The sequence below is a fragment of the Cetorhinus maximus genome, chromosome 8, assembly GCF_964194155.1.
Source record: "Cetorhinus maximus chromosome 8, sCetMax3.hap1.1, whole genome shotgun sequence".
Lineage (NCBI taxonomy): Eukaryota > Metazoa > Chordata > Chondrichthyes > Lamniformes > Cetorhinidae > Cetorhinus > Cetorhinus maximus.
The window spans coordinates 78,938,333-80,091,765 of NC_135886.1; the positions used below are offsets into that span (position 1 = coordinate 78,938,333).

Here is a 1,153,433-nt window from a genome sequence, read left to right on the forward strand (position 1 = left end):
ACTGGTAAAATGCCATGGTGGCAGGAAGACAACCGGTACCATACTTACTGCCTTCCTTCATCCTTTATGCTCCCCCACCTGCCTCTCAACCCATTTCTAGGGCTAGTGAAATCCTACTCCCTGTATCAGGCCACCAACATAATTTCCAGTTTTTTTTGTTAGAGATGTCATTGTCAATTTTCAATTGGACCCATTCATTTTAATAGACTACCTTACTTTTAGTGAGAGATAAAAACCGGCAGCAAAATTCAATTTTTAAGCAGCTATTTAGAACAAAAGTGCTCAACACTTGAGGTTTGTGCCTGTGAATTCCTGAAGGGTGCGTGAGAACAGATTCTCTTCACAAGTACATATTTTAAAAATTGACTCTGTTACATATAAGACACCATAAATTAGCTCTAATGACCCTTCTACTTCTATGATTGTGTTAGCTCCTCTTGATGTTAAATTACACAATTATATCAGAGGACAGATTTGACAGGTATGGGACAACTGCACATGCATGAATGTACATACTTTTTGAGACCAGCTACCTGGCCAGAAACTTTCCAGGTGTCAAGATGACATCCACTTAGGCCAGAAGCACTTTGCAAATCTAGATGGCTTACCCACAGTCAGGTACAAATTGGAGATCTAATAGCGAGTGTTTCTGGTAAGAGCTTTTTACAGAATCGCAGAATCTTTACAGTGCAGAAGGAGGCCATTCAGCCCATTGAGTCTGCACTGGCTCTCTGAAAGAGTTTAGCCCCGGTGGCGTAGTGACTTGAGCAAAACCTCAAATTAACTACCGCTAACAGCAACAGCACTGGTGACCTTACATTACAAAATTGTCTCCGACAATGATATTATGGTATAATGTGCATCAGTTTTTATTTTGTATCACGTGTATTTTGCATAGTTATGTAATTAGAGTGTAGCAATTATTTATGCATTTAAATTAATTTGTCTTTGTTCCTACAATCCTTTACCTTTATCCACAAGGTATGTATATTTTTTAAAATGTTAATCCCTGGCCTCTGCCCAGTTTTGGACTCAGCAATTCGAAAGATATCCTTGTGGTTACTAAGATGGATACAGTGGTGTAGTGGTTATGTTACAGGATTAGTAAATTAGAGGTCTAGATTTATAATTCAGAGATTATAAATTCAACTGAGAATTTCGACTCAGTTTTTAAAAAGCTGGAAATAAAAAGCTCGTATTGGTTAAAGTGACCATGAAGCTCTCTGGTTATTGTAAATATCCAACTGGTTCACTATTATTCTGTAGGGAAGAAATCTTGCTGTCCTTACCCAATCCGGCTTGTAAGTGATTCTTGTTCCACACCAACGTGGTTCACTCAACATCCCTCTGAAGTGGCCTAGAAAGCTACTCAGTTGCAAAAAGCACAGGACCCTAATTCAAATACACCCTTCAGCTCTAAACATAATTCTGATGGGAACTCCTGATGCCACTAGAGCTGCTACACGGTGGGTGGTACACTTCTGGTTTGTAATAAGCATTTGCTTTCTGTCCACTACACTGGAAGATTACAAGGCCTGGAAAATGGATGTCAGGCGATCAAAGTTGTGGTCATTATACTTAGTTACTAATAGGGACAATATGGCCTGTTTTATATTGCTGCAGCTGAGAGCAAGAATCCAGATCCTGGAAGGGTCCCAGCAGATTGGAAAATAGCAAATGTAAAACCTTTGTTCAAGGAACGAGGGAGACAGAAAGCAGGAAACTATAGGCTAGTTAGCCTAACGTCTGTCATAGGGGAATTGCTAGAATCCATTTTTAATGAGGTTATAGAATGATATTTAGAAAATCATAATGGGATCAGGCAGAGTCAACATAATTTTCTGAAAGGGAAGTCGTGTTTAACTAATTTATTAGTGGGTGTACCCACACCACATGGACTACAGGGTTCAAGAAGGCAGCTCACCATCACCTTCTCCAAGGCAATTAGGGATGGGCAATAAATGCTGGCTGAGCCAGTGACAGCTACATCCATGAATCTATAAAAAATAATTAGATTTCTTTGAGAAAGTAACAAGCAAAGTGGATAAAGAGGAACCTGTAGATGTGGTGCACTTGGATTTCCAGAAGGCATTTGATAAGGTGTCACATCAAAGGTCACTGCACAAGTTAAACGCACCTAGTGTAGCAGATAACACCTTAGCATGACTAAAGGATTGGATAGCTAACAAGGAGCAGTGAGTCTTTTTCAGGTTGGCAAGCTGTAACTAGTGGAGTTCCATAGGGATCAGTTCTGCGGCCTTAACTTGGATGAAGGGACTAAATGTGTGGTAGCTAAATTTGCCGATGACACCAAGATAGGTAGGAAAGTAAGTTGTCAAGAGGAGGTAAAGGGTAAAGTGATATAGAGAGGTTAAGTGAGTGGGCAAAAATTTGGCAAATGGAATATAATGTGGGAAATCTGAACACGTCTACTTTGGAAGGACGAATAGAAAAGCTGTATGCTATTTAAATGGAGAGAGATTGTAGAATTCTGTGGTATGGAGGGATCTGGATGTCCTGGTACATGAATCACAAAAAATTAGTATGCAGGTACAGAAAATGATCAGGAAGGCAAATGGAATGCTGGTGTTTATTGCAAGAGGAATGGAACACAAAAGAAGGGAAATTTTACCGTAGCTATACAAGGCCTTGATGAGACCACATCTGGAATACTGTGTACAATTTTGGTCTCCTGTTTTGAAAAAGTTTATAATTGCAGTGTTAGAACTGTTAGAAGCAGTTCAGAGAAGGTTCACTTGACTCATTCCTGGAATGAAGGGCTTATCTTATGAAGGAAGGTTGAACAGGTTAGGCCTATACCCATTGGAGTTTAGAAAAATGAGAAATGATCTCATTGAAACATATAAAATCCTGAGGTGAATACCAGGAGGATGTTTCCTCTTCTGGGGAGAATAGTACTAGGGGGCACAGTTTAAGAACAAGAGGTCTCCCTTTTAAGACAGAGATGAGGAGAATTTTTTTCTCTCAGAGGGCCGTTACTTAGTCAAATTCTCCTCCCCAGAAAGCAGGGGAGGCTGGGGCATTGAATTTATTCAGGGCTGAGTTAGATAGATTTCTGATAAACAAGTGAGCCAAGGGTTATTGGGAACAAAAACAGAAAATGCTGGAATCAGCATCCACAGTATTTTGTACTATCCACAGTATTCCAGCATCCACAGTATTTTGCTTTTATCTAAGGGTTATTGGGAACAGACAGGAAGGTGGAGCTAAGACCACAACCAAATCAGCCATGATCTTATCAAATGATGCAGCAGGCTCAAAGGGCTGAATTGCCTTTGTTTGTGCCTAAGTCCTATGTTCCTATGTTTCCTGTGCTGAACTAAGTTGAGATAAGATCCGATTTACTTCATTGTTATTCTACCTATTCACCTATGGATTCAAATAAACCAGTTAAGTTGATTGATATTTGGCTTTATCGCATTAAGCTGTTAGTCAATATAGTTTTAGAAGTTTGACAAAGCACATAGAGTAACACATGCGTCTTCAGTATCTTCATCTTATAACATCTTCATCATATAACATGGAATTTCAATTTTACAACACACTGGCCAATATGACTAGTAACATTAAACTTCTGATTGCAAGGGATGTAGGGGCCAGCTTATGAGACAGACCACTGAATTCTACTGAATCTGAAAATATACCTAGATTTGACACAAAATTTGTCATGCAACTATAAAAAAGGAAACATATCATAGGCTTTTTGTTTTGAATAGGCCTCATTATATGGTCAGGAATAAAGAAAAGCTCCCTGCCATGTGTTTTGAATACATATAAGGAGTTAATAATTGCCCAATAACAAATTATGTCCAGCGGGGAACATCTGGGATCAGTTGTCAGTAATATGAGTAAAAAAATATGAATAATAGAATAATAAAGGCCTTAAGTGAAAGAAAGGAAGGTCTTGTGATGCAATGAGTAGTATCCCTGCCTCTGTGGCAGGTGATAAGAGCAGGATAGTCTCCTGGTCAACCATGCTTTCAGCAGAGCAGTGCCTCTCAAGCTGTAGCCTCTGGTGACAGACTAGTGGCCTGTTCCAGGAAAAATTAGCTATAGAAATGGACATAAGCATCTGCTGTGTGCATCACTAGATGTGCAAAAGCCTGTAAGTAAATGAAAGAGGGAAGTGACATGAGATTAAATTTCCTTACGGGATGATATAATCCAAATGTTTTCACCAACCCCCAAAGAAGAGTGTCAATATTTTCTTTACATGTAAAAGTTGAACAAAGCAGGAAGTAGGAGATTTTGCTTTTATATGTGATACAGCATACATTTATTCCAGATATAAAGGCCATAATTCCATATGGAAGCCTGGGAATGATGTCAGGCGGGACCTTCCCCTGCTCAGGAGCATTAAAATATTTTGGTTGTCACAAGCTGATCAGATGCCCAAATCTAGCAGTGGGAGGGTATTTGCTGAATAAAGAAAAGCTCCCTGTCATGTGTTTTGAATACATATAAGGAGTTAATAATTGCTCAGTAACAAATTATTTCCAGTGGGGAACATCTGGGATCAGGTGTTACAATATGAGAAAAAAAATCTGAATTTCCTAGAATAATAAAGGCCTTAAGTGAAAGGAGGGGAGGTCTTGTGATACAATGAGTAGGATCCCTGCCTCTGAGCCAGAAGTTCTGGGTTCTGCAGCATAAATGAGCCCATAGTTTTAAATCTGTGACATAAGGGAAAATACCACTTGAATTTTAACCGGCTTGTCCAACCCACGACCTGCGGCCACAACTGTTTTATGTGGCCCCTGGAGCCAGTTTTCAAAATGCTGGTCAGACAGGTAAGTAGAGTGGAAGATTTGGCAATGATCTGCTCCTCCAATCACAGACGAATGAGCCTATCAGCAGCAAATGCAGGAGAGCAACGGCCCGTGAGTAGAGGAGCAATGAACACTGGCAGCGGTGAGTTTACTGTGGAGAAAAAGGTTTTCAGGCAGGCAGGGGGAGGAGGGGAGAGAGACTGCCGGGGCCCAGGGAGCACAAGCTGCTGGGGTTCGGGGCAGGTCAAGCTGCCAGGGCCTAGGGGGAGGGCAAACTTCTGGGGCACGGGAGAGGAGAAGCTACGGGGGCACCGGGGAGAAGAGGCTGCCGGGATCGAATGAGTGTATGTGTGTGTGAGAGTGTGTGCGTGTCAGTGCCTATGTGTGTGTGTGTGTGTGAGAGAGCATGAGTGTGTGAGCATGAGTGTGTGTGTGTGTGTGAGCGGGTGTGTGTGCGTGAGAATGAGTGCGTATGTGAGAGTTTGAGAGTGTGTGTGTGTGTGGGAGTGTATGGGAGTGAGTATGTGTGGGAGTGTATGGGAGTGTGGGAGAGATAGTGAGTGTGTATGTTTGTCTGTGTGGGAATGAGAGTGAGTGTGTTTGTTTGTGTGTATGGGAATGAGAGAGTTTGTGTGTGTGTGTGTGTGTTTATATGTGGGAATGAGAGTGAGTGAGTGTGTGTGTGTTTATGTGTGTGTTTATATGTGAGTGATTGAGTGTGTGTGAAAATATGGCCTTAATTTTATCCTTGGTGGGCACGTGCGATGGCAGGCCCAGGACCGGTTGGGAAACAGGCCTCCGACCGCCATCGGCCCACAACTGCAATTTCACGCTGGCTGGCCAATTAAGGCTCGCCCAGCATGAAACGCGTCATCCGCCGGGAAGGGCCGGGCAGGGGCAGGAGCCTGTCGGGCGCTGGGTCCAATGGTGACCCGACTGGTGGTTTAAAAACGGCAGCGGCATCTCCTTGAAGAATGCCAGGGAAGAATCATATTCTACGGTCTGGAGACGCCTGGCAGGTCGGGTGGGCACTCGGTCCCCCATTTCTTGGTGCCCTTGGAGGAGCTGGCTGCCAGGAGGGTCACCCTTGTTCCCAGGGATGGCAGGAGGAGGCCACCGCAACAGGCTAAAAAAGCCTGGGAGGAGGTGGCAGCTGAGGTCAGCAGCCATGACGTTGTGCAGCACACATGGGTGCAGTGCCGCAAAAGGTTCAACGACCTACTGCACCCGGCAAGGGTGAATACCGTGTTGGCATGGATCAGTATGGAGAAGTGTTATGGGCTGGCCATCCTCCTGTGGAGCTCAGGGGTGCTAGAGTCTGAGTGCCAACTGTCAATGGCGCCAGAGCTGGCCAAGGGGGTGAGCCCTGGCTGCTTGGACTGAGTGCCTTGTGTGAGAGCCACAATTCAGATGTGCCCTGCAAGGTGTTCTTCAGGTGGGGTTGGCCAGGCTGAAATGGTGCTGCAGGTACAGAGTGGACTAATCAATGCTCCTCTGTCCTTTCAGGATAAGATGAGCCATAACCACATTGATAGGTCAAGGACAGGCGGAGGCCCCCGCAACCTCTTAATATTGATGAGATTTGAACAGGACGCCTTGAAGCTAGAGAGCCACCACGCACCTCGTTCAACCGGTCTTGGAGAGGCAGAGGTCTCTGATGAAGGTAAGAGTGCAGTGTACATAGGTGAGAATTTCGGATTGTGCAAACATTCATGTGTCGTCTCATTATTGATGGAAGCCTCAAAACTGGATTCCCCATTGATCATTGAAAGACAATGGCATCATGATGCAGATCTCCATTGTCTCACCAGGGTGTCTGGCATGCACAGTGACATTGTGATGACTTAAACTAATGACATGTCATTGTTCTCCCTTAGATTCACCAGGAGGCACTCATTCGCAGGACCCCGACGAGCCATCCCTGACGCCAGAGGACCGCCGGTCTTCATTTGCATCTGTGTCATACCTGCTCTCTAAACCAAGCACCCGTGCAGATACTAGCACCTCAGTGGGTGTTAGATCGGTGGCTAGAATGTCGGTGCACAGCGGTGAGGGCACTTCGCACTTGCTTGAGGTGCAGGTGGAAGCAGAGAGTGCCCAGGGTGCCGGCAGTCAGAGGACTGCTAGAAACCAGGACAATGCTGAGCCAAAGGCAGATGATGAGCTTCTGGAGTCATCCATTAGGCAGCAGATGCTGGATGTCCAGCGGGGTGTGCGGGAGGATTTGGTGGAGATCCATAAGGGTATGCGTGCCATGGTCTCTGTTGTGGAGGAGTCTATGTGGAGCATAAGCACTGCATTGACCCTCAAGGCCAAGCACACGACCTCCTCCATTGAGCGACTCTCATGGAGAGACAGGTCCAGGGACAGAATCAGGGGTTCCTGGGGTTCGCTCAGACCTGCAAGCCCTCACACAGGCAATGACCTCAGGTGGTCAGTGTCCGTGTGGGAGGTGGATGAGGCACCCAGTATCCCAGCTAGGTGCCCGTCCATCAATGGCGAGCAGAGAGGTCCAGAGCGATCTCACGTTGGTGTACCAGCTGCTTCTCGTCTCTCAGAGCATTCTGGGTGACGACAGTATCTCTTCCGCCCCTCTGCCAGTGACTGTGGCATCTGATGAGGCTGCGATGACTGGGGAGATGCCAGCTATGGCACTGGCCACTCTCTACCAGGCTGGGCCAGCAGAGGCTCCACTGAGGCTAGAGAACTGCCAAGGTCATCAAGGCCAACAAGACAGCAGAGTCAGCAGGCTGCCTCCAATGCTGTTGCCAGCGAGAAAGGGAACCAAGATGCAGCACTCGTAAACATAAGTTTAAGGCACCATGAGCACAAGAGGGGCTTTTCATGGGTGATCTTCTGTTCTGTAATGTTTTGTTTATATATTTACTGGTGCGGTCATGAACACCAGAGTTGATAATGTTATTTTGTTTGAGTGTGAACATGATATAAATTTTGCTTTTGTCGTAATGGCCTGAGTATGCTTCACCTTTATTTTTGGTGCAGGGTACGCAGGTATGTAATGCTGTACATGAGTGGCTCTAAACTGTATTTCACAGGCACTGAGTGGACTTTGGGTTCAAATGAAAGGGTCATTTCAGGCATCCAGGATGGAGGCGGCAGCCCTGGCATGAGGTGGAAGCAGATCTTTGGCAGCCTAGCTGAAGGAGCGTTGGATCAAGGCATCCCTGGTGTCCCTACCTCCCTGGAGGTTATCAGGGTCTGCCTCCGCGCTCTCACCATGCTCCTCTTCTGACTCACTACTGGATTCATCCTCTGAGGCCTGTGGAGCTGCGTCAAGATCCTCGTCCTCCAGTGGGTCCCACCTTGCCAGTGCCAGATTGTGGAGAGTGCAGCATGCAACCACGATGGGGGGTATTGTCATGCTCCCCCTGAATGGTCCAGGCATTGGAAGCGCATCTTCAGGAGACCTATGGTCCTCTCTATCACCGCCCTAATGGAGGCATGAATCCTATTATAACGTTGCTCTGCCTCGAGAGGTGTCATAAGCCACCTTTTCAATGGATAGCCCTTGTCACCCGGCAGCCATCCATCCAGCTGGGCTGGAGCACTGAAGAGCCTCGGCACCTGAGAGTGTCTCAGAATATAAGCGTCATGGGAGCTGCCAGGGTACCTTGCACAGACTTGCAGAATCTGCATCCTGTGATCACACACTATCTGCACAATCATGGAGTGGAATCCCTTCCTGTTGACGAAGGCACCCGGCTGACCCAGTGGTGCCTTGATGGCCACATGTGTGCAGTCAATGGCACCCTGGATGAGGGGGAACCCAGCAATCACTGCAAATCCTCTGGCTTGGTCAGCCTAGTTGGCCTCGTCCACGTGGTAAAGAATAAAGGTCAGTACCTGCTTGTCATTAGCTTGATGCAACTGTGGTCAGCTGATTGGGACACTCCACAAAGATCCCCCACTTATCCCTGGAAAGAGGCTGTTGAGGGCTACTGTGACCGTCAGAGCCACAGGCATGGGGTGTCCACCCACACAGTCGGAGCTGATCTCAGGCCCAATCATCTGACAAATGAAGGTCACGATCTACCTTGAGATGCGAAGCCTCCTTCAGCATTGCACCTCGGACATATTGAGGTAGCCGCAACACCGCCTGTAAACCCTGGCAGCAGGATAGTGGCGTCTTCTGCAGCCCCTTCTGCCTTGGGCTTCCTGTTGGCCCTGTGGCCCTTGTGTCTGCGCCTCTCCTCCCACAGGTCCCTCTCCTGGGAGCTGCATTGGGACACCTGGCCTCCTCTCCCTTCTGCCCCTCTCTTCCTCCTCAGAGGAGGTGCCTCCAGCAGAGACCACAAACCCGATTGCCAGTGTTACAGAAGGCTGTCTGATACCTGGAAGGGTCCACACAGTCAAAATCCTTCGGGGGCCTTGCAGACGCCAATGAGTCCTGAAATGAAGCCTGGAAATGCTAAGAATGAAGCTCAGAACTGAGATGAAGTTTCCAAATACCAATAAACAACCAGCAGCAAACTAAACTCCTCATTACTCACAATGGCAATGCTGCTGACTCTTTTTGCAAACTGTCCATTTTGCCTGTGCAAAGAGTGCGAAATCGCGTGGGAAACGTAAAATGGGACAAATTGGGTTTTTAATGGCCTTAAGTGGCCTTTTAATTGATGGCGGGCAAAGCTCCGACACTCCCGCCCACCCACTGACCTGAAGATTGCGTGTGTGCGGGATGACATTGGGATGTCATCTCGTGCGATTTTACACCCGATTGGGTCGGGCGCGCGCCCAGCCACAGGCGTAAAATTCTGCCCCATGTGTTTGATTGTGTGTGTGTGTGTGAAAGTATGTGTGTGTGTGTGTGTGTGTATGCTTGTGTGTGTGTGTGAGCATGTGTGGTGTGTGTGAAAATATGTGTGTGTGAGAGTGTGTGTGTGTGAGTACATGTGAGAGTGAGTGTGTGTTTGTGTGTGTGAGTATGTGTGACAGTGGATGTGTGTGGTGTGTGTGAAAATATGTGTTTGAGTGTGAGTATGTGTGAGAGTGTGTGTGTGAGTACATGTGAGAGTGAGTGTGTGTGGTGTGTGTGAAATTATGTATGTGTGTGTGAAAGTATGTGTGTGAGAGAGAGTGTGCATGAGAGAGTGTGCGAGTGTGTGTGTGAAAGTATGTGTGTGAGAGTGGGTGTGCACGCATGAAACAGTGAGTGTGTGTGAGAGCGAGTGGAGTGAGTGTGTGTATGAGTGAGAGTGTGTGAGAAAATATCTGTGTGAGTGAGTGTGTGTGTGTGTGTGTGCGCGTGTGTTTGTGTAAGTGTGTGTGAGTGCATGGGCGTGTGTGTCAGTGAATGATAAAAACAAAAAACTGCGGATGCTGGAAATCCAAAACAAAAACAGAAATACCTGGAAAAACTCAGCAGGTCTGGCAGCATCGGCGGAGAAGAACAAAGTTGACGTTTCGAGTCCTCATGACCCTTCAACAGAACTAAGTAGAAATAGGAAAGAGGTGAAATATAAGCTGGTTTAAGGGGGGGTGGGGTGAAGAAATGGGGGGGCAGGGTTGTTGGGACAAGCAAGCAGTGATAGGAGGAGATAACCAAAAGATGTCACGGACAAAAGAACAAAGAGGTGTTGAAGGTGGTGATATTATCTAAAAGAATGTGCTAATTAAGATTGGAGAGCAGGACGAGCAAGGCAGCTCTAGTGGGGGTAGGGTGAAATAAACCCTGGGTGGAATACATTTAAAAATAATGGAAATAGGTGGGAAAAGAAAAATCTATATAAATTATTGGAAAAAACAAAAGGGAGGGGGAAGAAACGGAAAGGTGGTGGGGATGGAGGAGGGAGTTCAAGATCTAAAATTGTTGAACTCAATATTCAGTCCGGAAGGCTGTAAAGTGCCTAGTCGGAAGATGAGGTGCTGTTCCTCCAGTTTGCGTTGAGCTTCACTGGAACAATGCAGCAGGCCAAGGACAGACGTGGGCATGAGAGCAGGGTGGAGTATTAAAATGGCAAGCAACAGGAAGGTCTAGGTCATTCTTGCGGACAGACCAAAGGTGTTCTGCAAAGCAGTCGCCCAGTCTGTGTTTGGTCTCTCCAATGTAGAGGAAACCGCATTGGGAGCAACAAATGCAGTAGACTAAATTGAGGGAAGTGCAAGTGAAATGCTGCTTCACTTGAAAGGAGTGTTTGGGCCCTTGGACGGTGAGGAGAGAGGAAGTGAAGGGGCAGGTGTTGCATATTTTGCGATTGCATGGGGAGGTGCCGTAGGTGGGGGTTGAGGAGTAGGGGGTGATGGAGGAATGGACCAGGGTGTCACAGAGGGAACGATCCCTACGGAATGCCGTCAGAGGGGGTGAAGGGAAGATGTGTTTGGTGGTGGCATCATGGTGGAGATGGTGGAAATGGCGGAGGATGATCCTTTGAATGCAGAGGCTGGTGGGGTGATAAGTGACGACGACGGGGACCCTATCATGTTTCTGGGAGGGAGGAGAAGGCGTGAGGGCGGATGTGCGGGAGATGGGCCGGACACGGTTGAGGGCCCTGTCAATTACCGTGGGTGGAAAACCTCGGTTAAGGAAGAAGGAGGACATGTCAGAGGAACTGTTTTTGAAGGTAGCATCATCAGAACAGATGCGACGGAGGTGAAGGAACTGAAAGAATGGGATGGAGTCCTTACAGGAAGCGGGGTGTGAGGAGCTGTAGTCAAGGTAGCTGTAGGAGTCGATAGGCTTGTAATGGATATTGGTGGACAGTCTATCACCAGAAATTGAGACAGAGAGGTCAAGGAAGGGAAGGGAAGTGTCAGAGATGGACCATGTGAAAATGATGGAGGGGTGGAGATTGGATAAATTTTTCCAGGTTCCAACAAGAGCATGAAGCAACACCGAAGTAATCATCGATGTACCAGAGAAAGAGTTGTGGGAGGGGGCCGGAGTAGGACTGGAACAAGGAATGTTCCACATACCCCATAAAGAGACAGGCATAGCTGGGGCCCATGTGGGTATCCATAGCCACACCTTTTATTTGGAGGAAGTGAGAGGAGTTAAAGGAGAAATTGTTCAGTGTGAGAACAAGTTCAGCCAGACGGAGGAGAGTAGTGGTGGATGGGGATTGTTCGGGCCTCTGTTCGAGGAAGAAGCTGAGAGCCCTCAGACCATCCTGGTGGGGGATGGAGGTGTAGAGGGATTGGACGTCCATGATGAAGAGGAGGCGGTTGGGGCCAAGGAACTGGAAATTGTTGATGTGACGTAAGGTGTCAGAGGAATCACGGATGTTAGTGGGAAGGGACTGGACAAGGGGAGAGAGAAGGGAGTTAAGATAGCGAGAAATGAGTTCCGTGGGGCAGGAACAGGCTGACACAATCGGTCTGCCGGGACAGTCCTGTTTGTGGATTTTGGGTAGGAGATAGAAGCGGGCCATCCGAGGTTGGGCGACTATCAGGTTGGAAGCTGTGGGAAGAAGATCTCCAGAGGAGATGAGGTCAGTGACAGTCCTGGAAACAATGGCTTGATGTTCAGTGGTGGGGTCATGGTCCAGGGAGAGGTAGGAGGAAGTGTCTGCAAGTTGACGCTCAGCCTCCGTGAGGTAGAGGTCAGTGCGCCAGACAACAGCACCACCCTTGTCAGCGGGTTTGATGACAATGTTAGGGTTGGACCTAAGAGAACGGAGTGCAGTAAGTTCAGAGAGAGACAGATTAGAATGGGTGAGAGGAGCAGAGAAATTGAGACGACTAATGTCATGCCGACAGTTCTCAATGAAAAGATCAAGAGAAGGTAAGAATCCAGAGGGAGGGGTCCAGGTGGAGGGAGAATATTGGAGGTGGGTAAAAGGATCCGTTGAACGGGGAGAGGACTCCTGTCCAAAGAAGTGAGCACGGAGACGAAGGCAGCGGAAGAAGAGTTCAGCATCGTGCCGAGCCCGAAATTCCTTGAGATGAGGGCGTAAGGGTATGAAACTAAGTCTTTTGCTGAGCACTGAACGTTCAGCGTCGGAGAAGGGAAGGTCAGGGGGTATAGTGAATACACGGCCGGGGCTGGGATTGGAAGCTGGGGTGGGGACAGAGGGACAAGCAGGGGTGGAGGGTCCCAGATGGGTGTTGGTGTCGATGAGTTGTTGGAACTTGCGTTCCTTAGCACTTGAGAGAAAGAGAAAAGGTTTCTTGTTGAGGCGTCGGATGAGACGAAGAATAAAATGAAACTGGGGGCATGCGCAGCTTTGAAAAAGGGTGCGGCGGTGCTGCTGGAGGGAGAGGTTGAGTGTGTTCATATGGCGGCGCATGGCACTGAGTGTGGATCTCAGAATGCGACGGGAACAGCAGTCCGAGAAACGTTTTATGTCCAGGAGATACCTGCAATCCTGGGTGGGTTCGAAACATGAGGGATGGAATTTCAGTTGAAATCCACGTGGGGTAAGCCGGAGACAGAGACAGTCACTGAGAAAGGAAATATGGCTGTGAAAGCGGGTTTTAGTAAACACCTTGTCAAACACCAGGAGAGAAATGGAACGCAATGAAGGTGAACAAGGCAAGAGAGAGATTCAAAAATCCTGACGGAGAGTAGAACAAAACTTCTTCAAGGTAGGCATTTTTTGAAGAGAAGTGGCAGTCAATTAAATACAGAGACGGGCGACCGCTTTGCAGAACACCTTCAGTCTGTCGGCAAGAATGACCCAGACCTCCCTGTCGCTTGCCATTTTAACAGTCCAGCCTGCTCTCTTGCCCACATGTCTGTCCTTGGCTTGCTGCATTGTTCCAGTGAAGCTCCACGCAAACTGGAGGAACAGCACCTCATCTTCCGACTAGGCACTTTACAGCCTTCTGGACTGAATATTGAGTTCAACAATTTTAGATCTTGAACTCCCTCCTCCATCCCCACCACCTTTCTGTTTTTTCCCCCTCCCTTTTGTTTTTTCCAATAATTTATATAGATTTTTCTTTTCCCACCTATTTCCATTATTTTTAAATGTATTCCACCCAGGGTTTATTTCACCCCACCCCCACTAGAGCTACCTTGCTCATCCTGCTCTCCAATCTTAATTAGCACATTCTTTTAGATAATATCACCACCTTCAACACCTCTTTGTTCTTTTGTCTGTGACATCTTTTGGTTATCTCCTCCTATCACTGCTTGCTTGTCCCAACAACCCTCCCAACCCCCCTTAAACCAGCTTATATTTCACCTCTTTCCTATTTCTACTTAGTTCTGTTGAAGGGTCATGAGGACTCGAAACGTCAACTTTGTTCTTCTCCGCCGATGCTGCCACACCTGCTGAGTTTTTCCAGGTATTTCTGTTTTTGTTTTGTGTCAGTGAATGGTTGTGTGTGTGAGTAAGAGTGTGCGTGTAAGAGTAAGAGTGTGTGGGTGTGTGAGTGAGTCTGTGTGTTTGTGAGAGAATGTGTGTTTGTGACAGTGTGTGTGTGTGAGAGAGTGTGTGTAACAGAGAATGTGTGTACAAGAGAATGTGTGTGTGTGTGTGTGAGAGCAAGTGTGTGGGTGAGAGTGATTGTGTGCAGGTGTTCGTGAGTGTATGTGTGTAAGTGAGTGTGTGTGCGAGAGTGTGTATGTGTTCCTGAGTGTGTGTGTGTTAGTGTGTGTGAAAGTGTGTGCGTATGTTAATGAGCTGTGCGTGTGTTAGTGTGTGTTTGTGTGTTTGTGTGAATGTGTGTGTAAGTTAGTGTGTGTGATTCAGTGGGTGCGTGTGTCAGTGAGTGGTTGTTTGTGTCAGTGGGTGGGTGGGTGTGAGAGTAAGTGTGTGTGGGTGAGTGTGTGTTTGTGAGGGGGTGTGTGTTTGTGAGAGAGAGTGTGTGTGTGAGTGAGTGTGTGTGAGTGAGTATGAGTGTGTGTATGAGAGAGTGTGAGCATGTGTGCATGTGTTAGTGTGTGTGAGAGAGTGTGTGCACATGTTAGTGAGTTGTGCGTGTGTTCGTTTGTGAGTAAATGTGTGTGTGTGAGTGACTGAGTGGGTGTGTGTGTCAGTGAGTAGTTGTGTGTGTCAGTGTGCGGGTAGCATATGTCAGTGAGTGAGAGAGTATGTGTTTGTGAGAGAATGTGTGTTTGTGAATGTGTGTGAGTGTGTGTGTGACAGTGTGCATGTTTGTGTGAGAGAGAGTGTGTGTGTGTCAGAGTGTGTGTGTGTGAGAAAGAGTGTGTGTGTCTGTGTGTGAGAGAGAGCGTGTGTGTGCATGTGAGTGAGTGGTTGTGTGTCAGTGAGTGGGTGTGTGTGAGGGTAAGTGTGGGTGTGTGTGAGTGGGTGTGTGTGTGCCTGAGTGAGTGAGTGGGTGTGGTTGTCAGTGAGTGGTTGTGTGTGTCAGTGTGTGTGGGAGTAATAGTGTGAGTGAGTGGGTGGGTTTGTTCAGAGAGTATGTTTGTGAGAGAGTGTGTTTGTGAGAGACTGTGAGTGTGTGTGTGTGGGTGTGCAAGCGAGTGTGCATGTGTGAGTGAGAGTGTGTGTGTCTGTGAGTGCATGTGTGTGAGTGAGCATGAGTGTGTGTGTGAGTGTGCACGTGAGAGTGTCTGCATGTGTTAGTGAGTGTGTTCACCTGTTAGTGAGTGTGTGTGTGAGTGAGTGATTGTGTGTGTCAGTGAGTGTAAAAGTGTGTATTTGCGAAAGCGTGTGTGTTTGGGAATCGGCAGTGCACCCGCCTGCAATTAAAAGGCCTAATAAGACTATTAAAAAGTTAATTGAGAGAAATCTTACACTGCCCAGTCCTACCTTACAGTTGACGGGCAGGCGAAAAGGCCAAGTGGCCTTTGCAAATTTTTAGGAAACCTCAGCAACGGGCGGGATGAGGTTTCCAACAGCAAATAAAAATAAAATCAAACTTTTAAAAGTTAATTAATAACATGTCCCTGCTCACGTGACAGAGTCACATGAGGGGACACATTGTATAACATTTTTAAAGTCTTATTTTTTATTTTGAAAAATGTTCATCTCCCTGAGGCAGCTCTGCGCCTCAGGGAGATTTTCAAGCGTGCACCCACGCACATGCATGAAGTTCGCGCTTGCCTTCCTCCCCCACCCCCTGCACAGGCAGCGCTTAGCATTGCTCCTCGCATTTCACGCTGGGTGGGCCTTAATTGGCCCGCCAGTGTGAAATCGAGGTCAGGCCCTGATCACGGGCAGTGGTGAAGATTGGTGAAGATTTTAGGAGTGATTCATTTGGGGATTTGTTTGATAGTTATTATGGTAGTAATTTGCGGATGTGTATGTGTTTAATACCTTGTAAAATTAATAAATATTTTGTTTAATTTATATAAAAAAACCTCTTGAATTTATTTATTCCTGAATTCCAAGCTTTATCTCAAACATACCAATTGAAAATATAGGTTATGACAGTGTTTAATGTTTCCCTTCAGGATTTTAAATAACTTAGCCTTTACTGACTGCTGTGTCATGACAACTGGGAGCTCTTGGTAGGATAATATTTATAATTCCTTGATTAGTTTGGCATTGCTGAATCTTAAGGTTACGAGTATGAGAAGCACTTTGAATTCAGGAGTTGGTGAAGTTTTTTAGAAGTGGTGAGACTGCAAGATGGCTTTGGCAATTGCTAAGACTTGTCTGGGAGTAGAAGATATAACTCTGATTGGGTTGGAAAAAATAACCAAGAGTAAGTTAATAGAGTTGGCAGATAAGTTAAAATTGGGATTACCTGTGGGGGCTAGGAAATCAGGTATAATTAAAAGTATAGCACAGCATCTATAGTTGGAAGTGATACCTGACACTAGTGAGTCACAGATGGAGGTAGTGAGACTTCAGTTTGAAATGAAGAAGCTTGAATTTGAACAAGCAAAGGAACTGAAAAAACTTGAATTGGAAGCAAAAGAAAGAAAAATGACATTTAAAAGGGAGCAAGCAGAAAGGCAGGAGAAAGAAAGGAAGCTTGAATTGGAATTTCTGGAAAGAGAGAAAGATAGAGAAAGAGAGGCAAGGAAAAGAGAGAAATAAAGAGAAAGAGAATACCTATTTAAAAGGCTGGAAGTTAAAAAAGAGATCTCGGATTCTGAGCAGAGTTCTGATGATGAAAAAACCTTTAACCTAAAATCCAGTGGGGAGATGTTTAAATTTGTACAAGCTCTTCAAAAGTTTGAGGAAAAAGATGTTGAAGTGTTCTTTACTTCATTTGAGATGAAAGCTAAACAGATGAAATGGCCACAGGAGTACTGGGTGTTATTATTACGGTCTAAGTTACTGGGTAGAGCACATGAGGTATATGCTTTGCTGTCTGAAGAGGTATCAGTGAATTATGATGTGGTGAAAAAGGCTACTTTGAGTGCATATAAGTTGGCAGAAATTTAGGAATATGAGAAAACAGCCTCGGCAAACTTATGTTGAGTTTGAGAGAGTAAAGCAAAGTAATTTTGACCGATGGATACAGGTGTTAAAAATGGAGACAGCATACGCAGCTCTTAGGGAAGTAATTCTTTTGGAAGAATTTGAAGACTCAATTCCTTCAGTAGTGAGAACTCATGTGGAGGGACAAAGGGTTCAAACTGTAAGACAAGCAGCAGAGATAGCTGACAAGCAGCAGAGATAGCTGATGATTATGAGTTATTTCATAGGGCGAAACCATTTTTTCGTCACCCTTTCAAATTGGAAAAGGATAGAAAGTGGGAGGGTGAAAGGAAGGTGGGTAGTCGGGGGAGAGAAGAAGTGGCTGGAAATTCTCAGGAAGTTTTTTCTCAGAATAAAAAGGAAGGTGCTGAGGGTAGGAGTGACATTTGAAAATTGAGGTGTTTTCATTGTAATAAAGTGGGGCACACGCAGTCAGTGTGTTGAAAATCACTGGGAAAATCTGTTGGAATTATTGGGATACAGAAAAATTCTGGAAGTAAAAGTACTGTGAGCTCTGAGGTTCAGGCAAAGGTAACAACAGTGTTTTGTGTACAGGTAAAAGAGGGAGAATCAGTGATAGGTAAGGAAGTGGGAATGTGTTCACAATTTATCCAAGAGAATTCCAAGGAGCAGGTTGCAGAGGTGTTTAAAGGCTTTGTGTGTGAAAGGAAAGCCTTTCCATGTGTACAGCGTTAAAATTTTAAGAGACACAGGGGCTGGTCAATCTTTACGGCTGAATTTTCGGACCTCCACTCACTGACGCTTAAAATGACATGCGGTGATGTCGGGTGTGCATCCCGACGCCACTGTGCGTCATTTGGATTGTCAGTTTGGCGGGCGCGCAGCCAACTCGGCTGCGCACCGCCAAACTGTCAAAGGTCTATTAAGGCCATTAAGAAAGTTATTAAAGTTGTTAAGAATGCTGCCCGTCCAACCTTAAGGTTGCCGGGCAGGCGAAGGGACCAGGTGGCCTTCACATTTTTCATGAAACCTCATCCATGGGCGTGCCTCAGGGAGATTTCTGCGCTCTTTTGCGCGCATGCGCGAAAGAGTGCAGGACCTGACTCAAGGAATCCACCCCTGCCCGCACAGGGAGCACAAAGCGCTTCCAGGTGTGTGTCACGCTGGGCAGGCCTTAATTGGCCCGCCCACGTAAAATCGCGGTGCAGACCTGATCGGGGGCGCAGATTGGGTTCGCGCCCGCTCCCGCCTGCCCCCACACAACACACCCGATGGGGGGAAAATTCTTCCCTTAATGTTGTGGGATAGTGATATTTGTTGTTCAGAGGGAGTAATGCAGGAGCAGGTAATAATAAATGAGGTTCATGGAGATGCTAAACCTATTCCATTGTGGAAGGTAAATTTAAGGAGCAAATGGGAGAAGGTGAAGTTATTGTTGGAGTAGTGGAAAATTGCCCATTGCAGGGTTCAATTTATTCTGGGTAATGATATAGCTGGATCACAAATGTGGGTGATGTCTAGGGTAGTTGAGCAGCCTGTAGAAGCGTTTTCAACAGAGGTATTAAAGAGGGGAGCATCCTGGATTGCTTCCTGATTGTGTGATAACAAGATCAAAAGCTCATTAGGAAGAACGAGATAAACAAGAAGGGCAGGTAGTTCAAAGGCAAGAAGAGGTGTCAAACTGGCTGGTTTAATAACATTGTTTGGGAGAAAGCCTACAGGACAATTCAGCTGAGATGTTTAACTCAATGGGGTTAGTGGAGTTACAGAAAAATGATTTGCAATTAAAGCAGTTATATCAGAAAGCTTATTCAGAAACAGAAGCAAAATGTATTCCAGTATTTTATTACCTTAAGGGAGATATTTTAATGAGAAAATGGAGGCTGGATCATGTCTCAGCAAATGAAAGCTGGAGTGAGGTGCATCAGATTGTTATCCCATTAGGGTATAGAAATCAGATTCTGAGGATTGCTCATGAAATTCCAATTGGAAGACATTTAGAAATTAGGAAAATGCAGGAAAAGATAGAGGTTTTTTTGGCCAGGATTGCATAGGGATGTTGTCAAATTCTGTACAACCTGTCATACATGTCAAGTAACAGGAAAACCACAAACAGTGACTAAGCCGGTGCCTTTAATCCCAATACCAGCATTTGAAGAACATTTTACTAGGGTTATGATTGATTCTGCAGGACCCTTCCCTAAGACTAAAAGTGGTAATCGGTATTTACTAACAATAATGGATATGTCTACCAGGTTTTCTGAAGTGATATCTTTAAAAAATATTACAACTAAGAAGATTGTGGAGGAGTTAATTACATTTTTTACAAGCTATTGTTTATCTAAGAAAATACAATCAGATCAGGGGCCAAATGTCATGCCATAGCTGTTTACGGAAGTAATGAACAGTTTGGGGATAAAACAGTTTAAGTCAACAACTTATTTTCCAGAGTCACAAGGAGCTTTGGAAAGATGGCATCAAATTTTAAAAACTATGATGAGAGTGCACCGTCAGTGTTATCCACAGGATTGGGATAGAGGAATTCCATTCTTGTTATTTGTTCTTAGTGACGCTCCTAATGCATTGACTGGTTTTGGCCCTTTTGAACTAGTTTGTGGTCATGAGGTAAGGGGACCAATGAAATTAATTCATAAGAAATTGGTGGGTCAAAATTCAGAAACTATTCTCTTGGATTATGTATCAAATTTCAGGAAAAGATTGAATAGAGCATGTGAGTTGAACATTTAAAGATATCACAGCAAGTGATGAAAGTGAAGGCAGATAATAAAGCTAAAGCTCGTAGTTTTGTTTTTGGAGAGAGGGTATTGGTTTAGTTACCAGTACTAGGTGATTCACTAAATGCAAGATTTAGTGGGTTTACAGAGTTGAAAAGAAATTGAGTGAGGTAAATTATTTAATAAATACTTCAGACAGAAGAAAGAAGCAGAGGGTGTGTCATGTAAATATGCTTAGAAGCACTTGACAGGGAAGAGGAACAAAAAGAGGTATTAGTGATGATGGATGGTGGATGATGAGAAAGAGGTAGAGTGTAGGACTTTGAAATTGATCTTCCTCTAATCAAATTGGATAATGAGGGGGTGCTTGAAAATTTAAATGAAATATTGAGTTACCTTCCAAGCAAGTGTCAAAGTGATTTAGAAAAGCTATTGCAGTCATACAAAACTATTTGTGGGAATAAATTAGGAAGGACACATTTAGCTGTGCATGACGTCTCGGTATAGGTTTCATCTTCAATCGGGCAACAACCTTATATAGATTAAATCCGGCAAAGTTATCACAAGTACAAAAAGAAATGATATCATTGAGTCTAGTTGCAGTAATTGGAGTTCGCCTATTGTACTGGTACCGAAACCGAATGGAACGCAAAGACTGTGTGTGGACTATCGAAAGTTGAATGAGGTGACCAAAGCAGATTCATATCTAATACCACGGTTGAATGATTGCATTGAGAAAGTGGGGCAATCGAAATTTATCACAAAGATTGACTTGCTAAAAGGATATTGGCAGGTTCCGTTGTCAGAGAGAGCAAAGGAAATATTGGCTTTTGTAACGCCAAGTGGACTATATCAGTTTAACATCATGCCATTTGATGTGAAGAATGCAGCTGCGACAATTCAAAGACTGACAAACAAAGTAATTGCAGGTCGAAGCAATACTGCAGTTTATATTGATGTGAATGTGTGTGTCTTTACTGGATTAAAGCCAGCTAGCCTGGGTGCTTTGATGTATAGTAGTTTTGAGATGTAAGACAGTAAGGTAAAGGGTGCATTTGCATTTTTGTTGAATAAAGCATTCAAAGAGTTGGGGGGTGAATTCTTGCACCTAGTTAGGAGACGCTAAGCAATATGTTTATATTACTAATAAAATTGTTACTATGAAAGGGGTTTTATTGTTAGAAGAGGTGGAGTTCAAAGGGCCTGGTGATACAATGAGAATTAACATTCAAAGGAAAGGCTAGGTATATACAGAAGAGTTTTGTGTGTGGGAGTCAAAGGCATGTGATATCTAAGCTGCCTGTAAGCCTACAACTATCTGCAAAGGAAACAAAATGAAAGGAACCTCATTTTGAATTTGTAAGATAAAATGTGCTTTGCCTGGTGTTTGTTTGAAGTCTATGGGTTATTGTTGCCTTGGTGAAGATTTTAGGAGTAATTAATTTGGGGATTTGTTTAATAGTTATTATGGTAGTAATTTGCAGATGTGTATGTGTTTAATACCTTGTAAAATTAATAAATGTTTAATTTAATTTATATAAACAACCAATTGAGGCTTAGTGGTTTTATTCCTGAATTCCGAGTTGCATCTCAAACATACCAATTGAAAATATAGGTTATGACAGTTGTTTAAAGTTTCCCGCTGGGATTTGAAATAGCTCAGCCTTTACCAACTGCTGTGTCATAATAGTGTGTGAGAGTGAGTGTGTGTGTGTGAGAGTGTGTGTGTGTGTGAGAGTGTGTGTGTGTGAGAGTGTGTGTGTGAGTGTGTCTGTGTGTGTGTGTGTGTGAGTGTGTGTGTGCGCGTGTGTATGAGCGTGTGTATGAGTGTGTGTATGAGTGTGTGTGTGAAAGTGTGTGTGAGTGTGTGTGAGAGTGTGTTTGAGAGTGTGTGTGTGTGTGTGTGTGAGAGCGTGTGTGTGTGTGAGTGTGTGTGAGAGTGTGTCTGTGTGTGTGTGTCTGTGTGTGAGAGTGTGTCTGTGTGTGTGTATGAGTGTGAGTGTGTGAGTGTGTGTGTGAGAGTGTGTGTGAGAGTGTGTGTGTGTGTGTGCGTGAGTGTGAGTGTGTGTGTGTGTGTGTGTGTGTGTGTGAGAGAGAGTGTGTATGTGTGTGACAGTGTGTGTGTATGTAATAGAGTGGGCAGAAATTTGCCCTCGTTGGGCGGGCTCGGTGGGGTAAGCGGGAGCGGTCGAGCCACGACCATGATTTCACGCTGGCGGGCCAATTAAAGCCTGCCCAGCATGAATGCCTGCTGCAGAACTTTCAAGAAGGGGTGGGCAGAGGCGGGGGCCTGTCTGTCACTGGGTCCAATGGCGACCCGGTGGCCGGTTCAAAAATGAAGCAGGCAGCCCTAGGGAGGCTTCCCACATCAAAGTTGCTGCAACGACATGGCTGCAAATGAAGATGTAGACGCCGGGCAGGAGATGATGTCAGCTGGGCACTCGGCACCCCGTTTTTCCGACGAGTGCTTCGCTGTCCTCCTGGAGGAGGTGGCTGCCAGAAGGAACACCCTTGTCCCCAGAGATGGGAGAAGGAGGCCACTGCGCCTCACAAAGAGGGCATGGGAGGAGGTGGCAGCCCAGGTGAGCAGCCATGATGTGGTGCGGCGCACCTGGGTGCAGTGTCAGAAGAGGTTTAATGACCTGCTGCGCTCAGGAAGGGTGAGCACTGTGTTGGCATGGGTCAGTGTGTTGAAGTGTTTTGGGCTGGCCACCCTCACCCACCGCAGAGCTCATGAGCATTAGAGTCAATCATGCCGGAGCTGGCCAAGGGGGTGAGCCCTGGCTGCTTTGACTGAGTGGAATCCTTTCCTGTTGACAAAAGCACCCAGCTGACCCACTGGCGCCTTGAATGCCACATGTGTGCAGTCGATGGCACCCTGGATGCAGGGGAACCCGGCAATCGCTGCAAAGTCTCTGGCTCGCTCAGCCTAGCTGGCCTCATCCGTACTGAAATGAAGGAAAGTCAATGCACGCCTGAACAGAGCTTCTGTCACCAGCTTGATGCAACTGTGAACGTGCTATGACCGATGCAGTTGGTAAAGCTGAGTTATTTAAAAATCCCAGAGGGAAACTTTAAACAACTGGCATAACCTTTGATTTTAAGTGTTATGTTTGAGGTGCGGCTCTAAATTCAGGAATCAGATCATCAGTTCTCGAGGTTTTACATTAAACTAAATGAAATATTTTATTAATTTACACAGGTTAAAATATATGCACATGGCTACAAATTACTACTATCGTAACTTTTAACAAATTCCCAAACTAATCTCCATGAAGGCAACAACAACCCATAGACTTAACCAAAAACCAGGCAAAGCATTTTCACCTGACGAATTCAAAATGAGGTTCTTTTCACTTTGGTTCCTGTGGAGCCAGTTGGAGGCTTACAGCTACCTTTTGATTTCACATTGCCTCTGCTCTGCACACCCAAACCGATTGTCTTGTTATACCTACCACTGCCCACTGAATGTTAATTCACATTGTATCAACAACCTCTGAACTAAACCTCTCTAACAATAAAACCCCTTTCATAGTGCCAATTTTATTAGTAATTTAAACATACGCCTTGGTATCTGCTAGATAGGCGTCAAGTTTTCGCTTCGCTTCTTGAATGCTCTATTCAAAAAATGCAAATGCACGCTACCTCTCTTCTATATCAAAACTCATACCCATCAAAGCCCCCAGGCTAGTTGGCTTTAATCCAATTAAGACACACCTACAGACTAAAGCTCTATTTTAAAAGAAAAATATTTTCCAAAATATTATATATATTAATAGCTTCATGACAGGACAGCTGATTGGGACACTCCACACAGATCCCCCACTGACCCCTGGAAAGAGCCGGAGGCATAGAAGTTTAGGGTCACCATGATCTTCAGAGCCACTGGTTTGGGGTGTCCACCCACACAGTCGGAGCTGATCTCAGGCCTGATCATCTGACAAATGGAGGTCACGGTCTCCCTGGAGAGGCAGAGCCTCCTTAGGCATTGCACATCGGACATATTGAGGTAGCTGCATTGTCACCTGTAAACCCTGGCAGCAGATAGTGGCAGAGTGGTATTTTCTGCGGCCCCTTCTGTCTTGGACTACCTGCTGGCCCTGTGCACCTTGTGCCTCCACCTCTCCTCCCACAGGTCCCTCCCCTGGAAGCTGCATTCGGACACGTGGCCTCCTCTCCCTTCTGACTCTCTTCCTCAAAGGAGGAGGTGCCTCCAGCGGAAACCACAACTCCCATTACCAGGGTAAGGGAAGGCTGTCTGATACCTGGAAGGGTCCACACGGTCCAAATCCACAGGGGGTCTTGGAGACACCCCAATAAATCCTGAAATGATGCGTGGAAATGCTAAGAATGAAGCCCTGATCAGAGATTAAGCTGCCAAGTACTGAGAAGCAACCAGCAGCAAACTATCTCCAAAACTCCTCACTACTCACACTGGCAATGCTGCTGACCCTTCTTATCCCGCCCGTGGATGAGCTTTTGCAAATTGTGGGCTGCCCATCGGCCTGTTTTGCCTGTGTGATGAGTGAAAAATCACACCGGCAACATTAAATCGCCGTCAATTGGGTTGTCAAAGGCTCTAACTGGCCTTGTAATTAATGGCGGTTCCGACTCCTGCGCGCATCCGCCGACTGAAATATCATGGGCATCATCGCGTGTCATTTTACGCTCGCTCGGGTCAGGCGTACGCCCGTCCAGCCAGCGGAAAATTCTGCCGTGTGTGTGTGTGTGAGAGAGTGGGTGTGTGTGAGTCTGTATGTGTGTGAAAGAGAGAGAGTGTGTGTGAGTGAGAGAGAGAGTTGTGAGTGTGGAGGAAGCACTGAGGGTGGCAAGGGTGCAGAATTGGTTGGGTTGCGGGTTTCAATGTCCATCATAAAGAGTGGCTCGGTAACACCACTACTGACCAAGCTGGCCGAGTCCTGAAGGACCTAGCTGCTAGACTGGGTCTGTAGCAGGTAGTGAGGGAACCAACAAGAGGGGAAAACATACTTGACCTCATCCTCACCACCTTGCCAGCCGCAGATGCAACTGATCCTGACTATCGGTAGGAGTGACCACTGTACGATCCTTGTGGAGACAAAGTCCCGCCTTCACATTGAGGATACCCTCCATCATATTGTGTGGTACTACCACCGTGCTAAATGGGATAGATTTCGAACAGATTTTGCCACTCAAAACTGGACATCATGAGGCGCTGTAGGCCATCAGCAGCAGCAGAATTATACTCATACACAATCTGAAACCTCATGGCCCAGCATGTACCCCACTCTACCATTACTATCAAGCCAGGGATTCAACCCTGGCTCAATGAAAAGTGCAGGGGGGCATTCCAGGAGAGCACCAGGCATATCAAAAAACAAGGTATCAACCTGGTGAAGCTATAACACAGGATTACTTGGGTGATGAACAGCATAAGCAGCAAGTGATAGACAGCTAAGCGATCCACAACCAACGGATCAGATATAAGCTCTGCAGTCCTGCCACATCCAGTCGCGAATGGTGGTGGACAATAAAACAACTCACTGGAGGACGAGGCACCACAAATATTCCCATCCTCAATGATGAGGGAGCTCAGCACATCAGTGCAAAAGATAAGTATTTTAATGATAGCGACCATAACATGGTACAGTTTAAGTTTGTTATGGACAAAGAAATCGACAAGTTGCAAAAAAATGTTTTGGATTGGGGGAGAGTGGATTTTAGTAAAATAAGGCAGGATTTGGCCAAGGTAGGCTGGGAACAGTTACTTGTGGGAAAATCTACAGAGGAACAGTGGGGGGGTGTTCAAAAAGGAAAAGGGGAGGGTACAGGCTCAACATGTTCCCTCTAGGGTGATAGGAAGAAGTGACAAGCCCAGAGAACCATAGATGACCAGAGGTATTCAGGTTACGATGAGAAGGAAAAGAGAGTCTTTTAGCAGGTACAAGGGAAGCAATTCAGCAGAGGCATTAGTGGAGTACAGACAGTGCAGGGTGGAGCTTAAGAAAGCAATTAGGAGAGCAAAGACGGGATATGAGAAAGCTCTGGCTGGTAAAAGTAGGGAAAATCCCAAGATATTCTATAAGTATATCAATGGGAAGAGGATAACCAGGGAAAGAGTAGGGCCCATAAGGGACCAAGGGGGCAATCTATGGGTGGAGCCAGAGGACATTGCTAGAGTGTTGAATGAATACTTCACGTCCGTCTTCACCCAGGAGAATGAGAATGAAGGTATCGAACTTGGGGAGAGACACTGCAAGGTTCTTAAGCAAATTGATATAGGGATTGACAAGGTATTGGAGGTGTTGGCAGGCTTAAAAGTGGACAAATCTCCAGGTCCGGATGATTTGTGTCCCAGGCTGCTGAGGGAGGCAAGGGAGGAGATTGCAGGGGCTCTGACCCAAATTTTTAATTCCTCTCTGGCCACGGGGGAGGTGCCAGAGCACTGCAGAACAGCTAATGTGGTTCTGCTATTTAAGAAGGGTTATAGAGATAAGCCAGGGAACTACAGGCCAGTGAGTCTCATGTCAGTGGTAGGGAAACTATTGGAGAAATGTCTGAAGGACAGTATCTATCTCCACTTGGAGAGGCAAGGTTTGATCAGGGATAGTCAGCATGGCTTTGTCAGAGGGAGGTCATGCCTAACAAATTTGATTGAATTTTTTGAGGAGGTGACCAGGTGTGTAGATGAGGGTAGTGTAGTTGATGTTGTTTATATGGATTTCAGCAAAAGCCTTTGACAAGGTCCCACATGGGAGACTTATAAAGAAGGCAAAGGCACATGGGGTACAGGGTAATTTGATAGGTGGATTCAAAATTGGCTTAGTTGTAGGAGACAGAGGGTGATGACAGAAGGATGCTTTAGTGAATGGAAGCCAGTGTCCAGTGGCGTACCACAGGGATCTGTGCTCAGTCACCTATTATTTGTCATTTATGTAAACGACAGAGATGACTATGTGGGGGGTAGGATTAGTAAGTTTGCGGATGACACAAAGATTGGCCGGGTGGTTAACAGTGAGGTTGAGTGTCTTGGGCTACAGGAAGGTATAGACGGGATGGTCAAATGGGCAGATAAGTGGCAGATGGAATTTAACCCTGAAAAGTGTGAGGTGATAGACTTTGGAAGGAGTAATTTGACAAGGAAGTATTCAATGAACGGCATGGCACTAGGAAGTTCTGAGGAACAAAGGGACCTTGGCGTGTGTGTCCATAGATCTCTGAAGATGGAGGGGCATGTTAGTGGGGTGGTGAAAAAGGCATATGGGATACTTGCCTTTATCAATCGAGGCATAGATTACAAAAGTAGGGAGGTCATGTTGGAGTTGTATAGAACCTTGGTGAGGCCACAGCTGGAGTACTGTGTGCAGTTCTGGTCGCCACATTATAAGAAGGATGTGATTACACTGGAGGGGGTGCAGAGGAGATTCACCAGGATGTTGCCAGGGATGAAACATTTAAGTTATGAAGAGAGGTTGGATAGGCTTGGGTTGTTTTCGTTGTAGCAGAGAAGACTGAGGGGCGACCTGATCAAGGTGTACAAGATTATGAGGGGCATGGACAGGGTGGATAGGGAGCAGCTGTTCCCCTTAGTTGAAGGGTCAGTCACAAGGGGGCATAAGTTCAAGGTGAGGGGCAGGAGGTTTAGGGGGGATGTGAGGAAAAACTTTTTTACCCAGAGGGTGGTGATGGTCTGGAATGCACTGCCTGGGAGGGTGGTGGAGGCGGGTTGCCTCACATCCTTTAAAAAGTAGCTGGGTGAGCACTTGGCACGTCATAACATTCAAGGCTATGGGCCAAGTGCTTGTAAATGGGATTAGGTAGGTAAGTCAGGTGTTTCTCACATGTCGGTGCAGACTCGATGGGCTGAAAGGCCTCTTCTGCACTGTGATTCTGTGATAAGGCCGAAGAATTTGCTACAATCTTCAGCCAGAAGTGCCGAGTGGATGATCCATCTCAGCCTCCTCCGGAGGTCCCCAGCATCACAGATGCCAGTCTTCAGCCAATTCGATTCACGCCATGTGATATCAAGAAACAGCTGAAGGTTCTGGATACTGCAAAGGCAACGGGCTCTGACAATATTTTAGCAATAGTACTGAAGACTTGTGCTCCAGAACTTGCCGCGCCTCTAGCCAAGCTATTCCAATACAGCTACAACACTGGCATCTACCTAGCTATGTGGAAAATTGCTCTGGTATTTCCTTTACACAAAAAGTAGGACAAATCCAACCCAGCCAATATCCGCCCTATCAGTCTACTCTCGATCATCAGCAAAATAATGGAAGGGGTCATCAACAGTGCTATCAAGTGGCACTTGCTTAGCAATAACCTGCTCACTGGTGCCCAGTTTGGGTTCCGCCAGGGCCACTCAGTTCCTGGCCTCATTACAGCCTTGGTTCAAACATGGACAAAAGAGCTGAACTCCCAAGGTGAAGTGCGAGTGACTGCCCTTGACATCAAGGCCACATTTAACCAAGTGTGGCATCAAGGAGCCCTAGCAAAACTGAGTCAATGGGAATCAGGGGCAAAACTCTCTATTGGTTGGAGTCATACCTTGCACAAAGGAAGATGGTTGTGGTCGTTGGAGGTCAGTCATCTCAGCTCCAGTACATCACTGCAGGAGTTCCTCAGAGTAGTGTCCTCGGCCCAACCATTTTCAGCTGTTTTATCAATGACCTCCCTTCCACCATAAGAAGTGGGGATGTTCCAAATATTCCCATCCTCAATGATGGGGGAGCCCCAGCACATCAGTGCCAAAGATAACACCGAAGCATTTGCTACATTCCTCAGCCAGAAGTGCCGAGTGGATGATCCACCTCAGCCTCCTCTGGAGGTCCCAAGCGTCACAGATGCCAGTCTTCAGCCAATTCGACTCACTCCACATGATATCAATAAATGGCTGAAGGCACTTGATACTGCAAAGGCAATGGGCCATGGCAATGTTCGCTGATGATTGCACAATGTTCAGCACCATTTGCAATCCTCAGGTACTGAAACAGTCCATGTCCAAATGCAGCAAGACCTGGACAATATCCAGGCTTGGGCTGACAAGTGGCAAGTAACATTCACGGCACACAAGTGCCAGGCAATGACTATCTCCAAAAAGAGAGAATCCAACCATCACCCCTTGACGTTCAATGGCATTACCATCACTGAATCCCCCACTATCAACATCCAGGGGGTTACCATTGACCAGAAACTGAACTGGGCTAGCCATATCAATACCGTGGTTACAAGAGCAGGTCAGAGGCTAGGAATCCTGTGATGAGTAACTCACCTCCAGACTCTTCAATGCCTGTCCACCATCTGCAAGGCACAAGTCAGGAGTGTGATGGAATATTCCCCACGTGCCTAGATGAGTGCAGCTCCCACAACACTCAAGTAGCTTGACACCATCCAGGATAAAGCAGAGCGCTTGATTGGCACCACATCCACAAACATTCACTCCCTCCACCACCGATGCACAGTAGCAGCAGTGCGCACCATCTACAAGATGCACTACAGGAATTCACCAGGGCTCCTTAGACACCTTCCAAACCCATGACCATTACCATCTAGAAGGACAAAGGCAGCAGATAGATGGAAACACCACCACTTGGAAGTTGCCCTCCAAGTCACTCACCATCCTGACTTGGAAATATAGCATCGTTCCTTCACTGCTACTGGGTCAAAATACTGGAACACCCTTCGTAACAGCACTGTGGATGTACCTACACCATATGGACTGCTGCAGTTCAGGAAGGCAGGTTCACCACCACCTTCTCAAGATGAACTAGCGATGGGCAATAACTGCTGGCCCAACCATCGAAGCCCACATCCCATGAGTGAACTTTTAAAAAGTGTGCATGTGAGTGTGTGTGCGTGAGAGGGTGTGTGTGTGTGTGTGTGAGGGAGAGTGTGTGAGTGTGTGTGAGAAAGTGTGTGTGAAAAATAGAGTGTGTGTGTGTGTGAGAGTGTGAGTGTGTGTGTGAGTGAGTGTGTGTGTGTGTGTGAATATGTGTGTATGTGGGAGAGAGAGTGTTTGTGCATGTGTGTGTAAGAGAGAGAATGTGAGAGAGTGTGTGTGAGAAAGTGCGTGTGTGTGAGTGTGTGTGTGTGAGAGAGTGTGAGTTTGTGTGTGTGCTTGAGAGTGTGTGAGGGAAAGAGCCTGTGGGTGTGAGAGAGTGTGTGTGAGAGAGAGAGAAAGTGTGCATGTGTGTGAGAGCGAGTGTGTGTGTGAGAGAGAGAGAAAAAGTGTGTGTGTGTGAGAGAAAAAGCGTGTGTTTGTGTGAGAGAGGGAGTGTGTGTGAGCATGTGTGAGAGAGTGGGTGTGAGAGAGAATGTGTGTGTGTCTGTGTGAGAGAGAGAGTGTGTGTGTGAGAGGGAGTGTGTGCGAGAGTGTGAGAGAGTTTGTGTGAGAGTGTGTGTGTGTGTGTGTGAGAGAGAAAGTATGTGTGAGAGAGAAAAAGTGTGTATATGTGTGAGAGTGTGTGTGAGTGTGTGTGTGTGTGTGTGTGAGAGAGAGAGAGTAAAAGCATGTGTGTGTGTGAGAGAGAGTGTGTGTGCCTGAGCGTGTGTGAGAGTGGGTGTGAGAGAGAAAGTGTGTGTGAGAGAAAAAGAGAGTGTGTGTGAGAGAGTGTGAAAGAGTGTTTGTGTGAGTTTGTGTGTGTGTGAAAGAGAGTGTGTGTGTGAGAGAGTGTGTGAAATAGTGTGAGAGAGTTTGTGTGGGAGAGTGTGTGTGTGAGAGAGAGTGTGTGTGTGAGAGAGAGTGTGTGTGAGAGAGTGTGTGAAAGAGTGTGAGAGAGCTTGTGTGTGAGCATGTGTGAGAGAGTGGGTGTGAGAGAGAATGTGTGTGTGTGAGAGGGAGTGTGTGTGAGAGTGTGAGAGAGTTTGTGTGAGAGTGTGTGTGTGTGTGTGTGAGAGAGAAAGTATGTGTGAGAGAGAAAAAGTGTATATATGTGTGAGAGAGTGTGTGTGTGTGTGTGTGTGTGCGAGAGAGAGAGGGAGTAAAAGCATGTGTGTGTGTGAGAGAGAGTGTGTGTGCCTGAGCGTGTGTGAGAGTGGGTGTGAGAGAGAAAGTGTGTGAGAGAAAAAGAGAGTGTGTGAGAGAGAGTGTGAAAGAGTGTTTGTGTGAGTTTGTGTGTGTGTGAAAGAGAGTGTGTGTGTGAGAGAGTGTGTGAAATAGTGTGAGAGAGTTTGTGTGGGAGAGTGTGTGTGTGCGAGAGAGTGTGTGTGTGAGAGAGAGTGTGTGAGAGAGTGTGTGAAAGAGTGTGAGAGAGTTTGTGTGAGAGTGTGTGTGTGTGAGAGAGAGAGTGTGTGGGGGAGAGTGTGTAAAAGTGTGATAGTGTGTGAAAGAGTGTGAGAGAGCTTGTGTGAGAGCATGTGTGTGTGAGAGTGTGTGAGAAAGTGAGAGTGTGTGTGTGAGAGAGAGTGTGTGTGCGGGAGAGTGTGTGAAAGAGTGTGAGAGAGTTTGTGAGAGTGTGTGTGTGTGAGAGAGTGTGAGAAAGTGAGAGTGTGTGTGTGAGAGAGGGAGTGTGTGTGTGTGTGGGAGAGTGTGTGAGAAAGTGAGAGTGTGTGTGTGAGAGAGAGTGTGTGTGTGTGAGAGTGTGTGAGAAAGTGAGAGAGTGTGTGTGAGAGAGGGAGTGTGTGTGTGTGTGGGAGAGTGTGAGAGAGTGTGTGAAAGAGTGTGAGAGTTTATGAGAGTGTGTGTGTGTGTGTGTTTGTGTATGAGTGTGTGAGAGTGTATGTGAGAGAATTTGTGTGTGTGAGAGAGAGTTTGTGTGTGTGTGTGTGAGAGAGATAGAGGAAGTGTGTGTATGTATGTGTGAGTGTATCTGCCTTACTGCCAGTCTCAGTTTTCTCACTCGCTCTCACCCCCACACACCAACACATATACACACCCACACAAACAGTGGGTGAGGGTGAGTGAGTGAGCACCCTGAGACTGGGAGTGAGCCGGACACACACACTCTGACCCGCTCACACTCTAATGGTCATTTTTATTAATTAGTCTTTTTTTAACTTAACAATTTATTGCTTTGATATTGCTTTATTTTTGCTGAGCAAGCTGTTTCTTTTCTTAATAGCTCAACTTTTTTTTTGAAATTGAGTTTAATGTTGTGCCGAACCTTATCATACCTAAATTTGCTCATCAGCACCTTGAGTAAGAAAAAAATGGAAATATGCCCCCCCACCCCTCACCATGTGAAGAGGTTGGATAAGCCTGCCTTGTATGATGTACTTTCAGCATAACCTGAAAAGAAACTTGTCCTGAATATTCAGCTTAAACTAATACACTGTGACATTGTTTTCTCTAATATTGATGAATAAAATTCAATGTTGCTACATACCATGTCAGTAATTCCTAGAGAAGCAAGTAATGCCTTAGAGTCAAAATGTACATGACTGAGTTCTTTTGACGATGGCTTCTTTCCTTGTGGTGGATGTGGACTGCGACCTTCTGAAGGTTTTCTATTAGATCTGCTGGAGGTGCCACTTTCTGTAACCCAAGTAGCATGGGCCAGATTTTCATGTAGGAAATCCTTGATACGTTCTGTTTTCAGCACACTTCCAGGTTCCTGCTGTCCTTTCCTACGTAGAAGTTCCATGAAAGCCTCAAGACTTTGCATTCTCTCATGTTGTGCAATGCCGTAACGCAGTTTCTCAACTGTTAAGTCATTAATTGTTTTTTCAGCTATGCTGTCCCTCTTTATCATGGATGATGGCTGCAAATTACCCCCAATGTCATTGGATTCCACGGAAATGAAAGGTTCTTCGTCTTTTGCAGAATGTTCTATATCAAATAGACCAACATCTTCATGTATTATTTGCTCCTCTTGATCGTCGACATTCACTTCACTTTCTGTTTCCTCCTCATCTTCATCCTCATCGGCATGTCCTTGATCTGCTGACACATCATGTGCCACCAGACGTACAATTAAATCTTTTTTATTGGTCACATCTTTTAGAAGTTCTACTTTAGAAATGTCAGGGTTGAACAAATTTATAAAGGAGTTTCTAGCAATGACCTGTAACACACAAAATATGTATTAGATCTTATCATATACAGCAAGATTGAAACAATGCAGTAATTCCTCCCATTGTGCAGCAAATCATAGAATAGAATCGTAGGCTGAGATTTTCCAGATCCCCCAGTGGCGGGCATCTCCGTGGGCAGGACGGGAAAATTTGGAGAGTCATTAAAAGTCAACGGCTCTCCAAATATTCCCGTCCCGCCCGCGATGATGCCCGCCACAGGTAGGACTGGAAAATCCTGCCAATAGAATGTTTATAGTGCAGAAGGAGGTCATTTGGCCTATTGTGCCTATGCAGGCTCTCTGCAAGAGCAATTCTGCCCTTTCCCCATAACCCTGCAAATCTTTCCCCTTCAGGTAATTATCCAATTCCCTCCTGAAAGTCAGGATTGAATCTGCTTGGCCCACACTCTCAGGCAGTGCATTCCAAATCCTAACCACTCACTGCTTAAAAATAAGATTTTCCCCATATTGGTTCTTTTGCCATTCACCTTATAACAGTGTGCTCTGGTTCTTGATCCTTCCGCCAATGGAATTGTTTTTCTCTAGTGACTCTGTCATGACCTTTCTTGAATTGAAACACCTCTATCAAAACTCCTCTCAAACTTTTCTTTTCTAAAGAGAACAACCCAGCTTCTCCAAATGCATGTAATTGAAGTTCCAAGAAGTACTCTTGTAAAACTTTTCTGCATCCTCTCTAAAGCCTTCATAGCATCCTAAAGTGTGATGCTCAGAGTTGGACACAGTACTCTGGTTAAGGGCAAACCAGTGTTTTATATTGTTTTTGTACTCTATTGACTGGATTTTACATTGGGAGTGGGGTCCTCATGCCCCCAGTTTAATAGTCAGGGGCAGGTGCACCCTCCACTTTGTCAGCTTGCCTTGCAACCACATAATGATAATCGGGCCATTAATTGGCTTAAGCTCGGCCTTCCACCGCCATTGGAGAGCAAATACCGCCTTTGAGAGTTGCCAGCCAATCAAATGGAAGCACCAAATCAGAAGCGCCACTGGAAGTTGTGGGGAGGCGGGGTTTGTGTGAGGGGGTGAGGTGTCGGGGTGAACAGAACAATGGGGTTGGGAAGTAGGAGGGTGGGAACGCCCTGAGGGGAGCCTCCAATGGGCACAGAGGATCTATAAAGGAGATATCCCCGACTCCATGCCCAGCTGTCAGCCCGAACAGTGAAAGCTGCCAGGCTGCACACTTGGCATTGGCCTCTCGCCTGCCATGGATAAAATCCCAGCTGCGGTGGAACGACGTCCTTAAGTGATCATTAATTGGCCACTTAAGGGCATCAATTGGCACACAGGCAGGTGTGCCTCACAACTCCTGTCCCGTAGCAGGAAAAATTGCAGCAGGGGTGAGGCAGGTGGGCAGGCACCAGGAGCAACGTTCATGGCCTTGCACCCAACTTTACATACCTCCCCATCTGCCAACTCGCCCCCAGGAGGGGCGTGTGGGGTGGAGGGTGGTGTGTGGTGGGACCGTTGCTGTAAAATGCCAGCCCATATCTCTATTTATAAAGCCCAGGTCCTGTATGTCTTTTTAGCCACTTTCAAACCTGCCCTGCCACCTTCAATTATTTGTGTACATATTCTCCCTTATTTCTCTGTTCCTGCACCCCTCTTGGAATTTCGCTCTTTATTTTATCTCTCTTCTTTCTTCCTACCAAAATGAATCAATTGACACTTTTTTGCATTAAATTTCATGAATAGGAAAGATTTTCCCTGTGCTACATCTAGTACACAGTGGTATTCAAGTGCAGTGACAACACTTGCATTTAAACAAGGTCCTCAATGTAGTAAAATATCTAAAGGCAATGGCAGAAGCATAATCAGACAAAAATCAACACCAAGTCAAAAATAGAGATCTTAGGAGTGACTAAAAGCTTGATCAAAGCGGTGGGATTTAAGGACAATCTTAAAGAATGAGAGAGGTAGATAGGCTGTGAGGGTTACAAGGCCAGGAATCAATGTAGATCAGCTGGCACATGGATGAGCAGGAATGTGTAGGACATAGGCAACTCTAATTTAGTTGAGCTCAAGTTTATAGAGCATGGAGATGGGAGGTGGGTCAGCCAGGAGAGCATTAGTAAAGTCACGTCTCAAGGTGACGAAATATTCTTACTCCATATTCTCTCATTCAAGCAGTGATCACATAATTGGCTCAGAGACCTCTGCTAATGCTATTATTAAACTAACTACCAGCAAATACATACAAAAATTTGTTCAAGTTGATCAACCTTTTTGACTTTACTGTCATTTTTTCCTTTGGCCTTCTCTGGGCACCTCTCCTAAATAGGGGTGATTTTAGGGGGAAACTGATGCACAGAAAATTTAGATGAAGAATGGAATAAACATACTGAAATCTAAAACAATGCAGATGAACTTTTAGTAGAACTTTTTTTTTTACTTAAATATATTCTTTGGCAAATCTTCTGAATATTATCTTTGCATAATAAAATTGTTTTCGTTTTACAATTATATAATTTATTTAAGGATCCTTCTGAATGACTATCTGAATGTATAGAAATCATGGGAGTTGATTTCTGTTTTGGGGACAAATTGAACAGGTTATGAATCTGCTTCATTTGTCCAATAACTTTGATGATGGGGTCTCATTTCAAAATGAATAGCAAGTTGGCAGCACTAAACGTTGACTCACCACTTGACAGGGTGGAAACCTCAGTGGGCCTGCCATTTCTTAAAGCCAGTCTGGATCTTATAAAAGGAAGGAGGAATTTTCATTGCTGTTGTATGAATATTGTGTTATGGAGCAGCAGTGTAGATGACCAGAGCAATTTTCAGATATTACCGTGGAGGAAGAAGTTACAGCAAGGAAGGAGGTTCTGTTTCTCTCAGGTAGCAGACAAGTACCATACCAAATAAATCAATCAGATGTGGAGAGAGGTGGCTGAGCAGGTAAGTGCCAAGAGCATCATTCCCAGAACCTGGCTGCAGTGTCACAAAAATTTTACTGACCATACCAAAATTATTAAGATTAGACTCCTGTTCACATCTCTACCACTCTGAATATAATAGCTGGATACGTAGGTACTTGTTCCGGAAAGGGTGGGGGATTTTATCTTGCTAACATTGATGAGAGATCAGCCTTTTTGTATGCGGAGTTGAAAAGGTTGAGGGTAATCTGAATGCCGTTTGCAGTGTAAGCCACAACTGCACATCTTCAGCATAACGTAAGTCATGGATATGCTGAAGGGTCACCTCAGTCTTGGTTCTCAACCTGTTGAGGTTGAAAAGCTTTCCATCAAATCGAAACTCAAACATGACCTCTTGAGGAAATTGGTCACAAATAAGTTCCATGACCAGGTTGAGCAGATAGTGAAGGGAGTTGATGCATTCACACAGCCTTCCTTGATGTCTGTCCAGATACAAAAGGGCTCAGTCTCTAATTGCAAGGCATGGTTGTTGTCATTCCCAGACAAACACCTGCATCTCCAGCCATTGTTGTTGATGGGAAGGCATTAGAAGTTGTTGAACCCTTCCCATAGCTTGGCAGCTACCTTTTTCAAAAGATCACCATCAAATAGGAGATTCAGCACAGAATCAGCTGTGCTAGTGCAGTCTTTCAAAAACTTGCACAACTGTGTCTTTGACAACAGCGATCTCCATAAGAGGACAAACACTTTAGTCTACAATGCTGTTGTTGTCACCACACTTCGAAATGGCAGTGAAACTTGGGTCACTCAAGTGGAAATGTCACTAGACCAGTAATCCAGAGGCCCAGGCTAGTACTCTGGGAACACAGGTTCAAATCCCACCATGGCAGCTGGTGGAATTTAAATTCAATTAAGAAATCTGGAATTAAAAACTAGTCTTGGTGCTAGTGACCATGAAACCATTGATGATTGTTATAAAAACCCATCTGATTCATGAATGCCCTTTAGGGAAGGAAATCTACCATCCTTACCTGGTCTGGCCTGCATGTGACTCCAGACCCACAGTTATGGTTTTATCTGATGTGTAATATACCTTTAAGGAGAATGTTATTAAGGAATATCACATGATCTTAGTATCCAATACTACAGTAGCATGGCTACCTCAGTAGTTAGTGGTGCAGAAATAGAGTTTGAAGTGAACGCACATGTTTAGTTGCTGCTGAGTACCTTTGTAAATAAATAAGAGTTTCCACCTATGAAGTCTTTGCAGATCAACTCTATCAGTAGTACCAGCTCGACCATCACTCACAACAAGCGGTGCGAATAGGATCCACAGGATCCAACACACAGCAATGTGTTTGATTCTGAGCTGCCCTTTGAAATGGCCTAGCAAGCTACTCAGTTGTATCAAACTGCAGTGGAATACAAAAGGAATGAAACTAGATGGACCACTTGGCATTGACCTAGATGCCAGAAATAACAATGACAAACACAGCCCTGTTGACCCTGCAAAGTCTTCCTTACTAACATCTGTGCCAAAATTGGAAATGCTGTCCCATAGGCTAGCCAAGCAACAGCCAGTATAGTCATACTCACTGAATCATACTTTGCAGACAATGGGCAGAATTTTCCAGTCCTACCAACAATGGGCATTGTGTCAGGCGGGACCAGAAAATTAGCTCTGAAGAAGAGTCATAAGGACTCGAAACGTTAACTCTTTTTTTTCTCTCCACAGATGCTGTTAGACCTGCTGAGTTTTTCCAGCGTTTTCTGTTTTTGTTCTGGAAAATTAGGAGTGCAGCTAAAAGTCAGTTTCCTGCCTGCGTAAAAATTTTCTGCTCCCAATTTTCATGGCGGGTCAGGTTGCCTGCTGCACTATGTCGGGAACTGCATTTGCATGCCTTTGCATCTCATGAATGCTCATTAAAAATCCAGCTTGCTGGAATCACGTCCCCACTCCTCATCAAATGGCCACGTCAGTGGCTAATTAGACCAATGTGAATCACGACCGGATATAACTGACCTGCACCAAGGGAACTGAGCTTCACTTTGTGACCTCGAGGTTTGCATGCATGGTTGTTGCTTGCCTTTCTGCTCAGGCAAGACCAGTGGGAAGGGAAGGGGCTGGAAGGTACATGCTTGACTGAGGGGTGGAGGGGGGGGTGTGTGCATGGTGAGAATGGACAAAAACAAAGGAAGGGACTGGAAGGCACACGCTTGACTGGGGTGGGGGTGGTGTGGAATGAGACCAGACAGAGGCAAGGGAAGGAGCTGGAATGCACATGCTTGACTTGGGAGGTTGGGGGTTGCCTGGAGCCCAGTAGGGGAGGAGTGGACAGTGACACATAACTAGGGAGGGGTTGGGGGGTGGGCAGGTTGACTGGAGCACAGGAGGAAAAGGGTGGACAGAGATCCATGACTGGAGAGGGGGGTTGAAAGGAAGAGGGGGCATAAATCTGAGGCAGTCCTGGGCCTGTGCGCACCTTGTGGTCAGGGCCAGAAAGCAGAGGCAGTCTTTCACCTGTGCACAATGTAGTCAGGGCAAGAAAGCACAGCCAGTTCTAGGGCTGTGTACACCATGCTACAAGGCTGTGCCTGGCACACATGTCCTGGTCCCTGTCCAGGGAGGGGAGGCCTATCCGTGCTGTGTCAGTTGTGCACAGCATCGTGTGCAGGATGTGGCCAGACTCTCACACATTTGGGTCCTGGGGTTTGGTGGCTTGATGCTGGGCCACAGATTGCACAGTCACAGTCAGGGGAGACATCTGCAGCCTGGTAACTAATTGGGGGGGCACTCGATGGCCTCATGGGGGTTCTCGGTAGGTCACTGTGCATAGGACCTCAAGATGGGGAGGAGTGACGTCAACATGAGGCATCAGGATATCCACTGAAAATGGTTCAGGGAGAAGGACACAGAAACCTACAAGAATTACGATGGGCTCCAGGATTAGAGGGGGATGAAGGAGAGTGATTGGAGGGAGGGAAGCTTGCACATGACAATAGGACAGGACAATAGGATGGACTTGGATGGTCACAGTGGGGAGTTGGAAGCTGGTCTTGTAGTGGAAGAGGAGCAGCAGCATTTCAACAGCCAATGGAATGATGCAGTTGAAAAATAGCCTGGGAAAAAAAATCACCGGGGGAGGAGCCTGAGGGCTGGTGGGAGGAGTCAACTTCTGCACCTGTGGGCACCTTAATAACTTCCGCTTTAGGACATGGAGAGCAAGGCTCAGCTGAGACATGTTAGGAAGACTCAAAGGCCAATTGGAGGGTTTGGGCACCTTAATTCATGGTGCATGTTCATGCGAGAATCCATTGCGGCTTGGGGCCAAATGTTGATTGGGTTTAAATGACTATTTGTTCCTCTCATAGGAATGTGCCAAGGTCAGAAGGATCCAACTGTAAAAGGGCAATGGCTAAAGCAAATATGCAAAATGCTCCGAAGACCTCTACACATTGCAGCTGAGAGGTTCAGGCTTTACACACCTCAACGATTAGTCATTACATTAGTGCAAGGCTGGGTTCGACGCCCTCCTTATCGGAGGAGAAGATGTATAGCTCCTCCAGATCTGTATCTAGCAACTTGTTCCCCTTTGGAGTGCCAGGTTGTGTAGAACAAAGCAAACCATGATGACGCGGGACACCCTCTGGGGAGAGTACTGGAGAGCACCGCCTGACCGGTCCAGGCATCTTAAACGCATCTCCAGCAAGTCAATGGTCTGCTCAATCAAGGAATATATCACAGAATGAGCTGCATTGTATCTCTCCTCTTATGCACTCTGTGGCCACCGAGCAGGCATCATTATTCACGTCTTTTAGGGGTAACCTTTATCAACGATGAGCCAACCCTGAATGCACTGAAGACCCTCAAAGATCCATGGCACCTGCAAATGACTCAAGAGGTACAAGTCATGCGAGCTCCCAGGGTATCTCGCACAAACCTGTATAATCTGCTTTTGGTGATCAAAGATCAGCTGCACATTGAGAGAGTGGAAGCCTTTTCTATTGATGAATTGTTGTGGCTGCTGCCAGGGAGCTATTAAAGCCACGTGTATGTAGTCACTGGCACCCTGCACCTGTGGGAAACCGGAGATCGCTGCAAATCCCACTGCTCTGGCAGCCTGGCTGGTTTCATCCAGGGAGAACAGGATGTAATTGTGTGCCTTACTGAATAGGGAATTGGTGACCTCCCAGATGCATATGTGAGCAGAGGATTGTGATATTCCGCAGAGGTCGCCAGTGAAACCTTGGGGTTACCGGGGTCATAGGCAGAGGGTACTTGGAGTGGCTGGACAGCCCAGGAATGAACTGGGTGGATTGTCCCAGGGTGTCCAGCTGACACTCCTCCTCCCTGTGGGTGCCCCGGCTCCTAGGAGGGAATCGAGATGCCCCGTCCCCCTCTTGCATAGCCACTGCTGGATCCTGCCCATGGCTATAGCGATGGTATGTAGGTCCGCACACATATCTGGCAGAAACTGCTGGAATAAGGTTTCTATGGTGTTTGCCACCCTTCCACTGGAGACCTTGATGCAATATGGGCCCTGACAACATTCCAGCAATAGTACTGCAGACTTGTGCTCCAGAACTAGCCACGCCCCTAGCCAAACTGTTCCAGTACAGCTACAACACTGACATATACCTAGCAATATTAAAAAATTCCCAGGTATATCCCATTCACAAAAAACAGGATAATTCCAACCTGGCCAATTACCACTCCATCAGTCTACTTTGGATCATCAGCAAAGTGGTGGAAGATGTCATAGGCAGTGATATCAAGCAGCATTTAGACAGCAATAACCTGCTCATTGATGCCCAGTTTGGGCTCCATCAAGGTCACACAGCACCTGACCTCTTTACAGCCTTGGTCCAAACATGAACCAAAGAGTTGAACTCAAGAGGTGAGGTGAGAGTAACTGCCCTTAACATCAAGGCTGATGACTGAGTGTGTCATCAAGGAGCCCTAGAAAAACTGAAGTCAATGGGAATTAGTGGGAAAACTGTCCACTGGTTGGAGTCATATGTCACACAAAGGAAGCTGGATGTGGTTGTTGGAGTTCAATCATCTCAGCCCGAGGACGTTGCTGCAGGAGTTCCTCAGGGTAGTGTCCTAAGCCCAACCATCTTCAGCTGCTTCATCAACGAGCTTTCCTCCAACATAAAGTCAGAAGTGGGAATGTTTACGCATGATTGCAAAATGTTCAGCACAATTCGTGGCTCCTCATTGACCCCAACTGCTCCAGCAGGTGAGGTTGAGGGGGAAGTCTCTGCACCAGTGCAGGAGACCCCCACTAGCCTGGAGCACTCAAGGGCCCCAGATGGCACTCACCCTGAAAATCATCCAAGGCAGCACGACATGACATTGAGCTGACTGCCTCCATTTCAGCTGCTGATTTCGGGGTTGCAGCTAGATATAATGGTAAAAAAAAATCAAAAAAGTATGAGCACTAAGGTGCTTTATCCATGGGCAGAATAATAAACATGGTGGGCGGGCACATGCCCGACCCGATTGAGCATAAAATGACGCACAATGACATTGGGCGAGTGTCCCAATGTCATCATGCAGTTCCGCGGTACTTCTTTCGGCGGGTGCATGCCGGAGTCGGCAGCACGCCTGCTGACAATTAAAAGGCATGTTAAGGCCATTAAAAAGGTAATTAAATTCAAATTTACGCTGCTCATCCAACCTAACGGTTAGCGGGTAGGCGAAAAGACCAAGCGGCCTTTGCACTTTTTAGGAAACCTCATCCAAGGGCGGGATGAGGTTTCCTAAAGCAAATAAAAATCAAATAAAAATTTTACACTTGAATTCAAAACATGTCCCTGCTCATGTCACAGAGTCACATGAGGGGACACGTTTTATGACATTTTTATTATATTTTTTTTTGAAACAGCGCTTCATGTCCCTGAGGCAGCTGTGTCTCAGGGAAATTATAAAGCACTCACTCGCGCGCAGGTGCGAAGTTCGTGCTTAGCCCACTTGCCCTCCCCCCCCACGCCAGCTACAGGCAGTGCTCAGCACTGCCGCCCATGTTTCACGCTGGACAGGTCTTAATTGGCCCACCAGCATGAAATCGCGGTGCGGTGTCGATCGCAGGCAGCAGTCGGCTTCTGACCACCCCCGCCGAGCCTGCATGCAAAATTCTGCCCCATGTCTTTCTCACTTGTAAAAATACGCACCATACAATCTATTTTCTGTAGTCAATAATATTGAGGAGTGTTGGGCCTGTCACAGTATCAGAGTGGCACGCCCCATGTTTGTCACAGTTTGATGGCTAAAGAGGTAGGGACACAGGCATTTTTCTGACTGAGATGTGTCGTATTTTTGTGCATTCTTTATTGAATGTTGATGTGAGCTGTTACTTCTGTGATGGTCATTCTGTGGAACATGGCTTAAAATGCAAGCACGGCTGGCTCCCCACCCATGCACTCTAGAGGATATTGGTTCACTTTAGTCTCAGTGGGTATAAATGAGACAGGTGCAGTTGTAGTCAAAGCACTTTAAAAACGGTGCTGGGTTAGAAAATTGGGCAAGACAGGGTGTATGTCCCTGTACCCCTAAGATGTCCTTGGTACTGGCGCTCACTAACGAGTGTGTGTGACAACGCTCCATTACCCATTCTATTCTAGGTGGTGGAAGATACAAGTTTATAGTCAGCTCAGCAAGAGAGGATGGCAGGGCTAGGTCTAAACCCCAGGAAGGTGATGGAGGTCTGGGGATGGAGCGATGGTCACGCAAATGCATTATTGTTGTGCAAACCTTGTGTAGATCAAGTTGTCCCTGGCATCCCTTGGGCCATGGACCTGGCATCCGTGAAAGGCTCATTTGGATTTATGGTCTCCTCATGCACCGACAAATCCTCGTCATCTGAGGAGGGCTGATGTTCCTCACGCTCTACCTCTTGCAACATCTGTTTGTGTTGCAGTGCTGGGTTATGCAGTGCTCAGCAGTTCACTACTAATTATGAAACCTTCTGGGGTGCATATTGCCGAGCCCCTCCAAACCAGTCAAGGCAGTGGGTTTGCAGTTTAAGGAGCCCAATGTTGTTCTCTATGATGGCTCTGGTGGACGTATGAGCTTGATTGTAGTGCTCCTCTGCCTCACTGTGCGGATGCCTCATTGGCATCATCAGCCATGTATGCAGGGGATATCCATTCTCACCCAGGATCCATCCATTCATCTGGTCCAGGGCTTCAAATAGCTCTGAGAGCTGTGAGCTATGCAATATGTATATATTTTGACAGCTCCCTGGGAAACTATCACAGACCTGCATTACTCTTCTCATGTGGCTGCACACCAGTTGTATGTTCAAGGAGTGAAACGCTTTAAGATTTACAAATGCATCTGGCTGTTCCCAGGACACCTTGCACTCAAGGAAACTGGACGATGGCACTGAACATGGCTGACCTTGCCACCTGGTTGTCTTCATCGGTAATTAAGCGAATAAAATTATTGGCACGAATAAATAGGGCCACATATGTCACCCGTTTCACCCTGGAAGCCACCACTGGTGTAGAAAGTGAGTGCCATTGTGATCTTGAGGACCATTGGCATGGGGTTCACCAAATCCACATGGCTGCATGTCTTGATGAACAATCCGACATATCTCGGTGTCCATTTCCTAAGCCATCCTCAGACATCTCTGGCATCGACTCTCTGACATCTGGAGGTAATTCGTTTTTGTCCTCTGGATGCGTTGGCGAGCCAGTCATTTTCTGTGCCTTCCCTGGATGTCTGAGTCTGGACCAGCCTCCCACTTTGGTGCTGCCTCTGTTGTTGGGCAGCAAGGGCTCTCCTTCCTTGCATTCTCTCCTGCTCCTGAGATTGCAGGAATATCAGGTGATAGAGACCCATGACTGTTGCAGTAATTGCACTGTGTGAAGAGAGCAGACATACATGTGAGAGCATGATCATCCTTGGTTTTCATCCATTTAACAAATTATGAGACCCATTCCTGTACCTTCTACCCTCCCCTGTCACCGTTACACTTGCCCCCTTAACCCTTGACCCACCGAACATCATCTTTCCTCTCCCCACTGTTACCCTTGAACCTCCACCCATTACCCTGGACCCTTTGACTACTCCCCAGGCATTCCATCTCTCCCCTCTATGTCTTCCAAATGCCCACTTTGACCCTGAGCTTTCCTATTATTCTCCTTGCCCATGATCCACCCCATGAGACTTTTGAATACCCAACCCTGTCTCTGGATCTGCCACCATACTGAATACAACACCCCCTTTCACTGTGACTGTTCCTTCTGCCATCTAGCATCCTCAATTCAACCATCAGCACCCCTACATTGACAGCACCAACCCTGCTCTTTAGCTGCGTCATCCATCTTATAATCCCTGCCTGGAATTGCGCAACCCCCCCATCCCACCCCATTACAGCAGCAACACAAGCAGGATGCTGGGCTCTTCCCTGCACCGCACCTCCCTGAACACCAACCTTTCAACACCCATACCCTTGTGCAACAGAGTTCGACTGCTTACCTTAGTCATAATTGCACAAAGCCGATTGGTGCACACCACCTCTAAAAGATTGTTACTCATGTGCCGCTAACATTATCCCGATGGTAGGCCTTTATTGAAAACTGTTTCACGTTAATGAGTATTCGTGGCATGAAAATGTATTACAAATGTGAACCTGCTGAAGTCTGCAAATAAGATGTAAATTCTTCACCCAATTCAATCTCCTCTTTGCACCAACACCTCTCCAGAAAGGCTGGCTCTGCAATTATGTGCAGCAACTTTCATGCCAAAGGGCTATTCCTGGTAATTCTACATCACCACCACTCTCACAGTGCTAAAAACCTGCTTGTCTGTTTTTTAAAAAAATGGAAAATCCATTGTGATTCGCCCATCAGAGCCCAATTAATTAATTACTTAACACGCATTTCCAGAAATCCTTCTGTCAACGGGAGGAAATGCCCAGATAAATAAAGAAACTTAGGGGGCTAAATTGCATAGCCCCCTTAATCAGGCATGGGGAAAACAATTTACAATTACCCCAAACCCATTCAAAGTGATGCAGGGAACACACAAACTTTGGGATTGTGGTATGTAGCCCAGCACCACATGTGCTATTGCACCTAAAACTCACAGCTTGCATACACTGCCAGCTATTGAACTGTGGTGGCCATATTAGGCAAATAAATTGCACAAAAGTCCTTCACACTTCTCTCTTCTCTTTCACTTGTTGGACAAGGTTGTCCATATTAGGTGGCAGAAATAACTAACTGGCAGAGGGCAGACACAGCTGTATTTGCTCACCCCATGGAGGAGACAGTGCTGGGAATAATTGCAGCCACCATCACTCAGGCTCTGGTCAGCATGTGGCTGAAACCATTGATGGTGATGGTATGTTCCTGCCTGATGCATTTTTTCACCCATTTCACCTTCATCCCACAATCTGTTTACAATCCACAGAGGGTGTACCTCTTGCTTTCCCACACTCCAAACTTGCTCTTGTGCTTTATGTTTTCAGATATCCAAGAACTGGTGTCTGACTGGCCAATTGTGCAGGATGCTGAAAGCTTGTAAGGAGAAGAGACAGAGGAGGAAGAAACACTGTCACTCGCTTTGACACTTACAGTCACCAGTGCAGATGCTGGCACTACATGTACTTTACAGATAGCACAGAGGCTAGATTTGCACGTGGTGTGTCACTGGGCATGAATGGCCTGCAGCCAGGCCAGGAGTAAAGAACAGAGCCAGGTCATACATGATTTCTGCTGCAGAGGACTTAGTTGAGGACTTTGATGGGTCAGTGTATAGAAAAAAGTTGATGGGTATGCACATTGAGATTTTTGGTACATTGGCAAGCCTGCCAGAGAGACGGCTTTCACTTTCAAGGAATATGGAGGAGTCCAGTTCCAACATGACACAGAGTTTCCTGCAGAGCTTGGAGCTCATCCTTTCCAGTGTGGAAGTGGTGGCCAACTCCTTGACAACACTTAGATAGCCAACCATCATGCAGTGTCAAATGACTGACGTCTCGCTTCCACTGCAACACTAGTAGAAGCCACCCAACATCCGAGTGTTGCAATGGAAGCTCAGACTGACATAATGAAATCCCAACTTGTTGCAATTCAAGCCCAGCTTGGTGTCATGAAGGTTCAAACTGCTGCCATCATGGCCGTAGATACCAATGCTCAAACAGGCTTTCAGGTTGTCACAGCAGTCCAGCAATCTGTGCTCCAGCAGATTACTAGGATTGCTGAGATGCTCCTTGTGGGGAGTGGAAGTAGTCACAAACCTGCTGTTCTCTCTCAGGCTGATAGCATTTGTTCCCTCACCATTGCCACTCCGTCAGTGCCCTTGATGTGCCTATCAGCCAGTGAACCCAGACTGTTGCAACAAATACCGAGCTGGTGCAGTCTGAAGTCCGGCCTTCAAGGCTCAGAGCTGTTTAAGGGTATCGTGCAAAAGTATTTGCCATCTCCCTCACTGCAAGTCAGCAGACTTCTGCCAACCACGCTGCACTCACTGGAGCAGCACTGTATAGGAGAACTTGGCCAGGAAAAGACACCTGCAAAATAGACACTAAGGGAATGTACAAGGACGAATATTGTATGGGAGTTTCGAACATTTTGCTGGATGAAATTGGTATGGAATAGTTGGTTTGTGGTGTCTTTTATTTCAGAATGGTGACAGAGAGGATACTGTGATGGTTCATAATAGAGGGATGGTAAGATGTGAAATAGTCAAATAATGGGGATCTGGGGGTAATTTCAGGGGAACTGGAGTCTGATGTGACACTCACCATCTGCCTGCTCTTTTCCTTCTCCTGCTAAGGTGGTCGTTGATCACAATAGGATTTTGCATTCAGTTTGAGAATGAGAAAACTGGATCTGAAACTAGCATCTTAAACTTAAATGAAGGCAATTATAAGGGTATGAAGACAGAGTTGGTTAAAGTGGAATGGGAAAATTGGTTAAAAGATGATATGGTAGAGAAACAGTGGCAGGAGGTATTTCAAGAAAATACATTCCATTGAGAAAGAAAAATTCCACAAGAAGGATGCAACATTCGAGGCCAAGTAAGGAAATTAAGGATGGTGTCAAATTGAAAGAAAAATTGTACAATTCTGCGAAGATTAGTGATCTGCCAGCAAAGGAGAATATGAGAGAAAACTAGCAAAAAATATAAAAACAGACCGTAAAAGCTTCTTCAAGTATATATAAAAGAAAAAAATAGCAACAGTGAGTATTGGTCTCCCCAGTGTAACTGGGGAATTAATAATGGGAAAAATGGATGAGACTTTGAACAGTATTTTGCATCTGTCTTTACAGTAGAAAGCACAAAAAGCATCCCAAGAATAGTAGAAAATTAAGAGGCAAAATGGAGAGAGTAACTTAAAGCCATCACGATCACTAGGGAAAAAGAATTAGAAAGTTAAATGAGACTAAAGTCTAATAAGTCCCTTGGACTTGATGGCCTGCATCCTGGGCTCTTAAAGGAAGTGGCTGCAGGTTACTGGATGCATTGGTTGTAATCTTCTAAAATTCCCTAGATTCTGGAAAGGTCCCTGTGGATTGGAAAGTCACAAACGTAACATTACTATTCAGAAAGCAGGAACCTATAGGCCAGTTAGCTCTGGTATTGGGAAAATGCTAGAATCCTTTATTAAGGAAGTAGTAGCAGGACATTTAGAAAGTCATAATACAATTTGGCAGCGCCAACATGGTTTAATGAAAGGGAAATTGTGTTTGACAAATTTATTAAAGTTCTTTGAAAATGTAACATACAAACATATGTAACAAGCAGGGTGGATAAATGGGAGCCAGTAGATGTAGCGTATTTGGATTTTCAAAAGAGATTTAATAAGGTGCCACATAAAAGGTTACTGCACAAGAGTTCGTGGTGTTGTGGGTGACGTATTAGCATGGATAGAGAATTGGCTAACTAACAGGAAAGAGAGAATCGGGATAAATGGGTAACTACTGGAGTGTTGCAATGTTCAGTCCTGGACCCTCAACTATTTATGATCTATATTAATGACTTGGATGAATAAATGGGCTGTATTGTAGTGACACTTGCAGATGATACAAAGATAGGTAGGAATGCAAGCTGTGAGGATACAAAGAGTCTGCAAAAGGATTTAAATAGGTTAAGTGAGTGCATAAAAACTTGGAAGATGGAGAATCATGCAGGAAAATATGAGGTTGCCCACTTTGGCAGGAAGAAGGATGTTATTTAAATGGAGAGAAACTGCAGAATCCGGCAGTACTGAGGGATCTCAGTGTCCTTGTACACGAATCACAAAAGTCAGCATGCCAGTACAGCAAAGAAGGCAAATGGAATGTTAGCCTTTATTGCAAAGGGAATGAGTATAAAAGTAGAGAAGTTTTGCTACAACCATACAGGGCATTGATGAGACCACACCTGGAGTACTGTGTACAGTTTTGGGGTCTCCTTACTGAAGGAAGGATATACTTACAATGGAAACAGTTCAGAGAAGGTTCACTAGGCTGATTCCTGGAATCAAGGTGTCATCTTATGAGGAAAGATTGAGCAGGTCCACTTTAAGGAATGGCACATCTGCATCTCGGCTGTACACTGCCACTTTAAGCCTTTTCCACTCACCTTCTGTAATGTGAGCTTCCTGCCTGCTCCTCTGCCACTCAGCTCTGCACTTTTTTTACACAGGGAAGTCTCTAAGATTGATTTACTACCCTGTAACTCAGACTCCTGGAAGTCTAAAGCAGTGGTGAGCAACCTGTGGCCTGCAGGCCACATGCGGCCCATCAGAGTTCTAAGTGCGGCCCGTGAGACATTTTGTTGACTATTGTCCATGCACAGGTTGCCAGATTCCGCTGGATTCCATCCGTGTAATTTTTCTCCTACCAGTATTACTAAAGTGATACGCACATAAAGCAAGGGCATATGAAGTGATTGCTCACAACATTGACTGTGAGAGCCGTGCACTCCTTCTGAGTCCAATCAAAGCACTGCATGCGAGCAGACTTTTTCTGCCATGGGACATATCAAATACATAAAGCGCAACAAACTAACGGATGGAAACAGCAGTGCTAAATTGCGAAAAGTCTGCACATCCCTGAGTCCTAATCTAAGAAAGCTTGTGGAGGACAGATCCAACCAGAAGTCGCACTGAGTATGATGTAAGTAAGGTAAGTGTAAATATTTCTTTTACTATTACCATTTGAAGTTGATGACAGTTCTATTCATATATGGATGACTGAGCATTTTCTATAACTCATTATGAAACATTCGGCGTGTATTAAATGTATTTAATCTTATTCATGGGGTCATGGTTAGTGCACATGCCCAATTTCAATCTTGCAGCCCACTGAGGTGAAGGAGGGCCACTCATGCGGCTCACTCACTAACTAGCCTAGGTTGCCCATCAGTGGTCTAAAGGACTCTCATAGAGAGGCAAAGTAGGCACTTATAAGTCATCAGCTTTCACTGGGCGGGTTGCAGGAGGCACTGTAGATACATGGGAGTTTCATTAAATTCGGGAGGCAGTGCTCCTGACAGGTTGCATTCAAATTAACTTTAAGTGGGTTATTAAGTATTTGAATTAGATTCCACCCACTAATGGGCGAGTTTTCCACGTTGGGCCCTTCCTACTGAGCACTTAATGCAAGGCATTTTTTCTCTGCTGGGTGTGTGTGGCCTCTCACATAATTACCCAGGCCAGCCCGCCATCCTGCCCGCTCCAGTGGGCTTCACTAAATTCCACCCTTAATGTTTATAGCGGGGATGTCTTGTGGCGCAGTGGGTAGTGTCCCTATCTCTCAGCTAGAAGCTCCGGGTTCAATTCCCACTCCAGAACTTGAAAGGTACATTCATAACGTAGCCATGCAGGTTGATTGTCAACCTGCAAATCCTCCCAACATGGTAGGCAGTAAGACCTCAGGTCAGCCATCCTTGACACGGAGTTGTGCACCCCAAGCTATAGCATCTAGCTTCAGGCTAGTGACCTGTTCCAGGAAAAACAGTCTATGGAAAGCAGGATGTGCTTTGTTTGCTTCATGCATCTCCAAATACAGGAAGTCCTCTAAGTCTCAGACAATGTATAGTGAAATATTGCCAACAGTTGAATATACCTCATTGACATAGGATTCAGAATGTTTGTTACATCTGACTGATCTTATGAGTTACACTTAAAGAGGGGTGAAGAAAATCCAGACATTTAATTATGGGTCCTGATCTTCTGCTTGAAGAGCAATTAAATTATTAATGACCTCATCTATATCGACTTAACTGCAATTGGACTTTGTGGGCTTAAAAGTACAAGATCCTTCTTATCAAACAAGAGGTGATTTTCTTCAATCAGTGCTATCTGAGTGACTGACAGGGCATCATGCCCTTGAGAAAGAGGCTGACTGTGATTTTCTTGCCACAGGCACACTCCAGGTAATCAGCGTAGCTAGCCATCGATCCAAAAATCTAGCATGAAATGTGAATGCTGGTGCAGATCAAAGATATGTGCAATTGCACTCCTGGCTGCCCACATCAAGCTGTTACTGGAAGCCTCAGAGGCTGCTTTTATTTGGCACATCTCTACAGCTGAGTAGAAAAGTAACATTTTGTTATTTTGTGGTGACACTGGTCAGGCATCCCAGCATATGGGTAGAAGATAAGTTTATCTCTATAATTCTCCACCTAGAGTCTGAATTATGGGCATCAGGGGAAGACTCAAACAGAGGCAAGTCATTTTCCCAATGAAAGAAAGAGAAAATTGGAAAAAAAGTGTCATGCCAAATTGTTCTTGCACAAGTCTTAAACTGTTAGTTTGGGTGCAAATCCTCAGAACAGATCGCCAGAGAATGATGCATAGCACACAGAAGAAACAAAGCAAAAAGGTTTTTCCCATCATGACAAAAATAGACCATTTTTGTTTTAGAACATACCTCTTTGTGTTTTACATCTAATCTCCCTTGGATGGTCAAAGAGCCTCTTCTTATAGGTCCTTCTCTCTTATTAAAACTGACACGTATTCTTTTATCAATTTTTGGAATTGCTTCTGGATTTATTGTTGATGCACGACGAAGTTCTTGCAGGTTATAACCAGTTTGTAATAAACTCATTTCCTGGAGCAACTCAAGTGGCTGGGTTTTTATTGAAATAACAGACAAGTGTTCTGCGATGATCTCTGGATCTACTTTCAGTTGTGTTTCTCGCTTATGCGGGACAATCTTCACAGGTACGGCTTCCTTCTCAGGGCCTAAAATTGCACCAATCGCGGTATCACTGAAAGCATCATGAAACACATTATCTGCTTCACTTGAAGTTGTATGTGATGTTTCTTCACTTGAAAAGGAGTCAGATGTCTGTCTAATTTTGGTAATTGTATGATCTGAAGTGATTATCTTGGGAATTGGTGGTTCAGTATCAATTCTTTTGCTTAACTTATTTGTGCCTGTATCATCAAATGAAAGTTTTTGTTTGGGGGGGCTGGATGATTCAAGGCTGCTTTTTAAAACTTCAACAATATTTGTTGCAATTTTTTCTGAAAGCAAACTTAACTGAGAACGGCTTGTTATGTGAGATGGCATGGTGAGGGATTTCTGTAAAAGTGTATCTGCAACACGTGAACAAATGCCAATCATATCTTCCTTTGACAATGCTTCGGTGAGCTCATCCAATGAACGAGAACTTCCACTAGAAAGCTCAGTACTTTGCGGAGTTGCTGTTTTCTGCTGAATTGCCTTTTCATATTGAGCTACCTTGGAACTATGTGGATCCTTATAAGCCTGACTTGAAAATATATTACTTAGAACTGTTCGAACTAGATTATCTGCATCACTACTTATGCTTGAAGATGTCTCTTCTGTTGAAGAAGAAGAAGAAAGCTTTTTCTCTGCAAGTCTTCGTGCAATGGTAGGAGTTTTACCATGAGAGCTAATTTTTACAGAAGCTTGTAGTTTGGTAGGTTTTTGTTTCCTTAAACTGTCTTTGAAAGAAGCAACTCGTTTGCTATCTTTGTCAGATGATTGAGTAGATGAAGGTATAAGCAGCGAGGAAGTTGAAGACTCAGAGCTATGTTTTAATTCTTGCATGACATCAGAAACAATTTTTTCTGAAAGCAAATTTAACTGAGAAGAATGTGAACTCTCACTAGTTTTATCAGATGGTTCGGGCAAAAGTGATTCTATCATTTGTGAAAAAATGGAAACCAGTGCTTCCATTAACAGTTCCTCAGACAAATCATTTAGTGCAACAGAACTTTCACTAGAATGTGGTTTATTATGTTCACGTGCCTCTAAGGTCAGCTGATTTTCAGGAGGAATACTAGCCCATATATTACATAGAACTGTTTGAACTAGACTTTCTGCTTCACTGCTTCCTGTTGAATAAAGTGGTTCTTCAGTTGAAGAGATAGAAAGCTTTCTGTCTTCAAAATGTAGTGGACAAGTACAGGGTCCATCATACGAAGTTATCTCTCTTGAATCTGATGGTTCAATGGTTGACAGTTTACATATGCTCTCTTTGTCAAAAAGCATTAATGGGCTGCTTTGTTCGCCAGAAAACTTGCAGACATCAGTATGCAAAGGCTCAAATGGACAGACACATGGTGGCTTAAAACTGCTTTCTAGTCCTTGGTAAGTATTTGAAATAACTGTATCTGAGAACAGATTTGACTGAGAAGTATTTGTACTTTGATCAGATACGACTACTGGTTTTGGTAAGCCTGAATCTGAAGCATATGCCAAAGTATTCATTCCTTCCATGCACAATACTTTATTGAGTCCATCAACTGAAATAAAGCTTTCATCATAAAGTTTAGTGTCACAAACTGGTGCCATTGTAGCCCATGATGTTACAGTCTCTTTTCGAGTTAAAGGACATACTGTACCATAGCTAATATCATCAGGAACTGTATACTCATTTTCCTTATCTTGACATATGTCTTCTTTTTCTTCTAGGTATCGTGGTTGTGGCTTGTCAAAAAATAAAGACTGTTTTTTGCATTCCATAATTTTCTGTATTATCTCTTTTGTTATTAGCTCCAGGAAGAAATCCTGCAGCTCTCGTCTGGTAATATCATTTTTAAACTTATCTGTTTCTTTTCTCCCACATAACTGGTCTAATTGACTCAGATATATACTATACTTTACATACTCAGTGATCGATTTCATCACATGGGGTAGCAATATAACGTCAATATTTTCAACCAGATTGGATGCTGAACAGGTGCTTTTAGCATCTTGTTTCCTATAGTCACAAACCATTTTCTTTTCCCCACAGATCTGTTTTTCACCACGTGGGGGGAGGAAACATGTGTCAAATTCATCAATCATTCCAGAAACATGTTTTTCAGCTCTTTGATTGGATAATGATTCAGAACATTCAGAAACCACAGCATCTGAGAATTGATATTTCATTTTTTCTTCTAAGATGAACCGTACTAAATTACTTTCCATATCTTCATTGAGTGAAACAGGTGCTTTAACAAATGGGCATACTCCTTTTTCTTCATTTGATTGCTCAGATTTGAGTACTGAATTAATTACATTTTCAATCAGTGTTTCAGACATTTTTGTCAACCCAGATATACCTGGCTCATGGTAACAGACTTCTGATGATTCCTCAGTCAGACTATCCGCCATTGATGAAATGCTACTTGAATATATTTTTTCACAAACTGATTCTTGTGGTATACTGAATGATATTCTCTTTTTACTTGTCTTTGAGCTACTAGATGAATGCTCACTACAGATTGTTGGTGCAGCAGTATCCTTTGAACTAGCATCAACAATTGACATCTCACTGCTTGTTGTTTGTGAATGGCTCAGTTGCATTTTATTTGCAGATGCAGAATAACTAATAATATGTTGAATTTGTTCCAAAATAAATCTGACATGGTCTACTGAAATTAAGTCAAAATATGATGCAACATCTTCTGTTCCAACTTCAGTGCATTTCTTTTGATATTCTGGCTTTCTGAGAACTACCTGATTTTGCATCAGTGGTTTTGCAGAAAGAATTTTCTTGACTTGCTCAGTGACATTATTTACAAAGTAGACTGAAGTAAGCATACTGGCAAAAGGAATATTTTGAACTGTCTTCTTCGGGGTTAGTTTACAAGTGTCACCATTGCTTGAATCCTGAACTACAAACGAATCTTCACAAGCATACTTCCTTTCTACCTCTGCAACAACTGCATTCACAAGTTCTTGAGAAACATCATTCACCTCACTTTCAAGTGGTATGAAACTTAATGTGGAATCTATCTTCTCAAGTAAAAGATCAATAGTTTTTAAAATAATATCTTGTAAAACTCCTGGAGTAATTATGGCCTCAAGATCCTTTATGTGAGAGGAAATTAGTTTTCTTTCGCCATCGATAATATTTGTGATTTCTTGGGAAAATTTTTCATCACTTAAAAGCTGCTGTAAGGCAAACTTTATGAGTTCTTCTTTCATACGTCTTGCTGTGTCAGTTGTCTTCTGTTCTGTTAAATCTTTAGAACCGGAGACAAGCATCTCAGTTTTTGTTTGTAATATTTCATGAAGCCGGTTTGTGACTTGATCTCCAAATGAGCTGCTGTGCTTTTTGCCTTCAGGTGGTGTTCGTGTGTGGTTTGCAACTTGCCCTGATTCAGATTTTAATTCTTTATAGGCTGTTAATGATTTCTTTATTTCATAATAAATTGCATTTAAAAAATCTGGGGAAGTTAGGCCTAACTTACATGACTGAGACACCGAGCTTGCCATGTCATTAAACAGTTTTGTAAAACACTCAGTGAAATCTGAAGTAGTATCTGATGTCTCTGATGATTTATCAGCACACAATTGCTCTTTGTCTACCTCAGGATTTTGTTCAAATGAATGCAGTGAGAGACCAATTACTTTTTTGATGTGCTCCAAAACAGTTTTTGTAGTATCTTCTGAAACAAGTTCAAGACAAGAATCACTTAAATCAACATTGGATTTATCATCAGTCAATGATGTTTCAGCATATCTCCTTTTTTGCCCCAAAACCATTTCTGAAATCTCACATTTAAGTTGAGTGGTAAGCAATTTTATAAGCTTTTCATCGAGGAGGTCAAATGATTCTTGAACAGGTTTATCTTTTAGGTCAGGTTTATCAACAAGTGCATCATGAGTTTCCTGAAGAGGTTTATGAAGCTGGGTAGGTTTTTGAATTGGTTTACTTTGCACAGCAATTTTCTCTGTTTTGTCATCTCGTATTACTTTTATTTCTTTTACTTTTTGGAAAACTGGGAGTTTTTCCACAGCTTGATTAATGGGAGGTTTTTTGGGAATACTGGTCTTCTTTTTTGTGGTAGGTTTTTTTGATTTTGGAATTGCTTCTGGTAAACGTTCTGGTATGTTTCCTAATTTTTGACTTTCTGATGACAAGGATTTTGTGGGACTAGTTGCAATCTTAGTCAAAGATAATCTGCGTGTTTTAGGCAGTTTTTTAATAATAGTGCCTTGTGCCAAAATAGAATTGCCTGGAGGTTTTTGAAATGCATCATCTGAAAGTAATCTGGTTTCTTCTAAACGTGTTGCCTTTCCTTTTACAGATACTTCAGTGGTGGGTGTTGGTGTTAAATCAGTTATGTCCTTTGCAGGCACATTTTCATTTGACAGCTGTGCTTTACCTCCTAAAATATCAGTGATTGACTTCATTATTATGGAAAAGAGCTTCTCATAGTCTGATCCTGGCACTGTTGAGCTGATTGACATACCTTCATTTGGCTTTACAGGAGACTTAGTATTACTGGGGTCAGCAAGTCGAGCTATTCCAATCTGTGAATCAGTTGTGATATGACCTTGGAATAGAAGACACTTTTTTAACAGATTCCTAACTAGCTCTTCGGCAACTCCCTTTATTAACAACAAAGATACGCGTGAAGATTCTGGTGCACTTTGCTTCACTGATTTTAAATCACTGAAAAGGTCAGAAGCAACATTAGATACTGCCTTCACAGATCTTTGTCCTGAATGGGACCTTCTGGTATCAAGCTTTAAATCTGATGATGAAGTGGAAGCATCTAAAATTACATTCAAAACTTTGTTAACAATGTCATCTGAGATGAGATTGATTTCTGGGCTTGATACCAACGTGTTTAATTTCGCCACTGTTGAAGGTGATTTTATCCCTATCAACTCGATGTGTAACTTATTTGATGAGACAGCATCTGTTATCGCTTTTGCTGCATAAAAAGCTTTATCCTGTTTTTGAGCAGAAGCTTCTGAGGCAGCCACTATAGGAGGTAGAATCTTAGTTGTCATCAGATCAACTTGTGACAAATTGATCGGCCTTTGTTTCACAGTCGCTATTTTTCCAGTTGAATCGACAGTGCTAAACTGTTTATGGTGGGAGTCAATTTTACCGAAAGAACCTTGACTCAAACTGGAACTTCCCAAATCATTGTCACCTTTTTCTGTTGAAGGAAAGAGATCAGATGTTTCAACCAATATGTCGATTGTACTTGAAAACTCATTAAAAGAATTAGTGAATCAAGTATTTAGTAGCATTAAGAATATTTCACAAACATTACTGTAGCAGATTAGGACCAACATAAATGATTAGTCTTCTTTGAATCTCAGGTGTTTGAGAACTATTAGTCTATGGAATACATCCAGTTCAATAGAACATGTGTGCTTGGGAGTGCTAAGGACAATTACATCCCTTTATGGTAGTGGTAGCCCTAGAAATGAGATTTATTTCAGTATTTTGTTAAACATAAAGCACAATTTATAGAGATTTGTATAGTTTTTATCTATAAGAAATTATAGGCATGTTAAGTTTAACATCAGTTTTGGGCAAGTTATTAGAATCCATGATTAAGGACAGAGTGGCTGAGCACTTTTGAGAAGTTCAAGTTGATTAGAGAAAATCACCATTTGTAAAGGATAAATCATCTCTAATGACCTTAATTGAATTTTTTGAGGCAGCTAAGGTAGTAGACAGAAGATAGTCTATCTATATAGCCTATATGAACTTCCAGAAAACAAGAACTTAATAAAATTCCACATAAAAGACTAAACTAAAATTAAAGCTCATGGAATTGAAGACAAGTTATTGACCTGGGTAGGTGATTGGTTTGACGGTAGACAGAAAGCAGGAAAATAATTATGTACTTGCATTGGAAGGGAGTGACTACTGATATCTGTGCTGGAACATTGGAGCAATTAACTTAAGTGCCAGTATTTTTTAAACGGTGATAAGTTAGGAACAGTTGAGATCCAAAGAGAATTGGGGGCCCAGGTTACACAGATAACTAATATGTAGAGTCAGGTAGAAACAAAATTATCAAAAAGGCTAATAGAACGTCAGATTTTATAACTAGAAGGTGAGAAAATAAAGTGGAGGAAGTTTTGCAACAACTATAGAATGTCCTGGTTAGACCATATCTAGCTAAGTACTGTGTACAGTTCTCAACACTACACCTCAGAAAGGATCTATTGGCCTGGGAAAGAGTAACATAAATTCACCAGAATGTTAGTAGGGTTCCAAAAGGTTATATTAAAAGGAGATATTACATAGGCTTGTATCCCATTGAATATAGAAGATTGAGATTTTTCAGGATTTTGATAGGAATTGATTTGGAGAGAAAGAAACTTTCCGCTGGTGACGTAGTCAGGTCAAGGGGATGTTAACCTTAAAATCAGAACTAGGTCATTCAGGAAAGAAGTTAGGAAACACATATACACACAAAGGGCAGAATTTAATGCCCTCCCCTAAGATGAGTTTGGAGGTGGGGGTGCCAATTAATCAGGTGGAAGGGTGGCTAGTGGGGACCCAGCCATTTTTCTGTCACTGCCCCAATTAAGTCCAGGGCATAAAGCACATGGACAGAAGGTCAAATAATGTCACTCGCTGATCCTGTGCCTTTGTTGGGTGCATTGCTGGCAGCAGCCACTGCTCTCACAGTGGCGCTGATGGCAATGAGGAGCTACCAGTTTCTGATCAGCAGGGCAGAATTTCCTCCCATGGGGTCCTTGTTCCTGGGGAGGCCCGCCACTGGCCACCTAAGGATACAGGCCCAACCTGCTTAACCTTTCTTCATAAGACAATCCCTTCATCCCAGGAATCAGTCGAGTGAACCTTCTTTGCACTGCTTCTGATGCAATTATGTCCTTTCTTAAACAAAGAGACCAAAACTGCATACAGTACTCTAGATGTCGTCTCATCAATGCCCTGTACAATTGTAAGCAACTGGAAGCAAAACTTCCCTACTTTCATAATAAAAGCAAAATAATGTGGATGCTAGAGATCTGGGGCAGAATTTTACACTGATCGGGCGGGCGCATGCTGACCCGATCGGATGTGAAATCGCACGAGATAACGTCAGGCGAGGGTCCCAACGTCATCCAACACTCGCGCAATATTTTAGTCAGCAGGTGCGTGCAGAAGTCGGAAGCCCGCCCGCCGACAAATAAGAGACCAATTATGGTTATTAAAGGTGCAATTGTCTCCGATTTTTCGTGGTCCGTCCAGCCTTACGGTTGGCGGATGGGCGAATCGGCCAGGCGGACTTTGCATTTTTCATGAAACCTCATCCAAGGGCGGGGTGAGCTCTCCGTTATTAAATTTTAAAAATAAATATCTGTGGACAGAATTTTTATCATGTATACGTTCAGGTAATTGATTGTGATGGGCTTGGACATTTTTTTCCTGATTTTAAAATCTTTGTTTAATGCTTTTCAGGTTTTCAGCTCCCTGAGCAGCTCGCTACCTTCAGGGAGCTTTCTGTCAGTGCTCGCTCACGTCAACATCAGTGCCCGTCCTCCTCCCACCCCCACCCCAACAGCGCTGAGCTTCTCAGCACATGCTTCACACTAACTGGCCATCCAACGTGAAATCGCATTCGGGGATGATCGTGGTTGGTGGTCCACGCCCCGGCCAATCCCGGAACCGCCGATCGCCCCCGCCTGCCAACCTAAAAACTCTGCCCCTGAAATAAAAACCGAAAGTGCTGGAAAAACTCAACAGGTCTGGCAGCATCTGTGGAGTGAGAAACAGAATTAATGTTTCAAGACCAATATGACCCTTCTTTAGAGCCCTACTTTTATATTCCCCATTTTTATATTCCATTCCTCTTGCAATAAATGACAACATTCAATTAGCTTTCCTAATCGCTTGCTGTACCAGCATACTAGCTTTTTGTAATTCATGTGCCAGGACACCCAGATGCCTCTGTACTGCAGAGTTTTCTAATTTCTCTCTTTTAAATAATATGCTGCTGCATGGAAAGAATAGTTTATCATTTAGCATCATGGAAAAATAGTTTATATTAATTTTAGCCTTTCTTACAGCATTTGATGAGCTCAAGTCAAATTCCTTGCATGAATGGAAAAATGGAAAAGGAATCCATTTGAAGTCAATTGTATCTTCTTACCAGGGTGCATAATCAAAGAATACCATACAAAGATAATCCACGTTATTTATTCCAATAAAAACCACTCAAATCCGGGGAATAAGCCATTAATCATTTATTTACCATTCTAATTCACCCAATGTATTATAAACATGTATGATCAGACGTATGACTTAGCTTGTCTCTTCATGTTAGCAATGTTATCTTTGCCAAGGATCTTAATGTATAATCCATAGTAAGAAATAGAAATCTACTTAATCAAGAGAAGATAACTACTAACACAAAATTTCTGCTGATCAGTGATAATACAATAGGAATCAACAGTTTTAAAAAACAAAGTAATATCTGGGTCTGAGTTCCATAAAAATAAACAAACATAAGAACTACTGGTCAGTTGGCCTAGCAACCATAGCACACTATAAATGAATATTTAAAGAGCACAGATATAAAAACGAGTATAAAAGCAAAGAACTGCGGATGCTCGAAATCCAAAACAAAAACAAAAACAGAAATACCTGGAAAAACTCAGCAGGACTGGCAGCATCAGTGGAGAAGAGCACAGTTGATGTTTCGAGTCCTCATGACCCTTCAACAGAACTAAGTAAAAATAGGAAAGGGGTGAAATATAAGATGGTTTTGGCAGGGGAGGGGGGGGGTGTTGGGACAAGAAGAGCTAGGTAAAGGGCCAGTGATAGGTGGAGATAACCAAAAGATGTCACAGACAAAAGGACAAAGAGGTGTTGAAGGTGGTGATATTATCTAAAGGAATGTGCTAATTAAGGGTAGAAAGCAGGACAAACAAGGTACAGATAGCTCTAGTGGGGGCGGGGTGGGGTGAAGGAATACTAAAAAGGCTAAAAGGTAGAGATAAAACAATGGATGGAAATACATTTAAATATAATGGAAATAGGTGGGAAAGAAAAATCTATATAAATTATTGGAAAAAACAAAAAGGAGGGGGGAAAAACGGAAAGGGGGTGGGGATGGAGGAGAGAGTTCATGATCTAAAATTGTTGAACTCAATATTCAATCCAGAAGGCTGTAAAGTGCCTAGTTGGAAGATGAGGTGTTGTTCCTCCAGTTTGCGTTGAGCTTCACTGGAACAATGCAGCAAGCCAAGGACGGACATGTGGGCATGAGAGCAGGGTGGAGTGTTGAAATGGCAAGCGACAGGGAGGTCTGGGTAATGCTCGCAGACAGACCGAAGGTGTTCTGTAAAGCGGTCACCCAGTCTGCATTTGGTCTCTCCAATGTAGAGGAAACCTCATTGGGAGCAACGAATGCAGTAGACTAAGTTGAGGGAAGGGCAAGTGAAATGCTGCTTCACTTGAAAAGAGTGTTTGGGCCCTTGGATAGTGAGGAGAGGGGAAAAACGAGTAGTTAGATGGTTTTGGAATTGATGATGACTCACAAAAGTGCTGAAATTGTTTGAGGGGTAACTGCACTAGTGGAAAAGGGTAACCCAAAATAGATGTAGTTTAATTGGATTTTCAATAGTTTGTCCTTTGAGCTAAATACGGAAACTAAAGGCTTTGGGGTTGGTTGACAGATTGTCAAAATGAACTGAATGGCTTGGGAGCAGAAAACAGAGGTCAGTAATAAATATAAATTGATTTGCCTAGGAAAGTAACCATTGTGTTGCATAGAGATCTTTTTTGGAGCTCTTGATATTTACAATATTTAAAAGTTCTGTGGAACAAGGTATCTGCAGTACTAAAGTTGAATTTGATAAATACATGAGTAAAGAGTAGAAAGGAGCTTGATTGATGGATACAGAGAATTTAAAGTTGATAAATGTATGATAGCGCAATTAGAAGAGGTAACAGTAAGCATGCATAAACAGTCATAGGTTTGATTTTAAGTCAGGCTTGTGAGAACCTGAAATTAGAAAAATGCAATTCCATTAGGGTTCAATTGACGCATCCACTAGGTGAAGACACTAATAAAATTTCAGTGAAGGTTGGCTCATTGAAGTTGGTTTAAAAAAAACAAACTTAGGAAAAGTAATAACATGAAAGAGCCATTTTCACAATGACCATCAGGTTATGGTACTGGATGAAGTCAAATTCCAAGGGATAAAGCTTCAGGGGACTCCCCTTCCAGAGGCAACAGTATAAAACATTCAAAAAGAGGCTATTGCACCAATGTAAAAATGATTTTGTACAAAGTAAAATCACACAAACAGCAATCAGCTAGATTTCGCAGTCAACAGCAAAGCAACAGTGCAAAATATCTAGCAATCTCTATGGCATGGATTTCCCCTTTCCCAATCTCATTTTGAATCTGGAGGCATGTCAGGGAGATCTCCAGGCATCCAAAAGCAACAAGTAGGGTGAGCAGTTAATTCCATTAAAGTATTCTTAAGAGACAGAAAACAGGGAAGTAAAACCACTGAATTCCTTCACATTTAATTTTAAATTTTACAGACAGCAAAATAAATGATGGGGGCACACACTTGGACTAGGTAGAAGCAAAACTGATGTAAACAAACTATTTAAACAAAGTTTAGTGTTCTAAAACATGTATGGGGCCTGAAGTTTGGATCCGTAGCACCGTAGTATTTGGCATTATAAAAGCCGAGCCCCGTCCTGGGGTGAGTAATATGCCATCAGCCATCAACATAGCCTGCTCACCGCACAATGTAGAAAAGGGCGCTGGCATATGCATTCACTGCAGGAACGGGAAGCAACTGAATTGGTGCTATTGTGACATGACACAACCATACTGGCTGATGTAATGCCTATTTTCTAAATATGGACAATGCAGGTCCATTCAACAAATTTGCCAGTCACTCATTAAAGATAAGTGTTCAGTTGCAAGTAGGGCCCAGCACTCACATTATTTAAAGAGTCAGGTACACAATTTGCAGGTAAGGTGTTCTGGTGAGTTGCTGAATTTGCCAGAGAGTGTTGCCGCATCCTCATAGGAAGAACAGAGGATTTGGTGTAAAAACAGAAAATGCTGCAAAAGCTCTGGTAGCATCTGTGGAGACAGAAACAGAGTTAACATTTTGAGTCCGTGCAACTCTTCTTCAGCGCTGAAGAGACGTGGAAATGTGATGGATTTTATACCATTGAAGAGAGTGGTGGGTTGGGGGGGCAGTGGTGTGGAGCAGGTGCAGCAAAATAGACAGTCCAGGATAGGTGGCAGCTCAGTAAAGATTTGACAAAGATGTTGTGGACACAAGACAAAGTGAGGGTTAATGGTAGTGTTAAAGATTTAGCGGCATAAAGGTAAGATAGCAGAATGTATTAATAGTAGAACAAGGTCAGTGCTCTGTGAAAGCCTCCAGTATTCTCCCCCTACATGAACACTACGTCTGGACTCTTAACTGCTCTTGATCTTTTCATTGAGAACTGTCAGCGTGACATCAGCCGTATTAATTTCTCTGCTCCTCTCACCCACTGTAACCTGTCTCCTTCTGAACTTGCTGCAATCTGTTCTCTCAGATCCAACCCTGACTTTGTTAGCAAACCTGCAAACAAAGGTGGTGCGGTTGTTGTCTGGTGTACTGACCTCTACCTTGCAGAGGCTGAGCGCCAACTCTCAGGCACTTCTTCCTACATCCTTCTGGACCATGATCCCACCATCAAACATCAAACCATTGTTTCCAGGACTGTCACTGACCTCATCTCCTCTGGCGATCTTCCCTCCTCAGCTTCCAACCTCATAGTCTCTCAACGCTGCACAGCCCACTTCTACCTCCATCCCAAAATCCACAAATAGGACTGTCCTGGTAGACCCATCATTTCAGCATAGTCCTACCCCACTGAACTCATTTCTTCCTTTCTTGACGCTATTCTCTTTCCCCTTGTCCGATCTCCAATTCGTAATTCCCCTGATGCTCTATATCACATCAACAATTTTCAGTTTCCTGGCCCTAACCGCCTCCTCTTCACTATGGACATCCAATCCCTCCACACCACCATCCCCCATCAGGCTGGTCTGAGGGCTCTCTCTTCTTTATTGAACAGAGGCACAAACAATCCCCATCCACCACTACTCTCCTCCACCTGGCTGAACTTGTTCCTTCACTGAACAATTTCTCCTTTAACTTGTCTCAAATCCTCCAAATAAAAGGAGTGGCTATGAGAATCCGCACGGGCCCCAGTTATACTTGGCTTTTTGTGGGGTATGCGGAATATTCCTTGTTCCAGTCCAACTCAGGCCCCCTCCAAAACTCTTTTTCCAGTACATCGATGGCTATATCAGTGCTGCTTCAAGCTCTCGTCTGGACCTGGACAAATTTATTGATTTTGCTTCCAATTTCCACCCCTCTCTCATGTTTACATGGTCCATCTCTGACAATTTCCTTCCCTTCCTTCATTTCTTTGTCTCCATTTCTCATGATAGACTGCCTACCAATATTCATTACAAACCCACGGATTCCCACAGATACCTCAATTACAGCTCTTGACACCCTGTTTCCTGTAAGGATTCCATCTCATTATCCCAGTTCCTCTGCCTCTGTCGCATCTGTTCCGATGATGCTACTTTCAAAACAGTGCTTCTGACATATCTTCCTTTTTTCTGAGCCGAGTTTTCCCTCCACTGTAGTTTACAGGGGCCCCAACCGCGTCCAACCCATCTCCTGCACCTCTGCCCTCACTCCTTCGCCTCCCTCCCAGAACCTTGATAGGGTTCTCACTTTTCACCCCACCAGCCTCTGCATTCAAAGGATCATCCTCCGCCATTTCTGCCAACTCCAGCATGATGCCATCACCAAACACATCTTCCCCTCACTTCCCCTGTCAGCATTCTGTAGGGACTGTTTCCTACGTGGCACCCTGGTCCACTCCTCCATCATCGCCAACACCTCATCCCCATCCAATGGCACCTTCCCATGCAATTGCACAAGGTGTAACACCTACCCCCCTTACCCCCTCCCTCCACACTTCTTTCAGGCAAAACAGCGATTCATTTGCACCTCATTCAATTTAGTCTACCGTATTCACTGCTCACAATGCGATCTCTTCTACAATGGGGAGACTAAACGCAGGCAGGGTGACCACTTTGCGGAACACCTTCGCTCAGTCCACAAGCATGACCCCGACCTTCACTGTCGCTTGCCATTTCAAATCACCATCATTTTCTCATGACCACATTTCCATCCTTGGCCTGACACAATGTTCCAGTGAAGCCCAACACAAACTGGAGGGACAGCACCTCATCTTCCGATTAGGCACTTAACTGCCTTTTGGACTTAACATTGAGTTCAACAACTTCAGATCTCCATTTTGATCTTTTTAAAAAAAAATTTCAACCCCCTCTCCCCACAAGGCCATCTGTAACTTGTTCTTATGCTTTGCTTTCACAGGGCATTGACCCTTGTTCTGCTGTTAACACATTCTGCTATCTTACCTTTATGTCACTATTAACACCTTCTTTCATTGAAAACACTACCATTAACACTCTCTTTGTCTTGTGTCCATGACATCTTTGTCAAATCTCTCCTGAGCTTCCACCGATCCTGACCTATTTTGCTCCACCCCCTCTTAAACAGTATAAAATCCATCACATTTCCATGTCTCTTCAGCTCTGAAGAAGAATCATACAGACTTGAAACATTAACTCTATTTCTCTGTCCATTGATGCTGCCAGACCTGCTGAATTTTTCCAGCAGTTTATGTTTTTGTTTCAGATTTCCAGCATCTGCTGTATGTTGTTTTTATTTCAGAGGATTTGGTGACTGGTTCACACAAAGGCTGCAATAGGTATGGGAGATTACATTGTAGTGCCTCTGGGTCTGGATACATTTGCTAATCTTGACCACCCGGGTAAGGTCATTAGATTTCTTTGACACAAATTTGTGAACTTAGTCCTTGCTGGTAGGGCGTGACCATCGTTTGGGTCAGGAACATGATTTTCTAATAGGGAGGACTTTGCTGAGGCTCTTTCCCAGAGAAACAACATTAGCATCCCCTCTCCAGGTTCCCCAACCAATTTGAGAGGGGAGGGGAGGGGGAGGGGTATAATGTATCCATTTGGTCAAAGGAAGAATTTCAAATGAAAGAGACCATGGCATGGGCTACGAGATCTCGCCAGCACATGAATTTTTGGAATGCGCAATTACAGGTATGGAGGGGAGACATGGGAGCCTGCCACACCTCCCACCTCCCCCAACCATCCACATCTCTCACTCTTACCTGGAGGTCCTGCTGTGGGATCTGAGGAACTGCAGTGAGTTGAGCTCTCCTAAGGACAGGAGGAAGAAGACCATCTCTCCAACCAAGCAGGTATGGATGAAAGTGGATGAGAAGTTAGCAGCAAAAGTGTAACTAACATGTAGTCAGTGCAAAAGGAGAATCCAAGACCTCAGGACAGATGCATGGTAACACTTTTAGATGTCAAGCCCCCACACTCTGATTGCCCAGCATTTTCCTGCACAGCACTCCTCAGGTTAACACAACTTGCAGCTCCACTCATTCCTCTCTCTGAAAGCACTTTACATCCCCAGCCAAACATCAAACACTCACCTTTAGTCTATTGCCCTTCCACACCCATGTTTCACAGTGATCCTCCACAAATGGTGCCTTTTCCTCCTCTCCACACAAGCCATTAGGAACACTCACATCTCCTTGCAGGAGAAGAAACCACACTACTTGAGGAGAGGTAGGGACCTGGTGGTAACGGGGTGGGGGAGGAGGATGATGGGCAGTTGGTGCTCCACTGACGGGCACCTTGACAGCCACTGATAATGCATGCCACCTGGTCCACTGGGAAGAAAGTCTTGTTTCAGGAGGATGCAGCTGTCAGCAGCAACCTGCCATGAAAGCCGAGCTTCCAGATATTTTTGCTGTCATTATTACTGCAAAATCTGGCCAATGAGATGAATGGCATCAGTTTTAGTAGCTAAGGGGAATATTTGCCTAGAAATTCAATTGCACTGCAGCCGTTTTGTAGGAATTAAATGAACACAAAAGCATCCAATAAAGCAGGGAGGAAACACAGTGTTACGAGATGGAAGCACCACTCACCATATTAGATTAGCCTTCTCCATAGTTGCCCAGGCCACAGGCCAGATCAATTTAAATAATAAATAAAATGTTTTAGTGTCTTTTGCTTATTGTAGGCCTGGTTTGTGAATTTGGGCGACCCCAACATCTGAGTCGCCATGTGATGAACTCACCCAGCAAGTTGTGGTGTAACGGACAGGATAACACTAATACTATTAAAGGAATTGTGCCGTACTCAATGGTTAGTTGTTCTTTGTTATTTCAGGCTGCTGATTAACATCTATGTACATTTTGGCCTGTTATCTGACTCTGGAAACTTAATTTTGCCTGCAAAGTAGGTTTTTCTGGGAGTTGCACAGTGTTTGGCGGAGCAGATATTCAGGAAGCACTTCCTCTACATAAACTCTCTGGAGTGACCACGATGGGAACCCTGCACCAGAACATTGGTAGAAGTGCCTGTGACTATCAAGGTCACTGTGGTCCTTAATCTTTATGCCGTGGGATCCTTTCAGGCTGCAACAGGTTGATGTCAACAACATATCCCAGTTCACAGTCCTCCTCTGTATCTGGGAGGTGAATGAGGCTCCCTAAATGATAAGACACACTTACATCTCCTACCCTAAGGACAGAGCAAAGGAGAACAAGATAGCACTAGGTTTTTCCCACATCACTGACATCCCTGGGATGCAATATTCCATAGACTGCATCCACATTACCTTGCATGCTCCCCAGAACAAATCTGGCATCTTTTTCAATCAAAAGGGATTCCACTCCCTCAACATACAAGTGGTTTTCAGCTGCAGGCAGTGCACCATACAATCCTGAGTCCACTAACCCGGCAGCAGTCACATTTCATTCATATCATGTCAGTCATCTTGACTGCACTTATTCCAACCAAGCCGTCAAGGCTTGCTACAGGACAATAAGGTCTATCACCTCCAGACATGGCTTATGACTTTGGTAGGGAACCCCAGGTGCAGTTGCAGAGCAAACCTACAATGAGAGCCATGCCTTCACAAGAAAAATGGTCAAACAATTGCCATGCTTAAGCAATGCTTCTGCTACATGGACCATTCTGGACGAGCTATACAGAACATCCCTGAGTAGATATAAGATTTGTGATTGCCTGTTGCATGTTCCATAATGTTGCCATTGTGAGAGATCAGCCCTTGTCTCCAGAAAGAAGTACAACAGCTGGTACATGAAGAGGAGGAATGGCATGGGAGGCACTCACCACCAGTGCCCTTACCCTGCCAGGGCTCTCAGAGGGACTAATTCTTTCAAGAGCTTTTTACCTAAACCATTCCTCCCAACTCCATTACACCAGCTGTCACACGATTCTCCCCACCACTCTCTGGGCTTTGAGGGTTACATACGAACAAGGAGCAGTGGTAGGCTACTCGGCCCTTCGAGCCTGCTCTGCCATTCAATAAGATCATGGCTGAGCTGACTATAACCTCCCACCTACCCCCGGTAATATTTCACCCCATTGTTTATCAAGAATCTATCTACCTCTGCCTTGAAAACATTCAAAGACCCTGCTTCCACTGCCTTTTGAAGAAGGGGGTTCCAAAGATTCATTACTCTCTGAGAGAAAAAATGTTTTCTCATCTCTGTCTGAAATAGGTGACCTCATATTTTTAAACAGTGACCCCTAGTTCTAGATTCTATCACAAGAGGAAACTCTTCTAAACTCCAGCAGATACAAACCTAGCCTAACCAACCTTTCCTCATAAGTCAAGCCGCCCATTCCAGATATCAGTCTGGTAAACCTTCTCTGAACTGCTTCCAACACATTTACATCCTTCCTTAAATAAGGTAACCAATACTGTACACGGTACTCCAGATGTGTTCTCACTGGTGCTCCCTATAACTGAAGCATAACCTCCCTACTTTTGTATTAAATTCCCTTCGCAATAAATGATAACATTTTATTAGCTTTCCTAATTACTTGCTGTACCTGCATTTTGTGATTCATGCACTAAGACACCTAGAACCATCTGCATCTCAGAGCTCTGCAATCTCTCAACATTTAGATAATATGCTTCTCCTTTATTCTTCCTGTCAAAATGTGCAATTTCACATTTTCCCACTTTATACTCCATTTGCAAGATCTTTGCCCACTCACTTAGCCTATCTATATCTTTTTGTAGCCTCCTTATGTCCTCTTCACAACTAACCTTCTTAACTATCTTTGAGTCATCAGCAAATTTGGCAACCATCCCATCCGTTCCTTCATCCAAGTAATTTAGTTAAATTATAAACGTCTGAGAAGACAATGGCATAGTGGTATTGCTGCTGGACCAGTAATCCATGGTAATGCTCTGGGGACCCGGACAGGTGGTGGAATTTGAATTCAATAAAAATCAGGAATTGAAAGTCTAATGATGACCATGAAACCATTGTTGATTGTTGTAAAAACCCATCTGGTTCACTAATGTCCTTTAGGGAAGGAAATCTGTCATCCTTACCTGGGCTGGCCTACATGTGTCTCCAGACCCGCAGCAATGTGGTTGACTCTTAAATGCCCTCTGAAATGGCCTAGCAAGCCACTCAGTTGTATCAAACTGCTACAAAGTCAGAAAAAAGGACTGAAACCGTATGGACAACCTGGCGTTGACTTAGGTACCAGAAACGACAACGGCATTCTCAGCCCTGTTGACCCTGCAAAGTCCTCCTTACTAACATCTGAGGGCTAGTGCCAAAATTGGGAGAGCTGTCTCACAGGCTAGTCAAGCAACAGCCTAACACAGTCATCCTCACGGAATCATATCTTACAGATAATGCCCCAGACTCCACCATTACCATCCTGGGTAAGTCCTGTCCCACCAGCAGGACAGACCCAGCAGAGGTGGCGGCACAGTGGTATACTGTCAGAATGGAGTTGCCCTGGGAGTTCTCAACATCGATTCCAGACTCCATGAAGTCTCATATGGTCAAATATGGACAAGGAAACCTCCTGCTGATTACCACATACCGCCCTCCCACAGCTGATGAATCATTGCTCCTCCTTGTTGAACACCACTTGGAGGAAGCACTGAACGTGGCAAGGGTGCAGAATGTACTCTGGGTGGGGGACTTCAATGTCTATCACCAAGCGTGGCTCGGTAGCACCACTACTGGCCAAGTCCTGACAGAGTCGATAGGAGTGACCACCGCACAGTCATTGTGGAGGCAAATTCCCATCTTCACATTGAGGGTACCCTCCATGGTGTTGTGTGGCACTACCATCGTACTAAATGGGATAGATTTCAAACAGATCTAGCAATTCAAGGCTGGACATCCATGAAGCACTGTGGGCCATCAGCAGCAGCAGAATTATACTCCAACACAATCTGTAACCTCATGGCCCGGCACACCCCTCACTCTACCGCTACCATCAAGCCAGGGGATCAACCCTGGTTCAATGAAGAGTGCAGGAAGCCATGCCAGGAGCAGCACCAGGCATACCTAAAAGTGAGGCATCAACCTGGTGAAGCTAAACACAGGACTATTTTGCATGCCAAACAGCATAGGCAGCAAGTGATAGACAGAGCTAAGTGATCCCACAACCAATGGATCAGGTCTAAGCTCTGCAGTCCTGCCACATCCAGTCGTGAATGGTGGTGGACAATTAAACAACTCACTGGAGGAGGAGGCTCCACAAATATCCCCATCCTCAAAGATGGAGGAGCCCAGCACAGCTGTGCAAAAGATAAGCCTGAAGCATTTGGTACAATCTTCAGCCAGAAGTGCAGAGTGGATGATCCATCTTGGCCTCCTCTGGAGGTCCCCAGCATCACAAATGCCAGTCTTCAGCCAATTCGATTCACTCCATGTGATATCAAGAAATGGCTGATGGCACTGGATACTGCAAAGGCTATGGGCCCTGACAATATTCCAGCAGTAGTATTGAAGGCTTGTGCACCAGAACTTGTCGCTCACCTAGCCAAGCTTTTCTAATACAGCAACAACACTGGCATCTACCCGGCTATGTGGAAAATTGCCCAGGTATGTCCTGTACACAAAAAGTAGGACAAATCCAACCCAGCCAATTTCCGCCCCATCAGTCTACTCTCGATCATCTGTAAAGGTATGGAAGGGGTCATCAACAGTGCTATCAAGTGGCACTTGCTTAGCAATAACCTGCTCACTGTTGCCCAGCTTGGGTTCCACCAGGGCCACTCAGCTGCTGACCTCATTACAGCCTTGATTCAAACATGGACAAAAGAGCTGAACTCCCGAGGTGAGGTGAGAGTGACTGGCCTTGACATCAAGGCTGCATTTGACCGAGTGTGGCATCAAGGATAACTGGAGTCAATGGGAACCAAGGAGAAAACTCACTGTTGGTTGGAGACATCTCAGCTCCAGGACATCACTGCAGGAGTTCCTCAGGGCGGTGTCCTCGGCCCAACCATCTTCAGCTGTTTCATCAATGACTGTCCTTCCATCATACGGTCAGAAGTGGGGATGTTCGCTGATGATTGCACAATGTTCAGCACCATTCGCGACTCCTCAGATACTGAAGCAGTCCATGTCCAAATGCAGCAAAACCTGGTCAATATCCAGGCTTGGGTTGACAAGTGGCAAGTGACATTCGTGCCACACAAGTGGCAGGCAATGTCCATCTCCAACAAGAGAGAAGCCAAACACCACCCCTTGATGGTCAATGGCATTGCCATCACTGAATCCCCCACTATCAACATCCTGGGGGGTTACCATTGACCGGAAACTGAACTGGACCAGCCATCTAAATACTTTGGCTACAACAGCAGGTCAGAGGCTAGGAATCCTGCAACGAGTAACTCACCTCTTGACTCCCCACAGTCTGTCCACCATCTACAAGGCACAAGTCAGGAGTGTGATGGACTACTCCCCACATGCTGGATGAGTGCAGCTCCCACAACACTCAAGAAACTTGACCCCGTCCAGGAGAAAGTAGCCCGCTTGATTGGCACCACATCCACAAACATTCACTCCCTCCACCACCGACGCACAGTAGCAGCTGTGTGTACCATCTACAAGATGCCCTGCAGGAATTCACCAAGGCTCCTTTGACAGCACCTTCCAAACCCATGACTACTGCCATCTAGAAAGACAAGGGCAGCAAGTAGATGGGAACACCACCTGGAAGCTCCCCTCCAAGTCACTCACCATCCTGGCTTGGAAATATATTGCCGTTCCTTCACTGTCACTGGGCCAAAATCCTGGAACTCCCTTCCTAACAGCATTGTGGGTGCATTTACACCACCTGGACTGCAGCGGTTCAAGAAGGCAGCTCACCACCGCTTTCTCAAGGGCAACTACGGATGGGTAATAAATGCTGGCCCAGCCAGCAAAGCCCACATCCCGTGAATAAATTTTAAAAAAAGGTCCCAGCACTGATCCCTGTGGCACACCATTCGTTACATCTTGCCAACCTGAAAAAGACTCATTTATGCCTACTCTCTGCTTCTTGTTAGCCAGCCAATCTTCTATCCATGCCAATATGTTACCCCCACACAATGAGCTTTTATTTTCCACAATAACATTTAATGTGGCACTTTATCAAATGCCTTCTGGAACTCTTAAGTACAGTACATCCACCCTTTATCCACAGAACATGTTACTTTCTGAAAGAGCTCCAATAAGTTGGTTAAACATGATTTCCCTTTTACAAAACCACGTTGACTCTGCCTGATTACCTTGAATTCATCCAAATGCCCTGCTATAGCTTCTTTAATAATAGCTTCTAACATTTCCCCTATGACAGATGTTAAGCTAAATGGCTTGTAGTTTCCTGCTTTCTGTCTCCCTCCCTTTTTGAATAATGAAGTTACATTTGCTATCTTCCAATCTAATGGGGCCTTCCCTGAGTCTAGGGAGTTTTGGAAAATTAAAACCAATGCATCAACTATCTCACTGGCCAATTCTTTTAGGACCCTAGCATGAAGTCCACCAGGACCCAGACATTTGTCAACCCGCATCTCCAACAATTTACTCAGTACCACTTCTCTGGTGATTGTAATTTTCCTGAGTTCCTCCCTCCCTTCCATTTCCTGATTTATAGCTGCTTCTGGGATGTTACTTGTATCCTCCATAGTGAAGGCTGATGCAAAATACCTGTTCAATTCATCTGCCATTTCCTTGTTTTTCATTATCAATTCTTCAGACTCACTTTTTATAGAACCAACGCTCACTTTGTTAACTCATTTCTTTTTAAAATATTTATAGAAACTTTTACAATCTGTTTTTATATTTCTGGCTAGCTTTCTCTCGTACTCTAATTTTTCCCTCCTTATTAATCTTTTAGTCATCCTTTGCTGTTCCTTATACTCTGTCCAATCTTCTGGCCTTCCACCTATCCTTGCACAATTATATACTTTTTCTTTAAGCTTACTACTATCTTTAGCGTTTCTAGGTAACCACGGTGTGCCCGTCCCTTGGGCCTTTTCTTACTCGATGGAATGTATCTATTCTGTGTATTCTGAAATATTCCCTTAAATGTTTGCCACTGCATCTCTATTGACCTATCCTTTAAACTAATTTGCCAATTCACTTTAGCCAGCTCTGCTTTCCTACCCTCATAATTGCCCTTTTAAAAACATAGTCTCAGACCCACTCCTCTCTCCCTCAAACTGAATGTAAAATTCAATTATATTATGGTCGCTGCTACCTGAGGGCACCTTCACTATGAGATCATTGATTAATCCCATCTTGTTGCACTATACCAGGGCCAGAATTTTCCGTTGATTGGGTGGGCGCATGCCTGACTTGAACGCACGTAAAATTGTACGAAATGACGTTGGGCAGGTGTCCCAACGTCATCGCGCATGCAAACAATATTTAGGTCAGGGGACGCGTGCAAGAGTTAGAGCCTCACCCCCCAGTGATTAAAGGGGCAATTAAGGACATTAAAAAGCTTATTGTCCACAATTTTACATTAGCACTCGTCGCACAGGCAGGTGGGCAGTCTGTTTTTAACAAATTGTCATCCAAGAGCTGGATAAAAAGGGTCTGGGGCATTGCCATTGTGAGTAGTGAGGGGTTTTGAAGATGGTTTGCTGCTGGTTGCTTAGTGAAACTTGACAGCTTTATTTCTGTTTTGAGCTTCAGTCTTTGCATTGCCAGCCTTCATTTCAGGATTTATTGGTGTCTCCAAAGCCTCTGGAGGATTGATACCGTGTGGACTCTTCCAATCACCAGACAGCCTTCTGTTTCTCTGGTAATGGGGATTTTGTACTCCACTGGTGGCACTTCCTCTGAGGAGGAATAGAGGGGCAGAAGGGAGAGGAGGCTAGGTGTCTGTCGGCAGCATCCAAGGGAACAACCTGTGGGAGGAGAGGCGCTGGCACAGGTGGTGCAAGGCCAGCAGTAAGTCCGAGGCGGAAGGGGCCATAGAAGACGGCACTATCCTGCTGCCAGAGTGTACAGGCAGCGATGCAACTACCTCAACATGTCAGAGGTGCAGTGCCATAGGAGGCTTCGCCTGTCCAGGGAGGCTGTGACCTCCAATTGTCAGATGATTGGGCCAGAGATCACCTCCAGCTGTGTGGGTGGCATCCCATGCCAGTGGCTCTGAAGGTTACAGAGGCCCTCAACTTCTATGCCGGTGGCTCTTTCCAGTGGTCAGTGTGTGGAGTGCCCCAATCAGCTATCCACAGCTGCGTGAAGCTGGTAACTGACGCTCTGTTCAAGCGGGTCATGACATTTATTCATTACAGGATGGACGAGGCCAGCCAGGCTGAACGAGCCAGAGGCTTTGCTGCAATTGCTGGGTTCCCAGCATCCAGGGTGCCATCAACTGCACTCATATGGCCATCAAGACGCCAGCGGGTGGGCTGGGTGTCTTCGTCAACCGGAAAGGATTCCACTCCATGAACCTCCAGTTGGTTTGTGACCACAAGGTACAAGCTCTGCAAGTCTGTGCAAGATACCCTGGCAGCTGCCATGACGCTTACATCCTGAGACATTCCCAGGTGCCATGGCTACAGCTCAACTGTATGGATGGCTGCTGGGTGACAAGGGCTATCCATTGAAAAGATGGCTTATGACTTCTCTCCGGCACCCAAGCACAGAAGCAGGGCAGAGGTATAATATGAGGCATGCCTCCACAAGGGTGGTGAGAGAGAGAACCATAGGTCTGCTGAAGATGAGAATCAGATGCCTGGACCATTTAGGCGGAACGCTACAATACCTCCCAGAGCATGTGTCTCTGATAGTGATTACATGCTGCGCTCTCCACAATCTGGCTCTGGCAAGAGGGAACACGCTGGAGGAAGAGGATCTCGAGGCAGCTCCACATGCCACAGATGATGACTCCGGTGGCAGACCAGAAGAGGAGCCTGGGGAATAACACAGTGAGAACGTGGAGGCAGATCTCTGGAACCTTCAGGGAGGCAGGGACACTAGGGAGGCCTTGATCCAACGCACCTTCAGCTAGGCTGCCATGGCCATGCTTTCATCTCAAGCCAATGTTTGAAATGACCCATTCCATTGAACCCAAAGTCCACTTAGCACCAGTGCAATAAAGTTTAGAACCCCTCACGTTCAGCATGAGATACTGGAGTGCCGTGCACCTACAAAACAAGTGAAGCATACTCAGGCCATTAACACAAAAGCAAAATTTATATTATGTTGGCACTTACAGAAAATGAACATAACAATATAAGGTGTTAATGGTCACACCAGTAAACAAATTAACAAAACATGGCAGAACAGAAGATCACCTATGAAAAGTCCCTCTTGTGCTTACAGTGCCTTAAACTTACGTTTGTGAGTGCTGCATCTTGGTGAGCGCGCCCCCCTGCCCGTTGCAGGCAGCAGTATTGGAGGTTGCCTGCGGACTGTACAATCGTGTTAGCCTTGATGGCCTTGGCAGTTGTTCCCTGATCATGTGCATGTGCAGGCCCCGCCTGGGAGGGAGCATCCATAGAAACATAGACCTGAATTTCACCCTTGGCAGATGTGTGCAACCACTGTGCCCAGGAGCAGTCGGGGAACCTCGACCGCGATCGGCCCATGACCGTGATTTCACGCTGGCTGGCCAATTAAGGCCCGCCCAGCGTGAAACACGTGGTCCCAATGGTCAGGAAGGGCTGGGCGGGGGCTGAGGGTTTGTTGGGCGCCGGGCCCAATGGCGACCTGGCGGGTGGTTTAAAAACAGCATAGACAGCTTCCTGAAGGCTGCCAAGGGGGAATCATATTCAGTGGCCATGAGACTGGAGCTATGAACTCAACTGTGTCTGAAGATGTCAGGCGGGAGGCTAGGTTGGGTGGGCACTCAGCCCCCATTTTTCAGACGAGTGCCTCACGGTCCTGCTGGGGGAGGCGGGTGTCAGGCAGGACACCCTCATTCCCCAGCATGTGAGAAGGAGGCCACTGCACCAGCCAAAAAAAGCTTGGGAGGAGGTGGCAGCCGAGGTCAACAGCCAAGACATTGTGCGGCGTACATGGGTACAGTGTCGCCAAAGGTTCAATGACCTGCTGCACTCGACAAGGGTGAATACTATGTTGGCAAGGATCAGTGTGGAGAAGTGTTAAGGGCTGGCCATCCCCCGTGGAACTCAGGGGTGTTAGAGTCTGAGTGCCAACTGTCATGACACCGGAGCTGGCCAAGTGGGTGAGTCCTGGCTGCTTGGACTGAGTGCCTTGCAGCTTGAGGGCCACAACTCGGATGTGCCTTGCAAGGTGTTCCTCAGGTGGGGTTGGCCAGGCTGCAATGGCGCAGCAGGTAGAGAGTTGACGAATCAATGCTCCTCTGTCCATTCAGGAGGAGACGAACCATAACAACATTGAGGGGTCAAGGACAGACAGAGGACTCCAAAACCTCCTAATATTGACGAGATTTGAACTGGACGCCTTGGAACTGGAGAGCCATCACCCACCTTGCTCAGCCTGTCAGGAAGAGGCAAGGTATCTGACGGAGGTAAGAGTGCAATGCACATGGGTGAAAGTGTCGGATTGTGCTGACATTCTTGTGTAGCCTCTTCATTAATGTGAGCCTCAAAACTGGAGTCCCCATTGATCACTGAAGGGCGATGGCACCATGAAGCAGATTTCCATTGTCTCACTAAGGTGCCTGGCATGCACAGTGACATTGAGATGGCTTAAACTAATGACATGTCGTTCTCCCTTAGATTCGAATGCAAGCACTTGTTCGCAGGACCCCAAAGAGCCACCCCTGACACCAGAGGGCCACTGGGCTTCATTTGCATCTGCATCATACCCGCTATCTGAACGAGGTACCAGTGCAGATACCAGCACCTCAGTGGGCGTTAGATCGGTGGCTAGAATGTCGGTGCACAGCAGTGAGGGCACTTCACACTCGCTTGAGGAGCAGGCGGAGGCAGAGAATGCCCAGGGTGCTGGCACTCCCTTAGATTCGATGGCAAGCACTCATTTGCAGCACCCCGAAGAGCCACCCCTGACGTCAGACGATCGCCGGGCTTCAGATGCACCTGGGTCACGGCCACTCTCTGAACCAGGCACCTCAGTGGGCATTAGATCAGCGGCTAGAATGTCGGTGCACAGTGGTGAGGGCACTCGACACTCGCTTGAGTTGCAGGTGGAGGCAGAGAGTGCCCAGGGCGCCGGTAGTCAGAGGACTGCTGGAGACCAGGATGATGTTGAGTCTAAGGCAGATGGTGAGCTTCTGGAGTCATCCATTAGGCAGCAGATGCTGGATGTCCAGCAGGATGTGCAGGAGGATCTGGCGGAGATCCATGAGGGTAGGCGTGCCATGGCCTCTGTTGTGGAGGAGTCCATGCAGAGTGTAAGCACTGTGTTGACCCTCAGCACCGAGCACACTGCCTCCTACATTGAAATAGTGGCAACTCTCATGGAGAAGTAACTCAAGGGACAGAGTCAGGGGTCCTTGGGATTGCGCTCGGATTGCAAGCCCTGACACAGGCAATGATCTCAGGTGGTCAGTGCCAGTATGGGAGATGGATGAAGCATCCAGTATCCCAGCTGGGTGCCCGTCCATCAATGGCGAGAATGGAGGTCCAGAATGACCTCACATTGGTGCACGGCCTGCTTGTCATCTCTGCAGGATCCTCTCAGGACGCTCTGGATGACAGCTCTCCTCCGCCCCTCTGCCAGTGACCATGGCATCTGATGATAATGCGATGATTGGAGAGATGCCAGCTTTTGCTGCAGAGTACACCAGTTTGTAATGCTGGACGAGAGTGGCTCTAAACTTTATTGCACAGGCACTGAGTGGACTTTGGGTTCAAATGAAAGGGACATTTCAGACATCCGGGATGGAGGCGGCAGCCCTGGCATGAGGTAGAAGCAGTTCTTTGGCAGCCTAGCTGAAGGAGTATTGGATCAAGGCATCCCTGCTGTCCCTGCCTCCCTGAAGGAGACCGAGGTCTGCCTCCATGCCCTCAGCGTTTGCCTCACCATGCACCTCTTTTGACTCACTACTGAATTCATCCTCTGAGGCCTGTGGAGCTGCGTCAAGAGCCTTTTCCTCCAGCGGGTTTCCCCTTGCCAGTGCCAGATTGTGGAGAGCGCAGCATGCAACCACGATCAGTGACACCCGTTCTGGTGGTATTGTGCTCCCTCTGAACAGTCCAGGCATCGGAAGCGCATCTTCAGAAGAGCTATGGTCCTCTCTAGCACCGCCCTTGTGCAGGCATGACTCCTATTATAACGCTGCTTTGCCTCTGTTCTTGGGTGGCAGAAAGGTGTCATAAGCCACCTTTTCAATGGATAGTGCTGTCACCCAGCAGCCATCCATCCAGTCGGGCTGGAGCACTGAAGAGCCTCGGCACCTGGGAGTGTCTCAGGATGTAAGCTTCATGGAAGGTGCCAGAATACCTTGCACAGACTTGTAGAATCTGCGTCTTGTGGTCACAAACTATCTGCATGTTCATGGAGTGGAATCCCTTCCTGTTGATGAAGGCACCCGGCTAACCTGCTGGTGCCTTGATGGCCACATGTGTGCTGTCGATTGTGCCTTGGAGGCGGGGGAACCCAGCAATCGCTGAAAACCCTCTAGCTCACTCAGCCTGGCTGGCCTCATCTGTATGGAAATAAAAAAATTCATTGCCCACCTGAACAGAGCTTATGTCACCTGATTGACGCAACTGTGGACAGCTGATTGGGACACTCAAAAAAGATCCCCCACTGACCCCTGGAAAGAGCCGGAGGCATAGAAGTTGAGGGCTACTGTGACCTTCAGAGCAACTGGCATGGGGTGTCCACCCACACATTTGGAGGTGATCTCAGGGCCGATCATCTCACAAATGGAGGTCACAGTCTCCCTGGAGGGGCAGAGCCTCCTTCGGCATTGCGCCTCGGACATATTAAGGTAGCTGCATCGCTGCCTGTAAACCCTGGCAGCAGAATAGTGGCATCTTCAGTGGCCCCTTATGCCTTGGACTACCTGCTGGCCCTGCGCCCCTTATGCCTGCACCTCTCTTCCCACAAGTCCCTCCCCTGGAAGCTGAACTGGGGCACCTGGCCTCCTCTCCCTTCTGCCCCTCTCTTCCTCCTCAGAGGAGAGGCCTCCAGCGGAGAGCACAATCCCGATTGCCAGGGTTATAGAAGGCAGTCTGATAACTGGAAGGGTCCACATGGTCAAAAATCGCCGGGGGCCCTGGAGACATGAATCCTGAAATGGAGCCTGGAAATGCTATGAAGCTCAGAACAGAGATGAAGCTGTCAAGTTCAAATAAGCAACCAGCAGCAAACTATTTCCTCACCACTAACACTGGCAATGCTGCTGACCCTTTTATCCCACCCTTGGATGAGGTTTTGCAAAATGTTAGCTTCCCGCCTGCCCGTTTTGCCCGAACAATGAGCGCGAATTCGCACGGGCAATGTAAAATCGGGATCACTTGTGCTTTTCATGGTTTAAGTGGCCTTTTAATTGATGGTGGCCACGGCTCTGACACACGCACGCGCCCGCCAACCTGATGTTTGCTCACGTGCAAGATAATGTTAGGACGCTCGCCGGACGTCAGCCTGTGCAATTTTATGCCCGATCAATTCAGGAATGTGCCCGCTTATGAGGTGTAAAATTCTGCGCATAGAAACATCATGGATGATCCTCTAGATCAACAAAGTACTCCTGAGCTCTCCCCATATCCCTTGATGCCTTTAGCATCCAGAAATCTATTTCCTTCTTAAATATATTCAGTGACTTGGCCTCCACAGCCTTCTGTTTTAGAGAATTCCATAGGTTCACCACCCTCTGAGTGAAGAAGTTTCTCCTCATCTCAGTCCTAAATGGTCTACCCTGTATCCTGAGACTGGGACCCTTGTTCTAGACCACCCAGCCAGAGGAAATATCATCTCTGCATCCAGTCTGTCCATCCCTGTCATAATTTTATGTTTTAATGAGATCCCCTCTCATTCTTCTGAATTCCTGTGAATACAGGCCTAGTCCCCCCCAGTCTCTCCTCATACGACAATCCTGCCATCCAGGAATCAGTCTGTTGAACCTTCACTGCATTCCCTCTATGGTAAGCATATCCTTTCTTGGGTAAGGAGACCAAACCTGCACACAATACTCCAGGTGTGGTCTCACCAAGGCCCTGCACAGCTGCAGTAAGACATCCTTGATCCTGTACTCAAGTCCTCAGCACCTCGGCTGGGTACTCCTCGGTCATCACAGCCTCATCAGATGCCATGATCACTGGCAGAGGGGCAGAGGAGCTGCAGCTGTCATCCAGAGTGTCCTGAGAGAAGCCCACAGAGACAACAAACAGCTCAGACATCATCATGGGGTTGGTCTGGCCCTCCCTGCTTGCCATTGATGGACGGGCACCTAGCAGAGATGCTAGGTGCCTCATCCATCTCTCATACTGGCAGTGACCTCCTGAGGTCATTGCTTGTGTGAGGGCTTGCAGGTACGAATGCAACCCCAGGGATCCCTGACTCTGTTCCTGAAGCTGCGTCTCCATGAGTGTCGCCACTCTCTCAATGGAGGAAGCAGTGCGCTTGGTGCTGAGCAGTACTCATGCTCTGCACGGACTCCTCCTTGACAAAGACCATGGCGTGCAAACCCTCAGGAATCTCCGCAAGATCCTCCCGCACATCCCGCTGGACATCCAGCATCTGCCGCCTAATAGACGTCTCCAGAGGCTCATCATCTGCCTCGGACTCAGCATGGTCCTGGTCTCCAGCAGTCCTCTGACTGCCAGCAGCCTGGACACACTGTGCCTCCACCTGCTCCTCATGCGAGTGTGCCATGCTTTCACCGCTGTGCACCGACATTGTAGCCAATGATCTAATGCCCACCGAAGTGCTGGTATCTGCGCTGGTGCCTAGTGCAGTGAGGGGGTGTGACGCAGGTGCATCTGACTGACACTGGTCCTCCGGTGTCAAGGGTGGCTTCTCGGGGCCCTACAATCGTTTGTTGGATGGCTATTCTGGAGGAGATAAAAGACATGTCATCAGAATTAGTCATCATACTGTCACTGTGCATGCTAGGCAAGCTGGTGAGACAATGGAGATCTGCATCATGGTGCCATCATCTTTCAATGAGCAATGGGGACTCCAGGTTTGAGGTTTCCATTACAGATGAGGCAACACAACAATGTTTACACACTCTGACACTGGTGTCTGGGCACTGCAGTCTTACATTCATCAGAGACCCCTGTCTCTCCATGACCGGTGGAACAAGCTGGGCATCAGCACTCCATTTCTAAGGCATCCGTCTCGATCCTCGTCAATATGAGCAGGTTTGGGATGCCTCCGCCCGTCCTCTACCTCTCTATGTTGTTATGGCTTCTCTTCTCATGAAAGGACAGAGGAGAATTGATTAGCCCACTCTCTACTGCAGCACCAATGTAGCCTGGCCAACCCCACCTGAGGAGCACCCTTGCAGCGCACAGCAGAGTCATGACCCTCAACCCGCACAGTAATCAGGCCAAGCAGCCAGAGCTCACCACTGATGTCATTGACAGTTGGCACTCAGAGTCTTACGCCCCTGAGCACCACAGGCTAGCTGTTAACACTTCTCCACCCGGATCCATGCCAACTCAGTACTCACTCTTGCCGAGTGCAGCAGATTATTGAACCTTTTGCGGCACTGCACCCACATTTGCCGCACAACATCTTGGCCGCTGACCTGGGCTGCCGCCTCTGCCCATGCTTTCTTGGTCAGGTGTGGTGGCCTCCTCTTGCCATCCCTGGGGATAAGGATGTCCTGCCTGACACTGTCCTCCTCCATGAGGATTTCCAGGCATTCATCTGAGAATCAGGTGCCAAGTGCCCAAAGGACTTGGTCTCCAGCCTGGCATGCCCAGAAAGTGCAAATGCCATTGCAGTTGAAAAAAAATGTTTCGTCAATCAATGGAGGTGCTGCCATTTGGATGTAACACGTCCATCCACCTGAGAGGACAGATGTGGCCTTGGTTTGACATCACATCCAAATGCACCTCCAACATTGTAGCATTTTCTCACTACAGCACTGGAATGGCAGCCATAATTTCATGTTCAAGCCCAGGGGTGGGACTTGAACCCACAACCTTCTGGTTCAGAGGTGAGCGCTATCAACTGAGCCACAGCTGACACATGTGGCAGAACAGCTGAAAATATTGAATTGATTAACAGATATCCATACTGAATACTTGTGGCAATGGCAACAACTTTTTGAAAAAGAGGAGAGTTTTCTCCAGTGTCTTGACCAATACCTATCCCTCAATCAACATTATAAAAAACAGATTTTCTGGTAATTATCACATTACTGTGTAAAAATTCACTATCACATTTCCTACATTACAACAGCAACTGCATTTCAAAAGTACCCCATTGGCTGTAAAGTCCTTTGGGAGATTCTGTGGATGTGAAAGGCACTATATAAATGAAAATCGTTCTTTTTTTCCCCTGTCTCCCCTTCCTATCTTAATGAATGGGGACCCACTTTCAATCCTAACTCAATCTGCCTGCAGGATGACCACCTGATGCAGAAATAACTTTAATTGATAATGCATCATTAACATAGCAAAAATGTTCCAAAGTACTTCACAGGAACATTATCAAACAAAATTTGACAGTGAATAATTGGTGACCAAAAGGTTTGTCAAAGAGACAGGTTTTAAGCAGTGATTTAAAGAAGGGACAGGAGTATAATGTAACCAGCATAGGGAGATGCTGGTGGAGTTGTAATGTCACTGGACTAGCAATCTAGAGACTCAGGCTAATGCTCTGGTTTCAAATCTCGCCATGACAGCTGGTAGAATCTAAATTCCATTAATAAGTCTGGAATTAAAAGCTAGTCTCGTTAATGGTAGCTATGAAACTATCATATCCTTACCTCGTCTGGTCTGGCTGACATGTGACTCCAGACAAAGCAATGTGATTGACTCTTAACTGCCCTCTGAAATAGCTTAGCAAGCTACTCAGTCCAAGAACAATTAGGGATGGGCAATAAATGCTGGCCTTACCAGTGATGTCCACACCCCATGAAACAATACAGGAAAAAGCCCCTCTTCCCCCCACTTCCTGAGCCTCAATTTCCCAGTCACCAAACCAACATTCCTCTATCTCCCAAGTCCCTCTGTCCAATTCCCATTATCTAGCCTTGTTCTCTTTCCCTTGACCACCTTCCCGCCATTCCCTAATCTCTGTTTTCCAAGAGGTTAAAGGAAACGATAGACAAGAACTGCCTGGCTGGGAGTCTAGGGCTATGGGAAAATATTAGAACTAGGCCATTCAGGGATGAAGTTAGGATTCTACATGAAAAGAGTGGTAGAAATTTAGAACTCCCTTCAAATGTCAGTTTATACTAGATCAATTGTTAATTGTAAATCTGAGGTTGATAAGGATTTTGTTTACCAAAGGTAACTTGGAATATGGGCCAAAGAATGGGTATATGGAGTTGTGTCACAGATCAGCCATAATTTCATTGAATGGTGGAACAGACACAAGGAGATAAATGGCCTACTCCTGTTCCCATATTCCTTTGTATGTTACCATCAAAGTCCCCTCCCTCAACCCTCAATGCCTAGGGTGAAATTTCCCACGCCCGCTAGCATCGGGCGTGTTCGGCGGTGTCAGCAGACAATATGGCGAGAAGGCCAAAAATCGGTTTCACAACGCCGCGAAACCAGTTTGCGATCAGCCACTCAGCCCGTCAATGGCGGACCACATTTCCCACCATCGAATGTCGGGAACCTCATTGTAATACACCTGTATATCACTATAAGGCCAGCCCACCAGAATCATCCCCCCCACGCTGGATCGTCCTCCCTCCTGCCAAAGTGTTTCGCAATAGCATATATAAGATGTGCACATTGCAGGCTGCACTTCGCTCGGGACTTCAAGGTTTGTTTGCCTACCTTCTTCAGGCAGCACTCGCAGTCATCAGCGGCAGGCTTCGCAGACAGCACCACGTTACTTTCGGAGGGGCTCAAGGGCAGGTCTCTATCTACCAGACCAGCCATAAGCTGCAGGGCTAGGGCTTTCTTGGGGAAGGGGGAGAAGTGGCCTCAGGCAAGGGAAGAAGCTGCAGGCCGGGGGGCTGTACTGGGGAAGGGAGAGTATCCCAGGGTTTGTGTGTGTGTGTGTGTGGTTGGGGTGGTGGGGGGCATGTTGATCTATGCAAATGGCCTCAAGGTGATGAGGGCTGAGGAGGCAGTTTCCAGAAGAGATGAAGCCAGATGGAAATGTGAGGGTACGTGTGAGAAAATGGATGGTGGTGTCCCTTGAGCTGGCAGTCAGTGAGATGCCAGTGAATGTGTGAGAGAGTGAGTTTAGAGTGATGAGCTGGTTGCCTTACGCTGGTGACACAGATGACAACATTCATCCTCTAGCTGCCTTGGATGGCCAACCTCTTCTGTACAGCCTTGGCATTGACCACCACTTCCATCGCCTAACCGGTGTGGTAATGTGGGCCAGAGCGGGGTTACAGGACATCACAGTGGGCCTCCACGACACCCAAAAGGTTCTTGAGGGACATGTCACTAAACCCGGGAGTTGCAGTCTTCTTGCCTTTCAAGGCCATGTCTTCTTTGCAGCAGTCCTGGGATGGAAGCACTGAGGGGTATGCGCGTGGCTATACTTTAACTGTGGTGCCCAGCTTGATGAAGCAATGAGATGATGGTGTGGCGGGCGAATCGGAGCCTGCCCGCCATCGGAAGCATGTGTTTCCCGGGAATGCATGATTAATGAGGTGGGATTGGGATGATACAGTGTGAGAAACCACCCTTTCAGCTGGCGCGAAAAAAGGCCTTTTTCTCACCCACTACCACTCTTAGTGGAATCTGGAACAATTCCGCACCTAATCTCCCACTCTCCCTCACCCCTGACTCATGGCCTCTTGTCTCCCTCTTCCTCAACCTCCCAGTCTGCTGTACATGAGGCATTGGTGCAGGAGATAGTCAGGAGGAGAGAGGTCTTTTTATCTCAAGGGGGTCAGAGGCCCTCCAGGCAGACAGTCTGAAGACAGTGAGAGAAGGGAGCAATACCAGTGTTCTAGCCCTAAGGACCTGGGTGCAGCAATTTAATTAACTCATAAAAGTGGTCAAGGTCAATAAATGCATCTTCAAATGCCATATCCTTATAGATGAATCACTACCCCCACACACTGCTCCATTCACCACACGCCGCTTCACTCAGCTACCAATTGTCTCTATCAAGCACAACTCAGACTTCACAGAGGGTAATGCAATAGATGTTGTATACATGGATTTTAGTAAGGCATTTGACAAAGTTCCACATGGCAGTCTAGTCAGAAAAGTAAAAGCCTATGGGATGCAGGGGAAGGTGACAAGTTGGATCCAAAATTGGTTCAGTGACAGTAAACAATGGGTAATAGTTGATGGATGTTTTTGCAAATGGAGAGCGGTTTCCAATGGTGTTCCACAGGCTCAGTGTTGGGTCCCTTGCTGTTTGTTGTATATATTAATGATTTAGACTTAAATAAGGGAGATATGATTGGGAAATTTGCAGATGACACGAAAATTGGCCGTGAAAAATTGATAGTGAAGAGGATAGCTGTCGGCTCCAGAATGATATCAATGGTTTGGTTGAATGGGTGGGAAAATGGCAAATGGAACTCAATTCAGAAAAGTGTGAGGTAATGCATTTGGGGAGGGAAAACAAAGCTAGGGAATACACAATAAATGGAAGGATATTGAGAGGGGTAGAGGAAATGAGAGATCTTGGGATGCATGTCCACAGGTCACTGATGTGGATAGGACAGGTGGATAAAATGGTAAAGAAAGCATATGGAATGCTTTCCTTTATTGGACGAGGTATTGAATACAAAAGCAGGGATGTAATGCTGGAATGGTATAAAATGCTGGTTAGGCCACTAGGCCACAGCTGGAATTTTGTATACAGCTCTGGTCGTCACATTACAGAAAGGATATAATTGCTATAGAGAGTACAGAGGAGATTTACAAGAATGTTGCCAAGGCATGAAAATTGCAGCTACGAGGAAAGATTGGATAGACTAGGGTCATTTTTCTTGGAACAGAGGAGGCTGAGGGGGTGACTTAATTGAGGTGTACAAGATTATGAGGGACCTAGATGGAATAGACAGGAAAGACCTGTTTCTCCTAGCGGAGAGGTCAATTACCAGGGGGCACAGATTTAAAGTGATAGATGGGAGGATTAGAGGGGGCATGAGGAAAACCTTCTTCACTCAGAGGGTGGTGGGTGTCTGGAATTCGCTGCCTGTTTTGGTGGTGAAGGCAGAAACTCTCAACTCATTTAAAAGGTACCTGGACCTGCACCTAAAGTGCTATAACCTACAAGGCTATGGACCGGATGCTGAAAGATGGGATTAGAATTGGCAGCTAGTTTTTTGCTTTTTTCTTTTCCGGCCAGCGCAGGCACCATAGCCTGAATGGCTTCTTTCTGTGCCGTAACTTTTCTATGGTTCTATGGTTCGACATTCATAGCCTCACCTCATCCTCACATTGCACTATTGCAAGCCTCAGGCCAACACTACAGCTTGCACAAACTACCAAATATTTAACTATTACAGGCTCATCCTCCAAACACGTTGCACCATACAAAGGTAGTTCAGGATACCATGTAGACCATGCTTAAAATTAACTGGTATTTTACATACTTTTTATAAGATGGATCTCTGGCTCAATCAGGAACTCCTCCAGCTCCCCAGAGAGCTAGTACTCATCACACAAGCTAATGACTTGTTCCAGATGTCTACTATCCTCTGAAAAGGAATCATCTAACATCAAAAGGGCTGAACTCGAGGTGAGGTGAGCAACTGCCCTTGACATCAAGGCAGCATTTCATCAAATATGGCATCAAGGAGCCCTAGCAAAACTGGAGTCAATGAGAATCGGTGGTGGGGGGGCCAAAGGGTTGGGGAAAGCTCACCACTGGTTGGAGTCACACCTAGCACAAGGGAAGGTGATTGTGGTTGCAGTTGTTGGAGGTCAATCATCAAAGTCCCAGGACATCAATACATGAGTTCCTCAGGGTAATGTCCGAGGCCCAACCATCTTCAGTTGCTGCATCAATGACCTTCCCTGGCAACTCACCATGTGCAGATCCTGCCTCTGTGCTATCTTTTAATGTAGACACAGTGTCAGTATCATAACTGGTGGCTACATGGGTAATATTGAAGATGGCTTCCCAAGTGCGTCAGAACCAACACAAGGACTGTGAGGATGCTGTTAACAAGCAGGTGAACCTGGAGCTCTACTCCTCCTATGTTTTTCTCTCTATGTTCTCTTTGACTGGGATGATGTTGCCCTGCGTCACTTTGCTGAGTTCTTCAAGGAGCAGTCACATGGGTAACGGGAACACGCTGAGAAACTGATCAAATTCCAGAATAAACGTGGAGGCCGAGTCATCCTGGAGGACATCAAGAAACCAGGGCAGGATGAGTGGAGCAATGATCTGGAGGCAATACAGAGAGCTCTGCGGATGGAGAAGAATGTGAACCAGAGTCTGCTGGATCTGCACAAACTCTCCTCTGTGTACACTGACCCTCATCTTTGTGACTTCCTGGAGACTCACTACCTGGATGAGCAAGTGAAGAGGATCAAGAAGCTTGGAGATCACATCACTAACCTGAAGAGACTGGAAGCCCCTGAGAATGGCATGGGAGAGTACCTGTTTGACAAGCTCACCCTGGGGGAGGGTGACTAAACTGACTGCAGGGACAATCTTATTGTGTTTACTATTGTATTTGTATAATTGAGACCTTTGACCTGACCAGTAACTTGTGATGTGGGACAAGGAACTAACTATAAATAAACTATTCAGCATTAAAAAAAAACCTTCCCTCCATCATAAGGTCAGGAGTTGAGATGTTTACTGATGATTGTAGCATTTGCATTTGAAGTTACTGAGATTCTGAAGCAGTCCATGTCCACAAGCAGCAAGGCCTGGGCAACATTCAGGCTTGGGCTGATAAGTGCCAAGTAACATTTGTGCCACACAAATGGCAAGCAATGGCCATCTCCAATAAGAGAGAATCCCCCTTTGACATTCAATGGCATTACCATCGCTGAATCCCCACTATCAACATCCTGCGTGTTACACAGAAATTGACTGGATCTGCCATATAAATACAGTGGCTACAAGGGCAGGACAGGGGCTTGGAATTCTGTGGTGAGTAACTCACCTCCTGACTTCCCAAAGCCTGTTCACCATCTACAAGGTACAAGTCAAGGGAGATATTCTCCACTTGCCTGGATGAGTACAGCTCTAACAACACTCAGGAAGCTTGACACCATCCAAGACAAATGCACCGCAGCACCTTACCAAAGCTCCTTTGACATCACCTTCTAAACATACGACCTCTGCCACCTAAGAGGACAAGGACAGCAGACACATGGGACCACTACCATCATCTGCAAGTTCTCTTCCAAGTGAGGGTGGAAATTGCGGAAGCACTGGCCATAATTTTCCAGTATTAAACTCAGGGGTGGTGCCAGAGAACTGCAGAAATGACACCCTTGTTCAAAAAAGGGTGTAAAGATACACCCAGCAATTACAGGCCAGTACGTTTAATGTCAGTGATGGAGAAGCTTCTAAAAATAATAATTCGGGACAGAATTAATAGTCACTTGGGCAAATGTGGGTTAATTAAGGAACATCAGCATGGATTTGTTAAGCACAAGTCGTGTTTAACCAATTTGCTTGAGTTTTTACAAGGGGTAACAGAGAGGGCTGATGAGGGTAATGCTATTGATGTGGTGTACATGGATTTCCAGTAGGCATTTGGTAAAGTGCCACACAATTGACTTGTGTGAATAAACTGACTGGATCTACCATATAAGTACTGTGGCTACAAGGGCAAGACAGGGCCTGGGAATTCTGCGGTGAGTAACTCACTTCCTGACTCCCATGGAACAAAAGCTACAGTAGCAAGATGGATATGAATTGGCTGAATGACAGGAAACAGAATAGTGGCTAATGGATCTTTTTCAGAGTGGAGCAAGGTTTGTAGTGGAGTTCCCAGGCGTTAGAACCTTTGCTCTTCCTGATATATATTAATGACCTATGTGCACAGGGCACAATTTCAAAATTTGTGGATGATGTGAAACTTGGAACTGTGAGAAGAAACTTGGAACTCGCAATTGTGAACTGTGAGAAGAATCAAGCAGAACTTCAAAGTACATAGACAAGTTGGTGGAATGGGTGGACAAGTGCCAGATGAAATTCAGTGCAGCAAAGTCTGAACCACAGCAATGTACTTGTTTCTTAAATGCCCTAGCAAGCTACCCAATTGTATCAAGCCGCTACAAAAACGTCAATAAGGGATGAAACTGGATGGGTCACCTGGTATAAACCTAGGCACCGTAAATAACAATAGCACACCCAGCCCTGTCGACCCTGCAAAGTCCTCCTTACTAACATCTGGGGACTTGTGCCAATTATGGGAGTGTCCCACTGACTAGTCAAGAATCAGCCTGATATAGTCATACTCATGGAATCATACCATACAGACGATGCCCCAGACACCACCATACTTGGTTATGTCCCTTCCCATGGACAGGATAGAACCACCAGAGGTGGTGGAACAGTGGTATACAGTTGGGAGGGGGGTGCCCTGGAAGCCTCAACATTGTCTCTGGTCCCCAAGTCCCATGGCATCAGGTCAAACATGTTGGTTACCACCTATGAGCCCCATACGAACTGATGAATCAGTACTCCCCCATGTTGAAAACCACTTAGAAGAAGTGCTGAGGGTGGCAAAGCACTCTGTTTGGGGGACTTCAATGTCTAACACCAAGAGTTGCTCAGTATCACCACTACTGACCAAGCTGGCCGAGACCTAAAGGACATAGCTGCTAGACTAGGTCTGCGGCAGGTGGCGAGGGAACCAACAAGGTGGAAAACTTTACTTTACCTCGTCTTTACCAATTTACCTGTCACAGAATCATCTATCCATGACAGTATCAGTAGGAATGACAACCATGCAGTCCTTGTGAAAATGAAGTCCTATCTTCACATTGAGGTTACCCTCCATTATGTTGTGTGGCACTACCACCGTGCTAAATGGGATAGATTTCAAACAGATCTAACAACTCAACACTGGTCATCCACGAGGCACTGTAAGCCATCAGCAGCAGCAAAGTTGTAATCAACCACAATCTGTAACCTCATGGCCTGGCATATTCCCCACCCTACCGTTACCAGAGGGAGGTGCTGGAAAATTCTGGCTTTTTTTTTTAACTCATTAATTCATGGGATGTGGGCGTCCCAAATGCTGGCTAGGTACACCCACAGTGCTGTTAGGAATGGATTTTGACCCAGTGACAGTGAAGAAACGGTGATATATTTCCAAGTCAGGATGGTGAGTAGCTTGGAGGGGAACGAGCTTCCAGGTGACGGTGTTCCCTTGGGTCTGCTGCCCTTGTCCTTCTAGATGGTAGAGGTTGTGGTCTTGGAAGGTGCTGTCTAAGGAGCCTTGATGACTTCCTATAGTGTATCTTGTAGATGGTACACACTGCTGCCACTGTGCATCGGTGGTGGAGGGAGTGAATGTTTGCAGATGTGGTGCCAATCAAGCGGGCTGCTTTGTCCTGGACAGTGTCAAGCTTCCTGAGTGTTGTTGAAGCTGCACTCACCTAGGCAAGTGGAGGGTATTCCATCACAGTCCTGATTTGTGCCTTGTAGATAGTGGACAGGTTTTGGGAAGCCACGAGGTGAATTAATTGCCACAGGACTCCTAACCTATTACCTGCACTTGTAGCCACAGTATTTATGTGGCTAGCCCAGTTCACTTTCTGGTCAATGGTAACCCCCAGGATGTTGATAGTGGGGGATTCAGCGATGATAATGCTATTGAATGTCAAGAGGCGATGGTTAAATTTTCTCTTGTTTGAGATGGTCATTGCCAGGCACTTGTGTAGTGTAAATGTTACTTGCCACTTGTCAGCCCAAGCCTGGATATTGTCCAGGTCTCGCTACATTTGGACATCAATAGAAACATAGAGTACAAAAGCAAGGATGTTATGTTAACCTTGTAAAAAAACACTGGTTCTGTCTCAACTGGAGTTTTGCATTCAGTCCTGGACACAGGCTTTAGAAAAGATGTGAAGGCATTAGACTGCAGAAAAGATTTGTAAGAATTGTCTAAGCATGAGGAAATTCAGTTATGGAGAAGTTGGAACTGTTTTCCTTGAAGAAGAGAAGGCTCTGAAGAGATATTCAAAATCATGGGGAGATCGGGACAGGGTATATCAAGAAAAGTTTTGTTGTCATTGGTGGAAGGATCAAGAAGAAGAGGGCAGAGATTTAAGGTAAATGGCAAATGAAGCAATGGAGACATGAGGAGAAACTTTTTCACTCAGTAAGTGGTTAAGTTCTGGAATGCACTGCCTGACGGTGTGGTAGAAGCAGGTTCGATTGAGGCACTCGAGATGGAATTGGATTATCCAAGAAGGGAGAATGTGCAGGGTTACGGGGAGAAGGCAGGGGAATAGCAGTAGGTAAATTGCTCATTCAGAGAACTGGAGCAGACACGGTGGCCCAAATGGCCTCTTTTTGTGCTGGAACAATTTTGTGATTCTGTGAGGTTACATTACCATCCTGACTTGGAAATATATCACCGTTCCTTCACTGTCACTGAATCAAAATTCCTGGAGCTCTCTTCCTAACAGCACTGGGTGTACCAGTACAAGCGGGACTTGACCAACTCAGGAAGGCAGCTCACCATCACAAATGTTGTCAGTGACTCATGTTAATAGGATCCAAGCTGGTTGGTGAAGTCAAAACAAAGACACAGGGCTTTTCTTTGCTGAGAGATTTTATTAGCTTTGTTCAGTCTCACAGCTCTTACTCTCATACCCAGTGTCACAGCTGTCCCCTCTTTACATTTACTCAAAGTACTTAATTAAACAATGCCCTTCACCTGTGTATCCTAACAATATAATTAACATATCATTAACAACTCTCATCCCGTGAAAGAATATAAAAAAACACTCAATCACACTTCCTTCTCTCTTGCAAGACAAGTGGTTCATAACCAGAGGCTGCAGCAACTAACAAATGGGTGCCCAGGCATGGCTGTATGTCCTCACATTCATGAAGGAGGAAGTGCTGGCCATTATCAGAGTGTCCATGACTGAAACCACAGAGGATGATGGTGTGTCCCTAGCTAATCAACTTTCTCAAATCCCACTTTCTGCTCTTTCCATATTCACTTCAGAATTACAAGCTTCAGATCGAGTGAGGATCCACATCTGTTTTCCCCTCCATCCCTCAATCCAACCCTATACTTGCGCCTTTCAGATACCAAAGAGCAGCCACCTGGGCAAAGACTGGTGCAGAAGCATGAAGTGCACAGTGCAAAAGGAGCAGTATATTGATGAAAAAGGAACACTACCACTCAATTACATACACAGCTAACAGTTCTGACACTGGCACTATGCATAGAGGGTAGCAGATAGGCAGGATTTGCACATGGTGAGTCAGCAGGCATAAGTGGCTTGCAGGGGAAAGGATAATGCAGCATTTATTGCTCATCCTTACTTGCTGTTGAGAAGGTGGTGGTGAGCTGCCTTTTTGAACCGCTGCAGTCCATGTGGTGTAGGTACACCCACAGTGCTGTTAGGAAGGGAGTTTTAGAATTTTGACCCACTGACAATGAAGGAACGGTGATATATTTCCAAGTCAGGATGGTGAGTGAATGGAGAGGAACTTCCAGGTGGTGGTGTTCCCATCTATCTGTTGCCCTTGTCCTTCTAGACGGTAATGGTCATGGGTTTGGAAAATGCCTTGGTGAATTCCTGCAGTGCATCTTGTAGATGGTATGCACTGCTGCTACTGTGCATTGGTGGTGGAGGGAGTAAATGTTAGTGATTCTGGTGCCACTCAAGCAGGCTGCTTTGTCCTTGATGGTGTCAAGCTCCTTGAGTGTTGTGGAAGCTGCACTCATCGAGGCAAGTGGGGAATATTCCATCACACTCCTGACTTGTGCCTTGTAGAATGTGGACAGGCTTTGAGGAGTCAGGAGGTGAGTTACTCATCGTAGGATTTCTAGCCTCTACCCTGCTCTTGTGGCCACAGTATTTAAATGGCTAGTCCAGTTCAGTATCTGGTCAATGGAACCCCCCAGGGTATTGATTGTGGGGGATTCAGTGATGGTAATGCTATTGAACGTCAAGGGACAATGGTTAGATTCTCCCTTGTTGGAGAATGGTCATTGCCTGGCACTTGTGTGGCTCAAATGTTACTTGCCACTTGTCAGCCCAAGCCTGGATATTGTCCAGGTCTTGCTGCATTTGAACATTATCTTCATTATCTGGAGTCACGAATGGTGCTGAACATTGTGCAATCATCAGCGAACATCGCCACTTCTGACCTTGTGATGGAAGGAAGGTCATTTATGAAGAAGCTGAAGATTGTTGCACTGAGGACACTATCCTGAGGAACTCCTGCAGTGATGTCCTGGGACTGAGATGCCTGACCTCCAACAACCACAACCATCTTCCTTTGTGCTAGGTATAGCTCCAACCAGCAGAGAGTTTTCTCCCTGATTCGCATTGACTTCAATTTTGCTAGGGCTCCTTGATGCCATACTAGGTCAAATGTTGTCTTGATGTCAAGGGCAGTCACTCTCACCTTGCCTTGGGAGTTCAGTTCTTTTGTCCATCTTTGAATCAAGGCTGGAATGAGGTCAGGAGCTGAGCGGCCCTGGCTGAACCCAAACTGGGCATCAGTAAGCAGGTTATTGCGAAGCAAGTGCTGCTTGATAGCACTGTTGATGACCCCTTCCATTATTTTACTGATGATCGAGGATAGACTGATGGGGCGGTAATTGGCCAGGTTGGATTTGTCCTGCTTTTTGTGTACAGGACATACCTGGGCAATTTTCCACATAGCCGGGTAGATGACAGTGTTGTAGCTGTACTGGAACATCTTGGCTAGGGGCACAGCAAGTCCTGGAGCTTCAGTACTATTGCCGGAATATTGTCAGGGCTCATAGCCTTTGCATTACCCAATGCCTTCAGCCGTTTCTTACTATCACGTGGAGTGAATCAAATTGGCTGAAGACTGGCATCTGCGATGCTGGGGACCTCCAGACAAGGCCAAGATGGATCATCCACTCAGCACTTCTGGCTGAAGATTGTAGCAAATGCTTCAGCCTTATCTTTTGCACTAATGTGCTTGGCTTCCCCATCATTGAGGATGGGGATATTTGGGGAGCCTCCACCTCCAGTGAGTTGTTTAATTGTCCACCACCATTCACGACTGGATGTGGCAGGACTGCAGAGCTTAGATCTGTTCCGTTAGTTGTGGGATTGCTTGGCCCTGTCTATCACTTGCTACTTATGCTGTTTGGCATGCAAGTATTCCTATGTTACAGCTTCACCAGGTTGACACCTCATTTTTAGATATGCCTGGTGTTGTTCCTGGCATGCCCCCCTGCGTTCTTCATTGAACCAGGGTTGATCCCCTGGCTTGGTGGTAATGGTAGATTGGGGGATATGCCAGGCCATGAGGTTACAGATTGTGATTGAGTACAGTTCTGCTGCCCACAACACCTCATGGATGCCCAGTCTTGAGTTGCTAGATCTGTTCAAAATCTATCCCATTTAGCACGGTGGTAGTGCCACACAACACAATGGAGGGTATCCTCTATGTGAAGGTGGGACCTAGAATCCACTACAACTGTGCGATGGTCACTCCTACGAATATTGTCATGGACAGATGCACCTGCAGCAGACAGGTTGGTGATGATGAAGTTAAGTATGTTTTTCCCTCTTGCTGGTTCCCCCCCCCACTTGCCGCAGACCCAGTCTAGCAGCTATGTGCTTTAGGACTCAGCCAGCGCAGTCAGTAGTGGTGCTACTGAGCCACTCTTGGTGATGGACATTGAAGTCCCCCACCCAGAGTACATTCTGCACCCTTGCCACCCTCAGTGCTTCCTCTAAGTGGTGTTCAACATGGAGGAGCACTGATTCATCAGCTGAGGGAGGGTGGTATGTGGTAATCAGCAGGAGGTTTCATTGCCCATGTTTGACCTGATGCCATGAGACTTCATGGGGTCTGGAGTCGATGTTGAGGACTCCCAGGACAACTCCTACTCAACTGTATACCATTGTGCCACCACCTCTACTGAATCTGTCTTGCATACAGAAAAAGGCTGATAGACAGGCACACATTGACCAGATACCCAACTCTACCAACATATAAATACTGTGGCTACAAGAGCAGGTCAGAGGCTGGGAATTCTGTGGCAACTAACACACGTCCTGATTCCCCAAAGGCTGTCCACAAGGCACAATCCAGGAGTGTGATTTTTTTTTCCTTCTTTCATGGGATGTGAGTGTTGCTGGCAAGGCCTGGATGAGTGCAGCTCCAGTACTCAATAATCTTGACACCATCCAGGACATAGCAGCCCAACTGATCAGCACCCATTCATCACTTTAAACATTCATCAACTTCACCACCACTGCATAGTGACAGCAATTTGCACCATTTACAAGATGTACTACAGTAACTCGACAAACTTCCTTCGACAGCACCTTCCAAACCCATGACCTCTACTTCCTAAAAAGCCAGGGCAGCAGATGCATGGAAACACCACCACCTACAAGTTTCCCTCTAAGTCACACACCATCCTGACTTGGAACTATATCGACATTCCTTCACCGAGGCTGGGTCAAAATCTATGAACTCCCTCTCTCTTAGCACTGTGGGTGTCTCTACACCAAATGGACTGTAGCAGCTCAAGAAAGTAGCTCACCATTACTTTCTCAGGAACCATTAGGGATGGGCAATACATGCTAGCCTTGCCTGCGATGCTCACATCCCAAGAAAGAATAAAAAAATACAAAAATGCTTGGCACATTTGCAAGCCTGCCACAGAGACCGATGTCAACGAACATAGAAGAGTATGGCACCAACTTAGCACAGGGATTTGCATGGAGCTTGGATCCCATCCTTTCTAGCAAGGAAATGGTGGCTGACTCCATAATAGCACTTGTGGACCCAACCATGATGCAGCATCTGATGGCTAATGTCTCAGCTTCCATTGTAGTGTAAGAAGAAGCCACCCAATGTCTGAATGGTGCAGTGGAAGCTCAGACTGAGGTCATGAAATCTCAAAACCAAACTACTGAGGAAGCTGAAAATCTGAAATAAAAACAGAAAATGCTGGAAATACTCAGCAGGTCAGTCAACAAGTGCCAACCCCACTGTGGCCATTCAGCCCCCCAACCCCACCAACCCAATTTAATACCAGTCAGGCACTTTCCTGGTCGAAGAGCTGTCCGAGAGCTGTCAGGCAATCGAAGGTCGGGAGCTCTCCAGTTCTGGCAGCACCACTGAGAGCTGTGGCCACTGTCGTTACTGCAGGAGGCCCAAGCAGAGGATCAGCCATAGAACCCCAGAACTATGGTAAGTTGGCAGGTTTGCCAGGGCCAAACAGGGAGGCCCTGGCAAGGGAGGGCGGGGGGGGGTTAGTATTTAGGGCAGGTGGGGGTCTTCACTTATGGGTAGCCCATGCTTCTGGCAGGTATTGCAGTTGGACATGGGCTGCCCCATTAGGAGAAAGCTGCCTTCCCATCAGGTCACAGGCATATCCACCAAGGTTTACCTGACAGGTTGCCCAAATGGCATGTCCCCCCACCAGCCGCTGGTTAAATATCAGTGGTGATGGTATGAGGCCCTTACGTGGACACTTAAGGGTCTCAATTGGCTTCTGGGCGTGAAGGCTGTCGACAGGCCTTCCAGGCCCAGACTTAATCAGAGTGAGTCAGGAAGGTGATGGGGTCTCCAACCTGCACCTTCCCGCAATTAAATGGGCCCTCCCTCCATCTCCGATGAGGCAGAGAATCAAATTTTGCTCGTTAAGACTGTTTCTCTCTCCACAGATGTTGCCTGTCCTCCTGAGCATTTCCAACATTTTCTGTTTTTATTTGATGAATGCTCAACTTGTTGCCAGGCAGACTGAGACTGCTGCAATCCTAGCTGTGGAGATACCAGTGCTCCAAGGTGCTTTCAAGGTCTCAGAGCAGTCCAGCAATCTGTGCTTCAACAGGTCACAAGGATTGCTGAGACACCACCGCAGGGAGTGACAGTGGCCCTTGGGAACACAAACCTGCTGTCCTCTCTCAGGCTGGCAAGATTAATGCTCCTATTATTGCCAGTGTCCTTGCGGTTGCCTGTCAGTCAGCCAGCCAAAACTGCTGCCGCCATACCAAGGTGAAGCAATCTGAAGCCGGGCCTGATAGGCCCAGATGAGCTTGGGATGATCCTGCAAGGTTGTATGTAGTCTCTCTCACTGTAACTCAGCAGCCTTCCACTAGTTATGCTGCAGCCATTGCCTTAGAACTGCATAAAAGCACTAGTGTAGGCAAAAGACTGGCACTAAGGAATGCACAAGAATGATTACTTAACTTTTCTATGGAACATTGGATGATTTATTAGATAAAGTTGATCTGGGATGGTTGTTTTGTGGTGGTTTTTATTTCACCATTGTGGTCAAGCAAACACTGTGTTAATGAGGAGTGATAAGTTGTGTGACTGTTCAAAATGGTGATTTGGGGTTGTTGTCAGTGAAACCATAGTCAAAAGAGGCAGTCACAGACGGCCCATTCATACTGGCCTTCCCATCCTCCTCCTTCTTTTAATCCACATCCACCTGCTGCTGAGCTGCCCACTGTTTCTGGTGTCAAAGGCTGTGCCTTCATGATGCTCATGTTGTGGAGGATACAGCAGAACACCATAAATCAGGACACATGCTCAAGCAAGTACTAGAGGGCTCCTCTGGACCTGTCCAAGCAATGGAACCATTGCTTCAGCACTTCAATGGTCTGCTCTATGATGTTTCAGGTGGCATCATGGTTCTCAATGAATGGTTGCTGGCCACATGTGGTAGGCTGCAGAGCAGAACCATCAGCCAGGTGTCAGGCACATAAGGAATAGGAGCAGGCATAGACCATTTGGATCTTCAAGACTGGTCTGTCATTCAACAAGGTCATGGCTGATCTTTAATCTCCATCCCACCTTTCCTCCACACTATCCCCATAACCCTTAGTTCCCTTCATATCCAAAAATCCATTGTTCTCTATTTTGACTTTGCTCAACGATTGAGCTTCCGTGCCTCTCTGGAGTAGAAAATTCCAAATACACAACACTTTGAGTGAAGAACTTTCACCTCATCTTAGTCCTAAGAAGCTGATCCCTTATCATGAGACTGTGACCTGTGTTTTAGATTTCCCAGCCAGGAGAAACATTTCTCAGCACCTATCCTGTCGAGCCCCTTAAAATTTTATGTTTCAATTAGATCACCTCTCATTCTTCTAAATTCAAGGGAATATTGGCCTATTCTACTCATTGTCTCCTCTGAGGGGAATCCCCTCATCCCAGGAATCAGTTTAGCGAACTTCCTAGAGTAAGTATGTCCTTCCTTGGGTAAGGGGACCAAAACTGCATGTCGTACTACAGGTATATAATGTCCTTTATATTGTAGTATGACCATTTTATTATTATACTCCAATCCCTTCATTACAAAATCTAACATGCTATTTGCCTTCCTAACTACTTGCTGTACCCACACATTAACATTTTATGATTCATATACGAGGACACCCAGGTGCCTCTGAATGTAAGCATTTCCCTGTCAGAATGTCTGCCACCTCTCTTATGAAGCAGTGGACAGCAAACTGGATGGTGTTACAGAGCTGTTGGAGATATCTCCTGGTTGGATCCTGACACAAAGAAATTCAGGGCCAGGGTAACCTTCACAGGCTGCAGGTCTGGTTGCAAGAGTTTTGTGAGCACCTCCTTCATAAAATGCAGATGATGCATACAATGCTCTTGGATCAGGTAATAAAAATGCTCCTGGAAGGCCCTGGAGGACAAGGCCTCCTGCTGAGAGACTTCTCTCTATCCTCTTCTGCCCTTTGTGAGCAGCTTAACCACTTCTTTGCTACTCCTGCTCCATCTCCCACTTGCAATGTAGCCCATTGTGCCCTAACTATTGCACCCATGACTGGGAGCAAGTGATCTAACCAGAACATTTGAAGTAAGATCCAAGGTCTTCTACATGTGCAGTGCCACTCCCTGACAACTTCAACAACTTTAAAAAACCTTTGCAAACCGCTAAGCGCCTGTACAAACTTAAAAAAGAGCCGGTGGAAATTAATCATCAGCAAACCCGGGAGAGGTCAATGACCCCTCTAAATAGCCCTGGGAGTGGTGGGTCCTTCCTATTGCTGAACACATGTTCAGCAGTTTGCATTTAAGAGAGGGGATTAGCTGGAATGGCAAGGTCCAAAATGGCTGCGCTGGTGGTAAATCAGCATTACACACTGATGTAACAATCTGCATACTCCTGGTGCATATTCCTAAAGCCTGTGCTAATACCCTCATCAAGATGGTGTTCAGCATGAGCCATACTGAAAGTAAGTGTGCACAGTGCCCATTTTGGTAACAAAACAGCAACCTTAGTGCTGAAACTCTGGGCGATATGAAGTGCAATTTCGCAACCCATCCTGAATGACCACTACAACCATCTTACCTATACTGTAGCTAATGTTAATTAATGAACTTATAGGTCACTTGTCTGGACTTATCACGCTTCTTGAAAATTGGAAGCACATGAACAAGCTTCCGAAGCAAGAGAACAATCCCAGATGCTAGAGAACTGTCAAAAGGGCAAGGGATTTGAAAAGCACCATGCCCAGTTCTCATCCTTGGATGGATGTCATCTGGACCAGCAGCCTATTTTAAGTATGGTTCTTCTGTCTAATATGTCCTCAGCTATTTTTAATATTTACAATTTCTATACCTACAGTGCAATTCACAACTTGTCAGTAATTTAACCTTTCAAAGGTAAATTTTTCCCATTGTGCTTCAAAGGATAAGTTACCTCTAAGGTTGAAATTCCAACTGAGACCAAATACCACATTCTTCTGCCCTGTTTTACTCTGCTGGTCTCCCCTGCTTAGAATTATTATCTCGTTGTTAAGCTCAAATTTATATTGTCTTAAATTAGATAATAATTGACCAGCACAAAAATAACAGCTAATCACAGAGTAGCTTATTACAGTACTTATTTAACCAGTTAAATTCCTATTACCATCTCAAATCAGCCCAAGGATATTGCAGTAAATAAGCACATATAACAGTTTCTCACATCAAATAGTTAGAATGCAGTTAAGTAAAGTCAAAATACAATAAAATAAAACAGTAAGAATGCAGGTATTTATGCCCTAATCACCTTCAATTAACATTGGTTAATTTGCTTTTATATGTCACCTTCAGATCTAAAGCACTCATCCTTTCAATTTTTATTTATTAAATTATTTTTGATTCCTCTTTATCAACCATTTTTCTAATTATTTTGTAAAAAATCTGTTTGCAACTGTGCATCTCCTTCAATCATGAATAGCAGCATATGAGGAATAGCACCCCTGTTAATAAACTGCTGTTATTGCTGCTCAAAGATCAGACAGTTGATGGTTGTGCTAATATATCAGATTTCTACTCTTTCGGAAGATGAGCAGCTCTTCAGTTAGAGCCCAAGTGACTAACCATACCCAAGAAGGAATAAAGTTAACTCTTTCATTGGCATGTCCAGGTGATTAGCAACCCTGATACTTAAACCTGGAACCATTTGGTTAGGAATATAGTATTAAATTGAGAAACTAGGTAACGAGGCCAGGCTGACTGTACAGGACACCAGCAAGATTGAAAAAAGTAGGATAGTGGATGAGATGAATTAATAAGCAGCGACCAGATATGGCAACTTTGTATGTTAAAATGCTGTAGATTGTAGAAGGAAGTAGAGGTTGAGTATGATAAGGAGTTCCACAGTTTCAACATCCTGGGAAAGAATGAATTGAAATAAATATTACAGTGAGTCCTGGTTTAACATTATTAATTTGCAGAGGGATAAATATACAGTACAGCATACGAGCAAATCAAGAAAAAGAGAAAAAAATTGGAGTAGAAATAATCACAGTGGTTTCAATAAAATAAAGAGGGATCGTAAAGATTATGAAGGAGATTGGAAGCTAAGGTGAAAGCAGAGCAGCTAACAGCCAATAGTGTATGCTATCCACGAGTGCAAAAGAAATGCTTGATGAGCCTCACCAGTTACGAAATCAGTATTCAGTGCTTGGACTTTGGTGATGGAGAATTAAGAATAAATAAAAAGTAATTATGGAATGAACAAGGCAACTGAACTTCTTGGAATCAGCTTTAAGAGATGTAAGAATGTCACTTCAGACCAGTGAAGATAGCAAGGCCAAATTATCACGAGATGAAGAAAGACTAAGCTGTAGTTCACCTCTATACTGATTAAGCTACTAGTTCATTATTGTAATTCAGCTTCTTAAAAACTTTTAAATATCCTGAATATCTTCTCACCTTAAATAATTTTTAAGTTTAAATCAATTGGCATTGTTTCAATGCAGTGCATCTACTCGAGCACTTCAATTGCTTTCAGATCCAACGCTTTCCTCTTTGAATTGATTGGTTTGGCTATGCTAAGTATTAAGATACCTTCTCTCTATATAACAATTTAAACACAGGCCATTTTATTCTAACTGCTTTCTTTTTAATTATTCTAGTTTTACATCTGACATGGTTTTTATCGAAAATAATGTCAATACTATTTCTTAAGTTCTTAAATTACATTTGGGGAGAATACCTTTTCCTGAATGCTGTTGACTTCTTTCTTCATGTGCTGTGTATTCTTTAACATCCGATAAGCCAAATCTATCCAAAATGAGACCCGCAATTATTTGAGATAATGCTTTGATAGCTTCTGGACTAAGTTGTAACTGGTAAGGGACCCTGTCACCAGGTGACACTTTTGAAAGTGGTTTTGTGTCTTTGACTTTTAGTTGTTTTGAATCTTTCTCTGTTAAATGTTTTGACTCTTTGTCTGTTAGTTTTTTTGTGTCTTTCTCGGTTTGTTTTTTTGTCTCTTTCTCTGTCGGTTGTTTTGTGTCTTTCTCGGTTGGTTTTTTTGTATCTTTCTCTGTTGGTTTTTTTGTGTCTTTCTCGGTTTGTTTTTTTGTGTCTTTCTCTGCTGGTTGTTTTGTGTCTTTCTCAGTTTGTTTTTTTGTGTCTTCCTTGGTTTGTTTTCTTGCGTCTTTCTCTGTTTGTTTCTTTGTGTCCTCAATTTGTTGTTTTGTATCCTTCTCCACATCTTGCTTTGTGATTTTCTCTGGTTGTGTGTCTTTCTTCATTTGTTGCTTTGTGTCCTTCTCCGCTTCTTGTTTTGTGTCCACTTCTTGTTTTGTGTCCTTCTCCGCTTCTTGTTTTGTGTCCACTTCTTGTTTTGTGTCCTCCGCTTCTTGTTTTGTGTCCTCCGCTTCTTGTTTTGTGTCCACTTGTTGCTTTGCGTCCGTCTCCACTTGCTGTTTTGCGTCCTTCTCCGCTTGCTCTTTTGCGTCCTTCTCCGCTTGCTCTTTTGCGTCCTTCTCCGCTTGCTCTTTTGCGTCCTTTTCCGCTTGCTCTTTTGCGTCCTTCTCCGCTTGCTCTTTTGCGTCCTTCTCCGCTTGCTCTTTTGCGTCCTTTTCCGCTTGCTGTTTTGCGTCCTTTTCCGCTTGCTGTTTTGCGTCCTTTTCCGCTTGCTGTTTTGCGTCCTTCTCCGCTTGCTGTTTTGCGTCCTTTTCCGCTTGCTGTTTTGCGTCCTTTTCCGCTTGCTGTTTTGCGTCCTTCTCCGCTTGCTGTTTTGCGTCCTTCTCCGCTTGCTGTTTTAGGTCCTTTTCCGCTTGCTGTTTTGCATCCTTTTCCGCTTGCTGTTTTAGGTCCTTTTCCGCTTGCTGTTTTGCATCCTTTTCCGCTTGCTGTTTTAGGTCCTTTTCCGCTTGCTGTTTTGCGTCCTTTTCCGCTTGCTGTTTTGCGTCCTTTTCCGCTTGCTGTTTTGCGTCCTTTTCCGCTTGCTGTTTTGCATCCTTTTCCGCTTGCTGTTTTAGGTCCTTTTCCACTTGCTGTTTTGCGTCCTTTTCCGCTTGCTGTTTTGCGTCCTTCTCCGCTTGCTGTTTTGCGTCCTTCTCCGCTTGCTGTTTTAGGTCCTTTTCCGCTTGCTGTTTTGCATCCTTCTCCGCTTGCTGTTTTAGGTCCTTTTCCGCTTGCTGTTTTAGGTCCTTTTCCGCTTGCTGTTTTGCGTCCTTCTCCGCTTGCTGTTTTAGGTCCTTTTCCGCTTGCTGTTTTGCGTCCTTCTCCGCTTGCTGTTTTAGGTCCTTTTCCGCTTGCTGTTTTGCGTCCTTCTCCGCTTGCTGTTTTGCGTCTTTCTCCGCTTGCCGTTTTGCGTCCTTCTCCGCTTGCTGTTTTAGGTCCTTTTCCGCTTGCTGTTTTGCGTCCTTCTCCGCTTGCCGTTTTGCGTCCTTCTCCGCTTGCCGTTTTGTGTCCTTCTCCGCTTGTTGTTTTGTGTCTTTGCCTGTCTGTTGTTTTGAGTCTTTGATTGTTTGCTGTTTTTTGTCTTTGCCTTTGTGTTGTTTTGTTTGTATTTTTTTGTCTCTGCGACGACATCTTCTTGGTATGGTTTGTGTATCTTTTTGTTTTCTCTCAGGCTGAAGATCACCAGTAGATGTTCCTTCAGATTTCTTGAACAATTTCTCTAACAAGGTCCCTTCAGGAATGTCTTTTGGTTTGTAAGCAAGTTCCTGCTCATTGAGATCATGTTGGATTGGCAATTTGGAATCCCTCCTTGGAAATTTTGTACCTTTTTCTGAATCCTCAGATGCGTTGTCAGCTTTAGATTTCTGCTGTGAGACAGGGGCAGCTTCAGGCATTTGTCGTCCTGGTGGGCCTTTGACAGGTGGGATATCACTAACTTCTTCCATTTGTGGATAAATCACCATTCCAGGAATATTCACAGCTGGGAGAGTCTCATTTTTAGGCGTGGAAATCATTTGGTCAGCTGGCTTTTTATGAGCTGCACTCAATTTAGGTTTGCCATCTGAAATTTCCGTAGGTTTTACTTTCTTCTTTAATTTTAGTTTAGTGAAATCTTCTGGTGTTTTCCCACTAAGGGATTGCAAAATAGCAGTAAGAATTTCATCTACTAAAATAGCTTCTTTTAGCAGAGATAAAGCAGTTCCAGCTTTAAGTCTTGCAACAGCTTTCCTTTTTACTTCATTATGTATTGTTTTAAGTATACTAATTACTATGTCCTTGGCCTGCACACTGAAATCTATTTCTGGATTTTCACTTGGTGACTCAGGAGGATCAGCACATATAACTGGCATCATCTTAGCTGATGTGACAGTCTCAATCCTTGTTGAAACATATTTATTCATGTCTTCGATAATATTGAATACTTCTGAGCTTTGCAATTCTGAATTGTCTTCAGATACTTCTGCTGCAGCTGTCAAACAGATTTCATGTGTATATGTTGCAGAAGACTCTTGTTCTACGTTAGTCAAGTAAAGATCATCACACTTATCATTTTTCGCTTTGATCTCAGAACTATGAACCTGTTCATTTTTATTGGATATGTTATCTTTATTATGTAAACATGAGATGGCAGGTTTGTACTTTAAAATAGTAGCAATTACTTCATTTGTTAGAATACAACGCAGTTTCTGAAGAATATTATTTACAATATCTGTGGCAAGACAGTGAACTTTGCAATTAAAAATCAATTTCCTGGAATTCTCAGATGATTTTTGAGTACTGGGAAAACCAGTGAGGATATATACAAGATGAGGGTTGTCAGCTGTTAACCTCTCTAGACTTGCCTTTAAAACCTTTTCAGCTGCTGGAAGTATTTGTGACCTGGAAATACCTAGGACATCCTTACTAACCTCGTCTGTCTTTTCCAGAGGTTTACATAGGATTTCTGAAAGATAGCTTAGTGAGGGAAGTAGTTTCATAGGTGCACTGAATGGGTCCTCATTAACAGATAAAATCACATCATTGACAATTTCGTCAGCTATGTCACTGGCCTCTGATGGAGAAGCCTGACCATCAGTTGGCATAAGATGCTCATCGAAATTTTGGCTTTGTGTGTCATCTTGCTTCTGTATGGTGGTTTGACTTTCAGTTACATATTGGCTTCCAAAGGAATCTTGCTTTCCAACAACTCTCTGGCTTTCAACATCATTTTGATCTCTGGTGGCATCTGGAACTTCAGGTTGGCTTTTTGTGGCATCTTGGCTTTCAGCAGATTTTTCACTTTTGACAGCATCTTGAGTTTCAACAACATCTTGAACTTCGTCAGCACCTTGGTCTTTGATGGTTTCTGGGCCTTCAGCGGCTTCTGGACCTTTGATAGCAGCTTGGCTTTCAGTGGTTCCTGGGCTTTTGTCAGAATCTTGGGTCTTGGCACCATCTTCGGCCTCTGAAAAATCTTCACACTCAGTGGAGTAGCTTTCACCAGATTCTTGGCTTTCACCAGATTCACGGCTTTCACCAGATTCTTCGCCTTCAGCAATATCTTCGACTTCAACAACATCTTCACTTTCACCAATGTCTTCATTTTCACTCACACCTTGGCTTTCATCAACATCTTGGCTTTCATCAACGGCTTGGCTTTTAATGATGTCTTCACTTCCACCAACATCCTGACTTTCAACAACATCCTGACTTTCACCCTCCAAGACATCTTGGCCCTTACCAATGATTTCGCTGCCATAAGCATCTTTGCTTTCACCAGCGTCTTTGCTTTCACCAACGTCTTTGCTTTCACCAACGTCTTTGCTTTCACCAGCGTCTTTGCTTTCACCAGCGTCTTCCCTTTCAACAGGGTCTTCCCTTTCAACAGGGTCTTCCCTTTCAACAGGGTCTTCCCTTTCAACAGGGTCTTCCCTTTCAACGGCGTCTTCCCTTTCAACAGGGTCTTCCCTTTCAACAGGGTCTTCCCTTTCAACGGCGTCTTCGCTTTCAACGGCGTCTTCGCTTTCAACGGCGTCTTTGCTTTCAACGGCGTCTTTGCTTTCAACGGCATCTTCGCTTTCAACTGCGTCTTTGCTTTCAACAGCGTCTTTGCTTTCAACAGCGTCTTCGCTTTCAACAGCGTCTTCGCTTTCATCAGCATCTTTGCTTTCACCAGCGTCTTTGCTTTCATCAGCGTCTTTGCTTTCACCAGCGTCTTTGCTTTCACCAGCGTCTTTGCTTTCAAAAGCGTCTTTCCTTTCACCAGTGTCTTTGCTTTCACCAACGTCTTTGCTTTCACCAACATCTTTGCTTTCACCAACGTCTTTGCTTTCACCAACATCTTGGTTTTCAGTTTCAACTTCCTTATCAACAAATTCAATTGTTTCAGTTTCAACTTCTTTTTCAGCAACTTCAATTTTTTCATGTTTAGTTTCCTCTTCAGCACTTTCAATTATGTCAGTTTCAGCTCCCTTTTCAGAAAATTCAATTACGTCAGTTTCAACTTCCTTTTCAGACACTTCAACTAATTCAGTTTCAGCTCCCATTTCAGCAAGATCAACCATGTCAGTTTCAACTTCCTTTTCAGCGTATTTGAGGTCTTTGAGAGCAATTTGACTTTCCGTGAGATCTTGACTTCCAGTCTGGTGTTGGCGGTCAGTGGAAGGTCGGCGGTCAGTGGGATGGCGGCGGTCAGTGGGATGGCGGCGGTCAGCATAATCTTTGTTTTCAGCGAGACCTATTGTCATGTCTTCATACTTCTGAATTGCTGGATAGATGGTACTGGTCAATACTGCCACTACAAATGTTATTATATTCTGAATTAATTTGTTGAGGTCTTCCAGAGTCATCTATACAAATAAAGGAAAGTCCTATTAATAATTAAATACTCTTTTCTGCTTATTTAGAAAATTTATGACTAAAGAGGTCATATGTTTGGGCCAGCCGAGAAAGAGCTATCCAGCTGAATCCCACTTTCCAGTTCCTGATCCATAAACTTGTAGATTATAGCACTTTAAGTACACATCAAAGTGTTTTTAAATGAGCTGAGGGCTTTTGCCTCAACCATGCTTACAATGAGTTTCAGACCCCACCAACTTCTGGGTGAAACATTTCTCCTCAACTGCTCGCTAATTCTTCTGCTGATCATGTTAACTTTATGCCACCTAGTTATTGACCTCTCAGTTAAGGGAAATAGGTCCTTCCTATCCACTTTATCTAGGCCCATCATAATTTTATACACCTTAATTTCTCTACAATTTCCTCTGTTCCAAAGAAAACAACCGCAGCCTACCAATAGTTAAAATTCTCTATTCCTGCCAATCTCCTCTATATCATTTCCATATTGAAATAAAAGTTACTTTTATGTATATAAATAAATCATAAATAATCCAGTATTTTATGAACTAGTCATTCAGGCTTTCCAGTACAAACATATCAAGAATATAAAAAATTGGATCCGGAGTAAGTCATACTACCCCTTGAGTCTGCTCTGCTATTTAATAGGATCATGGCTAACCTTCTATTTTGACTTCACTTTCCTGCCCTATGCCTATATCCCTTGATTCTCTTTGTCAAAATTCTATCAATCTCAGTCTTTGAGTATACTCAATGACTGAGCATCCACAGCCCTCTAGGGTTGAGAATTCAAAAGAATCAGAACTCTTCTTGTGTAAAAAATTCTCCTCATTTCAGTCCTAAATGGCCAACTCATCATCCAATGGCAATGATGCCTAATTGTAGACTCTACAGCCAGGGGAAACAGTCTCTCAATATCTACCTTGTCAAGCCATCAAAGAATTTTATATATTTTAATGAGATCACCTCTCATTCTTTAAATTCCACTGAATATAGGCCCTTTTTACTCAATATCTCCTCATAAGACAGCCCTCTCATCCCAGGAATCAATCTAGTGAACCTTCAATGCACTGCCTTTAAGGCAAATATATTCCTCCTTAGACGAGGAGACTAAAACTGTATGATGGACTCCAGGTATGGTCTCATCCAAGTCGCAAGCCTTCATTACTCATACTTAAAACCTCTTGCAATAAAGGCTAATCTACCATTTGCTTTCCTAATTTCTTGATGTACCTGTATATTAACTTACTAGATTCATGTGCAAGGATTTCCAAATCCTTATGAATGCCAACATTTACTCGTTTTTCACTTTTAAAAAATATTCTGTTTGTCTATTCTTCCTGCCAAAGTGGAGAATTTCACATTTCCCTACACCATAACTCATATCATTAGCCTGTCTATATCCCTTCACAGCCTCCTTGCATCCTCTTCACATCTTACTTTCCCACCTAACTTTATATTGTCAGCAAACTTGGATACACTGCGCTCAACCTCCACATCAAAGTCACTGATATAGATGGTAAATAGAGGTGCAAACACTAATTTTTGTGGCACCCAGCTAGTTATAACTTGCCGACCTGAAATGGCCTGTTTATTCCTCCTCTCTGCTTTCTGTCCATTAACCAAAGACCAATCCATGCTAATTATGAAAAAATATCCATAATAATTAATCCACATTAATCTTTATGGGCAACCAAATACCGACTAGTGAGCAGCGACAGGCATGGGGAAGAGTCCGAGACTCTGACAGGTCAGGTAGTGGAGAGATGAACACGTCAAGAATAAACACTGGATCACTGACATAGTGTCATTACAGCAATGGCAGCAGTATTGGCAAAAACTGCAGGAGGGAATGGGCTTCAAGTATCAAGCCCACAAACAGGGCAGGGGTAGGGAGCCACAGTTGGCAAATACAGCTAGTTAAACAATCAGCAGAGTAAGAGAGGAATGCTGAAAACTGGCCCAAAGCTAACTCAGAGAAACATTAATGATGCACAACAGGAGGGAACCAACCTCAAAAGCTACAAGGAAAAGCAGTTGCAATTGTGGTGGTGGCAATACAATTGTTTTCATTGACTAAATAAAATATTTGGGTCAAAAAGTATTGATTTTACAATTCCAAAACAAAACATGACAGGAAAATTCAACTCTGAAAAACCATGGCTTTAGAGCAGTGAAGGAAAGGCAACAAAGTTCTCCAAAGCTGCAGCCAGGTGCAAACCAAGCCTTTGAGGGGATTAGCAAATTATAGGTTTTTATTACTGAAAAATATAACAAAGAGTTGAATGTTACCATTGAGAAATCTTCATCACAGTGTTATTACCATCGGCAATTGCAAAAGGTATGGACATAATTAATATGGAAGAAATACTGGTAGGTGACAGAACATACTAATTTTAATAATATATAGATATTGGCTATGTTATTACCAACTTAAATAGGTAAAATCAAACAACAGTATCTGATTCACTATCTACATACCTTAGGTTTTGTGGGACCTTTCAACTTTGGCTTTTCTGTAAGCACTACTGAACGACCTTCAGGGAGTATCGCACATTCACCTAGAAAGAAACAATTCTAAAGCCTTTCATTGAATTAAGACATTTTGGAGCATTTTTCTCTGTGACAGAGTTTCCAGATAAGCCAGAAATTATGATATGTTATGAAATTTCCAGGAGAAATCCCTCATGCAGTCTACTTGAGCAAGCTTGTACTGAGGCTGATGTTATTCTTTCAATGCAGTTTCCCAATTATCCTGGATCAAAATACTTAAATAATGTGATTCAACAGCACATATTATCAATGATATATGACACCATGAGCCTTGATTATCCTCGCCTACTTGAGTTAAACTGAAATAGTTATCTAGAGGTGCTGGAACTCAAGGAAAGGATACAGGAGTATGAAGGTTTTAGTTATTTTTAACTGTCCTTTACACTTGTGTTAGGTTCTTGTAAGCCTCTGTGCCAATTGACACAAATACTTATTTCCCAACATCACTCTTAGCACTAATTGGTTTCTTAAAACAAATTACAGTATCCTGTGCCTTTGGAAGAACAGAAGGATCTACAGGGCAGCAAGCACATAAGTTACTCCATGCCTTCCCACTGGTACTCACATACTGGCATTTGCAGATAGAAGTGAACATAGCTCAGTTTGGTAATTAATATTGACATAACTTCCTCCTCCTAAAGGTGACTGGGAGAGCAGGTTTGGCAGCATCATTCAGATTTGTCTAAATGACTATATTTTGGTGCTTTTCTTCTGCAGCCTCCAATCACAGTATGTTATGCTTTTAGTGGCCATGCATGAAAGAAAGCATACTTGGGCAATCATGCACAACATTAACTCGCAGAGTATCCTATTCTCCTATCACCACTGTGCTTGCTGACCTACATTAGCTCCAGTCAAGCAACACCTTGATTTTAAAATTCTCATCCTTGTTTCCAATTTCCCCCATGGTCTTGCCCCTCCCTATCTCTGTAATCTCCTCCAACCCAAAACCCTCTCTGGAATCCCCACCCTACACCTCTCCACCTCTCTACCTTGCTTTTCTCCTTTAAGATACTTCTCAAAACATACCTCTTTGATCAACTTTTTGGTTATGTGACCTGATATCTCCTTATGTGGCTCAGTGTCATGTTTTGTTTCATAACGCTCCTGTGAAGTGCCTTGGGTCATCTAATTACATTAAAAGTGCTCTATAAATATACGTTATTGTTGTTGTATTACTCAATTGCTAGGCTAATCAAGACATTACCAATAGTTTCCATATGCCCAGCTACCTATGTGACAACAATTATAAAGAACTGTTTCCTTGAGACAGGTCATCAGAAAGGCAAATGCAACACTTAACCTAGCTGCTGCAAGGGAATCTTGCAGGTTACAAGTAACCCACAACAGACAGCTATCACATTAGTGACAGTAATGACTAGTTATGACCTAAAAACTGAGTGCACCTCCTTACACACATGGGAAATGCAGTGCTGATTTGTGGAGAGTGATACAAAGGTCATCCCTCTTTGCAAATACTTCAGCCATCAAAAAGGGGATAAAGGAGAAAAGATCAATTGCCCAAAGGCTTGACCTGCATCCTGGGTTTCCTTTTCCTTCAATTTTGCCTGTCTTTTAATTGCAATGTCCTTTCAACCTTAGCATGCAACAACAATAATAGTTTAGATTTTTTTTTGAGGCTCTCCAAAAGCTTTCAGAATAAATCTGCATTTTTGAAAAGTACAGAGCAACACAATAAGTTATACTGATGAACTAATCTAGGAAAATGAATGTAAACAGTCCACTTCCATCTAAATTTGTCTAAAACTCACTAATTGTCATTGTCAACCCCACATCAAAGACAGCTCATCCTTTAATAACCTATTTGAGCTGTCAATCAAACTATGAAATTTGTAACCACTACTGAGATAATGTTAGGTTGTGGAAAGCTGCAAGCATTAATCGTGATAGTCCTTATGATAATGTCAACAAACAGCTATTGTAACTGCTAGAACAGATTTCTTTTACCTATCACTGACACAGGCAGGTTGTTTACTTTATTTTTTAAAGTATTGGGTATTTAAATAACTTCACATCTTGACAGTTCTACAGACTTTATCCTCCATTCAAAAGCATTTGCAACTACTCTAAAAATTTGACATTCCCACACTAAGAATTAAGGCCCTTGCCACAGCAAAATTGGGGTCTGTTTGAATTCAGCACTGCGTTCAAATGGCCCTGCTGAGTTCGGATTTCCCTTATGTGTGAGTTACATACCACCCCCTTTCCCCTACCTGCCAAAATGCAATCTGTGGGAAATAGGGTACAACTTCAAGATCCAGGGTCCATCCACTATTTTCAACAAAAATTCAGGCCCAAATAAATTCTGTCCTTTACCCACTCCAGAAAACCCTTTCTCTCCAGCAATGTAACATTCTCCTTAATCAATACAGCTCCCTCCTCCTTTCTTTGGTCCCCTACCTATGTTGACCACCTTGTGTCCCAGAATATTTAATACCCAGTCCTGCCTCTTCTTAAACAAGATCTCCATTATCCCCACAACATCATATTGGTAAAACATGAGCAAGGTAGGCTCCTGTTGATTAACACCTATCACCCTCCCTTAGCTGATTAAGGAGTAATTATCCATCTTGAACACCACTTGGAGGAAGAATTAAGACAAGTAAGGATGTTGGTACATAATGGAGGATATCATCAGTGTGAAGACAGGACTTTGTCCCACGAACTCCGGATGGAGAGGTCATATTTCAACCAACGCCAGACACAAGTTATGAAGCACCAGACATAACCATTGAAGGCAACAGCCTCAAGCTTGTAGAAAAAATCTCGTAACTTGGCAGTGTGCTCTCTAGGGATGCTACTATTGATGAAGATCTGCTAGAGTTGGTTCCTGGGAATGAGGTGAGCCAAGTGGATCAAGTGTCGGTAGGAGAACATTTAGGGGGCAGAGATCATTGTATCATAAGGTTTAGGCTGACTATGGAAAAGGATGAAGAACAATCCAGAGTAAGAATAATTAACTGGGGGAAAGCCAACCTCAACGGGGTAAGTATGGATCTGGGCCAAAATAATTGGAGTCAAAAGTTGGCAGGAAAAACGATAGCTGAACAATGGGCTACCTTCAAAGAAGAGGTATTTCAGACACAGTCAAGGTATATTCCCTTGAAAAGGGAAGGCAGGGCAAACAAAGACAGAGTTCCCTGGATGACAAAAGAGATAGAAATTAAGATAAAGGGGAAAAAGTATGCCTATGACAGATGTCAGGTAGAAAACACAATTGAAAACCAGGCTGAATATAGAAGGTTCAGAGGGAAGGTGAAAGAGCAAATAAGAGAAACAAAGAGGGAGTATGAAAATAGACTGGCAGCCAACATAAAAGAGAATCCCAAAGTCTTTGATAGGTATATAAATAGTAAAAAGGTAGAAAGAAGGAGTAGGGGCAATTAGAGGCCAAAAAGGGGATTCACGCATGGAGGCATTGGGCATAGCTGAGGTATTAAATGAATGCTTTGCATCTATCTGTAACCAAGGGAGAAGATGCTACCCAGGCCATGGTGAAAGAGGAAGTAATTCAGGCACACTAGAGGGGTTTAAAATTGATAAGGAGGAGATAATGGGCAGGCTATCTGTACTTAAAGTTCATAAGGCACCAGAACCGGATGAGATGCATCCAAGGATACAGAGGGAAGTAAGAGTGGAAATTGCAGAGCCATTGGCCATTATTTGTCAGTCTTTCTTAGACTCAGGGGTGGTGCCAGAGGACTGGAGAATTGCAAATGTTACACCCTTGTTCAAACAAAAGGTATAAAAATAAGCGCAGCAACTACATGCCAGTCACGGGGAGATGGTGGCATAGTGGTAATGTCACCAGACATATAATCCAGAGGCCCAGGGAAATCTTCTGGGGACAGGGTTCAAATCCCACCATGGCAGCTGGTGGAATTTAAATTCAAATATAAACTGGTCTCAGTAATTGTGACCATGAAACTATCATCAATTTTCGTAAAGACCCATCTGGTTCACTAATGTCCATCCTTACCTACATGTGACTCTAGACCCACAGCAACTGCCCTTTGAAATGGCCCTAGCAAGCCACTAAGTTCAAGGGGCAATTAGGGATGGGCAACAAATGCAGGCCTTCCCAGCAACATCCACAGTTTAACTTTGGTGGTAGGAAAACTTCTAGAAAAAATAATCTGGGGCTAAATTAATAGTCACGTGGTCAAATGAGGGTTAAATAAACCAGGATTTATTAAGGGGGAAAAAACACAGAGAGGTTTGATGAGGGCAATGCTGTCGATGTGGTGTATATGGACTTCCAAAAGGCATTTGATACAGTGTCACACAGACTTGTGAGCAAAATTTAAGCTCATGGAATAAATGGGATAGCAGCAACCTGGATACGAAATTGGCTGAGTGACAGAAAATAGAGAGTAGTGGTTAATGGGTGTTTTTCAGGCAGTTTGCAGGTGATACAAAACTTGAAAGTATTGTGAACTGTGAGGAGGATAGTGTAGAACTTCAAAAGAACTTCAAGTTGGTGATCCCAGTTCCGAGGAAGAGTCATATGGGACTCAAAATGTTAATTCTGTGTCTCTCTCCACAGATGCTGCCAGAACTGCTGATTTTTCCAGCACTTTCTAGTTTAATATTAGACAAGTTGATGGAATGGGCAGACAAATGGCAATTGAAGTTCAATGCAGAGAAATGTGGTGATTCATTTTGATAGGAAAAGCATAAGATGCAATATAAAATAAAGGGCACAATTCAAAAGGACAGGTAGAGAAAAGGGACCTGGGTGTTGTGAGAATGGATGGGTTTTTTTTAATATTTTGGGGGAATATTGTGTTATTCTGTAAAGAACCCTGGGTGTCTGTGTCTGTGTGTGTGACTTGATTAAACTAGGTAAGAGTTTGATAGGAGTCAGGTTGCCTAGGGTTTGGAAACATGAAAAGGATGGAGGTGTTAAGTTGAATCACAGAATCACACAGTGCAGAAGAGGCCCTTTGGCCCATCGAGTCTGCACCAACAAGTGAGAAACACCTGACCTACCTACCTAATCCCATTTACCAGCACTTGGCCCATAGCCTTGAATGTTATGACATGCTAAGTGCTCATCCAGGTACTTTTTAAAGGATGTGAGGCAACCAGCCTCCTCCACCCTCCCAGGCAGTGCATTCCAGACCGTCACCACCCTCTGGGTAAAAAAGTTTTTCCTCACATCCCCCCTAAACCTCCTGCCCCTCACCTTGAACTTGTGTCCCCTCGTGACTGACCCTTCAACTAAGGGGAACAGCTGCAAGCAAATAGGTTAGACCTAATATTTTCATTTTTAGATAAGTTGAGAGTTTGTTTGAATATCAAAGATGAGAGTCAGAGATGACAAGAAAATGTTTACATCTTGCAGGAGTTCATAGGTAAACAAGTAGTGGGGATATGATGTTTTATTGACCCAAAAGCAAAGACAAGATGGAAACATGAAAGGTCTTATATTTGGAAGGATTTGAGTTTCAAAGAGGCATGTGCGAACAATGGGATGGAGGTGAAAGGGGAAAAGGTATTTAGAGTTACTGTGTATAGCTGGATTTAGCTGTTAAGCTGGAGAGAAAGCTAGAGATGGCTGGAGATAGCTGGAGCTGTTTAAGCTGTTGAGATAGCTGGAGTGCTGGGCTGGAGGAGGATGCAGTTTGAATCATCCATCCAGTCTAGCCAGAAAAGTATTGGGCTGCAGCAAGCAGTTTTATTCTGAAGCGAATTCCACCACAGAGTGGAAGAGGGTAAAGGTCACATGGTACACCTTTATTGAAGCTACCACAGTTTGCCTTGTGCAATATTACTGGATTTCATACTTAACGTCTATAAGGGAGTGTTGCCTGGGAGCTGTTTACTTGTGGGTTTGACCAAGTAGAGAGTTTTGGGGGAATGTTTTGTAAGGCTAACCTTAATTGTGTAACTGTAATCTTGTGTGCTTAAGTTTTCTTGTATGTTGTTAATAAAACTTTTACTTATAATTTTTAAAATCCAAGTGTTACTGGGCTTCTTACTGTTGAGATCTTATCAGTTTCTTCTCGGTTTCAGAATACAAAAAAAAAGTTATGGCCCATAAGCCAAGGGCTGAATCTTCCGATCGGTGTACAGGGGAGGGCCAGACATGCCGACGCGTAAAATGGCGCGCGATGACATTGGGCCTGCAGCCCGACGTCTTCGCGCATCATCTCAATGTTTTGTTCAGCCGCCTCCAGCGCGCACCCACCGAAATGTCACAGCCTATTAAGGCCATTAAAAAAGTAATTAAACTAGTTAAGAATGCTGCCCGTCCAACTTTAAGGTTAGTGGGCAGGCGAAGAGCCCAAGCAGCCTTCGCGTTTTTCAGGAAACCTCATCCACGGGTGGGATGAGGTTTCGTGAAGCTTTTATAAAATAAATAAATAAACTTTCCAAACTTCACAAACACGTCCCAGCTCATGTGACACTGTCACATGAGGGGACATTTTTAAATAAATTTTTAATTTACTTATTGAAAAGTTTTATAATCCATTCAATCTCTTTGAAGCAGCTCTGTGCCTCAGGGACATTGCTGCGCGCTTTCGCACAGATGCGTGAAAGAGTGCAGGCCCCGACTCTCCCTCCTCTCCCCGCCCACACAGGTAGCGCTGAGCGCTACTGGCCACGTGTTACACTGGGCGGGCCTTAATTGGCCCGCCTGCGTAAAATAGCAGGGCAAGCTGATCGTGGGTGGCAATTGGCTCCGCGCCTGCCACTGCCCGCTCCTGCCGAGCCCATCCGTCATAGGAAAAATTCTCCCCCAAGTATCCCTCTGGGATTTGTTTTGCAGAGCAATTAACGCCAGCTGTGGTCATAACAGTGTATGTGTGCATAAGGTACTAAAGTTGGCAGGGCAGGTTGAGAGCACGGTTAATAAAACATACAGTATCCTAGGGCAAAATTTTTATCTTGGCGGGCATGCGCCCGACTTGCTCAAGCATAAAATGATGCACATTGGCGTCGGGCGAGTGTCCCGATGTCAACGTGCAGTCGGGAGATATTTCATTTGGTGGGCATGTGCCGGAGTCAGCAGCGCGCCTGCCGACAATTAAAAGGTCTGTTCAGGCCATTAAAGGATCATTTAAATGGAATTTTTCACTGCCCATCCAACCTTACGGTTGGCAAGCAGGGGAAAAGGCCAAGTGGCCTTTGCACTTTTTAGGAAACCTCATCTATGGGCGGGATGAGGTATCCTAAAACAAATAAAAATAAAATTAAAAAATTTAAATTTAATTAATAACATGTCCCTACTCATGTGACAGAGTCACATGAGGGGACATGTTTTATAACATTTTTAATTTCTTTATTTTTTTTTTAAACTCTTCATCTCCCTGAGGCAGCTCTGTGCCTCAGGGAGATTATGAATCACGCACTCACACACATGCGTGAAAGTTGCACTTGCCCTGCTTGCAGTCCCCCCCACCTCCCCACTGCCCACACAGGCAGCGCCGAGTGCTGCTGCTCACATCTCACACTGACCAGGCCTTAATTGGCCGGCCGGCGTGAAATCGCCTTCCGGCCTCGATTGTGGGCGGCGGTCGGCTTCCCAACCGCCTCACCTGTCCCCGCTAAGTCCACCCGACAAGGGCAAGATTCTGCCCCTAGGCTTTATTAATAGGGGCATAGGGTACAAGAGAAAAGACTTTATGTTGAACTTGCATAAGACACCAGTTTGGCCTGAGCTGGAGTACTGCATTCTGGACACTGCACTTTAGGAAGGATGCGAAAGCATTGGCAAAAGTGCAGAAAAGATTCATGAGAATGGTTCCAGGGATAGCTATGAAGATAAATTGGAGAAGTTAAGACTATTTTCTTTGGAGAAAAGAAGGCTGAGAGGAGATCAAATAGAGGTATTCAAAATCATGAGAGGTCTGGAAAGAATAAATAGGGAGAAACTGTTCCCACGCATAAAGGATCAAGAACGAGAGTGCACAGATTTAAAATAATAGGCAAAAGAAGCAAAAGCAGAACGAGAAAAAACTTATTCACGCAACAAGTAGTTAATGTCAGGAATGCACTGCCTGATAGTGTGGCGGCGGCAGTTCAATCGAAGCATTCAGAAGAGAACTAGGCTGTTATCTGAAAAGGAAAAGAAGCAGGGTTACGGGCAGAAGGGGGGGAGAATGGCAGTAAGGGAATTGCTCATTTGGAGAGCCAGTACAGGCAAGATGGGCAAAATGGCTTCCTTTTGTGCATTAACAATTCTGTGATTCTGCGAAGATATCCGTCCATGCATCCAGAAAGCAAGTTCTGAAAATGGCCACACCTGACTGTGACTGGAAGCAGCATGGCATTAAACTGGAGATTAAAATCAAATCTTCCAGGCCATTGTCCTTATCAACCTGCTGAATGTTGTAGAATCCTGGGTGTACCATAGACGCCACAACAAAGCTCTGGAATGCTTAAACCAAACACAGCTGAGGTCCATCATGAGAGGAGAGATGATCAGGGAGGTGATGGCATAGTGGCAGTGTTGCTGGGCTAGTAATCCAGAGACCCAGGGTAATACTCTGGGGACCTGGGTTCGAATCCCTCACAGAAAATGGTGGAATTTGGTGGATGGTGGAGGTCTAATGATGAGCATGAAACCAATGTTGAATGTTGTAAAAACCCATCTGCTTCAATATTGTCCTTTAGGGAAGGAAATCTGCTGTCCTTACCTGGTCTGGCCTACATGTGACTCCAGACCCACAGCAATGTGGTTGACTCTTAAATGCCCTCTGCACAAGGGCAATTTGGGATGGGCAATAAATGCTGGCCTAGCCAGCGATGCCCACATCCCATGAATGAATTTAAGAAATGAGAATTCAACAGTAGGACAATATCACAAACAACAAAGTTCTTCATCATGCTAGACTCAACAGCATGGAGACCGCCCTCCAGAAAATTCAACTTAGATGGCCAGGCCATGTTTTCCGCATGGATGACTACGGAGTCCCCAAGCAGATCTTCTATGGTGAACTGTGTCAAGGCAAACAACATCAAGGTGGTCAGTACAACTAATACAAGGACGCCTTAAAAAAAAATCACCTTACGAACCTCTACACTGAAGACCACTTTTCTTGGGAAAACATTGCAGCTCACCAGCACATGTGGAGGCAAGCACTGAAATTTGGTTCAGCATACTTTGAGGACTATTGACACCAAACTCGTAATATCCAATGTGCCCAGAGGAAGGCCAGAGGTGGTGCAGCTGCAGAAGCTCCCTCCCCCAAGCACCAACAATGATAACATGAACTGTCAGTTTTGTGGACATCCATGGCAATCTCGAATTAGACTCTGCAGTCATAAGAGGACCAAGAGAACACAATGAAATCCGTTACAGCTTGGACATACTTGAATAGTTTTTGGGTAAGATACAGAAGCATGTTAAAATGGGTCACAGGTTTTATGCATCTCCTCTGTAAGGGACTCACAAACAATCTGTGCTACATCATAGATTATAAAATATATAAGGTATACTATTGCCCAGTAAATATCCAATAAAACAAAACGCTATATTATTCCACCTTAAATCATGTGAAAGAAGGGAACATCAGCTCAAAATATGTGATTCAATTGTTCTGCCTATTCTCATGTGTCATAATAATAAAAGTAAACACAAATGTTACAAAGCAAAATAAAGTTATTGTTATAACTTTCCCACTTGGATATAAGCAAATATAACACAAAATCAAAGAAAAGTTCACAAATTTCCTAGTGATAGCAGACAACAACATAGGGCTAAATTTTTTCAGCACAGGAGAGGTCCCACCACCTGGACCAGAAGTAGAAATTGACCCCATGCTGGGACTCGGGAGTGGAACTTTGCTGGTAGTAGCCAATTAACTGACCAGTGCCAGGGCCACTGTCCAATTAAGGATACCCCTTCCAGTAAGGGGTATCGGCAGGCCAGGAGCTCAGCAGTGCCACTGCCTTTGCTGAGGCTGCAAGACGAAGGAGAAGGCACCTCCAGGACAAGGCGCCCTTGAAGACCTGGTAAGTTAATTTTAAACAGCTGGAGCCAGCCAGGCAGACCCTGGTTATTGTTGGGTGTGGGGGGTAACGGGGCGGGGGCGGGGGTGGGGGTGGGGGTGTGCGGGGGGGGGGGGGGTGCAGGGTGGGGGGGCATGGAGGCGTGAGCCAGTGGCATGCCTTTGTCATGGGGGGAGCAACTATTCCGACAAGGGACTGTAAAGGAGGGCACCTCCTCCCTCTGGAAACCTGCTTGGAGGTGGTCTCCCCATATGGCGGCAGGCCCTCTAGACATGGGTACAATGCCAGCAGGAGAAGGAAGTGGGCATAAATTGGGCAATTAGTTTCACTGCAAAGGTTCCCACCATATGAATGCCATGGTGATGGCAAAACATCAGGTTCTTGTCCCAGCGCCTTCCCCCACCATATTACAACCCCTCCCACTTCCCAGCTGGTCGTCAAATGGCCAGAAAAATTCAGACCACACTTTCTATCTATTGCAAACGTCTTACCTCTGTGTAGCCGGGCCCACTTTTCATCCAGGCATCTTGGGTCAGGTTTCTTTGGCTTTTTAGAAACCCCTGTTCAAATAAAATAGATAGTTACACAATGGAAGACTTGAAACACAACAAAACATTTGTAAAATATAGTCCCACATGAAGTGGAATAGCACATCGCTTTCCTTAATGCTATGTAATAACAACACCATTCTCCGGCAGCTCATCTACCAGATTTTGCTATGTCATTCTGCTTCCAGATCCTGTGATTCCTTCAGCTACCATTACTCTATAGCTCTAAAGTCGAGGTCAGGAAAATCGCTTTGATTGCACTGGCTCCATATTTGTTCAACATTTTCAGAGATTGTTGGCACTGGAATAGCATTTGTACTCACAGAAATTGGGGCACGTTCCATTTCCACCAGGATTCCACTTCATAATGGCTGTATTCCATTTTCAGTCTGATCTGAAGTTCTTGCAATTTGTCTGCCAACGAATAGTGGTGAACAGTTGTTTTTCCGACTGGAGGGAGAGGCTTGGTGGGGGTTCTCCGGTGTCGGCATTAGGACCACTGTTTTTCTAGATTTATATTAATGACCTAGAGTTGAGTGTGCAGAGCACAATTTCAACATTTGTAGATGACACAAAACTTGGAGGTATCATGAACTTTGAGGAGAACAGTGATAGACTTCAAGAGGCCAATAACAGGCTGGTGGAATAGGCGGGCGTGTGGCAGACAAAATTTAATGCAGAGAAGTGTGAAGTGAAACTATTTGGTAGGAAGAATGACAAAAAGCAATATAAAATAAATGATACAATCCTAGAAGGGGTGCTGGAGCAGAGAGACTAATGGGTATATGTGCACAAATCATTGAAGGTGGCAGGTCAAATTGAAAAATTGAATAAGGCACACTGGATACTGGGCTTTATAAATAACAGCATAGAGTATAAAAGCAAATACATTATGGTGAATCTTTAAAAAACATTAATTCGGCCTCAATTGGAGTATTGTGTCCAATTCTGGGCACCATACTTTAGGGTGGATGGGAAGCTACTGGAAAGGTTGCAGAAAAGATTCACAGGAATGGTTCTGGGTATATGTGACTACAATAACAAGGGTACATTGTGAAAGCATTGTCTTTAGAGAAGAGAAGGTTGAGAGGAGATTTGATAGAGGCAATCAAAATCATGAGAGGTCTGGACAGAATAGATAAGGAGAAACTGTTCCCATCAGATGAAGGGTTGAGAACCAGAAGACATTGATTTAAGGTGATTTGCACAAGAACCAGATGCAATATGAGGAAATTTTTTTCGACACAGCAACTGGTTAAGATCTGGAATGCAGTGCTTCAACGTGTGGTCGAAGCAGACTCAATTGTGGTTTTCAAAAGGAAACTGGATAAATAAATTAAGAGAAAAAAATTGTAGGGTTCAGGGAAAAGGCAGGGTAGTAGGACTAGCTGAGTAGCTCTTAGATTGCTGGCATGGGCACAACGGGCCAAATTGACCCCGGCTGTGCTGTAATTATTCTATGATTCAATCGAGCCCTATCCAATTCAGCTCTTCAGTACTTTAGCCCTCGCCCCTCTAGCCCTTCTTGATTCAAAGTAGGGACTCCTTGTCCTCAACGTGTACTCCTTCAGTCTCTGTATTCAACAGATCATTTTCTGTCATTTCCACTGAGTGCAACATGATCCCACCACCAAACATGCTCTCCAGCCCCACTTCCCATTTCAGCATTCTGAAGGAACACCCCTTCTGACACCATAGTTCATTCTTCTTTCATCCCTATCATCTGCTTCTCCTCTTACGCTGGTGCATGACATCACTGTTATTGGCCACTTTGATTCTCCATTCTATTCCCATTTTGATTTCTCTGCCCATAGCCTTCTAAACTGTTCAAGTGAAGCTCAAAGGACGGCACCTCATCTTTCTAATGGACACTTTGCATACATCAGGCCTTAATATTGACTTCAATAGCTTCAGTTTCAACTTTCTCTCTAAGAGCACATCTTGGCAAAGTAAGATGGACGCACCAACACATCCAGGAATGGGAAAGGGAGTAGGTGAGTGCTAGGGATGGAGATCCCACCATTATGTATCAGAGGTGATCTGCACCCCTGGTGCCATTGTTGTCTAGCATATCGACCTCTACCTTCCCCTGGATCATGACCCCACCACCAAACATCAAGCCATTGTATTCAGGATTGATCCTGACCTCATCTCTTCTGGAGATCTTTCCCTCCACAGCCTCCAACCTCATAGTCCCCTGACCCTGAACAGCCCATATCTACATCCTTCCAAGAATCCATAAACAAGACTGCCTTGGTCAAGCCCTAGAGAACTTATTTCTTCTCTATTTTTCTCCCTTGGTCCAATCTTTTCCTACCTACATCCATGACTCTTCTGATGCCCAGCATCCCTTCAACAGTTTCATGTTTCCTTGCCCAAACTGTCTCTTCTTCACCATGGATATCCAATCCCTTTACACCTCCATCTCCCACCAGGACAGTCTAAGAGTTCTCTGCTTCTTTCTTAAACAGTAGCCCAAACAATCTCCATCAATCACCACCCTCCTCTGCCTGGCTAAACTTGTCCTTACATTGAGCAACTTGTCCTTCAACTCCATTCACTTCCTCCAAATAAAATGTGTTGCTATGAATACCCGCATGGGTCCTAGGTATGCCTGTCTTTTTTTGTGATATGTGGTAGTCCTTATTCCAGTCCTATACAGGCCCCCTCCCTCATCTCTTCCTCCAGCACAGTGATGATTGTATCGATGCTACTTCCTGCTCTTGCCATTAACTGGAAAATTTCACTGATTTTTTTTTCCAATTTCCACCCTTCTTCCACCTTCACCTGGTCCATCTCTGACCCTTCCCTTTCCTGGACGTCTGTCGCCATTTCTGGGGATAGGCTATCAACTTCTACTCACTACATACCCAAAGACTCCCACAGCTACTTTGACTACACTTCCTCACACCTGCCTTCTTGTAAGTTTTCTTAGTTTTCTCTCTCTCTGTCGCATCTGTTCGGACGATGTAACCTTTAATACTGCACTTCTGATAAGTCTTCCTTACTCCTCAACCAAGGATTCCCCCCACTCACCCCTGCTCCTCCCTCCCAAAATCATGATCAATTCTCCTTACCTTCCATCCTACCAGCCTCCATATTCAATGAATCATCCTCTGCCATTTCTGCCACCTCCAGTGTTATGCCACCACCAAAAACATCTTCCCCTGCACTCCCCTTTCAGCATTCCGAAGGGATCATTCTCTCCCTGACACCATGGTCCATTCTTCAGTCACTCCCATCACCCCCTCCCTTTCCTAGGGCACCTTTCTACGCAAACACAAGAGATGCAACACCTGTCTTTTTACCTCCTCACTTCTCATCATTCAAAGGCCCCAAACACTCCTTCCAAGTGAAACAGCAAATTACTTGTACTTCTCTTTTTTTATTCTTTGAAGGGATGGTGGCATCGCTGCCAAAGCCACCATTAGTTGCTCCTCCCCAATTGCCCTTGAGAAGGTGGTGATGAGTCGCCTTCTTGAACTGCTGCAGTAAATCTGATGTAGGTACAGCTACTATGCTGTTAGGAAGTGAGTTCCAGGATTTTGATCCAGCGACAGTGAAGGGATGGTGATATAGTTCCAAGTCAGGATGGTACGTAGTTTGCAAGGGAATTTGCAGGTGGTGGTGTTCCCATGCATCTGCTGCCTTTGTCATTCTAGGTGGTAGAGGTTGCAAGTTTGGAAGGTGCTGTTGAAGGAGGTTTTGCAAGTTGCTGCAGTGCATTTTGTATATGGTACACACTGCTGCCACTATGCATCGATGGTGGAATGAATAAATGTTTTAGGTGGTGGATGGGGTGCCAATCATGCCGACTGCTTTGTCTTGAATTTGTGTCCAGCTTCTTGAGTGTTGTTGGAACTGCATTCATTCAGGCTCATTTACGCTAGGTAGAAGTGGCATATATTCATACACAGGGACCTGTTCTCTGCAAACAGAAGCAATATTTTCAAGCTATGCGCCTTTTTTGAATAGTTCCCCATTCCTTGCCCAGTTATGGACGATTTGTCAACCAATTGGTACCCTTTTCTCCTGTGGTATAAAATGTTGTGATCATTTGAAAAAAGCTTCAGCAACATGTCTCTCTTGTCACTTTAATCTTGAACAGAGAGTGTTCTCAATCAATATAAAAGTGCTAAAGTTTGCATCACAGCTAGAACATTCATCAGTAAGTCACAAACTAACTAAATACACATCAATGGGAATTTCTTAAATACAGAAACATAATTGGCTGCCACCATTTTAAACAAATCACCATGCACTTTATTCTGGTTGATGGGGGTGGGATGCTAAGGTAGGGAGTTGGAACCAGAATTGTCACCTCTTCTAGCACGGGGTTGACCAAATCTTTCTCTGTGTTCACCGCCTTCCTCTCTGCATCGATCGTACTCTTCTTGTCGCTCAATAAACTCATGCAGCTTTTGAATTTGATGGTCCATTTTTCTTTCAAATGATTCTTGTCTCTATCAAAATAAGATATATTATTACATGGACTCATTATAGATAGACTTGTGACATTTCTATTTACTAATAAAAAATGGTAATACTGTATATTAACTGATTGTTTAGAAGAATCATCGTTTTGTTCCATTTCTTCCTCTCCAAATTTGTCCAGCCAATAGACACAGATAATGAGGTAATGGGATAGTATAACTTCGGCATTTGGTTTGCTGTTTCAGAAGTCAACTTCGAGTGTTTTGATAAGGATAATTTTCAATGATAGTTTTTCATCCCTCTGGTCTACATCCTGATGTCTCAGCCAGATCTAACAGACTGACTTTCTAACAAAGCTTAAATGTAAATGTCTATCAAGACAGCCGTTTGAACTTGGATCCTTTGGGCAAAATTTTACGTCCCGTGGGTGAGCGTCCCGACATCATCACGCACTCGTGCGATATTTCGGTTGGCGGGTGCACGTACGAGAGTCGGCAGCGCGCCCATCAGCAATTAAACGGCCTATTAAGGCCAGTAAGCAAGTGACTCGTTTGTATTTTTCGCTCCCCATCCGACCTTACAGTTGGTGGTCGGGCAATTAGGCCAGGCAGCCTTTGCATTTTTACGAACCTCATCCATGGGTAGGATGAGGTTTCCAACAGTAATTAAGAGAAAAATTTTAAATGTCATTTTTAATATGTCCCTGTTCTTGTGACTGAGTCACATGTGGGGGCATGTTTCCCTTATTTTTAAAATCCTTACTTTTGATTGTAAATTTCTTCAGCTCCCTGAGGCAGCTCTGTGCCTTCAGGGAGCTTTCAGTGCATGCTCACCCGCACATGCACAGGCTTTAGCGCTCGCACTCCTCCCATCCCCACCCCAGCAGCGCTGAGGTTCTCAGCACGCGTTTTACGGTGGCTGGCCATTAATTACATGGGGCCCCCGCACCCGCCCGACAAAGGGAAAATCCTGCCCCTTATCTGTGTGACCAACATTGGGCTGGGTAACTATGAGCTGAATTATACAAGGCACCGGATTCCCTGTGCCCCTGTCTAAAAGGTCAGTGGGTAGTCCACTGAAGGAAACACCGACTGCCCAGCAGTCATTTCTGGTGGCGGAATTTCCTCCCTTCAGGATCAGAGGCCGGCAGCTCTCCAGCACTTCAGGACAGAGGCGTGCAATGTTGGATCCATGATTTGAGTAAGTGTTTGGGAGTCTCACCAGGTGGGAAGTTGGCAGACCCCACCGAGGGGCGGGTGAGGTGGGAAGCTGGGTCTAGAGAGACCATGGTGGGGGCAACCTGGAGTGGGGTAAAACCTCAGGGTGGGGGGAGGCCTCCGATGGGACCAGGGCAAGCAGGGAAACCTGCTGGGCTGGCTGCTTAGTGTGGTCCTCTCCCACTGCTGGCTAAATCCTGGCAGCAGCAGGATGAGGCTCTTAAGTTAATTGAGGGCCTCAATTGACCCACTGGTGGCCAGGCCTCCCAATGTCACCCCCACCCCCACTTCTGGTAAAATTGCATAAAATCCTCTTCACTACATTGTATTCCATTTGCTATTCTCTGTTCACCTGAAGACTCCATTAGTAACTTCCTGTAGTCTACAGTTTTCTTTCTCGCGATCAACCACATGGTCAATTTCCATAATAACTACAAATGTCTTAATTATGCCACCTACATTTATGTCTAAATCACTGAAGTATACCATGAAAAGCAAGAAAGTTAGTATAGAGCACTGTGGAACCCCACCTCCAACCATTACCCTTTGCTTCCTGCTACAGAGACAATTTGGGATTCAACTTACCAATTGCTCCAGATCCCATGGGCTCTTAATGTTCTGACCAGTCAGCTACATGGAACGTTGACAATAGCCTTGCTAAAATGAATTTCACAGAGTCCTAGAATGGTTACAGCACAGGAAGAGGTTATTCGGCCTATCGTGTCTGTCAGCACTCTGTAAGAGCAACTCAGCTAGTCCCACTCCCCCACCTTTTTCCCATAGTCCTGCAATTTGTCTCTTCAGATAATTTTCCAATTCGTTTTTGAAAATCTGAATGAAATCTGCCTCCACAACACTCTCAAGTAGTGCATTCCAGGTCCTAGCCACTGGCTGCATGAAGAAAGTTTTTCTTCATGTGACTGTTGGTTTATTTGCCAGTCACTTTATATCGGTATCCTCAAGTTCTCATTTCTTCCACCTATGAGAATAGTTTCTCCCTATCATCTCCCTCATGACTTTGAATATCTTGATCAAATCTCCTCTCAACCTTCTATTCTTTAAGCAGAACAACATCAGCTTCTCCAATTTATCCACACAACTGAAGTCTCTCATCCCTTGTACCATTTGGCACCCTCTCTAAAGCCTTCACATCTTTTCTAAAGTGTAGCTCCCAGAATTGGACACAATACTCCAGATGAGGCCAAACCAGTGTTTTATCAAGATTCATTATTCCTTGGTTTTGTACTCCGTGCCTTGGTTTGTAATGCCCAGAATACTGGTCGTTGGCAGTCTTCTGTCTCGTGAGATGAGGTTTGTACCTTGGTGGTTAGCTCTATTTTTAACATCGCCTAGTGTGGCTCAGATGCCCCACTCTGACATGACAGTTTCTGTCACAGTTGCTGCAGATGAAAACGTGGCCTTTACACTAATCAGTCAGTCTAATGAAGCAGGCATGGTTGAAAGTAGTGGCAGCTGTAAGCTCCAGGAGTGTGGTACCCAGGACCTGGATTTTGTGCCAGAAAAGCTTTAATGACCATGTTAGGTCGGAAGAGGCGAATGTAATACAACTTTTAGGTGGCACCATCACACTGACCTCGCTGGCATTCTCTTCCACAGTAATGCTGTGACTGATATGCCTTACAGTTCCACACATTCCTTTCTAACCAAGTACTTCTCAAACCCCCATCTGAACAGCCAACACATACTCACCCTCATCTTACTGTCCTGTCACAGCTATCCCTTACAGTTACCTTCCTCAAAAGTTTTCATTCTAATTCCAAAACAATTTCCACTTCTCACATTCCTAACCCTCTGTGTTCTCTAGAAGGGCCGAATGCCTATTCCTACTCCTAATCTGTATGCTCATATGATCCCATTGCAGGAGAAGCGAGCACATAAATCCATGGAGGGGCAGGGAATTGGTGTACCAGAAGCCATAGATGCCCTGGCCACATTGGAGAAGGACGCTTTGGAGATCGGCAGAGTGAGACATCGACAGATGTTGGCAATGGAGGGTTGAAGGCAGCCCTGTGACCTGATGACAGCATTAGATAATACACTGGCACTTGGCAGCTAAGCATCACTCATGTTGATTTGTCACCAGTCGCTGAAATGTCATGATATGCACCATGCCGACTTTGTATTCCTTCTAAATGTCAGCACCAATCCATGTTTTTCATCTCCTACAGATCTTTCACGAATGATGGAGAAGCTGCTGAGGGACCAGGCCGAGATGTCCTCAGAGGAGGCCGAGGACTCTAAGGATGCATCATCATATTCCTAATGCAAACCTTCCACCAGCTCAGATAAACAAACCTCAGTGGATCCTGGACTACAGGTAGCTAGATTGTCACATGGTGAGGCACACATCACATGTAAACAGGAGCAGGTGCTGGCAACTGAAACAGCAATGGAGAGTCCTCATTGGAAGGCACAGGACACTCCAATCTCTGTTCTGTTGGAAGTAAATCCTGAGTCTCAAAAGTCATCCATGAAATGAGAACCTGTGGAGCAGCAATGAGAAATGTGTGTGCCTCTGTCAGCATTTCCAGAAGCAGTGTATACTCCTGGAGGGAGATTGGAGGAGTCCATCTCTAACAGGAGTACCATGATGTCTCAAGTATTTACGCTAATATCTACTTGGAAAGAGTAACCACCTGCATGGAATCAGGCACAGCAGGCAAATGAGTGCATCCTGGCCAAGACCAATGGCCTGTGCACTCCGATTACTGCTTTGTACAGGATGGGGCAAAGCCTCGACTTGATGGCTCAATATCTTACTGACATGCAGCCAAGTGCTCCCACCTCTTAGCTAACAGGAAAGTGCAGGTGGGCCCGTAAGAGAGAAGATGGAGAAAAGGTACATGACGGTAGGGAATCTTCTCAAGGCAGTCCCATTTCTTATCCCTTGCTCTTACACTCCCCATCCCCCAAAGAACCAGACAGAAGCACACATGCTACCTCCCATCTCAATGACTGAGTCTACCCCTGCATAGATATAGGTGGAGTAGTTATTGGCGGGGTCCTCATGGGTTCTAAAGCCCATAGGGCGTCCACCAGAAGCATCTGATCTGTCAGAGCAAGAGATCGAACAACCTGCCTCCAGCTCTGCTGGAGCCACTGGGCTTACACTACTTTGGAGTAAGAGGAAGCAATGCGAAAGATTTAGGGTGGGATTTTCTGGCCCTGTCCACCATCAGGATCATCCAGTTCTGCCAAAAGTCAATTACTTTAGGCTGGGCCGCCGTATCCCCCATGGTGGGTCCCATGGTGGGTGGGTGGGTGGGTGGGGGGGGGGTGGGGGGAGTGGGGGGGGCAAGAAAGTCCCAGCCTTAGTAGTTGCATTTTTTGCTCCTCATTATCCTTGCCTCTATATCATTATATCCCGTATTCATCCTGGACAGTAGCCTTTGGATGAATGGTATGATTAGCTTTTAAGCGGAGGAAAGAGTGTGAATATTCTGTTTGGTTTGTTGACAGTTGGAATGAATTGTGTGTGCTGGGGAAATGAGCAGGGTCTTTGATGTCACTTTCAGATGGTCCCATACTCACAGATTAAGTAAAACATACATACACACATACAAACTAGGAGCAGGAGTAGGCCACTTGGCTCTTCAAGCATGCTCTACCATTCAATAAGATCATGGCTGATCTGGTTGTAACCTCCTGCTTACCCCTTGATAACCTTTCACCCCCTTGTTAATCAAGAATCTATCTAGCTCTGCCTTAAAAATATTCAAAAACTCTGCTTCCACTGCCTTTTGAGGAAGAGAGTTCCAAAGACTCACGACCTTCAGAGGAAAAATGTCTCCTCATCTCTGTCTTAAATGAGCAACCCCTTATTTTTAAACTGTGATCCCTTGTTCAATATTCTCCCACAAGAGGAAATATCCTTTCCACATCCACTCTGGCAAGACCCCTCAGGATCTTAAAGGTTTTGATAAAGTCACCCCTTACTCTTCTAAAGTCCAGTGGCTACAAGCCTAACCTGTCCAACCTTTCCTCATAAGATAACCCGCCAATTCCTGGTATTAGCTGAGTAAATCTTCTTTGAACTGCTTCTAACGCATTTACATCTTTCCTTAAATAGGGAGACCAATACTGTACACAGTCACAGAATCACACAGTGCAGAAGAGGCCCTTCGGCCCATTGAGTCTGCACCGACACGCTAGAAACACCTGACCTACCTACCTAATTCCATTTACCAGCACTTGGCCCATAGCCTTGAACGTATGACATGCTAAGTGCTCATCCAGGTACTTTTAAAGGATGTGAGGTAACCCACCTCCACCATCCTCCCAGGCAGCGCATTCCAGACTGTCACCACCCTCTGGGTAAAAAGGTTTTTCCTCACATCCCCCCTAAACCTCCTGCCTCTCACCTTGAACTTGTGTCCCTTCGTTACTGACCCTTCAACTAAGGGGAACAGCTGCTCCCTATCCACCCTGTCCATGCCCCTCATAATCTTGTACACCTCGATCAGGTTGCCCCTCAGTCTTCTCTGTTCCAACAAAAACAACCCAAGTCTATCCAACCTCTCTTCATAACTTAAATGTTTCATCCCAGGCAACATCCTGGTGAATCTCCTCTGCACCCCCTCCAGTGCAATCACATCCTTCCTATAATGCGGTGACCAGAACTGCACACAGTACTCCAGCTGTGGCCTCACCAAGGTTCTATACAACTGCAACATGACCTCCCTACTTTTGTAATCTATGCCTCGACTGATAAAGGAAAGTGTCCCATATGCTTTTTTCATCACCCCACTAACATGCCCCTCCACCTTCAGAGATCTATGGACACACATGCCAAGGTCCCTTTGTTCCTCAGAACTTCCTAGTGTCATGCCATTCATTGAATACTTCCTTGTCAAATTACTCCTTCCAAAGTGTATCACCTCACACTTTTCAGGGTTTAATTCCATCTGCCACTTATCTGCCCATTTGACCATCCCATCTATATCTTTCTGTAGCCCAAGACACTCAACCTCACTGTTAACTACCCGGACAATCTTTGTGTCATCCGCAAACTTACAGTCCTGCAGATCTGGTCTCACCAGTACCTGTACAACTGAAGCGTAACCTCCCTACTTTTGAAACATACCTGGATGAGTCTATCACAGGCTTGTGTGGCTGTCACCATGACCAGATCTGGCTCCTTCTCCTTTTCCTCCCTTATTCCTCTTCAGAGGATGCTGGTCATTCTGTCCCTTTCTCTTCCTTACAGCTCCAGTCTTCTCTACAATCCGATATTGTAAAGGGCCATAGCTGACCACAACAATTCTGGATACCTTTGATGGAGCATATTGAGGGGCGCCTCCAGGTCTGTTGAGGCACCTGATGTACATCTTGAGCAACAAAAGGCTTGTTCTATTATTGCTCTTGTGCTCGCATGACTTCTTTTGTATCTTTTGGTTCCTTACAGGAGCCATCACCTAGGTCTTCAGAGGATAACCTTGTCTCTCAGGAGCCAGCCACTGCAGCTTTATGGTGGGGCAAAAGCTGCAGGAGATGAGACTACTTCAGATTGAATGAGCTATGGCAGCTCACTGGATATCTAAGGCAGACATGCATGATCACCTTCCCATGGTCAAAAACTAACTGAACATTGAGGGAATGGAATTGTATGCGATTAATAAAGATTCCAGGCTGATCTAAGGGCATCTTGATCGCTACATATGTGTGATCAATGACTCGCTATAAACAACACAAAGTATTCATTAAGATCCATGGCAATGTCTTCTGCCTCCCACACAAGTTACCTTCTTGGTCTCTAATCGACCCTACTTTTTCCTTAGTTGCTCTCTTGCTCTTTATGTATTTATGAAACATCTTTGAACTTTCCTTGATTTTACTTGCCAATAGATTTTTATGTCCTCTCTTTGCTTTCCTAATTTCCTTTTTAATGTCACCTCATTTTCTATACTACCCTAGGCTTTCTGTCATGACCTTCACCTTTTTGCTTTCTCCTACTTTGATTGCTGTTTAACATCCAGAGGTGGCTTTATGGGAATATATTTGTTCTGAACTTTCTCTACCTCCACCCTGAATATCTCCCACTGCTCTGACACTCACTTACCTTCAAGTAGCTGTTTCCAATCTATTTTTGGCAAATCATAGCATAATAAGATAGGCCTTTCCCCAATTTAAAACTTATAGCTTTGGTCTTTTCCCTAACTACGCTAAACCTAACTGAACTATAACTGCTGTAACCAAAATGCTTTCCCACTGATACCCCTTCCACCTGCCCAGTTTGATTTCTAAAACAAAGTCCAGAATTGCCCCTTCTCTTGCTGGGCTTCCTGTGTACTTATTTTTTGAAAAGTTCTTCTGAATACATTTTAAGAATTCGGAGCCTTCAGTACCTTATACACTGAATTTATCTCAGTTAATTTTCAGGTAGTTGAAATTCCCTACGATTACTGCCTTATTGTTTCAGCACCTTTCAGCAAATTGACCACATACTTGCTCTTCTATCTCCCTCTGATTGTTTGGGGGTCTACAATATATTCCCAGCCATGTGACTGCCCCTTTTTAGTTCCTCAATTCAACTGATATGACTTCCTCTGGTGCTCTTTCTAGTATATCATCCCATCCCATAGCTGTGATTGTTTCATTAACAAATATTGCAGTCCCCTCCTTTATTCCCCTCTATCCCATCTGAAAATCATGTAACCAGAAAGGCCATGCCTGCCCTTCTTTAAGCCAGGTTTCAGAAATAGCTATATCACACTTCCAAGAGTCTATATGTGCCTTCAGCTTATTTGCCTTATTTACTAGACTCCTTGCAGTGAAGTATATACTACTAATAACTGAACAATTCCTTTGTTGTCTATTTTCTAGCCTTTGTTTTCTCTGGCTTCTATCCTCACTTATAAATTTTCTGCTTTCCATTTACAGCTTTGTCCAACATACAGAGTGAGGAGAACACACTATGCAAGAGAATTGCTCAATGGCAGTCAGTATAAATAGATACTAAAGAAAGGCAAGTCTTTCCAGAAAGTGACGGAAAAGTTTTAGGGTGTTGGTGGGGGTGGGTAGAGGGAGTCCACTTGAAGTTTTGCCTAAAGGTTTAGTGAGGCTTCTGGAAATCAGCCACTGACATTCACTCTCCACAACAAACATATTGCGCAGAATTTTACTGCACTTCGCATGCGCCCAAACCGATTGGGCACAAGATTACGTCGGGTGAGCGTCCCGACGTCATCACGCACTCACGCAATATTTCACTCAGCGGGCGTGTGCAAAAGTCGGAAGCGCACCTGCTGACAATTAAGAGGGCAATTAAGCCCATTGGCAGTGCAATTGTCTCCGATTTTTCGCGGCCGGTCCAACCTTACAATTGGTGGACAGGCGAATCAGCCAAGCGGCCTTTACATTTTTCATCAAAACTCATCCAAGGGCAAGATGAAATCTTGGTTATGAAATAAAATAAGAATAAATATCTGTGGACGACATTTTTATGACATATGCTTTCAGGTGCTTGTGATGCATGAACATTGTTTTGCAGATTTTTAAACCTTTATTTAATTATTTGAAGGTCTTCAGCTGCCTGAGGCAGCTGTCTGCCTTCAGGGAGCTCTCTCACAGCGCTCACCCACGCCCAGTGATATATCGTCCGCCCTCTTCCCGCCCCCACCCCAGCAGCGCTGAGCTTTTCAGCGTGCGTTTCACACTGGCTGGCACCAGCCAGCTTGAAATCGCAGTCGGAGGCCGGTTGAGGTCGGGCGTCCATTTCCCGGATGGCCCCAGGCCCACCGATCACACGCGCCCGCCAAGAGTAAAATTCAGGCCACTGTTGCAGAGTTGTGATCAAGCATGACGCTTCAGGAAGATTCACAAAGACCATAAGACATAGGAGCAGAAGTAGGCCATTCTGCCCATCAAGTCTGCTCCGCCATTCAATGAGAACATGGCTGATCTGATAATCCTCAACTCCACTTTCCTGCCTTTTCCACATAACCCTTGATTCTCTTACTGATTAAAAATCTGTCTATTTCGGCTTTGAATATACTTAATGACCCAGCCTCTACAGCCCTCTGTGGAAAAGAATTCCACAGATTGGCTACCCTCTGAGAGAAGAAATTCCTCCTCATCTCTGTTTTAAATGGGCACCCCTTTACTCTGAGATTATGCCCTCTGATCCTAGACTCTCCCATAAGGGGAAACAACCTCTCAGCATCTACCCTGTCAAGCCTCCTAAGAATCTTATATGTTTCAGTAAAGTCACCTCTCATTCTTCTAAACTCCAATGAGTATAGGCTTATTAGCAATATCAATAGCTTCATGTCTTAGCTTTACCACAGTGAAATTTACTGCACCACCTACAGATTGAACTGGTATTGTAGCTACATGCTGGTAGTTTGGTCTGATATTTATGGGTAGGCAGAGGGGAGCACAGTAGCATGGGAAGAAACTGAACAGATTGGGGGCAGGAGGTCCTGTGGGATTTAATGACGGGATCTCAATAGAATTGTTTTTTTCTGTTTTTTGTCCTAGAGATGGCTAATTTGACAACCTAGCCAGGTGTCAGGCAGAAAAATCAGTGGCAGGAAGGCACAGCTGAGATGTTTGGGAATAACTCCCCAACAGTTTGGGAGGGAGAGAGCTTCAGATCTGGGCTTGTGTGTGGGGGGGAGGAGTCAACCATCAATCACAACAGAAGTCAGAAAGTTGCCACAACCAGCAGAAAGGAGGCTCACAGTCTCCTCACGGGCCTACAGGGAGCCTGTAAACTGGAAAAGCCAGCTGGCAATTGTCAAATTTAAATTGCACTACCATTTGTATTGTGAGAGCCGATTTAAATATGTTAACGAGATAGCTCACCTTCCCTGGGCAAAGCAGTTGCACTGCACAAAACCTGTCACCGTAAAAAAGGGTAACGACCCTCTCCTGCCTCTTGAGGGTGGGAGGATGATTCTTTACATAGAGCCTGATATCTGAGCACACTTACTGTCTGCAAAACTTTATTTACCAGTAACTGTTGTCAAATTTTTGCCATTTTTATTTCTTTCCCATTATAAACTTCAATGTCCACGCTTATAATACAAACTTATTACACTGTAATTATAATTTCTGACCTGTAATGCTACTGTAGCACCTCAGTTTTCAGCTCCCAGGTTCTCTGCTGATGCTGCACAGAAACCCCTATGCTGCAAAAATCTTTACTTCTCTGCTTCATAATTAGCTCTACTTTTCTGTTTGCTGTTTAATTAGTAACTACCATCAAAGAATGTATCATTTTAACATACGTCCATCTGTATATCCTAGTCCGGTTATTTCCTGCTCTATAATTTCCCTAACCATCCCTTTATCTGAAGATTGTTTTGATGTTGTTGCCGAGCTTTGGTAAAGTTTTACTGTTACCATGTCTTTTTGGCTTACCGTACCTTGAAGAGGCTTTGCTTCTCTGATGACAGACTTGAGATAGTTGGTATAGTTTAACTTAAAACGATTTATTAAGAACAATTTACAAAGACCTCAGGATAAGCACATGGTATTCAGGACAAAGATTATTTTGCGCCTAGCTCTCTTGGAGCCTCTTGGTCTCCTGACTGCTGATGTCACCATTACATCATGAATATCATCATGGTCTCATTTACATCTATTAGCTCATTACACTATATCTCCCCACAAGTAAACAATTACATTCTTTTGTTGAACAATTACATTACGTTTTCCAACGTCTGTAAGCCTCCTGTCCATTTTACAGTTTCTATCCAACTCCTACCCTTACCCCACCCCTCTCCAAGTCACTGTCACCCAAGTCTTCAATCTCCAACAGTGTTCTTGGCTCTCTTGGAGGACATTGTGGAGATGTGCGTTTGCTTGTCTTTTTCCTGGAAGACAAACACATTGGTTGAATGAGATAGCAACTTCACATGACTGCCGGTAACTGGGCTGTGATCTTTATGATGTCTTGACTGTAAGGATTTTGCAATCCAGTCAATGGGAGACTGATTCAAGAGAGAAAACTTCAGGACATGGACTATCACACCCTCTTGAATAGTAAGAGAACAAACCAACATTCTCTCTGGAATATTCTGCTTCCGCTTTGCACACTGGGGAAAGGCCTGAGAAGATGAAGCATTTTCAACTGCAATGAAGAATTTCACAGCTATATCATCCACTGCTGTATGGACACTGAAAGAAGTATTCAATACCTGAGATTTTAATAAACCTGGTAGACGAGGAATAAAGAACATCTTGAAGACATTGCAGGATATGAAGAAAAAACGACTTCCCTACTACTCTTAGTGTACAACTTGCACATTCTGTAGGTAGTGGTTTCATTTCCATGCTTGTGTCAGTGTGAGGCTGCTCTGCTGTAGACGGTGTCAGCACAAGAAGTTAAAACTACGCCATCTTCCACAATGGAATGAACCCCCAGACCTGGATCTAGATGAAATTCCTGTGTAGGACTCTTCAGAAGATCTGTAGTTTGGGTTTCTGCATTGAAAGACAATTTGTGTGTAAGCATGGCTTGCTGATGAGGTTCAAATGTGGGCTGCAACTTACATACAAACTAAAAAGCTCTGCATTTCCTCTGGTGGTTTGATTCAATTTGGAATCAAGCATTTCTTTCTCCCTGGATAGTTCACTGTGGTCAGCCAACAATTTACGATGCACCTCATTGGTGGGTTCAGTGGGGCAAGTAGACAAATTCAGCTCTTCAGTAGCTTCTTCAACGAATAGTGTAGACTCCTCAAAAAAGACTTCAGAGATTTCATCTGCATTGGCAGTGGAGTTGAAGAATGTAGTGAGATCCAGGACTTCATCATTCAACAGATCACCTACTCCTACAATAGCTTCCTTCTCATGAATGTTGTCAGGAAAGAGCCAACTGAGGCCCTGAAGCTCTTCTAGTAGATGGTCACAGACTTTTTCAGTGCCTTCTATTTCCACACCTTCTAGCCCTTCTACGAAAAGAAGTGAGTGATCTGCAATCTCATCCTGTGGTCCAGTGGATGGTGCTTCTATAAAAAAGACCTATTCGCTATGTAATGAGTGAAGTGTTGCTGCTGTTTCGAAGTCTGTTGGTTCTTTAACCAACTTCGGAAATTCATCCTTGAGTGTTACTTTGCTGTCCTCTACTGATACTCCATAAGGCCAAGTCTTAGACATGCTGACCTGCTAAGCAGAGAAATTGGCTGGTTGTAAGATATAAAGGGTTTTGTTAATTTCTTATTCTTCGTATCTAAGGGTGGTGGTGAACTGCCTCTTCACTTGGAGATCTGTGCCTCCAGGCCCTTGTATGTCAGATGGTTGGATTTTTACTTCTTTAAGCCAATTTTGAAGCCAGTCCAATTTGTCTGATAAAACAGAGACTCCTGTCCTGGTGTCCAGTTTAAATTCTGTTCTGTATCCTTGGATTTCCATCGGCACAAACCAGAACTGTTAATCCGCTTCTTTGATTTCTCCTAGGAATTATCAGGCTTGAAAGTTATGACCCCTATTTCTTGGACCTCAAAATAGATGGGAACATTTCCTAGCTTCCTTCCTTTGAATGAAACTTTAGATTTGCAAAACTGTTTAAAATGAGCAGTTTTGCCACGGAGAAAACATTCAGCTCTCCCTGCTGGGCAGGCTTTGCGGCGGTTTTGTCTGTTGGCGCCACATCTGGAGCACTTGAACATAACTGGGAGAGTTTTCCTGCCCCTTGATAGTTTTGGCAGGCTTTTACATAGGCTTTTTGGTGGGCAAAAAGTCCACAGGTGATCCATTAGTTTATGGTTAAAAAAATTAACATGTGAGATACTTTCTATTGACAAACATTGCTTTCTTTTGTCATAATATTTGGTCATACTTTTTTGTGAACATTTAAACTGCAAATTGATTTCCCATTCAATGCTATCAGCTTTGGTTCAGTGGTAGAATTCTCACTTCTGACTCAAAGTAGTGGGTTCAACCCCTAATTTAGAAACTTGAGCACATAATTCAGGCTGACAATTCAGTAAAGTACTGATGGGATTGCTGCATAGTTGAAGATGCTGTCTTTTGAATGAAATGTTAAACCGAGACCACGTCTGCCCTCTCAGGTAGACCTGTAAGATCCCATGACACTATTCAACAAAGTACAGTGAAGTTCTCCTCAGTATCCTGCCAATAGTTATCCCTCAACCAACATCACTATAAAAAAAAGGTTGGGCCAGGCTTTGCTGAAAATAATAATGGCAGGTTAACGATACACAGCATTATTAATGTGCAAGTGGGCCAGCAAGTTCAGGGGTTTAAGAAATATTCCATGAGTTGTGAATCTCCAGAACTTGCTGATTGACTTATGCTGCTCTGTCATTTCCTTCCCATTAACAATTTGCCTCCCTGTTATTTGTAAGAACTTATTTGATTTCCACATTAATAGCCCTTTAAAAGTGCCATCAAAAGTTAAGTCTGGTAATTAACAGCATAAGTATCTTCTTAATGACATGATAATTATTAATTCAGTGCCAATCAACCTCTCTGACTCAGAAGTTTAACAATTTAAACTATGGAATTTTATTCCTTCCGGTGGTAAATTGTTGTTAGAGATATAAATAAGTCTTGCTTTTTAAATATTTTTCTTACTTTTCTGTTTCTTTTATCTTGTTTTTTTAATCAGATCTTTCTTTCCCTCACTTTAATTATTTTTCTGTACTTGATTTGACTCTTAATTCACCCACTCTAACTCAGCATCCATCTCAGTCATTCCTGTTTCCTTCTCAATCCTTAAACCGCATTGGATAAGGAGATACACTGTTGGCTCTGCCATTCACTGAGACCTCAGATGCCCTGTTGCCCTAAGAGCTGAAGGATGCAGAATAAGTTTAACTGACGGCATACACTATGAAACGTCCCGCTCCAGCCCATTAGCTGGTTACATACATACTTTGTTGTTTCTGGAACTTTTCCATGGACAAATGAGCTGTCACATTTCCTTACATTACAACAGTGACTATCTTTAAAAGTATTTCATTGGCTGTAAAGTAATTTCTAGGTTATTTAAGGCAAGGACTTTCAACTGGAGGTCCGTGACCCCCCCTTCCACCCCCCAACCCCACAAGAGTCTGTGAGATGGTTTCAAGAGGTCTCTCAAATTGGCATCTTTCTAGAATAAAATCTTTCTAAAATTCCATTATGTGGTAATAATAATTCTGCTGTGCTATTCCTGTCATGCACTGGGAGCACATTTCATGAAATTGCACATTCCTAGCACAGAGAAAAGCATAAGATGACAGAAAGTAAAAATAAGATGCATCAGCTCCACTGCTACTCTTGGCAGAGATGAGGAAACCTGCCCTCCTTTCATCCACCAGACTTGTCAGTGATTATTGGCAGCAATTTCTTTACCTGCAGAATATGCGGCACTGAACACTGGAAAGGGCAATAGTTCCTTTGGAAATTACAGCCAGAGCCAAGTTCATGGTTAATAAGTTAGTAAACTTAGGAAAGCAAAGGAAACAAAGGCAAGAAAATAGACTATAAAGGAGTTTGGTAGTGCTCAATGGCAAATACTTTAACACAAGAGCTCTAGTGAATAAGATGGATGAGCTGAATGCACAGACAGACACTTGGAAGTATGAGATCATAGTTATTACTGAAACATTGCTTAAAGAAGGACAGGATAAGCAACTCATCATTTTCTTCACAAAAGAGGGGGATGATGCAGTTGTGTAGTTAATGAGGAGTACGAAATATTGGATGTGATAAACATAGTAAGAAAGAAAATATCAAGGGTTTTAGCATCTTTGAAAGTGGATAAATCACCAGACCTGGATGAAGTGTCTTCCCGGCTGTTAAGAGAAGTGAAGGTGGAAGAAGCAGAAACTCTGACCATCATTTTCCAATCCTTTCTAACTGCAGAGGTGGTGTCGAAAGATTGCATGGCAGGCTGCTAATATTGTACTGTTGTTTAACAAGGGAGAGAGGGATAGATGGAGTAATTACAGGTCAATCAGCATAATCTTGGTGGTGGGCAAATTACTGGAAAAAATCATTGTTTAGGTTGGCACAAATTAATGAAGGATAATCAACACGGATTTGTTAATGGAAGGTTGTGAATGACTAAGTCGGTTGAATTTCTCGAGGGGTTAACAAGGAGGGTTGATGAGGGGAGCACATTTGATGTGGTCTACATGGATTTTAGCAAGCCTTTTAACAAGGTCCTATATATTGCAGACAGGTTAGGAAAGTAAAAACTCATGGAATCCAAGGGAAAGTGACAAGTTGGATCCAAAATTAACTCAGTGACAAGAAACAAAAGGTAATGGTTGATGGTTGTTTTTGTGACTGAAAGGCTATTTCCAGTGGGTTTCACAGGGTTCATTGCTAGATTAATTTTTCTTGTGGTCTGGGTGACCAACTATCCCGGATTTTCCAGAACTGTCCTGTAATTTGGCCTTTCGTCCCCATCCCTGGGTCAGTCCTTCCTGGACACGATTTGTCCTGGGTTTCTTCTGTCTCTGTAGGCTTTGCATCTGTTGACCTCAGCAGGTTGGTAGTTTGCGTTTGGGGCTATCCAGCGGGTGTCTGAGAGGTGGGGTCCGAAACAGCCTGATCAGGCTTGGAGCGGGTCCCGCTGCTGCGGTGATAGTATCATGCACAAGGCAAGGACCAACTCCCCACCCTATTTTCAGGTCCCACCAGCATCCCCTTCCCAAGGTCTTGCAGGCAACTCCCCTCTCAAGGTCTAGTCGGCAACCCCAATTGTGAAGTGTCCATTACTTTTCTCACCTGGAGGTGGTCACCTTGTTCGTGGTTAGTATATAAATGATTATAAATTAAATATAGGGGGCATGATTAAGAAGTTTGCAGATGATACAAAAATTGGCCACATGGTTGATAGTGAGAAAGAAACCTGTAGACTGCTGGAAGATATCGGTGGACAAATCAAGTGGGCAGAAAAGCGGCAAATGGAATTCAATCTGGAGAAGTATGAGGTAATACATTTGGGGAGGGCAAACAAGGCAAGGGAACATACAATAAATGGTAAGCTACTGAGAAGTGTAGAGGAACAGAGGAACCTTGGAAAACATGTTCCCAGATCCCTGTAGGTAGCAGGACAGATAGAGGGGGTTGTTAAGAATTCTTTCCTTTATTATCCGAGGCATAGTTTACAAGGGCGGGTAGGTTATACAAGGACTGTATAAAACACTAGTTAGGTCAGAGCTAGAGTACTGCGAACAGTTTTGGTCACTGTATTACAGGGAGGATGTGACTGCACAGGATAGGGTACAAAGGAGATTTATGAGGATGTTGCCAGGACTGGAGAATTTTAGCTCTAAGGAAAGATTGAATGATATAGGGTTGTTTTCTTTAGAACAGAGGAGGCTGAGAGGTGATTTAATTGAGGTGTATAAAGTTATGAGGGACCTAGATTGAGTCAATAGGAAGGAAGGGAATATTTCCCTTCGCAGAGAGGTCAATAACCTGGAAGAACAGCTTTAAAGTAATTGGTAGAAGGATTAGAGGGGAATTATGGCAAAATCTTTTCACCCAGGGGATGGTTGGTATCTTGAATTCACTTGCTGAAAGGGTGGGCAAAGCAGGAACTCTCATTGCATTTAGAACGTACTTGGGTATGCACTTTAAGTGCCACAGACCAAGAGATGGAATATGGGATTAGGCTGGATACCTCTTTTTCAGCCATTCAGACATGATGGGCCAAATAGCCTCATTCTGTGCTATAGATTTCAAGGATTCTATGATTCTATCTGTCACAATGTTGTTACGGACACTGGCCGCCTGGTGTTTTTGTTTACTAAGTTTCCCTGATGATTCTTTCCCAAATTCGTTGCTATCTAGTGCCTATAAAAAAAACTTAGGGCGGGATTTTCTGGCTCCGCCCGCCACGGGGGTCATCCAGTCTCGCCAAAAGTCAATGGACTTTTGGCTGGGTCGCCACATCTCCCACAGCGGGTCCCGCCACGACGGTACTAGAAAATCCTGGCCATACATTCACTGACTGATTATAGAAAAGCTTCACAAAACAAAAGCAAAATACTGCAGATGTTGAAAATATGAAATAAAAACATAAAATGTTAGAAATACTCAGAGCTCAGTTAGTATCTGTGGAGAGAGAAACAGGGTTAACTTTGTTTCTTTTCCACACATGTTGTCTGACCTGCTGGGTATTCCCAACATTTTCTATTTTTATTATGGAAAAGAGTTCATATTTATGTTGTCAGAACACCTTTGTGTCCTTAAACTCACATTATCACCTTTAAAAGTGTTGAATCTCCAAAAAACCTATCCATGAAACATACCTTTCTAGCCCTCTCCTCCTTTGCTTTCCTTCTTCTCTTTTCCAGATTAAATTCACTCTTCACATCTTCTTCAAGTCTCATCAAAACTGATCTCTCCTTCATATTCAATTCCTGATTAACGCAATAAAACAAAGTCATAATTATTCAATAGTAATTTGTTTGTACCTGTTGCACTTCATTTCTGATGCAGCTGCACAGGTTTGGTTAAGAGACAAAGGTGGAAGATTTCAGTTTGAAGAAGACGAGCTAATCTGTTTAAACAAAAAAAAATTACTTAAACTTAATGGGCGAAATTTTACAGCAGCGGGATTTTACATTCCCGCCGAAGCCAATGAAGTTTAGAATGTCTCGCCGCATTTTATGGCCCCGCCCCCTCCGAAACGGGGCCGTAAAATTCTGCCCAACGTGTTGAAGATTAATTTGAGTCAGCCACGGATATCCGCATGGGTTCAGTCACTTCCTCAAGTGATCTGCTTGCCTAATTTTTCTTTAACAGTGGCTGACTCCCACTGTTCTGTAACTGATGCCATGGTCACGGGAGCAGGAGTGTAGCAATGAAACTCTCCAATAATCTGGGATAGATTGCTGTGTTTTAAACATGTGTACGTGTATCCTCCTTTAATCTCTCCAAAGGCAGATGGAATTAATAACAAGCCAGGTGTTGATAGCTTGATTTGTTAACTGTTTTATCCCATGGTAGACAAAAACGTTCAGGACACTGATGAAATTCACTTGATAAAATCAGTACAATTTTTGTTTACATGCTCTTAGAAAAAATAAAGGACAATGTTCCATTCACTCTCTTTGGAGAATCTTAGTTTAACATATAAAAGGATACCCTCTCAATCTGCTGTCTGCCCCAACAACCAGGGAGCCATAGTTCTCTCTCCACAATCGTTCTACAATCATGATGATTTCTGGTGTGTTGATTCTTAAAAGTCTCTCTTCAATGACTAGCAGAGATCAAACAAATTTGTTGACACAGGCATGTTAGATGTCCCCTGAATTAGCAGATATTGCTATTGAATAGGTCCCTATTTGGTAACTCTTCAAATCAATGACCCATTCCTCATTTAAACACCTCTTCACCGTCACTGTATTAACAACTCAACATGGGACTGTCAGGAACTGCTAACCACTATTTTGGCAAGCTTGCCCTCAAAATACATTTTAAGGCAGGTCATATCGAAGACCTATCCTATTTATGGAAAAAAAAGGCCACAGATTCCAGAGCCATGAAAATATCAAAAAATTGTTAGCTGTTCCCAACATCACCCATACCAAGTTGTTTAAGACACTCCACCATTGTTGGTTCATGTTAAAAAAGCAGGTACATGTAAAAGTCAGTGTAGAAACAATGTCACTGGAAAGATCCCCACCAATTTTGCACTGTTTTCCACCCTAGTGCTACCAAAAATACAGCGTAAATTTCTACCTACTATATATTATTCTCTTTATATCTTTTTAAAGCAGGGTTAGAAATATGGATTTATTCTATGCGCACCTCTTGCTGAATTTGGTGTACCAATTGTTTAGCCTTCTGACTATCTTTGTTCGAGTCTGCCAAAACAGCACAACACTTTTGCTCTTTTATCAAGTTTTTGATCTTTTCTCCTGTTTGAATCATGTTGAAATACCTTTTGGGAAAAGAGACATTCAGATAAAAAAACTTAATGCACCAATTATTAACTCAAGGCATCCCCAAAGTATTTCCCAGCTAGCAAATTACTTTTTTAAGCGTAGTTAATGTTGCAATAGACACAAAACATGGCCATCAATTTGTGCATAGCAAAGTTCTTCAAACAATAATGTTAAATGGCCAGTTAATCTGCTTTGATTACGTTAGTCAAGAGATTTCTATTGCCTTACATCAGGAGAACTTCCCTGATCTTTTTCACATAGTGTCATGGGATCTTTTATGTTTGCAGATGTAAGCAGACAAGGCACTAATTTAAAAACAAAAAGCTAAAAGCTACTGCGGATGCTGGAAATCCAAAACAAAAACAGAATTACCTGGAAAAACTCAGCAGGTCTGGCAGCATCGGCAGAGAAGAAATCAGTTAACGTTTCGAACCTTCATGGCCCTTTGGCAGAACTAATTTAACTTCCCATCCACAAGACAGCATTCTGGCAGTGTAACACTCCCTCAGTTACTCACTCAGTACTCTGCTGAAGTATTAACCTGAATTATGTGCTGTTGGAGTAAAACTTGAAACCATGATCTTTTGAGTCATTAGCAAGACAGCTACTTAATGGACCCATACCAGCTTTCTGCAATTTTGTTAAACAAATTCTATTGGTTTTATTGTAGCCCAGCTAAAGTAGGGGCTGATTCTCCAATTAAGTGTACCCAGAGTGGTGCTCACAGGAGCCTGCTAGAGTATTAAGGGAATAGGGCAGCCATCCAGGTGAATACAGCAAGAAGGAAATGAGGTTGGGGTGTAAATACCATATGGTATTACAGATACTGTGATCACAACAAATTTTATTTTAAGAAAGTCAGGAGAGAGCAAGTGTCCTTGGTATAGTTTTCCAATAATGACACCATTGCATATTAGTATTTCTTATTAATAACCACCCACAGAAGTACTTCTTAAGACCTCCTCTTCTGTTTTACAACTACAAGATGAATGAGTTGTTCTAGGAAAATATGGAAAGTTAAGGGAAAGCCCCACGGGCAGTATTTTCACCCCAATATGGAGCAAGAATGGAGGCGGATAGGTGCATAATATTGCACCTGCCAGCATGCCAGGCTACAGGAACCATCCGGCCTCCAAACCACTTTACGGATAACAGTTCAGGGGTGGAAAGGTACCAGCCTGCAAGCAGCCAGTAGCTTGTTAGGATAATTTAAAGATCAATGAAAACCAATTATCAGAGGCCAGCTGGAAAATCTGCAAGACTCCACGGCGTCAAGAACATGGAAGCTACCTGGAGGCAGCCTCCCAGTGGCAGACTGGGGGTCAGGACCCAGGATGCTGTTGAGACCCCACTGCCTACCTAGCCACAGCTTTGATTGCAGGCTGCCCTGTGGAGTGGCTTCCTTTCCAAAATGGTGGCCTGGCAGCTGTGGCCATGTTTTATGGTAAACATTTTTAAAGTTGCTGAGAGGTGTCTACCTGCAATGGCCTGCTATTGGTCTTCCAGCTTAAAGAGCCTGCCATCATCCTTAATTGGATGGTGAGCGCACCTCTGACCACTAATTCGCCAGTTCAGAAGCTGCTTATGTTTGTTTAAGGTATGGAGTCAGGGTCCCCATTTGACCCCAATGTTGAAGTCCCGACCCAAAAGCCAAAATCCTGACTTCTTGTAAGTCATCATATTGATTAATTTAATGATTTTGCAGTTAACAGAAAGAGTAGTGGACTGAAGACAGAAATGCTTTAATTACTGGGTGATGTATTTACACTAAGTGGATTGCTGCATAAAATTGATATTCAATAGATGTGAACAAACTCTTTGTGGTAATTTTTCTATGCCCCATCAGTCTGTTCCCAGATCATTTGATGTCAAGTTGAAATAGAAATTGAAACTTCCTTTGGTTTTCAGAGGTGGCCTTTTATCCTGTTACTATATATTGTAAGAAAGGATCTACCTATTTTAATAAGTTTTGGCCCATGATAAACATGCATACCAGGGTAGGGGGAGGCGGTGGTGTAGTGGTATTGTCACTGGACTGGTAATCCAGAGACCCATTATAATACTCTGAGGACCCCGGTTTGAATCCCACAAAAGCAGATGGTGGAATTTGAATTCAATAAATATCTGGAATTAAAAGTCTAACTTCTTATCGTGTCCACGGACAGTCTATACATGGCCCAGCCAAAACTGGACACATTTTTGCACCTTGTTGTTAAATTCAGCAAGATCTGCAACAGTGCAGGGTTCCTCTAGCGATAGGCATTGCAGGAGATGTTGCATAGTCTGTGGCTCAGTTCCACATTCACAAGTTGTCGGGCTGGTTGTATATCCCCATTTGCTTAGTGACACCTTTGAACGACCTACACCAGTCCTAAGTCTGTTAAGGCACTTCCAGGTTGCCCAGTTGCAATTAGCTCCTGGGGGAAGGCTTTCATCCGGTAGAATTTCGCTGGGGGTTGTTCGAGACTGGCGAGCCGGTCTTTCCACAAGGCGATGTGGATTCAGATGGGGTTGATTGTAATGGGACAATGCTGTTCATGAAGCTCTTCCTTGACTTTAGGCGGCTGGGTGTAGGTGTATGACCATGTAGAGGGTGCCTCTCATCTGATGTTTGACGGAGTCGTTCTTTCTTGCTGGCTACCATTCTTCTTATACCGGGGGAGCGATACCCGCCAGGATATATAGGCTGTTGGAAAAGTCTAACGATGACCAGGAAACCATTGTCGATTGTCAGAAAAACCCATCTGGTTCACTCATGCCCTTTAGGGAAGGAAATCTGCTGTCCTCACCTGGTCTGGCCTACATGTGACTTCAGACATACTGCAACATGGTTGACTTAAAAATGCCTTCTGAGCAAGGGCAATTAGGGATGGGCAATAAATGTTGGCTTAGCTGGCATCACTGGCACCGATCCCACGAATGAATGAAAAAACACAGATGTTTGAATGGAATGCTGTGTTCCAGATTTAGAAACCGAGATTTTCTGATCTTGAATAGGTTATTTCCAATGTTAAAATATTACCAAATGGAAAATTTAGACTATAGTTTCTAACACCCAATTATCAATTGTTACTCCTTCTTAACTTTTAAGTTTTTGAAGAGATTTTATTGCACCTTCAAACACTGGGTTTGAATCTAGCCCAGATGAATGCCTCATGCTGGTGGACATTATTTTGGGCCAATCTCACCCCATTTCTTGCAGAATCAGCGCACAACACAAAACTGTCTCAAGGTGATGTAAAGCAACTTCATTCACATGGCATGAGGTCTCCTCATAATAGCCAAGCCTGATTGTGCCCTCACCATGTGGACACACAGGTAAGTGCAGCAGAGAATCGGTAATAGCAATTAAGAGTGAGAACCTAGGCCAAAACTCCCTTTCCTAACCCAGGATACTGATGCAAGTTGCAGTGCTTCTTTGCCATTAACTTCTTAAATATTCGTTTGGTAGTACAGAACTTGAGTATTGCTGAAGAAAGACATTTTGTCAAAGCTTTTCATCTTGTACTTATGAGGACAATCGCAAGAATACCAAAGTCAGAGGAAGCAACAACTTGATACTGTATGAGAAGAGAGTGCTGATTGGTTGGCAAATGGACACTGATTGGTAGAGGCACTGCCATGGAGAATGCACTGGTTAATGGTGACTTACAATTAACTGCCAAGCATTGTTTGAAATTTTAAACCAGGCGATTGAACTCTGATTGGTCAAGTCATTGCCCTGAGGAATGAACCAGCAAATGGCTATCATTTATTTTGTTTAGCTATAACAGGCACAATGTTCTGCTTGATACTGAAATAAGGCACATCAAAGACATCCTGCAGGATAATGGCTACCCTGATCAGATGATTTCACACTATATATCGCACAAACTCATGAACAGACCTAAGGCCGTCACTTTTGGCCTACCTCAGATTACCCTGGAGGGGCAAAGTATCTCAAAAATTTGAGCAACAGGTGAAGCTAGCTGTTTCACACTGTTACTATGCAGTAGCAACATGAGTGGTATTCGCCGCTAACAGGATGCTGCCGTCAAGCCAAAAAGACGCTTTGCCTATCAAACGAATGAGTAATGTGGTATAAGAGTTTCAGTGCCAGTGTGATACTAGGTATATATGCCGTATATCCCAAAGATTGGCAGATTGTATCAAACAGCATGTCCCTTTCGTTGTTCGCAACGGGCAAGGTACAGAATGTACCCAACCAGCCTGTGCTTGCAAAACTCAAAACACCAGTGTCCAATATGAGATGTGATTCTGCAATTGGACAACATTTTCTAAATAATCCTCAGTGTGCTAAAAATTAAACTGACAACCAATTTAAGATTGTCAGTTGGGCTTGCAGTGTGGCGCATTTGTGTGTACTGGAAGCTACATATATTAATATACAGGGCCCTGTTCTTTGCAGACAGAAAGAACATGTACAGACATTATGCCTGTTTCAGCTAAACAAAATAAGTGACAACCATTTGTTGGTTCATTCCTCAGGGCAATGCATTGACCAATCACAGTCAAATTGTCTGGTTTAAAATTTCAAACAATGCTTGGCAGTTAACTGTCAGTCACCATTAACTTTGTGCATTCTCCATGGCAATGCCTCTATCAATTAGTGTCCACTTGCCAGCCAATCAGCACTCGCTTCCCATACAGTATAAAGTTGTTGCTTCCCCTGACATTGGTATTCTTGCGATTGTCCTGATGAGTGCAAGACAAAAAGCTTCAACAAAATGTCTTTTTTCAGCAATGCTCAACTTCTTAAACCTAGGAGTTTGACTCAGAGAATGACGTCAACATCAAAAGCAACATTAACAGTAAAAAGTTAATTTTAACAGTTTTTTGATAACTACAGTAACAATTTGCAGCTATAGCAATCTCCTTACTTGACGCTGCATCCATTTTTGGGATTTAGGGAAGCAATTACAAAGCACGAGGCTTAAGAGAAATAGGCTTGGTCACCAACAGTAGGGTATGGAGACATGGGTTGTTGCACAAGGGACTGGAGTCAAAGAAACAGAAAGTTTGTGGGGGGCATGGAATTGTACTGCTAAAGACTGGTCGTGGGTGGCAAGTCATAAAAAGGATGGTACTTTGGAGGACTGTGAGCCAATATAGGTCACTGAGGACAGGGGTGAGTAGGATTTGATATTGGAAAGGAGATAAACTACAGAGTTTTGGATGAGGTTACATAAGTTTACAGGTTGAGCCAGGAGAGCATTGAAATAGTCATGTCTGGAGGTGACAAGGCATGCATGAGGGTTGTAGCAGCAGAAGGGTTGAGGTAAAAGCAGAGAGAGCCAACTGGCCAACGTCGGGACGGAACGCGGGTCCCAAGCCCACACTTGCAAAGCAGTGAGGCCAGCTTGGTGATTTCCTAGATACAGTCTCCTAATTGGCCAATTAAGGACGATGGATGGGCTCTAGATGCTGCCGGCCCAAACAGAAAGCTAGCAGCTCTGAAGCCTCAGCAACACCATCAGGAGCTGCTGCAACAGGCAGAGGACCTCAAGCCTTGGAGTGGTGTTAAATAAAAAATTTGTGATACCCAAGGGAGGAAGGCCCTGACGCTTGGAGGGAAAAGCCCTCCGGGAGGACAGCTGGGGCCGCGGGGCTGAGGCTTCCCTGCCCATGGCCCTTCTGGAGGATATAGAGCCTCTGGCTCCGAGGGCACCCCCAAACAACCACGGAAAGCTGCCTACAAAAAGCTGGCACCTTTCTGCATAGCAGGGGTGGTGCCCCCATGTCAGCAAAATGTTGGGGCTCCACTTAATGGCTGCTATCTGTTTGGCATTCTTCCATCTGCAAGAGATGATGGGAATGCAGCCTCAGAACTTTGGTGCAGTCAGATGAGATCATCTGCTGCACTTCTTTTGATGGCTGAACAAGCTGATCTCAGAATGGTAAAGTCTGCCACACGAGTTGTCCCTTGCCAGTGGTGTGGGATAATCTCTGCTGATGCCTTGTATGCAGGACTGGCATCTGCTTTGGAGCTTCGGGCCACAGGTTGTCATGGTGGTGAATTTCTGCCCACAGCAGGTGTTGCCATTTGCATCAATCATCACCCAGAGTTTCCCACTTGTCCTGATTCATGTTGAGGGCTTTTATGTCAAAGGAGTGAAGGGTTATAGGTGGAAGACATAAATGTAGAGTTGAGGCCACAATCAGATCCACCATGATTTTACTGAATGGCAGAGCAGGCTTGAGGGGTCGATTGGCCTACTCCTGCTCCTAATTCTTGTATTCTTGTTTGTTCTTGGGGGTGTTTTGACAGCATCCTTGAATCAGAGCTTTGGATGTCCTGGTGGTCTCTTAGCATTGGCTACCTCCCCATTTGGCATTGTCTTGAGATGCAGCCATCTTCCATCCTGTGCACATGCCCAAGCCAGCAAAGCCTTGTTTGCTTGATTACTGCTAACATCCTTGACGTGTTTTCCCTAGAAAAGACTGCTTTATTGGTGACTTTGTCTTTCCATGTGATGCTGAGGATATGTCATAGATTGACCTATTTTTTTGGTATGTGTAAGTTGTCCAGGCTTGAAGCGGGCAGCCAATCTGTACTTTGACCCACCTCCTACCTGCCGCTCAGAAACTTCCCCTGCAGCGGGTAGGACAGTATTGATGAGCTGTTCAAGAAGTTTCCCTCTATTTTACAAGTCCCTGCCTCTATTCACACCACCCAGGGGATGGTAAAATTCAGCCAAACGTTACAGAGGGAAAAATAGGTAGTCTTCATGATGGAGAGCATTAGCCTGGAGTTGGAAATTCATTTCAGGGTCAAAAATCCACCAGAGAACACTCACTTCGCCACTCTCCTCATCCTCCCACCTTTTTTTATTTATTTGATCACAGGATGTGGGTGTCACTGGCTAGGCCAGGATTTATTGCCCATCCACCACCAGATCAAAGTCTGGGCACGAAGTGACATTCTTTCCTCAAAGAAGTCAAGTCTAACTGAATCCCATCCACACGGAGTTGATATTCTGAAATCTTTTCCAATTAGATGTTTTGCAGCCTCCATCAGATAATCTCCATGCCTTTGCTCCCCCAATCTCAATCCTGCCCCCAACACCTTCTGTCTGTGCTTCCACTCTTTCATTTGCTCCACCTCTTCCTTCTCTCCATGTCACCCTCTTTTGCAACTCCAGTCCCCTTCCTCATTCCTCTTTCTCTCCCATCTGTTCTTCACATGAATCAGTAATTTTAAAAATTGTTAAATATTACTACCTCAGCAAGAATTAGGATTTTTACCTACTTAAGTAACAGATGCAGTGCAATCCCAACCAGCCTAACCAACAGTTCTGCACTTCAAAGGAATGTTATATTAGGCTAGTTGGAGTCTCTCCTACTGGAGACAATATGTGACAGAAAATAGGCTTATTCTGAATGCTTCAAAGAATACTCTGCAGTCAAAGAAGAAGCTATGCAAGTCATTTTACCTGTCCCTCAGAGCCTTTTTGCTTATATTTTTCTTGGATTCATTTGTCAGCCATTCCTGTAGGTCAGAAAGGTTTACCCCCTGTGCAAGACCTTGATCTTGAAGATTCAATAATTGCTTCGCAAGTAGTCGCTTGGGAATCAAAATAGATATAGTTATTTTCCATTTTCCAACATGTTCACAGAATGACTTTGGTTCAAAAACATTTTTGAGCCTCACCTGTTCTTGTGCATACTTCCTTTCAAAGTCTATTTTGATGCTGGTCAGGTACTGTCGATACTGATTAAATTCCTTCAGGGTGCATATAATCTGAAAAAGAGCAGAAAGAAATTAGTAAATACAAAAAGTTTTTCAACCATAATGGAATATGGCTTATCACTAGTTAGGAAACTGCAAATAATATTGGCTACCATTCTGTCATTTCTGAGGAACATTTATGAGAAATAGAATTAAGATTCAAAGAAAACAGCGTTAGTGTATTACATTGCATTATCAATTATTAGCTATTCAAATGTGAACTCCAATATAATTGTTTTCCTAGCTTATTTATATTTGGGTTTTATTGAGGGCATCATTTTTTTCCCAAAATGAAAAAGGCATTTCACACAATCTATGCTTTGAAACGTAGAATGACATCTATTTGTGCCATGATACGCTTATCCCTCTGATTATATCGACAAAGTTAGTCTGTTGATTTCCACACCATTAAGAACGTTGAAGCTGTCATATCTTTGAAAGGAAATTTAGAAAATCAAAACAATACAGGGTAGTTTGGCGTTAGTTGTTTGTACAAACATGGCATTTAAATAATAACTAAAGCATTTCTACCTCAATCCTGTACTCTATCTGTTAACTGCAAATTCATAAAATTAATGGCATGGTGACCAACAAAGCTAATGACCTCATGTTGTGTATGCTTTGCCTTGGCTCTTTATCATTTTCTAGAACTATGCAGTCAATGTCTTGTACAGTAATTGTAAATCAGAAAAGGAAATCTTAAAAAGACTTTCTCAATATGGGCTAAACTATTTCTGTGGGTGGTTATTAATTAATAAGAAACACTAGCAGCCATACATTCAATAAATTATAGTTTGAGGTCATGTCTTTTAGATAAAGGCTTTTAAGGAAATCAGATGAATTGCATTTGTGGTAGAGTAGAGTATATGTTGGATATGTATTTCCATCATTTGCACGTTATTGCACTATACCTGTTCTTATGTGGAAAAACCTATTTTACGTTTCTCCTATCAGTATTAGCAAGAAACCGTAGCAGTGGCAGGGTGCTGGTGGATCAGTTCTTGGTCATTTTCCATTCACGCCCATTCCACTTCCATTGTAAAATTAGTGAAGGAAAGATGGAAGATCCTGGCATTGGGAGCCCATGCTGCAACAGATAATAGGGTAGATTCCATTCCCAGCAAAGTGCCCTCAGGTTTGGATTACTTGCATAAGCACTGCATATATTTGACCTGAAGAGATGACATTGCCTGATCTTACAAGGATAGCTCATTATTAGCAGAATTAGAAAATGTTCTCTGCACAATTGTCCCAGTTCCACAGAAATCAATGCAGAGTAAGATGTCCAACAAAGCTATAGCTTTTAAAGGGCTACTGCTTGTAGTTGAATGGTGAGTTCCAGTGAACAGCAATAAATTAGAAATTACAGGGATACAGTGGTGTTATGTTACGTTAAAAGTAAAATACTGCAGATGCTGGAAATCTAGAACAAAAACAAAAATACCTGGAAAAAGTCAGGTCTGACAGCATCTGCAGAGAGTGATACAGTTGACGTTTCGAGTCCGTATGACCCTTCATCAGAACTAAACAATATAGAAATGAGATGAAATATAAGCTGGTAGAGGGGGGGTGGGAGGGACAGGTAGAGCTCAATAGGGGGCCAGTGATAGGTGGAAGCCAAGAAGAGACTGCCAAAGAAGTCATAGACTTCAAAAGGAGAAAGGGGTGTTGACGGTGGTGATATTATCTAAAAGATGTGCTAATGGGGACATCAAGGGTAACAAGCAGGACAAGCTAGTGGCAGATGGCCACTAGTGGGGATGGGGTGGGGGAAAAGGGCTAAAAGGTGGAGACAAAACAATAGATCGAAATAAATTTAAAAATAGGTGGGAAAAGAAAAATATATTTGTAAAAAATTATAAATTATTGGAAAAGGGGGGATCGGAAAGGGGGTAGGGATGGAGGAGAGAGTTTATGATCTGAAATTGTTGAACTCAATATTAAGTCCAGAAGACTGTAAAGTGCCTACTCAGAAGATGAGGTGCTGTTCCTCCAGTTTGCGTTGAGCTTCAATGGAACATTGCAGCAGGCCAAGGACGGACATGTGGGCATGAGAGCAGTGTGGTGTGTTGAAATGGCAAGCGACAGGGAGGTGTGGGTCATGCTTGCAGACAGACCAAAGATGTTCCGCAAAGCGGTCACCCAGTCTGCGTTTGGTCTCTCCAATGTAGAGGAGACCGCATTGGGAGCAGTGATTGCAGCAGACTAAATTGAGGGAAGTGCAAGTGAAGCACTGCTTCACTTGAAAGGAGTGTTTGGGCCCTTGGACGGTGAGGAGGGGGGAAGTAAAGGGGCAGGTGTTGCACCTTCTGCGGTTGCATGGGAAGGTGCTGTGGTCCATCACTGACACTTCCCTTCCCTTCCTTGACCTCTCAGTCTCAATTTCTGGTGATAGACTGTCCACCAATATTCATTACAAGCCTACTAATTCCCACAGCTACCTTGACTACAGCTCCTCACACCCCACTTCCTGTAAGGACTCCATCCCATTCTCTCAGTTCCTTTGTCTCCGTCGCATCTGTTCTGATGATGCCACTTTCCAAAGCAGTTCCTCTGACATGTCTTCCTTCTTACTTAAACAACGTTTGACAGGGCCCTCAACCGTGTCTGGCCCATCTCCCGTGCATCCGCCCTCACACCTTCCTCTCCCTCCCAGCACCATGATAGGGTCCCCCTTGTCCTCACTTATCACCCCACCAGCCTCTGCGTTCAAAGGATCATCCTCCGCCATTTCCGCCAACTCCAGCATGATGCCACCACCAAACACATCTTCCCTTCACCCCCCTGGCAGCTTTCCGCTGGGACCATTCCCTCCGGGACACCCTGGTCCACTCCTCCATTACACCCTACATCTCAACACCCCTCCCACGACACCTTCCCATGCAATGGCAGAAGGTGTAACACCTGCCCATTTACTTTCCCCCTCCTCACCGTCCAAGGGCCCAAACACTCCTTTCAAGTGAAGCAGCGCTTCACTTGCACTTCCCTCAACTTAGTCTATTGCATTCGTTGCTCCCAATGCAGTTTCCTCTACATTGGAGAGACCAAACGCAGACTGGGAGACCGCTTTGCGGAACATCTTCGGTCTGTCCTCAAGCATGACCCAGACCTCCTTGTCGCTTGCCATTTCAACACACCACCCTGCTCTCATGCCCACACGTCCGTCCTTGGCTTGCTGCAATGTTCCAGTGAAGCTCAACGCAAACTGGAGGAACAGCACCTCATCTTCCGAGTAGGCACTTTACAGTCTTCCGGACTTAATATTGAGTTCAACAATTTCAGATCATGAACTCTCTCCTCCATCCCCACCCCCTTTCCGATCCCCCTTTTTCCAATAATTTATAATTTATTTTACAAATATATTTTTCTTTTCCCACCTATTTTTAAATTTATTTCGATCTATTGTTTCATCTCCACCTTTTAGCCCATTTCGATCCCTTCCCCCCCCCACCCCCACTAGGGCCATCTGCCACTAGCTTGTCCTGCTTGTTACCCTTAATGTCCCCATTAGCACATCTGTTAGATAATATCACCACCATCAACACCCTTTTGTCCTTTTGCCTAAGACTTCTTTGGCATTCTCTTCTTGGCCTCCACCTATCACTGGCCCCTTATCGAGCTCTACCTGTCCCTCCCACCCCTCTCTACCAGCTTATATTTCATCTCATTTCTATATTGTTTAGTTCTGATGAAGGGTCATACGGACTCAAAATGTCAACTGTATCCCTCTCCGCAGATGCTGTCAGACCTGCTGAGTTTTTCCAGGTATTTTTGTGTTATGTTATGTCACTGGGCTAGTTATCCAGAGGCCCAGGATAATGCTTTGAGAACATGGGTTCAAACCCCACCATGTAAGCTGCTGGGTTTAAATTCCATTAATAAATCTGGAATTGAAAGCTAGTCTTAGTAATGGCGACTATGAAACCATCATCGATTGTCATAAAAACCCATCTAGTTCACTAATGTCCTTTTGGGATGGGAAGCTGCCATCCTTACCTAGTCTGGCCTACATGTGACTCCAGACTCACAGCAATGTGCTTGACTCTTAACTGCCCTCTGAAATGGTCTCACAAGCCACTCAGTTCAAGAGCAATAAAGGGATGGACAACAAATGTCGGCCTTGCCATTGATGCTCATATCCCATGAAAGAAAAAAGATTCTGATGAACAATAAAGGACAGAAGCAACAGGAGGATTTTGCCCTAAAGTGCAGCAAATGAGTCCTGCACTCCTTGAAATTGTGGTACCATCCTTTTGAGGGCAATTTCCAAATTTCTTCAGTAGAAGTAACCAAGTGAGTAAATGCAATATCCTTCTTTCATAGGTCATAGCAGCAAATGAGGGAGAATTCTTCAAGCCTCGGAAAGATTAGGAGAATTGATTGTGCTTAAAGTATATAACCATTGGATGCATGGCACAGCAGATTTACTCTAATCCTCTTCGAGGCAACATGTAAAACCTTCAGGCTACTTCCAAACTCTTTCATTCATAGACTGAAGTTTCTAATGCTGCACATACATATTGAAATTTGTCCCCCACCCCATCTCCCCAGCACACTACCAACAAAAGCTACTTACATGCTGCATTTTTATGGACTCACACAAGGAGACATGGGCGATACTGGTGATATCTAGGCATTTCAATGATAGTCTCTAGATTGCCTCCATTCTTTCTAATATCTCTACTTTATGTATTACACAAAGTAACCTCACATAGAGACAGAAGGGAGAGAATGCCAGGTAGAGGGGACAATCAGACCGTAACTCAATTTAAGGATAATTCTAGCCAAACCAGGAGACTGGAGGCCAGAGGCAGAATGATGCAGTGAGAAGTTACAGGTTTTAAAAAGTTCAGGGCTAGTACGCTACTTGCTGCGTCTCACTCCTCCAGCCACTCAGAAAGTAACATATAAGTAACATACATTGCACAAAAGCAGCACGGCATAAGTGTTGTCATGCAATCTCTGTTTGCAGAAATTCCTTGTTATCACAACTTAAACACACGTTCCTCTTCTTTTCATACATTACCTCCAGACTTACAGTAAAATCTCAATGAGCTGAAACCCAAGGGAAACGGCCTCCAAATTCATGTTAAAGCAGCTTCATAAATAGCCAAGGTAGCCCCGTTCCCACATGAATGTGCCTCTCTGTAACCTGATATGCCTACAAACACAGCCTATGTCAAAAACAACAGATTCAAATGATGAATGAAAACATAGTAAAGAACTAAATGTGTGAAAAAGTCTTTATTCAATTTGTTTGCAGCTTACAATGATGACCTTGCAAAAGGCCAGGGCCTTGCATTGAAAAAGGCCAGAATTAAGCTCTGTAATCTTTTTATGCTTAGCATGCTGTTTTCAGATGTGCAAGTCTGCCATGTCGTCAATGGAGTCAAACATGTTTTCGGTGTTTTCAATCTGCAGCACGAAATCCCGGAGTATCTCTACGGCCTTCACAGCATCAGTTAGGGAAACAGGAGGGTAAGCAGGCAGACATTCATTGGACTCTTCAGGGTCATCAGCCTCTTTGATTGAAGAAAGTACTTTCCTGCAAGATTGAACTAGAGATGGGAATGTCCTCTGCACAGGCTGCCTTGAACCATGTTAGTAGGGCTTCTTCTTCAACGTGGGATAGGCAGCCGTTCTCATCAAACTGTTCCAAGACGTTTACCTTGTGTTTCATAACTGAAGACAAACTTGATGGTAGAATCTCCCACTCCTTCGCGACATCCACTTTCTGCTTCGCGCCACAGTTTTCCACTTGCAGTATCAACTTCACCTTCTCTCCAATTGACAATACTTGTAACTTTGGCCATACTCCCAGATTTTGCACGACCTTACACAGAGAGATCTTGATGTCAAATGATGGTTTCTCCAGTAATCCATGATTTTGTGCTCTTGTGTGGTCTAACTCTGCTCTTATTGGTCGGCATGGTCATATGACAAGTTTAGACAAGGGAGGCTAATCTGGAGTAACCAGTGCAGAATTTCAGCTAATCACAGGCACTGTTCAATGGGATTTGCTATGTGGGAATAGCTGACAACTTCAACATAACAGGAATTTGACATCACATGAATTTAACTCACATTGTGATTTCACTGTAATTTCACGAAATCTTTAGTTGCTGGTCCCCTAACATCCACCTTCCACAAACTCCAACTCATCCAAAACTCTTTTGCTCATGCCCAATTCTAAGACTAATTTCCACACATTGGGCTGAATTTTGCCCTTGACGGGCGGGCGGGCGGGACCGACCGACTCGGCGGCGTTGGCAGCCGATCGCCGCCGCTGAAATGGGCTGTGCCGCCATTTTGCGCAGGCGGGCTAATTAAGGCCCACCTAGCGGGTTTGCGACTCCTGTGTACAACGGGAAAATCGAATCGGCGGCGGACGTGTTCAAGCCGCCGGTTCCAATGGGGAACCGGCAGTCTGTATAAAGAGTGGCCAGGCAGCCTCCTTGAGGCAGTTCACCATGGCCACTCATAGGGAAGGACATGATTTGAGGGCAGAGGAGGAGGAGGGGAGCAGGCTGCAGGATAGGCCAGCAGGGGGCCACTGTGCCCCTCGGTTATCAGATGCCTGCCTTGCTGTCCTCCTCCAAGAGGTGTCCAACCGTCGGGATATTTTGTATCCAGAGGATGGGAGGAGGAGGGCCCCCCACATCACCAGGCAGCCGTGGCAGGAGGTGGCGGTAGCTGTAAGCTCCTATGATGATGTGCAGCGCACCGGAACGCAGTGCCGCAAGCGCTGCGATGATTTGTTGTGCACTGGAAGGGTGAGTACTATGTCAGCCTTGGCCATTTGACCCAATGCCCCACCCACGTCTTAGTGTCATTACTGCATTGGGCATTTGGCGCACGCTGGGTGGGCAAACAGATAGTGACCATGCTTACATCAGCCTTAGTGGTTGAGGAGAAGATGGGTTCTCCCTGCAGCAGATGCTGGTGTTTGTTGCATTTGAGTAGTCTGGGGCAACCTGCAGGGGAGGCAGCTAGACACATACTCAGAACTCCAACACATATCTTATTGATGGTGATGAGATGGTGGAAGGGGAGCCTCAAGGTGTCGTGGCCAAGAGCCTTCTGCTGGCCTCGGCGCCGCACCGAGCTGCACCTCCTTGCCATGGGCGCTAAGACCCGTGTGTTATTCAAAGTGATGGATGCCGAATGTGTCCAAGGTGTCCGTTGGGGGAGGGGATTGGGACCAGCCGTACTATCTTCTGGGGACTGATCACCATGAGTGTGGACAGGAGCCGCTGGAGGCCTCAGATGGGTCACTGTGGTTGGGGTGCGGCGTGCACGTGCAGAGTACATGAGCGAACAGCCCCAATAAATGCTCTTCTCTGTTCTGCAGGCAAAAACAGAGCACAATATGAGGGACGCCCTGCTCCAGCGCCTCACCACCTATGAGGCAGGCGGCCAGGGCAGGTGTCGGTGAGGCTGGGGTGCAGCGGCCAGGTATTTGAGGTCCATAGTCCCATCCACTCTGTCTCCCCACCATCCAAACCACTGATGATTGCTGCAATCATTAATGCAGCAACAATGCTCATTCACAGACTGATACAGTCAGACGTGTGGGTCATACACAAAGGTCCCTCGGCCCCTTGAGAACGCGCGTCTCTTGCACCTTCCAAAGTAGCCTTATCCCATTTGTGACCACTATCCCCATGGCCTAACATGCCATGGCATCGCTGCTGCACATCCAAAGACTTATTGCATCTTAGGAGGGTTTGTACCTCCACCACACTTTCAGCCAGTGCGTCCCACATTACTCTGTCCAAAAGATGCTCAGCACCTCACCTGTCAACCTCATGGCACTCAACTAAAATAAATGCCACCATGTTAGTCATCCCTTCGCCAAGGGGAAATGTTGCCTTCTATACACCCGTTCTATGCCCCTCATAATGGTATGAAGGTCAATAATGTGACCTGTCAATCTCCTGTGCTCCATAGCAAATGTCGTAAATGTATGCAATGTTTCCTCATCACTCCAACTCTCCAGGCCAGCGTGCATCCAGGTCAGGTACTTCTGCACTTTCCCCAATCCAATGCCATCCCTCCCATGAAGCGCAGGTCACAACTGGACGCAGAAGTATAGATGTGGCCTCGACAACGTTTTCTGCACTTGCAACATGGCCTCCCTTTTCCTACATTCTATTCCTTGGCTAAAAAAGGCAAGTCTATCTTCGACCTTGTTAAACACCTTATGTTCCTGTTCTGCTACCTAAACAGGTCTGCCCAGCAAGGTCCCTGTAATCGTTGTGTCTTCCCACGGTCCTACCATTACTCATGTATTCCCGTACCTTGCTTGTCTTGCCCAAGTGCCTAACCGAACACTTATCCACGTAACATTCCATGTGGCATTCCTTAGGCCATCTGACCAGCCTGTCTGTATGCATGTGTAATGTTTAGGCCTCCTCTTGACTATTTACCGACCCACCAATGCTCGTCTCCTTAGGTTCTTGAAGGGTGAGCGACTTATGAGGCTGGAGGGGAAAGGGATGAAAGGTGTTACTGACTGAACACTAACTGATGCACTGTCCTTGTTGTTAATTTCAGCATCACCACCGCATGGCCGCGCCCAACGACACCGCAGCCCCCCCTCCACACCTGAGGGCCAAGACGTGCAACTTGCGGCACATCATTTCAGCCAGCCAGGCACCAGCGCAGCGACAAACACTTCGGTGGGGAATATAACGTCGGCTAGTGTCCCAGGGCACAGTGGAGAGGGCACTTTACAATCGCTGGAGGAGATGGCACGGACAGAGAGTGCCGATGGTGCCAGCAGCCGGAGGACTGCAGGGACCAGGCACATGCTGAGTCCGGCAGTGATGATGAGCCTCTGGAGATGTCACCAATGCAGCAGCTGTCTGACAAGCGGCAGGATGCATGGGAGCATCTGGCAAGGTTGCATGAGGATGTGCTTCACTTGGTCTCTGTGGTGGAGGAGTCCAGGCAGAGTGTCAGTGAAGGCATGACCTCAGGACAGAGCTTCAGGCTTCCTGCACTGAGAGATTAGCGACTCTCATGGAGAGGGGCTTCAGTCAGATTGGGTTACGCTCTGACCTGCAAGCCCTCACAGGTGGTCATTCCCAATGTGGGAGATGTTCTGGGCACCAAGTGTCGCCGCTCGGTGCCCATCCATCTGCGGTGAACAGGGAGGTCCAATGTGACCTCGCGTCGGCGCAGCAGCTGCCTGTAATCGCTGCGAGCTCCTCTCAGGGCGCTCCGGATGAGGGCAGCAGCTCCTCCACCCCTCTGCCAGTGACCGTTGCATCCGTTGAGGCTGCAACAACTGGGGAGGTGCCAGTTCTGGAACTGGCCACTCCCTCCCTGACGGGGCCATCACAGGCTCCATGGGCCAGAGGACGGCCGCCAAGGTCATCAACGCCAACAGGACAGCAGAGTCAGCAGGCTGTCTCACAAGCCACTCCAAGCGATGGGGCAGCGCCTAGACGTAGCACCCGCAAACTAAAGCATAAGGCACGTTAAGCACTCCATGGGTATGTCACTGGCGATTTTGTGTTGGCCCTAAATTAGGGAAAAAATATTTATGTACATCTGAGCGACACTTGTGTTTTATTTTGGACTGTATAAAGTCCACTTTTCTGACCATGGCTGAGGGTGTTTCCTTTGTGCTGCATTTGTATGTTTCACAGACATCTCATGAGTGTTTGAGTGGACAGTGATGTACCTGTACTAAGCCCTTAGTTGCAGCTGATGAGGTGGAAGATGTAGCACCTAAGTACCACGTGTGGAAGTGCCAGGCAATGCTGATCCTGCTGATCGATGTGCGTGGAGCTAGCTGAAGGTTCGTTGGATTAAATTGTCCCGGGTGTCCCTGCCTCCTTGGTGTAGTAGCGGGTCGGCGTGCTGCCCCTCATCATTGCCCTGTGCTTCCTCATCCTCTGAGCCACTGCTGGATTCATCATGTGCAGCCTCATCCAGCGAGTCAAGGTCTTCATCGTCAACTGCATCCCCCCTTTCCAGCGCAAGATTGTGCAGAACGCAGCATGCTACCACTATCACAGAGATGCGATCTGGGGGGTACTGGAGTGTGCCCCCTGAGCGGTCCAGGCAACAGAAGCGCATTTTGAGAAGACCGATGGTTCTCTCCACCACAGCCCTTGTGGCGCCGTGGCTCCTATTGTAGCGCTCCTCAGCTTCTGTTCTTGGATGGCGGAGAGGCGTCATGAGCCACCTTCTGAGGGGATAGCCCTTGTCACCCACCAGCCAACCATCCAGCCGAGCCGGAGCACTGAAGAGCTCCGGCTCCTGGGAGTGTCTGAGGATGCAGGCGTCGTGGGAGCTGCCTGGTACCTTGCACAAACTTGCAGAATCTGCATCCTGTGATCACACACTATCTGCACATTCATGGAGTGGAAGCCCTTCCTGTTGACGAAGGCACCGGGCTCACCTGCTGGTGCCTTGATGGCTACATGTGTACAGTCTATAGCACCCTGGACGCGGGGGAAGCCAGCAATGGCCACGAAGCCTCTGGCTCTCTGTGCCTGACTTGCCTGGTCACAGCGGAAGTGGGTGAAGGTCAATGGCTGTCTGAACAGAGCATCTGTAACCTGCTTGACACAAGTATGTACAGCTGATTGGGAGACACCGCAAAGATCATCCACCGAGCCCTGGAAGGAGCCAGATGCACAGAAGTGGAGGGCAACTGTGACCTTGAGAGTTGCTGGCATGGGGGTGTCCACCCACACAGTTAGGGGAGATCTCAGGGCCAATCATCTGACAGATATAGTTGACTGTTTCCCTTGACAGATGGAGCTTCCTTCGGCACTGCACCTCAGTCATATTGAGGTAGGTGCTTCACCACCTGTATACCCTGGCAGCAGGATAGTGGCGTCTTCTGCTGCCCCTTCCACCTTGGGCAACCTCTTGGCCCTGCACCCCTTGTGCCTGTGCCTGGCCCCCCAAAGGTGACTCCCCTGGAGGCTGATTGTCCGCTCCTGGCCTCCTCTTTATTCTATCCCTCCCTTCCTCCTCAGAGGAGCTGCCTCCAGTGGAGATGTCAGAACCCATACCCAGGCTAAACGGAGGCTTCCAGAAAGCCTGATAAAGATTATTGTCTGCAGACTGGTGTGCTGAAGCTTCAAAGTACACAGAAAGCTATTGGAAATCGATCTGAACTGGTAACAATCACACAGGCAAGTTTAAAACACTTTCTGCATTAAATACTTCAGAAAAAACATGAACAACCCCTCTGAGCCCACATATTCCGCCCGTGGATGAGGTTTGTTAAAAAATCAGTTACCTGCCTGCCCGTTAGGCCCGTACGCCGAGCCGAAGATTGCACAGGCTCCTCAAAATCGGCTTCACTTGCCAAGTTAAGGGCCTTAACAAGGCCTTTAATTAATGGCGGGTGTGCGTCGCGCTGCATAGTGCGCCCACCCACCTAAATATCGCGATGCCGCGCGCTGATGTCGGGACGCTCGTGCGACGTCAGCGCACGACATTTTAAGCGCTGACGTGCGGGCTTCGCCACCCGTGCGTCACCCAGAAAATTCAGCCCATTATCATTTCTTTCTTCTGATCAGCAGATTGCAGATACTTGGATTCCTCCTAGAACTCCTTACCTTCCCTTGCCATTTCTTCCTTCTAATTTTCAGGTTTTAAAATCTAAGCTTAAATACCACATAATCATTATCTCCTGATGTACATCACCTTCTCTCACTTTATTATTGTGGATGACTTGGGTCTTGGCTTTTCGGTTTATTCTATCAGTTTAAAAGATGTAAATCAATTATAAAAAACACTTTGATATTATTAATCAGAAGATAATGGAAATCTTCAGGTCATGTAAGCCTTTATTGTCCCACCCAATATTTATCCCTTAACTAATAAAACTAAAACAGATTTTCTGTTCATTATCATATTGCTGTTTGTGAGACCTTGCTGTGCAGAATCTGTGGATTTCCTCTTTTGGAACAAAAGTAATTGGCTGTAAAGCACTTTGGGGCATTCTTAGATGGTAATTAGCACTATATAAAAGCAGGCTGTTTATTTCTTTCTTTCGGTGATCTTAATGTTCAACAATTATAATTATCCATCTCTTAGAAAAGGAACCTGCCATGAAAGCAACTTAAATGAATAATTAATAGAAACAGTATATAAAAGTATTTTAAGATTTTTAAAATGTTACCAGAACCTTTCAATGAATGTTTATGTATCACATGTTATCCCATTATTCTATCTTCCCATCCAAAGTCAAATATAAAAGCAAACAATTGACGCCCAGCACATAACATGTTGCACTGTGAAAATTTTCAAGCACTCAATTACCTTGTTGTTTTCTGTGATAAGCCCCTGATTTTTTAACTTTCTCAGAATGTCTTTACGCCTGTAGTAGCCGCTCAAATAAGGATCATGAAGGCTTTGGTAGTTGAGTTTTAACAAGTGCAAATTGGGGTCCGTGAGGTTAAACTCACTAGATGGCTGATGAAGCTGAAAATAAGACATTTTCAGGAGTTATGCATTGTCATGAATGTTGACCCTTACAAGACAGTTATGTTTTAAAATGCCCCTTTAACGTAAGGTGAAACAGAACGTTCTTAAAAGAGGGCTGGTGAAGTCATGGTAAACGCCTCAGCTCAGAGACATGCCCATATGATCCGGTTGCCATAGGGGGAGAAACTCAAACAGAAATCCATTAAAGTGTCGGATGCCAATTTTAACAGCTTTTCACAGTATCTCACAGAAAAAGGACTGCTGCTGTTTGAGATGCAGAGGCAAAGAAGCTACTACTGTGTGGAAGCAAGTGAATAATTTTGCATTAACAACCAATGCTTGTGACTTCACCCTAAGCTCCTGAACAAAGTGGCTAATGAGATAGTTGATACATTGGTTTTAATTTTCCAAAATTCCCTAGATTAGGGGAAGGTTCCATTAGATTGGAAAACAGCAAATGTAACTTCTTTACTCAAACAGGAAGGAGACAGAAAGCAGGAAATGACAGGCCAGTTAGCCTAACATCTGTCTAAAGGAAAATTTTAGAAGCTATTATTAAAGATGTTATAGCACGGCACTTAGAAAAATTGGAGGCAATCAGGTAGAGTCAACATGGTTTTGTGAAAGGGAAATGTGTTTAACTAATTTTTTGGAGTTCTTTGACGGAGTCACATGTGCTGGGGATAAAGGGGAACCAGTGGATGTTCTGTACTTAGATTTCCAGAAGGCATTTGATAAAGTGCCACATCAAAGGATATTGCGGAAAATAAAAACTCAAGGTGTAGGGGGTAACATATTGGCATGGATAGAAGATTGGCTAGCTAACAGGAAACAGAGAGTAGGCATAAATGTGTCTTTTTCTGGTTGATAGGATGTGACAAGTGGTGTGCCACAGGGATCAGTGCTGGGGCCTCAACTTTTTACAATTTATATAAATGACTTGGATGAAGGAACTGAAGGAATGGTGGCTAAATTTGCTGACGACACAACGATGGGTAGGAAAGTAAATTGTGAAGAAGACGTAAGGAGGCTACAAAGTGACAAAGACAGGTTAAGTGAACGGGCAAAGATCTGGCAAATGTATCATAATGTGGGAAAATGTGAAATTGTTTATTTTGGAAGGAAGAATAAAAAAGAAAACTTATTATCTAAATGGTGAGAGATTGCAGACCTCTGAGATTCAAAGGGATCTGGGTGTCCTATTGCTTGAATCACAAAAGGCTGGTGTCCAGGTACAGCAAGTAATTGGGAAAGCTAATAGAATGTTATAATTTATTGTGAGGGGAATTGCTTACAAAAGTAGGGAGGTTATGCTTTAGTTCTACAGGGCACTGGTGAGGCCACATCTGGAGTATTGTGTACACTACTTGTCTTTAAGTAAAGATGTAAATGTATCGGAAGCAGTGCAGTGAAGGTTTACTAGGCCAATACCAGGAATGGGTGGGTTGTCTTATGAAGAAAGGTTAGGCTTGTATTCAGTGGAATTTAGAAGAGTAAGAGGCGACTTGATTGAAATCTTTAAGATCCTGAGGGGTCTTGACAGGGTGGATGTGGAGAGAATGTTTCCTCTTGTGGGAGGATCTAGAACTAGGGGTCATTCTTTAAATATAAGGGATCGCTCATTTAAGACAGAGTTGAGGAGGATTTTTTGCTCTCAGAAGGTCATGAGTCTTCGGAACTCTCTTCCTCAAAAGGCAGTGGAAGCAGTCTTTGAATATTTTTAAGGCAGAGCTAGATAGATTCTTGATTAACAAGGAGGTGAAAGGTTATCGGGGGTAGGCAGGAATGTGGGGTTGAGGTTACATTCAGATCAGCCATGATCTTTTGAATGGTGGAGCAGGCTCGAAGGGCTGAGTAGCCTATTCCTGCTCCTAATTCGTATGTTCATATAAGAGTTCACTTTCTGTTCAGAAGGAAGGGAACAAAACAGCAGGTGTCTTGGAGATTTAAGGAACAGACAGTCACTGAGGTGTACCTTGCTGGTGATAATCAAATCCAGAAAACTCAGACTGAGTGGATCAATTGTTGAAGGGCATTGGAGATGTGAACCTGCTGGAGATCTGAGAGTAACTGTGGGACTATTCATGTCATGCTACATATCTGCCAGAAGTGAGCTACTGCATAGAAGTTTTTTGGAAGATCCATTTCAATTGCATTTTGTTAGTTAATGCAAAAATACCTTTTCTTTAATTTAATATATTAGTTGTCTGTTAATTAACATTTGATCTATGTTGATTTTAGTTTATTAGTTACAGTAAAAGTCTTAAAACATGAAATTTTGTCTTTCAGTCCTTTTCAGAAGTTATTGGTCTCTACAGGGATTGTAACAGCACCTGAGACAATTTATTTTCTGAGGTACAAAACAATGTACAAAATGATAAAAGCAAAATACTGCGGATGCTAGAAATCTGAAAAACCCCCCAGAAAATGCTGGAAAAACTCAGCAGGTCTAACAGCATCTGTGGAGAGAAAGACAGAGTTAACGTTTTGAGTCCGTATGACTCTTCTTCAGAGCAAAATGCCTTGTTTTAATATGTGTCTGTGATTATACAGAATTCAGTGAATTTATTATCTTCTTGTGACAAACAGTTGCCATCACAATTACAGACATACCTGAGCTCTTTAAGGATAGATTACAATAGGAATTGTAACATGAGTTGCTGCCATGAGGATGTAAAGCAATTTAGACTATAGAATGCTACTGAGTATTTCACTATCATGGAGATACAGAGTCAACAGTGTAGAGCAGAAACTCAGCAAATAGCCCAGGTTTCTTAAAAGCAAAAAACTGCGGATGCTGGAAGTCCAAAACAAAAATAAAAATACCTGGAAAAACTCAGCAGGTCTGGCAGCATCTGCGGAGAGGAACACAGTTAACGTTTCGAGTCCGTATGACTCTTCAACAGAACTAAGTAAAAATAGAAAAGAAATGAAATATAAGCTGGTTTAAGGGTGGAGTGGGTGGGACAGATAGAGCTGGATAGAGCCACCACCCCCCCTTAAACCAGCTTTTGAAAAGAGAGGTACATTTTAGCTGGAACAGAAGTTAGAAGTCATCCTTAAAGCGATTTTGAGCTGCGGAATGCTCAATAATAGCAAAATGACATAAAACATGGGCTCAAAGATGTTCTGACATTGCACTGGAGGCCTTGGAGCAGGATATTGAGAGAAGAGGAGATGTCATGTATCCACAAGGTACTGGATGGCCCTCCAGAAACATTCTGAGAAGGTTGTGGAACTAAATAGCCATGGTAGTCAATGCCAGGAGTCTAGCCCTGAGGACCAGGATGCAATGCCTCAAAACATTCAATAGCATCACACAAGTGATCAAGGTCAGTAGATTTATCTTCAAATGCCATATCCGACTAACTTGGTTTCTCTGCTAGAGATTGGGTTTGCAAGTTTCATTTCATCGCAGTAAATCCAATTATAAAGGCAAATAAGGTACAGCTGCTCCATTAAATTGATGAAAGAGTCATTATAGAGAGGCAGAATAGTTCATCCTAGTTATCCATCCTAAGACTTTAATCATAACAAGTTCTGTGAAAATGAATTAGATTTTTACTTCTATAACTCACCTTTTCACCCAGGGTTGTTGTGTACAGCAAAACTCCACTACCAGGAAGTAAGGGTAACTTGGCCCCCAGCGGCAAATTCAGAAGTTCTTTTGATCCTGCCCCTACAATTGCTTTACTGCTCATACACTGTAGATCAAAAAAGAACATTAGTTGATTTATTTATGGATAAGTTGAATTCGTACTTTGGAACTTTACACATGGAATCCACAGTATCCCAATTTGTATAAAGCAGAGGTGTAACTGTGTTATACCTTCCTTATGTTTCACTGTAATTCATAAACAATATAATCATGAGCTGCTCAGATGGTTATTCTAAGAGATGCACTTCCACTAATATTGTAGTGATATTAACTGTTGCCTTCGGATTTTTTTAGTATTGCACTGACACAGTGTGTCATCACACTGAGGCATTGGAAAGAGCTTCACACAATGTTACTTTTAGAGATGGATTTTCTGCCCATGTACTATGAATGGTTTGGGAATCTATTTTTTGAAATGCAATGGCTGTTATGCAAATACAGGTTGTCATTCTTAAACCAGCGATAACTTGACTGATAAGTCAATGAGTGTTTTGGTTGAGTAAAGAATGTTGGCCAGGACACTGTGGTTATTCTTTGCTCTTCTTCAATAGCACTATGGGATCTTAATAGCAGATCTGATCTACTTGAACTGGCAGATGCAGCCTGTATTTAACATTTTACCCAAAAATGACATTTCCAAAAATGCAGCACTTTCTTAGCATTGAACTTGTGGAATAATTATGATAATGGAAACAAAAGCCCAGGGAGAATATTTTTATTATAAAGCACTTATTGGATTCCAAAGAAACTCATGCTACCCCATCTCCCGCTGTCAATTTAATAATGTTCATTCTATGTCCATTGTTGCAAAAATGAAGTTTATGGGCTGACTTTTTTCCCCATGGTGGGGTTATGCGGGGGCAGGCGGGAGCGAGCGCGAATTCGATTGGTGCCCCTGATTGGGTCCATTTTATGTGGATGCGCCAATTAAAGCCTGCCCAGCTGAGCGCTCCCTGTGCGAGTGGGGGGATTCCCTGAGTCGGGGCCTGCGCTATTTCGTGTGCAAGCACGCGAAAGAGTGCAGAGATCTCCCTGAGGCACCTCTGTGCCTCAGAGAGATCAATTTAAGGTTTTAAAATTTAACCAAAGGGGAAAAAAACTTTTAAAACATGTCCCCTCATGTGACAGTGTCACATGAGCTGGGACATGTCAATGAATCTTTTTAATAATTTTTAATGAATTTTAAAGCATTTCATGAAACCTCCTCCCAACCGTGGATGAAGTTTCATGAAAAATGCAAAGGCCACCTGGCCTATTCATCCACCCGCCAACCTTAAAGTTGCACAGGCAGCTCATTTAACTGTTTTAATTAGCTTTTAACAGGCCTTAATAGGCCTTTGAAAGTTCGGTGATGTCGGGCCCCGCTCGCCGAGCAGAAAATTCTTCCCTATGGGTCAAATTTAGCCCTTGTCGGGTGGGCTTGGCAGGGGTAGGCAGGTGCAGTCGGGAAGCCGACCGCCTCCCATGATCGAGGCAGGAAGGCGATTTCACACTGGTGGGCCAATTATGGCCTGGCAAGCGTGAAACACGAGTGGCAGCGCTCAGCGCTGCGCGGGGGGGCGGGGGAGTGTTAGCGGGGCGAGCATGAACTTCGCGCATGCGCGTGCGCTTGAGAAGCTCCCTGAGGCACAGAGCTGCCTCAGGGAGATGAAGAGTTTTCCAAAAAAAAATAAATATTAGAAAAATGTAATAAAACATGTCCCCTCATGTGACTCTGTCACATGAGTAGCGGCATGTTATAAGTGAAATTTCAAAAATCTCATTTTATTTTTATTTGCTTTTAGAAACCTCATCCTGCCCGTAGATGAGGTTTGCTAAAAAGTGCAAAGGCCGCTTGGCCTTTTTGCCTGCCCGCTAACTGTAAGGCTGAACGGGCAGCGAAAAATGTAAGTTAATTGAGACTTTAATGGCCTTAACAGGTCTTTTAATTGTCGGCGGGCACATTGCCGATTCCTGTGCATGTCCACCGACCAAAATATCATGCAACTGCCCGTTGACATCGCCCAACGTCAACGCACATCATTTTACGCTCGAGCAGGTTGGCCACACACCCACCCGCCGAGGTAAAACTTTTGCCCTATATGTTTTGGAATTATCTCTTTAATTTAAAGTAAAATGGAGGAATGAAGAGGGTCATGGGACCTGTTCTGAATTCTGCCCAACAACAAGCATGTGTGGCTTGGCTGATAGAGGTTAAAAGGGGACTCAGTTTTTTTTACTGGGAAGAAGGTGCAAGATGTTCACACCTGCAATGGCAAGAGCATCAGTGCTGACTGTGGGTAGACTGTTAGCCTCCAAGTCTCATACGGAGATGTTAGGAATGTTAGGTTATGTAAATGGTTATGCTTTAAGCTGTCTATTTAATTTCAAGATAGAATGGAGTTCGGGGTCTAGGGGATAGTTAATTGGCATTTCTACCGGAATGCAAAGCCCATGTGATTCATGTTGCCATGGAGAGGATCTTTAAGAGGGAAAGAGTCCATAGCAAGCCATTGTAGGATAAACTTACAGGTCTTTGAATTGTCGGTGGGCACACTGCCGATTCCCGTGCGTGCCCACTGACCAAAATATCATGCAACTGCGCGTTGACATCGGGACACTCGCCCAATGTCAATGCACATCATTTTACGCTCGAGCAGGTTGGGCGCACGCCCACCCACTGAGGTAAAAATTTTGCCCTATACGTTTTAGAATTGTCTTTAATGCAAGGTAAAATGGAGGAATGAAGAGGGTCATGGGACCTGTTTTTAAAATATCACTGAACCTGACAGAAATAGGTCAGTTTGCAAGAATCTGAGAGAGAGAGATAGACAGGAAGAGAGAGAGTGAGATAGACAGAAAGAGAGAGAGCGCAAAGAAATGGAGGTAGCCAGTCCTGCACCTGAAGCAGAGAAAATGCGGTCTTTATTATTCAAGATGCAGAATACAGGTGGGGGTTTGTGCTCAGGTTGAAGAGACCAAAGTTCATGAGGATTTAAAGGAGGCTAGAAGATTCACCCAGCTATGATTAGAGGGGGAAATCTCCAGGGTACCTGTCACCTTGGAAGTCAATTTGGGGATTGGAAGTTACCCAGCTGGGAAAGAAAAACGGAAGCAGGCCAGCGAAAGTGGAAAATAGCTTTGGACTGGTTCCAGGAGAGTAAAGTGTCTACTTAAGGGACAAAGTAAAAAAATATAACCGTGGTGGGGTATTTTCACTTGTTTTGAAAGTTAGATGGTGGAAGGTTTTGGTAGTTTAGAGTATAAGTTGCTGACTGAATAGCGTTTAGATATTGTTGCTTCTGGTTTGTTTGTTACAGTAAAAGTCTTCAAATTTGAAATCTTGTCTCAAGGGCTCAATGACCTCTGCTAAATTGGGTACAAACTTGCCTAATTGGTCGACCATCCCAAGGATTCGTTGAAGTTGTTATGTTCCTGGGTTGTGGAAATTCTCTGATACTTTTGTTTCTTGTGGATCAACTGTGATTCCAGGGGCTTGTATTATGTGATCTAGAAACTTGATCACAGGTTTGGCAAACTCACATTTTTCATTCAATGTTAGGCCTGCACCCTAAGACACTCAAGACTGCTCTGACTTTGTGATCATGCTATTCTCTCGTGGAGCCATGTATAAGTATGTCATCCATATGACATAATTACTCCTTTCATGCCATCTAGAGTATGAGACATTGTTCACTGGAAGATTTCTGGAGTGGCCACTATTCCAAAGGGCAATCTATTGAAACAATAGTAACCGACTGGCATTATAAATGTGGTCAGCAATCTGGATTCTTTGACCAGAGTCAACCACCAAAATCGAATGCTTGATAAATAAAGTACTTTTAGCTAGTTTGGCAAGGCTCTCATCCACTGAGGCCATCGGTTGGATCTCACGTTTCACTGATTTGTTTAGTTGAGTTAAATCTATGCAGATCCTTATAGGGCCATTTGGCTTTGGAACCGTAACCATTCCTGAACACCATTTTATTGGCATACAGGTGAGATAACCCCTTGCTGCTGCATCTTTTCAATTTCACCCTTGACTTTGTCCAAGAGTGGATGAGGGACTTTCCTCAATGTAAAGAGGCAAATTGGTTTAGCATCAGCTCATAGGGTGATATGGATTCAGTCTTTAGCTTCCCTAGGCCTGCAAACAATTTTGGAAATTCATTTCAAAATGTACTGCTGTAGTTCTTATCAGAAACTTCATCCACTTCATAGATTCATTTCTGTTTTCAACATGCCTTTCTGCATAGTAGAGAACACTTTTGATTTTGAATGGTACAGTGAGGTTCGAGGATTTTTCATTCTTTCTATTTCAGCTTGGCCATGAACTGGCCTTTGACTTTTCAAGTCTCCCACCAGGACCTTGCAATTTAATACTTGAGGGTTGCAATGTAATCTGTTTGAGCCACTTGATGTCATTTGATATAACAGAAATCCCTGCTCCTGTCTCTAATTTTAAACTCTGTGGGGTGTCCATCCACTTCGAGTTTAATAATGCAATACTTTTTTCAGTATCGTTTACCTCCCCCAGGAAGGTTAGTTCCTTTGCTTGTGGTTCTTCCAATTCTTGTATGTGGTTCCATTTTAAAAAATTTTCCCACTTTTTACAGCTTGTCAGCATTTTTGAGCAACAAACGGTTTTGAAGTGGCCTATTTTTCCACTGATGTGGCAATCTGCCTCCCCTGCTGGACACTATTCTCACTTGTGAAGTTTGTACCTGGCACACTGAAAACATTTTGAAATGGTGGTTGGCATGCTTTTCCCCGTTTTGGCGGGCTTAGACTCTGGCGCGCTCTCTCTTTTATGGCCTACAAACTGAATGGTCTCACTCAATCATCTCCACAGGACCTCTCCTTCCCCGTGAACAAATGCCTGATCCTGTTTCCTGATTTCTGTTTGCCTCGCAATCTGCACTGCTTTCCCTAATGTTAGATCCTCTCTCGTCTGTAAGAAATCTTATAATGCTTCATCTAGGGCCACGACTACAATTCTCACATGAATTAGCTCACCCTTTAAGGTTCTGCAATTGCAGTTCCCTGCCAGCCTTTAGAGATCTTTATGAACGAATCCATGCTATCACCTGGTCTTTCCTTTCTTTTATTAAATTTAGCCCGCTCTATTACTAAATTCTGACAGGCGCTGAAATAAGAGTTGAAAGCTTGCAGGACTTCTTCTTAAGAAGGTCACTTAACCCAGCAGGTAGGCTTTCACCCCTGGCCACCCCCCCCACCAACTCTGAGTGCAGTTACTACATTGAATCATTGACGGCATGTGTCCTTCGCTGAGTGTGCCAGCAGATATTGGCCATGCCGTGGTCACTCTGAGAGGATGGTGAAGAGATGGGTTCTGCACCCGCAGCATATGGGACAGTGACACCCACATTACTGTTTTGGGGGCAACCTGGAGGATCTGCACCTAGGTGCAGTGCTGGAACTCCAGGACATGTCAAAGTCAGGGTGCTGACATGCTGGGAGGGGAGCTTCCAGGTGGCGGGACACCAATCCATCTACTGCCCTTTGCGTTCTACGTGCTTGCACCTCCTTGCTTTGCAAAGTTGAACCGTGTAGTGCCAAATGTGATGTAGGCTGCATTTGGCCAAGGGGGCGGGGGTGGGGGAGGGGGGACAAGCCTGGCACCTTTGTGTGAGTGTGTGGCAGCTGCAGGATAAGGAGGCACTGTAGCCCTGCAATGTCCCACTCTGGTTGGGGTGGGTCAGCAGCGAAGAGAATCCATGCATAATTAGCACTAATCAATGCTCTTCTCTCCTTTTCAGGAGAAGAATGCTCATAATGCCGCCGAGCAGTTGAGGACTGGCGGAGGGCCCGCCCAGTTGGCCATCATTACTAGGTTCGAGCAGGAGGCCCTCGATCTGGAGAGGCGCCATGTGCCCAGGTCCACCGGTGTCGGAGAGGCTGGGGTGCCACGGGCAGGTATGTTTGCCCAGCAGTGAGGTCACCATTGTTCTCCCAGCAGCCATGGCGCTGCTGAATGTTCAGTGATTGAAGTTTGCAACATGGCTTGACCATTGCTTATGGAAGGATGAGCGCACAATGATCTGGGGGACAGGGATGCACATTGACATCGTCTCCACGTTAACTGATCCAATGTCCTTGTTCTTCCTTTCAGCATCAGCAGATCAGGGCTGGGAGGAGGAGGCACTGGGGCCCCCTCTCACACCTGAGGGCCCTGAAGTCTCTGACCCACCAGCGTCACACCATCTCTGGCAGGCAGGCACCAGCGCAGATACTAGCACCTTGGTGGAAATTAGATCATCGGCTAGTGTCCTAGGGCACAGTGGTGAGGGCACTTCACAGTCGTTGGAGGAGCTTGCGGAGACAGAGAGTGCCCATGGCACCAGCAGTCAGAGGACTGCAGGGAACCAGGCACATGCTCAGTCAGTGGCTGATGATGTGACTCTGGAGTCGTCCATTATGGTGTGCAGGAGGATCTGGCGGAGACACATGAGGCTGTGCTTGGCTTGGTCTCCATGGTGGAAGAGTCTACATGGGCCATCGCCAATGCAATGAACCTCATGGCCGAGTGCCATGCTTCCTCCATGGAGAGAGTGGCAACTCTCATGGAGAAGCTCCTCCAGGAGACCAATCAGGGCTTCCTGAGGATGCACTCGGACCAGCAAGCTCTCACATCATCATTGACCTCAGCTGGTCAGTGCCAGTGTGGGAGATGGTCTGAGCACCAAGTTTCCCAGCTCGGTGCTCATCCATCAACATTGAGCAGGGAGGTCTGAAGCAACCTCACGTTGGCGCAGCAGCTGCCTGTCGTCTCTGCGGGCTCCTCTCAGGGCGCTCCGGATGAGGGAAGCAGCTCCTCTGCCTCTCTGCCAGTGACCGTTGCATCCGATGGGGCTATGACAACTGGGAAGATACCAGCTGTGAAACTAGCTGCTACATCCCGGACAGGGCCAGCACAGGCTCCACGGGCCAGAGGACGGCCGCCAAGTTCATCGAGGCCAACAGAACAGCACAGTAAGCAGGCTGTCTCAGATGCCAGTGCCAGCGGGAGAGCAGCACCTAGACGTAGCTCCCGAAAGCGTAAATTTAAAGCACCTTACACACACCACGGGTTCATCACTGATGCTTTTGTATTGCCCCGCAATGAGGTCATGATTAGTTGGTGTGGTGTTTAACACCTTTGTCATTTTGTTTCCTTAAGTTCATTTTGTTATACCATTAAATTTAGACATGTGACCATGGCTGAGGGTGCCTCTTTTCCTCTGCAGGTGGATGGTTACCCATGATGTTATGAGTGATTTTAAGGTTGAGAGTCCTGTCCAAGCAGCTGGTATGAACTTTGAAGTATTTCTGCTCACACAGGCAAGTATCAGTAACTTCCCAAATTAAATATCTGACTGAGCACATTCGCGAGCCCACTGATCCCTCTTATCCCGCCAGTGAATGAGGTTTATACAAATGTGTCCTACCCGCCTGCCTGTTGCACCCATGCGACAACCTGAAGATCGCACTGGCCCAAAATAATCGCTGTCAATTGGTGCCTCAAGGGCCTTAAGTGGCCCATTAATTAATAATGGTGGGCGCGCATTGGAGATCATCGCGTGCAGGGCCCGCCCCCACACGCCAACGGGAGAATTCTGCCCCAAATGTGGCCTCACCAATGCCCTGTACAACTGAAGCATAACCTCCATACTTTTGTATTCAATTCCCCTCACAAAAAATGTTAACATTCTATTAGTTTTCCTAATTACTTGCTGTACCTGCACTTTTGTGATTCATGCACTAGGACACCCAGATCCCATTGCACCTCAGGGCTCTGCAATCTCTCACCATTTAGTTAATATGTTTACTTTTTATTCTTCCTGCCAAAATGGACAATTTCACATTTTCCTACATTATACTCCATCTACTAGATCTTTGCCCACTCACTTAACCTGCTTGTAGCCTCATTAAGTCCTCTTCACTACTTACTTTCCTACCTATCTTTGTGTCATCAGCAAATTTGGCAACCATCCCTTCAATCCCTTCATCCAAGTCAATTATATAAATTTTAGTTGAGGTCCCAGCACTAATCCTTGTGGCACGCCACTCATTATATCTTGCCAACCTGAAAAAGGCCCATTTATGCCTACTCTCTGCTTCCTGATGGCCAGCCAACCTTCTATCCATGCCAATATGTTACCCACTATACCATGAGCTTTTATTTTCCTCAATAACCTTTGATGTGGCACTTTATCAAATGCCTTCTGGAAATCTAAGTACAGTACATTCACCGGCTCCCCTTTATCCACAGCACATGTTACTTCCTCAAAGAACTCCAATATGTTGGTTAAATACAATTTCCTTTTCATAAAACCATGTTGACTCTGCCTGATGATCTTGAGTTTATCGAAGTGCCCTGCTATAAATTCTTTAATAATAGCTTCTAACATTTTCCCTATGATAGATGTTAAGCTAACTGGCCTGTATTTTCCCACTTTCTGTCATTGAATTTCAAGGGGCGATGGTTAGATTCTCTATTGTTGGAGATGGTCATTGCCCAGATTTGTGTGGCACGAATGCTACTTGCCACTTGTCAGCCCAAGCCTGGATATTGTCCGGATCTTGCTGCATTTGGACGTGGACTGCTTCAGTATCTGAGGAGTTGTGAATGGTGATGAACATTGTGCAATCATCAGCGAACATCCCACTTGCTGAAGATGGTTGGGCTTAGGACACTACCCTGAGGAACTCCTGGAACTGTCCTGGAATGTCCTGGAACTGAGATGATTGACCTCCATCAACCACAACCATATTCCTTTGAGCTCGGTATGACTCCAACCAACGGAGAGTTTCCCCCCCGAATCCCATTTGCTCCAGTTTTCACAAACTCCCAGTGTCCACCCTATCAAGCCCCTTCAGAATTTTGTAGTTTGCAATGAGATCGCCTCTTATTCTTCTAAACTCCAGAGAATATAAGCGCAATTTACTCAGCCTCCATCAAAGGACAACCCCCTCATCCCAGAGACCAATTTAGTGAACCTTCACTGTACCACCTCCAATGCAAGTATATTCTTTCTTAAATACGGAGACCAAAACTGCATGCAGTGCTCCAGATATGGCCTCATTAAAACCCTGTACAACTGTAGCAAGGCTTTGTTTTTCATTTACGGGATGTGGACGTCGCTGGCTAAGCCAGCATTTAATGCCCATCCTTAATCGCCCTTGAGAAGGTGGTGGTGAGCTGCCTTCTTAAACTGCTGCAGTCCATGTGGTGTAGGTACACCCACAGTGCTGTTAGGTATGAGTTCCAGGATTTTGATCCAGTGACAGTGAAGAAGCGGCAATATATTTTCAAGTCAGGACAGTGAGTGGCTTGAAGGGGAACTTCCATGTAGTCATGTTCCCATGCATCTGGTGCCCTTGTCCTTCTAGATATTAGCGGTCGTGGGTTTGGAAGATGCTACCGAAGGCGCCTTAGTGAGTTTCTGCCATGCATCTTGTAGATGGTTCACTGCTGCCAATGCTCATCGGTGGTGGAGGGAATGAATGTTTGTGCAAGGAGTGCCACAATCAATCGCTACCTTATTCTTGTACTCTAATCATCTGGCAATAAAAGCCAACATGCTATTTGCCTTCCTAATTGCTTACTGCACCTGCATGCTAACTTTCTGTGTTCCTTGTACAAGCCCACCCAAGTCTCCTTGAACATCAACACTTACAAGTTTCTCACCTTTTAAAAAATATTCTCCTCTTTTATTCTTATGACCAAAGTGAATAATTTCACACTTCCCTATATTATACCCCATCTGCTATCTTGTTGCCCACTCACTTAACCTATCTGTATCTCTTTGCAGCCTCTCTGTGTCCTCCCCACAGCTTACCTTTCCACCTAGCTTGGTATCATCAGCAAAATTAGATACATTACTCTCTGTCTCTTCATCTAAATCTTTAATATAGATTGTAAATAGCTGAGGCCCAGCACAGATCCTTACGGCACTCCACTATTCATTGCCTGCCAACTTGAAAAAGCCCCTTTTTGCCCAGTCTCTGTTTTCTATCTGTTAACCAATCCTCTATCCATGAGTCCTTATTTTGCCTATTAACCTTTTGGGCGGCACCTACGAACATACAAAATAGAAGCAGAAGTAGGCCATTTGGCCCCTCAAACCTGCTCTGCCATTCAATAAGATCTTCTTGTATTTCGATTTACCATTCCCATCTACCCTGATAACCTTTGATTCCCTTGCCTAACAGGAATCTATCTCCCTTCGCCTCAAAAATATTCAGTGAACCCGCTTCCACTGCCTATAGAGGCAGAGAGTTCCAAAGTCGCACAACCCTCAGAGAAAAAAATTCTCTGCATCTCTGTCCCATAAGGGTGACCCCTAATTTTAAAACAGTGTCCCTTACTTCTGGACTCACCCACAAGAGAAAACATCCTTTCCATGTGCACCATCTCAAGACCATTCAGGATCTTATATATTTCAATGGAGTCACCCCTCACTCTTCTAAACTCCAGTGGAAACAAGCCTATCCTCATAAGACAACCAGTTCATTCCAGGTATCAATCTAGTAAACCTCCTCTGAACCGCCTCCAACACATTTACATCCTTCCTTAAATAAGAAGACCAAAACTGCACACAGTATTCGAGATGCGGTCTCACCAAAGCCCTGTATAACTGAAGCATAATATCCTTACTTTTATGTTCAGTTCCTTATCAAATTCCTTTTGAAAATCCAGGTATACTCCATCTACTATTTCTTCTTTATCTACCCTACTCGCTACATCCTCAAAAACTCTAATAAATTTGTCAAACAGGATTTCCCTTTAGTAAAATCATGTTGACTTGTTCTAATCATACTATGTTTTTCTAAGTGTATTAAGACTTCCTTAATGATAGATTCCAGCATTTTCCCAACAACTGATGTTAGGCTAACTGGTCTATAGTTCACTGTTTTATCTTTCTTTTCAAATTATGACACAGAAACAGGCCATACAGCCCAATCAATCTATGTTCCCATTTTATAAGCAATAATCTTAATTCTCTACATGAGCAATGGTTCCCTTATCTCTTTATTCGACCTTTTCTTCAACCACTGATCAAACTGATCTCTGCTTCATCCATTAGCTCTGGTAGTACGTTCCCCAGCCTCACAACCCTTTCTGTGAAAAAAGACTTTCTCCTTCTTTCTGCCCTAAATCTCCTGCATTTCATCTGAGATCTAAGTCCTCTTTACTAGACCCCACATCCAGCAGAATCAGTCTGTCCCATCTCTTCATAATTTTGAAGACCTCTAACATATCACGACAAAAACCCTTTCCCAGTTTAATTAAGCAAACTATTTATTCTGTAAGTTTAGGTTAAAGCCTTTTTTATATTTCAAACCTGAGCCTATCAATGGGAGCCCTTCCCTCATGTATCTGCTGCTATGTTCTTGCAGCTCTGGGAGATTTTACAATAAGGCCTCCCACAGCCTGCTGGAAATGAAGAAAATGGGTCATTTGTCCTGATAAGGAGGCCAACTAATTGATATATTATAAATAATAACCATCTAAATGTGGTGGGGGGGTATGACATTCTGCCTCACAAACAATTTCTCTTTCCACCCACTTTATATGGATTCACCACCACTTCTCAATTTTTATATGCTGTACTTCTTGCTCTTGCTATAAAGCCCAGTATTCCATTTTTTATGACCTCATCCATTTGAGGCACTGCTTTCAATGTCTTGTAAACCAGAATCCCCAAATCACTCTACTCTTCCACCTTATCCAGCTTTACCCCATTCGTTGTATAATTATTACTCTTTTAACAAAAATGTACCACCTCATGCTTACAGATATCGAATTCCATTTGCCATTTTATTACCCATTGTTCCACCTTATCTACCCTTTGGGCCTCAGAATTACTTACTAAGCCTGAAATGCAGTGTCAACTCTTGACCCCAGAGGGGTACATCTCAGATAAATTGACAACAGCCTAAGATTAAGGACACCTTAATGATGCATTGCCAACTTAAATCTGAACAGTTTGTTAACACAAAGCACTGGTTAGCTTCCTGATGCCTGTCAAGCCAGGACCATTCTACCTTTTTAAAATTCATTTACAGGATGTGGGCTTCGCTGGCTAGGCCAGGATTTATTGCCCATCCTTAATTGTCCTTGCGAAGGTGATGGTGGGCTGCCTTCTTGAACTGTTGTGGCATTGCAGTGGGAAGAAAAAAATCTGGAATTAGAAGTCTAATGATGACCATGAAACCATTGTCGATTGTTGTAAAAACTCCTCTGGTTCACTAATGCCCTTTAGGGAAGGAAATCTGCCGTCCTTACCTGGTCTGGCCTACATGTGACTCCAGACCCACAGCAACTCTTAAATGCCCTCTGAACAAGGGCTACCAGGGATGGGCAATAAATGCTGGCCTAGCCACATCCCATGAATGAATAATATATTTAAAAAACCAACGCTGCCTGGTTCTTCATATGAAGGCTTGTTGAGTCTGGTTAACTTAGTTCCAAACTCCCATCATCAAGCATGTGCGATTGAAGCCAAGCCAACCCAACCCAAAGAAACCTTGATTTAGCTCCCCTCCTGGAATAAAGTCAGTAATTTGTCATTTGGCCACTGATTAGCGCCAATTTGGAGCCCTCCCTCGGGCAAAGCCACAACTAACTTTGACATAACAATACTCACATCTCTCTCCTCGGCCGTGCGAAGGGCCGCATCCTTGGAATAGGAAGACAGGTAGGCTTTCATGTTGGCGGTATGTGTGCGGTGCACTAAGAGTTTGAGTGGAAGGATGGGGGTGAGAGGAGGCGCTCGACCTTTCTTACATTCACTCTGAAAATCTTTTGGGAGGGTTTTGTTGCCACGTGCATTGGTTGCTAAGGCACTGTTTACCCGTTGTCAAGGCAAGGCGTTCTATTGCAATAGGCTATCTGTAAACTCGGGAGGACTCAGACCTGCCCACCGGCACTGGCCATATCCAATAATTAATAATTAACAAACACTTTTACATGTCACTGTTTACCCCGTCACCATGGAAACGGCTGCAGAGCCACCAGCAGAAATATCGCGAGGCCTTAGCACCGTAGATAAACAATTCCTTAGCAACGAAGGCTAATGCACAAAAAGAAAGACTTTCATTTGTATATAGTGTTTTTCACAACCACCAGGTGTGTCAAAGCGCTTAACAGCCAATTTTGAATTGTAGTTACTGTTATAATACGGGAAATGCAGCACACAGCAAACTCCCACAAACATGTGATGATGACCAGATAATCAGTTTTTGTGATGTTGATTGTGGGATAAATATTGGCTAGTACACTGGTTGTAACTTGCTCCATCGCTTCTTCAAATAGTGGCATCCGCCCAAGCATGCAGTTGGGGTGTCAATTTAATGTCACCTCCCATAGTGCAGCACTCACTCAGAACTGCATTTGAGGGTCAACCTTGGTTTTTGTGCTTAATTCCTGGAGTGGGACTTGAACCTTAAACAGTGTGACTGAGAGGCAATGCAGAAAATTGCCCAAGTGCAAATCCGCCGACATCTGCTTCTCAAAAAGGAAAAAGTGGCCACTCATCTAATGTTTGCCTGTTCTTTATTTTAGATGACCTTTTATTTCTCATAAATAACCCGTCATATTGTGCCTGAAATTTTATCATTTCAAAATGCTCCCAAATTCAGTTTATTTCTTCCCAAAAAAAACTTTCTTTCTTGATACTCAAGAACCACTTAGACTGTTTTTCCATTTGGTTCTCTTAATGAAAATTTGACTATCCCTTTACACCTCGGGTGTTTTTTTCCTCTGATAGCTTGAAATAGCAACTTATATGAAGTTGTTTTATTCATTCCAATCCTAGAAATAATGATGCACAAATTTAGTGGTTTTTACATCAGAGACAATATCGTAAAAACAAAAAGCTAAAAGCTACTGCGGATGCTGGAAATCCAAAACAAAAACAGAATTACCTGGAAAAACTCAGCAGGTCTGGCAGCATCGGTGGAGAAGAAATCAGTCAACGTTTCGAGTCTTCATGAACCCTTTTTTGAAGGGTCATGAAGACTCAAAACGTTGACTGACTTCTTCTCCACCGATGCTGCCGGACCTGCTGAGTTTTTCCAGGTAATTCTGTTTTTGTTTTACAATAGTGATCGTAATCAGTTTCAACATGGCGTCCATATCTGCACTTCTGAGCACTTTATCTCAGAAAATAGCAAATGGGTTAAAACAAAGTCTTTGAAAGGCAAAGCCTTTAGTTCAGATCATCATCATGTTGTGACATTTGATGTCTGCAGAAAACTTTTAAATTCTTAAAGCTGCTAAATGTCCTGCTGTGGTATCAGTACTCGTGTAGTCCTGGAAACCATCACCACCTGTTCAAAGAAACACAAAGACTCCATTGTGGCTCTGCCCAAGAGCCCAATGGGTTAATTTGTCTAATCACTTCCAGCAATTTAGATACGTCAATTTTAATAATGCTTAATATAACATTTACACTCAGAGATACAAAAATTGTTTGGTGAATGAAATGTAACAAAGAAAACAGCTGTCAGCAGGAAGGTTAATTTCTCTACTTGTTTGCAAGAGGGTGGATCAAAACATTCCCAGACACACACAACTGCATCACTTCACGTAACTTTTTTCTTCCTGATCAAAAATGAACTAAACACTATTTTAAACTCTCTTCCTATTTTTAGGGACCTTTCAAATTTGCACATTTTTTTCTCTTTAGAGATTGGAAACAACAAAAATCATTAGTAACATTATCATTTCTAAAGAAAACTGTTCTCATCAGAAAAGACAGCATTTTAAACTAAACTCTAATTAGAGATTCCAAAATTTATAGCCATTTTTTTAAAGAGGGTTCCAACTGAAGATTTTTTATGATAAAACCAGAATCACATCAAATATCCCAAGTTCCAATTCACACCACTAAACAGTTAAAATTCAAGACTGATAATTTTACATTTGTGAGCCATGTATCAGATTTAAAGACACTCACATAGTTTATCATACCAGAATTGCACTGAGCCGCAATGAAATTCAGGTTTTCACAATTTAACAGGTTACTTGAGATGAATTATGTCATTTTTCCCTGTTCTTTCTTCAAGCACTTTCCAAATAACTGTAATAAAATTAAAGAAAAATGAGCTTTCGCAGTTAAATAAAACTTTCAACATTCTTGTATTAAAAAGAGTTAATGAGGGTGGAGCATCCCACAGTGGAGAGCGGGAGAGACCTCAGTTTAGAAAGGGTGCAGAAAGTGAGAGAGAGTTCAGTCTGAAAAGGACGCGGAGAGCGGGGGAGACTTCATTTTGAAAAGGGCACGTAGAGCGGGGGAGATTTCAGTTTGAAAAGGGCATGGAGAGCGGGAGACACATCAGTTTGAAAAAGGCGCAGAGAGCGGGAGAGACCTCAGCCTGAAAAGGTCGCAGAGAGCAGGAGAGACTTCAGTTTGAAAAGGGTGCAGAGAGCGGGAGAAACTTCAGTTTGAAAAGGGTGCAGAAAGCAAGAGAGACTTCAGTTTGAAAAGGGTGCAGAAAGCGAGAGAGACTTCAGTTTGAAAAGGGTGCAGAAAGCAAGAGAGACTTCAGTTTGAAAAGGGTGCAGAAAGCAAGAGAGACTTCAGTTTGAAAAGGGTGCAGAAAGCAAGAGAGACTTCAGTTTGAAAAGGGTGCAGAAAGCAAGAGAGACTTCAGTTTGAAAAGGGTGCAGAAAGCAAGAGAGACTTCAGTTTGAAAAGGGCGCGGAGTGTGGGAGAGACCTCAGTCTGAAAAGGTCGCTGAGAGCGGGAGAGACCTCAGTTTGAAAAGGACATGGGGAGTGTGAGAGACCTCAGTCTAAAAAGGAAGCAGAGAGCGGGAAGATTTCAGTTTGAAATGGGCGCAGAGAGTGGGAGAGACCTCAGTTTGAAAAGGGCGCGGAGAACGGGAGAAACCTCAGTATGAAGGCTCGGAGAGTGGGACAGACCTCAGTTTGAAAAGGACGCGGAGAATGGGAGAGACCTCAGTATGAAAAAGCCGCGGAGAGTGGGAGAGACCTCAGTTTGAAAAGGCCGCGGAGAGTGGGAGAGACCTCAGTTTGAAAAGGGCGCGGAGAGTGGGAGAGACTTCAGTTTGAAAAGGGCGCGGAGAGTGGTAGAGACCTCAGTTTGAAAAGGGCGCGGAGAGTGGGAGAGACTTCAGTTTGAAAAGGACATGGGTAGTGGGAGAGACCTCAGTCCGAAAAGGACGTGGAGAGCGGGAGAGACCTCCGTATGAATAGGGCGCAGAGAGCGGGAGAGACTTCAGTTTGAAAAGGGCACAGAGAGCGGGAGAGAGCTCAGTCTGAAAAGGGTGCGGAGAGTGGGAGAGACTTCAGTTTGAAAATGGCACGGAGAGTGGGAGAGACTTCAGCTTGAAAATGGCACGGAGAGTGGAAGAGACTTCAGTACGAAAAGGACGCGGAGAGTGGGAGAGACCACAGTATGAAAAGGACGCGGAGAGAGTGAGAGACCTCAGTATGAAAAGGACGCGGAGAGTGTGAGAGACCTCAGTATGATAAGGACTCGGAGAGTAGGAGAGACCTCAGTCTGATAAGGACGCAGTTGGGGGAAAAAGAAAAAAAGCAACAGTGATGTCACAGGAAGCTAGTAAGTTGATTGGCTGGTAAGTAATCAGTCTAAGGGACAGTGTGAGAGAAACCAGCTTAGGACAGGCAAGTTAAGTTAGATATATAAATAAAAAGAACTAAAATTTTAAAATAAAAAAACAATTTTAAAATTTTAAAATTAAAATAAAACAATAAAGATAAAAAAGCAATAAAGCTTTCAACATTCTTACATTAAAAAGAGTTAATGAGGGTGGAGCATCCCACAGCGGAGAGCAGGAGAGACCTGAGTTTAGAAAGGATGCAGAAAGCGAGAGAGAGTTCAGTCTGAAAAGGGCACGGAGAGCGTGAGAGACCTCAGTTTGAAAAGGCACAGAGAGCGGGAGAGACCTCAGTCCGAAAGGGGCGCGGAGAGCGGGAGAGATTTCAGCTTGAAAAGGTCGCGGAGAGGGGGAGAGACCTCAGTCTGAAAAAGTCGCTGAGAGCGGGAGAGGCTTCAGTTTGAAAAGGACACGGGGAGTGGGAGAGACCTCAGTCCAAAAAGGATGCGGAGAGCAGGAGAGACCTCAGTATGAAAAGGGCGCAGAGAGCGGTAGAGACTTCAGTTTGAAAAGGGCACGGAGAGCGGGAGAAACCTCAGTTTGAAAAGGGCGCGGAGAGCGGGAGAAACCTCAGTCTGAAAAGGGCATGGAGAGCGGGAGAGACTTCAGTTTGAAAAGGGCACGGAGAGCGGGAGAGACCTCTGTCTGAGGAGGTCGTGGAGAGTGGGAGAGACCTCAGTTTGAAAAGGGCACGGAGAGTGGGAGATACCTCAGTATGAAAAGGAGGCAGTGAGTGGGAGAGACCTCAGTCTGAAAAGGACGCGGAGAGTGGGAGAGACCTCAGCCTGAAGGCGCGGAAAGTGGGAGAGACCTCAGTCTGAAAAGGACGCGGAGAGTGGGAGAGACCTCAGTCTGAAGGCGCGGAGAGTGGGAGAGACCTCAGTCTGATAAAGACGCAGTTGGGGAAAAAGAAAAAAACCTACTGTGATATTACAGGAAGCTAGTAAGTTGATTGGCTGGTAAGTACTCAGTCTAAGGGACAGTGTGAGAGAAACCAGCTTAGCACAGGCAAGTTAGATCTATAAATAAAAAGAACTAAAATTTTGAAATAAAAGAACAAAATTTGAAAACTTTAAAATTAAAATAAAACAATAAAGATAAAAAGCAATAAAAATAAAGTAATTTAATCAAACATCTAAAACATTTACTTTGTAGTTAAGAAGCATATAACCTTTAGTTGCCAGTGGTACTAGCATTCAATAAACACAGTAAATTGTAGCATACATAGAAAGAAAGTAATTCAAGTAAATTAACTAAATAACAAGTTAGAATGGCGGGACAGGTGTTATCTTGCAGCAGTGAGATGTGGAAGGTTTTGGATGCCAAGGCAATCCATGACAAACACGTCTGCAGGAAGTGTAAGCAGCTCAAGGAATTCCGGATCAGGATTATTGATCCAGAAGACGAAATGCAGACACTGCGCAACATAAGGGAGGGGGAGAAATACCTGGATACTTTGTTCCAGAAGACAGTCACACCTCTTAGAAGAGAGTCATCTGTTTTTGTCAGCAGTGAGGGACAGGAGGATGTGACTGTCAGTGAGGCAGGTAATGGGACCAAGCAGACAGTAGGGGAGGAGCCTCAGGCCTTGCAATTGTCAAGCAGGTTTGAGGTGCTCACAACTTGTGTGGATGAAAGCGAAGTCTGCAAGGTGTCTGGCTATGGCACTGTGGTACAGGAAGCTGTTCAAGCGAGGGGAGGAAAAAGAATGAAGTGGTAGTTGGGGATAGTATAGTGAGGGGGATTGACACTGTTCTCTGCAGCAAAGAGCGAGGGTCCAGATGGCTATGTTGCCTGCCCGGTGCCAGGGATTGGGACATCTGCTCAGGGCTGAAGATGTGAAGATGAACTTGCAGTGGGATGGGGAAGGATCCAGTTGTGTTGGTCCATGTAGGTACCAATGACATAGGTAGAACAAGGAAAGAGGTTCTGCAAAGTCAGTATGAGGAGCTAGGTGCTAAATTAAGAAGCGGAACCTCAAAGGTAATAATCTCTGTATTATTACCTGAGCCATGTGCAAATTGGCAAAAGGCAAATAAGATTAGAGAGACGAACGCGTAGCCCAAAGACTGGTGTGGGAAAAGAGGTTTCCAGTTTGTTGGGCACTGGCATCAGTACTGGGGAAAGTGGGGACTGTACCATTAGTATCGTTTTCACCTGAACCATGCTGGGATGAATGTCCTCACAAATCACAAATTGGGGAAGTAGAGAGGGCTTTAAACTAAACAAGAGGGGTGAGGGATCAAGCTTGGGTAGAGGTAGCAATTTAAGGTGTAGACTCAAGGCAGGAGAGCAAAATAGTAATAAGAGAAATGAGGGTCAGAGAATGGTAGGAAGGGACACAGATAGAAAAAAACTAAGAATACATCAACAATCAAGACTAGATGTTACAAAGGTAACAAAAAGTCAAAACTGAAGGCTCTCTATCTGAATGCACGTAGCATTCATAACAAAGAAAATGAATTGATGGCCCACATTGAAGTAAATAAATGTGATCTGATAGCAATTATGGAGATGTGGCTGCAGGATGACAATGATTGGGTCCTTAATATTGAAAGATACATGACATTCAAGAAGAATAGGAAGCTAGGTATAGGTGGAGGGGTAGCACTGTTAACCAAAGAGGGCATTGGTGCAATAGTTAGAGATGACCTTGGTTCAGGAGATCAAGATGTAGAATCGCTTTGAGTGGAGAGTAATGAAACTTATGCATCCAGCATTCAGGGCAAGACTATAAAAGGTTAAAAACTTTTAGCTCTGCAGAGAAGAGTGTATGCCACTGGCATGCACAGATCTTTTTTAAAGTGAGACTTTCATTTGCAAGTCAAGAAGCTTCCTCACATTCACATACACTCTTAGAAACTGAAAAGAAAATCTAGCTGCCTTTTCCTTAAAAACAAACCATGATGCCTATGCCTTTCTCACAGCAGTTTAAACTTTGCTATGTGCCTTTTTAACATATTTCTTTTCTTCGGTGGGAGTTCAGATGAGGGTCGATTATTATCCCCTTTTATCACCATCCGATGATACCCAGGTTCCTTCCCTGGGACCATTTCTGGTCAGCAAGTGGATCCCTGCATCCACTGTTCAGACCCATACAGGGGATAATTACCAGCTGTAATCATCTGTACCAACCCCTCTTTCAGGGGTAATGATACCCAGGTGTCTTCCCTGGTACTAGTCCTGGCATACAGGTGGACCCCTCAGTCCATTTTTCTGCTTCACAGCCTGGTTCCTTTTGAAGCCACTCCTCCTCCAGGGGTAAATTCCCTGCAACATATTTAGTAACCAATTTGTTCATAGGTCTTCCCTTAAAATTTGATTATGCCATTATTCTTCACTCATGTGTCACGTGGGTCACCATTACCTGTAAAATTTAGTCTACTTATTCAGGTTCATACATGAGAATTACAGGAAATAATGCAGTGCAATCAAACTTCTGGATTAAAAGTCCAATTTTATTTGGTCAGCTCGAAATATATTCAAATGTACAATACAAACTTATATTCTGGACTATTAGCATTAACAATAAACTTAGAAATATGAAGCAAGCAAAATGCATACAATCACCTGTAAATAGACAATTTTCTGTTGATCGTAGGTCTCTAATGATTGACCAGGTTACCCCTTCCCTGCGATTGCAGCAACAAAATTTCTTTAACAATTTCTTTTCTACTTTAATTCTAGGAAGAGTCAAGATATTACTTGACTCTGACAATGGTTTATAGTCCAATTAGTATTTGTTTTAGGTCAAATGTCCAATTACCTGAAGAGCTCTTTCTTTGAGAAAGTCTGCGCTGGCAGTGTCAATCTTCTTTAAACTTCCTTCAGTAAGTTTTCATCAGTTTGGTGTGCTTGGAGCTCGTTCCTTACCCTTCAATGTGTGGCAAACTTGGCTGCATTGGCAGGGAAAGGCAGAGGCAAGATGGGTAGTCCAGCAGCTTTCACTGGGCTATTGTTGTGCAAGAAGGGTGGGGGTGTACCTCATTTAGGGGTTCCCCTGTGCCCACCAGAAGCAACCCCACTTCAAGATCAAACCCCGCTTTTAACCCTCCCCCCTTGACCTCTTTAACCCACCCCCAACCCCCTCACTGGGGTCTCCCAACCAGGCCCATGCAAAATACTGGACCGACCTCTGAGTCCGGGCTCCATGACTCTTCTTCCTCGGGGACTGGCTGTAGTCCGAACAGTGGCCACCACTTGATATTGGCGCTGCTGGGACTGCAGTGCTGCCAGCTAATCAGATTGATTGATAGCTCTCTAGCTTTGGTCTTCCTCTCAGATGAGGGTGGAAGTCCCACTCTGGATCAATTAAGGCTGCTCCCAGTATAATATTGCTGGGGGGTGGAGGGCGGTGGGTAGCTGGGATTTGGCTGGGTGGGCCAACTTTTCAGTCAGGGAGGCATGGCAGGGAATACATCTCCCTGCAAATCCACCCCTAAGGCATTGCTGAATTTTATAGCACTGACTTGGAAAACAGAATCACTACAGAATACTACAATTCAACAAGTTTAAACAGAAACCAATGGAATTCCCATTGAACTGTCCTCTTGCAGCTTCTCAAGATATAATGGTAATTTGGCCAAACTTCAGCATTAATTCTTTCAGTAAAGCCATAAGTATCTTTACAGATTCCTGTTGAAAGTATGGCATATGTGACATCAAGTAAGGATAGGATTCAACTCACTCATCAACAGAAGGAGCAATTAGGCAAGATACAAGAAGATTGTTGGCATCAATGCAACAGTCCAGGATGTAACTTAAGATTTAATTCAAGATTGTCAGTTGGGCTCGCAGTGTGGCACATGTGTGTGTACTGGAAGCCCTGTTCTTTGCAAACAGAACATGTACACACATTGCGCCTATTTCAGATAAGCAAAATAATTGGCAGCTATTTGCTGGTTCATTCCTCAGGGCAATGTTTTTATCAGAGTCAAGCTGCCTGGTTTAAATTTCAAACATTGCTGGGCAGGTAACTGTCAATTGCCATCAACTTGCGCATTCTCCATGGCAACGCATCTACCAATTAGAGTCCAGTTGTCAACCAATCAGCACTCTCTTCTCATATAGTATAAAATGTATTGTTTCCCCTGAGATTGGCATTTTCTTGTGAACTTTTCTGGTGAGTACAAGATGAAAAGCTTTGACAAAAAAGTACTTTTTCAGCAATACCTTCATTCTCAGAATGAACATCTCAGGAAAAGTCAGAAATCTCATCATGATCATGGAATTAGCATTAGTCAGCTTATGCTCTAATGATGGAGTTATCCTTGGAAGGCATAGTATCCTTGACAACATGTGTCTGCTGTGGAATGTGATATGCATTCTCTTAGAGCACCTCCTTAAACAACTCCATATAGTACAATCCTTTCAAACATGGTGTCATCAAATCAGTGGGCATGGCAGCTTTCAAGTGGCTGAAAAGCCAATTCACACATGGATGCACTCATTTCAGTATGACACAAGCTTAGTAAGGCAGCCAGAACAAAGAAAACATTGTTGAATGATTTGTGCTTGGACGTCTCAAGACGGAGCAGCACCTGGAGAACTCCATCTCTCCAATTGCCAGCTCTCATCGATTAATACTGCTGAAGCATCATCTTGCTACTGACACCCAATAGCCCTTCGCACATCAAGATGCAGTGACCTGTAACTCTACATCATGCACCCAAAGCTGTGAGGTTTATTTGCATTCTCTTTACAGAGAGTTCCTCACCAGGACCATGGTCTGATTAGTTACAAACACTCAGGACCGTGCATTCGTCGGAAGCCTGCAAAGTCCTGCATTGCCTTGGCATTACGGAGAGACGTGTATTGACACAGCAGTCAATGACAACTTCTTCCCTTCATAGTCCTTGCTGAGGACTTAAGAGATGTGCAAAAACGTCACTTTCTGATAGTGATAGTCCTCGACATGGTCTAGCTCACATGCCGTCCTCCGCCAATCCTTTCTGTACACCCTAAGTCAATTAATGTGCTGTCATGCAATGAATTCCATATCGAGTTGTGTGCTGTGCCTTTACACAAGCACTGCTAATCAGCTATTCAGGAACAACGCAAGATCCTCGCAGGTAAGGAGATGACTTCATCAAGAAGAGCACACACCTCTAATGTTGCACACTTGTACCCCTCTTGCAGACATTTGTAATGTTTCCAATTGATGCTTACTTCTCTAGTTAAGCATCATGCATGGGGAGAGTGGGAACTAAGAATGGAATGATGTTCAGGCTTAAACGTGGAGACGATAACAAGCTGCAGAGAGGCATAAAAGCCTATGGTGCTCGACAATTGATACTACTTTTTCCAAAAACTCAGTCTCATAAATAAACGCCGTTGCAAAGTACACTTTAGAGAAATTATTATAACGTTAGTCACAAGAAATAATCCACAAACAACAGACATCAGTCTGACAGCAGTAGAATAATCAGTAACCTTGATGAGCAATTCTACTGAGGCCAAATAATGTCTGCCTGAGATTTAAGGGTGACAGGTATATTGGCCAGCCATCATTGTCACATATGATGTGCCTTTGCTGATGTCGCAGATGTGGAAATAAAGGCTACTCACTATGGTGAGATTGTGTGAAAACTAATGCAACTGAAGATCCAGATGGAAGTTCACTGGGAGAGTACATGGTTGACCCTTGAATGAATGCAGGACCTTGAATCACAGATTAACCATTGAATCCCTGAGACTTGCAGAAGGTTTAATGCAAAATATATTTACAGAAGTGAAAAGGATATACAATGAGTGAACACCCATATCACCAGTGTGCATTCAAAAGTTCTTAATTTTTGTAAACCTACAATTACTTGTAGGTGCAGCCTTGACATCTGCAGCAGAGCTGGAGGAAGTTTGCTGTCTGCAATGTCTTGTTGTCGGACATGACTTTGGCAGGCGTTTTATGGTGGTCTGAGGCCTTGAGGATCCCAGCCTGATAAGGGTCTCTTGCTCTGGGGCAGGTGCACCTTCCTCGGCCTGACCTGTTGGAGTTGATAGGATCACTGGCAGAGGGAACTTGGAGTGACAGGGCACCTTGGGGTGGCCTAGGTGGATGCCCCTGGGGTGCCTGGCTGGTGCTCCTACTCTCTCTGGGTGCCCAATGGCCCCTCCCTGACTATTTGAGGAGAAGGGGCACCTGAAGAATGTCAAGGTGCCCCGTCCTCTGCTTGCCTAGCCACTGTTGGAATGCACCCATGGCTAAAGTGATGGTGTGCAGGTCCAAGTGCAAGTCCGGCAGAAATTGTTGGACCTGGGTCACCAAGGCAGCCGCCACCCTTCCAACGGAGACTTCGATGTGCTCACATGCTGGAGCCACAACATCAGACAGTACATGGGCGGACTCCTCCATCCTTTGTCCTAATCTGCTGACGGCCTCTGACAACTCTGCCTGATGTTCCCCTGCCTGTCTCTACATCTCTAACATGTCTCTTAGGGTTGATTCCAGCAGCTCGTCATCGGACCTGTACTCAGCAGGGGCCTGGTCTCCAGCAGTCTTCCAAGTGTCAGAGACCTCAGCTGCCATTGCCTCCGCCTGCTCTGGACCCACGTCGATGATGTCATCACCAGATTGTGAACCCGAACCTACTCTAGAACTAGGTCCCACCGAGGTTCATGTATCTGCACTGGCGGAGTATGCAAGTGAATGCAGTGACAATTCTTCATCAGATGGTAGGTCTGCTTTCTCCTCAGAGGTGGTCTGGGAGCTGGGACTGAGTCGTCTGGAGAAGGATGTCCTCCCCCTTTTCCTGCGGGTACCTGAAATAGAGAGAAGAGAGAATCAGTGATTGATTAGGCAGGCTTGTACATTAAAAATCACACAAAGTCATTGTGTGCACATGGCTGATGTGTACTGGATGCACCCTCACTGGCTTGTTGGGGAGGCCAATCTCGCCTTTCACGTAGGAATGATCCCTATCCTTCCCAGCCAGCTCTGCAGCTTGTTTCTCGAATGGTGACAATGTCCTCAACTCAGGGGTCCCCATCTAGTCTTGGCCCTCTCCCTTTTGTTGTGGGAGATCTTGTCCTGCAGAAATACAGATGGATTGACTGTGAGCACTATGGATGAAAGAACAGTTCAGAAGCATGCATGCCTGTTGTGTCAGCTGAGCCCTCCCCAGTAAGGGATTAAGACGCCATTTGTGCAAGACCTTCCATGAGATGGTGACCTTAAAGCGGGTGGCAGACAATCAGTGCTGATGCCCCATCTGCTGGTCATGTGTGATATCCCTGTGGGCTCTAATCCTTAGACTGCCTGATGCCCTCATGAGAGTGTGACTTTGGAGTGATTAGAAGTTTCATGTACCCTGGCAGAGCGGAGCTGATCATTCATCCTTGTACTGCGCTGCAGGGCAGTCCGTTTTTGTTTGCCATGGGCGCTGATCTCCCTTGCGACCCCCTCCCAGGCCGGCGTGGTCAGGTGGGAAGACCTCCTGCTCCTATCCTGAGGAAGGAGGGCTTCCTGCCTTTCCTGGATGGGCTGGAGGAGAATCCCCAGGGAGGCTTCACTAAACCATGGTGCTGACGGTTTGGTTCTCCTTGGCGCCATGGTTTTCCTGTATTACAGAACACCTGGACTGCAGTGAATGAATGTTTGTCTGGGTGCTGTTTAAATTCCCAGCTCCTGGGCTTGTGGGGAAGCCAGCCTAACAAAATTGAAAAATCTAGTAGGAAATAATTAATTTCCTTTTTTGAATATTCTTTGCATTCTAAAGTATCGCAACGACATTTTACATATATCCTTAGACTTATATAATCTGAAAAGGGAGACACGTTGCCGATGCTTTTCTTTCTGCTGGAGATTTTTTTCAGTCAGCTTCATCTGCACCTTCAACCTCAGTGTGCTTTGAGATAATGCAGTCCTGCATTTGAAATTGCACTTTATGTTTCAGGCATTATGGCATTTCAATACCACTTGCTACAAGCAAATTATTTTGACAAGAACTGCTTCCTTTTAATAAATTGTGGCACTAAAAGATTAACTTCGCACCCTCTGAACATCTCTTATGCCCCATTGGGCTTCAAAGCATTACTTTGATTCAGTTCCTGCAAACTAATTTTCAACAGCCTGATCACCCATTTCTGGCTATTCGGGCGTTTAATTTTCCTGATTCGATCTTAGGTTCTATTGGATACCTTAACTTATTATCAATAAATTAAAAATGCTAAATTGTAAAATGTGTGCCTTGTTGCCTTAGTGGTAAATGTGTTTAATTGCTGTCCAAATCTCTTGAATAGTCATGGACAAGGCAATCCTACTGGATATATTTACTGGTCTGCAGATGGTGGCCATAATCTTCAGAGTTAAGCTATTTCGTTCCAGGTAATACTTATTAGTCAGCATAGCAATTTATTTTAATGGGAAATGTAATTTACCATTGTTAAAATTAAACTAAAAGGACAAAGTGTGTTTATGGAAAATCGGTTTTCATTAGCTAAAGGCCTTTCATATTACAGGTAATTACCCACCTAGGAATTGTATAATGGCAACTTTATTGTAAATCTAAACCCATTAAATGGGCTTTAAAAGTATCTATCGACAGACAACTCTCTACAAAATAAAATTCTCATGTATTGTATAAAGTCAAGAACAAACAAAATTAGTTCCTGTGCTACAATTCTCTGATTACTTTCAGTGTTTATCTTCATGGTAAATGGAGCTTTCCAAATTGTTGTGAGTAGTGCTAAATCCATCAACATGTAATGAAAATCAATCACTATTGTTGTGCCTATAATTCAATGTAATACAGTGCTCCAGAATACTCCTGGGACTGCACTTCAGACAGACACATCACATTGATTATTGAAGTAATTTGATAAAGTATTCTAAATGTGGGTGAGCACTTTGGGGCCAGAATTTAAGGTTTACAGAAAAAGCTAGTGTAAAACCTACATCACCAGATTGGATTAGGGCAGCTTTTATAAAAAGGAGGACGAACTTAATTGAAGTGAGATAGAAGAAGTAGTTGGCAAACAGGTCTGCATAGATGATGATGATGAAAAAAAATGGCAGAGGTATTTAATTAGTACTTTGCAGCAGCCTTCACAAATGAGAAGGATATTAGAGAGGAGCTGCATCCTGAAATGGTTGAGAATGAGATCACCAATATTATGATGGATAAAAGGAACATTTGGGTAAATTAGCCTAAAGGTAGACAAAGAAGCAAATTGCAAAAGGCTTAGAAATTATATTTTAGGGGTTAATTGAGTATGGATGTGTGCCATAAGACTGAAAAGAGGCCAATGTAGTATTTAGTTTTAAAAAGGGAGACCGTGCTAATCTAGATAATTTAGGGCATTTATCTTAACATCTGCTGGGAAAGTTTTAGTCTTTAATTAAGCATGAAATTACCATGTACCTAGAGAACAAGAAAATAGTTAAAAGGTAGTGAACACAGATATTAAGATAGCAAACCTTGTAGAACTCACTGAGGAAGTAGTATGCATGGTAGATAGGGCAAATGCAGTGGATGCAGTGTAAAGGGCTTTTAAGAAAAACCTTTGATACCATGTAGGAAATTATTACAGTAAATAGGAATATGGAATTAGGGGAGGGTAGCAAACTCAAATAAACATTGATTAGAAGAGGGAAAACAGAGTAAGAGCTAAAAGTGGTTTGAAGTGGGTAGTGGTGACCCACAGGGTTCCATTCTGAGGATATTTCTGTTCATTGTGCATATCAAAGAGTTGAATACTGATCTAAGATATTTAAGAAGATTGCATTTATATAGTACCTTTCAGGACCTCAGGATGTTCCAAAGTGCTTTATAGCCAATGAAGTGCTTCTGAAGTTTAGTCACTGTTGTAATGTAGAGAAACACAGCAACCAATTTATGTATGGCTAAGCTCTATGAACTGCACTGAGATAAATGGCCTCATAATCTGGTTTAGTGATGTTGTTTGAGAAACAAATATTGGCCAGAACACCAGGAGAAATCCCAGCTGTTCTTCAGAAAATGCTATTGGTTTAACATTTAATCCAAATAAAATAACACCTCAAACAGTACTGCACGGGTCTTCTCAAATGCCTGGAGTGTGCTTGAACCCATATACATCTTTATCTCATACTTTTATCATTAACTACAGAGAAAAAAAAAGACATTTTCCTATTTTTCATTGAGGAATGTCATTCTCTTGTACTATTGTCCTTGCTCAGTTGTTATTTTCATTGTGCACAAGAGTTGATTTATCAACACACAGAGATAAATATCAGTACTTATTTCTCCCTTCTAATTATATTTTAAATTGTAGCCAAACTTACAGTTCTGAGATTTCTCTGCATGGTCTGCAATTTTCTCCCCATGTCTTTGGCTTCCTTGCTTTCACTTGAATCCTGCGTTTACTTCTGTTGGTATCTTACTCTCTCTGCCAAATCCACCACCCACACCTGCTGGCCTCCTCTAATCTTCCACTCCATCCCCTGTTCTACTCACTCATCAAGCCCTTCATTATCTCTAATTAGTCTCTCATTTCCACTCTCCAAGTCACAAGTGTTGTTCCTGCTGGGCGTCTGATCATTGTATTGCCCTCAATTAATATTAAAAATATTTGATTCTTTTCAATCCCCTAATGACAAATGAGAGTCCTTCACAGCCTCATGCCCTTCTCATCTCTGTAACCACCTCACACATTACAAGCCCTTCCAGAACTGCATTTCTGCCACTCTGGCCTGTGATGCATCCCTCCCTCCCCTCAACCCACCATTGGTGACTGCTTTTAGCTACCTGGACCACACTCTGGATTTCCCTCCATAAAGACTTCTGCCTCTCTCATCTTCTTGATAACTTCTTGATTTTCTCCTTTGGCTCGCCAGTCATTTTGTCTTAATTACACAGCAGGTAAGTGCCTCTGGATGATTTTCTTTGTTAAAGGTGTAGAGTAAAGAGTTAACATCAGAAGCATACATGATTCTGATGTAATAATGATGTCAGAAAACATGACTGAGAAGTAAGAGAGATCTAGAAGGAGGAGAATCTCCAATCTCGAATAGAGGTCCAAATGTGTAAATATTTGCTGTAAATAAAGAGTAATGGTTTTGAGAAACTATAGACTTTGGCAGCATTCTTTGGGGGTATAGACAATCCCCAAAACTCCTCCCTAGACCCTGATCACACAGAAAAACATGGTGGCAGCGAGTAAAAGGCCCAGCAAATCTTAGAAAGAGAATATAGGGCTGGTAAGAAAAAGAGATCCTTGAAGGAAGGACAAAACAAAAGATTTAAGACTCACCAAGACATCGGAACATCGCGGAAGCAACAGATACAAGTTGAGACACAGGCCGTAAGACCAGACAGCAGTGAGCATAGGCCCAAAGCAGCAAGCAGCAGCACAGAAGCAGGAACAATTCCAGGGCTCAGTAGAAGCATGGAATCGACACTACCACTCCCAGAACCATTTCAGAGTGCAAAAGGCTCGCAACAGACCCAGAACTGGGATAACTCAAGAAAAAGATTCACAAGGTACAGGACTGCTTCAAAATTACACAGAAAAGATCAAAAAGACCAGGTTAGCACACTACTTTATGCAGTAGAATTAATCACTGATGATATGATAACAAGGCAGGGGGTTGATGGGACTTCAACTTCTTAAGTACAAGTCCTACAAGCTATCAACTCTTATTTCAGCATCCATGAGAATTTAATAATAGAAAGAGCTAAATGTAATAAAAGAAAGCAAAGACCAGGCGAAGGCATGGTTTCATTCATCAACGATCTCTATAGGCTGGCAGGGAACTGTGATTATGGAACCTTAAAGGATGAGCTGATTTCTGACAGAATGGTAGTCGGGTTCTGAGATGAAGCATTATCAGATTTCTTACAGACAAGAAAAGATTTAACACTAGTAAAAGCAGTGCAGATTGCAAGGCAAACAGAACGAGGCATTTGTTTACAGGGAAGGAGAGGTCTCATGGAGAAGATCGAGTGAGAATATTCGGTTTGTAGGCCATAAAAGAAAAAGCATGCCAAAGCCTAAGACTGCCAAAATGGGGGAAAGTGCGCCAACCAGTTGGCCAGAACAAACCTCACAAGTGAGAAGAACGTCCAGCATGGGGGCAGATTGCCACAACTGTGAAATAATCAGCCAATGCAAAACTGTTTGTTGCTCGAAAACACTGACAAGTAAATAGAGTGACAATTTTTACAGCAGTGCCACACAAATGAAATAGTTGAAGCAAGGATCCTTGCACATTCTGAGGAAGAAATCAGGAGAGTAGAATTTGCTTTTGATTACTGTAGCACACTGCCAGTAAAGTGGACCTATAGTCTCCTTCTGTGCTGCAAAAATAGGTTCTAAGGACTTAGATGCAATGTTTGCTGCCCCAACAATCTCGCTCAGTACCAAATAGCCTTATACCTGGCCTTCCTGAATCATAGCACCGAATTAGGGTTTGTGTATGTTGTGGGTCTAAGTCCATTAGAAAGTAAGACTGCCTAAACAGATCTCTGATGGATTTTTGCAGCCACCAGAGAACACCATAAACTGCTTTTTCTGGGCTGATTCAGAAAAAAATTCAGTTAGTGGGAATTATAAATATATAGTGACCCTTTCAAAGCTTTTCACTAAAAAAAATCCCATGATGATGTGGGACACCTTCTTCTAAAATTCTTCCATAAACTAGTTGCAGATGTCAATCTGTTTATTTTTAATAAGTTAACAAGGCATTAAAACTTTGTTTTATTTGTTCATGGGATGTAAGTGTCACTGGCAAAGCCCAGAATTTGGTGCCTATCCCTTCTTGCCCTTAGAAAGGTGGTGAGTCACCTTCTTGAACCGCTGCAGTCCATGTGGTATAGGAACACCCACAGTGCTGTTAGGGAGGGAGTTCCAGTTTTTTGTCCCAGTGACAGTGAAGAAACGGTGATTTGCTTCCAAGTCAGGGTGGTGTGTGACCTGGAGGCAGTGATGTTCCCACGCATCTGCTGGCCTTGTCCATCTAGGTGGTAAAGTTTGCAGGTTTGGAAGGTGCTGTTGAAGGAGCCTTAGTAAGTTGCTCCAGTGCATACTGTACATGGCACAAACTGCTGCCATTGTGCGCCAATGGTGGAGGGAATGCGCCAATGGCGGAGGGAGTGAATGTTTGAGGTGATGGATAGGGTACCAATCAAGCAGGCTGCTTTGTCCTGAATGGTGTCAAGCTTCTTCGGAGCTGTTGGAGCTGCACTCATCCAGGCAAGGGGAGAGTATTCTATCTCACTCCTGTCTTGTGTCTTGTAGATGGGGGACATGCTTTGGGGAGTTAGGAGGTGAGTTACTCGCTGCAGAATTCCTGGCCTCTGAGCTGTTTCGTGTATTTATTTGGCTGGTCATGATTCTAGCCAATGGTAATCCACAAGACATTGGTGATGGGGGATTCAGTGATGGTAATGCCATCTCTTGTTGGAGATGGTCATTGCCTGGCACTTGTATGGCATGGATGTTATTTGCCACTTCACAGTCCAAGCCTGAATGTTGTCCAGTCTTGCTGGGCACAGAGTGGGCACAGGGTGCTTCAGTATCTGAGGAGTCATGAATGGTGCTGAACATTGTACAACTATCAGGGAACATTCCCACTTCAGACCTTATGACAGAGGGAAGGTCATTGATGAAGTCATTGAAGATGGTTGGGCCTAGGACACTACCCTGAGGAACTCCTGCAGTGATATTCTGAGTCTAAGACGATTGGCCTCCAACAACTACAGCTATCTTTCTTTGTGCTAGGCACAAGTCCAACCATTGGAAAGTTTTTCCCTGATTTCCACTAACTTCAATTTCACTAGTGCTCTTTGATGCCACACTCAGTTAAATGTTGCCTTGATGTCAAGGGTGGTCACTCTCATCTCACCTCTTGAATTCAGCTTCTTTGTCCATGTTTGTTCGAAGGCTGCAATGAGATCTGGAGCCAAGTGGCCCTGGCGGAACCCAAGATAAAAGTAAAATACTGCGGATGCTGGAAATCTAAAACAAAAACAGAAAATGCTGGAAAATTCAGCAGGTCTAACAGCATCTGTGGAGAGAGAAACAGAGTTAACGTTTCGAGTCTGTATGACTTAACTGAGTTTTTCCAGCATTCTCTGTTTTTGTTTCTGGCAGAACCCAAGCTGAACATTGGTGAGCAGGTTAATGCTGAGAAAGTGTCACTTGAAAGCACCGTCAACGACACTTTCCATCACTTTGCTGATAACTGATTGTAGACTGATGGACTGGTAATTGGCCAGATTGGCTTTGTCCTGTTTTTTTTGGACAGGATATACAGGGCAGTTTTCCACCTTGTTGGGTAGATGCCAGTGTTGTAACTGTACTGGAACAGCTTGGCTATGGGCATGACAAGTTCTGGAGTAAAAGTCTTCAGTACTGCTGCCAGGATGTTTTCAGGGCCCATAGCCTTTGCAGTATCCAATGCCTTCAACTGTTTCTTGATATCACATGGAGTGAATTGAATTGTCTGAAGACTGGCATCTGTGATGTGAGGGACCTCAAGGGGTGGCTGAGATGGATCATCCATGGCCTGGTTGAAGATTGTTGCAAATGTTTTAGCCTCGTCTTGCACTGACATGCTGCCCCCACCCCACTCCACACACCCCCACCCCCAATCGTTGAGGATGGGGATATTTGTAGAGCCCCCTCCTCCAGATAGTTGTTTAATTGTTCACCACCATCAATGACTGAATATGTCAGCAGGGTACTTGCAGAGCTTTGACCTGGTTGGTTGTGGGATTTGCTATAGCTTTCTCTAATGTGTTATGACCAGTCCCCGGGTAAGGTTCCCCCAATTTGTTATTATGCCAAATGAGATAACCCAAATTGTTATGCTCCCGGGTGAGGAGGAATGAACTAGCTCCCCTTCTTTATTCAACCCCCTCAATTGGTCGCAACAAGCTTAATTTAAAAAGGAACCCTTCCCTTGTAGATAAAACTTTCCCAGTCCAAATGTATTTATGTTTTAAAATGAGCCAATTTTACCAGGCTGTCTTGAGTCAAAGAAAGAGTGAGCTTATTAGTTACTAAACACGAGGGAAAATAATAAAAATGCAACACACATTCACACAGGTTAGAAATGAGAAATTGAGTCCAAAAATAAAATGTAATAAAACTATACAAATCAGTCTTTGGCTAGTCTGTGAGGAGTAGATGATGAAATGTTGCAGCTGTTAAGTTGGATGATTCCAGTAGAGCTGACTTTGGCACTTGAGCAGCTGGTTTGGAGATTCTTGTTTCTGCAGGTTAGTTGAAAAGAGTTGTCCTGTTTCCTTTTCGACTGTGGCTTTGCTGACTTGTGACTTGCTTCCAGCAATTGGAGAGGAGGAGTTTTTTACCCGCAAGCGCAGGGATGCCCAGTTGGTGTTCTTCAGCTGTGACCTTCACAGCACACACACACCAGAAGAACATCAGACTAGCACACAGAACTAGGGTTGCAGTTGGCTTTTCTAAACCCCTTTCCTTGTGTATTCCTGGAAGGGGAAAACAAACATGTCATTCACCCAGATCTGTTTTCTTTTCAACTCGGTTCATGTTCACAGTCTGGGATGTAACTCAATAGGAGGTGGTTTCGGCTGAGATGGTAATAATTTTCTATTATCTCCGCAACCAAAGGAGATGTCAGTTCAGTTTGCATTGTATCTTTTCCTTTGAAGTGCCTCTGTCTGATGTAGGCCATGTCACACTTTTTAGGTGCAACATTCCATTCTCTCTGAACTAGTTGGTGAAGTAGTCCACATAGGAATTTTCCAGCAAGTGGTTACCTTACACTCAGCCAGCTTTTGCTTGTATGTCCTTTTAAAAAAACACATCTTACTTATAAGTTCACTACGTCCATAAGTAATTCGGGGATAAGATCCGTGGTTATGACAAATGCATAAAGCAATGTTAGAGCAATGCATTAAATAGTGAATAACCAGAGGAAAATATTTTCTAAGCTTGGATATCAGGAACTGACTGATAGGACCTATGTTAAGTATTTTGTCTTTTAATTTTTAAAGGAAGTCCAAAAGAAGTTAAAGATAATTTAAGTCGTTTAATTATTAATATTGATGTTCAACCTCTTAAGAACCGTGTGAAATTAAAATATAAAGTGACAAGTAGTTAACGTACAAAAAAATTACTGTCACGGCAGCAACTATGAGACTAAGGTTATTTGATTCTTACATTTCAAAAGCTATTTTAAGACACAGATTTATGATTTTTAAACTATTTGGTCTTTTTTATGGCCTCAAACTCGCTGATGTACCCTGAGTTTGACTATGTGTTTACGGAGCAGGCTTTCAGAAAAACGTTAAATAGCCATTAAATCTCAAAGGACGGAAGGGTTTGAGTCACCAGGAATCAGTCTACTCCCAGGAGACATTGAGACAGGAGAACCAAAGCAAATGTGTAACGTCACTCAGCTCAGAAACGCTTCCTTGTCTGCTTGACGTTGATTCCAGTTTGCGACAGTTTCGGTTATTTCCAGTTTGTGCCACTCAAAGCGCGATAATCCTGCTGAAAGTTTGCAACCTCAAAATGTCCTCACCGCCGGCGGATTACAATTACCAAAAACTAGACGAAGAATTCACGGGTGTTGCAAAGAGAAAATGGAGCGTCGTCGTGCTAATTTTGGGATTTGTAGCTTTTGCAGAAATGTGTGTAACTTGCTACTTTTTCTGCTATTTCACTGATCAGATCGACCAGGTAAGAAGAACTCTTGGCATTGTCTGTAAAATATATTAAATGCACAAACGGATGTGCGTGTGTATATTTTGATGTACAAGAAACTGTTGTACCCTGTATAAATTCAATGGCTGGCAACTTCAAACTTGCTCTGTGCAAACAAGTTTTGTTTTAAATGGGTATAATGAACCATTCAGGGCTGCAGAAAGGCATCAACATAGAACCATAACGTCGCGCTGCGAGAAATTTTCAGCACTACTGATTCCACTGTTCGAAAGTACTGTTTTTAAAGAAGTCTTTCGCAACTTTTTAATCCTGCCGTGCGTTTATATAAGGCAGTAGTCGAAGATCCTTGAACAATACAGGATCTCTGCAAACAAGTGAGAGTTATATTAAAGATTAAAGTGAACACATAACCGCGAAAACGAAAGCAGCAACTTCTCGAATGCGTCATGTAAATTTTAGACGCCCTTCAAAATAGGTGGAGTTGGAGAAATTCTGATTCTTTGGATGAATCAGTCCGCCCTTTTATGTTGGCATGGTTCATCTCCGCAGTCACATTCACTTACAAACAACATTCTAGCCACCACAGTTAAACCTGCAGAGAGAAACCGAGTTAACGAGAAATACGCCAACATAAAACACTACAGTCTCCATACTGAAATTCACGTAGGCAGAATTTCAATCTCAGTATCCTGAAAAACACATACAGGCTTCATTCCAGTTCGTACAATGGAATTCACACCCGCATAATTTCAGGCTATATATACACTTTTTTATGCATAATTTAAGAATCTCTCCACGGACATTCGCACACTGCTGCTATTTAGACTTTACATCGGCATTGACATGCAGGCAGAAATCCAATATTCACACTGGCGCAATTACAATCTCTGTACACCAATATTTACACACAAGTACAACTTCAGCCTAGGTAGAATGAAATGTAAACAAAAACAAAAATAGCTGGAAAAACTAGTTCTGATGAAGAGTCATACGGACTCGAAACGTTAACTTGTGTTCCTCTCCGCAGATGCTGTCAGACCTGCTGAGTTTTTCCAGCTATTTTTGTTTTTGTTTCAGATTTCCAGCATCCGCTGTATTTTGCTTTTATCTAGAATGAAATGTACTTGCACTCAATTAAAGCTGTGTATACTGAAATTCTCAAAGGCACAGTTGCAGCGGGTACACTAAAATGTAACTACACTTCCCTCAATTCTACAGTGAGATCCATGTACCAACATCACCATCTTCTGAAAATCATATTTTTTCAGCATCCCCTGATCCCACTTAATGTTTGAGATAATGTCTTTGACACCTCTGTCCAGGCATTTAAATATCCAGCACTAATTGGTATGACAGTTGTTGAACTTATATTTGCTTTTTAATTTTATACATTTCAGCCCAAACACAGTTATGGTTTTGGTGTGCTATTTCCTGCTCTGTGCCATCACAGTACTACAAAACAGGCTTATTTAAACAAGTACCAGTTGTTAAGGAAGAAACTTAAAATAACTTCAACTAATTTACCATTGAATCACTTCACCCATGCTGGTTCTGAGGAAAGATGAGTCAAAAATGGCCTCTCTGTGGTTTTGGGAAGCAAGTGAATTTGCCATTCATTTATGACCACAAGTATTTTTTGTGGTTGATCTGAATATAAGGACTTATGTTTATTTATTGGATCCATGTTGCCATTTTTATTCCTATCTCTTATGTTTTGTTAGGTTATTTTTAATCTTTAGGTTCCTTTTCCTTCCCTTTGGTTGATTGGTGGAGATAACCCCTTCAAATTTGAATTTATATTGCATCTTATCATTCTTTCAGGACACTTCCAAGCTCTTTACATATAATGAATTATTTAAATCAAAAACGGTTGTTTTTGCAGCAGCAAATTTGCACAAAGCCAAGTCCCACACAAAGGAATAAAATGGAAGGGCAATCAATCTATTTTTTGGTGGTTTTAGTTCAGGGAAGAAAATTGGCTCTGCATCTCCTGCTCTTCTTTTATTAATGACTGAGATCTTCAACATCCCATACAAGGTGGACAGGACCTTGATTTAACATCTAATAAAAAAGGATGCACTTACGATAATGCAGTACTGCCTCAATATTGCACTAGAGCATGGGTGTGAATTATGTGCTAAAGCACTAGAATGGGATTTGAACCCACAATCTTCTGACATAGACATGTGAAGCCTACCAGCTAAACCAGGTTGGCACAGTGTTGGGCAATATCCATCTGCTAGGAGGATTGATTGACCTGGTTGGTATATGATATTTTTTTCTTATGTGTTAGACATTTGCTTTGCTTCTATATAGAGCCTTCCCATCAGCATAGCTAAAACTCACTGAATAGAAAATTGTCTTATCCATGCTATGACACAGCACATTATTAAACCAACAAGGATAAGCTTCACTTCTTCCTAACTTAGTTCACTATTGGAAGCATGAAAATGTCTCCAAGAAGGTATTTCTCTCCTGTTTTACCAAAGATGCAGTGGGTATGTATATGCTACCAGGTCCTGTGTGGTCCTGACCTAGGCTTTTGGTTCAATCCCCAGTTATGCTGTGTTATGTGATCTCAGCTTGAAGATGATGGAAGCAGTGTTGTTGGGCTAGGGAGAGGAAAATCATCCATGGTTTCCCTCCTGAACAATACCTAGTGACTCCTTAGGAATTTGCATTCAGGCGGTGAATGTATCGTGTAAGCATTTTGGCAAGTTGACTATGATGCCTTTATGATTGAAAAGTCAGTCAACATTCACCATTTGATTCTAAACATAAAAGAATGGCCAACTGGGTGAGGTACTGGAGGATCGTCAGGTCTTCCCAGCACCAGCTATCACCATCTTGAGAGGAGGCAAGAGGAAAAAAAGCATAAAATAAAGCTAAACACAGCAAATTAATAATTCCTTTTTCATAACCAGATGCAGCAGAAATTGAATTCTGATAATTATCCAGGGCGATGTCTCCAATACCTGAATTCCTACATTGATGATTCGGGAGAGAGTGAAGTGGCCATTGAAGATTTTATGTGTGATAGCTGGCTCAAGAATTTTAAGTTTCTAATCAACCAGGTAAATATTCTATTGATTTCTTTTTATTCATTCATGGGATGTGGGCTTCGCTGGCTAGGCCAGCATTTATTGCCCATCCCTAACTGCTTTTGAGAAGGTGGAGGTGAGCTGCCTTCTTTTTCATCCTTGTTAGAGCACTGGTTTTTTGAGTATTTTCAAAAAACAGTTTATCTTTGAAGCCACCTAGTGTTAAATGAATACAGTTAATGTTGAGTAAATGGCTAAAATGATAGTAAAAAAGATAAGTTCCAATGGGAGAAATAACAAAAGCATTTATTTATATTGGCCTTTGATGGAAAGAAATGTCCCCATGCACTTCACAGATAGGCATAAAGGAAAGGATACTGGTGCAGGAAAGGATTAAGAGGTTGACCGAAAACCTGCCTAAAAAGATGAGTTTTGAAGGAGTTACTGAAGGTGGAGAGAGAGAGGTCGAGAAGCAGAAGGGAATCCCAGAGAGTAGGACAAAAATGGCTGAGGGCTTTGTTACCAGTGGCAGGGAAAAGGGAGTAACAGAAGACCATATTTGGAGGAAAAGAACATTATGAAGGTTATATAAGACTGAGGCCATTGCATAAAGAGAATGGAGTGAGATAATGAATCAATATATAAATGAGAATAGTGATTTTAAGTTTAGTGCATTTGGACAGAAAACCTGTGTACATCAGTGAGAACAGAGTTGATGGACAGGGAAGTCTGTGCGGGAGAGAATAAGATGGCAGAGCTTTTGATAAAGTTGGAGTTTATGAGTGTGGTGGATGATAGCATTATAGAATTGTTAGAAAATAGGTAGATGTGAGAAAAGGCTTGTAAATAGTAGTGGAGGAGTTGAGTTAGAAACCAATCGGGCAATTTTGCACTGGTGGAATCAGTCATCATGATGGTAGGATGGATAGGCATTTGATTCATGTCTTAAATCACCAAGAATCAGAAGAAGTTCCCACTGTAACATTACAAAGTGAATGTAACATATGTTAACATTGTAAGTTTATAAAAAGATATTGCAATGATATACAATCAGAAAATGGTTTCCAGTGGTGTTCCACAGGGCTCAGTGTTGGGGCCCTTGCTGTTTGTTATATATATTAATGATTTAGACTTAAATGTGGGAGGCATGATTGGGAAATTTGCAAGTGACACAGAAATTGGCCGTGTCGTTGATAGTAAAGAGGATAGCTGTCAATTCCAGAATGATATCAACGGTTTGGTTAAGTGGGCGGAGAAGTGGCAAATAGAATTCAATCTGGAAAAGTGTAAGGTAATGCATTTAGGGAGGGCAAAGAAAGCAAGGGAATACTCAATAAATGGGAAGTTATTGAGAGGAGTTGAGGAAGTGAGAGACCTTGGAGTGCATGCCCACAGGCCCTTGAAGGTGGCAGGACGGGTGGACAAGGTAATCAAGAAAACATGGAATACCTTCCTTTATTGGGCGAGGCATTGAATACAAAAGCTGGGATGTATTGATAGAACTGTATAAAATGCTGGTTAGGCCACTGCTAGAATTTTGTGTACAGTTCTGGTCACCACATTACAGGAAGGACGTAATTGTTCTGGAGAGAGTGCAGAGGAGGTTTATACAAATGTTTCCAGGATTTGAAAATTGCAGCTATGAGGAGAGATTGGATATGCTTGGGTTGTTTTCCTTGGAACAGAGGAGGCTGAGGGTGACTTAATTGAGGTGTACAAAATTATGAGGGGCCTAGATAGGGTAGACAGGAAAGACTTGTTTCCCTTACCTGAGCGTTCAGTTGCCAGGGGAATAGATTTAAGGTGATTGGTAGAAGGACTAGAGAGGACATGAAGAAAAACTTTTTCACACAGAGGGTGGTGGGATCTGGAATTCACTGCCTGAGATGGTGGTTGAGGCTGGAACGCTCAACTCATTTAAAAGATACCTGGATCTGAATCTGAAGCGCGGTAACCTGCAAGGCTACCAACCAGATGCTGGGAAGTGGAATTAAAATGAGCAGCGAGTTTCTTTTTTCTCTTTTGGCTGGCGCAGACATGATGGGCTGAATGGCCTCTTTCTGCATGATAACTTTTCTATGGTTTTATGAATGTAAGTTTAATTCTAACAACAACTAGTTACAGACAGGGTATTAGTCACACTGCAAGACTCATCAAAAAATACATCAAAACCATTGTCTTAAGATGCCAAATACACAAGAATTAGTTCAATATAATAGAATTCATGATAAAAATTAGGGCTGTCACTTGATTTTCAGCGATGCCTGTTGCTGTCCCTGGCATGTTCTTCCATGCTCCTCATTGAACCATTGTTGGTCAGTTGGCTTGATATTGAGGGATATGCCAGGCAATAAGGTAACAGATGGTGGTGGAATACAATTCTGCTGCTGCTAATGGCCCCACTGCACTTCATGGATCTATTCTGAATCTATTTCACTTAGCACAGTGCTTATACCATCTGTGAAGATGTCTGTATGTTCAGAACCTCTGCATGCTTGTGTGTTTGACATGGCTTTTGCCTGTCCGTCCATCTAATATGTCAGTCTGAAATTACAACGTAATTATAGATAAGCAAAGCCATTCAGCCCATTTTAATTTATCCATCCAGACAAATTCTAAAGTTTCTGCTGAGTAACACCTGTCCTTCCTGCGAAACATCTGTTAATCTATGCAAAGTGAGTTTTATTTACTCATGAATTGAATATAAATTGTAGTCATGTTTTCAGAATAACCTGATGCACAAATTGGCCCAGCAAGGTAAAAACTACTTCATGTCATCACATGAATGAAAATAGCCAGGTAGTCTATTTCTGCTGAGTCCTTTTGTTCAAGCCCTCTGTGCAGACAGTTAATTATCTAATAAAAGTTAAAATAAACTGCCTTTTTCTTTAATTTATGTACACTTCGGAATAGAAACGTTCCCTTAAAATGTACATTTTATTTCATTATTTTTCAGCGTCTGCAATCTGATGTGAGGAATTTAATACACAAGGAATTGAAAGGTGAGGTTTACTGAATTAGAGACATAATTGTTCACTTTAATTTTGAAGGTGTCCAGTAGACTGTCAGGCAGTCTGTTTGAAATGTACAATGCAGCAATGGTTTAGACTGCAGAAGTCTGGGCTTCAACTGTTTTTTTCCTGCCCGTTTGAACAAACCTTAAGAGTATGGCTAACAGCAGAACTGGGTCTACTTTCCCTTCATTATCTATCTTTGGAAGTGCCTTGCTCTGCCAGGGTTATACCGTTATTAAGTTGAGAATGGGAATTCCCCATATATTGAGATGAGAACAACAAATAGCTATTCTAATGAATAAGATGTTAAATGTCAACACATTACGGAGTTGTGAAAGCCATACAGTAATTGTATTAAGTTAATGCAGTGACTTTTCAGTAAAGGAAAATGAAAAATATTTTAACAGTTTTTTTCCTTTTAGCACACAATGCAACATTCCTGGGTCCTGACAAACCAGCAATCCATTTAATTGCACAGCACAGAAACAAACCTCCAAAGAATGGTAAGCAATGCTTTGCATTAAACAATTCCATTATTCATATGGAAAAATATAATTCATTTCTCAATCAAAATATACAACTGAATGTTTTCATTTCCTACACTTACTGATCTGAAAAAACTGAATATGATATTCACCACTTCATTTTCAGGCTGCTTTCCCATCATTGTACTTTTAATTATAATTTATGTAACCAATGTTACAATCTCTTTGGAGTTTTAAAGTTTCTCAATATTTCAAAGGATTCATTTACTAGGGATAGGGTGACATAATGGAATTCCATTTTGTCTTTTCACTTCTAGTCTCTTGAGTTTGAAGCCAGAATGATAGGATTTAAGTTTTTTCTGTACTAGCAAAAGGTCATTTGTGAAATTTCCTTGTGAGTGTGAGCCTACATTTAAAAAGCTATTAATTTGGCATAATATTACGATTTTATTGGCAATCTCGCTCAGAAATACCAGGAGGATGGCTGCTGTGAAAAATGCTAAATGTGTTAAATATGGTACAGGAGGTGCTCTTTTTAAGATTGGAGTTAAGGTGATTAGAGCTCAAATTAGTGCCTATATGACCAAATGAGAGGCATATAGTACTACAAGTGCCAGCTGATGGTTGTTAGATCCTCCTTTAGCCTAGGACCTGCAACACTATGCCACACTTCATTTATAGACGAGTTCTCTCTGTTTGAAACCGCTGGTACATGATAATGGCTTTCTCAACAATGTTTCATGGGTTGTGTTTACTCTTGTGGATATTTAAACCTAGTCCATCTGTAACTTTCATTTGGTGGAAGTTTCAGGCAAAGGATCATAATTTTCCATTCTGCTGCCTGAGATTCATAGACACCCTATCTTTAGGAATGGTAGTCAGACTCTATCAGTGATTCCCTAATTTTCTCTTGCTTTTGTTAGAGGGTAAAAACTGGAGGTGGTTTTCTTCCAACATTCATAAATGTTAATTAAAGCTCTTTTGTCAAAACAATAGACTCTACAGTATTATGGGTTTCCAGTAACATTACAAATACTGACATGAACTTTCCACTACAGTAGTGGCTTTCTCCAGCTCTCCAGTGATCGAATACACTTGTAAATTCCAGACCAAAAACAGCAGAAAAGAAAAAGTAACAGAGGTAAAAAGCTGCTTGGCTATCCTCTATGACTCACATACCGGCTGAAGTTTACTAACTTGTTATTATGTTACTATCTATGGCACGGAGGTCTTGTGGGTAGTATCCCTACTTCTAAGCTAGAAGCTCTTGAGTTTATGTCCCACTTCAGGACTTGATGGCCAAGATCTGTTCATAATGTAGCCAAATAGATTGATTAACAGCCTTTGAGTCCTTCCAAATGCCTGATGGCAGGCAAGGGAGTTTCCTGGTCAGCCATACTGCAGAAGGCCACAGCAAACCACTGCCGTACTTTGCCAAGCATAATCATGGACCAATCCAATGGAAGTCCATGGTTGCCAATACCCTCTGAGGGCATGGTACCTGAAGGAGGAGGATCTATGGCACAAGGTAAATTCTCAGTGTTTTTAGATTCAGGTTTGAAAATCTAAGACTTGGGACTTGGGATTTTTTCAGTGTTGATGGCTCTGTAAAGAACTGTTCAGATTAAACTTTTAAGACAGGCATGCGCAGGATGCACTAATCATTCCCGACACCTAGGCAGATTTGTCTCGAGCACTGTTACATTCCCAAAGTGAAAAGTTGGCAAGATGTCTGAGAACTTAAATCTATGCAATAAAAGTTGTGTATCCTGCATTTCCAGTCTGTCATATTGCTTCTGTGTCACACCTGAGGAATATATAAAAAAGACAAAGGGACCTCCAGGAACACACAATACTGAAGACTGACTTTGGCAATTTCTTAATTGACTTTTATATGAATTCATCCAATGTTTACATAACACCAGGGGATGAAGCCATATAGGAATAGGGTGGGTAAGTGTGATTAGGGCTACTTGCATGGCATGGTCTGGTTGGGCTGACTGAGTTGTAACTTCTAAATGTTTCTTTTGCATGTAGACTTTGAAGCTTGAAAAGGACACATCCCTATGCATTAGCAGAAAGTTACTACATAAGACCCAGATTTTGCTGTACTAATAAGAATGAGGCTGCCAGTACAAATCAGGACAAACTGACAGCAAGTTCTGGCTTTTGTACAAGCACAGTTAAAAGTAGAAAGCCAGAAGCTGCTGTCAGTGGTACCCTTCTCCTCCACATGCTGCACTGCTGCAATGTTGCAGTCTTCACTGATGAAATTTGCACAGAAATCACTGAAATGATGGGAAGTTAGGGTAATTACCTACTAGTCTTGCACTAAAGATGGATGAACGTGTTAGGACTAGTTCAATCAGGAGTGAATATTTAACAGTGTAATAAATTATCATTACAACTGAACAATCTTTCTGAAAAATTAATTTTAGAAGTGATCTATATTGACCTTATAGTACAGGGCACAATTTAAAAATTGGCGAATGATGTGAAACTTGGAAGCATTATATACTGTGAGGAGGATAGTGTAGAACTTCAAAAGGACATAGCTTAGTGGACTGTATGGATAGATGGCAGATGAATTTAATGTGGAGAAGTGTGAATTGGTAGGAATAAGGCGGAGAGACAATCTAGAATAAAGGGTACAATTCTAAAGTGGGTGGAGGAGCAGAGGGACCTGGGTGTACATGGGCACAAATCATTGAAGGTAACAGAACAGGTTGAGAGAGCAGTTAATAAAGCATACAGCATCCTAGGCTTTATTAATAGGAGCATATAATATAAAAGCAAGGAATTTATGTTAAACCTCTTTAAAACACTGGTTCAGCCTCAATTGGAGTATTGCGTCCAGTTCTGGGTGTCTAGGAAAAATGTGAAGGCATTAGAGAGAGTGCAGAAAAGATTCACAAGAATGGTCCCAAGGATAAGGAACTTCAGTTATGTAGATATATTGGAGAAGTTGGAACTGTTTTCCTTGGAGAAGGTTGAGAGGAGATTTGATAGTAGTATTCAAAATCATGAGGGGTCTGAATAGAATAGAAAGGGAGAAACTGTTCCCATTGGTGGAAGGATCAAGAACAAGAGGGCACAGATTTAAGGTATTTGCCTAAAGAAGCAATGGTGAAATAAGGAGAAACTTTTTCATGCAGCGAGTAGTTAAGATCTGGAATGCACTGCCAGAGAGTGTGGTGGAGGCAGGGTAATTTGAGGCATTCAAGAGGGAATTGGATTGTTATCTGAAAAGGAAGATTGCAGGATTATGGGGAGCAGGCGGGGGAATGGCAAGAGGTACTTTGCTCCTACAGAGAGCTAGCGTAGACATGACATTCCGAATGGCCTCCTCTTGTGCTGTAACAGTTCCGTGATTGTGTGGAACCTCAATCCCTCAGAAGAAAATTAATGTTGTAGATTTAGTTTTAGTTTTCTGTTTTTCTCTTGTGTCTCTTCCTTAATCCCATGTGGAAATTCCAGTCTTTATTTTGCTTCCTGTATGAATGATTTAAATATAATTTATATTTCCCGGTTTTTAACTTACTAGTTTGCAGTCTGCATGTCTCAGTAAGGATCCTTCAAACTGATTGTTGGAGGAACTTTTATGTCACAGACAATACAGATCCCCTGTAGATGATACACATTGGATCAGATGGCAGATGACTGGGCATCTCCACTGACAAGCTAACCAAATGTCTATGTGCAGCGATACACAAGGTGGAAAGCAAAAGCTGTTGTAAAAACAGAAAATGCTGGAAAAACTCAGCAGGTCTGACAGCATCTGTGGAGAGAGAAACAAGAGTGTGATGGGATATTCTCCACTTGCCTGGATGAGTGCAGCTCCCACAACACTCGAGAGGTTTGGCACCATCCAGGACAAAGCCTGCTTGATTGGCATCACGTCCACATTCACTCCCTCCACCACCAATGCACAGTAGCAGCAGTGTGTACCATCTACAAGATGCACTGCAGGAATTGACCAAGGCTCCTTAAACAACACCTTCCAAACCCATGACCACTACCATCTAGAAGGACAAGGGCAGCAGACACATGGGAGCACCACCACCTGGAAGTTCCCCTCCAAGCCACTCACCATCCTGAGTTAGAAATATATCGCCGTTCCTTCACTGTCACTGGGTCAAAATCCTGGAACCCCCTCCCTAACAGCACTGTGGGTGTACCTACAGCACGTGGACTGCAGCAGTTTAAGAAGGCAGCTCACCACCACCTTCTCAAGGGCAACTAGGGATGGGCAATAAATGCTGGCCCAGCCAGCAAAGCCCACATCCCATGAATGAACTTTTAAAAAATTTAACGTTTTGAGTCTGTATGACCCTTCTTCAGAGCTGTTCCTTTGCTGATTGCAGCAAATTTCAAGCCAGTGTTATGTGATGCACTGTTCCTGTCCTTTTAAGATTGTGCACCTTCTGACTTGTTGTGAGCAATATTGAAGGAGAGTTGGTGATATCTTTTTTTTTAAATATGTGTTTAATTCCATATTTTGAAATTTTCTTGGCAGTGCCATCTTACTTTGCTCGTGTAGGTGGACATGATGTACTCTACTGGGATGACATAAAAGGACTTACAGTGCATCGGGGTGCCATAAAATACCATCGTGGAGAAATTACCATTCCCAAGGATGGCATCTATTATATATATTCCCAAGTTTATTTCTGGCATATACAGCAACTGGATGGAGAGGATCAACAATACAATCTCTTTCTGCAGTATCTTTACAAGATGTCCATGAATTATTATGAGCCTATTCTTTTAACTAAAGCTGTTTACACCAAATGTTGGTCAAAAGAGTCCAAGTTTGATATGTACACAAGTTTTCAAGGTGCCCTCTTTGAACTGCAGCAAGGGGACAAACTATTCATAAAAGTAACAAATGCAAGTGCTGTAAATGTTAACGAAGGGGCAACATATTTTGGTGCTTTCATGATTTTTTGAATGTAATGATTAAACCTGTGACTGTATCAGTCTTAACTGAAATTCTGTAGAACAGCATGCAACTGATATTAAATTTTATTGCAGTTTAAGTATCGGTTATGGTGTGAGATCTGCCATATCCCAAAAAATGCATGATTACATCCTCATAAGCAGAAAAAGATAAATGTTTTAATATCCCACTCTAAGATTTTCCCTACTGGCAGTAGCAAAATCATCACTGTGATTATAAAGAACACACTTACAGTTTGACTGTAAATGGTACACAGAAGAAAACTTCCTTCTGTGTTATGCACTGAATCCACATCACATACACTGAACACATCTAAACCTGACAACAGTGCATGGGTTGAGTCAATTGATCTATTGTCAAACAATGGAGAAACCTTGAGTTTATAAATGAAACAGTGAACTGTGAGTGTTGGAAGTGAACTGTAGTTAGCACCCAAGAGAGAGAGGTGGATTGACATTTTGTATGAGACCTTTTCCCAGATTGTGCATTACCAGTACTTTCTTTTTTACTTAATGAAGTACAGTCACCTGCTTATTTATATTGACAAAACCAGAGACACAGCTTTTATTAAATTCTATAACTGCATTAGCAACTAGAATTTGAGTTCATTGTCTTGAATCTTTTGCTGAAGATACAGTGGGGAAGTGAGCTTATGGGCAGAATTTTCTGCCTGTCGGGCGGGCCATGCGGGAGTGGGCACAAGCGGGTGCAGACCCGATTGCCGCACACGATCGGGTCCATGCCGCCATTTTACGCAGGTGGGCCAATTAAGGCATGAAATGTGGCTCCCGAGGAGATCGGGAGTGGACGGGCGGTGGCGGGACTGCTATGACCGCCGGGTCCAATGGCGACCTGGCGGCCTGTTTAAAAGTGCTCCCGCAGACTTGCGAAGGCTGAGAATCATGGCCAGCAGAAGGTCTCCCCAGAGCGCTGCTGGTGAGCAGGCCAGGCAGGAGGGTAGGGCAGGGGGCCATTGGGCCCCTCGTTTCTCAGACGATTGCCTTGCTGCCCTCCTCGAGGAGGTGGGAGGTCCTCGTTCCAAGGGATGGGAGGAGGAGGCTCCCCAAACATGACCAAACGTGCCTGGGAGGAGGTGGCGGAGGTAGTGAGCTCCCGCGACGTGGTGTGGCACACCTGGATCTAGTGCCGCAAGCGCTTTAATGACCAAGGTCATCGAGGCCAACAGGACAGCACAGTAAGCAGGCTGTCTCAGATGCCAGTGCCAGCGAGGGGACAGCACCAAGACGGAGCACCCGAAAGCGTAAATTTAAGGCACCTTAGGCACACCATGGGTTTCTCACTGGTGTTTTTGTGTTGCCCCGCAATGAGGTCATGATTAGTTGGTGTGGTGTTTAACACCTTTGTCATTTTGTTTCCTTAAGTTCATTTTGTTATTAAATTTATACGTGTGACCGTGGCTGAGGGTGTTTCTTTTCCTCTGCAGGTGGATGGATACCCATGATGTTATGAGTGGGTTGTGTTACATTAAGCTTTATTGACTTGGCCCTTAGTTAATGTTCCTATCCAGGTAGAATTAACACTCAGATATCGAGTATGGAGCCTGCAGAACAGGCTTCTGTTGGAGGTCCATCTGTGGTGTTCTAGCTGAAGATTAATTGGATTAAAGCCTCCCGGGTGTCCCTGCCTCCCTGGAGTATGCCGGGTCAGCGTCTACCTCCTCAGCATTTCCCTGTGCATGCTCATCCTCGGACTCACTGCTGGACTCATCGTGTGCAGCTGCAGAAACTGCGTCTACATCTTCTTTGTCCACAGCGTCCCCCCTTTCCAGCATAAGATTGTGGAGAGCGCAGCATGCAACCAATATCAGTGACACACGATCTAGGGGTTACTGGAGCGCGCTCACTGAGCGGTCCAGGTACTGGAAGCGCAATTTGAGAAGACCGATGGTTTTCTCCACCACAGCCCTTGTGGAGGCGTGGCTCCTATTGTAACGCTGCTCAGCTTCTGTTCTTGGATGGCGGAGAGGTGTCATGAGCCACCTTCTGAGGGGATAGCCCTTGTCACCCAGCAGCCATCCATCAAGCTGGGCTGGAGCACTGAAGAGCCCCGGCACCGGGGAGTGTCTGAGGATGTAGGCGTCATGGGAGCTGCCTGGGTATCTTGCACAGACTTGCAGAATCAGCATCGTGTGATCACACACTATATGCATGTTCATGGAGTGGAAGCCCCTCCTGTTGACGAAGGCACCGGGTTCACCTGCTGGCACTTTGATGGCCACATGTGTGCAGTCTATAGCACCCTGGACACAGGGGATGCCAGCAATGGCTGCAAAGCCTCTGGCTCACTCTGTCTGGCTTGCCTGATCCCAGTGAAAGTGGATGAAGGTCAATGCATGCCTGAATAGAGCATCTGTCACCTGCTTGACACAAGTGTGGACAACTGATTGGGAGACACCGCAAAGATCACCCACCAAGCCCTGAAAAGAGTCAGAGGCATAGAAGTTGAGGGCAGCTGTGACCTTTAGAGCCACTGGCATGGGGTGTCTGCCCACGCACATAGCAGAGATCTCAGGCCCAATTATCTGACAGATAGAGTTGACTGTCTCCCTTGAGAGTCAGAGCCTCGTTTGGCACTGCACCTCAGATATATTGAGGTAGCTGCTTCGCCGCCTGTATACCTTGGCAGCAGGATAGTGGCGTCTTCCACCTTAGACTTCCTGTTGGCCCTGCACCCCTTGTGCCTGCACCTCTCGTCCCAAAGGTGGCCCCCCTGGAGGCTGAATGTGCACTCCTGTCCTCCTCCCCCTCTAACCCTCCCTCCTCAGAGGAGGTGCCTCCAGTGGCGAGCACAACTCCCATTCCCAGGCTAAGGGAAGACTTCCTGAAACCTGCAGGCCCCAAAAACAATCTTCATTGAAGACTGCTGACCTGAAGGTTGAGAGTCCAAACCAAGCAGCTGGCATGCGTTTTGAAGCATTACTGATCACACAGGCAAGTATCAGTAACTTTCAAAAATAAACATCTGACTGAGAGCATTCGTGACTCTACTGAGCCCTCATCCCGCCCATGGATGAGGTTTATACAAATGGGTCCTACCTGCCTGCCCTTGCACCTGTGCGCCAACCTGGAGAGCACACGGGCCCTGAAAAATCACCATCAATTGGTGCCTCAAAGGCCTTAAGTGGCCCGTTAGTTAATGGCAGGGGCACATCCGAGTTCATTGCGCGCGCGCCCAATGAAATATTGCGATGGCGCACGGTGATGTCGGGGCGCTCGCCCGACATCACCACGCGTCATTTTATGCGTCAGCGTGCGAGGCCCGACCCCACACACCGACGGGAAAATTCTGCCCTATAGGTTAGAAATCTGTTCGTTTATTGCATCCAAAAATGAGACACAAATTTGAATACAAATGGATAGAATCCATGGTTAAAAAAATCAGGATGGTCTTTATCTCATCATTAGGAGACATGTCTCAGATGCTGTGGCAATTTGAGTTTTTGTTTCATTGTACAGCACTATGAATTGGTAGAATGAAGATCTTAATTGCTGCAGTTTGCAATATGGAAAAATTTTAAATTTGGCCCCTCCACAGGGGAGGGAGTGAGGATATTATTCTCTCTTTAGTAGGAAGAAAAAAATTTGGAGGGAAGACGCCTTCAGGCTGAAATGACATGCCTCTCTGGCTGACTTGAGGGTAGCATTGTGGAAGGCAGGCACCTGTCTCCAGGGTGAGGCCTCCGCCAAAGAGGATGAAAGGTAAGTTTGTTTTTAATGAAAATCTGCTGATGTAAAATTGAGCTTAATACTAATCTAGTTGTTCTTTGCATAATATTTTGCAGAATAATTCTGTTCTTGATGACAGAAAAACAATACAGAATAAAGGAGGTTATTTGGATACATTTGAATGTTAAAAACTTGATCCGCTTTTAAACATGAATAGTGTTCTGACATCAGAGTACTGTAATCATAAATGTTAAAATTAAAGGTTTGTGAAATCTTTGAAGCTAAATCTGACAAAATACTGTTAGTCTATGGAACATACTTTAAATAAGTGAGACAATATCATAATCCAGTCATCTCTGCATTTGACACAGCAGTTCTCAGAAATTTGGTGTTAGTGGCTTGCAGCAATAAATATTCAGCAGGTCTGGCAGCAGCTGTGGAGAGAGAAACAGAGTTAATATTTTGAGTTGAATATGACTTTTCTTCAGTGGTTAGCAGCAATGCCTATTGCAGTCAGGTGTTGTCTCAATCAGGCGCAATCTATATACTGGGTCTGTGGAAGCAGTAGGCATGTGAGGGGCTGAATGGCCATTTGTCATTCCTTTATGCTCTTACTGACCCCTCACCCCACAATGTTTTTGTCATTTTCAGGCTCAGTTTCTCCAAAATTACCCATGCTGGTTTCCTAAGCTGCACCCTTCTCAAATATCTAATTCGTACTTTGTCACCCACTGCTCATCTGCCATCCCCTTTCCAACCTTCACTCAGTCCCTATTTTCCAACACATTAATTTCATAATCCTATCTTTGTTTACAAATCCCTTCATGCTTTGTTTTATCTTCTTTGCAACCTCCTCCTGCCCTTCAGTTCAAATTTTTCAGGTTTCTGGGCCAAATTTGCATCTGGGTGCAGAGGCACGTTTCAGTGCGCAAATGGCCACACAATTCTTTTTGGAGGAAATCGAATTTTCCTTTGAATTCCCATATTTTTCTGACCTTTATGCAGGTCAGGAATGCCTAGTGTGCTAAACATACACCCACCCACGCTGAGGTTGGGTCCCCCATTTTAAATGGGGGATGAAAATTTGATTTCCTCCCGCAAACCATTTTCATCTGGCGAGGCAGGGTTTAGGAAATCCGTTAAAAATATGTTAGGTTTGAGAGTTCAACAAGAAAATGGAAAGCCTGCTGAGTAGTTGAGGACATTCTGTGAATTGTTAGGAAGAACGCGGAGAGACAATCTAAAATAAAGGGTACAATTCTAAAGTGGGTGGAAGAGCAGAGGGACTTGGGTATACATGTGCACAAATCATTGAAGGTGACAGGGCAGGTTGAGAGACCAGTAAGTATAAAATGTTTTGACACCTTCAGATGTTACTATTAGGTCCTATACTGTAATGTAGATGTGTTTTTAATGCAATGATTCATCATGGGGATCTGACCTGCAAAGTTAAGTTCACCCTTACATCGACTAGCATTGTGTAATTGTTCACATGGGCCAGAATTTTGACGTTGGCGTGTGGGGGCGGGCCTGACGCGTAAAATGATGTGCGGTGACATCAAGTGTGCGTCCCGACGTCACCGCGATGTTTTGGTGGGTGGGCGTGCTATAAGCTCTGACGTGCGCCCGCCATTAATTAACGGGCCACTTAAGGCCCTTGAGGCGTCAATAGATGGAGATTTATCGGAGCCCGTGCGATCTTCAGAGCGTCACATGGGCACAACGGGCATGCAGGTAGGCCACATTTTTAAAAACCTCATCCACGGGCAGGATAAGAGGGGCGAGCGGGCTCGCGAGTGGTATTGTCAGACATTTAATTTTTAAACTTACTGCTACTTGCTTGTGTGAACAGGAGAACTTCAAATCTCTTCACTGCAATACCCCCCAGTTCATGTGTCGCTGATAGTGGTTGCATGCTGCGCTCTCCACAATCTGATGCTGGAACGGGGGGATGCAGTGGAGGAAGAAGATGTAGACGCAGATGCTCTGGCTGCACACGATGAGTCCATCAGTGAGTCCGAGGATGAGCACGCATAGGAGAACGCTGAGGGGATAGACGCTGACCCGGGCAACTTCCAGGGAGGCAGCGACACCCGGGAGGCTTTAACCCAACAAACCTTCAGCTAGCCCACCACAGATGGATCTATAACACATGCCAGGGCTGCAGGCTCCATACTCAATACCTGAGAGCAACATCTGCCTGGGTAGGAACATTAACTATGTGCCTTGTCAATAAAACTCAATGACAAACAAGTCACTCATAACATCATGAGTTCCCATACACCTGCAGAAATAAGGAATCACCCAGAACCCAGTCTTGTTCACAACTAATGAATTCACAAAACAAAACATTCATTCACAGGTGTTGAGCTGCACACCGAATTATGATCAACTAATACCGGGGCAACAGAAAACCACCAGTGAGAAGGCTATAGTGTGCCTTACGCTTATGTTTTTGGGTGCTACGTCTAGGTGCTCCTCCCTTGCTGGCACTGGCATTTGAGAGAGCCTACTCACTCTGCTGTCCTGTTGGCCCTGATGACCTTGGCAGGCATCCTCTGGCCCATGGAGCCTGTGATGGCCCCGCCTGGGAGGGAGTGGCCAGTAGCATGGCTGGCATCTCCCCAGTCGCTGCAGCCTCATCAGATCCCACGGTCACTAGCAGAGGGGCGGAGGAGCTGCTGCCCTCATCCAGAGCGCACTGAGAGGAGCCCGCAGAGATGACAGGCAGCTCGTGCACCAACTTGAGGTTGCTTTGGGCTTCCCTGCTCACCACTGATGGATTGGCACCCAGCTGGGATACTGGGTGCCCAATCCATCTCCCATACTTACAGTGACCAGCTGAGGTCAATGCCGCTGTGAGGGCTTGCAGGTCTGAGTGCATCCCCAGGAATCGCTGACTGAGCTCCTGGAGGAGCCTCTCCATGAGAGTCGCCACTCTCACCATGGAGGAAGCATTCCGTTCAGCCATGAGCGTCAATGCATTGCTGATGCTCCGCATGGACTCCTCCATCACGGAGACCATGGCATGCATTCCCTCCTGTATCTCCGCCACATCCTTCCGCAGACCCTGCTTGACTTCGGGACACTAGCCGACAATCTTATCCCCACCGAGGTTCTAGTATCTGCGCTAGTGCCTTCCTGGCTGAGATGGTGCGACGCTGGTGCTTATAAGTCGTCAGGGCCCTCAGGTGTTAGTGATGGGCCCTCTACCTCCTCAGTCCAGGCTTGCTCCGGTGAGGCTGAAAGGAAGAACAAGGATATTTGATTAGTTGAAGTTGAGACACTGTTAATGTGTATGCCTGGCCCCTGGATCAGGATGCGTTCCTCCTTCCATAATCAATGGGAAACCCATTTTGGAAGCTGAATTCACTAAACAGTCAACAGTGGAATGGTTGCAAGGACAGACATGGTGACCTGAGTGCACGGCACTCCTACATACCCCTGGCACCCAACCTCATTGCTACTGATTGTCCTGGGCACATGGCGACTCTCCAGCTCGAGAGCCTCCTGCTCATATCTGGTAAGAATCGGCAACTGTGCCTGGCCTCCGCCAGTCTGCATCCTCTTCGTACCACATCGTGGGCACTGACCCTTTCTGCCACCTCCTCCCAGGCACGTTTCGTCATGTGGGGGGGCCTCCTCCTCCCATTCCTTGGCATGAGGATTTCACGCCGTGCTGCCACTTCCTCGATGAGGGCAGCAAGGCACTCATCTGAGAAGCGAGGGGCATAGTGCCCGGCCAACCTGCCTGGCCTGCTCACCGGGAGCCCTTCTGCTGGCCATCATTGCCAGCCTTTGGAAGGCTGCCTGCGTGCTCTTTAAACAGGCCTCCATTGGACCTGGTGGTCATTGCAGTCCCACCGCCGCCCGCTCCCTCCCGCTGTCCTCGGGAGCCGCGAATCACTCCGGGCGGACCTTAATTGGCCCACCCATGCCTGCTCCCAGCCACCCCACCTAACAAGCAGAAAGTTCTGCCCATGTATTACAGTACTTTCCCAATGGAGAAGGAACCATAATGTAAAAAAAAGTGTAAAAATAAAAGCCTTCTGTTGTCATGGTTTTGTGCTGTGATTTAACTGTATTGGCAGATCTAGCTGTTTAAGAAAAACTCTGCTTCTTAAGTAGAAAAAATGCACTCGCTGCCCCTCCATTGATTGACAGGCACTCTGCCTTGAAATGGAAATCTGTTCTGTCAGTGGAGCTGGAAGCTCTTGTTATGATGGCTGTTCTATTATGAATGCTTAGCTGGGTTTTTTAAAAATCAGTTCAGCAAGTGGTCTTATTGATCCAAGAACTGTTGAAACTTTTACAGCCTATAATAGATTATGGGCTGTATTTCACATGTCCCTGCCAGGCATGTTTTCAGCAGGGGTGCACATAAAATAGGGCGGGTGCCCACCCACCACTTCCCACCCACCCCTGAGTTTACTCCCATATTAGGGTGGTGGACAGTTGCCAAAAGTCAGCAGCCCACCTGCCATATTTAGATTGATAATCAAGGGTCAATTAGCCTTGTTACCAAGCCAATTGACCCTGATATTACAATGGCCTTGCCCAAAAATATTTGGCGAGGGCAGTCAGGTGAGAATGGGCAGCCCAACTTTTAAAAAATGAATTCTTCAAAAGGTGGGAAGGAAGGTGGATTCTATCTTTAGGGGCTGCCCTTTGCCGATCAGGATGTGGACTACCCAAGATAGAACACCCCCCCTTTCTTCCTGCCCACCTGCAGCCTTAAACTCACTCCCTCCTCTGCTCCGCTGTCTGACCTGCCCAAACCCTTCCTGTCCAAGACCTGGGACTTAGCCTGGTTCTGGGATCCATGGGCCTTCTTCCCCCTCTTCTTGCAGTCCTGGCACCCACTAACGTACTTTTGGCGCTGCCAGGACTGAGGAAGCTGCCAGCCAATCGGATTGGCCAGCAGCTCCATTTGGCGGATTTCCCAGTGAGGGGTGGAAGGAGTGGAGAGGTTTGGCCCGCCTGCAGCACATTGTGGCTGTGGGGCAGGCTGGCGTGGAGTGGGTCAGCTCCATGCTGACTTTGCTTCTGGGGCGGATTGATATCTCTGTCTCCCCCCGCCACCCACCTCCCCTGTAATATTCAGCCCTATGTCTTTGATGTGATTTCTTGTTTCCTTACAAACCTAATAGGTACTTAAAGGATTACAACTTTTTTTGTGGTTGTGGTTTTTGGTCCAGTATCAATGATAGTGAGTTTGTAGAATTCAGGGTTTTCTTAGGTTGTTAGAGGTTTCATGGTTTTCTAGTTATTTTAAAATAATTCCCATGGCTCCTGAGAACTGTACATAGTGAATACTGAGTGGGGAGGAGTTATAGAGGATATATAGGGAACATATATATATATACATATATATAGGGGAATGAGAGATGGCATAGGGGAATCTGAGGCAGCATGGGATGGCATTGGAAATGTGAGGTGGCATGGGGGATGGGTTGAGGGAGGTTGAGGTTTAGGGGACCTTTAAACAATGTTGGGAGCTGGTTTGGTGTGTTAGAGAACTGAGGCAGGCCTTCACGCCCACATTTCTCATGCACTCCATCACAGCTCACAAAATGCACTATGAACCAACTGCTGTGAGAAGACAAAAAAATCTCTTGTAAAGTCACTTGGATGTGAGCTGCAAAAGTACCCAGATGGGTTTTCCCAAGGAACTCCAGTGCAACCCCCATTTCAGCTCTGTCAGAGCCTTTAGCCATTATGGACTTTACTCTTAAATTCTCTATTTAAACTCCTCCACCTTGTTGCATCTCTTCCCACCATCAAAAGTCTCCTCAAAACTTTCTTCTTCACCCTCATCTCCTGCCCACCTCTCTGAACTCTTCTCCAAGTTCCTGCCTAATGTCTAACTTTCTTTCATTCATATGAAACAGTCTGGGATGTTTTGCTAGTGAAAGGTGCTATTAGTTTGCAAATTGTTATAACTTAAGCCCATTTGATTTCTTTTGTTCTACAAATTGATAATGCTAAGCAAAAGCTAATCTTCTCTGTCTTTATCCAACAAACTCTTCAGTCTTAATTCTCAATGCTATTTGATGTCTATTCTGGGTTTTGTGGCTCTTCACTGGTCTAGATCATGTGCTGTACTGCCCCGAGTTCTCCACTGCTTTTATTAATGTGACTTGCACAAAACATCCAAAGACTCCTTCCCTTCACAAATTTTTCATGAAGCAATTGAGTGATACTAAAATCCTTTGTGGAATCTGCATTCAAATCCAACCATGACTATACAATTTGGATTCTTTTCAGTGTTGGTTCATGTTCACAGTAGAAAAATATCATTCAATTTGGATGATGGTTTCTCTCTTTCAAAACTCCTGTCAATCACCCCTCCTCGGAAGAACCAAACTCGACCCTCTGTATTTGAAAACTAGCATCACACCTCCATAGTTCATTTCTTCCAATAATTATCCCTCAACCAACATCACTGAAAAAGATGATCCGGTCATTATCTCATTGCTTTTTGTGGGACCTTGCTGAGACCAAATTGGATTCTGAACCTTCTACATTATGACAGTGACTACACTTCAAAAGTAGTTCATTGGCTGCAGAGTGCTTTGGAATATCCCGAGGTCATAAATGCAAGTTTTTTCTCTCGTCTAAGTCCTTGAATGTGCCATCATAGAACTATGCCCATTTCTCAGAATTTCCCATTTGAATGAAAGAATGATATAGCACAAAAGGAGGCCACTCAATTCATCATGCCTGGGCTCGTTGGTAGAACTGTCCAATTCTCTATAATCCGGCTTCTTACCCTCCCAGAGCACTAAAATGGTCCTATCCAAAGTCATGAAAAATATTCTCTGTGATTGCACCTGTGGTGCAGTATCATTCCTTGGTTGTGGGCTGGGATTTTCCTTGCCCGCTGGCATCAGGCAAGTTCGGTAGTGTGAGCGGACAATATGGCATGATCAGTTTCACGACAGCGTGAAACCAGTTTGCAATTGTCCACTCAGCCCACTGATGGCAGGCATTGCTTCCTGCCATCAGACGTCGGGAACCTCATTGTAATACATCTGCATATCATTATTAGGCCTGCCCGCCAGAATCGTTCCCCTCCCCCATCCCTCTGGGTCGTCTGCCTCTCGCGCCGTGTTTCACAACAGCATATATAAGGCGTGCACTTGGCGGTCTTCACTTGGAGGGGAACTTGGAGGTGAGTCCACAGTAACGTTGCACAGTGCTCACCAGGGTCGCCTGTTGAACTTCAAGCTTGAGGCGTGTTTGGGTGGGCGGGCGGGGGGGGGAGGTGCAAGGGCAGCCCTGCAGTTGAATGTAGCGCACAAGCATTCTGGGTGGGGGGGTAGGGTGGGTGAGGGAAGTGGCCATGCATTAGGGGCACCTTTTATGAAGTGCCCGTTCCCCTGCAACTGAGACAGTTCAGGCGCAGCCATTGATACGATTGGGGTCAGGCTTCTAGCTTATCTGCCACTCAAGCAACGCAGAGGCATCAAAGTGTCACCAAGTGCTCCAGAGCTTTTCAACCCTCGAGCAGAGACTGCAAAGTCATGAGCGTTTTAATGGACTGCAAAACAGTTGGATGACTGGGCACGTTGTACAATCTCCTTGGTAAAGCTGGCCATGGAGCAGTCACTGGTGGAGGTGCTGACAGCCCCTTGCAATGTCATCATCCCAGTTTGGAACTGTCTCCCCCATGGTTCAAGCTAACAGTGCAGCCTTGCAGTGCAGGTTAGGAGAATGCCTGCACCTGAGCTGAGAGCACAGCATGCAGTCCAATGGGCAAAGCTGCCACCAATCAATCAAGTGGAGTGGGGCGGAGGTGGGTGGGGATTCGGGCAGCCATGCAGCGCACTAAACTCTGGCCATTCAAGTGGTGGCCAGCACTCCAGGATGCATTAACTCACGTGTCTCTTTCATCCCGCAGGAGGAGTGCATCAGGATCATGGAGCCTGGTGAACTAGCTGTATGCCTCGTGGCATAGAGAGCAAAGACGACAGAGGAGAGAGTGATTAATGTGCCTGGCTGCAAAGAGGGAGGAGCAGCACCCTCAGAAGGGGGGAGGGTGCTGGGGCTCCGGACATGCCGCTGAAGAGCCACAGTGAGCCGTCGCTGGTCGGCACTTAGCAACACCCAGGGTCTATAGACGCTGCCTTTCATTCCTGCAGATGACTGAGAGCCAGTGTTGCTGAAGACTGCATGTCTAGGGAACTGGTCAGTTACATCTGCCCCCTGCTGCAGGATTTGGCACCACGGGAACATGGTGGGCATCCACTGCCAGTGACTGTGAAAGTGACAGCAGTGCTCAATTTCTATGCCAGTGGCTCCTTTCAGGGCTCCACAGGTGACGTCTGTGGGATACCACAAGCCTACACCCACAAATGCATCTATGAGGTCACGGATGCCATCTTTACGAGGGCACAAAACTTTGTGCATTTCGCCCAGAAACAGGACAGCCAGGATACAAGAGTGATGGGATTTGCCCAGACCTCAGGTTTTCCACAGGTGCAGGGTGGCATCGATTGCACTCACGTGACGCTCAGGTCTCTGTCACAACAAGCGGTCAACTACATGAACCGCAAAGGGTTCCATTCGCTGAATGGAATCCAGCAGGTCTGGTTCCCAGGGAGTGTCCATTACTCCTACATTCTCAGTCGGTCACAGATCCCTGGTGTGTTCCAGGGCCCACAGAAGCTGCAGGGATGGCTTCTCGGGGACAAGGGCTACTCACAGAGGACGTGGCTGATGACACCCATGCGGTGGCCTCAGGCTGCAGCAGAGTGAAGATATAATGAGACTCATGCTGCAATTCGCAACTCAGTGGAGCAAACCATCGGGATGCTGAAAATGAGGTTCTGGTGCCTGGACCAGTCTGGTGGAGCCCTGCAATATAGTCCACAGGGGGTGTCATGCATTGTCATCGCCTGTTGCACCCTTCACAACCTGGCGCTGCAATGGGGAGAGGAGCTGGCGGAGGAGGAGATGGAGGAGCTGGAGGTTTCCTTGGTTGAGGAGGACATTGACGGGGGTGAGGGTGAGGAGGTTCTCGAAGGTGGCGATGACGGGCATGAGGCCCTCACACTGGCCAGGCGAGGCAGGTGCACTCAGGAGGCCCTCATAGCTTCTAGATTTGTGGAGGATGATGATGCCATACAATGAGGAGCCCTCATAGATCCTCACATTGCATCTTTTTTTAAAATTCAATTAGGGGATGTGGGTGTCGCTGGCTGGGATAGCATTTATGGCCCATCCCTAATTGCCCTTGAGAAGGTGGTGGTGAGCTGCCTTCTTGAACCACTGCGGTCCATGTGGTGTAGGTACACACACAGTGCTGTTAGGAAGGGAGTTCCAGGATTTTGACCCAGCGACAGTGAAAGAATGGTGATATATTTCCAAGTCAGGATGGTGAGTGACTTGGAGGGGAACTTCCAGGTGGTGGTGTTCCCATTTATCTGCTGCCCTTGTCCTTCTAGGTGGTAGTGGTCGTGGGTTTGGAAGGTGCTGTCTAAGAAGCCTTGGTGAATTCCTGCAGTGCATCTTGTAGATGGTACACACTGCTGCTACTGTGCATTGGTGGTGGAGGGAGTGAATGTGGATGTGGTGCCAATCAAGCGGACTGCTTTGTCCTGGTTGGTGTCCAGCTTCTTCAGTGTTGTAGGAGCTGCACTCATCCAGGCAAGTGGGGAGTATTCCATCACACTCCTGACTTGTGTCTTGTAGATGGTGGACAGGCTTTGAGGAGTCAGGAGGTGAGATAATCGACTGCTAGCTTCTGACCTGCTCTTGTAGTCACAGTATTTATATGGCTAGTCCAGTTCAGTTTCTGGTCAATGGTAACCCCCAGGATGTTGACAGTGGAGGATTCAGTGATGGTAATGCCATTGAACATCCAGGGGCGATGACTGGATTCTCTCTTGTTGGAGATGGTCATTGCCTGACATTTGTGTGGTGTGAATGTTACTTGCCACTTGTCAGCCCAAGCCTGGATATTGTCCAGGTCTTGCTGCATTTGGACATGGACTGCTTCAGTATCTGAGGAGTTGCAAATGGTGCTGAACATTATGCAGTCATCAGCGAACATCCCCACTTCTGACCTTATGATGGAAGGAAGTTCATTGATGAAGCAGCTGAAGATGGTTGGGCGGAGGACATCTGTGAACATTTGACTCCAGTCTGGCTTATGGCAGTGCGCATACCCTCTTGATAATGCTCCTACAATGGGGATGCAGAGGAGGCCCTAATAATCGCTCGATTGCAGGAGGATGATGATGACATGCAATCAGGACACTCCATAGATCTTCACATACCCTCTGAGAATATCTGACTTCTGTTGAGGGCAGCTCGCTTGCGCTCTGTGATCAGGGTCATATAGAGAGACAGGCATGAAATTTTAGAAACACCTGATCCTTTGTCCGCCTTCAGCACCTGACCACCTCAGGAACACAGCGTCACTGGTCACAGTTGCTGAAGAGATGGGGGCCAGGTGCACCTTAAAAGATGCTGAGAGCACACAGAGAGAATGGTGGAACTCTGTGATGCCTGTCAACTACATTCTGGCAGCAGTGACAAGCACCGTCAAGGTGCAGGCATCAGTAATGTGTCCAGGGGTGTGAGGCTGAATGATCACTTTGGTCTGAAGGCTGCACAAAGCACAGGGAAGAAGTCCTGGACTGAGACACCTGCTTTTATCTTGTGCAGAAAGGTTTCACAGCTGAGTGACACAAACACTGATTATCAGGACAAGGAGCCATAGGCAGGGAGACATTCTTGGGAGTTTATTGACAATAATGAACAGTATGTACATATGTACAAGTGATTAACACCCATGCCCAGGCTGTGCAACTACATCTTCTTAAAGAGGTGTCAGCAGTGGCTCAGTTCATAGCACCCTCGCCTTTGAATCAGAAGGTTGTGGGTTCATGTCCCACTCCCGGAAACCAAGAACTGTGAATGTACTCGAAAGAGTTACAATCTGTGACTGTTGATAACTCGAAAGAGTTTCCAGGGTCCACAGAGGCTGCAGGGTTGGCTCCTCGGGGTCAAGGGCTACCTGCAGAGGACATGGCTGATGATATTCGTGTGACGGCCTCAGACTGCAGCAGAACGATAATATTACGAGGTTCATGCTGCGACCCTGAAGATACATAAACGTGTCAGTGAGTGTCCAGGTCGCAGCCGATGCCATCCAAGACCTAAGGACGGTCGTGCTCGGACCCGATGTCATTTTAGGTCTCGAGGTGGCCCAGGTGCGCGGTGATCTTCCGGCTGAACGTTCCCCTGTTCGGACGGAATTCCACATTGCCCCCAATCCCCGAACCCTCCCTCGGGTGCCGGTGCCCCGCAATAATATGAGCCGCCTCGGGGACATGCCCTCCGTGCCATTTGGCACGGTGCGGAGGGGTTTTCTGTACGGACTGCTGCTGCACACCTTCCATTTTCTCGCCCTGGTCCGCCGCCCGGACACGCCCTGGCGTGCCTTGTTGCCGTCCGGCGGCGGAGGCCCCCGATGGGAGGCCCTCTACGGAGGAGTTCTCCCCCTTTCTATCGGGGACCTGGGTTGGAGGGTGTTGCATGCAGCAGTCCCCTACAATAGGAGGATGTTTAGGTTCACGGACTCCCAGGACACATGCCCTTTTTGCGGTCTTGTGGAGTCCGTGGACCATGCGTATATAGGGTGTCTTAGGCTGCACTCCCTTTTTAGTTATTTAAAAAATCTTTTATTACTATTTTGTTTGCACTTCAGTCCCACGCTCCTGATCTACGGACACCCGGTGCGGAAGGGGGTCGGGAAGGAGGAGGACCTCCTCGTGAACCTGCTCCTGGGCCTGGCCAAGTTGGCCATCAACAGGTCCAGGCAGCGAGCGATCGATGGGGGAGTCCCGCCCGATTGTTTGTCCCTCTTCCGCGGCTACGTTCGCGGCCGGATGTCCCTGGAAAGGGAGCACGCGGTTTCTGCCGGCACCAGCGAGGCCTTCCGTGCCCGATGGGCACCGCGGGGACTGGGGTGTTTTGTTGACCCCTTTAATCACATTTTGGTTTAATGTTTGTAAGTTTCCTTTAAACTTTGTCCTTGGTTTTACAGCTGACCTGAATTAGGGGCTGTGCTTAATTTCTCCCTTGTTATTGTTAATTTAGTTTATTGTTTTGATTCAAAAGAGTTACATCTTCTTAAAGAGGTGTCAGCTGTGGCTCAGTTCATAGCACCCTCGCCTTTGAATCAGAAGGTTGTGGGTTCATGTCCCACTCCTGGAAACCAAGAACTGTGAATGTACTCGAAAGAGTTACAATCTGTGACTGTTGATAACTCGAAAGAGTTACATCTTCTTAACGGAGGTGTCAGCTGTGGCTCAGTTCATAGCACCCTCGCCTTTGAGTCAGAAGGTTGTGGGTTCATGTCCCACTCCCGGAAACCAAGAACTGTGAATGTACTCGAAAGAGTTACATCTTATTAACTTTCCTAACCCTGCTGCTACATCTTGATGCTCCCTAGACATCCACAGCAGAGGAGAAGGTAGCCTGCTGACGGCTGCACTCTGTGATGACCTTGATGAGTGTCGGGTGATGGCGTGGCGGGCGAATGAGAGCCCGCCCGCCATGGATTTTCCTGGGAATGCGTAAGTAATGCAGTGGGTTCGGGAGGACATGGCATGAAAACCCGCCATTGTGGCCGGCGGGTAAAAATTCGTTTTACCCACCAGCTACCACACTTAGTGCAAATTGGGGACGATTTCATCCATGGTTAAACACACCATGCACCTCTAATACCTCTCTATTTTCCAGCTTGGTGCGACAATATTCACTTAGTTCCATTCTCGGTTATCACAGTGAGCACATCCTCAACAAAGTCTCTTCTTTCCACCCAAGGCATTAATCTCAAAATCATCCAATGATCTATCTTTGGTCTCCTTTCTCATCTTCATTCTGCCTGGTGGCAACTGCATTTCAACACATGGGGCCAATTTCCAAGACTGATGGTATACACCATCTCTTTCAACCTTTCCACAACCTTTTGTCTTCCACCTAGGCCTAGATTTTTGCAGTCACAGGACTGGATTTTACAGGGCGCCATGTTTCCCACCACCTGACTAAAAGGTTGGTAGGGAGCCTGTCCACCAAAAGGCCAACTGCCCCGCAGCCGTTTTACAATGGAAGCAGCATCGTCTAATATTTCCTCGACCACCTGGGGAAGAAGTCCCACCTTAGAGAGCTGCTGATCAACTGTGCCAGGTTTTTGTGGTGGCCACAGCCGGAACTATAGGCAGTCCCCGAACAAGAGGAAGTTATGGAGCCAAACTTCAAGCTAAGTTCAGAGTATTGGGGTTGGCAGGGTGGGGCGCCTAAGCATTAAATCACTAGGGTGACAGGTCATGTGTGATTTTGTGATAAGTACTATGACGGCCATTTGAACAAGGCAGATGGTGGCCTGTATAGCTGGGCAGAAGACTTTGGTAAGCGGCATGTGTTTTCATCTGTGATCTAAGTTACAATGAAAGCCAGTATAATGCAACCAATTAAGGATAATGTAATGGATAGCAATGATCTTGTTTGCAAATGAACGGTCATTCTAGAGGAACATGTCGAGAAAAGCAATAACAGTTGATCCCCAGTAAGGGTGGTGAGCAGGGGGTGGGTTTGAGAGGCCATGGGGGTGAGGATTTAAAGGGGAATGACCTTTGGGGGTGACTCCAATGTGCACAGGGGACCCCCCAAAAGGAGATCACCTCCCCCTTGCCCTACACCAGTCAGCACAGTAAAATCTTCTGGGCTGACTACCTGGCGTAGGCCTGCCCCTGCTGTGGGTAGATGGAATAAGGCACTTAGTGTCCACTTAATGGCTTCAATAGGCCCAAGAGTAAGTGAGCTTTTTGACAGTTCCCCCACCCCACGTAAAATGGGGGACTGCTTGGGGTGGGGAGGAAGGCCATATACTGTATTTTATGAGCCCTCCACCTTCAAATATTCCAACCGAGGGGCATAAAATCCAGCCCAGGGAGACTCCACGGACCTTTAAAAGTGGAAGGTGAGACTCAGATCCAGACGTTCCTCCCCCATTTCTAATAGATCCCATTTTCACTAGTAGGGGAAAGAGGGTGCAGTGTGACTCACACAAGGGAAATTCAAACTCAGCAGTGCCATTTGAACTCAGTGATGACCCCATTTTCACTGCAACAAGGGCCTTAACTCACAGTGTGCAAGTTATGAGCTTTTAGAGTAGTCGTAAAAGCTCCTGAAGGGCAGATAAGGTCTTTAGAACCGTCAAGATGTGAAGTTATTTAAATTCTCAGTCCTTAAAAAAACAATTTCAAAAAAACAGCCTGCCTGTGTCAGGGATTTAAAAAAAGACTCAAGCTGTCAAGTTATTTAAATCCCAGCCCTTTGAAATATTTACAAAAATAGGCTGCTTGTATCAGTGAGAGTGGAAAAACAATCTTGGTCTAGCAGTGACAAAAGCTGCTTGTTACCCCAAGAGTTATCACTATGTCAATATTAATGCTTGGCCGCTTTACGCAATCCTATCATTATCTCAGTAGGCGATCCTAAATTCAGTTTGATTTACAGTTCAAAGAGCTTATTAAATGATTAGCTATTTTTGATGTGGGATTATGAATACAGTTCTGTTTTTTTTTGGGATTAAGGGCTTGAGGGGATAAAATACTTTTAATGTGCTTTCATGATTTTAGGTTTTTTTTTACTAAAGGGTGGAATAGATATTTAGATTTAGACTTTTAGTTCACCTCATCATGGCTCCAGAGGTCTGCCCATGGTGGCTACTGGGTGAGTTGCCATGGATAGGGCATGGGGAATGGCTGGTGGGGGCTGATGAAGTGTGAAGGGTGACAGCTGGAGGGCCTAAAATTTAATGAAACAACTGGGATGAAATTCCAGAGAACTGAGGTGGGCCTTTTAAACAGTCTGCCTTAGCACAATCAGCAGCCCCTGTGGCTGCCTCAGATCTATGCCCAGGAGAGACGTGCCTGACTCCAACCCACATCTTATTCTTCTAACCCCCCCCCACCCCCCATCCAAGCAAAGGTCCCACCATTTGGGGCTTTTTTTCTCCCGAGGCGGGTGCAGCAAGGCGTGAAATTTCCCGACTCATATTACCCACCTGGGGAACCAAAAGGTCCTAATATCGCTTCAGTTACTCATTGGTAAGACCAAAGCCATTGTCTTTCTTTCAAGCAGAAACTTGGAACTCTGACAAGCTTTTGTTTACATTTTCCAATATCTCCTCCTATGGCACAGTATTAATTGTCTTGGGATGCTCTATGTTAAATATATAAGCAACGTACTTTGCCACAAGATGCAACTAACATTATTCCTTGGTGGAGGGAGGTGGGGGTGGCATTTTGACTGAATAATTATAATCAAGGAACTAATTCCACTCGCATATGGATTTTATGTTGAGATTTTACTGTGCAGTTAGATACATGATATCCTTTAATTGCACTTCTGTGAAAGTGACTATGGATAACCCTTACCAGCAATTTAGCATGAGTTATTACAAACAAACCTGTGCAGCAAAAAACAAAGAGCTGAATCTTACCTATGTTGGGCGGGTGCGGAGCTGATCGGCTGCACGCCATTTTACGTGGGCGGGAGGCCCGCCCAGCGTAATGCACGTCCCATATCGCTCAGCGCTACCTGTGCGGGCAGGGGGGAGGAGGGAGAGTTGGGGTCTGCGCTCTTTCGCGCATGCCGCAAAAGAGCGCAGCAATCTCCCTGAGGCATGGAGCTGCCTCAGGGAGATTAAGTACATAATGAAACTTTTAATAAATAAAGAGAAAAATCATTTAGGTACGTCTCCTCATGTGACAGTGTCACAGGAGCTGGGATATGTTTGTCAATTTAGCAAAATTTATTTATTTTATTAAACCTTCAGAAAACCTCATCCCGCCCAAGGATGAGGTTTCCTGAAAAACGCGAAGGCCGCTTGGGCTCTTCGCCTGCCCGCCAACCTTAAAGTTGGACGGGCAGCGGTGTTAATGATGTTAATGACTTTCTTAATGGCCTTAATAGGTCTTTGACAGTTCAGCAGGCGCGCATGCGCGCCAAATGCAATATCAGAATGACGCGTGATGTCGTCGGGACGCACGCCTGACGTCATCTCACATTATTTTGTGCGGAGTGTTGGGCCCGCCCCCACACACCGACGGCAATATTCTGGCCAAAGTTACCAAAATGCTTTAAAATTAACAACCTAATCAGTTTTGTGGGAAATTATCTACCTTACATTAAACATGTCAGAATTTTACAGTAATACAGGAAAAAAAGACAAAGCCACTAAAGTATAAAAATAATTTTATTGTTTTACAAGTTCCATTTCACATCCAAAGAAGTCTTTGATTGCATTATCATACAGAGAGACCGATTTATGAACAGAGCTGTGTTTGCAAATTTGCATAGAAAAGATAGTAATTTGTTAGGGAGCTATAAAGGATGAGTCAAGCTGAATGCTTTTCTGGTCCCTAACAGGAAAAGGGACAAAACTTTTCAATTTTGTGCTTTGGCATATGCATGCCTTCTCCTTCATATTCTAAGCGAACTAGTAAGGTAGATAGATACTAGACCTAGATAGGTCTCTGATAATTTTGAATACAAGGCATTTGTAGCAATAATATCCACTAAAAATATTGTAAATATTATGCATTTCAACAGTATATACCAAGGTAGTACACACAGCATGCAAACACTGTGCATGAAGATAGCCATTGTGGCAACATTATCTTCTTCAGATATGGTTAAAATGTGCTTCTTGTACAGCGAATTGTGCAGAATCTCTCTTAGCAACTAATGCCACAATTACATTGTCAAAAATTAAATCTATCTGATCAAACATTATAGGAACACTGTTTCTGATATTTTAAAGAGACAATGTGCCACTCAATTGTTTCCTTATCGAAAACCTTGGGTGAAAATCCAAAGCCCTTATTACAAGACATCAGCAAGACTGAAAATACTAAGGCAAGATCATGGGCTAAATTGAGTAAAAGCTTTTAGACAGCCCAAGCTTTGATTTTAAAAGGTTGTAGATTGTTGGAAGAAGGGAGAACCTAAGCCAATGTAAGGAGAGACACAGTTTTGAGGTCTAGGAATAGAATATTGAAAGACTTTGTGATAACTTTTTATTTCAACACTGACAGTATAGGGAGAGGGGAGGTGTGTATTTGGAGTGTAAAAGGAGAGCAGTGTTGACATGCATAGAGGTAAAATATAGAGAGATGAGAAAAGTTATGAGAAACAGTGTGCAGGAGAAATTCCACTGGAATTTCCCACCATAACTTTCGCAGAACATCAGCAGAAATGCTGGAAAAAGTTGATTTGGCTATTTTTAGGCATTTACATCATTTTCCCAGGGATTTTGCCAAAGTCGCAGCTGCAGTTTGGCAGAATGCTACAGAAATTCAAGGTTCACACCTTTAATAATACAAGTGGTTGATTTAAAAACTTGTAACATGCTGAGTTACGGTTACACAGACTCAGTCACTCTATCTTTGTTCAGCAAGAAAACAATTCATTAAGTTAATTTGGCAGTGTTGAAGGGACACATTTAAACAGATTGGACTGTAGCAGTTCAAGTAGGCAGTACACCACCACCTTCTCAAAGGCAATTAGGGATGAGCAATAGATGCTGGCCTAGCCAGCGACGCCCACATCCCATTAATGAATAATTTAAAAAAGATTTTGTACCTGTTTTAAGTTACAATGACTGTTCCTGTGTAGTGTTATAAGAGTTGGAAGGTATACAAATACTACCAGCTAGTGGAATCTCTGCAAGAGAGAAACTGAGCAAGCTGATTATTTTATACTGGTTATTATAGTTATGTCCAAATATTCAAATAATAGTCATATTAGGCTTGATTTAGATGGTAGAACTAGCCTTAAGGTAGAGAAAAAAGGGCATACTTAATAAATGAACTGAAAGTTGATATTTTGCCAGGTTGCATTTTTTATACTACTGATTATTTGACACTGTTGTGATACTCATTAATACATTCTTCCTGTTGTATCAACATTGAGCGACAGAAGTAAATAAACTGCATGCATATACTTACTATACACAAGAAAAGGTCCTAATATTTACACTGAAAAGCTTGCTACAGGCTAGAACAGTTTATATAATTCATTTGACCTTGATCAGTTCATTGCAAATAGTGACCTTTCACCATTAATGGCTGTCTTGTGAATTTCCCTTGAAATTGCAGTAAGAAAGAATCCTAAATATTTAAATTGCTAGTTTATTTTCTCCTAATCTCAGCATAATAAACATTAAACCTTTTTTTGAAATGTTTCCAAATGTGTGACAATAAAGAAAATTCTAGTATTTAATTAGAATGAAATTAGTACTTTTGAAATTTCAGCACTCGTGCTGACAGCCTCAGGATGTGATGTCTTTGAGGTTGTTGACATAATACTCTTGAAAGTTAATATATTTACAAATATAACATCTCAAGATGTTTAACCTTTTTCACAGAAAAAGGTGATAAATTAGAATATTCCTTAAACGGTCAGTTACCCATCCTCCGTTCCTCAAAAACTATTGAGAGACTTGTTCTCGTCCAGTCAACATATGCTATAGCCATGAGAGCCCTGTTTATGCATGTCAAGGCATGGCAGAGACTTCAAGCAACTCTTGATATTGTCACCTGATCAATGATAGAGACCAGGGTTATATTTTCTGAATATTGACAATGAATGTTCAGAAAATCCAATCTTGCATCATGTATTGACGTACTATGTCTTATTAAGCATACTGATATTAATGAATTGTATTGACCTTATCCTCCATAGCTTGTAAATATTGAAACTTCTTAAACAAACACTGATAAAACAAAGCAATCACTACCAGATACCCAATTAGGTTTAATTCCTTTACCAGCTCTATTGTAAAGAGTTCTTATGGCAAAAAACTGTGGTTGCTTTGGAGACTGAAACTTCTAAATTAAGAACATTACCAGAACTTTATTTCCCTTAAAGATTTGTAATTACAGTTGGAACTGTGTTCAGTAGCATATGAAGGTGAAGCAGCTACCTGATTGGCAATTAGTGGCACACCATCTGCTGGTTCTAGTTTCATACAGTCTCAAATTCCACAATGGACCAATTATGGATAAAGGGCTTGAAATGGACCATAAAATGGACAACCTTATAATTTTTTTGTTGAGCTGCACTCATTTTTTGCTTTCATAAGGATGGTGTCTGCTCCAAATAAGAAAATTATGGAATCTAAGTCAAGGATAATGCCAACCCCACAGGAATGCTTCTACCAAGTGAATTCACATCTAATAATGAAGAATGTATTTTTTAAAAAGTGAATTTTATATTCCCCTTATGGAGGCAGTAGATGGGTCCAAAGTGGGCAGTACTGCTGTACGATAGAAAATAGCAGAAGACTTTCTAGTAATGACACAAAATTGTCTTGACAAAAGCATCCCTAGTTCTGGTAAGCCAAAATTATAAGTGGTAAAGTCTTTCAAAGGGAAAGAAAATTAATTTGTGGACTTTTGAAACCATTTTTAGCAAAATGAATTGCTGGGTTGGAAGATGTCCTTGATCTCCAATCTTACATTGGATCTCTCACTTCTGACACTTCGTTTCATAAATGTTTAATTATAATTCATTCCTTTTCATTAACATTCAAAGATTAGCTTTTGGCATGGAGCAGTTTAGATATGCTTTTTTAAAGAAAAAGCCCTACTCTTTAAAATTGCAAAGTACTTAATTTTAAAACAATCCAGTGTATTGAGCAGTGTTGGCACTTAAAGCACTCTTAAGCTAATTACTCCCTGTACATTTCATTTGGAGACATAACCACTGTCAAATTACTTAATGGTTTGTGGTGCCTGTAAGATATAATAAATAAAGTATGCATGAGTGATTTTTCACTTGGAATCACTTTATCCATCTACAAAGCATCCTCAATTTTTTCTCAATTCCTGGTAGAGGAGAGAGGCTGCATTACACGATCAGGCCAGTGACAGTCTGGAGAGTTTCAACTTGCTGCTGCACAAGGAGATTAATTGCTGGATGGTGACGCTATATTCCTGTTTTCCACTGTGCTAAGCATTGCATGGAATCTTGAATTGTCATTGGAGATCAGGACACTGGGACTGTCAAACTCAGCAATCTAATAAAGAAAGTGATTTTAACATTAAAAAGCTTTGTTACTTGATTTCATTTTTTATCATCAGAAATCACTGCTCCTTATAATGCCAAATGACTCCCACCCCACTGTAAGAACTAAAGCAAAAATCCTTTTAATTACAGATGATTCCTCTCTTGAATGCAGTGCTTCATGTTGGGGTACATTTAGACAAATGGTGACAATCTTCCAGCGTCTTAACCATGTGACTTTTCTTCATATGTGAGCCTTGGAGCAAATATTGGTTGGCCATTCAAATGTTAGCAGACTTCTTACATTTTTAAGTCTTTTTGTTCCTTTTACTCTAGATATTTTTGGTTTCTGTATATCAAACTACTGTTGCAGATAAGTCCAGGGTTAGACTGCCCCCCCCCCCATAAAAAAGGGTTGCCAAGCACATTTATTGGCCAGTGAATGAAGACAACCTTAATTATCAGAAACATAACGGCCCCAATTTTGCTGTAATAACAATAGCAAGGCTACCAGTGCTTGCTGTTATTAAACCTGACAGCAAGTTCTGGCATTTACACATGTGCAGGTAAATGCGGAAATCAAGAAGTTGCTGACAAAGATACCCTGCTCTTCCAGAGTCTGGAGAATTCAAGGAGGCTAACCACTGGATGGTGCTGCTCCTATATGCCTGTGAGACTACCTACTCCAGACATATTAAGCAGTTGGACAGGTTCCACATGAAATGCATTCGTAAAATCACGGCATCAAATAGGAGGGCAAAGTGTCCAACAGTGAAGTACTTCCATGTGTGGAATTGAAGCACTCAGAGCCCAGCTCAGATGGAGTGGACACGTATTATGTATGACTGACGATAAAATTCTTAAGGTGGTCACGAATTCACAGATGATAATCTGTGAGGTAGGCCGAGATTAAGGGTCAAGGATTCCTTGAAAATGAACCTCAGGAAATGTGGCATTCCACCATAGACAGGGAGAAAAATGCACAAGAAAGAACTACCTGGAAAAATATCTCAAGTAGTGGCAATGCTTCCTTTGAACAGCAAAGAATACAGGCAATGAAGAAAAGCCAAGCTAGAATGACAGGATAGTACCAAAGGAAAAAAAAAAATCAGACAATTCATCCTTGTCTGGACCATGGAAAGCCATGCAGGTTTTCAGTCAGGCTCCCCAGCCACATTAGATTGCACAACAAATGCCTCCATGCATGCAAGAAATGGCCATCTTTGGTAACGAAAGGAAACCATGACGACTGTGCTAAGCATTGCATAGAAGTTTGAATTGTCATTGGAGAGCGTCATGTGCTGTCAAACTCAGCACTCTAAAATAATATAACATACAATAAATAATATGTTGTTGCAGTCCTCGTCAATAGGCTACTCCAGACATATTAATCAGCATAATTCAGTTGAATTGTAGCTTGGTTTCTCGCTGGAACAAACTACCTGAAGATTACTGGCTCATTTTTGAAACTTTATTGAGTTAAGCTGTGACATGGTTTGTGTGTGTGAGGCTTATTTTAAGCTTTTTGTATTGTGACTGAATTAAAAGGAGCTAACTAAAACTTAAGACTCTTTCATTGTCACGGGTCATCACAGTCACTGCATTCCATCTTCATAACCAATGTTCAGCTATGCACTTTCAAGAAGGATCATTTTTAATCAGTGGAGGAACCTTGTGTGTGTGTTCTGCCTGTCTTTACCCCCAGCAAAACTGGGGTCAATAGTAGTAGAAAACAGAATTTCAAAATAAATTAGCTTTCAGTCCTCAACAACTAATCCAGTTGCAAATGTTAACTCTGACCAGCAAAAATATTTTACCTCGCCTTGGTCCAGTACCATGATCCTGTCACAGTTCAGCACTGTGTGAAGACGATGAGCTACAATCAGCATTGTACAATCAGAAAAAGCCTCCTGAATGGTCTTGTGAATCAGCATGTCAGTATCTGTATCGATGGCAGCTGTGGCTTCATCCAGCAATAAAATCTACATTGAAAGAATATGTTTCAAAGTTACAGCACTGAACTGGAAGGTACCACTTGGCAGAATGCAAAACATATGATTATATGAAAACAAAGGGCATACAACTTATAACTCACTATGATCCCAACCTGAATATCTGCCCTCAATATCAGTCTGGCAATTTCCTGGGGGGGAGCCAAAAATGAATAACATTCTAGGGAACTTTTGGAAGCTCAAATTCCTCCCTGACACCCTCCTACATTAGATCGCACAACAGATGACCCTCTCCCCTCAACCAAAGAACAAGGAGGCCATGGTGACTGGGAGGCACATCCCCCATAACTACCTACCTCCTACGTGTGTTTATGTGAACCACACTCAACTTCATCATCCTGCTCACTTCACATTGTAACAAATCTGTGCTAACTGCATGAGCTGGTAATGTGTTTCATAGGTTGAAGACTCTGTGAAAAGATGCATTTCCTGGCACCTAACACAGTTCTGTGCTTATGTAACTTATACACGTCTCCTAATTCATCCTTTGTAACTTAAATAGCCAGTTCACAGAAACTAAATCTAATCCTTTCATTATCTTAAATACATCAATTATATTTGCTCGAAGTCATCACTTTTCTGGAGTAAAAAACCTAAGCTCTCCAAGCTTATCATAGTGGCTAGAAGTCTTTAAACTTAAGTATCAATCTAGTGCCTCTCGCTGAACCTTTTTCAGGGCTTCTACATTATCTAACATGTGAGGGGACCAAAATAGTACATGTGGTTCTAAATTAAGTCTAAAAAGATAGTATAGTATGTTTTGTTTTTAATTGACCTGTCCTAGCAATAAATCCCAACACTCTATTTGCTTTGGCAGTAGCCTTATTGCATTGGTCTTGGACCTTCAGAGATTCGTGTACTATTGATATGCGGGTCTTTCTCCTGCACAACAGTCTTCAGCATTCAACCCTGTATGGTGTACACATACTTCACCCAAGTGCATAACACTATATATCCATTTGTGACAAGTCATTATGCCCCCCTGACTCCTAACATTGTTTAAAAAGACCTTTTACTAATACAGCTATCCATTACTTCTCCTTCAATGTTCTTTAGACAAAATTGTACATTGCCTTTAGCTGAGAATGACATCGATCCCTGTTTTCCCCGGGGAATTTATTAAAGTTTGTAAAAATATTTCTGGTTAAATCTGATTTGCTTTGTAAATTTTGGCTTAATTTTAACTCTGGGGAGATAAATGGGACTGAATCATCCGAGGAATGGCAATCACCATCAGATTGCCACTCTAATTCTTTCTTCTTACCTTACACCAGAGCTCCACATTTCTCACCCAGACATCCGAGCCAGGCCTCTTCAAAACTGAGGAGCACACATGTTCTGGGATTCCTTCCTCATACTGCAGGAGCATTGGGGTAAGCCAAGCCATGCCCCCTTTTTACAGCACTAGCTGCCATATTCCGGTAAGTCTAAAGGTCCCAAAGCCACTTTGAGAAACTATGGAGAGAAGCTAAGTGTGTAAGGTAAGTGGGTTTGGGGTTAGGGTGGCAGGTGGGTGGTTGAGGGAGTAGGGTGGGAGGTGAGTGGGTGAGGGTGTTGGGTGGCAGGTAAGTGGGTAAGAGAGTAGGCTAGGTTGGGGGCAGGTCGGGGGGTAGTCCGGTGGTCAGGGGATTGGTAGTTGGGGGCCCACAGGGGAGTCAAGGGGTCAGTAGTACAGTTACCCAGGAATTACAACTGGTTTTAATCCTTCTAACGTTTCCTGGGTAACTATTTTAGTAAATGAGTCAGAACCGTCCAAAGTCTCTGACTTTACTCCGAGTTTCAGATTGTTCCAGATGCAGGGGAATTGCCTTTCGGAAGTCCAACTTCCTGAGCAATTCCCGCGAAGTCAATGCGTCGGGTCTTCCGAGGGGTCCCCCAGCACATCTTGGGGGGGGGGTGGTACCTCTGAGGTACGACCATCTAAAGATTGGAAGTTCTGGGCCAGAGTTTCCTTTTGGATAGGGGTGATTTTGATGACATTACACTTTGCTTTCATCGTGTCTAATTGGATAGCCTAATTAATTAGATTCAAATTGCATCTTTGCAAATCCAGCTCTCTTAAAATCTGGAACTAGCATTAAATTTTCAGCAGCTTTAGTCAGTTTAATCAAGTTAAATCTAATAATTTTGTGGGAACTGTTGCCCAGATATTCCCACACATGGAGATTGAATACCACATAAGGATTACAATCAACAATTAGATGTAGTACCTCATTCCCCCTAGTTTCCTTATTGACATGTTCATACCTGTGAAGCTCTTGGTTTCTTGGGTGGTCAGTTTAGAAAGCAGTGTTATAAAAATAATGGCATACCTTAGGAAGAAAGGGATCCACCACCATTTTATTTGTGCAATCTACAAACTTCACTGTTTCATACAGCATCTTTACATTCTCCAAAAAATATAATTACAATAGAAAGCAAATTTCTTCATAAAAAGTTTTTTGCCATCACCAAATGGCTGTATTCAGAGAGGATTGCTGTCTCTACATACAACACTCCAATTTACTTGGCTTGGCATACATTACCTTTTGATTATGAGTTATTCTGGATGGAGTGACATCAAATACAATATTTGTTTTTTGAACGACAGCAAGACCATACTTTTTCCATAGTTCAACCCCACCCAAATGCTTTTTACCATTAATCAAAATAATTTCTCTCTCCAGAAATGTGTTTGTCTTTTTAACCCATCCATAGAGCTTGCCGTGGTTCCTGCCAAGCCCCCTGCCCCAACTAAAGAGTCGGAGAGAGCCCACCCACAATCCCAATGGCTGTCCCACAGTAATTTAACACTGGGAGCAGCATTAATTACTTTAAGGCAAGACTTCCACCCCTTTCTTGGTAGGGAAGTCCCGCCTTAGAGAGCTGCACTACCAATCGGATGGCTGGCAACTCTGTAGTCCCAGCAGCACCAGCTGGGAGTAGTGGCTGCTGCTGAGACCACAGGCAGTCCTACCACAACAAGGAGCCCAGGTTAATCCAGGGTCAGGGGTCTCAGGAAGGGAGCTGAGGGGCTGGGTTCAAGAGGTCAGGAGGAGGGTTAAAAGGGGGAAATGACCTGGGGGTTGGGGGGCTGCCACTAATGGGAGCAAGGGATCCGCAAAGGATGTCTCTCCCCCATGCTTGTCAAATACCAGCTCATGTAGCTAAAGTTGCTGGGCTTACCGCTTGGCATGGGAGGGGAGAGGGATTAGGCCCTTAAGTGGCCATTGATTAGCCACTTAAAAGTTTCAATAGGTCCAAAGGTGAGCGAGCTGCCTGATGCTTCTTCTACCCTCTAAAATTTCAGGCAGGTCGGGGGCAGGCAGGTGGACAGCAAGAAGGCCACCCACTGGATATAATGTGAACTCCACATTCAAACCATAGGCATGGAACATAAAATCCAGCCCATACTGTCTGCTGTAACAGAATTCCTATAATTTATATCACAATTCTACTAGCATTACTTCTAATGTGGACATCTTAAATGTAACATTATTTAAACCCTTCAGAAGCCTCATGTTCTTGAAGAAGTGAAGTAACGAAAATTAAGAAAGTTACTTATTTAAATTCCTGATACAGAATCACTTTGTACTTTAGCACCTGAAATATCTCAACAAAAACTTTGGATTTCAAGCCCATATCTTGTGAACACTTCAAAATGATTGGCCATTCTTCACTTTGGTCAATACTGGTTTCCAGCTGTGAAAGGTGCTAAAGATTCCCTTTGAAATTATTACCTTGCTGTGTTGAAGCAGGGCCCGGGCTACACACAATAGCTGCCTCTCTCCCACAGAAAAGTTCTCTCCATTTTCCATGACTTCAAAGTCAAGTTTCCCATTCAGTTGTGTTATCTGTGAATCCATGCATCCAAAAATATGATGTATTAGTAATAACTCCAGATTTTCTTTCAAAAAATATAAGCCTATTTTCATTCTTACCACAAATATTTTGGTAACATTTTGCTTTCATCAGTTTAAAGTTGTTAATTCTGAAGTTGGGTACACAGGATAGATGCAAAGCAAAGCTTTTTCTCCTCTGTGCAATAATGTGCCTTATCCTGAAAAATTGTTAAGGATAATCAGGTGGCAATTGCAGTTCTGACCTTATCCTGACTGCAAACTGAACTTAACACAAAGGGAGCTATATTGGATAGCACAAAGCACTGAGGGTAGAAAGGACACAGAATGTACCCTGGGTGGGGGGGCTTCCAAGTCCATCATCTCGGTAGCTCGAATCCTGAAGGACCTAACTGACATACTGGTCTGCGGCAGATGGTGAACCAATAAAAAGGGAAAAAAAACCTACTTGACCTCATCCTCACCAATCTACCTGTCACAGATGTATCTGTCCATGACAGTATTGGTAGGAGTGACCACCGCACAGTCCTTATTGATTAAATACCATCTTCTTCCTCCGTCATGTTGTGTGGCACTAACACCAATCAACATCAAATAGATGCCAAGCGGATCTGATAGCTCAATACTGGGCATCCATGAGGTACTATGGGCCATCAGCACCAGCAGAATTATATTTCACCACAATTTGTAACCTCATTGCTTCACTTTGCCATTACCATCAAGCCAGGGGATCAACTATAGTTCAATGAAGAGTGCAGGACAGCATGACAGGAGGAGAACCAGGCATACCTAAATATGAGGAGCCAAGTTGATGAAGCTACAATACAGGACAACATGTATGCCAAACAACAGGACAGGCAAAGCTAAACAATCCCAGAGCCAATGACTCAGATCAAGGTTTTCAATCCTACCACATCCAGTCATGCATGGTGGATAGTTAAACAATTAACTGCTGGCAGGTGCCTCCATAAACATTCCCATCTCATCAGTGCAAAGTTACAAGGTTGAAGCATTTGCAACCATCTTCAGCCAGAAGTGCCAAGTGATGATCCATTTTGGCCTCCTCCTGAGTTCCCGGCCAATTTGATTCTCTCCATGTGATATCAAGCAGCTGCAGAAGGCACTGGATACAGCAAAGCTATGGGTCCCTACAACATCCAGGCAGTAGTACCGAAGGCTTGTGCTCTAGAACTAGCTGGGCCTCGAGCCAAGGTTTTCCAGTTTAGCTACAAACTGGCATCAACCTGACAATGTGGAAAGTGCCCAGGTATGTCCAGTCAACAAAAAGCAGGACAAATCCAATCTGGCCAATACCACCCCATCAGTCATCTCTAAATCGTTAGCAAAATAATGGAAGAGGTCGTTGACAGTGCTATCAAGTGACGCTTACTCAGCAATAACCTGCTCACTGATGCTGTTTGGTTCTGCCAGGACCACTTGGCCAGAGACCTCACGGCAGTCTTGGTCCAATATGGAAAAAAGTGGAATTCAAGAGGTGAGACGATAGTGACTGTCCTTAACATCAAGGCAACATTTAACTCAATTGGAATTATGGGAGAGGGGGAGCGGTGGAATTCTCCACTGGTTGGAGTCATACCTAGCACAAAAGGAAGATTATTGTGATTGTGAAGGTCAATCATCTCAGCCCCAGGAAATCACTGCAGGAGCTCCTCAGGCTAGTCTCCTAGGCTCAACCATCTTCAGCTGCTTCATCAATGACCTTCCCATTAACACAAGGTCGAAAGTGTAGATGTTTGCTGATCATTGCAGTGTTCAGTACCCATCACAACTTTGGGTGACCAAGCATCACAGTTTGGCGGGTCAGTCCCAGTTTTCACTGAACGCCCCAGTGTCCCAATAGTTATCTCCAAATTTCTCAAATATCCAAGTTTTCAGCTCCACTGAGGCCCCTCCCCTTTAACTCGCCCCTCACATTCAATTTACTGTCTGCAAAAAAAAATCCCTCGTGCTACGCTGCGGTGCACCCTGGGAATCGGGGCTAGCTCCACTCTGGATTCTTCAGCAACTTAGCAATGGCTGCCATCATTGTTGTGCAGCCAGGAAGAATAGGATCTCAGTCCAACCTGATAAAAGCAAAATGCTGTGGATGCTAGAAATCTGAAATAAAAACAAAAATGCCGCAAAAACTCAGCAGGCCTGGCAGCATCTGTGGAGAGAGAAACAGAGTTAACGCTTCGAGTCCGTATGACTCTTCTTCAGAGCAAAGTTATCACTACTTCTTTGGCATCGACGGCTCCATTACTGATGATGCCTTTTAAACACCTTGTGGCACCCAGCCGTTTGCATGACTCACCTGACGTCACAGCAGGCGCTGCTCAATCCAACCTGCTGCCGGTGCTCCTTAACCGCTTTGCTCCGCCCCTCAACCCTCCTCTTTAACAATCCCATCCGCTCCTGCTCCAGAAGTCACCTTGCCAAGGGGCCACCCATTTGGCTGTGAGGAGCTATTAGTCATTTTGCAGGTTAGGACGATCGTGTCCCACCAGTCTGGTTGGCCTCCAGAGCAGTATGTTCAAAGTAGACAACTCAATTGCACAATTAATCTTCTATTAAACTTTGGAATTGTTTGATTGATTAAGCAAATTATCAGTAAAGACAGACCAGGGGGGCACAAATTGTAACCCAAGTATCTAATACTCAAAATGCACCTACTACCAGGTACAAATGCATACATTTGTAGGTAATGATAGGTATTCAATGATAATCGATAAATGCTTGTAAATGCAATCCTCCTGCTGCATGTTGACACAATTTGCTCATGTATTCAACTGTAACTAATGGACTGGATTGCTGACAACGCTGTTCCGAGTTATTCCTTCATAATTACTGTAGTTTCATGGAATATTGTTTACACACGAGTAGAGTAGCATGCCATACATAAAATTACAGCAGATTGAAGCAGTATTGAAATGGTTTCTCAAAGGCTTGAAGTGTGTTCCAGCAGAAGAGATATCAGGTTAAAATTAAATTGATTGGGCACTTCTCAGTGACTCAAGGTCTACAAAATAGGGTTTCCAATTCTGACTGGATATATTCCAGGGATGACCCTCCTACCTTCAACTGTCCCTTCCCTAGACTCCCGCCATTGGTCACCCAACATGTCAATCATCATGGGGCTTTGCGTTCCCAAGACTTTTCAATGTCCCAGTTTTGACTTTTGAAAATCTGATCACCCTGTCACAACTCCTCAGATACTGAAATAGTCTTTCATTCACAAGGTCAAAAAGCAATGGGAGCAGGCATTACCATTGCTAAATCCCCCACCATCAAACATTCTGAGTTTACTATTGACTAGAAACTTAACTGGACAAGATATTTAAATACTGTAGCTACAGAGCAGATCAGAGGCTTGGAATTCTGTGGTAACTCATCTCTTGAGTGTCCTTAGCCTGTCCACCATCAACAAGGCACAAGTCAGCGGTGTGATGGAATACTCTCCACTTGCCTGTGTTACAATCCCCATGGGGATGCATAAACCAAAAGAACCACATTTATTGAATAACCTCCAATTGAAAAAAAGTTACCAAACAAGATTTCACTTTTTGCAACTTTTATTTAACATGAATCAGAATTGATATAAATTAAATCTAAATTAACAGGCATATCATGGTCTGTACGAACTATAAATTACAGATGGAATAGCAGATACAACAAGGCCTGAATTTTTCCTGTGTTGGCTATGCTCGGTGGGAGCAGTTGCGGAGCCGCCTGCCGCCTGCGATCGGCTCTGCACCGCCATTTTACGTGGGTGGGCCAATTAAGGCCCGCCCAGTATAATGCGCAAGCAGTATTGCTCAGCACTACTTGTGCAGTTGGGGGGAGGAGGGAGAGTTGGGGCCAGCACTCTTTCGTGCATGCGTGTGAAAGAATGCTTCAATCTCCCTGAGGCACGGAGCTGCCTCAGGGAGATTGAAGTGGTTTTAAAAAAAATTTTTTTACAGACATTAAAAATTTAATGAGACATGTCCCCTCATGTGACTGTGTCACATGAGATGGGACATGTTTTTATTTTTTATATTAACTTTTTACTTAAGTGGTAAAAGCTTTAGGAAACCTTACCCCGCTTATGGATGAGGTTTCCTAAAAAACGTTAAGGCTGCTTGGCCTTTTTGCCTGCCAACCGTAAGGTTGGACGGACAGCATTAACAATTACATTAATTACTTTGTTAATGGCCTTAATAGGCTTATCAATTATCGGTGGGCGCGCAGCCGACTCTGGTCCGCACCCGCCGATCAAAACATCGCAAGATGACGTCGGAACACATGCCTGATGGCATCGTGCATCATTTTACGCGCCAGCGTGTCGGGCCCGCCCCTGCACACTGACTGAAAAATCCTGGCCCAAAGATAGATCTGACAGGTCTTACAGATAATCCACTCCGCCTATATGGCCCCAATTTCAGCCACAGAATTCTTCTAAGCTCGGATCTTTCTTGGGCAGAATTCCAGTCTCTTTCCTTCCACAGGAAGCAGTGTCCACGTAAACAGGGTTTCACCCTGTATCTTCTACACAATGGCACACTTCTTTCTGGAGCCTCCTCAATTCTCAGCTCACATCAGTCATAGTGGTGTGAACTGTCTTTAATTTCACACAGTCTGGCTGATTCTGGACATTCAATCATTCGGCATTGAAAGAAACAGCAATAGCAGTCCTAAACATGCTTTCTGGCTGCTCAGGAATCCTGTTCTCCAACTAGGCTTGCAGACCACCTCCTCTGTCCAGCTGTTCCCTTTCCTCTTTTCTGTCTGCCATATGCCTTCCATACTTTAACTTCCTTCCTGTTGGTACTGCTTCCAGGTCAAGGGTCACCAGGTCACATGGGCCAGAATTTATTATCCATAAATGATAATTGATTCCTTTTTTAAGTGATACAAAACTCTTTAACGCCCTTTTCAAACATTTTTAAAAACAATTACAGATTCTCCAAACATTTTAAAGTAATTACAATTTTTTTTACTGTTACTGTTCTGTATCAGAGGCTGTCACATTGGATGAATGCATCTCCAACAATACTTAAGAAGCTCATCTAGTATGAAGCAGCCCACTTGATTGCCACCCTATCCATCACTTAAGTATTCACTCCCATCATCACCTGGGCACAGTGGCAGCAGTGTGTACCACGTACAAGATGCACTGCAGCAACTTGCAAATTTGCAACCTCCCACCTAGAAGAATGAGGGCAGCAGACATGTGGTAATACCATCACCTGTAGGTTCCCCTCCAAGTCTCACAGCATCCTGTCTTGGAACAATATTGCTTCAGCTGTGTAAGGCGAAGAGAGGACATCAGCTGGAGTGTGGAGCTCCAAAATGGCTCAGCTGATGTCAGCAGTGATGCCATGATCTTCCTGCTTTGTATACTTCTAGCTAGTGTCTTCACCAATATGGCGCCCAGTGTGATTCACGGTAGAAGTGTGTGTGCATGTAGTGGACAAAATATTTTGGTCACAAATAGCACCCATAGTGCCAAATAATTGCCACTACCAAACTCAATTTCATGCCAAGGTGCTGTACTGAAGCATGTGTCTAGTGAATTTGTATGGAACTAAATTTATGCCACTTGTGTGGAATAAAACTCACCGATCAGTAGCAGTGTATATTCTATAATTTGTTTTCAGTTGCACCTAAGATTTAAAGATTGGAGGTGCCAACGCACAGAATAACACAGTATGTCATTGTGTGAAGACATTCAAAGCCTTCATTTAGTTATGTCAGAGAATAACAAATAACTCTCAAATCATTGCTTTTTTGGCTCCAGACCAAGCATGTGGTTCAGACTTATTTCTGACGATGGAATCTTTGTACAATAGATGTGATCTTATTGCAATTTTCAGTGACCTAATCTCATTACTGTACTGTTCTCACAAATTCTTAGGAATGTAACAACCTGTACAAGAAAATGGAAAGTACCACACTGCTGAAGCAAGATGTGCTCTTCTGGAGCTGGGAATGCTACAGAAGTGTGCATCCTGCTGCAGTAAGGGAACCCAGCCAAACAATGGAATTCAACTGGGAAACCTAACTAATCAATGAATAAAGTGAGAATGCCTGCTGCTTGAATGAATAAACCAGGCTTATCAAGGAAGTTCACCAAATTTTAAAACTTGTATTTCTACAGGAGTTAAATCACAACAGTGACAATCACAGAGCAGGGTCATCCAAGTCTCTTGTCTACATAACCTACAAAAAATATTCCTTCAAATGTCTCAACTGCTAATTTGCTCCAGTGATACAAATAACTTGCCACAAAGTATTATATGATGAGATTTAGCATAAACAACTTGTCACTGTCATTAAAGTTATCCTGACAGTCTCAATATAGAGCAATGCTCCCTCTAATTTACGTTTGCTGTGCATGGCCTGCTAGTTGCACTGCAAGGACCTTTTAAGCTTGACATGCAGCTGCACATGCGTGTATCTTAAAGGGAATGGTGGTTCTACACAGCCTGTTTGTTCCCATTCCTGATTGCTATGTGACAGCACAGCCACACAGTTGAGAGGGAATATTGCTATAGAGTCTTCAAAAAAAATACACCTCTTTGAAGCACTTTGGGAAATTTTCCTATACTAAAAGGTGCTTTACAAATACAGGTACTTGTTTAATAAATTGTATTTCTTGGTTCTAATGATTTGTAATATGTTGTGTGTGTTGTTTTGTGTCTGTGATGTGACATGGCAGTTTTCTGATGACACAAAGTTATGAGTTATGCCATCAGAGGCAATACTATGGCCTCTTAAATACTATAGACAAATAACATCTATAAGGTACATGCGATGCAAACAAGATATTACTTGTCACTCATATTTAATCAGTACTTACACTTTCTTTGATGTGAGCTCTTCCTAATGCATCCCAAATTTGAGAATCAGTGTACTGATTGTAGGGGTCAAGGTTTGACCTGAAAATAAACATAGAAACATAAAAATCTCCATAATATGCATTCATGGTTACTAGAGTTGTGATGCTACTCCTAGGATCTAGACTTCAGCTATATAAAGACTAATCTACACATCCCTACATCTTGTGCCAAGATTGGCAGTATCCTTAGTTAAATCAGATACATACCTGACTGTCCCAACAAAGAGCACAGGTTCCTGTGGAATAATGGATAGCTTCTTTCGTAGATCATCTAATCCAATGTCGCTAATCTTCACACCGTCTAAGGTAATAGAACCACTGCAAATTTCGACTAGTCTGAACAGCGTCACTCCCAGGGATGATTTCCCTGTGTATAAAACATGATACACAAAGTAAATTGATACTTAGTTAGTATTCATCTTCTTCCTTCAAGTTGCTTTCCATTCATAAAATGATTCAACCACCAATCTACTCCATTTAAAAGGGGGATAGAGTAATATCTGCAGTGGGAGGTCCGAGGACAACAATTTTCTCCTTTCTACACATATGGTAAAATGATTTTCCATTGGATAGTACTTCATATAGAAATGTAACAAAAAGGTCTAACACTTACATTCTTGACTGAACAACAGACAGCCCTGGTTCTCGATGTCATGACTGGTTGGGAATCATGTTGAGAAGCAGTGGAGCTATTTCCCCAAATGGTTCCGTTATTAAAGGTACTTTTTAAACCATTGAGAAAGTTTCTTAAAACTTTTCAATGGCATCACAACAATAAAGTTCTCATTAGTGTCATACACACCACAAGTTTGTTCTTCTATACTAATTGCTAATGATAAGTGTCAAGAATGTAAGAGCAAAACTGCATATTTAATAACAATGACAATGGTGGAGAAATTTAGTGTATCAATATTTCAAACTAAACATGCTTACACAATAGTAGGAACTTAAAATAAGTGCTAACTACAAGATTAAATTGCAGTTAAAATCTGTAATCAGAATTATTAAATGCAAGTTGTGCGAATCTGGAGAAGTAAATGGTCCTTTATTTCAACACAGTAATTAACAATTCAATATCCCAACCCTAGATGAACTGTCAGAGTGATGTTGCTTGCAGCTCCTCTACTCCTACTTTTCTTAATTCAAAATTGCTTAATTCAAAGATTACAACCAAGAAGGACAAAGTTAACCTTTGTGCACTAAATTTACACGTTATGTTATTTGCATTGCTTTATTCAAATAATTGATTAATTCAGGTTTTTAAACACAAAAAAAACTTTGAATTAACAAGTGTAGACTGGGTTAAATGATGTCATGAGCTGTCATGAGATGATATAAGCAGCATGACTGAGATCCATTACATTATCAGTAGATCAGTAACATAAATTTCACATTGCAATACTTCATAAATATGAAATACATATGTAATGAGTATCATAGGCAAAGTGTCAGGAAGAGATATTAATGTATATAATGGCCAGAATTTTTAGCTCAGCAGGTGGGTGCGTGCCTGACCCAGCCGAGCGTAAAATGACGTACGGTGACATCAGGCGAGCGTCCTGACATCATCGTGCAGTCCTGCACTTTTTCGTTCAGCGGGCACCTGCCGATAATTAAAAGGCCTATTAAGGCCATTAAAAAATCATTAAATTCAAATTTACGCTGCCTGTCCAACCTTACAAATGGCGGGCAGGCGAAAATGCCAAGCAGCCTTTGCACTTTTTAGGAAACCTCATCCACGGGCGGGATGAGGTTTCCTAAAGCAAATAAAAATAAAATAAAAATTTCACACTTGAATTAAAAACATGCCCCTTCTCATGAGACAGAGTCACATGAGGGGACATGTTTTATGACATTTTTATTTTCTTCATTAGTTTTTTTAAACAGCGCTTCATCTCCCTGAGGCATGGAGCTGCCTCAGGGAGATTGAAACACTCTCTCGCGCACATGTGTGAAGTTCGCGCTAGGCCCGCTTGCCCTCCTCACCCCGCCCACACAGGCAGCACTTAGCACTGCCGCTAATGTTCCATGGGCCTAATTGGCCCACCAGCGTAAAATCACGGTGTGATGCCCGCCCTGCCGAGCCCGCTGCCAAGGGCACAATTCTGCCCAATGTTATTGGAAATTTTTTTTTTAAATAGAGGTTTAGTCTGTGTGTGCGTGTGTGTGTGTGAATTGGATTAAAACCAGCTAGTCTGTGTGCTTTGATGTATAGTACTTTTGATATGTAAACAGTAAGGTAGAACGTATGTTTGCATTTTGTTGAATAGAGCATTCAAGAGTGGGAGTGAAATCTTGCACCTAGCTGGGAGACACCAAGCAATGTTTATATTACTAATAGGGCTGTATCTTCCAGTCGGAAAGCAGGGGCAAGGCCCGCTTGCTGACGCGTAAAACAATGCAGGATGACGTCGGGCCTGCGTCCCAATGTCACAGCGCATCATTCAGACTTTCAGTCTGGAGGGCGTGCACCTGAGTTGGCTGCGCGCCGGCCGACCTGTCAACGGCCTTTCAGGCCATTAACAAAGTAGTTGAAGTCATTAATGGACCTGTCCGTCCAACCTTAAGGTTCGCAGGCAGGCAGGGAGCCCTGGCAGGCTTCTGAAAAAGCATGAAACCTCATCCACGGGTGGGATTAGGTTCCATGAGGATTTAAAAATCTCTCAATATTTTAAAATAAAAGTTATGGGGCAGAATTTTCCCCCCCTTGGTTGGGGGGAAGTTCAGGAGCGGGCATGCCTCCAATCGGCGCCCCCAATCAGGGGCGCGCTGACATTTACGTGGGCGGGCCAATTGAGGCCCACCCAGCGTGACGTCTGCCAGGAAGTGCTATGCTCGCCCTGTGCGGGCGGGAGGGGAGGATTCCCTAAGCATGCGCACGAAAGAGCGCACTCATCCCCCTGAGGCTAAGTGTTACCTCAGGGAGATCAGCACGAAATTCAAAAATGTTAAATATAGAAAAGTAAAATTTCCCTGACATGTCCCCTCATGTGACGCTGTCACATGAGTTGGGACATGTCCATCACTTTTAATTAAACTTTTATTAAATTTTTAAAAACCTACATGAAACCTCATCCCGCCCGTGAATGAGGTTTCATGCTTTTTCTGAAGCCCGCCAAGGCTCCCGGCCTGCCCGGCAACCTTAAGGTTGGATGGGCAGGTCCTTTAACGAGTTCAATTACTTTTTAAATGGCCTCAATTGGCCGCTGACAGATTGGCGGGCGCACAGCTGATTCAGCTCCACCCCCATCGACCTGAAAATTGAAATGACGCGTGGTGATGTTGGGAGTTCCATCCAACGTCATCTCGCGTCATCTTACGTGTCGGCGAGCAGGCCCCGCCCCCGCACGCCGACCTCAATATCCTGCCCATGGACATGTCCCAGCTCATGTGACAGTGTCACATGAGGGGACATGGCAGGGAAAATTCTTTCCTCAGCTTTATTTAAAGTTTAAAATGTGAGCCGATCTCCCTGAGGCAGCACTTTGTCTCAGAGATCTGTGTGCTCTTCCGTGCACATGCGCGAAAGAGCGCACTCCCAGCTGAGGGTATCCGCCCCCCCGCCCGCACTGGGAGCGCATAGCGCTTCCTGGCAGACGTCATACTGGGCGGGCCTTAACTGGCCCGCCCACATACAATGACGGCGCTGATTGGAAGCCCGTGGCTGCTCCTGCACTTCCCCCTCCTACGGGTGGGAAAATATTGCCCATAAAATTCGTACTATGAAAGGGACTCAAAGGGCCTGGTGATACAATGAAAATTTACATTCAAAGGGGAAGGCTGGGTATAACAGAAAGGAGTTTGTGTGCGTAGGTCAGAGGCATGTAAGATCTAAGCCTGTGAGCCTACCACTGCGTCTGCGAAGGAACAAATTGAAAGGAACCTCATTTTGAATTTGTAAGGTGAAAAATGCTTTGCCTGGTGTCTGTTTAAGTCTATTGGTTCTTGTTGCCTTAGTAGAGATTAATTTGGGAATTTGTTAAAAGTTATGATAGTAGTAATTTATAGGCATGTGTAGGTGTTTAATTTGTTGTAAATTAATACACGTTTATTTAGTTTGATATTAAAACCTCTCGAGAACTGGTGGTATTATTCCTGAATTTAGAGCTGCAACTCAAACATACCAAACATCTTTGGCAATCTCTTCTTTGCTTCCACCTATCACTGGCCCTCTATCCAGCTCTACCTGTCCCACCCCCCTCAACTAGCTTGTATTTCACCTCATTTCTATATTTCCTCAGTTCTGATGAAGAGTCATACGGACTCAAAACGTTAACTGTATTCCTCTCCGCAGATGCTGTCAGACCTGCTGAGTTTTTCCAGCTATTTTTATTTGTGTTTCAGATTTCCAGCATCCGCAGTATTTTGCTTTTATCTTATTATACCAATTGAAAATATAGGTTACGACAGATGTTTAAAGTTTCCCTCTGGGATTTTAAATAACTCAGTCTTTACAAACTGCTGTGTCATGACTACTCTTTTTCTTTTCTACCTTTGTGTTGTGTGTGACTTCCTACTCAGGGGATTAATAATTTGGGCAGAATTCCAATTTTAAACAGTAAGAATGGGATCTCTGGGCCTAACAATCATTAAATAAATATTTGTCAGCACTCTAAGCCTCTGCTTTCATGTTGGAAACAGACTATTTTCTTGGTAACATTAAGACACTTTACTTTTGATAATTTAATCAGGGATACAATCTTGATATTCGGTGGGATTTTCCGCACCTGCCAGCCGCCGCGTTCTTCCAGTGCCACCGCAAGTCAATGGCTGGGGCGCCACCTCGCCCGCGGCGGGCCCCGCCCTTGATGGGGCCGGAAAATCCCGGCCATTATTTCATATAAATAACATTTGAAAACGCTTGGCAATTTAAGCAATTTCAATATTTTTCAAAATAATTCATAACTACTAGAAAACAGAACATATATACCTGATCCTGTTCTTCCTACAATTCCAATCTTTTCCCGTGGTTTGATGGTAAATGTAACTTTCTTAAGCACAAGTGGTAAGTTATCACGGTAACACATTTCCACTTCATCAAACTGAATTTGTCCTTCCTGAGGCCAATCGGGGGGAGGTGCTGTTTCTGGAATATGTGATGGTGCTTCAGATTCTAAATTCTGAATGTGATACAGAATATAAAAGATAATAGTAAATTGTAACAGTAACATGGCAGTGAAATGGTAAAGAGCTTTGCTCACAAAAGATAGTTGGGACAGCTGTCTTAAGTAGAATATTGTCTTTCTTAAGGTGTAGATTCTTTACCATGGTATCATGAATTAGGAGGGGCTATATTACTGTGCAAAGTTACCTCTGATCAGCAGTTTATGGGTTCAAATCAGGAAACAAGATAAGACAAGGTAATTGACCTTAAACGTAACTCTGTTTTTCTCTCCACTGATGCTGCCTGACCTGTTAAGTATTTCTAGTGTTTTCTGCTTTTATTTAAGACAAGGAGGCACTGCACAATCATATAATATAAATTCTCTATCAAGATTATGTCACACTTCAGTAGAAAATAATTCCATGTTGAGTTCGTCAATTGATGAACCACTTCTTACAGACGTCTGAGTGGGTGTAGATTATCGTGTGTGGAAGAAAACCCTAAATTAGTTCATGTGGTAGGTAAAATACATAGTAAGTGTGGTTATGATTTGACAACTGTCAAATACTATTAAGGGATAAACAGTCTAACAGGCAAACAGCGTCGAAATGAACAATGGTTAAAGGACCCTATTAGTATTAGACCAAGGGCCGAAAATCAGAGACCATTCCAGCATACACCTATAGTTCTGCCAGAAGAGGACCGAGAAGCATAGATGTTAGAACAGGATCTGATGTTCTAGGTTTTAGCCTTGACTTGGGGAATTCAACATACCTCATAAGTGGTACAGCCTCCACGAGTCCCGTATTAGTCCCATGTTCCTGAACTCATAAGGAGCTGGCAAATCATGGGCAGCAGTATGTCCTCTGAGCTCAAGTTTACCAGGCTCTCAAATTGCTTTTGTGGTGTCCACCAAACAGTCCAGGTCGAGAGTGTGGCTCAGACCCCCGAGGAGGAGAAAAGCTTTCTCTTAATATTCAATCCTGTTACAAAGAGGGCTGATAGTGCTTTTTTGGGGGCAACCCAGGACACTTCCTTCTCCCCACTCCTTCACAGCCCAGACTGACAAGTCACGCCTCAATTTGTGGCTTGTGGGAGTAGATGAGCACCCTAGATGTGCTGCAGTGATTGATATCGGTGCCTGTCATTGACATACAAATAAATGACATACCTCAATCCCACAAACTTTGGCAGGGCTAGCATTGGAGTGGGTGTGGTGGGATAGCCTGGCATTTATGCCAGGAGACCACCCTCCCCATAGATTTTCAGCCATTATTTGCTTTATTTAATCAATAAATTCTAAAATGAAGTAGTATTTTCATCTGTTTCATCGAACAAAGGTACTCTTAGAAATCTTGCCCACATGTTCCATGGGGTTAGTCTGTTCTGTGCTTTCAAAAGGTGATAAAATGGGTCCAAGCTGAGCAAAGGCTATGTGGAAGACGGAAGTGATAATCCAAGACAGTGTGTATGAAGACTTAAATGAGGAAGTAACAACGGGCAAACAGCTGCAGCAATGGGAAAGCTTAATGGCAACATCCTGTAATGTCCATGGCTAACTTAGTAATGAAGATTGATTGATTGCCTCATTATGACAGGCATAATAGCTTTTAAATAAAGTTCTTTCATTCAGGCTTTCCTGAGCACTGTCCCACATCTTAGAGTTACATGGTTTTGATAGCACAGATATGGAACAGAGCTTCAGCAGCATGTATCTGATGAGAAAATGGTAATTTGACTTTGAAATTTAACACTATGGAGTACATAGGTATTTAAATACTTCTCACACAAGCATTTATCTAAGACTAATATTTCCATTTCAAGTAAGTTTTACAAGTAAGATTTAACCTATAAATTACTGGAAAAAGTGTAAATGTGATCTGAGGTGTGATTAGAGCTACAAAACTCACCATTATGTAATGCCTGATCCTTTCTACAGATGTGAATCTGGCTTCTGATTCTGATGCTAAGCGGACCGTAAACTGAAAGAGTCCTGTCAGCTGATTGATAAAAACAAGGGGGAAGAAAGGGTATTCTCATGGAAGAAAATAATCAGGACATAAATGAATATTCTGTTAGCTAAAAGTCACAAAAATAATTCAGAGATATAGGAAACAGTTTGAAGTGAAAATTATGACCCAAAAAAGAATGTAAACGCATTTTAATTAGTACAGAAGTATCTTGCTGCAATACATGATGCTGTGACATTCTTAAGGCAGAGATCTGTGTCCTCAGCCCCTTATTTGATGAGTTCCCATTTTCAGTTGCGCCTGAGGACATCTCTTTTTTGAATTGAGGAAGTAAGGTAAAAGGCCAAGGCCCATGGATCAGGACATTAAGTTGATAAACACGAGGAAAACTGACATTAACTCTAGTAGTAATAGTGGATGATGCAAAGCTTTAATTTTAAAAGCCTGTAGATTGGGATACTATATATTCACTAATAATGTCACAAATTAATATTAACCCCTTTTTTCGTTCTTTTCCTGAAGGCAGCGACTCATACTGAAGTACTTTTCAGGGAAAAGTTCTTCAGTATCTCACCCAAATTGCCATTATTAGTAAGCGAGCTTAGTGAGTATTGAGCACCCTTGGATGAAGGGAGAAAGACATCACAGATAAACCTGATCTGGGCTTCAACCAATGTTTACACACACATTCCACAATGGGCCAATGTATGGAAATCAAGGGCAGAATTTTATGGCCCTGTTTTGGTGGGGGACAGGGTTGATAAATCCCATTGACGACAGCAGGAATGTAAAATCCCGCTGTCGTAAAATTCTGACCCAAAAGTGGGAGCCCTGGCAAATTTTCCTCCTCCACAACTCATAGCACTAAGGACAAGCATAGTGCCCCTGTAGTCACTCCGGTTGAAATCTTACATATTCAATATAAATTAAACTAAATCAGTAACTGTTTTATAAAATCATAGCTATCAGAGAATGAGTTAAATACTCAACCATAATTACAGGGGCTATCTTCTTACTTTGCTGGCCAGCTTCCATTTTGCTACTCATTCACAGGCAAATATTATTAATGGCTTGTAACTAGAAGTTACCTGGACTGCATGGGAGATGGCAAGGCCTGCATAGGCTGGTGAAATTCTTCCATGCATGAAAACCATCATTGCTGACACAACAGTGATGAGTATGATGCTTATGAGATCGAGGCGAACAGCCAACCATCGCATGCCACAGCTGAATAGGAAATGTGGACCTTGATTGCAATCTAGTAGCTCCTGGTACCTAAGAAAGTATGGCACCAATAGAGTTAAGTGGCAATAGTCTGATTTCTGAAATGTGTTTTGTGTATAGCTTCAATGGTTATGCACAATTTTCTACCACCAGATGTCAGCAGTGTTGTTTATTTACCATCTACACTCCTGCTATCTCTTAACACAAAAGCAGGTATTACAAATTAGCTGGCAAAATGTGGCCAAAAAATGACAGTTATATTTGTCTAATTTAAGCTACAAGAACAGATACAGAGACTCTATTGAACTCAGAGAACATAATTTATCCTAAACTCATTTTTATTTTGATGTAATGTTCTGTACTAAACAATGTGATTTTATTGTGTCTGGGTATTTTGCAAATATCATTTAGCTTTAAGTTTTGTTATTGGGTTTTCAATATTTTATGTACTGATGCAAGATTAATAATTCCGCATTGCATTTGTTCAAAACTAATGGATTGATACATTAGATTTGTTGTCATGGAAGTAAAAAGAACTTGCACTTATATAATGGCTTTCATAACCTCAGAATATCCTAAATTCACAGCTAATGAAATACTTTTGCCACTGTTGTTACATAGGAAAACATGGCATCCAATTTTCCTAAGCAAGGTCTCACAAACCTACAATCAGATAATTGACTAGATAATCTTTGTTAACGACATTGGCTGAGGAATAAATGTTGGCCAGGACATTATAGTGCTATGGGATCTTTTACAATCACCTGAACAGAAATATAGAGCCTCACGATATTTCATCCAAAAGAAGGCACCACTAACAGTGCAGCACTCCCATAGAGCTACACTGAAGTGTCAGCTTATATTACATGGAATGAGTATTGGGACAATGGATGGAATTTTTACAGGCAACAGGAGGCAGGTTTACTGTGTTTAGGGAGTTAATTTTTTAAAACTTATCGTTTCACGGGGTGTGGGAGTCACTGGCAAGACCAGCATTTATTGCCTAAGCCTAATTGCCCTTGAACTGAGTGGCTTGCTAGGCCATTTCAGAGTCAACCACATTACTGTGGGTTTGGAGTCACATATAGTCCAGATGGGTAAGGACAGCAGATTTCCATCCCTAAAGGATATTGATGAAGCAGATGGGTTTTTACAAGAATCGACAATGGTTTCATGGTCACTAAGACTAGCATTTTAATTCCAGATTTTATTAACTGGATTTAAATTCCACCAGCCACTGTGGTGGGATTTGAACCCATACACCCAGAGCACGAGCCTGGGCCTCTGTATTGGTAATCCAGTAACATTACAATGACACCACTGTTTTCCGCTAAAAGTGGCGTCAGGTCTGGATCCCAACATCATCCTGCCTTCTTTCCGGTGAGGAGCCCCTGTGCAACTGTCAGGTAAGACATTTAAATTATCCATTTTATTCAAATAGGTAATCAAGTTCTGTTTAAGTAAGGATTCTGGCTTTCTCAGCCAGTGGACCTATTTCCCAAGCCTTCAGCATCTCACCAGGGCTGCCAAGGTGTGTGCACAGTGGGGAGTGACTCTTCAGTGAAACTGACAGGCCAGGAAGCTTTGACCAGTGAAACTGAAGAGCTCCAGCCATGACCAGGTGAGAGGAGCACTCCTTTTCAGAGTGCTTGACAGGTGATTGCCACATCTTGGAAGTCCCTTCACCTGTCTTGCACTTTCCTGCTGTCAGCCTTCACCATGACATGGGAACAACTCAAACTCTTCTGAAGAGCAAGAGGAGAAGACACTAACACCAATAGCACCACCAGTATGAGAAACAGTATGAGAGCTCCAGCTGCTTTTTCCTAAGAACATGCTGCTCCACAAGGCCAGGCAGATGGATACAGAGATTCAGCTGCAAGGGGGTGAGACCCCAACATAGTGGTCTGGATTTAACATGTCCTCCACCATCAAATCTGCTGGCATGGGAACGTTATATCCAGTGGGTGGCCTGCCTGCCATCTACCCACCCACCCCTGCCCCCACCACAATTATACCAGTGACAGTGGTAGTGTTGGGCAGCCTGCTTACCAGTCGGCCAATTGAGGCTCTTAAGTGGGCAATTAACGCCCAGTTAAGGGCCTCATTCTGCTGCTGCCAGCATTTTATCACACCCCCTGCTTAACTCTCTCCCCACCTCCCAACCCCAGCAAAGGTACAACACCCAACCCAAGGTTGCCCTCCCCCCGTGAACTCCCAAACACCAGCCCCCACCACCCTTGCTGACCCCCAAACACTTGGGACAGAATTTTACATTTGGCATGCGGGCGCGCACCCGACACGCCGGAATGTAAAATTACATGCGATGACGTCACTAGGCAGGCGCACGATGAGAATGGAGGCGCGCACGCCATTAATTAATGGGCCAGTTAAGACCGTTGAGGCACCAATTGTCTGTGGTTTTATGTAACCTGTGCGATTTTCAGGGCATTGCACAGGCGCAACGGGCACGCCATATTTTCAAAAACCTCATCCACGGGTGGGATAAGAGGTGTGAGTAGGCTCGCTAATGCGAGTTGTTTGTACTTTCGCTTAAACTTGCTGCTACTTGCTTGTACGAACTTAATTTCGCTTCAGAGCTGCTTTGACAGAAATAAGAGGCTTCAGTTAGGACTCCGGAGGAGTCATACCACTTGGGGCCTTCTAGCTATCAGACAGCCTTCCCTTACCCTGGGAATGGGGATTGTGGTCTCTGCTGGAGGCACCTCCTCTGAGGAGTAAGAGACGGCCAGAAGGGGGAGGAGGCCGTCTCTTTTCTGTGTCCAGAGGACTGACCTGTGGGAGGAGAGGCACAGGCACAAGGGGCCCAGGGCTAACAGGAAGTGCAAGATGGAAGGGGCTGCAGAAGGCGCCATTATCCTACTTCCAGGGTTTACAGGCGGCGATGCAGCTACCTCAATATGTCTGATGTGCATTGCCAACAGAGGCTCCGCCTCTCAAGAGAGACAGTGACCTCCATCTGTCAGGGGTTCGGCCCTGAGATCAGCTCCAACTGTGTGGGTGGACTCCCCATGCCAGTGCCATTGAAGGTCACAGTGGCCCTCAACCTCTATGTCTCCAGCTCTTTCCAGGGGTTGGTGGGTGATCTTTGTGGGGTCTCCCAATCAGCTGTCCACAGCTGTGTCAAGCTAGTGAGACGCTCTGTTCAGGTGTGCATTGACTTTCACTCACTACCGCACTGACGAGGCCAGTTAGGCAGAGTGAGCCAGAGGCTTTGCCGCGATTGCTGGGTTTCCCCGCGTCCAGGGTGCAATCGACTGCTCACATGTGGCCATCAAGGCGCCAGTGGGTGAGCTGGGTGCCTTCGTCAACAGGGATTCCACTCCATGAACGTGCAGATAGTGTGTGATCACAGAATGCTGATTCTACAAGTCTGTGCAAGGTACCCAGGCAGTTCCCATGACGCTTACATCCTGAGAACCTCCCAGGTGCCGAGGCTCTTCAGTGCTCCAGCCTGGCTGGATGGATGGCTGCAGGGCGATAAGGGCTATCCCTTCAAAAGGTGGCTCATGACACCTCTCCACCATCCAAGAACATAGGGCGAGCAGTGGTACAATAGGCGCCTCCACAAGGGCGGTGGTAGAATAACCAAAGATCTTTTCAAGATGCACTTCCAATGCCTGGACTGTTCAGGGGGCGCACTCCAATACCAGATCGTGTGTCACTGATAGTGGTTGCATGCTGCACTCTCCACAATCTGACGCTGGAATGGGGGGACGCAGTGGAGGAAGATGTTGTTGACGCAGATGCTCTGGCAGCAGATGATGAGTCCAGGAGTGAGTCCGAGGATGAGCACGCTCAGGAGAACGCTGAGGGGATAGACACTGATCTCAGCAACCTCCAGGGAGGCAGGGACACCCAGGAGGCTTTAATCCAACGCTCCTTCAGCTAGCTTACCAAAGAAGAACCGCCACCACATGCCAGGGCTGCAGGCCTGACAGGAACATTTGCTTGGTGAACAACATGCACTATGTGCCATTTCCATAAAGCTCAATGACAAACAAGTCACTCATAACATCATGGGTTACCCTGCACCTGGAGAACTAATGAAGCACCCAGAGGCTTGTTGAACACAAACACAATTACTGGTGTGGTGCCTGGCATACATAATACAAATTAAATTGAAAGGTGTTATCCATCACACCTAATAATAATTAACATAAAAGTGGGGGGAAAAAATATCACCAGTGATAAGCCCGTGTTGTGCTTAAGAGGCTTTAAGTTTTTGCTTGCAAGTGCTACATCTAGGTGCTCCCCCCTCGCTGGCACCTGCATTGGAGACAGACTGCTCACTCTACTGTCCTGTTGGCCTTGATGACCTTGGCAGGCGTCCTCTGGCCCGTGGAGCCTGTTCTGGCCCCGCCTGGGAGGGAGCGGCCAGTGCCATGGCTGGCATCTCCCCCATCATCACAGCCTCATCGAATGCCATGGTCACTGGCAGAGGGGCGGAGGAGCTGCTGCCCTCATCCGGTGCGCCCTAAGAGGAGCCCACAGGGGACAACAAGCAGCTCGTGCACCAAAGTCTGATTGCTTTGGACGTCCCTGCTCACCATTGATGGATGGGCACCTAGCTGGGATACAGGGTACCCAATCCATCTCCCACACTGACACTGGCCACCTGAGGTCATTGCCGGTGTGAGGGCTTGCAGGTCCGAGCGCATCCCCAGAAACCCGATTCAGCTCCTGGAGGAGTCTCTCCATGAGAGTCACCACTCTCTCCATGGAGAAGGCAGTGCGCTTGGCCATGAGGGTCATTGCATTGCTCATGCTCCGCATGGACTCCTCCACAACAGATACCATGGCGCGCATTCCCTCATGTATTTCCGCCAGATCTTCCGTCACACCCTGCTGGACTTCCAGCATCTGCTTACTCAGGGACGACTCCAGAGACACATCATTAGACACCGACTGAGCATGTTCCTGGTCTCCAGCAGTCCTCTGCTGTGCCCTGGCACACCCTGCTTCCGCCTGCACCTCAAGCGAGTGTGAAGTGCCCTCACTGCTGTGCACCGAGATCTAATGCCCACCAAAGCGCTGGTGCCTGCCTGGCTGAGAGGGTGTGACGCAGGTGCATTTCTATGGTTGCTGTCCTCTGGGGTCAGCGGTGGGTCTTCAGGCTCCTCACTTCGATGGGTTTCTGGTGAGGCTGAAATGAAGAACAAGGACATGTCATTAGTTGAAGTCATTACACTGTTGCTGTGCATCCTGGCACCTGAATCAGGGTACCCTTGTCTTTCCATTATCAATGGGGATTCCATGTTCGAGGCTCACGTCAATATAGAGACAATGGTAGAATGGTTGCTATTACATACATTCTGACCTCGGTGCATTGCACTCTTACCTACCTCCCTGTGGAACCCAACCTCACCGCGGCCGGTTGACCTAGGTGCATGGCATGGTGCTTCTCCAATTCCTGTTCATATCTACTCAGGATTAGAAGGTGGGGCCAGTGTACAACCTCTCTGCTTTCTTATGGGATGTCTTCTTCTGAAAGGACAGAGGAGCATTGATTAGTCTACTCTGTACCTGCATTGCCGGCCAACCCCAGACTGCAGGGCTCAGCCGATTTGTGACCCTGGAGCCGCAGACACTCATTCCAAGTAGCCAGGGCTCACCCCCTTGCCGAGATGCTGCCTCATTGACATTTGCCACTCACAGTCTAAGAACTCTGAGGTCTGGGTGGGGGGGCTGGGGTGGAGATGCTCCTAACTGCTGTGCTAAGTGACCCATGCCAACACGGTACTCATCCTTCCCGACCGCAGGAGATCATTGAACTGCTTATGGCACTGCACTCATGTGCGCCTCACCACATCATGGGAGCTCACCCTGGATGCCGCCTCCTCCCAAACATTTTTGGTGAGGTGGGCAGCCTCCTCCTCCCATCCCTGGGGGCAAGGATATCTCTGCATGCTGCCACCTCCTCCAGGAGGGCAGTGAGATACTCATTGGAAAAACGCGGGACCTCTTCTAGAGGTTGTGTGCTCTCTTCTACTGCAAGGGGAGAAAACAGAGTTATGGTGTTAGTAATGTCTTATGTGGATAGCAGGGAAGAACAACATTTGTGGAAAGTGACTGTGAGGCATGGGTGCGAGAGGGCAATCGGATGTAGGTGTTGACTATTGTCAAATGAGGATGTTAGATGTCTGGAGAGAGAGGAATGAATGGAGCTGCAAGGTGTGTTTCTCTGAGGAGTGATGTACAGGAAAATGCAGGGAAAGTCAGAGTGTGGGGTTTGGCATCTGAAGCGCTATGCCATTCACCTTTTCCATTTTCCTGAGGTCCTGAATCCTTCTGTGCACTTTCTCCAGGTTAGAGGGACAATACGGCTGCTGCTGACTTCCTCAGCTACTTAAATCCAATCCTGCTTGGTTGGAGAGATTGTCTTCTTCCTCCCATCCTTCGGAAAAATCACCTCACTGCAGTCCCTCGGATCCTGCAGCAGGACCTCCAGGTAAGAGTGAGGGACTGGGGGAAGCAGTCTTTCCAGTTCTCCTATATTCCTGTCGTTGCTGCAGCCCATGTACAATCAAATCATTCTAATTCATGCCAGGGATCTCTTTAATTAGAAATTCTTCCTTTAAGCATGTCATCCCACCCACCCTCTACGATTAGTTGTGGAACCCGGAAGCAGGATGCTAATGTCATGGCTCAATTAAAGAGTAATGACAAAGCCCGCTGGAGATTCCATAGGATTCCTGACTCACTATAGATTCCCCTTTTGGCCAGAAACCATCAGTTTAAAATTTCATCCTATGATGGACACAGAAGCAAGAGTATTATGTTATGACCGCAGCTGATGTTATTCGCTGAGCAAGCCAAATCCCAGAGGGAAACTTGTCTTACTGATCATAACATTTTTTTTTGTATTTTGAAAACGAGGGGAAATCTACTGATCCCAGAAGCATTGAATCCCAGTAACACTTTTAGGATTTTAAAATTAAAAGATTTATTAACAAGAAGAAAATAAAACTTAAGCACACAAGGTTAAAGTTACACAGTTAAAACAGTCTTACAGAACATTTCCCAAAAAGAACCCACTTGGTCAGAACGCACCAGTAAACTACTTGGCAGCAGCTCCTTTATAAAAAATTAGTAATATTACTGAAGGCAAAAACTGCTGCTACTTTGGTAAAGTATACCACATGACTTCTCAATTTTTTCCACTTTGGTGTGGAAATCCAACAAAGTTCAGAAACAGACTGCTTTCTGAAAACAAAGACTTTTCTGGCTCTAAACTGGATGGCTGCTTCAAATTCACAACTTTTCTCAGCACAGAGCTGGTCTCAGGAGATCTCCCCCACACAGCCAACTACAACTCAACCCAACATCATTCCTTAAATATCCTTTTTCCTTTTCATCTTAGATTCTAATGTCCTCAGCACCTCTTTGAACTTAACTTTTCCAAAATACAAAAATATTTAACATCTTCCTATTGCCTCCACCTTTGGGTGAAATAAAATTTAATAACCTTCCCTTGTTTACTTATGAAACCATTGTGAGTTGTAGAAGTCCCTTGTCACTTCCAAAGTACCTTTTGAAAATTAACAGCTGAAAAGTCAAGTCCCTACCTCTTGCCTAATGCAAATTTTAAAACCCTACCTATTTACTTGAACATTTAACTTCACCATAGTCTTTCATTGCAACTGCATGCTTTTAGTACCTTGACCTTTCATCTCTCAATTCCCACAGACAAGCTGTCGTTACTAACCTTCCCCCAGGTGAATTAATCATGGACACACACGGACACACACCCTTCTTTACAGAATACCACCATATTCCCAAAAATATTAAAACAGATAACATCCATCTTCACGCCTCCTTCAGCAGAAAAAATGAAAGGTCATATTTCAAAGACGTTTTCATTTTCTCAACCCACTTTGTATCACTTACTATACTTACCGATACAAAAAAACTATTACACTACGGTGTACGTGCTATGTACGTACAACTATGCATATGTTTTATATATACACAATTCTTTTCTAAGAATGAAGTTCATTCCAGTCCATTCTTAATTTCCCAACATCCAAGTCCTTTTGAATTTAAGCTCTTGACGATGCATCTGCAATTGAATTCTCTTGTCCAGCCACATGCATAATTTTTTTAATTGAACGGTTGCAGTAACAAGCTCTACCGAACAGTTTGGCATTTTTATCTCGAAACTTTTCCAGAAACTTCAAAGGATTGTCGTCCGTCTATACAATTGTCTCTGAAGAGTTGTTTGCAACATACACTTCAAAATGCTGCAAGGTTGAAACCAAACTTTAAAAAGTCTCTTTTTCTATAGTTGAATATTTCTTCTGATGTCCATTCAACTTCCGTGAGAAATATCCTACTGGTTTTTCAAGTCCCAGTTCATGTGCAGAATTTTTCATCCTGTGGAAGGGCAGTTCATGACCTGATCAGGAGTAAAATAGCGTGCGATGACGTCGGGCGAGGGTCCTGACATCATCACGCAATATTTCACTCAGTGGGCGCGCGCGGGTGCCGGATTGGCGCCCGCCATTAATTAACAGGCCACTTAAGGCTCTTAACAGTCCAACTGACTGTGATTTTACCTTGCCAGTGCGATTTTCTGCTCGTCACATGGCAAAACGGGCAGCCAGCCAGCCAACATTTTCACAAACCTCATCCAAAGGTGGGATAAAAAGGGTTAGCAGCATTGCCAGTGTGAGTAGTGAGCAATTTTGGAGGTAGCTTACAGCTGGTTGCTTATTGGTACTTGGCAGCTTCAGCTCTATTTGGGGCTTCATTCTTAGCATTTCCAGGCTTCACTTCAGGACTCATTGCTGTCCGCCAGGCCCCCAGAGGAGTTAGACCGTGTGGACCCTTCCAGGTATCAGACTGCCTTCCCTTACCCTGATAATGGGGATTGTGGTCTCTGCTGGAGGCACCTCCTTTGAGGAAGAGAGGGGCATAAGGGGGAGAAGATCAGGTGTTCCAATGCAGCTTCCAGGGGAGGGACCTGTGAGAGATGAGGCGCAGGCACAAGGGGCACAGGGCCAGCAGGAAGTCACCACTATCCGGCTGCCAGGGCTTACAGTCGGCGATGCAGCTACCTCAGTATGTCCAAGGTGCAATGCCGAAGGAGGATCCGCCTCTCAAGAGAGAATGTCGTCTCCATTTGCCAGATGATTGGGTCTGAGATCAGCTCCGACTGTGTGGGTGGACACCTCATGCCAGTAGCTCTGAAGGTCACAGTGGCCCTCAAATTCTATGCCACCGGCTCTATCCAGGGCTCAGTGGTTGATCTGTGTGGAGTCTCCCAATCAGCTGTCCACAGTTGAGTCAAGCTGGTGACAGAAGCTATGTTCAGGCGGGTACTGACCTTTATTCTTTACCATACGGACAAGGCCAGCCAGGCTGAGCGAGCCAGAAGTTTTGCAGCGATTGCTGGACTGCCCCACCATCCAGGGTGCCATCAACTGCACACATGTGGCCACCATGGCACCAGCAGGTCAGCCAGGTGCCTTCGTCAACAGGAAGGGATCCCACTCCATGAACGTGGAGATAGTGTGTGACCACAGGATGTATATTCTGCATGTCTGTGCAAGGTATCCTGGCAGCTCCCATGACGCGTACATCCCGAGATACTCCCAGATGCCGAGGCTCTTCAGTGCTCCAGCCCAACTGGATGGATGGTTGCTGGTGACAAGGGATATCCCTTGAAAAGGTGGCTCATGATGCCTCTACTCCACCCAAGAACTGAGGCAGAGAAGTGTTATGAGTCATGCCTCCACAAGGGTGATGGTAGAGAGGACCATAGGTCTTCTCAAGATGCACTTCTCATACTTGAACGGTTCAGGGGGAGCACTACAATACACCCCAGTGCGGGTGTCACTGATAGTGGTTGCATGCTGCGCTCTCCACAATCTGGCGTTGGCAAGGGGGGGACCCACTGGAGGAAGGGGATCTTGATGCAGCTGCATAGGCCACAGATGATGCATCCAGTAGTGAGTTGGGAGATGAGCACAGTGAGGAGAATGCTGAGGGTGTGGAGCCAGACCTAGGTAACCTCCAGGGAGGTAGGGACACCAGGGACGCCTTGAACCAACACTCCTTCAGCTGGGCTACCAAAGATCAGTTTCAAACGCATGCCAGGACTGCCTCCTCCATCCTGGATGTCTGAAAGGACCCTTTCATTTGAATACAAAGAACGCAGTGCCTTTGCAATAAAGTTCAGAGCCACTTCCATCCAGTATTACATACTGGCGTACTCTGCACCAAAAATTAAAAAGGTGAAGCATACACAGGCCATGACGACAAAAACAAAATTTATCACCTTGTGACAGTTCAAAACTATTTACATAGAAGTTTCTGGTCTTTAATCCCAGACCAGCATAGATAAAGTAAACAGAAATGAACATAAAATCACCTGGGACCTGTCCCTCTTGTACTCCTGGTGCCTTTAACATACGTTTGCGTGCTCCACCCTCACTAGCAGCAGCATTGGAGACAGCCTGCTGACTGTGCTGTCTTGTTGGCCTTGATGGTCGTCCTCTGGCCAGTGGAGCCTGCGCTGGCCCCACCTGGGAGGGAGCGGCCAGTGCCATGGCTGGCATCTCCCTAGTCGCCGCAGCCTCATCAGATGCCACGAGCACTGGCGGAGGGGCGGACGAGCTGCTGCCATCATCCAGAGCGCCCTGAGAGGAGCCCGCAGAGACGACAAGCAGCTCGTGCACCAACATGAGGTCGCTCTGGACTTCCTTGCTCACCACTGATGGACAGGCACCTAGTTGGGATACTAGGTGCCTCATCCATCTCCCACACTGACAATGACCACCTGAGGTCAATGCCTATGTGAGGGCTTGCAGGCCCGAGTGCAACTCCAGGAACCCCTCATTCTGTCCCTGGAGCTGCCTCTCCATGAGAGTCGCCACTCTCTCAATGGAGGAGGCAGTGCACTCGCCCATGATGGTCAACGCAGTGCTCATGCTCTGCATGGACTCCTCCATCACGGAGACTATGGTATGCAGACACTCATGGATCTCTGCCAGATCCTCCCATATATCCCGCTGGACATCCAGCATCTGCTGCCTAATGGACGACTCCAGGGGCTCATCATCAGCCTTCAACTGAGCATCGTCCTGGCCCCCAGCAGTCCTCCTACTGCCGTTGCCCTGGGCACTCTCTGCCTCTGCCTGCACCTCAAGCTACTGTGAAGTGCCCTCACCAATGTGCACTGAGATACTAGCCGCCGATATAATGCCCACTGAGGTGCTGGTGTCTGCGCTAGTCTCTGCTTCAGAGAGCTGGTGTGACACAGATGAAAATGATGCTTGGTGGTCCTCTGATGTCAGGGGTGGCTCTTCAGGGTCTGCAGATCGGATACCTGAAAGGAAGAAGGACATGTCATTAGTTAAAGTCATCACACTGTCACTGTGCATACCAGGCATCCTGGTGGGACAATGGAGATCAGCATTATGGTGCCATCATCTTTCAATGATCAATGGGGACTCCAGGTTCGAGGCTCACATCAGTGAAGAGGCTGCACTAGAATGGTTGCAAAATCCAAAACTCTCACCTCTGCGCTCTTACCTTCATCTGGCACCCCCGCCTTTCCACACTCGGTTGCACGGGGAGCATGCCAACTCTTAAGCTCGAGGGTCCTGCTTGAACCGGGACAACAGTAGCAGGTTGGGTGAGCCTCCGCCTGTATATTCCCTCTCGGCTTGGTTATGGCTTGTGTGCTCCTGAAAGGACAGAGGAGCATTGATTAGTCCATTCTCTACCTGCAGCACCATTGCAGCCTGGCCAACCACAGCTGAGAAGCATCTCCAAGGGCACATCTGAGTGGTGGCCCTCGAGCCACAAGGCACCCAGGGCTCACCCCCTTGGCCAGCTCTGGCGTGATTGACAATTAGCACTCAGACTGTAGCACCCCTGAGATCCAGTGGTGGGCGGCCATACCTTAACATTTCTGCACATTGACCCATGCTAACATGGTACTCACCCTTCCTGAGTGCAGCAGGTCATTGAAGTGCTTCCGGCACTCGACTTAGGTGTGCCACACCATGTTATGGATGCTCACCTGGGCTGCCACCTCCTCCCGTAACCTCTTGCTGAGGTGTGGTGGCGTCCTCCTCCCATCTCTGGGGTCAAGGGTGCCCCTCCTGGCAGCCACCTCCTCCAGGAGGACAGGGAGGCACTCATCAGAAAAGCGGGATCCGGGGTTGGCTGTGCCCACTCAACCTGCCCTCCCGCCTGGAGTTTGCAGTCGCACTTGGATCCATCGTTAGGATGGCAGACAGAAGTCCTTCCCTGGCAGCCTACCTGGGGCTGCCTGGGCCTTTTTAAACCAACCGTTGGGTTGCCATTGGGCCCGGCGGTCGACAGGCCCCACCCCGCTCGGTCCTTCCCAGCCAGTGCGGAGCCGCGTTTCACACTGGGCAGGCCTTAACTGACCCGCCAGCGTGAAATCGCAGTTGGGGTCTGATCGCGGGCGGCGGTTGGTTTTGCGGCCGCGCCCGGGCCCACCCACCATGCCCACCCAAAGAGGGGAAAATCCTGCCCCATTTTCTTGTAGCAACACAGCACCAGCACCCATATCACCGGCGTCAACAGTCATTTTAAACTGCTTTGTATAATCATGCTGCTAGAACAGGTGTAGTGGTTTGTACATCTTTCAAGCTGTCAGATGCAGTCTGACACTCCTGTGTCCATTGGAATCTCCTGTTCTTTTCAATAATCCAGTCAGTGAACAACTACATGGCTAAAATCTGGCACGAATTTCCAATAAAATCCACTCATGCCCAGAAATCTCAAAACTTCCTATTTTGTTGTAGGCACTAGGATCTCTACAATAGCTTTTACTTTTGCATCTCGTGGGGCCACTTGACCATGTCCAACAGTGTGGCAAATTCACTTTAGCCAAATTTACAATCAAATTGGCTTCCTGTAGATGGTCAAACAGTTCCTTTAAATGTCGTAGATGTTCCTCCCAGGTTTGACTGAATACCACTAAGTCATCAATATAGACAGTACAATTGCTTAATCTTTCAATCACCTTGTTTGTTAGTCTCTGAAATGTTGCTGGTGCACTTTTCATACAAAGGGCATTACTTTGCATTGATATAGACCTTCCAGCATCACAAAGCTGATCTCTCTTCTGTCCTTTCCGATAAGGGTACTTGTCAGTATCCTCGCAGAAAATCAAATTTGTGATAAACGCTGACTGTCCCACTCTCTCGATAACCTCCAATCGTGGAATAGGATTTGAATCTGCTTTTGTTATTGCATTTATTTTGTGGTAATCAATACACAGTCTTTATTATCTATCTGGTTTTGGCACTATTACAATGGGTGAACTCCAATTACTGTGACTGGGCTCTATGATGTCATTTTCAAGCATAAATTCAATTTCTTTCCGCACTTGAGCCAATTTTACTGGATTAAATCTATATGGGTGTTGCCTTATTGAAACTGAATCCCCCACATCAACACCATGCAAAGTCAAATTTGTCTTCCCTGGTCTATTTCCACAAACTGCTTTGTGTGACTGCAACAGCTCTTATAAATCACTTCAACAGTTTTTTGGAAGGTAACTTAATATCACATTTAGATTCTTAAGTACTTCCTCACCGTCCAATTTAATCAAAGGAAGGTCAATTTCAGAATCTTTAATTTCCGTTTCCTCCTCCTTACCTACAACTATCAGTATCTCCTTCTGTTTATCTTCTCTTTCAAAGTATAACTGTTTTAAGTCTGGATCCTGCTGCTGTAACTCCACTTGCTTCAATAAACTAAACATCTCAACCTCATCCTCTCTAATCTCCTTTTCCTGGGTAATGTTTTCAAAGATTGATCCAGCCAACTGAGGTTTGGTATCCTCCCCCTGTCAATTAGATTTTTCCTCTTCCTGTTTAAGTTTGTGTACCTGTGACCTCGTCACCGCACAATGTGGAAACAATCCAGGATGCTCTTTCTGTAAAACTTCTGTTGATTGCATCTCAACAGGTTCCTCTACTACAGTAGGCATGGTCAATATCTTGATCCAGATTTATCATTCCCTAGAATGAATTGAACTCCTGCAATGGGCAAACCACTCAAACAATCACCTCTCCTGTTTTAAAATTACTCTTTAAATTTACTTTATATCATGAAATAGGTTTGAACCCTCCATGAATTCCACCAACTAACACCTTCTCCTGCAACAACCCTTCTGGAAAGCAGATGGCACTATCCCGTAATATTAATGACTACCTAGCCCCTGTATCTCTTAGCATCTTAACAGTCTTTCCTGCTCTTCCCAGAACATACGGATATACTTTCCCCCCGCATAGAAAATCTTTAAACATCTCTATAACTTGCCCTTCAGAACTTCTTTGGGTAGGCTGTGAACAGATTCCCATCTCTATGGCTAATGCTGACTCTTCCTTTTTCGCCTGTACAAAGGCTACTGGTCTGTCTTGCACTTGGGTCTCAAGAGTCAACAGCACTTTTACTTACAGAACTCTGAGTTCCTGTCAATGCAATTGGTTTCCAGTTTAACTTCCAAGAATTTGATTTTGTATGTACAGCCTTGATACAATGGTAACATACTACTTTTCTTGCTTCACCGTGGCCTTCAACCTTTCCATCTTTAATAAACTGGCATTCCTTAACTGGCTACTTGTTACTAACACTTTTACCATCACTAGGTTTTCTATGTCTCCAATTCCCTTGCTGACTCCCAAAGGATACTTTCCCTACACTCAACTGTCTGTGTGAAATATCATAAGTATTGGCTAAAACAGCAGCTGCCCTTATATTTTTACTTTGTCTTTCATTTAAATATGCCTTGATAGTTACTGGAATACTATTTCTAACTTCTTCCATAATCATAATTTCTCTTACATTGTCAAAAGTCTTGTCTAACTTAAATGCCCTCAACCATTGATCCCAGAGAGTTTCTTTTCCTCTTGCAAATTCTACAAATGTTTGATTAGGTCTCTTTCTTACAGTCCTAAACTTCAACTGGTAAGCTTCAGGGACAAGCTGATAAGCACTTTCTCAGCCTGCCTTGCCATCTTCAATAACTTGTGCACAATAAATATCCCTTAATATTAAAGCCACAAAGAAATCAGTGAAACATAATAGCGGCCTTGGGAAAATTGCACACTTTTTATGTTCATGCGAACCATGAAAAACATCTAGCAGTGCAGTTAAAGAATTTATTTCAAAATTTGGCTTGTATCTGGAGAAACAATTTTGAATTGTACAACACAAGAGTGAAATACTGTTGTTTAAAGGTCTGTCACTGGTGGTGGTGACAGCTGAAAAATGTTCAGATAATGGATTGGGTATCATAAAACGCTGGCCTCAATATATTAAGGATGTCTATTGACAACACTGATGTCCTTTCCTCGCTACTTATAATAATACATTAAAATTAAATATCTACTTGCAAAGTTCCTGTCCACAAATCCTTACTTGCAGTTGTCTTGTTTTGTCACACATTTGTGTCAACTTCTTTTAATATATTGTGTTTTGCTACATCCATATTTGTAATGGAAACTACTTGTGCAAACTTATCCCACTGTTCTTATTCTCTCTGACCGGCTCTGCTTTTCTTGCTTCCCACATTGCTATAAATTTTGTGATGCTATTATAAATAATAATCAAAGTACTATGGGAAAGTGTACAATCTACGACTTCAAAACAGGATGAAACTACCACTGTACACTCATCCAATTATTTTCCCACCCTTTAATTCACCTTGATAAAAGCAAAATACTGCGGATGCTGGAAATCTAGAATAAAAACAAAAATACCTGGAAAAACTCAGCAGGCCTGACAGTATCTGTGGAGCGGGACACAATCAACGCTTCGAGTCCGAATGATTCTTCATCAGTTCTGATGAAGAGTCATTCGGACTCAAAGCGTTGACTGTGTCCCCCCCTGCAGATGCCTGCTGAGTTTTTCCAGGTATTTTTGTTTTTGCTCTAATTCACCTTACCTGACAACTCCCCATGTGCAAACCACAGAAGATTGTAATGCTTAAAATGTCATTTTAATTTTACATTTATTAATCTTGTTTTGCTGAAAGTTAATATATTTTATTATTTTGTTTTAATCAAAAAGTATTTGCTACTTACTTTTGCAGGAACTCACTTTCCTTGTCATAAGCATGGATTGTGGCCAAGCCCTGGACACTGGAGGTGATGTGAGATGTAAACGGTGACTGGCTAATACTGTCCATACGCTTAAGCTCACGAACTAACACCCTGCCAAGAGGTAGAGAATTCAGATTACTGCCAATTATTCACATCCTTTCCATTCTCTCTTTGTCTCACAACAGAAATGTACTGAGGTACATATCCAAAGCCACTGGTGGCCCTCTATTTTTTCATTGTAGTTACCATCTGTGAGTCTAGATTGTGAATGTCTAACTGGGTTTCACAACCAAGTCCACTTATTGTTTCCACTTATTCAATGTCCATACATGTGCCCTTTTCAGCAGCATGCAAACAATGTTTGTAATTTTTGTTTCTTCTAACTCAGCAACAATGAAGTTAGTTGTAGAGCTGCAGCACTGCCAGGGCTGAGATTAGCTGAATTGATCCATAACATGAATCAAATTGGGCACTATCATGGCCTGTGTGGCTGAGGTCTAAACAAAACAGTTAATTTATTTAGTCAGCTACAGAGATTGCCCCTTAAGTTGATTTTTCTTAATTCCATATTTTTAGTTATCAGCCTCTTGATGGCAGTATTGGAACATTATTGATTTAAAAGATTATCTTGTTAACACAGAGTTAGGTCAATATTATTGTGTCACAGTTCCTAATATTCATCTTTTTAAAATACAGTTGTTAAAACCAATAAGGTGACGATTAATGGAAAATGAGATTGTATCTGATCAATAATTTCATAGTAGTGAATAGTGATTCTGTTTGGCAGGCTAGGAACTCAGGCTTGTGCCTGACTCCTTGAATAGAACAATCTCCTCTCTCCATTAATATCAGATTTATTGATAGAAAATTAACCAAAGGGACACTACCTTGAGATTCTGTTGACTATCATGAAGATAATGCTGAGTGGTAACACAGAAATAAGGAACCACGGGAAGACGGAGCTGACGACACCAAGACAGAACAATATAAGAATGATATTCTGGATCAACATCTCAGTCTGAGTGGTCAGCCGCACATCCACTGAAAAGAGAGCAGGTAGAATGTTTGGGATTGAAAAGCTTCATTTTCCATTATAACAGATATGCACAATAATCCAACGTGTGCTTTTTCTCAACAGATGTACAACAATCATAAAAAGAGAAGTTATACAGTGAATTGAGAAACACAGCTCTTGTGTAGTCAACTAAAAATGGTGTTTAACTGGGTGTTGGTCATGTTTAGGATAATGAAAGCAAAAGCAAAGGGAGATACATGAGGCAGAATGTGCGAGTCTTAGTACCTGCCAAAATGTGGCACACCTGTAGCAGGTCTGGAACCTGGTTAACTCAGCCATAGTATCAGCATCCAGCCTCTGATTTCCTGGCCTATCAGAGAGGGTGGGTGAGATCATGTGCCCAGCCTGTCAATGACAATTCTATTTGTGGCTGGAGGAAATCTTGCTGTGGAAGGAACCAGAAAGCTGCAGCACAACGGAAGGAAGATGTAGGAAGCTGCCCCTGGTTCATGGGCTTGTCCCTGGAGGTCATGATAAAGATAGTGATGGCCAGGTGAAAGTCTTCCTCGTTGAGGATGGGAGCAGAAGGCCATCCAGTTTTACAAAGCAGGCATGGCTACAGGTAGTGGAAGCTGTCAGCAACAGATACAATGCCAAGAACAACAGTGTCATAAAAAGTTTAATGACCTCATTAGTTCCGGAAAGATGTCATAACACTCAAGTTGCAGTCATCTCACTCTGACTGCCATAGCTTTCTCCGCCACAGCACTTCTCTGATTAACACAGCTTGCAGTTCCACACATTCCTTTCTCAAAAGCCACCTCCTCAAATCTCCATTCACACTCAGAGTCATCCTATTTCCCTCTGGCACCAATCTCACAGTCATCTTCTCTTCAGATGTTTTCATTCAATCCTCAACATGTTCCACTTCTCACACTCAAATCTCTACCTTCTCTCAGTGCAGGAAAGAGTGCAAAACTCCAAGGAGAGGCAGAGAACCAGGGTGGGAATGGACATGCACTCATAGCACCATGACCACAAAGGAGGGAAAATGCCCTGGAGTTCAGCAAGGTGACACACATATTGGGGGTCGGCGATGGAGAGATGGGGATGGCCCAGACCTAGTGACTGCATTAGGTAATGCTGACAGAAGCACACATTTCCTGTTGCTGCTCCACAAGTTCCCTTTTTGTGGATGACCTTCAAGGTTCAACATCCAGGCCCATCAGAGCAGAGCTTGGAATGTCCTGCTCCTTCCAATGGGAATTAGCACTTAACAATCACTCATGTTGAATTGGTGCCCACAATAACTGAACTGTATGATATGCACAATGTATCCTTTTTCACTATCAGCACTTACTCATGTCTTTCATCCCTCACAGGTCCTTCATGGGTAACAGCTCAGGAATCCTTAGAGGAGGGCGAGCACTGTGAGGATGCACCATCACATGACTCCTGCCTACACTCCACCACTGCAGATACACACGCCTCAGTGGGTTCTGCATTAAAGGTAGGTTGGGTGGCACTGATGAGGAGTACATCACATGCATGCAGGAGCAGGTGCTGGAGATGGGGACAGCAGTGGAGAGTTCCCATTGGAAGGAGCAAGACATTCCAAGCTCTGTTCTGATGGACCTGGATGTTGAACCTTGAAGGTCATCCACAAAAGGGGAACTTGTGGAGCAGCAACAGGAAATATATGCTTCTGTCAGCATTTCCAGATGCATGGCGCATCCTTAGAGGGAAGTTGGATGAGTCCATCTCTAGCATGTGCCATGTTGTCTCAGGCATTTGCATTGATGTACACCTACATGGGAAGAGAGGCCACCTGCATGGATAATCAGATGCGACTGTGCGCATGCTGGTCCAGATCAATGGCCTGCATGTTCTGTCTGTCCCTATATGGAACAAAGCCTTACCTTGGTGGCTCAATGCCTCACTTGCATGCAGCAAAATGTTCTCAGCTCTTGGCAGGCAGGGAAGTGCAGGTGGGCCCCAAGAGGGAAAATGGGCAAAGAACACATGGAAGTGGTGACTCTTCTCAAGGGCTTCCACTTCTTAGCCCTTGCATCCCCCTTAGAGCAACACAAGCTGCCTTCTGCCCCGATGACAAAGTCTTCCCTTGCGCAGGTGCAACTAGGGCAGTCTTTGGCATGGTATCTGTCACGGGCATTTCAGGCCTCAGAGCAGGGGAACAAGCAACCTGCCTCCAGCCTAGCTGAAGCCACAGCGGTAGCACCATGTGGGAGGAAGAGGAAGCAAATCTGAAAGAGTTTTCATTGCACAAAAGGATTCAATTAGGTGATAATAATGTTAATGCATTAATAATGATCTTATTTCAATTATGGAAGACTTTATATGAACTTCTCATTCTCATGTTGCATCCCCATCATTCTGGACAGTAGCCTTCAGATGAATGGTATGATCAGCCTTTTTGAGCAGGAAAGGATGTGACTGTAATGGTTGGCTGGCTGACTGTCGGAATAAGTTGTATTGGAGTGCTTGGAGTGGGGGGTCGGGGGGGCAACGCTGGTGTGGTGAGGCAGGGTTCTTGATGAAACTCTCAGATGGCTGCCTGGATGAATCCGTCTCAGGTTTCTCTGCAGCCAGGTATGCTGTGAAGAGCGCAGCAGACCACAACAATCCTGGTGAGTCTTGCTGAGGCATGATGAAGGGTGCCTTCCAATCTGTCCAGACACCTGAACTGCATTTTGAGCAACCCAGTGCTTAGTCTATTGTTGCTCTCTTGTTGGCTCCTGTTATATTTTTTTTCTAGCTCAGTGGTAGTGTTCCTCAAAGGAGTCAGCAGCCAAATCTTCATTGGGTAGCCCTTGTGTCCCAGCAGCCAGTGCTGAGGCTGTTGGTGGAGAGAACACCCTGCAAATGGTGTGACTGGTGAAGAATGAAGGAGGCATGGTAGCTCTGTGGATATCTGATGCAGGTATGCATGATGACCTAGCAGTGGTCACAACCTAGCTCGACATTAAGGGAGTGGAAGCCCTTCCAATTCATGAATACGCTTAGCTGATCTGAGGGCGTCTTGATTGCCACAAGCACACAATCAATCACTCCCTTGATCTGTGGAAATCCAGCCAATGCAGAAAAGTTGGCAGCCCCTGGATTTGAGTAGCATCATTACTGGAAAAGTTGATATAATTGGTGGCCTTTGCAAACAAGATTTCAGTAATCTGAGTGATGCACTTTGGGCAGCAGACTGTGGTATTCTGGTGATGTTTATAGCAGATCCCTGGGAAGATATAAAAGGCAAAAGAAATTCAGGGCTGTGGTGACATTGACAGACACTGGCAATTTGTGGCCACCTTGTCATCTTGGGAGGAGGAGACTGCAAGTGTCAACAATCACCTGCTGCAAGAACCTGAGCCTCTTCAGGTACTGTTGCTCTGACATGTTCAGGAAACTCACCCTTGCAGCGGGATTTTCCGCACCTGCCCGCCACCGGGATCTTCCAGTCCCGCAAGTCAATGGACCTCTGGCTGGGGTGCCACCCCGCCCACGACGGGGCCGGAAAATCCCGGCCTTGGCCTTTTTACCTTATAATGGAGGGGGTTTTGCATCCTTTGAGTTGGAGTTCTCTCTCCACCCCTCTGTCCTGTGGAGTGGCATATGGCTGCAGAGAAGGCAGCTACTGCTGGTGTTGCTGATCCTGTTGCTGCTCCACAGAGATCCAGGCTCCCCAGCGAAGGCTGACAGCAAGGGAGTTGAGATGCAGATACTTAAAAATAACTTCAAAAAGTCGCAATTGACACTCAGACTGACTGAAGGCCATTGGTCTGAACCAACATGCACTCAGTTACCTGTCGCACCTGATTATTCATGCAGGTGACCTCTCTTCCCATATAAGCGGACGTCAACCACAAGCTTGAAATCCGCCTGGGTGAAACCTGGAAGTAGGCAAGATGATGCCCACTGCTTTTGATGGATTTCACCTCACAGCCGCAGCTGTGCCTGCCTTACCTTGCACATTGAAGATCCCCCAATAAAAAAGCATATTAATCTGAAACTAATTATTATTCAGGGATGACAGAGTGGGTTGCGCATCAAGGCTCTTTGAGCAATCTGACACCATACTTTTCTCTTCCAGCCAGTTCAAGAAATTAAACAAGCCAAATATTTTTTATTATTGCTGCTGACAGAATATAATCTTTGAAAGGGCTAAATTGCACCAACTATTCATGCCCTCCGGAGGTGGAATATTCCACTACCATCATGTGTTCCACTGCAAATTGATATTAATACTCACTTACTGAAACCAATTAAGTTGGAATGACAGTTGACATTAGCATTCATACCTTTACCTTTTGACTTTGATCACCATAGCCAGAAATCACTATGCTGTTTATTTGTGTGACAAGTACATAATGATGTACAGTAAGACTCATCCTGAAAAATGTCATAAATCCAAATTGTAATCATGAATCATGATCATTTTTTGTTGACTCTTCTTCAGAGCAGTCATACTGACTCGAAACATTAACTCTGTTTCTCTGTCCACAGATGATGCCAGATCTGCTGAGTTTTTCCAGCATTTTCTGTTTTTATTACAATTGTTAGTTATTTATCACCTTTCTCTTTCAAGACACTCTTCAGAAAGACTGGTAGCAACAGATTACAATGTCTGCCAGCTGCATTGTGCAATCAGAAAACCTTTCTTCTAGTCCATTAGGAACTTAGTCCAAGTGGCACCAAACTTTGATATCAATGAACACTGTTTCCATAAGGTCCAACAAAAACTCATACCCTGTCAGCCACAGAAAAATTGCTTGGCCCAGATCAATGATGACAGATTACTGCAAAAAGCATCTCTCAGCACAAACAAGTTTGTTGTGATTAAATTGCATACATCATTTTTGCCAGTGAAAGCTGGACATAGGGAGAATTACTCAATTTTTAAAATTTATTTATCTCCTATGTTGATATACACCTGTGTACTAGACATGGAGTAATGTTCTTGCAGCTGCAAACTCAAAGTTTTGTAAGGCGTTCCTCTGCAGGGATGCTTTCATACATTTGGCTGAGAGTTTGAGGCTGAAGCCCAACTTGTACTGTCATTTCGCATATTGATGTGCACCCAAAAGCATTTCACATGAATATGAAAGTGACAGTTAAACTGCACTTTGAACTACTTGCTGTCACAATGAAGTGACTGACTTCCCCTTTTTTTTCCTCTATATGAATAATGCCCAGCCTCTACTTGCTGTTTCTCCTTAACAATTATTTGAGGCACGATATTCTCCAGCTGAAAAACAGACATGAATGCACATCTTACAACTGTGCTACATAACAGACTGAAGTATTAACACAGTAAGTAATTTTTTTTAAGAAGTTTACCTACTTACAATGTTTTACAACCAGGTCTTACCTTCATCCATATCCTTAGCAAACCTATTTAGAATGCGTCCCAGAGGAGTTGTGTCAAAGAACTGCATTGGGCTCCTTAGAATTTTCTTAAATAGAGCATCATGCAGCTTGGAGGAAGCCCGGAGTGTGCACTGTTCAGAATAGATGATATTTAATTATTAAAGATTTAAATAACCAATAGTCCAATAGAACTCTATTGCTATCAATTCCTGTAGAGGGAATAAACTCAAACTCACTAAATGTTATTTACATGTGATGGGAAATAATTATGCACTTAATTCATAAATAAGCTTTGGTAACCAATTTTTAAAGGCCCTAGCTAGCCTGGATCATCCTATTCAGCAGTAACATCACCAGATGTGTGGTAGGGTGGGATTTCTGCCTGCTTTTATGTGACTTGGCATTGGCACCAATGAACTTCCTAGGATCATCTTATGAAAACAAACAAGATGAGCTCATCCCTGTGACATAGAACCATAGAACACTACACCACAGAAAACAGGCCATTCGGCCCTTCTAGTCTGTGCCGAAATATTATTCCGCTAGTCCCATTGACCTGCACCTAATCCATAACCCTCCAGACCTCTCCCATCCATGTATCTATCCAATTTATTCTTAAAACTTAAGAGTGAGCCCGTATTTACCATGTCAGATGGTAGCTCGTTCCACACTCTCACCACTCTCTGAGTGAAGCAGTTCCCCCTAAACCTTTCCCCTTTCACCCTAAAGCCATGTCCTCTCGTCCTAATCTAAGTGGAAAGAGCCTACTCGCATTTACTCTGTCTATACCCCTCATAGTTGAAAGGGAAAGGTTATCATCAGCAACTGTCTTGTTCTGGGAAGAAGGATTGCCAGTTATGAAGCATTTGAAAGTTCAGGTGCAGAATGCACAGCCCTCAAGCCCTTTATCACAGAATAATAAAATAATAATATAAGTCTTCAGTGCCATCCATTGAATTCTTGCGAGTTCACTATAGGACAACAGCAACAGGGAAACCAGGATGAGTAAGTGGCACACAAGCCATTGCCAGCTGCAAGAGTCATTTGAGCCAATCTAATATGGATAAAGAGAAGTAAAAATGTGGTGAAATATATACTGTTTAAAGGGGAGTGGGACAGGTGAAGCTGGCACCTTAAACATAAACAAAAGGTCGAAGGGGTGTTGATGGTGGTGATACTGGCTTCTCTTCTACCTTTTGTTTATGACATCTTTTGCAATCTCTCCTTTGCCTCCACCTATCACTGGCCTTCTATCCAACTTCATCTGTCCCACCCCCCCTTAAACAGTATATATGTCACCACATTTTTACTTCTCTTTAGTTCTGAAGAAGAGTCATACGGACTCGAAACGTTAACTCTGTCTTTCTCTCCACAGATGCTGTCAGACCTGCTAAGGTCCTACAGAATCTAACTCCATTTTTAAAATAATTCTTATGGGAACCTATGTTTTACTTAAAGTCACAATTTTAAGTGGGATCTTAAAAGTCAAGAGCTAGATTTCATTTCCAAGAAGATTGTAACAGTGAGATGTTAATCTATGACCCTTACTATTCTATCTTGCACAAAATTGAAATAGATATTGGTCTATCAATTATAAATGGAAGGAAAACAGCACATTTCAGCACCTTAACAAATGTGTAACCACGGATTGCCTTGAAGAGCAGTACAGCCACCATGGATAAAGCATAGACCCGAATGTAAAAGTTCTGATGCGGATGGTCTCTTATGCTGTTGCTGATGCAGGTCACGTTACCTTCAGTAACAGACATATTCTGAAAAATAATATCACATACAATGTTCAATCTCTTAAGGAGTCAGTCTACAATCATCTGCTCAGTTCATTCAAGATATTCGTTGTTGTGTACGATATAAATGCAACATGAAATTTTGTTTTTTGTTTTTGCTTTGGACTTCTGTTGAAGTTTGAAAGCATTAAATGACATAAGGTCCAAAGCACTAGTTTGTGATATAGGATTGACAGCTTTTATCAGTCTATCTTACCGTAAAAAATTATAAAATGAATGCATGACAATACCGTATTGTGCAATTTTATTGCTGCAATTTGGGAACTTTTTAAGCCAAAACAAGGTGTAAACATGGTGATTGGGTCTGCACGTTTCAATCTTGTTAGTTGTACCTAGCAGAGACATCTGTATTTGTTACTATAGGCATCGCTTTAAACAACTCACCCCACTGCCCTGCTTAATCCAGTAGCTGAGCCACCAGTTACTGAATGCTATGCTGCCTGCTGTCAATATGAACAGAAGAATGTTCGCAAGGAAGATGAGACTACCTCCTGCAGCCTTGATGTAAATTCCGTAGGTTGACCAGGACACAGAGCCACTGGCTTTTTCCTCTGTTTGCATTAGCTGGTCTAGTGGCAAATAAAATTGGTAAATATCATCTCAGTACATTTTACAATTGAAATTTTACTCTTACATAGCTTACTTTCATTGTGTTTCATTGCAGTTCATGAGTTGCTCTGAACTTAATGGATTAAATTTTTAATACACTGCATTTAGGTGTGTGGTTGAGTAGCATTATAAACTGCCTCAATTAAAATCTTTGTTTAAACGACTAAGGTGCTTGCATGAATATTAGGCATATAATATCGGAATATTTGGAATATAGGCATATAATGTTTTGGTATTTACAAATAAATACAGTAAGTTGTTAGAATCTGACAAAGTATTCCAAAGTGCTTTACAGCCAATGAAATAGTTTTGAATTGTAGTCACTTTTGTAATGTAGGAAACATGGCAGCCAATTTGCATATAGTTATTGCCACAAACAGCAATGTGATAATGACCAGATAATCTGTTTTTCTGATGTTGGTTAGGAGATAAATATTGGACAGGACACTGGGGATAACTCCACTGTTCTTCTTCAAAATAGTGCCATGAGATTTTTTACATCCACCTGAGGGGGCAGACAGAGCCTCAGTTTAACCTCTCATCTGAAAGAGTGCCTCCGACAGTGCAGCATTCCCTCAGTAATGCACTGGAGTGCCAACCTAGATTATTGCGCGGAAGTCTTGGACTGAGACTTGAACCTTCAACCTTCTGACCCAGAGGCGAGAGTGCTACCAATTGAGCCACAGCCAACTCATTAATGCCACTTATATCACAGAAGGGAAAAGGGATGGAACTGGCTATGGTCATTGGGAGCAAAGTGAAAGAAGCATTGGGGACCAGTGCCCTCATAGATGAGTACATTATAGACACAAGGGTTAGGAGCTTTTAGGAGGAAAATGCAGTACCTTCAAAAAGACAGTGCTGATTGCAAGGAAGGAATCTGGAAAAGAAATTGCAGAATTTCCAGCTAGAAAAGTAGTGGTGTAGGTAAATAGATAAACTTGAATGATCTGTGACAACACACAACCATATGACTAAATCTAATGCATGTGCACCTGTGGAGGGGTGGCCTTCACAACTTCCTGACAGGTAAACAACAAACCTCTTGACACAAATGCCTGCTGACAGAGTGTCTTTATGAATGCAGAAACAGCCAATGAGAACTAAATAAAACACATTGGAAGATTGTTGCAGTGTAATATTTCTTTTTCCATCAATGGAGCCTATTTACTGAAAGTTAATGTTCAGAACATGCCAGATCAGATTTTCAAGAGTCTGGGAGGCTCTGCAGATCTTTAAAAATGGCAGACAGGACCAGATGCAGAAGTCCCACACCCATTTTTGACAGATCCAATTTTTGCCAGCAGGTGAAGGGGTTGGGGTGCGATTCATACAGGAGGGAAACCCAAACTCAGCAGAGCCATTGAACTCAGTGCTGAATTCAAACAGACCCCATTTTGGCTGTTGGGACCTTAACCCCACAGTGAAGGAATCACAAATTGATGGAGTGGACATTAGCACTCTTGAAGGGTGAATAAGGTCTGTTTAAGTGTCATGATTGAAGTTTTTTTAAATTCACCCTCTTTAAACTTAAAAAAAAGCTGCAGCTGTCAGTGAGAGTTTAAAAAAAAATCATTGCTGGACAGTTTTGATTGACAAGCTTAGAAAGAAAAAAGTAGCATCTGGTCATACAGTTTCAATAGAGTTCTTTGTTGGCATTTCCCCAAGGGTTATCATTATGAATACTTGGAGTTTCAAAAGCTACAATTATCTCAGCAGGGGATTCGGAGTTCGCAGTTTGACAGTTTAAAGAATCTATTAAAAGATTAGATGTCTTTGATGCGGGGTCTGAATACAACTTTCTTTGTTTTTACAGGAGATTAACTACGAGGAGATTTAAAAGCTTTGAATAGGTTTTATAAATGGGATTTTTTTTCACTATGAAGTGTGTATGAGTAAAGCTATGTTAAATTGTTCAAATTTTAAAAAATTTTCCACTTAGCTCCGGATGTCTGCCCATGGTGGATACTGAGTAAGTGCCTATGGAGGTGGCATGGGGAGTATGATGGGGCATGCGGATTGGGTGGGGGGTATGAGTTGGCATGGAGGATACGAGGGACCATGGGATGGTGGGTGGGGGCTGAGGGGATATGAGGGGTGATGGCTAGAGAGCCTAATAAATTCTAAAACAACTGGGACAAAGTTCCAGAGAACCGAGGTGAGCCTTCTAACTTGTTGCCAGCCCACCCCCAACGGGCCAGGGTACTTGGTCCTATCCTGCATCTGCCATACTCCCAAAGTGAAAATCAAATGTTTCAGGATACTTTTTAACCAAGGTGGGTACGGTCAGTCAGGAAATTTCCCGACTGGCGCTACCCGCCTCAGTAGTGAAAATCTGGTCCACCATTTAACTTGCTTGAGAAAGAAATAAAAGTTGAATTTTTTCTATTAATATTAACAGGACTAGAAAATGATGAATGGACAATATTAGATTTCCATGAATCATTAAGTATACCATACAAATACACATATGAACATACAAATTAGGAGTAGCAGTAGGCCATTCAGCCCCTAATATTAAATGGCCATATGCTGATTCAAAACTAAAGTCCCCTCCTTTCTAACCTGGCATCAGAAGAGAACCCCTCCATTCTATGCAAGTAGAAGAAAATCAATTTCCTACAACAGCAATTTGTGAGGTCTTTCTTAGTGAAGTAATTGCTCATTGTCATTTGTTTTTTTGCTTTGGGTTCATAGTTACTACAGGAACGGAAGTGAAACTTACTGTTTTCACTTCATAAGTGATAGAAGTGAAGGTATAAAAATCTGGCTAAGAGTTAAAGGTGTATATCATAGAAGGGAGTTCTATGGATAAATGGAGACATTGCTATTCTTGGGCTAATTCTAGTTTTGATGTTAGCTTGCCAAAAGTGAAGGGTTTTTTAAAATCATAAAGTGACCATCACTTTTGAAAACGAGGTCCGATATAAAATTTCTGTCTCCAATACAAAAAGCGAAAACGTTTTTTTAAAAATAGTGGAATTTGAAGAGAGCTGGATTAAAAGATGGTGCTACAAGATTGGGAACTTCTGGTATGAGAAAATTAGAGCAGAATTTTCCCAGTGGCGTGCGGGATGGGCCCCGCAAGTCCGCGTGTAAAATGACGCGCGGTGACGTTGGGCTAGTGTCCCGACATCACCATGCGCCATCACGACATTTCGCTGGGCGGGTGCGCTATGATGTCCGACGCGCGCCCGCCATTAATTAACGGGCCGCTTAAGGCCCTAGACTCAATCGACGCCAACTTTTCGGCGCCTGTGCAATCTCCAGGTTGGTGCACGGCCACAACGGGCAGGCGGATAGGACACATTTGTATTAACCTCATCCACGGACGGGATAAGAGGGCTCACTGGGGTCGCGAGTGTGCACAGTCAAGTGTTTATTTTTGAAAGTTTTTGAAACTTGCCTGTGTGATCTGCAGTACTTCAAAACGCATACCAGCTGTTTTTTATGGACTCTTAACCTTCAGGTCAGCACTCTGCAGTGAGTAATCTTTTAAGGGCCTGCAGGTTTCTGGAAGCCTTCCCTTAGCCTGGGAATGGGAGCTGAACTGTCCACTGGAGGCAGCTCCTGAGGAGGAAGGGAGGGCTAGAAGGGGAAGGAGGCCAGAGTGCACATTCAGCCTCCAAGGGAACCACCTTTGGGAGGACAGGCGCAGGCACAAGGGGCGCAGGGGCCAAGAGGTAGTCCAAGGCGGAAGACGCCACTATCCTGCTGCCAGGGTATATAGGCGGAGAAGCAGCTACCTCAATATGTCTGCAAGTACAGTGCCGAAGGAGGCTCTGTCTCTCAAGGAAGACAGGCAGCTATATCTGTCCAATGATATGGCCTGAGATCTCCGCTAACTGAGTGGGTGGACATCCTATGCCAGTGGCTCTGAAGGTCACAGCTGCCCTCAATTTCTATGCCTCTGGCTCCTTCCAGGGGTCGGTGGCTGATCTTTGCGGTGTCTCTCAATCAGCTGTCCACACTTGTGACAAGCAGGTTACAGATGCTCTGTTCAGGCATGCATTGACCTTCATCCACTACCGTTGGGACCAGGCAAGCCAGACACAGTGAGCCAGAGGCTCTCCGCCATCCAAGAACAGAAGCTGAGCAGCGGTACAATAGGAGCCACGCCTCCACAAGGGCTGTGGTGGAGAGAACCATCGGTCTTCTCAAGATGCGCTTCCGATGCCTGCACCGCTCAGGGGGCGCACTCCAGTACCCCTCAGATCGTGTCTTGGTGATAGTGGTTGCATACTGCACTCTCCACAATCTTGCGCTGGAAAGGGGGAATGCAGTGGACAATAAAGACATCGGTGCAGTGGCTGTGGCCGCACACGATGAATCCAGCAGTGAGTCCAAGGATGAGTATGCGCAGGGAAATGCTGAGGGGGTAGACACTGACCCGGGACTACTCCAGGGAGGTAGGGACACCCGGGAGGCTTTAATCCAACGCACCTTCAGCTAGCACACCACAGATGGACCACCAGGACCAGCCTGGGCTGTAGGCTCGATACTCCACACCTAAGTGCAAAATCTGCCAGGTTAGGAACAGTCACTAAGGGCCTTGTTAATAAAGCTGAGTGTCCAAAAAAGCACTCATTACAGTTTTGGAAACCATACACATGCAGAAGAAAAGAGGCAGCCTCAGCCATGGTGACATATCTGAATTTAATATGTCAAGCAAACCAACTTATTCCAAAAAAAAGACAATAGTGTTACAATTCAAAACAAATCATAAAGGACCTCATCTCAGGCCAACACAAAATCACCAGTGAAAAACCCGTAATGTGCCTAAGGTGCCTTATGTTTTCATTTACGGGTGCTACGTCTTGGTGCTGCCCCATTGCTTGGAGTGGCATCTGATACAGCCTGCTGACTCTGCTGCCCTGTTGGCCTCAATGACCTTGGCGGTCGTCCTCTGGCCTGTGGAGCCAGTGCTGGCCCAGCCTGGGAGGGAGCTGCCAATACCACAGCTGGCATCTCCCTAGTCGTTGCAGCCTCACCGGATGCTACTGTCACTGGGAGAGGGACGGAGGAACTGCCGCCCTCATCCGGAACGCCTTGAGAGATGCCCGCAGAGATGACAGGCAGCTGCTGCGCTGATGTGAGTTTGCTTCGGACCTCCCTGCTCACCATGGATGGATGGGCACCGAACTGGGAAAGCTGATGCCCAAACCATCTCCCACACTAGTACAGACCAGCTGAGGTCAATTCCAATGTGAGAGCTTTCTGGTCACAGAGCAGCCCCAGGGAGCCCTGACGGGTCTCCTGGAGGAGCCTCTCCACGAGTCACCACTCTCTCCATGGAGGACGCTTGGCGCTCGGACATGTGGCTCATTGCTTCGGCAATAGTCCGCGTAGACTCCTCCACCACTGAGGCCAAGCCAAGCATAGCTCCATGTATCTCCCCCAGATGCTCCCGCACACCCAGCCACATTTCCTGCACCTGCTGCGTCGCGGACGACCCAGAGGCACATCATCACGCACCGACTGAGCATGTACCTGGACCCCTGCAGTACTTCAATTGCTGGCGCCATGGGCGCTCTCTGTCTCTGCCAGCTCCTCCAGCGACTGTGAAGTGCCCTCACCACTGTGCCCCGGGACACTAGCCGATGTTCGAATTCCCACCGAGGTGCTAGTATCTGCGCTGGTGCCTGCCTCGCAGAAATGGTGTGACACTGGTGAGACTTCAGGGCCCTCAGGTGTGAGAGGGGGGCCTCTGCTGCTCCTCCCCACGGCCCTGCTCCGATGAAGCTAAAAGGAAGAACAAGGACAGTGAATCAGTTAACGTGGAGACAATGTCAAAGTGCATCTCTGACCCCCAGATCATTATGCGCTCATCCTTCCATAACCAATGGTCAAGCCATGTTGCAAAATCAAATCAATTAACATTCAGCACTGTTATGGCTGTTGGGAGAACAATGCTGACCTCACTGTTGAGCATAAATACCTGGCCGTGGCACCCCAGCCTCACCGACACCAGTGGACCTGGGCACATGGCACCTCTCCAGATGCAGGGCCTCCTGCTCGAAGTGGCTAAGAATGGCAATCTGCGCCTGGCCGCTGCCAGTCCTCACATGCTCTGCCGCATTATGAGCATTCATCTCCTGAAAATGAGACACAAACATTCATTTGTGCAAATTGCACATGGACTCTCTTCGCACATGGCCCACCCCAACCAGAGTGGGACATATCCAGTGCCTCCTCGCCCCACTGCTGCCGAACACCCCCACAAAGATGCTAGGCCTGCTCCCCATCCACCCCCTTGGACACATGCTGCCTACATATATCCTTCCATAGCAAGGAGGCGCAAGCACATGGAGTGCAGAGTGCAGCAAATGGTTTGTTGCCACGCCATCTTGAAGCTTCCCTCCCAGCATGTCATCACCCTGACTTGGACATATCCTGGAGTTCAAACACAGTGCCTAGGTGCAGCTCCTCCAGGTTGCCCCAAAACCAGTCATGTGGGACTTAGTGTAACACATGCTGCGGGGGCAAAACACATCTCTTCATCACCCTCTCAGGCTGACCTCAGCATGGGCAGTATCTGCTTGCCCACCCAGCAAAGGACAAATGTTGTCAATGATTCAATGCAGTCACTACACTCAGACTTGGGGTGGGGGATGGGCAGCAGTGGGGTAAGCCGACCTGCTGGGTTAAATGACCAATGCCAACATTGTCCTCACTCCGCCAGAGCGCAACAAGTCATTGAAGCACTTGTGACACTGGATCCAGGTGCGCCGTACCACATCGCGGGAACTCACCACCTCCTCCCAGGCATGTTTCGTCATGTGAGGGGTCCTCCTCCTCCCATCCTGGGGAACCAGCACCTCCCGCCGTGCTGCCACCTCTGAGGAGGGCAGCAAGGCAGTCATCTGAAAAACAAGGGGCACGCTGGCCCTATCCTCCGGCCTGGCCTGTCCCGCTGCCCTACCCTCCAGCCTGGTCTGCTCCCCAGAAGCCCTCGGGTGAGCCCTTCCACTTGCCATTGTGAGCAGCCTTGTAAAGGCTGCCAGCGCTTCATAAAAACAGGCCGCCGGGTCGCCATTGGACCTGGCGGACAGTGCACTCCCGCCGCCACCCGCCCACTCCCGCTATCCTTGGGAATCGCACATTATGCTGGGCGGGCCTTAATTGGCCCACCCGCATAAAATGGCAGCGTTGGCCCGATTGAAGGTGGCAATTGAGTCCACTCCCGCTCCCCCCACCAACCAGAAAATTCAGCTCTTAAAGTTCTGTAGAATGTCAGGAAAGTTTGGTATGCAAGAAATGTATTGCTGTACTAAAAACATTGTGTTGTAGCTTTGAGGCATTTAGTATAGTATTTAATCTATTAAAATACAAAGTTTGAGGCAGCAGACCAGACGGTGAAAATGTAGTGGGTATGAATTTCATCTTTGGCTAAAGAACAAAACCAGCAATAATGAAACACAGCCCATTTTCTTTCCCAGATAATGTTCTTCTCTACTGGCTTCGAATGCAGAATAAATCCACTTGAAGTGCACTCTTGCCCATTTCTATGAGAGGCTATAAGACAACAGCCGGAACCTCCTGGTCCCATTTGCAGCAGGAAGCTTGGCGGGCGGGGAGAGGCCAAAAAAATTAGTTTCCTGACGGCAGGATGAACTTTTGCAATTAAGTTCTCGGGACTTTAAACAGTGTCAGGAAGCTCTTTTGCATGCCGTTCATGCTCATTAAAAGGCCAGAATTAAGTTCCCCTCCAAATTAGGTTCACTGCCAATAAGAAATTATAACGTTCACATTTCTGACTTTATATAAGTGGCGTGTACCGAGTGAGGTAGACTTCTTCCTGGATTTTGAAGTGAGTAGCCACTGCTTTGGCTTTCTTGGGGACTGCTCAGAAATGTCAATTCCTGATTGAGATCAGCTGCTGGTAGGCCAAGCTGCATGAAGGCTGGACAGGGGAGACAGGCTAAGGGGGGAAGGACAGAGCACAGTCAACAGTGGAGGTAGGCTAAGTGGGAAAAAGGTGGAGTGGAGGCAAGGTCAGCAGGGAAGGCTGGGTGTCCGGTGAAGAAAATCAGACTGCCCAGGGCATATTTAGGACAGTAAGCATGTCACACATGTCTTGGTCCAGTAGTAGGACAGTGGATGGCCTTATGGGCATTGAGCATCATAGAAAAGTGGACATAAAAGGGCATTGTCTGTGAGTTCAAGAATTTGGCACTAAGGGTTTGAACAAGGGTACCATGAGGCAGATGGTACAGTCACAGTCAGAGTAGGAAGTTGGATCAAGTAGGGTGGAAGTGCCAGGCTTATGGGCGGACAGCAGGTGGTCTCATGGGTGGTGGCAGGGGAGGGGGGGGCGGGCTCGTGGAAAGTCAGGGTACAGCTGGGCTCAAGAGTGGGAGGGTTCGGGGTCAGGAGGGCCATGAGCACATTGGCAGTTCTGGGAACTATGGGGAGAGCAGGAATGTCCACAAAAGTGATAATTGGGTCCAGGGTAACAGAAGGAGGTTGAATGGTTACAGGGGGAAGAGGAACAACAAGGCAATGATTGTGTCAGAGAATTGGGGGAGCTTGGTGGGTAACAGGCGGAATGGTAGGTGGTGCTTGACATGCTGGCAAACCTCTCATGCAATATGAAGCTTTAAGGTTGTTGCGGAGTTCGTAATATCTCTCAAGCATTCGATATGGGAGGGTATCTTTTGGGGTGGTAGGAGTTGATGCCTCGTTTTTTGGGCTGAGTAAATGGGCACCCTATTAATTATTAGCCCATTCCATGGAGAACCAGGATCAGTCGAGTTTTGCTCTCGAGGTTCCAACGCCCAATAAACTAGCATTGGTCCATGACTAATGGGTCACATTCCAGCAAGAACCCATCAAGGTCTTGAGCTGCCATACATTCTTTGCTGACTGGCATCTGCTGCTGTCGGAAGCAGGGATAAAGGGAGGGAGGGAGGTGGATGCCTCCAAGGGGCATGGGTGGTGGTGGATGTCAGCAAACTCCCAACTCCAAGCCACCATTCTCCAGGGTAAATGGTCATGGCTGGCAAAGGCTTATGTGGTAAGTCTTTCTATGATGCCAAGGCAATGGTCTCTCCATAGAGTTTCAAGGGTGATGGAGGCAAACTGAATAGTGTCTGAGGGAGGGTTCTCGCACATGGCTGTCATTACCCCAGTCAATGTGCAAAGTCTCCATGCACAGTCATGTACGAATGGGAGGAACACACCTGCTTTCCTCCAGGAAGTCCTTCACCGGGAAGGGGTGGGGTGGGGATGCCACGTCTAGATGGAAGCAAGGCACAGAGCTTAGCATTAGCTTTGAGCCTCAGAGATGGAGGTTAATCTACAAAGAATATGTTTACTAGATGGCTCACTGCAATTTGTTCACAGATCTACTGGGGCCTAGACAAATGCAGACCGTCAGGCAACCCTGCCTTTCTATTGGCTCTCGTCCAAATGAGGAGGAACCAGTGCAGATTAGCCCAGGACCAGGAAGAACAATGGCCTGAGCAGCAAGAGGAAGCAGGGCCTCAAGAAGTTCAAGAGGCTGGTGACCAGGGGCCAGTGTGACTGTGAGCATTGGGCCAAACTCGAGTATATCGCAGGCGGTGCAGCTACCTGCAGATGAGTGAAAGGCAATGTTGGAGGCACCTTAGGGTGTCCCAGAATGTGGTTGCTCACATCTGCCAACTTTTGCACAAAGTCCTGCGTCTGCAAGGACTTGGAGGCAATCCTATGCCAGTGGCATTAAAAGGTCACATCCACCCTAAACTTCTTTGTCAGTGGCTCCTTCCAGGGCTGAGGACCTGTGTGGCATTTCCCAGTCAATGGTGCAAAAGTGCATCTGGGAGATGACAGGTGCCCTCTTATGGAGAGTGCACTAATTTGTCAATTTCCACTTGGATCCCGAGAGCCAGACAACCAGAGCATTGGGTTTTTCGGCAATTGCAGAATTCCCACAAGTGCAAGGGGCTATTGACTGCAGACATGTGAGAGCTCCTTGTAATCAGCCAGTCACATTTATCAATAGAATAGGTTTCCACGTTTTGTTCATACAGCTGATATGTGTGATAACACAAGACAAATCCTGCATGTTTGTGCCCGGTTCCCAGGGAGCTCTCACAATGCCTACATTCTGAACCATTGCCAGGTGCAACAAGTTTTTTTTTAAGGACCTCGAGCATTGCAGGGTTGGCTGCTGGGAGACAAGGGATACCCCCAGAAGACCTGGCTAATGATGTCAGTTTGACGTCCCCAGAGTGGTGCCGAGGAGAACTCTAATGCCACACATGCCTCCACAAGGCCCACCATTGAACAGGCCTTCTGAAGGTGAAGTTCAGATGTTTGGACTGTTCATGCAGGGCACTCCAATACTCTGCACAGAGAGCATCTTGGATCATTGTTGTCTGCTGCACCCTGCGCAACCTCACACAACAAAGGGCGGATGTCTTGGCTGAGAGAGACATGGAGGATCGTGATGTCTCCTCCAATGATGAGGATGTCACTGAGACACACGAGGGCCCTTGCAACGTGGCAATCTAATAGCTAACACATTCCAGGCGGAGTAAGCTGCCGATACATCTCCTTTACTATTCGGTTTTTTATCCTCTGCTGGCTGGCAGGCCACAGCTCCTTTCTTTGTAACACACATTATACTTTTCTCTCATGTACCTTGGTTTATGATAGCTGAATTCAATGGCACTACTCAGCGTCTGCCCTGCTGGTGCTGTGATCCCGTCATGCGCCAAACTGTGCTGATATACAGGCCCCTTGTGCCCAATGTCACATTAGAACTTGCACGGCACTCCGTTCTCCCATTGCCTTGGATGCCTGTGAGTAGAAATGAGGGTAGGAAGGAAGCAGGGAATTAACCTAAGGGGGGTGCTGCCTCGCAATCACAAAGGGCAGCCCTGAGAGTGACACACTCCTCCTTCCCAACCTTTGAGCATTTGATTTTTTAAAAAATAAATAAAATAAATCGGGCTTCCCGCTCCCGCCCAGCTGTGTTTTATCAGAGCCAATTGGCTCAATAACAAGGCTAACTGGCCCTTGATTATTCATTTAAATATGGCTGCTGATTTCAGTGGGCAACTGCCCATCCCCCTGTATTATGGGGGAGAGCTCGGAGGTGGGTAGGAAGGTGGTTGGATGGGCACCGGCTCTATTTTAGGTACACTCCCCCGCAGGAAACATGCCTGCCAGCAGCACGTAAAATTCAGCACAATGTGCATGTCCCTTCTGCTGCTGAATTCTGCAACCCAAACTTCCGTCTGATATCCCTGTGCACTCGGACACTTACTCTGCCTGATGACCTTTTGAGTGTCACTTTGCAGTGACTAGACAGTGTCACTGACCCTGGTGGAGCTCAGCAGATCGTTCGTCCTTTTTCAATACTGCTGGGCTGTTCTCTTGTGGGTACCACGAGTGCTATGCTCCGCTGCGACCTCCATCCAGGCCACTGTTGTCAGATGGGAGGGCCTCCTGCTGCCATTCCTAGAAAACAGCACCTCCTGCCTTTCCTGGACAGCCTGGAGGAGATTCTGCAGGGAGGCTTCACTGAACCATGGGGCCACACATTGTCTGCTCTGTTATCTGCAGTAGGTCTCCCTCTCTGGAACGACAGCCAGACTGATGTTCCTGGCTTGCAGTGAGTAAATGGCTGTCTGGCTGTTAAACATGGCACCAGGACCTTCAACCCCATGAGGCGATGGCAAGGGCAGTGACTTCCTGCCCCCCCGAGATTCACTGTGGTCCTTACACATGCATACATAATGAGCTGAACAGCATGAGATCACGTGGGGCCAACCTTCCTGCCCCCAAGGTGGAAATCACTCATTTCCACTCCCAGCACCCAACTTGTTCTCCAAAATGAAAGATACTGCCCATTGTGGGTACTGTTTAATGTTGAATAACCTCCTGAGCTTAGAAATTTAAGATTTTACAGAGGTAGGGTTAGTGAGATAGTGTACATGGCCTGGCTCCCTCAAGTAATTATGACCTTGACTGTGCCTGTAGCAGAAACAATTCAGTCTGGGATGACATTGCATTCTAAAACAGTCATCCATTCTGATTACTAACTTGGCATTTTAAATTGATCACAGAAGAATATTTGTTGCTCTGTAAAGTGAGTTATATTTTTGCTTGAGACCTTTTCATTATGTTCACAAATATGAGGTGAAATTACATGGAGGATGAAATTGGTCTTCAGTAATAGCATGAAATGGGTAAAAGTGGATTTAAAGTAGACTTAAAGTGGATTTGTTCAGCATTCAAAGTCAATGGAAAAGAAAATTATTTGGGAAAGCAAATAGACTGTGTTTCATTCTTGCTGGTTTTGCTCTACAGCCAAAGACTATCATTCACATCCACTACATCATCACCAATCTGGTCTGCTGCCACAAGTTTTGTATTTCAATAGGTTTTAGATTAAATGCTATACTAAATTCCTCAAAGCTACAATGCAATGTTTTTAGTACAACAGTACATTTCTTGCATACCAAGCTTTCCCGACATTCCACACAACTTTTATTTACTCATACCAAAATTTTCCAATCTAGTTGCACCATCTTTTAACCTCGCTCTCAAGATTTTACTTAATTTTAAAATGTTTTTCCTTTTTGTATTAGTGGTGGGAATTTCATATTGAACACCTTTGTTTCCAAAAGTGATAGTCACTTTATGACAAAAGCTCCTCTACTTTTAACATAGAAATGGGAGTGAGCCCAAAAAATTAAAGTCTCAATGTTTATCTGCAGATCTCCCTTCTTTGATAAACACCTTCCACTCTTAGTTAGATTTTTAAACCTTCATTTTTATCTTATATGAAGTGAAAACAGGCAGTTTCACCTCATTTCCTCTAGTAATTGTGAACCCACAGCAAAAAAAAAAGCTGACATTGAGCAATAACTTCACCTCGAAAAGCATCAAAAGATAGTGGTTTGGGGAAATTGATTTGTTCTATTGCTGTAGGACAGAGGGGTTCTCTTCTGGGGTTAGGGTAGAGAGGAGGGAGCTTCAGTTTTCAGCTGGGGTATGTTGTAGCTGTAGCAATGCTTGATGCTGAAAGATAAGTTTTCTATTCACCAGAGCTGTACTTCCCAAGCTGAGGGGTGCTAAAACTTCAAAAACAAGTGTGCTCTGTGATGATTAATTCAGGACAGTTATGTTGACATGGCCGTAAGGAAACAAGCACCGTAAGTGTATAGTAGAGCTCCATTATAATGCTGTTTCAGGGAAGCCATTCCAAAAGTGACTTTTAAAGAGGGGGCACCATTGAGGTATTAATGAAGACACCAGAAATGGTTTTATATTTCAGGCTGTGCAATACCAGAATATATCTTGCATGATGTCTGTTACATTGAGGATTCATATGGTCTTTTATTAGTAAGGGTGTCATAAACAACCAGTGCTATGTCAAAGATCATAATTTATTGTTCAGTCGTATTAAAGGAGACTGCTGTACTATTATAGAAAAGCAAACTGCAGAGTTTTAACAGAAATCACATTACTGTTTCACTTGCCCTTCTGTGTTTCCTCTTCTGGAAAAAAATCCCGACTAATTAAATCGTCTGATGCTTCACCATGCAGCTCTTCATCAAACTCCTTTTCACTGTTGAAATCTTTTGTTATCATCTCTACCCTGGGTTCCAGATCTCTGAGTTCTGTCCTGAACAAATAACTTAGATCACCCTCACTCCACTCAATGCTGTCCTCATCATGCATTTGGACAACAACAGGCTTCCATCGAAACACTGCAGACTTTTTACCGTTCACCATCACTTCTGGTTTCTCCTCAGGATCTACCTGCCTGTTGTCCTTAACTTGTTCCTTCATCCTCTTATCTTGTTCTGGCACTATGCTGACCACCATTTCCGTTCCTATTTCATTATTGTTCGCACTTTCTGCAGCTAGGACAAGATTCATGCTTGTTAATACAAAGAATGACAGTAACTACATACCAGTAAAGGAAAGGTAAGATATAATAACTGAATGGGCCAAAAGTGGATCTTAGAGCATGCGCAGCCCTGATCCAGAACTTCAGGGTTTCATTCTGTTTCCTAGCTTTCTGCTGGTTTTGACAGTCATTGCACCACACTTGTAAATACTGAATAGCAAAGGATTTATGTTTCACTAAAGCAACAAATTTTGGTACACTTTGCCATGTAACCAATTTATGAATGATACAATTATTTAATTAATATATGCTTATTTTATTCTTATTTTCTCCTCCTGAAAATGCTGACTCTAGCTGGTTTATGGTTCCACTTGGTTGCAGGTCTAACATAGAAGCTATTCTTCACACATGACCTTGACAGTAAAAGTCAAATTGCTAGTTTAATTATTTTAATTGCTCCACCAGTGGTGGCCATACTTTCAGCTGCCAAGATGCTAATCTCTGCAATTCCCTCCCTGAGCCTTTCCGTCTTGCTACCTCTTTCGTTCTTTAAACCTACTTCATCTACCCTATTATCATCATCATCTCATGTGGATCTGTATCAAGATTTTGTTTGGTAATGCTCCTTTGAGGTGCTTTGGGGGCTTTGGCAGCAGGAGGGCCTGGCCTTCAATCAGCTGCCACTTGTAACAAGCTGGCCTAAAATAAGGTAATAAACTATTATACCAGGGAGTGGGAGGAAGGAATTTGAAATTGTGTTCCACCACCTGATCAAGTCATGTGCTGGCACTGCAGCTTATTGCATTCAACTGCCATCACATATTTTGCAGATTACAATTTGTTCATTTCTAGGAGCTTTCTCCAGTACCAATTACATGATTGGGAATTGTTTTATTTGGCTTCTTCATTGATTAGAACATTTGCTATAGCAATGAAATATTGCAGTCTATGCTTAATTTTAAGACTCAATGTGTCAGTTTATACTATTTCAATTGCTTAATTTGAATTACTATATAATTTATTTTCCAAACAATTTAGAATTAACATGGTAAACATATTGTTTGAAGGATTACACTCAATAGTATCATCTAAATAATTATTACTTGCTGAATAATTTTGCTTTAACATTGTTGTTGCTGTATGAGGAGTTGGCCAGCCCTGTGTCATGAAAAAGATTTGCATTTATATAGTGTCTTTCACAACATCAGGTTATCCAAAATGCTTTACAGCCAATGAAGCACTTTTGAAATGTAGTCACAGTTACAATGTAGGAAATGCACCTGCCAAACTGTGCACAGAGAAGTCCCACAACCAGCAATGTGATAAAGAGATTATCTGATTATTCTTTTATTGTAGCGTTGATTGAGGATTATATATATTAAACAGGACATCAGGAATAACTGTTCTTCAAAATAGTGCCACAGAATCTTTTTATTTCCACCCAAGACAGTATATGGAGTCTCTGTTTAATGTCACATCTGAAAGACTGCAACTCCTGCAATGCAGTGCTCCATCAGTGTTGCGCTGGAGTGTCAGCCTAGATTTTTGTGTTCGAGTCTCTGAAATGGGACCTGACCCTCAACGTTCTGAGAAAGGCAAGAATGCCACCAATTAAGCCATGGCTGACAATGACGAAGCCCCACAGACGGTGCTACAATGGTGGGTCTGTCCATAGCATCTCACTATACTATGAAAGACAATGAGATAGCATTTGTCAACCTTTCCCCAACCTGGTATGCAAAGAGCTGTACGGCAAAGGTAAAGTTACAGGTCTTTCTCTGGCAGTGAGGGCAATTGATGGCGATTAATGAAGAATTTCACACAAAACGACTTCAGTGCGATTCTTCCTGCAGTAAACGTACAGTCCTAGTGTCAAAAAGAGGTAATGAAGCTTTGTAGGAAGTTTCACCTCCAACTGAATCCTCCGAAGATCCTACCTTGCTGTTTCTGGTCAGCTGGGTACTGTGTCCGATACCAAATCCCAATAGCCAGCTCAGATTCAGGGCAGGTAACGAGGACTAAGGCTGTGATTGAAAACAGTGATCTCCCAGCCTGGTTCACAACCTCGAAGGGTGCTTATGGGTGCACCAAGGGGCGAAGTGTTCCAAGAATGTAATGTGGCCAAGAAACATTGTCTGCTATCAGTGTGCATCAGAAAATCACAGTTAGTGCACCCACCATTGTCAGAAACACCCTGGCATTGGGCAATGCTCCCTGCTGGCTAGAATGTGTATAGTACTGATGATTAAATCATTGAAGAATATTACTGGCCTTGACAAAGCACAAGAATGAGTGATCTGGATATTAGGTATCTAAGGGACTATTCAAATTTAGAGTTGTTTCTCTTCAGAAGAGAGATTTTGATGTGAGTTAATTGAAATTATGAAATGAATTTACAAAATATACTACAGAGATGGGTTCAAAAATGAGGGGACACAAATTTAAAAAAGAGAAAGGAACTAAGATCAGACTTTTATTTTGTAGAAAGAATAATGTGCGTGGACGAAGTTACCAGGGAAGTTCATTGAAGTGGAAAGTTTAAACTGGGTGCAAGCCAAGAAGCAATTAGATATTTATTCAGAGAGAAAAAGAATTGAAAGAATATTGCAGGCTGGATTTAATATTAATCAAAAAATCAGGCTAGTTCAAAAAATTGTCTTTATTGGTTGCTAGAAGTTGAGTTAATTACTTTCAAATCTATGTTCACTTGCCTCCATTTTTGTCTGGCTCCATTGTTTGAAATGCTGTGCCGGAATCTGCTGGACTCTGATTTGACATCACTGGTAAACTCTGCACAGATTCGCTCACTCTTACATCTCTTCCTTGCAGCTTGATATATGACCTGCTTCCAAAAACCCTAACCTGGTACATGAAATCTCCCTCAGACACCACCTTGCGGATCACTACTGTTCCATATCCTCGACCTGATGAGAAAGAACTTACTAAAATATTTGCATGCAGTGAACACCTAACTTTTTACTTCATTCGATGTAAACAGAAACAGGTAATCTCAAAGAAGTACTTATTTGAGAAACTCAATTCATAATGGCCTACTGCCCCTTCGAATACCTACTTGTGTTGCGTTGAAAGGACTCAAATGTTGATTGTCTTTCTCCTCTGCCGACATAATGGTGAATCATCCGAGTAACAAGTCAATAATTTTAAATGATTTACATAATAAAAAATTGACCTGTAAAATGCACTTTGCCACAGAGGCTTATTTAAAATAACAAGTTAAGATATTTAAAACAGTAACAGCCTACTGAATCAGTAAAGAGACATGTTGAAGAGAATGTTGCATTGAAACCTGTTAAATATTAACTTTAATTGCTGCATGAAAAACAGGTGCTGCAAATCAGCCATCCATTTGACATCCTGCTTGATCTTCCAGATGGAGTAAAATGAAGTGTAAAATTTGGTAATGGCCATTTTTCATCTAGGATGAAAGATAAAATGGCCCCCATTTAACTTCTACTCCGAAGGTTCTAATATCACAGAAAATTCTAATTGTTATTCTTTTAGTCAAGGCCAAACAAATTAATTCTTGAAATAGCTATTTTTTTAAAATGGGATTTCATCTTGTGTTCATCCATCAACTTCAAGTACCATGAGCTTTGGGAACTACATGATTACTGAGTCAATCATTATTGGCTCTCTTTTCATTGGTTGCTTTTCCCTGGTAATGTATTCTCTTCGTAACTTGTTACTGTCATTGAAAAACTACCTTTGATCCAATATGTAGTGGCAATACTCTGATATAAACTCTTCCACTGGTTTTCCTACTCTCACTGCATCTAATACCCCAAGATCGCACTCAGGCCTCAACTTCAGCTTTGGACTCAATCCTGCCTGCATTTACTTACACTAAATAGAGAGGCCAGCCTCAACCTGAACGTCAGCCCCAGCTGCACCCACTCTCCAAACTTATCAATGTCTGTTTCCAATCCGAGACCAAGCCTGAATACAAGGCCAAGCCTGCACCATCTCCCAAACATGGCATAAGCACATCAACACTAACCAATCCCAAAATCAGACCTTAACTTAGCTTAAACTGCAGCTTCTCTCCACAAAGCTGTGCCACCATGTCTAATGTCCCCCAGTTCTATCAATGGTTTCCTGTTGGAAAATCAACTAGTTTTCTAGTTAAAATAAAATCTATTATGTTTACATGCAGTTATGTAGATACAGATAATTCATTTACGTTTAGATACTTATGTTAGGTTGTATCAATGTATACATTATAGACAAACTCATACACACATGAAGGGAACGCATATGATTGAGGCTTAAAAGCAAAATACTGTGGATGCTGGAAATCTGAAACAAAAACAGAAAATGCTGGGAAAACGCAGCAGGTCTGGCAACATCTGTGGAGAGAGAAACAGAGTTAACGTTTCAAGTCCGAATGATCCTTCTTCAGAGCTCTGAAGAAGGGTCATACGGACTCGAAACGTTAATTCTATTTCTCTCTCCACAGATGCTGCCAGACCTGCTGAGTTTTCCCAGCGTTTTCTGTTTTTGTTTATGATAGAGGCTTGTTTTTTGGCAAGTTGGGCAGAGTGGCCTCCTTCTGTGCCATAAATTTTTCTACATATTCTAAATTTTCTAAACATTTGCAAAGGGGGAATGTGCAGGGATGTGGGGAGAGGGTGGGAAATTGGCAGTATGTGAATTGCTCCTTAGGGGTACTAGTACGGATACAATGGGCTGAATGGCTTCTTCTATGCTGCAATGATTCTATAAACTCTTCACCCATCAGAAAATAATTTCAACCATAATCCTCCACTGAAATCATATTTAACCACATGACCCTCCCAACCCCATTCCATAGAAAAGGACTTCATTTGATAACTGACATCATCAAGTTAAGGATGCTATTATATTTGCAGATGGTTTTCAGGTATAAAAATAGGCATCCCTCATACCTGCTTTCTTCTTTTCATGCACAATAGACACAGACTTGCTCATTGACAGAAGATTCCCAGGTTTATTTCCAGCTTTTTTGGCAGTGTTTCTTAAGTTCTTCTGAATAAGGTTCTGAAATTTAATGCAGTATCAATTATTTGGTACATTATGGACCCTAATTTCCTTCTATTTTCTCATACAAGATTGGCACAAGTACAGTGTAATGTCAATCTTCAGCACAATAGAATGAGGAAAGTTGGGTGTAAATGGCTATGCTGGTTTTTTTCACTATGTCCAATCTTGTGTGCCAAATTCGTGAAACGTTCACAAAAATTGATCATTACCATCATCCCATCCTTGTACAGAAGACTGTAGGACATGAGTTATATGCATTTAGGTCAATTCTGAAACAACTGTAAGTTTACACCTAAAATTTTAGTGCAGCTTGACCAAAAGTCAAATTTCTGGTGATTTATGCCTTTTTTTAATACAAAAAATTTTTTTGTATTTTTCCTCAGAGACCTACAGTGTTTGGCATTTTTGACTGAAATTTATGTCATCTAAAGGAGCTACATTAAAAACTGAAAATCTTTCACATTTGCATTTTCTTAAATGTGCTGTATGTAAATGACAGTTTGATAGCAAAACTGTCGGACACTAAGGCCAGGATTTTCCCCCCGTCGGGGGCACGCCATTTTACGTGGGCGGGCCAATTAAGGCCAATTCAGGGCTCCCATTCCAGATCATCAACCAATGGCCCTCTTAGATGTGCAAGTGTATGCCAGATAAAGACAGGCATGCTGCTAGCTATAATCCGATTGCCAATTAGTTGAGGTACTTGAGAGCAACTGGCACCTAGAAATCCTAGCAAGGAACCAACACCTTCAGAAGAAGGGAGAATAGATCATTCAGAAGGGAGGAATTAAAAAAAAATTACCGGAATAATTTACCAGTTTCTAGAGCTTCTTCATGATAAATGTTTATGATTAGGAAAGTGTAGAGTATGGGTGAAGAGACCCACTCCACCATTGTTTTTCTAGGAAGCCGCCATATACACGTTTACAATGTTAAATTGTGATCTCGCTTTCAGTGTGTATCACTTACAGCTTGCTGCATACTATTAAATAGGGCAGCATAGTCTTCATTAAGAGTCATCAGTTCCTCGTGTGTGCCTTGTTCTGCAATACATCCATCCCGCATAAATAGCACTTCATCACAGTCTACAAGATACTATAAAAGACAAGCAAATGCATAAGAATTGGAGATATATATATATATATATATATTCCTGAATTTGGATCAAAGGATTCAGTGAAATCAATAGCAAACAAATACATGCTTTTTCAGGCAAAAAAGACAGAATTTGTGATAGAAACAAATCAGTTAAACCAGCGTTAAATCAGAAAACTTTTAGAAAGAACACTTGTTTAAACTAAATAACAATATTCACAAATTATAATGCTAAAAGGAGCTGATGTGCACCATTAACTGTTCCTCCATTAAGTCCTTTGCATGGAACTTTAGCTGTCTATCGGGGCACATGACTCAAGGTGTGCTCTATGGAAAGATGACGCACTCTCTCTGCCAAACAGCAAAGTGGCTTTTGTATTGTAGACCATGCAATACATTGCAGTTAATGTTTCCTCCTTTTTTTAAGGAGTTTAAACTTACTTTTGGAATTTATCTTTTTTCTTTCTTTTACATTATGTGGGTATCACTAGCTAGTCCAGCATTTGTTGCTCATCCCTAATTGCTCTTCAGAAGGTGGTGATGAGCTGTTCCTTTGAACTCTGCAGTCCATCTAGTTTGGTACACCCACAGTTCTGTCAGGAAATTCCAGGATTTTGACCCAGTGACAGTGAAGGAACAGCGATATAGTTCCAAGTTAGGATGCTGTGTGGCTTGGAGGGATACTTGCAGGTGGTGGTTTTCCCATGCATCTGCTGCCCTTGTCCTTCTAGGCGGCAGAGGTTGCAAGTTTGGAAGGTGCTATCAAAGGAACCTTGGCGAGTTGCTGCATTGCATCATGTAGACAGTACACTTAGCTGCTGCTGTGCATCAGTGGTAGAGGGAGTGAATGTTTAAGGTGGTGGATGGATGTCAATCAAGCGGGCTGCTTTGTCCTGGATGGCAGAGTTTTGAGTGTTGCTGGAGCTGCACTCATCCAGGCAAGTGCAGAGTATTCCATCACACTGCTGACTTGTGCCTTGTAGATGGTGGGCAGACTTGAGAGTCAGGTGGTGAGTACTCGCTGCAGGATTCTCAGCCTCTGCCTTGTCCTTGTAGCCAGTATTTATTTGGCTTGTCCAGTTCAGTTCCTGATTAATGGTAACCCCCAAGACACAGAGGGGGATTCAGCAATAGTAATGCAATTCAATGTGAAGAGGAGACGGTTAGACCATCTCTTGTTAGAGGTGGTCATTTCCTGGCACTTGTGTGGTGTGAATATCACTTGCCACTTATCAGTCCAAGCCTGAATGTTGTCCAGGTCTTGCTGTATATGGGCATGGACTGCTTCAGCATCTGAGGAGCCGTGAATCGTGCTGAACATTATGCAATCATCAGTGAACATCCCCACTTCTGACCTTATGATGGTGGGAAGGGCATTGATGAAGCAGCTGAAGATGGTTGCGTCTAGGATACTACCCTGAGGAACCCCTGTAGCAACGTCCTGTGACTGAGATGATTAGCCTCCAACAAACACAACCAGCTTCCTTTCTGCTAGGTTTGACTCCAAATAGTGGATATTCTTCCCAGATTCCCAACAATCTCCATTTTTCTAGGGCTTCTTGATGACATTCAGTCAAATGTGACCTTGATGTCACTCTCACCTCACCTTTTAGCGATTATTTGTCAATTTCAATTGGGTTCCACACTAAAGGCAGTTTACCCGGTAAACAAAGTGGGGTAGGATTTTGGTAGGATTCCCTGGTCATCTGGTGTAACTTTGGCAGAAGGTCAGTGAATGATGTAAACCATCAACATCTTTTCAGGCGGCGGTGCAGTGGTATTGTCACTGCACTGGTAAGCCAGAGGCTCAGGGTAATGCTCTGGTGAACTGGGCTCAAATCCCACCACAGCAGGTTAAAAGGCAACAGCACCAAAAATATAATAACATCTACAAAGCAATAGTATTTGGACACATTTAAAGTATGGTAAAACAAGATCAAATTTCTATATGGCTTTTTCCCCCTTTATATTACAAAGCCAGGTAGCCAGAAACAGAAGGATCAGAAACAGCTGAGAGGTCAACAGAAGAACCCTAGGAACATGCTTGGGAGGCTTGTGGGAGACACATCAGTCAGGCATCCTGAATATCAATGCATCCATCTGCCATAAACCTGTGCTCCCTTAATTGTTGGCATTATCAGCCCCATGTACAAGGGTTATACTAGTACTATATTCCAAAATGGCTTCTAACTAAAGCGAAATTTCAGATTACTAGCGATAACAGAAACAGTTCTATGCTCCGAGCACTATCTTATTTATGTTATAGTGCTGTGAGTGGAATCAGTGCTATAGTTAGGAGAAGCAGTGACATAAAGGGGCATTAGTAATTAAAGAAAACTTAAACAGATATCCAAGAAACTCACTGACAAAAAATTGCCTGCCATTCAGATTTTTTTGAAATGTTAATTTTGGTTTGAGTTATAAGATGGCTTTGATTCTAATACATATTGCAAGGATAAAATGCAACTGTTTTACATCAAATTGAAAATTCTATTGTTGGCTTGTATTGGCAAATGTAGTTTCTTCTCCTAAATCCCCCTTTCCCACAATATGTAACTTCAGGCTAATTAAAAGGAATATTATTCAATGTGTGCCTACCTGAAGCTGGTGGGTTACAAAGAGAACAGTTTTCCCCTTCATTCCTGACTTAATAGCATTGGTAAACATGTGAACTCCAACATGTGCATCTACAGCACTCAGCGGATCATCCAGCAAGAAGGTATTTCGATCGCTGTATAGAGCACGTGCAAGACTAATCCGCTGCCGCTGTCCTCCACTGAGGTTGGCACCACGTTCTCCAACCTGTGGTGAAGATTTGTAAAGCTAATGATATCTAAATATCTGAGAATGTTTTTAAAGCTACAACTACTGTGAGGATTTTCAGCTTTTCACAGTGTTGAATTGTAATTTTTCTTAATATGTTCAGTGAATTTCACTTGGCTCAAAAATAATACTTAACATAATTATATGATTAATTTGGACATCCAGCAATTTAGGTTACAAGAAATTTAAAAATAAATCACAATTACAGGTAATAAATATAACTTGTATGGTTGATGGTTTTACATGCATCATCAAATTTCAGATTTCTAAAACAGTCATAGTGTAACTATGTCATAGCTTGCCTGACCCACAATATAATATAAAAATGAAATCCCCAGATAAATGAACACATTTTCAGGAAAAGGACTGCATTAGCTTTCATTAATGATTTGGCAGTTTAATTGTCAGTAGTGATGGGTGTAACAGTTAAAAACATACCAGCGGGGTGCTACAACTGACCCAGAACAGTAAGTGAAGGAATTCAGCCAGGGTTCCTGGTCCTGATTGATGTCCAGTGATCCTGTTAGAAAATATACTGCTGTAGTCACTGGGAAGGACAAAATCTGGTTTAGTTGTGGTATCTGCCCGTATCCGAGCTACCAACATTCACTGGTCTGAGATCACACATGAAGAATGGCTATTTGGATAAGGGGTAAGGATTGCTGGTACCCATGAAACCATACCCCAGCATCAATCACAGCTTGCAAAAGAAGAGTGGAGAAAAGGAGGTAAAAGTTGAATTATGCTCACATAAACCAGACAGTCTAGGTGGCATTCAGTTTTATTCCCTCCCTACGCCAGTCACTAAAAGGAGCTTATATTTAAGCAGGATGTATGCAACTGGGCTATCATGTTATAATCTCTCCCTTGCCCATTTTCCATGTTCTTATCCTGAATTAACACACTGACCTTTGGCTTCTCCCTACTCCCTTTCCTAGCCATGTCTTCTTACCAATCTCCAAAGCTGCTGGTTGCCAACACTATTCATTCCTAAGGAAACACTTTCAGTTCTGCCCTTGGCTGATTTTCATTATTAATAACTTCCATTTGCTAAAAGCATAATTTACATTTACTTCACAGAATCAGAGAATTGTTACAGTGCTTATTCATGAACATTAAAGTTTCCTTAAATTGTTAACAAACATTTGTCCTGCATACTATATCTGCACTTCAGAGCAGACATACAATCATGTGAGTGAAAATCTCCTCCCTCCGTTCTTTCAGAGGCAACCTTAAAATTCACCTCTTTGATCAAGCCTTTAATCATCACTCCAACCCTCTTTTCAAGCTCTATTCAGGATATGGTTATTTTTGCCTCTGTAAAGCACTTTGGAACATTTTATTACATTAAAAAGGTGCTATAAGTGGGCAAGTAGATTTTGTAAAGAGCTGATGTCCTACTACAACAACTTTCATTTACATAGTACTTTTAATGTAGTAATAAAGGTACTTTACTGGAGCATCATAAAACAAAATTTGAAATGAACCATACAAGGCGATATCTGATTAGATGAAAAACAGGTAGGTTCAACAGAGTGGCTTAAAGGAAGGGAGACAGAGAAAGCAAAGAGGTTTTAGGATGGGAATTTCAGAGCTTGACAGCTGAAAGCACAGGCACCAATGGTGGAACAATTAAAATTGGTGATGCACTAGAGACCAGAATTGACTCCATTATCCCAGCTCATGCTTTTGGGGACCAGTGGGTTACAGTCAAATTTTAGGGACCGAATTTTCATCTGGTTGCGGAGGCATGTTTCAGTACATGTTTGGCCACACTTCTGATTTTCCTCTGCATTCCCGATCCCACGCCATTTTTCTCTGGCCGGGAATGCTTAGTGCGCAAAACACACCCACCTGAGGTTCAGTTCGCCCTTTTAAATGGTAGACAAAAATCATATCCTCCTGCACACCAATTCCATCTATTGGAGTGGGTTTTTGCAATCCCATTAAAGGCATGCTAGGTTTGAGAATTCATGAAGAAAATGGTAAGCTAGATGAGGGTTCAGGAACATTCTGAAAGCTAAGTGTAAAATGTTTTCACACCTTCAAATGTTATTATTAGATATATTGTAATGTGGATGTGTTTTAATGCAGTGATTCGTTGGTCCTGTAAAGGTAAGTTGACCCTTACATTCACCAGTATTGTGTAATTGCTCACAAGCATTACAGTACTTTTGCAATGGAGAAAGCACCATAATACAGTGAAAAATATTACACAATTTCCTTTCAGCCTGTGCTGTCATCTTTTGTACTGTGATTTAAATGGAGTGACTGCCCTAGATGATATAAACAAAAAACTGCCTTTGATGCTTGAAATAAATCTAACCACCTGCTCCCATCCATTGATTGACAGCCACTCAGCTTTGAAATTGAAATGAACACCTTCTGTTCTTTCCATCTCGGAGAGTACTTTATTGCTTGGACAGCTGCGGCCATTATGAATGTTTGGCAGAGTTTCAAGTGCTAATTGGTTTCAGCACATTAGGTGTTCCATTCATATGAGAATGAATAACAGTTTTAAGGAGGTTGTAATATCAGATTGTGCCTTTGAAGTGGTTTCTGTTTTATTGATACAAGCTAATATGATTAGAAGTATTAAGGTTTTCACGCATAGTAGATTGCACTTAGTATCCCCTTAGTATCAATTATAGTGTTTTTGATGGAGGCTTTTATTAGATGGTGAGAGAATATTTCTTCCCAAGGAACATAAAATATTTTCCATTCATTTTGCATGGAATCTGAGTATTGTACATAGTCGATACTGGGTGAGTGGCTATGGAGGATACATGGGGGTGCATGGATGGGGAAATAGGGTGGCAGTGAGCCGGGTTGCGGGAATGAGCAGTGAGGTTTAGGGGGCCTTTAAAGAAATGTTAGAAGCAGTACTACTGTCGCCAAGAATCAAGGCAGGCCTTCTCACCAGCCTGCATCTGTACCTGCACTCCTCCTGCACTGGTTTATGCCTCACAAACTACACTGAGAACCCGAATCCTGTGGGAAAGGAAAAAAAATCCCAAAGTTGCAAATCAGTCAGTGCGGTTTGTGAGTTGTGAAATGGCGCAACTCGTAAAACATGTTCCCAAGAGGGTAATCCAGCCCTAGGTCTTTTGTTACTGTCTTCAAAATATTTAAAATGAATGAATGGATTATTTGTATTTATATAGCGCCTGTCATGACCTCTGGATGTTCAAAAGCACTTTATGGCCATTAATTTTACATCTTCTGACCCATCACATACAACATCAGTGTATATATTCCTACAAATCCTGATGCAGTAATGTCCAAACAAATAGCAAAGCTGCACACTATAATGGTTCGATGAATACTTAGATTAACAATATAGAATAAATTCTATCCCATGCTCCCTGTGGGCAACTGAGCTTAAAGGAATCTTAAGTCAAAGAATCATTCCGTCAGCGCTGTCAGCTCTATTTCTGACCTGTTCTCCCTTTAGTGCGGTTCTGCACCGGGAACATGGGAACATGAATTTACATGTGTCAAATCACTAGCGTACAAATTATTTTTTACCTCAGTCATGTCTCCACACGGTAAACTTTCTATGTCAGGATGCAAGCAACAAGCCTCCAAAACATTATTATACCTAGGAAATGTAAACACAGAGATAACGTTTGTTTTCTTGTTAGTCCATGAGTCCAACTATTTTTATGCCTGCTGAAAATGCCAAAATCCAACATTTTATTTAACACCCAAGTAGTAATTCCAATTTTCTGCATTTAAATGGAGAATACAAGTGACGAGAATCTGACTACATAGTTTTTAATGATTAAGTTGGTTTCTGTATAATGCCATTGAATTGTTTATGTACCCGACCAAAACATACTGTGCTACAAGTATCATAATATAATCTAAACCATAAGGAGTCAATTCTGTGCCAAACACAACAGCATAAATCCATCATTCAGTGCCACCAGTGGGAAGGTGCACTTTAAAGGGCCGTGGTTTGAAGACAGGCCTAAAACACTGTAGCTATGATTCTCCAACATGCATTCACTTCAAGGCTGAATTTTCCCTCCAGAGGTGGGAAACAGGTACTGGGATTGTTTCCAGGCCATGAAGCTGCCCCTAATGGAGGGTAGGGTGGGTTGGGGGAAAAACAATTACTGACCTGGCATTTTCTCAGAATCGCACCCTTAATTGGCACGGAGACAGGTTCCCTGTACAATTATGTGCAGTTGGTGGGCTCTCAAAGCTGGAGAGCTTGATTGGGGCAGCAGTCTGCAATGAATGGTAAGCAACTAACAGGGCACTTCAACAGAGAAGCATTTTTAAAAGTTTCAATAAACAAAACAAGCAGCCAGAGATGAATCTCTATACAGGATGGCTTTTGGCTGCAGCAGCACTCTGTCACTTGGCCTCCTTCAGTGTGCCTAACAAGGGTCTTAATGAGCCTAATTAGCTCATGGGAATGGGTAGTCCTATTGGCCCTGAGCCCACCTTTGCTAAAATAGCAAGTGCTAGGAACGACGCCAGAAAACCAACACACTGGCTGGTGCTGGAATCTTTGGGCCCTATCCTTCTCTGTTCCTCACCTTAGCGAGGCCCGAAAATTCAGCTCCAAGTGTGACTTCCCAACTACGAGCACACAATGTTTTATTAAAGCTTACAGGGATAAATTCACAGTTTAAAATAAGACATTTTTCATATCTAATAAATTTCATTATCAAGTGTTTCCAGCAGTTATTTTCCTGACAATTTCCTAAAAGGAAGAAAGCAGAATGCTTATTTACAAAACAATCGTCCCAGCTTATAACAGCTACATTCTTAACCATTATGTGAGTGACTGCTAGATTAATATAAAAATATATTGTATTTCTTGTCTCTTCATGTTGTGGCATTAACATTGTTAAATATATATCATGCTTAATTGTACGCAGGTGGTAGACATCAACTAGGATTCACACGTACTCCTATAAATAGGAACTGTCTGAAACGGTGGTGGTTAGGTTTGAAGGTGCATGTTTATAATGTGTATCTCTGTAAATAAAGCTTATAAAGTGTGTAAAGATTCTATCCTTCACCACTTGGCTTTCTGGAGTAAAATATGGTTGCCTAAAGGTAAGGGTTGGAAACTAAAAAAAGACAAAAAACAAATTCTGCTAGATATTGTTGAAAATGTTGAAAGCAAGTGTAAATTGTCGATACATGGTAGCTAGCTGAAGTTCTTGAAGTGTGAACTGTAAGAGCAATGGAAGAATGAAGTAGATACAGGGTTACATCCCTACCAAAGGGTAACAAGGTATGGGCATGGTGTAATTGCTTCCCACAAGAAATAAAATCAGAAGCATTTTGCAAGAAGGATGCCTGTGAATTGGACCATGATGAACGTTGGACTTTCTATTAGGGTATTTGGATGAAATCTACATCTGTTAAATGCCTATGAGGCAAGTTCAGAATTTGCCAGACTTCGGAAAACAGGTGATCATCCCATGCAACAAAACATCATGGACTTTAACAGCTTATGTAAAAACTGATTAAATTAAATGTGGAGATCAGCACTAGCTGATGGGATTGGGCTCAGGTATCTCATATGGACAGGCAACTGGTGTTCCATTCTCGGAGACAGACACCCTTTGGATCAGATGTCTGTTGCTTTAAAAAATTCCTGGGGTAACAGTTATTCCCTTTAGCCTTCATGGAACAAATGAGATATTCTGCGATGGCATGAAACAGAGGACACAATGATTGCCAGGTTTCAAAAGAGTCCAGGTACCAAATGCAAGCAACAATGCAATGGAAGGATTAAAAACAGACATAATGGGGGTCAAAGCAGCTTCAGCAGATCTGGTTATTACACCGGAGACAAAATTGGAATAAAAATAATAGCCAAATTAATCCTAGGGATACCCAAGTTAATAAGTGCTTTAGGTGTGATTCAAAGTACTTTGATGTGATGAACTACCCAAAGTGAAGAGGCAGAGTCATAGAAATGACAAAGGGCGAAAAGAATTCTGAGGAAGAGGATGAAGGTAATGACGAATATGAAAAATAAGTCACAAGGAGTTTTAGTCCTGTGATGAATGTGGGTGTTGCAGACTCCTATAACTGGGCTGTACTAGATAGTACTTATACTTCAACAGTATATGGGACAGGTTGATTAAAATATTATCTTTCTTCACTGAATAGTTAGGATTGATGCAAGGTTAGGGAATATAGACGTGCTACTAGATGTAGGTTTGGTGACAATATATTGAGGTCACTAAAAAAAGAGTTGTAATTTCATGTAAAATAGCTAGAGTAAGCAATTTTATAAGTACCGATGCAGTCTCTAGTGAGAGACTGATACTGCTGAGTAAATCTATGAAAAGGCACAACTGAAACACGACATATGCATGATATGGCAATTATGTTTGGAAAGTCACGTGATCTGCACTTTACCCAGTTAGGAAATTATTGTATTCCCTTAACAAATGTTTCTCATCAGAGTGTTAGACAAGTATTAATGGCATCAGGTGATAAGAATCTGCCTGATCCCATTATGATTTTCTAAGTATCCTGCTATAACCTCCGTAATATTGGATTTTAGCAATTTCCCTATAACAGATGTTAAGCCAATTGCCCCATAGTTTCATGCTTTCTGTCCCCTCCTTTCTTGAACAAAGGTGCTACATTTGGTATTTTCCAATCCACTGGGACCCTTCCAGAATTTAAGGAATTTTGGAAGATTATAACCAATACCTCGAACATCTCTGCAGCTGCTTCTTTTAATACGCTAGGATGCAGGTAATCAGGCTCTGGGGACTTAACAGTCTTTCAGTTTAACAGCTTTCCTGGTTTCTTTTCCCTGGTGGTAGCTTTAAGTTCCTCCTTCTCTTTTACCTCTTGATTTTCAAGTATCGTTGGGAAGATACTAAGAGTTCCATAGTGAAGACAGACACAAAATACCTATTCAATGCTTCTGCCATTTCATTGTTTTCCATTATTAATTCCCAGACTCACTCTCTAGAGGACCAACACTCACTTTAATTACACTTTTCCAAATGTTTGTAGGAACTCTTACTATCTGTTTTATATTACTAGATAGCTTTCTCTCATGCTCTGGTTTCTTGCTGTCTTTAGTCTTTCTTTGCTGGTTCTTAAAATCTGTCCAATGTTCAGACCTACCATTAACCATTACAGAATTGTACAGTGTTTCTTTCAATTTGATACTATCCTTAACTTCCTTATTTAAGAACAGATGATGCATCCTTCTCAAATAGCCTTCCTTTCTAATGGGATAAATCTTTCCTGAGAGTTATTAAATATTTCTGTAAAAGTCTGCCAGTGCATCTCTACGGTCTTACATTTTAATCTAGTTTCCCAATTCATATCCTTATAATTACCTTTTATTTAGGTTTAAAATGCTCGTCTTCGGCCCACACTTCTCACCCTCAAACTGAATGTGAAATTCTATCATGTATGATTACTGTCACCTAGAGGCTCCTTTACTATGAGGTTATTGATTAATCCCGTCTCATTGCACATTACAAGATCTAGAATAGCCTGCTCCTTGGTTGGCTCTATAATGTACTGCTCTAAGAAATTGTCCTGAATAAACTCTATTAAACTCATTTTCCAGGCTATCGTTACAATCTTGACTTGCTCAATCTACATGTAGATTAAAGTCACCAATGATTATTGAAGTATCATTCTTACATGTCCCCATAGTGGAACTGGAAGTGACTCTGGCCCTAGGAAACAATCACGTACTGGCAACAAATCTCTGATCACGGGAGGGAGAGGTCATGTAGCAGCAGTACAAAAAGAGATAGGAGGGCAAGTTGAGGCTGTAGTTTGACTAGAACACTATAGAACAATTGAGGAATGCCACTGGAAATAGGAGCCCTTATGATCAGGAAGTTTTGGTGGACACAAACAAATTGGAAGAAAAATCAATAAGAGAAGTAAAACAAAAGGAGTTGGATAGTTGGAAAAGAATTAGTGTCTATTCTTAAGTGCCAGATAGGGGACAGCCAGCCTTATCACACAGGTGATCAGGATGTTAGAGTGGATGTCACCATGCCAGGAAAATCGATCTTGAAGATTTTCTTGGCCCTCTTAGCCACATTTTTGGGAATGTAGGTCGATTGATATAAAAGCTGCATTTTTGCAACCACCTAAAGAAGCGAGTGATGTAGAAGGGAAACTGTGGAAATTAAACAAGTGTGTTTACGAATTGAATGATGCGTCAAGGGTATGGTATTTCTCGGTTACATCTGTCCTGCTGAAAGTCGGTGGAATTCAGCTGAAAGCAGACCTAACTATGTTCTACTGGTATCAAAGAGAAACTCAGAGGCATCTTTATGATGTATATTTTCTTCGAGGTGGTTCTTCGGAATTTGAGCAATTTGTTATAGCTAAGATAAAAGAGGAATTTAGGATTGGAAGTCAGGCTTCAGGTGCTATATATTTAACCCTATATCAAGGGTTAGACATTAAGCAGAGTTTGTCAAGAGTAACTTTGAATCAACATAGCGTTCAAGGGGAAACTTGAATCGTGTTAATTGTATCCCAATAAATTGGGCCAGGTGCTTACAAAGCATTAAAGAAGCTTAAAAGGACAGTTAAACTGGCTATGCACTCAGACAAGACCCAATGCCAGTTATGACATATTGGAAGGTAATACTATAATAAAACACTACAATTGAGGAGTTCTGAGGGCAAATAAAATATTAAAGAAATTAAATTTGGAGAAATGCACACTCAAGCTTCCAGCCTTGGGTGACCTGAAAGAAATGGGGCAGAATTTTCTGCCTGCCGGGCGGGCGGGGAGACAGTTACTAGTAGCCAGATCAATAGGAGCACAGACAGAGGGGTTTGTTTTTGATTGAGTACTGATATAAGCAAGACACTTTACCTTTGTGACTCTGTCCCCTTCACAGAATGGAGCTGAAAAGAAGCTAAGAAATTAAATTTTTCAGATAACCCTTGGCTCTCTATCTTAAAATTGAATGAAGCAGAAAAATCCATGCTTGGAGGCTTTAGGCATTATCAAGAAGCCTGCCAACATTCACAGTCAATGCTCACACATGAATGATGGTGTTTGGGTGAAATAGTGACGAGCCGCTGGCACCTGAGGAACTGTATGAGGATGAGGAGAAATTTCTTCACTCAGTGGTGAGCCTGTGAAATTCGCTACCGCAGAAAGTAGTTGAGGCTAAAACATTGTATGTTTTCAAGAAGGAGTTAGATATAGCCCTTGGGGCGAAAGTGATCAAAGGATATGGGGAGAAAGCTCATGATGAATGGCGGAGCAGGCTCGAAGGGCTGAATGGCCTACTCCTGCTCCTATTTTCTATGTTTCTATATATCTGAAAAACATCAGCAAGGAAATAATTAAAATAGTGAACTCTTACCTTTCTTCCTCGTAATTCTTGCCAAACAAGATATTATCACGTAAAGATGTGTTAAGCAGCCATGCCTGTTGGGCTACATAAGCAAAGGTGCCTCTCACTGCAACTGTCCCTTCAAGCAGTATGAGCTAAAGGTTGGACAGAAGACACCCCAATCAAATACAGTCATACAAGCAGGTAAATTCAAAGTTTGTATTGGCAATTTTAAAATTAATTTAGCATGGATTTATTGGCAACTTTGCATTGAATCAACAGAAATTAAAAATAAGAAATTTGAATAAATCTTCTACAAATAAAGGCAATTTATGATCACCAAGGGAAGAATCTTGTCCTTGTTGGGCAGTCGAAGCCGGAAGGCGATTTCATGCTGGCGGGCCAATTAAGGCCCGCCCAGCATGAAACGCGAGTGGCAGCGCTCAGTGCTGCCTGGGCAGGCGGGGGGAGAGCGAGCGGGATGAGCGCAACATTCGCGCGTGCGCGCGCTTCATAATCTCCCTGAGGCACACAGTTGCCTTTAGGGAAGGAAGTCTGCCATCCTTACCTGGTCTGGTCAAACGTGATTCAAGACCTACAATGTGGTTGACTCTTAACTGCCCTCTGAAATGACCTAGCAAGCCACTCAGTTGGAAAGTCAATTAGCAATGGGCAACAAATGCTGCTCTTGCCAGTGATATCTATATCCCTTGAAAGAATAAAGCAACCAGGCCTTAAAAATCAGCTAAACCTCCCCAATACCATTCCCAGATGGGTTAGCTGCTCACTTTGCCACGTTCTTGCCTCGGAATTAAAAATTAGCTTGGTGTTTCAGTTGTTTCTTTCCCTTTGGTTCCTGTTTTGCATCATACAAGATATGTACTGGATCTGTACTTCATTAGGTAACTGAACTGACCAGCCATATAAATACTTTGGCTACTGTGGTAACTATGGTTTTATTTAATGTGTAGTATACCTTGAAGAAGAATGTTATATGGAAGATCACATGACCTTGTGTAAGCAACAATGGAATAGTGAGGGCTAACTCTGTAGTTAGTAGTTAGTTGGAAGTCAGTAGTCTGCAAGTGAGCAGCAGAAGTATGTAGATAGAGTTCAGTGTAGAAGCACCCATGTGTAGCTGCTAAGTACCTTGTAAATAAACAGAATGTGTTCCACCTAAGAAGTGTCTTCAGAACTACTCTAAAGTACCAACTTGGTCACCCCATAACAAGCGTGCAAGTGTGATTCACAAGTCACCATAAACTGGCGAGGGAGTCACAATAAACTGGCAATGAAGAAGGGGTGAGTATAAAGCGGAGATCCAACAAGCTTGCGATGAGGATGCAACAAACCAGCGGCAAGGAAAATGTGAGGATAGAAGGAAGTTACAACGAACTAGCGTCAAGTGTAAAATCACGGAGGAAATCAAAAGAATTGAAATCGGGCTGTACCTCGCACAGTTGGGGCAAGTAGAAGTTTCTGTTCAAACCACAGTAATACCCTCAAAGCATGCTACAATTCAGGAGAATTGATCCATTCGAATCAGCCACGGACGATTGGTCTCACTATATTGAACGCCTTGCGTTCTATTTCCAAGCGAACAACATTATGGGGGAAAGAAAAGAGGCGGGTGATCCTCTTATCTACATGTGGGAATAAAGCCTACGGCTTAATTCAAAGTTTGATGGCACCCAGTGCCTCAGATTCAAAATATATTGATGGTTTAGTGGACCTCGTGAAGGGTCATTACCAGCCAAAGCCCTCAGTAACGATGCAACATTTCAAGTTTAATTCAAGGGAAGACAGTTGCTTCTTATGTGGCAAGTTTGAAACAGTTAAAAGAACATTGCGAGTTTGTAAGGAAAGAATCAGGCAGACTTTCAAGCAAAAGAGGAAACCTTGTGAGATTTACAGTGTAGAAGAGCCTAAAGCAACAAATTTAGATATTTATTCATTATTTAATTTGAAGGTGGGGAAAACAGAACCAATTTATGTAGAAATAAAAGTGAATGGCAGATCTATTGGATGGAAGTGGATACAGGAACTTCCACCACAATAATTGGTGAACACACCTTCAAATACCTGAATTATGGTAAACATAAATTAAATTTGGAAGAAACTGATGCCAAATTAAAAACTTACACAGGTGAAGACATCCAAGTCAAAGGCATAAGTAGAATTAGTGTCCATTACAGGAGCTAATCAGTAAAACTACCAGTGTTGGTATTGAGAGGTAGAGGACCAAACTTCCTAGCGTGAAACTGGCTGTGGGAAATCAACCTTGATTAGCCACTGAGATTCCAAAAGGAAGCTGAAAACATTCCTGTTTTGGAAAAGGAGTGTATAAGGATTCAACAACCTGAACAGGAGCAGGCTATCTTAAGTCAGAACATGGTAGAACAGCAAAAGGAACTTGGAGACCATGCTTGATGACTGAATTCGAGACAAGGTGAGCAACCTCCGAAAGGAAAAGAAAACCTGCTGAAAGACCTTCACACACTACAAGATTCCCTCAGGTCTAGGTTTGTACCACTGGGAAAGTATGAAAAGAAACAGAAAGAATTCAGCACTTCTGAGTAAAATGAAGGATGAGCTGGCAGAGAAGGCACAACAGTGCTCAATTTTCCAGGAGGCAGCAAACAAATACATAAAAAAAAGAGATGGAAGAGCTGAAGAATCAGCTACATGAGGCCAAAGAGATTTTGGAGGCAAAAGTGACAGAATTTTCTACGAAACAGACAGATGAAACTCTGGGAGACTCAACCACCGAGTTCACTCAAGTCAGACTTGCATCTGAGAGTAGTCTGGCCAATATGGAAGTCGAAAAGAAGGCCGAGATTAAAGTCAGTGCTAAAAAGAAGAAAGCCCATCGAAAGAAGACACAAAAACACAAATAAGGCCCTGATTCTGGCAGCATATGAGTAAACTTTTGTACATAGGTCTGGAAATCAAATTGCAAATGCCAATGCACTTAGTCATTTGCCTTTACAAGAAAATGATGAAGTCGTCCCAACTCCACAAGAACTCGTGCTATTGTTAAATTTCTTAGATTCATCACCAATATGTGCTAGGCAGATCAGAGACTGGACAAGTAGGGACCCAGTCCTATCTCAAGTACGAGAACAAGTGCTTTATGGTTGGTCACAAGAGCCTGTATTTGAAAAAATGAAACTGTACTTTAATAGAAGACATGAAATAACCAGCCAGGGTGGTATCTTATCGTGGGGAACACGAGTGATAGCTTCTCCAAAGGGAAGAAAGCCATTGTTAATTGAACTACATAGTGCACATTGAGGAATATCCTGAATGAAGACCATAGCACACACCTATCTGTGGTGGCCTGGGAACGGATAGAGAAATAGAGAGCTTAGTGAAAATTTGTGTGCAGTGTCAACAATTGCAAAAGTTACCTTCAACAGTTCCATTACACCCTTGGGTGTGGCCAGGAAGACCATGGGTACGATTACACATTGGCCATGTGGGACCTTTCATGGCAACAATGTTTCTGCTCATTGTAGATGCGCACTCAAAGTGGATGGACATATATGAGGTGAAGTCACCAACATCTTCTGCTACAATCAAGAAGCTACGTCAAAGTTTTGCAATTAATGGACTACCAGAAGTGGTCGTATCTGATAACCGCATGGCACTAACGAGTGCTGAGTTTCAATGGTTTATCAGCCTCAGCGGTTAACTCATGTGAAAACTTTGCCGTACCACCCTTTTTCAAACAGACTGGCCGAAAGAGCAGTTCAAACGTTCAAGTCTGGGATGAAAAGTTAACTGGAGATTCCCTAGCAACAAAGTTAGCACGCTTTCTTTTTCATTATAGGACTACCCTTCATACAACAACAGGTGTCACACCTGCGGAGTTATTAATGAAATGCCGTCTCAGGATGAGATTGAGCTTAATAAAGCCGAACTAGGGGGGAGGTGGAAAGGATTCAAGGAAGCCAGAAAACTGGACACGACTGGCATAGTCATGGAGAGGAAATTTACCGTGGGAGAGACGGTATATGTGAAGAACTTTGGAGAAGGACCAAAGTGGTTACCGGGTGAAATAGGTGCAGTGACTGGACCTCCATCTTACCACGTGAAGGTGGAAGGCTGAGTCATACGGAGACATGTGGATCATCTAAGAAAGAGAGAGATAAATCATCAAGAAGCAATTCCACCAGTGTTCACGACCGAGTCAACTTTTCTTGTTGAGAGAACTCAACCTAGTACAGATGTGTCTGAAATGCCTGTTGTACCTACAAGAGTTGAGGAAACAGGTCTGCAGGTACCTGCCAAAGAACCTGATGTTCAGACAACTCCAGAAAATGAGGTTCTTGACAAAGCATCTGAAGCTACAGAGCTGAGATTTTCTACACACCAAAGGAAACTCCCAGAAAGACTGAATTTGTAAATTACTTATCAGTGTAAATAATTTGCTATTTTGAAAATATTGTAATTATAAATGTAAAAATATGTTTCCAAGTAAAGGGGCAGGAATGTAGTGACTATGGTTTTATCTAATGTATAGTATACCTTTAAGAAGAATGTTATAATGGAAGATCACATGATCTTGTGTAACCAATAGTGGAGTAGCATGGGCTAACTCTGTAGTTAGTAGTTAGTTGGAAGTCAGTAGTCTGCAAGTGAGCAGCAGAAGTATGTACATAGAGTTTGGTGTAAAAGCAACCATATGTAGCTGCTGAGTACCTTGTAAATAAACGGAATGTGTTCCACCTAAGAAGTGTCTGTAGAACTACTCTATCTAAAGTACCAACTCGGTCACTCAGCAACAAGCATGCAAGTGATTCACAAGTTACCATAAACCGGCGACAGAATCACAACAGCCAAAAGAGCAGTTCAGAGGCTGGGAATTCAACCACAGATGTTGCTAGACCTGCTGAGGTTTTCCAGCATTTTCTGTTTTGTTTCCGATTTTCAGCATCCGCAGTATTTTGCTTTTATCTTGGTAACTAATGACTTGTTTGCCGGGGAAGTAAATTATGTTAACTTTGTCATTGATGATACCCGTCAAACTGAGCAGGCACTCAGGTTTGCAGCTCTAGCTGGCTTCCCACCAGGTGCAAGACATCATTGACTGTATGCATGTGACAATTTAGGACATACCCAGCAGTATTCATTAAACCCAAGGGCTTTCACTCCGTCAATGTGCAGCTCGTGTACAACCATAAAAATATGCTTATGCAAGTGAGCACAAGATTTCCAGGCAGCTGCCATGATACTTCCATTCTCTGGCAGCCCACCCTCTCTCATCTCTAATCTCTTGAGGCTGGAAGACAAGGGATACCCACTTAAAACATGGCTGATCAATTCCACGAGGAACCCTACCAATGAGGCCCAGGAGCAATATAATGAAAGCCATATGACTACCAGGTGGGTCATTGAGCAAGCCATAGGCATGCTGAAGATGCACTTCAGACGCCAGGGCAGATCTAGAGGCTCCCTTCAAAATACCTGCCAGGATCTCCAGAATGATCATGGTGTGCTACACTCTGCACAGCAATGTGTTTTAGACCAAAGAAGGAGCCTTTTCAGATGGTTTGAGAAGGAAGAGGCAGATGGTTACATGACTAAGGTACCAGCAGCAACACATGATGCTGTCCAGAATGCCCATTATTGCGCTGTTCAATTAGGTTCCATCAATCCACCCACTTGCAGGTACATACAAATGTCACTTCACAACTTCCCACCAAACCTCCCATTCCCCAAAACAAAGCACTTCTCCAAACAACTAAGCATCCCTTTCACAGCCTCCCATTGCTCTGCATTAATTCTTGTCTCACCATTTATTATAAGTGAAAAGCCCACTTGAGGCAGCAACCAAAATGGGCAACACTGGAAAGTCAAGCAAAGAAATAATATTTATGTGGCTCAAAAATGAAATTCTAACATTGTGTAACACAACCATGTGCATGCACTTGTACAACTACAAATCTTTACTTTTCCTCCTCCCAGCACTTTTACTTCGTGAAACCCCAGTGGCTTCAGCAGAGGGAGAGGCAGACTGCTCAGGTCCTTGCCCGGACTGTTGCAATTCCTTTGGCTGATGTCCTGTGGCTTTTGGAGCCCATGAAGGCCCCATCAAAGATTGCTTCAGGGGCAGACTCAGCCATTCGTACGTGAGGTAGCATGTGGGGTATTTAGGGGTGGGGTCAGGGGCAGAGAGTGAGAAATGGAAGCACCTTGTGCCATCATTCCAGTTCCATGTCCATTTCTTGCCAGCAATGAGCTGGAGAGCACTTTTCTGTAGATCAGTGGGACAATGAACAGTCAAGGCTAGGGCATCATTTGCTCTTGCATTTGATGCTACATGCTGATGATCACTCTTTCCAAGGATAAAGACATCATCGCAAAGGCCTGCTATATCATACCATTCATGTTTAAAATAGGCTGCTCCAATTTCTGCAAGCACTCAGAGTGCAACTGGAACATCAACCACCAGATGGCTTTGAATCTATGGTTTCTAAAGCTCTCCACCACGTGTCATTTCTGTTGTAGACCAATTGATAAAGATTGATTGCTGTGATTAATTAACAGCTCCCAAACCATTGTTTCTGGCAACTACCATGATGGTAAATGGCAAACCAGATAGATGTTTTATCATCCTGTGGGGTGAATTTTTAGGTCGGTGAGTGGGGGCGGGGGCAGGGCCCGCTCACCGACAAGTAAAATGATGTGGGGTGACGTTGGGCGTGCGTGCGATGTCACTCCACGTCATTTATATTTTCAGGTCAACAGGCGCAGAGATGAGTCGGCTGTGCGCCCGCCGACCTGTCAATGACCACTTAAGGCTCTTAAAGTAGTAATTGAAGTAATCAATGGACCTGCCCGTCCAACTTTAAGGTTGGCAGGTAGGCCGGGAGCCCAGACGGGCTTCCGAATAAACATGAAAGCTCATCCATGGGTAGGATGAGGTTTCATGAGGGATTTTAAATGTTCCAGAATTTTTAAAATAAAAGAAATGGATATGTTCCAGCTCATGTGACATGTCAATAATTTTTTTTCTCACCTTTATTTAATGTTTGAAACTTGAGCTGAGCTCCCTGAGGCAGCATTTTGCCTCAGGGAGATCTGTGCGCTCTTCCGCGCGCATGTGCGAAAGAGCGCACTCCTGGCTCAGGGAATCTCCCCCTGCCCGGGGAGCACATAGCGCTTCCTGGCGCATGTCATGCTGGGCGGGCTTTAATTGGCCCGCCTGCATAAAATGGCAGCGAACCCCCAACCAGGGTCGGTAATCGGGAACCCGCCCGCTTCTGCACAACCCCCCTGACCGGCGAGGGGTGTGGGGGGGGGGGGGGGTGGGATCCTGCCCTATATGTTTAGTTACCAAGCCTCTTATTAAGTGGAGTGCATCACTATCAGAGATAGAAAGCAGAGAATTTTTAAAATTTATATTCACTAGGTTACTGAGTAGAAATTAAAGACATTGAAGGTTTAGGGATAAATGAATTGAGCCATTTATTTTACACCATAGCAAATCTTTTATGAAAGATCTCAGAGCTGCGCATCTAATGAATTACTGTGAAACACATAAGTTACTATAAAGAAAAAATCAGGAGAGGTGACTTGTTGACTTTAAGTTAAAATGAACATAGTTCAGCTCCACTTAAGCTTGATATACTTTCTTGCAACATGACCATCTCCCCTTGACTTTCCATGATATTTCCATTGCTGAATTACCCACCATCTGGAGAATACCATTGGCCAGGAACTCAACTAGACTAACTGCATAAATACAGTGGCTACATGCGGTGGTCAGAGATTGGGAATTTTGCAGTGAGTAATTCATCTCTTGACTCCTCAAAGCCTGTCCAACATCTACAAGGCACAAGTCAGGAGTGTGATGGAATATTCTCCTCTTGCCCGGATGATTGCAACTCCAACAATACTCAAGAAGCTTTGCACCATCCAGGACAAAAGAAGCCCGCTTGATTGGCTCTGCATCCACCGCCTTAAACATTCACTCCCTTCACTACCATTGCACAGTAACAGAAGTGTATACAGGGACATTCTGTAAAAGTGTTGTAAGGGGAATTGTAGTAATTGTAAGTTACTTGTAAGTTAATTGTAGTGCATCTTCTAGGAGATGCACTACAGAAACTCGCCAAGGCACCTTCAACAGCACCTTCCAAGCGTACAACCTCTCTGACCTTGAAGGACAAGACTGTAAGCGCATGAAAACACCAACACCTGCACCCTCCAAGCCATACACCATTCTGACTTTGAACTATAATGCTGTTCCTTCAGTCGCAGGGTAAAAATCCTGGAACCCCGCGCCCACCCCCCCTGAACAGCATTGTCAATGTACCAACATCACACCAGCTGCAGCGGTTCCAAAAGACAGCTCACCACCAACTGCAAGGGCAACTACGGATGGTTAATAAATGCTGGCCTTACCAGTAATGCTCACATACCAGGAACAATTTTTTAAAAATTCAGAACTGGAGTCTTCGCCGCCAATCATAACATCTATTCATTGTCTAATGTTTCAATTAATTTATAAACGATCTTACTGTTCTTTCCTATTGCAATTTATGAACTGTACATAATCCATTAACTTCATCTCCTAAAACAAGGATTTTCATTGTGTTGAGGAGAATGAAGGGGTAATCAATAATGGGAATAGCCAAAGTCTTTTTCAATGTCAAGGAATCATGTATCAGTGGATACAGAACCTAATAAAGAAGGGAATGAGGTAAGAAAATTTGGCCCATCAAGGCTGTTCCTTACAAAATCCATTACAGTTATATTACCTTCTATTCAACTCAGGAGACAATTCTCACACCACTAATTGCTTTTCACAGGTAAAGCATCCAATTTGCCATTATGTTCCAAAAATTATTTCATCATCTTTGTCTACATTTATCCTTAAAACCTTCAATTCTACTTCTAAATGGGTATTTATCCACCTTATTTTAAATGTCCTAACAAACTACTAACTACGTGTACCGTGAGTCTATATCTGTTGGGGGTGGGGGTGGGGAGATCGTGCATGGTGGGGGGTGGTGAGGAGAGCATGGGGGACGATGTTATCTTCTTACTTAGGGTTCTAAATATTGTACTTATTTTCTCTTGCTCTCATGTACCTTGTTTTCCACATTATTCATCCACCTTTTAATTTTAATTATTTGAATCATTCTATATTATTCTTTTATCCAAAGAAAACAAATTCAGTTCTGTCAGTCTCTCCTTGCAAATATTAAATCCTGGAATTATGCAAACTGCTTTCTCTAAACCTATCTATCTCAACATATCAATGTCTTTTTGAATGTAATAACAAAACAGCATGCAGTTATTCTAAAAAGGTACCAAACTTTGACATTACAAGCTTAGAAATTTCTCATGTTTGTATTCAAAATTAGATTAACTTTACAAATGAAAAGATATTATGCTAACTAAATACACTTCTACGCAATTTTCACGTGAAATAAATTCCCGATGCAGTGGAAGGTTTTCAACTCAATTTAATCCTAACTTACTGAGACTTGGGATAATGAGTCCTGCTACACACCAGAGTAGTTCTACAAGAATCTAAGAATGTAGGAAAGGCTATTTAGCCTATTCAGCTCACTTTTTCATTTAGGTCTATTTAGAGGAATTATCAATCTATTTTCATATCCTGTCTATTTAAATTAAATCCCCCTTGAATGAGTTAAAAGCTTCTTTTCATCTAATTAAATAAACAGGGCTAAAATCATATACTTTTTGAATCTAATTCAATCGTGATCACTTAGTGGGCAGTAAAGCAGGTAATGGGATCTGTTCACCTTTGAGGATACCACAGGTGAAATAATTGTTTCCAATATTTCAGGAGAGATAGTGATTTATTTAGCATATTGCTTTGTGTCCCTTTTGCAATATTGCAAGAAAGTCTTAAGCTATTAGAAAGAGGGATTGAATGCCTTCAAAGACTGATGCATCAGGATCAGCATGTTTCCAAGTAACTTTGAAACAACAACCTATTCTAACGGTTAGATTTAATGTACCTAGATAGAATTCAATTATTAAACATTTGTTTTAATTATAAAATCAGTATCTGAAAGGTAGTGATGTGCTCTCTAAGCAGTACTCGATGACTGAGCAGGTGATGGGTAGTAGCTGTGAAATCACATGACATGCAATATTCATTGAAAGCATGGTTGATGATTGCATTAGGTTAATAAAATGTGAAAATATGCCACAAGCAGGAAAAAAAAATTATGGAATGAAAACAACATAACAAGTGGCAATTCCGACCATTAACTTTGTCCTACTTGATTCATTTTCCTCTCCAATTTTTCTGCACTGCTTCTCCAATGACTGAAGGCTCTTTCCAACTCTTAATATTATTCACAATATAATCGGTTTTAAATTTATATTAAGCCTTTTTTTAAAAAAAAATGGCCTACAATGTATCTGCAGTCTTTAATATTAGAGTACACCAAACAGAGCTCACTTTTTTTTTAAATTCAGTTATAACAGTTGTAAAAGTTTCTGAGGTACAGATTTTTTTTTAAAAAGTAATAATTTTATTTCAAATAGGACCAGATCTTACCTGACCCAAGATAGCTGATATCAGGGAACTTTTTCCACTTCCCACACTGCCGCAGATTCCCACCAGTTTACCCTAGAAAATAAAAGGGAGAACAAAGGTTACAATCGGTTAAATGGAGGCATAATCCAGATTTTTAATATGCTATCTGGAAAAGATAAGGTAGAATTTTACAGTCGCCCACTGGGGGATTTCCAGGCAGGGTGTTCATTAAATTCCTCAGATGGCCTTCCCACTGTCCACCTGCCCCATCCTTCCACAATGTTATAATGGGACGGGTGAGATCTAGGCTGGCCCGCCCACCCCTGCCCCAATTGAGGCCCTTAAATGGACAACTGATGACTATATAAGGCCCATTTCCCACCTTGCCTCAATTTTGAGACAGGCGGAAGGAGTTCAAGAGCAAGGGGAGGCCTGGGAAATCACCTTGCTCAGGCCTCAAGAGGGAAGGGAAGGGAAGGGAAGGGCACCTTCATAACAGCCTCCTTCAAGATCGGGCATCGCCTGAAAGTTCTGAACCCCGCAGGTACTCCTCCCCATCCCCGGTCTCTCCACCAACAGCCCCAACTCCCTCTGCCCAACCCCCCACCCTCCCACCCAAATGGCCTCACCTCCCTGCCCTTAGACCCCTGCATTTACCTGGTCCTGAACCCCAGTACTTAGACTCTGGGGTTGCTTGTAGTCCCAGTCCTGGCCACCGCTGCTTCTAGGATGAGAGAGCTGACAGCCAATCACATTGGTCGGCAACTCTGAGGCAGGGGTTCTTCCCTCCCGTTGGAGCATTAAATGGCTGCGGGCCAGCCTGTGTTGGCAGGGATGTGTTCCTGAACCCATAGATTCCAAGAGCCAGAGTGCAAAGATTCAAGGTAATTGGCAAAAGAAGCAATGGTGAAATAAGAGAAAACTTTTTCACGCAGCGAGTGTTTCAGATCTGTCTGAGAGTGTGTGGTGTACCACTGACCAACTCTAAAGTGCCACTTAACCAAAGGGGTATGACTACCTCCTGGAACAGAGTGTCTGTCAGAGCAAGTCCCAAGCCTGGTTGTGATAAAGACGCTGAGACTAGGATGCATTGGTAGGGACTGTTTATTGCTCACTACTGAGCTTACTTCGAGTCAAACACCCTCCCGCAGTGCTGGCTGACTCTTCATTATATACACATCTGAGTATAATTAACTAATCAATACCCAAAACCTGTTCACCTTATTACTTTAAATGACTAGTTATTTAACATCCATCAACAGAACCTATTAGATACAAACAGATTCCCCTTTTTTCTTTAAATTAAACTGATATGCAAACAAAAACTATTCATAAGATACAAAATGATAAAATGTTATCTTATTATACAATCAATCTTTAACATACTCCACATTCCCCCCATCTTGTAAACAAAAAAAAATTAATAAGGTTACAAAAAAATTTGGTGTTCTCTTAATCCATTATGACACAAGGCGTCCCTCTTTGAGGATATCCAACAATTTCTTTGGACAATCAGTTTTTTTTGTGAAACAATCTGACAACTGGTGACTTGCTTTGACCTATTTTACTTTTGCAATCTCCTTCCTTTCCAACATCTCCTTCATACTCACCAGATCAATCCTCAACTTCTTTTCCATAACGCTCTTTGTCAAATAGACATTGTCCCAGAGCAAACGGTTATCTATAGAGCATTCTACAGGCACATTTTCCCCAGTTGCCCCACATATAGGAGTTCCTTTAAAACACTTCATACAGAGCCATATCTGTTGCTTCTACCAGGGTAAGTGTCTCTGCAGCTAAGGTGCTTTAAATGTTCTCTTTTTCCCCACCACCCCCAATTCTCATGCTAATGGACATTTATTGTTTCTTCCCACTAAAAATATAATGAATCCTGCTGTACTCGAATAACCATTGGGAAAGTTAGCATGTGAGGCGTTACTAAAAATGACTAATTTCATCCCTTCTGGGTCACCCAGGTCTGAAAATCTTCTCAACTTGATTTCTTCAATGCCTTATTTGGTTTTAGCACTTCCTCAACAGAATCATATTTCAGCATACCTGGAAAAACTCAGCAGGTCCGGCAGCATCGGCGGAGAAGAAAAGAGCTGACGTTTCAAGTCCTCATGACCCAGGGTCTTTTCTTCTCCGCCGATGCTGCCGGACCTGCTGAGTTTTTCCAGGTAGTTCTGTTTTTGTTTTGGATTTCCAGCATCCGCAGTAGTTTTTTGTTTTTGTTTTTATCTCATATTTCAGCATGGTGCTCAATTCTAATACATCATAGCATGCATCTGGTCCACTTTGTGTGCATAACCAGTTTAATCGCCCAATTAATATTCTTAATTGATCTGCTTCTTGATTGTAGAGTATCCCTTTCATGAGGATCTGGCCGGATTTAATTGGGACCCTATTAACATCCTCTGGGTAAGATTGTTGAGTCAGGGTTATTCCCAAATTTGTCCGCCTAACGTCCAACCCTATATACTTAAAAGCTCCAGAAGCCCAACTTCCACTTTTGAATTCCTTTATAATTTTATCTATCACAAATTTCTCAAATGTCACAGGTTCCCCCCACAAGAAATCATCACCGTGCATTAAGAAAATGCTTGCTAGTTTTCCTTCCTCGTACCAATACAAAAAACATTGCTGGATCTGCTTTTAGCTGAAGCAGTTTTTAGTAGGATGGACCTAACTGAAATATACTATGCCTTGGATGCATTGTTTAGCCTGTAAATACACTTCTTTAGCTTCCATAATTTCCCCTCTGTATCTCCAGCTTCTTTTGGAAGCTTTAAGAATACTTCTCTTTAAAATTGTTGACTTCAAAGCAGCATGTTTGCAAAGTAAATGGATTTACATTCCCATGAGTATGTCACTAAAAAGTGCTGGGAAAATTCTCAAACTTACTTTTCCTGCTGTTGGTCACCCAGTTGTTCTTCAAATCCCTGTGCTTCAAGTCTGCCTTTGCTTTATACTTACTATCGAGAAGTACTTTCGCTGTACAACGCTGGTTGTCCTTTGTCTGGCACCTTCGCATAAACGGTAAACTCTCTCCAACTGTCAAGTTCTTTTTGTTTTGCCTCCTTTACCAATTTACCCATCTAACTTGTTAGTAGCCACTAGAACTTTTCTAGCATAGGGACTTCTGCTTCTTATGTCACCCCTCGCCTGTTTGGTCCTTGGCTTGTTAATCTACGCCCCTACTAGATTTCCTGCCCCTATCTAGGCTACAACTACTCGGCCTATCCCTCCTGCGACTAGACTCACTTTCACAAGTTCTTGTCCTTTTCCTTGGCTTGGGAGCACCATTCGGCCTACTGTCCGAACTTACATTACATTTCCTTGCTTTCTACATTTTTATTTCCTTCTGCCAATCCATAGATCTGATGTCCTGCCCCTTGTCTTGTACGTTCAGCCAGTTTTCGTATTTCCCTGTGGTCTTTCCTGCCCTTCCTACTTTGGTGGCTTTCCTCCACTCATTAGCCCCTTCTGGCATATTTGCCACCCTAGCTCCAACTTTTGGTAGTTGATCTTTGTGACAAAAGGCCCTATCCTGATCTTCACTATCACTCGCTCTACTCGCAATTAGCCTGTTATCTGCCACAATCTGTGTTCATACAGGTTTGGCATATACGTGTGCTAAGTGCATGGTGCATCTTCACTTTCCATTATCTCTTCAGGTTCCATCAGCGTATAATCACTACCAGTAAGCCTCATGAAATGTACTCTCACAGTTTGGTTACCATGTTGCAAGATTAACATTTTGCCATCAGTGCCTATAACTTTTCCTGGGCCTCTCCATTCTTTCTCCCGTTCTCTTTTATAACACACCATGTCCCTGGGCTTAAACTTAATTTCTGACGGCCTGATTCAATACCTCAAAGCTTTCCTGATTTTTTCCTGAAACTTGCATTAATAAACGCTTTCCTCCCTGCATGCATGGTTTTCAAATGTTCTGCAAAAATGGGAGATGGTCCCATGTTATTGAAGGTATCTTTGGATTCCTGCCATAAACTAATTGATAGGGGCATAGCCCTCAACCATCTGAAGCGTGTTGTTTGCATGTACTGCCCACCCTAGGGCAGTTTTCAATTTACAATTCAGTTAGCCAACTAATATTTTTCAGAGCATTTCGTCAATAAAGGCATGATTCCTTTCACATATCCTATTGCTTAAAGGACTTTCTGCTGCCGAATGCATTGATACAATATTTAAATTTTCACACATGCTCCTGAATTCATCATTGTTAAATTCTCCTCCATTATTTGTTAAGAATTTAGCTGGTGCTCCCAGCCCCATTCCTATCCATCCTTCCATTATCTTATCGATAATTACTTTTTTCTCTTTAACATAATCTTCAACCTATGGCTAGAGGGATGTGCAAATGGTCGATGTAATTCCGTAATAATTTGCTTCTTCTCCTTTAAATCCCTATCCCCAGCTGCCATTAATACCTCTTTAACATTCTGTCTAGAGATGACGGGCCTTAAAAGAAATACAATAATGTCCCAACTGTGTAAAATGCAAATCTACAGATCTCCCAAAGACAAAAATGCTTCATCATGCTCCATGTCCAACTTCATTTGGGCCTTTTTCATTGAAGGCTTACTTAATAGTAAAGGTATTTGACTCGATACAACATCAGTACTGATAGTGATTTACCCTCGCTATTTTACACAGAATTACTATTCTTTATAGTGATTTCAATGTGTTACTATCACCGAACCTAAAACAGGTACAACTGTCATATTCTTTGACTTTACTTCAGTCTTCCTTACTTAAAGAATCCATGTAACAATTTAGCCAGTCCACTCCGCATACTGTGGAATTACACCCACTATCTAGAACTGCGCAATTGAACAAGCCTGACTAGGATGCTCATGACCAGATTGAAGCTTCTGGTGACCAATACAATTCCTTCTGATTTGTCAGTATCATCCTCCTTGCCTTTCATATCATCCATGTCATGTGTTGTCTCAAAAGCCCTGTTTTTCATTTTTGGTCAATTCAACATATAATGATACATCTGAATCCTTTGATTATTCCTGGAGTTCATCCTCCCATAATTGCCCAACTCCCGCCACCTGTTATAGCTCCCCAAAGGGTCCCTGTCCTTGTACTTTTTGTTTGTAATTCTTCTTTCGTACAGACGTTTGGGCTCTATATTCGAATGGTCCCGAAATGCTGTTAGCATCGTATCCTCCATCTTTGGTGTCACTGCCAAAAAGCCCATTTGCAGCCGGAAGTGAATCTTTCCCAAAATTTTTGTAAGGCTTCGGACACTTGATCCAAAAGCATTTCTCTCTCTTTGAATTTAACTCTGGTTAAAACCAAGATCCTATCCATATTTGATATCCTAGCACAGTCCAATAATTCAAAGGCAACAAAAAAAAAGCTGGAAAAACTTGCGGAGAGGAATACAGTTAACGTTTCGAGTCTGTATGACTCTTCATCAGAACTAAGAAATATAGAAATGAGGTGGAATAGAAGCTGGTTGAGGGGGGTGGGACAGGTAGAGCTGGAGGGAGGGCCAGTGATAAGTGGAGGCAAAGAAGAGATTGCCAAAGATGTCATAGACAAAAGGACAAAGGGGTGTTGACGGTGGTGCTATTAGCTAAGGAATGTGCTAATTATGACATTAAGGGTAGAAAGCAGGACGAGCAAGTGACAGATAGCCCTAGTGGGGGTGGGGTGGGGGGGAAGGGATCGAAATAGGCTAAAAGGTAGAGATAAAACAATGGGTGGAAGTACATTTAAAAATAATGGAAATAGGTGGGAAAAGAAATTATAAATTATTGGGAAAGGGGGGGAATCAGAAAGGGGGTGGGGTTGGAGGAGAGAGTTCATGATCTGAAGTTGTTGAACTCAATATTAAGTCCAGAAGACTGTAAAGTGCCTAGTCGGAAGATGAGGTGCTGTTCCTCCAGTTTGCGTTGAGCTTCACTGGAACATTGCAGCAGGCCAAGGATGGACATGTGGGCATGAGAGCAGGATGGTGTGTTGAAATGGCAAGCGACAGGGAGATCTGGATCATGCTTGCTGACAGACCGAAGGTGTTCCGCAAAGCGGTCACCCAGTCTGCGTTTGGTCTCTCCAATGTAGAGGAGACCGCATTGGGAGCAGTGAACGCAGTAGACTAAAATTGAGGGAAGTGCAAGTGAAATGCTGCTTCACTTGAAAGGAGTGTTTGGGCCCTTGGACGGTGAGGAGGGGGTGAAGTAAAGGGGCAGGTGTTGCACCTTCTACGGTTGCATGGGAAGGTGCTGTGGGAGGGGGTTGAGGTGTAGGGGGTGATGGAGGAGTGGACCAAGGTGTCCCGGAGGGAACGATCCCTGCGGAATGCCGCCAGGGGGGGCGAAGGGAAGATGGGTTTGGTGGTGGCATCATGCTGGAGTTGGCGGAAATGACGGAGGATGATCATTTGAATGCGGAGGCTGGTGGGGTGATAAGTGAGGACAAGGGGGATCCTATCATGGTTCTGGGAGGGAGAGAAAGGTGTGAGGGCGGATGCGCGGGAGATGGGCTGGACACAGTTGAGGGCCCTGTCAACCACCGTGGGTGGAAAACCTTGGTTAAGGAAGAAGGAAGACATGTCAGAGGAACTGTTTTTGAAAGTGGCATCATCAGAACAGATGCGACGGAGGCGAAGGAACTGAGAGAATGGGATGGAGTCCTTACAGGAAGCGGGGTGTGAGGAGCTGTAGTCGACGTAGCTGTGGGAGTCGGTAGGCTTGTAATGAATATTGGTGGACAGTCTATCACCAGAAATTGAGACAGAGAGGTCAAGGAAGGGAAGGGAAGTGTCAGTGATGGACCATGTGAAAATGATGGAGGGGTGGAAATTGGAAGCAAAATTAATAACTTTTTCCAGGTCCAGACGAGAGCATGAAGCAGCACCAAAGCAGTCATCGATGTACCGGAGAAAGAGTTGTGGGAGGGGGCCTGAGTAGGACTGGAACAAGGAATGTTCCACATACCCCATAAAGAGACAGGCATAACTGGGCCCCGTGCGGGTACCCATAGCCACAACTTTTATTTGGAGGAAGTGAGATGAGTTTAAGGAGAAATTGTTCAGTGAGAGAACAAGTTCAGCCAGATGGAGGAGAGTAGTGGTGGATGGGGATTGTTCGGGCCTCTGTTCGAGGAAGAAGCGGAAAGCCCTTGGACCATCCCGGTGGGGGATGGAGGTGTAGAGAGATTGGACGTCCATAGTGAAGAGGAGGCGGTTGGGGCCAGGGAACTGGAAATTGTTGATATGATGTAGGGTGTCAGGGGAATCACGGATGTAGGTGGAAAGAGACTGGACAAGGGGAGAGAGAATGGAGTCAAGATAGCAAGAAATGAGTTCCGTGGGGCAGGAACAGGCTGACATGATCGGTGTGCCGAGACAGTCCTGTTTGTGGATTTTGGGTAGGTTGTAGAAAGGTTGGGAGACTATGAGGTTGGAAGCTGTGGAGGGAAGATCTCCAGAGGAGATGAGGTCAGTGACAGTCCTGGAAACAATGGCTTGATGTTCAGTGGTGGGGTCATGGTCCAGGGGCAATTCAAAGGCAAGTCCTGATTTAGGAATTTCCAAGTGGAATCACTGCAATCTTGTATACAGTCAGTTAAATTCCATTATGTATTCTTCTATGGAAGAATCATCCATTTTTCTAAATTTATTAAAGTCCAACCAAGCCTCATAGGCATTCAATACATCATCTCTCATACAAATTTTATCCATGAAATTTAATAGAAGATCCATCAGTGTCCAAAAGACAGGCATCCAGCTCACAAAATACTTTACCTCTGATGTTACTTTTGTTGGGAAATGACAATGCCAAGGCCATACCTTGTTTTCTCCTTGGTAGGGATATAACTCATGTCCACATATCTACTTCATTTTTCCATTATCATAAGGTCCCATTTCACAAATCAGTAGTGGAAAATCATATCTTGTCGCCTTATACCTGGTTTCTGTCATCTTTTTTCAAAGAGTCTCCAATTACAGTCTTCTCTCAAAAATAAGCCTCCAATTCTAACCTTCTGTCTAGAAGTAAATCTTAGTCTACAATCTTCACTTTCAGGCAACCATATTCTGCTGCCAATGTCAGAGCAGGTCCCAAGCCTGGTTGTGGAGAAAATACTGAGACTGGGATGCTTTGGTAGAGACTGTTTATTGCTCACTACACAGCTTACTTCTCTGGTTCAACACCCTCCCCCAGTGCTGGCTGACTCTTCATTATATACACAAATAAGTATAATTAACTAATTCATACCCAACACCTGTTCACTTTATTACCTTAAACTACTAGTTATTTAACATCCATCAACAGAACCTATTATATACTAACAGTATCCAGGTAACTCTTCACCTTCCTGATGCCCCGCAATGTCTGCAGCTCAGACTCCAGCTCAACAATTCTGAGCTGAATTCAAAGCAAAGTACTGCAGATGCTGGAAATCTGAAATAACAACAGAAAATGCTGAAAAAAACACAGCTGGTCTAGCAGCACCTGTGGAGAGTCCAGATGACCCAAAATTTATTAACTCTGAGCTGAAGTTGCTCGAGTTACAGACACTCACTGCAGGTATGGCTGTCCAGGACTGCAGTGTTCTCCACAAACTCCCATGTGTTGCAGTTATGACACGCCACCTGCCCTGTTATACCTGTCAACCTCAATTATTTACCCATTTCATTTGTTGATTAGTTACTCATTTCTGTAAAGATACATTACAGTTTCCTAGTTTAAAGGCATAAGAACAACACTCACCAGCTACTGAAGGTAAAATGAAAAGACTAAAAGACACTTCCCTTTGTAACAAATTCCCGCTTGCAACAAATTCTCGAATTTAGCACTCTGTTTATGAAGTGCTCCTTATACAAAAACTCTGTGCTCCACATGCTGCGCAGTAGCAGATACTGTCTCAAGCAGGTGATCAAGTTGAGTGAATGTTATCACTACCACATCAACAAACTCTCACTCTGTTCGATGCATCTCAGCCGCATCACTTAACCGGTAGCACTCCCTGGCACTAAAGAGTCAAGCCTAACATTGACACACTGCACCTCCTCCATACACATCTACCAATGCTGCCACACACCCACCTCTCGCTGGCTCCATACACCTTGAACTATTCAGCTCTGACAGACACAGTGCCCAAGCACAGTGCCACTCATCCGCTGACACTCTGCACCCTCTCTTCCAGGAGAAGGTTCACCATAACACAATAGAAATGCAGAAGATTGGAAGGGAAGAATTCATCCCCTGCGGCTCCTCAAGGACATGGTGGAACACATCATAGAGTTAGAGGCAACACAGCCCAGGTCATCAAGCGCAGTAGAGGCTGTTCAGGACGACGGTTAGAGACAGTCTTAAGCCCCTTTGCAACTAACTCATCACCCTCATTCTCGTCCTGGGATGTGGCATCAAACTGTATATGTTGTAACAATGGAACTCCTGCTTTCCTCACCTGCCTTCCCTCACTCCAAACTTTCCCCTCTGCTTGTGTGCTTTCAGATACAGAACAGTTGTTGTCTGGACACCCTCAGTATAGGTAGGAGAAAGAAGTTACCCATGAAAGTGGTGACAATGATTTGTCACTTGAGCTTACATACAAAATCACCAGCTCAGATACTGAAGTACCTTTGAGGGTAGTACCGAGTCATGGTCAGTACATCGTGAGTCACTGGGCACGAGTGGGCTACAGCCAGGGAGGGTAGCTCATGCGCCAGTTCTCCAGAGGCAAGATCACAGACAAGCTCTGCTGCCAGGGACTCAGATGAACACTTCAGTGGGATGGCCTACAAGAGGATGCTGATTAGATTGCACATGTACATGCTTGGGGCATTGACGCTCCTGTCTCTGTCTAAGGTTACAGAGGAGTTTGGTTTCAGTCGGCATCACGCAGAGCTTGCAGCCCATCCTTTCCACTGTGGCAGTGATGGCTGACATCATAAGAGTACTGACTGACCCATGAGGATGCATCTGGTGGCCACTGTCTCAGATTCACTGCAGCACAGAGGAAATCCTCTCAAAGTCGCAGTGCTGCAGCAAAGCTCAGAAGGGGGCCATGAAATCCATGGGTGCTGCCATGCAGGATGAGGCAGGTGCCATGCAGGCGCAGACTGCTGCCATTGTGGGTGCGGATCTCAGTGCTCAACAGGGTAGGCAGGCTAACAGGGGAGTAGTGCGAAAGTGGAGCTTGACTGAGCGCAGAGAAACAGATGGCTTAATTCTGGGAATTTGCAAAGTGAGGAATTTTAAAGGTTGATCCCTTTCTAAAATCTAGTCAAGTTTGCATTTAGCATTTAACTTAACTATAACAATAAATTGCAGTTTCTTTCAGTCTTAGCCATTGATAAACAAATGAGACACAGCTATAGTTAGTTACTTAGATAGCTGGTTAGAACTGGCGTTCTAGCCAGCAGGGCCTGACTCAGGTCTCTGGAATTTCAGCTAGTATAAATGCAGGAGGTTTTGAAGATGTGTGAAGTAAGTAGCAAGATGGAGCTTAACTGAGTACAGAGTGCTTAACTCTGGGAGTTTGGTAGGTGTAGGAAGAGGTGCTGTTCAAAAAAGGAGTGGTCCAAGAGAGGGAGCCAGAGATAGTGAGACCTGAGAGCTGAAGCCCAGAGGCATTGATTAGGTGAGCAAGCAGGATATTGGTTTCTGAGTTTTAAGTTTTTTCCTCTAAGTTGGGTCAGTAGTTTAAACTGGTATTGGAGAGATATCAATTTTGTATTAAATTTATAGTGTCACTAACTAGACTCCATAATATAATGACAAATAATTGTTGAGTGATATTTCTAAATTTGAAACCTAATTAGTTAAATGAAACACAATAAACATGGCAGGGCAGGTGATGTGTTGCAGCTGCAGCATATGGAGGTAGGTGAAAACCTATTTGATCCAAGGGAACCACGTCTGCAGTGTCTGCAGCTTAGGGAATTTTGGCTCAGAGCTGAGGAGCTAAAGTCCATGCTTTGGATACTGTGATGCATCAGGGAGGGGGAAAAGTTACCTGGATGCTTTGTTCCTCCTGGACTAGGTACTTCAGATCTGGTCAATGATCAGAGACAGGAGGGTGTGACTGCAAGAGAGGCAGGTATGAGGATCCAGAAGGTAGTGATGTAGGAGTCTCAGCCCTTGCAATTGTTCAACAGATGCAATATTTTTGCAGCTTGTGTGGAAGAGTGCCAGGACTGTAGGGAGGATAAGCAAACTGACCACAACACCATGGTGCAGGGTGCCATTCAAGTGCAGGAAATAAGAAGGAATATAGGTGTAGTAGGGGATAGTATAGTGAGAGGGATAGATATGGTTCTCTGCAGCTGAGAGCATTAGGTAAATAAGATCAGAGACATAGCTCAAGGATTGGCGTGGGAGAAATAGGTTTCAATTCATAGGGCACAGGCACCAGGTTGGGCAATGATTGAGGAGGGGGGAGGGTGGGCAGGGTCCATTTTGCCATGGGGAAGTTTGAAATAACGTTTCAAGTGAAGCTGAGCCCTTCAATCTGCTTTCTCTTGCTGCAGTTGCATGGAATCCATTTTGCTTCCTCCTCGTTTAGTTCCACCTCCTATTGCTCTTCCTCTTCTCCAGCGGTGGCCTCTGAATGGCAGGAGGTAATGGCTGTGCCCTCATAATGGCCATGTTGTTGAGGAAGCAGCACACCGTGACAAACTCCGAGTCTCCCTCTGGCCTCTACTCTAAAGACCCACCCAAGACATCTAAGAGGAAATACTCTTTCAGAAGACCAATTGTCTGCTCCTCGATATTATAGATGGCTCCCTGGCTTTCATTGTAGGCCCACACTGCTTGCATGGTGGGATAGTGGAAGGGGGTCATCAACCGTGTGTAGAGGGGGTAGCACTTGACCCCAAACAGCCAGCCCTGAGGCCTGATGACAATCGATAGGGCTGATTATAGCAGCAAAATAATGGAAGGTGTCATCAACAGTGCTATTAAGCAGCACTTACACATCAACAATCTGCTCAACAGTGTTTAGTTATGTTTCTGACAGGGCCACACCTCCAGACCTCATTATAACCTTGGTCCAAAAATAGACAAAAGAGTTGAATTCCTGAGGTAAGGTGAGAGTGGATGGCCTTGACATCATTGATTGAGTGTGGCATCAAGGAGTCTAGCAAAACTGAACACAGGAATAAGAGGGAAATCTCTCCATTTCATACTTAGCATAAAGGAAGATATTTGTGCTTGTTGGAGGTCAATCATGTCAGCACCAGGACATTGCTGCATTGCTCAGGTTAGTGTCCTAGGCCCAACCAACCTCAGCTGCTTCATCAATGACTTTCACTCTGTCGTAAGGTCAGAAGTATGGATGTTCACTGATAATTACACAGTCTTACATAAGAACTAGGAGCAGGAGTAGGCAATTCAGCCCCTCCAGCCTGCCTCGCCATTCAATACGATCATGGCTGATCTAATTTCGGCTCAACTCCAATTTCCTGCCCTCTCCCTATAACCTTTCAACCCGTTACTAATTAAAAAGCTGTCTATCTCCTACTTAAATTTATTCAGTGTCCCAGCATCCACTGCACTCTGAGGCAGTGAATTCCACAGATTCACGACCCTTTGAGAAAAGTAATTCCTCCTCATCTCTCATTTAAATCTACCACCCCTTAGCCTAAAACTATGGCCTCTCATTCTAGAATGCCCCACAAGGGGAAACATCCGCTTCACGTCTACTTTGTCTATCCCCTTTAGAATCTTCTCTACCTCAATTAGATCTCTTCTCATCCTTCTAAACTCTAGCGAGTGTAGGCCTAAACTGCTCAATCTCTCCTCATAAGAAAGCCCCGCATCTCTGGAATCAATCTAATGAATCTCCTCTGAACCGCCTCCAATGCAACTACATCCTTCCTCAAGTAAGGAGACCAAAACTGTGCACAGTACTCCAAGTGCGGTCTCACCAACGCCTTTTACAGTTGCAACAACACTTTATTCCTTTAGCAATAAATGCCAAAATTCTATTTGCCTTCCTTATTACCTGCTGTACCTGCATACTAGCTTTCAGCAATTCATGCACGAGGACACCCAGATCCCTCTGCACTGAAGCATTCTGAAGTTTCTCTCCATTTAAGTAATAAGTTGCCTTTTCATTCTTCTGACCAAAATGGATAACCTCACACTTATCCATGTTAGACTCCATCTGTCAAATTTTGGCCCATTCACCTAACCTGTCCATATCCATTTGTAAATTTCTTATTTCTTCATTGCAACTTACTTTCCCACCTATTTTGGTGTCATCTGTAAATTTAGCTATAGTACCTTCTATCCCTGAATCCAAGTCATTAATATAGATTGTAAATAGTTGGGGCCCAAGGGCCGAACCCTGTGGCACCTCACTGGTTACAGCTTGCCATCCAAGAAAAGACCCATTTATCCCGACTCTCTGCTTTCTGTTGGTTAGCCAATCCCCTATCCAAGCTAATATATTACCCCTGACTCCGTATGATCTTATCTTGTATTAATCTTTTGTGCGGCACCTTATCAAAGGCCTTCTGGAAGTCCAGGTATACTATATCTACAGGATCCCCATTATCCACTTTGTTTGTCACATCTTCAAAAAACTCTAGCAAATTAGTCTTCAGTACCATTAGTAACTACTCAGATACTGAAGCTTTCTGTGTGCACATACAGCAGATTCTTGATAACAGTCAGGCTTGGGCTGATAAGTGGCAAGTAGCATTCACAATGCACACATGCCAGGCAATCACCATTTCCAACAAGAGAGAATCTAACTATCGCTTCTCGATATTTAATTGCATTACCATTGTTGAATCCCCCAATATCAACACCAACTGATCAGAAACTTAACTGGACCAATCATATAAATACTCTGGTTACAAGAACAGATCAGAGGCTGATCAGAGGGAGAATTCTGCATCAAGTTACTCACCTCCTGACTCTCCAAATCCTGTCCACCATCTACAAGGCACAAGTCAAGAGTGTGATGGAATACTCTCCTTTTGCCCAGATAAGCGCAGCTCAAACTAAAGAAACCCAACACTACCCAAGACAAATCTCCCCATCCACAACCATAAACATTTACTCCCTCCACCACTGGTGTACAGTGTGTACCATCTACAAATGCACCGCTGCAACTCACCAAGGCTCCTTAGGCAGCACCTTCCAAATCCATGACCTCTACCACCGAGAAGGACAGAGGCAGCAGATGCATAGGATTATCCCCACATGCAAGTTTCCCTCCAAGTCACACACCATCCTGACTTGGAACTATATAGCCATTACTTCACTGTCACTGGGTCAAAATCCTGAAACTCCCATCCTAACGGTACTATGAGTGTACCTATGCCTCATGAACTGCAGTGGTTCAAGGCAGCAGCTCACCACCACTTTCTCAAGGGCAATTAGGGATGGACATAAATGCTGGCTTTGCCAATGATGCTCACATTCCAAAAACAAATAAAAAAAGGGCATCACAGCCGCTGCCTGGATATCAGGCATTCACCAAGGCGCACTTCTTGGTTTGGTTGCACACCAATTGCATATTTACGGAGTGGTTGCCTGTACGGTTTCTGTGCTTCTCCTTGTTGACATGAGGTACCCTACAGAAGCATGTCCATACAGTCAATGATGCCCTACAATACTGGGAATCAACCTCGCTATCCTGGCAAAACCATGTGCCCTTTCATTTGCTCTTGCTTCATTAGGGAGAAAAGGAAGGAGTCCCCTCACTTTGCTGATATGGCTTTCTTCACCTTTCAAAAACTGTGATGAACACCAAATTGTGAGATATTCGCTATGTCTCCCACTACTATTAAAGACATAAAAGCTCAGACCATCAAGGCCATTGGGAGAATCATCCTCTCCCTAGTGCGAGGATGAAAGAGGTTGCACAGCTCCATAACAACCTACTTGGGAAATCTGAGCCTCCTCATGCGTTGCTGCTGGCTCATGTGAATGTAGGAGTACTGCTCTCAGATGACCCATGGTAGGTAGGGTCTTCATTGGAGAGCCCTCCTCCTCCCTTCTCGCAGAGCTTCCACTCTCTGTTGCAACTTTTGCATTTGCCAGTCATTTTGCAGACCAAAACATACTGCAACAACTGCCACTGGTACTCCACTGTCCTCCCTGACTGTGATCACCAACTGCCACAAAACACCACCAACTACACTCCTCAGTTTTTCCAACAACTCTGTCTAAGCACATGCAAACGAAAAGCGCCTCTTCTGCGATTTGTTGAGTGGTCCTTTAAATAGCCCTAGTTCAAGGTCCTCCTTGCCTTTCTACACATTTCTCAAGTAATTAATGCATGCATAGACAGCGCCTCTGATGCAAGTTTGAAAATCTGACACTACATCAGCCAGTTAGACTTCGTAGCATCAGGAAAACGTGCATTCATAATGTTCCGGTGCACTTAGGGTACACATCTACAGCATCATTCTTCAGCATTAATGCTACATTGCCTGTGCAGGAAGTGGCTGGCAGTGTGGCCCACAATTGGTAATTGTGAAAGGCCTCCAGAGCACAGCTACAAATGGGACTAAGGAAACAATTATAGCCTGTAATGTCCTTAGAAAAGGTCCAGAGATGAGCTACAAGAACGATTCCTAGCTTAAAAGAGCCATAATTTCTCAGATAGGCTTAAAGACCTGAGTCTTTACCTCAGGGCAGTGCAGACTTAACAGGCAACCTGGTGGAGATATATAAAATAATAAAATGTGTGTCTCTTGATATATTCAGTGGGGAAGAAAAGATCACTACAATTCAGGCTAACTAAATACTTGCATTAATGATAGACCTGTCCTCCCATCAATCACTAGAAACTCCACTGCTTCTTTGAAAATCACCAATTAAGTGAACAAGCATTATCTTTCTCAATCATGATAAGCAATTTATGAATGAAAAGTTATGTACTTAAAAAAATCCTGCATAAACAGCAGATTCTGCTTTTCATCATTGATTTCATATACTAAGGAAGGAATCTATTATCAATTATATAACAAAATGTCAGTATTCTTGTCTTGTTTCGGCTTGGTGATTATCATTTCAAATTCAGTCGCCATATAAAATTAACTGCAATTAATTTTCACATCCACAGCCTAAATTGATTCAAATGCTTCGAACTTTCCACGTCCACAGCCTAAATTGATTCAAGTGCTTCGAACGTAATAACCTATCTCAAGGTTATAGGCTTTAAAGAGGAATCACACTACAGAATTCAAACATAAATAATGCTGTTTGATTGAATGACAGTTCTCCTTTGAATTGCCAGCTATTTAAATCCATGGAGCGACAGCTGTCACAACTCTTTTGAAGCATTTAAGTAAATTGAACATCAAAGAAACTTCAACAGTTAAGCTAGGCCAATGTATCTCCCATAGAGGTAAAAAAAAGTGGTAACAAGAGACACAAATAATCCATTTGTTAGAATTGTGAAAGAAAACAGATTCAGCATAGAAATTGCAATGGTTTGCTGGTTTCCTTTCCAACAGCCAGGTAGTATAGCTTCTGAAGTACTGTGTTATTGGGTTTGCTGTACATTCTAATGTTCAGTGATGACAAATAATCTCATAATTGGATCCGATATTCGTTTTATGCTGAAGTTGGTTGATACTGCCCAATATCTTTATATATAATAGCAGAGCTCAAGGGATGTAACTATATGCATACCACCCCGCCGCACACAATCCTGCCGATATATGAACTGGCTATCAGGTCTCTGCACATGTCCCCACCTATGACTGAACTCACGTAATTAAATCAGTATAGCTTGTTTTATTATAATACAAAATAATCAACAGTGTCGGATTAAACAAAGGCCTGAATTTTACACTCGGCGCAGGATTGCGAGTGGCAGGACCGGAAGGGGATGTGAAATCTGCTCCCGAGAGTGAATTCATGCTGACTGGCCAGTTAACTGCAGCCAGCATGAAACGTGCTCAGCGGTGGGGTGGAGGAAAGGCAGGTGGCAAGGAAAGTGAAGGTGCGGGCGGGTGGTATCACATGAACTCCCTGAAGGCTGACAACTGCTGTGAAGATGCCTCGGGGAGCTGCAGAATTGTTGGAGGGATATCAGCACACAAAGAATTCCCCAAACTATCTATAATGACACAATGAACAACTGGTGGCAATAATCATGAATCATCAAACCTCAAACATATTCGGACCTTTTATCCTGCCCTGGATTGAGAATGGTGAAAAAAAGTGAATGCTGCCTTGAAGATTGGCCTGTGCACCAAGTGCAAAAGTGCACAGGCCATGTAAAATTCAGGACAATTGCATGTTTAATGGGCTTAATTGCCCTTTTGATTGTTGGCGGGTGCGCTTCCAACTCACGTGCATGCCCATCGACCATAATATCACGCGAGGGCGCCATGAGGTTGGGGTATGCGATGAGACATCTTCTCATGCGAGTTCAGGTTGGGCACGTCCCTGCTAAAGCTCTGTAAAATTCTGGCCAAAGTAACTTTTAACTACCATTCTATGTCCTAACTTACTGAGTCTGGGGAGAGCTATCCCTCACAGCTTTCAGTTTAAAAACCTTATTCAATGCAAGTATCTTGGTATGTTTTTATTTCAGTGTTCACAACCTGAAGGGAGGTCCAGTGACGCACACACCCCATGAAAGAATAAAGAAAAAAAAACTTGCCTTGATTTAGACTTCCAAAAAAGTGGAATACCTTCCTATGTTAAAAGGTGCTGTATAAATCCAAGTTGATTAACAGCAATTTAATAGTTTGGCCTCAATCATGAAATGAAAGGTGGACAAATTAATTTCATTTGGAATTGTTTAAAGTCAGCCAGGCCATGTATGCATTATTTTCAATGAAAAATTCCAGAATTCAGTCTTCAACAATTAAATACATTTTTACATATTGAATAACCATAAATCAGTCATTCCCATAATGTATTACATGCCATAACACCCCATTTAAAAATAGTGTAGCCTCCAAGTCACTCTGAACAATGCCACTGGAGATTTGCTCATCTAGAAATACATACGCATCTGGTGTAAATCCATCATCCTCCAGACATCATATCCAATATACTACAATGTGTTACAAAAGTTTTAAAAAATCTTCACAAAGACAAACAAAAGCAGTCCTTGAATGACAAGGTTCTCTCCACCTGCAGCCTGAAATTTAGAGCACTTTTCAATCGGCAATGTCCTCTGATAAAATAAAAATTAAACTCTGATCAATTGTTGACTTAAAAGGACATAACTCCACCTTAACAGAAGCATAATAAATTTTAGTTGTGTGTTATCATGTTCCTTTCCTGATTAAATAGCATTATGATTTAATTTTTCATGAGCAACACCAAGGGAGATTTTCTAGCATTTGTCATGTATTCAGGTTTTGCAATGATTCACTAAATTTTGTATTACCATTTCCCATCACATTGGTATAATGGATGGAGCAACTATATAAATTTTGGGATTAAGGTACATTATTGAAAGATTACCAAGAGCGTTTTAATTAGCATTCAGCCATGCTGTATCTGACCTGATGTTAAATAATTGTCCCATTCCCAGTGATGGTATCCCTGATAAGAACAAGCATTTATCATAAAAGTATATTTAGCAAAGTTATATTTCTGCTTTGAAATAAAGTCTGCAACCCACAAAAATGACCTAATTAAAGACTTAGAACAAGAATCCTGATGCACAACATAATGAAAACATTAATAAGTATACCTGTTCCACTGTTAGGTTGATGTTGTGCAACACACTCTGAAGTTTGAGCTTTGGAGATGATACATTTACACGTACGTTGTCACTGTCAAATTGCATTTTATTGCCAAGTAACATGTGATCATTTTGTTCGGCAAGTGAGCTCTCTGGGTGACCTTCAACATACAGATTCTTCCTTTTCTTGTTCAGCACTTTCTCATTTTCTTTTATCTTCTTTATTCCATCCTTGTTTAAGTTTGATTGCCACTCTAAGGAGCAGGTGCTGCTGTTTTCCCATGCCAAGCTAGCGTTCTGAAACTCTATGGCACTGTGTGGACTATCGGGCTCTTTCCTTACAACTTCTAGTTCTTCCATTAAAAATAAATGCTGAAGAGATGAGGAGATAAATTGTGATAAAAGTAATAAACTAATGTTCCTAAAATATTACAAAATATTGGGTTTAGTACTTCTGGAACACCAAAAAATTCAAGGTGCGAAGAAGAGAGACGGGGAAGACTGTGGGGTAGTGGTAATGTCACTGGACTAGTAATCTAGAGACCCAGGCTAATGCTCTTGGGTTGTGGGTTCATATCTCTACTTGGCAACTGGTGGAATTTAAATTCAATTAAAAAATCTGGAATGGAAGATTAGTCTCAGCAATGGTGACCATGACAGCTATCATCGATTGTTGTAAAAACCCATCTAGTTCACTAATGTGCCTTTACGAAGGAAATCTGCCTGGCCTACATGTGACTCCAGATCCACAGCAATGTGGCTGACTCTTAACTGCCCTCTGAAATAGCCTAGCAAGCTACTCAGTTCAAGGGCAATTAGGGATAAGCAACAATACTGGCCCTGCCAGTGACACCCACAACCCTTGAAATAATAAAGAAAAAAAATCTTGCTTTGATTTAGACTTCCAAAAAAAGTGGGATACCCTCCTATGTTAAAAGGTGCTATATAAATGTGAGTTGATCAACAGCAATTTAATAGTTTGGCCTCAATCATGAAATGGATGAAAGGTGGACAAATTCACTTCATTTGGAATTGTTTAAAATCAGCCTCTCACATCTCTCCTAGCAAAAAGAATCTCGCAGTTATGTGTGTATTTGACAGTATAAGCCATTTTATATGGCATTTATAGTTTCTTTTTTCAAATTGAACCATAGCCTTGTTGCTCATTGTTTTTCCCCACTTTTCTTCTTGATAGTTTGTTCTTGGAAGTTCTTATTGCAGTGTTGAATCCAAACTTTCACACTGACTTTATCTGCACCATTCTCAGTGAGAAACAATACTTGAAGTCAATGAAAATAAAGATTGGAAGAAATATAAAATGAGCTGCAGACTTGTTATTTCCTATGCTGACACAGCACTGGGATTTATTTCTAGGGCTGTAGAATTTAAAAGTAATAAAGTTATGTTAGACTGGTCAGGTTGCACTTTGATTTCAGTGCACAGTTCTGGTCTCCATACTGTAAAAAAGCATATAGCAGCACTGGGGAAAATGCAAAAAAGATTTACAAGGATGGCACTGGAACTGAGAGTTTTCAGCTATTGGGAAAGATTGAACAGGCTGAGGCACTTTTCATTAGAAAATAGGGCTGAAACAGGTTTTTAAAATTACTAATGGGTTAGCTAGGATAGCTGTAAAGAAAATGTTTCCACTTATGGCAGAATTCAAAACTAGGGGCCATAAATCCAATAGGGAAATAAGAAGAAATTTCTTTACTTAGAGAGTGGTTAGATTGTGGAATTCACTTCCACAGTAAGTGGTTGAAGCAAATAATTTAGGTGCTTTCAAAAGAAAACCAGATGAGTAAATGACAGAAAAGGAAATAGGAAGATATGCTGAAATGTTGAGATTACGCAGATGGAACGGTAGGGGACTTCTATGGTGCATAAACACCAGCACAGACTAGTTGGGCTGAATGGCCTGTACTGTGTATGCCATGTTATCTTACGCTATCACACAAAGTCGAGAGTTACGTCAATGAGTATTCCTTACTATATACCCTACGCTATTATAAGGGGTTCATTGTTTGGTGGTTTAATATCATCTATTTAAAGCATAATACTAATTTCAGTTCATAGTAAGTAGAGGCTTGCCTATCAATACTGACTTTCTTATTTGTTTTGGGAAAAATCATAATTGCAACATTCTATTAAGCAAACACAATTACAGCCTCTAATTAGCAGACTTGTTCAATTACAAACAGGAATGGGCAACAATTAACAAACTGCAGTGGATGTGGTTCTCTCATTATAATGTTTAAGATTATGGTAATTCTAATGTTTAATACACAAAGCTTCTGATCCTTTCTAACTTACTGTTTAAGGGGGATTTTCTTCCATGGAAAGACAAATTTGTTGGATTTTAAACTGTTGTGCGCCATGGTCAAATTTACTCACTCATACAAAATTCTGCTGGGTGCTTGCCAAACTGATGTTGGCAGTCCTTCCTATTCAGATTCACTTTTACACATCAGAGATTTACCTAGTCATGTGTGTCATGTGACCACATTAATCTTCAGCACCTGAGCTTTCAACCACAAAATGGCTTTTGAAACTGACTTTGTACCAATGAAAGCCTTATTTCTAATTGCCTTATTGTCCAGAAGAAGTTGCTGACTAGTCACGGATTTGCTACAACATCACCATTATAGCCACATGCACTAATTTTTGTAAAAAAAATGCTTGCACGCTTTAACAGGCATTTACAGTAGACCTTCCATTATCTACAATAATAAGAGGAGGCTGCTTGATAGATAATTGAGGTTCCATTGCATCACAACATTTGTCATTAGCTGAGAAATGAGTAATAATTATATTATAGTACTGAATTAGGAATTTGATATTTTTCCCCACCCTTATTCAATTTACTTTCCTACAAAGTAATACAGGTTATGGTTGTTTAAATCACTGATATGTTGTCACAGCTATTATTCAGCTCTCTGCTTTCCACTGAGAGATAGTGAGTTTACTATACTGACTGAGCTTTTTGAAGTAAAACCTCCAGCTCCCACTGCCATAGATCCCCTGATCAGATTCTGGTATAAATTTGGTAGTTTCTGTGGAAAAAGACCTTACATACACTTACACAGTACATGCAAATATACTTTAAGTGTGTATATTTGTTGACTAAACATTTACCACCATATAGTAACCGAGGAAGTCAAGTACTCACAAGGATGAAAGAACATTCACACTCTGTTTTTGTCTTATAATTTGCCAATAAATGTACAAAAAGGCAAATAAAGCAAGCTCAGAAACCACCAAATCTATATCAGAATCTGATCAAGGGATATTCCTCCTGTCTTTCCTCACCTAACCCAATCACTATAACCCTCTATTCCCTTCTTCATATGCTTATCTAGCCTACTCTTAAATGCATCTATACTTTTCAGTTTAATGATTCCCTGTGATAGCAAATTCCACATTCTCATCTTTCTCCGAGTAAAGAAATTTCTTTTAGATTCCCTATTTGATTTCTTGGAGACTATCTTATATTGATGGCCTCTCCTACTATATATGCTTGTTACAGCATGCAAACAAAAATGTACAAAAACAGACAAAGTTTGTTCTTGGACCTGCTGACATCTTTGGGTTAATGACTTACTAAAATATTAAGGGACAATCATCTGTAATCAATAAATGTCATTCTACTAGCTTTATGCCTACTTAAAAATTTCAGGAATCATATATACACTTCAACATTTGTATTGTAAATTTATATTTTATTGTAACTCTAAAGCTATACCTTAAATCTGCCCACTGCAACAGATGCCTCAGACAGGGCTTTTACAGATATGGGTGTGATTTTCAGGGCAAAGGTCATTGCATTAAATACTGCAACAATTGTAAATGCCTATCGGAATAAAAGAAATCAAAATCAGAATTAGTAAAAGAACAGAAAATGCTGGAAACATGTCAGCATCTGAAAGAGCAAAACAGTTTGACATTTCAGACAGAATATTTCATTAGAATGATCAGAATCAGTTAGGTCAAAGGTTCAGCATTCCTTTCATAATACACTTAATGCAAGTTTGGTTCCAAAATGAACCCATGGTGTGTAAATCATATGCCTGGTCTAGTAGTCAGTCTTCAAAAAGTAAAAAATGTTCAGAATGACTGGTGGGCTAGTCTGGCAGAGCTGGGCACTGTGAAAAGTCAGGATGCTGCTTCACACACATGACAGTGAAGGAGTAATCTTTCTTCTTATTCTTCTTCAAGTTGTCCTCCCAGCAGGTCCAATCCACAATGCCAAGGCCTCCACCAAGGGTAGGACAAGGAGGCAGGTCCCAAATCCACCCCAGTCAGAATGGGCAGAATGGGGATCAAACCCCGTGCTGTTGCCACCAATCTAATCCACACCAGCCATCCAGTCAACTGAGCCAACCTGCCTCCCCAGTCCAAGTTGCTGTGGCAACATACACTTTAACATGCATTTTGTAGCCTGGAGCTATGGATAGTGATGGTAGAGGCTCCAATTTCTTTCCATCACATGGCTGACTAGGAATCTCTTCCGCTCTTACTGCCTGCTATTGGTGTATGTTGGAAGGATTTACAAGTTGATATCTATTTAAGCAAAGCAATAGCCTGCATGAATCTTTCTCTCACACAATGTCGTTGCAGAGCAACATTGAGAGAGTACAAAGAGAGTGGGTGGGATTTTCCGGTCCTGCAGCACTCGCCTGAAGTCAATGGACCATTTGCTGCTCTGTCAAATTTTCTGTCCCGCCCACAATGATTCCCACGGCAGGCAGGACTGGAAAATCCCCCCCCAATTTTGCCTTCCTCTTCTCTTAGTTGAGGAATTACACATTAGATGGTGATGATAAATTAATTGCAATTTTGGATGCAGTTTGAGCATTGTACTAATGGCACCTATCTTTTGGATGACTTTGAGTGTTTCCACAAAAACACGAACTTTTTTGAGCTCATGACTAAGGGTACAATGTTGCACTCATATAAAATGATAAGTGTGGGTCCAATTGTCATTTAACTAATCATAGTACACATTAAATTGAACAGAGCCTTACAGTGGAGCTGAAGAAGCTACTATGCTACTGCATGGTACTTGGGTGTAATTCATGGCTTAGTTGGTCGGACTATTGTCTGAGTCAGAAGGTTGTGGGTTTAAGTCTTACTCCAGGGACTTGAGTACAAAAATCTGCCTAGCACTCCATTGCTGTATTGATGGATTGCTGCACTGCTGGAAGTGCCATCTTTCAAATGAGATGTCCTTCCTGGTGGCGTAAAAGATCCCATGGCACTATTTTTAAGAAGAGCAAGGAAGGGAATTATCTCGGTGTTCTGGAAAATATTTACCCCACAATCAGCATTTAAAAAACCACATTATCTGGTCATTATTACATTGCTGTTTGTGGGATCTTAATATGTGCAAAATTGGCTGTCGTTATATCCTACATTACAACAGTGTCTTTACTTCAAGTACTTCATTAGCTGTGAAGCATTTTGGGATGTTTTGAGGTCATGAAAGGCACTATAGAAATGCAAATTTTTCCAGTCTTTCTTACATTCCCACTAACCAGGACTGTGATTGTGTTTACCTGAGCTGCAGTGAGATCATATCCCATTGCCATGTGAAGTGTGAATGTGCAGCTACTGGATACTACAACCACAATAGGAGCAACTCCAACTGTGATACTCTGCACGTAGCCTGCTTTCTCCAGAAAATGTCTCTCTCTGCTTCTGATCACTGCAAAACAAAAATGAACAGAATCATGTTTTCCAAGTGATCCTGAAAAATTGTTCAGTTGGTGAGAGGTTCAAGTACTGGGGGACAGAAGTTAAAGATTATGAAGTTAGGCCTAAAAATGGAAGTCAAGTGGGACTTTTTTTAAAAATAAGGTATGATAAACTTCTGGAATAAGCTAACTGGGGTATTAATTAGTTCGATATGCAATTAGACACATTGGATGTGGGGCTATGAACACAAATGTTTGTTTTTATAAAGGATTAGATGGGAATTAGATGGGAATATCAGGGTTAGATGGGAATGTGGAAATCGAAACACGAGAAGATCAGCTGTGATCTTACTGAATGGCGGGGCAGGCTCGAGGGGCCAACTGGTCTACTCCTGTTCCTATTGCTTATGTTCTTGGGGATTAGGGACCTCAAGGGATTTAAATGTATTGAATGGGCTTTTATCAATGAGCGATTTTTATATAGTGAAGTCTATAACAGATACTAGTGTGTTTTATTCAATCTCAGCATGGCTCCTGAGGTCTGCCCATGGTAGACACTGGGTGAGTTGGCATGGGGTGTAAGGGCAAAGGGTGGGGGGCATGGGTTGACATAAGTTGGCACTAATTTGACATGGGGCTATAAGGGGCCATGGAGATGAGTGGGGGTCATGGGTTGGCATGAGTTGGCACTAAATTGGTATAGGGACTATAAGAGGTCATGGGGTGAGTAGAGGGGCATAGGTTGGCATGGCGGGTATAAAGGCCCATGGAGAGTAGATAGATGGGAAGAGGCTGGCATGGCATGAGGGGCCATGTGGTTAGATGGAAATAAGATGTCATGGAGGGTATGAGGGGACATGGGGAGAGGGTGGGGCGGGGGTTGAGGGGTAAGGGCCTAACTGCTTTTATTACAACTGGGACAAAACAGCTAGCCTCGATCTCGGCAGTCCCTGTTCCGGGTTCTCTGATCTGTCTCCAGGGGAAATGGATCCGACTCCAGCATGCACCCACACCACCGACCCCCAAGCTGCCTGGAACGAAAATCCAGACATTTGGGGCTGTTTCTTCTGAGGGGGGTGTGCCGAGCCAGGAATTTTCCTAACTCTGCACACATGCTTTGGGAGTGAATTTTTTTTAATATTCACTTACGGGATGTGGCCTTTGCTGGCCAGGCCAGCATTTATTGCCCAACTCTAATTTGCCTTGAGAAGGTGGTGGTGAGCTGCCTTCTTGAGCCATTGCACTCCCTGTAGTGTAGGTACACCCACAGTGCTGTTAGGGAAGGAGTTCCAGGATTTTGACCCAGCCTAAATGTCTGGGATTATAGCTCACAACTCAAAAGTACTGGTAATTCTTTCTGTTTCTCCTCAGCCAAGGTGAAACAAAGGGACACTGTTAAGAACCTTCAATTTTCTGGAATAATTAAGTAGGAAAGATTGTAAAGTCCACTGTCAAGAAGCCAAATACTTCTACCATCACAAAATTGGCTTTGTCTACCAAGTTTCAAATGCTGCAGGCATTCTGCATATATATTTGGCTGCCTTCCATATATGATAGCCCTCACCTATCTTCTATGCGTCTGGCTTTTTATCTGTCTCAGGCCAATTAATTATTTTCAAATTTCACCTGGGGCAGGATTTTCATATGGCGGGTGGGCTCGGTGAGAGCAGGTGGGGGCAGTCCCAGAGACAATCCGCGATCGGCTGCGCATCGCCATTGTACACAGGCGGGCCAATTAAGGCCCGCCCAGCGTAAGATGTGACCGGTAGTGCTCAGCGCTACCTGTGCAGGTGGGGGGAGGAGGGAGAGTCGGGGCCAGCGCTCTTTCACGCATGCACATGAAAGAGCGCTTCAATTTCCCTGAGGCACAGAGCTGCCTCAGGGAGATTGAATCGATGTTCAAAAAATTTAATAAATGGTTTATAAACAGATTTAAACATGTTTCTTCATGAGATTGTGTCACATGAGATGGGACATGTTTATATGTTAATGAAAATGTATTTATTTATTTAATAAAAGCTTTAGGAAACTTCATCCGCTCGTGGATGAGGTTTCCTAAAAAATGCGAAGGCCGCTTGGCCTTTTTGCCTGCCTGCCAACCTTAAGGCTGGGCGGGCAGTGTTTATAATAACTTTAATTAGACCCTTAATAGGCCGTTTACATATCGGCGAGCGCGCAGCCAACTCCGGTGCGCCCCCGCCGAACGAAACATTGCTACTCAGTGCAATGATGTCGGGACGCACGCCCGACGTCATCGTGCGTCATTTAATTCGTCAGCGTGTCAGGCCCGCCCCTGCACACCAACTGAAAAATTCTGCCCCTAATTTTGTTATAACATTTTAGCAAGAATAATTTGATTAGTTCAAAGGTATGCCACACAGATTTTTAGCTGGAACTATAAATCATTTAAAAGCTATATTGTAGAGTAGTGAATCATTCGTTTCCCTATTTGAGGAATAATTCATACCAACCATGTTATCACATTTTACAACTAAAGTCCAGACATATCATTCACAGCTAGGAAGAACTAATAAAGGCATGTTAATTTTTCTGTGAAAACTCAAAACAGCGATCAAACCCTCTTATTTCATTCTCATGTATGTTTTACCAACCAAACATGAAGTGGGATTGGGAGAGGTCTTGGAGTGGATCAGAAGCCTGTCCTTCTCTAGAATATAGCAATACTCAACTTTTGTACTACCTAGTGACTATTAATAGTAAATAGCATGATAAGGATTTAAAATAGGGGAAAGTGAGAAAAGTAAGTAAAGATTCTAATAATAATAATAACTAAATATTCTAAAGGGAAACTACAAAACATGTAACATTGATCGTATCAAAGAAATCCCTTGCACTAGCAAATCCAGCAAAATGTTCTGCGAGGCCAGACAATTCCACTTCGAAGTAAAAGCCAAATTTGTTCAAGCTGAATATAATTAATAAAAAATATACAGAATGCAGTATCACTGATGTGCATGGTAATGTAGTGGTTATGTTACTGGGTTTAGTAACCCAGGAAATGGGGGTTCAAATCCCACTATGACACTTCGAGAATCTGGATTAAATTTTAAAAGTCTGGTATTAAAAAGTTGGCATCGGAAAGTGACCATGAAGCTCTTGGATTGTTAAAAAGAAATACTCAACTGGTTCACTAATGTTCTTTCAGAAAGGAATTCTTTTGCTCTTCCCCAGTCTGGCCTATACATGATTCCAGTCCCACATCAAAATTCTTGCTCTGTAACTGCCCTCTGAATGGTCTAACATGCCATTCAGTTGTATCAAACCAGTAAAACCACCACCTTCTCAGGACAACATGAGATGGGCAATAAAATGCCAAACTTGCCAGTAATGCACTGAGAATGAATTTTTAAAACCATTGGTTCTCACAGTAAACTTACAGTGAACCTTCTCAGCAAACAATTTTTCCCAGGTGTACATCTTGATGAACCTAATGGAGTTTAGAATCTCGTTCATCAGTCGCACACGTTGGTCAGTGATTGTAATACATTGCTTCCTGAAGTAAGTTGTAAGCCTAGACATAAACATCTGGGAAAACAGGAGAAAAGAACATTGCCATCCATATTAAATCAGGAATTAATGTAAGCGGGTAAATTCATAAACAAGTAAATCACTATTAGTGTCTTTTTTACAAGCATGTCTTCTAACCACATGCATTCTTAACACTATCAGCTGAGATTGCTACCTCAGTGGCCATGGTTGATAAAGATGGCAACCAGGTATGTTGCCAGTCACCTGTAATGCCAATAACAACATACAGAGATAATAATGATTAATAGTACCAGTATTGAAAAGGTTAATCTTCGAACAACATTTGATAAACAAATCACTACTCACATGCACCAAAAACAGAAAGTGCTGGTAAACACACAACAGGTCAGTCAGTTTCTGGGGTGAGAAGAGACAAGTTCAAGCTTGGCCCTTCTTCAGAACTGAAAAATTAAAAATGAATAAGTATTTTAATAAAATCAGAACAAATTGGTGGGGAGGGAAAAGAAAATGGACAAACACAGGATGGAAGTACCACTGGAATATCTGTAACTTGCCTAAAAGAAAAACAGGAGATGGTTAGATAATTTAATGATCTTTGCAGCAGACAATGGAAAATAACTATTAAAGACATCAGCGAACAAAGAGCATGTGAATGACTAATGCAGTGAGAGACTTGGGGTGAAATCTTGTCCTCCTGTGACGCGTTTGGTGATGATGGGGCATTTAATTGGGCGGCTTCCCGTCTGCACCTCAATTAAGTCTAAGGAGGGAAGGCCCATGGATGGCCTTCCCACCCACAGTCAATTGAGGGTCTTAGGTGGGCAATTACTGCTCTTGGCCAGCAGGATTTTTGCCTTGATCCAAGGGAAAGGGATTGGTGGCACAAGATGCAGTGGGCCTTCCCAAAATGAGGTGACGTGGGGCTCTCGCTGGCTCTCCAATGGTGACTGAGACCCCCGTTGCCTCCACAAGATTCCGACCTTGGTTTCAGCCTGCTTCTTTTCTCTTTTCAAGGTAGTGGACCACACCATGATTTACATGCATTTTCAGTTTTAATTTCACACCTAGGGTGGAATCTTGTGACAGGTTTGGTGTCTGTTTGGTGCATTTAATCAGTTGAGAGGGTGGGGGTGGGGATCCTGCCTCCTCCCCGCCTTCACCCCTGGTAGACCCGTGGAGAGCCTTCTGTCCCTGTTGCCGATTGAGCCCCTTAAGTGGGCAAATATTGTCAAGACCCCATTGCCTCCACAAGATTTTGGCCCTGATCTGCAGGCTGTGCTTTTAGTGCCTAGATATATGTAGATAATACATTATCCTTCCTTCCTTCATAACCCTAACTATTTATATGTTCTTTATAAGGGACAAAAGGGAAGGAGGAACTTAAAACAATCACTATCACTGGAGAAAAAGTACTGGGGAAACGAATGGGACTAGAGGCTGAGAAGTCCCCTGAACCGGATGGTTTGCATCCTAGGGACTTAAAAGAAGTGGTTGCAGAGATAGTGGTGGTATTGATTGTAATCTTCCCAATTTCCCTAGAATCTGGGAAGCTCCCAGCAGCTTGGAAAACCACAAATGTAACACCACTATTCAAGAGAGGGAGACAGAAAACTGGAAATTATAGGCTAGTTAGCTTAACATCTGTCATTGGAAAAATGCTGAGATTCATTATTAAGGAAGTAGTAGCAGGACATTTATAAAATCATAGTATAATGAAGCAGAGTTGACATGGTTTTATGGAAGGGAAATTATGTTTGACAAATTTGATAGAGTTCTTTGAGAATGTAATAAGCAGGGTGGATAAAGGGGAACCAGTAGATGTCGTGTATTTGGATTTCCAAAGGGCATTCAATAAGGTGCCACATAAAAAAGAGCTCATAGTGTTGAGGGTAATATATTAGCATGGATAGAGGATTGGCTAAATAACAGGAAACAGGGAGTTGGGATAAATGTGTAGTGGAATGTTGCAGTGAACATATTAATGACTTGGATAAAGGGATAGAGTGTACTGTAGCCAAATTTGCTGACAATGCAAAAAGATAGGTAGCAAAGCAATCTGTAAGGAAGACACAAATATTCTGCAAATGAATATAGACAGGATAGGTGAATAGGAAAAAAAATTAACAATTGGAATATAATGTGGGAAAATGTGAGATTGTCCACTTTGGTAGGAAGAACAGAAAAGCAGAATATTATTTAAATGGCTAGAGACTACAGAATGCTGCAGTGGAGAGGGATCTGGGCGTCCTCATACATGAATCACAAAAAGTTAGCATGCAGGCACAGAAAGTAATTAGGAAGAGAAATGGAATGCCTGCCTTTATTGCATGGGGGATGGAGTATAAAAGTAGGGAAGTCTTGCTACAACTGTACAGGGTATTGGTGAGACCACACCTAAATTACTGCATTGAATTTGGTCTCCCTATTTAAGAAATTATATACTTGCATTGGAAGCAGTTCAGAGAAGGCTCACTAGGTTGATTCCTAGGATGGAGGGTTTGTCTTTTATTTATTGGAGTTTAGGAAAATGAGAGGTGATCTTATTGAAACATTTAAGATTTGACAGGGTAGATGCAGAGAGGATGTTTCGCTTTGTGGGGTTATCTAGAACTAAGGGGTGCAGTTTCAGAACCAAGGTATCTCCCATTTGAGAGAAAAATGAGGAGGAATCTCACCTCTCAGATGGTTGTTAACCTTTGGAATTCTCTACCCCAGAGATCAGTGGTGGCTGGTCATTGAATATATTCAATTGAGTTTTGACAGATTTTTATCTAGAAGGGAATCAAAGGTGATGGGGGATGTTGGCAGGAAATCAGAGTTGAGGCCATGATAAGATCAGACATGATCATTTTGAATGGTGGAACAGGGTTGAAGGGCTGGATGGCCTACTCCTTCTTCTATTTCTTATATTCTTATGTACTCTGATGTCTTTAGTTTCTTTAATGGTTCCTTTCAAAAGAGCATCTCAGTCATCTAATAATCTACTGGTTTTCTTTTCAAGATAACAGTGCATTTCATCAATACCTCTCTGTTTTTTCTTTCCCCTACGCTCTGTCCTGATTCTATTAAAATACTTGTTCAGCTTTTCTTTTTCAGTTCTGAGGAGGGGCTGAGCCAAAACATTAACTTCTCTCCACAGATGTCGATTGGTCTGCGTGTTTCCACTATTTTGTTTTTGTTTCGGATTGCTACCATTTGCATCTTTTAAACATTTGGATTACATTTCTCATTTGCAGTCCATTCTATTCTGGATACTATTGAAATTTCTCATTTGTAGTTAACTGAGCCGATCAGCAGCAAACATGGGAGAGAAACAGCCTGTGATTGGAGGAGCAGCTTCTTGATGAATCTGTCACTTCCACTTACCCGTATTTTGAACACTGATCTGCAGGCCGGATAGAAACCCTTGGCGGGCCAGACTCTGGCCCATGCTCCATATATCGGACAACCCTTTTCTACATTAACCTGTGCAACCCAAGCACTGCCTTTAAAAGTTCGGATTTCAAGAACAAAAAGTGAGATTTGTGATTGCCCAATGACGATTTCTTTTAACAGATGATATTGTACCAAAGGTATAGATTTGATGAGAAAAAGAACCAGGAGAGAATCAGGAAGAAAGCAACAAAGTAAGAAGAACACAGATTGTCAGAGTAAAAAGAAAAAGTTTGGGGAAGCTTTTGAGCAAAATGTCTGCAAGAGAAAGCATTTTCAAGAAATGAGCAATGGAATATATATACTATGTTTCCATGTCCTTTTTATAATGACAATCTAGTCAAGCACCCAGCTCATTACATTTGGCTCAGAACCCTAATCCTAAAGGTGAAAATATAGCTACTGTAAGCCACTGCCCCAACTCAATTTCACAAGAATTTATCTTTAATAACTTTAAATGAAATGCAAACAGAAAAATAGACACTCCTTCTTTATTACTTTCGCCTACATTCCCCCACTAATCTAACCCATTAGAAATATAGGAGAGGAAAAACTCTTGTACAGTGCCTACCAGGAATGGATAGATAAGAATGAAAACAGCTGATCCCAGCAGGGCAGTAGGTCCAAGGAACAACGCAGTGTAGATGATTCCGAGTATGGCGACAAGGGGGCCTCCTGTCAACATGGAACCCACAGAGGCCACTTCAAAGAGACGTTGTCCATCGTTTGAGCAGATGTTCACCAACTGAAAGAGAATGACAAACTAATGTTCCAATCTGCAACAACTTAATGAACATGTGCATGGAAATCCAGTCATCTGGTCAGCTAGTTTTCCCTATACAATTGAATAGTAAGAGTTGAAAACTCTAGTCATTGAAATGATGGTTTAAGATTATAACTGAAAATTGGGGATTTAGTGGACGTTGAGCTTGAGGAAAATGGAGAAGTTAGGACAGGGAATGAAAAAACACAGGAGTGTGGAAGCTGAAAGCGTGAAAGTAGAACCGAAAGTAGAGAATTCCAGAGGGCAGGTGTATAAGCGTTGAACAGGTAGCCATCAATGAAGGAATTAAAGAAGTAATGGATGACAGATCTGGTGTTAGAGTTGCATTGGGTGTGTGTAAGTACATGAAGCAAAGTGAAGTCAAGAATGTAGTGTGTAGTGATGCCATGAAGATATTCAAAATGAAATCAAGAATTTTGAAACTTTCATACTGGGAGCAAGGAAGCCAGTGGTATTTTGAAAAGAAAAAGGTGATGCAAATGTGGGGCTTAGTGCATAGGACATGGGCTGAAGTGATTGTTGCAGGGAAGTCAACTAGAAGAGTGTTGCGGATGTGAAACTTGAGGCAATGAAATAAGAAAGTTAAGAGAGATAACCATGGTTGACTCACGGCCACTGCTCCCCCCAACCTTGCATCATCACTTCAGCTTGTGATACACTGTCTGTGACTGGTAATTGTTTTTAATTTTTCTCATATGTCTCCTAATACCTCATGTAAATATGACATAAGCCATTTAATCATCTCCTATTTTTCACGTGAGCTCTTTACAGCTTTTTCTATTTCTTTATAGCATGTCTACAACTGTTTGTGTTTTCTTTGCCCCTCCTTCTGTTATCAAGGTTATGGGTCTTAGAGAGGGTTGTTCATGCTCTGGACTTACTGAAATGCTGGAAGTAAGGCTGTTGGTAAATGTTACCTTTTATTGAACATTTCTATGTACAATACAGGCTTTGTACAGAACTTCTCATTGAACTATCTCTTCCCAAGCTCAGCTGACACGTGATCTTACATCACTGATGATGCAGACTATATATTTACATGTTTAACTTTAACCTTTTGTACTACACTCCTTTTGTTCTGTTCCTTTTTAAATGTTATTCATCTGTAAGTTTTTTGTATTGAAGAGTCTACACTTGAAATGTCAAATTGTCTGTTCTCTCTACAAATGCTGAATCACCTGCTGAGTGTTTCCAGCATTTCTGGTTTCTGTTTCAGATTTCCAGCACCTTCAGTTTCTTGCTTCTAGTTTTTGTAGGCATGGTTGAAAATATTGTTTTCAAAAGTTTCCTTGAAACCTGAGACAGAAACAGTAAGGCAGAGGATTCAAAGAGTGAGTCCCAAAGGCCAATGGTGAAGTGTTGAGAGCATGGGATGCACAAGAGGAGAATCTAAATCTGTTTTGCTCTAATTTCAATTTCATCACACCTCCAGTATTGGTTATAAAGCTCCATACTTTCATTCCTCTACCTTCTGACTTTTTCCCCGTTCTCCCCTCCCTCATTTTTGTGTCTCTGTCCCACATTTAGTTTTGTTTTCCTCCCTTACAGTATTTTCTTCTTTTCTCTCAATTTCATTTCTCTTTTCTCTTGTTTCCATGTTTCACTTATGTTTTTAAACTTCCTTTTCTCCTCTTTCTTATTCATTCCTCATTTGATCTTTGCAATAGCTATCTTCTCATTTTATTTTATATAGTACTAAAAATGGTGTCTGGGGACAGGGTAGCAGCAGAGATCAGGACCTTAAGCAGAGTTGGGTTCCAAACTTTAAAAAAAGCCAAAGACAGAATTGCTAAAATAAAATTTTACAGGATAGCTCAAGCTGAAGGATGCTCAAGACTTTCTTGGCTGTGCTGGCTATGATAATGTTAGTAACTTTGAGAGGAAGATTTCATCATGTGATTTTCCTTGCTACCAATTCTGTTTCAGATGCTTATAAAGATACATCTATATAAATAATGTTTTTATAAACAACATACAATAAGGAAATGCATACTTCTCCAACTGTCACATCTTTTGTGTTTCGTAGTTTAAGAACTTTTTCAAAGGCCAAAGTAAGTAACGCTCCTCGGAGTCGAGTTCCAGTTCGATAGTTTAAAGCCCAGGTCAGAGCAAATGACCATGAACGTACCAGCTCTGCTATAAAAATGCCCAACACTAAGAGTAGCCCATACTGAAAGTTTGATTCTGGGGCCTGAGCATACTCCAGCAGTTTCCTAATGACAAGGGCCTGTTGGAAAAACACAAAGGGACAATATCATTCTATTTTAGATCACGGCAAATACTTTGCAAGATATTGAACTGTTAATCTGCATTTTGTTTATTTGAATGCTTTTAACACATAGGAAAGGAACTACACATAGCAGTGCAAAGTGAAACTGAGAAAAAGATAAGACCAGAATATCTTTAGTTAAGAAATGTAAATTTAAGCAAGATTTCTTCATTTCAATTAAAAGATTATACAAGCACTGTATGATTTTGTAATTTCATTTTTTGTTGTTTAACAATGTAAGTGTTGTCCATTTTTCAAAATATCTTACCTTTCTTTAATGAGCTAAACTTCTAACATGCAAAGTTCCTCCCAAGGAGTGCAATTCCTTAGAGGTACACATATTTCTTATATTAATCTTAAAGGTCTATAACACATGGCTGGATCATGAAAACAGACATCACGGATGGAATTTTACACCAGCAGGATTTTACGGTCTCACCGAAGTCAATGGTCTTTCGAAGGGCTTGCCACATGTTACGGCTCCAACCCTGCCACTATGTGGCCGTAAAATTCCACCACACATCTATTTTCATCACTGAAATTGTGAAGAGCAGGGAGACAGATGTAATTTCAAAGTTGAATGCACACAAATTAGTTCTTTTTTAAAAAATTCATTAATGGGATGTGAGAGCCGCAGTTAATGCCAACATTTGTTGCCTATCCCTAACTGCCCTTGAGAAGGTGGTAATGAGCTGCCTTCTTCAATTGCTGCAGTCCATTTGGTGTAGGTACACTCACTGTGCTATTAGGAAGGGAGTTCCAGGTTTTTGACCCAGTGAACTTATAGCGATATAGTTCCAAGTCAGGATAGTATGTGGCTTGAAGGTGAACTTGCAGGTGGCGGTGTTCCCGTGCGTCCACTGCCCTTGTCCTTCTAGTGGAGTTTGCAGATTTGGAAGGTACTATCGAAGGAGGCTTGTCAAATTGCTGCAGTGCACCTTATATATGGTGCACACAGCTACCACTGTGCAGCAGGGTGGATGTCAAAGTTTTTATGCCCAGTTAGTGAAGGAGGATACCAGAAGTCAATCTTTAATCAGTTTTAGATTTATTCACAAAGTGAGCCATTACAAATGTCTAGCTCCTAACTCTACAGCCTACCATTAGTATCAATGTGTGTCCTTGCACACTTTTGAAAACAAATAAACAAATGAACAACCCCTTTGAAAGGAATGTTGTAATGTTATTGTAACTAAAACAAAATCAAAGGAAATTTGTCAAATCAAAGTAACATTACCGGGGTGATGATGCACTCCAGCACCCCATCCCTGGCGCATCCTTAGCAGAAGGAATCAAGAGTATCTGCGGACATTGCGTGCTCCCTCTTCAGGGACACCCAGATGCAGATGTAACCATGGAAGAGAGGCAGGCAGTCAGGCTATATGAATCCCTCAACTGCCCACTGCCTAGACCTGTTTATTGTCACCTTGGCCAGGCTCAGAAGCAGTCTAACGAGGAAGTCCTCCAATCTACCCACCTACCTCCGCACCAGGTGACCAAAGATCAGGAGGGTGGGACTAAGTGCAACCAAAAATTAAGGAGCAGTCCCTTCAGATATTGGAAAAGGGTCTGCAACCTCCCCCACTGAACATGAACATGGAACATGGACTCCTCAAGGCCATGGAAAATAAAAGGTGGTCTGGAAGTCCATAAACCGACTTAACCATTTATTGCACGGGACTGCCGCATGCAACACCCCGCATGCCAACTCTCCAATGGAGAAAGGGAGGACTCTCGCATAGAGGGCCATCTACTGGGGTCCCCCGCCTTCTCCAGATGGCAGTATGGAATGTCCTGGTGTGTCTGGATGGCCACTGAGGGTGAGGAAGTGGAAGGTGTGTAACAGCAGTCCTTACAGGAAACCCCTCCACGCAAAATGGAATAGCACAGAAGGGATTTCCGGGAGATGGTTCAGATTGTGGGGCTGAAGCTCCCAAGGGAGGTTTCAGGGTCTGGAGCCCGGACATCATAGACTAGTCAAGCAACAGCCTGACATAGTCATCCTCACGGAATAATATCTTACAGATAATGTCCCAAACACCACCATGTCCTGTACCACCGGCAGGACAGACCAGTAGAGGTGGTGGCACAGTGGTAGACAGTCGGGAGGGGGTTGCCCTGGGCATCCTCAACATCGACTCTGGACCTCATGAAGTCTCATGGCATCAGGTCAAACATGGGGAAGGAAACTTCCTGCTGTTCACCACGAACCGCCCCCTCAGTTGATGAATCAGTGCTCCTCCATGTTGAACGCCACTTGGAGGAAATGCTGAGGGTGACAAGGGTGCAGAATGTACTCTGGGTGGGGGGCTTCAATGTCCATCACCAAGAGTGGCTCAACTATACTACTGACCACTACTGGCCGAGCTGGCCTAGTCCTAAAGCTGCTAGACTGGATCTGCTGCAGGTAATGAGGGAACCAACAAGACGGAAAAACATACTTGACTTCATCCTCACCAACCTGCCTGCCACAGATACATCTGTCCATGACAGTGTCAGTAGGAGTGACCACCGCACAGTCACTGTTGAGACGAAGTCCCGCCTTCACATTGAGGATACCCTCCATCATGTTGTGTGGCACGACCACCATGCTAAATGGGATAGATTTTGAACAGATCTAGCAACTCAAGACTGAGCATCCACGAGGCAGTGTGGGCCATCAGCAGCAGCAGAATTGTACTTCAACACAATCTGTAACCTCATGGCCCAGCATATCCCCCACTCTACCATTACCATCAAGCCGGGGGATCAACCCTGGTTAATGAAGAGTGCAGGAGGGCATGCCAGGAGCAGCACCAGGCATACCTAAAAAATGAGGTGTCAACCTGGTGAAGCTATAACACAGGACTACATGTGCGCCAAACAGCACAAGCAGCAAGTGATAGACAGGGCTAAGTGATCCCACAACCAACAGATCAGATCGAAGCTCTGCAGTCCTGCCACATCCAGTCGTGATTGGTGCTGGACAATTCAACAACTGATTGGAGGAGGAGGCTTCACAAATATCCCCATCCTCAATGGTGGGGGAGTCCAGCACATCAGTGCAAAAGATAAGGCTGAAGCATTTGATTCAATTTTCAGCCAGAAGTGCCGAGTGGATGATCCTCCTGAGGTCCCCAGCATCATTGATGGCAGTCTTCAACCAATTCAATTCACTTCACATGATATCCAAGAAAAGGCCAAAGACACTGGATAGTGCAAAGGCTAATGGCCCTGACAATATTCCAGCAATAGTACTGAAGGCTTGTGCTTCAGGACTTGCCATGCCCCTAGCCAAGCTGTTCCAATACAGCTACAACACTGGCTACGTGAAAAGTTGCCCGGATATGTCCTGTAAATAAAAAGCAGGACAAATCCAACCTAGCCAATTACTGCCCCATCAGTCTACTCTCCATCATCAGTAAAGTGATGGAATGGGTCCTCAAGAGTGCTATCAAGCAGCATTTGCTTAGCAATAACCTGCTCACTGACGGTCCGTTCGGGTTCCACCAAGGCCACTCAGCTCCTGACCTCATTACAGCCTTGTTTCAAACATGGACAAAAGAGCTGAACTCCCGAAGTGAGGTGAAAATGACTGCCCTTAACATCAAGGCAGCATTTGACCGAGTGTAGCATCAAGGAGCCCTAGCAAAACTGGAGTCAATGGAAATCAGGGGAAAACTCTCCACTGCTTGGAGTCATACCTATCACAAAGGAAGATGGTTGTGGCTGTTGGAAGTCAGTCATCTCAGCTCCAGGACATCACTGCAGGAGTCCCTCAGGGTAGTGTCCTTGGCCCAACCATCTTCAGCTGCTTTAACAATGACCTTCCTTCCATCATAAGGTCAGAACTGGGGATGTTCGCTGATGACTGCACAATGTACAGCACCAGTCGTAACTCCTCAGATACCACCCTATTTCCAAACTTCTTTTCCTCTCCAAAGTCTTTAAACCTGTCCGACCTCCCAATCCAGGTCACCTTTCCTGGAACTCCATGTGTGAAACCCTCCAATCAGGTTTCAGTCCTGAATACTGACTTACTAAAATGGCTTTTACCCAAGTCACAAATTTCATCTTGCTTGACTGTGGCAGAGGTAAACTATCACTTCTCATCTGTCTCAACCTATCTGCAGCCTTTCACACAGTTGATCACACCATCCTCTTTCAATAACTCTCCATTGATCAGCTAGGTGGGAATGCTCTCAACTGGTTCCATTCTTATGCATTTAATCATAGCCAGAGAATCTATGCAATGTCTTCTCATCCTGCTCCTGCACAGTTACCTCTGGTGTCCCCTAAGGATCTATCCTTGGCATCCCATTAGATTTTCTCAGGTTGTGTCAGCTTCTTTGAAACTATTGGTCAACCTTTCCAAGTTTTGCAGTTTCAATGTGGAGGAAAATCAAAAATAGACACTGAGAGATTGTTCCTGCTGGTTAGATACTGAGGAATTACTTCACTGAAAGGGTTGTGAATTTTTGGAATTCTCTAACCTAGAGGGTTGTGGATGTTGCATTGTTGAGTATATTTAAATGCAGAATAGACAGATTTTTGGTCTCTCAGGGAATCAAGGGATATGGGAAGTGGGCAGGAAAGTTGAAGCCCAAGACCAGCCATGATCATATTGAATGGTGGAGCAGGCTCAACAGGCCGTATGGTCTACTCCTGCTCCTATTTCTTGTGAACAATCAATCTGCTACTGGATGTTTAATGCCACTGCCAAGATTGCATTTCACATCCAAATGTATTGTTACATATAAGTAAGGGATGTAGCATCATAGATCAATAATACCATTATCCCACAAATCAGAAAAATCTCACTCAAATGTAGGGGATAGGGGGAGGTCCACGCAGATGGGGGATCAGTGTCTTTACCCAGAAAACCATCTAGAGATAAGCACAAATCAAGGATTTGTATTTGTACCTCACAAACCATTAAGTATCAGACAGAACAGGAATCAATGCCATTACCTACCAAATCCACAGAGGGAGACTTCCCAAAACAAAAAAAGCAACTTTTATAATCAGGATTCAAAATACCTGGGAAGATGTTAGAATGAGTTGGTGGAATGTTCTACTTACAAGATTTTGGCAGTAAATGCACAAGAAATATTGTGGACTGTTGAAGACTGTGAAGGTAACTGTGATGAACACTTTAGTCACAGAAAATGGTTCATTTCAAGGACTAGGAACATTCTGGAAGAATTTGGGTTTTAAAAGACACTGTCCCTTAAAGGATTAACGCAAAACTCTGATTGCTTTTCTTGGAAGAGACATCCAATTACAACAAAAGGTAATTAAGGGAAAAATTTTTAGCTCGGCGGGCGGGCGAGCGCCTGACCTGACTGAGCGTAAAATGATGCACGTTGACATCAGGCGAGCGTCCCAACGTAATTGTGCACTCACGCGATATTTCAGTCAGTGGGCACACGCCGGAGTCAGCAGCGAATCCGTTGACAATTAAAAGGCCTATTAAGGCCATTAAAAAGTTAATTAAAAGAAATTTTTCGCTGCGCGTCCAACCTTAAGGTGATAAGGCCAAGCGGACTTTGCACTTTTTTGGAAACCTCATCCACAGGTGGGATGAGGTTTCCAAAAGCAAATAAAAATAAAATATTTTAAATTTGATTAATAACATGTCCCTGCTCACGTGACAGTCACAAGAGGGGACATGTTTTATACCATTTATAAAATCTTTATTTAAAAATCTGTTCATCTCCCTGAGGCACAGAGCTGCCTCAGGGAGATTTGCAAGCGCGCACTGGTGCGAAGTTCGCGCTCGCCCTGCTCACACTCCTCCCCCCGCCCGCACAGGCAATGCTGAGCGCTGAAGTTCATGTTTCATGCTGAGCTGGCCTTAATTGGTCCGCCAGCGTGAAATTGCCTTCCGGGCTCGATCGCTGGCGGCAGTCAACTTCCCGGCCGCTCCCGCCCATCCCCGCCGAGCCTGCCCGACAAGGGCAAGATTCTGCTCTAAGTAGTTGTAAAAGAGCTGGAAACCCCATGACCCTGGTGGATTGTGTGCAAAAGGGTTCACATGGTCATTTATGACTCTGGAAAAAGAACATGCCTGGAATGTGTTTAAAAGCTGGTTTCGGTTTTGCTTTGAAAAGAAAAGGGGCCAAGTGCTTGTGAAGGAAGACAGCAGTCTTTTTGCAGTCCAGAACGAATCCGCAGCCGGAGGTGAATATAAAAGCTGCTTTTAAGTTGTTCTATGCGCTGGAATTGATTACCTGCAGGTGTTCCTCGAGTCCACCTGAAAAGCAGTGGCACAGTCATCAATTGTTTCACAGATCAGTGCTGAGAGACCAACCACATCACCCAGATGCCATTTTAAGGATTTCATCATCTTTCCTTTTCCCTGGATACACTGGCTTTTAACTTCTGGGCAGAATTCCTATATGTTTGTTTCATTTTTCTTTGGAGTGTGTGTGTGTGTGTGTGCGTGTGCGTGCTACTTTCATATTGTATGTTAATTAGCTTTGCCTTTCTATTTGACAAGACTTTCTATAATAAACGAATAAGTTTGTTGTTTATTGAAAGAAGCCTAGTTAAAGTCTCTTTTATTTTGGGTAACAAAAGTAGCGAAGGCAAACAATTGGCCATTTTGGTGAGCGAATCAAACTTTTAAACTAATGGTGCGACCTGTGGAGTAGTGGCTAGTCAAACTGCGCACTCCTCCCATCCCGGTTGTAACCCTACTTTTAATACGTGACCTTACAATAAATTTGAGCAAGAGTCCTCACTCTGATTTTGTTTCACTGAGGCAGACACAAAACATTCAGATCTTTAAGGTGGCTGACGTAAACAGAAGCAGGTACGTGCCCATGATTCTGCAAGACACACTTTGGGAGGAATCTTCTGTTCTGAAGTCTAAGTCCGGTGCCGGGCACGAAAGCCGGATTGACTTCTGCTGGAGAGCAGGACTGCTGAACACACAGGATCTTGTGCTGTTCAGCTCATTAATTATGCATCCACGAGGAGCACATTGAAAGACGCCTGACCCACCGTCACCTCATAGGCTCCAAAGTCCAGGCGTAATATTTAAACGGCACCCAGACAGCCATTCACTCACTGCATGCCACGACCTCTGGATCCTGTAAAAAAATGTCCAGGAGAAGACAGCAACTTTTGGCCCCACGGTTCTGCGATTCCTCCCTGGAGATTCTCATCCAGGTCATCCAGGAATAGCGGCAGGTCCTCTTTCCGAGGGATGGGAGCATGAGGCCCTCCCATCTGGCTGCATCAGCAGGAGAGGAGGCCGCCATGGTGGTGAACACCCATAGGGTCCAAAGAAGGACCTCCCTGCAGTGCAGGAAATGGATGAATGATCTGCCATGGTCCCCCAGGATAAGTTAAACTTCTACTCACTGCAAACTCACACTCTCATAAGGGCATCAGGCAGTCCAAAGGTTACAAGTCTACATGGATGTCACACACAATCAGTAGTTGGCTCATCAACGCTCAATGTGTCATAGCCACTTAAAGCTTACCATCTGCACAAACGGCGTCTTAATCTCTTACTGGGGAGGGCTCAGCACACACAATAGGCATGCAAGCTTCTGAATAGCTCTTTCATCCATAGTGCTCACACTCAAACCATCTGTTTTAATGCAGGAGAAGAATACGCATAATAAGTAAGAGAGAGTAAGTGATGGGGCGGGGGGCAGCCTGGAGCTCAGGACACTCACCCCATTTGAGGAACAGGTTGCAGAGCTAGCAGGGGAGGCCACTGACTGTGCCTGTGTGCAAGGTGAGATTGGCTTCCCTCAACACCCAGTGAAGATAACATGTGGACAATGACTGTGAGTGATCTATATTGTGTGAGTCCGCCTAGTCAATCACTAATTCTCTCTTCTCTCCATTCCAGGTATCAGCAAGAAGAGGGAGAGGACGTCCTCCTCCAAAAGAGGAAGTCCCAACCCCCAGGCAACTTGGAGGCAGAAGAAGAGGGTTTCACACCTGTAGAGCCATCACTGCGTTCACATGCACCCCCTCACCAGCGCAGGTAAGCACATCTCGGTGGGAACTAGTTCTAGAGTAGGCTCGGGTTCACAATCTGGTGATCACCTCACAGACACTAGTTCACGGCAGGTGGAGACAGTGACAGCTTAGGTCTCTGACATTCGGAGGACTGCAGGAGAAAGGACCTCTGCTGAGTCTGAGTCCATTGACAAGTGTTGGAGATGCGTGGAGGTACACACATATATAACATATGAGTAAGGTTTGAGGACTCTGGGTCTATACTCGATGGAGCTTAGAAGGAGGGATCTGATTGAAACTTACAGAATACTGAAAGGCCTGGATAGAGTGGATGTGGGGAAGATGTTTCCATTAGTAGGAGAGACTATGACCCGAGGTCACAGCCTCAGGGTAAAGGGAAGACCTTTTAGAACAGAGATGAGGAGAAATTTATTTAGCCAGAGAGTGGTAAATCTATGGAATTCATTGCCACAGAAGGCTGTGGAGACCAGGTCACTGAGTGTATTTAAGACCGAGATAAATAGGTTCTTGATTGGTAAGGGGATCAAAGGTTACGGGGAAAAGGTGGGAGAATGGGGTTGAGAAACTTATCAGCCATGATTGAATGGCGGAGCAGACTCGATGGGCCGAATGGCCTAATTTCTGCTCCTATGTCTTATGGAGAGCCAGGGGAACAACAGGCAGAGTTGTCAGAGGCCGTCAGCAGAATGAGACGAACAATTCAGAAGTCCGTCCACGTTCTGCCTGATGTCATGGCTCCGGCACGCAAGCTTCCGGCATCCAAGTTTCTATGGGAAGGGAGGCGGCCGCCTTCGAGACCCAGGTCCAGCAGAATGAACAGTTTCTGGCGGATTTGTGCTCAGACTGCACTCCATCGTTTTAGCTATGGGTGCGTTCCAGCAGTGACTAGGCAAGAGAACGACAGGGCATTTCGTTCTTCCTCCAGGTGCCCCTTCTCCACAAGGAGCCAGAGAGAGGCCATAGGGCATCGACAGGGAGAAGGAATGCCAGCCACACACACCAGGAGCATCCACCCAGGGCATTCCAAGAGTCCCCTGCTGCTCCAACTCCCCTCTTCAACTGACTCCAACGCTTCCAGTAGGTCAGGCAAAGGAAGGCACACCTGCCCGAGAGCCGGAGACCCTTAGCAGGCAAGGGCCCTCAACGCCTTGGGCCTCGAGAGCATGCCCGCAAAAGTCATTTCAGACAACAGATAAAGCATAGCAGTCAGCAGGTTGCCTCCACCTCTGCTGCTGACGTTGAGGCTGCACCTAAATGTAGCAGTAGCAAAGTTAAAAAGTATTGAATGCACACTGGTGGCACAGCTGTTTTCACATTGTACATACTTTGCATTTTTGTAATTATATTCTGCTTTATTCCTTCTCCAAATCCCCTCGCAGATTTTTCAACTAGTACATCAAGGAAGGGGAGTTCATTTGACTGCTCCATTTCATAGGTGAATCTGAGCAAAGTATGGAGCCCATTAAGACATGTAAGGAAATTGTTACATGCAGCTGCGGTTTTAAATATAATAAACGTATCATCCACATATTGGAAACATCAACGGGGTAGGGGGTTAGGTGTCATTCCGTTGAAGACATGTTTCTCGTGGAACCCAACAAAGATGTTTGCGAGAGCTGGGCCTAGAGGGGACCCCATAGCAACACCATCTATTTGGGCATACATGATATCATTAAAACTGAACTCAACTGCACGAGTTGCCGAGTTCATGGGCTGGATTTTACCGTTGACGAGCGGGGTGGGGCCCGCTCGCCGACACGTAAAATGACGCGCGGTGATGTCGGGGGGAACTCCCGACGTCACCGCACCCCATTTAAATTTTCAGGAAGGTGGGGACGCAGCAAAATCAGCTGCACAGCCGCTGACCTGTCACTGGCCAATTGAGGCCATTGACAGAGCAATTAAAGTAATTAATGGACCTGCCCGTCCAACCTTAAGGTTGTCGGGCAGGCCAGGAGCCCTGGCAGGAAGTAGAAAAAACATGAAACCTCATCCAAAGGCGGGATGAGGTTTCATGGAGGGTTTTAAAAACTTTAATAAAGTGTTTTTGGAAATTATGAACATGTCCCAACTCATGTGACATTGTCACATGAGGGGACATGTAAGGGGAATTTTTTGTTTCTGTTTTTAATATTTTTGAAAGTAGGGGCGATCTCCCTGAGGCAGCACTTAGCCTCAGGGAGATGAGTGCACTCTTTTGTGCGCATGCGCAAAAGAACGCACTCTCGATTTTAGGCATCCCCCCCCCACCCCCCCCCTCACTGCACAGGAAGCGCATAGCACTTCCCTGCGGACATCACACTGGGTGGGCCTTAATTGGCCCGCCCATGTAAAATGGCGCCACGCCCACCCATCAACTTCCCCCCCCATGGGGGGGAAAATTCAGCCCCATAAGTTCAATGAATACTGATTCATGCAATGGTGACGCATCTAGATCGTCATGATATAATGCTGCAGCGCAAATATCTATGGCATCCTTAAGTGGAACATTGGTGAATTGGCTAGCAATGTAAAATGAGCACATGACACAGCATTGCTATCGATATGCAAGTCCTACCACGTGATATACATGACAGGGTTCATTGTCACTGTTCGCACGTGTATGGGCTGCCCAAGACGCAGAAAGGTGATGTCTCTTTACGACCCATCTTATCTATGATCAGCTCAGCACAACATGAATTGGCCAAATAAAAACAAAAAGCTAAAAGCTACTGCGGATGCTGGAAATCCAAAACAAAAACAGAATTACCTGGAAAAACTCAGCAGGTCTGGCAGCATCGGTGGAGAAGAAATCAGTTAACGTTTTGAGTCTTCATGACCCTTCGGTTCTGCCGAAGGGTCATGAAGACTCGAAACGTTAACTGATTTATTTTCCACCGATGCTGCCAGACATGCTGAGTTTTTCCAGGTAATTCTGTTTTTGTTTTGAATTGGCCAAATGGTTGGGCAAATTGTTACAACCAGTTTTGACCAAGTTTTCCACATACATGTTGAAGGACTCCTTCACATTTGTGAAGGCCATACAAGATTTGCATATCGATAGGGTGACACTGTCTATTCTTCCAAATTCTAAGACTTGTACGTTTTGAGTTCTGATGAAAGGTTTTTAACCTGCAACATGAATTTGGTTTTTCTCTCCACAGTTCCTGCCCAACCTGCTGAGTATTTCCAGCATTTTCTGTTTTATTGTACATTTTGGATCTACTTACAGATGAAGGTTGCAGTTAGCAGGTGGGAACAAAGGCAGTGAAGAGGCAGACCACAACCGATGGTCATTGACTCCCAAGGGTTCTCCAAATTTTGGTGGGTGCCATACAGGAAATGAACAATGGGAAAATCCAAAAATTCCCAAAGGCTGTTGCTTTTGTGAACAGGGTCTCTGAGTATTACTTGTGCGACACACAAGCACATAGCTTGACTACATCAAACTGTATTGTGACTGCTGCTCTCCGGCTTCTCAGTGCCTCCAAATCTCTTCCCCTTTTTTCTTTCTCTAGGTTACTGTCAGCAATCAGAGCCCCCTCAAAAGGCTACATCTGGGAGACAGAAAATTCTTCTAAGGGGCACAGTCACATGTTCGTTCACTCGCAAGCACCAGAACAGAGACTGACCCAGAGAGAGAGAGCGGGGCAGAGAAGTTTGCAAATAGTCAAGTATTGGGCATGAGGAAGCACTAGAAGGTATTGGTGGCAGGGACTATCCCCTTCCCAGGAGACAGACACCCAGAAGACAATGTTCCTTCCAAACTCTTCTGGGAAGGACAGAGATGTGGATTTTAGGGGCCCAGTAATGAGAAAATAACAGCTTGCTTCACACAAGCAATTATAGCAAGTATTGGAAAACCTACCAATGAATTCCATCATCATGGCTGAAATTATGAGAAGCCTGCTTCTAGGCTGTGTGGTGCCATTGCCCCGGGGTTCAGTATTCTGCAATCTATTTTGAAGAATGTGGCCACCTCCAAGGGTACTGTAACCAGGCGGCACAGCAGAAGTCAGTGTAGCTTTGGTGGAAGGTCAAATGCCAGTCTGGATTCAAATCTGTATGAAGCCTTGGAGAGAAAGACATCCAAGTTGGACAGCTTGATAGAACAAATAGATAGGATAATCACCTTACACAGTTTCCACAGATGAGTGGAAGTGCTGGGACGCAGCCCTAATGAATGGCAGAAGAGGCACATGTTGCCCTCACTCCAGGCGTCACACCCTCAATCAATACCAGCTGCAGTGCCTGAAAGCTAACTGGGCCAGGCTATCCCAGCCAACAGCTGAAGTCCTGCTGTCAAAAGCCAGACTGTCCCAGAACTCTTCAGCTACAAACATCTCACGGATGAACATGAACAACAGCAGCCTTCCAGTAGCTCTTCTGAAGCCACCAGTGGGGCACCTCAAAGGAATAGTCACACTACTAAAGCTACATTTAAAGTGCTATGGGTCGATCACTTGAGTGACAAAAGAATTCACGATAATATCGTGTTTGGAATTAAAATCACATTTGGTCTACAGTTTTTTCTTCATATTCTGCAATGCCAAAAAGTCATTGATAGTGGTTGGTTGAATGGTTTAAATGTTTCTTAATGGAGAACCATGGCACCTGAAGGGGTAAAAAAGCCTGTTTATGCTGAGTGGCTTTTTATGACATTCAGGTAAGGGGATTGAGGAGCTCCCCAAAGCATTGCTCTATCAACCATTCCCTGACTTATCTAGTTGCAATGTATTCTGCTGACACCCCATCTCCTGGTTCTCTCTTAGGTTCACCAAATCTTTCTTGTCTGATAATGTTTTGCATTATTGCATTGCCTCCTCCAATTCAAATACAATTTGCATTGCCAGGTTGTGTGGAATGCAGCAAAATACAATTATGGAGCCCTCTTTGTCTAGACCACAGTGTGGGGAGACCCCAGAGCAATCAAAGTATCTACTGGTAAGGTTTCTCTGATAAAGGGGGCATTGGTGATTTGTTTGCTGTGTACTGCAGACTAGGAAGTAAAATTGATGTCCCGTATAGCATCCTGGGTCAAGTTTGTCATGAAAATGTTAAGCGCAGTGATGACTGACAATCATTAACAAAGGATGACCCGTGCCCTTGTCTAGCAGGCAGTAGGACCTGCTGCAGCAAGCTGCACTGGTCAATGACTGCCTGGTGAAGCATGGTGGCCTCCTGCACTGCTCTTCGGAAATATCCAAGTAAGTCACTCTCTTGGCTTGCAAACCAAATGAGCTGGGCAGGGTCTTCTACAAGCAGCTCTTCTTGCAGGCCTAGACATTTCTGGCTGCCCCATTTCCTTCAACTGCTTAACCGTCCAAAGCAGTGAAGCAAAAACAGTATAGTATTTAATATGGACAGGTAAAGAGAAAAATAATTCAGAAAAAGCAAACTGGTAGCTCAGAACTGACCTTGATGTATGGTACTCAGTACTGTAGAACTTGGAAACAGCACAAAGATCCTACTGACCTGACTTGTACACCAGTGCTCCTTTGAGTGAAACTTCCCTTCATCTCAGTCAGCAAATGAAGCCAATCCCACTACATTTTACTTCACAGATTGGCCACCAGGTGGGACTTTGACCCGCTCAATTGAAATTACACAATCATCATCGGGACTCTACTTAAATGTATTCCTGAGACATGTGCCTCTTTCCAGTGGGTGCATTTACGACCTTAGTCGGCTGCAGAATCCAAGTGGCAGTCAGCAAGTTTCTGGTGGGAATGAACAGTGAATTGATTTGTTCATTTTTAACCACTCAACCAACCATCCTCATTGGGTGGGTTGGGTTAAAATCATTTCTATGTAAGGTTGAGTCAAGGTTAACATTGTACTACTAGGCTGAGTTACAGTGAAGTCCTGATGAGTCGAATCCCAGGGATCCGCCCACAAATCGTGTTAAATGGAGCTTCGTGATATCTGAGGAGGCCCCATTCCCACATAAATGCACCTCTATGTAATCTGATAAGCCTACAAATGCAGTCTATGTCAAAAACAACAGATTTGAATGCCAAATGTAAACAGAGTAAAGCAGTGAATGTGTGAAAAAAAATCTTTATTGAATTTGTTCACACCTTAAATGGCCTGACCTCGTAAAAGGCTGGAACTTTGCACTGAAAAATGTTGGGAGTTACCTCTGGAAAAACTCCATAATCTTTTTCTGCTTGGGCGAGCAAGTGACCATTCATCAGACTCTTTAGGGTCATCAGCCTCCTCAGTTGAAGAATGTACTGCATCTACAATTGCATCATCTGTCAGTTCCATCATACAGCATACGGCATCATCCACCTCTGTGTAAATTTCCACAGTTGTCGCTGCTGGCAGACTTTGCATGTCCTTTCACAGGGAGATCTCGATGTCAAATGATGGCTTACCCAGCGCTCCATGATTTCGTGCTCTTGTGTGATGTAACACTGCCCTGATTGGTCCGTGCAGTCATATGACAAGGTCTGACAAGTTTGGCTAATCCGGAGTTACCAGTGTGGAATTTCAGTAATCACGGGCATTGTTCTAAGGGATTTGCTATTCTGCTAGCGGGAATGGTTGACGACCTTGACATAACTGGAATTTCGTGTCATCCAAATTTGACTCATTGCGATTTCACTGTATGTCATTTTATAACACACGGTTGTATGATAAGAAACAAGTGTAGGAATGTGATTCTGAAGGTTATAATCCGGCTCTTTCTGCATGTGGAAAGCACTAAATAAACAGCATTCCATGACAACCTTTATTGGTATCTCTGGTAAGCCAAGAAAGAAGCGGTTTTCAGTCAATATTGCATGTTGCTCAGGTTGCTGGCAGAATATATATTTTAAATGATTTTATTTAGGTTGGTTTAAGGCAGAACAACTCAAGCTGAATGTTGCAATATACATTAACCTGAGACACAAATTAATCATTCCTATATACATCTGACTACCATTAAAAGCTGCCTGAAAGCCTATCTTATCTACCATGACTTTGGACACTTCTCCTAATGTTCCCCTGCTATCAAACAGCATTTGTTTTATGCCTCTGTGGAGCAATTTGGGATATATTAATACCTAAACTGCAAGCTGTTGTTGGACAACTGGACGGTAATGAATAAAGCCAATAGCATTTATTATAAACATTACTAAGTAATATAATTCACAGTGTTAATTGTACATACAGGCTAAATATATGTAGTAAACAGATCCGTCAAAGGATATTTTACATCTGAACCAACAGATCCTCCTTCCCATTCAGGGAGCAAAATGAATAATGCAGCAAAATTGAGGCTTTGTAATTCCAGAAAAGGGAATGAATGGCATAATTAACCAAAAATATTATTCAACATAGTCAGCCATAAAGCAGCCACTTAATTTTAATAAAGCAACAGCCTTGCAATTACTGATTTCTTAAAACATCCTTTAGTAATACAATGGAGTCATCTCATTTTTATCATATATATGTTAAAGTGTTTCCCATTGTCAAGGGATCATGATGGTTTTAGTGAAATGGCACCACATTGTTTGGGAATCTCAATGAATTGAAGAGGTACAGTCCAATTTATAATCAATACTGTATAAAAGTAGAAGATTGTGGAAGCACTTCAGTCACTCGTGAGTTTCTTATTTAATTTATACTCCAATTAAGCTAATTAGCAGACCATAAATTCAAATCAAGCTCAGTAAAAAGTACAGGTTGTTTTATCCAACATCAGAGTATAAAGTGCATCAAGAAAATAAATATATTTTTTCTTCTTTGGTCTGAAAAATTAACAGAATTCTATCAAATGATAAGAAAAAATTCTGAGCATTGTTTTTTTTATTTTCCATGGAATGTGGATGTCGCTGGCTAGACCAGCATTTATTGTCCATCTCTTATTGCTCTTGAGAAGGTCATGGTAAGCCACCTTCTTGAACTGCTGCAATCCAGGTGTTGTAAGAACACCCACAGTGCTGTTAGGAAGGGGCTTCCAGGATTTTGACCTAGTGGCAGGGAAGGAACAGCGGTATAGTTCCAAATCAGGACAGTGTATGGCTTGGAAGGGAACTTGAAGGTGGTGGTGTTCCAATGCATCTGTTGCGCTTGTCCTTCTAGGTGACGGAGGTCGCGGGTTTGGAAGGTGCTATCGATGGAGTCTTGGTGAGTTGCTGCAGTGCATCTTGTAGATGGTGCACACTACCACCAGTGTGCGTTGGTGGTTGAGGGAGCAAATGTTGATGGTGGTGGATGGGGTACCAATCAAGCAGGATGCTTTGTTCTGGTTGGTGTCGAGCTTCTTGAGTGTTGTTGGAGCTGCACTCATCCAGGTAATTGGAGAGTATTCCATCACAATCATAGCTTGTGTCTTGTAGATGGAGGCCAGGCTTTGGGGAGTCAGGAAGTGAATTGCAGAGAGTAGCGCAATCTCTAACTTTCAAGTATATTCTCAGCAAGAATTTCACAAACATTCTGACAGCCTTACTATGCATTTGAATGTGTTATGATTCATCGTTATTTTGCTCCAATGAATAATTTCTCCCTTATTATTACAAACTCAGTTATTTACATCAGCAAAGCTGTCAAGCAGGATTTTACAAGAGTCTCCTGGAAGGACTTAAAACTCACTGTGGCTTATTCATCGGCACTAGTCTGATCTGCTATAGTAAAACAAATTCCGAAAGCAAAAAATTGAATAGAGGCTCAACATCTACCTCGCTAAATTTCTTTAGTGTTTTGAAAGAATTTTTTTTCAATCCAACCATCTTGCACCTTGAAAGTATTGGAGTACTTAATACTATCCCAAAATAAAGTCCAAATTTTGATACTGTCTGTGGTATCTAGTTTGAGCGGACAACACAGTACAACTCATATCTTAGAAAGTTTATCAAAGGAAATATCACTCACAGGACCAACAAAGCTAGCTAGCATTGTAATCATCAGACAACCAACAGCGATGAAGGCCCGTGTTTGACAGAACCGCCACGCTACTCGCCCCAATGAGGCCTTTTCCCGACCGTGCTTCGTCAGTTCATCTTGCCATAGCTTTTCAAATCTGCATTAACAATCAATAGAATTGAATAGATTAACAAATTGGGAATAATGCAGGGCAAGGTTTAACTAAGTGTCATTTAATAAAATTTAACAGGATGTTTTAAAACAACACAAATGCTTTATCAATTAGTGCAGGTGCTTTTATAGCACAAATTTAAAAATATCTTCGTATAAAAAGCTTGCAAAGTCAGTTATATATTAACATCATGTGTTTGGTCATGACACATGATTCTGCTTATTGAAATCACTCTGAAGCAGCTCTGCATAGATATTGCCTACAAAGAGTGTGAATTCCAAATGGAATATAATCAACAAGGTCAACAGAATAACTCTGAGACAGCACCACATGTTGCAAGAGGTATTGAGGCTTCAATACAGGGTTCCTTGGCCTTCCCTGAAAATATGAATGATACAGAAATGGCAGTAGGAGTTATAGGCTTTCCACTTTTGCTGAGTCCAAAGGCAATAAAACCTGTTTGTGTTAATATGGGATAATTTTACAAACTCATAGTTCCAAATGCTCCACAGAAGTTCACATCAGGAATTTGATTACAGAGGGAAGATTGTCCCACAGTTTTTCATCTTAAGCTTTGTGCTGCGAATGCAAATTTACTCTATGCTGTGAGGTTTTGAGACACAAAAAATACTGGGTGGCTTCCCAAAATTAGATAGCCCAGGTCAAAAGTGAATGGGTAGCCACACTACCGTTGTCCTTCATTTTGATCAGCATAAAGTTCACATTAAAATGTATCATAAAAATTAAAGCTTAACTTATTGCATCTTTGAAAGACTATCTCAAAGATCTACTGTGCTGTAATAGATATATATGTAATTATGGAAGCTTTAATGTAATGAATCAGACTTGATCAATATCCCAGACTAAAAGCCCCCAAGTGAATGTAATGAGGAAAGAACTGAGATCTGTCCTTATCCATGCATTCAGGAGAGGAGGCAGAAGCATATTGGAAGAGAAGAGGATTTTTTAAAAAAACAGTAAGAATTAAACATTTATAAAAAGCTTTTAGAGGAAAATCTCTTAAAACATTTCACTGTTGCAAATCTACATTTTGAATTTTTATGCTCATGCAGGAAATGGAAAATGTTTTCCACTCAGGGCACCCTGCAAAGCCATGAGGGCACCCTGCATCACCATGATGAACTGCCAAGTTAAGTATGCATTGTTAAATGGAAAATATGTCTCTATGTATTCTACTTCAACAAAGCTTCAGATGGTCATTGATTTAGGCTAATCCCAGAGGTGAAAAGACTGTGTCCTAATCTACTCTGTCACTCAGATGGTGAGAAGATATTCTATCAATGCCAGCTCTCATAAATACCTTTTGGAGGGAAAAGAAATTCAACAAAAATAAATGCGTTGCTGTGTTGTGACAAATTTTTACTATGCATGTCTGGTTGAAAGCCATAACCAAGCAATTTTGGGGTAAGAATGTAGGCATTGGTGGCTGATATCAACCACCAAATTCAAGCTGAACAGGTAAAGGGTTAATGTTTAGACAAAATAGACTAAGCAAAATGTAGGCAGTATTCAATAGTCAATATCAAATAGTTGCTAAATCTTTTATAAAGCATAGCATGCACAACATTCCTTAAAGTGATTTAAATGACTCAGAGACCTTATAGATGTACAGGGTAATGTGCTGAATGAAAACAACTTTTTTTAAAATCTAAAATTGGAGTTCTGCTGTATTAACCAAGTTAAAGAAGTGTGCCCACAAATCAACAGAACTCTGAAGTCATTGATTGCTGGCAGTTTGGATGAGTAAGGGTGTTAACCTCTTTGTAAAAATCAAATTTTGTATTTAGCATTTAACTGAAATTTACTGTCTAAATTCTAAATTTCCCAGCCTTAAGCAGAGTTTCAGGTCTGTACTGGGAGAGCAGCTGTAGCTAGTTAAGGAAAGCAACTTAAACCGTTTTTTTTTCTGTAACTGGGGTCAGCTAACTCCTTAATTTCAGAAGGATGTATAAACAGACCTTTTAGTACAACTTACCATAGAGTGTAACAAGGTATCAGCTGTGGCTCAGTTCATAGCACCCTCGCCTTTGAATCAGAAGGTTGTGGGTTTATGTCCCACTCCCGGAAACCAAGAACTGTGATTGTACTCGAAAGAGTTACAATCTGTGACTGTTGATAACTCGAAAGAGTTACCATAGAGTGTGACTTTCAACAGAATGCTGGAGTTGGGTGATTAAGGGAGTTTGTTTTTGCCTTTTTCTAACTTTGTCACCAGTAGGAATTGTTTTTAGCTCTACTACAGGGGTAGAAGCTAGCTGTTTGGTGAGTATCTGGTAAGTGGTAAAGGTCTATTCTATTTCTATGGTTTAAAGAAGTGTACAAACTGGTGGTAAAGTTGATAAAATATATCAAAAAAGGAAAATAATTAATTAAGACAATTTAAGTTGTTCATAAAGACATTAAAAATGGCAGGACAGGTGATGTCATGGCTGTAGCATATGGCAGCTGCTGGTGGCCAGTGTGATCCAGGGCAAATGGGCTACAATAGATGTTTGCACCTCAAGGAGCTTTGGCTCAGAGTCATTGAGCTGGAGGCCAAGCTGCAGACACTGACACATCAGGGAGGGGGAAAGTTACCTGGATACTTTGTATCAGGAGGCAGTCACACCTCTGAGAACAGGGTCTTCTGATTTTGTCAGGGACAGGGGAGTGTGACTGTGAGGTGAGGCAGTTAAGGGGTACCAGAGGGCAGGAGTCTTTGCACTTGTCAAACAGGTTTGAGGCTCTTTCGGCTTGCTTGAATGAGGGTGGGAGCTGCAGGATGGATGAGCTGACTGACCATGGCACAGGAAGTCATTCAAGTGGGGGGTGTAAAAAGGAATGTAGTGATAGTAGGGGACAGCATAGTGAGGGGGATTAACACTTCTCTGCAGCAGAGAGTGAGAATGCAGAAGGCTGTGTTGCCTGCTTGGTGCCAGGCATCTGATCAGTGCTGGAGAGGGAAGGATCCAATTGTCATGGTCCAGGTAGGTACCATTTACTTAAGTAGAACTAGGAAAGAGGTTCTGCATAAAGGGTATAAGGAGCTAGGCATGAAATTAAGAAGCTGAACCTCAAAGTAATAATATTTGAATTATTACCTGAGCCAAGTGCAAACTGACATTGGGCAAATAAGATTAGAGAAATTAATGCATGGCTCAAATTGGTATAGGAAAAGTGAGTTCTGGTTCATGGGGCACTGGCACCAGTAGTGGGGGAAAGTGGGATCTGTACTGTTGGGACAGTCTACACCAGAACTGTGCTAGGGCTGGGGTTCTAGCAAGCTGTGTAACTAGGTAAGTGGAGAGGGGTTTTAAACTAAATAGTGGGGGCAAGGGATCAAATGTGGGAAGATGTCAGTAATCTTTGAAATACCACATTTGATTCACTATTTAGGATGACAATAATCATGGAGGTGGATTTTAATCCAAATGTAGACTGGATAAATCAGATGAGCAAAGTTAGCCTAGATGAGGAATTCATAGTATTTTAGAGAGGGTGGAATTTTCCGTGCTGTTCAGCAGCATGAGCATACAATATGGCGAAGACCAAAAATCTGTTTTCTGATGTTATAAAACCTGCTTGCAATTGTCTGCTCTGCCTGTCAATGGTGGGCCATGTTTCTCATTAGGAACTTCACTGTAATCCATCTGCATATCATTCTAAGTCCAGCTCACTGGAATCATCCCCCCTGACGTTGGATCATCTGAGTACATAAGTGATGTGCACCTGACGAGCCGCACTTTACTCAGGACTTTGAAGTTTGTTTGCCTACCTTGTTTCAGGCAGCACTCAGTCATCAGTACCAGGCTTCGCAGACAGCACCTCATCACTTTTAGGTAGGGACTTGCCTGAGAGCCCCCCTATCAGGCCAGCCATAAACTGGAACTGGCATTTCAATGGTTGAAGGGCTAGGGCTGTACTGGGGAAGGGGGGTATCCCAGGGTGTGTGGGGACAAGTTGATCTGTGCAACTGGCCTCCAGATAATGAGGAGGCAGTCTCCAGAAGAAATGAGGCCAGATGGAGATACGGGGGTGTATGCGAGAGTGATTGTCGATGTCCTTTGAGCTGGCAGTGAGTGAGATGCCAGTGCATTTGTAATAGGCTTGAGTGAGTTTAGAGTGATGAGCGATAAGATCTTACCCTGACAGTACAGGTGAGATCATTCATCCTCTTTCTGCATTGGATGGCCAACCTCTCTTTTTTGTGCAGCACTGACACGGATCACCACTGCCGTTGCCTACCAAGCCAGGAGTGGTGAAATTTCTGGACCTCCTGTGGCCAGAGATGGGGTAGAGGACATTGCAGCAGGTCTCCATGGTGTCCAAAAGGTGTTCCAGGGATGTGTCACTGAATCAAGGCGCTGCAGTCTTCGTGCCTTTTGGGGCCATGTCTTCTGTACAGTAGTCCTGGGCTGGAAGCACTAAGGTGTGCATGTGACTGCTCTTTAAATATGGCACCCAGTGTGAGGAAATGGTGAGGTGATGGCATGGCGGGCAAATGAGACTCTGACTGCCATCAAAACAGCATGTTACCTGGGAATGCATGATTAATGACGCAGGATTGAGACAATATGGTGTGAAAAGTCACCATTACAGCTAGAGGGTAAAACGTTCTTTTTCCTGCCCATTACTGCACTTAGTGTGAATCTGGGACAATTCCGCCCAAAGTTTCTTAACAGCATGTTCTGGAGCCAACCAGAGAACAGGCTATACTAGACCTGGCATTGTGCAATGAGACAGGATTAATAAATGATCTTGTAGTGAAGGTGTCCCTAGGTAGTAGCGATCATAATGATTTGAATTTTACATTCAGTTTGAGGGAGAGAAGGATGGGTCCAAGACTATTACTTAAACTTAAGGGCAATTATAAGGGCATGAAAGTAGAGCTAGCTAAAGTGAATGGGCAAATGAGATTAAGGGATAGATCAATTGAGATGCAGTGGCAGACATTTAAAGGGGTATTTCAGAATACTTAGAATAGATAAATTTCCGCCAAGGGTAAAATTCCAAGGGGTGGGTCCACCAGCAGTGCTTAACTGAAAAAGATAACTACAAACTTAAAGAAAAAGCAGAATTGTGCAAAGGAGGATGGCAGGTGAGAAGACTGGACAGAATATCAAGAACAGCAAAGAAAGGCTAAATGATAAATAAGGGGCAAAATTTTGCCCTTGGATGGTGGGCGGGCCCCACCGGCTCGGCGGCGGGCGGGCAGCCGAACTCCGCTGCTAAACGGGGCCGGCCGCCATTTTGAGTGGGCGAGCCAATTAAGGCCCGCCCAGCGGTCTGCCCAACAGAAAGCACTATGCGCTTCCTGTGCGGGGGGGGTGGAGGGATTCCCCATCTGTCAAAGTGCTGTCTCGGGGAGTTTACTGACAGGTAAGAAAAGTCAAAAAATAGAGAAACATTAAAATTATCAACATGTCCCCCTCATGTGACAATGTCACACGAGATGGGACATGTTAATAAGAAACACATAAAGTTTATTAAATTTTTAAAAAACGGACATGAAACTTCATCCCGTCAGTGGATGAAGTTTCATGAATAATCTGGAGCCCGCCGGGGCTCCTGGCCTGCCTGCCAGCCTTAAGCTTGGACTGGCAGGGTCTTTAACAAGGTGAATCAGCCTGTCAATGGGGGGTATGGGGTCAGTCTGGGTCTTTACAATAGTTACTCAGAAGTTAGAGGTTTTAATTCTTACTTTTCCTGGGTAACTACTGGTATAACCCCGATGGAACCATCCAAAGTTTGCAATTTAAACCACATTTTCGGATAGTTCCCAGTGCAGTGCATTGGTCCAAAGAAAGTGTACACTCCTGGGCAATTGCCATGCAAACCTTTACCTGGGAACTTACCAGAGGGATTCCCTAAATCTGATGCTGGGGAGCACAAGATACAGGCCCATATATTATTAGATCTGCTGTAGATAACTATTTGGGTTTAGTAAGCATCTTTAGCGAGGTGACTCAATGCACCATAGCACAACACAAGATAATGATATTATATTCCTGTGATCTGGGCTCCATGTTTATGCCTTTCTCAGAAATGCTTTTTGATTTTTCAGACCAAGCAACAGTTTTGAGATGAAGCCTAATGGGGACGTTGATTTAGTACTTTAACTACCTTTCATCTCAAGGCTTCTTTTCCAAAGTTGTAAATAAAGACCCAACATTAAAAGTAACTGTTTGTAACTTCCTTTGTCAAAAAAGGCCATAAAATGCCAAAATGTGACAGAGAAGTTGAGCAGTTTAATACATGTTATTAGATAGAGTTCTTTGAGGATGTAAGGAGCAGGGCAGATAAACCAGATGTAGTATTTGGATTTCCAAAAGGCATTTGATAAGGTGCCACATAGGTAAGAGCTCTATGTAAGAGTAAGGGTAAGAGTTGGGGGTAATATGTTTGCATGGATAGAGGATTGGCTAACTAACAGAAACAGACTGTTGCAATAGATGGGTTATTTTAAGGTGGTAAGCTAACTGGTGGGGTGCTATAGGGATCAGTGCAGGGAATTTGACTATTTACAATCTATATTAATGTCTTGGATGACAAGGTAGAGTATGTTGTAGCTAAATTTGCTCATGATACATGGGTAGGAAAACATGTTCTGAGGACACAAAAGCTGGAATGTTGGCACACCACCTGCTGGAACCAATGGGTCCAAACATGTGCAGATGAACAGTGGAACTCAGGATAGAATTTTACTGCCAGTAATGTAATGTTCATAGATCACAAAGACATAAAGTCTGCAGGGTAAAAAAGAGCTCATTTTAATATAACAATATTGCCAAATAAGCTGATGGGATGCCGTTAGCTACCTGTCTTACACCCTGCCCTATTTTACTTTTTAATGACTTCCAATTTCTCCAGTCTCCCATTAGAAGGAGTTTGATATAATTATCCACAAGATTTTTGAGAACTTTCTTCAAAAATCTTTCCAATGGAGAACAAAGGTACTCGGGCAATACCTTTATTATTGATGCTTCAAACCACTGGAGTAAGTTTTACATCTAGGATAAAGCATGTTAGCAAAAGGCAGTGTGGCATCATTGTTCATTGTTACTGGCTATTTTTAACCAATTAAGGACATTAACATGAAATATACTTAAACTCAATCCTTTCCTAACAGTAAAAGATCAACAGATAGAGTTGAGAATTTGGCATATGGCTGTGCTACTGTAGAGGGAGAGGTCAACATCAAAACAGACCATATTGTACTCAACAATACAGGACTAGTGTTGGCAAACAGAATTACTATCTAAATTGTGGCAGCCTTCCATCTCTTAAGATGATGGATTGCATTATGGTGATCAACTCTATTAAGCATCCCCTGGTGTGGCTCAGGAGCCCTACTCTGGCAAAGCAGTCCCTGCCACATTTAGAACCATAGAACACTACAGCACAGAAAACAGGCCATTCGGCCCTTCTAGTCTGTGCCGAAATATAATTCCGCTAATCCCATTGACCTGCACCGAGTCCATAACCCTCCAGACCTCTCCCATCCATGTATCTAACCAATTTATTCTTAAAACTTAAGAGTGAGCTCGCATTTACCACGTCAGATGGCAGCTTGTTCCACACTCTCACCACTCTCTGAGTGAAGAAGTTCCCCCTAATGTTCCCCCTAAACCTTTCCCCTTTCACCCTAAAGCCATGTCCTCTCGTGTTTATCTCTCCTAATCTAAGTGGAAAGAGCCTACTCGCATTTACTCTGTCCATACCCCTCATAATTTTGTAAACTTCTATCAAATCTCCCCTCATCCTTCTACGCTCCATGGAATAAAGTCCTAACCTGTTTAATCTTTCCCTGTAACTCAACTCCTTAAGACCCGGCAACATCCTAGTAAATCTTCTCTGCACTCTTTCAATCTTACTGATATCCTTCCTGTAGTTAGGCGACCAGAACTGCACACAATACTCCAAAGTTGGCCTCACCAATGTCTTATACAACCTCACCATAACATCCCAACTCCTATACTCAATACTTTGATTTATGAAAGCTTTTTTTACAACCCTGTCTACCTGTGATGCCACTTTCAGGGAATTATGTATCTGAACTCCCAGATCCCTCTGTTCCTCCGCACTCCTAAGTGCCCTACCATTTACTGTGTATGTCCTACCTTGGTTTGTCCTTTCAAAATGCAACACCTCACACTTTTCTGCATTAAATTCCATCTGCCATTTTCTGGTCCATTTTTCCAGTTGGTCCAGATCCCCCTGCAAGCTTTGAAAGCCTTCCTCACTGTCCACAACGCTTCCAATCTTAGTGCAGAGGAAGAGTGAGCTGAGAAGGTACACTATTCATTGGCCTCTATTCTCTCTGGGCTTTCTTCTTGGCTAGTTGAGCTTTTCATTTCTGCTTGCCCCTTCCAATGTAGTCAGTCTCCAGAGGTAACAGCTGTCAGTGGCTCCCAACTGTCAGTGTCAATGTTCATGATCTTCATACCTTGCTTGTACTTGAGGTATGGGCACCCAAGAGGTCGTGACCCAGTGGCCAGTTCACCGTATAGAAGGTCTTTGGATATAGGGCTGTCATCCATCTGATGAATGTTATCTGGGTACACAGGAAAAATCCTAGTACTTTAAGCTAACATGTATTTTTGTGGACGAACGGTAAGTTAGTGCTCCAAGGAATATTGTTGCCTGTATGATTCCTATTATAGGTACCTAGTGTCAGCTCATTGTCATCCTGGATTTAGCTCTACAGCCTCAAAGCTTCGATTCTGTCTCAATCCATGAGAGCTTTTCTACCAGTATGATATCTCAATATCTCACCAGGTAATTTATGATATATACTCCTTGTGACAGATGCACTGCTCCATTTAACTTCAAAATTTAAAAACTCTAGAGGATACAAATTAATCCGGGCCCAGGCATGGCTTTAGGCAAGAACATGTTTCCAAAGAGAGGCCCAAGTGTGCTCCAAAATTAAGCCTCGTCTACATCTTCGGCAGGGTGGGTGTGACTGTTAGGATTGTGGAGTCCTCCTAGCAACACAGGCTTTAAAAAAAGTCCCTTTTTTCAAAATTGACCTGGAGATGGCAGTCATGGTGGCTTAATGAAGAATGCCCATGACCTGTCCTGTTCATTGGGAGCCAGTTTTGTAAAGGGTGTAGTATAAAGGTCTGGCACATATAGGATTAAAGTGGGACTGAGTACAGTACCTCCTACACAAGTGATGTAAGAGTGTATGACCCACACCCATGGTCAGTCTAGTGTTGGACAGAGCCATGTGTTTCAGCAAGCATGGAGACAATTCCCTGCTTGTACCCTTTATTATATATTTGTAAATAATTCCAAGAGTCGTTAAAGACTTAGTTAACCTACACATGACGATGAAGACTTCTTCAGACCAACTGAATTGTATCCAACGCCCTACAACAAAAGGGACCTTCAACAGACGTTACGTCCTGCCATTAACATATTTAAAGGACCTTGCCTCTATTTTAGGCATTCACCCAGGATGCCAAAAAAAAGTCATCTTATGCTCTTGTCTTAACTGTGCCATTTGCAGCACACTAGAAGTGTTAAAAGAAAGGAAGACTTGCATTTATACTGCACCTTTCATGACCACTGGCCATCTGAAAGCACTTCATAGCCAACAAAGTATATTTGAAGATAGTCACAATTGTAATGTAGGAAATGCAGCAGCAAGTTTGCACACAGCAAGCTCCCACAAACAGGAATGTGACAATGACCAGATAATCTGTTTTGTTTTTTTGGTCACGTTTATTGACAGCTAAATATGGGCCAGGACACCAGGGATAACATCCCTGTTTTTCTTCAAAATAGTGCCATGGGATTATTTACATTCACCTGAAAGACAGCACTCCCTCAATATGGCATAAGAGTGCTAGTCTTGATTTTTGTGCTCAAAAACATGTTACAATATGATCTCCAAATAGTTAGTTAAAGGTTCGCAAAAGAATTCAAGGAATTTGGTTACTTTCTTTCTTTGGGGATAATTTGGGGGAGACAGCGTCATAGTGGCAATGACACTGGATTATACAAAGGCCCGGGCTAATGCTCTGGGGACAGGGGTTCAAATCTACCTTGGAGGCTGGTGGAATTTTAAAATCAATTTAATTAATCAAAAAATTCTAATGAAAACTAATCTCAGTAATAGTGACTATGAAACCATCATTGATTGTCATAAAACGCATTTGGTTCACTAACATCCTTGAGGAAAGAATCTGCTGTCGTTACCTTTAGGTTTATCCTATGTGACCATAGGCCCACAGCATTGTGGTTGCCTTTTAACTGCCCTCAAGGGCAATTAGGGATGGGCAAAAAGTGCTAGCAGCACCCATATCCCATGGAAGAATCAACTGTTTAAATAGTCAAGTATTTAGAAATCTTCGCCCGGATCTTCCAAGGTGCAGCAATCATCCTTGGATTGCCACTCCTCTCAAACTTTCTCCTATCTTTGCAATGCGTTTCTTGTTAGGTCTTCCGAGCCCAGCTTTACCAGGAATGTGGAGCGCAGTACCTTTGGAGAACTCCATTGCAGTGGAGTAGTTAGGGAAAAGGCAGGATATGCCTCCTTTTTACTTTACTAGCTGTTGTATGGTAAGTTTAATGGTCAAGTTTGAATGTTAGTGAATGGGTGAGTGGATGAATGAGCGGGTAAGGTGGGTGAGGTGGATCTGAGGGGTAGTTGGGTGGTAGGGGGAGGTCACAGTGATTGAGGGGATCAGTTTTGGAGTTACCCAGGAGTTAGGCTAGGTTTTTTCTGTTCAACATTTCCTGGGTAATAATTCAGTTAAGTACATCTAATATGTCTGAAGTCTCCGACTCTAGCTCAGAGTTAAATGTTTCTCTCCTCACTCTGTTTTCAGAACAGATCTTGTTTCTTGATCTTGTTGATTTAAGTTACTGAGATGACATGGCAAAATGCGGCAACAGAAGCAAGTTGCCTGGTAATTCTAGATATTCTTACCGTCGCGAATTTAATTCGGAGGATTCATTTCTGGACAAGTTCCAGAGATCTGTCATTTCCAGTCGAGAGTACTTGTAGGCCTTCCATGCTAGGGGAGAAAGCCAATTCAAGGTCATAAAAGAGAATAGGCCTGAGTTGTCAATTGGATGTTTGTGCCTGAAAGAAAAGGGTAGCTATTAAACTGACATCAGCTAGAAGTTTCCGAAACATTTCACGCTAGTGAATATGTCAATTAGGCATATTAAACAAGTAAGACTTTTTACTCTGGATAATTATTATCTTAACCACATTGTATGTTTGTTAACTGTAGTATTAATATGTAAAATACGTATCCATTGTTTTATTGATACTAGTCAGTAGTAGAGAAATGTTGCATTTAATTTTTAATATTTCAGCAGGATTGTGTCCATCAGCAACTTTGTTATGCTGAATTGAAGGCAGTATGTTGAGTTCCACAATAGTATTCAAAATGATCATCAACTTTACAAGAAGTTGAACTTGCTGTGTTTGTACACACAATAATGTAAACTAAACCCAGAACCAATCCATACCCCTTGCATCAATAACAGACTATCTCCTCTCACCACTTTACTTCCAATATCAAGTATAAACAAACTTTTCAAAGATTTGAGACAATCTGTTCAGACTCCTTCTACTTTGCACTGACTCCTCTCATCTTCTCATACTCCTGACCTCGTTAACCAGCAGCTTCACTCTTCCTTCTTATTAAATTCATCTTCTCCATCAGGCCCACTGAGTACAGCATCAGTTGGCTCTTGACACAACTCCTTACCACAGCAGCCATTAACATCTCTATGAAGTGACATGTAACTTTCTACCTTGTTAAGAAGTGCTGAGTAAAAATGGAGATTATTGTTGTTGACCTGAGGATGTGGAGATTGACTGAAGAAGTATATTGCCATGAAATAACAAGTGTTCCATGGGTTGGTGGGGAAAAAAATCTGCCTCAATTTTCCCAGGGGAAGGCAAGGCAAGTATCTAATTGAGCAAAACAAAGGCTTTTCTAAGTATTGAAAATAATTTACCTCACTATCAGCGTGGTAATGAAATGTTGAAAAATACACAATTTTTAGTTTGGCGATCAACAATAAGTTTCCCTGAGGCAAGGGATGGAAGAATGTAACTGCATTTTGGTTTAAAGGTGTAACCTGTTTTGATGCTATTTTTCTGTAGAATAGAACTCCAAGGCCTACAATGTGTTTTAGACACTTACTGATATTGTATCACTTCAGAATTGGTGCTCCATATATATGGCTACTGAGGTTTAATGATTGTACATTATAAGGATTTCCAGAAGCAACAGAAGTACTGCCTGCATGAAACTCACATTAATGTCCCAAAATTAGGATACCATCCCATAATGTCTATAGAATACTACGGATTGAGTGACCGCAGTGTTGAAACCTGTCACTTTAAGGGGTGACATAAAATTTTACGGGGGGGGGGGTGGGGGGGTGCAGATATATTGCTCACTGCCCTGTCACACAAGTCGGTTTCAAGTTGACCAACTTTATATTTTTTTTAAAAATGCCACCCTGCAGCGATAACACTAGGGTGGCCTAAATGAGCAGAGAGAGAGACTTCCTCCCACTGAGGGGAGGAAATCCCACTTTTGAGAGCTGCTGGCCAATGCAGTCCCAGCAGCGGGAGAATTCAGTTGTGGATGCTGCCAGGACTGCAAGCAGGTCCCTAGAAGAAGACCAATGGATCCGAGACTAAGCTAAGTCCTGGGCTTTTAGGGTGGGAATGGATTTGGCACCCTAGGGGTGGGGAGACAGGTTTTGGAGGTCAGGCAGGAAGGCATTAAATGGGGGGAGGGTTATCATCTTTTTTAGGGCTGGGGGGTTGGCCTGATGTACATAGGACACCGACTGAAGGACCACCTTCCTTCCTGCCTTTTAGCCATTTGGGTTTTTAAAAAAAAACAGCTGGCCAACTCCAACCATATTATGACATGGGCAGCGTATGTCAATTGCTTGTGGTACTAAGATCAATTGCCCATTAATTACTACTTAAAACGGATGGCAGGCTACCAATTTTGGCATCTGCCAACCTACTGTTTTAGGCTACAAGTTGGGGATGGGCAGGAAGGCAGTGGGCTTGCCATCTGTCATATTTTGTGTCCCCTGCTGAAAACACACCTGGTGGGGTGGCTGTAAAATGCAGCCCATTGTCTCCATCATTGTTAGTTGCATCCATTTTTTAATGTGCCAAATGATAATTTATATTTCAAATGCATCTTGTATCTTAAAGGTGTAAACCATCTGCAAGATCTGCTCCTTTACCCAGGCATATTTCATACCAGATTGCCTTCATGGATATCCCTTTGTGTTTGCATGATTGGAAGAGGAGGTGAAGGCTTAGAGGAAGCATAGAGGTTGCCTAATTTGCAAAATTGAGTTTAGTTAGTCATGCTCTTGCACTGCCACTCTTCTGTAAGGGGTGAATCAATTGTACATGAAGAAATCAGAAGGACTGTCATAAAACTGTACACACTCATGCAAACAAGACAGGGGACATCCATCACTGGCTGTCAATATTTTATTTGCCTTCAATTTGTATACAGCTGAGTTCCTCCTAAATATAGATGTGCATATTCATGATATCTCCTGGGATGAAGGGTAAATAATGAAGACAGGTTGGGCCTCCATCCATTGGAGTTTAGAAGAACGAGAGATGATATTATTGAAACATATAGGTTCCTGAGGGCACTTGACAGGGTGGAAGTGGAGAGGATGTTTTCCTTTATGGGAGGTACTAGAACTAGAGGACACAGTTTTTAAAAAAAAAAGCTGTCTCCCATTTAAGATAGAGATGAGGAGAATTTTTTTTGAGGATGGTTAGTCTGTGGAATTCTTTCCCAGAGAGCAGTGGAGGCTGGATCATTGAATACATGTTAAGGCAGAGTTGGATTGACTCCCTTGTAAATGAAGAATCTAACATTATAACAGCAAAGTAGAGTAGAGGCTGCAATCCGATCAGCCATGATCTTATCAAATGGTGGAGCAGGCTTGAGGGATCGATTGACCTACTCCTGCATCTAGTTTTAGTGTATACTCTTTTTTTTTGGAAAATAAACCAATTAATAAAAAAGGGAGTTCTAGTGTATATAAGTAGGAGCAGCAATATACCACACACCATCGAGCCTGCTCCATCATTCAATACCATGGGTGATCTTGGGCAACAACTGCATTTTCCCACCTGGTCCCATATCCCTTAATTCCCCGAGACGCCAAAAATCTGTCTATCCCAGTCTTAAATGTATTCAACGATTGAGCATCCACAGCCCTCTGGGGTAGAAAATTCCAAATATTCATAACCCTTTAAGTGAGGAAATTGCTCATCCTCTCAGTTCAAAATGATTGGCCCCTTATCCTGAGACTGCATCCCCCCCCTGACCAGCAGGAACAATCTCAGCGTCCAGCAAGAACAATCTCAGCATCCACCCTATCAAGCTCCTTCAGAATTTTGTAGGTTGCAATGAGATCGCCTCTCATACTTCTAAACTCCAGAGAATATAAGCACAATTTACTCAGCCTTTCATTATAGGACAAGCCTCTCATCCCAGGGGGCAATTTAGGGAACCTTCATTGTACTGCCTCCAATGCAAGTATATCCTTTCTTAAATGTGGAAGCCAAAACTGCACATAGTGCTCCAGATGCGGGGTCTCAGTGGGCAAAAATCTGGCAGATGGAGTAATAATGTGGAAAAGTGTGAAGTTGTTCACTTTGGCAGGAAGAACTAAAGCAGAGTATTACTTAAATAGAGAACGACTGCAGAATCCCAAGATGCAGAGGGATCTGAGTGTTCTATTGCATGAGTCACAAAGTTCGTTAACAGGTACAGCAAGTAATTAAGAAGGTTAATCATAGTGCTTTCCTTAATTACAAGAGGAATTGAACATAAAAATAAGGATGTTATGCTTCACTTATACAGGGCTTTGGTGAGACCACATCTCGAATACAGTATGTAGTTTTGGCCTTTTTATTTAAGGAAGGATGTAATTGCATTGGAGGCGGTTCAGAGGTGATTTACTAGATTGATACCTGGAATGAGCTGGTTGCCTTATGAGGAAAGGATGGACAGACTGGGTTTGTTTCCACTGGAGTTTAGAGTGAGGGATGATTTGATTGAAGTATATAAGATCCTGAATGGCCTCAACAAGGTGGACATAGAAAGGATGTTTCCTCTTGTGGGTGAGTCCAGAACTCAGGGGCACTGTTTTAAAATTAGGGGGTCACCCTTTTAGGACAGATGAGGAGAATTTTTTTTCTGAGTTGTGCGACTTTGGAACTCTCCGCCTCCACCACCTTCTGAGGCAGAGTCATTGAATGCTTTTAAGGCAAAGTTGGTAGATTCTTGTTAGGCAAGGGAATCAAAGGTTATTGAAGGTAGATGGGAATGTGGAATTTGAAACACAGATCATCCATGATCTTACTGAATGGCAGAGCAGGCTCGAGGGGCCAAACGGCCTACTTCTGCTCCTATTTTGTATATTCTTATGTATGTCTGTACGAGTTCTTATTTTGCCTATTAACCTTTTGTGCCGCACGTTATTGAATGCTTTTTGAAAATCCAGGTATGTACATCTAGTTCCCCTTTATCTACTGCCCTATTAGTTACATCCTCAAACTCTAAAATTCCAGCATTTTCTCAACAACTGATGTTAGACTAACTGGCCTGTAATTCATTGCTTTCTCTCTCCCTCATTTCTTGGAAAGTGGTGTAACATTTGCCAGCTTTCAATCTAGTGGAACCATTCCTGAATCTAAGAAATTTTAAGAAATCATAGCTAGCACGTCCACTATATCACTGCAGCTCTAGCACGTCCACTATATCACTGCAGCTCTTTTAGCTGCAGTGGGTCATTAGCTCTTGCGGATTTGCCAGATCTGATCTACCCTAACCCATAGCGCATAGTTACATCACCAGATCAAAGAAGCCTTGGTCTCCACCACCAACCCCCCCACCCCACCCCCAACAAGGGAAGAGAGTTTGTCTGGATTTCCCCAAGCTATATGGTGCTGTCCTGCTACTATTGTACTTGTCTGACATGTTTACTTACTTATGTGTTGTTCGGATGGGTTTGAATAGCTGGAAACTTTGGTGGTACTTCCCCTTGTGTATTTTTCCATCTTCCTCTTCCTCCAGTATTTGCAGGTTAGAGCTGGCAGAATTTCTGGAGGGAAACCCTTCTTGACCTTCTTCCTTAGAATCAGGTGTTTTATGCAAGTGCACCTAACAGAGCAAAACACAGTTGTAGGACCATTATAAATATATATTTATATGGCAGAATAATTTGTGTCTTCTACCATATTGTATTCATCACCTTTTTTTTTATTCTGTGCTGGCAGTTTTGAGGAAACTGAATAGTGTATTGGGTTAGCTATTGGGAATTGGATTTGAATTCAACCCAGTTGATGGAATGAAAACCTTTGTTTGTTGGCTATCCATCAGAATAAAATGGATTTGGGTAATTCAGTCAGTTTCTAGTGGGAGACGACACACACATGTCTGTTTGTAATTTCATGTTGTTACGATCCTTGGCCAGACCCCAGGACGTGGGGGGGGCGGTCCAGTTAGGGACCAGTAATGTTTTGTTTAAATTAAAGGTTGAGATTAAAGACACCCTGCTTTTAGAATAAAGACACAAGATTCCACAGTTTTTGAACAAACAGGACAAACAAAATTTACTGTACACTTCATAAAAGATAAAAAAATTTACAAGATATATCTTATACTCTAACATTCAGGATAGGTATGAGGTAGACGTGAATTAATTAACAAACTGTGGTCGAACATACCACATTGCACATCAAATGACAAATGCAGTCAAGGCAGATCCCACAAATTTCTCAGCAACCCACCCAGACATCACAGACACTGAGTCACCAAATCTCATTGAGACTCTGCCTTCTTCTCAAGGGATTCCAATTTTGCACTTTCAAAGATCTAGCATTGGAACTCTCTCAGAGCTGCTCTGACCTGGACTACTTCAATGACTGATCAGCTCCTGGTAGTTTAATCTCTTCCTGAAACTGCATTTGGCAGGATTCCGGAGACTTCTCACAAACGTCTAATTACCAGCAGAATTTCAGCTTTTAACCAAGTAGCTAGCTTCACCAAGCTGGCGCTGCTTCTGAATTTCTGAACTTCAATGTTTCACAGCTGCACCTTCCTTTCATCATAAGGTCAGAAGTGGGGATGTTCGCTGCTGTTTGCACAATGTTCAGCACCATTCACAACTCCTCAGATACTGAAGCAGTCTATGTCCAAATGCATCAAGACCTTAACAATATCCAGGCTTGGGCTGACAAGTGGCAAGTAACATTTGCGCCACACAAGTGCCAGGCAATGATCATCTCCGACAAGAGAGAATCCAACCATCGCCCCTTGATGTTCACCACTGAATCCCCCACTATCAACGTCCTGGGGATTACCATTGACCAGAAACTGAGCTGGACTATCCATATAAATACTGTGGCTACAAGAGCAGGTCAGAGGCTAGGAATAGTGCGATGAGTAACCCACCTTCTGACTCCCCAAAGTCTGTCCACCATCTGAGTGTGAAGGAATGCTCCCCACTTGCCTGGATGAGTGCAGCTCCTACAACACTCAAGAAGCTTGACACCATCCAGGACAAAGCAGCCCACTTGATTGGCACCACATCTACAAACGTTCACTCCCTCCTCTACCAATGCACTGTAGCAGCAGTGTGTACCATCTACAAGATGCACTGCAGTAATTCACCAAGGTTCCTTAGACAGCACCTTCCAAACCCACGACCACTACCATCTAGAAGGAGAAGGGCAACAGATAGATGGGAAAACCCCCATCTAAAAGTTCCCCTCCAAGTCACTCACCATCCTGACTTGGAAATATATTGCTGTTCCTTCACTGTCGCTGGATCAAAATCCTGGAACTCCCTTCCTAACAGCACTGTGGGTGTACCCACACCAAGGGACTGCAGTAGTTCAAGAAGGCAGCTCACTACCACCTTCTCAAGGGCAACTAGGGATGGGCAATAAATGCTGGCCCAGCCAGTGAAGCCCACATTCCACGGATGAATAAAAATAAATAAATATTGCTTGTGGGCTTCCTTGAACCCACTCTCAGCTGCACTGAACTATCAGTGGCTCCCAGGCTTTCTTTTAGCCCTAACCTTTTCCACGGCATGGAGCCACCAAACAGCTCCTGGGCTGTCTCCGAAGTCCCAACTGCACAACCAGCTCACAGTACTGTTGCTGCCTGGAAGCTCTTCTCTGACTCAAATTGACTGACCCTTTAACTGATCTGGAGGACCAATCAAAAAACTCCCAGCAGGCCCCACCCTTGTTACTAGACAGGAGCCAATTTAACAGTATTGGAACATACTGTACCTTTTACATGTTACAATGTCCATGGACTGCAAACTTACATAGCACACACACACATTATGAATTGAATTCATATCAATATCTAACCAACAATCTCAATGAGAAGACCTTTAAAATAAACTGCAGCAAGAAAGGATAATAGTAGGAATAAGGTAGATTGTTGCAGCAAAATTGTGAAAGCTTTCTCAGCCTCTTGTCAGGCTACAACTGATCTTGGAGTGCTTCATGCTGACACTGAGTTCATTGATAAGCACAAAAAAATCATCAAAACAAAATGTGGTAGATAGTAATTTTTGTTATGTCAATACAGATCCAGCACTGATCAATGTAATATAATTGCTCTGCATAGACTGCGTGCAGCCTTAATCGGTAATGCTGACATACTTTATAAACCCATGCCCTGGGAGTAAAAGAATTCTGTTGAGTTTACAGCACTTTTGCTGTGCAGAGGTGATAGGGGTCAAAGTTGTAAACATTTTAAAATTTTTCTACTCTGAATAAATATTATTTTTAACATTATAAAGTTTGACATTAAATCATAGCTTATGCAAATCCCCGAAAACAAAAATAACCACTGCTGAAATAAATATACCAAGAAGACAAGAAATAGGAGTAGGAATAGACCATATGGCCCATCAAGACTGCTTCGCCATTCAATATGATCATGGCTGATACTGGGTTTTAACTTCACTTCCCTGCCCGTTCCCCATGTCCCTCGATTCCCTGAGAGTCAAAATCTGTCTATCTCAGTCACAAGAACAATCACCTGCAATTTAATTTTGTAATTTTAAAAAATAAGTAAATAAATAGCATTGCTTACACTACAAATTAATAACCAGCTTTTGTTATTGTCCATTGTCTTAAATCAAACATTTTGTTTTTAATTATGACAAAATTCTCATCTTTTTCTTCCCACCTTCAAGATTGTGGATTCCTTAGTGAGATGTGGTTCTATGGAATCCTTTTGGAGTGTGAATTATTTCATTTTGCCAGCTAATATTGGCTGGATAATTGACTCTGGGAGCACCATAGCTGAGTCCAATCACCCACACATGCACATTTCCAGCAGAGTTCGCTCCATTTTGAACAGGAAGGGGAACCCAAACAAGAATGCCCCCTGTCTACATTAGGGGAAAAAAGTCTGTCTCTAATTTGGCTTATATCAGTTAATTCAGCACTGATTCAGGGTCCAACTTGGACCTTCCTGGCCTGTATGAGTCTACTGAATATATTCACTGGGAGTGACTGTGGTAAACTATCCCTCATCATCCTTGCTCTGTTTTCAGCCTTCAACACGGTTGACTGCACCATCCTCCTCTAACACGTCTCCTCCCTTATCCAATTTGGTGGAATGCACTTGCTTGGTTCCATTCTTATCTATCCAGTCATAGTCAGAGCTCCTTCCAATTCCCACACCATCACCTCTGGTGCCCCTCAACGACATCATCTAAACACAGCATCAGTTTCCATGTGCACTGATGAAACCCAGCTCTACCTCGCCACCACCTTTCCCAACCCCGCCACTGTCTCTGAATTATCAAACTACTTGTTCAACATCCAGTATGTGATGAGCAGAAATTTCCTCTAACTAAATATTGGGAAGGCTGAAATCATAGTCTTCAAAATGGCAAATTCCACCCTAAGTGTGGTGGCGGGCGGCTTCGCAGCAAGTTTGCCGCTGGGGGGCATGGCGGGAACTCCCACCTAATTTCATGCTCGGAAGCTAATTAATTATGCATTAGTGAGTAGCTCTCCAAATCACATGTTGGGATGGGCATCGATTCATCTGCCCCACTGTCACCTAGTGGGGGCGAAGGTCCAGGCGCCATATTTAAACAGTACCCAAGCACACATTCACTCACTCCAGCCTTGCTGTCTTCATATGGCTGCACCCAATAAAAAAGCTGCATCAAGGTTCAGCAGTGACTCCCTTGAGACCCTCATCTGTGGAGTCTGCCAGCGCTGGGTTGTCCTTTACCTGAGGGATGGCTCCAGGAGGTCCACCAGACTCACCTTGCTGAACTGGGAGGCGGGTGCAAGGAAGGTCAGCTTGTTGGGCACCTGCCTGAGAAATGTCATCCAGTGCAGAAAGAGGAAGCATGATCTTATCTGCTCTGCTAGGTTAAGTCAACCTTCAGTTCACTCCAATCACACACTCATAATGGCCACAAGCACTTGAAGGGTTACACAGCTCAGGATCTCGCACAATATTAGCGGGGGACACATCAGCACTGATTGTGTCATGGACACTTTAACATCACCAGCATCTCCTCTATCATGCTGCACAAACTCCATCCTCAGCCCTTACTGGGGAGGGCTCAGCACACACAGGAAACATGCATGCTTCCTAACCTCTGCTCCATCCCTTCTCATCACATTCCATCTATTTGTCTTCATGCAGGCCAAGCTTGCCCACAACAACAGGGAGAGATCCTAGGCTGGAGGAGGGACAGCTGACATCCAGGAGCCCTCCGAATTCGAGGAGGATGCCGCCGAGTCAGCAAGGGAGGACAGAGATTGCTCCTGTGGTGAAGGCGAGATCGGCCTCTCCCAGCAAGCCTGTATGGATGAGTGCTCCATAAGTTGATCACATCCTGACATTCACAGTGAGTGACATGCAATTTTGTATTTAGCCTGTTCGTGAACTAAATCTACCTTCTCTCTCTTACAGGAGCAGCAGGTCCAGACAGATCAGCACAGCTAACATAAGCCCCAGTCCCCAGCCTACCTCAGAGGAGGATGATGAGGATCCATGTGAAGAACACCCCTCATTGCATTCACCTGCACCCTTCATCAATGCAGAGAGACATACCCCAGTGGGTCACAGTCCTAGATGGGCTCGAGGTCACTTTCTGGGGAACACCTCAGACATGTCTCCATAGCAGTCAGAGGCAGTGACAGCCCATGTCTCTGGTACTCGGAGGACTGCTGGAGATCAGGCAACTGCTGAGTTTGAGTCAGATGATGAGCCTCTGGAAATGGCCATTGCAAACATGCTGGAGAAGCAACGGCAGGCAGCAGAAGATCAGGCAGAGTGGTGAGAGGCAGTCAACAGACTGGAGTGAAGGATGGAGGAGTCTGTCTGCATTCTGTCTGATGTCGTGGTTCCAACTTGTGAGCGCTTCGAGGTCTCAATGGGGAGGGTGGCTGATCTTGCTGGATTTGTGCTCAGACCTGCGCTCTATCGCTATAGGCATTGGTGGGATCCATCAGTGGCTAGGCGAGAGGGTGGCGGGGCACCTCTACCTCCTTCCAGGTACTCCTCCCCTTCAGGGAGTCAGGCAGGGGCCCTTGGGCACTCATTGGGGGAAGGATCAGTAGCTGGAGACCATAGGGCCATCTCCCCAAGATTGTCCAAGTGATCCTAATCCCTTCTGCCTGTGACCCCATCACCCTCAGCTGTACAGGCCGAGGAGGGTGCACCTGTCCCACAGCAGGACGCCCAAAGAAGGCCGGGGCCCTCCAGGTCTCGGACCTCTAGAGGACGAGTGCCAAAGACGTCAAAGACAACAGTGTGTAATAGTCAGCAGGCTGCCTCCACCTCTGCTGCGGATGTCGGCAATGCACCAAAATGTAGTGATAGGGTTAGAAAAATTAAGAAACTTTGACATAATTTCTGGGTCACAGGTGTTCAATCACTGTATATATCATGCACCTTTGTAAATACATTTGCTGTACATGAGACTGGTGTCGTCATTTGAAATAGTTGTGAATATTCATCTATGTGCCCTCTTACTGCGAGGGTGAGCCATGCTCCCCCTCGGTGATTGCCTCCCTTTGTGAGCTTCACATTCATGTGATGTGTAGAGTTATGATAGTTAATCAACCCTTGTGTTATGTCAGAGAGATGTGTCAAACTCTTTATTGGAAGTGTTTGCAAAATGTGTTAGCTCAATAGCCTTGGAGGGTTAGCTGTAATTGTTTCTCAAAGTGAGATGGCTGTCTTCATTGTCAGTGCCAAAGCACATGACCTGCAGCCATGATGGTCTCTCCAACCATGTGCACGTTTCAGTGTAAGCTAAAGGTTTCTCATTAAGGTGGTGATGACTGCATCAAGTCCTTTGACGCAGTGTTTATGCTGTTGTGCCAACTTTCACCTCCTAGAGCGCATGGATACAGGCTTCGCCACTAATCTTTCGAAAGATTAGGGCCTGGTGAATCATGAGGGTTGAAGATGCAAGTCCGAATTCTGAGCTTGCTCTCTGTTACTGGTTTCAATACACTGGCATGGCACCAAAGGACAGAAGGAATGTGGTCTTGTCCCGTTGCCTGTACCCTACTCCTCCTGGAATCTTGTGGCTATCAGTGTGGCATGGGCACGTCTTCCACATTGTGCTTCTTTGATGGCATCCTCACGTGGAAGCTGATGCTCATCTCCCTCTTCAGTTTCCTGCCCTTTGTCATCCAAGGAGCGCTCAGCCTCCTCTGCGTCTCCCTTTGGCAAGGGATCCTTCCTTTGAACCGCCAGGTTCAATACACGCAATACACCACGATTATGTGGGACACGGTCTCTGAAAAGTACTGCAGAGCCTCACCTGAGTGGTCCAAACATCAGAAGCACACCTTCAAGATGCCAATGGTCTGCTTGATGATGGATCATGTCGAGCTATGCGCCGTATTGTATCTCTCTTCCAAGGCACTCTGAGGATGACACATAGGTGTCATGAGCCACCATTTGAGTGGGTGTCCTTTTAACGGTTGCCTGCATTTTCCATTTTCACATACCTCTGTTAATTCTCAAATGGAGCAAGTGTATTGTGAAGCCAATGACTCCTGCAGTCTCTCGTTAAAGTGCACAAGAGGCACTGGCCCCAATTGCACCTTCTGAAGGAAGTCTTCCTCTTTTCTCTCAGTTCTGACTCTATTTCAATGTTGTGACTCAAAGCAGTTTGAGGGTGCTCCCTGAAGGGGCGCCTTAGTCCAGCCATGGGCTCTTCCCACACTGCCTCAAACCCTTCCCATGCAGATTCTTTTCCAATTTCGATTTAAACTGTGCAATGACTTTGAGGTTTCAAGGTGGTGGTGATGCTACATTTTTATTTTGAAGCCAGCTTTGACCCTCCCCCTATCAGTGTTTGGGTCCCTTCAATTTTCCTGGATGTGTAGGTAGACCTCCTTCCTGTTACTCGCCAGCCTCCCCCAGCAACCCTGGTCCCATTGTTGTTGTATGGACATTCCAGCCCTCCCACCTGAACCCATCACTGTTGATATCCCCTTGCCCCATGTGGATCTCACCCAGCCTCATCTTGAGGCTGTGTGCATGGTCACATACAGAAAACCACGCAGGAAAGCTTCAAGTACCACCCCCACCGGCCACTTATTATTTTTCCCTGTTTACAGGCTGCAGATGCCTCCCCTAACCATGACCATCCCACCTGCAGCCCAGTACTGAGTCTGACAAGCCTATCACCACCAATTGTAGCACAATGAACATGCCCTGCACAACAAGCTTTTCCTTATCCCAATTGAGCACACAGGCCTTGCCCCTCCCTGGAGCAGGAGTATGATGTGCGTGCCATGCATAGCCCTGTGGCATGGCCAGCAAAGTCCCAGGAGTGTTTTTAATCTCTCACCCTAAATATGAGGTCACAATCTCCAGGATTGCCTTTAATCTTTCACTCCAACCTTGGCCCCAGACCAGGGACTATGACTATTTTTCAATGTGAGGGTGGACAGCTGCATGCCACTTATTTCCAAACGTAAATTAGTTTAATTTCCCACTGCCGTGACACAGGGGTAGCGTGATTCCAGTGAGTAGCATTTTTAATGAGAATTCATGACATGGTATTGCATGCAAATGGAGTTCTTGACATTGGTCAGTGAGAAACTCAACCCACCATAAGACGTAGGAGCAGAAGTAGCCCATTTGGCCCATCGCGTCTGCTCCACCTTTCAATGAGGTCATGACTGATCTGATAATCCTCAACTCTACTTTCCTGCCTTGTCCCCATTACCCTTGATGCCCTTACTGATTAAAAATCTATCTATCTCAGCCTTGAATATACTTAACGACCCAGCCTCTACAGCCCTCTACGTAAAGAATTCCACAGATTCACTATCTTCTGAGAGAAGAAATTCCTCCTCATCTCTGTTTTAAATGGGCACCCCCTTACTCTGAGATTATGTCCTCTGGTCCTAGACTCTCCTGCAAGGGGAAACAACCTCTCAGCATCTACCCTGTCAAGCCCACTATGAATCTTATATGTTTCAATAAGGTCACCTCTCGTTCTTCTAAACTCCAAAGAGTAGAGGCCCAACCTACTCAACCTCTCCTCATAAGAAAATCTCTCCATACCCGGGATCAACCTAGTGAACCTTCTCTGGACTGCCTCCAATGCCAGTATATATTTTCTTAGATTCTAGGTGTGGTCTAACTTGTATAGTTTTAGCAAGACTTCCCTATTTTTATACTCCATTCCCTTTGAAATAAAGGCCAACATTCCATTTGCCTTCCCTATTAGCTGTTGAACTTATGTTAGCTTTTTGGCAGTCAGGCACAAGGGCTTCCAAATCCTTCTGTGCTGCAGCCTTCTGCAGTCTTTCTCCATTTAAATAATATTCATCTCCTCTATTCTTCCTGCTAAAGTTCATAAACTCACATTTTCCCACATTATATTCCATCTGCCAAGTTTTTGCCCACTCACTTAACCTGTCTATATCCCTCTGTAGACTCCTTGTGTCATCCTCACCACTTGCTTTCCCACCTATGTTTGTGTCATCCGCAAACTTGGTGATAGTACATTCACTTCCCTCATCTATATATAATATATATTGTAAATAATTGAGGCCCATGAAAGTGGTGAGGGGAAAATTCCAAAATGATTTTCTGCCAGTGGGAATCTGATTTTTGGCCTCCCTCTAAATTTTCCACTCCCATCCTCTATGAAACCCACCTTTGGCAGGACTGGAAAATTCCACCCATAGTCTTTGGTCCCTGCCACAAACACCATTCCCAAGCCACCAACTCCATCCCGCTCCCTGGCAACAGTCTGAGGCTGAAACAGACTGTTAGCAAGCTTGATGCCATGCTTGACCCCAATGTGAGTTTTCGTCTGCATATCATGCCATCATAAAATCTACCTATTTCCAACTCTGTAACATTGCTCCACTCTGCCCCTGCATCAGCTCATCTGGTGCTAAAACCCTCACTCATGTTTTTGTCTTCTCTAGGCTTAACTCCCCTCAAATTCTATTCTTTGCAAACTTGAAAAAAATCAAAATTCTGCTGCTTGTGGCCTAACCAAGTCTCATTCATCCTACAAACAATGTGCTTGCTGACCTATATTGGCTCCCAGTTCAGCAACACCTCAATTTTAAAATTCCCATTCTTGTTTCCAAATCCTTCCATTGTCTTGCCCTCCCTTTCTCTGTAGCCTTTTCCCTACGACCCTCCAAGATATTTGCACTCCTCCAATTCTGGCATCAAGCAATGCCATTTTAATTGCTTCATCACTGACAGCCTTGCCTTTGGCTGACAAGACCCTAAGCTCTGGAATTCCCTCCCTCAATCTCTGCCCCTCTATCTCTTTTCTCCTTCAAGCTACTCCTATAAAACTGCCTCCTTGATTAAGCTTTTGACCATCTGCCCTAATATGTCCCTATATGACTTGAAATCAAATTCTGTTTGATTAACATTCATATGAAGCATCTTGGGACATTTTATTATGTTAAAGGCGCTACATAAATACAAGTTGCTGTTCATCACAAAGCTATATAAAATGATCTTCATTAAAATGAAAGAAAGACTGCATTTATATAGCATCTTTCATGACCTAGGAACATACAAAAGCACTTTTTTGAAGTATAGTCACTTTTTTGTAATGGAGAAAACATGGCAATTAATTTGCGCATAGCAAAGCTCCACAAACAGCAAAGTGCTATTGACCAGATAATCTGTTTTTTAAAAGGTGTTGATTGAGAGATAAATATTGACCAGGACAGCAGTGGTGATTTCCCCGCTCTTCTTCAAAAAATATCATGTGACCTTTTCTGCCCATCTCAGAGGGCAACCAGGGCTTTAGACCCTGTTTAATGTCTCACCTGAAAGATGGCACCTCCAACCAAGAGGCATCTTCTCCATATTTAGCCTAGATTTTGCGCTCAAGTCTCTGGAGTAGGACCCACAACTTTCTGACTCAAAGGCGACAGTGCTACTAGCTAGCCACAGCTAATACCTATGAGGACAAATGGAACGATGGAGAGGTTTAGGGTGGGAATTCCAGCTCGAGGAGCCTAAGATAGCCGAAGGCAAGGCTACTAATGGTAGGACAAAGGAAGTGGGAGATGCATGATAGACAATGTCACATTGGAACAGTAGGGAGTATTCTTCTGAAATAAGTATGGCTGAGGCATATCATCATATAGAGTAGCGAGGGCTTTATGTTGACCTGACTGATCTGGGAGTGATGCTGACACTGAGAACTTGAAATGGGAAGAGTTCCTTTCCTCGAATTAACATCTTGATGAACACAAAAACAACATAAAATATAGTTTGAAAACCATTCACCACAGATACTGCCCATGTATTTTATAACTTGGCACGTAGCCTAAGAATAGAATAATGCAGCAAATCACAGCAACTTAAACTTCATAAAACAACAAAACTATAGGAAAAAAATTCTAACCATCTTTCAAAAGTGAATCAGGACTCTCAATGAAGTATCCAAACTTCAGCTATTTGTTTTGACCTACATTAAAAAAAATGGATCTTAATTTTATAAATATTATTTGGTGTGAAAAAGAAGCAATTAAATATTGCCTTTTTAGATGAATACTATACTGCCAGGATTTTCAAGCATCATGTTTCTACACAGACATTTTCCCGCAAAACATTTTGCATTTATATACCCCTCAAAGGTTGAAAAATGCCCCAATGTTCTTCACAGATGCATAAGCAAAAATAAATGGATGCTGATTCAAAGAAGGAAATATTGGATGAGGGAAGTGGTGAGGCAGAAATAATTTTTAAAAATGCCATTGGGTGGGGCAAATATATTTGGAGGCAGAGCCATCAAGGAGGGGCCAAATGGACGAGGGAGTTCAGAAGAGGTCAGAGTACAAGGAGTGTGGAATTTTTGGGGGAGGCATCGCACTGAAGGATGCTACAGAAATAGGATGGGGGAATGATTTAAACACAAGGATAAAAATGTTTTTTTGAGGTGTTAAGAGATCAAAGGCCAATATAGGTCAGTGGGTATAAGGAGAATGCACACAAAAGAGTTAGTGTGAGATAGGGTATGAACAGTTTTGGATGAGCTGAGCTTTTCAGAGGGGTCATGGCAGGGGGCTGGCAATGCGATGATTAGAGTAGTTGAGTCTGGAACTAAAAAAATATGGATGAAGGTTTCAGTGGTAGGTGGTCTGAGGCTGGTGCAGAAGGGAGTGATGTTATACAAGGGGAAGTTGGCAGTCTTTGTGTCAGACAGCCTATCGAGTTGTAATCTTAATTTACACTTTAAGAGGAAGCCAAGTTTGCAAGTAGCTTGGTTCTGCCCAAGTCAATAGCTGTAGAATGGAACAGAGTGAATGTTAAGGGTACAAATTTTGTGTTGGGGGGTGGGTGGTGGGGGTTGATAATGATGATCTGGTCTTCTGAATGTTTAATGAGAGGAAGTTACAGCCTATCCAATACTAGATGTCAGGCAAGTAGTTTGATAGCACTGAGGCATTGAAGGGGTTGAGAGAGTTGATGGAGAGCTGAACAAAGATGTTATGAGCATACATGTGGTCAGCAACCACAGGGTTGATTTTATCTAGGTTACAAAACAGGTGGCCAACCAGTTGCTGGCATTTCAAATCAACATTCACATGTCAAACGCATTCTGAAAAGTTGTTTATTTGCCTTCAGTTACCTTCTATATACTTCTTTTTCCATTACCCCACATTGTGAAGTGGTTTGCAATATTTCACTACAGTAAAAATGCTTCAGAAATCCAAGCTGTTTGAGTACTGGATAAAAATAATACTGCATGACATTATGAAGAATGACAGGCTAGGAAACAAATCCACTCTGACAGGATTGTATAAATAAATAAGCATAACAGAAACAGCCTTCAATTAAATGAATCCAAGAGAAAATCTGGGTTTCTCCAGTTACTCAAAGGCAAAATTCTAACATCCTTTGAATCCTCTACACGCTTAACACAAATACAAAAGTGATGTTAAGGACTACTTTTTGGTTCCTTTTAAAACTCTAGGTATTTTTGGGGATTCAGCATCATTAGCCACACCCATTGGTGAACCTTCCAATGTCCCAGAGATTGTTGTCACTTGTCCAGATGTCTAAGTGAATTTTGTCTGGGCACTAAAGAGCACAGCTCCCCACTGGAAGTGTATGATCATGGAATACCCCTACAGAACCTTCCATGTTTTATCACATGTCCTCACATGATATTTATTTACCTCAGAAGTCACAGAATAACACTACTCTATTCTGTGGCTTAGTCTTTTATTGGTAAACAAACTGCGCTAAACAGTAAAAAGACTAAGTGAACAGTAGCAGTGGTACATTATATATTTTGTAACACTTACTAAACACAACTATTCCCTCAGCTAATGGAAAGGAGCAGGTCTTTTCCACAAAAGCTATTTGGCCTAACACTTTCCAATTTGAACAAGTCAGGTTGAGACATGCTTTCCAGAAAATGACCAAAACCAAATTTAAATTCTGATCAGGGAATCAAAAAATCTACAAAACACACATTTTAACAAATACTACAAGATATTTGCAATCAATCTGAATGATTTCATATGACATTGTTTTCTTCAATTTTGTCAAGATATACAAAAGATTGAAAACCACATCTACTCACAGAAAAGCATGTCCTAGTTGTTTTTGTAATCTTATGGATGTTGGAAATTTTAGTCATTGTTAGTCCAAGGACACCTGACTGATAATGGCTAAAGTTTACTACATCTGCATCAAAATAAACAAAGCTTTTCTGAGAGTAGGGGTAGATTTCAATCTCTTATACATCATGACAAATTAAATAAGCTAATTCTATGTTGAATATTGTATAACCTAAAGAAGAACTCTAAGTCAGAGAACAGCTTTTTCCTAACAGATCAGGCAGCATCTATGCGGAGAGAAACTGAGTTATGTTTCAGGTCAATAATCTTTCAATCAAAACATCAGGCAGAATTCTTACCTGATGGGCCTGTTTGCAACAGAGGGGCTAGCAGCAGGTGAGGAACCCAATTGTTTGTGGAGTGGGCCTTTTAACTAAGCCACGGAGTTAGAAACCACTTCCAGGTTTCCTGACCAACTAGAGAGTACAGGTGTGAAAAACAAGAATTTCTATTTAAAGGGAACTCCACAAGTCAGAATGGCTCCACTGCAGCTCTGTCACTGAGGACAGAGTGAGTATGAGGGTGGGTAAGCAACATGGGAAAGCTATTTGCTGGTTCTCTGCTGCTTCCCTGGAGGTCATGCTGCAGGTTGTGAGTATTGTTCTCTGTGAACGGAGGAGGCCAGCCTCGCAAACAAAACAGGCACAGTTTGAAGTAACTGAAGAATTGAGCAGTTTGTGATGTCTCATAATTTTATATAGGAGATTCAATCACCCCATGAAGGCAGGAAAGGTGAGTGGCATCCCATATTTTAGTGCCAACCACCACACTCTGAATTTCCCAGCATTCTGCTGCATAGCACCCTTCAGAGCAACATACCTTGCAGCTCAACTTATTTCTTCTTTCTCAAGGCACCTCCTCACATTCCCATCTAAACAGCTAACATTGACATTCCCCCTCATTTTATTGACATCTCACACCCATCCCTCATAATCACCCTTCTCAAATGTTGTCATTACATCCTCTCCACACAATCAATTTCTGACACTCATAACTCTATGCTTTCCCTCTTTACAGAATAGAGGACAGAACTCCATGGAGAGGCGAAGAACTAGGGTGGTCCTCCAGTATTAGAAGAAGGCCATGGAGATCAGTAGAGTGACAGAGTGCTTGGTAATTGGTGATGGAGAGATGGGGGTCTCCCAGATATCCAGTGGCACGGTTAGATACCATACTGTCACTTAACAATTATTATTATCGATTTGCTGTCACCACCAATTGAAATATGAGCATCCGCACAATGACAATTTTGAACCCTTTCCCCACATCTGTTCTAATTCATGTCTTTCATCTCCCAAATGTCCTACAAACGTGATACAGGAGCTGGTGCAGGAGGATGTCATGTAATTCTGAGAGGAGGTTGTGCACTAAGCACCATCATACGATTCATGTGCACTCTCCACCAGCAGATACACACACCTTGGTGAGGCTTCCAAGGCATTAGCTAGGTTGTCAGATGGTGAGCCGCACATCATAAGTAGGCAGGAGCAAGTGTTGGAGATAGATACAGCTGCAGAATGCCTCTTTTGGAGAGCGCAGGACACTCCAAGCTCTACTCACTTGGATACTAATGCTGGGGCCATCCATGAAGTGGACTATTCTGGAGCAGCAACAGAAAATGTGTGAGGTTCTGTCAGCATTTCCAGAGATACTACATAAGATTAGAGAGAGATTGGAGGAATCTGAGTGCCATGCTGTCGTGGGCCTTTGTGCTGAGATCTATCTCCATGGAAAGAGTGACCACCTGCATTGAGCATCAGATGTGTTAGGCAACCCAGTGCAGGCTTACCCTGCCCAATGGCCTGCACACTCAAACTGCCACTTCAAATAGGACGGTGGAGGGCCACACCTTGGCCACCCAGTGCCTCACTGAAGTGCAGGAAAGTGATTTCCACCTCTTGGCTTGCAGGCAAGTGCAGGTGGGCCATGAGAGGGAAGATGGAGAAAGGGGACATAGAAGTGAAATCTCTGCTCAAGGCTCTCTCACTTCTCATCCCTTGTGCACACACCCTCCCTCACCCCCACTTGCTGCCTCTTGTCCCAATGACTGAGTCTATCCCTGCACAGGTACAGGTGGGGCAGTTTTTGTTGGAGCCCACATGGGCCTCAAAACCCAAAGGACGATACCCAAAGCATGTCACAGCGGGGGAATGAGCAGCCTAACTTTTGCTTTGCTGAAGCCAAAGTGGTAGTACCACACAGAAGTAATAGGAAACGGGAGAGGAAGACTTTTTAGTACCAAAAGCGGATTTATTTGGGAGTTTATAATGATGTCACTGTGCTAATGTTTTTGAAAATACTGATGAAGCACAAACTTTATTACAAATCTCCATTATCCAATCATTTACACTGTTGCCTCTTGCTTGCCTTGAGCAGAATGGTATGCCAAGAGTAGAAGATGAACAAAGGGTGTGAATCAGAAGGAAGCTATTTGGTCCATCATGTCTGCTTCGGCTTCCCGAATGAGCAATTCATTTAGTGCCATTCTCCCAGCTTCTCCCCATAACATTGCACATTCTTCCTTTTCAGATAACAGTCTAATTCCCTTTTGAATGCTTTGATTGAACCTGTCTCTACCACACTCCCAGGTAATGCACTCCAGGCCTTAATTGCTCGCTGCATGAAAAGGTTTTTCCTCATATTGCTTTTGCTTCTTTTACCTATTACTATAAATCTGTACCCTCTCATTCTCGATCCTTTCATGAGTGGAAATAGTTTCTCCCTATCTACTCTGTCCAGACCTCTCATGATTTTGAATACCTCTATCTCCTCTCAGCCTTCTTTTCTCTAAGGAAAAGAGACTTAACTTCTCCAATCTATCTTCATAACTGAAGTTCTTAATCCCTGGAACCAATCTCATGAATCTTTTCTGCACTCTCTCCAATGCCTTCACATCCTTCCTAAAATGTGTGCACATAACTGTACGCAATATTCCAGCTGAGGCCAAATACAGTGACTTGTACAAGTTCAACATAACCTCCTTGCTCTTGTACTCTATGTCCTTATTAATTAAACCTAGGATACTGTGTGCCTTATTCACCATGCTCTCAACTTGTTCTGCCACCTTCAATGACTTATGCACATATATACCCAGGTTCCTCTGCACCTACATCCCCTTTAGACTTGTACCCTTTATTTTAGATTGTCTTTCCATGGTCTTCCGACCAAAATGAATCACTTCACATTTCTCCGCATTGCACTTCACCTGCCACCTTGTCCACCCATTCCACCAACTCGTCGATATCACTTTGAAGTTCCACACTATCCTCCTCACAGTTCACAATGCTTCCAAGTTTCATATCATATGCAAATTTTGAAATTGTGCCCTGTAAGCCAAGGACTAGGTCGTTAATATATATATCAGGAAAAGCAAGGGTACCAACACTGACTGGCCATGGAAGTCTTCTAGTCTCTTGAGGCACTGATGTTCAGTCATGTCAAGAAAGCTTATCCTCTGTCTGTATACCCTGTGTTGGGGTATTGCCTCTTTCAAGTTGGAGCTCTGTGTCCATCCCTCTGTCCTTTTGAGTGGCAGTTGGCAGAGAAGAAGACAGCTACTGCAGGTGTTGTTCCTGCTGCTGTTGGCATTGCCAGTGCTGCTCCTCCCGGTCCTCATCAGAGATCCAAAGTAGAGCTGCATAAGTGGCAGCATAAGCTGCATAAACTGCTCCCATGCTTGCAGCAGGAAAGTGCAGATCAAGGTGAGAAAAGACCAAGAAAACAGAACTGATCTCCAAAATGTTGGAAATCATCTCAAAAACAGTGAAAGCACAATCTCAGAATGAGACCTGTGGAAAAGAAAAGCCTTTGCTTGGGTAAGGAAGTAGCTGTGCTGTTTCTGTATTTAAAGGCTTTCCAGCCTGTCAATTTCACAGTCATCAATTTCCCCTGTACTCTCACCTTGTTGACCCTGGCAAGCTTCAAACAATTTAGGAAACCCATGCACTGGCAGCTAAAGCCAAAATTGTGGGTTAAATATGCTTTCTGTTGTCTTCCTACATGTTTAAATATCCCCAAAGGTGTTTCCCACCCTCCAAACCCGCACCTGTTAAATGCTGAAATGAGGGGGATCATGTTGGCTTCCCACCACCACTACCAACCCTCCCCCCTGCCAAAGCACTTACATTCTGCCCCCACTTGCAGGTTAAAATTCTGTCCTTTAACTCTGTTTCTCTCTCCATGGATGGTGTCTGTCTGACCTGTTTTTATTTTCAGATTTCCAACACTATGATATTTTACTTTCCCTTACCAGCAGGACTGTATAAATAAGTACAATAAAAATTGACTTCCACAGGGAATCCCTTAATAGAGAGATTACTCTCTCCCCAGCGTTTTTCAAATAGTATAAAATCCCACACCAATACATAAATTCCAGTTCCCGGCACGCACTTGGAACAAATTATTCCAAAACTACATTAAACCTTCCTGTCTCATAAATTGCACGTGAAACACTAGAACCCAATGGTGAAACCATGTATACTATGAAGGATCCAGATAATCTTTATCGTAACCTTGCAATGAATGTATTGGAGGCATTAACTGCGTGGAGAACCATGAAAACACCATTTTGTTTTGGCATTAATATGGTGTAATTTGGTTTCCATTTTAAAATGGAATAATAGTATGTAAACTCAAGATTGGCACGTTTAAAAAGACATATGGCCAAAATAATAAAAACATTTAATTTACCTTATCAACATATAAAATACAATTTGGTAGGGAGGAGTGATGGTGCAGACATTTCGTTTTCCTTGATAGTGTTTGCACTGTGAATAAAGACTAATTTATTGAGGGACAACCTGGGTCACATCACAAAACACTCCTGATACTTCTTGGAAATTTATTACAAAGGTACGAATTGTAAAAAAGGAAACTCCCATAAAAGCGTCCTTAGCGTTGAACAAGAATGTCAGCGAGAGGAAACACATCTCACAGATCAATTCAGGGCGATGTGTGCATGTATTTTTAAAGGTTCCAAAGTCTTTCTTCCGATTTTATTTGGAATTTAGTTAGTGTTGCAGTTACGTTGCGATTATAAGACACAGCACGCCAATAACAATAAATGACACAATCATGCGCTCAGCACACTTACATCGAGTTTAGGCTACTCTTAGTCTCACGAAGTATATAACGGTGCAGAAACAGAGTGAAGCTGTTGAATATGCATTCTGAAATTTCAAAACTATTTAAAGTGGCAGGGTTATTTTTACAGTGCTATTAATAAACTACTTATAGAGACTTACAGCTTTGAGATCATCACTGAAACAAACTTCGGCTTTTTCCATGTAAGTTTAAGTGTTTTTTGGAGGAGTAGATCAGTCTCCGCATCTGTTGTCTTGTGTTCCCACGATGTGATCAGAATCAACTGGAAGTGCAGATACCAACGTCTGTCCTGTCGTCATTGGCACCAATGCCAATCACATAGCGACATTCACCGCCCTAGTAACAAGGTCACATGAACATAAACAAGTATAGATCGCGATGCAACAGGCAACCGGAGAAAGGAATCAGGTTCAAGGGGTTTATGTTACAGAGGAATCATAACAGAATGGTCGGAAGGTAGTTCAGAGTTTGAACGACATGTAGATAGAATTACAACATATCACTCACTCATGGGGCAACATAACTATATAAGGACATTGCAATAACAGCATTCCGGGATAGGATAAAATAGTCACAATGGTCGGTAATAGTCTGACACAAGGATTCATAATCATTTTGTTTCAGAGGCCCGCCCCCCGTTTAATAAAAAAATAGGGATTTAGGGGAAAAAATCTAGCAAACAGGACCTGAGAGGTAGCATTACTCCCTCTAACACAGCACAAGTACTTTTCCTGTACAAAAGTTATGCAATAAAACGTGTATATTTATTATTTTTGTTTTACTAAATGTGGAACTTCGTGTTGGGGCTAAGTGGCTCCTGGTTAAAAACCAGCAGCAAATTCGGACAAAGCAAGATCCCACACCAGAAAATCCGATGGATTACCAAACACAATGTGTACCTAAACTCCAGGCTTACGATCCAAAGCAAAATGGTGTATTTTGTATATAAAAAAGTCAATCTCCATGGTCGTCCGCACGGAACAGAATTGATACCCCCATGCCCCGAGGCCACGAAACTCGAAGGCAGTTTGATCAGCTGCCGATGCTGAACTTGGCTCTGTAAATAGCTGCCACGGGCAAACAGCAGTCAGCCGCATAAGGAGCTCAAGGTGAAGTCAGCCGAACATTCGCCGACACTTTTTGGGTAATTCTTAGCCCATCGCCCACAAAACAGACATTATCAAAGCCCAGCAACCTGCCTCGCTTACCCGACTGAAACACGGTGGGTGGGTGAGGAGAGCAGGCGGTGAAAAGAACCCGCTCCGAACTGTCACTAACGGTTCTGGGTGAGAAGAGGGAGAACGGGGTCTCCGGTTCTCCGACATCAATAAACATACTTTTTTTTTGCTTCTCTCTGTCACCTTATGCTTCTCCCTATGCTGACAGTGTGCAAATTAATGAAAGCGCATGCATAAAACAGATCTTTTATTGCTAAATGTTAGATTTGGTTGATCCCTCAGAACCTTCTCGCAGTTCCCGGGTTGGAAACCTCTGGTCTAACATTTACATTCACATTTAATAACCGCCCATAGAGAGAATAAACGTAAACACCAGTAAGTACATAATGCAAGTCACTAAAATGATTACAGCACTGCACAATGAATTGCCGATCCCAATGTTACTAACTGATTTCAAAGGATATAAGTACATATAAGAGAGTGATGTGAGACTACTCTTTAGCTTTGAAAAAGAGTCATACGGACTCGAAACGTTAACTTTTTTTCTCTCCACAGTTCGACCTGCTGAGTTTTTCCAGCATTTTCTGTTTTTGTTTCAAATTTCCAGCATCCGCAGTATTTTGCCTATAAGTATAGATTTGGTAGCGTTCCACTTAAAGATATAGATTAAATGGAATCTTACAATACTAGATTGGGCAAATAGGTGTTAAATGAAATTTGAATTGGAGAAATGAGAGGACATACATTTTGGAAGGACGAATAAGGACAGGATACGTATAAATACACTAAATAGCAAAACCTTCAACTTAGTAGAGGAGCAGAGAGATTTTAGAGTTCAGGTAAAAACTTAGGGATTTGGCGAAAAACTAGGAAGCCGGACCTCAGAGATAGTAGTCTCTGCATTACTCCCAGTGCCACATACTAGCTAGTGAATCCAGAAATAGGAGGATAGGGCAGATGAATGTGTGGTGGGAAAGACTGTGTAGGAGGGAGGACTTTAGATTCCTGGGACATTGGGACAGGTTCTTGGGGACAAGATACATATAAATACACTAAACTTGGGGAGATGAGATCTGTGAAGGTTGGATAGGTTGAACATGAACAAAGGCAGGATGTTAGGTTCATAATACAAGTGAGAACCAGGCTGAATACAGAAAGATCAGAGGGGAAGTGCAAAAAGAAATAACAGCAGCAAAGAGAGAGTATGAAAAGTGACTGGCAGCTAACATAAAATACAATCCAAAAGTCTTCCATAGGCATATAAGTAGCAAAAGGGTACTAAAAGGAGACATAGGGTTAGTTACCAAAAAGGGGACTTATGCATGGAGGCAGAAGGCATGGCTGAGGTACTAAATGACTACTTTGCATCTGACTTTACCCAGGAAGAGGATGCTGCCAGTTATAGTGAAAGCGGAGGTAGTTGAGACACTAGATGGGCTAAAAATTTATAAAGAGGAGGTATTAGAAAGGCCGGCTGTACTTAAAAGTTGATAAGTCACCAGGACCAGGTCAGATGCAATTGAGGATACTGTCATGAAACTAATATTTTTTCATAATATTTTTCTGGTGAAGTAGGTTTATGGAGGTAAGTATAGTTGGATCTGTGTGTGATTTAATTACATTCTGTAGTCAAGCAGACTGCAAACTTTAAATCATCCAAAGAAGCTAGGTGCTTGAAATGCTTAAGAGTAAACATGGTTGCTGGCTTGTAAGGTGTGAAGGGAATTTGCATTTTTAGATAAATGAAGGGATATTTGGATTTCAAAGGGATCTTAGTCAGTTTACAACTAGCCAGATAAGCAAGGCTAAGGAATGTGTTTATTTTTCCCAAAGGTTACTGACAATATATCATGGTAACATGGAAGTGTTTATATTATGAGGAAAATACAGTTTCAAAGACATATGGAATTTACATATTAAAAATAAAAACATATATAAAGGAGAATGAAAGGTTATGTGTCAAAAGACCATGTAAGATCTAACAGGAATGTGTGAAGTAGCCTTAATGAAGCCCCAGCATTTGTGCATAAGTCTGCTATCTAAAGAAACTGAAGCTGGAGAAAAGCCATTTGGAATTCCACTGTCCAGGGTATTGTGTTAATTTGCTGAGTTTGTTTTAAATCTAAAATCTATTGTGGACTGCTGTCTTAAAGGGTGTGTAACTAGGAGTCAGGTTAATTAGGAATTTTAGGAGTTATTATAGTAGTAATTGTAATCTAATGTATGTACTTATTTTTAATAAGTACTTTAATTTAATTTTTTAAAAATCTCTAAAGGTCTTGGTGGACTTATTACTTCTGAATTCAGTGTACAAATCTCGTAATAAATAGAAATTGCAAAACTGTTGTGAAAGCGTGACCAAGTTTCCCTCGTGGATTTGGTCTACCTGGCACACATCATCTGCCACGTCATAACAATACTGAGGGAAATAAATGTGGAAATTACAGAAGCACCTGGCCATAATCTTCCAATCCTCCTTAGACACAGGGGTGGTATCAGAGGACTGGAGATTTGCAAATGTTATACTCTTGTTCAAAAAATGATACAGAGATAAACCCAGCATTTACTGGCTGGTCAGTTTAATCTTGGGGAGTGGGAAAGTTTTTAGAAACAATAATAATCCAGGACAAAATTAGCAGTCACTTAGACAAATGTGGATTAATTAGAGAAAGTCAACATGGATTTGTTGCAGCCAAATCATGTTTAACTAATTTGATTGAGTTTTTCGATGAAGTAACAGAAAGAGTTGATGAGGGTAATGTGATTGATGTGATGTACACAGATTTCCAAAAGGCAATTGACAAAATACCACATAACAGCATTGTCAGCAAACTTGAAGCCCATGGGACATAAGGTACAGTGGCAGCATGAATAACATTTCCTGAGTAACAGGAAACAGAATAGTGGTGAATGGTCGTTTTTTGGACTGGAGGAAGGTATATAGTTAGATGCCCCAGGTTTTGGTATTAGAACCACTGCTTTTCTTGATCTATGTTAATGACTGAAACTTGAGTAGCAGGGTACAATTTCAAAATTTGCAAATGATACAAAACTTGCAAGTATTGTGAACCAGGAGGAGGTTAGTGATAGACTTCAAGAGGACACAGACAGGCTGGTGGAATGGGCAGACATGTGGCAGATGAAATTTAATGCAGAGAAGTATGAAGTAATGCATTTTGGGAGGAAGAATGAAGAAAGGTGAGATAAAACAAACGGTACAATTCTAACGGGGGTACAAAAACAGAAGGGCCTGGGGTATCAGCGCACAAATTGTTGAAGGTAGCAGGGCAGGTTGAGAAAGCAGTTAATAAGGCATACGGGATCTTGGGTTTTATAAATAGAGGCAAAGATACAAAATGAAGGAGGTTATGATGAATCTTTATAAAATATTGGTTCGCTTGGTTCAGCCTCAACTGGAGGATTGTGTCCAATTCTGGACACCACACTTTGGAAGGAAGTGAAGACATTAGAGAAGACTTATGAGAGTGCTTGGGGGGATGAGACCAGTTATGCAGACAGACTGAAAAAGCTGGGGCTGTTCCCCTTAGAGAAGAGAAGATTAAGAGGAGATTGGTTGGAGGTGTTCAAAATCATGGAGGGTTAGGACAAAGTGGAAAGGGAGAAACAGTTCCCATTGGTAGAAGGGTCAAGAACCAGAAGGCACCTATTCAAGGCGATTGACAAAAGAACCAGAGATGACATGAGGAAAAGCTTTTGTATTCAGCAAGTGGTATGGATCTGGAATGCACCTCCTGAGAGTCTGGTGGAGACAGATTCAATCATGGCTTTCAAAGGGGAATTGGACAGGCACCTGAAGAGAAAAAAAAAATTGCAGGACTACAGGGATAAGGCGGGGGAATGGACTAGCTGAGTAACTCTTACAGAGGGCCAGCACAGACATGATGGACTGATGGTCTACCTCTGTGATTCTATGATTCCAAAGATTTTAAAATTGGGGGAAATATGTTTAAGATGAAATAAAAACATAGTAGATCCTAGATTTAATAAGTAGGGACATAGAGGACAAAGGAGGCATTGCTAATCCTATGTAAATCATTGGTTAGGCTGTAGTGAGAATATTATGTGCAGTTTTGGGTGGTCTACTTTAGGAAGGGAGTCAAGGTCATGGGATGGATGTAGAAAATATTGGTATCAGCCTTGGCTTAGTGGCCTCACTATTAGGTACTGGTTTCAAGTACCTCTCTAAGAATTGAGCTCATAATCTGTCATTTCCTTATTATCTACTGTTAACTCCGCATTGTCACTTCTAGAAGACCAACACTCACTTTACTTACTCTTTTCCTTTTTAAACACCTGCAGAAACTCAACTTTCATGCCAACATAGTAGCCTTTATTTAAGTTTAAAATACTAGTCTTAGACCCACTCTTCTCCCTTTCAAACTGGATGTAAAATGCAATCATATTGCGGTCGCTGCTACCTAGGGCGCCTTCACTCTAAATTTGTTAATTAATCCTGTCACATTACACAATACCAAGTCAAATATAATCTGCTCTCTGGCTGGTTACAGAACGTGCTGCTCTAAGAAACTATGGGGAAAGCATGCTATGAACTCACCATCCAGACTATAACTGCCAATCTGATTTTTCAGTTTATGTGTAGATTAAAATCACCCATGATTATTGCTTTCCCTTTATCACAAGCACCCAATATTTCTTCTTGTATACTTTGTCCTACATTGTGGATACTGTTAATGAGACTGTAGACTATTCTCACAAAGACGTCTTTCTCCTACTATTCCTCATCTCCACCCAAAAAGATTCTACATCCTCATCTCTTGAACTAAGGTCATCTCTAATTATTGCGCCAATGACATCCTTGATTAACAGTGCTACCCTCCAGCTTTACCTGGCTTCCTATTCTTCTTGAATGTCATATACTCCAAAATTTTCAGGACTCAATCCTTGTCATCCTGCAGTCATGTCTCCGTAATGCCTATCAGGTCATATTTATTTACTTCAATGTGCATTATCAATTCATTTACTTTATTATGAATGCTATGCACGTACAGATACAGAGCCTTTAGTTTTGTCTTTTTGTTATCTCTGTAACATGTAGCCTTGACTGTTGGTGTATTCTTAGGTTTTTTCTCTCCACCCCTTCCTGCCATTCTGACCCTCATTCCCCATATTACTATTTTACTCTCCTGCCTTGACTCTAGTCCTTGATTTGCTACATCTACCCAAGCTCGATCCCTCACCCCTCCACCTTGTTTAGTTTAAGGCCCTCTCTACTTCACTAGTTATGTGGCTCACTAGAACACTGGCCCCAGCACGGTTCATGTGTAGACCTTCCCAATGGTACAGCCCCCATTTTGCCCAGAATGGCAGAACATCACTCACAAAGGACATTTAGTAAAATTTATAGGCAATTGAAAAAAGGATTATCCCAAGAGGAATAACAAATTCCAGAAAGCTTTTCCCTTCGGTTTCCATTTTTCGCCGTTCCTGGAAAACTACCAGCCACACCGTTCCTCTACTCTGTGCTTCTGAACCTAAATCACAGTAAGGTGCATTTACATTATGGCCCGTGATCTGAAGTTTGGGTTTAAACTATTAGGTATGGAGATTTCCACTTTTGACTCTGAAGTTTATTATGCTTGAATAATCAGTAAGTGGTACGTGAGGAGATAGGCGACTATACCAAAGTGAGACGGAGACTGAGCGAGTAGTGAATTAGGTTCATGTGGGAATTCGGTGCACGGGGGAAAAGAAGTGTGGTGTTCATAGGATTTATTCTAAGTTAATTAAGTGAGTAATTAAATTAAGTTAACTAAATAACATGAGTAACAATGGCAGGGCAGGTGTTATGTTGCAGCTGTGGAATGTGGGTGCTTTTGGACACCAAGGCAACACATGAAAAACACATCTGTAGAAAGTTTTTGCAGCTAGAGGATCTCCAGATCAGGGTTATTGATCTGGAGGCTGAACTGCAGACACTGCGCAACATAAGGGAGGGGGACAAATACCTGGACACTTTGTTCCAGAAGATGGTCAACCTCTTAGAACAGGGTTGTCTGTTTTGGTCAGCAGTGAGGGACAGGGGGATGTGACCATGAGTGAGGCAGGTAATGGGACTGAGCAGAGAATATTGGAGGAGTCTCAGACTTTGCAATTATCAAACAGGTTTGAAGTGCTTACAACCTGTGTGGACAAAAGCGACATGTGCAGACTGGCATGGCACCATGGTACAGGAAGCTGTTCAAGTGAGGGGTGCAAACAAGTATGTAGTGGTAGTAAGGGACATTATAGTGAGGGGAATTGACAATGTTCTCTGCAGCAAAGAGCGAGAGTCCAGAAGGCTGTGTTGCCTGCCCAGTGACATGGTTCAGGACATCTGCTCAGGGCTGGAGAGGAACTTGCAGTGGGAGGGGGAATATCCAGTTGTCGTGGTCCATGTAGGTACCAATGGCATAAGCAGGACAAAGATGGAGGTTCTGCATAGTCAGTATGAGAAGCTAGGTACTAAATTATAAAGCAGAACCTCAAAGGATAAATAAACCACTGGATTATTACCTGAGCTATGTGCAAATTGGCTAGTGCAAATAAATTAGAGAGATGAATGTGTGGCTCAAAGACTGGTGTGGGAGAAGTGGGTTCCAGTTTGTGGGGCACTGGCACCAGTACTGAGGAAAGTGGGGCTGTGCCACTGGGACGGTCTACACCTGAACCATGCTGGGACAAGTGTACTTGCGAATCGCATAACTAGGGAAGTAGCAAGGGCTTTAAACTTAACAAGGGGGTGAGGGATCAAGCTTAGGCAGATGTGGCAAATCAAGGGGCAGATTCAAGGCAGGAGGCGATAATAATAATATTGAAATGAGGGTCATAGACTAGCAGGAAGAGACAGCGATAAAATCTAAGAATACACCAATAGTCAAGATTATATGTTACAAAAATAACAACAAGACAAAACTAAAGGCTCTGTATCTGAATGTGCATAGTATTCATAACAAAGTGATTGAATTGATAATGCACATTGAAATAAATAAATAAGATCTGATAGCCATAATGGAGACATGGCTGTAGGATAACAAGGATTGAGTCCTGAATATTGAGGGGTGTATGACATTCAAGAAGAATAGAAAGTTAGGTAAAGGTGGCAGGGTAGCACTGTTGATCAAGGATGGCATTGCTGCAATAGTTAGAGATGACATTGGTTCAGGAGATGAGGATGTGGAATCGGTTTGGGTGGAGATGCGGAATAGTAGGGGAAATAAGTCACGAGTGGGAGTGGTCTACACGCCCCTAACAGTAACCGCAATATAGGATAAAGTATGCGAGAAGAAATATTGGGTGCCTGTGATAAAGGGACGACAATAATCATGGGTGATTATAATTTAAATATAAACTGGAAAAATCAGATTGGCAGTAGTAGTTGGATGAGGAGTTCATAGACTGTTTTCTACATAGTTTCTTAGTGCAGCACGTTCTGGAACCAACCAGACATCAGATTATATTAGACTTGGTATTGTGTAATGTGACAGGATTAATGAATGAATTTAGACTGAAGGCGTCCCTAGGTAGCAGTGACCACAATATGATTGAATTTTACATCCAATTTTAAAGGGAGAAGAATGGGTCTAAGACTAGTATTTTAAACTTAAATAAGGGCATCTATGTGGACATGAAAGCAAAAACTAGCCCAGGCTAGCCCATAGTAGGTGTGAATCCAGTGATTATAGGTAGATAGGTGCCAGTCATTAAAATGCAAAGTAAGCTGAAACAGGGGGCCTACAACACTTTGCACTCATTGTGACAGCAATTGGAGGTAACAGTCACTTGAATGCCGAGATACACAGCTAAACGAGACAGTTCGTTCCAAGGTACTTAATGCCTATTGTAATAGATTATGAGCCTACCCGACCGAGAACACATCTTCAGTCACGAAAGAACAGGGACTAAATGTATAAAAGATAATGTAACAAATCAGAGGGCAAAGTACTGACTTGGGTTGGATTGACTAAGACAGGCTCTCCCTGCGTTCGCTTGAATCAAAAACTGTATCTGAGTCTCCAAGGTGTCAATTTCACCACAACAACTGGCGCAGCTGGCACAATACCTGCATCAGCTCACCTGGATGGTACTGCAAGATGGGTGAGTACATTTGAATTTACCACCCATAGTTAGGGCAGTTAGCCTGACTCGACCAACGTGGGCGAATATCAAAAGAACCAAACTGGAGAACTCAGGACAGTAAAGGCACCAGGGAAAGGGTCAGAAACGTGCTGACAAAGCCTGAAACCATGCAGGAAGGTCAGAACCCAAGGGTCGGAGCCATGCTGGTGGGGATTGCAAACCGCGCAGAGATCAGAACCCAGAATAGGAATTGCTGTCATGGAGCCACCTAAAGGGAACAGGGATTTGGACTGAGGACCAGAAGTATCCATTACTAGGCTTATAGCAGGTAAACCCAAGAACTTGATAAGTAAAATGTAAAACAGCTGGTGGGACTCAGACAGGAGTCAGGGAATGTTTGGTAAAAATTACATGGGAAGCACCACGGCAGTCTAAAATGCTGTTGAAAAAAAAACAAGAGGGAAGCAAAAGTGTGAGAGTAAGTATCTTGGTATATTTTGTTTTCCTGTTTGAATGTGATTTTATTGTGTGTCTGTAAGTGTTGTTTTTGTGTCAGTGAACAAAAGGGTTATTAATACTTTGTGTTCTGGTCTTGCGTAATGTTTTATGTTTTTTTCATCGCTGTTTAATGAGTATAAGGTTCAGACTTTAAACTAGTTTAAACTCTAATTTGTTTTCTCTCTCCCCCAGGAACTCGTGATCTGGGGATTCTTTTGGCACTTTGAGTTCATCTCATTATAGGAGTTCGTATTTCTAGGGGAAATATGAAAGTGTGAATGCGATTATTGAGTGTGCCTATGTCAATTTAATATAAGGTTTAATTGTGGATTTGTGGAAACTCAATGACCAGTTAAATGTGAGAATTATAAGCATGGTCTAGAGGGATGTGGAATTAGTGTTGGGATTTTGTGTTATCACATCTCTCCCAGATAAAAAAGACTTTTAGAGGAGGTAATGTGTTTGGGTGAGAATGAGTTTGAGACTTTGAATCAGTGCAGAATGGGTAATACAAATAACATCAGAAATTAGAAGTTGATTTAAACGGGGTGGGGGGGGGGGGGGGGTGGGGAGATAGGTTAAGCTATGAAGAAATGAAAGAGAATGGAAAATTCTGTTTTTTTTATTTTAACTAAAGAATTTTGAGGTTGCAGTGTTCTGTCTCTTTAAAAGCCTGCCTGTGGCTGTGAAAGACTTAAGTCATGACTGCTTGAAATATACAAGCTGTAAGAAACTGTGATTGCTTTTCTTTTGTGTGAAAGCTTACAGGCTTCTTTTGGAGTAAGAATGTTGAAAGTTTCCTTTTGAGAATTCACTTTTCTTTAGTGTTTTCGATTACAGTCATTGGAAACTCAATTGAAGAAAGAACCACAAGACCGCTGACATAATTCATTTGTTTTCCTTTCTTTAAAAGCGTGTGCTACTCTATTCTCTGTGCGTGTGTGTGTGTGTATTTATTTTTTTGTGGGCATTTATTTTTTTGTGTGCATGATGTTTGCGTGTTTGAATGTGTGACTTTGTGATTTGGATTTAAAGTGGAAGCATACTTTATTTTGAAATGTTCGGAGTAATTATAATTAATTCTGAGTTGGGTTGGATTGATCTTGGGTTAAAAACTTCCTGCAAGGTTTAACGATTGGAGGATTTTGGCTCCTGCCACAGTCTTCAAAAGAACAGAGGGAATTTATATTTAATTTCGGATGTTGCTAATTGGAATTTGGAAACAAACATTTTAGGACGATCTAAACAAAAAAATAGGAGAAACTGAGAAGTTTGGAGACACTTGACAATTAACCTAAAATGCTGCAAACTACAGGGCTGAGGAAAATTAACTAGATTTAAAGATTCAACTTACTGGGTAAGAGTGACTTTCAGTGTAACTCTAAAGTTAAAACACATTGGTACAGCTGTGGATGAAGCTCTAGTCATTTTTAAGTTCTAAACTGTCATACCAAAGTTACAACATATACATAGAAAGTAGGTATGCATTTGTAGTAGTGCATGACTACATGATTGCATTGAGTCATACAGGGTATGTCACCTCAGGGGGAAAGACAGATACAATGTGAAGCGATGGTTAGAGACCTGATAGAGGCTGCAGTTCATCCTGTTCAGCGAGGTAACCAGCAGGCAGACAAGGTTGCCAAAGAGGCAGCCGTAAACAGCCTGGAATATCAGACAGTTGTGGTAGCAGTCTGGCCAGAGGAAGTAAACATTGTACAGCTGCATCAGGGAGGATGAGAAAGCACAGTGGGAGAAGCATGGAGCAGTTAGGGGCACCAATGGTGTCTGGCGGAAAGAGGGAAGAGTGGTAGCGCCGAACTGCATCCAACATAACCTAATGGAAATATACCATGGGAACTTGCAGCATGGGCGGGAAGCCATGATGGGAAGAATGAGCAGATGTTGGTGATGGCAAGGTTTGGGAAGGGAAGTGGTCAAACATTGCCAGCACAACCCAGGGAGGCCTATCAAAATCCACATATCACGCCAACCCCAACCAAAGGCACCATGGGAGCAAGTGCAGTTAGATTTTACCTAACACCTTGTGTGCTCCCTACCATCTAGTTGAGGGAAGACCTACTGTTTGGTCATCATCGATCGGTTTACCAGGTGGATAGAAGCCTCCGCCACTTGGGACTGCTCAGCTATGTCCGTTGCCTGAATAATGGCAGAGGAGGTAATTGCCAGGTGGGGCATACCATTACAGATAGATTTTGACCAAGGGATGCATTTTACAGGGAGGATAGTAAAGGGCGTATGCAGGTTACTGGGAATAAAATAGAAATTCCACATACTGTATCATGCACAAAGCTCAGGATTGGTTGAGCAAATGAATAGGATGCTGAAGAAAACTTTAGCCAAAGCCATCCAAGAGACAGGGAAAGGATGGGTCGACTTGTTACCCAGCGTCCTCATGGGACTTAGGGAACCACCCAGTAGGACAACCCCATTTGCCCCGTATGAGCTAATGACAGGAAGGGTTATGAGATTGCCAGGAGACACTGTAACTAAGAATGAGGAAGTCGAACCCGCGAGGGAAAGGGTCAACCATTTGTGAAGAACTGTGCAAGCGATTGCACGGGTTAAGGTAGGAGGCCAAAGATCAGCAGATCATGTGAGATATGGAAATTGAAGCAGGCATGTAGAGGGTGAGCGTGCCCAATATAGTGGAGAGGGTAATGGTAAAAGTAGTGCCTGAGGAGCTAGGATTTGCACCAAAACGGGTAGGGCCATGTGAGGTAATAATGACTAGTGATACCTGCGCATGCGTTGACATGAAGGGGAAGGAGCGCTAGAAACATTCGTCACAAGTAAAATCATTTAATGGCTGATTTGTTTACTCCACAGTGTTATGAAATGGCAGGTGGTATTTGCCAGGCTGACCAAATCCAGAAGGGAAACTTGGCCATGCTGTCACAACGGTTTTGTAATCTGTATTTATTATGAGAAGGTTTGTGCACTGAATTCAGAAGTAACGGGTCCACTAACACCTTTAGAGAGTGGAAAACTTAAATTAGAACCTTTATTAACAAAAGAAAAGAACAAAACATATACACAAGATTACAATTACATGGTTAATTAATATTATAACAATTCTCAAAATTCCTAGTTAGCCAGACTCCCAACTATACACCCCCTTTAAGGTAACAGTCCAAAATAGATTTTAAATTTATATAGATAATCCAGCAAGGTTACCACAGGCACCCACTCGTCAGTGGAATTCCAAAGGCTTTTAACACAACTTTGGTTGCTGGAATAGCAGACTTCTGCAAAGTGGCTAGAGGCTTTTCCCCATGTCTGTTCCACACAGTATACCTTTCAGATATTACAGCCACACCTCATACAGCCTTCCATCCTTCTTTAAATATATTCTTCCTTCTTTGATTTGTAAATCCCATTGTTTTTACATGTCTTTGGAATTTACTTTTCCCACAATATAAAAATCTTTTTGTCATTATGGGACAAATCAATGTAATAAACCTACCATATTTACCATTAGTTGTAAACATCCTACCATGTCTCTTTGAAAACCAAACATCTCTCCACTTATCTAAAAATGCAAATTTCATTCACGACCTATTTGCTGATTTGACCCTAGCTCACTCATTAGCATTTCAAATGACCCTTTCTATACCTAACTCTTCTGATAATTTCAACTTTATAGTCTATCTGCCTCTAATTTAATTAAATCAGTCACACAGACAGAACCATCCACACCACACACAAACACAAGCCTACTTTACAATATCCCCCAATAATATTATGAAAAGTATGATAGATCGTGACAATAGGGAAATCAAGGTGGATCCCAGAAACTAACTAAATTATTACGGGTTGAAACATGGGTCCTGACACATGGATCACGATATGCATTGGACTACTGGCCACGGAAGTTCAGATACAGGAAATGCGATGACATCATCATAGTGTTCCCCAGTCTCCTCACATTGGTCTGCTCGAGGGTTGGACAGATTTTCCCATGAACAGCACACCCGTCAGTGCTTCACATTACAGAGAATTTCAGCACACTGTGTTTACACAGAACACTGTGGCTCAGATGGTCCCACTCTTGCCTCAGAATCACAAGGTTGTGGGTTCAAGTCCCACTCCAGGACACAAAAATCAAGGTTAACATTCAAGTGCAGCACAGGGCAAGCAATACCATCTTTCAGGTGATACATTAAACCGAGGTCCGTCTGCCTGTTCGGATGGATATCAAAGATCCCAAAGCACTATTTCAAACAAGAGGAGGGGAGTTATCCCTGGTGTCCTGGCCAATATCCATCCCTCAATTGACACAGATTATTCTGACAATGATCACATTGTGAATCACATTCATAAATGTTGGCACAATACAGATGTTAGTCTGTGATGCCGACACAACCAATGCAGAAGAAGCTCCCTGTAAGTGCACGCTCATAAACACTAACTCCTGACTCTGACTGGCCAGGCGCCAGGATCAGTTACGCATGCCACTTGGCCTGCACTGCGGCTCCCAACTAAAGCCCTGGTAATGGAACTCTTGTTTGCTAAATAATTATCCCCCAACCAGGGGGAATCTGCCAGCCTTTAAAGCTGCATCTGTATTTGCATCAAAGATAAATCTCAATCAGCACTTCAAACAATTTGTAACTGTTCAAAAACTGCTTCTTCCTCCAAGTTTCAGCTGTCTAATATTTTAGTGATCTGTGTCAAGATAATTTAATTGGTACTCATGGGCAGAATTCAATTTAGTTTGTGTAGCCTGCTTTTGGTCGTAGTCTTTGAGCTGAATAAACTGGGGCCGTATCTTTGAAAAAGTTATCTGAAAAAATTTACAACCTTGAATCTTGTGGCAATGCAGTTTTGACAAGAGCAAACCATGAGAATAGAATCTCACTACATTATTGAAAGAGTGGTTAATCACAACCTTCTTTAATCATGATAATTAAATATTTCTGAAAAAGCTAACAAACATCTTAACTGGGATAAAAGACTATGATGTCATGGACTGCATCTGCAAATGTACAAAAAGAGTTCTTCTCATGTCGAGGTGTTCAATATATGCAGTCATTTATCAATGGAAAGATTTATAGAAGTGTGACAAAGGGGAATATGATTCTGTAGATGAAGCTTTCTAAACATGTGACACATGAATGAAGAAAGGGCAGGTATAGGAATGTCGCCGGGGGGGTGAAGGGAAGATGCGTTTGGTGGTGGCATCATGCTGGAGTTGGCGGAAATGGCGGAGGATGATCCTTTGAAGGCTGGTGGGGTGATAAGTAACGACAAGGGGGACCCTATCATGGTTCTTGGAGGGAGAGGAAGGTGTGAGGGCGGATGCGCGGGAGATGGGCCGGACACAGTTGAGGGCCCTGTCAACCACCGTGGGTGAAAACCTCGGTTAAGGAAGAAGGAGTCTTCCCTTCACCCCCTGGCGGCATTCCGCAGGGATCGTTCCCTCCGGGACACCCTGCTCCACTCCTCCATCACCCCCTACACCTCAACCCCCTCCCACGGCACCTTCCCATGCAACCGCAGAAGATGCAACACCTGCCCCTTTACTTCCCCTCTCCTCACCGTCCAAGGGCCCAAACACTCCTTTCAAGTGAAGCAGCATTTCACTTGCACTTCCTTCAATTTAGTCTACTGCATTCGTTGCTCCCAATGCGGTTTCCTCTACATTGGAGAGACCAAATGCAGACTGGGTGACCGCTTTGCGGAACACCTTCAGTCTGTCCGCAAACATGACCCAGACCTCCCTGTCGCTTGCCATTTCAACTCTCCACCCTGCTCTCATGTCCACATGTCCATCCTTGGCCTGCTGCATTGTTCCAGTGAAGCTCAACGCAAACTGGAGCAACAGCACCCCATCTTCCGACTAGGCACTTTACAGCCTTCCGGTCTGAATATTGAGTTCAACAATTTTAGATCATGAACTCTCTCCTCCATCCCCACCCCCTTTCCGATCCCCCTTTTTTCCCAATAATTTATATAGGTTTTTCTTTTCCCAGCTATTTCCATTATTTTTAAATGTATTTCCATCCATTGTTTTATCTTTGCCTTTTAGCCTATTTCGATCCCTTCCCCCCACCCCACCCCCACTAGGGCTATCTGTACCTTTATTATTACATTCCTTAGATAATATCACCAGCTTCAACACCTCTTTGTCCTTTTGTCTATGACATCTTTTGGTTATTTCCACCTATCACTGGCCCTCTATCCAGCTCTACTTGTCCCACCCCCCCTTAAACCAGCTTATATTTCACCTCTTTTCTATTTTTCCTCAGTTCTGTTGAAGAGTCATACGGACTCGAAACATTAACTGCGTTCCTCTCCGCAGATGCTGTCAGACCTGCTGAGTTTTTCCAGGTATTTTTGGTTTTGTTTTGCTTCTGATCAACCTCAATCTGACAATTGAGTGGTGTTGTGTCACTGGGCAGCATCTTCTGTGTAAGGTGAGAAATGTCAATGTGTTCTGGTATTGGTAACCCCCGATGAGCCAGAGCAGACAGTAGCATTAGTCATGAAAAAGTATTAGGAAGGAGCCTGTAAAGCAAAGGCTGCTGGGATACTTAACATTTGTTAGCCTAAACACAGGACACAGCAAAACTAGCCCAGACTAGCCCATAGTAGGTGTGAATCCAGTGATTATAGGTAGATAGGTGCCAGTCATTAGAATGCTAAGTAAGATGAGACAGGGGGCCCACAACACTTCCCACTCATTGTGACAGCAACTGGAGGTAACGATGTGACAGTCACTGGAATGCCAAGATACACAGCAAAACAGTTGGTCTAAGGTACTTAATGCCTATTGTGATAGATTGTGAGCCTATGTGACCGAGAATATATCTTCAGTCACGAAAGGGCAGGGACTAAATGTATGAAAGACAATGTAACAACTCAAAGGGCAGAGTATTGACTTGGATTAGATTGACAAAGACAGGCTCTCCCTGCTTGAATAAACAATCAAAAACTGTACCTGAGTCTCTGAGGTGTCAATTTCACTACAACAGTAGGAAAGTAGGTTGTGATGAGGTTGCAGACGGATAAAGATAGGTTGAAGGAATGGGCAAAAATCTGGCAGATGGAGTATAATGTGTGAAAATGTGAAGTTGTTCACTTTGGCAGGAAGAATAAAAAAAGCAGAGTGTTACTTAAATAGAGACCGACTGCAGAATTCTGAAGTGCAGAGGGATCTAGGTGTTCTACTGCATGCGTCACAAAACGATTGTATGCAGGTATAGCAAGTAATTAAGAAGGCTAATGGGATGCTATCCTTTATTACGAGAGGAATTTAACATAAAAGTAAGGATGTTATGCATCAGTTATACAGGGCATTGGTGAGACCACATCTCAAATACTGAAGATGATTCTGATGAAGAGTCATACGGACTCGAAACAGTAACTCTGTCTTTCTCTCCACAGATCCTGTTAGACCTGCTGAGTTTTTCCAGCGTGTTTTGTTTTTGTTTCAGATTTCCAGCGTCTGCAGTATTTTGCCTTTATTTCAAATACTATGTGCAGTTTTGGTCTCCTTATTTAAGGAAGGATGTAAATGCATTGGAGGTTGTTTAGAGGAGGTTTACTAGACTGATACCTGGAATGAGCGAGTTGTCCTTTCAGGAAAGGTTGGACAGACTGGACTTCCACTGGAATTTAGAAGAGTGAGGGGTGACTTGATTGAAATATGCAAGATCCTGAATGGTCTCGACAAGGTGGATGTGGAAGGGATGTTAACACCCATTGAAACAAAATTAATTTCATACAAGCATCATAATATAAATTAACCTCTAGTTCCCTCCAGGCTAAATAGGGAATTCTTATGGGTGAGTTCAGAACTGGAGAACACTGTTCTAAATTTAGGTGTCACCCTTTTAAGACAGAGATGAGGAGAAATGTTCTCTCTCTGAGGGTTGTGCAACTTTGGAACTCTCTGCCTCAGAAGGTGGTGAAGGCGGTGTCATTGAATATTTTTAAGGTGGAGGTACATAGATTCTTGTTAGGCAAGGGAATCAAAGGTTATCGGGGGTAGATAGGAATGTGGAATTTGAAAAACAAACAGATCAGCCATGATCTTACTGAATGGTGGAGCAGGTTCGAAGGGCCAAATGGCCTATGTCTGTTCCTATTTCTTATGTGCATTGTATACAAACACTCTTACAATAACAATAACACATTTTGTGACTTTGGTTAACCTATTTAGCCTGGAGAGAACTAGAGGTTAATTTATATTATGATGCTTGTACGAAATTAATTTTGTTTCAATGGGTGTTAACGTTTGGAACACACAAGGTATTTCACATGTCGTTTAGGGCAATTAGTTGGAATACTAACTACATTAGAATTCTGCTTCTCATTTCAGATTAACTTGAGGCAATGGTTGGTGTGGGTATGAATGGGGTGGGGGGCTGATTTAGTGGTTGTTAGCACATTCCTAACATGGTTTGCACCTATAATATTGAATGATTTATTTCAGTAAGCCTAGCTAACCAGGTGACGTAGTTGCCATGCTTCCTACACCAAAGGGATGGGTATGTGGTAGGGGCGGAGGGGGGCACTGTTGCTCAGTTGAGATGGTGTATTTGATTTTCAGTTCAGTGAACCAATCCTTAATGAAAGGTGTGGTGGGCAGAAGTTAACTTTTTGGTTTCCCCTCTACGAGGAAAAATTAAAGTCCAGAGCAAGTTTTGGGTCTGATCACGATGATTTTGACTTTTAAGGCAAGACAGTTCCACATCAAGATGTGCAATATATTATTTCTTGTTACAAGAAGCAAATAGGAAAAAAGTAACATACAAACATACGGACAAGGAGCAGGAGTAGGCCATTCGGCCCCTCGAGTCTGCTCTGCCATTTGATTAGGTCATGGCTGATCTGATAGTAATCTCAAATCTGCATCCCGCCTACCCACAATAACCTATCACCCCCTTGCTTACCAAGAATCTATCCACCTCTGCCTTAAAAATATTCAAAGACTCTGTTTCCACCACTTTTTCAGGAAGAGAGTTCCAAGCTCACGACCCTTAGAGAAAAAAATTCACCTCATCTCCATTTTAAATGGGTGACCCCTTATTTTTAAACAGTGAACCCTAGTTTTAGATTCTCCCACAAGAGGAAACATCCTCTCCACTAGTACCCTCTCAAGTCCCCTCAGGATCTCACATGTTTAAATCAAGTCGCCTCTTACTCTTCTAAACTCCAGCAGATACAAGCCTAACCTGTCCAACCTTTGCTCATAAGACAACCTGCCCAATCCAGGTATTAGTCTGGTAAACCTTCTGTGAACTGCTTCCAACACATTTACATCCTTCCTTAAATACGGTGACCAATACTGTATACAGTACTCCAGATATGGTCTCACTAGTGCTCTGTATAACTGAAGCATAACTTCCCTACTTTTGTATTCAATTCCCCTCGCAATAAATGATAACATTCTATTAGTTTTCCTAATTATTGCTGTATCTGCATACTAGCCTTCTGCAATTCTTGCGGGAAAACAGTACTCAGTCGATTTAAGTATTTTGTTTAAAATAAACCAATTTGTTGGTTTACAATTGGCCTTGTCTCAGAATGCTTTTTCATCCACCTTCCACAAAATATGAGAAACACACATGAAGCAAATGTGAGTTCGCAGTATCTAGTTACATAATGCAGGTTCTATTGCTACTGTCTCTGGGTCATGCTATAGTTTAATTAAATATTGGGTAGTAAAGATACCCTCCAGTTTATAAAGAATGTGAGATCTGCTAAGGGTAGTAACCAATGACCAGGTAACCCAGAAAATATTTTGCGCAAACCAAAAATTTGTAATCTACATCAGCAGGCTCCTTAGCCCTTCAACCCAAGAAGATCAGGGTTTGCAGGGGCCAATATGAATCTGCTCCCCAAACCCGAGGCAAATCCCGCAGCAAATTGCTCCTTTTTTATTGGGTGGACTGAGACACTTTCACAATTTGAGATAGGGTTCGAGCAGTCACCATATTACATGGATGATTCAGATTATTGGAGATTATATTCATCCAAGACCATTAAAATCATAAAAATGTATTGGAGAGGTAATTAATATGAAATAAAATACTCTTTTATTTTTCATGAATGTATTTGTGTATCTGGAGTATTTTATTTAAACTATCATTCCTGTGTTGAATTTCAAAAGTAATATTACTGCGAGTATCCAATATTGCTATTGGATACTCGCACTAAGACAGCACCTTGTATACTTGTGTGAATTTGTACATTTTGGATGGATTGCTGGTATACTTTGAAAGATCATTTAATGTTACCCAGATATAGGGACCTTTGAAACAGCACAATAGAAGAAATTATGATAAAAGCAAAAAACTGCGGATGCTGGAAATCCAAAACAAAAACAAAAATAAAAATACCTGGAAAAATTCAGCAGGTCTGACAGCATCTGCGGAGAGGAATACAGTTAATGTTTCGAGTCCGTATGACTCTTCAACAGAACCAAGAAATTATGAAGTGACTTACACTATTAACCCATACTTTCCTGATACTTCTACGTTGTTCTGTCAGTGCCCACTCCAAAAAAAATGAAGGGTGATTATCACAGCTCCAGAAACCGCTCCTCTACTGAAATCAGTGATGATTGCAATTTCCCTCCAATTAAGCCAGTTTTCATCCCACAGCCACTGAAAAACAATGGCGGTAATGGCCTAGCAGAGGCTTGATTTAATTTTAAACATCTAGAAATTGCTGGAATGGCACACCTCGCAAAAGTGACATGAATTGATTTATTTTTTCTCACTATTCTGATTATACTTTTATGCCACAATTGCTGGAACTATGAATTGGTAATGGCACAGTGATGTCAACATTGCATCTGGGATCTCATGAATGTCCTGTCCTGTCCTACCTCCTTAAACAATTACATTTAAAGATAAAGAAAAAAGTGAACGACAGACAAGGAAATAGGGTGAATTAGAGTCAAAGAAGATCCAGGGAAAACTTTCCCCTCATTGAGGGGGAAGTGCAGGAGCGGGCACGAGTAGGCGCGCCTTGGGGGCGCGCCGCCATTTTACGTGGGCGGGCCAATTAAGGCCCGCCCAGCATGACGTCTGCCAGGAAGCACTATGCAGGGGTGGGGGAGGGAGTCCCTCAGCCGAGAGTGCGCTCTTTCGCCCATGCGCGCAAAAGAGTGCACTAATCTCCCTGAGGCTAATTGCTGCCTCAGGGAGGTTGGCTCCAAATTCAAAAATGGTAAGCAAATTATATCACCATTTCCCTGACATGTCTCCTCATGTGACACTGTCACGTGAGTTGGGACATGTCCATCACTTTCACTGAAACCTTTATTAAATATTTAAAAACCCTCATAAAACCTCATCCCGTCTGTGGATGTGGTTTCATGCTTTTTCTTAAGCCTGCCAGGGCTCCCGGCCTGCCTGCTAACTCTAAGGTTGGACGGGCAGCCCTGTCAATGGCCTCAATAGGCCTCGGCAGGCGCACAGCTGGCTTGGCTGCGTCCCCGCTGGCCTGAAAATGGAAATGACGCAGGGTGACATCGGGAGTTCGGCCCGACATCATCCCGTGTCATTTTATGCGTCGGCGAGTGGGCCTGCTCACCGACCGAAAGATCCTCCTCCCAGAGATAAAGAGAGGGAAGAATTTTTTAAAATGTATTCTTTCTCGGAATATGGGCCTTGTTGGCTCGGTCAGCACTTATTGTCCATCCCTAATTGCCCTTGAAAAGATGGAAGTGGGCCGCCTTCTTGAACCACTTTAATCTATGTGGTGTAGGTACATCCAAAGTGCTGTTAGGGAGGGAGTTCTACGATTTTGACCCAGCAACAGTGAAGGAACGGCAATATAGTTCCACGTCAGGATGGTGTGTGGTTTGGAGGCGAACTTGTAGCTAGTGTTCCCATGCATCTGCTGCCCTTGTCCTTCTATTTGGTAGAAGCTGCAGGTTTGGAAGGTGCTGTCCAAAGAGTCTTGGTGAGTTGCTGCATTTCATCTTGTAGATGGCACACTGTGCATCGATGGTGAAAGCAGTGAGTATTGAAGGTGGTGCCAATCAAGTGGGCTACTATATCTTGGATGGTGTCAAGCTTCTTGAGTGTTGTTGGAACTGCATACAAACATAAAAATTAGGAACAGGAGCAGGCCACTCAGCCCTTTGAGTCAGGCAAGTCCATCACACTCCTCACTTGTGCCTTGTAGGTGGAGGACAGGATTTGGGCAGTCAGAAGGCGAGTTGCTCGCTGCAGTATTCCTAGCCTCTGACCTGCTCTTGTAGCTACAGTATTTATATGGCTAATCCAGTTCAGTTTTTGGTCAATGGTAACCCCAGGATTTTGATATTGGGGGATTCAGTGATGGCAGTGCCATTGAATATCATGGGGAAATGGTTAGATTCTCTCTTGTTGGAGATGGTCATTGCCTGGAACCTGTGTGGCGTGAATGTTACTGGCCACTTATCAGCCCAAGCGTGAATATTGTCCAGGTCTTGCTGCATATGGATATGGACAGCTTCACTAACTGAGGAATCAAGAATGGTGCTGAACACTGTGCAATCATCAGCAAACAACCCAATTTCTGACCTCATGATGGATGGAAAGTTCTTGTGGAAGCAGCTGAAGGTGGTTGGGCCTAGGATACTACTCTGAGGAGCTCCTGCCGCGATGTCTACTGAGGTGACTGACCTCCAACAACCACAACCATCTTCCTTTGTGCTAGGTATGACTCCAACTAATGGATAGTTTTCCCCAGATTTCCATTAACTTCAGTTTTACTAGGGCTCCTTGATGCTACACCAGGTCAAATGCTGCCATGATGTCCAGGACAGTCACTCTCACCTCATCTCTTCAGTTTACCTCGTTTGTCCATGTTTGGACCAAGACTGTAATGAGGTCAGGACCTGAGTTGCCCAGGCAGAGCCCAAACTGAGCATCAGTGAGCAGGTTATTGCTGATTAAGTGCCGCTTGATAGCACTTTCCATTACTTTGCCACTGAGCGAGAGTAAACTGATGGGCAGGAATTGGCTGGGTTGGACTTGTCCTTTTTTTTGTGGACAGGACATACCTGGACAATTTTCCACATTGTTGGCGAGATGTCAGTATTGTAGCTGTACTAGAACAGCTTGGCTAGTATAGCAAAGTAGCCTTTGCAATATCCAGTGCCTTCAGCCGTTTCTCGATATCACGTGGAGTGAATCGAATTGGATGAAGACTGGCATCTGTGATGCTGGGGACCTCAGGAACAGACCAAGATGGATCATCCGCTTGACACTTCTAGCTGATGATGGTTGCAAATGGTTAGTTGTAGGAAAACTGCTAGAATCTATTCTAAAGGATGTGATAAATGGACATGGTTAATAATGATCTGATTGGGCACAGTCAAAATGAATTTATGAATGGGAACTCATGTTTTTACGAACATGTTGGAGTTTTTTTGAGGATGTTACTAACAGAATTGATAAAGGGGAGTCGATGGATGTGGCATACTTGGATTTTCAGAAGGCTTTTGATAAAGTTCCCCACAGGAGTTTGGTTAGCAAAATTAAAGCACATGGGATAGGAGATATTATACTGACATGGATTAAGGATTGGTTAACAGGCAGAAAACACAGAGTTGGAATAAATGGGTCATTCATGCATTGGCAGCTTGTGACTTGTGGTGTACCACAAGGATCAGTACTGGGCTTCAGCTGTTCAAAATATATATCAATGATTTGGATGTGGGGACCAAATGTTATTTCCCAAGTTTGTGGATGACACAAAACTAGGTGGGAATGTGTGTTGTGAGTAAGATGCAAAGTGCCTTCAAGAGGATTTGGACAGACTTAGAGATGGAACATAATGTGGAAAAATGTGAGGTTATCCACTTTGGTAGGAAGAACAGATGTGCAGAATATTTCTTAAATGGTAAGAGATTAGAAAGTGTAGATGTACAAAGGGACCTGGGAGTCTTTGTTAATAAGTCACTGAAAGCTAATATGCATGTGCAACAAGCAATTAAGAAGGCTGATGGTATGTTAGCCCTTATCACAACAGGATTTGAGTACAGGAGTAGCCAAGTCTTGTTCCAGTTGTATAGAACTTTGGTTAGATCACACCTTGAGTACTGTGTGCAGTTTTGGTCCCCTTACCTTAGAAAGGATATTATTGCCATAGAGAGAGTGCAACAAAGGTTTACTAGACTTGTTCCCGCGATGGCGGGACTGTCCTATGAAGAGAGATTGGGGAAACTGGGCCTGTATTCTATAGAGTTTCGATGAATGAGAGGTGATCCCACTGAAATCTAAAAAATACTTAAAGGAATAGACACGGTAGATGCAGGTAAGATGATTCCCATGGTTGGGAATGGTCTAGAACCAAGGGACACAATTTTAAAATAAGGGAGCACTTAGGACTAATATGAGGATAATTTTTTTACTCAGAGGGTTGTGAATCTTTGGAAGCTCAGTCATTGAGTATGTTTAAAGCAGAGATTGACAGATACCTAAATACCAATGACATAAAAGGATATGGTGATAGTTTGGGAAAAAGGCATTGAAGTGGATGCTGAGCCATGATAATACTGAATGGCGGAGCAGGCTCGATGGGCTGAATAGCCTAATCCTGCTCCCATGTTCCTATGCTTCAGCCCACATGATGTGCTAGGCACTCCCATCACTGAGGATGGGAATATTGTGGATTAATGGAAAAAGACAAAAAGGAAAAGTAGAATGAACAAATCAGAAGAGGACTTTGTAGCCCAGTTGTGTTTGGGAGCTGTATTGGTTTTTGAGGACTGGTTGAACAGCAAGTTGCATGTATGAAATGTAGAAATATTCTTACTCATATCCCAAAACTATGTTTAAATAAACCTAATTAATTTGCCTCAGTGGCAAAACTGCTTTGCAAGCTGAAAGTTATTGCCTCATAACATTAGCAGGAGTGTGTGTGGACAGAAAAGAAAGACAAGCATTTATGTAGTGCTTTTTCACCACCACCAGATGTCTCAGAATGCCTTACAGTTAATTAAGTACTTTTAAAGTGCAATCACAGGTGTAACGCAGGAAATGCAGCAGCTAATTTGCTCTCAGCAAACTCCCAAAAACAGCAATTTGATGATGACCAGATAATCTGTTCTTTTGTGTGATGTTTTTTGAGGGATAATTATTGGCCAGGACAGCAAGGAGAATTCCCCTGCTTTCTTCAAGATAGTGCCATGGGATCTTTTATATTCACCCGAACAGATGGGCCTTGGTTTAAGGCTATGTCTGTTGCCAATGCCATGCATGGGCAGTTCTAGTGTTTTACTCCATTACGTCATTACGAGTGACAGTGTAGGCAGCGGCCAGGAGCAAAGATGGCGCTGCCCATATCATCAGGGCGTTTTCAGCGGTGTCCTTTGATTCCTAATTAAAGCAGATTGGCCGGTGCCCTGGCTACAAGGATTGTAGTAGAATCATTTGCGTATTTACTTTTCATTGCTGCTTCTTTAAGTGTGATGTGTTGCACAGCAGGTTTCATTCCACTCAGGTTGTCTGCTTCCAATAGTTCAAGCATGCATTACTCATGGCAGTATTTATGTCCCGTAAAATTTGCAGTTCTTCCTTCATACTGTTTACAACCAAATCAACATCAGATGCTCTTATTCAAGCTTTCTTTTTGGCATTTTGCCAGAAACTAATGGTACAATATGCATTACAAGAGCAGCAGATACATGGGAACACCATTACCTGCAAGTTCTCCTCCAAGCCATAACCATCCTGACTTGGAACTATATTGCCGTTCCTTCACTGTCACTGGGTCAAATCCTGGAACTCCCTCCCTAACAGCACTGTGGGTGTACCGCAGGGGCTGCAGTAGTTCAAGAAGGCAGTTCACCACCACCTTCTCAAAGACAATTAGGGATGGGCAATAAATGCTGGCCTAGCCAGTGATGCCCACATTCCATGAATGAATAAAAAACATAGTACTTACAGCAGAGATGGCGTATATGCGTAGTGGCGTCACTGATACATGTGCAGAGGGTACTTCTGGCAGGCTAGGCGCAGCAGTGATGTCATTGGACCAGTGCGCATGCACAGACAGGTATCGGTGGCCATCTTGCATTGGCAAGACAAAGTGTAGGTTTAATATCTCATTGGAAAGGTGGCAACACTTCCTCAATACTGCACTGGACTGTCAGCCCTGGAGTGGGACTTTAACACAGAATCTTGTGATCCAGAGATCAGTGTGCTAGCAACTGAACCACAGCTGACACAAGAAAATACAGACAGAAAGACTAAAAGATAAAAACCTGGAGGAACAATTCACAGGAGTGAAATTCACAACTTCATTTGTTCCAGTTCTGACCCTCCAACGTTGAGTTTCATGTCAATGCTAGAAAACACACCATTAATGGGGTCATTCTAATATAAATTAGCAGAAATGGCATTAGCAAGGTTAATTGGTATTGAAGAATTTCATGATATGCAATTAAATTCATCTCAGAAGTTCCCAGCGAGGTTGCTATTTTCCAGTTTTGTCTAGCTTAAGGCAGTGGCGGAAATCACTCAGCAATTTTGTGGAGAATGGAATCTGATGGGGTATGCCTTCTTCAGCATAATTTTTTTGTGAATTAATAATGACGTGTACTGTTAATTTGCCATCATACATCCAGCAATTTCTGGGGCATTATTTACCTTCCAATGCACTCACTGATTGCTTTTCAAATTGCGAGTTAAATGTGTTTGCTGATCAGGATAAGGAGCATTTTACCCGTGCAGCCCAAACTCTGCCTTCATTAACAAAAACAAAAATACCTGGAAAAACTCAGCAGGTCTGGCAGCACCTGTGGAAGGGAGCACAGTTAACGTTTCGAGTCCGCATGACTCTTCAACAGAACTAAGGAAAAATAGAAAAGGGGTGAAATGTAAGCTGGTTTAAGGGGGGAGTTGGGACAAGAGAGCTGGATAGAGGGCCAGTGATAGGTGGAGACAACCAAAAGATGTCACAGACAAAAGGACAAAGAGGTGTTGAAGGTGGTGATATTATCTAAAGGAATGTGCTAATTAAGGGTAGAAAGCAGGACAAGCAAGGTACAGATAGCCCTAGTGGGGGTGGGGTGGGGTGAAGGAATCGAAAAAGGCTAAAAGGTAGAGATAAAACAATGGATGGAAATACATTTAAAAATAATGAAAATAGGTGGGAAAAGAAAAATCTATATAAATTATTGGAAAAAACAAAAAGGAGGGGGAAAATCAGAAAGGGGGTGGGGATGGAGGAGAGAGTTCATGATCTAAAATTGTTGAACTCAATATTCAGTCTGAAAGGCTGTAAAGTGCCGAGTCGGAAGATGAGATGCTGTTCCTCCAGTTTGCGTTGAGCTTCACTGGAACAATACAGCAAGCCAAGGACGGACATGTGGACATGAGAGCAGGGTGGAGTGTTGAAATGGCAAGCAACAGGGAGGTCTGGGTAATGCTTGCGGACAGAACGAAGGTGTTGTGCAAAGCGGTCACCCAGTCTGCGTTTGGTCTCTCCAATGTAGAGGAAACCGCATTGGGAGCAACGAATGCAGTAGACTAAGTTGAGGGAAGTACAGGTGAAATGCTGCTTCACTTGAAAGGAGTGTTTGGGCCCTTGGACGGTGAGGAGAGGGGAAGTAAAGGGGCAGGTGTTGCATCTTCTGCGATTGCATGGGAAGGTACCGTGGGAGGGGGTTGAGGTGTAGGGGGTGATGGAGGAGTGGACCAGGGTGTCACGGAGGGAAGTCTCAATTTCTGGTGATAGACTGTCCACCAATATCCATTATAAGCCTACCGACTCCCACAGCTACCTCGACTACAGCTCCTCACACCCCGCTTCTTGTAAGGACTCTATCCCATTCTCTCAGTTCCTTCGCCTCCGTCGCATCTGTTCTGATGATGCCACTTTCAAAAATAGCTCCTCTGACATGTCCTCCTTCTTCCTTCACCGAGGTTTTCCACCCACGGTGGTTGACAGGGCCCTCAACTGTGTCCGGCCCATCTCCCGCGCATCCGCCCTCACACCTTCTTCTCCCTCCCAGAAACAGGATAGGGTCCCCCTGCCCTCACCCCACCAGCCTCCGCATTCAAAGGATCATCCTCCGCCATTTCCGCCAACTCCAGCATGATGACACCACCAAACACATCTTCCCTTCACTCCCACTGACAGCATTCCGTAGGGATCGTTCCTTCTGTGACATCCTGGTCCATTCCTCCATCACCCCCTACACCTCAACCCCCTCCCACGGCACCTTCCCATGCAACCGCAGAAGATGCAACACCTGCCCCTTTACTTCCCCTCTCCTCACCGTCCAAGGGCCCAAACACTCATTTCAAGTGAAGCAGCATTTCACCTGTACTTCCCTCAACTTAGTCTACTGCATTCGTTGCTCCCAATGCGGTTTTCTCTACACTGAAGAGACTAAACGCAGACTGGGTGACCGCTTTGCACAACACCTTCGTTCTGTCCGCAAGCATTACCCAGACCTCCCTGTTGCTTGCCATTCCAACACTCCACTCTGCTCTCATGCCCACATGTCCGTCCTTGGCTTGCTGCATTGTTCCAGTGAAGCTCAATGCAAACTGGAGGAGGAACAGCGTCTCATCTACCGACTCGGCACTTTACAGCCTTTCAGACTGAATATTGAGTTCAACAATTTTAGATCATGAACTCTCTCCTCCATCCCCACCCCCTTTCTGATTTTCCCCCTCCTTTTTGTTTTTTCCAATAATTTATATAGATTTTTCTTTTCCCACCTATTTCCATTATTTTTAAATGTATTTCCATCCATTGTTTTATTTCTACCTTTTAGCCTTTTTCGATTCCTTCTCCCCACCCACCCCCACTAGGGCTTTCTACCCTTAATTAGCACATTCCTTTAGATAATATCACCACCTTCAACACCTCTTTGTCCTTTTGTCTGTGACATCTTTTGGTTGTCTCCACCTATCACTGGCCCTCTATCCAGCTCTCTTGTCCCAACCCCCCCCACTTAAACCAGCTTATATTTCATCCCTTTTCTATTTTTCCTTAGTTCTGTTGAAGAGTCATGCGGACTCGAAACGTTAACTGTGCTCCCTTCCACAGATGCTGCCAGACCTGCTGAGTTTTTCCAGGTATATTTGTTTTTGTTTTTGATTTCCAGCATCCGCAGTTTTTTGCTTTTATCTGCCTTCATTAAGTCTTGGTTTAATTATTAATGAGAATGTTGCTCTCGACAGCAAAACTCAACTGTTGAGTACCTGGATGTGTTAAGGTCTTTGGTTTACTGCCATTTAATTTTAAAACAGAGTTTTGGCTATTCCGTGCCATGTTTAATCCTTAAATGTAACGGATTAAGGAGATTGAGTATTAGTCCTGTCGTTCAGGAAGGACCCATATTCCCCGATGGGCCGTTATCAGCTTTCACTTCCAGCAATTTGCGGCGCAATTTTTTTCCCCAAACAACTCTAACTCCAGCATACAATTTCGCATGCAGAAACATAGTTTACATCAGAATCTCAGTTCAACCAGGTGGTAGTATAGTATTGCTGTTGAGTTCAGCACTTCACTTACCAATAAGTCACAGTCGGTGGCTATATCAGTCCATTGACTATGCCACTTCTGCGCAGTATTGTAATTAGAAATGCAGGAAAATATGGGGCACTTGGCATGTTAGAGTACGAAATTTACAGGGTGTGTTGACGATCTTGCCGTTGGAGTATAATCTGGGACCAATGTGCTCCGACTTCGAAATAACACTGGAGTATGTTAGTCGAATATTTCCAGATAATGTATATTCATTTTTAAAGCGTATGTCTATTGAAATCTCTTCGATCTTACCAGCCTCTTTTACGAAAAAGATGATTTGTTTTCCTTACAACTCGTGAGAGTAAGCTTCCTGCAAAACAGATAGAAGAATAAAAGCAATTTCAAGGTTCCTTGCTGTTTGTTATTGTTGGTTTTAAATCAATCGCTTGAGCTCGCCAATTGGCATGAGCCTGGAGTTTTAGCTTCATAGTGGTAGAAAGGTGGCTTGCTGTATGCACTGAGGATCCATGGTATGAAACAGTGTGTCATTTGGCTTGAGCAGCCTTGGGAGGTTACACAAAGGATATGTTGCCATACCTAACAGAGATTAAAGGTTGTTGCGTCAAAAATAGCGCTGCCAGGGTCATACACTCGCTGCTCAACACTGATGAAAATAGACCGGTCTCAAAGTTAAGGGAAAAGTCGGGAGCAAATTGAGTTCAAAATCAATTTAGTGTAAATACAATAAAAAGTGACTGTTTTAAAGCGGTAATCATTCACAAATTGAAACGTTCATTTGTGGAATGCGCAATAGAGATTCACAAAAGAATTTATAGAAAACGTAGCTTTTCAGTTCTGTCTGGATATGAAGAAATATCCACAAATTAGAAAATAATTTATCTTTCAGGTTCAAACTAATACATCCGGAAGGAGTGTGCACTGGCAGCAGGTCGGGACCACTGTAAAGCAGACCAGGAGGAACAAGTCAGGATCATTGTGACCTGGAGGAGTGTACAACAGGTCGGGATCGCTGTGAAACAGAGTGGAAGGAGTGTGAAGCAGGTGGCGATCACTGAAGTGACAGAGAGTAAAAAAATCAAAATGTGACAGGAAGGCCCATGTTGTTTGGCTGGTGACTGCTGTAGCTTTGTTTCCCTAATAGGTTAGTTTAAGGAGCTGAGAAATTAAATAGTTCATTTAAAAAAAAATTAATCTCCCTATATTTAAATGACAATAGAAGAAAAGTGAGTAGCTGATGAGACTATTTTTTAAGCAGTAAGTTTTGTTATCTAATAGATGGAAGAATGGCAGGGCAGCTCCAACCCCTGGAGTGCACATTCCATGTGGGAACTCCAGGACATGTGCACGAGGTCTCATCAGCTGCAGCAGTTCGGGCTTTGGGTTTCAGAGGCTTCAAAAGCAGCTGGCGTCATTGTGGCACACTTACAAGGTTGAGAGCTTTGTAGATGGCAAATTTATAAATGTGGTCACCCCGTAGCTTAAGAGTATGCAGGGAGAGAGGGAATGAAGGACCAGACAGTCATGAAGAAGTAGGCAAGTAGTGCAGGAGTCCCCCAAGTGCATCTCACTCTCCAACCAGTATTCAGTTCTGAATACTGATGAAAGCGATGGTCCATCTGGGGAGTGCAGTCAGAGTCAAGTCCACAGCTGGCTCGGCTATAGTGGGGGACACAAAGAAGACTGGAAGAGCAATAATGATGGAAGATTTGATAGTTAGGGGAACAGACAGGTGTTTCCACTGCCACAGATGTGAATCTAGATTGTTAAAAATTCATTCATGGGATGTGGGCATCACTGGCTCGATCAGCATTCATTGCTCATCCCTAATTGCCCTTGAGAAGGTGAGCTGCCTTCTTGAATTGCTGCACTCCATGTGGTGTAGGTACACCCACAGTGCTGTTAGGAAGGGAGTTCCAGGACTTTGACCCAGCGACATTGAAGGAATATTGATATATTTCCAAGTCAGGATGGTGAGTGGCTTAGAGGGGAACTTCCAGGTGGTGGTGTTCCTATATATCTGCCGTCCTTGACCTTCTAGATGGTAGTGGTCATGGGTTTGGAAGGTGCTGTCTAAGGAGCCTTGGTGAGTTCCTGCAGTGCATCTTATAGATAGTACACACTGATGCTACTGTGTGTCTGGGGGAGGGAGTGAACGTTTGTGGATGTGGTGCCAATCAAGCGGGTTGCTTTGTCCTGGACGGAGTCATGCTTCTCAAGTATTATTGGAGCTGCACTCATCCAGGCAAGTGGGGAGTATTCCATCACAATCCTGACTTGTGCCTTGCAGATGGTGGACAGGTTTTGGGAGTCAGGAGGTGAGTTACTCACCGCAGGGTTCCTTGGCTGGGATTTTCCCCTTAAATTGGCAAAGTCCGATATCAGGTGGGGAAATTGGCATTTGACGCAGGGACGGCAATGGTGGAATTTCACCCCATATCATGAAGAACATTGTTTAAAAAAATCAGAGGCATGGGTTTTACGTTGGATCGCTGGTGGGGTGACCTCAGATTCACCTGCTCCGCCGTGACCTCAGAGCTTCGGTAATCTGGGTACCATACTTAACACTCTCGAAGGGACAGGAAGATGTTGGGAACTGATGACTGCCAAAGCTAGGAAACATGCTGCCCCCAAATTTAGCAACACCTCCCTCGAGTGCCTACCAGACACAGTGGCGGCCTGCCACAAAGTCCTCTACCCTCGCTCTGGGCGAAGACCTGCAAGCAAAGTCGCCAATCGAGCGGTGGTCAGCGTCAATGCACTCCAAAAGAGGACAGCTATCCAGTACCAAAAGAGGGTGAACGATTCCCTCCGTTCTGCCAGGGTAAGTCACAATTCTCATCACTCTCAACTCACATACACGCAAGCCTATCACACATCCACAGGGATCTCACTCACTGCCAGCTCAAGGGACATCACCACTCACTCTCTCACACACATCTTCATCAGCCCTGCGGATCATGTCCTCATCCTAACCATGGTACCACTCACCACCCACACATGCCAGGCATCCTTCTCATCTGGCCTGGCAGGCGTCCTGCTTACATTCTCTTTATCTGTCTTCATGCAGGACAAGCTGGCACACAACAAAAGGGAGAGGTCCTAGACTGGTGGAAGAATGCCCGCCCTCAATGACATGCCAAACTTTGAAAATAGAGCAATTCAGCTGGCTGTTGAAGATGTGGACCGTTCATGTGCTGACGGTGAGGTCAGCGGCACTCAACCAAGTGAGGATCCAGCACTGCAACACCCATCAGACAACCATACTCTGAGTGATGTCTCCTGTTGCACAGGCCACTCCCATGCACGATTAATATCTCCTTTCTTTTGCAGGCATATGTGGGACACAGCCGAGGGGGTCCATGAGCCAGGTCGTTGACTCCAGCCCCAGGGATACCATGGAAAAGGAATCCGCAGACACCGACGCTGAAGACCTATCACCCACACCCTCCACCAGCGCAGAGATACACACCTCAGTGGGACCAAGCTTTAGAGTAGCCTCGGGGTCACAATCTGGTGAGTACATCGCACTCTCTGATCCACAGCAGGCGGAGAGAGAGACATCCCAGGGTGCTGGCACTCAGAGGATTGCTGGAGGCCAGGAATCTGCTGAGTCTCTGGAGCCTCTGGACTCCGTCATACCTCAGTTGCTGCAGCTGCGAAGACAAGCTCGGGAATATCGGGAAGGGATATCTGCTGCACTCCTCAGATTGTAAGGCATGATGGAGGAGTCCGTCCGCCTTCAGTCTGAGGTGACAGTGCCGGCATGCCAACGCAACGAGATTAGCATTGGTAGGGTAGCGGCCACCGTTGAGACCTTGGTCCAGGACATTGGAGTGCAGTTCCTGCAGCAGTGCAGGACCATCGCTGCAGCATGCTGGCATCTATCAGTGTCAATGCGGGGGGGGGGGGCATCGAGCTCACTCCAGCTGCCCCCTCTTCTCCAGGAGTTAGCCAGGGGCCAGCGGGCACCCATTGAGAGGAGGATCAGCAGGTCCACACTTGGGGCCATCCGCCCAAGTGACCTCAGGAGTGACCAGCCCATCCGAATCCCCTCTTCCTGTGACCCCAGCAGCTCCAGCTCTGCAGGCAGAGGAGGGTTGCACTGCCACACAGCAGGACCCTAAAAGCAGGCCAGGGCCCTCTAGGTCTTAGCCCTCCAGAGGACACCCACCAAAGTCATCACAGACAACAGCGTTTAGCAGTCAGCAGGCTGCCTCCACCTCCACTGTGGATGTTGGGGTGTGTCAAGGGATAGAAAGGTCAAGAAGATGTAACTCTTTTGAGCACAACATGGACATGGGTGTTAATCACTTGTACATAATGTTGACCATTATAAATATACTCCCAAGAATGTCTCCTTGTCTATGTCTCTTTGTTATGATGAGCAGTATTTGTGTTGATCAGATGTGAAAACTTGGTTCCTGAACAAAATGAAGGCAAGTGTCCCAGTCCAAGGCCTCTCTCTGTGCAGTGTGTAACCTTCTAAGCACCATGATTGTCCGGCTTCAAAGTCACTGTCCAGATTAGTGATGCCTCGATGTGCCTTGTGTTTGCTACAAGTATATCATATCCAAGCATCACAGGGTTCCATGATGTTCTCTGTGCGCTCTCAGCACCTTAGAGATGGAGCTGCCCCAAATCTTGTCATGATTCCTGACAGGTGAAGGCAAGGTGCTGAAGGAAACAGGTGATGAAGCCTACCAAAGGATCAAGTTGTCTTAAAAGTCCATTGGGCCTGTGTTTCTCAGCAGCGTCTCCATATGAGCCTCTTCACAGAGCGTATGTGCGCTGCCCTCAGCCAGACAGGTGTCAGACATTCCAGATGCAATGTGAAGATCTCAGGAATATCCTCACTGCATCTCGTCATCTTCCTGGAATCTTGTGGCAATGAGGTCCCCTTCCAGGCCCTCATCACTGGCGCCTCCTTCAACTCCCTCATCTGAGGAGTCATGCAGCTCTTCCATCTCATCATCCAGGTCCTCCCCCTTTGCATCGCCAGGTTGTGTAACATGCAGTAAGCCACGGTGATACTTGAAGCGCTCTGGGGAGTGCACTGGAGTGCTCCGCCAGATTTGTCAAGGCACTGGAACCTTATTTTCAGGATAGCAATGGTGTGCTCCACCAAACTCTGGGTTGTGGCATAAGCTTTGTTATGCCCTCTCTCAGCAACAGTCTGAGGCCGCCGCACAGCCATCATCAGCTACATAGTTTGCGGGTAGCCCTCGTCCCTGAGGAGCCAACCCTGCAGCCAGTGTGGTCCCTGGAAGATGTCAGGGATCTGATACCGGCTGAGGATGGATGAGTTGTGGACGCTTCCAGGGTATCTTGCACAAACCTGCAAGATCCATTTGTTATGGTTGCAGACCAGCTGAACATTGAGAAAATGGAAGCCTTTGCAATTCACATATTGAACCGCTTGTTGCCAGGGAGATTTAAGAGCCACATGATGGCACCCTGCACCTGTGGAAATCTCAGCAAATCCCAGTGCTCTTGCTTCCTGGCTTGCCTGATCTCTGTCGAAGTTGACAAGTCGTGTGCCTTGGCAAAAATGGCGTCCGTGACTTCATGGATATCTTTGTGGGTGGAGGCTTGCGTGATCCCGCACAGGTCCTCAGTAGAGTCCTGGAAGGAGCCACTGCCTTAGAAATTGAGCATGGCAGTCACCTTCACTCCACTGGCAGTGGATGCCCTCTGAGTCCCCTTGGTGCCAAATCCTGCAGAAAGTGGCATATGTGAATGAACAGATCCCTTGACACGCGCAGTCAATAGCGACACTGGTTCTCGCTCATCTTGCACATGCGCTGTCTATAGACCCTGGGTTTAATGAGGTGCCTACGAACAACGGCTCTCTGGGGTTCATCCTCTGCATGCGTAGGAGGCTGTGCCACCCCTTGGTCTTGAGGATTCTGCTCCTCCCTTTCGCGAGCTAGGCGCCTCCGTCGCATTCCTCTCCGTCTTCTCTCCTATCTATAAGCAACGAGGCAGACAGCGAGATCACCAGACTCCATAATCCTGATGGTCTTCTCACTGCAGTATCAAGGATAGAGATGCAAGGCTCAGCAATTGTCTCCTAAGGACCACTCTTGGTCGAGCCATTGCCTGCGGCTGCCTCCTACATGTGCCAGAGGGTCCTGGCCACCATGTGGATGCCCGGTGTTTAGTGCGCATGATAGATGACCAAACCCCCCACCCCCCCACCACATTACCAAGTGGCAACAACTCCGGCCACTCAACTGCATCCTTAACTCTCATCTCAGGCACAGGCATTGTCCTAACCTGCACTCCAAGGCTTTGCGGTTTGCTTGGACCATGAGGGTGACTTTAATGTCTATTTAAACTTAATGCAAGGTTTGAAGAGCGCACCCCTCCTTCAGCATTCCATGGCCACCTTTCCCAAGGGGATCCGCAAACTTGTCCAGTCGCCCAATGGTTCTGCAGTACCATAGCACTCATTCAATTTTGAAGTCACTGCGCGAGGGGTTAAAAGTAGAGGAGCAATCACTGTCACGCTCAGGAATTAGTGCTGCTTGAATGGGCACATTTGCTTGACTAGCCTGACTCCAAGCATGTCAACTGAGCTCAAGCTAGACGGTCTCAACTGCGGAAGAGTGCTCATCTTTGATATGTTTTTCCTTTTGCCAGGCCATTTTCTCCACCCCTCTCCCGCCACCCTTTCTCTCCCTCTCCTGCTACCACCAGCATGTGTTAGTTCAGTCTGTGCAGCCATGAGACCCCCTTGCACTGTTGTCCTAGCCCCAGGGTTCCCTTCTCTCTAGCAATGTTGCTCTTGCCCCCAGGTGCCCTTCTCTCTGGCACTGTTGCCCAAGCCAGCCATGAAGAAACCGCTTTGGATACTTGCCCAGGACACCCGCCGATTCTGTAGAGCCACTTCCTTGCTTTGGGATCCTTGCGAGCGCCGCACTAAGTTGTGTGCACTCACCTCCTAGTTCCCCTCGAAGTTCAGGTCACCAGGTGCACATCTTTTAAAGGCAGTTGTAAATTACGCCGTTCTAAAATCACACCTACATGGGATTTAAATCTGACAAGGAGGCGGGGTATTCCAGCGTGCAGCCACAATAACAATATGCAAATGTATCCAAATGAAGTTTCTGACACCCAACGGCAGGAAACATGGCCCACCATTGTTGGGGGGATGGGGCAATCGCTTCCAGGATTTATGTCACCGGGAAACAAGCCTAGGGCTTTCCTGCAAGATTTTCTGATCTTGCCACCGAACACACCCATCCCAATTGGGCGTGGAAAATCCCGGCCCTAGTCTCTGACCTGCTCTTGTAGGCACAGTATTTATATGGCTAGTCCAGTTCAGTTTCTGGTCAATGGTAACCCCCAGGATGTTGATAGTGGGGGATTCAGCGATGGTAGTGCCATTGAACGTCAAGGGGCAATGGTTAGATTCTGTCTTGTTGGAGATGGTCATTGCCTAGCACTTGTGGCGCGAATGTTACTTGCCACTTGTAAGCCCAAGCCTAGACATTGTCCAGGTCTTGCTTCATTTAGACATGGACTGCTTCAGTATCTGAGGAGTCATGAATAGTGCTGAGCATTGTGCAATCATCAGTGAACATCCCCACTTCTAACCTTACGACAGAAGGAAGGTCATTGATGAAGCAACATTAAGATGGTTGGGTCGAGGACACTACCCTGAGGAACTCCTGCAGTGTTGTCCTGGTACTGAGATGATTGACCTCCAAAAACCACAACCGTCTTCCTTTGTGCTAGGTATTACTCCAACCAGCGGAGAGTTTTCCCCCTAATTCCTATTGACTCCAGTTTTGCTAGGACTCCCTGATGCCACACTCGGTCAAATGCTGCCTTGATGTCAAGGGCAGTCACTCTCACCTCACCTTTAGAGTTCAGCTTTTTGTCCATGTTTGAGCCAAGCTATAATGAGGTCAGGAGCTGAGTAGTATGCCAGGGTCACGGATCTCACTAAATGGTTGCAGAGTACCCTGAGGCAGGAGTATGAATAGCTGGTGGTCCACATTGGTACCAACACCATAAATAGAATAGGGAGTACGATCCTGCAGTCAGGATTTAGGGAGCTAGATAGGAAATTAGCAACCTGGCCCTCAGAAGTAATATTCTCTGGATTACTCTCAGCACCATGTGCAAGTGAGTACAGAAACAGCAGAACAGAGCAGATGAATGCATAGCTGGAGAGATGTTGCAGGCAGGAGGGCTTTAGATTCTTGAGACATTGGGATCAGTTCTGGTGGAGATGGGATCTATACAGGTCAGACAGGTTGCACCTAAACAGAGCCAGGACCAAATTCCTGCAGGGCAACTTGCTGGTACTATTGGAGAGAGTTTAAACTAATTTGGCAGAGTTGTAGGAAACATTATCTACAATGATACCAAGGTGTAAAGAATATTGTAAGAGACAGATAGTACTAGGGTAGGGAATACTAAGGTATTATTAGGTGGGTTCAGCCTAAGAAAGAAAATAATCAATAGCAACAAGTCTAAATTAGGGTCACAGTGCATATAGGTGAATGCATGGAGTGTGGTAAATAAGATTGGCGAGTTGCAGATGCAGATAGCCATGTGGGAATAAGATGTTGTGGCTATAACAGAGGCCTTGCTCAGAGAAGAGCTGAACTGGGTATTACATATTCCTAGATACAAGGTATTCAGGAAAGATAGAGAAGGAAGGGGGGGGTGGCAGTATTGATTAAGGAGAATATTGCAGTGTTGGAGAGAAAGGAAGTTCCAAAGGTGTCAAGGACAGAATCTGTTTGGCTAAAGCTAAGGAACAAAAAAAGTTTTTACATTGCTCCGCATAGGCTATAGCCACCAATAGTGGGAAAGATGTAGAGGAACAAATTGGCAGGGAAATTACGGAGAAGTACGAGAATTATAGACTAGTTACAATGGGAGACTTTAATTAGCTGAATATAGACTGGGATAGCAGTATTGTAAAGGGCTGAAAGGGAGAAGACTTCCTAGAGTGTATTCAGGAGAATTTTTTACAGCTGCATGTTTCCAGGCCAATATGAAAGGAGGCACTGCTGGGCCTGGTTTTGGAAATGAGGTGGGCCAAGTGGATCAAGTGTCAGTAGAGGAACATTTGGGGAACTGTAATCATATCATAAGGTTTACGTTAGCTATGGAAAAGGACAAAGAACATTCCAGAATAGGAATATCAAACTGGGGAAAAGCCAATTTCACTGAGGTAAGAATGGATATGGCCCAGGTAAATTGGAATCAAACATTAACAGGCAAAACGGTAACTGAACAATGGTTGCCTTTAAAGAAGAGATTGCAGGGAGTCCTCACTTAAAGTTGTGGTTGCATTCCAGAAAACCACAACTTTACATGAAACATAGGTTCCCATAGGAATCAACGTTAAAGCCAGACTTTGGTTTCTTCAGACATTTCTTGCCCACATAAAACGCACAAGATCAAATACTGTGCCATACATGTGCAGAAAAATGCATTTCTAACTTGCAAAATAAAATACATCACTAAATATAAAAGAAATACAATGAACAATAGTGTACAATGTCGTACATTTAAAGGAATTACAGTACACTCACTTATACAGTACTTTTAGATTGACCAGACTCCACCTAGTGGCATAGGTTGGTTGGTACAGGTAGCAGCTAAAGTCCCGACTGGAGCCCAGGACTTCAGTGTAGAGCCAGCAGTGAAGCCAGATGTGGAGCAGCAAGATCCTGGGGACTAAAGTAAGAACTGAGGCTGGGAAGTGAAGGCAGGAGGCCAGGCTGGGAAGCAAGGAAGGGGAGGCAGGGGTGTGGGGGGTGGGCAGAGGTGGGGGGGGGGGGGGGGGGGGGAAGAAAGGGAGGTGAGGGGGGGAGGGGAGGCAGGGGGAAGCGAAGGGGAGGCGAGGGGAGGTCGGGAGGAAGCAAGGCCAAGGAGCAAGGCCAAGAGGAGGCAAGGCTGGGGAGCCAGGCAAGGCTGGGAGGAGGCAAGGCTTGGAGTTAAGGCCGGCCGCGGGAAGAAGCGGGACTAATGGCAAGAGCGGAAGCATTGTTGGAAAAGTCATATGCACAGGCAGGCCACAGAAGAGGAGGTCTGTGGCAAATGATGTGAAAGCGAAACTGGAAACATTAAATGGATATATTGACACTATTTGCAACGTTAAGCGAGTCAACGCCAAGCGAGTCAACGCAACAAATCCAGAGCTTCCTGGCTGACAAAATAGATAGCGATTAAGATGAAGCAGAAAAAGTGTGCATATGACAGATGTCAGGTGGATAATACAATTGAGAACTAGGACAAATGTAGGAAGGGAAAATGCAGAGGGGAAATGCAAAAACAAATAAGAGAAGCAAAGATAGAGCATGAGAAGAGACTGGCAGCTAATATAAAAAGGAATTCAAAAGTCTTGTATAGGCAATTAAATAGTAAAAGGCTGATAAGAGGAGGAGCGGAATCAACTAGGGTATAAAAAGGGGATTTATGCATGAAGGCTGAGGTATTAAACAAATACTTTGCATCTGTCTTTACCAAGGAAGACGATGCTATCCGGGTCATGGTGAAAGAGCAAGTAGTTCGGCCACTTGAAGGATTTAAAATTGATAAAGGAGGTATTGGATAGGCTGTCTGTAATGAATGTTGAAAAGGCACCAGGACTGGATGAGATGCATCCAAAGATACAGCAGAAAGTGAGTGTGGAAATTGTGGAGGCACTGGCCACAATTTTCCAATCTTCCTTAGGCTCAGGGGTGGTGCCAGAGGACTGGAGAATTGTAAATGTTACAGCCCTGTTCAAATAAAGGGTGTAAAGATAAGCACAGGAACTATAGGCCCAGTCAGTTTAACTTTGGTGGTAGGAAAGCTTTTAGAAACAATAACCTGGGGCAAAATTAATAGTCACTTGGGCAAATCTGGGTTAATTGAGGAAAGCCAGCATGAATTAACAGCAAATTGTGTTTAAATAACTTGCTGGAGTTTTTTGATGAGGTAAGAGAGAGGGTTGATGACGGTAATGCTGTTGATGTTGTGCATGTGGACTTCCAGAAAGCATTTGATAAAGTGCCACAAACAGGCTTTTGAGCAAAGTTAGAACCCATGGACAGTAAAAGGGGCAGTAGCGACATGGATATGAAATTGGCTGAGTGACAGGAAACTAAGAATAGTGGTGAACGGTTGTTTATCAAACAGGAGGGAGGTTTATAGAGGAGTTCCCCAGGGATCGCTGTTAGGACCCCTTTCTCCCTGATATATATTAATGACCTAGACCTTGGTATACAGGGCACAATTTCAAAATTTGTGGATGATACAAAACTTGGAAGTATCATGAACTGGATGATACTGTTGAATTGAAGCAGTCCATGTCCAAATGCAGCAAGACCTGGACAATATCCAGGTTTAGGCTGACAAGTGGCAAGTAGCATTCACGCCACACAAGTGTCAGGCAATGCCCATCTCCAACAAGAGAGAATCCAATTATTGCCCCTTGATGTTCAATGGCATTACCATCACTGAATCCCCCACCATCAACATCCTGGGGATTACCATTGACCAGAAACTGAACTGGACTAGCCATATAAATACTGTGGCTGCAAGCTCAGGTCAGAGACTATAAATCATGCGACGAGTAACTCGCCTCCTGACTCCCCAAAGCCTGTCCACCATCTACAAGGCACAAGTCAGGAGTGTGATGGAATACTCCCCACTTGCCTGGATGAGTGCAGCTCCCACAACACTCAAGAAGATGGATACCATCTAGGACAAAGCAGTTCGCTTGATTGGCACCACATCCACAAACATTCGCTCCCTCCACCACTGACACACAGTAGCAGCAGTGTGTACCATCTACAAGGTGCACTGCAGGAATTCACCAAGGCTCCTTCGACAGCACCTTCCAAACACACGACCACTATCACCTAGAAGGACAAAGGCAGCAGACAGATGGGAACACCACCTGGAAGTTCCCCTCCAAGTCACTCACCATCCTGACTTGGAAATATATTGCCGTTCCTTCACTGTCACTGAGTCAAAATCCTGGAACTCCCTTCCTAACTGCACTCTGGGTGTACCTACACCACATGGACCGCAGCGGTTCAAGAAGACAGCTCACCACCACCTTCTCAAGGGCAACTAGGGATGGGCAATAAATGCTGGCCCAGTCAGCGATGCCCACATCCCGTGAATGAACAAAAAAATAGGAATAGACAGGTTGGTGTAATGGGATTACAGTGGGAGATTAAAATTTAACGTAGAGAACTGTGAAGTGATTAATTTTGGTAAGAAGAATGCAGAGAGACAATATAAAATATTGACTTTAGGACTTTAGAAAGGATGTATAGGCATTCGAGAGGATGTAGAAAAGATTCACAAGAATGGTTCCAGGGTTGAGGAACTTCAGTTATGTAGAAAGAATGTAGAAGTTGGGACTGTTTTCCTTGGAGAAGAGAAAGTTGACAGGAATTTCAATGAAGTTATTCAAAATCATGAGGGGTCTGGACAGAGCAGATAGGGAGAAACTGTTCCCATTGGTGGAAGAATAGAGAACCAGAGGGCATAGATTTAAGATAATTGGCAAAAGGAGCAATGGTGACATGAGGAAGAATCTTTTCACACAGCAAGTGGTCAGGATCTGGAATGCACTGCCTGAGAGTGTGGTGGAAGCAGGGTTAATTGAGAATTTCAAAAGGGAATTGGATCACTATCAGGAAAAGGAAAAAATTTGCAGGACTACAAGGAACAGGCAGAGTTGTGGCACTAGGTGAATTGATCCTTCAGAGGGCTAGCACAGGTACAACAGGTCGAACAGTCTCTTTCTATGCTTTAACCATTCTCTGATTTATGATCTTCCCTATTAATGGTTCATTTATGCCAAAGACTTTTCTATTATTGTCCCAGTCACAGTCAGATTGGTTGGGCAGCCTAATAAAATCTTTAAGCTACTTTCTTCTGTTTTACAGAATAAGTAGCTCAACACACTGGTGGGTGGTGAGTTTTCACATGTGATTCTTCACTGAATCAGTTCCTAATCAACCCTCTAAACTTTTGTTTGAAATTTTAATTGCTGTTTCAGCCATAAGTATAATTGTTCAGAAAAGTTGCAAAATTGCACACAAGATCCCATTCATTGCTAACCATCATTTCATTCTTTCAGTGCAGTGAAGGTTGAGGCGCCTGTTCCCAATGGTGAATTTTCAAGGGGCATTTTTCCTTCAATAGGGAGAGAAAATAAGGTCAATTCTCCCCAAGACCATAGAACAATAGAAAGATTACGGCGCAGAAAAAGGCCATTCGGCCCATCATGTCTGTGCCAGCCAAAAAAAGATGAAGAAGAAACTAGCCGCTCATTTTAATCTCACTTTCCAGCACCTGGTCCGTACCATTGCAGGTTACAGCATTTCAGATGCAGATCCAGGTATCTTTTCAATGAGTTGAGTGTTTCAGCCTCAACCACCAATTTAGGCAATGAATTCCAGATATCTACCACCCTCCCGTTTATTAAGTATTCTCTTGCTTTGTTTGCCCTCTCCAAATGCATAACCTCACATTTTTCCGGATTGAATTCCATTTGCCACTTTTCTACTCACTCTACCCATTTATATCATTCTGGACATTCAACCAAGAACAAATTACAGAGACATGTTCACTGGGGAAGAGACTGGAGAAATGTAACTCAAACATGGAAAGGAAATAAGTAAATTATTTTATCTGCTTCAGCCAAGATGCAAGGGATTGAAAAATCCCATCACTTAAATTTGAAAATCACCCAACAGCCATTTCCACTACTCAATTATTGTGTACATGCAAGCAGTTTTAAACCTTCTTTAATTGTAATACTGTCTCATCTTAGTGTTTTCTTAACTTTAATAATTGCTATTTCAATGATAGCAGTGTCACAAATTCATCATACAAGTTATAAGCCTTCAGTTCTTGCATCACAAATACACCAACATTATCTGCTTCTGATCACAAAATTAACAAGGACTGTTGCAATCTGATGCAGCTTTTTGAATATAACATTAATTCTGGGTCACTACTGCAGATACTGACCTAGCATTAATATTTTACTGAAAATCCAAAATGCAGTAAATTGTGATTACAGGAGCATTGCCAAAAATAAATTTCAAAAAGAAATATTACAGGCACAGATGTGCAGTGGAATTAATGTTTTATTTAACCAGAACAGTGACATAGCTGTGAGTATAGGACCTTGACTGATTTGGGAGAGCAGAATAGTTCATGCTCACAATTCCTCTGATTCTACACCACTCTTTGAATATGTGAGCATAATCCTCAATGATAGATCTTATACATTTTTAAAAATGTATAAAATTTCCATATTTCCCCAGAACATGGTGCATGAATGATTGCTAGATTACAGATTTATAGTACTTACAGATACACATATTGAAATTTTCAATTCAGTTCGGTACATTTGGGTGGCAGTAATTGTTGGAAGGGTTTGAGCTGATCCTGATTTTCACCTGATCTTCTTAGCAGGCAACAAAAGCACTTGCCTTAACCTGATGGGATCCTTCTTTAAATAAGCACCAGGTTCTAATGTTGTCATTTGGTTCAAACTGCAATTTAACTTGGGGCTGAGCAGGGAAGCCACTGTGGTGTTCCCTCCATTCTGAAGCAGTCAGGTCGTGTAGTGCAAAAGCAAAGTAATGCAGATGCTTGAAATTCGAAATAAAAAAATACTGGAAATACTCAGTGGATCAGGCAGCATCTGTGGAGAGAAACAGAGTTAATATCTCAGGATGATGATCCATCTCTACAGATGCTGCCTGATATGCAGGTAGTGTAGCGGTTATGTCTATGGACTAGTAATCCAGAAAAGGTCTGTTCAAATCTTACCATGGCAGTTTGAGAATATGAATTCAATCTTAAAAATTGGAAATAAAAAAGCTGTTGTTTTGTCATAATTAATTCACAAATGTCATTGGGGAAGAAACCCTGCCATATTTTCCTGGTCTAGCCTATATATGACTCAAGTCCCACATAAATATAGTTAATCACCCCCTGAAGAGGCCTAGCGAACCACTCAGTTGTTTTAAAACACTACAAATAATAACCTTATTGTGGGAGCACCTTCACCACATGAGTAAAGGTAGCAGCTATTCAACATTTGTTTTTAATCTATTCATGGGATATGAACATTAAGCAAAGTGAGATGTTAAACTGAGGCAAAAACAAAAGCTCTGAAGAAGTCATATGGACTCAAAACGTTAACCCTGTCTTTCTCTCCTGAGATGCTGTCAGACTAGCTGAGTTTTTCCAGCATTTTTTGTTTTTGTTTCAGATTTCCAGCATCCAAAGTATTTTGCCTTTATCTTAGTGTTAAACTGAGGGCCTGTTTGAGATGTTACACTGAGGTCCTGTCTAACTGTTCAAGTGAATGTAAAAGATCTGTGACACTTTTTTTGTGGAGGAGCAAGGAGTTTCCACAGTAGTCTAGCCTTCAACCAAGATCACCAAAACAGATTAGCTGTTTAGCTACTAATTTGCTACTTGTGAGACCTGCCTTGCTGTATGCATAAATTGATTGTCACATTTGCCTAGATGACATCAAAAAGAGTAAATTAATTTGCTATGAAACATATTGAAATGGCCTGAGGATGTGAAGGGCACTATAAATCTAAGTTCTCTTTTCTTTTAGTTAAACAAAAAATATAAACATAGAAACCTAAACACAGAATAGGACCTTTTTTGTACCAGGGTACCTGACTACATGGAGATAACTGAGGTGCACTCTTTTTTTAATTCCATCTCACAAATGAGGTTAAATATTATTTTGGAGGCTGGCTTATCTAGCATGACGAGAGACCCTTTAAAAGAGAGGCTCTACTAAGACCCTGCATTTTATCTATAACCCTGTAAGTTCCTCATTCTCAAGTACCTGTCAAACTCACTTTAATTTTTTTTTTATTTGCGTCACTGGCTAGACCATCCCTAATTTATTGCCCATCCCTAATTTATTGCCCATCCCTAATTGCCCTTTTTAAAAGTTTTTTTTGCTGCGGGTCATATGTGGGCCAAACTAGGTAAGGATGGCAGATTTCCTTCCCTAAAGGACATTATTGAACCAGGTGGGTTTTTATGACAATCAACAATGGTTTTGTGGTCATCATCAGACTTTTAATTCCAGATTTTTATTGGATTCAAATTTCACCACCTGCCATGGTGGGATTTGAACCTAGGTCCCCGGAGAATTACCTTGAGTCTCTAGAATACTAATCCAGTGATAACACCACTATGCCACTGCCTCCCCTTAGTTATTTACAGAATCAGCTTTCACCACCAATCAGGTAGAGTATTCCAGATCCTGTCAACTCAATGAAAAGATTTCTCCTCATTACCCTCTAGATTAATTGACAATGACTTTGAAACTATGACTTCTAGTTAACTCCATATGTATGCCCAATCATTTACATCACTATCTATAAAAAATTAAAAAAACTAAGTGTGAAGGGTTTATACTTCCGGGTTGTCTGTGAGAATACTTCAATGTGATTAGCTGCCTATCCGGTTTGATGACATCACTGTTAGGGGATCCCTGCAGAGTCCCTTGATTTGATGCTCCAAACAAATTGCTGTTGGGAAAAGGGAAGAATCCATGCCACAGGGATTATTAGACCTATGTGGGCAGTTCCTTCAAGGTGAGCGGCAAAAAAATGTGCTTGCCACTGACCACAAAATCCAGGTCATTAAGATTTATAATAATTCTTGATCAGCAATGAAACAAAAATGGCATTCAACCATAATCCCACCTCTTTTCCCTTTAACATTTTGGTTTTGGACTTGGCAAAATGTAGTAACCCTATTCACATGGCTTAAATATCGAGTTCACTTTAGTATTTTATGAAATTGCTTGCTGATCAACAAATACAGGTATCTGAACCTCTGATATTCTGGGAAATGAACTAGTGATAGACAAATCAACCTGCAATATTGCCACAGAATAAGTAGAGTGGCTAAGATGGTTTCATTATTTGCATGAAGATTAGGATGATAATGCTGAAGAATCAATACATGTACAATCACTGATGTCCATAAGCAGCACCATGAGTGATTGTTTGGAATCGTTGTATTATTAGGTAAAAAGCTAAGATTTTTCCATATTATGCGTGACTCTGAAATCACATTCAGGGAACTAAAGACTAGATTTCCTTTTGCTGAGACATATTTGACCCAGAAATACAGAATTGTTACGGCACAGGAAGCCATTCGACCCATCATGTCTGCACCGGCTCTCCTGAGCATTATGACTTAGTGCCATTCTCCTGCCATTTCCCCATACCCTTGCACATTGTTTCTAATCAAATAATCATCTAATGCCCTCTTGAATGCCTCGATTCAACCTGCCTCCACCACACTTACAGGCAGTGCATTCCAGACTCGAACCACTTGCTGTGTGACAAAGTTTTTTTCTCAGTCACATTTGCCTCTTCTGCAAATTGCTTTAAATCTGTGCCCCCTTGTTCTCGATCCTTTTACGAATGGGAACAGTTTCTCCCTATATACTCTATCCAGCCCCCTCATGATTTTGAACACATGTATCAAATCTCCGCTTGGCCTTCTCCTCTCCAAGGAGAACAGTCCCAATCTCTCCAATCTATCTTCATAACCGAAGTTTCTCACCCCTGGAACCATTCTTGTATACCTCTTCTGCACTCTCTCCAATGCGTTCACATCCTTCCTATAGTGTGGTGCCCAGAACTATACACAATACTCAGCTGAGGTCTAACTAGTGTCTTATATATGCTCAGCATAACCTCCTTGCTCTTGTACTCTATGCCCCTAATAATAAAGCCCAGGATACTGTATGCTTTATTAACTGCTCTCTCCACCTGTCCTGCCACCTTCAAAGATCTATGCGCATATACACCCAGGTCCGTCTGTTCCTGCACCACCTTAAGAATTGTACCCCTTATTTTAAATTGTCTCTCCATGTTCTTACTACCAAACTGCATCACCTCATACTTCTCTGCATTGAACTTCATCTGCCACCTATCTGCCTGCTCCACCAACTTCGTTATGTCCTTTTGAAGTTCTACACTGTCCTCTTCACAGTTTACAATGCTTCCAAGTTTTGTATCATCCGCAAACTTTGAAACTGCCCCCTGCACACCAAGATCTAGATCATTAATATATATCAGGATGTCATGGCACAGTGGATGATAAATGCTCAAAACCCAGAGGGAAACTTGAAACAGCTGCCACAACTGTTTGCAATTTGTAGTTTATTTCAAGATGCATGCCTTGAATTTTTTTTATTGGTTCATGGGATGTGGCCGTCACTGACTAGGCCAGCATTTATTGCCCATCTCTAATTGCCCTTGTTCAGAGGGCATTTTTAAGAGTCAACCACATTTCAGTAGGTCTGGAATCACATGTAGGCCAGGCCAGGTGAGGACAGCAGATTTCCTTCCCTGAAGGACATTAGTAGTAATAAGCCCACCGAGTCTTAGAGGTTCTTTACAAAACTAAGTTAAACGTTTATTAATAGAAGAAAAGATTTTAAGCACATACATAGGTCTACTAATTACTACTATAATAATTCCTAAATCTCCTAATTAATCTAGCTCCCAGTTACACCTCTGTGAAGGCAAACGTAAAACAACATAGATTTCAACAGACCCAGACAAAGCACACAATATCCTGGACAGTGATATTCAAAATTAATTCTCTTAGCTTCAGTTCCTGTAGACAGCAGCTTGATACATAGAGGCTGGAGGCTTTTCACTCTTGTTAGATCTTAGAATTCCTTTCCTTACACATAATCCCATCTCCTTTATACAGGTTTCTCCCTTTTTAATGTAAATTCGATTCTCCCAATATATCTTTGCAACTTTATCTTTTCCATAATATAAATCTTCCACAGTACTTATACCATCAGTAATCTTTGGGAAAAATAAACACACTGTTTGGTTTAGCCTCTGTTGGCTAGGTGTAACATCTACCATCTCTTTGAAATTCATGGCTCTGGTTTATCTAAAATTACAAATGTTCCTCACATTCTAAAACTTCAGCCATATTTATGTATTTAGCATTTCAAACCTAGCTTCTCTACTGATAACTCAAAAACTCCAGACTAGCTGTCTGCAATTCACTTAAAACCCTCACACACACAACCTCACACAGAGAAACTAATCCAAACCCCACAATTAACCTACCTTTACAATAAATCACAATAATATTATGAAAATTATTATGTTTTCAGTACAAGGAAAAGCAAGGGTCCCAATACCGACCTCTGGAGAGCTCCACAAACCTTCCTCCAGCCGGAAAAATATCCATTGACCATTACCTTCTGCTTCCTATTACTCAGCCAATTTGGTATCCATATTGCTACTGCCCCTTTTATTCCATGAGCTACAACTTTTTTTTTACAAGTCTGTTGTGTGGCACTGTATCAAATGTCTTTTGAAAGTCCATGTACACCACATCAACAGCATTACCATCATCACCCTCTCTGTTACTTCTTCAAAAAACTCCAGCAAGTTAGTTAAACATGATTTCTCCTTTAGAAATCCATGCTGGCTCTTCCTAATCAACCTGCATTTTTCCATGTGACTACTAATTCTATCCCGAATAATTGTTTCTAGAAGCTTCCCCACCACTGAAGTTAAACAGGCTGGTCTGTAATTGCTGGGTGTATCCTTACAATCTTTTTTCAACAAGGGTGTAATATTTGTGATTCTCCAGTCCTCTGGCACCTCCCCTGAGTCTAGGGAAGACTGAAAGATTATGGCCAGTATCCTTGGATGCATCACATCCGGTCCCAGTGCCATGTCAACTTTAAGTATCGATAGTTTATCCAACACTTCTCCTCAGTAGCATCTGCTTCCTTGGTAAAGACAGATGCAAAGTATTTATTTAACACCTCAGCCATGCCCCCATCTCCATATGTGAATCCCATTTTTTGGTCCCTAATTGGCTCTATTCCTCCTTTTACCACCCTTTTACTATTTATGTGCCGATAGAAGACTTTGGAATTCTCCTTTATGTTGGCTGCCAGTCTTTTCTGATAATCCCTCTTTGTTTCTCTTATTTGCTTTTTCACCTCCCCTCTGAACCTTCTGTATTCCGCTTGGTTCTCAATTGTACTTTCTACCCGATACCTGTCATAAGCACACTTTTTCTTCTTTATCTTAATTTCCATCTCCTTTTTCATCCAGGGAGCTCTGGATTTGTTTGACCTACCTTTCCCTTTTGAGGTGATAATACCTTGACTGTGCCCGAACCAATTCTTTTTTTAAGGTAGCCCATTTTTCGCTAGTTTTCCCCGCCAACCTTTGGTTCCAGTCTATCCGGCCCAGCTCTGTCCCTACCCCATTGAAGTCAGCTCTCCCCCAGTTAATTATTCTCACTCTGGATTGCACATTGTCCTTTTCTAACATCATTCTAAACCTTACAATACAATGATCACTGTCTCCTAAATGTTCTCCTACTCATGTGACCCAGCATAAGTCCTTCCCATTCTAAATCGCTAATGTTATTACGTATTTGTCATTCACTGAAAAGTCATTCTAGGAGCACCTGATTAATTATCTGCCACTAAAACACCGACACAAATGACAAACTCATCTCCGCTTCAACCCTACTAGTGCTTTTCATTTAACTTCAACCATTTGCATTTGATCCTTGGTAATAAATGTTCATAAACGAACATTTGTTTTTACACAAATCCCCCAATAAACGGTTATTTTTCTATATACTGAAACTTATTATTGTTTGTTAATGGCAAAATACTGCAGACGCTGGAAATCTGAAACAAAAACAAAGTGCTGGAAAAACTCAGCAGGCCTGACCGCATCTGTGGAGAGAGAGAGAGGCAACGTTTCGAGTCCGTATGACATGCGGATTCGAAACGTTAACTCTTGTCTTTCTCTCCACAGATGCTATCAGACCTGCTGAGTTTTTCCAGCACTTTTCGTTTTTGTTTCTTATTCTTGTTTGTGTTATTGCAAAAATCCTCCCAAAATGCAGAAAAAAACTACACATATATATTGATTCTGGTGCTTGTAGGATTCAAATGGATGAAGTCCAATCTTTTAAAAAGTGTACTTGAAGGGATAACCTCTAGTGAATAAAATTAAACTTTTCTTTAAAAAAAAATTGCCTGGAGAGGAATCCTAATTCAAATCGCAGTAAGTTCTGACTTCACTTTACACAAAGCCACTCCAACGTGATCGAATCCCGCAGCAGCAATCGGTATGACTGGTCTGACGTTTGTTTATATTGTTTAAATAGGTGCAATTTCTATTTTCCAAACTCACGCAAATCTCAGAAAGAAACGTAAAACGGTACAGTCCGGACATTCAAGTGTATTAACCTTTTGTGGCATTGCAAAGACATTTATAAACAAATCCCTTCGAGGAGGTTAGTCCTCACCTGAGAAGAAATAAAACGAGGTGAAATCCGATTTGCTCCTTTTTCACATTCCCCTTCGCACAGTCAGAGGTGAACGGTTGTATATATTTACCGGAATCATGTACAACACGAAAAAGTTACTAAGTACGAACAAAATCAATATAATGAAGATTAATAAAACAGGAACCATTCGCTCAAACTCTGCGTCCACTGAAAACATGTCCGGGTGGTTTATGCTGATCTTCCCGTCCCCGCCGCCGCCAATCGTCTCCACGGTAACGAGACACTTTCCCAGTTCGCCCCGACGGCGCTGCGACTGCGCAGATCACTCAGCTGAGTGGCGGAGCTACTCGCTCGGAACATCCTCCCAGCGGACAGTCACATGACATGAGTTGGAGCGTGGGCCATCTTGTGTTTCCACAGCGCCTTCTCGTTTAACTGCATGGAAACACGGAACCTGTCGGTGAGGTCGGTGGAGGAGCGGCTGGTAGCGCTCAGTGACTGGTGAGTGCCTTAAAGAGTTAAACCAGTGATTGCAATCATAATAATGGATTTGCTTTATTGTATTGCAACCCATTCACTTTTGATGCTTTATTTTTTCTTATTGCAGCAAATGACGATTTTCCTGTTTTTGACGGTTGTTTATGTAGCTTTTAATGGTAGACAATATTTTACATTCTGTCCCCCGGCTACTCATTTTTTAAATCTGAAACTAACTAACTGGTATTTAATTGTTTTGAATTCATGCATCGCGCCTGGATGCAGCACCGAGCGCCTCCTACCGGAAAGCTGGTTGGTTTGTGGCTAACTGGAGCCGGCTGGTCACCTGCGTCCTGAATTAACGCACTGGACAGGGTCTGAGGCTGTAAGTGGAGTAGTAACAGAGAATGGATGCTGGCAGTGCTCCGCAGAGTTGACAGTTTCCGTTGAGAGAGTAGTAGAGTTAACGTAAATAAAAGCAAAATACTACGGATGCTGTAAATCTGAAATAAAATGGGTGTTTTTCGGGCAAGGAGAAGGTTTGTAATGGAGTTCCCCGGGGGTTGGTATTGGGACCTTCTATCCTATCCCAGATTCCATTTTGTTGTTCTTCCCCCTTTCAACGGCATAAACTTATTACATTTCTAACTTACTTCAAATCATATATGTCATATTTGACATGTTTTCCTGAAATATATAAATGACCTAGACCTTGGTGTACAGGGCACAATTATAAAGTTAGTGGATAATTCTGTAAAAACAAATTGTTGGAAATACTCAGATCTGGCAACATTCGTGGAGATATGGAGAAAGAAACAGTTAATGTTTCAAGTCACAGAATTGTTACACTGCAGAAGGAGGCCATATGGCCTGTTGTGTCTGCACAGGCCCTCCGAATGAGCATTTCATCTAGTGCCATTCTCTGGTCCCTGTAACCTTGCACATTGTTTATTTTCAAATAATAATCTAATTCCCTCTTGAATGCATCAATTGAACCTGCCTCCACCAAACTCTCAGGCATTGCATTCCAGACCTTAACCACATGCTGTGTGAAAAAGATTTTCTCATTGCTTTTGCTTTTACCAATTACCTTCAATCTGTGTCCTCTGGTTCTCGATGCTTCCACCAATGATAACAATTTTCCCCCTATCTACTCTGTCCAGACCCCTCATGATTTTTAATACTTCTATCAAATCTCCCCTCTGCCCTTTTTTCTCCAAGGAAAAGAGTGCCAACTTCTCCAATCTGTCTTCATAAGTGAAGTTTCTCATCCCTGGAATCATTCTCATAAACTCTCTCCAGTGGTTTCACATCCTTCCTAAAATACGATGCTCAGAACTGTATGCAGCACTTCAGCTGAGGTCTAACTAGTGTCTTATACAAGCATAACCTTGTTGCTCGTACTCTGTGCCCCAATTAATAAAACCTAGGACACACTCTATGCTTTATTGATTGATCACAACCTGTCCTGTCACTTTTAATGACCTATAGATATATACACCCAGGTCTCTCTGCTCCTGCACTCCTTTAGAGTAGTTAGACCGAGTCTCCGTGCTGTTCCTACTAAAATGTATCACCTCACATTGAACTTCATCTGCTGCCTTTTCACCCATTCCACCAACTTGTCTATGACCTTTTGAAGCTCTACACTGTCCTCCTCACAGCTTACAATGCTTCCGAGTTTTGTATCATCCACAAAATTTGAAATTGTGTCCTGTACACAAAGGTCTAGGTCATTACTATATATCAGGAAAGTAAGTTGAATATGACTTCTTCAGACCTGAAGGAAGTTAGAAATGCAATAGATCTATGCCATTGAAAGGGGGAAGAACAACAAAAGGGAAGGTCTGGAATAGGGTAGAGGGTGGGAAAGATTAAATGAAGATGACGTCTGGCACAAAAGGCAAAGGGATTAGTAATGGTTGTAAAGAAACAAAGCATTTGGCCGTTGACTATCAGTGCTCTTTCCTGCTCTTGCCTGTAACTGGAAAGCTTCATCAACTAATTTCCAGTTTCTCACCATCCCATAGTCCATCTCTGACACTTTCCTTCCCCTCTTCGGCTTTTATGTCTTAATTTCTGGGGATAGCCTGCCTGCTAATATTCATTACAAGCCCACCGACAATGACTCCATTCCATTCTCCCAGTTTCTGCGTCATATCGGGTCTGATGATGCACCCTTACACAAAGATGTCTCAGACTGAGGACTCATCCCACTGTGGTTGTCAGCACCCTCGACCATGTCCGACCCATTTCTCCCCCCACCTCCCACCACTCCCCCCTCCCTCCCTACCCCCTCCCTCCACCCCCAACAGTCTTCTGGACTCAACAATTTCAGACTGAGCTCTCCCCATCTTGATTCTGTTTTTTCTGGATTTTCATATATTGGCCTTAATCCAGTGTTTCATGTTTTTAATTTTGGACAGAGCTGTTCAATATTTTGCCATTCACTTTCACTCTGGATAAATGCTTTGTTTCTTTACGATAACCATTACCACTCCCTTTGCCTTCTGTTCCATTACCCTATCCCACATCTTCCATTTGTTCTTTCTCCACCTTTCAATAAAACCCATCACATATCTACCTTTCTTCATTCTGAAGAAAAGTCATATTCGACTCAAAACATTAACTCTGTTTCTCTCTTCATAGATGCTGCCAGACTAGCCAAGTGTTTCCAGCACTTTGTTTTTGTAGTAGAATTAACTTTTCAAGTTGCCAACCATGCATCAGAGCAGTTAGGCACAAGTGGACGTGGCTCTCATCTTTTTCAGTGCTCCTATAATTTTTACTGTCTCTTTAAGGTAGAGACAGAATAAATATTCCACAACTCCCAATACTGAATCTTACAAAGTAAAATGAGAAGGGGAAGAAGGAGTCAGTAAATTTTCACTATTTGACATTCATGTAGTTGCAGTTAAAATTCTCTGCAAAATTATATTTATTCTCAATTGGAAAGTTATGCTGGTACTTTTTAACCACTCATGTCAGGGTTACATAGTTTGAAAATTAATTTCCGGTCAATCTTCGAAATGTTTGCATTTTTTATCTTTGCAAGTGCTTCACAAGTGTTGAGACTAAATGATATAGTGTGTCCCAAACCTTATTCCGGATTATAATGAGCCGGTCTCCTTTCGAGTGAGTGCTGTAAAAGAAATACTACAGAGGATCTATTTCATTCTCAAAATCAATATAGGACATTGACATAGGTACTTTAACATGCCAAAAGTGGGTATAAAAGAGGGTTATTCAGATGTTTTGTAGTGATATTGTAATTCATAAAATTATTTTAGCTGTGGGTATCAAAGAAGAAACTTTGAGGCTGCTATAATGTGTATTTTTTTTTACTTTCTTGAAATGTTACTTTCATTTCTTTTAAAAAATTTCTTACCTTGCATCAAATGGCAAACAACTTGCTTCAGATGTCTTTCAACACCCTGGGAGCTCAACCTTGGCCACTTTTTAAATTCAGTCTTTCTGTGGCCAGGTGTCTAGACCCCATTCCTGGTTCATTTCCTTCAATGATTTTATGTATCCGCTCAGTGACACTGGAAAACCTTGGCATCATCCCTATGGTTAATTTTTTAAAAAGTGTAACCTCCATTCAGTTTTTTTGCCCATATCTACGCAAAAAGATGGGAACTTGCTGTGTGGCAGCTCACATACGCACCCTCCTACATAGTGGCATAGTTTATTGGGGTGCCACTGTCTGTTACTTAACCTGCTGTGATACTAAAATTGTTTTGATTCCTTTCCCTAGTGTGAAGTTTAACAGCACTGTTTACTGTAAGCTGGATTGTGAGTCCAGAAAAATTATGAAGTGATTGCTCTAAATTCACTTCAATAAATTTTTTTTAACATTTTAACTTTAATTTAGTTTTGGTGAGTGCCATTGGTTCATCAGAAAAATTATTGCTTCTATAACAGAAAATTCAAATGGACATAAGGCAAAAGCATTTGAATGCTTAATTTGAGCAGTTTAAACTTTCACCTTGTTTGGTATTTGAAACGGATGTCAAATTCTCATGGTAATTTGGCTGAACATTTGTTCCTCTGGTCGAACTAAGTGTTCTCTGCAAAGCATGATTCTAAATTGATCTGAAACTCTCAAACATTCTGATAAGAGTTGGAACATCTTGGAATTATTATTCTGTAGATGTTTGGTGCCACTTCCAAATCCGACTTGTCCAACAACAACAACTTGTAATGGCTCAAAGAAGGGCAGGACTGGACATTAAATATTCCTGGGTACAAGGTGTTTAGGAGAGACAGGAACAGAAGAAAGTGTGGTGAGGGGTGGGGTGGGGGGGGGTCAGTGGGGCATTGGTGGATTGGCAGCATTGATTAAAGATGGCATTACAGTACTGGAGAGAGAGGATGTTCTAGCGGGTCAAGGATGGAATCTCTTTGGCTAGAGGTAAGGAATGAAAAAAGTGCAATAACATTGATCGGTGTAGTTTATAGACCACCAACTTGTGAAAGGGATGTAGAGAATCAAATCTGTAAAGAAATTACAGAGAGATGCAAGAATTATAGAGTAATCATAACGGGGAACTTCAATTATCCAAATATAGACTGGAATAGGAATAGTGCAAAGGGACAAGAGTTGCTAGAATGTGTTCAAGATAATTTTCTGCAGCAGTATGTTTCCAGTCCAATGAGAGGGAAGGCATTGTTGGACCTTGTCATGAAAAGATATTAATGTCTATAATGTTATTGAAAATTATTTTTAAATTGGACTTGTAGGGTCTTTGGGTGTCTCTTAATTGGATTAAAGCCAGCTAGCCTGGGTGCTTTGATGTATAGTAGTTTGAGATGTTAATTAGATAAATGTAAAGAAGTTTGAAAAAAAGGTTAAGTGTAAATTTGATTTATTGAATAAGGCATTCAAGAATGGGGGTAAAATCGTGCACCTAGCTGGGAGATGCCAAGCAAAGTGTTTATATTACTAAGAAAATTGGTGGAATGAAAGGATTATTGTTCGGAGAGGTAAAATTAAAAGATCTAGTAATACAATGGAAAACTTACATTCAAAAGGGAAGCTAGGTATAAACAGAAAGGAGTTTTGTGTGTGCAGGTCAGATGCAAGAAAGATCTAACCAGCCTGTAAGCCAATAATTGTGTCTGCAAATTGAAAGGAACCTCATTTTGAATTCATACGGTCAAATTTGCTTTGCCTGGTGTCTGTTTAAAGTATATGGGTGATTGTTGCCTGGGTGAAGATTTACCTGGGAGTGATTAATTTGGGGATTTGTTTAAAAGTTATGATAGTAATTTGTAGACGTGTATGTGTTTAATTAGTGGTTAGATTAATAAATGTTTAATTTAGTTTTATATAAAAAAAACCTTTTGATGCTTGGTGGTTTTATTCCTGAATTCAGAGCTGCATCTCAAACATACCAATTGAAAATATAGGTTATGACAATTGTTCAAGTTTCCCTCTGGAATTTAAACAACTCAGCCTTTACCAACTGCTGTGTCATAACAATTGGGGACTCTTGGCGGGATAATATTTGTATTTCCTTGACTGGTTTGGAAGTGGTGAATCTTAAGGTTATGAGTACGAGAAGCACTTTGAGTTGGTGAGGTTTTTTTTTATAAGTGGTGAGACTGCAAGATGGCTTTGGCAATTGGTAAGACCTGTCTGGGAGTAGAAGTTATAACTCTGGGTTACAAAACGTATCCAAGGATAAATTAAGGGAGTTGGTGGATAAATTACAATTGGGGTTACCTGTGGTGGCTAGGAAATAAATTAAAAATATAGCACAGCATTTACAGTTGGAAGTGCTACCTGATGTTAGTGAGTCACAGCTGGAGGAAGTGAGACTTCAGTTATAAATGAAGATGCTTGAACTTGAACAAGCAAAGGAACTGAAAAAACCTGAATTATAAGCAAAGGACAGAGAAAGGGAATTTAAAAGGGAGCAAGCAGAAAGGCAGGAAAAAGAAAGGAAGCTGGAACTGAAAGTTCAGGCAAGGGAGAAGGATAAAGAAAGAGAGGCAAGGAAAAGAGAGAAAGAAAGAGAAACAGAATATCTGCTTAAAGGTTAGAAGTTAAAAAAAGAGATCCTGAGGAGAGTTCTGATGATGAAAAAGCCTTCAACCTACAACCCAGTAGGGAGATGTTTAGATTTGTACAAGCTCTTTCAAAGTTTGAGGAAAAAGATATTGAAGCATTCTTTATTTTATTTGAGAAGATAGCTGAACAGATGAAATGGCCACAGGTAAACTGGACATTATTACAGTCTAAGTTGGTGGGTAGAGCGCATGAGGTATATGCTTCACTGTCTGAAGAAGTTTCGGTGAATTATGATGTGGTGAAAAAGGCTATTGAGTGCACATGAGTTGGTTCCTGAGGCATGCAGGCATAAATTTAGGAATATGAGAAAATAGCCTGGGCAAACTTATATTAAATTTGAAAGAGTAAAACAAAATAATGGTGGATATGGGCATTAAAAATAGAGACAACATATGCAGCTCTTAGGAAAATAATTCTTTTGGAAGAATTTAAGATTCAATTCCTTCGGTAGTGAGAACTTATGTGGAGGAACAGAGGGTTCAAATGGTAAGGCAAGCAGCAGAGATAGTTGATGATTGAGTTAGTTCACAGAGCTAAACCTTTTTTTCATCACCCTTTTAAATCTGAAGAAGATAGAAAGCGGGAAGGTGAGAGGAAGGTAGGGTAGTCAGGGAAAAGGAGTAGCTGGAAATTCCCAGGATGTTTTTTCTCAGAATAAAAAGAAGGGTGCTGAGGGTAGGAGTGACATTTGAAAATTGAGGTGATAAAGTGAGGCACACAAAGTCAGTGTGTTGGAAATTATTTGGAAAATCTGTTGGAATTATTGGGCTGCAGAAAAGTTCTGGAAGTAGAAGTACTGTGGGTTCTGAGGTTCAGGCACAGGAGAAACCGGTGGTTTGTGTACAAGAAAAACGGAGAATCAGTGATAGGTGTAAAGAAGTGGGACCCAGTTTACCCAAGAGAATTTTGAGGAGCAGGTTGCAGAAATGTTTAAAGACTTGTGTGTGAAGGGGAAAGTCTTTCCATGTGTACAGGGTGGAGTAGGTAAAGATGTTAAAATTTTAAGAGACACGGTCTAGTCAATCCTTAATGTTATGGGATAGTGATATTTGTTGTTCAGAGGGAGTATTGCAGGAGCAGGTGGTAATACGTGCGGTTTATGGAAATGCTAAACCTCTTCCATTGTGGAAGATAAATTTAAAGAGCAAATGGAAGCCAAGTGAAGTTATTGCTGGGGTGGTGGAAAAATTGCCCATTGCAGGGGTTTGATTTATTTTGGGTAATGATATAGCTAGGTCACAGATGTGGGTGATGCCTATGGTAGTTGAGCAGCCTGTAGAAGTGTTTTCAACAGAGGTGTGACAAAGAGCATCCTGAATTGTTTCCAGATTGTGAGATAATGAGATCACAGGCCCACAGATTGAAACAAAAAGAGCAGGCAGTTCAAAGGCAAGAAGAAGATGTCGAAATCCAATTAGCTGGCGCTGTGTTTGGTAGCATTGTTCAAGAGGAAAGACTACAGGACAATTCACCTGATGTGTTTAACTCAAGGAAGTTAGTGGAGTTACAGAAAAATGATTTGCAATTAAAACAGTTACATCTGAAAGCTTACTCAGAAACAGAGGCAAAATGTTCCAGTAAGTTATTACCTTATTACCTTAAGCAAGATATGTTAATGAGAAAATGGAGGCCCGATCATGCCTCAGCAAGTGAAAGCTGGAGTGAGGTGCATCAGATTGTTATCCCAGTTGAGAATAGAAATGAGATTCTGAGGATTGCTCATGAAATTCCAATGGGGGGACATTTAGGAATTAGGAAAACACAGGAAAAGATTGAGGTTTTTTTTTGGCCAGGATTGCAGAGGGATGTAGTCAAATTCTGTAGAACATGTCAATTAACAAGGAACCACAAGCAGCGATTAAGCCAGTGCCTTTAACCCAAATACCAGCATTTGAAGAACCTTTTACCAGGGTCATGATTGATTGTGTAGGACCCCTCCCTAAGACTAAAAGTGGAAATCAGTACTTACTGACAATAATGGATGTGTCTACCAGGTTTCCTGAAGCAATACCTTTAAGAAATATTACAACTAAGAAGATTGTGGAGGAGTCAATGAAATTTTTTACAAGCTATGGCTTACCTACGGAAATACAATCAGATCAGAAGTCAAATTTCATATCACAGCCGTTTAAGGAAGTAATGAACAGTTTGAGGATAAAACAGTTTAAGTCAACATCTTACCATCCAGAGTCACAAGGAGCTTTGGAAAGGTGGCATCAAACTTTAAAAACCATGATGAGAGCATACTGTCAGTATTGGGATAGAGGAATTCCATTCTTGTTATTTGCTATTAGAGGCGCTCCTAATGCATCAACTAGTTTTAGCCCTTTTGAACTAGTTTGTCATGAAGTAAAGGGACCACTGAAATTGATTCATGAGAAATTGGTGGGTCAAAATTCAGAAACGATTCTCCTGCATTATATATAAAATTTCAGGGAAAGATTGAACGGATCATGTGACTTGGCTAGGAAACATTTTAAGATGTCACAGCAAGTAATTAAAATGAAGGCAGACAAGAAAGCGACAGCTCGCAGTTTTGTTTCTGGAGAGAAAGCACTATTTCTGTTACCAGTACTAGATGGTTCATTAAATGCAAGATTTAGTGGGCCTAACAGGATTGAAAAGAAATTGAGTGAAGTAAATTATTTAATAAATACTCCCAGATAGAAGAAAGAAGCAGAAGGTGTGTCATATAGATATGCTTAAAAAGTATTTTGACAGGGAAGTGGAACAAAGAGGTATGAGTGATGGTGGATGATGAGAAAGAGGTAGAAGTGCAGGACTCTGAAATTGATTTTCCTCTAATCAAATTGGATAATGAGGGGGTGCTTGAAAATTTAAATGAAATATTGAATTACCTTTCAAACAAGTGTCAAAATGATTTGGAAAAGCTATTGCAGTCACACAAACCTATTTATGGGAATAAGTTGGGGGAAGACAGATTTAGCTATACATGATGTGTCTGTACAGATTTCATCTTCAATAAGGCAACATCCTTATGGATTTAATCCAGCAAAGTTATCACAAGTACAAAAAGAAATTGACTTCATGCTTCAAAATTATATAATTGAGTCTAGTTGCAGTAACTGGAGTTCGCTTATTCTGCTGGCACCGAAACCGGATGGAACGCAAAGACTATATGTGGACTATCGAAAGGTGAATGTGGTGACAAAAGCGGATTCCTATCCTGTACCATGGTTGGAAGATTGCATTGAGAAATTGGGACAATCAAATTTATCACAAAGATTGACTTGCTAAAAGGACAACATGTACTGTTGTCGGAAAGATCATAGGAGATGTCGGCTTTTGCAACACCAGATGGACTAATATCATCTTAAAGTCATGCCATTTGGTATGAAGAATGCGCCTGCGGCATTTCAAAGACGGCAAACAAAAGTAACTGCAGGTCTAAGCAATTGTGTCCTTTTTATATTGATGATCTGATAGTTTTCAATCAGACACAGGAGGAGCATTTACAGCATCTGGAAAAATTATTTTCTCGGTTACAAGAAGCTATTTTGGTGATGAACTTGGCTAAAAGTGAATTTGCAAAAGTGCAAGTTGTGTATCTAGGCCATACACGTATCTAGGACATGGTAAGGTAGCTCCAAGAGATGCGAAAGTGAAGGCTATCGTGGATTTCCCAATGTATACAACAAAATAAGAAGTTTTGAGATTTCTGGGCATGAGTCGGTTTTACCAGAAATTTGTACCAAATTTTTTGCAGTGTGGTTGCTCCACTGACTGAACTGTTTAAAAAAAAGAACAATAAGTTTCAATGGGCAAAGGAGTGTCAGAAGTAATTTGATAGTTTGAAAACTGTATTAACTACAACACCAGTTTTGGCATCACCCAGTTATGCCAAACAATTCAAGTTGGCTGTTGTCGTGAGCGATATAGGCATTGGGGCTGTACTGTTACAAGAAGATGACACTGGAATTGAAAAACCAATAGGGTATTTTTCATGGAAGTTGAACGCACAACAGAGGAGATATTCAATGATCGAAAAAGGGGCCTTGGGTTTGGTGTTAGCATTGCAGCATTTTGAAATTTATGTTGCAAAATATTAATCAGAAACAAAAACAGAAGCTAGAAAAACTCAGCAGGGCTAACGGCATCTATGGAGAGAAAAACAGACTTCTTCAGAGCCATATGGACTCGAAACATTATCTCTGTTTTTCTCTCCACAGATGCTGTTCGACCTGAGTTTTTCCAGCATCCACAGTATTTTTGCTTTTATCTTGCATTCATCAGAAACAATTGTTTATATAGACCACAATCCTTTGAAGTTTTTGGACAAATTTTGAGACAAAAATGCAAGAATTTTCAGGTGGAGCCTATTATTACAACCATTTGATCTATGGATTATACATGTTGCTGGTAGAGAAAATCTGTTCACAGATGCATTATCAAGAGTTTGAAGCTTAAAGGGAAGATTGGACATTAAAAAGAAAACCTGGACACTGAGCTGGAGTGATTCCTATTGATACCAAAGGCTTGTGCATGTATATATTGTTATGTTAATGCATGCATCTGGTAATGTAATGGTGTATTAAGCATAGTGTGCGATGGGTTATTAAAGAATGAAGCTGACTTTTAAAATTATGACGTTCATTTTTCAGTATGGAAGGGGATGTCATGAAGAGATATGAATGTCTATAATGTTATTAGAAATTATTTTTAAATTGGACTTGTAGTACGGTCTTGTCTATGTGTGTGTGTCTTAATTGGATTAAAGCCAGCTAGTCTGTGTGCTTTAATGTATAGTAGTTTGAGATGTTAATTAGATAAACGTAAGGAAGGTTAAAAAAAGGTTAAGTGTAAATTTGCATTTGTTGAATAAAGCATTCAAGAATGGGGGTAAAACCTTGCACCTAGCTGGGAGATGCCAAGCAATGTATTTATATTACTAATAAAATTGGTGGAATGAAAGGATTATTGTTCAGAGAGGTATAATTAAAAGACCTAGCAATACAGTGGAAAATTTACATTCAAAGGAAAAGCTAGGTATAAACAGAAAAGAGTTGTATGTGTGCAGGTCAGAGGCATGTAAGATCTAACCAGCCTGTAAGCCAACAACCGTGTCTGCAAATTGAAAGGAACCTCATTTTGAATTTGTAAGGTCAAATGTGCTTTGTCTGGTGTCTGTTTAAAGTATATGGGTGATTGTTGCCTGGGTGAAGATTTACCTGAGAGTGATTAATTTGGGGATTTGTTTAAAAGTTATGGTAGTAATTTGTAGACATGTGTATGTGTTTATAATTAGTTAAATTAATAAATGTTTAATTTAGTTTTATATAAATAAAACCTCTTGAGGCTTGGTGGTTTTATTCCTGAATTCAGAATCAACATACCAATTGAAAATATAGGTTTTGACAATTGTTTAAGTTTCACTCTAGGATTTAAGCAACTCAGCCTTTATCAATTGCTGTATCATAACAACCTGGTTTTGAGGAATGAGTTGGACCAATTGAATCATTATCGGTGGGAGAGCATTTAGGGGGCAAGGAACAATCCAGAGCAAGGATAATTAATTGGGGAAGCCATCTTCGATGGGATGAGAATGCATCTAAGTCATTTGTGTTGGAATCAAATGTTAGCAGAAAAGAAGGTGGCTGAACAATGGGTTACGCTCTGAGAAAAGGTATTGCAGGCTATGTCAAGGTATATTTCCTTGAAGGGGAAAGATGGGGGAAATAAATCCAGAGCACCCTGGCTGACAAGAGAGATAGAGGTGAAACTGAAAAGGAAGAAGTGCACTTACAACAGTTGTCAGGTGGAAAATACAATGGGGGATCAGGCTGAATATACAAGGACCAGAGAGGAATTGAATAAACTAATAAGAAAAGCAAAGACAGAGCATAAAAAGAGACTGGCAGCTAATATAAAAAGGAATCCCAAAATCTCCTATAAGCATATAAATAATAAAAGTGTGGTAAAAGAAAGTAGGGCTGATTAAATATAAAAAGGAGGACTTGCATGTATGTGGAGGCAGGAGAAATAGCGGAGGTATTAACCAAGTACTTTGCAGCTGTCTTTACAAAGGAAGCAGATGCTATCCAGTCTGAGGTGAGAGGGGAGGTAACTGGAGGAGGTGTTAGGCTATCTTTAGTTAAATTTGATAAGATACCAGGACCGGATGAGATGCATCCAAGATTACTGAGGGAAGCGAGAGGGGAAATTGCAGAGGCTCTAGTGATAATCCTCCAGTCTTCCTTAGACACGAGTGGTGCCAGAGGACTGGAGAATTGCGAATGTTACACCCTTGTTCAAAAAGGGTGCAAAGATAAAGCCAGTAACTACAGACCAGACTGTCTGACTTCAATGGTAGGGAAGCTTCTGGAAATTATAGTTCGGGATAAAATTAATAGTCACTTAGACAAGTGCAGGATAATTAAGAAAAGCCAGCATGGATTCATTAAGGAAAAGTCATGTTTGACTAACTTGCTGGAGTTTTTTGAGGAGGTAACAGAGAAGCTTGAAAAGGGCAATGCTGTTGATGTGGTGTATATGGATTTTGTTATGGCACAGCCGATGGTAGTCGCTGAGTTGTTCAAATCCTAAAGGGAAACTTGAAACTACTGCCACAACTCGTTCTACAATTTGTATAAATTTCATGATGCATGCCTTGAATTTAGTCGTAATAAGACCACCAAGTCTTATAGGTTTTTACAAAACTAGATTAAACATTTATTAATAGGAAAAATGATTTTAAACACCTACATAGATCTACAAATTACTACTATGATAACTTCTAAATCTCCTACTTATTCTGACTTCCAGTTACACTTTCGTTGTGGCAACAGTAAGGCACGTAGATTTTAAAAGACCCAGGCCAAGAAACACGATACCCTGAACAAGTTGAATTCAAAATAAATTTTCTTAACTTCAGCTCTTTGAAAACAGCAGCTTGAGGCATAGATGCTGAAGGCTTTTCACATTTGTAAGATCTTAAACTGCTTGCCCTTACACACAGCCTTCACTCCTTTATACATATTTTCCCCTTTGAATGCAAATTCCCATTGGTTCACTATGTCTTTGGACTTTATCTTCCTGATAACAAAAACCTCTCATAGCACTAAGTTTTACCAGTAATCTTTGGGAAAATCAAACACACTGTTTCTAAACTTCACCTGGCTAGGTGTCACATTTCACCCTTCAAAAACAATCTAGTCTACTTTATTTAAAAATGCATATGCCCTATTACCTTACATTCTAAACTTCCCCCATGTTTGCCATGCCTACATCAAAGCCTTCAGACCAGCTGCCTTTAATCAAATTAAGTCTCTCACACACATCAACATGACCCACTGTTACTCTATTTTACAATAAATTCCAATAACATTATGGAAATTGTTATATCTTCCTGATAATTTTCAGAAGGCATTTGATACAGTGCCAGACAACAAACTTGAGCTAAATTCCAGCTCATGGAATAAAAGGGGAAGGAGGCACTTGGATAAGAAATTGGCTGAGTGACAGTAAACAAGGAGTAGTGGTTAATGGTTGTTTTTCTGACTGGAAGAATGTTATAGTAGAGTTCCCCAGGCGTCAGTGTTGGGACCCTTGCTCTTCCTGATACATATTAATGACCTAGATTGTAGTGTTCAGGGCATGATTTTAAAATTTGCAGATGATAGAAAGATTGGAAACATCAACTATGACGAGGACAGTCTTGAACCTCAAAAGGATGTAGACATGTTGATGGATTGGGCAGGCAAGTGGCAGATGAAGTTCAATACAAAGAAGTGTGAGGTGATTCATTTTGGCAGGAAGAATATAGACAGACACAATGCAAAATAAAGGGAGAAACTCTAAAGGAGGTGCAGGAACAGATGGCCCTTGGTGTATATGTACAAAAGTCATTGACGATGGCAGGGAATGTTGAGAGAGCAGTTAGTAATGCACATAGCACCTTAGGCTTTATTAATAGGGGCATTGATTACGAGAGTAAGTAGGTCATATTGAATTTGTAAAAGACACTAGTTAGACCACATCTAGAGTACTGTGCCATACTTGAGGAAGGATGTGGAGGCATTGGAGAGGTGCAGAGGAGATTCACAAGAATGATTCCAGGGATTAAGAACTGTAGATGTGAAGATAGTTTGGAGAGATTGGGACTGTTTTCCTCAAAGAACAGAAGGCTGAGAGCAGACTTGATTGAGATATTCAAGATCCTGAACGACATGAACAAGGTAAATAGTGAGAAGCTGTTCCCACTCAAGGGAGCAGCAAGAACTGGAGAGCATAGATTCAAAATAATTGGCAAATGGAGTAAAAGTGATGAAAATTCTTTTCACCAGAGGGCGGTTGGAGTCTCGAACAAGTTTCCTGAGAGGGTGGTGGAGGCGGCTCGATGGAGGTATTCAAAAAGGAATTGGATGGCAATCTGAAAAGAGAGAATGTGCAAGGTTACGGGGATGAGGCAGGGGAGTGGGACTAGGTAGAATGTTCTTTCAAAGAGCCAGCGCAGACTTGCTGGGCCGTATGTCCTCCTTTTGCAATGTAAAGAAAAAGATTGTGATGGATTACCCTTTAACATAGCAAAATGTACAAGGCACTCTCAGGTGCATAATCAAACAACATTTGTCCCTGAGCTGCATTAGATATTTGGGCAGATGGCCAAAAGCTTGGTCAAAGAGGAAGTTTTTAAGGAGTACATTAAAGGAGTAAAGATGTTAAAAGACAGGTTTAAGGAGGGAATTCCAGTGCTTGGGGTCTTGACAACTGAAGGCATGGCTGCCAATCTTGGACCTATTTAAAATTGGTGATGATCAAGAAGATCAAAACTGGAGGATTGCAGATATCCTGGAGGCTTGTGGGGCTAGAGGAGATTGTAGAGATGGAGAGGGTTGAGGCCAAGGAGGGATTTGAAAATGATGATGGGAATTTTAAAATTGAGACATACTTCACTAAGACTCAATATAGGTGAATGAGGATGATGGGTGAACAGGATTTTTTTTTGTTAAATGGCTTATGAATTATTAGTTGTATGAGACTGTTCCCTGCCATTTTATGTCTCCATGATTATTAATATGTATGTGGCCCTGTTAGATAAAAAAAACTATACAAATTCAGTGAATAATAGCAGGTTTTAGTTTGAGGCTTGGCCTTAATTACAAGGGGGAATGGAGTATAAAAGTAAGGAAGTCTTGCTGCAACTTGGTGAGGGCATTGGTGAGATCGCACCGAGAGTACTGTGTACAGTTTTGGTCTCCTTACTTAAGAAATGATATACTTGCATTGGAAGCATTTTGGAGAAGCTTGACTAGGCTGATACCTGGAATGATGGTGTTGCCTTATGAGGAAAGGTTGAACTGGTTGGGCCTATATTCATTGCAGTTTAGAATAATGAGACGTGACCTTATCAAAACATATATGATTCTGAGGCAGCTTGACAGGGTAGACACTGAGAGGATGTTATCCCTTGTGGGAGAATTGTCAGGAAGATATAACAATTCTCATAATGTTATTGGAATTTATTGTAAAATAGATTAATAATGGGGGGTGTGTGTGTGTCTTAATTGAATTAGTCTGGGTGCTTTGATCTAAGAAGAGAGGTCAGGTTTGAAATGTTAATTGGATAAACATGGGGAAGTTTAGAAACATAGGTGTTAAGGGAACATTTGTATTTTGAAATAAACCAGACTAGATTGTTTTCAAAGGAGGGATGAAATGTGTCACCTAGGCAGGTGAAGTTTAGAAACTGTGTGTTTATTTTTCCTAACGATTACTGGTAAAACGAGTGCTATAAGAGGGTTTTATTATCAAGAAGAAACAATGAAACAGTGAAACAATGGGTATTTGCATTCAAAGGAGAAAATATGTATAAAGGAGCGAAGGCTGTGTGTCGAGGAAGGCACTTTTAAGATCTTACAAGTGTGTGAGAAGCCTTCAGCATCTATGCCTCAAGCTGCTGTCCTCAAAAGGACTGAAGTTAAGAAAGATCACTTGGAATTCGACTTGTTCAGGGTATCATGTTTCTTTGCCTGGGTCTTTTAAAATCTGTGCCTTAACTTTGCCTTAATGAAAGTGTAACTGGGAAGTTAGATTGATTAGGGGATTTAGAAGTTATCATAGTAATTTGTATTTAAAATCATTTCTTTTATTAATAAATGGTTAATCTAGTTTTATAAAACCTTAAGACTTGGTGGTCTTACTACGACTAAATTCAAGACCTGTATCTCGAAATTTATACAAATTGAAAATTAGTTGTGGCAGTTGTTTCAAGTTTCCCTCTGGGATTTGAACAGATCAGCATTTACCATCGGCTGTGTTAAAACAGAATCTAGAACTAGTGGGGGCAGTTTCAAAATAAGGGGTCTCCCATTTAAGCCAGAGATAAGGATGAATTTCATCTCTGAGGGCCTTAATCTTTGGAATTCTCTTCCCTAGAGAGTAGCATAGACTGGGTCATTGAATATATTCAAAGCAAAGTTAGATTTTTGATGTACACAGAAGTTAAAGGAGGCAGGCAGGAAAGTGAACTTAAGGTCACAATCAGAGCTGCCGTGTTCTTATTGAATGGTGGAGCAAGATCAAGAGGCCGAATTGCCTATTCTTGCTCCTATTTCTTATGTTCTTATAATGCACAGCACAAGTTAGCTCAAATTCTGAGGTCAGAGGTGAAGTAATGGCGCTCGCCACTGACCCTGGAAAAAAGCTGCTTACAAAGATTTCACTATCTCTGTGGTGTAGATTTCCACTTCCGATATCAGTTTGAATCTGGCACCAACTTCATTGGAACATCGCAGGAGGCCAAGGAGAAAGAGGTCAGTGTGAGAGCAAGGTGGAGAATTAGAATGACAGGCAACTGGAAGCTCAGCGTCATGCTTGCGAACTGAACAGAGGCATTCTGTAAAGCGGTCAACCAATCCACTTTTGATCTCCCCAGTGTAGAACAAGAACACATTGTGAGCAGCTCCATAGTCTGACTGCAGGTTTCCTCTTCAATTTTCTTCTATCAATTTTGAGGTCTGTATTACACCCTTACTAATTAAAGAAGCCTTTATCTTTGATCTCTAGCCATTTGGGTTCTGCGGTACTCCTTTAACTTGTAGAGCGGGCTTTCCTTTCCTTTGAAAAGAGGGTTGCATGAACCCTCTGTACAGTATGTATTCATTCTTTGTTACCTATATTTTCTCCCTTCATACCTTTTCTATCTTTCTTGAGCATTCTAATCATTTTCTTTACTTTCTAATCTTGTCAAGTCTGTAGCTGAGTTTCTGCTGATTTCTTTTCTGCGAAGACAGATGGAGGCCTTCTCTGTGGTGGAAGGGAGTAATTTGCTGTGTAATTTCTATCACAATGTTGAAAGGTTGCGCTGCTGTACAGCTCCTCTGCTGCTCCAGTATCATTCATTTGGGATTCTCAGCTTTTCCTCTGATTCAGCAAGAAGGTACTCGTTGGCTGTTTTATGTTGCTTGGTGTTTTTGATTCTTGCTTGGTGGTGGGGAGGGGTCGCAGGATGGATGTTTCTTGCTGAGCAGCCCAAATGGGACGGGGTGCTGTTCTTACTCAGCAAGAGAGGGTGTTTGGTGGCTTCGTTTGATGCTCCTGTACCACTAGATTTACTTGTGTGTATTTAATGATGTAATCACTCTAAGCCTTCCACAATAAAGATAATTCTGACACAGGGTTTTCCATTTTTCTTCAGTTTAATTTTAAGCTTCATTCCTATCTTTTCCATCCTTATTGCAGATTTTGGTTAACATTCTTGAGGTGTGAAATGTCTTTGCTCAGTGGGTCGGAATTGCAATTTCGTCTTGAGCAGTTCTTTGTGAGGCATTAAGGTCATTGTTTCTTGCTCAGTGAATAAGAGTGACTTTTAATGGGTAATGTAAGTTCACCGCTCATTTTTCAGTTCTGTTTGCTTGTTCACTGGTTCTCTGCTGCAAAGCCTAAAGCTTACAGTTTTCCATCATAATTTTCCATTCCTTGGCTGCTTTCTGGTTTGGTATGTTCTGCACTTTAATTTCTGGTTTCTAGACCATGTTTTGAATAACACTCTAATGTGTGGCATTAATTCTATTAAGAAGTTCTTGCTTGTACTTAGTGACTTTTAGGATTTTTAAAACTGATTCCTGAGCACAAGTGTTGGTTTATAATACTTGTTGCTCTGTTTAATGGTCAGAGGAGACCACAACCCTTTTTGTTCTTTTAAGAGTTCATAAAGATAATTTAGAGTTCTGATTGGGACCCTTGATTCTGATTGGGCCGGATAACGTTAATTCATGCCCCATTATTTTCAACGTGCCACTTAATGTTATGTTCATGCACCACTTTTTAAAATTTATTCTTTCATGGGATATGGGCATCACTGCTAGGCCAGCACTTATTGCTCATCCCTAATTGCCCTTGAGAAGGTGCCTTTGTCCTTCTATGTGGTAGAGGTTGTGCGTTTGGAAGGTGCTGGCGAAGGAGCCTTGGTGAGTTGCTGCAGTGCATCTTGTAGATGTTACACACTGCTGCCACTGTGTGTCAGTAGTGGAGGTTGTGAATGTTTAAGGTGGTGGATGGGATGCCAGTCAAGTGGGCTGCTTTGTCCTGGATGGTGTCAAGCTTCTTGAGTGTTGTTGAAGCTACACTGATCCAGGCAAGTGGAGAGTATTTCATCACACTCCTGACTTGTGCCTTGTAGATGGTGGACAAAGGGGAGTCAGGGGGCAAGTTACTTGCTGCATAAACCTGTTCTTGTAGCCACAATATTTAAATGGCTGGTCCAGTCAGTCAGACACCTCAAGGATGTTGATAGTGGGGGATTTCAGCAATGGCTATGCCATTTAATGTCAAGGGGAGATGGAATGTTGGAATTCTGGTAACACTCACTGTTGTTAATATACAATAGATAAAGGTTTGCATTCCCTCTTCTCCATTCTCCTGCCCACCCTAGCAACTTCCATTTTTCTGAAGACATTTCTTTCCATTTAAGTGAATTATTAGTGTAAGTTATTATTTGTGGCCTTAGGTTTGGGTATTCCATAAAGATCTATAATTAATAGTCACTTGGTAGTACAGAACTTGAATATTACTGAAAAGAGAGACTTTTTTTTTTCAAAGCTTTTCGTCTTGTATTCCTCAGGACAATTTGCAAAAATACCAAATGTAAAGGGAACAACAGTTTATACTGTATGAGAAGAGAGGGATGATTGGTTGGCAAGTGGACTCTGGTTAGAGGTGTTGCCATTGGAGAGTGCACCAGTTGATGGTTCTTAATATACAGTAGGTAAAGGTTTTGTTCTATCATTGTACTTTTCGGGAAATGTCTGCATATCTGACTTTTCAGAGTATGTATACGTGGATTCTCTTCTGAGCTTAGTAAAATTGCATGGAAACTTCTGTGTTTTTTGAGTTACCCACTTGTTCTCCAAAGGAATGCACGATGTTAAGAGAAATTCCAACATTTTAACCTGTTTGAGCGGAAACATGTTCTGAGCCAAACTTCTATACATCAGGATTCTTTAGTTAACAGAAAATTTTATACCACAAGGCATTTGGGCCATTTCATTTGTCCTGTATCCCTGAAAGAATTATTCAGCTAATGCTATTCCCTGCCTGTTCAACAAAAAAAAGCACTTTCCACATGTTTCGTTATTACCATCACTGTTTCTGGTTTAGTATTCCATGTCTTAATGGCTCGCCACTACAAAGTATTCTCCTAATGTGTCCCTTCATTCTTTGCAGTGGCTGGAAATTTACACTCTTTATTTGCTGCTTCATTAATTAGTGGAAATAGTGTTTTTCATGACTTTCTTCATCAAAATTTCTCTGAATTTATTTCACCTTTAATACTTAATCTTTTCTCTCTTTGTTTCTCTTGTTTCTTCTAACTAAAGCAGCTCATCTCTGGTGTCACAGCAGATTTCATAAATTAAAGGACCCAGAATTGGTCGCATAGGCCTGGATTTTGCAAGGAGCAGGACGAATTGACAGCAAACTGCCAGTGTTCACTGTCATTACCCTCTGAAACTGATGGCAATTTCAGGATGTTGCATGTGCAGATTTGTGCAAAAATCCTGTAGTTATAGTCTGTCGCTTGGCCCTGACGTAGGTGGCATTTTGGATTCTCCCACAGCCAGAAATGATGAAATCAGCAAGAACTTCAATTTTCCTGCTCCGGAAACCCCATAGAAAGTTGCACCTTGTTCAGTCGGGTGTAACTATGTTTTTAACAGTGATGTAGTTAATAAATTTGAAGAATAGAACATGCCATGAAAAAAATTGTTTTATGTTCATGGAGTGCTGCTAAATGATTGATTAGTAGATTTTGAAGTTAATTTTAATTTAAAAAAAAAGTTTTTTATAATATTTTACCTTCTGCCTTCATCCCATGTGTATGTCCCAAACAACAACTTTTTTTACACACAGCAAATTTGTGATTTATTTGTTTCCTGTTTGCAGGTCTGTGAAAAATCTTTAATGTGATTGGCTGTTTAGACAGCTTAAATGATATCACTGTTGCTTCACGCTGTGAATATCCAGTAAAAAATGCTGCAATCAGTTGCAGTACCACTGCATGATAACAGGTGAAATTCTCGCTGGTGAGATTTATTTCATGATCAGTGGCAAGCACCCTTGTGTCCCTCTGACCGCCATTATTCTAACGGCTGCCTAAGCAATTTTTTGTATGTTTTGTGTTGTCTCTTTGATTTGTACTCTGTGCACTTGTATAAAATCCAGAGTTTCAGAAAAAGATTTATCAAATTACCCTCTTCCTTTTTAAAATATTTATTTAATATAAATAAGTTCTGTCTTTATTCTTCTTCGCAGTACCCCAATGCTGATACCTGGAGGATACTAGTGTCCATATACCTGACATCCTTATTTCTTTCAGTGACTCAGTTCCTCAAAGAATACTTGTCCAAACACCTTGCCCTTTGCAAAGTCCCGACGGCTATCACGTTTAACTCTTTTGTCTTATTTTATGACTACTCGTAACTTAACTCACTGTTTATGTTAAGCTGGATGTAGAACTCTTTTAAGCTGCAATTCATAGCCTTTGCTCTGTCAAACCAACAATGGGACTCCTGTGGTAGCTTAGCATTCTTGTCTTGAATTCTGTACATCTTGAATTTCTTAGTCATGACAAGAGTTGGACGCTGCACTTAACGTCAATCACTTGAAATGATCAGTGACAGAATTTGGAGATCATGAAACTGGGTGCCATAAGTTTAAATAGCCAGTGTTTCAAATATTAACTTAGAATGCAGTAACAGACTCTGAAATTGAAATTATATTTTAAATAAACCATAGATATTTATATTAAAAAAATGCACAAGTGGATGTTATTCTGCAAGACTCTTGTAAAGGACTTTGCAGAACATTTCCAGCTATACCAATGACTGGAAAAAATAATTTATTTATGAATATCAAGTTTCGTTTAGAGCATTAAAACCATGGCTTTGTTATATCCTACAACCTGATGTCATTTCACTGACACCTACTCCTTGAATTTCAACATGATTCCTCTGTCTGTCCTCATCTCAAACCACCTCCCTGCCTCACCTAGATCACTGCCTTGTTTATGTATTTCTTGTTTTTTGTGACCACTTGTGTACTCTCTTTGGTTGCTTCTCCCATCCCTCAGGCACCTTTGTACATTTCAGAATCACCCTCTTCCTCTTCAGAAACCCACCCCTCAACATGTCTGTCTGATGTAACAACTAATTCATCTATCCTGCAAGTGATCAGATCCACCCAGTCTGGTTTCTTCCCTTCCACCTGTTCTCAAAGCACAACAATGGTGCTGACTAGTAACAATGATCCCTACTATAATTGTTCTATGTCAACTCTCTTTTCCTTCTCTGTCTCTCCACATCCTTGGAGGCAATTGACAAGATCATCCCCCATCATCCAGTTTTATGAGACTGTTCTTGGATGGTTCCACTTTTTGCTGATGTGAACTTAACAAACGCATTTCCCACAATAGTTTCTTTTCTCAACTATACATTGGCACTCTGGAGCCCAAAAATGATGCTGCAGAGAGTAGGCTTCTCCATCTTCTTATTTACATGAAATCCTATTATCTCCGACATACGAATTAGAAGCAGGAGTAGGTCAGTTGGCCCCTCGAGCCTGCTCTACCATTCAATAAATCATAGCTGATCTGATTTTAACCTTTCATTCCTGCCCACCCCAATAACCTTTCACCCCCTTGCTTATCAAAAATCTACCTACCTCTGCTTTAAAGATACTCAAGAACTCTGCCTCAACCACGTTTTGAGGAAGAGAATTCCAAAGTCTCTGCGAGAAAAAAAATTCTTCATCTCTGTTCTAAATCGACGACCCCTTATTTTGAAACTGTGACCCTGAGTTCTAGATTCTCCCACAAGAGGAAATACCCTTTCCACAGTCACCCTGTCAAGTCCCCTCAGGATCTTGTATAACCCCGGCAAAGGTCATCTTTGATATATATGCCAATAACAATTCTCGACTGCATATGTGCTGTGTTAGACTGCTTGTTCTACATTTAATCATGAGTTGGAAGTCCCTGCAGCTCAACATCAGGAAAACCAAAGTTGCCATCTTTGTTTCCTAATACAGTCTTTAATGCCCTCTGACTACTCCATCCCCTCCCTAGCTGGACCAGACAACACACAACGTTGACATCCTGTTAAATCTGAACTGAGGTGTGAAAACCATATCCTATCCATCTCGAGATTAATCACTTTGCAAAAGGGGAGGCGGTATCATAGTGGTAATGTCACTACACTAGTAATCCAGAGGCCCAGGCTAATACTGTGGGGACACAGGTTCAAATCCCACCATGGCAGCTGGTGGAATTTGGATTCAATTAATGAATCTGGAATTAAAAGCTAGTTTAATGGTGACCACAAAACAATTGCCTTAAAAACCCATCAGGTTCAATAATGCTCTTTTGGGAAGGAAGTCTGCCATCCTTACCTCGTCTGGCCTACATGTGACATGAGGTGCAGAGGAATGTCATTGACACTTAAATGCCCTTTGAAATGGGCATTTGGTAGGGCAAGTCACTCAGTTGTATCAAACTGCTACGAAGTCTAAAAGGAATAATGAGACCGGATAGACCACCCGGCATTAACCTAGGCACCAGAAATGACAACGACACACCTAGCACTGTTGACCCTGCAAAGTCCTTCTTACTAACATCTGGGGGTTTGTGCCAAAATTGGGAGGTCTGTCCTACAAACTAGTTAAGCAACAACCTGATATAGTCATACTCAAAATCATACCATAGAGCGTCCCAGATGCCACTGCCACCATTCTTTGGTCTGTCCTGTTCCATCGACAGGACAGATGAGAGGTGGCGGCATAGTGGTAACAGTCGAGGAGGAGTTGCTCTGGGACTCCTCAACATTGACCCTGGGCCCTGTGAAGTCTCATGGCATCAGGTCAAATATGGGCAAAAAAAACCTCCTGCTGGTTACCACCTATCGTCGCCCCTCAGCTGATGAATCAGCACTGCTCCATATTGAACATCACATGGAGGAAGCACTGAGGGTGGCAAAGGCAGAGAATGTACTCTGGGTGGGGAACTTCAATGCCCATCACCAAGAGTGGCTTGGTAGTAACACTACTGACTGAGCTGGGTGATTTGTGAAGGATAAATATAGCTGCTAAACGGGGTCCTTCGGCAGGCGGTGAGGGAACCAACAAGAGGGAAAAACCTACTTAACCTTGTCCTCACCAATCTCTCTGTCTCTGATAGTATTGGTAGGGGTGACCACCGCATAGTCCTTGTGGAGTTGAAGTCCTGGCTTCACATTGTGTTGTGTGGCCCTACCACTGTGCTAAATGGGATAGATTTCAAACGGATCTAGCAACTGAAGACTGGGCATCCATGAGGCACTGTGGGCCATCAGCAGCAGCAAAATTGTACTCCTCCACAATCTGTAACCTCATGGCCTGGCATATCCACTACTCGGCCATTACCATCAAGCCAGGGATCAACCCTGGCTCAATGAAGAGTGCAGGAGCACATGCTAGGGATAGCACCAGGCATACCTAAAAATGAGGGGTCAACCTGGTGAAGCTACAATACAGGACAACTTGCATTCCAAACAGCAGAAGCAGAATGCAATAGACAGAACTAAGCGATCCCACAACCAACAGATCGGATCTCAGCTCTGCATTCCAGCCACATCTAGTCAAAAATGGTGGAGGACAATTAAACAACTAATTGGAGGCGGAGGAGGAGGCAAATAAAAACAGAAAATGTTGGAAAACTCAGCAGGTCTGGCAGTATGTGGAGAGAGAAACTTTTTTTTTGCAAAAATATACTTTATTCATAAAATATCTTCAAGAACATTCCAAACCATTTCAAAATCACCATCACAAAAGTACAATCAGGTTCAACTTTTACAACATGTTATCACAAAATGCATCAATACAATAAATGAATATTACAATCATTTGCAGACATTCATTTTGAGCTGTACAGCCTGAGGGGTTCTAAACAGTTCCCAGTCCCTCAGTGCACTGTGGCAGAAAGGTCTTAGACAGCGACCTTTCCCCATTGCGCCTTTGCGGCGGCTGCCCCAAGCTTTAGTGGAGAGAGAAACAGTTAACGTTCGAATCCCTATGACTCTTCAGAGCAAAGACAAGTAGAAATGTGATGGATTTTATATTGTTTAAGAGGGGGTGGAGCAAAATAGAATGTCAGGGATAGGTGGGAGCTAAGGAGAAATTTGACAAAGATGTCATGAACACAGGACAAAGGGAGTGTTAATGATAGTACTATAGACTAATGAAGGTGGTGATAGTGGCAGATAAGTAAGATAACATAATGTGTTAATAGCAGAACAAGGGTCAGTGCTTTGTGAAAGCAAAACATAAGAACAAGTTATAGATGGTCCTGTGGGGTCATCTGTCTATGGGCCCTGACAACTTTTGGCAATAGTACTGAAGACTTATGCTCCAGAACTAGCCATGCCCCTAGCCAAGCTGTTCCAGTACAGCTACAACACTGGCATCTATCTGGCAATGTCAAACTCAGTCAGTAGTGTTACTACCAATGTCAAACATTGCCCAGGAATGTCCTGTCCACAAAAAGCAGGACAAACCTGACCTGGCTAATTACCACCCCCCTCAGGTCTACACTCGATCATCAACAAAGTGACGGAAAGTGCCGTCAACGGTGCTATCAAGCATCACTTACTCAGCAATAACCTGCTCACTGTTCAGTTTGGGTTTTGCCAGGGCAACTCGGCTCCAGACCTCATTGCAGCCTTGGTATAAACAAAAGAGCTGAACTCCAGAGGTGAGTTGAAAGTGACTGCCCTTGACATCAAGACAGCAATTGACAAAGAGTGGCATCAAGAAGCCCTAGCAAAACTGGAGCCAATGGGAATCGGGGGCAGGGGTGGAAACTCTCCGCTGGTTGGAGTCATACCTAACACAGGAAGATAATTGTGGTTGTTGGAGGTCAATCATCTCAGTTCCAGGACATTATTGCAGGAGTTCCTCAGGGTAGTGTCCTAGGCCCAACCATCTTCAGCTGCTTCATCAGTGATCTTTCCTCCAACATAAGGTCAGAAGTGGGGATGTTTGCTGATTGCTCAATATTCACCATTTGTGACGACTCAAATACTGAAGCAGTTTATGTCCGAATGTGCAGTCTTGGGCTGATGAGTGGCAAGTAACATTCATGCCACACAAGTGCCAGTCAATGACCATCTCCAACAAGAGTGAATCTAACCATCCCCCCATGACGTTCAATGACATCACCATCACTGAATCGCCCCGTCAACATCCTGGGGTTAACATTGACCAGAAACTGAACTGAACCAGCCATGTACATACTGTGGCTACATGATCAGGTCAGAGGCTGGGAATTCTGTGGAGAATAACTCACTTCTTGACTCCCCAAAGCCTGTCCACCATCTACAAGACACAAATCAGGAGTGTGATGGAATACTCTCCACTTGCCTAGATGAGTGCAGCTCCAACAACACTCAAGAAGCTCAACACCATCCAGGACAAAGCAATCCACTTGATTAACACCATATCCACCACGTTCAACATTCACTCCCTCCACCACTGACGCACTGTGACAGCAGTGTGTACCATCTGTAAGATGCACTGCACAAGGCTTCTTCGACAACACCTTCCAAGCCATCTACAAAGACAAGGGCAGCAGATGTATGGAACACCACCATCTGCAAGTTCCCCTCCAAGCCACACACCGTCATTACTTGGAACTATATCGCCGTTCCTTCACTGCGCTGTCACGATACCAGAACCCCCTTCCTAACAGCATTGTGGATGTTCCAGCGTAGGCTGCAGCAGTTCATGAACGCAGCACACCACTACCTTCTCAAGGGCAATTAGGGATGGGCAATAAATGCTGGCCTAGGCTGAGATGCCACATCCCATGAACAAATGAAAAAAACAGCCTCTGCTGCATCATTGCTGAAATCCTTATGCATTCCTTTGTCACTTCTGGCTTACTTATCCCAATGCTTTTCTTGTGACCTCTCACCCTCTTATATCGCCCCCACGCCATAAATTATAACTTGTCCAAATCTTCATTGTACATACCCTATGCCATGTGATGTCCTGTTCATTTATCACTTGCCATCTCTCTGATGTATTTTGGCTGCCTAACTTCCAGCAAATGAAATTTAAAATTTTTGTTCTCATTTATATATAATCGTCATATGTACATACAGCACAGAAGCAGGCCCTTCGGCCCATCGTGTCCGTGCCGGCCATCAGGCACCTATCTATTCTAATCCCATTTTCCAGCACTTGGCCCGTAGCCCTGTTTGCTTTGGCGTATCAAGTGTTCATCTAAATATTTCTTAAATGTTGAGGGTTCCTGTCTCTACCGCCCCCTCAGGCAGTGTGTTCCAGATTCCAACCACCCTCCGGGTAAAAAAAATTTTCCTCAAATCCCCTCTGAACCTCCTGCCCTTTACCTTAAATCGATACTCCCTGGTTATTGACACCTTCGCTAAGGGGAAAAGTTTCTTCCTAGCTATGCTATATATGCCCCTTATAGTTTTGTATACCTCTATCAGCTCCCCCCTCAGCCTTCTTTGCTCTAAGGAAAACAACCCTAGCCTATCCAGTCTCTCTTCATAGCTGAAACGCTCCAGCCCAGGCAACATCCTGGTAAATCTCCTCTGCACCCTCTCCAGTGCAATCACATTCTTCCTATAGTGTGGTGACCAAAACTGCACGCACTACTCCAGCTGTGGCCTAACTAACGTTTTATACAGCTCCAACATAACCCCCCTGCTCTTATATTCTATGCCTCGGCTAATAATGGCAATTATCCCATATGCCGCCTCTACCTGTGCTGCTGCCTTCAGGGATCTATGGACATGTACACCAAGGTCCCTCTGATCCCCTGGACTTCCTCGGGTCCTACCATTCATTGTGTAAACCCTTGCTGTGTTAATCCTCCCAAAATGCATCATTGTAAGACAGTTTGATGAGTCAGATTGCAGGATCCAACACTTCCCAGATGGGAATGTAAGGTTTTTAATGAAGAATTAGGCTGAATGAGTGGAAGATTTGTATTTGACTTCAAGGATTTCTGGGTACCAATCGCAGTGTTCTTCCATATTGGTGACAGATCACCTGACAACATATCCCCCTTTGGTCAAACAGGTCGTGTGCATCATGAATTGCTCCGTTATCTCCTCTCCTCTGTTTTTGCAGTTTTTTTTTTCAATCTGTATGCTTTGTTGCTCTCTACGTTCCTTCCTCTATTTGTGTGTGTGTGTGTCTCCACCACCCCCCCAAACCATGAGTGGCAGGGCATTCGGCTATCATAAGCTCTACACCTTGCAATGCCCTTCTAACCCAGCTTCCTCAACTTGTGCTCTTGCATTCAAAGCTTTCCTTGAAGTGAATCTCTGTAATCAAGTTAAAACAGCAAATGCTGGAAATACTCAACAGATCAGGCTGTGTCTGTGGAGAGAGAGAAAAGGAGTTAACATCCCAGGCTGTTGAAAGGTCACAGACCTGGAGTATTAACTCTGTTTCTGTCTCTCCACAGATGCTGCCTGATCTGCTGAACGTATCCAGCATTTTTTTGTTTTTATTTCAGATTTCTAGTATCCACAGTATTTTGCTTTTGTCTCCATAACAAGCCTTGTCAGCTTTTCTAATCTGTACTTTCCTAGTTTGATGTCCATTTACCTCACTTTTATACATGCAGATCGTCTTGTGGATTTTTGAGATGCCTTGTTATTATGAGGGAATGCATGTTAGCATTTTGTTATCCATATAATTGTTGTATCCAGCATATTAATTGTTTATCAATTGGTGTTTAATTATATTTACCTGATGAATTGGGGCCTCGCCTGTGCTCAAATAAAATAAATTCTTGCTTTTATACAGCATCTTTCATGACCCCTAGAAATCCCAAAACAGTTTACAGCCAACTTTTGAAATATAGTCGCTGTAATGTAAGAAACATGGCAGCCAATTTGTGCACAGCAGGCTCCCACAAGTACCGATGTGATAATGATCAGATAATCTGTATTATGTTACATTGATTAAGATATTAATATTGTCCAGTGAACAGGAGATCATAACTCCTCTGCTACTCTACAAAGTACTGCCATGGGATCGTTACTTTCACTTGACAGGGCATGGCGGATGAGGCCTTGTTTAAAGTCTCATCTGAAAGACAGCATCTCCAACAGTGTCGCACTCTCTTAGTACTGCACTGGATTATCAGCCTTGAGTTCTTTTTTGTGCTCAGGCCCTAGAGTGGGAATTGAACCTCCCAACCTTCTGACTCTGAGGCCAGAGTGATAGCAACTGAGCAATGGCTGACACCTATATATCAGACCAGGCTTAAAAGGGGGTTGTTGGTTGGAGGTGCATGATATGCATTGTGTCTCCGACAAAAGTAGAAGTTTGTAAAAGTATAAAGACTAGGCTCCAGTATTCTATCCTTCACCGCCTGGCTATTCAAGTTCTAACATGGTAGCAGAGAATGGTTGCGGCAATTTAAAAGTTCGAAACTACAACCTCTTTTATCCTTTTGGGCATAGAACTTGAAATCCTAGTGACATTCGTGGAAAATGGCAGAAAGCGCATTTAAATTTTTAAGGTACAATTAGTCTGAGCCTGACCATGTGAAGAGTGAGGTTGGTATGTGGACATGGGATACCACACTGCAAAACAGAAAACAAGGCATGGCCTTGGCATTGTTGCTTCCTGCAGGAAGTAAAATCAGAAGGAAGGTATTTTCTGAGCTGGACCCCAGACAGTTGGATAGTCATGAAGGTTTGGACTTTCTCTGACTTTCTTGGATGTTATCTACAAGAAAAATGTTAAATATCCATTAGGTCTAGTCAGAAATCTGATAGATTTTGTAAAATAGCCGGTCATGGACTTTGACAAATTGCTTAAAAGGTTGACAGTTCAACTTGGAGGTTCCTGGATTAGCACTAGTTTTTAACTTGCATATTAGCTCCATCTGCAGCAGTATCAGATTGCCATGCAAGTGGTGCTAACTGGCGTCCAGTTCTCTGGCTAGGAGACTCTGTTGAATCAGATATCTGCTACAGAAAAAAAAAGTCTTTGGGAAACCGTCATTCCCTACAGTCTTCATTTAACAAATGAGCCATTCTGCTGTGACAAAAAGAATGAAAGATTCAATGATTATCAGGTTTCAAAATACAGTAAGTCCTCCATTTAAAGTTACAGTTGCATTACTGAAAATTGAGACTGTAAATGAAACAACTTTAAGTGAATCGTTGATTCCCATAGGAATCTATGTTAAAGCCGGAGTTGGGTTCCTTCAGACATTCTCGCCTGGAAAAACCAAATGTACAGGTTGAAATTCTGCACCATACACGTACAGCACTCTGCATTTCCAGCTGAACTAACTTGCAAAGTAAAATAAATCACCAAATATAAAAGTTCTGTATAAGTTCAGATTAGGTAACACCCACCAGTCTCTCTCAAGCAGTCTCTTGGATTCGGGGATGATTTGCTTCCACACCAGTTCAATGGGTTCTGAGATAACTGATAAATCCAATGAATAACCTGTAGACTGTGCCACGTGTGGGGCAGCTGTTGCTTACAGGGTCAGTTAGATGAGTTATTTGGAGATTTTTGCGCTCTTTCTGCACCTTAATTTAGACTCCGCATGTTTCCAACGAAGTCTGTGTTTGGTGCCTTCCTGAATAATTCTTCCATTTCGGTCAATCACCATGAGTTGGCGGAGATGTTTGATGTCTTCAATGATGCTTTGAGGGTGTTCCTAAAGCGTTTCTGTGGAGGTGACTTTGAGTGATTAGCGCCTTAATGCTGGGTTCTCTCACTGGTTTTAAAATGACCTTTCTGCCTCACCTGCTGCAAAGTTGAACAAGGCCCAGACTTGGGGCTGCAAAATTAAGCAGAAAATTGCAGTGTCAGGTCCTGAAGGATAAGTACTGCACCCTGTATTTTTCACCCAAATAAGCACTGAGACAAAGAAAGCAATTTTACTGGTGCACTGGCAAGTGCTGTGCCTCTCTCTCGAAGATTTTAAAATGGCCCCTCTGCCTTATCTGATGTAAAGCTCCACAGCAGGCACACCTGGGCACCAAATTAAAATCAGCATGCAGAGTTAAGAAGTGGGCTTTTTCACAGAAGTGATCAGCCCTGCCTTCAACTTCTTACTCGCAAAAAAAAATCTGTTGTTTAGATATTCTTGGAAAAGTGTGTTTCAGAGTTTTTGAGAAAAAAATTGAGCATCTTTCAAGTGCACCCGAATGCTTCTCCTCGCACTGGATTCTCAAAGGCGCTGATCAGGTCACAGGACCGATGTCAAACTGATGTGAAACAACATAAAACAGTGCAGAGCAATAATCCACAATGACGTCACAAGACAACTTAATGGAACTGAAGACATAAATTGGGAATTCCAGCACTAAAACCTGTTTGACTTTAAAACGAAACAACATGAAGTGAAGCAACTTAAAGCTGGGACTTGCTGGATTCCTGATACCTGACACAGTAATCAATGGGACAGAAGGATAAAAGACAGTCAAACTGGTGATGAATAGCAAATCCAGTTATATCAACAGGAGACTAAATTGAAACAGTAATAATAGGTGATCAAATTCCAGAAATGTCCATGGACAAATTAATAGATGCCTAAGTTTGTGGTTGAGGCTGAAATGCTCAACCTATTTAAAAGGTACCTGGGTCTGCATCTGAAGTGCTATAACCTGCAAGGGTATGGACCAGGTGCTGGAAAGTGGGATTAAAATGAACGGCCAGTTTATTTTTCCTCTTTTTTTGGCCAGCACAGACACGTTGGGCTGAATGGCCTCTTTCTGCACTGTAACTTTTCTATGGTTCATTGGCCCCACTTATGCCTACTCTCTGCTTCCTGTTAGCATGGCTAGAAGATTGGTTAGCTAATACATTACACCCTAAACCTTTCTTTGATGTGACATCCTATCAAATGCCTTCTTTAAATCTAAGTACAGCACATAGTACATATAGGTTTCCCTATACCAGGTTGTTTGTTACTTCCTCAAAAAACTTTAATAAATTAGTCAAATGTGATTTTCCTTTCACAAAACCATGTTGACTCTGCCTGATTGCATTAAGATTTTATAAGTGCTTCCGCTGTAACCTCCTTAATAATGGAGTCCAGCAATTTCTCTATGACAGGTGTTAAGCTAACTGGCCTGTGGTTTCCTTTTTTCTGTCTCCCTACTTTCTTGAATAGAGGAGTCACATCCTCTATTTTCCGATCTGATGGGACCTTTCGAGAATTTAGGTTATGGGTTGAGCTGAAAGAGCCTCGGGGGCAAGAAATTGGAACTTGGTGGGAGGTGAGTTAGGATTATCTTCTAAAACCGAAGTTTAGATTTATTTGGTTGTTGTTTTGATGTACTTGTATGATTCCACTCCCATGTATCTGAATACAGTCAGGGCATCTGACAGAAATGATTTCTCTACCTGCTCCTACAGTCATTTCCAGACTCCTCCGAGGTTCCACAGACCTAGGTGTCCTGTTTGACCCTGAGCTAATCTTTAAATGCCACACCCTATCCATTACCAATGGATCTCAACCTGGACACAATTGCACATCTCTCTACATCCTTGGCTCCTTGACAGCTGAACTGATTATTCTTGCTTTTAACCCTTTTTTGTCTTGATTATTCCAATGCCTTCCTTTCTAACCTCCCATCTTCCACAAACTTCAACCTATGCAAAAGGCAGTCACCGGCCATCTGTATCAACCCTGTACAAATTCTTGCTCATCCATCATGTTCACCCTCATTGGTCCACATTGGTCTCCCTGCGCCCCACCACCTGATTTATATTGAAATGAAGCCCCTCATCCTCTTGTTCAAATTCCTCCATGTTATGACCTATACCTAGCTTTCTTCAGCTATATAATTACTGCCAAACACTTCAGTACCCTGATTGTTCCTTATACACCCATGTCTGTTTGCTTCATCATTGCTGACAATGCTTCAGTCACCTTGGCCCTGCTTGTGAATTGTCTACCTAAACGCCTCTGCTTCTTTCTCCGTTTATAAAAAGTCTTCTCAATCCATCTTTCCAGCTAGGCCTCCGGTGACTGAAAAGTGCCTTATTGTGTTCTTTCATGTTAAAAATGCTATATAGATGCAAGTTGACATTCATAGAGTCTGTTTACTTAACCAGTATTTTATGGTTATGTTGCAGCACATGATTATTAAATCTGAAATAATCTGCAATAATTTTATCAGGTAAAGCAGTGCTTCCCAAACCTTTAGACGAAAGGAAAATACTGCGGATGCTGGAACTCTGAAATAGAAACTAAAAATGCTGAAAAAACTCAGCAGGTCTGGCAGCATTTGTGAAGAGACTAACAGAGTTAACATTTTGAATCCATATGATTATGTTGCAGCAGATGAAGAAGAGTCATATGGACTGAAATGTTAACTCGTTAACTCTGTTCCTCTCTCCACAGATGCTGAAAACCTGAGTTTTTCCAACATTTTTTTATTTTACTTCCCAAACCTTTTCCTGATGTGACCCCATTTTAATGCTCAGACTTTGTGCGACCCCATAGTGATAATTTCAGGGTGGGTTGGGTGGTGGTGGTAGTAGGAGAAGTGAGGGGCAAAGAGGTGTTGAGCAGGGAGAGTGGCATTTCAAAATGCTGGGTTTGCCCTGAAAAATCAAAGACCACCTCTTTATAGGCTATGGCCATCGGGCTATAGCAGCAATCGGGCCTCGGAGAACCGGTAGAGAATATGACCAGATATAGAATATGGGCTTGAACTAGGGCATTTGGCTGATGAAACTAGTCTAATGAGTAACATGCAATGTACTGAATGGTTTTAAACAAAAGTGTATCCTGTGACCTTTGTACACTCCAATATTCTCTTCTAGGTATATCTTGGCGTGGTGTATGAATATTAGGGGTGTTCCATTCTCAATGTTTTGCTGGCCTTCTCGAAAAGCCATGACCTGGGTCTGCAGACAAAGTGCAGGAAGGTGGGATTAGATCTAGATAGGTGGGATTAGAGCTAGATCTTTGAGTGAGAGGGACACAATGTGCCGAATGGCCACCTCCGAGATTGTAAATTTGTTATAGAAACATAGAAAATAGGAGCAGGAGTAGGCCATTCGGCCCTTCGAGCCTGCTCCGCCATTTATTATGATCATGGCTGATCATCCAACTCAATAGCCTGCTCCCGTTTTCTCCCCATGTCCTTTGATCCCCTTTGCCCCAAGAGCTGTATCTAGCTCCTTCTTGAAAACATACAATGTTTTGGCCTCAACTACTTTTTGTGGTAGCGAATTCCACAGGCTCACCACTCTCTGGGTGAAGAAATTTCTCCTCATCTCAGTCCTAAATTGTCTACCCCGTATCCTCAGACTGTGACCACTGGTTCTGGACTCTCCCACTATCGGGAACATCCTTCCTGCATCCACCCTGTCTAGCCGTGTTAGAATTTTATAGGTTTCTATGAGATCCCCCTCATTCTTCTGAACTCCAGCGAATATAATCCTAAATGACTCAATCTCTCTTCTCATATGTCAGTCCTGCCATCCCAGGAATCAGTCTGGTAAATCTTCGCTGCACTCCCTCTATAGCAAGAACATCCTTCCTCAGATAAGGAGACAAAAACTGCGCACAATATTCCAGGTGTTGTCTCACCAAGGCCCTGTATAATTGCAGTAAGACATCGCTGCTCCTATACTCAAATCCTCTCGCTTTGATGATTTCTATGATCTTTTTGGTGTATAGTGGAATGTAATAAAGCATCAAAAGTGCAATAGGAGAATTCTGATTGTTTATGACCTTGTAATTCTAGCCATTTGTTCATTATCATTCTTGAAAATCAAGTTTATAAATAATAATTAAACTAAGTCTTAAACTGAATGAATGAAAATTTAAAATGCCAAGATCAGTTAATGTGCATTTAATGTTGACTTTGAATGACTTGGCACAAGCCCAGCCAGTAACATGCTTGTTGTTTTACAGACATTATCATTAAATTGAAAGGGAAAAGGGTATTGGAGAAGTGATGGTGAGCTTGCATTTTATTTAATTAAATTTGAATGTTTCAAAATACTGGGGTGGTACTTTTAAATGTTAAGTATTGGATGTAAAAGTTTTCTGTTAGATCTAGGTGAGGGCAACAAGACTCCCTGCAGAAAGCGATTTATCACAAGGACAGAACTTGTGGCATTGCTTGTTGTTCAGAGATTGTATCAAGCAAGGTTGCTCTTGATGTACATCATTTTGTGTCACAAGCCTTCCTGTAACACTTTCTTTGTATCCATCCCTCGTTTCTTGATCTTTCAAGTTCTGTACTCTGGCTTGCCAAAAAAAACATTTCAAGCATGGTGATGTAAGCAATCTCAATGGCCTGCGTAGATGTTGCCAATTCTGGATACCACACTTGGAAGAATGTCGAGGTCTTGGAGAGAGCGCAGAATAAATTTACTAGAATGATGCTAGAGATGAAGGGCTACACTTCTGTAGAGTCCTTTTCCTCAGATCAGCGAAGGTTAAGGGGAGATTAGTTCAAGAAGATCAAAACCATGAAAGCTTTTAATAGAGTAATAAGGAGAAACTTTTCGGTGGCAAAAGGGTCAGTAACCACAAGACACAGATTTAAGGTGATTGTGAAAGAACCAGAGATGACATGAGTAAACATTTTTTTATACCAAATTATGATGACCTGGACTGCATTGCCTGAAAGGGTGGTGGAAACACATTCAACTTTCAAAGGGACTTGGATAAATACTAGAAGAAGAAATTTTCACAGAACTGTGGGAAAAGGACAGGGACAGTGGGAGAATTGGATGCTCTTTCAAAGTGTGGGCACTGGTATGATGGACTTAATGCTGCCTCTTTCTATGCTGTATTTTTCTGAAGTGTTGTAACCATGTTAAATTCAGAATAATACAGCTAAGAAATGCAAATCTAATCACTAATATCAAATTTCACAATATTAGTGCAGTGATGGAAAAATGCAGGAATGAGCATATTTTGTACAAGAAGTAAGACTGAAACAATACATTTAGTCAGGCACCATTGACACACCATTACCTATAAGCCTAAGAGATGAACATCTAAGTACTGGTAATTATAATGTATCAGCAATGAAACTCAAAAAGCCTCAAATTTGTTCTGTATCAATGCCTGAATGGAGAATTATAGGAGGTGGTTTTATGCGGTGCACAAGCCCTGATAATGTAGCTAATCACAGATTATTACTTTTACTTTTTGTTTGTTAGTTTGTCCCATTTAAATTTTGTGGGCTTCAAGATTTGCAAAGAGCTGCTTTCATCACTTAGCAGTTAAATCCTAAATAGCAGTGCCAAGGTCTGTTTGTTAACACGGGGGTATTAGCATTTTGAGATATATGCAAGTTAATGGTAATGTTGACTTAAAACATGATTTGTGACCAATGAGGCTCCACAGTGTACATTTAAGCAGCCCACAAAAATTACATTTTTTTTTAAACTTGTAGGGTGGAATTTTACAGCCCTTCCCACCGGCGGGAACTTCTGGTTCCACCGAAGTTGATGGACTTTTGAACAGCTTGCCGCATTTTCCTGCACCACCCCTGCCGTGACAGGGTCATAAAATTCCACCCATAGTGTGTGCTTGATTATCGTCAGTGCTCAATAAGAAAATTTCAACAAATGGCTACTTTATTTCACCAAGAAATAAAGATCAGATGGATCTTTACACTTGAGTTCAACAAAATTCACAAATTACTTAGTTTACATGTGGAACCAAGGCAGGTGGGTAGAGTTGAGATACATATCAGCCGTGATCTCACTGAATAGTAGAATAGGCTCGAATGGCTGAATAGCCTACTCCTGTACCTAAATGATTATAGACAGACTTAATCTCTTTTGAAGTGAGATGAGGTGCAGAGTGAGTTTGACTGAATTGGGTTAGTAGGAATGGAATCTCTGTGAATTGTGTGTGGTTCGGGCTAGTGTGTGCCCGTGAGGATGGGGGAGTACCATAGATTGCTGTGTATAAGTTGGCCTTTGAAGCTTTGAAAAACCCTTGCAAAAATGTGGATCAGCTTAGGCCAAGTATAAAATGTGAACCACCGGTGTTGGTGCAGGAGGACCCTTTTCTGTTCGTCGATCACCATGCATGGTTTCCTCTGTGTGGGCCTGTATTAAACTCCGTGTGTCATCTTGGCAACATGGCCCATATTACCTGCTTGATGCCATGCACTGACTTTCAGGCAAGTATAACTCTAAACAAGTATCTCTGAGCTGAAAAATTGAGGCCAACTCCTGATGCGATATAACCTTAACATGCATTTATTAGCTGAAAAATGTGGGGGGTCAACTTATACGCGAAGTATAGGCCTAAGCATGCATTTTGCTAAAAAAAGTTGGGTTTTCTTATATGCTGGGTCGACTTCTATGCCACGATCTATGGTATTTCTAAGTGACTTTTCAGGTAGCCATTGGAAAGGTGAAGGTTGCTTTATTAAATACGAATAAAACTAATTATCCCATTTAACCTGATTTATACAACTGAAGTGAAAGCTTATTTTAAAATGAATTATTCTAAAATTAAAAAGTCTGAATATTCTCATCCATAACTCTTTAGAAATGTGAACATGAGAGGTTGCAAGATGTGTAGTCAGCAGTATGCATGATTCTAAGTTTTCTTGGGAAAATTTATATCCCGGCAGTATACTTTGTCAATAAGAACCAAGTATCACGATAGTTGCAGCCTGTCAATACCAACTTCATTCAAGGGCTTGAAATATTGTGCAAAAATGTCATAGCTCATTCAAACTCACTAGGGACAGTTCAAAACTCGATTATTGTGTGTTTTATTTTTTATTCCCTTTCCAGTATTTTAGGGGATAAAATGTGTAAATTTTGGGGGGCTGCACATTTTGTTAAGTTAGTGGTTCTCTAGAACCAGCTTCAGAAGACTTTAACATAGCCAAAGTTGTAATTGCAAATTTGTTTACCTGATTACTTTGCTCTGAAGTTAGTCAAGAAAATGAGGAAAAATCTTAGTTCATCATTAGAAAGTTAAACCTAGCCCTAGAATGAGGTATCTGCCAGCGGCACTGCAGAAAAATAAAATACCTGCATTTATATTCTGCTTTTCATGACCACAGAATGTCCCAAAACCAATATAACAGTTATGTACATCCTGTGATGTCCTGTGCCAAGTCTCCACCTCGGTGCTGCTTCTAACAGCTCAGGAGAACTGCCTTTTAAATTTCAAAGAAAGACTTGCATTCATATAGTGCCTTCACTGCAGTAGAAGGATCTGGCACCTAAAGGGTTAACATGGGACTGAGTACAGTACTGCCCACACAGTGATGTAAGAAGGCACATGACCTAGAGCTTGAGAGAATCTAAAAATAGCAACATGTAAGGACCTAGTATTGGGGTCATTTCCATACCTTTACCCTCTACTGTAAATATGTATGTAGTTCAGTACTGTTAATTAAGACTTCTTTGTAACTTCAACAAGACTGCTTCATGGTGTCCAAGCAGTATACATTACGGGTGGTGACAGCAGAACAGATCCTGGTGGCAGCAGGGGGTAAAAATCCACATCCTCGCTAAAAGAATGAAGAACTCAAGAAATGGACACCAGCAACGATTCTGCCCTGAAACAGCCTCACTCAGGAAGCAAGGTGCTGAGCAAACTCACCTGAGAAGCTCGAGGTATGAGAGCCTGGCAGCAGAAAAAAGGCAGAAGTTAAGCTCAGGTGAAAGTCTCCACTCAGTCCCTCTGGAAGATCAGCTTCAACAAAGCAGAGCAACAGCCTGTGGGGTGAAATAAAATCCTTTTAAAGTTCCAGGCAAGCCAGCCCTGTGAACCATTTTATTTAAAAAAAATCAGTTAGGCAGAAATTCAGTTGTGCAATAAGTCGCTAACCCGAGCTTCAACCCAGTGTCCTCCCATGTGGCGTCCTGAGTCCTGAACATCAGGGGGGAAAAAAACTCAAAAGAACAAAAAGAGATTGAACACAGGAATTTTTTTAAAAATTGATGCCCTGTGATTCTTCAGCGCCCTGCCCAGCGAGAATTCTGCCCTCCTAACCAGTCTCCAATCTGCAGCACGCTGTTGTGACTAAAACGACCCCCAGCAGCAACCTAACCAGCTGCCATTTTGAGGCTGCTGCTTCCCCAGTGGACTGTTGCAGCCATTTTGAATTTCACACAAAAACTGTGACGTGTGCAAAAATCCCATCTTTATCAATACCGGCGACGCCATCATGAAATTCCTTCACTCTTAAAGGGACACCAACACGTTAAACTGTTTAAAAGATGGAACACAATTCTTCCCTACCACCTCCAATGTGCCTTACCTATGGCCCTGACCAATCTCTCAATTGGAGTTGTTGGAAGAAAAGGTTCCTGACATATAGCACTGCGGCAAGATTAAATAAAAAGTCAGATGCAGAACAAATTAGCACGCTATTCCATTGGGCCAACTGCAGGCAATATCATCACCAGGCAAGCCATAGATGAATCATCTGCTAAATTTGACTGTTTTAAAATCTTTTGAACTTTTCTTCAACCTGAGATCTAACAAGATCTTGCAACGTGCCAAATTTAACAGGAGAGTCTAACAGACTGGAGAACCTGTCTCTGCCTTTATCAATGATCTTTACCACATGGAAGAAGGATGCAAATGTGATGATCTGAAATATGAATTCATCCAAGACAGAATTGTGGTGGGTGTTGTGGACAATTCGCTCGCCGATCTTCTCCAAGTCAAAGGTGACCTGACTCTTGAACAAGGCTGTCCGCGCTATGAGACCAACACAGGACAATTCTGAGGGGAAGGTGCTTCATGGGCAGAAGCCACACCTTTGTCTGCCACAGCAAGCACACAAGCACAGGGACCATCCAAGTCAGGGTATGCCATCCCTTAACCACCTGGCTGAACGACAATGCCAGTGCTGCGGTGCGATGTGCACTCACAGGAAGGACCAATGTCCTGCGAGTGTTGCCAAATGCTTGCACTGCCACAGACAGGAACATTTCAGTAAGCTGTGCCAGTCATGACCTCAGCACTGCACAAAGAACTTTAACCATCCACGAAGCTGAGGGCACCGAACCAGAAGAGAGAGAGCCTTTGTTCCTGGGTGACATAAGACCATAAGACATAGGAGCAGAAATTAGGCCATTTGGCCCATCGAGTCTGCTCCGCCATTCAATCATGGCTGATAAGTTTCTCAACCCCATTCTCCCGCCTTCTCCCCGTAACCTTTGATCCCCTTACCAATCAAGAACCTATCTATCTTGGTCTTAAATACACTCAATGACCTGGCCTCCACAGCCTTCTGTGGCAATGAGTTCCATAGATTCGCCACTCTCTGGCCAAAGAAGTTTCTCCTCATCTCTGTTCTAAAAGGTCTTCCCTTTACTCTGAGGCTGTGCCCTCGGGTCCTTGTCTCCCCTACTAATGGAAACATCTTCCCCATGTCCACTATATCCAGGCCTTTCAGTATTCTGTAAGTTTCAATCAGATCCCCCCTCATCCTTCTAAACTCCATCGAGTATAGACCCAGAGACCTCAAACGTTCCTCATAAGTTAAGCCTTTCATTCCTGGGATCATTCTCATGAACCTCCTCTGGACCCTCTCCAGGGCCAGCACATCCTTCCTGAGATACGGGGCCCAAAATTGCTCACAATATTCTAAATGTGGTCTGATCAGAGCCTCTTAAAGCCTCAGCAGCACATCCCTGCCTTTATATTCTAGTCCTCTCGAAATAAATGCCAACATTGCATTTGCCTTCCTAACTACCGACTCAACCTGCAAGTTAACCTTAAGAGAATCCTGGACGAGGACTCCCAAGTCCCTTTGCACTCCAGATTTCTGAATTCTCTGTCCATTTAGAAAATAGTCTATGCCTCTATTCTTCCTACCAAAGTGTATGACCTCACACTTCCCCACATTGTATTCCATCTGCCACTTCTTTGCCCATTCTCCTAACCTGTCCAAATCCTTCTGCAGCCTCCCCACCTCCTCAATACTACCCGTCCCTCCACCTATCTTTGTACCATCTGCAAACGTATCCAGAATGCCCTCAGTTCCTTCATCTAGATCGTTAATGTATAAAATGAAAAGTTGTGGTCCCAACACTGACCACTGCGGAACTCCACTAGTCACCGGCCGCCATCCTGAGAAGGGCCCCCTTATCCCCACTCTCTGCCTCCTGCCAGACAGTCAATCTTCTATCTAGTACCTTGCCTCTAACACCATGGGCTCTTATCTTACTGAGCAGCCTCCTGTGTGGCACCTTGTCAAAGGCCTTCTGGAAGTCCAAGTAGATAACATCCATTGGCTCTCCTTTGTCTAATCTACTCGTTACCTCCTCAAAGAATTCTAACAGATTTGTCAGGCATGACCTCCCCTTGATGAAACCATGCTGACTTTGCCCTATTGTATCATGCACTTCCAAGTATTCTGAAATCTCATCCTTAATAATGGACTCTAAAATCTTACCAACGATTGAGGTCAGGCTAATCGGCCCGTAATTTCCCGTCTTTTGCCTCACTCCTTTCTTAAACGGGGGTTACATTAGAGATTTTCCAGTCCTCTGGGACCCTCACTGACTCCAGTGATTCCTGAAAGATCACCACTAACGCCTCTCTGTACTATCTCTTCATCTATCTCCTTCAGAACTCTGGGGTGTAATCCATCTGGTCCAGGTGATTTATCCACCTTCAGACCTGTCAGTTTTCCTAGCACCTTATCCTTGGTAATGGCCACCATACTCACCTCTGCCCCCGACTCTCTTGAACTTTGGGGATGTTACTCGTGTCTTCCACCGTGAAGACTGACGCAAAGTACCTATTCAGTTCCTCCACCATTTCTTTGTTCCCCACTACTACTTCTCCAGCGTCCCTTTCCAGCGGCCCAATGTCCACTCTTACCTCTTACCCTTTATATATCTAAAAAAACTCTTGCAATCTTCTTTTATATTACTGGCTAGTTTACCCTCATATTTAATCTTCTCCCTCCTTATTTCTTTTTTAGTTGTTCTCTGTTGGTCTTTGTAGGCTTCCCAATCCCCTGGCTTCCCACTGCTCTTCGCTGCATTGTATGCTTTCTCTTTAGCTTTTATGCTGTCCCTGACTTCCCTTGTCAGCCATGGTTGCCTCGTCCTCCCTTTAGTATGATTCTTCTTCCGAGGGATGAATTTTTGCTGTGTCTCCCAAATTACTCCCAGAAACTCCTGCCATTGCTGTTCCACTGTCTTTCCTGCTAGGCTCATCTCCCAGTCAATTCTGGCCAGCTCCTCCCTCATGCCTCTGTAGTTGCCTTTATTCAACTGTAATACCGTTACATCTGATTCCAGCTTTTTCCTCTCAAATTGCAGGGTAAATTCTATCATATTATGGTCACTTCCTCCTAAGGGTTCCTTCACCCTAAGCTCCCTTATCAAGTCTGCCTCATTACACATCATTAAATCTAGAATTGTCTGTTCCCTAGTGGGCTCCACCACAAGCTGCTCCAAAAAGCCATCTCGTAGACATTCCACAAATTCCCTTTCTTGGGATCCACTACCAACCTGATTTTCCCAATCTACCTGCATATTGAAATCCCCCATGATCACTGTAACCTTGCCTTTCTTACACGCCTTTTCTACTGGTGTATCTTGTGCCCTACGTCCTGACTACTGTTTGGAGGCCTGTACATAACTCCCATTATGGTTTTTTACCTTTGCGATTCCTCAACTCTACCCACACAGATTCTACATCATCTGACCCTACGTCGTTTCTTTCTATCGATTTAATTTCATTCCTTACTAACAAAGCAATCTTTTCGATAGGATGTATATCCTTGGATATTTAGCTCCCAGTCCTGATCCCCTTGCAGCCATGTCTCCGTGATGCCCACCAAATCATACCTGCCAATTTCAATCTGCGCCACAAGCTCATTTACCTTATTTCGTATACTGCGTGCATTCAGATACACCTTCAGTCCTGTATTTCCCATCCCCCTTCTCATTGTCGTCTCTTTATCTGATGTGCTTGAAGTTAGATTCCTAGCCCTTTCCAAACACTCTCCTATTTTGTGTTCTGGAGATTTTAATAGCCTCTCCTGGCCTCTCCTTTCTTTTCAGTTTTTTCATATTTTACATGAAGTTGAATCCAGCCCCCCCCCCCCCCCCCCCCCCCCCCCCAAAACGCTAACCTGCTGCTACGTTTCCCATTAGTCATATTTCTTGGAATTTTACCCTTCCCTTCCCCCTCACCTTCTAGTTTAAAGTCCTGTTGACCACCCTATTTACCCTTTTCACTAGAACAGACCAGATCGGTTCAGGTGGAGACCACCCGAACAGTACAGATCCCTCCTGTTCCAATACTGATGCCAGTGCCCCACGAAATGGAACCCCTCTTTCCCGCACCACTCCTTTAGTCACATGTTTACTTCCCTTATTCTCGCGTCCCTATGCCAATTTGCACGTGGTTCGGGTAGTAATCCGGAGATTATAACCCTTGAGGACCTGTTCTTTAATTTAGTTCCTAGTTCCTAATAATCCCCAAACAGGGCCTCTTTCTTAGTCTTACCTATGTTATTTGTCCCGACGTGGACCACAGCAACTGGATCCTCCCCCTCCCTCTCCAATATCCTTTCGAGCCGGTCAGAGATGTCCCTCACCTTGGCACTGGGCAGGAAACATACCATGCGGGACTCTCGATCCTGCTTACAGAGGATGCTATCAATTCCCCTAATTATAGAATTCCCTACAACTACCACTTGTCTTTTTGCTCCCCCCTGTTGAATGGCCTCCTGTGCCATGGTGACGTGGTCAGCTGGCTCATCCTCCCTACAGCCCTGTTCCTCATCCAAACAGGGAGCAAGTACCTCGTACCTGTTGGACAAGGTCAAGAGCTGAGGCTCCTCCGTTCCTGAACACAGGACCCCTCTACCTGCCTCACTTGCAGTCACACCCTGCTGACCCTGACCATCAATTCTGAGCCGGAGTTCCTCCAACAACCAACACTTGCTGCAGATGTGGTCACTGCGGCTCACAATGGGATCTGCCAGCTCCCACAACATACAGCTACAGCACATCACCTGCCCAGCCATCTCTACTTAGTTAATTAATTTATTAATTAGCTTTGCAATGTTTTTTTTTTCAAATTTGGTGCAGATTTCCTACCAACCAATCAGGTCACAGCTTTCATGTGACGTCACTTTTTCAGTTTTGGCTTCAGTTACTCTGTGCCCCGAGGTCACCGCTCCGGTGCTCCTCCCTCCGAGTCTGCTCCCTGGAGACATGGCCGCGAATCCCCAAGGTAAGCTACATTTATACTCACCGCTCCAGTGCTCCTCCCTCCGAGTCTAGGCCGCGTAAGATTTTTATACTCACCAGAAGAAACTCTGCCCTCCGACTCTGCTCCCTGGAACTAGGCCGCAAATTCCCGAGGTAAGGATTTTATACTCCCCGCTCTGGAGCTCCGCTGTCCGACTCTGCTCCCTGAAACTAGATGCGGTCAGACGATGCGGCTCTCCCTTCTGGAACACAGACATCTCCATGAACAACCGTCTAACCAACTTTAAGTTAAATTCCGGTGCAGGAGTGACAGTCCTATCAGACGAGGAACAAGGCCGCTGGGTCCCAACAACGGGCACCCTGCTCTACAGCACGGGGAGTGCAACTCTTGGTCATTGGTATGATTCAGGAGCCAATGAGGTATGGTGACAAACAGATTATGGAGCTCGTGTATGTTGCGCAGAGACATCTGCATAACTCTCAATCTCCTTCAACCAGCAGAAGATGTGAAAACAGCCATGGTCTCCACCCAGTCTGAAAGGCATCGTCTCAAAAGCCCAACCACTACACACCATTCAAATGTTGACTTTATTTCTAACCTCTCCTCTCTTCGTAGAGCAGGTATGTTTTTCATTTCCGGCCCCTAAACCTTCCCAAGGGCCAGAGCAGTCCAATGCGCAGGAGGTTACCACAATACCTCCAGCAGAGGTGACACCAGAGTTGGAACAACCTCCAGAGAAGTACATAGTTCAGTAATGTTAATAAAGACTTCTTTGTAACTTCAAGACTGCTTCATGGTATTTGAACAGTATACACCACAGATAGAGACAATAGAATGGATCATTCACCACCTCCACTAGCCGTATAAATATTGTGGCTACAAGAGCAGGTCAGAAGCTAGGAATCCTGCAGCAAGCAACTCACCACCTGACTCCCCAAAGCCTGTCCACCATCTACAAGGCACATGTCAAGAGTGGGATGGAATACTCTCTGCTTGCCAGGATAAGTGCAGCCCCAACAACACTCAGGAAGCTTGACACCATCCAGGACAAAGCAGCCCACTTGATTGGCACCCCATCGACAAACATTCACTCCTTCCATCACCGACGAACAGTGGCAGCAGTGTGCATCTACAAGATGCACTGCAGAAACTCACCAAGGCTCCTTTGGCAGCACCTTCCAAACCCACGACCACTATCATCTAGAAGGACAAGGGCAGCAGATACATGGGAACACCACCACTTGAATGTTCCCTTCCAAGCCACTCACCATCCCAACTTGGAAATATATCCCGTTCCTTAACTGTCACTGGGACTAACAGGGACTGCAGTAGTTCTCAAGGGCAATTAGGGATGGGCAATAAATGCTGCCCGAGCCAGCAACAACCACATCATGTAAATAAATTTGAAAAATCCTCAGGATATCCCATAGTGCTTTTCAGTCAATGAAGCACTTTTGAAGTGTAGTCACTGTTGTAATGTAGAGAATACAGCTGCAAATTTGTGAACAGCAAGCTCTCACAAATAGTAATGTGATGATTACCAGTAGTCCATTATTGTGACGGTGATTAAAGGATGAATATTGGTCAAGACACTGGGGTAACTCCGCTGTTTTTCAAAATAGTGTCGTGAAATCTTTTATGTCCACATGAGAGCTCAGATAGTTCCTCAGTTTAATGTCTCATCGGAAAGCTGGCACTTCCTACAGTGCATCAGTTGTTCAGTACTGCATTGATATGTCAGTCATATTTTTTGTGTTCTAAGACTAGTGTATAGTTGATGTGGGAGAAAAAAATCTTATTTAATTTGGTGTGTTTTCTTTTGATTTGGTTTTGAATAAGTTGTGCCTTTTTAAAGGAGGAAACTTTTGTTAGATCATTTTTATTTGGGTTGATTACACTGAGGTAACTAAGTGTTGTCCTAGTTGGTCCAATTTAGAGTAGAATGTTAAACCTGATCATGGGAATGTTATGATCCCCACCTGAGGTTACAACTGGACAAGTCTGATCCCAGGCTGTAATCCAGCTTGATAGATCCTAAATTTTATTTGTTTGTTTAGATATGTGGCGAGGGGCTACTGAACAGAGTCACTGGAGTCAGCTAATGAACTTTTAACAAAAGCATAAAACATTTACTTAGCAAGAAAAGATGAACTTTATTACAATACTCCTTCATCCACAACTATACCTTTACAGATTTCTAAGGATAACACAAGTTAGAAAAGCTATCCTATACTCTCACGTTCACAGTAAGTACAGTCCATGTAAACCAATTAGCAACCTGTGGTCAGATACATCACACTCTGAAACCAAATGAAAGATGTCACCCAAGGCAGATGCTATGGATCTCTCAACTGCACCGCCCCCCCAGGCCCCCAGACGCTTGTTACACCATGAGCCAACTGAACTCCGTCTTTCACACGAGGTTTTCCAGTCTCCACTATCCAAGAACTCGCCTTGGAGCCTTCTCCCAAACCAACGCTTTCTCTTGGATGCCTTCTGCAAGGGTTCACCTCTAGGGTTTCGAACTCTCCTTCCAATGTTCCTCTCCCCTGGGCCACCACATGCATTCAAGCTTTCTCCACACACACATTCTCACCAGCTCTGCTGTCAACAGTACATCAAGGCTTCACATGCCCATCGCAAAGAGTTACAGACCTTCAGTTGCCCCTTTGGATCTTCTGACTTCTCATGAGTCTTTACATTGCTTTGGCTCTGCTTCCTGCAGCTTGGAGCTTTAAGCTTGGAGCCTTTCTCTGCCCCTCATTCTTAACTTCACTTTGGACATTTTCCAGGTTCTTGCCCTTCCTTTGACTAGAAAGTCTGCTTTGGACTTTCTCCTGTTCCACCCCCCTGGAATTTTGGGGACATTCTTCTTTAGCTTGCGACTGGTTATCTGCCCCCTTTGCTCCAGTCTTTCCCTGGCAGCTACTTTCAACATGAAACTGGCTGTCTGAGCCTTCTAGGCTGCTTCTGCCTGGCAGCTGTCTTCAAAACTGAACTCAAAAACTGCTGTTTCTAGCTTCTTTCGCGTGTGTCTGTGGGAGGGACTTACCTCACTGGACCCCTGTTGCTAGGCAACAGCCCAGTTTTTCTACTCTTGTGTTTGCTTAACTTCTTTTACAGTTGTAAACTCTCATTTGAAATGCAGGCACCTTTTAAAGTGAAACTAAAACTTAACTTGACCTTTTCTTAACACACAGATACAGAAATACAAATCAAATTTAAACATTTAAAGCCAAAACGCATTCCTAACACCCACAAATATCAATGTTACATATTTAAACTGTCTCTCTTTCCTAATGGGGAGGAGACAAGTGTGAACAGCTGGACAGGTTTAATGTTGTCTCAATCTCAGAAAATGCAGGTCTCATTATTGCATGTGAGCCTAGGTTGTTCTGAAGCCTTGGAAGAAGGCTTATACCCACAACCTTCTCACCCTGAAATGAGTTGACCCATAGAACCAAGCAGCCACTTTGGTTAAGTAATAGATTAGACTACTGCATGGCTAAATACAGCTCCAATAACATTCAAGAAGTTTGACATTTTCCAGAAAAATTAAACTTGAATGGCACCCCATCCACCACTTTAAACATACACTCTCTCCACCATTGGCACCCCATCTAAAAGGTGTACTGTAGAAACTCACCAAGGCTTCTTCAATAGCACCTCCCAAACCTCTGACCTCTACTTTCAAGAGACACAAGAGCAGCAGGTACATTGGGGCACTGCTACCTTGAAGTTGCACACAATCTTGACTTAGAAATATACCACCATTCTTTCTTTGTTGCTAGATGAGAATTCTGGAACTCCCTACCTACTGGCATTGTGGGAGCATTTTCACTAGCTTCAGTGGTTCAGTAGCCAAACTCCATCCTGCCATGGTTCACAACATGTTTCAAGAAAGCACAAGACACTTTGTAGTGTGGTGCTATATATTAAACAGACTTTACTGATGCCTAGAAGTCAACTCACTTGAATCAGGGCATTGGTTCAGTACCCTTTTGAGCTCCATGACATAGCTATTCCCAAAAAATCTTTGAAGGCAGCCTATTCATGTGAGCCGTTGTAATTGTTCACCCCAAAGTTATTTCTCTCAAACATAACTTCCTGATTTAACTGTTCTTAAACTCTTGAAGAATAGGCTTTATCTTTATCTTCCATATACTACAGCTAATGGGTAATTCTGTGTTTAGTCACTTGGTGGTACAGAACTTGAGTGTTGCTGAAAAAAGAGACAAGTTGTCAAAGTTTTTTGTCTTGCACTCATCAGGACAGATGAATTCCTATTAGGGGAGGGGTTACATCACAGTTATATCCAGAATTATCGTAAAGAAACTGATGAGTGATTTGGAAGGGGAGTTTAGATGAAAACATGAGCTTGTGACAATGAGCCTCTTGAAACACCAAAGAGTGGCAACAGACATTTTAAATCTCCTTAAATGTTTAACAGTTTTAGTTTTGAATCAGTTTTGATTTTCCTCTGTTTCAATTTGAACTCAAAAGGGGTTGAGAGTTGGATCTCACATGAGCCTGTGTACCAAAAGTATAATAATTTTCATAATATTTTTCTGGTTTATTGTGAAGTAGGTGTATGGGGGTAAGTATAGTTGGGTCTGTCTATGTGATTTAATTACATTTGGAGTCAAGTAGACTGCAAGCTTGAAATCATCAAAAGAAGCTAGGTGCTTGACATGTGAATGAGTAAACATGGATGCTGGCTTAGCATGTAAGATGTGAAAGGATTGTTGGATTTCAAGGCTCTTAGTCTGTTTACAACTAGCCAGATAAGCAAGGTTAAGGAGTGTGTTTGTTTTTCCCAAAGGTTACTGACAATATTGACAACATGAAAGTTTTTATATTATGAGAAAGATACAGTTTCAAAGACACATTGAACAACAGAATTTACACATTAAAATGAGGGCAACATCATTAAAGGAGAATGAAAGGTTGTGTGTCAGAAGACCATGTAAGATCAAACAAGAGTGTGAAATAGCCTTAATGAAGCCTCCAGCCGTTTATGCATAAGTCTGCTATATAACGAAACTGAAGTTGGGGAAAAGTCATTTTGAATACCACTGTCAAGTGGGTATTGTGTTAACTTACTGGTTCTGTTTTAAATCTAAAATCTATTTTGGACTGTTGCCTTAAAGGTGCTGTAACTGGGAGTCAGGTTAATTAAGAATTTTAGGAGTTATTACTTCTGAATTCAATGCACACATCTCGTAATAAATACAAATTGCAAAACCGTTGTGATAGCGCAACCAAGTTTCCCTTGTGGATTTGGTCTGCCTGGCACACATCATCCGCCATGTCATAACACCTACAACAGATCTTTAATTCCTTTTATTCCACTATATGCAATTATGCATGTTGGCACACCATGATTCAGACTTGGTGATGTTAGGAGAGTTAGCTCAATGCCTCACATACAGAAGGTAGAGGTACAATTTAAGTTATAAGTTCTATAACCAAATGTGTTTTGATTTTCTGATGCTCTTTAATTTTTACTTGCAATAAATTTCATTAAAAGTTGGTTATCTGAGTTGCGTAGCCTGAATTTTTACTTGCCTGTAGGTTCCACACATTTGATCAAGACAGTTGGTACTAATATGGCTTTTTGAGACCCCCCGGGTCAGCTTTAAGTCTAGCAGCAACCTTGGAGAACAGCTTCAGGTATTTTAAGCCTTCCAGATAAGATTTTCTATTTTTGTTCAGTTACATTTTTAAATAATAAAACTTTTTAAAACTTCAAATTTCTCTCCCATTCTAACTGCTGCCTCCTTGGGCTGCTAAATCCATTTACCTACCCCACACACCCACCTGGCTGCCCACTGTACCTCCCAACGCTGTGAAGATGCTGTTGTGGACATCCCATCCGTCGTTGAGTCTGCCAGATCCTAGTATTTATTTTAGGTGATCATCTCACTTTTGAAGCAGAAAGCTGAAAACTGGCATTTCCCTGTTGCGAGTGTCTGCCGATTTTTATTTACCATTTTCACAGCATTACTGTTGGGAAATACATTATAAGCAATATAAATTAATTTAAAAATTAAGCTGATGTAGCTCATACTGCCTATCGAGCCTGCTCCGTCATTCAGTACAATCATGGCTGATCTTTCAACTCTATTTTTCTGCCTGTCCCCCAATATCTCTTGCTTTCCTAAGATACCAAAAATATGTCTATCTCAGCTTTAAATATACTCAACAATAGAGCATTCAGAATCCTCTGGGCAGAGAATTCTGAAGATTCACAACCCTTTGGGTGAAGAAATTTCTCTTATCTGTCCTAAATGATCGGCCCCTTATTGCCTCCACTACTGAACGTGGACGGAGCTTTTTGCCACTGAACAAAGAACAAAGAAAAGTACAGCACAGGAACAGGCCCTTCGGCCCTCCAAGCCTGCGCCGATCATATTGCCCGTCAACTAAAACATTTTGCACTTCCAGGGTCCGTCTCCCTCTATTCCCATCCTATTCATGTATTTGTCAAGCTGCCTCTTAAACACCACTATCGTACCTGCTTCCACCACCTCCTCTGGCAGCGAATTCCAGACACTCACTACCCTCTGTGTAAAAAACTTGCCCCGCACATCTCCTCTATAGTTTTCTCCTCTCACCTTAAATCTATGTCCCTTAGTAATTGACTCTTCCACCCTGGGAAAAAGCTTCTGACTATCGACTCTGTCCATGCCACTCATAATTTTGTAAACTTCTATCAAGTCGCCCCTCAATCTCCGTCGCTCTAGTGAGAACAATCCGAGTTTCTCCAACCTCTCCTCATAGCTAATAACCTCCAGACCAGGCAGCATCCTGGTAAACCTCCTCTGCACTCTCTCCAACGCCTCCATATCCTTCTGGTAATGCAATATTCCAAGTGTGGCCTAACCAAGGTTCTGTACAGCTGCAGCATGACTTCCCAGCTTTTATACTCAATACCCCTGCCATTGAAGGCAAGCATGCCATATGCCTTCCTGACTACCTTATCCACCTGCGTTGCCACTTTCAGTGACCTGTGGACCTGTACACCCAGATCCATCTGCCCGTCAATGCACTTAAGGGTTCTGCCATTTACTGTATAATTCCTGCCTGTATTAGACCTTCCAAAATGCATTACCTCGCATTTGTCTGGATTAAACTCCATCTGCCATTTCTCCGCCCAAGTCTCCAACCGATCTATATCCCGTTGTATCCTTTGACAATCCTCTTCACTATCTGCAACTCCTCCAACCTTAGTGTCGTCTGCAATCTTACTAATTAGCCCAGCTGCATTTTCCTCCAAATCATTTATGTATACTACAAACAGCAAAGGTCCCAGCGGAACTCCACTAGTCACAGCTCTCCATTCAGAAAAGCACCCTTCCACTGCTACCCTCTGTCTTCTATGACCAAGCCAATTCTGTATCCTCTGATCCCGTGCGACTTTACCTTCTGTACCAGTCTGCCATGAGGGACCTTGTCAAAGGCCTTACTGAAATCCATGTATATAACATCCATTGCCCTTCCATCGTCGATCATCTTTGTCACTTCCTCGAAAAACTCGATCAAGTTAGTGAGACACGACCTCCCCATCACAAAACCATGCTGCCTCTCACTAATACGCCCATTTGCTTCCAAATGGTAGTAAATCCTGTCATGAAGAATCTTCTCCAAAAATTTCCCTACCACTGAAATAAGGCTCACCGGCCTGTAACTTCCTGGATTATCCCTGCTACCCTTCTTAAACAATGGAACAACATTGGCCATTCTCCAGTCCTCTGGGACCTCACCCGTGGCCAGTGAGGATGCAAAGATTTTTGTTTGTTACTTTGTCTGTCTGAGAAAAAATACTTCTAAAACTAATGGATAGATTTCAATGGAACTTGGTACACAGGGTATGGCCCAGAAAGATTTGTTTACAGCGACAATCCAGATCCTGGAATTTCTTAAAGGACCTGTTAACATTGAAGCATAGGGTAAATTGACATTTCTTTTTAATAATGTTGTGGGTTGTTTGATTTAGAAAGTTGTTGATTGTTTTAGAATGTTGTGAATGTCTTGGCTACTGTGGTGCAATTTGTCACAGCTGTCAGAATGTGGGCAGAGTTTTCAGAGCAGGTTGTTAGATGTGGATTAGCCTGAAGTCTTTTCGGTGAGATGGAAGGTTTTAATAAAATTATTTATTTTTTCAGCTTTGTACAGAGCATCGACCAGGCAGGGAAAAGCTTCAAAGAAGAGCTGCATAATTGTAATAACATTGAGTTAACACTGCATGGTAGAGGTATGTGCTCTATTGAATGCCCATTTTATTTGTCCTGAGACTGCACCCTGTGTTCTTGATACCCTAACTGGGGAAACAACCTTTCAAGGAAATCATGCAATTATGATGTTGTGCAAAATATTTTTTCATTCAGGTGCTACAGCTCATGCATAGCTGACAAAATTTTTTAAAAAACATTATTTTCAGTCTCTACTAATGCCACTACAGTCTTAAGGTTTGCCACTGATTTCTTCATCGGTGCAAAGTCCATTAGTCAGCAGGCATGTTAGGCTACATTTTCTGTCCATTGGAAATGAATGGGTGAAAATCTTGCCTAATTTTGTTTTCAAAACCATGGCAAACATATCAAAGGAAGTGTTATTTTGGCAACAATTAATATCCATTCACAATTGAATCATCTTTGGATGCTGCAGCTTAGCATCTTGTCATCCATGCTTGACCCTTTATTTCTGCCTCATTTTTTATTTAAAGAAAATGTCACTTTCATTGGAACATTGTTCACCATTTTGCTCTTTTAATGTTCTGATTTCCTGTTCACTTATTTATAAAGTGCATATTATCATGGCTGTGCATTTCTGATGTGACTTGGGGGAAAAAAGTGCTGTACGTAGCTCATAGAATGTTTATGACTGCTTAAGTTGAGATATTCCAGGCTTTTATATGTTTGCTGCCAGTTATTCCTCAGGTTAACTTTAGCAAAACAGGCCAGTGCATTAAAATTTGCAGCAAATGTTCTTTTTACAACAGATATGTCTCAAAATATCTGAAGACGTAGTGCGCTTTCCTGTCCAGTTAAAGCTCCAGGTGATGCAGGGTTCAGCATCACTGATTTGATGCATGCATTGGTTCCTCTTGGTATGAACTCTCAATCACTCAATGATGGATTAATATTTGTCCACGGCTGTGTAGTTAAAATCATTGTTTAACTCCACCTAATGGAAAGAATTTATAACAAATATAAAGTGTAACAACCATTTGTTTTAATTAAGCTCTCCCAAAAGTGTATTCTTGGCATGGACTGGCTGGGCTGTATGGCAATTATCTGTCTGTATTTTCTATATATTCTCTGGCAGGACTGCTTTTAGTTTAAATAATACGAGAACATTTTAACCCATGTAGAAGGGTGTAATGTTAAATCCCCTGTAGCGAGTACTGCGCCAAAATGGTTTTCTAATCACAAGGTCCAGTGCAAAACCTAGAGGCCAGATTTTGCGGTCAGCTGTGAACGAATGGTGCAGATCTTTTACCACACTTAATCACGCCTGCAGACTGTGGGGTGTTGCGCTGGAACAAAACCATTTTGGCGCAGTACTATCAACAGAGGCTTTGGGACCTGTGTGAACATGGCAAGCAACTTGCATATCTTCTTAACCAGATTAAAAAATTGTTATTGAATATCATGCAATTGAAGCATGAAATGTAAGTTAGAATAATTAATTCAATGCAAATCATGTGCAGTAAGCAAAATAGAAGGAAAGCTACTTCTATTTTTAAAAATCTGTATCAATGCAACTCCACACTTTATAAAGTTAATTTCACTGCGAGAGAGATTGTTTGGTAGTAATTAAGACTTATGCCATTAAAAACTTTCTTATACTGGAATAGACAAGCCTTGGCGTTTTCTGGTAAGTTCCGTAAGTGTTTATCACGCAAGTTCGCAACTTCATGTCTTCCACACCTTTCAATGCTTAGTTTTTTGCCAAATACCAGTTTAGCAAAGCTTCTGGAGGAGCAAGGCAACACTGCTAGTAACTTCCTGATTTCCATATTAACTGTGCATGTGTGATCACTGGAAATTGCTGTTTGATTTACACTTTAATAGACATGAGTACTGATAGCCTCACTGTTACTCTTACTGCAAAATCCAGGCCATAGTGTTTAAGTCTATCATGTTAAAATAGGGTTTTTTTATATAACAAGAAAGCAGAAAGAGGTATTTCTCCAACAGAAAAATCAGAGGTAGACATGTGCCTCGTGATACCTGATCTGAAAGTAGGAATGGTACAGAGTGATCTAATGAAGAAAATAACTTAAAAATGAGGAAATAAATAAAACAAATCATGGCTACCAAAAAAATTGATGATGTTTATCTATATCTGTATTGATTATTGTTTCTGGAGTGCCACAATTATCAAAATTAAGTCCTCCATAGAAACCTCTCTTCCCCACTGGCCCCATCAAAAAACTAATAAGATGCATACTTTCTATCCTTTTGCTGTGTAAAGAGCAAAAGGATAGAACTGATGGAACAGTGGAAATATAACAAAATACAAATATATACAGAGCTGTTTGCTTGTCTATCAAGTCGTTACAGTATAAGAAAAGTATCGAAGTGAGATAGAGTTTAACATTGTGAAAGCTTCTGTCAGAAAATGCACACTCATCTCTGTTTCCATTCCCCTGCTTTGGAAACTCATTCATATTGAAGCTTATAATACCAAGATTGTGGACTATATTGAAGTGAGCTTCAAATTCAATGTCCTATCCAATACCTCAGAAAGCTTGCTTCCACCTCCATAATACTAAGTGACGTTGATACAAGCTGCAGTGTATGCAAAGCATTTGGACCATCTTTCCCCCCCATTTAGACAACCATATGTTTGACAACAGTTATCCTTTTTACGTTGCTTGTGATGAGGGACATATTATAAATTTTTCCTATTTACATAAGCAGCTTTGCTGCAGGTACAGCAAAAACAGAATTAGTTCAGGCAATTGGTGTACTGAACATTTTCCCAGTGCATACATTTGTCAACAATCTGCAGATCCTGTAACTAATGGAATTTTTTTTGAATTAATAAAATATTGATTGTGTGAGGGAAATATAACAAAATACAAATATTGTTGTTTGTAAATAATGCACATCATTCTTAAACCAAATTATTGCATTAAAAACTGCATAAATCCTAGAACATTTGAGTACCATACAAACAAAATCTCACATCAAAAGAAGAGTAATGGGAATGGAGGAGGGTAACCTTGGGTTAATTATTCGCACGTTAACATTTGCATCAATTTCTGGTACACTGTAACCTTTCCAGTCTGGAATGCATGGGACCAAGTCATTTCTGGACTTTGGAATTTTCTGGATTATAGAATGGCATTAGGATTCCGCTGTTCCATCAGGGAACGTGACCATAACATGATAGAATTCTTCCTTAGGTTGGAAATGAAGTAGTCCAATCTGAAACTAGGGTCCTAAATCTAAACAAAGGGAACTACGAAGGTATGAGGCATAAGCTGACTAAGATATATTGGGGAACTTCGCTAATATTTAAAGAACAAATGTATGCATTGCAACAGTTATATATTCCTTTCTGACGCAAAAACACAACAGGATAAGTGGCCCAACAATGGGTAGCAAAAGAAATTAAGGATAGTATTAGATGCAAAGAGGAGTCATATAAAGCTGCTAGGAAAAGTAGCAAGCCTGAGGATTGGGAGCAGTTTAGAATTCAGCAAAGGAGGGTCAAGAGATTGATTAAGAGGGGAAAAATAGAGTATGAGAGTAAACTTTCAAGTAACATAAAAGTGGACTGTAAAAGCTTCTGTAAGTATGTAAGAAGAAAAAGATTGGTGAAGACAAATTTAGGTCCCTTACAGTCTGAAGCAGGAGAATTTATAATAGAGAACAAAGAAACGACAGAGCAATTAAACAACTACTTTAGCTCTGGATTCACAGAGGAAGACACAAATAACTTCCCAGAAATACTAGTGAATCGAGGGTTTAGTGAGAAGGAGGAATTGAAGGAAATTGGTATTACTGAAAAAACAGTGCTGGAGAAATTAATGGGATTGAAAGCCGATAAATCCCCAGAGCCTAATAATCTACATCCCAGAGTACTGAAGGAGGTGACCATGAAAATAGCAGATGCGTTGGTTGTCATCTTCCAAAATTCTGTAGATTCTGGAACAGTCTTGGCAGGTTGGAGGGTGGCAAATGTAACCCCACTATTTAAATAAGGAGGTGGAGAAAACAGGGTTTTACAGACTGGCTCGCCTAAAATCAGAGGTAGGGAAAATACTACAGTCTATTATAAAGGGCGTGATAACAGGAGACTTAGAAAATATCAACGGAAGTAGACAAAGTCAACATGGATTTATGGAAGGGAAATCATGTTTGACAAACCTACTGGAGCGCATTTTTTAAACTGTAACTAGCAGAATAGATAAGAGAGAACCAGCGGATGTGGTGTATTTGCTTTTTCAGAAAACTTTTGACAAAGTCCCACTTAAGAGGTTAGTGTGTAAAATTAAAGCACATGGGATTGGGGGGTAATATATTGGCATGGATTGAGAATTGGTTAGCAGACAGGAAACAGAGTAGGAATAAATGGGTCTTTTTCGGAATGACAGGCAGTGACTAGTGGGATACTGTAGGGATCACTGTTGAGCCCCAGCTATTCACAAGATATATCAATGATTTGGATGAGGGAACCAAATGTAATATTTCCATGTTTGCTGACGAGACAAAACTAGGTGGGAACGTGAGTGGTGAGGAGGATGTTAAGAGGCTTCAAGGCGATTTAAACAAGTTGAGCGAGTGGGCAAATACATGGCAGATGCAGTATATCGTGGATAGATGTGAAGTTATCCATTTTGGTAGGAAAAACAGAATGGCAGAGTATTATTTAAATGGTGATAGATTGGGAAATGTTGATGTATAAAGGGACCTGGGTGTCCTTCTCCACCAATCACTGAAAGCAAGCATGCAGGTGCAGCAAGCAGTTAAGAAGGCAAATGGTATGTTGGCCTTCATTGTGAGAGGACTCAAGTACAGGAGCAAGGATGTCTTACTGCAGCTATACAAGGCCTTGGTGAGACCACACCTAGGGTATTGTGTGCAATTTTGGCCTCATTACCTGAGAGAGGATTTACTTGCCATAGAGGGATTGCTGCAAATGTTCACCAGACTGATTCCTGAGATGGCAGGATTGCCGTATGAGGAGAAATTGGGCCAACCAGGCCTGTATTCACTGGAGTTTAGAAGGATGAGAGGGGATCTCATTGAAATGTATACATTTCTGACAGGGCTGGACAGACTGGATGCAAGGATGATGTTTCCTCTGGCTGTGGGGGTCCAGAACAAGGGGCCACAATCTCAGGATATGGGGTAGCCATTTAGGACTAAGATGAGGAGAAACTTCTTCAGTCAGAGGGTGGTGAACCTGTGAAATTCTCTACCACAGAGGGCTGTGGAGGCCACGTCACTGAATATATTTAAGAAGGAAATAGATTTCTGGACTCCAAAGGCATCAGGGGGTATGGGGAGAGAGTGGGAGTATGGCATTGAGATAGAGGATCAGCCATGATCATGTTGAATGGCGGAGCAGGCTCGAAGGGTCAAATGACCTACTTCTGTTTTGATTTTCTATGTTTCTAACCACAAGCCTGTAAAGCAGAAAACACAATATATATAAATATTTACCTGAAGCATGAAATAGTGAAAGATTGTTTTACTTATCCAAATACTGTATCTTCCATGTTTCTTCTCCCAAAGTACTAAATAAAAGTATTAAAATGATGCTAGGTGTTGCTTCGGTCTGTTCAAAAAAATTTCCAGACAACTGGTGTTTCCGAACAACACATTTCCAGACTGGAGAGATTACAGTGTATTAGCAAACGATTGAGAGAGATATGTGAGCCATACAGGAATAATACCATTAAGTCATGCACAGTAACTTTTATTGCACCAATAACTGGAAAGCTAATGGCTCAAAAAAAGCAAATCATTGTATGTTTTTGAATATCTTGAGGTTATTTTCAATTTGAAGCTAGTGATAATTGAATAAATGCATGCATTCCCACAGTTCCAGTTTAAATTACACAGTTGTGTAATATGTAGCTCATGGTGTAGCTGATTTCTGAATACATGATTGGCAAATGAAGGTGACATTTGCTGCAGGTTATACAAAGTCTTGGCATCGTCCTTCTCCCATTTAGAAAACCAAATATTTACACTTCCGTGCTTATGCTGGGTATGATGAGTGATGTCTTGAAGGTTTCTTCAAAAGCATTTATTTTGCTTAAAAGAACTTGCATTTATATAGCACCTTTCATGTCCTTAGGATGACCCAAAACATTTACAACCGGTGAATTACTTTTAATGTACAAACACTATTGTTTTCTTGGATAAATATTTCACATCTATGAACTAGACTGGAAATATTTCCAGAGCTTTCAGTCATCTTTCTGGGCATGACCTGTGTAGATATAATTTCAAGAACTACAATGAACTTTTTAAAAAATTTTGTTGAGATTATCATCCTTTTAATCCAGACTTGTCCAACATTTTTGCGCGAGGGGGTCCATATTTCAATTTTTCTCACACTCGGGAGGCCGACGAGCAAATTTCAGAAAGATAAGTTTTGGCACAACATTAAATGTGATTTTTTTAAAAGCTGACGCATGAAAAGAAACAACTTGCTGAGCAAAAAAAGTCACAACAATAAATAGTTTAAAAAATTAGTAATAAATAGAGACGACCATTAGAGAATGAAAGGATGAGTGTGTGTGTTTCCAGTCCACTCCCAGCGTCGGGGTGCTCATTCATGTCCTCATCCACTGAGAGTGGTTGAGTGTGCTTGTTGGTGTGTGGGATTGAGGTTGAATGAGAACCCCAAGACTGGGAGTGAGTCAGACACACACACTCCTCTTTTCCCCCCACCCCCCCCCTCTGTTGCATGCAGACACACCCACACTCTCTCCCTCACATTCACGCACACTTGTCACATGCACGTATGCACACGCCGCATGCAAGCACTTGCTCCTCGCCCCCCCACCGCCCCCCCCCCCCCCCCCACACACACACACACACACACACACACACACACTGGCCACATGCTCACTGCACGTGCATGTGTGCGTGCCCGTGCTCGCCCTTGCATGGGTTGGTACATGTGATGAGAGCTGAAGAGAGACCTAGAGTGAGGCCTGAGGCCTAGTGGTGCATGATCGTGGGTGTCCGCTGAAGGGAGGGCCAAGAGCTGGGGGAAAGGGGGAGGACTAGTGATAGGTGGGTGTCGGGAGAATTGGGGGAGGGGGGGGGCGACGCAGAACGTGGGGAGGCCTCAGTGAATGCTGGGAGCACCGGGGAAAAGCATCAGGAGCCAGGTGAAAGCAGCCATCAGTGGAATCCCCATACTCTCCAGACTGTGTCTATCTCCACATACCCGCAGTTGCCGATGTTGCAATATCAGCAGCAAACATGGGAGAGAATCAGGCCATGATTGGAGCACAGTCCCCTGTAGAAACCTTCAAATTCACTCAGCCGTCTTACTGGCATTTTCAACAGTCTCTCCGGGGGCAAGCCTGTTTTAATCAAAGTGAAATGTTATGTTTGTATAAATTGCAACAAAATTGTGAATTCATTCTTTACAAACATATTTATGATTTCATATATAGAGCATAGGAAATCCCTCTAAACCAACCTTCATATTCATTGCTGCTTTTCTGCAATTGTGTGACAATCCATTGCATCCTAGGTATTTAACAGACTCTTCCTGCTTTTTCTGTATGTTTCTCAAAATGGCTGCATTGCTTTTAAATAGTGGATAGATAGGCATACTAAAAATATAACGTGCCTTGATTAACATAAAAATATGACAAATACAGTAAAGGCACTGTGAAGCTGAATGAATAGGGTAATTATTGTCTTGCCATATATACCAGTAAGCCTCTTTCATTTACATCCATTGCATTTTTGCTGGTTATTTACTGTCAGGCATCGTTGAGACTTAGACAAAGAGTAAAAGAAAATGAACTGACTCTTGTAGTTCTTGCACTCAAAAATTTCACAACTATTAAACTTATTAATTTAGATTGTAGCTTTAAAATGAGAAGAAAATGCCAAAGGGAGGAAAAAGTTCTGGCTGTTTTGATATAAAGCATAACTTGGGTGCTCTGCTGAATCAGGGGTGATGGGATCTGACAGCTGTTTGGATCTAATAGGTTGGATACACTGCAGTTGCTGACTGATGATGCGGAATGAAAATCAGAGCTTCCAGCTGGTAAATTAATGTTTTTCAGAGTTCAGCCAAGATCATGTTGTAAAGAGACTTGTATGAGCAAAAGCTCTCTTTAAAAATTATGCCCCGTGTTAATCTATTCAGATGTGAGGTCCCATACAAACAATGGACTGGAGTTAGATAATTATGTAAAATAGATGTAGAGAGGTAAAGGAATGTAAAGCAACTATACTGGCGCCAATAATGCACATACAGAATGCTTTGACTTATTTCTTAGTATCTTTTGAACATACATGATATGTGGCTATTTGAAGACTTTCTTTTGCACCTTAGTAAGTGATAGAACTGCTGGCATTAACTGGCACTTCAGCACCAAAAATAGTTATTCTGATTTTAAAATAAAAGGATAAAATTGGGATTTTTTTCCATATGCAAGCTGTTTTGCTACACAGTAGTTGCAATGGCTATTAATGCTCTCAGTTTGTATAAAGCAAAGGAACAGCAGTCCAGAAAATACTAAGTGAGACTAAGCTGGTGAAAGGATGAGAGACATTTCTGCACTGCTGACCTAAGCAGTTTTATTCTATTTCTTGTGCTCCCAACACATGACATGGGATTGTTTGATTCTAATACATAATGAAAGTGTATAAATGGGTTTCATTCGTGGTACTGACACCTCATATTATTGATTGATACAGTTTCATCCTACTTTTTAAAAATTCTTTCTAACTGTTTTGGGTGATGGAGATGATTTATTGGAGTATTGCCTCATGTTGAAAACAGTTGGCATTCTAGTGTGGCTTATGCACAAGGCAAGATGGTTTCCTACCTTCTCCTGTGACGATTCCACTGGAGCATTTATACCGACACAAATTACAGACATTTCTAAAATGCCATTTTTATGTTCAATTTACTAACTGAATAGAGCAGCAATTTCTGATTAATATTGCAATACACCATGTAGATCAAATGCTTTTAAAATTAATGTATGCAAAGCTGATTTTTGCTAGATTAGTGTTCATGTCAGGAGGTTTTTTTGTAAGGCATGGACCGGAATGCAGTAACCAAAAGACTGTATACTTCAGAGGTGGGACCTGTTGATTCAGTTTTGTTTTTGTTTAAGAAAGCATCTAAGACTGCTTTTATCTATTGAAATTAAAATTTTGCTATTCATAATGTGAAAGTTTCTAAATACCAGTTTTTCTGGTTAAAAGTTGACTCTGTGTGTACATAATGAAAGGAATCCAGAAACCAGCAGTCTTCTAATACAGGCTACAAAATTCAGCAAATTTTTGTATGAAGCTGTGAATCAGACTGAGAATGGATGGTTGTTGGAGCTATATGAAAGTTGTGGTCTGATGAAATTTTAATGATTCATATTTCCTTGTGGGGGCATGAATCATTTTATTCTGTTACGTAAACTTCTGAAATTTTACTAAATTTTGTAGGAAAAATAATAAAGTAGTGGAGCAAAGGATAGAAGCAAGACGTGTAATTTTGTGCTTATTCAAGTTTTTTTAAAAATTGAACACGAGGATCAAGGAGAGGCGTTGAAATTGGGGAAAAGTCATGGAGTGCTTAAGGAAGTCAAATGGTCGTAGGCGTTAACTGAGTTGTTAAATACGTTATTGCTACCATATTCTGCAAATAATCATTTGAGTGTTGCTGAGAGAAGTGACATCTTTGTCGAAACTTTTCATCTTGCATTCATCAGGACATTTTGCAAGAATACAAATTCAAGGGAGATGATAAATTTATACTGCATGAGAAGTGTGCGCTGATTGGTTGGCAAGTGGACTCTGGTAGAAGCATTGCCATGGAGAGTGCACCAGTTGATGGTGACTGACAGTTAACTGCCAAGCATTGTTTGAAATTTAAACCAGGGTGTTTGACTCTGGTCATGGCACTGACCTGAAGAATAAACCAGCAAATGGCTGTCACTTATTTTGTTTAGCTGAAATAATCATTTTTTGTGCTGTTGTGAAAAATTCTTTGTATTCACCTGATCTGGTCCCTCAGGATTATGGATTCTTCCCAGAGCAAGAAAATGCTTATTCTCTCGTACTCTAATATGGTTTACTGGAGTATTGCCTCCCGTTGAAAATAGTTGGCATTTTAGTGTGACTTATGTTCAAGGCAAAATGATTTCCTACCTTCCCCCGTGACAATTGCACTGGAGCATTTATACTGATGCAAATTACAGACATTTCTAAGATGCCTTTTTTATGTTCAGTTTGCTAACTGAATAGAGCAGCACTTTCTCAAATGTTGCATAACAACATGTAAATCAGCAACATGACGATTGCTGTTAGTACTGATGACATGCGAGACACACCCCCATGACACACACCCACACACCCCCATGGCACACATACACACCCCGATGACACACACACACACCCCGTGTCTCCCACACACACACACACACACACCCCTGACACATGCACGCTCCACACGCGCGCACACATACGTCACGCGCACTCCCGCTTTGTCCACATTCCTAAGTGAGAAAGCAACATGCTTGTACTTGACACTTTGGCAGGCCAAAACCACGTAGAGAATGCACACTCCATAATTCTGGTTACTGCGTTGTGACTTACCAGTCACTAAACTACTGTACCTGTATCATAAATTAGTTGATATTAACAATTCCAACAACAAAATGATAGAGCTTTGTGAGTTACGTTTTTTAAATTAATGCCAGTATTCAAGAATTCATCTCTCATTCTACTAATTTCTCATTATGAATTTGATGGCTAATGATTGAAAGTCTAAAGTTTGTGCTGCTGTACATTTTGCCATGAGTTAAATTAGCTGTGGATAGGGATTATTGCAATACTGCCTCTTTTTGAAAGCAATTGGATCCCTTGCATAACTTCCTATACTCAGGGCAAGATATTTTTCTACCTTCTATTTCTTTTGTTGTTTTCTGTAACACTGCACTGTGCATTTATTCTCAAACAAATTACAAATGTTTCTAAAATGTCTTTATTTATGTTCAATTGCTAACCTAAATGAAGCAGCATTTTTCATATTGTAATGTGGTTTAGATGAACAAATATCTTCAAACAACTGAAGGTTTTAATTAATGTATGCATCTGCATGTGACTTGAGGTGGAATAGAGCACTGTTGAATCTTAATGCTGAAGTTTATTACCAAGCTTCAAAGCTTTCTTTTGCCAGCCATTAATCTAAGTTATTTATGAGTTGCTTGCAGCAACTGCCCTTTAATAAAGTACATGGATTATAAATGTTTAGTGAGCTAAGAATGCTTGGATTTGGATTGTGTTTTTCTAGATTGCAGATTAGTCTTTTCAAAATATACCAACATTACAAAACTATTTCTATGAAAAGCAATGGATAAGCATTATGACGATATGAATTTGCTGGAGCTGGTCATCTCACAACATGCGCCATAAGATTTTTCACTTGCTTCTAATTGGAAGTGCAAGCTAATATCTTGGAGAGGTCAACAGTATCTGGGACTCCACATGGTATCAAGAAACAGCTGAAGGCACTGGATTCTGCAAAGGGTATGTGGCCAAACAACATAGTACTGAAGTGCTCTAGAACTAGCCACGCCCCTAACCAAACTCCAGTGCAACTGGCATTCCGCGGCTACGTTCGCGGCCGGGTGTCCCTGGAAAGGGAGCATGCGGTGTCTGCCGGCACCATCGAGGCCTTCCGTGCCCGGTGGGCACCGCGGGGACTGGGGTGTTTTGTTGACCCCTTTAATCACATCTTGGTTTGATGTTTGTAAGGTTCCTTTAAAGCTTTTCCTTGATTTTACAGCTGACCTGACTTAGGGGCTGTGCTTGATTTCTCCCTTGTTATTGTTAATTTAGTTAATTGTTTTAACTCTACAAGAGTTACAACACTGGCATCTAGCAGACAATGTGGAAAATTGTCCAGGTATGTCCTGTCCACAAAAAGCAGGACAAATCAAACCAAGCCAATTACCGCTTCTTCAGTCTACTCTCAATCATCAGCAAAGTGTTGGAAGGCGTCATTGAAATGACGACAAGCAGCACTTCACAGTAGTAACCTGCTCACTGATGCTCAGTTTGAGTTCACCAGGGCCACTATCGAGAGTTCACTAGGGCCACTGTCGAACAGACAATTGGGCAGCTAAAGATTAGGTTCCAATGCCTGGATAGATCTGGAGCGTCATTGCAGTATAGCCATCCAGAGTTTCACTGGTCATTGTGTGCTGTGCTCTACATAACCTTGCCATTCAGTGAGGGGATGCCCTGGAGGAAGAGGAGATGCAGGATAGCGGGCATTCCTCTGAGGAGGTGAGGGGACACCCCGACGGAGAAGTGCAAGGGCCTGAACTGGAGCGCATGGATCGCCGTGACACACAGAAGACCTTAATAAGGCAGAGGTTTCAGTAGGCCAGGCATTCTTGGCCTCTGAGATGTGTGTACTGCATACGTCTCAGCATCATTCCATCTACAATATGATTTCACTGAGAAAGTCATGTCAACGCACTCGCCTCCTCCATACCTTAGACATTGTTGAACCCTGACCAATGTTAAATAAATGTTAAAACAAATCAGCTGCTCAATATTCAGACCCCTACATTATATAAATGATCAGAATGCATCCCATGGGTGTTACCTGCCAAGATTCACTTAATTCTAAGCCTCTGCAGAATTTCTAACATTCAGTTTAATAAGACTTATTCAGTTTAATAAAACTTACTTCAGCCAATGCTTGGCAATCTTGCAGAATGCAACAACTACCTTCTTGCTTTCAAATGCAATAAATTGCAGGGACACCTGAAACTGTCCTGTGCCAGGTGCCCCTTTTAAATTAATGGTCATAACCTACTTCCGGGTCACAGCCTGCGAATTCAGCTGCCGGACATCCAGCCCTCCATCTCGGATTGGGCGAGGGAACGACTATTGAGTGACGTCGTGGACTGAAAACCTGCCCTGCAGCCGCCTATGAGATGATTACTATATTATATGGCGTGGTGCTATGGTGGGGGCGAGAGTTGGCAATCTACCTGCTTCTGGGTGTGAGTCCCATCCACTGAAACACACTGTAATATTCAGCCTATTCAGGTCCTAATTTTTAAATTTCAAAATGGGAATTTTAAATCGAGCATTCCAGTGTGAAAAGTATTTTTGATAATTCATGCTTTGCAACAAAATATCATTGTCTACTGTTTCAATTGAAACAATAATGGATTCTATTTATTTACAGTTATTGGTTAAATTTATACATGCACTTTTTAAAAAAGAAAAAAAATCCTGTCTCAAGACATTATTCGTACTGGTTTACTAATTAACTGTTGAATGAAATTGCATTGGCTCAGACATTCCTGTGAGTATAATAATTCAAGCCAGATGAAAGGGCTTTCAATTTTCATTGAAGGCAAAGAGAAAGTTTGCTTTAAATTCAACAGTAAATTAAAAGAAATGGCACTCTTAAAATTATCTGTGGATGTCATTTGGTTCCCATTAAATAAAAACAACTTCCAGCTCTTTTCACCAACAGTCAGAGGCACGAATCTTAACATGGAACTCGTGAATAGAGCTTGCGGCTTGAACAGAATTAATAAATAAACACCCTCACGTTTCCTTATGCAACTCTGTAGACTTTGAAATTAGTTACAATATTGATCAATAATTTATTATGGCAGGTAATCAAGTTTCTACTGTATTTCCTAGCTTGAATTGGCCCTAGATTCCATTTTTGCACTAAAATTTTAAAATTAATTTATACTTGTTTTTTGTTTTTATAAATTTGAAAAACACTTATTCACACAATTTAGCATTATATACAGTACTGTTTTGGTTTCTTGTTACCTTAATTATTTTTGCTTAACTTTATAATTTATCCAAACCTCCAGCACAATTTTAATGCCAATAATATTCCCTAATACTACTCTCTATACCCTTGTTCAATCACACTAATGTTTGGTGTCTCTTTCATCTATTTTGGATTGGCTTGAGTGAATTTTGATTTTACCTGCACCAGTATTTTCTTGCATTCTACACTTCTGTTGTAGAATCCTTTTTAACCTCTTTCTGTCCCAGAGGTCCATAAGATCTCGGATTAATGATCTTTTCCCTGCTCCCTTTGTTCTTCACGCTTGCCAGCCAGTATCTTTATATTTTGATGAACAGTATCTGGAGATCTGATGTCTTTGTTGGTGTTTGCTGGCAAAAATCAGTGTGGATACTTTTTTAGAACTGCTCCCACAAGAATCCTGCTAATGAAAATGATCCTAGCTGATGCAGACTGCAGACAGGGAATTCTCAAGAGAATGGGAGTTCCTACCTACAGTATATCTCACCTGAGATCCTTTCTGTTAGCAGAAATATGTTAGCCACAAGCAATGTTGAGGGCAGGGTGTTTTTGGGGTGGGGGGAAATGCACGATGAGGCTTGGCTGAGAGCCCAGACACCCATTAGCCTGTTGAAACAGCTGCATCAACAGGAAATCATTGCTTGATTGACAGCTCTGTCACTTAGATCTATTTTGTCAATTGTATAATGTTTATTTATACAAGATTCTTTTTTATTCATTTACGGGATCTGGGCATCGCTGGTTAGGCCAGCATTTATTACCCCATCCCTAATTGCTCTTGAGAAGGTGGTGGTGAGCTGATAGAGTTGTCAAGTATTTGTAGTTTCTGCTATTGATACTTTAAAGGTCTAATTGATTGACACTTTTATCGGGCTGTCGTAAAAGCCGCTTTTTGGAAGAAAATTATGGACGAATGCTTCTTAAAGGTCTTCCACACATACCATTGCTACTGTAGGGTTCATTGGTTCTGTACAGTGTGTGTACTGGGTGAATGGGCATGGAAGTGCCATAAGTTGGCCTGGAGGGAATGAGGGGCCAGTGGTGTGGATCGAGGGGCATAGACTGGCATGGATGGGGCATGGGGGGGTGGTGGGGGCAGAAGAAGGGTGTGGGCTCATGGGCCTAAAATTAAATAAAACAACTGAGACAAACAGAACACCGAGGCAGGCCTTTTAACTGGACCGCTTCGGCACTCGGCAATCCCTGTGGCTGCCTCCAAACTATTTCCTGGATAGCAGGCCCAACTCCAGTGAGCTTCGCCCCCAACTCTCTCCCCCCCCACCCCCGACCAAGGAATGAAAATCTCGCCTATACAAGCACATCCCCAAAGGCGGGTGCGCGAGCTGGGAAATTCCTGATTCTGCTTCTCACCTGTGGGATGAAAATCCAGCCCTTAATTTTTCCTAAGTTAAGTCTCTTAGCTGTAAAGTATAAACATGGTAACAAAGCATCCATGTTAGAGGAAACTGTCTCTTCTATGTGCAGTAGGATAATTATTTGATTAGAATGGGGAAAGTGTGGGATGCTATTCCTTGAAATGCTCAAATACTATTACAAGGAAGAGGTGTCTATTTGCTGATAATGCAAGTAAAGTTGAATTCAAAAGATTTCTGCATAAATAGAAGCTTATAGTTTATATGACTAGTTTCGATAATGCATTCTTTCAAGTATGGCACAAAGCTAACCATATCACAGAATCTTTACAGTGCAGAAGAAGCAATTCAGCCCATCGAGTCTGCACTGGCTCTTTGAAAGAGCATTCTACTTCGTCCCACTCCCCTGCCTTATCCCCCATAACCTTGCATATTCATTCTTTTCAGATAGCAATCCAATTCCCTTTTGAATACCTCGATCAAACCTGTCTCCACCATCCTCTCAGGAAGTTCGTTCCCTACTCCAACCACCCTCACATCACTTTTACTCCTTTTGCCACTTATTTTGAATCTGTGCCCTCTAGTTCTTGCTCTCTTGAGTGGGAACAGTTTCTCACTATTTACCCTGTCCATGTCCCTCAGGATCTTGAATACCCCTATCAAGTCTCCTCTCAGCCTTCTTTTCTCCAAGGAAAACAGTCCCAACCTCTCCAATCTATCCTCATAGCTAGAGTTCTTCAATCATTTTTGTGAATCTCCTCTGTACTCCCTCCAATGCCTTCACATACTTCCTCAAGTATGGTGCCCGGGACTGGACACAGTACTCCAGATGAGGCCTATCTAGAGTCTTATAAGAGTTCAACATGACCTCCTTACTCTTGTACTTAATGGCCCTATTAATAAAGCCTAAGAGACTATATGCGTTGTTAACTGCTCTTTCAACATGCCCTGCCACCTCCAATGACTTTTGTACATATACACCGAGTTCCCTCTGTTCCTGCGCCCTCCACTAGAGTTTCTCCCTTTATTTTATACTGTATCTCCATGTTCTTCCTGCCAAAATGAATCACCTCACACTTCTCTGCATTGAGCTTCATCTGCCACTTGTATGCCCAATCCACCAACATGTTTGTCCTTTTGAAGTTCAAGACTATTCTCATCACAGTTGACAATGTTTCCAATCTTTGTATTACCTGCAAATTTTGAAATCCTGCCCAGAACACCACAGTCTAAGTCATTGATATATATCAGGAAGAGCAAGGGTCCCAGCACTGACTCCTGGGGAACTCCACTACAACATTGTTCCAATCTGAAAAATAGCCATTAACCACTACTGTTTCCTATCACAGCCAATTTCTTATCCAAGTGCCTACTTTCCCTTTTATTCCTTGAGCTAGAATTTTGCTCACAAGTCTGTCGTGTGGCACTGTATCAATAAGTTTTTATAAAAGTAAAACTATTTGCTCTCCAATATTTTTTACCACCTTGCCTTTGTTTTCCTCCCACTTTGTCTTCCACTCAGTCTGTCATTGCTGCTGTGTATGTGTCCGTTAAGGCATGTTTGAGAGTAGCCTGGTGCAACGCATCCATTGACTTTCTCTTCTCTTTCATTCTCTTTCTCCCCCTTCAAAAGATTTAGAAAATATTGCGATATTGTAATTGAGTTCATTCTTATTCTCTGCATATTGGCAATGGATACCTCCATGCTTTATAATAGAAATAAATTGTTCATATTTGTAAAAGATTGGTTACAATTTTGACTTTGATCCAAAAGGGATGAGTCCTTTTGGAATTTTGTGCTAACTGCTTCAGTGGTGGTGCCTTTGAACAAATTTTATGGCAAATGTGTTAAGGGATAGGTCAATAGAGATGCAGTGGCAAACATTTAAGGGGATATTTCAGAATACACAGAATAGACACATTCCAATGAGTAAGAAAAAGTCCAGGGGACAGACACAACATCCATAGTAAACTAAAAAGGTTAAAGTATCAAACTCAGAAAAAGTATATAATTGTGTAAAGATAGGTGGAAGGCTAGAAGATTGGACAGAGTATAAAGAACAGCAAAGGATGACTAAAAGATTAATAAGGAGAGAAAAATTAGAGTACGAGAGAAAGATAGCTAGAAACATAAAAACAGATAATAAGAGGTTCTATAAATATTTTAAAAAGAAACGAGTTAGCAAAGTGAGCATTGGTCCTATAAGGAGTGAGTTTGGAGAGTTGATAATGGAAAATGTAAAATGGCAGATGAATTGAACAGGTATTTTGCATCCGTCTTCACTATAGAGGATACAAGCAATATCCCAGAAGCAGCTATAAATCAGGAAATGGAAGGGAGGGAGGAATTCAGGAAAATTACAATCACCAGAGAAATGGTACTGAATAAATTGTTGGAGCTGCGGGCTGACAAGTACCCGGTTCCTGGTGGACTTCACCATCGTAGTGTCTTAAAAGAAGAGGCTAGTGAGATAGTTGATGCATTGGTTTTAATTTTCCCTGAAACTCCCTAGATTCGGGGAAGGTCCCATTAGGTTGAAAGTTGGCAAATGTAACTCCATTATTTAAAAAGGGAGGGAGACAGAGAATAGGAAACTACAGGCCAGTTAGCTTAACATTGACATAGGGAAAATGTTAGAAGCTATTATTAAAGAAGCTATGGCAGGGCACTTGGATAAATTCAAGGTCATCAGGCAGAGCCAACATGGTTTTGTGAAAGGGAAATCATGTTTAACCAATCTATTGGAGTTCTTTGAGGAAGTAACATGTGCTGTGGATGAAGGGGAACTGGTGGATGTACTGTACTTAGTTTTCCAGAAGGCATTGATAAAGTGCCACATCAAAGGTTATTACGGAAAATAAAAGCTCATGGTATAGGGGGTAACATATTGATATGCATAGAAGATTGGCTGTCTAACAAGTAGCAGAGAGTAAACATAAATGGGTTTTTTCAGGTTGGCAAGATGTAACAAGTGGGGTGCCATAGGGATCAGTGCTGGGAAATCAACTGTTTACAATTTATATAAATGACTTGGATGAAGGGATGGATGGGGTTGTTGCCAAATTTGCTGGTGACACAAAGATAGGTAGGAAAGTAAGTTGTGAAGAGGACATAACCCATCTACATCTTTTTGTAGCCTCCTTAAGTGAGTGGGCAAAGGCCTGGCAGATGGAGTTTAATGTGGGAAAATGTGAAATTGTCCATTTTGGCAGGAAGAATAAAAGAGAGGCATATTATCTAAATGGTGAGAGATTGCAGAGCTCAGATGCAGAGGGATTTGTATTTCTCAGTGCATGAATTGCAACAGGCTAGCATGCAAGTACTGCTACTAATAATTACGAAAGCTAATAGAATGTTATAATTTATTGCGAGGGGAATTGAATACAAAAGTTGTGAGGTTATGCTTCAGTTGTACAGTGCACTAGTGAGCCCACATCTGGAGTACTGTGTACAGTATTGGACATCTTATTTAAGGAAGGATGTAAATGCGTTGGGAGCAGTTTAGAGAAGGCTTACCAGACTAATACCTGTGATGGGCAGATTGTCTTATGAGGAAGGGTTGGGCAGGCTAGGCTTGTATCCGCTGGAGTTTAGAAGAGTAAGATGTGACTTGATTGAAACATATAAGGGGGGACTTGACAGGGCGAATGTGAAGAGGATGTTTTCTCTTGTGGGAGAATCTAGAACTAGGGGTCACTGTTTAAAAATAAGGGGCGCCCATTTAAAACAGAGATGAGACAAAAAATTTTCACTCTGGTTCGTGAGTCTTTCTTCCTGAAAAGGCAATGGAAGCAGTCTTTGAATATTTTTAAGGCAGAAGTGGATAGATTCTTGGTAAGCAAGGGGGGTGATAGGTTATCGGGGGTAGGCAGGTTGCAGATTTGAGGTTACTTTCAGATCAGCCATGATCTTATCAAATGGCAGAGCAGGCTCGAGGGGCCGAATGGCCTACTCCTCCTTGTTTGTATGTTACTATCAGATCATCCATGATCTTATCAAATGGTGGAGTAGGCTCAAGGGGCCGAATGGCCTATTGCTCCTTGTCCGTATGTTGAATAAGATTTCCTTTGAGTTAAGCTACATTAATTTCTAGCTGTTAGACAAAACTATTAATTTATAAAGTCTATTTGCCGGCAGAGAAAATATTTTGTATCTAGCTTCACAACATTTCAGAAAACTGCCTATCTGAAATAAAATATCATATAAATGTTATTATCCTGATTCCCTGTAGTCTTGATCAGTTCTAACATTTGTGATTACCTGAAGTTGTGATCCAATGCAAAGTCAATTTCAGAGGAAAAGAGGCTCAAACCTTCCAATCTCTGGATAGTTAGAGACCGACATATACTGGAAAATGCAATACGGGACCCTGGGAAGTCCCAACACGCTCTGAGAATCGCCCAGGAAGTTTGAACTTCCAATGGACTCTCCTTAAAAAGTCTCCAGCTCTGAGTTAGACTCAGAATTTGGACAGTTCCGACTTAGCTGGATAATTTCCTAGGGAAATGTTAGACAGACAAACCCTAGTTTAACTCATGGGTAACTATACAACTGACCTCCAAATCATGACTGACTGCCCCCCCCACCCACATTTGACGATCTGACTAGCCTGCGCCACTTGACCACTCCCCTCACCTGACCCAACCCCACCACCACCCAACTCTCACCCTTCCCTGACCTGACGAGCCCCCATCACCTGACTCTCATTGACCCAACCTGACTAACCCCTGACCTGAAAACCCCCCTCAAACCGACTACCCCCGATCTACCTGCCACCCTACCAACCTCACCACCCACCCGCCCACTTGCAATCCTATGACCTTACACACTTACCTTCTCTCTGTTGCTTTTTAAAGCAACTTTGGGACATCTTAAACTCTTACCAGAATACAGCAGCTTCCCCCGATGATCCAGTGCACCAAAGAAACAGTTTGATTTCAGGTGTGCTCCGCATTTCTGGAGAAGCTGGGTTTGGAATTCCTGGCCAGAAGTATGGAACTCTGGCATGGCGCAGTAAAGTAGGAGCTGAGTGGCAATCCAACTTTGCTACTGCTCAGAAGATTCGGGCCCTGGTAAGAAATTGAAATTTGAACAGTACCATGCTTAGGTTAGATACACACCATAGGCTGTTTCTTAATGGAGGTTCATAAAGCTTTGAAGTTAGCACTGTGTTATCTTAAACGTAGTGAGTCAAAGCTGGTGAATAGAATACTTTAAATCAAAAGCAAAATACTGAAGTAAAAATAGAAGATACTGGTAAACACTGACCAAACAGCATCTGGGAGAGAGAAATAGAACTAATATTTCAGCTCTATTGTTGATTTGTGAATGCTGACGAATAAGAGTATATTTAGAAGACTATTTGGGTTTTATATGTAGGGACATGGAGTACAAGAAAAGCGGTAATAAAAAGGAAGACTCAAGAAAACCAAGGAGATTTATTTTTAAAATTATGAAGAATTTTACTAGGGTAGATGAACATCAATTTCCTTTGGTTGGACTTCAGTGCAGAGGAGTCAATTTAAGACACTCACTAAGAGTGTGGAATTGGTAGAAGTGTCTACACAATGAGTTGGTAGAGCATAGATTGTTTTGCCACAAGGCCAGGATGAGTTGGTTAAAAGTGGATGTTTTGTAGCAGTGCTTTTGGGAAAATGCAGGGCATTAGTTTTGGATTGCCCTAGCAAAGAGCTGGGAGACATGGGTTGAATTCCTACTCCTGTGCCTCCCAACACTACTTTTGCGTACATGGTTAAAAAGATGGTTTTGTAAGCAAAGTCTGCTATGATTTGGAACCTGCATGTGATAGCATGGCTAAAGTTTGTTGGAAAGGTGTTAGTAACAGACCGCTATGTCTTAAAGAAGTCTCTGTAGTCTTCTGTAGGTTAACTGTATGTCTTTATTAACTATTAGTTACATATGTACAGTAAAGGGTATAAGCTAGGAGCTGTCTTCATGCTTAGGTCTACACATGTCTCTGCTCAACGCCACACTGACTCTGGTTCATGTACCTTCTTACATCACTGTGTGGGTGGTACTGTACTTAGTCCCTCATTAACCCTAAATGTGCCAGGCCCTTATACCACCCCCACCCCCCCCAAGCCTTTATACTACACATTTGGAGTTATATTAGTTTATTTCACATCTTAAGTTATCAGTCCTGTACATTTACATTGTTCTTACTACATCATTACTATTATTACATTATCACTATTACTACATTGTCACTACCCCATCTCCCCCTGTCAAGCCCTTGACTTGAGGCCATAAAACCCTTCCATATCTCACTCGCAGTCCTGTTGGAGGAGTGGTAGGCTCTGTCGTTGCTGGTTCTCCCTCTTGGTCTGGAGATTGAGCTGGCATCTGGGTATGCTTTCATTCTTTTCTTATATTCCTTTGTGTTGGACCGCGCTTGGTTGGTCCGGTTGTTGCATTGATCGGTGGTTACTGCTACTCTAACCCATTTCTTGAGGGTTGGACGAACATTGTGTTTGTCTCTTTGTTGCGTCTTTCGCTTTTTCAGTTGCTGTGTGGGTTGCCTCAATGTCCTCTGTGGCTGAGGAAGGCAAATGTAGACCTAAGCATGGAGACAGCTCCTAGCTTCTACCCTTTACTGTACATATGTAACTAACAGTTAATAAAAACTTAAAGTTAACCTACAGAAGTCTATGGAGGCTTCTTTAAGAATATCGGTCTGTAACTAAAACCTTTCCAACAAACTTTAGCCATGCTATCACATATATTGAATTTTTTTAACATGGATCACAATTCCACACGTTCAAGTCAATTCAGACTGATCCAAGGCTCAGGCCAATCACAAAATTGGGGACTTTGGGGGAAAAAATTCCCGAGATACAGCATCTCTTCATGGCATTCCTGTGGTGAGAAGAAGGTTTAGAGTTATGTTCACCTCTGTTTTTCATTGTCGGCCATGGGTGGTTGCTACCAGGTTCCAGCATCTCTTGTGGCTTTGGCATCTCAGCTGGGAGTTGCAGCATATGCACAGTGGTTGCAGTATTGACCTGATGTACCATCGTCGGGCTGGAGGTAGAGGCTTCTTGGACCGCTGATCACTCTCTTTCACCTCTTCCACTGGAGGCGTTGTGGTTGCCTCCTGAGCTTTGTCTCAGATGCCTTCCGCAAGGGTTCACCTCCAGGGTTTCGAACTGACCTCCTGATGTTCCTCCTCCCTGGGTTACCACATGCATTCAAGCTGTCTTCCACGCACTCGCTCTCACCAATTCAACAGTACCACTGCTTCACATGCCCATAGCAAAGAGTTTCAGACCTCCTGTGTCTCTTTTGACCACCTTACCTCCTCCCAAGCCTTTATCTCTTTAAGCTTGAAGCTTTAAACTTGAAGCTTGGAGCCTTTCTCTGCCCTTCACTCTTAACTTCACTTAAGACCTTTCCCAGGTTCTTGTACCTCTTTTGACTAGCATGTCTCCTTTGGATTTCCTGTCTTCCACTCCCCTGGATTTTTGGGGTCTTTCTTTAGCTTGGGACTGGCTATCTGCCCCTTCTAGACTGCTGCTGCCTGGCAGCTACCTTCAAACCCTGCTGAACCCCAACAGCTTCTCAATCAAACTGCTGTTTCTAACTTTTCTGTGTGTCTATGGGAGGGACCTGCCTCTCTGACCCCCTGTTGCTAGGCAACAGTCCAATTCTTCTACTGTTTGTTTAACTTAAGTCGTAAACTCTGATTAGAAATGCAAACATCTTTTTAAAGCGAAACTAAAACTCAATTTGACCTTTCTTAACACAGATACAGACATACAAATCAAACTCGAACTTTAAAGCAAAAACTCATTCTTAACACCTATAAATACCAATATAACTTATTAAACTATCTCTATTTTCTAATACTGCTGACTTCTTTTGTTCAGCTGTTTACTTTGTAAACTGTCATGTTGGTTGAATTGGAGCTTCTTGTTTTCTTTAACTAAGCTGGGCAGTTGTGACACTCCTGAAATATTTAATTAATTTGTTCTTTTTCGGATGAGCTTGGACGTCAGTGTTTAAGCTCCCACTCTGGGATTGGGTTTTAGCAACAGGTGTCTTTCAAATGGCACTTCTGATACTGAATTACTTAAAGGAGTTGTCAGGACTTGCTGCACCTGGAATTTTAAAAGATTTAACTCACCCTTTCAGGTTCTGTTGACTCTGCACTCTTAAGTTGATCTTCCAAAGGAGATTCAATGGAGTCTTCTGCAATAAGGATTATTAAATCTCTGCCTTCAGCTTCCAGGTCTTTCTCTGGACCATTTTCCGGTGATTTTTCCTCTGCATCTCTGCTTCTTTAGGAACTTCTTTTCAGGTCAGAATGCTTGTTAAATTTTTCTCAGTCTTCCAGCATTTTGGTTTGTCTCTGCATTTTACTGAGGTTCTGGATTTTTATCCCACTGCTGCCACCATGTTGGGAAGGTGTTGGTTACAGATCAATATGTCTTAAAGAAGGCTCCTTAGACTTCTGTAGGTTAACTGTAAGCTTTTGTTAACTACTAGAACTATTTACACATATACAGTAAAGGATATAAGCTAGGAGCTGTCTCCATGCTTAGGCCTATACATGTCTCTGCTCAACACCACACTGACCCTAGGTCTGGGTCATGTGACTTCTTACTTCACTGTGGGGGCAGTACTGTACTCAGTCCCACATTAACCCTATATGTGCCAGAGTCTTATACCACAAAGTTGTTATCCTTTAACTGTGGCATCCAATACTCGAGGACATATGTCATGTCCTTCCAACGCTTTTGAAAGGCAAAAATTCCACACTGACCTATCTTTACCTGCTAAATCTAATTGATTTGCAGGTTTAAAAAATACACAGAAGCAGTGAGATGCAATCGTGTTTTTTCTACGGAGGCTTCCATCTAGAAGGGTAGGATGACAGGTGAAGGGAGGGGGGTGTAAAGTTGGGTGCTATGGAAGCTATATGTTACCCAAGGAGGGGCAGGTGTCAGACGGCCTGCTCGCCTGTAGGCCAATTGAGATGAATCCTTGTGGCTGAGCTGGTGGGGCTCGGGGGTTGCATATAGGCTGTGCCACATCTCTGGGCACATCAGAGACCCCCTCCAAGGTAACCTCCCCATCCCCTACATTTCTGCTCCCCTCCAGCCTTGTTGATCTTGCATCAACGCCCAACCAATTCCAAGATCTGGCAGCATCGGCGGAGAAGAGCAAAGTTGACATTTTGAGTCCTCATGACCCTTCAACAGAACTAAGTAGAAATATAAGCTGGTTTAAGGGGTGGGGGGGAGGGTTGTTGGGACAAGCAACAAAGAGGTGTTGAAGGTGGTGATATTATCTAAAAGAACATTCTTTTGTGTTCTTATAATATCACCACCTTCAACACCTCTTTGTTCTTTTGTCTGTGACATCTTTTAGTTATCTCCTCCTATCACTGCTTGCTTGTTCCAACAACCCTTCTCCGCACCCTCCCCCCACCCCCTTTAAACCAGCTTATATTTCACCCCTTTCCTATTTCTACTTAGTTCTGTTGAAGGGTCATGAGGACTCAAAACGTCAACTTTGCTCTTGTCCGCCGATGCTGCCAGACCTGCTGAGTTTTTCCAGGTATTTCTGTTTTTGTTTTGGATTTCCAGCATCCGCAGTTTTTTGTTTTTATCCAAGATCTGCCAGCCTGACCCCTGGTTAGATCTTGGGACTTACCTGCAAGTCCATTCTCTGTGGCTCCTCTTCTTTTGGGATATCCTGCAATCCCAGACAAGAGCTGCCGGCCAATTGTTTGACCGGCAGCTCTCGGTGGCAGAACTTCCTCTCTGGGATTGGAAGACCCACCTCAAGCTAATTAATGAAATGGCTAAGGAGCGTGCTGGCAACACAGAAGTGCACTCGCCCTGACTTTTACTTTGGGGGAGTTGGGCAAAGCTACTGGCTCTCATGTAAAATTCAGCCCACTACTACAAAATTAAACAAAACCTATATGCTAGCTAATCGGTCAGGGTGTAGTGGCCCTTAACATTGAAATACAAACTACCTGACCGGGCTAGTGGCCCCACGCTCATTCACTGACTGTGATATCCAGTAATACTTGTAAACGCCTCCCTCCAAACACCAACGATCAAGGAAATTTGTCAACACCAAGGTGTTGTATGTCTCTCAAATGGCTAGACATTGCTGACAAATTACCAGTCTTTGTAATCTGTGAAAAAATAATTGCCCAGCCAACACTTGAATTGTCTGTCCTCTCGCTATGGATGGCCAACCCTGTATGCAGATGTTTGGGGAAACTGCTCCCTTTGGGGTAAGCTTTCACCAAAAACGCACAATAGGACAGCTTGTCATATTCTTGAATAAATATGGCCACAGAATACTGAACTGTGATCCATAGTGTGGTACACAGAAGTAAGGTTATTACTTTTGAGTAATGTAAAATGGATTCAAGTGTCTACTAACAAGTAAATGACAGTGTAACTCAGGTTAATGATGTCACCTGTGTAGTAGTAGGGCCTGGTACGTATAGGGTTAATGTGGGACTGAGAACAGTACTTCCCACATGGTGATGTAAGAAGGCACATGACTCAGAGCCAGGGTCAGTCTAGAGGTGGACAGAAATGTGTAAAGACCTAGGATGGAATCCGCTCCATACCTATATTCTCTACTGTATATATGAATATAGTTATGAGTTGTTAAACACTTACTGTTAATATACTCAAGACTATGAAGCCTACTTCACTGTTCTCGAAGCAGGATTCTTCATGATGGCAGCATCCAGATCAAAAATAATTATCCTCAAAAGAATGCAGAAAACCTAGGAAAAAGGACACCTTCAACGAATTCTGAACTGAAACAAACTCCCAACTGAAGCTATAGATGTGGAGAAAATTCACCAGAAAGAGACGTGCCTGGAAGCAAAAAGGTAGATGTTTTACTCCAGCATAAAACTCCATTGAATCTCCCTTGTAAGTCCGGCTTCAGCAAGCAGAGCCCATAGCCTGCAAGGGTGAGATAAAAGTTTTCAAATTCCAAGCCAGCCAGTCCTGAGAAATCCTTTTTCATTCATCAAGTCAGAAGCGACGTTTGAAAGAAACCCGTTGCTAATCCTGATCCCCGACCCAGTCTTAACACGTGGCTCGCGAGTTTGGCAAAGGAAATAAAAAATTGACAATTTTGTCCATTTTGAGCACTGTGTGTCCGTCCGACTTCCTAAACAGCAAGCCTGCGGTTCTTTTCTATGCATCCCACCTCGCAACGCTATGAAACTGATTAAATTAAGTCGGCAGCTGGGCAACCCTCGCAGCCATTGAGGACCCTTCTTCAGGCAGAAGTGCGATGCCACCATTTTGGAAGTCCAACAAAAACGGGCAAGTGTGAGAAGATCCATTGTTTGGTAGTGAATGGCGATGCCATCAGGAGGCCTGTAATCTCTTAATGCCCACACTTTTAAAAATCTTCTAAATGGATCACAGTTCCACGCTTCCAGTTCCACTGGTATTCACCCATGGTTCAGACCAGTAACAGAAATGGAATCTTTGGAGGAGAAGATTTTTAAGATACAGCATTTGCTATAGGCAAAGATAAAAAATCAGAAGCAGAGTAAGTTCCTTATTCAATTCTTTATTCAATTGGGCCAATTGCAGGCTACATCATTGCACGACAAGCTATCAATGAGTCATCTATCAAATTTGATGATTTAAAATCCTTCGATATTTATTTCAACTTGAGATCCAATAAAATATTGGAGAGAGCCAAATTTGATAATAAAGCCCAACTGCTCGGGGAACCTGTTGATTCCTTCATAAATGATCTCTAAAGGCTGGCAGAGGGATGTGCACATGGTGATTTAAAGTCTGAGCTCATCTTAGACAGAAATCGTGGTGGGTGTTGCAGATATTCACTCTCTGACCCCCTACAAGCTAAAGATGATCTTACCTTAGACAATGCAATACAGCTAGTTTGATTGTCTGAGCTACGTGAAAAATACAGGACCATTCTACAGAGAGAGAACACTACTAGGGGCAGAAACCAACCCTCAGTCGACCATATCAGGTCACAGAAATGCAGGGATCACCCTAGTCAAGGAAAGCAATTCCTGAACCACCCAGCAGAGCGACATTGCCATCGCTGCAGTGCAAAGCGCCCTCACAGGAAAGATCAGTGTGCTGCGAGCACTGCCCACTTCCACTGCAACCAACAGGGATACTTGTTAAACTGCAAGTCAAAACCCCAGCATCGCACAGATATCCCGAGGGTAATCCACAAGGTTGAGACCAAATATCCTGAGGACATACAACCATGTTTGTTGCGTGACATCAGAGAATGTGGTTCTTCACCTTGCAATCCTGGTAAATGGTCATCTAACAAATTTTAAATTAGATTCGGAAGCCAGCGTGACAACCCTGTCTGACGAAGAACCATAGCCCCAAGGCCTTTGGATTTGAACAACGGACACTCGACTTTATGGTGTTATGACACAGCAGTTTGTAAAAGGTGAGTTATTTAAAATCCTAGAGGGAAACTTTAAACACCTGTTGTAACCTATATTTTCAATTGTTTTGAGTTGCAGCTCTAAATTCAGGGATAAGACCACCAGTTCTTGAGAGGTTTTTATATCAAACTAAATGAAACATGAATTCGTTTACAACAAATTAAATACAAACACATGGCTACAAATTACTACTATCAAATTTTTAACAAATTCCCAAATTAATCTCCATTAAGGCAACAATAACCAATAGACTTAAACAGACACCAGGCAAAGCATTTTTCACCTTACGAATTCAAAATGAGGTTCCTTTCAAATTTGTCCTTCACAGACACGGTGGTAGGCTTACAGGCTGAGATCTTACATGCATCTGACCTACACACACACAACTCCTTTCATAGTACCAATTTCATTAGTAATATAAACTTGGTGTCTCCTAGCTAGGTGCAAGATTTCACTCCCAGTCTTTGAATGGTTTATTCAACAAAATGCAAATGCGCCCTTTACCGTTCAGTTTACTACTATACATCGAAGCACCCAGACTAGCTTGCTTTAATCCAGTTAACACACACACAGACTAAACCTCTATTTTAAAAAAATTCCAATAACCTTATATACATTAATATCTCTTCATGACATCCCCCTTCCTATCGAAAAATAAACCGTCATAATTCTAAAAGATGGCTTTATTTTTTAATAACCCATCTCGCACTATCCCCTATACTTATTACCCTATTACATTACCAGATGCATGCATTCACATAACAATATATATATACACAAGTCCTTAGTGTCAACAGAAATCACCCCAGTTCAGCATCCAGATTTTAAAAAATGTCCAATTCCCTTTAAGCTTCAAACTCTTGATAACGCATCTGCGAACACATTCTCTCTACCAGCAACGTGTATAATCCGTAGATTAAATAGTTATAATAATAAACTCCTCTGAATGCCTTGCACTTTTGTCTCCAAATTTGTCCAAAAACTTCATAGGATTATGGCCTGTATAAACAATTGTTTTTGATGAATTTTTGGCAACATAAATTTCAAAATGCTGCAATGCTAACACCAAACCCAATGTCTCTTTTTCAAATATTGAATACCTTCTCTGTTGTACATTCAGTTTCCTTGAAAAATACCCTATCAGTTTTTCAATTCCAGTGTCATCATCTTGTAATGGTGCAGCCCCATTGCCTATATCGCTTGCGTCAACGGCCAATTTGAATTGCTTGGCATAATTGAGTACTGCCAAAACTGGTGGTGTAGTTAATGCAGTTTTCAAACTATCAAATGACTTCTGACACTCCAGTGCCCATTGAAACTTCTTGTTCCTTTTTAATAGCTCAGTCAGTGGAGCAACCACACGGCTAAAATTTGGTGCAAATTTCCAGTAAAACCCACTCATGCCCAGAAATCTCAAAACTTCTCATTTTGTTGTAGGCACTGGGATCCATGATAGCCTTGACTTTCGCATCTCCCGGAGCCACCTTACCATGTCCAATGGTATGGCCTAGATACATAACTTATGCTTTTGCAAATTCACTTTTAGCCAAGTTCATCACCAAATTAGCTTCTTTATAATCGAGTAAATAATTTTTCCAGATGCTGTAAATGCTCCTCCCACGTCTGACTGAAAACAATTAGATCATCAATATAAATAGCATAATTGCTTAGACCTGCAGTTACTTTGTTTGTCAGTCTTTGAAATGTCGCAGGTGCATTCTTCATACCAAATGGCATGACTTTAAACTGATATAGTCCACTTGGCGTTACAAAAGCTGACATTTTCTTTGCTCACTCTGACAACGGTGCCTACCAATATCCTTTTAGCAAGTTAATCTTTGTGATAAATTTGATTGTCCCACTTTCTCAATGCAATCTTCCAATCATGGTATAGCATCGGAATCCGCTTTTGTCATCACATTCACTTTTCGAGAGTCTACACTGTCTTTGTGTTCCATCTGGTTTCAGTACCAGTACAATAAGCAAACTCTAGTTACTGCAAATAGACTCAATGATATCATTTTTAAGCATGAAATCAATTTTTTTTTGTACCTGTGATAACTTTGCCGGAATTAATCTATAAGGAAATTGCCTTATTGAAGATGAAACTTGTACAGAGACATCATGTATAGCTAAATCTGTCTTCCCCAAATTATTTCCACAAATAGGTATGTGAGACTGCAACAGCTTTTCCAAATCACTTTGACACTTGTTTGGAAGGTAACTGAATATGTAATTTCAATTTTCAAGCACCCCCTCATTATCCAATTTGATTAGAGGAAAATCAATTTTAGAGTCCTGCACTTCTACCTCTTCCTCATCATACATCATCACTAATACCTTTTTTTGTTCCTTTTCCCTTTCAAAATACTTTAAAAACATATTTACATGACATACCCTCTGCTTCTTTCTTCCATCTGGAATATTTATTAAATAATTTACTTAACTCAATTTCTTTTCAATCCTGTAAGGCCCACTAAATCTTGCATTTAATGAATCACCTAGTAATGGTAACAAAACTATTACTTTCTCTCCAGAAACAAAACTGCAAATTTTAGCTTTATCTGCCTTTACTTTCATCACTTGCTGTGATATCTTTAAATATTCCCTAGCCAACTCACATGCTCTGTTCAATCTTTCCTTGAAATTTGAAAAGTAATCCAGGAGAATAGTTTCTGAATTTTGACCCACCAATTTTTCATGAATCAATTTCAGTGGCCCCCTTACCTCATGATCATAAACTAGTTCAAAAGGGCTAAAACCAGTCGATGCATTAGGAGCCTCTCTAATAGCAAACAACAAAAATGGAATTCCTGAATCCCAATCCTGTGGATAATCCTGACTGTATGCTCTCATCATAGTTTTTAAAGTTTGATGCGATCTTTCCAAAGCTCCGACTCTGGATGGTAAGCTGTTGACTTAAACTGTTTTATCCCCAAACTGTTCATTGTTTGCTTAAACAGCTTGACATGAAATTTGACCCCTGATCTTGTTATATTTCTTTAGGTAAACCATATCTTGTTTAAAAAAAAATTTCTTAACTCCTCCACAATTCTCTTAGTTGTAACATTTCTTAAAGGTATCGCTTCAGGAAATCAGGTAGACACATCCATTATTGTCAGTAAGTACTGATTTCCACTTTCAGTCTCAGGGAATGATCCTACGCAATCAATCATGACCCTGGTAAACGGTTCTTCAAATGCTGGTATTGGGATTAAAGGCGCTGGCTTGCCCCGATTTTTCCCCTTGATGTGTATGACAGGTTCTACAGAGTTTGACTACATCCCTATGCAATCCTGGCCAAAAAAAACCTCTATCTTTTCCTCTGCTTTCCTAATTCCTAAATGTTCCTCTATTGGAATTTCATGAGCAACCCTCATAATCTCATTTCTATGCACTAATGGGATAACAATCTGATGCACCTCCCTCCAGCTTTCATTTGCTGAGACATGATCCGGCCCCCATTTTCTCATTAAACTAGCTCCCTGAAGGTAATAACATACTGGAATACATCTTGCTTCTGTTTCTGAGTAAGCTTTCCATATATAACTGCTTTAATTGCAAATCACTCTTCTGAAACTCCACTAACCTCCTTGAGTTAAACTCCATTTCAGCTGAATTGTTCTGTATTCTTTCCTCCTGAACAATGCTATCAAACACTGTGCCCGCTATTTGACTTCTTGCCTTTGAACTGCCTGCCCTTCTTGTTTTTCTTGTTCATCCCTATGGGTCTTTGATCTCGTTACAACACAATCAGCAATCAATCCAGGATGCTTCTTATGTACCACCTCTGCTGAAAACACTTCTCCAGGTTGCTCAACTACCATTGGCATCACCCACATTTGCGATCCAGCTATATCATAACCTGGAATAAATTGAACCCCTGAATGGGCAATTTTTCCACCACTCCAACTATAACTTCACCTGGCTTCCATTTGCTCTTCAAATTTACTTTCCACAATGCAATAGGTTTAACATCTCCATGAGCCCCACTTATTATTACCTGCTCCTGCAATACTCCCTCTGAACAGCAAATATCACTATCCCGCAACATTAAGGATTGACTAGCCCCTGTGTATCTTAAAATTTTAACATCCTTACCTACTCCACCCTGTATACATGGAAAGACTTTCTCTTCACACCCAGTCTTTAAACATTCCTGCAACCTGCTCCTCTGAATTCTCTTGGATAAACTGTGAACACATTCACACTTCTGTACCTATCACTGATTCTCCCTGTTTCACCTGTACACAAACCACTGGTTTCTCGTGTGCCTGAACCTCAGAACCCACAGTACTTTTACTTCCAAAACTTTTCTGTGCCCCAATAATTCCAACATATATTCCCTGCAATTTCCAACTTCGTATGCCCCACTTTATTATAATGAAAACACCTCCATTTTCAAATACCGCTTCTACCTTCAGCGCCTTCCTTTTTATTCTGAGAAAAAAACTTCCTGGGAACTTCCAGCTACTCCTCCTCTTCCCTGACTATCTACCTTCCTTTCACCTTCCCACTTTTTATCCTTTCCAATTTGAAAGGGTGACAAAAAAAAGTTTTAGCTCTATGAACTAACTCATAATCATCAGCTATCTCTGCTGCTTGTCTTAGAGAATCAACCCTCTGTTCCTCCACATGAGTTCTCACTACTGAAGGGATTGAATCTTCAAATTCTTCCAAAAGAATTACTTCCCTAAGAGCTGCATAGGTTGCCACTATCTTTAACGGCTGTATCCACCGGTCAAAATTACTTTGTTTTACTCTTTCAAACTCAATATAAGTTTGCCCCGATAAAAGCAAAATGCTGTAGATGCTGGAAATCAGAAACAGAAAGAGAAAATGCTGGAAAAACTCAGCAGGCCTAATAGCAACTGTGGAGAGAAAAAACGAGTTACCATTTTGAGTCCTTATGACTTATGGCTCTGAAGAAGAGTCATAAGGACTCGAAATGTTAACTCTTTTTTTTCTCCACAGATGCTGTTAGACATGCTAAGTTTTTCCAGCATTTTCTATATAAGTTTGTCCAGGCTGTTTTCTCCTATTCCTAAATTTCTGCCTGTATACCTCAGGAACAACTCAAATGCATTCAAAATAGCCTTTTTCACCACATCATAATTCACCGACATTTCTTCTGATAGCGAAGCATATCCCTCATGTGCTCTACCCACCATCTTAGACTGTAATAGTCACGTCCAGTTTCCCTGTGGCCATTTCATCTGTTTAGCCTCTCAAATTAAATAAAGAATGTTTCAATACCTCTTTCCTCAAGCTTTGGAAGAGCTTGTACAAATTTAAACATCTCCCCACTGAGTTCTACTCTGGAGATAAGCCCTTCCTCACATACTGGCATCTCCTTTTTAACTGCCAACGTTTTCAGTTGGAATTCTCTCTCTCTCTCTTTTTTCTGTTGTCCTCCTCTGTTTTCACAATTTATAACTCCCTTTCCTGTTTTCTTTCTCTCTCCTGCCTTTCTACCTGTTCCCTTTGGAATGCCCATTCTCTTTCCTTTTCTTCTAATTCAAGCTTTTTCAGTTCCTTTGCTTGTTCAAGTTCAAGCATCTTCATTTGTAATTGAAGTCTCACTACCTTCAGCTGTGACTCACTGGTGTCAGGTTTCACTTCCAACTGTAGATTCTGTATTATACTTCTAATTATATCTGATTTCCTAGCCATCGCAGGTAACCCCAGTTTTAACTTATCCTCCAACTCTGTTAACTTACTCTTGGTTATTTGTTGCAACCCAATCAGAGTTATGTTGTCTACTCCCAGACAAGTCTTAGCAATTGCCAAATCCACCTTGCATTCTCACCACTTCCAAAAATCCTCACCAACTCCTGAATTCAAAGTGCTTCTCGTACACATAACCTTAAAGTTCACCAATTCCAAACCAATCAATGAATTATAAATATTATCCGGCCAAGAGCCTCCAATTGTTATGACACAGCAGTTTGTAAAGGCTGAGTTATTTAAAATCCCAGAGGGAAACTTTAAACAACTGTCATAACCTATATTTTCAATTGGTATGTTTTGAGCTGCAGCTCTAAATTCAGAAAGAAGACCATCAGTTCTCAAGAGGTTTTTATATAAATGAAATGTTTATTAATTTACAACAAATTAAGCACATATACGTGGCTACAAATTACTACTGTCATAACTTTTTAACAAATTCCCAAATTAATCTCCACTAAGGCAACAATAACCAATAGACGTAAACAGACACCAGGCAAAACTTTTTTCACATAAATTCAAAATGAGGTTCCTGTTAATTTGTTCCTTTGCAGACACAGTGGTAGGCTTACAGGCCAGATCTTACATGCCTCTGAGCTGCGCACACACAACTCCTTTCTGTTATACCCAGCCTTCCCCTTTGAATGCAAATTTTCATTGTATCACCAGGCCCTTTGAACCCCTTTCATAGTACCAATTTTATTAGTAATATAAACATTACTTGGTGTCTCCTAGCTAGGTGCAAGGTTTCACTCCTAGTCTTTGAATGGTTTATTCAACAAAATGCAAATGCACCCTTTACCTTACAAAACAAAAACAGAATTACCTGGAAAAACTCAGCAGGTCTGGCAGCATCGGCGGAGAAGAAAAGAGTTAACGTTTCGAGTCCACATGACCCTTCAACAGAACTGAGTAAAGCTAGGAGAGGGGTGAAATATAAGCTGGTTTAAGGGGAGGGGGGGAAAAGAAGGAGGGGGGAGTTGAAGGGACAAGCAAGCAGTGATAGGAGCAGATAACCAAAAGATGTCACAGACAAAGGAACAAAGAGGTGTTGAAGGTGGTGATATTATCTAAGAGAATGTGCTAATTAAGAATGGATGGCAGGACACTCAAGGTACAGCTCTAGTGGGGATGGGGTGGAAGGACTGACAGGGCATTACAGGTATAGATTTAAAAATAATGGAAATAGGTGGGAAAAGAAAAATCTATATAAATTATTGGAAAAAACAAAAGGGAGGGGAAAGAAACGGGAATGGGGTGGGGATGAAGGAGGGAGTTCAAGATCTAAAATTGTTGAACTCAATATTCAGTCTGGAAGGCTGTAAAGTGCCTAGTCGGAAGATGAGGTGCTGTTCCTCCAGTTTGCGTTGGGCTTCACTGGAACCTTACTGTTTACATCTCAAAACTACTACACATCAAAGCACCCAGACTAGCTTGCTTTAATCCAATTAACACACACATGGGCTAAACCTCTATTTTAAAAAAATCCAATAACATTATATACAATATCTCTCCATGACTATGGAGAAGGGGGAATCCGACTTCTGGTCATTAGCATGATCATTGAACCACTGAGGTATGGTAACAAACAGATCTTTGAGCTGATGTACATTATCTGGGACCAGCTTTTCTCTCTTCTGAGAAGGGATGCCTGTGTAGCCCTAGATGTCCTCCAGATGGCAGAAGATGCTGAGACTACCACTGTTGCTAGACAGCCAGTACAGCATGTCCTGAATTCTCGAACACTAAAGTGTATTCTCTTCTTTTTTTGCGGAGCGGGTTTGTCCATCATCATTCTAGATTCTGGAAAGCCCCCAATGGTTACACTGACCTACTGCACACAAGATGACCGTAGCACCTCCGGTGGAAGTGTTACCAGAAAACAATCTGAGGAGCCTCTGCGTCCAACAATGATGGTACGGTCGGGAGACACACCAAACACTGCACACATGGCAACTTCTAGCCTGCATGCCAAAACCACAAGGGATGTAACTTTGTAGCAGTCTCACACCATGAACAGCAAAAAACAGAAGTGAGCATGCTTCTCAATCATCTTGCCATAGGAACACCCTTCCTCCACCTCAGAGCTCCCTGATGGCCCAAAAAGAAAAAGAAAAGGCACCAAATACCATTTTCGTCTGCCCACAAAAAATGATTGAGTAACAACAGCCATGCACCACCAAATCAGCCCAATCAACCAGGCATGGTTCAACATCAAGAAATGGAACAAATGGATGAAGCAATACCCAAATGCTAGTCTAACTTGCAAGCCAACAACAAGAACCAGAATCACTAGAGCCTACCACTCTCCCAACAAAATGGTGAATGAGGTATGGAAGGGTTATAAGGCCTCCACACCGCCTGTACCTCTAACTTCAAGGACTTGAAGGTGGGAGATGGGGTAGTGAGAATGTTGTGTTAATGCTATAAAAGCATTAATGTTGAAATAGAATTAAGGATGTAACAATAAATGCGTAAGATGAAGTAAGCTAAATTCACTCCATATCCATGGGGTAAGTGTAGTTTTAGGGTCTGGTGCATACAGGGTTAATGTGGGACTGGGCATAGTACCACCCACACATGAGCCAGAGCCAAGGTCGGCCTAGAGATGGACAGATGTGTAAAGACCTAGTATGAAGTCAGCTTCATACCTGTACCCTCTACTGTACATATGTATATAGTTAATGAGTTGTTAATTAACACTTGCTACTAATATACTCAAGACTACAAAGCCTACTTCATAAACGACAAAAATAGAAATGCTGGAAAACCTCAGCCGGTCTAACAGCATCTGTGGACAGAAAAAAAAAAGAACATTTCGAGTCCATATGACTCTTCTTCAGAGCTAAAGAGAAGTAAAATGTGATGAACCCCGGACAGCACGCTTCTACCTCCTCCCCAAAACCCACGAACAGGACTGTCCCGGTAAGCTGATCATGTCAGCCTATTCCTGCCCCATGGAACTAATTTCTTCCTATCTTGACTCTATTCTCTCTCCCCTTGTCCAGTCTCTTCCCACCTACATCTGCGATTCCTCTGATGCACTACGTCATATCAACAATTTCCAGTTCCCTGGCCCTAACCACTACCTCTTCACCATGGATGTCCAATCCCTCTATACCTCCATCCCCCACCAGGATGATCTGAGGGCTCTCCGCTTCTTCCTTGAACAGAGGCCCAAACAATCCCCATCCACCACCACTCTCCTCTGTCTGGTTGACCTTGTTCTCTCACTGAACAATTTCTCCTTAAACTTGTCTCACTTCCTCCAAATAAAAGGTGTGGCTATGGGTACCTGCATGGGCCCCAGTTATGCCTGTCTCTTTATGGGGCATGTGGAACATTCCTTGTTCCTGTCCTACACAGGCCTCCCTCCCACAACTCTCTTTTTGGTACATCAATGACTGTTTTGGTACCGCTTCATGCTCTCTTCTGGACCTGGAAAAATTTATCCATTTTGCTTGCAACTTCCACCCTTCTGTCACCTTCACATGGCCCATCTCTGACACTTCCCTTCCTTGACCTCTCTGTCTCAATTTCTGGTAATAGACTGTCCACTAATATTCACTAGAAGCCCACTGACTCCCACAGCTACCTCGACTATAGCTCCTCACGCCCTGCTTCCTGTAAGGACTCCATCCCATTCTCTCAGTTCCTTCGCCCCCGTCGCATCTGTTCTGATGATGCCACTTTCCAAAATGGCGCTTGTGACGTGTTCTTCCTCCTTTCTTAATTGAGGTTTCCCACCCACTGTGGTTGACCGGGTCCTCAACTGTGTCCGACCCATCTCCCGTGCCTCTGCTCTCTCACATTCCTCACCCTCCCAGAACAAATATTAGGGTCCTCCTTGCCCTCATTTTTCACCCCACTAGCCTCTGCATTCAAAGGAACATCCTCCACCACTTCTGCCAACTCCAGCATGATGCCACCACAAACACATCTTCCCTTCAACCCCCTGTCGGCATTCCATAGGGACCTTTCCCCCCAGGACACTCTGGTCCACTCCTCCATCACCCCCAACACCTCATCCCCCTCCCACGGCACCTTCCTATGCAATCGCAGAAGGTGTAACAGCTGCCCCTTTACCTCCTCCCTCCTCACCATCCAAGGGCCAAAAAACTCCTTGCACCTCCTTCAATTTAGTCTACTGCATTCGCTGCTCCCAATGCGGTTTCCTCTACATTGGGGAGACCAAACGCAGACTGGGTGACCACTTTGTAGAACACCTTCGGTCTATCTGCAAGCATGACCCAGAGCTTCCTCTCGCTTGCCATTTCAACACCCCATCCTGCTCTCATGCCCACACGTCCGTCCTTGGCCTGCTGCAATGTTCCAGTGAAGCTCAACACGAACTGGAGGAACAGCACCTCATCTTCCGATTAGGCACTTTACAACCTTCCGGACTTAACATTGAGTTCAACAACTTCAGACCATCAACTCTCTTCTCCGTCCTTACTCCTTTTTTTATCCCCTTTTTCCGATATTCATCTTTTTTTAATTTTTATTTATTTTTTCACTTTTTAATTTTTATTTTTTATCCACACATTTTTCCCACCACTGTCCCCACAAGGGCCATCTGTCACTTGTTCATGTTGTTCTTTCCAGAGTGCTTACCCTTGTCCTGCTATTATCACATTCTGCTTTCTGATCTTAATGCCACCATCAGCACCTCCTTTAGCCAGTACCACTATCATTAACACCCTTTTGTCCATGACATCTCTGGCAATCTCTCCTTTGCCTCCACCTATCAATGGCCTTCTATCCAGCTTCACCTGCCGCACCCCCCTTACACAGTAATATTTCATCACATTTTATTTCTCTTTAGCTCTGAAGAAGAGTCATACAACTCGAAACATTAACTCTTTTTTTGCTCTCCACAGATGCTGTTAGACCTGCTGAGTTTTTCCAGCATTTTCTATTTTTGTTTCCGATTTCCAGCAACCACAGTATTTTGCTTTTACCTTAAAGCCTACTTCATGGTGTTTGAAGCAGGATTCTTCAACCTGTAGCACAAAGAAAAAAAGCTGACTTATTTATTTTCTGAAATGCCATATTTTGAGGGAAAATCATAATCTTTGTTATACTGAACTTTGCAGAATGGAGAAATGTTTCAATTAGCTTTATAGATCTTGACTTGGTTACAGACACGGAAGGGAGGCAAAATTGAACTCCTTTATTTTCTTGCTGTCTGTCCATAAGCAGAGGTGTTTTTAATTTTTGAAATAGGCTGTGGCGTGTTTCCCTAAACCCTCTGCTTGTGAAGTCAATTTTTAAAGTAACTCGCAGCAAATTCTTTTCAGGGTTAAATCAAAAACATGATTTATTCACACATTCAAATCTGGGAAACGGTCGCAACTTCATACACACACACAAGCCCACAATAAGAAGATAGGAAATAGGCGTATTTACAACTATGAATAACTTATAAAGCACCAAAGATGTGGATATCAGTTCATGTGATTGCCAGAGTCAAAAAAATCGGAGCCCAGTGAGGGTTCCTTCACGAAAGAGCTACAGTTCAGCTAGCTAAAGCAGGATTTTACAGAATTCCTTTAAAGTCAGTGATGAAGAAGTGAGATGAGGTTGGTATAGAGAGACTTCGTCTGCCTGGCAGGCAATGGCAGGAATCTTCCAGAAAAACATGCTCCAAGGAGGCTCAGATTTGATGCAGGCTGGTGATCTGCATGGAGTTCTGCTTTGATGCAGGCTGAAGTTTAGTCAGATGACTGAGTTGCGAGTCTGGTACTGTAATATTAAAACTTTCCGAAAGCCAGAAGCTTATGTTAGTCAGTTGTAGGCTAACAAGCAGTTTCTATGCCTCTGGTCAAAATCCATTGTTTACATCAGGAGATAGATGGTGGCTTTTAGCACCTCTGCAGATATAATAAGTTTTTGTGCTTTCCCCTTTTTTATAGGGCCAGGCTGGGGATCGTTGGTCCCTGGTTCGTTGATTGTAATGTGTCCTCACACTAAGAGGTGTGAGATTCCACAAGAGTGAGGGTTGTGCTTTTGTCCTGTAGCTACTATTGGAAATTTCGAGGCACTGTTGGTGATTTGAGTCATGTGACCTGTAGTAGCTATCTTGGTTCAGCAAGGTCCACTTTTTAAAGAAGCAAAAAGGTAAGTTTTGATTTAAACAGTTTATGATCTCTTTCATGCCTGAGGGACACGACAGCTGCTTTGAATGAAGAAAATGTGATATTCCTCTTTTCTGAATAATATTGCGTAAGGGATGGACAAAAATAAATCTGTTCCGATTGATATTAATAAAAACGATATACCCTTTCAATATACCATGAAACCACATCTAGTAATCTTTTAAATTCTGTTGTGAACTATACTCACAGCCCTTGAAATTGCAGTACTTTGTCTCTAATTCAAAATCTCTGAAATTCTTGGTATCTCTGGGGTAGAAACTCATTTTATCCTAAATATCAGTACTTTGGACAAATTACAGATTATGATATTTGTTAAATGTGTCTATTCTTCATGTTTGCTTAATGGCTGTAGCTGTCATGACCTGGAATTTTGGGATTTGAAGCTTCCAATCCTTAATTGAAGCTGATGGGTGGGGAAACTGAAATCATGGTTGGCTCCGGGTCAAATTGCAGACACATGCCCCATGAGAAGGGTGATATCACGCAAGACATCAGAATGAAAAGTTGTAATGCTGCTCGATCAACTTTCATTTTAATAGACAATTTGTATTTATTTTGGCACTGGGTACAGTCGGATTCAACCCAGGATGAAATGGACACCAGCTATAATAAGAGAAACTTGGAAGAAAAAACGCTGAGTATGCTGACTGAAGCTGTGCTCTCCTCAGCTACTGCCAGGAAATTACTGTTTGCCATATTTCTGCTCATAAGACCAGACATGCATTAAAAAAAGGGTGGGCATTTAAAATGCAGGCAACAAAATACTTCAAGGCATATTGCAGTCATATTTCACTTTTCATGGGGATCTCATGGGGCAGGATTTTCGGGTCATTGGGCAGGCCCAGGAGCGGCCAAAAGACGGTCCATCGTGCGCCATTGGCACCTGACCGCGATTTCATTGCTGGCTGGCCAGTTAATGGCCAGCCAGAGTGAAAGGCGCACCGAGAAGGTCGGCGCTGCTAGGATGGGGGCAGGAAGAATGCGAGCGCCAAAGTCTGCGCATGCGTGGGTGAGTGTGCACCGAAAGCTCCCTGAAGGCAAGGAGCTTCCTCGGAGCTGGAGAATTTTAAAATCAAGAATAAAGATTTTGAAAATGTGAAAAACATGTCCCCACATAGGACTCACTTACATGAACAAAGACACAGTACAAATTATGTCAAAACATTTTTAAAAATTTATGAGCATGTTTATGTTTGCGCTTTCCCTCCCCCCCTCTCTCTCTCTCTCTCCCTCCCTGTCTCTCCCCTCCTGTGGCATGACTTTAAATGGAATTTTTCAGAAGAGATCATAGTGAATCAAACTGGTTAACATAAGTGCCCTATTTATATGGCCACCCTATTTTTAATCACAGTTAAAACAAAAGAATTTTCTTGGATCACAGCCTTGAAAAGTTCATCTCCTTTGTTATACAGATCATCCAGAAGACAAAACTTTACTCCACTTTCAACACCAGAGTTTACCACAGAGATAATGGCGATGGTCTTTGGGGAGGCAGCAAGAGAATGAGCATAATTCTGGTTGTTAGGACTGATTATTTTAAGAAATATCTTTGCAAAGTCTCTTGTCAGAAATAGAGAGGGAAGCCAGGAAGGCAATATAGAACCAGCTGAGATGCACATGTAAATGTGAAGCATGGGTGAAAATTGGAAGCTTAGTTCACTTTTAAATTCCCAGATCAGAGCGAAGGCAGGAAGTGCCACCAATGCAGTCATTTATGTAACAAAGGTAAGAGGCTTGGATGGGGTCTGAGTAGCACAGGACTTGAATGTTTCACATACCCTAGAAAAAAAACACCCTGTACATATGAGACCCATGGAGGTCCCTATATTGACATCTCTTACCTGGAAGAGTTAAGAAGTTTTTCAGATGAGAACAAGCTCAGATATACCCAGGAGGTAAGTATTGAATATCGAGCGGTTGGACTGCTGTTCAAGGAAAGAGTGGTGGACCTATGATGTGTGCATATTAGTTGTTGCATTTAACTATCAGACAGTCACTTACCTTAAGAAAAAAATTCATTGGATGAGAAGCACTTTGGAATTTCCCAAGGACTGATAAACCACCTTAAATCCTTTCTTTACTTCCTTTGCATATTTCCATTCCAAGGGTTTGACTATGGGACATATTTTGAAATTAGTTGAAGCTTTTGATCAAGTATGACTTGAGGCTGCTATTCTGCAGAAAAAAGTGACTCATAGCAAGACTAGTTAGCACAATCTAGTGCATTCATTGTATTGTACACACCAGAAGGATTGAATTTATTACCACTGTCATGGAAGTTAAAACAGCAATTATTAGGTTTAGATTTTCAATAGAAATTGAACTTTTGGGGAACAGGTAGAAGAGGTGACGTTGGAATTTTTTCTTGGATAAACAGTGGAGCATGGTTGCAATGACCCAATATGACAATGAAAAACAGGATCTTTTTTGAGATTACAATCCTCCCACCATGCTTCCCCACCGCTTAAGCAAAGCTACTGCAAAACTTGGAGAAGCCTTTGTGATTCTATGTCAGTGCCCCATTATAGGTTATATTGGTTTTAAGTGTAATTTTTGCTCTTGAGGCTTGAATTGGGGCTGCTCCATTGATCCATGGCCTTGCATCACTGAATTATTGGATGTTTCCCTTTTACTTATAACCTAAATTTGGAAGATATCTAAAAAGAGTTTGTATGAGTGAAATTAATTCCTAAATCAATTCCTAACAGCAAATAGTTCAAGATTGTCAGATTTCCACAAATTTTCCAAGCATCCCACTTAGTTGCTGGCCTTCCACAGGCAGGTGGTGGCATAGTGGTGCTGTCACTGGACTAGTAATACAGAGACTAGTAATGGTCTCGAGACCCGGGTTTGAATCCTACCATGGCAGATGGTGGAATTTGAATTCAATAAAAATCAATCTGGAATCTAAAGTCTAGTGATATCGTAAAAACCCATCTGGTTCACTAATGTCCATTAGGGAAGGAAATCTGTCATCCTTACCTGGTCTGGCCTACCTGTGACTCCAGACCTACAGCAATGTGGTTGATTCTTAACTGCCCTCTGAACAAGGGAAATTAGGCAACACCCACATCCCATGAACTAATTATAAAAGTAATACCAGTAGGAAAAAAAACTACATAGACAGAAACCAGCGTGGAAATGGTCAACAAAATGTCTTGCGGGCTGCACTCGGAACCCTGATGGGCCATGTGCAGCCCATGGGCCGCAGGTAGATAAGGGCAGCAGAGACATGGGAACACCACCACCTGGAAGCTTCCCTCCAAGCCACTCACCATCCTGACTTGTAATTATATCACTGTTCCTTCACTGTCACTGGGTCAAAACCCTGGAACTCTCTCTAGCAGCACTATTGGTGTACCTGCACCATGTGGAATGCAGCAGTTCAAGGTGGCAGCTCACCACTACCTCAAGGGCAAATCAAAATGAAAATCCGTTGCCAGCCTGTTAAAGGTACAACACAGAGTTTACGTGCATGCTAAATAATGAAAGCTTCATGCTGTAGACTGAGCTGAGTGGATCAGGCTAAAAATTTGCAGCCCTGGCACTTACAGTTGTTAATGGTGTTTGGCAATTAAGCAGCTAATTGGAGGGGGAGGAGCTTTATTTACACCCTCATATTCAATGCTGGTGAAGTCAGCGCATAGCACAAGAAAAACAGATGCTTGTCTTCAGTCAATTTAATTTGGCTCCACATGATATCAATAATCAGCTGAGCCCACTGGCCACAGCAAAAACTTTGGGCCGGACAACATTTTCTAAATCGTGCTAAAAGCATGTGTTCCAGAGCTAGCCATATTCCAGTTCAGCTACAACACTGTCTTCTGTCCAACTCATGGGAATATTGCTCAGGTATGTTCTGCCCAGAAATCCAGCCATGCTAATTGCCATCTTGTCACCTTACCCTGAATCAACGGCATAGTCAACTTCAGCATCACTGGCTTATTTGCCAGTAATCTGCTTACGATGCTTAGTTTATGTTCTGCTAGAATTAGATTTCATTATAGCAATTGTCCAAACATGGGCACAATGGCGCAGATTTTTCAGTCAGTGACAAAGGAATGTCTTTAGCAGGTCACTACGTTAACAGCTGCCCAAAGAGTCTTTGTTGGCTTTTGAGTGTAGGGCTCCTGTCATCAATTGTCTGATCCAGCACGTTACCCCCCTCTCTACAGGGGATCTATGGCATCCGAATAGGACAAGAAACAGCAAGACTCTTAACTCATCAGATTGACGAAAGCTGACTGAGTCATGCAGTATCTAAACCAGGAAGTAAAATTAGATTCAAATCATGAACAGGGAATGGGTATGGAAGGGGAAAATGTAGAAGAGACTGAAGAAAGTTTTTTTTAAAAAAAACCCTAATTTTAGATTTAAAATCTACAACACTAAATTCTGAAGGAATGAAATTCCACGCTTATTTTTTTTCAGGGCTTAAGATGTTTTTTGACTGTTAGTGGCACTTATCATGTTGTTGAAAAAATTTACTTACTCCTGAATCATCCCTAACATTTTTGCCTATTTTTAGTGGATAAGTACTGCAACTTCACACTCGTGTTGTCTTCAGTGGCAAGTCTATCGGCTGTTATGGTAGAGCCTGTAGAGGAGCAGGGTAGCTCTGATAGCAACTTCCAGATTTCCACATTTAACTGGGTATGTGGATGCTCTGGAAGTTGGCCGATTTACTCCATAATAACGGTGAGCACTGTTGACATCTCGATGTAAAATCTGAGTTGAGGTGAATGTGGCTACCTTTGACATCAAGGAAGCATTGCATTGCATGTGACACCAAGGAGCCTAGTAAAACTGAAATCGGCAGGGATCAGGGTAAACTCTCCACTGGCTGGAATCAAACCTGGCACAAAGATGTTATGTTTATTGGAGGCCAATCACATCAGCCCAAGGTCATCGTTATAGGATTTTCTCTGGTAGTTAGTGTCCTAGGCATAACTCATTGTTATGAATCCCGACTTACCTTATCGTTGAGTGACATCTAGGGAACTACAGGTTCCAGTATGCTGCAGAAGTTTCTGCGCATGCATGTTCCAGGAGTTGGCAGTGCATGTGCAGTGCAGTGTATGGAGTTCTTCAGGGCAAAGACAAGAGCTCAGTATGCCTGCGTGAAGGAGAAAAAAAGAAAACAGCATGAAAATCCTGATCATGGGACCCAGGAGCAGGGTGCCATATCAAGGAGAGTCCTGGGACAGGGGAGGGGGAAAAGGGAGTGGTCCCAAAAGAGTGAACCAGAGAGGAAACCCAGGGAGTGGTCCCAGAGAATAAGAGAGACCCAAGGAAGAGCCACTGGAAGGAAGGAGAGCACCGGTAGGAATAACTGGGGACAGGAGCATAGAAAGAAGCTTCAAGTAGTAAAAGTGCTGCAGTTGGCAGGTTTCAAGTATTTAGGGCTTGGGAGAAGCCCTGCAGATCTGAGAAGGCAGCAGAAGGTTGGTGACATTATGCTGAGGGAAAAAGTGACCCTTTGGAGCAGTAGTGCTCTTTTCGGTACGGCTGAAGAACTGAAGTTTAAGCTTGCAAGTTGGTGCTGGAGTGCAGACTCAAGAATCCGGTCTCGGGAGACTAGATTGAAACCCTGCGAGGTGAGCAGTCATTGAGGTAGTCCATGTCGGAGCAACTTTTGGAGAGAATCCTAAGGCTAGATCTGTTGTGGTCACTTTGACAAACGGACCACAGGAGACTCAGGTACAGGTTTTAATCGTTTATTCGAGCAATTGCAAGGAGGGCACCATCTCAATACAACTCTGCTAAACTACAAGTGTTCACCATATTTATACATTATTGATCACGTACAAGAACAGTTTCTAGATTCCGATCTTGTCAACATATTGGTTTACATTAAACAGACATCTCTGGTAACAGGTACATGCATCGTATGTCCCGATTTTCACCCAGGCAGAGACCTGCCTTCCTATCTAAGCTGGGACCATCTGTCCTTCCCCTATCTGTTGAAGAGCACACTTAATCTATGTTATTGCCATCCTCTGACTCCAGTCTAACTCCCAGGACCTTGCTGGTGATTGCATACCCTGAGGGTGTACAAAGTTTGAGAGTGTATAAGGTTCATCTGGTTTAACTGTTTAATTGTTGATTTACTGATTTGCGCTGGCCTGCCTATAGATTCTAATTTAAGTAATTCATTCCCTTATAATGAATTCTCCCTTACCATAAATTCTCATTTACTTTCTTCCCCCTAACAGATCTTTGAAGGTGAAAACTAGAATCCTTTATGAGAGACAGAGTTTCAACAAGATTGACTCAGTGTTTACTGATGTCTGGGTGGGTTGCTGAGAAATCTGTGGGATCTTTCTTGATCGCATTTGACATTTATAGTGCAGTGTATTGTGATTTGACCACAGTTTGCCTGTTAATTCAAATGTACCTCATATTAACCTTAGTGTTAGAGTACAAGTTAGATATTGTAAATTGTTTTATCTTTCTGACCTAGTTAAGTGTTTTTTGTTCAAAAACTATTGCTCTTAATTCTCTTAGCAAGTGGCTTGGATTTTAAACAAAGGTTACTGGTCCCTAACCGGATTGGACCAAAAATTTGGGAGTCTGGTCCAGGACCATAACACTAGCTTTAGCTGCTTCATCAATGACCTTCCTTCAGTATTAGGTCAGAAGTTAGACTTTTTGTTGATGAATACAGTGTTTACCCCATTTCCAATTCCTCCAATACTGAAGCAGTCCATACCCATGTACAGCAAAATCTGGACAACATCCAGTCTTGAACAAACAAGTGGCAAATAACATTTGTACCACACAATTAACAGACAATAACAAACTCCAAAAAAAGAGTAGCCTCTAGCTTGCTTTGACTTGCAATTGTAGTGCCATTGCCAAGTCCCCCACCATCAACATTCTTGGGGAACACCATTGACCAGAAACTGAACAAATCGCTAAATGCCTTGTATCCTAACCCCCATATTTAACATTAATTTAGAACTTGGAGCTATTCATGTTCATTTTCTGCCTATTTCAGTTTTTAGTTAGTGTTATGACGCGGCAGATGGTGTGTGCCAGGTGGATCAAATCCTCAAAGGAAACTTGATCGTGCCATCATAACGGTTTTGCAATTAGTATTTATTTTGAGATGCGTACACTGAATTCCACCAAGACTCTGAAACTTTTTTAAACTAAATTAAAATATTTATTAACAAAAGTGAAGATTTAAAGCACATTCATAGAACTACAAATTACTATAATAACTCTTAAAATTCTTAATTAACCTGACTCCCAGTTACACCCCCTTTAAGGCAACAGTCCAAAAATAGATTTTCGATTTTAAATGGATCCAGCGTATTAACAAAGTACCCTGGACAGTGGAATTCAAAATAACTTTCTCCAGCTTTGGTTTCTTTAGACAGCGGGCTTATGCACAAATGCTGGACACTTCATTAAGGCTACCTCACATGCTTCTGTTAAATTTCACAATCCCTTCCCCTGACACACAGCCTCAATCTCCTTTTATATATGTTTCTTCTTAATATATAAATTCCATTGTTTCATAAGTCTTTGAAACTGTATCTTCCTCACAACATAAAAATTTTCATGTTGCAACAATTTATTGTCAGTAACCCTTGGGAAAAATAAACACGTTCCTTAGCCTGCTTGCCTGGCTATTTGTAAACAAACTAAAATCCCTTTCATCTATCTAAAAATGCAAATTCCCTTCACACCTTACATGCTAAGCCAGCATCCATGTTTACTCATTAGCATGCCAAGCACCTAGCTTCTTTTGCTAACTTCAGCTTTCAGTCTGCTTGGCTACAAAATGTAATTAAATCTCTCACAGACAGAAGAACACAACCCCCCGTAAACCTACTTTATAATAAACCAGAAAAATATTATGAAAATTATTATACACTCATGACAGTTACCATTTTAGATCTAAAGCAAAAAACTGCGGATGCTGGAAATCCAAAACAAAAACAAATACCTGGAAAAACTCAGCAGGTCTGGCAGCATCTGCAGAGAGGAGCACAGTTAACGTTTCAAGTCCGTATGACTCTTCAACAGAACTAAGGAAAAATAGAAAAGAGATGAAATATGAGCTGATTTAAGGGGGGGGGGGGGGGACAAGAAGAGCTGGATAGAGGGCCAGTGATAGGTGGAGATAACCAAAAGATGTCACAGACAAAAGGACACATTTTAGATCTGATTTGTTTAAAGGCCAGTCATTGGTGTATTTGAAATTTGTGCCCTCTTGCTACTGTACTTCAAATTTAGTTAGTGTACTCACTGTTCTGAGTCTTATTGACTGTGGGGAGGTAATTTTCTGCATTGTTTGCGTTAGATTTGTCTTGCATAGTTAATTAACTGGAAACCTTAAACGTAGTTCAACTGTATTTAACATTTAATGTCCTTACTCATACTTTCTTTACTTAAGGTCACTTTTCAGTTTCATTTAGGCCAAGAAATGATTATTCCATGGTTCAATCTGTTGCAGTTCAAGAGAGCATGCTGCAGTTTCTTGCTGCAGGGCCTTAAATGATATCCCCTGCTCAGAGCAATTTTAGTTTAGAAGTTTTGACTAATTTATTTCAAATGGTTTAAGGACCAAAGGCACAAGACAACCAACTGGTTAGTTAAGTACATCCAGCTTTGCTGCTATCTTGCAGAGAAGCAGCTCTGGGTTAACTTGAGTATTTTCACTTGTTCCTTTGAAGTTTGCTGATCTCAATCAGGTTGATTGCATGCTTAAAGTGGAACACTTCTCTCACTGTTACAAAACGTTCAGGTTTAACTGCAATGTGAGGTATCAGCTGTGGCTCAGTCCATAGCACCCTCGCCTTTGAATCAGAAGGTTGTGGGTTCATGTCCCACTCCTGGAAACCAAGAACTGTGATTGTAGTCAAAAGAGTTGCAATCTGTGACAGTTGATAACTCGAAAGAATTTTTTTTTTTTGACTGCAATGCTTGAGGTGTCAGCTGTGGCTCAGTTCATAGCACCCTCGCCTTTGAATCAGAGGGTTGTGGGTTCATGTCCCACTCCCGGAAACCAAGAACTGTGATTGTACTCGAAAGAGTTGCAATCTGTGACTGTTGGTAACTCGAAAGAATTTTTTTTAACTGCAATGCTTGAGGGGTCAGCTGTGGCTGAGTTCATAGCACCCTCGCCTTTGAATCAGAGGGTTGTGGGTTCATGTCCCACTCCCGGAAACCAAGAACTGTGATTGTACTCGAAAGAGTTGCAATCTGTGACTGTTGATAACTCGAAAGAATTTTAACTGCAATGCTTGAGGTGTCAGCTGTGGCTCAGTTCATAGCACCCTCGCCTTTGAATCAGAGGGTTGTGGGTTCATGTCCCAGTCCCGGAAACCAAGAACTGTGATTGTACTCGAAAGAGTTTAACTGCAATGCATGACTTTGTGTTAGGCAGGTCAGCCTTGATTACCAGAGTCTGCCTTTAACTGTCCAACTTCTAAGCAAATATGGTGAGAGTCAGAGATTGAATAAAGAACTCTTGGCTTATTGGAATGAATCATGTTGTCATAGGATCCCCAAAAGGCACTCGAATTTATCCTCAATTAGCAGCTTTGGCTATAAATCAATCGTCAAATTTATTGCATATTAATCAAGTAAATGAACAATACACAGTGCAAACAGCAGAGTTACAGTTATTGCAAACTTTACTATTGCTTAAAATTTCCTAGCAACAATTTCTTTTCTAAGCCTCAACATAACATTGACATTTATATCATGGTCATGACTTGTATGCTGTACTCAAGCATAATCTTCTGATTAACTTCATAATTTGAAGGTCTCAGATCAGCTACTATCCAAATGTAAGAAATCCCAAGATATAGGTGACAAATTCCTTTGACCAAAAATATATATCTCAAACTCTGAACAGATATGTACTCTGAGGCAAATGATTATATTTGAAATGAACAGCGACCCTTCCTGAATAAACAAATTAACCTGTTCCAAATGTTTTGGCTGAACTGTGAGCCATTCCACCATCTACGAACAGTGGTTACCACAGATGACTTCCTGAAACAGTCTTAATGTCAATCAGATTATGTCACATCTTTAATTTAGCCCAATTTTTATCGCTGAAGATACAGTAATAAAAATGTAAGCAAACAAAAGCCAACGTCGTTTCAACCATAAACATTTAGCAATCAAATAAAATCTATAACGTTAGAATTTTAAAAATAAATGCAGTTGAATAATTTCATTATAATTCAAAAACTGCAAGACTAATTCCCCTAGGTTGCATGCAATACATCTCCTGTAGTTTATTTTGGCAATTCAAATCTATATTAACACAGTCACAAAATTTGAACTGACTCACCGATTGGAATGTATTGAATAAATCCTCCTCTGGTTTGAGTATTCTGTGTTCTCTTTTGTTGGAAGACTAAATTAGTACTAATTAAATAGACACATTTGGTGCAAGGTGAAATGTAGAGATACTGACTAGGAAAACATACTGTCTTGGCTTTAATGAAGGCATAATTTCTGTGGAAAAGAGATATAGACCTTGGACAAAAACAGAATTACCTGGAAAAACTCAGCAGGTCTGGCAGCATCGGTGGAGAAGAAATCAGTTAACGTTTCGAGTCTTCATGACCCTTCGGCAGAACTGAGTATAGTTAGGAGAAAGGTGAAATATAAGCTGGTCTAAGGTGGGGGGGCGGGGGGAGAGAGAAGTTGAGGGTGTGGTGATTGTGGAGAAAAGCAAGCAGTGATAGGAGCAGATAATCAAAAGATGTCACAGACAAAAGGATCAAAGAGGTGTTGAAGGTGGTGATATTGTCTAAGAAAAGTGCTAATTAAGAATGGAAGACAGGATACTCAAGGTACAGCTCTAGTGGGGGTGGGGTGGAAAGACTAACAAAGTTTTAGTTTTAGATTTAAAAATAATGGAAATAGGTGGGAAAAGAAGAATCTATATAAATTATTGAAAAAAAAAGGAGGGGGGAGAAACGGGGTGGGGATGGGGGGAGGGGGAGTTTAAGATCTAAAGTTGTTGAATTCAATATTCAGCCCGGAAGGCTGTAAAGTGCCTAGTCGGAAGATGAGGTGCTGTTCCTCCAGTTTGCGTTGGGCTTCACTGGAACAATGCAGCAAGCCAAGGACAGACATGTGGGCAAGAGAACAGGGTGGAGTGTTCAAATGGCAAGCGACAGGGAGGTTTGGGTCTTTCTTGCGGACAGACCGCAGGTGTTCTGCAAAGCGGTCGCCCAGTTTGCGTTTGGTCTCTCCAATGTAGAGGAGACCACATTGGGAGCAACGAATGCAGTAGACTAAGTTAGGGGAAATGCAAGTGAAATGCTGCTTCACTTGAAAGGAGTGTTTGGGCCCTTGGACGGTGAGGAGAGAGGAAGTGAAGGGGCAGGTGTTGCATCTTCTGCGTGGGCATGGGGAGGTGCCATAGGTGGGGGTTGAGGAGTAGGGGGTGATGGAGGAGTGGACCAGGGTGTCCCGGAGGGAACGATCCCTACGGAATGCCGTCTGGCAGCATCATGCTGGAGTTGGCGGAAATGGCGGAGGATGATCCTTTGAATGCGGAGGCTGGTGGGGTGATAAGTGAGGACAAGGGGGACCCTATCATGTTTCTGGGAAGGAGGAGAAGGCGTGAGGGAGGATTCAAGGGATATGGGCCGGACACGGTTGAGGGCCCTGTCAACGAGTCTACTGCATTCGTTGCTCCCAATGCGGCCTCCTCTACATTGGAGAGACCAAACGCAAACTGGGCGACCGCTTTGCAGAACACCTGCGGTCTGTCCGCAAGAAAGACCCAAACCTCCCTGTCGCTTGCCATTTGAACACTCCACCCTGTTCTCTTGCCCACATGTCTGTCCTTGGCTTGCTGCATTGTTCCAGTGAAGCCCAACGCAAACTGGAGGAACAGCACCTCATCTTCCGACTAGGCACTTTACAGCCTTCCGGGCTGAATATTGAATTCAACAACTTTAGATCTTAAACTCCCCCTCCCCCCATCCCCACCCCGTTTCTCCCCCCTCCCTTTTTTTTCAATAATTTATATAGATTCTTCTTTTCCCACCTATTTCCATTATTTTTAAATCTAAAACTAAAACTTTGTTAGTCTTTCCACCCCACCCCCACTAGAGCTGTACCTTGAGTATCCTGTCTTCCATTCTTAATTAGCACTTTTCTTAGACAATATCACCACCTTCAACACCTCTTTGATCCTTTTGTCTGTGACATCTTTTGATTATCTGCTCCTATCACTGCTTGCTTATCTCCACAATCACCACACCCTCAACTTCTCTCTCCCCCCGCCCCCCCACCTTAGACCAGCTTATATTTCACCTTTCTCCTAACTATACTCAGTTCTGCCGAAGGGTCATGAAGACTCGAAACGTTAACTGATTTCTTCTCCACCGATGCTGCCAGACCTGCTGAGTTTTTCCAGGTAATTCTGTTTTTGTTTTGGATTTCTAGCATCCGCAGTAGCTTTTAGCTTTTTGTTTTTATATAGACCTTGGATCTCAAATATTATACTGATAAGAGAAAAGTCCACATACCAAGAGAGTGTCAGCGTGTGTTCTAGAAAATAAATGTTAATTTACACGTTCCTTGGATACATGATTCATGGCACATGATTAACCCTTTGTGTAATCTGTTTTGTATAAAATAGCAGTAACTTTAGTGAATTTGATATTCTCTCTCTCTCGCTCACTCTCTCTCTCTCTCTCTCTTTCTCTCGTATATATTTTTCCCACTATATGTGTACTACAGTTTTTCCCCTGCAATGGAAAGTTGCCTATCAAGCAAAAATCCCATAATGGATATCAGATTATTAGCTGCGTTTTACAAAATGGCAGTCAATACGATCTGCTTTTTATTGTAATATGACCTTGTTCTGACCCAGAAAGTTTAATGTAAGCCATTTAGTGATGGTTTGTAAAACAAGAGATCACAGGCTGGAAGTTTAAATGACATCACAATGAATGAGCATGTTTAATGATTAAATTTCAATGTAGCACATACCATGGATATCAGGTTAATGTTTGTAAAGCTAATTGCTCAGTAGCAGATTCATTTTCTAAAAGCCCAGCAGTTCAATACTGGTTTGATATTCAATCTCCAGAATTTATTTCTAGGAGGCAGCCAGTAATGCATGCATACTGTCTGCATACATGGAAGAGAAAGGGAATATCAATATATATGAAGAAAATAATGCCAACAATAACTGCTTAAGGATGAAAGCCTTTATACTAATTTCTAATGGTATGTTTTCATTTTACTAAAAGAATGTGCACCTTTTTTTAACCCTTTAATGCGATGTGAGTGTCGCTAGCAAGGCCAACTTTTGTTGCTTACCCCTAATTGCCCATGAGAAGTTGGTGGTGAGCCACTTTTTGAGTCGCTGCAGTCCATCTGGGGAGTTCGAGTTTTGACACAATGACAATGAAGGAATGGCGATACAGTTTCAAGTCAGGCTGGTGTGTGGTTTGGAGAGGAACTTGCAGGTGGTGGGGATCCCATACATCTGCCCTTGTCCTTCCCAGTGGTAGAGATTGCAGCATTGGAAGGTGCTGTTGAAGCAATCTTGGTGAACTGCTGCAGCGCATCTTGTATGATAGATACTGCTGCCATTGTGCATTGGTGGTGCAGGGAGTGAATGTTTAAGATGGTGGAAATGGTGCCAAGCAGGCTGCTTTGTCCCAAATGGTGTCGAGCTTCTTGAGCATTGTTGGAGGCACACCCCTACAGGCAAGTGGAGAGTGTTCATCACAACACAAAAACAAAATTACCTGGAAAAACTCAGCAGGTCTGGCAGCATCGGCGGAGAAGAAAAGAGTTGACAGAACTGAGTATAGTTAGGAGAGAGGTGAAATATAAGCTGGTTTAAGGTGGGGTGGGGGAGAGAGAAGTTGAGGTGGGGGGGGTGATTGTAGAGACAAGCAAGCAGTGATAGGAGCAGATAATCAAAAGATGTCACAGACAAAAGGATCAAAGAGGTGTTGAAGGTGGTGATATTATCTAAGAAAATGTGCTAATTAAGAATGGATGGCAGGACATTCAAGGTACAGCTCTAGTGGGGGTGGGGTGGAAAGACTGACAAGGTATTAGTTGTAGATTTAAAAATAATGGAAATAGGTGGGAAAAGAAAAATCTATATAAATTATTGAAAAAAACAAAAGGGAGGGGGAAGAAACAGGGTGGGGATGGGGGGAGGGAGTTTAAGATCTAAAGTTGTTGAATTCAATATTCAGCCCGGAAGGCTGTAAAGTGCCTAGTCGGAAGATGAGGTGCTGTTCCTCCAGTTTGCGTTGGGCTTCACTGGAACAATGCAGCAAGCCAAGGACAGACATGTGGGCAAGAGAGCAGGGTGGAGTGTTAAAATGGCAAGCGACAGGGAGGTTTGGGTCTTTCTTGCGGACAGACCGCAGGTGTTCTGCAAAGCGGTCGCCCAGTTTGCGTTTGGTCTCTCCAATGTAGAGGAGACCGCATTGGGAGCAATGAATGCAGTAGACTAAGTTAGGGGAAATGCAAGTGAAATGCTGCTTCACTTGAAAGGAGTGTTTGGGCCCTTGGACGGTGAGGAGAGAGGAAGTGAAGGGGCAAGTGTTGCATCTTCTGCGTGGGCATGGGGAGGTGCCATAGGTGGGGGTTGAGGAGTAGGGGGTGATGGAGGAGTGGACCAGGGTGTCCTGGAGGGAACGATCCCTACGGAATGCCGCCAGGGAGGGTGAAGGGAAGATGTGTTTGGTGGTGGCATCATGCTGGAGTTGGCGGACAATCCTGATTAACACTGATCATCTCACTGCCTTGTAGATGGTGGACAAGCCCTGAGAATTCAGGAATTGGAGTTACTCACTGCAGAATTCCCAGTTTCTGACCAGCTCTTATAGTCACATTATTTATGTAGCCACTGGATTGGCTGTATTGTATTCTCCTGATTAATTTCTGATTGTATTTTGATAAAGAAATGAAATATCATGGGCATGACTAACTAAGGGATTAAGGCACTCATCCTCTCTGTAAAATGAAAACAAGCTGTTAGAATGAAAGCATTTATACTAATTTTTTAAGCAGTTTCGTTGGCATCATTTTCTTCTTTTCTCTTTCTTGTATTCTCTTTCTATGTCGTGTATGTGGTAGTTTATGCTGGATTCTGGTTACAATGATAGAACAACCAAGTGCCTGTTGTTTGTGGGATCTTGATTGACTATCAGCAGCATATTGAATTGCAGATCTTTCACAGACATACCTAACCAAATTTCCTACCATACGCTTCTTCAAAGCTGATCGAGAAGAATTTATTACTGGGAGGGAATCAATAGAGGCTAAGATTTTCTAAACCGCTTTTACAATTCAAGCACTCTGTCCTTCCCTACAAGTACATGCATACCTACACACACCCTCTGCACCCAGTATTCATTCTCTTACTAGATACTGAACAGACCTTTGAGGCAGTTGAATGGAATTGCTGTATTGTATTCAATGGGTTCCTCCTCCATTTTAGGCCTTGACGATTGATATTTACAAATGTGTGTTATTGAATTGTTTTGACTTATTTTGTAGCATGTGTCAATGTTGTCCATTTCCTTTGGTCAATAAACCATTTGGAAGGGCTACTTACTTGTTGCCATATGGCATGCCACATAAAATAGTATAATTTTCACATGGTCAATTCACCAGTTGGTTTCTTCTCACTGGTAGTTCAATTTTAACCAAAAGCGTGTTTTAAAGTGCAGAGAATGACTTTCCAGCTGCTACTAGCTCGTCTTATGGTTGACAACTGTTCTACTTACCACTCATTTAATTGAAGTACCAATGAGGAGAATGGAGCTGTGCATCTGCTCAGGCTCAAAGACCAGCTGCTATGTTATTAGCTGGAAACTATACTTCTTTGTACTTGGCGGAGGGGGACTAAATACCAGTAACAGTGATAACTTGAATTTAAATAACACCTTTAAGGTAACCAAAACACCCTCTTGATAGGCATAAAAGCAAAATACGGTGGAGATCTGAAATAACAAAGTGTTGGAAAAAACTCAGGTCTGGCAACATCTCTGGAATAGAGAAGCAGAGTTAATGTTTTGACTCCAGTATGACTCTTCCTCAGAACTTCCTCTTAACACAAGTGTTTATCAGATTAATGTAGAGGTATTAGGATAAATGACCAATAGGTCTGTTCAGAGACTTAGGTTTTACAGAGGGACTTAGAGGAGAGAGGTAGAGGGAAGAAGTAAGAAATATAAGTGCAGACTGCTGTCAATTTAATTGTAACTTCAAATTTATACAAGAAGAGCTTCTGACCACATACCTTGCCTGCCCACCCTCACACCCCTTCACCGTGCATCATCAGTTAATATCAACAGATTATGCAAAAACATGAAAACAAGATATTAAATGGCACTTGGTGGGTGGGGTGGGAATGGTCCCCCACCAAGTGCCATTCCGTATCTTGTCCTCATCATTTTGCTTTGAGACAGCGCTGACCTCTTTCTCTGCTATTAACACATTCTGCTATTTTGCTTTCAGACAGTACTGTCCTTTATTCTGCTATTAACACCTATTTTTGACCGAAGCTTTCATCTTTATACTATCATTACCACTCCCTTTGTCTTGTGTTCCATGACATCTTCGTCATTTAATATCTCCTGCTCTCCAACCTATCCCTGATTTTGCTCCACCTGCCCTCCATCACACCCCTTTCTTCAACAGCATAAACCTATCACATTTCTCCCTCTCTCCAGTTTGGAAGAATAGTCATGTTGAACTCGAATCATTGGACCGTAACTTCCGAGCTCCCCAGCGTCAGATTTGGGGAGTACCCCAAAGGTGTGCTGTGGAATCCCTCTGGAAAGCTCCCAGGTGAGGGTTTGCATGGCAATTGCCCGGAAGTGCACACTTCCCTGGACAATTGTGCTACGCTGAGAACCATCCGAAAATGCAGTTTAAATCGCAAACTTGTTACCCAGAAAAACTTAGAAGAATTAAAACCTCTTCTAACTTCTGGGTAACTATTGTAAAGACCCAGAATGACTAAAAGGACTCCCCCTCCCCCCTCCCCCCATTCAAAGCTCTGACCCCCAATGGGACTCCCCTACCCCTGACTAACCAATCCTGCCCCCCGCCCACCCACATGGGATTCCTCACTTGACAACCCCAACAACCCCCTGCGCGGGCCCAACTCTTATCCCTTGACGCATTCTGACTCCCCACTGCCCCCATACATGAGAGAGACCCCCTGAAATTCCAACCCCTCCAGCCCCCCAAATGTCCAGTGCGCTCCGCCCTCCGTTGAATATCTGGCCCGCTCCACCTCCCCCTGATGTCCGACCCCCACCTCCCCTCCAGCCCTCCCGATGTCTGACTGCCCCGTCTGGCCAGACCCAGCCCAGCACCACCCTGCACGTCCGGCCCGATCCAGCCCAGCCTCACTCTGGACCCTTGACCCGCTGCACCCCCACCCCTCCCCCCAACCCCACCAAATGTCCAACCCTCCCCCCACCCCCTCCCCGCCAAACGTCCGACCCTCCCCAGCGCTCCCCCCCCGAATTTTGACTACCTTTGGAAGTTGGTAAGATGCGGAAGCTCATCCCAAGCAGTCAAATAAAGGGGATGAGTTTGTGATCATGGTCTATAATGCACATAGCTTGCATGAAATACAGGCCTTTCTTCTTCACAAGATTATGCTCTCCTTTTATGAAGCTATCTCTAGTTATTGGATCACTACTGAGATTTTGTTGGTGCAGAGAAAGATTTGTATGAACAGCCAGAGATACAACACAAAAGTGGATACCGCAGATGCTGGAAGTATGAAATAAAAACAAAGTGTTGGAAATATACAGCAGGTCAAGCAATGCATCTGTGTAGAGAGAAACAAGAGTTAATGTTTTAAGGCGAAGACCTTTCATCAACAAATCAGGTACGATATAGTATGATATGCACTGACCTGCCTGAACACCTAGCCAAATGTTTCACCATTTTTATTAGTCCTCCAACAGTTACAGACTTTCTAGTTCATAAGCTGTTTCTTAATCTCCTAGCAGCTTCCTTCACAGACTTAACCATCTATCCTTGTTAGGTACCTGATGCTGCTGTGAGCAATCACTAAAGCAGACAGATCTGCTTTTCTGGCACCTTCAGATGACCACACAGATTTGAACTTCTGGGTTTTGTGGGAATCCAAATGCTGTGCAGTCCTTTCAGTGACTAAGTTCGCTTCAAATGTCTCTGTTTACTTTCCTCTAGCACAGCTTGTCGTTGACTCAACTAAAGAATGGGGTGTTCTCAGGCTGATTGGTTGCCTGTTTCAATTGCTAATTGAGTTATTGGTTTAAAAAAAAATTCTTTCGAGTTATCAACAGCCACAGATTGCAACTCTTTCGAGTACAATCACAGTTCTTGGTTTCCGGGAGTGGGACATGAACCCACAACCCTCTGATTCAAAGGCGAGGGTGCTAGTTTAAAGTGTACAGCCTCTTAAATTTTGCTGATTTGTACTGGCTGCTCAGAATTGATTAGACTGAGAGTTGAAAACTTTTTGTTAATGTGAATCAGTTTGAGTGGATTTGTTGTTCGATCTGTTCAACTGGGATAACTCTTGGTTCCTTGCTGTTTTATTGGACGCTAAGCTTTCAGAATGAGCATGTAATTGTTAAATTAATTTAACACAGGCAGCCCTCGGACTTAGGGCATTAATGGTTCCTGAAAACTGCATCTTAAGTTGAAATGTCATAACTCGGAACTGATCTTCCCATAAGAACAATGTTATAAATGAGGGATTGGTTCCTGAACCAAGGCCCGATACCCTATTTTCACCAAAGTAACCCAGAACTTTGTACTCTATCAATATAGACAAGTAATATAGCACCATTAATGTATTTATGTTGTAATTAGCAATCATATTGACATAAATCACATAATAAGCTAAAAATACATATAGAAATATAGTACAGTGTGCACTGTACATTACCCCTACTTACAAATTATCTAAAAAGCATAGACAAATTTTAAAGCCTTTTTTTATTACATACCTTGTCTACAGCATTTCTGCGCTTGTGGGCGGGCCTGACTGGGTGAAGCTTTCGGGGGTTTTTGAGGTGATTTGGGAGGACTTCCTTGAGGTGACTTTGCTGGGCTCTAGGCTGGAGTATTCTCAGGATTCTTGGCTACAGATTTTTCTGGAGTCTTGTTTGCTTTCTTAAAGCGTCTAAGGAACTTTGGACAGATGTTCTCCTCTTTTCCCTGTAAATTTCTCTGTAGCAGCTGCACATGTTATATATGCCCCAATTCACTGAAGCACTGCGTTCAATGTTGGGGTCATGTTCCTCAAACAGGGACATGCCAGCTTCCAAATATTGAAATGCCTCAGCCAACACTTGTGTTGTCAGGACTTTACGAAGAGCAGCCTCTTCAACAGTAAATGCATCATCATCTTCCTCTGCCACTTCTTGCTGTTATAATTCAATGAGGTCTTCATGAGTTAATTCTTCAGAATGTGATGCCAGCAGCTCATCAACATCCTCTGGTGCAATGTCGAAGTTGAGTTCTTTGTCCATTTCAACAACATTTTTGGTAATCTCTTCAACAGTGTCTAAAGCCTTGGGAGTCAGGCACAAACTCAAGACACAATTTTCTCCAAACGCCATTCAAGTTTAAAAACAAAAAACTACTGCGAATGCTGGAAATCCAAAACAAAAATAGAGTTACCTGGAAAAGACTCAGCAGGTCTGGCAGCATCACCAGTTTTGTTGAAGGGTCGTGAGGACTCGAAACGTCGATGCCATTCAAGTTTTATTGGTGAGACATGGGATGAAGTCAAACAATGTTCTTAACTACACAGTAAATGTTGAAGCCCTTCCAGAATTCCTTCAGAGTTGGCCCACTTTCCTTTTTAGCTGCCCTGATGGCCTGGGCAAATGTGCACCCAAGATATTAGGCCTTGAAGGATGCAATTACCATGGTCCATGGGTTGCAACAATGAGGTGGTGTTGGGGGACAAAAACACCACTTTGATGTCAGGATGCATGTCATCAAGGATAGTTGGATAACCAGGAGTATTGTCAAGGGTTAACAATATTTTAAATGTAAGATTGTTTTTGCTGCAAAAATCCCTGACACTTGGCACAAAATGATGAAACCAATTCTCAAAAACGTTCCTATTAACCCATGCCTTCCGACTGGATTTCCATATCACTGAGAGAAATGCCTTGGAATATTCCTTGAAGGCCCTGGAATGTTCTGAATGGTACACAAGCAAAAGTTTAAGTTTAATGTCAATTGCAGCATTGGCACCAAGTAAAAGAGCAAACCTATCTTTAGCAGCTTTGTACCCTGGCATGGATTTCTAATCTTTAGCAATGTAGGTTCTTGATGGCATTTTTTTTCCAAAAGAGCCCAGTTTTGTCAACATTAAAAGTTTGCCGAGCACAATACCCACCCTCCTCGATGATTTTAGCCAATATCTCAGGAAAAGCACAAACTGCCTCCTCTTCAGCGCTGGCAGCTTCACCTGAAACCCTGATGTTATGCAAATTGGCCCTGGCTTTAAGACACACAAACTCCCTCTACTTGCATTAAAAGGCTCAACATTAGAACACTTCCCCTTGTTGTTTCTTTAGATCATCATATAGACTTGTAGCCTTTGCCTGAATTATGTCTGAGCTCGCAAGAGCACAGCGTTGATTTTGGTCTTGCAGCCAAATGATTAACAGTTTCTCAACCTGAACAATAAGTCCAACATGCTGCTTAGTTATCACAGTTGATTGCATAAGAGCCAAGCCCTTAAAATGTTCCTGAATTCTTAGCTCGTTTTTCAGGGTGGTCACTATTGTCATTCAGGGGATATCCAAAGCTCTACAGATTTCAGTGTACGTCTCACCTTTTTTGGACCTCTTAATTATTTCCATTTTTGTTTTCACAGTAATTGTTCTACATTTTTTAGAAGAATAAACATCACTTGCACCACATTTCTGCCATTATTATGGCAAAGAAACACTAAATTTTAAGAAAAAGTTTGGAAACAAAGGTTCACCAAGTGAAAATGGACTTGGAACAGCAACTGAGCATCTTGAGTCAGGAAGATGGGTGGTGCAGGACGTCAATGCGCATGTATGAATGTTTGAACTTGTTCATTGCCGTGGCGTTGTAAAGTCAAAACAGGGTGTCAATTTATAAACATCGTAAGTGCTGTTCGTCGTAACTCAAACATTGTAAAGTCGAGGACTGCCTGTATGGATAAATATGAAATGGTGCATGTTGGTAGGAAGAATAAAGAGGCCTGTACTGCTTGGATAATAAGAGTCTGAATGAGGTAGACATTCATATTCGCCTAGGGGTACACATCCAAAAAAACAATAAAATTAGCGACGTAAGCTAAGGCCATTTTTTGGGAGGAGAGAAAACAAACCCAGCATGAGACTTCATTTCTAGACGAATAGAATTGAAGAGCAAGGAAGTTATTTTAAACTCGTATCAAACATTGGTTGAACCACACTTAGAAATTTTGCACTTTTGGTCTCCATATTACAAAACAAATAAACTTGTAATCTTTTGTCAGAGCCCTGAAACGTTATCCATGCCTCCCTCTCTCCACAGTTACAGCCTGACCTGCTGAATGCTTTGCCACATTTTCTGTTTTTACCCTGTTGTCTTTCATCAGTCCTACTTTACAGTTTCCAGCATAATCATTTTAAAATAGGGTCTCTTCTAAACTCAATTATTTCCCAGCACATCTCTGTGGTACCTAGTCTGACAATTTAGGTTTAAGAATAATCTAGAGAAGTGAAAATCAGGGCCTCTGGTTATAATATTTGATTTCTTCAGTTACGATTTCTAATGCACGGAAGTCCTACATTTTTAGTGATGTATTTGTGATTGTCATCATTTTTTACATGAAAACAGAGGGTAATTTGCCCTTCAGGTTCCCCTCAAGCCACACACCATGTTGACTTGGAACTACAATGTTTGTTCTTTCAATGTCGCTGAGTCAAAATCCTGGAACTGCCTTCCTAACAGCACTTGTGTGTGTACCTACTCCATGTGGACTGTAGCGGTTCAAAAACAGCTCACCACCACCACGTGAGGACAGTTAGGGATGAGCAATAAATGCCGTCTGAGTCAGCAATACATCCCGTGAAAGAATTTTTAAAAAATGAACAATTACACACATGGCGCACAGATAACATTTTAGCACTTGTAACAAGAATGACACATTATGACAAAGTGTATTTGACCTTGATAATTAAAATAAAATCTGCAGTTATTTTTACCAAGAGACAATCACTGGTACCTTGTAGTAATTTTTTTAAGCCACGAGACTGTGTTAGCAGTTGAAGAGAGCATCACTGCCAGGAAAACTTTTTTTTCACTAGACATTCAAACAGGCATGACCCCAGAAAGTTGTTGCTGGATGGCAATCAACAGTGATTGATTTCCCTATTCCTGGCATTACTTTAGAGTAATTGTAGCTCCCTGCCTCCTCCTCCTGCTTGTTATCTAACTAATCTCAACTAACTTGGCTCAGTGAGAGAATTGAAGCCCACGGCCTTCCTGGTCTATATAGCTTTGCTACTTTATGCCTTAATTTGAGGGTGTTTTTTTATGCCCACTCATTTCATCAGTCTTGTGATATCTCATAAAAGTCACAAACCATTGTTTAGAATGTACACCACTATATAGCTTTGCTTTACAACAGAGGGCAATTGCGTATATGGCGCGCACACAATACTTGTCACAATATGGGATATTTTGTTATAGTCATTGGTGGATTTGAAATCAAAAAACCCTTTCTTGACCTTGTATGTTTTTACAGTAAAGCATTTAGGCAACTGCTTTGAGGCAGGTTATGTATTTTGTTGCATAATGATTCATGTATACAAAACTAACAAAGACATAAGAGCCATCTTTTGGTTTGCATGTTAAATCCCGTGTAAAATCCAGTGATATACAGTTCGTAAATGGCTAAATGTCAATCCATTCCATTCAGTAGAACCATGTGAATGTTGTCTGTAAATAGTAACTGGTTAAGATTTAAAAATGAAGAGTACAACCTTTGGGAGGCAGGCATTTTTTAATAGTATCAATTTTTGAATACCTATTTTTTATAGGTAGGTAGTAGGTAAGGTTGTGATAGAAAGTAGTTTCATAATTGTATGTTTTTGAGAGTTGGTTTTAAATGCTCTTAACCCAGACTGCTGTTTTAACATTCCTCATTCATCGATTTCTTTAATATGAAGATCACAATGGCATGATATTTGTTTGTCCCATCTGTGATAATTATCTCTGTTAACTTGCAGAACAAAACCCAGTTGCTGTCACAGTTTTCAAAGTACAATTGTGTCCTCAAGCCACAGGAATGATGAATGATTCACATCATCTAAGTGCAAGGATTTGCCAAAATTGGACAGATTTGATAAATTAATGGCTATTGTAGTGCCTTTGTTCTGACAGTTTCACTTCCATGTTCAGAGATTTATCTTGGCCTGACTTGCATTGTAATTAGATATCAATAACTGCATTAACTGCCACAGTAACTTGTCATACAGCCTGCTTTTCAATTTAATGGGACTGAATGTTTGAATGTACATTTGATTTGTGTGTTTGTACAGATACAGTATTGTAAATTCGCTAATGCATTAAAATCTAAATCAGTGTTTTTCCTGGATTAAGGCTGTAACCAAATACAACTCCATGCACCTAGATTAACCAATCTCACAAATTCAGGAGTTAAATTTAAGGGCAAATGTGCCATGCATCTCAATTTAAAAATAGTGATTGACTTTTGATGGTGCTATTAAAGTAGCAGCTAGGATCTGCATGAGAAAGTCCTACACGTAAATTTTTGATTTTCTTACCTTCCCTTCAAGTAAGGAAGTGACTGAGACTATTTTCTACCTGTTTTCACCTTATCAGTTAAAAGTCTCTTGACCAGGCCCAACTTGTCAGTAGAAAAAGACTGGGCTCATTAACTCTCCACTATTTATGTTTGGTTGCCAAATGTGAAAACTTAATTAAGCACAGGATAACGAGGTCCTCAACTTCTTCCAGACAGTAATCCATGAACATAATATGCAGAACAGGCTGCATTTAATTACAATTTAAAAACAATGATACTGGCCAAATAATAACACTTCACCTTTTGCGTCTCTTCCCCTGGTTTTCTATTGCTAGAAACTCCACCACTATTGCTTTAATAGTCAACTATTTTCACTTTCTGATAGAGGGAAGAGCCACAGGTCAGCTGTAGGATTGTTACAGCTGCATTGTCAGTGTTGAGGATTTTACTGCTACTGATTTCAGCAGTTGCACAGACAAGCCTGGATTTTCGCACAAAAGCTGGGTGTACCGAACCGGGAAATTCCCCAGCTCGCTGCACCTTCCTCGTAAAAATGTGCCCTGAATGATGTGATTTTCATTCTGGAGTTTGGGGGCGGGGGAGTGGAGATGAGGGGGGCGGAGTGGCTGCAGGATGCGGGATGGAGTTGGGCATGTCATGACCCCCCCCCTCTAAAAAACATAGAATGGAGGCATAACTCCACATCAAAGACAGCTAATCCTTTCATAATATTTGAGCCGTCAAACTGAATTTACAGCCTTCCACTGTAATGATAGGTTGTGAAAAGCAGTCAAGCATTAATAGTGCTATAATAATGATAATGATCACTTAGGATTATGTCAACAAACAGCTATTGAAACTGCTAGGACAGATCTTTTTCAACTCTCAGACACAGGCAGGCAGTTTTTTTTCCCAATTTTTTTTTTAGAAGGCTGCCCGTTTTTAAAAAACTTGCCCTTCATGAACATTTACGAGTTCTCTAAAGATTGGGAAAAAATTGGGTCTGTTTGAACTCAGCTCAGAGTTCAAATGGATCTGCTGTGTTTGAGTTTCCTACATGTGGGAATCACATCCTGCCCTGAACCCCTTCCCATGGTGAAAATAGTTTCTGCCATAAATGGGGTCAGAACTTCTGGATCTGAGGTTCATTTGCCTTTTTGGTTACGTCGCAAAATCTGGGCCAAAATCTTTAATAACTTGCAATGTCACCATTTAGAACAAAAACTATCAGTACAAGCAAAATAGAAATGTTATGAATGCTTACATGTTGGTTTTAATATAAGCCACAATCTGTTCAATGAAATATTGAAGTGAAAGGAAACTTTCCTTTTAACTGGATTGCCTATATATAAAATATGGCTGAGATATTATTTTCATAAATTACTCGTCAATGATTGGTATTGCCTAAGTTTACGAAGGAAAGGGAATGATACAAAACTTTTTTTTTAGAATCCAGTGATATTATGGCTGCAATGACACAGTGATCAATTACACAAGCATTTGAACTTAATAGAAAACACTTTGTGAGCAACTGAATTCATTACTTCATCAATAAAACCAATCCTCCAAGTGACAATTTGTCCATTAATGCTTTCGTATAAATTGTCAGCCTGACCATTTTGTCATGTAGACTTCCATTTGTATTGAAATATCACTAACTCTAAACCTTTTAGGGAAATTTTTAAGAATGTGAGGATTTCTTCACCCCTAAATAATGCGCACAAATAGATTTAAGGTAACGTCAGGAAAAATAAATGCTATGGAGTCCTAAAGATTGTAGAGGAGGAATAAATATTGCAGTTAGTCAAAAGATGTAAGGACCCCACCCAAAATACTGAAAACAAGTGAGTGCCATTTCTTAACAATTTCAGGTGTAAACACTGATAATTACAAAACATTATCCTGAGCGTTATCTTGTTAAAGCTCAAGAGAGTCATAGTGAATAAGGATCTTGGCAACACCTTAGCCTGAACACTCTGCTGCCTCTTTGGATTCTGAATGAAGTTGTCAGACTGTGACGTTCTCAGAAATAGATTTTGAAACTCAGGACAAACCAAGTTAGCACATTAGGCTTTGGCATACCTAGAACTTCAAGATATTCAATGCTGAGTTTTCTAGACATGTTTGAGGATCTCTTGAGCTGGTTGTGATTTTCTTGGAGGACGCATATCTGATACATGTCAATTTGTGTTATTAAAAGGTTCCCTCAGGAAATATGGCTACATCGGCTCCTCTTATACAACAACAATTTGCATTCATAAAGCTCCTTTAGCATAATGAAACATTCCAGGGTGCTTCACAGAAGCATTGTCAAACAAAGTTTATGGCTCGAGCCACCTGAGAACTTCCAGCAGGCGACCAAAACGCTGGACAAAGCAGCAGGTTTTAAGAATGTCCTAAACAGGGAGAGTGTGGTAAAGGGGGGAAGGGAATTCCAGAGTTTAGGGTCTAGACACAGATGCCAGAGGTGGAGTACTTAAAATTGGGAATGTGCAAAAGACCAGAATGTAGAAGAGGCTACAGAGATAGTGAGGGTTGAAGCCATGTAGGGACTTGAGATCAAGAATGAGAATTTTGACTGATGGGAGCCACTGTATGTTAGAGTTTTGGATGAGTTCAGGTTTATGGAGAGGTGTGAGACCAGCCAGGAGAGTATTGGAATAATCAAGTCTAGAGATAATAAAGGCTGGATAAGGATTTCCATAGCGGATGAGCTGAGGCAGATGAGGCAATGTTATGGGGGATGAATGAACTAAGCAGTCTTGACGATTAAGCGGATATGTGGTCAGGAGTTCATCTCTGGGTCAAATATGACACTAATGCTGCAAATGGTCTCAGCCTCAGACAATTGCTAGCTTGGGAAACTACATTACGAAGTATGTTTCCAGTTCCCAGGCCCCAACCGCTTCCTCTTCACCATGGACGTCCAATCCCTCTACATCTCCATCCCCCACCAGGATGGTCTGAGCTCAGGCCCTTAGCTTCTTCCTTGAACAGAGGCCCAAACAATCCCCATCCACCACTACTCTCCTCCGTCTGGCTGAACTTGTTCTCACACTGAACGATTTCTCCTTTAACTCCTTTCACTTCCTCCAAATAAAAGGTGTGGCTATGGGTACCCGCATGGGCCCCAGCTATGCCTGTCTCTTTATGGGGTATGTGGAACATTCCTTGTTCCAGTCCTACTCCGGCCCCCTCCCACAACTCTTTCTCCGGTATATCGATGATTACTTCGGTGCTGCTTCATGCTCTCGTCGGGACCTGGAAAAATTTATTAATTTTGCTTCCACTCTCCACCCCTCCATCATTTTCACATGGTCCGTCTCTTACACTTCCCTTCCCTTCCTTGACCTCTCTGTCTCAATTTCTGATGATAGACTGTCCACCAATATCCATTACAAGCCTACCGACTCCCACAGCTACCTCGACTACAGCTCCTCGCACCCCGCTTCCTGTAAGGACTCCATCCCATTCTCTCAGTTCCTTCACCTCCGTCGCATCTGTTCTGATGATGCTACCTTCAAAAACAGTTCCTCTGACATGTCCTCCTTCTTCCTTAACCGAGGTTTTCCACCCACGGTCGTTGACAGGGCCCTCAACCGTGTCCGGCCCATCTCCCGCGCATCCGCCCTCACGCCTTCTCCTCCCTCCCAGAAACATGATAGTGTCCCCCTTGTCCTCACTTATCACCCCACCAGCCTCCGCATTCAAAGGATCATCCTCCGCCATTTCCGCCAACTCCAGCATAATGCCACCACCAAACACATCTTCCCTTCACCCGCCCCCCTCCCCCGCGGCATTCCGTAGGGATCGTTCCCTCCAGGACACCCTGGTCCACTCCTCCATCACCCCCTACTCCTCAACCCCCACCTATGGCACCTCCCCATGCCCACGCAGAAGATGCAACACCTGCCCCTTCACTTCCTCTCTCCTCTCCGTCCAAGGGCCCAAACACTCCTTTCAAGTGAAGCAGCATTTTAGTCTACTGCATCCGTTGCTCCCAATGCGGTCTCCTCTACATTGGAGAGACCAAACGCAAACTGGGCGACCGCTTTGCAGAACACCTGCGGTCTGTCCGCAAGAAAGACCCAAACCTCCCTGTCGCTTGCCATTTGAACACTCCACCCTGTTCTCTTGCCCACATGTCTGTCCTTGGCTTGCTGCATTGTTCCAGTGAAGCCCAACGCAAACTGGAGGAACAGCACTTCATCTTCCGACTAGGCACTTTACAGCCTTCCGGGCTGAATATTGAATTCAACAACTTTAGATCTTAAACTCCCTCCCTCATCCCCACCACCTTCCCGTTTCTTCCCCCTCCCTTTTGTTTTTTCCAATAATTTATATAGATTTTTCTTTTCCCACCTATTTCCATTATTTTTAAATTTATAACTGTAATACCCTGTCAGTCTTTCCACCCCACCCCCACTAGAGCTGTACCTTGAGTGTCCTGCCATCCATTCTTAATTAGCACATTCTCTTAGATAATATCACCACCTTCAACACCTCTTTGATCCTTTTGTCTGTGACATCTTTTGATTATCTGCTCCTATCACTGCTTGCTTGTCCCTACAACCACACCCCCCCCACCACCTAAATCAGCTTATATTTCAGCCCTCTCCTAACTTTACTCCGTTCTGCTGAAGGGTCATGAGGACTCGAAACGTCAACTCTTTTCTTCGCCGATGCTGCCAGACCTGCTAACTTTTCCAGGTAATTCTGTTTTTGTTTTGGATTTCCAGCATCCGCAGTAGTTTTTTGTTTTTACAAAGTATGATGGTAGGCAGGCAATGGCTAGCATTCAAAGACTTAACACATGGTTTACAACACGTTTACATTTCTTTGAGGCACAAAAACCCAGCAGGAAAGGTCATCTAACCATTACTAACAAGAGAAGCTGAAGATTGTATTTGATCAAAGGAAGAGACTTATGAAGTTGCCAAAAAAAAGTAGTAAGCCTGATGATTGGGAGCAATTTGGAATTCAGCAAAGGAGGACGAATAAACTGATAAAGTAAGAGAAAATAAAATGTGAAAGTAAACAAATGGAAAACAGAAAAAGGGGCTGTAAAAACTTCTATAGTTATGTAAAAAGGAAACAATTGACACAGACAAATGTAGGTTAACTACAGGCAGAAACAGAAGAATTTAAAATGGGGGAATAAGGAAATGACAGAGAAACTGAACAACTACTTTGTGTCTGTCTTCACGGAGGAAGATAAAACCTCCCAGGAATACTGAAGAACCAAGGAACTAGCGAGAATGAGGAACTGAAAGAAATTAGTGTTCGTAAAAAAAAAAAATAGTCCTGGTGAAATTAATGGGACTGAATGTTGATTAATCACCTGGACCTGATGACCTTCATTCCAGAGTGTTGAAAGAGGTGGCTGTAGAGATAGTGGATGCATTGGTGGCCATCTTTCAAATTCGATAGATTCTGGAATGGTTCCTGCAGATTGGAAGGTAATCCCTTTCGTAATTTCGTAAAAGTAATCCCACAATTTAAGAAAGGAGAGAGAGACAAAACTGGGAACCACAGACCTGTTAATCTGATGCCAGTAGTAGGGAAAATGTTAGATTTGCTATGAAGGATGTGATAACTAACACTTAGAAAATAATGATCTGATTGGGCAGAGCCAACATGGATTTATGAAAGGGAAATCATGTTTGATAAAACTGTTAGCGTTTTTTGAGGATGTAACTAGGAGAATAGGTTAGGGAGAACCAGTGGAGATAGTGTATTTGGATTTTCAGAGGGTTTTTGATAAGGTCCTAGATGAGGTTAGTAAGCAAAATTAGAGCACATGGGATTGGGGAAAATATACTGTCATTGATTGAGAATTGGTTAATGGACAGAAAACAGAGTAGGAATGAATGGGTCATTCTCAGGTTTGCAGGCTGTGGCTAGTGGAGTACTGCAAGGATCAGCGCTTGGGTCCCAGGTATTTACACACTGTACCAATGATTGGATGTGGGACCATATCTAATATTTCCAAGTTTGCGGATGATGCAGAACTAGGTAAGGATGTGAGTTGTGAGGAGGATGCAAAGAAGATTTAAGGGATTTAGACAGGCTAAGTGAGTGGACAAGAACATGACAGAATATAATGTGGAGAAATGGGAGGTTATCCACTTTGGTAGGAAAAACAGAAATGCAGAGTATTTCTTAAATGCCGAGAGATTAGGAAGTGTTGGGTGTGCAAAGGAACCTGGGTGTCCTTGTTCATAAGCCACTGAAAGCTAGCATGTAGGTGTAACAAGCAATTAGGAAGGCAAATGCTTTGGTGCCGCTTATTGCAAGAGGATTTGGGTACAGGAATAAAGAAGTCTTGCTAATATTGTACAGAGCCTTGATGAGACTGCACCTGAAGTACTGTGTATAGTTTTGTTCTCCATACTCAAGAAGGATTTGCTTGCCATAGAAGGAGGTTCACCAGTCCGATTCCTGGGATGGTGGGATTGCCCTATGAGAGATTGAGGAGACTGGGCCTAATTTCTCTAGAGTTTGGAGAAGTGATCTTGTTGAAGCTTACAAAATTCTTACATGGCTCAACACATGCAGGAAGGATGTTTTCCCTGGTTGGCGGCTGTAGAAACAGGGAACACAGTCTCAGAATAAGAGGTAGGCTATTTAGGACTGAGCTAAGGAAGAATTTCTTCACAGAGGGTGATGAATCTTTGGAATTCTCTACCTGAGGGGGCCGTGGAGGCTCAGTCATTGACTATATTCAAGATCGATATATTTCTAGATATTAAAGATATCAACGGATATGGGGATAGTATGAGAAAATGACATGAGGTAGAAGATCAGTCGTGATCCAGTGGAATGGCGGAGCAGGCTCAAGGGATCAGATGGCCTACTCCTGCTCCTATTTCCTATGTTCCTCGGGAGAGGGATAAAAGTTGCTAGTTACGGAACAGTCTTCATAATACTTAGTGAACATCCACAAGATGTCAGAAAAGCAGTCTTAATAAGTCAGGGAGACTGGAGGGATCAAGAGTCGTGATGATGAAGTTGAGCTGGGTGTTGTCAGTGTTGTTGTGGAACCTGATGTGTTTTTGGATGATGTTGAGGGGTAGCATATAGATAACAAAAACAGGCGGGGGACATGGATCGGTCCTTAGGAGACTCCGGAGGTAATGGAATAGGAAGATAAGCCATTGTCGGTGATTCTCTGGCTAGGATTGGATAGGTAATAAAGGAACCAGATGAGGACACCCAATTAGATAATGGAGATGAACTGTTGGAGGAAGATGATATGGCCAACCTGTAACAAAATTTGCAGACTGGTTGAGAAGGATGAGGTGGGGTAGTTTACCGCGGTCAAAGTAATGTAGAATATCATATGTGACTTGGAAGGTTGTTTCTGTACTGTGACAAGGGTGGAAACCCGATTGGAGGGATTCAAACACAGAATTGTGGGAAAAATGGGTATGGATTTGCAAAATGAATGACACCTTCAATAACTTTGGAAGTGGGATGGTAGTTTGCAAGGATAGGGAGAGGGGCCAGGGTTGGGTTTTTGCAGTGGCATGGTGGCAGTTTTAAAGAGGAGGAGGTCAGTAGCTGATGAACTGTGAACCAAATCAACTAACATGGGGCCAAGAAAGAAAGTTGGGTGGTCAGCAGTTTGATGGGAGCAGAAAGTGGATCTCAAGGCCAAAATGAGCTTGGCGGGGGTGTGAGGGGAGATAGCAGAGATGCAAAAGAAAGATTTGAGACAACAGAGAAGTGGCAGGTGCAGCTGAATGAATGATTTCAATCATGTTGACAAAGAAGTTCATGAACTCCCTACGCTTTTTTTGAAAGTATTCCTGGAGGAGGTGGGGGGGTGGATTTAAGAAAGCTAATTGTAGTGAAGAGAAGCCAGGCATTTTCCCAGATTTTCCTTTCCACTTTATGCAACCTGACTTGCACTGAAATTTGGAAGTTGCAGTGTGCCTCATGCTGGTGGTCCCACTGCTCCTATTCTTAAAGCAGCATGGAACATTAGTGTGAGAATTTTGCATATTTGCCCACAACTTGCATGGATTTCTACATGCAAAACGTTAGAGCTCATAAACACAGATCAGCAAACAGGCAAGGTGTAGATGAAGACTTTGTTGCTGTAAAGTGTTCATGTTTCTCTAGTTTCTCTAGTTCTCCTGGCTCCTTTTCCCACCCTTCTCTGGCTCTCTCAGCTCCTTTCTACCTAGTCCACGCTCCCCATTTTCTGCCATCAGCCAGACTGAGGAGCCTGGGAGGGGGTGGGGTGTGGGGGGAGTAGCTTGGAGAGCTGGGTGCGGGTGGGAAGAGGATCTGGGAGAGCTACCCAGGAGCTAGCCAATAATAATCCTAATGTGCCAGGAAGCTGTAGACATGTCTCCTTATCAGTTGCTTCCCTGTAGCACACTAATGGCTAAAGTAGCTTTCTTTTCATTGAACTACTGCTGATGAAAGTATTTTAAAATTTTAAATGATTTTTAAGGTTTACAGAAGTATTTTGAGTGATTTAAAAGTAGCTAAAAAGTTAAAAACTACTCTAAATCATTATAAAGCACCAACCTAAACAGTGACTGACTGCTTGACCTTGAGGGATATGACTACTTTTAATGACATCAGTCGGGGGCATGGCTCAGCTGAGAATGTCTTGCTACTAGGCTTTGGACATGAATTTGCCACAGAAGCCATGCTGCAACTGGGATGGCAAGTTTCTGTTGCAGCCTATGGATAATCTAAGTATGGAGTTTTTTATACATTTAGCTGCAAATGCCAACACTTTGTCGCTGACAGGAAAATCTGGATCATTTGGTCCAGAATTTTCCTGGAATGCATTGAGCAGTTTTTGAAAAGGAATGCAGAATGTGCTAGTGTCCTGTGTCCTCCAGCCAGATCAGACATCAAATTAATGGTCCATGATGTAGTGGATGTGAGATTGTTCTCATTGTTGATCCCCCTTACCCCTCTGCCATCTACAGAATGGATACTTTTTCCTTTAAAGGCAAAGGACAATGCAATGACTGGAAGCAGAGAAAGGTGAAACTTAGACATTGGGGACACATGATACATTACCTTAAAGCTCAGGACCTAGACGATAATCTTGGCAAGAAAGTTTGTGTGTGAAATTACTTGCTCACTACTGCAAAGGTTCAGTTACAAAATTTCTGCTGCCTGGCTTGAATATCATAGCTAATATGTGCTAAGACAAATGAGCAGTAAAAATGGCTGTAGGTATTTATACAAGAGTGATCAAAGTTTTCCCGTATGTCATGTTGGTATGATGGGCTAGAAATTGGTGTGCACCAGTTATTGGGTGCAGGCTATATGATTCATGACCTGCATGCACCTATGCAAGGTGGGAAACATACAAACCTGGTGTACCCACCTCATCTAAATGAATGTAGCACTGTCATGAGTGACTCCACTGCTTCTCTATCCTCCATGCTGCCGACAACATTGTTTGCAGACCACTCCCTTTAAAGGCAGGCTTTACCTTAAGGGAGAGCTGCAGTGTAAATTAATGCGAAGTAAACACCAGAATAAAGAGAGGATTCCATAGTGACAGATGCACTATTGGAGACAATAGTGGTGTGGGTGGACACGAAGAGAGATGCCATAATTCTTGCCACACAGTCTCTTAAGGACCACCCTCAGAATGAAGTGGAAGCAGGTGGCCAGGGAGGTCAACTTTTGATATCTGTCCCAGGGACCCAGCAGCAATGCCATAAGAAGCTGCAACGGGACCCATGACATTCAATGTCACTGAGAACATTGAGAATGATGCATGTTTCTGCCATATGCCCCTTCTCAATCCCCAACACACCCTAAACCTTCTGTGTGCCTCAAGATTAGCGTCTCTTCAAGATCTTCCAAACACCTACATGTGCTTTTCTAATGCAGCAATGCCTTGTCGGAAGCAGCCAGTGGCACATCACATCCTCAGGAAGCGGACATAGGCCTTCAGCAGCACTATGGCAACAAATTTCTCGCCCTACATGTGCTACAAAGCCTCTGTCCACCCACTGATGGAATATTGTGGTATGTTTATGCCAGAAGCACAAGTGCTGTTCTGACTGCACCGCACCTCCCAAATTATGTATGAATCCAAAAAATATGTACCGAATTATAGTGATAAAATACCATAATATTACTTCTGTTTGTGGAACATGCTTTGTGTAATTGCTTGAAATGCTTTCCCTTCTATATGGAAGATAGACAGCAAATTATCTGTCACTTGCTGAACTTGGATTGTTGGAGATTGTGTTCAGATATGGGAAATTTATGACTGCCTGTTGATATTTGTGTACTTTTCTGCAGTTAATTTTCTGTGTTACCAGTGACCACCAGCACCAATTTCATTTGTGATTTTGGTTGTTTGCTTTATATTGTCACTTATATGCACACACTAAAAATGGATGGAATTACAATTCCCTATTTAAAAATAATGAATAGCTATTTTTAAATGGATGATACTTTAATTTACAGAATTTGCAAATTTCCCTTGTTAATTTACAAATTTCAAAGGAAATGGTGGAATTACACAGGTCAGTCAACACCTGTAAAGAGAAAAACAGGTTATGGTGTTTCAGCTGTGTAACCTTCATAGCTAAGCAATAAACGGGTATTTTATGAGGCTAGGAATGCAGAAAGGAATGGGGTTCAGGCGAAAGAGGGGAGAGAACCATATATTAATCACAGAGAGGGAATTAAGGTGTTAAATAATTTGCAAATAGCTAATTGAAAAAGATGATAAAAATGATCGCAATGCTGATACACTGTAACCTCTCCAGTCTGGAAATCTATTATCCGGAAACACCAGTGATCCAGAAAGCTTTTGAACAGACCCAAGCAACACATGGACTCGCTCCTTGACTGTTCAGGTGCTGCAACAAATCAAGAAGTAAAGATGATGAACATTTAACACCTTTTGGGGCACAGTATAGTTTTGGAACAAGTATAGCAGATATCAAGCATTAAAATAAATATAACTCAAGTTGTGTTCATATAATGCAAGCCCATTGTAGTTTTTAGCCCTCAGCTTCTAAAGGTTTTGTCAGGCTGCTACATTTGAAACATCATAGGTACTGTTGCTTGCCCATTTTTACCAAATTAACATCAATGACTGGTGAGATCGGTAAATGCCTGAAACAAAAACAAAAAATGCTGGGAAAACTCAGCAGGTCTGACAGCACCTGTGAAGAGAAAGACAGAGTTAACGTTTCGAGTCCATATGACTCTTCTTCTGAAGGGCCCAGCTCTGAAAAAGAGTCATACAGACGCGAAACATTAACTCCGTCTTTCTCTCCATAGATGCTGTCAGACTTGCTGAGTTTTTCCAGCATTTTTTTGTTTTTGTTTCAGATTTCCAGCATCCACAGTATTTTGCTTTTATCGGTAAATGTCTGCCCTGATCTCAGTAGCATTCCTGCTGTTTATCTGACCCTATCAGCAGCCACTTGAGCCCTGGACAGAATCATCTTTAAATCTTGGTATGGAGGGCATGGAGGAGATTAAATAAGTGGGGTTGATAAGTGAATTGCACTTGATCAATGGCAGCACAGGGCTTCATGGTCTGAATGGCTTTTCTTCTTTAAGCTTGTAAGCTCATGCTGCATTTTCCTGTGCTACATAATCAGTGTTTCCCCATCATCTACCCAAGCATTTTTTTTATTTGTTCATGTGATGTGGGGTCCAGATTTATTGCCCATCCCTATTTGCCCTTGAGAACTGAGTTGCAGAGGGCATTTAAGAGTCAACCACATTGCTGTGGGTGGGTCTGGAGTCACATGTAGACCAGACCAGGTGAGGACAGCAGATTTCCTAAAGGACATTAGTGACAATCAGCAATGGTTTTGTAGTCATCATCAGACTTTTAATTCCAGATTTTTATTGAATTCAGATCTGCCGTGGTGGGATTTGAACTCGGGTCCTTAGAACATTACCCTGGGTCTCTGGAATACTAGTCCAGTGACAATATCACAATGCCACTGCCTCCCTCCTCTGCAACAAGTAACAGATTCAGAGATAATTGAGGCAGTTTTAAATCCCAAGTCTGTGGATGGTAACAACAGCAATGAAAATGTTCCTGATGAGAAGATACCATGGAAGAGGGGATAAATCTGGCCTCCCACTTCATTCGCTTTCTAGATCCACAACGTTTTATAAACCAGCAAGATGTAATGAATGTGCACAAGATCCAAGATAAATTAGTAAAGGAGCAACCAAAATACATGAAACAAATGTTAGGTGAAGCTGTAAAATCCTGTGCACGCACATCATCAGCGTCACCAAGGTCAATCTCATCAACCAGAATACTGGAAAGAGCACAACACAATTTGCTGCCCTTGTTGTTGATGATCAGCCACTTTTTTTCTTCACTCCTTCCAACTATTGGTGCATAAAACAGTGTATGAAATCATTTGTTCCCTTGACATCATCAACATAATTTCAGTACAGTACTTTGGGAAGGGAATTTTTTTTTTCTTCGTTAATGGGATGTGGGTGTCACTGGCCAGGCCAGCATTTATTACCTATCCCTAGTTGCCCTAGTTCAGAGGGCATTTAAGAGTCAACCACATTGGAATTGGAATGGAAGATATGGTATTTGGATATGTGAAACAATTTTTATTACTGCTTTATGATGTTTTATCTATTTTATGTTTCAGGTAACTACTTATACCTATGGTATTTCCTGTTCTCACACATGTGATTAGACAATTTACCATCATTCTTTCATCCAGAAAATTCCAAAACCCAGAAATGACTTGTCCCAAGTATTCCAGACTGGAGAGGTTACAGTGAATTTAGAAAGGAATGGAAATTCTAGGACAGTCAATTTTTCTTTTTCTTATTATTTTGTATAGTTGTGTAATGCTATTCCCACCTTTATCAGAAACTAAAAATTAACTGGATGTGGAATAGGCCGCTTGATAATAAGGGCTTAAAAACACGAGTCTGCGAAATAAACAAGCTCTGTGAGCTAGTAAAAGGGGCCATTTATTAGCTCGCAATGTTAAGTTCTTGAAAACTTGTAAGAGCTTTAGAGAAAACTGGAAACTTGCAAAGTGCAATGGCAGTGCATTGATATGGTTATATCAACAGTACATCAAAGATAGTTCCATTAATCATTAATCTGGATAGCCTTTTGGAGAATTTTAGTTGGCCCAGAGTTGATGACATTTGCTTGCTTCAAATTATCTTTACCTTTAATACTGCTGTGTGACAGAACAACACAGAGTTGTTTTGCTATGTTTTGTCACTTATTTCCTTGAATAGCCCTACACAGCTTCATTGAAGAGTAGAACTGCTATAGGAAGCATCATTAATAAAATTAACAGGACTATAAAATTCCTCCACTATGCAGATTTGTTTATAGAAAGTCTTTTTTTTAAAAAACCTTGATTGCAGGTGAATTATCAATTTCAAATATGATTCCATCTTTAGAATAGCACAGCTGAGGCTGACAATTAGCAATTTCCAAAATACTTATGCCAGTTCCATAATGCTTATGCTAGTTCCAGATTTGGTATTTTGTTTTTGTATTTAGTTATTCCTTTTGCTCCTCCTAGTTTATGTTAACTGCATGAGTAGTGTTGCTGGGATATTGGAATCATAACCAGGGATCAATGTTACAATGTACTTGTAGCCTTTACCTTCAATCGGACTTTATTGCGTGATATGAAATTTGGCTAAAATATACCACATTTTTTTTTATTAAAGAGAAAAGAGGGCAAGGTTGTATCCATTCCATTTCCCTTTTAAGTGAATAGGAATGAAGCCTCACCCTGTACTTTCAAATTCTGGAAGCAGCAGGAATTCCAGCTAGAACCATTAGTACAAGGTTCTCATTGATTATTTTTATTCTGCCATTGAAGCAAAAATGCTCTCAAAAGCTGCTGCTTGTCATTAAGTAATGAATGATTAAAGAAGCTTATTCTATTTCTTGAATATTCCATGCTATATGCATGATGAAAATGAGCAAATTCAAACATTAAAAATGTTTGTTTCTCAAAGTTCTTCAATCTGTTAAATATTAAGTGAGCTTGCAAAAAAAAATTTTTTTTAATTTTTTTCAAGCTCTGCGTTTTTGTTGGCACTAGTGGCTATTGACCTGGTCCTGTACAACAACTTGAGTATTTAATACAAGAGGCTTATTGGACTACCTGTGGTTTACTGTTTATGAATGGCAGAAATGGTGAACCAAAGAGACAGTGTTTATTTGAACAGACTACACATAAGAATGTTTTTGGTGCATATTATATTGATAAATATTTTCAAAGTAAATTTGATGTTGTTAACACCAAAACTAAACTGGTTTTGTCTTCCATATGTAGTAACTAACATTTAATTTTTGATTTCTAATTTTCGATTTCTAATTTTATGATTTTAAAAACATGGTGTACCACCTCCCTTAAGCTTTATCTAGTGCACATGCTCTTTTCAGGAAGGGTTACGAGACAGAAAATGGGAATAGTAATGGTGATTTTATCCAGCCCTAGTCCCCACCTTTCTTTGTCCAGGGAAGTTGAAGCCAATTGTGCTTGACCCGGAGAATTCATACAGAAAAGGAATCAAACTGAGAATTAGTTGGCTATGACTTAGCTACATTGTGGTGCATTTGCCCATTGGGAAGCTTAAATGTGTCGACCTGTATGTATTATGTTTGCCACCTAAGGCTACCTGTACATCTAGCAAGATATAAGGTTTCCATTTCATATTTTGTGAAGACTCACTTTCTTGAAAATTAGCAGCTTTAAGTTTTCTTCAAAGCATTAGCATGGCTTGTGTCAGAACTTAGAGCTCAGTTTTTGTGTTGTGCAAATGGGCAGGAGGCTCCTTGGCACCAGTAATGGCCTGGATTTTGCTGTCAGCAGTGGAGGAATAGAGCTCACCCTTCACCTTGCTGACAGCTGCCCTTAATGTTTTCTTGAACTTTTGAGTGGAGACATGCACTGATAAATATAGGATTACAGCATGTGCAAACACCAGAAGCCACTGCTCCATTTTAAAGGTGAATGCTGCGAGGCTCGCTGTTATTTTCTATGAAAACATCTGCACCAGTGGGTGCAGCATTAATGACAATAATCTTACTGTTCAGTTGACCCTTTAATCTGGTGTAGATTTTAGGATTTATTACAGCCTATTTGGATGTGGCACATTTAACCTAGAGTGGCAGCTTAAAGGTAGTCTCTAACCATGAGGAAAAATAACTTGTGTTCATATAGTGCACTTAATGTCCTCATGACATCCTGAAGTGCTTCACAGCCAGTTAATTAATTTTTCAGCGTTGTCACTTAGGTATACATAGCAACCAACTTGTGCACATAAACATCAAACTTGAATGACCAATTAATTTTTGATAAGCGGAGGGATGAATATTGACCAGGACATTGAGTGAACTCCCTGCTCTTCAAATAGTGGGAAGGGATCTTTTTGTTCACCTGCCCAAGTACCACTGATCGTGAAGTATTTTCTCAGTTCCATACAGAGCCCCCAATGGATGCTTAAGAACTGGATTGAGGCTTAAATCTACAACATTCTGGCAGAATGCTACCACTGAACTTGGCTGATTTAATTTAACCATGCCTAACCTACCATAAGGAAAAGCTTTTAACTGTTCCACGTGTTTTGGGAAGTTTGATTATTAAATGATTTGTATCAGGACATAACCATCCTCTGCCTCTTTCTAGATTCTGTCTTTAAAGTATGCTTGGAATTAATCTTATTAAATTCAGGATGCCAGCAATGCAGAAAAGGTTGCGTTATTACTTATCCCTATTTGCTTTGAAAAGTTGATGGTAGACCACTGCCTTGAACCACATTTTACAAACCTGGGGGATTTGCTAAACCACTTTAGAGAACATTACAAAGCAATTGCACAGTGAGGAACTAGAGTATTCTTTCGGTCATATTGAGTAGGCGCAGGAGGTTTCCTTCCCTGAAAGAAGATGGATTTTTAGATAACGCTTGAAGTTTTTAGGCTTTTCACAAATTCCCAAAGGACTCTAGTCAATGAAGTACTTTTGAAGCATAGCCACTGTTGGACGAAATGTGGTAGCCAATTTATGCACAAGGTCCCACAAACAACAATGAGGTAATCTGTTTTAGTGATGTTGGTTGTTTGGTAAATATTGGCCAGGATACCTGGAAGAATGCCCCTGCTCTTATAGGAAATAGTGCCATCGGAAGATGGGGCCTCAGTTTAATGTCTCATTGGAAAGCTGGCACCTTCAACAGTGCAGTGCTCCTGAGGTATTGCACTGGAGTATAAACCTGGATTACATGCTCACGTCTTTAAACCCACCAACTCCTTTCTCAGGCGACAGTGTTGCCAACTGAGGCGCTGTGATCTGGCATCAAAAAAGAAAATATTAAATTTATTGAATTCTGTTTCACAAAGCATTGTGGCAAGATTTGATATCTCATCTTTGGATTATTAGTCGAGTAACAAGTCCACTACCCTCCCATATCTTTGAGGGCTAATGCATATGGAGGGGGCCTTCGTTGGAGAAAAAAATCCACCTGACTCTAGAATGAAAGACTTGGGCTTCACTTCATATTTTGACTTCAAAGGAATATCACCTAAGTTAAATGCGTCCTGAAAGGAACATTTTTGGGTTTTGGCATGCTGGAAGCGTTCTGTGGAAATGGGGTCTTGCCCCTTTGTGAAAATGAGATCTTTAAGAAAATGGGACTCAAACTGCCATTGATTCCACTGGAACCATCAGTTCTCAACCCACACTGCATCTTTGTCTGGCAAAACCATCCCCAAAACTTTCTGCAGCCCCTTTGTCTTCCTTAAATATCCCCATCAGCACTTTGCCCATTGTCAGCTGATTCCTCTGCTGAGTTGCACAATCTTGAACCACTTACAACAAAAAGAAAGAAATACTGAAAACGTGAAACACACCATCTGTGGAGATAACAAATACATTATTGTTTCAGGCATGCATTACTTCCATCAGAACTGAAAAATTGAGCAAGCATTTTAACGGAGAGCCTTGAATAAACCAGGTACCATAAGCAAAAAAAAAATCATAAAACGCTCAATGTGTAACTGCATGTCTACATCATAACAGCCCTTGTGCTTTAATAAACTTATTTGAAATTAATTTTATTATAATATAACTAGTTAATCTGATGTTTGTATCCTAACATGTTGTAATCTGAACCAGGAATTTTTTACATGTATAGATAATTCTCATTGAAAATTAATTTATCTATTAGTACTTCAGACAATTAAAATAATTCCTACAGAAAGAAAGGGATGTGCCAAGAGTGCTGCTCAGCTGTTTAAACTGCTGGTGAGCTGCCCTGACCAATTTAAACAACTGATCAATAAACTAAAAACCCACAGTATTGCTGAACCTGTCTAATATACATCAAACTTTAACAATACTGAAGGTGACAGACTTTTTTAGTCACCTCAGCTGATTTTAAACTTCTGAAACTGGAACTCTGAGAAAACCTCTGCTTGTCATTCACTATTACTTTAAACGGTACTCTCTATAAGAGAGGTTAGGGACTGTTTTATTAACCACAGCTGAAGGGTGACCTCATTGAGGTGTTCAGGATTCAAAATAGTTTTAATAGGTTAAAAAATATATGATTATTATCAATAATCAGCAAGATAATGGCCTATAATTTACTGCAAAAATAATGGCGCGGAAGAGAAAATTTCAATTTCAAAATTTATTAGTAAATTATCTAAGTTGAACATTTGCAAAATGCAACTTTGAGAAATGGAAAAGAGACATTTCTAATTGTGTACTACAATATGTAACTTCAAGTTATGAACTTTATTGATTGGTTTGTTTTTCTTTTAAACAGAAAACTCATTGATGATTGACTGAAAGGAGAATTGTACCAGGCAGCTTGAATACTCTATGGAACAGCTTGTTTTTGACCATAGATGCCACCGAATACCCGGTAAATATCCTTCATCCAAAGGAGTTGCTCAGTCCATGCAGATTAGACTACATAGAAAACTTTGCAAATAACGTGCACTTCCCATCCACAGTCTTTACTTCATGCATTATGATTGAGTGACGCTTTTTAAAATGACCATTTTCAGTGTTAAATGTGAATGCAAACATCTAAAAAAGAAATTTACATGTAGGCACTCTGTTTAAAAAATGCTGTATACCATAAGCAAAATATGCAGATGCTGGAAATCTGAAATAAAAACAAAAAATGCTAGAAATACTTAGGTCGATTGTACCCCCATGGAAAGAACAACAGTTGATGCTTCAGGTTGATGACCTTTCATCAGAACTGGAAGATATTGGAGATGTGGCGAGTTTTAAATAAGCGCGAGCAGGGAAAGTTGGGGAGGGGACGGAAGTTGAAGAACAAAAGGGAAGACATGGGACAGGGCGGAAGGCAAGAGTGGTTAAATGATGAAAGGATGACAATGCAAGGAAAAAGGTAATAGGACAAGAAAAGAAACAAAAGAATGGTCTCGGAGCAGAAAATGGCAAAAGCAGAATTATTACCAGCAATTTGCTATCTGAAAAAATGGGGACAATGGTTATGATCTGAAATTGTTGAATTCAGGACTGTAAAATGTCTAATCGAAAGATGAGGTGCTGTTCCTAGACCTTTTGTTGAGCTTCATTGGAACAATTCAGGAAGCAGAGGTCATGGAAGTAGGCCAGAGAATTAAAGTCACAAAAACTGGAAGCTCAGAGTTATGCTTGCAGACTCAAAGGCATTCTTAAAAGACACCAACTATCCTGCTTTTGGCCTTTAAAAATAAGAAGTCTCCATTTAAGACAGTTTGGATAAGAATCTTTTTTTCTGAGGGAAGTGAATCTTTGGAACTCTCTTTCCTGCAGAACAGTGGAGGCAAAGTAATTGAATATTTTTAAGGCAGAGGTAGTTAGATTTTTGACTAACAAGGGAGTCAAAGGATATCGGGGGTAGGCAGAATGTGGATCTGAGGCCACAGATCAGTCATGATCTTATTGAATGGCAGAGCAGGCTCGAGGGGCCAAATGGCCTACTCCTGTTCTTTGTTTGTATGTCTCCCCAATATAGAGACTGACTCATGAGCAATGGGTACACTATACTAAATTGTAATAAATATAAGTAAATCACTGTTTCACCTGGAAACCTGTTTGGGACCCTGAATGGTGGGAAGATAATGAGACGATGGGAGAAGGTGGATTTCAACCCCTTGAAACTATTACTCATGTAAAAGTCGACCCCCTCCGTTTTGGCTAAAAATTTAGTCTTAGAAACTACTTTTACATGAGTGCAGTGTAATTGGATGTACTTTTATTAACTTGTCATGCTGTGATTTAACCCATCCGTTATTAGTGAGGTAATGTTACATATCTGCCAGCTCTTTAGCCAGTGCTGCAGAGAAATTCCTATGCTCCAACCAACTCTACTTCAATGCTTGACAAATTACCCTATATTTTTTCATTTACCTATTAATTATGATAGAAAGTGAAATGAAGGACAGAATGTACAACTTGTAAAGGATTGTGTTATACCCCTGTGTGCCCTGGTTCAATTATTTCACCCCTCTATAACCCCAGTTCACCTGTTTGTAGCTTCTTTTGATTCTCTGTGCGCAAAGCTATGGGAGATGGACTAGCTTTTAATTAATTTTATTTTCAAGCTCTCAACTTTCTATCAACTCGGGTTTTTTTATGCACAGTTGTATCTCCTTTACAAACCATTCATACCTAGTGTTAAAAATGGCCTCACTACCTTTTTTAAAAAAAAATTCTTCAGTTCTGTATGAGAGTGTGCGCTAATTATCCGAATGTAAAGTTACTTGTTATAATTAAATCACATTTCGATTATGTAAAATATTGATAACTCTGAGAATAAGGGTTCACATGTACCTCATTGTTTGTGGGATCAGCACATGATGAGTTAAAGCTTTTTTCAGTTCTGCTGAATATGGTGCTTGTGAAGCTAGCCAAGACAGCATGGATTTCAACCAACCTTATTGAATTGTTTGAGGAGGTAACAAAGGGCATAGATAATGGTAATGAAGTAGATGTGATTTATCAAAAGGTCTTCAATAAGGTGCCCCATAATAGACTAATGAATAAGATCAGAGAATATGGAGTCTGGGGGCAAGTAGCAGAATGGACTGCTAGCTAGCTTTGAGGTGGAAAGCAGAGAGTGGGAGTAAAGGGCAGCTATTCAAAATGGGAGAAGGTGGGAATTGGTATTCCACAAGGATCTGCGCTGAGATCACAGCAGTTCATAATTTACATTAACGGTTTGGACTTTGGAATCAAAGTGCAATTTCTAAATTTGCAGATTAATCTAAATTTGGGGGTAGTCAATACTGAGGAGGGCTGCAACAAATTACAGGGCATTAATAAACTTGCAAAATGGACAAATAATTGGCACATGAACTTCAACAAATATAAATGTGAGGTAGTACATTTGGTGGCAAGAGTAGGGAAGTTACTTATTATTTGGAAGGTGCAAGCATGATGAGGTAGAGGAACAAAATGATTTTGAAGCATAAATATATCAATCACTGAAAGTTGTGCCACAGGTTAGCAAGGCCATAAAAAAGCAAACCAAGCACCAGGCTTTGGTTTCCAGAGGGATGGGAGTCTGAAAACGGATATAGATAGGTTAAGTAAGTGGGCAAAAATTTGGCAGATGGAACACCATGTGGAAAATGTGAGGTTTTCCACCTTGGTAGGAAGAATAGAAAAGAAGAATATGATTTCAATGGAGAGACTCCAGAATTCTGTAGTACAGGGGGATCTGGGTGTCTTCGTATACAAATCACAAAACGTTAGCAATCAGGTACAGCAAGTAATTAGGAAGGCAAATGGAATATTGGTATTTACTGCAAGGGGGATGGAGTATAAAAATAGGCAAGTCTTGCTACTACTGTACAGGCCATAGGTGAGACCACACCTAGAGTATTGTGTGCGGTTTTGGTCTTATTTAAAGGAGGGATATACTTGCATTAGAAGCAGTTCAGAGAAGATTCTCCTCATGGTGAATCTAGAACTAAGGGACACAGTTTCAAAATAAAGGATCTCATTTAAGACAGGTGAGGAGAAATTTTGAGGATCACTAATCTTTAGAATTCTCCATGTGGAGGCTGCGTCGTTGAATATTTTCAAGGCTGAGTTAGACGGTTTTTTGATATCCAAGGGAATCTAGAGTTATGGGGACAGGCAGGATAGTAGAGTTGAGGCCAGGATCAGGTCAGCTATGATCTTATTGAATGCTGGAGCAGGCTTGAATGGCCAAAATGGCTTACTTCTGCTCCTATATCTTATGTTCTTAATGGAAAATTCCCCACAGGTGTAACAAAAGCTGGTTTTCTAACTTTAGAAAGATAGCATGAGACTCATTTATCTGGTGCCTTTTAGATTTTCAGGATATCCCAGAGTTTTACGCTTAATGAAGTTCTTTTGAAGTGCAGTTAGTGTTGTAATGTGGAAAACACAGCAGCCAGTGTGTGTAGAGCAAGATCCCAGAAACAGCAATGTGATAATGATGAAATAAAGTGTGTTATGGTGAGAGCTGAGGGATAAATATTGGCCCAAGAGATCAGGGAGCGCTCCCCTACTCTTATTTGAAATAGGGGCTTTGGAATCTTTTAGTCGTGCCTGGAATCGTGTTCTATCCTATGTGGAAAAAATACTTTTTCCAAACAAGATGAAAGGAGAATATTGGAGCAAAGCAGCAGTATTTTCTTGCTCAAATTGGTTGCAAGATAAGTTTGTTTTATTGCAGTTGTTTACTTTTCCACATCTGCCAGTTTACAGGGAAGCATTATTGGTATGAGCGTATGTTTCGCCACAACAATGCTAAGTTTTTAGTGTCATGGACAGAATTTATGTTCTCTTACTGCCTGTGATCAGTATATCTTGTACGGGAAAAAGCGCGCTTTCTTGCTCTTGGAGTGCGTGTTCCAATTAAATAACTCAGCAGCAAGCTTTGGTGAGTTTAAAATAAAGGTTATTTATTCTCACTCACATACCGACGTCTCATTCAACGCACCCACACGCACACAAGTTGGATACAGATAAAGGTCATGCACATTTACAGATTACAGTTATTTCAGTCTCTGATTTATGACCTCTGGTCTCCCACATGGCAGGTTGGTGGCCTTTTGAATGGATTTGATGGTTTAAAGTTGCAGTGAGGGCCTTGTAAAGAGAAGAGTTCACAGTAAGTTGTAAAGTTTATTGTAGCTGAATAGCTACGAGGTTGGTTCTCAGGCAAACTTTAAACTGGAACAGTTTACGTATTCTGGCAGCCTGATGTCTGGCAGCTTGTTTCTGAGTCTGGTTGTGATGGCTTTGGTGGAACTGCCTGCACACAGCTCTGAGCTGATCTTTTAAGCAGACAAAGAAAGCATGGCTGGCTTCATGTGGCTTTTCACAAGTTCAAGACCTTTTCCAAATAAGATGCGTTGTTTGTGCTGATTCCATATCCTGTGTTGTGGGTTAACACCTCTGAGGGTTTGAGACAACCAGTGTCTTTATTTTAAAATGACTCATTAAAATCAGGTAATACCCCTTAGGTTTCAGGGAAGGGCGTCGACTCACATCAGCCTGAAATGTCCATTGGTTCCCTCTTGAGACAGGGGAGTAGTTCTAATCCACAAAAGAAATCAGGTGACCTTGAGCCACCATCTTCTATGCCATTGTGTTCGCTGTATTGATATCTAATGCGCAGCATGACACTATCTGCCACTTTAGTGATGTAGAATGTATCAAGTGAAACTTGGGAGGGTTGGCTTTGTATGTTAGTAATGTTCACAACCTCATTGCAACTGGTGTCAACACGTTTCTGGCAGCAGATGAAGCAAGTGCATAGTGAAAAGGGATGGAAGTGGATCTGGTAATTTGAGTTAGATCTGAGCATTTTGACAATAATGACTAGAGTAGCATTTGTTTGGTAAATGGAAGATGGGAAAATGGCATGTAAAGACACCCTCTTATCTCAAGCAAGTTTATATGAAACTCCATAATATTCAACATTTCTGAATGGTGCAAGGACAGGTTTTACTTCACATTTACTTCTCTAAAAACAGTTTGTGGCATTGGAGCAAAAATAATAAAGCAATTGGAGAGTTAAAGAGTGTAGTAGTGACCACATAAGGGCAGTTCCTCTGCTCATTTTCCAAACATCGAATTCTTGCACTATCCCCTTCAGTTGCTCATAAGAGCCTGTCATTTTCAATTTCAATGAACAATATGACTAGGGAAAGAATACATGAGATGGTTTCCCATTGCCTTCTCGTGTGTGCTTAAAGGAAACTCAAGTCTTCTTTCCGAATGATCCTCTGTAAGCAGCTGTTGTCCGTCGATTCTGAATCTTTCACCATCACCAGCAAAAGTTTGTTGGTTCCACCGTTGGCCATGGCTCGTAACCCTGAACATGGGACCGTTACCTGGTCTAGGGAAACTTGCAAAAGGGCCAGGATGACCATCCCCAAGGTCTCATTGATTCTGTGACCCTTAAAAAGGTTGTCACCTGCTTATCTGCATCTGGTTGCATTAGAGATGGGTTTTGTCGGCTTATGCAATTATGGAATAAGATGATGTCACAGCATGCTGGAGCACTATCTTGTGGAGTAAAGGTTGGGTTCATTTCTCCTTTCCTTTGCTCCATTTCTGATCTGGATGTAATGTTATTGAAAAGTACCAAGTGGAAAGAAAGAGAGAAGGGAAACCTGATGGAGCAATGTTATTAGCTGATTTTTTGTATCCCTGAAAAATGTATTTATTTGAAGACTGATTCATACAGAGTTAACCAGATTGGGAATTGAAATTTAAACAAATGGCAAAAATGGTGGAGCAAGTTCAGTGACCTAAATGGCTTCTTCCTGTTGCTTTTCCTCTTTAGATGGAGTAATAATGGAAATGTGCTAGGCAGGTGAAAAATTAGGTGACGGAATTTAGTTATTCAGCTTGAAAACTGCACCCCACAAAGATACCTAATAGCCACTCAAATGTGACGCTGTGGCAGAACCTGCCTCTCAAAGATTGGTCTCCTCCACCATCAGCAAATGTGCACCATGTGATACTATCTTGTCACCAATAGATTCACTGCCAATGAAGAAGCCAAAATTATGGTTTCTGTAATTTCCTCCTATATTTGACTATATTGTGTATTTGGAATTTATTACTGGAAAAAGTTTCTACAAAAAAAAGTTCACATTTATATGACAAAATGTTGTGAATAATCTCTGGACCATACTCTTTTATTTCTCTGAATTCAAGAAAAATGGGGAGAAAATACTGTGCAGCCTCAGAAGTTGCAGCATGAAGTGAAGCATTGCACATGTTCTTAAAATCATTTATTTTGTAGTTGGAAGAGCCTTCCATGATGCATTTCTAGTGGCCCTGTCCTGTTGTAGCACAGAACAAATATCCAGTGAGACTGTTGTAGCCTGATTGCACTACTGCTGTGCATCCTGATACTAGTGCATTGAAGTGACTATTCAGTATTAATACAATTTATCTATTCGTAATTCTCATCTTTTTTTTTAAAGAGGGCATTGGATTTCAGATTCTGAAATGCTTCTGAAAATAGTTGCAATTCAAGAAATAATTTCTTAGTAAGGTGGCTCATATTTAAGCATGCAGTGCATGTTAATTTTTGAATAAACCTGCTTCATGTTTCTTTTTGTCTTTTTTTGTCCCAGGTGTGTTGAAATATAATAGTTGTCACGTTCTACCTTAGAACAACAGCTATTCTTACAGAAGTTGAGCTCCAGTGATTTGGGGGGTACTTGACCAACTGAAGATTTGAATTTTAGAAAAAATTGTCCCAAAATTCTTTTTAAAGGTTATTGGGTGAAAGCCTTATTTGTCATTCTTGCACAAGAATTTTAATGAAATTATCTGGAAATATCTTAAAACATAGGCTGCTACCAATTGTCATTTTTTATAATGCTTTATATTCACAAAGTAGTTTTTCCCCTCCCCTTATCCAATTCATTAAGCCAGGGGAGCCGAAACCTCCGTAACAGCTGCCAGTTCTGTTTCATGATTAGCCAGCAGATGCTACAATTTAAGTATAATGAATTTGATAGTTTGTATCTCTTAGCATAAGATGGGCAATTACATCTGAAATCCACGTTGACAACTGGTAAAACTCAACTGATGTAAGCAGCTAAGTTTGAGTAATAATTGTCATGGGACTCAAGCTTGCAATTTTGGATTAAAAGTTAGGCCATCAACTGCTTCAGTGTGTGTTTTAAAATAGTTTAGATGGCATCAGTTTCAGGATGCAGTTAATAAAAACATTTATTTTTTTTCCGATATTGCTGTATTACAAATGGAATGTGTAACCTGCTTCACAGTTACACACCTAGCCTTTGCTTGTTTATTATTGTACCTCCATCCCCATTTCAAAAATCTTGTTTCCTTTGATATTTTGTTGGAATCACAAGAAGTGTGAATAATTGCTGTCACAGTATTTGAAACTATTCTAGCAAAGTACAAACAAACAAAGGCCAATATGGTCTCCTTCAGAAGACAAAGAAGCTGTTATCTAGTTGAAATCCATTAGCTGATGCAGTATTTCAAAATCTTGGCTAGATTGATTAACCGATTACTGTATCAGTTTAAAAAAAATCTATCTTTGGATATTGAGCTCCAAGTAATTTTGCTAAATGCTGCAATATGTCTTCCTTGACCAAATACACTTTGATTCAATGTTAAAGTTGTTGTGGGTTCCAAGGATCTGTATCAGTCACCCTTAAAGCAATGAAATGCAGCCTGTGTTTATCCAAATTGTTTTGCTTTACCACCCTCTAGTTTGATAGCAGCTCAGCAGGCTGTGTTCCGTTTGGAGGAGCTCTTTGCAGGCATGCAAATCATGAGCTCCTGATTTGCTGCCTGCGTACTGCTTCTCAAGGCATTGATGTATGAAATCCCTTCTGAATTCACAGATGAGCATAGTGCTAATTGCTTTCCCACCTGCCCTTCCCTTCCCCTGAACAAGTCAGCTCCTAACTGTCACTCACTCAAGACAGATGATGACACATGCAGCACTGGATCAGAAGAGCCATTTCTAGCCTGTGCCCTGAAGGTTCCTGTCATTTCCATTGCTTCCCTTTTGTGTGGTGGTATTAGTAGGATCTCTTCTTTGCCTATGCCTGCAGTTAGCTCTGTTGCTTGTGTGGTGTTGAGAAATTTATGAGCATAAAAACAGAGCTTAGCTTTGGCAGCTCTTTTCCCAGCCTATGGAACAGATAGCACATTCTAGTCATTAAGTGATTGGGAATGTTCCTTGTACAATATACAGGTAATTTAAGTCCTTTGGTTTATGTTTCAGATACTGTTTCAGTATGTATGCTTTGTATTTTGCTGATGAGATTCCAGTGGAATGCTGTCTGAAAGTCGTAGGGATTCAGAGCTGAAAGATGCTGTCCAATGTTTAGAAACAAAAAGGCAGATTGTTGATTTGAAGTACCATTTGTGCTTATGTTTTAAACCTTTGATTGAAACTATCAATGTTTATTTTTTGAGACTTGGTAGAAACACTTGATAATTTTGCAGTCTAAGAATTTCAGTCTTTGTGCTTCTTGAACCTTTATCCTTTGTTTTAGCTTTATTCAATCTGGTATTTTTACAGAATAATTACAAGATGATGTAATATTGTTTGTTGGTTGTTATTTTTAGCCCCCAGCTTTGCTATGAAGGTTAATGGGGATTCATGACTAATAGCTTTTTGTTAGAGTAGCTGCCGAATATTATGTATAATTAAATGACAAAGAACAGTTGAACTTTATCATTGCATGTTTATTTTGAAAAAGGACTGTACTTCATTGTGTATCGCAGAGAATCTTTGTGAATTATATTCCTAAGTGGACTTCTAGATTGGATTTTTATTTGTCAAGATGCCCGTGCTGTGCAGGAATGGACTGTCGTTACCATTGCCATCTAAAGGATAGAATGCACTATATGGAGGCTGCAGCATAGTTTAAACTAATACAGAATGCTTGTATTTTAAAGTATTAGAGGTTTGATTATGTGTCATTTTTGAATACTGTATATGAAAGAACCATATAGGTGTCTTTGTACTTGTTGGCATTTACTCACTTGAAGCCTCCTGTCATTCTATCAGCCTGTGAATTGTACAGAGTTGTTTATGAACCTTAGTATTTTTATTAGGAGATAGGAAGTGAAGGTATCAAGAAAAAGCTATTGTACAAAATTACACACACTAATGTGCTCAAACCTCTTAAAGTTAAACATGGTTTTCAACATCCTACTTTCCTTTGAGGTTATAGATTTTCATAGCTGAAAATGTTCATTTCTTTGAGTTAAACTAGATTTATGAAAAATGTAAAATGCTGATTTTTTTTTGCCAGAGTTGTAACATAGCACATCATAGCACATGCTTGATCTCTGGTGATATATTTCTCAACACCCTGACGTAGAGGCTTCAAGCAAATAAAAGATTTGAAATCATTCAGGCAATTTGTGATTTTAGCTCTGTAATTCTCCACATGGTAAAAATCTTGAACTTAAACATAAGAGCTTTTACAAGCATATAAAAAGGAAGAGAGTAACTTTATTCTTTCATGGGATATTGGTGTCACCTAGAAGGCCAGCATAGGTTACCCATCCCTAATTGCCCTTGAACTAAGTGGCTTGCTAGGCCATTTTGGAGGGCAGTTGAGTCAACCCACCACATTGCTTTGGATCTGGAGTAACATGTAGGCTAGACCAGGTAAAGACAGCAGACTTCCTTCCCTAAAGGACATTCGTGAGCCAGGTGGGTTTTCACAACGATCGATAGCTACATGGTCACTATTACTGAGACAAGCTTTATATTCCAGATTTAACTGAATTCAAATTCCACCAGCTGCCATGGTGGGGTTTGAACCCATATCCCCAGAGCATAGCCTGGGCCTCTGGATTATTAGTTCAGTGACATTACCGCTATGCCACTATCTCCCCAAAAGCTAAAGTTGGTCCCTTAGAAGCAGGGACAAAATAAATTATTTTGGGGAATGAGGAAATGGTAGAGACATGAAACATATTTTGTGTCTCTCTTTGGGATAGAAGACATATAAACAGAGGGTAAGCAAGGTGTTAATAAGAGTGAAGAAGTTAAGGTAATTAATATCAGTCAAGGAAAAAGTACTAGAAAAACTTAAGGGACTAAACTCTTGACAAATCCCCAGCTGATGGCCTACATTCTAGGGTTCCAAAAGAGGTAGATGAAGAGATACTGGATGCGCTGGCTACAATTTTCCAAAATGCTGTAGATGCTTTAATGGCCCAGCAGATTGGTAGTCAGCGAGTGAAGCACTGCTGCTCAAGAAAGGAGGGAGAGGAAAAAACTAGAAACTAGTTAGCCTGACATCAGTTATCAGGAAAGTGCTGGAGTCTATTAAGGAAGTCTTAACAATACACTTGTCTAATCATACTATGTTTTCCTAAGGTCAACGTGGTTTTACAAAAGGATAATTGTGTTCAACAAATTTATTGATGTCTGTCAAGGATGTAATGATTACGGTAGATAAAGGAGAACCAGCAGATGTAATGTACCTAGATTTCCAAAAGGATTCAATAAGATGCCACACAAAAGGGTAGTACACAAAATAAGGGCTCACGGAGTTGGGAGTTAATATGTTAGCATGGATAGAAGATTGGCTAATGGACAGAAAACAGTGAGCAGGCATAAATGGTGCATTTTTAAGTTGGTAGGCTGTGATTAGTGAAATGCTGCAAGGATCAGTGCTGGGCCTCAGCTATTTGCAATCTGTATTGATGACTTAGATGAAGAGACAGAGAGCAATGTATCTACATTTGCTTACAATACAAAGCTAGGTGGAAATTTAAGCTGTGAGGAAGACACTACAAAAAGATGTGGGTGGGCAATTAGATGGCAGATGGAGTATAATGTGGGGAAGTGTAAGGTTATTCACTTTGGTTTTAAGAAATGAAAGGCAGAATTTTTTTTTACAAAGCATGAAACTTGTAAATTTGACTGTTTAGAGAGACTTGGGTGTACTCATACAAGGGACACGAAGCTAGTGTGCAGGTCCAGCAAGCAATTAGGAAGGCGAATGACACGTTGGCCTTTATTGAAAAAAAATCAGGAGTACAGGAATTAAGAAGTCTTGCTGTAATTGGACAGGGCTTTGTTTGTGAGACCACACCTGGAATACTGTGTGCAATTTTGGTCTCTGTATTGAAGGAAGGATACGCATGAGAGGCAGTACAGCAAAGGTTCAATAGATTGTTCCAGGATGAGAAGGTTGCCCTCTGATAGGCTGAATAAATTGTGCCTATATTCTCTAGAGTTTAAAAGAATGAAAGGTGATCTCATTGAAACATACAAGATTCTCAAGGGGCTTTACAGAATAGACACTGAGAGGTTATTAGATTAGATTAATATGTAAATAAATTTCATTTTTATGCAGTGAGCACTGCATGACTTTACTATGGGGAGTAAGTGTACACTGAGCAGGAAGTGATAAATTTAGGGAGAGAAGGCCTGAAAGCATCGTTAGATTGTTGAGAATATTTTAGATTGTAATTTCTACCCTGTCAAGACTCAGTTTATGAATTCAATAATGATATTGTATTTCCATTAGATTAATGTATTTCTTGGCATTTCAGCAGAGTACTTTATCTAATTGATTTGTACAAAGCTTTGTAATAGCTAATATGTCTAGAGAGCATGTTCTGCTCTGCGCAAAGAATATTTGTTATTCAAGTGTTAGAATACTTTTAAAGGGGATTATTAGCCAGGAAGAGCAACTTTTCAAGCAAAATAGTCCTTTTCCCTCAATCTACACACATAGGGCAGAATTTTCTGGGTGACGTGCGGGTGGCGGGCCCCGCACGTCAGTGCTTAAAATGGCGTGCACTAACGTCAGGCGAACATCCTGACATCACCGCGCGCCATCGTGATATTTAGCTGGGCGGGCGCGTGATGAAGTGCGATGCGCGCCCACCATTAATTAAATGGCGTGTTAAGTCCCTTAACTCGGCAATCGACACCGATTTTGAGGCGCCCGTGCGATCTTTGACTCAGTGCACGGGCAGGCGGGGAAGTGACTTTTTAACAAAACTCGTCCACGGGTGGGATATGTGGGCTCAGTGGGGTTGTCAATGTTTTATGTGAAGTATTTATTGTAGCAAGTATTTGAAACTTGCCTGTGTGATCTGTAGCAGTTCAGAATGAATTCCAACAGCTTTCTCTGTACACATGTGGCCATCAAGGCGCCAGTAGGTGAGCCTGGTGCCTTTGTCAACAGGAAGGGCTTCCACTCCATGAACGTTCAGATAGTGTGTGATCGTAGGATGCAGATTCTGCAAGTTTGTGCAAGGTACCCAGGCAGCTCCCATGACGCCTACATCCTCAGACACTCCCAGGTGCCGGGGCTCTTCAGTGGTCCAGCTCAGTTGGATGGATGGCTGGTGGGTGACAAGGGCTACCGCTCAGGAGGTGGCTTATGACGCCTCTCCGCTATCCAAGAACAGAAGCTGAGGAGCGCTACAATAGGAGCCACGGCTCCACATGGGCTGTGGTGGAGAGAGCCATCGGTCTTCTCAAGATGCGCTTCCGATGCCTGGAGCACTCAGGGGGCACACTCCAGTGCCCCCCGGGATTGTGTCTCTGTGAAAGTGGTAGCATGCTGCGCTCTTCACAATCTTGCGCTGGAAAGGGGGGATGCAGCGGACGATGAAGACCTTGATGCAGTGGATGTGGCTGCACACGATGACTCCAGCAGTGGTTCAGAGGATGAGGAAGCACAGGGCAATGATGAGGGGCAGCACGCCGACCCGCTATTACACCAAGGAGGCAGGGACATCTGGGAGACTTTAACCCAATGAACCTTCAGCTAGCTCCACACAAATGGATCTGCTGGACCAGCGATAAAAACAAAAAACTACTGCGGATGCTGGAAATCCAAAACAAAAACAGAATTACCTGGAAAAACTCAGCAGGTCTGGCAGCATCGGCGGAGAAGAAAAGAGTTGACGTTTCGAGTCCTCATGACCCTTCAGCAGAACTGAGTGAAGTTAGGAGAGGGGTGAAATATAAGCTGGCTTAAGGTTGGGGGGAGAGAAGTTGTGGGGGTGGGGTGGTTGTAGGGACAAGCAGGCAGTCATAGGAGCAGATAATCAAAAGATGTCACAGACAAAAGGAACAAAGAGGTGTTAAAGGTGGTGATATTATCTAAGAAAATGTGCTAATTAAGAATGGATGGCAGGTCACTCAAGGTACAGCTCTAGTGGGGGTGCGGTGGAAAGACTGACAGGGTATTACAGTTGTAGATTTAAAAATAATGGAAATAGGTGGGAAAAGAAAAATCTATATAAATTATTGGAAAAAACAAAAGGGAGGGGGAAGAAACGGGAAGGGGGTGGGGATGGGGGAGGGAGTTTAAGATCTAAAGTTGTTGAATTCAATATTCAGCCCGGAAGGCTGTAAAGTGCCTAGTCGGAAGATGAGGTGCTGTTCCTCCAGTTTGCGTTGGGCTTCACTGGAACAATGCAGCAAGCCAAGGACAGACATGTGGGCAAGAGAGCAGGGTGGAGTGTTAAAATGGCAAGCGACAGGGAGGTTTGGGTCTTTCTTGCGGACAGACCGCAGGTGTTCTGCAAAGCGATCGCCCAGCTTGCGTTTGGTCTCTCCAATGTAGAGGAGACCGCATTGGGAGCAACGAATGCAGTAGACTAAGTTAGGGGAAATGCAAGTGAAATGCTGCTTCACTTGAAAGGAGTGTTTGGGCCCTTGGACGGTGAGGAGAGAGGAAGTGAAGGGGCAGGTGTTGCATCTTCTGCGTGGGCATGGGGAGGTGCCATAGGTGGGGGTTGAGGAGTAGGGGGTGATGGAGGAGTGGACCAGGGTGTCCCGTAGGGAACGATCCCTATGGAATGCCGCCGGGGGGGTGAAGGGAAGATGTGTTTGGTGGTGGCATCATGCTGGAGTTGGCGGAAATGGCGGAGGATGATCCTTTGAATGCGGAGGCTAGTGGGGTGATGTGAGGACAAGGGGGACCCTATCATGTTTCTGGGAGGGAGGAGAAGGCGTGAGGGCGGATGCGCTGGAGATGGGCCGGACACGGTTGAGGGCCCTGTCAACGACTGTGGGTGGAAAACCTTGGTTAAGGAAGAAGGAGGACATGTCAGACATGTTTTTGAAGGTAGCGTCATCAGAACAGATGCGACGGAGGCGAAGGAACTGAGAGAATGGGATGGAGTCCTTACAGGAAACGGGGTGTGAGGAGCTGTAGTCGAGGTAGCTGTGGGAGTCGTTAGGCTTGTAATGGATATTGGTGGACAGTCTATCATCAGAAATTGAGACAGAGAGGTCAAGGAAGGGAAGGGATGTGTAAGAGACGGACCATGTGAAAATGATGGAGAGGTGGAGATTGGAAGCAAAATTAATAAAATTTTCCAGGTCCCGACAAGAGCATGAAGCCGCACCGAAGTAATCATCGATGTACCAGAGAAAGAGTTGTGGGAGGGGGCCGGAGTAGGACTGGAACAAGGAATGCTCTACATACCCCATAAAGAGACAGGCATAGCTGGGGTCCATGCGGGTACCCATAGCCACATCTTTTATTTGGAGGAAGTGAGAGGAGTTAAAGGAGAAATTGTTCAGTGTGAGAACAAGTTCAGCCAGACGGAGGAGAGTAGTGGTGGATGGGGATTGTTTGGGCCTCTGTTCAAGGAAGAAGCTAAGGGCCCTCAGAGCATCCTGGTGGGGGATGGAGGCGTAGAGGGATTGGACGTCCATGGTGAAGAAGAAGTGGTTGGGGCCAGGGAACTGGAAATTGTTGATGTGACGTAAGGTGTCAGAGGAATCACGGATGTAGGTGGGAAGGGACTGGACAAGGGGAGAGAGAAGGGAGTCAAGATAACGAGAAATGAGTTCCGTGGGGCAGGAACAGGCTGACAAGATCGGTCTGCCGGGACAGTTCTGCTTGTGGATTTTGGGTAGGAGGTAGAAGCGGGCCATTCGAGGTTGGGCGACTATCAGGTTGGAAGCTGTGGGAGGAAGATCTCCAAAGGAGATGAGGTCAGTGACAGTCCTGGAAACAATGGCTTGATATTCAGTGGTGGGGTCACCTCCATCACCCCCTACTCCTCAACCCCCACCTATGGCACCTCCCCATGCCCACGCAGAAGATGCAACACCTGCCCCTTCACTTCCTCTCTCCTCACCGTCCAAGGGCCCAAACACTCCTTTCCAGTGAAGCAGCATTTCACTTGCATTCTACTGCATTCGTTGCTCCCAATGCGGTCTCCTCTACATTGGAGAGATCAAACGCAAACTGGGCGACCGCTTTGCAGAACACCTGCGGTCTGTCCGCAAGAAAGACCCAAACCTCCCTGTCGCTTGCCATTTTAACACTCCACCCTGCTCTCTTGCCCACATGTCTGTCCTTGGCTTGCTGCATTGTTCCAGTGAAGCCCAACGCAAACTGGAGGAACAGCACCTCATCTTCCGACTAGGCACTTTACAGCCTTCCGGGCTGAATATTGAATTCAACAACTTTAGATCTTAAACTCCCTCCCCCCATCCCCACCCCGTTTCTTCCCCGTCCCTTTTGTTTTTTCCAATAATTTATATAGATTTTTCTTTTCCCACCTATTTCCATTATTTTTAAATCTACAACTGTAATACCCTGTCAGTCTTTCCACCCCACCGCCACTAGAGCTGTACCTTGAGTGACCTGCCATCCATTCTTAATTAGCACATTTTCTTAGATAATATCACCACCTTTAACACCTCTTTGTTCCTTTTGTCTGTGACATCTTTTGATTATCTGCTCCTATGACTGCCTGCTTGTCCCTACAACCACCACCCCCCCACCCCCCAACCTGAAACCAGCTTATATTTCACCCCTCTCCTAACTTCACTCAGTTCTGCTGAAGGGTCATGAGGACTCAAAACGTCAACTCTTTTCTTCTCCGCCGATGCTGCCAGACCTGCTGAGTTTTTGCAGGTAATTCTGTTTTTGTTCTGCTGGACCAACATTGCCTGGCGCATCCATACGCGGCACTTATGTGCTACATCTTCCACTTCATCAGCTGCAACTAAGGGCTTAGTACAGAAACATCAATGTCCACTCAAACGCTCATGATATGTCTGTGATACATACAAATGCAGCACAAAGGTGACACCCTCAGCCATGGTAACAAATGTGGACTTTATTCCCATCCATCAGATGGTGCCACAAAAAACAAAACAAAACGTTGCTCCAACGTTGACAGATATAAATTCCCTAATCTAGGGCCAACAGAAAAGCACCAGTGAGAAGCCCGTGGTGTGCCTAACGTGCCTTATGTTTACATTTGCAGGTGTCGCCCCATCGCTCGGAGTGGCTTGTGAGGCAGTCTGCTGTCCTATAGGCCTCGATGACCTTGGCGGATGTCCTCTGGCCCGTGGAGCCTGTGCTGGCCCCGCTTGGGAGGGAGTGGCCAGTTCCAGAGCTGGCACCTCCCCAGTTGTCGCAGCCTCAACGGATGCAATGGTCACTGGCAGAGGGGCGGAGGAGCTGCTGCCCTCATCCGGAGCGCCCTGAGAGGAGCTCGCAGAGACGACAGGCAGCTGCTGCGCTGTCGTGAGGTCACTTTGGACCTCCCTGTTCACCGCAGATAGATGGGCACTGAGCTGGGACACTTGGTGCCCAGAACATCTCCCACATTGCCAGTGACCACCTGTGGCCATTAGCGCTGAGAGAGCTTGCAGGTCAGAGCGTAACCCCATCAGAAGCTGATCAATCCTTTGGAAGCCCCTCTCCATGAGAGTCACCAATCTCTCAGTGGAGGAAGCCTGAAGCTCTGTCCTGAGGTTCATGCCATCACTGACACTCTGCCTGGATTCCTCCACCACAGAGTGAAGCACACTCTCATGCAACACTGCCAGATGCTCCCGCGCACCAAGCTGCTTTTCATGCAGCTGCTGCACGGCAGACATCTCCAGAGGCACATCATCAAGGCCTGACTCAGCATGTGCCTGGTCCCCTGCAGTCCTTCGGCTGCTGACGCCATCGGCACTCTCTGTCCGTGCCATCTCCTCCAGTGATTGTGAAGTGCCCTCTCCACTGTGCCCCAGGACACTAGCCAACATAACGTTCCCCACCGATGTGGTAGTCACTGCGCTGGTGCCTTGCTCGCTGAAATGATGTGACGCTCGTGTCAATTGACGCCCCTCAGGTGTGGAAGGGGGGCTCTGGACGTCCTCCTGGCGGCCATGAGGTGGTGATGCTGAAATTAACAACAAGGACAGTGGATCAGTTAGCGTTCAGTGAGTAACACAATTCATCCCTTTCCTCCCAGGATCATAATGCGCTCAACCTTCAAGAACCTCAGGAGATGAACATTGTTGGTGTGGTACATAGTCAAGAGGAGGCCCAAACATTACACGCACATACAGACAGGCTGGTCAGATGGCCTAAGGAATGCCACATGGAATGTGACGTGGATAAGTGTGAGGTTATGCACTTGGGCAACACAAACAAGGTACGGGAATACAGGAGAAATGGTAGGACCATGGAATGTAAGGACGATTACTGGGACCTTGCTGGGCAGACCCGTTAAGGTAGCAGAACAGGAACATAAGGTGTTTAACAATGTAAAAGCCAGACTGGCCTTTATTAGCCAAGGAATAGAATATAGGAAATGGTAGGTCATGTTGCAAGTGCAGAAAACGCTGTCGAGGCCACAGCTACACTTCTGCGTTCAGTTGTGACCTGCGCGTCATGGGAGGGATGGCATTGGATAGAGTGCAGAGATTCCTGACCAGAATGCATGCTGGCCTGGAGAGCTGGAGTTATGAGGAAACATTGCATACACTTGTGACATTTGCCGCGGAGCACACGAGATTGACAGGTCACATTATTGACCTTCATACCGTTATGAGGAGAATAGACCGGGTAGACGGAAGGCAACATTTCCCCTTGGCGGAGGGATGACTAACGTGGTGCCATTTATTTAAGTTGAGTGCCATGAGGTTGACAGGTGAGGTGCTGAGGACCTTTTGGACAGAGTAATGTGGGACGCACTGGCTGAAAGGGTGGTGGAGGTACAAACCCTCCTAAGATGCAGTAAGTATTTGGATGTGCAGCCGCAATGCCATGGCATGTTAGGCCATGGGGATAGTGGTCAGAAATGGGATGAGACGACTTTGGAAGGTGCTGGAGACACGCATCCTCAAGGGGCCGAGTGACCTTTGTGTATGACCCACATGTCTGACTGTATCAGTCTGTGAATGAGCAGTGTTGCTGCATTAATATTGCAGCAATCATCAGTGGTTTGAATGGTGGGAAGACAGAGTGGATGGACTGTGGACCTCAAATACCTGGCCGCTGCACCCCAGCCTCACTGACACCTGCCGACCTGGCTGCTTGGCTCCTTTCCAGCTCCATGGCCTGTTCTTCGAATTGGGTCAGTATGTGGAGCATGGCCTGGCCACTGCCATTGCGCGAACGCTCATGGCTGTTGTGCGCAGTTTTCACCTGCAGAACAGAGAACACCATTTATTGGGGCTGATCGCTCGTACTCTGCATGTGCACATGCACGCCGCACCCCAACCACAGTGACCCACCTGAGGCCTCCAGCGGCTCCTGTCCACACTACTGGTCACCAAAAGATAGTACGGCTGCTCCCAACCCCCTCCCCCAATGGAGACCTTGGACACATTCGGCGTCCATCACTTTCAATAACACACGGGTCTTAGCGCCCATGGCAAGGAGGCGCAACTAGGTGCAGCGCTGAGGCCACCAGGTGGCTCTTGGCCACGACACCTTGATGCTCCCCTTCCACCATCTCATCACCGTCAACAAGACATGGTGTTGGAGTTCTGAGTATGTGCCTAGCTGCCTCTCCTGCAGGTTGCCCCCAGACTATTCAAGTGCGACAATCACCAACATATGCTGCGGGGAGAACCCATCTTCTCCTCAACCACTAAGGCTGATGTAAGCATGGTCACTATCTGCTTGCCCATCCAGCGTGCACCAAATGCCCAATGCAGTAACGACACTAAGACATGGAGGGGTGGGGGGGTTCAAAGGCTAAGGCTACCTGCTAGGTTAAATGGCCAAAGCCAACATGGTACTCATCCTTCCAGAGCGCAACAAATCATTGAAGCGCTTGTGGCACTGGGTCCATGATCGCCGCACAGCATACATGGAGCTGACCACCTCCTGCCAAGCCCACTTCGTAACGTGGGGGGCCCTTCTCCTCCCATTCTGGGGAAACAGGACCTCTCGCCATGCTGCTGCCTCCTCAACAAGGGCAGCGAGGCAGGCTTCAGAGAAGCGAGGGGCACATTGGCCTCCGCTGGCCTACCCTGCCCTCCTTTGGCAATGAAGTTAATCAACACAGTATTATAGGGAGGTTAGGTTTTCAATTGGCTAATATTAAGGTTAAAGAAGTTGGTTCCTAACAGTATTAGATTTACAAAGTTTGCTGAACTCATTTCTTTATCATTTTAAATAACATTTTCACTGTCATTTTATATCAGCAAGTGAGTTGACACAAATATATAAATACTGCAAACCATCTTACCCATTATATTTTATGAAAGTATGCACCTGCAAAATAGGCCAAATGGCTGCCTCCTGTGCTGTAAAATACTAAGATTTTACAAAATGGCTAATATTTTTCATGCAATTTGTTAGTAGCCTTTCACACATTTTTCAGGTTTGTTTTAATTTGTTTACTCAGTTTTTGTGCTAATTATTTACTCAGAAACCAAAATCAGTAGATAACTTACTTGAGGATATTCATGCTATCAGAAAATTGGCTTTTTAAAGAACAACCAGACTCCTGAGGCTGCCAGGTCTTCCCCCTTGCCCTTCACATTATGTTCCTTCTCCTTTTAATATGAATTATTTATCCAGCTGAATCCACTGATCTTCAGACTTCATGGAGTACACAAATTGGTTGAATTCTTAGTGTGCTACCAGATGTCATGTGTAGCTTGTTTATTTCTTTACAGGATTCAAGAGATGGGGAAAAGGGTTGGTTATTATTTCTGCAAAGGACAGTTGGTATATTTTTCTTTAATAGCAACCTTTTGACATTTTGGCCTGAATCTTCTGTTTGGCGCACACGTAAAATGATGTGTGGTAGCGTTGGGCGTGCATCCCGATGTCACCGCGCATCATTCCAATCTTCAGTTCAGCGAGCGCGCATTGGAGTCGGCTGCCCGCCCGCTGAACTGTCAAAGGCCTATTAAGGCCATTTAACAGCTAGTTAAACTAACTGTCTGGACTGCCCGTCTAACCTTAAGATTGGAGGGCAGGTGAAGAGTCTAGGTGGCCTTCACATCCATGGGCGGGATGAGATTTCATGAAGGCTTTATAAATCAAATAAAATTTGTTATTAAAATTCTTCGACATGTCCCAGCTCATGTGACGTTGTTACATTGAGGGGACATGTCCGAATAATTTTTTTAAATCTTTCAGATTTTCACAGTGACATTAAACTACCTGAGGCAGCTCCCTGCGCTCTTTCGCACGCATACCCCGACTCTCCCTCCTCCCCCCGCCTGCACAGGGAGCGCTGAGCACTTCCGGGTGCGCGTCATGCTGGGCGGGCCTTAATTGGCCTGCCCACGTAAAATGGCGATGCACAGCCAATCGCGGACGGCGATCAGCTGCGCAGCTGCCCACTCCCGCTCAGCCCCCTTGACGGAGAAGATTCTCCCCTTTGTGTACAATAATTTAAAATAAATGTCATCATTGCTTATCACTAGAAGCACAATTAGAAACATTTTGTATTCCAATGCTGCATTTAGTAATAGCATTGTCTTCAGAAGCCAGCACCATAATGTAAATGAAGCAGGTGCATACTTTTGGGTAACATATTTGACCAAACAACTCCATAAGCACAGTTGCTTTGATGTTGCCAAATCTATCCTGTGGTCTGCATGAGACAAATTCAGTGCCTCAGGAACTAGAGCATTAAGTATTTCAATAATTAATGGTTAACAAGAATTTTTTTTAAATTAGAATTAAAACAATATGTGAACCCAAACTATAATTGTTTCAAATAATGCTAAGAATTGCAGTAGAAACTGTGGCATATGATGAATTCTGTAGTTTTAAAAGAACAATTTGCAGCACGTTCATAGTCAGAAAGTTAGGACACAGCGATAGACAGGAATAGATTTGCTTTAGGGTAAACTGCATTTTAAAGAAACTGTGTGCATTTTTAGGAAGATGATAGCCTTTTTCTAGAGATGCTAATGATTTGAAGTGAGTATTGAAATTTGTTATAGTATTATCAGTTGGATTTGTAATTGTAATAAGTAGAAAATATTTCCTGTTGATAGCTTCACTATGTTACTTCTTGGGATCAGCCAGAAAAATAATAGTGCATTGCCATTTTTCTGATGTACACTTTTCTATTTCTCTAGATTGACTTTTCACTAAATATAAATAGCTATTAGTTAAAAGTGCAATGCCAGTTTATTGATGCAATAGGTGAATCACTAATTTGAATGTGTGAGCTGTGTGATAGATACTTGAGACATATTTGTGCTACGAAGCAGTAATGAAAATGCTGAGTTCCAAAGGTGGCCTTTTGGCAAGGAATAGCCAAGTTACTTGTCTTTGGATATATGCTTATGTTACCCATTCTTTGCATGCTACCACAATAGCAATGAGATATGGATAAATCACCTCTGGATGTTCATACTGAATCGTCTCCAGTCTGAGATTCCATTTTTAGCATTAACACACATTGATACTGAAAACGAGTGATTTTTTTTTGTGTTTCAGATCATTGGCTATGTGTACCTTCAAAATGGGATAATGTGAGACTTTCACTTTATACTCGCTATTGGTCCTTGAAATTTGGATGCATGTGGCAAGAAAAACACCAAAAAGGATCTATGTCAAGAAAATCAGTTTGATTGAGACAATGTTTGAAAATAAAATCTTTTAGCCTTAAACTTGATTTTGAAAAGGAGAATATTAAGGCTTTACCATCCATAGAGTCATAGTCATTATGGCACAGAAGGAGGCCACCATCAGATCCAGCAATGCCTCCTTCCTAGTTGAATAGGGGACATGCTGGTCAAGGAAGTTCTCCTGAACGCATTTCAGAAATTCTCCTTGCCCTTACTCTCATATCATCCCAATCAATATTTGGATAGTTAAAAATCCCCCAATATCACCCACTTTCGCACATATCTGATGTCTCAGCAGATTTGCTGTTCCATCTTTCTCTCTCACTATTTGGAGGCCTATTGAATGATCATAGCATGATCATACCTTTCTTGCTTCTCAAGCCTAACCAAATGGGTTCTGTCCTTGCCTCCTCAAGGATATCCTCTCTTTCCAACGCTGCAATGTCTTCCCTAATCAGTATTCCACTCCACCTTTTTTTTTCCTTTTCCTATCTTTTCTGAGCTTTTGTATCCCTGAACATTCAGTACCCAGTCTTCACTATTTTAAGCGATGTTTTTGTTATTTCCACTACACCATATTCCCTCATGACCATTTGTGCTTGTACAATAGCTCAACAACCTTATTCACTGCACCAGGTGTTTACATACATACGTTCTAAACCTGTCCTTGTATTTCTTGTATTCCTCCTTAGTCTGCTCCTATATAATATGGTACTATTTTCTCCAGTGCTATCGAACACACCACACCTTTATGCACCCTACTTCTCTTTTAGATCTCTATATGCTGGTGCCCATCCTTCTGCCAACTAATTTTAAACCCTCTGCAACCACACTAGTGAACTTCTCCATGTTGTTGGTCTCAGTCTTGTTTAGGTGCAACCTGTCTGTTTTGAATAGGTGCCTCCTGCTGAAGAACTTATTTCAGTGCCCCAGGGATCAGAAGTCCATCCTTCCACTACAAGCTATACATTTCATAAATTCATTCATGGGGTGTGGGCTTCACTGGCTGGGCCAGCATTTATTGCCCATCCTTAGTTGGCCTTGGGGAGGTGGTGGTGAGCTGCCTTCTTGAACCGCTGCAGTCCATGTGGTGTAGGTACACCCACAGTGCTGTTAGGAAGGGAGTTCCAGAATTTTGACCCAGCGACAGTGAAGGAACGGCAATATATTTCCAAGTCAGGATGGTGATTGACTTGGAGAGGAACTTCCAGGCAGTGGTGTTCCCATCTATCTGCCGCCATTGTCCTTCTAGATGCTAGTGGACGTAGGTTTGGAAGGTGCTGTCAAAGGGGCCTTGGTGAGTTTCTGCAGTGCGTTTTGTAGATGGTACACACTGCTGCCTCTTCGTCGGTAGTGGAGGGAGTGGATGTTTGTGGATAGGGTGCCAATCAAACGGGATGCTTTGTCCTGGATGGTGTCAAGCTCCTTTGGCATTGTTGGAGCTGCACTCATCCAGGCAAATGGAGTGTATTCCATCACACTCTTGACTTGTGCCTTGTGGATGGTGGACAGGCTTTGGAAAGTCAGGAAGTGGGTTACTCGTCACGTGATCCTTAGCCTCTGGACCTACTCTTGTAGCCACAGTATTTATATGGCTCGCCCAGTTCAGTTTCTGGTCAATGGTAACCCCCAGGATGTTGATAGTGGCGGATTCGGTGATGGTAATGCCATTGAACATCCAGGGGCAATGGTTGGATTTTCTCATGTTGGAGATGGTCATTGCCTGGCACTTGTGTGGCGCAAAAGTTACTTGCCACTTGTCAGCCCAAGCCTGGATATTGTCTAGGTCTTGCTCCATTTGGACATGGACTGCTTCAATATCTGAGGAGTCGCGAATGGTGCTGAACATTGTGCAATCATCAGCGAACATCCCCACTTCTGACCTTATGATGGAAGGAAGGTCATTGGTGAAGCAGCTGAAGATGGTTGGGCCGAGGACACTACCCTGAGGAATTCCTGCGGTGATGTTCTGGAGCTAAGATGACTGACTTCCAACAAGGTATGACTCCAACCAGTGGAGCATTTTCCCCCTGATTCTTATTGACTCCAGTTTTGCTAGGGCTCCTTGATGCCACACTCTCAAATACAGCCTCGATATCAAGGGCAGTCATTCTCACCTCACCTCGGGAGTTCAGCTCTTTTGTCCATGTTTGAACCAAGGCTGTAATGAAGTCAGGAGCTGAGTGGCCTTGGTGGAACCCACACTGGGCGTCAGTGAGCAGGTTATTGCTAAGCAAGTGCCACTTGATAGCACTGTTGATGACCCCTTCCAATAATTTACTGATGATGGAGAATGGTCTGATGGGGCGGTAATTGGCCGAATTGGATTTGTCCTGCTTTTTGTGGACAAGACATACCTGGGCAATTTTCCACATAGCCGGGTAGATGCCAGTGTTGTAGCTGTACTGGAACAGCTTGGCTAGGGGCACTCCAAGTTCTGGACCCCTGAATATTGTCAGGGCCCATAGCCTTTGCAGTTTCCAGTATTCATTTCTTGATATCACATGGAGTGAATCGAATTGGCTGAAGACTGGCATCTATGATGCTGGGGACCCCCCGGAGGAGGCCGAGATGGATGATCCACTCGGCGCTTTTGGCTGAAGATTGTAGCAGATGCTACAGTCTCATCTTTTGCACTGATGTGCTGGGCTTCTCCATCATTGAGGGTGGGGATATTTGTGGAGCCTCCTCCTCCAGTGAGTTTTTTAATTGTCCACCACCATTGACGACATGATGTGGCAGGACTGCAGAGCTTAGATCTGATCTGCTGGTTGTGGGATCGCTTAGCCCCGTCTATCACTTGCTGCTTATGCTGTTTGTCACACAAGTAGGCCTGTGTTTTTGCTTCACCAGGTTGACACCTCATTATTAGGTGTGCCTGCTGCTGCTCCTGGCATGCCCTCCTCCACTCTTCATTGAATCAGGGTTGATCCCCTGGCTTGATGGTAATGGTAGAGTGGGGGATGTGCCAGGCCATGAGGTTACAGATTGTGTTCGAGTACAATGCTACTGCTGATGGCCCACAGCACGTCATGCATGCCCAGTCTTGAGTTGCTAGATCTGTTCAAAAATTTAGCACAGTGATAGTGCCACTCAACATGATGGAGGGTATCCTCAATGTGACGGCGGGACTTCGTCTCCACAAGGCTGTGTGGTGGTCACTCCTACTGATACTGTCATGGACAGATACATCTGCAAGCAGGCAGGTTGGTGAGGATGAGGTCAAGTATGTTTTACCTTCTTGTTGGTTCCCTCACCACCTGTCGCAGACCCAGTCTAGTAGCTATGCCACTTTAGGACTCAGCCAGCTCAGTCATTAGTGGTGCTACCGAGCCACTCTTGCTGATGGACATTGAAGTCCCCCACCCAGAGTACATTCTGTGCCATTGCTACCTTCAGTGCTTCTTCCAAGTGGTGTTCAACACGGTGGAGCACTGATTCATCAGCTCAGGGAGGGCAGTACATGGTAATCAGCAGGAGGTTTCCTTGACCATGTTTGACCTGATGCCTTGAGACTTCATGGGGCCAGGATTCGATGTTGAGGACTCGAACCTGGGTCCCCCGAGCATTACGCTGGGCTTTTGGATAACTAGTCCAGCAACAATACCACTATGTCATCACCTCCCCCATTGATCCTCCCTGTCATCTTATGTCTACTCTTGCCAGCATGTGGCCGTGGGAGTAATCCTGAGATTACTATCTTTGAGATCCTACTTTTTAAACTTCCTTAACACCTGAAAGTTGGACTGTGGATCCTCAATCCTGCCCTCCCCACGTCATTGGTACTGATGTGTACCACAACCACTGGCTCACTCCTTTCCCCATTCTTCAACCTCTCCATGATATCCTAACCACCAGGGAGGCAACACAATATCCAGGACTTAATGGAAATTAGCAGAAATGCCTGTCCATGGCCTGGCTTAATGGTGGACTGCATTTCTTTTCTTTACTGTTCCCTCTTGTGCAGTCCCTTGCCCATTGGTGGCATGGCCTGGGCTGCATGCTTGTGTTGTTGACACTCCCAGCAATCTCGACAGGCAAGTACTGGTTTGAGAGTGGCCGACACTTCAAAGACTCCTGCACTTCCGGTTTCTTATTCTTCCAGATGGTCACCCATCTACTATCCTAATTGAACGGGTTATCCCACTATGACCTCTGCAGCAGTTGATGCAGTTGATCGCATGATCATTTGATGACTCCCTTCCATTATCCAGCTCTGTAGAACTGTCTTGCATGGTTCTACTCTTCCACATTCAACCATAGCCAGAATATCTCCAGCAATGACTTTGCCACTGCTATTGCATTGTCATCTCTGGAGAACTCCGAAGTTCTAGCCATGGGTTCCTCCTCTTATCTATATGCTGTTCCTTGATGACATCATCCAGAGCCTTTGCATCAGTTTTCGCATGTATGGTCATGATACTTAGCTGTATCTCTTCACCGCTAATCTTAAACCTTCCCTGTGCTTTGATTTCTTTGGGAAAACCAAAGCCATTGCCTTTGGCACCTGTTACAAAGCCTGTACTTTTTCATTGCCTCCTCCCTGACCACAACCTATGGCTGAACCAGACCTTTGAAATCTCTGTGCCCTGTTTAACCCTGAGCTGGGCTTCCAACCCCATAGTCTCTCCAGCATGAAGACCACCTACTTCCACTTCAATTAGAGCTTGTGCTTTCCTCTTGGATCCTGTTTATAATTTATTATTCAATAATTTTGCTTTTTTATTTCTGTTAACTCTGACCTTTTCTCTTAAGGTAAGACTGTTGTGTGTTTTTTCTTGCTATTTAATTCAGCAATGTACTTTTTCTTAATTCCTTGTCATTCAAACTCTTAAAGCTCTTTAGCTTTTGGGATCATTTAATTTTATTCTCTTCCTTTCATAGCTTGTGGTGTAGTGCGTTCTCCTTTCATAGCTAGCTTGCTTCTAGGATTCCATCTAATTTTATCTTTCAGATTTTCTATTGTTTTCCTTTTCCATTGGTCTTCAATCAGAGTTTCTCATCTCCATCAATAAGGCTCTGAATTTGCTGCCTTCGGAGGCAATCTCAAGCTTCTTGCCTTTTGACTATCTAAGTTTTGATTCCCTGTACCCTGGCATGCCACTAAATTTGCTTCCTTCTCCAAGCTTCCCACTTGCAACTCTTTTTATTTGGAAACATTTAATACAATCAGGGTGTTGCCTTCTCACCATACTATGACTGGATCATAGTTCCAGCAGTTTGAACGAGAGTCCCTGATCTGAAGCAATATGGCTCCCATAATTATTTGGAATAATCCACTTAAAGTTTAATAAATTTTTAACTTGAGCAATGTCAATACTGTCAACCGCAGCTGCTGCAAGCTAAATCAAAGCCTGCCTAGTTATTCACTTTTCTTTATTTATTCTTGGGGTGCTCATCCATAGTTGCCCTGAGAAGCTGGTGATAACAAGTGGTTTTACAATCGAGTGGCTTGCTAAGTCACTTTAAAGTGCATTAAGAATCAGTCATGTGGTGTGGAATTGGAGTCACACACAAGCCAGGTCTAGTCAGAGTGGAAGGTTCTTTTCCTTGAAGGCCATTGGTGAGCTAAAATCAAACTACTCCAGATGCTTGAAATTTGAAATCATGAACAGAAATAGCTAGAAATACTCATCTAAAGTGTTGAAAGACTGACCTTTATTTCTCCATAGATGCTGCCTAACCCCGTTGAGTGTTTCCAGCTTTTTGTTACACTGGTGAATTGGTTGATTTAATGATAATTTAGCAATTTTCATGGTCATAATTTGAGGGCTGGCAGCAAAAATAACCAAATTTATTGAATCCAGTTGTACAACTTGGGAACTCCCAATCTCTGGATTGCCAGTCCAGCACTATAGCCGTTAAACTATTGTGCCTGTACAAACTACAAATTAGCTTGCAGTAACATAAGAGTATGTTGATATACTAAAGCTATTTTGAGCTAGCCCTGAGCTTTGGCAAGCTTTTACTATGGATCTGAGTAGCATGTTACATTACCATGTTATTCCTGATAACTATTTAATTAAGCATCTGTACCCTGACCTATGTGTTGCTAAATCCTAGGCATTCAGCATAAAATTTAGCACATTAATCCAGCTATTTAAGAAACATTTCATAACCTTAGGCATTTTTAACTCCTTGCTTAAATAATTCTTAATAAACGACAGATCATTGTGGGGAGTGGGTGTTATCAGGGTAGGAGTGATGTGATAGGATTGCACTGCTAATCATGCCTTTATGTTTAAGTGTTCTTATAAACAACACAGTGACTAAGCATATTAGCGTAGTGTTGTAGCCAAGAATTTGACTAATTCATGGAACCCACTGCTCAAGATACTTTCAGACAGATTCTTAATAGCATCTAAAATAAGTCCTATTTTCTAGGGTCAGGTGATGCTGAGAGTTGGTATTGCTGAAGTATGCCCTAAAATGACATTGACAGAAATTTAGTTACCATCTGCCGTGTTCAAGTTATGATTATGGCTTAAATTCTGGTGTTTTTGCTGCTGACAGTCAATGAAAGTCTCAGTCTGCCGAGAAGCTCAGCAAGTGTTTCCATTGAGTAAAGGTCTTAGATTTGATGCTGGTCTGCTGAGAAGACTGATCTTGGCTGTGACACTGGCAATGTAGTACAGATGGCCTCAGCACCCTAGGTTAGGGAGCAAGAATTTGCAGCGGGTTCACTTAACTATAAACTGGCTGAGTGCCATTCTAGACAAAGAGAGAAACTGCTGGAAATACTCAAATAAGGCAACATCTGTGGAGAAAGGGAAACATTTCAGGTATAATTGTTATTAACTAGAAGACAATACAGACTGATGGCTTAAAAGGAGCAGAGAAAAGGAAGAGGGGGTGGTGGGGTGGAGTGAGGGTGAAGAAAAGAGAGACCCATGCACAACTAAAAAAAAAAAATGACCTTCAATTAGGTGGAGAACAGGAGATGATTAAAAGACAGACATGATAAAAGAATAACAAAAGGATGCAGGGTCAGAGAAATTAGAGAAATGAATATATATGAGACTCAATGTGTGAGTTATTAAACCAGTGTAGCCAAGTGCAGGGGGAAGCATGAAAAATTGTCAAAATGGGGCAGGTTCCAGAAGTCCGGTGGATTAGAAAGGCAGGCCAACACCAGGGATACAAACAGCTTTGTCTACAGTATAATGATGGAGGATCTGCATCAACCCACATCATCCCCAGTTCCTGGAAATACAGGTACACCCATTCTACAGAGTGAAAATGGGATCTGTAATTAAGGACTGAAGTTAGTGGAGTCATTATTAAGGCCAGAGAGCTCCAAACTAACTAATGGAAAGATGAGGTGCTATTTCTAGAATTGAGTCAAGCTTCATTAGAACAGTGTAGAAAGCCAGGTACAGAAAGATCAAAGCAGAAATGACATAAAGACCTAAAGTGGTAGTAACTGGCTTGGAGTTCAGGGCCACAGCTGTGGACAGAACGCAGATATTCAGCAAAGAAATCATCTAAACTGTATTTGATCTCCTTGGTATAGAACCCACGTCATGATCAGCCATAATAAAATGCATCAGATGTTCAAAAGAAACAAGAACAAAAAACTTGCCTTTATATATAGCACCTTTAACATAAATTGTCCCGAGGTGTTTTACAAGTGTTAGTAGAACCAAATTTGAAGCTGTGCTATATAAGGAGATATTATGTCAAATGACCAAAAGCTTCATCAAAGAGGTAGGTTTTAAGGAACATCTTGAGGAAAGAGAGGAGAGGGAATTCCTGAGCTGAGTGCCATGGCTGCCTGTAGCAGAGGGATTAAAATTGGGAATGCTCAAGGTCAAAATTAGTGGAGTGCAGAAATTTTGAAGTTGAGGGCAGATTGCAAGCAGGGAGGGCTGAGGCCATGGAGGCATTTGAAAACTGGGATGAGAACTTTTAAATCGAGGTGTTGCTTAACCTGCAGCCACCGCAGGTTAGCAAGCACAGGGTTGGTGGGTGAGTGGGATGTGGTGCAGAATAGGACACGGGCATCATAGTTTAAATGCCCTCTGGTTTGCTGAGGGTAGGACTAGGGAGGCCAGCCAGGAGTGCATTGGCATAGTCAAGTTGAGAGGTAACAAAGGCATTGATGAGCAGATCAACTGAGACAAGGGTCATGATATAAATGTGGAAATAGGGGTCTTAGTGATGGTACGGACATGTGGGTAGGAAGCTCATCTCGGGGTCATTTATAGCACCAAGGTTGTGAACGATTTGGTTCAACCTCAGACTGTTGCCAGGGAGAGGACTGGAGTTGGTGGTAAGGGAACAAAGCTTGTGGCGGGGACCAAAGACAATTGTTTCTGTCTTCCTGATATTTAATTGGAGGAAATTTCTGCTCACCAAATACTGAATGTCGGATAAGCAGTCAGACAATTTAGACACAGTGGAGGGATCAAAAGTGTCTCATGATACCAGTTTAGGAGAAAGCCATCAATAGTTGGTTTTTCTTCTGCGTTTCTGCAAGGGAGCTTGAAGTAAATGAGGTATTTACAACTGTTGAAGTGAGATAAGGAATCCTTCAATCAGTTATTATTGATTGAATTATATTGTTTCAGGGTGTTTTCCATCCTTCAGGTAACGCCTTGGGGGGTGGTGAGAATTGATACATGTTTCCTTATTTGTCAGATTTCAGTAGTATATTCCTTCGAATAAAAGGAGAAAGCAGTTGCAGAAAAATGTGTTAAGTTTATAATCTTAAAGCACAATCAAGTACTTTTCTTCAACACAAATAGCCTTGAACTTTGTGATTATTGTGAGCTGACTGTGACCCTTCTAGCTCCTTTGTGTCTCTAGTGCTTTCAGATGTGTTCCTTGTATCCACTGACGCAAGTATAGTTTTTTTATTCAGTGCTACTCAATCCTTGAAGTACCCACCGGAAAGCTGGAGGGTTTCAGTGCTAACCTTTCCTTGCATCATTCAATAGTGTTTGTTCAGTGGTGCATAAACTAGTTGTGTCGAATTATAGTGGAACACAAAAATTCCTGCTGTATGTATGTACGCTAAGCGCAAATGGTTTAAACTAACTATGGCATCTGGATTAATCGGTGGAAGCACTTAAAGTTGCAATTTTTGTAATGCAATTTACATGAACGATAACATAAGACCATATGGCAGTATCAGGAGAGAATTTGCATTTAAGGCATATCCTCAGAACATCCCAAAGTGCTTTCAAATTATAATCCTTACTCTAGGCATATGCGGCAACCTTTTTGTGCAGAGCAATACCTTATAAAGTGTCATGAAGCTATTAATGTATATAATGTTATTGGAAATTATGTTTTTTAAATAGATGTTTAGTCTGTGGGTGTGTCTATGGGTGTCTTAATTGGATTAACGCCAGCTAGTCTGGGTGATTTGATGCATAGTAGTTTTGAGGTGTAAACAGAGGTAGAGGTACACTTGCATTTTGTTGAATGGAGCATTCAAGAGTGGGAGTGAAATCTTGCATCTAGCTAGGAGACACCAAGCAATATGTTTGTTACTAATAAAATTGGTACTATGAAAGGGGCTTTATTGTTAGAAGAGGGTCTGGTGATACAATGCGAATTTGCATTCAAAGGGAAGTGCTGGGTATAACCTGAGGAGTTTGTGTGTGCAGAGCAGAGGCATGCAACACCAAAGCGACTGTAAGCCTACAACTGTCTGCAAAGAAACCAAATTGAAAGGAACCTTATTTTGAATTCGTGAGGTGAAAATGCTTTGCCTGGTGTCTGGTTAAGTCAATCGATTATTGTTGCCTTAGTGGAGATTAATTTGGGAATTTGTTAAAAAACTATAGTAATTTGTAGCCATGTGTATATGTTTAATTTTTTGTAAATTAATAAATGCCTCATGTAATTGCATTAAAAAAAAACCTCTCGAGAACTGGTGTTCTTATTCCTGAATTTAGACTGCATCCCAAACAAACCAATTGAAAATATAGGCTCTGACAGTTGTTTAAAGTTTCCCTCTGGGATTTTAAATAACAGCCTTTACCAACTGCTGGGCCATAACAAGCAGTGAGTTAAATAACCAGATAATCTATTCTGATGGTATTGGTTAAGGGATAAGCATTGGCCAGGACACCAGGAGAATGACTTTTTTCGGGAATAAAGCTATGAGGTCTATGCTGTCTGGTTGAACAGACAGTCAAAACCTTAGTTTAACGTCTTATCCAAAAGGCATTATCTCTGCCAATGCAATATTCTCTCAGTGCCAGACAGAAGTGTCAGTTTAAATTAGGTGTTTCTGGAGCAGGGGTAAACCAACAACCTTCTGACTCTGGCAAGTGTGCTACCAGGAAGTCATGGCAAACACTAAGTTAGAAATCGCCAATTACTCCTACAGGCACAGTGTCTCAAATCCAGCCATCTGAAGTACATTTTTTACAAGCTGCCATGAATGAATTTTAATTGCCAATGAGTAAAATAACTTAATGGGATAATTCAGCTAGAAGCTGCATTGGTGCGCTTGGCATGCCAGACGAGTTGTCAGCTTCACTCGCTAGTCGCTTCCTGTGCTCCAAGTGGTCCAAACAACTCTTGCCCCCACCAGAACGGGCTTGGTCTGATCCATCTTATTTTTTCAGATGCTATTTCTTCACTATTATGTATTCTTTTCTTCAAAGCTTAATAAGCATAAACTTATTCACTTGATTTCATGTGTCACCTGTTCATTGAATTGAGGTTCCTATTTTTTTCTCCAAAAGCTGGCAGGATTCGAAATCTGGCACAGACTTGGTCCTGAGGTTGCCAGTCTTGAGACACTGTACCTGCAATTGCATTGGTCTTGGTTTTAAGGAAAGAAATTTCTCATTTGATTTGAAGAAATACATACTTAACTGCTCCCAGGTATTTGACAATGCAATCGTGTCTGCTGCTATCAAATGTAGTATTTGACCTGACTTTGTTGTCAAAGTAGTGCATAAATCATTCTCTAAAACAAATACTAGTTGCTAGAACACCAGTTGGATCATTTTGTGTTCTACCAGTTTCTTTGTAATTAATTTTTATGTTCTCATTTGCAATCTTTTTTATAAATGTCGGAAAGAAATTAGGGTAATCTGGAGGTATCCACATTTCAGCAGTGGTTTCATTGCTTCACTACAAGTGACACCACCTTTTTTTTCAAAATATTAATACTAGATATAATAGTGTAGATTTGCACCAAAAGCAACTTGTTCGTTCAAGGATCCATGTCCCACACCCACTCCCACAGTCACTGCCTTCCTGGTTCCCAATGTAGAATTTTTGTCCTTGTTTGTTACTGCTTATATGACTACCTCCAGTATACCTCTGTGCACTCTTCTCTAGACTGAGACCAGCGCCCTGATCGCCTAATTTAAAAAGAAATCTCTTCCAAACTTTTCTTTTCATCCATGTTTGGTCAGATGTTTTAAATTCTACTCCTGCTCAATCCTATCTCTCTTGTGGAGAGCAACTTGGGATATTTTATTACAATAAAAATGCTGTTCCAAGTCTAGTTGCTGAGTTGGGTTTGCACTTTGTGTTTAGTAAATGGAAATAAAAATGTGGTTTTCTACAATAAAGGAAAAAGTAAATTGTTGTATGAATGTGAAATAGAAGAAGGGGACATCTTTGAGGTTAGTTTGCTGATCAGGTTTTGCTGGAAGAAAGCAATAAATCGCTTTCCGTGTCTCCTGCTATTGCTCCCCGTGCAAACATCAAATCAAGTCAACCAGAGCAAAAGAAAGATCTATCATATGGACCAGAAGCTCTTGTTAAGTAATGGCAATATAGTTTAGTGTGTGTCCTCCTCACCCAAATTCTGCTTCTATGAAGTGTCAGATCATCTAGCCTGGCTAAGAAATGGCAATGTTAATAATTTGCTTATGGGACAACCTGGAATTTGTCCTGTAAGAATGCCTCCTGGAGAGCAAGGAAGACAATTGACCAAAGGAAATAAGGGATCTTGTGCTCAGAAGCAAAAGTTACTGAATTGTGTCACAATGTACTGATTTTAAATTCCTTCCCAGGAAGCAGATGTTTCCTACCAAAGCACAGGAAAATAAAGTATGCCATAAATTAATATTTGTGTGTTTCCAGAATCTCAATGTTTGTTAGAAGAAGAGTTAAGTTTAATTTCATGATGCAGGCAAGTTGCTTCTGTGGGGAAAAAAATTAAATTTCAACAGAAGTAGAGGTGGATGTGAAACTTGCCTCTTAGGCTCAGTAAAGAATTATTTAATCAAATTTCTAATTAAAGACCTGAAAAAAGGAGTTGGTGTGCTGCTAAGAGGGTGTATGCATATTATCTGGATTATGTTTTCATCAATTTCTGTAGCATCAACAATTAATTCATTTTCAGATTCAATTAAATTGCTGATTCATATGAAACGAATTAGAAATTATTCACGAAGGAGTAAAAGGAAAGCCTTACTAAACCTTTAGAGCTGTTTTATTTTCAGTTGTGAGTTTGGAGTTTAATGATTTAAAAAGTGAAAAACGATTGTAGTACATCACTGGAATTCAAGACAAAAGAATCATAAAGGCCTATAATTAAATGGTGAGAGCATACATAACCAGGTTGTAAGTGAAAACTGACAGGTCAATTGTATTTTGTTCTTCTGTTATTAACTCCAATTTGCCACTTAACACTTGTTATCTTCTAGCAATAACATATTTATTGTCACATGACAGGTTGTTAATGTGAGGCAGCTTAATTGAAGTGCAAAATGGCTATCGACCTGTCATTCTTAACTTGCAACCAAATCATGCATGTCCTTTATAATTTAATTATAACCCTTTGTTACTTTATCTTAAATCTCAATATATAGTACACAGTTGTAACCTTTTTCATTTATTATCATAAATGAGAATAAAACAGTACAATAATATAGCTTTGAGCAGTTAATGGATCTTTACTTGCTACTGATATGAATTATTGCTAATTGTTTCATATGTTGATCAGTTTAACGTATTTGAATGAATTGATAAGACCTGTCCTTTGTTTTTGATCTGTCTGATTGCTTGCCTGGCATCCAATATTAGATAAGCAGAAATTTCCTCCAATTAAATATTGAGAAGAAGCCATTGTTTTCAGTCCCCACTGCAAGCTGTTTCCCTAGCTACCAACTCCATCACTCTCCCTGGCAATAGTCTGAATCTAAACGAGTCGTTTGGCAACCTTGGTGTCATATTTGACCCCAAGATGAGCTTCTGACCTCAATCATGCCATCCCTAAGACTGACCATTTCAACCTCCATGACATTGCCCAACTTCACTGCTGCCTCAGATCATCTGCTGTTGACTGAGAAATTTTTAATGTGATTGGCTGCTTGGACAGCATGATGACATCACTGCAGCTTGATGCTGGAAATCCCCAATAAAGTACATTATAATCAAGTTCATGACAAGAGAGTTAAAGTTTTTGCCACGGAGATCACGAGAAAGCTGAGGGCTGAATTCTTTGAGGTAAGTGCAGAGTGCCCTTGCAATACCACTGACTGCAAAATTTGGGCCATAAACTCTTGCTTCTGTGTTGCCTGACCTGCTGACTATTTCATTTTATGTTTACATTTGTAGTATTGTAAATTTGCAGCATCACTAATGTAAATAACTTTCTGTTAGATTGTAACCTGTTATCACTATTTCATAACCTTTGGTCAAAAACTGACAGGAGTTAACAGCTGACTGTGTTGTCTTAAACATGGCATTGCAATAGATGAATTTGAAGGAGCATGGTGTGAGTTCCCTAAACAGAAAAAATCTTTGTCCTGTTCATCTCACTAATCTCAAAATGAAAGGAATAAATTAGAATCTAAATGTAATGTACAATGAGTCAAGATTAATCAATAATCTCATAGTAAAGGGGCCTCTAGGCAACAGCAATTATAACATAATAGAATTTCACGTTCAGTTTGAAGGTGAGAAATGTGGGCCTAAGACTAGTGTCTTAAACCTAAATTATCATTCGTGGGATGTGGGCATCGCTGGCTAGGCCAGCATTTCTTGCACATCCCTAATTACCCTCGAGAAAGTGGTGGTACTGCTGTAGTCTGGTTGGTGTAGTGTACCCACATTGCTGTTAGGAAGGGAGTTCTAGGATTTTGACCCAGCAACAGTGAAGGAACGGTGATTTATTTCCAAGTCAAGATGGTGTGTGGCTAGGAGGGGAACTTCTTGGTGATGCTGTTCTCATGCGTCTGCTGCCCTTGTCCTTCTAAATGGTAACGATCATGGGTTTGGAAGATACTATCTAAGAAGCCTTGGTGAGTTCCTGCAGTGCATCTTGTAGATGGTACATAGTGCTGTCACTGTGCATCTGTGGTGGAGGGAGTGAATGTTTGTGGGTGGGGTGCCAATCAAGTGGGCTGCTTTGTCTTGGAGGGTGTCGAGCTTCTTGAGTGTTGTTGGAGCTGCACTCATCCAGGCAGGTGGCGAGTATTCCATCACACTCCTGACTTGTGCTCTGTCATTCAATAAGATCATGGCTGATCTGATTGCAACCTCAACTCCACATTCCCGCCTAGCACCAATAACCTTTTGCCCCCTTGTTTATCAAGAATCTATCTAGCTCTGCCTTAAATATATTCAAGTCTCGGCTTCTGCTGCATTTTGAGGAAGACAGTTCCAAAGACTCAAGACCCTCAAAGAAAAAATTTCTACTCATCTGCCTTAAATGGGTGTGTCCTTATTTTTATCAGTGATCCCTGGTTCTAGATTCTCCCACAAGAGGAAACCTCCTCTCCACACCCACCTTGTCAAGACTCCACAGGATCTTATATGTTTCAATCAAGTCGCCTCTTACTCTTTTAATCTCCAGCAGATACAAGCCTAGCCTGTCCAGCCTCTCCTCATAAGACAATCCTCCCATTCTGGGTATTAGTCTAGCAAACCTTCTCTGAGCTGCTTTCAACGCATTTATATCCTTCCTTAAATAAGGAGACCAATACTGTACATAGTACTCCAGATGTGGTCTCACCAATCCCCTGTACAACTGAAGCATAACCTCTCAACTTTTGTATTCAATTCTCCTCCCCTCTCCTTACTCCTCTCCTACTTCACCCTTTTCATCACTCTGCTTCCCCTTCCACTTCACTGCCCTCACTCAACTCCCCATCACTCAACTCCCCGTCCCCCCCTCTACTCCAGCCTCACATCCCTTCATCCTGATTGGCCTTCTCCTGTCCCCCCAAACTCCCCTTCCCCATTCACTCTCCTCCCCATCTCATTCCAGTCCCCCTGACCGCTCCCACTTCCCCCTTTCCTCTCTCTCTCTTATTCCACATCATTTCCTCCCCCCTTACTTCCCCTCCATCCTCATCCCTTCTCTCTTTCTTCCCATCCCCTTTCCTCTACCCCTCTTATCTCTCCCTCCCCTCCCCAATTACTTGTTTATTGCAAAGGGAATGGAATATAAACGTAGGAAAGTTTTACTGCAGCTGCACAGGGCGTTGGTGAGACCACATCTAGAGTACTGAATACAGTTTTGGTCTTCTTTGATAAAGGATATAATTGCAATGTTAGAATTGTTGAAGCAGTTCAGAGAAGGCAACTTATTCCTGGGCTGAAAGGCTTATTTTGTGAAGACAGATTGGGCCTATACCCACTGGAGTTTAGAAGAATGAAAGGTGATCTTATTGAAACTTATAAGATCCTAAGGGGACTTGATAGGATGGATATGGGACGGAAGTTTCCTCTTGTGGGAGAGACTAGAACTAGAGGATACAATTTAATAATTAAGACTGAGATGAGATTTTATTTTCTCTGACGGTTGTTAGTTTTTTATAGACAAGGGAGTCTCAGGTTATGGCAGGCAGACAGGAAGGTGGAGTTGAAACCACTATCAAGTCAGCTATGATCTTATCGAATGGCGGAGCAGGCTCAAAGGGCCAAATGACCCTTAACTTCTCTTAAGTTCTATGTTCCTTAATGGTTAATCTCTACTCATTTTGTTCTTTATTGTACCTTCCTTTGAAGCATTAACTTGATTTTTAAGAAATTGCAACATTTACTCAAACAACTGTTCCAGACCCATGTAGCTCATTGAGTTTAATCTTTGCTGGGGCACTAACCAGTATTGAAATTCATTTAAATTCCAATTTAGTGGCTTTCATTCAGTCTTTATGCTAAAGTCTACTTCTTAAGTATTGCTTAATTACTATGCAATTTACATAATTATTAATGTCATGAGCTGTTCAATGATACGAGTTCTCAAGTACTTGCCTGTGAAATAAGGCACGTTCTAAATCAGCTATTGCAAACACCTTAACAGATGGTGCTGTACCCTTTAGGTTGCCTGACATTCTTAGAAAATGAGTTATATTTTAAAATGAAATGAAAATATAGTATTGTAGAAGTTTATTAATTTACCCATATTTGTTATAGTCTTAATAAAGATATGGCTGTTGAACAAAATAAAATTCAAATCTAAAGCAAAGTTCAGTGATTATCAGCCCACAGTGTAATCAAACATTCTGTTGGTTTATATGTTGAACAGAGTGGATATGGGGGCTGTAATTAATGTAAGTGTTTGAAAGTTTATGTAAAGGTTGGTAGTTACCCTTTTGGGTCCTGGCCACTCTTTTACTCAGAATTCTTATGGAAATGACATTGCACAATTCTTCAAAACAGCTTTGGAAAGCTTTTCTCAATTTAACTGTATATTGTTTTCAAATTAATTTAGAGGTAACAATGTATTTTTTGGTTTGGCTTTCTTAATAGGACAAGAAAGGAAAATATTCACATTTTCACTTTAGTGATAATGGGAACATAACATAAGAAATAGGAGCAGGAGCAGATCATTCAGCCCCTCAAGCCTGCTCCACCATTCAATAAAACCACAGCTGATCTGCTTCAGGCCTCAACTCCTCTTTTGTGCCAGCTCCTCATAACCCTCAACTCCCCGATATTTCAAAAATCTATCTACATCCCCTTTAAATGCTTTCAGTGATCGAGCCTCCACAGCTCTCAGGGGTATTGAATTACAGGCATTTACTACCACCTGAGAGAAGAAATTCCTTCGCATCTCAGTTTTAAATGAGTGTCCCCTTATTCTGTAACCATGTCCCCTAGTTCGAGATTCCCCCACTAGTGGAACCAGCTTCTCAACTTCTACCCTGGGCAAGCCCCCTCAGAATCTTGTACGTTTCAATAAGATCACCCCTCATTCTTCTAAACAATGTTATGTGAAATTGAAATCTTAAATGCTGGAGCCATTTTAATGACCGATAAAATATAAGTACTGCCCCATTGTTTATTTGAAATCATGTACACAGTCTAACTAGTGAAAATTAGCTAACTTAGGTGCCAATTTGGATAATCTTTCTCCCAGTATCAGCAAATATTAAGGGCAGTCATGATATAAAGTAAGTGGATTTTAATTCAAATTGAAAAATATCATTCCCCTTTAATTTCCTTGCTTTCAGCTGTTTCTACCATCAATGGTAAGATGCACCTGCTTTGAATTATAAAAACGTATTAAAAGTGGTGACAAGGAAGGGATTCATAACTAGTTTATCTGATAATTGAGCCTTCAACATCTATATTTTGACACTATTGGAGTGTTCTATCATTTCTGCTCATAGATACACAATTCTAATGTAAACTAATTCCAAAGCCAGGAGCTTAGGTGGGGAAGACTTGTGTCAAAGTGAGTTAGACAATATTGCAATAGCAAATTCAGCAGAGGAAGGGAGCAAGCTTAGAGCCTCAAGGCATTTGGGGCTGGTTTGGCCACCTTTTGGATTGATTTATGTGATTTTCACCATTTATCTGCAAGAACTGAAAATTAATGGCCTTGATTATTGTTACATGTTCCTCTTTGTGCTGACAGCTGATGTCAGGACTGTTGGGATGCTACAGTTTATTTTTGTTTAAGCAGTACACACAAGAATTGATTCAAAGTTACTGAACTTCATGACAATTCAATGAGGTATCTGCTGCCATTCATTAAGCTCTCTTACACTGTTGGCCTCAATATTCCCTCTATTAATTCTCTGCCGATGTCACCTGTGCTTAATTAATAAAAGGAGGTTAAACCATGAAATGATACTGAAGGGAGTCCTAATTTATTTAACTGTTTAATTTTAAAAGGAATTCAGATAGTGGATGGTTTTCATTGAGTATTACCAATATTTCATTTCTCAATTATTTATTCACCCCACCCTGAATTCACCCCACCCTGACTGAAGGGGAGCTGTTACACTCTCTGATTCCGCAACGACCACATGAGACTCAGGCTTCTTTTAACCGGTTTATTCGAGCATATGGAAGGGAACTGCTACCATTCCGTAAAATGGCGACCCAACCTCCCGATCGATTACACTCCATTATTTTTGTACTATTTTCTTATCATAATACATTTGAGTACATTTGAATACATCCAATCGGTAACTGACACACCGGTTCCATACTATCTCTATCCTATTGAGTACATAAACTTGTGATTTTGCTACCCAATTATTTTAAAGCATGTATACATAACTATACTATCCAATCAGAATTAAGGCAAGTATACATGGACCTTGATTCTTGCAACTCAAGACTACTTGCGCTTCATCAAAGCCCCTCTTAGTCCATTGTTCATCTTCTCATATCTAAGCTAAGACTATCTGCCCCTTCCCTATCTGTCAGAGAGCACACTTAATCTATTCTTGATGTCATGCTTTTTGTCTCCAGACTGACTCTCAAGGCTGTGCAAGGTTCACCTGGCAATCTTCAACTGCTAATATGCTTAGCTGCCATGTCTGCTTGGAGATTTTAAGTATTTCCAATGAATTCTTACTATATTCTTCTTTCAATAAATTTAATTCTCCCTAGCACTGACTATATGCAAAAAATTGTATCTTAATCTTGATGCTTTAAATAAGACTAGAAAATAATGGCAACACAATAATGGCTCATCAACATTTGATTAAAAATTGCAATATTTCAGGTGTAAACTTTCATCAGAACTGGTAGATTGACAAGCTTTGTTTTTAGAAGCTTACTTGGGTTTAAATTGATTCTTTCATTAGTCGTTTATGAGATATGGGTATCATTAGCAAAGCCAACATTTATTGTCCATCCTGAATTGCCCTGGAATAGATAGTGGTGAGTGACGTACAGTCAGGAGTTCAAGGATTTTGACTCAGCAATGATGAAGGAAAGGTGATATATTTCCAAGTCAAGATTACTTGCAAAGGAATGTGCAGGTAGTGGTGTTTCAATGTGCCTGTTGCCTTTGTTCTTCTGGGTAGTAGGGGTCATGGATTTGGGAGATCCTGTCAAAGCCTTGGTGAATTGCTGTAACGCATCTTGTAGATGGAGCACATTGCAGCCACAATATGTCGGTAGTGGAGGGAATGAATGTTTAAGTTGGTGAATGCGGTGCTGATCAAGCAGGTTCCTATGTCCTGGATGGTGTTGAGTTTCTTGTTGTTTTTGGCACTGCACTCGTCCAAGCAAATGAGAAGTATTCCCATCACATTTCCTGATTTGTGCCTTATAGATAATGGACAAGCTTTGGGAAGTCAGGAGTGAGCTACTCACTGCAGAATACCCAGCCTCTGACCTGCTCTTAAAGCCACTGTATTTATGTGACTAGTCCAGATAAGTTTCTGGTTCATCATGACCCTTAGGATTTTGGTGAGGTACTCGGTGATGTTGATTATCAAAAGGGGGAGGGTACGTAGGCTCTCTAGTTTTAGGGATGGTTAATGCCTGCTACTTTTGTGTGCCGCAGATGTTACCTGCCACTTATCAAACCAAGACTGAATGTTGTGCATGAATGTTTTGCTCCATGTGCGCATGGACTACTTTATTATTGAAAGGGTTGCAAATGGAACAGACCCATCACTGAACAGGCCCACTTTTGAGCTTAGGATGAAGGGAAGGTCATTAATGACGCAGCTTAAAATGATTGCCCTTAAGATACTGCCCTGAGGAACAGCAGTGTTCTGGGGCTGAGATGAATTACCTCCAACAACCACAGCCACCTTTCTTTGTGCTAGCTTTGCTTTTAGCCAATGGAGGGGTTCCCCCTCGATTCCCATTGACTTCCAATTTTATTAGAGCTTCCTGATGCTACACTCTGTCAAATGTTGCCTCAATGTCAAGGGTAGACACTCTCACCTCATCTCTGGAATTCAGCTCTTTTGTCCATGTTTGGACCAATGCTGCAATGAGGTCTTGAGCCAAGTGTTCTTGGCAAAATCAGAATTGTGCATCACTGAGTAGATTATTGGTGATTAAGTGCCTCTTGAAAGCACTGTTGATAACACCTTCCATCATTTTTCTGATGATTGAGAGGAGATTGTTGGATTGGATTTGTCCTGCTGTTTGTGGATAGGGTATAACTGGGCATTTTTCTATTTTGTCGGGTAGATGCCAGTGTTGTAGCTGTACTGGAACAACTTGGAGAGGTGCAGCTAGTTCTGGAACACAAGTCTTCAGCGCTACAGTCATGATGGTGTTGGGACCATAGCCTTGGCTGTGTTCGTTGCCTTCCGCTGTTTCTTGATATCAAGTGGAGAGAATTAAATTGTCTGAGGGCTGGCATCTATGATGCTGGGGACCTCAGGAGGAGGCTGAGATGGATCATCCACTGGATACCACCTGGCTGAAGAGGAATACAGACTTCTACACTCATGCCATTATTGACATAGGGAAGTTCATGGAACCTTCTCGTTCCTTTAGTTTAATTGCCCACCACCATTCATGGCTCTGTGGCAAAATTGCAGAGCTTTGATCTGTTCCTTTGATTATAGGATCATTTAGCTCCGCCTATTATATGCTATTTCAGCTGTTTGGAATGTGTTTAATCCTGTTTTGTGGTTCCACCAGGCTGGTTCCTCATCTTTTGGTATGCTACGTGCTGTGCTATTCCTGACATGCCTTTTCACACTCTTCAAATTGGGTTGATACTCTGGCTTGATGATAGTAGAGATATGCCAGGCGATGAGGCTACAGATGGTAGTGCAATATAATTCTGCAGCTGATTTCCCACAATGCCTCATGAATGCCCAGGTTTGAGCTGCTAGCTCTGTTCTGAATCTATCACATTTAACATAGTGCATGTGCTATGTAACGTGATAGGGAATGTCTTCAGTGTAAAGCTGGGATTTCCCCTCCACAAGAACTGTGCGATGGTAACTCCCAACCAATACTGTCATGAATAGATGCATCTCAGAGTATGAGGTCAAGTATTTTGTTGCTTCATGTTGATTTTCTCACCACTTGCTGCAGACCCAGTCTGACAGCCTCACTCTTCAGGGCTTGACAAGCTCCATCAATTGTGGTGCTACATTGAAATTTTCACGCCCAGAGTACATTGTGTCGTTGGCACCCTTGGTGTTTTTCCGTATAATATTCAACGTGGAGGAGTACTGACTCATCAACTGAGATAGGGAAGTAGGTGCTAATCAGTAGGAGGGTTCCTTGATTATGCTTGACTTGATGCCAGCTGGTCCACTAATGGCCTTCAGGGAAGGAAATTTGCCATCCTTACCTGGTCTGATCTACATGTGACTCCAGACTCACAGAAATATGGTTGACTCTTAACTGTCCTCTGAAATGGCCTAGCAAGCCACTTAGCTGAAGGGCAATTCAGGTGGTAACAAATCAGCGACGTCCACACCCCATGAAAGAATAAAAAAAATCAATGGCATCCAAAGATATTGTTCTGGAAATATCATATTGCCAGATCCTTGCATAAATATGGTGGAAAGATGTTATAAGGCCCCAACATAGGCCCAAAATTATACCTTTACAAAAATATTTTTAGTTTATTTCATGTACAAGAGTAAATATTTCTCTATCCTAATATCCAGAAGACAAGCTATTGCAGCAATGTGACAATTCCTGCACCAAATATTGTGGATTCCAGAATGAGGTTGATAGTTAATATTGAATTCAATGCATTGTTATGATATGGACCCAAGTCCACTAGGAACCGAGTTGCCTGGCCAATCTCATGTAAAACAGGCACCTTAGCCAGTAGTGAGAGAGCTTGTATCCCCACAGTCTGAACTAGATTCAAGAGAAGGATCCAAAAATGAAAGGGAAATGTGCTAAGCTACCCAAGATGGCATTGCACTTGTTAGAAGAGATGTATAAGTAGGGAGATTAGGAACAGGAGTAGGCCATTTGGCCCCTCGAGCCTGCTCCACCATTTAACTAGGCCAGGGCTGATCTTCTACCTCAACACTATCTTCCTGCACTATCCCTGTATCCCTTGATGTCATTGGTATCTAGGAACCTATCGACCTATGCTTTGAACATACTCAATGGCTGAGCATCCACAACCCTTTGGGATAGAGAATTCTGAAGATTCACCACCCTCTGACTGAAGAACTTCCTCCTCATCTCGGTCCTAAATGGCCTACCTCTTATTCTGAGACTGTGTTCCCTGGTTTTGGACACCCCCCCCCGCCCCCCCAACCAGGGGAAACATCCTACCTGCATCCACCTGTCGAGCCCTGTAAGAATTTTGTACACTTCAATAATATTTGAACATCGATTTTATACCACTGTGCTTTTTGAATCTAATGTTGTTGAATGCACACCCTTATGTTCAAACATAATCAGAACTCCTACAAAGGACACAAAAACAAGAGTGGCTCGAACAGATGTAAAGCAGAGGCACGTATTAATATTAAGCCACAGATTCCGTGGAGATCACCCACTGACCAGTATTGAGTTTCACACAGTCAACACTACACATTGATTGGTATGTGTTATTTATGTCTTGATCCCTGATGGAGTGTGCCAAAAATAATTCTTTCCAGATTAAGTTTAATTTTTTAAAGGCTCTCAATAGGTGCCGATACAAAATAATTATGCACATTTCAGTGCCAGTTAGCAAAATGCTTCTCAAAGACCTCCCTGCTTGGTTCTGTGTTTACAGGCTTTAAAAAAAAATGTTGAACGCTCAAACGAATCAAGAGCTACGTTGGCCAAGCCCTGGGAAGTAGTGCAGGAATGATGTGTGAATTTCAGAAATTCAGACAAGAAATTGCAGCCTTCTCAAATCTATACGAATTAAAGTGGGAACAACTATAACTGTAAAAGAATTACCTTCTACACTGATAGTACCTTCAATACTACCTGACCAAAACTTTGTATTTTAAGGTGGTTTTTTAAAAATCATGTAACAAGTTAGTCCAAGGTTTTGCTATTTGGGATAGTGGGCTGCAATTTCAACAGGCAGATGTGAGGTGGAAGAGAACCTTCAGCCAATCAAATTGAAGGGCATTCTGACCTTGTTTCAAATTGTGGTAATGGGGTCATTAGCATATTTGAGGTGGCAGCTGGCACTGCTGAAGGTAAATTAGAGGATCCCTCCCGGATCCACCTGTCCATAGATGGAATTTGCCTAGCTGCTCCACTTGACCATCCCTGACATCTTCTCAGAGCAGAGAAATGGAAAGATTTTTGGTTTGAATGGGAGTCATAACTCCAGCCACATAAGGTAATCAATCCTCTGAGATAAATTATTTTATTTCTAGCAAGGTCTGGGGTCTTTCTGGTGCCTCAGCAGGGTTCACAACAATTGAATTGGGTTATGCGGAGGTTTTTTTAGAGCAGAATTCTCATTCATGATACCTGGGAACTCTCCAGTCATAACCCTTGACATTGGGGGAGGGGTTACTGGAATAGGCTGAAGGTCAGTCCATGACCTCTCCCATGAGAAAATGTGGAAATTCAGACACAAACTAGCTCTAAATCATCTTCTGGTCCCTACACTGGTGCTCTGTGCCCAATCTTGGAATTTTGGCTCCATTTTTTTTTAATGCAAATGTTCCTGGAAGAGAATACTCCTAGATTAGAGGAACCTGTGCTCAGTTAGTGTTAAACAAATTTTTCAGAATGGATCAGTTTTTCCACAAGTTCTTAGTTGATATCCTGAGCAACAGTAAAAAGTGATATTTTATTGAATTTTATTGAATTCGAATTTCACCATCTGTCGTATTGGAATTTGAACCCAGGTCCCCAGAGCATTACCTTGGGTCTCTGGAATACTAGTCAGTGACAAAACCACTATGCCACCGCCTCCCTGCATGATTGCAATAATATCAGTGAGGGAAATGATACCTCCAGAGATTAACATTCAATTGGATCTCACTGCTGGTATAATAAAGTAGCTTGATTAATTGAAGTCTGATGATGATTGGAGATGCTATGCATAAAAAATAGTTGTTTTACTCTAATGCCTACAGGCACTTCAGCTATTACTGAAGAAAACAATTATTTCAGCAACATTTTGTTTAAATTAAAAGGAAAGTGTCAGGTGACGTGCTGCTGCTTTTGCCTTCTGTGAAACCTATGATCTGATAGATTTATATCACTTTATTTCACATTAGCTCAGTGTTATTTTGAAAAAAAACAGCCTTAATAGCCTTAATCCATAGTATGTTTAGTGAATCACTTGAGCTGGATGGTCTGTGTCTATACTGTTAATTCTATGTAAAAGTGTGCATCAAAGGGAAGACACTTTAGGGACTAAATATTTTTTATTCATTCACAGGATGTGGTGTCACTGGCAAGGCCAGCATTTATTACCTATCTCTAATTGCCCTCAAGCAGGTGGTGATGAGCCATCTTCTTGAACTGCTATGGCCAATTTGGTGAAAACACGTGTGCAGTGCTGTTGGGTAGGGAGTTTCAGGATTTTGACCAGAGATGAGAAGGAACAGCAATATATTTCCAAGTCAGGATGGAATGTGACTTGGAAGGAAACATGGAACTGGTGGCGTTCCCATATGCCTGCAGCCCTTGTCCTCTAGATTGTAGAGATCACATATTTTAGAAGTGCTTTCAAAGAATTCCTATTGGAATCCATATCATGAGGAAAAGTTGCATACTTTTAAAAATCATATCTTAATGAACTATGTTATTGCTATTTAAGTTCTTTTTAAAAATATATTGTAAAATAGTTTTCAAAGGACCTTTGCCTATAACTCCTGTCAGTAACCTACCATGCACAGTGAAGAAGGCTAGCTAATGTGGTACAGAACATATGAGCATTCAGCCCCTTGACCTGCCCCGCTATTTAATAAGATCATGGCTGATCTGACAGTAACCTGAAATCTGCTTCCCACCTACCGTCGATAACCTATTACCCCCTTGCTTACCAAGAATCTATCCATCTCAGCCTTAAAAATATTCAAAGACTCTGCTTCCACCACTATTTCAGGAAGAGAGTTCCAAAGATTCATGACCCTCTGAGTGAAAAAATTTCACCTCATCTCTATTTTAAATGGGCGACCCCTTATTTTTAAACAATAGCCCCTAGTTCTAGATTCTCCCACAAGAGGATCCTCTTCACATCCACCCTGTCAAGACCCCTCAGGATCTTATATGTTTCAATCCAGTCGCCTCTTACTCTTCTAAACTCCAGTGGATACAAGCCTAGCCTGTCCAACCTTTCCTCGTAAGACAACCCACCCATTCCAGGTATTAGTCTGGTAAACCTTCTCTGAGCTGCTTCCAACGTATTTACACCCTTCCTTAAATAAGGTGACCAATACTGTACACAGTACTCCAAATGTGGTCTCACCAACGCCCTGTACAACTGAAGCGTAACCTCCCTACTTTTGTATTCAATTCCCCTCACAAATGATATTCTATTAGCTTTCATAACTACTTGCTGTACTTACATTTTGTGATTCATGCACTAGGACACCCAGACCTCTCTGCACCTCAGAGCTCTGCAATCTCTCACCATTTAGATAATGTGCCTCTCTCTTATTCTTCCTGCCAAAATGAATAATTTCACATTTTCCCACATTAAACTCCATCTGCCAGATCTTTGCCCACTCACTTAACCTATCTATTTCAGTTTGTAGCCTCATGTCCTCTTCACAACTTAATTTCCTACCTATCTTTGTGTCATCAGCAAATTTGGCAACCATCCCTTCAATCGCTTCATCCAAGTCATTTATATAAATTGTAAACAGTTGAGGTCCCAGCACTGATCCCTGTGGCACCCCACTCGTTACATCTTGCCAACCTGAAAAAGACCCATTTATGCCTACTCTCTGCTTCCTGTTAGCCAGCCAATCTTCTATCCATGTCAATATGTTACCCCCTATACTAAGAGTGTTTATTTTCCACAATAGCCTTGAATGTGGCACTTTATCAAATGCCTTCTGGAAATCTAAGTACAGTATATCCACCGGTTCCCCTTTATCCGCAGCACATGTTACTTCCTCAAAGAACTCCAATAAGTTGGTTAAACCCGATTTCCCTTTCACAAAACCATGTTGACTCTGCCTGATGACCTTCAGCTTATACAAGTGCCCCGCTATAACTTCTTTAATAATAGCTTCTGACATTTTCCCTACGACAGGTGTTAAACTAACTGGCCTGTAGTGTCCCACTTCCTGTCTCCCTCCCACTTTGAATAATATAGTTACATTTGCTATCTTCCAATCTAATGGGACCTTCCCCGAATCTAGGGAGTTTTGGAAAATTAAAACCAATACATCAACTATCTCACTAGACACTTCTTTTAAGATCCTTGGATGAAGTCCATCAGGACCTGGGCACTTGTCAGCCCACAGCTCCAACAATTTACTCAGTACCACTTCTCTGGTGGTAGTAATTATCCTGACTTCCTTCCCCATATCTATTTCCTGGTTTATAACTGCTTCTCGGATGTTACTTGTATCCTCTATAGTGAAAACTGATGCAAAATACCTGTTCAATTCATCTGCCATCTCGTTATTTGCCATTATCAATTCTCCATCTTACTTTCCATCAGACCAATGCTCACTTTGTTAACTCTTCTCTTTTTTAAATATTTAGAAAACTCTTACTATCTGTTTTTATATTTCTGCCTAGCTTTTTCTCATACTCTAATTTTTCCTTCCTTATTAGTCTTTTAATCATTCTTTGTTCCTTATATTCTGTCCAATCTTCTGGCTTTCCACCTATCTTTGTGCAATTATATGCTTTTTCTTTAAATTTGATACTATCTTTAACCTTTCTAGTTAACCACGGATGGTGTGTCTGTCCCTTGGATCTTTTCTTACTCATTGGAATGTGCGTATTCTGATGAGAATGCCCTCTCATCTGCATACCCCTGTCCCTGACCACGGACCAAATCAGGAGACCCTGTCCTAAGATGTGCAACTGCCTTCTGGTACAAAGAATCCAAGTAACTTTCCCCCTCCCTGATGTGTAGCAGTGTCTGTCGTTCAGCCTCCAGCTCAAACCCTGAGCTGAAGCTGCTCAAACTTTAAACACTTACTGCATACGTATTTGCCTTGGACCAAACAGGCATCCAGGAGCTCCCATATGCTGCAGCTGTGACACATCACCTGCCCTGACATCCTTAATGTGTGGCAGTTGACTAATTATTTTATTCAATTATATATTTCACTTTTGTTTTTATATATTTTATTAACCTTACCACCAGTTGCTAGACTATTTTGAACCGTAAGAATAGAATAAACATTAGTCACTTACCAGGTACTCACCAAATAACTAGCTTCTTCTCCTGTAGCAGAGTACAACCACTTCCTGAAGGCTGAGAAAGTTAGAAATCAGAAAGCAAAAGAGCACCTCTTTGCTTTCCTTCTCTAACCCCCTTAAACCCAACTCCCAGCACTCTATTCTAAGTCGCACTTCTTGCAGTAAACCTTACCTAGAGCACCTCTTTCCTCCTATGCACCGAATTCCCACTAGAACCAAATTCCCAAATATACTCACTCGGTCTTTGTCTCACTCAGTCCGAAGTCTCCACTCACTGATCGCGCTCCTCTTACTGGAGGACGTGGCATTCAGATGGGCGCTAAGATGCTTTGTCTTGTTCTCCATAGTAATGCAAGCAAAATTGCTGAGTTCTAAATGAACATTTTGCAATATAGCTGCGTTCCTGTAGACATACGAGTAAGGCATTTATAGCACTTTAACTTGAATATTCTATTGAGAGCTTTGAGGGTTGGCCTGCATTATAGGTAATTGATACGTACTTTGCAAATGTCTAAATAATGAACAAGTTCAGAAGTGAACATTTCAAACTAAATGAAAACAACAGCCTCTACTACAGTATTATATTAAAATGTAAATTCTGTTTTAAGCTAACTACCTTTCAGTATCGTTTGATTACTGCTCCTGGAGAATGTTAACCGCATGTGCATCACCAATGTGTGATAGTGAGATTGTGTGCACATTTCAAGAATGGAGTTTGTGTTATATTCATTGCACACTTGAGTTTTGTTGGCTTGAGGGACTGTCTGCAAATACTGCTGATAATATAAGTGTTTCTGTTTTAATAATAAAGTCTTTGTATGCTAATTTTTAGAAATCAATGCTGAAAGATGTGTTGTCATCGATGGCAGTTTGTCATAGTCTTCCTACTTATTCTGTATACATGTCAATGGCCAGCTTTATTGGCTTCTCTTAGTTTCTTTCTTGTTGATACCAGGGATAAAAAAAAGCCTAATATGGAAGCTAATTATTTTTAACCATGTTGTGATATTGGTATTTGTAAACGTTTCCCATTCATAAGGCAAATAGTTGGAGGAGGGAAGAAAGCTTCCTATACTGCGTGAGATATTTCTTCAATTTTAAAACTAAGTGAAAGCAAAATAAATGGTGCTAAATTTCTCGCTTGAGAGACAACAGGCCATGCCTGTTTCAGATGAGGGAAAGGGATCAGAAAGCCTGCTTTTAGACTGATCCATAATGCAGCAAGGTGGGGAAACGTGAAACCCTGAATTAAGAGAATGGTGCTCCAAGACACGAGATCAATATCAATGAAGAAGCTCATTGTAGTCACCCATTGTGGAAAAGAATCCACAGTACTGCATCAACAGCTGTCCCTTTGAACTATCTAATGTTTTTACCTGCATTGCTGTCATTGGAAACATGCGTTTGACTGCAGTACATCAAATACTGTTGTCAAGTATAGAAATTCAGTAAAATGATCACTTAAATATAAAGAATATACTTGATGTTTCGTAACTAATTTATTATGGGATTTTAGTTGTATGGGTGTCAATAAGAACTATGCACAGTCTTGTGTGGTATAAGTGTATTATGGTGTATTTAGTCTCTATTCAAGATTTACTTTTGTTATTAAATTTTTAACATTTCAAAGCTAATTCAATCAAATTGTTTTGCTGTTTACAAAATTTGATTCATCAGCTTAGACGTTTTCCAAGAGTGTGTTTAAGGATGAACTATTAATAATGAAAATGCAAAATAAAAACTCCTCCCAGTTCCTTATAATGATTTGACTCTTGTAGCGCCATATAAAGAGATTATTCATAAATATGATTACCACAGCTACTGAAACTTTCTTGGATTCTATCATTATAGGTGAATTCAGAAAGTTGCAAATAATTTATTAAATGTTCATTTTAACAGGATTGTATGTATCTTATGAATAGCTGGAAAAAATAACCATGGAAAAAATATGGGAATCCTCTGAAGCTCCCTGTGTGCTGTTTTCTTTGTTGTGAAGAATAAATACGGTTTCATTAATCTAACTAACTTGGATGACATATGTCATAAAGATATTAATGTATATAATGTTATTGGAAATTATTTTAAATTGGACTTGTAGTAGGGTCTGTGTCTGTGCCTTAACTGGATTAAAGCCAGCTAGTCTGGGTGCTTTGATGTATAGTAGTTTTGAGGTGTTGAACAGTAAGGTAAAGAGTAGATTTGCATTTTGTTGAATAAACCATTCAAAAACTGGGGGTGAAACCTTGCACCCAGCTAGGAGACACTAAGCAATATGTTTATATTACTAATAAAATTGGTACTATGAAAGGGGTTTTATTGTTAGAAGAAGTGGAGTTCAAAGGGCTTGGTGATACGATGAGAATTTGCATTCAAAGAGAAGGCTAGGTATATACAGAAGAGTTTTGTGTGTGGAAGTCAGAGGCATGTAAGATCTAAGCCTATAAGCCTACCAAATTGAAAGGAACCTCATTTTGAATTCATAAGATAAAATGTGCTTTGCCTGGTGTCTAAGTCTATGGGTTATTGTTGCCTTGGGGAAGATTACCTGGGAGTTTTTAATCTGGGGATTTGTTTAATAGTTATTATGGTAGTAATTTGTAGATGTGCATGTGTTAAATAATTAATGTGTTAATATCTTATTAAATTAATAAATGTTTAATTGAATTTATATAAAAAAAACTCGAGGCTTGGTGGGTTTTATTCCTGAATGCAGAGCTGCATCTCAAACATCTAATTGAAAATATAGGTTATGACAGTTGTTTAAAGTTTCCCTCTGGGATTTTAAATAACTCAGCCTTTACCAATTGCTGTGAAATAACACATAGAAAATCTGAATCTGTCCAGCCTTTCCTTTTTGAACTGTCAAACTAAGGACAACTTTCAAAGAGCTGGCACAAGCATGGTGGGCTTAATTACTTCCTTCTGTGCTGTATAATTCCATAAGCATGCTACCTGATGGCCTAATACAGTTGTATCCTTTGACCACTAGTTAATCAGTTCTCTCTTTAGAAGTAGAAGCTAATGTTCTGTCCTTGTGCTTTGACTTCAACAGGGCTTAACCAGTTGCCCTTCGACCCTGCAAACAACGACGAACCACTGCAGTTCAATAATTCAAATGGCCCATTGATGACAGAATGTTCCATTGACCGTTCTAATGAACCAATCAAGAAAAGGAGGCGGCATAATATAGCAGCAGGTAAGGACAGCTATAAAATCCTTATTACTGCTTCACCTCAAGTTGTGCAGAAAATGTACAGATCATCAAATTATCTTGATGTACTGTTTGTTATTGCTTTGAATCAATGGCAACGGTTATACAAGAGGGAAGAAAAAAACTCTCCTTTACATATCTTATCAGGTCCTCAGAATTTGCAAAAATGCTTCACAATCTATTGATTATTTTTGAACTGAAGTTGTTAAGCAGTTGAGTGCAGCAGCTAATTTGTACACAGCAAGGTGCCATGAATAGTGGGTGAGTGAATGGCCATATCCTCTGTTTTTGGTGGTATTGGTTGACATACTAATGCTGGCTAGGGCATTGAAAGAGCTCCCACCCTTTGAATAGAACCATTCACCCTGAATTGGCAGGTACATCTTTGGTTTAACATGCCATTCAAAAACAAGTAATATGCACAGGGCATACGATTCTACAATTTCCTTCATCTTTCCTCATTAAGTAAAGGCATTACAGTCTTTTATAAGAATATGAAAAGCAAAGGACCAGAACAATTGATTGTTTAAACTTCTGCAATTTGGCATAAAAAATGGCTGAACCCTGAAATGGCCTGAAATTGATTTCAGATATATCTAAACACCTATATCTCTGGTCTCCAACATGCATTACATTGGGTGGCAATGCACAAGGTGGTCAATTAGCCTAATACTAAATATGGAAGACTTTTATTACCAAGCATAGTCAATTTTTGTCATTTATCAATCAACTATTATTATGATGACATATATCACTTATTTTTGTGTGACTATTCCATCAAGAAGGATACAAGATAATGGCTACATTACTGGGATAGTAATCCCACCACAGTAATGTGAGCATTTGAATTCCTGTTTTAAAATAAAACCTGGAAATAACAAGCTAGTGTCAGTAAAAGTGACCATGAAGCCTTTGGATTGTCATGAAAGCCCAACTGGTTCACCACGATCGTTTTAGGTAAGGAAACCTGCCCACTCTGACCCATAGATGACTCCAATCCCACTCGTTCATGGTTGAATCTTAACTGCTCTCCAAAGTGTCCTGACAAGCCATTAAGTTGTATCAAAATCGCTATCCACGCTTCATAAAGAAGGCCCATCACCACCTTCTCGTATATACCTATAGAAATTTAGGCAGGGATTAACAAAAGTAAATGTTGGTCGCTTGCAGCCAGAGCCAGGAGAAATTATAATGGGGGAATAAGGAAATGGCAGTGCCATTAAATTAACACTTTGCATCTGTCTTCATGGTAGGAGACGCAAAAAAAAATCCGGAAATGGTGGGGGTCGAAGGAACTAGTGGTAATGAGGAACACAAGGATATTATTAGTAGTTTAAAAAAAAGAACTAAAGAAAATCATAGGAATTTAAATTGATAAATCCCCAGAATCTGATGACCTACACCCTAGAGTTTTAAAAGAGATGGTTATAGAGACAGTGGTGCATTGATTTTGATGTTCCAGAATTCTCTAGAATGGTCTCTGGATTGGTAGGTAGCAAACCCTACCCCCACTATTCAAGAAAGGAGAGAGAAAACAGGGAACTATAGGCCAGTTAGCCTGACATCAATAGTAGGGAAAATGCTAGAATCTTTTATTAGGGACTGGGTGACAGAGCACTTGGAGAATATGCACAGGCAGAGTGAACAGGAATTTGAGAGGGACTTGTGTTTAACAAATCTTTAGTTTTTTTTGCTAACTAGCAGGGTAGGTAAGAGAGTAGTGTATTTGGATTCATACAGTGCCAGTGTCACTACCCAAAATTCAGGCTAATGGGATTGCGGGTAATACATTAGTCTGGATTGAGGATTGGTTGATGGGCAGAAAGCAGAGAATAGGAATAAACAGGTCATTTTTGGTTTGGCAGGCTATAACTAGCGAGGTACCACAAGGATCGGTACTTGGGCTTCAGTTGCTTACAATCTATATTAATGACTGAGATAAGGGGGCCAAGTGTTGCTTGGGAAAGTAAGCTGTGAGGAGGACACAAAGAAGCTGCAAAGTGACAGAAACAGTGGGAAACACTGGTATCCAGAACAACCTGGTTGTTATTTACATCAGTCATGTAGTCAACATGCAGGTACAGCAAGCAATTAGGAAAGCAAATGATTTATTGGCCTTTATTACAAAGGGAGTGAAGTATGAGTGAAGAAGTCTTAGTGCAATTTTATAGGGCCTTGGTGAGACACACACATGAGTACTGCTTACCTAAGGAACAAATACTGGCCTCTGGGGGAGTGCAGCAGATGTTCTCAAAACTGATTTCTGGGATGAGGATATTGTCCTATTAGGTGAGACTGAGTAGACTGGGTCTTTGTTCCCTGGATTTTAGAAGAATGAGAGGTGATTTCATTGAAGCATTAAAATTCTTATGGAGCATAATAAGGGAGGATATTTCTCCTGGCTGGGGAGTCCAAAACTATGGGATTGCAGTCTCAGAATTAAGGTGTTGGGTATTTAGAATTGAGCTGAGGAGAAATTCCTTAATTTAAAAGTTTGTGGATCAATAGAATTTTCTACCCCAGCAGGCTGTGGATGCTGAGTTCTTGAATATATTCAAGACGGGCAGATTTTTGGACACAAAGGGAATTATGGGATACCGAGGTAGTGCGGCAGACTGGAATTGAGGTGGATGAGGTAGATCAGCCATGATCATAGAATGGTAAAGCAGACTTGAAGGGTTGAATGGCCTGCACCTGGCCCTATCTCATATGTCCACTTCTGTTGTCGCAAATTGGTGCACAGATTTCATTTAGAAAATAGATATTTAAAACAAATGTCACATGTAGTTTTGATTTTCCATGCTATAAAGTAATGTGCTAGCAAGCACCTCCCCCATTTTTTCATCCAGGAATTATCTAAAATATAATTGTATATCTCTGGCTGAGTAATGATTTTTTAAAAATCCAAATCAATATTCTCTTATTTTTCATTTTGTTGAGGAGAAGCTGCATCAATTAGGGAAATAACTACTTGATGGTTCACCACAAATACTCCAAGCAGGCAAAGCTTCAATCCTGCAGAAACATGCAGTTTATCGTGTTTTTCTTGTCCTTTCCAACTTGTACAGATTCTCAGCATCAGAAATATGCAACATTCTTTTGTGACATTTTGTGGCATTATTAAGTATCAAACGCATCTTTTTTTATTCGCTCGTGGGATGTGAGCATCACTGGCAAAACCAGCATTTATTGCCCATCCCACATTGCCCTTGTGAAGATGGTGCTGTGCTGCCTTTCCTAAACCACCAGTCTATGTAGTAGATGCACCCACAGTGCTGTTTAATATGGAGACCCAGGATTTTGGCCTGGTGACAGCGAAGAAATGGTGATACATTTTCCGTCAGGATGATGTGTAACTTGGAGGGGAATTTGCAGGTTGTGTTCCCATGTGCTTGTTTTCCTTGATCTTCTTGATGGTTGAGGCTGAGGGCTTGGAAGATGCTGTTGAAGAAGCCTTGGCAAATTGTAGCAGTGTGTCTTCTAAATGGTACACTTTGCTGCCAATGTACACTGGTAGTGGAGGGAATAAATGTTATGGTGTTGGATGGGGCGCCAATCTGGTGGGCTGCTTCAACTGGATTGCGTTGAGCTTCTTGAGCATCATCAGAGCTGCACTCATCCAAACAAGTGGAGAATATTTCATCTGACTTGGTGGACAGGCTTTGGTGTGTCAGGAGGTGAGTTACTCACTGCACAATTAAGCTTCATTACAGCCTTGGCCCAGACATGAGAAAAAGAGTATCAAGTGCATCTTTTTTATTCGTTCATGAGATGCGAGCATCTCAAGGGCAATTAATGCTGGTCTAGCCAGCAATGCCCACATCCCATGAATGAATTTTTAAAAAAACTGTCAGCCTCTGACCTGATCTTGTAGCCACAGTATTTATATGGTTGGTTCAGTTTATGGTTATTGATGACCCCCAGGATGTTTATGGTTGGAGATTCAACTACTCAACAATGCTGTTTAATGTCAAGGGGAGATAGTTAGATCATCTCTTGTTGAAGGTGGTCATTGTCTGGCATGAATGTTATGTGCCCCTTATCAGCGTGAGCCTGAATGTTGACCAAACCTTGCTTCATGTGGGCACAGACTGCTTTAGTATCTGAGGAATTGCAAATGAAACTGGACACAGCAATCATCAGTGAATGTGCCCAGTTCTGACCTTATAATGGGAGGGAGGATCATTGATAAAGCAGCTGAACATAGTTCAACCTCCACCAGTGCTCTGAGGAGCACACACACAGGTGCCGTGGGACTAAGACAATTGGGCTCCAACAACTACAGCCATCTTCCTATGTGTTAGTATAACTCCAACCGGTGGAGAGTTTTTACCCTGATTACCATTGACTTAAATTTTACTAGGGCTCCTTGATGCCACATCCTCAAATGTTGCCTTGATGTCAAGTACAGTCACTCTCACCTCAACCCTGGAATTCAGCTCTTTTGTTCATGTCTGGACCAAGGCTATAATGAAGCCTGGAGTTGAGTGGCTCTGGCAGAACCCAAACTGAGAATTGGTCAAGTTATTAGTGAGCAAATGCTACTTGAAAGCACTGTTGATAATGCCTTCCATCACTTTGTTGATAATTGGGAGTAGACTGATGGGGCAGTAAGTGGTGGATTTAATTTGTTGACATGGCACAGGGAAGCATTCCCCTTTGTCAAGTAGATGCCAGTGTTTCAGCTGTACCTTAATAGCTTGGCTAGGGGTTCGCCCTGGAGCACAAGGCTTCAGCACTACACTGCAATGTTGTCAGTGCCGTAGCCTTTGCTGAATGCAATGTATTGCATGTCATGTCGAATGCATTGAATTGGTTGTAGATTGGCATCTCTTCTTTTATTCATTCATGGGATATGAGCGTCACTGACCAGGCTAGCATTTATTGCCCATCCCTAATTGCCTCTATTGAGGAGGTGGTGGTGAGCTGCCTTCTTGAACCACTGCAGTCCAGGTACACCCACAGTGCTGTTAGGGAGGGAGTTCCAGGATTTTGAACAGCGACAGTGAAAAGAGTGGCGATATATTTCCAAGTCAGGATGGTGTGTGACTTGCAGGGGAACTTCCAGTTGGTGGTGTTCCCAAGCACCTGCTGCCCTTGCCCATTTGTGATGGTGGGAACTTCAGGAGGAGGCTAAGGTGAATCATCCACTCAGCCTTTCTGGCTGAAAATGGTTGTAAATGTGTCTTATTCACACCGAATCCTTGACTATGCCATTGTTGAGGTTGGGAATGTTCATGGTGCTTCCCCCTCCCATTAATTGCCCACCACCATTCACCATGGATGTGGCAGAACAGCAGAGCTTTGATTTGCTCTGTTGGTTATGGGCTCACTTAGCTGTCCCTATAGCATGCTGCTTCCACTGTTTAGCAGGCATGTAGTCCTGTGTTGTAGCTTCACCAGGTTGGCACCTGTTAATTTCTAACTGAGCAGAACATTCTGTAGAACTTGAAGAATCTTGAATTTTACAAAATCATCAGCATGTTTAAAGAAGAAATGAGTGAATTTAAATATAGCAAATCAATGATTGGCCTTCTGAACTCTGCACCATTGATCACCTCGGGAGCCCCATGAAGGATCCAGTCATTAAATCCCTCTTCCTGATGTAACTATTGTCCCTTGGTGACACCACGTACAGACGTGGGTCAACATCTACATGTATGCTGATGGAATCCAGCTCTACCTCTCCACTGCCCTCTCAAATCCTCTGCTTTTGGCCATTGTTATCAGTAATCCCAAAGTAGAGTTCCCACTCCATATCCTGTCCATCATAGTGCCTCACCCTTTCTTTCTCTGCAACGTCCCTCTCCGCCGCCCTCAACTTTTCATTCCTCTGATTCCAACTTCTTGACTACTTGCTGTCCCTTTGCCTCACAGTTGCTGGTTATGCCTTCATCTGCCTAGGACCTATACTTTGAAACCTGCCTGTGTGATCAATGCGTTGGTCACCCTTTCTAGTATCAGCTTTGACTCAGCAATATTTTCTCCTTGTGCCATGGAGTTTTGGGATGTTTTTCTATATTAAAAATGCTATTTAATGTTAAATTATTGATAGATGAACCTGGGACTTTATCAGATTTTATTAGTACCTTAATTTCAGTTGAACATACAGTAAAGCCGTGACATGCACAGGCGTTACGTTCTTGCAAAACTTCACAAATGGTGAAATCGCAAATGACTAACATGCTTGACAATGGGAGTCAATTAGATAGGTTCCATCAATGTGCGGGCAGCATTGGTTTGTGCAGTCACTGTATAGCAAATTATGGTATGCAACAGATTGGGGGAGTCTCTGAGCTCAATGTTGTAACAAAGCTACAGACTTGGATGTTAAAATTGCAGATATGTATCGAAAATTTTAAAGAGACAATCCACATATAAGAAAAACATGTATCACCTCAAAACTGGCAGGCAAGCTTTTTACATAACAAGAGAAATAAATTGGTGAGCATTTCAAAATTGAACAGAGCCGCTATTGCAGCTCTGGACCGAGAGATTTGGACATTTCCAGGTTAATCTTTCCGTTCGGGCTGCACATCAGCTGCAACCATTCCAGACACTGATTCTCTCACCTGTCGGAAAGATGCTTAAAAACAAAGAATTAAAACCAGGACTAATGGAAGAATCCGCTTCCAGAGACTTCGACATCACCTCTCCATTGAGACATGCCCAAGGTCTCTGCCCCATCATGGTTAATGGAATAGATTTCTTGTAGAATAAAGGATCTTTAATGAGAGTAGGGAAATAAAATGCAGATAAGTGAGCAATTGTTCATGTAATGGGTGATCTGGTATACAAAGGCTTTAGCGCAGGTAAGCAAATACGCGAACAAGGAAGTTGGGAAAGGCGTGACTTTACTGTATCTGTTCTTTGGAGGTCTTGTGATGCAGTGGGTAGTGTCCCTGCTTTTGGGCCAGAAACCCCAGGTTCAAGTCCCACTCCGGACCAAGGAAGGTGCAGTTATAACATAGCCAAAACAGGTTGATTATCAGTCTGTATATCCTTCCAATACTCCTGATTGCAGGCAGTAAGAGCAGGAGAGTTTCCTGGTGAGCTATGCTGCAGAAGACAGCAGTAAACCACTGTAGTAATTTGCCAAGCATAATCATGAACCAATCGAATGGAAGTCCGTGGTTGCAAACAACCTGTTAGGGCATGTTCCCTGAAGGAAGAGGAGGAGGACCTACCTGTTCTTTATTAAACCTTAAATATTATTTGGGCTGCAAACTTTGCTTTTTTACACTGCAGTCTTATGGGCTATTTGCAGAAGTTTCTGATCCTTGAAAATTAAGCAAATGCCATGTGAGGCAGGACAAAAATTTTAATTGATTTCGTGATGGAGGATCTGAAGGTGCATTGGATCATCTAAAATGAGTAGCAATACCAACTTCACGTTAAATTCCAATTGCAGAAAATTTCTGTTCCAAGTACATATGCTAACATGTTGATGTTTTGTTCCTATAGTTAGAAGACAATTGTGCACCTAAGAATATAAATACCTTATTCAAACCGAAAAACGAAGTATTGTAATTGGAGGAGACTGTATATATCTAGTTGATGACCTGGGGTGTTGCACTTAAATGAGTCAAAACTAAGTGCAACATACAGGTCAATTAGCATTTGAGACCTTCCCTTGAGTCACCAAGTTTGATTTCAGCAAAGCTAATGGAGCTTTCAAATGTGAGATGCCAGAAGAGTAAAAGGCCTTCTAAAAATTTATCTCCAACATTAATTATGATGGGGAGAAATGTTTTGCGGGAACTGGAATCCTGGAACTCCCTAACAGCACTGTGGGTGTACTTACGCCACAGGGATTGAAGCGGTTAAGAAGGCAGCTCACCACAGCCTTCTCAAGTGCAATTAGGGATGGACAATAAATGCTGGCCTAGCCAGCGATGCCCACATCCCGTAAATGAATTTGAAAAAACCTTTGTGGTAGAGCAGTGCAGAAAAATACTTGCCTATGGAGGCAATAATGCTTCAGATAGTTTTGCTTAGGCTGGCCAGATCATAAGGGCAACGTGCTTTGGACAAACTGCCAGCTATACTATAGATTTGCCAGATTAGAAGACTAGAAGCCTGGGAAAACGCCAACCAGTGGGTTAGGTGTGAAAGGACCAGTGTTGGCTAAGAACAAGTCATAGAGAGAAAATGAAATGTCAAAATAGAAAATAAGTTGCAAAGAAAATACTGAAGTTAAAATTGCAATACAAAGTTAAATTAACTTGAAAGTTTTCTCTCAAAGCCCCACGGAGATGGCAAAAGAATAAAGAGGGAGAGATGTTACAGGGGTGGGATGGGAAAAATTACAGTACTTCAAATCATATATGTAGCTGAAATATCCAATTTTAGGAATGGAAGATCCCACCAGGTTACTCTGCTTGAACAGTAAAGTCTATGATCGTGGCAAAATTTAGAGCAAAGAACTTTCTGATACTCTTTACTGTAGCCAGCAGATAAGACTGGGAAACTGTTCTAGCATCACAGACTTTTGCATGAATGGGTAAATCATATAAGGCAGGTGACACAAGGTGTGGAAACTATTGATCATGCTCTTCCCCCATAACCGCTCTTCCACAAGCCCCCACCCTCCCCGGCGCAGCCACCCCACCTGCCTGCCCACCCTTCCTCTCTCGCTTTCCCTTTTGCTGAGGGCAGTGTTTGAGAATTTCTTGCTTATTAGCTTTTCTTGTGCTTATTGGCTCTCTGCAGTGGGTACAATTTAATCAGGGAGGCATGTAGTAGTGGTGCTTCATCGTGAGGCTGAGCCTTTGTGAGCCTGTAGCAGTCATTTAATATAAGGTAGGCTGACCAAGCATTGATATGTCTCTGTTTCCTGTTGGCTAGTATCAGCACAGAGTCAGTTAAGTGAGGTAAATTGAGCACTATTAATGGCAAGCGTTCACTTCTCAAAAAATAGGCTGGCAGATTAAAAAACACTATAGAGTGCATTGCTGGCAGCAGAAATGTACCTTGCTGACATAAGACCATAAGACATAGGAGCAGAAATTAGGCCATTCAGCCCATCGAGTCTGCTCCGCTATTCAATCATAGCTGATAAGTTTCTCAACCCCATTCCTTCACCCCGTAACCTTTGATCCCCTTACCAATCAATACATACAACACCTGCTCCCCATACTATCCTCATTCAGTCAATTCGTGCAAGTCTCAATAGAGCAAATGGAACAATGCTGCTGGAATGTTAGGCAAGTGTCAGCTTAGTCACTCCTGTCGAGAAAGCTAGCAACACTGCCTTTTATAAAGAAAAATACCCACTCTGATATCAGCAGATCAACTTTTTCTGTCAACATGGGGATTAATTAAACATGAAGCTTTGCAACAGAGATAAAATTTCAATTCTATGCTAGAAGTTGGGCACCCTGCACCTCATCAATCATAGATAATGCTACGGAAAAGAATATAATTCTTTTAGTCTTCCTGTTTTACACGAATCCCCATTCCATGCATGTCCAATAAGCAAAAATTTGAACAGACAGCTTGTTCCCAGGCCTCTGCCAGTGTGTCTCTAGAGTTGGCTGTAAAAAAATATTTCCACTATTTCTCCCGGAGAGGAATTTCCCAGCTCCTTTATTTCTTTACTTGTGACTAGAGATTAGGAGCTTGCTGAGTGGGAAGTATTGGGCATAAACTCACTATGAAGTTTTTAGGCTCTTCTCATACTCAGCACTTAAGGTCCATAAGCAATCCCTTGCTTCCTCTGAACTAATGTGGTGAACACAAGAAATGGGAGCAGGAGTAAGCCTTTGAGCTTGCTCTGCCATTCACTGAGATCATGGCTGACCTCCTACTTCAACACCATCTTCCTGCACTATCCACATATCTCTTGATGTTTTTAATGTATGGAAATCTATCGATCTCAGCCTTGAACATACTGAATGACTGAGTCTCCTCAGCCCTCTGGGGCAGAGAATTCCAAAGATTCACCACCCCCAGTCCTAAATGGTCAGCCCTTTATTTTGAGACTGTGTCCCCTGGTTCTAGACTGCACCCCACTCAACCCCAAACCAGTCAGGGGAAACACTCTTCTTCCATCTACCCTGTCAAGCCCTGTAAGAATTTTGTATGTTTGAATGGGACCGCCTCTCATTCTTCTAAACCCCAGAGAATAGAAGCCCAGTCTATTTAACCTTTCCTCATAGGGTAATCCCTCCATCCCAGGAATTATTTGGTGAACCTTCATTGCACTCCGTCTATGGCAAGTACGTCTTTCCTTAGGTAAGGAGACCAAAACTGCACACAATACTCCAGGTGCAGGTTCACCAAGGCTCTATATAAAGGCCAGCATACCATTTGCTGCCTTAATTGCTTGTTGTGCCTGCATATTAGCTTTCAGTGAATCATGGATAAGGACACCCAAGTCCCTTTGAATTTCAACACTTCCTAGCCTCTCACCAATTAAGAAATACTCTATACTTCTGTTTTTCCTACCAAAGTGGATGACCTCACATTTTTCCACATTGTATTCCATCTGCCAATTTTTTTCCCACTCACTTAGTCTCTTCAAATCCCCTTGAAGTCCTTTGCATTGTCCTCAGAACTCACACTTACACCTAGTTTTATATCATCCACAAACTTGGAAATATAACATTTGGTCCCACATCCAATCATTGAAATAGATTGTGTATAGCTGGGGCCCAAGCACCGATCCTTGTGATACCCCACTAGTCACAGCCTGCCAATGACCCATTTATTCCTGCTGTTTTCTGTCCGTGAAGCAGTTCTCAATCCATGCCACTATATTCTCCGCACCCCTCTTCCACCCCGTGTGCTATATTTTGTTTACCAACCTCTTGTGTGGGACCTTTTCTGAAAATTTAAATATACCACATCTACCAGTTCCCCCTTATCTATTCTGCTAAGTTACATCCTCAAAAAAAAACCCAACAGGTTGTTAAACATGATTGTCCTTTCATAAATCCATACTGACTCTGCCCAACCCCACCATTATCACATCCTTTATTAAAGATTCTAGCATTTCCCTACTACTGATGTCAGGTTAACAGGTCTGTAGTTCCCTATTTTCTCTCTCCCTCCCTTCTTAAATAGTGGGGTTACATTTGCCGCCTTCCGATCTGCAGGAACCATTCCAGAGTCTATAGAAATTTGAAAGATGGCCACCACTGTATCTAATATCTCTACAGCCATCTCTCTCAACACTCTGGGATGTACATCATCAGGCCCAGGTGATTTATCTACTTTAAGTCCCATTAATTTCTCTGGCACTTTTTTTTTTAACTAATATTAATATCTTGCAGGTCCTCATTTACACTAGTCCCTTGATTTTCCATTATTTCTGAGAGGGTTTTATATTTCCCTCTGAAGATGGACACCAAGTATTTGTTTAGTTTCTCTGCCATTTCCTTATTCCCCATTATAAATTCTCCTGACTCTATTTGTAATGAGCCCATATTTGTTTTTGTTAATCTTTTCATTTTTACATAAATATAGAAACTTTGAGTCTGTTTTTGTGTCTTGTTAGTTTACTCTCATATTCAATTTTCCCTTTCTTAATCTTTTTCTTGGTCCTCCTTTGCAGAATTCTAAAATGCTCCCAAACCTCAGACTTACCATTTTTTTTTGCCTCTTCCTTTGAGCTGATACAATCCGTGAGTTCTTTCATTAGCCACAGCTGGAACACTTCACTTGCTGGGTTTTTGAATGATTGAGAAACAATTGCTCTGGCAAGCCATATGGCTTTGGTCTATTCTATGAATCTAGTTTATTTAACAAATGAAATAAAATACTGCCATTAAAATGTTAAGTTTCATTTAATGAACAAATACAAAAAAACAAGAATAATTAACATTGCAACATGTCATTAGCTCTTCACTAGCACTGAACCCGGACCAGTATCTGTACCACAAAACATGTATGTGAAGTTTATCCTACCCCAGTGAGATTTTGACGGCTCACTTCCACATGGGCCTCTCCCAGGTAGACTAGGAAGAAACAAGCTTAGTGCAGGTTATGCAAAACAAAAACAGAATTACCTGGAAAAACTCAGCAGGTCTGGCAGCATCGGCGGAGAAGAAAAGAGTTGACGTTTCGAGTCCTCATGACCAGGTTATGCAATATGCTTCCTACTCATTTGAAGTTCGAATTGGGAAAATGGTGGCTTTCTAATTTTCTTAGGTTGTCATTTAAAGCAATAATTGCATGCTCACCCCATGGCTTCTGGGGGGTCAACAGCCCTCGACTATTAGATTAGTGTGTGTGTGCCCTCTGATCAGATTTAGCTCGAGTTACACAATCTCACAGCACAGAAACAGATCATTTGGCACTGGTGTTTATCTCCATAAGCCACCTAGTGTAATCCCATGCTCCCAGATCAACTAATTCCAATTTAAAAGAACTAAAGGAATCAGTAAGACTCTGAGACTTAATCTGCAATGCTGTCAGATGCAAAACCTTTAGCCCTTTGATCCTGGATCTGCAGGATCAGCCCCATTTACCCTAGAGTTTTTCTTTCCAGATCCTGGGACCTCTTCAAAATGCTGCTGAACACTGAGAGCCCATCACAGTCCTGCAAATCCCTTCGCAGAGTTACAAGATCCCAGGGCCCATCCCCATTCTGATAAATGAGTGTACCTGGGATGATTACTTGACCAATATCCTCATTCTTATGAAACATCCAACTCAATATGAATAACTCCACAAGAGAGCTGCTAGTAGATATGAAAGGTAAAATCAGTGAAAGTCAACTCCAGATTTCTTCCTACATTTAAGGGCATGTTATCAATACAAGTTGTCAGATTTTTAATCTTATATTTTCCATCTGACCTCCTTCAGCATTTATTCCCTCCTTTCCTGAAAATTCAGCTGATTCAATAATAATCGCTCTGTGCAAATGTGCAGCTTTATCTCATCAGAGAGTGCAATCACTCCAGATATCACTAAAGCAATCAGGAGCAGAGTGGCAGGCACTGCAGGGGTGTCTGTTGTTGAAATAACAATCTGTAGGTGCTGAGCTGTTGACATTTTATTAATCTGTATGAATATGTAATTGACTGCTGTTCCTAATGAACTGCATCATTCAAGAAGCTAAGAAAACACATTCCAGTGGCCCAAAGTATGTTGATTATATTAGAACAGTTTTAGAGAAGGCAGGCATAGGCCTTGTTTTTAATTTTTGTTTTTTTTAATTCTTTCCTGAGGTATCCCTCAAGGTCAACGTTTTCGTTTTTGCATTAGATTAATAATAGCCATGATGTAAAGAGGACATCCCTGATTTCTATTCTTTGTAGAAAATGACAATGTTAGTGTTAAGGTTGCTTTGAGCACTATTCATGTAGTTAGCATTTTCCTTTGTGGCCAATAAAAATCATTGATAGATTGCGACAACTGCAGTGTTAATTACCAGTGGGACAATTGTGGAACGAGGATACAATTAATAAAAGTAACTTGGCACATTTGATATTTTAAACTGCATAAGCCGTAGCGCAATGAAGCACTTTTTATTACCTCAACATTCTCACAGTTTGTATCTTTTCAAGAAAATATCTGATAGTTTGCAATGTTATGATATGGCAGGTGGTAATTGCCAGGCTGACCAAATCCCAAAGGGAAACTTGGTCAAGCTATCACAACAATTTGCAATTCGGACTTCTATTACGAGAAGGTATGTGTACGGAAATCAGAAGTAAAGATTCCACTACGACTTTTGGAGATCTTAAATATTAAATTAAAACATTTATTAACAAAAGAAAAAGCTTAAATACACAAGATTACAGTTACACAGTTAAATTTAGTCTTACAACATTTCCCAAAAGATTTCTACTTAGCTAGACTAACAAATAAGCACCTTTTTCCAGGCAACAGGATATAAAAATCTTCCATGTTGTCTTTATGGCCACCACTTTTGGGAAAAGTAAACTTTAACTTTGTTTCATTTATTTATGATCTTTGCCAGTTGTAAAACTTCCTCTTATTTCTCTTTGAAATTCAACTTCTCATTTATCTCCTGATGCAAATTCCTATTCATGTTGTATTTATTTATATCTCATCTTAGCTTGTTCATCTGTGCTTCAAAATGCCTGTTTTTACACCTAACCCTTTGATGATTTAAACCTTGCAGTCTGACTGTCTTCAGTTTAATGAAATTAAACACACACACACACACACACAGAGCACCACAAGCCTGCTTCACAGTATCCTACAGTAATATTGGAAAAAATTATATTTTTCTATGCAGCAATATTTTTGTAAATCAGGAAATCCAGAGGACTGCATCCCTTCAAATTAAAATTCACAAATGCAAAGAAAAGTGGAAACCTAGCAGAATGGAAAAACTATAAAAAGCAACCAAGGAAAGAGTAAGACCTGCAAAAAGAAATACAAAAAAAACTTGCAAGGGATGTTAAGACTATAATTTTTGAGTATTGTTAGAGGAATAGGAGGGGTGTAAGGAAAGGCCCTTGGGGACGCCAGAGTTAACGGTGAGGGAGCAGGAAGGGAAACCATTACAAGTGAAATGTTGTCTACCATTAAATAGACAAGTATAGAAGCAGGCGAAAGCATTCCCACCCAGCTGGACAACGGTGGGCATGCGTTGGAGGAGAATTGTGTGATCAATTGTGTCAAAGGCTGCAGAATAGGGAGAGAAAAATGAGGAGGGAAAGTTTACCTCTGTCATGGTCACATAGGATATCATTTGGGATTTTGTTAAGAGCCATTTCTGTACTATAGCAGGGGTGGTAATCTGATTGGGCAGATTCAAACATGGCATTCCAGGGGAAATGGGCATGTATTTGGGAGGTGACAACACATTCAAGGACTTCGGAGAGGAATGTGAAATTGGAGATGGAGCAGTAGTTTACAAGGATGGTGGGGTAAAGAGTTGGATTTCGGAGGAGAGGAGTGATGATGACAGATATAAAGGAGAGAGAACCGTTAGCAATAGAGGCTAACATGGGGACTAGGAAGGGAGATTGGATGGTTGGCAGTTTAATACTTACTGTTGGAGGTGAGGGTGGGGGAGCTGGGGGGAGGAATTTAAGAAGACAATTTGCAGTTGAGAAAAGAAACCGGGGTTACCTTTGCATTTCAGGATGATCCTGGAATAGTGAGCAGTTTTAACAGATGAGAGCAGGACCCAATAATGCTTTGTGGCCCATTCAGATCTGGTGGTGAATGGCTAAAAAAGTGTTTGGGGGAATAGCCAGGGTAAGAGACAGTCATGATTTTAAAGATCACCTTGCAGCATAGATTGGACATTAGTTTGGAGACAAGAGCGTGTTTCATTGGTGGAATCTGACAAGTGTGTTCCCCAGGGGCATTAGATTTTCACCATATTTATCAATGACTTGAATGTAGGAATAATGGTTTGTGTATCCAAGTAGTGCAAATAGTAGCAATAAGTTACAAAGGGATATAGACAGAATAAGTGAGTCAGAAAACTGTGCCAAATGAATTTTAAGGTGGAAAAATCACTCTGAATCCAAGGAAGACATGAGGTGCGAAAGTTGCATTGATGAGCAAAGAGATATGGGTGTCCATATACACAAATCACTAAGTTAGTGAATATGCATGAAAAATTATCAAAAAGGCTTTATAAAATGTTACCCCTTATATCAAGATGGTTGAACTATATAAATGGTGAAATTATAAGCTTTTGGTCAAAGTACTGTGTTCAATTTTGGGCACTGAAATGATATATTGGCCTTCAAAGGGATACGGTGGAGGCTGATACCAGGGTTTCAAAGCATTAAACTGAGTGCTGGTGGCATAAATGTGCTTTATATTTCCATGTATTTAGAAAGTTGAGCGATGATCTAATCGATGCCTTTAAAATGAAGAAGGGATTCGATACATTAGATACACAGAAACTATTTCCAAGGTGGGCAATCCAGAACAAAGTGGCATTATCCTAAAATCAGACCTGAGCCATTTAGAATTAAAATCAGGAAAAACATTTAATTAATGGCCCAGATTTTCCAGTCAGCGCATTGCTGCTGCCTAGCAGTTATCTGCACCCTGACCGTATTGCGCATTTTCAGCCAGGACTTCTGATCCTGGCTGCAGCAGAAATGGGTCAGCACAGACTCTCTAGGGCAAGACTGGTGAACGTAAAAGATGATGGACAAAGAGAGGAAATGCCCCCTTTTCACAACAGGAACTGTCGTATTCGGATAAGTTTTTTAAAAAGGTCTCAAGTCCCATATAGGTTGCCCAAGTCTCCAACCCTGAGCTCAGGGTTAGAATTTTTACTGGAGGAAGTCCCAGCCATAGCAGGAACAGTATTATGGAACATTCTGTTCATTGCACTTACACTTTCCCACAGACTTTGTGGGCTTTTACATTATGACTTGCTGTTATCTGGAAGTCAAAGCAGCATGTGCACTCTATAGGTGATCTGGAGCCTTTGTGAACGGGACAAGTAATGGTGGACCATTAAGCCTGCATTTACTGCCCTAGTTATCTTTAAACTGAGTGGATTGCTAGGCCATTTCAGAGGCAGTTAAGGTTCAATCACATGGCTGTGGATTTGGAGTTGCATGTAGTCCAGACTGGGTAAGGATGGCCTATTTCCTCCCCTGAAGGATATTAGTGCACCTGATGGAATTTTAAAAATTCATTCATGGGATGTGGCCATCGCTGGTTAGGTCAGCATTTATTGCCCACCCCAGTGAGTGGATAGTGGTGAGCTGCCGCCTTGAACTGCTGCAATCAATGTGCTGTAGGTACACTCACAGTGCTGTGAAAGAGGATGTTCCAGGATTTTGACCCAGTGACAGTGAAAGAATGGCAATATATTTCCAAGTCAAGATGGTAAGTGGTTTGGAGGGGAACATCCAGGTGGTGGTGTTTCCATGCAGCTGCTGCCCTTGTCCCTCTAGGTGGTAGCATTCTTGGGTTTGGAAGGTGGTGTCTAAGGAGCCTTAGTGAGTTCTTGCAGTGCATCTTGTAGATGGTACACACTGCTGCCACTGTATATAAGTGATGGAGGGAGTGAATGTTTGTGGATGTGGTGCCAATCAAGTGAGCTGCTTTGTCCTGTGCGGTGTCGAGCTTCTTGAGTGCTGTTGGAGCTGCACCCATCCAGGAAAGTGGAAGGTATTCCATCACACTCCTGACTTGTGCCTTGTAGAAGGTGGACAGGCTTTGGGGAGTCAGGAGGTGAGTTACTCACAGCAGGATTCCTAGCCTCTGACCTGCTCTTGTAGCCACAATATTTATATGGCTAGTCCAGTTCAGTTTCTGGTCAGTGGAAGCCCCCAGGATGGTAACGCCATTGAATGTCAAGCAGCGATGGTTAGATTCTCTCTTGTTGGAGATGGTCATTGCCTGGCACTTGTGTGACATGAATGTTATTTTCCACTTATCAATCCAAGCCTGAATATTGTCCAGTGACGAATGATGCTGAACATTGTTTAATCATCAGCGAACATCCCCACTTCTGACCTTATGATGGAAGAAAGGTCATTGATGAAGCAGCTGAAGATGGTTAGGCCTAGTACACTACCCTGTGGAACTCCTGCCTTGATGTCCTGGAACTGAGATGATTGACCTCCAAAAATCACAACCATCTTCTTTTGTGCTAGGTATGACTCTAAACAGCGGAGAGTTTTTCCCCCGATTTCCATTGACTCCAGTTTTGCTGCGGCTCCTTAATGTCACACTCAGTCAAATGCTGCCTTGATGTCAAGGGCAGTCACTCTCACCTCAGCTCTGGAGTTCACCTCTTTTGTCCATGTTTGAACCAAGGCTGTAATGAGGTCAGGAGTTGAGTGACTGGTGGAATCCAAACTGAGTGTTGGTGAGCAGGTTATTGCTAAGCAAGTGCCACTTGATAGTACTGTTGATGACCTTTTCCATCACTTCACTGATGATCGAGAGTAGACTGATGGGGCGGTAATTGGCTGGGTTGGATTTGGATTTGTCCTGCTTTTTGCATACAAGGCATATCTGGACAATTTTCCACACTGCCGGGCACATGCCGCTGTTGTGGCTGTTGTAGTATCCAGTGCCTTAAGTCATTTCTTGATCTCACGTGGAGTGAATTGGATTGGCTGAAGACTGGCATCTGTGATGCTGGGGACCACAGGAGGAGGAGGCTGAGATAGATCATCCACTCAACACTTCTGGCTAAATATTGTTGCAAATGCTTCAGCCTTATCTTCTGCACTGATGTGCTGGGGTCCCCCATCCTTGAGGATGGGATATTTGTGGAGCCTCCTCCTCCAGTTAGTTGTTTGATTGCCCTCCACCTTTTGCGACTGGATGTGGCAAAACTGCAGAGGTTAGATCAAATTCTTTGGTTGAGTAATCGCTTAGCTCTATCACTTGCTGCTGATGTTGTTTGGCATACAAGTAGCCCTGTGTTATAGCTTCTCCAGGTTGGCACCTCATTTTTAGATATGCCTGGTACTGCTGCTGGCATGCCCTCCTGCACTGTTCATTGAGCCAGAGTTGATCCCCTGGCTTGGTAGTAATAATAGTGTGGGGGATATGCTGGCTCATGAGGTTACAGATTGTGATTGAGTACGATTCTGCTGCTGTTGGTGGCCTACAATGCCTCATGGTGGCTCAGTCTTGAGTTGCTAGAACTGTTTGAAACCTATCCCATTTAACACTGTGGTAGTGGCACGCAATATAATGGAAGGAATCATCAATGTGAAGACGGGATGACTTCTCCACTAGCCCAGTGACACTATTGCAATGCTACCATTCCCTAACTGAGACATGCAGAGTCTAAACCAGGATTTGCAAGTTAGAATAGATAATTAAATGTAAAACCTTGTACAGAAAGTGAAATAGAGGGAAAGAGGGATGGGATTAAGAGAGATGAGAGACAAAGAGGCTCCATACATTCAAAAATAAATTTCCAATGCCAGATGAATTGTTTGGTGGAAATTGAGACTTCTCACGCTGTTTAAAAACTTGCTTACACTTGAAGGGGCAAGCCCAAATTTTCTCTGGCACATTTAATGGGTATCCAGTGGATAAGTATAGTAATTTTACGGCCTTCATAAGTTTTAATGTCTTTCAGTGAAATACAAGTGTAGCAAAGCTTGAGGAAGAACTGGGAAAATCAGACAGCAACTTCCTGGATTCCGTGTTTAAATGTATATGTAGGCGCCGGAAGTTGGTGTCTGATTTACTCCTTAAATAACAATGAGCACTGATAGCTTCAGCTTTATTCTTACTGCAAAATCGGGGCAATATAAATGTGGTGGGATTGATGCATTCTAGTTGCAGACTGGCTATGGTTTAGTTTATTTATTTAGAGTTTCATTTGGCATCATGATGTTAAAGTTGTAAAAGTAAGTTGGAAGCATCTGTGGTTTCAATATTGCTGTCAATGCTCTAAAATCCACCTTACAATGTAAACAGGGCAATGCGAGTACAATATAACAAACAAGCCAGATGGATAAAATTTTACCAGTCAAATGATTCCTTTTATCATGCATACAGCAATACTAATATTTTGCAACTCAGATCTCTTGCAGGTGAGTACATCTGTTGCTTGAATTTGGCCCCAGGTAAAACATTTTGATTCTTGTCTTAAGTCATGTATTCTGTGAAGTCTCCCAGCAAGCCTTTTTTGTATTTTTACGATGCATTTTTTAAATTCTGAAAATAATGAAGAATGTTGAGAGAGAACAATTTGCTTTAACTTGCACCAAGCTATCAATGGTCAGTACCATTATGTAGTCTGTTCTTCACTTCCCTATGGCTTCTGCCCTGCAGTGGACTTGCACAGAAAGATGATCGCACATTGAGATTTGATACTGGCAATAACACTGGAAACTCAAGAAGATTCTGCAGTAGAAATAGATCAGCTGAAGTGTTGACTTGACAACCATGCCACAGTTATCAGAAACAAATATTGTCACAATAACATTGCTGCCTGATAAATGCCTCAGAGGAATGTAGGAAATGGCACAGCCAAAGTGTAAATTCCAGCAAGAGACAGATGGCAGATCTGTAAATGGGATCAGCGTGTACCTGAGCAGAACTTAGAAACAGGATTGTGCATAATAAATGAGACATGGTCCAACAAAATAACTGATGTGTAGTCCTTAACCCTCCCCTATCCTATTAAGGAAATAAATTGAAATAAACTTTTAGAGCTTTCTCCTTGTCCCTTCACACTGATGCGACCATCATTTCCATAGTCAGTGTGGCTACGAAATGATAGAATTCACTTTGTAATTTATACGCTTACAGTATCTTGGTTCTTTATCTGACTCAATATTCATAAGCTGACTTAAACTTTACATATAGTTTATTACATTATCAAATCAGTTGATCAAGATTACAATGCAGAAATTCAATTATTCTTCTGGTGCAGAACAAGCTAAATGTTCTAAACTACTAAACTCCTGAGCATATTCGCCATTTTATCTAAAGAGTCCTTCATATGAGTTTTACAGTTTGTAAACATGGTGATGCAATGCATTGGAACATCAACATGCTGGGCAGGACTTTGCTCTTTGGGTCAAGACCCTGACATTGGGTTGGGGCGGGTGGGATGTTTTGAAAAAAGTGAAGCTGGATTAAGCTTCTGTCGCTGACATTTGTTTTGATGCTAATATGGTAACAGTCAGGCTTGGACCATCATCGAACAGACACAGAACCATATAAAAGTTATGGTGCAGAAAGAAACCATTCAGCCCATTGTGTCTGTGCCAGTCAAAAAAGATGAAAAAAGAAACTAGCTGTTCATTTTAATCCCACTTTCCAGCACCTGGTCCGTAGCCTTGCAGGTTACAGCACTTCAGATGCAGACCCAGGTACCTTTTAAATGAATTGAGCATTTCAGCCTCAACCACCAAGTTAGACAGTGAATTCCAGATACTCACCACCCTCTGGGTGAAAAAGGTTTTGCTCATGTCCCACCTAATCCTTCTACCAATCATCTTAAATCTATGCCCCCTGTTAATTGACCCCGCAGCTAGGGGAAACAAGTCTTTCCTGACTACCTTATGTAGGCCCCTAATAATTTTGTACACCTCAATTAGGTCACCCCTTAGCCTCCTCTGTTCTAAATAAAACAACCCTAGCCTATCCAATCTCTCTTCATAGCTGCAATTTTCAAGCCCTGGCAGCATTCTTGTGAATCTCCTCTGCGCTTTCTCCAGAGCAATTATGTCCTTCCTGTAATGTGATGACCAGAACTCTACACACAGTACACAAAAATTTCAGCTGTAGATTACTTCAATGAGAAAGTCAGAAAAAGTTTATTAAGTTTTCAGGTAAACTATAGCAAAAACTCGTGCAGTGATTTACAGTCTAATGCAGGCTATTATGACTGGACAGAGCACGCACAATGACTTTGCTTCCTGCAGCTTTTGGTCTTTGTGCTTTTATGTTTTTTCTCACTCTTTTATCTCTTGTCTTGTTCTTGTTTTGTTTTCTTCTCTAGATTTCTCTGCCACGTGGATCTGATTGGGCAGCCCTCTTTTATCCTGGCTCTTATCTCTCCCTAGTCTTCATCAGCCCCATGGTTGAACATGCTTTTCTTGATCAACCAGGAATAGTTCATTCGGCTGTTGCTAACCTTATGCAATTTCGTAAGGCCCTTTGTATTTTTTGTTTCTCAAGGCTTTTACATCTCATGGTCTCTTACCTCTTAGACATCTACATTGCATCCTTGGATTTATCTTAAACCAACAGTTCTCGGGTAGCTTCAAGGTATCTGCTTTTGCTGCAAATAAGCTTTTTAAAAGTTGACAATTTCCACATGGTCTCACTACCTTGTCATCTTTTCTACACTGTGCCCTATTTCTAAGTTTTCCAACTCTACTATAATACCAGGACAAGTTCCTAATAAAGTTAGATATTAGTTTCTAATAATAGTTAGATCTTAACGATTAGTATTCTGGTTAGTAATTTAATAATCTTACAATTCAGCACCTTTTGTGTTGTACACAGATGTGACTGGGAATTAAATGAATGGTATAATGTTTGCTGCATTTGTATTTGAAAGTTGAAAAATTAGAGAGGATGTCTATCTTTTGGCAGCCTGCCATATAAAAGTAACATATAATGTTTGGCATTAGGTGTTGGTGGGGGGATTTCCAGATGATTGCCCGATGAAAAGTTTCAACAGCTTGCCTCTTTTTTTTTCAGCAATAGAAGAGAAAACATAACTCAAATAGAAGGGAACAGAAAGGGACCATGCTCATGTTCGTGTCTTCTTGAAGTCTATCATTATCCCCTTCTCAGTTCCCAATGCTTCCAAATTTTGTGTCATCTGCAAATTTTGAAATTATGTCATGTACAATCAAATCTGAGTCCTTGGCCTCAATCTTCCGTGGAGTGGCAATCACTGTTGGATTGCCACTCCATTTCATTTTACTTACTTTAGTCTGGAGCTGCATGTTTCTTGTTTGGATCTCTGACCTGCATCTGCTGTGAAATGTGCAGCGTAGCTCATCCAGGAGTCCCTTCTGTGAAGTACAGCAGCATCAGGGGAAGTGAAGCCATACCCCCTTATAATAGCAGTAGCTGCTGTAAACAGGTAGGTTTAAAGGCCCCAGTCACTTGATAGGAGACAAAGCAAGTGGGTGCGGGGTTAGGGTGGAGGGGTTGGAAGGTTGTCAGGTGGTCAGGGGGTGATAATGGCGGACTAGGGTGTAGTCAGATTGCAGGGGGTTAGTCGGAGGGTCACCAGGGGTGAGGGGGAATCAGGAGGGTAGTCGGGATCAGGGTGGGGTAGTTGGGGGGTCGGGGTAGTCGAGGGTGGGAGATTGGGTGGGTAGTCACGGAGGGAGGTTTGGGGGTAGTTGGGTGTTCGAGGGCGGTCAAGCGTGATTGGGGATGGGGTTTAGTCAGGAGCTTAGTCAAAGGGGGTAGTTAGGTGGTCAGTGGCGTGTGGGAGTTAATTGGGGGAGGTTAGCCAGGGGGCTGTCAAAGGGGTGTAGTCAGTAGGTGGGAGAATCAGGTTGGGGAGGTAGGAGTTGTGGAGGGATAGTCAGGGAGTCACAAGAGGTTAATCAGGGGCTCCAGTGGGAGATCGGTGGGGGAGGGGGGAGGGGCGAGTGGTCAGTAGTATGGTTACCCAGGAGTTAGGACTAGTTTTAATCCTTCTAATCTTTCCTACCTAAGTATTCTGTTAAGAGATTTGTAACCATTCGAAGTCTTTGACTTTAGATTGAAGTTTCAGAGGGTTCCAGGCACATAGTAATTGCCCATTGGAAATTGAAATTTACCAGGCAATTCCCATTCATTCCTTGTGTGGGTACATCCAGGAGTTCCCCCAGCACATCTTCTGGGGTGCAATCCTCCGGAAAACGGAAAATCTGGGCCAATACTATAGATCAAGAAAGGCAGTAGCGCTAGTACTGACCCCCCAGGGAACCCCAATGTATACATTCCTCCGGCCTGACAAACCACTCTGTTTCCTCTCACTCAGCCAACTTTGTGTTTTATTCTATGGACTTTTGCTTTGCTGGCACATCTATTATGTGACACCCCATCAAATGCCTTTTGGAAGTCTATATGAACCATACCAACAACATTATCCTCATCAACCTTCTGGGCTACCTCATCACAAAACTCAAACAAATTAGTTAAATATGATTTGCCTTTAAAAAGTCCCTGCTGGCTTTCCTTAATTATCCATATTTGTTCAAAAGTCTATAAATTTTGTCCCAGATTGTTGTTTCTAAAAGTTTTCCCACCACTAAGGATAAAGATTGGCCTGTAGCTGCTGGGTTTACCCATGCACACTCTTTTGACTGATGGCATAACATTTGCATCTCCAGTCTTCTGGCACCACCACCTGGACCTAAGGATTTTGGAAAATTATGGCCAAAGCCTGTGCAACTTCCACCCTTACTTCCTTTGGCATCTTATGATTATCATTTGGTCCTGGCGACTTATCAACTTGAAGTATCGCTAGCCTTTCAATTAACTCCTCAATCAATTTTTAGCCAATCCAGTATCTCAACCACCTCCTCATTTACTATGACTCCAGCAACATCATCTTTTGGGAGGTGTCAGCTGTGGCTCAGCTCATAGCACCCTCGCCTTTGAATCAGAGGGTTGTGGGTTCATGTCCCACTCCCGGAAACCAAGAACTGTGATTGTACTCGAAAGAGTTGCAATCTGTGACTGTTGATAACTCGAAAGAGTTTCCTTGATAAAGGCAGATGCAAGTGCTCATTTAGCACTTCAGTCATGCTCTCTGCCTCCATGTGTAGATCCATTTTGGACCTTAATTGACCCTACCCATCCTCAGATTATCCTTTAACTATTTTTATGTCTATAGAGGATTTTTGGATTCCCTTTTATGTTAGCTGCCTTCTCTTCTCATACTCCTTGCCTCTCTTTCCTTTTTTATCTCCCCTTTGAACTATATTCAGCCTGGTTCTCACTTCAGTTCTCCTTCATTTTGCTCTCTATTTTCTTCGTCATTCAGGGATGATTTTTCCACCTTGTGGACATGTACTTGACTGTACCTGAAATTCTTCCCCTTAGAGAGAGTCCATTGTTTCATTAGAGGTGTGTGCATGTGTTATAATAATTACCTGTTCAGTGAAAATAGTTAGCCAGTTTACTAATGTATCTGAGGCACCATTTACACTGCTGAAAGAGCTGTGCAAAACAAAGCTGCTTATCCTTGAAATAAAATGTGCAAAGGAAAAGCATGGGGGACAATAGTTCCCTGGTGCACTCTCCATGGTCACTGCCACAATCAATCAAAGTTGACCTGCCAACCAATTAGCACCCTTTTCCCTCGCAGCATAAATTGTTGCTCCCTTTGAAATTTGGCATTCTTGCGTTTGTCCTGATCTGTGCAGGATGAAAAGCTTCAACATCATATCTTTTTTTCAGCAATACTCAAATTTGAAAAATATATATTTTCATAGATTTTTAGACTGCGTTGAGACGTCATCAAATTCCCACTAATCTGGGACTGGGTCCTTGTTAGTCATGTGCTGAAGAATCTGTTGATGTGTGCAAGTATAACATTTTGTCAACATTATTAATACTAATCATTGTCAATAATGGCAAAAGTTTGAGAAAATGTTTCTTAAAATTCTAAATACCTATTGCATATAGGTTGTTGAATTATTGTTTATCTTCAATGTCATTTATTCTAAATGCTGTGGCATAGATTTCTATAGACTTAGTGGTGTGTTAAGGTACTTCCTGTTTCACAATGGCTGGTGCAAGGCAGCATGTGAACCATTATTATGTTTGCAGCCCCTCCATTAGTTCCAAATTGGCTTTTTGTACTCTGCTGCTTGGTTGCTTAGACTACTTTAGTATTGTATTTTTGAACATGTGAAGTGAATACAAAATCTTCTGTTAAAGTTATGAGTGAAAATTAAGTGATTGCCATTCCTAGTGGAAAGCTGTGCCTAAAAGAAATGTAAGTTGAAAAATTGGGGCTGTCGTCATGCTCCCCATTTAGATTGCAAGAAAACTGAATGTCCTATAATCACTTTCCATTGGATTAACTTTATCCTGATAGTTTACCTCTGAGGACCATCTTTTCTGAAACTTTCTCAGACTCTCAGCCAGAATGTGGGACTGAGCATTTGGGGCCACCTCATCCAATTTGTGAAAACAATTTGCTAATGCTGAGATCTTTTAATTAATGGGCGAGGAAAGAAAAAATGAAAATGGCAAAAAAAATTGCTTGGCCCTTGCCTTTCTGCATAGCAGTTTCAACCAACTTTACTTTAAATATTGATGTTTCGTTTTGCTCAAATTAAAATAAAACAGAAATGTAGAGTTTTTTTCTAAATAATTGAATATCAAAGGCATTGCATCAGTGTTCATCTGACTGAGTGATACCATAGATCAGCAGAACACAACTTTGGCTACTTAACTGAGTTTTCAAAATCAGATGCATTGCAGAAAGGAGCTGATACATGAAGGCCAGTCACTTCCTTGGATACAGCAGTTATTAGTTACAGGCATAGAGTCATTACATCACTGAAGGAGACCATTGGGCCATTGTTGATGTGCACCTAAATTATGCAGGTTTGGAAGGCCCAGGCTTTGACGCTAGTCTGTGTTGTGTTCACTAATCTCAACTGGGGTGGCTGTAGGGGCACTACAATTAGGCTAGGATTGAGGGAAACCTGCCTTGTCACTTGTGACCATAATGACAGTAGATTGAAATATAATTTTAAAAATGCAGTATTGTTTATTTAAATAAAAGAATTGTTATAATGGATAATTGAAAAGTTAAGGAAAAAGGCCCTTATTAGTTTTTGTTTATGCAGAAATCTAAATTAGTTTATGAACAATTACACTTCATGAAATTGCAACATTATTTCTATTCTTCATTTGCAACAGATGGTTTCAAAAACCTAGCCTTAGACTCCAGCCCACTAGGAATGTCATTATCGGATCCTACAACTTGGGCAACAGCCATGAACAACCTAGGAATGGGACCAATGGGAATGACTGGACAGCCGCTTATGTCAGGTACACACATTTGATTCTGTCACCTTCTGCTGCCTCTCCCAAATATGTTGACCTATGATGGATGCTGTTGTCCTGGGGAAGTTGCTCAGTTTTCAAATTTAGATGGTATGGGTTTAATTCTGAACTTTGACCCTACATTATTTGGGTTTCACAGCTGTTTAATGCAGTATATATAAAATTACTGTGTATTTTTCACCAGTTTGAAATGGAGGCAACTTTTTGAGGGAGAAGGATTTTCCCTAATTGTCAATGGTAATAATTCTGTTTCATTTGACTGCAGATCCATTTCAGAAACACCTGCTGGTTCGGTTTAATCTGAAGTGGGTTTTGGGCAGGCTAAATGCAACACCCTAGCATTTTTTTTCAGGCCCTGGCGTATTTAACTAGCAGGTTTCATTAAATTCTGCTAGTCCACTTTCTACCACCTTCAGGTGTCAGGACTATCTAGTAGAAGGTGTGAATGAGTGTGTCTAGGACACAGCTTCCCTTGTGAGATCCAATGGAGTGCATTTCTTGGTCCCACAAATTAATATTTTTTTCACTTTCCTGAATGGCTTCTTCAACACTAACTTTTCTCAGCCTGTCTAAAAGTCATTGACATGAAATGTTAATTCTGTTTCTCTGTCCTCCAATGCTGGCTGACCTGAGTACTTGCAGCATTTTCTCTTTTTTATTCCAAGTTCAAGCATCTGCAGTATTTTGCTTTCCTATTATGCATAAAAATCCTCCTATTCCAGCATCGTTAATCTAAAATCCTAAATATTCACTCTCTCCATCACCATTGTTCCTAGCCATAGAATGCACTGCAGCAACTTACCAAGACTACTTCATCCCAAATCTTTTGCAGCCAAATAAGTACTTTTGGTGTCTAATTACTTGTAACGTGGAGAAATGCTGCAGCCAATTTTGCACACAGCAAGGTTCCACAAGCTGTAATGAACAGATGATCTGTTTTAGTGATGCTAATTGAGGAATAAATGTTGGCCAGAGCACGAAGAGAGCTTCCCTTCTCATCTTAGGGAGGTGCCATGGGATTTTTTACATACACCTGAGAGGACATACAAAGATGGCTTAACATCTCATTAAAAAGGAGACACCTCCAACAGTGCAGCAATCCTTTAGTGCTGCACTGAAATTTCATCTTAGACTCAAGTCCCTGGAGCAGAGCCTAACCATATGCCTTCTGACTTGGAGGCAAGTGTGCTGCCACTGAATCAAGGCTGACATCTTTATCATTACTATCTTGCCAGCTTCAATATGGCAGTGTTTGCAATATCGTACTCCCACCTGTGTACTCAATTTGGTCAGGTGTGCAAGGATCTGAATTGGTTCTCTCTTTAACTTTAGTGTTCAACTTATACTTTATATAAGATAGTGATTCTTTTATCTTGGTGACTTGTATCAAAAATATCTGATTTATTTCACTGAAATAACTCCTCCAATTGGCATAAATGTGTAAAGTGTCTTCTACTGAATCTTTATAGGAAACTTCGTGCTTACTGTAAGTGGGCTTCTAATCAAAATAAATGCACACTCTTGTAATAGAGACCAGTTTAAAAGAAGCATATTCTACTGCTATCCCAGTTATTCTCTACAGACATTTCCCACATTAGTGTGACTGATTCAATTTGAACACTATAAATTCTTGAATACTCAAGAATTGGCAGTGCTATTTGTGACATCACTGGAATTGAATTCACATTTGCACGAAAGGGAAAAAACTCTTAAAATGATCATCCTGAATCAAGTATTCTTTCTATCATCAAATGTTGATGTTGCAGACTTTTGTGTACTGAACTGCTGACAAAAAACTGCAAGGAGTGGAGACATCATGTTGAGAGAAGAAAAGTAAAGCCTGGGTGAAAACGTAACAAGAAAGGCAGGGCTTTGACTCCCGTTATAGAAAACACTCCTATGGCACTAACCTTTGATATGTTGACTATGAAAGAAGAAACCTCAGTGGGTCTCAAGAAGGAACAGAGCAAGTTCTTATCAACAGATGGGATTCAGGGTTATTAGAAATGCCATAAGTGAATCATGTGGCTAGGTAGGCTAGATGGAGCAAAGATCTTCTCCTGCCAAGAACAATGTTTACTATAGTGCTCAGTAGGGAGAGGAGGACAACCTATTTACACAGACAATACCGATATTGTTTACTTGCTGGTCAACAGTAAGCCAACTTAATAGTAAGTGCAAGCAATAAAAAGAGATCAATCCTCCGAACAATTTTCCATTTAAAGTTACTGTTAAAATTGGCAAAACATCCATTAGAGAGCCCAAGTATAGTTCAGCATATAGACTCTGATTCAACAGACTCCATTTACCCATTTGGGAACCCACGATGAAGTTCAAGTTGCTTGATCATAGCTCACGTTTTCCCATTAAATTAATAAGAAAAAAATCAACTCTGGCAAATTTAGCAAAGAAGAATGAAATTCAATGTACTTTGGTTTGTTTTTTACATTGTAAACATGAAAGCCTGGCAGTGAGGAATTAACAGCTAAAATTGTAACTCCCCTTTCTGATTCTTAAAGGAACAGAAATACATTATTAAAATAGTTTGAGATCAGATTAATAAATGTTCGCAGAATATGGAGACTTGGGAAACTTTCAAGGCAACTAGATTGATTCACATTCTTGGAAAAGGGGAACTGAAGAAGTTGATTCCTAAATGTATTGATAATACTTGTATGTTTTATTTAAGTATATATATTTTCTTGGTTTAACGTTGGCATAAATGGGAAGCAACTGTTATTCGTTATAAGCTTGCGCTCGATTGTATGAGTGCCAGGAGTTGCTTCCACTGGTGGGAGAAATCATCGTGTCTAATTGAATAGCTACCACCTGCCCCAAGTTGTCAGTCCCCAGTCAGTTAGGTGCTGCCCCACTGTGCTTTGCTTGCTTCAATGGGTACCTGGATTTTAAAGAGTCATCTCTCAATAGGAGGGTTGATAATCTATGCACCAGGCATGACAAACTCAACAAAGACACCACCAGTTTTTCGCACCACAGGCTGGAACGTAGGACCATGCATCCTGGCTTTAGTGACGACCTTCTGCAGGTTGATGCTGCATGCAAGACAAATCAACAGAGAATCTACGAGGCTCAATGTGGACATTGCTGCACTGCAAGAAACAAGGCTCGCTCAAAGTGGGCCGCTTAAAGAGAAGCACTGCACGTTCTTCTATGCATATGGACTCCGAAGTGTCACTGGACCCCCACTGTTCGCATCTTCTCACCATTTATCCTTTGTAGGCCCCAAGTGGATGACTTCACATTTGTCTACATAAACATCCATTTGACAAATTTCTTGCCTTTTTGCTTAATTTGTTAGAAATTTGTTAGAATTTCTTGGTAATATTCTTGGTATAGTAATATTGCTTTCATCTTCACTGCTTAGAGTGCCACCTAACTTCGTGTCTTTGGAAAATTTGGATATGAGGCTTTCTACACCATCATCTAAATCAATAAATGTGAATAATTGAGGCTGCTGCACAGACCCTTGTGGGATCCCCTTAGTCGCATCCTGCCAATTAGTGTACCTGCTTATTAACTATCCTCTTGTTGCTCATCCAATTTCATTGAGAGGTCAATAACTTACCTTCAATTCCTTGAACTGCAACTTTAGCTAAGAGAGTTTCTCACAGGAGACATCACATATATCTGCAAGTTCATATACATAACATCCATAGACATTCCCCTGTACAGGACTTCAGTCACCTCTTCAAAAATTCAGTTAAGTTTGTCAGGCATGTCCTATCCTTCACAAATCAATGCTGACTCCCTCTGATTAGCTGAAAATTTTCAAGGTGTTCAGTTACACTATCCTTAACTGTGGACTTAAGTAATTTCCTGACAACACATGTTAAGATAATTGGTCTATAATTCCCAGGTTTCCCTCGCTCACCTTACATAGCAGAGTGGCATCCGTAATTTTCCAATCTAAAAGATTAGTTCTAGAATTGAGACAACTTTGAAGATTATAGTTCATACAGCTGCAATGTTCTCACCAAGTTCCTGAACTTATTACTTTCATATGATGGGTAAAGTTTATAATGGGATGTATAATTTGGCCATCCATTCGATGGCCTCCTGAGAAGCTGAGTGGAGAAACAGATCTTAGGCAGGTTTATGTGAAGGGTTCCATGGTCCAGGAGTCATGGCCGCAATCACACTTTAGTTCCTCATCATCTGCTTATATGGAGCAGGTAGCTACATCCGTGCCCATGCAGATTCAGTTAAGAACTTTCTTCGAGGGAGGTCAAAGCAACGGACCTCTGCTGTCGGGTCAATGATGAGGCTTGGGTTTTTTATGTTGGATGTGTCCCACAGTTCCATCAATCTGGAATAATGGATTGATACTAGCTGCATGTGTCTTTGCTGCCATTTCCCAGAATGGCCGGCCAGGATTTTAAGTGCTTTGCTGGTAGGCTTTCAATTCTTAATAAAAGGTTAGTGTTGCTCATGACTTGTTCTATCTTACTGAGCACAATGGTGTCACAGCTAATGGCAGTCAGGGCAATATGGAACAACACCAACAACCACTCAGTTGGAGTGGAGTTAAGCACCCCTAACGCTGTCCTCATGGCAACATTTAGCTGCGTGTCTTTGATCTTTGTGTGATGGCTACCGGACCATGAGGCAGAGCAGTATTCTGCATCAGAGTGGACTATGGCTACTGATACTGTGCAGTGTTTTGGCTGTACCCTCCCGTGTCATTCCAGCAAGCTTCTAGAGCACCCTCTTTTTTACTTTTTGGCCAATGTTTGAGATGTGGCCATTAGGTTAGAGTCCTGTCCAGACTGACAGCCAGGTATTCTGGATGCAGGTCCTGGGCAAGCCACCTTGCACAGAAGGAAATGTTGAGTCCTTTCCCAGTGACATTATTGTTCAGAAGGAACATTGACAACTGTCTTGTCTGGACTGGGGCAGCAGGCCTGGAAGGAGTATTCCAATCGGTCCAGGTTGCTGGTAAATGTCCTACTCGTTTGCTCTGACACTGCCTGCATCAACAATGCTATGTCATTGGCTTAGACAAACTTCTGGGATTTGGTGCAGGGCATGTCTACTGTATAGATACCAATGACAAGTTTATGAAGGTAGTTCCAGTCGTCTTCTGCTTCAGGAACATTGCCTAATTGTTGGTAATGAATGCAAGTACCTTATCAGAGCAACTTCTTCCCTTTCTGAAGCCCACTTGCCTGTTAAGGATGAGCCATTTGACCACCTTATAGACCATAGATTTGCCATAGATTGGGGTCATGGGTTGATTTTCCTGATTTTAAAATAGCAATGACTTTGGCATAAAGCTAGACTTTTGGAAGAATCCCAGTGTTAAACCTATTAGAGGTGAGTTTGATAAGCCACATGCACTATTTGGGTCCTGGTTCTTGAATTCTGGGTAATTAAATGCCATTGCTCCTGACCGCCTTACCAGACTTGGCAGTTATCAATGCTGCATCCATCTCTTCAGTGGTGAAGGCAGCCACAGTGGTCACATTGACCTTTGGCACCTTGTGTCGAGGCATTGAGGTGGGTCCCAAGTGGGGAAAGCATTAGAAATCCAGGTTGTCAGCTGCTGCTTGCCATCATGAGAGGAGTTAATGACAACCTACACATGGTCAAGCCTGTATGTTCTCGCTCATCAAGAAGATGGCTGAACACCCAAAAGTCTGAAAAACATGAAAGCATCAAACCAACTTCCTTTAAAACCATGGAATGGAAACCATCTGATCCTGGGGGTTTGTCACTCTTTAGTGCCATTATTTTCTTCATTATTGTCATTTTCCTTAAACTAATTTTGTTGAGTCCCTGTTCCTGATTCAATATTAGTTTCCTTGCAATGTCTGGCATACTGTCCTGTTCTTCTGTAAATACTGGAGCAAAGTAATTTATTCAACATATCTGCCATTTCACTATTTTCATTGGCAATATCATCATGTTTAGAGGCCCACTTTGCCGCTGACCACCACCACCTTCCTAAATTAATTGTAAACGTGTTTTGTGTTGATTTTAATACTACCTGCAAATTTCTTTTCATACTCCCAATTTTGTAGCTCTTACTAACAATTTCATCATCTTTTGTTGTCCTATGTATCGCTCTCAATTACCAGGAAGGTGCTTTCTTTTTAACTTTCATGTTATGTTACCTTTTTAATTGGCCATGGTTTTTTTGGCACAGAGCACTTGCCCTTTAGGGCATAAATCTCCTCTGTATAATAAATTCTTTTTTGAATACTTCCCACTGATCATCTGTTGTTTTATCCATTAACAGATTTACTATGGCTAGTATCAATATTGAAGTCAACTTTACACAAATCTAGCATCTAAGCTGTTTTGTGTCTCTTTTCAAACACAGTGGGAACTCAATGATATTATGATCACTATTGGATAAATGTTCACGCATCATTAGGGATTAGGATCATTTGGGATTAGAATTGCAGATAGAGCAGAAAGAGGAAGTAGCAAAAGAGGTCAGCATCAGAAGTGTGGCAAAGAGGACTGTAGGAAAAAATAAGGTTGAAGATTAGTTTGTACTTGAGGGCAAGGATTTCGAATTCAAACATGCAAATAAAGGCTGATGAAAGACTAACAAAGCTTAAAAGGTGCTTTTGATCTATCAAAGTACAAGTGTTTATGAAGGTTATTAAATACCTTTTACATTCCTGCATCCTACTTTACAGAGTTTGACCGAGGCCTTCGCATGATGACTGGAATTGCACCAATTAACCCAATGATGCCTGGATTGGGCATTGTCCCACCTACAATTCGTCAAGACATGCTTGTTGTCAAGGAGATCATCCATTGTAAAAGCTGTACACTTTTTCCTCCAAATCCAAGTAAGTATGTGAGTAGCAAGAGAGTAACAAATTGTTAATGGAAATTTATAGTTTTTATGTGGTTTACTTATCTTGTATGCAATTTAGCTTCTGATGGATTTTTGTGAATCATGAATTCACCAACAAAAAGCAATATTTAGCCAGTCACAGCTAAAGGATGGAGCAGCAAAAGGCTTCGCTGCACTGAATAAGTTTCCTTCAGTGTATTTTTAATTGTATTCCCCTCAGGGGCAAATTTTTCAAATGTAATATAGTATCAGGAGATTGCTAGCTATTAATCAAGATTTCAGATTGTCTGCTGACTAAGGAAGGTGAGGAAGGGGAAGCTTGTTATAACAATGCTTCGTCATATTTTTGACTAAAACATTAATACTGCAGCTTAACTTAAAAATCTGGAAAATAATAACAGAAGCGATGCATGTTTTCATTCTTGTTTTATCACATGATTATGTTGGATCCAACCTTGAGTTCATCGGTTTGTTAAAGTATAAAATGTTTATATGAATGCCCACTGTTGTCATCTTCACTACCTACCAGCAGTAGCTGTGATTCAGAAACGTGAAAAATAATGATGTACTTAGTAAGAAGGCTAGGATAATTCAGCCAAATTGAATTTTCCTTCTTCCCTGGTGTAAATATATTTTCTGAAAAATGCTAATGAAGTGGTCCAAGAATACCACATGACATTTGTTTGGAACTTTGGATTGGGAAAGTTAAATTAGTTTAGCCACACCAAATCCAGTTGCTTAAGGCCATCAAAACTACTGTTGATGTTGATGCATATTGGAAATATTCTGACATACTTTGAGCAGCTTGAGTTTTGATTCATGGGGGCATTGGCATCTACTGGGAAAAGTGAAAGTTGTATCATAGGAATGATCTTCACCTGAACCGTACTGGGTTCAGTATTCTGGTGAGCTGTATAGCAAGGGTGGTGGAAAGGGCTTTAAACTAAATAGTAGGGGCGAGGGATCACGTGAGAGGAGATGTGGTAACTTCAAGAAAAAGGACAAGGCAATAGACCAGGGTAGTGACATGGGTAATGATAACCAAAGTGTGGCAGGAAGGAACAGCATATAAACTTAAAGAGTTTGCAATAAATGGTAAAAAGACAGAAAGAAAGCCCCTGTATTTGAATATGTGCAGCACTCGTAACACAATGGATGAATTGGTAGCTGTTATGATCCTTGAACAGCTCCCCTCAAGTTTTTGGTAAGATTCAGTTAGAGATCAATAACATGTTGTTTAAACCAAGCAATTTGAGATTTAAGACACTTGCTCAGTGAATAGAGGCACAAGATTCCACACGTTTTGAACAAACAAAAATAAACAAAGAAACAATTTACACAATCTACTTTATAATCTAGTATGAGGCACATGTGAATTAACAAGTCAACTTGTTTTTTTATTCACTCATGGGATGTGGGCATTGCTTGCTAGGCCGGCATTTATTTCCCATTCCTAATTGCCCTTGTTCAAAGAGCATTTTAAGAGTCAAACACATTGCTGTGGGTCTGGAGCCACATGTAGGCCAGACCAGGTAAGAAAAGCAGATTTCCTTCCCTAAAAGACATTAGTGAACCAGATGGGTTTTTACAACTATCAACTTCTTAATTCCAGATTTTTATTGAATTCAATTTTCACCACCTGCCGGAGCATTACCCTGGGTCTCTGGAATACCAGTCCAATGACAATACCATTATGCCAATGCCTCCCCCAAACTCTGGTCAAACAAACTACAATGCACAATAAATGTCAGATGCAACCAAGACAGAGTTCATGGATATCTCAACAACCTACCCAGATGTCAGTAACACTGAGTCAACCAATCTCACTGAAACTCTCTCTCCCTCACAAGGGATTCCAGTCTTCACCTTCGAAGATCTAACTTGGGAATTCTCTCCAACTTGGACGGCAGCTGCCCACCACACAGGGTTTCAAAGTTGCCTCCTGAGAATCTGTTCCCATGGATTCCAGAATCTACACTCAAACCAACTCACAAGTACAATTTGAGCTCTTTGGCCACACTGAGCAAAACACTACTGCTCCAACGGGGAGCTTTTGCTCCAAAGCCCTGCAACACAGAGTCACCAACCTTCGGCTGCCTTCTTGCTTCTTTTGAGCCCTCTTCAATTACCAGATTTCGATGGCATCAACGACGGCCCACCTAGCATAGTTTCAAACTCATCTCCTGAGATTCCCGAGTACGCACTCAAGCACCAACTCACAAGCACAGTTTCAGCCCTTGGACTACACCAAGCAGAGCACCACTGCTCCAAAGGGGTCCCTTTGCCCCAACGTCCCCTAGCACGGAGCCACCAACCTTCGGCTGCCTTCTTTACTTAAAGTCTCCTCCCCACAGCCCTTTTCCTGTTTGGAGCCTGTTTCATTGCCCCATTCTTTTTAACTGAACTGGGACCTTTTCCTCGCCCTGTTCATTCTCTGAGACTCTTCTTTTGGGACCTCTCCTTGGCCCCTCTCCCTGTCCCCTGCCTGGGACTCTTATCCTCAATGGCGCTCCACTCCCAGTCACCTGACCCAGGTTTTTGCACCATTTATCTTCATGCACAGGTATACTGGGCCACTCCTCAGCCCAAATAACTTAAAAAATGTAGAACCACACATGTGCAGCCCACTCCCAGTCTGCATTATGCAAAAGCTCTGAGGTCCATCTGGAGTTGAAGTTCTTGAACTCCACACTCAATGAGGTAAGTATAGATTTAATAACAGCACAAATAAAAATAAATATGTTTGGCCCGATAGGCAATTTGGAGACATGGTTGCAAGGTGACCAAGGATGGGACCTAAATATTCAAGGATATTTGATATTTTGAAAAGACAGGAAGCTAGAAAAAGATGGTGAGGTAGCTTTGTTAATTAAGGATGTCATTAGCACAGTCGTGAGAGGTAATCTTAGTTCAGAAGATCAAGATTTAGAATCAGTTTGGGTAGAGATAAGAAATAGCAAAGATCTCTTGTTGGAGTAGCTTAGGCCCCCTAACAATAGCTACACTGCAGGAGAGTACACAGGAAGAAATAATGGGAGCTTTTAAGAAAGGCAATATAATAATCATGGATGGTTTTAACCTTCATATAGATACGATGAATCAGGTGGCAAAAGTAGCCTGGAAGTATTGCTGAAAGAAAAGACATGTCGAAGCTTTTCGTCTTGCACTCATCAGAACACTTGGAAGAATACCAATACAAGGGAAAAACAACAATTTACACTGATTGGTTAGCAAGTGAACTCTGGTGGAGTTGTTGCCTTGGAGTATGCACCAGTTGATGGTGACTAAAGGTTAACCGCCAAGCATTGTTTGAAATTTAAACCAGGCAGCTTGACCCTGATTGGTCAAGGCATTGTCCTGAGGAATGAGTCAGCGAATGGCTGTCACTTATTTTGTTTAGCTGAAACAGGCGCAATGTGTGTACACGTCCTTTCTGTCTGCAAAGAACAGGGCCCTGTGTCAGTGTGATTCTTAGTTGACAACCAATTTAAGATTGTCAGTCGGGCTCGCAGTTTGGCACGTTTGCATGTACTGGAAACTACGTATATTAGGGCCTTGTTCTTTGCACTATAAATTGTTGTTTTCCCCTTGTATCGGTATTCTTCCGAAGCTTCCTGATGAGCGCAAGACAAAAAGCTTTGACATGTCTCTTTTTTCAGCAATACTCAAGTTCTGTACTGCTAAGTGACTATTTGTAGCCTGGAAGATGAGTTCATGGGGCAGTATGTTCTAGTGCCAACCAGGGAGCAGGCTATTTTCGACATGGTAAGGTGCAATGAGACAGGATTAATTAATAACCTCACAGGAAAGCAGCTCGAGACAACAGTGATCACAGCATGATAGGATTTCACATTCAGTTTTAGAGAGAGAAGTGTGGGTCTAAGATTAGTGTCTTACCCTTGTAACTGCCTTTATTTAAGTTTATGAGGACAGAATGGGATAAAGTGAACTGGGAAAATGGGTTAAAAGGTAGGACAGTAGAGAAACAATGGCAGATATTTAAGGAGATATTTCATAACTCTCAGGAAAGAGATATTCCCTGCAGAAAGACACTCTGAGGAGGATGCACCATCAGTGGCTAGCTAAGGAAGTTAAGGATAGTACTAAATTGAAAGAAAAAACACACAATACTGCACAGTTTAGTGGTAGGCAGGAAGATTAGACTGATTTTAGAAACCAGCAAAGAATGACTAAGAAAATAGTAAGGAGGGAGAAATTAGAGCTAAGGGAAAGCTAGCATAAATATAAAAACAGATAGTAAAAGCTTCTACAAGTACTTAAAAAGGAAAAGAGCAACTAAAGTGTATATTGGTCCCTTAGAGGGTGAGACTGAGGAATTACTAATGGGAAACAAGGAAATGGCGGAAACATTGCACAGATATTTTGTGTCTGCCTTCACTGTGGAAGACACAGAAACATCTCAAGAATACTTGAAAATGAAAAGGTAAAAAAGAGGGAGGAACTTAAAGCAATCACTGGGAAAACCATTAGAACTAAGGATTGCCAAATGCCTGAACCTGATACTTTAAATCCTGCAAAGGTAGTAGATACATTGCTTGTGATTTTCCAAAATTCCCTAGATTCTGAAAAGGTCCCAGTGGATTGGAAGATCGCTAATGTAACACCTCTATTCAAGAAAAGGAGAAAGAAAGCAAGAAACTATAGGCCAGTTAGCCTCACATCTGTCATAGGGAAAATGCTAGAATCCATTATTAAGGAAGTAATAGCAAGACATTAGAAAATCATAATACAATCAAGCAGAATCAACATGGTTTGTGAGAAGGAAATCATGAATGGCTAATTTATTAGAGGTCTAGAAGAAAATAACAAGCAAAGTGAATAAAGAGAAACCTGTAGATGTGGTGTACTTGGATTTCCAAAAGGCATTCGATAAGCTGCAAATCAAAGGTTGCTATGCAAAATAAGAGCTCATGGTGTAGTGGGTAACATATTAGCATGGATAGAGGATAGGTTAGCAAATAAGAAGCAGAGAGTAGGGATAAATGGGTCATTTTCAGGTCGGTAAGCTGGAACTACTGGAGTACCACAAGGATCAGTCTTGGGGTCTCAACTATTTATAATTTATATCAATGACTTGGATGAAGGAACTGAACATATGGAAAGTAAGTTGTCTAGTGGACATAATGAATCTGCAAAGGGGTTTAAATAGGTTAAGTGAGTGGCAAAAATTTGGCAGATGGAGTATAATGTGGGAAAGTATGAACATCCACTTTAACAGAATAAAAAGCAGCATATTATTTGAATGGAGAGAGACTGCAGAACTCTGTGGTACAGAGGGTGTCTGGTACACGAATCATAAAAGATTGGTCTGCAGGAACAGCAAGTGATTAGGAAAGAAAATGGAACGTTGGCGTTTATTGCAAAGGGAATCGGATATAAAAGTAAGGAAGTGTTTTTTAGCTGTACAGGATATTTTTTAAGACCACAGCTGGATTACTGCATACAGTTTTGGTCTCCTTACTTAAAAGAGGATATAATTGCATTAGAAATAGTTCGGAAAAGTTTCACTCAACTGATTCCTGGGATGAAAGGGCTACCTTATGAGGAAGAGTTGAGCTTAACCTGTTGGAGTTTAGAAGAATGAGAGGTGATCTTATTGAAACATACAAGATCCTGAGGGGACTTGATGGGGCGGATGCTAAGAGGATGTTTCTCCTTGGGGGAGTCTAAAACTAAGGAACACGGCTTAAAAATTAGGGGTCTCCCATTTAAGACTGAAATGAGGAGACATTTTTTTCTGAGTGTTGTCAGTCTGTGGAATTCTCTTCCCCAGAGATTAGTGAATGCTATGTCATTGAATATATTCAAGGCTGAGTTACATAGATTTTTGATAGACAACGGAGTCAAGGGCTATGAGAGCTGGACAAGAAAGTGGTGTTAGGCCACAGTTGGATCAGCCATGATCTTATCTAATGGCAGAGCAGGCTCGAGGGGCTGAATGGCCTACTCCTCCTAATTCTTGTGCTTTCAACCTTGCCACATGCAAGATTGTGAAAAATGAATTGAAGTGCAAATGAAGCAATCTCTGATTTCTAACTGGTAAGTTGGTTGTACTATAAACCTGCATGCACTTGGTGAATGTAGAATAAGGGCCTGGCACATAAAGGATTGACATGGGACTGAGTACAGTACTGCCCATACAATGGTGTAGAGAACACATGACCCGCACCTTGAGGTCAGTGTTGTGTTGGACAGAGCCAAGCGTAGAAACAAACATGGAGACACTTCTAGCTTGAATCGTTACAGTACCTATGGTATATAGTTTCTAGTAGTTAATAAATACTTACTGTTGAATTACCTAAGACGACAAATATCTTAAGGCCTACCGAACTACACGCAACACCTAACAGCAGCGAGACAGATGAGTTCATGTTCAAGTGGCATTCCATATCTTTTGATTTCCCCAACATTGACTAATGTAATGTAATAGTTGTTAATTGATTTTGACCTAAGAGTGTCTAATACACTAAGTACAAGGTACAAGAAATTCTCCAGCCCCGTAATCACTCAGGTAACTCAAAAAACAATAGTGTAAGTAGAATCATGAAGATCTTTTCAAGATGCAGAGAAAATTACATGTTTTATATTGCATTTGAGTAATTTCAATCTATTTTGAGTGCACTGCCAAGGATGCATAATTGTCGTTCCAATCCATAATAAAATAACGCTGAAGGAGTCTTCAGGACACGATTGTTGACCAAAATGTCTCATCAGTGCAAGATTCAAAAATCTCTTCCAAAGTTGCATAGTGAAAATTACTGTTCCTTGACAGCTAGTGCATGAAGGAAACCTGCATTATAATTTCACAAAAGTCAGTGCGAGTGTGAGAAACTGTGACCTGTTCTATCTTTCCCTGTTAAACATCCCAGTTGCAGCTGCAGCAGGACAGTATGCATTTTCTGAACTAGGTGAAGCATATTCCAGCTGCTCCTTTGCTGCCAGCACTTAATTGACATCATGCTTTTTCTTCCAAAGTGGAGCCAAGTATCTTGATAAAGTTGACTTAGCATTTGGCATCTTCTCAAGCATTTGGGAGCAAGCTAAAACAGGCTGTCAATCAACGATAGTGTCTCTGGAGATTTACCAGTGTATATTTTTATTGATTGGGAACTGTCCCCTTTAATTAATCAAATGAATTGTTTAAAAAAAATTAAAAATAACTTTCTTTACATTCTAGTTATTGATAGACTTGACCTGTCTACTGCATCAGTCTGACATTGCTATGTTCATACAATCCTTACAGCCAGTGTTACCAGAATGATCAAAGTGAAAGTTAAAATTACTCAGATTAAGACTTTGTGAAAAATGATAATGGAAAGGATGTTGAATTGCAATGAAAATGTATACCTATATAATAATTAAGTTTGGTTTTAAGCTTTCTTCTTTCCTGATTAAGTATTTAATTGGTTACTAAGTCTTCAGAGGTTATAAAGAGACTGATAGCTTATTTTTTTAAAAGTATCTTTTTTCCTACCACTGGGAGATGAACGAGTATGTTAGACTGGTATCCAGTCAGAGTGGATGAACAACTGCACCCTTTTAGGCACCTGAAGTATCACAGCCTAAATCTGTTTCCTAATGTACATCATTGCAGAGTACAGATGTATCAAATTTGGTACTAATTTGGCGATTTCACCCCTGGGAAACTACACTAATAAAGACTGTAGAAAATAGAATTAAATCTTCTCTGATGAAATTAGGGTGTGTTGCCAGCGTCAAGAATACACTATTGTTCATTTTAACTAATCTATACCTTATCTGTCCTGGGGAATCCAAAACAGAAGTACATTTTCATTGTATTTGGACATTTTTGACCAAATTTCATTGGTATTTGGCATCTTCCCAACCATATGATTTTACTCTGCATTGAATATTGTATGTGTATTTGGCTCAATTGGTCATACTCACACTTGGGCCAGAAGTTTGAGGGTTCAAGTTGTTATTTCCCAAGAAAAATGTTGACTTTTAATTTTAATAGTTCGATCATTCTGAGAAATAAAATAAGTTGTAAGTAACACTTAAGAATGTCCTACTGATTCACTAGAGGGAACTTGTTCCAAAATTTAAAGTAAATTTTCCGAAAAGATTGAAAAATGTTCCATCAATGAGATTAAAGTGATTGCTTATTTGCAATCAGTTTGAGAATTGTCAGGCTACATCCTAGAAAAATGTTGGAATATTACTTGTGAAGCTGCCTGATTCAGTAAGCAGATGAAACATATGATCATGCTAAGCCGGAAGGTCCTAAATTGAAGTTCCCAAAATGGCTTAGTTAGTTGATGCCAACAATTGTTTGCTACAGTTGGCCCAAGCTCCCCAGCTAGAGGGGGTAAAATTGGGACAAGGTTCCCACTCCAAATGGCTATCCAGTGATCCCTGCCATGTATGGAGATATAATGTGCATAGTATAGGCCTTAACTATGATGGCCCCCTTGGGAAAATAGCTGCCAACACTCACTGTCCTTGCTCACAATTGTAAAGTAGCTATTTAAGTGAGGTACTACAAGGCTGCTAGCATCTGTGAATAGTGTGGTAGTGGGAGTTGATGTTTTCAGTGGGAAAGGAGAGAAAACTGAGAAGCATTACGCAACCTTTTGCACATGGTGCTTTTCTTTATCAAGTCAATGTTAATTCTTTACCCATCAGAACTTTAAATTCACCATTTTGGGTGAAATAAGTTGGCTAGCTGTTTTGAGAGTAGCTGTAAAGCAATGTGGAATTGGAATACATCTTCCAGACTGCTCAGGAATGGATTTACTGTAAATTAGAGCATTCAAAAGTTGATGTTATGGCAAGAAGAGAATAGGTAAATGGCTGATGGTGAAACTATATATGCTTACGAAAGATCTGTATATGCCTGGAAACTGACCTCTCTCCAGTAACTGCAGTAAGTCATTGAAAACCAAAGCAAAAACATCTCATTCCACAACTATTCCAGCTTTTCCTAAATTCCATTCATGGATGAATTTAGGCAGAGTAGAATTTGGCAATGCAATTGAAAATATTGACTGTACAAATACCTTTGAAATAGTCTTAACATTTCTTGGAAGATTTTATCTTTAAAAAATTACTGGAGATATTAAATCCATTTGTTCCTAATTTCTAATAAGCAAAAAAAGCAAGTTCATTATCTGTGATGACACAGCATCATACTAGTTTAGGTATCTAATTTTCTGATGCTTGGTGTTATAAAGAAACTTTATGGTTCACTGTTACAATATAGTTAATGTGGTTCTCTATTTTTAATATACTTACAGATCTTTTCCCCTATAGGTGCAGTAATTGAGGAGCAGTTAGACAACAAAAGAGATTGGAAACTTGTACCATCACGTGCCATTATTTAAGTGTAAAAGTTACAGAAAATAACAGAATAAGCAAGTTATGCCATTAGTTGTGCTGCACCTTAATTTGCTGGGACTTTTGGACAACTCTGCCAATACCCTTCCAGAGAAAAGTCCACTTTCATAACTTGGCCCATTATTGCAGTCAATGCTGATTATGAATTTCCTGAATTTACACCCATTTTTGCAATGCAGCCTCATAGACTGAAAATCTAGATCTAGTATTGCTGTGATATATAGCCTTCACAGGACTCTACAAAGAGTCTATAAAAGGCCCATATGACCCAGAAATTGTCCTGTTATTTTTTTCTAATTCTTTCAGTTCTGAAAATTTTCACTATTTATAAAGACTCTGTTCTATCATTTTTAGGTCTAAAGTGGATGGCCTCACCTTTGCCCACATTGGAATCCATTTGGCACAGTTTTGCCCATTTGCTTAATCTGTTAAAATCTCATGGTTATTTTATGCTTCCTCCTATACTGCCTACAATGCCACCAATCTTTGTGCCATTGGCAAACTTAGATATGCGGCTTTCTATCCCATCGTCTAAGCCATTATCAATTATAATGATTAGTTGAGGCCCCAACACAGATCACTGCAAGACACCACTAGTCACATCATGTCACTTAGAGTGCATGTGCATTATCTCTACTTTCTATCGCTTTCCCTCAGCCAATTTCCTAGCAAATTCAATCATTTGCTTTCAGTTCCATGAACTTCAACTTTAGCTAACAGTCTTTTTGTTAAGGACTTCATCAAGTGCCTTCTGAGAGTCCATATAAATAACAGCCATAGACATTGCCCTGTCTACTACCTTATAATGGCCTTTTCAAAAACTTCAATCAGATTCGGTGGACATGGTCTATCCTTTACAAATCCATGCTGGCTGTCTTTGATCAAGTGAAGTTTTCAAGATGCTCAATTAAGAATTTTAGTATCTGTTTCACATTTCTTCTTTTTAAACACCATGTTGAATGCAATTAAATTATAATCCTTACTCAATAAATGTCACGCATCATTAGGCTGTCAACGTAATCTGGCTCATTATTCATTACTTTATCTAATATAGCCTGCTCCCTTGTTGGTTCTGGGACATACTGTTGCAGAAAGCTGTTCTGAACATACTCAAGAAATTTGCTACCTTTCTGACATGAGTTAATCCACTTATCCCTATCTACATGTAAGTTAAAATTTCCCATTAAAACTATTCTGCCTTTACGACATGCTTGTCTAATCTCTGCATTTATACATTCTACCACTTCACAGCTGCTACCAGGGGCTGATACACAACTCCCACTAAAGACTGAAATTCTTTTCCATCTCTAAATTCTAACCATAAAACCTCCATTGCCTGCTTACCTCTTACTATATCTCCTCTCAAGGATGAAATTGTTTCACTGATAATCGCCAAGGTTATTTCTCCCCCTCTAGTATTTTCCAAACTATCCTGTAGATCCTATAATGGGGCATATTTAGTTCCAAGCCTTGACCATCTGCAGCCATGCCTCAGTAATGATGACCGTATTGTACCCTCCAAATTGAAATTGTGAATGCAGTTCAGTTAATTTGTTCCTTATACTCTGCCTTTGTATAAAGAATGCTTATTTGGATCATGCACCCTAACCCATCCTTCTGCTTCTGTTTCACCTGCATGTTTCTTATTTCACTCTCTTGATTTAATCAGTTGACATCTTCTGGTTTTCCCTTTATCTGTAACATTTAGTGCATAATTTCTGATGATTACACTGCTCTCCTATGTTTGTTTTAGAAATATTATTTATACTATCTTTTGCATACTAGCCCTTGCCCTCATTTACTGGTTTAAAGATCTCATGACCTCACTAGTTATCCTTTCTGATTGAATCCCCATCCCAGCCCAGGTGGAGTCTGTCCCAGCATTGCAGCTCCCTCCTGTCCAATTAATGATGTCAGTATCCCATGAAATGGAATCCATCTTTCTCATAAAACTCCTTCAAACATATGTCCATCTCCCAATCTGTTTATTCTGAGCCAACTTGCATGTGGCTCAGGAAATAATTCAGAAATTTTAACCCTTGAGATCTCTATACAGGACCTCTTGCTTACTCTTTGCTATGTTGTTGGTCACAACAATTTTTTTTATTCGTTATGGGATGTGGGCGTTGCTGGCTGGGCCAACATTTATTGTCCATCCCTGATTGCCCTTATTCAGAGGGCATTTGAGACCATAAGACATAGGAGCAGAAATTAGGCCATTCGGCCCATCGAGTCTGCTCCGCCATTCAATCATGGCTGATAAGTTTCTCAACCCCATTCTCCCGTCTTCTCCCTGTAACCTTTGGTCCCCTTACCAATCAAGAACCTATCTATCTCGGTCTTAAATACACTCAATGACCTGGCCTCCGCAGCCTTCTGTGGCAATGAATTCCATAGATTCACCACTCTTTGGCTAAAGAAGTTTCTCCTCATCTCTGTTCTAAAAGGTCTTCCCTTTACTCTGAGGCTGTGCCCTCGGATCCTAGTCTCTCCTACTAATGGAAACATCTTCCCCACGTCCACTCTATCCAGGCCTTTCAGTATTCTGTAACTTTCAATCAGATCTCCCCTCATCCTTCTAAACTCCATCGAGTATAGACCCAGAGTCCTCAAACGTTCCTCATATGTTAAGCCTTTCATTCCTGGGATCGTTCTCGTGAACCTCCTCTGGACCCTCTCCAGGGCCAGCACGTCCTTCCTGAGATACGGGGCCCAAAATTGCTCACAATGTTCTAAATGTGGTCTGACCAAAGCCTTGTAAAGCCTCAGCAGCACATCTCTGCTTTTATATTCTAGTCCTCTCGAAATAAATGCCAACATTGCATTTGCCTTCCTAACTACTGACTCAACCTGCAAGTTAACCTTAAGAGAATTCTGGACTAGGACTCCCAAGTCCCTTTGCACTCCAGATTTCTGAATTCTCTCCCCATTTAGAAAATAGTCAATGCCTCTATTCTTCCAACCAAAGTGCATGACCTCACACTTCTCCACGTTGTATTCCATCTGCCACTTCTTTGCCCATTCTCCTAACCTGTCCAAATCCTTCTGCAGCCTCCCCGCCTCCTCAATACTACCTGTCCCTCCACCTATCTTTGTATCATCTGCAAACTTAGCCAGGATATCCTCAGTTCCTTCATCTAGATCATTAATGTATAAAGTGAAAAGTTGTGGTCCCAACACTGACCCCTGCGGAACTCCACTGGTCACCGGCCGCCATCCTGAGAAGGACCCCCTTATGCCCACTCTCTGCCTCCTGCCAGACAGCCAATCTTCTATCCATGCTAGTACCTTGCCTGTAACACCATGGGCTCTTATCTTACTGAGCACCCTCCTGTGTGGCACCTTGTCAAAGGCCTTCTGGAAGTCCAAGGAGATAACATCCATTGGCTCTCCTTGTCTAACCTACTCATTACCTCCTCAAAGAATTCTAACAGATTTGTCAGGCATGACCTCCCCTTGATGAAACCATGCTGACTTTGCCCTATTTTATCATGCACTTCCAAGTATTCTGAAATCTCATCCTTAATAATGGATAATTCTTATTATTCTAATAATAATAATTCTTACCAACGACCGAGGTCAGGCTAATCGGCCTGTAATTTCCCGTCTTTTGCCTCATTCCCTCCTTAAACAGGGGGGTTACATTAGCGATTTTCCAGTCCTCTGGGACCCTCCCTGACTCCAGTGATTCCTGAAAGATCGCCATTAATGCCTCCACTATCTCTTCAGCTATCTCCTTCAGAACTCTGGGGTGTAATCCATCTGGCCCAGGTGATTTATCCACCTTCAGACCTTTCAGTTTTCCTAGCACCTTCTCCTTAGTAATGGCCACCATACTCACCTCTGCCCCCCGACTCTCTTGAACTTTGGGGATGTTACTTGTGTCTTCCACCGTGAAGACTGACGCAAAGTACCTATTCAGTTCCTCCACCATTTCTTTGTTCCCCACTACTACTTCTCCAGCATCATTTTCCAGCGGCCCAATGTCCACTTTTGCCTCTCTCTTACCCTTTATATATCTAAAAAAAAACTCTTGCAATCTTCTTTTATAATACTGGCTAGTTTACCCTCATATTTAATCTTCTCCCTCCTTATTTCTTTTTTAGTTGTTCTCTGTTGGTCTTTGTAGGCTTCCCAATCCCCTGGTTTCCCACTGCTCTTTGCTGCATTGTATGCTTTCTCTTTAGCTTTTATGCTGTCCCTGACTTCCCTTGTCAGCCATGGTTGCCTCGTCCTCCCTTTAGTATGATTCTTCTTCCGAGGGATGAATTTTTGCTGTGTCTCCCAAATTACTCCCAGAAACTCCTGCCATTGCTGTTCCACTGTCTTTCCTGCTAGGCTCATCTCCCAGTCAATTCTGGCCAGCTCCTTCCTCATGCCTCTGTAGTTGCCTTTATTCAACTGTAATACCGTTACATCTGATTCCAGCTTTTTCCTCTCAAATTGCAGGGTAAATTCTATCATATTATGGTCACTTCCTCCTAAGGGTTCCTTCACCTTAAGCTCCCTTATCAAATTTGCCTCATTACACATCACTAAATCTAGAATTGCCTGTTCCCTAGTGGGCTCCACCACAAGCTGCTCCAAAAAGCCATCTGGTAGACATTCTACAAATTCCTTTTCTTGGGATCCACTACCAACCTGGTTTTCCCAGTCTACCTGCATATTGAAATCCCCCATGATTACTGTAACCTTGCCTTTCTTACACGCCTTTTCTACCTCCTGGTGTATCTTGTGCCCCACATCCTGACTACTGTTCAGAGGCCTGTATATAACTCCCATTATGGTTTTTTTTTACCTTTGTGGTTCCTCAATTCTACCCACACAGATTCTACATCATTTGACCCTACGTCATTTCTTGCTATCGATTTAATTTCATTTCTTACTAACAAAGCAACCCCACCCCCTCTGCCAACCTGCCTATCTTTTCGATAGGATGTATATCCTTGGATATTTAGCTCCCAGTCCTGATCCTCAACCACATTGCTGTGGGTCTGGAGTCACATGTAGGCCAGACCAGGTAAGGACAGCAGATTTCCTTCCCTAAAGGTCATTAGTGAACCACATGGGTTTTTACAACAATCGACAAAGGTTTCATGGTCTTCATCAGACATTTAATTCCAGATTTTTTTATTTAATTCAAATTCCATCATCTGCTGTAGCGGGATTCGAACCTGGGTCCCCAGAGCATTACCCAGGTCTCTGGATTACCAGTCCAGCGACAATACCACTATGACACCAGCTCCCGTAAGACTACATTGACCGGATCCTACCCCCCACCCCCATCCCGTCCTTTCAATAACCTCTTAGTCTGGTTCAAGGTGCCCCTCACTTTGGCACCAGGTAGGATACATACCATGTGGAACTCTCAACCTGTTGTAAAGGATCGTGTTGGCAAATGCGGTGTCCCCAGAACCTCATCAGCTGCGCACCATCAGGACTAGAGACTGCTCTAGAAACCCCAGTCCCTGAAGGGAGAAGCCAGACACCAATGGAGAGGAGGAGTATGAGGATTCAGAGACTGAGCAGTTTCAGGATGGCCAGAATGAAGAGTTGACTGGAAAACCAAGGTTCAATCCTATACTTGGTGCAAGGAATTCTTGGCTAAATTCTGGAAGTTGATCATAGTGGATCAGTTCCAGATCTCAGTCATCAGTAACCTGTTGTACCTCTGCTCATTGCCAGACCACTTGCTGTGTGTGGGGGGGGTTGAACCTTGCCAGGTTCTGCCCCATGCTTATGGAGCCATCTTATAAGGTGTTTTCTCAATAAAAGAAAAATTCCAAATTATTGAATTATCTCACATGATGCTTCTCATCCTCCTCCTCCTCCCTTCCACCCCCCACCTTGTAACATCCTCTTCATGCTTCAAGGTCCCAGTATTCTAATTGTTCTTCTGACAGTCTAAATCCGTAACCTCACAGAGAACAAGTACGTTGTGTCTCTTGGATAGAATCAGTTTCTGTGGATCCTCACTCTCTATCCCACCTAGATTTCCTTCCTCTGTACAGTAACGGCCACCAACCCTTTTCTGATCCTGCACTTCTGAGGTCAAGATTAAGCTACAGATAATGTTCAATGTTCCCCTCCCTTAAGGGGTTCCTTCAACTCCCACTTCAGCTCAATAACTCCAAGTCAGAGAGATTCGAGATGGAGACGTCTATTGCAGATGTGTTCACTCGACAGTCATGCTGTCCACAAATTCCTACACTGCAGTTCTGACACACTATCTCAGTCATATCTAAGTGTATGCTATTTATATCTACTTTTAAGTTTATTTTTACAAGTTGCACTAAAACACAGGACAAAATTTCAATATTTAACTGTCTCAAACTGATCTGAGCCACCAGTATTGGAAGCAAAAAGGAGCACCTCCTTCCCCTTCTGCACCAAGTTTCCACACTCACCAAATCCCAAACTTTACACTGTCTTTTGAATACACCCCATTTATAACAACTCTGTGAGATCCTGTTGTGTGTCAGCAAATAACTTTACTTTTATACATGTTTTTGAGCCACGCCCAAGTTACAAGCGCTCACTCAGCTTCCTTCTCATTCCCAGTTTTACACTCTTCTTAAGGTACCCTCCATTTATTATAACTCTGTACCACTGTGTGCATCAGCAGATAAATGTTTACGTTTATGCCTGTCGGATTGTGAACACAAAGCCGAGATTGAAATATACAATTGAACTTTCATTCAGTGCAATCAAATATCAGTATAAAAGCAGTTAGGGACAAAGAAACAGTATCAAGCAACAACTACTGAAACCTTTTAAAACCGGAAGGTCCAACTGGCGTGTTCTGCACCTCTCTATGTACAGCTTTTTTGGGAAAATAACATAGATGCAGCAAGGAAGATAGCCAAGACTAAAAGACCAGCAGTGATAACACCCTGTTGAGTTAGCCGATTATACAGTACTCCATAATATTAGAAATTGTACAAAACGTTGTTGTTGAAAGACTTTAAGCGGAAATTTGGCCAAATGTATTAAAGAATTTTTGAAAGAACGCATACAACTTCTTACAAAAATAATGGAGTTTAAACTTTGAACTATTTACCAACAAATCTGCAGTAGTATGGGTTCATTGAGGTACCACTTAGTGTAAGGATAGGCAAGAGGAGGTGGTTTCTGAAGGCAGGGGTGGGCCACCCTACACACTGATGCCCATAAGAACATAGAAGAAAGGATAGACAAGTTGTTTTGCAAACGCTGCTGGTATCCAAGTGACAGGAGACTTTGCAGGCGTTGCAGCATGTTCTTCAGATATTAAGCTGTCAAATGCATCAGCAGCCCACTTTATAAAAGCTATTTCCCCGGCAGATGATTGTAATGACTTTAAATTGCCTTTGGGTTCTGTCGAGAGTAAGCAAATGCATCCATCTAAAAGCATCTGATCATTGCCCTCATCTCCAAACAGTGAATTATAGTTCAAATCTTTTCTTTAAAAAAGAACACACCTTCACTGAAGTGGTTGTACTTCTAGCACTGCTCACAGGGACCTGAAATGATTGATGTGGCACTCCTGCTGGTCCTGGCTTCCTCCTTCCACGCCACTTGACTCAACTTGTGGGAAGCCCTTACCTTTGGCGTCCCCAGCAGTCATAGAATCATAGAATGTTTACGGCACAGAAAGAGGCCGCTTGGCCCATCATGCTGGATTTCCAGCATCCGCAGTAGTTTTTTGTTTTTATCTCTATGTTTACGCCAGAGGTCAGTCGGTCTTGCCAAAGCTTCAACTCATCTAGTCAGTAGAGCACCTCATGCCCAAAGTTCAAACCCATTTCTTTGCATCCTTTTGGAAGATTTCTGAAGATATGGGAATATGGAAACACTGGAGATTACTTTTTCAGTATTTTATAAACTTTTTTTAACTGAAATTAACTTTGGGGAATTGATTTAAGTTGATAAAAAACATACAGCTCAATTAACGGGCTATGCCAAGGCTCAATTCAAGTTATAAAAGCAAAAAACTGCGGATGCTGGAAATCCAAAACAAAAACAAAAATACCTGGAAAAACTCAGCAGGTCTGGCAGCATATGCGGAGATGAGCACAGTTAACGTTTCGAGTCCGAATGAATCTTCAACAGTCTGCATTGTAAGCCATTGGATGTACTAAAAACAAGATCCCTGATTTACCACTGAGCTCACTGCATAGTAGCCGGATCGACTACCTCGCAAATTTTGGCAGTGCAAGGTGAACGGGGAGCTCAAGTGCCCAATTAGAAGCTTTCTTCATACATCACACCTTTCCAACAAATCCCAATCTCTAATCCAAACCTTTTCCTGGTAAAGCATTGAAGACAGCAATCAATTAAGGCAGCAATTTGATGTTTGAAGTTGTTTTGGCCTCACATGATTATATGTTCCTGTTTGACAGTTTTAACTCTTAAGTCTTTTTTTTAGATCTTCCACCTCCTGCTATACGAGAAAGGCCTCCAGGGTGCAAAACTGTCTTTGTTGGTGGTTTACCAGAGAATGCTTCAGAAGATATGATCACTGAAGTTTTTGGACAGTGTGGTGAAATCATAGCCATTCGTAAAAGCAAGAAAAACTTTTGCCACATACGGTTTTCAGATGAATACATGATAGACAAAGCTCTATTTTTGTCGGGTAATTCTTTGTTCTGTCTTTAATGAATATTTTTTAGGTTTCAAAATTCTATCTTTAAAGCATATTTACTTAAAGTTTCACCTTAAATAATCATGATACTTGATGAAGATCATGAACATATGGTGGAGTTTAAAGAAGGAACATAGATTTTAAAAGTCAAACTACAACAAAGAATTGGGATTAATTAAAATGTTTGGTTTTTTTTTGTCTATTTCAATTGAGGTTTTCTTCCCTAATACTGACTTGGCATCTAATTGCCACTTGTGGAATCTGAATTTTAACATCTGTTGAAACAGTCAGTCAGGTTCATAATCTTACGACTTTCAAATCTCTAAATTGATTGTTAAATACTGTGGAATTTAGTCCAAGGAAAATTTCCAGAAATACGGAATCAGGTTGGGAAAAAAGAAAACTTTGTAAGAATTTTTATTCAAAGTTGCTATAATTTTAAATTGTTGAGAAGTGGTATGTTCTGTTGTCTTTCAATATCCATAGATGAATTATAGTTTTCTCAATCCTTATGCATTTCTATGTCATGGTATGTGAGAGTATTTTGTATGCTTTTGGGCCTCATCAGGTTATCGAATAAGAATAGGATCCAGTACAGATAAGAAGGACACCGGTCGCCTTCATGTTGACTTTGCTCAAGCTAGAGATGACCTATATGAATGGGAATGTAAACAACGTATGATGGCAAGAGAGGAACGCCATCGTCGAAGAGTGGAAGAAGAAAGATTTCGACTACCTTCACCTCCACCAATAGTGCATTATTCAGAACATGAAAGTGCTATACTGTCAGAAAAGCTTAAAGGTAATTTAAAAGTCCTGCACATTAAGTCTTTTGACCTTAGTTTAAAGTTTTATTAGTGCATCCAAATTAGGATTACTTTCACATCAGCAGAGTGTCCTAGGCCCAACCATCTTCAGCTGCTTCCTTCCTTCCATCATAAGGTCAAAAGTGGGGATGTTTGCTGATGATTCCACAATGTTCAGCACCATTCGTGACTCCTCAGATACTGAAGCAGCCCATGTCCATGTCCAAATGCAGCAAGACCTGGACAAGATCCAGGCTTGGGCTGACAAGTGGCAAGCAACATTCGTGCTACACAAATGCCAGGCAATGACCATCTCCAACAAGAGAGAATCTAACCATCCCCCTTAACATTCAGTGGCATTACATTGCTAAATCCCCCACTATCAACATCCTGGGGTTAACATTGACTAGAAACTGAACTGGACTAGCCATATAAACACTGTGGCTACAAGAGCAGGTTAGAGGCTAGGAATCCTAAGGTGAGTAACTCATCTCCTGACTCCCCAAAGCCTTTCCACCATCTACAAGGCACAAATCAGGACTGTGATGGAGTACCCTCCACTTGTGTGGATGAGTGCAGCTCCAACAACACTCGAGCTCGACACCATCTAGGACAAAGCAGCCTGCTTGGTTGCCACCCCATCCACAAACATACACTCCCTCCACCACCAGTGCACAGTTGTAGCAGTATGTACCATCTACAAGATGCACAGCAGGAACTCACCAAGGCTTCTTAGACTGCACCTTCCAGAAACATGACCGTTACCATCTAGCAGGACAAAAGCAGCAGACACATGGGAACACCATCACCTGGAGGCTCCCCTCCAAGCCATCTTGACTTAGAAATATATTGCCATTCCTTCACTGTCAAAATCCTGGAACTCCCTCCCTAACAGCACTGTGGGTGTACCTACACCACATGGATTACAGCAGTTCAAGAAGGCAGCTCACTACCACCTTCTCAAGGGCAATTACCGTTGGGTAATCTGATGAGGTGGATTCAAAATTGGCTTAGTTGTAGGAGACAGCGGGTGATGACAGAAGGATGCCTTCACTGGAAGACTGAGGGGCAACCTGATCGAAGGGTACAAGATTATGAGGGGCGTGGACAGGGTGGATGGGGAACAGCTGTTCCCCTTAGTTGAAGGGTCAGTCACAATGGGGCATAAGTTCAAGGTGAGGGGCAGGAGGTTTACGGGGGATGTGAGGAAAAACTTTTTTACCCAGAGGGTGGTGACGGTCTGAAATGCACTGTCTGGGAGGGTGGTGGAGGCAGGTTGCCTCACATCCTTTAAAAAGTACCTGGATGAGCATTTGGCACGTCATAACATTGAAGGCTATGGGCCAAGTGTTGGTAAATGGGATTAGATAGGTAGGTCAGGTGTTTCTCTTGTGTCGGTGCAGACTCAATGGGCTGAAGGGCCTCTTCTGCACTGTGATTCTCACGTGTCGGTGCAGACTTGATGGGCTGAAGGGCCTCTTCTGCACTGTGAGATTCTGTGAATTAGGGATGGGCAATAAATTCCATCAACATCCAGACCCCATGAATGAATTTTTAAAAAATCTAGCTGTATGTAAAAGTTTTGTATCCAGCAAATGACATTCACACATTTTTCTTTTTACACATGTCTGCCAACAATAATTAAAGTGTTAGAAAAAGAAAGAAAAAAAATCAGTAATTTTTTTTTTGCTGGTTGTTGCTGTCCTGATGACATGACCTTCCTTCACAAGCACAAGCCAGGTACCTATAAATAGCTGCTGATCTACAGGAACTTCCCCGGTAATAGCCATTAATGTCTTTTGGGATGTGCGTATTTCATCCATTTCCCTGTGAGGGAGTACTGAAACTGTAGCCTTAAAAGGGCAGTTTATGGCCATCTCAATGTAGTCAGGGACGACAAGTGAGGCAAGTATAGAGATCGAAAAGGTAGGAGTCTTAGTCCTTGCACTTGTCCAACAGGTTCCAGATCCCGGCAGCCTGCATAGACGAAAACAGGGAATGCAGGGAAGATGTGCAAACTGACCACAGTGCTGTGTTACAGGGTAGCATTCAATTTGGAGTAAAAAAAATAAATGTTCTGGGGATAGCGGCGCTATAATTAGGGGGGATAGATACTGTTTTCTGCAGTAAGAACGTGAGTCCCAAAGATGCTGTTGCCTGCCCAATGCTAGGATGCCATCTAGGGGCTGGAGAAGAACTTGGAATTAGAGGGTAAAGATCGAGTTGTTGTGACCTATGTAGGTACCAATGACACAGGTAGAACTAAGAAATACGTTCACCTGAGGAAGTATGAGCAGCTAGAGGCTAAATTGAAAAGCAGAATCACAAAGATAACAATCTCTGGATTACTACCTGAACCATAAGCAAATTGGCACAGGGTCAGTAAGGTCAGAGAGTTGAATGTGTAGCTCAAAGATTGGTGTGGGAGAGAAAGGTTTCAATTCATGTGGCACTGGCACCAGTACAGGAGAAGGAGGGAGCTGTTTTGTTGGGATGGACTTCACTTGAACCGTGCTGGGACCAGTGTCCTACTGAGTCAAATAACTAGGACTGTTGACAGGGCTTTGAAATAAATGGTGGGGGTTCAAGTGAGAGGAAATTTAGGAAGTTAAAGAGAAAGGACAAGGCACTAGTGGGTGGTAGCAGTATGGTTAATGATAACCAGAGTGTGAATAGATGGGCATGATTTGCTAGCCACTACAGCGATGTGCTTGCAAGGTGCCCAAGGCTAGGAACTGAATATTCCAGGCACTTGACATTTAGGAAGGACCAGCTGCAAGGAAAAGGAAGTGGAATAGGTACCTAAATAAAATATGGGATCAGTCCAATAGTGATAAATTACTTGGCTCGAGGAGATCAAGATGTAGAATGAGTTTGAGTAGAGATAAGAAAGGGAAAGACATCACTGGCGGGAGTAGTCTATACAGTAGCTACACCGTAGAACAAAGTATAAATAAAGAATTAATGGGGGCTTCTAAGAAAGGTACTGCAATAATTGTGAATGACTAATTTTCATATAGATTGGACAAAATATATTAGCAAAATTAGTCTTGAGGACATGTTCATCACATTTTCCCCTCATCGGGTGGGCGCGGCGGGCGGGCCCGGGAACAGCTGCAAGACCAACTGCTGCCCACAATCAGGCTCCGACTGCGATTTCAATTAACAGCTAGCCAGAGTAAAAGGCGCACTAAGAGCCTCAGCGCTGCCGGGGTGAAAGCAGGAGGAGCACGAGCGCTGAAGTATGTGCATGCGCGGGCGAGCACGTGCTGACAGCTGACAGAGCTGCCTTAGGGAGCTGAAGGATTTTAAAATGAAAAATAAACTTTTTACATACGATGTAAACATGTCCCCACATGTGACTCAGTCACACGAAGAGGGACATGTAAAAAATAATGTTAAAAAGTTTTTTTTTGAGTAACTGTTGGAAACTTCATCCTGCCTGTGGATGAGGTTTCGTTAAAAATGCAAAGGCCACCTGGCCTATTCGGCCGCCCGCCAACTGAACGGTTGAGCGGGCAGCAAAAAAATGAAACTTAATTAATTACTTAAGGGACTTAATAGTCCTTTTAATTGTCAGCAGGTGCGCTGCTAACTCTAGCACGCACCCGCTGACCAAAAGATCACAAGAGACACAATGATGTCAGGATGCTCGTCCGACACCATCGTGCACCATTTCGTTACCGTTCGGGTCAGGTGCACGCCCGCCCGTGGGATGAAAAATTTTGGCCATAATATGTATTGAGGACAGTTTATTGGAACAATACATTAAGAAACCAACCAAGGAATAAGCTATCTTAGATCTTAATGAGATGGGATTAATTAATGACCTCATAGATATTGTAGAAGACAGAGTTCAGAGTAGAGTGGAGAATTAAAATGACAGGTGACTGGAATCTTGTAGACCGAAGTGGTCCCCCAACGTGGAAGAGACACGTGAATAATAAACAGTATACTAAATTGAAAGAAGTCCAACTGAATTGATGCTTTACCTCGAATGAGAGTTTGAGGTCTTGGATGTTGGGAAAAGAGGAGATAAAAAGGCATAGATATTGCATCTCTTAGTATTGCGAGGGAAGGGGAGGAATTGTTAGGGTGATTAGCATAAGAAATCAGAGCAGGAATAGGAGCCCATTGAGCCTCCTCCCCCATTCAGTACAAAAATGGCTGATCTTCAGCTTCAACTCCTCTTTCTTGCCTGCTCTCCATGTCCCTCGATTCCCTGAAGGACCAAAACCACCTGAGGTTTAAATATATTCAACAATGGAGCATCCAGAGCCCTCTGAGGTAATCAATTCCAAAGATTCACAACAGTTTGAGTGAAGAAATTTCTCCTTATCTCAGTCCTAAATGATCAGCCTGAGACTGTACCCCCCATGTTTTAGGTTCCCCAGCCAGGGGAAACAACCTATGTCTTTACCCTCTCATGCCCCTTCAGAATCTTATGTTTCAATAAGATCACCTTTCATTCTTTTAAACTCCAGAGAATGTAAACCCAGTTTACTCAGCTTCTCATCATTAGGCTAATCACTAGACCAGTCTAGTGAACCTTTGCTGTACTGCCTCCAATGCAAGTATATCCTTCCTTAAATGTGAAGACCACAATTGTGCACAGTATTCGAAATGTTATCTCAGGAAAGCTCTGTACAATTATAGCAAGCTTGTACTCCACTCCCCTTGCAATAAAGGCCAACATGCCATTTACCTTCCTAATTGCTTGCTGTACCTGCATGCTAACTTTCTGGCCCAGATGTTCACTTCCTGGTCAGGTATGCAAAGACAGGAGAATTCCCAGTTCTGTGAACCCAACCTTTAAAAATGACTGAACTTTCGATTTTTTTGTCCGGTGGTAGGGAGGGGGGTTTGGGTGTGGCTAGATTAGGAGTCGGGGCAGGCAACCCTGGAAGTAGTAATGGGTCAGAAGTAGGACCGGCGCGAGTTAGGCAAAACAGACACATATAAAAAGCGGTCCTCCAGAAAGCCCATGCTAGAGGTTGGTCATCAATGGTAAACTCCCTGAGCCTGGAGGATATGTCATTGGCTGGTCAGGTGAGTGTCAATGTTGGAAATGTTGTCCAATTGTTAAATGACCCTGGAATGAATGTCCCATTGTAGGGTTTCCCTATGGAGGGGGTTTCTAATTGTTGTCGCCTAATCGAAGTGCACTCTACTGAACCACGGAAAGCACGGAGTGGATTCACAACATACAGTCATGGAGATGTATAATGAGCCAATGGTAAAGGCTGAGCTACTCAAATCCCAGAAGGAAACTTGAAACAACTGTCATAATCCATTTTTGCAATTTGTATGTTTCGAGATACAGGCTTTGAATTCAGTAGTAATCAGACTACCGAGTCTCGAGGTTTTTTATAAAACTAAATTAAACATTTATTAATGCAAGAAGAATTGTAAGCATATACATATGTCTACAAAATTGCTACTATAATAACTACGAACACCCCCTAATTAATCTGACTCTCAGTTACACCCCCGTTAAGGCAACAGTAAAACTCAGATTTAAAAAGACCCCAGGCAAAGCACATTCGACCTTACAAATTCAAAATGAGGTTCCTTTGCAGACACAGTTGTAGGCGTACAGGCTGGTTAGATCTTAAATGCCTCTGCCTTCCACACACAAACTCCTTTCTGTTTATACCTAGCTTTTCCTTTGAATGTAAATTCCCATTGTATTACTAGGTTTTTAACGCCATATCTTCTAACAATAACATTTTCATTCCACCAGTTTTATTAGTCATATAAACACATTGCTTGACGAATCCCAGCTAGTTGCAAGATTTTACTCCCATTCTTGAATGCTTTCTTCAACAAATGTAAATGTACCCCCTTAACACCTATGCTTCTAAACTTCCCCATGTTTATCTAATTATCATTTCAAACCGACTTCTTTCTATACATCAAAGAACTCAAGCTAGCTTGTTTTTATCCAATTAAGACACACACGCATACACAGAGACACCACTAAACGCTATTCAAAAAAAATAATTTCCAATAACATTATAGACAAAAATCTCTTCATGACAGATGGCATCGTCTTGCCACTACTGCATGGTATCGATATTACGCGGTCATGTGGTTAACTGCCAAGAATCAGTGGGTGGATGAATGATGAACAATGCTATGCTCATTATCCCATCCACCTGTCCTCTTGCCACCTGTCTACCAGGATGCGCCCACACTGTAGACCCTTGACTAGGTCCCTCATAGCCACACGTTGTAAGAGCATATCAGTGTGACTAAGATGGAGTAAACCAATAGAGATGTCAGTGGTGAAGAGCATGGCATGCTACCTTGGAGTCACAGCCATGGCGCCAAGCATTTGCGCAGAGCTATTTTCTCCTCCACAGCTTACAAGTAATCATTGATATGGTGAAAATGGTTAGTGTGTTTAAGCACAAATAAATGATTGAGCGCATTGTAACCTGAATGGCTCACGACGTTTCTCACCTTACATTTTTATTCATAGATTGTCACACAGAGGAGACATGGGGGATGGTATGGGTCCAGCTGCCCCATGCTTTGCTGATCAGGACCTTCATATTTTGGTGGAAAAGGTCCAGAAGAGGAGGCCAGTCCTCAACTCTGCTGACTGGTGTAATCCACCTGCAGCAACCAAGAAGGCCTAGACTCAAATTGCGGCTGTGGTGAGCACAGCAGCAGACCATTAGCGCTCATAGTTTCACTGCCGGAAATGATTCAATGACCTGCTGCATTCCAGCAAGGTAACTTGGCTCATCTACACAGAGGCCCAAGGGAAGGGTCATATCTGTATCTAATGGCAGGACCAGAAATTCCGACCCAAAGTTTATGGACATTTTGCTGGGTCGCGAAATTTTCTGTCCTGCCCATGATGGGTTCTGCTGCAGGTGGGACCTGAAAATCCCGGCCAAGCTGTGAGAAACGGCACATACCTCAGCATCAGCATTGACGCTTGTATATGTACACAGTTCATGGAGGTGTACACAGAACATGTGAATGCACAGATGCAATGAAGAGCAATATCCCTCCATGGACCATATATCAGGTTAGCATAAATTCGTCATGTCATTGTAAACCAAAAGGACAAAGAACGCTTCAGAGATGGCCCCTGCTTGGGGGTGTGTCAGCCTTCCTGAGATTCGTATGTTCCATTGAACAAATGGCTAGGGAGATTGCCAGCGTGCCTGAGCAGCCGTCTATTGGTGATGGTGACTCGCATGGAGCAGGTGATAAAGGTGCTGTTGAAATCACCTTGACACTTTCTGGTAATGGGGGAGCACAATGGGATGATGGTATGAAAGTGCAATGATGGGATTGCATCATACGGGTAGAATGAGCATGGTTAAATGCAAAAATGTGCATCAGAGCATGCCTTCACTATGAGAACGGCGATACCTAATTAACTCCTTGTCTCACACAGGTCTCAGCTCTGCTTCCTCACCTCTCCCGGTCCAGATCATTCCTCGGGCATCACGAGAAGGAAGAGATGCCTGAGGAGATAGCATCACATCTGACTAGCCCATACACCGCCAGCACTTCAGAGAGATATAGTGCACATGTAGACTCAATGGCACAGAGTGAAAGTCACCACATCAGAGTGCAGGAGAAGATGTCATTGTCAGAGACATTTGTGCACAGCCCCCCTTGGATGAGGGAGGATAGTCACGATGATGCTCTAGAGGGCAGGAATGTTGATCCTCAGGAGTCAACTTTTGGGGCACAGTATTTGGCCAATCAGCAGATGTGTGGATATCTGGCGGAGTTCCCAGAGGCGGTGGGAGCTCTTGGACAGGAAATAGAGGAGTCCATTGCCATCATGAGCTTCTCATCTGTCGTGGCTGACTCAACCACATGGATTCTGACCATCAGATATTGGCCAATCTCATGGAAAGACATTGCAGCAACACTGGATGCAAGAGCAGTGTCTCAGCCAGGAAAACGTGCAAGCCTCCCTCAGTATCCTAGATCAGACAGCTCAGAATGAGTGCATGAAGAGCTGCATGCCCTTAACAGGACAGTTGCAGTGTTTGCATAGTGGTTGCTGGAATGTTGACTGCTGCATAACCAACATCCCCACTTGAAGGTCAGCCCAAGGCTGTGGAGGTAACTGAGGAGGGTGAAGGTACTAAGAGCTCCTCAGCGTCCTCATCTTCCTCCGCATCCTCATCTTCCTCCACCACCTCAGCCCCTCTGCCAGAGTCCTCGTCTGCTGCATATGTGCCAGTAACCAAAGCTGCCCGTGCAGAGGCTGCAGACTGAAGGAGGTCCCCAACAGGTGCCTGCATGACGAAGCCACCTGGCTCCTCATTGCTCACTTCTCAATCTAAACAACAACCTGCCTCCACTCCAACAAGGGGGGCACTTTGCAGGAGTGCAAGAAAGAAGGGTGTCACCTGGCCTAGAGCGCTGATGGGATCATCGTGGTTACACTTTTCACATTGTTTATAGCACATTTGAGCACTTATTAAATATATTTACTTACATTTGTACATGCCCCTGTGTGTGTTTGTACTCGAGAGCTCAAAAAGAATGGTAAAATTATGAAGGACATTCTTAACAGTAATAACGAGGGTGGCATGCTGAGGTCCATCTCGACTTGCAGTCAACAGGCTCAAGGCTGTCACCTGATTTGTGATGCTTTCGAGGGCTCCTTCTTTCTCTGCTGTATCACAAGATTCCAGAGATCAGAAGCTCAAGCACAGGTCTTCGTTGCATCTTTTATTGTCAATCCGAGTTTGACTAAGGGAGGCTCAATGATCAGACTCCATGAGGAGATGCTGGGCAGCAGATGCATCTCAAGCATGAGTGCTGGGTGCAAGGCATTCATCCACACTGCAGTGTTACACATTAGCCTAGGTGTAGGCATTGCACCTCAGGAGGCCATGTATCATCCAGGCAATATTGATGTCAGCTGTGCCCACTGCTTCGGCTGCATTTGCATTGCAGGTGTCTCAGGATGTGCTTTGTACAGCAAGCAGCAGTATATGAAAGCCAGGAATGTTGCATGTGGCACCCATGTCAGAAACTGGCCCCTTGGCCAGAATGGGTGGTACACAAGCTCTTTCAAAGAGCTGTTGCACAAATATGGGCCCCTCATGCGCGAGATGCCTTATCTGCATGTATACTACAACTTACAATCCTGTCAGCATGTATATGGCTTCAAACCTTATGTCATGTCACTCTCAGCATTGAGAGCATGGTTTGGTTATGGACAAATTGGTGACACGGGTCCCTCATGGGTCCCTCACTGGCATTCATGTGAGGGATTCAGGTTGTAAATGACTTATTACTGCGTGTGTAATATGATGAGGCCCATGATTATGATAGTGAGGGTTTCAACCATGTGAATGTGACTGAGTCAAACTCATTGATGTTTATTCTCTCCCTTGTGGAGATGAGCAGCCCCTTCAGTAATTGTGGAGTCAATGTACATGTTCTTTGGGTGGAAGTATGTCACCAGGGACTGGCTGATGGCAAGTGTGAGATAGGAGGACCCTATGGTCAGAATATAACACTCAGGCAGGTGCGCGTCCGATGCGTAAAATGACGCACGATGATGTCAGGCAAGCAACCTGACGTCATCGTGCGCTCACACAATATTTCGGTAGGCGGGTGCGCGCAGAAGTCAGCAGCGCGCCCGCCAACAATTAAAAGGCCTATTAAGGCCATTAAAAAGGTAATTGAATGAAATTTTTCGCTGCCAATCCAACCTTACAGTTGGCGGGCAGGCAAAAAGGCCAAGCGGCCTTTGCACTTTTTAAGAAACCTCATCCATGGGCAGGATAAGGTTTCCAACAGCTATTTAAAAATTAAATAAAAATGAAAACCATTTCATTAATAACATGTCCCTGCTCATGTTATTGACAGAGTCACATGAAGGGACATGTTTTATAACATTTTAAAAATCTTCGTTTCTAATTTTTTAAACTCTTCATCTCTCTGAGGCAGCTCTGTGCCCCAGGGAGCTTTTCCAGTGCTAGCTTGTGGTCCGGCCCCGTGAGTGGCGGTCGGCTTCCTGACCGCCCTGCTGAGCTAGCTCAACGAGGGAAAATCCTCCCTACGTGAATCTATTTTGTGCAAGGTCATGTGGTAATGATCCCCTCCCTGGCTACATGGCTATGTCTCCAAGCTGCTCTGCCACAGGTGGCTCATCCTCATCCATTTTGGGATCTTCAGAATGGACGGGGCTTCTTCCTCTTCCTCATCATCCTCCTCTTCCTCCTCCTCCTCTTCCTCTTCCTCCTCCTCGGAGATTGGAGCTCTGCCCATGGCCATGTCGTCATTAATTTGTAGGCCCCCCTGCTGCTCATTGTTATGCAGCGTGTAGTACACCACTACTATTCTTGATACCTTTGCTGTGGCATATTGCAGAGCTCCACCTCAGCAATCGAGGCACCTGAAGCGCATTTTTAACATGCCTGCCCAGTGGTACTTCTGTGGACGACATGGCTGCTGTTGTAGTTGCACTCTACTTCTGTTTGTGGGCTCCTAAAGGGGGTCATTATCTGTGTTCTTAAGGGGCAGCCCTTGTGTCCTAGAAACCAACCACAGATCTGTGTTGGTGGCCAAAATAGCTGGGGAGTTAGAAACTCCCTTGTACTAAGGAGTCGTGGCAGCTGCCAGGAAATTACAAACATGAAGGAAGACCTTGTTGTGGTCACAAGCCACCTGCACATTGATTGAGGGGAAGGACTTCTGGTTGACAAATGTGTCTGCATGTTGGGGCCTTTATGACAACAATCAATAACACCCTGCACCTGAGGGAAACCTGGTAACTGTGCAAAGGCCATGGCTCCCTGCGTCCAAGTTGCCAAATCTATAGGGAAATTAATGTGATCCACCACACAAGCAAATGGGGCATTAGTTACAGCCTTAATGCAGCTGTTTGTTGCTGTCTGGGGTATACCAGACAGATGATCTGATGATCCCTGGAATGATCCTGAGGCATTGAAGCTGAGAGCGACAGTTAACCTCACAGCCACTGGCAGGATATGGGGTCAGTGGATTTTGGCTCGAGTTGCTGCATGCAGTACACTTGTAAGGCTTCAGAGTTCAGGGCCACAGATACCTAAATAGGCAGTCGACTGGTCATATGTAATTTAAAGATGGTTTATTAAGTTGATTAAGAAACAACAGTTTAGATATGATACATTAACTAATTAGACAGGGAAAAAGTAGTATACGACCCGTAACAGCTTGTGAGAGCATTTTGCTCTCTAGTCAAAGTGTTCAGAAACTCTTCCTTCGATCTCCCGTTCTTCCTCTTCCTCCTCTGGTCCATCTTCCAACTGAAGTCTGCAGCTGCCCGATGAGCACTGCCACCTCACCAGCACCTCATCAGTACCTCAGCCCCTGTGCGTGAGCACTTGTTAATATGCACTTTTCCTGGGGGCTGGTAGCTTACTCAGTGTCAATCATTTATTCAAACTATTCTGACCAATGGACACAGGACAGGTACCCAAACTGTCAAGGTGGTTATCACCTCCCCTGTTCGTCATACTGCTTGAGGTCAGCTTTTTAGCTTACATCCTGCTGATTGTCATATCCTGGTCCTTTCTAAACAATTGCATAGTTAAGGGGGTGTACAAGGTGCCATTCTACCAGTTTAGGAATGTCAATATGGCAGCCTGAACTAAGAGACCTTACTGTTTCTGAAAACTATTCAGAGTTCAAAGTGTTTAGAAATTCTCTTTCCAGAGAGAGAATCAATGAAGTTTAGCTAATCTCATAAAATGCAGAAAATACCCATTTATTAAAGACCCCAATTTCTTACACATGTTTGTTACCATCTCACAGCTCACCAGTCCCCTTCAGCACTGGTTCTCCATCAAACTGAGGTATGATATCCCAGGTCTGTACACGCTTCCCACAGGGTAGTACCTGGTTGTCCTGCGCCTCCTCTTCCTCCTTCCTGGTGCGCATACAGCAGCCTCTTCCTCCTGCCCACGCTCTGACCGCTCATGTGACTGGTTTCAGTGACCTCTACATGTGAGGGCCCCATGTCCATCTTCTGTCTTCCTTCATATGAAACGCTATGGGCCCTTCTCCAGCATAGTTTTTCCTCGCACCTTGGTGCACAAGTCAGTAGGGGCAAAATTGCCACCCTTCTATTCCCGTGGCTTAAGGAAAGACAGTTGGAATTGATTTTGTGCCGTCATTGAGGCTGAGAATAAAAGTTCAAAGCAAATTCTACAGGGTACCCTACCTCTCCAAAGGGGACCCCTACCTATCCAACTAAATACACCAAATTCAGACCTGCTATTACCAGGTCTACTTTGCGGACTTCGGGTTCCACACTTCTAAATCACCAAAATCTGACAGCTGATGATTTAAATGGCCAGCTACCGCTGTAAAAATCCACATGCGTGAAATATGCCCCTCCTCCATTTCAGCCCCCATGAAAATTGGAATTGCCATGTTTGGGGACAGGACATTTGATTTTTGGGCAATTCTGCTGTTTCCACCACAACAGAGAAGCTGTCTGTCATGGTGGAAATCTGGGCCTCCTTTCTACTAGTATACCCAATTCCTTTTGACATCAACATTTACAAATTTCACGCCTTGTAAAAAAAAAATTCTGCCTTTCTATTCCTATCATCAAATTGCATAACCTCACACTTCCCCACATTATACTGCACCTGCCACCTTGCTGCCCACTCATTTCACTTGTCTATCTCTTTTTGCAGCCTCTTTGTGACCTCCTCACTGCTTGCATTCCCACCTAGCTTTGGATCGTCAGGAAACTTACATACATCACTCAGACTCTTCATCTAAATCGTTAATATAGATTGTAAAGAGTCGAGGCAGCGGCACTGATCCTTGTGACACTCCAGTAATCACAGCCTCTTTAACTTGAAAATACCCCATTTATGTCTACTCTTGCTCCCTGCCTGTTAACCAAACCTCTACCCACGCTAATGTATTACTGAGTCCTTGTATATTAATCTTTTGTGTGGCACCTTATCAAATGCCTTTTGGAAATTCAAGTATACTACATTTACTGGTTCCCCTTTATCTACCCTACTAGTTACATCCTCAAAAAGTTCTAATAAATTTGTCAAACGTGATTTTCCTTGCATAAAACCAGGTTGCCTTTGTCTGATCGTTCTATGATTTTTCTAAATGCATTGTTAAGACTTCCTTAATAATACATCTCAGCACTTTCCTGATGACTGATATCAGGTTAACTGGCTTGATGTTCCCTATTGTCTCGCTCTCTCCCTCCTTTCTTGAATAACGATGTTACATTTGCTAGCTTCCAACCTGCTGGGACCATTCTAGAATCTAGAAACTTGTGGAAAATCATAACCAGAGCATCCACTATCTCGGCAGCCATCTCTTTTAGAACCAGAGGATGTAGTCCATCAGCTCCTGGTGATTTGTCAGATTTTAACCTCTTACGTTTCTCCAGTAATTCTTCTCTGTTGATATTAATTACCTTAATTTCTTCACTTTTTTAGCACCTAGGTTACTCTCTATTTCTGGTTTGTGATTGAGGAGTGAGACAATATGTCACAGAGGGAATGCTGCTTTGGGATGTTGAAAGAGCTGGGGAAGATGTATTTGATGTTGGCATCACGCTGAAGGTGGCAGAAATGGTGGAGGATGATTTATTCAATATGGAGGCTGGTCAGGAAGAAGCAAAGGGAACCTTATGATTTTGGGAGGGAAGAGAAGGAGTGAAAGCAGAATTGTGCAAAATGGAACGATACAACAGTCCTGTTAGCTGTGGTGGAGGGGAGTCTCGGTTCAGGAAAAAGGAAAGCACATCAAAAGCACTGGTATGGAAGGTGGCATTGTCACAACGGATGCAATGATCGCAGACAAACTGGGAGAATGAAATAGAATCATTATAGGAAATGTAGGAGGAGAAAGTGTAGTCAAGGTCGCTGTGGGTGTTTGCAGACTTCTAGCCTATCTCCAGAGTTAGAAACAGAATTTGAGTAAGGGAAAGGAAGAGTCAGAGGTGGATAACTTGTAGACGAGGGAATGGTGGAAATTGGAAATAAAATTGATTAAAATTTCCAGTTCAGGGTAGAATCAAGAAACTGCACCAAAAGTCATCAATATACCTGGGAAAAAGAGGTGCAGGAGGGCACCTAGAACAGAACAACTAAAAGGCAGAACCCATACAGGTTTCCACAGCAACATCTTTTATTTGGAGGAAGTGAGTGGAGTAGAACAAGAAATAATAACAGATAATTTTGGAAATAGGTCAAGCAGCATCTGGGGAGGGAGAAAAACAATTCTCATGAAAGGCCATCAACCTGAAACGTTAACTGTTTCTTTCTTCACAGATGTTGTCTGACTTGCTGACCATTTACAGCATTTCCCTTTTTTCTAAATTTCAAACTTCCAGCATCTGAGGACTTTTCTTTTGTATTATCAGTCTGTAAGATTTTGGAGTTCAGGAGCCACAGATCCTAAGATAGCCAGTTGAGTATTCATAAGTATTTTTAAAATAGTTTGTTAAGAGTTAACAGTTTAGATATGATGTATTAGCTAAAAAGGAAAAGTATATAATCTGTGACAATTGAGAACGATTCATTGATCTCAGAGGATGAATGGACAGTTGGCAAAGTGTGCTAATCTCATTAGCTTGTGATAGCAGCGTTCTGCCCTCTAGTCAAAGTGTTATCCTCATCGCACCCTTCTACAGCTCCCTGGATGTTTCTTGCTCCAGGTGTGCCCGTTTACTCAGTCAGACTGTCTTTCAGTCATTCCCTAGCATATACCAGTGCCATTGGTACTCCTGGCTTCACTTAATAACTCACCCATGTGTGTTTAACTACAGCCTAAAACTGTTGCTTCTCTAATTTCAAACCAATAAAACCTCAACTATTGTAGATCCCACTTCTGATGTCAATCTGTAAGCTTGCTTTTGTATTAGAGTCAAAGGAGAAGTTGCTCAATGTAAGGGTGGAGGTGGTGGATGGGGATTGTTTGAACTTCTGTTCAAGGAAGAAGCGAAGGGCGCTCAGGCTGTCCTAGTAGAGGATGGAGGAATAGAGAGATTGAATGCCCATGATGAATTTGCAGTGAACAATTTTCTCAGCAACATAAATCTCTGGAGAAGAAACCCAGTAACTTCAGATCTACCAGTAATGGGTGATCACAGAAAAAAAAAATGAATAACACACAGCACAAATAATTAATGCCGATTTAAATTGACAATTTCTCATTTTAAAGAAATTTACATAAATTACCAGTTTAAAGCAGGCGTTAGCTATGATCAAATCCAGAGCAAGAGCAGATGAAACACCCCTGGAAGCAGCAGAAGCTTAAATTTCAATTGGTAAGAGGATTAGACATGGATTGTGGAATAGGAGATGAAATAATTATTTAACCTTAATTAAGGGAGATAGCCTGGATACCAAGTTAGAGTGCATCAATCTCTGTGCAATTGAAATTCTAGAAGATGTTGATAAAAGAGAGGGCATCTATATGAAAGGTAACGATGTCTTTAAACTGATTGATTGGCCACAGCATTCCCAGACCAAATGGATATAACATTGGACTAGTTTTTATCTACCTGAGGTAAGTTGAGACGTAGAACTCAGTAAGTCTCTTTATTTGAGTACTAATATGAGAATAAAGTATTCCATGAAGACAACACATTGTTTATCAGTCCAGCTGGTTCACTAATATCATTCAGTGAAGGGTACATGCCAACCTTACTCTGGCCTGCTCATGACTCCAGGTTCACACAGTTGGTTGACTGTGGCATATCAAGCCATTCAATTATAATAGCAACAACTAAGGAAAAGATAGCTACTTATCACCTCAGAGCCTTTATGGATGCAGCCTTGCCAGTGTTGCCAGCCTTGCCCATGTCCTGAGGGCAAGTGTTTAGAAAAGATTTGTTTTAAATAATCCAATACCATGTCAGATGAAAGATGGAGAGCACTTGGCATGCAAATATTCTGTTCAGATTGCTTTTGAAAAGTTAAACCTAGTTTCCTCCTTTTCTTTGACTTACATTTGAATATATCAAACTCTTGTAGATGATGCAAAATTCTCTGAAGCTGTTCAGACCCTTTATACCTGGCTAGAACGAGGGGAAGTGAACCGTCGATCAGCAAACATTTTCTACTCCATGATCCAGTCAGCTAACAGCCATATTCGAAGGCTTATGAATGAAAAAATTCTACATCAAAAAGAAATGGAGGAAGCCAAAGAGAAGTTTAAGAATGCTCTCTCAGGGATTCTGGTTCAGTGTGAGTAATGACTTCAATCTTCAATACTTGAAATGATCATCATAGATGTCGTGAGCACTTTCCACCTTTTAAATACGCATACATTTTCTTTTTGTTTAATTTAATTAAATATACATCTTTATTTCTGTAGCAAGGCAAGTATGACTAAAACATATGGTGTACATCATAAAAAATGAGATAATACCTATATTGACATAAAACAGAAATTAGGTGCTTGCCCAGAAGGTATTAGCTTCGAACATCCTTGAGTTGAGCTTCTATAATGTTGGCTTCAGACACACCGATCAACTTTGAGTGCATGGAATATCAAGATCAGCACAGAAAAAATTTATAGATACATTAGGAAAAATAATGGTCAGGAGCAATGTATAGTGCTTGAAAACTGATGATGATGTTGTCAATGATAAGGAAAAGGCGAACATGCTGAATAAGTACTTTGCGCCAATATTTGCAGTAGAGGAAGAGGTCAGCATGTCAGACATCCCAAGGAAACTAAAATAGAAGTAAAATGCTGCAGATGCTGGAGACCTGAAATAGAAACCAAGTGCTGGAATTTTCAGCAGGTCTGTTAGCATCTGTGGAGAGACAGAAAGAAAGTTAACGTTTCGAGTTCAATATGACTTCTTCAGCGTTCTGAAGAAGTCATATTGGACTCGAAACGAAGAATTCCAAATAAGAGTCATATTTGGACTCGAAACGTTAACTCTGTTTCTCTCTCCACAGATGCTGCCAGACCTGAGTTTTTCTAGCACTTTGTTTTTATCCCAAGGAAACTATTGAATCAGGAGCTCAATAAAAATTAACGTAAGCAAGATAACAGTAATGGTAGAATTAATAGCGCTAAAGTGCAACAAATTCCCAGGACTAGATGGTTTCCATCCCATGCTTTTAAAAGAAGTAGGTGAGAACATTGTAGATGCCCTAACTATAATGTTCCAAAGTTCTCTCGATTCTTCCCTTTAGATTGGTAAATTGTGCATGTCACTCTGCTATTTAAGAATGGTGAGAGAGGGAAACCAGGGAATTATAGACCAGTTAGCCTAATATCTTTTGTAGGCACATTGCTAGAATCTGAGAATAAGGTTAGGGTAACTGAAAACTTTGAGAATTTTTAGCTGATCAGAGAGAGCCAGCATGGATTTTTAAAGTATAGGTCATGCTTAACAAATCTCATTGCATTTTCTGAAAAGGTGACTTAAAGCAGCGGGACAGGGGAATGCCTGTGGATGTTATATAGACTTCAAGAGGCATTTGATGAAATCCCACATAGATCACTATTAGCTAAACTTGAAGCTCATAGAACTCAAGGTATTTTATTTGCCTGCTTAGGAAATTAGCTGAGCAGAAGACGACAGAGTAGGGATAATGAGCAGGTACTCTAATTGGCGGGATAAAAGTAGTAGGTGAACTGTAAGGATCAGTGTTGGGGCCACAGTTACTCATTGTGTTCGTTAATGACTTAGACGATGGGTTAGAAAACCACATACCCAAATTTGCAAATAACACAAAGATAAGCAGCATAGATGGAAATGTAAAGTTACCAAGAACTATTGATAAGTAAATGGGCAAAACTGTGCCAAATGGACGTTAATGTAGGCAAATGTGAAGTCATCCGCTTTGGGCTGAAAGAGGATAGAATAGGGTGCTTTCTAACTGGTGAAAAACTAGAAGCAGCTGAGGTCCAAAGAGACTTGAGGATGCGTACATAGATCATTAACTGTCACAAACAGGTACAGAAAATAATCAAGAAAACAAATAGAATGCTGGCCTTTATACCAAGAGGAATAGAATAAAGAGGGCAGAAAGTCATGCTTCAGTTATACAAAGCCCTGGTTAGATCACACTGGGAGTGCTGCAGTAGTTCTTGGCACCACATTTTAGGAAGGATATAGTGGTGTTGGAGGAACTGCATAGATTTACTAGAATGATACTTGGACTCCAAAGATTAAGGTACAAGAAGAGATTAAAACTGTCATAATTCTTAGAATTTAGAAGGTTACAGGGTGCTTTGTTTGAAGTTTCTAAGATATTAGCGGGAACAGAGAGGGTAGATTTGGAGAAACTATTTCTGCTAGTTGGGGGGGTCCAGCACTAGGGGACATAGTCTAAAAGTTAGAACCAGACCTTTCAGGAGTGAAATTAGGAAACACTTTGCACGAAGGGTGGCATAAGTTGAAACTTTCTTCTGCAAATGGCAATTGATGCTAAATCAATTATTAATTTTCAAACTGAAATTAATAGATTTTTGTTAGCCAAAGGTACTGAGGGATATAGGGTAAAGACAGGTACTACGGAGTTAGGTTACAAATCAGCCATGATCTCATTGAATGGCAAAACAGGCTCGAGGAGCTAAATGGCCTTCTCCTATTCCCATGTTCTTAGGCTTACAAAGATACTCTAAAAAAGGTACAGAATAATTTGAAAAGATGAAGCAAGTGAGCCGCCTTTTAAAAATGCATTTCTGTTTCCTCTGTTTAGTTATGCTTCATGCACTATACCTAAAGATGTCACTTAGCATATCATGCTCCAGATACCAAAACATTCTTGAGTTGGCTGCTGGGATGTTTGCAAAAGCTACCTGCTATGCACTGTATATGGGAAAATCATATATCAAAACCTACACAGTGCCATTCTTCCTCTTTCATGCAGCTTCTAAACACATAAGGAGTTGCATTAGGAGGGAGAACAGTACAACACTGTTCATTATTAGACATTCTATCATACGAAAATGATGTTGATCATGTGCTTCCTCCATACCCGATTAGAATATAGAACTAGTTCTGAGAGTGTACCTCAGTACGTCTTTTCACTGGCAATAGTTTTCACTTGCTAAATTACAGAAAGTATGCAGTCATTATGTCTGATTGATCTTTTCACATCTAATTATGTACTCAAAAGTCTTTTTTTATGAGATTTAGTGAAAATTTAGTTTTGAAGTTTTTCTTTAAGTTTACTTTGTTAAATTTTCCAATTCCACAAACGTGCTGTTGGATTTCCCTTGGGTTGCTAGTTAGCCATGATTTGTGGCACTTGAGCATCCTCACCATTCTTCAATGATGATACGTATGCTTATGATTTGCACATCTTGCTATGGTTCCTTCCCAGTTCACACAGCAGGTTAACATCTCCTATCAACACATGATTTTCAAAATTCTGCACTGTTTTCCAACCTTAAATATACCAGGAAGCAATGCTCCAAATCCATTCAATTTACTCAATATTCAGCAGAGATCTTGAATGCCAGTATATCTGAGAGGCAACTGTAACTCAGCAAGTTAGAATATTTCTAACAAATAGAATAGCAATAAGTTGAGTCAAGCACTCATTTACTTAGTAGGATGACGAAGCAGTGCCTATGTTCTTAAAGGCTGCCACAACTTCCTGTAGCTCAAGCCAACTGCTTAAACTCCTTAACAAGAGCATTTTGACATCCTGATTGGCTGCAGACAAGAGGACAAAAATAATCAAGTTATCTAATTGCAACTTTAATATAGTGATACAATGCAGTTTTTTGTGCCTTAAAGTTGTCGATATGTAGGAATAGTGGGAAATTTAAAATGGCAGGAATTAAATAGAATAAATATATGTATCATTGCATCTTGAGGGTTACTTGGTGTTAACACATTAAGAGCAAAAGTTTAAACAATATATTGTGAAGGAATCTGTAATAGCTACTCTATTAATAGTGGTAAACTTAAGTTAAAAGAAACTTGGAATAAAGTAGCCTTAATTGTTAGCCTCCTTTTTCAAAGCTTAAGATACAAATCAGCCGAATAATTCATTGTTACCCAATGCTAGTCAGTGAATTGGAGTACTACAAATAACTGTTACAAGTAAGAAACAAATTAAGCCTTTTCCACAAACACTCTGGAACAATGCTGAGATCTTCTAAAAGTAGTAAGTACATCTGTATAACATCTATACTTTAGTTGGATAATAGCACAATACAGAAAGAAGCAACAATATGTTGTAAACAGGAAACAGAAATAAATAGTTTCAAGTACAGTACTTTGTGAGGCAAATGTGTTCCAATTGTTGTTTTGGCTATAGAACAATGATAGGGTTTGCAAAGTGGCAATCATATTGAGCAGGCTGCAGAAGTGATGTCAAAACTGTTAAGTTGTTTTCCATACCACTGATTTCTCTTTTACAGCTTCACTTGGTTTTGAATGCAAGATGAGCTTAGCTCCAAATTTAAACTTCAGTGCACTCAATTTTTTATGTCTCAATTCTCCACAAATTTTGATATTTCTTCAGGTAAGAATAGTAATCTCCTCTCCTCATCCTGTACTTTTAGGTTCCTCTTATATAAGTAATTTTTCACCCAAGAGAATAGCCGTTCCCATATCTCCCATACTTCTGTGAATGCCAATCTGCAATCTACTTGTAAAATAAAAAATGAGTGCAACTCAGTATGAATTCTGTCCGTTCCCAAGTTGAAGCACTGAAAATGCAATTTGAAAACATAGGCATTCCACAAAGGTGGAATTCTCACCATTAAATGTGAGGTTTGTCATTACTTGGAATTTTTATTAATTTCTAGGCATGTGTTTATATTGACTTAAAACTAATAACACTAATTGTGCTAATCACAGTTAATGTGAAGTTGTTGTTTACTTGTACTGAAGACATATTTAAATTCGCTTAAAATTATGGTGGAATTAGGAGTTGGATCCTTGTGAAAGGCCATTTGATCGAGCAACATAAGAAATATATGACCAGAAACAATTAAGGAGTCCATCTGGCTGCCCCCTTCCAATTTTTCCTTGATTTTTTTTTTTACAACATCTGCCTCCACTTCCTTCCTCATTGACAAATCTTATCATACATTTATACATCTTATTATTAAAGCAAAATAAATACACCTAGATTAAATCAAATGTTTCCAGTTGGATCTCTCCACGTTCTCACCACTCCCCATACCATTGCAATGTTATGCTCTTTTAGCCTATGCTCTTCAGTCTCCCAACTTTGGCCTTCTGTGCACGTCACTGCTACTCTTCTGAGGGTTCAGTCATCTTGCCTCTTCTCCCTGAAACCCCCCATAAGCCCCTTTCACACACTACCTCTTCACTGCTTTTAGAGGTCTCCTCATAAATCCATCATTTTGTTATCTTTTCTCATTTTTTACCACCAATAAATGTGTGTTCTCCTTTGGGGAAATGCCTTATGATTTCTGCAAAGAAAAGTCTTTCAATGCAAGTTGTTGGATCTAAGCACAAGTTTTACTTATAGATTAAGTAGAATAATATATACAGCAAAAAGGCCAGTTACTTTTGTGTCACTATAGTTACGAGAATGCTGTGATAATCTGCAATTTGCTTATGAGCAATGATTCCAACTGGTACTATTCTACTATTCTATTTAAATAGTCATTTTATCCTCCTGTCAGACTATCCAGTCTGTGTTTTAAAAATGTTTGTGAGCTAGCAGTCACAAAAAGACCCATGTTATGTCTCCTGTGGATTAATCAAACAACTCCAGAGATGGGACTCTTGAAAGAGGAAATATATAGGTTTGATTCTTTTTAATATCTAATTTATTTAGGAATGGAAATAAATATATATATTAGTTATAAGAAATGGGCAATGAACCTGAGGAAGGTACACACCTACAAAATCGTGCAAAGTAAGTACAAGTTGGGGTCACTTTACACTGATCACAGAACTGCACAGAACGGTAGCCTGCTTGCCTGCCTGACTCCCTTCCTCTTTTACTTCTCTACTCCTCACTAAATGCCTGGTGGGACCATAAACTGGGTTGTTTGACTCCCTTGTTCACCAAAGTTGAGCAGATTGTCTCCGTTTTCCACTCTTCCTCCAAGCAAAAGGCGTGGGACCATTTCTCAAAAGCTCAGCGCAAGAATCTACATATGTGGCGAAAACAAGCAGAGGTTAGTCCTTTTTTAAAATTCTCCTAACTTGTTTTGTGTTACTATACAATTTTCCACAGAGTGTCAATGAAAACGCTTGCAGTTAAAAGTGAACCTGGCATTTGTTGGGAGGGGGTTTGGTAATTTTTTTTTGCGTGTCCAACTTGGAAATGTCTATACTAGGAAACGGAAACCATTTTCCACTTTTGTTAGCCTTTGCTAACTTGCTCCAAGATCAACCATAACATAACTAATGCAGAGTAAAATACCTTTTACTTTTGCTTCAACAATTTCATCTAGCTTGGATCAGCATTGTCCTATTGTGAATTCCTTTTTTCCTGGGCCCACTATCTTTTTAGGCTTTCTAACTGAGATTGCCAGTGTAGTATTTAATAGTCAGTTTATGCTGTTGGTTTGAGACCTCTAGAAACAGCATTGAAACTGTTCATTTTGCACAAGAAGCCCTTGCAACTAGTAAAAAGAGGAGACTACATTTCATTACTATAGACAATCCCATGTTCTAAAGGTCCTAACTCACTGTGCCACCATGCCTCCAAAATACTTTTCTTTTAAAATTAGTGTTTTCATTTGCAGTAATGTAAGATTCTACGGGGATAAAAAGTAACTCCAAAACTAAATTGCATTGTTTTAAATATAGTCACATTGAATTAAAAACACAATATGTTCAGGAGGGTTATAACAGTTAAGGTAAGTTTCTTCAGACAATTTACCAGATGTCGTAATGATAGATCCAATGTTAAATGGTTGAAAATGGCGTGGTATATGTTCACAAACATTCTCTGTCATACTTCTCATTAAGCAATACAGTAAGTTCTTGCTTAAAACTTTAGTTACGTTCCTAAAAATCATGACTTTAATTGAAATAACTAAGTGAATTGTAGGTTCCCGTAGGAAACAATGTTAAAACAGGAGTTTGGTTTTTCCTGGTGAGCAATGGCTGAAAGAACTTATGTACAAGTTGAAATAATGTGCCATACGTGTGCAATACAGTGCACTCCTAGCTGAAATAACTTGCAAAATAAAATAAATCGCTAAATATAAAAGGAATACTGTATAAATTCAAATTAGATGACATGCACCAGTCTCTCTCTCTCTCCTTCAGCAGTCCCTCGGGTTTGGGGGTGACTTGTTTCCAATCCAGTTCAATGGATTCTGAATGGCTGATTAATCCAATGCATGAGCTGCAGACCTAGCCACATGTGGGGCAGGTGTTGCTCGGGTGGTCAGTTAGATGAGCTGTTTGGAGGTTTTTGTACCCTTCCTGTGCCTTGACTTTGTCTCCTCCACATGTTCCCGAAGAAGTCTTTACATTCGGTGCCTTTCCAAATGAATTCCATCCCATTTTGGTCGGTCACCATGAACTGATGGAGATGTTTAACCTCCTCAGGGATGCTCTGAGGACATCCCTAAAGTATTTCAGTGGAGATGGCTTTGAGTGATTAGCACCTTGATGCTGGACTCTTTGGCTGGCTTTAAAATGGCCCCTCTGCCTCACATGCTGCAGGGTTGAACAAAAGCCAGACTTGGGGCTCCAAAATTAATCAAAAAATTGCAGAGCCGGGTTCCTGAAGGCTAAGTACTGCACCCTGTATTTTTCACCCAAACAAGCCCCAAAAGCAACTTTTCCCGTGTACTGTACAGTAGCAAGTGCTGTGCCCCTCTCTCAAAGACTTTAAATGGCCTTTCTGCCCCATCTGATGTAAAGTTCCACAGCAGGCACACCTGGAGTTCCAAATTAAAATCAGCATGCAGATTCGAGGAATGGGCTCTTTCTTCACAGAAATGAGCAGCCCAGGCTTCAGCTTCTTCCTTACAAAAAAATCTTGTCCGTTTGGATACTTTTCTTGGAAAAGTTTGTTTTGGAGTTTTTGGGAGAAAAAACGCACTTTCTTCGAGTGCAATCAAATGCCTCTCCTCCCACTTGATTCAGGCACCAATTGGGTCACAGGACTCGATGTCAAACCAGCACAAAACGGCGACATGAAACCAGGCAAAGCACAGAGAAATAATGCACAACAACAACCTAAAACGATTTAAATTCCGACGAAGATGTAAATTGGGAATTCCAGCACCAAAAACTTTAAAACTAAATAAAGTGGGGGAAACTTAAAGCGAGGACTTATTGTATCTGCCTTTACTTGCCACTGTTATCTCCACAAACTGTCTCAGTAAAGAAGACACATCTTCATCTATGAAAACATTTAGTTGTTAATTGATTAATGCCTTCGTAGTCATCTCTTCCCATCTGCGCTAGAAAATTGGTGAGTACAAATTGAACTAATTTCTCAAGGAATTCAAATGCAGAATTTATAATGCATAAAACTGGCCGTATTGTTTTAAAGTGAGGTTTGTTTTATTCCATTCAATTCTGGGGCTATCAACTTGTGTTCCTCTAAAATGACCTGTACACCAAAGGTAAGCCCATTTTCAATAACATATACATTCGTAGTAGCTGAGGGGCATCTTTAGGAAGATGTGGGGTGTACTAAATTTCTCGACCAAAGGAATGTGTGGTAAGCAGATTGTCCGCCAATCCTTAAGGAGTGAAGCACAACTGCCGAAGGACTGCACACCATTTAAATTTATGTGTAAAATTAGAATAATGAAGAACAGCACAAAGCTGAATTTGTACTCTTTAGGAGCAAAAAAGAGGAGCAAGTTTAGGCAACTGCTCAACATGGTTTGTCACATATGTCATTCGAAAGGAGGAGCGAAGAGCAGTTTCTTAATGGTTTGTTCTATTTATTCTACTTTGTTGTTTTAAAAAAAACTGTATTAATTATATAATAGATTCTAAGAATCTGACACCTGTTTCTTTAGAGAGACTGAAGTTTACTAACCTTAAAATACCTTGTCTAGAAGTGTATTGAAATTGCAGTCCCATTAAACACAGAATTTTGAATGAGCTAAATCATTTTTACATAATTATTTTGCTGTTGACAGTCATCATACACATCTACCTTTTCAAAATTTTTAACATTACAATGTGATCAGATGAACATTTGGGTTCTATATTAAAATTGTCACTTTCATTAATCATTTTCTTTAATCTTCACAAATTTTACACTGTACACCCAAATTACATTTCAGACCTGAAAAATGTATTGTTTCCCAAAGTAGCAAATGTTTTGAAAATTGGCCCCTTAGTTCTGTGTAAGTTTACAGCAAACATGTAAGTGGCAGGTATAGGTCAGTGGTGTACCAACCAATTTTGCTTGTGGAGTGGTCCTTGTGAAATCAATCAAAAGCTTCTGTCCACATCCTCAGGAAATTCGTAACATCCATAATGATGAGCTCATGAGTATTCGGCGTGAAGAAGAAATGGAAATGTCTGATGATGATATGGAAGAAATGCCAGAGAACAAAATAACAGATGAATCAGGTATGAGGTGCTGAGATAATGTAAAATTCTAATGTATATTGTAGCTCAATTTATTTTTTTAAATTAGGCTGAATGGCTTACTCGGCTCCAAATTCTTGTGTTCTCATGTGCAGTCATACCTCAATATTTAAGATCTTGAAGAGTACTCATCACATCCAGCAACAGCAACAAGTTGTATTTATATTGCACCTTTAACATAGTAAAACATTGCAAGGCGCTTCAGTGACTATAATCAGACAAAAATTGACACTGAGTCAAATAAGATATTAGGATAGGTGGCAAAAGCTTAGTCAAAGGTGTAGGTTTTAAGAAAGGTCTTAAAGTGGCAGAGATGGATGGAGAGGTTTAGCAAGAAAATTCCAGAGCTTAGTCCCTATATTGGGATAAAAGGGGCAGTCGCAACATGAAAACAAAATTGTGGTGATGGCTGGTTTTCGGAGTAGAGGGAGATTATAGTGGAGTTTCCCATGGTTCAGTACTAAGAGCACTGCTTTTGATATCCATTAATTCCTTGAACTTGGGTACAGGGCACCATTTTGATATTTGTAGATGACACAAAACCTGGAATTTTAGTAAACTGAGAAAGGTAGTAATAGATATCAAGAGGACATAGGCTGGTGGAATGGATGGATAAGTGGCAGATGCAATTTACTGCAGAGAAGTGTGAATTGATAGATTTTGGTAGGAAGAATGAGGAGAGAGAGTACAAGCTAAATGGTACAATTTTAAAGGGGGTGAGAAAGAGAGACCTGGGCACATTTGTGCACAAATCACTGAAGGTGGCAGGACAGGTTAACAAAGCAGTCAATAACAAATGTGGGATCCTGAGATTTATAAAGAGAGGCATAGAGTACAAAAGCCAAGACATTAGCTAAACCTGTATAAAATACTAGGTCAGCTCCAGCTGCAGATGTGTGTCCAGTTCCGGGCACCACACTTTACAAAGGACACAAAGACTTTTGGAATGGGCACAGAAGACATTTACTCCAATGGGTAAAGGGATTGCAGTTACGTGGATAGGCTGGAGAAGGTGAAGTTGTTTCTCATTAGAACAAAAAATGCAATGAGGAGATTTTATAGAGGCATTTAAAATCATTGAAGGGTTTAGATTGAATAAGTAAAGAGAAACTGTTCCCAATGGCTTAAGGACCGATAACCAGAAGACACCGATTAAAGTGATTGGCAAAAGACCTCCCAGAGATGACATGAAGATAAGCTTTTTTACGCAACAGAAGAATTTGAAATGCAATGCCTGATAGGGTAGTGCATATGGATTCAATAGTAGCTTTCAGAAGGAAATGTGATAAATTCAAGGAGAAAAATTTTAGGGATATGAGGAAAGAAGTGGGGAAGTGGGACTATCTGGATTGCTCTTTGAAAGAGTGGTGTCATACCTAGCACAAAGGAAGATGGTTGTGGTTGTTGGAGGTCAATCATCTCAGTTCCAGGGCATCACTGCAGGAGTTCTTCAGGTAGTGTCCTAGGCCTAACCATCTTCGGCTGCTTCATTAATGACCTTCCTTCCATCATAAGGTCAGAAGTGGGGATGTTCGCTGATGATTGCACAATGTTCAGCATCATTCGTGACTCCTCACATACTGAAGCAGTCCATGTCCAAATGCAACAAGACCTGGACAAAATCCAGGCTTGGACTGACAAGTGGCAGGTAACACTTGTGCCACACAAGTATCAGGCAATGACCATTTCCAACAAGAGAGAATCTTTCATCGCCCTTTGACTTTCAATGGCATAACCATCACTGAATCCCCCACTATCAACATCCTGGGGGTTACCATTGACCAGAAACTGAACTGGACTAGCCATATAAATACTGTGGCAGGTCAGAGGCTAGGAATCCTGTGACAAGTAACTCACCTCCTGACTCCCCCAAAGCCAGTCCACAAGGCACAAGCCAGGAGTGTGATGGAATACTCTCCACTTACCTAGATGAGTGCAGGTCCAAGAACACTCAAGAAGCTTGACAGCATCCAGGACAAAGCAACCCACTTGATTGGCACCCCATCCACAAACGTTCACTCCCCACTGATGCACAGTGGCAGCAGTGTGTACCATCTACCAGATGCACTGCAGGTATTCACCAAGCCTCCTTAGACAGCACCTTCCGAACCCATGACCGCTACCATCTAGAAGGACAAGGGCAGCAGACACGTGGGAACACCACCACCTGGAAGTTGCCTTCCAAGCCACACACCACCCTGACTTGGAAATATATCACAGTTCCTTCACTGTTGCTGGGTCAAAATCTTGGAACTCCCTATAGCACTAACAGCACTGTGGGTGTACCTACACCACAGGGACTGCAACAGTTGAAGAAGGCAGCTCACCACTACCTTCACAATGACAATTAGGGATGGGCAATAAATCCTGGCCTAGCCAGTGACACCCACATCCCATGAATAAATTTTTAAAAAGACCCTGAGCTGAATGGCTCCCTTCTGTAATATACCATTATATAATTCTTTGGCCGAAGGCACATCCAATCAATAAGTTCCTAAGCCTGTAGTAATTGCACTATGTCAACTTTAATTTCCCTGTAAAATAACTTTATTGTAAAACCTTGGACCATTGCACTTGGGAGAGATAACTTGTATCAGTTTGGCATAGTGATAGCACTTTCACCTCTGAGTTACAAGATTGTGGGTTCAAATCCCAGTCCAATGATGTGATTGAAACCTCAATGCACTTTGCTCTGTGTCCTCACCAGCATTATTTCCTCAATCAACATGGCCAAAAGCAAATTAACTGATCAGGCATTTCTTTGCTCTAACACTAAATGATTTGTCTTGTTTGTCTACATAGCAAAAACATATACAACTGCATTTCGAAACAATTTATTATATATAAAATGGGATTTTCTGGAAGCTATAATAAATTGCCATGTAACTTGATTTGTTGTTTCTTCCTATCTGTCTTTAGTGCTTCTTTTCACATTGCAAGTTTAAAAAAAGTTGTGCCTCCCAAAATTGGAAAGAAAATATCCCTTTGTTGTAAGCACTTAAGCACTTTTTTTTCAATGTAGCATGCAGTGTTTTAATAGTGTGCAAGTCTGTAGCTGTGACCACGATATATTGAATTAAAGATGGTTAAGTAGGAAATTCATCTGCAGAGAACATTCTGTCTTCCTGAATGGTGAGGCCTGAGAAACCCCCGATTTTGAGCCTAGGGCCTCATTTGAATTGAGTCAGTAATTTGTGGAGTTCAGCAAGCAGCTCACCAGTAAAGTGCAATGAATGATTGAGCAATTGCAGGGGCACTGAGCAACAATTTGTTTGGGCCTTTGCCAATGGTGCTACATGTCCAAATTTCTAGGCCATTACCTGTGCAACAAATGGTTATAAGAAGGGCCTTTGGTCCGTTGAGCTTGATTGTTTCACATCTCATATGCCCTATTATGGATTCTGTCCACTTCAACTCCTGAAAGATCTGACTAACCACAGTGAAAACTTTTGACAAAATTACTTTCTGTAAAATTACCAGTATGCATTACCCTATAATTATCCACACTAAAATCCACTTGCTAATTTGTCTGAATGCACAGAAGTTAAAAGCACCACCCATGACTGCATTAAGCCATAGAGACCAGGGAGATCCCAATTTAATCTGTGATTTGGGCTCAGTCATTTAGTCTCTAGTGGAGTGTTACCTTTGATACCATTGGGTCAAGGAAGGGAAATTATAACCAAAGTTTACACTCTTGATTATTATCCAATGTTCATTTTTTAGAAAGTGCACATATTGATATTTAATGAGAACAGGATTGGACTTGGCCTTTAGGTTAAATATGCACTGTATGGTAGCGTAGTGAGTATATTACTGGAACAATGATCTGGAGACCTGAGTCCAAATACCGCCACAGCAACTGGTGAATTTAAATTAATTCGTTACAATTGTATAGGGCTTTGGTAAGATCACATCTGGAGTACTGTGCATAGTTTTGGTCTCCATATCTAAGGAAGGATAAACTTGCTTTGGAGGCAGAATAGCAAAGGTTTAAAAGAATGAAAGGGTTGCCCTCTAGGTGATCCAATTGAAACATACAAGATACTGAAGGGGCTTTTTGGGATAGACATTGAGAGGTTGTATCTCCTGGCTGGAGAATCTAGGACGCAGCACAACCTGTGGATAAGGGTCCATCATTTAGGACTGAGATGAAAATAAATTTCTTCACTCAGGATTGTGAATCTTTGGAATTGCCTATACCTTGAAGGTTGTGGATGCTCCATTGTTGAGTATGTTTCTCAGGGAATTGAGGGATAGGAGAGCAGGTTGGAGAGTAGTGTTGAAGTAAAAGATAAGCAATGATTGTATTGAATGGTGCAGCAGGCTCAAGAGGCTAAGTGGTCTATTCCTACACTTTTTTTCTTATATTCTTATGTAAATACACTGTCAACTTACTGTTCAAGTTCATAAATGAGAAATAATTACTTGGAGAGGTAATGAAAAACTGCTAGCGCCCATGGAACTGTACTTTGACATTAATCAGCATGGAGGAAAAACTCACCTGCCATTCCTTAACATGCCTCTATCTGTTGCTTACTTTATTCCTATCCTCCATGATTTCCCAGAGTGTGGCAAGTCAACAATTAGAGTATATCCTGTCAACTAATGTGAATTATCATTAATGTGTTACATGAGTTGAGTTTGCTGTACTTTGCATTACTTGACCTTGGCACATTGGATGATTCTGCACTTCAGTATACGCAACAGTGTATATGAAACAAGAAATCAAGCACTGGGTGGCAGATTTTAGCCACTCCAGCAAAGCTTATTAAGACCGAGAGTTTAGTTTCAACAACTTAAATATTTTAAGAAATACATGACTTAGCTTCCACATGAATCCGTACAATTACATAAGGTCAGCCTGCTAGATGGAATCTTAATCACTCTGCAGTAGATCTCTGGTGTCCTTGGTCCAATCTACATGCCTTGAGTCACTAGAATAATCTTTATTTACTTCTCTAACACTGAATTTTGTCACAGGATATGGTGTAACCACAGCAACATCAATTTGCTCTTCAATGCCATTTTTTTGTTTTGTGCTACCTTTAGACAAAGTTGATTAGTCACCAGGACCAGATGGGGTGCTTCTGAGGATGCTGAGGAAAGTTAGAGTGGGAATTGCAGTGGTACTGGCTTAACCTTTGCTGTCTTTCAAGAATGTTCTTAGTTCAGATTTCTGGCATTTGCTGTTTTTATTTTGATCTCTGAGCACCTTCAGCTTGTAGTTGATATGGTTGGCTGTACTTTCTACTATGGTGGAAGACTTAAAGCACAAATTTGTTTCTTCTACTGAGGAGCATGTATATATTTTAAATATTGTTTTAATATAATAGTCCCATTTGCAGAATACTGAAGAAAATAAAAATTGTTTGGACAGTTTCAAAAAGAAATTTCAGTGGATTCAGATGGCAGCTGCTTAAAAAAAATAAAATACCAACAGAAAATGATGACCAACCTGCTGGATTTGCAATGCTTTTTAAGTTCCCAGGCACTGAACTAAATACACAGAGCTGACTCCATGGCAACACTACAGATTTTGGCACATGCCAAAAGTTTCTTCTGGCCCCTTTCATTCCTCCGCCCTACCTTCTTGTCCATTTCCTTCATTGCACTCCCAAGTTTCCTGAATGGCTCAGTAAATATATTCAGAAAGGAGCTGAACCGCACAGACCAGGTTCTCCTGTCTCCTGTAAAATAAAACATTAGCACCAAATCCTGCAAAATATCAATACATATGTAAATAATATTCCATCAAAACTCCAGTGTGTATCTATATTAAAGGGTATCAGATAGATTTCCAATATATAAATTACTAGTCAGTCTCCTGTAACAGCATATCAAAATCAAGTGTTGCATTTAGATGGTGATGCCTCCACTGACAGGAGGGTATTATAATAATTAGAGCATGGCATTTGTACCTCCCACTAGTAGTGGTACTGTGGTGCCATCACTGGATCGAATATAATTATAGCATGACAAGTTTACACAAGCAGCTAAGCAGTTCTATTATAAATGTGGACGTAGAAATTTATAATGAAAAGGGTTTATTCATAAATGCAGTTGTGAAACTTTTCATAGTGCATCTTCTGTTGCTTTTGCGAATAAAAAGTCAAGACAAATTGAATCTCCCTCAGTGTACCTTAATAGTGAAATAGATATGGGGATCTGTAGCTTCAGCCCCCTTTTTTTTTGGACCCATTTTGTAATACTGGCCCGAAGTTTACAGGGCCCCTAGGAGGTGTGGTGTGTGTAAAATTGAGTGAGATGGCAGGGAGTGGTGTGCCAATCGCCTTCCCACTGCTGCTGGCATTTTACCAATGGTGGAGAAGGTAATGAATAGCCGCCCACCAACCTTCAAGGGCCACAAGGGCGTCTTCCCGCTGCTGCTGATGGGGAAACCTCATTCCTTAAAAGACCATAAGCCCTAACTACAGGCAATTCATTTTATGAGGATCATAAAATCCAATCAGAACCCATAACCGGCTGAGGTGGGGTTATGCCTGACTTTCCTGTCACTGGACAGGGCCATCTTCACCACATAAAACCTTGACCTGTATTACCCTGAGAAATTTATAGCCGTACCTTTGTTTTTCTCCAATGCAATTCACATAATACTGGTAGTGTTCTAATTTCCTAAAGCAAATATAAGAATGAACAAGTATGATGAACAGAACAATAATTAGTTAATTGGAGATTCTCTTAGCTCATTTTATAAATGGGTTGTTCAGTGTGTGTTAGGCCTGGTTGAATCTCTGGTCTATGCTGAGTTAGGTGATCTCAACCAGGTAATGATAGCTGGCTTCTTTGGTCTCAGCATCCCTGATCGAAAAAAAATAGTGGAGCGAAATTGACCATGGCCCTACATTATTACTTTTCACTGATTCTTGCCAGAAAATCACATGTGGATTTTAGGTGAGGATGGTATTGGGCTCAATCAGGATGCCATTCATGATGGGAATACCTGATCCACATTTGCATCTGGAAATTTCGTTTGAATGCACTTTTTTTCCAGCGAATTTGTTGAAAATCAAAGTCACTGGCACAAAATATTGTGGTATTTTAAGCATAAATTATGTTCATTGCAAATAATATTTCCACAATCTATTGTTAGTTTTATACATATACCACTAAAAGCATGACCACAGGAAGAATTAATCACCATTATTCATTACAGGCTTTCAAGGTTGCTCCAAAAATTAAACTGGTTCTTTTAGGAGCAAGACACTAATAAGAACATTTTATCAGCTTTTGAGTATATATTTTTTAACTTACTAAGAAACTGACTACTGTACCCCAGTATAACTAGGAAGTGGCTGTGTATATTTTTTCATAAGTAATTTTCAGTAATTTAAAATTGAGTTAGTCTCAGGTGGTGGATTAACACTGATTGAAATACTTAATGGTTGTGATTAAATCTATTATCAGTCAAACTGCACCTAGTTAGTACCCTTAAGTTTTAAAGAATTTTTAAAAAGCAACATTTTTAAAAAATAGTGCTATCAAGTGGCACTTATTCAGCAATAATCTGCTCACTGACGCTCAGTTTGGGTTCTGCCAGGACCAACACTGCTCCTGACTTCATTACAGCCTTGGTCCAAACATGGAATAAAGAGCTGAACTCGAGGTGATGTGAGAGTGACTGCCCTTGACATCAAGGATCATTTGACTGAGTGTGGCATCAACACGTCCTAGCAAAATTGGAGTGAATGGGAATCGGGAAAACCCTCCACTTTTTGGGATCATACATATCACAAAGGAGGATGGGTGTGGTTGTTGGAGGTCAGCCATCTCAGCCCTGGGATGTCGCTGCAGGAGTGCCAGAGGGTGGAGTCCTAGGCCCCAACCATCTTGAACTACTTCATCAATGACTTCCCTCCATCATAAGGTAAGATGTGGGGATGTTCACTGCACGATGTTCTGTGCCCTTCGTGACGACTCGGAGGCTGAAGCAGTCCGTATCCATACACAGCAATACCCGGACAACATTCAGGATTGGGCTGGTAAATGGCAAGTAACATTTGTGCAAATCAAGTGCCAGGCAATGACCATCTCCAACAAAAGAGAACCTAACCGTCTTCCCTTCAAATTCAATGGCATTGCCATTGCTGAATCCCCCACTGTCAACATCCTGGGGGTTACCATTGACCAGAAACTGAACTGGACAAACCACATAAATACTGTGGCTAGAAGAGCACATCAGAAACTGGGAATACTGCATCGAGCAACTCACCTCCTGAGTTTCCAAAGCCTGCCCACCATCTAAAAGGTAAAAGTCAAGAGTTTGATGGAATACTATCCACTCAGTTGGATGAGTGCAGCTCTAACAACACTCAAGAAGCTCAACACAATCCAGGTCAAAGCAGCCCGTTTGATTGATTGGCACCCCGTCCACCACCTTCAACATTCACTTCCTCCATCACCGATGCACAGTGGCAGCAGTGTGTACCATCTACAAGATGCACTGCAGCAACTCACCAAGGCTCTACCACTTAGAAGGACAGGGGCGGCAGATACATGGCAACTATCTTGGACGCACTCAAGAAATTCATCATCTTGCTGACTCGAGCTAATCTGCTCTTTATAACTTACATTAAAATTGAAGTCTCTCCTTAAAACTTTGCTTTTGCTACAAGCTATTTTAATCTCCGTCACCTGCAAATTCCCCTCCAAGCCGTACATCATCCTGTCTTGGGAAATATCACCGCTCCTTCACTGTCACTGGGTCAAAATCCTGGAACTGCCTTCCTAGCAGTGCTGTGGGTGCAACTATACCACATGGACTGCAGTGGTTCAAGAAGGCAGCTCACCACCTTCTCAAGGGCAATTGGGGATGGCTAATAAATGCTGACCCAGCCAGTGATGCCCACACCCTGTGAAAGATTTTTTTTTTAATGGCAATTTAAAACACCACCCAATGGTGCCGGTTCATAAGAAATTTTGTGTTCAATATGCAAATGAGGTTGAGGAGGAAAACTCTTCAAAAGGGGCACCATTTTTGTGCAACTTGCACCCGTTTTGCTGATTGAGCCCAAGCAGAAATTTTGTCCTTTGTATCTGGCTCACATATGCAGAATGACCAGTTGGATGAGATATGAGGTTAACAGTATTCATGGAACAATCCCCAGAGCCAAACAGCATCTTCAGAAAAGAAAAGTAAGGGAAAAATTAGAGTGAGAAAAATAATTAGTACCCCAGGCCCATTTTACTTTGGCAGCATGTATAAATTTTGGAGTAGAGAAAATATTGTTTTACAACATGGAAAAATAATTTGGTGACAGTCAATGAGTTGGTATAATTTGAGTGGGTTAAATAAATATGATGAACTCTATATTGACTGGAAGCAATGTGATAATTACAGATAACTGCAACACGAACTGTTGGGCATGTATGTTTCTGCTCTGATTTCGTTTGCTTCCTGAAACCGTTTAATTGTTTCCCATCTGGCATTTATCCTCAGTGGAATGATGCCTTGGTTAATGCTCAAAGGTTCATCTTTTCAGCATCTGGAAATGCCCTGACAGATACTCTCGCAATTATATTCTTAAGTGTTTCACATACAAGGACATCTTGTTGATGATTAAACCTATCTACAATAGGCTTAATAGAGCCTGCAAAATTGCTTTTCTCCCAGAAGGTTTCAATTTATTCTATACTGTGGGCTTGCACACTGATTTCTTCAATCAGCTCTGAACTGACTTGTAACAAGTCATTATGTATGCATATTTTGAGTAATTGCAGCTTGTGTCACTATGGTAACTATTTACCAGCAAAATGAGCAGTAATCAGTAATTTTGGGATGCTATTTGCAAAGTCCACTAATTATATCAATACAATTATGCTTTCCCCACATACACATAAGTTTTCCCAAGTTTTAGGTTTTTAGCCTCTTTGAGCTGCAGCACCATAATATGTTTATCAATAGGATCTTAATCTGAGAGCTTTGAAGACTGATTTTTGTTGGAATGAGGCACAATTTTCTATACAAGTATATATTTCTGTCACAGATGCACTTGGTTCTCTGTCTAACACTTGCAACTACCATTTTTCATGTTTGTTGGGAGCTAGACTTTAGGAAAATTTATTACTAAAAGCAGTTAATAAATTGAATAGCAGCTGCTGGAAATCAAACAAAAACACAAAATTCTAGAAACATTATTACAACACTAGTAAGAGGAGATATAGAAAGCAATCAATGGAGACACGATGGTTAGAATAAGAAAGCACTTCACTATAATGGGACTGTCTAAAGCCTGCAGATAAATTGTGAAGTGGCAGAATGTATTAATTAGGAGATTAAAATAACTTGTAGCAAAAGCAAAGTTTTAATGAGAGACTTCAATTTTCATATAAGTTATAAAGAGCAGAGTAGCTCGAGTCACCTAGATGATGAATTTCTTGCGTGCTTTCAAGATAGTTTCTAGAGCAAGATGTTCCAGAAACAGGGAGAACAGGCCATTTTAGATTTAGTAATGAATAATGAGGTAGAGTTTGTTAATCTAAGAGGGGGAGAATATTTATATAACAGTGATCATAATATGATTAAATCCAATTTTAACTACTTAGCACAGTTACTAAGATTCTAGATTTTGGCAAGGCTAACTTTATTAGGAAGTGGTGGCATAGTTGCATAGTCACTGAATTAGTAATCCAGAGACCTAGGGTAATGCTCTGGGGACCCGGGTTCAAATCCTACCACAGCAAATGGTGAATTCAAAAAATCTGGAAACCGTTGTCAATTGTCGTAATCACAATGTGTCTCCAAACCCACAACAATGTGGTTGACCCTTACATGCCCTTCAGTTCTCAAAGGCAATTAGGGATGGGCAGTAAATGCTGGCTTAGCCAGCAACGCCCACATCCCATGAACAAATTTAAAAAGACAGACTGTAACCAACTGGTCAAAACTGTTATCCAGTAAAATTACAAATTACCAAAGAACTTAATAGAGGACCAATATAAGGCGAAACAGCTCTACTTGTCATGGCTGACGAAAGGGACAAGAGATAACAACCTAAAGGAAAGAGCATATAAAGCTGCAAAGTATATTGTAAATCCAGGAACTGGGAAAGATGCAATGAAAACAAAGGCAAAAGAAGTTCTAAAAATGGAATATGAAAATAATCATGATTAACGCACTGTTTTTCCCATTATATTAGATAAATGGTAGTGGAGGGTAATGTGGTTCCTTTTAAAAACAGCTGAAATAATATTGCAAATGAAAATAAGGAAATGGAAAGATGTTGAATATTTTTTGTCAGCTTTCTCTTCTGTCCAATTTGTTTCTCCTTTGATTTTGTAGAATAGAAATGCAGAAATTGGTGAAAATATACAGCAAGTCTGTCAACACCTGTGAAAAGAAAAGACAGACTAATATTTTCAGAATTGGATAGATTTTCATGTTTTAAGTTGGTTCACTTGTGTTTGTCCATTTCATAAATATATTTCCACAACAGGAAAGAAAAGCTGTATGAGTGAGATTTAAATGCAATGCTTTGATTGTTTTATCATTTGTACTTACATTTTACACAAATTATTAAAAATTTATCTGTTTTGATTGCATCCTGTAACAACCTATGGGGTTTTTCTTCTCAAAATTCTCAATAAATCGGAGTCATCTACAGAAATGTTCAGTGTATCAGTAATTAAAAGAAGATGGTTTCTTGGGGCCCAGTTCTAATCTGATATTTAAAGAAACTGTGTATATTCAGATTAAAGTTTTGAGGGCTGCAGGTGTATTTTTGTACCAGGATAAGCATTGCAGCAATTTCATCATTTTGTTTGTTCCAAAAATACACTAGGAAATTCCCTATTGTTCTGAATGTAACTTTCTCTCGCCAATTTTTGCTCACATGTATTTGGGCATGTGCTCAGTTGACATTGCTAGCTTATTCACCAATTTCCACTTAAGGAAGCCATAGATATTTGCGCCTCAGCACTATATCATGGTGATCTAGACCCACCACCATTACGTGGATCAGTATTCATTGAACTTTTGAACTCGGCAACTCATGCAGTTGAGTTGAGTTTTAGTGACACCATATATGCCTGCATAGATAATGTTGCTATGGGATCCCCTCTAAGCCCAGCTTTCACAAACTTCGGTCTTGGGTTCCATGAGAAACATGTCTTCGATGGAATGACACCTAACCTCCTACCCCTCGCTTATTTCTGATAGGTGGATGATATGTTTGCTATATTTAAATCTGCAGCTGCATGTAGCAATTTCCTTACATGTCTTAATGAACTCCATCCTGCGCTCAAATTCACCTTTGAAATGGAGCAGTCAATTGAACTGCCCTTTCTTGACGTACTAGTTGAAAAATCTGCCAGTGGGTTCTCTACCACGGTCTACCACAAGCCTACCCTCACTGATCAGTATGCATGTTGGGACTCTTACAGTTCCACATGCTATAAGATTGGCCTTATCGGCAAACTTTATAAATAGGGCCTGAGCCATTTGCTCACCATGCAAGCTTGATGTTGTTATGATGTGGCAGATGATTTGTGCCAGGCAGATCAAATCCACGAGGGAAACATGATCACAAGGTCACAACTGTTTTGCAACTTGTATTTTATTTCAAGATGTGTATCTTCAATTCAGAAGTAATAAGACTACCACAATTTCAGAGGTTTTTAGAAAACTAAATTAAACATTTATTAACAAAAGAAAAGATTTCAAGCACATGCATAGGTCTACAAATTACTATTATAATAACTCCTAAAACCCCTAATTAATCTGGCCTCCAGTTACACCCCTGTAAAAGCAACAGGAGAAACAAATAGGAAGATATAGACGGGATGGTCAAATGGGCAGATAAGTGGAAGATGGAATTTAACCCTGAAAAATTTGAGGTGATACACTTTGGAAGGAGTAATTTGACAAGGAAGTATTCAATGAATGGCATGACGCTAGGAAGTTCTGGGGAACAAAGGGACCTTGGCGTGTGTGTCCATAGATCTCTGAAGTAGGGAGGTCATGTTGGAATTGTATAGAACCTTGGTGAAGCCACAGCTGGAGTACTGTGTGCAGTTCTGGTCTCCACATTATAGGAAGGATGTGGTTGCACTGGAGGGGGTGCAGAGGAGATTCACCAGGATGTTGCCTGGGATGAAACATTTAAGTTATGAAGAGAGGTTGGATAGACTTGGGTTGTTTTCATTGGAGCGGAGAAGACTGAGGGGCGACCTGATTGAGGTGTACAAGATTATGAGGGGCATGGACAGGGTGGATAGGGAGCAGCTGTTCCCCTTAGTTGAAGGGTCAGTCACAAGGGGGCATAAGTTCAAGGTGAGGAGCAGGAGGTTTAGGGGGGATGTGAGGAAAAACTTTTTTACCCAGAGGGTGGTGACGGTCTGGAATGCACTGCCTGGGAGGGTGGTGGAGGCGGGTTGCCTCACATCCTTTAAAAAGTACCTGTATGAGCACTTGGCACGTCATAACATTCAAGGCTATGGGCCAAGTGCTGTTAAATGGGATTAGGTAGGTAGGTCGTGTGTTTCTCACGTGTCGGTGCAGACTCAATGGGCCGAAAGGCCTCTTCTACTCTGTGATTCTGTGAAATAGATTTAAACAGACCCAGGCAAAACCACTCAACACCCTGGACAGTTAAACTCAAAGTGCGTTTTCTCAGCTTTAGTCCCTGTAGACAGTAACTTGATGCACAGAGGCTGGAGGCTTTTCACACTTGTTAGATCTTAGAATGCCTTCTCCTCTTACACATAGCCTCATTCCCTTTATACATGTTTCTCCCTTTTTAATGCAAATTTCATTGTTCTGATATGTCTTTGGAACTTTACCTTTCTCATGATATAAATCTTTTCACAGTGCTCATATTATCAGTAACCTTTGGGAAAAATAAACACACTGTTTAGCTTAGCTTCCTCTGGCTAGGTGTAACCTCCCCCCATCTCTTTGAAATTCAAACCGCCCTAATTTATCTATAAATGCAAGTTTTCCTCACACCTCGTTCTAAAACTTCAGCCCTGTTTACATATTTAGCATTTCAAACCTAGCTTCTTGTTGATGACTCAAAGCCTCCAGGCCAGCTGTCTCCAATTCAATTAAATCCCAAACACATACACATATGCACAGAGAAACTATCCAAACCCCACAATTAAACCGATTTTAGAATAAATCACAATATTGAGAATTATTGTATTTTCATGATAATGCTGAAATAGGGCACATCATAAGCATCCAGCAGGAAAATGGCTACCCTTATCAGGTCATTTTGCACTGTATATCATGCAAACTCATGAACGGGCCTAAGGCTGTCACTTTCAGCCCTGAAAAATGCTCAGTCTGCCTCAGATTACCCTGGAAGGTATCTCAAAAATTCGAACAACAGGTTAAGCTAGCTGTTTCACACTGCTGCAATGCAGTAGCAACATGAGTGGTATTCACCACTAACAGGATGCTGCCATCGACCAAAAAAAGGCATTCTGCCTATCACACAAAGTGCCAGTGTGATGCTAGGCATGTAGGCTGTACATCACAAAGACTGGCGGATCGTATCAAACAACATGTGCCAGCCCATTCTTGCATAACTCAAAACAGTGTCCAACATTAGATATGATTCTGTGACTGGACAACATTTGCTAAATAATCCTCAGTGTGCTAAGAATTATGTTGACAACTAGATCGTCAGTCGATTTTGCAGCGTGGTGCATTTGCATGTACTGGAAGCTACATATATTAATACACAGGGCCCTGTTCTTTGCAGATAGAAAGAACATGTACGCACATTGCACCTGTTGCAGCTAAACAGAATAAGTGACAGCCATTCGCTGACTCATTCCTCAGGGCAATGCCTTGACCAATTAGGGTCAAGCTACCTGGTTTAAATTTCAAACAATGCTTGGCAGTTAACTGTCAGTCACCATCACTGGTGCATTCTCCATGGCAACACCACTTGCCAACCAATCAGCATTCTCTTCACACACAGTATAAATTGTTGTTTTCCCCCTTATATTGGTGTTCTTGTGAAGTGTCCTGATGAATCAATGGTGGAAAATTAAAGTGCCCCTATTGTCCGATGGAACAAGCTCCTGCAGGTGCTAAATAGATCTATTTTTGAAGACCAACTTTGAGCTCAGTGGACATTGCACCTTCTGTTGGAAAGGGGTTTTTACTAGGTGTGTGTCTGGTTTAATACTGTTTTATTGTGACCAGTCTAGGCATTAGATGGCATGAATGTGATATGCCCTGGATTAAGCTAACGCAGGTTGTGGCAGGCGCTTTAGGATAGTTCCTCATTGCCCCCTCGTTCCTCTGCAAGCTACTGTAGGACCTGCACTTTATTTTCACTAATATAGAACCTGAGGTTAGCCATCAACTCCTATCCAACTTTTTTCCCCCACTTGCAGATGTTTAGCCACCACCAGGTAGTTTAATTACAATTGTAGAGCTGATTTGCTGCCATTTGATGTAGCAGCACATGTTATAAACCCTGTGCTGTGGAGTAGTTCCAAAATATGCCAGGGGACTTCCAATTACTTTATTAGTTACTGTACATGCCTACTCTGACACGATTCACCATTACAGAGTTAATTGGCATGTACTCTCACCTCCCTCATTCTGGGACATGTGTAATACAGTACCACTGAAAGATACCAAGATTTACAAACCTTTATGATAGCTACTGAAATGTCATAAGGCTGTCTTAATGTATGCCTGAGGGTGGGGGAGCAGAAGCTTTACATTGTAGCTGAATCTTACACAAAGTGGTCACCAAATATAACCAAGTTGAAGAGAGGGAGAAAAAGTCCTTAGCAGTAAAACTCCTCCCCTTCTCAAGGAGATCTACAAAACATTACATATTAACACTCATATTTGTATCAATGAGATTTTCTTACAATGGTCTGTAGTCACATATATCAGTACTTTAGACTTTAATGGACTGCAGAATACTTCACCCTCAAATTAGTATAATTTACTTCTTGGGCCTAGAATTGTAGGCTTTGAAGAGCTAATTGGTTTCTTTTTTCTGATAGATGCAATAATAGCAGTTAACATGTTAGCAGTGAATTGAGTCCTACTGAAATCTAGCTCAACAAGGGATATTTTGTTATGAGACTCCTGCTGTATTAATTTACATGGAAATTGATTATGCCTTTATTATTTCTGCAGAGATGGTTTTTGTATTAGCTCTGGGAACTTGCTCACATTTTGTAGTCTTTCGATCTGCAAGAGCTGGTTTTCTTGCTTGGTTAGAGGTGCTTGCACCACTATTCAATTTGAGATTTAAGGCCCCATTTGTCATGGATGCTTTAAAAAGTGTGTCTTCAAGATTACCTGTGAACAATGTGTTTGTTTGTGAGTGTGTATATTTTGACCTTTGAGTAATCCAATTTAAAAATAACCCAGCAGCAAACCCTTGTTAGTGCAAAAGGTTAGTTTATTTCGCACCACTGCTCTGGAAGTTATTTAAGAAAAGATAAAGTTACTAACACATACACCCACAAAGATTAGTTACAGAGGAAGATAAAAAGATACTTATAAACGCGAGTCAAGTTCAGGCTGTATTGTTCAACGCAGGCCTGCTAGTTTTTCAAAGTCGAAATGTTGTGTTGTCTGGAGTGATGGTTTTGAGGTTATAGAATTGTCTCTGCAGCTGCGATGGCTTCCACTTTCGAATTTCCAGATGCTGCTTTAACAAATGAGCTTAGGTGGAATCAGGTTTACGAGGAAGAGAGAAGGCCTCTTACTTCTGCAGGAGTGATACTTTTAACTGCCTAGTTACTTTAGAGCAGACCAATAGCTGTTTTCTGTTCTGCCGATGGGCCATGAAGGCTCGAAACGTTAACTGATTTCTTCTCCGCCGATGCTGCCAGACCTGCTGAGTTTTTCCAGGTAATTCTGTTGCTGTTTTTCTGGTTGTCTCCCTTTGCCTCTCCCTGTTGCAAGCGGTTGTCTTTTCTGCTACACTGAAGCTAGTTCAAGATGGATCTGTCTCTAGGCAGCTTGCTGCCCTTTTTTTAAACAGCATTAAACAAAGATGGCTAATGTTATGCTAAGTCATTGCCCCATATAAGGCAAGTGGTAATTCCATTACAGTTTTGAATTCTTTTTGACCACCTGCTGTGTTCAAAAGAGCCAGAGCTGTTCACGCCTTAAAGTGGCTTATCAGTTAGTCTCTTTGTATTTGGAGGAAAGGCCATCAAGGCAATGAGTTTCTGTTTACTCATTTGGGACACTCAGAATCACAGAATATCACAGTGCAGAAGAGGCCCTTCGGCCCATCGAGTCTGCAGCGACATGTGAGAAACACCTGACCTACCTACTTAATCCCATTTACCAGCACTTGGCCCATAGCTTCACTGAGTTTCAAATTTTTTTGTGTATTATATATGTCTGGGTATGCATTCTTGTTCACCTCAGAAGGTAAGAAAGATGGTTGAAATCCACAATTCTGCCTGGTAACCTTGAGCCATTTTGAGAACAGTCTTTAAACTCAGTCCATGATTTAAAAAAAAATGTTTCCTAAAAATTTGTAATGTAATACCTGCCCACCATAACACATTTAATCTTCTGATTTTGCTCTGATTAACTAGATCTACCCAACACCCAATGCCAAATTTAAAGGATTTTTATAGTGAATTCTATCTTTCTTCTTCAGACTTTAAATGAACACATTTGGTGCAGTACTGAACTGTACAGTAAATCCCAGGATATAAGCATGGTTGATGCTAAGTACTTAGCATTACTTAGCCTTAGCCAGGAAGGTACTCCGAGCACTACAGTGGTCCTCTTTGTTCCTGAGCTAGGGAAAGGGGGAAATCATTTGGTAGCCTCACTCTTTCTTTCTTTATCCAGTGATCTCTGCTGAAAAGTATGCTTATGTTGAACTGGACATCAGATGAGGATCCCCACCATAGTCGATGAGCTTGTAAATCTTGTTGCGTGGGCTTGCACACACACAATTGTAGTTTGAGCATCATATCAGAGAGCTATCAATGCTTATATAACCATCCCCTGCTAAGTGTCCCTGAGTTCAGGAGAAGTAAAGAGGGGAGGAAATGCTTTGCTTCAGCCATGAGTTCTTGATTCAGACTTTTCAAATCAGAAGAAAAAGTCAATTTTTAGAAAACTTCTGTGGCAGTCCATACTATTGTTCGTTCAACGCAAACTGAAGCAAGGACATACAAATTTAATTATTTGGACTTTATCTGGGATTGGCCAGTGGAGCTATTGTTTTGTATTGGGGAGAATGGCCAATTTGCTTTCTCAACTCTAGGGGCAGAATTTTACCCTTGGCATGCAGGATTGACGGGGGCAGTTGGGAATCCGACTGCCGCCCGCAATCAGCAGCGCTCCATGATTTTACGCGGGGGCCAATTAATGCCTGCCCAGCATGATATGCAACCTGGAATGTGCGTGAGGGGGTGGAGTCATGATGACCACCAGGTCCAACGGCGACCCAATAGCCAATTCAAGTGCAGCCTCAGCAATCCTTGGAAAGCTGCCTTTGAGAGACGCGGACGTGTTGCCAATGGACACTGTAGTGGGTGGACACGGCAGGCGGGAGGGCAGGCTGGCAGGGCAGTTGGCCCTGCATTTTTCGGACGAGTGCCTCGCAGCCCTCCTGGAGGTGGTGACAGCGAGGAGAGAAACCCTCGTCCTCGGGGACAGGAGGAGGAGGACCCCCCACCTCATCAAAAAGGCGTGGGAGGAGATGGCATCCAGGGTCAGCAGCCACAATGTGGTGAGTCGCACATGGGTCTAATGCCGTAAGCGCTTCAACAATCTGCTGCGATCGGGAAGGATGAGTACCATGTTGGCATAGGTCACTTTGCAGAACAGTTAAGAGCTGTCCCACCCCCCACCTTGGACCTCAGAGGTATTAGACTGAGAGTGTCAAATGTCAATGAGGCAGGAGCTGGCCAAGGGGGTGAGCCCTGGCTGCTTGGACTGAGTGCCTTGATGCTCCAGGGTCATGAATCGCCTGAGCACTGCAAGGTGCTCCTCAGGTGTTATTGGCCAGGCTGCAATGGAGCTGCAGGTAGAGAGTGGACTAATCAATGCCCCTCTGCCCTTTCAGGAGAAAACATCTCATAACAATGCTGAGAGGTCGTGGACTAGTGGGGGACACCCACACCACCTCATCCTCTCGCAATACAAGCAAGAGGCGCCATGCACCTCGACCAAGCGGCCATGGTGAGGTTCAGGTACCAGAGGAAGGTAAGAGTGGAGTGCACTGAGGTGAGAATGTCGGTTATTGCTACCATTCCAGTGTAGTCTCTATATTGATGTGAGCCTGGAACCTACAATCTCCATTGATATTGGAAAGACGAGGGCACTCTGATACAATCCTCTGTCTCATCAGGGTGCCAGGCATGCACAGTGACAGTTTCACGACTCAAACTAATGACATGTCGTCGTCATCCTCCCTTTTAGGCTCACCAGCAGTTCATTATGAGGAGCCTGAAGGCCCACCCATGACCCCTGCGGACCACCTTGCTCACCACATACCTGCGTCATGCCCTCTCTGTCAATCAGGCGCCAGCACAGATACCAGCACCTTGGTTGGCATAACATCGCCGCCTGGTCTATCGGTGCACACTGGTGGAGGCACTTCACACTCGCTTGAGGTGCAGGTGGAGGCAGAGAGTGCCCAGGGCATCGGCAGTCAGAGGACTGCTGAGGACCAGGACAAGGCTCAGTCAATGGCTGATAATGGGCCTCTGGAGTTGTCCCTGAGGCAGCAGATGCTAGATGTCCAGCAGGGTATGCGGGAGGATCTGACAGACGGAGATACATAAGGGAATGTGTGCCATGGTGTCCATTGTGGAGAAGTCCATGTGGAGCATAAGCACTGTGTTGCCTCTCATAACCGAGCGCAGTGCCTCCTCCATGGAGAGAGTGGTGATTCTCATGGAGAGGCTCCTCCAGGGACTCGATCAGGGATTCTTGGGGATACGCTCGGACCTGCAAGCCCTCACACCGGCAATGGCCTCAGCTGATCAGTGTCAGTGTAGGAGATGCATTGGGCACCCAGTATCCCAGCTAGGTGCCTGTCCATCAATGGTGAGCAGGGAGGTCCAAAGCAACCTCACATTGGCACACAAGCTGCCTGACATCTCTGCGAGTTCCTCAGGGCGTTCTGGATGATGGTAGCAGCTCCTCTGCCCCTCTGTCAGTGACTGCAGCATCTGATGAGGCTGCGGCGACTGGGGAGATGCCAGCCGTGGCACTAGCCACTCCCTCCCAGCACAGGGTGCATGGGCCAGAGGACACCCGCCAAGGTCATCAAGGCCAACAAGACAGCCGAGTGAACAGGCTGCCTCCAATGCCGGTGCCAGCGAGGGGAGAGAACCTAGCCGTAGCAACCGCAAGCAAAAACTTAAAACGCCTTAAACACAACACAGACGGTATTTGGTTCCCCCATTTTTCTTCATTTTTTAATGGTGTGATGGAAAACACCTGTTCATGTTCATTTCTGCTACTTTTAACATTCACAAGTAAATGATGTGTTATTTTGTGCAACTGGCCTCTGTATACTTCATTTGTTCTGTAGGTGCAGGGTAGGCCATGATGTTGTGAAGGACGTGTGTCTCCTGAAACTTTATTGCAAAGGCACATAGCTTATGTTGTTGACCAAGGAACTGGTCCTGTCAGGGATCAAATATGGAGCCTGCAGCCCTGGCATGTGGTGGTGGTTTTTATTTGGTCGTCTAGCTGAAGCAGTATTGGATCAAAGTGTCCCAGGCATCCCTGCCTCCCTGTAGGTTACCCACATGTATATGCCTTCAGCGATCTCCTCACCGTGCTCGTCCTCGGACTCACTACTGGATGCATCATCCGTTGCCTGTGCAGCTGCATCAAGATCATCTTCCTCCACTGCATCCCCCCTTGCCAGTGCCAGATTGTGGAGAGCACAGCTTGCAACCACTATCTGTAACACACACTCTGACGGTATTAGAGTGCGCCTCCTGAACAGTCCAGGCATCGGAAGCGCATCTTGAGAAAACCTATGGTTCTCCCTAGCACTGCCCTTGTGGAGGCATGACACCTGTTGTACCGCTGCTCAGCCTCTGTTCTTGGATGGCGGAGAGGCATCATGAGCCACCTTTTGAGGGGATAACCATTGTCACCCAGCAGCCATCCATCCAGTCAGGCTGGAGCACTGAAGAGCCTCGGCACCTGGCAGTGCCTCAGGATGTAAGCATTATGGGAGCTGCCAGGGTACCTTGTACACACTTACATCTTGTGATCACACACTATCTGCACGTACATGGAGTGGAATCCCTTCCTGTTGATGAAGGCACCCGGCTGACCTGCTGGCGCCTTGATGGCCACATGTGTGCAGTCGATTGCACCTAGCATTCACTGCAAAGCCTCTGGCTTGCTCTGCCTACCTGGCCTTGTCTGTACGGTAGTGAATGAAAGTCATTGCATGCCTGAACAGAGCGTCTGTCACCAGTTTGACGCAACTATGGACAGCTAATTGGGACACTCCACAAAGATCCCCCACTGACTCCTGGAAAGAGCTGGAGGCATAGAAGTTGAGGGCCACTGTGACCTTCAGGGCCACTGGCATGGGGTGTCCACCCACACAGTTGGAGCTGATCTCAGGGCCGATCCTCTGACAGATGGAGGTCACTGTCTCCCATGAGAGACGGAGCCTCTGTCGGCATTGCACCTCAGACATATTGAGGTAGCTACATTGCCGCCTGTAAACCCTGGCAGCAGGATAGTGACGTCTTCTGCGGCCCCTTCCACCTTGGACTTCCTGTTGGCCATGCGCCTTTGTGCCTGCGCCTCTCCCCCCAAAGGTCGCTCTCCTGGAAGCTGAATAGGGACACCAGGTTTCCTCCCCCTTCTGGCCCTCTCTTCCTCTTCAGAGGAGATGCCTCCAGTGGAGACATTATCCCCATTATCAGGGTACGGTAAGACTGTCTGATACCTGGGAGGCCCCACATGGTGTAAACCCTCCGGGGGCTTCAAACAACAGTTGAGTCCAGAACTGAAGCCTCTAAAATATCTGAATGCAGCTCTGAAGCGAAATGAAGCTGTCCTGTTCACAGAAGCAACCAGCAGCGAGTGGTATCCTGCACTCATCACTAATCGCATTGACAAGGCCACTGACCCCTTTTATCCTGCCCATGAATGAAGTTTTGCAAGTTGTGGCCTGCCCATTTTGTCCGTGTGACAGCCTAAAAATCGCACAGGCTTCATAAAGTTGCAGACACTTGGTGTCTCAAAGGTCTTAACTGGCCACTTAATTAATGGTGGGCGCACATCCTTCTCCATCACGTGCCCGTCTAGCGAAATATCGCGAGAGTGCGTGTTGATGTCGGCACGTTTGGCCGATGTCAACGTGCTTTATTTAATGCTCAAGCAGGTGGGGCACTCGCCCACCAAGCTAGAAATTCTGCCCTAGGTGACAATGAGGGAGAGGGAAGAATTAGTAGAGTTTCAAAGAAGCAACAGATTCTTGTCAGGCAAGGGAATCTAAAGGTTATCGGGGTAGATGGAAATGTAGAATTCGGCACACAAACAGATCAACCATGATCTTATTGAATGGCGGAGCAGGTTTGAAGGGCCAAATGGTCTATTTCTGGTCCTATTTCATATGTTCGTTTGAGTTGAGTGCAAGATGAAAAGCTTATATATATCTCTTTTTCAGCGATACTCAAGTTCTGTGCTACCAGATGACTATTTGATTATGAATTGTGTAATTGTAGCTTCAGTGCAGCACACAGATGTGAGTGAGACTTTAATTGACTGCAGGTCACTGTAGCTGCAGATCATTCATGACCAATGGATTAAGGTGACCACAGGTGTATATGCACCTGAAATTCTGAGTGCATTGTGATGATGCCCCTGTACTGGTGCAATCAGTGGCAAAATTCAAAGCTGATCTGGAGACATTGCCAGCTTTTAGACAGGGACTGCTTCAAGCAAATTGACTTTTGAACCACTGTGAAAAGATCACAAAGTATAAGTGGTTATGAACATAACTTATTATGTTTTAAATTCTGAAATGTTTTCTGCTCTTGTAATCGATTTGCCCAGATTTCACTAATATCTGGGTGGAAAATATGTGGGAACTCCAGACCACTATGTTTAACAATTTGATATTAAATATTTTTCTTTTACCACCATTACAGCACTAGCTGCTCAGGCTGAAGCACTTAAACAAGAGAATGACAGCCTACGTTGGCAGTTGGATGCCTATAGAAACGAGGTAGATTTACTAAAACAAGAGCAGGGTAAGCTTTACCACACTGAAGAAGAGACCACAAAGGACCAACAATTAAAACTACTGCAACAGACATTGCAGGGGATGCAGCAGGTACTGATAGCTCTTTTATAAAAAGTAAAACACTAAAATAACTGAAGAAAATGTTCTTGACATTTCCAAACAATCTAAAAGTATATTAAAGGGAGGCGGCGGGATAGTGGTATTGTCACTGGACCAGTATTCCAAAAGACCCAGGGTAATGCTCTGGGGACCCTGGTTTGAATCCCACCAGGCAGATGGTGAAATATGAATTCAATAAAAATCTGAAATTAAAATAAAAGTTTGATGACCACGACACCACTGCAATCCTTACCTGGTCTGGCCTACATATGACTCCAGACTCTCAGCAATGTGGTTGGCTCTTAAATTCCCTCTGAACAAGGGCAATTAGGAATGGACAATAGCCAGTGACGCCCACATCCCGTGAACGAATAAAAAAAACTTAAGAAAATAAGCAACTCCAGCCATACTCCCACTCTCTCTCATTCCTTAGATCCCTCCTTTTTAGTGGAGAGTAAAAATTAAATTCTTGGTTCATAAAAACTTTGCAGCAGCAAAGTATGACTTTATGATGAGATTTCAACTGTTTAGCACAATAGCAAGTTTAATAATTAACACTTTATCTGAGCTCCAAGTGTAGTATATCAGGCAACTTTATCCTCTTAACCAAACATAAAATTGAATACAGAGCATTGCATTTCTCCAGCAAAGCCATTCCATAAGGAAATGGGGCTGTCCAATAATCCTTAGTTTAAATGCAAAAGATCCATTTAGCACCTCGGAACAAAATTTTGAATTTGCTTATAAATGAGCAGTATCATATTGAATCATGTTTGGTTTGACATCTCAGGAAGCTTGCATGCAAATACATTTTGTGTTACAGCAAGTAGACTTCACCGTGTAGGGCAAAACATGTTACAAGACAAAGTAGATTCATAAGTTCTGATATCATGAAGTGAGAAAATAAACTTGAGTAATGTTATCTAAATCATAAATCAGCCGATAAATGTACACCTGTAAGAGCTTTAGTGAAATATGCAAGAATATTTTATGAATATCAGTAGTGGAGCTCAAAATGGTATTTTTGAGAATACGACAATTAATGTAAAACCACTCCCAAAAATGCAATATATGGTCCTTAATATAGCCTGTGAAGTATTTTAAGTAAACAAAGCTCTCATCAGGATGTCCACTTAGAACGGTTGTAGGAATTATTGCTGCTAGCATCATCATCTCACTTTCCAAGCAGCCTATAACAATTGAATGTATCCTGCAGATGGACCCTGGTATTTTCCGAGATTTTAAAAGAAAGTTCTCACTTTTATATTGAACTGCTTTCCATTCATCTGCATGCAACACAGATGAGTTTTGCAAACCGGCAGCTGCTTGTTTTACTGGCTTCACATTGGCACTTTTTTTTCTGCTTTCCAAGAACTGGCACTGCACCCTATCTTACACACATTGGAGATTCAAATCCCTGAACAACAGGCATTTATAACTGTGTACTCTGAATTAACTATGATGTTGTATCACATATACTTCACACTTACTGCATTGATCTGGCCTGTTACTTTACTAAATGTTTTCAGGGAATGCACATAAGGTGTCAACCTAACCAGAACATCTCTACTGTGAATCACCAATCAAAGTTAGCTACAGCAACTGATTCATCATAATTTAAAAAATGTATTATTGTCAATGAGTTTAGGTGAAGGAACAAGGCTCAAAGCACAGGACACCACCACTGGGTATCCTAAGGATTCTGCAGTACTGTAATGCAAAAAAAAACTTGCTGGTACTACAGGTGGTCCTTACTTGCCCATCAATAATGCAATCTTCACTTGTGCAATAAGCATTATAATCAACAATTTTATAAGTATTATCCTCTATCTACGTAAAAGGAAGAGATGAAACATAAAAGATATGTAATGATGAAGAATAAAATATGGTTTACTTTGGTGAATTTGTTGTGTTGCTCCCTCATTATTAACAGCAACTTCTGAACTTGCGAGAAGATTGCAAGAAGAAAGAATCTGAATTCCAAAAGGCAAAGGAAGAAAAACGGAAAGCAGAGATGTTATTGGAGGCACTTAAAGGGAAGGTGAGAGCATGGGAACTGAAACAGCAAACTTCCAGTGATTCTGTTTTTGAACATATCCATTGAAAGTAATTCTTTCAGTTATTGCTCCTTGGCCTTTTTTTAAGTAGGACTCAATGATAAGCCAAGAACAATTATTTTTATGGTTTACTTGTTCTTTGATCCTTGGTAATCCACTAAAAACTTCCAAACCCGCTGCTACAGTACCTGTAGACTCATAGACATTTACAGCACTGAAGGAGGCCATTCAGCCCATCGTGTCCACGTGCCAGTCAACAAAGAGCTGACAGCACTCATCCCATTTTCCAGCACTTGGCCCATTTCCCTGGAGGCTATGGCAACGCAAGTGAATATCTAAATACTTCTTAAATATTACAAGAGCTTCTGACTCAACCATCCTTTCAGGCAGTAAGTTTATGGGCAGCTATAAAGAGAACTTTTTATGATCTTTGACGTTGTGATTCTTAAATAAACAATTAATGTGCATGTCACAGAACCTTACAACTATTGCAAGCCAAATATCAATGCTTTTATGTCAGTCTTGGCTGTGGGCTTCCCTAATCAGCTATAGTTGAAGTAGATTCTCACCTCCTTCCCCTCACCAGCTCATAAATATGGAGCATTTCATTTCTATGAGCTAGTGGATGCTGTGTGCTGTGAACCATTTCCTAAACAAAATGACTCTCTTATTCTTGATTTTTCTAAAACCTTCTGCATTTGACCCTGCCCCCCAACCCTGGATAAGGAAATGTATTGCAATGGATGTGAGCAAATAAAAGATAACCCTAAATCTGAATCATAAGACTCTACAAAGAAGTTGAACATTGTCTCCTGGGTTATTGGCAGTTGCATATAGTTTGACTCAACAATTACTGAAAAATTTAATGATTGCTAAGTCTAGCCTTTTCACCACTCAGTTCAGAATTGGATGATATTTAAATAAAGTCCACCTCAAGTTTAGCTGCACAGAAAAATCAAAAATAAAAGGACTGAAGAATTGTTCTTGTTTAAATGGGAATGAGTTCATCACATATCACCTACAGTAATTGCATTAACTCAAGTACGGCCATCAGCTTTCATAAGCTTTGAACTGAGATTGTAGATGAATGGAATGTTACAGATAGTTTCCTTTATTAAATCTGCACTTAATCCTCTCTCTGATTCAAAGTAGTCCCAGTATCTTGTGCCTCTCCTCATAACTCTAGTTTTGCATCTCTATGCTTTCTATAACTTTCATGCCCTTTCTACAATAGAGTGCCCCAAAAAATGAGTGTTATTCTAACTGTTCCCTAAATACCGCCCTGTACAAATTTATAATTTCTTCATGACTGTTATACTCTACATCCCTACATATGAAATCCAAAATGCTGCTGGTGCTTTTTAGGGCTTTATCTACCTGCACTTGCATTTTGAGAGAATTATATATTTGAACCCCTAGATCATTTGTGTTCTTCAGTGTTGTTCCATGCTCCCAACCTTTGGTTTCCTCCCAAAACTTCTTATCTCAGGCTTATCCACATTCAGTTGCATTTACCATCTGCCTGTCCAAACTAACATTGTGCCCTCCTGAAGTCTTTTCTAGACCTTGCTGTTTGCCAAACCCCTTACTTTTGTATCATCAGCAAATTTTATTATGCAAACAAGTGAATTAGGAGCAGGGAGGAGTAGGCCATTTGACCCCCGCCACACGAGCTTGCTCCGCCATTTGATAAGATCATGGCTGAATTGATTGTGGCCTCTACTTTCCTGTCTACCACATATACCCTTTGACCACCTTGACAGTCAAGAATCCATCTAACTCAACCTTAAAAATATTCAATGACCCTGCTTCCACTGTTCCATGGGGAAGAGAATTCCACAGACTGACAATCCTGTGAGAGAAAAATATCCTCCTCATCTCAGACTTAAATGGGAGGCCCCTTATTTTCAAACTGGTATCCCCTAGTCCAAGTCTCTCCCATGAAGGGAGACATCCCTTCAACATCCTCCCTATCAAGTCCCCTTAGGATCTTTTATGTTTCAATAAATCACCCCTTATTCTTCTAAACTCAATGGATACACATGGAAGTATGATGTAATTGCTGTCACAGACATGGTTGAGAGAGGGGCAGGATTGGCAGCTCAATATTCCAGGATATATCTTCAGACGAGACAGGGAAGGAGGTAAAAGAGGAGGGGGTATCGCAATATTGATCAAGGAATCAATTACAGCAGTAAGGAAGGATGACATCTTAGGCTCCTCAAATGAAGCCATATGGATAGAACTGAAAAACAAAAAAGGAGCAATCACGTTGCTGGGAGTGTATTATAGGCCCCCAAACAGTCAAAGAGAAATAGAACAGCAGATATGTCGGCAAATTTCAGCGAAGTGTAAAAATAATAGGGTAGTAATAGTGGGAGATTTCAACTTCCCCAACATTAACTGGGTTAGTCATAGTGTGATAGGTTTAGAGGGAGCGGAATTCTTAAAATGCATCCAAGAGAGCTTTTTAAGCCAGTACATAGAAAGTCCTACAAGAGAGAGGGCGGTCCTGGATTTAATTTTAGGGAATGAAGCAGGGCAAGCGGTAGAGGTATCAGTGGGGGAGCATTTTGCAGATAGTGATCATAACTCAGTTGTTGTTATGGAAAAGGACAAGGATGGGCCAGAAATCAGAGTTCTAAACTGGGGGAAGGCCGATTTTAATAAGATCAGATATGATTTGGCCAGAGTGGACTGGGAGCAGCTACTTTTAGGTAAATCTGCGTCAGAATAGTGGGACTCATTCAAGAAGGAAATAGGGAGAGTACAGGGCCAACATATTCCAGTAAAGACAAAGGGTGGGACCAACAAATCCAGGGAACCCTGGATGTCGAGGGATATACAGGATTGGATAAAGAGAAAAAGGGAGGCTTATGGCAGATACTGAGGGCTCAAAACAGTGGAAGCCCGAGAGGAGTATAGAATGTGTAGGGGGGAGCTTAAAAAGGAAATTAGGAGAGCAAAAAGAGGGCATGAAAAAACATTGGAAGGTAAAGTAAAAGAAAATTCGAAGTTATTTTACAAGTACATTAAGAGTAAGAGGATAGCTAGGGAAAGAGTAGGGCCCATTAAGGACCGTAGTGGTAATTTGTGTGTGGAGCCGGAAGGCGTAGGTAGGGTTCTAAATGAATACTTTGTGTCGGTGTTCACAAGTGAGAGGGACGACATGGGTATGGAAATCAGATAGAAGGACTGTGATATAATTGAAAAAATTAGCATAGAAAGGGAGGAAGTTCTAAGTGGTCTCGCAGGCTTAGAAGTAGATAAATCTCCAGGCCCGGTTGAAATGTATTCCAGGCTGTTGAGTGAGGCAAGGGAAGAGATAGCAGGGGTGCTGGCAATAATTTCCAATACCTCTCTGGCCACAGGAGAGGTGCCAGAGGACTGGAGGACAGCCAATGTGGTACCGTTATTCAAGAAGGGAGGAAGGGGTAAACCAGGGAACTTTAGGCCAGTCAGTCTAACCTCAGTGGTGGGGAAACTATTGGAAGCAATTCTGAGGGACAGAATTAATCTACACTTGGAGAGGCAGGGATTAATCAAGGGCAGTCAGCATGGTTTTGTTAAGGGAAGGTCATGTTTGACCAATTTGATTGAATTCTTTCAAGAGGTGACCAGGTGTGTAGATGAGGGCAATGCATTTGACGTAGTCTACTTGGACTTCAGCAAGGCTTTGGATAAGGTCCCGCATGGGAGACTGATAACAAAGGTAAGAGCCCATGGGATCCAATGCATTTTGGCAAATTAGATTCAGAATTGGCTGAGTGGCAGAAAGCAGCGGTTGATGGTGGAGGGGTGTTTTTGTGACTGGATGCCTGTGTCCAGTGGGGTTCAACAGGGATCGGCGTTGGATCCCTTGCTGTTTGTGGTGTATATAAACAATTTAGACTTGAATGTAGGAGAGTTGATCAGTAAGTTCATGGATAACACCAAAATTGGTGGGGTGGTAAATAGTGAGGAGGATAGCCTTAGATTACAGGAGGATATAGACGGGCTGGTCAGATGGGCTGATGAATGGCAAATGGAACTTAATCCGGAATAGTGTGAGGTGACGCACTTGGGCAGGACAAACAAGGTACGGGAATACACGATGAATGGTAGGACCCTGGGAAGTACCGAGGATCAGAGGGACCTTGACGTGCATGTCCACCGGTCCCTTAAGGTAGCGGGACAGATAGATAAGGTGGTTAAGAAGGCATACGGGATATTTGCCTTTATTAGCCGAGGCATAGAATATAAGAGCAGGGAGGTTATGCTGGAACTGCATAAAACGTTGGTTAGGCCACAGCTAGAGTATTGCGTGCAGTTCTGGAATCCGCATTATAAGAAGGATGTGATTGCACTAGAGAGAGTGCAGAGGAGAGTTACCAGGATGTTGCCTGGGCTGGAGAGTTTTAATTATGTGGAGAGAATGGATAGACTGGGGTTATTTTATTTGGAGCAGAGGAGATTGAGGGGGGACATGATTGAGGTGTATAAGATTATGAGGGGCATAGATAGGGTAGACAGGAAGGAACTTTTCCCCTTGGTGGAGGGATCAATAACCAGGGGGCATAGATTTAAGGTAAGGGGCAGGAGGCTTAGAGGGGATGTGAGGAAGAATTTTTTCCCCCAGAGGGTGGTGGGAATCTGGAACTCACTGCCTGAAAGGGTGGTAGAGGCAGAAACCTTCATAACATTTAAGAAGCATTTGGATGTGCACTTGCGATGCCATGGCATACAAGGCTGTGAGCCTAGTGCTGTAAAATGGGATTAGAATAGTTAGGTGCTTGTTTGACTGGTGCAGACTTGATGGGCCGAAGGGCCTTTTTCTGTGCTGTCGAAATCTATGACTCTATGACTCGATACAGGCCCGACCTGTCCAACTTTTCCTCATAAAACATCCCCTTCATCCCAGGAATAAGTTGAGTAAACCTTCTGTGCACAGCATCTAATGCAAATATGTCTTATCTTAAATAAGGAGATGACAACTGTCCACAGCACTCCAGATGTGCCCTTATCAATGCCCTGTACAACTGGAGCAAAACTCCCCTGCTTTTATATTCCATTCCCCTTGCAATAAATGACAACATTCCATTTGCCTTCCTAATTACTTGCTGTACCTACATACTAAGTTTCTGTGATTCATGAACCAGGACACCCAGATTCCTCTGCAGAGTTCTCCAATTTAATATTATCCTGCTTTTCTATTCTTCCTGCCAAATTGGACAAGTTCATATTTTCCCACATTATACTCCATCTGCTAAATTTTTGCTCATTCACTTAATCTATCTATATCCCTATGCAGACTCCTTATGTCCTCTTCACAACTTATTCTCCTACTTATCTTTGTGTTGTCAGCAAATTTAGCAACCAAAATTTTAGCCCCTTCATCCAAGTCATTGATATAGATTGTAAATAGTTGAGGACCCAGAACTGATCCCTGTGGTACTCCACTTGTTACGTCTTGCCAACCCAAAAATGATTTATCCTTACTTTCTGCTTCCTGTTAGCTAACCAATCCCCTATCCATACCAGTATGTTATCCCCTACACCATCTTGTGAAGCAAGTTTTGATGTGGTACTTTATCAATGCCTCTCCAAAATCCAAGCACACCATATCTACAGTTATCCACATTGCTTGTTACTTCCTCGAAGAACTCTAATAAATTAGTCAAACACAATTTCCCTTTCACAAAATCATGTTAACTCTGCTTGATTGCATTAAGATTTTCTAAAAGCCCTATCATAACCTCCTTAATAATAGGTTCTATCATTTTCCCTGTGACAGATGTTGGGCTAACCTGCCTATAGTTTCCCACTTTCTGTCTCCCTCCTTTCTTAATTAGAGGAGTTGCATTCATTATTTTTCAATCTAATGGGACCTTTCCAGAATCTAGGGAATTTTGGGAAATTAAAACCAATGCATCTGCCACCTCAGCAGCTGCTACTTTTAAGACCCTAGGATGAAGTGGACCTGAGGACTTGTCAGCCTTTAGTTCCAATAATTTTCTCTACTCTTTCCCTGGTGACTGTAATTGTTTTAAGTTCCTTCCTCCCTTTCATCTCTTACAATTATTTTTGGAGTTATTGTGAAAACAGACACAAAATATCTGTTCAATGCATCCGCATTTCCTCATTTTCCACTATTAATTCCCCAAACTCTCTCTTTAGAAGACCAATACTCACTTTAGTTACTGTTTTCCTTTTTAATTACCTGTAGAAACCCTTACTATCTGTTTTTATATTTCTAGCTAGCTAAGTTCCCCCTTGTTTTGTTTTTGTCACTCTTTGCTGTTTTTTAATATCCTGTCCAGCCTTCTGACCACCCACTAATCTTCGAGGAATTGTATGCTTTTTCTTTCAATTTGATATTATTTTCAACTTCTTTAGTTAGCCACGGTGGTGCATCCTTCCCCTAGAGTCTACCTTACTCACTGGAATGCATCATCGCTGAGTGTTGTAAAATATCTCCTTAAATATCTGCCAGTGCATCTCTACTGACCTATCCTTAAAATAATTTCCCAGTTCACTTTAGCCAGCTCCGTCTTCATATCCATATAATTGCCTTTATCCATGTTTAAAGCACTAGTCTTAGACCTGTTCTTCTCTCCCTCAAACTGAATCCAAAATCATGTTATGATTACTCCTACCTGTGGGCACCTTTACTACGAGGTGATTAATTCTGTCTCATTGCACATTACCAGGCCTAGAATAGTCTGCTCTCTGATTGGCTTTAGAATGTGTTGCTCTAAGAAACTGTCCCAAAAACACTATGAATTCATCTTCAGGCTACCTTTGCCAGTCTGATTTGTCCATTCTGTATGTAGATTAAAATCATCCACAGTTATCGCATACCTTTCTTCTAAGCCCCCATTATTTCTTCCTATATACCCCACCCTACAGGGTAGTTACTGTTAGGAGGCATATAAACTACTTCCACAAAGGACGACTTACCCTTTCTATTTATTATCTCTACTCAAACTGATTCCACACCTTGATTTTTAGAACTATTGCTCTCTCACTATTGCACTAATGTCATCCTGACTTAACAGAGGTACTCACCACCTTTTCCTACCTTCCTGCCCTTCTGAAATGTCATGTCCCTTGAATATTTAGGCCCTGTCATCTTGCAGCCATGTCTCTGTAATGGCTATCAGATCATACATATTTATGTCTGTTTAAGCTGATAATACATCCATTTTGTTGCGAATGCTATGCACATTAAGGTACAGAGCCTTTAGTTCTGTCTTTTTACTATTTTTGCAACCTCTAGCCATATCTGCAGGCACACTCTTAAGTTTGTATGCTCTGCCCCTTCCTGCCATGCCCTGATTATCATTAGCTACCTTACTCTGTTACCTTTTCCTCTCCCTTTAATTTATCATATCTTCCCTCACTTAACACTTGCCCCTACTATTTAGTTTAATGCCTTTCTATCGCTCTAGTTACCTGACTCACCAAAACACTGGCCCCAGCATGGTTCAGGTGAAGACCATCCCAATGGTAAAACTCCCACTTTCCCCAGTACTGGTGCTAGTGCTGTTTGTTCTTTCAGTGTCCACGCCCAGATTATCCATATCTTATTTCTCTGGATTTTTTCTTAGGATAAAATTGCAATCCTTGTCATGAAATTACATCCCCATTTTACAGGAGACCACCTTAACGGCAGTTGATGTTGACTCTTACTTCCAATGTTACTGCTTTTGTACAATTTAATTTACTGTAAAGTGTGGTTTATTTGTTTGGAAAGTCGCTGCATCCTACCCATCCAGCTTTGAAAGAGCTTGTTTGTGGAAATTCCCTTGTGGAAACGATACGAGTTGCTAAAAAAATCCTCTGCTGTTCAATTGCTTTTGTAACTTTGTCAGTCTGTACATAAAAGCTGCATATCAGACATGTATTAGCTAACCACATGTAAATGATCTGATATTCATAATAATGCACAGGAGTGGATTGCAAAACTTGACTGGGTGTTAGTTTCTCAGTATGGCAAATTAATTTGTGCTTTTTCAATTTAGGAGGAGAGTACAGGTCGACAAGATATGGAGGAAAGTGATAACCAAGGAAATGTGAGTGCCTTTTTTTGTTTGAACAAAACCCTTGTTTTGCAAAGTGTTACAATTCACATTTATTCATTTTGGAAGCAATTCACTGGACGTTAATTTTCTCTTGACACAAATTAATTTGCAGATGTTGGCAGAAAGTCCAGGTTCTACCAAATAGTTCGCAAATACTTAATGACCTGAAAGTTGTATTTTGAGTACTGTGTTCAGTGCGAGTTAGCCTGGAAACACTACTCGGAAGGGCCTGAGGCTACTCAGAGGTCAGTTATGCGCAAAGGCTTGAAAAGCACAGTTTCTATCTGTAAATGGCACAAATTAGAGAACATCACATATCAAATGGAATTTGATTTGAATTGAAAAGATTTAAGTTAAACCATGTGTGTAGCACAAGACTGCATAAGAACAAATCAGACATAGGCAAGTTTTTTTATTCATTAGTCGGATGTCGGTGTTGCTGGCTAGACCAGCATTTATTGCCCATCCTTGGACAACAGTGCTATGAAGTGGCACTTGTTCAGCAATAACCTGCTCTCTGCCACTCAGTTTGGGTTCCGCCCGGGTCACTCAGCTTCTGACCTCATTACAGCCTTGGTTCAAACATGGACAAAAGAGCTGAACTCCAGAGGTGAGGTGAGAGTGACTGCCCTTGACATCAAGGCAGCATTTGACTGAACGTGGCATCAAGGAGCCCTAGCAAAACTGAGGTCAGTGTGAATCAGGGAGTCATACCTAGTACAAAGGAAGATGTTTATGGTTGTTGGAGTTCAATCATCCCAGTTCCAGGACATCACAGCAGGAGTTCCTCAGGGTAGTGTTCTAGGCCCAACCATCTTCAGTTGCTTCATCAATGACCTTCCTTCCATCATAAGGTCAGGAAGTGGGGATGTTCGCTGATGATTGCACAATGTTCAGCAGCATTCATGACTCCTCATACTGACTGAAACAGTCCATGTCCAGATGCAGCAAGACCTGGACAATATCCAGGCTTGGGCTGACTAGTGGCAAGCAACAGTGCGAGGCAATGAGCATCTCCAGCAAGAGAGAATCTAATCGTCGCCCCTAGACGTTCAGAGTGGCATTGCCATCGCTGAATCCCCTCCTACCAACATCCTGAGTGTTTTCATTGACCAGAAACTGAACTGATCTAGCCATATAAATACTGTGCCTACAAGAGCAGGTCAAAGGCTAGGAATCTTGCGGTGAGTAACTCACTTCTGACTCCCCAAAGCCTGTTCACCATCTACAAGGCACAAGTCAGGAGTGTGATGGAATACACTCCATTTGCCTGGATGAGTGCAGCTCCAACAATACCCAAGAAGCTTGACACCATCCAGGACAAATCATCCCGTTTGATTGGCACCCTATCTACAAACATCCAGTCCCTCCACTACCGATGAACAGAGGCAGCAGTGTGTGCCATCTGCAAAATGCACTGCAGAAACTCACCAAGCCTACTTAGCACCTTCCAAACCCACGATGACTACCATCGAGAAGGACATGGGCAGCAGTTAGATGGGAACACTACCACCTGGAAATTCCCTTCCAAGTCACTTACCATCCTGACTTGGAAGTTTATCACTGTTCCTTCACTGTCGCTGGGTCAAAATCCTGGAACTCCCTCTCTAACAGCACTGTGGGTGTACCTACACCACATGGGCTGAAGTTGTTCAAGAAGGCAGCGCACCACCATCTTCTCAAGGGCAATTAGAGATGGGCAATAAATGCTTGCCTAGCCAGCGATGCACACATCTCATGAGCAAATTTTAAAATTGCCCTTGAGAAGGTGGTGGTAAATTGCCTTCTTGACTGTAAGCAAGAAGTTTGTGAATGACAGCAAGAACTTTTCACAACTATTACTACATGCAGTGGTTTTCCAAGTAGGGTTGTGAGACCCAAGTGGTCTCAGACTAGTTTTCATCATCAAAAGAGGGCATAGAGAGATTTTTCAGATTTCACCCCCCCCCGCCCCACCCACCACCACCACCACTACCACCACCTCAACCCCCTCTAAATGGCCTGGGTTTTTTTCCCCTAATGGGCCTGGCTTGACCAATAAAGAAAAGAAAATTGATGTACCATCTACTATTGGTAAGGTATGAAAAAAAAAAGCAGTGTAGTACTATGTTGCAATGAGATACCTGTAACAGTGTGTGAGCACAGTGGTGACTCTATTACACAAAGTAATAGTCATTGTTATGATCCCAGCTGATGTTACAGCTGGATAAGTCAGATCTCTGGGTGAAACCTGGCTTGATAGATCCTAACTTTTATTTTTTGTTTAGAAATATGAAGGGTGGCTACTGAACAGAGTCTCAGTCTTCTGATGTACTTTTATCAAAAGAATAAAATATTTATTAAACAAAAAAATGAACTATATTACACTACTCTTTCACCTATAACCATACCTTTACAGATATATAGAGATTCATAAGAATAACACAAGTTACAAAAAGTCTACATTATGCTCTAATATTCACAGTAAATATACAGTCCATGTAAACCAATAAGCGACCAATAGGACACACCACACTCCAAGATCAAGTGACAGATGCCAACAAACAGATGCTATGGATCTCTTATCAACTCCCCATACACGCTTGTCACACCGTGAGTCAATCAGTCTCATAGAAACTGTCTTTCACATGAGGGTTTCCAATCTCAACGCTCAAAAGACTCACTTTGGAATCTTCTCTGAAACAATGCTTTCATTTGGTCATCTTCCACAAGGATCCAGCTCCAGCGTTTCAATGATGTGATGTTTTTGATGTTCCTTTCCCCTGTATCACCACGTGCACTCATGCTTCGCCTTACACGCACTCTCTCAGATATTCAGCCATGCCAGCAAAACACCACTGCTTCACAGGTCAGTAGTAAGGAGCCACCAATCTTTGGCTGTCTCCTCAGATCTCCTGGCTCCTCACAAGCCCACTTTGCCTTGAGTCTGCTTCCTTCAGCTTTCTCTCTTCAATTCAGAGCCTTTCCCTCTGCTCCTTGCTTTCACTTCCACTGAACAGGACCTGTTCCCCATTCCTTTTCTTGTTCTTAAGATTTAACTGTCTTCCTGGGACTTTTTTTTTGTCCTCACCCCCCCCTAGTTTCTGGGACTTTATTCTGTTCTTTTGGGAGATCTGCACCTGCAATTCCCTGTCCTGTTCAGTTTCCTAACCCTGTGATATCCATAGACCAACTGAGCTCAAACTGCGTTTCTGTTTCTCTCTGTCTCTCTGTAGGACAGTTTTCCTACTTTATTTTAACTTCCCTAAACCATTTCAAGGGTTGTAAAACCTCACTAAAATGCAGGTATACAAACAATCCCACAGACTTGCAGGCAACATTCTAAAGTGACCAAAACCCAGGTTTAACCTACACATAGAAAAAAAATCAATTAAGCTTAAACTTCAAGCTACAGCTTATTCCTAACACACACAAATACTCATATGACTTACTTAAAACTACCTCTAGATCTGAATAATTATCAGTAACAAGTGAAAAAGAATAAATTATCTGACCACGGTAATTACCACCTTTTCCTAGACAGGGAAGAAAATGTTTCTTCAGTTTCAATAGTTAAATGCTGTATTGTATGTTAGTTGTATTTTTACTGCAGTGATTGATTATAGGACTCTGAAAGATAGGTCGACCCTTAACTTACACAATGGTGATCAAATTTTGACGTGCATTGTAGTACTTTTCCCAATGGATTGACAGTTTTGGCTGACTGTTTTAAGAGGTTATTGAATGAATTATCTGTCTTTGATTTGGGAAATGGATAAATGTTAGTTTCATTACAGATTAACCACTTGAGGGAATTTTTGAATGGGTTTTAAAGATGAGATTTTTTTCAGTATGCAGTGACTTTGAATATGGCAGCTGTATTAGATTGTTTGAAGTTTATTTTTTTAATGTCCATTTCAAAGATACTCTGAGCTTTGGTCATAGTGGATATTGGATGAGGAGTGGCCATATAGGAAACATGGGGGGCATGGAGGTGGTATGGGGCATGAGGGTGGCAAGGGTGTAATGGGACACCACGGGGGCATGGAGGGGGCATGTGGAGCGAGGATTTGAGGACCTGACATTCACCATTAGAATGGGGCCAATGCCCCAGTAAACGGAGGTACACATTCCAGTCTGCCGGCCTGGCATCCACCGCCTCTGTTGTTGCCTTGACGACTCCGTCCCACCCCACCTCCCCAGAATGAAAATATGGCAGGTGGGGCGCTTTTAAAGGAAACAGCTCTGCTGGTTTGGCAAGTTTCCCGACTTGACCTTCCCCCCACAAATCTGGCCCAAAGTTGTAGTTCTATGTCTCTGCAATTTCCTCATTCTCCATGATAATTTTCCCTGTTTCCACTTCTAAGGGAAAAATATTTGCCTTAGCTACTCTCTTCCTATTTACATACTTCAATCTGTTTTTATTTTCCTGGCTAGTTTACTCTTATATCCTGTTTTTTCCCTCTTTATCAACTTTTTGGTGGCCTTTTGTTGATTTCTAAAACGCTCCCAATTCTCAGACTTTACTATTCCTTGCAACATTATAAGCTTTTCTTATGAACCAATACTAATTATCTTTAACCTCATTAGTAAGTACAGTTTGATTTTCTGCTATTCCCTTTGCAGGAATTCATTTGTTTGCTTTTCTTTTTTATAGTTATTTAAAATGCATGATTTTCAAAAAGTACCCTTTTTATGTCCTGACCTATTAAGGGGATTACTTTTACTTTCCAATTCTGATGAAGGTCTCCATCTGTCTTTTCTCTTTCAGATGTTGGTGGGACTCGCCAGCTGTGAATTTCCAGTGTTTCCATTTTTGTATGTGGTATAGAGATAGGTTGGCAGGATAGTACAGATTATGGTGGAGGAGTTGTTAAATGGGGGGATATGAAGGGCTTTTTAGAACTGGTGTTTATAAAGTGTTGCTCCAACATGACATTACCTGTATGCCAACTTTTGAATTTGATCATGATGTGGGAAGGTTAGCCACATTCCATTCTATGTTACCTAGTTCAGTGCTATTATCGGGAACTTCCAGGTTTCGACTAGCCTTTTATGAAGGTCTGTGAAGCATCGGTTGCCGATTACCAATGGTAGATTGCTGTCATTTTTTATAGATTAATATAGTAGAAACTGTGTTTTAATGTCAGCTAAGCAATGTTTAATGACTTCTGTTTCACTCTACCACAGAACAGCACAGGATGCACAATACTGAGTTCCAGTCAAGAGAAGGATGGTGAGTTGGACAAGGTCATCACAGGGCCTGTCCGATCAGAGAGGGAAGCACTGCTTGTGGGTAAGAGACAGAACAAGTAGAGCACAGGAATTTTATCCATTTAAGTGTTCACGTTTATGAAACAGAACAGGAAGTTGCTGTAATATGCATCTGGTTGGTCACCAATTAGTTGAGCAGAATGTTAATGTTCGTAAAGTTTTAAAGAAAAGGGGGAAATTGCTGTCATCATTAGGAACTTACCACCATTATACTGGGGAGAATTTTCTCCCTGTTGGGCGGGCCAGCCAGGAGCAGGTGCATAGCCGATCGCCACCCACGATTGGCTGCGTGCCGCCATTTTACATGAGCGGCTCAATTAAGGGCCGCCCAGCGTGACACGCACTCTGAAGCGCTCAGCGCTACCTGTGTGGACTGGGGGAGGAGGGAGAATCAGGGCCAGAAATCCGTGCCTCAGGGAGATTGATTTCATTATGAAAAATTGAAAAAAAGAATTTTTAAAAATTATGACATGTTTATGAATTTTGATATAAATTTTTATTTCATTAATAAATCCTTCATGAAACCTCATCTCGCCCATGGATGAGGTGCCATGAAAAATGCGAAGGCCGCATGGGCTCTTCGCCTGCTCGCCAACCTTAAGGTTGGACGGGCAGCCCTGACAAGTACTTTAATTCGTTCATTAATGGCCTCAACAGGCCTTTGACGGTTCGGCGGGTGCCCGCCGAACTGAAGATCGGAATGACGCACAGTGACGTCAGGACGCACGCCCGACGTCACTGCGTGTCATTTTACGGGCCCACCCCCGCATGCCGAACAGAAGATTCTGCCCACTGTAATTTTGGACTGGCAGTCTATTCCCCTCCCCTCAGGACATAAGAAATAGGAGCATGGATAGGTAATTCGGCCCATCAAGCCTGCTGCAGCATTAAATAGGATCATGCCTGATCTCATTGTGGCCTTAATGCCATTTTCCTGCCTGCCCCCATAACCGTTGACTCCCTTGTTGATCAAAAATCTGTTTGGCTCATCCTTGAATAAATTCACTGACCCAGCCTCCACTGTTCTCTGTGGAAGAGAATTCCAAAGGCTAATGATGCCCTGAGAGAAGCAGTTCCTCCTCATTTTGTCTTAAATGGGTGGCCCCTTATTTTTAAAATGTGCTCCCTAGTTCTAAATTCCTGCACGAGAGGAAACATCCTCTCAGCATCTACCCTCAACCCCTTTAGAATCTTATACGTTTCGATCAGATCACACCTCATTCTTCTCAAATCCAATGAGTATGGGCTCAACCTCTCATCACTAGACAACCCTAGTGAGCCTTCTCTGAACTTTTTTTTTGCAAAAATATACTTTATTCATAAAATATCTTCAATCACATTCCAAACCATTTCAAAAACACCATTACAAGGGTACAATCCAGGTTAAACTTTTACAAAATGTATCACCAGGTGCATCAGTACAAACAATATTACAATCATTTACAGCCTTTCATTTTGAGCTGTACAGCCCGAGGGGCTCTAAACAGTTCCCAGTTTCTCGGTGCGCTGTGGCAGAAAGGTCTTAGACAGCGACCCTTCCCCATTGCGCCTTTGCGGCAGCTGCCCCAAGCTTTAGTGCGTCCCTCAGCACGTAGTCCTGGACTTTGGATTGTGCCAGTCCGCAACAATCGGTCGGGGACAACTCTTTGTGCTGGAAGACCAACAAGTTTCGGGCAGACCAAAGCGCGTCTTTCACAGAGTTGATGATCCTCCAGCTGCAGTTGATGTTTGTCTCGGTGCGTGTCCCTGGGAACAGCCCGTAGAGCACAGAGTCCTGTGTCACAGAACTGCTCGGAATGAACCTCGACAGCAACCACTGCATCTCTCTCCAGACTTTCTTTGCAAAGGCACAATCCACAAGGAGGTGAACAACGGTCTCTTCCCCACCACAGCCACCTCGAGGGCAACGTGCAGAGGGGGTGAGACTCCTGGCGTGTAGGAAGGATCTGACGGGGAGGGCCTTTCTCACCACCAGCCAAGCCACGTCTTGGTGCTTGTTGGAAAGTTCTGGCGATGAGGCATTCTGCCAAATGACTTTGACAGTCTGCTCGGGGAACCATCCCACAGGGTCCACCCTCTCCTTTTCCCTCAGGGCCTCTAGGACGTTACGTGCTGACCACTGCCTGATGGACTTGTGGTCAAAGGTGTTTTTCTGCATAAATTTTTCCACGAGGGACAGGTGGTACGGCACGGTCCAACTACTTGGAGCGTTCCGCGGCAGCGTGGCCAGACCCATCCTTCGCAACACCGGGGACAGGTAGAACCTCAGCACGTAGTGACACTTGGTGTTTGCGTACTGAGGGTCTACACACCGCTTGATGCAGCCACACACAAAGGTGGCCATCAGTATGAGGGCGATGTTGGGCACGTTTTTTCCCCCTTTATCTAGAGGCTTGTACATCGCGTCCCTGCGGACACGATCCATTTTCGACCTCCAGATAAAGCGGAAGATGGCTCGAGTGATCGCCATCGCGCAGGAGTCTGGAATGGGCCAGACCTGCGCCACGTACAGCAACAGCGAGAGTGCCTCACACCTGATGACCAGGTTCTTACCCGCAATGGAGAGGGAGCGTCGCTCCCACATGCCCAGTTTCCTTTTCACCATAGCCACTCGCTCCTTCCAGCTTCTAACGCATGCCCTGGTCCCTCCGAACCATATCCCCAGCACCTTCAGGCCGTCAGCCCTGACAGTGAAGGGGACAAAGGATCGGTCAGCCCAGTTCCCAAAGAACATGGCCTCGCTCTTCCCACGATTTATCTTGGCTCCCGGGGCCAGTTCGAACTGGTCGCAGATGTGGATCAGTCTGCGCACCGACAGCGGATCCGAGCAGAAGACGGCGACGTCGTCCATGTACAGGGAGGCTTTTACCTGAGTGCCTCCACTGCCTGGGATCGTCACTCCTCTTATGCCCGGATCCTTCCTGATGGACTCGGCAAAGGGTTCTATGCAACACACGAAAAGAACAGGCGAGAGAGGACAGCCCTGCCTGACTCCAGATTTAATCGGAAAGCTATCTGTTTCCCACCCATTGATTGAGACTGCGCTACTGATGTTAGTGTAGAGCAGTTGGATCCAATTTCAAATTCCCTCCCCAAACCCCATTTTGGAGAGCACATCCACCATGTGGGTGTGCGATATTCTGTCAAAGGCCTTCTCCTGATCCAAGCTGATGAGGCAGGTATCCACACCCCTGTCCTGTACATAGGCAATCGTATCCCTGAGCAGCGCGAGGCTGTCAGAGATCTTCCTGCCCGGCACAGTGCAGGTCTGGTCAGGGTGAATCACCAATTCCAGAGCGGATTTGACCCGATTGGCGATGACCTTGGACAGAATCTTATAGTCCACATTCAACAGTGAAATGGGTCGCCAATTCCTAATTTCCTCCCTTTCCCCCTTGTGCTTGTAGATGAGGGTGATGATGCCTTTCCTCATGGATTCTGACATACTACCGGCCAGGAGCATACTCTCGTACACTCCTAGCAGGTCTGGGCCGATCAAGTCCCACAGAGCCGAATACAACTCCGCCGGCAAGCCGTCGCTTCCGGGAGTTTTACTCTTCTCGAAGGACTCAAGGGCCTTAGTCAGTTCATCAGGAGTTAGCGATTTGTCCAGGCTCTCCTGCGTACTGTCATCTAAGACCTCCGTGATAGAGGACAGGAAGGACTGGGAGGCCGTGCTGTCCGTGGGCTTCACGTCATACAATCCGGCATAAAAGGATTTGCTGATCCTCAAAATGTCGGACCGTGATGACTTTACTGAGCTGTCTTCTTCCTTCAGGCTGCTGATCACAGAGCTCTCTCTGTGTACCTTTTGGAAGAAGAAACGTGAGCACGTCTCATCCTGCTCCACGGAGCGGACTCTGGAACGGAAGATGATCTTGGAGGTCTCCGAGGCAAAGTGCGAGGCTTGCTGGCTCTTCACCTCTTGGAGCTCCTCCTTGACATCGACCCCCATCGACTGCAGCCGGAGCAGATTCTGCATGTTTTTCTGGAGTCGGGACATTTCCCTCTGTTCCTTTCTAGCTTTCTGGGTGCCTTTGAGGATGAAAAACCTCTTGATGTTTCCCTTGATCGCTTCCCACCAGTGTGTCAGGGACTCAAAGAGGGGTTTCACGGTTCTCCAACCTTTGTAATCCCTCTTGAGCTCCTCAATGTTCTCTGGGGTCAGCAGTTGCACATTTAGCTTCCATGCCCCCCTGCCCACCCTCAGGTCCTTCTCCAAGTGGCAGTCCGCCAGTAGGAGGCAGTGGTCAGAGAAGAACACCGGCTTGACATCGGTGGATCTGACTGTGAATGCACGGGACACAAACAGGAAGTCTATCCTGGAACGAATGGACCCGTCTGGCCGCGACCAGGTGTATCTACGCTGCGCTCCGTCTGCAAGGTTGCTGAAGACGTCGTGCAGCTTGGCATCCTTAACTGTTTCCATCGGGGATCTGGACGTAGCGTCCAATCTGCTGTCGGCCCTGCTGGATCGTCCAGCCGCATCGATGATGCAGTTGAAGTCACCGCCCAGAATGACCGGCCTGGAGGTCGCCAGCAGCAGTGGGAGCTGCTGAAAAACCTCCAGCCGCTCAGCCCCTTGTGCCGGGCCATACACGTTAATTAACCGGAGTGGAGCGTTCTTGTACATTACGTCTGCTACGAGGAGTCGCCCATCCACCACCTCCTTAACCTCGGAGACAGTGAAGTTGCCTCCCCGCAGCAGAATACCCAGGCCGGAGGAACGAGAGTCATTTCCGCCCGACCAGATCGATGGCCCATGGGACCACCATCGTGACCATTGCCTGTAGGAGCTGAGGTGCGGTATCGCACACTCCTGCAGAAACAACAGGTCAGCTTTGACCTTGGCTAGGTAGTCCAAGGTCGCAACACATCGCGTAGTAGATTTAATGCTACGCACATTTATGGATACAATCTTTAAACCCATTTTAAAGCATTTATTCTCCTCCCAAACCCAGTGTCTCTGAGAGTCCCAGACCTTTAGTCTGCTCCTTCATACCCGTAGTGAGCTCAAATTCCTTCACTTTGGATGGGCTGAGGCAGATCTCCTTGGCAGTGTTCTGCTCAGGTGGCATCTGGAGGTTCACGTAGAGAGTGGGTTTTGAGATGACCTTTGCTGGAGAAGCTTCTCCAAAACTCACCCCCTCTGGGGTGTTGCTGTTCCCGGCTTCCTGGAGCTGGGGTGCGATGATTACCTCACTGCTCCCAGATTCCAGGGGCTGTGGTGCACTGGCCTCCTCAGGTTGCAGGCAAAGTTGGGGTGCGCTGGTCTCCTTGTTGTCTCCAATGTTCTGGAGCTCGGGTGTCTCGTCCTCCAACGCCCTGGAGCTTTGCCGCCTCTTCTGTCGGTGCCGCCCTGGCACTTCATCATCCGAAAAGCTGCTGCCCTTGTCATCCATGTCGGATGGGAGACGCCTCTTGCCGCTTTTCTGGGAAATGGCTTTGCTTCTTCTTCGCTCCTTCTTCCTTTTGGTGTTCTTCACCGTCCGCCACTCCCCCTGCTGCTTTTCCACTGCTGCCTCCTCCTCCATTGATTCGCTGTCCTGAGGACTGGGAGGTTCAGGGGGTAGTGCTGTTGATTGGCTCTCTGTTGCCTCAATCTCTTTCTTCACCTTGTCTCTCTCTGTGTCCTCCTTTGTCCCGTTGAGCTCCCTGGGGGCCTTGGTGGTTGGAGTGACACGAAACATTTCTTCTGCTTCCCCCTCGTTGGCTTTGGCTGCCTGTGCGTAAGTACGGCAGCGTTTGGGGCAGGTCCTGTAGAGTTGACCTGCCTCGCCACACAGGTTGCAGCACTTGGCCTGTTTGCAGTCTTTTGTCTGGTGCCCTTCCTGTTTGCAGATCTTGCAGAGGGAGGCGCTGCAGTTGGCCGCCACATGACCAGCCTTGCCGCATGAGCGACAATGCTTGGGTTGCCCAGCGTACACCAGGTAGCCACGGTTTCCCCCGATAGCGAAACTGGAAGGAGGGTGGAAAATGGCTCCCTTACCATCGATCTTTAGCGTGACCTTAAACAGGCGTTTGCCTGTCCAGATCCTCAACTCGTCTCGAATCTCGGTGCCGCTCCCCACCTTATCGAAGTACCTGGTGAGGAAGGTGACCACGTCGGCGACAGGGACAAAGGGGTTGTACACATGCACCATCACCACACGTTCCCGTTGCAACGGCAGAGAAAAGTGCGGCTCCGCCGTCAGGATCTTCATCTCCGGCAGGTCTCTCTTCTCCTCGAACACCCTCAGGAGCTGGACGCAGTCTGCCACCCGCTTGAACGTCACGTCGAAATAACCAGCTTTGGGGAAGTCCTGCAGGGATACGATCTCCGGAGCTTCGAAGCTGCACGCCTTCAACAGGATCCTCCTGGCGAAGAAGACCCGATCCATAGGTGATCCTCCTTCGCTGTCGTTCACCGTGACTCGGACAGTGATAGGTAACCCATGGTATGGATTTCGATTGGTTATAGCCTTTCCATCCCGACCTTGCCTTGGCAGGATCATGGTGTCGCCCCTGCAACACTTGATTTTAGCCAAAAGGCCGAGAAGCCTTCTCTGAACTGCTTCTAATGAAAGTATATCCTTCCTTCAGTAAAGAAACAAAAACTGTGTGCACTACCTGGACAACCTCACATTTTCCCACATTACACTCCAGCTGCTAAATTTTTGACAAATCAGATAACCTATCTACATTCCTTTGCAGACTCTTTGTATTGTCCTCACAACTTGCTTTCCTACCTATCTTTGTATCATCAGCAAATTTGGTTACAATACAGTCAGTTCCTTCATCCAGCTTATTAATAAGGACCATCAATGGATGATGCCCCAGCACTTATCCCTGAAACACTGCACTAGTTACATTTTGCCAACCTGAAAATGACCCATTTATCCCAACTCTCTGCTTTCTGTTAGTTAGCTAACCCTCTATCCATGCTAATATGTCACCCCTAACATCATGAACTTTTATCTTCTGCAGTAACCTTATGTGGCGCCTTATTGAATGCCTTTTGGAAAGCCAAATACACCACATGTACTGATTCCCCTTTAGCCACCCTGCTTGATACATCCTCAAATATCTCTAATAAATTTGTCAAACACTATTTCCCTTTCAAAAAACCACATTGCCTGATTATGTTATGATTTTCTAGATGTCCTGCTACTATCTCCTTAATAATGGATTCTAGCATTTTTCCAATGACAGATATTAGACTAACTGGGCTACAGTTTCCTACTTTCTGCCTCCCTCCTCTCCTGAATAGTGGTGTTACATTTGCAGTTTTCCAATCCGTTGGGAATTTTGGAAGATTGCAGCCACTTCCTCTAAGACCATAGGATGCAGGCCATCAGGCCCAAAGGACTTGTCAGCATTTACTCCCATTAGTTTTCCCAGTACTTTTTCTCAAGTGATCATGATTGTTTTCAGTTTCTTTCTCCCTTTTACCTCCTGCTTTTCTACGATTTTTGGGATTTTTTTTTGTCTTTTACTGTTAACACAGATACAAAATACTGGCTGAAAGTCTCTGCCATTTCATTGTTTCCTATTAATAATTACCCAGTCTCTAAGCGACCAATGCTCACTCTCAGTACTCTTTTCCTTTTAATATACTTGTTGTCTGTTTTTACATTTCTTTCTAGTTTTTTTCTCGTACTCCAATTTCTCACTCTTTATTTTTTAGTCACCCTTTGATGGATTCTAAAATTTTCCCCGTCTTCTGGCCTACCACTAATCTTTACAGCATTGTACATCTTTTCTTTCAATTTGATACCATCCTTAGTTAGTCACGGATGGTGCATCCTTCTCAATGGAATATATTTTTGTTGAGTTACGAAATATCACCTTAATAAATATCTGCTTCTCTATCGTCTTATCTTTTAACCTATTTTCCTAGTCCACTTAGCCAACTCTGTTGTCTTATCCTAGTAATTGCTTTTATTTAAGTTTAAGACACCCATTTCAGACCTGAATCAATTATACTCTTAATTTCTTTTCCCATGTCAATGGCAGCAAGCTTGTGGAATATTGGAAATATTGACTAGCTATCAGTTAAAGGTGTAATAAATGGAAGTTATTATTTTTGAATCAATGATTATGTATTACAGGGTTATCCAACTATTCAGCCCTCAAAGCCCAAACAACTTAGGCCTATTTGCACTCATATTTCTTATTTCCTGGTTTTACCTGTTCAAATTTTGTGAACTTGGAGGATTGGTGATTTTACCTATTGTTGGATAAAGCCTAAATCAGAACAAGTGCTGTTAATATTAGCAACTTGAAAATGTGAACTTGAACTTTTTCGCTTGCACAACACAGCATAGAAAAGCCCACAAAACAGGATAATTGCATTTCAGTAGCAGTACCCAAAGTATGGTCATTTTAGAAAAACATTTAGCGATAACTGGTATTTGTATCATTCTTTGTGTAAAAGAAGCACCTTGACCAAACCAATGCCACTCAAGCGAGGAAACGTGGACATTTCTAATATTGGTGATCTGTACTACTGTGTAAGAACAGCATAAAGCAAAGAAAAAGGGCCATTCTCTCCATCAAATCCACTGCCTCCACAAACCACTGATGGTAAGCTCTTTTGTAGTTTCCACTCAAGCCAATTAACTTCCCTATTCCTGAAAAACATCTCACTGCCCCAATCCAGATAAATGAAACAGACTGTAGAATACTTGTCTAACCTCAAATCTAAATTAGTCATCCTCATATACTGTCCATCATAAAAACAGCCTACTTCCACCTACCATGGGGAAAAGAAAAGCAACTATATTCAGCCCCACAACAAACTCTATTCCCTTGCCATTGACTCCGTCCCTTTCCCTAGTAATAGTTCTGGCTGAAAGAGATGGCTTGCAACCTCAGATTCTTGTTTGGCCAAGTTGATTTTCTAGCACCGTTTCCCCTCCATCATAAAGACAAATTTCTTCCACCTCCATTGCTTACCTCTGTCCCTACAAACCAGAAACATGTCTGAGTGACTTCCATCCCTAACTTGTTTCTTCATTGACATGGTATTTGCAAGATCTGATCACTTCCAGAATAACTCCAAGCTCCTCCTCTATACTGTTGACCATCTCCTGAGTTACCAAAAATCCTTGCCTGACACCTTTCTTTCGTTTCCACATATACACGCTCTCCCTTGACAGCATTATCCATAGATATAGGGTTAGCTTCCACAGGTGGGCTGATCAAAATGTATGGAATAGGAGCAGGCCATTTCGTCCTTCAAGCCTGCTCCATCATTCACTGAGATCATGGCTTAACTGCTGCATTAATTCCACCTTGCTGCATTAGCTCCATATTTCTTGATTCCCTTAGCATCCAAAAATGTATCAATCTTTGGCTTGAATGTACTCGATGCGTCACACAACAGCAGTATTGTGGAGTTTACATATTCCCTGATCATTTTGTGGTGTGTATAACTCCATGTGAAACTGGTCCAAAAAAGGAATAGCTGAGGAACTGACTACTGGTGCTGAGCCTCAGAATACTTTATTGAGGAATCAGAAACATAAGAGTTTTGTGACATCTCTATTTCAATACAGGAGGAGGAGGAAACTTTGAATCACAATATTTAGGGAGAACTTCAGACCCAGAAGTATTGAATTGCCTGAAGCTACTGGATTATGGTGGAGGCAGATTCAATCATGGTTTTCAAACAGGAATTGGATGAGTACTCGAAAGGAAAAAAAAATTCAGGGCTACGGGGAAAGGGCAAGGGAGTGGGACTAGCTAACTTTTACAGAAAGCTGGCACAGACACGAAGGGCAGAATGGCCTCCTGTGCTGTAACTATTCTGACTGAGCATCCTCAGCTCTCTGGAGTTGAAAATTCCATGGATTCACAACCCTTTGAATGAAGAAATTTCTCTTAAGTTCAGACCTAAACATTCAACCTCTTATTCTGAGACTGTGACCCCCTAGTTCTAGACTTCCTAGCTGGAGGAAGCATCCAGCCTCTTTCTCCCACATATCCTCTGTTACAAAGACTTGAGCACATTATCTCAGCTGATAGTCTAGTGCTATACTGAGGCAGTGCTGAATTGTGAATGTACCATTCTTGAACTGGAACATTAAATCTAGTGATAGATATTGAGGATACCATGATGCTATTCAACAGCATTAACCAATAACACCCAAAACAGATATATGTGTAGAAAATGATTGTTGTATGTGCCTATGTAACAACAGTATCTGCCCTCCAAAGCAATTAATTTTGAGAGGCTCATCAGGATGTCACTGAGAATTACAATAAGCTTCAATAAAAATGCAAGTTTCTCTTCATAATGGAAAGGAAAATTCCTTAATTTTTAGGTTTATGTGCAGGCCTCTAGTTTTGTGCTCACAATCTAAATAACCCACTTGTATTCATATTGTAAATTCCTGTGACACGATTTTAAAACCTCAGATCATTGTTTCCTCCCAATTTTCTTCATTCCAATCAAAACAAATTTAGTTTTCTGAATTTCTTTTCATAATGTAAAGCCTTAACTCCTAGAATAATTCTTGCTTCACTTCTTCAATCCTCTTGAATACATCTGATATTTTATTAAGGTACGTTGCCCCCAACTTCACACAAATAACATAACTTATACCTATCATCTGTATCACAGCTGTCATTTAGTTTACTTACTCCTTGGTTAAATAAATGTTTTCTATCCTTTCTAATTATTTGTCTTCATTTTATTTAGCAATCATATTATAGAAGCATTTTATCTCAATTTTGATTTAGTCCAAGCTACATTCCGCTGGAAAGAAAAGTCTTGAGTTTCATCATCCAACTATGCACATCTAGGATAAAATTTAATACATTAAAAATTCAGCAGGGGGAAAATCATTAAGCTATTCTTAAAGTTGGCTCCAACAACTTTTCCCCCTTCTCTCAAAATTAGTACAATGCCCTGCCAGGCTTCTGATCACTTTAAAAATGTTCATCCACCAAGTCCCCAAATTTCATAAACATCATTCAGTCAGCTAAGTCTAGTTTGTTAATGAAAGCCCACAGATGTAATCCAAGTCACATTCCAATGCAGATTCCTAAACAAAACTATAATTTCTAGAAGCTATTTTATAGATAGAAATAAACCAAAATCTAAATTTTAAGAAAAGAAAACCTTACTACCTGACATTAGCAATGTTATTCACACACAATTAATGTCCTGCTACTTTCAACTTCTCATCTTTCTTTATCAGAAGAACTGAATTGGGAAAATGCCAGCAATTGTCAGCTTTCAGATACAAGTTGTAAGGTTATTAACTTACTTTGGTTCAAAAGTAACTCCAATGGAATGGGGAAGGAAATAGGGAACAGGCCTTTGAGTAGTGGAAGGAAAAAGAGAGACTCCCTGGGGCCCAGTTCACAGATGCAAAATGAACAAGACACCTTATGATGGTGGTAGGAGAGGCAGAAAGAAAAAAAAACTGTATTTGAGAGGGTTGAGAAAGACCCTTTGTGAGAGAGTAGATGGCAAGAAGAGAGATTTCTTTTATGGGATGGAGAGAAAGGGAACCTCTTAAAGGGGGAAAAGGGGTATCCTGTTGAGAAAAAGCATTGTGTTTGGTTTGTTTTTTTTATTATGGCCTTGCTAATCTGTGGCACCACTTTTAATGATTGGTGTATTTGTACTCCGAGATCCCTTTGTTCCTCTACCCCACCTAGACTTGCACCATCTAAGTAATAAGTGACCTCCCTTTTCTTCCTACCAAAATGCACTTACTACCTCACATTATCTGTGTTGAACTTCATTTGCCAATTATTTGCCCATTCTGTCAGTTTATTAATGTCCTTTAGTTTGTTGCAGCCCTGCTCAGTATTGACTATCCCCCCCCCCACCACAATTTGGTATCATCTGAAAATTTAGAAATTGTATTTGATTCAAAAGTCCAGATTGTTGATGTAAATTGTGAACAGCAGTGGTTTCAGCACTTATTCTTGTGGAACACCACTTCCCAGCTTCTTCCACTCTAACACTACCCTTTACTCCCACTCTCTGCTTTCTGCATTGAAGCCAGCTAGCAATCCATTCTGCCACATGTCCCCTGACTCCATATTATTCATTATGCTATTATGCAACACCTTATTGAAGGTGCTTTGAAAATCCAGATAAATTACATCTCCTACGTTACCATCTCTCTTGTTACTTCCTCAAAAATTCAATAAGGTTAGTCAAGCAAGATTTTCCCTTTTGAAATCCATGCTGACTCTTCATTATTATATTCCTCATTTCTACATGTTCTTCTATTCTCTACTTTAGTAAGGGGGTTTCATTATTTTTTAAACACTAGTGTTAAGATGACTGGTCTATAATTCCCTGGACATGTTCTTGTCCCCCTTCTTAAATATAGGAATTGCATTAGCTAGCCACCAGACCTATGGCACTACACCTTTACTCTCTGTAATGAGTGAACTCTGTCTAATCAGTGCTTTGAGAGATCCACTGATATTCCAAATATGACTTCTCACCGCCAAACATCAGCTCTTAAGGAACAGGAGATTGCCGTTAAGCTCCTTGGACCTACTCCAGTATTCAATTAGATCATGGTCGATCTGCACTTCAAATCCACCTTTTCCCACCTTCTCTCCTATCCCTTGATACCCTAATCTAACAACAGTCAATCTTGGTCTTGAAAGCTCCAATTATTCCAGCATACATAGCCTTTTGGGAAAGAAAATTGGATATTTATAATGTCCTTTGTGTGAAAAAGTGATGTATTTACCAGAAAAATGTGCTCTGTCAACACAACGAACCTAAAAAGATTTGCAATTTAAAAAGGAAAATATATTAGGAAATGGCTACTACCTTGTAATTTAATTTCTCCTAAACAGTAGAGCCATAAATTACAACTACTTTTCTGAGCTGCTCCTGAAGCTGCTTTCACATTGATTAAAAATCATTTATATATGTGTTCACTTGCACTATTTTTGATATTGTAACAGTATTTAAAAAATGAAAATGAATAACATTTTATCAGCCTGACAGATTACAGAGGCATAAGCCATAACAGAAAATTGGATACTTTGATCAGTGTAGTGGGCTTCTCATTTGATGCTAACTAAGGAACAATGAATTGCCAGTAAAAATAAATGATATTTTCAGTTTTGGTTCATTATTTAGTTCTTATTTCTACGTGGAGCAATCACCAGTTTAACAAAATATACTGTTGGACTAAGATAATTGGGTCTTTCCATTCACGGTTTCTATAGGTCGAAAATAATTGGTTCCCTTGAGTCTATGACAAGAAAATAAGCTGGCATTAAATAGATGACTCTTCCTAGTATAGAGGTACAAGATTTAATGGGGAGGAAAAAATAGTCTTATTGCGAATTGTCCTGATGTGTGCAAGACAAAAAGCTTTGACAACATGTCTTTTTTTTAGCCGTACTCGAGTTTTATTAAAAGGTGATCTGTGAGTCAACTCATCTGCTTTCCCTGCAATAAAGTTTTCCCACTTTGCCCCAGGTGGGACAATCATACTCTATTAAAGAAAAAACACGAGAGAACAACAGTGTGTTCTATCTCAAGTCATAGGTTGATAGCAGTCATCTGGCTAAAAGAGATGTTGCACACTTTCAGCTTGATGGGTGGAGCTACTGGAGAGAAAGTTCAATGAGAAAAAGCTAATGTTCAGATGATGACCTGAATATACTTTCATCACTCTCCATCCCATTCCCAACGTACTTGTTCTCTCTCCTGAAAGCAATGAGTCTTCCTGGGGCACAGTCCCTGAGTGCCTCTAACCTTTGCTACATTGCTGGAGTGACCATAAACAGAGAGTTCTGGTGGGCATTTTGACTATTGTTATGATCCCAGCTGATGTTACTACTGGACAAGCCAGATCTCAGGGTGGAACCTGGCTTGATAGACCCTAACTTTTATTTTTTGTTTAGATACGTAGAGAGGCGCTACTGAACAGGGTCACAGGAGTCAGCTGATGAACTTTTAAATAATAAAACATTTGTTAAACAAGAAAAGATTAACTCTATTACTCCTTCACCCACACTATACCTTCACAGATATATACAGATTTGTAAGGATAACAGGGGGAGGCAGTGGCATAGTGGTATTGTCACTAGACCAGTATTCCAGAGATCCAGGTTATTGCTCTGGGGACCCAGTTCGAATCCCGCTGTGGCAGATGGTGAAATTTGAATTCAATAAAAATCTGGAATTAACCATTGCCAATTGTCATAAAAACCCATCTGGTTCACTAATGTCCTGTCTACTAATCTGCTGTCTGGTCTGGCCTACATGTGACTCCAGATCCACGGCAATGTGATTGACTCTTAAATGCCTCCTGAACAAGGGCACTTAGGGATGGGCAATAAATGTTGGCCTAGCCAGCGATGCCCACATCCCATGAACGAATAAAAAAAGTTACAAAAACTATCTTGTACGCTAAGGTTCCCAGTAAGTACACAGTCTATGTGGTCAGACACACCACACTCTGAAACCAAGTGACAGATGCCACCCCAAACAGATGCTAAGGATCTCTCCTCAGCTCCCCCCACGCTTGTTACACAGTGAGTCAATCGATTTTACTGGACTCCATCTTTCACACGAGGGCTTCCAATCTCCACTCTCTAAGAACTTGCTTTGGAATTTTGTCCCAAACCAACGCTTTCTCTTAGATACCTTCCGCAAGGGTCCACCTCCGGGGCTTCGAAGTCTCCTTCCAATATTCCTCTCCCCTGGATTACCACGTGCGTTCAACTTTTCTTCCACGCACTCTCTCTCACTGACTCAGCCATGCCGACAGAGCACCACTGCTTCATGTGCCCATAAAACAAAGTTTAAAAAACCTGTGCCGTTGCTTAGCAACATGGGTCCGGAGAGGGAGACCCACACAAACAGAAAACTAGAAAAGCTGTTTCAGTTCAGTTGAAGCCAGGATTTCAGGGAGGTTGGACAGCAGAGGGACAGATAGCAAGTCCCAAACTAAAGTTGAAGCCAGCTGCCAGGAGAGGAAACTGCAGAGGAGCAGGTTCCAGAAACTAAAGAAGAAAGTCCCCAAATCCAGGGGAGTGGAACAGGAAAGGTCCCAAGAGGACAGTCTAGTCAAAAGCCAAGGACAAGAATCTGGAAAAGGTCCTGTTCTGTGAAAGTAAGCAGCAAAGTAAGCTGTGAAGGGAAGACTCCAAGCTTTAAGCTTAGAGAAGAAAGCTAGAGGACACAGATTTAAAGCAAAGGGGAGTGCGAGAAGCCAGGAGATCCAAGGAGGTCGGGATGGTGTACGATTTGGTGGGGAACTTGGAAGTAGTGGCGGTGTTCCCATGAACTTACTGCCCTTATCCTTCTAGGCGGTAGAAGTCAGGGGTTGAACTCCACTGAATCATTGGAGGGCTGGGATGAATCTACTTTTAAAAAGAGAATAAATAAAAGCCAGTAGATTCTGTAACCTGTTTATTATCCCATTGATACTGACATCTGGAAGTGGAATCGGATCTGACATGTTGTTAGATTTACTGAATTCAATGTAACAAGTCATCATGACTTCAATTTGAACTCAATCAAAACCACTAGGCTACCCAAATCCTTATAAAGTAACAAATAGAATTCTGATTTCAAGCAGCACTAACTTTATATGCTGTCTTTATAAGCAGCAACATGCAATTTTTGTGTGTCTTTCCTTATCTGTGCCAGGATATAATGGAAATAGAGGATTGTTTACATCTTTTAAGCTTTCACCCTAAAAAAGCATACTTTTTAATTGCAGGTATAATTTCTACATTTCTCCATGTCCACCCATTTGGAGCCAGCATAGACTATATATGTTCTTATCTACAGCGACTGGATGCCAAGGTAAATTGGAAGTGCTGCTTTGATTGGCTGATTAGTGACTTAACATTATTTACATGAAGTTCTTATTTTGTGAAAACACAAACAAGCCAGTTCCTCCTAGAGACAGAACAGTTATCTCTGCTAATTTCAGTGGATGTACATTGGTTCTCAATGCACTGAACATTTTTGGTCAGAATTATATACCAATGGTACACGAGTTGGCTTCGCCCATAAAGCAAGTTTCTGCTTTGTCATTATTCTGTAAGACTGTGAAATTCTTCTTAAAACCATAAGCAGCCTAATTTATACTAATGACAGTCTTATCGCCCACTTGGTGCTGATCAGAAAATAACTTTTTGAAATGAAAACATATTACAATAAAGGTGTAGCATAAGGTTGGAATCACAAAATAAGACATTTATAAAAAATGCCTGTATTGGATAAATTAAGACTCACTTTGGGGACTTAATAGCTGCCATGTATTTTAGTACTTAATATTCTGTATAGTTTGAGGGAAAGTGGGATTATAGCAAATAGTTCCAGTGGTGAAGTTACCATTGGCATAGGCTTGATGAGTCAGATGACCTCTTGTATATGAAATTTCTTACTGTGGAGCACCTTTACTTTTTAATTTACAGCCACTAATGTCACAATGAATGCCAACAACTGAATACGACACATAGCTGCTATTTTGTAGATTGCACGCATGGAGATTAATAATGGTGGCATGATCTCTGTTGCCTCAACAAAAATAACTTACAATTAAAACATAAGGTTTTGTATGCCGTGTAGTTTAAATATTTAGCCTCTAGAGGTTTTTGATTGTATTTTCTTTATAAACATACTTGGAGAGACTAGGTGCTAAGTCAAAACAGTCAAACTCTGTAGTACAGCAGCTTTTACAGTGTAAAACAGCAAAGGAGTTTGGGCTGGGAGTAGAGGTGGGTGGGGCAAGATTCAGTCCCCATATATCTTTAAAGAAAATAAAAGCATTTTAAGATCCAGGATACTTTCACATAATTATGTCATTTATGTTCATATGACCCAACTTAATTGTTTCCATTTTTTAATGAAATAGCCTTACAAATTTCCGTAGCCTCCTGCACCATCCTCTCATGGGCAATTGGGGGTGAGCAACAAATGCTCACCTTGCCAGCAATGTTCACATCCCATGAAAGAATAAAAATAACCTTGAGAATTAATCCTAACTTCAGAAGGGTTTTCATACCACTTCCCATACCATTTTCCATACAGTGTCTCTCTTGTGCCAATTTAACGCTAACTTAAAGAAGCTGCACAATGTGCGTCGGACAAGTTTTTGGGTTAGTGATCTCTGCTACCATTCTGCATTCTTGAATAGAATAATCTATAAATTAGCAAATCTAGTCACTGTCTTATTTCCCTCTTCATTTTACAGGTAAATATGAGAGTTGGTGCTTTGAAGTAAAATGAGAGAAAGTGCTGACTCAAAAGATGATTTTGTTTGCTACTCAGCTAGGAACTGGATTGAGGCTCATTTCATGCACATTGGCGAAAAAGAAGTGACCTTCAGCCTGGGCTGTTTTCCAAACTGTATTCCAAATCCAGAAGAATAGTCTTAAAGCTGTACTGCCTGATTGCATCTCCCCTTTATCCCATATGTTCTTGGATTCAGCATCTCAGACCACTCTGTAAGATCGGAATCCCCTCCAACCAGACTTTATGAAATATAAAAACCCCAAAACACATGGACATAAGTACTGCAAATAAACAGGCCAAACCTCAACACAAAAAACACACACAAGCAGGCTATACTGTCAGGGGTTAATTTTCAAAACATTCCAATATCTAAGTAAAACCAATGCCATGAAAGGACACAAGAATGACACAAGATAGCTGCCATCAGATAGTTCAATTAAGAAGCTGGGAAGGACATTGTAACAAATAGCCCCAGACAACAGCTATCATACAAACAAGATAAACAATGGTCAAGAAGGAGAGGAACCTGTGCCATATTAACACTCCACCCTGCCCTCTTGCCCACATGTCTGTCCTTGGCTTGCTGCATTGTTCCAGTGAAGCTCAATGCAAACTGGAGGAACAGCACCTCATCTTCCAACTAGGCACTTTACAGCCTTCCGGACTGAATATTGAGTTCAACAACTTTAGATCTTGAACTCCATCCCCACCCCCTTTCTTCCCCTTCCCTTTTGTTTTTTTTCCAATAATTTATATAGATTTTTCTTTTCCTACTTATTTTCATTATTTTTAAATCTATACCTTTTATGCCCTTTTAGTCTTATTTCACCCCACCCCCACTAGAGCTATCTGGACCTTGCGTGTCCTGCTATCCATTCTTAATTAGCACATTCTTTTAGATAATATCACCACCTTCAACACCTCTTTGTTCTTTTGTCTGTGACATCTTCTGGTTATCTGCTCCTATCACTGCTTGCTTGTCCCTACAACCACCCCCCCCCCACCCCCACTTCTCCCCCCACCCCCCACCTTAAACCAGCTTATATTTCACCCCTCTCCTATTTTTACTTAGTTCTGTTGAAGGGTCATGAGGACTCGAAACGTCAACTTTGTTCTTCTCCGCCGATGCTGCCAGACCTGCTGAGTTTTTCCAGGTATTTCTGTTTTTGTTTTGGATTTCCAGCATCTGCAGTTCTTTGTTTTTATCTCTGTTACATGCATCAGTCTGGGAGCCAGAGATACTTCACCTGAATGGGATTCGTTGTTTCAGTTGTAGAAATAACATCAGCGATGTTATTTGGTTCAAGGCATGTAACAGGCTAGAGAGATTTAAGGGTGCTAAGCACTGATCATCCGGCAGGATGACGTCAGGAAATATGTTCATCATTCAGCAGAATGTCTTCAGGGAATGTGTTTCGATATTTTCGATAAGGATCATCATAAAAGGCCAAGATTGAAGGGTCTGGCACCGCAGTCAGAAGGAGGGACAGGGCTGGTCACCTTGGCTCAGACCTACTTTCAACACCGGACAGGCCTGCCATATTGGGGATTGTAGGTGCTTTCAGCCATATTGCGATGATATTGGCCTGAAGGATTTAGACTGCAGTCAAGAAGGAGGGTCAGGAACGGTCAACCTGACTCGCGGACCTACAACTTTTGCTGGAAGGACCAACCATGTGGGGAGTTGTAATTTATCAACCAAATCCAAGGGGCATTGGGGCTGAGGTTTAAAGGGTAGTTTAAGGGTAACAGCCAAATCCTGGGGGAGGGGGGTTGAATTGAGGAAGGCTTTGGGCAGAAACATGCGATTTTGCCTGTGGTTTTTCTGTAGAGGCTTTTATATGTGTTGTGGGGTTTTTTAATGTATTTACAGGAAGCCAAGGTTAAATCGTGGAAAGATTTAAATCGGGATAACCAATTAAGTATTGTGTAGTGTCATTTACACTGATTTAGAGCTCTTGTATCAGGGCATGAGTGTTTTAATAAACGAGTTTGTGGTTGAGCCAAACCCTGTGTCTATGTAATTTTGTCCTTTATAAAATCCTAAAGTGAAGAACCAACAGTAAAGGGAAACGGGAGCGTGAACCTCTTACAACTCCCATAGGGCATCTCCACTACTTGTGACCTGGAGACTACTTTTACCTACCTAACGTTTAGCTAATTGGTGGTCAGCCTAGGGGTTGAAAGAAATCCCTTGTCAACTTACTATGTTTCAACTAACTGACTATATCCTGTGGCGCAAGTGATCTTTCTATGCAAAGAGGTAGAATAAACACTCCACTAAACTGTGGCTTAGCTATAAACTTGAAAATTGATTTATTCGACTAAATGTGTTCAGAACGGAAGCAATGAGACAATAGATTTACCAAAGTTACAGGCTTAAATGTCCCTACTCAGAAGATAGATCCTGGAACAGTGACTTAAATAGCAGTGAGGGTATCAGAGAGGTATTGGACAAAAGCCAGGCCTATTAGGGGAAGTTTAGAATTAGCATGGTGAGTTGGCCATTGTTGTCTTCGTATGTCTTCACAGGACTCAGGTGATCGAGCAACATTGTCGGGGTGGGAAACAGATCTATTGCCTGATCTGTCATGGACCAGGTACGGAAGGAATGACGAAAAAATATCTTTTTAGAAGGAGTTTAGGTGTAATGGGTTAAAGGTCTGCTCAGACCTATAGATACAAAGATTCTATGTAAAATTAGTTTGTGACAATCTTCAACCAAGCTCTTTGTGAATGTAGGCTCCCTCTCTTCTCTGGCAGCAATAATTGGCCCTTTCTACCTCTGAAGGCATCTTTAAAGATGGCTGATTTTAGAAATATCACACTGATATAACACACGGTAATTTTCTGAGGCTATGGGACAGATTAGATTAAATATTTATTCTGCTTGTGGCTCATGCAGTACTTACTGTGGGAGTGCTTCATGCAGAAACTGGGTACACAAAGCAAAAGTGTGTTCTCCAGCAGTGATATCCTTCTTCTTCACAAAACATCTGTAACATTTTAAATGCTACTAAGAATTCAAGACTTTATGTTTTTGCTAATTACCCTGTTGGTGTTGCATTTCATTGGACTTCCTCTACCAGTGCTGTCTTTCAATATGTATTAATGATTACTGCCTTGTCTAAAAGATCTTACACATTCAATTATTTCTTAGCACGAATGGATGTCAATGACGTTGCTCATGAACTCAGGAGAATTTTATGACCACTTGTCATGTTGGGTGTAACATCCCAGGCTGAAAGATAAAGCGAGTGGAACTTAGCTGAAAGGAGGAAGTAGAATTAGGATAACCAGGGAACGAGTAGGGACCAAAGGGGCAATCTATGGGTGGAGCCAGAGGACATCGGTAGAGTGTTGAACAAATACTTCTCATCTGTCTTCACCCAGGAGAATGAGGATGAAGGTATCGAACACTCAGAGAGAGATTGCGAGGTTCTTGAGCAAATTGATATAGGGAGTGACAAGGTATTGGAGGTGTTGGCAGGCTTAAAAGTGGACAAATCTCCAGGTCCGGATGATTTGTGTCCCAGACTGCTGAGGGAGGCAAGGGAGGAGATCGCAGGGGCTCTGACCCAAATTTTTAATTCCTGTATGGCCACGGGGGAGGTGCTAGAGGACCGGAGAACAACTAATGTGGTTCCGCTATTTAGGAAGGGTTGTAGAGATAGGCCAGGGAACTATAGACCAGTGAGTCTCGCGCCAGTGGTAGGGAAATTATTGGAGAAAATTCTGAAGGAGAGAATCTATCTCCATTTGGAGAGGCAAGGTTTGATCAGGGATAGTCAGCATGGCTTTGTCAGAGGGAGGTCATGCCTAACAAATTTGACTGAATTTTTTGAGGAGGTGACCAGGTGTGTAGATGAGGATAGTGTAGTTGATGTAGTTTATATGGATTTCAGCAAAGCTTTTGACAAGGTCCCACATGGGAGACTTATAAAGAAGGCAAATGCACATGGGATACAGGGTAATTTGATAAGGTGGATTCAAAATTGGCTTAGTTGCAGGAGACAGAGGGTGATGACAGAAGGATGCTTTCGTGACTGGAAGCCAGTGTCTAGTGGCATACCACAGGGATCTGTGCTGGGTCCCCTATTATTTGTCATTTATATAAACAACATAGATGACTATGTAGGGGGTAGGATTAGTAAGTTTGGGATGACACAAAGATTGGCCAGGTGGTTAACAGTGAGGTTGAGTGTCTTGGGCTACAGGAAGATATAGACGGGATGGTCAAATGGGCAGATAAGTGGCAGATGGAATTTAACCCTGAAAAGTGTGAGGTGATACACTTTGGAAGGAGTAATTTGACAAGGAAGTATTCAATGAACGGCATGACACTAGGAAGTTCTGAGGAACAAAGGGACCTTGGCGTGTGTGTCCATAGATCTCTGAAGGCGAAGGGGCATGTAGTGGGGTGGTGAAAAAGGCATATGGGACACTTGCCTTTATCAATCGAGGCATAGATTACAAAAGTAGGGAGGTCATGTTGGAGTTGTATAGAACCTTGGTGAGGCCACAGCTGGAGTACTGTGTGCAGTTCTGGTCTCCACATTATAGGAAAGATGTGATTGCACTGGAGGGGGTGCAGAGGAGATTCACCAGGATGTTGCCTGGGATGAAACATTTAAGTTATGAAGAGAGGTTGGATAGACTTGGGTTGTTTTCGTTGGAGCAGAGAAGACTGAGGGGCGACCTGATCGAGAGGTGCAAGATAATAAGAGGCATGGACAGGGCAGATAGGGAGCAGCTGTTCCCCTTAGTTGAAGGGTCAGTCACGAGGGGACATAAGTTCAAAGTGAGGGGCAGGAGATTTAGGTGGGATGTAAGGAAAAACTTTTTAATGCAGAGGGTGGTGACAGTCTGGAATGCACTGCCTGAGAGGGTGGTGGAGGTGGGTTGCTTCACATCCTTTAAAAAGTACCTGTATGAGCACTTGGCACGTCATAACATTCAAGGCTATGGGCCAAGTGCTGGTAAATGGGATTAGGTAGGTAGGTCAGGTGTTTCTCACATGTCAATGCAGACTCGATGGGCCGAAAGGCCTCTTCCGCACTGTGTGATTCTGTGAATTAGAGCAGATATGTGAGGGTAGGTACCAACACAGGTGATATGTGAGCTGTGCATTGTGAGGCACTGTTAGTCTGAAGGATGGCGATCTCCTCAGACCTGGAGGTATAAAGATCCTATATAAAATTAATTGGTGACGATCTCAATTCATTTCTTAATTCGCCTCATGAATTATTAAGAGTCTCAGATTTGTGGAGACCCTCTACATCATACTGTAAATTGAATTGCTGATTTACGCTCATAACCTTTATCATTTTATTATTGGGAGGATATGATTACCCACTCATCTCCCTTGAAACAAGCAATTATTGTTACTCTCTGTTCTCTGTGCAGATCTCTCCCAGTGAAATAGAAGGCCTCATGACAAGGCTACAACATGTGTTCCAACAGGAGATAACTGGAGTTGGCGCAAGTTTGGAAAAACGGTGGAAATTTAGTGGCTTCGATGGAATCAAGGCCCTCCAGAACTAGTAACTTGGTGACAATTCAGAAGATTACAGGACTACTCCACACCTTACTGTTTCTGACTAAAGTAAATACCAGATTTGTTTTTGAAAGATTGGTTTCAATTACTCTCAAAAAAATGAGAAATCCTCAGGCTTGATGAATATGAGCTGCACCTTGAAATAGGCTTAAAGAACAGAATTGTGTTTACCAAACCCCAAATGTTGGGTAATAAACTGTGCTGTGTAATTATAGTTGGTATACTTCCATGGCTGAAGTACTAGTATGAGCCAAATGATTACGGAGGGCCAAATAGAAAAGCAACGACTTAAGCTATGAAAAATATACAAAGCATCCTTTTCCCTCACACATGTGGTCTCACGTTAATTAGATCACTGTGTCTCTCCTCCAATCCAGCTCAATATTATAGGTACAGTACATCTACCAAAACATCTGTTTTTATTTTTCAGTCATACCAGGGTGTATTTTTCAAATTCCTACACATCTGTAGAAGCTTTTAATGGTTCAATTTCTGTCAACTTAATGAAATGCTGACGGCCATCGAAAACACTAACAAATACAGTACCCATACTCACCCTCCATCACCACCACCTCTTTCCCCTGCCACCCCCCTCCCCCTACAGCCCCACCAGCAAACAAAAGGTTTGCTAAGAAACTACTGATTTTATTGATTTGATGCTGTGGCTCAGTTCCAGTGTCTAAAGGATCTGCAGATTCTTTCTCCATTCTCATTTTCTCATCTCAGTTCTCCTGAAGGTGGTCATGCACAGTTGATAATTGTTCATGAACATTAGCAGTTCTATAGTGCCCTCACTTAAGTGGCAATTCTTTGTATAAGTTTGGATAATGGGTTATGGCAGACTGTTTGAATGCAGTGTGGGTATCAGCACTGAGCTTAATTTTGTCCTTGGGTAACATCCACACAAGTGCACTTTCTAACAGGAGTCATTGAATACTGATTGGGAGTGGGAACCTTGGCAGATTTTCCATTTCTTAGTCTAGAGATTGAGGTTAATGCAGCTATCACTGGCTCAGCTGAGATCAGCTAATTCGATGGAATTTAGCAGATTCTTGGTCTGTGCAGCTTAGTTCCATATCATATGGTAATGAATACCCAAAAAACTATTTGGTTAATCTTCTGCAAATCCATCTTCATCTACAGCTGAGTAAATTTGTTCAAGCAGCATGTAGCAGAGACAACTTCATTTCAGACTATTCTTTCATCCAGAAGTAGCAGGGTTTTAGATAAGTTGAAGTTTTATCCCATAATTTGCTACAAAAAAAACTGGATTCTATCACCTGATCATTTATGGCAAATGGAGAGCACAAGTTTGCATGTCATGCTATTTCTAGGGGTTAATGCACCTTATTGAAGATACAAAATGTAGCATGGGAAAGGATACTCCATTCTCAGTGTTTATAAGTCAAAATTGGGGCAGGATGTGCCAATACTTGTTTTAAAGAAGAAATATGAAGATTGTTAACATGTTTAAGTAAACTGATCAGGTTTATTAACAGAAATTGTTTACATCACAAATCTGTGGTAAAAAAGGAAACATCCCTGTTGTACTTTAATTTCTTTATATCTCTGGAATCAATCTAGCAGTACATTTTGGACAATAATTCTAGTTTGTACAGGCTAAGCTACACTGTATTGATAAAAGTTGTATTTTTAGAGATAAATTATTTTTTACAAAGCTTTAATACTTGATAGTTTACTTGGATTTTGTGTCCCCATGGGTAAAGGACATAAGCAGCAACACCTACTGTTAGTTACAATGAAAAGCCGAGAATTCTTTCTGCTGTTTTCTGGTTTATACTACCTGTATGATGTGATGGACAGCGTTCTGCTGCTGCTGCTGTTCTGTGGGTTCAAACAAGCCTGATATGTTCACTGATGCTTGTTAAAGTCTTAGTGTCTTTTTTAATTAGTCCAAGCTGTATCATTTTAGGTAAGAATTAACAAGTGCAAGTTTACATGGCATGTTACCTTACTGTGATGGTGAGTTGCCAATATTGTTTCATGTGCTGTAGGCTCATAATTAACGACTGCAGAGATTTAGCACAAAATAATACCTGGAGCTCAAAATTTCCAGTAAGAAGATCTATTTATTCTGTGGGCAAAAGTGATCCCTAGAATCATAACATACCTTCACCATTGTGAACTACCTGAGGGACTAGTGAAAATCAAGAAAAGCAATTTGAAAATATCTGGTAAGTGAATAGCTTGAAGTTGCCTGATAGTTCAGATATGGTTTGATATTGAACTTAACAGCCTAATGAGATTCCAGGTTCAATCCTGATGTCTACTAAATTGGTTGATCTCGTCTCATGTCATAGAGCAGCCCATTTGGTTTAGATACCCCTGGACTAGGAAGTGCAATGGGGGTAAAACCAGCCTGATTCTGATTGCTGCCTAGTTGTTTTCACTGGAATGTGTTAGGGATTGCATAGAATTACATAAAAATCAGAACACAGAAACAGGCTGACTGTCTCAAGTGGTTTATGTCAGTGTGAATCTTGCTCCTTAATTTGCTTCTCCCTCATATTGTGATTCCCCTTAAATGTGTTAGCCACCTTTTTAAATATAAGAAATGGAAATAAGCTATGCTTTTGTGCACCAGGCATCAAATGGTTTGCTACCATTTGCTCTCCAACTTCATTTTTCTGGACAATATTTATTCCTCAAAAATGTCACTAGCACAAACAGATTACCTGACCACTTACTTCATTTCTGTTGTGGGACCTTCCAGTATGCAATTTAGTTGCTGTATTCCCTACATTATAACATCTCTTGCATAAATAAAACATAAATTACAGTTCAAAAGTTAATTGGCCGTAAAGTGCTTCAGACATTTTGAGACCATGAAATACACCATGTAAATGCTAATGATTCTATTTTTGAAAAATAGCTGCTTTGATGACACCACAGACCATTGGAAACATATTAGCAGGGCTCTTCGACTTCAAGAAAGGGGAGAAAATTAGAATGAAGTTTTTTTTTAATCAAGTGAGCTGAATAAAACAATTTTCTTAATGTCCATTGTATTCACTTTTTTGAACCAGATCATTTCATAGCTTATACCTATTAAATTAGCTTTTTGATAAGATTCCACAACTGAGGTTTATCTTAAGTTTACAGCTGAGAGTTTGTTATGCATTGATTGTTACTTCAACAGTGTCTTAAATAACATAAATTTACAGATCATTTACAACTCCAAAAATTGTACAACAGAAAATTATTACCAATATTTTAGAGAATTCCTGATCATTTTAGGAACACCTTATGTATGAGAAGAGAATAAAATTATCATTAATGCCCATGGAATAAAACCAACTTGACTGACTGGGATACTTTGGTTAACTAGATATCCTTTGTTTCTAGGCAGTTCAACAATAAAATTTTAAGCAGGGAGAGGGATTGTATTTGCGTGCTCTATCATTTTGCAATATGTCCTAATGATTAGCAAGTTGTATTTCAGTCTTGTTTTGTGATTTATTAGAATGGATTTTTAATAAGTTTTATAAAGAAATTATTTAAATGGCTGATATTTGTTTTGCATTTGATTGAAAAATTAATTCCTTACTAAAATTAATGTTTGCTTTCAGAAATCCTGATAGAATAAATCCAATCAATGCTCATGTTTAACTACTAACCTTCTTGAGTTCTCTGTCCGAAGGCAAGTCCAACCCACATTGCTACGACACCCACAACTTGTAGGTAAAGGAGGCAGGTCCCGAATCCACCTCAGCCGGAACAAGCATCGAACCCAGTGCTGTTGGCATCAATCTGATCCACACCAGCCGTCCAGCCAACTGGCCCCCCAAGGAGTCAAAGTTGCTTGGCTACATACATGAATAAGTCCGTGTCCATATGCAGCAAGACCTGGACAACATTCAGGCTTTGGCTGATAAGCGGCCGACAAGTGCCAGGCAAGCCACACACCGTCCTGACTTGGAACTATGTCACCGTTCATTCACTGTTGTCGGATCAAAATCTTGGAATGCCCTTCCTAACAGCACTGTCGGTGTACCTGCTTTATATGGACTGCAGCAATTCAAGAAGGTGTCCCAACACCACCTTCTTGGCAGTGAAGAGTGGGCAGTAAATACTGGCCTCGCCAGCAACGCCCACATCCTGTGAATGAATAACAAAAATACATACACTTTTACATGCAGCTTGCAATTTCTTTACATCACATGGCTGGCCAGGAATTTCTCCTCTTACCGCCTGCCATTGGCATATGTTGGAAGGATTTACAAGTTGATACTCAGCCTGTTTGGCCACATTATGAACACACCTTCCTTGCCCATTAAGTCGGACTTGAGCCCTGGGCTTCTGGCTCAGAGGCAGGGATATTACTCACTGCACCACAAGAGCTCAACTACTAATACAAAAGCAAAATAGTCCAGATGCTGGAAATCTGAAATCAGAATAGAAAGGTCAGCAGGTCAGGCAGCATCTGTGGAAAGAGAAACAGTTAGTGTTTCAGGTTCATGATCTTTCATCAGAACTGGGAAAAGTTAGAAATGTGAAAGGTTGTAAACAAGGGAAAATGGTGGGGGGGGGGAGAGGACTAAAGGGAAGCATAACCTACTAAGTATTTCCAACATTTTCTGTTTTTATTTTAGCTCATGTTTAACTCTGGTAACTGGCTTTCCACAAACGTTGCAGTAGAGGTAGGAACGGTGGGAAGAGGTTCTAAACTGTACTCCTAATAGTTATGCACAGAGCACAGAGAAAATCTCCTTCTCTAATGATTCACTGACAAGATTAGTTCAGATGGAAAGGGCTTCGGATCCATTTGGTTGCGCCCTTCTGAAAATCAGTCCAGCTGGTTTGTGCGACATCTTTTTAATAGACACGGACTGGCAGATGGGTCATTGGCTTAGTGTCTTTTCAGTCGTTTGCCTCTGAGGACTCATCACACTCCCTCAGTACTAGACTAGTGGATTGACCTATAGTATGTACTCAAACATTGAGCTACAGATGAGGGCTATCAAGCTGGCACAGATTTCAACTATAGCCGAGAAAAGCAAAATTCCAAGGCAAAAACAAAAATAGCTGGAAAAACTCAGCAGGTCTGACAGCATCTGTGGAGAGGAATACAGTTAACGTTTCAAGTCCGTATGACTCTTCATCAGAACTGAGGAAATATAGAAATGAGGTGAAATATAAGCTGATTGAGGGTGGTGGGACAGGTGGACCTGGATAGAGGGCTGGTGATAGGTGGAGGCAAAGAGATTGCCAAAAATGTCATGGACAAAGGGATGTTGACAGTGGTGATATTAGTGAAGGAATGTGTTAAAGGTGACATTAAAGGTAGAAAGCAGGACGAGCAAGTGACAGATAGCGCTAGTGGGGGAGGGGTGGTGGGGAAGGGATCAAAATAGGCTAAAAGGTGGAGATAAAACAATGGATGGAAATAAATTTTAAAATAATGGAAATAGGTGGAAAAAGATAAATATATTTTAAAAATTATAAATTATTGGAAAAGGGGGGATCGGAAAGGGGGTGGGGATGGAAGAGAGTGTTTATGATCTAAAGTTGTTGAACTCAATGTTAAGTCCAGAAGGTTGTAAAGTGCCTAGTCGGAAGATGAGGTGCTGTTCCTCCAGTTTGCGTTGAGCTTCACTGGAATATTGCAGCAGGCCAAGGACGGACACGTGGGCACGAGAGCAGGGTGGTGTGTTAAAATGGCAAGTGACAGCGAGGTCTGGGTCATGCTTGCGGACAGACCGAAGGTATTCTGCAAAGCGGTCGCCCAGTCTGCGTTTGGTCTCTCCAATGTAGAGGAGACCACATTGGGAGCAGTGAATGCAGTAGACTAAATTGAAGGAAGTGCAAGTGAAATGCTGCTTCACTTGAAAGGAGTGATTGGGCCCTTGGACGGTGAGGAGGGGGAAATAAAGGGGCAGGTGTTGCACCTTCTGCAGTTGCATGGGAAGGTGCCATGGGAGGGATTGAGGTGTAGGGGGGTGATGGAGGAGTGGATCAGGGTGTCCCAGAGGGAACGATCTTTGCGAAATGCCGCCGGAGGGGTAAAGGGAAGATGTGTTTGGTGGTGGCATCATGCTGGAGTTGGTGGAAATGGCGGAGGATGATCCTTTGAATACGGAGGCTGGTGGGGTGATAAGTGAGGACACGGGGGACCCTATCATGGTTCTGGGAGGGAGAGGAAGGTGTGAGGGCAGATTTGCGGGAGATGGGCCGGACACGGTTGAGGGACCTGTCAACCACCGTGGGTGGAAAACCTTGGTTGAGGAAGAAGGAAGACATGTCAGAGGAACTGTTTGGAAAGTGGCATCAGAACAGATGCGAAGGAACTGAGAGAATAGGATGGAGTCCTTACAGGAAGCGGGGTGTGAGGAGCTGTAGTCGAGGTAGCTGTGGGAGTCGGTAGGCTTGTAATGAATATTGGTGGACAGTCAGGTGTCACCAGAAATTGAGACAGAGAGGTCAAGGAAGGGAAGTGTCAATGATGGACCATGTGAAAATGATGGAGGGGTGGAAGCGGGACGGCCCACTTCTACCTCCGACCCAAAATCTACAAACAGGACTGTCCCGGCAGACCGATCGTGTCAGCCTGTTCTTGCCCCACGGAACTCATTTCTTGCTATCTTGACTCCATTCTCTCTCCCCTTGTCCAGTCTCTTCCCACCTACATCCGCGATTCCTCTGACGCCCTACATCATATCAACAATTTCCAGTTCCCTGGCCCCAACCATCTCCTCTTCACCATGGACGTCCAACCCCTCTACACCTCCATCCCCCACTGGAATGGTCTCAGGGCTCTCCGCTTCTTCCTTGAACAGAGGCCCGAACAATCCCGATCCACCACTACTCTCCTCCGTCTGGCTGAACGTGTTCTCTCACTGAACAATTTCTCCTTAAACTCGTCTCACTTCCTCCAAGAAAAGGTGTGGCTGTGGGTACCCGCATGGGCCCCAGTTATGCCTGTCTCTTTATGGGGTACATGGAACATCCCTTGTTCCAGTCCTACTCAGGCCCCGTCCCACAACTCTTTCTCCAATGACTGCTTCCGTGCCACTTCATGCTTTCGTCTGGACCTGGAAAATTTTATTAATTTTGCTTCCAATTTCCACCCCTCCATCATTTTCACATGGTCCATCACTGACACTTCCCTTCCCTTCCTTGACCTCTGTGTCTCAATTTCTGGTGATAGACTGTCCCCCAATATTCATTACAAGCCTACCGACTCCCACAGCTACCTCAACTACAGCTCCTCACACCTCACTTCCTGTAAGGACTCCATCCCATTCTCTCAGTTCCTTCGCCTCCGTTGCATCTGTTCTGATGATGCCACTTTCCAAAACAGTTCTTCTGACATGTCTTCCTTCCTCCTTAACCGATGTTTTCCACCCACGGTGGTTGACAGGGCCCTCAACTGTGTCCGGCCCATCTTCCGCGCATCTGCCCTCATACCTTCCTCTCCCTCCCAGAACCATGATAGGGTCCCCCTTGTCCTCACTTATCACCCCACCAGCCTCCGTATTCAAAGGATCATCCTCCGCCATTTCCACCAACTCCAGCATGATGCCACCACCAAACACATCTTCCCTTCACTCCCCCGGCGGCATTCCGCAGGGATCGTTCCCTCCGGGACACCCTGGTCCACTCCTCCATCACCCCCTACACCTCAACCCCCTCCCATGGCACCTTCCCATGCAACTGCAGAAGGTGCAACACCTGCCCCTTTACTTCCCCCCTCCTCACTGTCCAAGGGCCCAAACACTCCTTTCAAGTGAAGCAGCATTTCACTTCCACTTCCCTCAATTTAGTCTACTGCATTTGCTGCTCCCAATGTGGTTTCCTCTACATTGGAGAGACCAAACACAGACTGGGTGACCGCTTTGCAGAATACCTTCGGTCTGTCCGCAAGCATGACCCAGACCTCCCTGTCGCTTGCCATTTCAACACACCACACTGCTCTCATGCCCATGTGTCCGTCCTTGGCCTGCTGCAATGTTCCAGTGAAGCTCAACGCAAACTGGAGGAACAGCGCCTCATCTTCCGACTAGGCAATTTACAGCTTTCCGGACTTAACATTGAGTTCAACAACTTTAGATCATAAACTCTCTCTTCCATCCCCACCCCCTTTCCGATCTCCCCTTTTCCAATAATTTATAATTTTTTAAATATATTTATCTTTTTCCACCTATTTCCATTATTTTAAAATTTATTTCCATCCGTTGTTTTATCTCCACCTTTTAGCCTATTTCGATCCTTTCCCCCCACCCCACCCCCACTACGGATATCTGTCACTTGCTCATCCTGCTTTCTACCCTTAATGTCACCATTAGCACATTCCTTTGCTAATATTTCCACCATCAACATCCCTTTGTTCTTTTGTCTATGACACTTTTGGCAATCTCTTTGCCTCCACCTATCACTGGCCCTCTATCCAGCTCTACCTGTCCCACCCCCCTCAACCTGCTTATATTTCACCTCATTTCTAAATTTCCTTAGTTCTGATGAAGAGTCATACGGACTCGAAAGGTTAACTGTATTCCTCTCCACAGATGCTGTCAGACCTGCTGAGTTTTTCCAGCTATTTTTGTTTTTGTTTCAGATTTCCAGCATCCGCAGTTTTTTGCTTTTATCATTGTTCCAAGGCACACTGATTTTCAACAAATGTGACGGTCATGCAATTGTTAAACCTGCAGTAGGTCATTCAACAATTCAAATAATTGATCTGAAATGGTTATTTGTTTTAATTTAGGTCACCATGAAGCCATTTTGAATGAAATGAGCTGGCATTGTCTCAGTTAATCAGATGGTTGAATGATTATCTTAAACCTGTAAATTGTCTCATTAATGTGATAAAAGCTTCCCTAATGGGTTACTTAAGTTAAAACAGATTACAGTATCAAAATTTGGCTTTGTCATTTAAATTGGTTAAAATATGAAACTGCAGAGCCAATTAAATGCAAAACAACTAAGTCATCAACTGCCTCGTAATGCATTGCTGTTACACATAATTCCAAAATAAAACTTGTAAAAGATAATAACTTGAAGACTATATGCATGGCTAGTTTCCTAATCGTGTTGACTAATTTCTAGCACATAGTACTTTAAATCCACACAGATGCAGGAAGTATTTGTTAATTTGGGAATCTGTATGGGAATTTTCCAATAAATTAATTTCTTGGAGGGGAAAATGCTAAGAGGAAATGGCGAATGTGAGCTTACATTAACAGATGGCAGATTGGGGAAACAGCAGCATTCTTCTGCGCACGATGATAGGACTGATCAACCTCTGGTATGTTACAGCAACCAGTAGCATTAAAAAATGATTACTCTGGTCATTTATACCATTACTGCCCATGGAAACTTAGTCTGTGAATTTTGGCTGCTTCACTTGCATACATATCAACAATGATTACATTTCACAGGTAATTCATAGCTATCAAACATTTTGAAATTTCATGAGAAATGCTGTAGGGCTGAACTGCTGGTCGGAAACCAACAAATCAGTCATGAAACCAGCCTTCCCCACCATCCAACACCACTGACCTAATTTCAATGTATTTGCATCTCCTCATCTTGTGTGCTTGCCAAAATCAGCCCCCCAGGTCAAATTTAACACCCACATCAGCAGGAAAACACACCAGCCCAGAACATGTCTCAACAAGTGTGACATGCAGAAGTCGGGACTTACTGTTAGGGCCTTGCTCACGTCGTGGACGTCACAAGAGCAGAAGATGCCAGAGCCCGACAGCTGCCGGACCCTGGAGGAACACGTGCCGCACGCTGGGTAGATTCTTATGGGCATGGCTCCACTGCGAAGCAGCTCACAGAAGTTGGGCGGTCTCTGTTGATGTCTGGGATCTGCTTCGGGACATCATGGTCTTGGCCATGGGCTGCTACAGATGATCATTGAAGTGGGGGGAAGAGGAAGGTCCAGCTGTGAATTGGAGAAGAAGGTCTAGGTTTGGGAGATGAAGGTGTATCTGCAGTGTGAGGGGGAGGTAGTGGTGAGTTTGGGAGAGGGGGAACGAAGGTGTCAGTGGAGAGTGAGGTTGGGAGAGTGGGGGAGAAGAAGTACAGGGGAGGAGGATGTAATGGGAGAATGCGGTAACTGGGAGGGAGGTGTCAGGGAAGGAGTTAGGGAGGAGTCCGGAGGGGTGTCGGAATTCAGGGGAGGAGGGAGTAAGGGGGAGCCAGATGTCCAGGTGAACGTGCAAGAGAGGTGTCTGTGGAGTCAATGACTGCTTCCTGGGGAGTGAACTGAGGGTGGGAGTAGTAGGAGGGAATGGTGAGTATGAGAGGGAGCCAGTAGGATGGGAAGGTGAGGTGCAACTGTAGTGGTAGAAGGGATGGTGAGGGTGGTTGGTGGAGGCCGGAGGCAGACATGGAACCTGGGGATGGGGAGGAGGAGGAGGTCGGGGAGGACAATGTGGATGGGGGCGGGATTCTCAGGAAAGTAGAGAACATGCACATTCGCCTGGACATCCTGGAAAGAAAAGGGTTCTGGTTGGTAGGTGATGGTAGGGAGGTGGAAAGTGATGCCAGGGGGCTCAACAGTGATGGGGGTAAGGACATGGGTGACTGGGGAAGGGGAAAGGATGGGGCAGCTGAGCAGAAACGTGATGACTACAGTTTTTCTCAAATTAAAAGTGAGGGCACCCTTGTGTTGGGCAGGCACAGGAACTGCATTGAAGTGCAATCAGTGGGTGGGCGGAGATGCAGGTCAGCTCAGATGGGCACTTGAAAGAGAACCTCAGCAGGCAGCATTGAAAATGCTTGGGATATTGAGATGAGTGGGATGGAGGAAGGCTCTGTGTGTATGGGAGAATGCTAGAACGAGGCTCCAAAAGGCCCTGCCACACACAAACTTCTCACTGCAAAATCACTTGTGGTCCAGCTGCATGCAGTTGAACTGCTAGTTGGGGGTGATGCAGCAGATGGACTCATGAAGCCTGTAAATGAAGCTGAAAGACAACATTATATATTATTCAGTGAAAGTGAATATATTTTCAGATTATTAAGTGACAAAATGTGCAACCTGTGCAACCTCTTGTGATCAGAAATTCTTAACTTTTTTAGGCCAACCACTTCCAGGTTCTGCCCTGACATTTACAGGAGGGGTGGAGACAGCCTGTGCAATGGTTGGCCATGTTGCCTCTGATGACTTCGGCGTGGGTCCTCTGGAGAGCCGAGGCCTTGAGGGACCTGGCTTGCTTTGGCTGTCCTCCTGTGGGCCAGCAGCTCTGTCTGTGGTGACAAAGGAGGAGGTTGAGAGGGTCACAGGCAAAGGGGACTCAGAAGGAGAGGGCAAGCCTCTGAGATTCCTGAGTGGATGACCCTGGGGTGTCCAGCTGCTGCTGCTCCTCCCATTGGGCGCCCGAGAGCCCCGGCCTGAATCCTTGAGGGGAAGCAGCACCTGGAGGGATGTCGAGGTGCCCCATTGCCCCCTCGCGTTGCCATTGCAGGAAGCCACCCATGGCTACCGAGATGGAGTGCAGGTCTGCACGCACCTGGTCTGCTGGACCAGGGTCTCCATGGTGTCCGCCATCCTCCCCATGGAGATCTCAATGCACACACATGTGAGCACTACTTTATTAGAGAGCAGGTGGACACACTCCTCTAGCTCACGTGCCACTCTGTTGAAGGCTTCCAGCAGCTCAGCGTGATTTTCCCCCGCCTTCTGCTGACTCTCCATGATGAGTTGAAAGGCCAAATACAAAGGCTCGTCATCTGACTCAACCTCACCTATGCCTCTTCCCCAGCAGTCCTCCAAAGGCCGGGGAGCTCGGCTGAACCTGCCTCCTCCTGCTGCGGACACGTGTCCATGCGGTGACCACCAGATTGCGAACCAGGCCTGGTCTAGATCTAGGCCCTACCGAGGTGAGTGTCTCCTGCACAGGTGGGGGGTGTGTGTAAGCACTGTGTTATGATCCCAGCTGATGTTACTACTGGACAAGCCAGATCTCAGGTGGAACCCAGCTTGATAGGTAACTTTTATTTGTTTAGATACGTGGAGAGTGGCTACTGAACAGAGTCATAGGAATCAGCAGATGAACTTTTAACAAAAGAATAAAACATTACAAAAGAAAAGATGAACTATATTACAATACTCCTTCACCCACAACTATACCTTCACATACATACAGATTTGTAAGGATAACACAAATTACAAAAGCTATCTTATACTCTCATGTTCACAGTAAGTACACAGTCCATGTAAACCAATAGGCAACCAGTGGTCAGGCACACCACATTCAAACCAAGTGACAGATGCCATCTCTCCTCAACTCCCCACAGATGCTTGTTACAACGTGAGCCAACTGGTCTCACTGAACTCCGTCTTTCACATGAGGGTTTCCAATCTTCACTCTTGAAGAACTCGTTTTCGAATATCCTCCCAAACAACGCTTTCTCTCAGACGCCTTCCAGAAGGATCCACCTCCAGGGTTTCGAACTCTCCTTCCGATATTCCTCTCCCCTGGATCACCATGCGCATTCAAGCTTTCTTCCACGCACACTCTCTCTCTGACTCAGCCAATGCCATCAGTACACACTGCTTCACATGCCCATAGTAAAGAGTTACATACCTTCAACTGTCTCCTTGGACTTTCTAGCTTGTCGCACGCCTTATATCAGTTTAAATCTCTGTCCTGCAGCTTACTTCTTTTTAAGCTTGAAGCTTGAACCCTTCCTCTCTGCTCCTTACTTTCAGTTCCTCAGAACAGGATCTTTTCAAGACTCCTGTTGTTCCTTTGGCTAGAAGGTCTTCTTGGGACCCTTCCTTTCTGTCTCACTCCTTGACTTTGGGATCTTTTGGTTCTTTTGGGAAATCTGCTCCCTCTCCCAGTAGACTGCTGACAACTTGGTATCTCCCTTGAGATCCAGAACTCACTTGACATTCAATGTTACTTCAACTTTAGAGCAACTCATCTAAGATTCTTAGACTTATTTCCCTCAGGAGTCTGCTAGTATGTTAGCTAAAGAGAGACTTAAACTGCTCCCTTCAACTTAGTGTAATGATCAACTGAACTCAAACTGCTTTCAGTTTCTCTGTCTTTGTGTGTGTGTGGGTGAGGCCTCCCTCCCTGGACCCCTGTTGCTAGGCAACAGCACAGTTCTTTTCTACTCTTTGCTTTAACTCTCCAAGAATTGTAAAAATCTCATTAGGAATGCAGGCATCTTTTAAAGTGAAACTAAAACTCAACTTCTCCTTTTCTTAACACACAAAAACAGAAATACAAATCAAACTTAAACATTAAAGCTAAAACTCAAACTCAAAGATATATCTTATTCCTAACACACACACACATACAAATATAGCTCGCTGAGAATATCTCTTATTTCCTAACAGCTGTGACAGGTCTTCCAGGCTGCTTTTTTCAGCTCTTCAATGGAGGAGGAGTCCTCTCGGATGGAGCTGAGGGACTGGATGACTGAGGGTGTCGGTTGTTTGGCAGAGCTCACTGTGAACTAAAGTAGCAATAATTAGTGCATGGCAGCAGAGTCAAAAGCAGGAGAGAAGGCACTCGGAGTTGTGTTGAGAGATGGATGATGTGATGCAGGATCTTCATGTGGATGTTCGCTGCCGACCTCACCGTCGGCGCAGGCACAGTTCACGTCCTTATCAGTCAGCGCGATGGCACGCTCCTCAAAGTGAGTGAGGGGCTTAATGTGGGCCACGCCATCCCCGGTCTGGGACCTAACTCTGCTGTTGTGAGCAGGCTTCTCCTGCATGAAAACAGATGGAGAGAGAGTGAGCAGGATGCATGGCACTGCATGGAATGTTTGTGTGGTGAGTCGAGCCATGGACAGGATGAGGATGTGAGCTCCAGTGGAATATAAGCCTGATGGAGATCTGATGGTTAGTGTTGTTAGAGTTGTCCCTTGAGGTGTGAGATTCCTGTGAATGTGTGATGGGTTTGTGAGTGTGTGAGTTGAGAGTGATGAGAAGAGTGATCTACTCTGGTAGAATTGATGAGACCATTCATCCTCTTCCTGCACTGGATGGCTGGCCTTATTTGCAGGGCATTGGTGCTGAGCACTGCTGCTACCGCCTCCCATGCTGGATTGGTGACCTTGCTGGTCTTCGCCCAGAGTGGGGCTAGAGGACTTTGCAGCGGGTCTCCACTGCATCCAATAGGCTTTCAAGGAAGGCATTGCTAAATTTGGGGGCAGTATGTTTCCTTCCTATGGCAGCTATCAGATCCCCGCAGCTTCCTATCTCTTGAAGAGCGCTAGCTCTGTGCAGGGGTGCCCTTTAAATATGGCATCCGGTTTACTGAAGACCTGAGGTGACAGTGGGGCAGGTGAATCAGAGGCCTCCCGCCAGTGACCTAGTGTGTTTCCCAGGAATGCATTATTAATGAGGCAGGACAAGCCAGGAAGGGACAGGAGGGCACGAATAGCTGCCATTGCAACCAGCAGGTAAAACGTCCTTTTCCCACCCACTACCGCACTTAATGCAAATCTGGGACAGCTCCGCCCAATGTTCAATTTGACTTCTCCGCAAATTGATGTTCGCATGGCAGTCTGACATAAGAACATAAGAAAATAGAAGCAGGAGTAGACCATTCAGCCCCTTGGGCCTGCTCCACCAATCCATAAGATCGTGGCTGATCTGATTGTGACCTTAACTCCACTTTCCTGCCTGTCCCCATAACCCTTGACTCCCTTGTCAATCAAAAATCTTATTCTTGTAAACTCCAGTGAGTATATAGGCTCAACCTTTCCTCATAAGGCAAACCCCTCACCCCAGGTATCAGCCTTGTGAACCTCCTCTGATCTGCTTCCAGTGCAAGTATGTGCCTCCTTATGTAAGGTGACCAAAACTGTACACAATAGGTGTGGTCTCACCAATGCCCTGTATAGTTGTAGCAAGATTTCCCTGCTTTTATATTTCGTTCCCCTTGTAATAAATGCCAACATTCAGTTTGCCTTCCTATTTACTTGCTGTACCTGCAAGCTGACTTTTTATGATCATGTACCAGGACACCCAGATCCCTCTATACCCCAGAGTTCATATTCTGCCTTTCAATTCTGCCAAAATGGTTAACGTCACATTTTCCTACATTATACTCCACCTGCCAAATTTTGCTCACTCACTTAACCTATCTATATCCCTCTGTGTCCTCCTTACAACTTGTTTTTCTACCTATTTTTGTACCATCATCAAATTGTACAGTGCAGTTGGTCCTTCAGCCAAGTCATTAATGTAGACTGTAAATAGTTGAGGCCCCAGCACTGATCCCTGTGGCACTCCACTAGTTACAGTTTTCCATCCTGAAAATGACCCATTTATCCCAACACTCTTTCTTGTTTGCTAGACAGTTCTCTAACCATGCTAATATATTACCCTGAACACCTGTTATGTGGCACCTTATTAAACGCCCTTTGGAAATCCAAATACACTACATCTACTCGTTCCCCTTTATCCTGCTTGTTACATCCTCAAAGAACTCTAATACATTTGCCAAACACGATTTCCTTTCACAGAAGCATGTGAAGTCTGCCTGATTGGCGGGTGAGGATTGACACGGGGAATTTTGATATAGCAGCCATCACTGAGACGTGGTTGAGGGAGGAGCAGGATTGGCAGCTCAACATTCCGGGATATAGAATCTTCAGGCGGGGCATCGAATGAAGCATTGACTCCAGGATGGTATGTTGCCTCCCTGGTGCCAGGGTCCGTTATGTCACTGAACGGCTGCAGGGCATCCTGAAGGGGGAGGGTGATAAGGCAGAGGTCATGGTACATGTTGGTACCAATGACATAGGTAGAAAGAGGGATGAGGTCTTGCATCAAGAATTCGGGGAGTAAGGCAGTAGACTAAAAAGCAAGACCTCTCGGGTTGTATTCTCTGGATTACTCCCAGTGCCACGTGCTAGCGAGCTCAGGAATAGGAGAATAGCACAGATGAATACGTAGCTTAAGAGTTGGTGCAGGAGGGAGGGTTTTAGATTCCTGGATCACTGGGACCATTTCTGGGGAAGGTGGGACCTGTACAAATGGGACGGTCTACATCTGAACCAGAGCGGGACTAACATCCTTGCGGGCGGGTTTGCTAGTGCTGTTGGGAGGAGTTTAAACTAATTCGGCTGGGGGAGGGGACACAGAATGTTAGCAGAATAGGGACTCATCATAATACAGTAAAACAATCAAGTCAGAGGGGGTACAACTGCATTAAGTTTCAAGGGAGTAAGGCAAGGCTGGATGGCCTCTACTTTAATGCCAGGAGTATTACAGGGAAAACGGATAAGTTAAGGGTGAGGATTGACACGGGGAATTGTGATATAGTAGCCATCACTGAGACATGGTTGAGGGAGGGGCAGGATTGGCAGCTCATTCCAGGATATAGAATCTTCAAGCAAGACAGGGGAGGCGGTAAAAGAGGAGGAAGCATTGCATTATTAGTTAAGGAGTCAGTAACTGCAGTAAGGAGAGATGATATCTTGGAGGGGGCATCAAATAAAGCTTTGTGGGTAGAGTTTAGAAATAAAAAAGGGGCAGCCACATTGTTAGGTGTTTATTATAGACCCCCAGATAGTCAGCGGGAAATTGAGAAGCAAATATGTGCACAATTTGCGGACGTGTGTAAAAACAATAATAGGGTGATTTCAACTTTCCCAACATTAATTGGGATAGGCATAGTGTTAAGGACTTGGATGGAGCGGATTTCTTGAAATGTGTACAGGAGAACTTTTTAGGTCAATATGTAGAGGGTCCAACAAGGGATGGTGCAGTGCTGGACCTAATTCTGGGGAATGAAGCTGGACAGGTGGCTGAGGTGATGGTGGGGGAGCATTTTAGTGATAGTGACCACATGGTGCAGTTTAAGTTTGTTATGGACAAAGAAATAGACAAGTTACAAAAAAATGTTTTGGATTGGGGAGAGTGGATTTTAGTAAAATAAGGCAGGATCTGGCCAAGGTAGGCTGGGAACAGCTACTTGTGGGGAAATCTACAGAGGAGCAGTGGGGGGTGTTCAAAAAGGAAATGGGGACGGCACAGGCTCAACATGTTCCCTCTAGGGTGATAAGAAGGAGTAACAAGCCCAGAGAACCATGGATGACCAGAGATATTCAGGTTACGATGAGAAGGAAAAGAGAGGCTTTTAGCAGATACAAGGAAAGCAAATCAGCAGAGGCATTAGTGGAGTACAGAAAGTGCAAGGTGGAGCTTAAGAAAGCAAATAGGAGAGCAAAGAGGGGATATGAGAAAGCTCTGGTTGGTAAAAGTAGGGAAAATCCCAACATATTCTATAAGTATATCAATGGGAAGAGGATAACCAGGGAAAGAGTAGGGCTCATAAGGGACCAAGATGGCAATCTATGGGTGAAGCCAGATGACATTGTTAGAGTGTCGAATGAATATTTCACATCTGTCTTCACCCAAGAGAATGAGGATGAAGGTATCGAACTCTGGGAGAGAGACTGCGAGGTTCTTAAGCAACTTGATATAGGGAATGACAAGGTGTTGGCAGGCTTAAAAGTGGACAAATCTCCAGGTTCGGATGATTGACCCAGACTGCTGAGGGAGGCAAGGGAGGAGATCGCAGGGTCTCTGACCCAAATTTTTAATTCCTCTATGGCCACGGGGAGGTGCTAGAGGACCGGAGAACAACTAATGTGGTTCCGCTATTTAGGAAGGGTTGTAGAGAAAAGCCAGGGAACTACAGGCCAGTGAGTCTCATGTCAGTGGTAGGGAAGCTATTGGAGAAAATTCTGAAGGAGAGAATCTATCTCCACTTGGAGAGGCAAGATTTGATCAGGGATAGTCAGCATGGCTTTGTCAGAGGGAGGTCATGCCTAACAAATTTGATTGAATTTTTTGAGGAGGTGACCAGGTGTGTAGTGAGGGTAGTGCAGTTGATGTAGTTTATATGGATTTCAGCAAAGCCTTTGACAAGGTCCCATATGGGAGACTTATAAAGAAGGCAAATGCACATGGGATACAGGGTAATTTGATAAGGTGGATTCAAAATTGGCTTAGTTGTAGGAGACAGAGGGTGATGACAGAAGGATACTTTCGTGACTGGAAGCCAGTGTCCAGTGGTGTACCACAGGGATCTGTGCTGGGTCCCCTATTATTTGTCATTTATATAAATGACATAGATGATTATGTGGGAGGTAGGATTAGTAAGTTTGCGGATGACACAAAGATTGGCCGGGTGATTAACAGTGTGGTTGAGTGTCTTGGGCTACAGGAAGATATAGACAGGATGGTCAAATGGGCAGATAAGTGGCAGATGGAATTAAACCCTGAAAAGTGTGAGGTGATACACTTTGGAAGGAGTAATTTGACAAGGAAGTATTCAATGAATGGCATGACACTAGGAAGTTCTGAGGAACAAAGGGACCTTGGCGTGTGTGTCCATAGATCTCTGAAGGCGGAGGGGCATGTTAGTGGGGTGGTGAAAAAGGCATACGGGACACTTGCCTTTATCAATCGAGGCATAGATTACAAAAGTAGGGAGGTCATGTTGGAGTTGTATAGAACATTGGTGGGGCCACAGCTGGAGTACTCTGTGCAGTTCTGGTCTCCACATTATAGGAAGGATGTGATTGTACTGGAGGGGATGCTGAGGAGATTCACCAGGATGTTGCCTGGGATGAAACATTTAAGTTATGAAGAGAGGTTGGATAGACTTGGGTTGTTTTAATTGGAGCAGAACTGAGGGGCGTCCTGATTATGTGATTATGAGGGGGCATGGACAGGGGTGGATAGGGAGCAGCTGTTCCCCTTAGTTGAAGGGTCAGTCACAAGGGGGCATAAGTTCAAGATGAGGGGCAGGAGGTTTAGGGGGGATGTGAGGAAAAACATTTTTATCCAGAGGGTGGTGATGGTCTGGAATGCACTGCCTGGGAGGATGGTGGAGGCGGGTTGCCTCACATCCTTTAAAAGCACTTGGATGAGCACTTGGCATGTCATAACATTCAAAGCTATGGGCCAAGTGCTGGTAAATGGGATTAGGTAGGTAGGTCAGGTGTTTTTCACGTGTCGGTGCAGACTCGATGGGCCGAAGGGCCTCTTCTGCACTGTGTGATCCTGTGATTCTGTGATTGTATTGTAATTGTCTAAATGCTCTGCTACAACCACTTTAATAATGGAGCATTTTCCCAATGACAGACATTAGGCTAACTGGCCCACAGTTTCCTGCTTTCTGTTTCCCTCCTTTCTTGAACTGCGTGTTATGTTTGTGGTTTCCAACCCACTGGAACCTTTCCAGAATCTAGGGAATTTTGGAAGATTACAACCAATGCATCCACTATCTCAGCAGCCACTCCATTTAAGGCCCTAGGATGCAGGCTATTGGGTCCAGCGAACTTGTGCCCCTTAAGTACCATTAGTATTCCCATTATTTTTTCTCCAGTGACAGTGATACAACATAAACATATTTGCAGAGTGAGGGAAGTAGCATAGAGTCTCCATATAAATGTAGAATCTGACCCCATGCCAATGGACCATGGACAAATATGGAAAAAGGGAATGCAGTGGAGGGAACCAGAGGTTGCCTTGCAGAGTAAGAGAGAAACTATTGCTGGAGGCAAAATGGCTACATTGGGACAGGTAGGAATGTAATCATGCAAAAGCAGATCCATGTGAATGGACAATGGACATAAGGCTTGTTCACCTATGGTAAACACTGCAGCAGAATTCAGAAAATATATTGTACCAGGATGTCACTCAGGAAGTTGGCCTGGGCGGTCTCTGCTGTGAGCAGAGAAGAAACCAGATAGAGAGATTAAAAGGGGAACTGTGCAAGAAGTAAATGCAAAGTTTGGGAGGGTAGGGGTGGTGTGCAGCAATATGTCAGCAGCTACTTAAAGGGCCAGGCATCCTCAGAATCATCTTCCTGCAGTCAGTGTTGACCGTTATTCAAATATTGTAGAGGCCTATTGCAGGTCCAAGAGCTTCCAGTTTTATGGGATCTTATGATGAAATGCTGTTTTAGAAGCTAAATCTAGGAAGGAAACCCGACAAAAGGAGAATAGCAGTTGGTCAGTGTCTAACCACTTTGTCAAAGAAAGTTGAATGGTTTTGCCAAGTCCAGAAAGATGAGAGAAATGAGCCAAGATTTCCAAGAATGTACAAAACATGCCTCCCTCTTAGTTATCTTCCCTCACCCTATGCAAAAGTGCTTGAATTGCTTACTATCACTGCCTGTGATTTAGCATAGTGCCCTTTACGAGATTGAACATTCACCTAGAAAGTTTTAATTCACTGTAACCCTTGTAGGTATTCATTCTGCAAAAAACTCCAATGAACTGTGATTGCTTGTTGAATTCACGTTCATTACGGGTTGCAGGTTGACATCTTAGCCTGGCCACATTTCATTGGGTCAAAAGTTATTTCTCCCTTTTTGTGTTATTTTCCCAGGAGAAGGTGGTGTTCAACAACTCTTTGTCCTTTTGTCTATGGCATCTTTTGGCTATCTCCACCTATCACTGGCCCTCTATCCAGCTCTACATGTCCCCCCACCCCCCCCCCCGCCCCACCCCCCACCCCCGCCCTTGAACCAGCTTATATTTCACCTCTTTTCTATTTTTCCTTAGTTCTGTTGAAGAGTCATACGGACTCGAAACGTTAACTGTGCTCCTCTCCGCAGATGCTGTCAGACCTGCTGAGTTTTTCCAGGTATTTTTATTATTGTTTTGGATTTCCAACATCTGCAGTTTTTTGCTTTTAGCCTATAGAGAGTGTCAGATGAGAGAGGTAGAAGACCATGTATCAATTTAGGGTTTAAAATAGCATTCTGCTTTTTCTACTGTACTATACATTAACTGTCATTATCATGAAACCCACATGCCAATCCTTATGGATGCCATTCCTCAGGAAACCTTTCTAGCTATTTTCTCTTTTCTTCCTTTTAAGTTTACCAAGCTAAGAGCGAAAAGCACCTCAGCACCTGGAAATGCCAGTGAGCAACAGCACTTACTCTATTTCTCCCTAGCATCAAGTCAGGAACATCCATTCTGAGGTAAATAAAAGTGCACAGGGTCATATGTAGCATGAGTGAGAAAGAACAGCTTGTGGTTGTTCATCATGGGGTACATGTTGCTGGGCAGGGAGTAAGAGGCTACCTCTTGGCTAAAGAGCCTGGGTATCTGCAGATCACTGATTCTGTGTTTAAGAAAAATGCAAACAATCAAGCATTTGTGCAAAAACTGGTGAACATAAAAGTGTATTGCAAATCTCAGCTCAGGTGAAGGCAGAGGTCAGCTAGTTGCGTGCACAGTACGATAGAGGATCATTTTAACAGCACATATGGCAACACCACAGTGTAAGGTTTACCCTTATTGTGCAATTGAATTGAATGACTTGGCTTGGCCCCTTGTTCAAGTAAACTGCTAGTAACCTACTAACTGATCCCAACAATGTATCATGTTAAGGTTTCATGAATACTTTAAATGAAAGTGATTTTTAAACTCTTTACTACCTTTTCTAAATTATAAAGCACAATGCCAAGTGAAATCTTGCAAAAAAGAAATGCTTCAACTCTGTGATTACATATCAATCAGAAGTTGTCTCCTGTGTCAGTGATGTATTTTAAATTGTTCGAGAATTTCTCAGTGAATTCAAATGGTTGTCACAGAAATCTCCCCATGTGTGATATTGTAACACTTGAAGTGTGATGGAGACAGGCAAGCATGTACTTTTATTCTATTATAAAAGCTTACTGATTTTGAGTATATACTACTTTACAATAATGGGGGTATGTAGTGCATAATTTTTATCATTGGTGGCTAAATAAGTCAAATTCCATTTTAAACGCAAAATGGTAGAAATACTCAGCAGGTCTGGCAGCATGGTTAACTCTGTCTCTCTCCATGGATGCTGCCAGACTTGCTGAGTGTTTCAGCATTTTCTATTTTTCTTTCAGATTTCCAGCATCCACGGTATTTTGCTTTTGTTTTATCCATTTGAAACAAATTGCATTCTGTGATGTTTACATTCGGAAGAGGTTCTGGTTTTAACATCATTTTTGTGGAGGTTATAGGATTTAACAGCACCAGGAAGGGGTAATTATAGGATCATAGAATAGTTACAGCACAGATGGAGGTCATTTGGCCCATTTATCCCACTCTGTCAACTTTACCAGAGTCCTGCAATTTTTTTTCTGGGTAGATTTTCCTCACTATAGCTGAGAGTTCTGATGTGATAGTGTTTTGCATTTTGGGTGAGTCATGAGAGCACGGTGCCAAACTTGTGATGGGTATTAATAATAATTCAGCAACATAATTTGAACTCTTAAACCAAGTAGTGCTGCAATAAATGAGTGTTGTAATTTAATTTTTGCTGCTAAATTTGAAGTTTTACTTATTGTTGCACTTGCAAATCCTCACCTACTTGTTCCGTATTTCTGTACTTCTCTGTTTGAGATTACCAGCATTTAATTTTCTTCCATCCAATTTAAGTTTACGTGTGCATATACCCTGTAGTTTTGCTTCAATTTATTTTCAGCCTAGAATGAGTGTATATATTATGCTGTGGGTTGCTTATTGCTGGCCAACAGCACCCTCCGTTAATTAGGAAAACAGTGCCGCCGTGATCAGTTGTTTTCTCCAGAAAATGGGTCTTTATTCAGAATTCATTTCATAAATGATACAAGTTGCTTCCTGCTGATCGATATTTCATGAACTGTTTTGCAACAGTCACGTTTTTTGGATTGGTCTGAGAAATTCCACCATTGATTCCTCAGTGATGGTTTAAAGGTTTTTAAATCTAACGAACTATTAAGCAGAAAAATAACATGTGTAACCTTGGACGTACTTGACAGATGGTCATCGCCTCCAGTTCTAACACAATACATATTTGCCATGAACTAACCAATAATAGTAGAGAACTATAACACTAAAATAAAGTACTGAAAACTTAATCAGAACTAAGTGCATCACAATCATTAATTAATCATGCATCGATAATATGAAAAACATCCACAACTCTTGGCCAAGTGAGAATGGACCCGAACAAAATAAAACATTTGGAATTTTCTCAATATTTATCTTAGAAAACAAATGTTCTGCTGTGTGGCATTATCTTGCTCAATTTTTAATGCCATAAGATGGCATATGATGATAAAGATGTTATAGCAGGGCATTTAGAAAAAAATCAAGGCAATCGGGCAGAGTCAACATGGTTTTGTAAAAGGAAATCATGTTTAACCAATTTATTGGAGTTCTTTGAAGGAGTCACATGTGCTGTGGATAAGGGGGAACCGGTGGATATGCTGTACTTAGATTTCAAGAAGGCATTTGATAAAGTGCTACATCAAAGGTTATTACAGAAAATCAAAGCTCATGGTGTAGAGGGTAACATATTGGTATTGATAGATGATTGGCTAGCTAACAGGAAGCAGAGAGTTACCATAAATTGGTCTTTTTCTGGTTGGCAGGATGTGACGAATGGTGTGCCGCAGGGGTTCTAGGGCCTCAACCTTTTACAATTTATACGAATGACTTGGATGAAGGCACCGAAGGAATGGTTGCTAAATTTGCTGACGACACAAAGATAGGTAGGAAAGTAAATTGTGAAGAGGACATAAGGAGGCTACAAAGTGACATAGATGGGTTAAGCAAGTGGGCAAAGATCTGGCTAATGGAGTAGAATGTGGGCAAATGTGAAATTGTACATTTTGGCAGGAAGAATAAAAAGCTTATCTAAATGGTGATAGATCGCAGAGCTCTAAGATTCAGAGGGTTCTGGGTGTCCTAGTGCATGAATCACAAAATGTTAGTATGCAGGTACAGCAAATAATTAGGAAAGCTAATGGAATGTTATCATTTATTGTGAGGGGAATTGATTACAAAAGTAGGGAGATTATGCTTCAGTTGTACCGGGCATTGGTGAGACCACATCTGGAGTGTTGTGCACAGTACTGGCCTCCTTATTTAAAGAAAGATGTAAATGCATTAGAAGCGGTTCAGAGAAGATTTACTAGACTAATACCAGGAATGGGCAGGCTGTCTTATGAGGAAAGGCTGGACAGATTGGGCTTGTATCGACTGGAATTTAGAAGAGTAAGAGGATATTTAATTGAAACCTTTAAGATCCTGAGGGGTCTTGACAGGGTGGATGGGGAGAGGATGTTTCTTCTTGTGGGAGAATCTAGAACTAGGGGTCATGGTTTAAAAATAAGGGGTCGCTCATTTAAGACAGAGTTGAGGAGAATGTTTTTCTTTCAGAGGGTAGTGAGTTTTTGGAATTCTCTTTCTCAAAAGGTGGTGGAAGCAGAGTCCTTGAATATTTTTAAGGCAGAGCTAGACAGATTCTTGATTAACAAGGGGGTGAAAGGTTATTGGGGGTAGGCAGGAATATGGGGTTGAGGTTTCATTCAGATCAGCCATGATCTTATTGAATGGCAGAACAGGCTCAAGGGGCCGAGTGGCCTCCTCCTGCACCTAATTTGTATGTTTGTATGAGTTTCTGTACATAACTATGTCACATTCTTGGCCTTCAAGTTGCCCACTGTATCTTTATGAACTCTCAGGCATCTGTTGGATTATTGCTATCTGTGTAAAGTGAAGAGTGCTTAACTTGAAAACCCACTTAATTTTCTCTGATTTTTTTCCATTTCTAAAGTTGATGCATGGATTTCTTGCAAGACAAACTTGAAATGAATAACCTTTAATGTGTTTATTTTACAAGCTAATTTATGAGCTTTACTTCAACCATAAGTTTGTAGCAAGGAATTCCATATTACAATCACCTTCTGTGGACATTTGTTTTCTAACTCAGCCCACTAACTTTTTTAATTACCCTACATCTTTTCTATCTCATGAAATGTAATTCTATGATTCCCACTCTTCTTTCCAATATGCTGATTGATTTAGTTATCTAATGAAGGGTAAATTGTCTGCACAGGAGTTCACCTGCGTAGGATCTTGTTTGCAGCATAGCTGACAACCAGGTGTGACAGCTGCCTGCTGTTCTCCATCACATCACATCACTGAATGTTTTCCTGTCATGCTTATTCTCATTGCTCAACCTTTCTCTCTCTGTGAAGCCCTCAGCTGTGCCCTTGATAACCTACAGTATGACAAGATTGTGATTTTTGCATTAAAACACATCTGACGGGAGAGGTAATGTAACAGTAATCAAATTTAAAATTTATCATAGTAAGTGAATAGTTCACTATGTTCTTTGGTCACAAGTTCTTCAATAAATTATATTTAGGAGGTGAGGATTTAAGTTTTAATCTGACTTGACTCATGGTTATCTCCTTCGCCTCAATAAAAAAATTTCTTCCCTAAACCAATAAGAAGTCACCAATGTCAATTGTTTAAATGGACCAACCGTAACAACTACAAATTGTATTACGAGAGACTCTATTGTGCAAGCCACACATCATTAATACAGGGAACTGAAATAATACTATTAAACAGTGAGGCAAAACAGTACCTGGTTGAAATTTTCTCTGGAATTACTTTGCCCTATTTTCTATGCTGTCACCTGGAACACCAGAATGGGGGCGGTGGGGGGCTCCTTCTGGCTCGTTGCACAGCCAGTGCTGTATACTGCAATTTATTGTATGGCTACTTTTCTTTATCGTCATCCGAGTTGCCAGCTTTCACAACTGCAAAAAGATAGAGAAAGGGTTGGGTGTGGGATCTGGGCTTTAATTTTGAGATTTGCTTTACTGTGACAAACATTAATTGAAAAATTTTGATTCTTTGATATTTTGCGAGATATAAAGGTGAATGGATAAAAATTACTTCATTTTTAAAAAGAGACTTTCAATTCTTGTTTAACATTTTTGAAGTTTCTAATAATACTGCTCAGAAACTGGACTACACAGAAGGTAACCACAAGGCTCCACACTCACCTAAACTTCACTGTCCCCAAGTTGCCATTTCCAAAGTTCCTACTGGCTACTTCTTTTGATAACTACACTAATTTTAAGAACAAAATTCCTTTTAACGTAAATGCAACTTATCATGTTTACACAGCAAGTAAGTGTAAATATATAAGACTACACCTTAACCCCAGCAAAATAAATAAGATTAGCCATGTAATACAATACTATATACATACAGCATGAAGAGTACATCGCAATAGCAAGAGTGCCCTCTTGTGTTCTACATGACGGTCGACTGATTTTCAGTCACATTAGACAGCCTGCTGATTACAGTATGTCATTTAGGTTTTAATTGAATCATCATCTGGGTGCCTGTGGTGCAGAAATATGATCTACCACCATTTCCTACTTATTTAATTACTTGGAATGAATTGCAAGCTCCGGCTGCTTGCAATTTCATCAAAGACAAGGTGTCCGGTGCTGCCCCTCCCCCTAGCAGAAAATGTGGCAAATACATACCAATCTGCAATAAATTAGAATTTCCAGCCGTTCTTCATTTGTTCTCCCTCCATACATGAATAGAACTAGACAACATCTTGTATGGGAAGACTACTTAAGACATCATTGTTGGAACGGGGTAAAAGAAGCAAAGCACCCAGGAAGTAAAAAAAAAAGTTAGCTTGACAGAGAGGTAGCTGGGAAGTTTTAAAACTAGCTTAGCACGTAGAATGGAATGCTTACTGCGAAATGAGCAGTTTGTTTAATTGAACTGTAATGTAGTGAATAAGACACCTTAAAGTCGACCAGAAGACAACCTTTGGCTGCAAAGGTTTTAAAAACAAAAGAGTTATTAAAGATGCAGCTGCTCCTTTGCAATTTTCACATGAAAACCAGACAGATAGTGGGGAGAACAGATGTACAACTATGTGCAGAATAACTTAGGTTTGGGTCAGGCTGGGAGCAATGGAAAATCACTGAAGGGGAAAGTGCCATGTGAGGTCAGGTGGCAGAAAGAAGTCAAACAAGGGAAAGGATGAAAATTCAGGTTTGCTAAATGTAGAAGAATATAAAAGGACACCTTTTGTGCTTTGAGAATCAGTACAATATTAGAATGCACGCTTAATTATTGTAATGTGTTAAACCTGCTTTACTTGTAAATTGAATTTTTTGCTGAATAAATAAAGGTATTGGGCCTCTCAGCTTGACTATTTGGCATTACTCAGGTCAAAAGAAAACATCTATCTTTTTACTGACATCTACCTACCTGAAGTTGCACTTTTTTGTTTTGAAGTGGAGTTGTTGGCACTGGACTGGATTGAACCCTTATCCATTGAGAACTTGATTACAAGACAGCTCTGGGACTGGAGGGTAGACTACCTCCATCATCAGCAACTCTCAGTGACAATTATGTTGCAGGGCACAGGTCTAATGGTCTTATATGAGTGGTGCCTAATTTATTATAGGAATAGAATAAATACAAGATTATAATCTGTTTTAACATGACAGTGAAGAGCCATTGTAGAATCCTGGCAGTTTTCCCTGAGATGATGGTTTGCATGTGGTGCTCAACTCCTGTGTTGAGTGCAGCCTGGTGTGGCTCATGAGCACCAAAGGCAGTTTCTGCTACATTTGCTGCAGATGAAGACAGTGGGATAAAAGGGTGTACTATTTGCTGGCCTCTGTTTTCTATGGACCCTCTTGGCCAGCTGAGCTTTTTGTTTCCACTTCCCTCTTCCAATGGCCTTACAAAAAGTCAGCTCCGGCGATCATGACCGTCAGTGTCAATGTACGCCATCTTCCGACCTCGCTTGCAGGTCTCCTTGTAGCAGAGCTAGAGACACCCATGAGGTCATAACTCAGTGACCAGTTCACTGTACAGAAGGTCTTTGGGTATATAGCTGTCATCCATCTGATGTACATGGCTGAGTGTGGAGACCCATTGTACAATCCATATAAACCTCAACCTGTACAGGCATCACAGGAAATTTTGCAGGGTAGTGGGGGGGGGGGGGGGGCATGTTTTATGAAAAAATATAGGAGAGACTGACCACTTACAAAAAAAGAGCTGAATTCAAGATAAGAGTTCTTATGGGACTGACCAAAACTTGGAGGTAGCAACTGAAAAAATTTCAGATGGATACGATCTCCATTGGCTGCCTTCCCTTTCTTCATTGCAACTGAGCCATCCTTTGCTTCATCTATGCTGGCAGCAGTGGAGTCTTGTGAAGAGTTTGAGGTTGTCTGATGTAGTTCATGACGAATCTCTTATGTGGTGCTTTTGTCAAGCAGTCCTTTTGTGCTGTCCACCATTCGGAGGCTATCGAGTTGGGCTAAATTTTTGAAGTCTGATAATCTGTTGAATTTGCGTCTCCAGGATATCTTGCACCAGGCATGGCGACTAGTGTGTAGAATCCAGAACTTCAATACACGCAGTCCACCACTGGCACCTGGCTGAGTCTTGAGACTCTGGCAGGGCATTCACAATCTGTGGGCTGCCTAACTGCTGGAGCAGTTCCTGGGGTTTGTGTTGTCCAGGAGATGGCGTGAATTCTGCTTAGAAATCCTGAGGGTTGGTGATCTATGCAGCAGCAAAGGTAAAGAGTCCATTGGAACAATATTTATATTCTGGTGCCACAAGGATTCAGATCACAACCTTTTTGATGTTCCAAGCAGTTTTGATTCAGTCTCGCCATGGAATTCATAATGACAGCATCACAGGGATTTCAATGCCAACATTGATGATGAGTCTATGTTATTTGTTAGGGAAGTCGCAAATTATTTTGCAGGATGTGCGAAATGTGTTCCCACTTATGTCTTTGGAAACAATGGTGAGATCAGATTATAAGAAATAGGAGCAGGAGTAAGCTATTTGGCCCATCAAGCCTGCTCCATCATTCAATAAGATCATGGCTGATCTGACTGTGGCCTTTAACTGTACTTTCCTACCTGTCCCCCATAACCCATGACTCCCTTGTCAATGAAACATCTGTCTAACTCAGCCTTTAATATATTAAATGACCTAACCTTACTGCTCTCTATGGAAGAAAATTCCAAAGGTTAACGACCCCTTGAAAAAAGAAATTCCTCTTCATCTCTATCTTAAAGAGGTGACCCCTTATGCTTAAACCATGTTCCCTCATTCTGGATTCCCCTTGAGAGGAAAATCCACTGTCATCTATCCTCAACCCTGTCAAGCCCCCTCAAAATCTTGTGTTTCAATTAGATCACCTCTCATTTTTCTAAACTTCAGTGAATAGAGGCCCAACCTGCTCAACCTTTCCAGTGAGTTGTTTAATTGTCCACCACCATTCATGACGGGATGTGGCACAACTGCAGAGCTTAGATCTGATCCGTTGGTTGGAATGACTTAGCTCTGTCTATCGCTTGCTGCTTACACTGTTCGGCACGCAAGTAGTCCTGTGTTGTAGTTTCACCAAGTTGACACCTCATTTTTGGGTATGCCTGGTGCTATTCCTGACATGCCATCTTGCACTCTTCAGTTGATCCCCTGGTTTGCTGGTAATGCTCTGGAACTGGTGTCACATGTAGGTCACACCAGGTAAGGACAACAGATTTCCTTTCCTAAATGACATTAGTGAACCAGATTTTTTTTTTACAACAATTAACAATGGTTTCATTAAGGAAAGACAGCATGGATTCATTAAGGGAAAGTCATATTTAACTAACTTGCTGGAGTTTTCTGATGAGGTAACATAGAAGGTTGATAAGGACAATGTTGTTGATACAAACTTGGGTTCCCAGAACATTACATCAGGTCTCTGGATTACTAGTCCAGTGACAATACCACCACACCACCACCTCCCCGATTGTATACAGTACTCCAGGTGCAAGTTCACCACTGCCTCGTTTAACATTCATCATATCCTCCTACCACAGTTACCCTCAGTTTGCACCCCAGGAGTCCACCATTGACTCCTCCAACCCCTCCCTGTGAACCTCTTCACACCTTAACATCCCCCCATGCCCCTTCAGAACTCTACACCCACCCCCGTGCCCCTTCAGACCTGCACAAGCCACTCTCCCCATCTCTTCCTTTCCCACCCTCCCACTCCATTCCATCTGTCACCTTGAACGACCCCCTCTGACACCGTCTTTCCCCAGCAGCCCCAACCTCCCCCCCTCAAACCTTTTCATTCCTCTCCTTACAGAATCTTTACAGTGCAGAAGGATGCCGTTCAGCCCATCGAGTCTGCACTGGCTCTCTGAAAGAGCATTCTCCCTAGCCCCACTCTCCTGCCTTATCCCCATAACCTTGCACATTCATTCTTTTTAGATAGCAATCTAATTCCCCTTTGAAAACCTCGATTGAACTTGCCTCTACCACCCTCTCAGGAAGTTTGTTCCAGACTCCAACCACACTCTGGGTGAAAAAATTTTTCCTCACATCACTTTTACTCCTTTTGCCAATTATTTTGAATCTCTAGTTCTTGATGCTTTCTTTGGTGGGAAGTTTCTCACTATTTACCCTGTCCATACTCCTCAGGATCTTGAATACCTCAATCAAGTCTGCTCTCAGTCTTTTTTTCTCCAAGGAAAACAGTCCCAACCTCTCCAATCTATCCTCACAGCGACAGTTCTTTATCCCTGGAATTATTCTTGTGAATCTCCTCTGCAGTCTCTCCAATGCCTTCACATCCTTCCTCAAGTACAGCGCCCAGAACTGGATGCAGTATTCCAGAAGAGGCATAACTAGTGTCTTATACAAGTTCAGCATGACCTCCTTACTCTTATACTCAATGCCCCTATTAATAAAGCTTAAGATAATATAAGCTTTATTAGCTGCTCTCTCAACATGCCCTACCATCTTCAATGACTTGTGTATATATATATATACGCCAAGGTGTGCCCCTGTTCCTGCGCCTCCTTTAGAGTTTCTCCCTTTATTTTATACCGTGCCTCCATATTCTTCCTGTCAAAATGAATCACTTCACACTTCTCTGCATTGAACTTCATCTGCCACTTGCCTGCCCATTCCACCATGTCTATGTCCTTTTGAAGTTCAAGACTATCCTCATCACAGTTGACAACATTTCCAATCTTTGTATCATCTGCAAATTTTGAAATCGTGCCCTGAACACTACAATCTAGGTCATTAATTTATATCAGGAAGAGCAAGGGTCCCAACACTGACCCCTGGGGAACTCCACTACAAACCTTCCTCCAATCTGAAAAACAACCATTTATCACTCCTCTCTGTTTCTTGACACTCAGCCAATTTCTTATCCAAGTGCCTACTTTCCCTTTTATTGAATGAGCTAGAATTTTGCTCACAAGTCTGTTGTGTGGCACTGTATCAAGTGCCTTTTGAAAATCCATATACATCACATCAACAGTGTTGTCCTTATCAACCTTCTCTGTTACCTCCTCAGAAAACTCCAGCAGGTTAGTTAAACATGATTTTCCCTTGATGAATCCATGCTAGCTTTTCTTAATTATCCTGCACTTGTCTAAGTGACTATTGATTTTTGTCCTGAACTATAGCTTCCAGAAATTTTCCTACTGCTGAAGTCAGACTGACTGGTCTGTAGTTGCCAGCTTTGTCCTTCACCCATTTTTGAACAAGGGTGTAACATTCGCAATTCTCTGGTCCTCTAGCACCAGCCCTGCATCTATGGAAGATTATTACCAGTGCCTCTGAAATTTCCACTCTCACTTCCCTCAGTATCCTTGGATGCATCTCATCCAGTCCTGGTACCTTAAGTAAAGATAGCCTTTCTAAAACCACCTCCTTGTCAATTGTAAATTCTGCTAGTGTACCAGTTACCACCTCTCTCACCTCGGCCTTGGTAGCATCTTCTACCTTTGTAAAGACAGATGCAAAGTACTTGTTTAATACCTCCGCTATTTCTCCTGCCTCCACCTGCAAGTCCCCTTTTTGTATCCCTAATCAGCCATACCCTTACTTTTACTACCCTTTTAGTATCTACATGCTTTAGAAGACCTTGGGATTCCCGCCCCGCGAGGACATTAGTCCCAGTTCTGTTGAAGTATAACCCATCCTTCTTGTACAGGCCCAACCTGCCCTAGAACTGGCCCCAGTGCCTCAGAAATCTAAAATTGTCCCTCCTACTCCATTTCTCCAGCCACGTGTTGAATTGCTCAATCTTCCTATTCTTATGCTCACTAGCACATGGCACTGGGAGTAATCCTGAGATTACTGCTCTTCAGGTCCATCAATCCATCCATTTTCACACCACTTCTCCTGGTCAGGTTTGGGATGGCAGTAAGCTGAGCAGGGCTGACAAAACTTCCCTTTCCTCAGCCACAGATTCCCGCTCCTCCTGGGAAATTCCCAGGCATTCCCAGGCCAGTCAAGAGATGTAATCCCTCCAGCTTGTCCTGGGTCGGCCTCAAGGTCTCCGGCCAGTTGGCCCTGCCTGGTACAGTTCCAGTGGGAGACCACCAGGGAGCATCCTTATCAGATGCCTGAACTACCTCAACTGGCCCCCCTCGATCCGGAGGAGCAGCGATTCTACTCCGAGGCTCTCCCAGATTGCTGAACTCCTCACCCTGTCCCGGAGAGTATGCCCAGCAACCCTGCGGAGAAACCTCATTTCTGCTGCTTGTACCCGAAATCTTATTCTTTCGCTCATTACCCACAGTGCTTGACCATAGGTGAGGAAGAGGATGTAGATCGACCAATAAACCGAGAGCTTGGTCCTAAAACTCAACTCCCACTTCACCACCACAGACGGGTAGAGTGCCCGCAGAACTGTATCCGCCATACCAATCCTTTGGTCAATCTCACGCTCCCCCTGCCATCACTCACGAACAAAATCCCAAGATACTTGAACTACTCCACTAAGGGAGGCTGTTTCCCCCTCACCTGGAGAGAGCAACCTGCTCTTTTCCGGGAGAGAACAATGACCTCAGATTTGGAGGTGCTAATCCTCATCCCAGCCACGTCACACTCAACAGCGAAACATTCGACTGTGCGCTGGAGATCACAGTCGGATGAGGCAAGAAGCACAACATCATCTGCAAACAGTAGAGATGCCACCCTCAAGCCCCCAAACTGGATACTCTCCATACCTCCGCTGCGCCTTGATATCCTGTCCATGAAAATCACAAACGAGTGGGGACAAGACGCACGGAGTCCAACACCCACCTTGAATGAATTCAACTTAATGTCGAGAATGTGGACACAATTCTCGCTCCGCAAATAGAGGGACCTGATAGCACACAGAAGTGGCACCAGCACCTCATATTCCTGCAGCACCTCCCATAAAATATCCTGAAGGTGGTCGTATAACCTCTACAAAATAGAGGTAGACTAAATTAGCAAACTCCCATGATCTGTCAAATATCTGTGAGAGGGCAAAGAGCTGTTCTACGAACTGTTCTACGGCTAGGGTGGAAATCTGAGGTTCAACTAATAAACAAAGTCTCCTCTCTAGCACTCTGGCATAGGCTTTCCCGGGGAGGGCCTTACCCATCCCTAGTTGCCCTAGTTCAGAGGGCATTGCTGTGGGCCTGGAATCACATGTAGGCCAGACCAGGTAAGGACAGCAGATTTCCTTCCCTAAAGGGCATTAGTGAACCAGATGGGTTTTCACAAGAATCGACAATGGCTTAATGGTCATCATTAGACTTTTAGTTCCACATTTTTATTGAATTCAAATTCCACCATCTGCCGTGGTGGGATTCAACCCTGGGTTCCCAGAGCATTACCCTGGGTCTCTGGATTACTAGTCCAGAGACAATATCACTACGCCATTGCCTCCCCTCTGATTGGACCTTTATCTGCATACCTTTCATGCCAGCCTCTGGCAGGAAATATGACCCGCCATGGCGTCCTGTAGCGGAAAATCCTGCTTTTGGATCTCCCGCTGAATTCACCCCCACCCTGCCCGCCGTGGGTGGCATGAGAAAGTTCTGCCATAGATTGCAAATAGGGTATTTGCTATTAAGACAAGTGAAAAATTGCTCGCTGTTTGAGATTGAAGACCAGTTGTAGATCTTTGGACATCCAGTTGGTGAGTTCTTCATTGTTGTCTTCATAGCCCAGGATCATTGGATGATGCAACGCAGAAGGAGGCCATTCAGCCCATCGGACCTGTGCCAGCTCTTTGAAAGGACTATTCAATTAGTCCCACCCCCCTGCCTTTTCCCAATAGTGAACTTTTTCCAGGAGCTAAGAGCTATTCAAGTCATTAGATTTGGACCCACTGTTTCCTCAAAATGATTTAACTAACTGCATTAAACGTGTTTCAGTGAAATATACAGATACAATCTGTAAGTTGGCATGAGTCATTAGCCAGAGAACTGGCTCTCAGGTTTAAGTTGCTCAATTAATAATGCACAGGACAAAAACAACAATTATCACAAAAAATGCTCCATTGTGTGGGAATTATGCAGACCTTTGGATGCATGGGAATTAGGCAGCCACCTTTATCACATAACAAACAAGAATATTCAAACTTTTCTGATAATTTCACACCTGCAAACAAAACGGGGACAATAGACCTGGGCTGCCAGGTGTACACTGGGAATTTCCTCAGGGGTTCTCGCGACAGGTCATGTAATTTGGGCAGATATTCAGTGGACATCCCATTCAAACTACATAAAAAGGTTTCTGCCAAAGCCAATTAGAACAACCAGAGAGGAAATTCTTGGCAATAGTCCTTTGCTTGATGTCCTTATCTTTTGGAAAAGACAGAAGCAAGACCCTTCCCAACATGAGAGATGATGACGAACTCGGAATACCAAAGGGTAAATTACCGTCCATAGTAGATATCTCCAAGCAATGGGATCATCAGGACTGCACTCCTCATTACATCATCCACTTGTTTAATATTTTTGTGATTTAACAATCCTATTTAGTTTTTTTAATGTATTTTTAGCTGAGTATTACAATACTTTTATTCATGACTGTAGGCACCATCTTTGTATGATTATTTGGAGAATATTGTGGGACTCTCTCTGCTGTCACAATATATCTACAGAAGGGATAAAGCAATTAATGTAAGGAATCCATGTTTTCTCTAAATTAAATCAATGACTGTTATACAAATTTAATGCTCCTGGCTACAGAACACACAAATGAATTTTGTAACTGCAGTACTTGCCATTTTATTATGAGATTAAACATGCAAGATAAAAAGATGAAAAATATTTAATGTTAAATAAAAGTGAGAATATAATTACCAGACGTTATTATACAATCTTTTTGTCATAATTAGCCTGTAATTTTCACAATGTTCTTGCATCAAAATATTGTTAAGAGAAAAGGAAAACAAAAAGCATCATTGGAAAGCTATATAGATTCTATATCCTTGACTTAAATGAAATTACAAATAATTGGATGTTATAAATTAAATAATGTCTAATACAAAATATACACCCAAGTCACATTGTTCAATTTAGGATAAGTGCACTGTTCTTAGCAGGATGCAATGCAGATAGTCCCACCTGAGAGATACACTCTCTTGGCTGTTGTCATGGTGTAGTATGAAATTTCCTATCAATTGTACAGTCTTCATTCTTTGAAGATAGTTTAACCTCCAGTAGAATTATCATCATCCAATAACAGAAATATACTTCAGGCAATGACCCTTTAAGGAGTTTGTGCCATTGCACAATCATCTTGCTTTGGTGGTGTCATTCACTCCATTTCATACAAGGGGTGGAATTTTCTGTGCCCACAGGCATTGGGCATGCTTGGTGGCGTGAACGGACAATATGGCGAGAAGGCCAAAAATCAGTTTCACAACGTTGTGAAACCAGTTTATGATCGTCCGCTCAGCCTGTTGATGGTGGGCCAGGTTTCCTGACATCGGACGTCAGGAACCTCATTGTAATACATCCGCATTTCATTATAAGGCTAGGCCGCCACTCTCATCCCCCCAGGCTGAATCGTCCGCCCAATCACGCCGACATGTTTCACAACTGCACATAAGTGACATGCACCTGGCTAGCTGCACTTTGCTCGGGACTTTGAGGTTTGTTTGCCTACCTTGCTTCGAGCAACACTTGCAATTATCAGCGCCAGGCTTCGCAGAAAGCACCACAGCACTTTCAGGGAGGCTCACGTGCAGGTCTCTACCTACCAGACCAGCCATAAGGTGGGGGTGGCTTTGTATGGTTGCAGGGCTAGGGCTTGCTTGGGGAAGGGGTTGAAGTGGTCTCAGGCAAGGGAAGAGGCTGCAGGGTGAGAACTATACTGGGGAAGGGGGGTATCCTAGGGTTTGTGTGGGGGCACAAGTTGATCTTTGCAAGTGGCCTCAAGATGGTGAGGGCTGAGGAGGCATTCTCCAGAGGAGATGAGGCCAGATGGAGGTGTGAGGGTGTGAGAGTGAGTGGTGATGTCCCTTGACCTGGAAGTGGGTGAGATGCCAGTGATGGGCTTGCGTGTGAGTGTAGAGTGATTAGATAATTGCCTTACCCTGGTGGCATGGATGAGATCATTCATCCTCTATCTGCAATGGATGGTCAACCTCTTCTGTGCAGCATTGGCACTGATCACCACTGTCACTGCCTGCCACACCAGAGTGGTAATGCCCCTCCTACAGCCAGAGCGGGGGTAGAAGACATCACGGTGGGCTTCTATAGTGTCCAAAAGGCACTCAAGGGATGCGTCACTAAACCTGGGGTCTGCAGTCTTTTTGCCTTTCGAGGCTATGTCTTATCTGCAGCACTCTTGGGCTGGAAGCACTGGTGTGCATGCGGCTGTACTTTAAATGTGGCGCCTGGCGTGATGAAGAGGTGAGGTGATGGCATGGCGGGCAAATCAAAGCCTGCTCGCCATGAAAACGGCCTGTTTCCGGGAATACATAATTAATGCGGCAAGTTTGGGACAGTACAGCGTGAGAAGCTGCCATTGTGACCAGTGGGTACAACATCATTTTACCCACCCACTACCGCAAATCTGGGACGATTCCGCCCAAGGTCTCTATTTTGATTAGACACTTGTTATCAAGTGGATAAGGCAATCAAAAGGTCTAAGTTGGTACATGGGATGTAAATATGCACACAAAGCAAGTGAAACTAGATAAGATAACCAAGGGACTCATAGAGAGGAGGAGTTTTGTTGAATAATGAATATTCAAAGCAGCAGGGAGACTATACCAACAGTACAAACTTTAGCATTTTCCATTAGGAATTCAAACTCTAAACATTAATAGTTATATTAAAATAGTGTGTGTGGGGGCAGGATCAAATATTAAGGCTAGCTAGCTTGGAACAAAGCTGTCCCAAAATACTTTTAATTTCAATGGTCACCAAGACAACAGTGCTGAATAAATTGCCTTCGGTGTTATTCTTTACAAAAAGCTGAAGCACTGTGATCATCAACAAGCTGGTACTTCATTTCAATGGATGGTTGATGAAATGACAGATAACATTTTGGCACAGATTTCTTGAGATAAATTAAATACACATGATTTTTAGTAAGAACAATGAACATGATCTTATGATTGCCCCATCTGAATACGAAATAAGACAAGGTAAGCATACTAACAAGGGAAGACATTCACGATTCTTACAAACTCAATAAGGGTTGAGCAATAATCCTTTTGAAGTAAGAAAATTAAGCTTATGAGAAAACATAGATTCGAACAATTCAACTCTATTTGCTCAGAACAAGATTCAAACCACAGGTAGAAGTTAATTGATAAATGAGGAGTTTGCAGATGCTCATCATGACCCTCAACATAAATTGCATGTTTCCAATTAAAACTTCTCAAAAAGCATTTGACAAACCTGGACAGCTAAAAGCTTAGGTGAAACATCCTCATTAATAACATCAAGATAGACTAGTTGGAATGATGCTCCTTATTAGCCTAGTTAGGGTGATGCACCTTAATGTAAGATTAGATTCCTACAACAGTGACTTCACTTCAAAAGTACTTCATTGGCTATAAAGGACTTTGGGACATTGAGAGTTGTGAAAGGCACTACTTAAATGCAATTTATTTCTTTGTGTTCTTGGCACAATGGACAAATTGTTTTCACACAATTTCAAGCCCTCTATAATGCTGGAAGGCATTCAGTTGAATTAAAGATACTTTTCTTAAGCTTAGCCTGTGAAATGGAGAATGTCATTTTGGAGTCTTATCTAGTTTGCCCTGTGTTATTGCATCCTGATTAAATGGAGTTTACCGGCATTCATGCCTCAAGTAAAAATGTCACAGAAACTAGTTTTCATGAGTAAGAGGTTATTAAAATTACTGTGGTTTCCACCATTTTAATATTGGTGCTGTCCACATTAGCTTAGGAAAAACTGCACTCCTGGCCCTTTTAATCTGGAGACAGGAATGGAGCAATTGGGGTGGCGGGTGCTGTGGTTAGTGGGCAATGGGGAAGCAAGGGTTTCATGCCTTCACTGTGAGTGGTGACAATGAGTCATGTGAAGCATTTTGAGTACGTAAAGGCTCAGTGCAGCAATAAGATAGAGGCAGAGATTTGGAGGAATCTTGATAGAGGAAAAGAAGAATGGCAAAGAGAGCTGGATGGTCACCACCACCCCAAGTCAGAAGTAGCAGTGTGATGATGAGACCATTGATTCTGTGCTGTACATGTTTCACTGAACCCTATTAAGTCAGTAGGCAGCAATATTTACCCAAATCTTGTAATGCTATCTCTTCGATTCTCATCAATCCTGCTCCATTCATAGCATTTATCATCACCATATCACTTCCATCAGCGCCAAATGAACTGCTTTGATGAACCTCCTCTCATCCCCACTTGCTCAGTCCTTTCCATTACTGCCAGTAACCCCAAACCTTATCTCATCTAACCTTATTCACTCCACCCATTCTCATTCCACATTCTGAAATGACACCATGTTATTCCCACTCCTTATGCCTAATTTTCACCTTCACCATAAGCACTGTATCCATGTGATGTACATATTTCTGAAAGCCACTCATCTTTGTCATACACCCCTTGCAGAAGAAGAGTGCAAAATTCTAGGGAGGGCCAAAACAGATCAAGACTATCAGCACAGATCCCAGCATATCAGTTAGGCCCCTTACATAGATAATGGCCTACCTTGATGACTCTCATGACGTAAGTGAGCAGGAACAGATAATGATGTCTAGGCAGCTGAAAAGACTATGTTCCCTCTAAGCTTTCATCCACAGCACAGAGATCAAAAACTGGGGCTAATAATGAAAACAAGATTGTTTGAGGCACAGCAGCAATTGTATGAGGTATTGGCAGTCCTATGAGGTACACTGTCCACAATGGCAAAGGGAACAGAGGAATCCATCATATGTGGAGTAATGTCATAGGGTTTCTCCACTCTTTAATGTACTATGGAACATGTGTCCACCTTTATCTAAATTGTAAAGGTTACTCACATGAGTAGCTGCCACCAGTTGTTATGGCCTACCTATAAGCTTATACGGAGCTGAGTAGACCCTGGGCACAAGAGCCTGTTGCGGATTCAACAAGTGAAGATTCAGCAGTTACAAGGTGATTTCCTCCATTTTGCTCACCACAGGCAAATAGGATTGATGTCCCCCTGTTCCTGAAAAGGGTGGATGGCAGAACATCCGAGACAAGCCCAGGCCTTTCTCAGGATGTCTCATCCATTTTCAACCTTTCAAGCAATGCCTATCTGGGGCCTCACAATTGACAGATTGGCTGGCTGCTAGGTTGGAAAGCCTGCAGCACAGGCCCCTACCTAGGAGTAGGGAGGGAGAAATTGTGATCAGGCTGGGGTAGGGGGGAGATGGGGGAGAAGAGGTCAATGTTGGGGAAGAGGTTGGCGGGTGTGTGTGTATAGAGACTGGGGTGAATTAGTAATGTGAAGCTGGAAGCAGGTAAGCTAGTTGGATCGGGTGGAAACATTCCTACTCCTCGTCAGAACAAAAAGTGCTGTAGATGCAGTTAACTGATGGATCTGTCCTGCTGACGACCTATTACGTGCCGGGTTTCACGAGGCCCCAGAATGGATTAAAAATACAAAGTATGTAAAAACAGAAGCACACAGCCCCTTGAAAAACTTCTGCCGACTGTCCACCGGTTGGTCACCCACATCCCTGTCCTGCCTCAATTAAAACCAGAAGTGGGCAGATCCTCAGTGAGTTGAGGTTGCATTTGAAAATTTTCAAATTCTAACATCTCACTTAACCCAAATCCACTTGTTTTGAGGATTAAAATTATCGTGATAATCTTATCACTTGTTTAGCCATTTTCAGTTGTATTGCAGGCAACTCGCCTGCAGAAGCAGAGTTGATGACCTCTAAAAGGTGTAATTCAACTTGAGTTGTAAAATGCATATTCTAAATGTTTTCCTTAATAAGTCCCTGTGCAGCTTCTAACGAGTAAGTACTCTTGCATCTTTATTCCAACTCCCTGCTCTCAATTTCTATAAATAGGTAGAGTATAAATGAACCCCAGAGTTAGAAATCTAAACCAGCTCATTGAAAATTTAAAGAATACTAAACACACTTAGAGGTTTGAACAATACCAAGTTTTCTTCATGGCAACTGAAGTTTTAGAGTGGTTAAAGCTGTTTCACAAAAAGGCAATGAATGGTATTAAGGTGCCATGTTTATAACAGATACAAATAAAAATGAAATATACATTTTTAATATCACTTTTACATCCCAGTCCTATAAATATAATTGTCAATAATAGTATTTACCTCTGAGTAACTTAAACTTAAGTTTAAACTTAAACTACTAAAACTTAAGTAACCTGTCTCCTTCTCTTGTACACAGTGGAATGTCATTAAGTATTCTCTTCCATATACATCATCAGGCTACGGTTGCCTTTATGCACTGTCCCGTTGTTCAGTAAGTGTGTATAGAGCAACAGAATGAAACACAAGAGACATGCATAAACAGTACATTAATACAAACTTGTCTTTTTCATGATTCGAAGGAACTCTTGTTCGTTCACTTCCCCATCTCCATCTCGGTCTGCTTCATCAATCATTTCCTGTATATGGACAGGGAAAAAAGACAGGCCTTCAGAAACAATGTCAAGAAAATATGCTTTGTTGCAATTCACGTGTAAAATTGTAAGTGAAGATTGTTGGTGTTAGAATAGAAATAAAGGAGTTGAAAAACTAAAATTAAATCTTACAAAAAAATCGATTTGATTTACCCTTCCCTGATCCATAAGAATCTTTATTATGGAGATAAAGCAATGTAACAAAAGTGTCCAGACCTCCAGGAAATCTCTGTGATACAAGTTCTTCTTCCTACAATGTATTAAGTAGCTTGCTGCTAAAATTTCCTAAGGCTATCTTTCATGAGACTGATCTTATATTCCATTTTTCTTCTGTACAGCTTCGTCTGGCCAGACAAATTTCAGTGCTAACAGCTGGCAGGCAATGGGTTATGTCTCTGCCTTTGTTCAGCTTCTACTAAATTTTTAGGTACTAAATTTTTAGGAAGTGTTAAATAGTAACCTGATAGTTGTTGCACCAGTTCTCCCACTTTGCTTTGCAAGGCCCCTGACTCCACTCAGTACCTCCTCACATAATGTGGCTGAAACTTTTGGAGCAGATGACAGGAGGTTAAAAATCAACCTGCTCCTTCCAACCTTGGAGAATCTTTTTTCTTAAATTCCACAAGTTGGCACGAGTGCCAATGGTGAACCAGGTCTTATTAATACCTGCGCAGGTTGCTTTAATAACTATGTTGAAACACCTGAGGGCAATAAATGGCCTCGAGCCCTTTTGGTTTGCCTTAACAGATGTATTTTGTAGTGGTGATTAGTCCAAAAATTTATCCCCCCTCCTTTATCCCTCTCCTGTTTCGTTTGCTTGAAAAGGCACCATCAATGTCAATGACTTCAGTCATTGATATGAATTCTTTAGTCTAATCTTTTTTCTCATTTTGAAAATTTTGCAAGCTGCAAAGATGGTGGTTGAGAGTGAGGAAGTGACATGCAGATGTATTATGTTGATTGTAAAAAAAAAAGCTTTCTGCATTTTCTACAACACTTAGAAGTAGGCCTTTCAGCCCCTCAAGTTTGTTTCCCCATTCAATGGGCAGAATCTTGCCCTCGAATGGCATGCGGACCCCACCGGCTTGGTGGCGGGTGGCCAGCCGACCCCCGCCACTGAAACGGGGCCCGCCGCCATTTTAAGTGGGCGGGCCAATTAAGGCCCGCCCATCTGTCAAAGTGCACTCTTTCGCACGCATGCGCGCGAAAGAGTGCACTTCTCCCTGAGGTCCTGTCTCAGGGAGAATACTGACAATGGAAAAAACTTTAAAAATAGAAACATTACAAAATTATTAACATGTCCCCTCATGTGACAATGTCACACGAGATGGGACATGTTAATAAAGAACACATAAACTTTATTAATTTTTTACAAAACGGACCTGAAACTTCATCCCGCCAGTGGATGAAGTTTCATGAACAATCAGAAGCCCGCTGGGGCTCCGGGCCTGCCCGCCAGCCTTAAGATTGGCCGGGCAGGTCTTTAATTACTTTAATTAGCCTGTCAATGGCCTCAATTGGCCATTGACAGGTCGGCGGGCGGACAGCTGATTTCGCTGTCCGCCCACCTTCCTGAAAATTTAAATGGATTGGGATGATGTCGGGGGTTCCGCTCCCAAATCGCCAAGGGGAAAATCCTGGCCAATGAGTTCACAGCTGATCAATTTCTTAACTCCACCTACCTGCCTTGGTCCAATATCCTTTAATACCCAGCTCTATCAAAAAATCTATCGCTCTTCAATTTAAAATTATTAATTGGTCTACTGTTTTTTTCTGGGAGAGAGTTCCACAATTTCCACTGCCATTTGTATGAAGAAGTGTTTCCTAATTTCACTCACCTTGTCCCCATGTCTTAGATTCCCCTACCAGGTTTTCTTCCAAATTCCTAAACACCTCAAACAAATCAAAGGACAACAAATGTTTACATAGCACCCTAGCAAGGCAATGTGTACTGAAGAATAGGGGTTTTTGAAGGTAGAGCAAAAGGAAGCATGAAAATAAGAGGACAGAGGGAAAACAAAATTAATGGGCTTGGGTTCTGAGTGGCAGCAAAACATGCATGTGAGGGGACACTGGGAAACTAAGCCACATCAATGTGGGTATATATTAGTTCTTAACCTTAATCTGTACTCCATATTCCAGGGAAAACAAACCTAGTTTATATAATCTCTCATAATCTAACTCTTGGAGACCTGGTAACATTCTGATGAATCTGCACTGTATTCCATCCAAGACCAATATGTCTTTTCTGATGCCCAGAACACATATCCAGAATACACATTATTCTGGATATGATCTAACCAGGGTTTTGAATAGCTGTGGCAATATCTCTTCTACTTTATTATATTCTAGCTCTCTAGTTATGAAGGCTAATATTCCATTATCTTTTTTGATTTATTTTTTGTATAAAGCTATGGAAAGAATTACAGAACAAAAATAAAAATACCTGGAAAAACTCAGCAGGTCTGGCAGCATCTGCGGAGAGGAACACAGTTAACGTTTCGAGTCCGTATGACTCTTCAACAGAACTAAATAAAAATAGAAAAGAGGTGAAATATGAGCTGGTTTAAGGGGGGGTGTGACAGGTAGAGCTGGATAGAGGGCCAATGATAGGTGGAGGTAGCCAAAAGATGTCATAGACAAAAGGTCAAAGAGGTGTTGAAGGTGGTGATATTATCTAAGGAATGTGCTAATTAAGGGTAGAAAGCAGGATAAGCAAGATACAGATAGCCCTAGTGAGGGTGGGGTGGGGTGAAGGGAAGGGATCGAAACAGGCTAAAAGGTAGAGATAAAACAATGGATGGAAATACATTTAAAAATAATGGAAATGGGTGGGAAAAGAAAAATCTATATAAATTATTGGAAAAAAAGGGGGGGATCGGAAAGGGGGTGGGGATGGAGGAGAGAGTTCATGATCTAAAATTGTTGAACTCAATATTCAGTCCAGAAGGTTGTAAAGTGCCTAGTCGGAAGATGAGGTGCTGTTCCTCCAGTTTGCATTGAGCTTCACTGGAACAATGCAGCAGGCCAAGGATGGACATGTGGGCATGAGAGCAGGGTGGAGTGTTGAAATGGCAAGCGACAGGGAGGTCTGGGTCATGCTTGCGGACAGACCGAAGGTGTTCTGCAAAGCGGTCACCCAGTCTGCGTTTGGTCTCTCCAATGTAGAGGAAACTGCATTGGGAGCAACGAATGCAGTAGACTAAATTGAGGGAAGTGCAAGTGAAATGCTGCTTCACTTGAAAGGAGTGTTTGGGCCCTTGGACGGTGAGGAGAGGGGAAATAAAGGGGCAGGTGTTGCACCTTCTGCGGTTGCATGGGAAAGTGCTGTGGGAGGGGGTTGAGGTGTAGGGGGTGATGGAGGAGTGGAGCAGGGTGTCCTGGAGAGAACGATCCCTGCGGAATGCCGCCAAGGGGGTGAACGAAAGATGTGTTTGGTGGTGGTATCATGCTGGAGTTGGCGGAAATGGCGGAGGATGATCCTTTGAATGAGGAGGCTGGTGAGGTGATAAGTGAGGACAAGGGGGACCCTATCATGGTTCTGGGAGGGAGAGGAAGGTATGAGGGCGGATGCGGGGGAGATGGGCTGGACACGGTTGAGGGCCCTGTCAACCACTGTGGGTGGAAAACCTCAGTTAAGGAAGAAGGAAGACATGTCAGAGGAACTGGTTTTGAAAGTGGCATCATCAGAACAGATGCAACGGAGGCGAAGGAACTGAGAGAATGGGATGGAGTCCTTACAGGAAGCGGGGTGTGAGGAGCTCTAGTCGAGGTAGCTGTGGGAGTTGGTAGGCTTGTAATGAATATTGGTGGACAGTCTATCACCAGAAATTGAGACAGAGACGTCAAGGAAGGGAAGGGAACTGTCAGAGATGGACCGTGTGAAAAAGATGGAGGGGTGGAAATTGGAAGCAAAATGAATAAATTTTTCCGGGTCCAGACGAGAGCATGAAGCAGCACCGAAGCAATCATTGATGTACCGGAGAAAGAGTTGTGGGAGGGGGCCGGAGTAGGACTGGAACAAGAAATGTTCCACATACCCTATAAAGAGACAGGCATAACTGGGGCCCATGCGGGTACCCATAGCCACACCTTTTATTTGGAGGAAGTGAGAGGAGTTTAAGGAGAAATTGTTCAGTGTGAGAACAAGTTCAGCCAGACGGAGGAGAGTAGTGGTGGATGGGGATTGTTCGAGCCTCTGTTCGAGGAAGAAGCGGAGAGCCATCAGACCATCCCGGTGGGGGATGGAGGTGTAGAAGGAGGTGTAGAGGGATTGGACGTCCATGGTGAAGAGGAGGCGGTTGGGGCCAGGGAACTGGAAATTGTTGACATGATGTAGGGTGTCAGAGGAATCACGGATGTAGGTGGGAAGGGACTGGACAAGGGGAGAGAGAATGGAGTCAAGATAGCAAGAAATGAGTTCCGTGGGGCAGGAACAGGCTGACACGATCGGTCTGCTGGGACAGTCCTGTTTGTGGATTTTGGGTCGGAGGTAGAAGCGGGCCGTCCGAGGTTGGGAGACTATGAGGTTGGAAGCTGTGGAAGGAAGATCTCCAAAGGAGATGAGGTCAGTAACAGTCCTGGAAACAATGGCTTGATGTTCAGTGGTGGGGTCATGGTCCAGGGGGAGGTAGGAGGAAGTGTCTGCGAGTTGACGCTCAGCCTCTGCGAGGTAGAGGTCAGTGCGCCAGACAACTACAGCACTACCCTTGTCAGCAGGTTTGATGACGATGTCAGGGTTGGACCTGAGAGAACGGAGTGCAGCAAGTTCAGAGAGAGACAGGTTAGAGTGGATCAGAGGAGCAGAGAAATTGAGATGACTAATGTCACGCCAACAGTTCTCAATGAAAAGATCAAGAGAAGGTAAGAATCCAGAGGGAGGGGTCCAGGTGGAGGGAGAATATTGGAGGCAGGTAAAAGGATCCGTTGAACGGGGAGAGGACTCCTGCCCAAAGAAGTGAGCACGGAGACAAAGGCAGCAGAAGAAGAGTTCAGCATCGTGCCGAGCCCGAAATTCATTGAGATGAGGGCGCAAGGGTATGAAACTAAGTCCTTTGCTGAGCACTGAACGTTCAGCATCGGAGAGGGGAAGGTCAGGGGGTATGGTGAATACACGGTCAAGGCTGGGATTGGAAGAGAAAGAATTACAGACCCTATCTAAATAATATGAACAGCAAACAAACAGAATGGTGGCTCAAGAGCAAAATACTGCAAATGCTGGAAATCTGAAATAAAAGCAGAAATTGTTGGAAATACTCAGTGGGTCAGGCGGTTTCTGTGGAGAGAGAAACACATTTCTGGTCAATGACTATTCTGTAGAACATTTCAGAAACTGAAATATTTCAACCCTCAGAAATAAATTTAAATGTTTAAATATATCTTTCAGACGAGACATTAAACCAAGGCCCCCCTGCCTGTTCAGGTGCACATAGATTTTGTGGCCCTCTCTTAAATACAGTAGGCCATATGTACTGGCCACCATTCATCCCAACATCACCGAAACAGATCAACAGGTTATTCATCTTGTGTTTTTTTTGTGAGACCTTGCAGTATGCAAATTGGCTACTGTTTTTGCAATCATAAAAGTGACTGTTTACTTAAAAAGTAATGAATTGATTGTAAAGTACTTTGGGACAAGGAGGCTGTGAAAAGTGCTATATAAATGAAAGTTATTACTTTTATAAAATATGCAACAAGCTCACCTGCAACTCTTCATCTGTGAGGTTTTCTCCAAGTTCTTTTGCCACACGCTTCAGATTTTTGAATGAGATTCGTCCAGTTTCATCATCATCAAACAGTCTAAATGCTTTCAGAATTTCCTCCTTTGTATCTTTCTCAGCCTGAAAAAGCAGCCAAATGCAAAAATTCAGTTTACAAGTTTGCTAAATATTGAAATAATTTCCAGGCATTGTCACACAACAGAGAACTATATTAAGATGCTGCTCAAAATGGGATTAGCAGTGGACACACACAAGCTCAACTGCACTTCTAAATGTTACAGGCAGTTTGTTTCTTAATAAATGAAGGCTAACATTGGGTGTATCACCAAACCCTACACAGTTCTAGCAACTTGACATTCCTATCCTACTATATAGGATGTCCCATAACTTGGTGAAGGCTGTAGTGATGGGGTGGGATTAAACAAGCCACTATACATGCTTCTTTCCACAATTCCTTCTGGGATTTTTTTGTCCTTTCCTGGATGGGAGTCGTTAGCTAGGCCAGCATTTGTTGTCCATCCTTAATTGCTCTTGAGAAGGTGGTGGTGATGAGATGCTTTTTTGAAATGCTGCAGTCCATGTAGTGTATGTACATCCACAGTGCTGTTAGGGAGTTCCAGGATTTTGACCCACTGACAGTGAAGGAACGGCGATATATTCCCAAGTCAGGATGGTGAGTGTCTTGGAGGAGAATTTTCAAGTGGTGGTGTTTCCATGCATCTGCTGTCCTTTGTCCTCCTAGGTGGTAGAGGTCATGGGTTTGGAAGATGCTGTCAAAGGAGCCGTGATGAGTTGCTGCAGTGCATCTTGTGGATGGTACACACAGCTGGCACTTTGTGTTGGTGGGAGGGAATGAATGTTTAAGGTGGTGGATGGAGTGCCAATCAAGAGGGCTGCTTTTTCTTGGATGGTGTTGAGCTTCTTCAGTGTTGGAGCTGCACTCATCCAAGCAAGTGAAGAGTATTCCATCACACTCCTGACTTGAGCTTTGTAGATGGTGGACAGGCTTTGGGGAGTCGGGAGTTAATTAATCAGTGGCTATGGAGAATAAAGGATAGCAAGTAAGGAAGAAATTACACTCCTCCTAGATGGGAGGTTTTCAGCATATAGTGCTAAAGCAAAATCCAGTTCTACAGGCCAGATAAAAGCAAAATACTGCGGATGCTGGAAATCTGAAACAAAAACAGAAAAACCTGGAAAAACTCAGCTGGTCTAATAGCATCTGTGGAGAGAAAAACAGATAATGTTTCAAGTCCGTCGAATCATACAGACTCGAAACATTAATTCCGTTTTTCTCTTCACAGATGCTGTTAGACCTGCTGAGTTTTTCCAGCTTTTTCTGTTTTTGTCTACAGACCAGATGTTTAGCTCCTTTAATTGATTTTTTTTAAAGGAACAAATGCAACAAAGTCTTTTTGCTTTAAAAATTACCATCTTTTGTGTAATGACAGCCAAGAATTCATTAAAGTCAATCTTCCCAGTGCCTTCCTTATCAATTTCTGCAATCATCTTCTTTATTTCTTCTTTCTTGGGTTCAAATCCCAAAGCTCTCATTGCAACCTGAAAAAGAAATTAAATTGAAAAAAGTTATATACTTGCTGTGGTCAATTGATTGTTGAAAACAATGGCTGATTGAATCCACTTGGCTTGAGAAACCCCATTAAGCAAATTGAAACATTAAAACATCTTTTTACTTATAAGAAAAACTATGAACAAGTAACCAAGAAAACTCAGGTTCTTGTGATTGAACATAGTTAGGAACAAACCTAGAAGTCACGTGACTCATTTGTGTAGCTCAAGAATAGGTGTAGAGCTGGTAATGTTATACTGCTGAAGTAATATGAGGTGTTCAGTTCAGCATTATTCTGTACATGTGTTCGAAAAAGCTCAACACATATGAAATGTTCATCTGTAAATTAACATTTGTACAGAAGCAGTAAGCAAATTTAAACCCTGGTACAAATTACAAAGTATTTACAGCACAGTTCAGCCCAACAGATTCATACTAGTGTTTCTTCTCCACATGAGCCTCTCCATTTAACCAAATCAAGATACCCTCCTTTAATGTGGGGTTATCCGCTTTAGTAGGAGGGACAGATGTGCAAAGTATTTCTTAAATGGTGAGAGATTATAAAATGTAGATGTAAGAAGGGACCTGGGTGACCTCATCAATAATTCACTGAAAGCTTACATGCAGGTGCAACAAGCAATTAGGAAGGCTAATGGTATGTTAGCCCATATTGCAAGTGGATTTGAGTATAGGGGTGGTAAAATCTTGCATCAATTGTATAGAGCCTTGGTTAGACAGCCAGAGTACTGTGTGCAGTTTTAGTTCCCTTAACTTAGGAAGGATATTATTGCCATAGAAAGTGCAACGAAGTTTCACCAGACTTGTTCCCGGGATGGCAGGACTGTCCTGCAAAGAGAGATTGGGGAAACTAGGCCTGTATTCTTTAAAGATTCGATGAATGAGAGGTGATCTCATTGAAACCTACAAAATGCTTAAAGGGATAGACAGGGTAGATGTAGGTAAGATGATTCCCCTGGTTGGGGAGTCTAGAACCAGGGGGCACAAGTTCAAAATAAGGGGAAAGCCACTTAGGACCAAGATGAGGAGAATTTTTTTAATTCCGAGCGTGTGAATCTTTGGAATTCTCTACCCCAGAGGGCTGTGAAAGCTTAGTCATTGAGTATGTTTAAAGCAGAGATTAACAGATTTCTAAATAACAATGGCATAAAGGGATGTGGATAGTGTAGGAAAAAGGCATTGAAGTGGATGATCAGTCATGATCATATTGAATGGTGGAGCAGGCTCGATGGGCTGAATGGCCTACTCCTGCTCCTATGTTCCTACACTTTCTCTTGTACTTATCCAGCTTCCGCTTGATTTACAAGTTTCCCAGGTGCAACACAATACTGATATTCAGTAATCGTGAGGAACAATTTAAGAAAAGTTTGGGCATCACTGGAAACAGAAGAATGGTTATTACAGACAGCAATCAAGTGGAGTGTTATTACATAAAAATGACCTGCTTATTGGTGTGAGCACTGGATTTTCTAGTTACGTCAAGATCATCTTTCAAAAGAACATCAACATCCTGAAAAAGGATTAGATGCACAGTTTAACTGCTAGAGCAGCCAATACCTTTAATTCTTTGACATCAATAGATCCAGCGCCATCTGTGTCAAACAGGTCAAATGCTTCTCGTATTTCCTGCTTTTGTTCTTCATTAATTTCTGGTTTTGGTCCAGGTTTCTTCCTCTGTACTGTTGCACTCAAAGATGTTTTTTTATAGGCAGAGGTCTGTGACATTGCAAACAATCATTTTTTTAAAATTAAAAGTATGCTGAATATTCCATCAATTTTGAATGGAAGCATGTTTCTTTCCGAATTTCAAAAACTTGCATTTATATAATGTCTTCAACAAAGAGAAACATCCAAAGGTTTCTGACAAAGGATGACAAAGATGACTGACAAAGAATGGAAAAATGGATACCAAGCTACAGAAAGATACACGGGTGACTAAAAGCACAGTGAAAGCTGGGAGTTTAAAGAGGGCTTTAAAAGGAGAAAAAGCAGAGAGGAAATTCAAGAATCTGGGGTCTCTGGCTGAAAGCACAATCACCAATGGTAGAGTGAAGGGTGAGAAGATGCACAAAAGACTGTAGTCTGAGGAACTGGGAGTTTGGAAGGGAAGAGGTTACAAAAAAAAGGAGCAAGGCCATGGAGATATTTAGACAAAGATGAAAGTTTTAAATTTGAAGCATTGAGGGCCCATAAGCCAATGTAAATTGTAAGACGGGCCCCAGGTAATCAGTACTTGGTCTGGGCTAGGATTCCAGAAACAAAGTTTTGGATGAGCTGAAATTTTGAGGGTGGAGAATGGGAGGCTAGCCAGAAATGGATCAGAATAGTTAAATCTATAAATGGCAAGAGCAGGAATGAGAATTTCAGTAGCTGATGGGCTGAGATAAGGATGGAGACTGACAATGGTACAAAAGTAGAAGTAGATGGTCCTTGTGATGTAAAGAATGAGGAGTCAGAATCTTAACTCGAGGTTAAACAGGACGCTAAGGGTGTGTACAGAGTGGTTCAGCCTCAGACAGTGGCCAAGGAAGGGGGTGGAGTCAGTGGCATGGGTCAGGGTTTATGTTCATCTTGGCATTTTCAAAACAAAAACTCATTGTGGCTATGTCACATCCAGTCCGGTTATCCAGGTACAGAACAATGCTTCTCAAAATATAGGACATGCACAAACATACCTGGAAAGGTAATGTGATGAAACACTTACCCTGTATACTTCTCAGCCCACAGGAGAGGCAGGCAGAATTTACAGTTTGTAGTACAGAAGATTCACTCAAAAAATATAGCAAAAAAAAAACCATAATGTTGCATGCAAGTTTTATTTTATATGTATTCTAGGATTCTTCGAAATATAATAATTTGGGAGTGGGAAGGCGGAAACCTTAAAGCCTTTCACCAGAAATGGACAGGGTAGAGCAATAGTGTACTATGTGTTACAACTGGAAGGAACAAGCTTGATGAACATGGAAGCCTTCCCCCACCTCGCCACACCTTGTTAACTTTCTCTGCGAGTTCTGCACCCCGGCCCAGCTCTCATTAAGATGTTGTCTCTTTTCTAGGTTGTGGTTTCATGAGTGCCAGGCACCCCCTTGTACTTTGCTAATGTGGCTATTATTTATTGAATTATGCAGCACAGAAGGAGGCTCCTTGGTAAAACTATCCATTAGTTCCACTCCACTGCTCTTTCCCCATAGCGCCATAGTTTATTTCCCTTTAAGCATTTGCCAGTTCCCTTTTGAAAGTTATTATTGAATCTGCTTTCACAACTCTTTCAGACAGTATGACATTATAACTCACTGTATAATTTTTTTTCCCCTCATGTCGCCTCGGGTTTTTTGACAGTCACCTTAAATCAATGTCCTTGTTACCGATCCTTCTGTGGCTGGAAAGAGTTTCTCATTTACTCAATCAAAATCATTTATGATTTTGAATACCTGCATCAAGTGTCTTCTTAATCTGCTCTTCAAGGAGAACAGCCTCAGACTCTACGTTCTCTCCACATAACTGAAGTCTCTCATCCCTGGGACTGACTCAAGTGTGTTTGATAAAAGTCTTGTTTCCTTGTTTTTGTACTGTATGTCTCTATTAATAAAGCCAAGGATCCCGTATGGTTTTTGAACAACCTTCTCAGTTTGTCCTGTCACCTTCAAAGATTTATGTACATAGATGCCTGGATGTCTCTGTTCCTGCACTCCTTTTCAAATTGTGCCTATAATTCATATTGCCTCTCCTAATTTTTCCTACCAAAATGAACCACTTTACACTTCTCGTGTGTTTTTAAATGAGTTGTTTGACTATGGGGACATCGCAGTTAAGCCTGATCCTGAAAGAAACATATTTCCAGTAGGGGTGTACAGAAAACAATTAGGGATAGACCCTTTGATTAGTTGTCCTCTTGCTGAGATCAGCACTGACCAGGCATTGAACCCTGGATCTACCCGGATTTTTGAAGCAGCTCTATCAATAGCTGTTTTTGATTACATTTCCTCTTACTTTCTCTCCATTACCCCCTGCCCCACCCCCCACCCCCCACCCCAACTCATTTCCCATAATCTGTTGAAGGGCAAGCTGGAAATAATGTTTTGAATTTCAAGTGAAATCTTTGATTTTCTTCAATCCATGATCATTGGGAGATTTTTTTAAATTTGTTTAGCAGGCGTCACAGGCTAGGCCAGCATTTATTGCCTATCCCTAATTGCCCTTGAGAAGATGGTGACGGTGAGCTGACTTCTTGAACTGCTGCAGTCCTTGTGGTGTAGGTATACCCACAGTGCAGTTAGGGAAGGAGTTCCAGAATTTTGACCCAGCGACGTTGAAAGAACAGTGACATATTTCCAAGTCAGGATGGTAAGTGATTTGGTGTGGAACTTCCTGGTGGTGGTGTTCCCACGGGCAGGGTTTTTCACTCAGCATGCGGGCGTGTGCCTGACACGCCCGAGGGCTGACATCAACGTGCACTCTTGCGATAGTTCGGTCAGCGAGCACACACCGGAACCAGCAGCGCGCCCGCCGACAATTAAAAGGTCATTAAGTTAACAATCGTGCTGAATTTTTCATTGCCCATTCAACCTAATGGTTGGCAAGCAGGCGAAAAGGCCAAGCGGCCTTTGCATTTTGTGGAAACCTCATCCACGGGGGATGGAGTTTCCTAAAGCAAATAAAAATAAAATTAAAATTTTACACTTGAATTAAAAACATATCGCTGTTCATGTGACAGACTCACATGAGGGGACATGTTTTATGACATTTTTATTTTGTTCATTAGTTTTTATAAACAGCACTTCATCTCCCTGAGGCAGCTCCGTGCCTCAGGGAGATTGAAACGCTTTTGCACGCATGCGCGAAGTTCGCGCCCGCTTGCCCTCCTCCCCCCCCCCGCCCGCACAGGCAGCGCTTAGCGCTGCCACTCGCATTCCTCGCTGGATGGGCCTTAATTGGCCCACCCGCGTAAAATTGCAGTGCGGAGCCGATTACAGGCGGTGGTCGGCTTCCCGACCACCCCCGCCAAGTACCTCCACCAAGGGCAAAGTTCTGCCCCATGTGTCTGCTGCCCTTGTTCTTCCAGATGGTAGTGGTCGTGGGTTTGGAAGGTGCTGCCTAAGGAGCCTTGGTGAGTTTCTGCAGTGCATCTTGTAGATGGTACACACTGCGGCCACTGTTCGTCGGTGGTGGAGGAAGTGAATGTTTGTGGAAGGGGGGTCAATCAAGCGGGCTGCTTTGTCCCGGATGGTGTCAAGCTTCTTGAGTGTTGTTGGAGCTGTACTCATCCAGGCAAGTGGAGAGTATTCCATCACAGTCCTGACTTGTGCCTTGTAGATGGTGGAAGGGCTTTGGGGAGTTGGGAGGTGAGTTACTCGTTGCAGGATTCCTAGCCTCTGACCTGCTCTTGTAGCCACAGTATTTATATGGCTAGTCCAGTTCAGTTTCTGGTCAATGGTAACCCCCAGGATGTTGATAGTGGGGTATTTAGCGATGGTAATGCCACTGAATGCCAAGGTGCAATGGTTAGCTTCTCTCTTGTTGGGGTTGGTCACTGCCTGACACTTGTGTGGCGCAAATGTTACTTGCCACTTGTCGCCCAAGCCTAAATATGGTCCAGATCTTGCTGCATTTGTACATGGGCTAAAAGCTTGTGTTATGGGTATTGTAATGAACAACCTGCGGCATGTTATCAATAAAAGGCATTTTATAGAGATTTTTTTCTCCAATTTTTCACATTAATTGCTTTGCTGTCATGAAACCAACATATAATTTTCATAATATTTTTATGGTTTATTGTGAAGTAGATTTATGGGTGTAAGTTTAGTTGGGTCTGTGTGAGATTTGATTACATTTTGTAGTCAAGCAGACTGCAAACTTTAAATCATCAAAAGAAGCTAGGTGTTTGACATGTTAATGAGTAAACATGGATGCTGGCTTAGCATGTAAGGTGTGAAGGGAATTTGCATTTTTAGATAAATGAAGGGACATTTGGATTTCAAAGGGATCTTAGCCTGTTTACAACTAGGCAGATAAGCAAGGCTAAGGAATGTGTTTATTTTTCCCAATGGTTACTGGTAATATATTGGCAACACTAAAGTTTTATGTTATGTGGAAGATACAGTTTCAAAGACATATTGAACAACAGAATTTACATATTAAAAAGAGAGAATCGTATATAAAGGAGAATGAAAGGTTATGTGTCAGACGGCCACGCAAGATCTAAAAGGAGTGTGTGAAATAGCCTTAATGAAGCCTCCAGCATTTGTACATAAGTCTGCTATCTAACGAAATGGAAGCTGGAAAAAAGACAGTTAGAATTCCACTGTCCAGGGTATTGTGTTAATTTGCTGAGTCAGTTTTAAATCTAAAATCTATTTTGGACCGTTGCCTTAAAGTGTAACTAGGTGTCCGGTTAATTAGGAATTTTAGGAGTTATTATAGTAGTAATTGTAGTCTTATGTATGTACTTGAAATCTTTTATCTTGTTAATAAATATTTTAATTTAATTTTTAAAATCTCTAAAGGTCTTGGTGGACTTATTACTTCTGAATTCAGTGCACACATCTCGTAATAAATACAAATTGCAAAACTGTTGTGATAGTGTGACCAGTTTCCTTTGTGGATTTGGTCCACCTGGCACACATCATCTGCCACGTCATAACATTCACCCACAGACAGTGACTTATGGAGGAGTGCTACTCCATTTATAGCGGTTACCCTCTAGTACCCTGCTTTAGACTGAATACTATGGAATATTAGCGTACTCAGCCATATGGCTAAATCTACCCCTTTACCATCAGGATACTTCTGGCTGGTGATCAGGGAAAGGGAGTTGGGAAAAGTGGATGAGGGCAAATGAGAGAATGAGGTAGATATTATTTCCTAATCTACAGGATACTATGGATACATAGTATGGTCGCGTAGTGATTATGCTACTAGGCTAGTAATCCAGAGACCCAAGTTCAAATCACACCACAGCAGCTAGGGAATTTAAATTCAATTAAATGAATTACGGAATAAAAAGCTGGTATCAGTAATGGACACCATGAAACTATTAGATTGTCATAAAAACTAATTTGTTTCACTGATGTCCTTTAGGGGAGGAAATCTGGCATCCTTACCTAACCTGACATATGTATGACTCCAGACCTACAGCAATGTGGTTGACCGAAATGTCCTCTGAAATGGCTTAGCAAGCCACTCAGTTATATGAAACTGCTACAGAAAAAGGACTGACCACCCAGTATTGACCTAGGCAGGACACGACAAAGGAAGCCCAGTCAACCTTGCAAAGTCCTCCTCACTAATATCCGAGATGTATTAAAATTGGGAGAGCTTTCCCAAAGATTAATCAAGAATTCATAGTCATACTCTCAGAATCCCACCTTTCAGTCAACATCCCAGACTCCACTATCATCCCTGGGAATGTCCTCTCCTAATGGCAAGATGGTGGAACAGTGGTATACGATCAGAGGGAATGGCCCTGGGGATGCTGAACATTGACTCCGGACCCCAGGAAATCTCATGGCATCATGGGCAAGGAAGCCTCCTTATTACCACCTCTGCCCTGCCTCAGCTGATGAATCAGTTCTCCTCCATGTTGAACACCGCTTGGAAAAACCACTGACAGCAGCATGGGTGCAGAATATACTCAATATCTGTCACCACGGTGACTTGATAACACCACTACTGTCCCAGCTGACAACATCCTGAAGGACAGGCTGCCAGACTGGAAGGACCAACAAGAGGGAAAAAACCTACTTGGCTTTCTCTCTCTGTCACAGATGCATCTGTCCATGACGGTATTGGTAGTTGTGACCAGCACACAATCCTCGTGGAGATGAAGTTCCATCTTCACACTGAGAACACTCTTCATCGTGTTGTTTGGCACTACCACCGTGCTAAATGAGAATGATCTAACAGCACTGTGGGCCATTAGCAGCAGCAGAATTGTAATCAATCACAATCTGTTTACTTATGACCCAGCATGAGATGCGATTCTAGTGATGCTACAACACAGGAATTTTTTAAAAATTCATTCATGGGATGTGTGTGTCACTGGCTAGGGCAGCATTTATTGCCCATCTCTCATTGCCCTTGAGAAGGTAGTGGTGAGCTGCCTTCTTGAACTGCTTTAGGTGAAGCAATGGAAGAAATATGCTATAACCAGAGCTGAACAATCCCACAACCAATTGATCAGTCTACAGTCCTGTCACATGCAGTCATAAATGGTGGTGGACATTTAAACAACTAATCGGAGAAGGAGGCTCCACGGTTATTTCTATCCTTGACGGGGGAGCCTAGCACATCAGTGCATAAGATAAGGCTAGAAGTGACTTGTAGATGATCCTCCTCGGTCTCCTTCTGGGGTCCCCTAGCATTACTATGCCAGTCTTCAGCCAATTCAATTCATTCTCTATATCAAGAAGCGTCTGAGCCCAATGGACAAAGCAAAGGCTATGGACCTGGATGACATCCAGGACATAGTGCTGAAGACTTGCACTCCAGAACAAATTGTGCTCCTAGTCAAGCTGTTCCAGCACAGCTACAACACTGGTTTCTATCCGACAATGTGGAAAATTGCAGGACGAATCCAAACTGGCCAATTAACGCCAAGTGAGCCTAATTTTGATCATCAGCTAGTGATTGAAGCTGTCATTGACTGTAATGTCGATCAGCACTCACTCACCAATAACTTGCTCACCAATGCTCAACTTGGGTTCTACCAGAACTTCTAGGCTCCAGACCTCAATATAGTCAAAACATGGACAAAGGAGCTGAATTCTAGGGGTGAGGTGAGAGTAACTGCCCTTGACATCAAGGCAGCATTTAATGCTGTTGAATGTAAAGGGGTGGGGGTTACACCCTCTTGTTGGAAATGGTCATTGTCTGGCACTGGTGTGGCTTGCAATGGGCCGTACAGTTAAGGAAAATAAAGAGTTTCTTCTGGTTTGGCCTATTTTAGCTGGGCATCAATTGGCCCAGTGGAGAGTTTACCCTTGAATCTCATTGACTTCAGCTTTACTATGCCACATTCAGTTAAATGCTGCCTTGATGGCAAGTTTTGAAAGTCTTAATTTGAACAGCTGCTCTGTTTACGACAAGGCGATATAAACTTTAAGTTGTTGGAATTTGTTCCGTAGGTGCATCCACAGTGCTGTTAGGGGGGAAGTTCCAGGATTTTGATCCAGCGACGGTGAAGGAACAGCAATATATTTCCAAGTCAGGATGGTGAGTGGCTTGGAGAGGAACTTGCAGGTAGTGGTGTTCCCATGCATCTGTTGCCCTTGTACTTCTAGTTGTGGAGCTCATGCATTTGGAAGTAGGGATGTTTTGCTACAATTGTACAGGGCGTTGTACAGTTTTGGTCTCCTTATTTAAGAAAGGATATAAACGTGTTAGAAGCAGTTCAGAGAAGGTTTACTCGACTGATACCTGGGATACCTGATATCTTATAAGGAAAGGTTGGACAGGCTGGGGCTGTATCCATCGGAGTTTAGAAGAAGAAGAGATGATCTTATTGAAACATATAAGGTCCTGAGGGGACTTGACAGGGTGGATGCTGAGAGGATGTTAGAGAGGCTAGAACTAGGGGGCACAGTTTAAAAATAAGGGGTATCCCATTTAAAATGAAGATGAGAAGAAAGTTTTCCTCTAAGGGTCATGAATCTTTTGAAACGCTCTTCCTCAGAGCGCTGGAGGCAGGGTCATTGAATATTTTTGAGGCAGAGGTTGATATTTTCTTGACTAACAAGGGAGTCAAAGGTTATCAGGGGTAGGCGGAATGTGGAGTTGAGGCCACAATCAGATCAGCTATGATCTTAGTGAATGGCAGAGCAGGCTTGAGGGGTCAAATTGCCTCCTCCTCCTAATTTGTATGTTTCAATATAGTATTCAATGATCACTTCCCTTTGGTTACATACCAGTGGCACTTTCTCTGTAAATGTTGGAATATATTTTGGAACAATTGATCCACAGCAGAAATCCAATTTACATCCAATACAATTTTTCTAGAATGCAGGAAACCAGCACGGGGGAATCTGCTGACGAAGAACATTTACCTATTTAATGGTTATTCTAGAATCTAGATATGAGAATGCAGATTCTCGAGCCATTTTTTGGGGTTCAATGTCAAGTATTATCTCTGGATTTCTTCAAATTTATTTCCTTATCAGGCATTTCTCTTGCATTTTTAGCTGGATGAACGCAAAAGTAGGTAAGGTGCATTGGCTCAGATTAAGTTCTTTATTGGCAGAGGCTTCGGGTAAACATAGGGCTTAGGAGCAGCAGTAGGCCATTCAGTCCTTTGAGCCTGCTCCGCCATTCAATAAGATCATGTCTGATCTGGTTGTGGCGTCAGCTCCACTTTCCTGTTTGCCCCCCGATAACCCTCAACTCCATTGTCTTTCAAAAATCTATCTAACTCAGCCTTGAATAAATTCAATGGCCCAGCTTCCATTGCTTTCTGGGGAAGAGAATACCACCTACAATGACCCCCTGAAAGGAAATATATCTCATCTTCGTCTTAAAAGGGAGACCGCTTATTTTTAAACTGTGTCCCCTAGTTCTAATCTTCCCACAAGAGAAAACATCCTGCCAGAATCCCCTATATCAAGTCCCCTCAGGGTCTTATATGTTTCAATATCACCTCTCATTCTTCTAAACTCCAATGGGTTTAGGCCCAACCTTCAAAAGATAAGGCCTTCATCCCAAGAATGATTTGAGTGAACCTTCTCTGAACTGCTTCTCGTGTAGTTATATCCTTTTTCAAATAAGAAGACCAAAACTGCACACAGTACTCCAGATATGGTTTCACCAAGGCCCTGTACAGCTGCACTAAAATTTCCCTAATATTACATTCCACTTCCATTCCAATAAACACCAACATTCCATTTGCCCTCCTAATCACACGACGTACCTGCAAACTAACATTTTGTGATTTATAAACCAGGACACCTAGATCCCACTGTACCACCAAGTTTTGCAATCTCTCTCCATTTAAATAGTATACTGCTTTTCTATCCTTCCTGGACAAGTGGACAAGTTCACATTTTTCCAAATACTCCATCTGCCAAATTTTTGCCCACTCACTTAACCTAGCTATATCACTTTGCAGATTCTCTACCTTCTCTTGACATTTTCCTACCTATCTTGGTATCATTGTCAAACTTAGCCACCATACATTCAGTCCCTTCATCTAAGTCATTGATAGAGATTGAAAATATTTCAGGCCCCAGCATTGATCCCTGCAGCATTCCACTAGTTACAGCTTGCCAACTTGAAAAAGACCCATTTATCCCTACACTCTGCTTCCTGTTAGCTAACCAATCCTTTATCCATGCTAATATGTTACCCCCTACATCATGAGCTCTTATTTTGTGATGTTACTCTTGATGTGGCACCTTATCAAATGCCATTTGGAAATCCAAGTATACCACATCCACAGGTTCCCCTTTATCCACCTTGCTTGCTTTTTCCTCAAAAACCTCCAATAAATTAGTTAAACGAAATTTCCCTTTCACAGACCCATGCTGAATCTGCCTGATCCCATTATGATTTTCCTTAATAATGGATTCTAGCAATTTCTCCAACTGGCCTTTGTTTCCCTCTTTTCTTGAATAAACATGCTCCATTTGCTATTTTCCAATCTGCTTGGACCCTGCCAGAATTTAAGCAACTTTGGAAGATTGTAATCAATGCCTTTACTATCTCTGCAGCCTTTAAGATCTTGGATGCAGGCCATCTGGTCCTGGGGACTTGTCAGCCTTTTGATCTAACATTCTTTCCTGTACGTTTTCTCTGGTGATGGTGATTATTTTAAGTTCCTCACTCCCCTTTACCTCTTGATTTTTAAGTATCTTTGGGAACTTTTCTAAGTCTTCCACAGTGAAGACAGATACAAAATAGCTGTTCAACACCTCTGTCATTTCCTTGTTTTCCAATATAAATTCTCCAGACTCACTCTATAGAGGGCCAACACTAGCTTTACTTACTCTTTTCCTATTTAAATACTTGTAGGAACTCTTACTATCTGTTTTTATATTACTAGTTAGCTTTCTCACATCCTCTACTTTCTCCCTCTTTATAATTTTTTTAGTCACTCTTGATTCTTAATCTCTCTAACCTTCTGACCTACCACTAATCTTTGAAGATTTGTACAGTTTTTTTTTCAATTTGACACAATCCTTAATTACTTTATTTAACCACGGATGATGCATCCTCTGAGTCTTTCTTTCTCGCTGGGATAAATCTATGCTGAGAGTTATTAAATATCTCCTTAAACATCTGCCACTGCATTTCTACTGTCCTACCTTTTAATCTAGTTTCCCACTTCATTTTAGCCAGCTATGCCTTTATACCCTCATAGTCACCTTTATTTAGATTTAAAATTAGTCTTAGACACACACTTCTCCCCCTCAAACTGAACGTGAAATTCTATCATGTTAGGATCGCTGTCGCCAAGAGGTTCCTTTAGCATGAGGTTATTGATTAATCCTGTCTCATTGCACATTACCAGGTCTAGAATAGCCTGCTCACTATTTAGCTCTAGAATGTACTGGTCTAAGAAAATGCCCCGAATACACTCTATGAGCTCATTTTCCAGCTACTTTTGCCAATCTGATTCGCCCATTCTACATATAGATCAGCATCACCCATGATTACTGTGGCATCTTTCTTACACGTCCCATTTATTTCTTCCTATTTACTCTGTCCTACTGTGTAACTACTGTTTTGGGGGTTTGGGGGGGGTTATAAACTATTCCGACGATTGACCCCTTACATTTCCTACTTTTTATCTCTACCCAAACTGATTCTACATCTTGCTCTTTCGAGTCTAAGAACATCTCTTACTACCATATTAATGACAGTCTTGATTAATGGAGCTACCTCACCACCTTCTTCTAGCTTCTTCTCTTTTTGAAATGTCAAATACCTTCAATATTCATGTTCCCGCCTGGGTCTCCTTACTTCCGTGTCTCTGTAATGGCTCTAATATCACACATATTTATTTCTATCTGTGCTAACAATTCATCCATTTTGTTACAAATGCTGCATGCATTCAGATACAGAGCCTTTAATTCTGTCTCTTTACCATTTTTGCATCTCTTATCTTATCTGCTAGTGCACTCTTAAGTTTGTAGGCTCTGTCCCTTCCTGCCACATACTGGTTATCATTACCCACTCTCTATTCTGCTCTTATTACCTTGTTGTTTCCCGTTGATTTACCACATGTCTCACACAATCCCTTCCCTCCACTATTTAGTTTAAAGTGAGGAATTCAAGCAATGAAACAATGCAAGAAGCCTGGATGACCTGAGCTGACACTACAAATCCTGCATAATTCTTTGATACAGGGCTTTCTCAGACACCAGTACATGATGGACTCTTTGACCCTACAGGAGCCTTCTAATTGTTTCATGCATATCAAGAAAATGAAGCAAAAAATGTATCCATATACAAATTCTCCATCACATGCCCAAACTATAATGTTTGTACTTGCAGCCATGAAAATAAATCACTAATCATAAAGAATATTAAAATAGTCTCAAGAGGATCATTTGATCATAAACCCATCAGAATTTGTCAGAATTAGGCACACGAAGAAATGAAATTAAAGAGATTAGGTTTTGTAGCAGTACCGATGGTGATGATGTATCTGGAAGTACGGTCAATATGTAGCATTCAACTTTGAATGTATGGTCACTGTTGCATTTTTACTTTGTCAGCGAAATTGGTTAGAGCTCAACACCAAGTATGATCTTTGAACTTCTCCAATTCTATCCCCTTATCAGGTACTAGTTCCTCACTTTTGTGTCTGCAAGAGCAATCTATGTTGGCTTAATATTGCAATGAAAATAAGAATGGCATTTCCTGTGGAAAGGAGAAATTCATTATCAGTGATTAAAGTTATTGGATAGAACAACATCTTACATGTTTATAGCATCTTTGGCATGGCAAAATGTTCCAAGGTGCTTCACAGGAATGTTATCAGACAAAAAAATTGACATCAAGACACTGCAGATGGAGATGGAATCATTAGCAGCCATTTGCAACTTGGACTGAGTAGCTGCATGTTTGTGTACTAACATCACCTAAGTAACAGACTTCGTTGTGAAGGTCCATCAGTGTCAGGTTGCAACAAACTTAAACATAACTGTGCCTAGTGCATAATTTAATTTTGGACATTTAATGGTATATTCTGTTGTATCATTAATCTACAGAACAACAGATATACTGTTGGGCTTATGATAATTAACTTCTATTAACAAATACTAATTATTAGTTTTTGGGACATAACCTGGCCAGACTCCCCAGTTAACTGTTACAAAAAGGTCAATACTACTAATGGGATTTTTCGAGGTGTCACTTTTGGATGAGATGTATAACTGACTCCGTTGGCTCTTTCAGGTGGATGTAAAGATCATTATTCAAAGAAGAGCAGCAGAGCGCACTCCGTATCCGTGTTGTCACTGTTCCTTCAAATAATGTCAGCAAAAGTGGTTTAACTAGTTACTCATTTCATTTTTGTTCGTGGGACCTCGTTGTACGCAGCGAGACAACAGTGACTATGCATCCTCTGGTAAACCGTGCTTCTGCTGGCAGCAGAACAGTGGTTTTAATCTTCATCAGTTTATGGGATGATTCCAAAGAAATTAAATTATCTGTTATGTATGAAACACAAGATACAGATAGGAAATCCTATCCATTCTTGCTCGACATGTTGGAGTGTGTGGGGGCTGGGGATAAAACCACACCCAAACTAAACCCTTTTAGCTCGAATATTGAATAGAATATTAAATAGAATCTGTTTACTTTGATCGCCCTACCTTGTTTTACTTATGATGCCCAAGCCCAAAATTAGTTCCCTAGGATCCGATTGCTCCATTTGTCCCTGATTTCCAATTCTCACTCCCACACACTGTCCCTCACAATTCTCATCTCCCACCAACCCCCATCCTCTCTATAATCATCTGCTATTGTGGCTCTCCGGGCTTTCCTCGGGATATTGTGATGTACCGGCCATTATATAGGATCAGAAGGGCCTCCACTCACCTTCGCAGCCATTTCGCAAGCTCTGAACAAAGTGCTGAGAACAGGTTTGCAATGTCCGAGCTATCGCATCGCTAAGACACAACAGCTCCAAAATCCAGCACCATAACAACGGCTGCACCAATCACAGCTCAGCAACTAACACCCGATGGGCGAAGGCAGCCGTCAATCATCCCAACCTGTGGGCGGGCTCTAACAGCTTTCAGCCAATAACATTGCTGCGCCCGCCTTTAAGCAAAGATAAACCGCGCTCATTGGCTAGTGGGACCCGCCTGCTCAACCTGATTGGGCATATTTGTGACATATAGGAATAATTATGGTCGAGGTCGTGGTGAGAAACGAAGTGCAGAGTGCTGGAAAAGCCGAGGCCCAAGAGAAACAGGGTTAAAACTCTCCTGGTGATCCCGAGAAACAGGGTTAAAACTCTCCTGGTGATCCCAAGAAACAGGGTTAAAACTCTCCTGGTGATCCCGAGAAACAGGGTTAAAACTCTGATGCAAAAACAGAATTACCTGGAAAAACTCAGCAGGTCTGGCAGCATCGGTGGAGAAGATAAGAGTCGACGTTTCGAGTCCTCACGACCCTTAAAATTCTGATGTTCTGAAGAAGCGGGGTTAAAACTCCTGGTGATGTGGAGAAACAGAGTTAAAATTGTCCTGATGACCTGGAGAAACAGGGTTAAAACTCTTAATGATGAGAAACAGGGCTATAACTCTTTTGATGATGCAGAGAAACAGGGTTAAAACTCTTCTCATGACCTGAAATATAAACTCTGACCTGCTGGGTATTTCCAGTATTTTCTATTTTCATTTCACGTTCAGCCACTGCCATGCAGAAATTAAGCCCTTCCCTGTAAACCCTCCAATGTCCCTTAAAGTTTCCCCCATTCATTTCAATCGAGAAGGAAAATCCGTTGGTAAGGGTTTTTTGTTTCAATGTGAAATGTTCCCACTGGAAGCAGCGGGAAACTTTGGACTAGCTCCAGGTGAGTTATGGGTCCCTGGGAAACCACATTGTCTACTGGTAACTCTACAAGCATCTTAGTTGGGATATTGGTAAAATAGTGGAATGAACTAAAATGGTAGATGGTCAGTAAGTGTGATATGATGCATTTCAGTAAAAAGTAATGTAGTAATTATACTCTTAAATGTTGTTGCTGAGGAAGAGCAGAATGATTTGGGGGCACAGGTTCAAAGGATATTAAAAGCAGGATCTCTCATTGATAAGGCTGTAAAAAAAAACCTGATGGGAGGTATAAAACATATGAGATAATAGCGATCATATATAAAACCTTAGGACTTCAGTGAGTACTATCTGGAGATTTATTTTCATCAGAACTACATGGATTGAAAGGCATAATGAAATAAACATTTTAAATTATGAAATATTGGGACAAATTATCTTTTTCAGTGTTGTAACTTCTATGTATTACTATTTTAAAGCAAGTTGTTAAATTGAGACAGTAGGACAAGTACTAGTATCAAGCAAATTTCGAATATCAGGGAATTCTCGTGCACTATAGACTGAACAATACATTGAAGGGAAAGAGGTTTAGTCTATATAATGCCTTCATGACTGTAGGACATCCCTAATAATGTAATTTTGAAGTGTAATCACTGCAGTAGGGAAACAGGGCAGCCAATTTATGTACAGTAAGGTCATGGAAACAGCAATGAAATTAATAACCAGAGTCAGTTTTAGTGTTATTGCTTCAGTGGTAAATATTACCCCGGACACCCTGAGAACTCCACTCCGTTCCTCTTCAGATGTTCACCTGAGAGAGTGGATGGGACATTAGTTTTACATTTCTTCTGAAAGATGGCAGCTCCAACAAGGCAGCACTCTCTCAGTATTATAATAGTGTCAGCCTAGATTATCTGTTCAGGTTTCTGGGATGGGATCTGAACCCACTGAAAAATTGAATATTCCTGTGAAGGAAATTTAGGATCATTTTGGATGGATGAATAAAAATGTGCTGAATAACCTTCCACATCTAGACTTACCCTGTAGTCTTGCAATCATGGTCCTTCCTAAGAAAGTTAAGAGATAAATTAGATCAATAAAAATAAGCTAACTTAGTATATTTAAAATTAGGCAAATTGCACAAATAACAAAGTCGTTGAGTAGATTCCATTAAAAAAAAGTAATCAGAATAAATTTTAATAAGCAATGGTACCATAAAATATTGTTGAAATGGCAATCACAGTATTTTAGTATTTTCTTAAGAAATTGATACAACAGAGGACATTAGTATGTGTCAGCGCCAGTCAGGCACAGAGGACACAAGATGAGGAAATCCTTTTAAGGTTCTGATGTTAGAAACTGTCTGAATTAAAGATGGTCTTAGCAATGTAGAACAGTGGGGTAAGACAAGCACAATTTTTATCTGATGGAGATTATCATAAAATAGTACAAAATGACAAGAAGGATAGAGTTGATAAGAAATAAGGGGGTGTAGATTTATGTCAAATACTTGGGAGGCAAAGGAAGTGGATCCTGGCATTTCGGAAAACCATCCAGCAAAATATGCAGACTTAAGGTTTGTAATGCAAAAAATAAGACTCTGGCTGCCACCTCAGAACGAGATGATAAAATACATCATGAAGACTTCACTGTTGCTGGGTCAAAATCCTGGAACTCCCTTCCTAACAGCATTGTGGCGTACCTTTACCACAGGGACAGCAGCGGTTCAAGAAGGCAGCTGCCAACAACTTCTCAAGGGCAATTAGGGAAAGGCAATAAGTGCTGGCTTAGCCAGCTCTGCCCATATCCCATGAATGAATAATAAAAAAGATGTAAAGAAAGTGTGGGGGGAAAATTGAGAAGTAAAAATTGTCAATGCACAGGTGCCATAGTCAAATTTAGCAAATTTAACACGTGATTCTTGTTGCATAGTTGGCCAAAATCTTCAAGTCCCAATAATGCTGAATATGGGGGTGGATCAGTGTCAGGGCAGGGGTGGAGCGTGAGCAATGTTGGTGGGGAGGGTCTAGAATTTAATGAAGGAACACCAGCAAACACTGGAAAACACTTAACAACATCTACTAGAAAAATGGAGCCCAGCAGGACCTCAAGGGCTATGCCTTCCTCCAATGACCTCAAAAGGACATCCACCACTTTTATGTATCACCAATAGTCCCTAGTTCCTTTACCAGACGCACTTCAGAAATGAGGAAATTATCCTATGAGGAGAAATTGCATAGACTGGTCTTATATTCCCTAGAATTTAGAAGAATGAATGGTAATCAATCTCAGTGAAACATGTAAAATTCCTCAGAGGTTTAATAGGGCAAATGCTGGGAGGAGGTTTGCCCTAGCTGGATTTGTACAGAATAAGCCACTTTTAATTAGGAAAATTTGTTCATCCAAATATATGTGACTCTGGAATTCTTTGTCTCAAGATCTGTGAATGCTCAGTCATTGAGTATATTCAAACCTGGAATTAATAGATTTTTGAATATTAAAGGAGTGAAGAGATATGGGGACAGTGTAGGAAAACAAAAAATGCTAGAAATGTTCAGTAAATGAAAGTGTCATTGTCTGGGAGCCCAGTCAAGAATTTCAGGCCCTCTATCTTCATCAAATTTGCTCAGTGGTGGTACTTAACTATCAAAATGACTTGGATTCAACCTTTAATGTGAGATTTAAAGACATAATCCAGGTTGATACTTCAGTACAGCACTGAGGTACTGCTATATTGTTAGAGCTGCTCTCTTTTTAAATGAGAGCAAGGCTCCATTTGCTTGTCCAGATAGATGCAAAAGATACCAAGGTACTACTTAAATGAGCATAGGGCAGTAGGCCAATTATTCCCCAACCACCACCAATACAGGTTAACTGTTCATTTGTCCTTGGTGCTGTTTGAGGGACCTTGAGTGCAAATTGGTTGCTACGTTTGTCTACATAACAGGTGTGACAACACTTAAAATATGAATAGGCTGGAAAGCACAATGGAAGGTCCTTAGAATAAAAGGTGCTATAGTAGTGCATGTTCTTAATTATTAAGAATTGCCTTTGTAATGTAGTTTGTGGTATAAAGTTAAAAATAACAAACATTTCAAGATATGTTATTAGTTTAATTCAGAGTATATTGAGATTAGGAGCATTTGATTGTGCATAAAAACATTTAAGTCCAGTCAGAAGCAGTTGGTTAGGTAGCTAACTTTAAATCCTGCATCGACAAGGTCCACCTGTCTCCCTGCCTGACCACCAAATTTCTTTTGCTGACCAAAAAGCAATGCGAGGGTCAACGTGCCGCCGGATTTAACGGTCATTGTACTTTAGACGGCCCCAAACTTCACAGATTATATTTGTGCCTCATCTGTCCAAAAAGACCACTAACTGACACAGTACAACTGGCAAGCAGCCAATTCAAAAACAATACAAAACCTGCATACCCGAACTAATTATCTCAAAAATATCCAACTCTCCTTTTCACATATCTAATGCCATCGATGTGAAGTCGTCATTCCTGACCTGTCCATCCATAATGCGGTGACTCACTGAACGGGTGAATTGGAGCTAAAAGCAATTTCGATTGGTCATTGCTTCGCGTGCCACCACCAGCTCATGATCATCCGATAATCTGATTGGATGATGAGTTGGTCACCAGGGTAACGTTACGCCGGAAGGGGGTATTTACACCAATCAGAAGAGACGGGGCTGTCCTTTTGCCCAATCGAGTTTAAAAGGTGCAGTTGACGTCGTTTTGGGGGGTTATGACTATATCTTAACACCGTGAAATCCCTGAATAAACTCTGTTTTGCTGTGGAAGATGAGCGTGCGTTCGCGGGTGAGTATTTAGTTAGCAATGTTTGAGGTAATAGTAATGTCAGATCGCGGGAGACGGATGTTTGGTTACATGATGGATGGATGCGGGGGGGCCGGCGGGGGGGCGAAGAATTGGGAAAATATTGACTGTCTACAACTTGCAGTGATCTGAAACCTGTCTGGATAAGATTTCGTGAGAATATATCTGACCTTTTCACATAAAAATATAAAATGCTGGACGTATTAAGGTCTTTCAAATCTGTGCGGAGGAAAACCGAGTTAACGTTTCTGATCTATGACCTTTTAATCAGGACAGTATACTTGTTATAAAAACAAAAAGCTAAAAGCTACTGCGGATGCTGGAAATCCAAAACAAAAACAGAATTACCTGGAAAAACTCAGCAGGTCTGGCAGCATCGGAGGAGAAGAAAACAGTTGACGTTTCGAGTCCAACATGACCCTTCGGCAGAACTGAGTATAGTTAGGAGAGAGGTGAAATATAAGCTGGTCTAAGGTGGGGGGCGGGGGGGGGGCGGTAGAGAGAAGTTGAGGGTGGGGTGGTTGTAGGGACAAGCAAGCAGTGATAGGAGCAGATAATCAAAAGATGTCAAAGACAAAAGGATCAAAGAGGTGTTGAAGGTGGTGATATTATCTAAGCAAAGTGCTAATTAAGAATGGAAGGCAGGATACTCAAGGTACAGCTCTAGTGGGGTGGAAAGACTAGCAAAGTTTTAGTTGTAGATTTAAAAATAATGGAAATAGGTGGGAAAAGAAGAATCTATATAAATTATTGAAAAAAAGAGGGGGAAGAAACGGGGTGGGGATGGGGGGAGGGGGAGTTTAAGATCTAAAGTTGTTGAATTCAATATTCAGCCCGGAAGGCTGTAAAGTGCCTAGTCAGAAGATGAGGTGCTGTTCCTCCAGTTTGCGTTGGGCTTCACTGGAACAATGCCGCAAGCCAAGGACAGACATGTGGGCAAGAGAACAAGGTGGAGTGTTAAAATGGCAAGCGACAGGGAGGTTTGGGTCTTTCTTGCGGACAGACCGCAGGTGTTCCGCAAAGCGGTCGCCCAGTTTGCGTTTGGTCTCTCCAATGTAGAGGAGACCGCATTGGGAGCAACGAATGCAGTAGACTAAGTTAGGGGAAATGCAAGTGAAATGCTGCTTCACTTGAAAGGAGTGTTTGGGCCCCTGGACAGTGAGGAGAGAGGAAGTGAAGGGGCAGGTGTTGCATCTTCTGCGTGGGCATGGGGAGGTGCCATAGGTGGGGGTTGAGGAGTAGGGGGTGATGGAGGAGTGGACCAGGGTGTCCCGGAGGGAACGATCCCTACGGAATGCCGCCGGGGGGGTGAGGGGAAGTTGTGTTTGGTGGTGGCATCATGCTGGAGTTGGCGGAAATGGCGGAGGATGATCCTTTGAATGCGGAGGCTGGTGGGGTGATAAGTGAGGACAAGGGGGACCCTATCATGTTTCTGGGAGGGAGGAGAAGGCGTGAGGGCGGATGCACGGGATATGGGCCGGACACGGTTGAGGGCCCTGTCAACGACCGTGGGTGGAAAACCTCGGTTAAGGAAGGAGGACATGTCAGAGGAGCTGTTTTTGAAGGTAGCGTCATCAGAACAGATGCGACGGAGGCGAAGGAACTGAGAGAATGGGATGGAGTCCTTACAGGAAGCGGGGTGTGAGGAGCTGTAGTCGAGGTAGCTGTGGGAGTCGGTAGGCTTGTAATTTACCCTTTCCTGAATAATTTGGAGAGAGGAAATGGAGATAACGTTTCAGGTCCATGGGCTTTCTACATCTTTTAGAGATGCCATAGGTTTTAAGAAAGTGAAAGGGTGAAGGTAGGAAAAAGAACAAAAGGGGAGGGTCTGCGATAGGGTGGAAGATAGGAAAGATTAAATGACAAAAGGATTCATGTTACCGGGCCAAAGGGAGTGATGGAATCACCACAGGCCATTATGATGTTACCTACCGCCTGAGAGACAAGGTGAATGATGTTGTGGACAAAGATGATGTTTTCACTGCTGTTAATAAAAATCCATTGTCATTTTACTATTATGACTGCTTAAAGGGAATGGAACAAAACACACTGTCTTGAGGTGGGAATGGCAGAATCATGAAGGCTGCCATCTGAAAACAAATGGGAGAAAAATGAAAACCAGCAAAGAAAAAGGAAAAATAGAGGCAGCAGTTATGATCTAAAATTGTTGAACTTACTGTTGAGTCTGGAAGGTTGTAAAATGCCCAGTCAGAAGATGAAGCTTAAATTAAGCTTCATTGGAATACTGCAGGAGACTGAAGACAAAGTTCAGACTGGTAGTATGGTGGAGAATTAAAAATAACAGATGACTTGAAGCTCAGGGTCATGCTTGTGGACAGAACAGAAGTTCTGCAAAGCAGTAAACCAATTTGAGTTTGGTCTCCACCAGTGTAGAGTAGTGAGCAATGAATACGGTATACTACATTGAAAGAAGTACAAGTAAATTGTTGTTAATGTTTGAGGCCGTGGATGGTGCAAGAGATGAAGTTAAATGGTAGGTATTGCATCTCCTGCGTTGGTATGGCAAGGCCTTGTGAGAAGTGGGGCTGTTGGAGTTACTGAGGAGTGGACCAAGATAATGTGGAGGGAATGGTTCTTTCAAATGCTGAAAGGGGCGGGCAGGGGAAGATGTGTTTTATGACATCACTAGAGTGGCAGAAATGGAGAAGATGATCTGTTGAATGTGGAAGCTGGTGCAGTGGAAGGTGAGGACAAGGGGAAACCTATAATGATTCTCGGGTTGGAGGGAACAGATGAAGGGGTGACAGCAGAAGTGTGTGTAATGGAACAGACAAGGTTGAGGGCCTTGTCAATCACTCGGGTGGGGAGAGTCCTTGGTTGCAGAAAAAGACACGTGATCTCTCCTTCCTGCCTTCTACCCTATCACAGACTTTCTCATACAAGTGCAGGAAATGCAACACCTGCCCTTTTACCTCCTCTCTGCACCATCCAAGGCCCCACACACTAACTGATTTACTAGTCCTCCTTTCAATGTAGTATACTGTATCTTTACTTGCTTAAAACCTGTTACATCTGACCTTTCTGAATTCTGATTCAGAAAGCTCATAACTTGAAACATTAACTCTGTTTCTCTCTCCTCAGATGCTGTCAGACCTGCTGACCATTTCCAGCATTTTCTTTTATTTTTAGATTTTCAGCATCTGCAGTATTTTGCTTTTGACTTGACTTTTCATTTTGTTTTGTAGAATAATAAGAAATGTGCTGTAATCGGGGGCTCTGGCTTCTTGGGCCAGCATTTAGTAAAGAAGCTTCTGGAGAAAGGATATATTGTTAATATTTTGGATGTCCGAAAACCATTTGAGAATGAAGGAGTACAGTTCTTCAGTGCAGATCTGTGTTCTAAGGAGGTTGGTATAAATGATGTTTTTAACATTACAGTATTGAATTCTCAATTTCTCATGGCATGATGCCACCTGAGTGCAAAAAGAGAAAAAGCTCAGCTTTGTGACACTTTGAATTGCTAATATACTGGGGGACAAGGTGCTGCTACTTGTTTGAATACAATTTTGTTAACTGGAATGAACAACTAACCATCAGTTACGATGTATAACAGTCTTAACATTTTTCAAGTAGGTATTTTGATGTACTTACGGTTGCCAACTTTTTGGTTTCACTTAATCCTAGAGAATACTGTCAGTTATCACATGTAAATTGATGGCACCCAGCTCTACCTAATTACTACCTCCCTCAACTCCACTGTTGCTAAATTATCAGGCTGACTGACTGGATGTTGGACAGAAATTTTCCCCTAACAATGTAAGATTTGATTAAGGGTTACAAATTACTCAAAAGAGCTGAGGAGTTGCATGGAGTTTATTGAGAAGTGTATTCCTGTGTTGGAACCCTGAAAGACCCCAAATTCATGATTTTTGTGCTAATCTGTGCATAGTGATATCCTGAAGTTGTGGTCTTTTTCAGAGGGGTAATGACTGCATTGTTGTCAACCCCTGCACCTCTTACTTTGTCATCACCAAATCTATACTATGTGTGGACTGTGGTAAGAATGTATTCAATTGATCTAATGGCTCGTTCCTTTCCATACTGTGCTCTTGCAATGTGTTGATCAGTAGAGCTTTAGTAGAGTTTTTTTTGTGATCTCATTTGTTATACCAATGGGCTGTGTGCCCAACTGCATCACAAGGTTCCTATGCCATAGGAGATTGAGGTGAATCTGTATGACCTTTTACCCCTTTAGTATAATGGAGCACCCTCTCAGCAGCATGCCAATAGTGCAGCAGGGGTCTGATATTTGTATCATATATTGTAATTTGATAGTGATATGATGGATGATATTTGTATCATATATTGTAATTTGATAGTGATATGATGGCTGATATATTTCATGTGCACTGTTTGATGGTATCTGAGCATCTGACATTGCCTAGACACTGGTTGGAGAAAATTATACCAGAATGAATACTTCCCTTTCGTAAATAAGGCAGCCATTTGGAAACATAAAGAAAATCTATCAAGATTGATTTATTTTTATTATAGCCTTGTCCCTTGCCCAAAATCCTGAATTTTCAGGCTATTTGCAGCTTATTCAAGGTTGTCCAGCAAATGTCCACAAATTGTCAGTTTAGTTAATTTTGCTATCAAGTGTCTTTAGTGTATATTTAAAGGAAAATTTCAAACCATGGAATTGCAAATTAATAAATTGTGATTGTTTAGGATATACTGCCAGCAGTTCAGGATGTGAGCATCGTGTTTCACTGTGCCTCTCCAGCACCTTCCAGTGACAACCGAGAACTCTTCTATAAAGTTAATTACACAGGGACCAAAACTATAATTGAAGCATGTAAAGAAGCTGGTGTACAGGTAAGAAATGGTGCATTTCAGCTTTATAACTATCTGAGTTTCTTTCCCCACTCCACCAACTTTTCGTGATGTGCAGCTGAGGAACTGTGTATAGCTGAGAGTTTAGTGAGTGGGAGAGTTTAAGGGAGTTTAATCTTGTTCTTGTAAATCTAATCTGTAATTATTTGGAAAGTACTGTGTAAGTAGACTAAGTTTCTTTGTTTACCTGTCTAAGGCTGGAAGAAAAATGAGAGAGCTGAGTAGTTAATTAGCTAACTGGTTGAATCTGGTTTCTCTAGACCCAGTTCAGTTTTCTATAAATTCAGAGTTCTTTAGTGCAGCCAGGCAAATGAGTGCAGCTGAGGAACTGAGTACATTACTGAGAGTTGCGGGGAGGTGTTCACTTCCCTTTGCTCTTTTTCTACAATTCCCACCCTGTAGGAATTGGTTCTTGCTCTACTACAGGGAAAGGAGCTAGCTGTTTGGTGAGTATCTGGTAAGTGGTTAAGGTCTGTTCCAGCCCTAAGGTTTAAAATAGTATACAAACTGGTGGTAAAGTTAAAACATTTTAAAGAAAGCAACATAAATAAGTGAATAATATAATTAATTAAAACACATTAAGGCTGTAAGGGCAGGTGATGTGTCCAGGCTGCAGCATGTGAGTGCTCTTGGATGCCAGTGTGATCCAGGGTGCAAACAATAAGTGTTTGCGCTTTGAGGAGCTTCAGCTCAGAGTCATTGAGCTGGAGGCTAAGTTGCAGATGCTGACACATTGGGGTGGGGGAATGTTACCTGGATGCTTTGTACCAGGAGGCAATGACACCACTTAGGATAGAGTCTTCTGATTTGGTTAGTGGTCAGGGACAGGCAGGTGTGACTACGAATGAGGCAAGTAAAGGGACCCAGAGGGCAGGAGTATCAGCCTCTGCAATTGTCCAATAGGTTTGAGGTTCTGTCAGCTTGTTTGGATAAGATTGGGGGCTGCTGGGTGGATGAGGAAACTGACCATGACACTGGTACAGGAAAGCCATTCAAGTTGGGGGAGCAAAAAGGAATGTAGTGCTAATAGGAGACAGTATAGTGAGGGGATTGACACTGTTCTCTGCAGCAATGAACGTCCAGACAGCTACGTTGTCTGCCTGGTGCCAGGGTTCATGACATCTGCTCAAGGCTGGAGAGGAACTTGCAGTGGGAGGGTGAGGATCCAATTGTCGTAGTCCATGTAGGTACCAATGACATAGGTAGAGCTAGGAAAGAGGTTCTGCATAAAGAGTATGAGGAGCTAAGCACAAAATCAAAAAGCAGAACCTCAAAGGTTATAATCTCTGGATTATCACCTGAGCCACGTGCAAATTGGCATAGGGTGCATAAAATTCGAGAAATGAATAAGTAGCTCAAGACTGGTGTAGGAGAAGTAAGTTCTTGTTTGTGGGGCACTGGCAACCAGTACTGGGAAAGTAGGGGCTGTACTGTTGGGATGGTCTATACTTGAACCATGCTGAGACCAGTGTTTCTCTGAACCACATAACTAGGGAAGTAGAGATGGTTTTAAGCTGGGTGTAAGAGATCAGATGAGGTCTATCAAAGAGTAGAGACAAGGGAAGAGAGGATGGTATTAATATGGGAAATAATAAACAGACCATGACAGGAAGGGACAGAGTACTAATCTAAGAGTAAATCAACAAATAAGGCTAGAGGTTACAAAAGTAATAAAAGGACAAAATTTAAGGCTCTACATCTGAAAGCACGTGGCGCTAGAAACAAAACAGATGAACTGATGGTGCGAATAGAGGTTAATAAGTATGATCTAATAGCCATTAGATAGACATGGCTGTAGGATGGCATAGTTTGGGACCTGAATATTGAAGGGTATGTGACTTTTAGGAAGGATAGGGAGTTAAAAGGTGGAGAGGTGGTTCTGTCCCTTGTGGGAGTAGTGTACAGGCCCCCTAACAGTAACCTCACAGTAGGACAGGATATCAAAGAAGAAATAGTGGGAACTTGTCAGAAAGCTATGGTGATTATCATAGGGGTTTTAATCTACATATAGACTGAAATAATCAGATGGGCAAAGGCAGCATAGATGAGTAATTGATAAAATGTTTTTGGGATAATTTCTTAGATCAGCATGTTTTGGAGCCAACCAGGGAGCAGGCAATACCAGACCTGGTATTCTGCAATGAGACACCTCATAGTAAAGGTGCTCCTAGGTTATAGTGATCCTAATATGATTGAATTTTACGTTCAGTTTGAGGGAGAGACGACAGGGTCTAAGACTAGTATGTTAAACTTAAATAAGGGCAATTATGAGGGCATGAAAGCAGAGCTAATGAAAGTGAATTGACATAAAAACAGAAAATGCTGGAAAAACTCAGCAGGCCTGACGGTGAGTTTTATTGTCAGATCTGCTGAGTTTTTCCAGCATTTTCTGTTTTTATTTCAGGTTTCCAGGACCCATGGTATTTTGCTTTTATCAAAATGTACTGGCAATTTAGGTTAAGGGATAGGTCAATAGAGATGCAGTGCCAGATATTTAAGGGGACCCACTATCGAAAAAGTCAGATAGTATCAGATTTAAAGAAAAAGAATATAATTGTGCAAAGATGAATGGCAGATCAGAAGATTGTACAGAATATTAAAAAGAAACAAACAATGGCTGATTAATAAGGGGGGGGGAAATAGATTACGAGAGAAAGCTACCTAGAAATAAAGACAGATAGTAAGAGTTTCTATAGATACTAAAAGTTAACAAAGTGAGCGTTGGTCCTATAGGAAGTGAGTCTGGACAGTTAATAATGGAAATTTTGGAAAATTAAAACCAATGCATCAACTATCTTTCTAGCCACTTCTTTTAAGACCTGGGGGCTTAGCAAATTGTTGGAACTGTAGGTTGACAAGTACCACTTCCATAGTGATTGGTGTGCCACAGGGATAATGGAAAATAAGGTGATGGCACATGAATTGAACAGGTATTTTGCATCAGTCTTCATTCTAAAGGATACAAGCAACATCCCACAAATAGCTGTAAGTCAGGAATTGGAAGGGAGGTAGGAACTCAAATAAAAACAGTCGCCAGGGAAGAGGTACTTGTCAACCTACAGTTCCAACAATTTGCTAAGTCCCCGAGTCCTGAAGGATTTCATCCTAGGGTCTTAAAGAAATGGCTAGTGAGATTGTTGATACGTTGGTTTTAATTTTCCAAAGTTCACTAGATTTGGGGAAGGTTCCATTAGTTTGGAAAATAACTAACGTAACTCCTTTATTTGAAAAATGGAGGGAGACAGAAAGCAGGAAACTTTAGACCAGTTCACTTAACATCTGTCTTAGGAAAAATGTTAGAAGCTATTATTAAAGACGTTATAACCGGGCTCTTGATAAATTCAAGGTAATCGGGCAGAGATAACATGGTTTTAGGAAAGGGAAATCATGTTTAACCAATTATTGGAGTTCTTTGAAGAAGTAACGGGTGCTATGGATAAAGGGGATCTGGTGGATGTACTGTACTTAGCTTTTCAGAAGATATTTGATGAGGTGTCTCATCAAAAGTTATTGTGGAAAATAAAAGCTCAATATAGGGGGTAACCTATTGGCATGGATAGAAAATTGGCTGGCTAACAGGAAACTGAGTTGATGTAAATGGGTCATTTTCTGCCTGGCAGGTTGTGACGAGTGGTGTGCCACAGGGATCAGTGCTGGAGCCTTAACTGTTTACAATTTATATAAATGATTTGGATGAAGGGACTGATGGTATGGTTGCTAAATTTGCTGATGACACAAAGATAGTTAGGAAAGTAAGTTGTGAAGGGGATATAAGGAGGCTACAAAAGGATATAGATAGGATAAGTGAGTGGGCAAAGATCTGGCAAATGGAGTATAATGTGGGAAAATGAAAGGTTGTCCATTTTGGTGGGACGAATAAAAAATGCATATCTAAATGGTGAGAGATTGTAGAGCTCTTGAGATGCAGAGGGATTTGGGTGTTTTAGTTCTTGAATCGCAAAAGGTTAATATGCAGGTGCAGCAAGTAATTAGGAAAGCTAATGGAATGTTATTGTTTATTGCCAGGGGAATTGAATGCAAGAGTAGGGAGGTTATGCTTCAGTTATACAAAGCATTGGTGAGACCACATCTGGAGTACTGTGTATGGTATTGGGTCTCCTTATTTAAGGAAAGATGTAAATGCATTGGATGCAGTTCAGAGTAGGTTTACTAGATTAATTCCTGGAATAGGCAGGTTGTCTTATGAGGTAAGGTTGGACAGGCTAGGCTTGTATTTGCTGGAGTTTAGAAGAGTCGGGTGACTTTATTGAAACGTAATTTGATTGAAACATATAAGATCCTGAAGGGACTTGTGGAAAGGATATTTCCTCTTGTGGGAGAATCTAGAACCAGGGGCCACTGTTTAAAAATAAGGGCTCGCCCATTTAGGACAGAGGAAGAAAATTTTTGAGGGTTGAGAGACTTTGGAATTCTCTTCCACAAAAGGTGGTTGAGGTAGAGTGTTTGAATATCTTTAAGGAAGATGTAGGTAGATTCTTGAAAAGCAAGGGGGTGAAAGGTTATTGGGGGTAGGTAGGAATGTGAGGTTGAGGTAAAAATTAGATCAGCCATGATCTTATTGAATGGTAGAGCAGGTTTGAAGGGCCAAGTGGCCTACTCCTGCTTTTAACTCGTATGTTTGTATGGCTAACCATTTTTTTCTTGTGCACAGAAACTGGTGCTGACTAGTAGTGCTAGTGTTGTGTTTGAAGGCTTAGACCTAAAGAATGGCTCTGAAGACCTACCATATGCTAAGAAGCCCATTGACTACTATTCACAAACCAAGATATTACAGGAGATGGTAGGTTTAATAGTTTTGACATCACTTTAAACTTAAAAGTGAAGTTGAAGTGATGTATTTGTGATAGCCTTAGATATGGTACAGCTAAATGATGTAAACTTTGCTAAAATACTTGAAATTTAAAAATACACTTTTTTAATTTTGTTTTTAAGGATTAACAAGTTATGTTACTAGAAAGCATATAAGCACCTTGCTCCATTATCATACCTATGGCTCTGTTCACTTCCCACCCCTCTGCCACAACAATGTGCCTAAAGCCCCATCATGGGAGACATACAGTCTTTGTATACCATGCATCTTTATGAGTTCTTCTAAGATTGCCAATTTGTCATTCAAGACTGTCAAAGCTTACTATCTGCAACCAGGGACTCATCTGATCAGTGTGCCCATCCAGTGGAAGTAATTTTCTGTTGCTGGTCTCCTGACTTATTTTTGTAGTTTTTGTTTTGGGAGGGGATGCACACTATGCCTGCAACACCACCCCCCCCCCCCCCCCCCCCCCCCACTGCAAACAACCCTCCGATGTGCTCATGCATTCTTGCTCTTTTGTGTGCTCATATGCTCTGACTATTGTATCGTACACTTGACTGTCCAGTAATTGCAAAATTTTGTTCTAAGTAGCTTGGTAACTGCATAAGTCGTACGCCAAAATAAGGAAAAAAATTGCCTCTTACGTTAATGGAAGTGAAAGTTGTAGTTTCTTCCCTATTTGATCAAGTTTTTTTTTATATATGACAGGAAATTCTTGGTGCTAATAATCCAGATCAGAACTTCATGACAATTGCAATTCGTCCACATGGCATTTTTGGACCTCAAGACCCACATTTAGTACCTGTCCTTGTACAGGCTGCCAAGAGTGGCAAGATGAAGTTTATGATTGGGTTAGTACTGTATAGATGGAATTGTGCATTGTGTTTCATACTGTGACTTAACTTTTGGGAAAGGACAGTGACCAGTCAGAAGCTAACAGTAAGTTCTCCATTTACAATGTGCTGTGTGACTTGTGTCTGGGTGTGGGATTACCTGAGTGGCAAATTATATGAAAACATAATTCACTTCCCTCTATGCTTTGTTATTGATAAATAGTACTACTTTTGATCTATATTCAAAATAATTCCCATGACTTCTGGAAACATTAGTGCCTGAAGGAGGGTGGACACCATTGGCTGTGGAATTGGGGAGCATATTTGAGTGAGTGGGTCACTTTTTTTAATTCGCTCATGTGGGCATTGCTGACTAGACCAGCATTTATTTTTTCCCTTGTGCAGAGAGCATTTAAGAGTCACATGTAGGCCAGACCAGGTAAGGATGGCAGATTTCCTTCCCTAAAGGACATTAGTGAACCAGATGAATTTTTACAACAATTGATTTACATCATTAGACTTTTAATTACAGACTGCTGTGGTGGGATTTGAACCCAGGTTCCCAGAGCATTACCCTGGGTCTCTAGAATACCAGTCCAGTGACAATACCACTACACCACCACCTCCCCATATCTTATATTTGGGGTGGGTAGAATCCACTCTGACTTTTCAAATGGTTTTTATTTTAAACTTAAAAACTCTACAGATTAAGTGAGTTGATGGTGCAGTTTAACTGTTAATTATCTTTCCTTGGAATCTGCTGGATATGACTACAGTATTTTCTTGGTTTATTTTATGGCCTGATAAAACTGTACTTATACCTTTTACAGAAATGGCAAAAACCTGGTAGACTTCACCTATGTTGATAATGTTGTGCATGGGCTGATCCTGGCAGCAGAGAATCTTCACCCAAAGTCTCACATCTGTGGAAAGGTAAAAGTTGACAGTAATCTGTCTCTGCCTATACCTTTCTTTGATTGATCTTGCCTATTAGATCTTGTGTAATTGTTTCCCTTTCATGCTGAAGTACTCGATTTGGTGCAAGGGCCATTTAGTAATAATAGGACACTCTGAAATCTCTGTCTTTTGACAAGCTGACAGCAATTTGAAAAATTGCTACGGTCTTTTAAGCCAAGTGACCCATTTTTAGCTTTTACAGGTGGATAGAGGGATCAGTCTGTCGCAGGACCCCCTAAAGGGGGATTTAATGATGGCTGCTAGTGGAGGCCAATTACCTATGCAACCAGTTACAGAATTCTTTGTTCTCTCTGACAGCACTCTTGCTAATAGAAGTGACATTTTTTGTATAAGGGGGTAAGATCATAGAATGATTATAGCACAGAAGGTGGCTGTTTGGCTTGTTGTGTCCATGCCAGCTCTCTGCAAGAGCAACTCATCAAGTACCACTTGCCTGCCTTTTCTTAAGCTCTGCAAATTTTTTTCTCCTCCAATAATTATCCCATTCTCTTTTGAATCTGCCTTCACCACAATCCCAGGCAGTGCATTCCAGGTCCTAACCAGTCACTGCAAGTAAGAAGTTTTTTCCACAGGTTCTTTTGCCACTTGCTTTAAATTACTGTCCTCTGGTTCTCTCTTTCTGTCAATAGGAACAATTTCTCCCTATCAATTCTGTCCAGACCCCTCATGATTTTGAATAAGTCTATCAAATCTCCTGTTAATCCTCTCTTCTCTTCAAGGAGAACAGCCCCAGCTTCGTGAATCTATCCACATAACTGAAGTTCCTTACCCTCATCCCTAGAACCATTCTTGTGGATCTTTTCTGTGCCCCCTCTAATGCCTTCAGTTCATCCTGTTGTGTGCTGCCCAGAATTGGACTATTCCAGCTGAGGTCGAACCAATGTTTACACAAGTTGTTCTTAAATAAAATTTTTAAATGACTTGTATAGAATTAAACCTCTAGAAAGCTGTAACACAGTAACTGCACACAGACTCAGCATAATGTATTTCTGGAGATTACCAAAGGATTAGTTACTAATAATTTTACACTACATTTGCCAATATTCATAAGTATTTATAATCACAAATACCTCAAATGATTGAACAGTTCATTCCATTATATCGGAACGAGGGAACTTTTATTTACTCTTTCACAAAAGAGTGTCATGGGATCTCTTACATCCACCTGAAGACAGCTAGGACTGCTGTTTTAACATTTCATTCAAAAAATGACACCTCTGACCATGCAGTACTCCTTTGGTACTGCACAATTATCGATCTAGATTACATGACCCAGTCTCTGGAGTGGGTCTTGAACTCCAGAGATTTCGTTGAGTGATACCACTGAATCAAATGAATTAAATTCTGCACATTCATGTTTTCCTAAAATTAGTTTGGTAAATCTTGATGTTGCCCTCTCTTTCCACCCCCTCCCACCTCCACAAAACCGGCCCTACCTACAATAGCTAACAAAGGGTATAGTTAGAAAATATTATAATAATCCATGTTGTCACTGAATAATATTATCACTATAGGTTTTGTGAGTTAATTTGTAAGAACTTGTTTTGAAATATGTGCATTGCTTTCTTGACTTTTCTTTTTAATTCCAATAGGCTTATCACATCACAAATGATGAACCGATTCCTTTCTGGACTTTCTTGTCTGAGATTTTAGTTGGACTAAATTATGATCCTCCAAAATATCACATACCCTACCTGCTGGTTTATTATTTGGCCGCCTTGCTTTCAATTTTGGTGTTACTATTAAAGCCATTTGTAACCATTAAACCTACATTCACTCCCATGCGAGTAGCATTAGCAGGAACATTCCACTACTACAGTTGTGAAAGAGCAAAGAAAGAACTAGGATATAAACCTGTTGTCTGTCTGAGTGAAGGAATCAAGTATACAATTCAAAGTTTCACATACCTCAGTAAATCGAGATAACTACAGTTTCAGCCAACCCATTATTTGTTACACTTTTTTGGTTCTCAATCTGATGGTACCAAGCAGATTTGAATATCTAGCTTATTTGTGCCATGATAAAATATATTTCAATTATTCTTGGTTGGGTTGCAAGACATGCAACCCAACCAAAAATTGGTAAAATGCTGATATGGTGATTTCTGCCATTCCTGGGAGGGGAAAAATAATGTCTATCTTGTTCATTGGTATTGTTCCTGTGGCCCATTAAAGAAACCAATGCAAATCTTGTACTCCCTATGGATACTCGAGAAAGAAGACATTTGGTGACCAGAGGCCTTGTGGGATTGAGTTGGAGAGGGAGGGGGGGTGTGGAGAAAAGAAACTTGCGGAATACAGTATCTATTTTGATAAATTTTGGGGTTCATCCAGCTGTTATTTAAAGCCAAATTATTGACAATTCAGCTCATAAGCTGAAAGGATGCATCTTTGCTCATATATGTCAAGTTTGAGACTTTATTAATAAGGTCTTCCATGTGAAATGTCTGGGATTCTCTTGACTCTTTACCTTTTGATTTAAAAAAAAAAATCCCCAAAGGTTGATATTGTTTTGTGGCAGTAGCTCCATGGCTTTATACAGCCTTGGTTTTAAATGACGCAAAAATATTCAGCCTCTTGTAATGCACGCAGCAGTTTTTGTTTCATGTTGTATTCTCAAACTGATTTTGATAAACTTAGTTTTAAAGTAGAAAATCATTGGAAAATCCACTGAAATCACGAAGCTGAATTTTGCATTTTAGCATCAGCACTTCTTGCAGTTGTTTATATCAATGTATATATCATTTCTGATCTTTAAGATATAAATAAGCAAATGGAAAATTATCCACTTTTTTCCCCTTTTTGCAGTGTTGTACTTAATATCTAAATAGTTGGTCTAAACTGGGTCTGTGATAGTAGCTTTTGGCTACTTCTGTTCTGAAGTATAATACCATTCCTCATTAATTAACTATTCCTTCAGAGATGATGCACATTTTCCATATATCTGTGACAAAACTTCAGTCTTTTGTTCATGTTTTGTTCTTTACTCTGTATCTGCTTGAATTTATTTTAAAAATATATAGTTTTAAGGTGGAAATAATGCATTCATTTAAATACTAACATGGTTAAAATAGGCTGGAAGGACTATATTAAATCTTTGGAAATACTTAAGGATCCTTAAGAACTAAATTATTAGGATATTAAGTGTCACGTGTCCCATTAGAACACTTCCTGAATATTTTTTGAAATATTAATGTCTTCCAAACCATTGGCAAGGTAATGAGCCAATCTCATTAGATTAACTGCTACTCAAAGGGAATCCTTTACATGAGTCTCTCACCTACCATTAGCTTGGATTTGCTCTGGCTGAAAAATATGGCTGCTTAGGAATACACCAGAGCACTCATTCTGTTCTACTGAGAATGTAAATTGCCATCACAGTCTGGTAGGAAATGTTTATCTATTTAGTCCTTTGAAGTGACTTCTGATGGTGTAGTTCAACTGATTCCAGAAGCAGTAGTATCGGTGGCATGCTTCAATAACTGTATCCAAAAATAAGACTTTTTATTATTCAAGCCTGTTATAGAAAATGTCTCGTTGAGGTCTCTTCTGAATTGATGTGAATGCAAAACCATTGATTTGTATTATTCAGTAACAATAAAAAAAAAAATTCAGGGTTCACTTGTGTGATATCAAAATTATTCAATGAATATGGTTACATTTTGCATCTTGAACAAGGGTGTATCTATGGAAGAGGACTTTTCTATTGGACATGCAAAGTAAATACAGAGCACCTGAATTATCATTTCTAGAACTAAAACCCAGCAGGCATCCTTTAAAATGATTAGTGCTCTGGAAACAAAACAGAAATGCATCTTTTTGGACTTGAATGTAGCATGGACTAATTGTGAATTATGATCATGTTGTAAATGTTTATTTCTGTTGATTGTATTATACCAATCTCTCAATTTACATCTTTTAATAATTTTCATCAGAAAGCTTTTTGAGGAACCAAGAGGGAGGAAAAAACTGTCTTTTCACTCCTGTGATTTGGGTTTGAATGTATTTTCACTCTTGGGTTAGGAATAGGTTGACAGAAACTCATTATTGATGGGCTTGGATGTCCTAAGTGTGCCACAGAAGGTTGACTTGATTCTGAACATTTTAAAACTGTGTGTGTGTCATCTTGGAGTCTGTGTCCACAAATGGCCCTGCTAAGTGTATATCTACTGTCCTCTTCCAGCACCCCTTAGTGTATATCTACTGTCCTCTTCCAGCACCCATGATTGCACATTGTCTAAGGGATCTATTTGACTTCAAGCACCCAGCACTCCTTTCCCTACCCCAGACAAGACAGCATGAGTTTTTTGCAAATCAGTGATCATGATCTGTGCTGCCTACACAATGTAGGTGTTTGGTGGCAATGCAGAGATGCATGTATACCCCTATCCATTTAAAAATGGTTGCCTACTGCATCCAGTCAAAAATACTGAGCTTTAGCTATCTGAGCATGTTTTTTTTAAAGCCAGGTCCAGCTAGCTCCTTCCAGCTCTTACAGTATCAATTATACAATGGGAACTATCCTTCAGGTGAAAGGACCTACACGAGGTTGATTATAATTTACTAGCCACCTTGACTTCTAGCTGTCCAAGTACAGTGCTGTGCACCGTCTTGTCTTATATACTTACAAAAAGATCTTGTAGAGAATCTGGCATGATTCCAGCCCATAAAGGGACTTCAGCAATTAGATATTTTATCTCCTCTGGGTGCTCCAGCTATTCCTCATTGTATTCCAAAATTGTGAAAACCACAATGCCCCGGACACTATACCCTGACCAATGTGTATGATGCCATTTGATCTTTTAAAAAAAAAACATCTGAAATGCTTCAAGATGTTTATCATACATTGGAGAATTACTTTGGTAGTTTTGAGCACTGCATGAATCTGTATTTTGCAGCTGTCCAATGGCTATTGGAATATCTTGCATCTTTTGGGACAGGGCCTTGCACTCTGACTCAAATAATGAGGTTATGGTTGAGTGCATTCAATAAAAAAAACTCATGCCTGGAGTCCATGGGGGTCACACCATAGAATGATACAGTACATGAAGTCATTTGGCCCATCATGCCTGTGAAGGCTCTTTTGAAAGAGCTGTCCTATTCCATTGATCTCCATAGCCCTGAAAATTGTCATCTTCGAGTATTTATTCAATTCCCTTTTGAAAGTTACAATTGAATCTGCTCCCATCCTTTCAGGTAATTCTGTGTATATTTTTTTTCCCCCATTGTGTTGTCTGGTTCTTTTGCCAATTATCTTAAATCTGTTTCATCTATTACTTACCTGCCACTGAAAATAGATTTACTATATTTACTTTTCAAAAGCATGAATAGTTTTGATATACACATATCGAATCATGAATCAAACCTGCCCTTTATTCCTCTGCTCTAGGGAGAACAAACTTGGCTTTTTCTAGTCTGTAAACATAACGGAAGTCCACCATCGCTGCTATCATTCTAATAAAACTACTCTACAGCCCCTCCAATGCTTTGACATCCTTCCAAAATATGGTGCCCAGAAACTGCCACAATACCTCAGCTAGGGCCTAATCAACAATTTTATAAAAATTTAGTACGTCTTCCTCTCTTTTTTGTATTCTATGCCCCATTTATAAAGCCAAGGATGCAGAATACCTTTTTAATCACCGTCTCAACTTATCCTGCTGCCTTCAAGAATTTTGTGTCTCTTTAAAACTGTACAATTTAGTTTCTATTGTTTCTTATTCTTTGTATCAAAATGAATCACACTTCTCTGTTTTAACTGCCATATGTCTGCCCATTTTGGTAGTCTTCCTGAAATCTGTTATGCTTACTGTTTACTAAGTTTGAGATGTGTCATCTGCAATGGCAATGTGCTCTGCATACCTTAATCCAGGTTATTAATGTATATTAAAAAGAATAGTGGTCCTAATACTGACGCTGAGGCACACCACTGTATATCTCCTCTCTCCAGTCTGAAAGACAACCATTCACCATGACCATAGATGATGCATGAGAAGGACATAAGTATGTCCAGGTTACTAAATTAGAGAAAGGCTGATTTTGAGGAACTGAGAATAGAACTTGGGAAAATAAAATAGGCAATGATATTGGCAAACAATGATGTAGAACAACAGTAGCAAATATTTAAAATGATGAACAGTGCAGGAAAAATACATTTTCCACTAAAAGGAAAGAACAAACCAAATACTAGTGGGACTCCATGGAGAAATAAAAACTTAAGGGAACGACTGAGGGACTGTGATAAGCAGGGCATTACTAAACATAGTTAATAATTCATTAGTCCTCTGGCACTACACCATTTTCTAGTGAGCGGCTAGTGTAATTCTTATATTTAAGAATCTACCATCTGGTCGTTTCCTTTGTCTTTTGTTTTTTCCACATCCTTCTTGATAGTTTGCCTCCTGGCACTCCAGTCAGCCATGTATCGACTCGGATCCTGGTCAACTTGAGATCTTGCTTGCAAACATCCTTGTATCGCGGATGTGGGTGACCTGTTGGTCTCGTGTTGATAACAAGCTCATCGTAGAGCATATCTTTGGGGATGCAGCCATCACCCATTCTGCTTATAATGACCCAGCTAACTGAGTTGTCACTCTCTCAAACTTGCTGGGGACTCCTGCACATTTGTGTACCTTTGTATTCGACACTCTGTCTTGTTAGGAGATACCCGATATTCATCTGAGTCAGCGGAGGTAGAAGCTGCTCAGCTGCATTTCTTGGCTTGCATAAGTTCTCCTTGCCTCACTGCTATATTGGAAGGTGCTGAGAACACACGCCTGGTACATATGGAGTTTTGTAGTTTTATTTTATAGGCCAGTCAGCCTAATATCGATAGTAGGAAGAATAATGGAATCTCAACTAAAGGTGAGAATAGAAAAACATCTAGAAAAGAAAAATATAACAGCATGGATTTCAAAAGGGAAATTCTTGCTTGACCACCTTTATTGTTTTTTTTGAGGTAAGAGTAGATAATTGCAGTGCACTATATGTAATTTATCTGAATTATCAATAGGCCTTTGATAGGACGCCCCATAATAAACTAATGAATAAAGTCTGAGAATGTGGAGTTAGGGGACAAGTCGAATAATGGATTGATATTCAAGACAGAAAATGGACAGTTGGAGTAAAGGGTAGCTATTCCGAGTGGCAGAAGGTGAATAGTGGCATTCCACAGGAATGAGTGCTGGGACCACTGCTGTTCACAATTTACATTAATGAATTGGGCTTTGGAATCAAAAACACAAATTAGGGAAGAATAGTCAGTTCTCAGGAGGAATGCAACAAATTACAGGAGGACACTTAAACTTGTAGAATGGGCAAATATTTGGTAAATGATGTTCAATACAGAAAATGTGGAGTAGCATATTTTGGTAGGAAGAGTAGAGACCTATTACTTGGGTGACCTATTACTTGGAAGGCATGAGTATAGCTGGGGCAGAAGAATAAAGGGATCTTGGAATATAAATAAACCAATCACTAAAAGTTAGATAATGGGTTAGCAAGGCCATAAAAAAGCAAACCAAGTTATAGGTTTTACTTCTAGAGTAGGGAAGTTAGACTAAACCTGAACCAAACCTTGGTTAGACCACATTTAGAGTATTGCATGCAGTTCTATCCACCATTGTGGCAGGGAAACTATTGGAGAAATTTCTGAAGGAGAGTATCTATCTCCACTTGGAGAGGCAAGGTTTGATCAGGGATAGTCAGCATGGCTTTGTCAGGGGGAGGTCATGCCTAACAAATTTGATTGAATTTTTTGAGGAGGTGACCAGGTGTGTAGTGAGGGTAGTGCAGTTGATGTAGTTTATATGGATTTCAGCAAAGCCTTTGACAAGGTCCCACATGGGAGACTTATAAAGAAGGCAAATGCACATGGGATACAGGGTAATTTGATAAGGTGGATTCAAAATTGGCTTAGTTGTAGGAGACAGAGGGTGATGACAGAAGGATGCTTTAGTGACTGGAAGCCAGTGTCCAGTGACGTACCACAGGGATCTGTGCTGGGTCCCCTATTATTCGTCATTTATATAAACGACATAGATGACTAAGTGGGGGGTAGGATTAGTAAGTTTGCGGATGACACAAAGATTGGCCGGTGGTTAACAGTGCGGGTGAGTGTCTTGGGCTACAGGAAGATATAGACGGGATGGTCAAATGGGCAGATAAGTGGCAAATGGAATTTAACCCTGAAAAGTGTGAGGTGATACACTTTGGAAGGAGTAATTTGACAAGGAAGTATTCAATGAACGGCATGGCACTAGGAAGTTCTGAGGAACAAAGGGACCTTGGCGTGTGTGTCCATAGATCTCTGAAGGCGGAGGGGCATGTTAGTGGGGTGGTGAAAAAGGCATATGGGACACTTGCCTTTATCAATCGAGGCATAGATTACAAAAGTAGGGAGGTCATGTTGGAGTTGTATAGAGACTTGGTGAGCCCACAGCTTGAGTACTGTGTGTAGTTCTGGTTGTCACATTATAGGAAGGATGTGATTGCATTGGAGGGGATGCAGAGGACATTCACCAGGATGTTGCCTGGGATGAAACATTTAAGTTATGAAGAGAGGTTGGATAGACTTGGGTTGTTTTCGTTGGAGCAGAGAAGACTGAGGTATACACATTATAGGAAAGATGTGATTGCACTGGAGGGGGTGCAGAGGAGATTCACCAGGTGTTGTCTGGGATGAAACATTTAAGTTATGAAGAGAGGTTGGATAGGCTTGGGTTGTTTTCGCTGGAGCAGAGAAGACTGAAGTGTACAAGATTATGAGGGGCGTGGATAGGGAGCAGCTGTTCCCCTTAGTTGAAGGGTCAGTCACGAGGGGACACAAGTTCAAGGTGAGGGGCAGGAGGTTTAGGAGGATGTGAGGAAAAACCTTTTTACCCAGAGGGTGGTGACGGTCTGGAATGTGCTGCCTGGGAAGGTGGTGGAGGCGGGTTGCCTCACATCCTTTAAAAAATGCCTGGATGAGCACTTGGCACATCATAACGTTCAAGGCTATGGGCCAAGTGCTGGTAAATGGGATTTAGGTAGGTAGGTCAGGTGTTTCTCACGTGTCGGTGCAGACTCGATGGGACGAAGGGCCTCTTCTGCACTGTGTGATTCTGTTAGTAGGTTGAGCAGTGTATCACCGGTTATGCAAGGCTGTTCAGTAACCAATAGTTCTGAAGAAAGCTCCACGTTAAAATCCTAAACTTGTCTATTTGTTTCCCTGGATGGATGACCCGCTATGTCTTTTCAACATTGTTTTGTTTCCAGCAATTGCGTGTCTGGCCGTTTACGTGTAGTAAATTGGCGGCAGCGCAGAATCACCTTCCGCGTTTCCTGATTGGCTGTTTCCGACATATTCATTCATTTTTTGAAACTCTGGACCGATTTCGCGCCAAACCCAGTCGGCGTGGACTGCGCAGGCGCAACAGGTACTCCCAGGCTCTGCGCATGTCAGGGGCGGGAGGGGGTCAGAGGTTGCCTTTATCTAAGATGGTGGCGAGAGCGTTGCGGGCGGTTGGACCGTGAGGGGCATCGACTCCAACAAATGGTGGGACCAAACGCAGCCGAGCCCGAGGGGGGAACCGATCCCGGGGCACCAGCAGGCCCTGGGTGCGCTGTCGCCATCGTGACGCCGCTGCCCGATGCAGACAAGGAAGTGAAAAAGCTGCAGGATTTGGTCAAAAAGCTGGAGCTGCAGAATGAGCAGCTCCGGTGTCGAAGCGGCCGCGGGGGGAAGGGGCTCGGCGGGGACGGGTTACCCCCACCGGCTAACAGAGCCCTGAGCGAGTGTGCGGGCGACATCCCGGGTGTGGAGCTGAGCCCCAGCCACCCGCTCCTGACCGAGTGTGAGGTGTTGTTGAGCAGCTGGAAAGCGGAGATACCGGGCAGTGTCCTCTCGGGTGTCACTCGGTGCTGCTCCGAGCAGGAGGTTGAAGAGCAGCTGCCGCCGCCTGTTTACCTGGAGGAGGATGTCCTGGAGCTGGAGCCGGACCTTGGCACCGTGGAGGAGGACAGCTGGTAAGTGCTGTCGGTACATGGCTGTACTAGCCAGTCTAGCTCGCACTACTTCTCTCCCGACGTTTTAAACTGTCTCATAAATTTCCTGTTGTCAAATTCAGGAAAGTTGCTGTTCTACTGGTGCAGCATCCCCCACCAGATCAGTTTTAGGACATTAACTGTCGAGGTGCATCCTCGACATTCCTCCGGCAGCAGAATTGCGGTAATCAAATATTTGGAGTTGCCTTGAATCATTTGACTTCAAACTTCCCACATTATTTTCCCGTTAAGTAGGTAAAAGATAATTTGTTCCCTCGTTGTTCTTAATGTTTTAATCCGGTTGTAGATTTTGACGTTTAATTTAATAAAAAAGCGTAAATTGGCCTTTATAAGGCAAATATATTTTAATTCTGAAATATTGGCGGGAAGGTTATTATGCTAATCTTGGCGGCGGTGTTAAATTTATATATGATAGTAATTTTAAATTCATGAATTGTGTTTAAGTATAACATTGTGAAAGAAGTTTGCTAAATAAGTTCTAATTCATTAGGCAGTCGATCATCAGAAAGATTAGTTCCAAAAGGCCCCTTTCCAAGGAAGGCAAGTTTCTTTTCCCTTCCCTATGTTTAAACTTGGGATGCAGCCTACTTGCTAAAATGTTGGTGTAATCTGTTAATTTGATTTGAGTAAAGTGGGGTTTAGAACTAAAATTGAAATTAAGATTAGACTAACGGGCAGTAAATAGCTGCTGGGGTACAACAACTTGCATTTACAAAGCATTAACACCAGAAGGTACCTCTCAGGGTGGGATCAGACAGATACTAAAAAGTGCCCAAAAACATGGTTTAGGAGAATATCTTGGGGGGAGAGAGAGAGAGATGTGAAGTGTATTGGGAAGGAATTTCTATAACTTGGAACATAGACAGTTGAAGGCACAGTCACAAATTGAGTATTGAAGGAAATTGGGGTGTGTGAAAGACAATAGTTAAAGCATGTGGAGTTCTCAGGGTTGTTGAAACTTCTCTAAATGCTTCAGACCATGAAGTTCTTTTGAAGTGTAGTGACCGTTGTGAAGGGAGCCATGGCAGCCAATTTGTGCACAAGTTCCATAAACAGCTGTACAATAAATGATCCGAGTTTTTCGGTGGAAGTTGATGGATCAGTATTGAACAGGATACTGGGTTGAACTCCCTTGCTCTTTAAAATGACCTGAGAGGGCTGATTGGTTTTGTTCGCAAATGAGTGGGCATTCTAGAGGGAGGTGTGATGTAGGGTGGTGATTGTTGGTTTGCTAGAAGTTCAAGATGGTAGTGGTGGCTTGGGTGAGCTGGCAGTCCAAGGTGGCAGTGTGGGTTGGGTGAATGGGTTAAGAAGGCAGTTGGTGAAGTTGTCCCACAGGCATGTTGGGTAAAAATGGTGAGAAGGGAGGATGGGGCAGTTGAGGTTGGCACTTGTGAAAGAGCGTGATGAGTGTCTTGGTAGCTATGGCCTGCCTGCTTTTCTTGCTAGAGATTCCCTTTGTAAGTGGGATTGTCCTACAGTTGGCTGCTCTGTTATTCAGACATAATTGTGCAGACTATGATTACTGTGCAGAACTGTAGTGTTTTTCTGAGGGCGAAGTGGTGATGAGAGGAATTGGGAGGAGGTAAAAGACAGGAAAAACAATCAAGTGCTTTTCAATAGAAAATATGACAATTTACTGGAAGAAATAATCCACCAAATGTAGATGTCAAAGGTGAGCTGCTAATAAAGTGCAATTAGAATCTTCTAATTGTTAGCTTAGCTCAGATATAACGTTTGTCAAATTCAGAAGATTGGGAATTCGAGCCTTACTCCAGGCCATGAGCTTGAAATCTAGGTGACGCTTCATGCAATACTGAAGAAGTAATAGCCTGGATCTTCCAATGGCAGCAGCGGTGAATGTTAAGATGTTTGCTGCTGTTGTGTGTTGGGATCCTGAGGAAGTCTGACCTGTACACATTCAATATTTACCTGGGAAGTTTCAAATTCTGATGGGCAGAATTGCACTGTCCAGGCCCCTTTGAGAATGTCTCTAATGCTGATCTTGGTGTCAGAGAATTGGGCTTGATACCTGGAATTTACTCAGAAATTTAACACACGATACTCCTGCTTAATCACAGACGTAGAACTTGGGTTGACGATGATTACCATTCCTGATTTTTGTTGTTGGTAGGAGGGTTGGGCATTATCTGCAGAGGGGCAGGGAGTTAGGGAGTTGAGCATTATCACGATGGTTGCAGGGTTGAACACTCTCTGGGGTGGGGTGCAGAGTGGTCAGCATTGTCTTGTAGGAGATAAGCACTGGGAGTGCAGAGTTGGGGGGGTGTAGGAGTTACCTAACAAAGACCCCTCAAGGGGCATGACAATAAAGGGCGTCTGGCTTTGTTGCAATTGTGTTTCACCGCTTGAACTCCTACCTTGTGCTGGATTCAGGTTGGAGCCAGGGCAGGTCTGAAAGCGCCATCATAAAAATGTGCACTCCCGTTCCACCACTGACTGCAAAACCTGGGCCAGTGTGTTGGGTATGTGTGTTGTAGCTAAGATGTTAAATTGAAGCCATGTATGCTTGTTTAAATAGCATGTAAAATAGTTTGGCACTTATTTTCAAAAGCAGAGAAATCTTCCAGTATCTTGTTCAACGTTTGTCCAATTCCAAAGAAGAGACATATTAGACTGTTATGGTATGGCAGGTGGCATTTGCCAGGTTGACCAAATCCACAAGGGAAACTTGGTCTCACTATCGCAACAATTTTGCAATTTGTATTTATTTCTAGAAGGCTTGTGCACTGAAGCCAGAAGTAATGAGTCCACTACCACCTTTAGAGGTTTTAAAGATTAAATTAAACCATTTATTAACAAAAGAACAACAAATTTAAACACACACCAGATTACAGTTACACAGTTATAACAGTTCCCAAAATTTCTACTTAATCAGGCTCCCAACTACACACCACCTTTAAGGCAACGGTCCTAGTAGTCCAGCAATATTACCACAAGCACCCACTGGACAATGGAATTCCAAAGACTTTAAACACAACTTTGGTCATAGGAACAGCAAACCTCTGCAGGGTGGCTAGAGGTTTTTACCCCAAGTGTGTTTCACACAGTCACCTTTCAAGATCTCTCTCAGCCACACACACAGCCTTCCGTCCTTGTTTAAATATATTTTATCTGTTTTGATTTGCAAATCCCATTGCTTCCATTTGTCTTCCCAGAATATAAAAAATCTTTCATCATTATGGCCAGCATTTTTGGGAAAAATCAATGTAATGACCTTGCCTTATTTATCTTGCCAGTTGTAAACATTTCCATGCCCCATTTGAAAATTAAACACCTTTCCCACTTATCTAAAAATGCAAATCTCATTCACACCATCTCTGCTAGTTTACTCATCTCCTGATGAGTTTACTCATCAAATGCCTGTTTTACACCTAACTCCTTTGGTACTTTAAACCTTGCAGTCTAGTAGCCTCTAGTTTAATTAAATTAGCACCACACAAACACAAACAAACACACACACACTCCCAAACATAAGCCTACTTTAAAGTATACCACAGTAATATTAGGAAAAATATGTAGTTCCTTGACAAAACTCAAAATGTTAACTCTGTTTTTCCCTCCATGGTGCTGCCAGACCTGCTGCGTTTTTCCAGTACTTTCTGTTTTTATTTCAACATTCATCCTTCTGCTTTAGTTGTGTTGGCATCACAGACTAATATCCGTATTCCACCAATATTTACATGGGTAGTGCTAGCTAAACCAGACATGACCTGCTGAAACTAGACCTGATAATGAAAACTTAAATGGAGATAAGCTATAGATAGGTCTTGAAGATTTCAAGTGATGGGGCTGTTACTATTTCCTTTGGTAGCTTGTTCCATTGTGGATTGTCCTTGGGAAGAAAGATTGTTGATACACTGACTTGGAAGTGGGTGGTCTTCGTAGTTTTGTGTTGATGGCTACCTTCTATTTTGTCATTGCTAGAGGGCATCAGGTACTTGATGTGTCAATTCCCACCAGTCTGTTCCATATCGTTTAGAACATGGTCAGTCTATTTTTCTCCCTCCTTTGCTCTTGTGATTCCTATTCCACATTTTTGATCAACGACGTGACACTGGTGTGTTTCTCTTACTTCATGCAGCACACCTTTGGATCGCTTCAATCTTATTTATATCTCTCAACACATAAGGATAAAAGCGAAATACTGCGGATGCTGGAAATCTGAAACAAAAGCAAAAATTGCTGGAAAAACTCAGGTCTGACAGTATCTGTGGAGAGAAAGACAGAGTTAACGTTTCGAGTCCAGATGACTCTTCTTCAGAACTCCCATAAGGATCATATAAGGATCCCATACACAGCTTGCATACTCTGGAATTGGATGAATAGCCCTTCCAAAGCATGTTATTACCATGTCATTTTATCACCTAGTTGTTAATTGGACATATTGTGTACAAGTTGGTGACTGAATTTACTTTCTTAAAGAAAAAAACTGGTGTCTATTCATCAAAAGGAACTCTTTAGCTGTGAAGTACTTTGCAATTTTCAGGGGTATTTTAAGTGTGTTAAAGTTTGTTTTCTTTCGTGATATTATACATGGCTGCAATATTGGCCTGCATTTTGTGATTAGCAGCGAAGGAGCACTCGTGGTTCGCTACCTTGACAGCTGCCCACAGTTTATCCACGGGGTTTTGAACATTGACTTGCTTTCATTGGGCAGCATCCTCCACAGGATCTGTGGAAAATGAGAAGGGCAGGAAACAGTGATGTTCTTTAACCAATCAAATTGAAGAATCCTCAATGAATTGGACAAAATCCAAACCAGGAAATGTAAAGCAACAAATACAAGTTAGATTTAAATCATGCTCAGAGAGCAAAATAAATATTGAGAAAGAAAGATGGGATTGTGAGAGAGAGAGAAGACAGAAAAAGCAGAAAAAATTGAAAATCTAATTAGCGTTGAAGGTTTTAAAAGAATGAGACTCCACACTTGTAAAATGAAATTTTCAGGGCCACAAATGTTCAGCAGTATTTATGACTGATCATGCTATTAAAAATTCACTTAAATGTGCCAACCCTAACTTTTTTCTGCTGTAACTAGTGGGTAAGTACCACGATGTCATGCCTTTACGTTAATTTCATTGCCGAGTCTATTGGTAAACTACTGTTATTCTCTATCCAATGGAGGTGAAGAATAACTTGGATTTTAGTGTTTAACTGTTCTCATATACTTGAAGTTCCTGTCCAATTTACTCCATAATAACAGTGAGCATTGATGGCCCCACTGCTGTTTTAACTCATAGGGCCATTAATTGAGTTTATTTCTGTTGATTGCTGTACCAACCCCCCATTAAAGGCAGAACAATACTTTTTTAAGGAACCATTGGGTTTGGGTAGCAACAAAATGAAGCTGGGTATATACACAATCTGATTCTAAAGAAATTTAACTTTGTAAAGTTCCTAAAGGATTTTTTGATATTGTGAATTTGTGGTTTTTGCTCAAAAATAAGTCTGTTTAACTTTTGTATAATTTCCAACAGCACCACTATTAAGTAGTCTCAATACGCTTCAAACTCTAATGTAATGTAGGTCGTTAGACTCCATATGTTCTAATCTCCTTGAAACACTTTTTCTACACAACTTTGGCAAGAATTCAGGATAGGTTCCTCGATTTATAGTTCTGGAATGTAGACTAACCAACTATTGTAGATTTAGACAATGAGCATTGTCTCTTAACATATTCCTGTTGACATTGCACTGTTACAAACAAAGTCATTTGGCAAACTTTAAAAGCTTAAAGCATTTTGAAATTTTCCACAACCTACTTGTGTCAGAAGTTGAAAAGTCACTTTGATATTTTTAGTTAATCTATAAAGCACCAGGTCTTAAATTGCCAATTGTGCAGTCAAAAAAGGTTAAGATGGATCAATATTAGCGAGATAAACTATATTGGTAGAGACATCAGGATATTGGGGTTTAAGATAAATTCGATGATTATTCTTGTACATTCCTGCTGTCCACACTTAATGCAAGTTGTTCTGAAGTTTTCCCTCTGGGGAAGAAGCTTTCATTATCTGCTTTTTTAAAAAAGGTTGTATGTTTCACCAAAGAAGACAGTGGCAACAGACACCGATCAAAAGACACAAAACCCTCTGAAATGGTGCAGACAGGTGCTTGATCATCCTAGCCCAGAGACTGAAGCTGCCTGCCGCAGTCTCATTTGTAGACTTGATCAAGGTAAGTTGTATGTGCAAGCTAGATAAAATACTTTTGTGTACGTAGCTTTCAACGCATGATTAAAGATCCATTTAACAAATGGTAGAAAGTTATGTATTTCTAGGTGGATCTGCAGTTCTTAAAGGAGAAATTGTCATTAAGACTTATGTTTAGTCTCCTGAGTGGCAACAGCTCTGGCTTTATGGTTCCCTGTAATTGGCAGGTTGACAAAATATCAAATGTAGGAGAGTGTCTGAATTGTCATTTAGTAAAATCTTAAATGGCAAGTCCTTTTTTAAGATGTTTTTGACTAAACTATTTGTAGATGATAACTTCTTGACTGCTTTATCTTAACCATGAAAATGTCTATTCTAGGCTGTCTAATGATTTCTTTTTGCAAGTCAATTTATTTCATCTAACCATTCTTTCTCACGCATTGAGTCTTGAAAAGGCATCACAGTTAACTTGTACAATTGTTAGTAAAGTTTAATGACCACAGTGTATATTTAGTGGAAAGGTATCATATCTTCCTCAGTTTTTTTGAGTACATGGAGTCAATTCTAAAACATTCCCACATTAGCATTGCGCCTTGTGTGTTCTCAGGAATGATTCTGCTTGCTTTGAAGTTCCTGATATAAGTCTTTAGCAGATGCAACTTTTTAATGAGTTTTCTTCTTTGAGTTCTGTTTAATTTTATGCTAACTAGGATGTAACATTTTTAATTTTTGTACATCAATATCTAATTCCCCATGTTCCTCTACAACTCCTAGTTTCTCCCTATTAAGAAAATAATCTTTAGGTGGTTAGAATTAAATTTTGGAGCAGTTGGGAGCCAACTGTGCACAACCAAATCCCACAAACAACAAATGAGAAATTGGTAGTATCCAGGGATTTCTTGTCTCCACAGGAGCAGGTAGCTGGAGAAGGTAGGGGCCTTCAATACAGCACTACTTCAGTACTGCACTGAAGAGTCAGCCTAGTCAATTTCCTGGAGTGGAGCTTGAACCCTTCATCATCTGATTTAACAGCAAGGATGCTATTAACAGCAAAGTTGACATGAATGTCTTCAGAAACCTTCAGTTACGTTATGAATGCATGAAATTATTCTGGTCTTGGCCTATTGGGAGTCCTGATGATTCAAAACCAATGCATGAAATAAAGTAATAAATAAATAAATAAGTGCGTTGGCCATGATAGAACTGTCAATGAATTAAAATTATAGGTATAATGAAGTGACCACTTCAAAATGTACCTCATTAACTGTAAAGCCCTTTGATTCTGTTCCGTAGGTGGTCATGACATGTACTGTATAAATGCAGGCCTGTCTTTCTATTTCTGGGACAAGAATTTTTCTTTACCAATTATCACCAAGCAATTGCATTTCATACCAAGCTAAACAGTAGGGTGGCATATTTGAAAATGACTACCCTCCTTCATTAAGTTTTATGAAGAATGTAAACGCAAGAATTCAATAAAAATTCAATAAAATTCAGTAAAAATCTGTAATTAAAAAGTTTAATGATGACTATGAAACCATTGTCGATTGTTGTTTAAAAAAAACAAACCCCCATCTGGATCACTAATATCCTTTAGGGAAGGAAATCTGCTGGCTTTACCTGGTCGGGCCTACAGGTGACTCCAGATCCACAGCAATGTGGTTGACTCATAAATGCTCTCTGAACAAGGTCATTTAGGGATGGGCAATAAATGCTGGCCCAGCCAGCGATGCCCACATCCTTGCATGAATTTTTTTAAAAAAGATACTCAATGTATTTCCCTGCTTATCCTCATCCAGTGCTTTTTCACCTCACCAACTTCTATGACTCAGGTGATTTTTCTCCAATTAAACTATCCATTGGGTGATTTCAAATATATCTTCTAGAAAGAAGGGAGAGGGAAGATGGGGAGATATTGGCATCAGAACAACGACAACATATATTTGTACAGCACTTTTAGCACAATAAAATATTCCAAGGTGCTACACGAAGCATTATAAAACAAGGTATGACACCGAGCCACGTAAGGAAATATTAGGTCAAAGAGGTAGGCCTTGATGGAGGAGAGGGAGGCAGAGGGGTGTATGGAGAGTATTCTAGAGCATGAAGCCTGGGCAACTGAAGACACGGCCACAATGGAGATATTCTAATTGAGAATACACAAGATGTCAGATTTAGAGGAGTGCATGTATCTTGGAAGGTTTTGGGGTTGGAGGGAATTACACAGATAGGGAGAGGGCAAGGCTATGGTGGGATTTGAAAGCATGGATGAGAATTTTAAAATTAAGCCATTGTTGACCAGGAGCAAATATAGATCACCAAGCACAGTCAGGAGTGGGAGACCAGCCAGGAATACCATGGCATATTTGAGTCTAGAGCTAATAAAAGCATGAATGAGGGTTTCAGCAGCAGGTGAGATGAGATGGGGGAAAGTTGGGCTTTTAGAATATTACAGAAACTGAAATGGGTGATCTTGGTGGTGGCACAAGTATGAGGTCAGAAGTCAACTCAGGACCAAATGTGACACCAAGTATTGTGAACAGACTAATTTAATCTTAGACTATTGCCAGCAAGAGGGATGAAGTCGGTAGCTAGGGAACAGAGTTTGGTCCTGGGACTGAAAACATTTGCTTCAGCCTTCCCAATATTTAATTGGAGGAAATTTCTGCTCATCCAGTACTGGATGTCAAATAAGCAGTCTGATTATTTGGCAATAGCAGAGGTGTTGATGAGAGAGAGCTGGATGTCATCAGTGTACATGTGAAAATTAATGCTGTGCCTTCGGATGATGCTGCCAAAGGTAGCATGTAAATAAGAAATAGGAGGGGGTCAAGGGATACCAGAGGTAATGGTGTGGGATCAGGAAGAGAAGCCATTGCAGCTACTAATGAAAATACTAGAATCTGTTAAGTACATGGTAATGGCATTTGGTATTACGTAAGCTGTTGCACAAGATTAGGGCTCATGAGAGTGGGAGTAATATATTAGCATGGATTGAGGATTGGTTAACAGATAAAAAATAGATTAGAAATTAACAGGTAAATTCCAGGATAGCAAATTAAAACTAACAGAGTACTGTAGTGTCCAGAGTTGAGCTCACATCCCATGAACAAATATATTGAAATTGTGCCCTGTTCAAATGATTAATGTGGATAATGCAAAGCATTGGTCCGAGTACTGACCCTTGTGGAGCACCACTCTATAACTTCATCCAACCTGGAAAAAAAACAACCATCAGCACCATTGTTTCTTGTCACTTAGTGTCTGTCTTTTTTTATTATATGGGCTTCAGCTTTGGCAAATCTATTTGACCCTTTTGGAAGTTCATCAGCCACATTACTCTCCTGAACCTTTCCTGTTATCTCATCAAAAAGCCCAGTCAAATTAGTTAATCACATAAGGTTGGTTACCTTATTTGGGCTTCATATTACTACTATTAAAAGGACCTCTAATAAAAGATTTAATATTCGCAATTTCCTTTCACAGATGTTTCTGATAAGAAGACCTAATCCTGTTTCAAACATTGTGAAGATAATGGATTCTGTAGTTACTGATCTAATTGAATTTGAGTATACAAATGTTCTGTTTGCCTGTAAGATGTGCTGCTTTGACTGAATTTCCATTTTCAGAATTGTGGGCTTGCAATTTTCCATCTGTACTGATCAAAAGAGAAGTCTATAGTGAATTCCAGAACCATACATAAAGGTTATGATTTGGTTGTAATTAAGTCCTTTATTGTGGTTGACTGTAATGTGAAAATAGTGTGGGGAGCACTTTGTCATCTAACTCAAATGAAGCAATGTGGGCTTTTTAAACCTTTCTGGGTTGCCTACATTTTGAATATGTTCTGGTCATTAACAATCTTGACCATTGCACAGTGGAAAAGTATAGGAATGCTGTCTGCAATGTTTTGGTCTGTTTGTGGGCAGAAAATTACGGCATGCTGTCTGCAATGTGCACTCAAGATGTGAATGTCTACTGTTTTTTTGAATGAAGCATCTGGCAGGGGAAGATGTCTGATTATTTTAGGCTGAACCTGAACCACTGGTTTAGGAATACAGCCGTAGCATATGTGTCTCTGTTGCAAATATGTAAATGTATCTAAAGAATATTCAAAACAACTAGAAGAGGGCAATTTTGGCCAGGCCTGGAAGCATCCAATGCAGAAAATTTGAGCTTTGAATATGCATAGTCTGAGTAAAAGTAAATTACAAAGTGAATTTCAAAGTTGTGTGGTACGAGCACCATTTCATGTATTGAAAAGAGTTTAAATGCCATGTGCTACTATATCCAGGATGTTGCCATGTGCATTTTTTATTATCTGTAGTGGGGAAAAAGTAATAGTTTGTATTTCAAGTAGAAAGCGAATGGACCAGGGCCTTTGCTGGGTGACCAGGTCATTAGATGTAGTTACCAAATATGCAATATTTGTGCTAGAATGTACTATCTATAAAATATGACTTTCTATCTGATTGTTGTAGCATGTACAGAGTGAAATAAGTAAACCCAAAAGCTGGAAATACATGGAGTATGATATAGAATATATAAAGGAAATATATTTTGTAAGCATCAGGCTACAAATTTTAACTACAGACTTCTCTTCAAATAAAGCTTATCTTTAAATGTTTTTTGCTTTGACTTCTTATGCTAACATATAGCACAGATGATAAAGGTGAACCAATAAAGCTGTGTTGACACAGGGTTTCAAAGTACAAACTATCACAGCACCACATTGCTAGTTTTCTGTAGCTCTTGTTTGGTTGAGTGATGGTACAATGTGACTGAATCTTACCTGAAATAATTTTAATGCAGGACTAAATTATGACTTGAGCTCGAATCACTTTACAAAAAGACTGAAATCGGGACACTGACCATAACTACGACTTCATTATTAAGAATTACTGGTTCTTAGGTGGAAGAGATGCTAGTGAAACCAAGTAATGGCAATCCTGTATGTGAGCTGTGCAGATGAGGGCTATATGACACTATGACTAGAAAACTGGCTCCTAGTTCATGGCATTCTTGATGCTATTGCCTTCTGGTTAGTATTTCTGCATGCATTTTTGGGTTATTTTGGGGAACATTTAACAGGGATCCGCGCCATTGAGGAACAAGTCTCCATTTAATATTCTTCCTGAGCATTGACATTACATATCCAATGTAATCAGTTCAAATTAAATTCCATACTACCCTCTCTCAAATTACAAGATATTGATGCATCAGGCAGTGATTTTTCCAAACTTCCTGAGGTTCCTTGGACATTGGTCCCTATTATTGCCACAAGTAAAGGGAGGTTTTGTTTGGGTGGAAATGGGTGTTTGCTCTTAATTGGCCAATTAGGGTCACGGCAACACCCTACCTCCTTAAAACATATTTTCAGAACATCTAATCAAACCTGGAGTAGTGTGTTCAATTTTGCTCTCTGCACCTAAGGGAGTATGCACTTGCCTTAGATGGGATGCAAAAAAGAGTCAAGACTGATTCCTGGAATGAGATTAAGTAGAATGAACCTATACTTCTGAGTTTAGAGGAATGAAAAGTTATCTCACTGAAAAAAGATTCTGAGGAGGCTTGACAGGGTATATGCTGAGAGGCTGTCATCCCACTGTTCTTCCTGGCCAGAGAGTCTAGAACTAGGGATCATGGGGTTGGCCAATAAGGACTGATGAGAAATTTCTTCACTCAGGGTTGTGAATCTTTGGGATCATCTACTGCAGAGGGCTGTGAATGCTCAAATATTGAAAATACTCAGAATAAGATTGAAAGATCCTTGAAATCACATGTAACAGCCTCATTCCCAAAACTTATTCCAGCCTCTGCTTCTTGTAACTCAGATTGGCTATGAGTGCCAAACTACCTAGTGCATAGACAGCTACTTGAACAACTTCTAAGAAAAGCAAAATACTGCTAGAGATCTAAAATAAAAACAAAGTGTTGGAAATACTCAGGTCAGGCAGCATCTGTTGACGGAGGGACAGAGTTAATGATTCAGGTTGACGACTTTCGATCAGAACACCAGTTAATTGTTAACCCTTGTTTCTGTCTCCACAGATGCTGCCTGACCTGGGTATTTCCAACATTTTTTATTTTGTTTATACTTGAACTCCTTTCTTCACTTTCAGAAACCTTGTGTCTGAAAAAGGCAGCTGTGACCCAAGTAAGATATAGTCTGAAATGAAGCTTCCAAATTGTTAGAGCCCCAGCTTGAAGAACTGTTTTCCTGATGAAACAAGTGCCTGTATGCATTTTCTTAATTGTGTTTGATTAAGTGAATATTACTTTGGGAGGATAACAATCTTCATTAGCTAAAAACAAGCACTTTGGTTAATCCATAGTATGCTTTCGTTATCGTTCGCCATTAAATTGTGTTTCAGATGGAATGTTGCTAAGAACAAATAGAAATGCTTCTTAACTGGAGGGGATATCAATCACCCAGAAAAAGAGAAGAGTACAAAGATATTATTTGAACAAGGAAAAATGAAGTACTGGTTCACTATTTGGGTACAATATATCGAGAGCAAAGGGGGATTTATTTATTTATTTGTGTATTCTACAATAGTTTTGATGGTGGGTAGGGGTTACTGTCATCTAAATGGTATACTTGGAGAGGCTGGCAGGGTATTTTTCTTTCACACATTTTCTCTTGTACTACTATTTACAGGAAAGGTTCCCAAGCAATACTCTCAAATTTTGTGAAAAATGCCTTGGTATAGCAAAGAGCTAGGTGTGTTTCACATAGTTGTTATATCTACCTTTAATGTTGTATATCCAAGTGTGTGGGGATATTGTCAATTTTTAAACAAAGCCATAAGCAGTAATTTCATTTTTGTAAAAAAAAACCTAGCTGGATTTTAAATTGTGCAGTTTCCCATATTGGTTTAAATGGATGGATGAATTCTATGTTAAAGCTTTAAAGATCAAATTTATTTCACTAATTGTGTGTATATTTAGAAGACTTGTGTGGAATAATACAACCTGTGAGAGAGCTGACCAGATTAGTGCCCTAGTACAAGAAAAATTAACCACTGAGTAATGCAAAAAAAAAGTTTTTTGCTTTGGTATACACCTACAACACTCAATTCCTCAACTGCCTGTGTGTTGTCAAACTACTTGTTCAACATCAGTTTTTGGATGAGTTATAACTTTAGTGTTTGAACCACTGCAAGACTACTTAGGTTGAATTGGAATTACATTAATTTGGTACATAGGCGGCAGAGTGCAATCGCCTTTGTTTAAAGACAAATAAAGTAGACTGCTCTTTACATCAAGGTAAACTTGCACCTTGCTAAATCTTTCATAAATGTTCTAAAGTGCTTTAAGTTACTTTTGTAGCAGTGCCTATCATATAGATGAATGTGTCATATTCTGGGCTTCTACAATATCTGCAAGTAGAAATATGACCAATTAATTTATTATTGTTGCTGATTTGAAGGAATAATGTTGGCCAGGATGTCAGGAGGACTAGCTGGTCTTCAAACGGTACTAAAGGGTTTTTAATGTCCTCCGGCACAATCAAATAAAGCATTGCTTGGACAGAACCCCAACATGTTTCCTTCATGTTGCACTAATGTCAGTTTAGATTATGTACTAAAGTCTTGAAGTGGGATTTGAACTCGCAGTCTTTTAAGAGTGCTACCATTTCAGCCAATCTGAATTTGCACCAATATAAATGGTTGACACATTTCCAGTGGTTCATAGGCTATAGCTTCTAATAAGTATGTTACTTGGTGTGATGTGATAGATTTTGTTTTGTTGCTTCAATGTTTCCAATGAGTGATGATCTGGGTGGAGTTAATCCACCTCCTTCTGACAATCAATTCTGACCAGTATCTCTTCAAATTGGAGGTAAGGAGCAAGGCTAGGTTTTTCATCCAAACATAGCCTGCCATATCAGTCATGAACTGACTCACTGCAGCGTAGAGGCAGTGTGAGTGCCTCCACACTAACCTAAATGTAGATCTGAATCAGAGCCAGGTTACTTTTTGAAACACAATGTCAATGCAACCCTCATGCCTGTTGCATTTGTGTCTAACTCTGCATGCATTTCTGATTTTCCATTCTAGCCAACAGATGGAGAAACATCTATTGCACTCCGTTTTCTTCTGCCTGTGCTTATAGCTCCAATACAGATGTCACTTCGTGTAGCAATCTCTTAAACTCTCCTGGTTTCCTCAAAACGTCTACTAAACCAGTACTAACCCATGGCAGTTCAGGTATGGTACACCTGTCCATTAATGACATGCAAATTTTATAAAGTATTTTAAACTGTTAACAATGCTTTTTTTTAAACTTTGTACAGACTGATGCATGTTCTGTTGGAGCTTCTTCCAGGTTTCATCAGTGTAAGATTTTAAAATAAATGCATGATGAGCATTGCTTTTTGCTTAGCTGCATGGCTCGATGAAAGCTCACTCTGTTCGTCCCAAGACATTTGCATATTATATTACTTTCAAAATGGAAAATTATCATTTTCAAAGTTTGCATTATTATATTACTTTGCATATTATATTACTTTCAAAATAGTCTTAAATTAGAAACTAAAGGTACAGGCTACAACAGCATTGGTTAGAAGTTGGGACTTTCGATGAATTGGGATTCAGCTTATTTTGATAACATTGCCAGAGGTACATTAAATGGAATGAATTTGCCAGAATAGCTATGTACAAAGTTATTATTAGTTTTATCAATTTATTGGCCAGTTCCTCCATAAGGAGAATTTTTTTTTTCTAAATTAAAAATGATTGTCAAAAACCAATGCCTCCTATATATCTGATGCATTTGTTCCTATGCCCTTCCAAAACATTCTTAAATGTAAATATTGATTTGCAAGAGAAAATTGTTTCCTGCTGTTTCCTTCAAACAATGATCGAGCAGGCTAGTTTGGCCTCTGCACTTATAATTTATTCTTCCAGAAGCTCATTAATTGGAAGACCTGTGTTACTGCAGAAGTTATTTTCTCATCTTTCCTGAAGGCATTCACTTATGCCAGAGTATGGTCCTGTGGCTGTCCCCCACTGCCTCATTTAGCTGACTATTTGTTTAGTGTGAGCCTAGGTGGTGAATGCCAGCAATGCTGTTTGACTTTGGGAGACATTATTTCTGAATCTTATCCTGTCTGTTACCAGATGTCAATGTGTAATTTCAGTAGGGAATGTGGGCTAATGAACAAGTACAGAATACCTGGCCTTGAGTGCTAATGCAAATTATGCTGTTTCCATCACTATTCTGCTTTGCGATCAACTAAGTCATGTCAACTTCCAGATTAAGAATTGAATGTGGAGCCTTTGTGGTTTGAGTAATTTAGTGCTCAACCATATAATGCACCGAACTAATGAGAATGTAATGGATATCTGTTGTATCAAAATTAGACATTGGATTTAAAAGTTGCCGAATGCTGCGTTTGACATTTAGTTATTTTAATTATAGATGGGTGCTTGCTCTCATTCAATGACCTGTGCATTAAAAACAAATTGAGTTACATTTGGGATAATTAATTGGAGGAAGCCAACTTCGATGGGATGAGAATGCATCTGAGTCGAGTGATTTGGAATCAAATGGTGACTGAACAATCTGGGCCACCTTCAAAGAAAACATTTTGCATGCTATGTCAAGATATATTCCCTTGAAGGGGAGAAGTAGGACAAATAAATCTAGAGCGCTTTGGATGACGAGAGAGATAGAGGAAGATGAAAAGGAAGAAGTGTGCGTACGGCAGATGTCAGGTAGAAAATACAATGGAGAATCAGGCTGAATATAAAAAGACAAAAGGGGAAGTGAAAAAACTAAGAAAAGCCAGGACAGAGCATGAAAAGAGACTGGCAGCTAACATAAAAGGTAATCCCAAGGTCTTCATGAGCAAATATATTTAAAAAATGGTGGTAAAAGAAAGAGTAGGGTGAATTAGAGAAACAGAGAAGGTTGATAAGGGAAACACTGATGTGTAGATGGATTTTCAAAAGGCGTTTGATACAGTGCCACACAACAGACCTCTGAGCAAAATTCTAGATCATTCAATAAAAGGGAAAGTAGGCATTTGGATAAGAAATTGGTTGAGTGACAGGACACAGTAGTGATAAATGGTTGTTTTTCAGATTGGACGAAGGTTTGTGGTGGAGTTCCCCAGGGTTCAGTGTTGGGACCCTTGCTTTTCCTGATATATATTAATGATCTAGATTGTAGTGTTCAGGGCACGATTTCAAAATTTGCAGATGATATGAAGATTGGCAATGTTGTCAAAAAAGGGGACTTGCATGTGGAGGCAGGAGAATTAGCAGAAGTATTAAACAAGTACTTTGCATCAATCTTTACAAAGGAAGAAGATGCTACTCAGGCTGAGGTGAGAGAGGAGGAACTGGTACATTGGAAGAATTTACAATTGAGGAGGAGGTGGTGTTAGGCCATTTTGAAATGGGTAAGGTACCAGGACCAGATGAGATGCATCTAAGGGTACTGAGGGGAGTGAGAGTGGGAATTGCAGAGGCATTAGTGATATTCTTTCAGTCTTCCTTAGACACAGGGGTGGTGCCAGAGGACTGGAGAATTATGAATGTTACACCCTTGCACCCCTTTTTGAACAAGGATAAAGCTGGCAACTACAGACCAGTCAGTTTGACCTCAGTGGCAGGGAAACTCCTGGAAGCTATAGTTCGGGAAAAAATCAATACTCACTGAGACAAGTGCAGAATAATTAAGAAAATTTAAGAAAAATAAGGAAAAATCATCTTTAACTAACTTGCTTGGAGTTTGTTGAGGAGTTAACAGAGAAGGTTGATAAGGGAAACACTGATGTGGTGTATATGGATTTTCAAAAGGCATTTGATATAGTGCCATACAACAGACCTCTGAGCAAAATTCTAGATCATTCAATAAAAGGGAAAGTAGGCACTTGGATAAGAAATTGGCTGAGTGACAGGACACAGTAGTGATAAATGGTTGTTTTTCAGATTGGAAGAAGGTTTGTGGTGGAGTTCCCCAGGGTTCAGTGTTGGGATCCTTGCTTTTCCTGATATATATTAATGACCTAGATTGTAGTGTTCAGGGCACGATTTCAAAATTTGCAGATGATATGAAGATTGGCAATGTTGTCAAATGATAGTCTTGAACTTCAAAAGGACAGGCATGTTGGTGGAATTTGGCAGACAAGTAGCAGATGAAGTTCAATGCAGAGAAGTGTAAGGTGGTTGATTTTGGCAGGAAGAATATGGTGAGACAGTATAAAATAAGGAGAAACTCTAAAGAAGGTCCAGGAACAGAGAGACCTCGGTGTATGTGTACATGAGTCATTGAAGGTGGTAGGGCATGTTGAGAGAACAGTTAATAAAGCATATAGTATCTTAGGCTTTATTAATAAGGGCATTGAGTGAGTATAAGAGTAAGAGGTCATGTTGAACTTGTATAAGACACTAATTAGGCCTCTTCTGGAATACTGCATCCAGTTCTGGGCGCCGTAATTGAAGGATGTGAAGGCATTAGAGAGACTGCAGAGGAGATTCACAAGAATGATTCCAGGGATAAAGAATTGTAGTTATGAGGATAGATTGGAGAGGTTGGGATGATTTTCCTTGGAGAAAAGGCTGCGATAGAGGTATTCAAGATCCTGAGGGGTATAACAGGGTAAATAGTGAGAAACTGTTCCCATTCAAGGGAGCATCAAGAACTCGAGGGCACATTCAAAATAATTGGAAAAGGAGTAAAAGTGATCTGAGGAAATTTTTTTTCACCCAGAGTGTAGTTGGAGTCTGGAACGAGCTTCCCAAGAGGATGGTGGAGATATGTTCGATTGAGCATTCAAAAGGGAATTGGATTGCTTTTAGAAAAGAGAATGTGCAAGGTTATGGGGATAAGGCAGGGGAGTGGGACTAGATCGAATGCTGTTTCAGAGAGACAGCGTGAAGCCAATGGACTGAATGGCCCTGGAGAGGGTCCAGAGGAGGTTCAAGAGAACGATCCCAGGAATGAAAGGCTTAATATATGAGGAACGTTTGAGGACTCTGGGTCTATACTCGATAGAGTTTAGAAGGATGAGGGGGGATCTGATTGAAAGTTACAGAATACTGAAAGGCCTGGATAGAGTGGACGTGGGGAAGATGTTTCCATTAGTAGGAGAGACTTGGACCTGAGGGCACAGCCTCAGAGTAAAGGGAAGACCTTGAGATGAGGAGAAATTTCTTTAGCCAGAGAGTGGTGAATCTATGGAATTCATTGCCACAGAAGGCTATGGAGGCCAGGTCATTGAGTGTATTTAAGACCGAGATAGATAGGTTCTTGATTGGTAAGGGGATCAAAGGTTACGGGGAGAAGGCGGGAGAATGGGGTTGAGAAACTTATCAGCCATGATTGAATGGCGGAGCAGACTCGATGGGCCGATTGGCCTAATTTCTGCTCCTATGTCTTATAGTCTTATGGCCTCTTTCACTGTAAAGATTCTGATTAGAAGGACTAATCAAAAATATGTTCAAGATGGCTGGTGAAGGAAACAGAAGTCTTGTCTGACTGCAGTAGGGGCTGCTTTTCTGATGGTGGGATTAAGAGAGGTGTGGATGGGAGTCATGTATGATCTCTTCTGCTTTTGTGTAATTAATGAACAAGTGCCTTAAAATTGTGGTTTTACAACAAAATTAGTCTTGAAAGAAGCAGTGAATGGACAGGATATTGGTTTTATATCGGTATGAGAAAAGTAATTCACAATGCCTCTCATCTCACTTATAAGCAACCTACACTACCCATTGAGATTTTTGAACTGTCTTGATTCTGATGTACAGGAAAGTTTAAAAGATGAGGTTTTCAATATTTGATCCTGTGGTATTACTCTCCCATTCCTGAAGGTGCAACTCATGTTTGTAGTATGGCCTTACAGACAGGTCATCCAATAACACAGTCATTGTATTCATTCTTTATATATGAGCCTAAGAAGAAAACCCTACATAAGAGCTCAATACAGCCTTTGTCCAATATTCACAAGTTTCTTTTTTTTTTCGAGAGGAAAAAAATGCAGCTAATAATGGGGACAAGAAAGTTCTAGGGTTTCATTCCAGCTGCTTGAGGTGAGGACCTACCTAGAACCTCCGAGTTCCAGAGCCCCATGTGGCTCTTTTAATATTCTATTTGTGGCTCCCACCCAAACTTTTCCTGCTGGATTGCATTAAAATGAAAAAAGTTAAGAGCTGTGTTTTTATTGTGGGAATAAAAAACTCATCATTGTGCTGTAAATAGGCCTGTTCAAGTGGTATAGCTATACCATGGTTATAGATAATGCCTTGATTCAAGGATCAGGTTTTGTGGTTGCGACCATTAATGTTTCTATTATAGCTGAGATAATAAATTCTTCTGAATGTGCTATTAATAGCATTTCTTTAATCTTGACAAACAATTGTCATAATTCTGCACGTCTTTGGTTAAAATTAATTTACAAAGTTACTTTACTGACAAAATAATAGTTTATAAAAGTTTTAAAAAATGATGGGTGAGAGTTTAAACTATTTTAATTTTTTTTCTACAGATACATAATTCAACACTTTGTAAATTCAGAATCACAGAATTGTTATGGCGTAGAAGGAGGCCATTCAGCCCATCTTGTCTGCACCAGTTCTCTGAGCATTTTAACTTCGTGCCAATCTCCTGCCTTTTCCCCGTAACCGTGCACATTGTTTCTATTTAAATAATCATCCGTTGCCCTCTTGAATGCCTCAATTGAAGCATTCAAGAGGGCATTGGATGATTATGCATTCTACCTGAGACACTTGGCAAATTGCTAAGTATTTGGTTTAAAAACGCTGAATGTCTGTCTTGTAGCTCTGTTTTTATTTTAAGCAACTTTTTTTTTTAAAAAAGGCCCTTCAGGTAAAAATGTTGCTGACTCCAGATGCAAGTTGCCACTGTGATGTCGTGCTGTAAATAGGTACCAAAGTAGATTTTATGATGTCAAAACTATCCGAACATAGGAACAGGATTTAGGAGCAGACGTAAGTTATTAACTCCTTCGAGCCTGCTTTGCCATTCCAACAAGGAAGACCATGCCTAGTGAAGTTTGGTCTGATTGATTTGGAGTGGGTACTATATATTCTGTCCAGACTTTCATTGAGAATGTTTTCTTTTACTTGATTTTTGCTCCATTTTTTCCTGAAGTTATTGATTTTTGTTAAGGTAGTCTCATAGGTGCCAGGAACCCTCCAATAACTACAGTACCCTACATTTCCTTTTTTCATATCAAAGCCATAACCCAATTGTTAACCTTTTTTGCCACACAGGATTTTGGGAGGATAAATTACTCATGTTGATGTTTTTTTTCTTTTAAGCTGTGTATTAAGTTTTTTAAAGCACCTGGATTGAAATATAGTAACTAAACAAGTATTTCATTGACAGCTTAAAAAGCTAGAAGCTGGGGCACAGGCAGGGAAAGGATTTTGAAAGATAAGATAAGATAATGTAACGGAAGCTTTAGCCATGCTCAAGCCAGAAATGCTGGTGGAAACAAAATCCAACTGCCTATATCTTAAACATTCATGTAACTAAAATACCAATTTGTCTAATCATTTTTAAAATAATTTACTAACAATCCCCTGTAGTTAAACTTTGTGTTTCACTTGCATTTACTGGTAATTTGGGCTATTCCACTTTTAGCTGCTGACCCGTGTTCTTTTTGAGCTTGAAGTTCACTGGAGGCAGCATCTAACAGTTGGTGCATAAACATGCATGTTCCAACCAGTATTGCCATCATGCAATGGGAATATTGATCATTAACCAGTAGCCTAGAACAATTGGGTAAGACAAAATGCAACTGTGCTGTGAAAGAATGGACTTTGTGAAAATCCTGAAGCCCTTCCCCTAACATCACTGTGGGTATACCTACACCACATGGACTGCAGTAGTTCAAGAAGGTGGCTCTCTACCATTTGCCTGAGGGAAGTTGGATAGGCAACAAATGCTGGCCTTGCCAATGGTATTCACATAGTTTTGTTTTAGAATTTTTCTTCTAACAGGAATGAGATTGTGATCTGCTGGATCTGAGCAGAGGAGAACTCCATTCCATGCAGATGTGACTCTAGTGCAAGTCATGTTTCTGATCATGTTGAGCCATCCCAGCTCTTAAATATGTCACAAAGCACACCACAGTAGATGTGAAGGCCAGGCACACACTAAGGCAGTCAAGTTTTTTAAATAAATTTAATATATTTCCAAAAGCAAGATGTCTTTTGTATTGCAAAAGAGGTTTCTCTTTCTTGATGTCATAATTGTGGAAAGAATTTTGAATTGCATCCTAAGGTAGTCTTATTTGCAAACTGTTCGAGTAGAACTTTGGTCTGCCTGGACTTTCAATTCCTGTCTGAAGTTGAACTTGAGTTCTATTTAACGCTGGAAATCATTGTTCTAATGCTGTTCTCTTCAGTCCGTCCTTACTGGGTAGAGGCCCATAATTCAAGATGCATAGACTTTTTAAGTGGATTTTTCATTTGAAAATGAACCCCAAACTTGTCAACGGGGAATCAGCATGTTTCAAAATGAAAATTAGCAAAGGAAAAAGTACTTAGAATATTTTTTTTTTAAAAAAAAGATCTCATCAGTGTTCATTTTACCAATATGACCTGAACTTCTCTGAACACTTTTTGGAAGTGGAATTTGTCCTTTCATAAAAGGAAGAATGGTTGGTTGATTTTTCTCAGCAATTGCAAACCCAGAAATCTCTCATTTGAATGTGTGCGCTTTGGGATTTATTAGTAGGTCATTATTGGATAACGTGTTAAATTGCTCAAGCAGGCCTCTGACTTACAAAAGGGTATGTGTAATATTTTGTAAATATGGAAGTTTGGAGCATAGAAGTGAATTCCACACAAGTTAATCAGATAAATGTGGATAGGATTGGTGGTGTTTCTTTAGGAATGTGTGTAGTAGGTTCGTACAATTCCAGATGTCTCCATACTCCACAACAAATCATCAGACAGAAAAGTAAAAGCATTAAACTTCAACTAAAGGGTAATACCACCAAATACAGTTGAATAAATCAAATATTAAATAGTTTGAGATTCCTGCCTGTTTCTAAGATGAGGCTTTTGGCTACATTGTTCATTAGCATTGTTGGTTCTGTCTTTTCTCTAGTTATGTGCCCATGACTTGACAAGGTTGAAGTGAAATATTCACATCAACTCAATTGGTATTATTTTGCCAGGAGTCATTAAACTTGAATATTTGAGTACAATAGGTTTTGAGTGCTCATCCATGATGAGGTACCTTGCACATGGCAAATGGACATTGAAAAATAATAGGCAGTGGAGAGAATTGTTTTATGCCAGGTATGTTTAAGGGGCTGACTTTTTGCAGTTGATGTAGGTCCAAGTGACATGAAGCTATTAATGTATATAACATTATTGGAAATGATTTTTTTACATAGCGGGTTAGTCTGTGGGTGTGTCTTAGCTGGCTTTAATCCAATTAGTCTGGGTGCTTTGATGTATACTAGTTTTGAGATGTAAGCGAGGCAGAGCGCATTTGCATTTTCTTGAATAGAGCATTCAAGAAGGGGAGTGAAATCTGGCACCCAGCTAGCAGAGACCAAGCAATGCTTATATTACTAATAAAATTGGTACTATGAAAGGGGTTTTATTGTTAGAAGAGGTGGAGTTCAAAGGGGCTGATGATACAATGAGAATTTACATTCACTGAGATGTGCTGGCTATAACAGATGGCAGTTTTGTGTGTGCAGGACAGAGGCATGTAACATCGAAGCCTGTAAGCCTACCACTGTGTTGTGAAAGGAACCTCATTTTGAACTTTTAAGGTGAAAATGCTCTGCCTGGTGTCCGCTTGAAGTCTATGGGTTTCTGTTGCCTTAATGGAGATTAGTTTGGGAATTTATGATAGTAATTTGTAGCCATGTGTATATATTTAATTTGTGTAAATTAATGAATGTCTCATTTTTATGTCAAACTGCCCCTCGAGAACTGGTAGTCTGATTCCTGAATTTAGAGCTGCAACTCAAACATACTACTTAAAAATATTGGTTATGACAGTTGTTTAAAGTTTCCCTCTGGGATTTTTAAATAACTCAGCTTTACCAACTGTTGTGTCATAACACTCAGATAATGGCTATTGTGAAGTAATACTTGCTATGCATAATGTAATCTTTGTGTGCCATCGTGTTTAATTTATAATGTGTTCATGATCTTATTAGAAGGCACCAACTTACATTTGGTACACCAGGAAGTCGCATCTTCGGTGAAAAATAAAGCTCTCCCTACTTTATGCTTAGCTGTATAAACTTGAGTCACTCCTGTTTCCCCCAGTGTGATTGTTGATTTTCTCTGATGCTCACACCAGCCATTCTGGCTGAGCTTGCCAAGGTTACTAGTAGCAGTTTATTCTCTAGGCTCTTGCCCTAATGGATTTCAATGAACATACAGTTCACAGGGGAGTCTCATGGGTCGAGCAAACATTTATCTCACTAGTCTGGGTTGCAACTTGAACTCAGATTTCAATAGTGAAAGGCAAGTGTCTAATTAGTTCGGGCACCCAACTCTCATATTCCAGTATATTTCTTATTATAAACATTGGTTGTACTGTTTGTAGTGCAGTGCTGTGTATTCTGCTAAGAAAAAGTAATGGAGTCCAACTGTGTGCTGTGTGTGGAATGATCTTGTTAATCAATAGTTAAAAAATAACCCAAGCTATGGAACTTAATTTGCTTTGTTTATTTAATTGTTGTTAATGCCTTTAAAGGCTAATTTAAAAGACTATTGGTTGAAACCAGCAGGGAAATGGCACTGACTGCAATTACATAGAAAAAGATTTGCATCCTGCCTCATATCCAACCATTGGAGTTGACTACTTCTGTAAATTGCTTCTTGTAACTCTGTTTTTGTTGGCTAATTACTACCTTTCATGTTTTTGATCTATCCATCTCTTTGACCCTAAAGGATATCCTACCATTCACTCGGCACTGAGTTCCCAGTCATCTATTGACAGTGAGTTAAGCACCTCTGATGACTCTATCTCCATGGGCTATAAATTGCAAGATCTGACAGATGTCCAGATCATGGCTCGATTACAGGAAGAAAGTAAGTGGAAATATACAAAGTAGTACAATATTCACCTACTTTCATTGTGTAATATGTCTATAGTGAGACAGTCTGTCGCAGATGTGGAGTATTACATCAGAACATAAGAAATAGGAGCAGGCGGAGACTATACAGCCCCTTAAGCCTGCTCCATTATTCAATACAATAATGGCTGATGATCTCTTCCTTCAACTCTACTTTCCTGCTTGTTCCCTGTATCCCTTCTTTCCCTGAGAAAGCAAATATCCATCTCACCCTTAAATATATATTCAACAATGGAACATTGATCTCATAGCCTGAGACTGCTCCTGTGTTTTGTATTCCCCAGCCAAGGGAAACAACCTCTGTCCACTCTATCAACCCCCTTCAGAATCCTGTATGTTTCAATGAGATCATTTCTCATTCTTCTAAACTTCAGAGAGTATAGGCCCAATTTTGTCAGCCTCTCCTTCACATTCCAGGGACCAATCTAGAGAATCTTCACTGAACTGTTTCCAAAGCAAGCATATCCTTCTTTGGATTATGGAGACCAAAACTGTCTCGTAGTACTCCAGCTCTTACCAACCCTTGTACAAGAGTAGCAAGACTTTCTTATTCTTGTTTCTGATATCAGTGGTTGTCAGGTGTACTTTGAGATTGCAGTTTGTTGAGCGGGAGAAAAGAAACAAAACTCTGCGTATTTATGGAACTCTTGTGCTTTCTTTCTAAAGGTCTTCGTCAGGATTATGCCTCCAGTTCAGCATCGGCTTCCCGGCGTAGCTCCAGTGCCTCTCTAAATTCTCTCAGGAGAGGTACTTACAGTGATCAGGAGTTTGACACTTATAGCCTGGATGATGAAGATGAATGTGATTACTCTTTCCCCCAGCACAACGTGCACAGATATTCACCTTCTCCACGAAATTCACCTCGATCACAGTCTCCGGTTAGAGGAGCAGCAACTGCAGGCAGAGCTCGGCCTTCACGACGCTGCTTGCAGGGTCGCATGTCTGAGCTAATGAATTACGCGAAAAATCAAGGTACCAAATCTATAGTTAAATTGAGTGGGAGGTTCCTGGAGTTTTTATATCAAGGGAGGGAAAATTTCCACAAATATTTTTCAGTACAATTCTTTTTCTTTCTTTCTACATTTGACTTATGATTACGGAATATTGTATTTAGATACACTAAAAAATATCTGTATTAAGCACCCCCACCTTTGAATTATTTTGTGGACAAAGTGCTTGTCTTCTACCGTAGGTTTCTTATGTTCCATGTCTGAAACAGCACTGTTGTTCTTGGGATGTGGGCAACTCTGTCAAGGTAGTACTTATTGTCCATCCCTGGTTGCCTTGAGAGCATTAAGGGTCAACTACATAGTCTTGGACTGGAGTTACATGTAGGCAAGATCAGCTAAGTCTTGTTTCACTTGATTCTATTACAGAGGAAATGCGTCGCAGTATGCCCAACCTGGCCAAGTCTGGGGTTCGTTGCTCTGACACGGGCAGAAACAGTCGAAGTTTTGAATCTAATTTGCAAATGCCCAGCAGTCGGATTTCAAGGTTGCAGCAGTCTCCATCTGGTACGTTATGTTGATCTATTCTGAGAAATAGGAAAAAACCATAACTGACCACCCATGTTAAACATAAATCTTCAATTTCCTCAAATGTGAAATTAGTCTGGCAGATTAAACTTGTGGTATGTTAGATTGCCTTGCCTCCTGTTTTAATTGCTGAAAATTTCAAAGTAAGATCTTATCCTCAATAACAATGATCAGTCCAACTAAGAAGTCACAAGACCATCAGTCTATTTGAGGAACTTTGTGGTGTCTCAACATGGGGGATTGGATATCTGAAGGATTTTGGATTGATGCTTTAGCATCAAGTTTGATATGGTGTACTGTTCCTGTAACAAAGCTTATTCTTGAGTTTTTCTTTTCCTCAAGCTAATAAATGTTGCACTGACAAAATTCACATCCAGCAATTGGAAAGGACTCTGAGAACATTCCCCTTGTTGATGGGATAGGTCTTTGTTTTAGGACTAAATTGGCCTCGCCGTTAATGTGCTCCAATAGATAAATGAGCCTGGAGATATACAAAGTAAGATTCTTTGCCATCTGATCTCGAAACTTGGGTCTGGATGTCGTGTTCACAGCATGGTGCATAGTTGCCACAGCAACTAACTTGTGATCTAGAGAGGATCTTGCAGTCTTGGGTGTCAGCAAGTGGCTCACATTGCTGTGCAAATTTATTTGAAAGATCTTGGATATCAAATTGGAGGGTGCAGGGTGTGGCTGAATTAAATTGAAGGTTTAAAAATGTGAGTAGGGAATGTTTTTAAATAGAAACAGAATGCTGAAAATACTTAGCAAGTCAGGCACCACAATGGAGAGAATCAGATTTAATGTTAAGTTCTGATGAAAGATCATCAACCTGCAACTTTAATCCTTTTTCTCTCTCCACAGGTGCTGCCTAGCCTGAGTAGTTCCAATATTTTCTTTTTTGAGATTTCCAGCACCTGCGGTATTTTTCTTTACATTAATGTTTTTTTAAGGTTGCATTTTCTTTCCTAATAATTGTCACTTGTAAAAGTGTATATTGAACTGTATCATTCTGCATTTTTGCAGAGCTAAACACTCTTCCCTGCTCACACCAACAAAACTGTTGAAACTAGGTCAATTGAAATTTTCATCTGAGATTGATAGATTTGTTGTGCAAGGGTATTAAGAGATATGGAACCAAGGCAGGTTAATGGAGTTGAGATGCAAATCAGCCATTTGTTTGAATGGTGGAAGGGGCTTGAAGGACTGAATAGGCCTCTTCTGTTCCTATATGATAAAAACAAAATACTGTGGGTGCTGGAAAAACTTAGCCAGTCTGGCAGTGTGTATGGAGAGAGAAACTGAGTTAATGTTTCAAGTCCAATATGACTCCTCTTCGGAACCCCTCTTCTGTTCCTATGTTCTGTTATTACCAAATTCTTAGCCTTCTGCTGATTGTATAACGTGGTGAGATGAACTCCCTGCCAAAATTCTTTAACATCAGAGCAGGTAGTGATGCAAACAATGTCAACAAATTGGGAAAGCATGAGGTTGGAACCAAAGGCCAGAGGTAGCAATTCTGGATGGATTTGGGAGATTGAAAATAAATTGCCTTTGACACTGGTTTAGTATTATGGAAAAGATCAAGATACAACCAATTGACCATTCCACCAAGAGAAATGAAGGCTGTGTAGTTTAGAGGCATGGTATATGAGGGAAGCTGCTGATTAAAATAGAACCAACAGCGAATGTGTGAATAGGATTTAAACATGAGCAGAAGTGTAGTTGGTTTGGAGGAAAGAGAGTCCTTGGCAACCCTTGAGACACTCATTGTAAATAAATCTATGTACTATTTATAATAACTGATAATGCTGGAAATACTCAGAGGGTCAGGTAGCATCAGTGGAGAGACAAACGCAGCAGTTAAGGTTTCAGGCCGATGACCTGCCATCACTATTTATCCTGAGCTATAGATAGTGTGAAACCACACCACTGAACCAGTGATGAATCATCAGCTGATTAGTACGGATTTAAATTCAACTCCCTCGTAACCTACTTGGGTAACATTCATGACAATATATCAGATGTTATCAGCATTTACTTTATACAATATATCTAAAATAAAACAGCATGGTTGTGCATGTGAGAACACTGTGCCAGAGTGGGAGAATGCAGGAACAATCTATCACTCTAATTGTCTATATGTGCCATGCTAGGAAATGGGAATGGCCTACCCTTAGTAGACTATTTTCAGGTTCCCCCTGATGGCCAGGTAAAGAATGGCACAAACTCCAACCGAGAGCAATTACCTCTTCTGGAAAAAGTGAACGTTTACAAATCCATCATGCAGCCAACCTACACTGCTCAATATTGACCCTCAGTAACAAGAAGTGGTCTATTGCCCAGCACTAACTGACTTCATTCACATTGAGCACAATTGTAATTATATAACTGAGTATGCGGATTTGTTTTTCTCCATTTTCACAGCGTTTTAAATTAATACTTTGCAGGTCTGTTAGTGCAGGGTAAATTTTAATTTTTAAAGGACCCAGTGGAACTAAGAGTTATATTTTTCTTCTAGTTTCTGGAAGAATGATAAGTGTAAAGCAAACAACATTTTAGACTTGCATATACTTTTTTTTTGCAAAAACTTGTAAATTTACTATAAATTTTAACATGCTATCTAATGTATCAGCAGTTTATCAGTGAAGTTGAATGGATACATTCAACCACGTTTTCTTTATTTGTGTTGGGAATTTGTGATAATGCTGTTCACCTTTTTGAAAATTTAGTTCTTCAATCCATTTTTTAGATTTAGCTTTCAGGTCAGAGGCTAGGAATCCTGCGGCGAGTAACTTGCCCTCTGACTCCCCAAAGCCTGTCTACCATCTACAAGACACAAATCAGGAGTGTGATGGAATACTCTTCGCTTGCCTGGATGTGCAGCCCCAACAACACTCAAGAAGCTCGACACCATCGAGGACAAAGCAGCCTGCTGATTGGCACCCCATCCACAAACATTCACTTCCTCCATGAACAGTGGCAGCAGTGTGTACCATCTACAAGATGCACTGCAGGAACTTTCAAGGCTTCTTAGATAGCGTTTTCCAAACCCGTGACCACTACCATCTAGAAGGACAAGGGCAGCAGACACACGAGAACACCACCACCTGGAAGTTCCCCTCCAAGCCACACACCATACTCACTTTAAGCTACATCACCATTTCTTCACTGTCGCTGGATCAAAATCCTGGAACTCCCTACCAGCTCTGTGGGTGTACCTACACTACATGGACTGCAGCAGTTCAAGAAGGCAGCTCACCACCACCTTCTCAAGGGCAATTAGGGATGGGCAATAAGTGCTGGCCTAGCCAGTGACGCCCACATCCCATTAATAAAAATAAATATTCAAAAGCTATTTAAAGTAGCTTTATGTGGAAGATCCTTCCTAAGGAGGACAACAGTGAGAGTGCCTTGTTAATCATTTCTTTTATCATTTTATCTAGGTCCATCTGCTGGTAAGCTCAGGTACACTACTGGTAACAACAGCCAGATTCCCCCCTCGAACAGACAGCCAGTGAAAGCTATAGTAAACAATAACTCTCCCTTGACAGCAAGGCATCCAGTGAAAACAACAGGATATCCAAGTTCTGGAAGCACAGTTCGTAGAATCCAGTCTCCTACTTGTTCAAGCACTTCTTCTCCAACTGGCATTGCTTCAGCTGGAAGATCCTTTAGCTCAGCTCCTGCCCTTAAGAACACCCCTACAAAGTCACGAGTTACTGGCACTTGCACTGCCACTGCCACAGTTTCTAAGAGCAAGCTTTTGCAGCCAACAAGGAGGCAAGTCTAATATATTGATTATTTCAGATTAAAGGAGCATGACGGTGAGTTCTTTTTCAGCATTGTCATTTATGTACATCTCATGATTAAAGCTATTTTAGCTGGTTTTCTTTGTGTTACAGTTGCATTTTTTGATACTATCTAATCAGGAAATCTTTTGAGCTTTATTAAAGATTGAGAACTACATGCTACATATCTTGGTCCTTGGGAATAAGAATGGGAAAGGATCATCTTTTTCAAGATGAGAATTTTGTGAAAAGCAAATTTCCAAATCTCTCCAGATATATGGTTTGGTGACTAACTCAAGTTTGTTCAAGGATTTTCTAAGTAGTTAAAAGTTAATTATTTTCATTTTTCTGCCTTAGTCAAAAACCACTGGAATACCCAGGGGAACTCTGTTATACAGTTCATGACGTCAATTCTTAGAGAGCATACCTATTGTCTTTATTAGCTCAGCTGGGCATTCTTGAAATTCATCCTCCTAGACCCAACAGCTGATTAAATGAGGAGCAGCCTGTTAATGATCTGCTGATGCATTGACACTTTTTATAGGAGTAATGGTGTTGCTTCACATTTCAGAAGGTGCTTTATCTAAGCAGATATGGGGCTCTTTAGAAAATTATCACATGGAAACTCTGCTTTTCAAAACACTGATGTGCTAAGTTGACAATTTCAAACTATATTTAACTTGCAAACAATTTTTACCCCTCAATGTGCATAATACTTCCTTTCCTACCTGTTTTGTTAGTTCTGAGCCATTATTGGCCAATAAAAAAATTCAAATACTGGAGATGAAGAGATTGTAAAAGATCAGAGTAGGGAGGTGGAATTAGGAAACAGCAAAGAATGCAAATAAGAGGCTTGGTAATTCAGGAATATCCAGATCGTAATGCAACTGATGTACAACAGGTTGATTTGAGATGCAGGGAAAGGAGAGATAATCCTAAAGTAATGGAGAGGGGGTGGGGGGTTAGTGGATATAGTGGTTTTGTGCCAGTAAGAGGTTGCATGCTGCGTAGGGACTGACCATCACCAGTAGATTCCTACAACATACTGGACACAGTATGTTTATTGAAACTGAACAAGCTACTTTTAAGTTTGTGAGCTTGTTCTTGTGTTCTGTTTTAAAATAATTAAAACTAACTGAACTACTCTTATTACTAGAACTCTGCAACTACCGAAGACACACAGCACTGTGACAGAAGACAAGTGGAAAGAAGGTTGCTATTGAGGAAAGCCCAAAGATTCACAAACTGCTGGCACATGATGAAGTGAAAGCCCAGCTGGCTGGGCAGAAGTCCAATTTAAATCAAACACAGTAAAGAAGAGTCAATTTTCTGGCAAAGGAACAATATTTTGTAAAGACTGGTTTTAAATGCTAGTGGCCATCTGTGCCAGGATTTTGACACCTGGGCCTCCTGTTGATTTATATCATCAGCCCAGTTGTATAAAGCCAGGTTGTGCCATGTGGGTACCTTAAATCTACTAGTTTACATATTTATGCATTGCAAACCCAAACACTCCAACTGACTGTGAACTTGAGGTAAAATTATGTAACAATCAAAACTTTTAAATTGCAAAAGCAATCACTGTTTGCCTTGATGCTTTATCATCTAAACCTTTTTTCATTCCTTTTTCAAATGAAAGGGAAAGATGGAGAGAAACTTAGCCCATCAGTCTATTTCAGTATGAAATTAAATATTCAATTTATTTAAATTCAAATAATTGACTAATACCATTTGGAAGGCAAAATAACGGGTCAGTGCTTGGAGGTGTCTAGTTGCCAAGTGCTTGAACATTTCTTTGCTCAGTTCTATTCTGAGGCTTGCAATTTACGTAGTAATTGCTTCACAAAAGCCACAGCATTTTTTGTATGTGTTAGTGTTGCAATTAGCCAGGATATGTTGCATGAACAACAGTACTTTATGTTCCTCAAGTGTTTGTTACATTGTACAGGAGCAACTGGAAACATTTCTTAACTTTCACAAAGTTGAGGCATATCTAATAACATACTTGCAATGCCCCAAATGTGCAATGTTTAATTAAACTCTTGACCACTTCAGATTGGATCACTGGAGATTTATATCCAAGTGTGATGAAGTTTAAAAGACAGTATTCGTTGAGAGATGTGGTGCAGTAAATATGTTTCAAAAACATTAAGCTGCTGACCCTTTTAATGAAACCAAGGGCTTATAAATCTACTGAATTGTGAAGCAGGGGCTTAAATAATGTATTATATCCTGAGTTCTGTGGTGGTGATGACCAATCAAAGTTGGCTATTTTGCACTTCAAGGCAAATTAACCATTGGTTTTCATAGTGCCAAGACCCTCACCACTCAGACGTAAGATATTTCATGTATGTGCAGTGAATTTCTGACCTCTGGGGGTGTTGTCAACCCAAGGGGAAGTTGACTGCACCATGTTCACTTGCCACCTGAAGCGAAGTTGGAACACATCTGAGGAAGATCAGTTGGGGTAACAATTGTAAAACCTAAGAATGAAGGGTTGGGAAAGATGGAGAGAAACTTAGCCCATCAGTCTATTTCAGTATGAAATTAAATATTCAATTTATTTAAATTCAAATAGTTGATCAATACCACTTCAGTAGATGCCAGTCCAGTGTTACGGCAAATATTTAATTGGCTGACTGCGTTTCTGAAATGGATTGTATTAAAACTTTGATTTGTGACTATTTGGACTGTCAATTTGGCATCAGCCTTTTTCATGGTATTTTTTGTCCTGGTTAAAGATGCAAAATTTTATAAGGTCTCCTTACCACATCTTTGCCCCCCTCTTCCAGCCCACACATCTTCACACTTAGTTACAGGATTTGCAAAGGAATTACTTTACCTGATGGAAAAACCATTTTCAAGCTCATTTGTTGCCTCCTCAATCCCAGATAATCTACTGAATAAGAAGCTGGTTAAGTTTGGAGATGAGTAATGAAATGTTGAAAATGTCATCTCATCTCATTAAAAGCACTGTACGCTTTACTCTCAAGTAATTAATGAATTTGACAAGCTGTCAGTCAAGCAGACAACTTGCTGCAGTTGGGAACAGGTGCAGCTACTTTGCTTAACAGTTTAAGCTTTATAATCAGTTTGGCAGAGAGGAGAATATTTGTGATGCAGGAGTCTGTAGCGTGTTGTAATCCTAAACAGATCAATACAGGCTTTAATTTGGTCAGTATGGCTCAGCCACAATCAACTTGTCTAGTCAGGTTTGAAGGGTAGAATGCCTCAATTACACTATTTCCTCGGAGTTGAGGGAAAGTATTAAAATTGTGCTGGTCAGTAGCAAATCGGCTGGAATATGGGATCCAGTCTTCAAACTGTATCTTAGACGACTAATCCCCCTTGTGAATTAGTAGTGAGGTCTGTGCTGTGATGTGAATTTTATTATTGCCATTCTCAAGCAGCTGATTTACCCAACTAGCTTTGTTTTCTATTTTAGTTCTTAAAGGACGTTATTGAAGAATCTTTGAATTTGTGTATTGCGGAGTCTTTATAAGATAGAAGCGTTAACAGTCTGCTTATCTTCAGTTGTATACTAGCATGAAGTTGTGTATGTTTTTATTTCTTCACTATGCTGGCATTGATTGGGTGAATGTCAATAGTGTAAAAGGCACATTCCACTTCAATTTCTTAATTAAATGAAACTTTTTGAATTAAATTTTGAGTCCTCTTTTTAATCTGACGTGCAGAATGACTTTTGACATTTTTCTAAACCCCTCAGTTGGACCCTTCAAATAATGACACACCCAAAGGTTCTGACCTAATTGCCATATGACAGTTGGAGGGTGGGAGCAAACATTAGAAAACAATGCTAATGTTAATATACAGCAAGCAAAATAACTTTTCCCATTTCTTCTCTGGCCACCACTAATGCTGGAAAGGCTGCATTTATTGCCCACATCTATAACTGCCGTTGCAAGGTTTGTGGGTCTTTTCCTTGAACTGCTATGGTCTTGCAGTGGTCGGTATTCCCACTATGATAGGTAGGATATTCCAGGATATTAATCCAGCACTAATGATGGAATGGCAATATGTCTGATTTAGTGTTCCCATGACATTGATGTTCTTGTCCTCCTTTAATGATTGATGTTTATGGGGATTTTGTGTATGATAAGAAAATAGCTCCATAGTATTTAAATGATTTGTTAGCTTCACCAATTCAAAAATCTCTACAATTCAGCATTTAGGCACTTATGTTTGTCTCATTTACACTGAAAATCCTGATGCAATGAATAATCAACTTTGGTTTACTGTTAAAGATTAACTATCTTGTAGCACTACAATATTTTAACTTAATTTCGAACTTGCAGGGCAAGGAGCCCATGAATTTTATGTTGTCTTCTGAAAATCTGAATTTAAGCTGTGGTGTGAATGCAGCAGATAACTTAAGTGTTGTTTAGGCATACTGATGTTCCTGTTAGCCTATTCGACCTATTCTCCCTTTCAGTGAGATCATGGTTGATCTGTATCCTAACTCCATCCACCAGCCTTGGCTCCATATCCCTTAACACCCTTGTCTGGCAAAAATCCATTAACCTAATTTTAAAAATTAATTGAGTTTCCACATTTCTACTACCCGTCGTGTGAAGAATGGTGTCCTTACTTCCCTGAATAGCCTGACTCTGATTTTTTAAGATTATGTCCCTATCTATAACCTCCAGCCCTACAACCCTTTCATCTCTGCACTCCTGTTTTGGCCTTTTGCACATCCCCTGTTTTGATTGTTCTACCACTGACTGCACCTTCAGCTGCCTAAACCTTAAACTGTGGAATTTCCCCCGCCCCCCCCCCCCGGCCCCTGCTTAAACAGGTCTACTTCTTCCCCTTCACGATACTTCTGAAGAACTTTATTCTTTGATGAGGTTGTCTTTTGGCGCAATGGTAGTGTCCCTACCACTAACCAGAAGCTCAGGGTTCAAGCCTCATGCCGGAGCTTGTTGGCCATGGAAGAATTGTTGATATCGTGGTTCAATGGGCTGATGATCAGCCTGGGAATCCTCCTACCACTTCCCCATTGTTCCCCAAAGAGAAAAACAGTGTGAAAATACACATTTAAAAAAAAACCTGACTAAGCCACCTCGCCTAGTATCTCCTCATATGGCAGTGTTAAATTTTGTTTAACGTTCCTATGAAATGCCTTGCTACATTCAAGGCACTATATAATTGAGTTGTTAAATCTGAGTTGTACTTCTAAGACTGATATATCCTTCCAAAGGTGTGGTACCCCTCTGAGTCTATTTAATCTACATCCATACATATTCTCCTGTCTACTATGATAGTTACTTCCTCAAAAAATTAAAGTAAGGACTTTTGCACATGACCTACTCTTTCCTGATCCATGTTGCACAGTAATCTAAGGAAAGAAGCTTTCTTGGATGCAGTTTGCATCTGATTTATCAGGACTATGATGATCTCATCCAATTTAACAGGAAATTCTGAGAGCAATCCCACAGACTAGTCAAGCAACAGACTTGTCTGGGAGTTGAAGTTATAACTTTTGGCTAGTTTACAAAGGTAACTAAAGTTAAGTTAATGGAATTGGTTAAAAATTACAATTGGGGCTACCTGCAGGGGCTAAGAAGGCAGATATAATTGAAGGGATAGCACAGCATTTAAAATTGGAAGTGATACCTGACACTAGTGAGTCACAGCTGGAGGTAGTGAGACTTTAGTTAGAAATGAAGCAGCTTGAACTTGAACAAGCAAAGGAAATGAAAAAACTTGAGCTAGGGGTAGCAGAAAAGGAAAAGGCATTTCAAAGGGAGCAAGTGGAAGGGCAGGAGAAAGAAAGGTAAAGAAAGAGAGGTGAGAGAAGGAAAGAGCAAGGGCATACCAGCTTAAAAGCCTGGAAGTTAAAAAAGAGACCTTGGATTCTGAGGAAAGTTCTGATGATGAAGAAATCTTTAACTTAAAAACCCAGCGGGGAGATGTTTAAATTTGTATAAGCTCTCCCAAAGTTTGAGGAAAAAGATGTTGAAGCATTCTTTATTTCATTTGAGAAGATAGCTAAACAGATGAAATGGCCATAGGAAAACTGGACATTGTTAATAGAATCCAGGTTGGTGGGTAGAGCGCATGAAATTTATGCTTTGCTGTCAGAAGAAATGTAGGTGAATTATGATTTAAAAAGTCTATTTTGAGTGCATATGAGGCGTACAGGCACAAATTTAGGAATATGAGAAAACAGCCTGGGCAAACTTGAGTTTGCAAGAGTAAAACAAAGTAATTTTGATCGGTGGATACAGGTATTAAAAATAGAGACAACATAGAGAAGTAATTCTTTTGGAAGAATTTAAAAGTTCAGTTCCTTGGGTAGTGAGAACTCGTGTGGATGAACAGAGGGTTCAAACAGTAACACCAGCAGAGACAGCTGATGATTGAGTTAGTTCATCGAGCTAAACCTTTTTCTCGTCATCCTTTCAAACCGGAAAAGGATAGAAAGTGAGAAGGTGAAAGGAAGGTGGGTAGTCAGGAAAGAGGTGGAAATTCCCAGGAAGTTTTTTCTCAAAAAGGTGCTGAGAGTTTTCATTGTAATAAAGTTAGACAAGGGGGAGAATTTTCTCCCTGCCAGGCGGGCCGGTTGGAAGCGGACATGGAGCTGATCGCCACCTGCGATTGGCTGTGTGCCGCCATTTTGCATAGGTGGGACAATTAAGGCCTGCCCAGCGTGGCATGTGCCTGGAAGCGCTCAGCGCTACCTGTGTGGGAGGAGGGAGGGTCTGGGCCCGCGCTCTTTAGTGCATGCACACGAAAGAGCGCAGAAATCTCCCTGAGGCAGCTCCGTGCGCCAGGCAGATTAACTTCAGTGTTAAAGCTGGGAAAAATAAAATTATTCATGACACCGTCACATGAGCTGGGACATGTTTATAAACTTTCATTAAAATTTTTCTTTCATTTATAAAGTCTTCTTGAAATCTCATCCTGCCCGTGGATGAGGTTTCGTGATAAAGGCGAAGGCCGCCTGGACTCTTCGCCTGCCCGCCAACCTTAAGGTTGGATGGATGGGTAGCTTTCTCAATAGGGTTAATTGGTTTTTAAATGGCCTTAACAGGTCGGCAGGCGCACATCCGACTCTGGTGCATGCCCGTCGAACGGAAGATCAGAATGACTAACGGTGATGTCAGGACACACGTCCGATGTCACCGCGCATTGTTTTACACGTTGGCATGCGGGGCCCACCCCTGCACGCTGAACAGAAGATTCTGCCCATGTAGTCAGTGTGCTGGAAATTGCAGGGAAAATCTGTTGGAATTTATAGGGGTGCAGATAAGCTCTGGAAGTAAAAGTACTGTGGATTCTGAGCTTCAGGCACAGTAAAAACCAGTGGTTTGTGTACAGGTAAAACGGGGAGAATCAGTGATAGGTAAAGAAGTGGGAACATGTTCACTGTTTACCCAAGAGAATTCGGAAGAGCAGGTTGCAGAAATGTTTATAGATTTTGTATGTGAAGGGAAAATCTTTCCATGTATACAGGGTGGAGTAGTTAAAGATCTTAGAATTTTAAGAGACACAGGGGCTAGTCAATGTTGTGGGGTAGTAATATTTGTTCAGAGGGAGTATTGCAGGAACAGGTGATAATGGGCGGAATTTTCCATGCCCACTGGCAGCGGGCATGATTGGCATGAGCAAACGATATGGCACGATCAGTTTCACAACAGCGGGAAGGCATATCGCAATTCTCCACTCAACCTGCTGACAGCGGGCCAAGTTTCCTGACATCGGCCGTCGGGGATCCTATTGTAATACATCAGCATATTATTATCAGACCATCCCATTAGGCTTTTGCACCCCCGCTGGATCACTCGTCCACGTCGGTGGGAAAGCACACCAACATGTTTCACAACAGCACAGAGGTGGCTTGCACTTGGTGGCCTGCACTTTGGGTGAACTGGAGGTGAGTGCAAAACAACGTTCTGCAGATCTCGCCAGGGTGGCCTGATGCTTTGCAGGTGTCAGGGGCGCCGGGATTAAGTGCTGCCCTGCCTGACCGGTGACTGGGCGGGGGTGGGGGTGGGGGGGGTGGGATCAGAGGGCAAGTGCAGCCCTGCCTCTGAAGTGACTTTTGAGGGTGTGGGTAAGCACTGTGACGGGACTTCAGGGAGTGTGCCTCCAGATTCCTCTTCCAAGGTTTTTTCGGGGCTTGATTAGAGGCCTTGGGTCATGGGCTGTTTGCAGATATGCCTGCGAAAACAAGGAGAGATAATGAATGCATGGCAGTGGCCTGTGAAAGAGGACACATCACTCACGGCATGGTTGTCTGATGGATGTTGCACTGCTGGATCCTCACGTAGTAGAGCAGCACAGGACTGGTCCAGATCCTCGCCGGCCATCTGGGTGCCTCTGTTTTCAAAGTCCGTAAAGACCTTGATTTTGAGCATTCCAGCACCGGTCTACGACCTCTCTTTCTTGTACTGCATGGATAGAGATGGAGAAATTGTAAGCAGGACGCCTGCCAGACCAGATGACAAGTATGCCTGGCCTGTGTGGGTGCTGAGTAGTCCCATCGACTGGATGAGGACAATGACGGTGAGTGTGAGAGAGTGATTGGTGATGCCCCTTGAACCGGCAGTGAGTGCGGGCCTTGTGAATGTGTGATGGCTTTGTGAGTGTGAATTGAGTGATGAGATGAGTGACTTACCCTGGCGGAACAGGGTAAGCAGAACATCCTCTTGCAGCACTAGGTGACTGTCCTCTTTTACAGGGCGTTGGCACTGGCCACCTCTGTCACTGCCTCCCAAGTCAGGTTAGTGCTGTTGCTGCCCACCCTATGGCCAAAGTGGGAGTAGAGGACATCCTGGTGGGTCTCCACGGCATCCAAAAGTTGCGCCCAAGAGACGTACAAGATGATTCTCTGCAGCAGCGGTGAGCTGGAAGCACTGAGATGTGTGCTTGCGGCTGGACTTTAAACGTGGCTCCCGGCGTAATGCAGCGGTGGGACGATGGCTGGCGGGCAAATGAGAGACCTCCCTTCGTAGAAACAGTGTGTTTCCCGGGAGTGCATGAATAAGGAGGTGGGTTTGGGACGATGTGGCATGAAATCTCACCATCGTGGCCAGCGGGTAAAATGTCGTTTTGCCCGCCCACTAGCGCACTTAGTACAAATTTTGGAAAATTCCACCCATGTGAGGTTCATGGCAATGCTAAACCTATTCCATTGTGGAAAGTGAATTTAAAGAGTAAGTGGAAAACTGGAAAAGTGACTATTGGGGTGGTGGAAAAATTGCCCATTGCAGGGGTTCACTTTAATCTGGGTAATGATATAGCTGGATCACAAATGTAGGTGATGCCTATGGTAGTTGAGCAGCCCGTAGAGGTGTCTTCAACAGAAGTGTTACAGAGAGAGCATCCAGGATTGTTTCCAGATTGCCTGATAATGAGATCACAGGCTCATAGGTTGAAACAAGAAAAACAGGAAGGACAGGTAGATCAAAGGTAAGAAGGTGTTGAAATCCAATTAGCTGACACTGTGTTTGATAACATTGTTCAAGAAGGAAGACTAAAGGACAATTCAGCTAACTCAAGATAGTGGAGTTACAGAAAAAAGATTTGCAAATACAACATTTATATCAGACAGCTTACTCAGAAATAGAGGCAAAATGTATTCCAGAATGTTATTACTTTAAGGGTAATATTTTAATGAGAAAATGGAGGCCATATCATGTTTCAGCAAATGAAAACTGGAGGGAGGTACATCAGATTGTTATCCCATTAGAGTATAGAAATGAGGTTCGGAGGATAGCTCATGAAATTCCAATGGGGGGACATTTAGGAGGTAGAAAGACACAGGTGAAGATACAGAAACATTTTTATTGGCCTGGATTGCATAGCCAAATTCTTTAGAACATGCCACTCATGTCAAGTGATAGGGGAATCACAAGCAGTGATTAAGCTGGCACCTTTAATTCCAATTTCAGCATTTGAAGAGCCTTTTACTAGGGCCATGATTGATTGCGTAGGACCCCTCCCTGAGACTAAAAGTGGAAATCAGTATTTACTGACAATAATGGATGCATCCATCAGATTTCCTGAAGCAATACCTTTGAGAAACGTTACAACAAAGAAGACTGTGAAAAAGTTAACTAATTTTTTTACAAGGTGTGGTTTACCTAAGGAAATACAATCAGATCAGCGTTCAAATTTTACATCACAGCTGTTTAAGGAAGCAATGAACAGTTTGGGGATAAAACAATTTAAGTCAACAGCTTATCATCCTGAGTCACAAGGCACTTTGTAAAGATGGCATCAAACTGGCATGAGAGTGCAGAGTCAGGGTTACCACAGGATTGGTGTGGACTAATTCCATTCTTGTTATTTGCTATTAGGGACGCTCCTAATGTATCCACTGGTTTTAGTCCTTTGGAACTAATCTATGATCATGAGGTAAGGGGACCACTGAAATTGACTTATGAGAAATTGGTGGGTTAAAATTCTTCTGCATTATGTATCATACTTCAGAGAGAGATTATACAGAACATATGAGTTGGCTAGGGAACATTTAAAGGTATCACAGCAAGTGATGAAAGTGAAAGCTGACAGGAAAACTACAGCTCAGAATTTTGTTGCTGGAGAGAAAGTGCTAGTTCTGTTATCAGTACTGGGTGACTCATTAAAGGCAAGGTTTAGTGGCCTTACAGGGTTGAAAAGAAATTGAGGGAAGTAAATTATTTAATAAATACCCCAAATAGAAGAAAGAAGCAGAGGGTGTGTCATGTAAATATGCTTAAAAAGTACTTTGATAGGGAAGAGGACCAAAATGAGGTGTTAGTGGTGGTAAATAATGAAAAAGAGGTAGAAATGCAGGATTCTGAAATTGATTTTCCTCTAATCAAGTTGGATGATGAAGGGCTACTTGAAAATTTAAATGTAACATTGAGTTACCTTCCAGACGAATGTCAAAGTGATTTAGAAAAGCTATTGCAGTTACACAAAGCTATTTGTGGAAATAAGTTGGGGAAGATAGATTTAGCTATACAATGCGTCAGTAGAAGTTGTATCTTTGGTAAGACAACATACTTATAGATTAAATCTGGCAAAGTTATCACAAGTACAGAAAGGAATTGAATTCATGCTTCAAAATGATATCATTGAGCATAGTTGCAGACTGGAGTTCGTCTATTGTACTGGTAATAAAACCGGATGGAACTCAAAGACTGTGTGGGCTATCGAAAGGTGAATGTGGTGAAAAAGATTCATATCCTATACCATAGATTGTATTGAGAAAGTGGGACAATTAAAATTTATCACAAAGATTCACCTGCTAAAAGGATATTGGCAAGTACCATTATCGGACAGAGCAAAGGAGATATCGGCTTTTGTGATGCCAAATGGACTATATCAGTTTGAAGTCATGCTATTTGGTATGAAGAATACACCTGTGACATTTCAAAGACTGACGAACAAAGTAATTGGAGATCTAAGCAATTGTGCTGTTTATATTGACGACTTGATAGTTTTCAGTCAGATGTAGGATGAGCATTTACAGCACCTGGAAGAGTTATTTACTCGATTACAAGAAGCTAATTTGGCGATGAATTTGGCTAAAAGTGAATTTGCAAAAGTGCAAGTTACATATCTATGCCATACCATTGGACATGGTAAGCTGGCTCCGAGAGATGTGAAATTCAAGGCTATTGTGGATTTCCAAGTGCCTCCAACAAAACGAGAAGTTTTGAGATTTCTGGGCATGAGTGGGTTTTATCGTAAATTTGTACAAAATTTTAGCAGTGTGGTTGCTCCACTGACTGAACTATTAAAAAAGAACAAGAAGTTTCAATGGACACTGGAGTGTCAGGAGGCATTTGAAAATTGTATTAAATATGACACCAGTTTTGACAGTACCCAACTACGCCAAGCAATTTAAGTTGGCCGTTGATGGAATGATATAGGCATTGGGGCCGTACTGTTACAAGATGATGACACTGGAATTGAAAAACCGATAGGGTATTTTTCACGGAAGTTGAATGCACAACAGAGAAGATATTCAATGATCGAAAAGGAGACTTTGGGTTTGGTGTTAGCGTTGCAGCATTTTGAAATTTATGTGACAAACAATTCAACAGAAACAATTGTTTATACAGGCCATAATCCTTTGAAGTTTCTGGACAAATTTTGAGACAGGAGTGCAAGGCTAGTCAGATGGAGTTTATTGCTACAACCATTTAATTTACTGATTATACATGTTGCTAGATGAGAAAATCTGATTGCAGATGTTTTATCAAGAGTTTGAAGCTTAAAGGGAAAATTGGACATTTAAAAACGTGGACTCTGAACTGGAATGATTTCTGTTGATGCGAAGGATTTATGTATATATATTATGTTAATGCATGACTCTGGTAATGTAATAGTGTAAGTACATAGATAAGTACTGGAGAATAGTATAAGATGGGTTAATAAAAATGAAGCCGTCTTTTTAAATTATAGTGGTTCATTCTTCAATATGGAAGGGGATGTCAAGAAGATATAATAATTCTCATAATATTATTGGTATTTATTGTAAAATAGAGTAATAGTGGGATGTATCTATGTGTGTCTGTGAGATTTAATTAAATTAGAGGCAGCTAGTCTGGGTACTTTGATCTAAGGAGAGAGGTTAGGTTTGAAGTGTTAATTAGATAAACATAGGGAAGTTTAGAAACATGGGTGCCAAGGGAACATTTGCATTTTGAAATAAACCAGACTAAATTGTTTTCAAAGGAGGGATGAAATGTGTCACCTAGTCAGGTGAAGTTTAGAAACTGTGTGTTTATTTTATCCAAAGATTATTGGTAAAACTTAGTGCTATGAGAGGGTTTTATTACAGGGAGATAAAGTCCAAAGACATAGCGAAACAATGGGTATTTGTATTCAAAGGCAAAGATATGTATAAAGAAAAGGAAACTGTTTTGTAAGAAAAGGCATTTTTAAGATCTTACAAGTGTGTGAAAAGCCTTCAGCATCTATGCCTCAAGCTGCTGTCTTCAAAGGACTGAAGTTAAGAAAATTCACTTGGAAAGCCATTTGTTCAGGGTATCGTGTTTTTTCGCCTGGGTCTTTTAAAATCTATATCTTACTTTTGCCTTAACGAAAGTGTTACTGGGAGTTAGATTGATTAGGGGAATTTAGAAGTTATCATAGTAGTAATTTGTAAATCTATGTATGTATTTAAAATAATTTCTCTTTTAAATAAATGTTTAATCTAGTTTTATAAAAACCTATAAGACTTGGTGGTCTTATTACTACTGAATTCAAGGCACGCATCTCGAAATTTATACAAATTGAAAATTAGTTGTGACAGTGACAGTTGTTTCAAGTTTCCCTCCAGGATTTGACCATCTTGGCATTTACCATCTGCTGTGTCATAACAATGGCCAATATATCACGTTCACAACTGATCAGATCATTCAGACTGAGGGGACAGTTGGCTTCAGGGCTGTGGCCGGATTTCCCCAGGTGCAGGGGATCATTAGTCATAGTCATGTGGTCAAGACTTCCTCTGAGCAGCCAGTTGCCTTTGTGAACAGGAATTAGTTCCACTCCCTGAATGTTAAAGTTTTCTGTGCCTACTGTAAGTGGGTCATGCAGGTGTACTCGAGGTTTCCGGGAAGCTTCCAGGATTCCTTAGACATCCTTAGACAATCCTAAGATTGTCAGTTCCAAATGGCACCATGGTTGGATCCTTGGGGGCAGTTAAAACATGCTGCTGAACCCTGTACATAATCTTCACTCTCAGGCAAAGGACACATACAACTACTGCCATATGGCTATAAGGGCCATCATCAAGCAGGCCATTGGCATTCTGAAATCAAGGTTTAGATACTTCGATAGGTCTGGAGGAGCCCTGTAATATGAACCTTCAAAGGTATCCTGGATCATTGTTGTCTGCTGCGTTTTGCACAACCTGGCACTCCAAAGGGAAGTAGCGCTGGAGCCCAAGGAAGACATTGAGCGAGCCATATCCTCCGAGGAAGAGAATGTGCATGAGGTGCCTCAACAGGTGCCGACTAATCAAAATGGAGCCATGGGGCCCAGCTCACTGAACAGTGATATTTATGGCAGGGAAACTTAATTTTCTGATTAGCAGACGTGTGAAATGTGCAAGTAGTCATCCAAGCAAGAAGGTGGCCTGGGACACCCTGGTCCACTGCTCCATCACCTCCTACTCCTCAACCCCCACCTATGGCACCTCCCCATGCCCACGCAGAAGATGCAACACCTGCCCCTTCACTTCCTCTCTCCTCACCGTCCAAGGGCCCAAACACTCCTTTCAAGTGAAGCAGCATTTCACTTGCATTTCCCCTAACTTAGTCTACTGCATTCGTTGCTCCCAATGTGGTCTCTTCTACATTGGAGAGACCAAACGTAAACTGGGCGACCGCTTTGCAGAACACCTGCGGTCTGTCCGCAAAAAGACCCAAACCTCCCTGTCGCTTGCCATTTTAACACTCCACCCTGCTCTCTTGCCCACATGTCTGTCCTTGGCTTGCTGCATTGTTCCAGTGAAGCCCAACGCAAACTGGAGGAACAGCACCTCATCTTCCGACTAGGCACTTTACAGCCTTCCGGACTGAATATTGAACTCAACAACTTTAGATCTTGAACTCCCTCGTCCATCCCCACCCCCTTTCCATTTCTTCCCCCTCCCTTTTGTTTTTTCCAATAATTTATATAGATTTTTCTTTTCCTACCTATTTCCATTATTTTTAAATCTATACTTGTAATGCCCTGTCAGTCTTTCCACCCCACCCCGCCTAGAGCTGTACCTTGAGTATCCTGCCATCCATTCTTAATTAGCACATTCTCTTAGATAATATCACCACCTTCAACACCTCTTTGTTCCTTTATCTGTGACATCTTTTGATTATCTGCTCCTATCACTGCTTGCTTGTCCCTACAACCACCCCCACCCACCAACTTCTCTCCCCCCAACGCCACCCCCCCCCCACCTTAAACCAGCTTATATTTCACCCCTCTCCTATTTTTACTTAGTTCTGTTGAAGGGTCATGAGGACTCAAAACGTCAACTCTTTTCTTCTCTGCCGATGCTGCCAGACCTGCTGAGTTTTTCCAGGTAATTCTGTTTTTGTTTTGGATTTCCAGCATCCGCAATAGTTTTTTGTTTTTAAGAAGGTGGCCTTGCTTGCCTTTCATTAAAGACCTCTACTATCTCTCTGTGTCCATCAACAAGTGCTCAGGTAGTGTTCAGCTTTACAGGCCATCTATATGTTTGATTCCAGATGTGGCCACTGTCACTGAAATAAAACAAAATTAAGTACATATAGTTATACATAGCATGTCAAGACCACTAACTCTCCTAAAACATTAACAGGTTCTGCATTTAAAAATACAATTATCACCCAATAAAATCCTAAGTGCTAGTTTATGCATTTATGCACTTAGGTTTACATCTACCTCTGTGCCTGGAATTGATGTGGGGGCAGGTTACTGTCCTTGCTCTGGTGCATGAGATGGCAGCAGCTTGCATCCTGAGCCCTACTGGGGCCTGGCACATTTGGGGCCACCTGCATCTGTGGAGGAACTGCCTCAGTTATCAGACCAGTATGAAGCATTGGTGCCATCAAAGGGGTTGAGGATTTCCCTTCAGTGTTTGAAGTGTCTTGAGAGGACTCCCGATTGCCTTCATCCTGCCCTTCCTCAAGGCCTCACAAGTACTCTCGCGGTTTCCTGCAGTGATTCAGCTCCCGGTAACACGGAGGTGTGTGGTTGGTCCAGCTCACATCCATTACTCCATATATTTCATGGGCATCACTGTGCTATGGGAGATCTAGATGTACTCCCTGCATCCACTCATTACTATAGTCCATGCATCTCTCCATGGAGGTTGCTATGCAGAGGATGCTATGTGTTCACATGAGATAGAGAATCCATTCATCCCATGAGTGGCTCTATCATTTGTGCATGGAACTGCACTGCCTCTAGAAACTCGAACAGACATCTGACCCTGCTACTGAAGCATCTGCTGCTTTGCTGATGTTACCAGAGGCTTGTCATCTGCAAGAAACTGAGCATTGCTGGGCCTGTACTCGCTCCTCAGAGGGGAAGTGGCCATAGTTGTCACTACCTCTGTTACCACCTCCTGCACATCAGTGCAGTATTCACTGGATTATGCCACTTGCTCTATATGCACAACAAAACCCATAGCTATGATTGTGGAGGGTGAGCTGGAATGAAGTGATCCTGTGGCTAGAGAGATGGTGTTGCAACGGTTAAGCTTTCTGGTGTAGCTGAAGCCCTCATCTTCTACAGTACCTGGAGGAGAATATTTAAGTGAAACAGCTGCTACTCCAACCAAGCCCTTGTGCCTCCCCTTGATCTGGATCTTCCAGTCGTGTTAATAGGCCCATGAGGATGCAACAGCTCATAGCTGTTTAGGGAATTATGGACAACCATCATTTTACTCACTCCATAGATTCAATACCTGCCTCATCCTCAGCAACAAGCTACCCAGCTGTTAACATCTAGTCTCCATGGCCTCCTCCAACAGCATCACTACTTTAATGAATGGCACTCCACCTCCCATGCACTGACACTCCCTGGCATCATGAATGTACTTCTCCTGCAACCATGGAAAAACACAGTATTGCTTCTGTCTCATGGTCCATCAGTGCTGCTCCCTGACACATTGTGTAGCATCCTGTGTTATGACTGATGCAGTTAGCACAACTGAGTTATTTCAAAATTCCAGAGGGAAATTAAACAACTGTCATAACCTATAATTTTAAAAGTGTTATTTTTGAGATGCAGCTCTAAATTCAGGAATCAGGCCACCAGTTCTCAAGAGGTTTTATATGAAACATTTTAAGTTACAACACATTTAACACATATACATGGCTACAAACTACTACTATCATAACTTATAAATTCCCAAACAAATCTCCATTAAGGCAACAGCAACCCATAGACTTAACCAAACACCAGGCAAAGCATTTTCACCATACAAATTCAAAATGAGGTTCTTTTTACTTTGGTTCCTGTGGAGACAGTTGGAGGCTTTCAGCTGCTTTTGGTCTCACATTGCCTCTGCCCTGCACACACCTAGCACTGCTCATTGAATGTAAATTCTCACTGTAGCACCAGCCTCTTATAACAATAAAACCCCTTTCATAGTACCAATTTTATTAGTAATATGAACATACTGCTTGTTCTATCTAGATAGGTGTCAGTTTTCACCCCACTTCTCAAAAAAATGCAAATGCACTCTCTCCCCCGCATATTACACGAAGCACCCAGACTAGCTGGCTTTAATCCAATTAAGACACACCCGCAGGCTAAACCTCTATTTTAAAAGGAAAATATTTTCCAATACAATTATATACATTAATAGCTTCATGAATCCCCCCTCATCACAAAATGAACTGCCATAATTCTAAAAGATAGCTTCATTACACTATTACCAGATGCATGTATTAACATATACACAAATCCTTGGTATCAACAGAAATCACTCCAGTTCAGTGTCCAGGTTTTTTTTAAAAAAAATGCCCCATTTTCCTTGAAGCTTCAAACCTTTGATAACTCATCTGCAAACAGATTTTCTCTTCCAGCAATATGCATAATACAGATTAAATGGTTGTAATAATAGACGCCATCTGAAAAGCCTTGCACTTTAGTCTTGAAATTTGCCCAGAAACTTCAAAGGATCGTAGTCTGTATAAACAATCATTTCTGATTAATTGTTTGCAATTTTCAAAATGCTGCAATGCTAACACCAAACTCAGTCTCTTTACCGATCATTGAATATCTTTTGTTGTACATTCAGCTTCCGTGAAAAATACCCTGTCGGGTTTTTCAACTCCAGTGGCATCTTCTTGTAACATCTAACATTTCTAACATCATTTTGTAACAGTACAGCCCCAATGCCTATATCACTTGCATCAACAGCCAACTTGAATTGCTTGGCATAATTGGGTACTGCCAAAACTGGTGTAGTTAGTTTTCAAACTATCGAATAACTTCTGACACTCGTGTCCATTGAAACATCTTGTTCTTTTTTTAATAGTTCAGTGAGTGGAGCAACCACTTGGCTAAAATTTGGTACAAATTTCCAGTAAAACCCAGGATTCACTGGCAGTAACATTCTGATATAATTAGTCCAATGATATCTGGTGAAGTCATGATATAATCCAACCATTTGAAAATATTGTCTTTGTTGTCTTGAGCTATTTCCAAAGCAAAGTTTCCACACACACACTGAAAATATATGGGACATTTTAGAACAATCTGTGGATTCAGGTTGTCTGATAAAGTCATTGTCATACAGCTGAGCAATACTCTGCAAAACTGACTTCTGCTATTAAATCAATGTTGTTTGACATAGGTATTTGAGTTCCTTGGTCTTCTGCTTTCCAAACATTTCTTTTTTCACTTCAAAGGCACACTATCAACTCCTCAGCAATGTTTTTGCTTTAGCAATTTTCTGCATAAAATGAGAATACCAGATTTTTAGTTGCAAGGCTGTGGATTTCATTGTTTTAATACAGACCAGTTCCTTAGATTTTCACAAAAAAATGCTGTTTGTGTTTATAGATTTCATGCTGATGTATATATAAAAAAATTGCCAAATTATAAAAGTTCAGCACCCAGGTCCTCCATCTTCAGAAGCACTGGGGTTGAAAAGACAATTCACGAAGAATTTAAATGACACTGGAAAATTCAACCAGTTTGCACTAGAGGGAGGACCTCCAGTAGTATTTGCATAGTGAAGGACAGTCCTGGGGTTAGAAGTTACCAGAGTGAGAAAGGAAAATTACAGAATTATAGTCTCCAGAGCTAAAAACTATATTGGATGAATTCTGGGAGAATTCAATGTCTATTTAAAAGGACAGTGTAACGAAGACCTGTGAAATGTTTACTCAGTTATGCTAAAATAAGGGGGTATTTCATTCAATGGCTTAAAGTATAAGCGACCTACAAAGATAGTGTTTAGTCATTGATGCTTTAGTCAATGGTGCTTTTAGTCATCTGTTACAGTAATAGTCTTTAAAACATGAACTCTTGACAGGTCACCCATTCAGCTATTAACTTTTTTAAAAAAGAAATTCGAACTTCGAGTTATCAGTCTCTACAGAGATGAAACCTGTTCTATATTACAAAGCAATAATTAATATTTTTTAATCACATTGTTTCCAGGGTATTAGTAGGATACATTTGTGTCCCAACTGTAAATAAAACAGTATTTCCCTCATAGCAGTAGTTATTATGCCCAGAACATTCAAGATTGGAGCCGAAGAATGACTATATGCTGATGATTTTGAGGCTCTGAACAGGTAGATGACACTTTGAACAGAACCTGAAGAAGGTTGAACTTATTGCAACTAGAGTTGGATCCTCCTCACAGGTCTGACCATTTTAATCCAAAGGTAGTTATGGTTCTCAACATATGACCTCATGTTTCAATGAGCAACATCTTTGGATTTAGTTGGCATCTTACTACTTATGTCCCAAGCAGAAAAGTACACTTTAGGTTGGGAAGGTACTTTTAATAATTGCTACAAACCCTGGTTTAGGAGTTTAACATTAATGAATACTGTTTGCATGAGATAGTAACACCCATCACCCAAGTGAAAAGGAAAATAAAATGATCCTTCATTTGAATTAGCTCTATTAGCATTTATTTATTTATTTATATGCTTTGTTCATAGGTCAATTTCAGTTGGGTTTTAATACTTCCCAGTTTTTACCCAAATTGAGTTTATACAAGTCACAACAAATACAGAAAATAACATGGTTGTTACAGAAGAGAGCAAGTTACAAGTGAAGAGAGGGTATTTATACCTGTAATCATTCTTTTGGTTGCATGAATCAGAACAAAGTCTCAGTAGAACTTTTAACCTGTCAATGTAATTTTAATTTTCCTTTGATATCAGCACATAATAGATCACAGTAACTGATAGCAATTTGGTTGATGGCCTGTACTAAATATTGAAAATTTTAGTCATCACACTCAGACACACTAGTATTGTAGAGTGTTCTGGTCTCCATCTCAGAAGGATATATTGACGCCAGAGAAAATGCAAAAAGTATTTACTTGATATCACCAGATCTAAGAGGTTATATTGGGAAAAATTGAACAGGCTGGGGATCTTATTATATAGAGAAAGTGCTGGAAAAACTCAGGTGGTCTGGCAGCATCTGTGGAGAGAGAAAAACAGTTAACATCAAGTTAGGTATGACTCTTCTCTGGAACTGGAGTTTTTCCAGCTCACACACTGTTTATTTCAGATCTCCAGCATCCTCAGTATTTTGCTTTTATTACTCTGGGGCTCTTTATACTAGATTAGTGTAGGCTGAGATACAACCTCAGAGGTTAAGTATTTGAAAGGGTTGATCGGGTTGGTGTAGAGATGATGCTTCTATTTGATAGAGGGTTGTGGGGAGGGAAGGGGAAGAGACCAAAACTAGGGGTGATAAATATAATATAGTCACTAATAAATCTAATAAAGAATTAAGAAACTACAGAGTAATTAGAATGTGAAATTTGCTACCATGGGAAGTAGTTGAGGCAAATAATAAATGCATTTAAGGGGAAGCTAGATAAGCATAAAGCAGTATAAGTTAAGCTGATAAAGGTTAGAGTGAGGTGGGAGGAGTACAAACACCAACATGGCCTAGTTGGGCCAAATGGCGTGTTTTTGTGCCAAAGATACTATATAATGCAGGACATGGCCCTCGTTTGCTCCTAGCCATTGTCACGGACTGCTATAGGGTTAGACTAGATTTACTACATTTTCCTGAATGTCACTTTTAATAAAACATGGTGTATTTCAACAAAAAACAAAGTGCAAACATCATTGAAAGTTTTCACATCTTAACGTCATAAGATAGTCCTGTTATCTTAATGCAGAAGGCTGGGAAACATACCAGATAGAGAGAAATAATTCAAACTGTAACCGCTTATCAGAGGGGATACGAGGAAGAGGACATGTTGGGGATAAACTATACAGGAAGCGTGGAGAGAAATTGCATCAATTAAGGTTGGATTATTTAACATAAAAGCTTATATTCTGAAAGAAATTCAAACACCCCAAATGGTCTATAATAATTAATGCTCACACGGCCACAACCATTAGGGGAGACTACCTGATGTCCATGGACCCTTAATCATAATTTTTAAAAATACTCTTCCAATGGTATGTTGCCTAATTGTGTAATCCAATTTAATCGAAGTCAGAGGTGTAAGTGGAGCACAATACCTTTTCCCCCCAGTAGCAATTGATCTTCAAGCAAGCAACTGTCATTAGGAAAGTAGCAACCACAAGATAATTGCAATATTATTGAGGCATTAAATCCTTCTGTAAGCTTGACATTTAATACATAAAGTATCACTGGCTAATGTTAATGAAGTACCTCAATCACTGTACATTACAAATAAAATTAAAAAGATAGTAATAACTAATATCAATACAAATGTGGCTATGTGTAATAAAATAATCTCACAAAGATTTGGACAACACTCACCAACCCTCTCTGGAGAATCGAGTCCAGATGGGGCTATGTCCGTAGCTTCACAAATGCTTACATTTAAAATGCTGTACAGCACCAATTATCAAAACAAATAAAATGCTTTGAAATTCAATGCATATGAAGTTCTATGTTTAAACAATTTATTTTACCATTCAATATAATGCAAAGTACAAGAGCGAAAGCTTCTTATACACAGCCACAATTTATATATTACAATTGTGATTAATACATTTTAACAAGAGCAAGATTCTATGATTTTATTTAATACATTTCCATTTTATGCAGTTTTAAAACTTGGACAGTGATTTGAATACACATCCTCTGAGTCTATTGGAAAGTGTTATTGTGAAGAGTGTGGGCATATCAGTAAAATGTATCAGTGAGCTAGGACTATTACCCTGTTAATTAAAAAGGACAGCTTTTATAACATCTAGGGTTGCTTTCATCTACACAACTGCTTGAGATGCCAAGTATGAAGAGAACACAAAAGGAACCCAAGCATAAATCTTGATACAAATAAATATAAGTCACTAAATAACATTTGCTTCAGAAATCACATGCTAACTGAAAGCCCTCCTTCTGTAAATTTGTGCTTGTTAAGGCAAGGATGTGATAGCACAAACGTAAGTTGGAACACTAATGACAGCCCATTGAGCAGATTCTTTAGAAGTGGGTGTTCATTAACAGATTTGCTATTAAACTAAACAGAACTAAAATACAAGTGTAACACATTTGTGAAAAACAGCAGTGTTTTAGCTCCAACTGTGAGAACCCAGTTACCGACAGGCTATGATTTATGCTTGACAACAGCTCTTAAAAAAATGTTTATAATCACAGGTTGATACTTTGATATTACCCTCCCATCTTGTTAATCCAGTACTGATAGAAGACAGTATAAATGCTACATTTCTCTTACCTAACATGGACCAAGTGATTAATAGGAACCATTCTGCACAGCATTTTATCCAACAATTGGCACAACTATGACCCAAGTGTTTGGCGACACAAATCAAATGAAAAACAGATTTTCTTGCACTCTTGAGATTCATTCACAGTATCAATATAAGCACTAGGAATTGAACAAACGGTCTGAGCACACACTAGCTAGGAGCTTTACTAGTTCTCTCTCATGGAGCTGAGCTAGATACAAATCAATATCTCATATTTGAGAAGCATTCATATCAGAAAGATTGGAGGTGAAGGGAGGGATGACCTTCACTTTTCTTGAAATGGATGTAAATCCAGATCTCAGACATGAAAAGGCAGTGCCACTTTTTTTTTTAAAAACACATCATGAAACCATGAATCCCTGCGTAATCTCCATCCACTGAAGAACCCAAGTCCACATAATACAGGAATTTAAGTTTTTATGATTTTAAAAGCTTGCTGCCTCTGGGTCCAGAAAACATGCTTAGAAACTGCATCCTAGAGGCTGCTCAAAAAAGTCGGTGCAGTTTTATAAAAAAAAACTCAAACATTTAAGCTGACACTCATTCTATCTGCAAAGGGATCAAAGCTGTACAAATACAATGAACCATAAAAAATATACAAAGAAGTTTGGCTAACAAAAGTCTACATACAACAGTGTTACCATTTGGGTTCACCATGGTATTTGTACCACATCTATGATTTGTTTGCTGGGATGTACTGTACATAAATACTGGCCACATGACTGGCATAATAAACTTATTTACATTTATACATTGGTCCAGTAAGGATTTCCATTCATTACGGCCTCTTTCCACATATCTCTACTTTTGCTTAATACTGTGTTTCAGTTCTGAAGATATGCAACACACATACACTTTCCAAACTGATGTAAAATGGAGCAATTTAGCATTACTGTTCCCCAATTTGCATCAAGAGGTGGATAGATGGTCAACATTCCTGGGCGGCTCAGAGGAAGCAGTGGTTTTATTATCTGTTTCCACTCAGATAACTCAGCATTTTGCATTATTCTCAGATTTTACTGGGGGTAGGAGGGGGCACTGAGGAGAAAAGGAAGGCAATCACAATTGACTTAGTGCTACTCTAAAGGAATGACGACAGGAAAGTATCCCTGCACACAATTTTAGAAAGTGCTCAACAGGTTGATTCAAGTCACTCAGAATAATGCACTATATTAATTTTAAAAAGTTTAGAACAATTATTTCACAATCACTGAATACGCAAATAAAATATGGTTTTGTATTTCAGTTGTAATGCAGTAACTCCTTCAATTAATATGAAAGTATAAAAATGTCTGAAATAAGGCAAGCAGAAACTATAGCCTTTCAATGCATGGTATTTGGAGGCAGAAAAGATGAAATATTACACGCAGATCTCCAATGAAATCCTTGTGCCAGTGGTTAAAACTAGATTTCTTCATTTTTCCTTCCAACGAATAGAACTATGGCTCCTACTCAGTTCTTGACACAAGATGGCCATGAGAGACCTCCACATGCTGCTGACACAATGATGTAAATGACAACCTGCAACACAAGGTATTTAGTTGGTAATACAAAGCAGAATTATATAGCAAGTTTCTTTCTCCTCCACCCACCCTACCATCTTCACTAAACAATATATTTAGCCGCACACTGGAGAGAAAAGACCAAGCAGGAAAGCATGTGCCAACATTACATGTCAAGTAGAAACAAATTGTATACTTGGAAGCCATAGGATTGTGTAACTTCAATACAAATACTGAGGTTCCGCAACACTAATAATTTGCGAAATTCTTGCAATATTTTACATCCGAGTCTGATGTCTGTCTTCTTGACATGCACTTTTCCCCTAATAAAAAGTCTCCGATAAAGAACTTGATTAGTTTAAAAAAGCCTTTCAGTTAATCACTGGTTGCTTCTACCATTAGCAGTCAGTGTGAATTGGCAGTTCTTTGAAGAGCTAAATATTAGGCCAAGAGCTGACAAGCTTGATGAGCTGAAGGCCCTTTTCTTATCTTTGATTTTTTTCTAATGCTCTTTAGTTTCAGTTGTAGTTTGAAAAATGCAACCAATATGGATTACCTCTTGAGGAAAGCTCAACATTTTGAATAGGCCCTTGACTAGCATTTAAATGGCTTAGCACTAAATTTAAAGAGCTTTCACCATCAGCAAGAACACATTTCAGAACTTCTTTGGAAATTCGGTAGTGGTAAATATTAATATTCCTTTGGGCGCTTTTCTTGCTTACTTTCACCATCCCACTCCATTTAGCACATCAAGGAAATAAGGTTCTAATTAAAAACGGGAAAATATCACTTTAAAAAGAATCAAAGCAATCCCATTACAAGGGCGCAAATATGAATTGCAAGTCTGCAAACACATGAGAAGTCATATATAAACTAACTTTAGCACATGCCAAGGAGGGATTGCAGAGGTTTTCACTTGGAGCAAGCAGTCTTTTGACCAGTTGAAGGGTCAGTCACAAGGGGGCATAAGTTCAAGGTGAGGGGCAGGAGGTTTGGAGGGGTGTGAGGAAAAACTCTCTTACCCAGAGGGTGGTGACGGTCTGGAATGCGCTGCCTGGGAGGGTGGTGGAGGCGGGTTGCCTTACATCCTTTAAAAAAGTACCTGGATGAGCACTTGGCACGTCATAACATTCAAGGCTATGGGCCAAGTGCTGGTAAATGGGATTAAGTAGGTAGGTCAGGTGTTTCTCACGTGTCAGTGCAGACTCGATGGGCCTCTTCTGCACTCTGTGATTCAATGTGAGTTAGCTCTTATTTAAATCTCCACCTGCCCTTCACCACCCAAAAATTTTGAATGAGGCTCTTTAGTGGAGATCTGACTTTCCCATATCCAGTAAATATTGGATTGAGCCACAAAACTTGCAATGATTCGTATATTTCATGACCTCAAGAAATCCAGAATTGCTGAACAGTCAATGCAGCACTTTTGATTAATGGAAACTGACTTGAGTACAGGTTTCTTCCTTGATTAGGGTCATTTGATAATTGTACAAATCGGGAAATGGTGAACCTATCACTGTTTGTCAAAATTAAATTCACTCCATTTTCTCCACCAGTAACTCAATCTCTTTTGCAAGTTAAAGAGGAAGGACACATTAGCAGATTTGTAATGCAGCTGAACAGCCATTTTAAATCTTATTTGCTACACGTCATGTACAGGGCTCCAGATAGGACTTTTGTACAAATGAATTTCAGAGCAGAAAAGCATTGTCCAATATGGGAGAGTTCATTAACATGCTTTTGTAAACCTTAAAGGCATCCACATTACAAAGAACAGAGAAATATACTTACGATCGCTACAATGGCAATAATGATTGTAAGCTTGAGGTTTTTCATACACATCGCTCTGGCCAGGTTTCTACTGGTGGTTTTAAATGTGACTGACTACAAAAACAAATAAAAGCTGCACTTGATTTTTGATTCCAAACAAAGCAGAAAAAAATGTAACATGAATGCTTTGAGGGAAGCAGTTGAGATGTGGGGGTGGGGTCAGGGGTGTTCTCTATTCACTACCTTCTTTTAGTGCTTGAAAAACCAAAGGCAAACCAATAAAATGAACATATTGAAAAGTCAATACTTGTATTTAAGCACATTTCACAATCACTGGATGTCTCAATGCACTTTAAAGCCAATGAAGTGCTTTATGATGTGCAGTCACTGTTGTAAAATGCGTTTGAGGAATTGATAATGGAAAGTAGGGAGATGGCAGGTGAATTAAATGGGTAGTTTGCTTTGGTCTTCACTATAGAGGACACAAGTAACAATGTAAATCAAGAAATATTAGGGAGGGAGGAACTTTGGAAAATTACAATCACCAGGGAAGTGGTATTAATCAAATCGTTGGGGTTGCAGGCCGACAAATCCCCAGGTCCAGATGGACTTCACCCCAAGGTCTTGAAAGAAGTGGCTAGTGAGATAGTTGATGCATTGGTTTAATTTTCCTAAATCCCCTAGATTTGGGGAAGGTTCCATTAGATTGGAAAATAGAAAATGTAACTCCTTTATTCAAGAAGGGAGGGAGACAGAAAGCAGGACACTACAGACCAGTCAGCCTAACATCTATCATAAGGAAAATGTCAGAAGTTATAGCAGGGCACTTAGAAAAATTCAAGGCAGACAGGTCAACATGGTTTTGTTGAAGGGAAATCATGTCTAACCAATTTATTGGAGTTCTTTGAAGGAGTCATATGTGCTGTAGATAAAGGTGAACCAGTGGATGTACTGTATTTATATTTCCAGAAAGCACTAAAGTGCCACATCAAAGGTTACTGCAGAAGATAAAAGCTCATGGGTTGGGGGTAACATGTTGGCATGGATAGAAGATTGGCTAGCTAAAAGGAAGCAAAGAGTTGGCATAAATGGGTCTTTTTCTGGTTGGCAGAATGTGACAAGTGGTGTGTCACAGGGATCAGTGCTGGGGCCTCAACATTTTACAAGTTATATCAATGATTTGGATGAAGGAACCAAAGGAATGGTTGCTAAATTTGCTGACGACACAAAGATAGATAGGAAAGTAAATTGTGAAGTGGATGTAAGGAGGCTACAAAATGACTAGATGGGTTAAGCGAGTGGGCAAAGATCTGGCAAATGGAATATAATGTGGGCAAATGTGAAATTGTTCATTTTGGCAGGAAGAATAAAAAGATTATCTAAATGGTGAGTAATTGCAGAGCTCATATTCAGAGGGATCTGGGTGTCCTAGTGCATGAATCGCAAAAGGTTAGGATACAGGTACAGCAGTTAATTAGGAGAGCTAATAGAAGATTATCACTTATTTACAGGGGAATTGATTACAAGAGTGGGGAGGTTAAGCTTCAGTTGTAGAGGGCATTGGCGAGACCACATCTGAAGTATTAGGAAGCTAGGTAAAGGTGGAGGAGTAGCACTATTAATCAAAGAGGGCATTAGTGCAATAGTTAGAGATGACCTTGGTTCAGGAGATTAGGACGTAGAATCGGTTTGGGTGGAGATGAGGAATAGTAGGGGAAAAAAGTCATTAGTGGGAGTGGTCTACAGGCCCCCTAACAGTAGCCAGTGTAGGACAAAGTATTCAAGAGAATATATTGTGTGCTTATGATAAAGGGACGGCAATGATTATGGGTGATTTTAATCTACACAAACTGGAAAAAATCAGATTGGCAGTAGTAGCCTGGATGAGGAGTTCTTAGAATGCTTTCGAGATAGTTTCTTAGAGCAGCATGTTCTGGAACCAACGAGTGAGCAGGTTATATTAGACTTGGTATTGCGTAAAGTGATAGGGTTATTTTATGACCTCAGAGTAAAGACACCGCTAGGTAGCAGCGACCACAATATGATTGAATTTTACATCCAGTTTGAAAGGGAGAAGAGTGGGTCTAAGACTAGTATCTTAAACTTAAATAAGGGCAACTATATGGGGATGAAAGCTGAGCTAGCTGAAGTGAAATGGGAGACTAGGCTAGAGGATAGATCAATAGAGAAGCAGTGGCAGACATTTAAGGGGATCCTTCAGAGTATTCAGAATAAGTACATTCCTACTATAAAGAAAAATTCCAAGGGGAGGAACCACCATCCATGGTTAACTAAAGTAGTTAAGGAAAGCACCAAACTTAAAGAAAAAGCATACAATTCTGCAAAGATGAGTGGCAGGACAGATGATTGGACAGTTTATAAAGAACAGCACAGAATGGCTAAAAGGTTAAATCAGGAGAATAGAAATTAGAGTACGAGAGGAAGCTAGCTAGAAATGTAAAAACGGATAGCAAGAGTTTCTACAGGTACTAAAAGGAAAAAAGTAACTAAAGCGAGTGTTGGTCCTCTAGAGTGACAGAGGGGAGTTAATAGTAGATAATAAGGAAATAGTGGAAGAAATGAACAAATATTTTGCTTGTGTTCACTATAAGGGATACAAAAAAATTCCAGTAATAGCTGCAAATCAGGTGGTGAATGGGAAAAAGTAACTTGGTGAAATTGAAATCACTAGGGAAATGGTACTGAGCAAATTGATGGAGCTGCTGGCAAGTCTCCGGGTCTCGATGGACTACATCCTAGGGTCTTAAAAGAGGTGGCTAATGAGGTAGTCAATGTGCTGGTATTAATTTTCCAAAATTTGCTAGATTCTGGGAAGTTCCATCAGATTGGAATGTAGCAAATATAATCCCTATTCAAGGGAGGCAGAAAACAGGAAACTAAAGGCCAGTTAGCTAGACGTCTGTCGTAGGGAAGTTATTAGAATCACTCTTAAGGAGGTTATAGCTGGGCACTTAGAGCTCAAGGCAATTGGAAAGAGTCAGCATGGCTTTGTGAAAGGAAAATAATGTTCAACCAATTTATTGGAGTTTTTTTCAAGGAGTAACATGCGCAGTGGATAAAGGGGAGCCTGTAGACATACTGTACTTGGATTTCCAGAAGGCATTTGATAAGGTGCCACAAAGATTATTATGGAAAATAAAAGCGTATGGTGTAGGGGGTAACATATTAGCATGGATAGAGAATTGACTGGCTGGCAGAAAGTATGCTTAAATGGGTCTTTTTCTAATTGGCAGGATGTGACAAGTGGAGTCCCACAGGGATCTGTACCGGGGTCTCAACTTTTTACGATTTACATCAATGACTTAGATGAGGGGAGTGAAGACATGGCAGCTAAATTTGCAGATGACACAAAGATAGGTAGGAAAGTATGTTGTGAAGAGGATGTGAGAAGGTTGCACATGGATATAGATAGGTTGAGTGAGTGGGCAAAGATCTGGCAAATGGAGTTTGGTGTGGGAAAATGTGAAGTCATTCACTTTGGTAGGAAGCAGAGCACTACTTAAATGGAAAATGGCTGCATAATTCTGAGGTGCAGAGGGATCTAGGTATACTAGTGCCTTATGAGCAAAGGTTGGACAGACTGGGCTTGTTTCCACTGGAGTTTAGAAGAGTGAGGGGTGATTTGATTGAAGTATACAAGATCCTGAATTGCCTTGACAAGGTAGACATTGAAAGGATGTTTTCTCTTGTGGGTGAGTCCAGAACTAGGGGGCACTGTTTTAAAATTAGGGGTCGCCCTTTTAGGACATATGAGGAGAAATTTCTCTAGGGTTGAGACACTTTGGAATTCTCTGCCTCAAAGTGGTGGAGGCAGGTCATTGAATATTTTTTAAGGCAGAGGTAGATAGATTCTTGTTAGGCAAGCGAATCAAAGGTTATTGGGGTTAGATAGGAATGTGGAAACCGAAACATCAGGAGATCAGCCATGATCTTATTGAATGGCAGAGCAGGCTCGAGGAGCCAAATGGTCTACTCCTGTTCCTATTTCTTATGTCTTTTGTGTACAGTATTGGTCTCCTTATGTAAAGAAAGATGTAAATGTGTTAGCAGTTCAGATAAGGTTTACTAGACTAATACCAGGAATGGGCAAGTTGTTTTACGAGGAAAGGCTGGACAGGTTAGGCTTGTATCCACTGGAATTCAGAAGAATAAGAGGGGACGTAATTGAAACGTTTAAAGATCCTGAGGGGTCTCGACAGGGTGGATGTGGACAGGATGTTTCCTCTTGTGGGATAATCTAGAACTAGGGGTCACTGTTTAAAAATAAGGGGTCGCTCAGTTAAGACAGGTGAGGAGAAATTTTTTCTCAGAGGGTCGAGTGTCTTTGAAACTCTCTTCCTCAAAAGGCAGTGAAAGCAAAGTCTGAATATTTTTAAGGATAAATAGATTCTTGATTAATAAGGAGGCGAAAGGTTATCGGGGGTAAGCAGGAATATATGAGGTTCAGGTTTCATTCAGGTCAGCCATGATCCTATTGAATGGCGGAGCAGGCCCGAGTGGCCTATTCCTGCTCCTAATTTGTATGTTCATAAAGTAGGAAACGGGGCAAAGGGGGCACCGATATCAGAATAACAAGCTCACAAATAACAATGTGATAACAACCAGACAATCTGTTTTTGTGCTGTTAATTGAGGGATTAAATATTGGTCAGGACACAAGGAGTAACGTCAAAAAGTGCCATGGGATCTGTTATATCCACTCGAACAGGCCTCAGTTTAACGTGTCATCCAAGAGACAGCACCTCTGACAGTGCAGTGCTCTCTCAGTACTGCACTAGAGTGTCAGCTCTGATTTTTGTCCTCAAGCCCTGGACTGGGACCTGAATCCAGAATCATGTGATTCAGATGAGCGTGCTGCCCACTGAGCCTTGGCTGACACTCAAGGAGAGGGGAAAAATAAAGAAACAACTCAAATAATACAACAGACATACTTGCAGTCTCAAACTGTTTTCTCACCCCACAACTCCCATTTCCAGAACAAGACTGCAATTCAAAATATTTCAAAAAGGCAATAAATTCTTAAATGCTCTCTGAACAGGGCAATTAATGCTGGCTTAGCCAGCAATGCCCACATCCCATGAACAAAAAAAGGACAAATCTAGTATTTATACAGATAGGATATGCTATTGCTTGAAGTCTCAGTACATGATTTGATTTCTGACAAAAACTTCCCAGAGTGTGGGGGAGGATTTGTAGTCAGAATGGAAAACTAATGTGTTTATACCTTCAGTGATTGGCTACCTCCATGGATTTTTGGGGTGGGGTGGGGTGGGTGGGTGGAAAAGAGGAGGTGAAGTCACCTTGAGGCAATTCTTGGTACCTTAAGAGGCACGAGTTTCATCTCATTCCATTGACGGCAGCACACAGAATGGAGAGGGGCCATAAAGAGGGATGTCATTATAATTTTCCCTGTTCTACACAAAATATTATTTTTGGAGGTGATCAGAGAACAAGGAGCAACTTTTACTGAGGAACTGAACATCAACCTTTATTGAAAACTCAGAAGTGGCCCCCACCCATGAATGGGCTCCCTGAATATTACACACTCCCCACCCACCCTCTCAACAATAAATATTGGACGGAATTCACCCAGTTTTAGAATGTTCTTTCCCAAGTCAAATCACCCTGGAATTCAAATGTTTGCTTTGTATTTTTCTGCAAGTTGTAAGAAAGGCACTTGATACTCACAGAATCCACTAAATTCTCAGTTTTGTCGATCAACAGTTCTAATTTTTCTCCTCTTTGTGCCACCAAATCTATAGATTGGAAAAGTTGCCAGGTCATGTCACAAAGAAGTCAAAGCAACAACATTTCAGGCAATTTATGAAATCAGTTAACAGATTTCAGATTCTGCTCTTGCCCAGTGCATAGTTTGCAGCAACTTGTTTATGCTAACAGCTTTCAAAACTAATTTTTTAAAAATTGCCTTTAACATAGGAAACATCCCACAGTTCCTAACTTGGTTAGTCGATGGTGAGGGTGGGGAAGGGGAGGCAGTGGCAGGGGAATTTTGAAGAGTGCAGGACAGGATACAAGGTGAAGTAGCGGAGGGATTTAAAATTTAATACGCTGCTGGAAAGCAGAGTCAGTAAGGGTAGGAGTGTGCCTCAAGTGTGGGAGTGATTACGGGCACATTTTGAAAAATTGTACTTTATATTGTGTGGGGTGGGGGGGAAGAAGTGGCGCAGCGGCAGGTGGAAATAGGGGCCAGCAAGAGGACTTCGATACAAGAATCTAGAGTCAATAAAAGCATGCACAAGAATTTCAGTGGCAGCAGGGGCAAGTTAGAGGGTGAAAGGGGATGAAATTTGCAGAGGTTCTTGGTGATGTACAAGGTTAGGTTTGAAACAGAATTGTGTTAAACAGATCAATGGGGATCAAAAATAAGAGGAAGAGTATAGGCCCCTACAGGGGTGCAGGAGTTGTGGGATTCATCTCTGGATAAAATGGATGACGACATTGCAGGAAATATGTTGGTTGAGTTTGGATATGTAGAAGTGGAACAATTCTATCTCAGCCCCATGGTGTTGGGCAACACAGGAGGAGCAAATGGTGGTCAAATTTATTAAATGCTGTGGACAGGTCAGAGAGATAATATGCCAAGGGTAATCTTGGTGCGCTAAGCAGGACAGAAACTGGGAAATGATCAAAACCGGAGTTTGAGACACAGATGGGGCTGGGCGATAACACGTTTGAGGGCCTTAGTGATGGAAGATCTTAGTGACATGCTAATTGGACTGCAGGGATGCACGAGGGTAGGCCTAAGAAGATTGGGTGAATACTCTGGGTTATAAAAGGGAGATGTTCCTGAAATCAATTGATTCAGCAAGCATAGTTGAATCATCACAAGTTCAATGTGGAAACGATCAAGGGAACAGGAGGTAAATCTCAGAAGAGATGAGCTGAGAAGGGAGGAGGAACAAATTGAAGAGAAATTGCATAGTGTTAGGAGAATTTAGATAGGAAAAGGTAGGTCAGAAGGATTGGAGAGAGGAAGGAAAGGCAGATAGAGTACAGATGGTTTCAATAGCGAAAATATGCACTTGGTATTGAAGGGGAAAGGCATAGAGGTAGGGGAAAAGAGTATAAGTTATTGTTTCAACATGCAGAAAGGGAGCTATAATATTGTCCTTCCCCTTCAGGATCATCCTGGAGTAGGAGGCACAGTAGCACTTAACAGCCGAGACAAGCCTAACCATGAAGAATTGAGAGAAGATGGGGACCACAGCAGAGGGAATAGCAAGGGTAAGAGATAATTTGTTGGAATGAACGAAAAGGCATTTTGAGTGAACAGAGTAGTTAACAGTATCAAAGTATTGAGTGAACAATCTGAAAAGGGGTGGCAAATTCATGAGTGAATGAAGGCATTCACTGATGGGGTTCTCAATGAGACAGATGTCCGGTTTTGTAAAAAATGAGGGAGGGACTCTAAACAAAAACCAGAGGAGACAGCCTCCTAGATCAACAGCAAAGAGGTCACAAGAGATGGCAAAGTTGAGGGGCTGGTCATGGGCAGGACAGTTTATATGAAAGGGGAGATTAAACAAGGACAGGATGGAAGAGAAGTTGGAAAATATGTTGGATCAATGTTGTATAATAAGAGGAAACTAGGCAGGTATCTACTTGTTGAACTTGGAAAACAAGCAACAACACAAAGATAATTAGTAAGCTCAAGTAGCTCCTTTTCCATATTTACTTATTTTTCTTCAAACTAGTCATGTTAGGGATGTCCACAGAAGTCATGTGCCATTTGTGAGACAGAAGTGGACGAAAGACTAAAGGTCTTTCAAGGGTATTTTAAGAATTACTCTAACAAAATGATGCAATAGTAAAGAAAATGGTTTCAATCTTGCAACTACTGTCATAGGTCTCTCAGCCTCACATTAATACTGATTAAGGCTGAGAGGAGATTTGATAGAAGTATTCAAAATCATGAGGGGTCTGGACAGAGTAGACAGACTGTTCCCACTCATGAAAGGATTGAGAAAGAGGGCATAGATTTAAAATAATTGGCAAAAGAATTAAAGTGACATGAGGAAAAATGTTTTTCATGCAGTGAGTGGTTAAGGTCTGGAATGCACTACCTGGGTGTGATGGAGGCAGGTTCAATCAAGGCATTCAAAAGGGAATTAGATTGTTATCTGAAAAAGGAAGAACGTGCAGGGTTATGGGAAGGAGAGGGAATAGCACTCTTGAATTGTTCATTAGGAGAGCCGGTGCAGACACAATGGGCTGCATGGCCGCCTCCTGTACTACAACAATTCTGTGATAATACAAATACCACTTCACTTTGCACAAATCACTACTTCCTGTGAATATTAACATCTGTGGCACGCACTACTGCCCAGTTCCTATGAATGTTAGAGGATCAAAAGTACTTAAAAATTAAACTTAAAAGCAAAATACAGATGTTATAAATCCGAAATAACAAAATACTGGAAATAAACACTTGGGTCAGGCTACATCTGGAGAGAGTATTAAAATTTCAGGTTGAACATATGAAATGTCATCAATTTGAAATGTTAATTGTACCTTCCTCTCTGCGGAGATACTGCCTGACCTGCTAAGTGCTCCCAGCATTTTGTATTTTTGTTTATTTAAGCCAAAAACATCAGCGTGAACAGGGAAGAGTTTTTTTTGAAGATTTTAATCATACAAGATTTCACAGATTCACAATCACTAGAAACATGCAATGGTACAAAAACAATAGCAACTGATATACTGATGCAACATTTGACCATCAACATTGTAGACTGGCATTATCAGGTGATCAACTCACCACATGATAAGTTGTACAGCTCCCTTGGGGCAGGGGTACTGGTGTATTTCAATGAGCTGTTATCACAAATCTTAGTGGTTAGTTATAAAATAGTCAGGCTGAGAAAACTTGGCGTGCAACAACTCAAATAGAGACTACTAGTTTTTCAAAAATTGAGTGCTATATACATCTCCATTTTCATACATACCAATATTTCGGACCATGATTCCTTTCAACTCATCTACTTGTGCTTGAGTCTCTGAGATACGTTCTGAGTTCCTGTTTTCTGACAAGTATTTCTGAAATCATACGTGGCAAGTTCAAAATTCTCTATAAAATCCACATGACATCCATATAGGTCTTCATTCAAGTTGCTTATTCAGGCACACAATTGCAAAGAGGTTGAGTGACTGCTAGCCTAGAATTTGAACTCAGCATCAACATATCATCCTGTCCCCTTGTTCCTTATACTCAAGAATTTTTTTTTTACATAAAAATCCAGAGTAATTGTATAAATTTGTTCAGTGTGCTGGATGCACATTTACATAGTGGGTCAGTAACATTCAATAGTGACAAATTTTAAATTCTCATACCTACATTGTTACAATAAGCTTACATAAATGATTTCAATTATTACACTTTAGGGTCAATGAGCAAATTCACAACTTCAGAGTTAGTGTCTTAATTCAAGACCATTTGCTAAAACAAAGCAAACTTTAAGTACAGAGACTACAAGAGTCAATAATCAGCTATTTTTCAGCTCGATAAACAACTAAATTGTATACCATGTGTTTGGAATCACAAGCATTTTTCTTGTTTTATTAATGCCAACTGTTCCTCACACAACTCTCCCTTGTTTTTATCATCCTACTCCTCAAAATTCTCATCTTCATTAGTTTATGGCATCCTGTTTATATAGTGTACACAGAACATGACTATACTATTTGACTAAAACATTTGATCAACAGATATATAAAGCAGTAATGACATGAGTTACTAGACTTAAAATAGAGGTAACATATTCAGAACAGATTTCCTCCTGAAGGCACATACTCTTCTGGTCCAGTTATACTATGCCAGGCAATCTCTGGTCCTTTTCTCCACATCTGGGCACGATATTCAACTATGTGGAGCATCAGTCAATCATGGTTTTTTCCCTCAATTGTGCACATATTCTACACAAGGGTTATGAATGGATAGCATTCAAGAACCTGGGAACCCAGATCATTGTCTCCCTTCCCAGATGTGGAGGCAATTTTAGATCTTCAACGACTGCCATAGCTGGGATCAGCTAACACAATTAGGCAGAATGGAACTTGGAGCCGTCTAGTAAACATAGCTTAACACTGTGTTGAGTGGTGACTTTAGCTACCATACCTAGAGGGGTGATTACAAGAATCAGGTCGTCAAAATATTCAAAAGCTAATAGTTAAATCTATCTATTCTGTTGAGGGGGCAGGTAGGGAGGTAAAGGGAGTGATTACAATACAAAATAAAAAGTCCCGTACTAAGCCGCAAGTATGTATTCATTATAACTTTTGGAATAGAGGCAAAAGATACTGTCTGAATTGAGGCATACAAGAAATCAAAACAATTCTCCTTTTGTCAAAGAGTAGTGAAACACAAAGTTGGACAAGACAGGATGAAAGGAAGTAAAAAAAAATGGGACGATATGACCAGCCTCTCTGCATTTTTTTTTGCTTTAACTGGTGCATGAAGAACAAACTGCCCAGTCTTTCAAATCAAGAAGGAACTTGTTTCTCAGATGGAACACAACTGTATTTCACAGTTCCTATGTATCATTTACATTTGAAATTGAAAGGTGCCACACACTCACCATTTGTGCAGCCAACACACTGGAAAATTCACTGTTCATTGCATAAGGCAGTGCGGTTTGTGCCCTTGAACCATATGTGGTTTGAAATCTCTTCTTTATTTCATTTAGAAAGGTAAATGCTCGTGATCGTTCAAAATCCTGAAATGCGAAACAGAACAACTTCAACTAATTAAGTGAAGTTCTAGCATTTGAGATAAAAATCTAAGTTTCATAGGACCGTATATGTGTAGCATGAAAGACACAAGAACAAGTGTCCACATGAGCTTTCCTTAGCAGGAACTGATACTGGCCTTCCCCTTCGTCTCCCTAACGTGACCATTACAAATCAGCCAGAAGACTTGAAATGCCTAGAGACTGAAATCTAGATGATCTGGCATAAAGTGTACTCTTATAACATGTAAAGAAAGCTGCCAATGTAATTTAATTTTAAAAAACTGTTCATTAAAAACAAACTCAATGTGTAAGTCTTCACACCATGTTTAACCACATGCTACCAATTTCCCAAGGTTACTTGTTTAGATTTCATACTTACATCATCTGTGATACACAGGTATATTATCCTCTCTTGACAAATATAATGAAATAAGTAACTGTGGAGAAGAAAAAATTGGATAATATGCAAAAGCTGGTTAGGTGGAACAGTTTATAGTATTAATTTAGCAATGATTCTAGCATGTTCTGAGACTAACCATGTAAGATATGTGGACAGATTTGTAAATTGATTCACTGGGACACAAGGAACCAGTAGAGCTGTTGAGGGGAGAATCATGAGTTTGTAGAACTCAGTACAGGAGGAAACTGCCGATACTGAATTTGAATAAATGAAGTTGATTCCAGATGGAGGTGGCCAATGAGGGCATGCATTAGAAAAACTGATCAGGTAATGTAAGGTACAGATGGTGGTAACAATAAAGCAGATAATTTTCTAAATATGGAAGGCCTGGTGACAGACCAGATGTAAGCTGGGAAGGAACGCGGTACAATATTGTGACATTGGAAGGGATTAGAAAACACTACACCTATAATGAAAAGCTCCAGTAAAAGCCACAAATGCACAAAATACAGGCAGGCTTGCTCAAATCTATCCAGATTCCCACCTCTGTTACATATTAGCAATTGGTTATTATAACAATTGAGTTTTACCATACACTTTCAAGCTATAGAACATTTAAGATGCTTTAAAACAAAGTTATAAAGCTTAAATGGGATTTAGTGGTGCATATCATGCATTATCCCTTCTCCTCTGGGTCCGAGCTCAAACTCAGTTCTGGTTGCGTGGATGAAAGTCTCTCCTACCATATTCCTATGTAATGAGCCCAAATTCATTTGACAAGTTCAGGAGTAACATGGCATTCTTACTCAAAGGCCACAGGTAAGCCGATATGGAAAATGGAAAATGTTATCTTGGTACAACAGGGGTGCTTTCCTAATGCTAAAATACTATGAAACAGAGTCAAGACAACTTTACTCTGCATCCAACAGCCATCATAACCTCAGACTGGTTGACAGGTGCCTAGAAGTATTAAATTCCTCACATTAGTAAGCAATGTGCGTTGTTTTCATAGTAGCAAATCATTCCACTACTTCACAATATTCTCCAAAGAGCGTGAAGAAATGAAAACAAGATCAATCTTAGTAAACATAAAAACGAGAAAAAATAAACCTAGTCTAGGGTCACACTGAGGTTAGCTTACAGGAAAATAAATTTCTGTAGAACTAAATGTTCACAAAGAAGAAAAAGTCTAACACATATAGAAAGAATAATTCACTACCTGAACAGTCTTTCCATATATAATCATATTGCTGACCCTAGTACTTACACAATTACAGACCCAAGATTTTGGCACTTACTTTCCATGGGAATAGGTCAATTTATTATTTTCTGATGGAATCTTTGATAGTATCTGTTCAGTCACTTCCAAAAAATTCCCTCCACACCAGGCATTCTTTGCAAGTATGGTAGTGCCTCTTGCAACTACTGCAAACAAGATAGCCATGGCTCCTCCAAAAGGTGCTACAAAACAAAATTACTTTGCAGTTAATATGCAACCACCAGACTTCAGAATAAATACTCTCATTGTACGATCAGAGTTCTACATTCACATCTCAATGAATGAAGCTTGTTTTAAACTTGCCTCTCAATGTCTATCCAGGAGGCGAGTAAATAATTGAACAGTCAGACTTAAAACGTTGCACATGTAGCAAAAACAAACTGGAATACAAAATGCACACTATTGAACAATACAGACCAAACAGGAATATCTCAACAAACTTGATGCACATCAACATACACAAACATAGAAAAATATCCCAAACCACCTCAGACAAAACTTTAAACAAAAAAAGGATGCCAAATAAGCGATAAAAGGAGGGATTGCCAAAATTTTAATCAAGGGTATGTTTTAAGGAGGTTCTTAAAGGAGGAAAAGAGGGAAGTGGAGAGGCTGTAGGGCAGAAGTCTAGAGTTAGATAGCTAAAGGAATAGCTGAAATGATGAGTAAAGGGAGGAGAGTACAAATGAGGTTTAAAAACAAGAGATAGAAAGTTTGAGAAAGAGGGAGAATTGTAGAGTCAGGAGGTTGTTAGAGATCAGGACAGCAAAGCATTGAAGGGTTTTAAACACATTTTACTTTGACCAAGACTCCTTTACTGACAGTATCAATTTTAAAGAGCTTGTTCTAAGTAATGTTGGCCTAGAAATGGATTTTTAAATTAAAGTTTGCCTTAATTATTCTAAAATATAATTAATTTCAACATATACACTCAACATGTAGCCCAAAAGAAAGGTACCTATCCGTCACAGCATTATGTCCTATGTTGCCCTAATACCAAATTGTAAGTGCCATACAAAGTATAAATTCAAGGTAAAAATAAGTTATAGAAAATAGGGACAACTATACAAATCTAATCTTCTCTCACCTTTCCCCAGCGAAGTCATTAGGTTTACGTAGCATATTTCCACTAAAACCAAAGTCACTGTAATTATACAAAATACTCCCAACTACAGTGACAGATCTATAACTATCAGTAATTCACTTTCGTCTTATTCAATTCTAAAGGCTCTTCGCAACACACCGCAAGTTTCAGACGAGTATGAAGATCTTTCAACCGATTGCGCTCTCGAGTGCCAGTTTCCTTGATAAACAACCATCCGCATTTCGCAATATGCAGTTAGCTCGTCAGTTAGTTTGGTGGTAGATTTTACAACAAATGAAATAAATGATGTAATTTGGGAACAATCCGCAGCTGAGTGGAATCTCCACTCAATTAATTAATAACACCAGCGGCACCTGAGTCTGAATGCTAAAGAAACATTCCCCAAATTGGAAGCTCGACTGCAACATTAGATCTTTTCACTGTGAAAGTAGACAGAAAGGAAAAACTTACACCTACTATTCCACTTGGCTGAAGTCCTAGTGACAACACCAGTTAGCCGGGACTATCTCCCATCCAAACTGGGCTACCTACCTCCCTGAGCCTCCTCCTGTCCGAGGCCTTGTTGTCCTCAAACAGCTCCTTCTCCACACACTTCCGGTCAGCTGAGCACTGCTCGTCACGCAAGCGCATACCGGTATGGCCCATCTTTACACACTGCGCTTGCGCGGAATAATCCTGGAATTACGGGAAATGTAGTCTGAGCCGCGAACCGGTGGTGGACATTGACCGGAGCCGCCTTAGACTGCGAAAGCTGCCCAAGAGGAGACTTTTGTTTCAAGAATGCGGAAAGTTTATTTTCAATGCAGCTGTCCCATGAGCTGTTTGGAGAGGTTCTTCGAGACCACGCAAGGCGCATTGGGCCCAAAGGAGACTACAACTCCCAGCATCCCGTGCAGAGTGACGTACAATCAATGCGCCGCCGACTGCGGCTCAGCTCGAGCCTGAGAGCGGCAGCGTGAGCATGGCAACGGCCGAGGGGGCAAAGAAACCTGTACTGGAAGTGGTGAGTATAAGGTATTGATTCACTGGGAGAATCCGGTGCTCTTGCTGGATCAACCTTATTGAAGTTTTTGAGGTGATAGAGTAGACAATGATAATGCAGTAGAGGTAATTTATCTGGATTTTCAAAAGGCCTTCGATAAGGTGCTCCATAATCAACCAATGAATAAGGCCAGAGAATGTGGAGTCAGGTGACAAGGAGCAGAATGGATTACCAGCTGTCTTCAAGGCAATCACCCTAAGGCACAGCAGAATCTAGAGGAATACTTACTGCTCAAATCGAAGCTCAGAGAATGATACTAGTCATCAAGAATAAGTGGCGGGTAGAGAAGGCGAATGGAATCCAACGCTATGCAGATGTACATGACATACTCAGCTTATTCCAGGCCACCAAGACCAAAAAACAGTGGCTCCTCCTTTCACTGAGCAATACTCTTCTCAAAGAGGATGCAACCATCCCAGACTGTTGGAAGGAGCATGACTAGAACTTTCTCAATCGGGAATTCACAGTATCTGACAAATTCATCAAAACAATCCCATAACAGTTAGGGAGATTAAATTTGGGTATACTGCCAATATTTGCTGAAATACAAAAGGCTTCATCAAATAAGGAATAACAAGGTGTGTGATCTGGACAACATTTCTGCAGAGATCTATAAAGATGGTGGTCACAAGCACTCACTGAAACTCTCATATCTTTTTACAAAAATCTGGGAAGAAGTACTATCTTCAGACTTTCACAATGTCATCTTTGTTTCTCTTTTCAAGAAGGGTGATGAATCAATTTATGGGAACTGTATCCCTTCTGTCCACTGTGGGGATGATTCTCACATGAATCTGCCTGATCCATCTCCTATCTGTCAGTGAAGGCATACTTCCAGATACCCAATGTGGTTTCCAGCCATCCAGGGAATCACAGTATGATCTTTGTCACTCAACAAATCCAGAAAAAGTGTCGGGAACAAAGGAAAGAACACTACTTGGTCTTTATTCATCTGTCAAAGGCCTTTGATACCCTCAATAATGAAGTCCTTTGGAAAGTCCTCCAGAGACGTGGATGTCCAGCAAAATTTGTTACTATCCTGTGTCTCCTGAATGATGGTATGACAGCAACTGTGCTTTGTAATAGATTAGAGACTGAGACCTTTCGTATCTGGATGGGCGTCAAGCAAGGCTGTGTTAACGCGCCAACTCTCTTCACTATCAGCACAACCTGGTCATGGAGCTAATTCGTGACCAACTTCCACAAGGGGTCATGATTGAGTTTTGACTCGATGGGAAGCTTTTAAATCTCAACAGGTTGAGAGCTAATGCTAAGGTGACCCTCCAGCTTATCCATGACTTACAATATGTTGACAACTGTGCAGTGGTGGTCTACACTGCAAGTGACCTTTAGACCACCCTCAACCTCTTCAACTCTGCATATGAAAAGGTTGGGTCTCTCACTCAACATCAGCAAAACCAAAATCCTCAACCAGCCCTCCCCCACACAAGCACCTACATCTTTAAATATTGTTATTAATGGGGAGACTTTAGAAGTCATTGAATGCTTCCTATATCTTGACAGCTTCCTTTCTCAAAAGGTCCTCATCGAAGAGGAGATCCAGCACAGAATCAGCTGTACCAGTGCAGCCGTCCAAAAATTATGCAACCAGGTCTTTGACAATAGAGATCTCCATAAGAGCAGAAAGGCCTTGGTTTACAATGCTATTGTTGTCACCACCCTTTTATATGGCAGTGAGACTTGGGTTATCTACCAAAAACAACTCTGGGCACTGGAGAATTTCAACCAGGAGTGCCTCTGCAGGATACTCGAATTCAAGCGGGAAGACTGCTGAACAAACTCCAGCACCCTCACTGAAGCCAATTCCTCCAGCAATCATGATCGTGTGAAATTGGCTCTGCTGGTCTGGACACTGCATCTACATGCCAAATAATTGGTTTCTGAAACACATTCTCTTTTCACAATTAAGGACGGCACCTAATCACAAGGAGGACAGAGAAAATGTTTTATGGACATTTTAAAGGCCTCATTGACAAATTGACATTGGTATGTGGAGGAACTTGATGCTAACTTTGTGGTGGTACCTCATCGAACAAACTGCAATACAGTCAGAAACTGATCACATAAGCTGTGCTGCGGAGAAGCAATGAAAGCATACTGAGGGAGAGCAGAACCCCATCTCAAGAATCCCTCTCCCTCTGGGCAACTCTTGCCTCCTCTGCCCAAAGACCTGTGGCTCCAGGATTGGCTCTGCTGAGTCACCTGAGGACATACAAATTATGAAGCCTGGCAGACGTCATCCTCATTTTGAGGGACTGATAACGATGAATTTATCTGGATTTTTAAAAAGCCTTCAATAACATGCCCCTTAATAGATTAATGAATAATGTCAGAGAATATGGAGTCGGGGACAAGTGGCAGAATGGATTGCTAGCTGATTTCAAGACAGAAAGTAGAGAATGGGAAAAAAGGGTAATTATTCAGAGTGGCAGATGTTGGGAAGTGGTGTTCCACAAGGATTGGTGCTGGGACCACTGCTGTTCACAATTTACATTAACAATTTGGACTTTGGAATCAAAAACACAATTTCTAAATTTACAGGAGACACCAAGTTGGGGGGGATGGGGTATAGTCAATACTGAGGAGGACTGCAACAGATTACAGAAATCTATTAATAATTTGCAGACTTGGCAAATGATTGGCAAATAAGGTTCAACACAGATAAATATAAGGTAGAAGATTTTGGTAGAAAGAGTAGAGATATCACTTATTACTTGTAAGGTGCAAGTCTAGGTGGGATAGGGGAAAAAAGGGATCTTGAAGTACACTAAAACTTGTACCATGGGTTAGCAAGGCCACAAAAAAGCAAACCAAGCACTAAGCTTTTTTTTAACCAGAGGGATAGAAAAAATTGAAAAGTAGGGAAGTTCTGCTATACCTGTATTGAACCTTGGTTAGACTACACTTAGAGTACTGTGTGCAGTTCTGGTTGCCATGATATGAAAGGATGTAGTGGAACTTGGAAGGGTGCAGAGAAGATATTTAAGGCTGATATTAGAAATGGGTGGGTATACAAATCTGGACAGGATTAACAGGCTGGGTCTCCTTTCTCTTGGGGGGAAAAAAAAGAAGGCTGAGGGGATGACCTTAAATAAATCTTAAACGAATCAATATTTGGATTTTTTTTGTCTTGTGGGGAGTGACCTTTGGTTGACTGGCGATTTTACTGGTAATATTTAGTGTACAGAATGTGCACTAGTGTACAGAAAGGGTTGATACTTTAAATTCTGCCTCAGAACATGGGGCAAAACCCTTTTCGGAGGTAATAACAGGGCAGATTGGTGAACAGCAGTTAGTGAACAGTGAGTCGGGAGCAGGTGGAGAGGAGAGTTGGCTCCGTGCAGCTGAATTGCTGCCATTAGCTCTGTACTGCTGAGCGGCTGGTTATCGAGAAGTGTTGCTTCGTGCTGCTAAGAGTTGGGGCTCAGGCAAGCCCAGAAGCGGTTGTTGGCAGCAGGGTGGCTGAGCAAATGGGTCTCTGCCTGTGTTTAGACACTGGAGTGTAGCCTGGCCAACACAGGGGGATGTAGACTTGGTAGTAGGTCAGCTTAGCTGGAAAAGAGACCAAGAAGGCTGGACCTGGGAGCAGATTTGAGAGAGATCTGGAAGTATGCCTTTTGGGTGAGGATTGTATCTGTGGAACTCCGGCAGAGTAGAGCTGCTGTCAGTTGGGGATTAGACTTGCTGTTGGAAGAAGAAAAGCTGAAATCCTTCATGAGGAAGACAGAGTCTTTAAGGTATTTTTGTAACTCAGAGTGATGATTGTCATCTGGGTGGGTTGCTGAGAAATTTGTGCTGTGTTCAACCACAATTTGCTTGTTAATTCATGTTTACCTCTTGATAATTCTGTGTCGGAATATAAGATAGAATATTTGTGGAAAAGTGGAGTGCTGTGTGCCTTTAAGAGAATGTAGTTAACTGACCACGTGACTGTATTGACCAATCGCTATACAGCGTGGGCTACTTGGGTAACAGGAAGTCTAGAGCTGGAGGTGATTGAAGAAGCATACATTGTGTTAGTGTTCTGTTCTTAGTTCCAATAAACCACCAATGTTTGGTCAGTTAATCAGTCTCTTTGCCTATGTTGCTTTAAGCACCAACCAATGTGTTAATATCAAGAGCGCAGCTAGCATTCGCTGGACAAAGCAAACCTGATAACCTAAAACATAAAAGTATTGATTGTTTGCTTTGTGGATTTTTGTATAGTAAAATTTCTTCTGTTTACTTATGTAGTATAAGGTTGTTTGGGCAGAGTAAAGGTTAATGTGGGACTGGAGAACAGTGCTGCCCACATAGCGATGTAGAGAGTCACATGATGTTATGCTGTGTGTCGTAGAGTCTGGAAGGAGCTGATATGGAGACAGCACCCATGCATAGCAGTACCTCGGATATGTATATAGTTACGGTTTATGTTTAACCATACAAGCCTCCAGACCTCTTAGTGAGACACCAAACAACCTTACAACAGTTTAAAACCATGGAATCTTGTGGCTTTTTTCTCTTAGTAAGTAACTGGGATTTCAGATTTTGTCTACACTAATAAAAAAAATTTACTGGTCCCTAACTGGATTGTAACAAGTTTGGAGGCCTTGTCCAGGATTGTACCAAACTTTGGGGGTTGCAGCAACATGGAGAGAATGTTTCCTCTTGTGCGGAAGAGCATAACAAGAAGCCATCAACATAAGATAGTCATTAAGAAATCCAATAGGGAATCAGAAGAAACTTCTTTACCCAAAGAATAATGAGAATGTGGAACTTGCTACCACATGACATGGTTGAAGTAGATAGCATAGATGTATTTAAGGGGTAGCTGGACAAGTATATGAGGGAGAAGGGAATAGAGGGTTTTGAAGAAAGATTCAGATGAGAAAAGATAGGAAGAGGTTTGAGTGCAGCATAAACTCTGGCATGGCTTGTTTCTGTGCAGTATATCCTATGTCATCCTATAATGTAGAATCTGTACGCTGTATGGACTATATGTAGAGTAATAGGTTCAATGTAAGAGGATTACATAGAATCTACAGCACAGAAACAGTCACTCAACCCTACTGCTCTATGCTGGGGTTTACACTCCACACCAACCTCCCCCTGCCTCTCCAATGATCCCTTCCACTCTATTCCCTTCTCCTTCATGTATATATCAAGCTTCCCCTTAAATGCATCAGCACTATTTGTTTGAACCATTCCATATGACAGTGAGTTCCATATTCTCACCACTCTCTGTAATAAAAAATAACAGTGATTTGTTATTTTATCTGATGCTGTATTTATGTATTTAATGTATTTATTCCCTGCTTGTTGTGGACTAGCCAGCAAGTTTCTCCATATCCATCCTTTTGAACCCTTTCATGATTTTAAAGACACCTTTCACGTAGAAAAGAGTCCTAACCTGCTCACTCTTTACTAGTAATTTTTTTGCGCATTTGTTGGTAAAATAGCAAGATAAAATTATTGTTTGAGCATCATTTGATGAGTGGTTTGCTTCCTTGGTTACTGAATGATGATAGATGTTTGATATGTAAACATACACACATGAAGTGTATCTTTCTTTATATTGTGTGAGTGCACCACGCCATTTCCACTAAAATTACAGTATATGGCTACTATGTTTAGCAAACCTGTGACTAGTCAACAATTTCTTTCGGACAACACTGCTGGCTTTGCTCATATACCCTAATTAATTTATTCCAAAGAATACGAGGCCTCATCGTTTCTCCTGCGAAAATTAAACACCTCATACCATTCTGTTGAATTTCATTTGCCATTTATCTGGTAATGCTACAAGCCTGTATTTCCTTCCTATCTTAATGTAGTCCTCCATCTTATTAACTATGCTCCCCAATTTGATATCTGTGCAAATTTTAACACCATAGGCTGGATTTTCATTTCCTAATGGAGGTGTGAATTGAGTCGTGAAATGTTGAACTTAGTCTTTCTTCGCTGGGAAAACAATTTTCCTATGCCTTTCCGGCCTCTCTTAATTTTTGTGTGGCTTTTTAGCGGGTCAGGAAGGCCTTCGGTGCAAAACGCACATGCACCTCTTCCTCAGAGTCCCCACTATGAGGACCACAGGAAAATTATATTTCCTCTCGCATATTATTTTCCTGTGCTGGTGTTAGTTTTGGAATCCCTAAGAAAATGCAACACCTTGGAGAGTTCATGACCACTGGGGGAAGCCTGCTGAGGAGTGGGGAACATTCTCAAATGGCACTATTAAATGCTGTATTGTAATGTAGATGTGGTTTTAATGTAGTGATTCATCATAGTGTTATCCCTGTAAAGACCTATAACTTTTAAAAAGAAATTTGGATTTCCAATTAATAGCTGAACAGATGACTGGACAAGATTTTATGTTTTAAGACATTTACTGTAACAAACAGACTAAAAGCACTATTGACTAAAGACTATTTTTGTAGATAACTTGTACTTTAAAGCACAGAACAGAACTTTTAACAACCGAAAAAAAAAACACTATCAGCTATACATTGCTTTATGTGGACATTCAATTCTCCCAGAATCAGTCCAAAATGATTCTTAGCTCCTGAAGGTTTACTTCCAACCTTTTCTTTTTCCAGCCTGGAAACCTTTAACTCCAGAACTGTCTTTCACAGTGTGAATTTTCATGGAGACAGTCCCCTCTAGCTAAAGTTAGGCAAGTCTTCCAACCTCATTTTAATTCCACACAAATTTGAACTTTCTAATCTGAACGCGAGCTCCCACCTGCATTCCTGTGCGGCGAACCATAGAGACTTTTGGCCTCTAGCTGCTCTCTCTCTGGGATCCTGACGTATCAACCTGTCTGTGATATTCGTTGATATTTAAGGAAAGCCTGTAACCTGATCTGACAATGGCTTCCTCTGTACCCTTCCCATCACCATGGCAACATTAATCACATGGACCTTGTATCCAGGTAGAGATGCTGATTAAAAACAGAATTACCTGGAAAAACTCAGCAGGTTTGGCAGCATCGGTGGAGAAGAAATCAGTTAACGTTTCGAGCCTTCATGGCCCTTCGGCAGAACTGAAGCATAGTTAGGAGAAGGGAGAAATATAAACTGGTTAAACTGATTAGTTATCCTTGAGAGCCCAACTTTCTTTCACCTTGGAAATGAATGGTCAATTCAAAGCACAACTGTTTATAGCCTGACATTCTCAACACTTTGCTGGACCTTGGACGCTCATAGTCTCCCCACTGTTGGCACACAGGCTGCTGCCATTGTCTTCAAACGTAAACACTGTGCACCTTCTTCTTGGTAAAACAATCTGAGCTCCTTTTAATCTCTAACAATCAAACCACCCAGGCTTGCTGTCAGGCAAACTTCAGAACAGGCCATATGACCCCCTTTTACCCTAAATTAAAGACACAGTCCAAAACCATCATCATCATCTGATAAACTTCATAATTGTAACATAATCACCCACAGAGGACATTCATGGCCTCTGATAATTCAGGAGTTCTGAGCATCCATGTTTTGGTAGTATGGGGTGCAGCTTTTCAAATCTAAAACTAAACAGAAGGCCGGACAGAGGTGGGCAGTGATGAGGATTTGAATTCTCTAAACAAACTGTTCCCAAGCTGTTGGCTCCATTCCCCTTCGTAGCTACTGTCTGAGATTTAACCAGACCCTCCCCAACCTTAATGTCATATTTTACCCCAAGATGAGCATCTGACCACATATTCACTCCATCCCAAAGAACACCTACTTCCATTTTCAGAGCACTGCCTGACTCCACCCCCGACTCGACTCAGCTGTTGTTGAGATCCTACTCATTCCTTTATTACCTCTAGATTAGACTATTTCAACACACTCCTGGTTGGTCTCCAATCCTCTGCCCTACATAAAAGAGCTGCATGTATCTTCACTGGTACCAAATCATACTTGTCCATCATCCCTATGCTTGTTGACCTATATTGACTTCTACCCAGCAACATCTCAAATTCAGAATTTTCATCCTTGTTTTCAAATTCCTCCATGACCTCACCACTTTCTATCTCTCTGTAACCTCTTCTAGTCCTACAGCACTTTGAGGATCTCTCCATTCCTCTAATTCTGTCATATAACTGCCACTGACAGCTGTGTGTTCAGCTACCTAGACCCTAAGCTCCAGAATTCTTTCCCTAAACCATTCTGGCTCTATCTTCTCCTTTAAGAAGCTTCTGAAAACCTATTACTTGGACTAAGTTTGGTCATTATCCTAACATTTTCTTATGTGGCTTGGTGACACATTTTGTTTGTTAACACTTCTTTGAGCATCTTGTTACATTAAAGGCACTATATAGGTACAAGTTGTTGCTACAATCGTTCTCCTACATGACATTTTCAAGCATTGGCTTGGAACTGTGTTATTTGAGTAACATTGAAATCTATCTTGTGTTGACTTGTCTTCAGGCAGTGTGTCAATTTAAGGCAGAGCAAGTATCAATGTTTTGTGGTTATTGTCAGATGCAGGATGTTGGGCATAAAGCAAGGCAGAGAAGAGTATTCAAAGGTGGGTACCCCATTGTCACATATGGCCTGTTGCTAATAAGTTGATATTGTGCTGTTTTAATATAAATTGGTTACAACTTCTATCATCTAGTGAGCTGTGATCCTGGTGTAGGTAAAACTGTACACTTTCATCTAATAGTGATGTAGGATAGATTGGTGAGACATGCATTGTGTATTTGAATAGGTTACGTACTGGGTGAGTACCCTGTGCTCTGTTGTAAAGTAATGGGGGAGCTTTAAGGCAAACTCTGAGAAATTGCTATCGTCAAGCCTGGGATATCGAAGTCCACAGGGATCTGGAAATATTTGGTGTAACAAGACTTTAATAAATCAAGATTTCGGGTCCTGGCTCTGTCGCGTTGTACTGGTAGTTGCATAGGATAGCCCTCTGCGTTGTTCTCCAGTTATTCTGTTGTACTTTAACTCTAGCTCCAGGATAGCTCTGGTTTTTTTTATGTGCTAGGTTTGTCTCTCTCAAATTTGAGAGGTCTGTGGAGTGGAGCCCAAAGGCATACTGTTGTCTGAATGTGTGATCTTTCCGGCAACTCCTGCAGCCAAGGGCCGGGAGATGGTGGCGCAATGGTGATGCCACTGGACTAGTAACCCAACAGCTCAGTCTAATGCTGTGGGAACACGGGTTCAAATCTTACCACGGCAGCTAGTGGAATTTAGTCTCAGTTATGGTGGCCAAGAAACTATCATCAATTGCTGTAAAAACCCATTTGATTCACTAATGTTCTTTAGGGAAGGAAATTTGCTGTCCTTAAAAACAAAAAACTACTGCGGATGTTGGAAATCCAAAACAAAAACAGAATTACCTGGAAAAACTCAGCAGGTCTGGCAGCATCGGCGGAGAAGAAAAGAGTCGACGTTTCGAGTCCCCATGACCCTTCAACAGAACAACAGTTCTGTTGAAGGGTCATGAGGACTCGAAACGTCGACTCTTTTCTTCTCCGCCGATGCTGCCAGACCTGCTGAATTTGCTGTCCTTACCCAGTCTGGTCTGGGTATATTGACCCCTGACCCACACCAATGTGGTTGACTGAAATGGTCTAGCAAGCCAATCAGTTCGAGAGCAACTAGGGATGGGCAACAAATGCTGGCCTTGCCAACAATGCCCACATCCCATGAAAGAAGAAAGAAAAAAAGATCTTCTGGTAAAAGAAACATCAGTGAGGGAATGCTATTGCCAAATGCAAAATATGAATTCAGCAGCATAGGTTGAAGTAACACTGATTCCTGTTCTTGTGCCAGGTGCACTGTCTGCAATTAGGAAAATGAGAAAGCAGCAGGCTGGCGTTGGAGAGGAACTTCAATGTTTAACATAAACTGGGATCATGCCTGGGTTCCATCTAACAATGGTCCCACTAAAGTTTCATGCAACAACACTCCACTCTGTAATCTTACCATATAATTTGATAAAATGTATCAGATTGAGCTTGACAGTGTGTGAAGGCAGCATGGAGCTGGTAACATTTTTACTTCTGCTTGAGGCCAATACACAAATCACATTATGGCCACATTTCAAACTCTTCCAACTTGCCACTGTCTACAAATAAAACTATTATGTAAAAATCACACATTTCTATCACAATTGCTTGTTAAATTTTAGCAAGGGCCCTCGTCATGACTATTGCCTTGCTTGAGCCTCAGAAATGCTATAATATGGAATGATGAGAAAATGGTTTGTGCATGGTGACCTCTTTTACTCATAGTACTGTAGATAATGGCTGGAGAGCAAAAAGACCACAGGATCAGTTTTAATAAGCTCTTTCACTTGTTCAGTGCTAACTGGGATGACCTTCTTCCTTCCTTTTGCACAGCAAGTTAAGAAAAAACAGTGGTTCTAAATCCCACAGTGTTCAATATTGCACAATCTGGTAGGCCCAGAAGTGGATGGAACAGCAAATTTGCAAAGAGTCACAAGCAGAGCAACTATGGGACAGTTAGAGACTGTACTGGGAGGATGGTAGGATTGTTATTGGAAGAATGAAATTAAATGGCCAAAGGCCCTTCTTTATCTTATCTTATGATATATTGCACAATGGCATTGAACGCTTGCAGATTGTATCAATAGTAATATGATTAACTTTTTATTTTGCTGTCTGAGACCTCCGAATCATTCCTCTTATGCAGCAAAACTTTGTCTTGCCTGTGTTCTGGTTAGATTTGTCAACAACAACAACATTTCGTTATATATAGAACACCTCTTAACATTTGGAAACCTTCCAAAATTTGGCACGAGAAGTGGGAGGTGAAGTAGTCATCGAGCATGAGCTAGGGAGATAACTGAAGTTGTGTTTCAACAGGTAGATTTTAAATTACTTTTGAAGATGAGATAGAGGAGCAAGAGGAAAGGATTAGATAAATTTACCTAGAGAATTTAGTGAGGGGTTGTCACCAGGAGATGATGATGAGGGAATTGGCATTGGTGGCTTAACAAAACGAGTGGCCGATATTGCTGTCAAAGTTGTGGATGATGCATAAGTTGAAGCAGAGGGATGCTGTAAGCTCATTTTCTTTGGCTGATATTACAAAATAGAAGATATAAAATGCAGCAGGAGTTTAATGTCACTGTGTAGAAGGAAGGAGGTGAAAGGGCTGGTGTTGAATCAGCTGCACTGCACAGGAAGATGCCTTGGGATGGGGTGATTGAAGAGTAGACCTGGATTTTGCAGATGGAACAATCTCTTGGGAATGCTGAAAGGGGAAGGGAGGGGAAGATGATCCATAGAATGTGGAGGCTGCTGGCGTGGAAGGTGAGGATAAAGGGAGCATTATTGTGGTTCTGAAATGAAGGGGAAGGGGTGAGGGCTGAAGTGTGGGAAATGGGGGCCCTGCCAACCACAATGGAGCAGAATCCTGGGTTGAGGAGGAAGAAAAACTTATTCAAAGCACTGCTGTGGGCAGATACAACAGAGAAACTGGGAGAATGTAATAGAGTCATTATACGAAACAGGGTGGGCGAGGAAGTATAATCAAGATATTTATGGGAGTCAGTGTGCTTCTTATGATACTGGTTGACAGCCTATTGCTAGAAATGGAGATAGAGAAGTTAAGAGCGAAGAGTTGGGGGACAAGGGCAGCAGATAGATGGGAACACCACCTGGAAGTTTCCCTCCCAAGTCACTCACCATTCTGACTTGGAAATATATCGCTGTTCCTTCATTGTCGCTGGGTCAAGATCCTGGAACTCCCTTCCTAACAGCACTGTTGGTGTACCTACACCACATGGACTGCAGCAGGTCAAGAAGGCAGCTCACTAAGACCTTCTTAAGGGCAACTAGAGATGGGAAATAAATGTTGGCCTAGCTAGCAAAGCCCATACCCCATGAATGAATTTAAAAAAAGGTGGTCATATGAAGGCGAGGGAGGGGTGGAAATTGAAAACAGAGTTAATTAAATGTTCCAGTTTAGGTTGAGAACAGGAAGTGGCACCGATACAATCACAAATGTACCAGAAAAAGAGGGGAGGTAGAGGACCTGTGCAGGACGGGAGCAAAAAATATTCCACATAACCCATGAAAAGACAGGCATAGCTAAGAAACATACAGGTTCTCATAGCAACACCTTTTATTTGGAGTAAGTGAGTGGCATCATAGGAACAAGAGTAGGTCAATTAGCCCTTCGAGTCTGATCTGTCATTGAACGAGATCTGCCACCTAACTCCATATTCTTGCCTTTGCCCTATTCTCTTAATACCTTTTGGGTAACAAAAATCTACCAGTCTCTGATTTATAATTAACTGAATTGCCATTTACAGAAGGGAGTTCCAAATTTCTACCACCCTTTTGAAGAAGTGTTTTCTAATTTCAATCTTGAAGGCACTGGCTCTAATTTTTATACTATGCATCCTAGACTCCCTAAACAACAGAAATAGTTTCTCTCTACCAACCTTCCTTTTCTCTGTAATATCTTGAAAACTTGGATCAAATCACCCTTATCTTCTAAATTCCAGTGAATACAATCCTAGTTTGTGTAACCCTGCATTTATACAATGTACCACTTCACAGCTGCTACCATATGGCCTATACACAACTCCCACTAAAGTCTTAAATCCTTTTCTATTTCTCAATTCTACCTATAAAATCTTCAACACCTGAAAAGCAGTTCCTAATGTTATAACAAGCCCAGCCAGGCAGAGGTGGGTGGTCAAGGCTGGGGGCTTGCTGGGCCTCGGTTCAAGGAAGAGCAGGATCTGCAGGCTATCCCGATGGGGCATGAAGGTATAGAGAGACTGGATGGCCATGGTGAAAAAGAGAAGGTTGGGGGCCAGGAAAATGCAAACTGTTAAAATGGTGGAGTGTGTTGGAAGAGTCATGGATGTAGGTCAGAAGGTATTGAGCAAAGGTAGAAAACAATAGAATCAAAATAGGAAGAAGAGGTCTATGGGGCGAGAACAGGCTGAAACACTGGCTTATTAGGGCATGGGATTACACAGGATATCCGGAATTCCTATTTGGATTTTGGGAAAGGGGTAGAAGCGGGCTCTGCAGGTTTAGTTGGAGGCCATGGTGGTGAGGAATGGGGGAAGATCTCCAGAGGAGATGAGATTAGTAACGGTATGGGAAACATTGGCTTGATACTTGGTGGTGGGTCATGGTCCAGGTGAAGTTGGGAGGCGATGTCGGAAAGTTGGCATTCGGCTTCTGTAAGGTAGGGGTCTGTTTGCCACACAACAACAGTGCCACCCTTGTCTGCAGGTTTAATGACAATGTTAGGGTTGGACCTGAGAGAGAGAGTGCTGCAGGTTTAGAGCTAAGTAGGCTAGAGTGAGCGAGGGGAGTAGAGAAATTGAGGTGACCAATGTCACACTGGCATTTCCAATGAAAAGATCTCGAGACGGTAAGAGGCCAGAGGGTAGGGTCCAGGTGGAGTGAGAACTCTGAAGATGATGTAAGAATCCGCAGTTCAGAGGAAGACTCCTTGCCAAAAAAGTGGGTGTGTAAGCAGAGGTGAATGCAACTTGCAGAGCTCAAAATTCATTTTTAGGGAGGTAAAGGGATGAAGCCGAGGCTTTTACTGAAGAATGATTGTTCAGAGTTAGAGGGGATGGAGAAAACAAGGCATGTGAGATTGGAAGGAGGGATGAAGTCAGTGGATGGTGAAAGACAAGAAGGATCCAGAGGTGCCTTGGCATCGAAAGAGTTGTTGAAGCTTATGGTTCTTGGACACCTGAAAGAAAGATGAAAACACATGTCTTGTTAAATCAGTGGATGAAGTGAAATATGAAATCGAACTGTGGACCAGGATAACTCTGGGCTAGTGAGTCATGCTGCTAAAGAGAGAGCTTGAGAGTGTGCATGAGGCAGCGCATGGTGTTAAGGGTGGCTCTTGGGAGGTGGTGAGAGCAGAGATTTGAGGAATGCTGAATTTCATGGCGTTTTCTGTAATCATGGGTGGATCTGAAATATGAAGAATGGAATTTCACTTGGAATCCATGTGGAATAAATCAGTGCTGAAGCCAGTTACTGAGAAAGGAGATGTGGCTGTGAAAGAAAGTTTTAGTAGATACCTGATCAAACGTGAGAAAGGAAACAGAAAGCAATGAAGGTGAACAAGTTAAAAGAGACAAATGGAAAGCCTCACAGAGGAGAGAAGAACCAAACTTCTTCAAGGCACGTTCCTAGAAGACAATTTGGTACATTTGCATCTCGAGAATTACTCTAATAGGTGTTTGTTGTAAACATTTGAAGCGATTTTTCCATGTTGCAACAGTGCCACCAAGAGCCTTTTGGTGGTATTACAGTATTTCTAAAAGCTCTCCATATTGCTTCTGGAAAGAACTTATGTCCTGATTCTAGCCTGGGGCAGGAGTGTGGCATGCACAGCTGGGCCAGGAAGAAAGCATGCAAGAATATGCCGGAGTGAGGCCTGCATTATTTTAACACCTGAGCTGCCTTTTAATTTCTGACATTAGATTCCTGCCTGTAGTTAGTAGAAATAATGAAATGGCCACAGAGCAGAAGCTTGGAGGCCACTGCAGGGAACTAAGATGTCTCTTATCACCAATGATAACATATCTCGGGATGCTCATGCCTGGGCCATATGGGCTGTGGGCGCCACCATTTCTCTCTCTTTGCTGGGGAAGTAAATACTGGGGACTTCCCTGGTTCCAAGGATGTACTACAGTCTGTTCTCCTGCAGATAAATGGAGTTCTGAGTTTGTCTGCTATTAGCCAGTTTGTAGGGTATGACTGCGAGCTTCCACTTTTCATCTGGGAATTTCTAGCAGCTCCAGTGAAGCCCTTTCACTTGGTCTTCTTACTTTTTCTCTAACCAGAATACAGTGCTTAAAATGATACACTTTTTGCTGATGTAGCTAATGCTTTCTTGAATTTCTTGAAGATTGTGCAGCAACTGCAATAAAAAAGACTGCAAAGAAAAACAAAAGATCTCTACCAGACAATTCTAGCAATCTAAATTGTAGCAGATTTGTGCCACTTTAAGTAATTTCCAACCTGGTCATTCTTTGCTTTGCACTGTGAAGTGTGATCAGAGGTGTCAGTGCTGAGTCACTCCAAATTGGTGTCAGGGCCGTAAATACACCACAGGACCCAGATTTGAATATGATCATGAGCCTCCTGACTGTTTGTTTAACCAACTTCCTGTTTGTCGTGTCACATTCCCTTTAATACCATGTTTCTTAATTGTATTAACAAGTCATTTCTGCTTCACTGTATCAAGCACTTTTTGAAAAATCCTGTACACAACATTCACCCTTCCATTGAAATTTTTTAATAATGTAGTTCCATAATTCCTCATTGCTTATTGCCGAAGGAGGAGTTAGAAATGTTTCATAATCTGTGCACTTGGGGATATATGTTGTTTTGTGGCCAGGTGTTTGTGTTATGTAGCTGTTTTGCTAAGGTTGTGGCTGTTTTGCTAGGAGAGGGTTCTGAGGACTTTTTCCTAGTTGAGGTCCTGAGAGATTTGTTGTAATCAAAAAAGTGAGAAATAATTATTATGAGGACAGGGAATCTTTTTGTGTTTTTGCAATAGTTGGGGGGAAGGAATCAACACTGCCTTGTGTTCATGGTCAATTTGCTATATCACTGATAGTCTCCATTTCTTCAGGTACAGGCAGAAGGTTGTGATGACTCCAGCGTTACATTTGTGTTGCATGATGAAGACCACACTCTCGGGAATGCCCTACGATACATGATTATGAAGAAGTAGGTAGTTTATCTTTGTGTAATAAAGTAGTTGAAAATACATGGAGTGTTGGAAAGATTAGGTCAAGAAGTGTTCCTTCTACCAATAGCACTTCTCAACCCTGGTCCATGTTTGAAAATCAAAACTCCATGCAGGACGACACAAGTATACTTTATTCTTAAATCCAATTGGATGTGAGACTGTTATTATTTAATTTTAACTATTTTCTCTTTGTATGATTGTGATGTATGCTGATGAGAAAAATTGAGAAATAATCTGATTAGATTTTTTGGTCATGTGGGATCAGGTAATTATATGACTCCAGAAAGTTGAAAGACCTGATAGGGTTCTGTCCCAGTGTTTTTTCTCAATGGACACTGGCCCTATTATTTATATGGAGAATAAACCACAATCAAAAAAATAATAAAGACCATAGCAAATGTGTGTACGATTTATTCACCCCTTATTCACACGATCACTACTTATCCTGAAAATAGCAAAAGTTGATCCTTATTTTGGTTCCACCGCAAAATTAAATTGAAACCACTCCAACTCCTTTCTTCATTACCTTTCACAGGCTTTAGTAAATAACTTCTATTCCATTTGTATTTGCACAGCTGGCTTCTTGAAGGAACTTTTGTCCCAACTTTGTGTGTGGCATGAGACTAAAGATGCAAGGTCATCACCTGAAATATTAACTCTGTTTCGCTCTTCGCAGCTTGGGTCTGACCTGCTGAGAATTTCCAGCATTTTCTGTTTTTATTTCAGATTTCCAGCATCCATTTAGATTTTGTGTGGCTTTTTAAAATTCATTTATGGGATATAAGCATCGCTGGCAAGACCAGCATTTGTTGCCCATCCCTAATAGGCCTTGAGAAGATGGTTATTGGTCAATGTGTTTCACACACATTTTTTTGCATTATATTTTAATATACTGATTAATCTTTTTAAATAAACAGACTGACAACATTCCTTTGTGTACTATATGAACATGTTTATGTGAAGCCAATGAATGATATGCTACCAGAGGAAAACAAGTTCCATCTGGAACTAAGGAAAGGCTAATCAGTCTATCTTCTTTTACCATTTGTATCGATCCTGCCTTAAACCAGGGCTCAACAATTTCCAATCTGGTCATTTTCTCAAGTTGTTGGGATGATCCCTAAAGTGCATAGTTGTATCGATTCTGCAAGGAGCTGGGCCATGAAAGCCCCCACATAACATTCAGTATTTAGTACAAGAGTAAAACATTGTTTTGAGGCATAAGTTACTGCAAATCTTGGAATGTCAACTGTTTATCTTCAGATAATGGGAATTGAGCTTATTTATATTTATAATTTTATTATAGAATTAATGCTATCATTATAATAATGACAGTACTAATTCATCACATATGCAGAAGGAACCAGTACAAAGACATATTGAATACTAGAGAGAGCTAAAATGTCTTTCTAATTTTTCTTATTTCTAGCTACCCTGCTATATTTTCTTTTACTTCCTCATTTTGTTTTGCCATCTGTAGAAGATTATCTATAGATAATTTTGAATTTGGTGTTATAAGGAGCTAAGGAGAACAAAGTGAATCATGGGCCTTGCAGAGGTAGCTACAGGAGAAAAATGAAGTTAGGCCACTGGTCTGTGCAGTGAAAATGAACTGGTGCAGTGGGAGAGAGAGTTTGTAATTGGTTGGGAAGTAGAAGACAGAGAGTATGGATAAAAGGGTTTGTTCTTGGATAGGAGGTGATAAGTGGTGTCCTCCAGGGATCTGTACTGGGTGCTCATCTTTTCACTAGATACATGAATGACCTGAATATACAGCTCTCTATTCATTCATCCAAGTTTGCAGGTAACACTAAGCAAGGAAATGCACAAAGATAACTGGATGGGAGGAGACATTCTAATATTACCTTATTTGTCATAGATTAGGAACTGTGGAAGAGCAAAAGGATTTAGGAGTCCATGTACACAATTCAGTAAAAATAAGTGCAAAGATACAAAAAGTAATAATAAGGGTTAATCAAATGTTGAACTTTCCCTCAAAATGATTGCACTTCAAAAGTAAAGAAGTGATGCCTTAGATGCACAGAGCTTTGGTCAGACCTCATCTGGAGTACTGTGGTCAGTTTTGGGCATTGAACCTAAGGAAAGATGTATTGGCCTTGGAAAGGGTACAGTGCTGATTGGCCAGAATAATGCAAAGTCTTAAAGGGTTTAGTTATAAGGATGGGTTACATTAACATCCCTTAAGTAGAAGGTTGAGGGGTGTTCTGATCATGGTATTTAAAATGATTAGGAATTCAATAGGGCTAGGTACAGAAACTGTCAATTGGAGAGAAGACTGAGAAGATTTGGGGTGGATTGCAAATGATATTTGCCTGTAAACACCCTGTAGTAATTACAATGCATCAGTTACTGTACAGAAAGTCCTCATTAAAGTTGTGGTTGCTTTCCTGAAAATCGCAACTTGAAGTGAAACAACTTTAAGTGAATCATAGGTTCCCATAGGAATCAATGTTAAAGCCAGAGTTGGGTTCCTTTGGACATTTCTCGCCCCGAGAAAGATACTGTGCATTCCTAGCTGAAATAGCTTGAAAAATAAAATACATTACTAAATATAAAATAAATATCATATACAAATTCAATTCTTTAAAAAAAATTATAGTACTGTACTCACCTTAGCATACAGTACTTTAGATTGACCAGGCTCCATCTAGTGGCAGAAGTTGGTTGGTGCAATTAGAAGATACCTGCACTTACCACCTTCAGCCACAATATGGAGTCTAGGACTAATGTGAGAGCAGGAGCCAGAAGCAGGAGTTAGGAGACACTGAAGACCCAGAGGATTCAGATAATAACAGAGGCCGGGAGGCAAAGGGAGTTGGTGGAGTGGGGGAGGGGTGTTGGTGTTGGAGGCAATTAAGGCTGGGGGAGGCAAAGCCTGGAGTCGGCAAGGGAGGGGAGAGGCAAGGCTGGGAGTCGTCAAGCCTGGGAAGAGGCAGATAAGGCCGGGAAAGGCAAGGCCAGGAGTTGGCATGGGGAAAGAGGCAAGACAACATTAAGTGAGTTGATGTTAAGGAAGGACTTACCGTATTCCTAATATATTTCCTTTCCTTGACCATTCTGTATCTGATAGAGATAGGTTGAAAACTACATAAACTTCCTAACGTGGACACGAGTGAACAATGTTTTTAGAAATAACTCAAACCAAAAAGCAATTCACGGAGTTAGTTCTATGAAGGCTTTAAAGCTTATATTCTTTCACTGACTTATAATCACAACCTTTTTTAACCTTGTCCTCCAAAGTCAGCCTTTGCATGATGCAACTAGCTGTGCACCATGATGAACATTCTAGATTGACCTGAAACACAGTATTTCCTGCAGTTAGATAAAATAGATAAAATTTGTCCCAATTTCGAAACATATCTTTTAGCTACAGTTTGTAAAACATCACATTTTTTGTGACTGTAACTGTGATAATGAGTTGCCAAGTAATCATGTCGATAGTATTTGTTGATGCAACACTCGTTCATTTTTACTTTTAATTGCAGTCTCCATTCCGAACTATTAATAGTTTGGAGCTGTTGCTGCAGTTTAGTAAAAGAGAGAAATTGAACTGTAGCAACATCCCTAGTCTGTAGTTTAGGGAGCGCCACAGATCTGGCTCTACCACATCTATTGAGTTGAACTACACCATTTTAGTCGAGCATAGCAATTTGAAAGAGTCAGGTGGCAACATCCAGTAGTCTGGATCTATATAAGGAAACCCCAAATTGAAGGAGAAGTGGTTGTTACTCATCGTTGCAGCTCATATCTTTCTCTTGTTCTACTTTGGTCACTGTAGGCTCTCTAGAAAATGGTTCCACTGTATTTCCTTTCATGGATTGCAGAAATTTCATGTGTTATGTTACAAGACAAAGATTACGTAAACCAATGTCAATAAATTATCTTTTGGAAATGAAAGGTCTTTGAAAACTGCAGAGTAGTTTTATAGTCTGGGTGCAAATAGTAGTTTTATCTTTAATATCCATTTTTTTGATACAAATTTCTTTTTCTCAGCCCAGAGGTAGAATTTTGCGGCTACAGTATTACTCATCCCTCAGAAAGCAAAATTAACTTCAGAATTCAAACAAGAGGTAATTTCTGTATTTGTTTCTATGAATCTCTCTAAGTGATTAAGGAAATTTTCACAGTTGCTTATTCTTTTGTTTTATGTCATATATTTGTCTTATTTCCTTGCTGTGATTGATTTTGGTGAGGTTGTTGTGCATATATGTGACACTGGTGGCCTATGTAGCAAGTGTATGCTTCTGTTTCTATGATAAACATATGGAGGGAAAGAAATTGCCATTCAGCACATAAGATTAGCGAATTTGAGAAATTCACTCAACTAATTAATCTATCACATATTTTGCTGGAGAGCCTGCAATGCCAATGCCTAAGATGCCCACAGCATGCTGACTGTCATGACTGGATTTCTAACAAACGTATGTATTAATTTCTACTGATCTCAAATATTTCAGTTTTCTATAACCTCTAATTTTCTACCTTACTTCATCTCTCCTAAAGGCTCATGCTTGGAGTGTGTTTGAACATGAACTGGCAGCACTATTGTATCCTACCTGTTAGCCCTTATTCATCGTGAACTTGGATACCAGACTCATCCTGAAGGGCAAGAACAATCTAAGATTCCTTTTCTTCACAGCTAACCAGCCCCTCAAACCCCCTCACCCTTACTTCCAAGCGTGGGGAATTCACTGATTCCTTCATCTCTGAGATTGAGGTTATCAGTGTACTTGCCTGTGCTCCTGTTCTTCACTGTGTCTTCCAGCCTCACCAGCCCATATTCCCTGTCACTTTGCAGTTTCTCTCCCAACAACCCTATCTCCTCTCCCCATTTCCTCCATGAAATTCATCTTCTGACCATTCGACTCTGTCTCTTGCTAACTGATATTAATGGCTTCCTTTCCTTAGGCGTTATCCCCTTTCCATTGTAACATTGTTTTTGTTGCTCCCTTTAATCAATCCGTTCTCTCCATGCAGCTTTCTTTTTCTAACTATTCATTTCTCTCTTAAGGTTCTCAAAAGCATTGGCCTCCTAGCTGCATTCTGTCTCTTACAGCTTTTTTGAACCCATCCAGTCCACTGTAACATTACTGGCCATCGAAACATCTTCTGTGACTGTGGCACTTAATTCCCTCCTCGATCTCTTTGTAGTATTTAAATAAGTTGGCCAAATCATACTTTTCCATCATGACTTTACCATCGACAAGCTCTAATGGATCGGCACTTGTCTCGACTCTACAGTATTAGAATTCAGTGAATGCAACCCCAGCAATGGGTTCTAAACCTCCCAATGTAGAGTCATCTCAAAAGTCTTCCAAGGTTTCATGCTTGCTGCCTCCTCTTCCTATTGATATGTTATCTCTCATCAATAGATACGTGGTCAGTTTTTATTTGCATGCTTATGGCACCAAGTCTACCTCACCTATATCAGGCTTCATTTCATGACCATTTGGTACTGTCAGAGTACATGTTTGATAGCAACTGCTGGATGAGCTACAGCTGCCTCCAACTTAACATCAGAAGGTCAAAGTCATTATTTTCAACTTTGGCATAAACTCTGCTCCCTTTCTACTGATTCTTTCTCCCTTCCCAGACCCTTGGTCAGGCTGAATCATTTGGTGGAAAACCTTTATACCCTGATCTGAGATTCAAATCTGACACCCCTTCCTTCATTGACTTCTTACTTCCAACATGTCTATCTCAGCCCCCGTGCCACTAAAACTCTTATCCTTTATTTTGTAACTTCTAGGCTTGATTATTCCAATGACCTGCTTTCTGGTTTCCCATCTTCCAACTTGTACAAAATGTTACCTCTCATATCATGCCCTACACTAAGTCCATTTGTCCATCCTTGCTGACAAATGCCAGTTCACCATTTGCCTGTCCTCATTTTCAAGTACTTTCATGGCCTGCCTGTTTAAAACCTATCCTTTTCAACCAGGCTTTCAATCAGCCCTTGTCTTTCACATCTGTGATTTCTCTGTTTCCATCTTAGGCTGTTTTTTATTTTAAAGAGGCCATAAAAATGACAGTTACTTTTATTTGACCATGGAGGGTGTTGCAGCTGATTATTTTATTCTAATCCTCACCTAACATCTGCACATTCACTTACATAGAGCACACAGCACTTTTCTCTCTCTTAATCCAAGGATGCTGAAGTCAATTGATCACAGGATCAATCCTCCATCCTGGCTGATTTTTGGCTAACTTCATTGTTGGTTTGACTCAGTACCACATCTCTGAATGCATCTGTGCCTAGCTGTTTTTGTATTAAAATGTACATTTTTAAAAAATTCATTCATGAGATGTGGCCTTCGCTGGCTGGGCCAGCATTTATTGCCCATCCCTAATTGGCCTTGAGAAGGTGGTGAGTTGCCTTCTTGGTGTAAGTACACCCACAGCGCTGTTAAGAAGGGAGTTCCAGGATTTTGACCCAGCAACAGTGAAGGGATGGCGATATATTCCCAAGTCAGGATGGTGAGCGCCTTGGAGGGGAACTTCCAGGTGCTGGTGTTCCATTTATCTGCTGCCCTTGTCCTTCTAGATGGTATTGGTCATGGGTTTGGAATGTGCTGTTGACAGAGCCCTGGTGAATTCCTGCAGTGCATCTTGTAGAAGGTACACACTGTTGCTACTGTGCGTTGGTGGTGGAGGGAGTGAATGTTTGTGGATGTGGTGCCAATCAAGCGGGCTGCTTTGCCCTGGACGGTGTCAAGCTTCTTGAGTGTTGTGGGAGCTGCACTCATCCAGGCAAGTGGAGAGTATTCCATCACACTCCTGACTTGTGCCTTGTAGATGGTGGACAGGCTTTGGGGAGTCAGGAAGTGGGTTATTTGTCGCACGATTCTAGCCTCTATCACTGTATCTGGCTCACAAAATTGAAGCTTGCTGCAAGCAAAGATCTTAGGGCTGCAAAACAGTTTCTGTCCCAATCTCAGAGATGAAGCAGGCCTAAATTAATTATTCCTTACTGTTTGTTTTTTAGTGTAGATATTGGAGAAGTCAAATGAGTTAGAAGATTGCATTTGTGAGGATGATGTGCGTTACACCACATCAGGATGCTGAATAGCTTTTGCAAAAGCAATTGAATTCTACATTAAACAGGACTGCTTGGAACTTGTTTTTTTTAAATTTCTACCCTGCGTGGCTGAAAGCGCATTGGGCTGGGAAGCAATCTGGCTTATTTTGTTTTATAAGCAAACTATTACATTTGCCAATATATACTCGTAGAATGGGCCAAATGCACTGTATGCTTGCATTGCATTCACTGAACTCAAATTACTCCTGAGCTTTTCGCCTGTGATTATTTATTTTCCATTTCGTGAAGATGTTCTGTACCTTTCATGGGAGGAAGATTGATGATTTGGAAAGGATTCAAGGTTATCAATTAAATGGTTTTCTTTCCCTGAGCCAATAGAAATCTTTGGGATTTTGTCCAGTCAAAGTCACCCTGTGGGATTAGGAATTGAAATACAGCATCCTGAACTCTAACTGTGTCTAGATCTATTCTGAGGGAACATGAACCATTTTGTGCAAATCTATGACTAGAGATTTGAGAAAATAATTCTGCACCCCCTTCTGGATTTTGAGTTTTTCCAGGAACAAATGGCTGTAAAGTGCACAGTGACATGAACTGTTGTGCTCTGTTGGCTGAAGCCTGTAATCCTGATGGCACACAGGTCAATCAAAAAATCTAATGAATACTTGCATCTGATTTTCACTCCTACTGCCTTGTGCTACCTACCTTGTTGGTATCTGAGCAAGTACCCTGGCCCTTCAACTAGGTTTATTGTTTCTGAGTGAAAACACTGTATTCTAGACTATTACCCTATAAGAAAAAACTTTTTTTTTGCTAATGGTATATATCTAATCAAGCAGTTTCTGTTGTGGAAAAATACAACAATAAGCACTGCCTCTCACAGCACAAGTGTCCCTGGAATGCTGCAAATGCCCATAAAACTGTAGCTATATATTCATATATTGTAATTGTGGAAAAGTCTGCAGGAATGTTGATGTATGTGAACAGAATGGAAAGGTTGTAAAACATAGAAACATTTGAATTACTAAGAGCCTGTAGGAAATGGTGAATTAGAGTTACATATTGTAAATGTGAAACAGAAATGCTGCAGTGGACTTGATGGAGTTAATTACTATTTATTGTGAATTATTTTCCAGGAGGAATTCCATCTGTCGAACCTTTTCGCAGAGGTCTCAATGAACTAATGACTGTCTGTCAACATGTGCTGAATACATTTGAAGTGAGTCTGAAATTCACTAAACTGTTTCCGAGATTTCCTGGCAGAGGGCTGCAACAGTGAATATGAGATTCTGCAAATTATCCAAAATCATTTGATTATGCCTGAGGCTTTTCTATTACTGGTTGTTAGCATTGTCTTGCAGCGGCTATATGTATAAGACTGAAGTTTTCCTGTATAAAGAGACTGAGCTAGTATTAGTAATGGTGACATTGAAATTACTGGAAAAATCCACCTGGTTCATTACTGTCCTTCAGGGAAGGAGATTTACTGTCTTTACCCCATCTGGTCTATATGTGACTCCAGAACCGCAGCAATGAGGTTGACTCTTAATGCCTTCTGAAATTGCCTAATGAGCTAGCTGGTTATATCAATCTGCTACAAAAAGGTCTAATAAGAATAAAACTGGGCGGACAACCGGGCATCAACGTAGGAATCGGAGGTGACAAAAGTACACCCAGCCTAGATGATCCTGCAAAGTCCTCCTCATTAACACCTGGGGATTTGTGCTAAAATTGGGAAACAGACCAGGTATACAGTAGTCTGACATTGTCATACTCAAAGAATCATATCTTCTGGCAAAGCCCCAGAGCCTTCCATCACTATTCTTGTCACACCAGAGCTGACGGCACAGTGGTGTAAAGTCAGAAGGGAGTGACCCTGGAAGTCCTAAACATTGATCCTGGATCTCATGACGTCTCATGGTACTGGGTCAAATGAGGGCAAGGAAATCTACTCCTGATTACCAATCCCTGATCTCCCTCAATTGATGAATCTGTACTCCTCTATGTTGAACATATGGAAGAAACACTAAGGGTAGTAAGGGCATAGACTACACTGATTGAAGGATTTTGATGTCCATCACCAAGCTGGCTGATTGCTGAAGTGCATATCTACTATACTGGGCTTGTGACAGTTGATGAGAGAACCAGCATGAGGGAAAAACCCATTTGACCTCATCCTCACCAAACTACCAGTCACAGATGCACTAATCCATGAGAATATTGTGACTACCTCACAGCCTTTGTGGAGATGAAGTCTCTTCTTCACACTGAGGCCACCCTCCATCATGGTGTGTAGCATTACCACTGTGGTAAATGGGATAGATTTAGAACAGATCTTGCAGCTCAAAACTGAGCATCCATGAGGCACTGTGGGCAGAATTGTATTTCACCACAATCTGTAACCTCATGAACTGGCATATCCCTCAGTCTACCATTACCAACAAACAAGAGAACTAGCCCTGGCTCAATGATGAGTGTGGAAAAGCATGCCAGGAACAGCACCAGGTGTACCTAAAAATGAGGGACTAACCTGGTGAACTATAACTCAGAACTTGCATACATGCTGAGCAGCAGAAACAGTATACTCTAAAAAGAGCTAAACAATCCCACAGCTAACAGATCAGATCAAAGCTTTGCAGCCCTACCACATCCAATTGTGAATGTTGGTGGAGGGCTGAACAATTTACGGATGGTGGATTCCAGCATGTGACTGCAATTGGCACAGCTGAAGCATTTGCAGCCATCTTCAACCAGAAGTGCTGAGTGGATGATCTATCTCAGCCTTGTCCTGAGGTCTTCACCATCACAAACGCCTGTCTTTAACCATTTAGATTCATTTTTGAGAAACTATCTGAATGCAATGGATGCAGGAAAGACTATGGGCTTTGAAAGCATCCCGGTTGTAATGCTGAAGACTTGTGCTCCAGAGCAAGCGTGCCTCTAGCCAAGCTGTTCAGTACAGCTAAAACATTGGCATCTTCCTGACAAAGTCGAAAGTTGCTCAGGAGTACCCTGTCCACAAAAAAAACAAAATTTCAAAGATTCAGTCGAGCCCAATTATCGTCCCATTAGTCTGTTCTCAAACATCAGCAAAGTGATGGAAGACGTCGTCGGCAGTGTTTTGGGTGGCACCTACTCAACAATAACCTGCTCACCGATGCTCAGTTTGGGTTCCGCAAGGGCCACATGGCTCCAAACCTCACTACAGCCTTGGTCCAAACATGGACAGAACAGGTGAATTCCAGAAGTAAGGAGAGTGGCTGCCTTTGACATCAAGGCAGCATTTGACCAAATGTGGCGTCAAGGACCCTGAGCAAAATTGAAGTCAATGGGAATTGAAGGGAAACCCTGCACTGGCTGGAGTCATACCTAGTACAAAGGAAGATGGTTGTGACTGCTGGAGGCTAATCACTTCAGCCCCAGGACATCGCTGCAGGAGTTCCTCAGGGCAGTGTCTAGACCCATCCGTTTTCAACTACTTCATCATGACCTCCCTTCCGTCATGAGATCAGAAGTGGAGATGTTTACTGATGTCTGGACAGTGTTCAGTGTCATTTGTAACTTCTTCAATAATGACGTAGTCCATGCCTTCGTGCGGCACGCCATGGACAACATTCAGGCTTGGGCTGATAAGAAAAAAGTATCAAGAAAAGACCATCTTCAACAAGAGAGAGTGTAATCATTTCCCCTTGACATCCCCAGTACCATCACTGAATTCTCCCACCATCAACATCCCGGGGGTCACTATTTGATCAGAAACTTATGTCGCTACCGTGTCTTTAAGAACAGGTTAGAGGCTGAGTATTCTGCGACAAGCAACTCAGCACCTGACTCCCCAAAGCCTTTCCAATATCTACAAGACACAAATCAAGAGTGTGATGGAATACTCTCCACTTGCTTCAACGACACTCCTCCCAGAAGTTGAACACCATCCTGGACAAAGCAGCCCACTTGATTGGCACCCTATCTACCACCTTAAACGTTCACCCCCTCCACCACTGGTGCACCATAGCAGTAGTGTTTACCATTACAAGATGCATTGCATAAATTTGCCAAGGCTTCTTCAACAGAACCTCCAAAGATGATTTAAAACCTGCCGGAACGTCTGACAACTAAACACACCAATCCTGGTGGCCAAGATCACAGCTGCAGGCCTGAATACTGCACTCCTGTTGTTAGGTGCAAGGACAAGCAGCCTGGGGTTTCCTCAGCCCATATGAGTGTCCAGGAAGGAGAAAGATGAAGGTAGGTACTGTGGGGGGGAATTTAATGACCTCCCCCGAAGTGGGTTTGGAGGGAGCTTTTAATCGGGCAGGAGGGTACCAGGCGGGGACCCTGCTGCCTTCCTGCCACTGCCCTGATTAAGTCTGGGGCGGAAGGTTCATGGACTCCCTACCAGTCCCACTGCCAATTAAGAACATTAAGTGGACAATTAATGCACAATCAATGGTATTCAACCAGCAGTAGGCAGGGCAGTCGCCATGCAGAAAACCAGCAAAACAAACCCTTTTGTGCTTGTTTCCAGGTTCCCAGGGAGGGTCCTTCATTCAAAGCCACTCAGTGCCTGATCAAGGGACCCGGCATCAGCCCAGTTGGAGCCACCTCTCTGCCCTTGCTGCTGAACCCCCATCTCCTTTGATCCCTACCCTGTGACCCCCATTCTGCCCTTACTCACTTATGACCTTGGTCCGCTGGTGACCCTAGGCCTTCCCTGGGTACATTGCCGCAGCTGCAACCGCTCTGGCTGGCATTGCCTGCAAAACACAGCTGCCAGCCTCTGATCGACTGGCAGCTCTTTTGGGGGCAGCATTTCCACCCTCTGGCCCTTGATGCCAGGGACAGCCCGCTGCTGGCCACTTAAATGCCTGAGAGGCGCTTATTACCGGTGGGCCTTCCCCAAAGGAGGGGACATGGGCCTCTGGCCAGCTCTCCAGCCAGCGGGTGATACCACCGTCACCTGCATTAAATACCGCTCATAGAAACTGTACAGATTGGAATAACCTACCAACTAAAGCTGATTCATTTACCAATGGGAGTCACATATGTGCGTGATCATAGGCTTTCCTGAAAAAGAGCTATCCTGTTTACTTCCACCTTCCAGCCCTTGAATATGCATTTGATTTGTTGTTACCAACAGGGCTACAGGTTGCTGTTAAACATGATGAGGGTTTCTACCTCTCCCATCTTCTCACATAGTGAATTCCAGACCCTCAGCAGCCTCTGGGTGAAAAAAAATTACTCTTCAAATCCCCAGCGGTTCTCCTACCAATTACTTTAAATCCATGCCCTCCCATTTTTTGACCTTGCTGTTAATGGAAATAGGTCCTTCATAATTTTATACACCTAAATTAAATCTCCCTTCAGCCTCCTTTGTTTCATAGAAAACAATCTCAGCCTATCCAATCTTTATCATTGCTAAAATTCTTCAATCCTGGCAATATCTTCATAAATTTCCTCTGTATCATCTCTAGCGCAATCATCTTTCCTATAATGCACTGATCAGAACTGTAAGCAGTACATTAGCTGTGGTCTAACTAGTTTTATACAGTTCTATCATAACCTCCCTGCTCTTATATGCTAGGCCTCAGCCAATAAAGAAAAGTATCCTGTGTGCCTTCTTAACCACCTTATCTAGCTGTCCTACTACTTTCAGGGGCTCCCTTGGGGTATCCCTCATTCAAAGGCACTCAATGCCTGATCGAGGGACCCAGAATCGGGGAGGGGGCCCCGCTGAGAACCACTCCTTTGCCCTTGCTGCTGACGCCTCCTTCCTGTGACCTCCACCCAGTGACACCTACTCTGCGACCCCCATTCCGCCTTTGCTCACCTATGACCTGGGTCTCTCGGTGATCCTAGGTCTTTTCCTACTACTTTCAGGAATTTGTGGACATGCATTCCAAGTTCCTTCTGTTCCTCTGCACTTAGAATCCTAATATTTACTATATATTTCATTGTCTTATTTGTTGTCCTCAAGTTTATTACCTCACAGCTCTCTGGATTGAATTTTGTTTACCAATTTTGTGCCCACCTGACCAGACCGTTAATATCTTCCTGCAGTTTACAACGTTCTTCATTATCAACCATATAGGAAATTTTTGTATAATCTGCAAACTTCTTAAATTTGAATCGATGATCTATATAACAAACAGCAAGGGACTCTGTTCTAAGGCCTACGGAACCCCACTTGAAACAGCCTTACAGTCACAAAAAACATCTGTTGACAATAACCCTTTGCTTCCTGCCACTGAGCTAATTTTGGACCCAACTTGTCAGTTTTCCTTGGATCCTATCAACTTTTAATTTTCTGAGCAGTCTTCCATGTGGGAACTCATCAAAAACCTTGCTAAAGCCCAAGTACATCAACCAGACTACCCTCGTTGATCCTTGTTACCTTATCCAAAAATTCAATCAATTTAGCCAGACAGAACCTTCCCTTAACAAATCCATGCTGATTTTCCTTGTATAATCCATACCTCTCTAAATGACAATTTATTATTTCTCAGAATTTTTTCCAATTATTTGCCATTACTGAGGTTAGCCTGATTAGCCTATAATTGCTTGGGCTATCTCTTCCTTTTTAAACAACAGTATAACGGTAGCAGTCCTCCAGCATCATGTTGGTAGGCAGAGAGGATTGGAAACAGATGATCAGAGCTTCTAGTATTTCTTCCCTTAGCGCTCTTGAATACAATTCATCCAGGCCTGGTGGTTTATCCAATTTCAAGGATGCTAAAAACCTTAATATTTCCACTTTTGTTATGTTTATCCACTATTTCATAGTACCCCTCAACTACAATATCTGCTTTGTCCCTTCATTTTGTGAAAACAGATTTGAAGTATTAATGAAGAACCATGCCTCCTGATCTTTCCTTAGTTTATCCTCTTTCCCTTTACATATTTATAAACCATCTTTGGGATTTCTTGATTTTATTTGATTAAGTTGAGGCTTCCACAGGTGGATGTAAAAGTTCCCATGGCATTATTTCGAAGAAGAGTGAGGGTCTTATTCAAGGTGCCCTGGCCAATATTTGTCCCTTAATTAACATCACAAAAAACTTATTTTCTGGCCATTATCACGTTGCTGTTGTGGGAGTTTGCTGTGCACACCAGTGACTACACTTCAAAAGTACTTCATTGACTGTAGAGAGCTTTGGGATGTCTGTAGTCATGAAAGGCGCTATATAAATGCAGGTCTTTTTTCTCATCAGTCATGACTCATATGTGATACCCATATCACCTCATCCTCACACATTTAGGACAGGATTTTGAAGTCATTGAGCGGGCGAGGAGGGTGGGCCCGGGAGCAGCCAGGAAATGGTCCGCTGCCCGTGAAACGTGGCTCGTCTCTGGTCAGGAAGGGGCAAGCGGGGGCGTGTACCTGTTGGCTGACATGTCCAATGGCGACCTGGTGGCTGGTTTAAAAATGCCCCAGGCAGCCCCTGGAAGGCTGTCATGAAACAACGTCTCCTCTGCGTCTTCAACATTCAAGTTATGGGGTTGAGTGCGGCTGGAGATGCCAGGCGAGAGGGTAGGTTGGGTGGGCACTCGGACCCCCGCTTTTTGGATGAGTGCCTCACTACTCTCCTGGATGAGGTGGTTGCCAGGATGGACATCCTTGTCCCCAGAGGTGGAAGGAGGAGGTCACTGCAGCTCACCGAGAGGGAATGGGAGGAGGTGGCAGCACTGGTGAGCAGCCATGACGTGGTGCAGCGCACATGGGTACAGTGCCGGAAGTGGTTCAATGAGCTCCTGCGCTCAGGAAGGGTGAGTACCGTGTTGGCATGGGTCAGTGTGCAGAAGTGTTAAGGTGTGGCCGTCCCCCCATGGACCTCAGAGGTTCTGGAGCCTGAGCGCCAACTTGCAATGACATTGGAGCTGGCCAAGGAGGTGAGCCCTGGCTGCTTGGACTGAGTGCCTTATGGCCCGAGGGACACGACTCAGATGTGCCCTGTGAGGTGTTCTTCAGCTGGGGTTGGCCAGGCTGCAATGGCGCTGCAGGTGGAGAGTGGACTAATCAATGCTCCTCTGTCCGTTCAGGAGAAGACGAGCCATAACCAAACAGAGAGGGCACGTACAGGCGAAGGCTCGCTCAACCTCCTGCTGCTCAGCAGGTTCGAGCAGGACGCCCTCGAGCTCGAGAGCCGGCACAGCCCCTGTGCAACCGAGCATGGAGAGGTGGTGGTAGCGGATGAAGGTAAGAGCACAGTGCACAGAGATGAGAGTTTTGGATTGTGCAACCTTTCTAGTGTAGTCCCTTCATTGATGGGAGCCTTGAACCTGGAGTCCCCATTGATCATTGAAAGAAGATCATTGCACCATAATGCAAATCTCCATTGTCTCACCAGGGTGGCATACACAGTGACAGTGTGGTGACTTTAACTAATAACGTGTCATTTTTCTGCCTTTTAGGTTCGCCAGCACTCAATCGCCCTGTGGACCCCAAAGGGCCACCCCTGAAGCTGGAGGACCACTGGGCTTCACTTGCATCACTCCCGCTCTCTGAAGCAGGCACCAACGCAGATACCAGCACCTCGGTGGGCATTAGATCGGCAACTAGAATGTCGGTGTACATTGGTGAGGGCACTTCACACTCGCTTGAGGTGGAGGCAGAGGCAGAGAGTGCCTAGGGCACCGGCAGTCGGAGGACTGCTGGGGACCAGGACAATGCTCAGTCGAAGGTATATGATGAGCTTCTGGAGTTGTCCATTAGGCTGTAGATGCTGGATGTCCAGCGAGACGTGTGGGATGGGGCAGAGATCCGTGAGGATCTGCGTACAATGGCCTCTGTTGTGGAGGAGTCCATGCGGAGCGCGAGCACTGCGTTGACCCTCATGGCCAGGCGGACTACCTCCTCCATTGAGAAAGTGCGACTCTCATGAAGAGGCAACTCCAGGGACAGAATCGGGGGTTCCTGAGGTTGCGCTCGGACCTGCAAGCCCTCACACAAGCAATGACCTCAGGTGGTCTGTCCCAGTGTGGGAGATGGATCAGGCGCCCAGTATCCCAGCTAAGTGCCCGTACATCAGTGGTGAGCAGGGAGGTCTAGAGTGACCTCACGTTGGCACACGAGCTGTTTCTCGTCTCTGTGGGCTCTTCTCAGGCACTCATGATGACGGCAGCAGCTCCTCCGCCCCTCTGCCAGTGACCATCACATCTGATGAGGCTGCGGCGACTGGGGAGATGCCAACTGTGGCACTGGCCGCTCCCTCCCAGGCGAGGCCAGAGGACAGCCACCAAGGTCATCAAGGCCTACAAGACAGCAGAGTCAGCAGGCTGTCTGCAACAAAGTGGGGGCACCAAGACGTAACGCTCGGAAACATAAGTTAAAGGCACCGTGAGCACAAGAGGTACAGTTCGCTGATGATTTTCTCTTCCATTTATGTTTGGTTTATCTTTACTGGCCTGGGAACGAAGACCAGAGAAGGTTATGTAAATGGTTTTGGATTGTCAAATTGAGATAAATTTTGTTTTTGTTGTAATGGCCTGAGTCTGCTTCACCTTTTTATTTTTTTGGTGCCAGTATGTAATGCTGGACATGAGTGGCTTTAAACTTTATTGCACAGGCACTGAGTGAACTTTGGGTTCAAATGAAAGCATCATTTCAGGCATCCGGGGTGGAGGCGGCAGCCCTGGCACGCGGTTGAAGCTGATCTTTGGTAGCCTAGCTGAAGGACCATTGGATCAAGGTGTTCCAGCCTCTCTGGAGGTGCCTCCATGCCCTCAGTGTTCTCCTCACTGTGCTCCTCTTCTGACTCATTACTGGACTCATCACCTGTGGCCTGTGCAGCTACGTCAAGATCCTCTTCCTCCAGTGGGTCCCATCTTGCCAGTGCCAGATTGTGGAGAGCGCAGCATGCAACCACTATCAGTGACACCCGCTCTGGGGGTGTATTGTAGTGCACCCCCTGAACAGTCCAGGCATTGGAAGCACATCTTGAGAAGACCTATGGTCCTCTTTATCACCGCCCTTGTGGAGGCATGATTCCTATTGTAACACTTCTCTGCCTCTGTTCTTGAGTGGTAGAGAGGCATCATGAGCCACCTCTTCAGTGGATAGCTCTTGTCACCCAGCAGCCATGCACCCAGTTGGGCTGGAGCACTGAAGAGCCTCGGCACATGGGAGTGTCTTAAGATATAAGTGTCATGGGAGCTGCCAGGGTACCTTGCACAGACTTGCAGAATCTGCATCCTGTGGTCACAAACTATCTGCACGTTCATGGATGGAACCCTTCCTGTTGACAAAGGCACCCGGCTGACCCGCTGGCGCCTTGATGGGCAAGTTTGTAGTCGATTTCATCCTCGATGTGGGGGAACCCAGCCATCGCTACAGAGCCTCTGGGTCACTCAGCCTAGCTGGCCTCGTCTGTATGGTAAAGAATAAAGGTCAGTACCCACCTGAACAAGGCTCCTGTTACCAGCTTGATGCAACTGTGGACAGCTGATTGGGATACTCCATACAGATCTCCCACTGATCCCTGGAAAGAGCTGGATGTGTAGGAGTTGAGGGCCACTGTGACCTTCAGAGCCACTGACATAGGGTGTCCACCCACACAGTCGGAGCTGATCCCAGGCCCAATCATCTGACAAACGGAGGTCATTGTCTCCCTTGAGAGGTGGAGCTTCCTTCAGCATTGCACCTCAGACATATTGAGGTAGCTGCATCGCCGCCCGTAAATCCTGGCAGCAGGATCTGTGGCCCCTTATGCCTTAGACTTCCTGCTAGCCTGCACCCCTTGTGCCTGCAACTCTCCTACTGGTTGCTCCCATGGGAGCTGCACAGGGACACCTGGTCTCCTCTCCCTTCTGCCCTTCTGTTCCTCCTCAGAGGAGATGCCACCAGGGGTGAAGACAATCCCCATTACCAGGGTAACAGAAGGCTGTCTGATACCTGGAAGGGTCCACACAGTCTGAATCTTCTGGGGGCTTTGGAGACACCAAGGAGTCCTGAAATGAAGCCTGGAAATGGTAAGAATGAAACTCCGAACAGAGATGAAGTGCCACTTGCCAAGTACCAATAAGTCACCAGCAGCAAACTATGTACCAAAATCCCCACTACTGACACTGGCAATGCTGCTCACCCCTTTTATCCCGCCTGTGGATGGGGTTTTTGAAAATGTCGGCTGTCCGCCTGCCTGTTTTGCCTGTGCGATGAGTGCAAAATCGCATGGGCAACGAAAAATTGGCGTCAATTGTCTTTTTAATGGCCTTAAGTGGCCTCTTAATTAATGGCAGGTGCTGCTCCGGCACCTGCTTGCACCTACCAACCGAAATGTTGTGCGAGTGTGCAATAACGTTGGGACGCTCACCTGACGCCATTTTATGCCTGCGGGATGTAAAATTTTGCCCTTAGTGCTGCTGCAAGCCCTGCATTCACATCTCACAAGTTAAACACACTGCCAGCTATTCAACCATGACAGCCACATAATCTGAATAGATTGCACAATACCTGCACTCCTCTCTACCTTGCGGGATGTGATGTCGCACAACTGGAGGCAGCAGAAGTTATCTGTGGGGGATAGATGCACTTGCATGTCCTAATCCCTGTGCAGTGTTGGCCATTATTGAGATGGCCATTGCTGAGGGTGGGGCTGAAATCCTGAAGTTGATGGTATCCTCATACCTAATCCTCCTACTCATATATTCCACCTATCCCAGAGCAATAAGGGCACTCCTAGCACCCAGAAAATGGTGCAAATTATCTGAATTCCCACCCTCTGTTTTTCAGTGAGATATAATCAAAAATTGCCACAATAAATCTCTCAAATTGAAGTAAAAGCTTATTTTATTAAATTGACATTGAAAATACAGTACATAGTGAAAGGTGTACATGTAGACTAACCACTAATAGTTGAACTATGAGTGTATTTGCAATACCTACACAGTGTCAGAACATATCTTTTAACTGCATCAATTAGGAAGTGATTATTCATCTCAGTTTGAATGCATCAGTACAAAGATATACTTTCACAGGACTGTCAGCTTGTTACAGCGTATTCTGTCTGATTGTCACATGCTGATTCTGATTAATTTCTTCTTTCAGGTCAGTATGAAGGAATATAAAGAGCAGCATAAGCAGGAAGAAGCAATGGATCAATTGTGATAAGGCACATGCATGTGTAATACTGTACATTTTATATATTTTGAAAATTAAACAAATTTTTTAAAATTGGAATGAGTTAGTTTGATGGTTTAAAATAACCCTCATGGAATTCCACCCACACCAATTGGATGCAGCTGATTCTCTGGATGCAAAGTAAATAAATGTTTAGTTTTCCAGGTTGACCTTCTCTTGCTTTAACTCAAGCAGCTAAGTCTGCAATTCAAAATACATAGTAAGTCCCACTCAAGATTATATTTACTTGTATTTGGCTTTTCCCTTTTCTCTGCTGTATATTTCCTGTTAGTCCCCAGCTCCTTATAAACATACAACAGACATGCAATGTATGTTGGCAGATGTAAGAGGATTTTTGTGTTTGTGTACCTTAATCACTAAGCAAGGTCACTGTCGGCCAGTTAGTGGCATACAGCACTGGCAACAATAGGTAGTCCATAACCACCTTAGAATAAGAAGACGCTGAGTGAAAAATAGCCATCTTTCTTAGGTCAAAAAATGTTTGGATGTTAAAATATGGGCTGGGGTTTCCCAGCCCTGGTGCGGCGGGCCAGCGGGAGGGGTGGGAAAATCCCGCCCATGCTTTCTCTTGGTGTTTGGGATGGTACAAAATGAGTCCCTCTTTCATTGCATCAATAATACACTGTGTCTGTACTACTACAGTCTCTATAATTAGATATGCATTTTTCAAAATTAAAGCAAATTATTGATCATAAGAACTGGCTTAACAAAAATAATTAACAAATTCAGGTTAATGTGGATAAAATTGAATTTAATTGTGAGCAATGGCCTTTGACTATTACCTGTTCCAGGTACCACTTTAAACTCTTTCTTTTCCACTTCTAATTGACATGCCCCCTTGCGGAAGTAGCACAGCTGCGTATATGGTTTTCCTGGTGCCTGCTAACTATATAAGTTAGCTTCAGTATTTAAGAATGTGCAATACTGAACTTTTACAGGCTTTTTTTCGCTTCAATCCAAGAAATTTATCCAAAATTTGCCCTCGACAAGGTGGTAGTAAGCTGCCTTCATGAACCACCACAGTCCATCCGATGCAGGTACACCTACATGCTGTTAGGAAGGGAGTTCCAGGATTGTGATCCAGCATTAGTGACGGAACAGCATATATATGGCTGGTCTAGTTAAGTTTCTGGTCAATGGTAACCCCCAGGATGTTGATAATGGGGGACTCAGCAATGGTAATGCAATTGTATGTCAAGGGGTGATGGTTAGATTCTCTTGTTGGAGATGGTCATTGCCTGGCATTTGTGTGGCGCGAATGTTACTCGCCACTTATCAACCCAAGCCTGAAGGTTGTCCAGGTCTTGTTGCTATGGATACGGACTGCTTGAGTATCTGAGGAGTTGCAAATGATGCTGAACATTGTGCAATCATCAGCGAACATCCCCATTTCAGACCTTATGATGGCGGGAAGGTCATTGATGAAGCAGCTGAAGATGTTTGGGCCTAGGACCTTGAGGAATTCCTGCAGTAATATCCTGGAACTGAGATGATTGGCATCCAACAACCGCAATCATCCTCCTTTGTGCTAGGTATGACTCCAACTACTGGAGAGTTTTCCCCTGATTCGCATTGACTTCAATTTTGTCAGGGCTCCTCTATGCCACATTGGGTCAAATGCTGCCTTGATGTCAAGGGCAATCACTCTCACCTTCCCTCTTGAGTTCAGCCGTTTTGGAATTGTTTGGCCTAAGGCTGTAATGAGGTCAGGAGCCAAGTGACCCTGGCGGAACCCAAACAGAGAATTAGTGAGCAGGTTATTGCTGTGTAAGTGCTGCATGGTAGCACTGTTAACAACATCTTCCATCACTTTGCTAATGATCGAGAGGCAGCTCATGGGGCATTAATTGGCTGATTTGAATTGTTCTGATTTATCTGGACAGGCCAGACCTGGGCAATTTTCCACATTATCGGGTAGATGCCAGTGCTGTAGCTGTACTGGAATAGCTTGGCTAGGGGCGCGGCTAGTTCTGGAGCATAAGTCTTTATTAATATTGTTACAGATTCAGAGGAGATTTAATTGAGAATTCTATGAACAAAGTAATAATAATCTGGTGCAGAAAATTATGTGCGCATATCCTTACAGGTAGCCATTAGAAAGGTTTCACTTATAAAGTGGGCATGCCTACCAGGGGCAAGACCTCTCCCAAGGGATTGGTGCATAGTTGCAGTTGCATATCTCTATGATTTCTTGGAAATTTGGCACTCCTTAAACTCTTTATGGTTAGAAATCTTTACTAAAATGAAGCTGATTTTCAGTTTCTTGTCATTCCAAGCAAGTTTCTGGCCAGTAGGATAACTATTCATATTTTAGTTTGATGTCCTCTTTGGCAAGTAATCATTTAAGTGGCAGATGAATGAAAGATGTACTTTGATACTGAAATGTAGGGATCCCAAGAGAAAACATTTGCTTTTCTCGTTACTGAAAATATTCAAAGACTTGGATTGTGCAGATAAACATCTGCTTTGGATTTTCCAAAATATAATGTAAGAGAGTTCAGATATGAGACCGATTTATGTGGCAGTGGAGAGCCAGGAAGTGCTTTCCTACTTTTTAAAAAAAGTTCACGATGAACTGTACTTGTTACTGAAGCGTGAGCTGCTCCGATCCAGACCATTTGCATGGCCATTGGCTTTCCACTTGACAACAGCCATTCTCTCGTCCATTGGTGTACTCAGAGCTGGCCGCTGACACCAGCAACACAAGCAGGACTGAATGGTAAATAGGAAAACAAATTAGTAGGAAATTAACAGACGCAATCTTCACATTCTAATCTAGGCAAAGACCAATTTAAAAAGATTTAATACTGTATTTTGGATTTAATTTTCTCTGTATTTTCCTGCTGTCATTACCCAAAAAGCAGGTGCCATGTCCTCAGACATCTGCTATTCTCTTCAGAGAGACATCTTAAAATTATCTCTTAAGGGCTTAGGTGATTTTAGAAATTGTTCACTAGGGAATCAGTCTAATTTGCACTTGGTAATAACTTGTATTTATATAGCACCATTAATGTAGAAAATTCTTTAAAACATTTGACAGAGAGTAAGGCTATGAATTCAGCCATAGACGGGGAGACTGGGAGAGGTGACTTAGCTGAAAATTTACACTCTGAGAAGGTGTTCACAGATGGAGAGCAGTGGAGGCATAGACGAGTTTGGGAAAGAAGTTCAAAAGAGTAGGGCCAATTTGACAAGGCTCTGCCACCTGTGGTGGCATGAAGAGTGGGGAGGGTGCACTAAAGGCTAGAGTTGGAGCACTGCAGAATATAGGAGGGAATTATACAATTGCAAGGGGTTTCCAAGATATGGATTTGACAATAAGAATGAGCATTTTAAACAATACCTTGGATAAAAGGGAGCCAACGTAGGTCACTGTCTGAAGAGAGAGAGAGATAAGTGGTACAGAATTATAGATGGTTGAGTTTTGAACAAGTTGGAATTTATGGAGGGTTGAAGGTGAGGGTAGTTTGATAAGTGAATGACGGCAGCGGTTATGGGGTGAGCAGGTTGAAATGAATTATTGATTGAGCAAGTGGCAGAATTGTTTTCCAGGATTGTGGTAAGGGAGGAAGATGTGGGTGTAAATGGAGCTGAGGAAGTGGACAGAAAATGGCCTTGAGATCTGGGAAACAGAGATCAGGAGATCGTGAGATCAGGGTGTGGCTGTGTTGAGGATGCATAAGTTATATGCAGAGCAAAAATAAGCAAAGTTAAGAGGTAAGAACGGAGGAGACCAGACAAGGGAAATTAAGGTAGAAGTTGAAATCACCAAGACTGAGGAGTTGTTTTGATGCAGAGGCAAAGGGAGGACATTTCATTGAGAGTCAGCCTGGAGCTTGGAAGGCTGTATATGACAAAAATTTTGAGTGGAAGATGTTGAGGTGCTTAATGGATAAATTGATGTCGGATGATTAGGAGAGACAAAAGTCTGACTTAGCAATAAGAGTGTGCCATTGATCAGTGGTTTGGTGAGGGGAAGGGTGGTAGGGTGGGTGAAGGTGATGGAATGTATGAGCAGGCAGATTTTCCTTGATGTGAGAGAAGGAATTGCAATCTGAAATCCGTGTTTTTGACTTAAGCCAAAGTGTCAAATTCATCCACGAAGGCCATCTTCATTCTCAAGGTCAAATATGAACCACTTTCATTGTGATATATGTCAGGTGTGCTGTACCACAGCAAATATTAACTGTCCTATTAAAAAAAAAAGTTCCTGATTTCATTTGAACTGCTGAATGGATTCTGAACACTTCCAGTGAAGGGAGGTCCTGTCACATGCATTCATGTATCTGGTTGCAGAGCTTTCAAGCTGGAATCTGCCATCCTCTTGAAGGACGGCATGTAATGAAAGAAACTGCATAGAAAAGAAAATAACATGAAATTTAAAAACTTTTTGTACATTTTTTTTCAAAATTCAATTTACCTTGAAGCAGTTCTTGAATTTTTGACTGACGAAATACAACGCCACTGGGTTTATGCAGGAGTTGAGAGAAGCCATATTAATTCCAATATAATCCAGTACCAGAAGAAAACTGAACAGAAACAGCATAAAAATCAATTGTGTCATAAGTTAAAGTCCCCTTTTCTTGTTAACAATTGAACATCTTTTTATTTTCCTAGCACATTGTAGTAGGTGGCCGTGGGCTTTCTCTGCATAGCTACCTGTTTTATTTATTTATTCACTAACTGTTTTCTAATTAATGAAATTATAGTCAGATACTATTAACCTACTCTTTTTCAATCCAGGAAGTGAGTTCAATGAACTTTAAAAGGATTGAATGAAGACCTCTTTGGCAGTTGTAAAAGTCTGAAATTAATTTATTATGGGATAATCCTTTTGCAAATCTTAATGGCTGCATGTATACAACATAAGATTCATCATTCCGCCCCAATCCCAACTTTCCTATCTACTTAATATCTTTCATGGGGAAAAATTGAGTTGCTTTTGCTGCTCTTGGCTTATTGATTTAAGAATTTGAATTATCTAATGTTTCTATTTTTCTGCAAGAACGTGGCCACAATAATTTCAAATGTTGTCTCACTAGAGCTTTATTGTCCATTGCTTCGCTGGACATGTGCTACATAAGTTCACTTGAAGAATTGAATGTTGAATTTGACTTGGAAACTGCTGCCATAAAGTTTGATGTACTTGCCTTAAAGAGGTGCATTGCCATGTTTCTATTGTACCTAAACTGTTTGAGACAACACAAGTGCCCTGATCTCTCAGACATGTAGATGGAGTAGACATGACAGCTAACTGAGTACAGCAGATAATATGATTGCTACTGCCATTGTGTGGTGTATATTAAGCATTGTCTTCCTATTTTATTGGATGTGGAAAAACCTACTCTGTGCCTATGCCTAATATGCTCTTACATTAGACATTGAGTTTGTTCTTCCAATGTTTGTAAACAATAAACAAATTGTTAGCCCATGTCAGTAATCTGCAGATGCAATGGACTGGTAAATTCCTGACCTTAGGTTCTGGTTGGGAGGAGATAAAAAACAGGGACAGAAACACAGACAAACAGGCAGTTAGGTCCAGCCAAGGCTGTGTGAAATTTTGAATGCAGGAGATGTAGTTGGGAGTTATTTTAAGTCTAGCATGATAATCCATTAATGTAGGGAAACATGGCATTTTCATTTTGTGGTAATATATGTAAAGACATGTTACTGTTACACTGATTTAACTAAATGAGTTTGGCAGCATCAGGAAGGTGGTCACCTCAGATGCACTTTGGCACGGGCACCAATGGAGTTTGAGGCTAATGGAGTCATGTAAATGGGGAGCTCTCACAAACATTACTGGGGTCAGTGCTGGAGGGCATTAGCAAGTGCAATTCCCTCTTAGCTGTCAGACTGTGGTCCATGGCCTCAGAATATTTGCTTCTGAAGCTCACAAGCACCCCTTCAGTCAAGCTTGAAAAATTTTCAATGTTCACAGATTTTTTTGTCCCATTTTATTTACCAGTTTAATATTCTCAGTTTTCTTTGCAGTAAACTAAAATGTAGGTATCCTATGGGGCCCAGTTAGCTGAGTTGGCTAGATGGCTAGAATGTTGTTCAGCATTATGCCAACAGCTGAGGTATACTTGGAGCCTGCCCCATGGTAAAATCACAGCATAAGCTGTGGTTTAGTGACCCTGCTATACCTGAACAGAGGAATCAGAGTGAAGAACTAAGATCTATAGTGCAGGACACCACAAAATCAAAAAACAGAAGTGAAGGCATAAAATATACCAGAAAATTACCTGAGCAGTTCACATCTGTTGGGGTCTTGCTCATCATAAATAGTCTTCTTCAGGATTCTGCTTAAATGCAGTGGGAGCCAACACATAGCAAAGATAACCACCAGACAGAAGACTGTTTTCGCCACTTCACGTCGCTGAGAAAAAATTATGAAACTGTGTGAATATTTCTCCATGAATATTAGGTCTATTACTCTAATAGAATAGCTGAGATCATCTTAGTAAGATTGTGCTGGTATTTGAACAAAGAGTCATTAGATTAATATAAGTTATAAAATGTTTCTTTATATGGAAAGGAAAACACATTAATGTTATAGTCCCAGTTACTCTACAAGCTATCATGGCCAGTCCGAAGTGCATCTTAAGCTTAAGAGTGGAGGAGTTTTTATTGCATTGATTTAATCTTTTTACTTAATTGCGCAGTTGGACTTGTTTCGACAATGTTCTTGGTTTAATAGCTGCTGAGGATGGTTCTGGGATAGTACAGATAATTGCCTCCTCCCTTCCATTAGATTCATCACCTTATCTGTTGTCTGTGCTGTGCCTGATGAAACTTGGTTTATTACTTTGAAGTGTGGCCAAAGGAAGCTGAAGTATAGAGCAATGGATCATGGTATAAATTACATCATGTTAAAGTTGAACAAAAGTTTGCGGATTCCATATTTGGTAAGACTTTGAGACTATATTTTCAGAGTGCCAGCTTACTTTCCTGTATTCTGGGTCATTTGTAGATGTATTTTGATGTATCTAAATGTTGCAGATGCCTTACCTGTTTTATATGATCATTAAGAGCGATTTGCATCCCATTCCTCCTGCTCAGCATCTCGCAAGTCATAAGAGTGTAGAATATACCAGTGCAAGCCAGAGGCAGGCAGAAGTAAAAGCCAAAGAGCCACCAATCCTTCACATTCTTGTAGAACTGTACAAAAACAATCCCCAAAGTATGAGCTTGTAATCAACAAACAATAGCTACCTAAACTCTACAAGGTAGCACAGACTACACAGAAGAAAAAAGAAAATTGAAATATAATTTTAAAAGAAATCCTAATGCAGTCTACTGTATGGAAGTTTTTATTGGACATGAGTAAGGAACGGCCAGGTCCTTTACAGACGGACAAATCTATGTATGATAGTAAATACCACGAGCTCCATCTTCAATGAGGAATGTCAGGATCTCGTACTCAGAGGTTATTTTACTCAGCTTCTATGCTGGTTTAATAAAAGGCTTAATAAAAGATTAAAAACTATACCAGGTAAGAGGTTAGGTGATCCTAACCAGGGAACAAAGAAATATTTTTTTTATTATTCATTTATGGGATGTGCGCGTCGCTGGCTGGGCCAACATTTATCACCCACCCCTAAATGCCCTTGCGAAGGTGGTGGTGAGCTGCCTTTTTGAACCGCTGCAGTCCATGTGGTGTAGGTACACCCATAGTGCTGTTAGGGAGGGAGTTCCAGGATTTTGACCCAGCGACAGTGAAGGAATGGCGATATATTTCCAAGTCAGGATGTTGAGTGGCTTGGAGGGGAACTTCAAGGTGATGGTGTTCTCGTGTATCTGCTGCCCTTGTCTTTCTAGATGGTAGCGGTCATGGGCTTGGAAAATGCAGTGCATCTTGTAGATGGTACACAATGCTGCCACTGTATGTTGGTGGTGGAGGGAGTGAATGTTTGTGGATGGGGTGCCAATTGGCAGGCTGTTTTGTTCTGGACGGTGTCAAGCTTCTTGAGTGTTGTTGGAGCTACACTCATCCAGGCAAGTGGAGAGTATTCCATCACTCTCCTGACTTATGCTTTGTAGATGGTGGACAGGCTTTGGGGAGTCAGGAGGTGAGTTACTCGCCACAGGATTCATAACCTCTGACCTGTTCTTGTAGCCACAGTATTTATATGGCTAGTTCAGTTTCTGGTCAATGGTAAACCCCCAGCTTGTTGTTAGTGGGGCATTTAGCGATGGTAATGCCATTGAATGTGAAGGGGCGATGGCTGGATTCTCTCTTGTTGGAGATGGTCATTGCCTGGCACTTGTGCGGCACAAATGTTACTTGCCACTTGTCAGTCCAAGCTTGGATATTGTCCAAGTCTTGCTGCATTTGGACATGGACTGCTTCAGTGTCTGAGGAGTTGTGAATGGTGCTGAACATTGTGCAATCAGCAGCAAACATCCCCACTTCTGACCTTATGATGGAAGGGAGGTCATTGATGAAGCAGCTGAAGGTGGTAGGGCCAAGGACACTATCCTGTGGAACTCCTGCAGTGATGTCCTGGAGCTGAGATGATTGACCTCCAACAACCCCAACCATCTTCCTTTGTGCTAAATATGATTCCAACCAATGGAGAATTTTCCCCCTGATTCCCATTGACTCCAGTTTTGCCAGAGCTCTTTGATGCCACACTTGGTCAAATACTGCCTTGATGTCAAGGGCAGTCACTCTCACCTCACTTCTGGAGCTCAACTCTTTTGTCTATGTTTGAACCAAGGCTGTAACGAGGTCAAGAGCTGAGTGACCTCGGCAGAACCCAAACTGAGTGTCAGTGAGCAGGTTATTGCTAAGCTTGATAGCACTGTTGATGACCCCTTCCATCACTTTACTGGTGATGGAGAGTAGACTGATGGACCAGTAATTGGCCGGGTTGGATTTGTCCTGCCTTTGCATATAGGACACACCTGGGCAATATTCCACATTGCCAGATAGATTCCAGTGTTGTAGTTGTACTGGAACAGCTCAGCTAGGGATGCAGCAAGTTCTGGAGCACAAGTCTTCAGTACTATTTTTGGAATGTTGTCAGGGCCCATAGCCTTTGCACTATCCAGTGCCTTCAGCTGTTTCTTGAAATCATGTGGAGCGAATCGAATTTGCTGAAGACTGGCATCTGTGATGGACTGGAACTGCATCTGTGCACTTCCTCCCACACACTCTAAGTCAGGCTTATATTTTAATTACTTCTTCATTTCCTGTTTGAAGGAAGATTCAATATATTCTTGTGTCCGGATTGGAGTTGGGCTTGGACATTCAACAAGAATTTAGATTAGAGCTGTGTTTAGAGTGCCTTAATTTGCAATAAAACTACATGCCAAATTGGAAACAAAAACAGAAAATACTGGAAAAACTCAGCAGGTCTGGCAGCATCTGTGGAGAGAGAAACATAGTTAATGTTTTGAGTCTGTATGATTCTTCTTAGGAGCTGAAGAGAAGTAGAAATGAGATGGAATGTGGGTCAGCACTCTGTGAAAGAACAACATAGAAACAAATGACAGATGGTCCTGTGGGGGGAGGGGGGAGGTAGTTGGGGGAAAAAGGGTTTAAAAAACTGAATAAAAATAAATAAATAAAATAAAAATAAATTTGAAAAAAGGATTAAGAAAGGGTTAAAGATAGTGGAGAGAGTTCATGTTCTGAAGTTGTTGAACTCATATGTTAAGTCCAAATGGCTGCAAAGCGCCTAATTAGAAGCTGAGGTGCTGTTCCTCCAGTTTGCGTTGAGCTTCACTGGAACATTGCAGCAGGCCAAGGATAGACATGTGGACATGAGAGCAGGGTGGTGTGTTGAAATGGCTAGCGACAGGAAGGTCTGGGTCATGCTTGCGGACAGACCGAAGGTGTTCTGCAAAGCAGTCACTCAGTCTGCATTTGGTCTCCACAATGTAGTGGAGACCTCATTAGGAGCAGCGAATGCAGTAGACCAAATTGAAGGAAGTGCAAGTGAAGCACTGCTTCACTTGAAAGGAGTGTTTGGGCCCTTGGACTGTGAGGAGGGAGGAGGTAAAGGGGCAGGTGTTGCGCCTTCTGCGATTGCGTGGGAAGGGGATGAGGCATTGTGGGTGATGGAGCAGTGGACTAGGGTGTCACAGAGGGAGCGGTCCCTACGGATTGCTGTCAGCGGGGTGAGGGGAAGATGTGTTTGGTGGTGGCATCATGCTGGAGTTGGTGTAAATGGCGGAGGATGTTACTTTGAATGCGGAGGCTGGTGGGGTGAAAAGTGAGGAAAAGAGGGACCCTATCATGGTTCTGTGAGGGAGGGGAAGGGGTGAGGGCGGATGCGCGGGACATGGGTCGGCCAGTGTTGAGGGCCCTGTCAACCACAGAGGGGGGAAACCTTGATGAAGGAAGACATGTCAGAAGTGCTGTTTTGGAAGGTGACATCATCAGAACAGATGTGACAGAGGCAAAGGAACTGAGAAAATGGGATGGAGTCCTTACAGGAAGCAGGGTGTGAGGAGCTGTAGTCGAGATAGCTGTGGGAGCCAGTGGGCTTGTAATACTGGTGGGCAGTCTATCATCAGAAATGGAGACAGAGAGGTCAAGGAAGTGGAGGGAAGTGTCGGAGATGGACCATGTGAAGGTGATGGAGGGGTGGAAATTGGAAGCAAGATAGATAACTTTTTCCAGGTCCAGGCGAAAGCATGAAGCCGCACCACCACAATCATCGGTGCACTGAAAAAAGAGTTATGGGAGGGGGCCAGAGTTGGACCGGAACAAAGAATGTTCCATGTACCCCACAAAAAGACAGGCATAACTGGGGCCCATGCCAAATTGGAGTTGCGTTTAAAAGAAAGGCTTGCAAATATACAGTGCATTTTATGACCACAGGATGTCAATAAAGTATTTTATAGTCGTTGTTGTGGGAAAGGCGGCAGCCATTTTGCAAAAAGAACAAGGTCCCACAATTTCTAACCTTGTCCATAATTGACAGGTAAGAGGCAGTCTTATGATATGCCAATGAGGCTCTGATGTTATGACCTGTAGGGCCTCCATGTTCCTAGCCTTGCCGGGTTCTTCAGTCAATTTCAACTTTCCAAGCTGCTGGTTAATACTGGGGCACTTGTCCCTGGGTTAGAGCTGTGTTACAGTTATTTCTTTTTCAGTGCCTGTATTCAGAATTTCTCCCTTCCCTCCCCATCACACATTCAGATCAAGCTGCATAATGCAGGTAACTGAACAAAGTAGTCTAAATATCCACATTCATTACAAATTGAATTGCCATTCCCAAATTTTTAATTCATTCTTCTCATTCTTGTCATTCTTCTCCCATGTTGTTTAAAAGTTAATATAAAGGTTTGGAAGTTTTACATTGACACATACCTCCATGAATACTGATGGCTTGGTTAGGTGGAGCAGACACACTTTCAGCTCTTCTCCCCGATATTTAATTGAGAACATATCAAACCCTATAGCTTCTGGAATTGCTAAAACAATCGAGATTACCCAAATGGCAGTTACTTCCACTGCTTTCCTCAAGGGAATCCCAATCCCCTGGACTCGGCTCCAAGAGGCTACCGCTCGGTACCTGCAAATAAATCTTCTCGTTAAAACATTTTCATTTTTAGGAAATATATTCACAAAGACAGTTATGATGCTCGGTCTTTTTGTGATGCACCTGCCCCCTCATGATCGTCTCAGCGCAAGATAATGCTTCTGATAATTAGCGCCAACATAGTGGAATTCATTAATGGGATTTTAAAAACATACTAGTTGCTTTCCCATGGTGCTGCCATGGACAAAATAAATTGTGTCTTCATGTAACTGTGAGACTGATTTCCTAATGTAGCATTTGGGGTGCAGTCCCATCTGGCAACACACAAAAGCTGGGTAGACCTCCATTTACTCTCCACTAGACTCCCAATTCTGTAAGAGGAAAACCTTTGCTAGCTTTTCAGACAGTATGTCTAGTGTACACTGATCTTGTGCTGCCAAATTAATGTAAATGCATGAGAATTTACCCGTAAAGACATCCCTGTGCTCTTTGAAGGCTCATCTCTTGATACGCTGAATATCTGTGGAGAACAGGTGCTTCTATTTTCAAGGAGAAGAGTCCTAGCCAGCTCATTCTTTCCTGATCATTGCATCCTGACAATTTTGATAACATCCTTGTAATAATCTTCTCTGCACTTACGCCAGCGCTTGAATTTCCTATTGTATGCTGGAGTCCAGAACCCTGCGCGGCATGTGTGTGATCTCACCAAGCTTCTGTATGAATTTAACATTACCTTCCTGCTTCTGGGTCATGAAGTGCCTGTTAATGATGCCAGCAACTCTGTGTCTGTGTTAGCTGGCTGCTTCTGTCTGCTACATGGCTGTCCTACAGTTCTCTGAGGTGGCTGACAGGGTCATCACCCTGAATGAGCAAGTCCTCACCTGACTCTTCCTATCATTCCCCAGGAATGCGCCTCCTGGATGATCAGGAACCATGATCAGCATGGGAGAATGACTTTGGCTACAACAACAATGTGTATTTATATAGCACCTATAATGTAATAAAACCTCCCAAGGTGCTTCACAGGGACATTATAAAGCAAAATTTGACACTGAGTCATAAACTTCGATATTAGGGCAGATAGCTAAAAGCTTGGTCAAAGAGGTAGGTTTTAATAAGGCCCATCTTAAAGGAGGATGAGAGGTAATGGGGAAGAGAGGTTTAGGAAGAAAATTCCAGAGCTTAGCAACTGATGGCCTAGCAACTAATGGTAGAGCAATTAAAATCAGGGATCCTCAAGAGGTTAGAATTAGAGGAGCACAGATACCTTGGAGGATGTGGGTTGGCGGAGATTTCAGAGATGGGGAAGGCCAAGGCCATGGAGGAATTTGAAAACAATTATAAAAATATTGAAATCGAGACATTTCTTGACCAGGACCCAATGTAGGTCAGCTGGCACAGGGGTAATAGATGAATGAGACTTAGTGTGAATAAGGACACAGGCAGCAGAGTTATGGATCTTAAGCTTATGGAGGTTAGAATGTGGGAGGCCAGCCAGGAGGGTGTTACAATAGTCAAGTCTAGAGGTAGCAAAGGCATGGATGAGGGATTTCAGCAGCTGATGATCTGAAGCAGGGTCAGAGTTGGGCAATGTTACGGAGATGGAAATAGGCGGTGTTAGAGATGTCACAAATATGTGGTTGTTAGCTCACCTTGAGGCCAAATATGACACCAAGTTTGCCAAGTCTGGTTCAGCCTCGGACAGTTGCCAGGAAGAGGGATGGAGTCAGTAGCTAAGGAACAGAGTTTGGAGTGGGAACTAAAGACATGGGGAGAATTTTCTTCCCATCCGGGGGGGTTGGATGGGAGAGGGCGCGGACGGGCGCGCAGCTGATCGCCACCTGCAATTGGTTGTGTGCCACCATTTTACGTGGGTGGGCCAATTGAGGCCCGCCCAGCGTGACGCACACCCGGAAGTCCTGTGTGCTCCCTGTGCAGGCGGGGGAGTAGGCTGATTCGGGGCCTGCGCTCTTTTGTGCGTGCGCGCGAAAGAGCACAGAAATCTCCCTGAGGCAAAGAGCTGCCTCAGGGAGATTAGTTTGATCTTTAAAAATTTTAATAAAGACAGAAAAATTTTTTTAAGACATGTCCCCTCATGTGACAGTGTCACATGAGCTGGGACATGCCAAAGAATTTTATTGAAAAATTTTATTAAACTTTAAAAACCTTCATGGAACCTCATCCCATCCGTGGATGAGGTTTCATGATAAAAGCGAAGGCCGCCTGGGCTCTTCGCCTGCCCGCCAACCTTAAGGTTGGACGGGCAGCTCAGTTAAGTATTTTAATTGATATTTAAACGGCCTTAATAGGCCTTTGACAGTTTGGCGGGAGTGCAGCCAACTCCAGTGCGTGCCCGCCGAACTGAATACCTGAATGCCGCGCAGTGACGTCAGGACGCATGCCCGACATCACTGCACGTCATTTTATGCATCGGCGAGTGGGGCCCGCCCCCACTTGCTGACCCGAAGATTCTGCCCCATGGCTTTGTTCTTGCCAATATACAATTAGAGGAAATTTATGCTCATTCAGCACTGGATGTCAGACAAGCAGTCTGATTAGTGATCAACAATACCACAAAAAAACATGAGGCCTGCCATCAGGGTGACCTCACACCAATCCCTGTGTGTATAGACCAGAAGTTAGAGCCTCCTGTAAATGGGAGCCCAAGTTTTCAATAGTGCTTAGGACTTGTGTTCACAGGATGCACGGGAGACACCATACATTTCATTATACTTTGCATATTTTCTTGCATATTTTGCCAATGTTGGTGCAGTTCTTTCAAGCAACTCTGAAGATTCACTTCTGATTGAATCAAGAAATGGCCAACCACATTGTATAGAGCAAAGCACTTGAGCCCTGACAGCAAGTTAGCTGTGGTGCTCCAGAACTCGCTGTGCTTGTAACCAAGCTGTTCCAGTACAGCTACTACACTATCATCTACCTAACAAGGTGGAAAATTGCCCTGGTTACGTCCTGGTCACAAAAAGTAAGACAGATTCAATCCGGCCAATTACGGTCCTTTTAGCTTACTCTCAATCATCAGCCAAACGATGGAAGGTGTTGTTGATGGTGCTACCAAGTGGCACTTACTCAGCAATAACTGCTTACTGATGCTTAGTTTGTGTTCTGCCACAACCATTCAACCCCAGATCTCATTACTGCCTTGGTCCAAACATGGAAAAAATAACTGAATTCCAAAAGCAAGGCAAAAGTGTTGGCCCTTAACATCAAAGTGACATTTGACCAAGTGTGATCTCAAGGAGCCCCAGTAAACTTGAAGTCAATGGAAACAAGGGAAAACTCTCCATTGGCTGGAATTATATTCAGCACAAAGGAAATTAGATATGGTTTTTGGAGTCCATACATCTTGGCACCAGGCCAACCCTGCAAGAGTACCTCAGGCTGGTGTCTTCGGTCCAAAAATCTTCTGCTTCATCAATGGCCTTCCCTCCATCATCAGGTCAGAATTTGGGATGTTTGCTGATGAATGCATAATGTTCAGTTCCACTTTTAACTCCTCAGATAATGAAGTATAGTCCATGCATGTATGAAGCATGACCCTAACAACATTCAGGCTTGGGTTGGTAAGTGACAAGTATCAATTGTATCACAGACCAATTGTACCAATGACCATCTCCAATCACCTCTTCTTGATATTCAACCACTTTAGCATTGCAAAATCCCTCAGCATAACACCCTGGGAGTTAACATTGATCATAAACTTACATGGACCTGCCACATAAATGGCTACAGGTGCAGAAGTTTAGTTTTTGTGGTGAATCACTCACCTCCTGACTCCCCAAAGCCTGTCTACAAGGCACAAGTTAGGAGTGTGATGGAATATTCTACACTTGACTGGATGAGTACAGCTCCAACAACATTTAAGGAGCTCGATACCATCCAGGATAAAACAGCCCATCTGTCATGAAGCTATTAATTTATATATTATTTTGGAAAATATTTTTCTTTTAAATAGAGGTTTGGTCTGCAGGTGTGTCTTAATTAGATTAAAGTCAGCTATTCTGGGTGCTTTGATATGTACTAGTTTGAGATGTAAACAGAGAGGTAGAGTGTATTTGGATTTTTTTGAATACAGCATTCAAGAAGTGGGGTGAAAATTTGACACCTTTCTTGCAGCTACCAAGCAATATGTTTATATTACTAATAAAATTGGTACAATGAATGGTGTTTCATTGTTAAAAGATAAAGTTCAAAGAGACTGGTGAGACAATGTGAATTTGAATTCAATCAGTGGTGGTAGGTATAACTTCAGTAGCTTTCGGGTGTGCAGAGCAGAGGCAGCTGTAAGCCTCCAACTGGCTCCAGAGTGAAAAGAACCTCATTTTGAATTTGTAAGGTGAAAATGCTTTGCCTGGTGTCTGGTTAAGTCTATGGGTTGCTGTTGCCTTAATGGAGATTAGTTTGGGAATTTGTTAAAAGTTATGACAGTAATAATTTGTAGCCATGTGTATATATTTTAACCTGTGTAAATTAATAAAATGTTTCAATTAGTTTAATGTAAGGCCTCGAGAACAGGTGGTCTGATTCCTGAATTTAGAGTTGCATCTCAAACATAACACTTAAAATTATAGGTTATGACAGTGTTTTAGAGTTTCCTTCTGGGAATTTTAAATAACTCAGCTTTACCAACTGCACCAGTCATAACACCACCTGACTAGTGCCTCATCCCCGATTGGCACACAGTGACAGCAGTGTGTACCAGCTACAAGTTGCACTGTACCAACTTGCCAAGGCTTCCTTGATACCACCTTCCAAGCCTACAACCTCTACCATCAATACAAATGAGGGCAGCAGGGTCATGGGTCTGAATTTTCTCTCCAGGGTTGGGAGCACAGAATCAGGACATTTCCCGACTCTGCAGGCGCGACTTGGGAGAAAGTGCCCTTTGGTTCCAGGGGGGTGATAACTGGAGTCAAGCTCACTGCCCCAGGAAAGAGTTCAGAGGTGGGCTGTGCAAAAGGCCACCTCGGTGATTCGGGACTTTGTCCTAGCTTCAAAAAAGTAATGAAACAAAAACCATTCGTTCAGCCCTTACCCCTCCCCACACAGCCCCCATGTCCAATACATGCTAACACACCCCCATATCCCCTCATACCATCCATGCAAACCTATGCTCCTCCACCCATCCTCCAAAGGCCCCTCATACCCTCCATGCCAATATATGGCCCACCGCCCACCCCACATGGCTGCTCATACCTTCAATGCCAATAGGTGCCCCACCAACCACCTCGCATGGCTCCTCATGCCTCTATGCCATCTTATGGCTTTCTACCTTCTTGTGGGGATGTTCGCTGATGATTGCACGACGTTCAGCACCAGTCGTGACTCTGCAGATACTGAAGCAGTACATGTCCAAATGAAGCAAGACCTGGTCAATATCCAGACTTGGGCTGACAAGTGGTAAGTATTTGTGCCACACAAGTACCAGGCAATGACCATCTCCAACAAGAGAGAATCCAACCATTGCTCCTTGATGTTCAATGGCATTACCATCACTGAATCTCCCACTATCAACATCCTGGGAGTTACCATTGACCAGAAACTGAACTGGACTAGCCATATAAACACTGTGGCTACAAGAGCAGGTCAGACGCTAGGAATCATGCGACGAGTAACTCACCTCCTGACTCCCCAAAGCCTGTCCATCATCTACAAGGCACAAGTCAGGAGTGTAATGGAATATTCCCCACTTGCCTGGGTTGGTGCAGCTCCCACAACACTCAAGAAGCTTGACACCATTCAGGACAAAGCAGCCCGCTTGATTGGCACCACATCCCCAAACACTCACTCCCTCCACCATCGACGCACGGTAGCAGCAATGCGTACCATCTACAAGATGCACTGCAGGGATTCACCAAGGCTCTTTAGACAGCACCTTCCAAACCCACGACCACTGCCATCTAGAATGACAAGGGCAGCAGATAGATGGGAACACCACCACCTGGAAATTCCCCTCCAAGTCACTCACCATCCTGACTTGGAAATATATCGCCGTTCCTTCACTGTCGCTGGGTCAAAATTCTGGAATTCCCTTCCTAACAGCACTGTGGGTGTACCTACACCACATAGACTGCAGCAGTTCAAGAAGGCAGCTCACCGCCACCTTCTCAAGGACAAGTGGAGATGGGCAGTAAATGCTGGCCCAGCCAGCGAAGCCTACATCTTGTGAATGAATAAAAAAAACCCCACCCCATGGCCCTTTATCACCCCATGCGAACTTAGTGCCAGCTCATGCCAACCCATGTCCCCCACCCATCATCCTTTGCTCTTACATCCTCCATGCCAATTCACCCAGTACCCAGAAGTGCAGCTGCCTTGATGAATCACAGATGTGCAAACTACAACCCACCCCTATTCTACCTTCCTGCCCCAGCGTCTGGGGGCGGGACTTCTGGATTTGGGCCTCTGGCGTTATTTTGGATAAGCCGGACACCCTCTCCTTCATGGTGAAAATTCAGGCCTATATTCCTGTTCCTTCATTGCCGCCGTGTCAAAATCACTTCACTGTATGAACTGCAGAAGTTCAGGAAGTTCACCACCACCTTCTTAAGGGCAATGAGGTTTCCAAATGCGGAGTCTTACTCTAAAAGATTTATTCGAGATAAACATGCTTACAGACAACATTCATGATGATGTGAAGTCTGCGAGAAACCTCATGTTATGATTGCTGAGCTCAATAAGAGCTCAGTAGGAGGGTGATCAGTCCCAAGTCTTCCTAACTTTGAGTTACAAGATTTCACTTTTATCCCTCAGCTGCACTTTCACCTCACTTTGCATCGATTATTCTAAGATTAGGCTAATTTACATTAGTTCACCTGATTCCAAAGACTCACCATCTGGTATAAGAGAGTAAAAGTTCTAATTGGGCCTCAGGGCATAACATAAGCCATCTATCCCCTCACATATACATATGCCGAAAGTGCAACACATTTTTTGTTTTAAAGTCAGGCAGGAGGTGGTTAGATAGGGAGGCATCGCAGCAATGCTGTCATTTGGTATAGGATAGTTGGGAAGGCAGCCAGTTAGGTTAGACACAGAGGTTAGATTGGGCAGATTGGGGGTAGACTGAGGAAAACGGCTTTCATAAAATACTGTAGTTAAGCTGGAAAAAACAGACTAAAAATTAGAAAGCTGCCCATTTTGTGTGTTTTTTGAGAGATTTGATTGGTATGTGGTGTCGAATTGGGATGATTAGTTCATGCTAAGCATGTGACATACACTGAGCAATATTGAAAATTCATCCACAATAACCACGTGGCCTCATATGAATATTCAAAGTTGACAGGCAGGAAAAGACCAGATAGTCCATCAATTGTCTGTGCTTTTTGTACTATTATGTGCATGTTACAAGTAAATGGTTTGCTTTTATACGTACAGTTAACCATTATATTTGGCAGTTAGCCCACATATCCATACAAACACAGATAATGGTGAGTGAATATAATCACACAAATACACAGACACATTTGTATAGCATAAGCTTAGGAAATTTGTGCTGTGATAGATTGCAATGGGAACACTTTCATTGTGGTTGTGATGGTTTTTGTGGCATCTGACTTTTCTGGACTTGAACCTGGCATAGAAATAATGCCACTTTAAGATCAATGTTGAAGACACAAATCACCATGTTTTTATAGTGTATGAAATGCCTTCATGCATAATACAACACCTACTATTAAGTTATGACATCTGAGTATGATCAAGCCAGCTGGCAGTCAGGAGATCAGAGCAAATCCTTAGTCCATACTTAACAAGGATGATATCATCTACTTACCTTCCAGTCCATGATGGCTTGTTATGGATTGCAAATTTAGTTTTCATTACCTTTTTTTAAAGTAAATATGCACGTTGGAACATAATATTATTTTGCAAATGGCTGGTGACTGGAATATTGTCATAATGTACACAAATACATTCACAACATCAATGAAAATCATGCAATATTCTTTACTGTATTTTTAGAATGGAGAGTATGCTATTTACAAAGAACACTTCTGACATTTGGTTTTAGGAAATTAAAAGTAAACCTGGCATTGAGTTTAAGCACAGGTGCTTTATCTTATTGATGCTGAGATGGACCAGAAGCTTGGCACATTTGGTAATGAGCACAGTGTCTTGACTAAGGCCAACAATTATAATATATTCAGGGAAAATACATAAATATTTTGCCCTTATCCCAAACAGACAGGACTAATATCTGGAGTTAAGAGTGGCTACTTAAGCCAGGTAGAGATTTTGTTCAATATACTATCTTTTTGCCAAATGGTATATTGGCAGCTAGCAATTTAATTTAATTCAGTAATAAACTGTCTGTTGAATGCTGTGATCACCACAGTAATAACTGCTTCTTCCACTAGTTAACTGTTTAAACAAGGTCAAAATAAAATAATAGTGTCTGAGAGCTCCTTTACCTGTCAATACTCAGTGCACACAGACTGAGGACTGTGATACCAACGGATGCCTTTTGGATAAATGGTACAAGCTTGCATATTTCAACGCCAAAAGGCCAGTCTACAGCCAGTAGCTATTTAAAACAAAAAAAAGAAATTGAATGCTATTAAGACATTAAAACAACTATAACTTATATTTATATAGCACCTTTAATGTAATGAAACATCCCAAGGCACTTCACAGGAGCATTATAAAACAAAGTATGACACTGAACCACATAAGGAGATATTAGATCAGATGACCAAAAGCTTGGTCAAAGAGATAGCTTTTAAGAAGTGTCTGAAAGGAGGAAAGCAAGGTTGAGAGGCAGAAAGGTTTAGGGAGAGAATTCCAGAAATTGGGGCCTAGGCCACTGAAGGCAAGGTCACCAATGGTGGAGCAATTATAATTGAGAATGCACAAGAGGCCAGAATTAGAGGAGCACAGATATCATGGAGGGATGTGGGGTAGGAGGACATTACAGAGAAAAAAAGGGGCAAGGCCATGGAGGGATTTGAAAGCAAGGGTGAGAATTTTAAAATCAAGATGTCGCATGACCGGGAAACAATGTGGGTCAGCGAGCTCAGCAGTGAATAGGGGAAGGGGACTGGCTGCGAGTTAAGACGCAGGCAGCAGAGTTTTGGATGACCTCATGTTTTCGGAGTGTAGAACATGAAGGACCAGCCAGGAGTGCATTAGAATAGTCGAGTCTAGAGTAATGAACCATGGGTGAGGACAGAATCATATAATAATGGGAAAAAACAGTCATAAGTGCATGAAAAGTTTTGTCCCATAATATTCTACAGCCAGTAGCCATTTAAACCAAAAATGAATGCTATTAAGACATTAAAACAACAATAACTTATATTTATATAGCACCTTTAATGTAATGAAATGTCCCAAGGTGCTTCACAGGAACATTACAAAACAAAGCATGACACTGAGCCATTTCCAGTGATACCAGGCTGATTTATGAAAAATATAGTTTTATTCCCACAAATTATAAAATTCTCAGTCTTGGCTGAATCGCCCTGAGAGCTGAAGGATAAGGAACTGCACCCCAGGTTGGATGGAAGGACAATCAAATTAATTTACTCTTCAGTGGAGATGCCTTATGTGGAATTCCCACAAGGAAAGTGTCAATTGGTAAGCTATATCCATAACCAGAATTTTCTATGTATGATATATAAGGAAAAAAAAAATCTCCGAACAGTAAAGAGCTGTATGGCAGGAGGTCCCAGGAAGGTAATCTGCTTGAAAACCATGGGGCTGGTAAAATCTTCCAGTACCGCAGATTAGATTGTTCTCCAGTTTATATGATTTGGGAGTGAATTAATTAAACTATGCTCAATTAAAAAAAAAAAATCTGAAATATTACATTATTTAAAATTATTTAATTTTGTTTCAAAGCATTTTATAGCTATTTTTCAACATATGACCCATTTGACAAGACATGGCCCTTTGTAACTGTTTAGTCACGTCATTACATTTCAGTTTCCAAAATTTCCTTTGACATTTTAGGATGAACCATCCTGTATGCAGCAACTTCCTACAGAAATTTATCGATGATACCCACTCAAATGGTTAATGTCAGTGCTAAGAGAAACAGCTTGGACTTGGTGTTGGTCAAATTACAGTTACTTTGTAATCTAAAATGGGCAAATAATATTTTTTTAAAAACAAGCAGTGGAGATGGTGGGTCCTAATAAAAGCAAAAGTACATCATTGGCATGAATCTCGTTTGTTCCATTCAATAGAAAAAAACTCTTATTGCCATTGTAGGCTGTGCAAGAAATAGACAATGTCAACCCTGGGGCATGAGGACATAGTTGATGAGGACATAGTGGTGATGAGCACCACACCTGGAAATTGCAATAGGTGGGGGCCATAAAAGCAGTGAGAGTTCAAGAGAGCAAGGGTCCAGAAAAGCGGTGAAAGCTCAGTGGGAGTTCAGGGCCATAAGAGTGACAAGAGGTCAGTGAGCAGAGGGGCCAGAAAAGTGATGAGAGTTCACTGAGCAGTGGGGTTAAAAAACAATGAGAGTTCAGAGAACAGTGGGGTTAGGAAAACGATGAGAGTTCAGAGAGCAGTGGGGTTAGAAAAACGATGAGAGTTCAGAGAGCAGTGGGGTTAGGAAAATGATGAGAGTTCAGAGAGCAGTGGGGTTAGAAAAGTGATGAGAGTTCAGAGAGCAGTGGGGTTAGGAAAACGATGAGAGTTCAGAGAGCAGTGGGGTTAGAAAAACGATGAGAGTTCAGAGAACAGTGGGGTTAGAAAAACGAAGAGAGTTCAGAGAGCAGTGGGGTTAGGAAAATGATGAGAGTTCAGAGAGCAGTGGGGTTAGAAAAACGATGAGAGTTCAGAGAGCAGTGGGGTTAGGAAAATGATGAGAGTTCAGAGAGCAGTGGGGTTAGAAAAGTGATGAGAGTTCAGAGAGCAGTGGGGTTAGGAAAACGATGAGAGTTCAGAGAGCAGTGGGGTTAGAAAAACGATGAGAGTTCAGAGAACAGTGGGGTTAGGAAAACGATGAGAGTTCAGAGAGCAGTGGGTTAAAAAGTGATGAGAGTTCAGAGAGCAGTGGGGTTAGAAAAACGAAGAGAGTTCAGAGAGCAGTGGGGTTAGAAAAACGAAGAGAGTTCAGAGAGCAGTGGGGTTAGAAAAGCAATGACAGTTCAGAGAGCAGTGGGGTTAGAAAAACGAAGAGAGTTCAGAGAGCAGTGGGGTTAAAAAGGGATGAGTTTTCAGAGAGCAGTGGGGTTGGAAAAGCGATGAGAGTTCAGAGAGCAGTGGGGTTAGAGTTCACTGAGCAGTGGGGTTAGAGTTCACTGAGCAGTGGGGTTAGAGTTCACTGAGCAGTGGGGTTAGCCACTATGGAGCCTATGGACAGTTGGAACTTCATTTGGAAACAAAAATCGAGGTGACATTACAGGAAAGTTGTAATTTGATTGGGCAGTGAGTATTGCTGCTTAGGGACTGATTCTAAACAACTGGCAAATTAAAAATGATAATAAGTAGTAACATCTTTTATTTTTAAGTAAGGTTTATTACTACTATTAATGTGTATTAAGCATTAGCAGGAATTATCAGTATTAGTAAGGTTTATTAATATCATTAAGGTTTATTAGCAGTAGCAAGGTTAACTAATAAAAAAAGAAATGGCACAGCCGCTGTGACCCATAGAATGCACTTTCTGTTCTATGTGGAAACTCCAGGATGATTTCTGTGTCCTGGATAAGCATTTGTGCAGGAAGTGTAGTCAGTTACAGCAGGTTGAGCTCTGGGTTTTAGAACTTGAGCAGCAGCTGATGTCACTCTGGCACATCCGCGAGGTTGGGAGTTTCATGGATAGCAGGTTTATAGATAGCACAACCCCCAGCTTAAGTGCATGCAGGAAGAGAGGGAATGGATGACCACTATACAGTCAAAAAGGAATGGGCAGGTAGTGCAGGAATGTTGTGATTGCACCCCGCTCTTCAACCAGTATACAGCTCTGAATACTGATGAGAGTGATGGTTCATCTGATCCTCATAGCTCAGCTGCACAGGGGTTACAAGGAAATCTGGAAGAGCAATACTGATAGGTGATTTGATAGTTAGGGTAGATAGGCATTTCTGTGGCCGCAGATGTGAACCCAGGATAGTGTGTTGCCTCTCTGATGCAAGGTCAATGATGTCACTGAACGGTTGCAATTGTGGTCCACATTGGTATGAACAACATAGGCAAAAAGTGGGATATGGTCCTGCAGTCAGAATTTAGGGAGCTAGGCAGGAAATGAGCAAGTACGGCCTCCAAAGGAATAATCTCTGGATTACTCCCAGTACCACACGCAAGTGAGTATAGAAATAGGAGGATAAAGCAGATGAATGCGTGGCTGGAAAGATGACGCAGGAGGGCGGACTTTAGATTCTTCAGACATTGGGACTGGCTCTGGGGGAGATGGGGCCAGTTCGGACCGGACAGGACTGAATTCCTTGCAGGCTGTTTTTCTAGTGCTGTTGGGGATGTTATAAACTAACTTGGCAGGAGTGTGGTAACAAAGAGATAATATCATGGAGGAATACCAAGGTGCATAGAATACTGGGAAAGATAGATAGCATTAGTATAAGGAACAGTAAGTTAACACATGGGGTGCGAGTAAGGGAGAGAGTAATAAAGCCTAAATCAGGGTTACTGTGCATGCATGTGAATGCATGAGGCGTGGTAAATAAGATTGATGAGTTATAGGCACAAATTACCATGTGGAAATATAACATTGTGCCCCTCAAGCCTGCTCCACAATTCAATAAGATCATAGCTGATCTGATGTGGCCTTAACTCCACTTTCCTGCCTGACCCCCATAACCCTTGTCTCCCTTATCAATCAAAAATCTGTCTAACTCGGCCTTGAATATAATTAATGACCCAGCCTCCACTGCTCGCGAGGGGAGAGAATTCCAAACACTAATGACCCTGTGAGAGAAGAAATTCCTTCTCATCTCTGTCTTAAATTGGGAGACCAGTTTTTTTGAAACTGTGCCCTCTAGTTCTAGATTTCTGTACATGGGGAAACATCCTCTCAGCATCTACCCTGTCAAGCTCCCTCAGAATCTTACATGTTTCAATGAGATCACCTCTCATTCTTCTACGCTCCAGCTTTGGGTAAGAGATGTAGGAAGCAATAAAATAAGGAAAGACAAATAATTTATTGAGGAATGGGGAAAGGGTCTTTAGTGTTGCACCCTGGAGGCATGATCAACAAAGACTCTAGATGCTCTTCAGAGAGAGTATTATAACTGGAACAGAGATTATTCTAGCTTTGATAGTCAATATTAATTTGTGAGGAACATCTGACAAAATCCATTGGAATAGTTTAATTATCAGAATGATGAGGTTTACCAGTTTTTTCCTTGACTAGAAAGTCTTGAGAAATCAAATGAAATTTTCTTCAATCCCAAAAGAGAAGGGTCTTTGAGGCAAAAACATGACTGAAGAATCTTTAGTGGGTGTTTGTAAACTCAGGGAGGTGACAAGACAGATGAATGATGGGAAGGAGTTCTGGAAGGTGGAGGTATATTTGCTGAAGGAGTGATGCAGAAGGATGGGGTAGCAGGAGTAACCCTACGTCAGCGGATATGCACAGGAATATACAGCTGGAAAGGATCACAATAATAGTGGAAGATGTCATAGGAAGATTTGAAGGTGAGAAAAAAGATTTAATATACTTTCTCTGGGGCATGGAAAGCCAGTGAAGGATGAGAGCATATATCTGTTTTAGTATGTGTTGGGCCATGAATTGTGGCATTCTGATGAATTATGTTTTTTTTAATATTCATTCACAGGATGTGGGCTTCGCTGGCTGGGCCAGCATTTATTGCCCACCCCTAGTTGCCCTTGAGAAGGTGGTGATGAGCTGCCTTCTTGAACCGCTGCAGTCCATGTGGCATAGGTACACCCACGGTGCTGTTAGGAAGAGAGTTCCACAATTTTGACCCAGCGACAGTGAAGGAACGGCAATATATTTCCAAGTCAGGATGGGTGAGTGACTGGGAGCGGAACTTCCAGGCAGTGGTGTTCCCATGTATCTGCTGCCCTTGTCCTTCTAGGTGGTAGTGGTCGTGGGTTTGGAAGGTGCTGTCTAAGGAGCCTTGGTGAGATCCTGCAGTGCACCTTGTAGATAGTACACACTGCTGCTACTGTGCGTTGGTGGTGGAGGGAGTGAATGTTTGTGGATGTGGTGCCAATCAAGTGGGCTGCTTTGTCCTGGAAAGTGCCCAGCTTCTTCAGTGTTCTAGGAGCTGCAGTCATCCAGGCAAGTGGGGAGTATTCCATCACACTCCTGACTTGTGCCTTCTAGATGGTGGACAGGCTTTGGGGAGTCAGAAGGTGAGTTACTTGTCGCACGATTCCTAGCCTCTGACCTGCTCTTGTAGCCACAGTATTTATGGCTAGTCCAATTCAGTTTCTGGTCAATGGTAACCCCCAGGATGTTGATAGTGGGGGATTCAGTGATGGTAATGCCATTGAACATCAAGGAGCGATGGTTGGATTCTCTCTTGTTGGAGATGGTCATTGCTTGACACTTGTGTGATGCGAATGTTACTTGCCACTTGCCAGCCCAAGCTTGGATGTTGTCCAGGTCTTGCTGTATTTGGACATGGACTGTTTCAGTATCTGAGGAGTCGCGAATGGTGCTGAACATTGTGTAATCATCAGCGAACATCCCCACTTCTGACCTTATGATGGAAGGAAAGTAATTGATGAAGCAGCTGAAGATGGTTCGGCTGAGAACACTACCTTGAGGAACTCCTGCAGTGATGTCCTGGAGCTGAAATGACTGATCTCCAACAACCACAACCATCTTCCTTTGTGCTAGGTATGACTCCAACCAGCAGAGAGTTTCCCCCCTGATTCCCATTTACTCCAGTTTTGCTAGGGCTCCTTGATGCCTACTTGATCAAATGCTGCCTTGATGTCAAGGGCAGTCACTCTCACCTTGCCTTGGGAGTTCAGCTGTTTTGTCCTGGTTTGTCCTGGTTTGAACCAAGGCTGGAATGAGGTCAGGAGCTGAGTGGCCCTGGCAGAACCCAACCTGGGCGTCAGTGAGCAGCTTATTGCGAAGCAAGTGCCGCTTGATAGCACTGGTGATGACCCCTTCCATTACTTTACTGATGATTGAGAGTAGACTGATAGGTCAGTAATTGGCCAGGTTGGATTTGTCCTGCTTTTTGTGTACAGGGCATACCTGGGCAATTTTCCACATAGCCGGGTAGGTGTCAGTGTTGTAGTTGTACTGGAACAACTTGGCTCAGGGCACGGCAAGTTCTGGAGCACAAGTCTTCAGTACTATTGCCGGAATATTGTCAGGGCCCATAGCCTTTGCACTATCCAATGCCTTCAGCTGTTTCTTGATATCACGTGGAGTGAATCGAATTGTCTGAAGACTGGCATCTGTGATGCTGGGGACCTCCGGAGGAGGCTGAGATGGATCATCCAATTGGCACTTCTGGCTGAAGATTATTGCGAATCCTTAATTCTGAAAGCTTATCTTTGCACTGCTGTGCTGGGCTCCTCCATCATCGAGGATGGGGATATTTGTGGAGCCTCCTCCTCCAGTGAGTTGTTTAATTGTCCATCACCATTCACGGCTGGACTGCAGAGCTTAGATCTGATCCATTGTTTGTGGGATCGCTTAGCCCTGACTATTCACTTGCTGCTTATGCAGTTTGACATGCAAGTAGTCCTGTTTTATAGCTTCACCAGGTTGACACCTCATTTTTAGGTATGCCTGGGGCTGCTCCTGGCATTCCCTCCTGCACTCTTCATTGAACCAGGGTTGATCATCTGGCTTGATGGTAATGGTAGATATGCTGGGCCATAAGGTTACAGATTGTGTTTGAGTACAATTCTGCTGCTGCTGATGGCCTACAGCACCTCATGGATGCCCAGTCTGGAGTTGCTAGATCTGTTTGAAATCTATCCCATTTAGCACAGTGGTAGTGCCACACAACCATGTGAAGGCGGGCCTTTGCCTCCACAATGACTGTGTGATACTGTTATGGACAGGATGTTGAGGATGTTTTTCCCCCACCACCTGCCACAGACCCAGTCTAGGAGCTATGTCCTTTAGGATTCGGTTAGTAGTGGTGCTACCGACCCACTCTTGGTGATGGACATTGAAGTCCCCCACCCAGAGTACATTCTTCATCAGCTGAGGGAGGGCAGTACGTGATAATCAGCAGGAGCCCAAGTTTGGCCTGATGCCACAAGACCTCATGGAGTCTGGAGTCCATGTTAAGGATTCCCAGGGCAACTCCCTCCCACCAGCTTTGTCCTGTCCTGATGGTGGTGGGACATTATCTGTAAGTTATGATTCCATGATGATGAATTTTTCAGGCTGTTGCTTGTCTAGTCTGTGAGATAGATCTCCCAATTTTGGCACTAGCAGATGTTATAGTAAGGAGGGCAATTGCCATTCATTTAACAGCAGTTAAGAGTCAATCACATTGTCACATGTAGACCAGACCAGGTAAGGGCAGCAGATTCCTTCCCTTAAAGGCATTAGTGAACTAGGTGGGTTTTTACAACAAACAGGCTTTTAATTCCAGATTTTTATTGAATTCAAATTCCACCATCTGCTGTGGCAGGATTCAAACCCAGGTCCCCAGAACATTACCCTAGGTTTCTGGATTATTAGTCCCGCAACAATACCTCTACACCATCGCCTCCCCCATATGAATGGTGGAAGTAGGGAGGCTGGCAAGGAAAGCATTGGAGAGATCAAATCTTCAAGTGATAAAGATGTGTAGATTTTTGACAACAATTTGGGAAAGAGACAGGATATGAGGGAAGAAGCCAGATTTTATAATCAAGAACACTTTAATTCTGCATCTGTGGGCCAAGGCTGAATTGGCAACTGTGAAGATTGATGGAGTGACGGGGAGAGGTGTGTAGGTGTAAGTGAAAACAGAAGAGGGTAAGTTCCATTTTGCTGGTATTTAGTTGGAGGAAGTTTTAGTACATTCAAATCTTAATATTGCTTAGGCAATTGGAGAGATTGGCAATAGCCTGAGAGGTCAAAGTGAAAATGGAACTGAGTGATACCAACACCCTTGTAGAAGCTGATCCCAAGCCACTGGATAATGTCACCATGGAGAAGCATGTAAACAATAAGAAGGGGAATTAGGGTGGAACAACATAGAGTTAAAGTCAGCTGAGAGGGAGAAACAATTGGAAACAATGTATGATGAGTCATTCAGGAGTGAAATCACAAATTATGTGTTTATCTGAAATCCTCAATGCCTTACAAACATACAATAATTCTGATTCATCAATAGTGTCCACATATACATTGACTGCCAGTGCTACTGGGAAACAACTGAGTATTAGCTATTCCTGACTCCACAGATACATAAGCAATTTACTCTAATGAATCAGTGGTTTCTGCTTAAATTACCTTGATAGATTGAATGGCCTTTTCACATTCCATTGGCCATTGTTCAGCTATTTTGAAGCTCAACACAATTCCACTGTAATTTGACTTACGTTGCTGTTCTCACCATTTTGTGCAAATATGCTAATTTTGTTTTCAATAGTAGCTCATATATATGACTAGGTTACATTGGAAAATGGTTTTTCCTATGGCTCTTGTATTCACAATGTACAACTTTATTTTATGTAGTTAACTTTTATGCTTTTATTTACTCCAAGTCGGTGTAATAGAGCCTGATCCTGTTCCCTGATCAAGCCTAACCCCTGTCCCTAATATTTTGCTTATTTCTGCATCCTAATAAAGTAGGACAATTTTTTCCAAAAGGCTCTTGTTCCTCTTTCCAAATAATAATAATCTTTCTCTTCCTCCTGCTAATACCTGCTAATATTTTTTCCAACAAATTCTAGCTGTTCTATCAGGTCTGGTCCTTCTCCTCCTCCAAGTTGTCTAATTCTTCCTCCAAGAAGAGCCTTCTTAGAGTCTAATTATTTTACATCTATAGCATTTGATCGTTCCCCCTCCACAAAAAAACCTGGCTCTTTGTAAACACATCCCAGTGTGCCAATTTCCATCCCTCCCAAAGAACAGCCTGCTACTTTTCTAATAGAACCTCATCATTCCCAGTCTATATAGCCTTATCTACACAATGAGGTCTAACCTTCTCATGGTAAAGCTTGTTTATGCTCCCCACCCATCAAAGAGCCAGATATGTTCTCTGTAGAGCCTATTTGCCCCTTCTCTGTTATCCATCATACCTTGTATATCGTAATTGGGATGTCTATCAGGATGTACAGCAGATCTCCCAGGGCAAGACTGGCGATCAAGACATTCGGTCCATTTCTCATACATTTGTTCTTGTAGATGATTCGGAGCAGTGTGGAATTTCCAATGATTCCCACCACGAAGATCATACAGGAGACCACAGAATTGATGTATTTGAAAGCATGCCGTATTTCTGTCTGTTTTATACACATAGGAGGATTTGAAGACCCAGCTGTTTTATCTGAAGGGATAGCTGTGTTCTGAGATTCATCTGTAAACGGCAGCACAGATTTGGGTCTTGCTGGGCTTGGCGTAGGAAATCTGTTTAATTTTTCTGTCATAAAGTTTGAACTAGAACTATTTTTGGGAGATGCTTCTTGCCCATAAGTAATGACAATCTGACAGGTTAGAAGAGCGAGAAACATCACAGTGTTCGCCACAGCCATTTAGTGATTGGAATCAGGAACAGATTTACAAGTAACGGGTAGATTTGCACTTAAATGACAGTGATGAAAAACTCTTGCCTTCAGCAGGAAACTAAATAAATGAAGAACAAAGAACAAAATAAGATCTCGCAAAAAATACAATTGACTTACTTCACCTTGAACTTATACTTTTAGAAAAATCTGAAACTGGAATATTTCTGCTATAGCGCTTTCACTGTCGTTTTTTTTCATTTTGCTGACTTTTTAGAGCAGTGTATCTCAGGATAATCACAGGTGTGCTTGTGGGCTAGACAAAAGCGCCTGCCTATAATCATAAACGGTATTAAATCTATTCACCTAAAATATGAGATTTTGGGTTTCATTTTACTTTTTCGATAATTATGATCCTATTTTGTACTGTGTTGGTATTGTACATTTGCTGATAAAGTTTCAGAATATTTTCTAACTCATGGTGATAGTAGAACAAGTTAATTGAGGAGATAAGACCACCACACACTGCAGTGGTCAAATGAAGAGGACACAGACTTGAAGAAAGCCAGCTCACAATTGTTCCCTCCTAAAGTTTGTAAACTTATTCTTGGAACACAGACTTCAAAATTCAATTGCAAGATACTCCTGACCACACTCATTTTTAAGTAACTTCCACAGTCCATTATTAGTAGTGAATTAAAAGTAGGCCTTCTTTGCCTTTTAGTTCAGTCTGAAATACAACTTATACTGGTCATTCAATTTTTTGGCACACTTTGCTTTCATGCTGTGGTGCATTTTCCTCTTAACATTTTGTACCGACAATGAATTCTGCTCTGCATTATTAAAACCAATGAGTAAATTAAGAATGTACTTTTCATATTAGGTACTTGCAATGTTTTGCTATTAAAAAAGAATTTGCATTTACCTTTCACAACTTCTGGATGTCCCGTTTGCTGGATAACAAGGTCAAGCTAAAACTCCTTTTTCCCCAGTTTCGTCCTGAAACATTTCCCTCACATCTTTTACCTTCACCCCTGTAAGGAAAGGATAGAAGCTACATTTTTGTACCTTTCATAGCATCCAGATGCCCCAAAACATTTTATAGCTGGTAATGTACTTTTTAAGTGTAGTGATCGTAATGTAGAGAAAAATGTCATCCAATTTGCACACAGCTAGGTCCCATAAACAGCAATGATTTATTAGCCAAATAATCTGACTTTAGTGATAGTGGTTGAAGGATAAATACTGGGACACCAGAAACAATCCACCGCCTTTCTTTGAATAATACCAATGGATTTTTATATTCACCGGAGAGAGTGGATGGAGCTTTAGTTTGTCTCATCTGAAAGGCCGCATTTCCAACAGTGCAGCATTTCCATCAGTGTCAACATTGATTATGTGCTCAAGTTCTGGAGCGGGTCTTCACCTATGACCTTCTGATTAATTAGTAAAAGTGTTAGCCACCTAGCCAAGCCTCATACCATCAAGTTTTGTTCATGGACTAAATGGTTTTGAAAGGAAAAACTTTCATACATCTAATAGTTGGTGCAAGAAGATGGAGACAAAAGGGATCTAAATAAAAAATAAACAAGTTAATTGATAAAGAACCAGGGCTTACCTGCAGGAGAAAAATGTACAGAGTTGTTATAATGGATTCAACAGTAACTTTAAAAAGGGAATTGAATAAATAAATATTTGAAGGGGAAAATTGTTAGGGTTATAAGGAGAGAGCAGCTGAGCATGACTAATTGGTTAGCTCTTTCTAAGAGACAGCACAGGTATGATGGGCTGAATGGCCTCATTCACTGCTGTATCATTCTATGATTATATTATTCTATGAATAACCTTTATAATCTTGGGTTTGAGATAAAAAGGTTTGTGAATTAGAAAATATTATAGATTATTTTGGATTGCCTTATAGCATATTTGCTTTAAGGAACATTTGTTGCACAAACAGAAGTACTGTGTCATTCCCAAAATGTTTAAAACTAGGTATTACTTGCTTTTTTGCTTTGTTATTATTGGTATTCACTCATTAAGAATTAATTAAACTCTATCAGGATTGATGTACTTGGTATTATAAAATGTTGGCCTAAATATTTGTCTGCCCGCCTCTCTGGGTGCAGGGATTGCGATTCACAACCTGCCTGTGCCGGTTCTGTGGAGGTGATTACCGTGAGACGATTACCTCATTACTGTGATTGTTGCATGAGGGTAAGCACCTTCCTCGCTGATGGCTTCCTCTTTGAGCAGACAGCTGCCTCTGCGCTCAGCATGGGACTGGTCAGCATTGTGCTCATAACACGTAGTGCAGCCAACCTGCTCTTCTTACAAGTGGTCCGTCCCTCTTAAAGCAAAGCTGCACTCAATTGGCAGGGATTGGGCACCAGCATATAGAAGTTGAGCAAGGAATAGCAGCAACAACAACTTATATTTATATAGCACCTTTAACATAATGAAATATTCCAAATGCTTCACAGGACTGTTATAAAACAAAGTGTGACACCAAGCCACATAAGGAGATATTAGATCGGTTGATCCAAAAGCTTGGTCAAAGAGGTAGGTTTTAAGAAGGGTCTTAAAGCAAGATAGAGAGGTGTATGGAGGGAATTCCAGAGCTTGGGGCCTAGGCAGCTGAAGGCACAGTCACCAATGCCTTAACAATTATAATTGGGAATGCACAAGAGGCCAGAATTAGAGGAGTGCAGATATCTTAGAGGATTGTTGGGCTGGAGGAGCCAATGTAAGTCAGTGAGCACATGGGCAATAGGGAATGGGACTTGGTGTGAGTTAAGACACAGGCAGCTGAGTTTTGGATGACCTCAAGTTTATGGAGGGTACAATACGTGAGATCAGTCAGCAGTGTGTTGGTATAGGCAAGTCTTGAGGTAATGAAGTCAAGGACAACAGCAGATGAGCTGAGACGGGCGAGGTCAGGCGCTGTAACAGAGGTGGAAAATCTTACTGCATAAAGGAGTGAGTGTTGGATAGTAATAGAGAAGGATAAAGTACCATGTTAGATAGAAGTAGACTTAGAAGGACTATAAGAAAGGCAGGTTTAATATGCAAGTATGTTCACATACAAAGTGTGGTGAATAAGGTTGGCAGGGATAAAAGTGCAAATAGCCATGTGGGAATATGATGCAGTAACAATAATAGAAATGTGGCTTAAAAATGGTGAGGACTAGGCACTTATTATTCAAAGATAGGGAAGGTTAAAAAAAGGCAGGTGGGGTGGCAGTACTGATTAGGGAAGACATAGTAGTGTTAGAAAGAGGGGAAGTCCTTGAGGGGCAAGAACAGAATTCATTTGGTTAGAGTTGTGAAACAAGAAAGATATGATCACACTACTGGGAGTATTCTATAAGCCTCCAAATAGTGAGAGAGAGAAATAAAGAGCAAATCTGCAGGAAAATCGCAGAGATGTGTAAGAAGTATAGAGTGGTAACAATGAAAATATCAATTTGGATAATGTTAGAATTAAGGGTAAGGATGGGAGGAATTTCAGAAATGTTTTCAAGAGAACTTCCTTGATCAGGATGTTCTTGGTCCCATTAGGAAGAAGGCATTGTTGCATCTGATCCTGAGGAATGAGGTGAACCAAGTGGACCCAGTGTTTGTAGGGGAACATTTGGGTAAGAGTGATCGTCATATCATGTGGTTTAGATTAGTAATGGAGAAGAGCAAGGAACAATCTAAAGTAGAACTTCCAATTTGGAAGAGGGCTAACTTCAATGGGATCAAAGGGGATCTAGCTAAGGTAAAATGGAACCAAAGACTGACAGGAAGAACAATGGGTGATCCTTGAGGAGATGCTTCAGGTACAGGCTAGGAACATTCCAATAAGGGCAAAAAATCGGGGAATCAAAACCAGGTCTCTTTGGATAACAAGGGAGAAAGAGAAAATGATGAAACAAATAGAGGGTGTATGGTGCATGTCAGGTGAATTCTTCAAATGAGAACCAGGCCAAATACAATAAGTCAAAAGGGGAAATGAAGAGGAAAATAAGACTGCAAAGAGAGAAAATGAGGTTAGAATAGTTAACATAAAAGGGAACCCAAAAATCTTTCACTGGCATGTAAATAGTAAACAGATAGTAAGAGGCACAATGGGTTCTACTCAGGAAAAAGAAGGGGATATATGCTTAGAGGCATACAGCAAGGCAAGAATAATTAATGAGTACTTTTTATTGGTGTTTACTAAGGAAAAGAATGCTGACAAAATATCGATAGAAGCAGAGATGGTAGAGGCAATGGATGGGGTGAAGGTTTATAGGCAGGATGTACTGGAAGGGCTGGCTATGCTTAGAGAGGATAAGTCATCTGGCCTGGATGGCTTACATCCCAGGTTGTTAAGGGTAGTGGAGGTGGTGATAGTGGAAGGGCTTGCCATAATCTTCCAATCTTCCCTTCTTTAGAGTGTCAGCTCTGGCTCAGTTGGTAGCACTCTTTGCATCACAAGTCCCACTCCATGTTCTGAGTACAAAAATCAAGGCTCCAGTACAGTACTAAGGGAGCACTGCACTGTTGAAGGTGCTGTTTTTCAGATGAGATGCTAAACCTAGGCTCTGTCAACTTAATCAGGTGGGTGTAAAACTTCCCAAAGCACTATTTCGAAGAAGAGCAAGGGTGTTATCCCCAACGCCCTGGCCAATATTTATCCCCCAATCAACATCACAAAAAACAGATTATCTTGTCATTATCACGTTGCTGTTTGTGGTAGTTTGCTGATCACATTATGGTTGCCATGTTTCCTACACTACAACAGATCGAAAGTACTTGAATGGCTTTAAAGCACTTTGAGATATCCAGTGGCTGTGAAAAGCATGATATAAATGCCAGATGTTCTTTTCTTCCCTCTTAGATATGGAGGAGGTGCCAGAATATTGGAAAGTGGCAAATGTGGCATCATTGTTTAAGAAAGGGTGTAAGGCTATTCCTGTACATGTTGGATAGTTTAACAACAGTGGTGGGTAAGATTTTAGAAATAATAACCAAGAAATGAATTAACAGGCACTTGCAGAGGTTTAGATTAATTAAGGAAAACTAGCATAGATTGTGAAAGGCAGAATATGTTTGACTAATCTAACTTAATCTTTTGATGAAGTAACAGAGAAGGTTGATGAGGGGAATGTGGTTGATGTTATCGAGTTGAATTTTAAGAAAGATACAAAGTATTACATAAAAAGATTTGTTAACAAAATTGAGGCTCATGGAATAGAAGGGTCAGTGTCAACTTGGATTTAAAAAAATGGCTTAACCAGTGAGTCATGCTAAGTAGCTCTTTTCAGACTGGAGGATGGTAGACAATGGCGTCCCCCAAGGGTCAGTGCTAGGACCACTGCTTTTTATTTGCGAAACATAAATAACATGGATATTGGAATACAGAGTATAGCTGCTGGACTGGGTCTGCGGCACGTGGTGAGGGTTCCAACAAGAGGGAAAAACATACTTGACCTCATCCTTATGAACCTGCCAGCTGCAGATGCATCTGCCCATTACAGTATCGGTAGGAGTGACTGCCGCACAGTCATTGTGGAGACGAAATCCTGCCTTTAAATTGAGGAATCCCTCCATTGTGTTATGTGGCATTACCACCATGCTAAATGGGATAGATTTCGAACAGCTCTAGCAACTCAAGACTGGGCATCCATGAGGCTCTGTGGGCCATTAGCTGCAGCAGAATTGTACTCAAACACAATCTGTGACTGCATGGCCCGGCATATCCCCCACTCTAACATTACCATCAAGCCAGGGATCAACACTGGTTCAATGAAGAGTTCAGAAAGGCATGCCAGGAGCAGCACATGGCATACATAAATATGAGGTATCAACTTGGTGAAGCTAAAACACAGAACTACTTGCATGCCAAACAGCAGAAGCAGCAAGTGATAGACATAGCTAAGCGATCTCACAACCAACGGTTCAGATCTAAGTTCTGCAGTCCAGTCGTGAATAGTGGTGGACAATTAAACAACTCACTGGAGGAGGAGGCTCCACAAATATCCCCATCCTCGATGATGGAGGAGCCCAGCGCATCAGTGCAAAAGATAAGACTGAGCATTTGCAGCAATCATCAGCCAGAAGTGCCAAGTGGTTGATCCATCTTGGCCTCCTCTGGAGATCCCCAGCATCACAGATGCCAGTCTTCAGATAATTGAATTCAATCCACGTGATATCAAGAAAAGGCTGAAGGCACTGGATACTGCAAAGGCTATGAGCCCTGACAACATTCCGGCAATAGTACTGAAGACTTGTGCTCCAGAACTTGCTGCGCTCCTAACCAAGCTGTTCCAGTGCAGCTACAATATTGGCATCTACCTGGCTATGTGGAAAATTGCCCAGGTATGTCCTGTACACAAAAAGCAGGACAAATCCAACCCAGCTAATTACCGCCCCAGCAGTCTACTCTCCATCATCAGTAAAGTGATGGAAGGGGTCATCAACAGTGCTATCAAGCGGAACTTGCTTAGCAATAACCTGCTCACTGATGCCCAGCTTGGGTTCCACCAGGACCACTCAGTTCCTGACCTCATTACAGCCTTGGTCCAAAAATGGACAAAAGAGCTGAACTCCCAAGGCGAGGTGAGAGTGACTGCCCTTGACATCAAGGCAGCATTTGACCGAGTGTGGTATCAAGGAGTCCTCGCAAAACTGGAGTCAATGGGAATCAGGGGGAAAACTCTCTGCTGGTTGGAGTCATACCTAGCACAAAGGAAGATGGTTGTGGTTGTTGGAGGTCAGTCATCTCAGCTCCAGGACATCACTGCAGGAGTTCCACAGGGTAATGTCCTCGGCCCAACCATCTTCAGCTGCTTCATCAATGACCTTCCTTCCATCATAAGGTCAGAAGTGGGGATGTTCGCTGATGATTGCACAATGTTCAGCACCATTCGCGACTCCTCAGATACTGAAGCAGTCCATGTCCAAATGCAGCAAGACCTGGACAATATCCAGGCTTGGGCAGACAAGTGGCAAGTAACATTCGTGCCACACAAGTGTCAAGCAATGACCATCTCCAACAAGAGAGAATCCAACCATCGCCCCCTGATGTTCAGTGGCATTACAATCACTGAATCCCCCGCTATCAACATCAACTATTGACCAGAAACTGAACTGGACTAGCCATATAAATACTGTGGCTACAAGAGCAGGTCAGAGGCTAGGAATTGTGCGACAAGTAACTCACCTCCCGACTCCCCAAAGCCTGTCCACCATTTGCAAAGCATAAGTCAGAAGTGTGATGGAATACTCCCCACTTGCCTGGATGACTGCAGCTTCTGCAACTTAGGAAGCTGGACACCATCCAGGACAAAGCAGTCTGCTAGATTGGCACCCCATCCACAAACATTCACTCCTTCCACCACTGACGCACAGTAGCGGCAGTGTGTACCATCTACAAGATGCACTGCAGGAATTCACCAAGGCTCCTTAGACAGCACCTTCCAAACCCACAACCACTACCACCTAGAAGGACAAGGGCAGCAGACAAATGGGAACACCATCAGCTGGAAGTTCCCCTCCAAGTCACTCACCATCCTGACTTGGAAATATATCGCCGTTCCTTCACTGTCACTGGGTAAAAATCCCTGAACTCCGTTCCTAACAGCACTTTGGGTGTATCTACACCACATGGACAGCAGCGGCTCAAGAAGGCAGCTCATCACCACCTTCTCAAGGGCAGCTAGGAATGGGCAATAAATGCTGGCCCAGCCAGCGAAGCCCACATCCCATGAATGAATAAAAAAAATCAAACTTGGAGGTGAGGCAAACAGTGAGGAAGCTGCAACAGGACATAAATAGGCTAGCAAAATGGGCAGACAAGTGGAAGATAGAATTTAATACAGAGAAATGTGAGATGATGCATTTTGGCAGAAGGGATAGGGACAGCTAATATCGACTTACTGGCACAGTAAAGAGTGTGCAAGAACAGAGGATTCATGTGAACAGATCTTTGAAGGTGGCACGACATATTGAGAAAGTAATTAAAAAAGCATGTGGGATCTTAGGCTTCATAAATAGAAATATCAAGGACCAAAACAGGGAAGTTATGCTGAACCTATAAAGTCCTGTTTAGGCCCCAACTAGAGTATTGCATCCAGTTCTAGTCACCACACTTTAGGAAGACTGTGAGGGTCCTTGAGATGGTGCAGAGGAGATTTATCAGAATGGTTCCACGAATAAAAGAATTTAGTTACAAGGTTAGGTTGGAGAAGCTGGGATCATTTTCTTCGGAGCAATGGAGGTTGAGGGGAGATTTGACAGAGTTGTACAAGATTATTACAGGTTTAGATAAGCCAGACAAAGCAAAGCTGAGCTGATGATGCAAGCACTAGGGTACACAGACTGACTGGATTACTCTGCAGAGAGCCAGCATGGAGTTAAGGGGCCAAATGGCTTACTCAGTGCAGGTATGAATCTATGACCTAATAATGTTGCTGCTATTTAAAACACGGAAAGTGGAACATTAGGGCAGAGGGACAGTTCCAGGGTGATGGATGCAGCATTGAATACATTGTACAGGGGGTGGTCATAAGGGAGATGTCATGGTTCCACGGGGTGGGGAGTGAGCAAGCTTAAGGACCATCCTCAGAAGGGAGTAGGAGCAGGTGGTCAGGGAGGTCAACTCTCAGAGTCTAGACCAGATAAGCTGAGAGCAGTGTACCAAGAAGACCTCATGAAGTCTCAAGGCATCAGGTCAAACATGGGCAAGGGAACCTCCTGCTGATTACCACCTACCGCCCACCCTCAACTGATGTATCAGTACTCCTTTGCATTAAACGTCACTTGGAAGAGATACCGAGGGGCACAAGAGCGTACTCTGGGAGACTTCAATATCCATCACCAAGAGTGGCTCAGTCGCACCACTATTGACTGAACTGGTTGAATTCTGAAGGACGTATCTGACAGACTGTGCCTGTGGCAGGCAGTGAAAAAACCCATCATGAGGAAAATACTTACTTGACCTTCTCTTCATGAAACTACTTGTGGCTGATCCATTGTCCATGGCAATGTTGGTAGCACTGACACCACACAGTCCAGGAGACAAAGTCTTGTCTTCACATTGAAGGACACTCTCCATTGTGGCATTACCACTGTGCTCAATGGGATAGATTTAGATAAGACCTAGCTCTAGTAGCTCAAAATTGGACATCCAGGAGACACTGGACTATCAACAGCAGTAGAATTGTACTCCACTACAATCTGCAGCCTCATGATCTACTCACTCTACTATGACCATCAAGCAAGGGGACCAATCCTGGTTCACTGAGGAGTGTGGGACAGCATGCCAGCAGCACCAGGCATACTAAAAAATGTGATACTAATCTGGTGAAGCTATAACACAGGACTACAAACATGCTAAATAGCACGCCATAGACAGAACTAAATGATCCCACAATCAATCAATCAAATCAAAGCTCTGCAGCTCTGCCATACCCAGTCATGAATGATGGTAGACAGTTAAACAACTAACCAGAGGAGAAAGCTCCATAAATAACCCATCCTTAGTGCTGGTGGAGTCCAATTCATCAGTGCAAAAGATGAGGCTGAAGCATTTGCAACTATTGTTAGCCTGAATTGCAGAGTGGATGACACAACTCGACATCCTGAGGTCCACAGCATCAGAGATGTCACTGTTTAGACAACTTGTTTCACTCCACGTGATATCAAGTAATGGCAAAGCGCACTAGACACAGCAGATGTAAGGAGCCCCAACAACATCCTGGCTGTAGCGCTGAAGACTTACGCTCCAGAGCTAACCATGCCCCTAGCCAAACTGTTCCAGTACAGCCATCTGATAATGTGCAAACTGGGACCTACCTGATAATGTGGAAAATTGCCCAGATATATCCTGTCAACGAAAAGTAGGATTATTCCAATCTAGCCAATTACTGTGCCATTAGTCCACTCTCAATCATTAGCAAAGTGATGGGAGATGTTGTTGACAATGCTATCAAACGGCACTTACTCAGCAATAGCCTGTTCACTGATGCTTGGGTTCCACCAGGACCACTCAGCTCCTGACCTCATTACACCCTTGGTCTAAACATGCAGAAAACAGCTGAATTCCAGGGGTGAGGTAAGAGTATCTGCCTTTGACATGAAAGCAGCATTGTGCTGTCACCAAATGTGGCATTATAGAGCCCTAGTAAAATTAAAGTCAATGGCAATCGGGGGAATACTCCAATGGCTGCAGTCACGCCTAGCACAAAGGGAGATGTTTGTGGTTGTCAGAGGCCAAACACCTCAGCTTCAGGACATCACTGCAGGAGCTCCTTAGGGCCATATCATTGGCCCAACCATCTACAGCTGTTTCATCAATGACCTTTCCTCTGTCATAAATTCAGAGGTGGTGATGTTTGTTGATGATTGCACAATGTTCAGTTCCATTTATAATTCAGATAATGAAGCAGTTTGCATCTGCATGCAGCAAGACCTGGACAACATTCAGGCTTGGGCTGATGAGTGGCAAGTAATATTCATGCCAAACAAGTGCCTGGCAATGACAATTTCCAACAATAGAGACTCTTACCATCTCCCCATGACATTCAATAGCATTAATATCAATGAATCCCCCAAAACTAACATACTTGGAGTCACCATTGACCTGAAACTTAACTGGACCAAATACTGTGGCTACAAGGGCAAGTCAGAGGCTGGGAATTCTGTGGTGAGTAACTCACCTCCTGACTCCTCAAAGCCTGTCCACCATCTACAAGACACAAGCCAGGAGTGCGATGGAATACTCCCCACTTGCCTGAATGAGTGCAGCTCCAACAACACTCAAGAGGTTTGACACCATCCAGGACAAAGCTGCCCACCCACTTGACTGACACCTCATTCATTACCTTCAATATTCAATCTCTCCACCACCGGCACACAGTAGCAGCAGTATGTACCATCTACAAGATGCACTACAGCAACTTGCCAAGCCTCCCTCAACAGCAGTGTAAAAACCTGCAACCTCTATCACTCACAAGAACAGATCAGCAAGGATGGGGAACACCACCAGCTGCAAGTTTCCCTCCATGTCACACACCGTCCTGATCTGGAACTATATTGCTGTTCCTTCACTGTCGCTGGGGCAAAATCCTTGAACTCCTTTCCTACACCTGCACCACATGGACTGCAGTGGTTTAAGAAGGTGACACACCACCACTTTGTCAAGGGCAATTCGGGATGGGAAATAAATACTGGTCTTGCCAGTGATGCTGACCTCCCATGAATGAATGTATAAAAAAAATTCTGATGACCTCATGCATGAGGTCAAGGTCAGTGAATACATCTCCACCTGACAACTTTTACTGACCCCACCACCAGCCTCACAAGCTGCTCAAAGCACTGCACCCCATCATTTACCCAGCAGCACTCCTGGGTACTGAGGACTCACTCCTAACATTCAGATACTTCATCTCACCCTTGCACACATATCAATGCTACAGCCTCACACCTACTTCTTGCTGCCTCCACGTAACTCCAACCATTCAGCAATGGATGGACATTACCCAAACACAGCATTAAACACTGTTACACTCATCAGATTATAATATTGTTATTTTTTTTACCGCATCTTTAAATTTATGGTAAACGAAGGGGATCATGTGATCTGTTCTGCAGTCTGCCTTACAGTAAGCCTGGGCGGTATGATTGGGAGCTGAGCAGAACTGGAGGGTGACAAGGAAGCTTGCATCTCCTGAGCCCTACAGAGGAGGTGGTTCTTGGCAACATGTGACCAGCTGTGACGGAGCTCATGGCTTCTGATATTACTGAGAGCATTGAGGATAATGGAATCTTATGTCCTTTTGATCTCCCAGTTCACTATCATTCTGCTAGTTGGCATGATGAGCAAGCCTCTGAGCAGGACCTCTTGCTTCTCAATCACCCCCTACCCTCACACCAATCTTCCCCTTCTGATTTCCTGCTTTTAGACACCCAAGAATTGCCACCTGCCCAGTCACTGCATCCCAAGAAGGAAAACAGAGAGCAACAGCACAGCACTGATGAAAAATCAAAACTTGATCTCATGTTTGCAGTCATCTGTTCAGATACCAGGAATGCACATACCTTGGAGGCAAGTATAGAGTTGGGATCTGCATTCGGTGAGTCATCCAGACACGAATGCCCTGTAACCAGGCCAAGGGGAAAGATAGTTCATTTCTCAGCTCACCAGTGGATGTGGTTGTAGACGAGTTCTGCTACAGGGAGCTTTAATGAGGACTTCAATGGGGCGGCAAACAGGAGAGCACTAATGGACATGCGCATTAAGATGATGAGTGCATTGGCTGATCTGCTGTCCAGCTTTCTGTCACTGTCAAGGAGCATGGGGGAACCTGGCTCCAACTTGGCAGAGGGCATTGCGCTGAGCTTCCCACCTCTGCTGCTTCTGCTCCATCTCTGTCATGCTGCAGACCCAGAGGCACTGCCACTACTGACCGCATACCTGTTATAGCCTTTGTGTGGACAGGTCACCAAATCGTCTGACATCCCTATGAAGATGCAGTAACACTCACTGCACAACACCTCCAAAAACCTCCAGAGTACTTCCAGGCACTTTGCAATAGGAGAAGCTCTTAAAAATGACCTTACCTACAATTTGGGTCCATCTTTCAGCTTAATGCTTGTTAACGCTTGCAGAGTGACGTATAAATTTGTTATCTGCACGTGCATGGTCCAAATTTGGAATCCTGTTGTCACATCAGCCAGTTGGACTGTATGATGTCAGGAGAGCACCAATTTAGAACCTTCTGACACACACCGGGGGACAGTCACATGGGCTGTCTTTCCATGATGGAGCACGCAGGCCAGGGGTGGCTGGTGGTGCAACGCACCCCAGCAAAAAAGTGCTGGACCTCTGAATTCATTGTGTTTTGCTGTGATAACTATACACAGGTAAATAAAGGAACTGCAACATATTTGCTCCCTCTTTCTTGTCCCTTTTGGCTCCAGACAATTATCTCCTGCATCTTAAAAGCCTTATGGGTCAGCAGAGGAGCCATCATCTCCTGGATTAGCCTGAATATTTGTTTAGAACAAACCTTTTCTTAAAGCAACATTTCCCCGGGTAGTAGAACTTTCACTTTCAAACAAGCATTAAGATATAGCTTGACTGGCGGTGAGAAGCGCCCTCCCTGTCAGGTCCTTCATACACACCCGGAGTCCCAGCACCACCGCACACCGCCTCGAGGCAGCTGCATTAAGAAAGAGACAATCACCTTGTGGTATGTACATTTGCAAAGAAGGTCTGAATGTAGCTTTTGTTGCAATTAATCCCAAGCAGCACTGTTACATAGGACCCTACAAAAAATGGATAGTTTCTGGGGATACACACCAAGATAAACATCATCAGCTCCTGGAATGCCATCAACTCAGTGAAAGACACCCTTTGGTCTGCCGAAAACTAATTGGTGTTCTTGCGTCCACAATCAAGTGTTGTGAACTGAAACTTTCCAAGGTCCAGGAGTATGTGCTATGAGACGCCATGGGCTCAATTGGGAAAAGCCACAGTTTAGAGACCTTCTGTCATAGCACACCAAAGGGCAGGAACTAGTGTAAAACCACCTCAGCTTATATGGATGAGTAAAAAGGTTTAATGTACTGTAATCTTATTGATTTGTATTGCACTATGTAAATTGCAACATCCAAGTTGTACTGTTTTGTATCTTTGCAAAATTGATTAAATAAATTTTTTGAAAATAAAAGCAATGCTCATGACCTAATCTGGCGATAAATAAGATAAATGAGAAGCCCCTCCCTTAGGGAATCCCTCCCTTACAATATAATGGAAAGGAATTTGATATGAATACATCAAAGGTTTACATGTTGATATTGCGAACAATAATACCCTGTCCCTTTCTGCCTATATGCATCATGCATCAAATTATCATCTATCCCTTCAGGGATATGGACAACATGGTTTAGGATATACCGTGAGAGGGCCTTGAGCAGAATGCATCATGTAAGAAGAGGACTTTAAATATAATTTTAAAATTTCTCATTAAATTTTGAAGAGTTCAGGCCACAATCTCAGCTTGAACAACTTGCCAGGGGCCCCACCTATTCCAGTTGTTGGAGATAAAAAAATTGGTCTCACTGTGACACCTCTGTTGATGCTATGACAAACCCTGGACCATTAGAGGAGAATTTTAACCCCCCAAAGCAGGTGGATTTGGGTTAGGCGGAATGTTAAAATGTTAAGATCTGAATCTCAACCTCAACCCCAATAGAAGTAGGATGGGTGTTGGGCAGGCAACCCATTCCTTGGAGGCATGTTGAAAATCTAAATATTATAATGAGGCTGTTTTCTCATATTTAAATCTAACGCAGGTTTACTGAAATCTCTGAGCCTTAGGAAAGCCGATAGCTAAGAGAGGTGAGGTCTGCTGGATGCAGGAAGTAAATGCCTTACTACTTACTGGGTGAATCCAGTTTACCTGCTTGAAACCAGCTGCGATCAGACACTCCACCTGCCTCTTTTGATTTCCTCCAAGTGGCCTCAGATCACCCCTCTGGTCTCTGATCTCTTCTGACTCTGACTTCTGATCTCCCCTCTCATCACTGATCTTCCCTGCTCCATGCCCCGATCTACCTTCTGTTCTCTGGTCTCCCCCAACCCAGCCTCCAATCTCCCCTCTGGCTGCTAATCTATATGCTCTCATTGGGCAGAACTTTCCCCCCATTGGGGGGGGAAGTTGAAGAGCAGGCATGCATAGGTGTGCCTCCGATTGGTGCCCCCGATTGGGGGCACGCTGCCATTTTACGTGACATCTGCATGGAAGCGCTGTGTGCTCCCTGTGCGGGCAGGGGGAGGGGGGAATTCCCTAAACCGAGAGTGCGCTCTCTCGCCCATGCGTACAAAAGAGCGCACTGATCTCCCTGAGGCTAAGTGCTGCCTCAGGGAGATTGGCTGTACATTTAAAAATCTGAAAAATAGAAAATAAAAGCCCTGACACGTCCCCTCATGTGACACATGAGTTGGGACATGTCTATAACTTTTACAGACACTTTAATTACATTTTTAAAAACCTACATGAAACCTCATCCCACCTGTGGATGAGGTTTCATGCTTTTTCTAATTCCCGCCAGGGCTCCTGGCCTGCCCACCAACCTTAAGGTTGGATTGGCAGGTCCATTAATTAGTTTAATGACTCTGTCAATGGCGTCAATTGGCCATTGACAGGTCGGCGGGCGCACAGTTGATTCTGCTGAGCCCCCGCCTACCTGAAAATTTAAATGGGGCGCGGTGATTTCGGGAGTTCCATCCGACTTCATCCCGTGTCACTTTACGCGTCGGCGAGTGTGCCCCACCCCTCTGCTCGCCCACCAGGAAATCCTGGCCATTGTTCTTAGCATCCCAATAACATTAATTCCTTCGCCATTGTTAGATCAAAACACTAGAACTCCCTAACATGGTCAAGAACTTCAGGCATGGGCTACAGCGCTTCAAGAACAAGCCTCACCAGCAATTTTTTGGATCAGCTAGGAATGGGTTAAATATCTGCTTTTCCAGACAAGCCACATCCTGAAAATGATTAATAAAAAAAGTCTGCATTTCACTTTCTGTGGCTCCAATATCTTTTCTACGTTGAATTGCCAAAACTGCACACAGTAACTGTGTTCTAACCAGACTCATCACCAACTTTGTATTCAACCTGCACCCCACCCCATTCCCCCATGATATAAAACCCAGAATCCCATTTGTCCTTTTTGCATTTTGTTTCCACAATATAGATTCCTGTCTTTAAATTACGCATTTTAAATTTTTACACGGACACATGCTAGTATAATTAGGAAAAAGGTCGAGAAGTGGAAAGGGAAATATCTTTCCAAAAAAATCGCGTTAGACCATATTCTCCCAGAGCTGTAAGTAGCATGCATACATCAAATGATACCTCTCCAGGAACATGACTAATCTGTTTTAGTATAGACCTTCAACTCTTCAGCTTTTAAAAAGTTAGGGGTAAGCACTATGTAAGGGACAACCTACTTTGAAAACTACATTAAGCCACCAAACTGGCCATCAGGAAAGTTTATTTTTGCTGCAACTGGTCCATTATCTGCTGCAGAAGGAACCATTGTACTGTTACTTCATGTAGATCTATTGATTGTTTTAAAATAAAATTTACATTTAGTAGCCGCAAACATGACAAATAGTGTCTTGCTGTTTTATGCCTCAAATACCCTGCTTGGTAGATTTATCATTCTGATGTCACTCTGATATTTTTCTTGATACCTATTCCAAATTTACTTCTCAGAATGTTTTATTTGTGTCCTTCGACCCCACCCTTCCCAGAGGAGTGGGATCAAAGTTCTAATCAGGATTTCATTTATCTACACCATTTAAGAAATTATATATATTTTGATAAGGTCTCATCTTAGTTGTTTTTTTTCTAAGCTGTTAAGCTTGGATTTCTCTAACCTTTCCTATAATGTATAACAAGAACACATTTATGTAGCATCTTTGATCGAATAAAAAAATCCCAGGTGCTTCACAGAAGTGATTATCAGACAAAAGTTTGAGGCCAAGCCACATAAGGTGATATTAGGACAGACGTTCAAAAGAAGGTAGTTTGTTTTAAAGGAGGAAAAAAAGTTAAGGGGCCGTGAGGTTTAGGGAGGGCATTCCTCAGCTTAGCCCTAAGCCTAGGCAACTGAAGGCATGGCCACCAATGGTGGCGTGAATTAAATTGGGTGTGCAAAAGAGGCCAGAACTAGAGCAGTGTAATGATCACAAAGGCTTATAGGGCTGGAGGAAGCTACAGAGATAGGCAGGATATGGCCATAGAGGGATTTGAAATCAAAGATGAGAGCTTTAAAACTGAGACATTGCCAGGCAGGGAGCCAGTATACGTTAGTGATATGGGGCCATGGGTGTAAGTTAGCATAGCAGCAGCAGAGTTTTGCATGAACTCAAGGTTAGGTAGGGTGGAAGTTGGGAGGCTGGGGAATTTTGGAATAGTATATTCTAAAGGCAACAAAGGTACAGATAAGGGTTTCAGCAACAGATGAGCTGAGGTATGGGCAGAGTCAAGCAATGTTATAGAGGTGGAGGTAGGCAGCCTTAGAGATGGAGTGGCTATGTGGCCAGAAGTTCATCTTGGGGAAGTTTGGCCTGGTGAGCAAAGGAAAGGGTGGGAAGCGGCAGAGGTGGCTGACGACTGAATCTCAGTGATACAGAAGTCCTTGAACTTGTTGGATGTGAGGGTGTAGGAGGTAGGGGAGAGGGATTTAAGAAGATGATTTCCATTAGAGAAAATAAGTCAAGTGTTATCTTTGCATTCCAAGATGATCTTGGATTAGTGAGATGTTTTGGCAGATAAGAGCAGAAAGAAGTTGTACTTTTATTAATCCCTATTATTACTATATGTGCCATGCTCTCTCTAGAGAGGTGAAACATAATTGACCAGAATTTGCTGTCAAAATAACGATGAGGCTAATATTACCCTCCATTATTTATGTGCAAATGATACAGCAACTTCAGGTGAGGAGAAGATGCACAGTTAAATGTGAATATCCAAAAGTTGCTGTTCGAATTGTGCCACTCTGCCATTAACTTCACAAAAATGGTACTTTGCTGACTGTCTCATCATCTCATCATTATATGCATCGAATGGGATGGAGTTTGCGGTAAGAACAATGTTGACACCATCAGTGTTTACATTTATTAAGGAGTAAATATTGGACAGCAACTCTGCACATGTGCAGTTAAACATGGTCATCAGAAAATTGCTCTCTGATTTGTCCTACTCCTTTAAAGCTTTGCAACACCAGTATCTCACTGAGGGACTCAGCATTCAAACACATGATGGATGTGAAGTTGACACTTACCCATTAGATAGCCAAACAGAAAATGTTAGAGATTGTCTATTTAAGCAAATTATGAATGAAGTGATAAGTCCTAATTATTGCCAAATAGTGACTCTGGCACTGGAATCGACATTTTGAGTCTCATTCCTTCAGATTTTGATTATTGTTAGAGATTTAAAAAAAAATAATTCTTAAACTTTTTCTTTGCTTATTTTTTTTCCTGTCTCTTAATCGGTCTTTAATTTATTTTCCATATATGATTTTGAATTGGATTAACTATTCGAACTTACACTTCCTGATTTGGACACTGCACACCTCAATAAAGATTCTTCAACCTGATTGGTTGAGGAGACATGCTGTTGCTTGCGCTGTTCACATGGGCTCTCGATTGTCTGTGGAGGGCACTATGATGCTTTGACTGATAACTATAAATCAAAGTATAAAAGACCACGGAAAGTCTGTGGGCAAGTGTAAGCAGGATGAATGGCAATTAATGTTCATTTGCTGCTGATCTCAAAATCTGGGTCAAAATCATGAAGCTGCTTTATTTGTCCTGTAGATATGAATTAAACGAACTACAGATATTTAAAGCTAGTAATTAGTAGTGTAAGTATACTTTGAACAAAATGCTAATTTCTAATTACTACCAATCAACCTCTCCTTCAGGTTTTCCGCTATTCAGGGAGATATTCAAAACGTCAAATTTTAATATTTTCTCTTACTTTTCCTTTCAATCTCTTTTTTCTCTCTATCTTAATCCACTTTTTCTTTCCCTTTTTATATTTCTATTTCTGTACCTGATTTGACATTGAATTCATGCTCTCTTATTTACCCTCCTACCCAGTGTTTCTGCTGTTTATTTCCCAACCCTTGAATCTGATTGTTTAAGGAGATACCCGCTTGGTTGCCCCCATTCAGGTACTCACTGTGATATTATCATCTTGGGCTTTCAGCAACTTTGTGGGAAAAAATGTTTTGAGCTGAAGAGAGCAGGGGCAAGTCTAACTACTGACAGATTAGATGTGCAGCTATAGTAAAATTTGACCCATTAGTCAGGAAGTTCCCCCGAGTTACTCCTGTTCTGTTGATGTAACTTTACCAGATGTACAGCAGTAGCTCTGATCCTCTCCATTGCCAAAATGTCGAATGCATTTCTGCTGAGGTTATGGCACCAGAGCGGGAGCAGTTCTGAAGACACTCCTCGACAATGTTGTTTTAATGATTGAGACCACAGTCGTACGCAATTTATAAATCAAACATTTCTAGAGGGTAACTGTACTTTTGTTGTGAGATTTCTGTAGCCTGTTTATTAAATCCCTATATCATCATATTTAAACTTCTAAAAAAACTTTTATAATCTATCTTGGAGTTGCCATAATGGTGTAATTTGTGAAGTCCCAGTTCTAGTCATGATATTGCACTTAAGCTGCGTTTTGTCACAATACAATGAGTTACTAGACCCATGACCAGATCATGAGATGAATTTTGTTAAAAATACATAATCCTTTCTTCAAATCCTCAGCATAGTTTATCAACTCATTTCAGTGCTTTTACTCTGACAATTTATCTTTGAGCAACTCCACATTATAAGACAAAATAAATGTTCTATCCCTTGTCCTTTTTGATTTTGAATTGTTTCTGAATTTCCACCCATAAATATTTACACTTGTGAAGTTTTATTTATCCAGATTATAACTTGAAGCAGCTTTCTTTCCTCTACCCCTTCATTTATTTTATATTCTCACGCTCTTCCTTTTTGCTTTCTCCTTCCTGGGAACAAAATCTCTATCAGGACAAAATTTGTTATTTAATAAAAAAGTTGTCTTTTTACCCTTTTCCTTGTCCTGCCTGAGATGAGTAATCCAATGGAAGCGATGTCACAAACTTGCTAATATTCCAGATTCCACTCGAGCGTACTTCACCTCATTAACTTGCTTCAAGGGCAGAAGCTCTGATTTAAGCTCTGATTCCTTAGTGCTGTGTAAATGATTTCTAAGGCACTTCCTTGCAGTGTGTTTCTCTGAGAATCAGCTGCATAATGTGCAACATCAAGGCGTTTTTATAGACTTTGGTTCCTCAGAGTCTTGGGGCTGAGACTACTGGCACCAATAGCTAAACAAGCCTGAAATTTGTTTCAGATAAGACGGCTCTTCACCAGCAGGTGGCTACAGCAAATGGACCTCCAACTATTGTGTTCGGAACTGCCTGCAGCTGCATTTTAATCAATCCGAATTAGATTCTTATCCACCGCGAATATCTTATATTTTAATAAAATAGAATGTTCCCACATTCAATGAAAAAGCTTTAAAAAGAACACAAGTTCCAAACTGCATGAAAGGACATATGCCCTTTGAGGCCTAGGATAGAGACCGAGAAAGCTCCTCAGATGTGATCAGATTTTTCAAAAAAAAAGCAGATCATGAATGAATAAAGCACTTTTCAGATAACTAAGGCAAGTGGTTTGCCATCCGTTTGTGCTTGGAACCTGGTATATCATAGCCTTCAGGACTTGTTGCCTAAAATGATTGTGCTGGGGTAGCAAAACGAACTACAGGTGTAAGTACTAAAATGTATAGGATTTGCTGTTGAATGTCACACTGCATCAAATCACTTGCACTACTAAAATCTAATTAGATTGATAGCATAACATTCTAACACACTGTAAGCACTGTGAAATTTCTCCGTGAGTGTAATGAGAACATGGGGCATAATTTTACACCCTGCGGGCGGGCGCACGCTTGACTCGATCTGGCGTAAAATTGCGCACATTGCGAGCATCCGGACGTCATTGCGCACTCACGCGATATTTCAATCGGCCAGAGACACACCCGCCATTAAATAACAGGCCACCTAAGGCCCATAACAGTCCAATAGAAAGCAATTTTTCCTTGCTTGTGTGAGTTCGTGCTCATTGCACGGGTAAAACGGGCAGGCAGCCAGCTGACATTTTCAAAAACCTCACCCACGAGCTGGATAAAAAGGGTCATTCCAGTATGAGTCGTGAGGCGTTTTGGAGATAGTTTGCTGCTGGTTGCTTATTGGTACTTGACAGCCTCATCTCTGTTCGGAACTTCATTCTTAGCATTTCCAGGCTTCGTCTCAGGATTTATCGCTGTCTGCAAGGCCCCCAGAGGATTCAGGCTGTGTGGACCCTTCCAGGTATCAGACAGCCTTCTGTGACCCTGATAATGGGGATTGTGGTCTCCCCTGGAGGCACCTCCTCTGAGGAGAGAGAGAGGGGCAGAAGGGAGAGGAGGCCAGGTGTTCCTATACAGCTTCCACGGGAAGGACCTGTGGGAGGAGAGGCGCAGGCACAAGGGGCGCAGGGCCAGCAGGAAATCCAAAGTGTGAGGGGCCACAGAAGATGCCACCATCTGCTGCCAGGGTTTACAGGCGGCAATGCAGCTACCTCAATATGTCCGAGGTGCAATGCCGAAGGAGGCTCCGCCTCTCCAGGGAGACTGTGATCTCCATTTGCCAGATGATTGGGCCTGAGGTCAGCTCCAACTGTGTGGGTGGACACCCCATGCCTGTGGCTCTGAAGGTCACAGTGGCCCTCAACTTCTATGCCTCCAGCTCTTTCCAGGGGTCTGCGTGGAGTCTCCCAATCAGCTGTCCACATTGCATAAAGCTGGTGACAGAAGCTCTGTTCAGGCGGGTACTGACCTTTATTCTTTACCATATGGACGTGCCCAGCCAGGCTGAGTGAGCCAGAGGCTTTGCCGCGATTGCTGGCTTCCCCAACATCCAGGGTGCTATAGACTGCACACATGTGGCCATCAAGGCGCCAGCAGGTGAGCCCGGTGCCTTCGTCAACAGGAAGGGATTCCACTCCATGAACGTGCAGATAGTGTGTGACCACAGGATGCAGATTCTACAAGTCTGTGCAAGGTACCCAGGCAGCTCCCATGATGCTTACATCCTGAGACACTCCCAGGTGTCGAGGCTCTTCAGTGCTCCAGCCTGACTGGATGGATGGCAGCTGGGTGGCAATGGCTATCCATTGAAGAGGTGGCTCATGGCGTCTCTTTGCCACCCAAGAACAGAGGCAGAGAAGCGTTACAATATGAGTCATGCCTCCACAAGGGCAGTGGAAGAGAGGACCATAAGTCTTCTCAAGATGCGCTTCTGATGCCTGGACCATTCAGGGGAACACTACAGTACCCCCAGAGTGGGTGTCACTGATAGTGGTTGCATGCTGCGCTCTCCACAACCTGGCACTGGCAAGGGGGGACCCACTGGAGGAAGAGGATCTTGACAGTGCTGCACAGGCCACAAATGATGAGTCCAATAGTGAGTCCGAAAATGAGCATGGTGAAGAGAACACTGAGGGCGTGGAGGTAGACCTCGACAACCTGTAGGAGGCAGGGACACCAAGGATGCCTTGATCCAATGCTCCTTCAGCTAGGCTGCCAAAGATCAGTTTCAACCGCGTGCCAGGACTGCCGCCTCCAGCCTGGATGTTTGAAAATACCATTTCTTTTGAACACAAAGAACACTCAGTGCCTGTGCAATAAAGTTCAGAGCCAACTATGTCCAGCATTACATACTGATGTTCCCCACTTCAATGAAATAAAAAGGTGAAGCAGACTCAGGCCATGACAACAAAAACATAATTTAGCTCATTATGACAGATCAATAATCTTCGCATAAACGTTTCTGGTCCTCAACCCCAGACCAGTATGCATAGGGAAGAATGTTCCAGGCGGCCATCGCATTTTTCATGAAACCTCATCCACGAGTGGGATGGGGTTTCATGAAGGTTTCATTAATTAAATAAAATGTTTTGAAAAAAATTAATGGACATGTCCCAGCTCATGTGACAGTTTCACATGAGGAGACATGTCCTTAAAATTTTTTTTGACCTTTATTACATTTTTCAACACTTAAACTAATCTCCCCGAGGCAGCTCTGTGCCTCAGGGAGATCTCTGCGCTCTTTTGCGTGCATGCGCGAAAGAGTGCAGGCCCCGACTCAGGGAATCCCCCCTGCCTGCACAGGGAGCGCACGTAAAATGGCGGCGCGCAGCCGATTGGGGGCCCCGATCGGGTTTGTGCTTGCTCCTGCCCGCCCCCGCACAACCACCCTGATGGGGGGAAAATTCAGCCCATGAAGTCAACATAAATGAACATAAAATCACCCGTGACCTGTCTCTCCTGTGCTCACGGCACCTTTAATTTACATTTCCAAGTGCTACGCCTTGGTGCTCCTCCCTCACTGGCACTGGCATTTGTCGTGAAGCTATTAATGTATATAATATTTTGGAAAATGTTTTTCTTTTAAAATAGAGGTTTAGGCTGTGGGTGTGTCTTAAATGGGTTAAAGCCAGCTAGTCTGAGTGCTTTGTAGTGTACTAGTTTTGATATGTAAGAGGGATAGTGCACATTTGCATTTTTTGAACAGAGCATTCAAGAAGTGGGGTGAATACTGACACCTACCCAGCAGATACCAAGCAATATGTTTATATTACTAATAAAATTGGTACTATGAAAGGGGTTTTATTGTTAGAGAGGCTTAGTTCAGAGGTTGATGATGCAATGAGAATTTACATTCAATGGGCGGTGATAACTTCAGCAGTTTTCGGGTGTGCAGAGCAGAGGCAATGTGAAATCAAAAGGCAGCTGTAAGCCTCCAACTGTCTCCACAGGAACCAAAGTGAAAAGAACCTCATTTTGAATTCATAAGGTGAAAATGCTTTGTCTGGTGTCTGGTTAAGTCTATGGGTTACTGTTGCCTTAATGAAGATTAGTTTGGGAATTTGTTAAAAGCTATGATAGTAGTAATTTGTATATGTATTTTAACCTGTGCAAATTAATAAAATGTTTTATTTAATTTATTGTAAAACCTCGAGAACTGGTGGTCTGATCCCTGAATTTAGAGTCGCACCTCAAACATAGCACTTAAAATGATAGGTTATGACAGTTGTTTAAAGTTTCCCTCTGGGATTTTTAAACAACTCAGCTTTACCAACTGCATTGGCTGTAACACATTGGAGACAGCCTGCTGACTGTGCTTTCTTGTTGGCCTTGATGACCTTGGCGGTCGTCCTCTGGCCAGTGGAACCTGTGCTGGCCCTGCTTGGGAGGGAGTGGCCAGTGCCACGACTGGCATCTTCCCAGTCATCGCAGCCTCAACTGATGTGATGGTCATTGGTGGATGGGCGATGAACTGCTGCTATCATCTAGAGTGCCATGAGAGGAGCCCGCAGAGAAGACAAGCAGCTCTTGCGCCAACATGAGGTTGCTCTGGACCTCCCTGCTCACAACTGATGGATGGACACCTAGCTGGGATACTGGGTGTCTCATCCATCTCCCACACAGACACTGACCACCTGAGGTCATTGCCAGTGTGAGGGCTTGCAGGTCCGATCGCAACCCCAGGAACCCCTGGTTCTGTTCCTGGATCTGCCTCTCCATGAGAGTCACCACTCTCTCAATGGAGGAGGCAGTGCGCTCGGCCATGATGGTCAACGCAGTGCTCATGCTCAGCATGGACTCTTCCATCATGGAGACCATGGCACACAGACCCTCATGGATCTCTGCCAGATCCTCCCACACAACTCGGTGGACATCCAGCACCTCCTGCCTAATGGATGACTCCAGAGGTTCATCACCAGCCTTCGACTGAGCATGTTCCTGGTCCCCAGCAGTCCTCTGACTGCCGGCACCCTGGGCACTCTCTGCCTCCGCCTGCACCTCAAGCGAGTGTGAAGTGCCCTCACCAATGTGCACCGAGATATTAGCCGCTGATCTAATGCCCACCGAGTTGTTGGTATCTGCACTGGTGTCTGCTTCAGAGAGCTGGTGTGACTGATGCAACAGAAGCTTGGTGGTCCTCTGGTGTCAGGGTTGGCCCTTCAGGGTCTACAGAACGCACACCTGCCGGTGGACCTAAAGGGGAGAACAAGGACATGTCATTAGTTAAAGTCAACACATTGTCACTGTCCATGCCAGGCACCCTGGTGAGACAATGGAGATCTGTATCATGGTGCCACTGTCTTCCAATGATCAATGGGAGCTCCAGGTTCGAGGCTCACATCAATGAAGAGACTACACCAGAATGGTTGCACAATCCGAAAGTCTCACCTCTGTGCACTGCGCTCTTACCTTCATCTGGCACCCCCGCCTCTCCACGCGTTGCATGGGGCGCGTGCCGGCTCTCAATCTCCAGGGCATCTTCTTCGTATATGGACATGATTAGGAGGCTCACGGGCCTTCCGCCAGTCCACGACCTTTCAATATTGTTGTGGGCTTGTCTTCTCCTGAAACAACATGGGAGCATTGATTAGTCCACTCTCTACCTTCAGCGCCATTGCAGCCTGGCCAACCCCGGCTGAGAAGCATCTGGCATGGCAGATCCAAGTCATGGCCCTCGAGCCGCAAGGCACTCAGTTCAAGCAGTCAGGGCTCACCCCCTGGGCCAGCTCCAGTGTGATTGACAGTTGGCACTCAGACTCTAACACCCCTGAGGCCCACGGGGGGCATGGCCACATTTTAACCCTTCTGCACACTAACCCATGCCAACATGGTACTCACACTTCCTGAGCGCAATAGGTCATTGAAGTGCTTCCGGCAATGCACCAATGTGCGCCGTATCATGTCATGGCTGCTCACCAGTGCTGCCACCTCCTCCCATGCCCTCTTGGTGAGGTGTGCTGGCCGCCTCCTCCCATCCCTGGGGACAAGGGTGTTTCTCCTGGCTGCCACCTCATCCAGGAAGATGACAAGGCACTCATCAGAAAAGCGGGGACGAGTGCCCACCCGGCCTGCCGTGTCCAGCCGCACTTGAATCCATAGCAAGGGTACAGGAGATGTCCTTCCGTGGCAGCCTCCTAGGCACTGCCTGGGCCATTTTTAAACTGGCCGCTTTGTTGCCATTGGACCCGGCGGCCACCAGGCCCCCACCCCTGCTCGGCCCTTCCTGGCCAGTGCGGAGCTGTGTTTCATGCTGGGTGGGCCTTTATTGGCCCACCAATGTGAAACCACGGTTGGGGCCCGATTGTGGGGGGGTGGACCGTTTCCCGGCTGCTCCTGGGCTCGCCTGCCACGCCTGCCCGATGACCTCAAAATCCTGGCCATGTAAGTCTTAATCTCAAATCTAACAGCAAATCTTAGTACCAATCTTAACTGCATCTCAAATCCAATCAAAGCTGATATTTAACCAGTGGCTGATAGATGAATGTTAACCACTAGAATGGAAATGAAAAAGCTGAAGATGCAGTCCTACTTATATTTAATCCACAATGACAAGCCAACACTGCATAGTCAGAACAATGCACAGTCAGAACACTGCACAGTCAGAACAATGCACAGTCAGAACAATGCACAGTCAGAGCACTGCACAGTCAGAACAATGCACAGTCAGAACAATGCACAGTCAGAGCACTGCACAGTCAGAACAATGCACAGTCAGAAAAATGCACAGTCAGAGCACTGCACAGTCAGAACAATGCACAGTCAGAAAAATGCACAGTCAGAGCACTGCACAGTCAGAACAATGCACAGTCAGAACAATGCACAACATCAAACCAGACCAATAGAGACGGGAAAATCAGTGCTTGGTGTTTGGCACCCAGTCAGAGCAACCAAGGGGCATGGGTGCAAATCATGTCTATTGCAACACTGTGATCAGGTTGCTGCATCCAGTTATTGCAGCTCACAATTAGAGCAATGTCTAATCAAAGCAATGATGGGTCAGGTCAATCGTACCAGTCAAAAGGGAATTCATTATAAGTGTCATGGATGTGTGTAATACAACAACAACAATTTAAATGGCACCTTTAGCATGATAAAATGTTCCAAGGCATTTCACAGGAACTATATAAGGCAATATTATGGCAGATAGCCAAAAGCTTTGTCAAAGAGATAGGTTTTAAGGACCTTCTTAAGAGACAAAAGGGAGGTGGAGAGACTAAGAGGGCTAGGGAGGTAATTGCAGAATTATTTTGCTACTGTGGCAAGGGTGGAAACCTGATTAGAGTGATTCAAACAAGGAGTCTTAGACCTAGTGTAACAGTTATTACACTGAATTAATGGAAGAAAACAGTGGTGTTCTTCCAACTCGTTTGGATAATAATGGCTACCCTGATCAGATCATTTCTCACTGTATATTACACAAACTCATGAACAGGCCTAAGGCCGTCACTTTCGGCCCTGAAAAGTGCCCCGTCTACCTCAGCTTACCCTGGAAGGGCAATATATCTCAAAAATTTGAGCAACCGGTGAAGCTAGCCGTTTCACGCTGTTACTATGCAGTAGCAGCACTAGTGATATTCGCCACTAACAAGATGCTGCCATCAAGCTAAAAAGACGTTCTGCCTATCGCACAAGTGAGTAACGTGGTATGTGAATTTCAGTATCAGTGTGGTGTTAGGTATGAAGGCCAAACGTCCCAAAGACTGGCGGATTGTATTAAACAGCATGTCCCAGCCGCTGCTCACAATGGGCAGGGTACAGACCATACCTAACCAGCCCGTGCTTGCAAAACTCAAAATGTAGTGTCCAACATTAGATGTGATTCTGCGATTGCACAACATTTGCTAAATAATCCTCGATGTGCTAAGAGTTACACTAAAAGCCAATTTAAGATTGTCAGTCGGACTCGCAGTGTGACATATTTCCATATACTGGAAGCTACATTTATTAATGCACAGGGCCCTGTTCTTTGCAGACAGAAAGAACACGTACACATATTGTGCCTGTTTCAGCTAAACAAAATAAGCGACAGCCATTCGCTGACTCATTCCTCAGGGCAATGCCTTGACCAATCAGGGTCAAGCTGCACCTGGCTTAAATTTCAAACAATGCTTGGCAATTAACTGTCAGTCACCATCAGTGGTGCATTCTCTACTTGCCAATGCCACTTGCCAAGCAATCAGCACTCTCTTCACATACAGTATAAATTGTTGTTTCCCCTCCTTATATTGGTATTCTTGCAAGTGTCCTGATGAGTTCAAGGCAAAAAGCTTAGACATGTCTCTTTTTTCAGCAATACTCAAGTTCTGTACTACCAAATGAATATTTGTTTGACTTAATTGAATCACTAAACTTCTTTTAGCTCAGGTGCATGGCATGAAGCACATGATATTCACTCTGGTAACTAATTCATGCCAGTTCTGTTGGATAGCTCAATTGAAAGTTCTGTACCATCTATCCTGTTTGTTGTCATTGACTGCAACCTGTACATGACTAGGCTCTGGGTGCCTTTGATAGAATGGAGCTGGAAACCATGCTGTTGAAAGTGAGTGAACATTTATGAACTATTTACACTATTTGTAGAGATGAACTTCAGCAGGACTCCATTAGAACCTTCTTCCCTCAAGTTCCAGTTAGATGTGATCTGACATCAACTGACATCACTAATGATGCACTCTAGCTATTAGCATAATAGCCATTAGTCCTTTATACTACACAACCCAGTTTCTGCAGCTTAGCCTGAGAAAAAAATACTTCCCACATTGCAAGACTCCTTCACGACACTTCAAACCACCTCAAAAAGCTTACAGCTTTGAATGGTCAAAAAACACAAAGACTAATCATTTTAAACTGATTACAGACTTTTAAATCCCATGGCAGTACATGAGCCCTGACCTGTGATATTGCTGGAAATATCGATGTAGTACTGCTGAGGGGGGAGACAGGTGCGAATAAAAAGGGTAATACTTATAAAACATATGAAAACCCTGCTCTGTTAAACCCTGTACCACTGTGGCAATTGATAAATAATTTCACGATTGTTGGTCTCTTTCAAATTTGCAGATCACTCAAAGGAAGTGTCTTGTGGCTTGAGTGTAAGTTTATCTAAGTGTTTCGTCAAAGACCAACACACGTACACTTACAAAGATTGCTGCCTTGAATTCTTAATGCTTCCAATACGCTGCTTGGAGAATGGTGTCCATTATAATCCTTCACAAAACTGTCCATAAAAACCCTTTGGTCCAGTGGCAAGCCTACTGTACTGATAAATGTCAGCTAAAAGGCACTGATAAAAATGTTGGTCAAAGGTTAGAAGCATTGTTCTGAATAACAGCTCACGAGGGGTAGATTCAAGTCTGAGAATACAGGCATGGTATTGAATGTCATGAAATATTCAGAACAATTAAGATATACATTATGTAGGTTATTTTCTCCTTCACTCACTAACAGTGCAAATCTTTACTCAGTGTCACTCTTTGTGAGGTTGGATACATCAAGATTAACACACTACTGATGGAGCAGCCAGATAAAATGCAGCAATTTGTTAAAATATTAACTGTGCACTACTGTCCTGGAGCTAAGACCTCACACTTTATTTGTATGAAATACCCTGGCTACTTCCTAAAATGTAAAAAAACTGGACAAAGACTTTAAAAAAGCCGAAGCAATGTAGCATTTTCCATCTAGCAAGCAGCAGCCCAGAACAAGGGCTCGGTCCAAGTGAATGCCTGTCTCCATCTACACTGTTTCTACTGGAATTTCTGAACTTCTGCACCAGCACCTACAACACTAATTTATTTCTGTGTCTATCCCATCATAGAAATCATCCCTACTGGAAAAGTGAATTATCCAGCATCAGTCTTCAACCTGCCGACTCTGTGAAAGAATATATACCATTGGACTTTGATTCTGGACTCTGGACTCACGTGAAACAATAATTCTTATTTTCTCTGTGGTCTTTGTCCTGTACCTCTTTCTTTCTCTATCCCTCTTTTATTGTGTGAATGTACCAGGGGCTACGCAGACCTCTCCTGCATTTTGAGTATGCAAATAAACTACCCCTCTGAGTTTATCCTATCTCAAGTTTGCTGTGGGGTGTTATTAATAGAAAGTGGATCACATCAAAACTGAGGGATTGGGAAATAAGCCACTGCTTTTAAAATGGAAAATTAAAATCAAAACACCTTTCCATTTACGGATGGGTGGTGAGAGGAGAAATCAGGGCTGTTTAAATTAACCCCCCCTCACCCCGCCCCTGTCCAAAACAATTACTTAAACTCAAATCTGCAAAAATTGCCTTATCCCCTTTTGCATTGTACAGATTCAGGTGCTTATGCTTTTGGGCAGCAGGTGTTCATCATTCTGCCATTCACACCTCCTTTAAAAACACTTTTTAAAAATTACCCCATTACCACTTCGTTTGGCCCTGCACCACCGGCCATTTTCTCATTTAATTTCTCCTGTCATCTGCCCTATCACAGACAATCACTTTTGTTCCTTCTTGCACACTCCTCCCTTTCACTTGCTTAAAACCTGCTACAATCCTAACATTTCTCCATTCTGATGAATGGTCATCAACCTGAAGTGTTAACCCTGGCCAGAATTTTGACGTTGGTGTGTGGGGGTGGGTCTGACACGCCGATGCGTAAAACGGCGTGCGGTGACGTCGGGCATGCGTCCCAATGTCACCGCGCTTCATTTAGATCTTTCGTTCGGCGGGCATGCGCCGGAGGCAGCTGCACGCCTGCTGAACTGTCAAAGGCCTGTTAAGGCCATAAAATACCAATTAAAGTAATTATCAACGCTGCCCATCCCACCTTAAGATTGGAGGGCAGGTGAAGAGCCCAAGCAGCCTTCGCATTTTTCAGGAAACCTCATCCATGGGAGGGATGTGGTTTTCTGAAAGTTTAATTAAATAAATAAATCATTTTTGCACAATTCATAAACATGTCCCAGCTCATGTGACACTGTCACATGATGAGACATGTGTAATTAATTTTTATGCTTCCTTATTCAAAAATTTCAATATGCACTTAATCTACCTGAGGCAGCTCTGTGCCCCAGGGAGATTTCTGCACTCTTTCACGTGCATGCGCGAAAAAGTGGTCTCTGACTCTCCCTCTTCCCTCTGCCTGCACTGAGCGATACCGGCTGTGCGTCACCCTGGGTGGCTTTAATTGGCCTGCATAAGTAAAATGACAGTGTGGCGCCAATCGCAGGTGGCGATCGGCTCCCTGCCCGCTCTTGACCGGCCCGCCTGACATGGGGACAATTCTACCCCCTGTTTCTCCATCCATGGATGCTGCCTAGCCTGCTGAGTATTTCCAGCATTTTCTGTTTCTATCATAGGACAACTCTTTCATCCCAGGAATCAATCTGGGATTTGGGTTCTCTCCATACTCAATGGTCAGACACTTGGATTGTTATGTCTGCTTTATCGATTGAAGTGCTTGTTACATGAAATCTAATAGTTGGGAAGGACTAGACATTCTTGTTCCTGCTCTTGAGTGTATTGATTTGCCTGGGTTCAGTGGACATAGGAAAATTGAAGGAGCACACATTCATAAAGGAGCCAGCCCAATTTTCTGTTAAATGTAATTAGTGACAAAAAAATCAGGCAAGTTCCCTTCTGGCTGTGCATTCATCCCCATGCAATTTTTATTTATGTGCGATGCCCAAGTGTAGAAATAGGGACATTTGCTCATAAATTGTTGAAGGTTAACAAATTCTAAAATCAGATTCTCAGCAAGCATTCAAGTCACCTACCAACTTAAATATGTAAATAATTTTAAAAAAAGATTCAATTAGACGTGCGTTAAGAGTCACTATGGGGAATTCTGCACTGAGCGGTATCACCACCAACAATGGAATTTGTGTAACTAGGGGACTCCACCTAGTTCCCACCGAAAGTGCAACTTGCTTCACATGGGGTTATTGTTACATACACAGAATATGGATTATGGACTCATGGAACATACATTTGAAATGGGCACTTTATGATATAATAAAATGGAGAATGGTCATTTTAAAACAAAATGGAGTTGAGAGATCAGGTGACCTTTTCTCTCCTGTCAATACACATGAAACTACACAAGACTCTCAGCTATCCTTCATGCCTGGACAAGTTATTAAAATGCAAACAAACTTTAGGTGCATAGCTTTCAGAAGTTATTAAAATGCAACAGACCTTTCACGTGGCTAATATCTGCCCTTTTCCAAATAATTAAAGAAACTACTTTCCCAGTACTGTTTGCAGGCTTTTCAACTTTGGAGTTGAAGTTCAGAGCGTGGGTGAGAAGAAAACCCTATGATGGTGTGTGAATGGGTGAAACTCGGACCCCATTGTTTGACAATGGCCTAGTTGTCAGAAACCATTTGTGAGGACAAAGAACAGAAATACTTTGGTCACATGAGAGAAACTAGGGGCTAGAGTTTGTGGGGTGGATGGACTGCTTGCCCCCCTTTCCTGTTGTAAGAGTCGGCTGGCAACCAACACACCCAAAAGAAGCCCACACTGCAGCATAATACTTTGCCGGCAGGCTAAGCAGGTCGAGAGTGGGACTTCTGCCCCTCAGTGGGAGAAAGTTCTGCCCTCGAGAGCTATTGGCCAATCTGATTAGCCAGCAGCTCTAGGAGTACCAGCAATGCCAGTAGTGGGTGCTGCTGGGACTGCAAGATAGCCCACAAGAAAGGCAACCAGGTAAATCAGGGGCAAAAACAAAAATACCTGGAAAAACTCAGCAGGTCTGGCAGCATCTGCGGAGAGGAGCACAGTCAACATTTCGAGTCCGAATGACCCTTCAACAGAACTTGAAGGGTCATTCGGACTCGAAACGTTAACTGTATTCCTCTCCGCAGATGCTGCCAGACCTGCTGAGTTTTTCCAGGTATTTTCGTTTTTGTTTTGGATTTCCAGCATCCGCAGTTTTTTGCTTTTATCTTAGGTAAATCAGGGATCTTGAATGGGGAGGGATTGGGCAGCTCAGGGAGGCTGGGGGGGCGGGGGGTGGAGGGGGTGGGAAGAGGTGGAGGGTGTTGGGAGGGTGCATTTTGGAAGTCAGGTGGAGAGGAACAAAGGGGGGAGGTTAACATCTTGTGGTACATGAAGGGTGCCCCCGAATTATTGTGCCCCCTTCCTTTCTGCCTTTACCAAAATTTTTTTAAAATATGGCCTGCCCACTCCTGCCCACCTGCCCTCGCCAACCATATTATGGTGTGGGCAGCATTTTATATGGGTCACTGGACTTGTTAATAAGCTCAATTGGCCCTTAATTTTTGATTTAAATCTGGCGGGCTGGCTGCTAATTTCGGCGCCTGTACATTTACTGTGTTATGCAGGGCTGGGCGGGAAGGTGGTGTACTTGCCACCCCTTGTATTTAAGTGCCCCCCACTGAAAACACACCCGGCAGGGGACCATAAAATTCAGCCCTGGATGTGTTAAAGATATTTAATAAGGCACACTTTTGGGGCAGGAAAAGGGAGAAAGATCCAAGACCAGCAAAGGAATAAGACCTTGCCTAAGAGCCAACAGTAGGCAGAGTATTAGGGTTGGCCTTCACCTCTCTATTTGAGGAACTGAATCAGGGTTTCACAACAGGGCTTCAAGTGCATCTCAGCTGGAGTGGAACAAGAGAAACCTGCTACTGCAAATAATAACCCAGAGCGAATTCATCTTCCTAAACCTCCAGACTCTATTCTTTAGTGTATCAAAAAGGAATTACAGGTCTGCAATTTTTCAAGACTTCATCTCAGCAAAAGCAAGTGTGACAGAGAACTTTTCAACTTTTAAGACCTAAGTGCATGCTACCTTTTGTAATCAAAATCTTTTCTTGAGTGCAGGTGTGTGTGTGTCTGTATGAGTGTGCAAGTGGGTATCATTGGTTGTGAATACATTTGGGTGTTGAATAATAAACACATCTTTCTTTTTATAAACTTATGAGAAAACCTGTTTTTTGTCTGTCCTTGACAGTTACATCACTCGGGGATAAAATACTTTTTCTTTTAAAACGCATCTGTCTTCAGTCAGTCAAGAGGTGGGAAAAGAGGGTACCATCCCTATCGTCTCTCTCCTGCCTGTAACATGATGCCCTCAAACGTATTACTCTTACCCCTTTTCAAGCAGGATCCTCATTAAGCATGCAGCATGGTAATCAAGGTGTGAGAGGCCCGATCATCTTCCAATGCTTGGGTGTAGGGCCTACAAGACTTATAGTTGTGTGTTAAATGAAAACCGTTAAAAGTCTCAATTTAAAGACCAGGAAGTAGAAAACATTAGAGCCGGGATTTTCTGGCCCCATTGTGGTGGAACCCGCTGCGGGAGATTTGGTGGCCCAATCAAAAGTCCATTGACTTTCGGCAGGACCAGATGATCCTGGTAGCAGGCGGGGGTGGAAAATCCCACCCTAGGGGTTTTTGGGATTTCTAAAATTAAAGTCAGCTAATATCTGTGGCATAAAAACCAATATTTAATGCATTTTAATTTTATTTTTTGTATCAGACCATGGAACACATTAATGCAATGAGCAAAGCTGAACATTCATTACCAATATCACAGAATATTGTACAGAAACTTGTTCCAAGAGTTCTGCAGAACAGGAAGATATTTAAAGAAAACTGGTAAAGTGTCTCCTACCATATCAATATTCATACCATGCAAGGGCGTACTGCTATGTCTAATGGAAGTTACAACAAAACCTATGGCCTTTGGCAATCAATTACGTTACTGAAATAAAAACAAAAATTGCTGGAAACACTTGCCAGGTCACACAGTATCGGTGAAGGAAAAACATGCAGCTGTAGGTAGGAATGGAACTAGCTTTAGTCTTATGGAGAAATTGGCTCATCATTTCTTTAATATTTCTGTTTCTTTGTTATTTTTGAAATATTCTATTACACAGTTTTGTTGACATTTGGCAGATCATGAAAATTACCAAAACACTGAAGCCAGGATAGAATCAACATTGTGGTAAATCTAAATGCCAGTTGCATGTGTCAGTTTAGCTCAGTTGGTACTACTTGTGTCTGTAAATTAGAAGGTTGTGGGTTGAGGTCAAGCTGCAGGACTTGAGTGCATAATCTGTACTATTATTTCAGTGTAGCACTGTGGGAGTGCTGCTTTGTTGGAGGTGCTGCCCTTTAGGAAAGATTCTAAACTGAAATTACTTCTGTCTTTTCTGCAAAATATGTGATTTTTAAAAAATCATTCACAGGATGTGGGCTTCGCTGGCTGGGCCATCATTTATTGCCCATCCCCAGTTGTCCTTGAGAAGGTGGTGGTGAGTTGCCTTCTTGAACCACTGCATTCCATGTAGTGTAGGTACACCCACAGTGCTGTTAGGAAGGGAGTTCCAGGATTTTGATCCAGCGACAGTGAAGGAATGGCGAGAAATTTCCAAGTCAGGATGGTGAGTGACTTGGAGGGGAACTTCCAGGAGGAGGTGATCGCATCTATCTGCTGACCCTGTCCTTCTAGATGGTAGTGGTCATGGGTTTGGAAGGTGCTGTCAAAGGAACCTTGGGGAATTCCTGCAGTGCATCTTGTAGATGGTACACACTGCTGCTACTGTGCGTTGGTGGTGGAAGTAGTGAATGTTTGTGGATGGGGTGCCAATCAAGTGGGCTGCTTTGTCCTGGATGGGGTCCAGCTTCTTGAGTGTTGTAGGAGCTGCACTCATCCAGGCAAGTGGGGAGTATTCCAACACACTCCTGACTTGTGCCTTGTAGATGGTGGACAGGCTTTGGGGAGTCAGAAGGTGAGTTACCCGTTGCACGATTCCTAGCCTCTGACCTGCTTTTGTAGCCACAGTATTTATATGGCTAGTCCAGTTCAGTTTCTGGTCAATGGTAACCCCCAGGATGTTGATAGCAGGGGATTCAGTGATGGTAATGCCATTGAACATCAAGGGGCGATGGTTAGATTCTCTCTTGTTGGAGATGGTCATTGCCTGGCACTTGTCTGGCGCGAATGTTACTTGCCACTTTTCAGCCCAAGCTTGGATATTGTCCAGGTCTTGCTGCATTTCAACATGGACTGCTTCAGTATCTGAGGAGTCGCGAATGGTTCTGAACATTGTGCAATCATCAGTGAACATCCCCACTTCTGACCTAATGAAGGTCATTGATGAAGCAGTTGAAGATGGTTGGGCCTAGGACACTACCCTGAGGAACTCCTGCAGTGATCTCCTGGTGCTGAGATGACCGACCTCCAACAACCACAACCATCTTCCTTTGTGATAGGTATGACTCCAACCAGCGGAGAGTTTTCCCCCTGATTCCCATTGACTTCAGTTTTGCTAGGACTCCTTGATGCCACACTCGGTCAAATGCTGCCTTGATGTCAAGGGCAGTCACTCTCACCTCACCTCAGGAGTTCAGTTCCTTTGTCCACGTTTGAACCGAGGCTGTAATGAGGTCAGGAGCTGTGTGGCTCTGGCAGAATCCAAACTGGGCATCAGTGAGCAGGTTATTGCTAAGCAAATGCCACTTGATAGCACTGTTAATGATCCTTTCCATCACTTTACGGATAAGCGAGAGAGACTGGATAGGGTTGTTTTCCTTAATGGAGAGAAAGCTGAGGGGGGACCTGATAGAGGTGTACAAAATTATGAGGGGCATAGATAGGGTAGATAGGAAGAAACCTTTCCCTTTAGCGGAGGTGTCAATAACCAGGGGGCATAGATTTAAGGTAAGGGGCAGGAGGTTTAGAGGGGGTTTGAGGAAAATTTTTTTCACCCAGAGGGTGGTTGGAATCTGGAACACACTGCCTGAGGGGGTGGTAGAGGCAGGAACCCTCACAACACTTAAGAAGTGTTTGGATAAGCATTTGAAACACCATAGCAAACAGGGCTATAGGTCAAGTGTTGGAAAATGAGATTAGAATAGATAGGTGGTGATGGCGGGCATGGACACAATGGGCTGAAGGGCCTGTTTCTGTGCTGTATAACTCTGATTTTATGACTCTAGACTGGTGGGGCGGTAATTGGCTGGGTTGGATTTATCCTGTTTTTTGTGTACAGGACATACCTGGGCAATTTTCCACAGAACCAGGTAGATGCCAGTGTTGTAGCTGTACTAGTACAGCTTGGCAAGGGTCAGTTCTGGAGCACAAGTCTTCAGTACTATTGCCGGAATATTGTCAGGGCTCATAGCCTTTGCACTATACAGTGCCGTCAGTCATTTCTTGATATCACTTGGAGTGAATCGAATTGGCTGAAGACTGGCACCTGTGATGCTGGGAAGCTCAGAGGAGGCCGAGATGGATCATTCACTCGACACTTCTGGCTGAAGATTGTTGCAAATGCTTCAGCCTTATCTTTTGTACTGATGTGCTGGTCTCCCCCATCTTTGTGGATGGGGATATTTGCAAAGCCTCCTCATCCAGTGAGTTGTTTAACTGCCCATCACCATTCACGACTGGATGTGGCAGGACTGCAGAGCTTAGATCTGATACGTTGATTGTGGGATCGCTTAGCTCAGTGTATCACTTGCTGCTTATACTGTTTGGTGCACAAGTAGTCCTGTGCTATAGCTTCACGGGGTTGAAACCACATTTTTAGGCATGCCTGGTGCTGCTCTTGGCATGCCCTCCTGCATGGCATGGAGTTCTATCAGTGTTCCAGCCAATATATTAAAATTAGGCTATAAAAGTTCAAAGGCTACATGTGAGTTTGGCTAGCTATAAATTTACACAAGATTTCCTGGTTATGCTTTGTGGCATGCATGTGTGGCATATGTGAACCATGTATGTGGTAAATTGAACAATTGGGAAGTCTTGCTTTGGCAGCTATTAAGATGTGCCATCTTACATTATAGCAGTGATTATGCGTTAAAAGTGCTTAATTGGCTGTGAACTGCCTACACATCCTGAGGTCATGAAAAGCACTGTTTAAATGCAAGCTCTTTCTTGTTTATTTCAATATTCTTCCTTCCACCAACACCAGCAAAAACAAATTATCATCTTCACTACATGGGCAGTCATTTGGTGGAGCAGATTTCCTGCCCGTAGAACATTGCAGATTTTCATTCCAATGATTGGCAGGTGCCAGTTTTGGCTAAGCGTTAACAATGCTACCTCTTACTCAGACAATTGTGGCTTTGTAGTAATTATGATTTTATTTATTTATTTACCTTTAAGAGTAATACTTTTTAGGAGAGATCACATGATCTGTAGTAACCAATAGGAGACTAGAGCGTGCTAACTTGGCAGTCAATGTAGAGATAGAGCTGGAGTTGAAAGCACGCGTGTAGTTGCTGCTGAGTATATTGTAAATAAACTTAATGTTTCCAGCCAAGAAGTGTCCGCAGATCAACTCTATCACTAATAGTACAACTTGGCCACCTTACAACAAACTGGCGATGAGGATAAACCAGGAGTGAACAGAACAAATCAAGTTAGAGAGGAATCGGCACTGTACCTTGCTCAGTGATTGTAAGTAGCAAGCTCTGTTAGAATTGAAAAAGTTATCTTCTCTCAAAATGCCACAGTTTTGGAGAATTGATCCTTTTGAACCAGCCACAGGCGATTGGTCTCAATACATAGAATGCCTCATATTCTTTTTTCAAGTGAATGAGATTACTGGGGAAAAGAAGAGGCGAGCGATCCTCTTGCTTACTTTTGGGAGCAAAGCCTACAGTCTGATTTGAAGCCTGACAGCACCCAGTGCCCCAGATTTGAAAAAAGGGTCACTTTCAATCCAATCCCTCAGTCATGATTGCAGAGGTTTAGGTTTAATTCGTGAAGTAGAACCCCAGGTGAGACAATTGCATGCTAAGTGGTAAATTTGAAGCAGCTAATGGAATATTGTGAGTTCGGTATGGCTCTGAACTACATGCTCAGAGATCATTTAGTGTGTGGTGTAAAAGAAGACACTATTCAGAAAAGATTATTATCTGAAGTGAATCTGGATTTCAAAAAGGTGCTAGAGATAGCACTGGCCATGGAAAGCACAGTAAGAGATACTAAAACAATACAGGGTGTGCAAAATGGTGCTGTCCTCCACATCGGGCAGGAAATCTCAGCTGATAAAGGTCCGAAAAAGCCAATCTCTGCCGAGAAGCGGGAAACAGCCCTCACTAGTCGAAGAATAAAGAAAGGTAACTTAGCAGCGAAATCGAAGAATAATTTTAATAGAGGTGGAAACAATCAGTCTTTTAGCGATTGGCAGTGTAAAAAAATTGAATGCAACTATTGTCACAGAAATGGACATAAAATGAGGCCGTGCAAAGAAAGACTCAAGCAGACTTGTAAACAAAAGAAGAAGCCCAATGAAATCTACAATGTAGAAGATTCTGAAACAACGAATTCAAACATTTACTCGTTGTTGAATTTGAAAGTTGGAAAGACAGAACCAATAATTGTCACAGTGAAAGTAAATGGCAAACCTGTTAAAACGGAAGTAGACATGGGAGTTTCCACTACAGTAATTGGGGAACATACCTTCAGATATTTTAATAATGATGAACATCAATTAAGTTTAGAACAAGCAGCTGCCAAGCTAAATACATATACAGGTGAAGACATTCAAGTAAAAGGCATAAGCAGAGTAACTGTCCATCATGGAAGTCAATCGACAAAGCTACCAGTGTTGGTATTGGGAGGCAGAGGACCAAGCCTCCTAGGGAAAAATTGACTAAGGGAAATCAACCTTGATTAGCCACTGGGATTCTAAAAGGAAGCTGGAAGCGTTCCTGTTTTGTAAAAGGAGCGTGTAAGGACTCAACAACCTGAAGAAACGCTGGCTGTCTTAAGCCAAAACTTGGAAGAACAGCAGAAGTAACTTGAAGAGACCCTGCTTGGTGACAGAATTAGGGACCAGATGAGCAATCTTCGTAGGGACAAAGGAGACCTGTTGAAAGACCTTCACACACTACAAGATTCCCTCAGGTCAAAGTTTGTACCTCTGGAAAAGTATGAATAGAAACAGAAAGAATTCAGTACTTCTCTGAATGAACTGAAGAATGAGTTGGCAGAAAGACACACCAATGTTCAGTTTTCCAGGAGGCAGCAAACAAATACAAAAAAGAGATGGAAGAGCTGAAGAATCAGCTAAATGAAACAAAAGAGGCTTTGGAAGCAAAAGTCGCAGAATTTTCCAAGAAGCAGAGAGATAATGAAATTTTGGGAGACTCAGCTATTTAGCTCCGACAAGTTGAGCTTGCATGTGAGAGAAGTCTGGCCAATAGTGAAGTCAAAAACAAGGCCGAGATTAAAGTCTGCACTAGAAAGAAGGTGGCATGTATAAAGAAGATGTGGAAGTACTAATAGGGCCTTAATTCTGCAGCACTTGAATACACTTTCGTACATAGGCCTGGCAATCAAATTGCAAACGCGGATGCCCTTAGTCATTTGCCTTACAAGAAAATGATGAGCATGTCCCAGTTCCACAGGAATTTGTTTTACTGTTATATTTCTTAGGTTCCTTGCCTGTATGTGCTCGACAGATCAGAGACTGGACAAGTCCGGACCCAGTTCTATCTCAAGTACGAGAACAAGTGCTACATGTTTGGCCTCAGGAGTCCGTATCTGATGAAATGAAACTGTACTTCGACAGAAGACATGAAATAACCAGCCAGGATGGCATCCTATTGAGGGGTAGATGAGTAATAGTTCCCCCAAAGGGAAGGGAGCCACTTTTAGTTGAACTATACAGTGCCCATCCAGGAGTTTCCCACAGCTCCCTATGGTGCCCAAGGATGGGTGGCGAAATAGAGTTTAGTAAAGCACTGTGTGCAATGTCAGCAACTGCAAAAGTTGCCAGTGACAGCCCCATTACACCCATGGGAGTGGCCAGGTAGACCCTGGGTGCAGTTACACATTGACTACGTCGGACCTCTCCTGGGAACAATGTCTTTGCTCATTGTTAATGCCCATTTGTTATGGCACAGCCGATGGTAAATGCTGAGCTGCTCAAATCCCAAAGGGAAACTTGAAACAACTGCCACAATTGTTTTGCAATTTGTATGAATTTTGAGACTCGTGCCTTGAATTCAGTAGTAATAATACTACTGAGCCTTATAGGTTTCTTATAAAACTAAATTAAACCTTTATTAATAGAAGAAATGGTTTTAAGTACACACATATATCTACAAATTACTGCTATGATAACTTCTAAATCCTTTAGTTAATCTAACTCCCAGTTACACTTCCGTTAAGGCAACAATAAGACACATGGGGAAGGATCTTCTGCTCGGCAAGTGGGTCGGGCCCCACTCGCTGACACATAAAATGACGCGGGATGATGTCGGGTGGAACCCCCGACGTCACCCTGCGTCATTTCCATTTTTAGGTCGTCGGGGGCGCAGCCGAATTAGCTGTGTGTCCGCCGACCTGTCAACGGCCTATTGAGACCATTTAAAAAGTAATTAGCATCATTAATGGGCCTGTCCGTCCAACCTTAAGGTTGGCGGGAAGGCCGGGAGCCCTGGCGGGCTTCATAAAAAGCATGAAACCTCATCCATGGGCTGGATGAGGTTTCATGAGGGTATTTAAATATTTAATAAAGGTTTCAATTAAAGTTATGGACATGTCCCAACTCTTGTGACAGTGTCACATGAGGGGACATGTCAGGGAAATCTATCTATCGTTTGTTTAACAATTTTTAATTTGGAGCCGATCTTCCTGAGGCAGCACTTAGCCTCAGGGAGATCAGTGCGCTCCTTTGCGCGCATGCGCGAAAAAGCGCACTCCTGGCTAAGGGAATCCCTCTCACCCACATAGGGAGCGCATAGTGCTTCCTGGCAGACATCACGCTGGGTGGGCCTTAATTGGCCCGACCACGTAAAATGGCGGCGTGCCCCCAATCAAGGGTGCCGATTGGAGGTGCGCTTGCCCGTGCCCGCTGCCGCATATCCCCACCGATGGGAGGAAAATTTTTCCCATAGATTTTAAAAGATCCAGGCAAAGAAACACAAGACCCTGAACAATTCAATTCAAAGTGAGTTTTCTAACTTCAGTTCTTTGTAGACAGCAGCTTGAGATGTAGATGCTGAAGGCTTTTCACACTTGTTAGACCTTAGAATATCTTTCCTTGCACACAGCCTTCTCTCCTTTATCCATGTTTTCTCATTTGAATGCAAATTCCCATTGTTTCTCTATGTCTTTGGACTTTACCTTTCTAATAATAAAAATCTGTCGTAGTGCAATTTTACCAGAAATCTTTGGGAAAAATGAACACACTGTTTCTTAACTTCCCTGGCTAGGTGAAACCACCCCCCCCCCCCCCTTTGAAATCAATCTAGTCTGGTTTATTTAAAAATGCAAATACAAACATAGAAACATAGAAACTAGGAGCAGGGGGTAGGCCATTCGGCCTTTCGAGCCTGCTCCGCCATTCATTATGATCATGGCTGATCATCCAACTCAATAGCCTGCTCCCGCTTTTTCCCCAAATGTTCCCTTTAACCTATGTTTACCTACTTAACATTTTAAACCTAGCTTATCTTATGTTATATCAAAGCCTTCAGACCAGCTGTCTTTAATTCAATTAAGCCACACACGCACACACACACACACACACACACCACCACCACTCCCCCAGACCCCACTATTACTCTACTTTACAATAAATCCCAATAACATTGTGACAATTATTACATCTTCCTGACGTATTCAAAATGGTTGGATGTTTATGAGGTGAAGTCACCAACGTCAGGCGCTACAATTAAGAAACTATGTCAGAGTTTTGCCATTCATGAACTACCAGAACTAGTCATTTCTGATAATGGCACGACATTTACAAGTGTTAAGTTTCAATGGTTTATCAGCCTCAACTGTATCACTCACGAAAACTACTCCATACCACCTTTCCTCAAACAGACTAGCTGAAAGGACAGTTCAAACATTCAAGGCAGGCATGATAAAGCTAACTGGTGATTCTTTGGTCACCAAGCTAGCATGCTTTCTTTTTGATTACATTCATTACCTCACACAACAACAGGTATTACACCTGCGGAGTTATTGTTGAAATGTCGTCTCAGGACGAGATTGAGCTTAATGCCAAATTTAGAGGGGAAGGTGGAAAGGAGTCAGGGAAGCCAGAAAACTATACACAACTGGCATAGTTGTGAGAGGAAATTTACCGTGGGAGAGCCAGTATATGTGAAAAACATTGGGGAAGGACCAAAGTGGTTACCAGGTGAAATAAGTGGCTGCACTTCTATCTTACCACATGGAAGGCTGGGTCACTCGTACGCCTGTGGACCATTTAAGGAACAGACAGACAAGTCATCAAGATATGATTCCACCTGTGACCATGACCGGATCTGCATTTCCTGTTGAGGAAACTCAACCCAGGACTGACATGTCTAATGTTCCTGTAAGAGCTGAGAATACAGAACTGCAAGTGCCCACCAAAGCACCTGATGTTCAGGCAACTCTAGAAAAGAGGTTCCTGATGAAGAATCTGAAGCTGTGGAGCTGCGACATTCCACACGTACCAGGAAACCACCTGAAAGATATGGGGAGGCAATGGTTTGTGGTATTGTTGCTGGGCTAGTAATCCAGGGACCCAGGGTAATGCTCTGGGGGACCTGGGTTTGAATCCCACCACAGCAGATGGTGGAATTTGAATTCAATACAAATCTGAAATTAAAGTCTAATGATGACCATGAAACCATTGTCGATTGTTGTAAAAACCCATCTGGTTCACTAATGTCCTTTAGGGAAGGAAATCTGTGGTCCTTACCTGGTCTGGCCTACATGTGACTCCAGACCCACAGCAATGTGATTGACTCTTAAATGCTTTCTGAAATGGCCTAGCAAGCCATTCAGTGGTATCAAACTGATACAAAGAAGAAAAAAGGAATGAAACTGGACAGACCACCCGCCATCAACCTATCCAACGACAATGACAATCTCAGATTACCGATAGTGCCAAAATTGGGAGAGCTGTCTCACAGCCTGACATAGTCATCTGCACAGAATCATACCTTATCTTACAGACCATGTCCCAAACGTCACCATCACCAACCCTGGGTATGTCCTGTTCCACCGGCAGGACAGACCCAACAGAGATGGCGGCACAGCTGGGAGGGAGTTGCTCTGGGAGTTCTCAACATTGACTCCGGACCCCATGAGTCTCATGGCATCAGGTGAAACATGGGCAAGGAAACCTGCTGATTACCATGTGCTGCTCTCCCTCAGCTGATGAATCAGCACTGCTCCTTGTTGAACACCACTTGGAGGAAGCACTGAGGATGGCAAGGGTGCAGAATGTACTCTGGGAGGGGACTACAATGTCCATCACCCAGAGTGGCTTGGTAGTACCACTAACCGATCTGGCCGAGTCCTAAATGACATAGCTGCTAGACTGGGTCTGCGGCACATGGTGAGGGAGCGAATAAGAGGGAAAAACATACATGACCTCATCCTTACGAACCTGCCAGCCACAGATGCATCTGTCCATGACATTATCGGTAGGAGTGACCACTGTACAGTCATATTGGAGACAAATTCTTGCCTTCACATTGAGGAATCCCTCCATTGTATTGTGTGGCATTACCACCATGCTAAGTAGGATAGATTTTGAACAGATCTAGCAACTCAAGGCTGGTCATCCACGAGGCTCTGTGGGCCATTAGCAGCAGCAGAATTGTACTTGAACACAATCCGTAACTGCATGGCCCGGCATATCCCCCACTCTAACGTTACCATAAAGCTAGGGGATCAACCATGGTTCAATGAAGAGTGCAGGAGGGAATGCCAGGAGCGGCACCAGGCATACATAACTATGAGGTGTCAACCTGGTGAAGCTAAAACACAGAACTACTTGCTTGCCAAACAGCAGAAGTAGCAAGTGATAGACAGATCTAAGTGATCCACAACCAACGGATCAGATCTAAGTCCTGCAGTCCTGCCACATCCAGTCGTGAATGGTGGTGGACAATTAAACAACTCACTGGAGGAGGAGGCACCACAAATATTTCCGTCCTCAATGATGGAGGAGCCCAGCACACCAGTGCAAAACATAAGACTGAAGCATTTGTAGCAATCTTCAGCCAGAAGTGCTGAATGGATGATCCATCTTGGCCTCCTCCAGAGGTCCCCAGCATCACAGATGCCAGTCTTCAGCCAATTCAATTCACTCCATGTGATATCAAGAAACAGCTGAAGGCATTGGATGGTGCAAAGGCTATGGGCCCTGACAATATTCCGGCAATAATACTGAAGACTTGTGCTCCAGAACTTGCCGCGCCCCTAGCCAAGCTGTCTCAGTACAGCTACAACACTGGCATCTACCCGGCTATGTGGAAAATTGCCCAGGTATGTCCTGTACACAAAAAGCAGGACAAATACAACCCAGCCAATTACCGCCCATCAGTCTACTCTTGATCATCAGCAAAGTAATGGAAGGGGTCATCACCAGTGCTGTCAAGTGGCACTTGCTTAGCGATAACTTGCTCATTGGTGTCCATTTTGGGTTCTGCCAGGGCCACTCAGTTCCTGACCTCATTACAACCTCGGTTCAAACATGGACAAAAGAACTGAACTCCTGAGGTGAGGTGAGAGTGACAGCCCTTGACATCAAGGCAGTATTTGACCGAGTGTGGCATCAGGGTGCCCTAGCAAAGCTAAAATCAATGGGAATCAGGGGGAAAACTCTCCGCTGTTTGGAGGCATACCTAGCACAAAGGAAGATGGTTTTGGTTGTTGGAGGTCAGTCATCTCAGCTCCAGGACATCACTGCAGGAGTTCCTCAGGGTAGTGTCCTCGTCCCAACCATCTTCAGTTGCTTCATCAATGACCTTCCTTCCAACATAAGGTCAGAAGTGGAGATGTTCACTGATGATTGCACAATGTTTAGCACCATTCGTGACTCCTCAGATACTGAAGCAGGCCATGTCCAAATGCAGCAAGACCTGGACAATATCCAGGTTTGGCTGACAAGTGGCAAGTAACATTCACACCACCCAAGTGTCAGGCAATGACCATCTCCAACAAGAGAGAATCCAACCATCACCACCTGATGTTCAATGGCATTACCATCATTGAATTCTGCACTATAAACATCCTGGGGGCCACCATTGACCAGAAACTGAACTGGACTAGCCATATAAATACTGTGATTACAAGAGCAGGTCAGAGGCTAGGAATCCTGCAACAAGTGAGGCCCGCCCAGCATGAAACATGTGCTGCAGTGCTCAGCGCTGCCTGTGTGGGGACTCTGTTACATGAGCAGGGACATGTTAGAAATTAGTATGAAATGTTTTTATTTTTTTAAATAATGGATCGAAACCTCATCCCACCAGTGGATGAGGTTTTGCAAAAAATTCAAAGGCTGATTGGCCTTTTTGCCTGTCCACCAATCATAAGGTTGGATGGGCAGTGAAAAATTTCTTTCAATTATATCTTTAATGGCCCTAATAGGCCTTTTAATTTTTGGTGGGCATGCTGCCAACTCCCGCACATGCCCGCTGACTGAAATATCGTGCGAGTACACGATGCTATCGGGACGCTCGCCCGACGTCACCAGGCAAGTGAAAAATCTTGCCCTTAATGTTTCCATCCAAGAAGTGTCTGCAGATCAACTCTTTCACTAATAATACAACTCGGCCACCTTACAACAGGCTTCATGCCCCACACCAGAGATTTGAGCAAATAATCAAGGCTGGCATTCCAATGCAGTACAAAGGGAATGTTGCATTGTTGCAGATGCTACTTTTGGTGAGGCATTAAACTGAATCCTCATCTGCCCTTTGAAGGAGATGTAAAGATTGCATGACATTATTTGAAGAAGAACAGGGGACTCTTTTACCACACGGCAAACATCATTAAAACAGATTTTCTGTCATTTATCTCATTGATATTTTTGGGATCTTGCTGTGCACAAATTGGCTGCTGCACTTCTCCATTTTGCAACAATAAATATTAGAATTACTTTAGAATTACTTAAATGGCTGTATGTGCTTTGGCAGTCCAGAGGCCATGAAAGGCACTATATCAATATATTCTTTCTTTCATGGGAATGAAAATCGGATGTTTTAGAGAATGAGTGGGCACTCTGCTCTGCCAGATTGCTGCCTATGTGGTGAAATTTACCCCAATAATTGGTTATTCACCTCATTGCTATTTTGGGACTTGGCATGTTTGCCTACTAATGAACAGTAAACACTTAAAAAGCAACTCATTAGATGTGAAATGTTTTAGGATCTTCTGAATGATATGATAAATGCTTTTACTCTCCCATTCCCAAGCTGAAAATACAATCCTGCTTCCTTTTCAGTTTGTAGGAAAAGGTTGTAACTTCCTCTGCCATAAGAACATTACAAGTATTTTATCTATGTCGATAATAAAAAGTTTTTTACGGGCTTCCTCATGTATTGCATTTATAACCAATGACAAGAGTGTAGGAGGAAGTTTACAAAATTCTGACATTGTTATATTAAAGCATATCCTGTCATAAGTTCTTGGTGGAGGGAGCCCAGGCAGAAATTAGCAGAAAATATAGTAATAGACAAGTTCAATGTGAAGCTCTGATTGGTTTAGAGCATCTAGAGCATCCAGCTAAATTGGCACGTTTCCAAGGGCTATTCCCTTATTAGGAGCAACTCTCTTGAGGTAGTTCTGTCAGGTTTGTAACAGCCCCATGGGGAGTCCAAGTAGTTTTCAACAGCTCAGTGTGGAATTTGGCTTGGAGCGGCTCTGTAGGCAGTCCCAGCTGGAGACCCATGAACAATCCCAACTGATTTATTCTGCCTTCATGGTTCAGTCCTTTAGGAGCACTAATGTGTAACAGTGTGTTTTGTGCTGGTGTGTAGCCACAAGCACCAGTATATAAGACTGGTGATGGTACAGTCCTGAATTGCAATGTACCTGTGGCCTTTCAGCAATTAAAATAAGTCAATCCCTCCACTCACTAAAAGCATCAATTTTGTTCAGTTTATGGAAGAATACCTTCATCTACCTGCAAATTTCTCTCTTTAGTGACTGGGGACAGATGGATTCTTCAACATGTGGTTCTCCAGTCTTTAGTAATCAATTTATTGTATGCCACTGAGCTAGGATAAAGGAACGAACAGCAATCGAAATCAGTGCAGATCTTAATGCAATCTGCTTCAATAACAGGATCTAACTCGCAAACACTGATTCTTCCTGTAATGCACATTTAATGGCTGTATTGATAGTAATCCTTCTTGAATAGTTTATTATAAAGAAACAATGTTGCATAAAATCAATTTGTGAAACTTGTAGTTGTTGCAGTCATGGGATTGAGCTTACTAGTATTATCACAGAGGGAGTTTTGTTTAAGTACTCCGATTTCATTTAACGAAATCAGACATCCTTTATCAAACTAGTCATAGGACTATGTTTCATAATCTTGTCACAAAAGGGGCTTGTGATGAATATTGTTCTGCTAAAATCAAATCCCTATTTAGTGTCAGATGAATTAGTTGACAAGATGTATGGTCTATTTTGTGAAAAGTTATTTGTCTGAACAGTTTATTTGTTAAATATTTAATCAGATAACTTCATCTTGAGGTTTAATTAAAATAGATTACTCCTTGAGAGAGTTTCTGTTATTTCTGCAGGTATCCCTAGTAATACTAAACTCTGCATTAATCAGGACAGTGCATTTTAAAATCAAGTTCTGCACATTAAATCTTTCAAACTATTTATGATGCAAGTGGGGAAATCTTTTGGATTTGAGAAGGATCTCTTAAGGATTTAGGCATTTGTTTATTGGAAAATGGAACCAAGTTTATCCCCAATAGCAGACTGGTGATTTGATACCTGAGCCAATATACGTGGATGACTGACCACACAAAATGGTTCATCTATGGAAACTATAGGGGTAGATCTGTCACTGGGGATTGAGATACATTCCTGATATCTGAGAGCTAGTGCTCTAACAGGTAAAGCGATCCTATTTGGACAAGCAATGGAAAGCTCATCAGCCTTCCATGATGGTAGAATAGATAGTTTTAATTGGTTAAAATCCACCAGTACATCGGGCCTACTTACTGGTGCCTAAATCTTGGCTTTTGCCAGTATTATACCTAAATTTTATGGATTTAGGTGTGGGATGAAATTTCCCTGTGGGAAGAAATGCAACACTCCAAATCAGGCAAACGAAAATGCTATTTGACCTTTTTCTCAGTAGTTTAACTTGAAGACCATTAAGTGTGGTGATAGTTTTCTGTAGTGTATTGGCAAAACTACATTTGGGGCAGAATTTTATGGCCCCATCGCGGTGGAGGCAGGACCGTAAAATGTGGCAAGCGGTCCAAAAGTATATTGACTTCAGTGGGACTGTAAAATCCTGCTGGCGTAAAATCCCCCCCCACCTCCCCCGCCCCGGTGTAAAATTCCACCCTTGGTCTGTCCTGCTGAGTGCAAGACGAAAAGGTTCAAAGTGCATGCCCAACATTGAGCCTTTTTTGAATTAAACAGAAGCATTGGGGACACTAGTTTCCTGGTTCATTCTCTATGGCAACACCTTGACCAACCAGAGTTGACTTGCCAACTAATCAGTGCAATTTTTTCATGCAGTATAAATTGTTGCTCCCTTTGATATTTGGCCTTTTGAGTGCTCCCATTTCTTCTTTTTTGGAGGCAAGAGTATGCTTGGTCGATAATTGGTTGGGAGGTAGGAGACAGAGGGCCACCGTGGCCCCTGTCACCCTGAGTAAAAGGTTGGGGAGTGTTCACCCACGATCCTGATGGCTCTCCCAGAGCAATTTAATGCTGGGAATAGCATTGATTGCTTTAAAGTGAGACTTCCACCCTTATCTCAGGAGGAAATCCTGCCTTAGAGAGTTGCTGGCAAATCCAGTTGGCCAGCAGGTCTGTAGTCTCGCCACACCAAAGAGCCCAGGTAAATCTGGGGTCAGGGGTCTCAGCAAGGGTCTGTGTTCAAGAGGACAGGGAGGGGAAGGGTTAAGGGGGGGGATGACCTTGAAGTGGGGGTGCCTGCGATGGGCCTAAGGCCCCCCCCTTCTTTTCCCAACACCAGCCCATTCAGCTAAAGCTGCCACGCTTGTTGCATGGTGTGGGCCTTCCCCTGCAGTAGCTAAAGTGCTGATGGCGGCAGGAGAAGGCCCTTAAGTGGCAACTAATTAGTTTGATGCCTCCTCCAGCCCCTGTAAAATTTCAGATATGTTGGGGGTGGGTGGGTAGGCAGCAGGAAGGCCACTCACTGGATTTTACACGAGCCCCATGCCTTCAAACCTGCCAGTGCAGGACATAAAATCCAGCCCAGAGAGCAGGGGTAAAAAACACTTCTCTGATTGGTGGAAATTGACAAGTGATGTTTGCTAGGAATCTGTACTGGTGCCTAACTTTTCAGCACATATATTAATGACTTGGATGAAGGAATACATTGTTGTATAGCCAAGCTTTCAGATTACAAGAAGTTAAAAAAGCACAGTACTTTGTGCAGATGGGTACAGGAAGTTATAAGACACATAGATAGAGCAATGATGAAAAAAGAGACATTTTTTGTCAAAGCTTTTCATCGTGAACTCATCAGGACAATTTGCAAGAAAATGTCAATGTCAGGGGAAATCATATATTTATACTGTCTGAGAAAGAGAATGCTGATTAATTGGTGAGTGGGCTCTGAATGGTAAAGATGTTGCCATGGAGAGTGCACCAATTGATGGTGATTGACAGTTAACTGCCAAGTATTGTTTGAAATTTAAACTAAGCAGCTAAACAAGACAATTAAAAAAAATTATTGGCAGTTAAATGTTAGTCACCATCAACTGGTGCATTCTCCATGGCAACACCTCTACCTATCAAAGTCCACTTGCCAACCAATCAGCACTCTCTTCTCATACAGTATAAATATGTTGTTTCCCCTGACATTGGCATTTTCTTGCGAATTATCCTGGTGAATGCAAGATGAAAAGTTATGACAAAAAAAGTCTCTTTTTTCAGCAATACTCAAGCTCTGTACTACCAAATGACTATAGACAGAGTAAGTGAATGCAAAACATCCTGGGGATTACTAGAAACTGAACTGGACTAACCATATAAATACTGTGGATGCAAGAGCAGGTCAGAGGCTAGGAATTCTGTGGCAAGGAACTCATCTCCTGGCTCCCCAAAGCCTGTCCACCATCTACAAGGCTCAAGTCAGGAGTGTGATGGAATACTCTCCGCTTGCCTGGATGAGTGTAGATCGAACAATATTCAAGAAGCTCAACACCATTCAAGACAAAACAGCCCATTTGATTGACACTCCATCCACCACCTTAAATATTCACTCCCTCCACCACTGATGCAGAGTGGCATCAGCTTTGTGTACCATCTACAAGGTGCACTGCAGCAATTCACCAAGGCTCCTTTGCCAGCACCTTCCAAACTCTACCACCTAGAAGAACAAGGGCAGCAGATGCATTGGTACACTACCACCTCCAAGTTCCTCTCCAAGCACACGCCATCCTGACTTGGAAATGTATTGCCTTTCCTTCACTGTTGCTGGGTCAAAATCCTGGAACTCCCTCCCAAACAGCATTGTGGGTGTACCTACAGCACATGGACTGTGGTGGTTCAAGAAGGCAGCTCACCACCACCTTCTTAAGGGCAACTAGGGATGAGCAATAAATGCTGGCCAGTGACATCCACATCCTGTAAAAGAATCAATAAAGAAAATGATGGGGTTAATGTGGTGAAGAGTGAGGCCACATATTTAAGATCTGAGAAAGACAAATCGGCATTACTAAGTACAACTTGCATTTTTATAGCGTCTTTAAGTAGTAAAACATCCTGAGGCAATTCACAAGAGTGTTAATAGATAGAATTAGGAATTGAGCCATATAGAGATATTAGGGTCGGTGACCAAAAGCTTGATCGAAAAGGTTGGGTTTAAGGGGCAACAAAGGAATAGTCTATCTACCTCTGTTTGAAAACTTCCGCATTAACATTCTGGTGACACATAACAGATTACTTGGCAAAGCTGAAAAATTTGTGGATAATTTTGGACTACATAGCAAGATAGAAACAGTGGGTGGAATTTTATGCAGCACAGCGATGAGTGGGAGGTTAGTGCAGAAATAAATGGATCCCTGACTCCCGTCCCTGCCTTTGAACGACAGCACACAATACGTGTAATGGTCAATTAACGGACGGGGAGCTGGCCAACAGCATTGGGAGCTGGTGGGCAGCAAGGTCAATTGGAAACTAAAGGCCGGAGACAGAAGGGGCTGGCCATGACCCAGAGGGAGGTCATGGCCACTCATTTAAAGGCACCCCGGCATGGAACTGTGGCAGCTGCACCAGAAAACAGTTTTTTGGCATCTGAGTAATTTGTGGTGAGGATTTTGATTTCCTGTAAGCTGTTGCAGAAGGTAAGAGATTGTTTATTAATGTGTATGACTAATCACCTAGTTTGGAAGTGTCCTGGTCCTTTGCCAGGGAAGAAAGAAAATTCGAATGTAGCTGACACATTCCCCTGATGAATAGCAACTGCTTAGGGAGATATTGGAAATCAGTCCCTTAACTTTTGTTCCCTCTCACAGATGGCTGAGGAAATGGAGCCAGTAGTTGGAGAGGGGCCAGGACGGTTCCATAGTTTGATGTTGACTCTCTGCAAGCCCTCCTCCAAGCTGTGTGATAGGCTGGAGGTCCTCATGCCAGCTGATGGAAAGAGGAGACTTCCCAGCCTGACAAGAGCAGCCTGGATGGAGGTCGCAGTGGAGGTCAGCGGCCTTGGGCTCATCCATCGAACCTGGCTGCAGTGCTGCAAAAGGTGCAATGACCTTCTGAGATCTGTAAGGGTGAGAGTGTCACCATTCTGAAGTTGGACATATATGGAAGGGTGTGACCTGGGCCTATTATGGGATTGCCTTGGGTGTTGCCCAAGTGTGTAAGGCAGCATGCCAGGGTGCCTTTAAATGGGTGGCCATGACCTCCCTCTGGGTCATGGCCAGCCCCTTCTGTCTCCGGCCTTTAGTTTCCAATTGACCTTGCTGCCCACCAGCTCCCAATGCTGTTGGCCAGCTCCCCGTCCGTTAATTGACCATTACACGTATTGTGTGCTGTCGTTCAAAGGCAGGGACGGGAGTCAGGGATCCATTTATTTCTGCACTAACCTCCCACTCATCGCTGTGCTGCATAAAATTCCACCCACTGTTTCTATCTTGCTATGTAGTCCAAAATTATCCACAAATTTTTCAGCTTTGCCAAGTAATCTGTTATGTGTCACCAGAATGTTAATGCGGAAGTTTTCAAACAGAGGTAGATAGACTATTCCTTTGTTGCCCCTTAAACCCAACCTTTTCGATCAAGCTTTTGGTCACCTACCCTAATATCTCTATGGCAATGGTGGTTAAGAAAGGGGCGGGAACTGCAACACCTGTTTTCTAGCAAAAAGCACAGAATAAGGTGTATTACCGACAAAGTACACAATGACCATACTTTTGAAGGGATGATTGTAGCATAGCATCATCATTGAAATCATCCTCTTTATTTGCAGGGCAAGTGGGTGCACAATACCCGAGAAAGAAACAGGACCAGGGAACAACGTCCCCAACCTTGTCACCTTGACAGCCATTGAGGAGGAGGTCCTGCCCGTTGGCTAACAACCAATGGAGCCAGGCCATAGGGCAAGGCGAGACAGGAGGAAGGCAGGGCACTTTTTCATAATTCCAGCATACACTGCTGAAGTGGCAAGGGCGGGGAGGGTGATTGAAACTGGCAGGAAGGTAGCAAGGGTGGTTTGTGGTTTTGAAGGCTTACTGGCATTGGAGAGGATAGTGTGCCTCTATGTTGAATGGTATAAGTTTCTAACACTGAATAACATCTCTCGATGGCTCCTGTGTTTGCAAGGACAAAGAATGTCTCATCAAATTCACCTGAAAGGTTGATGATGCCCCTGACTCTCCTTTCTGTTTACCACACAGGTGTAACTTTGGCACCTATAGGTGGTAGCCCCGAGGGACAGACACCAATCTCTCAGGAGAAAGAGGAAGCCTCAATGGGTGCAGCACCACATCCTTTTCCACACCTAGCACCAGCACAGATACATGCATCTTGGTGGGTATGTGTGACTTAGCTATAATGGATAGGCACACTGGCGAGAGAACATCACAGTCACACAAACATCTGTTGGAGACTAAGATGGAGCAGGCCTTTGGCAGTTGGAGAAGTGTAGGAGACGACCTAGACACTGAACCCCAGGCTGATGACGAGCTTCTGGAGTCATCAGTCAGGCGTTGGATACTGGACTGGATGCGCAAGGTGCGTGGAGATGTGGCAGAGATACCGGTGGGGTTGCACTTTCTGGCATTTACTTTGGAGGAGTCCATCCAGGCCATCAGTGCTGTGATAACCCGCTCAACAGAACGCATGGCTTCTTCCATTGAGAGATTGGCAACTGTCATGGAGGTCCAAACCCAGCAGATCATGGATGCGATATTGGGTATGCATTCTGACCTGCACTCAATCGCCTTGTTTCTGACCTCCAGGTCCTATAGCTAGGGTGAGAAGGGGCAAGGGGCCTGGAGTCACATCCAGGTCCTGGTCCGTCTCAGGAAATCAGAGAGGTGCAAACGGACCTCATGGCAGTGGAGGAGCAGCTTCTGAAACCATCGGTGGGCACCTCTCAGGGCATTTCTGATGGTCCCTCTTCTTCCCCTCTACCATTGGCACAGATGCCTCCGATTACTGTGGTGACTGATGAGCCACTCACCACTGTTCAGCAGACTCCCACCATGCTGGGTCCCTCATAGCTTCTGGTAAACGGGGGATGGTCAGGCAAGGGGGCATAAGGGTCAGCAGCATGTCTCCACCGCAGCTGGCAGCGAGGGGGGAGCACCACACTGCAGCACCCAGAAAAGGTTCAAGATAAGTCCTTCATTAGTCACACATGGGTGCCTTTCATGTTTGGGAGATTAAGACATTGATATGAATTATTGTGTACATTAATGATTGTCGTTTTCCAATTATTATCCAGCTGTATTCATTCGTTATCTCTGTGTGAAAGCAGATAGATTTATTTGATGCTTTTATGTGATCCTGTGATTATGTGTTTCCTTCCAAATGACATTATTTTGCTGAGTAACATTGTCCATATGCAGCACTGGTGTTCATATCATGGGGCTGTGTGGAGAAGGTGCAGATGATCATGAGGGTGATAATGAGTTGGAGCAACTCAGCTAATGGAATCTTCTGATGATTACACTTTCCCATGTCTCACGGGCATTCAGGCCCCCCCTTGGACCGGCTTGGCCAGTTGCCTGCAGTGGCTCACCCTTCTCTTCCTTTAACTCTTCATCAGAGGACAGGCCAGTCTCCCTCAATTCCTTCTAAGACAGGGTTCCCCTTCTTAGGTGGCATAGGTTGTGCAGTGCACAGTAGACTGCTACCACGAGGGATACTCTGGCTAGTACATATTGGAGAGAGCCACCTGATTTATCCATCTGAATCTCATCTTCAGCAGACCAATGGTCTGCTCAATGGTGGACCTGGACGATGCATGGCTTTCATTGTAACGATGTTCAGGCTCCGTCCGTGGTCTATGTCCTGAAGTCATCAGCCATTCCTTCAGGGGGTATCTTTGGCTCCGAGCAGCCATCCATCCAAAGCAATCGGGCCCATAAACATCCCTGATACCTGGGAGTGTCTGAGGATGTATGCCTCATGGCTGCTTCCTGGATACCTTGTACACACCTGCATGATCCTTTGGGCTGAATTTTAGGTGCTCCCAGCAGGCGTGTTTCCTGGGGGGGGCGGGGGCGGAACACACATGAATGAGGGTGGATGCCCATCCCACCACCTTTCCACCCACCCCCAAGCTCACCTCCATAATGCAGGAGGGCAGACAGGTGCCAAAGGGATAGCCTGCCCACCATATTTAGCTAAATAATCAAGGCTCAATTAGGCTTGTTATCAAGTCCATTGACCTTGATAATACACTTCCAACGCCATAATACGTTTGGTGTGGGCAGCAGGGCAGGAGCGGGAAGGCCGATTTTTTTCACTCAAATGCTTAATGGGCGGGAAGAAAATGGGGCTGTGCTCTTCGGGAACCGCCCTGTGTTGATCCTGGGGTGGCTCCCCCTTAGGTCAAACCCCACTTCCTTCCTCTCCGCTCCCTCCCTTAAACTCACCCCCTCACCCCCACTGTCCCTCTCCCTAACCTACCCAAACCCTCCTGGCCCAAGACCCTGGACTTACCTGTTCTGGGGAACCAATAACCTCGATCTTCCTCTTTTCCTGCAGTCCTGCCAGCTGCCACTGATGTCTTCCTGACACTGCTGGGACTTATCGATCTGCTGACCAATTGGATTGGCTGGCAGCTCAGAGGGTAGGATTTCCTCCCCAGTGAGGTGCAGAAGTCCTACTTGGCTCTCATTAGTCCCACAGGGCTTTATGGCCATCCGCTCCCCTTCCACCGTATTATTCAGCCCTCTGATTGCACACCAATCTGCACATTTATGGAGTGGTATCCCTTGCAATTGATGGAAGCCCCTGGCTGCCCTGCTGGTGCTTTGATACAACCAATGACCCCCTTGGACCTGCGAGAAATCAGCCATGACTGCAAACCCTCTGGCTCTTTCCACTTGACTGTTGGTATCTGTTGTAGAGGGAATGCACACCTAAGCATGACATCTGTGAATACCTTTATGCAGAGATGTGCTTCAGGCTATGTGATCCTTCTGAGTCCTCCACAGGCAGCTTGGAATGAGCTGAAGGTGAAGATGTTCAAGCTGACTGTCACTTTCAAGGCTATAGGCATCAAATGGCCACACACACAATTGGAGTCTATCTCAGCTGCCAGCATGTCACATAGGGATGTGACAGCCTCCTGTGAAAGACAAAGTCTCCAGGGGCACTGTCGCTCCATCATCCGCAGGTAGGACATTTGGACCCTGTTAACTCAGCTGGCAGGGTACAGCATTCACCTACGTCAACATGCCGGCTGTTTCCTCCCCTTCGCAGACTCTCGCTCCTCAGCAGTTTGTCTACCTTCCTGAATGTCATGATGCTCCTGCCCCTGGCCAGCTGGCCTCCTCCTTCTCGATCCCCTTCTCCTCTCCTCCTCACTGGAGGAGGTGACTCCGACAGAATGTACAAAATCCATGGATGTTAATGATTTGAGGGAGAATCAAGGTGGGAACAAAACAGCACTTCTATCAGCACAACAATGCTGCCAAAATTTCTACTCTGTTATACCTGGCTGTTAGCTATGATTAGTGGAGAGGGATTTTGGGTGGGAGGTGGGGTGGAGAGTGTAGGTTAGCCCATTCATTTCAATTACAAGCATCTTGTAGGATTTGTTTGTGTGAGTTTGAATGACAACTCCTTTTGAGTTAAGTGATTATGTTTGGGCTGTCTCTTTAATTTAAGATAAAATGGAATAGTGAAGAGGCTCATATGAGCTCCTATGATTTCTGCCTGATAACAAGCTGTGTGGCTTGGTTACCAAGGGGACAACGGGTGGGGGCCCAGGTCAGAGGCTATTGAATTCTACATGCCATCTTTCACACCTGCAAACAAAGGTAGGAGCAGCTGGGTTAACTGTGGACTGACCTTTGGTCTCTTGAGGCTTTTTTTGGACAGAAGGAAAGAGAGCGAGATCTCACAGAGACAAAAGACTGTGGCTGGTGTGGTTAGCAGAGTGGAAAAGGCTGCGAGCCCCTGGTGAGCTACCAGGCAGGATACAGGAGGGAGGACTGTCTCTGGTTGAAGAGACGCATCCTGTGGTGCTCTAAAACCCCTGGAAGATTTTCCCAGGTGAAGTTGGGAGGAGAAGTTGCTGCAGCAGGCCTTACTGCTGGTAGTTGGTTTGGAAATTCTCTGAAAACTGAGGGAAGCACCTTTTATTGATCATGAGACTTTATGACTCAGTGAAATATGGAGCCGTGAACCCATTGGAAACTAGGAGTGACTGTGGACTGTTTCTTATATCATCCTTCAATGAGTGTGTTGTAATGTATATTTATGCGGCTTGGGTTTATCAGTCACATTAAAGTATTAATAAGAGTTAACTTTTCTGTAGTTTAGAATATTAGTTGCCTATGAGGCAAAGTTCCTTTTGGTTTATTTGTTACAGTAAAAGCCTTAAAACTTGAAATCTTGTGTGATTCCTTTAAACTGGTCAATGGGAATTCAAATATCTTTTTAACATTTATTCACCTCTACAGGGATCATAACAAGTTGTATATATAAATATATATATGCATATGTGTATATATATATGTATATATATGCAATTTACTATTGCTTCTGTTCACTTAATAAATCTGTTTGGATTATAGCCAAAACCTGCAGTCTAGTGAATTGTTTATTCTACTGCCTTCTGAAGTCAAGAAAAATCATGTGAGGGCACATGATAAATGTGTAAGTGTTTTGAGTCCCTGGATCCAAGAAAATATCAAGTGTGAAAATCCAGAAATATAATGTGTAATTTATTTGAAAAAGTAAGATAATATGTGCTACTGAAGCTAGAAAATAAGATGACAGAATGAAAAGTATATCGTATCAGATCCAGTGTACCTGCTTCTCAGAGGAGGGTTGCGTTTAAATTTCCTACACCAGGTTATTTGAATGGCCCAGATGCATTCCTGGTGCAGGCTTATCCTTTATAAAGGTGTCTGCTGGAAAGCAGGACAGAAGCCTGGAATACCTGGATCCCCACAGAGTCTCTGACCCAGGAGCAAGCCCTACTTTTTTTTTGGAAAAATATACTTTATTCATAAAATGTCTGAAAGAACATTACAAAACATTTCAAAATGGCCATCACAAAAAGTGCAATCATATTCAACTTTTCCACCTTGATCATGAGGTGCTTCAATATAATCAATGAACATTACAGACATTTCAACATGGTTATTACAGACAGTCAGACAGTGCAATGGCATTTAACTTATCTACATAGGTCATGTTACGCTTTGAGGTGCTTCAATACAGTTGTGATACACGTAGTATTCACTGCATCCATTCAATGTGAGTCATAGAGCCTGAGGGGTCTATACAATTCCCAGCCCCTCGGTGCACTATGACTGAAAGGTCTTAGGCAGTGACCTTTCCCCATTGCGCCTTTGCGGCGGCTGCCCCAAGCTTTAGTGCGTCCCTCAGCACGTAGTCCTGGACCTTGGAATGTGCTAGTCTGCAACACTCGGTCGGGGACAACTCTTTGCACTGGAAGACCAACAAGTTTCAGATAGACCAAAGAGCTTCTGTCACCGAGTTGATGATCCCCCAGCTGCAGTTGATGTTTGTCTTGGTGTGTGTCCCTGGAAACAGCCTGTAGAGCACAGAGTCCTGTATCACAGAACTGCTCAGGGTGAACCTCAACAAAAACCACTGCATCTCTCTCTAGACCTTCTTTGCAAAGGTCCATTCCACAAGGAGGTGGACAATGGTCTCTTCCCAACCATAGCCACCTTGAGGGCAATGTGCGGACGGGGTGAGACGCCTGGCGTGTAGGAAGGATCTGACAGGGAGGGCTTTTCTCACCACCAGCCAAGCTATGTCTTGGTGGTTGTTGGGAAGTTCTGGCAATGAGGCATTCTGCCAAATTACTTTGACAGTCTGCTCGGGGAACCATCCGACAGGATCCACTATCTTTTCCTGCAGGGCCTCTAGGCTGTTACATGCCGACCACTGCCTGATGGACTTGTGGTTAAAGGTGTTTCTCTGCATACATTTTTCCATGAGGGACAGGTGGTACAGCAACTACTTGGAGCGTTCCGCGGCAGCATGGCCAGACCCATCCCTCACAACACCGGGGACAGGTAGAACCTCAGCATGTAGTGACACTTGGTGTTTGGGTACCAAGGGTCTGCGCACAGCTTGATGCAGCCACTACTGCCAGGTTTCTTCATGCTCCTCTCTGCTGGGGCTCCAGCACAATGGCACACAGCATTCACCTTTAAGATTCCAGACACACCCTTAGACTCCAAGCTACTGTACCGAGAAAATCTTAATTAAGCATATACCTGCAGTTATATGTAAAGAGGCTGCAGTTCACCCAGAAATTCAAAGAGCCCTGCGCCATCCTACAAGAAGATCTACAAAGTTCCTGAAGAAACAGGATAGCTCTTATTGGCTATGAAATTTGATAATCCCTGAAAATGGGCTCATGCAGCAGGAAATATCGTACTGTCTGCTAATTGAAATGATTTCTGTTTCTGCCAGCACTAAGTGTGTTGTTCAGTATCTGCATGTCTGAGCAGCAGAGCAAAATTATGAGAGGCTAGCAGAGTTCAAACTAGCCTGCACTACTTAAAGCCAGTTTCAACCTCTCAAAGGGGAGGTGCATTTTGGCTGAAGTAGGTGCTGAAAGTCATTCTAAAAGTGATTTTAAATTGGGAAAGACACATGTATGGAACACGACAGTGGCCACCAAGAATTTTTGATGCTGCACCTGAGGCCCTGGGTGCAGGAGGTGGCCGTGATCTATCCACAGGGGCCCCAAGAAGCCCTGCAGACAAATTTTGTGAAGGCAGCGGAACAACACAACTGTGGCAGTCAATGCCAGGAATTTAACCTTGATGACCTTGATGCAGAGAAATTCATTGACCTCATTGTCAGTGATTGCACCTTCAAGTGCATTATTCCACCAACTGCACCACTAGCCTCACGCACTGCTTAATGCAACACACCACTATCACCACCTACAAACAATCCTATCAATTGCAACTCACACGTAAGATTCATAGCTTCACCTCATCCTTTCACACTTAGGATTCATTACTGCAAGCCTCATACTGACATCTTGCAGCTTTTACACGCTGCCAGCTATTCAACCATGACAGCCATATCACCCAAACATATTGTATCACACTCACTGACACACTTTCATCTCTCTTGTAGGACAAGCTGGAGCATATCTGGAGGGAGCAGGAGTTAACCAGTGGGGGTCAGGCACACCTGCATGTTTTTACTCTCATGGAGAGGATGGTGCTCTCCATCATTGGAGCGGTCATGACTGTGCCCGAGGCTATTGAAGATGATGGTATCCTCATACCTAATTCTCCTTCTCATATTCCACCTGCCCTTCAACCCAGAATCCCTTCTGATTTGCAAGCTACAGATAAGCATGCAACTCCAGTTTCAACCCCGACCCCTTTGCAACCCCCCTCCACCCCCCTACCCTCACCACAACCCATCCCCATAGCCTTATTCTTTCAGATACCCAAGAACTGAACCTGGAATGCAGTGGAGGAAGAACGGGAAGACAGTGATGAAGAAAAAACATCATCACTCACTCTCACACTCACAGCCACCAGCTCAGATACTGACTCTGCATACTTTAAAGGATAACAAAGAGGCAGGATCTGCATGTGGTAAGCCACTGGGCATGTTGTCTGCAACCATGGTAGGGGGCAAGGATAGCACAGGTGCCAGCTTACCAAAGGGTGGGCTCAGAAATGAACTCTGCTACAGAAGATTCAAATGAGGACTTTGATGTATCAGCCTACAGAAAAAAGGCTAAAGCACAATGAAATGCTTGGTGCATTGGCAGAAAGCCTGCAGTCATATCAAGGACAATGGAGGTGCCTGGCATCAACTTGACACAAGGCTTAGCACAGAGCTTGGAGCCGATTCTTGCCAGGGTGGAAATGCTGCCAAGTCCATTACCATGCTTGCAGACTCAACCATGATTCAGTATCTGATGACCAATGTCTCAGCTTCCATTATAGCCCAGTCAGAAGATGCACCATATCTGGCTGCTGTAGCAAAACTTAGACTTAAGTAATGCAAGTTCAGCTTGCTGCCATGCAGGCCCAGACTGCTGTCATCAGCGCTGCAGGTACCAGTGTTCAAAGTGGCTTGCAGGATCTCACAGCAGTCCATCGGCCTGTCCTCCAATTACTAAGATTGCTGAGGCAGCATCTGTGGAGAGCGAGGTAACATTTCAGGTCCATGACCCATCATCAGAACTGGGAAACCGGGAACTGATGAAAGCTCACAGTCCTGAAATGTTAACTCCCTTTCCATAGATGCTGCCAAAATTACTGAGCATTTCCAGCATTTTCTGTTTTACTTCTAGGGTCAGAGATGCTGGAGGTTATCCTATAAGGCCATCAGCCACCTCCCACTGTAACAATTGAAGGTATAGTCTTTCCTACTGCCTACCAGGGGTCACATGATTGTTCTTGGAGACCCTGACCAATGAGCCCTAAGCATGGGGAATCCGGGGGTGGCGGTGGCTTTCTAGTCAAGGACCTGGTTCAAGCATGTAGCTTCTGAAGAGCTCTCTGTAATAAAATTATCTGTTTCAAGTAGAAACCTGTCCGGTATGTCAACTCATTACATTTAGCCACAAGGGTAAAATAGCTCTGATGCTGCACCTTGCCTTGTGAATATGAATACACCAGATCTTAAGAAAAAAGAAAAGAATACTCGCCAGTCATGCCACTCTTCGGCAGAATCGATCCTTATGATGTGACTATGGAAGACTGGAGCTAGTATGTAGAGCGTCTTGGTTTTTATTTCTTGGCGAATGAAATTACTGTGGAGGAGAAGCAGAAAGCCATCCTTATGAGTGTATGTGGTAGCAAGACAGCCCCGAACGCATCCAATTCTAAGACCTTTAATAAATTAGTAGACCTCGTGATGTTCTGATCACAGGGTCAACTGAAGCCAAATATTTGGCCAACCTGGAAGAGGTGTTAAGAAGATTCTTGGAAGCCGGTGTACGATTAAAGAAAGAGAAATGTACATTCCAAGAGCCAGAAGTTGCTTACCTGGGTCACAGGGTGGATGTTATGGGTTTGCGCCCAGCAGAAGAGAAAGTTAGGGCAATCAAAGAGGCACCCCCTCCGTCCAGTGTAACCGAGCTCAAGTCTTTTTTCGGCATGATCAATTATTATAGCCATTTCGCACAAACTTGTCAACAGTGTTAGCACCAATACACTTGTTATTGAAAAAGAATTATCGTTGGCCATGGAATTCACAAGAAGAAGGAGCCTTTGTGAAAGTTAAGAAGCTATTGCATTCATCATGTTTACTGGGACATTAAAATCCATTGAAAGAATTGGCATTAACATGTGCGGCTCCTTATGGTGTGGGAACTATGTTATCACATAGGATGGAAGGTGGATCAGAAAGGCCAACTGACTATGTCTCCAGAACTCTCTCTGCAGCCAAGAAGCGTTATTCCTAACTGGAAAAGGAAGGCTTATCAGTGATATTTGGAGAGAAGAAATTCCACCAGTACCTGTATTTTTTTTTATTCATTCATAGGCCAGCATTTATTACCCATCCTTAATTGCCCTTGTTCAGAGGGCAGTTAAGAGTCAACCACATTGCTGTAGGTCTGGAGTCAGGTAAGGACAGCAGGTTTCCTTCCCTAAAAGGCATTAGTGAACCAGATGGTTTTTTTTCCAAACAATCAACAATGGCTTCATGGTCATCATTAGGCTTTTTATTTCCAGATTTTTTTTATTGAATTCAGATTCCACCATCTGCCTTGGTGAGATGTGAACCCAGGTTCCCAAAACATTACCCCAGGTTTCTGAATTTTTAGTCTAGCGACAATACCACTATGCCATCACCTCCCCATGGAGGGCATAGGCAACATTTCACCATTGTGTTGGACCAAAAACCACTATTCAGTGAGGATAAAGCGAATAGCATCAGCAAGAATTCAAGGTTGGGCTTTGATATTATCTGCACATGAGTATATCTTTATGCATCGCCCTGGCTTGCATATTGCAAATACAGATGCACTCAGTCATCTCCCGTTACCAGATAGCATTGTACATGCTCCAGTGCCACAAGAAGTTGTGCTAGTACTGAATTTCTTGGATGCTTCACCTATGTGGGTGAAACAAATTAGGAATTGGACGAACAGAGATCCAATTCTGTCAAAAGTCCGAGACCTTGTATTTCAAGGGTGGTCACATTCACCAGTGCCTGAAGAGATAAGACCATTCCATGCCAGAAAAACAGTTAAGTTGTCAGGGTGGAATCGTGTTGTGGGGATCAAGACTCGTTTTCCCTTCACAGTGCGCATCCAAGCATATCGAAGATGAAATTGCTTGCGTGAAGCTATGTCTGGTGACCAGGCATAGACAGTGACATTGAAAGCATGGTCAAGCACTGTCCCCAGTGTCAGCAACAACAGAAGTTGCCTGTTTCAGCTCCACTGCATCCGTGGGAGTGGCCTGGTCAACTCTGGGTTAGACTACATATAGACTATATAGGTCCATTCTTAGGTACCATGTTTTAATTGATTGCAGATGCGCATTCTAAATGGATGGATGTGTATGAAGTTAGATCATCGACATCGAGCGCAACTATTGAAAAGCTATGTCAATGTTTTAGTATACTGGCCTACCAGAAGTCATTGTTTCGGATACCGGTACAGTCTTTACCAGTACAGAGTTTCAGAGATTCATGAGTTTGAATGGAATCAGACTTATTAAAACAGCACCATGTCATCAAATGATTTAGCTGAAAGAACTGTGCAAACTTTCAAATCTAGAATGAAGAGGTTATCTGAAGGTACTCTAGAGATTCGACTTTCCTGCATTCTTCTCAATTATCATATGACGCCTCATTAAACTACGAGTTCAACACCGTCTGAATTATTGATGAAACACCGCCTACTTACAAGTTTAAGTCTGGTGTTTCCAAACTTAGAGGGGAAGGTAGAAAAGAATCAGAGCAATCAAAGATTGAATCATGATATTCATAGCAAAGCTCGAGGATTTAATGTAGAAGATGCAGTTTTCATGCAGAATTTTGGAAGTGGACCTTGCTGGGTTCCTGATACAGTTGCCTGAGAAACTGGTCCCTTGTCTTTCCAGGTGGAAATGGAAGACCCAATTGTTGAAAAACACGTGAATCATCTTAGGACTAGAGAGATATTCCTACAACCAGCTATTCTGCCTGTGATTAATGTTGAACCATCAATTCCTGAGGTGACAGATCGACCTAGAATAGACATACCTGATGTATCTGTAGAGTTGCCTAACCTGACATTCAAGAAGCTTGACACCATCCAAAATAAAGCAGTCCATCCACAAATATTCACTCCCTCCACCACCGACGTAAAGTGGCAGCTGTGTGCACCATCTGCAAGGCGCACTGCAGGAACTCACCAAGCCTTCTTAGACAGCACCTTCCAATCCACGACCACTACCACCTAGGACAAGGGCAGCAGACACATGGGGGAACACCACCACTTGGAAGTTCCCCTCCAAGCCACACATCATCCTGACTTGGAAATATATCGCCGTTCCTTCACTGTCGCTGGGTCAAAATCTTGGAACTCCCTTTCTAACAGCACTGTGGGTGTACCTACACCACATGGATTGCAGTAGCCCAAGAAGGCAGTTCATCACCATCTTCTCAAGGGCAATTAGGGATGGGTAATAGATGCTGACCTAGCCAGTGAGGCCCACATCCTGTGAATGAATTTTAAAAATCCATGTGAAGCTATGTGTTCTCGCCACATGCTTCTCTCTGGCAAGAGAGAATGAAGTGCATTCAGCTCTCTCAGAATACAGAGCCTCAATGACCTTCTTTAGGCAACAGTGGATGGCAAAATGGGAGATGTTGTATATTTTGTCTACTCCAGCCTGGAAGAAACCAGAGGCATAAATGTTCATGGCCACAGTCACCTTCACAGCCACTGGTAATGCTGTCTTTGCCCTGTTCTGAGAGGATGGTGGATGGGGTTCCATCAAGAGGGCTGCTTTGTTTTAGATGGAGTCAAGGTTCTTGAGTATTTTTGTGGCTGGAGCAGGTGGCAGATTTCAATGAGGACAACCTTAGTGAAGGGGAGAAATCTGATACACCGTTCCTCTAGGTTCAAGTAGAAGAATTGATCCCTGAACACTCTAGGCGATATGGACTCCAGCTCAAAGCCTTTGTCCTTCTCTTCTTTCTCCTCTTCGAGCATCTTGTCCAGGTCTGTGTCACCCCTGCTCAGTTATCTTGTTGTGTTGTAATCCAAGGAGGATGCATACATACAGAAACATTGAAGTCAAGATAAAGTTCTGACAAAACCCCCTGTGAAGGCTTTTAACAAGTTCAAACAACTCGAGAAACCACTAAACACTTCTACAATTGCATCAATAGGCAGTGGAAAACAATCAGCAACAAACCTGAAGGTAGTTGATGGACCCTTTAAATAGTGCTAGTGAGGGTTCTTCCTGCTGTCAAACACATCTTCAACAATGTGAGTTTAAGAGAGGGTGTTAGTTGGAGCATTGAGCTCCAAAATGAAAGTGCTCGGGTGAAATCAGCATTACACATGCACACTAGCACCCTCACCAAAATGGTGTCCAGTGTGGCTAGCAGCAGAAGTTTGTATGCGCACCGGAACTATTATTTTGGAGGCAAAACAACCCTTGTAACACCAAGAAACTGCGTGCAATTGAGCCAAATTTCATGGCCAATGGGTTTCCTGCTGCATGGCCACTATTTCCTTACTGTTCTGTTTAGGTGAAGGTCTCCTCAGAATATGAGTGTCAGAAAACTGTAATCTGTTTTTAATCTTTGAACGTTAACACTTGTTCTGCACACGTCAACTGCAGGACCTCCCATGTCTCGTTCCCCAATTGCCTGAGCTGGGTGGAATCGCGGTGTCTCAACTGCCTCGTTTTCTTTCTGTTGGCTTAATGAATAAATTCCCATTGTTTCCTCTCCTATTCTTTTTGAAAACTGTGAGCAATTTTGTTCCTGAACACTTGTTACTCTCAGTGACAGACTGGTTTATTTGGAAACTATTGGAGTATTCATTTCATTTTTCTCATGGAATTTCCATAGAGATTCTTTAAAGGGCTTGCATGAAATGCAGAATTCTCCAGTGGTATAATGTGAATGCTCCCTGTGAAAGAATCTGTATAGTTCACTTACGTGATTCACTGGTTTATACTATTAGTTTCTTTTTCCTGAAATTATAAGAATAACATCAGTCTGTAGTCTGTAAAGTTTAAAATGTCAGCTCTTCTGAACTTGCAAGGTAATTAAAATTCTTCTGAAGGCAGGAACTGGATTGTAGTTTATGGACACCCTGAGATGTGAATAACTGTTAACCACATTAGGAAATGTCTGGCTGTCATACATGTGACTGAACAAACCACACAGTCTGTCTCTGCCTGAAAGTAATTGGGTTCCTTCTCCAAGCTTTGCAGACAACCCAGCAAAACTTGAAAAAATTTGTTTTGAGTTAAACTTTGCACAAGATTATGGCTACAGTTATATTGGGCAGAATTTTAATTTTTGGACCCACTCTAAGTAGAGAAGACTGGCAAGAGATCGGAAGCTTGAAAGTTTGTGCAGTGAGTTTTGTCGTGACATCTTAACTTCCGGGTTTTTTTTTGTAAAAATATACTTTATTCATAAAAAATCTTCAATCACATTCAAAACCATTTCAAAAACAACATTACAAGGGTACAATCCAGGTTAAACCTTTACAAAATGTATCACCAGGTGCATCAGTACAAACAATATTACAATCATTTACAGCCTTTCATTTTGATCTGTACAGCCCGAGGGGCTCTAAACAGTTCCCAGTCTCTCGGTGCGCTGTGGTAGAAAGGTCTTAGACAGCGACCCTTCCCCATTGCGCCTTTGCGGCAGCTGCCCCAAGCTTTAGTGCGTCCCTCAGCACGTAGTCCTGGACTTTGGATTGTGCCAGTCCGCAACAATCGGTCGGGGACAACTCTTTGTGCTGGAAGACCAACAAGTTTCGGGCAGACCAAAGCGCGTCTTTCACCGAGTTGATGATCCTCCAGCTGCAGTCGATGTTTGTCTCGGTGTGTGTCCCTGGGAACAGCCCGTAGAGCACAGAGTCCTGTGTCACAGAACTGCTCGGGATGAACCTCGACAGCAACCACTGCATCTCTCTCCAGACTTTCTTTGCAAAGGCACAATCCACAAGGAGGTGAACAACGGTCTCTTCCCCACCACAGCCACCTCGAGGGCAACGTGCAGAGGGGGTGAGACTCCTGGCGTGTAGGAAGGATCTGACGGGGAGGGCCTTTCTCACCACCAGCCAAGCTACGTCTTGGTGCTTGTTGGAAAGTTCTGGCGATGAGGCATTCTGCCAAATGACTTTGACAGTCTGCTCGGGGAACCATCCCAGAGGGTCCACCCTCTCCTTTTCCCTCAGGGCCTCTAGGACGTTACGTGCTGACCACTGCCTGATGGACTTGTGGTCAAAGGTGTTTTTCTGCATAAATTTTTCCACCAGGGACAGGTGGTACGGCACGGTCCAACTACTTGGAGCGTTCCGCGGCAGCGTGGCCAGACCCATCCTTCGCAACACCGGGGACAGGTAGAACCTCAGCACGTAGTGACACTTGGTGTTTGCGTACTGAGGGTCTACGCACCGCTTGATGCAGCCACACACAAAGGTGGCCATCAGTATGAGGACGATGTTGGGCACGTTTTTTCCCCCTTTATCTAGAGGCTTGTACATCGCGTCCCTGCAGACACGATCCATTTTCGACCTCCAGATAAAGCGGAAGATGGCTCGAGTGATCGCCATCGCGCAGGAGTGTGGAATGGGCCAGACCTGCGCCACGTACAGCAACAGCGAGAGTACCTCACACCTGATGACCAGGTTCTTACCCGCAATGGAGAGGGAGCGTCGCTCCCACATGCCCAGTTTCCTTTTCACCATAGCCACTCGCTCCTTCCAGTTTCTAACGCATGCCCCGGTCCCTCCGAACCATATCCCCAGCACCTTCAGGCCGTCAGCCCTGACAGTGAAGGGGACAAAGGATCGGTCAGCCCAGTTCCCAAAGAACATGGCCTCGCTCTTCCCACGATTTACCTTGGCTCCCGAGGCCAGTTCGAACTGGTCGCAGACGTGCATCAGTCTGCGCACCGACAGCGGATCCGAGCAGAAAACGGCGACGTCGTCCATGTACAGGGAGGCTTTTACCTGAGTGCCTCCACTGCCTGGGATCGTCACTCCTCCTATGCCCGGATCCTTCCTGATGGACTCGGCAAAGGGTTCTATGCAGCACACGAAAAGGACAGGCGAGAGAGGACAGCCCTGCCTGACTCCAGATTTAATCGGAAAGCTATCTGTTTCCCACCCATTGATTGAGACTGCGCTACTGATGTTAGTGTAGAGCAGTTGGATCCAATTTCGAATTCCCTCCCCAAAGCCCATTTTGGAGAGCACATCCCCCATGTAGGTGTGCGATATTCTGTCAAAGGCCTTCTCCTGATCCAAGCTGATGAGGCAGGTATCCACACCCCTGTCCTGTACATAGGCAATCGTATCCCTGAGCAGCGCCAGGCTGTCAGAGATCTTCCTGCCTGGCACAGAGCAGGTCTGGTCAGGGTGAATCACCAATTCCAGAGCGGATTTGACCCGGTTGGCGATGACCTTGGACAGAATCTTATAGTCCACATTCAACAGTGAAATGGGTCGCCAATTTCTAATTTCCTCCCTTTCCCCCTTGTGCTTGTAGATGAGGGTGATGATGCCTTTCCTCATGGATTCTGACATGCTGCCGGCCAGGAGCATACTCTCGTACACTTCTAGCAGGTCTGGGCCGATCAAGTCCCACAGAGCCGAATACAACTCCGCCGGCAGGCCGTCGCTTCCGGGGGTTTTACTCTTCTCGAAGGACTCGAGGGCCTTAGTCAGTTCGTCAGGAGTTAGCGGTTTGTCTAGGCTCTCCCGCGTACTGTGGTCTAAGACCTCCGTGATAGAGGACAGGAAGGACTGGGAGGCCGTGCTGTCCGTGGGCTTCACGTCATACAGTCCGGCATAAAAGGATTTGCTGATCCTCAGAATGTCGGACCGTGATGACTTTACTGAGCCGTCTTCTTCCTTCAGGCTGCTGATCACAGAGCGCTCTCTGTGTACCTTTTGGAAGAAGAAACGTGAGCACGTCTCATCCTGCTCCACGGAGCGGACTCTGGAACGGAAGATGATCTTGGAGGCCTCCGAGGCAAAGTGCGAGGCTTGCTGGCCCTTCACCTCTTGGAGCTCCTCCTTGACATCGACCCCCATCGACTGCAGCCGGAGCAGATTCTGCATCTTTTCCTGGAGTCGGGACATTTCCCTCTGTTCCTTTCTAGCTTTCTGGGTGCCTTTGCGGATGAAAAACCTCTTGATGCTTCCCTTGATCACTTCCCACCAGTGTGTCAGGGACTCAAAGAGGGGTTTCACGGTTCTCCAACCTTTGTAATCCCTCTTGAGCTCCTCAATGTTCTCTGGGGTCAGCAGTTGCACATTTAGCTTCCATGCCCCCCTGCCCATCCTCAGGTCTTCCTCCAAGTGGCAGTCCGCCAGTAGGAGGCAGTGGTCAGAGAAGAACACCGGCTTGACGTCGGTGGATCGGACTGTGAATGCACGGGACACAAACAGGAAGTCTATCCTGGAACGAATGGACCCGTCTGGCCGCGACCAGGTGTATCTACGCTGCGCTCCGTCTGCAGGGTTGCTGAAGACGTCGTGCAGCTTGGCATCCTTAACTGTTTCCATCAGGGATCTGGACGTAGCGTCCAATCTGCTTCCGGCCCTGCCGGATCGTCCAGCCGCATCGATGATGCAGTTGAAGTCCCCGCCCAGAATGACCGGCATCTTAACTTCCGGGTTTCCCAACCAATTGAAGGGGGCAGGTATGACCACAAGCCACAACTGACTGTGCAATCCTATGTTTCAGTGAGATCGGACCTATTAAAAAAACTGTTGATAACATTTTCTGACATTAATACAATCTGAACAAGGAATGGAGGTTAAGTTCAACCTAGTCCATATTACAATAAATGTAACCTGATGGAAACATCAGTAAACCCTTAGTAATTTTACATCAGAATTTGCATACCTGTCACGATGTCTGGTAGAATTGCTTAGATTTAATTGCCTCTTTCCCTAACTTTATTGGAATAATATTGTGATATTAAAAGTGAGAAACCCCAATATTTCCTTATAATAAATTGTAAGCACTAATATAATTCATATTTATGCATATTTTAACACACTCAACTTCAGTAAAAAAAACTAAGATGTATTTTTAATTATAGAAGATGACTACATTGGAAACAACCTTAAATTCCTAACTCGTTATTTAACATACAATGTACGCAGCTGAACATCCCCATAATCTTTTGATGCAAGCTGCTAATAATTCTTTAAACAATCTTCTATAGAAAACTTGTTTAGTAACTAGAATTTATATCCGTGCACTGTGAAGAATCAAATTTTGATGTGTCTCTCCACACTGAGGGTTTGCAATTTGTGTTGTGAAGACACAAATTTCTTGTATAACATTTGTCCTTTAATTTTACTGAGCAAAGTGGGGAAAGACTGCAGTGAGAGACAGAGAGAAGCACTGGTTGGTGAAAGCTGCAGGACGCCTGCACTGGGGTGGTGTGTCCTGACAACATGTGCCAATAGTACTGAAGACTTGTGCTCCAGAATTAGCCATGCCCATAGCCAAGCTGTTCCAGCTACAGCTACAACACTGGCATCTGTCTGATAAATTGGAAAATAGCCAGCTATGCCCTATCCATAATAAGCAGGACAAATCCAGTCCAGCAAATCACTGGCCCATCATCAGCAAAGTGATGGAATGTGTTGTTGACATGTCAAGCGGCACTTACTCAGCAATAACCAGCTCACTGATGCTTGGTTTGGGTTCTGCCAGGACTACTTGCTCCAGACCACATTACAGTCTTGATGCATGTAGCTGTATTCCCAGAGATTAGAATAACTGACATCGAGGTAGCATTTAAACGAATGTGGCACCAAGGAGCTGTGGTAAAATTGAAGTCACCCAAAGGGAACTTCCTGCCTTAGAGGGTGATAATGGCAGAAACCATCATTGCATTTAAAAAAGTACTTTGATATGCACTTGGAAGTGCCGTAACCTACATGGCTATGGACCATGAACTAAGAAGTAGAATTAGGCTGGATAGCCCTTTTTCAGCTGGCACAGGCATGGTGGGCTGAACAAACTCCTTCTGTGGCATAAATTTGCTATGTTTCTACGTGCGCAGTTGCACCATCTGCAGCTTGTACATCATAACAGTTTGTGGGGTGAGGGTGAACTGGGATTTGAGAAGGAGCAAAAAGCAGGAATATGCAGCCATCCTTGGTGGCTTCAGCATTGTCATTGGTCACAGCCTCTTCAATTATTTCAGCATCGTTCCCCTCCTGGGGATCAGCACACGCAGCCATGTCTACCCTCTGCCGGTTTGGAGCTGTTCTCATTTATTATGGGCCACTTTGCCCTGGAAAAGAAAGGCTTATGAGTCATTAAGTAAGCCAATGATGTGGCTGTCACACTGGAATAGCTGGCAGAATGTGAAAACTGTGAGATGTGAGTGTACAGGTTCCTGTAATGCTGAGCACGTGGAGGTGAGGTAAACTATATGAATGTCACATTTGAGTTGTTGTTTACATAAACTGTTGGTAGGCAAGTGAAGGGAGAGTGGCGATTGGAGCAGCATATGAGTCTAGTGGCGCAGTTGGTAGGTTCTGGCATTGACTGGCGTTGAACACTTGTGAGTGGTCATTAAACTTGTTATGACACTGCTCCCATTGCCTTCTGACCATTTATCTGGAGGACCTCCTGGCTTCCTGTGGAAAAAGAATCTCTCTACTCCTGTCCACCTCCTTCACCAGCTACTCAAGCACAGCATCCAAGAACCTGGGGACACACTCTCTTGCCTGTTGTGCCATTTTGATTTTTCCTGAAGGTCTTCCAATATTACCTAAACAGTTTCAGACGCTACTGCAGCCAGAATGCACATCACCTTTAAATAGCATAGGCTAGCTTTAATTGATGTTAACATTTCAGGCTGATGACTCTTTGTTAGAACAGTTCAATGAGAAAGGCCATCGACCTGAAATATTAATTCTGTTTCTCTCATGCTGTCAGCATTTTCTGCTTTTAATTCAGGTTTCCAGCCTCTGCAGTATTTTGCTCTTCCTTGCATGAATTTGCCTCCCCTGCTGAGGTGTGCAGCCACTCAACCGTGCAGTCAGCATTGGGTTGTACATCACAAGCATGGAAATTCATAGGCAGTGTGAATTTTGTACTGCCTGCACAACTTAGATTGGGTGTGGGATAATTGCACAATATAATCCCTGTGCTTCAATTCAGGGGCTAACCAATTTATCCCCTATAGAGTGGCAGCTAGGATGGTGGCTTTATTGATTAAAAGCATCATTACAGTCCTAGAGAGGAAAGTCTTTATCAATCATTGCGCTGGGACAGAGTTTTCTGGGTTTAACTGAGAAATATTGGAGCAGTTATAATATTGGGATTACATTATGAATTCCTAAATAATAGGAAAGGAATTGTGGAAAAGATTTGTTGGCGGTTTAGAGAGGTTTGAGATACTGAGTTGCTAAAATGGCCCAATTTAATTTTGCCAAGACAAATGATAATGGCCAAAAATGGAGGAGAATTTCTAAAGTTCATCCACTACTGATTCCTTAATCAATATATTGCACATCCAACAAGGTTCTGTATTAGACCTGTTTATCGTAACAGGACAGTAGAAATAAACAAAAATTACAGAAAATGCTGGAAATACTCAGCAGGTCAGGCATCATCTGTAAAGAAAGGAAAAAGTTAACATTTCAGTTATAACCCTTTATTGGGAGAAGTATCCAACCTGAAGGTTGAACACATAGGCTGGGATTTTGGGCTCCAGGCCTGAGTCCCGTGGCGAGGGCAGGAAGCTAGAGTATTTCCCTCTGCAGAGCCCAGTGAGAAACCGCACCAAATTGCATGATGCTGGGCTCATTAATTATGTTGCCGGGGGAGTTTCTCGGCATTTTACGTGGGGGTGGGCAGGAAGCTGCGCGCCCCGCCGCCATATCCAGGCACCATATTTAAAAGGCGTCCGCATAGTTGCTGCCGTCGCCGAATCTGAACAGTGGTGTAGGAAACGGCCCGGAGACAGCAAGATTTAGTGACGTATAACTGGAGGTACTGCTGAATGCAGTAGAGGAGAGGAGGGATGTCCTGTACCCCAGGGATGGAAGGAGGAGGCACACCTGACTCACCAACCCTGCATGGGAGGCAGTCGCCAGGGTGGTGAGTATGAACAGTACACACCAGAAGACAGCCCTGTAATGCAGGAAAAGGATGAACGACTTCATCCGCACTGCCAGGGCAAGTGAACCCTCTACTGCTCCAACTTACCAGAGTGGGAACTGGGTGTTGGGCCTCAGTGGACAGGCTACCATTGGTGCTGCCCGTACTTTAAGGGCTTCTCAACAAGAAACGCTTAGGTCTCATAGTCACTCTGCAGCCCATTTAGTCTGCAGGCACAGAGGTAACAGCGGTTCACTGATAATGCCACACAGAGAGCTCATATTGTGGAAGATGGGCTTGGTGATCTGGCATAGAAGACACCAGCAAGTGCAGCAGATGCCTTGCCTCCTCATGCCTATTCCTTCTATGTACATGAGCTCACCCATCTGGAGTGCTCTGCCAGAGAACCTTAATGGTCCAGGTGCGGTGGAGTTTTCACATGGCATACAGCAGCCAGAGGGTTGCTGCTATCGACTGCCAGCGTGTGTACACCATCTGCATCCCAAGTGCTCTCAAACCATTTTCTCTCCCTCGTGTGGGACAAATTGGTACGCAACACACATGAGAGTGAGAGGTCAGGAAGGGACATGGCTATGCTCCGGCACCTGATGCCATACAAAGAGCGGGCTGCCAAGCTGGCAGGGGAGGATCGGGACCGGGCATGTAGAGATGTCAAAGTTGGCATCCAGCCTCCATCCAGTAAGGAACAAAACTTAATGTCTGTATTTAGAAACCTAAGGCTTATGTGTCAACTTGGAGGCAGCCCATGCACTCACTCACTCTTTCCTCTTGCAATTGCAGGTGCCACCAAGAAGAGGGTGAGGCCAGACCCCAGGGCTGAGCTTACCATATCAAGCAGCCCACAGATGAGCGAGGAAGATGAGGGTGAACAAGATGTTTCACCTTTTCAGCCATCACAGCAGTCACCTGCACCTTCCACCAGCCCAGAGACACACACCTCGATGGGTTCAAGAGTTAATGCAGGCAATGTCTCACATTCTGGTGGTCACCGCACAGACACGTTTCTGCAGCAGGAGAAGGCAGGGATAGCCAAACTCACTGGCACTCAGAGGACTGCTGGGGAAGAGGTCCCTGCAAAGTCCAAGTCACATGATGAGCCTCTGGGACCGGTCTTACACAGAATGCTTGGCATGAAGCAGGAGGCGGAGGAGCACCAGGCAGAAGTGTCAAAGGCCCTCATCAGAGTGGTATGTGAGGTACAGGAGTCTGTCCGCTTGCTCTCTGATGAAGTGGTACCGACATGTGCATGCATTGAAGTCTCCATGGGGAGGATGGCGGATGCCATGGAGACCCTTGTCCAGCTGAATGCCCAGTTTCTGCAGGAGATGCATGCAGACGTTCATTCCATTGCAGTACCCATGGCCGAGATTTTGCAGTGGCTATGCGAGAGGGTGTCAGGGCACCTCAATCTCCATCCAGGTGCCCCTTCTCCCCAAGGATTCAGGGATGGGCCCTTAGGCACCCAAAAGGAAGAGGAGCGGCAGACAGACACCCCTGGGACCTCCATTCAGGATCCTCAGAGGGTGTGTGGCCCTTCAGAATCCCCTCAGCCTGTGACCCAATCAGCCTTGGCCTCTGTGAGTGCAGAAGGGGCAGCTGCATCATAGCAGGAGACCCAAAGTAAGCCAGGGGCATCCAGACCTCAAGGACACAGAGGATGCCCTCCAAAGTCACCAAGGGCAATAGAGCATAATGTTCGCAGGACCCTGCTGTGGAGCTCGGCGGAACACCAAGAGGCAGTGGCAGGGTACGCAAAATTAAGAAGTTCTGATTTCACGTGTGGTTGTACTGGTGGACTATAATTTTTCAATATTTATACAGTTTTGTAAATAGGCTTCACTTTCACTTGAATCAGGTCTGATGTGGTTTTATTGCAATTCTTACTCATTAAGCCTGTGTGCCCCCCATCTTCAGAGAGACACCCCAGTCTTGGTCTATGTCCTCCGGAATCATGCATGTGCAGGGAGGCAAGGATCTTTGCCAGGGCCCTTGTGAACCTCCCGTGCACGCTGAGCCTTTGCCGTTCACATCTGTTCCAACGTCCCGGCATTGTAAGCACTAGATGCTGGGGTTCACCTTCAGTTTTTCAGTTGAGATGGCCTGCAGCTCCGCCCACCCCCTGGACCCAACTCCCATGCAGCGTCTCAAGATCTCCACCACGAGCCTCTGGATAGTTGTGAGTGGCCATGGTTCGTGTTATGTTCGATGTGCAGTCCAATGCCTTTACCCCTCTCCCCGTGACCCACACTCTCCCCTAATAGCCATTGACCCCCCCAGGTATAACATTTGGCCTTCCCACAGTTAAACTTCAACCTGCTCCCATCCCCTCTGTCCTGTGCAGGTGAATGTCCACGCCCCTTACCTTCCCGAGGAGCCAACCCCCGTGACAGTAGATTTGACAACCTCATTCTGCCAACCCCAGAATCCACTTTTACTTCTGTATCCCCTCCATCAACCCCCAGCGCCCCTTCACTTGTCATTGTCAGGCCCTCACCGTTCCACACCACTGGGTCCCAGTGCCCCCTTTAACCCTTACCATCCCTTTGTATCAACAATTCCCTCAGTGTGCATCCTGCCCCCAAATCTCATCCGCTGACAGCACAGACCCCCTCACTCTGAACCCCTTTTCCACCTCTTTCCCATCCTCCAATGTCCGTACTCAACTGCACACCCTCACCCCCCTCCCCCCCACCACCCCCACCGCTGCCCGTACTCCAACACAGCCCAGCCTCCCGCTACTTAAAACACCCCCTGCAGCATCCCACTCTTTCCCTTGCCACCTGCAACAACCCCAACCCCCTCTAGGCCTACTCACCTGCCCTAACTCTTCATTGCTCTCCTCCCCATCTGATGCGCACCCCCCCAACCAAAGACCATCGCTGCGCAACAGTACCTCATTCAGCCATCCACCAGCAGCTCGAGGATCCACGCCCAGGAAGCTCCAGGGGCTCGAGGATCCATGTGATACATTCTCCAGCCACCCACTGCTGCACATGATCTTCCAGGACCCAAGGTTGCTGGAGGCCTCCATCTCTTACTCTCTCTGTAAGTTGCCCCAGGCCTTCATCCAGGCAAGTCCTGACATATGCATGACAATGTTGGTCTAGATGGGTCCTGGACCAGCGTGAAATCCCACCAGCTGTGGGGGGTATATGAAGGTGGCATGAGATCACTTGGATGGTGGGCTAAAATTCCAGTTGGATGTTCATTTGCATCCTGCCAATGAGATCCTTCCAGATGACCTCTGGTGAGAATGGTGACCCGCCACGGTGTGATGAAAGGAGGCAGAGCACAGGATCTTAAGTTCCCGCCATCGATTCCTGCCGTCGGAAAACTGATTTTACAGCTCCCGTGTGATTGTCCGCCCCCGCCTGCCACGACTACCGCCGTTGGCGGGTGGGGGGATGATTCTGCCTATAGGAACTATTGACCAGAGCCTAGCTAGGTTTATATTGAAAATATATAAAGAAGAAGAAACTAAGTTACGGCTTTGAACTGGAAAAAAACTAATTTTGATGTGATGAAAGGATACAGAGTTCCAACCAAATGGTTGAAAATACAATGTCTCAAGTATCTCTTAGTGTAGAATGAGGCACTTTGGCTCATTGTGTCGGTGCTGGCTGTTTGAAGAAGTGTCCAATTAGTCCTACTTCCTTTGAAGGTTAATATTGAATTTGCTTCCACCATCCTTTCAAGTTGTGCATTCCAGATCATAACGACTCATTGCAGAACAAAATGTCTCCTCATCCCCTGGGATTTTTGCCAATTACCTTAAATCTGTCTCCTCTGGTTACTGACCTATTTACTCTCTGAAAACCACTCATAATTTTGAACACTTCTGATCAAAGCACCCCTTAACTTGCAATGCTCTAAGGCAAGAGTGGGCAAACATTTTGGCCTGAGGGCCAAATCTGGACATGGAAATTATATGGCAGGCCATTGATGCACAAGAAATGCACAATTCATGTTCAAACGGTGACAGCATAATTTTTGTTTTAAAATCATCATTTTGGTCAATCATCATTGAACAATGTAATGTTAAAAAATTGCATAATTGCCTTGTTTGTTGATTTTACCAAACAAGGATATTGCTCCTGTCAGAGCACAAATTATATCTAAAACTTATCAGTGCACAGCACTATGTAAAACTTAGATAGTTTTCTTGTTTGTTGATGATTTATTTACATGTAAATCTGTAATTAGCTTTGTTGAATCATCAATAATTGTCCATCTGACTGTGGCAATCACCAAAATATATCCAAACTATTTTAACTTCAAAGTAAACCAGAAGCCGTTAAACAATTTATTTGTTCATCAATTTAACCCTGAAGAAGAAACATTAAAATAAAGATACATTTTGGTAGAAATAAACATAAAGTCTTGCTTATTATTGTAACTATACCATCATATAGATGCATTACAATAACAAACCAAACTTATCCCTGTTTAATTGAGGTGGCAATAGCTGGGGTGATATAATAGAATGCAACAGCAGTTATAGCCCTGTGTTAGCAAGCTGATGAATTTACCAAAGAACAAACTTGATTCTTAGTGTTGCAAGCACTAAACATTTTTACCCAACTTCTAAAATCAGAATAGATTGAAATTCATCACAAGCAATACCCAAAAGTGGTTGTTTCCCCCAGCTGGGGAATCTAGAACATGGGGGCACATTCTCAGGAAAGGGGTTGATTATTTAGGACTGAGATAAGGAAAAATTTCTTCACTTAAAGGCTTGTGATATTTTTGGAATTGCCTACCCTACTGGGTTATGTCCATCACTGAGTATCTTTAAGGCTGAGATAGACAGATTTTTGGTCTCTCAGTGAATCAAGGGATATGGGGAACGGGTGGGAAAGTGAAGTTGAGGCAGAAGATCAGCTAGGATCATATTGAATGGTGGATCAGGCTCAAGGGACCAAATGGTCTACTCTTGCTCCTATTTCTCATGTTCTTAAAAAAATTAAAGTTTTGCTTATGATTCAGTTATCAAGTTAGCATTGCGGTCAGGCTGAAACAGAAAGTTAACTGTTTATTAACGACGATTGTAACAAATACTTTACACCATTTAATTAGTTTTTGTGCAATTAATAGTGTAAACTGTTTTGTTAATTAATTCCTCAACATAGGATGGGAACATTAGGAGCAATTGTAGACAATTGTTCCCTTTTGAATTGTTCCTATAATTACTTGCAGGGTGGAGAGTTCTGAAATGCTGCAGTTAACACTTACACTTAATACACTACAAATCCCTAACAATTATTCTTTCTTGTCAAATCCAGATAAAATACATTAGCAGCCACTCATTATCATCCTTTTCTCTATGGAGTTCTGTACAAAATCAAACCCAGAGAGATACTGAGTGTTTGGTAGATATTAAAGAATCCTGCAGCACCAGCTCTGTTAACAGCAACATTTCAAAGCCGTATTTCAGACTTGAAAACAAATGCATCAGTTTGTTTGTTATTCTGCAGCTCTGGGAGTGAGTGAAACCATATGGTATGACTTGACGTACTGGACAGGTTTCTACTTGAAACATTTAACTTTATTACAAAGAGCTCTTCAGAAGCTACATGCTTGAACCAGGTCCTCGACTAGAAAGCCACGTCTCCGCCAGATTACCCGCGCTTAGGGCTCATTGTTTGGAGTCTCCAAGAATACGTGATCTCTGACAGGCAGTAGGAAAGGCTATATCTTCAATTACTACACAATGACAGCCACAATGTTTAGGTGCCTGTCTTGCCTGGCTCCCTTCAATCACCCACTCCTAATGGAAAACTGGTGAAGCTGTTAAGGTTGTTATGGTTCGACACTTCGTTTTGGGAATCGCTGAAGTCAAGTCTTTCTCCAGCAGATGTTTTGTTATGGTGTAGTGGGTAGCATATTGGCATGGATAGAAGATTGGCAAACTCACAGGAAACAGAAGTTAGCTATAGATGGGACTTTTTCTGGTTGGCAGGATGTAACGAGTGGTGTGTGCCACAGGGTTCAGTGCTGGCTGGATGAAGGGACAGAGGGTATGGTTGCTAAATTTGCTGATGTCACAAAGATAGGTAGGAAAGTAAGTTGTGAAGAGGACATAAGGGGGCTACAAAGTGCCAGACAGATTGAGTGAGTGGGCAGAGATCTGGCAAATGGAGTATAATGTGAGAAAATGTGAAATTATCCATTTTGGTAGGAAGAACAAAAAAGGAAGCATATTACCTAAATGGTGAGAGTTTGCAGAGCTCTGAAATTCAGAGCGATCTGGGTGTCCCAGTGCATGAATCACAAAAGGCTAGTATGCAGGTACAGTAATTAGGAAAGCTAGTGGAATCTTTTTGTTTATTGTGAGGGGAATTGAGTACAAAAGTAAGGAGGTTATGCTTAAATTGTACAGGGCATTCTTGAGACCACATCTGGAGTACTGAATACAACATTGGTCTTTGTATTCAAGGAAAGATGTAAATGCATTAGAAGCGGTTCAGAGAAGGTTTACTAGACTAATACCAGGAATGGGTGGGTTGTCTTGTGAGGAAATGTTGGACAGGTTAGGCTTGTATCCACAGGGGTTTAGAAAAGTAAGAGGTGACTTGATTGAAACCTTTAAGATCCTGAAGGGTCTTGACAGAGTGGATGGGGAGAGGATGTTTCTTCTTGTGAGAGAATCTTGAACTAGGGGGTCACGGTTTAAAAATAAAGGGTCGCTCATTTAAGACAGAGATGAGGAGACATTTTTTCCCTCAGGGGGTTGTGAGTTTTTGGAACTCTCTTCCTCAAAAGGTAGTGCAAGTAGTCTTTGAATATTTTTAAGGCAGAGTTAGATAGATTCTTGATTAACAAGGGTGTGAAAGGTTATCGGGGGTAGGTTGGTGGTTACAATTCGATCAGATTATTGAATGGCAGAGCAGGCTTGAGGGGGCAAGTGGCCTACTCCTGCTCCATGTTCGTATGTTAATATTGGTGTTGCAGGTTTACATGTGAAAAGTGAGCTCTTTTTCACTTGACGAGCTGTATACAATTTTGTAGATGCCATATGTAGTGGGACAAGTAAAGGATCAGTAGTTAATGCCGAAAACAATTAAAAAGTGTTGCTTGTTGATGAACCTTGCACCAGTGAAAATCCTGGTTTGCAATTTAGAGCATATGGCAGTGGGGAGGGAGGTAGCATGATTCTCACTGTCCTCCAAGGAAATACCAGGGAAGTCATCAACATTTAAAAGAAGACCTGGAATGGGAACAGAACTGTAGTTAACCCCTTACTCTTCTAAACTCCAGTGGATAAAAGCCCAACATGTCCAACATTTCTTCACAAGATAACCTGCCCATTCCTGGTATTAGTCTAGTAAACCTTCTCTGAACCGCTTTTAATGCATTTACATCCTTCCTTAAATACAAAGACCAAAATTGTATGCAGTACTCCAGATGTGGTTTCATATAGGCAGATGTGATAGAGCAATGGTATTCAGAATGTGCAAAATGCAGTCTCCAATACTCGACTTATATGAATCAGTCAAAATGTAGTTGACAGTGCATGGCAAAAACATTTCATATTATCTTTGAGAACCAATTGATTGGGTCAGTATTCAGACAACACTATTTCTTAGTCTAAACAATGCTGCTCCAGGGCTGGATGAAAAGTTCCCATTTGCCAGATGTTTCCCATCCTTGCTGTAAGCAGAATAATCCCATCTTCAAGTCTTTCCACATAATTGAAGTCCCTTAACTCTGGTACATACTGGTAAATATCCTCTGCCCTTTCTAAGGCCTTCACATCCTTCCTAATGTGTGGAGCCCAGCATTGGACATAATACACTTGCCAGGGCCTAATTAATAATTTTTAAAGCAGATGAGTGGTGGGAAATATTCAAATACAAAATAAATGATTTATTGCATTTTTGAGGATATCATAGATTGTATTATAAAGATGAATATTATATAAGTGGATTTTCAGGAAGTGTTTGATAAAAGCCATATAAAAGACTTGTTATGAAGATGCATGTAAATGGTATTAAAAGATTGAGAAATGGCTATGGAATGGAAAAACAAGGATAGGGATAAATGGACATTTTTCATATAGGTGGCACATGGGTTGGTGTGCCTCTCAAGGGCTATTGCTAGGGTCTCTTTTGTTTTCCATTTATATAAATTATTTGGACATCGGCACAACAGGAATAAATATAAAGGTTTTACTAATGGAGCCCAATTATTGGACATGGGGATCCAAGAAGAAAAGTGCAGGAGGTTACAAGAGGATATATTTTGGTAATTGGAGTGGGCAGAATGATGGCAGATGCAGGTTAGTTCAGAGAAATATGGAGTATTTGTGAAGAAAAACACTGAAAGGAATTATACATCAATGATAAAATTCTCAACAGAGTGGAGTTACAGACAAATCTAGGGATGCAGATACACAGATCTTTAAAGGTGAGAGTGCAGCTGGAGATGCAATAGCAAGACAAATGGGATTCTGGGTTTTATACATGGTATATCGAGCATTAGAACAAAAGGCACAAGATATTGAATAGGTCAGAGCTGGACAAACCAGCCATCTGTTTTACTTCTAAGGCTCAGCTTTCTCTTCCATGGAAACGAAAATCAGGTAAAGTGTATAACTGGCAGTGTTAATATTTAGAGTTACCCCAGTTATCAGTTTGAAGCCAGTATTACAGCTGGATCGCACGGAGCAGCATAATCCTTTGTTGTGATACTCATATAACTCTCTAGATCCTGGGGGCATTCAGCTGCTGTACGAGTTTATCATTTAGAAAGCCTTAAGACCCACATACAAGCTAAAAGTCTTACATCATCCTTATTGATTATTTTTGCCTTTATAGTGAAACATAGGGATCATTGTGTTCTGTGGCTACCCCCGAGGACTCCTTTAGGCCTTGTGACTGTGTTCAAACTTTGCCTGCTGACTGCTCATAGCATAGCTAATATAGTAATTATTTGTATTTCACAGTTTAATTGTCCTTTGCCTGTGTGACTAGACAAAGCATGTTTTCTAAAAGGGTCAATAAGTGAATCAGGGGAGCAAAACCACTCTTTTAAGTTATCAGCCCATTTCTGCCAATAAAATTCTTTATTTTGTAGAAATCCAATGTTTTGCTATATTAACTGCCAAAAAGATCTGTTAAGAAGTAGTAAATACTGTAAAGCAGAGAGCCAGAGTAATAGGTGATTATTGATTGGAGGAAGTTAGAAAGCAATGTTCCACAAGGATCAGCCTTGGAACCACTGTTATTCATAATTTACATTAATGGCTGAACTTACAGACAAGTAACACAATTTCAAAATTTGTAGATGATGCAGGGCTATAGCTAACACTGAGGAAGAACACAACATAATACAGTCATTTGAAAACTTGCAGACAGGATATTTAAGTGACATATGAACTTTTAACGGTGATAAATGTGAGGTGTTACACTTTGGTAGGAAAAATAGAAACATCACCTATGCCTTTGAAAGCAGGAAACTAAATGAGATAGAGGGGAGTAAGGGGACCTAGGGATACTGGTGAAAAAAAACCATGAAAAGCAGCATCACAGGTCAGTAAAGCAATTAAATATGCTTGGAAAGGGCACTGGGATTTATTTATAGAGCTTTAGAATTCAAAAGTAGTGAAGTTATATTAATCTTGTATAAGACCCTGACCAGATAACACTTAAGGATGAATTTTAAGGGGTGCCATGGTCCCCACAGCACCTCTGCCCCCACCCCCAGCTAAAAAGTCAAGGGTAACCCACCCATGATCCTGATGGCTGCTTTGCAGCAATTCTCCCAGTGGGAGAAGTGTTAATTGCTTTAAGGCAAGACTTCCACCCCTTTCTCCAGAGGCGGTCCCACCTAGTCCCAGCAGCGCCACTGAGAGCCACTGCTGGGACTACAGGCTGTCCCAAGTGCTGAGGAGCCCGGACTGACAGGTAAGTCTGGGGTCAGGGTCTCGGTGAGAGGGTTGAGTGGGTGTAAGGGGGTTGATTGGGGAGGGGGGGCGCTAGGTTAGTGCCTTTCTTCAAGAGGCAGAGGTGTAGGTTAAGGTTAAAGGTGGGGGAATAAACTTGTGCGGGGTGCTTCTGTTGGCCCATGGGGGACCTCAGAAAGTTACCCCCCTTGGCAGACATCAGCCCGTGCAGCTACAGCTGCCAGGCCTCCTGTATGGCTTGGGCCTCCTATCGTCAGGGGTACAATACCAGTGGCGGAGGGATGAGGCCCTTAATTGCTTTTAATTGGACACTTCAGGGTCTCAATAGGCCCAAGTGAGGGCGGGCCACCCAACGCCTCCCTGTCCCCCAGTAAAATTTCAGATAGGTCGGCGGCAGGCAAGTCAGCATTGGGAAGGCTGCCTGCTGGATTTTATATGCTCCCTGCCTTCAAACCTGCTGGCGGGGAAGGGTAAAATCCAGCCCATATAGTACTGTGCACATTTCTGGTCTCCATGCTATATAGAGGACATGGAAACAATGGAGAAAGTGCAAAGAAGATTTACAAGGATGGTATCACAGTGAGAGATTATAGCTTTTGGGAAAGATTGATCAGGTTGACACTTTTCCTTTGAAAAAGAGGTTAGAGGTGACCTTATTGAGGTGTTTAAAATTATAAATAGGTTGGATAGGGTAGATAGGGTGGGAATGTTTCCATTGTGGGCGAATCCTAAACGAGGAGTCATAAATAAATCCAATAGAGAAATAAAGAGGAATTTCTTTAAGTAGAGACTGGAATGTTGAATTCACTACAACATGAAGTAGTTGAGGTAAATAATTTAAATATTTGCAAAAGGAAACTAGATGATTATGTCAGAGAAAAAGGAAAGATATGCTAAACAGCTAAGATGAAGTAGATGAAATGGGAGGAGACTTGTATGAAGTACAAACATCAGCACCGGCTCGTTAGGATTAACGGCGTGTTTCTATGCTTTATTTAAAAATATTCATTCCTTGGATATGAGTGTTGCTGGCAAAGACCAACATTTATTGCTCCAAATGCCCTAGAGAAAGTAATGGTGAGCCATGTTCCTCATTTGCTGCAGTCCATGTGTTGAAGGCATTCCCACAGTGCTGTTAAATACAGAGTTCTCGGTTTTGATCCAGTGTTGATGAAGGAATGATGATATATTTCCAAATCAAGATCGTGTGTGACTTGGAGGGTAAATTGGAAATGGCCATATTCCCATGCACTGGCTACCCTTGCCCTTTTAACTGATAGAGGTTGCACAGTTGGGAGGTGCTGCTGAAGACCTTGGTGTGTTACCATAGCGCATCTTGTAGATGATATGCACTGCAGTCATGTTAAAAACAATAAAGACTTGTATTTATATAGCATCTCTGATGACCTCAGGATGCCTCAATCTGCTTTACAGTCAATGAAGTACTCAATGAAATGCACTGATTCTTGTAATGTAGGAAATGTATGTTGCGTCAGTGATGAAGGGAGTGTATAAGGTGGTGTTTAGGGCACCAGTCAAGTGAACTGCTTTGTCCTGGTTGGTCTCAAGCATAGTGGAGCTGCACTGATCTGCTCTGTGGATCGTGAGCTCATCTCATCCATGGCATCACTCAGCCAGGCATTCTTCTCATCTGGCCTGGCGGGCATCCTGTCTATCTGTATTCATGCAGGACAAGCTGGCACACAACAAAATGGAGAGGTCGCAGACTGGAGGAGGAGTGTCATCAAGGCTCTCACAGACTGAAAATAGAATCATCCAGCCGGCCAGCAAGGATCTGGACCATTCCTGTGCTGACAGTGAGGTTGGCGGCACTCAACCAAGTGATGATCCAGCAGTGCAACATCCATCAGACAGCCATGCTGTGAGTGAGGTCCCCCGTTCCACAGTCCCCTGCCATGCACTAATTATCTCTCCTTGCTTTCGCAGGCACATCTGGGAAACAGCCGAGGGGGTCCATGAGCCAGGTCCTCAACTCCAGTCCTGAGGACACCATGGAAGAGGAATCCGCAGACACTGACACTGAAGATCCACAGCGCTCACCCACACCCTCCACCAGTGCAGAGTCACATACCTTGGTGGGATCTAGTTCTAGGGTAGACTTGGGATCACAATCTGGTGAGCATATCGCACTGTCTGATCCACAGCTGGCGGCGGCAGGGACTTCCCAGGTTTCTGGCCCATGAAGGACTGCTGGAGGCCAGAGATCTGCTGAGTCCAAGTGAGATGAGGAGCCTCTGGACTCGGTCATAGCTCAGTTGCTGGAGCTGCAAAGGCAAGCCCGGGAACATCAGGAAAGGATGTCTGCTGCTTTCCTCAGATTGCAAGGCACGATGGAGGAGTCTGTCCACCTTCAGTCTGAAGTGATAGCGCCGGCATGCCAATGCATTGAGGTCAACAATGGTAGGATGGCGGCTGCCATGGAGATCTTGGTCCAGGACATTGGACCTAACTGCTGCAGGAGCTGCACTCCATTGCTGAGGTACTTGCTGGCATCCATCAGTGTCAATGTGAGAGGGGGTGGGGCATCTTGAGCTCACTCCAGCTATCCCTTCCTCTTAAGGAGTCAGCCAGGGGCCCTTGGGCACACATAGGGAAGAGGTGTACACCCTGGTGCCATCCACACAGGTGACTCCGGGAGAGTCCAGCCCATCCGAATCCCTTCTTCCTGTGACCTCAGCAGCTCCAGTTCCACAGGCTGAGGAGGGTGGCACTGTCACATAGCAGGATGCCGAAAGCAGGCTAGGGCCTTCCAGGCCTGGGCCCTCCAGAGGACACCCGCCAAGGTCATCACAGACAACAGGGCGTAGCGGTCAGCAGGCTGCTTCCACCACCTCTGTGGATGTTGGAGGAGCACAAAGACATAGTGGCAGGGTTAGAAAGATCAAGAGGGTTTAGTTACACAACATGGGCATGGGCGTTAATCACTTGTACTTAATGTTGACCATGTTAATACGCTCACAAGAACATCTCCTTGCCTATGGCTCCTTGTTATGTTGAGTAGTGTTTGTGTCAATCGGATGTGAAGCCTTGCTTCCTGCACAAAACAAAGGTTACTGTTGTAGTCCAAGGCCTCTCACCTGTGCAGTGTGTAACCTTTTGAGCAGTGATTGTCCAGCTTCAAAGTCACAGTCCGGATTAGTGATGTGTGCACCTCCATGTGGCTTGTGTTTGCTGCAAGAACCTCGTACCCGAACGTCACTGGGTTCTGTGATGTTCTCTATGTGCTCTCAGCACCTTTGAGGCGAGGCTGCCCACCCCCCCATCTCGACACCACTCCTGACAGGTGAAGGTGTGGTGCTGAGGCGAACAGGTGATGAAGCCCGCCAAAGGATCAAGTTGTCTTGTGGCTGCTGTTTCTTAGCAGCGTCTCGATAATATGAACCTCTTCACAGAGCGTATGTGCGCTGCCCTCAGCCAGACAGGTGTTAGACATTCCCAGATGCAATGTGAAGATCTTAGGAGTGTCCTCACTGCATCTCGTCATCAACCTCCTGGAATCTTGTGGCAATGAGGGCCTCACAACTATGCCTGCCTCGTCTGGCCAATGCAATGGCCTCATCGTTTGCACCCTCGCTTCCAGGACCTCACCACCCTCACCTCCTTTGACTTCCTGCTCATTGGAGGAGGTGTGCAGCTCTTGCATCTCTTCATCATCCAGGTCCACCCACTTTGCATCGCCAGGTTGTGTATGTGCAGCAAGCCACTATGATGTGCGATACCCTCTTGGAAGTGTACTGCAGTGCTCCACCAGATCTGTCCAGGCACCAGAACCTCATTTTCAGGACGGCAATGGTGTGCTCAACCAAACTCTGGGTTGCGGCATGAGCCTCGCTGAAATTTCTCTCACCAGGAGTCTGAGGCTGTCGTAAAGGTATCATCAGCCAAATCCTTTGTGGGTAGCCTTTTCCTCGAGGAGCCAACCCTGCATCCTGTGTGGTCCCTCGAAGATGTCAGGGATCTGAGACCTGCTGAGAATGTACAAGTTGTGGATGCTTCCAGGGTAACTTGCACAAACCTGCATGATCCTTTTGTTATGGTCGCAGACTAGCTGAACATTGAGAGAGTGGAAGCCTTTGCGGTTCCCATACTGGGCTGCTTGTTGCCAGGGAGATTTAAGAGCCATGTGTGTGCGGTCGATGGCACCCTGTACCTGTGGGAATCTAGAAATCTTGCTTCCTGGCTTGCCTGAACCCTGTCAAAATTGACAAAGTGTGTGCGTTGGCAAAAAGGGTGTCCATGACCTCCTGGATACATTTGTGGCTTATGAGATCCCACAAAGGTCCTCGGTGGATCCCTGGAAGAAGCCACTGCCGTAGAAATTGAGCGCGGCAGTAACTTTAACTGCCACTGGCAGTCCATGCCCTCCGAGTTCCCGTGGCGCCAAATCCTGCAGAGGGTGGCATATGTGCGTGACCAATTCTCTTGACACGCACAGGAGTCGGCGACACTGGTTCTCGCTCATCTGCAGGTAGCACATTACCGTTTGTAGACCCTGGGTCTAACAATGGCGCCCACAAACTATGGCTCTGTGGGGTTCATCCTCTGTGTGCGGAGGAGGCCGTGCCCCCCCGCCTTGGTCTTCAGGGTTCTGCTCCTCCCTTTGGCGAGTCAGGCACCTCCATCACATTCTTCCCCTTCTTCTCTCCTGCCTATAAGCAATGAGGCAAACAGCGAGATCACCAGGATCCATGTTCCTGATGGTCTCCTCACTGCGCTATCAAAGAAAGAGATGCAAGGGTCCGCAATTGTCTCCTAAGGACCACTGTTGGTCAAGTCATTGCCTGCGGCTGCCACTCAAGGTCCCTTAACGCATGCCGGAGAGTCCAGGCCACCACATGGATGCCCAGTGTTTAGTGCACATGATGGCTCACCATGCCCACACCCAGCACTGCCCCACACCACATGACCGAGTGGCGGCAGCATCGGCCACTCGACTGCATCCTGAACTCTCACCTCAGGCGCAGGCATTTTCCTAACCTGGACTCCAAGACTTTGCGGTTTGCTTGTACTTTGAGGGTGATTTTTCAATGTTAACTGAAATATAATGCAAGGGACTAGGAGTGCACCCTTCCATCAGTGTTCGATGGCCACCTTTCCGAACAGGATCCTCAGGCTTGCCCAGTTGCACCATGTTTCTGCAGCACCATAGCACTCATTCGAGTTTGAAGTGTGCGCTCAAGGGGTTAACAGCAGAGGAGCAATCATTGGCACTGTGAAGAATTAGTGCTGCTTGAGTGGGCACATTTGCTTAACTAGGCTGACTCCAAGCATGTCAACTGAACACAAGCTAAATGCTCTTGGCTGCGGTGGAGTGCTCATTTTTGACATGTTTTGCCATTAGCCCAGCCGTTTCCTCCTCCCCACCCCTGGCATGCATTTGTGCGCAAGCTTTAGTCGGTGCTGCCATGACCACCCCTGGCACTGTCGCCCTTACCCCGAAGTTGCCTTCTCCCTCTTCCCCCTTTGCATTGTTGCCCTTGCCCCGGCACCACAAGCCAGCCAGGAAGAAGCTGCTGTGGGGGTTTGCCTGTGCCCCCCTGAATCTGCAATTCCACTGGGATCATTGTGAGTGCTGCACAAAGTTGTGTGAAGTTGAGGTCGCCAGGTTCACGCCTTTTAAAGGCGGTTATAAATCACGTGAAGACGTGGAATTAAAATTTGACATGGGGCCACAGTAATTAGGTACGAATTTATTACAGCTAATTTCTTGATGTTTGATGGCGGGAAACATGGCCTGCCATCGACAGGCGGAGGGGACAATCACATCCTGGATTTATATTGTCCGGAAACGCGACTAGGGCCTTCTCGCGATATCCTCCTATCTCGCCACTGAACAGGCCTGTCATGATCAGGTGCAGAAAATCCCGGCCTTGTGTTGAACATTGAAATCTCCAAGGGTACGTTCTCTCCCCTTGCTACTTTCAATGCTCCTTCCAAGCTAGGTTCTGCAGCCTTTAAAGAGCTAACCACACCATCCTCCTCTAACATCTCTCTTCTGTTATCCAGTTAGATGGGACTATATTCACCTAATTCCATTCTTATCTATCCAGTAACAGCCAGGGGATCACCTGCAATGACTTCTCTTCATGCTCCCACATCGTTATCTTGGTGCACCCCAAGGACCTGTCCATGGTCCCTTCTATTTCTCATCTAAATGCTGCCTTTTGGTGACAGCATCTGAAAACACAACGTGAGTTTCCACATGTACGTGGATGACAACAAGCTCTACCCCACCGTTACCTCCCTTGAACCCTCTCCTGTTTCTATTTTTTGTCCGACATCCAGTATTGAATGAGCAGAAATTTCCTCCAAATATTGGGAAGAATGAAACTATTGCCTTTGGTCCTTGCCAAAAACTTTGTTCCCTAGCTACCTACTTACTTTCCCTGTTGGGGGTCTGAAGCTGAACCAGACTGTTTGCAACCATGCTGCTGTACTTGATCCCAAGATGAGTTTCCGACCATGTATCTGCACCATCACTAAGATCGCCTATTTCCACCTCTGCAAAATCACCCAACTCCTTCTTGTCTCATCTTATTCGCTGCTGAAACTCTCATCCATGTCTTTTTTTACCTCTAGACTTGAATATTCCAATCCATTCCTGGCCAGCATCAGGTCTTCCGCCCTCCGTAACTTGACATCATCCAAAACCCTGCAATCCTTGCACTAACTCAAACCAAATCCCATTCACGCTTTACCCCTATGCTTGCTGACCATCGTTGGCTCTCACTTGGGCAACATGCTGATTTTAAAATTCTCACTCTTGTTTTCAAGTTCCTCTGTAGCCTCTCCCCTCCTAATGTCTGTAATAATGTTCTTGCTTTGCTGTGCTTGTGCACAGCCTCACAGCAACCTGGAAGGTAGCGCACCAGCCTTGTACCGTGATAAATATTGCATGTTTGCAGCTGTGTAAAAAAAATGAAGGGACCATGCACTTAAAAAAACTAGCTGCACATAACAACTACCTTTCAAAGGCAACATTACTCTGTAACCTCCTCAAGCTCTGTAATGCTCCAAGATATCTGCCGCCCTCCAGTTCTGGTCTCTTGTGCATCATCAATTTTAATTGTGCCACCACTGCTGGCTGTGCCTTCAGCTGCCATGGCCTAAAGATCTGGAACTCCCTCCTTGAACCTTTCTGCCTCTCTTTCCTATTTTAAGATGCTTCTTAAAACTCTAGACCAAGCTTTTGGCCATCTGCCTAATATCGTATGTGTCTTAGTGTCAAATTTTGCTCTAAAACGCTCCTGTGAAGTGCCTTGGGATGTTTCATTATGCTAAAGGTACTAAATAAATACAGGCTGTTGTTTATGCTTTTGCTTTAGTTGTGTGTTATCACAGACTAATATCCATATTCTGCCAACATTTATATGGATAGCGCTAGATAAACTAGGCGTGACTGGCTGAAATGGTAGCCCTGATAATTAAAACTTTTAAATGGAAATAATCTAAAGATGGGTCTTGAAGATTTCAAATATTGGGGCTGTGACTATTTCCTTTGGTAGCTTGTTCCATTGTGGGATTGTTGTTGGGAAGAAAGATTGCTGATATACTGACTTGGAAACAAATGGTTGTTGTACTACATGATTTCAACATGATTTTGTTGATTTAACAGTTTTCGTGGGTTGTGGGCAGTAGGTGGTAATCAGCGGGAGGTTTCCTTCATTGTTCATGTTTGACCTGACACCATGAGAATTCATGGGGTTTGGAGTCAATTTTCAGGACTTCCAGGGACAGTCCATTATAGTTGTATAGCACTGTGCCACTGCCACCTCTAGTGGATCTGTCCTGCCTGTGGGCCAGGACATATCCAGGGATGGTGATGGAGGAGTCTGGGACATTGGCTGATAGGTTTTCTGAGTAAGGCTTTGTCAGGCATAACCAGTCTGTGGGAGAGCTCTCCCAGTTTTGGCACAAGTTCCCAGCAGCAAAAGGAGTTCTTTGTTCAGTCCGCTTGGCTGGGTGTGCCTTTTCCAAGAACCAATCCAAAGTCGAAGGTCGGGATTTTCCACCCCTGTTTGCGGAGGGCATCATGGTGGGCGGGAGTGGAAAATATGGCGGGAAGGCCAAAATCTGTTTTATGTTGTCATGAAACCAGTTTGCGATTGCCCTCTCCACCCATCAATGGGTCGTTTCCCGCTGCGGCATGTTGCGAAGGTCATTTTAATACATTTGTATCTCGTTATAAGCCCTGCTTACCAGAATCAACCCTCCCCACTGGATCACTAGGCCACACTGGCATGCAATTAGAACGATACATTTCACAATGGGATGTGCACCTGGTGGCCTTCACTTCACTTGTATCTTTGAGGTTAATTCGCCTACCTTGCATCGTGCAGAGCTCACAGGAATCAGTGCTAGGCTTCGCAGGCAGTGCCACATCGCTTTCAGGGAGGTTTCACAGGCAAGTCTCTACTTGCCAGACCAGTGCTAAGGCGGGGGTGGTTTTTAATGGGCTGTAGGGTTAGGGCTGCATTGGGGAAGTGGGGGAACCGGCCTGAGGCAGGAGAAGGGGTTGTAGGTGTAGGACTTTACTGGGGTTACGAGTGGGGAAGGTTGCACTCAGGCACATGACTGGGAGGAGGGTGGGGGTTATATTTTGATCAGTGTAAGTGGCCTCAAGATGAGGTTGGGTGAGGTCCACACAGGCCATAGGCACATCCACTAAAAAATATTCAGGGTCTAACAAATGAACATTCAGCAGAAGCACAACGGGATCGAGGAATATAGGAGGTGGATAGGAAGGCCTGTGAGGGAGGGAAACCTGAACATGAAGTTCTTCCGGGACGATGGGAGGGGTTTCCATACTTACACAGGGCGGGTCCAAGCTGGTCTGGCAGTGAGAGCTCAGCACCACCATCTTCCAACCTGCAGCAATGGCGCAGTGCAAAATTAAAATAAGGAGAAGCTCAGTTGGTGAGGCCTCTGTAGGCAGATTGAAGGGCAGCTGCATGCACTGGGATAAGGGTGGGGGCCTGATTACATTGGCACACTGAACTGCGCATTCCCAAATGAGCAGAGGGGCACAGCTGAGACATATTAGTAACCTTTCAATGACAGTGCAGAGACTAATCCCGCAAAATGGCACTAATCGATCTCACTGTTTTAATCCCCTGTTCACAGTGTGGAAATTGCCCAGAGTAATAACAAACTCCAGAGCAATTGGGCAAATGGACAAGCTCCTTCGCTTCGCTGAAGAGAAGCCTCAGGTCCCCGTCAAATAATCTCATTTCCTGGTATTAGAGTGCAGTGAATGAGGCTCCCAGCACTTGGGCTGAAAGCAGCACATCCAAGCGCTTGACCAAAGCTTTGACATAGCAGTCAGTCATGTTTTGGGGATGTGGTCCTTGATACGCACGCCACACTGGCCATCATTTCAGGGGTGAGTACTCTCCAACATAGAAGCAAAGCCCTTGAACCCACATTCACTGACAAGTCATTGACAGAAAGAAGACCCTTGGAGACTGTCTCTTGTCTCTTTCTCATTGATACTGCAGGGAGGAGACCATCAGGAAGATGGAGGCTAGATTTATTGCTGCCTGTATCATCGCTCACAGGCAGGAGAGAAGAAGGAGAAGATGGTGACAGAGGCGCCTGGATCGTCAAAGGGAGGAGCAATATTGTCATGAACAAGGGCCAGCAGGGCCTCACCCAGATGCAGGGATGAGGCTGACAGCGACATTGTGCGTAGGCAGCTCACAAGACCCAGGGTGTACAGAACTCGCATGTTTTATCTGTAGATGAGCGAGAACCAGTGTCGCAGATGGCTCCGAATGTCCAGGGATCTGGTGACTCACATTTGCCACATTCTCCAGGAATTGGTGCCATGGGGACTGGGAGCGCATCCATTGCCGGTGACTGTGAAAGTCATGGCTGCTCTAAATTTCTAGGTCTGGATTTCCATCTAGGGCTCCACTGGGGCCTCTGTGGGATCTCTCAAGTGTCAATGCACAAATGTAATGTACCTTTAATAATAATGCTTGTTAAAGAAGATCACATGATCTATAGTAACCAACAGGAGTGTAGTGCGCGCTGCCTCAGTAGTTAGTAGTATAGAGATAGAGTTGGAGTTGAAAGCACACATGTAGTAGCCGCTGAGTACCTTGTAAATAAACTTTAATTTTCCACCCAAGATGTGTCTGCGGATCAACTCTATCAATAGTACCAACTCGGCTACCACTCACAACAAACTGGCGACGAGGATATAACAAGATTAAACAGAAGAAATCAAGTTGAAAAGAAATCGGCACTATACCTCGCCCAGTGATTGTAAGAAGAAAACTCTGCTAAAATTGAAGAAGATATCCTCTCTCAAAATGCCGCAATTCAGAAGAATTGATACTTTTGATTCAGCCACAGACGATTGGTTTCATTACATAGAACGCCTCATGTTCCTTTTTCAAGTGAGCGAGATTATGGGGGAAGAGAAGAGGCGAGCACATGTGGGAATAAAACCTATGGTTTGATTCAAAGTTTGACAACACCCAGTGCCCCAGGTTCGAAAAATTTTGATGAATTGGTGGATCTCATGAAGGGTCATTACCAGCCAAAGCCCTCAGTAATGATGCAGAGGTTCAAACTTAATTCAAGAATTAAAGTCCCGGGTGAGACAGTTGCATGCTATGTAGCAAATTTGAAGCAGCTAACGAAACATTGTGAGTTTGGTACATCTCAAAACGACATGCTCAGAGATCATTTAGTGTGTGGTGTGATCACTATTCTGGAAAGATTATTGTCTGAAGTGAATTTGGATTTCAAGAAGGTGCTAGAGATAGCATTGGCCATGGAAAGCACAGTAAGAGATTCAAAAGCAATACAGGGTGAGAAAAATGGCGCCGTCCTCCACATCGGGTGGGAAACCCCAGCCAAAAAGCGTGCGAAAATGCAAACTCTGCCAGGAAGCAGGAAACAGCACCCGCTAACTGAAGAATAAGGAAAAATAACTTAGCAGTGAAATCAAAGAATAATTTCAATAGAGGTAGAAACAAGCAGTCTTTTAACAACTGGCAGTTTAAAAACATTGAATGCTATTATTGTTGCAGAAATGGACATATAATGAGACAGTGTAAGGAAAGATTCAAGCAGGCTTGTAAACAAAAGAAGAAGCCCAATGATAAAAGCAATGAACTGCGGATGCTGGAAATCCAAAACAAAAACAAAAACAGAAATACCTGGAAAAACTCAGCAGATCTGGCAGCATCGGTGGAGAAGAACACAGTTGACGTTTCGAGTCCTCATGACCCTTCAACAGAACTAAGTAAAAATAGGAAAGGGGTGAAATATAAGCTGGTTTAAAGGGGTGGTGGGGGGTGGGGTGGGGGGGTGGTGGTGTTGGGACAAGAAGAGCTAGGTAAAGGGCCAGTGATAGGTGGAGATAACCAAAAGATGTCACAGACAAAAGGACAAAGAGGTGTTGAAGGTGGTGATATTATCTAAAGGAATGTGCTAATTAAGGGTAGAAAGCAGGACAAACAAGGTACAGATAGCTCTAGTGGGGGTGGGGTGGGGTGAAGGAATACTAAAAAGGCTAAAAGGTAGAGATAAAACAATGGATGGAAATACATTTAAAAATAATGGAAATAGGTGGGAAAAGAAAAATCTATATAAATTATTGGAAAAAACAAAAAGGAGGGGGAAGAAACAGAAAGGGGGTGGGGATGGAGGAGAGAGTTCAATGATCTAAAATTGTTGAACTCAATATTCAGTCTGGAAGGCTGTAAAGTGCCTAGTCGGAAGATGAGGTGCTGTTTCTCCAGTTTGTGTTGAGCTTCACTGGAACAATGCAGTAAGCCAAGGATGGACATGTGGGCATGAGAGCAGGGTGGAGTGTTGAAATGGCAAGCGACAGGGAGGTCTGGGTCATGCTTGCGGACAGACCGAAGGTGTTCTGCAAAGCGGTCACCCAGTCTGAGTTTGGTCTCTCCAAAGTAGAGGAAACCGTATTGGGAGCAACGAATGCAACAGACTAAGTTGAGGGAAGTGCAAGTGAAATGCTGCTTCACTTGAAAAGAATGTTTGGGCCCTTGGACAGTGAGGAGAGGGGAAGTGAAGGGGCAACTGCATCTTCTGCGGTTGCATGGGAAGGTGCCGTGGAAGGGGGTTGAGGAGTAGGGGGTGAAGAAGCCCAATGACACCTACAATTTAGAAGAGCCTGAAACAACAAATTCAGACATTTAGTCATTGTTTAATCTGAAAGTTGGAAAGGCAGAACCAACATTTGTCTAAATGAAAGTAAATGGCAGACCTGTTAAAATGGAAGTGATCAAGGGACCTTCCACGACAGTAATTGGGGAATGTATCTTCAGATATCTGAATAATGGTGAACGTCAATTAAATTTAGAAGAAACTGCTGCCAAACTAAAAACATACACAGGTAAAGACATTCAAGTAAAAGGCATAAGCAGAGTAACTGTCCATTATGGAAGTCAATTGGCAAAGCTACCAATGTTAGTATTGAGAGGTGGAGGACCAAGCCTTCTAGGGCAAAATTGGCTAAGGGAGATCAGCCTTGATTGGCCACTGGGATTCCAGAAGGAAGCTGGAAGCATTCCTGTTTTGAAAAAGGAGTGTGTGAGGACTCAACAACCTGAAGAAATGCAGGCTGTCTTAAGCCAAAACCTGGAAGAACAGCAGAAGAAACTCAAAGAAACCCTGCTTGATGACAGAGTTTGAGATGCAGTGAGCAACCTTTGAAAGGAAAGAGAAAATCTGCTGAAAGACCTTCACACACTATAAGATTCTCTCAGGTCAAAGTTTGTACCTTTGGAAAAGTATGAAGAGAAACAGAAAGAATTCAACACTTCTCTGAACAAACTGAAGAATGAGTTGGTAGAGAAGACATAACAATGTTCAATTTTCCAGGAGGCAGCAAACAAATACAAAAAAGAGACGGAAGAGCTGAAGGATCAGCTGAATGAAGCCAAAGAGGTTTTTGAAGCAAAAGTTGCAGAATTTTCCAAGAAGCAGACAGATAATGACATTTTGGGAGACTCAGCCACTGAGCTCAGACAAGTTGAGTTTGCATCTGAAAGAAGTCTGGCCAATAGTGAAGTCAAAAAGAAGGCCGAGATTAAAGTCTGCGCTAGAAAGAAGATATAGAAATACTAAAAGGGCTTTAATCCTGGCAGTTTACGGATACACTTTTGTACATAGGCTTGGCAATCAAATCGCAAATGTTGATGCCCTTAGTCATTTGCCCTTACAAGAAAATGATGAGGATGTCCCAGTTCCACAGGAACTTGTTTTATTGTTAAACTTCTTAGATTTCTCGCCAGTATGCACTCGACAGATCAGAGACTAGACCAGCCGGGACCCATTCCTATCTCGAGTACGAGAACAAGTGCTGCACGGTTGGCCACGAGAGCCCGTATCTGATGAAATGAAACTGTACTTCAACAGAAGACATGAAATTACGAGCCAGGATAGCATCCTATTGAGGGGAGCACGAGTGATAGTTCCTCCAAAGGGAAGGGAGCCTGTTTTAATTGAACTACACAGAGCACATCCAGGAATTTCCTGAATGAAGACCATAGCACGCAGCTATCTATGGTGGGCTGGGATGGATGGTGAAATAGAAAGTTTAGTGAAGGATTGTGTGCAATGTCAGCAACTGCAAAAGTTGCCATCGACAGCTCCATTACACCTTGGGAGTGGCCAGGTAGACCTGGGTGCGGTTACATATTGTCTATGTTGGAATGTTTCTGCAATTGTCGATGCCCATTCAAAATGGTTGGACATATATGAGGTGAAGTCACCAATGTCGAGTGCTACAATTGAGAAGCTACGTCAAAATTTTGTCATTAACGGACTACCAGAAGTAGTCGTTTCTGATAACGGCACGGCATTTACGAGTGCTGAGTTTCAACGGTTTATCAGCCTCAACGGTATCACTCATGTGAAAACTGCACCACACCACCCTTCCTCAAATAGACTGGCCAAAAGGGTGGTTCAAACATACAAGGCAGACATGATAAAGCTAAAAGATTCCTTAGCAACCAATCGAGCACACTTTATTTTTCATTATAGGACCACCCCTCACATAACAACAGGTGTCACACCTGCAGAGTTATTGTTGAAACACCGTCTCAGGATGAGATTGAGCTTAATAATGCCGAATTTAGAGGGGAAGGTGAAAAGGAGTCAGGGAAGCCAGAAAACTAGACACGACTGTCATAGTCATGAGAGGAAATTTACCGGGGGAGAGCTGGTATATGTGAAGAACTTAAGAGAAGGATCAAAGTGGTTACTGGGTGAAATAAGTGCGGTGTCTGGACCTCTATCTTACCATGTGGAGGTGGGAGGCCGGCTCATCCAGAAACATGTGGACCATTTAATGAAGAGAGAGAGACAAATCACCAAAAATTGGTTCCGCCAGTGATCATGACCGGGTCAGCGTTTCCTGTAGAGGATATTCAATCCAGGACTGACATGTCTGACGTTCCTGTAAGAGTTGAGGATACAGAACTGCAAGTGCCCACCGAAGTGCCTGATGCTCAAGCAACTCTGGAAAAGGAGGTTTCTGACAAAGAATCTGAAGTTGTGGAGCTGCGCCGTTCCACATGTACCAGGAAACCACCTGAAAGACTGAACTTGTAAATTGCTTACCCAGTGTAAATATTATGTTGTCTTGAAAAATTTGTACTTGTAAATATAATATGTATAGCCGAGTTAAAGGGGGAGGAATGTACTAATTGTGATTTTATTTAGTGTGTAATGTACCTTTAAAATTAATGCTTGTTAAGGAAGATCTCATGATCCATAGTAACCAATAGGAGTGTAGCACAGGCTACCTCAGTAGTTAGTAATGTAGAGATAGAGTTGGAGTTGAAAACACACGTGTAGTTACTTCTGAGTATCTTGAAAATAAACTTAAAGCTTCCAACCAAGAAGTGTCCGTGGATCAACTCTATCAATAGTACCAACTTGGCCACCCTCACAACAAGGTCACAGATGCCCTTTTTGCCAAGGCATGAACATTGACAGAGGTCAAGCAAACCAGGATGCCAGAACACTGGGCCTTGCAGAGATTGCTGGATTCCTCCTGGTGCAGGGGGTCATCAGCTGCACTCATGTGACCATAACAGCTCCCTGACAATAGGCACTGCAGTACATAAACAGGAAAGGTTACCACTCACTCAATACACAGCTGGTCTGTGACCACAAGAAACTGATCACGCAGGTTTGTGCCAGATACCCAGGAAGCATCCATGACTCATACATCTTGAATAGATCTCAGATTCCGGACATCTTTGAGAGACCAAACAGGGTCCAGGGCTGGCTCCTCGGTGACAAAGGGTACCCACAAAGGACCTGGCTGATAATGCCCCTGTGGCAGCCTCAGACTCCTGCAGAGAGAGGCTCATGATGCTACTCGAGCATTGGTGGAGCACATCACACAGATCCTAAAAATGTGATTCCGAAGCCTGGACAGACCGGGGGGAGCACTCCAGTACAGTCCCCAGAGGGCCTCACGGATCTCTGTGGCTTGCTGAGCGCTGCACAACCTGGTGCTGCAAAGCGGGGAGGACTTGCCATATGACAAGATGGAGGAACGATACGTGTCCTCCCTTGAGGAGGACTTCGAAAGGGATGAGGGTGATGAGATTGAGGAAGCCAAGGCTGCAGGGGAAGAGGCTATAGCATAGGCCAGACGAGGCAGGCATGCACATGAGGCTCTGATAGCCACCAGATTCCACCAGGAGGATGGTGAGTTGTAGTGAGTACTCTATTGGGCATGAGCCATCCTTCGTGGGCCAGCATGATCACCAGCATTGCAACTCCTCTCATTTTGCCCATGCACCACTCAGGCTCACATTGTCCTGATCCTTTGAAGGATGATGAACCCTCGGCAGCATGTGTCCTTGCTGAGCTGGGGTGCTAACTGGAGGGAGGCGTCCCGGCATCAGACGTCAGAAGGTGCTGCCTCTTCAAGCATCTCTCCAGCATCTCAGTCGCTACGGCAGCCTACAAGAGCCAGGAGCTGTCGGTCGATTCTCAGGGGTCTCATAGCTGTATGCCTTCAATATGACAAGGCTCCTCAAGGAGATCCATCTGAAGCAATGGAACTACGCACTCTGTGTAACATTGATGGTGAATCAGATGATTCATACTTCGGACAAGGCAGCCGATGACGTTCCGCAGCTGTGAATCCATTTAAAGATGACTCAGTCGCCTGTGGAGCATTCTTTCAAATCACACTGACATCCAGAACTCTCAGGGACCCTGAGCTACATTTATCCTCAGTTTGATATGGATGTGGACCACCTGAGCATGACAATGTCAAATTCTTGCCTGCCTGACATTAAAATGCCTTCTCTTTAACACAAATATTGTGCCCCTATGGCCAGCCCTGGCCTTTGCCATGTCCAAAATGCACACACGCCATGAACTCCACGCGTCATTGCAAATAAGGAGCACAGTTCAGCTTGAGTACACCCTTGCTCCTATCCCATTGCTCCCCTACGCATTGTCTAAAGCAACCATGTGCACTTCCAGAGGCTGCTCAAAGCTCTATTGCCTGCCAGAAATGACCATTTGGAATTAGCATCAGTGACCTCAGTGAGTACTCAGGTGAAGGGACACACAGCACTGCATCCCTAGTTGGTGACAAGAGCCTTGTTCCCGCAAGGCACACAACCACAGGGTGAGAAACGCTCAAGTTTGGATGTTCGAGTGCCTGGACAATAATGTGGCTGAGAGGGGCCAAGCTTCATCACCTTGAGGTGGCAAGGTGTCCCACTTACTGGTGAGCTTAGCAGATGTACACTCTGAAAGTTGAAAATGTGGTTGGCAGTCAGCAGTGGACACTAGCTCTGAATATGTGCTGCTAGCATGAAAACCCTGCCGAGAGACAGAGAGCACATGGAGTTGCACAACATATGACCTTTTTCTCCTTGTACACTACACCTTCATCTTCCAAGAATGCAGACGAGATAGGAGAACACCCCTGCCTCAATTTTACACAGCTAAGAATAAACATGGCATGACCCTGCAAAGCATGTGAACAAGGTTCATTCCTTAACACATTTATCATTAAGATCAAGATATCACTGATGTCAAGAATGATGTGCAAAAGGGGCACGCATTGTGGAGATATGGAAGCAGACTACTTTGATGAGAAGCCCATGATAGCGACATGTGTGACAATTGGGGGGGAGGGACCACGGTGTGTCACCTGAGTGACTGCAACACAGCTCATCATAACAAGGAGGCACACACAAGAGATGTGGAATGGGTGTGATTCTATTTACGGTTGTGAACATTACATACATGTTATGAACATCCGTGCCACCGTTGTGGTCTGATTATTTTCTTGATTCCCTACTCCTACTGCTACGTTTGGGTGCATCCCCGACACTAACAGTGGAGGTGGAGGCAGCCTGCTGACTGCTACGCCCCGTTGTCTGTGATGACTTCAGCAGGCATCCTCTGGAAGGCTGAGACCTGGAGGACCCCAGCCTGCTTTGGGTCTCCTGCTGTGGGGCAGGTGCACCCTCCTTGGTCTGTGGAGCTGGATGTGATGGGGTCGCAGGAAGAGGGGATTGGGATCGGCTGGACATTCCTGCCTGAATGGATGGCCCCTAGGTGCCCAACTGCTGCTCTTCATCAAAATGGATGCTCGAGGGTCCCTGGCTGAGTCTTCAATGAGAAGGGGCAACTGGAGTGAGATCAATGTATCCTAGACCCCTCTCGCGTTGACATTGATGGTTGCCACCAAGGCTTACACCAATGAAGTGCAGGTCCTGCAGCAGTGCTGGACTGATGTCCTGGACCAAAGCCTCCATAGTGGCTGCCACCTTACCAGTGTTGACCTTGGTGTGTTGGCATGACAGTACGATCATCTCAGACTGAAGGCGGGCAGGCTCTTCCATTATCTGTTGCAATATAAGGAGTGCAGCTGACATCACTTCCTGCTATTCCAGTGGTTATCTTTGCAGCTCCAGCAACTGATTTAGGACCAAGTCCAGAGGCTCGTCATCTGACTTGGACTCAGCTGAATTGTGGCCTCCAGCAGTCCTCTGAGTGCTGGCGACCTTGGATGTCCCTGCCTCCGCCTGCTGTGGACAAGATTGTGCTCTGTGCTCATCATCATATTGTGACCCCGAGCCTACTCTAGATCTAAGTCCCACCGAGGTGTGAGTCTCTGCGCTGGTGGAGGGTGTGAGTGAGCGCTGTGATGGGTCTTCAAGGCTGTTGTGTTCTGGTTCCTCATCTGAGGTATCCTCATGGCTGGAGCTGAGGGCCTGGCTGGCTGAGGGTGTCGGGCACTTGGCAGAGGTGCCTATGAAAGAAAGTAGAGATAATTAGTGCATGGCAGCTTAGTAAAAAACAGGAGAGTGCACTTACAGTAGTGTGGACTGAAAGATGATCTGGAGCAGGATCCTCATGTGGGTGTTTGCCGCCAACCTCACCATTGTTGCAGGCATGGTCCATGTCCTCTGGCCAGCTCAATGGCTCTGTTGTTGAACTCCGTTAGGACCTTGAGTTCTGACACTCCATCCCCTGTCTGGAACCTCTCCCTGCGATTGTGCACAATCTTCTGCATAAAGACAGATGGAGAGAGTATGAGCAAGGCACATGCCAGGGCAGATGAGAAGGTTGTCTGGCATGTGTGGGTGGTGAGTGGTGCCATGGATGGGATGAGGACACGATCTGCAGAGGAGGTGAAAGTGTTTGCGAGAGCGCAGGTGGTGATGTCCATTGAGCTGTCAGTGAGTGAGATCCCTGTGAAATGTGATGGGCTTGGGAGTTTGTGAGTTGAGAGTGGTGAGATGGTTGACTTACCCTGGTGTCACGGATGAGATCATTTATCCTCTTTCTATATTGGGTGGCTGACCTCTTTCGTGCAGCGCTGCCACTGACCACAAAGGCTTGGGAGGCGGTGGCAGCGGTGGTGAGGCTGGTGGACCTCCTGCAGCCAGAGATGAGGTAGAAGACATTGTGGTGGGCCTCCACGGCATCCAAAAGGTGTTCCAGTGAGGCGTCACTGAACTTTAGTTCTGCCATCTTCTTGGCTTTCGGGGCCATATCTTGAGTGAAGTAGTCCTGGGCTGCAGACATTGAGAACTGTGTGCACGGCTGCAGTTTAAATATGGCGCCCAGAGTGAGGAAGAGGTGAGATCACGATGTGGCGGGCGAATCAGAGGCCACCCATTGGCGATATGGCGTGTTGACCTTTCCTGCATAATTAATGAGGTGGGAAGTGAATATGGCGTGAAACCCGCTATTGCGGCCAGCAGCAAGGTCACTGAGTTTTACGCCTGCTGCCGCACTTTGTGTAATTGAGGGAAAAGCCAATGTCAAGTGGTCATCAGAGAAGCTGCTAAGTTTTTGCCCCCTTTAAGCCTCCCAAGCCATTGATGGGGTACACCCCATTGTGTGAGAACCACCCAAAATCCTTAATTGGTTCTTAAAACTGTCATTCTGATTTAAACCACTTTAAACAAACTTGAATATATGTATGCTATACTAGGAAGAAATTTTGCTGTATATCCACTGACCTAGTGGTGGATATGGTGTGTGTGAAAAGCTTGACAGGTTTTATCAGGCCCTTATTCCCCTTTCAAGCCATTATTATCTTTTAGCTTTATTTCTATTGGATGCAGAAAATGTCCACAAAAAACAGGCAGATATTCCCATAGCTGTAAGGATTAAATGAGTTTGGACAGTTTTAACCTAGCTCCATTGACCCTTAACAGAACACAGGGCTAGACTTTACACACACCCTGTCCCCTATCCACCTTCACACATCAGCCCCCCACTCCCTGCCACCGACCAGTCTGAAACTTTACAGGGGTCTGGGGAAGCAGTGTGTAGCTTGCCTGCCCTTGGACCTATTGAGGCCGTTAAGTGGCCAATTATTGGCAACTTGAGGCCCTCATCTCAAACTGGCCAGTATTTTACCTGGGGCAGGGAAGGCCCACGCCGTGCAGGAAGTCTGGCAACTTTAACTATGTGGGTTGGTGTCGGGCACGTGTGGTGGGACCACCTTTGACCACCTGGGCCTATCAGAGGTACCCTCCACCGCCACTACCCCCCCCACCCCCCCCACCCCCACCATGTCATCCCCCCTATAACCTTCCCCTGGCCTCGTGAGTCCAGCCCTCCAACCCCCTCAGGTCCCTGACCCCGACTTACCTGGGCTCCTCAGTGTGGTGGGGCAGTTGCCACTTCTCTCAGCTGGCACAGCCGGGACTACAGAGCTGACAGCCACCCAATTGGCTGGCAGCTCTCCAGAGCGGGACTTCTTCCCAAGAAAGAGTTACAATTCTCACCTTAAAGTAGTTAATGCTGCTCCCAGTGTTCAATTGCTGTGAGATGCCCGTTGGTATTGTGGACGGGCTCCCCCTGACTTATTAGTTGGGTGGGGGGCAGGGGACCATGGTGTCCTGTAAAATCCAGTCCATGATGTGCAATTAATCAATTAATTTACTCAATGAAGTCATGTGGGTAGCTTGTGTAACAAATGCAAAAATTCACAATGGGATGGCAAGAAGCAGTTTTCGGAGAAAAAAGTTAACTTTGTCAGGGCAGAGTTGGAGGAGTTTTATTCAGGAAGTAAACCTTGTTGTACCTGATCTATAAATGTCTGAAGCCGACACTGGGTGTCCATGATGGAAAATATTTAATTTGATACCACTGATATCCCCTACCTTGGAAAGCACAAACATGTAAGTAATTTTGTTAAAACATTACCTATTCTACCAGCATACAAGTACATGTGATGTAGACAGAACACAAGTACTAACATCAGAGTTTACATTTTCCATTGATTTAGATCACACCTGCAAAGTCACTGGGCGGAATTTTTTATTCTGTAGACTAAGTCCGGTGGTGGGTGGGAAAGTTGGTGTGATTCCTGCTGGGCTGTGGGGCGGATGAAAATGCGTGACCTTCGGCTTCTCCGCTCATTAAATATGCATCTGTGAGGACAAAATAAGCCCATTTCCTGTTGGTTTCTACTGTCTTGAAATGTATCAAATGTTAGAATCATATCTCTCAAGACTGAATTTTTCTTTTACAAAAAGAAGGACATGGCATGTTCTGGACTTCTGGATGCTAATTTGGGATTTTTTTTAAAAGGTCATAAGTTCACCTTGGAAATGTCAACAGGCAGGCCTCTTCCAAGAAATCACCTGACCTTTATGGTACTTGAGGAAGATATGCTTGTTTGTTTCGAACTGCAATCACTTTAATCGATGGAGAAAAAAATCTGCAAAGGAAGGTTGGTAACTTGCTGGAAATCACATGGGTGACAGGAAGGAAACTTAAGTTGTGAACCTGCTTGTTTTGAAGGCAGTCTTGTTGGGGAACAAGCTGAGGAAGGAAGCTTACCCTAACTGGCTCCCTCTCTCCACCTTGCCTAAAATTGTGTGTGGCTAAAAACCTGTAGCCAGAGAACCCTCATTTGAGTGTAACCAGTCTGCACTTGGACCTGCAAAGCTGAGACCAGTTGGTGAGAACTTCCAGACATCCACTGGGGACCAGCGGCCCATCTTCACACGAGGGAAGTCCAGGTCAGCAGCATTGAGACCCTACAGACTTTATCCTTTATTTTAAAATGCCCATCCTCCAAAGCCCATCTCTGCATAGAGACTCTATCTGTTTGTCCTTTGTCTGTGTGTGTGCGTGTGCTGGGGGAATTCTTTAGGACAAGATAAATATTTGTATTTCTTAATTACAACTGTGTGTTAACCAGTACATGCAACTTGTTAAAAGAAGTTTTGTTTTAAAATAAATTAATCATTCTGAGTTTTTTGAAAGAAGACTGGTCAGATTCTCTTTTCTTCTGGGTACCAGAGATATAGGTGCACAATTGGCTATTTCAGTGAGAAAATTAACATTTAAACTAATGGTATGGCCTGCGGAGTAGTGGGCTAGATAAATTGCGCATCCTTCCCATCCTGGTCGTAACACAAAAGTTTCTGAGATGAAAGATCAAAAATGTGATTACTTGTTCTACAACAATAACTGTGAGGCATGTTAATCAAATTCCTTTCCTGGAATTTACAGAGGCGAGGTTTAAGAATTGGCTTTGCCAGGCCATAAATAGAGAGAAGTCATCAAAGTCACCAGAAAAAGCTGCTGAAGGAAGCAGTAAAGAATCTCTCTATCTCTGTATTAAGAAGCAAAACCCTATTCCTTAACAGTCTAAAATTTATCCCCAGAGATACAACTATACATCAGAAAGAACCTTGAGAGAAACCCATCGATTTCTGGAAGATGGACCACAGAATTAAAAGAAGGAAATTGCCTCCAGCGATGTACAGTTACCTAGATTTCAATGCAACTTAAGGATTTTAAAGGAAACCAGCTAACTTCAAATGGCTGCAACATTGAACAATCTACGCCTCAAGGAGAAGCAAAGGACTTAATCGTATATTCTTTTAACTTTTATTTGGATTCTAACTTTTCTTACTTCTGAGGTGTGTATGTGTGTCTGTGTGTGTGTGTTTTTCTTGGGTTTGGTAACTAATAAACTTATGTTTTCTTTCATTCAAGGAAATATGATTAGATTAACTCTTCATTAAAAAGTAAATACATTTGGATTGAAAAAGGCATCCATGGGGAAAGAAATTTAAAAACCTTTGTTGTGACCAACCGAGGAGGCTGAATAGTGGGGATCCAGTTCGCCCCTGCTCACCTGGTTGTAACAGTGTTCAAGGTCAGTTTGGAAAAATGGTGTGTGTCACTTTCAACTCGGTCCACCACCTTCTACCTTCCCCTTGTCACCCACTACCATCACCATAGACCCACCCATCATCACTATTCCTCTCTCCCTTATCACCCTTGAACCTCTTCCCTGTTAGCCTGGACCCTATCACGATTCACCTCCACATGCCTTTCCTCCCCTCAGAGCCAACCAGCATTCACTGTCCCCTCCCGGACCACCCTGGCCCTGCCCCCTCCCGTTATCCAAGCCACCTGTCTTGTCCTCCTCCATGACCCACCTGATAAGACCTTCACCTACCAGAGTCTCACCCTGGACCTGCCACCCTAATGCATCCCACTCCTCTCTCTGACTGTGACTGTTCCCACCTATCACCAGTGCCCTGAGTTCCCCCCTCATGGACCCCACCGTTGACACCACTGACCCTGCCCTCTAAGACACTCCCCAAGCCCTTCCCCAGACATTCTTCCCACCCTTACCCAGACATTATCCTCCCCCCTTACCTGGACATTCATCTACTTCCCTGGATACTCTCGCCATCCTTCCCTGGTAAGACTACCTCCCCTGTTCAGCCTTTGCTCCACCTTTCTACCCTACCCCCTTCCAGCCTTCACCTGCCTCCCTTGACCAGCTTTGGTGCAGCATTTGCTGAGGACATTCAGGTGAATTTCCGCAAGGTCCTTGAGAAGGTCTCGACATCATTGATGAAGTGAAACCTCATCAGGTGCATGTCACTTATATACAGTCAAGTAACAGACCATTCTAAATTCTCACTGGTGGGCCATTTAATTTGCAGGTGGAATGTAATTCCGGTGAGATGGCCTTTTAATGAACATTTATGAGATGCAAATGAATGCAAATGTGGCTCCCGACATAGGTCAGCGGGAAACTCGACTCGCCTTTAACCAGCTATCAAAGTCGGGAGAACAAAATTCCAATCTAATTTCCTGCCGGTGAAAGTCTGACTTTTCCCATCAGGCCAAATTTAGTGCCCCCACCTGCCATGATTCCCGCCGCTGGCAGGAATGGAAATTTCCACCCAGTATGTTTTCGATTCCATCCCCTCAGCTTCTGTAATCTGTGCTCTTTGAATGCATTCCTCCTGCAAACACAAGGTCAATTCTATCACAGTCTGACAGGATTAATAATAACACGCATGATGGAAGGGGAAAGAGTGCTTGACTTCCTCTTGGCAGGCATCTGGCTAATACTCCACACATTTACTTTCTGGCTGCAAATTTGAGCTCATATCCAAAGTTAAATAATGTAGATCAATTGCCAAAAGCGAAATGGGTCAAAGTAATCCTGTGTTGTTTAGTTAAGTGCTTTGGGCAGTAAGTAACAAATGCATAACACATGTAACAAGTTTGTGACTATTCCTCTCTAAGGATAATTCATGGAAGGGTTTGCCTCAGAAAATAATTTATTAATTATGATAGAAGTGTATTCTTTGGAAAACTGTTATTGTCATGTTTTGTATGACAGCTCTCACTGTTGTGGTGGGATTTGTTGAGAGCTATGGGCCTTGCTACTTTCTTGTGCTAGTTTTGAGTACTGGCTGTTTCATTTGAGGTTTGGCAAAATGGGTTTCTGGAAATGCTCCTATGTGTAGGACATGTATTCTGGCGCTTTTCAGATGATGCTCATGAGCAGCATGGGTAAAACAGCTGCCAAGAGCAAGTTCAGCAGCTTTCCTGGTTTCCCAATTTGGACCCAGTTTCAATGGTGTGCTCACTGCAAGAATCAGGAACTGTGAGGTTGCTACTGTGGTAAAGTGCCACTTTAAAGAGGCAGAGCAGTTGTAGTCTCCTTTTGCTATCTGCAAGGGATGCAGTAACTCCAAATACAATCTGAATTTGAAGTGATAATGTTTATAATTTGAACTCATTGAAATTTTTATATTCAACCCATGAAAATAATTTTCCTCAACCTGAATTACAGAGTCCAGCTAAATACTCAACTCATAGGAACCCACAAACCCTTGAAAATGTTACTGAGTTGAAATGTTACTCTGTTGGGTGAGACTGTGAGCTTAGTGTTTATTTTATGGAGACTGTTGTAATGGATGGAATGCACAAATGCTGAGTGAGACCAAATTATCAATGAACCAAAATAATTCACTCCAAATACATACAGAAGTAGTGCACCCCTGTTGAATTCTAGTCACCGGTTTGTTGGATCCTGTTCACACGCTTGTTGTAAGGTGTGGCTGATTTGGTAATAATGATAGAGTTGAGTAGCAGACACGTAATAGGTAGAAACTCTCTGTTTATTTACAGAGGTACTCAGCAGCAACTAAACATGTGCTTACATTTCAAACTCTATCTCTACACTACTAACTGCTGACTACAGACTACTAACTACAGAGGTAGCCCGCGCTACTCTGCTATTGGATACTAAGATCATATGATCTTCCATTATAACATTCTTCTTAAAGGTATATTATATATCAGATTACCACATCCCTCCCCCTTTACTCAGAAACACATTTTATATTTACATTTACAATCTTCTCAAAATAGCAAAATATTTACACTGATAAACAATTTACAAATTCAGTCTTCCTGGGGGTTTCCTTATGTGTGTAGAGCGTCTCAACTCTATCGCTTCAGATTCTTTGTCAGGAACCTCCTTTTCTGGAGTTGCCTGAACATCAGGTGCTTCGGTGGACTCCTGCAGATCTGTATCCTCCACTCTTGAAGGAACAACAGATGTGTCTGTACTGGATTGAGTTCTCTCAACAGGAAATGCTGACCGGGTCACAAACACTGGTGGAATCATTTCTTGGTGCATAGTTTCTCTCTTCCTTAGATGATCCACGTGTCTCCATATGACTCGGCCTTCCACTTCCATGTGGTAAGATAGAGGTCCAATCACTGCACTTATTTCACCTGGTAACCACTTTGGTGTGTATACTGTTTCTTCCACAGTAAAGTTCCCCTCGGGACTATGCCAGTCGTGTCTAGTTTTCTGACTTCCCTGGCTCCTTTCCACATTCCCCCTAAATTTGACATTATTAAGCTCAACCTCGGCCTGAGATGGCATTTCATCAATAATTCCGCAGGTGTGACACCTGTTGTTGTGTGAGGGGTGGTCCTATAATGGAAAAGAAAACGTGCTGGCTTGGTTATTAAGGAATCTCCAGTTAATTTCTTCTTGCCAGCATTGAATGTTTGAACTGCCCTTTCAGCCAGTTCATTTGAGGAAGGGTGATACAGTGAATTTTTTACATGAGTGATACCACTGAAACTCAGCACTCGTAAATGCAGTGCCGTTATGGGAAATGACCACTCCTGATAGTCCATTAATGGCAAAACATTGACGTAACTTCTCGATTGTGGCAGAAGACGTTGGTGACTTCACCACATATATGTCCATCCTTTTTGAGTGGGCATCAACTCAATGAGCAGAAACATTGTTCTCATGAAAGGTCCAACATAGTCATTGTGTAACCGCACCCGTGGTCTTCCTGGCCATTCCCAAGTGTGTAACAGAGCTGTTGAAGGCAACTTTTGTAGTTGCTGATATTGCACACAATTCTTCACTGAACTCTCTATTTCACCATCCATCCCAGGCCACCATAGGTAGCTGTGTGCTATGGTCTTCATTCGGGATATTCCTGGATGTGCGCTGTGTAGTTCAATTAGCGATGCCTCTCTGTCCTTTGAAGGTACTATCACCCGTGCTCCCCACAATAAGATACCATCCTGGCTGGTATTTCATGTCTTCTGTTAAAGTATGGTTTCATTTCATCAGATACAGGCTCTTGTGAGCAACCATGATGTACTTGTTCTTATACTTGTGATAGGACTGGATCCCTACTTGTCCAGTCTCTGATCTGTTGAGCACATACCGGTAATGAACCTAAGAAATGTAACAACAAAATAAGTTCTTGTGGAACTGGGACTTCCACCTCCTTTTCTTGTAAAGGCAAATGACTTAGTGCATCGGCATTTGCAATTTGACTGCCAGGCCCAAGTATGAAAGTATACTCATCTGCTGCCAGGGTTAAAGCCCACCATTATATTCTTGCTGAGGCTATGGGTGGTATAGCCCTGTCTTCGCTGAACAATCCTAGCAATGGCTTGTGGTCTGAAACGATAGTAAAATGGCGGCCGTGTACATGCTGGTGAAATTTCTTAACATCAAAGATGATTGACAGGCCTTCTTTTTCTATCTGTGAGTAACCCTTTTCTGCTATGGTGAGCGTTCTTCACATGTAACCAATAGGTCATTCTGTTCCACCATCCATCTGATGGGAGAGCACTGTTCCCACTCTGTAGGGGGATGCATCACAAGTCAACACTAATTCTTTCCTCTGGTCATAATGTACTAACAGGTTGGACAAGTGTAACAACTGTTTGACCTTCTTGAAAGCTTCTTTCTGGGGCGCCTCCCAAGACCAACGTTGGTTCTTTTTGAGTAGATAATGCAGGGGTGCCAGTTCTGTAGACAAATTGGGTAAGAACCGCTCATAATAATTGATTATTCCTAGGAATGATTTGAGTTCTGAGATGTTCTTTGGTGCAGGTGAGTCTCTTATGGCTCTCACTTTCTCCTCAAGTGGGTGGAGGCCCTGTGAATCTACCTGGTGACCCAAATAGATTTCCTCCCTTGCTTGGAATGTGCACTGTTCTTTTTTTAAACACACTCCAGCTTGCAAGAAGTGTTTTAAGACTTCTTCTAAGTTTGCATGTGCTCTTTTTCAGTGAACCCTGTAACCAAAACATCATCTAAATAGACTACAACCTGGGGCAGTCCCTGCAGTAAGCTTTCCATTGTCCTCTGGAAGATGGCGCAAACTGAGAAGACACCGAAAGGCAATCGAGTGTACTGGTACAACCCTTTGTGGGTATTAATTGTGACAAATTCCCGGGAGGCATTATCTACCTCTAATTGTTGATAAGCATGACTCATATCAAGCTTCGTGTAGGTTTTTCCACCTGCCAGCTTGGCAGACGGGTCTTCAATTTTTGATATAGGGTGTCTGTCTAGCTTAGCTACTTTACTAACTGTCAATATGTAGTCTCCACAAATATGGACGCTCTGGTCGGGTTTATGGACGGGACTATGGGCACTACCCATTCTGAGAACTGCACAGGCTGTATTACATCCAGTTTTTCTAGTCTGTCCAATTTGGTATCGACCTTTTCCCTCAATACGTAAGATGCTGGTCTGGCCTTCGTGATTGGAGGGTGGCCTGTGGATCCACATGAATTTTTGCCTGCAGCCCCTGGATCTTCCCAAGTTTGTTCCTGAAGACCGCAGTGTCCTTTTGCCTCCAAAGCCTCTTTGGCTTCACGTAGCTGATTTTTCAGCTCTTCCGTCTCTTTTTTGTATTTGTTTGCTGCCTCCTGAAAAATGAAGAATTGTTGTCTCTTCTCTGCCAACTCATCCTTCATTTTGGTCAGAGAGGTGCTGAATTCTTTCCGTTTCTCTTTGTACTTTTCCAGTGGTACAAACTTTGACCTGAGGGAATCTTGTAGTGTGTGAATGTTTTTCAGCAAGTTTTCTTTTTCTTTCAGAGGTTGCTCACCGCGTCTCAAACTCTGTCCTTAAGCAACGTCTCTTCGAGTTCCTTCTGCTGTTCTTCCATGTTTTGGCTTAAGGCAGCCTGCAGTTCTTCAGGTTGTTGAGTCTTTACACACTCCTTTTCCAAAGCATAAACGCTTCCTGCTTCCTTTTGGAATCTCAGCGGTCCCTCAAGGTTGATTTTCCTTAGCCAGTTTCACCCTAGGAGGCTTGGTCCTCTGCCTCTCAATATTAACACTGGTAGCTTTACCGATTGGCTTCCATAATGATCAGCTACTTTACTAATGCCTCTGACTTGGATTTCTTCACCCATGTAAGTTTTTAATTGGAAAGTTGTTTCTTCCAAATTTATTTAATGTTTGCCATTACTCAGACATTTGAAGGTATGTTCCCCAAGTACTGTAGTGGAAGCTCCTGTGTCCACTTCCATTCGAACAGGCCTACTATTCACTTTCACTGTTACACAGATTAGTTCTGTTCTTCCAACCTTCAATTTATACAACAAATAAATATCAGAATCTGTTGCTTCAGGCTCTTCTACATTGTAGATCTCACTGATTTTTTTCTTTTGTTTAAAAGTTTGCTTGACTCTTTCCTTATACTGTCTCATTATGTGGCTATTTTTATGATGATCAAAACGTTCTGGACTGAATCTTCTGGCTGACGTGCGGATGGCGGAGCCCACACGTCAGTGCTTAAAATGTCGCGCGCTGACATCGCGTGAGCGTTCCGATGTCAGTGCGTGGCATTGCGATGTTTCGGTCGGCGGGCGCGCTATGCAGCACGACGTGCACCCGCCATTATTTAAAGGCTTCGTTAAGGCCATTAAATGACCAATCGACCAGGATTTTGAGGGGCCCATTTGAACTTCGGGTTGGCGCACGGGCCCAACGGGCAGGTGGGTAAGTGATTTTTTTCACAAACCTCATCCAGTGGCGGGATGAGGTTTGATTTTAAGTTTAAAAAAGTTTACTAAAGTGTTTGTGTACTTCATTAACATGTCCCATCTCGTGTGACATTTTCACATGAGGGGGACATGTTAATGATTTATTTATTTTTCTATTTTTAATGTCTCACAGACTTTCAGCGATCTCCCTGAGGCGGCACTTTGCCTCAGGGAGATGTGCGCTCTTTCATGCGCATGCACTTCTTGCTGGGCGGGCCTTAATTAGCCTGCCCACGTAAAATGGCGGCGGGGCCCGTTTCAGCGGTGGTGATCGGCTGCCCACCTGCCGCCGAGTCGGTCGGGCCTGCCCACCCATCAAGGGCAAAATTCTGCCCTCTATTTTTTTAAAGTGCCAATTGTTAAAAGATTGTTTATTTCCATCTCTATTGATATTACTCCTTGTTTTTGCCGCTGAGTGCTTTTTTTTCATTTTCCTGCTAGCGGGTGCTGTTTCCTGCCTCTAACATTTTCACGCCCATTTTGGCTGGGGCTTCCTGCCTGATGTGGAGGACGGTGCCATTTTGCGCACCCTGTATGGCTTTCCAATTTCTAACTGCACTTTCCGTTGTCAATGCTATCTCTAGCACCTTCTTAAAATCCAAATTTGTTTCAGATAGCAATCACTTCTGAATGAGGTGGCCTGCGCTACTCTGCTATTGGACACTCAGATCATATGATCTTCCATTATAACATTCTTCTTAAAGGTATATTACACATCAGATTACCACGACACCTCAAATATAAGTCCATTTCTGAACTGTTTCACAAGAATGACAATCACAGAAGAGAATGGAAATACTTCATAATAATGATTTAATGATGACATAAACTATTTTAAAGTTTGCTTTTAATATTTAACAGGGCAATATAATTTATTTCAAGGCCTGTAAAGTAAATTACTGATCTCCCTTACTTCTGTATCCAGTCTATTTTTCTTTGTTACTATTTTAAAAATCAATTGCAGAATAAATCAAACTTTCTGTGGAACACTTTCAGCTTCTGGACATTTTTGGCATACAGTATGTTGGATTCTCATCCTTTGGGACCACATTTCAAAATGTATCCATGGGAAAGTAATTTAGCATATAGTCAATTAATTAACAAAAAATGAAGTATTGTGGACTGTACACATGCAAAATTATTGTTGGTGCTCTTTTTGAATATACATAGAAAATAATCAAAAGGTCTTCATTGAAAAATAAAAATTCTTAATAAAAATGCCCAGGCATTGCAAAAGCTTAAAAAATAAAAAAGGCCCCCAAATGGTATGTCCAGTGGCAAATAAATCTTAGCACAAAACAAACCTATGATTTTGAAAGCATGTTTAGCATTTAACTGAAACTGGTTAACAACATTAAAGTGAGGCCTACCAGCCGATAATTGATATTTTTGATAGTTTAGTCAACTGCATTATTCAAGTGGTAAGTTTACATAAAAATTGCTGTTGTGGCAATTACAGTAAAAGTACTTTGAGAAGATTGTTACCCCTTTGTTGCACCCCATAGGATGACATAAAATATAGAAACATTTTTTTTCTCAGTTTCACAAAAGTATGCAGCAAAGGCATCAGAACCCATCACAAATAATATCAGTTTCACACGAAGCAATGCATACCAAGATGACAACACAAATTTATGGAGCCAAATAATAAGATGCATTTGAGGGGAGAGAAAGGCCACTAGCTGACTATTTCTTTTGTATATTGTTCTCAAGGGTAGCTTGGAAAAACATTGCTTAGAGAAGAAAAGCAAACATCATGCAGGATCTTTGGGCAACAGCAGTTGGAATGGGAAAACAGGACTGGTTAAGCTTAATAATGTAGAGCCTTCTCTGTTTGAACTGCCTCTGTAGCAGGTGGTTTCAGATAGAACACAGAGGAGCACTAATTAATGCCACATAACTAGAACACAAAAACTTATTCTTTTTCCGACTTAACACAGTTTTTATGCTATTACAAATGACCATATCATTGCGTACTGATCAGCATGCGAGAAAGCAGAAGTACAGACATGAGATGTACAAAAATTCATAATCCTTCTATGAGGAAATCTGTTTTTGACCTACCACTTAACATTTTTTGAGACTTGAAACTTTGGTTGGTGTACCATTTTGAAGTTACCTGTTGGTTACTGTTATAGAGTTGATCTTCAGACAATTTTTCTTAGTGGAAACATTTAACTTTATTTATAAGGCAGCAGCAGCAACTACATGTGTGCATCAAACTCCATGGGCAGAATTTTTAGGATTGCGTGCGGGCGCGATCAGTGGGCCTGGGATTGGCTGGGGAACGGACTGCCAACCGGGATCGGCCCCCGGCCACGATTTCACGCTGGCTGACCAATTAATGGCCAGCCAGCGTAAAGCGCGCACTGAAATGCTCAGCGCTGCTGGGGTGGGGGCGGGAGGAGGGCGGGCGCTAACGTAAGCATGGGTGCGGGTGAACGCTGAATGAAAGCTCCCTGAAGGCAGAGAGCTGCCTCAGAGAGCTGAAGTCATGAAAACAGTTAAATAAAGTTTATAAAATAAGGGAAAAAATGTCCAAGCTTCACATTCAGTCACCTGAACATGTATGTGATAAAAATGATAGATTTTTATTCTTTTTTATTTAATAACGGAAACCTCATCCCGCCCTTGGATGAGGTTTCATGAAAAATGCAAATTCCGCTTGGCCAATTCGCCCGTCCGCCAACCGTAAGGTTGGACGGACCATGAAAAATCGGAGACAATTACAACTTTAATGACCTCACTAGGCCTCTTAATTGTCGGTGGGCACGCTTCCGACTTTCACGTGTGCCCACTGACCAAAGCATCGTGCAAGCATGGGATGAAGTCGGGACACTCGCCCTAAGTCATCTCGGGCAATTTCGCGTCCAATTGCCGACCTAAAAATTCTGCCCCATAACTAAAGAAGAACTCGCCCTTGTAGAGGTTCCCTGTGCTGCTAAAACATTGGTTTACACAGATCATGTGATCTTACAACACAAGATTATTTTTAAAGCTACAGTCCAACATTTCCCAAAACTATAATTACTACAGTCCTCACCCTTTAACTTTTCTGTACATTTTGTATTTACAAGGATATTTATCTCATGACATTACAATACTTACAGCGGTCACGAAATTACAAGCTCAGTCTTTCAGGTGGCTTCCTGATCCGTGGGGAATGTCGCAGCTCCACGACGTCAGATTCTTTTGTAGGAAACACATTATCTGGAGCCACATTAGTATTAGGTTTTTTTTTTGTAAAAATATACTTTATTCATAAAATATCTTCAATCACATTCAAAACCATTTCAAAAACAACATTACAAGGGTACAATCCAGGTTAAACTTTTACAAAATGTATCACCAGGTGCATCAGTACAAACAATATTACAGTCATTTACAGCCTTTCATTTTGATCTGTACAGCCCAAGGGGCTCTAAACAGTTCCCAGTCTCTCGGTGCGCTGTGGTAGAAAGGTCTTAGACAGCGACCCTTCCCCATTGCGCCTTTGCGGCAGCTGCCCCAAGCTTTAGTGCGTCCCTCAGCACGTAGTCCTGGACTTTGGATTGTGCCAGTCCGCAACAATCGGTCGGGGACAACTCTTTGTGCTGGAAGACCAACAAGTTTCGGGCAGACCAAAGCGCGTCTTTCACCGAGTTGATGATCCTCCAGCTGCAGTCGATGTTTGTCTCGGTGTGTGTCCCTGGGAACAGCCCGTAGAGCACAGAGTCCTGTGTCACAGAACTGCTCGGGATGAACCTCGACAGCAACCACTGCATCTCTCTCCAGACTTTCTTTGCAAAGGCACAATCCACAAGGAGGTGAACAACGGTCTCTTCCCCACCACAGCCACCTCGAGGGCAACGTGCAGAGGGGGTGAGCCTCCTGGCGTGTAGGAAGGATCTGACGGGGAGGGCCTTTCTCACCACCAGCCAAGCTACGTCTTGGTGCTTGTTGGAAAGTTCTGGCGATGAGGCATTCTGCCAAATGACTTTGACAGTCTGCTCGGGGAACCATCCCACAGGGACATTAGTATTAGGTACCTCATTAGTTCAGTGTCTTCCACTTTGACAGAGTCATTGGGCAATTCTGTCATTGGGTGAGCAACTTCAACAAGAACCATCGGTTCAGTAATGGTTACAAGTGGAACATCATTTTGTTGGGGTATCTCTCTTTTTCTTAAGTGATCCACATACTTCCACTTCCACGCAGTATGACAATGGTCTGATAACAGAACTTATTTTACCAGGCAACCACTTTGGTTCTCCACTGAAATTCTTTACATATACTGCTTCTCCAGCAGTAAATTGTTGCTCATGACTATGCAAATCATGAGTCGCTTTTTGGTTCCCTTGACTTTTCTCCATCTTCCCCTCCAAGTTGGGAAGTATTAGGCTTAGTCTTGTACGAAGACAGCGCCTCATCAGTAGTTCTGCAGGTGTTGCTCCTGTCGTAATGTGGGGGGGTTGTTCTGTAGTGAAATAGAAAATGAGCAAGTCCAACAAATCACCTGTTAACTTTTTCATTCCAGTCTTAAAACTTTGTGCTGCCCTTTCCACCAGTCTGTTTGATGACGGATGGTACGGTGCAGTCTTCACGTGGCTGATACCATTGAGGCTGATAAATCGTTGGAACTTAGCGCTTGTAAATGCAGTGCCATTATCTGAGACGATGACATCTGGCAATCTGTGGGTGGCAAAGCTCTGGTGTAGTTTTTCTATAGTAGCGCCGGACATTGGCGACTTTACTTCATAAACAATTAACCATTTGGAATGAGCATCTATAATTAGTAGGAACATGGTTACAAGGAAAAGACAGGTGTAGTCAATGTGCACTCGCACCCAGAGTCTACCAGGCCACTCCCATGGATGTAATGGGGCTGCCACCAGCAACCTTTGCAGCTGTTGACATTGCACATGATGTTTTACCACATTTTTAATACTGCCGTCCATCCCCGGCTACCAAAGATAGTTCCGTGCTATCATCTTCATTCGGGAGATCCCTGGATGGGCACAGTGTAGCTCTACTAAGAGTGGTTCCCTTCCTTGTGCAGGAACCACTACACATGCACCCCATAATAGAATACCATCTTAACTGCTCAGCTCGTGTCTTCAGTTGAAAAACAGCTTCAATTGACCAGAGACTAGTTCCTGGCACCATCCATTTAACAGCTGATCTCTCACTTGAGACAGGACTGGATCACGATTCGTCCAGTTTCTTATCTGCCTGGCATAGACTGGAGAGGAATCTAGAAAATTCATCATTAACATGAGCTCCTGTGGGTTTAGGACATGTTCATCATTCTCTTGCAAAGGAAGGCGACTTAGGTCATTGGCATTTGCTATATGAATCCCTGGTTTATGTACAAAGGTGTATTCATATGCTGCCAAAATTAGGGCCCATCTTTGTATTCTTGCAAAGGCTATGGGAGGAAGAGCCTTTTCCTTGCTAAACAGGCCCAAAAGCGGTTTGTGGTCTGATACTATCGTGAAATGTTGCCCATGCATGTATTGGTGGAAATGTTTACACCAGAAATAATCAACAGACTTTCCTTTTCAATCTGAGAATATCTTTTTTCAGTTGTGGTAAGTGTCCTGGATACATAGCCTATCGACTTCTCTGTGCCGTCGTCCATTTTGTGCAATAGTACCACTCCCACTCCATAAGGGGACGCATCACAGGTTCACACCAATTCCTTCATCTGGTCATAATGCACTAACAAATTTGAAGAGTGTAAGAGCTGTTTTACTTTCGTGAAGGCTTCTTTTTGGGGTGACTCCCAAAACCAACACTGGTATTTTCTTAGCAGTGAATGTAGAAGGGCTAGAACTGTGGATATATTTGGTAGAAATTGGCCATAATACTTTATCATCCCTAAAAAAATTAAGTTTGGAGGTGTTCTTGAGTGCAAGTGCCTCTCTTATTGCTTTAACCTTCTCTTGAACTGGGTGTAACCCTTGGGCATCTACCCGGTGACCCAGATAAATGACTTTATTTGCTTGAAAAGTACACTTCTGCTTCTAAAAGCCATTTCAGGACTTCCTCTAGGTTAGCCAAGTGTTCCTTTTCTGTGAATCCAGTTATCAGTACCTTGTCCAGGTAGATCACAACCTGAGGTAGTCCCTGTAGTAAGCTTTCCATTATCCTCTGAAAAATGGCACAGGCTGAGGAAACGCCAAAGGGCAGGCATGTATATTGACATAACCCTTTGTGGGTACTTATGGTTACGAATTTCCGGGAGTCGTCATCCAATTCCAGTTGCTGATATATGTGACTCATGTCAAGCTTTGTATATGTTGTTCCTACCTGCTAGCTTGGCATATAGATCATCAATCTTGGGAATAGGATACCTGTCCAGTTCGGCTGCTCAGTTGACTGCTAGTTTATAGTTCCCAGATACCTGGACAGTCTGGTCTAGTTTAAGGACAGGGACTAAGAGCTGGCCACTCTGAGAACTGAACCGTTTTTATGATATCCAGCCTCTCTAGCCGGTTCAGCTCAGCACCAACCTTCTCTCTCAGGGTGTATGGCACCGGTCTTGCTTTCAAAAAGTGAGGGGTTGCTTCTGGGTCCACGTAAATCTTGGTCTATAGGCCTTGGATTTTTCCCAGTTCATCCTTGAAGGCAGTATCATTTTTTTTAGCAGCTCTAGTAGTCCACCTGTTCAGGACTGGAAGATTCTGGACCAGTTTAATTTAATCTCCTTCAACCAATCACACCCTAGAAGGTTTGGCCCTTCACCTTCTACCACCATCACAGGTAGCTGTGCCGAATGGTGTCTATAATGAACAGTTGCTCTGTGATACCTTATACTTGAATTTCTTCTGTGTATGTTTTCAACTTGGCAGATGTTTGTTCCAAATTTAATAGTTGATCACTTTTATTTAAATACCTGAAAGTGTGTTCTCCTATTACAGTGGTAGAAGCACCCGTGTCTATTTCCATTTTTAATGGTTTACCATTCACTTGCACTGTAACAAATATTGGCTCTGTCTTCCCAACTTTCATGTCGAATAATGAATAAATGTCAGAATTGGTTCTTTCTGGCGCTTCTACACTGTGGACTTCATTGGACTTTGTTTGTTGCCTGGAAGCCTGTTTAAATCTCGCTTTGCACTGTCTCATTATGTGTCCACTTCTGTGACAAAAATAACATTCTACTTTTTTGAATTGCCAATCACAAGAAGACTGATTCTTTCCAAGTCATTGAAAGTTATTTTTCAATTTCGTTGCTAACCTGTTTCCTCTCATTTTTTGGTTAGTGGGAGCTGTTTCCCGTTTGGCGGCGGAGTCCCGGCTTTTCGCGCCATTTTCGGCTGATGTTCCCACCCGACTAGGAGAATGGCGCCATTTTGTGCCCCTTGAATTGCTTGTGAATCCCTTACAGCACTTTCCATCACAAGGACTATTTCTAACGCTTTCTTAAAATCAAGATTCACTTCAGCCAGCAATCTTCACTGAATATTATCTTCCTGCCCGCCACATACTAAACGATCTCTGAGCATATCATTCAGGATTTCATCAAAATCACAATATTCCTTTAGTTGCTTTAATTTCACCATGTAGAGAGGAATGGTCTCCCCCATGAATTGAACCTGAACCTCTGCATTGTGACTGAGGGCTTGGGTTGAAAATGTCCCTTAACGAGGTCTACTAATTCACTGAAAGTCTTCAAACCTGGGGCACCGGGGGCCATCAAGCTTTGAGTTAAACTGCTTGCTCCACAAATACTCAGGAGAATCGCTCTCCCCTTTTCCTCCCCTGTGATTTTGTTTGCTTGAATGTAGAACGCAAGATGTTCTATATATTGAGATCAATCGTCTGTGGCTGGCTCAAAGGGGTCAATTCTGCCAAACTAAGGCATTTCGGATGAGTATATCTTCTTTTATTTTTAACAACCTTAGATACCTACAATCGCTGGGCAAGGTACAGCACCAAATCTGATGTATCCGTGTTGCCAGTTTGTTATAGGGTTGATCTTCATACAACTTTTCTTAGTGGAAACATTGAACTTAATTTGCAAGACAGTAGCAGCAACTACATGTGTGCATCAAACTCTATAACTAGAGAAGAACTCTCCTTTGTAGAGGTTCCCCAAGCTGCTAACACATTAGTTTACACAGATCATGTGATCTTACAACACAGGATTATTCTTAAAGCTACAGTCCAACATTTCCCAAAGCTATAGGACAGAATTTTATGGCTGACGCGCGGGTGGCGGAGCCCGCACGTTAGCGCTTAAAATGTCGTGTGCTGACGTCGCGCGAGCATCCCGACGTCAGCGCACGGCATCGCGATATTTAGGTGGGCGGGCGCGCTATGAAGCGCGATGCACACCCGCCATTAATTAAAGGCCTTGTTAAGGCCCTTAACTCGGCAATCGATGCCGATTTTGAGGAGCCTGTGCGATCTTCGCCTCAGTGCATGGGCCCAACGGGCAGATGGGTAACTGATTTTTTAACAAACCTCATCCACGGGCGGAATATGTGGGCTCAGGGGGGTTGTTCATGTTTTTTCTGAAGTATTTAATGCAGAAAGCATTTTAAACTTGCCTGTGTGATTGTTAGGAGTTCAGATCGATTTCCAATAGCTTTCTCTGTACTTTGAAGCTTCAGCTCAGCAGTCTGCAGACAATAATCTTTATCGGGCCTGCAGCTTTCTGGAGGCCTCCATTTAGCCTGGGTATGGGTTCTGACATCTCCACTGGAGGAAGCTCCTCTGAGGAGGAAGGGAGGGCTAGAATAAGGGGGAGGCCAGGAGTGGACAATCAGCCACCAGGGGAGCCACCTTTGGGAGGCCAAGCACAGGCACAAGGGGCGCAGGGCCAAGAGGTTGTCCAAGGTGGAAGGGGCTGCAGAAGATACCACTATCCTGCTGCCAGGGTATACAGGCGGCGAGGCGGCTACCTCAATATGTCTGAGGTGTAGTGACGAAGGAGGCTCCGACTCTCATGGGAGACAGTCAACTATATCTGTCAGATGATTGGCCCTGAGATCTCCCCTAACTGTGTGGGTGGACACCCCACGCCAGTGGCTCTGAAGGTCACAGTTGCCCTCAACTTCTGTGCATCTGGCTCCTTCCAGGGCTCGGTGGATGATCTTTGCGGTGTCTCCCAATCAGCTGTACACACTTGTGCCAAGCAGGTTACAGATGCTCTGTTCAGATGGGTATTGACCTTCATCCACTTCCGCTGCGACCAGGCAAGTCAGGCACAGCGAGCCAGAGGCTTCATGGCCATTGCTGGCTTCCCCCACGTCCAGGGTGAACCCGGTGCCTTCGTCAACAGGAAGGGCTTCCACTCCATGAACGTGCAGATAGTGTGTGATCACAGGATGATGATTCTACAAGTCTGTGCAAGGTACCCAGGCAGCTCCCACGACGCCTACATCCTCAGACACTCCCAGTTAGCGGGGCTCTTCAGTGCTCCAGCCCGGCTTGATGGATGGCTGCTGGGTGACAAGGGCTATCCCCTCAGAAGGTGGATCATGACGCCTCTCCGCCATCCAAGAACGGAAGCTGAGCAGCGGTACAATAGGAGCCACGCCTCCACAAGGGCTGTGGTGGAGAGAACCATCGGTCTTCTCAAGATGTGCTTTCGTTGCCTGGACTGCTCAGGGGGCGCACTCCAGTACTCCCAGATCGCGTCTCTCTGATAGTGGTAGTCTGCTGCGCTCTGCACAATCTTGCACTGGAAAGGGGGGATGCAGTTGATGATGAAGACCTTGACGCAGTGGATGAGGCTGCACGTGATGAATCCAGCAGTGGCTCAGAGGATGAGGAAGAACAGGGCGATGATGAGGGGCAGCACGCTGACCCGCTATTACACCAAGGAGGCAGGGACACCAAGGACACTTTAATCCAATGAACCTTCAGCTAGCTCCACACACATGGATCTGCAGGACCAGCATTGCCTGGCACTTCCACATGTGGCTCTTAGGTGCCACATCTTCCACCTTATAAGCTGCAACTAAGGGCTTAGTACAGAAACATCAATGTCCACTCAAACACTCATGAGATGTCTGTGAAACATACAAATGCAACACAAAGGAAACACCCTCAGCCATGGTCAGAAAAATGGACTTTATTCCCACCAAAATAAACCACAAACATCGCTCAGACGTACATAATTATATATTCCCTAATATAGGGCCAACACAAAACCACCAGTGACAAACCCGTGGAGTGCCTAATGTGCCTTATGCCTACGTTTGCGGGTGCTACGTCTAGGTGCCGCCCCATCACTTGGAGTGGCTTGTGAGACAGCCTGCTGACTCTGCTGTCCTGTTGACCTCGATGACCTTGGCGGCCGTCCTCTGGCCCGTGGAGCCTGTGATGGCCCCGCCTGGGAGGGAGTGGCCAGTTCCAGAACTGGCACCTCCGCAGTTGTCGCAGCCTCAACAGATGCAACGGTCACTGGCAGAGGGGCGGAGGAGCTGCTGCCCTCAACTGGAGCGCCCTGAGAGGAGCTCGCAGTGACGACAGGCAGCTGCTGCACCGACGTGAGGTCACATTGGATCTCCCTGCTCACCACAGATGGATGGGCACCGAGCTGCGACACTTGGTGCCCAGAACATCTCCCACATTGCGAATGACCACCTGTGGCCATTAGCGCTGTGAGGGCTTGCAGGTCAGAGCGTAACCCCATCAGCAGATTCTCAATCCGACTGAAGCCCCTCTCCATGAGAGTCGCCAATCTCTCAGTGGAGGAAGCCTGAAGCTCTGTCCTGAGGTTCATGCCATCACTGACACTCTGGCTGGACTCCTCCACCACAGAGACCAACTGAAGCACACCCTCATGCAACCCTGCCAGATGCTCCCACACACCCTGCCGCTTGTCCTGCAGCTGCTGCATGGCTGACATCTCCAGAGGCTCAGCATCACTGCCTGACTCAGCATGTGCCTGGTCTCCTGCAGTCCTCCGGCTGCTGGCGCTATCGGCACTCTCTGTCCCTGCCATCTCCTCCAGCGATTGTGAAGTGCCCTCTCCACTGTGCCCCGGGACACTAGCCAATGTTATAATCCCCACCAAAGTGTTTGTCACTGCGCTGGTGCCTGGCTTGCTGAAAGGATGTGACGCAAGTTGCAAGTCTTGGCCCTCAGGTGCAGAGGGGGGCTCCGGACTTGTTGGTGGCGGCCATGCGGTGGTGATACTGAAATTAACAAGGACAGTGCACCAGTTAGTGTTCAGTCAATAATACCTTTCATCCCTTTCCCCCCCAGCCTCATAAGTCGCTTACCCTTCAAGAACCTAAGGAGACGAACATTGGTGGGGTGGTAAATAGTCAAGAGGAGGCCCAAACGTTACACGCGCATACAGACAGTCTGGTCAGATGGCCTAAGGAATGCCAAATGGAATGTTATGTGGATAAGTGTTCGGTTAGGCACTTGGGCAAGACAAGCAAGGTACGGGAATACATGAGTAATGGTAGGACCGTGGGAAGTCACGACGATTACAGGGACCTTGCTGGGCAGACCCCTTAAGGTAGCAGAACAGGAACATAAGGCGTTTAACAAGGTCGAAGCCAGACGTGCCTTTTTTAGCCGAGGAATTGAATGTAGGAAAAGGGAGGTCATGTTGCAAGTACAGAAAATGCTGTTGAGGCCACATCTATACTTCTGCGTCCAGTTGTGACCTGCGCTTCATGGGAGGGATGGCATTGGAGTGGGGAGAGTGCAGAGGTACCTGACCTGGATGCACGCTGACCTGGAGAGTTGGAGTGATGAGGAAACATCGCAAACACTTGCGACATTTGCCGTGGAGCACAGGAGATTGACAGGTCACATTATTGACCTTCATACTGTTATGAGGGGCATAGAACGGGTGGACAGAAGGCAACATTTCCCTTTGGCGCAGGGATGACTAACGTTGTGGCATTTATTTAAGTTGAGTGCCATGAGGTTGACAGGTGAGGTGCTGAGGACCTTTTGGACAGAGTAATGTGGGACGCACTGGCTGAAAGGGTGGTGGAGGTACAAACCCTCCTAAGATGCAATAAGTCTTTGGATGTGCAGCAGTGATGCCATGGCATGTTAGGCCATGGGGATAGTAGTCACGCGACTTTGGAAGGTGCTAGGGACGCGCATCCTCAAGGGGCCGAGGGACCTTTGTGTATGACCCACATGCCTGACTGTCTCAGTCTGTGAATGAGCAGTGTTGCTGCATTAACAATTGCAGCAACCATCAGTGCTTTGGATGGTGGGGAGACAGAGTGGATGGGACTGTGGACCTCAAATACCTGGCCGCTGCACCCCAGCCTTGCCGACAGCTGCCGACCTGGCCACCTGCCTCCTCCCCAGCTCCATGTCCTGCTCCTCGTAGGTGGTGAGGCCCTGCAGCACGGCGTGCCCACCACCAGTCTGCTGGCGCTCCCTCATATTGTGCTCTGTTTTTGCCTGCAGAACAGAGAAGAGGATTTATTGGGGCTGATCGCTCGTGTACTCTGCACGCGCACACCGCACCCCAACCACAGTGGCCCATCTGAGGCCTCCAGCGGCTCCTGTCCACACTACTGGTGATCTGTCCCCAGAAGATAGTACGGCTGCTCCCAGCCCCCTCTCCCAACGGACACCTTGGACACATTCGGCGTCCATCACTTTCAATAACACACGGGTCTTAGCGCCCATGGCAAGGAAGCGCAACTAGGTACGGCGCCGAGGCCAGCAGATGGCTCTTGGCCACGACACCTTGAGGCTCCCCTTCCACCATCTCATCACCATCAATAAGACATGTGTTGGAGTTCTGAGTATGTGTCTAGCTGCCTCCTCTGCAGGTTGCCCCCAGACTACTCAAATGCGACAAACACCAACATATGCTGCGGGGAGAACCCATCTTCTCCTCAACCACTAAGGCTGATGTAAGCATGGTCACTATCTGTTTGCCCACCCAGCGTGCGCCAAATGCCCAATGCAGTAATGACACTAAGACATGGGCCGGGGGGGCGGGGGGTGGGGGGTGGGTGCTCAAAGGATAAGGCTACCTGCTGGGTACTCGCCCTTCCAGTGCACAACAAATCATTGAAGCGCTTGCGGCACTGGGTTCCGGTGCAGCGCACGTCGTCATGGGAGCTAACAGCCTCCTTCACCTCCTTCCAAGCCTGCCTGGTGATGTGGGGGGCCCTCTTCCTCCCATCCTCCGGAAACAGCACCTCCTGATGGTTGGACACCTCTTCCAGGAGGGCAGCAAGGCAGGCATCGGAGAACCAAGGAGCACAGTGGCCCCCCGCTGGCCTATCCTGCAGCCTGCCCCCCTCCTCCTCCTCTGTCCTCACCTCTTCTGGTGCTTGGTCGCTGGCCATGGTGAACAGCCTAAAGGAGGCTGCCTGGCCGCTCTTTATACAGACTTCCGGTTCCCCATTGGAACTGGCTGTCTGAACACGCCTGCTGCCGATTTTGTTTTCCTGATGAACACGGGAGTCGGAACCCCACTGGGCAGACCTTAATTGACTCGCCCGCGCAAAATGGCGGCGCGGCCGGTTTCGGAGGCAGCAATCAGCTGCCCGCCCGCCGCCGAGTCGGTTGGGCCCACCCACCCGTCAAGGGCAAAATTCAGCCCATAATTATATTTGGGTGAATTCTTGTCTGCCTGTTAACCACTGAGGTTTCTGTTTTACACGTAGGTGCACAGTTCTTGATTTCCTGCTGTTCAAAGGAGTGTGGATGGTAACCTGCATTTAAAAGTGGATTTAATTACTTGCTGAGGTAGCAGAGAATAGAATTTCAGATAAGTGTTTGCAGTCGATAGCTACAAGGTAACTTTTATATCCTTATTATTGGAGTGTCTGACTATCGAATCCCAGCTGATTGGATTAGGGAAATAGTTCAGGCTGACATGCCTCAGAGACAAGATGTTTTGCTAATAATTATAAGGCTAAATTATCATTAATCAGCATAACCTGGATGGGTGGTGGAGCAAAATGGGTCTAGAAATATGCTTGCAGTCCAGTGTTGTTTTGCAGCCATGGATAGGAGGGGGTTAAATTTAGAAGGCACACTTTACCGAGTCCAACCAATTCCATTGCAATCGGCCGCATTAAGGAAAATAAAGTTCTAAAAATGAAAAATCTTCGTTAACACTGTTAGCCACATTGTGCTGTGACAAGTGCCACAACAATTTCTGTCCTCTCCCCCCACCACCTGAACTGAAGTGGCCGATTTGGTAGTGTCATAAACAACTCCATGCCTGTCCAACTTCTGAGAATTACCCCAACAGTAGGAAATTTGATGAATGGGATGAGTGGAAATCCCATCTGCCAAAGATAGGCAGCCCTTGTAAGGAGCAAATGTCGCCTCACTGTTTTTGCTGGTGTTGAACCAGCTCCTTTACGCTGTCAAGTTCAGTAACTCTTAACCAATAATCCAAATGAATTCAGCAGCATTTCTTATTTAAACTAAATGGATCCCAGGTCAAATTTTCAATCAAAATCTTTGGCAGCATTGGTGTTAGTCCACACAAAATATATTGTTCAAGGGAAAACTAGATGAGTGTTTTGTCTAATTGACAGCAACTGAGTGAGTTATGACTTTATGTTGAGCTGCCAACAGCTCGGTTAAAGTGAGGAATAAACGCTGAGTGCTGATGGCCCTCTCAGTAAAGTCTAGCTTTCCGTTTATCGCAGTCTCCACAATGGGACAGGACAGCAAGGGGAAGAAAAAGAATCAGATCGAAAACTGGGAAGCAATAGCAGGAAGACCAGGAAAGGGTTCTTTAATAAAAGTGAAATAAATTTGTTCAATAGTTACATTTTTTAAAGAAAGTGTCAAATAAGTCAAATCACATGTCCAAATCACATGGGCAAACATGAGAGGGGAGAGGTGAGATGGAGCCAGGACTTGGGGGGAGCACGCGAAGAGAGGGCTGAAACAGAGACAGGGCTAGGGGAGGGCAGATATGAGAGGGGAGGGGTGAGACAGAGGCAGAACTGGGAGGCACAGACGAGTGGGGAGGGGTGAGATGGAGCTAGGACTTGGGGGGGGAACACGAGAGGAGAAGGGTGAGATGGAGACAGGACTGGGGGAGGGGGGATATGAGAGGGGAGGGGTGAGATGGTGGCAGGACTTAGGGGGAGGAAGTGAGAGGGGAGGGGTGAGATGGAGGCAGGACTGGAGGGGGGGCGGCGAGATATGAGAGGGGAGGGGTGAGACGGAAATAGAACTGTCTAGGGGAGGGGAACACAAGAGGAGAGGGGTGAGATAGAGACAGGACAAGGGAGTGGTCAAGGAACAGAGTGGAAGAGTGAAAGACTGATCGGGAGCGAGAGTTATAGGGCTGTCCAAAGGGGAGTCAGAGACTGTCCTGGGGCGGAGGCCATGCTGTTGGGGGACTATTGAAAAGACTGTCCTCAGGCTGAGGCCACACTGTCGGGGACATTTTTCAGAGACCATCTTGGGGCTGAGCAGGCCATGTTAGCGGGCTCAGGATGACACACATGTCTTGGTCCCGGCCATGGGTTGGGGAAGGCCTCTCTGGAAGGTGACAGTCATGCACAGTATGGTGTGCAAGGCGTGAGCAGTCACCTAAGGCATTTAGTCCTGGGGGTTTGTGTCTTGGGCCCGAATTTTACGTTCATTGGTTGCGTGCGATCGGCGGGCCCAGAAGTGGACAGGAAATGGGCCTCCGGCCACGATTGGCCCCCGACCACGATTTCACGCTGGCTGGCCAATTTCTCAGCACGCTGGGAAAGGCTCAGCACTGCTGGGGTGGGGGTGGGGAGAGGGCGGGCACCGACCTAACTGAGGGTGAGTTTGAGCGCTCCTAGTGATCTCTCTGAAGGCAGACAGCTGCCCCAGGGAGCTGCAGACCCCCACAGAATGAAGGAAACGACAAAAATGCTGCAAAGTGTGTCCGTGCAGCACAATCAAGCACCTGAAAGCAAACCTCTTAGAAAACACAAATTTCATCCCACCCTGGATCGAGGTTTGAGCAAAAATGTGAATGCCGCCTGGGAGAATGGCCCATCCGCCAGCCGTAAATGTGGATGGGCCAGGTAAAATCGCTGTTAATTGCATTGTTAATGGGCTTAATTGCCCGCTTAATTGTCAGTGGGCGCACTTCTGCTTGTTGTGCGTGCCCGCTGAGCAAAATATCGCGTGAGTGCGCGATGATGTCGGCACGCTCGTCCGGCGTCACCTCAGGCTATTTCATGTCCGTTCAGGTCGGGTGCGCGCCCGCCCGCGGGACGTAAAATTCTGGGCATTGTGAGACGGAGGGCACAGTCATGCTCAGAGGAGGCATCTCCATGGGGGCATGGCTCCTTTTCTTTATTCAGCCCCTTTGCAACAAGGTTAATTTAAAAAAGGATCCCTTCCCCAGTGGATATGTTTGCAGTCCAAGGGCAGGATTTTTCGCTGAGGGGGCGGGTGCATACCAGACCCGCTTGAGTGTAAAATGCCACGTGATGACGTTGGGTGAGCGTCCCGATGTCATTGTACACTCGTGTGATATTTCGGTTGGCAGTGCACCCGCCAACAATTAAAAGGCCAATTGAGGCCATTAAAAAGGTAATTGAATGAAATTTTTCAGTGCCCGTCCAACCTTATGGTTGGCGGGCAGGTGAAAAGGACAAGCGGCCTTTGCATTTTTTGCGAAACCTCATCTGTGGGTGGGATGAGGTTTTGATCTGGCATTAAAAAAAAATGTCATTCTAATTTCTAACATCTCCCTGCTGATGTGGCAGAGTCACATGAGGGGACATGTTTTTTGACATTTTCAAAATCTTTATTTTTACTTTTCAAGACTCTTCATCTCCCTGATGCAGCTCTGTGCCTCAGAGCTTTTCCAGCGCACACCCACGCACATGCGCAAGCTTGTGCTCTCGCCATCCTCCCCCCCACCCCCACACATTGGCAGCGCTGAGCACTGCCACACACACTTCACGCTGGGCGGGCCTTAATTGGCCTGCCAGTGTGAAATCGCGGTCTGGCCCCGATCGCAGGCAATGGTCGGCTTCCCAACCGCTCCCGCCCACCCCCACTGAGCCCGCCCGACGAGGGAAAAATCCTGGCCCAAATGTACTTATGTTTTAAAAGCAGCCAATTTAACCAGGTTGTCTTGAGTCAAAGAAAGAATAAGTTTATTAGTTACTAAATGTGAGGAAAAATGATAAAACACAACACACATGCACACAGGTTAGAAATGAGAAATTGAGTCCAAAATTAAAAGTTAAAAAGATATATAAATCAGTCCCTTAGCTTGTCCGTGAGGAATGGATGGTGAAACGTTGTGGCTGTTAAGTTGGATGATCCTGGTAGAGCTGACTTTGATAGTTGAGCAGCTGGTTTGGAGATTCTTGGTTCTGCAGCTTAGTTGAAAAGAGTTGTCCTGTTTCCTTTCCGACTGTGGCTTTGCTGACTTGTGACTTGCTTCCAGCAATCGGAGAGGGAGAGTTTTTTTCACCTGCACGTGTAGGGATACCTCGTTGGTCCCTTCAGCTGTGACTTTCACAGCACACATACACCAGAACAGAGCACCAGATTAGTACACAGAATTAGAGTTGCAGTTGGATTTTCTTGTGTATCCCTGGAGGGAAGAAACAAACATGTCTTCCGCTCAAAAGCTGCTCTCCTTTCAATTCAGTTCATGTCCACAGTCTGGGATATAACTCACATGAGGTGGTTTCAGCTGAAATGGTAATCATTGTTCCATTATCTCCACAACCACAGGAGATTACAAAGATAAAAACAAAAAGCTAAAAGCTACTGCGGATGCTGGAAATCCAAAACAAAAACAGAATTACCTGGAAAAACTCAGCAAGTCTGGCAGCATTGGCGGAGAAGAAATCAGTTAACGTTTCGAGCCTTCATGGCCCTTCGGCAGAACTGGAGCATAGTTAGAAGAAGGGAGAAATATAAATTGGTTTAAGGTGGGTGGTGCGGTGGGGGGGGGGGTGGGGGGAGGGGAGAGACACATTGAGGGTGTGGTGTGGTGATTGTGGAGATGAGCAGATAATCAAAAGATGTCACAGACAAAAGGGTCAAAGAGGTGTTGAAGGTGGTGGTATTTGTCTGAGAAAAGTGCTAATTAAGAATGGAAGACAGGATATTCAAAGTACAGCTCTAGTGGGGGTGGGGTAGAAAGACTAAAGGTTTTAGTTTTAGATTTAAAAATAATGGAAATAGGTGGGGAAAGAAGAATCTATATAAATTATTGAAAAAAAAAAAGCGGGGGGGGGGGAAAGAAACGGGGTGGGGATGGGGGGAGGGGGAGTTTAAGATCTAAAGTTGTTGAATTCAATATTCAGCCCGGAGGGCTGTAAAGTGCCTAGTCGGAAGATGAGGTGCTGTTCCTCCAGTTTGCGTTGGGCTTCACTGGAACAATGCAACAAGCCAAGGACAGACATGTTGGCAAGAGAACAGGGTGGAGTGTTAAAATGGCAAGCGACAGGGAGGTTTGGGTCTTTCTTGTGGACAGACAAAAATTTTTTTCAATAATTTATATAGATTCTTCTTTCCCCACCTATTTCCATTATTTTTAAATCTAAAACTAAAACCTTTAGTCTTTCCACCCCACCCCCACTAGAGCTGTACTTTGAATATCCTGTCTTCCATTCTTAATTAGCACTTTTCTCAGACAAATACCACCACCTTCAACACCTCTTTGACCCTTTTGTCTGTGACATCTTTTGATTATCTGCTCATCTCCACAATCACCACACCACACCCTCAATGTGTCTCTCCCCACCCCCCCTCCACCCCCACCGCCCCCCCACCACCCCACCCCCCCCCCACCCACCTTAAACCAATTTATATTTCTCCCTTCTTCTAACTATGCTCCAGTTCTGCCGAAGGGCCATGAAGGCTCGAAACGTTAACTGATTTCTTCTCCGCCGATGCTGCCAGACTTGCTGAGTTTTTCCAGGTAATTCTGTTTTTGTTTTGGATTTCCAGCATCCGCAGTAGCTTTTAGATTTTTGTTTTTATCTTTGTGTTTGATTGACTGCCACCTCTCTTCAAAAAATGCCCTCTTTGAAGAAGTATGGTTCTGTCCTCCGACAGGATTTCCGACTGTTTCTTCTGCCCTGCTCACCTTCATTGCTTTCCATTTCTCTCCTGGTGTTTGACAAGGTGTTTACTAAAACCCGCTTTCACAGCCATATCTCCTTTCTCAGTGACTGTCTCCGTCTCCGACTCACCCCACGTGGATTTCAACTGAAATTCCATCCCTCTTGTTTCGAACCCACCCAGGATTACAGGTATCTCCGGGACATAAAACGTTTCTCGGACTGCTGTTCCCGTCGCATTCTGAGATCCACACTCAGTGCCATGCGCCGCCATATGAACACACTCGACCTCTCCCTCCAGCAGCACCGCCGCACCCTTTTTCAAAGCTGCGCGTGCCCCCAGTTTCATTTTATTCTTCGCCTCATCCGTCGCCTCAACAAGAAACTTTTTTCTCTTTCTCTCAAGTGCTAAGGAACGCAAGCTCCAACAAGTCATCGACTCCAACACCCATCTGGGACCCTCCACCCCTGCTTGTCCCTCCGTCCTCACCCCATCTTCCAATCCCAGCCCCAGCCGCGTATTCACTATACCCCCTGACCTTCCCCTCTCCGATGCTGAACGTTCAGTGCTCAGCAAAGGACTTAGTTTCATACCCTTACGCCCTCATCTCAATGAATTTCGGGCTCGGCATGATGCTGAACTCTTCTTCCGCCGTCTTCGTCTCCGTGCTCACTTCTTTGGGCAGGAGTCCTTTCCCCGTTCAACGGATCCTTTTACCCACCTCCAATATTCTCCCTCCACTTGGACCCCTCCCTCTGGATTCTTACCTTCTCTTGATCTTTTCATTGAGAACTGTCGGCGTGACATTAGCCGTCTCAATTTCTCTGCTCCTCTCACCCATTCTAATCTGTCTCTCTCTGAACTCACTGCACTCCGTTCTCTCAGGTCCAACCCCAACATTGTCATCAAACCCGCTGACAAGGGTGGTACTGTTGTTGTCTGGCGCATTGACCTCTACCTCGCGGAGGCTGAGCGTCAACTCGCAGACGTTTCCTCCTACCTCTCCCTGGACCATGACCCCACCACAGAACATCAAGCCATTGTTTCCAGGACTGTCACTGACCTCATCTCCTCTGGAGATCTTCCTCCCACAGCTTCCAACCTGATAGTCGCCCAACCTCAGACGGACCGCTTCTACCTCCTACCCAAAATCCACAAACAGAACTGTCCTGGCAGACCGATCATGTCAGCCTGTTCCTGCCCCACGGAACTCATTTCTCGTTATCTTGACTCCCTTCTCTCTCCCCTTGTCCAGTCTCTTCCCACCTACATCCGTGATTCCTCTGACACCTTACGTCACATCAACAATTTCCAGTTCCCTGGCCCCAACCGCTTCCTCTTCACCATGGATGTCCAATCCCTCTACACCTCCATCCCCCACCAGGATGGTCTGAGGGCCCTTAGCTTCTTCCTTGAACAGAGGCCCCAACAATCCCCATCCACCACTATTCTCCTCCTTCTGGCTGAACTTGTTCTCACACTGAACAATTTCTCCTTTAACTCCTCTCACTTCCTCCAAATAAAAGGTGTGGCTATGGGTACCCGCATGGGCCCCAGCTATGCCTGTCTCTTTATGGGGTATGTGGAACATTCCTTGTTCCAGTCCTACTCCGGCCCCCTCCCACAACTCTTTCTCCGGTACATCGTTGATTACTTCGGTGCTGCTTCATGCTCTCGTCGGGACCTGGAAAAATTTATTAATTTTGCTTCCAATCTCCACCCCTCCATCATCTTCACATGGTCCATCTCTGACACTTCTCTTCCCTTCCTTGACCTCTCTGTCTCAATTTCTGATGATAGACTGTCCACCAATATCCATTACAAGCCTACCGACTCCCACAGCTACCTCGACTACAGCTCCTCACACCCCGCTTCCTGTAAGGACTCCATCCCATTCTCTCAGTTCCTTCGCCTCCGTCGCATCTGTTCTGATGACGCTACCTTCAAAAACAGTTCCTCTGACATGTCCTCCTTCTTCCTTAACCGAGGTTTTCCATCCACGGTCGTTGACAGGGCCCTCAACCGTGTCCGGCCCATATCCCGCGCATCCTCCCTCACGCCTTCTCCTCCTTCCCAGAAACATGATAGGGTCCCCCTTGTCCTCACTTATCACCCCACCAGCCTCCGCATTCAAAGGATCATCCTCTGCCATTTCCGCCAACTCCAGCATGATGCCACCACCAAACACATCTTCCCTTCACCCCCCCGACGGCATTCCGTAGGGATCGTTCCCTCTGGGACACCCTGGTCCACTCCTCCATCACCCCCTACTCCTCAACCCCCACTTATGGCACCTCCCCATGCCCACGCAGAAGATGCAACACCTGCCCCTTCACTTCCTCTCTCCTCACCGTCCAAGGGCCCAAACACTCCTTTCAAGTGAAGCAGCATTTCACTTGCATTTCCCCTAACTTAGTCTACTGCATTCGTTGCTCCCAATGCGGTCTCCTCTACATTGGAGAGACCAAACGCAAACTGGGCGACCGTTTTGCGGAACACCTGCGGTCTGTCCGCAAGAAAGACCCAAACCTCCCTGTCGCTTGCCATTTTAACACTCCACCCTGTTCTCTTGCCAACATGTCTGTCCTTGGCTTGCTGCATTGTTCCAGTGAAGCCCAACGCAAACTGGAGGAACAGCACCTCATCTTCCGACTAGGCACTTTACAGCCCTCCGGGCTGAATATTGAATTCAACAACTTTAGATCTTAAACTCCCCCTCCCCCCATCCCCACCCCGTTTCTTTCCCCCCCCCCCCGCTTTTTTTTTCAATAATTTATATAGATTCTTCTTTCCCCACCTATTTCCATTATTTTTAAATTTAAAACTAAAACCTTTAGTCTTTCCACCCCACCCCCACTAGAGCTGTACTTTGAATAAGCTGTCTTCCATTCTTAATTAGCACTTTTCTCAGACAAATACCACCACCTTCAACACCTCTTTGACCCTTTTGTCTGTGACATCTTTTGATTATCTGCTCATCTCCACAATCACCACACCACACCCTCAATGTGTCTCTCCCCACCCCCCCCACCCACCTTAAACCAATTTATATTTCTCCCTTCTTCTAACTATGCTCCAGTTCTGCCAAAGGGCCATGAAGGCTCGAAACGTTAACTGATTTCTTCTCTGCCGATGCTGCCAGACTTGCTGAGTTTTTCCAGGTAATTCTGTTTTTGCACAGGAGATTACAGTTCAGTTTGCATTGTATCTTACCCTTTGAAGTGTCTCTGTCTGAAGTAGGCTGTGTCACACCTTTCAGGTGCGACATTCCGTTCTCTCTGAACTAGTTGGTCAAGTAATCAACGTTGGAATTTTCCAGCAAGTGGTTACCTTACAGCCTCAGCCAGTTTTTGCTTGTATGTCCTTTCTAAAAAAAAACATATGTTTTACTTAAAAGTTCAATATGTCCATAAGTAATTTGGGGATATGACCCACTGAAGATCCAGATGGGAGTTCATTCAGAGGGGTGCGGAGTGGGGGGTGCGGGGTGGTGGGACGTACATTTTTGACCCTTGAATGAGTGTGGGCCCTTGCATCACATTGATTAGCCATTGAATACCTGAGACTTGGAGACTGATAAATGCGAGATATATTTACAGAAGTGAAAAGTATCTATAACGAGTGAACACCAGTTCCAAATTCCGTAATTCAAAACATCTTAATTTTTCTAACCCTAAAGCTACAATTAGGTGCAGCCTGACATCTGCAGTAGAGATGGAGGCAGCCTGTTGTCTGCTATGCCCTGTTGTCTGAGGTGACTGCGGTAGACGTCCTCTGGTGGCCTGAGGCCTTGGGGGCCCCGGTCTGCTAAGGGTCTCCTGCTCTAGGGCAGGTGTACCTTCCTCAATCTGACCTGCTAGAGTTAATGGGGTCACTGGCAGAGGGAGTTGGAGCTACAGGGCACCCTTGGAGTGTCCTGGGTGGATGCCCCCAAGGTGCCTGGCTGCCGCTCCTCCTCCCTTTGGGTGCCTGATGGCTCCTTTCTGACTCCTTGAGGAGAAAGGGCACCTGGAGGGAGGTCTAGGTGCCCTATTCCCCCTCTCGCCTAGCCACTGCTGTAACGCGCCCGTGGCTAGAGTGATGGTGTGCAGGTTCAAGTGCAAATCCAGCAGAAACTTTTGGACCTGGGTCACCAAGGCAGCTGCTCACCCTTCCACTGGAGACTCCGATGCACTCACATGCTGGAGTCACAACATTAGACAGAACGTGGATGGACTCCTCCATCCTTTGTTCTAGCCTGGTGACGTCCTTTAACAACTCTGCCTGATGTTCCCCTGCCTGTCTCTGCACCTCAAACATTTTTCTTAGGGCTGATTCCAGCGGCTCGTCATCGGAATTGGGCTCAGCAGGGGCCTGGTCTCCAATAGTCTTCTGAGTGTTGGAGGCCTCGTCTGCCATTGCCTCCGCCTGATATAGACCCGTGTCGGTCAGGTGATTGCCAGATTGTAATCTGAGCCCACTCTTAACTAGGTTCCACCGAGGTGCATGTATCTGCGCTGGAGGAGGGTGCAGATGAACACAGCAATGGTTCTTCAGCAGATGGTAGGTCTGTTTCCTCATCTGAGATGATTTGAGGGCTGGGACTTAGTTATCTGGAAGAGAAGAGAAGAGAAGAGATAATTAGTGATTGACTAGGCAGGCTCCTAACTTATAGATCACTCACAGTCATTGTCTGCATGTTGTCGATGTACACTGAATGCACCCTCACTGGCTTGTTATGGTCAGCTGATCTCATCTTCTGTGCAGGCGTGGGCCCTATACTCTCCAGCCAGCTCTGCTGCCTGTTCCTGAAACAGGGAGAGTGTCCTCAAATCTGGAGTCCCCCCTCCGGTCTTGTCTCTCTCCCTTTTGTTGTGGGAGATCCTGTCCTGCACAGATACAGCGGGATTGGACTGTGAGCACTAAGGATGAAAGAGCAGTTCAGAAGCATGCATGCCTGTTGTGTCTTCTGAGCCCTCCCCAATAAGGGATTAAGATGCTGTTTGTGCAGGAGCTATCATGAGATCAGGATCTTAAAGCGGGTGGCAGACCATAAGTGCTGATGTTCCATCTGCTGGTCGTGTGTGACATCCCTGTGGGCTCTAATCCTTAGACTGCCTGATGCCCTAATGTCAGTGTGAGTGTGGAGTGAATGAAGGTTTCGCTTACCCCGGCAGAGTGCATCAGATCATTCATCCTTTTTTGGCACCACAGGGTGCTGACCTCCCTGGTGACCTCCTCCCAGGCTGGTGTGGTCAGGTGGGAGGACTTCCTTCTCCCATCCCGAGGAAAGGGGACCTCCTGCCTTTCCTGGATGGTCTGGAGAAGAATCCCCGTGACAGCTTCACTGAACCGTTGTGTTGAAGGTTTTGATATTTTTGACCCATGGATTACCTGTTCGACAGAACACTTGGGCTGCAGTAAGCACATGTCTGTCCAGGTGCTGTTAAAAATGGAGGCAGGGCTTTCTACCCCATGCGGTAACAGCGGGGCAGATGAATCCCTGCCCAACCTTTTACAAGATTCACTGAGCTCCTCGCTGATGCATAATTAATGAGCTGAAAAGCAGAAGATCTCATGTGTTCAGCCAACCCACCACCTGGTGGGAATCACAGTGACTTTTCCGCCCTCCCCAGGATGGACAATTCCGTCCAATATTTTGAAGTGGTGAGAAAATATTAAATGTTGGTGTTCAGGGGGATATGGGTGCCCTTGTACAAGAAATGCAGAAAGTTAACATGCAGGTACAGCAAGCAATTAAGAAGGCAAATAGTACATCAATCTTTATTGTAATAGGGTTGGAGTGCAGTATAAGAGTAAGGAAGTCTTGCTGCAATTGTACAGAGTTTTGGTGAGACCAGACCTAAGATATTGTGTACAGTTTTGGTCTCCATATCTAAGGAAGGATATACTTGTCTTAGGGAGATGCAACAAATATTCACTAGTTTGATTCCTAGGATGAAAGGGTTGTCCTATGAGGAGAGATTGAGTAGACTGGGCCTATACTCTCTGGAAGAGAGGTGAGCTCATTTGAAATGTATGAAATATCAGAGGGCTTGACGCTGAGAGGCTGTTTCCCTCAATGGAAAGTCTAGAACTAAGGGACACATGTTGGGATTTCACAGAGTGGTGGAGGCCCATCCACTGGAAAGTCAAGGGCAACCCTGTCTCGGTCGTCATGGGAGCCTCAACTTTATTTTCTGTGCAGCAGGCAATTAACCACCTGCAATTGGGGCTTCTGTCCCTTTAAGGGATGAGGACCCGCCCCCAAGAGCTTCCGGCCAATAAATATTGTTCATGAGGGGGTTTGTCCTTACAACCAGTTGGGGCTTCTTTGGGCCACAGGGTGCTTGATGAGGAGGTTCCAACCCCTGAACCCACAAGGAGGCTGCCAGGGTATACCTGATTCAACTCTGAGGTTATTAGATTTTTGGACTCTAAAGGAATAAAGGGAATTGGGGAAAGTGGAGTTGAGGTTGAGGATCAGCCACAATATTATAAAATGGCGGAGCAGTATCAAGGGTCTGTACGGCTTAATCCTGCCACTCTTATGTTCCTACTCCCTCAATATAAACTCTCCTGCCAAAGCTCAGTCACCCTTTGTGCTTGCTTTTCTACTCCCATGGTTACGATCACTGATGAAATTATTGTTGACCACTTCATTCTATTCTTCACTATGCATATTGCTCCTTTTGTGTCCATGGAAACAACTTTTCCCAGGTCGTTTACAGCTGCACTTTCAAACTTCATTTGCCTATTATTTCACACCCTAATCACCATAATCCTGCAGCAGCTATTGATTTGCCCAGCCACAGACTCAGGCTTTTGTCCCTAGCAACACCTTTACTCTCTCCCATCCCATTTGTCCTGCTGGTATGGCCCCATTTACACTCCTTTGATGTCAGAGAGCACAGATAATCATATCTGGTGCACAACTGGTTTAGACAATCATCACCAGAACAATGGGAGCACATCAAGTACTGTCAGGCCTCACTCTCCTTGACCAAATCCATCTTTTACTCCAGGATCATCTTGCAGAATAAAGATAACCTTTGGTTTTCAGCAGTACCAACTAACTCCAGATCTCATTACATCCTTGGTCCAAACATGGACAAAAGTGCTGAATTCCACAGGTGAGGTGACAGCGACTGCCCTTGACTTTAAGGCAGCATTTGGTGTATGGTATCAAGGGGCCCTAGCAAAATTGAAGACAATGGGAATTAGGGGGAAAACTCTCCAATGGCTGGAGTCATACCTACCACAAAGGAAGATGGTTGTGGTTGTTGGAGGTAAAGCAGCTCAGCCCCAAGACTTTGCTGTAGGATTTTGTTGGGATAGAGTTCTAGGACCAGCTGCTGTGTTCAATTGTTCAATTGATCAGTGTTTGATTATGTGTGCCTGTTGACTGCTCACTGTGCCATGTGCTGTTACTCAAGCCTTGGGTGTGGTTAGGGTAACTGAAACTAAGCAGTAAGCAGACATTTTTAAAAACTTTGTAATAAAGATCCTGTTCACACATAAACCTGGTGAGAGTCATCTCTGCATATCTCTGAGGCACAAAACACAATATCTGGCGATGAGGACGGAGAATGGCTTAAACTTATCGGCTCCTGTACTGTTCCTTTCTTCATCGGGAGATTGACCCATACCATCGGATTGATGGATTTCAGAGTTCAAGACATACTTGCAAGCAACAGGCATGCATGGTCCATAGGTAGCAGTGCCCTCCAAGAAGGCGATACTCATCCACTGCCTCGGGCAGAAGGCCAGAGAATATTCGAGCAGCACACAGAAAACACATCTACATTTGATACGGTTTTAAGTGCTGTTGAAAATTACTTTGGGCCAAAGGAAAGTATGACGATCAAATGATATGCATTTGACCAGGGATGCCAAGGAAATAGTGAACCCATAAAACAATATCTGGTAGATCTCAGCGCCATTATCAGTGACCTTCATGTTTCAAAGGCTATTTCTGTTCTTAGATAAAATGGACACTCTGAACTCTAAGAAATGACTCAATGTACATACGTTTGTTGTTCAGGATGGTTTAATTTAAAACTTGGTAATTAGTCATAGTCCACGAAGGGCCATAGGCATCTCTCTCCATTAGAGAGAGAGACAAGTGGTTATATAGCTTGAGGGGCACCACTCCAATTCAAGCGTTGGGCAAGGCAAGAGGCAGGCCTCCATGAACTAGCACAGCTGGTATGGAGATTAAAGGTCTTTTAATTTTACAAGGGGAAAAAGGTGTTGCGTTCAATTGTTTGGTTTGATTGTCTGTGTCTGTTGACTCCTCACTGTGCTATGCACTGTTAGTCAAGCCTATGGGTATGGTTAGAGAAACTGAAATTAAACAGTAAGAATGAGAAAGCAGACACAAGATCATAAGAAATAGGAGCAGGAATAGGCCATTTGGCCCATCGAGCCTGCTTTTTTATTCAACAAGATCGTGGCATCACCTGTTTGTGGTCTTAACTCCACTTTCCTGCCAGTCCACCAAAAGGATCAAAAATCCGTCTAACTCCATCTTGAATATATTCAATAACCTGTGGGATTTTACAGTTGATATTTACTTAGATTCAAGGACTCAAAAAACTTACACATTTTATCATGTGCCCTCACATGATTTTCCTTGGCTTCAGAAGGCAGTAGAATAAACATTTCACTAGACTGCAGGTTTCTGCTATAATCTAACCAGATTTATTAAGTGAACAGAAACAATGGCAAATTGTAAATTTATAGTTGTTAGAAGTTTCCTGAATATTAGATTTTGCATGGTAGTAAATTGCTGATATATATAATTTGTTATGATCCCAGTAGAGATGAATAACTATTAAAAAGATATTTGAATTCCAGTGGCCAGTTTAAAGGAATCACACAAGATTTCAAGTTTTCAGACTTTTACTGTTACAAACAAACTAAAAGGAACATTGACTAAACATTACCTAATAGGCAACTAATATTCTAAACTACAGAAAAGTTAACTCTTATGAATGCTTTAACGTGATTGATAACCCCAGGCCACATGCATTTACATTACAATGCACTCTTCACGGGATTACAGTCTTTATGAGAAACAGTTCACAGTTACTCCCAGCTTCCAATAGGTTCACAACTCTGTGTTTTGCTGAGTTGTAGTGCTCTGTAATCACCGAAAGGCTTTAGTTTCTTTAGTTTTTGGAGAATTTCTAAACCAATTATAAGTGGTAAGGCCTACTCGAGTAATTTCTCCTCCCGACTTCACCTGGCCAAATCTTCCAGGGGTTTTAGAGCACAACAGGATGCGTCTCTTCAAACAGAGACAGTCCTCCCTCCTGTATCCTGCCTGGTATCTCACTAGGGACTCGCAGCCTTCTCCACTCTGTTGACCACACCAGCTACAGCCTTTTGTTTCTGTGAGAACTCTCTCTCTGTCCAAAATAACTCAGAGACCAAAAGCCTGTCTACAGTTAGCCCAGCTGCTCCTGCCTTTGTTTGCAAGTGTGAAATATGGCATGTACAATTCAATAGCCTCTGACCTGGGCCCCACCTTGTCCACATGGTAAGCAAGCCAGATAGCCTCTTATCGGGCAGAAATCATAGGAGATCACATGATTCTCTTCACTATTCCATTTTATCTTAAGTTAAAGAAGCAGTCCAAAACCTAAACATCTTATAAAACCTCACATTCATAACTATATATATTTTATATGTATAGATCTTATGATGAATTCAGTTGGACTGCTAAATCTTCATAAGACAGACTCACCAATGCTTTTCAAAAAAGAACTGCAGCAAAGGAAACTTAACAACATGCCTTTTAACTCAAAACAAGCTGTTACATGCGAACACAGGACTTGGGATTAGGAGTAGGCCATTTGGCCCTTCAAGCCTGCTCCGCCATTGCATGGGGCCATGATTTGAACTGATTGTGGTTTCAACTCCACCTTCCTGCCTCCCCTCATAACCATTGACTCCTTTGTCAATCAAAAATCTATCCAACTCAGTCTTGAATAAATTCAATGACCCAGCCTCCACTGCTCTCTGTGGAAGAGAATTCCAAAGACTAATAACCCTCTGAGAGGAGAAATTCCTCATAATCACTGTCTTAAATGGGACACCCCTTATTTTTAAACTGTGCCCCCATTTTCTAGATTGCCCCATGAGAGAAAACATCCTCTCGGCATCTACCTTCTCAAGCCCCCTCAGAATCTCATATATTTATGTAAGGTCATCTTTCATTCTTCTGAACCCCAATGAGTGAGGACAAAACCTGCTCAACCTTTCCTCATAAGGTAAACTCCTCATCCCAGAAATCAGACTAGTGATTTTAACAGTATTGTAATAAAGAACCTGTTCACACAGGTACTAGCTTTCCAAATAAGCTGGCCAGGGAGTTTCATCTGTACTGTGTCACCAGGGTGTATTGCTTGACATGATTTAGCATTCATATTACAGTAATGCTATTGACATTGCTTCATGCCAACAAGCACACAAGTCTGTTCCTCTGTTGAATATTGAGGCTTCAAGAGTGTTCCAGCCATGACAAGTGTACCGACAACCCATATGATGATTTGTTTGGCTTCTACCTATGCCTTCACTCAGCATGTTGTTTTTTGATATAGTCAAAGCAGAGTCACTTCACATTGTGTACCTTTGTCTATTTGGAATTTGAGGAAGTTGCCTGGTTCCAGTTTAAGTGTAACATGTTGTTAATCATTCAAACTAATAGCCCCAACCTCAGGTGAAGATGAAAACTTTGCTAGCTGTATTTTCTCAGGATTCTTTTAATATATTTGATCTTGGGATGTGAGTGTTGCTGACAAGGCATTCTAATAGGGTTATGTTAACCTCTAGAAGCGGTCTGTCCCTCACACTTTAGTAGTCACAATCCCAATACAAGTGTGTCTTGGAATATCTCTTCTGGTGATATTCAGTGGCTCGCGCACCTTCAGCGAGTTTTCACAGTCCTGTAAAATACTGGGTGATATGTTTAACCAGTTTCTTGCATTCTCCTGTTGAACATAGATCTCTCAAAGGGAATGTTTTTGTGTGTGGTTGGCAATACTGAGGGAACTTGATCCACACGGGCGCCATCTTTTCTCTGTCTCCAACTTCAGCCCAACTTGACTTTGCATGATTCTTCCCCTATCACTGTTAGAAATGTTGCTACCTGTGCCAGTTTCATCTGCTGGTCAAGTTTCATTGCAAGTCCAGAGCTTGCCCAGGCTTGCTCAAATCTATTTCACTTTCCTCAGCATTTGTGTTGTGGATGTCAAGAGCTGGAGGTGGTAGTTGAGCAAACCCTGACACCATCTTGAACACACTTCAGTGTCAAATAACTTATGTAATGCAGGCCATTAATACATCCATCAAACGTGAAATTGTTTTACACAATGTGTTTGCCACCATGTGTCATGACCTTTCCAGAGAGTAGTTGAAGGGATGCATTTCAGAAAAGTATCATCCTCTTGTAAAGTATGTAACTAGTTAAACTAATAGGAGCTGCAGGAGTCAATGCTGAGCTTCCTGAGTCTGTAGCCCAACACACACACACACACACACACACATAGGGTGAGTGTTATGTTCTTTCTGTCAGGTCACTTTGCTCAGTGAATAC

At 42.8% G+C, this 1,153,433-nt stretch overlaps 9 protein-coding genes, 1 long non-coding RNA gene and 1 pseudogene across 27 annotated transcripts; 7 read left to right on the top strand and 4 right to left on the bottom strand.

The window, feature by feature from the left end:
• Positions 1-86,457: 86,457 nt before the first annotated feature.
• LOC144683203 (ferritin heavy chain B pseudogene) lies at positions 86,458-86,984 on the top strand (annotated as a pseudogene).
• A 113,443-nt stretch (positions 86,985-200,427) lies between these two features.
• tnfsf10l4 (tumor necrosis factor (ligand) superfamily, member 10 like 4) lies at positions 200,428-212,292 on the top strand. Its single transcript, XM_078547117.1, has 5 exons — positions 200,428-200,728; positions 203,638-203,787; positions 206,711-206,756; positions 207,191-207,271; positions 211,770-212,292. The coding sequence occupies exons 1-5, from the start codon at positions 200,561-200,563 to the stop codon at positions 212,201-212,203; spliced, it is 879 nt and encodes a 292-aa protein (XP_078403243.1). The 5' UTR covers positions 200,428-200,560; the 3' UTR covers positions 212,204-212,292.
• A 23,592-nt stretch (positions 212,293-235,884) lies between these two features.
• Positions 235,885-461,072, bottom strand: LOC144683753 (ATP-binding cassette sub-family C member 5-like). 8 transcript variants are annotated; one of them, XM_078547108.1, is made up of 31 exons: positions 460,827-461,072; positions 439,764-439,821; positions 410,361-410,556; positions 391,959-392,131; positions 386,872-387,027; positions 375,770-375,917; positions 358,670-358,903; positions 356,464-356,637; positions 352,349-352,496; positions 348,813-348,961; positions 347,000-347,107; positions 343,267-343,629; positions 324,622-324,693; positions 314,103-314,227; positions 308,278-308,350; positions 304,525-304,728; positions 301,801-301,926; positions 300,717-300,828; positions 281,718-281,902; positions 281,154-281,300; positions 279,530-279,659; positions 274,022-274,175; positions 273,117-273,245; positions 256,884-257,070; positions 255,736-255,825; positions 253,652-253,841; positions 248,929-249,088; positions 248,683-248,761; positions 241,722-241,835; positions 237,808-237,972; positions 235,885-236,003 (listed from the first exon to the last, which is right to left on the bottom strand). In XM_078547108.1, exons 3-31 carry the CDS (start codon positions 410,400-410,402, stop codon positions 235,893-235,895), a joined length of 4,248 nt encoding a protein of 1,415 aa, XP_078403234.1. In that variant the 5' UTR covers positions 410,403-410,556; positions 439,764-439,821; positions 460,827-461,072; the 3' UTR covers positions 235,885-235,892. The 8 variants fall into 8 exon arrangements, with proteins under 8 accessions (XP_078403234.1, XP_078403237.1, XP_078403236.1 ...); XM_078547111.1 differs by lacking the exons at positions 308,278-308,350; positions 314,103-314,227; positions 324,622-324,693; ... (10 more) ...; positions 439,764-439,821; positions 460,827-461,072 and adding exons at positions 305,188-305,269; positions 307,686-308,006; XM_078547110.1 differs by lacking the exons at positions 308,278-308,350; positions 314,103-314,227; positions 324,622-324,693; ... (10 more) ...; positions 439,764-439,821; positions 460,827-461,072 and adding an exon at positions 305,209-306,410.
• LOC144683757 (uncharacterized) lies at positions 279,316-281,561 on the top strand. Its single transcript, XR_013577331.1, has 2 exons — positions 279,316-279,471; positions 280,904-281,561. It is a non-coding gene; the product is annotated as an uncharacterized LOC144683757 (long non-coding RNA).
• Positions 461,073-461,194: 122 nt separating the features above from the next.
• On the top strand, positions 461,195-789,636 carry LOC144683754 (ecto-NOX disulfide-thiol exchanger 2-like). The gene is made up of 19 exons (XM_078547116.1): positions 461,195-461,309; positions 495,791-495,836; positions 513,232-513,320; positions 593,532-593,600; positions 594,417-594,515; positions 646,909-647,052; positions 673,348-673,479; positions 680,163-680,318; positions 698,112-698,318; positions 698,896-699,129; positions 715,135-715,347; positions 721,134-721,240; positions 724,508-724,622; positions 747,756-747,940; positions 749,883-749,990; positions 758,010-758,060; positions 763,239-763,344; positions 779,030-779,115; positions 785,959-789,636. Exons 5-19 carry the CDS (start codon positions 594,473-594,475, stop codon positions 786,094-786,096), a joined length of 2,025 nt encoding a protein of 674 aa, XP_078403242.1. The 5' UTR covers positions 461,195-461,309; positions 495,791-495,836; positions 513,232-513,320; positions 593,532-593,600; positions 594,417-594,472; the 3' UTR covers positions 786,097-789,636.
• A 15,936-nt stretch (positions 789,637-805,572) lies between these two features.
• On the top strand, positions 805,573-869,070 carry nsdhl (NAD(P) dependent 3-beta-hydroxysteroid dehydrogenase NSDHL). 3 transcript variants are annotated; one of them, XM_078547119.1, is made up of 7 exons: positions 805,573-805,649; positions 857,158-857,319; positions 858,644-858,790; positions 863,481-863,609; positions 864,348-864,490; positions 865,303-865,405; positions 867,043-869,070. In XM_078547119.1, exons 1-7 carry the CDS (start codon positions 805,632-805,634, stop codon positions 867,373-867,375), a joined length of 1,035 nt encoding a protein of 344 aa, XP_078403245.1. In that variant the 5' UTR covers positions 805,573-805,631; the 3' UTR covers positions 867,376-869,070. The 3 variants fall into 3 exon arrangements, with proteins under 3 accessions (XP_078403245.1, XP_078403244.1, XP_078403246.1); XM_078547118.1 differs by lacking the exon at positions 805,573-805,649 and adding an exon at positions 853,795-853,933; XM_078547120.1 differs by lacking the exons at positions 805,573-805,649; positions 858,644-858,790 and adding an exon at positions 853,803-853,933.
• On the bottom strand, positions 820,956-851,159 carry LOC144683759 (centrin-2). Of its 3 annotated transcripts, XM_078547123.1 has the most exons (6): positions 849,145-849,267; positions 835,669-835,827; positions 833,955-834,083; positions 832,506-832,643; positions 828,642-828,696; positions 826,541-826,788 (listed from the first exon to the last, which is right to left on the bottom strand). In XM_078547123.1, exons 1-6 carry the CDS (start codon positions 849,154-849,156, stop codon positions 826,778-826,780), a joined length of 504 nt encoding a protein of 167 aa, XP_078403249.1. In that variant the 5' UTR covers positions 849,157-849,267; the 3' UTR covers positions 826,541-826,777. The 3 variants fall into 3 exon arrangements, with proteins under 3 accessions (XP_078403250.1, XP_078403248.1, XP_078403249.1); XM_078547124.1 differs by lacking the exons at positions 828,642-828,696; positions 849,145-849,267 and adding an exon at positions 851,145-851,159 and having other exon boundaries at positions 820,956-826,788; XM_078547122.1 differs by lacking the exon at positions 828,642-828,696 and having other exon boundaries at positions 820,956-826,788.
• A 5,846-nt stretch (positions 869,071-874,916) lies between the features above and the next one.
• Positions 874,917-908,741, top strand: LOC144683761 (SLAIN motif-containing protein-like). 4 transcript variants are annotated; one of them, XM_078547129.1, is made up of 8 exons: positions 874,917-875,454; positions 881,543-881,688; positions 889,727-889,876; positions 899,570-899,710; positions 900,421-900,726; positions 901,131-901,268; positions 904,733-905,113; positions 906,234-908,741. In XM_078547129.1, exons 1-7 carry the CDS (start codon positions 874,982-874,984, stop codon positions 905,077-905,079), a joined length of 1,701 nt encoding a protein of 566 aa, XP_078403255.1. In that variant the 5' UTR covers positions 874,917-874,981; the 3' UTR covers positions 905,080-905,113; positions 906,234-908,741. The 4 variants fall into 4 exon arrangements, with proteins under 4 accessions (XP_078403255.1, XP_078403254.1, XP_078403257.1 ...); XM_078547128.1 differs by having other exon boundaries at positions 904,733-905,069; XM_078547131.1 differs by lacking the exon at positions 889,727-889,876.
• Positions 908,742-926,665: 17,924 nt separating this feature from the next.
• sybl1 (synaptobrevin-like 1) lies at positions 926,666-944,938 on the bottom strand. 3 transcript variants are annotated; one of them, XM_078547125.1, is made up of 8 exons: positions 944,848-944,938; positions 943,231-943,393; positions 941,912-941,969; positions 941,380-941,517; positions 939,751-939,841; positions 936,473-936,540; positions 930,786-930,878; positions 926,666-929,013 (listed from the first exon to the last, which is right to left on the bottom strand). In XM_078547125.1, exons 2-8 carry the CDS (start codon positions 943,374-943,376, stop codon positions 928,945-928,947), a joined length of 663 nt encoding a protein of 220 aa, XP_078403251.1. In that variant the 5' UTR covers positions 943,377-943,393; positions 944,848-944,938; the 3' UTR covers positions 926,666-928,944. The 3 variants fall into 3 exon arrangements, with proteins under 3 accessions (XP_078403251.1, XP_078403252.1, XP_078403253.1); XM_078547126.1 differs by having other exon boundaries at positions 944,767-944,884; XM_078547127.1 differs by lacking the exon at positions 930,786-930,878.
• Positions 944,939-944,985: 47 nt separating this feature from the next.
• polr1d (RNA polymerase I and III subunit D) lies at positions 944,986-980,297 on the top strand. Its single transcript, XM_078547134.1, has 5 exons — positions 944,986-945,319; positions 960,946-961,043; positions 965,080-965,156; positions 969,262-969,344; positions 980,166-980,297. Exons 1-5 carry the CDS (start codon positions 945,278-945,280, stop codon positions 980,223-980,225), a joined length of 360 nt encoding a protein of 119 aa, XP_078403260.1. The 5' UTR covers positions 944,986-945,277; the 3' UTR covers positions 980,226-980,297.
• Positions 979,890-1,030,288, bottom strand: LOC144683763 (endothelin receptor type B-like). 2 transcript variants are annotated; one of them, XM_078547132.1, is made up of 8 exons: positions 1,029,993-1,030,288; positions 1,009,934-1,010,477; positions 1,000,192-1,000,304; positions 991,588-991,792; positions 987,273-987,422; positions 986,507-986,640; positions 984,679-984,787; positions 979,890-982,970 (listed from the first exon to the last, which is right to left on the bottom strand). In XM_078547132.1, the coding sequence occupies exons 2-8, from the start codon at positions 1,010,384-1,010,386 to the stop codon at positions 982,824-982,826; spliced, it is 1,311 nt and encodes a 436-aa protein (XP_078403258.1). In that variant the 5' UTR covers positions 1,010,387-1,010,477; positions 1,029,993-1,030,288; the 3' UTR covers positions 979,890-982,823. The 2 variants fall into 2 exon arrangements, with proteins under 2 accessions (XP_078403258.1, XP_078403259.1); XM_078547133.1 differs by having other exon boundaries at positions 1,009,934-1,010,211; positions 1,029,993-1,030,284.
• Positions 1,030,289-1,153,433: the final 123,145 nt, after the last annotated feature.

Excerpts from the sequence above, each read along its gene's own strand:
- tnfsf10l4 (XM_078547117.1), top strand. The coding sequence starts at position 200,561 with ATGTCCTCACCGCCGGCGGATTACAATTACCAAAAACTAGACGAAGAA. Across the intron at positions 200,729-203,637 it reads TCACTGATCAGATCGACCAG|ATGCAGCAGAAATTGAATTC; the intron begins GTAAGAAGAACT and ends TTTCATAACCAG. Across the intron at positions 206,757-207,190 it reads AATACACAAGGAATTGAAAG|CACACAATGCAACATTCCTG; the intron begins GTGAGGTTTACT and ends TTTTCCTTTTAG.
- LOC144683753 (XM_078547108.1), bottom strand. The coding sequence starts at position 410,402 with ATGGAAAAAGCCGAAGTTTGTTTCAGTGATGATCTCAAAGCT. Across the intron at positions 343,630-346,999 it reads TTGCAGTGGGCAGATTTAAG|CATTTATTTTTAATGGAAGA; the intron begins GTATAGCTTTAG and ends TCATCTCTTCAG. Across the intron at positions 281,301-281,717 it reads GGATTAAGCAGGGCAGTGGG|AATATGTCTGTTACTGAAGG; the intron begins GTGAGTTGTTTA and ends ATTATTTTTCAG.
- LOC144683754 (XM_078547116.1), top strand. The coding sequence starts at position 594,473 with ATGGAACAGCTTGTTTTTGACCATAGATGCCACCGAATACCCG. Across the intron at positions 594,516-646,908 it reads TAGATGCCACCGAATACCCG|GGCTTAACCAGTTGCCCTTC; the intron begins GTAAATATCCTT and ends TGACTTCAACAG. Across the intron at positions 763,345-779,029 it reads GAGGGAAGCACTGCTTGTGG|GTATAATTTCTACATTTCTC; the intron begins GTAAGAGACAGA and ends TTTTAATTGCAG.
- nsdhl (XM_078547119.1), top strand. Across the intron at positions 857,320-858,643 it reads CAGATCTGTGTTCTAAGGAG|GATATACTGCCAGCAGTTCA; the intron begins GTTGGTATAAAT and ends GTGATTGTTTAG. Across the intron at positions 865,406-867,042 it reads AGTCTCACATCTGTGGAAAG|GCTTATCACATCACAAATGA; the intron begins GTAAAAGTTGAC and ends TAATTCCAATAG.
- LOC144683759 (XM_078547122.1), bottom strand. Across the intron at positions 834,084-835,668 it reads TTGATGTCAAAGAATTAAAG|GTTGCAATGAGAGCTTTGGG; the intron begins GTATTGGCTGCT and ends TTTCTTTTTCAG. Across the intron at positions 826,789-832,505 it reads TCACAGATGAAGAGTTGCAG|GAAATGATTGATGAAGCAGA; the intron begins GTGAGCTTGTTG and ends GTCCATATACAG.
- LOC144683761 (XM_078547128.1), top strand. The coding sequence starts at position 874,982 with ATGGTGGGACCAAACGCAGCCGAGCCCGAGGGGGGAACCGATCCCGGG. Across the intron at positions 899,711-900,420 it reads GGCTCGATTACAGGAAGAAA|GTCTTCGTCAGGATTATGCC; the intron begins GTAAGTGGAAAT and ends TTCTTTCTAAAG. Across the intron at positions 901,269-904,732 it reads GTTGCAGCAGTCTCCATCTG|GTCCATCTGCTGGTAAGCTC; the intron begins GTACGTTATGTT and ends CATTTTATCTAG.
- sybl1 (XM_078547125.1), bottom strand. The coding sequence starts at position 943,376 with ATGGCTATCTTGTTTGCAGTAGTTGCAAGAGGCACTACCATACTTGCA. Across the intron at positions 941,518-941,911 it reads ACCTGTGTATCACAGATGAT|GATTTTGAACGATCACGAGC; the intron begins GTAAGTATGAAA and ends TTCGCATTTCAG. Across the intron at positions 929,014-930,785 it reads TTATTGCCATTGTAGCGATC|GTTGTCATTTACATCATTGT; the intron begins GTAAGTATATTT and ends CTTGTGTTGCAG.
- polr1d (XM_078547134.1), top strand. The coding sequence starts at position 945,278 with ATGGCAACGGCCGAGGGGGCAAAGAAACCTGTACTGGAAGTG. Across the intron at positions 965,157-969,261 it reads CTTCAGAATTCAAACAAGAG|GAGGAATTCCATCTGTCGAA; the intron begins GTAATTTCTGTA and ends ATTATTTTCCAG. Across the intron at positions 969,345-980,165 it reads ATGTGCTGAATACATTTGAA|GTCAGTATGAAGGAATATAA; the intron begins GTGAGTCTGAAA and ends TTCTTCTTTCAG.
- LOC144683763 (XM_078547132.1), bottom strand. The coding sequence starts at position 1,010,386 with ATGGCTGTGGCGAACACTGTGATGTTTCTCGCTCTTCTAACCTGTCAG. Across the intron at positions 1,000,305-1,009,933 it reads TCCCAATTACGATATACAAG|CTACTGGCTGTAGACTGGCC; the intron begins GTATGATGGATA and ends TGTTTTAAATAG. Across the intron at positions 991,793-1,000,191 it reads TGTGCACTGAGTATTGACAG|GTACCGAGCGGTAGCCTCTT; the intron begins GTAAAGGAGCTC and ends ATTTATTTGCAG.